Below are 1,137,253 nucleotides of genomic sequence, written 5' to 3' on the forward strand. Positions count from 1 at the left end.
CATTAAAGCTCCTTCATCTTTTAAAATATAATTACAAGGTCTAGTCAGAAAATATGGAATATAGACTTGATGGTAATCTTATCCATCACAGCTCAAATGTATTCTTAGCACACTTAATGCTTAGCACATTCTTTCCAGGCCTTATTTGGGTTGGGAAGGGTGCTGTGAAGTCAGCCAGAATGACTAAAGAGGAAAATAAACTTATTTGAATTCACCCTGTTAATTTTCCGTTGACACTAAAAATGCATCGTCTTCTTTTTTCGAAGTTCTTCCCTTAGAAAGAACTACTGGAACTAGCCCACTGGATTAGACCAAGAGTCCATCTGTTCTAGCATCTTGTTCTTAAATCTGTGAATGTTGAATGCTAGCATGTTGGTTAGTAAAACATGGATATTCCATGTATTTTAATAATAACTATACTAATACAGTCCAGAAAAAAATGTTACATACACTTCATGCCTCAATACATTGATAGGACTTTATGCAATGCTATTGTCCTTTTATGGCTGGAAGATGCTTCTCACAGATGGTATATGATAGGTACATTGTTCATTAAATGCAGACTGAGACTAGTTTTCAGACAGTCTTCATTGGTGTTGGCCAAAATCTAAGGGACAGAGCTGCATGGTTACTATCCAAAGGTCCTGAAAAATGTCACCTTGTGGCAAGTAATCCCTGCCAGATGTTTCACATTGGCCAGTTATCACCCTGTGAATTGCCACCCATCACATTATATGTCTCCACTCTGCTCCTTCGATTCATGTGGGCAATGGAGCAATGGCAGAAAGTGAAAAGTTATCAAGTCAGAATTGCTGTCCACTATTGTGGGTGGGTTGAGGGGAATGAGAATTCTAATCCTTGCCAATAAATCCCAGGAGACAGGCAATGCAGGCAGGAGTTGTGCCAGTTCATGAAAGCTGGTTGTCTCTGGGCTTCAGTGGCAAAATAGAAAACTGTGCGCATGTAATTTGACTGAAATGCCCCCTGCCTGCATTGCCACCTACAGGTGCTCACTGGTTTAAGCAGAAATTCTCCTTCCTTCTCAAACACTTTACAGCCACAATAAGAGGGGAGAGAATCATTTGCAAATGTTATGAACTGGGCAATATTGTTTACATGGGAAAGCCATTTTAGACAGCTTCTCTGTAGCAGCAGGCCATGGTCTGTTTCATCTTTTCTCTGTCTGCTGGTCTGACTAACCTAACAGTGGTTGCAGGTGAATGTACTGGTCTAAAGCAAAATCCAAAACCAGATGTTTTGCTTTTTATTGGATGGTCTTAACAGAAAGTATTATATGGCTTTTGATTTTGGATTTTAGCCGAACAGTGGCTGTGCTTCTTTCCTATCCTAACACACCCAGAACCCCTTTCTTATCTGAGTTGCTAACTCAGCCTTGGAATTAGACATCCACCTGGTTCTCTGTGACAAGTAAAAGCTGCCTCAAGCAACCAGGGAGAAGCCCCACTACCACTGAGGTGTGTGCACAAATGCTGCAACACAACATTCTTGTGTCTCCACAGCTGAAGACACATAGCAGCATGCTGAGACTGAACTATATTCGGCATCCCAAGTATATTTTGGAATTTTTTGGGATTCCAAAAAAATGGTCCTGAAAAATCCCAGAAATATCCTGGATTAACTGGGAAGATCGGGAGCCTGGGAAGATCTCCCCCCTTTTTTCCCATTGTTTCTGTGTCTCCTGGGATTTCTATTGTCTTGTCAGGCTGCTTCCATCTATTTCAAGTCTGTTGGTCAGTTTCAAGGGGTTTTTTTCCCCTTTGCCACAGTTGCTTTGTGCCGCCCCTCCCCCTTCCCCCCCCTCTTTGATTTATTCTGCTGTGTTTCTCCAGTTTGACATTACTTCTGCTTGGCTTGAACTGCCACAGTGACATGGGGTTCTGCTTGGAATCTGTACACTGTCATTGGTTCTGTTGGGCTTGCAAAGCGCCCCCCCCCCTCCACTTTCAGTTTCCACTGCAGAGAGTCTCTGGTTTGACTTTGGTCCTGTTGAGCTTGCACTGCCATAGTGGCACTGGGTTCTGCTGGGTTTCTGCACATTACAAGTGATTCTGCTGGCTTGTAAAAGTGCCCCCCTCACACACACACCCCTCTTCAGTTTCCACTGCAAATAATCTCTGGATTGACATCAGTCCTGTTAAGCTTGCACTGCTGCAGTAGCACTGGGTTCTGTTGGACGTCTGCATGTTGCCATTTGTTCTGTTGGGCTTGCAACACCCCCCCCCCCGGGGCTTGGATTTGTTCTACTGTGAGTCTACACTATGACATTAATCCTGTTGGGCTGGCACTGCCACAATGGTTCTGGATTCTGCTGGGCTTCTGTAAGTTGCCACTGGTTCTGTTGGGCTTGCAAAAATGCACATACACCGTGGAGTTTCCACTGCAGAGATTGTCTGGGTTGGTTTTGGTTCTGTCTTGGTTGGCCCATTGGCTTGTGGTTCTACTGGAATTACTGGGTTCTGAAATTATTATCTTGGGCCTATTGTGTTGGTTCTTCCATGGGAAGCATTTGACCAGTAATTGCTGCTTACGGGGATGGCTTTTGCCCTGGAAGCAGCTTGGGGTTTTTTTGTTTTCTCTCCTTCATAGGAAATAATGGATGATGGATGATGGCTGGGGGCACTCTGTTCAGGGGCCCAGAGAATTGGACCCCTTCATCCAATCTACTTGAAGTTTGACAGTTATTTAAAAGACAGACACCAGCAGCTTCCCTGTAATTTTGGTACCTGTACCATTAAAAACACCCCCCCAGCACCCAGAAAGTTTCCTCATAGGGAATAATGGACTAAAAAAAAATCCCCCCCCCAAAAAAAGAAAACTTGAATCCAAATACCATACCGGTATTTGGTATTTGGGAATATTGGGAACACTGATATCTTTCAGATCCAATATACCCAAATTTGAAAAGTACCAATTAAATTTTCCCATACCCCTAGTTGCCAAAGTATCGTGAAGAACATGCAAAAGTGCAGTTCCCACCCAAAACAGCATCAGTCCTTGGGTTCATATTGGTACTGGAGGAGCTGAAACGTGGGCTCTCCTGTATCGTCCAGAGTTGATTCTATAGATCTCCCTAATATCAACAGCTTCTTTTGTTAATACAGTCTCTGCCACTAGTGGTTTCACTTTTACAAGGCAGGCAGAATTTTCCTAATGAGGGAAATATGGGAGTGGCGGGGGGAGAGAAGACAGAGAGAGAGAGCACTGGGCTTTCTTGATGGACTGCTGCTAAGATTAAATACATGTGTGAGGTATTACAATATTGGAGCATATGGGGTGGGACTTTGCCTTCCTCTATCCTCCCAATGTCTGCCCCGCTGTGCCAAATTTTCCCTTTCCGTCTGCTGCTTTCCAAACCTTACACCTCTCTAAGCAAATCTACCTCAAGGTCCTCCTGGTGGTGCCTGCCTGCCCAGATGCCTAAATCCTTTTTGTGCCACCAAATGCCCTTGCTCTAGCAGTCTGCCTCTTCCTTGTGCTTCTGTTCTTCAAGCTAAGTGACTGCAGTGCTGTTTGTTCCTGCTTGGAATCTGTCCATTGACTTAATGTCAAACATGGGTGCCTTTCATTGCCTAAAGGGAGGGGCTGATATTTAGCACTGAGGTTGTCTGATATTTAGGACTGAGGTTGTCTTTGGGAGATGTTATAGTTGCTCTGAATTTTGTCCAATTTGGATGGGAAACTATGAAGGTACAGTTCTTAGAAAGGGGGGGAGTCTTTTGAAATTAATGGGAAATAAAAATAAAATAGAATTATGAAAACAAAACAATAGTAATGAAAGAACCAATAATGAATAGGGTTGCCAGGTCCCCCCTAGCCACCAGCGGGAGCTTTGTGGAGGCGGAGCTGGAGGTGGTGATCCCTATGTGAAGGGCGCAATGATGTCACTTCTGGGTTTACCCCAGAAGCGCTGGCATCACGTGGGATGCTCTAGCACTGGTCTCAAAAAACCCTATGGAAACCACAGAAGGGGGGAAGCGACCCCCGCATGTGACATGATGATGCCACTTCTGGGTTTACCCCAGAAGCGCTGGCATCTAGGGCTATTGAAAAAAAATTCGGTAAAATTCAGATTTGGCAAAATTTGGCCCTTTTTAATTCAGGAAATGCCGAAGTCCGAACTCCCCAGATTCGGATCCGTGGAATTCGGCACCAAGTTCCAAGTTCGGGGGAAAATTTGGCCGAATAAAGCCATTAAAAACACATTCGCAACTTTGGCATAAGGCTCTACCCTCCACCATCTTAACACCAACATAAGGACTATTTTAAGAAAAGAAACTCACCTCTCGATGCCTAAGTGAGTACAAAGAACCCTTCATCTTTTACTGGCATTTTCGAATAGCTGGGGGGTAGATGAAGATATTCCCAGTACCTCTGCTCCTCCCTTATTCTAATCGGGAAAGTCTGATTTGTAAATTCCATCAGGATTAGCAGCAGGAGCCTTATCAGATAGATCAGCTTAAACCAAACAAAGAGCTGGAAGGACGCTTAGATGACGGACTAAAATCTCTACCAATGAGAAGCAACTCCGAGGGAAGGGGAGGGCGAATTTCTTCCTGATTCTCTGGTGAAAAAGAATTTCCTGCCACGTTAGCAGCAAGGGATTCATCAGACCGGAAGCCCCTCTATACCACCCTCTTTATCATCTGACTCACAACAACAGGAAGCAAGCTGGAGGACCGGATACGCGCCGCACTTGAGTAACACAGAAACAACTCCTGAAGGAAACAACCATCGAGATGAGGCGGTAGAAGGTCCCTGGCAAATTCAACTTCCGGAATACTTCCTGGTAGATCCGACCTAGAGCGTCCATTAAAACTCGCTGGTATTTCAAAACTTTATTAAGCTATTTTAAAGCCAAATTTGGCTCTTTTCAACCCGAAAAAATTACTAAGCTGATCATTGAACTACCTTCTATTAATTACCATCTGGAGGGCCCTGTCTGAGGATATGACTTTTACCAGCCTTATTCCAATGTAAATGTCTGGAACCCGACCCCGTTCTGGCTCACTGCATAGCCCTGCCTATACTAAACTACAGGACTCAGCACAAATTATAGCTATGGATAAGAAATTGCAAGATATGTTAGCCAAACAAACAGAGGCAACAAACAAGCAGCTTGACCAGATGTCCACACAGATGTCTACACAGATGGCACAGTTAACTTCTATGATGACAAATCTAGGTCAAGCATCTCAAGCTATTAACCACAAATTGGATGGTGTAACTGGAGATCTTAAAGAAGTAAAAATTCAAATGAGTACCATGCAGTCAGATATGCAAGCAATGGATTCATCAATAAAGAAAGTGATGGAAGAGCATAAGGATACAAAGAAAAAATTAGCAAGCCAAGAAAAACATATTGAAACAATACAATTAAATCAGTCTGTTGTAAAAGATCAAATAGCCATGATGGAGATGAGAGTGAGAGAGACCAACCTTCGTCTGCGCAATCTTCCAGATATGATGGGAGATAACAAAGAAACTGTAGTCCCAAATCTGGCTTACCTGTTCCAGATGGACCAACAAGAATTGAACCAAGCTATTAACAGAGTATACAGAATACCATTACCTGCTAGAATGAAAAGATCTAAGACAAGAGACCTGATGATGGTGTTCTATGACACTAGGATTAAAGATAAGATCATGAAGATGCACTATGACAACCCGGTGTCAGCAGGAGACATTCCTCTAATTTTATTAAAGGACATACCAAGACATTTACTCTCACAGAGGAATAATTACAAAGAATTTGTGTCTGTTTTGAAAGCTAATGGTATCAAATATCGCTGGATTATGCCACAAGGCTTGGCTTTTACCTACAAAGAAATGAAAATGACAATTACATCTACAGCAGATTTGGGGAAATTTCTGAGAAAATATAAATCAGATCTTAAAGGATTAACTGGAGATCAAAAGGAAGAGGAAGAAGAACAAGAAGAAGAAGAACCACAGGGAGCAGCAGGAGGAACTAATTATAGACTGCATATTTTGCTTCAATAAGCATTGTACCATGGCAAAAGTAATTTCTTGGAATGTGAATGGTTTGAATGAAAAAACTAAAAGGGCTAGAATTTTTAAATATCTACAGAAGTATAAATACTCCCTAATTTGTTTACAAGAGACTCATATAGCAAAAAAACACAAAAAATATTTGGATAGGCAAATGCTTGGACAAGCATTTGTGGCATCGGCCAAAACAAAAACTAAGGGAGTAGTAATATATGCTCATTCTAGTCTTAGTCCTGAACTACTATATAAAGACAACGAAGGGAGAATTGTAATTATAAAAACCAAAATATTGGGGCAAAAGACGATTGTGGTAGGAATATATGCTCCCAATGAAGGAAAAACAAAATTTTATGGACAATTGCATGAACTGATCTCTCAGTATGCCAATGACCAGATTTTATTGATGGGTGACTTAAATGGCGTTATTCTCCCAATTTTGGATAAAAAATCAAAAGCAAAAGACGAAAATGAAGGATGTTTACCTAAAACTTTCTTCACCATGGCTACAGAATTGGAATTACAAGACATCTGGAGAACAATGAATACTACAGCCAAAGAATATACCTTTTATTCAGCGAGACATGACTCACACTCCAGAATAGACATGATTTGGTCTAGTAAATCAATTTTTACGCAACTACGTAAAATACATATTTTACCAAGAACTTTCTCTGATCACAATCCGGTTACATTTGAGTGGAACAATAAACAAGCATTTAGATGGCGATTGAATGATAAACTTTTAAAGGAAAATAAGATTCAAAAAGAATTATATGATCTGATTAAAGATTTCTTTGAAGTCAATCTTAATGGAGAAACTACGTTGAATATAGTGTGGGATGCATTTAAAGCAGTTCTAAGAGGATTTATGATACAGAAACATGTAGCGTGGAGGAAAACTCAACTACAATTCACCAATAATATACTTTGGGATTTACAAAATTTGGAACAAAAACTTGTTATGGCGCTACAAGAAGAAGAGAAAGATGAAATACAAATGAAGATTTCTGTATCTAAACATCAATTAAATTTGGTCATAATGGAGGAAATGAACAAAAACTTAAAACTTGCCAAACAAAAATATTTCGAACATGCTAATAAACCTGGGAAATTTTTAGCAACACAACTGAAAGACTCATTTCAGAAGAAGATTATAACAAAAATTCAAACTGCTAAAGGACCAGTTCATTCAACTACAGATATACAAAAAGAATTTGTTTCATTTTACACTAAGTTGTATCAGAAAGAAAATATTTCAAAACAGAAAATAGATAAGTTTTTAAGTTCAATACAGATGAATATTCTTTCAACAGACCAACGAGAATGGATAGATGCTCCAATCACAAGGGAAGAAATACAAGAAGCAATAATGAAACAAAAACCGGATAAGACACCTGGACCAGATGGAATTACTGCTCTATTTTATAGAACATTTAGTGACAACTTAGCAGACTTTTTTGTATCACTTTGTAATACAATTTTGGATAAGGGAGTAGCCCCAGAAACTTGGTCGCATGCATACATATCGTTGATACCCAAGGAAGGAAGAGACTCAGAAAAAACATCAAATTATAGACCTATTTCGCTGTTAAATGTGGACTATAAGATTTATGCCTCGGTCTTATCGCATAGGATAAGAAAATTTATTAAAGACCTTATACATGAAGATCAGGCAGGCTTTGTTCCAGGAAGGCAAATTAAAGACAATATAAGAATCTTATTGGACTCATTAGAATATTATGATCAGAATATACAACGATCAGCCGCCTTTGTATTTTTGGATGCGGAAAAAGCCTTTGATATGGTCTCATGGGGCTTTATGGAAAAAACATTGGTAAAATTAAATTTTGGAGACCGTTTTTTGAAAGGTATATCGGCTATTTACACATCCCAACATGCGAAAATTTTGGTGAATGAATCAATGTCGGAAAATTGTCAAATTAAGAAAGGAACTAGACAAGGCTGTCCTTTGTCTCCGTTATTATTTTTGTTGGTGTTGGAAACATTATGTTGTAAACTAAGGAGTATGGAGGACATTCGCGGTCTAAAAATTAAAAAACATGAATTTAAATTGAGAGCATTCGCGGATGACCTCCTGTTAATTTTGGAAAACCCAACACAATCAATGAAGTTACTACAAGAGACTCTGGACGACTTTGGGGAAGTATCGGGATTTAAAGTTAATCAAGAAAAAACAAAGACAATATTCAAGAATTTATCAGAAATAGAACAACAGGAATTCATCTCGTTTACAGGTTGGGAGAAGGCCAATAAAGTTAAATATCTGGGAATCTGGATCTCAGCGAAGAACAAAGAACTGTTAACTAACAACTACTTTAAATTATGGGGTAAAATAAAAACTGATATGATTATTTGGTCAAATAAAAAGTTGTCACTATTGGGATGTATTTCAACAATTCAAATGAACGTGTTACCAAGGATGCTCTTCTTATTCCAAAATTTGCCTATAATATCACATGTTAAATACTTTGATATTTGGAGGAAGGACATTTTAAACTTCATCTGGCAAGGGAAAAAACCAAGGATTGCTTATAAATATTTGGTGGACTTTAAAGTTAGAGGAGGTTTAGCACTACCAAACTTTCAACTTTACGCTGAAGCGGTAGCCTTAACATGGCTAAAAGACTGGATAACCTTATCAAATACACGTTTACTGGAGCTTGAAGGCTTTAATAATATTAGTGGATGGCATGGCTATTTATGGTATGACAAAATTAAGATACAAGCATCATTTAGGAATCATATAATCAGGTCCTCTCTACTGCGCATCTGGATGAAATATAAACATATTTTGGAACCAACAACTCCGATGTGGATTTCACCGCAAGAAATGCTAACACTACGTCCACTTAGACCGGACAAATTTATAATTTACCAGGAATTAATTAATTGGGAGGGGAAAAAATGTTCATTAAAGGAATTTCAATTTCTCAAAGAGGATTTACAATGGTTGCAATATTGTCAGATTAAATCAGTTTTTGTACAAGATATGAAAAATGGATTTTCTAAAGAAAAGTCCCCTTTGCACAAGATGTTACTAGAAAACAATTTGAAACTGATCTCTAAAATGTACAATCTACTTTTAACATTATATTGTGAGCAGGAGACAATTAAACCAACTATGATTGACTGGGCTCAAAATATCGGACATGATATTGCTTTAAATAAATGGGAAAGACTTTGGTCAAAAGATTTGAAAGGAATAAATGCGCAATCAATTCGAGAAAACATTTATAAAATGATGTATAGATGGCATTTAACACCTAAGAAGATGGCAAAGATATACAAAGTGACATCCCCTAAATGTTGGAAATGTAATAAGGAAATTGGTTCCTTTTACCATATGTGGTGGACTTGTGATAAAGCTAAAGATTTCTGGGATATGATATACAATGAACTGAGACTAATAGTACAAAAAAATATACCCAAAACACCAGAAATGATGCTATTAAGTATGATACCTGACGACTTGCTAATACAAAGAACTTTTTTGATCTATGCTACAACTGCAGCGAGACTGCTTTATGCAGCAAAATGGAAGGGGGCAGAAATTCCCGAGAAAAAAGACTGGATTGGGAAAATGTTTGAATTGGTGGAAATGGCAAAACTTACAGCCATTTTAAATGAAAAAGACAATGTTCGATTTTTAGGGGAATGGGAGGATTGGATGAAATATTGTGAATATGAATTAAAACTGGGGAAAATGGAAGAATACTTATTAATCTGATCTAGAGGACACAATTAATATTAAGAGTTATAATCATTTATATTAATAGAAGATGTTTTATGAAAGTTAAATGAATTTATGATAGTTAAGATCAGACCAATTACGATGGGATGAATATTTTATTAAGAAGCGGAGAAAGGTGATGGGGAAGTCATAAATTTTCCTCTAATTTGTTTTTTTTTGTTATGAATTCAAGAAACTATAACAACATAGAGTTAGAATTTTGAATTTCATATTGCTTTTATTGTTGTTTACTATCAGGGAAAATTTGTATTATAAAAACCAATAAAATTATTATAAAAAAAAACACATTCGCGCCTTTCCGCGGCTCCAGGGAGGCATTTTTGGAGGTAGAGGTCCCAAAATTTCAGCGTAGCTTGAGGGGACGCTTCTTGCAAGAACCCCCAAGTTTTGTAAAGATTGAATCAGCGGGTCCCGAGATATGGGGCCAGGAAGGGGTCCCCCCCAAAATCGCCCACAGGAATAAAGGCATTAAAAACACATTCGTGCCTTTTCGCGGCTCTGGGGCGGCATGTTTGGAGGTAGAGGTCCCAAAATCTCAGCGTACCTTCAGGGGACCCATCTTGCAAGAACCCCCAAGTTTTGTGAAGATTGGGTCAGGCTCCCCCGAGTTAGGGGCCCGGAAGGGGTCCCCCCATCTGCCCATTGGAATAAAGCCATTAAAAGGGATGTACTAAAACGAATGACAAGTCAGCTCATTGGAAGCAATGGGAGAGGCTGCCCAGCCCATTGAAGATAATGGGAGAGGGGAATGCCGGTTGACTTGCATTGACTCCACTGAAATACATTACTGGGGATGTACTTAAACGAATGACAGGCTAGCCCATTCGAAACAACAGGAGCGGCTGCACAGCCCAGAACCATCCAGAGAGATACTCACTGACCCACAGATAACTCCACATGAAGTTGGCAAGCGGTGAAAACAGTAGAAAGCACAGTCCCACACAGAGGCAATCAAGCCCACCCCCCAGCAGAACAGGTAAACCCACCCCTCTTTGGCTTCTCCCCTCACTCACTCACACACACAGAGAGAGAATCTCCCCCCCACATACACACACACAGGAAAAAAATTATAAAGAATTATAGAGAAAAGCCCCCAAATGGGTCTTACTGTGGATGTCTTCTTCTCTTCTATCAGGAGCGGGGACTGGGAGGACTCAGGAGTAATCCAATATGATTCTAGCAGACTCACACACACATACTCTCTGGCACGGGAGGTTTTGCCTTGGATTTGCCGCTTTCTAGATGCACATTAAGGATTGCCTGCTCCCATTCATTCCAATGGGTGGATGGGGGGGACCCCATAACTCGGGATTAATTGCCTTTTAGTCAGACCCCTAGGCCGGGGTAATGGTATGGCCCAACTGCCGAGGCAACCACCAGACCAGACCCCCGGGCAACTGGTGAAATTTTTTGGGGGACCCCTTCCAGGCAATTTGGGGGGGAACCCCTTCCGGGCCCCATATCTCGGGACCCCCTGACCCAATCGTTACAAAACTGGGGGGTTCTTGCAAGAAGGGTCCCCTCAAGCTACGCTGAAATTTTGGGACCTCTACCTCCAAACATGCCCCCCCCAGAGCCATGGAAAGGGCGAATGTGTTTTTAATGCCTTTATGGTTATGCTGCTTATTTGGAGCCCCCGAATTTGCTGAATTTATTCGGCGATCGCCCTGAACTCACTGAATTCGGCTTGTTGTTTTCCCACCTTTTTTAATTAGAAACCGCCGAATCGGGGAAAATCGGCTGTTTTTCGGTTCAGGACGAACCAAATCGACAGCCCTACTGGCATCTCAATGGGGATCCTTCATGTGTAGTTCCCACCACCAAAGTACAAGGCTTAGGATGGGCCTATTGATCACTGTCAATAGGACAATAAAAATCAAATATGCATTAACATTACTTTTAGCTTTCTTTTCTTTTTTTGCAAATAATATTCAGCCAAATAAACATATGTAGAAAGCAAGCAATTAATTTTACACAGTGTAAAGATCTACAAAAAAAGTCTGCATTTTAAAGGGCAGTTCCATTCCTTTTTCAGTGCAGTGCAATAATTATGTACAAATGAACAGTGAAGCAGATCTTCAATGTCTTTCATTAAGCAGGGCAAACAGGACAGTTATCTAGGCCTTCAAACCTACCAAGCTGGTAATTAAAGTGCATTAATTGCATTCATAATCTTGTGACTGCCACACTCAATAGATAAGAGAGGAATCAAGCTGCCCAAATAAACCTCTATGTAAAAGTCATTAAAACCACCATATATTTTAACAGGGAGAGTCGGACATGTTTTTAAAAGCTAGATCTCTTTTCTTAACAATACCTGATAATTCCATTTTCCCTGTGTGGGTCATATTCAGAGGGCAGAGGCTGTCTAGGAAAGGGGGGGATCCTCCCCATCCAGAAGCTTGGATTGGGTGCCTGGTTTTGGTCCTCATAAAGAAATCTGGAATAGTAACTAGAGGGTGTTTGTCCAACTGGAACTATTTCCCTCTGTTTAGGACAATTCGTTGTTGAGAACTGTTTCTCCTTTCCATCTGGTTTGTTCCCATAATCTGGTTGATGCTGTCTAAGCCTGTGCTATATGTTTTATTCAGCACACCCATTTCAAGCTTCCAACCCATGCTGTATCATTCATTTGACAGTAATCACTGTATGAATAATGACCATTACATTGTATTTATGCTTGTGAGCCATATTACATGGGTATGGGGAAATGCCAACATGACACACCTGATTCATGTGATAGATACTGCTAAATTATATAGCTTGGAAAATAGGATATTCAACATGGTGGATGCTGACTTCTTTGACAAACACGAAGTACAGCTTTACTATTAATGGTCAGACCTGGTGAAACAGAGATCACAGTTCTTTCGAGAACTGTAATGCATAAATTTCAGTTGGAACACACCCCTAATTTGGATCAAGTCCATGTTGATAATGTTTTAATTCTTTCCCATGTGATTTGGCCTACTCAAACCACCCACCACATGCTCCTATTAGACCTTAAAGGAGGAAGGATGGTGAGCACCTGTCCTTTTTTCTGTTATCTCTATACAGGGACAAACATTTTGCTTGCATGCCTTGATGCATAGGCAGCAGTACAGACTATAGGAAACAGAGACAGTTGCCCAAACAGATACTTGCCCATTCCCAGGTTACGGGCAATGCACCAGTAAGCAGACAATTACAAATGTTTTGCTTTCCCACATATTCCATACATTATGGCAGGTAAACAAAATTGTTTCAATAAAGTATGCAGAATCTGTAACACAAATATATATAAAAAGAGAGGTTTAGGGTCAAAAATTGTGTTGTATTTTATGGTTGTTAGCCTCTCTGAGCCCATCTTCGGCTGGGATAGAGAGTGTATAAATCTAAATACATAAATAAGGGGAAACATGAGACACTGATGATAGTCAGATGTTTCAATATGTTTCATTTTCCTTAAAAACAACAATTCTGAGAAAGGTCCATTTGGATCAGGGCAATACTATTAGAGCATGGCATGGGGGTAACCCTGTTCCTTCATGTAATTTCCTGATAAAAATTGTTCCACACCCTAAACTATTATTAGCTCCAGAAGCAAAAAAAAAAAAAAAAAAGGAAACCTTTTCTAGTTGTATAAACTAAGGGCAAAACTACACGTGACAGGCGGGATCCTTGCATATTTATAAATATGTCTACCCTAAAGCAGGGGTGTGGGGTCTATTTTTAAACAATAACAGAGCATATGGGTAAGGGTAGCTAAATCATGCTGTCTTCTATTGCTTTCAGTATTTATATCCCACCAAGCTCACTTCCAGCATTGGAGCTGGGCTACAAGAGAAATGTGGGGGGAAATTGAGTGCAGTGAGAGGGTAGCGGGTAGCTCTCTTCAACTTCATACCCTCTTATTTAAAACAAAATATATATCCCCCCTCCCAACTTTAGATGCAAACAAGTGGAGCCATGTAAAAATGCAAGGTTTTCCCCAGGAAAAAAATTGTACACTAATGTCACAGAATGGGCAGAAGCATCAGGCAGTGGCTTAGCAAGATTCAACCCATTTCTTCACCCAATCCTTGCAAGTCCAGTAAAGAGATAGCACCCCATTCTTACTAAATGTAGTACACAAAGGCATTTTATTTATCATATATCTATTATTTATGCCTACTGACTCCTTTCTTTGGCTGCTAAAGAGTCTCCCTGTATCTGATCTGTCAATGAGAAATTGTGGATGGATATGTCACAGAAAATGTGAATATTCTTTCTCCCAACTGTCTGAAATATTACAGGAATGATTCCCTGGGTGAGGGATAACCTACCAATAAGACATTTGTTCCAAATGGATGGAAACATGTTTCCCACTCAAACTAATGTAAACAAAAATTAAATGAATACTAAACAGGGAAATGAAATTGGCTGGGATAACAGCTGGAACAGAGGTAGAGAAAACTAGTGCTGAATTGGGTTGAACACAAGGATCTATCACCTAGACAACTCCATGGTTGATACCAACAAATCAATTATACTTTTTCACGACCATCATGTCTGCACAGTATCTTTCAACAATGCTGTTTGGGTAGCAAGAGGCCGATTACATGTTGGCCTGTGAGAGATTGAATGTCTGCACAGTGTTTTGTAGCCAATTTTCTAAACACTCAGCAGATCAAATCACTCACATCCTATCCAATTTGGACACTATATTAATGTGAGCTCTAGTCCCATGATAATCCCATAAACAGACATCCACAGACAAGCAGTCCAAAGAGAGTTGATTTATTGGAAAATCCACAGGTTAACAGAAGCTAAGAATCAAATGGACACTAATGGGAACTATGGGAACGGTGCAGGGCATATATGGATGAGCAAAGGGCAAATCGGGGTAGATCTGGATGCCATGGCAACCCCCCTCCCAGGAGCTGTCAGGGCGCTAGAAAACTTCCCACGAAGGGCAGTCTAAACTGTTCCCTGTTTACAGGATACGATGCTGGCCAAGTCCAGCACCTGGAAAAACCACAACATTCCTTTCTCAGACCAGGCCTGACAATTAATGACTGAGTCACTGAATGTTCCCAAGGCTCCTGTTAGGGTTCTATGGATGCCTTTCAGTTGGTACAGCCTGTGGTTGGAGTACTTGGAGGTTCAAGACTCACTACTTCTTTGCTGGACTCATGTTCATCCTGGCTAATAAAATCTTCCAAAAGTGGATGATAAATGTTATCAGTCTCTAACGAACCCTGTCGGTTGTTCTTAGCCTCTCAGCAACTTTTGAAACCATCAACTATGATAACCTTCTAGAAACAACTGCATGTCATGACTTAATGCTAAAAAGTTGCTGGGAAAGGAAAATGAATGTGATTGCAGCCACAGTGGTGGGAGGGGAGATAACCCTTCTTTAAACCATTTTCCTGATAGCGATCACCCCATCACCTATCCATCTGTCAAAGCTACTATTAGCCATACTGTGTGGAGGAGGGGAGAGATATAAGCAAACTTAGGCTGCAATCCTAAAAACGCTTTCCTGGGAGTAAGCCCCATTGAATAAAATAGGACTTTCTTGTGAGTAGACCTGCTTAAGAATGATCTCTTAATGTATTTGCCTCCCTCCCCCCCACCTTAGGTAACAATAGCTTGGGGTGAACTAGGACTGTCAATTCGGTTCGGTCCAAACTGAAAATCAACCGAATTTCCCCTGATTCGGTGATTTTCTGTTCGGACGGATCCGAACACAAAACTGGCGGGCAACCGGGGGGGCCCTTGAAGTGATTTGTGAGTCCAAGAGAATAATTCTGGAATACCATGAGGCTGCTTATTTGGTCTGTTTCACAGCGAGTGTGGGTCAGTTTCAGATCAAACAGTTGAGAGAACGCTGAAATAATCACAAACTACCTATGCGGTAGTGAGTGTGAGTCAGTTTCAGTTCTTGGTAGGATGGCACAGAGCTGGGCTGATTTTCCACCCTCCCCTTATACAAGTCCTCTTAAAGGCATGAAAGCCTTTTTTGTTTGTTTGTTTGAGAGTGCAAGACTACTGATGGAACGACTAAATGGTTACAAATGACCATGCAAGTGTTTTTATGTTCTTATGACACCTGCATTGAGATAGCCAGAAACAAATTGGTTGGGGCAGGGGGGTTGTCCAGACCTTTCTCTGCTTTGGCTGTAAAATGGCCACTTGGTTCAGATCAAATGAAAGAATTCTGCTGTGGGGCTGGTGGAGGCTGGTCACGTATTTCCAAAAAATAGCCAATTACAAAACAGCATTTGTAATAGTCAATTACAAAGCAGCATTTTCAGAGGGGAGGGACTAACACGCGGTTCAGAAGCTCAGCATTTTCGATGGGGATGCATAATTGATCACAAGGTAGTCCCGGAATTTCTTCGTGGGGTGGGGGAGCCCCTGTGCGTAGTGTTTTGAGAATTTGACTGCAAATACTGTGCAGTTAGAGAGCAGCAGTTCCAACGGAAACAGACCATGCATAAAAGGCTGATGTCTTCAAGAAAATGTTGATCTTGAGATGCTTAATTAATGCCCAGTTCTCTAGGCGTTCCCTTTTTGTTATTTGGAGGAAGAAGAAGAAGAAGAAGAAGAGTTGGTTTTTATATGCCGACTTTCTCTGCCACTTAAGGGAGAATCAATCCAGCTTACAAGTATATCTAGAGTATATCTAGCATTTAGAACTGTAACAGATTTTTGAAGGAGCTCAACTTTATAAGTACGGAACTCCCAGTTTATTGTCACAACAACCTTGAAGGTTATATTAGGGTGAGAGATTTTAGTAGGCCTAATGGCACTGAGTTAACCTAATTAACTTAAGGTGCAGTTCTATGCAGATTTACTTGAAATAAGGCTTCCTTCTAATATGATGTTGCTGCAATTAAATATCCGCTTCTTATTTACGATATGTTTGCCTGATTATGCTACAGTCTGCCACAAAGACATTTCAAAGGATTGTTATATACATTGTCTGCTAAATGCAATTCTCTAACTCCTCAAATTGTCGTGTTATCTATATTTATGCTGTCAATTTGCACAGTATTAACTATGTGCAACTTTTGATTCTTTGAAATGCAAAAAGTTGAAAACATGTTCATTGGCCATGAAGACACTGAGTGACAGAATTAAAGGGGCAATAAAATAATACCATCTTTATGACAGAACAGTAAGCATCCAATGATTGTGGGAGCTTTCACTATTTACAGGACAGTCCTTTAGAGATGCTGTACAAACCTGGATTTCTCCCATAATACATTGTTAACCAAGGTATTCTTTTAGTAGTCCTGTGAACTTTGTACAAACATAACTAACTCTTCCTAATCTGCAGGATAGGATCCACAAGTCAGTAGACAATGGCCTCAAGGCATGATACAGTTTTGTGGTTGAAGATGATAAATACTAAAACCTACCTATTTGGGAATCATACATGAACAGTTCTTTGAAAGAAAATGGTTGTTCTTTTTCTGGTGTAGATGTAAGCAACAGGGAGAGCTACTCAAAGTCAAAGCTGCAATTGCCAAAATCCAGACATTTTCACTTTCTTAAAACTGGGGGGGGGGGAATCTGAATTGAAAGCCTATTTATATTTGGCAACTGATGGCCTACATGGAGCGTGAATGGGAGAGTGAATTAGCAGATCCTCAGCCACTCATGACAGCTGCAGCTGTTCTGAAGGATGATGATGAATAAAGGACATTTTAAGAGAGGAAGGGAAAAGGCAGGATCCTTAATAGGCCTGTCATTCAGCTTAGCTTGTTTATTAGTTTCCCTGAACAATATGTCACCACTTGTGACTGTCAGTCACCACAGATTCTTGACCACACTCCAACTACATCCACAGTCAACTCTCCAAAAAACTTCAGAAGGTGTTTTCTAATTCATGTGGGCTGCAGGAATAAATCATTTTAAATTTCCTCTGCCTATTAGTTATTGTTATACAATTCCAGCTGGTGGGAAATTTACAGTGCATTCCTAAGAAGAGTTACTCCAGTCTAAGCCCATTCATTTCAATGGGCTTAGACTGGAGTAATTCTCCTTAGGAATGCACTGTTAATATCCAAAGCTGAAAAAAAAATATTTTTTTTGTTTTTACAGTCAGAAATTTTAACATATGCATACATCCAAAAACCCTGGAACCTGCTTTATTATACATATCTTATTCATATTCACCTGCTAGGTCAGAGACCATCTGATTGATTGCAAAACTGAAATCTGGAGTAAGGAAGAATCAGCCTAGCCTATTTCTGTAGATATATTTAGGTTAGTATTATTCATTAATGGAGCGTCAAGAATGTGAGTGACCAGCTGAGAACTGAAACCATATTCATCCTGACTCATGAGATCCAACAAGGGTAACATGAGGCTCTGAGGGCAGGATGCCAAGCAGAATTACAGAAGATGTTTAAGCATGTAGTTATTGATATTATATACCTAGCCAGAAACTGTTAGATGATTATGGAGGAGCACATAAAGTGATCAAGTGTCCATACAGGATCATGTTAGGGTTGCCAACCTCCAGGTACTAGCTGAAGATCTCCTGCTATTACAACTGAACTCCAGCCAATAGAGATCAGTTCACCTGGAGAAAAGGCTGCTTTGGCAATTGGACTCTGTGGCATTGAAGTCCCTCCCCTCCCCAAACCCTGCCCTCCTCAGGCTCCACCCCAAAAACCTCCCATCAGTGGTGGAGAGGGACCTGGCAATCCTAGATCATGTAGCTGTAACTACATGATCTAATCTGCATTTTTCTTAGCAAAGAAAATGGCTTACTTAAGCATAAGCCTTCCTGCAGAATCTCTGAATGTACAAAAATGATTCATACCTGCCATTCCTGTGCTTCTTGTCAGGTTCACTGAATGCAAGATCCAGCCAGGCTCTTGACATGAGTTCAGGCCAAGTTCTGGCCACAAGTCAAGTCCTTGGTTCTCAGGGTTTTGAAACTCTAGTGTATACTTTCGTTTGTGCTGACTCTCACCGCTGCGACATGTTTTGTCTTCACTCATGGGAACCACTTATCTCGCTGTTGCTTAGCAATGTTTATCTTATTCTCCTGTCCTAGTGTTTTTAAGCAAGTAACTTGTAAGGGGTCTCTGTTGCTAACCTTACCTGCCTGCGTGCAGTCAGTTCTTTTATTTGCCTTTTAGTTCCTAATAAAGTATTACTGCTTCAGATCTACCTATCTGGATGAGTTTGCTTAAGGGATACTAGGGGCAGATACCTGAGACTGACACTTCTCTTGTGTTTGAAAATTGGAGGCTTATCAGTACCATTGCTGAGGCAAGTTATCATATTCAAAGGTACAGCAATGAAAACACATAAAGAAAAAATTGATCTTTCTCTGCATAGTGTTGTTCGGATGATCTTTTTCATGTGTCCAGAAGGGAAGGTGTGTTTAAATGAAAGGAAACACCTCCTTATCCCCCTTCCTTTGCACTTTCACAATGAAAGTGTCGGCAAGAGATTTTTTTTATTATGGGTGGGGGGATCAGGTCAGTGTTATTGCAGGGCTTGTTACTACACTATGACAATAGAAGTGGCAGGTGTTCCTGAAGTGCTCTCTCCCCTTCTCCCAAGCAGTAGAAGATAATTAGTCTTTTCAATGCAGATGACCACAATGGGATACCCAGTACTTTCTAGCAATTACCATTACAAAGGATTCAAGTATTGCAGTGTTCTGGAGTATCACTATGCAAAGGTGCAGGGTTGTGGACTGCTTTTTAAAAAATGTAATATTGCACTATTCTTGAGCATGCATCATTTTTTGTAAAGGTGGATGGAGAATAACAATGGTGGCATGACAACAGTGGAAGTGGGAATGTGATCTGCATCTGGTGTGAAAGGGAAACCACAGCTAACAAGGGTGAAAAGCCAGACTACCCTATATGAAAAGACAGTCATGCTAGGAAAAGTTGAGGGCAGCAGGAAAAGAGGAAGACCCAACAAGAGATGGATTGACTCAATAAAGGAAGCCACAGCCTTCAATTTGCAGGATCTGAGCAAGGCTGTCGGAGATAGGACATTTTGGAGAACTTTCATTCATAGGGTCACCATGAGTCGGAACTTTAACACACACACACCCTATATGAAGACAGAGACCCTGCTTTCAAGCTAGTAATATAACGGAGTGGTGCTGGGTTAGGCCAGTAAACTCACAATAATAGCTTAAAAAGCTTTATTGATAGAAAGAGACATAAAACACAAGTTACATAGTCAGAGGAAATAGCAAGATAAAACAAAGACGTCCAGCTAACTACTTACTGATACGTTACATGATAAATGCTGGATGTTAAAGCTATAGGTCTTGTTCAACTAAGGTCTTGTTCAACTTGTTCAACTATTCAGAGCAACAAAGTGACATGCTGACAAGCAAGGATGGAGAAGGAATTGGCAGCATTTCAGCCTACTCAAATTTATGCAAAAGTGAACTAAGGACAGGCGACCCTAAGCTCCCAATCAGGACAACTTTTGGGGAGAGCTCTGTAGGTGCGTCAGGCCGGATTAAACCAGAATGAGGTTCTCGGGGGAAATGAGCAATCTCACCCCCCATCTCACACAGACGCTTTCACTGAGTTAATGAAGAGTGATGCGAGCAAGTGACCTTGATGACGGTACGAGCTGCACCTGGCGTTCTGAAAGACCGGATCCGCGTCTGAGTGAAAAATTCCTGAAGGCTGCATCTAAGGGAGTGGTAGCAGTGGTACCAAAGATTCAGTGGTAGCAAAGATTCAAAATGGTTCTTCTGTCTTGATACCCTGTTCATTCGGTTGCAAGGAAGGATTGAAAAATTATTGGACTGGCAAATGACTCCCATGGTAAAACACCCTTAGGGAATTCAGATATCTAGGCATTCTGTTTGCATCATTTTTGTCTCGGAGCATTCACCATAAATTTGCACTAAATAAAGCCAAACTGAGTGCAGGAACATTTTAAAGATATATACTGGGTGCTATTCTAGAATTTAATTTAAAAGTTATTTCCTTCCTTTTGTTTGGTGCCTCTGTTTGGATAAGCTCTGTACCTGAGAACTTGGACCACCTTCTTCTTCAGTTTCTTTGGAAACTTGTGAATGTCCCCCTATTATTATTTTGTTATTTTCACCATTTATAGTCTGCCTTTCTCACTTGGACTCAGGCGTATCAGGTATCATTTTTCATGAGGAATTTGGCCAAAAAAAAATCATTAGGAGTTAGGACTTGGCTTTCTATTTCTAATTGAAAGCTTAAGCTGGTCTTTAGTGAGAAGGTGTACCTGTGTGCTCTGGGACTGGACTTCTTTAGATCTTCTTTGATGAAACTCCTTGATGTAAAGCTGATGGCACTTGGTATAACATCAGGTTTGCCAGGGTAGATTTATGATTATAGCATATTCTGAATGACTCTATAAATGTCCACTTTATGAGGATCTCACAGCTCTTTTTATTATCTCTTTTTTAGCTTGTCATTCTGAATTTTCAATCTTGGCTGCTTTGAATTTTTTACTTTGTGAACCCCCAAAATTATTTTATCCGTAGCCATTTTTTTCCCATCCTTTAAGGTATAACTATTTCTGCAGTTCAAGAGTACTGTCTTGTTAAGCTTTGATGGGACAAAGGAAAGGAAGAACACCCTTGCATGGAATCAACTCCAAATAAGAGGTTACAAGAATAACTAAGTAACAACTACCGATACTTATAGCCAATAGTGCCAGGAACCTAATTGATTTAAATATTTCTTTCATTTCTAAATACAAACAGTGCAAACAGAACGACACCCTTGAAGTCAATGGGTTTAGGAGGGTGTAACTCTGCTTAGGATTGCATGGTAAAGATATAATCCATCTTGTTAGCACGAGTGCAGCTCAGATACATGGAAGAATTACCACAGGGCTCATTAGAGCCTATGTTTTTCTTCTCCTGTATGAGCCTAGGCATACACACAAGGCCATTACACAAACCGGAAAGTCTGAGTGTGACCATTACTCTATCATGTTCAGAGCTCAGGATACAGAAGATGTGGCCTTGTTCAGGTGGGTTGAAAGGGTGAGAAGGGGGACAGGATCCTAATGCTCCCTTTGGCAATTGTTCCCTGCATCCTGTCTGTGTTTGGGCCCTGTGCATCTTCAGCATCAGAAAGATTTATAACTTAAAAGAACATTCTAATTGAATCATATCTGATCATATAATCTACTGAAGTCTTTTTGACTAGCTTCTGGGCATGCTGAGACACTTAGGGCCTTTCAAGATACTTTAAAAAATAAATTCTTCTCAATACCACATTTATTGAGATCCAGTATGCAGCACAATATCTGGTCCCCTACCTTTTCTCCTTACTGCAGCAGTGGGGATAGGCTTGCTGCAAAACCTCAATGTGAGGAATGACCATCTCTTTTATTTCTGAGTAAATACCCTCTGTGGTGCTGAAGATAAAGAACACAAAGCATTCAAAGAACTACAACAAAAATGAAAGTCAGAAACATTTACAAAATGGCAGCACATGGTATTGGGTAGGCTCAGCGGGGGAAAAGGATTTTCTTGTGTTAGGAATTTCTCTTTTTCTTGTCTGGGGCAAAACCCACTGTAGTGATATTTTCATGTACTTCATTGTTATCAGACCTTAATCTGGCAAAATTATCACACCTTTTTCCTGTTAAAAAGTCATATGGACAGATAAAAAAATTCTAATAAAGCAAACACTTCAGTGTCCATGAACATAACCAAGATTATTATTATGGTGGTATAGTATACGATCTCCTCAGCTTTTCTGCAGGCAAAAAAGAGAGGAGGTGGTCCCTTTTGACCACAAAAAAGAGTAGGCAAGGGATGATGAGACAAAAGCCATATGGGATGGGGCTGCAGCAAAGAAGAGAATTCGGTGAGCTTGAGTGAAAAAGCTGGCTAGAGCCAACCCTCAGTTTAATTTTACACTCAAGGAATCAGGTACAATTTTATTTAACTTAAGCAGAATAATGGTATCTAATAATATACTGAAAGACTGAGGTGAGTCTGTGCTTAACGCTTAAGATATTAGCTTAATGCTTTGATTCAAATCTTTTCTTCAGGCAATCAGCAGTTAACAATATGAGCACTGCATTTTATTAATATTATTTTTGATTTTTTGTCAAGCAAAAGTAAATATATAAGAAATTGCAATCTGGGTTATTTAAGGTAGGATTTTTAAAAGTTGGCGTAATGCACATTCAAAAGGTATTGATATGATATATCATTATTGATTGCCATACAGTTAATAGTTGAATTCAAGAATTTCCATGAAGCCACTCAGATTTGAAACTGTAATTATGTCACTAATGGCAAATAAAGCCAATCGAGAATGAGGTAAATGCTTCACTCTGAAAGGGCGATGTAGAAAAGAGAGCCACAAGGCAATGCAGAAGCTTCTCATCTCTTGGTGCTATGGAGGCTGCTGCTTCTCTTGCACATCCTCCATCTATTGTATCCTCCACTTTCCTGTGTGCCACCCCCACAAACATTTCTGCCAGTTTTTGAGAGGAGGATGTTTTTTGCAGGAGGTGAAATATATTCACTTTCATTTTTGTTGACACTTGGTCGCAACTTTGGGGTTTTTTATATAATCAATCAATTAAAAACCTTTAATGGCATATAATATCAGGCCAGTACAAAATAGCAATCAAAATGTCAAACATCAGATATATACACAAATTAGGTACAACAATTTACTCCGTTCCCTTTTTTTTGATTGATTGATTGATTGATTGATTGATTGATTTAGAAGGGTGTAGCTCTGCTGTTGACTTATCTTTATTGTACCCTATCATTTCGCCTTACACTATCTAGTCGTGTTTTTGTCTTTGATCTTTCTTGCTTAAATAGGCTATGAACTCCTATAGTTGTAACATCACCCTGATTTTCATATCACCTGACAACTTGATTAAGTCGCAGCAAGGTGATCTTAGTAGGTCAGTTTCCCATGGTGAGTATTTCCTTAGAAATTGCCCTCATGTGGTGAGTACTGGTATTTACCAGGCCATTTTACCACACAAGATAAAACTTTTCAAAGCCAGGTTGCTTTTTGATTGTTTTTTGCTCTTCGCTAGATTAAAAATTCTTAAAGCCGTTAATGATTACTTAGATTTTTTTTTAATGCACTCATTGTCTAAAGAATTTTAGTGAGTGGACATAAACAGCGCAATCCTAAGCACGTTTATTCAGAAACATGTTGCACTAAGTTCAGGTTCTGTTTGTTTGCTGTTAAGTCACAGTTGACTTACAGTGACCCCGTAAGGTTTTCAAGGGAAGAGACGTTCAGAAGTGTTTTGCCATTGCCTGCCTCAGCGTCATGACCCTGGTATTCCTTGGAGGTCTCCCATCCAAATACCTGCCGGGGTAGACCCTGCTTAGCTTTTGAGCTCTGAGCAGATCAGGCTAGCCTTCATTTGTGTGTGTGTGTGTGTTAAGTGCCGTCAAGTGGCTTCCGACTCATGGCGACCCTATGAATGAAAGTCCTCCTAAATGTCCTATCATTGACAGCCTTGCTCAGATCTTGCAAGTTGAAGGCTGTGGCTTCCTTTATTGAGTCAATCCATCTCTTGTTGGGTCTTCCTCTTTTCCTGCTGCCCTCAACTTTTCCTAGCATGACTGTCTTCATTTACCTCCTAGTAATTGTGTAGGACTGTAGCAAAAATGCATAAATTGTCTGCTGCATATAGTGGTCAAATGATAATTCTACTAGTGTTATGTGACACTCATAATAAGGAGTACTCTCCCATATTTGTGGTGTAAGACAGAAGAGGGACTTCAAAAAGTAGAAAGGATAGCAAGCCTTTTCCCATGCTGTCAACAAAAGAAATTATCAAAAGGCCTTTTGGTCACCAGTGCTGCTACTTCTCATTCTTAGGGTATTGACACTGCAGTCCTAAGCATAGTTACACCCTTCTAAGCCCATTGTCTGCAAGGTACTTAGAAGGCTGTAACTTTGTTCAGGATTCTCTGAAAATGGCTTAAACTGAGTATGAAGAAAGATAATAGTTTAATTCTTCTAACGGAGTTGTAAGTGATATGATATGATATGATATGATATGATATTATATGATATGATATGATCGCAACATTGTTTATGGGGTCCACACTCATCCCACTATTGTTGCTGTTCATAGATGCACCATAGCTGTTTGAAAATTTTCCAGACCTCACTGCAAAGAAGTAATAGCAGAAAAAAAGAATGAGTTTATCAAGCCACTACCTTTAGCTTTCCAAAAATCTGTTATCTGCCTCTAGCTGGAAAGGTTAATTTTTTTATTCCAGCTCTGTATCCTTGGAAAGATGGGAGCTGATTCACACTTGTATGCAGCTCATTTAATGTCTCACTGCTTGTTCAATGTTTGACCAGCTTCCATTGAAACATACTGCATCAGAGATAATGGGCAGTCCCCCCTCCCATGGGATAAAGGAGAGACCCTGTTAAGGGACCCTCCAAATTCAGCTCTGTGCTTGTTTCCTATTTCAGGCTCATCTCGAGGTTCATTATATTGCATACAGTAAAATTAAGGTGGGGGTTACCCTTCGTGTTACCCTTCACTCTGAGTTTGGCCAAATGTCGCTCAAAGCTAAGGCATGGTTGGCAGCCTTTAAGCTACAACTTAAGCTGCGCTTTAGCACTGAGGGGCTCCTAGCTTCTCTGAAGCACGACCCTTTTAAATCCTCATGGCAAAAAATCTTAGATGAGAAATTGTCATTGTTGGGCTTCTCGCAGGATATGTTATTAGATTTTGGGAAAACTGAAGCTTTCACCAAAATTAAAAAGCACATTAAAGAGCTTGATTATAACAGCACTACTTTTCGTGCTCGCCGCGTTTGTTCATCCCAGTTCATCCCAGTTTTTTGGAATACCACCACCACCACGTGGTTTGCCTGCTTATACTTATTATTTGACAACTCCTCGTCTTTCTAGAGCCTTCAGTGTTAGCTACACGGAATGCTAACCCCTCTATGGTTATGCAGGGCAGAATTTTGAATATACCATACCCAGACAAGACCTGTCCTTGCTTTTCTGGCTCTATTGATTCATTAGCTCGTGCCCTCTTGGAATGCCGCTTTTATGAGGAACTTCGATCAGATTATATCTCTCCCCTTTTAACATATAAATTTAATGGCTCTGGGTCTGGCATAATGCCTTTTTTACTAAGTGACAGGGATCCCAAGGCTACATTGTCAGTGGCAAGATTTGTTTCAGTTCTTATATCCCTCAAACATTAGATATAGGCTTCTCAAGATCAATGGATCAAGGAGCTTCTAAGGGAGAAAGGAAAGGAAAGGAAAGGAAAGGAAAGGAAAGGAAAGAAAAGGAAAGGAAAGGAAAGGAAAGGAAAGAACTAGGTCACTGCAGTCACACACCCCTTTTTCCATTTGTCACTTTTCCTATTCTGATTTTCCCACCTTGTAGTTAGAATACAAATTGACCAATCAAATTCAGCCTTTTTGGCTCTAATACAATCCTGCTCTTTGGGCCCCTCCAATGTCTCACTTTTAGCCTTTTTCCTGTATAAATACAACCCCAACCCCCCTGATACTTTGCAGCAGAGATTTCAACCCAGTGGTAGTTTCTGTCCCACTTTCCTTTTATTTTAACCTCACTTGAGACCTCCTGGTACACAGTACTGCTGTATGTCTTTCTTATTACTCTCACTGGACACCCCAGGACTTCCACCCTCTTCAGGACAGGCTTGCATGTTTTTATTTGCTCCTTCTTTTGTTTCCTTTTGTAATTGTATGGTTTAGGAGTTAGGTTCATACTATTACCTGTGTGTGGGCATGAATGAGCATATAATTCTCCATGTGCCTCTTGCTAATTTTCCAAATAAAGATTTGACTATCTTCCACCTCTTATTTCTGGAAACTTCCCTATTCTTATATCGAAGCATTACCCAAAGTTGGGACTTCAGTATACACCAGGCAGTGGTTCAGGGAGGGCCGATCTACTATCGATCAATGCTTAGTACTTCAACATCTAATCGAGAAACACTCCTCGCAAGGCACAGTCTCCCTCTATGTGGCCTTCATCAACTTTAAATCAGCTTTTGACTCGATAGCCAGAGACAAACTATAGAGGAAACTGGAGGCCTTGACGATTGATAGGCAGCTGCTATATCTAATTCGCATGCTACAAGAAGGGACTTCGCTACGAGTGTGATGTAATCCTCAGGGCCATCTCTCTAATGCGATCACAGCTGAGAAAGGTGTCAAACAAGGGTGCATATTGGCCTCACTTTTATTTAATTTCTACATCAATGGCATGGTGGATCAGCTTTGTAACAAGAACTTCCATCCCCCAAGACTGGCAGGGAAGCATATCCCAGTGCTGCTGTATGCTGACGACGCAGCGATCCTATCAAGATCACCGATAGGGCTTAGAAGAGCCATGGAAGAAGTTGCAATATACTGCAAGGAGAACAAATTACAACTCAACTACCACAAAACTAAAATTATGGCATTTGCAAGGAGGCCCAAACTGTTATCATGGCACATTGAGGGACATAAGATAGAACAGGCCAACTGTTTTAAATACCTGGGAGTAATTTTTCATTCCTCTGGAAATAGAAAACCCCATGGTGAATATGCTGCTGGGAATGCACAGAGAAGTGCAGCCGCCATACTGATATTTTTTAGGACCAAAGGTGGCCATTGCATTCCAGCTGCCCTCAAATTGTTTGAAGCCAAGTCAATTGCGCAGCTTCTGTATGGCACTCAACTAGGGCCCTATGCCAATATACCATCATTAGAGCGTGTGCAATCTAAGTTTTTGAGATCAGCCCTGCAAGTTCCAAAATTTGTTTCTAACGCCACTTTACGCCTTGAAACAGGCTTCATACAAGTTGAAGCCAGAGTATGGATAGTAGTGATTAATAACTGGCTTAGGCTATCCTGTCTTCCACGAGGTCTTGCTCTCTTAACTATAAAGGATGACTTTCAATCGGCATGGAAACGAGCAGTGATGGATAAAATGACAACATTAGGCTTCACACCGCAGGCATTAACTGGCATGGGCTACGCTCAGGCCAAGGCAATGATTAAACAGCATGTAACTGATATAGAACGACAAATAGACCTAGCCAAAACACCAAACTTTATTATCAGTGAACCCAGCAGGTATCTTACTACTCCTATGGAGTATCTAACCAATCTGGAAATTCCAAAACACAGAAGAGCCTTTACCTTGGCCAGATGTCAAGCCCTCCCTTCAGCCATTCAAGAAGGCCACTTCAGGAAGACACCATATGAGGAGAGAAGATGTCCCTGTGGTTCTGGAGCCATAGAAACTTTTGAACACGTTCTCCTCGACTGTCAATATTATACAGCTATTCGAGAAAGGTTCATCTTGCCATTAATTTACAAATTCTCTGGCTACATGGGACATCTCTGTATTCCATCCCTGCTACAAGATGTGGACTCTGATACAACATACTCAGTGGCTAGATTCCGTGCTGCTGCATTTGACTTACGACGGAGGAGGGTTTGCGCTATTCAACAGCCCTGAAAATTGAGGGGCGACCGTTTTAATTATATGTTCCCCTCCTCTCGAAGTGATTTTATTTATGTCAACAAATGATCCAGCATGTTTTACTCTGATGTGTAGATATTGTAGTTTTGTGTACATTGGTGCTTTATATGTTTACCTGTGCTGGTCATTGACTGTAATAAAGATCAATCAACCAGGCAGTGGTCCCTTAACATAAATTTGCCTAGGAATACTTGTGTGTGTGCTTGACATGCAAAGGGATGCTCCAGGCATCCAGGGCTTGCATATATAAGCTATTTGGGTAACACCCCAGCTTGATTCACAATTGGCTCAGTATTTAGAAGTTCTTTGGGAAACTTGAAAAAAAAGTTTGCCTTTCTCTTGCTCATAATGTTGGCAAATGCATACCTATTCCACCTTTTAATCTATCCTCCATAATTTTCAATAGGCAAACAGGCAAGCAGGCAGGCAGACAGACAGACAGACAGACGATGAATATTCACATCCAGGGCGTTAATTGCATCCCAAACAGAGATATTTGATAGTTCTCAAAGACTGGACATGTGTAATCCCCAAGTTACTGGCTAACCCAGGGAGCTGCAGGTCCTCTGAGTTTGTGTGACCAAGGTCTGGGAAACTCTTGGGGCTTTTTCTGAGCTTTGATTAATTCCTTGAACTTGTACCCAATTTAGTATGTCACTTGCATAGAAGCACTTGGCCTAATTCTGATAAGGGAAGTGGAATAAATCACTGAATGGATAATATTAAGTAAATATTTAACTTTATTGTAAACATTTTATCCTAAATAGTGTTTCATGAACAGATGTATTGCTAAATGTTATCCTTTTTAATCATGTTAATTCTTTTGAATATTTGCTTTTCTGGTTAATGACCATAATAAATTAAATCGTATTGTATTAGTATGTCACTGAACTTCACACTTATGTGGCTCTGTTTACAAACTTTGCTAGCTGGCAGTGGGAGCTGAGTTTGTTACCCAAACCCTTCAACGTGATTTAAAGCGTGTCTGTTTTCTCCAACTGAAAATACTTTTGAACAAGCATCTACACAGCTGCCTGGTCAGCTTGAATACCGACCATATGCGTATGGAGTCTCACTGTGCATTCTAAGCTTGGGAAAAACCTCTCAGAGAAATATGTTTGATTTGTAATATATTCAAGGCTTATACTAGCGAAAAATTCTAATCTGAACCAGGTGAGAAAAAATGATTAGCTATAAATTTACAGTGCAATCCTAAACAGAGTTACACCCTTTTAAACCAATTGATTTCAATGGGCTTAGAAGGGTATAACTATCTTTGTGATTGCACTGTTAGTGGCAGTAAATCCCTCATGCGGATAGGGTCAGAAAATTTGATATCATGCACAATTGCCTGTTTTGGAGGGGAAATTGTATATATATGTAGCACAGTATCCATAGAAAGATGTATCACAAAGAAGTCATCTTAGTAACAGAGTTAGCCTCTTTCTGTAATGTTAATGTATACAATGTACACCAGAGTATTATTCCATAGGAATGGTACCATTGGACAAAGCAACCTTGTATAATACAGTGTTCTTGACAAAGGCAGAGGTTGCCATTTCCTATGGCCAACTTCACATGTGTATCAAGATCACCTTGTTGGATTACCTATACAACTACGTTGTTGTGCAATCATAACCAGCACCAATGAATCTTAATATCTGACAATCATCTATGTTATTGTAGAACATGAAAATGGAGCAGAACATCGAAAGGGCATGACAGCATATTTGATAAGGCATAAAGAAACTGGAAGTGTAGATTCTTTATTAATTGAGCAACATCGCTCAGAGCAGGAATATTGGCATAAAGTGTTGACACGTGTGGGTTCTGTTATTTGCTTTCTTGCCTCCAGAGGTTTGCCATTTCATGGAGAAAATCAGATTATTGGGTCAGCAAAAAATGGCAACTATTTAGGTATACTAGAGCTGCTGAGTGATTTTGACCCTTTCTTGGAAGAACATCTCAAAATGTATGGAAATCCTGGAAAAGGGAATCCGTCATATTTATCTGCAAATATTTGTGAGGAATTTATTGAATTAATGGGACAACCGGTTTTTTGCAGTATTCTTGAAGAAGTAAGAGTCAAAGTATTATTCAATAAGTGTAGATTCCACTCCAGACATCTCACACACAGATCAACTGACATTTACTGTTCGATAAATTAAAGGCTGTGAGCCTGTGGAACGTTTCTTGATGTTCATCCCCATCTTTGCTCATGGAGCAAAGGATCTAACAGACACTGTTGTGGATTTTCTTAATGAGAACAACATTCCACTATCAAATTGCCGTGGTCAGTCATACGATAATGCCTCAAATATGTCTGGACAATATATTGGATTGCAAACACGGATTCATCAACTCAATGAGTTTGCCATCTCTGTCCCCTGTGCTGGACACAGCCTGAACTTGGTGGAGTAAAAGCAGCAGAGTGTTGTCTACAGACTGTAAAATTGTTTGACTTTGTTCAGTATCTGTATTCATTTTTTTGCTGGTTCTACTCATCGCTGGAATGTATTGACATCATCTGTAGGAAAAGATTTTGTGGTCAAGGGTCTGTCTGACACATGATGGTCAGCACATTTTGATGCTGTTCATGCTCTGTATGGAGGTTTCGAGAAAATAAAACATGCACTGGATTCTCTATCAGCTGACAATGAACAGCAAGTGAATACAAGGTGAGAGGCAGAAGGATTGAGCAAAAAAATGGAAAACCTGGAAACAATTTTTCTCACAATTCTTTGGAATGACATGCTAGAAAGAATGAACAAAACAAGCAAGATCCTGCAATCAAAGGATGTGAACATCCTTGTTGCCATGAATCTTTTTGAGTCTATGAAAACCTATCTTCTGGAAACTAGAGACAAATTTAGTGAATATGAATTCAAAGCCAGGAGTATGTGTCCAGATACAGATTACAGTGATGGGAAAAAACGGGAACAAAAACAAAGTGTGCGTCTTAGTAGATATGATGGATCAGAAGAGGTACTTCTCAGTAAAACCGAAAAGTTCTGGGTGGAAACTTTCCTCCCTATTCTGGACACTCTAATCTTTGAACTGACAAAACATGCACAGGCTTATTCACAGATTGGAAATCTGTTTTCTTTCTTCAGTGAATTGAAAACTATTGCTTCTGATGCACTAAAGAAAAAGTGTGAACATCTGGCTAATATGTATCACAGAGACCTGAATTATGATGACCTTTTAAATGAATGTGAGCATCTCAAGCACTACATGGCTCTTGATGAAAATTGTGAGACTCTCTCTGCACTGTACAGAAAAATAATTTCGGACAATTTGAAATCTGTATTCCCAAATGTTGAAATTGCCCTCAGAGTGTTCATGTGCATGATGGTGACCAACTGTACAGGAGAACATTCTTTTTCAAGACTGAAATTTATAAAAAAATCTGCTTTGTAGCACAATGGGGCAGCATCGTTTGAACTGGCTTTCACTCATGTGCATGGAAAATGACATCCTGAAGACCATTGACTTCAAGCCAATAATACAGCAATTCTCTGAAAAGGAATGCCACAAATGCTTGTTATAATAAGTTCATAGTAATTTCATACTCTAATCTGCATGGCTTACTGAGTATTATTGTGTTTTCAATCCTTGTGTATTGTTCAAATGTTTATCATGTTGATTAGTTGCTGCTGTACAGCATGTTTTTAATGTTTTAACACCAGTTTTGTTGAAGTGCCAATAAAATAAATATATGTTTAATATTATCGACCATTTACCTTTTAATCCTGTGAGTGGTTGTCGTAGGGGCCCCAACACACTGGTTAGCCCAGGGGCCCATAATGCTGTTAAGACGGCCCTGATATGAAGGGAAGATCGACTATTCAGGGTGTACAACATCTGCCCAACATACATCTGCTGAATCATTCTCTCTCCTCACTGCTCTCCCCACTTCCTGCTGCCCAGAAAAATGAAATCAGACTGTCCTTGAATGACTGGTGCATCAGAATATTTCCAGCTCTTGAAAATGTTAGAAATCAATTTTTTTGGATTGAGAGCATTTACAAACAGCATGGCTTAGTTGGATCTCAATTAGTAAAATTTCTGACTGCACATTCCTAATACACAGTTTGATGAATTAATGCTTGGCAAATGTTCATCAGTATTCACCTCCTTTTGTAGAAGCAGTGGAACTGGGGAAGATCAAATGATCTTACCCAGTTTATCTGATTATGCATAGAAACACATATTAAAACCTTGGGTCTGAGATGAAAATGGGGATAAACAGAAAAAGATGGCAAAGTTTTGAGCAACAAATGGAACAAAATAATTTGATCGATAGTATCAGTTACAGTTTATGAAACCAACACATCCAGTAATACAGGTGGGTTGTGTGTATGCCCTAAACACTCATGTTTAGCTGGCAGGCTCTTTTTAGAAAATGCCATCTTGGTGGAAAGTATTAAGTCATAGTAAACTCATGGCGACTCTTTGGGGTTTTCAAGGAAAGAGACAAACAAAGGTAGGGCAAAAACGCATGGTCGCTTTATCCTCCTTTAATTCCTGTTTCAGCCTGGATTGAACGCATGCGTTTCGCCTAATGTGCGTTCGATCCTGGCTAAAACAGGGATTAAAGGAGGATAAAGCGACCATGCGTTTTCGCCCGTAGTTTACCATTCCCTGCCTCTGCATAGCAACCCTGGATTTTCTTGGTGCTTTCTCATCTAAGTACTAACCAGCAGCAAACCTTGTTAGCTTCTGAGAGCTGACAAAATTTATCTATCCTGGACTATCCAGGTCAGCCCTTTTAAAAGTAATAATAATTATCAAGATTATGAAGATAGGCTTCAACAAAAATATGTCTAGAAACCAGCTAAAGTATAAATAAATGATCTTTTCATTTACCATTTTATCTAAATTCATGTCATGATCATCGGTATCTATTTCAGGATTATTAAAACTAAGGATCAGCCTACCTGATTAGAATGACTTCTGGAGAAAGGTGATATACAGTGAAGCACTGTGCATGGTGTACCTCTGTCATTTGCATCATAACTTTATTATCTGTTCAATCTTAAGCAGAGGTACACCCTTCTAAGTCAATTGAAGGCAAGAGGCTCAGAAGGGTGTGAACTCTACTTAGAATTGCACTACTTATGATGCAAATTAAATGCAAGTCATATTTAGATTTTTTAAAAAAATTAAATGGTAAACAAAATGTATGTGTTTTCCAACTCATGACACATTTCTTAGGTTTCCTGGTGCTGATTTTTCTAATGTAGATTTGCAATATTCCTGATCTAGCCCAATTCTTTCATTTCATTCATCAGACTGCACTTTCTCCTTTGCAGTGTATGGAGTTTTTGCATACTAATTTGACTGCATCCCACCAGAGGGACCTATTAACCTACTCTAGTTCATCATTCAGCATTCTAAAAGTAAATTGCTTTTAAATTCCAATCCTTACTGCACTTGCTAATGATGGTAACTATGGAACTATGAAACCAAGCCTTTTATGTCCACAGAATTTTCTGCATTTCTTGCCTTTGTTGACAGATAGCTGTAGACAGTCTGCACCATGTCTCAGGATAGCTTTTCTGAACAACTACAATTCTGTGCAATATAATCTTTTTTCATAAAAATCCCCCCCCAAAAAAATCAGGTTGCAGATATTATACAAGAATGTATAGGCATTCTAATTCTGTGCAATGTCATTTCCACCCACAAAATCCCCACAAAACAGCTGAGTATTCCTTTGATCTGCCTCTTACCTCCAGCTATATTTATTATAATATTATTAAATTGTTGAATGTATTCAGCGATATTTATTATTTTATATTTTTTATTTATGTGTCATTATTTATCATTTATAACCCACTTTTCTCCACAATGAGGACCCAATGCATCTTTAACCATTTTCCTCTGGTCCATTTTATCCTTCCTTATATATATATATATATATAATTTTTTAATAATTACTTACATATCATTTGACAATACATCTTGTATACCAATAAAAAAAATTGTTTTAAAAACGTATTAGGTGTATGTCTTCAATTTTATATATAATTAATTATAATTGACTTCCCCACCGTCTTCCTCCCTCTCTAAAATATCTACAATCGCCTTTGCATTCTTACATTCTGTTTCATTATATGTCATTGCATATTATTCTTTCCCCTTATCTAACACCTTTCAGTAAGTAATAATCATGTAATATTAATAATAAGAAGGAAAGAAAAAAACAATTAAAAAATGAAGAGATAAAAATCATTTAGCATTTTCTCCAGTTACACATCTCTAATTAAGTGGTATATATCTTAAAAGAAAAAAAACCGTATATACCCCAAATAAAAAATCATGTTATATTGTTTTCCCCTGCCCCCCACCTTTCCCATATTAAAAGTCAGATTAATATTCTTCCAACTTTCTCAGCTTTTCTTCTTATACTTTTTCTTCTGTCAGAGATTTCTATCGCCATTCACTTGCTTTTTTGAAGGGACCTCCTGTCTGGAACGGGCTGTACCTATAGCTCCTTTAGTTGTTGAATCTTCTTCTCGTAATCCAGTAGTTTGGGCTGACAGCTCACTATTGTCAAAAAAATTTCAATATCTTCCAGTGAGTTGATAGCATGTTTAGTTTGTTTGTAGGTAAAGGTGAGACCTTGTGGTAACAACCAGCTATATTTTATTCCTTTGTTTCTTAGTATCTTGACAAAGTCTTTGTAGATGGCTCTCTTTTCAATCAGGTGACGAGGGATATCTTTGAGAATTATCAACGGTGTGTTGTCAACTCTTAGTTGATTCTCCAGTTAGAATTTCATAATGATGTTTTTCATCCTGAAATCAACAAAAGAGATCAAGATCTCCCTGGCTTTTGTTTTCTGTACTTGTGATGATAACGGAATTCTATATATCTTGTTTATTGAAGCATTCAATTCTTGTACATTTAAGTGAAATATTTCAGCCAGTGATCTTATGATGTCCTCTTTGGTACTCCCAAGTCTTTCCGGCAGGTTGCGTATATGTAGGTTAAATTCCCTTTGTTGTAAATCCAAGATGGCTAATTGATCTTTAATTCTTTGTCCCTGGAGTTATATTGCTTCAATTTGTTGTGCTTGAGATTTAATGTCTTTTTTAACTTCCTTCAAGTCATCCATATTGATTTTAATTGAAAGTTCCATTTTATTCATGCCATCTTTCATTACTAAAATTTGATCTTTTATTTCCTTGATCTCATTTATTATGCCATCAAATTTCTGGGCAATAATTGAAGTTATTTGTATAGCTGATTGTTCTTGTTGTTTGGAAATCTGTTCAAACTTCTTCTTTACTAGTTCATTTATTAATTCATTTTGCTTGGCCAGCATTTCCTGTATCTTTTGGTAATTAATTTCCATGATTCTCTGTGATTTTTTTCCTTCTTTTCCCAAATTTAAGTGGAGTTTGAGCAGGCAGGTCAGTACTCGAGAGCTTCTAGGTTTTTGGGAGAGTCTGTTGACTTTGGTACTTGTTGCAAGGCGTTACAGGAAGATATGAGGCTGTGAGCTTTCTGTCACTCTCACTCTTTTCAAAAAGGAGGTAGGATTTATTTTGCTGTTGAACTGAGTGAGGCACATCCAGCCCGACAGTCCTCTATGATTTCCAAATACTAGAGTGGTCACTTCCTGAATGAAGAACGTGCCTGGAGGACTCTCCCAAAATAACCAAACGGGGAATTGAAAGCAAAAATTTCTCCTCCTCCCCTTCATACCGCGGCCGCCAATTGGAAGCTATCGATGCCACTCAACTCTTTCAGGTTGTTTTTATTTGCCTGCTAATTCAGTTTTTTATAATTAAGCAGTCTTTCTAGTCGGAAGATCATTTAAAATCGTGGGTAATGGGGTGCAGAGTCTTTAACATAAATTTTAAAATTTCCAGGCATCCAAAATCAGATTTAGTGAGCAAAAGGAGTTCATGTAACTTACACGGAGATTGGAAGTCGGGGTCCTCTGTTATTTACTTGTTCAATATTCGGTATGGTGTAGAGGAGATCACAGCCTGTTTCCTTGAGGCGTTCACGGCAGTGAAAATCCTCCTCAGCCGGCGGGACTTCTACCAGCCCTCCTCCATGTCAAGAGCTTCTTACGGGAGGGGGTTGGGAGTCAAACCGTTCTTCCACGGCAGCAGGGGGTTGCCTGCATTCCGATCCACTGTTTAGGATTGGAGTCGGGACTTTTAGGCAAAGTCCCGATTCAAAACGCCTCTTGGTTCCTCTGAGCGATCTCGGGGGACATGGCGCTGGGATCAGCATCTCTACCGGAAGTCCTGGTCCATTTTATCCTTCCAACAATATTGTGAGGTAAGTTAGCATGAGAATGTGTGACTGGCCCATGATTACCCAGTTGCTGTCCAGAGCAGAGTAATGATTCAGTTGTGGGCCTCTCAGATCCTACTGTCAAACTATGCCATACTGATTTGTGTGGGGTGGCTGCTGTTGGACAGTAGCAAGCAGCCAGTCTTAGGTGAGTCATGCAATTCATGTGGTATCAAGTCAGCCAGTGCTTTCTTCCAGGTCTGGCCCCAATGAATCCTCCTTTAAAGACAGGTCTGGAAAGGGCCCTGCTCCCCACAACAGTCTCTTAATAGGCAATTGTTTCTTAAACCTATGAGGGCAGCTTCTATTTTTTGGTGTGTGTGTGAAGATTTCAGATTTTTCTGCAAGACCTGGGGGTCTTTTTCAGGTTTATAGAAAGATCCGAATTGTCTGTCCATGGCTCCAGGCTCTGAATTTCAGTATCCACAGATTTGGCCATTTCGGAAATACTGGTTGCTTACACCACATCCTGAGCACTAATTGCACATTTTCTAATCATTGCATAAAGTCTCCAAAGGGCAACACTCAACCTGATACAATTTTACCCACCTTTGCTGTAAGTCCAGAGAAACCTTTCCCCATTAGAGCTCAAATTGACATGGGATTCAAAATTCTCTACACTTAAGCAAGAGGCTGCACAGGAGCTTCAAGGAAAAATTGGTGAGATGGACCAGCTCCCATCATCCTTCTGTTAGTCCAGAGAAGTCCCTTCACTGAAGACCTAAAAGTCCAAGGATTTTTGCAACTCCTGTCAATTTCACCTCTGCAGTGAAGGTACAACTCTGGACCCCCCTAATGAAGGCTGAGAGGAGCTTTTAGAGTTTCAACACTGGTAGCTGTAGCCTTTGTGTAAACTTCTCTGAGTTTATGCAAGACCTTGCACATCCAATTTCATCTAATTGAGGTGTGGGGGAGTTTGAGCAGGCAATGATTTTGTTTTTCCTGCCAGTATGTGAAAGTTCATGTAATGCATTTTTTTCTTTTGATGGTCAAATCTGACAGAATTTGACATAAAGAAAATCCTGAGTATTTATCCACACCAGTGGAACTATAGTAATTGAACATAATAACTTAACTGTTTTAATAATACAGAACAACCAGTCAGCTGGTAGGAAGAAATTATCAGGTTTCATAGAAAAGTGAAGAGAAAACTATGACAAGCTTTCCTAGAAGGCATACTGATGCCTATTTTTATTTAAGGATGTTCGTTATATTTGTATTCACCCATGCAAAGCCCAATAACTCAATTTGTCTTTTACAATTAGTAAAGGAGTCGTATATGTTGCAGAGATTCAGAACTGAACCAAATGAGTCCTACTGAATTACAAGTTGTTAAAAATTAATTTTAATTGATTAATTAAAAATAGATTTCTGCCTTGCCTTTTGACACAGAATGATAAAATACAATTTACAGAATGATAAAATACATTTAATTCGAAGATTCTTTTGACATAACAATGTTCTGGAGAGGCATTTGATACAAACCCCAGTTCTCATTAAGTCCTTCTCCTTGTTCTCACTCCTTTTCAGCCAGTCACACTCCCTTGATGGCTGCTAACTAGAGGGTCGCTGCTCTGCTATGTGGCTGTTTTACTCCCCCCTTCCCCCCAGAACTGCTGGACATTTTAGGCATAGAGGAAGGAATCAGGAGATGCAGCTTTGGCTCCGCTGAGGCTGACGACTCTTGTTTTCTATTAGGGTTTTTGTGAGTGAACACGTATTTGGCAGATCCTCACTGGCACAATATCCAGGAATAATCCAAAGGCTTGTTTGATTTATATATGGTTAGAGGGATTTTCTAATATAAAGGGCATATTTGTATGACAAACTATATTTTGGTGAAAGTGCTGGGAATTCACAGATCTCCAGCCTTCCTCACAGATTTATAGTTCCCAGGATCCTGTGGGGAAAGGGAATGAGTGTTGTGCTTGTTTAACACTGCAATCCTAAACAACATTACATACAAGTAAACTCCTGATATATAGCTCATTCTTGAGGGGGAGGGAGCCAAGCCAGGGTCGAGAGTGGCAGAGCAACGGAGCAGCGGGGGTTGCCTCCTAAGTGTTTTGGTGCAGCACAGAATGGCAAGGAAAATAGCAAAAAAGCACAAAATAAAACAGGTGGTGCAGGATGGCGTGGGAGCACCAGGGCAATGAGGGTGGGGTCACGTGAGCGGCGTGAGGGCAGGGAGACAAACATGCGGGGAACGGGCCACTGGTGATGTGGGGAGGAGAGTAGGTGGAGGTTGTGGGCATAGACAGATGGCCATTTGCCCCACCCCCGCTCCAGAGTTTCAAGGGGTGGGCTGGTGGTGGCCAGCGGAGGATGTGGGCAGTGAGCTCCAGATGGGAGTTCTCCCAAGGCCAGCTGGGCAGTTGGATGGGGGTGATCTAAGCAGGTGGAGCAGCAACCTCTCTGGGCCACTCACTCCAAGCCACTATGTACCCCTGACACATCAGGCACCACCCCCAAAGCTTGCGGGTGACAGCGAGGTTGTGGAGCATGGGTGGGGATTAGCGTCGGGCTCATCACTGGGAGGGACAACCCCTGGCATGTCTGTGCATCCCCTGGGGGAGCCCCCATGAGGGGCATGGAGGGGGCTGGCAGGGGCCATGGGGCACTCCGAAGCTCTGCTGTGACCCCATGCAAACTGAGGGGTGGCTCCTATGTCTGGGAGTTCCATGAGAGGAGCAGGTCTCAGGAGAGGGCTTTGGTGAAGTTCCCCCTGTCACCCTCAGGCATGTGGTGGATTGGTGGGCTTGGTCATTTGTCAAACATGGCCCCTGATGCAGTTGACAGAGCCACTGCAGGTTTTTGATTGACGGACACAACCCACCCCAGTAGGTGCAGTGCCAGGCCCAAACACGATCAGCAGGGCCAATGCCTCACCTCTGCAGCCAGCACTAGGGCATCCAGCAGCCTATCCTGTCTTTTAACAAGTGGTGGGTTAGGCCCCCTAAAGAGGAGTCCAGGGTCAGCTGTCATCTGAGCTTGGATGTGCACCACTGTCATGAGTACAGGCTGGCTCGATGTGGGAGCAGCCAATGGTTCCTGCCAACAGCCCCATGGTGACTAGTGTGTGGCTAAAAGCATCCCACCACCAGAGCAGGACACAGGAACAACTCATCTGTTTAGATGGCTGTTCCTGTGCCCATGCAGACCTGGTGATCCCATCTGCAACAGTGTGGGATGTCGAAGCTCAGATGACAGCCAGACCCCCTGAGAGTCCTCAACATGGCACCGTGCCACCTTGGGTGGGCAGGATGGGCTGGCTGGTGATGGGTGGTGGTGGTCACCCCAAGGAGGTGGGCTCGCTGGTGATGGGGCGGCACTCAGCCCACCCCTCCTGACCGATTGAGTGGGCAACCAAGCGGCTGACCACCAGAGATGGCCGACATGCAAATTTCTGCAAAAGTCAATGGGTCTGGCCCAGGGCTGGTGGTGATGCTAGGGGCGGGGTTTCACAAGACTTCCACCTAACTCTGTGGGTTGCTGTGGAACACCGTCGGGCCACTATTAGGCAACATGACATCAAGGTGGCCAGAGGTGGCTCGATGGGCAGAACTTCATGGCCCCACACCGCCATTTCCATGAGCCTCCATGTAAGGTCCTATGTTTCAAGAGTGCACCTCTGTGCCTCCCTCACCTCCAACTTCTCAGCCCCCTCACCCACCCATCAAGCCAAGGAGCACAGCCGAGGAGCAAGTGAGCTTTATTAAGGGGTGGCAGCCATGGTGATAGACAGGGCTGCACGGTGGGACCACCAAGTGGCAGTTGAGGTAGAATCCATGGAGGGTGCATCTGTCTCAGGCTGGCCGACAGTGGTTGCTGTTAAGGCATTCTCTCACGTGGGTGGTTCTGGTGTAGGGTTGTTGGTCAGGGAGGCAATGTTGGGTTGATGATGGCCATGCCAGCAGGCTGCCTCTCCAGGAGTCATGAGATGGGCCAGGGCACAGGGCTGAATCAGTGGGTCCCCAGAGACTGTGGTCTTGCCATGTCAAGGATGCGATCATCTACAGTGTGGGGTGGTGGTGCACTGATGAACCCTTGGGACTGGTGCCTACACCAGTGATGGCATGGGCACCAGACCCTCAGGCCTATGGACCATTCCAGCTGCATCTGGAAATTAGAGTCAGTCCTGGCGCAACCAGCAGGGCAAGGGAGAAGCTGTGGCACAGAGTGCCCTCCAAGGTGAGACTGTTGACCTGCAACAAGAGCTGAAGCTCAGGTTGTGGACCCAGACTCATAATCTCTTGCAGGCTCACCACAGTCAGGGTGTGCTCAACCACCTCCATTGACCCCAGGGGCTGTCGTTGTCTCCCCAGCAAGCTCCATGGGCCGGCTCCAGGGATGCACAGGCCTGGGATTCATGGAAGGAATGAGCAGCTGACAGAGAGTGTGTCCATGTTTCGGGGGCGACCTCGGCTTCCGCAGGGTGCTGTTCTGGCTCAGGTGGGGAGGGCATGACAGTGGAGAGAGGGTCGGATGAGACCGTTGTCTTACCCTCAACATTGACCCCCAATTCCAGGAAGGCACCTGGCACCTCTTTCAGACCTGTAAGAAAATCTGGCCAGGAAAGCTCAACCACAAGCCGTGTGAACCTCACTCTCCCAGCTGTGCATCAGTTCAAAGTGAGAGGAGAGGTTGGGAGTGGGAACGGCCAAGTCTCTCGCCAGCAGCGTGAGCGGCCTTACCATGATGCTACATCCCACTGGTGGACTTGGGCATGAACCATGGAACCCATCCCCACAAGGGGTTGCCTTCTGTCTGAATGCCCCACTGGGGTCAGAGAGGCACAAAAGCTCTAAGTCTACACCTTGGGGAGCGGTCTGACAGCATCTCGAGCCGTGTGAGCGTTACCTGTCAGAGGTGAGGCTTGAGTGAAATGGTGCCTATGAGGGATTACCCGTCAAGCCAGTGTCCGCCTCCATGGGGGTGCGGCCATTTCTGTGGTGGCCCCATTGGCCAGTCACATGGTCAGATTCCAGAGACTCCAGGGAACAGTGGGAAGGACAACGCCAAGGCGAGCTTTCCCCTCGGGGAGCCGATTGCATGGGGCTCTATGGGCTGCGCCAGGTAAATACCTGGTGTAACTTTACAGTGCAAAAAGTGGGCATTCCTTGGCTGAAAGCCCTTAGGAACAGGACTACCTCTGGGAATGCCCCATGGCGATGCCCCTTTCGACGACAGCGAAGGTCCCAGTGCCGTTCTGGCATTGGCGCGGCAGTTGCACCAACGCTCCTATGACGGTGCTTGCCGCTGCCCCATTGCGCTGGCCTAACTCCTCTTTCGCTGGCACCAGTGTCAGTTTAGATGGCACAAGTGGCATTTGCCCCGGCACGAGCCCTTTCCCACCTCCTAAGCCCATTCGCCCCCCAACCTCAGGAATGAGCTGATAGTCCAGCTCCAAGTGAAATCTGCGTAGCCTCTTAAAAATAGGGTTTTCATCATGTGCAAAGCATGTGAACAGATTGCGGGGGGCAGATCTCTATTCCCCTATGAAGTTAATTTGAGTGGTCATGGGCAGGTCAGTATATCTCAACCCAACATACCTCACAAGTAGGCTATGTGTGAGAATAATTAAAATAAGCATTGTGTAAAACACTTTGTACCCGGGAAAGTGCTAGAAAAATATTATTAGTAATTTATGTCAATGGGTTTAAGTGAATACTCAAGTGTCTCCATTCAGTGCTAATGGTTATTATGAATGTGCTTCTCTCGAGTCCTGGTTAACCATTAAAATTATGTAGTTATTTATGAATCCTCAAGGGTTTAAGAAGTGGACACTTATGGGTTTAGAAGGAACACAAGAGTAAAGAATGGCAGAAATAACTATTTCAGTGTATCATTAATTACAAAATTGGCATTTTACTCTACAGGCATCGGGAAGGAAGGAAGCAAAAAAAAGTAATTACAAACATCAAGACAGTTGTTGCTAGAAATAACATTGCAGAGAGGTTAATGAAGAAAATTTCTTAAAGTGCAATACAGGCAGATTGTTGTGGAGAGTGTACTTCTGGAAAACAGTAGGCGGTATCAGTGGAAATGTGATAACAGGATAGTAATGGGAATTCAATTGGAAGGAGCTTGTGTATCCTCCATCTGCACTTCCATCAAAGAAAACCATTTAAAAATGGTTGTTGAAGAAGGAATGTATGCTTGTGGGATTATATATAGAGAGAGAATTTATTACACATGGCATGAGTATCCAGGTAGGATTGCATTGATGCTGAATCCATACTCATCATAAACTGGATGTAAAATTATATTCCGTACCCCCAAAGCATTTCAGCAATTCTCCCAGGCTTTTTTTCCAAGTTAAAGAAATATGTTTACAGTTTATACACTGAGATATTATAGTTGCATTTCCCTGTGATCACCAGATGTTCAGTTTCCAGAGCTAGAAGAAAGTGAAGTTGCATGAATGAGGAAGAAAGTCACAAACCTTTGCCTTTTGGTTTCCTGGCTTCCAATATTCCCTTAACATCAATTATTTATTCATCTTTTTTGTATGCTTTGAGATAGTAGATGAGGGTTTCGAGAATACAGAATATACTGTATAAGTGGGAACTCGCAAGGACTTAAGCATCTCATTCCCCCCCTTCCCTTCCCTGAAAGCTCCCAAATCCTTTTCCTGCTTCCTTCTCTCATTCCCACCACACAGCAATACTACCTTTATCTGCCCTTCAGTCTTTAGCTTTCCCTCCCCCTGCAGCAGCCTCTACCTAGGAAACCTATGGCACAGTTGTGTGGTGCCAGCCATTGGGCCAGGCCCACTTGCAGGGTAAGGATCCCTCAAGGACTTGGGGGGGGGAACACCTCACTTCCCCTCCTCACACTATTCCCCATCCTCTCCCCTTTCTATGCCTCATTCTCTCCTTCTCAGACATTCACCAACCTATCTTCCATCTTTCTCCCATCTTCAGCTATATTTATTTACTTACTTCATTTATACCCTATCTTTCTCAACAATGGGGAACAAAGCAGCTTACATTATTCTCCTCTCCTTCTTTCTATCCTCACAACAACCCTGTGAGGTTGGTTAGGTTGAAAGTATAAGATTGGTCCAAAATCACCTAGTGACCTTCACAGCACAATGGGGATTTGAACCTGGGTCTTCCCGACCCTACTCTGAAGCTCTGTTACACTGCTATATTACACTGGCTTTCATAACGTGGCTGCTGTTGAACAGTAGCAAGCAACCAGGCCTAGTTGAGTCATACAAGTCAGGTAGTATCAAGTCACCCAGACGTTGCTTCCTGTCCTAGGGTTGCCAACCTCCATGTGAACCTGGAGATCTCCTGGAATTACAACTGAACTTCAGATGAGGCCTGGAGAAAGTGGCTGCTTTAGAGGCTGGACTTTCTAGCATTATATCTAGCTAAGATTGCCAACCTCCAGGTAGTAGCTGGAGATCTCTCGCTATTACAACTGATCTCCAGCCAATAGAGATCAGTTCACCTTGATTAAATGGCCACTTTGGCAATTGGACTCTATGGCATTGAAGCCCCTCCCCTCCCCAAACCTCACCTTCCTCAGGTTCCGCCCCAGAAATCTCCAGGTATTCCCCATCCCAGAGATGGCAACCCTATATCCATCTGATGCCTCTCCCCTCCCCAAACCCTGCCCTTCTCAAGCTCCACCACAAAATGTCCAGGAATTTCCCAGCCTGGAGCTGGAAACTCTAGCCAGGCCTGGCTCCAATGAGTTCTTTTTCAAAGGCCAAAACAACCCTGGCAAAGGGTTCTGCCTCCTTACCCTGCCTTTTAATGTGGAAAACCACCCCTAGAATGCTACACTGTCTTTCATAGGGTGGCTGCTGTTGAAGAGTAGCAAGCTGCCAGGCTTGTTGAATCATGCAGGTTGGATGGTGTCAAGTCACCCAGAAGTTGCTTCCAGGCCTAGGATTGCCAATCTCTGGGTGGGACCTGGAGATCTCCCACAGTTACAACTGAACTCCAGATGACAGAGATCTGCTTCCCTGTAGAAAATGACTGCTTTAGAGGGTGAACTCTATGACGTTATATTTGGCTGAAACCTCCTCCTTCCCCAGATTCTGCCTTCTTCAGACTCTACCACAGAATCGATATTAAAGTTTCATACCTTAAAATGAAACAGTAAAAAGATTTCATTTAGAAAATAAAACAGTTACAGAAATCTGATTTAGTTAAAAGTATCTTGATTCAAAATATCTAGAATAGCATATAAATAAGTAGACATACGTTACCAAATCATGAGATCTGTGAACCCCAGTCTACACAAAGACTAGAGAGATCTGTGAGAACCTCCAGTCTACACAAAGACTGGAGAGATCTAACTTTCCTGTGTCTTTACTCCTATATTTATAGATCTTTTTATTAATTAAATAATAGGATAGCTGCTCTTTCAGCTGTTGTGTTCTACAGAGGCCTTAACTGGGTCCACTTTTAGTGCTACTCCATTCAAGTACTCCTTAGACCCTCTAGCTGAGTCTAATCTATTTAAGCGCTTCTTAGACCCTCTAGCTGAATCTCAATACCATCAAATACTAGCACTGACAATTGCTATTGTCTTTAACTTACATTGACAATTTAATATCATTACAGCTTAATATCAAAATCAAATAATTCCAATCTCAGGATCATTCACCCTTATACAGTACATAAAACATCTATAAGCATGCATTATAATATTTCTTCCCTTAGCATCTTACAAGCATTTACTTTTATTTAGCATTGGGACTAATGTGTTTCTAATGATCATTTGGAGATGAGAAATCACAATGACCTAACAATGTGGATTACAAAAATGCATGAATATGCATCCATGTCAAGACTCTCAACCTTACTCCAATACAAGATGATTGATGAACATAAACAAAGATGACAATCCTTTTACGACAGATTTTCGTGACTAATGTTTTTTTCCTAGCTATATGTAATAATACTAATTAGATAGTGAAAGATAATGAAAGAGCTATGATTACTCAAAAATTAAAAGTAATGTAACATGTATGATAAACTAAATGGTATAAAGTATGTTTTGAAGTAGTAGAAATAGAATCAGAAATTAAAAGGCTTAATTATGGTATCCACAATTTATAACAGTAGATAACGAGAAATAACTGAATATAAGTAGTAGTTTCAGTGGAATTAGTGAGTGTTTTACATAAAAAAATAAGGTTTTAATTAAAGAAGTGATGAGGGCTGGGGTTGCACTACAGGATGGCAAAAAATGATGTATTGTTTGTTTTCTTTTATATTATTTTTCTCCCCTTCCCATATTTTTTCTTCTATACCCTCAAAAATCTAATAAAATATTATATAAAAAAGAGAAATCACGATGACAAACACAAAACTATTTAAAACAAACCATGAAAAACTAAAAAAAGGACTAAGTTGCATATCTTGCTGTGAAGTTACTACGTTTGTTTATGTTTGCTTTGCTCTTCTTAATGATCTTGTTACAAAATCATCACAGTAGTTATTTCCATTAATAGGTCTGTTATATATATATATAACATTAATATATCTAAAACATTTAACTCTGCTAGTAGCTTAATATATAAAATATGATTACAGTAGTATAACTGTACTGAATACCTATGGATTATAAAGCTAATATCATATTTTCAGCTTTATATGTTTTCTTTATTTAAGTCTCTCCCAGTCTCTTTACTGGGCTGCAGAAAGAGTACTGTACTGAAGGACTGTTCAAACTCAGTGCATGTTGGTGTAACTTAGCACTGTTTTGTCAGTATTATCAAGGTCTTTTATAATGAATGTCACTGAAAAGCAGCTTTTACTGCTTTCACAAGGCTATAGAGAGAGACAGAGTCCTTAGTGATTCCAAGTGAAATGAAAGCAGTTCTTGCTTCTCCAACCAATATTAGGGAGAGACAAGCAATAAGTCCTACAAAGGATTTTAAATAGGAACTCAATGATTCCAAAATAGGAAAATTCTGCAGATATACCCAATTCTATATGTACACAATGATCTATATGTCAAATCCTGTGACAAGTGTTCTTAAAGAACTTACAGCGCATTCCTGAGCTCAAAGGGCAAAAGCCCTTAGGAGGCCAGGAAGGTGCTACGCAGGCGTTTGGGGCCCCAGTGCCAGCGTCTGGGCTACTTATGCCAGCATTAGTGGCCCCAATGCAGGCAGGAAGGCCCGGATGCGGGTCACTGGGTGCAGCCATGGCAACACCACCCCAGGGCGCCAACGGGCCTTCTGGCAGCGTCCCAATGCCATCAAAGGCCACGCCGGCATCCCGAGAAGTTAGGCGGCCTCCACAGCCCTTTCGGGCCGGGAACGCCCCTTTTTATTTTTGATACCCTACGAGGGTTGCACAGATTTTTCCCACCACAAAAAAGGAGGCCAAAACCTCCTTTGGAGGCAGAGCAGCCTGCGTTGCCACCAAAAACGGGTGCGGGCGTTCCTCTCTGGAATGCACTGTTAAACATAAAATTGTTGATCGACTGACAAGTATATGTAACTTGCCACTACAATTGGCTTCTGTGCCAGATGACTGGAAAATAGAAAATGTCACCCAATTTTTTAAAAAGGAGTCCAGAGGGGATCTAGGAAATTACAAGCCAGTTAGCCTAACATCTGTTGCTGGCAAATTGGTAGAAAAAGCTATTAAGAAGAAGAATGACTAAGCACACTAAATAACAAAGGTTCCTGAGGGGAAATCAACATGGCTTCTGCAAAGGGAAGTCCCGCCTCGCCAGTCTCTTGGAGGTCATTGAGCAGGTTAACAAGCATGTGGATAACGACAATGTGGTAGACATCATATACTTGGATTTTCAGAAGTCTTTTGACAAGGTACCTCACCAAAGACTCCTGAATAACCTTAGCCGACATGAAATAAGAGGATGTATCCTTTTATGGACAGTTCTTGCAATGGAAGCAATTGAACAGTGGGGTCCCACAAGGGACAGTATTGGGAGCGGTGCTATTTTATTTGTTCAAAAATGGTTTGGATCTGAGGCTGAACAATGCAGTAGCCAAATTGGAAGATATACCAGATTATTCAGGATGAACTACAAGAGACTCTCTCTAAATTGAGTGAGTGGGTAACCATGGGGCTAATGAAGCTCAACATGGGTAAAGTGTAATGTGATTCATACTGGAACAAAACATCCTAATTTTAAATATATGCTGATGGGATCTGAACTGGCTGAGACTGAGATTGAAAGAGATCTTGGGGTTGTTGTGGAAAGTTGAATTGAAATGTAGCTCCAATGTGCGGCAGTGGTGAAAAAGGCAAATTCCATGCTGGGAATTATTAGGAAGGGGGTTGAAAACAAAACAGCCAGTATTGAAATGCCCCTGTATAAAGCTATGGTGAGGCCTCATTTGGAATACTGTGTGCAGTTCTGGTCGCTGTATCTCAAAAAGGATGTTGCAGAATTGGAAGAAGTACGTATAAGGACAACCAAGCTGATTAGGAGGTTAGAGCATCTTTCCTATGAGGAATGGCTGGGAGTGTGGGACTTTCCAATCCAGAAAAAAATAGCTAAGGGTAGGCTGGCCATACGTACCATTTCAAATGGGAAACTCCCGTTTTTATCATTTTCCTGGCCATCCTGACTTTTTAATTAAAATGTCGATTTTGTCCTCTTTTGCAGCTCATTACACTTCCAACGTTTGTTTTCTTCTGTTCTGACATTTCTTATGCTGCATGTAGGCATGGCTGGGTAAATTCTCATAGAAAAAGTGCTCTGATCAGGTTACACTACATGGAGCTCAGCTCCACCTCCCCATGCCAAGAATGGGAAGGAAGGAGGAGGGGAGAAGGTGGTGACAGGGAGAGGTGCTGCTGGTGCTTAACAGCTAGCAATGATAGCAGGGCTATCAAAGTCCTTCCTGCGTGCAGCAACAGGGAGCAAGTCAGGAGAGCCAAAGAGGAGTGAAAACAGACCATCGCACTGGAATCAGCTGATACCAGCTGCTGAAAGAATAGCAGGTGAAAAGTTGTAAATAGGCTAATAGCGCCCAAAGGTAAGTTCAATATGTTTATGTAATAAAACTTTTTTATCATCTTGCTTTTTCATGAATACAGAATATTACATAACCCCTGTCCTGTTTTTGCCATCCCAATGTCCCGTTTTTGTCTCAAGGAAATATGGTCAGCCTAGCTAAGGGAGACATGATAGAGATTTCTTAATTATGCATGGGGAAGAGAAAGTGGATAGAGGGAGCTTTGTGATGAATGAGAGCTAACACGTTTGCAACTTTATCTTGACAATATAGAGTTTCTACCAGTGGGGGGAATATTTGACTAGAGAACTGGAATATCTAATGTTCTGGATGGCGTTGCATTCCTCCTAAAGGAGCAGGTTTCTAGCTTGGGCATGCTGCTGGACCTGGGCCTCCTGTTGAAGAAACAGGTGGCAGCCGTGTCCACAGGTGCCTTTCATCACCTTCCACTGGTGAGCCCCTGTAGCCCTTCCTGTCTTGCCACTGTGGTGCATGACCTTGTGCTGCATGCCCTGTGGTATATGCCCTACATTGGATTACTGCAATGTGCTCTGAATGGGGCTGCCCTTGAAAAGTATCCAGAAGCTACAATTGGTACTGAATACTGTTGCCAGAATGTTGACTAGAGTTGGGCACAGGGAGCATATCATGGCAGTCTTTTTCCATCTACACTGGCTCCCACTTCAATTTCAGACTCAATTAGAGGTGCTGGGCCTTTCAAGCCCTGCTTTGAGTGCCCCCATCATCTTAGGTTAGATGGGTGGCAACCAGAGAAAGGGCCTTCTTTGTTGTGGAGCAGGAACTTTGGAACTTCCTCCTCAGGGAAGTCCTCCTCTGACTTCCTTTATTGTTGTCTTTTGCTGGCTGGTGAAGGGTTTCAGTATATAGTCATAGTCACAGGGGCTTGCAGCAGAATGCTTGATGCCAGCTCCCCATGGGAATTCATTTGGAAGCACCACAGGGGCTCAATTCAGACTGAGACCATGACATGGCGGGTTCCTGCCTCTCCCCACTCCACTTCCCAACCTGAAATGGCCCTGGAAGAGTTGAAGGTTGCACATGCAAGCATTCAGTGCATCTACAGCCCCCCCCCCCCCAATGAGGCCAATAATACCTACCTGGGGCATTTTGGGTCAGAAAATGGTGCAGGAGGGAGGCAGGAACATTCTTGTTTTTGTAATCACTAAGATTGCCCCATGGCTGGACTAGGATCTGAGAGACCCAGGTTTGAATTGCTACTCTATTATGGACATTTGCTAGGTGACCTTGGGCCAGCTATGCACACTCACACAGTTGTCGTGAAGATAAAATGGAGGAGAGGAGAGTGATATATGTGGGTTTACATTTGAATCTCCATTGAGGAGAACAATGGAGTATAAATGGAAGTAAATAAATAAATATACCCTTTTGTATAAAAGCAGGTTTGATAATACATTATGGTGACAGTGACAATTTAATCTGCCCAAAAGAACTCTACTAGAACCATGGGATATATGCTTTTGCTTGACTAAAGCACGCCACTGCTATGCTAGTAATGCTTTTTCAGTGAATGAGGCTAGTGATGGTGACCCACTTTTTACTGCATCACATTCAAATCTATGTGTCATCCCAACTCATATATTATCATAACCATTAATTCATATAGCACAAGACAAAATATATGGATATCTGGCAAGTCCCCCCCACACAAGTTTTAACATTAAAAAAACATTAAAACATAAGCTTCAAAAGAAGCACCCTCAATTTAAATATCAGACGGGAGGAAAAAATAATTAAGCAATAAAATACCAGCAGGACTTGCTATTACGACATGATAATAATTCCCCTGGGCCTTTTCAGTGGTCTCTAATCCCAGCTATAAATAGCAGATAAAAACAAATACTGGTTCTTTCATTTCACATTCCTTTTCTGTCCTATAACTAGGATGCAAAACAGAGGATAACAGAGTGTGAGATCACTAAAAAAGCTAATGTGATCTTGGGGTGTGTCAACAGAGGCATAACATCCACATCGCAAGATCTCATAGTTCCACTGTACACAGCATTGGTCAGGCCACACCTGGAGTATTGTGTGCAGTTCTGGAGGCCTCACTTCAAAAAGGATGTGGACAGAATCGAGCAGGTACAGGGGAGAGCGACGAGGATGATCAGGGGCCTGGAGACCAAGCACTATGAGGAAAGGCTGAGCGGCTTGGGAATGTTCAGTCTGGAGAAGAGGAGCTTGAGGGGGGACATGATTGCTCCCTTTAAGTATTTGAAGGGCTGTCATTTATAGGAAGGCAGGGAGCTGTTCCTGTTGGCAGCAGAGGATCATAGGACTTGCAATAATGGGCTTAAATTGTGGGCGGAAAGGTACAGGCTGGATATTGGGGGGGATTACAGTAAGAGTTGTTCTGCAGTGGAATCAGCTTCCTAGGGAGGTGGTGAGCTCCCCCTCCTTGACAGTCTTTTAGCAGAGGCTGGACAAACACTTGTCAGGGATGCTCTAAGCTGATCCTGCATTAAGCAGGGGGTTGGACTAGATGGCCTGTATGGCACCTTCCAACTCTGATTCTATCATCTAATTAATAATGATCAGGACTGAAGGTACTACAAGGGCTTACAGGATACACTGAAGCCATCTCTTTAAAAAATCCCTTACCTTACATTGGCTAGAAGTACTGACAAGATTTTCACCCTAATCCTATATTTGCTTACTTGAAAGTAACTCACATTGAATTCAATGGGATTTTCTACAAAGAATGTTTAGAACAGCAGCTTTATGCTATTTCAGTTGGATATAATGTATTTTATAGGTCATTCTTCTAGCTTTACTATTACAACTGCAAATGAGAATCACGCTTTCATCCTTGAATGAAGATGATGTTGGTCAGAATGGCAGGTGCCATGGAAGAAACTTTATTTTCTGGTTTAACATGATGACTTCGGCACTAATAAGTTCAATTAAGAGCATGGGGTGCTTCTGGATCTGGCCTTCTGAATGGGTAAGCAAGTTGGTTCTTTTGCTAAGATAGACTTTTTTCAATTGCTTAAATTTTAAAAAAGACTTTTTTGCAATATTGTAAATTGAGTAAATAGCCACATTGGCTGGTTATAACTTTTAAAGCTCTCTACAGTTTAGGACCCAGATATTTGAGGATTCTTCCCACTATAGTCTGTTCTTCATAGTTCTTCTGAAAACGATTAGGACAACATCAGCCTAGAAGAAGGTGTTTGCTGTGGCAGCCCTGTAATTGGGGAAAGGGCAGCTTAATGGAGAGAGGACTACAGTTTTCTTTAGAGCATTTAGGAAATGCGCCAAGCAGAATTGTTTTGGATTAAATATTTTTCCATATGGTTTTATGATGGGCCACTGGTGTCTGAATGTGTGATTTTAATCTGTATATTTGGAAGTTGTTTTTAAATTAATTCATTAGAATTTTGTAAAGATAAAGTGTTACATAAATAAATTATACACAAATAAAGCCCACTATTTTGCCATTGATTAACTACCCCAAGAGTATGTATGTGGCACCTCCTAAGCCATTCCACGGCCGCCAAAAGCTCGAAAAAGGCCTTTTAAAGGCTTTTTTCTTTTAAAATGGGGCTTGTCACCCCATTGAGAATAGCAAGGTTGTGCCTGCTAAAAAGCAGAGGCATCCTCTTCTCCCCACCAGTGTATTCAGGGTAAAAGGGGACAGGAAGCTGCTTACAGGCAGCCCCGTCCCCCAGAATGTCCCCGGGAACTCCCCCCGGGACGCCGGGACACCCCCCAGAAGCTGCCACAGCCTGTTCCTGGCCTCCTGAGGACTTTGGTCCTCAGAAATCAGGAATGCGCTGTTAGTAACATAGAGTCAGAGGATCAAATTGCTTAAGGAATTGTCAAACTGAAAGGTTTATTCGTATCTATGCATAGGAAACCTAGAGGCAAAGATAACATGTAAGTCAGTTGCTACTTGCAAGTCTGTCTTAACAATGATCAGGAAATTGACACAAAGTTGATTTCTCTGCCTCAAACCCAGAAAGCAAGGACCTTTTAGATGTAGCAAGAGAAGTATCAAACAGCATACATTGCATCCCACACCACTTGCACTACAGAAATAAAGGGAGAGATCAAACATTTGTACCTATCATATTGGTCTCCAAGATCTAGATGCTAGATAAGTGATCTACCAAAATTTGTGGGCTGAAAACAAATACATGCCCCAATTTAGCAAGAAGAAGTTCACGATGTCCTTTTCCTTTTATCCCTTAGAAGCTCCTTGATCAATTGATCTTGAGCAGCATATATTTAGTGTTGGAGGGATATAAGGACTGAAACAAATCTTGCCACTGACAATGTAGCCTTGGGGTCCCTGTCGCTTAATAAAAAAGGCATTATGTCAGTCACAGAGGCATTGGATTTGTATATTAAAAGGGAGGAAATATAGTGCGATCGAAGTTCCTCGTAAAAGCGGCATTCCAAAAGGGCATGGGCTAATGAGTCAATAGAGCCAGAAGAGCAAGGGCAGATTCTGTCTGAGTAGGGTATATTCAGAATTCTGCCCTGCATTACCATAGAAGGGTTAGCATTCAATCTAGCCAAGCAAAAAGCTCTACAGAGACGAGGAGTTGTCAGATAATATGTATAGGCAGGCAGACCACATGGAGGGGGTATTCCGAAGAACTGGGATGAACAGACGCGACGAGCACGAAAAGTAGTGCTGTTATAATCGAGCTCTTTAATGCGCTTTTTAATTTTGGCAAAAGCTTCAGTTTTCCCAAGATCTGATAACATATCCTGCGAGAAGCCCAGCAACGCCAGTTTCTAATCTAAGATTTTTTGCCATGAGGATTTAAAAGGGTCATGCTTCAGAGAAGCTAGCAACCCCTCAGTGCTAAAGCACAGTTTAAGGTGTAGTTTAAAGGCGGCCAACCACGCCCTAGCTTCAAGTGACATTTGGCCAAACTCGGAACGAAGAGTAACGCCAGCAACACATCGAGGGGCATTTAGGAGTTTTCGTAAGAACTGAAGCAGTGGACGATCTATAGATTCATTGATGACTGTAATCCAGATGGCAACACCAAAGAGGATAATTGGGGTAATTTTCAGGTTAAAAACCTGAATAGCCCCTGGAATATATTTGCCACCTTTGGTGTGAAAAAAATTGACAATAGCACCAACCCCAGGTTTAATTTTGTTGGACACTGCTCTTTGATGGGCATTCCAATTTAGGTTATGGGGAAACAGAATGCCAAGGTAAACAAACACGATGTGTAAGATAAAGCAATGTTTTTCACTCTTTCTGAAGAGGGTCAATGCTTTTCAGTGCCTATGCTCTTAGAATGGACCCCTTCCTGAGAAGAAGTATCTTATTTTATTCAGTTAGACACCTATATACCTTCAAGATCAGTGTTTATCTGATCTTGAGGGTGTTCCAGTGCATCAGCACTTTTGGAACTGTATGTTACTTGGGGCAGCAGCGTCGCTCTCTTACCATATTAGGAGTTCCTTCCTACAGCAGGTCTTTTGCTGATCATGGCCTTTTGTATTAAACAGTCAGTTATGGCTTTGTTATATTCCTTAAAATATAACTATTCTCTTTGTGTTAAGAATACCGTTAGTTTGAATCTCTTCTTACCTCTGAAAGACCTTCTTAACTCTAAAAGGACTTAAAACTTCACATAAAATCACATTGTGACATTTCATTACATCATAGCTCTCAGTCAGCACACGTACAGAGCAAAAACCCCGTAGCTCCATGCAGTGACCTTCTTGATAGTAGCATCATTCCAGGACAGAGCTGCTAACCGGGCCCATCTCATAGGAACACAGGAAGACCTTGATAAGAAAACATTTAAGCTGAGTCATTTCCTTTTAGAGTCAGGCTTCTGAAAAAACTGTTTCTCCTTACATAAGACAGTGTTTATGGACTTAAAATAGGAAAATTCTATATATTTTTCTATATTTTTGCTCCGGCCCGCTATATTTTTGCTCCCATTAGTCTCCAACAGAGTTGAGGGTTTGCCCAGCCCCTCGTGGAACTGATCTGCAGTTTGAAATAGTGAATCAGACAGGGTATTACTGTCTTTTTCGCTTTTCTTTAAAAAGTGAATTAATTCTTTCCTCTGGTTTACAATGTATTAAGGAAAATCAGCACCACTGAGTATTAAGCTCACACACTCACATGCAAGAAAATGGGACACCTCCTACTTTATTCTTCATTCTTTTACTTTAGTCATTCATTCTTTTACACTTGCTATCCTTTCCTCCAAAATTAATTGGCTGAAACCCCACCAGGCATCCCTATTGCTGTTGAAATTGAGTGATTAACATAGCCATTATCTCATTAGTGTATGATTTGTCCAAGCTATGGCTTCCAGTGGTTTTGTTCAAAAACTGGAGCCATGTGGTTCCAACTGCGATAGCATTTTTAAAGCTTTCCCTCACCTTCAAGAATGCCAGTCTTTTAAACAGGCAAGTGGATAAATGGTTAAAGGCTGGGCAGTATGTTCTCTGTTGAGGAAGGGGAGAAGAGAACTAGAGAAACTCTTGAAATGGGTTTCTGCTGGTTTTACAAAAGATCTGAAAGAAAGTGGGGAACTGAACTCCAGTGGCACTACCCATCTACACATGACTTTCCAGTCCATCTACGGAAACATCCTTGTCCTGTAAAGTTGGTAGTATAGTCACTGTTAGGTCCAGTCATTCAATTTAAGCCATGTACAGTATAATCTGCCCTGACCTGGGTGGCCCAGGCTAGCCTGACCTTGTCAGTTTTCAGATATGATGCAGGGTCAGCCCTGATTAGTAGTTGGATGGGAGAACACCAAGGAAGTCCAGTGCTGTTACTCAGAGGCAGGCAATGTCAAACCACCTCAGTTAATATCTTGAGTTGAAAACCCTATGCCATCATAGGGTCATCATAACTCAGCTGTGATTTGATGGCATTGTCCACCACCATGGTACAAACAATTCTAAACAAAGTTATGCCTTTCTAAGCTCATTGACTGAGAAGGGTGTAACTATGCTTAGGATTGTACTGTACATGTCTCATCTTGGAGGATAACATGGTTATAGTCTCTGATGGGTGGAGTACACATAGCTGCCTGGAAATACAGATATTCTAAGATACTCAGAAGTCAGTTGCGACATCCCCTCCCTCAACTGAGGTGAGCGGGAGAAGGTGCAGTGTTTGCTGCTGCCAGAAGAAGGGAGAGGTGGGCCACCAGGCTAGGCTTGCATGCTGCATCAAGGGGCTGGGGGCAAGAGTGGCCATTTAAGTGACCAATGCCTCCCTCTGTACCCTCTTTGTTCTTGGATAACAAGGCATGAAGCATCTTTTCCCTGCAGTCAGCATCCCCTACAACCCTGGTGAGGTGACAAAGCCACTGCTCAAGGCACCCACTAAGTATCACTGGGGGAGAGAAGCAGCATCGCTTTGTGGCATGCATGGGGGGAACTCTGCCATATCTTTGTGGCTGAGCCCCCCCCCCCCAGGAGTTGTGCAGACAAAATACAAATTTTCCAAAGGCCTATTTGGAGAAAAGCTATGCTAAAATGGCAGGTTTTACTGCAGTTTAACAGATGGCTTGCAGAGAGCACAGTGAGTAGTCAGGGAACAGAGGAATAAGAGGTGAGCAGAGCAAGTCTGATGTGATGGTGGATAGGAGGTCATTTTATGGAGATAAAACATGGTCCAAGAGTTAAGGCATCAAAATACTGGTGAGGGTGGAAATCAGCTTTTTAAGACATTGCAAGTTATTTGTAGTGGGCTTGCAGTATAGGAAATCCATTTGCAATCATGGCATAGCTCAGTCTTGCAAATAAATCCACCAGTGTTACTATCCAACGGGTATTTTACTAGCCTGCCCATCCACATATAGCTATGAAAGTCATGTTAACACACTGACAATCTGAATAATGGTAATAGTACTACTACTACTAACAACAACAACAACAACAACAAACACCAGTCTTCCAGTTTACAAAAACTTTCCTGCCTGCTGATCCTGTATGACACTTTTGCCTCTCCCTGGTGTAGTGGCAATATGCGGAAGAATATTGTACGAGGAGTTTTAGGTTGACATGTCACATATCCCTCCATAGTCCCTATATGAAAGTATAGTTTTCTGTAATGAATGCTGGTTTCTGTAGTGATACTTTAAGGGGAGTGTTGTGTTGCCAGATGTACTCACTAGTTGATTAGGCAGTCTATGCTGACTAATGCAGCAGCTGGTGTGCATGATCAGGAAGGCAGGGCTGTGGGCCAGGTGCCCTGAATCAACCCAAAGTACCTGGCCTAAGTGAAAAAACCAAGAGAGGAGACGAACGATGGGCTTCTACACAGATCAGCCTGGATGTTGTGTGACCGGACTGTTGACCCTGGGATCTCTGGATGCTGCACACGGAGCCCCTGAAGCCAAGGAGGAGAGAGAGACTCATGTAAAGTGTTATTACTTTGTGTTACTTTGTATTGTGGATGATAAGCTGAATGTTGTGTTACTTTATAAGTAAAGCATTGCCTTTTCTCCACCTACTAGTATTTTCATTGCCTCCAAATCTTAAAGAACCCCTGCCTTGGCAGAACACCTGGTTGAGGAGTTTGAAGAAAAAATTAGGCTTCTATGGTCTTTCTCAAGAACTACTTTTATCGATGGAGTATTTGCAGGCCAGGGTCTTGATAAGGCAAAGAATACGAGACGTAGAAAGACAGCATGATTTGAATAGAATTAAAAATGTCTGTTACAATCGAAATACCCTTACTGTGACCCCGATGTCATATCTTGTTCATCTGGAAAATCCTGATTATAGGAGGGCCTTCACCTTGTTACGCTGCAATGCTCTCCCTTCAGCTATAATGGAAGGTAGATACAAGAAGATCCCCTATGGTAAACATGTATGCCCTTGTTCTGATGGGAGCATAGAGACCCTTGAACATGTCATTTATGACTGCAAAATTTATAATAAAATAAGAGAAGACATTTCCCTTGTAATAGCTGACCACTCAGGGAGCACTAGAGTGACTCGTCTTTCTAACTTGCTCTCAGTTAAAGACACCGAGCTAACTTTTAAAATGGCCACATTTGGATGGCGAATTATGAAGACTAGACGAGCATGGGTTGAACCCAACGAATGAGTTTTAACTGTGTTCTAGTTAAGCTTGTTTTTAATAGTTCCCCTACGAATGTTTGATTATATATTTATTGATGTATATAGCTACTATTTTTATTATGTAAAAGTTTTTTATTGTTGGTCTGGGACCGTATTGAACATTTTGTTCATTCCTGCCTGCTGGAGGAGATTCTTACCACACAAATGATCACTCCAATGACAACTTCCAAGCCTGTTCAAGCTCTTCTTGCTTTAGCACTGTATTGAAAGAGTTGTTTTAAAAGTTGTTTCAGAAATGGAAAAGAACAAGTGTGTACTATGACATAAATAATGGCACAAAAGAAACAGGAAGAGGCACTTTCAAAACAATTGCACTGCTACCTGTGTATTTGTTAACACAAAACCAAACCGGGCATTATATAAAAGGTTTCATCGGGAGATCTCAGTCTATCTTTGATTATCATTTCAAAACCTTAGGTTGAGACTGAAAGACACACTTCAACTGCAACTACACAGCAATTATCGTAAAATGAAATTTTAGCACTTTTTTTGCTAATCACCATGGAAACCAGTATTTGTTGGATTCAAATTGGAAGCACTCAAGATTCTCTGAAGCGTTTTTGGTTTAGTACTGAACAATTTCTCAGAGGCACGATAGCATTGCATGGTATCGTTGGCCAATCATCTTTACAAATATATTTCTCTGGTTCAACTAAAGACATCAATATTGTGAATGCTGCCAAATACTTCATATTTTATTCAGATTTCAGGTGAGTGGTTTATCCAGATCGGAATTTCAGATTCAGAACATTCATACAGCATGGCAAACCCCCTTCCCCCCTATTTGGAGGGAAAGTTGAATATTCTCGTTTCTCAGTGTTATGCTAAATTTGACTGTACATTTTCATTTTTAATAGAGAAGAAATGAACAGACTTTTATCTTAAATATTATTTTGAAAAAAGTACCGTGATCCTGAATATAGAAAAAAACAAATGTATATATGATTTGTATATTCAACATAATGTTACATATTATTATCTGTATCTACAGAGGCATCTTTTTGTGAGGTTATTTAAGTTACTATTTATGGGGTTTAGCATTTTCTTACCCAGCAGAAAAAATATGGTCAATGAAATCAAGCAGTCGCTGTTCTGTATTCTGAAATTAAGCAGAGGGTGATTGATGTAGAGAGACAACTGGACATCACGGCTGCTCCTGGATTTATCTCCCCTGAAAATGTTAGATATATAGCAGCCCCGGCTGCTTATTTATACTTTTTGGAATCTAATAAGCCCAGGAGGGCATTAACACTAGCCAGAAGTAATGGAGGGAAGATTCAAGAAAATCCATTATGAACAGAGACTATGCGTCTGCCCACAAAAAAAATAGAATCGATTGAGCACCTGTTATTTGAGTGTACCTTACACAATAAAATTCGTAGCAAAACTATTGGACCGTTGCTAGAAAGGTTTCTCAGAAGATCTAACAAAATTAGACTTGAATATCTTCTGTCAGATAATAACCACCAAACAATAGGATTGGTTGTCCAGTTTTGCACCCAGGTCTGTAATCACAGAAAAATTGAGAAGGGCCTTTAGTCCTGAAGAGTGTCAGAGATTTTAGTTCCTGAAATGTCCAAATATCTAGTATTTGCTCAGGGGAATGTCGAAGTGTTAAATTGCTGACAGATATGTATTGTTTTAGCTGGTATCTATTAGGACTATCCTGTGTTTATCAAGATCATCTGTATATAAATTTTATTCTTTCTGTAATTAATCTTTCTTTTATATACTAATTGGTCGTGGTCTGTAATAAAGAACTGAACTACATATATGTATATATAGAGCTGGATCCGGACTAGATTTTCCAACAGCCAAACAGGACTTTCCTCCCACTGCAGCCATTGATCACCACAAAACACTGCTCCTGGAGTACAGGGAACCCTGAGATGATGTGTCGGCGGGGTGGGGGAATCTGCAGTGGGAAGAGGGAATTGGTGGAAATTTCAGTTTTAATTCAGATTCTACCCTTAATCCTTTGAGTATATGTATATCCTGACATAAAGAAATATGTTTCAATAAATTTGTAGCCAGCAGTGAAGAGGCAGGATCAGATGATGGGATGGGGAAAACACCATAAAGTAGACTGGTGCTGTTTAACCAGCCAGATAGCAAGTTGAAACAGTCATAAAAGGTAACAAACAGCACAATCCTAAGGGAGGTGGTGGACGTACTTAGGGAGCCAACTAATCATAAGGAGGAGTTGCGTGGGCACAGTGTCCCAGTGATATTCCTCTGCTCCAGGCCACTGTCGCAGCCCCACAGTCGGTGGCAACTCATCAGATGGCCAGTGGCGTAGACCTCCCCACTAACAAAGGGCCAGGGGCATGGCGGGAGTTAGTAGGAGCCAGCATGCATCAAGGGGAGCCAGTGTGGTGTATTGGTTATGAGTGGTTGACTCAACTCTGGAGAACCAGGTTTGATTCCCCAGTGCTCCACATGATCAGCAGACTTTAGTCTGGTGAACAGGGTTGGTTTCCCAAGTCCTACGCATGAAGCCTGCTGGGTGACCTTGTGCTAGTCACAGTTCTCTCAGAACTCTCTCAGCCCCATCTACCTCATAAGATGTCTGTTGTGGGGAGGGAAAGTGAGTGTTAGCCGGTATGATTCTCCTTTTTTAAAAAAGGTAGAGAAAATCAGCATATAAAAACCAACTCTTCTCCTCCTCCTCTCCCTATCCTGATTCAGCCAGGGAATGCCCCTGTCTGTGTCAGCAAGTTATGCCAGAAAAAAACATGGCATAGCCCATAGGCACCCATGCAGACCAAAAACTTAAGTCCCCCCCCCACTGGTGCGGCCCCTCACAAAACACTTGGTGGCGCATAGGATGCGGAGTATGGATGCAACCAACTGCCTCCCTCCCCTGCGGTAGCCATACCCCCTACCAAGCAACCAAGAACTACCATCCCAGCCCTACAAAAACCCTGGCCAGGATTCTCCATAACTCATTAGGTAGGTCACACTAGGGCTGTTGAAAAAAAAATTCGGTATAGTTCGGATTCAGCTGAATTCAGCCCGTCTGGATTCGGGATATGCCAAAAGTCTGAACTCCCCTGCTTCGGGTCCGTGCAATTCAGCGTGAATTCAAAGTTCGGGGGAAAAATTCGGCCGAATAAAGCCATTAAAAACACAACCACTCCTTTCTGCAGCTCCAGGGGGGGCATTTTTGGGGGTAGAGGTCCCAAACTTTCAGCGGAGCTTCAAAGGACCCTTCTTGCAAGACCCCCCAAGTTTTGTAAAGATTGGGTCGGGGGGCCGAGATATGGGCCCCGAAAGGGGTCCCCCAGCTCTTAATGTGCATCTCTGAGCAGAGCTTGCAGCCCACGCACAAAGCTCCCAGCCCCGACAAACAGCTGATGAGAGCAAGGGCGGGGCAGGTGCTAAGACATTTGCAAAGCAACACTGCAAAGCAACACAACTGCAAAGCAACACCTTTGCAAACATGCAAAGCAACACCTGACACCTGAGAGTTTGCAAACCATGGAAAGGGACAGAAGCAGCTAGCTATGCATAATGAGCAGGAGGGGTGGAATTTCCCCTTTTGCATGGGACTCGGGACCAGGCAAATGCATTCTTTAAGTCACCATTTGAAAACCAGTTTTGAGCAAGCATCAAAATAGACCTAACTGTTGTATGAATGAGGGAAAACCTGAGGACACACAACTGAAGCCCCCCCCCCCTCAAACCAGGGAGAGAGAGACTTGAGGGGGCACACACAAAGCCCCCTTTGGCTTCCCCCCCACCCACAGAAACTGCTCCCTCCCCACACACACACACAGGAGAAAAATTATAGATTAAAGCCCCCAAAGGGGTCTTACTGTGGCTGTCTTCTGTTCCATCAGGAGGGGCTGGGAGGACTGGGTAATCCAATATGATTCTATTTAAGCACGGGAGTTTTGCCTTGGATTTGCAGCTCTGGAGATGCATACAAGATCGGGTGATCCATTCATCCCAATAGGGACCCCCTGACCCAATGTTTACAAAACTTGGAGGGTCTCTTAAAAAGGCTTGTCTGAAGCTATGCTGAAAGTTTGGGGGCTGCACCCCCAAAAAAGCGCCCCCTGCAGCCACGGAAATGGAAAAGGGGGGAGGGAAAAGGGGTGGAGCCCATATCTCGGGGGGCCCTGACCCAATGTTTACAAAACTTGGGGGGGTCTCTTAAGAAGGCTCGTCTGAAGCTCTGCTGAAAGTTTGGGGTCTCTACCCCCAAAAATGTGCCCCCTGCAGTCATGGAAAGGAGCGAATGTGCACAAGCACCCCCCCACGAGGATTTCTCTCACTCTCTCTCTCTCCCCGGCCGGGCTGCGCAACAGCTGATTCCTCCAATACTCAATCCTGACTGATTGGCCAGAAGACCACCCAGCTTGGCCACCGATTGGCCGGGGGAGGAGAATGGTGCTTACTGACAGTTATGCTGCTTACTGACGCCCTGAATTTGCCAAATTTATTCATGAACTCCCGGTTTCCCGCCATTTTTTAGTTCAGTTCATCCCGAACTAAAAACCGCCGAATCAGGGGAAATTCGGCTGTTTTTCAGTTCGGGCTGAACCGAATCGACAGCCCTAGGTCACACACCATGAGACTCTGTCCCAGAGCTCCCTGCTATGCAGACAGAATGAGAAGCATATGGCACTCTGATGGCAGGATAAGCAGAATAGGTATTTAGCTCTACTCAGTGAGCATTGAGTGCATACACCCAAGAGGGGTGGCTAACACAAAAAATCATATATATATATATATATATATATATATATATATATATATATATATATATATATATATATATATATATATATATATACACACACACACACACACACACACACACACACACACACACATATATATACATATATACATACACACACAAAATTCCTTCAGAGAGATAGCTTAGTTCAGATGTTTCTCAAGTTGTCTTTAGCTTAGATGTTGGGTTTCTTCAGTACTTAAGTTACAAGCTTAGTTCTGCTCCTCAGAACCCACGCAGATTCAGTTTCTCAGACTCAGTTCTGATCCCCAGAACTCCTTTAGGTGTTGTCACTCTGCCGCCTAGCTATCAGGGAAGGGAGAGACCACTCAGCCTCTATTCCCCAGAGAAATGCAGAAGTATGGTGATTCCCCCTTGAATCACTCTTCCCGTTCTCACTAAGATAAACCCCACCTCTGTGGCAGTTATATCTCAAACAACACCCTGTGTTTGGAATAGCTCCTTTCAAGCCTATTCCCTCCTAGTGACTTGAGAAAGGGCCCTCCCCCACCCCATATCCTCCTGTCACTACCCAGGATTTGTTCTCCACCAGCATAGGCCAACACAGAATCCTTAGGTTCTCAGAGTACAGACACGCTTCTTCTCAGTCTCGTTCCCCAGCTCAGAATCTTCCATCGCCTCCTCTCAGGCTGGTTACCAAGCTTAGAATGCTTTTCTCTCCCTCAGAGCCCAGAGTGTCTGCTTTTTGGCTTCACCCCGTCTTGGTTTCTGAGTTTTTGCTGTAGATTAACCCCTTGTTCGTCACAGGGGGATAGGCCAGTGGGTGATTCGGGTGAATGTGTGCCTGATCTAAGAAGGGGGGTATTTGATGAGGGAACGGGATTTCAGGGACCAACCAAGCCCTAAACCCCATATCCCCCAACTGCCTCAGTGGGCAGGGCAGCCTGGCACCATATCTGTTCCCATACTCTCGCTCATGCTCAGTAGTGCCTATCATGACACCTCGTGTGCGTGTTTGTTTGGAGTTTTTAATTTTTCTCCTCCTTAGTCCTTTTTACTTATTTTACCTCAGAGGAAATGAGACACCAGAGGCTTATTTCAAGTTAACAAACAAGAAAATGAGATTTATTAAACACTGTACAAGGGATGTTTTTTGGAGGGAAAACTGCAGTTAGGAAGAGCATAGAATCAGCACTATTTTATAAGTTTCACTTCAGAGAAGGCATAGATCTTAGATGGTACAGAATTACAGTTCTTAAATTCATTTCAGTTCCCAGAACTTCTTATAGTTGTTTCTGTTAGGGATTCAGTGCGAGTTCCATTTCTGTCTGGGCAGTTAAAGGGTTAGCTTGTTTACCTCAATAGTTTAGATTGTCTCAAGGTGATGATGCAAGAGACAGATGTAAGTATTCTCTTGGCTAGAGAATAGCCATTGCAAAGGTGCACCAAGTCGCAAAGTCAGAACTGTTTTTATTACCCTGTTCTTTGTTTAAGGGGTAAACTTTGGGGCAGGGTGAGCCAGTTACTTTTGAATCTCAAACAAACAAGATGCCTGCCCTTAGCTCTCTTGGGCTAAGAGACAGACAAAGGGATTTTAAGCCTTAGAAACCTGCTAATACTTTTAGCAAGACTTACAGGGAACTAGATAGAAAGATTGTTACTTGTTTTATCTCCCGTGTACCTTTTCCCAATATGAGCTAGTAAAATAGATTTTACTAAGAAAAACGACTCTGTTTTCATTGTGTGCTTGACTTGAATTCTTTCTAACTGCAATCACGATTCATTGGGCCTCTTAACAAGACCCCAATAGTTTCTATTCAGACTCTGCTGCCTAGCTAGCAAGAAAGGTGGAGATTATCCAACCTCTCCTCCCCAGAGAAACACAGAAGTAAGGAGGTTTTCTCCTCAAATCTCCCTTCCAGTTCTCACTACAGAACCACCCCACCTTTTTGTGGCAGTAACCCACTAACAAAACCTTGTGTCTGGAATATCTCTTTCCCAGAGCCTAGTCCCCTTAGTGACCTGAGAAAGGGCCCCTTTTCTCCCAGATATGCCCGTCACACCACAGGCTTTGTTTCATACCACTTTAGGCAAGACTGAACCCTCAGGTTCTTAGAGTCAAACACAGCTTCTGATCACGCAGGTTACCAAAACCAGAATCCTTTCCTCTCTTCAGAACTGAGAGAGTGAGCTCCTTAGTGCCACCCACTCCCTTTCTCTGAGCTTCTCTCAAAGATTAACTCTTTGTTTGTCACAGTGCCCCTGACATCCTGCCCTGCTACTACCTCCTCCAGCTGCTCATCACCCTGCTCCCCAGCCTAGGGTTCCTCTTGTGACAGCCTTTGATAGTTTTGCCATTGAAAATCTATAAAAACCCCTTAGAACCCTATAAGAAACCTTAAAAGAGTAAGTATGACATGTGTTGAGAAGAAACTTGCCTTAGGAGAATACAGAATTGTATTAGTGTTAACGTCTTCCTATCTTGATGGAAGAAAAGCTTCCTCAGTACTCTGGGAACATTGCCAGAGGAATAGATAAAAAAGTAAATAATGTAAATAGATACTTATACTCTTGTCCAGTATTATAAATTTATTGGCGTGTTCAAGAGATGTCCTAGGAACCGTAACAAGTTTCTAGGAACCGTTGATTCCGGTCTAGTGGTGTCCCACTGAATAAGATAACATATTCCTTCTCAGGAAGGGGTCCTTTCTAAGAGTATAGGCACTTAACGGCCCGAACCATGACACTCTGACACACCCACTATCAGGCTCGCTGGCAGCCATTGCCTTATGACCATGTTGTGGAGAGTGGCACAGATGGCAAAGAGTGTGGTGACTGCCAGGGGCTGCATGGCCCTGAGGCCTCCTGTGTGGTGGAGGCAATGGAACCACATCTTCAGCTGGCCAAATGCCTGCTCTGTGATCAAGAGTGTCTGGCTGGGTTGTACACAGCATGGTCCATACAACTTGATCCGCATATCTTATTTGTCTTGCATCAGGTACTGGGCACTGATCCGCAGTGAGCTCTTGAGTGGGTCATCCGCGAACTGTTTTTCCATGAAACCAGGTAGCAATGTCCAAAATTCTCATAACATTGTCCCTTTATGTAGTCTTTTTGTCTATGTACCGAATCAAATGGTAACCTAAAGTTCATATGGATGTCTTTAAGCATGCAAAGAAGCAATGTCCTGAATCCAAGCAATCCAAAGTCCATCAAGTAGGAATACTTGAGATATTTCAGGTAGCCTCTTCCTAGTCACGATTGAAAGAGGATAAGGTTCCCAATAGGAAAATACTGTCTCTGTACAATCTTTATATAACCTACATATGTTCCAGTATGTTCCAATATGTCAAAGCCTGTAACAGTGGCATAATGGAGGAAATGGTGGCTGTGGGGGAACAGGAATAGAGAATAGAGAAAATGCCGCCAAAGCAGGTGGAACCTTTTGAAGTGTAGCATGTCTTCCACATAGAAAGCAAATACACTTTGCAGTTTAACAACAGGTACCATCAAATCAAAACTGGTTTTAGAAAGCACAGGAAACCATGGAAAGAAAATGGATGGGCAATGAATCTTTGTGGGAACTCCAAAATAATCTGCTACAGTTGGAAGCCGAAACCAGAGCAAAGAGACTGTGTGGAAGTCCCCAAAGATTGTTTATGGGAAACAAACACAACTATATGGCAGCAAGTCACCCAGTGGCTGCTTGCCCTGATGAGGGTTACTTGCCCTCAAAAGACAAAAGGACCCTTCCCCATTTCCCCATTGTTCAAAGACCTGCTCCTTTTCTTAAGTCTATACCTTCATAATTTTTCATCCAAATTGGACAAAACTCAGTGGTATGGTAGTACTCCCATAGGACACCCACATCGTCCAATTTCAGAAGCAACAAAAGACACCCATGTTTAACATTAAACCAATGGGAGCAATGATAGGAAAGATTCTAAGTAGTAACACAGACAGTGCTGCAGCCTCGTAGCTTGAAGGAAAGAAGCATGAGAAAAAGGCACAAGGTTATTTGGTGGCACAAGGAGGGTAAGAAATGTGGCAGGCAGGCAAAAGCAGGAGGACCTTGAGGTAGATTTACTTGAATGGGGGATAAGGTTTGGAGACCAGTAGGCAAACAGGGGAGTACAGACTGCAAGGGGAAATTTGGCATAGCAGGGCAGGCATTTGAAAGAGAGAGGACCCCATAATCTTCAGGACTGGAATTACTCATAAATATATGTAATCCTAATGACTACAGCTTGCAGTCAATGAAAAAAGCAAAGAGCCTGTCTCTCCCTTTGCCCTAAGGAACATGGTGCCCTTATTAGGAAAATGTTTTCTGCCTTGTAAAAATGAAACCACTAGAAGCAGGGACTGAAATAACAAAAGAAACAAGAACAAAACAAAAGAGAATCATTTTTGTTATAGTCTGTTTAGATGGAGAATTTGTTTCATTTTTATATTAATTATGATAATTACAAAACACCCCATTGTAACAATTATTGTATTAATAAAAATAGAAATGTGCAAGTGTACAAATAAATGTCTTTATTATGAATACATTCATGTCTTAAAAAACAATGTAGATTGCCATACTGGTGCCTATTTTCAGAGATGTGGTGGTAATCTAAATAAATTTATGTTTGGTGATATCATCTTTTTTTTTGTGCCAATGGACACATCAAAGGAAACTGTACTTACAGGTTACATAATGTCAACTCTTTTCAACTTGAGACTGATGTGACTGTTTTATCATTAGTGAAGTAACAGCTAGCCAGTGAGAAAGTGTCAGTCAAAGACTGTAAGTCATTTCACAATGAGTCCTTATTGATATATAATGATATATGAATCAAAAGCAGGAGGAGAAGCAATTTGTCATTCTAACAGCCAGGTTTCCAATTAGCCTTTTAGCTATTATTTGCTGCATATGTCATGCATTTTTATTACCTAATACATTTTAATTGAATTTCACAAAAGCTCAAAGGATCTTATGTTAATCCCCACCAAAAGCTTTGTTTTTTAATTAAATCAAAGACTAACACTTCCTTTGTATATTAAGAAGAAAAATAAGAGTGTGGGGAAGATCCCCTTTCTGATTTTATTCTATGCCTCACCTCATATATGGCTTTGAGTTCTGAATTGCTGAGGCACTGGGGAGTAATAGCTACAAACTCAAGCCGTGGGGATCCAGCAACATTTCAAGAGGTCTTGAAATGGAACACACAATATCTGGGTTGTAGTTTAGGGATCAGAAAGCTAGGTCCTCAGAGGTGTCCATAGAAAATCTTTTTCTGGCCTAGGGAGAGCCAGGCTTGTATAGTGGTTAGTGTGGTTGATTAGGACTAGGAAAACCCATGTTCAAATCCACACTGACTTCTTCTCCTGTCTATTCCCTTTACATTAGCCCTTCTCTCATGAGCCCAGAACATTTTTAGCCTGCACTGTTACTGCAACAATGACAGTTGGTGCTGAAGAGCTAATGAGAGCTCTTTGCACATGTGTACTGTAATCTTGCACCCCAATTGTGTTTGTGTGTGTGTGTGTTATGTGCTGTCAAGTCACTTCCAATTTATGGCATCCTAATGAATTAACGACTTCCAAAATGTCCTATCATTAACAGCTTTGCTCAGATCTTGCAAATTGAAGGCTGTGGCTTCCTTGATTGAGTCAATCCAGCCCATGTTTCTTACTGCCTCCAAATTTTCTAGCGAGTCTTGTATTTACTCAGAATCAAATCTCGCTGTGTTTTTAAATATCACTCCAGTTTTTACACAGGTAAAGTGATTGACATAAAGCTGCATTATGCCAAAAACATCAAAAACTCAAAAAGTCACCTTGCCCTGCCCACTTTCTAAAAATACAAAGAAAGGTGCACCAGGAAAGGTGTTATTGGGTGCCATGGCACCCTATGGGTGCAAAGTTGAGACCCCTGGCTATATAAATAGTCTCATAGAAGAAAAAAATGTCTATTAAAAATTGCATGTAAGCATATTGGCTTAAATGCAACTAATATTAGATATGTCCATGTCCCATTGAAAGTAATGAGACTTGAATCAGTCATAACTAACTTAAAGTCCATTTCTTTCCGTGGAACTTATGAATAATTTTAACTGGATTGTGTAAAACAGTCTTGGTTTCTGTGGTACAGAGTGGACAATAGTTGAAGATGTCAGAATTCCACTAATGATAACGTTAGACAAAATTCAAAGATTTGAAAGACTTCCCTGGAGAAGTCCTAACCATGTCTTCTCAAAGGTGTTATATTGAATAGGTCTACTACATAGAATGTGTTCTTAGGACTGTAGCATAAAAAATGCTTGTGAGCTGACCACTGTCACAAAGATTGCCATTATCAAAGTTAAAGATTCCAAGAACCCTTGCTGTAGTAAATATTGTCTTAGAATGAAAGCTACACAACAATGGTCTTCCTGTAGGCTGTTATACAGGCTGATTGTGAAGATGGAGTTTTTCCTTTTGATCTTTATGTGATAAATGCTCATCCCTAAAGCAATAACCACATGAGGTCACTGTTGTTCATATGTGAGTTACAAGTTAAAACCTTGATATCAGTTGATTTCTGCTAGGATGTGATTAACACAAAGTCAAATCACCTACAACAATAAAGGATACCTCCACTGTTAAAAACTGGTATGCATCCAGATTAGTAATTAAACTCTAAAAATTCAAAAATGAAAAGGTGCATTTCTAGCCTAACTATCCCTAAATTATTGTGGGTATTTTTTTCAAGAAAAGATAATTTAATTATTATGCTGAGTTTGTGTTTTTTGGGGGGGTTGTTGTTCAATGTATACAAAGTGGATTGGTGCTTCCATTTCAGCTTTATTTGTGGTAGATCTGTGATTTGTATGGTTATAGCATCTCGACAAAATATCTTTAATGAGGTACTGAAACTGTGCACATTCAAGCCGTTGTGTGTACAGCTACCATGGGAAGGCTCTTATTCACAGAATTGTTCAGCCTTTTACAAAATTGTAGACACAAGTTTGGTATCGAGCTCTTATTGTCCTAGAGGCCATTATGTAGATGCAGCTGCATTTATGAGCTGGCCCATAGTGTCATAAGACTGAATGAGATCACAAGGTCAAAACAAGTTCCTTCAGATAGAGGAAGATTTTTCAGACATTAGGCCCCCAACAGATTAAAAAACAAACTATATGTAATGTTGGGTTATATATGTATTTTCCTTTTTTTTTTTTTAAATAAAATACAGTTGTGATGGATACAATTAAAAGCAAAAGACTGGAGCTGCATGGGTGGGCTTCTTATCTGTTTCCGTTTAAAATTATTTCTGCTCGCATAAGGGTAAAGAAACAACAGGATTTTCAACTGAGAAAAAAAACCCTAGAAAAGAATGGTTGAGAAGCTTTTCTCCCACACCTCTTTCATAATTGGCTTTTCAATAAACAAAAAAAACTTTTGGGGGGGAATTAACATACAAGTGTGTTATGCATAACTTGGATCTAATCTAGAGGAGGACAGGTAGCAAAGCATATGCTTTGTATGCAGAAGATCCCAAGGCCAATCCCTGGTATTGCCATTTAAAGGGTCTCAAGCAGCAGGTGTTAGGAAAGTTGTATCTCTGCCAGAAATCTTGGAAAACTGCTGAATTAATATAAAGTAATGTCGTCGAAGGCTTTCACGGTCAGAGTTCATCGGTTCTTGTAGGTTATCCGGGCTGTGTGACCGTCAGAGGAGTAACACTGAAGGACAGTGTCTCTCCTTCACTGTCCTTCAGTGTTACTCCTCTGAAGATGCCTGCCACAGCTGCTGGCGAAACGTCAGGAAAGAAAATACCAAGACCACGGTCACACAGCCCGGATAACCTACAAGAACTAATATAAAGTAACATGGTATGTTCACTTTTCACAATGCAGAACACTGTGTGTGCCATGAGCAGACCACCAAAAAACCAAACAAGGTGTGTTGCACCAGCTACAAAGCACAAAGCTTTCCATGACTTAAAGAAATGAGCCAAAGGTATACAGATACAGGAAATGTCCAACAAATACTCCAGGATAAGTAGCCATTGTGACCTGGTGTGTAATTGCTTCCTAAAATAAGCTCTGGTGACCAGTATTGCATGTGTGCAGCATAAGTAACTGTCCCTGAGGCTACTTCCTTAATTCAACCCAAGCTGAAAAATAGTTGTTCTACCTTCTGTTCTAAGACCAAATCCTGCCAAGTGATCTATTAATAGTATTCTGATCCTTTCATCTGTGAAAGCTTGTACAGGTGTTAATCAATTAAGCCCCGATCCAGAGAAGCACTTGAGGTCATTAGGATTACCCACATGCTTCCACTTCATTATGTTCTTAAGTACTTGTTGGATCAAGCACCCTTGTGAGCAAGTACTAATTTCCCCTAAATTTCAGGTGGAAAGATTACCACATGATAAGGTGGTGTTACATACATTGTCACACACCAGGTTTCTGATATAATGAAGAATACTAATCTACATTTGGTACCATCATTTGGTCACAAATATTTGTGGCATAGAAATACACATCAGCTGTTTAGAAATTATATATTGCACAATGAAGTATATAATTGAAATAAACCTTTTCTTGAACACATCTGCCACATATGTGACCTTCCTCGTACCTTAAGAGAGCCAGCGTGGTGTAGAGGTTAAGAACGGTGGTTTGGAGAGATGGAGTCTCTCAGTAAAGTAAACAATAACTCCTTTATATAACAAATCATGGAGGATCCCATTAATCATTTGCATGAAGACCCCCGGGGCCCCTTTTAATCCAAACGGCATTACAAGGTATTCAAACATCCCAAAGCAACTGGAGAAGGCAGTCAAAGGTTCGTCCCCTTCACGAATTCGTATGCGATAATACGCTTCAAGTCCAATTTGGTCCTGGGATATATGTACATGGAAGATGCTATCAAACAATATTACTTGTTTTCATTCTAAACAGAAATATTTGAAAAATAATCCAAAGTAATTAGAAAAACTATTCTTCTCTCCCCCAACCAAACAAAATTCCAAGCTTTTATAACTGATATTCATTATGAGTTGGGAATGTGGCATTTTGAGAACATATCAGTTGCCCTTCACTGCCTTTCACAACAGCTTAAAAAGTAAGTGCTAACCTGCTTGACATCTAATTAAGACATTGCTAATGAGGCTGTAAAAATTGGGGTCTCTAGAGAGCAGCTACTGACATCTACTGCCTTTCTTTATCTGAGAAATATATAGCTGTCCATCTTCAGTCACTTTACAGGACGAACATCCCATGATAGTAAGTTTTCAAGAATGCAACTGAGTGCTGTTAAAATGGAAGAACAAAAATAAGAAAATGGTGCAGACTTGTGCTGAATTGCAGCAATCTGTACTTTGTACTCAGGCAAAGAGACAATGCTTGTGATGGGGCATCTATAATTCCAGAACAGCTTAATAGGACCAAATCCATTCAAATAAGTAGCTATACACAAATGTATGTTGCTGTCATTCCAAGGCTTTCATATACTTGCAATTTTCTAATTAGTAAAATGAAAGTTATCTAAAAGGCAACATATTGCTCTATGCTAATGGACCATTATGGCATAACGTATTTACTTATGGAGTTATCTGCTCAAGCTTAAATTCAGTTTCAGTGCTTTTGGGCAAAAAACCCCATAGACGTTGGCAATTTCAATGCAGTAAAAACGCACCCTGACTTAAGAAATCATTATTGTTGGGTCCCTTCCCCCGAGCTTTGCTAGTAAAGCTCATACTACAGTGATTAGTAATATCTTTGGATAATATGATTTTAGCTCTCAAGGCATTAGTGCTGTGGTCATCAGCTCAGAAAACTCACAACATAAAGAGTCATGTGCCCAAGCATGTGAATCTCAGTGCAATAATGAAACAGGGATGATTTGAACATATTCAGAACTCACAACTTGCACTCTTCTTGAAGGAGTGGGTCCATAGACAGGGAGATGCTCTTAGACCCTGGCCTACCGCTGGATAAGCAGGTGGCAGCTGTAGTCAGGAGTGCCTTTTACTAGCTTTGACCAGTTAGCCAGCTGCAACCTTTCCTGGGCAGGAAATATCTGGCCACGATGGTGCATGCCCTGGTTACATCTAGATTACAATTTGTTCTGTGTGGGGCTGCCCTTGAAAAGTGTTTAGAAACTTCAGCTGGTGCAAAATGCTGCATCCAGGATGTTGACTCGAGTGGGTCGTAGGAACCATATCACTCGAGTCTTGGGCCATCTATACTGGTTCCCAGTCTATTTCTGGGAACAATTCAAGGTGCTGGTGTTGACCTTTAAAACCGTGTATGGTTTGGGGCCAACATACCTGAAGGAACACCTACTCCCTTATGAACCTACCCAACAACCATAGTAATCTTCCAAGACCCTGTTTTGGGTGCTCCCGCCTTCTGAGATTATCCAGGTGGCAACCCAGGAGACGGCCTTCTAGGTTGTGGTGCCAAAACTCTCAAACTCTCTCCCAAAAAAGACTCATTCTTTCCCCTTCTGTCACCATCTACAACCAGTGTATAATGTTCACTGATCCCTACTGCCCAATGTATTAATTGTTGTTTTTAATGTGTTTGTATGTGTATTTTACCTCTAGTTTTAAATATCTGTTTTTGTTGGTTTTAATGGGGTTTATTTTATTATAGTGGTTTTATTATGAAGTTAATGTGTTAGCTGCCTTGGTGGCCCTAATGAGGGTAGGAAGTTGGGGTATAAATTTTGTATGAATGAATGAATGAATGAATGAATGAATGAATGAATGAATGAATGAATGAATGGTGTTTGAAGAAGTAGGCTCCAGTCCACAGAAGCATATGCTGCTAGTCTTTAGGGCAAAGATGGGGAACCTTTTTTCTGCCAAGGGCCATTTGGATATATATGACATCATTCGCAGGCCATACAAAATTATCAACTTAAAAATTAGCCTGCTATATTTGGTCAAACATTTACCCAAGAGGGTTTTATTTAATTAACAGAAAAGAGATAAGTGTAAGAAATAAGAGGTTTGCAAGATAAAATGGGGATCTCCATAAAGGAAAAGGCATCAGAAAACAGTCAAGCCATTCCCTGTGTTCTTTGTTTGCATAGTGGAAGGGAGTTTTTCCCTTTTGCATTAAAAGTATCAGAAATGTGGGAAAAGGCAGGGAAGATGGCTGACAGGCAGTTTAGCTGAGACTATCTGCTGGCTACCCTCTCTCAGTTGGAGGATCTCTAGCCGGGCTAGAGGATCCAGAGACTCAGAATTTATTTTCTGAGTCTCCCCCCATAAGATTGGGGTCGATGTGTACTGGGTTCCTGCACTTCTAAATGCAGGATCCAGGCAAAGCTGACTGTGGGTCGGGTCATCCCGAGCCAGTGGGAAACCCGCCATAACCTTCCCCCCACCTTTCCTTTGGACTATCTCTGAATTTCTTCTGTCTCTCTGCTCAAGACCAGAGATTTTGAAGAAAAAAACACACACACCTCCAAATGGGTATATGCAAGATATTGTCAGGATCAGGCATCTGCCCCTAGCATCCCATAAGCAAACTCATCCAGGCAGGTAGTCCTGAAGCAGTAATACTTTATTAGGAGCAAAAGGTAGATAAAAGAACTGACTGTCATCAAACAGAAGAAGGCTGCTAATGGCGCTACATAGGCAGGATACATGTTTAAAAGCACTCTAGCCTGTGAAAGTAAAACAAAGCGAGGCAAACCCAATATAAGGGATTCCCAGGAAGCGTACACTAAATATTACACAGCTGTGAAAAACAGGATGGACGAAATTGTACACAGAGTTTACAGGCATGAGAACCAAGGTCTTGACACGGAGCCTACTCATGTCAAGCAACCAGCAAAGGCCTGACAAACCAGCAAAGGCCTGACATTCTGCTCCCCTTAAGGCCCCCCTCCCTTTCCGCATTTGAGCAAGGCTTTTGGGGATAGGCGACGTGGAAATGATGAACCAGTCGGGGGGCTGCTACATGATGCTCGGCCACCCATTTGTCATGACCGGGACCTAAGTGTTTCCAGCGAACCAGATAGTAGGGAACCCCATCGCGTATGGGTGAATCCAGGATCTTGGATACTTCGAAATGTTCTTCTCCCCCTACCAGCACTGGGATCTCAGGAGGAGACTCAGGGTGCCATTCTGGAGCGGGCACATATTTCTTTAGCAGGCTGATATGAAATACTGGATGGATTCCTCTCAACGACTTGGGAAGGTTGAGCTCTACTGTGACTTTGTTAATGAGTTGCGAGACTGGGAAAGGCCCCACATACTTTTCACTAAGTTTCTTACATGGGCGTAGGGAGCGCAGGTTTTTTGTGGACAGATATACCTGGTCTCTCACCTCAATGTTCCACCCCGGGGAACGGTGTTTATCTGCTTGTGCTTTGTACTTGCTCTTGGCCCACTCTTAGTTTTTTTGCAACCAGGGCCAGGTGACCGGGGATGGTGTGGCCGAGGTGCCACTGCAATGCCTCCAAACTCATTTTCCAATGGCCAAAAGGATTTTAAAAGCCTTTCACCAGCTTTTAAAATTTTAAATGTGGCATTTTGCCCCATCGAGAAGAGCAAGGCTGCTCCTGCAAAAAAGCAGGTGCAGGAACACCATTCTCCCCACCAACATGCCAGGCCCACATGCCTACTGGCAGCTCCGCCCCCTGGCATGCCCCTGGCACGCCCCTGGGACGCTGGCATGGGCCTTTGTACCGGTGGGATGCCGGCAGAAGGCCCAGATGGCATCCCTGGGTGGCGCTACCCAAGCCAGTCGAGTTCCTGACTAAGAAGCTCCTGATGGGTGAAACTCCACACTTCTCACTTCCAACTGTCAAATTTTGTGCTATTGCAATTAAAACACACAAAAATAGGATGGAAAAAACTGTTAAACCTTGTTATACTTTTAGAAATATTAAGTTGATAAGTTAATTTTTTCGATATGTATTATTTTACACTTTAATAATTTTAGACTTTTGTTAAACTTTGTAATTAGTATTAATTTTACAGTCCCATTGAGTTAGACAACTTGATGTACTAACTTTTGGCTGGTCAAACAGAGCGTATCAATAAAATTGTATTGCATTGTATTGGGTGGTGCTGCCACAGCAGCACCAAGAGGACTATGTCTTGGCTTCCCCGCCGGCATTGGGCCCATCCTAGACAGTGGAAGTAATGCTGACACCGACGCAGGGGGGTCTGAACGCTGGCGCAGCCCCTTCTTGGCCTCGAAAAGACTTTTGTCCTTGGAGGTCAGGAATGGGCTGTGAGATAAGTAAGTATCAATGGCTGAGTATTTGACATGTTTAAATGAGGGCAGAAACGTTCCTGTCCAGTCCTTAAGATAAAGAGGAACTAGCTGGAGTTGGGTTATTGCTTATCATTTTGGAGATCTGGATCATTAGTCGAGATCAAATTATATGGGAGGAGGTTCTGGGGTCCTTGGAGGAAATGGCTGTCCAGTTGACTCCCTCTTCGGATGGGCTTTGCATGACTGATGAAGGAGCTGCCCTACTTTCCTTACACTCTTAGCATGACTCATTGCCATTTAATATTAGTTTGATACAGATTCCAGCCATCATTTCTAGGCTGAGATGTAAGCATGTACAAGTGGGGATCAAACGGTACAAAAATAAGGGTCCCCTTGTGGTGAGGGATATTGGTATCACATATATAAATATAAATTCAGATAGTAGAAAAGGGCAAGAGTCCAGTAGCACCATAAAGACTAACAAAAATATTTTCTGGTAGGGTATGAGCTTTCAGATAATACACAGTTGCTTCAGAAATGGTAATTTCCCTAAGTATATTTGTGGTGGGATGGAGCAGATATTCTTGTGACCTTCTTACAACATGTATGGAAATTTCCTTTCTTTAATTATTCTTGTAGTAAAGGGAATGACCATGTCTGATGTAGCCCTCATTTTCCCTTGATTACTATGATAATTTATTTAGGATACTTTTAATCTCTCTTTCTCCAATAACAGACTAAAGGCTGCTTACCATGGTGTTTAAAATGGTAACATTACAGAAATGATTAAGATATAATACTGTCAAGATAATATTTAAACTTGCATTTTATATTATGATTAATTAAATGACATTTCTCTCTGACAAATACCAATTTTGCCAATATTCCACTTTTTTTGATGTTCACATATACATGCTAGTTATGTAGCCTTAATATAGCAAATGCTTTTCATTAGCATCCAATCTACTCCCACTTCCAAATCATTAAGGAAGATGTTAGAGAAGACTGACCTATCACTGACGCCAGTGCTACTTCCTCATTTCAATTTATCATTACCCTTTGTTTGCAGTAATTAAAGTGGATTTCGAGTCATGTGACATATTCATTATTCTTAGATCCATACCAATTTGAATTAACTTGGGACAGATTTTGTCAGACGTTGATTCCAATGCGTCATATAAATCAAAATATGAATCCATCACATATTTTCAGCCAACATCTTTTAATTATACAGTTGAGGGGGTGAAGGATACTGTTTCTTTTAATGTTGCCTAACAAACAATATATGTTATATCGGCTGTGGTAAAATTACAGACTGAAGAACATCAAATAGGATAAGCTCTGTATTTCTACTTCATGTTCATACGGCTTGGATGGAAAAGGAGAAAAAGGCCATCTTCCCACCAAATTGAGAGAATTCTTGAAAAATTATTGAGACTTTGTGTTGAGTGAAGAAGCAGAGATAAAATACAGAGATAAAATATAGTAAAGTCCTCACTGAATCTGAAGGGGGGGAAAACATTTGGGTTCAAGTCCCACACATTTCTTTATATTTCTCTGTCATACCCTAGGTCTCCATAACCCGGGAGGACTGGAGGTAACATGGGTGAAGCCTGAATGGAGGCAGCAACACAGCAGCAGAGCAGAAAGAAGGGCAAGGCAGAGCTGCAGGGGGCAACTAGGGAGTAGACAAGGGAAATGACAGCTAGCACTAACTCTGTATGGGGTAAAGGCCTCTGATGCAGAGGTAATCCTGGGAGATGGGGATGGAGGCAGATATCTGAAGAGGTGAGTTCAGTTGTGACTCACGAAAGCTCATATCCTGCCAGAAATGTTATTAGTCTTTGAGGTGCTACTGGACATTTCTACTGCTACAGACAGACTGACAGTGCATTCCTGACTTCTGAGGACCAGAGTCCTCAGGAGGCCAGGAAGCTGCGCTGGCATTGGGCCCCTGTGCTGGGCCGGCACTGGCGTCCGGACTACTTATGCCACCGTAAGTGGCCCCAACGCTGGCAGGGAGGTCTGGACACCGGTCTCCTGGTGCTGCCATGGCCTTCAGACGGCATCCCACCAATGAAAAGGCCCGCGCCGACATTCTGGGGGGAGTCGGAGTCCTAGGGGAATGCTATTGTCTTGTAGGCTTTTCTTCTTTTGTGAGGGATGATAGGCAGTGTCCTACCATCCAGGTATTGAAAGGACACAGAATTTCCCCATGTTTCCCTCCTTTTCTGCAGCTCTTTCTAATGCCTGAAATGATAATTCCTGGGATGTAGGATCTGCAGAGGAATAGCTGTGAAGGTTGGTGTGCTGGAGTGAGGAGAGTCAATGGTATGAAATCCACCCTCAGCAGAGCTGTGCTTGTGGAAGAGGAGTCCTAACTCAACACCGCACCCCAACCCACATGGCTTTTCCTTTGTGCAGTCCAGCAACCCTGAAAATGATCTTTCCAGTGGTCAGAAAAGATTGCAAAAACAGAGAACGTGGGGGAAATGAGTCATTGCATGCAGAGTTCTCAGATACTCCCTAATGATATTAAATTCTAGCTACATTTTGATAGCAGCCAAATTCATTTTTTGGATGTTGTAGTTCAAAAAGAAGTTGGGAAGCTGATTAATATATCTTGTCAGAAATATGAGGGTGATTTACATAAATGGTTGATGTTTTTAGGTGAACCTCTGATGAATTAAAAATAGTATTGCCTCACTACAGGTGCAGTTCTGATAAGGATGGAAAGATCTCCCCAGTACTTGTCAACTTTGAAGTTCTGCACAATTTATTTATGACTCATGTCCTTGATATGCCATCATAGACGATGCAAAAGTCATAGAGGGATTTTTCTGAATCAAGACTTTCAGTGCAGTCTTTTCGATATTTACTCTGAAATCCTATTTTAATGGGGCTTGCTATCAGGGAAGTATTCTTAGGAGTGCAGCCTTAGCTTAAACAGTTGTGCTGCATTAGTATAATACAATATATCTATATTGGTTGGCAAGCATGTTCTCCAGTGGAAAAAGACTGGTAGCAAAATGTATGGCTGGACTAGCAGAGATGCATGAGGCAACAGCTCTTCCGCTTGATCCACCTGATGCTTTGGCAGATATATATTATAATTTTGTAACTGTCAAGGTACTAAAAGGCTGTTTCCATCTTGGCCTGCAGATGGCCACCTCCCAATTCTACCTGCAGAACTCTTAGAAATTATAAAAAGACTTGCCGTCTGAGACTGGGAAGGCAGAGGCTGCTACCACCTTAGCCTTCAGACTGCCCGCTATTCTAATGTTTGTCTCAGCAGATTGTGTTATTGTGTGTGTGTGCAAGGTACAGTATTTTCTACCAAAATCAGTTGCTGCTGTAGCCTTTCTTTGCAATTATTGAAATAATAATTTGAAGTCTGAGTGATGTCAAGAAGGGACTGGGTGCTAATTTGAATTTTGTAGTGATATATGTAGTAGTAATGGATTCTTGATGTGTTTGGATTTTGAGTGATCATATTTTTGTTTTAGTTTTCCTATGACTTTAACATCTGTAAGCAGCTTGGAGTCCTGAAATCCAGGAGAAAAGCAGCATATAAATATTAAACATGTCGAGAGCACTTGGAAGAGGTAATATTTAGGATGTCTTTGAGTGAAACTTCCTGCCAGACCATTATGACAACAATGAGCCAGGTCCATCAAACACTGCAAAATAGGAGGAACAGACATCTCACCTGGAATGTAAGACAGTAGAATAGCAAATATATGTTCAAAGTCCATCTATAAGGGAAGGCAACAGTAGTTTTTTATATTATAGATAGACAGAGTTCAGGTACTTCTTAATAGAGAAAATTGGGGAGAAATTCTCTGATGATGCACCGCAGAGCAGAAATAATTACCTTCACATCATAATCTCTATCTATAAACTCCCATATCACTTCAGTACTTTAGAGATCTGTTTTAGCATCAGATATCACAACTGCAAGTTCCAGCTACTGAGGAACCACAGGTATCAATCACTTTCACAATCAGCTAATGTTAGTCAGCACATGCTGTAACAATTCTGATGAAAGTATTTCCAGTATAGTGAAGGGCAATACAACTGAATTATGAAACTCCTTACAAAAGTCAGCAGGAGAGCATTCAACTAAAACGTCTATGGAATACATAGGAATCAGACAGTCAGCCCATTCCTGAAGGAGGGGTGGATCCACAGCAACCAGGAGCAGCTCCGAGGCTTCCTGGCCACCGCAGAAGGGAAAAAAACTTTATAAAAGTATAAAATTTTAAAAAAGAGGGAACTGCCCCATAGCAAAAAGCGAGGATGTGCCACTGAAAAGTTGGCGCAACCTCACCACCACTCAAGGGGGCATTCCTGGGCTGAAAGGGCTGTGGAAGCTGCCTAAAGGCAGCTCCACCCCCAGGAATGCCCTGGGAACACCCCCCCATGTTGGCGTGGGATTTCCCAGTGTGGCTGAGCTGGCAGAAGGTGCCTGATCGCTGGCGTGTTTGTCCCTGCGCTGGTGTAGGTAAGGTAGCACCTATGCCAACATGGGGTCACACCAGCTCCTAAGGAGCTTCAGCCCCCCCTTCAGGAATGGGCTCATTCTCGGTGCTATAATGGCATTACAAATCAATGTACTCAAGGCCTTTATGTTCATAGTATAGGCTACACAGACAAGCTTGGTGTCAAGAGACGATTGTAAGCATGGGGGGAGGAAATGGTCATATTCAGCTTTATTTGATATTTTAAATACTGCTGTCGTGAGTCAGTCTGAGCTTTACTCTTCCGAGGACGAAGAAATAGCAGAGCAAGGCCCCACACCTTCTGAAGGAATAACAGAGCAAGGCACCACACCCTCTGATTGCTTACCGGAACAACAGGGCCGGGTCTCTGAGCCAGAAGACTGTCCTTCTGAGCCGAAACAGCAGGAACAGAGAAAGAAAAACCTGTCATCTCCAAAATCCCCTCAGCCATTGGAAAAAAGAAGGTGAAAAGCTAGGCTGGCATTGCAGGAAAAGAGACGGTCTGGTAGGCTGTTGGCTAAACGACATAAGTTGCTACAGGAGGAGTTACAGCTGGCTGGTGACATGAAACAGCTGGAGGAAGAAGAGGGCAATAAAAGTGAGGCTGGTCATTAGACTCCCCGTGGGAGCAACATTATTGCATTCCTGCTGGTTCTGATAACCTTGTCAGAGACTTCTAACCTCTGTGTTTTGAGAAGCTTTTCGCTTTAGGTTCCAGTTTCCTGTCCCATGCACCTGAATTTTGGAGAAGACCCGTGGCCCACAGCCAAGACCTTGAGGTCAAGGAACTCGTGTTGGTAAGTGACCTGGTCCCTTTATTGGGGAATGTTTGCTTCATGCTTATCTCTGTGTTGCCGGCCCCTCCCAGCAAGAGCAAACTCCACGTCAGGCTCAGCTCCATCCAGCACCTCTATATTGCTGTGATTGACAGCAGAGACTCAGTCCTGCCTATACGCAACAACTGCTTTTCCCAAAGATGCTCAAAGCTTCTGGAGACTCCTGAATTTCAAAATGTTGTGTTCCTAATATTGGCAGAAACCTACTTAGTTCCTTCAGCGATTCCAGTGTTTTCTTGATAAATTCTCAGCTGGGCTAAAGCTCCTTTAGCCATACAATGCAACATACAGTATCGCTTCATGATTTCATCTCCTGTCATTCCTGGTGCAAATATCCTTTGTTGGTTCCTGCATGATATACACTGCCTCATCGAATTCTCAGCTTCAAGCTATCAGTCGTTGGATAATGGTCCTTCTTTTTTTCTTAAGCTTCACTGAGTTTTCAGCTTTTAGCTGTCAGTCTTGGACCATAGCTCTTTGTCTGCTCCTACACTGGATAGAGTACAACCTCATATCCTGTCAGACCTTGGGCTCCAGCTCTTTCCATTGTTTCTCTCATTCTGCGTGGTTTTTTATTATTTTCTCCGGTCCCCAAGTCAAAGCACAGCTCCTTTGTCTCATTGTTATGAAATACATTCTCTACTTTTGATTTCAGTTCCTACTGATCCTGCCTTCTTCCCTTCTCTTTGATACTGTACTGGAAACCACTGTAAAAACAGAACACTGTCCTTATCCACCTTGTTTCAAAATACAGCTATAAAATGGCAGTAATATTGATGAAAAAAATGTATTTTTTTTCCTGCTGAAGAATTGTCTGACATGAACATACTGGGTTTTTCTTGAACGCTTAGGTGAAAAAATGGCATATTTTCAAGGATCTCATTAACTACTATGTGCTCAAAATTCTGCATTGTCAAGTGTTCTTGATTGTGGCTTGGGTTTACTTGCTTTGGTGATCTGTAGTCACATGTGCTATGTGCTGTATCACCTGCTTTTTTTTGTAGCATTCTTTTAGTCGAAATTGTAAATCATGTCCTCCTTAGGCTGCTTCAAGATGTCTTCTGTGTACTCATGGTATATTTCTCTTTGTCTGCCAAATGTTTCCGTTAAATTTTGTGTTTAATTTTGTTAAATTCCATTAAATTTTGTGCAGTATGTCCTTTAAACTTGCAAAATATTACACAGCAAATCACTACTCAAATACCAGATTAGTAACATACTTCAGAAAAAAACTGCAAATATTTGGAAAATGCAAGCTATAGCGCAGGCCTAAAAACAAACTTACTAAGGCAGTAGATTCTAATGGGTCTATGGTCTATGAATAATTTAAATTTGGTACGAATAGTTACTTTAATAGAAAACAGACCTAGACATCCTTGGGGATGGCAATGCAGATGGCAAAGGTATCTTGCTTAGTGGAGCAATATTACATAAAATTAATAAACTGTTACCAGCTGTAGTTCATGCATATTGGAAGAGTCCTCTGACACTAAGAGATAAAGTTTAAAATAAACTATATTACATGGAAAACAGTGAGAGTGGAAACCAAGGTAGAAGAACTGACCAAGTGGATCAATAGTTATTGGGAACAAGCAGGGCAAAGACCAGGAAAAATATGTTTGGGCCCAAAGAGAAATGAACAAAGCTACTTTCTTCCTCCTCCCATATTGTGCAGCCCACCACTTAAGATATGTCTCACAATCCCTTCTCTCCATGCCCCTACCTTCAGAGGTGAGTCAGGTGGCAACCCAAGACAGGGATTTTGGGTAGTGGCATCTTACCTATGGAATACCCTTCCCTTTGGGGATTGCTTGCTTTTGGCACCAGGTGAATATATTTCTGTTTACATAGGCTTTTAATTAAGGGTTTGATCTTTTAACACCATGTTTATAGTGTACTTTAAGACGAAACACATTCATTTTAAGTGTCTCTGGCAGGGTTTTTAATACTGGATTTTAATTACAGCTTTTAATATATATATTTTTAGTTTGCTTTATTTTGTAAGCTGTCTCTGGCAGGTTCTTTAGAGAGGTGGCATAAACATGTTCTAAATAAACAAGGTGTGAGGGCCATGTGTCTCTGACTCCCCTTCCCCTTTGTTGCTTCCTCTATCTCTGTTCCTTTGAACTCGTAAAAGCAGTTCACACCTCCCTTGCCTGGACCCCGGCGCCTCATCTGTCCTTCCCAGGTGCCGCTCTTGCCCTCCCCTGCTGCGCTTCCTGCATGCACTCCCTCGGGCCGAATATGGCCTTGGAGATCTGATAGTCCTAACAGTCTCTCTGGGACCTGTTTGATGTTTTGTATTGCACCAATCTATCTTGTAGCTTCCCACGACTAAAGAGCCTTGTAGTAGATATATACTGTAACCCCGATAAGCTAGCTCACTTGCAACTTCAAACCCGTGTAGGGCTGTCAAAAAAAAAAAAATTCAGTACAGTTCGGATTCGGCCGAATTTGGCCCTTGTGGGTTCGGTACGTGCCGAAGTCCGAACTCCCCCACTTCGGATCCGTTCAATTCGGCGGGAATTCAAAGTTCGGGGAAAAAATTCGGCCGAATAAAGCCATTAAAAACACAACCGCGCCTTTCCGCGGCTCTGGGGGGGGCATTTTTGGGCTTAGAGGTCCCAAACTTTCAGCAGAGCTTCAAAGGACATATATTGAAAGACTCCCCAAGTTTTGTAAAGATTGGGTCAGGGGGGGCTGAGATATGGGCCCTGAAAGGGGTCCCCCCACCCTTAATGTGGATCTCTCCGCAGAGCTTGCCGCCCACGCACAAAGCTCCCGGCCCGACAAACAGCTGATGAGAGCAAGGGCGGGGCAGGTGCTAAGAACTTTGCAAAGCAACACAACTGCAGAGCAACCCCTTTGCAAATATGCAAAAGGCGGGGCAGCTGTGAAGAATTTTGCAAAACAATACAACTGCAAAGCAACAGAAGCACGCAATGCAAAACCTTTGCAACAGTGCATAGCAACACCTGACACCTGGGAGTTTGCATACCATGGAAAGGGACAGAGGCAGCTAGCTATGCATAATAAGCAGGAGGGGGTGGAATGTCTCCTTTTGCATTGGACTTGGGACCAGGCAGATGCATTCTTTAAGTCACCATTTGAAAACCAGTTTTGAGCAAGCATCAATAACCTAACTGATCTTATGAATGAGGAAAAACCTGAAGAATAAAAATGAAGCCCCCCCTCAAACCAGGGAGAGAGAGACTGGAGGGGGAACACACACCCCAGGCAGAACCGGCAAAAGCCCCCTTTGGCTTCCCCCCCACCCACAGAAACTGCTCCCTCCCCACACACACACACAGACTCTGCTTTCCCCCCCACACACACACAGAAAAGAAAAAATATAGATTAAAGCCCCCAAAGGGGTCTTACTGTGGCTGTCTTCTGTTCCAGCAGGAGGGGCTGGGAGGCTGGGTAATCCAATATGATTCCATTTGTATCCAATATAAGATCCATATGTATGCATCTCTCGAGGGTGATCCATTCATCCCAATAGGGGAAAGGGGAAAGCCCATATCTCGGGGGGCCCTGACCCAATGTTTACAAAACTTGGGTGGTCTCTTAAAAAGCCTTGACTGAAGCTCCGCCGAAAGTCTGGGATCGGCACACCCAAAAATGCGCCCCCTGCAGCCATGGAAAGAGAAAAGGGGGGGAGCCAATATTTCAGCCCCCACTGAACCCATCTTTACAAAACTTGGGTGGTCTCTTAAGAGGGATTCTCTGAAGCTATGACAAAAGTTTGGGGGCTGAACCCCCCAAAAAGCGCCCCCTGCAGCCACGAAAATGGAAAAGGGGGAGAGGAAAAAGGGGTGGAGCCCATATCTCGGGGGCCCCTGACCCAATGTTTACAAAACTTGGGGGGTATCTTAAGAAGCCTAGTCTGATGCTCCGCTGAAAGTTTGGGGTCGGCACACCCAAAAATGCGCCCTCTGCAGCCATGGAAAGAAAAAAGGGGGGAGCCCATATCTCGGGACCCCCTGACCCAATGTTTACAAAACTTGGGTGGTCTCTTAAAAAAACCTGTCTGAATATCCCCTGAAAGTTTGGGGTCAGTACCCCAAAAAATGCGCCCCCTGCAGCCACGGAAAGGAGCGAATGTGCACAAGCACCCCCTCACACACACATGAGGATTTCCCTCTCTCTCTCTCTTTCCCCGGCCGGCCGCACATCAGCTGATTCCTCCAGCACTCAATCCTGACTGATTGGCCAGAAGAAGACCCAGCTTGGCCACCGATTGGCCGGGGGAGGAGAATGCTGCTTACTGACGGTTATGCTGCTTACTGACGGCCGAATTGGCCGAATTTATTCGCCGAACTCCCGAACTCGCTGAATTCGGCCCCCCCGGTTGCCCGCCAGTTTTGAGTTCGGATCCGTCCGAACTAAAAACCGCCGAATCAAGGGAAATTCGGCTGATTTTCAGTTCGGGCCGAACCGAATTGACAGCCCTAAACCCGTGTCTGTCTGGTACTATCTGAAGCCTTCAATAAATCCTTTGTTTCTGCATCCAAGTCTGAGCAAGTGATTTTGCGAAGTTAGCACAGCTAGGTTGAGACTCTCACACAAGGTAACATTTAAATTGACAGCTGCAAAATAAATTACTAGAAAGTTAGCAGGAACAGAACCATTTCCAATCCATGGTGCTTGTAGTGGATTGGGGCAAATTTATCTGGATGTCAGAACTTTCATACTGTAAATCAGCAGTTCCCAAATCTTTTGAGTCATGGAGCACTTTTCAGAAGAGAAATTCACCACGGAGCACTAATTTTTACCTAGCACCTATATACTAAACCAAATGACAGTAGTATTTTTCTTTCCAATCTCTTCAAGGAGCCCTAGGAGATGTTTCGTGGAGCACCAAGTGCTCCATAGAGCACAGTTTGGGAATTGCTGCTGTAAATATTTAATATACCTTCTCACAGGTACACATTTGCAGATATTACTATTCACTCTCTCATGCTCCTTGAGTTTACCAAAGGGCAGGTGTTGCATTTGATATAAATGATATCCTGGTTTGGGGAAATAACCAACATAACTGAAATAAGGCTGAGCTGGATATTTCTAAGAATAGTCACTTGTCTGAGAAAGATCAGCAGGTACAAACTAAGCACAACAGCCATTTTGTTCTAAGAGCTGCACAATGTAACATTTACTATTCCGCATCTCAGTCTCTTGAAAGATCACTTTACAGAGTCCACAGCAGTATATATTATATTGTCCCTAATGCCTAATCTTCTCTGTGGACACTTTTTTTAAAATAGAGAGAGAGAAGGATTCAATCATGTAAGTGTATTCTTGTTTAACCCCTTCTTGATGCACACCTTAACGTGGTGAGGGGGTTTGTGTGTGTCAGGGAAGCTGAGAGCAATACCGTACGGGGTCTAAACTCTATCAAGAGACTAAACTCCTAGCAGAGTTTCGTAGACAACAGCAGTGCCACTATGGCGAACCCTGGTTAGTACTGCGCAGAAGAAGGCACTGGTAAACCACTTCTGACCAACCTTTACCTTGAAAACCCTATGATGAGACAATCCAAAATGGAAAAAGATATAGTGCTGGAAGATGGGACCCCCAGGTGGGATGGCACTCAATCTGCTACAGGGGTAGAGCAGAGGACAAGTACGAGTAGCGCTGTTCTTAATGATGCGATTGGACCAAAGCCGAAAGGACATTCAGTGGTTGACATGAATAGATGCAAAAGGAAAGTCCGAAGCTGTTCGATGCATATAATACGAACATGGAATGTGAGAAGCATGAATCAGGGTAAGTTTGAAATTGTTAAACAAGAAATGGAATGTATGGACATTTCAATCCTGGAAGTAAGTGAATTAAAGTGGACTGGATTAGGACATTTTCAATCAGAAAATTACAAAGTGTTTTATTCAGGGAATGACAAACAGAGAAGAAACTGAATTGCTTCAATAGTGAGGCGAGATGTAGCAAAGGCAGTCAGGAGCTATAATGCAAAGTCTGACCGAATGATATCAATCAGACTTCAGGGAAAGCCTATCAACATAAGCATCATACAAGTTTATGCCCCAACTACAGATGCGGATGAGGAAGAAATTGAAAGTTTTTATGCCAGTGTTCAGGAAGAAATTGATCACACACCTAAACAAGATATGCTGATAATCATAGGTGATTGGAACGCAAAAGTAGGAAACAAAGCAAAATCAAATGTTGCTGGCAGATTTGGGCTAGGAGCACGGAATGAAGCAGGAGAACGCCTCGTAGAATTCTGTGAAGACAACAATCTGTTCTTTGCAAACACATGTTTCAGGCAACCAAATAGACGATTGTATACATGGACATCACCAGACAGCCAGTATAGAAATGAAATAGATTATATAATTGGAAGCAGAAGATGGAGAAGCTCTGTTCTCTCGGCCAAAACAAGACCAGGAGCTGATTGCAGTACAGATCATGAATTGTTAATATCGAAAATCAAGATAAAGCTTAAGAAAAACACCAAAACATTCAAAGCACCAAAATACAATCTAAGAAATATTCCAGAGGAGTTTAAAGGCTATGTAAGGAACAGATTTGCATTACTGAGTTCAAGTGAATGTAAACCTGAAGAACTATGGGTGGAAACTAGAGATAGTATCAAGGAAGAATGTGCAAAGACTATTCCTGTAGCCAAAAGACAAGAAAAACCTCGATGGATGTCTGAGGAAACTCTTAAAATTGCCAGAGATAGACGAGAAGCAAAAGTAGAAGGTGACAGAAATAGAATCAAAAGTCTAAGTGCAACATTCCAGCGACTCGCACGTAGAGACAAAGAGACCTATTATAATAACCAGTGTAAAGAAATAGAAGAGAACAACAAAAAAGGGAGAACAAGAGATCTGTTCCACAAGATCCAAGAAATCAAAGGGAAATTTAAAGCATGGTTAGGCATGCTGAAAGATCAGCATGGAAATACATTAACTGAACAGGACAAAATAAAATAAAGGTGGGAACAATACACTGAAGAACTATACAGAAGAGATGAAAGGATAAAAGATTCTTTCCAAGAAGAATCTTTTGAAGAAGAACCTACAGTTTTAGAAAGTGAAGTGAAAGCTGCATTGAGAGCAATCGGGAGAAACAAATCACCAGGAGCAGATGGGATATCAATAGAGCTATTCCAAGCCACAGAAACGGAGTCCATCAAAATCTTGACAAGAATATGCCAACAGATATGGAAAACAAAACAATGGTCCACAGACTGGAAACGATCCATTTACATTCCAATTCCCAAGAAAGGAGACATCAAAGATTGCAACAACTATCGGACCATTGCATTAATTTCTCATGCAAGTAAAGTGATGCTCAAAATCTTACAGCAAAGGCTGTTACCATATATGGAACGAAAAATGTCTGATGTTCAAGCTGGTTTCAGAAAAGGAAGAGGCACTAGAGATCATATTGCAAATATACGCTTGTTATTGGAGCATACGAGAGAATTTCAGAAGAAAATCAGTTTGTGTTTCATAGATTACAGCAAAGCTTTTGACTGTGTGGATCATGAAAAGCTATGGCTGGTTTTAAAGGAAATGGGTGTGCCACTACATCTGATTGTTTTGATGCGCAACCTGTACTCTGGACAAGAGGCCACAGTTAGAACAGAATATGGAGAAACGGAATGGTTTCCAATTGACAAAGGTGTCAGACAAGGATGTATTTTATCTCCCTGTCTCTTCAATCTGTATGCAGAACATATAATTAGGAAAGCTGGATTAGATTTAGATGAAGGTGGAGTGAAAATTGGAGGGAGGAACATTAATAATTTGAGATATGCCGATGACACTAATTATTGGCAGAAAATAGTGAAGATTTAAAATGACTACTGCTGAAAGTTAAAAGAGAAAGTGCCAAAGCAGGACTACAGCTGAATATCAAGAAAACAAAAGTAATGACTATAGGAGAATTACACAACTTTAAGGTTGACAATGAGGAAATTGAAATTGTTCAAGACTTTCTATTCCTTGGCTCCACCATCAACCAAAAGGGAGACTGCAGCCAAGAAATCAGAAGGAGATTGAGACTGGGAAGGGCAGCCATGAAGGAGCTAGAAAAGATTTTGAAGTGTAAGGATGTGTCACTGGCCACCAAGACTAGAATAATTCATGCCATCGTATTCCCTATTACTATGTATGGGTGTGAAAGCTGGACAGTGAAGAAAGCTGATAGGAAGAAAGGAAGATTCCTTTGAAATGTGGTGTTGGAGGAGAGTGTTACAGATTCCGTGGGCTGCCAAAAAAGCAAATCAGTGGGTTATAGATTTTGAAGTGTAAGGATGTGTCACTGGCCACCAAGACTAGAATAATTCATGCCATCGTATTCCCTATTACTATGTATGGGTGTGAAAGCTGGACAGTGAAGAAAGCTGATAGGAAGAAAGGAAGATTCCTTTGAAATGTGGTGTTGGAGGAGAGTGTTGCGGATTCCGTGGACGGCCAAAAAAACAAATCAGTGGGTTATAGATCAAATCAAGCCTGAACTGACCCTAGAAGCTAAAATGACTAAACTGAGGCTATCGTATTTTGGTCACGTCATGAGACGACAAGAGTCACTGGAAAAGACAGTCGTGCTAGGAAAAGTTGAGGGCAGCAGGAAAAGAGGAAGACCCAACAAGAGATGGATTGACTCAATAAAGGAAACCACAGCCTTCAATTTGCAAGATCTGAGCAAGGCTGTCAAAGATAGGACATTTTGGAGGACTTTCATTCTTAGGGTCGCCATGAGTCAGAAGCGACTTGACGGCACTTAAAACACACACACGTTCTTGGTTAAATTCAAGTATTTAGTCCAAATATTTATCACATCAGTGAACACTATACCTGAACACTAAGCTTTACCATTTCATCCAAAGCAGAATTACACCTTCTTAGTCTACTTTAGTCAGACCACTTGGGAGAGTGTAATTCTTACGTAGAATGGCACTGTAAATAGACCAGAAGAATTTGAAAGCTTGTTACTCAGCATGAACACATGAACACATGAAGATGCCTTATACTGAATCAGACCCCTGGTCCATCAAAGTCATTATTGTCTACTCCAGGGGTGGGGAAGCTTTTTTCCGCCAAGGGCCATTTGGATATTTATAACATCATTAGTGGGCCATACAAAATTATCAACTTAAAAATTAGCCGACCAAGCCCCAAGCAGGCAGCTGCCACAGATGACACCCTCCTGGTGTGGGCAAGCAGGCAGGCATCCAACTGGTGGTGCACTCGCCCACCTGGTGGCACACGATGGTCTGCACCAGCTAGGCGTAGCTGTCCAGCTGCACGCCGGAGTTGCTCCTGCTCCGCATGGTCGGGGCCGGATTCTACAGCTGGCTCCTGCTACCTCTGTCTGCAGGGATGAAATGAGGATACACTGGCTAAGAACTCCCCCCCCCCGCACATTCTGCCCCTGCCCCCTTTAACCCCTCCATTATCGCCACTTCTGCCCCCAGCCCTCTTGTAGTACAGAGGGAATACGTTTCTCCACGGCCTGGGTGGGAAAGGGTTAATACAGTTTCTTGGCGGTCCTATCAGCTGCATAGCTAACGACTCTTCTGCGGGGGGGGAGGTTCCTTTTCTCTGCAAAACAAACTCACATCCGCCTTGAATAGAGGCTGTTCCTGTCCGTGGGAGGGGGCGGATCACCAGTCTTAGATCCTTCTGAGCTAGAGATCTGCCAGGACCCATGAAAGGCCAGACCAAATTATTTTGCGGACCTTAAATGGCCCCCGGGCCTGACATTCCCCACCCCTGGTCTACTCAGTCCAGCAGCGGCTCTCCAGGTTCTCAGGTGGAGGTCTTTCACATCACCTACTTGTCTAGTCCCTTTAACTGGAGATGCTGAGGATTGAACCTGGGACCTTCTGCATGCCAACCATGGCCCCTTCCCAAATGAGGGCCAAATTAAATATGGTGGTGATCACATGAAAACATGAAGCTTCCTTATACTGAATTGAGATCATAATTGAGATCATACTCTTGGTCCATCAAAGTCAGTATTTTCTACACAGACCGGCAGCGGCTCACCAGGTTCTCAGGTAGAGGTCTTTCACATCACCTACTTGTCTTGTCCCTTTAACTGGAGTTGCCGGGTGTTGAACCTGGGACCTTCTGCATGCCAAGCAGATGCTCTACCACTGAGCCACAGCCCCTGCCATGGCAGATATATAATCTTTTCTGGAACTAATTTATTTTCCTGAGATGTTGTTGGTCTTTGTGTATGTAAAGCCTTATACGGTCTGCGACCTTCACATCTTTGGGACTGCCTTTCCTGGTATGTTCCCCAGAGAAACTTATGATCTCAAAATATCAACTTGCTGGTGATCCCAGCCCAAAGAGTGTCTGGCTAGCCTCAACCAGGTCCAGGGCATTACCTTCCCTGCCCCCTGCCTGGTGGAATAGCCTCCTGAGTGAGACCAGGGCCATGTGGGATCTTCCAGATTTCTGCAGGGCCTGTAAGACAGAGCTATTCCGCTGGGCTTATGGTTGAGGCCAGCGACGGCCTCCCTAGTCCTTCCCCCCCCCCCCGCTGCTGAGCCCTCTCTCTCCCATTGGGGGGAGGTCAGTTCCATCTATCGATCTGCAGATAATTATAATGTGATTTTAATGCCATTGGGAGGATTTTACTCCTCCTTTTATAAACTGATTGGGTGATTTTAAATGTAAATTATATCTTAAAGCTTTATTGATTTTATTATTATTCTTATTTTTCTGAATATTTTAAGCAGCCCTGAGCTCGGCCGTTGGACTGGGGAGGGTGGGGCAAAAATGTAATAAATAAATAAATAAATAAAGCACCATGAAGTCACAGTTGACTTACGGAGACCGCAGCAAGGGGCTTTCAAGACAAGTCAGAAGCAGAGGTGGTTTGCCATTGCCTTCCTCTGCAGAGTCTTCTTTATTGGTCTCCCTTCCAAGTACTGACCCTGCTTAGCTTCTGAGATCTGACAAGATCAGGCTGTACCATACTGCCATCCCTCCCTCTTGAGTCTTTATATTATATTGAAATGATACATGTGCTGTATGAAATTGGCTTGAAGACAGCTAATGACTGAAGACATTTTATATGGCAGCTGAAATGAAACAAATGTTCTGTTTTATTGAAAAATAATGATCACTTCTAACAACCAAATATTATACCACTGCATTATTTACAAAGCTCTGAGCAGACATATTAAAATGCTCATTACTTGGGAAGGTTTACCCTTTCATTTTGTCTCTTTTCAAATATTTTGCAAATTTAAACTTTCTGTGGGTTGAATACATGCATATACTAGTTGTCACATACAGCTACCAAGAGGTTCGTGAGCTGTGATATCTATTTTTTAGCCACTGTCTTTGTCATGATTTTCAGGATGTCTTATTTCTAATAATATCTGAGACTATTGTTGTTTTCTTTAGCTGACAGTAACAGTGAAAAGCCCCCCCAAAAACCCCAAACAAATGTATAGACTATCAATGTCCCAGCAAAAATTAACTATAAATCCAGCAGAAATTAAATATAAACCAAACACTTTTCTTTTTTCTTTTCTCTCAATATATAATTATTTGGTTTTCTTGACAGTTACAATGTGACAATTTACAGCTATTTTCACTCAGCTTCACTATTTTAAAAAACATTTTGCCATATACCTCCAGTAAGATTGCAGTCTAGCATTGAAAGCTGAGCTTTAGTTTTCTGATTTAATTATTTGATTTGACAACAAAAACTGAGACTGCTACAGTCACCAAAAATACCCTCAGGTTTTACTTCCTTTTTGAATAAGAAATGAAAGGCGTGATCTACTAGACAGCTATGTAAATATACACAGGCAGGGCTGGCTCTACAATGAAGTCAACTGTGGTGAGGCAACAACTTTTGGAGGATGGTAATCTACTTACTAATATCCTCTATGGTCATGATGCTGCCTTACCGCCTTGCTGCCTTATCCTCCGGTGCATCCATCGCTGCCTCCATCCCAACACCTGGTGTTAATCCTCCTTTCCTCCTTGCTCCACCAGAGTGTGGCAAACAGAATGTGTCAAGCCAAACATGTATTTCACAGTTTCCAAAACTTACAAGATTTCTTGCTGTTAAAAGATTTCAGTCACCATTTTTGTTTGCCGGTTGCCAGGACAACCAAAATAGTGGCTGGATGCTCATGAGAAAAGTATTGAAAGAGTTTGGGAAACCCTATAGGGCATGTGTGTGTTCAAAGTGGGCTAGGTATCTAAGGAAGGAATCATTGTTAACTGCTCTTGGTGATGACACAGGCGGTGGGGGCAGTGAAAGCCTCAGTTAGCAACTTTTGTTGAAATGATTTTTTCTTTCTTTATCTTGAAAGACTAATGGGGAAAATAACTTCTAGGAATTCCTCTAGGATGGTTCTGAGCCATTGTTTCTTAGGATTCTTTGTCCATCATGACCTCTTTAAACCAGCTTCATGCACAATTTATTATGATAAATTCCTTTTCCAGTTTTTGATGTAACTGTTGCACTCATTCTTCTTGTTTTCTAATGTTGTTCCCCCTAAAAACAACAAATTTGCAGAGAGGCTGTGATGTATTAAGCAACAATTATGGGTTCTTTTTGGTTTCCTCACATCTGATACATTTAAGTGTTAGCCGAATTGCTCCTTTATATGGGGAAATTAGCTGAGCAATCGGTAACTATGTATTTTTATAGCGGGTTCGCACTCAACTATACCAGAATCTGTTTTAATGAGATGTTGAATAAAGACAGAGACAAGGAATTCCAAATTAAATAGTGTTTATGTATTCAAGCATTCAAATGGTGCAACACAAACATACAGAGAGGCTAGGATATAAAAGAGAGGAGTACAGAGACGTTTGCCATGTGGCAGGCAGAGGAGGAAATATACTGCACCTCTCTTGCAGAGTAGTTGTCCGTCCTGAATTCCATGCAGCTTTGGGGGATAAAAAGGGGAGGGGGGCTATGTGTGCAAGCATGAACACCCACTCTGGCAGAGTGCCAGGCAGTATGGAGGGGAAGGCCCAAGGAAGAGGGGAGAGAGCGAATGGGCTGGGAGCACCCCAGTTATACTGTTTTTCTGGGGGCAGGGAGAAGGGTTTCACCCCTCCTAGGTTCCCAGGTGGCAAAAAGGTGACAACAGACTTAATCTGTGGCTACCAGGGTGGAGTAGTGAGAATTTGGAAATCTATTCTGATTCCGATGGCTTTTGCAACCCGTGATGAACTGGAACTTCTCTGCTGATGAGATTAGCATTCAGGAACAATGGGAGCGATCTGTGCAAACTTCCTGGGGTCGCTGCGGCTGGGTTGGAGGAATGACTCATCATGATATCTGGATTGCTGCTGATGGCCCATTAAGCGGTGGATGTTGCAAGAGGGGGGGTTGGCAATGACTACATGACAGCCTGCTTCTCATGACATGGCTGAGGTCTGGTCAGTAGTTGCACAGGAACATGGAGTCTCTCTGGCTCACTGGAGATGGCCCTTGCTTCTGTTTCCTAGCTGCTGGCTGCACGGAGCTCGCAAGAGCGGCCGTGTCAGTTTCAAACAGACCGCGCAGCAACCGCCCAGTGGCATTTGGAGCGGGCGTGTGGCTGGGAAGTAGTCATGTGCCTGCATAGCGGGTTGCCAGGTCCAGTCCAGGAGTTTGTAGGCAGGCCCGTATGCTATCATAAGCCTCACAGCTCATTTTCCTGCTAAGTAGCCTGTCCAGTCCCTTGCTGTGGCTTCAACTTCACTTTGCTGGTGGGATGATTAGTAATGTTGGCTATATATCACAGAAGGTTTGTGGTACATAAAAGACTAACAACATTCATTCTAGCATGAGCTTTCATGAGTCAGAACTTTTCAGATAAAATGAAAAATATACACATTTTGGCTCATATTTATCCAGCAAATTACAGAAAGGGAAGGAGTTGAGTAAAGGGAGGCCGGGTATCATAAATCAGGTGTGAGTCTTTATGTCAGGGCCTGGAACTGCTAGGTTGCTTGTTGTACATAATAAAATGATGCGTCATCAGAGGTTCTAGCCTCTTTCTCCTGCACTGAAGATAAACAAGAGTGTATACACACACACACGAAGCTGCCCTATACTGAATCAGACCCCTGCACTGTCTACCCAGACCAGCAGCGGCTCTCCAGGGTCCCAGGCAGAGGTCCTCCCCATCACCTACTTGCCCAGTTCCTCCAACTGGAGATGCCGGGGACCGAACCTGGGACCTTCTGAATGCCAAACAGATGCTCTACCACTGAGCCACAGCCCCTCCCCACTGTTGCCCAACAACCAGATCCCTCTTGAGGTCCCCACCAGATACCTTATCCTGCGGCCACTTCTTCCTAAGTATCTAGCACGTCTTTTACCTGATCTGATGATCTCAGAGCGACATGTCGAGTTACCCCATCCCTGTTTTTTAACCCACCTGGACAAATGGGTTATGCTGAGAGAACCTGATTGGCCCAAGGTCTCCTAGAAAGCTTCACGGTGGTGCGGTATTTTGAACCTCGGCCTCTGAGATCCAAGCCGGACACGCTATCCTGTCGCGGTTCGGGCCGTTAAGTGCCTACACTCTTAGAAAGGACCCCTTCCTGAGAAGGGATATGTTATCTTATTCAGCAAGACACCACTAGACCTGACTGTTTTAAGGTATGGTTCCTGGGTTTGTATCTCTGTTGGGTGGTCTCCTGTTGTTGGTAAGAAGCTGTTTTAAGCTGGAGGGCTATCTATAAAAAAGAAAAGGCCTGCCACCCGAAGCCCATGAAAGAAGAAGAGGACTTGGTTTTTATATGTCAGCTTTCTCTACGACTTAAGGAAGAATCAAACTGGCTTAAAATCACCTTCCCTTCCCCTCCCCACAACAGACACCCTGTGGGGTAGGTGGGGCTGAGAGAGCTCTAAGAGAACTGTGACCAGCCCAAGGTCACCCAGCTGGCTTCATGTGTAGGAGTGGGGAAATCAACCTTTGTGTCTGTCTTGTAGTAAACTAGCTCTGGGCAGCATTCTGGCATTGTTGGTTTGCTTTTTAACTATACTGGAACAGTGTAATGATCCAAAAGAAAAAAAAGGAACTCTTTGTAAATTGTTTGGTGAGAGTTCCTGTCTGAGGGATCAGAGCAAACACATTTGTAACATAGTGCTTGACTACAGATTGTGAATTTTAAATATGTTCTGCATGTGGAAAGCATGCAAATCCAGGATAAGGTGGTGCTTATGTGTCCACTACGGAGTTTCACAATGATGTCCAGGAAATATACCTGTTGTGTGGACTGGTCCATGCCAAGGTTGATGTTGGGGTGAAAATTGCTAGAGGTCAGGTGGAATCTCTCAAGAGCTTGTAAAGCTCACATGTAAAGTGTGAGAATAAGATTCAAGGCATAACCAAAGCCCCTCAAATAAATAATGAATCTTAACTAAGCCCAGTGGGGCAGAGTAGTAGGCTCCAGTACTGCAGTCCAAGTTCTGCTCACGACCTGAGTTCGATCCCGACAGAAGTTGGTTTCAGGTAGCCAGCTCAAGGTTGACTCAGCCTTCCATCCTTCTGAGGTCGGTAAAATGAGTACCCAGCTTGCTGGGGGTAAAGGGAAGATGACTGGGGAAGGCACTGGCAAACCACCCCGCAAACAAAAGTCTGCCGAGGAAATGTCGGGATGTGACGTCACCCCATGGGTCAGGAATGACCTGGTGTTTGCACAGGGGACATTTACCTTTACCTTTTTTACCTACCAAACATTCTAAATCAGATTCCTCCCATCTGCTTTTTTCAGCACTGAAACAAACTGATTTAAGCGCCACCTCTAATAAAGTGTGGTTCATCTTTTATGGTTGTTGCTAAGGATACCTCTAAAGTTTGAACTGTCTTGATGAAGTACAAGCTTTAGCAGCTCTTAATGATTACCATCAATGTACAGTAATGATTACAGGCTCCAAATTCTTCTCTGTCTACCTTGGCAGAGTGGGTGGAGGTGGGTGGGCAGTGGGCTAGAAGAGTTTCTTTGACTTTCTCCCACCCTTACTTCCCTCCCCATCCACAATGCAGGGCACTGCTGAGCACAGGTTCTGCTGTGCCTGGTAAATTCTTGCAAATATATTCCCACTCAAGATGTCTGACATCTTATGTGCTTGTCTTTCTGCCATTACCACTGCAATCTGCCAGTGCAGGAGATAGGATCTTTTCAGTGATTACATCTATTTTATAATCTACAAATTAAGCCTGCCAATCACTTTTATTGGCTGCTTTCCAATGATAGATTTTTATTTTTTTACCAAGCATTTTATAAAGAAGTGAATAAACTGTTAACTTTTGACATAATAAAAAAAATCTTTTTATTTCTTTTATAGTATGTGATTTGAGCAGGTTATTACTTTTCTAAATTGTGTTTGCCATTTTGGGCCTTTTATTGGAGGAGCAGCCTATATATGATATAAATACAACAAATGTGAACCAGCAAACAAAGATGGCAGATGAAGGTTGCCGGTAGCATTATCTCCTCAAAAGACAGCAGGTCTTAAGAGATTTTAAGAGTTTTTCTTTTCATCTGGGAGTAGGTCAGCTGCGCTTTTAATTCTACTCTTGATAAGGGCTGAAATGTTTTACAGTTCTTTGTTGGGGAAAAACCAATGAAATACGGGAAAGTTGCCAAGGAAGGCTGCACTGAAGAAATCAGGCAGTTGTTTTAGTCTGAGTGACTGATAAGACTATTTAGATATATTTTAGCTTTGTAGAATTCCCAGCAGCAGTAAATCTTTACAGAGGAAAGGAGGATATGAAACCTTTGAGGAAAAGACACAGGAGAAATAACAGCACAAATGTAAATTGGGACTCACCAGGGTTGCCTTCTCCTAAAGCTTTTAAACAGCTGAAGATTGATGAACTGTTTGTGAATGAGATAGTGGAGGAGCTTGTACCTTTAGCTACAAACAGGATTAGCTCATTAGAGAATCTGGAGGAATCAAATACCACTCCAACACTGCTGCCATGCCCCCAGCAGAAGCAGGGGAGTTTAGGACAGGAAAAGCAGGAGAAACCAGAGAAGACCTCGCTCGACCCTTGTCCAGTTTAAGTTCTGACATTGAATCTCCCATTCTTAGTGCAGAGCATCAAGAAATTCCAAGAGCTGAACTCTATTAAATCATTGGAGAACAATGTTTGCTTACTGCAGAAACAGTTGTGGAGATATTGTCGAAGGCTTTCACGGTCAGAGTTCATTGGTTCTTGTAGGTTATCCGGGCTGTGTAACCGTGGTCTTGGAATTTTCTTTCCTGACGTTTCGCCAGCAACTGTGGCAGGCATCTTCAGAGTAGTAACACTGAAGGACAGTGTCTCTCAGTGTCAAGGGTGTAGGAAGAGTATACACCCTACAATGAATGGCTGTCTGTCACCAAAAAAAGCACTGTTCCTCTATAAGATCAGTGTCCAAAGAAAATGCTTTGAGGGCTGGCAAGGGCAAGAGAAAGCTTGGTATTATCAACAATCAAGTGACTTTAGAGATTGCTAAAATACCGGTGAACTTTGGTAGATTGGCATCCAGAAGGGAAATTATCAGTTCCATGTGTCATCTTCTGAGCTTGGATGCCTGTGAAATTGACTTGGAGACAGTGGAGAGGCTCTCTGTGACCACAAGAGGCCTAAGGCTGGTTTTGGCTTTTAAACAGCCCATCATCCCTCTTATGCTTTTATGGATGAGGGATTTCCTGGCTACATTTAAGATTTGAGCCATTAGGACTTTTCATGAAGAATGCAGGAAACCCCTGTTATCAGATGGAAGGGAGACCCCCACTATTAGGGGAGGGAAGTTTAAACCCGAAGGTGCATGCCCCATAAACTGCTTAGTTAATCCTAAATTTTGTATGAAAAATTGCTCACTTGCATTTAGGGAAACTGGAAGAATGATGGAGGATCTGATTAGCTTTGCTGAGCTCCTTAATATCTACTCTCCTGTAGGGCTGTCGATTCGGTTCGGCCCGAACCAAAAAACAGCCGAATTTTCCCCCATTCGGCGGTTTTTTGGTTCGGATTGAACCGAACTAAAAAAGGGGGGGAACGGGGAGCTGAATTTGGTGAGTTCGGGGTGTTCCTGAATAAATTCAGCGAATTCGGGCCCTTTAAACAGATCTGCGCCTTCCAGCTGGAAGGCGCAGATCTGTTCCCCTGCGCGCCTTCAGGGAGCTTCTTCCTTTAGGGAGTGTTTTGAGGCAAAAAAGACCCTTAAACAAGCATATTGCAGGTATATCAACGCGCAGGATCAGATTAAAGAGGCCCAGCAATCCCTTCTTTTACATAAAAAGACCTATAAACATCTAATTATACAAAAGAAAAAGGAACACACTAGGTAATCTTGGCAGTTATTGATTAAAGCAGCCAAGGATAGAAATATATCTTTATTCTGGAGGATGGTTGAGGGATGTAATTTTAAGGAGAGTTCATCTAAAGACTCTTTTGTTGTCCCCAATAGGTGGGATGCCTTTATGGGGACATACAACCTCAGACACCACTCAGCCTAGATCTATCAAACATCCTACCTTGGCCACCAACCTCCTTAACTGAGGTCAAATCACTTTTTAACCAGTTTAAACGGGGCCTTGTTTACTTATATAGACACCACAGGGCGAATACTCAGAGATTGGGGGCTGTAAGCATACAGGTCGTCAATCTCCTGGACTGGCCATGACACCCGCAACAACCTACATGTGCGCACCGCTCCAGCCATGCGCCTTCCCTAAGCGTTACAGGGAAGGCAAACATGCACACCAGTGAAACTGACACGAACCGCTCTTAGGCTTCCCAAGCAGCCGGCAGCTGAGGAACAGAGGCCAGGTCATCTCATTGAGTAGCAGAGGCCAGGTCAACTTCCCCAGTGAACCAAAGCAATTCCATTTTGGCAGAATGGGTCCCGATTCAAGCCACAGCCATTTCGTGGAAGCGAGAGAGTCATGTATCCTGCTCCTACACTCCCCCCATTGCAACATCAGCAGATTAATGGGCCATCAACAGCGATCCTGTTATCATCGATGTGTCATCCTGCCAGCCCTGCCTAGAAGCAAGCCTCCGGACATTGCAAAGATGGACTATTGTGTAAAGTCATTAAGCCAATCAGACTGGAATTAGAATAAATTTCTAAATTCTCACTACCCCACCCCGGCAGCCGAAGATTAATCTGTTTGTCACCTTTTGTCACCTGGGAACCTGGAAGGGGTAATCCTATCACTCCGCCCCCAGAGAAACAGTATATCTGGGGTAGCCCACCGCCATTATGTTACCTTAGGTCTTTCCTGGCATCTTTGCCCTTACTCTGTTGGTCTGGTTTTGCGCAGCTTGACCACGCTCCCTCCCGCCTCGCTGGCCAAATCTACGGGAACCCCTTGCCCCCGCCTTTGCTCTTAGTTTCTTCTATCATAGTCTATGTGAACTTGGACAACTCCTCTTCAAGAATGGTAAATATTACCCCACCAACGATCCCTGCCAAATGGGCATCTGTCTGTATTCTACCACCTTTATTTCTTAGATTCTGTGTATGTTGTTGTGTTGCACCACTGAATGCTTGAAACAACATAAACTCTCTTAATTCGGATTCTTTGTCTCTGTCATCATTTTAAAGGTCACAGAAATACCAGCTCTGATATACAAAGGTTGCTCCCGTATAAATATTAAGGTTACCGATTGCTCGCTAATTTCCCCATTTAAAGAGCATTTCGGCTAACACAGAAATTCCCTGTAATTACAGGCCAATTAATCTCCTAAACATTATCAGTAAAATATACACAAGGCACCTGCTTGATAAATTTGCCCACTGGCTTGACCAAAACTATATTCTGGCAACAGAACAGGCAGGATTTAAGGAAGGGAGATCAACAATAGATCTGCTTAGGGTTGCATTGTTTATGTAACAGCTAACAAGAACCAAATAAAATACTGCTTTGTTAAAATCGAACCTTCACCACACTCACTGATCAATGGAAGTACTGTGCTGGACTCCCTTTCTTGGTAGCTGCCTTGGGTCAGTCAGATGTAGGCAGCATCTATAGACAGTGGGTGAAATTGCAGTGACTGAATAAGTTAATTGGAAAATGGGTTCTTAATGTTGTGGAGACTAGAAGTTGTTGCTAGAAACAGGTGTAGCATCCCCAGTGACCACAACAAATGTTGCATGGAGCCAGAAGCTAGCAAAGAGAAAGAATGACCATCTAGTACTTTTTGGCATATCACTTGATTCCATGAATTCAATTTACCCATATAAATTGCACTAGTTATATTTTTAAATAATAATTAAAAAAAACCTTTACACATAAAACCACTTAACCAAAGGACACTTCCCGAGTGTTGGCAATATCAAAACCAGCAGTGGCCCATGCTTCAATTCATGATGTACTTTCCTGTATCATACATTTTATTAGATAATTGGCAAGAATAATAGATAGCCAGCCTTTTATATCCAGAAGAGTGCTTATAATATATCCATTGGCATCCTTTTAAGACAGCAAACTTCCCCTAGAGGATCAAGATAGATCATCATTTTTGACAGCAAAATGGTAAAGCTTTTAAGCATTTTCTTTCACAAAGTGCTTAGATCAGGAAAACTGGGCAACATTTAGCCCTGAGGATGGAAAGGGAAAAAAGTCATATTTTCCTTCATTACAAAATGATAAGAAAAACAAACCCACCAATGATTATTTATGTGGCACTTTACATTATGACTGAAGTAAAAATGTGAATACCAAAATATGCACCAGGCATATATATATCATCATAAAGCTGTTTTTTTAAAGTGATTGGGGTCACTAGGGTAACTGAATTATGTGACATAATAACAGAACGTCCATGGGCACATGCAGAGTGTTTCCTTGCATCTAGCATACTACTGAGAATTACAGGATAGAATTAATAACTCCCAGGCAGGATTAAAACCTGTTATATTAGGGCTTTTCCAGACAATCATAATTTTTGTACAGTAAACCACAATTGTCATTTATTTACTGTGGAAGTATTCATATACCTTGGGCAGCAATTTACTCAGTGTTAAAACCATAAGAATTTGATGGTTGCAAAGAAGTTTTAGAATTTCTGGACTTAGCAATAGGTAACATTTTGTAAAGAAATTCCCCCTCCTCAATACCCTGTAAGAAGTAAATAAACAAGCAAGAGTATACTTCAGTGAGAGGGTCAGTCCCCCATAGTCTTATACTAGGCAAAATGTTTGGCAAATTCCCCTACCTCTCCTGGCTCAGTTCTGAGTCAGGCTTAGAAAAAATCAAGCCATTTGCCAATAAATTTCCATCAACTCGAGTTATCCTGGTTCAGATTCTGATTGAGCGGAGATGCTCAGAAGCCCATGGGGCTCCTAACTGCACTAACGGGAATGCCATCCCTCATCCATCCACCAGCCACTGCCTGCTTGCATGCTGGCCAAGAGGAGGAAGTCTTCTCCACCCCTCTTCTGCCTGTTGCACATAATTGCAGTATCTGAGACATCCAGTGCTTTCTGGGAAATGTAGTATACAGAATTCCTGATATCTTTTTCCCAGAGTCACTGCAAACTTGGTACAGACAGAGGAGAGAGACAAGCAGGGGGATTTTCATCATTAGCCCAATGCCTTTTTCAGCAACTTCCTGAGGTCAGATGCACCAACTCAGCCAGAAAATAATTGGAAAAGGCTTTGAAGGCAAAAAAAAACACCACTTAAGCTCTTGCTCTGAACTATAGGAATACAAACATTTGTTTTACTTCGCAAGTTATTATTCTTAGGAACACCATTATCTCTACCTTCTTCAATGGTTCCATACACTGAATGATTATTATAAATAATCACATGGAACTACATGGTATGTGCCAAGGACACAAATAACTTTGCATCCCAAAAGGGTAATTTTATTTTTTTTGTATTGGCAACTTTACTATATTTCTTGTGAGGCATAAAAATAGTCACAACAAATGTTCTTAAAGTTCATGGTACTTTTGTAATGTATCTTTGTGTCTTGGTGAATCTTCTTTCTAGTCCAGAATGTCTTTGTTCTCTTACTCCCATCCAAGATTGATATGCCTACAATAATCTATATTGTGGGATCCTGCATGGTGGGGGGAGGGTTGGGGTCAATGGGGATGTGGGGGGAGGTAGTTGTTAATATCCTGCATTGGGCAGGGGGTTGGACTAGATGAGCCTGGTGGTCCCTTCCAACTCTATGATTCTATGAATCTATGTGAAACTCTGCATACTGTCCAAATTATTATTCAGTTTGAATCAGAATCTTGGCTCCGAGAACCCAAAACCTCATAATAATTAGGCATAAAAAGGAGGGGATACGGTAACAATCATACTCAGATCTCAACCATGAGTCTAGTAGGTTTAAGCATGCCTAACTCTGCTCTGGACTGGACTTTCAGATACCAACTCCAAGCCAGGATTTACCTGCTACTGTGCTTTTTCACTGTGTGCAAAAGAAACATGAATTTTAGGTGTTTAAGCTTTTAAAGAAATCAGTGTTTTTAAAAAGTGGGTTATCATCACATAACTCACACTTTAACAATGGAAAGAAACCACCTTCAGTTGATGCCTGACCACATTGGGGAAACGATACAATTGCCAGATAGATCTGAGAGAGAATGAGGCAAGTAAAGTTTATATTTGCCCATATTTTACTGCTGTAAATGTCAGGTTATTATTTTCATGAATGTATTTATATGTTTGATGTTATATAATGTGAATATTAAGTAAACTCTTATTTCAAACTTCTAATTTACAGCTGGATTCCAATATACCTATTCAGATAAACTGTTAAACTGGGACAATAATACTCATCTGTAACAAATAAATAAATTCAGGGAATTCTTTTTTTAATAATTAATTTTCAAAACAACACAGAAAACAACAGACACAAAATACCGTATTTTTCGCTTCATAAGACGCACTTTTTTCCTCCTCAAAAGTGAGGGGAAATGTCGGTGCGACTTATGAAGCGAATGTGCGGACCCCCGCCCCTCCCCCCAGCCGGCTGGGCGCACCCGAACGTAAGCCGGCGTTCCGCCGGGACAGCCAGCTGGGAGGCGGGGTATTTAAACTGCTCTGCGCTGCTAGGCAGCGCAGAGTAGTTTAATCTCCCCCGCTTCCCGTTCCTGAGTAGACCGAGGGGGGGTCTAATTGAGCATAAGGCAGCTTAACAAGGAGGCTCAGTGGCAGAGCCTGTGCTTGGCATAGCAGGAGGCCCCCGGTTCAGTCCCCGTGGGGCGCCTCCGCTCCCACCCGCCCCTGGCCCCTGGCAAGCTCGGCGCTGCCCGGCCTCTGCCTCCCCCTCCCAGCCCCACTCACTGCACGGAGGCCGGGCGGAGAGCAAGGCCGGGTCCCGCCGCCGGGACGATCCGCTGGCCCTCCCTCCTTCCCTTCCGCTCGCCCGGCCTCCGTGCAGTGGGGATCGTCGAGGGGGAAGTGGGAGAGGGAAGAAAGGAAGGCCGGGGGGTCGGGGCGAGTGGAAAGGAAGGAGGGAGGGCCCGCGGATCGTCCCGGCTGCGGGACCCGGCCTCGCTCTTTGCCCGCCCCGCCTGGTCTCCATGCAGCGAGTGGGGGGGAGGCCCCCGGTTCAGTCCCCGCGGGGCGCCTCTGCTCCCTCCTGCCCCTGGCCCCGGCAAGCTCGGCGCTGCCCGGCCTCTGCCTTCCCCCACCCCACTCGCTGCATGGAGACCAGGCGGGGCGGGCAAAGAGCGAGGCCGGGTCCCGCGGCCGGGACGATCCGCGGGCCCTCCCTCCTTCCTTTCCGCTCGCCCCAACCCCCCGGCCTTCCTTTCTTCCCTCTCCCACTTCCCCCTCGGCGATCCCCACTGCACGGAGGCCGGGCGAGTGGAAGGGAAGGAGGGAGGGCCCGTGGATCGTCCCGGCGGCGGGACCCGGCCTCGCTCTCCGCCCGGCCTCCATGCAGTGAGTGGGGGTGGGGGGGAGGCAGAGGCCGGGCAGCGCCGAGCTCGCCGGGGGCCAGGGGCGGGTGGGGGCGGGTGGGAGCGGAGGCGCCCTGCGGGGACTGAACCGGGGGCCTCCTGCTATGCCAAGCACAGGCTCTGCCACTGAGCCACGGGCCCCTCCTTGTTAAGCTGCCTTATGCTCAATTAGACCCCCCCTCGGTCCATCTACTCAGACCGGCAGCGGCTCTCCAGGGTCTCAGGCAGGGGTCTTTCCCATCACCTACTTGCCTGTTCCCTTTAACTGGAGATGTCACTGGGGATTGAACCTGGGACCTCCTGCATGCCCAGCAGAGGCTCCACCACTGAGCTCACAGCCCCCTCCCCATGGCTCTCCAGGGTCTCAGGCAGGGGTCTTTCCCATCACCTACTTGCCCGTTCCCTTTAACTGGAGATGCCGCTGGGGATTGAACCTGGGACCTCCTGCATGCCCAGCAGAGGCTCCACCTCTGAGCTCACAGCCCCCTCCCCATGGCTCTCCAGGGGCTCAGGCAGAAAGGGTCTTTCCCATCACCTACCTGCCCGGTCCCTTTAACTGGAGATGCCGCTGGGGATTGAACTTGGGACCTACTGCATGCTGAGCAGAGGCTCCGCCACTAAGCTTACAGCCCCCTCCAAAATACACATGAACACATGAAGCTGCTTTCTAATGAATCAGACCCCCCCAATTCAGTATTGTCTACTCAAACTGGCAGCAGCTCTCCAGGGTCTCAGGCAGGGGCTCTTTCACATCACCTACCTGCCCGGGCTCTTTAACTGGAGATGCCGGAGATTGAACCTGGGGCCTTTCAAGACCCCCCCCCCCCCGCCCGGCTTCCAGGGAGTCCCTAGAAGCTGGGCGGGTCCTTGCCCAACAGCTGAGCCTCGGACCGGGAAGGGGGGGAGGTAAAACTGTTCTGCGCTGCCTAGGCAGGCAGCGCAGAGCAGTTTAAAGACCCCCGCCCGGCTTCTAGGGACTCCCTGGAAACCGGACGGGGGTCTTTATTCGGCAGAATATTTTTTCTTGTTTTCCTACTCTAAAAACTAGGTGCGTCTTATGGTCAGGTGCGTCTTATGAAGCGAAAAATACGGTACATAACAATCAGTACACAATACACACAACCATACATTGACTAAATTAAACAATAAACTCCTAATCTGCTATTCAACATACATTTCTCTGGGTAAATCTATATCATTTTGTACCTTTTATCTTACTCTAAATTGCAAATTATGGTAATGAAAAACTCCTTAAAAAAAGGAAAGAAACACCAATCCATACACACACACATCTCATACCCTACATAACTATTATTTCTATCACTATATGTGATTAAGAAATGTTGTCTAGTTTACTCAAGTAGAATAAGAAAAAAGGCTCTTCATGCTGTTACATAAATGCTAACTAATTTATATTATTCGTAACAGTCTTTAATCTACATAGCAACTGCAACTGATATATTTGAAACTCTTAATTTGTAATATATGATTTATAATATAAGATGCAAATATAATATACTTTAACATGTCTTTCACAATGTGAATTACATAATGTAAATAAAATATATCTTTTATTTAATGTTTCATTCAAGTAAATTAGGAAACAAGAAAAATTGCTTTTCATGCTATGACATTTATACCAGTTAAGTTATAATATTCAATAAAAGCATTTACTTGGCTACAGTAACTACTCAGTAGGGTTGTGCAAAAAAAAAAAATTGGTACATTTTGGGTTTGGGTTTATTGGGCCCAATTTTGGGGGGGGGCCCACAAAGGGGTCACCCCCATCCTCCAGGCATTTGCGAGCTGAGCTATCCATTGATTTTCAGGTTCAGAAGTTCAGCGTTGCAGAGGGCTGGCGGAAAAAGCTGATGGCAGGCTGGCGCCTCAAAGTCTGGGGTCTGTCTTTGTATCTGGGGCACACAGCATGATGTCCATGCAAATTAGCTTCCAAGCTGAGGAGAAAGGCTTAAATGCAAGAAAAATAAGGCATGGAAAACATTTCTTTTGGTGGCAAATGACATCCTATGAACAGTCCTTTATTATGGTCATCAAAAATCTGTTTTCAAGAGATGGTCACGGTGTGGGGAAACAAAGCCTCTACTCGTGGCAACCTTCTGTTTCAAAGCAGGTTTTTTGGGGGGTGATATCGGAGCCAGCCAAAGTTTCAACCACGGGGGCTGCCTGAAGGAGACTGCTCATCAGTGCAGGTGAGGGAGTCTCCTTCGGAAGCCTGGTGGTAGCAGTAGTCATAGCTGGCCCTTTTTAGTTGAAGGGTATATCCCTCCGGATGGGATTTGGTGAGCACCGTCTTTTTAAAAACCCTTATGCTTGATCCATATCAACCCACTGAATTTGGTCAGACCGATTACATGACCCCGTCTTCAAAAGGGTCCCAACTATGAGGCCCTAACAAAACCTGTCAAAAAAAGATAGAAAAGTGGGATAATTCATACATTCTATGCATCTATGAATTCTCCCATTTTTCTATCTGTTTCAGGAATCCCCTAGTCAGCTTCGGGCAGATCCCCAGGTTTTGGTGTTCGGTAAACTCAAAACCTGAAAATTACCAAAATTGATAATTTCAGGTTTATTTTCAGTTCGGGTTTATCGATATGCACAACCCTACAACTCAGTTTAAAACTGTTAAAGTATTGTACAACTCATGACACATAAGCAAATCTTTTGGAACTCTTCCATAGGTCTTTGGTTAACAAAATTTGTCAGCTTGGTCATCACTGCATATTCCACTAGCTTGTCTAACCAGCCTGAGAACCAGCGTGGTATAGTGGTTAAGAGCGATGGTTTGGAGTGGTGGACTCTAATCTGGGGAACTGGGTTTGATTCCCCACTCCTCCACGAGTGCAGAACGGGTTTGGTTTCCCCACTCCTACATATGAAGCCTGCTGGGTGACCTTGGGCTAGTCACAGCTCTCTTAGAGCTCTCTCATCCCCACCTATCTCACAAAGTGTCTGTTGAGGGGAGGAAAGGTGATTGTGAGCTGGTTTGATTCTTCCTTAAGTGGTAGAGAAAGTCAGCATATAAAAGCCAACTCTTCTTCTTTTTCTAAGCCCGGTGTTTCTTCCTGTTTCCATTTGATGGCAACCAAGATTCTAGCCTCAGCTATCGTATCTGAATAACTCTTCCCAAATTCAGGTAAATTTTAACAGTGAAACAATAATCTTTATCTGTATTTGTACCATGAACCCTTCACAACTTGGACTTGCACATTTAATAGCTTGCTTCTACCCAGGTGAACCCGCTCCTTGTTAAAGGCGAAAAACCATGACTCCACATCTGTGACCTACAAATAAGTCACACAAGCAACAAGAACAAAAGAAAAAACTAGCCCCACTAACTGGCCAGAGAATTGACAATCCTTTTTCTTTCCAACATAACCTCTGCCAGAAATACCAGTTGTTATTTGCATTGTTGTAAAAAGAATAAAGGTTTCTGTTTGGGGCTCTTAATGAAGTTATTAGTTTGAATCTCCTTTACTTAATCTTTTGATTAACTCCAAGCTTTGGGGGGGGGGGTGTAATATATATTTGTAAAAAAAATATGAACACCCACCAGCTTCAGCATTAATCAGTCAAATCCAAGCATTTGGATAATTATCCAATATATAGCAATCTATTGTGCTTACCATGGTAAAGAGCCAAAAATGTAATGAACAAATGAAGATGTACTTGAGAAGAAAAATGTGTGTTGTCTTTCCCACAGAACGTGGATGAACAAAGCAGTAGATCTGTTCTCTAGCAAGTTACTAAGTAGTTTGGATGATCACAGAAAACAGTAAATGGCTCCATAGAGTTGCAGTTGTTAGAACAATATAGGTGACATATTGATAAAAATAATGAAATATCTGTTAAGCTGGGCCAATAAACAAAATACAAGCATCCACTGTTTTTAGCAACTGTGAAGGAAGCACGCAGCACAGTTATTTTTTCATACGGTACAGGTGTTGATTTTTTTTTCAGTCTGTGGCTGATTTCATGGACAAGGAAAATTTGCTATTTCTTGCCACTTTGTTAAACAAACCCTTGCATAAAGACCTTCCATATTTATAAAGACATTTTAATGCACTGAATATCATTTTTTCCGTAGGAGCTGTTGCATAGTTAAATGGATTTGAGACATCAGAGTATAATATGACAGATTATTTTGTCACTATGCAAAATGTGAACCCTGTAATCAACTTGTTATGGCATCTCACAAAACTATGTGACAGTAAAATAAGTAAACTGTCATTTGGGCAATCAAGCCTTGAAATCCTTCAGGATGGGGGAAAAAGACATTGACACAGTTTTCATGGTAGCAATAAGGTTCAGAGGTAATGTAACATAACATGAATGCATAACCAAATACATTCATATAACAGAATATTTCTCAATAGATTTGCTAGTGACACAAATTTAAATTTGCAGTAAATTTGCATTATATTTTAATCACATTTTTCCCAACACTCATTTATATTTCTATGTAATATATATTGTCAGGTGAGTGATATTAACAGGTGTTTTAGTTAAAAGGAAATTATGTTATTTCCTTAGCTAAGTAGTAAAACTAATAGGCAGATAGCCATCTATATATCTATAGAGCTATGTTAGCTATCTAACCAGGTTCAAGATGTACAGATATGATACTGATGAAAAACAACAGCGAAATATACTTAGATTATTTAAGTTGCTATGCAATTTTGTTTCTGCTCTGTCTTCTGTGGGCAGAGTATTCTGCATTTAAAAAAAGAACACATATTCTTGTAGACAGTGATAACTAGTGCTTCCAAATACAATTCATTTAAGCTGTATGAATGGTGATCTGCTCGGGCTGTCGCTGACCCAAGATGATTTTTGTAAGCTTGCAAATTGGTCCCCATGTTTCCAATGAAAATACAGGAAAATCTTTCCTATTGTGATTTAGCAGTAGACCGATGCTATGTAGTGATGAATTCCTTTCATGCTTCTACAATACAGGGAAGGGATCAGAAAACTGTAAAAAGCAGAAAAGAGATAACAGAATTATCAAAGACAGCAGGCTAAAGCAGAGTAGCCTAAAATGGAAAGGCCAAGAGAACCTAAGTTTTTTTAAAAAAAGCATTGACAAGTGGAATAAAGGAGGAAGGAGAACAGACGGAATGGCAGTAGGGAGAAGTTCTGAAGGAAGGTCAGAAAGACCATGAAAGGAGAAAGTTAAGAAAAAGGAAGGCTAGCAGGATGCTCAAGAACAAACTGGAAAGGGTAAAAATGTTGTAAAAGTGATATAATATTGATATAGGTTAAAAGTTAACAAAGGCCATCTAGGTTCTGTGATTATCTCTTTTGCTTTCACTTTACAGCCATGCATTGGTACAACCTGCTTTGGAACATATCAGTGTAGCAGCCGTCAAGGACAGTATATACAGTAAATGTGTTGAAGATGTTGACAAATGAAAGGATGGTTCTGCCTCAGTAACCTTCTGATCACATGGGCATTCTTAAAATAGTTCCTTTTCCAGAGCACTCCTCAGCTGCTGAGGTAGGTCTTCCACCTGGAGCCGGTGTATTTGCTGTCAATGACTGAGCAGCAGACATCTGCTACCTTTGTCAATGCAGAGCCCTTTTAGAGTGTCCTCAAGAAACAGCAAATAAATATCTGCACTGCTCTGTTCATATACCTTCCATTCCCCTTATATAAATGTTGACCAAAGGATGTGCTTATGAATAATAAAACATTATCCTTTAGCAAACTGACACTAATATTGATTTGGAATTGAACTCTACCTCCCACTGGCAATGGATATATCTATTTTAAACTGCTGAAGCCTGTTTTGTTTCAATTTGCTTTTGTTGGCTTGGTGGAATTTGAACATAGTTATCTACAATGAGAGGTTGAAGAATTATTAGCATTAGTAATTACTACTACAAAACATTGTACAAATATTAGTGGATTTATTTTTTTACTCTACTTTTTCCCAACTGGAACTTAAAGTGACTTACATCGTTCTCTTCCATTTTATGGTCACAGCCATCCTGTGAGGTGGGTTAGGTTGAATGTATGTGTCTGGCCCCAGCAAGCTTTCATGGCAGAGTGGGGACTGGAACCTGGGTCTTCCAAGATATTAGACTGACACTCTAACCACTACACCACACTGGTTCTCTTGGTTAATGCTTGATGATCATATCATACAGAATGGTATTGTTCCTGGAACCAAGTATGCCTTCATGAAACTTACTGTCCAGTGTAGGGGCAGAGGGATCTCATTCCCACCCTCCTGGTTGTTTTGGCCCTGGACCTCCATCCATCTGAGCATAAGAGACGAACATTTGTTTGTGTCCTGGCCAGTCCCTGTCACCCACAATGGTTAATTTTACAGCATACATAATGATGCTCAGTAAAACCATGTTTCATGTTCAAAATTCCATGAAATTTGTGTTTGGGAAACGTTTGAATTTCAATATTGATTCATCTAGAACAAGTGCAATGTTACCCTTGGAAACTGAGATAATGGCTCTTCATTTTCAGGAGGTCATTGGTTTCCACACTTTGTACCTGTAAAGCAGAAGGCAGCATATAAATCTAAGAAATAATGTAAATTAATAAACCATTGATTCGGTCCCAGTTAGAGAAGTTGCTTAAAATGCTTGTATCACAAAATAATTTGAATGGCTATGCATGCATACTGTTGTTTGGTGATTAATATACGGAACATGCCTGGACATTTCATCCTTTCATTTATGTAGACTCTAAACCAGGGGTGTCAAAGATATGGCCTATGGGCTGGATTAGGCCCGCCGAGGGCTCAATCAATCAATCATTTATTTTACGGTCATTTGGCCAAAAAAAAGAACAGATCTAATCAGAAGTAACAGAAATTTACAATAAAAACAGTATCAATCAGTCAAAGAATGCACAAAGTAAAATATATCAATAAAATCCCATAACTAAAAAGAGAAACGCTAGTTTCTAATATCAATCAGATTTTATCTATTTATAAATTGCATCCTTTCCGGTCTTATATATTGCAACACAAAAATTGGCTGCACATCTCGAAGTTGGTAGGTTATCATCCTCAAGGCCTGCCGAGGCTTTTTATCCGGCCCGCAGAGCCAAGGCAGCCACCCCCGCTCCTCGCCCCCATTCCCACTGCATGCTCGTCAGCCAACAGTACCAGATCTTGGTGGGGGCTTAGATCACACAATCACAAGCCAGAAAATGAGCTCTTTTCAGCCAAGAACCTGCAGGTCGTCATCACCCTGCCCAGCCTCTGCCTTCCCCAGCCCCAGAGCAGACCGAACAGCTAAGTATGGAGCCCGGGAGAGGAGGAAAGAGGTGCTCTTCTTGAGCTGCAAGCAGGTGAGGATGCAAGGGGGCTTCAGAGAGGCAACAGGAAAAAGGGTCGCAGCCACGACTCAATACAAGATCCTGGTGGGGCCCGCCTTTTCTGTAGCTCACTTTTCTCTCAAAGCATCGCACTTGCTTTCCAGCTCTCCTTCTTGCCGCCCGTTTCCTCTCCCCACTCTTGCTGTAGCTCGCCTTTCCCTTGTCAAAACAGACTTTACATTTTCTTTCCAGCTCTCCTTCGTTGCCCCTTTCCCCTCCCTTGTTGTAGTCTGCCATTATCTTACTCTTGCTCTGAGGGGCTTCTCTCCCTTCCTCTTTCACACAGGAACACACTGAAACGAATAGGTTGTTTCTGGAAGAGAACCAAGGTCTGGAAAGGAGAAGTGGGTGAACTATAAGGAGAGATGCAGGATGGCCACTTGGGACTGACCTGGGATGGCCACCTGGGATGGCCACCTGGCAGACATGGCCACTTGGGACTGACCTGGGATGGCCACCTGGGATGGCCACCTGGCAGACATGGGTTTTGCTACTGGCCCTTGCTCCCCTAGCCACGGGGCAAGTGAGTTAGAAATGTCACCACGTCCTGCTGATTGTGCAGGTAGAAAGCTGCCAGTGCTGTTGTTCAGCCTACCTGCCCCTTACCTATTTTTTTAAAAAAAGAATTACCTACAAATCCCTCATAAGGAGATGTCTTTGTAAAGGAAGCTTTTGTTTGTGTGCTAAAAACTTTAATACAGGTATCCAGAAAGAGAGGTATGTGAAGACAACTCACTTGAGATAAATTGAAATTATTGCTTTTTGGAAGCAAAAATGACTGGAATGCTGTGTGTGTTACAGAGCTAAATACAAATGGGGTTTTCTAGAAGGCATGGTAAATAATACATTTACCAATGACCTTAATGGGATATGGTAGGTTAGAGCTAGCATGGATCTTTCAGAATAAAGCATGTTTGGGGAAGGAGTTTTCCAGCTTGGTTAACAAGCCTCCTGCAATAAAAGTGTTTCTTCAAGTAGCAACAGCATACCAGCCTACAGGAACAAGACTCTGATCCCAGCCTGGAGCTGGGAAAAGTGTAATTGTTCATTAACAATTCATGGAAGTCAGCACAATTTATTCTATCATTTAAAAGAGTTGGTGATTATATATGTATATATAAAGAAAAATATGTATATAATATACAGGGACATTATGTTGTACTTTTGCCCCACTTCAAAAAATATACAGATCCAGCTCTGCCAGCCAAGGCAGTCACCCTCCAATCCAGATCAAATTTAATGCCAAGGACCAGAAATACAAACTTTATAGAAAGACACAGGCAAAGCCAATCAATGATATTATTTTTTTACTTTATTTTTTACTTAAAATACAAATATGCTTAAAACAATAACAAAAATAATATAATTAACTGACTTTGCCTGTGTCTTTTATTAAGTTCATATCTCTGGTACCCGGCATTACATTTATGGTATTTGTTTGTTTGATTTGGCACACATGGCCCGTCCCGACCAAGTGGCATTTATGTCATATCCGGCCCTCATAACATGAGTTCGACACCCCTGCTCTAAACCCTCTGGAATAGGGAATGCCACTTTTTGTGTCTGTATACAACAACAGGCCCATAAGTGTTATTTATTGCCTCCCGTTGTAGCCATTCTTTATAAATGGAATTCTTTTTCTGCACAGGAAAGAGTAGTCATGTGCAGTTTTTAAAGTATCCAGGTACCTTTGCAAACAGGTTGTCTAGACTGTGGGGAGGAGCAGTGCCTCTTATGGAATCTTAGGGCGAAAACGCACGGTCGCTTTAGCCTCCTTTCTTCCCTGTTCCAGCCAGGATCGACAGCACGAACGTGCGTTCGATCCTGGCTGAATCCTGGCTGGAACAGGGAAGAAAGGGGGCTAAAGCGACCGTGCATTTTCGCCCTTACACTCCAAAACGATCTAGATCTCTTAGAAGTATATCACTTGTTTATACCAAGAAGAAGAAAAAGGATGAGACATGGACCATTCAAATTGCAATTGATCATATACTACAGTTGTCTTCCTTCTCCTTGCTATTTCCCCCTTCACCTTCCTTACCCTTTTCTCATAGCCATAGTCATTTTCCACTTCATCTCTGGGACGGCTTTTCCTTCCTTTTACCCCAATACCCCTCTTTTTCTTCTCCCATTCATTTCCTTGTTAAATCATTACCCATCTCCGCTTGTTTTGTTCTTGCTCTAATTGGGTTTTTTTTTTTGTGTGTGTGTGTGTGTGTGTGGCTATAAGTAACTACCCTGTTTGCAGAGCCTGGCTTGTCAGGTTGTCATCCGTTGTGTCTTCAGCAGCTGCAAGGCAGAGAGAAATTTCACAAGCGAATGCTGGGGAAAGGGTTTTTCCCCCCCTCTGGCTATGAAGGAAACAAAGGGCTGGGCAGAAAAGAAAAGAGGGCGACCTGAACTGAGAACGCCAGGCTTACTCCAATTATAAGCATTTCCCTCTAATAAGGGCGAAAATGCAAGGTCGCTTTATCCTCCTTTCATCCCTGTTTCAGCCAGGATTCAGCCTGGATTGAACGCATGCGTTTCGCCTACTGTGTGTTCGATCCTGGCTAAAACAGGGATGAAAGGAGGATAAAGCGACCATGCGTTTTCGCCCACAGGCGGGTACAGTCTAGAATGTAGTCGATGGCGCTAGCTTTTGAACCTGCCACAAATGTAAATTCACCTGGATGGCCACCTGGCCAGGAGCCATTGAGAACATGAAGACTAAATTTGAGGGCCAGTTTGGCCAAAGACCAGCTATATTAGATGTTTGATCTTTAAAGATTCTTAATTCAGGATAGTAACTTAATTCAGTCTCGGGATCTTGTATTTGATTTTAGAATTTCTTTTCTAAACTGGCATCACCTGGCCCCAACCGAGCATTAAAATCACCCATTAATAAGATTCTAGCCTCCGGATGTTAGGGGGTCTGGAGTTAGCCTCCTCCATCCTCCTCTATTCAAATGCATTGGCAAAGCGGCTGTGTTCAGACTCTTTAATGTGATGTTTGCAATGTAACTGAATGGAGAAGCTGGGCTTTAAATGGTGGGTAAGTTCACACCACCCTGACCTGGCTAGCCAGATCTCGTCAGATCTCAGAAGCTAAGCAGGGTCAGCCCTGGTTAGTATTTGGATGGGAGACCACCAAGGAAGACCAGGGATGCTGTGCAGAGGCAGGCACTGGGAAACCACCTCTGCTAGTCTCTTGCCTTGAAAACCCCATAAGGGGTCGCCATAAGTCGACTTGAAGGCACTTTACACACAGACACAAAGCGACCGTGCGTTTTCGCCCTTATTAGAGGGAAATGCGTCTAATTGGAGTAAGCAATTAGTTGCTGGATGGCACGTTTCGCATAAGCGCCGTCAGCAAAAGGAAGAAGTTAGAAACCTCTGGGGCTGATCCATCTCGCGGCTGACCCCCCCCCCCATTTTCCTCCCACTGAGGCCCAGCAGGCGGCAGCAGAGAGTCCTGAGTCTGTTCTCCGCGGTCTCCTCCAGAGGCGGCGGCCCAGCCCCAGCCCCCCCCCACCCCCCGTGGCATCCTCAGATGCACCAGGAGCCGAGGGGGGGGGCTACAGAGGCCTCCCGCCGTCGCCCCGCCCCGCGCGCCCTCCCCCCAGCCGCGCTAACGACAATAACGACAATAACGGTCGCCCACCTGTCCCCTTCCGCCCGCGTTCTAGGCGCAGCCGTGTCTCCCCCCCCCCTCTTTTAAAGGCCGGCCCGCCCGCGAGGTGTTCCCTGAGGCGCCGCGGCGCGCGCGCTGAGGGGAGTCGGGAGAAAGAGCGGCGCCGCTCGGGAGGGACGAGCGCCTGAGGGAAATAAGCCCCCGAGCCGAGAGCGGGGCTGAAGCCTGAGGGGGGCCGGGAGGCCCTCCTCCTCCTCCCGCTCTCCAAGCTGGGCTGGAGCGGGAAGCCAGAGCGGCGGCGGCCGCCGTTGCCTCGCTAACGTTGAGAGGCGGCGGCGGCGGCGCCTGGCGCGCTTTGGAGCAGCAGCAGCCCGCTTATTCCGTCCTTCCCTCCCTCCCTCTGTTGCTGTGCTGCGTTGGGAATCACCGCCCTGCCGCTGCGGGGAGAAACGGAAGCCCCTGCGAGGGAGAGAGCCGCCCCCGCCCCGAGAAGAGCCGTCGCCGCTACTGTGGCTGCTGTCTGAGCTCTGCTGAGGAGAAGGAACAAGGCTTGTGGTGGGGGGGGTGTGTGTTTTTTTTTGACGGGGACTCCAGGCTGCCCGGATGAGCTGAGCGCGCGGATCTCCCTGCGCGAGTGGCCGGATGGCTCCGGAGGCGGCGGGGGGGCAGGGCCGGATGCCCCTGGGGGCCGCGGCCGCCCTTGCTGGCTTCCGGCACGCCGTTCCCGCCCTTGCTGCTGCTGCTCTTGGCGGAGGCGTCTTCGCGCGAGGGGACTGGAGGCTGCGCCGGCAGCGGCCCGAGGCGGCGCTTCCCGCGCGGTCCTAATGCCCGTCGCTTCCCGGGGCGCGGCGGGGGCAGCAGGCAGGAGCCCCGCGAGCCCTTCTCCCGCCCTCTGATTGGATGCGGCCGGGCTCTGCGTGGGGACCCCGGGGCTGCGGCGAGGGGTCTCGGAAGCCATGGGTTATTGCAGCGGCAGGTGCACGCTGGTCTTGATCTGCGGCATGCAACTGGTAAGTGGCTCGCCGCTCTCCTCCTTTGGGGATGCTTTTTAATTCAAAAAAAAAAAACCCTGTGCAAATCGCGTCCCATTTTTTTTTTACAGTACAAAAATCCCCTATCCAAAACCGTCGGGCGTGAAATGTTTAGAAGGGGGGGTCTTTACGTGTTGAGAGGTGGACGTGTCAAAGATAGCCATCCCCGTGGTTATGTTTGCCTGAAACTGCAGCGCTGTGCTCATTTACTTGGGAGTAAGCCCCACTGATTTCTGCTTCGGGTGCACGAGCATAGATTGGGACTGCTAATGTGTTGAAAATGGATGTCCCCTTTCCCTTGAAGGCCCATCAAGTCTGGCTGCTTTGCGAAGTTTTTTTTCTTGGAGAAGAAATGGAATCGATAGGCAGTTGCCTTGGATGGGGTGGCTGATGAGAGGCATGGTTTTGCGGCAAGGGAGGAGAAATGAACTCTTCAGGAAGGCTTGAGAGGGGAGCTTGGAGTTGGGTTTCCTTAAAAAGTGTGGGTGACAATTTTGAACGTCTTCCCAGGCTGTTAGCGAAGAGGGGGTGGTTGAGTCTGAGTTTTGCTTTGCATTTTTGGTAGAAAGTATAAGGTGCCTTTTACTGCTTAGCGAAAGCATCCACACTGTAACTGACAAAGCACTCTGGAGTGGCCGTATATCGAAGAAGGAGCTGCTAAACTAGAAAATCTGTGTTTGCGTCATGTGTGGAGTTTTGCTGAATGATCTGACGGGAGAATGGAAAGTTCTTGGCATCACACAGTTCCAATTAATTGGGCAGTTATAGAACTGTTATAGAACAGTCACACTTCTGAACTTGTTTTAAATGAATGGATTTTGGTGGAACAGGTTGGGGAGTGGTTAACATTGAGAAGGAAGAAAAGTGCAGCCTCCCAAGTGGCAGAGGACCACCAATTTCCCATAAAGATGAAGACTCAGTAGTAACAACTGAAGCTTTCAGGAAGCTGGATAAGTACACAAGGAAGATTTATTGTCAGTTTGTGGGCAATACATGTCCGTGCTCTTCATATGTTGCAATAAAGCCATCAATTTTTGTAAAGGTGGAAGCAATCTATTTGTCATCTTTTGTGAGGAATAAGATTCAGTCCAATCTTTTCCATTTGGTTTCCTTTGTTCATGTGAAAAATCTTTTAAAAAGTAAATTCAGTTTTTTTGGGTGTATTTAAAATGAAGTTTTTTTTTAAAGCCTGTTTCGAACAGTTATAGAACAGTTTTTATATGCTATATGATAAAGGAAATGCCATGCTGGATAGGATCGAAGAACGATCTAATTCTGTATTATATGCCGGTGGGAAGATTGCAAACAGCATATGAGAACAACAGCATCTGATATTGTAAGGGTGTGTATCCCTTATTCTTTTGACCTAAAATAGCAGCAGCTGCCAACATGTTGAAGATTAACCAAAACACTTTCCAATGTTTTCCAGCAGTTGATGTCAACTTATTCTGTATGTAGATTATTTTTGGAGTGACATACAAAAATGACCAAGGATGTAAACATATATTTTCTTAGAGTCTGTGGAGGAATGTAGATTGTAAGACTGTGTGTGTCAAAAACCAATATTGGATCTTATAACACATGTCTTTCTTTTATTACTTTGTTGAGCCATAGAATAAGTTAGATGTAAATATTGTGTGGCACTGATCTGTGGTGAGAAGAAAAAGTTTTACTCAGTCTTATTTGAAATAAATTGCCAGACATGGTTACAGGTTCTATGGCTGTTTTATATATATGATACAAATATGTCCAGGTGTTTTCCACCCCAAATAAAACTCATTACTGCAATATTGGGCCCATTGGTGTTAACGTTGCAGTTTGCCCCAATGCAGACTGAATTTCACTTGTCAATTTTCCTCCTTATTCAAGTTTAGAAATATTTGTTCATGGTTAATCACAGAAATACGATGAATTCTAGCGTTTTATTTCAGTGTAATTATTTGGTGTAAGTTGCCATATGGGAATTCATGTTGGCATGGGGCAGTCATTAATGAAGAGCTGTTAATTAACTTGTGGAATTGAAACATGTTTAAGAAACAGAGTTGCTTCAGCCATTGTTTTCTAGATGTACAGCTAACATTGTAAAGTGTCAATGAGACAGCAGTGTGTATTGAATCACGTATCATACAGGTATGTTCATCAGATGCCTGGAGACTGTTGAATCTATACTTGGGGGCAAACCTGGGCTTGCTACCACGTAATTCATGGAATGAGGCTTTATTGGTTTGGGATTGGGAAAGTACAGTTTTTGCAAACCTGAAGTGGTGTGCCTCATTTCCATTTCTTTCTGGCAGATTTCATAAAAGGACATGGGACTCAATGAATGGTGTGTGTTCAGGATGTGTATGGAATATTATATTTTGAGGTAGAGGGAATGGACTAATTTGTCTTTATCACATTGGCTGAACATCGAGTGTGACATGAATCTTCTGCTATTAAGGTACCAATTATTATTATTATTTTGCAAAAAATACAGCCAAATTAAATATAAGCCACTTGTGAAAGAAAGTAACATATTCTCTAGAGGGTGAGAGGGAGGATCCTTGATTTCAGTGGCTGCAGTTATGTCAGTTTGCTCAGAAGGTATATCACACTGAAATCAACATGGTTTATTCTGGTGCAAGGTGGTATAGGATTGTAGTCAGTATTTTTTCTTAATTTGCACACTGAGTAAGCAAGAGTTTGGTCCTTAGATATTTTCAAAGTAATAAAGTACACAACGAGTAGGATGAAATGTGCTGGGGTCACTCTCCTTCTGACAGGTTATGATGGTCAAGTACTGTAAAGTATGTACTTTATGTAAAGTGTGTATAAAGTGCCATCAAGTTGCAGCTGATTCAGTGCAGATGATTTATGGCCACCCCAACAAGGGCCTTTCAAGGCAAGTGAGATGCAAGGTGGTTGCTACTGCCCTTCTCTGCAGAATCTTCCTTGGTGGTCTCTTTTCTAAGTACCAACCCTGCTTAGCTTCTGAGATCTGACCATGCAGCTTTCCCTCCTGGTCAAGTACTATAGAATACAAAAACAATTCAAGAATAATGCAGGTACCTGGCCTAGTTGTACACTGTCATTTGCACGTGTTTTATTTGTACCATGGAAAACAGCTTTTGACCATGCATGTTCTTCTCCTAAAACCTGTGTGAAAGGTGATAGGTAATAAAACTTAACTTGCTGTGTTACTGTTACTTAAATTAGTATATTAAAATGATTCTAAAATGACTCTTAGTTTCTCCAAGTTGCTAAGTGAGAGACTGGATGAAATATGAAATATTATTCTTTTACCTCTTCGCTCAAACTAGAGACACAGCTCCTCTTTCCCATTACTGCTAGATATCCTTCTTCCCAAGGTCGGATCCTCCAGGGAGTGGGGTACATGAGAATCAATCCATTGCTCACATATTTATTCCATGTTTGACAGGTTCCCAGATTTGGTTTCTACACATATGTTGGTCCTGTCAGATGACCTATTTCTGCACTGAGTGGTTAAAAATAATTACCATACTATACCGGAGAAAAAAGGGATCACAGCTTCCTCAGAGTCTATTCTTTGCTTTTGTTACTTGGAAGATTTTTGATCTTTTAAAAATAATACTTAACTGTCTTGGTTCTGCTGAGAACCATAGTTACTTTGCAATTTGCAAGACTTTTATAGATCTGTAAAAGCGTAAATATTAATAGATTTCCTCTCTGGGTCAAAATTTTTAAATTTCTTTAAACTGCATAGTTTACCTTTTGTTGATCCATGTATATGGGGACTTGTAAAGATTTTTTAATATTTCCATTTCCTAACTACTCTGTAAGAAAGCAACTAGACTGGCTAGAAACTTGTTTTAATTTTTAGTAGCATTAAAAGTTATTTTATTGTTTGTGGAAAGTTTTAAACTGCAGTAATAGTGTTACTGCTTCATATTCCTATTTTTGGTAAGTCACTTTTACAATTTATTCTCAAATGAAGTTCAGAAAGTGCTTTCAGAATGGTATAATAGTATTTATTTTAAAAAATAACTAGGATTACTATGGATCAGGCTTGTAAACAGCTGTTTATCCAACAGGAGGCTCTGGTACAGCAGCACCCCCAAGCTATCAACTTACTCCTTTAGGGGATGTGGAAGTCCGTCCCAATTCCTGGGTCAATCCTTCCTCACACCAGTAGGACCTCCATTTTGGGGGGATTAAGTTCCAGTTTTTGAGGTCTCATCCATCCCAAAACTGCCTCCCTGGGATCTGCTGGAAAGAAGAGATAGATCTGAAGTGTTATCTACATATTGGAGGCAACTCAACCTATATCTCCAGATGACCTCGTCTAACAGTTTTATGTAGATATTAAAAGAAGGGGAACAAGATGAAACCTTGCAGATCCTGTAGGCCATAGAACAAGAGTGGAGCAGCAGTCCCCCAGCACCACACTCTGTTACCTGCCTTCTAGGTAGGACGGCAGAAAACCACAATAGAACAGTGTCACTCAGTCATAACTTTGAAAAGTGGTCCAGAAGGATACTATGATTGATGGTACCAAGAGCTCCATAGAGCTCCAGGAGAAATAACAGGGTCACACTTCCCTGTCCATCGCCTAGTAGAGGTCATCCACCAGAGCGAGCAAGGCCATTTCAGTCCCATGACCAGGCCTGAAAACAGATTGGAATGGATGCAAACAATCCATTCCATTTAGGAATCCTAGAAGTTGTCCAGCCATCACTCGTTCAAGCACCTTGATCAACAATGGTACATTTGAGACTGGATGGAAGCTATTCAACTCTCCTGGATCTAGAGTAGGTTCCTTTAGGAATGGGTGTACCACTGTCTGCTTCAAGACAGGGAGGATAACTCGGTCTCTCAAAGAAGTGTTTACTGTCTTCCAGACCCAGTCCCTCATCACCCCCAGCCCTGGCAGATTTAAGCAGCCGGGGGGGCAAGGATCATACAAACATGTAGTAGGTCTTAAACTTACAAAAATCCCATCCACGTCCTCAGAATGGACAGGCTGAAAGTACTGGCGCAATAGGCACCCTGAGAACATCTGATCTTGTCAGTGCTAAAATAGACTCCAAGTCAGAACATATGTGAGATATTTTATCTGCAAAGTATTGAGTAAAATGATCACAGCAGGCTGCAGAGCAGTCCATTGCTTAACAATTTTTTTTACTGGTTTGTCAAAGAAATATTGCCAACAAGTTTTCCGAAGATCTTAGCACTTCCTGTCATCCCCAGGGTTCCATAGGGGAAGTCATGGCAACCGATTCAGTATAAATGTATAGCATGGCGTGCTCCAAACATTTTGAAAATCAATACTTAAAAGCCTTTGAGTTGAACAAAATAAAAGACATTTTGTCATTACTAGCAACTTGTACATATTTGTACCTAATTGCTTATTGGTAAAGGCATACCTTGTTTTATTGTGTTTCACTTTATTGCACTTTGCAGATACTGTGTTTTCGAACAAGTCTATTGGCGCCATTTTTCAAATAGCATGTACTCACTTCATGTCTCTGTCATATTTTGGTAATTTTAGCAGTGTTTATTAGTATTTTTAGTATTTATTACAGTATGTTTTTTTTACACATAATGCTATTGCATAATAGACTACAGTACAGTGTAAACATAACTTTGATATGCACTGGGAAACCAAAGAAATTCGCTTGACTCGCTGTACTGCAATATTCGCTTTATTGTAGTGGTCTGGAATCGAACCCACAATATCACTGAGGTTTGTTTGATTTCTGTTTTTGCAGTGCACAGTGTTATTTCACCTGGACTTTCAAACAACTCTGTACATTTATACACATGTCTAACTGCCTCCCTAGTGTGATTAGTTGGAATAATTCTACTTTTAACCTAATTAGCATATTGGGTTGGACCATCCTACTAACAGCCATGCTTTCTTCCGGCTCAACAGGCCTTATGGTGATGCATGAGGCTCTTCTGGCAGAAAAAAACCTTGCACTAGAGGAACCCAGTAGGTTTCCATTACATGCATGTGCATGCACATATTATCATTAATGTTGCTAAAGTGATAGCGTAAATTTCCCAGAATAGCCACTCAAAAATGATCTTGCAACCATTCCTAGTCTTGCTCTTCACAAGAAACCACCTTTGAACAACTGAATTACTGAATCACTCTTAGCCAAACATTCTTCAGAACAAGACAATGTTACATGCTTAGTAAAAAGATAATTGGAAGGGGGCAGTCCAGAATTCCTCCTGAAGGCTATCTTGGAGGTAGGTGCCATCACAGTAAAAGAGCATGCCCTAGAAGCCAGTCACACTTACAGCTCATTCCTGAGCCTTGAGGCAGCCAGGGACAGCATACCCGAGGAGCCACTGCGGTGCCTCCAAAGAGGTCCCCAGCCACTGCAAGGTTTAAAAGAGCCTTTCTTACGGGTGGGGGGGAAATGTGGCTTTGTTCCCCATGGAAAATAGTGATGCTGAACCAGGTAAAACCTGAAGCAGCAATGCTGCTGCTGAGGGGTCGTTCCCAGGCTGGAGGAGCTTTGGAAGCTGACTACTGTCAGCTTCACCCCTGGGAATGCCCCCCCCCCCATGCCGGTGCTGCATACCTCTTCCGGGATTTAGGTCCCAGAGAGACTGCTGCGTCGGAGGAACAGTGTGCAGCTCCGCAGCACCCAGGTGCTGATGGAACTGCCCCCTCTGCCAGCGTTAAGTGCTGAGGCAACTTACACTGGCAATGGGGTCATACCACCTCCAGAGAACTTTCACCACCCCACCTCAGGAATGCTCTGTTAGTAGATGGAATGGTCAGAAAGCATTTGTTAGCTGACCTAAGTTGCCAAACAGAAATATGTAGGAAGAAACTAAGCCTATTGTAGGTATGAGCACCTTACTTGCCTTAGATCTTTCTATTTACTCATCGTTGTTGAAGCTGTGGCTTTGTAAATTTTCCATAAAATGAAAGTCACGTGATGTGTTTGTAATTTAGAAGTATCATCAGAGGCAAGCAGCCCATGGAGGAAACAGTACCAGTATTCATATTTTACAATTTTTCATTGTCTTCATTGCATAAATTGTAAAACAATAACACATTTCATCACTGAGAACAGAACTTTATTCTTTATATAACAAGTGTGTCTTAAGATATTATTTGTACAAGAACTGTGACATGTCCTATTTTGCCTTGAGGACTATAGAATCTTTATGACCATTTTTTCTGTTCTGGACAGTTCTTTCTTTTTCTTTCTTTCTTTCCTTCTCCAACCTCACTTAAACCAGCTACAAAACAGTGGTCATTATTTCTAATTTTCAACAGTTCATGCTCTGCATTGCACCATTACACAACTTGCAGTGCCATCCTAGGCAGAGTAACACCCTTCTAAGCCCATTGACTTCAATGGGTTTAAAAGAATGTAACTCTGTTTAGGATGGCACTGATAAAGTAGCACAATTCAACATGGTGAGTTATCCAAGTGTAAGAAATAGGCTAAACTTCTCAGTCTGATATTTTTAGAGTGATGGAGCTATCTAGGTAAAGTCACAAGTGATGCAAAATCAGAAGACTTATCTGACTATGAATCTAGTCGTGTATTTCTCTATTCTAGAGATGCCTTGAACTTCTCTATAAATATCTTTGTAAGGCAAACTTACCGTATTCGATGGGGTGTGAATGTGGGGAGCCAATCCAGAGACTATTTCACTTGTGCAGCAAGCGTTACGAACTCCCTTGTAAACAGGATAGTAGCTGCTTTTGCTACTATTTAGTTGATTTCCATTTGTAAGTAAGAGATAGACCTGGCATCCTGGTCAGGGTGGATTTGATTTAAATCAAATTGATTTAAATCATTGATTTAAAAATTGATTTAAATCATTGATTTAAATCACTAGTCAGTAAGACTATCAGAAAGGTGGCAGGTTTTTTTCAAGCTACTATATTATGTATTTGGGCTGAATTGGAAAGTGACCTATATTACTCTGACAACAGTCTAATGTACATTTTTCCTTGGATGAAAAGATATCCAAAACCAATTATTGTGTAGCAAATACCTTTTGTTCTTGAAAGCTCCATGCATTTCTAGCAGTGGAGTTCTTTCTTGGGAGTGTTTTGTTCAGTTGTTGGTACATACTTTCCTCCATGTACTTGCAGTCTCTCTGCAGCACTATCTCTATTGTGGTCTCTCCATTATAAGAGTTGTGTGAACATATCTCCCCAAAGAGCTTCACACTTCAAAAACATGAGGTTTCATAAAAACAATACAGCTATTTTCTGTTATACCTTTGGGATATACAACTCCATTTTTTAAATTTTAAAACTCTAAATTCAGTAGTGGCCAGTTCTAAATTGGTTGTAGAGTCCATAGGCTATCTGTTATATATGTCTGTCCATATGTGATTGGTTGACTAACTGCAGTACAAGTGTCCAGGAGCTGCAGCCACCCCAGACGTCAAAGGCAGAGACGAGGCAGGCGAAGCCTCTTGGGAAACACTCACTCTGGGAGGAGGAGAAGGTGTGTGTGTGGGGGGGGGGCAGGGAACCGGATGGAGGGCAGAGACAGCCCTGGGACAGCTGGAGAGCCCCTGTGTGGCATCTGGCACCCTAAACCCACAGGGACCCCAGGGCCAACAAGGGAGAGCAGTGGAGAAGCTGGAGGAGCACAGGAGGGGCACATACCTGCAGGAAAGGGCAACAGGGGAGCAAACGTTGAGCACTTTGTTCTCTCCTTTCTCTGCTTGGCCACAGGGAGCACACACTGACCCCATCTCCTCCCAGCAGGCAGCCCTGCAAGGACAAGCTACCTGCCTAGCTGGGGAGGAAACCAGAGGAATGTCATCAATCTCCTGGGGCAAATGGTGGAGGGGGGAAAGGAGGAGAGACTATGCAGGCAAGCAACTCACAAGGAGCACCAGGGTGAGTGGCAGAGCCAGGCCCTGCCCCAGAGGTAGCTGGAAAGGAAAGGTAATGGGAAATGGGGAACACCTGGGAAAAAGGGTGGGGACATAAGAACATAAGAAAGGCCCTGCTGGATCAGACCAAGGCCCATCAAGTCCAGCAGTCTGTTCACACAGTGGCCAACCTGGTGCCTTTAGGAAGCCACAAACAAGACTACTGCAGCAGCACCATCGTTCCTGTGTTCCACCGCACCCAAAATAATAGGCATGCTCCTCTGATACTAGAGAGAATAGGTATGCAGCATGACCAGTATCCATTCTAACTAACAGCCATGAATACCCCTCTCCTCCATGAATATGTCCACTCCCCTCTTAAAGCCCTCCAAGCTGGCAGCCATCACCACATCCTGGGGCAGGGAGTTCCACAATTGAACTATGCGTTGTGTGAATTTTTTTCCCTTTTATCTGTTTTGAATCTCTCGCTCTCCAGCTTTAGCAGATGACCCCGTGTTCTAGTATTATGGGAGAGGGAGAAAAACCTCTCCCTGTCCACTCTCTCCAAACCATGCATAATTTTATAGACCTCTATCATGTCTCCCCTTAGCCGCCTTCTTTCCAAGCTAAACAGCCCTAAGCGTCCTAACCGCTCCCCATAGGACAGTTGCTCTAGTCCTTAATCATTTTGGTTGCTCTTTTCTGCACCTTCTCAAGCTCTGTAATCTTTTTTAGGTGTGGTGACCAGAACTGTACACAGAATTCCAAGTGTGGTCTCACCATAGATTTGTACAAGGGCAGTATGATATCAGCAGTTTTATTCTCTATTCCTCGTCTAATTATGGCCAGCATGGAATTTGCCTTTTTTACAGCAGCTGCAGACTGGGTTCACATCTTCATTGAGCTATCCACTGCCACCCCAAGATCCCTTTCTTGGTCTGTCGCTGCCAGCACAGATCCCATCAGTGTCTATGTGAAGTTGGGATTTTTTTGCCCCAATGTGCATCACTTTACACTTGCTCACTTTGAATCTCATTTGCCATTTTAATGCCCATTCTTCCAATACACAGAGATCCTTCTGGAGCTCTTCGCAGTCCGATTTTGTTTAAACCACCCTAAATAATTTGGTGTCATCTGCAAACTTGCTACTTCACTGTTTAACCCCAACTCCAGGTCATTGATGAACAGGTTGAAAAGCACCGGTCCCAACACAGATCCCTGAGGCACCCCACTGCTCACATCCCGCCATTGGGAGAACTGACCATTGATTCCTACTCTCTGCTTCCTATTTTTCAGCTAGCTCTCAATCCATAAGAGGACAGAAGAGGAATGAGGGGCAGAGATTAGGGAAATGGGATAAATAGAGCAGGGGAGGAGGAGGATGGACAAAAAGTTTGTAGCCCAGAGAGACTGCCAGGCAGATGTCCAGGGCAGAAGAGACACCAGGAGATGTATCCAGTGTCGTTGCCCAGTCTGAGGCTGACCCTGCAGGGAGAGGGGAAAGGTAACAGGACGGAGGCAACAGGGAAAATCCCTGGAGGTGGCGCTCAGACCATTTATGGAATAAAGCCATGGTCTGGGGTCGTAGTTCTGTTTGAGGAACATAATTTTTAATGATTTTCTTAATGATTTCTTTTACTGAATAGATTTGAGTCCAGTCACACCTTAGAGACCAACATGATTTGTGGGGTGTAAGCTGTTGAGAGTCAAAGCTCCCTTCATCAGATACCTTTGTCAGCTTTCACTCTCAAAAGCTCACACCCCGAAAATCTTTTTTATTTTTTTTATTTTATATAATGTTTCAACACAGTACAAAAGACAATACAGTGCACATAACGTAACATAGATACTTAAAGCTCCATTTTTAAGACAAGATATTGCTTTGTAAGTGAAGTGGGTCTACAATCCTTCTAACTTCAGTTCTTCTGAATCCATACAATAGTTTTACAAAATCAGATTATATGTACGGTAGTAACGTTACATAATTGCAGGTGGTGGGAACAAACATAGGACTTCTCAGAATATCTACTCCTATCTTACTGTTCTCTCATTATGTCCATGTTTTGTCCCTTGCATTTGAGGGGATATGTAAGTGAGTACCATCTTAGCTGAGAAACCACATGACAGACAGAACAGAGCTCATACACAAGCAGCCCCTATTTTGACAGGTTCTTACCATAACCTATTGGGCTTGGCTCTCTGTTAAAATTTGTGTAGAAAGTGTATTTGTCTCTGTGAGGGAGCCACAGGCGGGGTCTGTGAAGAGAGGTTTCTGAGGAGAAATGGAGCCAGAAGCCATCTGAAGCGGAGGGATGTCCCATGCAGAGAACAGCATACCTGGTGAGGAACCTGAGGAGATCTGCAGCATCTATCAATAGTAATGTACCATCTATCAATAGTAATGCCTGAATTTGAGGTTTCAGTATATGTTTGTGGTACTATAATTACCCATACTTCCTTGTTGAATAAACTGTATTTTGATTTATACTTGTGAATAGTGCTTATAGGATCTGGGGAGTTGCCCGGAATATTTTCCTTTATTTTGCAGTAGGCTAGAGGCAGGCTTTTTCTTTTCTTTTTTTCCCCCTCCCTCACTCCCTTTAACCAATTCAGGTCCCATACTTGCTTCTCTCAACTGGGGGCTAGTGGGAGAAATGGGGGCTACATTACATAAAATGGATGTCTGAAGAGCCAGGAATGGAGAAGATTTCAGGATTTTGGATAGCTCCAACAAATTACATTGTGTCATCAGTATATCTAATTCTCAATATGGCTGAATCTGTGGATGCTTAAATCTAGAGACTGGAGTCATGAACAGTCAAGACAAATTTTTCTGCAAACCTGAAAAAGCCCCAGGTTGGTAGAAAATCTGAAACCTTAAATAAATAAATAAATAAAGTAGATTGGGTTAAATGATAGAAGCAGTGCCTATAGCTTTAAGAAATGAATGCCTTCAGTGGCCATTGCTAGACAATCAAAAAGAACTACCAATCGTCCAGCCTTGGTTTCTGTCAATAAAAGGCAGAGGAAGGGGCAGGGCCTAGGCCCTTTCTATGGCTGTTTTGGCCTTCAAGGGTGGTCTCATCAGGGCCAGGTCTGCCAGCAACCACCATCCTACTCGCTATGATGTGACTTGCATGACTCACCCAGGTCTGGCTGCTTGCTACTGTTCAACAACAGTCACTCCATGAAAACCAGTATGGTGTAGTTTCAGACTAGGATCTGGGAGACTCAGCTTCAAATCCCCGTTCTGCCATGGAAGCTTACTGGGTCACTATGGGCTAGTCACAGACTCTCAGCTTAATCTACCTCCCAGGGTTATTGTGAGGATAAAATGGAGGAGAGGAGAATGGTATAAGCTGCTTTCTGTCCTCATTGTGGAGAAAGGTAGGATATAGATGAAATTAATAAATAATAAATACTAACCATACTCTTTACATTTATTGACAGAACAGGAAGATTACCTAAAGGTTGGGAGGTTGCTGTTATTGTCCCTATACATAAAAAGGTTCTATCAACGATCCTCAAAACTATAGGCTAGTTAGCCTCCTTAGTACCATAGGGAAACTTTATGCAAGACACTTATACTGGAAGCTTTGTCTCTGGGTGGAGGACGAGAACCTCATGATTGAAGAACAAGGTGGTTTTAGAGAAGGGTGGTCCACTATGGATCACTGTTTGCTCCTTGATCATTTGATAGCTAAATATGCATTCGGGAAAAAGTCTTCTTTTTATATTTCCTTTGTTGATTTTAAATCTGCCTTTGATTCCATCTCCAGAGGAATTCTTTGGGCTAAACTCAAAGGCACAACTTTAGACAAGCGGCTCCTTTTTCTGATAAAAGCTTTATACCAAAATACTGGTATTAGGGTTCGATGCAGTCCACAGGGTCATCTCACAAATTTGATTAAGACTGAGAAGGGAGAAAGCAGGGATTCATACTTGCTCCTCTATTATTTAATTATTTCATAAATGATATCGACAGGCATCTTAAAGATACGCAATTCCACCCCCCAAAAGTTGGTAATAGGCATACATCAGTTCTGCTTTATGCTGACGATCTAGCTATATTTTCAAGAACTCCAGTTGGCATGAGAAGAGCTTTGTATGCATTAAACTCGTATTGCCATGAAAATCAGCTAGTGATTAATGTGGATAAGACCAAAATTATGGTCTGTGCAAGGAACCCAAAGCAATATAGGTGGAGAATCAATCAAAGGGAGATTGAGTAGGTACAGCAGTATAAATATCTATGGGTGCTATTTCAAGCTACGCAAGCTAGGACTTCGCACATCAACTATGCTGCTTTAAATGCCCCAAAATCCTCTGGTTTAATCAAAATAATTTACTGGCACAAAGGAGGGCGGCATATTCCAGCCGCAATAAAGAGCTTTAAGGCTAAATCCTTCACCCAAATTACATATGGAGCACCATTGAGCATTACAGGCAACATAACCATCCTGGAAAGGGTACAGTCTAAGTTTCTCAGGAAAATCTTTCAGGTGCCGAATTCTATCTCAAATGCAGCTCTGAGAATTGAATTGGGGATGATCACAGTTCTGGCCAGGCTTTGGGTCATCACAATTATGCTTTGGCTAAAACTGCAACACTAAAAAAAGGTGCTGACAACCCTAATATTATCAGATTCATTTACAGCATCCTGGCAAACAGCACTGAATAAGAAGCTGGAGTATTACGGCCTGTCTCGTCAATTTCTCTTAACAATGACCTTTGAGAAGGCAAAGGAGCTACTTAAGAGCTGCTTGTTAGGAATATTTCTATGCCATATCTGTTTAATATTACTAACCCTGAATATCGCAGAGCTTTTATGCTTCTTCGGCATAATACCCTGCCTTCCACGTTTTTGGATGGGTTATATAATAAATGACCATTAGAAGCACGTAAATGCACTTGAAACCATCGAACACGTGTTATTTGAGTGTAATATTTATGATCACATTCGTTCAGGCTCATTGATCTCATTATTAGTGGACTGCCCTAGACCTTTAAGAGCGACATTTAGAGCTCCTCCTATCGGATACAATGGCTAACTTACCTGCCAGCATGGCCAGGTTTGCTTGGCTAGCAATTAAAATCAGGCAGAGTTTACTTAAGAACCTACAACACATAAGGAAATAGAGAATGAATACTGTTTGATCCTATTGATTGAATACATGTTTATTTATTTTTCCTTCTAGTTTTAGCCTTTGTAATTTTAGGCTATTATCAAGCATTCTAATTTTACCCACATTTAGTATTTGTTTGGATATTAATTAGTTATGCACCTTAATAATTTTGCCATTTTTAACCATTTTAACCATTTAACCATTTTAATAGCAAATCTATTTTGTATTTGTTTTTATTCTATACTATTTAACTATGCAAATTTGCTTTATTTGATAGTCTATGACTGCAAATAAATTATTGATTGACTGACTGATTGATTAAATGTAATCAAAGATGTAGGTCAGATAAAATGTAGGTTAGTTTGTGCTTGGGAAGGATAGAAGGGAGAAGAGGTTGCTAGAAGGGGAAAAGAGGAAAGGGCATGGTGTTGGTTATACAGAAGAAAAGTGAGATGTTCCCCACATTCCTTGCAGGTTCCTCTTGTGCAGTTGAGACTGACCTGGCCTGACTTCTAGGACCGTTTTCCCAATGAGAGGGTGCCAGGTCAGGGAAGGAGGGAAGGCTGAAGATGGGGGGGGGCAGTTAAGGTAGGCTGGCTGGTGAGTGGAAAGGAGAGAAGGAAGCAGGAAAAGGGGAGACATTATGGGGGCTTTCAAGAAAAGGAAAGAGGAAATGGGAAGGGGGAAATGAGATGTTCTCTGTAAATCCTTGGATTTTATGTACTGGAGCAGGCACAGAAACATCCAGCCAACCTTCACCCAACTGGTGCAAGAATTGCCTCTCAAAGGACGTACGCTGGTATTCAGAGTCTTCTTAAGAGTCCTCTGGTTATCAAGTGAGCAGTGATTTGTCGATTGCGACCTTTGAGGCAGTTCGGGGTGGGGCATTCAGGGCCTGCTGCTGAGCCCTAGAGGGGAGCTGGGCTTCTAGAACTGGGGTTCAGTATAAGGCAACTTCATGTGTTCATTTGTCAATTCTGACAAATTTACTTTTTAAACACTGAAGAACTGGATTGGAGTCCAGTAGCACCTTAGAGACCAACAAGATTTTCGAGGTATAAGATTTTGAGAGTCAAAGCTCTTTTCATCAGCTACAAGTAGGAATGGAGATCCCTGAACCCTTATATCCCAGTCATAAGAGCTGAAGGATCTCCACTCCTCCTTGTATCTGACAAAGGGAGCTTTGACTCTCAAAAGCTTGTACGCCAAAAATCTTGTTGGTCTTTAAGGTGCTGCTGGATTGGAATCTAGCTCTTCTACTGCAGATCAACATGGCTACCTTCCCAAATCTTTTTTGTAACATAAGTGCTGTAGAATATAGAAAATGTAGAATTAAGAGCAAATTTGTGTGTTGGCTTTCTAGTATCCACAACTGGGCCTGTATGATACCCACATACCCCCTCTCCCACCCCAAAGAAAGTATTTACAGCCCATTCCTGAGCCTTCAGCATTAGGGGACGGCGTGGCTGCGGCGCCTTCAAAGCCATTCCCCGGCTGCCGAAAGGCTTTAAAAAGCTTTTTGAAGGTTTTAGTTTTTTTTTAATTTGGCATTTTGCCCCATTGAAAACAGCGAGGCTGCTCCAGCAAAAAGCTGTTGCAGCAATGCTGTTCTTTCTGTCGGCGTACCCAGGGCAAAAGGGGTCAGAAAGTTGCCTACTGGCAGCTCAGTCTCCCCCCCCGGCATGCCCCAGGAACGCCCCCTGGGATGCCGGCATGGGTCTTTGCACTGGTGGGATGCCGGTGGAAGGCCCAGCCAGCGTCCCTGGGAGGTGCTGCTGTGGCAGCAACAGGAGGATGGCGTTCAGGTCTCCCCGCCGGCGTCCATGCCACCCTGGACAGCATAAGTAGCACGGGTGCTGGTGCAGGGGTACGAACGCCGGCGCAGCCCCATCCTGGCCTCCTAAGGATTTTCATCCTTTCAGGTCAGGAATGGGCTGTCAGTGTGAAAGATGACACGGTTTACTCATGTATTATAAACTACATATAACTGCATAGTCATGTTGAAACTTTACAGTCTAATCTTTAACATATTACTGGGAAGTATAGCACATTCATTATAGACAAATATGCTTTCAAGTCATTGGGCTTAGTACTGTTGTCTAAGGTAGGTCTAATGGAAAATAATAGGGATGAAAATTTTTGTTCTGTTTATCATGGAAATAGTATGAAAATGCTAGAAGAGATGAATTCAATATGTTAAGAATGCCTGTTGAGTTCCTGGAATGTTTTTGTTGATTAAGATGAAATATGGCCCATAATTCATCTTTTAAAAAGGGCAAGAAATAAAGATGATTTATTTTGTTCAATTGAAATTCAACAGATCTCAGGTGGAGGAATCAGGATATCTAAAATGTTGGTCATATTAATACTTTTCAGCTGTGTTAGAGGGTCTGTATTTGAAAAATTGTCCAGTGCTGCTTATAAATGAAATAGTGAATTTCTAGAGCTGCATAAACATTTCAGAATTTTATTTATTTTACTTAATTTATATGCTGCCTTTCTTCCCAGTAGGAATTGAAAGCGGTTTACATAATTTCTCTCCATTTTATCTGTCCAACAACTCTGTGAGGTAGGTTAGGCTGAGATTGTTGGTCATCCGGCAAACATGGCAGAGTAGGGATTTTAAACTTGGTCTCCCAGATCCTAACCCAAAACTCTTATCACTATACTATGCTAGCTCTCAGAATGGTTATATTTGGCTTTAATATAGCGCTTAGGTTCCTTTTAGCATCTTTTTGTCTTTGCCTTTGAAACAGTTACAGTCTTCAACCTTCCCCGCATTTCTGGGCCATTCAGAACACCAAATTTTTTGTTACGCACACTATGTATAATTATAATAATTCATTATAATTTGTGGACTTGCTTATTTTCTTATGCTAAATACATTTGTAGAAGTATTCACTTGTTTTTTTTTCTTTAAAAACTTTGATTCAGATATCCACAGATCTCTGCTTCAGGAGATCCTCTTTGAATGGGATGAACAGATTTAAAATGAAATATTCTTTACCAGTTTGGGTTTTTGTTGAACTCTTAGAGGATAGAAGTGTAAAGGTTTCTTTTTGTACTCTACCTTTTAAGGTGATATAGTCCTTCTTAAATTTGGGTAAGAAGAATGAAAAGTATGTGAATCATGGCGAGTATTGAAACTGGAGAGAAATATTGAAAGAGCAAAATGTCATTATTGACTGGAAAGGGGGGAGCAGAACAGGGCACCCATGATGCGGGGGGGGGGAGCACAAAATGCCTAAACTTTATTGAAACTGAAAAAGTAGGTGACTCTAGCAATGATGACAATCCCTAATTTAACTAGCCAGGACATAGAGATTTTATACTGTAATGTAATTTTGAACATCTTTTTGCTGTATATGTTACAGCTACTTTAAATTCCATCTAAGGATAATGATGGTAGGACAGTACTAGCCCTCAGTAGGTAGATCTAGTGTTCTTGGCCAGTGGATGGTTTGCTAGAGTGTATTCTGTGAAGCATTTTCTTGCCTGCAATGTATCATGAAATTCTGATTGTGTGATAAGTTTCCCAGTGCGTTTATTACTTGTTCGCGGCACGCAGAACTTGCCTCTTTTCTCAAGCTGGTGTTTAAGGTGTTTAAGGGCTGAGCTTTTCCGCCCTCTGAGTACCACCCCCTAGCTGCCTGCCTGTAAAAGAACGTGAAGGCTAGTACAGTTGTGTTAATTAATGGTTAATTATCAGATGTTTGTATTATAATAGGATGTTTTACTTTTTTAGCTGCCCTTGGTATTCTTTTGAACAGAAAAGCAGGATAGAAATAAACATATTATAGATAGTTATTTTGTCTAGTCCAAAGAGTTCAGTGTGACATACATTTACCCCAGTCTCATTTTTTCTCTCACAATAACCCTGTGATGTACATTAAACTGCCAGATAGTGACTGGCCCAAAGTCACTCTGTGAGCTTCCCATGGTAGAACAGGGATATGTTACAGGGAGATCACATTTTCTGAGTGAAATACAGTACTTTGTACGGAGACAATGTAAAGCTGTGTGGAGTGCAGTCACACATGTGTGCGCGCGTCTGTTATGTGCTGTCAAGCTGCTTCTGACTTATGACAACCCTATGAATTAATGACCTCCAAAACATTCTGTCGTTAACAGCCTTGCTCAGGTCTTGCAAACTGAAGGCTGTGGCTTCCTTTATTGAGTCAATCCATTTCATTTTGGATGTACCCTGTCATGTTTCTGATGCATGTTGACTTCCCTGCCCCAAGCACTTCAAATAATTATGTGAAATTTCTATTAATTATGATTTATTATTGTTAATAAATGTGTGCTCCAATGTTGTACAGTCAGTTAGTAAAGTTCCCATGCTGAACTGTATCCACACATCGCTAGATACTGCACAATCACTGCATTATAGCAACAATCCATTTGCAAATGGTAGCTATAGTGCAGATAGAATAATATCCAATGAGGTATGGATTCAGCTCAGAAATATTACAAGCAGTGAAGAACAGGAAGACCTGTCAGTCATTTGTTTGTGAATTTTGTTTTCACCATTGTTAGTGCTGATTATCTTTGTGGAAGGGTAGAAGGTGACTTGGCCATATTTACCATCTATTTGGTGCAAAGTGCACAGACCTTGATGTTGGATAATTCATATATTATGAATTATTTTCTGACATGTACAGGCTCCATAGAGAAAGGCAATCCATGCACAGAGGCTGTTTCCTTGCATGAACTGACATTGTTTGTTCAGGATAAATATGTAAAAACTATAAACAGCAAAATCGTGAATAAGATCAGCAGATCCGTAGTAGAAACATGCTTCATTGCTTTGTTCTTAATGTATCACTTGCTTTGAATTGTGTAGCATAGCCAACTTCCAAGTCAAAGGATGTGTATAAAAATAGGTGTGCTTCCATACAATAAACTGTCAGTAGTTAATGATAAGATATTAAAATTGCAGTGTGGCCCACTGGCCTAGTTGGATGTAAACAGATGACTTCCTAATATGATCATGAATTGTTATGACTGAAATATACAATAAAGGTAATAATTTCACAACAAAATCTTTAATTGATTTACAGCAGGTTGGTTTTACTCATGTGGATTTATCTGTAAGGTACAATAAAGTTTTATGGCCACTTTTATATTTAATTTGTAAATCAACAATACAAAAGCAACTCTTGATTGAATGCTGTACTCAGTTCCTACCTAGTCAAGAACGCTCAGCACTGGATAGAGACCAGAAAACAATAGGTGGGTAGATTACTGTGAAGGTACCGGTAATTATATAATTTTAGTGGCAGTTGATAGCATGAAAACATTGAAATAAAACCTTTAAACAATATGATGAGGATTAAAATTGAAAATATTATTTCCTGTTTGTTGTATAATGAAATTAGAAAATGGCGCAAGAAGTCAGCTAAAAATACTAATGACTGTACTAGTGTCAGGAGCAAGCCATGAGGATGGTATGCGGTAGTGCGATTGTGCTGCTCCCAGGTGCTGTTGTGCTGTTCTGTCCAAGGCCAATCTGTGCCCCGTGTTTAGTCTTCATAAATTCCCATACTGTGGGAATTGCCAAGTGCTCCTTCCTGCCTCTGGTTGCCTAGGTTACCAGTTATCTCCTGTTGCTTTTCTATATATACTCTGCACCTTGCCTTTGCCCCTTACTAGTGTCCTTTTGAATATGGCTTCTGAAACCTGTCGATTCTAACCAATAAAACTGCTTTCGTGGACTTGCTGTCTGTTGGAATCTGTTTATGGGTTTGCCGCAGGGCAAGAGCTTTCATAGAGGCACTTTAGGCAGGAATGCATTTGGGGAAAAGAAGTAGCGGTAAAGAGAGCATAGCCGGCTGAATTTTTTTTTTTTATCCAGCTGTTTGATATATCACAATATACAGTATATCACAAATAAAAATTGGATTACTGACGATTACTTGTTCTTGTCTATGTTTTATACATTGTGTGGTTATTGTGAAGATACGGTGGTGAGGAAAAAAACCTCTGTTTTAAGGAAAGACTTTTATCCCATGCTCCAGTGATCTTTAACCCATGCTTCGAGAACCTCAGGCAGGTTGTGGAGATCTACCTAATGAGTTGAGAGCTTCCTTGTGTTGCTCCAAAAGGATCTCTTCGAACTGGAGGAATGGGCATTAAAATGGCAAATGAGATTCAGTGTGAGCAAGTGTAAAGTGATGCATATTGGGGCAAAAAATCCCAGCTCCACATATACATTGATGGGATCTGTGCTGGCAGCGACAGACCAGGAAAGGGATCTTGGGGAGGTAGTGGATCACTCAATGAAGATGTCTACCCAGTGTGCAGCTGCTGTAAAAAAGGCATGCTGGCCATAATTAGACAAGGAAGAGAGAATAAAACCGATGCTATCATACTGCCCTTGTACAAATCTATGGTGAGACCACACCTAGACTACTGTGTAAAGTTAATTGCGAAAAACGTTGTAATTCCAGAAGACATTTTGCATCTCGTTATTCCTGTAGAATTAAGGGGCGTCCATCTCCCCTGCTTGCAACTTAAGGGTTACCACCATCTTGCATTCACGTGGACACTGGGGTTCCGACTTTCCTCCCCTTTCGCGTGCAACCCAGTGGAAGTCTTTTCAGACATCACTTAAAGTTCGTTGGAACTTTATTTCTTTGACCTCTTGTTATTTCTACTCATTGTCATTCTACTTTCTGTCTTATGTATTGTTATTACACTTGCTTGTTATTTTTCTCTCTCTTGTGTTATGTATTAATTAGACCATTTGTAAATTTACTTAATTGAGCTGTGTGCTAGTCTTTACTTTGTACCACCTGGAGGTTGGCAACTCTAGTTATAACCTTGGTTGTTTGTTTGAGCTGAGTTAACAAATTGTATGCAAATTTATTTGGAATTACTGAAAACCCATGCTTCTCCTTAAATATACTGCAGTTGCCTGTATAGGAAGGTAATCTGCCTAGCATCAGAATTTATTTACTGTAGAATCTTTAATTATACAGACATGTTGTGGCAAAAGATTCACAATGTCATAATTTCAGGCTGAAGCATTTTGGAATCTACCATTTTGGACTCCCTAGTGAGCTGACAGTTATTAAGTATATGCAGTGTTCTAACCAAGTCATATTTATTATTTTATTTTATTCAATTTATACCCTGCACTTTCCCATCCTGAGATGGGCTCAGGGCAGCTTCCAACAGTACGTACCATCCAATATACATTAAAACATAAATTAAAATACAGAATCTCCAACACATACAGTACAGATTAAAATGGCCGTCCAATCTATAGATTGCCACAGTAAATTTAAATCATAAAGATGAGGAAGCCCATCATAATTGTATGCATGATTGCTTTTGCTACTCTATAAGGGCTCAAATTGAGAAAATGCAGAAACATTATATCCACAAGGAATTTTCTTTGTAGACTAATTCTTCTCGGGACAACTCTTCATTTGGAAACCATGGGTCACTGGAAGAATTATGAATTTGAGCTGGTTAATTTGGAACTGAAATTTATGTTTACCTGAACTGCACAAAGAGTATCAGCTTCCTGATACTGCCAATGACAGTATATTCTGTTTAAGCACATCCTTACTTCTAAACTTGAGTGATGTCTTGGATGCTGCCATCCTTTGTCATTTTGTTGCACTTGTTGAGCTTTTGGGTGTTTTCCCTGAGCCAGCAGTACAAATTTATAACATGTTAATGACATCTTTTAAATTGGATGAAATAAACGTCAACCAAAATGGGGAAAAGGGTTAAGGATATTTGTATCAAAAACCAAATGGAAAATATTGTTAACCATTGAGCAATTTATCCTCCTTATTAGGTTAAGACTAATCAACATCAATTAATTTGGAGACTTTGTTCAGACTGCCTCAAAAGGACACACAGTTGTGCAAAAAAGTTGCTTGTGTACCTCTTAATTCTTATGGCCTAGTCCTACTGAATAGGTATTGGAAATATATAGATGTTTTAAAAGTAATGTTGGAAACTACTGTCCTCTTGAAATACTTATACATATTACTTGGATTTGTACCTGTCTTGTGAACTTTAATCTGAGAAAGATGTAAAACTTAGCTTCTGTGGTCACAGTTCACTCTTAAATTCAACTGTTGAACTGAAGTTTCTCATCAGACAGTTCATTTTCCTGTTCTGCACTTTCCCCATTTTATCTCTTTTCCCTAGTTATGATGATTATATTCAAGCTGTTTATTCATGCAAATGTATTTGCTAATTATCAAAGGCATAAAACATATACATTAAGATATTAATATAAAAAGTTTGAAACAACTATAGTATATTTATTTTAAATATTTATATCTCTTCTTTCCACCTGCAAGCCAGCCCAAAGCAGTTTACATAAATATGAAACAGCCTTAAAATAACATCAGACACTTAAGAGCAGCATCAAAGTACACAAAGAAATCAGCTGCATGCAAGAATCTGCAAAGTGAAATATGTTCATTCTTACTGTCTTTAATGATATTACCTGGTATCAAAGAATTAGCATTTGAGCCCTTCTAGCACAGTTGCAGTTTGAGCTCATTCTTTTTCCGGATAGTTTGAAAGAGGAATTGTTGCTTATGATGTATGCAGCCATCTAACCTGCTCCCTTGCTAAGAAAGTTTTGCTTGTAAAAACCTTCAAATGGTGGGGTGAAAGAAACATGTGACTACCGTGGCAAGCTTTGGGTCTCTCCAACCATATTGTCTCAAACAGTATTGTCTGCGGTTTGAGTAGAATCTGGGAAGCAAGCAAAGAAAAGGATAATTTCAAAGTTTCTCAGCAAGTAGATTAGTCTAAAATCTGAGATAATAAATATATAGTTTTGCAGTGGTTTTATCAAAGTTGATCTAGTGGATGGGGATAGGGTTGCCAGCTTTGAGTTGGGAAATACCTGGAGATTTTTTGGGGGGTGGAGCCTGAGGAGGGTGGGGTTTAAAGGGGGAGGGACTTCAGTTGGCTATAATGCCATAGAATTCACCTTCCAAAGCCACCATTTTCTTCAGTTGAACAAAACTCTATCACCTGGAGATCACTCATAATCCCAGGAGATCTCCAGCTACCACCTGGAGGTTGGCAATCCAAGATGGGGTGGGGCTTGGAGTTGCAAGGTTTGTAGGGATCACACTAAGGAGAAATATCTGGTCAGACAAGGAAAGAGCAGATAAGGTTTTGAGAGTTTTATCTTGCACCTTTAAGATTCTAGGGGGAAAAGTTAAGTATTTCAGAAGCAGCAGTTCTAGCTGGAACTTTTACACCAGTCCTACTAATGGCCCTCTGTTGGAGGGGGCTAAGGTTAAAGGAGATAAGGCATATAATTTTCAGACAAATGGGGGAGTAATGAAAACTCGTATTATCTGCTGTTGGAAGAAGTGAAGATACATGAGTTATATGTTATCATATATTTCCACTTGAAAGACAAGGGTGTACACAGCTGTGAAGAGTAGGGCTGTATTTAAGTGCACGGCTTTCATGCCAGAAGATCAAAGCTTACTTTAAATAATTGCATTTAATCTCTCTGAAGTGGTGTCATCTGCACCCATGTGTCACAGCAAATTTATGTGAAAAGCAAAAGTGACAAATTATGGGCCTGACAAAGCTAAGTATTTAAAAGCAGACATACCTGATGTCTTGGAGATATGATTCAATATTCTCAGAGCAGGTGTTCAGAAACGGAACTTATCTTGTTCACCATGCCTGTTCATTCTTGAGTCGATCACCCCATAAAATTACTTCAGTGATTTGTTCACAATTTAAAATGAATGGCTTCTCAAGTAGTTTTGCATCTGTGCACTGGTTACTTCCAGTGTGGTGGCTAGACATGTAGCTGCTGTTGATGCTCACTCATGGTTTAATTATATATTTCCCAGGTCCAAAGGGGGCAGGTCATGCATTATTTAAAATCAACTGCATTACAGTATCCGTTCTTTTGTGCCCTCACGGTTTGTGATTTTGATCATGATGGTGCAAGCTTGGAACTTTGTGGGACAAGCTACAGGCAGCAGGGCAAGAATGTGTAAATCCAGTTAATTCAAGAGGAATGAACATACACAGGTTTGGGGGCTAGGTTGGGAGGCAAAATGGATAAGGGTGGAATACTAGAGAAACCCACCATGTAGTCTTCTCAATCCAGATTGAGATAACCAAGGAAAATACATCTTTTGTAAATGGATGGCTTTTTTCTTTAAGTGTGTTGAGTGAGTGGATGGTGGATGGGGTCAACTCAATGAAGCAGGGCAAGAGTATAGTGGTGCAAAATGTTTGTAATCTCTGAACACTTAGTAGTCAGCAGACAAAATGGACAAGACTCTGACAAAGAGAAACTTCACCCCAAGCAAGATTGAAGCCTTAAACATTAATTGATTTTTAAATAAAAAATGGTAGATAATGGACAGGAAAGAAGCATGAGAGTACACATGCTAAAAGCATTTGCAGTCCAATTGCAAACATTTAAAAAATTGAGCATTTTTTCAGAGTTCAAGGGTACTACTTGCAATTTAGTATCACGCTAGAAATCACAGAGGGAGTATAGCCCCTGGCAAGTAATCTATTGTTAAGATCCAAAGCTGAGTCCATGAAATCTTGTTCAAACGTGGCATTCCTTTTCAATCTTAAAAGTTGACTGAAAGGTAGATTCCGCCATAAATGAAGCGGGTGATTTCTAACGCGCTCTCTTGAGTGGTTTCAAAGGCTCGAGAAACACTTCTCCGCCCCCATACAGATGCTTCGTGTAAACCTTCTAGGATCTTTGCCTCCTTTGAATATAATCATCTGACTCATGAGCTTCAGAAAATTGTGCACCGACATTGGCACGTATTGTACAATATACCAGGGTGCTCAGAGCCCCCGGTTTTTGGCCTTAGGAAAACCAAATCTTTACGTAACCATTTGGTAAAAACAGATAGAATATCGAGTCGGGAAGGGGTTAATATCTCTGGCCATTATAAATGTGACGCATGCGCATTCTGTTCTTTCAGTTTGCCCATTAAAGAAGTGAGCTCTTCTAGCTCCAATTTTAAATACACACTACAACAATTTACTAATTGTATGTCCAAAAACGTGATTTATGCAATTATTTGCCCCTGTTTTTTAATGTACATCGGTTCAACATGTCGCCAATTAAAATTACGTATCGGCAAACACCGCGCAAGAATGTGCTTGAGAACTTTTGAGGCACCACTTACGAGTCATTACGTACAGAAGAAACATTCAGACACGGATCTACTCTTTTTCACGCTTTGGCAGTATAAACCTCGCAGATCCCAACAGGAAGATGTAGCTAAGATTTTGCATAGACACGAGATGAAATTTGTATACTTATTCAAAATGTTAGCCCCCACTGGTCTTAATAGTGAGTTTGATCTCACAAGTTTTCTTTAAAAAATTGGTTGAGCTTTGTGAGTTTTGATGGAAGTCAACTGGGTCCAGCAGGATTTAATCATGAGCCTCTAGGTTTCTTTACCAGCTCTCAGAGACAGTTAGGAGCTTGATAGGTCGGCTGGTCAATTTTGGTGAGTATTGCTCAAGTCTGAGGCTGTATGTATATTATCACATTTTTCTGTTCCTATATTTGGTATTATTGGCATTTATTCTATTCTGCAGAGGTTTATGTACCCTTATGAATTGTGTATTCACACCAATTGAGCATCTAATAAAAATGTTAATCAACTGAAGAAGCTTTCACATTGCGAAACGCACACGAATCCGGAAGTGTCGTTTTGGATTTTGGATTTTCATTTAGTTTGGATGTTGAATGTGCATTGAAATTTGGACTTTGGACTTTGCGTTTTGGACTTTGGACCTTGGATTATGAACTTTGAACCTTCAATCATATTCTAATATACGGTGGAGCAACCGGGTTTAAGAATTTCCTTTGCTATAGTCACTTAGCTGTACATTTTTTGTTTTGTTTGAAATATTTTTGGAATTTGAAAGTTACTTTATGACTGTATACTTACCTTAGTCTGTTACTGTGGCAGTTACCTATTTTATTTTTGATAAAATATATTCTTGATTATATGCTGTGTACTTGAGCTTGGGTGCTGTATTTCCCTTTAACCTCCAGGTAGTGGCTGGAGATCTCCTGCTATTACAATTGATCTCCAAGTGATAGAAATCAGGTCCCCTAGAGAAAATGGCTGCCTTGGCAATTGGACTCTATGGCATTGAAGTCCCTCCCCTCTCCAAGCCCTTCCTCCTCTACTCTACCCCCAAAATCTCCATGTATTTCTGAACCCGGAGCTGGCAACCCTAAAATGCATGCTAACAAGATCAGAGTTCCTAGCATTATTTGTACATATTATAATTGATTATAATTGTTTAAAACAAATCAGGTTTTTAGCCTTTTGTCTCTGCTTTTAGGGATTATCAAAAAAAAGACCCAAAGTACCACTATCTCACCAAGAGATCTTAATCTCTCCCTTCTTAGACTCCAGCCAGGGAATTCTGATTTGCTTCTCACAGGAGTGCTTATTTATAGAGAAAATTATCATTCTTAACTTTCTCTAAGCGTGGTTCTCACAATCATGTGACTATTTCTAAATATCTGATTGGTTACCCTAAATAAGAGATAGCAACACAGATGGCAGTAGCCAGTCAGCAAGGGCTTATGAGATCATCTGAGATACAAAGATAAGAAGGCCAATCACAGCTCTTAAAAAGTAATTAATCAAGCCTTTTTCTGTAATTATTTCAACTATCTGTCTGAAACAAAGAATGGTCAAAACAACAGGTGTTCAACTTGCAAACTCAGCAAAAAAAAAAGGAATGATATCATTGTTACTGCAACAATATCTGGTAAAAGCGTGGAGGTGAAGAATATAGTGGAATTGGAAACAAATTTTGTACAAATCGGGCAGCTCATTCCTGAGCCTTTGGCGGCTGGGGACAGCATGGCTGAGGCACTGCTGCAGCACCTCCAAAGCTGCTTCCTGGCCACCAAAAAGCTTTAAAAAGTCTTTCGGAGGCTTTTAATTTTTTTAATGGGGCATTTTGCCCCATTGAGAACAGCGAACCTGCGCCAGCAAAAAGCTGGTGTAGCAACACTGTTCTTCCCATTGGCATACTGGGCCAAAAGGGGACAGGAAGCTGCCTACTGGCAGCTCCACCCCCTGGCATGCCCCGGGAATGCCCCTCGGGACGCCAGCACGGGGCTTTGCGCTGGTGGGATGTCGGCGGAAGGCCCAGCCAGCATCCCTTGGTGGCGCTGCCAGGCAGCACTAGGAAGCTGGCGTCCATGTCCATGTCAACCTGGACAGCGTAAGTGGTTACGCCGGCGCAGCACCTTTTTGGCTTCCAAAGGACTTTCGTCCTTTGAGGTCGGGAATGGACTATTAGGGTATAGATTTATTTGATACAAAATTGCGACCGCTCTTATATCTTTACAACATTTGTGGATTGTAAAACTATTTTAAGTGTATTTTCTCCTCTATTGTAAGTCTACGAAGAGAAAAGCCGCATGATATTCTGCTTACATTTGTACAAGTTTTACCAGTGTATGTCTGGACAATGCATGTCTAGAAGGGAATCAAGCTCTGAGGAATGCAATTCATTGTATTATTTTCTTTGTTGTATTTTTGTAAGGCACTTTGGGTCCCTGTTGGTGAGAAAAGCAGGGTAGAAGCGTCTAAATGCAGCTCAAGGGACAGTTTGAGGAGCAAAGGCTTGTTTCAACAGCTGGAGAGATTTGCTGTGTAGAGAGAAGCAGGGCAAACCTCTAGCCAAGCTACTAAGCAAGGACTTTTAGACCAGCTACCTGAGTAGAGCATGAAAGACTAGTGTGATGGGAATAGCTGTGCCTCCCTGCACAGGTATTATTGCTGATGAGGGAGATTGGCAAAGCAAGTACCCTCACGTCACCTTCCTTTACCTCCTGAGCTTTAGTCCACAGAAGGACCACAGTGGAAGCTCTGTCAACATGTATTCTAAAATCAAGCAGCGCAAATTGGGAATAACAATTCTGCATTTCATTGTGCATATATTCAGGTTTCCTTTTATGGTTATGCAGTATAAGTAATGCTCCAATAGCCAGCTAATTTGTTGATATGCTCCTTTATACAAAGGACTTATTAAAATCCACTGTATAAATTTTTTTTCTATCCATTTTATTCTTATTTACATGTAGCCGAGTGAAAGGTTTTGAGCCTCACTCCAGTGCCGGTGGAGAAATAACAATACAATTATAAGAAGCACCAAGCTTGGTAAAGAAATTATACAATTGCAGTTACCTGGATATTTTGGGGGTTGATCTGCCTTGCAAGAATTTTCTCTAGACATAGTGGCAAATCAGCGTGCATGTTTTTGCGGCATCCATAGTTTGCCGAATCTTTTGTATAGTTAGATTATTTGAGAACTTTACAATGTAGTCATAATTCTTGTGGTTCCTGTGCATAATTGCTTAGTATGGGGTTATACTGACAGTTATGCCACTACAATATCACATTATTATATTATGCTGGCATTGCAGCTGTACATGTTAGCATAGGATCTGAGGGGTTAGTGCTCTTAGTTCTTGGAAACAACTGCACGGAACTAATTTTCAGAATACATATTCTATAGAACATTACATAATGGAGCAGAAATTCGATTACCTGAATTCTGTTTAGGAAAAAAAAATATATATATATACATATGAATCCACAGCTTCTTTATCCATGTACACTGTTCTGTATGCATTGCACTGTGTAACCCTTTGTTCATAAAGGTGATAATATAAATGTTTTGAATGTTTCTCTATTCACAGTTGTGAAATAGTTAGATGATAATCAGATTGCCATTATTCTTCCTTGTAGTATAGATCCATAGATGAAGGAATAGTGAGATGATTTTTTTTTTGCCTTCTGTACCTAATGCTGTGTTTTTTTCCACAGGATTTGAAGTAATAATGGAATGCTCTCCTTTCCCAACATTTAATTATTGCAAAACATTTAAAATAATATTGATGTTTGGGCAAGATGTCCTATCTCATTTTAAAACAAACCCAATTTGAAAAGAATCTTTTCCCTTCCCCAGGATGTCTATAAAATACACAGCAGGAATACACAATATATTATATGCCATTCCATCATAATTGCTCTGGACGGCTTCACAAGTAGCATTTTGCATTACGTTATCATTGGTATTTGTACTGGATTTCAGCTGGTGCTTTGAGAAGCAGATACAGATAAATAAAATCTTTTTAGCATACACTGATATCTAATACCACAATTAGGGCATCATTTCTTGAAAATATATCCAGAGCAATGATACTCACTGAGTTGCTCAGGAGCCACATGTAGCTCTTTTGACACATTACTTGTGGCTCTCATGAGCACCATTCTCTAATATGGCACCTGCCCCCTCTTCTAGGAAAGAGGGCAAGGCCTGATGGGGCGTTGGGTTGGCAATTGGTTCCCTCCTTGGAGCAGACACCACTGGAAGGATGGGTGAGAATGGGTAAACTGTGAGATTGTGAGCTGCAGGCCTCATAACAGTGATGGGAGTAAAGGGCCTATCCTGTCCAACAGTCCCTCACTCTTCCCTGAAGCCTCTGAACTCTCATTCTAGCATCCCAGAAGCTTTCAGCATAGGGAAGCATTTATTTTTTAAAACCCAGACTAATAAAAGAGTTCTGTAGAACCTGGAAGATTGCACACTGTTTTGTGTCATAAGTCTGATTTGAAAGGCCTTTCCCTCACTCCCGACACACAATGTCGGGTTAAGGTACAGCTTTGGTGGGAAGTGAACCCTGTATGCTCAGAGATATTCTGGTAATTAAAAAGGTTATGGTTGCATATTTAATATTAATTATATTTTGTATTATTGTATGTGTGTGTTTGAGGTGGCTAAGAGCCATGTGGCTCTTTTGGTTGAGGGTAATTGCAAATGTGGCTCTCTGAGTGAGTACCACTGATTTAGAGTACTGATAGCAACAAAAACCGAGTGGTAACTTTCTAAACCAACTCAATGTAATCTTAGCCCTCATTATAAAAAGAGAGATTCCTTCCATAACAGTTCTTAATCACTTTTGTTTTGCTAACTAAAAAGGAAGAGTTCAGATTCACTGGCTCTTACCTTTCAGATGGTTATATTTGTAAACTTGCTGAAATGGCTGATGGTGACTCACTGTATGAAACAGAAGTGCCAATAAAGGTCCCCCAAGCAATGCTTAATTTTGAGATTGCTTTTTCTGTACTAGCATTGCTAAAAGCACTCATGCCTCTCTAGATAATATACCCTATGCCTTTTGGATTTTTTAAATTGTAAAATGTAATGTCATTTTTAAATGCTGTATTTTTAGCAAATTGGGAAAATATTCCTTTAGGCATTAAAATGTGCAGTCTCTTAAGCAGCACGCAGTGACAGGTAAGATGCTGTTCGATACCTGCATTGTATTTTGAAAAAACCCTGATGCAGTGGGAAAGTACAGAAAAAGCTAAGACAGCACTGTACTTTAAAATAAATTTTAATTAAACTAGAAGAGTTCTCCATAGTCAAGAGAGGTATTTCATTTGTGGCAAAATTAAAGTGAAAGAGCAGCAGTTAATGAGGAGATGAAAAAAGAGAATTGAAGCATGTGCATGTTCACTATACAGTTGGATAGTCTTGGGCTATTTTTACATGGTCTTTTTGATGCTTACTCATAGCTCTTTTTTAAAATGTGACTTTAAAAATGCCTATTCATGGTCCCAGCGCAAAAGGAGAAATTCCACCTCCCACTTGCCTGCTCCTTCGTTATGGATTGAGAGCTGGCTGAAAAATAGGAAGCAGAGAGTAGGAACCAATGGTCAGTTCTCCCAATGGCAGGATGTGAGCAGTGGGGTGCCTCAGGAATCTGTGTTGGGACTGGTGCTTTTCAACCTGTTCATCAGTGACCTGGAGTTGGGGTTAAACAGAGAAGTAGCCAAGTTTGCAGATGACACCAAATTATTTAGGGTGGTTTAAACAAAATCGGACTGTGAAGAGCTCCAGAAGGATCTCTGCGTACTGGAAGAATGGGCATTAAAATGGCAAATGAGATTCAATGTGAGCAAGTGTAAAGTGATGCACATTGGGGCAAAAAAATCCCAACTTCACATATACACTGATGGGATCTGTGCTGGCAGCGACAGACCAAGAAAGGGATCTTGGGATGGTAGTGGATAGCTCAATGAAGATGTCAACCCAGTGTGCGGCTGCTGTAAAAAAGGCAAATTCCATGCTGGCCATAATTAGATGAGGAATAGAGAATAAAACTGCTGATATCATACTGCCCTTGTACAAATCTATGGTGAGACCACACTTGGAATACTGTGTACAGTTCTGGTCACCACACCTCAAAAAAGATATTACAGAGCTTGAGAAGGGGCAGAAAAGAGCAACCAAAATGATTAGGGGACTAGATCAACTGGCCTATGGGGAGCGGTTAAGACGCTTAGGGCTGTTTAGCTTGGAAAGAAGGTGGCTAAGGGGAGACATGATAGAGGTCTATAAAATTATGCATGGTTTGGAGAGAGTGGACAGGGAGAAGTTTTTCTCCCTCTCCCATAATACTAGAACACGGGGTCATCTGCTAAAGCTGGAAGGTGAGAGATTCAAAACAGATAAAAGGAAGTATTTTTTCATACAACGCATAGTTCAATTGTGGAACTCCCTGCCCCAGGATGTGGTGATGGCTGCCAGCTTGGAAGGCTTTAAGAGGGGAGTGGACATATTCATGGAGGAGAGGGGTATTCATGGCTGTTAGTTAGAATGGATACTAGTCATGCTGCATACCTATTATCTCTAGTATCAGAAGAGCATGCCTATTATTTTGGGTGCGGTGGAACACAGGCAGGATGGTGCTGGTGCAGTTGTCTTGTTTGTGGCTTCCTGGGGGCACCTGGTTGGCCACTGTGTGAACAGACTGCTGGACTTGATCCAGCAGGACATTTCTTATGTTCTTATGTTCCTGTTTGCATAGCTATTAGCTATTGCCTTGCATGGTTCCTTGAGGGGGATTCTTTGCGGCAAACACCAAAGGTCGCGTTAAATGGGCTCTTTAGTAATGCGAAGCAGGTATGCACCGGCTTTGCAGTCACTTCTGGTATGACGGTTCATCGTGAAAAAATTTAAAAGATATGCGGGGCAATTCAGTCTGGAACGCTCTGCTAATTACCATGCAAAACTGGCTTTGAATTCATGTAAATGTGTCTGCATAAAGGTGTTGCTTTCCCTGCCTGATTCTGTATGGAGTAGGTCTCCAGGGTCTTTAACAAGAATGTTTATCTCCAGAGCAACAGGATCTCATTCTAGAACTTCAGATATATTCTGAATGCCCAGCAGTTTATCTCTTCTCCTTCAATTTTCCCTTGAAAAAATGGATTATGGTGGTTCTTTTATGGCTATTTTTACCGTGTTTTACTGCTGTATTTTATGTGTGGTATGTAGAGTACCAGTTCATATGGGAATCCTGCTATATAAATAAAATTCATGTCTGTTTGTTTTTTAAGGAAAATGTGACTCTGAGCTTCTGTTGTCTTTGTCCTCTGACAGCTTTTATTTGTCTGTGAACAATTGATAGAATCAATCTGAAATTTGAACATTCCTTCATTTATTTATTCATTTAAACCTCACCTTTCTTTCCTGTGGGGATCCAAAGCAGCTTACATCATTCTCCTCTCCTTAATTTTATTCTCACAACAACCCTGTGAAGTAGGTTGGACTGTGAGTGTATGACTAGCCCAAGGTCACCCAACTAGCTTTCATGGCACAGTGAGGGTTTGCAGCTGGGTCTCCCAGATAATAATTTAACCAGTATAAGAGCCCTGTGGCGCAGAGTGGTAAGCTGCAGTACTGCAGTCCAAGCTCTGCTCACGACCTGAGTTCGATCCTGATGGAAGTTGGTTTCAGGTAGCCGGTTCAAGGTTGACTCAGCCTTCCATCCTTCCTAGGTCGGTAAAATGAGTACCGAGCTTGCTGGGGGCCTTTACTTTGGTGTTTTTGTTACCATCTCAATAGAACCATCTCTGGAGCACAAGAATATGAGGTGAAGATTTCTGTCGCTGAAGGTTTTTTTTTTTATCATGTGGTTTTATCTGGGTACTGCTTCCCTATATGACTGATCTTCCTGGTGTGCAGAGAAAATATATAGGACAGCAGGAAATTGGGACATTGTCTTTATTAATGATTTAGAAATGGTAAACAGCCTATTAATTCCTTTTGTCAGATCATACAAGCCTGGGAGCATTGTGAACACCAGTGAGGAATACAAATACAGACATTAGCAGCATAAAAAAGTAATGAGATTCAACCCTGAAAAAGGTAAATTAATACATATTAAATAATAAGAAAGGGAGAAAATATGTAGCAGGAAGAAGTTGTATGGAAAGGAAAATACCTCAGAACTACTTACAGTGTGCTATATGAAGTTCTGGGATTAAAATTTGGTTTTTAGGGGAGAAATAAAAAACCCAGAAACATGAGACATTTTTAAAGTCATCTACATAAGATATGTTGTCGTATCCTAGCCCTGGGAGATGATAGTTCATCTTTATGCAGGGTGTTATTATCGAGCAGTAATTGGCATAGGCTGTTTATTTTAACAGTATATTTTGAGAATTTGCCCAAGGCATCCTAAGCTCAAGATATGCACTGTATTATTGTGGATTAGTAAAAAATAATTAAATATAATACTCTTATTCTGAATACTATTTGAATAGGGTAACCTTTCCTTTCCTTTTCCTTCCTTTTATCCCTTAGAAGCTCCTTGATCAATTGATCTTGAGCAGCATATATCTAGTGTTGGAGGGATATAAGGACTGAAACAAATCTTGCCACTGACAATGTAGCCTTGGGGTCCCTGTCGCTTAGTAAAAAAGGCATTATGTCAGTCACAGAGGCATTGGATTTGTATATTAAAAGGGGGAAAATATAGTACGATCGAAGTTCCTCGTAAAAGCGGCATTCCAAAAGGGCATATGCTAATGTGTCAATAGAGCCAGAAGAGCAAGGGCAGATCCTGTCTGAGTATGGTATATTCAGAATTCTGCCCTGCATTACCATAGAAGGGTTAGCATTCAATCTAGCCAAGCAAAAAGCTCTACAGAGACAAGGAGTTGTCAGATAATATGTATAGGCAGGCAGACCACGTGGAGGGGGTATTCCGAAGAACTGGGATGAACAGACACGACGAGCACGAAAAGTAGTGCTGTTATAATCGAGCTCTTTAATGCGCTTTTTAATTTTGGCAAAAGCTTCAGTTTTCCCAAGATCTGATAACATATCCTGCGAGAAGCCCAGCAACGCCAGTTTCTCATCTAAGATTTTTTGCCATGAGGATTTGAAAGGGTCATGCTTCAGAGAAGCTAGGAACCCCTCAGTGCTAAAGCACAGTTTAAGGTGTAGTTTAAAGGTGGCCAACCACGCCCTAGCTTCAAGTGACATTTGCCCAAACTCGGAACGAAGAGTAACGCCAGCAACACATCGAGGGGCATTTAGGAGTTTTCGTAAGAACTGAAGCAGTGGACGATCTATAGATTCATTGATGACTGTAATCCAGATGGCAACACCAAAGAGGATAATTGGGGTAATTTTCAGGTTAATAACCTGAATAGCCCCTGGAATATATTTGCCACCTTTGGTGTGAAAAAAATTGACAATAGCACCAACCCCAGGTTTGATTTTGTTGGACACTGCTTTTTGATGGGCATTCCAATTTAGGTTATGGGAAAACAGAATGCCAAGGTAAACAAACTCCTTGACTTGGTCAACCTCAAAGCCATCTAATACCCAGCAAAAAAGAGGCATTTTTCTCCTCTTAGTGAAGATCATGATCTTAGATTTATGATGGTTTATTTTAAGACCTTCCCTAGAGCAGTACTCGGAAAAAGTTTGCAAAGATCTTTTCAAACCAATTCTTGTTCGGGACAGGAGAACTGCATCGTCAGCATAGAGTAGAATCGGGGTGGAATGGCTTGCAAGCTTTGGGGGGTGGCAAAACTCTGAGAAATTGGTTGCCATATCATTCAGGTATATATTAAACAAGAGAGGAACAAGGAGGCAACCTTGTCTAACTCCCTTGACCAGTTCAAAAGGCTCGGTTAGTTCTCCTTGGTTGCCACAGCGAACCTGAGCTGTGAGGTCAGTATGAAATTGCTGAATAAGCCATAGTAACCTCCTATCCATAGTAGAATGTGATAGTTTCAACCATAGCCTCTCCCTCGGGATGGTATCAAAAGCTCCCTTAAGATCCATAAAACCCGCATAAAGGGTGCCATTTCGGGGGGAGGAATATTTCTCGGCTAGATGGGAGAGCACTAAACAGTGGTCCGTGACAGACCAACCCCTTCGAAAGCCAATCTGTTCCCAGCCAAGGATGTCATTACTCTCAACCCAGTCCAACAGCCTCTTTAATAAGTAGGAGGAATAATACAATTTGCCTAAGCAAGACAAAATGCTGATTGGACGATAACAGCTTGGGTCAGAGCGCTGACCTTTTTTAAAGATTGGGACGATAATAGTATGTCTCCAAGATTTTGGAATAGCTCCTGAGGCATTAATTTGTGTGAATACAGGAGCAAGAATGTTGGCCCACCATTCGCTGTTGACTTTAAAAAGTTCGTAGGGAATTAGATCAGGAGCTGGGGCTTTGCCTGAGCGTAGGCGATCAATGAGCGGTTTAATGTCCTTAGGAGACACATCTGGCCAGGAATTCAGCAAAATAGAAGGTGCTACAGGTATAAGACCCTGGTTTTCCACAGAGTAGGAGAAGAGGCTCTTGAAGTAAGCTACCCAGACCGAAGACGGGATGCGGGGACTCTGACATAGCCATTACTTAAAGAATTCATAGTCCGCCAGAAGGTTGAATTATCATTGTTGTTTATAGCTGTAATCAAGCTCCTCCAATTTTTATATAGGGCCTCTTTTTTCCTCCAGCTTACCAAGTCCTTGTAGTTCTTTTTAATAGTTAACAATTCCTTCAATACTGAAAGTGTTGTTCCTTCTGAATTCTCTATGTTTCCTGGTTATTGCTCGTTTGAGTAGTCTACACTCGCGGTTAAACCAAGAATTTCGTTTGTATAAAGCATGCAAGCTTGAGGTGATTTCTTTAGTAAATAAAGGTTTAAATAAATCAGTTAATCTGAAAAAAACATTTAAGACAGTAGCTGCAGACTCTTGCTCAAGGAGGGCAGCTTTCAACGAAGTCACCTCCAAAAGCTGCATTTTGCCACGCACCAAGGAATCAAGCTCAGGGCTCCAGTAAACACGAGCTAGGGCTTTTTGGGATTGGTGCAATATTTGATGGTAGGACGGTATTAATCAATTGGTTGATTGAAAAAGAGATAGGGAGATGGTCACTGCCCATGTAATCGCAGACTTCCATATTACTGATTAGAGGTAAGAGATCTAATGAAACCAGAAAATAATCGATAACACTGGCACCATTTTGGCTAAAAAAAAAAAAATGAAATCTCCATTAGGGTCGATCTGCGATCGCCCATTTACTATTATTAGGTTCCTCTGAATAGCGAATTGGGCCAGACTTAAGCCGGAAGAATTGATTACCGAGTCCCTGGAAGTTCTAGTATACCATAGGGAGCTCAGGAAAGATTCATCAAAATTCCCTATAAGATTTTGGAAGAGAGTATTATCATCCGGCCTGAATAGGGTAACCATTCAATTATTGCCACCAAAAGAGAGAGGGTATACATTACTATCTAGAGAGAAGCCAGAGTGGGCAGATAATAAAAAAAATAAAATTTTATTTAGAACACTTGTATCCCGCCTTTCTACTGAAATAGTGCTCAAGGCAGTTTACAAAGAATTAAAAAATCAAATAGTTAATGAAAGCAACCCAATTTAAAATGACAAAGACAGCTGCACCAAATATCAATTGTAGCAACTCCTAGAACAGATTATAGAACTAATATGATTGATTTATAGAAGCAACAAGATGTATATGTTTACTTACATGCATACAATTTTAAATCTAAGTTGTCTATAAATATTTTGAGGGGACCCCCAAATTCAAGAGCGAACCAGGTGTACTCACTTCTGTAGCAAGCTACCGTATATACTCGCGTATAAGCCGAGTTTTTCAGCCCAAAAAAAGGGCTGAAAAAGCCGAACTCGGCTTATACGCGGGTCAATACGGGAGGGGGTAGGAGGGAGGAGGGAGAGGAGGGAGGGGGGAACTTACCATTCTCACCGCTGCCCCCGCCGCCGGGCCCGCGAGGGTTCCCTCGGCCGGCAGGGGCCTCTGCAGGGCCGGCAAGGCCGCGCCGCCCCCGCCGCCGGGCCCGCGAGGGTTCCCTCGGCCGGCAGGGGCCTCTGCAGGGCCGGCAAGGCCGCGCCGCCCCCGTTGCTGGGCCCGCGAGGGTTCCTCCGGCCGGCAGGGGCCGGCAGGGGCCTCTGCAGGGCCGGCAAGGCCGCGCCGCCCCCGCCGCTGGGCCCGCGAGGGTTCCCTCGGCCGGCAGGGGCCTCTGCAGGGCCGGCAAGGCCGCGCCGCCCCCGCCGCCGGGCCCGCGAGGGTTCCCTCGGCCGGCAGGGGCCTCTGCAGGGCCAGCAAGGCCGCGCCGCCCCCGCCGCTGGGCCCGCGAGGGTTCCCTCGGCCGGCAGGGGCCTCTGCAGGGCCGGCAAGGCCGCGCCGCCCCAGCCGCCGGGCCCGCGAGGGTTCCCTCGGCCGGCAGGGGCCTCTGCAGGGCCGGCAAGGCCGCGCCGCCCCAGCCGCCTGGCCCGCGAAGGTTCCCTCGGCCGGCAGGGGCCTCTGCAGGGCCGGCAAGGCCGCGCCGCCCCAGCCGCCGGGCCCTCGAGGGTTCCCTCGGTTGGCAGGGGCTTCTGCAGGGCCGGCAAGGCCGCGCCGCCCCAGCCGCCAGGCCCGCGAGGGTTCCCTCGGCCGGCAGGGGCCTCTGCAGGGCCGGCAAGGCCGCGCCGCCCCAGCCGCCGGGCCCGCGAGGGTTCCCTCGGCCGGCAGGGACCGGCAGCGGCCTCCTGTAGGGCCGGGAAGGCTGCGCCGCTGCTGCCGCCGCCGACTCTCCTGGTGAGTAGGGGGTTCAGGGGCTCTTCCCCCTCCCCCCTTGAATGGCACTGGGGTCGGGGTGGGTTGGGGTGGGTTGGGAGGTCCCGGGAGGCCGGTGGGAGGGCGACCTGGGGCAGGGGCAAGATCTTCCCTGCGCTCTAAAATGGCAGCCGCCATTTTAGAGCGCAGCTTTACCAGAAAAGGGAATTTCTTATTGACCCTCGGCTTATACGCGGGTCAATAAGAAATTCCCTTTTCTGGCCTCAAGTTTGGGGGGGTCAGCTTATACTCGGGTCGGCTTATACCCGAGTATATATGGTAACGATCAAATTGTTTTATTGCTGGATATAACGCTCTGATATAGAAGCTTGAAAGGAACAAGAGATGTTCAAGCATGGAGTCTAGCTTAGAAAGAAGAATGGAGCTTTACTGCTTCTTTTCCTGCTACAGGCAGGGTTCAGGGGATCCCCAGGAACAGTACAGCAAACAATGTAAGGGGGGAATCAGTGAAAAATGCCATCCTTTCTCCACCAGTGGAAGTGCCGTGCGTTGGCAGAAAACAAAGGTCCAAGCCAATGATTGCTGGGCATTTCCTAGTTAAACCCGGAAGTGACGTAGGTGCGGCATGTGGGGTGCACACGTGCATCATGCCAGGTGTGCATGCATCATGCGCCCCAGCCACACCTTTGAAAAGTTCCCTCCGGTGGAGCTAAGGGACTTGGCAACCCTATATACAGGGTGTGATGGACAAGGGGTTAATCTGCAGTACGCTCACAGAAACCCAGAGTGGGCGGAGCCAGAAAGCTGACACTCTGAGCTCTGAGAAAGAGAAGGGGATTCTAAGCTTGGTCACCAGCCTGAGAGGAGGCTGTGAAAGGAGTCTAAGATTTGTAACCAGCCTGAGAGGAGTCTGAGATAGATTCTGAGCTGGGTGACAAGACTGAGAAGAAGCGTGTCTCTGTACTCTGTGAACCTAAGGGGTTCTGTATAGCCTAAGCTAGTAGAGCACACAACCTGTGGAGTGACAGGATTGAGAATTGGGTGAAAAGGGCCCTTTCTCAGGTCACAAAGGGGAATTAGTCTCTGGGGCAGAGCTATTTCAGTTGCAGGGTGGTGTGGAGGATTACTGCCACGGTGTGGGGTAGTCAGTGAGAACTGGAAGAAGGATTTTGGATATTTCCCCATACTTCTGGGAGTTCTCTGAGGAGTGAGAGAATTCAAAGTCCCTTCATTCCTGTTAGCCAGGCTGGGAACAGAGTCTGTGAAACTGAAGCTGAGTTCTGAGGAACAGAACTAAGTGTGTTAACTAGGAATTGAAGGAACTTAATTTTAAAAAAATCTAAGCTAAAGTCAACTTGAATAACATCTAAACTAAGCGCTCTCTGAAAGAATCTTTTGTATGTCATTTTACGTTTTCCCTCTAATTATGCCTTTTCCTTAAAAATCCATCTTGTGAGTTCTGTTCAATAAACTTCCCTGTTTTGTTTGTTAAAGTCAAGAATCCTCTTGTGTCAAATTTCTCTCTGAGATAATTACAGAGTGTGGGATTAGAGGAGAAGAAGAATAATCTCCTCACAATACACTCAGGCTAACGCTTTCCCTCAGCATACATAGTCAGGCTGAGAGTGTGGGTAATAAAGAGGATAAACAATTTGATCGCTTGAAATGAATTTATTGTACCCTGAGAAATCAATGCCACATCATCAGCATAGCTTCTAATCTTGTATTCTTGATCTTCAAATTTTACTCCTTTGATGGTAGAATCCATCCTTATTTTGTTCGCCAAAACTTCCATAGCTAGATCGAACAACAAGGGTGATAGAGGACATCCTTGTCTTGTCCCTTTTTCTATTTGAAATGAGTCTGAAAGAGTTCCATTTTGTAAGAGTCTAGCTGATTGAACCGAATATATAGTTTTGATTGCAGCTAAAAATGGTTGTCCAAGTCCCAAGTGTGATAGTACTTGTAATAAAAAGTTCCAAGAAACATTGTCAAAGGCCTTCTCTGCATCCAGAAAAAGAATTGCACGCTTTTGCTTTGTAAACCTTATATAATTAATAGCACCCCGTATCACTCTAACATTATCCTTCAGCTGCCTTTTGGGTATAAAACCAGTTTGATCTGGGTGGATTATTCTGGAGAATAATTAATCAACATTAAGGAGCAAAATTGGCCTGTATGCATGAGGATGGTGGATATCCTGGTTTTCTTTCGGTAGTAAAGTAATATGGGCCTCTTCCCAGGAGGCTGGCATTTTACGTTCTGTTAGAACTTCGTTAAAAACAACTTTTAGTTGAGGTATCAACAGTTGTTCGAAGGTTTTGTAGTAACTCGTCGTTAATCCATCCCCGGGCGATCCTTTGCAAACTGCAAGGTAAGCTTACGGTGCTCCACTTGCCCTGCCAGGCGGATCCAGCCCTCCACCGTTTCAGGGTCGCCCAGAGTCAGGCAGCCCTCCAACACTTCCCATAGCAGTCCCTCGCGAAAGTGTTGGACCTTGGTGGTCTTGCTCCACTCCCTTACTTTGTACGCCAGGGACTGGAAATCTTGGGCATATTCCAGTACTGTATGGGACCCTTGCCTCAATTTGCGCATGGCGATCTTGGCCCTCTCTGCCCAGTGCGGGTCCTCAAACCGGCGGTGCAGGGCTTCCAGGAAACTATTGAGGGAGCGCAAAAGTCCGGGATTAACTTCCGTTGCTGTTACTGCCCACTCCACCGCCTCCTTCTCCAGAAGTCGATGGCGTACCGAACTCGGGCTTCTTCGGAGGGGAAAGTCTCACCCTGGTCCTTCATGAAGCCAGAAAGTTGTAGTAAGAAGTGGGGTAACAGGGCGCAGGTTCCATCAAAGGAGATCCTCAGGTCCCGGGGGGCTGTGCGTGGAGGATGAACGGGGGGGGGGAGGTTGTAGCGACAATGGACGATCGGAGTCCTCGCACCGTTCCTGCTAGCGCCGTCATCTCCCTCCTTAGGATCCCCAGCTGGTCCTGAAGCTCCCGGTTCTGCCGAGTCAGGTCGTGGTTCTGCTCCTGCAGAAGACGGCATTCTTCTTCTCGGGGGTACGAAGTTGAGGTGACTGCAGCTCGGCCTCGGAGCGGTTCCTCGTCCCTGGAGTACAAGTCCTCCAGTGGGCCTCGATATAGGAAATCGAAGTTTGGCCCCATGGTTGATTGGTGGACGTACTGCCCGGCAATCCGCAGTGCCCCCTCTGCAAGTTCTGCGGGGCACCTTCCCGGGGTTACTTCCTCCCGGCTTGGATCTGCTCCTCTCGGGGCTGCTTCCTCCCGGGGCAGGACCGCTCCCTGCTGTTCCGACAGGCAGAGGCGTTCGTACCTCCGGATCAGTTCAGCGGATCGGGTCGAACTGGGGAACATCTTTCTCAAGAACTAACTAGTAGAAAATAAAAAAGATGGATTCCAACCTAATGTCAGGCTTCAGCAAATACAGAGCGTTTCAGGCAGTAGACCTTCAATCCAGGCAGAGCAGCGATTCAAAGATTTATTTCAGAAGTCAGTGATTTCAGAAAGAGACGCGCAAGGTTGGAATACATGAAAGGGGAGTGTGGATACATTTATAGGGCTGATACAATAGGGTTACAGGAACAAAGAGACAATGTAGTCGTTTCCTGCCGGTGACGACTTAAGTAAAACTGAAACAAACAATCAGTGGAGGAGATGGCCGAGCTCTCGGCTTTGAGCGCGGGACACGATATCAGATCGAAGATTTACACGGGCGGGTCCCAATACAAATGTAAATCTCTGGCCGGAGCTCGTGTGCAAAATGGGGGGGGGGAAGGAGTGTACGGGAACTCCATTTTGTTTGCGGGGGAACCATCTTGTTTGAGGACGGAGCTGTCAGAAGCCCTAACTAACATAAAGGTGTTGGGGCAGCAGTTAAAAAAATATCTCCATCATTTACTTTCTCCAGTAGACTGAGTGCATAGATATTACATTCCAAATCAAGTTTGGTTCAAAAATATCATCTTTAAGAAGTACCCTAGTATCCTAATTATAGGTATTAGAAATTCTGTTACGTTTTAAAATGACTAGTGGAATCTGTGCTGATTTATTTTGCCAAATTCAGCCGCCTTGGTAGTTATCGTAATTTATTTGCAGTGAAGAATATAATTTTTCTTTTGTGGCTAACATAGTTCAAATACTTGGATGTAGGTTTTAGGTTGTCCTTAATTATTGTAGGTGAGATTTTACATATTTAATTTTTTGGTTCCAGTTCTCACTTTGAGTACAATTTCTACTGCTCACTCCCTAATTACTATATTATTATTATCATCTTTTCTTAACATATTGCCATTATTCTCTCGAGTGTGTAACTTAAGCTTTTAAAAAGTATCCTAGCTACATTCTTACCTGGAGATGAAAAACCAGAATTATCTAAATGTAGACATTTATGTCTACATAAATAACACCAGATCTTATTTTCAGATCGTATTGTCCTAGATTACAAACAAATACCTCATTTGATGTTACCAGTTGGGTCTGGTTTTGTCTCAAAAGCAGTATGTTAGTGAAATATATGTTCATCTGCATGGTCTCTGTGCAGTCCCACATGGGAACTGTGCATGTGCAGGCCAGCTGTGGAGAACCAAACCTTCTAGAAGCTACGGGGACATGCCCCCTTCCCCTCTGTCAGCGGCTCTTCCTGCCGAAACTACAACATAACAAAGGGTGGGGGAGCTGCAATCCCTCAGTTCTCTTTTTGCCTCCATGGAGAGAGCGCGTGTGGAGAGCTTCTTTTCAGGTTTTGTTCGAAAACATTGAATTTGCGAGGAAGATGGCCTTATTCAAGACGTGTAAGTCCTGTGGGACTAAAATGGCTCAAGCAGACGAGCACGAGGACTGCTTGTACTGCCTAGGAGAGGGGCATGTTCTGTCTGCTTGCAGGGCATGCAATCTGTTTACCCCCAGGGCTAGACAGGAACAGGATTAGTTTCTAAAGGCCTGTCTCTATGAGCAGTCCCTTCACCCAATATTAGAGGGTGTTGGGGTGACAGGAGCACCTTCCTCCAAAAAGAAGAAATCCTCAACCAAGAAGAAGAGTTTGGGGGAATCTAAGAAAAAGGACAAACGTTCCGGGTCAAAGTTGGCGCTGAAGAACGGTTCCTATTTGACCACAGTCGGTTCTGTGAGCCGGACCCGATCCCCTCGGGATTCGACCCCTTCTATGTCCATGGAGGTTATTGCCAAAGAGTTGTCCACCCATAAGAGGTCTTGTTCGCCTTTGAGAGGATCTAAGGAATTGAAGGCTAAGTCTCCTCATACTTCCTCCCCTGCCACACCTTTGCAACAGGAGGAGTTGGCAGTGAAAAGACAAGATAGTTGATACACACCACTGACTAGGCAAGACACCTTGGAAGCTTCACCCCGATGATCTTTCACCCTTTTGGATCTGAGAGGGGAATGGAGCACTCGTCCAGGTAGGAGCCATGCCCTTCTAGGAAGCAGGAGTCCCCTCGGCGCCATAGATCAAGATCATTTGAACACCGACGACGTGTTCCTTCGTCGAGAGAGAAGATGTTTTCTCCTTCACTGGAACAGGATGTAATTGTGATTCCTGACTTTTGTTCCAGCATCGATTCCATTGACTCTGGGGAATCTCATCAGTACCATTGCCAACGTTCTAAGAGACACTGGGACTGATGTTCACATTGCTCTTGTGGTTGTTCACAGTTCCCTCGGGATCAAGAGGACTGGAGCCGAAAGGACCGGAACTGAGAGAATCGGAGCTGTAGGGTTGGTTCCAAAGCGAGAGATCGATCAAGGTCCCAGGAGAGTCTCGATTCTCAATGCTACCATTTGGAGTTGAGGAACGTTTCAGCACCTAAAGACAGGACTGCTGAGCTTAAGAGGCAGGTTTCTATCCTGGATGTTGGCTATGACTCTGAAGCTGAGTCCAGACAATCGGATAGGGAGTTGGAAACTATGATGCCCTCACCCGACGATGTTGTCAGGGACCCATCCTCGGTTTCACCAACGGAGGATGTGAGGGCATACAATGAACAGCTTGTGAGAATGGCCTTGGGTATGATAGTCCCCCCCCCGGAACCGTTGGAGGTGGATCCAATCATGGATGTGCTATATTCCGCTGATTCAGAACCAGTATACATCCCATGGTCAAGGGTATCAGGGCCATAGCACTCAATAACTGGGCGAAGCTCTCTTCTTATCCTCAGGTTTCTCACAAAGTAGAAAACCTTTACAGAGTGCAGGACCAGGTTACTCAATGTCATTTTCTGGTCAATGTATGTAAACAATGATGCCAAAAAAAAGGGCCCCTCTAATCTATATTTTGTTTCAAGAGCTCCGGGAGATACAATCCGATCCTGGTGCTTTCCCTTTTTTTAATTGACTTATGAGCTATTTTATTTCTATTAAACTGACTGGAGACCAATCTGGTAAGTTTTCAAGTTCCACTGGAGAAGAAAACTGGGTGGGGTCATCGTACATTTTCTGAAAAAAGAGATCCATTTATCGGGGGATATACATGACTCTAATGGTGATGAACTTTTTTGGCCCTGAGATGAAACAAGTCTCCAAAAAAGTTTTTTGCCCTTGAAACTTGAATAAGTGTTTTTTACCTGTTTTATCTGGCATACTAGCCACAAATAATATTTATTTGAATAAGTGTCTTCGGTGATTCTATAGTGTGGCTCTTTTTCTTCCAGCGAATTTAGATGTTTATACACTTTTCTCTGGTTTAACATGGAAAGTTGTATTATTGGACTCACATCTTTATCTGCATTTATAAATCAATGGTATAAAGAAATCAGGACCCTCTTGGCATCTAAACATTCTTTGTCGAACCAAGGTTAAATAGCTTGCCTGGCTTATATGTCCTCTTAATACCTGTACTATTCAGTATAGATCTTATTTTCTGATTAAAATCATCATATATAATCAAGGAATTCTGATTCAAATTGTGCTCTAAAAATGCTTGACAATACTTTTGAAGATCTTCTGATTTTAAAAATTCTTTTAATTTAAGATCCAGATGTCCTGTCCATCTAACCTGACCTTTAATTTGTTCAGGCTGAAATATGTAGCATGAGGTAAGATGGGACGGAGTTGATGGCAAGCAAACCTAAAGGAGCAAAGGAAGATGGTCACTCTCTAAATATGGCTGAATTTGAAAGTTCTTGACCATAGGAGGTAGGGAGTTGCATACCAGCATATTGTCAGACTCAGGCATCCATCCCTAGCATCCCATAAACAGACATGCTCAGGCAGGTGATCCTAAACAATGCTAATTTATTAGGAGCAAAAAGACAGATTAAAAGAAGCTGACTGCCTCTCATGCAGGAGAGGTTGCTAATGGGGTCTATGCCAGTAGGTTACAGTATAAAAGCATTCTAGGCACAAAGGTAAAACAAAGTGAAACCACAGTGCAGTAAGTACGGGATAGCGGTTCCCAGAGAAACGAAGACATAACACGGGCACATCTGTGATGAACAGGAAAATTGAAATAGTACACAGTATGAGAACAGATTTGCAGCATGAGAACAAAACCTTGACCAGCAGCCAGAACCTGGCCTTGACAGGAAGCCAGCCTCTGGCCTGCAATTGCCAAACCCCTACTCCAAAGGTAGCAAAGACCTGACATTCTGCCCCCCCCAAGGCCCCCCTCGCTTCTCTCAACCAGGTGAGGTTTGTCGGGGTAGGCTGCGTGGAACTGGCGAACCAATTGGACTGCCACGTGGTGCTTAGCCACCCACTCGTTATGACCCGGACCCAAATGTTTCCATCGAACCAGATAATAGAGCACCCCCCTTCAGATTCGGGAATTGAGGATCCTTGACACTTCGAAATGTTCTCCCCTCCCACCAGCACCGGGACTTCGGGAGGGGCTTTGGGATGCCACTCCGGAGAGGGTACATGTTTCTTTAAAAGACTGACATGGAAAACCAAATGAATTCCCCTCAGGGACTTAGGAAGACTGAGTTCCACTGTGACCTCGTTTATGAGCCGTGAGATTGGGAAGGGTCCCACGTACTTTTCATTCAGTTTTTTGCACGGGTGTAAGGAATGCAGGTTTCTGGTGGACAGATAGACTTGGTCCCCCACCTCAAAGTCCCAACCTGGGAAACGATGCTTATCTGCCTGTGCTTTGTACTTGTTTTTGGCACATTCGAGATTCTTTTGTAACCACTGCCAGGTGTCTCATACCGCTTTCGCCCAGTCTGCCACATCGGTGGACCCCTCCTCTCCCGAGAAATCCACATTACCAAAGGGCCCGAATTCTCTACCATATACCACTTGAAACGGGCTGAAACCTGTGGACTGGTGTGCGGCATTGTTGTAGACATACTCAGCAAAAGGCAGTAAATCCACCCAATCGTCCTGGTGGTAATTTACATAGCAACGTAAATAGCTTTCTAACACAGAATTGACACGTTCAGTTTGTCCATCGGTTTGGGGATGATATGCACTAGATAAACCCTGTTCCACCCCCACTAGCTTGAGAAAAGCCTTCCAAAACCTAGCCACAAATTGGACCCCGCGGTCGGAAATCACCTTTCGCGGAAACGAGTGATATTTGAAAACATGTGACACAAACAATCGGGCCAACTTTTGGGCTGTGCGCAGCCCCACGCAAAGAACCAAGTGCACCTGTTTGGAGAACAGATCTGTAACCACCCAAAGTACAGTTTTTCCCCGACTGGGGGGGGGGGAGATTGGTTATAAAGTCCATGGCAATAACTTCCCAAGGGCCCGAGGGCATTTCCAAAGGTTTCAATAGTCCGGGTGGTTTTCCCATCACCCTTTTGGCAGTGGCTCAAGTGGGACAGCTGCAAAGAAAAGAATCCAAGTCCATTCTCATTCCTGGCCAACAAAACTGCCTGCGGAGTAAATATAAAGTTTTTACAAAACAAAAATGACCCGCTACTTTAGAACCATGGGCCCGATCCATGACCTCCCTCCGCAGGGATGCAGGAATATACAGTTTAGTGTCCTTGAACCAGAAACCCTCCTTCAAAGACATTTTGTCTGGCAGAGCATTAGCGGTGCTTTCTGTTTAGTAGAGGGGTCCGGCAGCCCCTCTAAGGGAAGTGCCTCTTGAGCACTTTTGGGGGAAACCGGCAACTCCTCTCGGACGGCGTCTGGCAGTTGATCCCCAGGAGGAGGGTCTTTCGCTGAGTCTGGTCCATTTACGGCAGGGGACTGCCGAGCCCGAGAGCGAGTCCCTCAGGAGCAACTGTCGGAGGTCCTCCCAACGCACTTATTTTGCAGTAAGCTTATGTGTCCCCTTTAAAGCCTCCAAGTTTTTGTGATCTGTCCACATCTTGAAGGGAATCTCGGCCCCCTCTAGGAAATGTCTCTATACTGTCAAGGCATGTTGAACTGTGGCTGCCTCCTTTTCCCAAATGGGCCAGTTGAGCTCCATTTGGGAAAACTTATTAGAAAAATACGCACAAGGATGCAGCTGTCCTACTTCCCCCTTCTGTAGAAGCGCCCCTCCCATGGCTACATCGGAAGCATCTACTTAAACAACGAAAGGTTTTTACAATCAGAATGCTTGAGCACAGATTCAGAAGTGAACAACCTTTTCAAAGTCTCAAAGGCTCGTTGGCAGTCTGGCGTCCATGCCAACCGGGAAGACGGCAGAGTAGCTGAACTTCCCTTCCCTTTTGTCTTTAACAAGTCGGTTATGGGCAACGCAATCTGCGCAAAATTGTTGAGAAACCCCCGGTAGAAATTTGCGAAACTGAGAAATTGTTGAAGTTGTTTGCGAGTAGAGGGCGGCTCCCATTCTACCACAGCTCGCACCTTTTCAGGATCCATTGCCAGCCCCTTATGTGAAATCACATACCCCAAGAAGGTCAATTTGTCTTGGTGAAACTCACATTTGGACACCTTTGCAAACAGTTGGTTTTCTCGGAGGTGTCGCAAGACCTCCTTAACCAATTTTACATGTTCTTCATACGTCTTAGAGTAAATCAAAATGTCATCAAGATACACAATCACCCCTTTGAATAGCAGATCATGTAGCACTTCGTTAATCATCTGCATGAAGACACTAGGGGTGCCACTTAACCCGAAGGGCATCACCAGGTACTCAAACATCCCAAAACAGCTGGAAAAAGCTGTCAGCTTCTTGTCACCTTCCCGGATTCGAACCCGGTAACAAGCCTCGACCAAATCCATTGTAGTAAATATACAGCCCTCCTTCAATTGGCTAAGCAGATCTGGAATCAGTGGAATGGGGTAGGCATTAGTCTGGGTGACCACATTGAGTCTATGGAAGTCTATGCATAAGCGCAGGTCACCTGTCTTTTTCCGCACAAAAAAGGCTGGAGCGGAACAAGGAGCAGTGGAGGGCCAAATGAAACCACGGGCTAAATTCTTATCCAAAAAGTCCCGGAGCACCGACTTTTCGTTTGGACTCATGGGATAAATCTTTCCCTTCGGTAGTTTGCCTTCCCCCACCAGTTCAGTAGTACAGGCCGTCTTACTATGGGGAGGAAGAACATCACATTCCTTCTCATTGAACACGTCAGCTAAGGCTGCGTACTCTTTAGGTAACTGGGGGGTACCAGGACTCCTAACCCCCCCTGACAAAGCACTGGCTTTGACCACGACTTCCCTGCAATGGCGGTCGCATTGTGGATGATTGAAAGCAATGGTTCTGGCTGCCCAATCCATGGTAGGACTGTGTCCTTGTAACCAGTTTGCTCCCAGCACAACTGGATATCGAACGCCTGGAGCAATGGTAAAAAGAATTTGCTCCCAATGGGCCCCCACCCCCATGGCTACTCAGCCGGTGCGCTTGTCTACAGGACCCCCCCCCCCTGAAAGTCACTGCCATCCGAGCAAATTGTATGGGTTGGGGTAAGTGCATGGCTTTCACTTTTAAAGCCTTGAAAGTTTCTTTGTTGATTAAGGTTCGTGCACGTCCCGAGTCTATCAAAGCTTTCATTGTCATTTGGGCCCACCCTCTAAAATCCTGTAACACAACGTCTAGAAACAGTTTCCCCCTTGTCGCTCACCATCTGTGGAGCTCTTGGCTTCTTGACTGAAGCGGTCTGCTGTGGAGCTCCGACTACAGCAGACCTGGTCCGTTTTTTGCCTGGCCATTGCCTTCGGATGCTGATGAGTTGTTGGGGCTCGACCCGGTCCCATTTGTAATCCACGATCCCGTTGGATCGAGTGGTGCTGGGTCCTGGTCAGTCGGGACCAGGTTGAGTGCGGAGGGTCCCCAAGTCCCGTCCTACTCTGAAGTTGACGCACTGCCTAAGCTCGGCATGGTTGGATTTGTAATCCGTTATCCCGTTAGAGCGGGTGGTGGTGTGCCCTGGTCCTCTCTGCCGGGTAGGGCGAGGTTGAGTGCTGAGGGCCCTCGCCTTCCGAGCGTGGAACTCTTGCGGCGCTCTCTGCCTTCGGGTTGAGCTGCCTCCTCCTTGGTCGGGCACAGAGCGGTTGGAGGTCCCTCGGGGCGAGAAGAACAAGCAGCAGCAAAGTGTCCCATACCGCCACACACCAGATACGCTCCACTCCAGAGACGTTTCGCTCGCTTCGTTGTCGAGTTGACCACCCTCTTTGGCTGCCACGGCCCCGAACCTAGCGCCTTACGCTCCCTTGATAAGTTCAAGAACTGCTGGCGATTCTCCACTTCCATCGCCAGTAAAATCCACCCCTCCAGATCGGGAGAGTCGCCTTGCATAAAGGCCCAGCGAAGAATTTCCGAATTTAGACCTTCTCGGAAATACTGCACATGGGTGGCTTCGCTCCAGCCCACCACTTTACTAGCAAGCAATTGAAATTCACTCGCATACTGCATCACCATCTTGGTTCCGTGGCGAAGCTGAAGGAGAGCAGTCTTGGCCCTCTCACTCTGCAAAGGGTCCTCGAAGTGCCGTCTAAGCGCCAACATGAAACCAGGGAGCGCAGTGCGCGGGAACGAAGGTCGAACTGCTGGATCACCCAGCTTGCCACTTCTCCCTCCAGCAGCGAAGCCATGTAATGCACACGGCTCTCCTCCGAAACGAAGGTAGCCCCCTGCTCTTTCATGAAGCCATTTACTTGTAGCAAAAAGTAGGAAAGCCTTTTTCTGAAACATCAAACGAGACTCACAGCTCCCTCTGTGGAGCTGATAGTGGAGGGTAGGGGGCAGGTTGTCCCGGCGCGGCGGGTTGGCCGGGCGTGGCAGGTGCTTGTGGAGCGCTGGCCCCCTGCAGCACGGCAGGTGCAGGGGCAACGGTGGGAGCGGGTTGCCGGGGCTGCGGCGGTGCCAACTGCATCCAATGGAGCTCGGCCACCTCTTGGAAAAGTCCCTCTATCCGGCCCCGCCACCCCACTACTTGCCTCAAAACAGATACAAGGAAGTATTTTTTCACACAATGCATAGTTAAATTGTAGAACTCCCTGCCCCAGGATGTGGTGATGACTGCCAGCTTGGAGGGCTTTAAGAGGGGATTGTTCATGGAGGAAAGGGGTGTTCATGGCTATTAGTTGGAATGGATGTTGGTCATGCTGCATACCTGTTCTCTCTAGTATCAGAGGAGCAAGCCTATTATTTTGGGTGTGGTACAACACAGGCAGGATGGTGCTGCATCAGTCATCTTGTTTGTGGCTTCCTGGGGGCACCTGGTTGGCCACTGTGTGAACAGTCTGCTGGACTTGATGGGCCTTGGTCTGATCCAGCAAGGCCTTTCTTATGTTCTTATGTCCTTATCTCCTGGAATTACAGCTGCTCTCCAGACAACAGAGATCAGTTCCCCTGGAGAAAATGGCTGCTTTGGAAGGTGGACTATATGGCATTATACTCTGCTGAGGTCCCCCCCTCTCCAAACCCACCCACCCCAGGGTCCACCCCGCAAACCTCCAGGTATGTCCCAAACCAGAGCTGTTGACCCTTCCCCCCTGGTTGCCAAGGAGCTGGCATCCTATTAAAAGTTAAAAAGTGTTCCGCGCCTGGGCAAGCCCTGGAGGCGGGACTTCCTGGTGAGGCACTTACCGGGCGGGGATCCCGAGAGTCCCTGATCAAAGGGATGGAGCCGGCTGTTCCACCGCCCACGAACCCCCTGGAGGAACCACCATCCTGGCCGGGAAGGGGGGAGCCAGGCAAGGCGGCAACCCTGCCCATGGACGGTGGGGCCCAAAAGGCGCCGCCCCTGAGGACCGCACCACGGGCTCCTGCACAGCTACAGCCTCACCCGGCGGAGAAAGAGCCGGGCGAGGCAAAACCAGGCAGGCAAGCGGGGGCGAGCAAGGGAGGCATGGCAGGAGCCGATGAACAGCTGATACGCAGCTCAGCTGAGAGGGAGAGCGGAGCGCAGGCGTGGGAGGGGAAGATTGGTGGAGCCCCCGCAGGGCAGGTAGGGAGGCTCGGGAAGGGGCAGAGTCGGAGGGGACCTGGCCTATATGACCCGGGAGGGGCACGGAGGCCAAGGAGGAAGAGGCGGTCTGCTGTGGATCATTGACTCAGTGAAGCAGAGACCTGCCGTGGGTGGAGAGGATTGAGAAAAGGTCTTTCCTTGACCCCCATTCTGAGGCCAAGGAAGTGCCCATGGAGTCGAGCCGGCCAGGCCGTGGGGATATGAGGCGGGGCCCACGGGACGGCTCCTCACAAAAAGAATAATTTAATTTTCATTAAGCAAAAAATAAATTTGTAACTGAAAAGAAAACATGGCCCAGTTAAGTAGTGGCGACTGAATTTCTTTATCTGATGTTTTGCAGATGTAGAACAAGCTGAATTAGATTTATTTGCTAATTTCACCCTTGTAAAATAAGGAGTATTATAGCATGGAGTATTTCATAGTAGAGGGGATAGCCTGGCCGTTGTTTCAAGATTTCTGGGAGCAGCCCCATAACGTTTAGCACAGATTCAACATTCTGTCGGCAAATTATTATGAGGAAAGTAGGGCAGAGCTTGATTTGCTACACTGGAGATAAAACCAAATATGTGGTTGGACTGCGAAAAGGTGTATTTCTCTCATAAAGGTATCTGGGCTGCCAGAGACACATTTCCCTCATAACAGTGGCTAACAATAAGTTAACAGCAAATGTAGAATTAAACAATTTTTCACAGACCAATCAGAGTGAACTGAATCCTACAAATCATGAGCGGAAGCAGTTCACAGTAGTAGATCTTGGATTGCCTTTCTCTTCTCCAAGCCGTTCCCTAAACTCACCAAAAAGCTAATAAAAAATAACTCTTCATCATTGTGTTTTTCTTATATGTTGCAGAACCTGATACCTCTGGTAAAACTTTTAAATTAATGGTAGTTTCCAGGATTTCACTAGACACTTTCCTAGATTCTACTCTTCTCCATAGATACATACATCCAAATTCCGGTATTATTTTCCAGTACTCGTAATTACATTAGAATACATTCTCTAAGGTGTACTGATTCAAGACCATTAAGAGCTATTCTGTAATACATCTGTCTAGCTATCTATACTCCATATTAATGACTGGCTGCGTAGGTGGTGTCGTCAAGAAAGGTTTGGATTTTTGGACCATGGCTTACGTTTTCTAGAAGAAGCTCTTCTGTTGGGGGATCGTTTACACCTCACGAGGGTAGGAAAAATGTGTTTGGTGAGAACCTTGCAAACCTGATCAGGAGGGCTTTAAACTAAATCCTATGGGGGAGCGAGACAACAATTTAAAGCGTATGCTGACAATACCTGGAGACGAGAACAATAAAGATTTGCAGGGAGTGGCATGTATGCAAGGAAACATAAACTCACAGGTAAGTACAGAAACAAAAAAACCACGGAGCACATAAACCACGGATTCCGCTGTCTGTGTACTAATGCGCAGAGTATGGGAAACAAGCAGGAAGAACTCGAAGCCCTAATAAAGGAAGGGGATTTTGACCTAATAGACATTTCTGAAACTTGGTGGGATGTCGCTCGTGATTGGAATATTAAGATTGAGGTGTACAACTTGTTTAAAAGGGATAGATTGATAAGGAAGGGGGAGGAGTAGCACTGTATGTCAAAGATGTGTACACTTGTGAAGAGGTACATGAATGAGCATGGTAGTGCAGTCGAGACTCTGTGGGTAAACATAAAAGGAATAAGAAATAATCGTGATATTCTGGTGGGGGTCTGCTATCGACCACCAAACCAGGCAGAGGACTTGGATGGGACACTCCTAGACCAAATCACAAAGTTCTCAAAGAGACGGGACATGGTGGTCATGGGAGATTTTAATTTCCCGGATATCTGTTGAAAGTCCAACACTGCTAAAAATGCAAGATCCAATAAATTCCTGACTTGTCTTGCTGACAACTTCCTATTCCAGAAAGCGGACAGGGAAACAAGGGGGTCTGCTATCTTAGACTTGATTCTCACCAACAGGGAAGAACTGGTCGATGAGGTTAAAGTAGTAGGCACCCTGGGTAGTAGTGACCACGTACTCTTGCAATTTACAATCTTGGGGAGAGGAAAACCTGTACGTAGTCAGACATGTAGGTTGGACTTCAAAAGAGCAAATTTTAACAAACTTAAACTTATGCTAAGTAGAATCCCATGGTCAGAAATACTTAAGGAGAAGGGAGTTGAAGGGTGGACATTTCTTAAAAATAAAATACTGAAGGCACAATCCCAAACCATTCCTATGAAAAGGAAAAATGGGAGAAGCCTAAAGAGGCCAGGGTGGCTCCATAAGCAGCTTTGTAAACAGTTGAGAAATAAAAGACTCATTTAGGAAGTGGAAGGAGGGTCTTATAACCAAAGAGGAATATAAGCAAATAACTAGTGCTTGTAGAGAGAGTGTTAGGAAAGCTAAAGCTCAGTATGAACTTAGGCTAGCGAGAGATGCTAAATGCAACAAAAAAGGGTTCTTTTCCTATGTACAGAGTAAGAGTAAGAACAAGGACAAGATAAGCCCATTGCATGGACCGGAAAGTGAAATTGTAACAGGAGATGAAGAAAGGGTGGAACTCCTCAATTCCTATTTTTCCTCTGTTTTTTCTCGTGGGGGAAGTGGTGCTCAACATGGCATAAACAGAACATGTGATGAGGGAAGGGATTTGCAGCCTAGAATTGGCGTTGGGGTAGTGCACAAACACCTGGTTTCTTTAAATGAAACAAAATCCTCTGGGCCAGATGAATTGCACCCAAGGGTACTCAAAGAACTTGCAGATGTAATTTCTGAGCCTCTGTCCATTATTTTTGAAAAGTCTTGGCAAACAGGTGAGGTTCCAGAAGACTGGAGGCGGGCAAATGTTGTCCCCATCTTCAAGAAGGGGAAAAAGGAGGATCCAGGTAACTACCAACCCATCAGCTTGACTTCTATACCAGGAAAAGTGTTCGAACAAATCATCAAACCATCCTTGAGCATTTAGAAAGGATGGAGCTGATCACTAAGAGCCGGCATGGGTTTCTCAAGAATAGTCATGTCAGACTAATCTTATCTCCTTTTTTGAGAAAGTTACTACCTTGCTGGATCAGGGGAATGCTGTAGACATAGTTTATCTAGATTTCAGTAAGGCTTTGGATAAGGTTCCACATAGTATTCTAGTTGACAAATTGGGAAAATGTGGGTTAGATCCTGTTATTGTTAGATGGATCTGCAACTGTTTGACAGATCATACCCAAAGAGTGCTAGTTAATGGTTCCTCGTCCACTTGGAGAGAAGTGACTAGTGGAGTTCCTCAGGGATCTGTGCTGGGCCCTGTTCTGTTCAACATCTTTATAAATGATTTGGATGAAGGAATAGAGGGGATGCTTATTAAATTTGCAGATGATACTAAATTGGGAGGGGTAGCAAATAACAGTAGAAGACAGAGCCAAGATGCAGGATGATCTTGACAGGCTGGAGAAATGGGCTAGAACTAATAAAATGCACTTCAACAAAGACAAATGTAAAGTTCTGCATTTAGGTAGGAAAAACCAAATGCATAATTATAGGATGGGGGAGACTTGTTTGAGCAGTAGTGTGTGTGAAAAGGATCTTGGGGTCTTAGTAGACCAAACACTGAACATGAGTCAGCAGTGTGATGCTGTAACTAAAAAGGCAAATGCGGTCTTGGGCTGCGTCAACAGAAGTATAGTGTCCAGATCACGCGAAGTGATGGTATCACTTTACTCTGCTCTGGTTAGACCTCAACTAGAGTACTGTGTTCAGTTTTGGGCACCACAATTTAAGAAAGATGTAGACAAGCTGGAATTTGTCCAGAGAAGGGCAACAAAGATGGTGAGGGGTCTGGAGACCAAGTCCTATGAGGAAAGGTTGAAGGAGCTGGGTATGTTTAGCCTGAAGAGGAGAAGACTGAGAGGGGATGATATAACCATGTTCAAGTACTTGAAGGGCGGTCATATAGAGGAGGGTGCCGAGTTGTTTTCTGTTGCCCAAGAAGGTCGGACCAGAACAAACGGGTTGAAATTAAATCAAAAGAGTTTCCGTCTAGACATTAGGAAGAATTTTCTAACAGAGCGGTTCCTCAGTGGAACAGGCTTCCTCGGGAGGTGGTAAGCTCTCCTTCCCTGGAGGTTTTTAAGAAGAGGTTAGATGGCCAACTGTCAGCAATGCTGATTCTGTGACCTTAGGCAGATGATGAGAGGGAGGGCATCTTGGCCATCTTTTGGTCACTAGGGGTGTGGAGGTCACTAGAGTTGTGAGGTCACTAGAGTTGTGAATTTCCTGCATTGTGCAGGGGGTTAGACTTGATGGCCCTGGTGGTCCCTTCCAACTCTATGATTCTATGACTACAAACAAAATTAATCTGAGGAAATCAGATGTTGACAAAGGACTGGCTCAGATGGTTTGTGTGTGTGTGTGTGTGTGTGTGTGTTAAGTGCCGTCAAGTCGCTTCCGACTCATGGCGACCCTACGAATGATGTCCTCTAAAATGTCCTATCTTTGACAGCCTTGCTCAGATTTTTCAAATTGAAGGCTGTGGCTTCCTTTATTGAATCAATCCATCTTTTGTTGGGGTTTCCTCTTTTCCTGCTGCCCTCAACTTTTCCTAGCATGACTGTGTTTTCTGTGACTCTTCCTGTGACTCTTGTCATCTCATGACGTGACCAAAATACGATAGCCTCAGTTTAGTCATTGTAGCTTCTAGGGTCAATTCAGGCTTGATTTGATCTATAACCCACTGATTTGTTTTTTTGGCAGTCCACGGAATCCGTAACACTCTCCTCCAACAACACATTTCAAAGGAATATATTTTCTTCCTATCAGCTTTCTTCACTGTCCAGCTTTCACACCCATACATAGTAATAGGGAATACGATGGCATGAATTAATCTAGTCTTGGTGGCCAGTGACACATCCTTACACTTCAAAATCTTTTCTAGCTCCTTCAAGGCTGCCCTTCCCAGTCTCAATCTCCTTCTGATTTCTTGGCTGCAGTCTCCCTTTTGGTTGATGGTGGAGCCAAGGAATAGAAAGCCTTGAACAATTTCCATTTCCTCATTGTCAACCTTAAAGTTGTGTAATTCTCCTGTAGTCATTACTTTGACTTCTTGATGTTCAGCTGTAGTCCTGCTTTGGCACTTTCTCTTTTAACTTTCAGCAGTAGTCATTTCAAATCTTCACTATTTTCTGCCAATAATGTAGTGTCATCGGCATATCTCAAATTATTAATGTTCCTCCCTCCAATGTTCACTCCACCTTTATCTAAATCTAATCCAGCTTTCCTAATTATATGTTCTGCATATAGATTGAAGAGATAGGGAGATAAAATGCATCCTTGTCTGACACCTTTGCCAATTGGAAACCATTCCGTTTCTCCATATTCTATTCTGTTCTAACTGTGGCCTCTTGTCCAGAGTACAGGTTGCGCATCAAAATGGTCAGATGTAGTGGCACACCCATTTCCATTAAAACCAGCTATAGCTTTTCATGATCCACACAGTCAAAAGCTTTGCTTGCTAATCTATGAAACACAAGCTGATTTTCTTCTGAAATTCTCTCGTATGCTCCAGTAACCAGCGTATATTTGCAATATGATCTCTAGTGCCTCTTCCTTTTCTGAATCCAGCTTGAACATCAGGCATTTCTCGTTCCATATATGGTAACAGCCTTTGCTGTTAGATTTTGAGCATCATTTTACTTGCATGAGAAATTAATGCGATGGTCCGATAGTTGCTGCAATTTTTGATGTCTCCTTTCATGGGAATTGGAATGTAAATGGATCCTTTCCAGTCTGTGGGCCATTGTTTTGTTTTCCATATCTGTTGGCATATTCTTGTCAAGATTTTGATGGACTCCGTTTCTGTGGCTTGGAATAGCTCTATTGATACCCCATCTGCTCCTGGTGATTTGTTTCTCCCGATTGCTCTCAATGCAGCTTTCACTTCACTTTCTAAAACTGTAGGTTCTTCTTCAAAAGATTCTTCTTGGAAAGAATCTTTTATCCTTTCATCTCTTCTGTACAGTTCTTCAGTGTATTGTTCCCACCTTTTCTTTATTTTGTCTTGTTCAGTTAATGTATTTCCATGCTGATCTTTCAGCATGCCTAACAGTGCTTTAAATTTCCCTTTGATTTCTTGGATCTTGTGGAACAGATCTCTTGTTCTTCCTTTTTTATTGTTCTCTTCTATTTCTTTACACTGGTTATTATAATAGGTCTCTTTGTCTCTACTTGCGAGTCGCTGGAACGTTGCACTTAGACTTTTGATTCTATTTCTGTCACCTTCTACTTTTGCTTCTTGTCTATCTTTGGCAATTTTAAGAGTTTCCTCAGACATCCATTGAGGTTTTTCTTTTCTTTTGGCTACAGGAATAGTCGTTGCACATTCTTCCTTGATAATATCTCTAATTTCCACCCATAGTTCTTCAGGTTTACATTCACTTTAACTCAGTAATGCAAATCTGTTCCTTACATGGTCTTTAAACTCTTCCGGAATATTGCTTAGATTGTATTATCTTGATTTTCGATATTAACAATTCATGATCTGTACTGCAGTCAGCTCCCGGTCTTGTTTTGGCCGAGAGAACGGAGCTTCTCCATCTTCTGCTTCCAATTATATAATCTATTTGATTTCTATACTGGCCGTCTGGTGATATCCATGTATACAATCGTCTATTTGGTTGCCTGAAACATGTTTTTGCAATGAACAGATTGTTGTCTTCACAGAATTCTACGAGGCATTCTCCTGCTTCATTCCGTACTCCTAGCCCAAATCTGCCAACAACATTTGATTCTGCTTTGTTTCCTACTTTTGCGTTCCAATCACCTATGATTATCAGCATGTCTTGTTTAGGTGTGTGATCTATTTCTTCCTGAACACTGGCATAAAAACTTTCAATTTCTTCCTCATCCGCATCTGCAGTTGGGGCATAAACTTGAATGATGCTTATGTTGATAGGCTTTCCCTGAAGTCTGATTGATATTATTCGGTCAGACTTTGCATTATAGCTCCTGACTGCCTTTGCTACATCTCGCCTCACTATTAAAGCAACGCAGTTTCTTCTCTGTTTGTCATTCCCTGAATAAAACACTTTGTAATTTTCTGATTGAAATGTCCTAATCCAGTCCACTTTAATTCACTTACTTCCAGGACTGAAATGTCCATACGTTCCATTTCTTGTTTAACAATTTCAAGCTTACCCTGATTCATGCTTCTCACATTCCATGTTCGTATTATATGCATCGAACAGCTTCGGACTTTCCTTTTGCGTCTATTCATGTCAACCACTAAACGTCCTTTCGGCTTTAGTCCAATCGCATCATTAAGAACAGCGCTACTCATACTTGTCCTCTGCTCTATCCCTGTAGCAGATTGAGTGCCATCCGACCTGGGGTCCCATCTTCCAGCACTATATCTTTTTCCATTTTAGATTGTCTCATCATAGGGTTTTCAAGGTAAAGGTTGGTCAGAAGTGGTTTACCAGTGCCTTCTTCTGCGCAGTACTATCCAGGGTTAGCCGTAGTGGCACTGCTGTTGTCTACAAAAGATCCTCCGCCAGTGTCACCTTCCACTACTGCTGCTGCCCAGTAGCTAACCTTCAGGGATTCCTCTGCCCCCATCCCCATTGGAACTGCCTGTTCTCTTCTGCAGATGTGGCCATTGATCCCTTATGGGGGTGGATGCATCTTCGTCTGGTGTCTCAGCTGTGACCATTCAGTCTTGAGTGACTCTGCTAGGAGTTTAGTCTCTTGATAGAGTTCAGTCCCCTTACGGTATTGCTGTCAGCTTCCCTGACACTCCCTCACCACGTTAAGGTCCAGAAGGGGCAGATGGTTTGAACTTCCCTAATTCAGAATGACCGCACAAACTCAACTACATGGAGTGAAGTAACATGTAGCCTGTTTTGTCCATGAACATGTATGCTGCATCTTTTTAAAAAGCTTAATGGACCATTGTACTAGTTCTCTTGTGCTAAGGACCAATAAGAATTACTATCTACATTTGTGAGTACAATGGATCAAACATTACCTCTATTTGACTACGTTCATTGATCTGTCCCCATAGAGGAGTTTCAGTCACAAGCAGTACTTTGTTTGTGATAGTATGTAGTATTTGTTGGCTGCTTAAATAAGGTATTTTTGTACCCATGTGAGATGCTAATCTATAAGATGAATACCTAGTGTGTCGTGTTTGAACTGAGTTTGTGTTTATTTTTAGCTTTTTAAAATGAACATGATACATTCATACTCATGTATATAAATAAACAGCTAAAATATACATGTACAGTTTAAATTTGGCAAGCTTATTTTGTATTTGTCTCCGATAAAAGAAACTGTCATGTTAAAGAGGTTATTTTTGTCCAGTTGTAATAACCTTCTAGTCTGATTTTCCTAAGATCACCTATAAACGAATAACTATAAAGTTTTATATTATTCTGACAAGTTTGGAATTGGTGATTCACATACAGGGGCTAAAAATCTGACATTTACTTGTAAAGTTCATTGTGCTAGTTTGGGGGGGGGGGAAATATCCACTTCTGTTGAGCTCTGCATCAGTGACATATGTTTGGTAGGATAACTGGGAGTTAGAGAGGAGAGCAATGGATGAAGAAATGTTGTATTTATCCAAATCTGTCCAGGTTCAGATAAGACCTTGACGGAGATGATGTAGAAATTGCTTTCAATGTAGTTGCCATTGTTGGATAAGATTGAATGGCTCACTGTGTAGAGGAGCAGTTTCCTGTCTCAATTGGAAACTGCCTTTGCAAATCCCCGTTAACAATTTCTTAAAAACAAGATTTCTTAAACTTCATGGAGTTTGAAAAACTTCACCCTCTTTTAAATTTAATAAATCTTTCTCAAACTCTTCTTCCATCCCCAAATCCAGAAAATTCTTTGGATAAACTTACCTAACTCCTGTATTTAATCCTTAGCCCACATTACCTGCTTTTACCCCTAGTCCTACACATTCCTTTGCTGTTTGACTCCTTCTTGGGTAAGCAGGTCTATAGCATGGATCCACCTTCTGTCTGAGATCCCCTATGGAGTTTCAAGCCTGCCATATGGAACCTCTAGCCTTGACTGTTTATCTCTGGTACAAAAATAAACCATTCACCATTGTTTGTCTTCCTTAATGACAAATTCCAGGCAGCTAACCATGTCTGTCTACTGCAGCCAAAATAACAGTCTCGTGGTACTGTAAAACCTAATGAATTTTGGCATAAGCCTTCATGAACTCATGTTGTCAGATGCATGAAGTGTTACATTTAGTTGACAGTTATATAACATACACAAAGATTGTAAACAGCAGAGGAGAAGGGGTGCATTATTACAATGAGAATAGAAGGCCCAGTTTCCCAGGACAAAGTGTGTTATATTACATTGTAGAGCACAGACAAAAACAGGATTTGCTCAAAAAGTAAACAATTCATTCAGAATGGGTTTGGGTTGGGTATTACCAACTCTTGATGAATTAGGTAAGTAGAATGATCAGAACAGTGTACCTGTAATACAGTTACTTTTTGTATTGAGCTAATCATCCCAAGTCTGATCATATCAGATCTGCACATGAATTCCAACTCAGTAGTTTCACACTGGAGTCTTCCTTTGAATCCCTCCTGCTGAAGTGTTGTAGCCTTTATGACCATTATTCATAGTCCAGGGAGGTTGAAATCGTCCCTTACTGATTTATGTGTTTCCATTCTTAATGTCTAATTAAAATCAGCAGTCTGATTGTGTTAGGCTCTGGCCATTAGGAACACACCTTACCTATTTTAAAACAGCTTTATTGTCTATTTGTTTATTTCCAAGTTCAATTTAAAGGGCTGGTTATGATCTACATGACCTAAGACTCACATTTCTAAAGGACTGTCTCTCCCTGTATGTCTTCATGCACCATCTATGGATTTCAGCATGACACCTTCTGGGTATTCTCTTGCTAAAAATGGTCCACCTGGCATTCAGCAGAGGCTGTGCTTTCTCTGTGGGTGCTCCCACTTTATGGAATGGGCTCCCCAAGAAGGGGGAGGATGTGCTGCTTTTCATGAACACATGAAGCTGCCTTATACTGATCAGACCCTTGGTCCATCAAAGTCAGTATTGTCTACTCAGACTGGCAGTAGCTCTCCAGGGTCTCAGGCAGGGGTCATTCACATCACCTACCTGCCTAGTCCCTTTAACTGGAGGTGCTGGGGATTGAACCTGGGACCTTCTGCATGACAAGCATATGTTCTACCACTGAGCCACGGCTCCTCTCCCAGCCCAATATGCAAGCCCAACATGGAACTTGCAGGAGTCGCTATAAGGCTATTTTATTTGCCAAAGCTTTTAATGGAGTTTAAGTTGCAGACATTTTATTGTGTTGGGGATGAACTGGAGTTTTAATGTTACTTGAATGTTTTTGTTCTATATTTTACGCTATCTTGAGCCATGGGTTGTAAATGTTTAAATAAATAAATGTTTACATAGAACCCTTCACTGTGCTAGGTATCATTCAAAAGTTAATGCCCATGGTCCAGCCACTAGGCTTATAATCTTTTTATTGCCTTTCTTGCACCAAAATTACCTTTTCTGGCTCTTCTCTGGCCCTGGTTTCATAGAAGAGGCAGTGCTTGTTTAAAATGTGAAGCCAGTTAAAAAGTGGCAGAAAAAACGGCTGCTTTCTCTGGAAAAAAAATTACTGGCTCTGAAACAACATTTCAGTAGGGAAACAAACAAAAAATGCAGTAGGTGATCATTAAAAAGTATCCTGTCACTGTAGAGAAGAAACAGTGTATTGTAATGCAGATTATATTGATTTCCTGCAAAATCTTGTGTGAAACTGAAAGTTCTTCCAAGTGAGCACAAGTAGTAAATCTCTTGAGCTGTATATATGATGGGAAGGAGTAGGGATGGCTGATACATTGCTTCTTTTTTCCAAAAGCTGAGATCAGTAGGTTAATGATGGGAGGTTTCTGGACTTCTTTTTGCAGGCTTAATAAATTATTGCATTCACACTCAGTGGATTGCTAAAATGAAAAGATTTGGGCAGCAGTTTATTGAGCCTTTTGGCTAGAAGTACAGAATATCATTCTTCCAGTTCTTTTTGCAGATTAAAGGCCTTTATCAGGAAATGGGGGGGAAAGTTACCCTTCCCTAGATCTATATTCAAAGCTTGTTTGCCATGGTTCTTTGCAATTACCAAAGCCATGTGAAGTTTTCTTCTAGTTTCCTTTTTCTTCTCTTCCCCCCCAAAGTAGTTTATCAATTTTATCACTGAAAAAGCTCTATGTTCATCTTCATGGCCTCTTTGCAGTCCCACATGGGAACTGCGCGTGTGCAGGCCAGCCGCGGAACACCTAGAAAACTTCTTTTTAGCCCTAGATGATTTTATGGTTGCGCTCAGATGGCGTTTTGAGGACCCGTTTCAAAGTGAACGAGCTAAGACGGCTCTTCTTCAACTTCGCCAAGGGACCAGGTCAGTGATGCAGTATGCAGGAGAATTCCAACTACTCGCTGGCAAAGTTGTAGATTGGAGTGAAGCAACTCGGGTGCAGTATTTCCAAGAAGAACTAAACCCCGAGATTCTCTACTGGGCTTTCATGCAAGGCAACCCTCCAGATCTGGAGGGGTGGATTTTGTGAGCAGTAGAAGTGAAAAACCACCGACAACTGTTGAACTTATCTAAGCAACGGTGAGCGATGTGGCAGAGACTTCATTGTTAGATGTGGTTTTACAAAACTATAAGGGGGGGCCTCAGGTAATGGTAGAGGCCCTAGTTGATTCTGGATGCGCACATACTTTGATCAATGAAGAGACTTTTAAAGCCTTAAAAGTGAAAGCAGTGCGCTTGCCCGAGGCTGTCCAATTTGCCCAGATGGATGGCAGTAACTTTAAGGGGGCCCAGTGGATAAATGTACGAGTCCAGTAGCGATGGGAGTTGGGTCGCACTGGGAACAGTTACATTTTACCATTGCTCCTGGCATTCAGTACCTATTGGTACTAGGAGCAAATCAGCTGCAAGGGCACAGTCCCACGATTGACTGGGCAGCCAGGACTATTGCTCTCACTCAGCCCCAGTGCAACCGCCATCGTAAAGTAGTGGCTGTCAAGGCCTGTGCCATGTCGGCGGGGTCCAGTGCTCCTCAGTTGCCTAAAGAATATGCCTCGTTTGCTGATGTGTTTAATGAGAAGGAGTGTGATATTCTGCCACCTCACCGCAAGACGGACTGTGCTATCAAACTGGTGGGGGAGGGCAAGCTACCTAAGGGAAAAATGTATCCCATGAGTCCTAAAGAGAAAGCAGTTCTAAGAGAGTTCTTGGACAAGAATCTAGCCTGTGGTTTCATCCGACCTTCATCAGCCCCCTGTTCTTTGTGCGAAAAAAGACAGGGGTTCTATGTTTGTGTATTGACTTTCAGAGACTCAATGCGGTTACCCAGGCAAATGCCTATCCCCTTCCATTGATTCCTGACTTGCTCAGCCAACTGAAGGAGGGACACATTTTTACCAAATTGGACTTGGTCGAAGCTTATTACCGAATTCGAATTCGAAAAGGGGACGAATGGAAAACAGCATTTTCCAGCTTTTTTGGGTTGTTTGAGTATCTGGTTATACCCTTCGGGTTAAGTGGGGCTCCCAATGTCTTCGTGCAAATAATTTAAGAGGTACTGCATGACTTATTGTTCAAAGGGGTGATCGTCTACCTAGATGACATTTTGATTTACTCGAAAACCCGAGAGGAGCATGTAAAATTGGTCAAAGAAGTTCTGAGACATCTCAGAGACAATAATTTGTTTGCCAAGTTGTCCAAATGTGAGTTTCACCAGGATCAACTAACTTTCTTGGGATATGTGGTTGCGCCCAGAGGTCTGGCGATGGATCCCAAAAAGGTGCGAGTGGTGTTAGAATGGGAGCCCCCCCACAACTTGCAAACAGCTGCAGCAGTTTCTCAGGTTCGCAAATTTCTACAGGTGTTTCCTCAACAATTTTGCACAAGTGGCTCTACCCTTAACAGACCTGCTAAAAACTAAGGAGAAGGGGAGTTCGGCAATCCTGTCCTCCTCCCAACTAGCTTGGACGCCAGACTGTCAGCATGCATTTGACACCCTGAAAAGACTGTTCACTTCCGAGCCCATCCTCAAACACCCTGACTGTGATAAGTTGTTCAAGCAGATGCCTCCGATGTAGCCATGCAGGGGCTCTATTGCAACAGAAGGAAGCGGGGCAGCTCCAACCCTGTGCGTACTTTTCTAAAAAATTCACGGTGTCTGAAATGAATTGGCCCATTTTGGAGAAAGAGGCTGCCGCAGTCAAACATGCCCTCGCGGTATGGAGACATTTCTTAGAGGGGGCTGAGATCCCGTTTGAGGTATGGACAGATCACAAAAAATTAGAAGCATTGAAGGGAACGCGCAAACTCACTGCAAAACAGGTGCGCTGGGCCGAGTTCCAAGTTTTGATTTGTGTTAAAGCATGTCCCGGGGAAGCAAATCCACTTGGCAGACACGCTTTCTCTGCTTCCCCAGTATCAGAGCAAGGTGGAGCGCCCTATGGACTCACTCTTCACCCCCGAACAGTGAGGGGTGATGCCAAGTTTGGCAGTCCAGACTCGATCCCAGACACAGAAGTCTCCCGCCCCGGAGGAGCCGCCAGAGGTTCTTCCCCCAGTCCAGGAAGGTTCTACCGAAGGGTCTCCTCCCTTAGAGGGGGTACCAGACACTTTTTAAAAAGCCTTGACTGAAGCCTATCAAATGGAAAGAGCTGCCAATGAACTACCTGACAAACTGACTCCACGGGGGGAGCTTTGGTTTAAGGAAACCAAACTGTATGTTCCAACCGCCTTGCGGAGGGAGGTGATGGATCGGGGCCACAGGTCCAAAGTAGTTGGGCATTTCTGCTTTGTTAAAACCCTGCATTTGATACGCAGACAGTTCTGGTGGCCGGGGATGAGAACGGACTTGGACTCTTTCATTCGCAGCTGTCCCACATGCGCTACAGCGAAAAGGGTGGTGGGGAAGCTGCCTGGACTATTAAAGCCGTTAGAGACACCTTCTGCTCCCTGGGAAGTCATTGCCATGGATTTTATCACCGATCTCCCTCCTAGCTGGGGGAAGACGGTACTTTGGGTGGTTATGGATCTTTTCTCTAAACAAGTGCATTTAGTCCCCTGCGTTGGACTCCCTTCAGCCCAGAAGTTGGCTAAGATGTTTGTGTCACATGTTTTCAAATATCACTCGTTCCCGCGTAAGATAATTTCCGACCGCGGGGTTCAATTTGTGGCTAAGTTTTGGAAGGCCTTTTTGAGGTTGGTGGGGGTTGAACAGGGGTTGTCAAGTGCATACCACTCCCAAACCAACGGACAAACAGAACGTGTCAATTCCGTTTTAGAGTGTTATTTGCGTTGCTATGTCAATTACCATCAAGATGGTTGGGTAGATTTATTGCCTTTTGCTGAGTATGCCTACAACAATGCCTCACATCAGTCCACAGGTTTCAGCCTGTTCCAGGTGGTATATGGGAAAGAATTTGGGCCTTTTGGTAATGTGGATATGACAGGGGAGGCGGACGACACTGAAGTGGCTGATTAGGTTAGGGTCATGCAAAGTACCTGGCCCTGGCTACAAAAGAATTTAGAGCGGGCCAAAAAAAAAAATACAAAGCACAAGCAGACAAACACTGCACCCCAGGGTGGGACATGAAGGTGGGGGACCAGGTGTACCTATCCACAAAGAACCTGCGCTCCTTGCGCCCCTGTAAAAAACTCAGTGAAAAATACGTGGGACCTTTCCCAATTTCACGGCTCATCAATGACATCACGGTGGAACTCAGTCTCCCTAAGTCCCTCAGGGGGATCCATCCAGTATTCCATGTCAGTCTTTTGAAACAACATGTACCTGCTCCTGAGTGGCATCCGGAGTCCCCTTCCGAGGTCCCAGTGTTGGTGGGGGGGGGGGGAGAACATTTTGAAGTGTCAAAGATTATTGATTCTCATATTCAGAGCGGGGCGCTCTACTATCTAGTGCGTTGGAAACATTTAGGTCCAGGCCATGATGAATGGGCGGCCGAGCACAACATAGCGGCTCCCCGATTAGTTCGTCAGTTCCACGAAGCCTACCCCCACAAGCCTCAGCTGGCTGCGGATAGCGAGAGGGGGCCCTGGGGGAGGGCAGAATGTCAGGCCTTTGCTGGTTCAAGCCTGATCCCTTGACATGACTCTGTCAGACCATTACTGGTTCAGGCCTGGCTCTGGCTCCGTGTCAAGCGACCTTGGTTCACATGCCTGTAACTACTGAGTGTACTTCCCTTTCTACAGCTGCCTAGTTGTTTGGTCTACGCTTCATGAAAATTCTTATCTCGGGTTTACCTCATTGTGTTTTCCTCTAGTAGCTAAAGTGCTTTTAAGCTAGAGCTTTCCCTATTGTGGTTATTAGCAGCCTTCCTCTGTTTCTATACAGTCAGTTCTTATATTTACCTTTTTGCTCCTAATAAAGTATACTGCTTCAGGAACACCGGCCTGAGTGGGTTTGCTTATGGGATGCTACAGGTAAACGCCTGATTCTGACAGGGGCCTGGCAGGGGAAAGTGTTGCTGAGGCTTTAATGTCATTTCCAGGTTAAGATCCCAAAGGGGGTTGGGAAGCTCTAGGGATTACCACAAACTATATGGTAAATACCATAAAGATTCAGTTCCTAGAGTGTCACCACTAGTGTTGACAACTTCAGCTCCAGAAATACCTGGAGATTTGGAGGTGGTACTTAGGAAGGGCCAAGGGAGGGAGGGGGGAGCTCAGTGGGGATGTGATGCTGTACAGTCCATTCTCCAAAGCTGTAATTTCCTCCAGGTGAACTGATATTTGAAGTCTGGAGTTCAGTTGTAATTCTGGGAGAACTCCAGGCCCTACTTGGGGGAGGGGCATGATGACTTGGAAGTCAGAGAGAGAACTGCTTGCAGGAGCAAGGGTGGCCAAGAGAGGGTGGAGACCAGAGACACACCACCTTCATCAGGCACCTGGCAACCCTAGTCATGGGCCTATAGCAGTTTAAAAAACCTACAGCAAACAAGACAGTAGGAAGGCAAATACTTGTGGTTTTCTTACTTGTCTATACTGCCTCCCTCCCCCCAATAGATACTTTGATACACTTGGAATGTGACTTCTAGCTTAAACCAATTTGCGTCACTTTTTAATTTAGTACCAGACTTGTTTTAATGAGCTCAGTTGTGTCTTAGAATGGTAATGCAAATAGCAGACTGTGCAATTTCTGGGGATGTCTTGAGGCATGAAGGGGAGAGTTTAGCTGTCACTTTGAACTGCTTCACTTCTATGTAATGGGCCTGCTATAAAAGAGGTAACAAATACAACAATTTGATATATTCAGAGGGGATTATCTGCTTCATATGCACTCTTTGTGGAATTCAGAAAACAGCTGTCAGACAAAATAAAAATACATGATAAAATTTGACTCATCTTTTTAATTGATTTTAATCTATTTGCATCCAGCCATAAAAAGCTCCTTGATAATGATATAGCAAATAGCATGAATGCAATTAGTTAGCAATTCAGTGAGCCTTCCAGGAAAGATCTGTAAAATCTCCTTTGAAAAGCTGTTGTAGGTATAATCCAGAAATAGTGAAGCATTTTGAAAACTTATTGAAATCATTGATATTTCCTTGCACATTTAAGCACCTCCTCCTTTTTGTTCATGGGTTCATAATTTGATTCTCTGGATTATGGTACTGTGAGTTATCCTTTTCCATCACAGGGATGTGACGGAAAGTCTGGATAGACTTGTTAGACCCACAGATCATTATCCCTTCCTGCTTAGCCATGTGGGAACAAACGATACTGCCCAGCACAGCCTGGAAAGTATTAAAAGGGACTATACAGCTCTGGGTAAAAAGGTGAAGGAACTGGGAGCGCAGGTTGTGTTTTCGTCAGTATTTCCTTTAGTAGGCCGTGGCTTAGGAAGGGAAGGAAAAATTCTGGAAATAAATGAGTGGCTGTGTCAATGGTGTCACCAGGAAAGGTTTGGTTTTTTGGACCATGGCTTACGCTACCTAGATGATGATGCTCTTCTATCGGGAAGATAAAGGTGGGGAATAATGTGTTTGGCCAGAGCCTTGCAAGACTGATAAGGAGGGCTTTAAACTAAATCTTCCGGGGGAGCGAGACGTAAATTTAAAGCCACACATGAGGACAATAACTGCAGATATAGATATGAAGGATTTGCAGAGGATAGCACATACACAAGGAAAGACAATTCAAAAACTCATCAATGGGAGGGAAACAATTTTAAATAAGCTGCCAAGTAGAAGGACCCGTGATCTAAGATGTTTCTACACTAATGCACAGAGCATGGGAAATAAGCAAGATGAACTAGAACTCTTAACAGAACAAAGCAAATATGATATAATAGGCATTACAGAAACCTGGTGGTCTCATGATTGGAATGTAATACTTGAAGGGTATAACCTATTTCGGAGAAATAGACCAAATCGGAAGGGAAGAGGAGTAGCATGTTAGGGATGATTTCACCTGCGAGGAGGCCCAGGGCTTAAACACTGGAAGCCAGCTTGAAAGCATCTGGGTAAAAATTAAGGGGGAGAAAAACAGTGATGTCATTGTGGGGGTATATTATAGATCCCCAAGCCAGACTGAAGAGTTAGATTATGCCTTCCTAGAACAGATGTCCAAACATTCAAAAAAAAGAGATGTAGTAGTGATGGGAGATTTCAATTATCCTGACATCTTTTGGAAGACAAACTCTGCCAGGACAGTTCCCTTGCAGACAACATTGTCCAAAAGTGGAAGAAGCAACAAGGGGAACAGCTATTTTGGTCTCATCTTAACCAATAATGATGACTGTGGGGCGAATCTGTTGTGCCCCCCCCCCTTCTAGTTCGTTGTGCATGGCCCTCTCTGCCTGCTTCACTTACCAAAAAGCAACCCAGAGAGATTTGGCTGGAAAAGAACCTTGCATACAGAGAAGCATTCTTCCACAGTCATTCTCAAACAGCATTCAAGCGATATAAGTAGTAAACAGTTTATTGAACTTACAAGAAGAATATGAAGCAAAGGAGAAAGCAATATTTAACATATATGACAGTACTTAACAAACGTAAACATATTGACAGACAACAGAAACAGAGGCCCCTGGGTCACTTCCAGACAGAGAGACAGAGATGGCAACCATTCAAAGGGTCTGTGGTCTCTCAGTGGAAGGACAAAGGACTGGGGTTTTGGGTTGTTCCTTTATAGAGAGGAGAGGGGGTCCTATATGACCCCTCCCTGTCACATACTTAGGAAATGAGTTTTCTGCAAATCATGACTTAATTGTTTAGAAATATCATGTTCCATAATAATTCTTTCAATGTCAGTTTTGATATCTGATTGTCCATGAATGTTCCAAAACAATCTTTTCCCTTGATTTGTTGTCTGTTTGTATAACCTTGCATAAATTTTGGGGCATCTGATGTGCTTTGGGTGGTTAATTGCTGGCGATGCAATTACTTATGACCCTTTTAGGTCAGAGTCCTGCTTGGAGCTGATGTCAGCTAATAGCTGCTTTCTGAAAGTCAGGTCTATAGGTGATAATGTATGTGGTCAATTTCAACCCAAACTCTTTTAATATAGATTACTAATATTTTTAATATAAACTAATGATCAATACTGAAAATTCCCGCGACAATGACCTGTTTTCTGGGATTGAAGGAGTGGAATCCTTATGGGGGAGTGACCATATTCTCCTGGAGTTTGTTATACAGCAGAAAGGAGAAGCCAGGAGTAGTAAGACATGTATTCTAGACTTTAAGAAAGCTGATTTCAATAAATTTAGGGAATCACTGAGGGTTATCCCATGGGTAAGAATACTGAAAGAGAAGGGAGTGCATGAAGGATGGGAATTTCTTAAAAGTGAGATATTGAAGGTGCAATTTCAATCAGTTCCAATGAGGAGAAAAAATGGTAGAGGTTTTAAGAAACCAGGATGGATGTCTAAAGAACTTTTGGTTCAGATAGGATTTAAAAAGAGCATGTACAAGAAATGGAAAAAGGGGGAAATCAACAAAGAGGAATTCAAACAAGTAGCCAACATATGCAGGGAGAAAGTCAGGAAGGCTAAAGCGCAGAATGAGCTTCGGTTTGCCAGGGAAGTTAAAAACAACAAAAAAGGGTTTTTTGGTTATTTCCATAGCAAAAGGAAGATCAAGGAAGATCAAGGCTTGACAACAGTACATGTGAAAGAGATCTGGGAGTATTAGTGGACCATAAACTGAATTTGAATCAACAGTGTGATATGGCGGCTAAGAAGGCCAATGCAATTCTGGGCTGCATCAATAGGAGTATTGGGTCTAGATCAAGGGAAGTAATACTACCACTGTATTCTGCATTGGTCAGACCTCACTTGGAATACTGTGTCCAGTTTTGGGCTCCACAATTTAAGAAGGATGTTGACAAGTTGGAGCGTGTCCAGAGGAGGGTGACCAGAATGGTCAAAGGTCTGGAATCTGTGCACTATGAGGAGAGACTTAAGGAGCTGGGTTTGTTTAGTTTGGAGAAGAGAAGGTTAAGGGGTGACATGATAGCCATATTTAAATATTTGAAGGGATGCCATGTTAATGAGGGAACTAGCTTGTTCTCTGTTGCATCAGAGACTAGGACTTAAAGTAATGGATTTAAACTAAGAGAAAAACGATTCCACCTAAACATTAGGAAAAACTTTCTGACGGTGAGGGCGGTTAGAACATAAGAACATAAGAAAGGCCCTGCTGGATCAGACCAAGGCCCATCAAGTCCAGCAGTCTGTTCACACAGTGGCCAACCAGGTGCCTCTAGGAAGCCACTAACAAGACGAGTGCAGCAGCACCATCCTGCCTGTGTTCCACCACACCCAAAATAATAGGCATGCTCCTCTGATACTAGAGAGAATAGGTATGCAGCATGACTAATATCCATTCTAACTAACAGCCATGAATACCCTCTCCTCCATGAATATGTCTATTCCCCTCTTAAAGCCCTCCAAGCTGGCAGCCATCACCACATCCTGGGGCAGGGAGTTCCACAATTTAACTATGCGTTGTGTGAAAAAAAAACTTCCTTTTATCTGTTTTGAATCTCTCACCCTCCAGCGGTTCGACGGTGGAATGTGCTGCCTCGGGGGAGGGGGGAGTCCCTGTCTTTGGAGGTCTTTAAGCAAAGGTTGAATGGCCATCTGTCAGGAGTGCTTTGATTGTGGGATCCTGCATGGCAGGGGGTTGGACTGGATGGGCCTTGTGTTCTCTTCCAACCTTGTGTGTTTTTTGTGATTTTGAGTAGGATGATGTATAAAAATATTGGCGGATTCATCAAAAAGGAAGGAAAAATTATTTGTGTTAGAACTAGCATAACTCTGGGAGCCAATATTTGCTTATTGCTTGTGCAACGGGGGGGGGCAGTGGTAGGAAGATTATCACTGGTATAGCGTAACTTCTGTTCTACAATGTAACATAGGGAGCAGAGAAAGCTATCTTATAGCACCTCTGACTGTTGGACCATCTAGGTAATTTGATGTTTACTGTGACTGGCAGTAGCTCTCTAGTCTCTAGCCAGCGTTGTATAGTGGTTAAGGGTGGTGGTTTGGAGCAGTTGACTCTGATCTGGAGAACTGGGTTTGATTCCCCAGTCCTCCACATGAGCGACGGAGGCTAATCAGATGAACTGGATTTGTTTCCCCACTCCTACGCACGAAGCTTTGGGCTTCACATGGGTGTCTGAGCTAGTCACACTCTCTCAGCCCCACCTACCTCACAGGGGGAGGGGAAGGGAAGGTGACTGTAAGCCAGTTTGATTCTGCCTTAAGTGGTAGAGAAAGTAAGCGTATAAAAACCAACTATTCTTCTTAAGTGGTGAAGGGCCTTTCCCAACTGCTTTTACATGAGATCCTTCAACAGGATTTAAGCAGGATTCTTTTGTTTTGTGGTGTATCTGTTCTGCTCTTGAGCCACAGCCTCTTCTCTGTACCCTTTTCTATGGTTGTATCATATTTCTTGTCTCTTCTGCAATTGTTCTGGTTTCTGCATATGATGGTTCAAGCTGCAGAAAAACATTTGAATTTTGTTTGTAATATGTAATATGAAGGATGGGTTTAGATTTAATAGGTTAAATTAACATGCAATAAATTGGTTCCTAAGGTGCCATAGTTACTTTTTAGCTTTGTTTCTTTGATCATAGGATTTGAAACTGACTGAGCCAATCTTTCTGGCTGGAGTGATCTATTATTAGTATAGATTTTTGCTCTAGACTCATGATGCTTCTGCAGTCCCTTAGCCTTGAGCTCATTTAAGGACAGAAGGGAGAAGGATGGTATACTGCTTTATTCAGGAACTGAACCACTGAGGATTATGGACGTATGGATCATCAGTATGTGTCTTCTTTGGTTCACTGACTTGAGTGCTTGCAGGAGGAATTCATGTTTTGTTTCTACTCCAATTAAAGTGATGGATGTTTGAGACCATTGGCACAGGTTCTGCATCCTCTAATCTAATGAACAGTTGGTGTAGAGATGAATTTGTAGCAAAACACATCTACTGATCTGTGTGGTGTTAATTGAACTGAATTAACAGGCAGTTTTTGTTAGTATGGAGTATTCTAGCAACTATCCTTCAAATGTTCTTGGAAAAGAATAATAGTAACTATTTATTTACTTCATTTATACCTCACTTTTCTGATAGGCATGCAGTGCTTATCAGAAGCACAAAAATGCAGCTTCTAGTTTAAGAAAGTCCCGTCTCCTAAATCTAGGATGGAGAAGAATGCTTTCATTCTCCCCTTAGACTCTTTCTTCTATACAGGGAAGGGATGAACCCCTATCTTATTTGCTGCAGCTTTTAAAGGACCGTGAAACACAGAAAGTGTAGGTCTAGTAGACCATAGTTTAGCATGTGCCCTTGAAGTGAGTGAATTTGGAGCCCTCGGTTGCTGGGTTGCGAGAGAGCAATGGGGTGGATGAGGAATATTTTTTCCCTCTCTTTTCTTTTTTCTTTGCAGTGGTTATGCAGCCAGGCAAATTCCCTGAGCGTCACCACTAAATTAGTTTGCCAAAAACCTTGGTGCGTTATAGAGAAACTTTGAAATGAATGGGCTTAGACTGGAGTAACTCTCCTTAGGAATGGACTGTTAGAAGTAGCCGTGAAGCGCAAAGACTACACCTTTCCTCCCTTTCTAGAGTTCAAGCCTCACTTTTTCCTACTCCCCCCTCTCTCATTTCATGGCTGCTCTGTCTGTTAATAATGTTCAAAGATCAAGCAAATAATATGGCTGGTAACAAAACAAAACAAAAACCAACCATGCAGCCACTAACCATTCACAATGTTTGCTGGGCCAGGAAAGCAGTCCTGCGATCAGATCACCACAGTTGCTTTCCATATACTGAGGTGAATTTGCCTGACAAACTCATTCAGGGTGAAGATCGCAAGATCCCTAATTAAAATTGATGGGACGGAAGTGCACAGTTAAATGTCTAAGTGCCATTGATTTCAATTGAATTTAAGCACTCTTAATTTTCCATAGATTGTGCCCCTGGGTTTAAAATGTAAACAAATAAAACCCTCCATATCAAACCAGTTCACCAGAAGGAGTCAAAGCAGGAGACAATGAAATGGACAAGCTACTTTTTTATCTGTAAGTGCCTGACAGTGATTCTTCAAATGGTGCATCCATTCTCCCCATCTCTGGCATCAATGGACCTAGCAGTAAGGTGAAATAACAGATTAGCTGTTTCTTCAGGACTGGTTGTAATGGGAGCAATTCCATTATCTAAAAGTAAGTACAACACTTTTAGTGTTCAAACAGAATGTGTTAATGTCTGAAGTGAAAACAGAAGCACTTGTAAAAGCTCCCCATCACAGTAACCTCTTAACTAAAAAAATATGCAACAATAAGACACAGCTTTGAGAAACCTTGTGCTTGTATTTAGTTTATTTTAGAGCTAGTTCACACGATCATTGGTTTGGTCCCGTACTGTTGCTGCGTGTGGCCAACTCGTTGACTGCAGCTGGTTCTGCCCACAGTAGTGAGCTTTTTGCATTCCATCAAGAGTGACTGAAAACACTGAGTTTCGGTGGCATGAAACCAAGTGAGCTCCATGTATAGGAAGTGTTTAGTCAAACCCGCTGGCTGCAGGCATGCACTGAAGTGACTGTGATGACCTCAAGGGCCATATGAATCATCTTATAGATGTAATTTTCTCTTTAACCAATTACTTTAGTAAAAATCAAGTATCTCACCAGTTTTATACATTAGTGTTCCTGAAGGAAAGTATTCTTTTCATCACCTTGTAGTGGGCATCTTGCTGAACAGATGCCCTTGTGCTTGTCACAGATTTCCAAAAGAACAAACAAACAACAGCCATTCTAGCAAAACCAAGGCACCCAGCCAGATACTTTGGGCTAGCTTTCAGCTCAAGAATGCCACATCAAAATTTCAGGGCAGCCAAAACTGCTTTCTTAAGAGTTGTTTTAAAATGCAGACCCTTGTTCCAGGTGCATGTCACTGATGAAAAGCTTATTTCACTGGAGGGTCTGTATTTTATAATTCCAGAGCAGCACGACATCGAATTCCAGAAGATAAATTAATATGGAGTAAATTTGTACAGGCTCTGTCAATAACTAATCTGGCAATCGTTTTTATTACAACAGGAGTTTTGAGAAACAGAGAGAATGACAAACAGGCTTGTACTTCCAATAGTTTATTTAAAAGTTAGATCTCTATTCATAATAATTTTAAAGAAGTGCTGATGTTTGCTTCTTTCTAAGAACATACGTTCCTGATTGTTCCCTCCCCCAAGCATATTACAGCTGTTAATGATCAGACATACATTCCCAATACTTTTATCAGCTTCTTCTTCTGCAGGGAGTAAATAGCAGCTTAACATCATCCTGTTTCATGACATTTTCAAATATGAACATGTGAAAGGTTTAGTTTGACACCAGTAGTGTAGCTGGAAGTGAGGTTGATTGGTCCTGCATACAGTCTGGGAATGCAGTGTCACTGAGTGGTTTTCCCTCCTCCTTAAAAAAAAGTCCTAAGTCTGGCCTGCCTCTGTTTTAGCCTACATTTTTTTCTAGGCTACACACAGAAGATTGTATTTTTAATGTTCCTTAGAAAAGTAAGTAGTACCAAGATATAGGCTGGGGTTAGCAGCATTCTGTAGTTAAAGACTGGAAAGTCAGCTGTAAAAGTTAAGGCAAATTAAGATATTGGACTCGTGGGGTAAATCTTTCCCTTTGGTAACTTGCCCTCCCCCACCAGTTCAATAGCACAGTCTGTCTTACGGTGGGGCGGCAGCACGTCACACTCTTTCTTGCTGAACACATCGGCAAACGCAGCGTATACCTCAGGTAAGACGGGGGAAACAGATTTCTGAGACCCCGCAGCCATGGCTACACACTCTCGCACGGCCACTTCTCTTCAGTGGCAGTCGCACTGTGGTTGGGCGAAAGTAATAGTTCTGGCCTCCCAGTCAATGTTGGGGCCGTGGCCCTGCAACCAATTTGCTCCAAGTACCACTGGGTACCGAATGCCGGGAGCAATGGTAAAATGTATTTGTTCCCAGTGTGTCAACTCCCATTGCCACTCGGCCAGTGCGTTTATCCACCGCCCCCCCCCCCGAAAGTCACTGCCATCCATTTGAGTGAATTGGTTAGCCTGGGGCAAGCGCCCTGCCTTTACTTTTAGGGCCTTAAAAGTTTCTTCACTGATTAAAGTGCGTGCGCACCCAGAGTCTACTAGGGCTTCTACTGTCACCTGAGGGGCCCCCTTGCGATTCTGCAAAACAATGTCTAAAAATAGGGTCTCTCCCATGTCTCTCACCATCAGTGGAGCTCCTTGGTTCTCACCGGTCAGGGTCTGCTGTGGAGCTCCTGTTACAGCAGACCTGGGATTTTTTTGGCTGGCGATTCCAAGGCAACGAGTTGTCCGGGCTCGGTCCAGTTGCATTTATAATCCGCGATCCCGTTGGATCGAGTGGTGCCATAAGCCTGTACTCTGGGGAGGTCAGGGCGAGGTTGAGAGTGGTGGTTCCTCGCCTTCCAGGCGCTGTGCTTCTCCAACGATCCTTGCCACCAACCTGCGCCGTCTCCTCCTTAGGCATGCGAGAAGTGGCAGGAGGCCCTTCAGGCTGGGAAGGGCAAGTGGCTGCGAAATGTCCCATTCTGCTGCAAATTAGGCACGCCCCACTCTGAAACAGCCTCTTCCCGGGCATGTCGCTCGGTCTCCAGCCCGGTGAGCCGCTCGGCCTCCTCCCGGGCAAGGCACTCCTCCTCTTCCCGGGCGCGTTGTTCGGCTTCCAGCCCAGCAAGTCGCTCAGCCTCTTCCCGGGTGAGCTGTTCCTTGGCCTGCCGTAGAAGGAGCAGGCGGAGGGCCTCTGTATCCCCCTCTGTGGTGCAGAGCTGCCACCAGGTAGATGGTGTTAAAAGAAAGGAGGATTAACAGCCTAATGTCAGACTCAGGCATCTGTACCTAGCATCCCAAAAGCACACACGCTCAGGCATGTGATCCTAAGTAATGCTACTTTATTAGGCGCAAAAAGACAGATTTAAGAAGCTGACTGCCTTACATGCAGGTAAGGCTGTTAATGACTCTATGCATTCAGGTTACAGTATTAAAGCATTCTAGGCTGAGAAAGTAAAACAAAGTAAATCCATTACGAGATTAGCGATTCCCAGGAAGGGAAGTCGTAACATTGGCACATCTGTGGTAAACAGGATAAGTGGGACTGTACACAGGGATTGCAGGCATGGGAACCCAAAACCTTGTCATGTAGCCAGAACCAGGCCTACTCATGTCAAGAGACTTCACTCCGGTATCAGAGCAAAGGCCTGACAATTATGACAGTACAGAAAGAAAACAAAATGATTACATAACATAAAAGGAATGATGGATACACATCGAGAAATCAAAACATGACAGACAATTAAGGAAGAGAATAAAAACATACAATGGCTTACATACTGCCAATTGAAATTGAGTTTGAGAGGAGATTGTTTAGTAGCTGGCAGAGTTTGAAGCTTTGATTGTAAAGAGTAAAGATCACCTACTGGGAAAGATTTATAAGTTGTTACTTAAATATGAGAGTCTGAACAAGTTAAACCCTATATGGTGAAATGGATGCAGAACTTTGGAACAGTGGGAGTATTTGTGGTCTAAATCAGCCAAGTGTCAGCTCTGGGCTCACCATTAAAATCCCACAAACCAACGTCTAGGCAAGTCTTCCATAGAAAGTTGATTTATTAAGAAATACACAGCAAGTTACAGAAACCGACTTGGAAATTGGCAAGGATACTAATGGGGAAAATACTGAGGGTACAGGAGATAAAAAAGTGAACTTTCTGGATGACTACTGGTTGCTACGGCAACCCACAGATTGCCCTTGTTCCCAGGGAAAGTCAAGACAAAATAACACCAGAGTAGAACAACAGTTCGACCTTGAAACACCACCTGGCTCCGCCTCTGGATACCAGGCCGATGCCTGACATTCTGCCTCCTCTAAGGCCCCCCCATGTCTGCCAGGGAGGGATATTTCGGATATGATGCATGGAACTGGCGGACTAGCCGGGGGGCGGAAACATGGTGATGAGCAACCTATTCATCGTAGGCAGGGCCAAAATGTTTCCAACGAACCAAGTACTGAAGCACCCCCCTGTGGATGCGGGAATCGAGGATTTTGGAAGCCTCGAAGTGTTCCTCCCCCCCCCCATGCTAGGCACCTCCGGAGTGGCTTCTGAATGCCACTCGGGCGAGGGTACATGTTGTTTCAGGAGACTAATATGGAACACCGGATGAACCCTTCTCAGATTCTTGGGTAGGGAAAGCTCCATAGTTACGTTGTTAATGACTCTTGATATGGGAAAAGGTCCCACAAACGTTTTGCTGAGTTTCTTGCACGGGCGTAGAGATCACAGATTTTTGGTGGACAGGTACACTAGGTCCCTCACCTTGAATTCCCAACTGGGCGAACAATGTTTATCTGCCTGGGCCTTGTACTTTCGTTTAGCTCGCTCCAGATTCTTTTGTAACCAAGGCCAAGTGGTTTGAATTGTGTGGACCCAATCGGTTATTTCAGCACCTCCCTCCTCCCCCGAGACATCAACATTGCCTATGGGACCGAACTCTTTCCCATACACTGCGTAGAACGGGCTAAAACCTGTAGACTGATGCACAGCATTATTATACACATACTCCGCAAAGGGCAAGAGATCTACCCAGTCATCCTGATGGTAATTGACATAACACCCTAAATAACATTCCAATACAGCATTTACCCGTTCAGTTTGTCCATCGGTTTGAGGGTGAAATGCACTTGACAGCCCTTGCTCCACCCCCACCAATTTAAGAAAAGCCCTCCAAAACTTGGCGACATGTTGAACCCTGTGGTCGCTAATTATCTTGCGCGGGAACGAGTGATATTTGAAGACGTGACACAAATAAATGGGCCAATTTCGGGGCGGAGGGCAAACCTGCACAGGGAACCAAATGCACCTGCTTGGAAAAGAGATCAGTAACCACCCACAGTACCGTTTTCCCCCTGCTGAGAGGGAGATTAGTCATAAAATCCATGGCAATGACTTCCCACGGCCCAGAGGGCGTTTCCAATGGCTGCAACAACCCGGGCGGTTTCCCTGTGGAATGCTTGGTGGAGGCACAAGTGGACAACTGCGAGCAAAGGAGTCCAAGTCCGATCGCATTTTCGGCCACCAAAACTGCCGCCGAAGCAGGTGTAATGTTTTTACAAAGCCAAAATGTCCTGCCGTCTTTGCCCCATGAGCAGAACTCAATACCTCCCCCTGTAGCAGTTCCGGCACATACAACTTGGCATCTTTGAACCATAGCTTCCCCGCTCAACGAGGTCCTTGGGGAAGGTATTGGCTGACCGCTCCATCTGGTAGCCACGACCTAACGGGTCTCTGAAGGAACTGGGTAGCCCCTCCAGGAGAGAACTGTCAGGGGCTGTGCTAGGAAGTCCAGGTAGTTCCTCTGGAGTAGCACTTGCCGGGGGTTCTCCCGTCCCCTCAGTCCTTTCAATACAATCCTATAAAATGAAGAAACTATGCATATTAAATATGAAGGACTAATAGCAAAGGAACAGATTCTCTCTTGTTAGCAGCTAGTAACCCTGCAAACACAAATCTTTATTTTGCTTTGAACAGTCATGGCAGATAATTTCATGAATAGTTTTCAAATTGTCCTTAGTATTATTTATAGAATTCAATTTATGGAAAATTATCCTTGGTTCATTTGGAAATAACAGCTAGAGTCAAAAATAAAAATGTCAAATATCATCCCTTATGACTAAATATCATAATGAAACTATCCAGATCAGTTTTTATTGTGCTGTTTCTAAAAGTTGTAAAATGAACACAATTTGTATTTAGCTGCCTATATTAAGTTGTTTGGACAAAATGTTATTGCACGGGAGGGAGGGGACATGAAAAAGAATTATTCATGAAAATGTAGCACCTCTTTAAATTGGAGATAAGATTAAGTTTGCCATGTAAACTTAAGGCTTTGTTGCCCTGAATCCTGATCACAAGTGTTGGGCTGTGTGTATGTTAAAGCTTTTGCCTATATCTTTAATTTATGCAGAATAGCCATCTGCTTACCAGGTATAATGTGTAAATGTATGTGACTTGGCAGCAACTGCTAAATACTTGGGAGGAGATACAGAAGGACAGCGAGGAAGGCAAACACAAAAAAGGCCTGCTGCAAATCCCACTAGCTATGCTAAACTAGCTAGTGGTCCCGTTGCATGTCACTGGAAACTCCACCTCAGGTAGGGTTGCCAGGCAGTGCCTGGCAACCGGGGGAAGATTATTGGGTGGGGAGGCAGCCTCCCGGGAGAAAAATTAAAAAGAACAACAAGGCCTCATCTACTTACATGAAGTTCTTACCATAGAGTTCCAGAGCTGACCAAGGGTAGCTCTAGGAATCGCTGGAAACATTGATAAGCTGCAGCTTGGCAGCCCTAACCTCATTCATGAAGCAGTGGTAAACTTCCTAACAAACCTCGTGCACTCTGAAAAGTAGGGAAAGCTCTGCTGTTGAGCGGAGCATTATGTCATACACGAACTACATATGCTATTTATGTTTTGTTTTTCTCATTCTGACACAAAGCAAGCTTTTGCCCTGGAACAGCATCTGCTTTTCTGCTATGTGTTAATTTCTTACATGAATAATTTATTTACCTTTTTGAAGATAATTACAAGTTGACATACAGCAGCTCACATCTTCATTACTTCTGATCACAAAATATTAGACTCCTAGAGAAGAGCTTAAAATTAAAGACTGGTTTATGTATTATAAATTAAAGGATATATTTAATAAAGATAATGTGAGGGGATTTAATCAAAATAAATCTAAATTTGAAATTATATTAACTAAGGGAAATAAAGGATTGATAGGAAGAATCTATAAGCTATTAATTGACGTGAATTTGGAACAAGAAATAATAAAACCAGTTATGGTAAAATGGATGAAGGAGTTAGGCTATAATATAGATTTGGAAATATGGGAAAACTTGTGGAAGAGGGAATACAAATTCACAATCACCAATGAAATAAGAGAAAACTTATATAAGATGTTTTATAGATGGTACATAACTCCGATACTGTTAAGTAAAATGAAGAAGGATGGTATGGATTTATGCTGGAAGTGTGGAATCGAAAAGGGCACATTTATGCATGCATGGTGGTACTGTAAGAAAATTAGGAGATTTTGGAGATTAATAATAAAGGAAACTAATAATTTGATTAGTACAAAACTAAAAAAAGATCCTGCATTTTGTTTATTGGGAATACCTAAAAAGAATATGGATAAATATGATAGAGTTATATGCCAATATAGCTTTGCAGCAGCAAGAATTACAATAGCAAAAAATTGGAAACAAGTAAATAAACCTTCAATTAAGGACTGGAGAGAGAAACTGTGGATGTATATGCGGATGGCCAAACTTAGATTCTTTTCATGGTAAAGATATGGAAGAGTTCAAAAAAACTTTGCTAAAGGCCATCGCATTTTGGGATGAACTGGCAAAAATGAATTTTACAAGTATAGTTAATGAATGATAGATAAAGTGTAATGTTGTTTATATAATAACAGTATAAGGTAATTTTAAATACTGTCAGAATACTTCTCCGGAATTCCATTGGTGGTGGGATACACATTTAAGGGGGGTGGTGGGTATTTGGGCATTTATTCTATAATATTATAATAGACGATGTAAAACTGTAGTATAAGTGCTCCTTTTGTATTTTTTTTGTTTTCTTTTTATGTGACTTATAATTTGTTATGTTTTTCTTATAAAAACTAATAAAAATTTATAAAAAACAAAAACAAAATATTACAGACTCTTGCATAAGAGTATAAGAACCCTGCTGGGCCCATCTAGTTCAGCAACATGTTTCACACGGTGGCCAACTAGTTGCCCTGGAGGGTCAACAAAGAGAACATGGAGGCCAAGCCTTCCCCGGTGCCTCCTCCTAGCACTGGTATAGAAGAGGTTTGCTGCCTTTGAATATGGATGTTACCAGTAATCTTTCATGGGTCTAAGACAATGCTAACGATATATAATAATAATTTAGGTGTGAGCCATCACTAGGAAGACTGGTCTGTTAAATGTTGATGCTATGGATAATTAAACCCACAAATAAAATTCTTAGTGTTGCATAGCAAACCAACTACATTTCTTTTCCCAGTGCATAATCTAAATACCATTAACATCTTCTCTGTTTTTAAATTTGTATTTAATTATATGCTGAGCTCCATCTGGGATAGTTCTGGACCATTTTCTCCATAAAAGTAGAAAAGCAAATGATCCTTAGGCATCACTAGTATTAACAGTTGTATCACACCTCAACACACAATTGTATGCCTTGCCGTATTCTGTTCTTCACTACACTTCCTTCCCTAAATAAAGCTTGAAATTGCAGGTACTTGCCCGTTGTTGCCATTAGTTGCCTTATCTCTTCACAGTCATACTGTTTTCCTAGGGGCATCTGCATTGTCTTGGGGTATTTGTATACAAATGAAACAGATGTATTCTCAAAGCAGGTAGAAGAGAGATTGGGGTACACTGAAATGCTCATGCATGCATGGTTCGGGCCAGAGAAGGAGATTGTATTTTGCTCAGTAAGCCAATACAAAAGTATTGTGACTTTTAACAGAAAGGCAAAATACATTACTTGCCACACTCAGAAAACATGAGTTTAAAATAGATTTAATTCTTCAGATGTGATGCCACATAACAGTTTTTGTCTCTAGGCAGATGTTCCACTAGATGTAGCTGAACAAGTATGACCCCAAATGACTCAGACATTACTTTACCTGGTGTTGATAACCAATAAAATGTTGTGTATGATACACATCTTGCTCCAGTACTGTTACCCAAATTAGGCAGTCTCCACTTTAGCTGGGGGAATTAGCTATGGAGACATGAGAGCTAGTGAGATCTGTAATCTATGTATACCAGGATTATTCCTGGGGAAAACTCTCAAATGATCAGGCAGTTGTTCAATTAAATGGATTTTATTATAGAATAAAATAACAAAGAATAAAACTTTCAAGCAATGGGCAAACACACACCCAATTCATACAAGAGCTAAGGAAATGAGGGTGGAAAATTGGATAGGGTTTAGGGATGGGAGGTATTTACCAGTCTAGGAGAGAAGATGTCCAGAGAAGGCAGCACTGAGGAGAGAAATAGCCACTGTTTCCAGGAGCAAAAAAGGGAGCCCACACGCAAGTGGAGGTGCATGCACGGATCCAAAACACACACACACACACAAACAATGAATGGCCAAAGGAGCAATATTTATACCCAAAAATGGGTCCTGATGTGGCATAAGGCAAGCAGGCAGGAAAACCAGACAGACAAAGAATTGATTGCTTTTCTGGGGTCTGAACAAAAAGACAGGAAAGGCTTTTTCTGGGTCATCAGAATCCAAGAGAATGCCTGGGCTATCCTCTTTAATACTGATAGATTGCTAAGATGGGTGCAGATAGGGTACCGTATATACCCGCATATAAGCCAAGTTTTTCAGCCCAAAAAAAGGGCTGAAAAAGCCGGCCTTGGCTTATACACGGGTCAATACGGTAGGGGAGGGGAGGGGGGAGCAGGGAGCAGGGAGGAGGGAGGGGGCAACTTATCGCCGCTGCCATCGCCGCCGCCACCGCTGCCGGGCCCATGCGGCTTCCCCTGGCCAGGAGCGCCCTGGGAGGGCCTCCTGCGGCCGCTGCAAGGCTGCGTGGCCGCCGCCGCCAGGCACGCCTGGCTCCTCCCGCCCTGGAAGGGCTGGGGGAAGCCTGCTGCCGGGCGCGCCCGGCTCCCCCCGCCCTGGAAGGGCCGGGGGAAGCCTGCTGTGGCCTCTGCAAGGCCCTGCGGCCGCCGCCGGGCACGCCTGGCTCCTCCCGCCCTGGAGGGCCGGGGGAAGCCTGCTGCCGGGCGCGCCTGGCTCCCCCCGCCCTGGAAAGGCCGGGGGAAGCCTGCTGCGCCCTCTGCAAGGCCGCACAGCCGCCACCCCCGGGCGCGCCTGGCTCCTCCCGCCCTGGAAGGGCCGGGAGAAGCCTGCTGCCGGGTGCGCCTGGCTCCCCCCGCCCTGGAAGGGCCGGGGGAAGCCTGCTGCGGCCGCTGCAAGGCCGCGCGACCGGCTCCCCCCGCCCTGGAAGCCTCCTGCGGGGGGCCCACCGCCGCCACCACCGCCTTCGCCGGGAGCCCTGTCAGGTAAGCCTGCGGGGGGGGGGAGGGGTTATAGTAATAATTATACGTGGGTGCCTAATTTTTCCCCATTTTTGGGGAGAAATTAGGCACCTCGGCTTATACGCGGGTCGGCTTATACATGGGTATATACGGTAAGTAATGGTATGCTTGGAGCACTGAGTAAATCACCTTAGGGTGAGGTAATGGAGATTAGCTAGCCCTGTTGTCCAGTCAGGCACACCTTGGGCCATGGGAAAATGCACAGCTGCCAACTGCCATCCTGCCCAAGTCAGATACACAAGATGGGCCCCAAACGTCTCTGAGAGTCCTCTACTTTGTGTGGAGCAGTGTTTTGCTCTTTATTCCAGCCTCCTAGTCCCTGGGCCTTCATGGCACCCTTTAGTGGGAGGGTTCTAGCTACTTACAGTACAGTATTGCAAAAGGTAGTGTTGTGCTGGTATGCTAAACTGACTCAGAATCTCACACATGGTTTACTGTTCCTTTACTGAAATAATCATCGCAGACTGAAGATGTAGAGGAAACACTGTGCACACGTAATTAGATACAGAATGGCCATTATAAGGGTACGATAACTCATCTATGCACTATTCTAAAGACTTTCTTCTTGTATATCTGATATTTATATGGGAGTTGTGCTGTTACATCTGAACAGATCTTTGGATATGTTTTCCAGACAAGTTTGGAATCTATTTTGAATAAATCAATGATTGCTTGATTGTGCACCTACTCCATTTTATTGTAGTTCAACTGTATAAGGAGTAAAAAATGATACGCCATATGAGGTAGGTGCGGCAAATATAGAATAAATGATGCAAAACTTTAACATGTGGCATGAAATGATGGAATGCTTTTCCTTGTGTTGCAATGGCTATAAAACTCAATTCACTCCAAAGGCTACATCTGCGTTTTTCTTAATTAAGGTGTACCATGGGTTACATGGTAGAACAGCACTGATACTGCTTCAATCCACAATTTTAATTTAATCCATTCTCATAGATGTTTCTGCCTTCTTTCTATTCACCCCTTAGTGCACAGGGTTTTTTTTCTGTCTCTGTGCCCACACATCTTAGCTGCCCCCTCTTTTGTCTCTTTCCAGCACCACAAGTCTTTGTGTATTCTGTCTGAACCTAAGAAGAGCCTTGCTGGATCGAGTCAAAGGTTTATCTTGTTCATCATTCCGTTTCTAACAACAGCAAGACAGATGCCTCTGTGAATCTTACAAAAGGGCCCGGAAGGCAAGATGGTTCTCCTGTTATTTGTCTCCTGCACTTGAACTTGGAGATTTTGTTGACCATCTATTACAATAATTTACCTAGTGCTGCAACAGCACTCGTTACTACTTCTTATTGCAGTGCATTGTGTGACAACATGATTTTTATTGTTCTGAACCACTGTTAATCAATTTCACAAAGTGCTTCCAAGTTTTAGTACTATGATAGAATGTTATCTTTCCACACCTTTCATAATTTTATAAACATCCATCATTCTTTTTCTTAGTTGCTTTTCCTTTTAATGAAGAGGTCTGAAAATGCTTTAGCATTTCCTTGTATAGAAGGTACTCGAACTCTTTGATCATTTTAGATGTACTGTGTACCTTTCCTGTCACTATAATATCTGTTTCAAGAAAGAGCAAACAGAACTATACACAGTATTTTGCAAGTAGCTGTACCATAAAGACATTATAATACTGACAATTACATTTCTTTCCCCACTAATCGCTAGTATGGAGTTTGTATCTATCACTTCCTCACTAGTGATGGTGCCAGTTTGCAGAATGGACATGGGAAGGATGGGGTAGGAATGGTGGACTGAAGAGTTTCTTCCTCAAAAACCTCTGAATTGTGTCAAAACCACCCAAAGTTTGGGCTAAATTGTAATTGAATTGACTGAACACCATCAGCTCCCACCAGTCTTCCCTAACTTCTATTCCCCTTTTCTAAGCTTATTGGGCAGGATGGTGTTGGTGACAACAAGGAATGTCTCACAAACATCTTCCAGCCTTCAGGTCTATGAATAAGTAATGTAATAAGAAAACATATTGTGCAGTGGGTGGACAAAGCATGAACTTCAGACATAATTAAAAGACATTTTGTTTGTTTGCCAAGTTATTCTTTGTCATCTTGATCCACACTATGGTGATAAAAAAACACTTGGCAAGATGAATCAGAGAGCTGTGCAAATTAAATGCAAGAAAAGTAGATCAGAAGAATGGTTTTCTTCTTGAGAGTCTGTATTGTAAAGGAGGACTTACATTCAGGCTTGTTATTGAGGCACTCACTATCTATAACTGTTGAGATGCATACCTGCTTCCAGAGGAATATAGCATCAAGATCACTTAGAACTGAGTCATAAATAAAGACTCATATATCAAAATCATATGTGGGGTAGTCTATAGAGAACTATAACTTGGTGCAGGCATTTTTTCATAGATGTACACTTGTATTAATGACTTGGGAACTGATATCAGAAGACGTGTAAATCCTAGATATACTGAAATTTCTTTGCTCTTACCATTCTATAACCTAAGATTGCAGCTATCACTCTTGGTACTCAGAAATGCATGTCGGTAGTTGTAAATCTGAAAGTAACTTTTGAGTCAGACAGGGCAGTAAAAACATACAGCTATAATTATGATCAGTTCACTCCAGAGTCCCACTTTTGCTTCAGAGGACTATGGTTTAAAAGTACATGCCCCTTCTGCACACAGGTACAGCATAAGGAAAACTGACACTATCAGGTGGAATAATTAAAAGGCCAACTTTATTTGATTTTACATCAGTCAATGGTGAGCTCAGATGGGAAGGCAAAGCAACACTCAGCTCCCTTTCTTGAACATAATTTGTTCAGGCGCCAGGATAACAGATCTCTGGATCCAGGACTCCAGCCTAAGAAGCAAATGGGCAGCATGTAATTGGCCCCAAACTGAGTGGAGACTAACTGGATGATAATTTGCAGGGTCCTTTCTGTCCCTTTTCTTATAGATGGGTATTTAAACCCATGTTGATAATTACTCTGTAACCCTAGCCTTCTATTTCATATGAGAATAGCTTATAGTTTTAGCTTTGTTGTCAATCTGCTAGTTATTGTAGAGACTATAGGGATATTTGCCCTGACCTGGATGGCCCAGGCTAGCCTGATCTCGTCAGATCTCAGAAGCTAAGCAGGGTCGGCCCTGGTTAGTATTTGGATGGGAGACCACCAAGGAAGTCCAGGGTTGCTGTGCAGAGGAAGGCACTAGCAACCCACCTCTGTTAGTCTCTTGCCATGAAAACCCCCCAAAAAGGGGTCACCATAAGTCGGCTGCGACTTGAAGGCACATTATACGTTATAGGGATATTTAGTTTGGGGGTTTGATGTTGCATTTTAAATAACTTCAGATTGCCTAAAAACCTATAAGCTGTATAGTCTTAATAAATGGAAATAGCAGTCATTTACATAGATCAAAGTATCTGCAGCAGCCATAGGCCAACCCATTCCATACTTAGTTGCAGTGCAGGCCTTCAGTGAGATTCAGAAGAGTCAGGCCTCCTCTTTCTGTGCATCCATTGAGCTGCATGGCTCAAAATACTAACTTGAGCATTTGATTTATTTGCCAGTATGCTTTGTAGAATTCTTGTGTAGTGCTTGCAAAATCCATATTGTATGACAGCAAGGTAAAGTATACATTGGTTTAAAAGAAAGTGGTCAGTCAGTAAAACCCACACATAGATTACATTGTCAAATGTTCTTCTAAAACTTGAATGACCAGTATACCTCTTATGCCTATGTAACCTAGTTCTCTAGAAATGAGCAAAACTGTTCCAAAAATTCCCTATTTTACAAACCTAATTAGATTAAACAAAAAAACTGATACTAGATTCAAGTTGCCATAGAACAAGATATCAGAGCACTCCTCAATCTTTTCAAGTACAAAGCCCATTTGAAAGGGCAAAGTGGATTAAATGGGATTAATGGAATTATTTGCAGAGGTGACTGACATTTTTGGTAGAGCTTTAAACTACCTATATTGAACAAGTGTGAACAAAGAAATTATGCATCACAGACAGTGTGAATGCAGCAGTTTAGAGATAAGTATTCCTTAAGTAATCCTTACATAATTCATTATTTTCTGACCCTGTATTTTAGAAGCGAAAAGCAGCAGTAACAAGTACAAGAATCTGTCCTAAAAGAAGATTATTTTTCAGATCACATGCGGTGTGTTTTTGTGTTACATAGAGTAGATACTATTGTCAGTGGCTGACTATAGATTTCATAACCCAAGAAATTACCTTTTATGAGTGCCAACCAAAATGACACAGAACATTGTGCAGCTTTGTTTTTTTAAATTATTATAAAGGAAAAGGGTAGGGGAAATACAGAAAAAGGGAACATACATAAATGTTACATATCTGCATGGCCTGCAGCTTTGGAGCTCATCAGAATTCTTCATCGGGCTAGATGTTACAAAACAAGTTTTTAAAAAATGAGGGAGAAAAACAGATTTTCCAGGTAAAGGACTTTGGTTTTAGACACTGATAGGCTTGCAGTTTAATTATCATAGGTGTTAGATTACAGCACTTGTATAGTCAGGATGGTTGCGTGGTGTCTGTCTGTTACTATCATCATCATCCCTTTATTGGCATACAAACACACTACAAAAGGAATGGAAAGGTTAAAAAGTACCCTTTATAAAATGGTTAAAAGGCGGTTACATTGAGAAATAGTTTGTTGGTACTGCCACCTAATTAGCTGTTTGGCGGGCTTTTCAAACAAACTAAAAACTGAGCCACCGTCTCCAATATTTGGGGTGAACGATTGTTCAATAAATAGAGAACGTTAAAAGAATCTGAGACATTCAATCTATTTACCAACAGGGGGCTTAATAGTTCATTACAAGATTCTGTGTAGAAACTACAATAAAATAAAATGTGAGCAACTTTTTCTATACAATTACTGTCACACGGGCAGAGCCTGTCAGACAAAGGAATTTTCCGAAATCTGCCTTCGAGTACTGCAGATGGCAAAACATTAAATCTGGCCAGAGAGATAGCTCTACATTGGGATGGATCACACAAGAGAGATAAGTATGAAGAGGGTTGGTAAACATCAAAGGGTACCCCTAAATTTAATGGGGAGCATGATTTATTTGCAGCACTATTTAGAACTTGCAGTCCTATATCTAATAGTCTGCGTTTTATACTTTGGAAAGTTCTTCTTCAGTAAGCATAAGCAAGGAGTCAAATTAAGGCCAATATATTTAATTTTGCTCACAATGTATTGAAACCACTTAAAAGTATATGACTCCATAAGCATATAGTAAATAAGGGACTGTCTGTTACTAAATGAAATATATAAAAATGTGTTATTTTACCAGGCTAAACCAAATTGTTGTGAGGTTTATTTTTCAAAGCAAAGTTATTTTCTGGGAGCACAAAGTTTTCTCTAAAAGAGCACAAATGTTCAAGGAGAAACTGTCACCCTTTGCTGGAAAACAGGGGTCTCTTAAACTGCCTTGGCATCCACTCAGTGTCGTGCTTTGGATCAGGGGTCCCCAACCTTTTTGAGCCTGTGGGCACATTTGGAATTCTTACCTGGCATGGTGGGAGCAGCAACAAAATGGCTGCCACAAAATGGCTACCACAGGAGATGGAGCCAGCCATACAATGATTGCCACAGCTTACAGTAATATAGTGCAGATCCTTGGCTGTGGTGGCAGTTGCTGCCAAAGCAACATTTAAAAAAATCTGCAACTGCCAATCAAATCTCCAATAGTCCATCAGTGAGTACCATGGTGCCCACAGGTACCACATTGGGGACTCCCGCTTTGGATAATCTCCTTTTAAGTGGTTGCATTGGCAGTAGAATCTTTGCCAGGGTAGCAGCTGTACTCCTTAAGGAGAGAATTCTATCCGTGTTGTCCACACTAGGGAGGAAGGAATTAAAACTTGTGACTGTCTCTCCCCATGTAAGAGTGAATCAGTGGCAGAGCCAGTGCTGTTGGCCTTTAGCACTCATATAATTGGCTTATGGCGTCTGTTAAGAATTAGTTGTCTGCCTAGGCAGTGCTCTAAATTAACTTCCTTTAGAGTGATTTTCTTTAGCTCTCTTGCTTGTCACCTTATTTAGGAATTTTATGGAGATGACTGGGATGGTCAGGGTGGTGTGTTTTGGGAAACAGAGTTGCATATGAGACCTGAAAGAAAGCTAGAATGTTTCTTGTTTTAGCTGATGGTAGCTCCTTTTACCCTGTGTGTTTATGTAGCAATGTGACATAGATAAATCACATAGGTAAAACGGGAGAAAGACCTGGATGTTGCATTTGTCCAAACATAGGCTTTATTATCTCCTGGCAGTTGTGTTTTCAGCACCTTTTATGTATTAACAATGAGTAGAGTTAACTGTGAAGAAATGAAATGATAGCATCATATACTTGGGATATGATAACCAGAGTACCAACTGCTAATGAAATATTCTAACCAAAATAGTTTGTTTCTCTTCAGTATGCCGCAGCACCACTGCCCTGGCAATAATAATAACACAAACAAATTTTACTAAGTGCATTTTGGACCTGTTTCTCTTGGTTCTTGCCGGGAAAAATATTAGAGAACTCTGTAAAAAGATTGAGTTGTCTGATATTAATTTTCATAACAATATATTTAGCCAGTAAAAGTGATAGGAAAACATAAGAGACTTTATGTATTTCTATGGCTGTAGATTTTTACTGCATTAATGAAAGTAATTATATATTGCAAAGAGATGTATACACATCCAAAGATAGAGTCAAGCCCAGGCATGAAAACTTAACTACAACTATATTTTCTGTCTTTTGAGAACATAATCATACAATTTTATCTCGAGAGAGAGAGAGAGAGAGAGAGAGAGAGAGAGAGAGAGAGAGAGAGAGAGAGAGATTTTGTATTGCATGCTAAAAGTTATAGAGGAATATGAAAAATAAAACCATTCTCTAGCTGTTTATGCCATACCACATCACACTGAGCTCCCATCTCAAAACCTTGTTAATCCAAAGTGCTTAACTCTCTCTGCTCTCTGAAGCTTGGTAAGAGGTCAGCTCAGTTTACAGCTTCACGAACTGTGTGGGCTTGAATTGGCCCCTTGGGCAGTAGCTCTGCTGCCTCATGTGCTTTGCCACAGAGGCTAGGAAAATAATTCTTTATAGAGGCCTTGAAAAACTCCCATGCACGCAGACCATTACTTCCTGCTGTGGGAAGCACTATAAAAGCTGCAGAGAAGACTGCCTGGTCAACAGGTAGTCGTTCTGACACCAACCAGTAATTTGCTGAAGTCTTGGCACTGTAATGCAGGGCAGAATTCTGAATATACCATACTCAGACAGGATCTGCCCTTGCTCTTCTGGCTCTATTGACTCATTAGCCCATGCCCTTTTGGAATGCCGCTTTTACGAGGAACTTCGATCGCACTATATTTCCACCCTTTTAATATACAAATCCAATGCCTCTGTGACTGACATAATGCCTTTTTTACTAAGTGATAGGGACCCCAAGACTACATTGTCAGTGGCAAGATTTGTTTCAGTCCTTATATCCCTCCAACACTAGATATATGCTGCTCAAGATCAATTGATCAAGGAGCTTCTAAGGGATAAAAGGAAAGGAAAGGAAAGAAGTCTTGGCACTTGCTTCTGTGGTACTGAGCTCTGGCTTTCCCTGGGACTCTAGCTGCTGTTTTGTATTTTGGCATAGTCTTGGCTTCTGCTTATCCATTACTGAGCCCTGAATTTTCTTGTGACCCCAGCTTCTGCTTGACAATTCAGTTCTGTTTGTTTTTATGCTCTCATAGTATCAGTCCTTGCAGCTGTCCCTTAGATTTGTCTTTAGCTCTTGGTTCCCTGACCCTGGCTCAACCTGACTGCCATCCATTATTCTGGCTTTAGTATAGATTGGTCCATCATAAAATTGGTTTTTATTTATTTATTGAAAACATTATGCCACCTGTCCACCCAAATAAAGTCCCCAAGATGGCAAACATTAAAACATTTCAACATTTCAACGTTAAAGCAGCATTTAAAATAAAGTGTATATAAAATAAACCAGAGAGGAAGGCCAATAACTATTATTGTAGGTACGCCAAACAAAACAAAGAAGTCTTCACCTGCTGGTAGAAGACAATGATAGAGGGAGACAGATGAATTTCCCTGGGGAAGTTTTGGTGTCATGGCTGAGAAAGCCCTTTCTCAGATTGCCACCTTTCTGGCCTCCATCGGCAGGAGTACCTGAAGCAGGCCCTCCGAACATTACCAGAGTTGGTGGGCAGGTTCATATGGGAGAAGGTGGTCCTTAAAGTACGCTAATCCCAACCCATATAGGGCTTTTGTCCATTTCTGAAAGGTACTTTTGAAGCAATTATGAATTATAGATTAATTCTAAAGGGAAGGAAAGATTATGTAATATACTTAGATGATCCACTTTGATTTCAGATGTAAATCCTGAAAAAGGATCACTGGCAATTAGGATCTTAGAAGCGGGGACCTGTGAGAAACTCATAGAGAATTTCCCCCTCTTTCAAATCCCTATGCATCCTTCTCCTCATCCTTCTTTCCCCCTACACTCCTCCACCATACTACCTACTCTGCTGTCATTGCCTACAGGAGAGAAAGAAGAGTCCTTCTTGTAGGGGGTGGGAGGAGTAATAGGTACTGAGTGCCAGCAATGTTTGATCTGGGACAGAGCCCTCAGCCACCTGGCTGCCAGTGCAGCCCAAACACAGCTGGCACTCAGCACGCAATGTCTGCTTCCTTTCCTCCTGGAGGCTGTGGCTACTCCATATAATCACTGTCTGCCCCCACACTCCATATTCCTTTCCCACAGCCCAGTTCCAACAATTCTTCTCCATCAGTCCTGACTCAAGGTGGCTGATGAGGCACTGTGGATGGGGATGGAGGAGAAGGCAACACTCATTTCTTGCCCTGTTATTTGTTTGGGTTGAGGAAGAGAAACATCTGAGGTGGTGGCTGAAATGAATAGGTGTGAGCTCTGTATGCTCTTCCACTCTCACTTCTCCCTGCTGCTCTGTCACCTTGCCCACTACTGCCGCTGTGCCTGTCCACCTCAGTGGGAGCAGCAGCAACTCCCAAGCCTCTGGTTCTTACTCCCCTGCCTGCATTTCCTCAATTATGGGGTGGTGGTTTAGCATGACAATTATCCTCCATACCATTAGAGAGACTTGCACTGAACAATCTTTCAAAGCGTTGCTTGTGAAACACACAACAGCCACAAAGTTCCCTAATATTTATCATGCCAGAGAGAGGGACTCCTCTAACGCTTGATAATACAAAATTAATCCTTTGTCCCTGAGTCTGGTTTATTCTCTTTTGAGTAACTGGCAACCAAACAAGAAACCTGTATAATCTTTTATGTTTAATAAAACAAATAAAATATTATTTTTATTGAGCAAGACATAAGAATATACTTAAGAAAATTAACCCCACAAAAACTATGGAAATGCATGCTAACAATATCAGTGGTCCTAGCATTACTTATTCATATTATAACTGATGGTATTTTTTAAAAACAAATCAGGTTTTACCTTTTTGCCTCTGCTTTTAGGGATTATCAAAAAAGCCCAAAGTACCCAACATCTCACCAAGAGATCTTACTTCTTAAACCTCTACATTCTGAGACTTCAAGGCAGAGAAATCAGATTTGCTTCTGACAGCAGTGCTTTTCTATTGAGAAAAATTATGCATCTTATCTTTCTCTAAGTTTGGTTCTCACAATCGTGACTATTTCTAAATATCTGATTGGTTACTCTAAATAAGAGATAGCAACACAGGTGCAAATGGCCAATCAGACTATGAGATCTTCTGAGATACCAGGATAAGAAGGCCAGTCACAACTCTTCAAAAGCAATTAGTCAAGTCTTCTGAAATTGTTCTAACTAACTGTCCAAAACAACGGATGATCTAAACAACAGGTGTGTAATCTCTCATTCAACTTGCAAACTTGGCAAGAAAAAGAGGAATAATATAATTACTACTGCAACAGGGGCAGGGGTGGCAGTGCTCAAGCTTCCTATTCCTCCTAATCCACCTCCCCTTCTCGTACATGCAGTATCTCTGCCTTGGCAATGGGAGAATGGCAGTGGTTCCCACTCCTTCCCTGCCAGTGGGACACTGGCTGCTGCAGTGTCCATCTGTTGTCCAGTTTGTGTAATCCCCCAGTTGGTTGTAACTCCCCCCCCCCATTTTGAAAGATTTGGGATTTTTCTGCGAACTGGAAGGGTGCAGAGGTTCACAAAGCAGAATTTGAAATTACCCTCATATATAGTATTGACTGCATTGGCTGAAGCATGCAAATTGTCTTTTTGTGCTATGAGTATTTGTGATATTGACTTCAGACTTGCTGAAATCCCCTTTGTAAAGTTGTCAGAGAACAAAGATGGCAGATGAACTTTGGAAGGAATAATAATTCCATTTGTGTTTGAGACAAAAAAAAAACATGTTTTAAAACTTTCTTTTGCTCATTTCCTAAAATCTACAACCAATGCTGTTCTTTACCCACCGTATAATATAAAGTCAATATTCATTATTCAGTAGAAGTTAATTTCCTAGTCAATTATATTACATTGTATGTCATCCTGCAGCATTATTCCAGTTTTACAATAGTATTAGTTATTCAGCTGGTAAACATTTCCTTGTAAATCTTGGTGATAACTAATCTTTTGCATTTTTCTATGCAAGTCTAATTCCCCCCCCGGTATTACTATTTTATTTTTATAACATTTAAGTGTGGCTATTGATCCACTATTCAGCTCCAAGCAGATACTAATTCTTCAAATTATGTTTTAATTTTTGGTATGGTCATATTTGTTCCGGCATTAGAAAAGGAAAATTCCTTATTTTGTGCTTAGATTTGGCAGTGATCCAGCATTAGACTAGGAAATACAATAATTTAATTTTTGCTACTGTTTTATTCCTAAAAATAAAATAACCAGGAATAAAATTAAGTAAGCATTGTGCCATGGGTTCCCTCGGTTTTCTCATGCTTGTTAGAAACACAGTTACTAACACCGAAAAACAGGAGGTGGTTTTCCTGCTCCTTAGTTTTCTAATCCCCTCCCATGCTCAGTTTAGTCCTTCTGATCTGAACAGATTCCATAAATAAATGTCCTGAGGAAGACCAATGGATTCTTTACATGAAACATCTCCCCATGTTAGATGCTCTGTGAATTTTTATAAAACAAGATACCTCCGCATATAGCAGTTCATGGAGCTCCAAAATTAATGGAAAGGCCTTTGTAGGTGGAAAGTCTTCTACAATAACTTTCTGAACTGAACTGTATTTGGGAAAGGTCCTGTTTATTTTTAGAGTTTTAAGTGCTCCTACATAATGCATGATCTGAGTTTAAGCATAACAAGATAATAAAAGAGTAAGAGTAAGGTAAAGAAAATCAAGATATAGAAGAGCAGCGAAGTACAAGAAGTTTTGAAAAATATATGTTAACCAATGAAGTGAACAGGTAGGGAAAAGAGAAGAAGAGTTTTTTTTTTAATATGCTGACTTTATCTTTTAAGGAGAATCAAACTGGCTTACAATCACCTTCCCTTGTAACGCCTTTGATTGTCCCAATAAAGTAATACAGGAGAGGTTGTCAGGATAAACAGTTCTTTTATTGGCCCAATAAACAGAAGCGGGTGGGATGCCCTTAATGAGGCACGGGGCAATCCACACAGAGAACAAAGAAAGGCATCATCCTTTATAGACTTAGGATAGAGGGCAGGCATTTGGGTTATGTATAACAAAAGAACCATTACACATTAGAAAAGTACACAGGATGATTAGCGTACCCTATTAGCGTAGCCTTAAGGCGTTACATAGATGGCTACTTGATCTGCTAATGAAGAAACGAAACAGAACATTCCTAACTGACACCGCTGGTATCCTAAATAATTGCCTGGGCCTCATTAGGGCGGGTGGCTGTACCAGGCGAGCGAAGATCATTTCACTGGCACCTTATAGAAATGGCTGCCAGCTCATGCTACCTAAGTGATCACACACTAGTGGATCTGAGCCTAAGAGTAATGCTTTACCCCTTATACATGGGGGCATTGCCTTTACATATGTGTGCGTAAGAATATACTTGTGCCTGATGCTAGCCCTTATACCTGAGCATAGCACCTTATGATTGTGTGAGTGTGCGTATATATAAAAGAATATATATTTCCCTATAAATGAAGTTTATAGGCACTTCACCCTTCCCCTCCCCACAACAGACACCTTGTGAGGTAGGTGGGGCTGAGAGAGTTTGGAAAGAACTGTGACTAGCCCAAGGTCACCCAGCAGGCTCCATGTGGAGGAGTGGGGACCCAACCCGGTTCACCAGATTAGAGTCCACCACTCTTAACCACTACACCACGCTGGCTCTCAGCCAGAAGAAGAAAGTCCACTGGCTCTCACCATGGTAGCTCTCAGCCTGAGAAAGACAGTCATAATGTTGAGCAGTTTGGGTTGGGTGGAACAGAAAGAGGGTAAGAATAAAAGTACACAATGAAGAAAAAAAACTGCAAAAAATCACGACAAGAAATAATGGCAGTCTAACAGCCCATTCCTGAAAACTTTGGGCGAAAGTCTTCAGGAGACGGTGTGACCTCGCTGCCAGCGTAAGTGCGTGTAAGCGTGTGATTACACGCACTTACTCTGGCGGCGAGGCCAGTCCCGTTGGCGGCCGAGCGCTGCGGGACCATGCCCTCCCCCCTCCGCAGGCGCGGCCTCTCCGTGGCATCGGCCACGGCGTAGAGAAGGAAGGAAGGAATCATAACAAAAATATCGTGATATTGCAGAACAGAAAGGACACCAGAATTTCCAAGTAAAAAGCAAGGAGAAGTGAAGGAAGTAGAAAAACTAAGTGAAATTGAAGAGAAATAGGTTTGAAAATTGGAACATAAAAGTATCACTAAATATTATAAGAGCAAATGGTGGGATTGTGACAGACCTACCCTCCACAAATCTGTCTAATCTCCTTTTAAAGCTGTCTATGCTTGTGGCTATCACAACATCCTCTGGCAGAACCTCAAGATAGCCACATGGGTTGGAAAAGAGCTGTGATCCTTGCATCCATTAATTGCTGTATTTAACCCACAGAATCAGTTCTATAAAAGTAACAACTGCACCTTTTGAGAATGCCACCTAGTATGGTGCTCTAAGAGTGTTTGCGAAGGCGGAGGAAAAACATACACTGCCAGGCTAATGAGAATGAATCTGGATATTTCTTTGGATTTCTTACACTGAGCAGGTGTTGGATTAGATGGCCTGTAAGGCACTTTCTAACAAACAGTATCAATCATTCAGTGTATAAATCAGCCTCAGTCTGGATTTTGCCTACCTGATAATCTTTTTTGGGTCAGGACAACTTCTAAGCATCTTGCTTTCAAATATTTGGCGGTACAATAATATTTTCTTTATACAATGGCACATTTCCATTGACAGTATGTGCCGAAACATTCTATGAAGTAGTTTTATTTTCAGAAACACAAACAACAGTACATCACCAATTGTCTTTTCATAGCACAGCTGCATGTTTCTCCTAACAGATGTCAGCAATATCCTGGAAATTTACGATTTGAAGTTGTTCTTCCAGTCATGCCTCTTCATATAATCTCAGGGGGAACTGTGCTAAAATGGGAGTAACTAAATGGGTTACCGCACTTTGTATTCCCAGTGATGTATTAAGAGTTTGAAAATGTTATAAAAAACATCGCTTTAAAAGGGTTTTTGGATACCACGGCTTATAAATGTTTGGAAGATGTCTTCACAGCTAAAGGGGCCAAACAAAGTGCAAACAGTATTTTTATAACGTTTTCAAACTCTTAATACATCGCTGGGAATACATAGAAAGTGCGAACAGTATTTTTTCTAACATTTTCAAATTCTTAATACATCGCTGGGAATACAAGTGCGGTAACCCATCGTCTCTTGACTGCTCCTGTTTACTCATACTGTGCATTACAATCAGGATAGTGTCGTTTGCACTGTAGGTGGTTAATGGTGTGTCTGTTATTCCCTGATGCTCCACCCTTCCAGGCTGTGGAGCTGAACTTAATGGTAGTTAAGTTCCTTAAAATCCTATGATTCTCAGAACAAGCCTTCCGCTGGGTCTAGGCAAGTAGGTGGTGTGAAAGACCTCCGCCTGAGACCCTAGAGAGCCGCTGCCCATCTGAGTAGACAATACTGACTTTGATGGACCAAGGGTCTGATTCAGTATAAGGCAGCTTCATGTGTTCAACCCCCTAAGTAAACCCAGTGCCCAGATATTCATATGGTGTTTAAATTAGAATTAGAATGATAGGTGAAGTGCATATATAGCAAAATATTTGCCAGACAATAATATGCAATAATTACAAATGTTTTGGAAAAGAAATCATGTTTAATCATTTTATATTTGCATAATACAAAACTGCATTCTGGAAGGGCAGAACACCCAGTGTTTAATGATAATATATTTAAAACTTTGCACACAAGAGTAAAAAACTAAAAAACTAAATTGAAGACTAAAGGAGTCTTGAAAATCACTTTTTTCCCTTTTTTGCTGCTCTTCACTTTGAGAAGCTCCAAATTCGAAGTCTCAGAGATGCCCAGGAAAATGTGACATTTTGTATAGACATTTACTACACAACAGCAGCAGCCAGTGTATGTAGCAAACTTCCCCAAAAACAACATTAGGAGGGAGTCGATTTCAAATATAGAAAAAGCTGCAAGCCCTGACTGTGCCTGAAGATTCCATTTCTTTCCACCCGCACATATGTACTTGCGCATAACCTGAAACAAGTGATCAAAACAGTCAGCTCTGAATGTTCAGGGATGTTGCGAATAAAAGTGGGTTTCCTCTTGTCAAGTTAAAATCAGATATTTGCTGTTGCTTGTGATTGTTTTTAAAGCAGCAGAATTGCAAATATTGTAATAGTTTTGTCAAAAAAGAAGAATTAAAGTGATGATTTGGTACATGAAGAGGTGTATAATTAAGCCAGTTATGTGACAGATTCAGATTTGCACTGGGTCTGTAACTGTGAATGGGTATTGATGTTCAGTAAACCATTCTGTACTTTCAGTAAGGGCACCATGTGCCAATTCAGCAGTGTTGGAGCACCAAGTGTATTCCCCATGGTGCCCAACATTGGGTTCTCTCTTATGCTTGCGCCAGTCTTTTCCAATACCACAGAACTGCCTTGATTGCATCACAGTGTCCATTTTTACCAGTCCCCTGTTCTAATGTTATTTTGTTTTAAAAAACTTGGATAATCTATCAACAGCTGTACAGTTAAATATCACTCTTACTTTATCAAGATCAGAACTCCATAGTCATAAGAACATAAGAAAAGCTCTGCTGGATCAGACCAAGGTCCATCAAGTCCAGCGGTCTATTCACACTGTGGCCAACCAGGGGCCTCTAGGAAGCCCACAAACAAGACAACTGCAGCAGCATTGTCCTGCCTGTGTTCCACAGCACCTAATATAATAGGCATGCTCCTCTGATCCTGGAGAGCATAGGGATGCATCATGACTAGCATCCATTTTTACTAGTAGCCATGAATAGCCCTATCCTCCGTGAGCATGTCTACTCCCCTCTTAACGCCTTTCAAGTTGGCAGCCATCACCACATCCTGGGGCAGGGAGTTCCACAATCCTGAGTAATTAGAGCTGGCTCAAATGTGTTTTAACTTTGGAAATCAAAGAACAGAGTGCCATTTAGCCATTATGGCCATCTGCTTTACTGATGTTTACCATTTGTAATTGTGTGAGCACATAAAATACACAATTATAACCTTTTTAATTGTTGTTCCGTTAATGAATGCCCTTCCCATCTAACAGACTGCAGATAATAAGTTTTTAAAGATGTTGAAGCCCTCCCTTGTTTCATCTCAACTTTTATTCAGTCTGTCTTACATAAGATAGAGTTTTGCTAATTATGCTGTACAATATGGCCTTAGCCAATTCAGGCTTCCTGCTATGCCACAGTCTGATAATATTCTGGTATGCATTTTCCAGGTTCAGTCAATAGTGGCTATCCTGTTTCCTAATGATACAGAAGACATAGTGAAAATACGGAGAAACTAGGGTACTCTGGCACCAGTGACATTTTATACGGAATGTACAGTATGCCAAATGACTGCCTTAAGGGAAATATTCAGTCAGTTGCCAACTCCCCCCACCTCATCTTTTTCCCATTAAGATGCTGTTTCAAGTTTAAGGTCCAAGCTACACATTACTGTTTTTAAAATTGCCCATTGTGTTCATGTTCCCCACAGCCACACAGCAGCTGCAGGGAATGGCTTCTTTAAAAAAAAAAAAAAAGGAGAGCCCAGACAGCTCAGAGTGGCACTATGTGTGTATGGGCAGGGGGGAAGGGCTCCTGCTTCCTCTGAAGCCATTTCTCATGCAAGAGTTATGCTGGGGAGACATATTTCCCTGATTTTACTGCTCCATGCCATTCCAAGCCTGTTTGGTCTCTCCTGCTGTGTGACTGTGGAGAACACAAATTTTGTCCAGGGAATCCAGACCCAACTCTTTTAAAACAGTAACATATAGTTAGGTCCTAAGTCTCTGTAACTCCACATTGGAGCTAGCATCTTGATGCAAGAGCACAGAAGAGATTATGCTCCAATCATGCCCCTAGTTGGAAAATGAATTGCCACGGTGGCATGTACAAATCTCTTGATTCTCAGCCTCACTAGTTTGTCTTCTACATTTTGCAGGGGCGTGGATGGGTTCAAAGGAGTTGTTTAATGTTTAGGAATCAAAGCCCAAATTTGCATATTAGTTGGTTTGTGGGTTGGGCTAGTATTTTTTTGATTATTTTTGTGTTTTTCTAATAATACTTAGAAAATACTGAACCATTATTTAATTATACTTGACCAGTCAGTTGACCAAAGCTTCTTTTTAACTAGTAAAATGCCCTAACATAGTAAGTTTTAAGTTTAAAAATGACAGTAGGATTCTCAGCAAGAGACCCAACATGACAACATCATGTTGTACAAATTTCCAATCTGGGATTTATACAGCAGGGGTAAAGGTGCTTGCTTCTGTGAGAATGCAAGCCTAGGACGGAAGCATAAAGGTTGGAAAGTTTCATCAGCATGGTTCAGTGAAGGGTCTTCTGTGTTCTACACTGCCATTAATGATTTATAATATACCATTCCTATCATATTAAGTTGAAGAAAAAAGTAAAATGCTACCAGTCAAAAAGGAATAGAAATTGTATAGCATGGCATTTCAAAGAACGGCAAGTATGCCTAGCTGTTAATGAGACGTAATAGCAGCCTTTTGAAAGAGAGACAACTTGTTTTAACCAAAAAGGTCATGCATGTCAGATAACATTATTGTTTTCAATGTTAGCTTGACTTAACCTCAATCTGTGGGAATTAGTTTTAAGTGTACATTGCTAACACAAAAAAACATTTGTCTGGAGATTTTGACAGAAATGTCTTTGTTGAAACTGTGATGTCAATATTTTTTTCTAAAAATGTATTGGCATCACGGTTTAAATAATATAAGGTGCTGTAAATTGGCAAGTCCCGAGAGTTAAGCAAACATTCAGTGAATAATCTAGGAGGAGCTCAGAACATCAGTGGTGTATTGTTTAAAGCTCCCTATTTTGCATGACATTCCAGCATGAAATATGCATTCATGTGTAACTAGAATTGCACTAGAGGAGAGGAAAGGCGCACTGTGAAATTGTTCAACACCAGTGAAAAGATTTCCAGTTCTTTAATAAATGTTTCCTGGACATCATAAAAAGAAAAGTCATAAGAAGGTGATGCTTTTTATTGCCTTTGCACATGTGAAAAGGTGTTGTATGAACCAGGTAGTTAAGTACCGTATATACTCGGGTATAAGCCGACCCGAGTATAAGCCGAGGTGCCTAATTTCACCCCCAAATGGGGAAAAATTAGGCACCGCGTATAAGCTGAGGGGGAAATGCACCCCCTCCCCCCCGCAGGCTTACCTGACCGGGCTCCAGGCGCGCAGGCAGGCGGTGGCGGCGGCCCCCTCCCTGCGCACAGGAGGCCCCGCAGGGTCAGCTGGCAAGCGGAAGGACCGGGCCCAGGTGAGGTGGGGGGTGGGGGAGGTGGGGGGGAAGAAACCGCCGCCACCCTGCAGAAGGCGGGGTGGGGGTGAAGAAACCGCCGCCGCGCAGAAGGCGCGATTGCGCAAAAGGCGCGACAATCGCGCAAAAGGCACAATCAAGGGGGGGGAAGAAGCCGCCGCCGGGTGGCGCGATCGGGTGGTGTGGGGGGGAGAAGGCAGGACAGCTGGCCAGCGGGAGCGCGCTGGGAGAGAGCCCGGCAGGCGATTTACCATATTGACCCGAGTATAAGCTCAGTTTTTTAAGCCAAAAACTCGGCTTATACTCGAGTATATACGGTATGTCATTCTGATTTTATAAGGGTCTGTGATGGCATGCTTAACTTATATCTGTGGGAAACATTGTTAACATGACCAACAGTCACTACACATACAATATTCATCTAAAAGGTCATTAAAGTTGAAGTGACTTCTGATAAATTTAATAGTTGTGAAAACTGACCCTGCAGGCATGGAACTTAAGTTGAATTCAAGATGGATAACACTTTGGGGTACCATAGCAAACATAATATTTTATTCTCCCTGCTTCTTCAGATGGTAGGAAGATCAAGGGCAATTTTCTTATTTTAAAAAAATCTCATGGTGACTGGGTAATATTTATTTATTTACTTATATCAATTTTAGAAGGTGTGAATGGATAAGACAGTTCTAATTCAGGATGAGATGGTAGCAGCAAACACAAAATTGGCTTAGTATGGGCTAGTGTGACTGGGATTTGTTTTATTTGTGCCATGTGGCTGCTGGATGTGGTTCTGGTCTGCAGACAGGGAAGAGAAGTGGAAAAACAGATAAAATGTTAGGAAAATCCACTTCAGCTCATTATTACTATATGGACAGATTTGATGCATTAATTTCTCTTTTAATAAAAGACAAATATCAATTAATGTGAATAGCACCAAACATGTGTGGAAAAAAGGCATAAGGATGAGCAAATATTCACTATTCTTTTTCTTTTTAACTTGTCAGCCATTTCTTTTCTCATTTTGTTGTCACTTTGGTATATTCATTTGTATTGTGTATGGATGGTTTTTATTAAAAGGTTTACAGTATTTAAATACAACTTGCATGATTATAATGCTGATTTAGATTTATGATGTATTTTGCTGGAAAATGTGGTTTGAGGAAAACAGGAAATGATATAAAAATTATGAGTTCAGTTTGTAGAAGAGAGAAACAAAACTAGAGCTGTTCTTTACAGTCAAAACAGAAGGATGAAATTCTTCCTAGTTTGGGGTGATGATAAAACCCCATACTATAATTAGACAGAATAGGAAGATGTTTTCAGCTGTGCTTCTTTTTGCTATATTAGAGAGCCAGTGTAGTGGCTAAGGTGTCAGACTAGGACCTGGGAAACCCAGGTTCAAATCCCCACTCGCACCATGGAAGCTTGCTGGGTGACCTTGGGCCAGTTGCACACTCCCAGCCTTGACCCTGGCTAGTATTTGGATGGGAAATTTCCAAGGAATACCAAGGTTGTGACATGGAGGCAGGCAATGGCAAACCATCTCTGAACATTTCTTGCCTTGAAAACCCTATGGGGTCGCTATAAGTCTGCTGTGACTTGACAGCAAAAAAAACACACAACCCTTTTTCACAATGTAATTAATGTTGTACCTAAGGATTGATGCATATGAAAAGGTTGTGAATACTGCTGACCCATGCATGGGTAGCATGGTAAATGCTGATTGAATTGCAAGCTGGATCTCACAATTTCACCTTTTGCCAAATTTTGCACGACCCATGTTGCTCTTGCTTTCACTATAACACTTTAATTATTTAAAAGTATTCTGCATTAAACTGAAGAATTTCCACATGATCCAAATTAAACAGTGTGGATCATCACTTTCAGCCGATTCCTAAGGGGGGGTGGATACACAAAATTAAAAATTAAAAATACAGAAAAATGATATTACCTGAAAACCCCCCATAGAGTTTAGCAAGGCTACACCACCAAAAAAGGTGATGTAGCTGCGCCACAGCGCAAGAGGGCATTCCTGGGGTGAAAGGGGTTAGGAAGCTGCCTAAAGGCAGCTTCGCCCCCAGGAATGCGTGGGAGCACCCCTCCATGCTGGTGCGGGGTTTCCCTTCTGGGAATTCCCTGCTGGAATGGCTGTGCTGGCAGTGGGAGATGGTGCAGCTCCATGGCTCCTTGACACCAGCTTGTTTGCCCCTGGGACGGTGTAAGTGCCCCTTACCTTGATTTAAAGGGGTGCTTATGTCAGCACAGGGTCACGCTGGCTGCTAAGGAGCTTCACCCCCTCTTCAAGATTGCAGCCTAAATCCCACATTTCAAGATAATAAAGGTATTGATCATAGTTTTGTCTTCACTATAAATTGGGGTGGGTGCTATGTATTATTAACACTTTTCAAAATATCTTAATAGATGAGAAGTCCAGATTGCTACTGAAGTACAATCAGTGGGATTGGACATCTCAGCAATTGTTAATTAATTAGTCAATCCAACTGATTGCACAATTCCTTGTATAGATCAGGTACCCACACACCCATTCTGGGAGCTTCCTCACTCTGGCTGATCCATGGAAGCTATATAGTATGTGAAGCAGATTTACTTGAGGGTTAAATACAATAGGTATAGTGACTATTGAGGAATTACATGAGTTTACGATTGATGATGAAGGGAATGAAATTGTTAAAGATTTTCTATTCCTTAGCTCCATCATCATTGAAATGACTACTGATGAAGATTAAAGAGGGAAGTGCCAGAGCAGGATTACAGCAGAACATCAAGAAGACACAAGTAAGGACTACTGAAGAATTACAGAACTTTAAGGCTGACGATGAAAAATTTTTTATTGTTAAAGTTTTTCTATTCCTTGGCTCCATCATCAACCAAAAGAGAGAATGCAACTAAGAAATCAGAAGGAGATTGAGACTAGGAAGAGCAGTCATCAGGGAGCTAGAAAAGATCTGGCAACCAAGATAACTCATACCATAGTATTCCCCATTACTATGTATAGGTATGAAAGTTGGACAATGAAGAAAACTTATAGGAGGAAAGTTGATTCATTTGGAGTGTGGTGTTGGAGGAGAGTTTTTTTGGATACAGCAGACCACCAAAAAGACAAATAAGTGGGTTCTTGATCAAATCAAGCATGAAATTTCCTTAGAGGTTAAATGACCAAACTGAGGCTGTTGTTCCTTCCTTGGTTACATTACGAGAAGACAAGAGTCACTGGAAAAGACAATAATGCTAGGAAAAATTGAACATCAGGAAAAGAGGAAGACCCAACTAGGGGTGTGCATTCGGTTGATACTGAGCCAAAAATATACCTGAAAAAATACCTTATCGGTATTTCATAGGCATTTTTTGCTCTCCCAAATATTTCTGATATTTTTCAGAACCCCCCCCAAAAAATGCTCCCCAAAAATCCCAAAAATATTTGGCATTTTTGGGAAGATCAGGAGCCAGAGTTTGCAGACTCCCAAGGACTGTTTTTTCCTCTTTCTTTCTTGCCTTGCCTTTGTTTTTGTGTCTCAGGAGTTTACAGTAGGGTTGTGCATATTGATAAACCAGAACTGAAAATAAACCGAAAGTAGCCATTTTGGTAATTTTCGGGCTTTGAGTTTACCAAACGACAAAACCTGGGGGTCTGCCTGAAGCAGAATAGGCGATTTCTGAAAAAGCCGAATAATTATAATTATTCAGCTTTTTCGGGTTTGGCTATTCGCCTTTGCTCAGAGGCACAACTCTGTGCTTTCTCCCCTTTTTATTTCTTTTTTTTTACTGGCTTTGTTAGGGCCTCATAGTTGAGGCCCTTTGGAAGTAGGGGTCATGTAATTGGAGCAAACTTGGTCTGACCAACTTGCCAGGTATATCACCGAACAAAAGACTTGGTCTAACCAACATCCAACCACATAGCCATCCGTCCATCACTGTTTACTGGGTTAATCTGGATAAAGCATAAGGGTTTTTTGAAAGATGGGGCTCACCCAGTCCTGTCCAGAGGGATGTACCCTCTGTCAAGGAGGTCCGGCCTGCCCTCCAGCAAACCGGTTCCTCCTTGGGTCAAAAGTTGCCAAACTCCCCACTGGGCTTCAGGACTCTCCCTAAAGCACAATGCGGATAGACTCTGCTACCTTGTCAAGGAGACTCTGTCTGCTCTCCAGCAGGCCGATTCCTCTGTAGTTCAAAGTCACCAAATGTTTCCCTAAGGAAACCCAAATTCCTTACTGTGCCCCAGGATTCCCCCTTTGAGCGTAGTACAGGTATATCGCCACCAGCTCTCAATTCCAAAAGGCTGGCTTTCCCAGGGATGAGCTGAGAGCTACTCTTCCCCAGCCAGTTTCCCAAAAGTCAAAACAAGCAAAAACCGTCCCTGCAGAGTAGAGCTTCTGCCAGGGGAGGCTTATTGCCACAAAACCCTAGGGTAGGTGGTTTCTCACACACACACACACTCAGGCACTTGGATTTAGCCCTGAGACCCAAAAAAAGGTTTCTCAGACTTCAATATAAAGTCTATAAGTTTATTTAATAAAATGTGCTCGTTACAGAAAGGAAATTACTTGTGAGGCAGATAGCATAAAAACAAGAAATCTTAGCAATCTCTAACTTCACAGTAGTTCTTTAAGTTTCAGGCAAAATAGGCAAAGTTTCCAAGAGAGTAACAAATGCAAGGTTTTAGTTGATTTATAGTTACCAAGAACCAGGTTTTGGTCCTAACACGCAGAGCGTCAGTCCTTCCTGGTTGCCAAAAGATGATGATCGCTTGGAGACATGACCAGCATGTCCCCCTCCCAAGCTTCATGATTTTGATTAGAACAGAGTTCATATTTATCTCTCCCATCTCATTGGGTGATGGCCATTCCACCCAATGAGATGTTGGGGACGCAATAAACTTGTAAGATATTTGGCATGACACCTCTAGGCCTTTTGAAGTTACAGATGTATTTGCATCTCTGCAGCAATACAAAACATCTGGGCTCCTTCAAGCTTTTGAGATGTCAGGCTTCTAACAGGATTGTCACCAAGAGAACAGATAGCTGATTTACAATAGGAAGGCTTTGAAATGGAGGTGCTTTGAAGTGGAGGTGGCAATGCCTCCGGTCTCCACACCTTTCCCCCCAAAGTGAAGTGGCTTCCCATGGGAAATGGAAATGGTTTCCCACGGGAATGGTTTGTGAGAGAGAGCTGGTCATCAGCTCCTAGTCTGATATCAAGACATTGAAGACATAGAAGGCCGCAGCCTGAACCAAAGTTTGGTGATCAGAAGAAGAGCAAGGTTGCTTTTCTTTACATCTTCCCCTTTCGGGGAGATGAAACTACAGAAGTAAGCTGAGTTTCATCTTAAAGAAGGTCTAAACTACAACAGTCAAGCAAAATCACCTAACATCTAAATTGGAACATAAGCTATTATCAAAACACATATGAGGCATATAGGCCTTAGAGCAACACTTACACTCATGGCAACATACTGATACAGACAAATCACATACAGAAAGCAAAACAAGGTTAAACAGCAGAATCATGACTGTATACTCAAAATATCAGAACACAGTACAAAAGGGAAAACAAGATTAAAACCTCTTAGCTTACAAAATAACTCAGAACTCTCATAAAACACGACTTTAAGGTAACAGGACCAGGAAGAGTGTCAGAAACTTTATTAAAATACTGTTTTGGTCCTCCAGCTACTCCATCCGTCAGTTGAGCTAATCCATGGCACAGCACAGGCAAGTTGTCAGCAGCCATCAGCTTATCAGGTTGCCCAGAATCCATGCAGGGTTGAGTCAAACCCTCATCATTAGGAGTCAAAGCCACACAAGAATGCAAGGGGGAATTGGCAGGCTTATGGGGCCCCATGTCCCCCCTCCTTTCCCCTCCCTCAGTCTTCGTTGACCCCTGTTGGGTTGGCACTTCGCAGGGTTGTGTGTTTACAGGCAAGGCCTCCCCAGCAATAGTTACATGATTAATCCTTGCAGTTCTCCCAAACCGATCGGGATTTACTGCCCCAAATTGTTCCACCATCACATTCAGCCTAGCAGCTAATATGTCTCTCACCTCCGGATCTAGCCCCATCTCCTCTGACTCTCCAGGCGGTTGGCAAGCAGAGGATATTTCTAGCATCCTAGGGATTTGCCCACAGCATCGTTCCAGGGGATTTACAGGGGTTTTTAGCTGCAAAGAATTTTTTGGCCTTTCCTGCCCCTTAAGTGTATCATTTGCATCCGTAAGGGAAGAATGTACAGGGCCGTCTGGCCGCAAGGCCGGTTTCACAGTCAAGACTGGGATAGAAGGATCCCCCGCTCCTTTTCTTTCAACCACAACATCAGCATTTGCAAGGGAAGAATTCACACCAGTCTCTGCTGTAGGAGAAGAGCTGGCTGTCAGCACTGGAGAGGAATTTCTCCACCCCACCCCACCTCCGTTGTTTCTCCCTTTCCCACAGGGTTACATGCCCTCCCAACCGTAGTATCATTCCCCTTCAACTCACAACCAAAATCAATAAACGCCATCCGCACAGTCTCTAAGTCTCCAGATGTCCCAGCAGGCGCAGTTTCTGGCAGCAGTTTCCCGGCAGGCCGCTGTCTCGCTGGGTCGCTTGAAGCCGTCGCCCTGCTCTCTGCAGCGATCTCAGCTTCCCAATCCCCCACCGCAGGTTGTTGACTGGGTTCAATCAGACGCATCCTTGGGGCAGGAGTGGGGGGTGTAGATTTCCTCCCCTCCCGTTCCTGCATGACAGGGCAGTCAAGTTTCTTGTGCCCCCTCTGTTTACAAACGAAGCACAGGCCGGATTCCACAGAGATGCGAGGGTTAACTGCTCTTTGGGATCGGGCCCAGTAAGGAGAAAAATCCTCATCTTCATCCGAAGTGTAGTAGTCTCTCCTTCCCCTCCTCCATCGCTGTGGGTGCCTCAGGGCTCAGGGTCTTCCCTCCTGCCGTCAAGGTCGCCCCTCCTCCAGTCTCGGTGCCGCTCTGGGGAAGATGCTCTCCGGCTAGGTCCACAATCCCCTCCTCTGTAAGTCCACTCTCGGTCAGGGTAAGGTCGGGATTTCTTCCCCTCTTCCCTCCTGACAAAGTCTCTCTGCCTGGGCCGCCCTCGCTCTGGTGAATCCCTGGGTTGGGGTTTTGGGGAGTACTCTCGCACCACTTCCCCTCTCCCTTTCCCAATCTCACCAAATTCGCCTGCAGCACTATAGGTCGTCACGGTCGGTTCCTTTGGCACACAGCATCTCCGCTCCCGGCTGCCTTTCTCCAGCTCTTGGGGTCGGGGGAATCCGCTTGGAAAGTCCTTTCCTTCCCCCTCCCGTTCTCACCGGTATAGTCAGCTGGGTTGTAATGGGTCACCTTCTGTTTCTGAGGGTCTGCGCCGGGGTTCCTCCGTCTGCGTCTCTGGGTGCCGCTCGCGGGCCAGAGGGTTAGGGCTCCCGGCCTCCAAGGTATCAGGAAAGACCGCAAAGGTGCTGGGCAAAGTTTGCTCACCAATGTTGTTATCGGCATTCAAACGAAGTTGCCTCTCCTTCCACTCTTCCTTCGGGAAAGTCCAAATGGTGGGTTCGGCCACCGTTTCTTCCAAAAGGCCAGCCTGGTCAACCGTCTTGAGGTTGCTTTCCTCCTGGCTCTCAAACGACAGCCTGCCTATTGCCTTTGCTGTCCTAACTCAAACTTCCAAAAATAACAAAACTTGCTAGGTGCCTCACTCTGCAACCTCAGCACAAAATTGATTTAAGGAAACCTTTCAGGGTCCCAATTCAGATCACGCACGCTGCCACCATGTCAAGGAGGTCCGGCCTGCCCTCCAGCAAACCGGTTCCTCCTTGGGTCAAAAGTTGCCAAACTCCCCACTGGGCTTCAGGACTCTCCCTAAAGCACAATGCGGATAGACTCTGCTACCTTGTCAAGGAGACTCTGTCTGCTCTCCAGCAGGCCGATTCCTCTGTAGTTCAAAGTCACCAAATGTTTCCCTAAGGAAACCCAAATTCCTTACTGTGCCCCAGGATTCCCCCTTTGAGCGTAGTACAGGTATATCGCCACCAGCTCTCAATTCCAAAAGGCTGGCTTTCCCAGGGATGAGCTGAGAGCTACTCTTCCCCAGCCAGTTTCCCAAAAGTCAAAACAAGCAAAAACCGTCCCTGCAGAGTAGAGCTTCTGCCAGGGGAGGCTTATTGCCACAAAACCCTAGGGTAGGTGGTTTCTCACACACACACACACTCAGGCACTTGGATTTAGCCCTGAGACCCAAAAAAAGGTTTCTCAGACTTCAATATAAAGTCTATAAGTTTATTTAATAAAATGTGCTTGTTACAGAAAGGAAATTACTTGTGAGGCAGATAGCATAAAAACAAGAAATCTTAGCAATCTCTAACTTCACAGTAGTTCTTTAAGTTTCAGGCAAAATAGGCAAAGTTTCCAAGAGAGTAACAAATGCAAGGTTTTAGTTGATTTATAGTTACCAAGAACCAGGTTTTGGTCCTAACACGCAGAGCGTCAGTCCTTCCTGGTTGCCAAAAGATGATGATCGCTTGGAGACATGACCAGCATGTCCCCCTCCCAAGCTTCATGATTTTGATTAGAACAGAGTTCATATTTATCTCTCCCATCTCATTGGTGATGGCCATTCCACCCAATGAGATGTTGGGGACGCAATAAACTTGTAAGATATTTGGCATGACACCTCTAGGCCTTTTGAAGTTACAGATGTATTTGCATCTCTGCAGCAATACAAAACATCTGGGCTCCTTCAAGCTTTTGAGATGTCAGGCTTCTAACAGGATTGTCACCAAGAGAACAGATAGCTGATTTACAATAGGAAGGCTTTGAAATGGAGGTGCTTTGAAGTGGAGGTGGCAATGCCTCCGGTCTCCACACCTTTCCCCCCAAAGTGAAGTGGCTTCCCATGGGAAATGGAAATGGTTTCCCACGGGAATGGTTTGTGAGAGAGAGCTGGTCATCAGCTCCTAGTCTGATATCAAGACATTGAAGACAGAAGGCCGCAGCCTGAACCAAAGTTTGGTGATCAGAAGAAGAGCAAGGTTGCTTTTCTTTACACCCTCCAACTAAAAAGTGCCAACTTCAACTGCTGTTGCCACCAGGCTTCCAAAGGAGAATTCTCACCCTTGTGGATGAGCACTTTCTTCAGTCAGACCCCGTGGTCGAAACTTTGGCTGGCTCCGATATCACCCCCTCCCCGAAATCCTGCTCTGAAACTGAAGGTCGCCCCAAGTAGAGGCTTCAATTCCCTGCACCGTGACTATCTCGTGGAATCAGATTTTTGATTACCATAATATAGGACTGTACATGGGATGTCATTTGCCACCAAAGGAAATGTTTTCTGGTTCTTGTAGGTTATCCGGGCTGTGTAACCGTGGTCTTGGTATTTTCTTTCCTGACGTTTCGTCCTTCAGTGTTACTCCTCTGAAGATGCCTGCCACAGCTGCTGGCGAAACGTCAGGAAAGAAAATACCAAGACCACGCTTACACAGCCCGGATAACCTACAAGAACCAATGAACTCTGACCGTGAAAGCCTTTGACAATGAAATGTTTTCTGTGCCTTATTTTTCTTGCATTTAAGCTTTTTTCCACAGATTGGAAGCTAATTTGCATGGACATCATGCTATGTGCCCCAGATACGAAGGCAGCCCCCTGACTTTGAGATGCCAGCCTGGCAATCAGTTCTTTCTACTAGTCCTTGGCAATGCTGAACGTCTGAACCTGAAAACCGATGGACAGCTCAGCTCGCGAATGCCTAGAAGATGAAGGCGACCCTTTGCTGGCCCATAAAATTGGACCCCCTGTACCAAAGTTCATCAAACTTCGGTCTCAGTGTAAGGAGAGTCCCTTGCAGCCACACTACAAATTTGGTAACACTACCTCCAAAAATGCCCCCCACGGAAGCTTCGAAAAATCCCCATAGACTATAATGGGCCCAATTTTTCTGGGTAAACCCAGAAATAAGCCCAGTACCGATATTTACCGGTATGGGTATTCAGCTTATTCCAGGTTACCGAAAAAATCAGGCCCAATATACCCGAATCCAAAATTTACCGGAATTTTTTTTTTTTTTTTTTTGCACAAGCCTAGTTTACAGAGCTGCACCTGTCAGTTTCAGGTTTCTTTGTCAGTTTACTGAGGTTTTTCTTTTTCTTTGCAAGTGTTGCTTTGTGTTCCCTTTTCTGTATTTACATTGTTGCTCTCTCAGTGCTTGGATTTCTTCTCTGCATATTAGTCCTCCTGTTGAGCTTTCACTGACAGACTGATACCGGGTTCTCCTGGGCCTTCTGTGCATTGTCATTGGTTCTGCTGGGCTTGCAAACCCATCCCCTTCAGTTTCCACTCTGGAGATTCTCTGGTTTGACCTTACATTTGTTGAGCTAGCACTGACAGACTAGCACTGGGTTCTCCTGGGCATTCTGTACATTGCCATTTCTTCTGCTGGGCTTGCAAAAGTGCAACCCCCCTTCAGTTTCTATTCCTGAGATTCTCTGACTTGGCATTGGTTCTGTTGGGCTTACCTCACCACAGTGGCACTGGGGTTCTGCTGGTACACTGTCATTGGTTCTTCTGGGTTTGCAAAAGTGTCCCCCTAGCTTTAGTTTCCCCTGCAGAGATTCTCTGGTTAGATTTTGGTTCTGTTTGTCTTGGCACATTGGCTTGTGGTTCTGCTGGGATTACTGGATTCTGCAGTGGTTCTGTTGGGCTTGTTGTGTTGTTTCTTCCTTGGGAGGCATGGTTTGACCAGTGATGCTGTTTGCAGGCATGGTTTTTGCCTGGAAGCACCTTGGAGGCTCCCCCTTAGGAAAGTGACGGAGGATGGCTGGGGGCACCCTCTTCAGGGCCCATAGAATTGAACCCCTTGGTCCAATGTACTTGAAATTTTGGTTGTTATTTAAGGGGCAGGCACCAGCAGCTCTGCTCCAGTTTTGGTTCTTGTACCTTAAAAAACACCCCCAAGCCAACCAGAAAGTTTCCCCACAGAGAATAATGAACCCATAAAAAAATCATATTTCTGAAGAGAGAGAAAAACCTGAATCTGAATACCATACTGGTATTGGAATTCAGGAATGTTGGGAATACCAATATTTTTCGGGTCCAATATCCCCAAATCTTTAAAAAAAATCAATTTTATTATACACCCCTAGATTCAACATGAGATAGATTGACTGAATAAAGGAAGCTGCAGCCCTCAGTTCGCAAGTCTGCCAACAACAGGTTGTTTTGGAGATCATCAGTTCATAGGGTTGTCATAAGTCGACCCCACCAAGGAATACCAGGGTTGTTGTGTAGAGCAGTGGTTCCCAAGCTTTTTCGAGTCGTGACCCCCTTTTACAATTGCCAAGTAACCTTCAACCCCCACCACATTTGCATAATAAAGTCATAAATGACATTTTCAATAGGCTAAAGAAAACACAATACAAATAGATTTTTCAGAATATAATTCCAACATAATATTTAATTAACTAATTTCATTAAAGAATTAATTAATATTTAATGTGATGGTTGTGCTTGCATCTGGGTAACCAGCTTCAAAATTCGTGGCTGAGTGTTTGTTAAAGCCAACCTCATGTCATCCTCAACATTTAGTCTGTTTCTTGTCTTTGAGCAAATAAATATGTAGTATCGCTAACCTCCTGGTGGGGAGATCTTCCAGAATTACAACTGATTTCCAGATGCCATAGATCAGCTCCCCTGGAGAGTGTACTCTATGGTATTATACCCCACTGGGCTCCTTCCCCTCCCCAAACCCTGCCCTCCCTAGGCTACACCCCCCAAAATATGCAAGAATTCCTCAACCTGGAATTGACAACCCTAGGGATCAGGGTATGGAAAGAAAAAGGCAAGCTCAGAGCAGGAGAGAAGCAGGCAGGGATGGTGTAGAAGAGTGTTTTGATATGAAGAAGCGTTGAAAATCCACTCTCGCAGAGATATGTAGAGGCAAATGGAATTAAAACTCGAAAGGCGAGCATGGTGACATTTTTATGCTTTGGGCTGGTTATACCTGATTACATTAGGGCAGGGGTGGAGAACCTTTTTCCTGGAAGAGGCTAGGGTTGCCAGGTCTCCAGCCACCACCTGGAGGTTTGCAAACCCAGCAGAGGCTATGCAGGGGAGGGAAAGAAAGAAAGAAGGAAAGGAAGGAAGGAAAGAAGGGAAGGAAGGAAAGGAAGGAAAGAAAGAAAAGAAGGAAAGAAAGGAAGGAAAAAAGGAAAGAAAGAAAGGAAGGAAAGAAAGGAAAGAAGAAAAGGAAGGGAGGGATGGAGGAAGAAAGGAAAGGAAAAAAGGAAAGGAAAAAGAAAGGAAGAAAGAAGAAAGAAAGAAAAAGAAAGAAAGAAAGAAAGAAAGAAAGAAAGAAGGAAGGAAAGGAAGGAGAAAGGGAAAAAGGAGAAAGAAGAAAGGAAGGAAGGAAGAAGGGAAGGAAGGAAGGAAAAAAAGAAAGGAAGGAAGGAAAGAGAGGGAGGGAGGCTCCCCCCACACACACACTTGCCAGCGGCCCGGGGATCTCACACACACACGTACATGGGGAGGGCTGGGGGGGACCCTCTGGCTGCAGCACAACAAGCACGCGGCCGGGAAATGGAGCACGAGGAGGGCTGGGGGGGGGACCCTCGGGCGGCCTCAAGGGGGACCGCCCTCTTCTCCAAGACCTGAATGGGCCGAGCCAGGGGAGCTTCCTCGACCTCCCACACATCCCACTGCGTAATCCGACCGACAGAGAGGCGAGGCGAGGAACCGGAGAGAGAGCGGCGAGGAGAGAGGTGAGGAACTGGCCGACCAACAGCCGGAAGGAGCCTGGCTGCAGAGGCGGCCGGGCCCGCCCCCCTTGGGGGTTGCGACCCACAGTTTGAGAACCACTGGTGTAGAAGAACTATCTCTGTTAGTCTCTTGCCATGAAAACCCCATAAGGGGTCGCCATAAGTCGGCTGCGACTTGATGGCACTTTACACACACAAATACGAGTCATTCTATATTACAGCAACGTGTACAGCTTGGGAGACAGTATATCCTCCTAGCTGTCAAAGGTCAATTTGTAATTAGTTAAAAAATCCTGCTTTGAAACAAGGAAGTCGCATATGCTTCAGTTCCAGTAGGAAGAGCACATAAAGCCATAGGATTCATTAGCCTCTGAGGCATCATACATTAATTGGCCATCATACTACAGATGTGGGTTATCTCTTGCTTTAAAATAGCTGAAGCATTCTTTAAAGGGATCCAGTTACTCAACATATTGAGTTAAGTCCTATACATGAAACAGAGCATATGATCATCCCTGTGTGGGTTCTCTGTACCCCTTTGTATACAACCACATCATCTCTTCCAAGAAGATATATGCCAGTTAAGTGGGATGCCATCTGTAAGCTAGATGCTGAAGGAGCATAATTCTATACATTATATAGTTCTGCATTAATTATAGCAGAGGTGTAGTTCGTTAGTCATTTGGGGTGAGTACCATTTGTCCATGTGAACAGACAATTGTACCTCTTCCTGAATTTTTGTCACAGTAGCATACTTTCTGCTGGCTGGAGAAAGTGCAAGATTATTCTAGTTCCAGGCTCGGTATTCCAGTCAAGAAAGGGAAAGAGAGACTTGCTGCAGTACTGGAGCCACAATCATTATAGCTCCTGTAGGAGTAGCGCTTTCCTAGCTATCTATTCCAGCTTTAAAGAACCCAGACTGCCAGAATTTCTAATGCTTAAATCAGGACCTAACCTAAAATTTTACCCCATGTTGTATGTGCTCATAACAATATGTTCGTATTTACAGCACTGAGGGGGATAAGTTTATGTGATTAGCAGGTAGTTTAAGATCTCTGAACTGACCAGGTATAAAAACTTCACATGTGGGATTCTGTCCTTGCATAGTGATCAGAGTAGATACTTCTGCTTTACAGGGCAATGCAGGTTGTAGCTTCAGCCATGAGCTTAACGCCAATGTAAATATTCTGGATTGGAATACACATAGTCCAAGTTGGATTACCTATATGAATGTAATCCTGGTCTGGTACCAAACTAGCACTTTCTGTCAGAGCAGCAGCGGTGGCATCAAGACAAGGGAAATAAGAGAGGAAAAAGTATGGAGGACCTGTAGGGAAAGGAAGGTGTTTAGATCATTAGAAATGTGTTCTGCTATGTATTTGTTTGTTGTTGGATAAAGTCATATTGTAGCTTCAAGTTATTTAAAAACAACCTGATCATTTCAAATAATAACTTCCTAATTATAACAGGAATAATGAAATTAATTTCTGTTAGTCCATCATTGGTCGCAGTGGCTAGAATGAGCTTTACAGCTGTATGAAATTCTTCAAGAAAAGTCAGTGAATGGCACAAATGGCAAGAGTATTTTGCTGTAACCAAGCCATCAAGGTTGTGAGGAAAACCCACAAAAAAGCCTCGAATTGCCTAATGGAAATCTTTTCTTCCGTTCCATATAATACAGTTGCCAAAACAGCTAGCCACAACAACTGCTAATGGATTTAATAGGGGTACCCTACTGGGTTTGAATACTGGCACATGCAGTGTCTGCAAATGAAAACTGTGTTAGTACCTCAGGACAAACTCTGTACATTTGTTAGTGTTCCATTACAAGACTCTCCACAGCATGGATATAATCTCTAATTCCTTGAAGACTCCATGCTGTTTTAAAGAAATGTAGAATTCTGTTTTGGTGCAAAGAAAACTCAGGTGACCTTTTCATGCAAAAAGGAGGCTATTTAGATAAGCCCTTAAAACCTGAAAAGGTTGCAGAAACTAGGGGAAATAAAAATAATGAATTTTTCTTTGAGTAAACAGTTGAAGGTGGTTTTAATGAACCAACTAGTCTAAAGCTCTCATGGTGTGTTTTCATATACTATCCTCGTCACAGATCGAAGTTCTGAGCATAATTCATATCTTAACAATCAACTTGCTGTATTTTTTTAGCCCCGGGCATCAACAGTCATCATAGGATCATAGCTTTATTTTTTATTAACAGCCATTAACCAGTTCTAGAAAAGACTTACTGGAAAGCACCCTGAAGAAAAGGCTACAGCTAATAGCAACTATTACTTCTGTTGCACCAGCAAATAGAAGGGACATTTCTTCTCCACTGATACTGAAAAAAATGCTTAGGGAAAGGTACTGCTTAACAATAGGGATGGGGGAAAATTACCTGTTCACTTATTTGTCTCAAGCTTTGAAGGATCAGGAGAGTCCTTTTAATGTGATGAACAAAATGACAGCTGTGCTTATTGTGGGTGGGGGGGAAGACAGCTGTCAAACATGTCTGACTTACAGATGAACTATAGCAGGAAAAAAAGACATTCGTGTTGATGCATGCTGTTCAGAGTTCGGAATTAGTTTTTTTCACTAACCTGCAGTTGCTGGCAGATGTTTGTTAAGTTGATGACTTGAAACAATGAGCCAGTGTCTCTTCTCCAACTGAGGCTCCAGCGTCTTGATTCGTGGGTTATTTCCCTCCATCTTCAGGGTAGGCAGGACTAAATTTTTATTGGCTCCCTGTCTTCCCCTGGTGGGAAATAGCCTGCAAAACCCCAGTTCCGTCCTGCCTCGGAAGGGTCAGCAGGGTGTAAACATACCTCTATGCTTACCAGATAGAATTACTACCAATTTAAAATTCAGCTCCTTTGTGTTTTTTCGTCTGATCTGTTTGTCTTCATTGTACTGTCTTTCCCTTCCCCCCCTCCTTCATTATTTTGAGTGAGAGTCGGTGGGCAGGGAGTAAAAGTTTTATCCCAGAGTCGACGGACGCCTAAAATGGCGGGCGCCGCGACAGAAAGGGAAGACGACCTTCTGTCGGTTTCCGACTATCAAACGGGGCTGGTCCAGTCCGCCCTGAAGGATTCAGATCCTCCCAATGCCTGCAGTAGCGAGGCCTTAGGGAGCGAGGAGCAGGAAGGCTCCAGACAAAATGCGGAAGGCAAGCCCAGAGGGAAAAGGGCACGAATGTCCGCGCCTGTACTGAAGCGAACAGCCCCAGCCCAATCGGGCGGCAAACATAGAAAAAAGGGGCACAAGTTCGGTGCGACTTCGAGAGTCGGGAAAAAGACTCCCGCCGACTCGAGGCACACAACAAGCGCAGCGAGTACGACCCACCAGGCGTCCTCATTTGCAGCGGAGCCTGCAGAGTCCTTTGCAACCGGTAATGTCCCCGCTTTTACTCTTAATGCGGGCGGCCATTTTGGCACGCTTTCGGGCGGTTTTCTCCCCCCCTTCCTACTGGTGGCCATTTTATGCAATTTCTGGGCCCGCAATTACCTCCCTCCCTTGCAACGGCGGGGCCTCAGACTTCCAATGTGTCCTCTGTCGGGGGTTCTATTCCCCCCCCTTCGGTCAGCCTCTTCCTTAGTCGTGAGGAGGCGGATGACATGATAAATACCGCCCTGCAAAGGCAATGGCAGGCTTTTCAAGCCTATCAAACGAGAATACAATCTCTCCCTAGGCAGGGACATGTTGAATCCCCACTATCCACAAATAAATCAGATTATTCCAGGGAGGGAGACTCTACAGACCCTGGGTAGGGGCCGTCTAATTGTGCACAGTGGCCTACAAAAGCGGCACTGAAGGCACACACCTCCCAGGTTGCCGACAATGTTATTCTGGATACTAACTCTCAATACTCCTCCCCCGATTCAGATGAGGAGAAAGAAGAGGGCGAGTTTGAGTCCGACGAAGAGGCAATTCTGGGTGAGGAACCCCAGATGCGCCTTTTTAAAGCAGATGGCTACCAAGCTCTCCTGGCTAAGGCCCTTTTGGCACTTGACCTAAACGAAACATCCGCTGAAACAGCAGAGGACAAAAATAGCTTGAAACAGGGAGTAGCAGAATGCTTCCCACGTCAGAAATCCAAACATAATCTGGTTCCCTTCCCAGAATTTTTCATGAGAGCGGTTCAGGATGAATGGAGTAACCCTGCCGCTAGTAGACAAACGCCCCACTCGGTCAAGAAACTATACTCTCTTGCCCCCCATGCTATGGATCTTCTTAAGGTCCCTCTGGTGGATGCCCCAGTGGTAGACCTTCAAAACCCAGGCCTTGTGCCTGAGGACGGTAAGGGATCCATACGAGACCAATTGGACAAAAAAGCCGATGCTCTGACTAAAAAAGCCCATGAAAATGCAGCCCTAGCTATCCAGGCGAGCGCTGCAACTTCAATATTTGCCAGAGCTTCGTACCTATGGGTAAAGAAGCTTATTCAACTAATTCCCCCAAACAACCAGAGGATAGTTGCAGGTTTAGAAAGGGTCCAATCAGCTATCACATTCATGGCAGATGCGTCACTGGATACCATGTCATTTTCAGCCAGATCCATGGCTTCTGTTACATCTATCCGCAGGGCTCTTTGGCTCAGAACTTGGCCTGCGGACTTTAAGGCCAAGACTGCATTGATGGCATACCCCATACAACAGGGCAGACTTTTTGGGGACAAATTAGATAAGATATTAGTAGAGACGAAAGACAAAAAACAAGCCATGCCAAAACAGTTCAAGAGGGAGCATAGAACCCCATCTTACCAGTCCTTTCGTCAGCCCAGAACCCCTAACAGATATAGAAACGACTTCCGGAGGGGATCTTGGAACCCTTCAAGATCCTTTCGGAGGGGAGGAAAATTCTCCAGACCTCAAGGTCAGCAACCACGTACCGAAAGGGGAGACAAATTCCCCAAACCTAGTCCCCAGTGACGCAGACCAAATTCTGACCGGGGGGAGGCTCCAATTTTCCAGCCCCAGGTGGGCCAGATCAGCCCGGGACAAGTGGGTTTTTCAAATCATATCTCAGGGGTACTTACTGGAGTTTACTTCCCCCCCCAAGGATCGTTTCCTACGATCTCCGGTACCATCCAGAAAGCAGACAAGGGACAGATCCCTCAGGGCCATACAGCATCTTCTGTCTATCAAGGCCATCGAACAGGTCCCTCCTCTCGAGAAGGGCTTGGGAGTCTATTCAATTTTTTTCACGGTCCCCAAAAAGAATGGGGACTGGAGGGCCATCCTCAACCTAAAATACCTGAATCAAAGGATGACTCTGAGGCGTTTCCAGATGGAGGCAGTAAAATCAATTATAGACTCCCTGCTCCCAGGCACATTCATGACAGCAGTGGACCTGACAGAAGAGTACTTACATCTGGCCATACACCAACTTCACAGGCGTTTCCTCAGGTTCACCTTTGGACCCAACCACTTCCAATTCAGGGCCCTACCGTTTGGGTTGACCTCCGCTCCAAGGGTCTTCATGAAGACCCTTGTTACAGTCATAGCCACACTCAGACAGGAGGGAATCCAGGTACATCCGTACCTGGACGACATCCTGATCTGTGCACACTCTCAACATCAATCCAGAATTCACACAAACAGGGTGGTGCAATTCTTACAGAAACATGGTTACATCATCAATTACCAAAAAAGTTCTATGACACCGTCACAGTCCATGATCCACCTAGGAGTGAGGATAGACTCTTCCATCAATGCTATTTCTCTTCCTCAGCAACGAATCCAAAAACTAATCAATTCTGCTTCCTCGATAGCCAGGTCCAGAACGGCAAAAATCATGACACTAGCTCACTTACTGGGGCTCATGGTTTCCTGTATGTCGGTGGTACCATGGGCCCGTTTTCATTCCAGACCGCTCCAATGGCAACTTCGTCCTTTTCAACAAGACATTGCCCAGAAGAAGGACAGACTCATACCCTTGTCAGCAGAGACGCGAAAGGGTAACAATTCAACCCAATCATCCTGATGATAGTTAACATAACAGCGTAAGTAGCATTCCAATACAGCATTTACCCGTTCGGTTTGGCCATCGGTTTGGGGGTGGAAAGCACTTGAGAGTCCTTGTTCCACCCCCACTAATTTTAAGAAAGCTTTCCAGAACTTAGCCACATAGCTACTTCCGCGGTCGCTGATCACCTTGCTCAGAAAGGAATGTAGACGGAAGACATGTGACACAAAGAGGCGGGCAAGTTTTGGGGCGGATGAGATGCCTGTGCAAGGGACCAGATGCACCTGTTTAGAGAACAGGTCCATGATTACCCAAAGTACAGTTTTCCCCTCGCTGAGGGGAATAGCTTGGTGGCAATCGCCGTAGTGACAGTCGGGAGAGCTTCGTTCTCCAAAAGCAGAAGGAGTTCAGAGGAATCTGTTAGGTCCAATAACGATTGAACTCGAACTGCCAGAGCAGCAGCGTCTGCTCCAAACTCAGGGGTTAAAAGTTTCGTGAGGTCAGCCACCATGGCCGTAGTCGAGGTCAGCTCCAGGAACAGTAAGGCTGTTTGGGCCGCTACATCCCGTGCTTCTTTCAAGCACAAGTTGGGATCAGGAGCGGTTGGGGCCCGAGTCTCCTCCGCCCATGATCCCGCCATGGATCGAAGTGGTAGCGGATTGGGGCCGCTACCGGTTCTGGTTGTTCTTCACGTATAGTTAACCCCGCTAGCAAACGGGTCAAAGTTACTAAATCCTCTTGCGCCAGTCGAACTTCCTCCACCAAGCCGTCCAGTACGCGGAGTTCGTGGTGGGCACTTTGGTCTGCGTCGGGGTCCGTCCAGGGGGTCGTGTCAGCTAGATGACGCCACTGAGCTCGAAGGAGTACAATCAGGCGATTGACCTCAGCATCCGTTCGCAGCGCCTCAGCAAGGATGTCATCTAGCAAAGAAGGATCGTCGGGGTACTCATCCGACGGTTCCAACGGAGGATACCAAGGTCCAGGACTCTCCAGGGTTTTGGCCAGAAACCCTCTACCCGGGGAGCGTCGCTTCTGCTCCCACCCGGGGCCTGGGTGAACCCTCCGGGGCTCCAGCCACAGGCAATTCACTCGAAGAGCACGTCCCCTGCTCCAATCCGAGGCCCCGCGAACCCTCCAGGGCTCCAGCCAGGCAGGGAAAAATAGAGAAGGGATTCGTGCCAAAATGTAAGCACTTGTCCCGTGGTAATCCCACAAACAGCATCCAGAGACAAAGAGTCCAAAAGAGAGCTGATTTAATGGAAAACATATAGGTATGCAGAGCTTACAGGTACATTGGCACGAATGGCAATTGGGAGCATGGGGTAGGCCCATAAGGGAAAGCATTAGTCACAACAGGTCAAGGCGGCCCCCCTTCTACTGAGGAACCGTTCCGACGGGAGACAGCACTGGAATAGGAATTCAGCAGTTAGCAAGCTTGGCCTTGGGAGGCACCTGGTAGAACCGAAAGTAAACAGTAGGAGTCTGACAGGCTGCTTAGAGCTGTGGAAAGCAGGCCTGACACCAGTTTACAAAGAAAAATATCTGTCTCAATCAGCAACTGATAAATACTAAGTGAGATTCTTTGCTATTTGTCAAATAATCTGGTAAGATGTGAGATACCCTACCAGAAGAGAAAAATATATAGACAATGTATCTGAATTATATAATAAAGTAATATGTAGAACAGTTTTAATAATACTTTTATTGAGGAAGTTGATATAGCAACATGTCAAATTAAGCTGCAGTCCTGTGCATGTTTATTTGAGAATACACTTCCCTGAACAGGCGCACTAAAATTGGATGATTTTTTTTCAGTAAGAAAGAAAGATGTGTACTGAACTCTTAATCAGTTTTAACCTCTGTTCCCCAAGCATAAGAGATCATGAAAAGAGATCAGGAAAAGAGACCTTTGCTACTATTAAATAAATAATTAGTGCTAGCTGTGTTCTATTTGTTGTACAGATCATGATGGAAGTTACTGTGTGGACTGATTACATTCTAGTGTCCTCTAGATCTTCTTCCAGGGTGCCTCCAATGCAATGCAAGGCAGGAAGGTGGCATTTCAGCAGGTATGCGTTATATAACAATGGTGCAAAAAGCAACACATTCAAAAATCCCCATTCCAGCGTGACTGCCAAAGGTCACCCTCATAGCAGAGCAGAAATAGAACTTTGCAAAATGTTAAGAAGATTTCCCCCAGTGGGCCATGTACTGTTCAGCATGACAATGAGATTTAAAGCACTTCTTCCTAAGTAGCCACTATAAAAATATTCAGCTTCACTAACATTTAGGATTACAACTTGACAGATTTTGAAAATATGGAATGAGATAAACCACTGTTTTAAGTAGTGAGTAGGTTGCTGTAAATACTAGAATGGGTTACAACGTATTTATTTCCAGGCAGAAAGGGCATTGTCCCGGAAGTATATGAAAATTAATTTCTGCATATATGTGATCATTATGATGGCTACTGAAGTAGGCTAATTCTGGAAGCTTTGATAGTATTACAAAAATGTGGGGTTATGTTAATAGAACAGAATACAGTACATTGGAGAAAGGTTTTTGGAATAATAAACATGTCCATAATCATTTACTGTGAACTTTGAAAGACTTACCTATGCATTTATAAGCCCACTATGGGTGATAAATTGAGTATATGATGATAGCATACTGAGCTTTGAACTGATTGCATTCTCTTAGGTATAGCTTCCAATAAAATAAAAGTTGCCATTTAAAAATAGCCAGTAATTCAACACAACAATAATTACAGTAGCTGGAAGCCAATCAATATCCATAAGGGGGGAAGTCACACAAAATTTGGAAGAACACCAACAGTTGGATATTGCCATGTTCTTCTGTGGTGTAGTGGCTAAGAACGGTGGTTTGGAGCGGTGGAGTCTGATCTGGAGAACCGGATTTGATTCCCCACTCCTCCACATGAGCGGCGGAGGCTAATCTGGTGAACTGGATTTGTTTCCCCACTCCTACACACGAAGCCAGCTGGGTGACCTTGGGGAAGTCATTCTCTCTCAGCCTTGCCTAGCTCACAAGGTTTTGTTGTGGGGAGGGGAAGGTGATTGTAAGCCGGTTTGATTCTCCCTTAAGTGGCAGAGAAAGTCGGCATATAAAAACCAACTCTTCTCCTTCTTCTCCTTCTCCTTCATCTTCTTCTAGTGTCTTTCTCTGTGTATTGTATCACTGACAGTGCATTTCTGAAGGGGGTGTGCAGATGTTCTTAGGAGCTGGCGTGACCCCTATGCCAGCATCTGTGCCACTTGCGCCATGCAAACTGACATGGACACCGGCGTTGGGGCACTTATGCTGGCTCCCTTGGACTGCAGCAGCAGCACAGGGCTCAGACATGGTGGGGTCTCCTGCCGGCGTTCTCCCAGTGCAAGCTCCCACGCCAGCATCTCGGGAGGCATTTCCGGGGCAATCCGGGGGGGGGGCAGAGCTGCCATTAGGCAGCTTTCAACCCCCTTTCGCCCCAGGAACACCTCCCGGGATGGTGGCGGTCCCATGCCACCTTTTCAGGTGGCGCAGGCCGCTTTCCCCTTTGGGGAAAAAAGCCCTTTCCCCTGTTTTATTTTGGAAAAAAGGCTTTTTCCCCCTCCATGGCGGCTGGGAAACCTCTGAGGAGGCTTTTCAGCTGCACTGTCCCTGGCAGCCACGCCTCCCCCTTCAGGAATGCACTGTAAATTTGCAAAATTCCCAAGACAGAAGTGTTTCTTGCTGTGCCTTTTACTGAATGGTTGGTTGCCTACTAGTTAAGGAGCCTTTCTTTTGTCTCATCTTTTCTTGACCAATACCTGTACAACATTTGCATCCGTTTCTACAGCTTCCTTTTTATTTATGTCGCATAGTCAGATTGCTGGGGGCTGTGGCTCAGTGGTAGAGCATCTGCTTGGCATGCAGAAAGTCCCAGGTTCATTCCCCAGCATCTCCAGTTAAAGGGACCAGGCAAGTAGGTGATGTGAAAGACCTCTGCCTGAGACCCTGGAGAGAGCCGCTGCCCGTCTGAGTAGACAATACTGACTTTGATGGACCAAGGGTCTGATTCAGTATAAGGCAGCTTCATGTGTTCAATGCTGTGAATGATAAAATATGAATGATAAAATGTGACTGATGGGCTGCTTCTTTTCAGTGGCTTCCAAAGAGGCCACTTTCCTGTTTCCCCCCAGCAAAGTTGACAGATCAAAAGCATTTAAAAGATGTACAGTATAGTTTTTTTTTTTTAAGTACATGATGGTATAAAAATGTAATCAGAGGAGGGAGAAAAAAACTAGACTATTGTTTCAGTCTGTCCTCAATCATCCATACTGAATATTCTGCTGAATATACTACAAGGGATCTTTAGCTGTTGCTACAATTGGGACATTTTTCAATCAAACTAAACATTGGTGGGGGTGGAGGCTGAATGATGTCTGTGTAGACACAGCTTTCACAGTTCTGAAACAGAACTTTTATCCCTTAAGCATGTACAATTTCAATATATTCAAAGAAACCCTGTTGAAAATACAAAATATGTCAGTTTTATTCTAAAGAAATAATCAGAACCTTTCAAAAGTAATTTCAAACTTATGTTATGCTATTTTATGTGTTCTACACATGAAGGGTGTACTGGTTAGAGTGTAAGATTAGGATTGGGGGGATTTTGGTTTAAATCCATGTGTAGCACAGAGAGCTCACTGGGTTAATTTGGGCCAATCATGGACTACCAATCGAATCTACTTCACAGTGGTGTTGTGAGGATAAGAGATAAAACAGATAAAGGGGAAATAATTTTTGCTTCCATGAGGTTCTGGTAGAAAAGTGTGGAATTAAAAAATGTAATGGGTAGGCTCAGTTAATGCTAGAAAGAAGGTTGCAGATGACTTTTTCCTGTTTGTAAACAAAATAATTAAAATATATCTATGAATGGAAGTACCATTGAATGCAAATATTAAGAAACTGTACAGGTTTACTTCCAAAGTGCATGAACAGATCTCCTATGTGGTGGGCCACTGTGATAGGTATTAACTGATACAAAACTGATATTACCTTTTTCTGGACACCTAGTTCTTATCCAGACAGAAACCATACTCATATGAATCCCTGGACCACATTAAAAGTAAGGCAGGAAGGTCTTTGTGTATCAATTTCAGCACAGATTAGTGAAAAGAATACCTCTTGGATTAGCAGTAACAGTTTCACAGCCTACGGTGTGGCTTCCAAACAAGTTTCAGCCCCCATATCTTTCCTTGCCCTTCATGCTTCTAGATACCCCAGAGAATCTTGGCAAGCTTCTGGGGGGAGGGGGTGACAGTGCTGCAGCCATTTTCATTGTCCACTATTATGTTAATGTCTTATTAATTTAACCTGTAATGTATACAGTTTTTAGTTTCCCGTTTCAAAGAAGCACCCAGTGTGACAATTAAGTAAGAGCCCTAGAGAAACAGTAATTTTGTCACAGGTCTTGGAGGTCTTTTCTGCTAGAGAGGTCTCATAGAAATTGAAAAACTTGTCAACATCCATAAAAATAAATTCCAGAGCATATGAATATCAAAGTGTGTAGTTGCCTAGGTGGAAATAATTTTCATATATATGAAATAAAAAATAAATTACGCTTTAATGGAAGTGATTCTATATGGGCAATAAGCAGCTGGTGCTCTTTTGCCAGCAGGTACTTGGTGCTGATTATTCTCTGGCTACAGCACAATACTGTAGTAAGCTCAGTAATAAACAGTGAAGCAACAGAAGATTACTAATGCATCTATTCTAGTTTGCAGGACATCTTGAGCTATAATTCTAGGAAGAAATCTGGATATTCAAAATTTCAGCTGCTCTATTTTTTGGTTGTCTCTCCCCCTCCAGTACTTTCACCTCCTTAAAATGAGTAGTTCAGTGATAGTAGCGATATCATGGAAGCGTTCATAGATCATTCTTGGAGCTGCTGAGATTGTGGGAGACCCAGGGCCAAGTGCCAGGTTTTAGTAGCTATCCCTACCTTTGCACTCAAATACTCTTGTATCCTGCTTTGCATGATTTCAGCAGCACTCATGGAAGGTCAGTGTCTGATCTTTTGCCTCTTACTGCTGCCCACCATGAAATATTGTCCCTGGAGTAAGTTTGGGAGCTGAGAGAGTCTGCTGTGGGAGAGGGGAATGGGTGAAAACCACTCCATTCTGTCAGCAGAAAACATAGGTTCAAGCCATAGTTCACTATTAATCTTTTAAAATATCAAAATAATAACTGACACTTAACTATTAATATATTTTTTTGCCTTCTAAGCTTTGGTGGTAAAGCTGAAGTCACACTTTCTATATAAAGAGAGCTCACTGTGCTGTAAATGTGCTGTAAATCAGATGCATACTTAAACCATCAGTTCCAAATAACCCAAATCTTTAGTGGAGACAAGTGATCATTGAACACCTGCCAGCCAGTTGCAAACAGGGAGTCAGTGTTTTGTCATTTAGCCCAAGTGTTTGTGAACAGTTCAACCTTGTTTGTTGGGTTATGTTTCTTATTTTTAAATAGCACAGTGCAGTATAAACGGCTGCATTTCATGAGTGTCCAATAGGAGTTCTACTTTCCTCTTCCCCAGTCTGGTTATCACACCACATGGCTCAGCCAACCAATCAGTGAGTAATAAATCAGTGATCAAATCAATTAATCAATGTAAAAATGACTTGGACTAACTTTTAATTTTATTCGCCAAATACATAAGTATTTTTCTTGCTGCAGTGAACATATAAAAAGGTCTTGCATGGGTGGAAAACATCCCTGTTAATTAAAACAAACAAACAAACAAACAAATACCGTAACAAATATTCTTAAGTGTGATTGAAAAACTTCATTCAATTAGTTTATTACCACTTCCTTTAGCCCTAGTACAGGAGTGGCCAAAGCTTCATCTCTGCCCAACCATTTGGGCTCTCAATAATAGCTAGGATGAAATGGGGAGGGAGAAGCAAGCGGCATGCATTTCTTGGGTGACCAAGAAAGGTTCATAATATTGAGTAACACAAACATGCTTTACTGACTCCAAATACTGAATGGGGGCTCTGTAAAATAGCAGTAGCCATACCAGACAGGCCAGAATAATCATAAGAGTCCTTAGAGAATTTCCTAAGACTCTCATTAAGCTTTTTCAGGTAACTGGAACATAGTCTCCTTTAAATGCGTATAAATCCTGTGGGCTGTATTTTGTTTTCATGTGCCTTTTCCATGTAGCTAGTTGAGCCCCCTGACAGAATCCTGATGAAGTCTTTCATTGCTTTGACTTTCTAGCAATTGTCGGGATCACTCAACACTCTGCGTCCTGTAGGAAGTCAAATGTCACCAGCCGCAGCCTTGGGAAGGCTACTCAACAGCCATTTCAGCTGGAGTGTGAAACCAGCTCACCTTTTCTTGCTTCTCCCTACATGATGTTCTTTTGATATCATTAAGTGAGTTGTGGAGTACCTACAGTGTACTTATATCCGTGAGGTACTATTCTCAGAATAATAATAATAAAAAGAGACTGAAGACTTTTCTAGTGTTTTAAAAAGGATTCCAGCCTGAAACTGCCCTAGGATTCTTAAGCAGTTTACCTGATTATCTTAAGAATTTGCAAATCCAAGTAAATTTTGTAAACGGAGAGTTGGAAGATGTGTGGTATTAAGGAGAAAATAACTGACTGTTAAGGTTGAAAGCCCTTTAAGAACAGAAATATGTGTATCTGGAATTTTTTTTGCAAATTTTTCAAAGCACAAGAGACATAATGTGATCTAAATATAAAATAAATGAATATGAACATATGTAGCTTACTTATACTTTGTCAAACCAATGGTCCATCTAGCTAAATGTAGGCTTGGATCCAGACTAGGTATTTCCATGGGCATAACCCAGACTGCGATTTTTCTGCCTCTCACAGCAGCATCTTTCTTTTTCTGAGGGTGAGGGGTCTGTAGAAACGTCTCGTTTTCTTTATATATGAAGTATTCTTTATATTTTCAATATGTGCTCTGTCACCGAGTTATGGACCCTCCTTTGAATCATAGCATATATTTATTTATTTATACTTTATTTAAGGAACTCGCAGTGGAATATTGACCCTGTTACTTTACTTTCACAGTCCTGTAAAGTATGTTAAGCTAAGCAATGGTGGTGCATAAAAATTCATGACTGATTTGAACCCAGTTCTCTGCAGTCCAGGTGAAACATTATCCACTACTATATATAAGCTCTTATGTGTATTCCAAATAATATTTTTTTCTTATAAATTATTATTTCATGTGTGTAAAAGAGGTAATAATAAATGAATTTCAAGTCCTAATAATGTAGCATATTTGCTTTTGAAGATTTAACAATCTTAGTTCTTTCTGATCATTGGCTGAAGAAGGTATCTCTAGCATTCTTTCCATTCCAGAGAGACATGTTCTGCAGAAAAATCTCAATTACTTATCTTTGTCCTTTTGAGTCTAGTTCCTTCCAAGAACTGATCCTTCAGGTTGGTCAGGTCTGACTTGAAAGCTAGTTGAAGCTCAATAAAAGTTTTTATATGACCAGACTGTGCACCCATCGTATTTTATAAGAATGTTTCAGTGAAAGGGTGTTTAAAATCAGCATCAGAGACTATTAAACTCCCTCAGCCAATGATTGCTTCTGGGGCATCTTCTGCTTCCATGGCTTTTTTGCTAGCTGATGCTGACTTTGGCGTAAGGCTGGCTGTGGCAATGTTTTTGGCTGCAGTGGCTTCAATATGAGGGTGGAATTAGAAGGTGGCATTAGTGTGATTTATGTTTTCCAAGACCGTTAGGTCGTTGGACGGAAGGAAGGAAGGAAGGAAGGAAGGAAGGAAGAAAGAAAGAAAGAAAGAAAGAAAGAAAGAAAGAAAGAAAAAGAAAGAAAGAAAGAAAGAAAGAAAGAAAGAAAGAAAGAAAGAAAGAAAGAAGTTCATCGTAATGTTTCTCTCCCACCATTAGGTAAAAGTGGTGCTTTTCAGGCTAAATGGTTAAATAGTTTCTTGTCGATCCTCAGTTATTTCTGTTGTTGTTGATAGTATTGACACATGCTCCCTTCATGATTGGTGCTCAATTTTTGTACAGCATTTGCTTGTTTTTGTTGGGCTTTAAATTGGTATAACTTATTTTAATTGATTGTTATTAGCCACCTTGGGGATTTTATAACATTGAAAGGCAAGATTTAAATATTTCAGTAATAAACTACTGTAAGTAGGTGCTATTTTATGACATCTCAAACCTTAATTTATAGTAATGTAGCTGACAGCATAAGTCCCTGACATAAGGGCTAAATGTTTATGACAAAGGAGCACTTTGTTCACTCCATCCTAAGCACTTATTTGCTAGCATAACAAGTTTCAGAATTAGAACATGCATGATGGCGTAGGGTTAGTCAGCTAGTGGCCCATGCAATGCATCTGACCCTCCTTCCCAGTTGATTTCCCCATGTTTATGAAGATTGTGGAACAAGACCGGGAGGGGCTGTGGCTCAGTGGTAGGGGACCTGCTTGGCATGCAGAAGGTCCCAGGTTCATTTTTTGGCATCTCCAGTGAAAAGAGGTAGTAGGTGATGTGAAAGACCTTAGCCTAAGACTGGAGAGTGTTGCCTGTCTGAGTAGGCAATACTGAGCTTGATGGACGTACAAGGCAACTTCATGTGTGTTCAAGGCTGGGAAATGACGCAGCATATGTTCATTGCAGCTTGTATGGCAGTTATGTACAGCTTCTGACTTGGCTTGCCATGTCAGCCTCCCCAGCACCAAAGATAGTGAAGCTCAAAGGTGTCTACAATATCACATAGCCAAAGGTATTTTCAATTTTGAGTTCTGGAGGCTGGCTGAAAGGCAGCCAGCTCAAAAGCACCATGCAGTTCTTGAGCAACAATGCTTTGCCACCTGCCTGTTTGATTCCCAGCTTGCTTGTATAGTGTAATTACTGGAATCGAACATTCAATCACCTTTCTTCTACCTCTGAAGAGCTTGAGCATATTTGATCACAAATAAAATATGGCTTTTATGTGCAACTACATTCCACTTTGCTGCTGCCATCTCTCCCACACCAGCTATCTCATCTACTTCCTCCATGAATTAAGATCAAATTCTTAAAAGCCAACCCACCCCAAAATAAATAAATGATTGAATAACCTACTAGTTAAAAGATTTTAGAGGGGGTTGCTGTGTTGCAGCAAAAACGAACAGGCAGCTTATGTGAATAAAGTGCCATCAAGTCACAGCCAACTTATGGCAACCCCTTATGGGTTTTTCTAGGCAAGAGACTAACAGAGGTGGTATGCTATTGCCTTCCTCTGCATGGCAATCCTGGTGTTGCAGTAAAACGGGTTCGTGGGGGAGAGGGAGACCCAAGATCGTTATCAAGAAAACTATTTATTTATTTGCAGCTGGACCCAGATGCCCTAACGGTCCAAAATCTCTGAGTCCCGATTATACTGGGGAAGAGATATTTATCCAGATTCAAGTTATGACGATACATCAACAAGTTATGCATATCTGACTGTATTACAGACAGAAAGGCGACTCAGTACAGTTGCAGTTTCATCCAGTTTCTCCTATCATTGTTTATCATTCACTCTGACACTCCATGACTCTTAGCCCAGTTACCCAGTGCACAGAGCAGGCTTGTAGCTAGGCAGAAATTCCTTCCCTGGCAGTCTGGAAGCCAGTCATTACCGGGTGATCTCTGGGGTACTGTCACACTGGAATTCCTTGGTGGTCTCCCATCCAAATACTAATCAGGGCTGACCCTGCTTAGCTTCCAAGATATGGAATCTACCACCCTGACCTGGAGGCCCAGATCTGACTGATCTAGTATAGCTAAGTAGGGTCAGCCCTGGTTAGTACTTGGATGGGAGATCACCAAGGAAGTCCAAGGTAGCTGTGAAGAGGCAGTGAATGGCAAACCACCTCTCAACATCTCTGGTCTTGAAAACCCTACGGGGTTGCCATAAGCTGTCTGCAACTTGATGACACTTTTCACCACCACCATAAGTAACCCCTCAGTAGTTCCAATAAGCTTAAACTTGGTGCTCATACAGGGAAATCAACTAGCCTAGGATAAGTTATTTCACTGTGTGGTACTTTGACTTATGGAATCACCTTGCCAAATAGTAAGGGAGAATTTTACTACAGATTGGAAACAGCTGTGTATTAACAAGTGTCATTTATAACCATTCTCAGGTAAACAGTTGAGTAGGATTCTTCAAAAGCAAGACCCAAATGGTTTTTTTTAATTCTTCTGAGATAAATGATGATTTATTGGCATGAATTAACTGATTTAATTTGTACATCCTGTTGACTGAGTTTTTTAGTGTAGTGTGTCAGGTATGAATATATAGCTGGAGGCAGTAGTCTGCATAAAGCCATGGGAATTCTTAACTTGATTGTGCAGGTGTTCTTGCAAATAAATTGCATTGGTTTACATGGGCTATGCTTACCAATAAGGGAGGTTAGGATTACAGTATCAGTGTAACAACCTTCAGGGATGTAATCAAGCACGCTTCTGAAATTATCTAAAGGCATCAAAAGAGTTGAAGGAAATGGACAGTGTTTCAGACTTATCTGAATCCACTGGTTTGAAATGTAAAGCCCATTAGAAAGCTGCTAGACAGGAAGGAAATTATCAATAATTTATCACAATAATTTATCTATGTGTTAGTACTACATTTGCTATTGATATGCTACACAGCAGTTTCATCAGCAAGGTCAGAAAAAACACAATGGTATAACACTATGAAGTCAATGCTAAATAAAATGAAAAGATTTGACTTGAAATTGACAAAGATTGTCATTGCATTCAGCTGTAGTGTTTAAAGCCTATTCACAAATTACAGTGAACGCATGTACAAATTGTATACAGCATACACTTGATTTCTCTTTATATGTTTCTTGAATAATTCTTATGTTTCATTCTGTAACTGACTGAACAATGATTTGAAATAACCCACTACCTTCGAATCAGCCCTTATGTTTCATTTAATTCATGTCCAGCTGAATGTAGGATTTATCCACTTTGCCATGGAAGCTTGCTGGGTAACCTTACACCAGTCACAGCAGACACTTCGATCATTTTTCCACAGAGGTTTGGCATGGTTTCGCCTTTGTTTTGCCCCGCTGCAATTTTTTGATTTTTCATGAATGCTTCAGCCCACTTTTCACGGAAAATTTTGATGCTCTCTCGCTGCGGAGCAAAAAAAAAAAGCGATTAAATTTATTTTCAATGGGCGCGATTTAAATTCATGTTTTTATATCCCCGTCAATCCAGAAGTAGTTTTGGTTTTTCATGGGAACAAAGCAAGCAGTATTCTACAACGGTTTGGTCTGTCTCCTTCTGAAAAGCTCATGGTTTATGGCCGCCCCCAACTCCGCCCCAACTCCATCCAGCAGATTACCCAGTGCAGTTCACCTCTGTGGATGCAGCCCCAGCCAAAAAGTCATGGGTGGAGTTGGGGCAGAGTTGGGGGCGGGCATAAACCATGAGCTTTTCAGAAGGGGACAGATCAAACAGTTGTAGAATACTGCTTGCTTTGTTCCCAGGAAAAACTAAAACTACTTCTGGATTGACGGGGATATGAAAACATGAATTTAAATCGCGCCCATGAAAAATATATTTAAATTGCTTTTTTTTTTTTTTTTTGCTCCGCGGCAAGAGAGCATCAAAATCGTCCGTGAAAAGTGGGCCTTCCAGATGAGATGGGAGCAGCTGCAGCCACACCGCTCTGGGTGCTTAGTAAATACTTTGTTCTGCCCTGCTGTTTAAAATTCAAACTGGAAATTTGGAAGATAAAGGCATCAGCAGCTTCTAGCAGCAGTTAGCAACTAGACCTCTCCACAACCCCTTTTAGAGCTCAGGCGAGAGCAAGCAACGGCCTTAGGGAAGCAAAAGATATTTAACATTGAGAAACAAACAGATCTTAGGAGTTCCCCAGCTTCTCTAGCTCCTTCCAGTATATGCTACCCTCTGGTCCCTGCTATGTATTTATTCACGCTAGAATTAAATAAGCATAGGAGAGCTTTAACCCTCGCACAAGGATCTGCTCTACCCTCAGCTTTATTGGAGGGAAAATTCAGGAAGTTGCCAAGAGCACAGTGGGAGTGCCCGTGTGGTGCGGGAGAATTGGAAAACACAAACCATGTGCTCCTCAGATGTGGCTATTACGAGGGTATTCAGTGGAAGCTGATCCATCCACTTTTTAATTTAATGGAGTCAGAGGAAGAGGTAATGAAACTTCTTTGGGACGAGGACTCTTTTTGTCTCTCTCAAGTTGCCAAATTTTGGGCTGCTGCAATTAAGAGCCATATGGGAAAGGTAAACATTGGGACTGGCTAATTTTTATCTGGTAAATTATTGGTTTTAACTGTTTTAAAATTGTGATATTTTTAAACAAAAGAGACCCTAATCTCTCACAGGTTGTATCTGGTTGTTTTATTCTGGATTTTGCCATAAATAAATTCATTCATTCATTCACTGTCAGCAACTTACTCCACAGGATTGTTGTGAGGATAAAATGGAGGATAGGAGAACAATGTAAGCCTCTTTAAGGCCTCATTGGTGAGAACAGTGGGGTATAAATGAAGTAAATAACTAAAATAATTGTGCATTGGCTCTTCCTTACAAACATATATATAGATGTGCATGCACGATGTAAATGTTTTCACTGATTGAACCTGGTTTGTTGCCATGCTTGTGTGTGTACTTCATTTATCTTTGTTCCACACCCTCCCTTTTTGTGCACAGAATTGTACTTAAAATCTAACTCTGGTTGCCCATGACGTATTATTGAGAGTGTGTGTTGGCTAACTGGAAGTAGTTTCCCCCTTTCTAACCAGGATTCTCAACCACCATTTATCCTAGGTTTAGAATTTCAGTTAGAATTTAGTAGATTGATAGAAGGAGAAATAGAGCTATAGATGCCAGTTCTGGAATTCTAGAATTACTTTCTTGAATTTAAATTTTACCATAAGCCATCTGGATCTTTAAGGGAAGGGAGGCAAGAACAATTTCAAAATAAATTTGCTAGGTGTGTTTACAAAACTGATCCAGGAGTTCTGTTCCTGTCCTTATGCTTGAAAACCCAAGGCACTCTGTAGATTCTCAGAAGTACTTTTCTGCCCATTTCTTTCCTCAGATCTGCTACTGAAAAAAAGGACAGCTTGCATATAACAACAAGGAGGAATGACAAGGTTAGGGTGGCTAGGGTGTCTGAGGCATCCTTACTTGAGAGTTAATCTACATAGGGCATTTGTTATCATAGGTGAAAACTTAGCACATACTCCTGTACACACACCATCATGCATCTTCCCGCTTATAAGATCACTAAGTGTGCCATAGTGGTTAAGAGTGGCAGATCCTAATCTGGAGAACTGGGTTTGATTCCCCACTCCTCCACATGAAGCCTGCTGTGTGACCTTGAGCTAGTCACAGTTCTCTCAGCACTTTCTCAGCCCCACCTACCTCACAAGTTGACTGTTGTGGGAAGGGGAAGGGAAGGCAATTGTAAGCTGCTTTGAGATTCCTTAAAAGGTAGAGAAAAGCAGGGTATAAAAACCAGTCCTTTTTCTTCTTCTCATACAAGACTCTGTAGTCCTCTGTTAGGGCACTTTATCCTTCATCAGCCACAGACCGTAATTATTTCAGGCGCTCATGAGATTCCTTATGTGAAAATTGATCTGGCAGAAAGACTTGGGTAGAGGCACTGGAACTTCTTCATATCACACTGTTAAACTGGAAGGTCAATTCAACCCCTCCCCTCTTTGAATGAAGTGTCATGGTTAACACACTAACTCTGCTCCAGAGTTCTTACAGATGACAAATCTATCCCAGTGAAATCTGTCTTCTGCCAGGGTTTTTTTGGCCTTTATCATCCTTTCAAGTGCCAAGGGAAATCTGATTATACATCACCTGGACATGTGTGATAAAATAGTGTCTTGAATCCATCCTAAAATATGGGGGGGAAATGCCAATACAGCCTGAAGTGCTGGCCGAATGTGTCTTACAGGGATTGGTGAATTGCCTTTGAGAATAAATCTAAAATATAGGCTCATATGATCTAACATGACTAGGTCATCTGCTTCTAGAAGAAATGCTGATCTGCTTTCTAGGTGTGGATGGTAAAAAAAAACAGCGCTGGCAACAGCACTAACTTGCCTCTCCAAGAATTAGGTGAGTCCAAAAGAATATTTATTTGTCTATCTATTTATTTATTAGTCATTCTTATATTCCCAGCCTCCCCGGCAAAGCTCCTCACACAGTTGATCACATCCCAAAGGTAACAATGCAAACCCTTCCAACCAGCCTTACCTTTGTTTTATGTAGATTCAGTTTCAGTTTGTTCCCTCATAGCAAACTAACCACTAACCCAAAATAAAGATTGCTTCTTCCGGTGGCTTTGACAATATAGAATAAGGTATAATCCGCCTACTGACGATACCCAACTCCAAAGCTGAAATATTGAAATACAAGTATATAAACTACTGTTCCACTGAATGATGAGAACATCATCACCACCCCATCCCACCACAAATAACAAATACCGTGGTCCACAGTTAATGTGAGATTTCTGTGTAAAACAATTTTATTGTGCATTTAGCTGTTTAACCTTCCACTCTGCTGTGCTTATCATGTATTTCTAAAATTTCTTATTCTCATACATTTCCTTTTCTATCCCTAAAGAGGAATCCATTTGAACAGCAAATTATATTTCTTTAAGGGAACCGAGAATTTTTCTCTCTTATATAAAACTTGTACCAGAGATAACAGAATATCTAAAGATTTCATGAATGGAACTGTGCCCTATTTAACAAAATTACCGATCAAGAATAATACCTACAGACCACCATTTTATTCATTATAACACTACTGAAACTGAGGCTGCAATCCTGAAGGGGGGGCAAAGCTCCTTAGGAGCTGAAGTGACCCCATGTTAGTGTAAGTGCCCCTTTAACCCAGGATAAGGGGCACTTATGCTGTCCTGGGGGCTGGCGTCGGGGAGCTGTGGATCTGCGCTGGCCCCTGCCGCCAGTGCAGCCTCTCTGGCAGGGAATTCCCAGAAGGGAAAGCCCGCGCTGGCATGGGGGGGGGAGTTCTTAGGGGCAGAGCTGGCTTTAGGCAGCTTCCTAACCCCTTTAGCCCCAGGAACACCCCCTCACTCTGCAGTGTTGCTACACCACCTTTTTTAGTGGTGCAGCCTCGCTGCTATCAAGGGGGGCATTTTCTTTTTTTCTTCTTTAGTTTAAAAATGTTTTAAATGTCTTTTCGGTAGCCAGAAAGCCTCGGAGGAGGTGGCATGGCTGCGCCACTCCTGGCCGCTGCCTAATTGCCTTCCCCTTCAGGAATGGACTGTGAAACTATTAAAATATAATATATAATAACTAGAAGAAAATAAATGCAAACAAATGAGAACAGAAATCCCTGCATTGTGATTGCAAAGCGAGTGTTTATAGTCAATCAAAAGTATATTAGATTTATTTTCTTGCTATTAACTGAGCTTCTCCCACAGACAGTATTAACAATAAAAAAATGAAAGATAAAGCCATTTCATAATAAACCTAAGCAAGCAGTTGCATTATTTCTGTTTCCTTGACAACCTGCCAACATTCATGACCCAAGAAAATTCCCAACAGAGTTGCTGATCCAGATGTTTAATAATTCAGAGGTCTGTTTCCCACTTTGGGTGGAATGACATTTGTCACTAATGACTGAAACACCAGCAAACAGTTCTCTGTCCTCTGTCTTAATGTGCCAAGTGTGATGTGATGTCAGCTTTGTTAAATTAACTAAATCACCTCAGATGCCTTTCAATCAAATAGTGAGAACAAAAGGATAAAGTGTGCCAGTTACACAAAGAACTATTCCTTTCCCACAATATTATGGCTGTCAGTTAATGCAATTCTTTTTTTAAAAAACAGCTTTGAAAAACTGAGTTAAAATCAAAACATACCATACATTTTTAGTTAGTTATAGACTGAATGCCTTATTACAAGCAGTTAAGTTCTTTAGGTTATTTAAAATAGCACCATGTCATGGTTTTTTTTTTTTTTTTAATGGCTTAGCCAAGGCTCAGATACCTGGCTTATTCCATTAGCCTTCATACCATGCGATCCTAGAAATAGTTCTGCAGGCCATATACTATCCTGCTACTGCCCAGGAATTTTCTGCATACTAGGGTTCTGTTAATCTCTCATCTCCTTCCATGTCAGTCAGGTAGAACATAGGAAAATGGGCAGTGCTTATCTAAAACCACATAAATGCAAACAAACACATAGTTTGGCTAGTTTGCTATGAGGGAACAAACTGAAACTGAACTGGAGGGGTTTACATTGCTAGCCTTGGAATGTGATCAATTGCATGAGGAGCTTGGATGTTCTTTTTGGTCTTTTATGCATGGTTAGTATGTCCCTGGCTCATCCCTCTCTTGTCTTACACTTTCATATCCCGAGATCGGAAAACCTTATGCATGGTGTGGCTTCTTGTGAAGAAAGTCCAGGGCGTCTCAGGAGCAATGCATAATCACAAGCAGATATCAGGAAGCGTCTGAGTCCCTGCCCCTTGAACCGCTGCACTGTTATTGGCAGTAGTGCCTCCTCCCCTCTCCCCCCGGTGAGTGGCCATTTCACAACTCGTCTCACAAAATGGAGTACTGAATTGCATCCACAAAAGTAAAAATGTGTATTGATGTAATTTTATCCCTTTTTAAGCTTTTTGTATATATGTAAGGATATTTTGTAATGGCCTATGGCTAAGCAAATACATGAATTCTCTTCTCTTCTCTCACAAAAGTAAAAGGGGGGAGATTCTCTGTTGCACACACACACTTGCTGAAATTGACTAAAAAAAGACCGCTCCTTCTCTGGACACCCTCTGCGTTTTTTCTTCTTCTGCTCTGATGGAATATTGATACATCATCAAATCAACCAAAATACCGCCCACTCTGTTAGGAGTGCTGCCACTACCACTGCATATAACAACCAAACATCCATCGATGAGATCTGCAAAGCGGCCATCTGGTCCACCATTTCTAACTTCGTCCGGCATTATAAGATCAACACCCATGCCTCAGCAGATGCCACATTTGGCAGAAGTGTGCTCCAAAGCGTTATCGAAGTGGATGAGAGATTCCCACCTGGTATTTAGCTCTTGGACTGCAAGATGCCCTTCCTTTAGCTGCAAGATGCCCTTCCCTCAGAGCGGGAATGGAGCCTTGTTTACTCACCAAGAGGGTTCCTTCCACTCTGAGGAAGAAGGGCATCTTGCCCACTGGAACAGAACTCATACCAGGGTGGCAACTAAATAGCTGGGACACTAAAACGTCCGTTTCCTTGAGCCATTAATTCAGGGATACTCCTGCATTCTACATAAGGAGCACAGAAAATCTTACATCTGTCACTATTTCTCTCCCTACAACCAAGTTTACATGTTCCCTTGTTTATCCTTGGTTCAGTGTACATGCTATTATTGTTACCTACAGTTATATGTTTATGTTTCTCCTGTCTCTATTCCTGCCCAGGAGACAGGAAGTAGAAAAAGTTAGTCCTTCCTCCCCTAGCAATGGGCGTGAATAACCCAAGCTGCAAGATGCCCTTCTTCCTCAGAGGCTCCGTTGCTGGCTTTCCAGCCTCCAGCAGAATTTATTTCTAACAAAAGCCTCCTTGAGAAATATGTTTGTAAGTGCAGAATACACTTTTTAAACTACATAAATTGCCTTTCTAACTCTATATCATCTACAAACTTGCATTTGACCTCTTAATCCATATTCCCAAAAGCAATGAAACCTAAATCCATGCAAAAGTATTTGCTTATGTTCAACCCTGCCTTTAACTCCCCACACTGTTCTCTTCCTTTGGTTTATTCTAGATTTGGGTTGTAATTTCCTTGGGTCTGGAATGAGCCTTTTGCATGTTATTCTGTAATGTACTAAGTGGAGTGGTGACACTATATAAATAATAGGAAAGCTAAACAGGTTTAAAATCCAGGGCAAGTCAGATTTTTCAGTGTCACATTGTTGAAAATAGACAAGCTTCCCCATTTGTCTGTTTGCTTCTCAGGGTTCCAGTTAATCCAGTTAATTAATGTTAGGATTGCATTTTTTTGTATGTGAGGTTTATATGACAGTGAATTTTTCCTTAATCTGTGTTAGGAAGATATGTGTTACTTCAGTTAGTGCAGTTTTCATCTTCAAATGTATTTTCTTTACACACACTCATGCACACATATATCTCTACCAATCAATAGATATATGATTAATCTGCACCAATAATTATGAGGTCATCTTTTGGAACAAACACCTTTTTCTTCTGTCTGCATCTAAAAGATACTTATCCTTTTATTTGACAAGCTAAATGAACAATTCCCCTCATAATCTGTTCAACTGTACCATTTACAAGCAAACCTTTTTACAAATATAACAGCAATAAAACATTTTCTGTGTTTCCTGTTGGTAAAACCATGGATATAATCAGCACCCCATAGAAATCAGTATCATCAAACCAATTTCTTATCTGTTTTAGAGGAATCTTTTTATGGCTAATGAAAGCACTAGAAAGATTAGCTTTTGAAGAGGAGAGAAGCTTTCATATATTTTCCTTCTGGTATTCTATCCTGCCTTCAGCAAAAGCTTATAAACATTTATGTATGTATGTATGTACGGTATGTATGTATGTATGTATGTACTTCATTTGAAATTCAACTGATGCACTATCAAAGTGCATCTTGTGATCAAAGTTTCCTATCTGTTCTTATCAAATGGTGTTCTCAGGAGAAAAGTGATCAATGGGTAGCTAATTTCACTAGAGAGTTAAAAGCTATGGATGAAATACAACCAGTATTCGATTGGCAGGTGGCTGTGATGCCCTCAATAGCATTGCTTAACTGTGATATATTATTTGGAGAATCTTTCATATGCAGAGGGAATGAAGAATAGTTTTAATGTCACACATAATTGCAGAGAGCCAAAATAATCCACTAAATGGTGAGTAAAACATCTATACAAAAATGTTCACTAATACTGAATTTTCACATAAACAATCACAGTGAATAAAGCTTACATTAGAAGTAATCTTAATTATTCTCTTCACAGCATTGATGATATTTTATATGCAAAACATGGCAGGTTCAAAGGAGGTAAGCTGTATTTTCTAGCCACAGGGAAAGAACCATACTCACTGTCTGGTATGTGTCACCAGCAGGCACTTTTTTTGTATTTCTATAATAATAACAACAATAATAATAATAATTCTGGTGCATACCAGATGTAACACTGCTGCATCACTGGCAATGTCACTGCAACACTGGCCTAGGCCTCCCCTCGCTGCCGGTAAGTTCCCTTCACTCCCTGTTGGTTGCCAGGAGAGACCTGGCAACCCAACTATGGTGTTGCTTGTATCACTTAATTTTAAAAGTCTTACAATGTTTATTTTATGCATCCTCACAACAGCAATGTGAGGTAGGTTACTACTCTTTCTATCTTGTAGAGTACTGAGGCTGAGAATTTGTTACTTGCCCAAGATCAGACAATGATTCTGTAGGGATTGTGGTTTGCCTTCTGTGTTTCCTCCTCTCTTGGCTGTTCAAACACTTGGCTATAATGATCTGAGCCTTGGTTCATAGTGACAACATAGTCACATAGTGACAACTGCAGTCTGGCTGCATTTTTCTCAGTGTACAGTACACCAACCTTGTAGGGTTGTCATAACAGCGAAGCTTTGAGCAGTTAGTATTATATCTGTTTTTACAAACTATTGGCTTGAATCTGGCAGATTTCCACACAGGTGGTGGTGGCCTTTTTTTATTTTTCTTTTGCTAATTCCTCTCTCCCACAGCAGCTCAAAATACACCCTGAAATACACCTAAAAATACTTTTTATGGGACCCCCATAAAAAGCTTGGGGTCGGAATTGGAAGCCTGCCATGGTAGGGAAGAGCGGCAAAAATCACCCCTTCTTTGCACTGGCAGACATCTAGATGGGATCCATGCCTTTACTCCTATAAGTGACTGTTCCTTCCTTTGTTGTTTAGTCCTGAAACAAGATTTGTTGTTATGTTTCGGGGGGGGGGGGAGTTCTGGTCAAATATTGCTATTCCATCACTTCTGAGCCCTGCTTTGAAACTTCTAACATCAGTGATGAAATTTAGCATGGCTTCAGTGAATCTTCTTATTGTTTTCTATGTATTTTTATAATAGTTATTCTATTTACATTGTAAGTAGCCCTGAGTTCCACAAAGTAGAAAGGCAGCTAATTAATAAATAAAAATATGCTTCTAACAGTGCAATCCTAAGGGGGATGAATGGGCATAGGAACTGGCGTGACCCCTGAGCTAGCATTAGTGCCACTTGTGCCATGCAAAAGGGCACTAACGCCAGAGCTGGGCTGTTTACACTGGTGCTGGGGAGCAGCTTGGCAGCATCATACATAAAAAATGATGGCGTAGCACATTGTAACTGCATAGAGCAGTTCTATGGGGCTTAGGGGAATTTTCCGATGGGCCTGCTCACCGCGGCACAGCAAAGTGATCAGGAGGTGGCACGACTGTACCATGGCTGCACCGTTCCCAGCCACACCAGAACTATCCCCCCCTTTGGATTGCGCTGCCTGTCATGGATACATAGACAACAAGGATGTATTCTAGGGATATCTCCATCATCATGATATTGCAGTCTTGTTGCTCACAACTATATAAATGCCCCCTTATTTATGGCAACTGTCTTCTCACGTGAGAACAGCAAACATGCAGCCTGAAGATTACGAGCTAAACCATGTATTGAAGAAACAACAAACTGAGCTATGTGAAAGAAATAGCAGTCATAGGCAGGATTTGAATAGGTAGATTCTATTTTCTGTACACATTTGGTGCTCTGAGTCAGGAAAATGGAACTGAATTTTTTTACATTCTGCCTGTGAAGTTAATATTTGTTTTATTTTTATTCCATTTATACCATGCCTTTCCCCAGTCAGGCTGGGCTCGGAGCGGCTAGGTAATACATAAAAAGGTAAAGGTCCCCTGTGCAAGCACTGGGTCATTCCTGACCCATGGGGTGACATCACATCCCGACGTTTTCTAGGCAGACTTTGTTTACGGGGTGGTTTGCCAGTGCCTTCCCCAGTCATCTTCCCTTTACCCCCAGCAAACTGTGTACTCATTTTACCAACCTTGGAAGGATGGAAGGCTGAGTCAACATTGAGCCGGCTACCTGAAACCGACTTCCATTGGGATCGAACTCAGGTCGTGAGCAGAGCTTGGACTGCAGTACTGCAGCTTACCACTCTGCGCCATGGGGCTCTTAGGTAATACATAGTTACCTAAAATTAGTATGGTTATATTGTTTAGATATGCACTCATAATTGTACAAGCATAGAAAACAGCCAGAAGGGTCATAACAAAGAATGAGTTAATATAAGCATATTCTAAGAAAAATATTTTTGAACATTAGTACTACCAGAATAATAATACAGAATAATAAAATTTCATCTGTTTTATTCCTGTCTTTCCTTGTATGCATTATCATTGGTATATCATAATCACTTCATGCATGAGAACTTACCACTTGATCAGAAAAAACCCCAAAAAATCAGAGATGGTAACCTAGTAACATTTTGCAGTTAACGAGCTTAAAATGAGGTGAAGTGGTTCTTTCATAACAATAGTTATTATAGCATTTCAGCTTATTGCATAGAATTGCATGTTTCCATGTTGGTTTTACCACAAAATCAAGTAGATATATGATTTTCAGAACTAAATCTAATCCTCTGGGGTAAACATTACTGTATTAGTAAAAGTTCACTATTTAATGTTGTCTCTGTGTAATGCTGGCAGATTTGTGTATTTAAAGTTTGATCTTTCCCAATCGCATCAAAAGAAGAGATTATAAATCCAGTTTAAATAGAAATAGGGCATGTCAGTGTGGAGTGCAGAGACCTCCCACATCTGCTCCCTATATTATCCAGCCCATTCCTCCTCCAGAACTTTTCTCCCAACTAGCTTTTTTGCAGTATCTCAGTTTTTTCTTTACTTGATCTTTCTTCTTCAGCTCTTGCCACAGTTTTTGCTGTTTTGTCTTCTATCTTTCATTGGATGAATGCAAATTCACTCAAACATAACTTTGTGAGTATCTTTTACCTCCTTCTAACCCTTTTCAACAACCCTTTTTCTTGTTCTTGATAATATTGCTGCTTGTCTTTTTTGTTCTGTATGCAATCTTGCTTTCTGATTATTTCATCTTTTCTCTCTATTTCCAGTCTTTTTGTATATGTTTATTTTCAGGTGATTTCTAATTTCCTTGTGCAGATAATACCAACATTTTAAGTTTATGCTCCTACTATTTCCTGTATTGACTATTGTGACATTTCTTGTTCTTCCTGCCTCTACACACTGTTTTTAAATGTTGCCACCCATTTGATATTTGTCATTTGTTCAGGTGATATCAGTCTTTTGTAGTGCTGTTTTTTAAAAAATATTTCAATATAGGATGCAAAAATACAAACATAAAATATAATACAACACATACAACATTCCATACTTCTAGCTATTGAAAGAAACTTTCTCTTACCTTATTATTCCATAGCATTATAAACAAGCTCTGTAAATTTATCCGAACACGTGGTGAAACTGTTAAACCTTAGAGGGTGGTTCTTAGTTTTTTCCATTTTGCTACAATTGCCAATTTAGCAAAGATAAGTAGGCTCCAAACCAACATGTTCTTTTACATAACCCAGCAGAATAACTTTCGAGTCGGGGTGTATTACAACCCAACTGTACTTTTCTTTTCAGTACCTTTCTTTCCCTTCAAATATCTGTGATAAAAGTTTTGCACTTATTTTCATATGACTTCATGGTCTTGCCCTACACGTATCTTCCCTCTATATTCTCTTCCTTGGAATGCTCATTGTCCCTGCCTGTATCCATTTTCCCATGTAGCACCCTATTATTGGATTGCCCTTGCACCTCTCATCTAATTCTCTTCTCTTTTATTACATCCAAGCACCACTTTAAGAACATCCATTCTGTGTTGTTGTTTCTGTGTGTTTGACCATCCTTCCCTTTTCCTCTCTTTTCTTTTCCTCTCTAATGTGTCTTGCATTTAAAGTTAAATCATAAAACTGCAGGAAGTGCCTTTTTCATTTTTGTATTTCATCGTTATTTTACATGATTAAGACAATACTTTATTCTACCTAAAAACCAATATACTTTACGAACAGGGGACCTTGGAGGACATCTACTCCTCCCATTTGCCCCCTTTCACACTCGATCTCTGTTCCCCACCCTTTTTAGTTTCCCCTTTCCCCCACTTTCCCTCATTTGCTCCAGCTCCCACTTTTCTCCCTCTTTCTGGCTCCTGATTTTCTTCTCCAATCCTATGGGTTGCTACTTTCCCCCTCCATTCTATCCTAACTTTCCCCTACATGGCTAGACTGCCTTCCAAAAAAACAAAACACATAAGTGACAAGATCTTGTAAAATCTCAGCTGCCGTTTTAGATTCCCCAGAGCACTCTAAAAAGTGGCTAGGATCTCATGAGATCTTGGTACTTGATTATTTGTGTGTGTCAAACCTTTTTAAATTCAGGATTTTCCTGGAAACCTGGAAGTTCTGCCAGGTTTGCAGACACATCTACCCTAGCTCTGGGCGGGCCTAGGGGGATGTAGCTAACAGCACTTTTATTGATGGTTTGAATTTTCTCTGAGTAGACATCCAATGATGTTATTCAGTTTGGTGGGGCTCCAGCACACCAGGGAAGGAACTCTGTATGTTCTGTGACCTGTAATTTCTGCACATAATCCCAGATGTTGAGAACTGAATAAGCAAAAGAAACTCCTCTTCACTTCTTATGATGGTAGCTCTTAGCTCTACTAGTAGGTACCATGTGGTGGGAAATGCCGTCTAACCCAGCTCACAGTGATCATGTAGGGTTTTTGAGGAAAGAGTGAACAGAAGTGGTTTGCTTTTACCAGCCTCTGAGTAGCAACCCTATAATTCCTTGGTATTTCCCCATCCAAGTATTAATGAGGACTGACCCTGCTTAGTTTCCAAGATCTGATAATATCAAGCTAACCTGGGTCATCCAGGTCAGGGTGGTAGATTCCGGAGCTGTGCCCTGTTTTTCTGTGTGAAAGATAAGATGAAAATTTTTAATCTCCCAAATAATGAATAATGTGTTCTTCAGATGTCTTGCTGAGTAGCCTGAAAATGGCTTCAATGGAATGGCTTCAATGGATATAATACCAGACAAAAGATGAATTAAAGAGCATAAGTAATTAAATTAATGTGTTAAGGTACATTAGTGGTTTGTCTTTACTTAAGAGTTGTATTTATGAGGAAAGAACCATAAGTAAACCAAATAGGTCATTATATAGAATAATCACATCATAAATTGAATATTATCTGTTTTTTATTGGATAGATTTTCAGGCTCCTGAATGGAATCCATCTTATTTAGAAAAGTGTGTGGTTTTATTACTTTCTATGGTAAAAATGAATACATTTTTATTGTTAGAAAGACCCTGAGATGAATAGATTTTCATTAGAATATATTTCTGAGGGTGATTAGGGATCTCCAAGGAAATTTGCTCTTAAGCCCAGAACACTAACTCTTGATCACATGTACGCAAATAATCTTGAAGGAAAAAGTCTTTGTTCTCATCTAAGTAATTCACCTTCAGTTAGAAAGAATAATGGAAGCTGATAGGGAAGTGCATAAAATTAAACATAGATTTCACTGCCATATTTCAGCCACTGAGCTTGAACAATTCATCTACACCATATAGTGTAGCAAAGTAGTTGTAGAGAATGGTAGAAATGCTAGATTTCACTGGCAAGGAAACAAGTTTCTCACAAAACCTAACCAACCTGATGGATGGATGGTTGGTGGATGGATGGGTGGATGGATAGATATAAATTCAGAGAACCCAAGAAGCATTTATGAATACGTTGTTGGCTAATGCATGGTCAGTACAAATTCTTTACTGTTTTGCTCATGTAAGATCAGGATTGTGGACTGTAAATAACAGTCTTGCTGAAAACCATACTTGAGAATCTTCATAGGAAGGAAAGGATATCTTGCATTGATCCCTTGGAACAGTGTGGATTTCTTAATATATGTATGTCTCAACTTTACTTTGTTCTTGTTAAATAAAATTTATAGAAAGATATTTATATGAATAAAACGTATGTTTTATTAAGCAATTTTGATCAGTTCTTTAAAGAAAGTAGCAAAAATAATCACAACCCCTTAAAAAGTATTGCAAACCTTTTGAAAACATGAATTTGATAACAATCAAAATAAATTATAAGGAAAATACTTTCAATTTATTTAAGAAGGAACAAGAACAATGCTTAAAAAATTCTGGATAAGTTATTGATTGGAATATTTTTCATAATTATTTAGTGTAAAAGAATTGCCCCAATTACATATTTTTTCATTAAAACTGATTATTTGAATATGTTTAAAAGCTGTGCTTTAGATAATGATGTCTATAATGATTCAAAATTACCATTGTGACATCTTGCATTCCCTGACTCATTTTGCCAGCAAAGAAAACCTGGCATTTCTTTCAAGATTAAACTAAATCTCCTTTAGATAGTCTAGGAAAGCATATTCCATAGTTCCACTAGATAGTTTGCTTTTTTGGGGTAGCTATTTTTATGGTATGGAATAGTTTTCAAATCTGATAAATCAGAACTGTCTTGAAAATTGCTGTCATAACTTTGTTTTTGTTTCTGTGGGTAAACATGCATAGCCCTACTTCACTTGTCATCAGCTCAGAATATTTTATCGGGTTAGTTAATCTTTTATCTTTTCTTTTTTTCTTTTTTTTTCTGGCTCATAATATTTTATTTATTTCTTGCATTTGAAGTACTCCTTGATGACATCTTTGGCCTGAGATTCTTTGCCATAGTCTTTTACAACCACACAACTGCAGCCCACAACTTTGCGGGGTTTTCCTTCTCTGTCGATCTTGCGGGACTACCCACTCACCCAGGTTCTCTTTGCCATCAACCTTTACCAGATTGATTTGGTGTTCAGCACAAAGTGCTTCAACAAGCTTTACATACATGGGCTCATCCCAGTTGGATGCAAGAACACAAAGGTGGGCTTGGCGTTTGTCTAAGGCTTTGGCAGCTTCATGAATTCCACAGGCTAAACCATCATGGATAAGTGCGGTCTTAAGCACTTCTTGAAGGGCGGTGTTAACATCCATTACACCTCCAGCAGCAATGTCTTCCTCGGCCATGGTTGGTGGTGATGCTCCCGCCCGGGGTTGCTTACAGCCTCCACGAGTCGGCACTGGAAAGGGCTGGTTAATCTTTTTTCAACAATCTGCAATTTAAATGCACCTGCCTTTAAAAAACCAAGGGCAATCCACAGAAGCCCAGCACAACAATATTAATCATGGGTTCCACTTGTTTTCTCACAGAACCTACAAGACCTTTCTTAATGGGCTTTTTAACACCTATCTATCCAGGAGCCCAATTGTCCCCAAGTGGTCCTTGTCTCTGGTTCTGGTGAAAATTATGGGCGCCCCATATGAGCCTTTGGCTTCTTGCCCTGTGCACCTAGCCTCTATGAAGGCCTGTTTTCTAGTGGTGATTACTTCGGCCCACAGAGTTAGCAAGTTAGCTGCCCTTAGGATGGACTTACCTTTTATGAAAGTTTTCCCTGAAAGAGTGGTGCTCAGACTGTCGGCCCGGTTCCTGCCCAAGGATTCAGGAGGTCATCCTTCTAGTCATCCCCCCCCCCCAATCCAGTCTCTGAGGTGGAAAGAGCTCTGCACTTAGACGTGAGGAAAGCGTTACTGTTTAACTTACAAGGATCAAGGGATTTAGAAAGAATATGTTCCTATTTGTTTGTCACTCTGATCCCAATAAGGACAAAAGGTATTCACCACATATCCTATGAGAAAGCTGGTGTACCATGCCTGATAGAAATTTGTGCGCACTCCACAAGGGCCCAGGCTTCATCAGCTGCTTCCTTCCAGGGTGTTTCCATTAAGGAGATTTGCAGAGCGGCAACTTGGGCTTCAGCTGACACTTTAATACACCATTATGCCCTGGATCTGAGAAAAGAGGTGTGGTTGGGAAGGCAGTCCTCCAGTCACTTTTCCTGTGAGAGGAGAAGCTCCCACCCACCATCCTGGTAAAGCTTGGTACTGTCCCTATGTAGGACTGCACTAGAACACCAACGATAAAAATAGAGTTGCACTTACCTGTAACCGCTGTTCATCGAGGTCTTCAGTGCAGGCACATCCCTCCCTCCTGCCCTGCTGTGAGCTCTTTTTACTATCCTGACTCCGGCGGCTCAGGGGGAACTGAGGGAAGGTGGTGCAGCACGGTGGTAACATGTGTGACTGGGTTTTCACATAGATCTTTCTACAAACCTGAAAAATGCCCCAGGGTTGCAGAAAAATGTGCAGCCTTAAAAAAAAAAATACATTGTGGGTTTTAAAAATATTTAAATGATAAAAAGAATGCCTGTAGATTTAAGACACATAAGCCCTCAGTGGCTGTTGCTAGGCAACCACAGTGTTCAAAGTTCAGTAAAAGGTGGGGGGGGCAGAGCTTTTTCCAGGGTTGTTTTGGCCTTTGAAGAAGGACTCTTTGGGCCAGTCCTGGCAGCAACCACCAGGCTACCTGCTACCGCCTGACTTGTATGACTCACCCAGACGTGGCTGCTTGCTAATGTTCAACAGCAGCCACCCTATGAATGGCAGTGTAGTGCAGCAGTTAGAGTCTCAGAGCTGGGTCTGGGAGACCCAGGTTCAAATCACCAGTCTGCCATGGAAGCTCAGTAGCTGATATAGGGCCAGTCACATACTTTCAGCCTAACCTACCTCACAAAGTTGCAGTGAGGATAAAAAGGAGGAGCGGAGAATTATGTAAGCTGCTTAGGTCCCTACTGTGGAGAAAAAGGAGGTATAAATGAAGTACATAAATAATAACTATAGCTGAAAATGGCAGGGTGGTGAATGAATGGCTAAGAAGGAGAGAGTGAGACAGGGAAAGGGGAAAGGATATGGGGTTTACCAGGCGGAGGAAAGGGGAAATAATATGGGGAGAGGAATACAGAGGAAAGTGATATGGCCTCCTACACATCCTTGAGGGTTCCTTGCCATGCAAGTGGGCAAGAGGTTGCCAATGGGGGAGTTGAAGACAGAGGGGAAGATAAATGTAGTTTGGCTGTTTGGTGAGAAAAAGAGAAGGAAGCAGGAAAAGGGGAGAAGCTATGGGGGCTTTCAAGAAAGAGGAAAAGGAAATAGTGGGGAGAGGGAAATGAGATGTCCCCCACAAGTCCTTTTAAAATACATTCTTCTGGGTTTTTTTGATAAAGTTTATTCACATACACCAACAGATTTACCCAGAAGTTTTACCTTGTGACAAAGTTATTACAGTCCAGTCCTGTGCATGTTAACTTAAAACTAAATCCCACTGAATTCAATGGAACACATTTCTACATGTGCATAGGATTACAGCCCTAATTGTTACACCATTATATGTATAGTGGGTTTATGTACAAGGACAAAATATTTAAAATAAACTAAAAGTGTCTCTATTCCATCACTCTGCTCATTTGTTCTTAAAACTTCAACGCCAGCTGACTCTTTTTTGCTATACACATACAAGAATGCTGAAGATCACATCTTTTAAACATGCCGTTATAGTGTTTTTAAAGACAAGCTTATGAAGTGAAGGACATTGCTCTCTGCATCCTGTACTATCTGCTACCAATTTATGGATTATCCCTGTTTACTGATCAGTTCTATGATGTTTCTGAAGCTATTTACACCCCATGCAAATAAACATCACAGACTATAAAGGTCTGTCCTTGTACCGCTTAAATATGTTGAAGTTAGAGGGTGGTGGAAAGATGGTAATGCTTTTTTCCTCCATGTAGAACACACAGCATCTAAATATAGGCAAATAATAAATCTGTATCATTAATCATTAATGCATTAGTAACAAAATACAGGATCAGCATAATCCCCTTGGACATTGACAAGTGCATGCTGCCATCTTAAATAATGGCATAAAAGGCTACCCGGCTACCCAATATAGATTTACCATAGCAAATGAGCTTGCATTACTGTATATATTTTGTTGTACATCCCTCTATTATCAATAACAGTCTTTGTGCCTTACAAAGGGCAGCTCATGCAGGAAAAGAATAATTGCCATTCTGCATGGAGCCAGTTTATTGATGAGGTGGACATAAGTAATATTTTTAGCCTGCTGGCTGTCCATCTGTAAGCAGTTTCCTGGAGCTGCCACTTCTCCTTTCCCAGGAAACAGTTATGGCTTTGTCTACCCAAGGAAAATAATGAGATCCATCTATCAAATGGGAAGCAAACAATAAACTCTATACCTTCCAATTAATTTGTTTTTCACCTCTGTTTATCAATGTGCATGCAGTTAACTATCCATCATATTATAAGCACTTAAAGAAGTACATTTTTCATAGGCTGAATCCATTAACCCTTTTTGCTAGCAAATATATCTGAATGCCCTCCAGCTCAAGACTGGGTCTTTGACAAAATCCATCATTTTGGAGAGGCAGGAATCTAACCGTATAAAGTGCTTGGTAAAGCATGCTGAAATTATATAGTTAAACCAGTGGGGGAATTTGGCCTTTTTTTTTTTGAGTGAGCTTTATTTTTTAACACAGAGTAAAATACAAAATGTACAGTATGATAAAAAGAATATATGCTTAGTTCCTTTTCTTCTCCTATATACTTCACCTATGGACTGTGCTTATGCTGGCACCTTGGGACATCTTAGTTGCCACTCGCACATCAAAAGATCTCAATGGTGCAGGTCAATTTCCCGAGCTTAAAAAATGTCCTTTGATCAAAGTCAAAATATTTTTTCAGCTTATTTTTGCTGCTATCTCTTGAAAGCGCTTAGTGGAATTCCAGGGCCAGCAATGTTACTGCTTAGACTGTGGTTTCTAACCACTACAAACAGTGCAAAAGGAAACATCATGTTCCAGGCAGCCGGTGAAAATGTTTGACTGTGGCAGGCAAAGCATTTGATAGTCCCAAAACTTTCTGTGCCAGCAAATAAGAGCTTAGACTTGGTTCAAGCTGCTGCATTTCAATAAAGTCACAAAATGAATTACTTGCATCATGAAAAATGCAAATAAACAATTAAAAACTGTTCTGATTGAATTAAACAAATGTTGCCATGATTTTTTATAAACTTCTGGACTGTCTAAGATTTCTTCCAAAGGAAGAGAAAGGAGTCGAGCTGTTCAGAAAAATACGCAGGAACAGGACACTTGATTGACTTTTGATCGAATTTTAGCCATCTAAAATGATGAACTAGTTCAGTTAGGGGAAGGTGCCGTTTGGCACAAAAAAGAAGCCCGGAGTGAAATGACCCAATGAGGCAAGACTAGCTCCATAACTATTATTCTAAGCGTTTCAACTCAAGCAAGGCATTGTTGGACACAGCACTCTGTAATCTTGCTTTAATCTTGCTAAATGAAAGGAGACCTGATCACCTGAAAACGTCCTGGTCCCCTTATTTGGAAGACCTCCACTGTGAAAGCTGCTCCTTGCTCCAACCAGAAGACTTATTTCTGTCTTTACTTCGACTGACCATGTCCATGTCCAGGAATATCAAATGCTTGTTACCTTTACATCATGTCAGCAGCATTCCCAGTTTGAATCAGGACCACAGGGTGAATTAACCATTCTCCCATTCTCTTTTTTTCAGATAGAAGTCTCCCCGTGTGCTGCTGTTCCTATCTTTTTTTCTTTCTTTCTTACCAGGGCTAATAGCATCCTTAGTTGTTGATTTCTATCTGAAAGAAAGGGGGCAGAAGAAAAGGGTTAAACCATTGTTCCTTCAGCATGGTGACCCCAATGCTATTAATCAATGGATTTCCCACAAAAAAATCAAACAATACCAATATCAAAATCGTTTCTGTTATATGTGTGTGTGTGTATACAAATATACACACATACGCACACACACATATACAATATGTGTATATAAAACTTAATATATAAAATATATTAAGTTGCTGGTTTATGTTTGTAACAGTTTATAATGGTTTTGTAAGAAAATATTAGTTGTTGTTTTTCCATAGCAGCACATTTGCAAAAAAAAAAAAGTTATAGAAGTCAGCTCAAAGTGAGCTAGTTAATTAATAGGGCAGATGTAAAACCTGGGAAGACATCCAGATCCATCTTTTTAAAAAATGGATATGTCCAGTATTGGCTTCACTAAACACTTTCACCCTCTGTTCCTATGCAACTACAAGTGATACTAATTAAGGTATTCAAGCATAAACAAACGTAGACTACATAAATGTGTAGGCTGATTCAGTATTTACTACTGCAAGTGTTATAGCTGTATAAATACAATTCCTTTTTCACTGCCACCACCAGGCTGTGACTTAGAGGTGATTTGGCTTTTAACTTGTGTTATGCTGTGCTCACCTCTGCTGTGTAGGTCGCAGTAGCACAGGCTAAGGATTCTTGTGAGAGCAAGATTGGCCAGGCACACAACTCATTAAGTGTACAGATCAACCCAGTTTATTAAGCATATTTGCACACTATACTAACAACTGCAAATGACCAAGTAAAAGCATGCAAGACACACCATATTACTTCATTTATGGGAATTAAGGATACCAATTGAAGGTATGCTTCCTTGTCGCTGTCACTTCAGCGCTTAGGATTAGTGAGATGGCAGCAATTAGCATGGACCTCCTGTTCCTGAAAGTCTTCCCTGAAAGGGTGATCCTGAGGCCTAGCACCCAGTTTATGCCCAAGGTGGTCTCACAATTTCACTTATCACAGAAACTGATACTGCCAGCATTTTTCCGAAACCCACATCGGATAGTGAAAGGACACTACAAACATTGGATGTGAGGTGAGCTTTATTGTTTTACTTAGAGAGGTCTAAGGAATTTAGGAAAGACTTGGCATTAGTTGTTTGGCATTTTGGTACAAATAAGGGGAAGATGGCAGTGCTCATGTGAGTAAGAAGAGCCAGCAGTTCAGGAGGAACTGAGGGGAAGGAGCGCAACAGCGTCGGGACAAGTGACTGCCTTGGGTGGGAACAGATGTACAGAGCCGACGCACTGCACTCGCTAGTGGTAGAGCTATGAAAAAAACTCCTGTCAGCAGGCATGCATATGCACAGTGTCAATGTGTGCCTGCTCAGAAGACCTCAATGGACATCAGTTACAGGTAAGTGAAACCTGTTTGTCAGAAGTTAATCTTGACTACACAAATATGACCACTTTCAAGTGGCTGGGCCAAACAAACCTCCCTTATGACGGAGTTTCGTAATACTGGTCTCACCATGGGGAAAACATATTTATGGTAAGACACAATCTTAACAAAGATGGTAATGGCATCCTGGATAGCCCCAGGCTAGCCTGATCTTGTCAGATCTCGGAAGCTAAGCAGGCCTGAACCTGCTACTATTTGGATAGGAAATCTCCAAGGAATACCAGGGTCGTGACACGGAGGCAGGCAATGGCAAGCCACCTCTGAACTTCTCTTGCCTTGAAAAGCCTACAGGGTCACCATAAGTCAGCTATAACTTGACAGCAATTAAAAAAAAAAATCCAAAGTGAATTTATTCACTTTAATTTATTGGGGGTGGGAGAAGGTACTCAGCATGAATTTAGCATGGGGGAAAAACTGGGAGCTAACGTAAATCAGCAAGAATCAGTGTTATTATGATCTTTGTGATCAGCTTGCGCTAGCAGTCAAGCTTCCACATCATGAACTATTTGAAGAAATCCTATGATTTATCCTGAAATACTTTTTTTTTATTTTAAATGTCTGTAGCCTTGGATTAAACTCTTATAAACTATTGCTTATCTCAGGTTAGTTGTTATAGGTAAACAAGTCCTACTGTGACATCACTCCAATACCATTATAAAAGCTATTCAATCTATGTGAAGCCAAAAGGGGCTTCACATAGTTCATTCTCCAGTTCAAAATTTTTTGTTTGTTGTGATTTAAATGTTAGGTATAGCAGTTCCTGTAATCTAGGAAATCTGTTGCTTTAAGCATCATTATTCAAATTGAAGAAACTCTCTGTATGTATAAATGTGCATATAGGAAGCTACTTCATTCAAAATTACCTATAATGAAACAAGCCAATGTAACAAGTTTTACTGAAAGGACCTAACTATGTATTTTTTTACATATGCAAAAATGCTCCAGAGAAAGCATGAAGACATTTTTGTTACATAATATTTAGAATAATAAAAAACTATTGTGGCTATCTAGGAGGGAAAAGGTGATATGACACTTTGGTCATATGTAAACTGCCACTTGAATGGGGTTTGAACACTCACACTGAAAGCATCTAAAAGCAGCATGTGTAAAACCACTAGTTAGAAGTAAACACCCAAAGGTCCTGTTCTGATAAATGTGACAATAGGTGAATGTGAACCCCAAGGAAATTAAATACTCCTCTGTGCACTATTCCTTCACAATGTAGCCATTATATGATGCATTTTCTACCATCTAATGCATTGTCAAAATTCAGGAATTTTGTCAAAATACAGGTTTTTTTGCTTGTTTTTTACTAGACAGATATTTATGAGTTAGAAAAGGGAATAATCTGGCAATTAGAAGGACATTTTTTTCTCCTGCCAGCTGTTGACAGGAACATTTTGCTCTTGTAGTGCTGCCAGCTTTCCTGACATCTGTTTGGTTTTTAAGTCTACAACAGGACTGCAATAGTTTGGTGTCTACTCCCCCCCCCCAAAAAAAGTCAGCAAACCGAAGATAATCTGAACTTTACAAAATAATATGTCTGGGAGCAGAAAAAGAGAATACCACAGATAAGAATGCAAGAGGTAAGGTTTAGCAATCTGTTTTATGACAGAACGAAGCTTCTGAATCCCTATTCTAAGGACCTTATGTATGTGAATATGTACAGTAAATGTTCTGGGTACGGCAGTTCATAGGAGACTGTGTGTATGTATAGTGCCGTCAAGTCACAACTGATTTATGGTGACCCCATAGGGTTCTCAAGGCAAGAGACTATTAATGGTGGTTTGCCAGTGCTTTCTTCATAGCAACCCTGGAATTCCTTGGTGGTCTCCCATCCAAATATTAGCCAGGGCCACCCCTGCTTAGCTTCTGAGATCTGATGAAACCAGACTAGCCTGGGCCATCCAGAATAGGGCCCATAAAAGACTATACCATGTCAATAAAAGAGAAATCCAAATGTACTTTAAGCACTAAAAGAATGTATTCCAGCATAAGCTTTCGTGTGTATGGTAGATGATCTGGTGAAGGGAACTCTGGTTAACGAAAAATTGTACTGGAATAAATCCTGTTAGTGTTTAAAGTGCCATTGGATTCCAGTTTTATTTTGCTGCTGCACACTAATATGGCTATTCATCTGCAATTAGGCTATTTAAGGTTCTTAGTATACAGAGTACACATTTTTAAAAGCAGTACTCGCTGACATAAAATTATATTATGAAACCTTAACAAGGTAGGACTGAGTCACACAGTATTCTTCCTCCAGATCTTCCCCGGGATTACGTGTAACCTTTAGTATGTTTGTCCTTGACAGGAACTAATGGGCTTCAAAGAAAATAATGTGCAATCACAATAACATTTAGAAACATATAAACAGTAACTGTATTTATATATACATAAAATATGAGTAGGGTGTAATCTTGCAATACTTGATTCCCTCTTTTGTACAGTCCACAATCAGTGCTGTTGGATGATCAAACTTAATGACTCAGTGGTAGAGCATCTGCAGATGGTCCCAGATTAGAGGTTGTATTCTGGAATGCCTAAACCAAAAATATACATGACAATTGCTGTTTCAGGTTGTTGCTGTGATTTTCTGGAATGTTACACAAATCTTAGATTCTTAGGGATTACAAAACACATACCCCCCAAAAAACTGTAGTTTTTCATGTTCAGTTGTTTACATCAGCAACAGCAGGCATCTAGTTTTTCTTTGATTCTCTGAATTTCCCAGGCAGTTGTCTGGGGAAGGGGGATCCTGGCTGGCATAATCCAGGTGCAAGGCCTGGCAGAGCTGACGTTCTAGCTTGCTGCTTCTTCCTTCCCTCCTTCATGGGGGTGGAGTCATTTTTTTCTATGCAAGTAGAATGCCTGGGGGCCCTTTGTTCAGGGGGACCGTAGAATTGGACCCCTTGATCTAGTTTGATTGAAACCTGGGTAAAGACAACCAAGTTAGACAGGGCACTGGTTCCTCTGCAATTTTGTTGTCCTTTGGCTGAAAAAACAGCCACTCCAGCCCCCCTCCCCAAATTCCTCCATAGGGATAATGGCAGAGCTGCTTTGTGAAAGGAAAAACAACAACAACCGACCACAACAAGGAAGGATGGCAAACACAGAGTCTTTGGTAAAAAGGTGAAAAAAAACCTTATGGTCCGTCAGTCATTGTAAGAATAGGAATCAGTGGGGAGAAGTATGCCTGCTCCAAGAGGCACCTACTTCAGGGGTCTCTAAAATCGAACCCCATTCTTCAGTCAGCTTGAAACACAGGGAGCCTTTAGATTAGAGGGGGGGCTATGTTCTTTGCAAATTTGGTGCCAGTCTATTTTAAAACAGCTGCCCCAGACCCTCAAATTGGTTCCTTCTTGAAAATAATGGCCCTGAAACTCTGGAACCTGAAAAGCCTCATGGGTGGGAATCTCGAACCAGTAACACCCTACCCAAAAATCAGCACTCACAGTAGCCCCCCCCCCAATTCAAGGTCCAAAATTATAACATTTTCTTTTCTCCAAGCACACCCATATCCCTGGAATCTCCAGTTAAAAAAGATCAGTCATGGGTGATGTGAAAGACCTCTGCATGAGGCCCTGGAGAGTTACTACCAGTCATAGAAGTCAATTCTAACCTTGAGAGACCAGTGGTCTGACTCAGTATAAGGCCGCTTCATGTTTTCAACTGAGATGAAACTTTAACTTGAATGTTTCCTGCTTTGTTTCATAATAACTATGGAAATTCAGAGTCAAAGTAGAGAAGAAAAACAATGGTTCCCACAGTGGAAACATCCTGAGAAAAGGTTGTTTTACCGATCCTCTGACAAACCAATGTGTCAAATGCATAGGTATCTTTTTGAGGAATATAATAAAGAAGTTTTCCGCTGTACCATCGTTTTCCAGAATAAAACATATGACAAAGAATACAACCGCAATGCTACAAAAATTCTCCACACTGACCTGTATCAAGTTGAAGAGAGCTTATAAAATATTCTATGAGATCTCTTGTCAGCTGCCTTAAAAGCTTGAATCTCTGGAGTACATACAGCACTATTTCAATCTCCCCTTCCATTTTGACAGCGTAAAGGACAACACACATTGCTAGTTTCTGATATCAGGGTTACAGATAGTCCTGTGCTTATGATCTAAATGCATATACTGGTGACAGTTACGATTGGCAGCAATTCCCATTATTGCAGTGGAAAGTTCCTCAGCTGAAGATAAATCCTGGAAAAGAACTGCAGAAAAGAAAAATAATTGGAAAATTAAAGAACACAAAGTCAATATATATGTGATCCAGGCAGGGAGTATATGAACCTATTAGATTGAAATATTGATCAAATGTATAGGCTGTTCCTATGTACCATTATGCTACTAAATAGATATTCAGAGATTGCAGTGCCATTGCAATGTTGCTGCCTGTGGCACTCCTCTGGTTAGGGTTGGCATGCAGCTGACACCTATTGTTTAACTACAGTTAAATATTCCATGAAAGAAAAGATGTCCTTACAACCTGCTTGGCCCTTACATTTGCAGCAACATGATACATAAGGATGACTAAATACACACAGTTCCATTTATGTGTGTGTGCTGTCAAGTCGATTCTGACTTATGGTGACCCGATGAATTAATGACCCCCAAAACGTCCTATAATTAACAGCCTTTCACAGGCCTTGCATGGCTTCCTTGATTGAGTCAATCCATTCCATTTTGGGTCTTCCTCTTTTCATGCTGCTTTCAACTTTTCCTAGAATTATTTTCTTTTCCAGTGAGTTGTATTCTCATAATGTCACCAAAGCTTGATAGCCTCAGTTTGGTCATTATAGCTTCTAGGGAGAGTTCAAGCTTGATTTGATCTAGAGCCCCCTTTCTTTTTTTCAGTCCACAGTATCTGTAAATCTTCCCTTCAATACCACACTTCAAATTAATCATCTTCCTTCTGGTCAGCTTTCTGCACTGTCCAGCTTTCATACCCATACATAGTATTAATATTTCCCCCATTGTGTGCATAGACTACAGACACTGAGGAAAGGAATGCTGATTTTGCAACTTAGAGATAGTTGTGTAAGTGCCAGGATTGGTTTTTGGAGGTGAAAGTGGAAAAGTGACCCAGAGACTTATTTCTTTAAATAAATAAAATAAATAAATATAAATATTTTGTATCCACCCTTCCCACCCAATTAGGGCCATCAAGTTAAAAAATACATTAAAATAACCTCTCTCTATGCGTGTGTATCCACACACACACACACACACACACACACACACACACACACACAGAGGATGGATAATACAAAACAGGAAGGAACATAAGAAAGGGAATGCCAAACAGAACAAAACAAATTGGTTCTTGTAGTGAAAGCCTTCGACAATATTTAGAACAAAACAAAACTCTTCGCCCACTAGCAGAAGACAGTAATGGACTGTCCAAACAGTGGGTTTAATTTGTGTTAATCTCATGTTAACATCCACAACCACTGTCATCATGGTGTGAACCCGTGTCATATCACAACATTAGATAAAAGGTAGAAATGGTAACTAACACCCAGCTTAACAAATGAATTTAGGCCACAATTAGAGCCACGAATATTTTAACACTATTGCAGTGACTTGTTTTAAAAAACAAATATAGCTGAAAGGAAAGCTAACAATACTTGCCCAGTTGCCAAGTACATTTGGAGTGCACCAGCACAAGCCACTGTGTGCCACATCACGGCTACATATATCATAGAATCATAGAGTTGGAAGGGACCACCAGGGCCATCAAGTCCAACCCCCTGCACAATGCAGGAAATTCACAACTACCTCCCCCCTCCACACCACAGAAGATGACCAAGATGCCCTCCCTTTCATCATCTGCCTAAGGTCACAGAATTAGCATTGCTGACAGATGACCATCTAACCTCTTCTTAAAAACCTCCAAGGAAGGAGAGCTTACCACCTCCCGAGAAAGCCTGTTCCACTGAGGAACCACTCTAACTGTTAGAAAATTCTTCCTAATGTCTAGACGGACACTCTTTTGATTTAATTTCAACCCGTTGGTTCTGGTCCGACCTTGAGCAACAGAAAACAACTCGGCACCCTCCTCTATATGACAACCCTTCAAGTACTTGAACATGGTTATCATATCCCCTCTCAGTCTTCTCCTCTTCAGGCTAAACATACCCAGCTCCTTCAACCTTTCCTCATAGGACTTGGTCTCCAGACCCCTCACCATCTTTGTTGCCCTTCTCTGGACACATTCCAGCTTGTCTACATCTTTCTTAAATTGTGGTGCCCAAAACTGATCACAGTACTCTAGTTGAGGTCTAACCAGAGCAGAGTAAAGCGATACCATCACTTCGCGTGATCTGGACACTGTACTTCTGTTGATGCAGCCCAAGACTGCATTTGCCTTTTTCATTGCATTCAGATGTCATGACAAAGGCTTGTCACATTGGTCATGAATGCAGGTTGTTCATGTGCTTGTACACTCACCTCTCCCATCATACACAGAGTGCAACTAAAACCTTCCAAGTTTGAGGACCGTGGAAGCAGGCTCCAACTTTCTGTGATATCTAAATGTGTGTGCTCAGGTCAGCTGGACTATGTTTCCTCTCCATAAACAGGATTCTAAATTGAGACTAAGCTGAAGTTTAGAATCCCAGTTTCTGGGAAGGAAACAAACTCCAGTTTGTTCACACATCTGCATTTGGCTATCATGGTAAACTCGAGTCTGTCAGGGTTTCCCAGAGCTGAAAACCCATTGATCACATTCAGGAAAGGGGGGAGGCAAAAGGCAAGCACAGCAAAAAAAGCTGTGTTTGTGCCTGTCATGGGAAGGCCTCTGTTTGTTTGCCATGACATCTGAATGCAGCCTATGGGGCTGCAAAATTGGACCCAGGTGTATTCAGTGTTGAAAGTATGTGCCTTTAAAAGACAATCATTCTATACGCATATCTATAATGTAAATATATGCTCAACTGTGAAATAAAAAGTCACAGTTCTCTTTTCAACATCTCTGTTCATATCCTGTGGTGAAGCTCTGAGCACAGATTAAATGCATGCTGAAATGGGGATGCAAAAAACCCTAGTGTGTTAAATCTGTACTTCTCTAGGCTGTGGAACCATACTTGTCAGTCATTTATGTGCTTGCTGGGAAATGGTGAGAGACATGGGGATTCTTCAAAGGCTCAGCTTACCTACCTGAAAAAATACAGTCCATACCTTTCCCTCAAACTTTAGGGTGGTTTTGAGTCATCTTAGTATAATTATATGAGAATCACTATTATCTCATAATGAAAAATTGAAACTAATTAGAAAGCAGCCTGGAACTCATAAAGGAACTTGAAGAGTTCAGCCATATTGTTACTGTGGCCTTCTTGATTAGTCTTTTGAATGCAATAAATTTGCTAGACTAAAATGTTTTAGGAATTGCAGTCAATATAAAAAGAGGGGTGGTAGAGTATGGAAAGCACATACTATGAACACAAATGACATCGCCAGGACAGTTTCTCCTTGGAAATGCTGGAAGTGTCAACATGTACTTATTTATTTGTTTGTTTAGAAAAGTTCTGTGTGCCTTTCCATGGAGCCTGCCAAAGGGGACTTACAAAAGAAAATGTAATAAAAGCATAAAACATCCAGCCGTTAAAAATGCAAGATGGTGTTAAAAGACCAGCCCTTTAATTAAAAGCCTGGATAAACAGAAACATTTGGGCCAGGTGCCTAAAAGAGACTAGCATTGGCACCAGTTGAGTCTAAAGAGGAAAAGCATCGTAAAGGGGAGATGCCACCCCTGAAAAATAATGTCTTCGGTTCTGCCTCAACTCTGAAAGATGAAAGGACAATATTAGCTTGCAGGCTGAACAGTATGGGAAGATTCAGTTAGTACTAGTACCCTGGCCCCAAGCCATTCAGCTGGGTACCCAAGGTTGGGTGAAAAGAATATATATATAAGTCTATGCATAAATACTGAAAGTATAATTTATTAGTAGCGCTATGTAAAAGTTAAAATTATTTAAAAGCATTAAAATAGCACAATGGCATTTCCTGAGGTTGATAACTGTAACCACATACCAAATGCGTTTCGGCCTATGGGGCCTTCATCAGTGGTTAATTAAAACCCTTTGTTAAGCCTGCACACATTTACAGAAATACATTAATGAATACAAATACAAACAGTTCAAACCCAAACAGGCATGTGTATATGTTGTAAATTCTATTCCCAATTACTCAAACATCTGGTATAATAGGTTCTTGTTGTAATACTGGTTAGTATAAGTCTCTCATATACTATGTGTGCAGGTATTAACCTAGTAAAGCAGGCTTAACAAAGGGTTACATTAATTCATTAATGTATTTCTGTAAATGTGTGCAGGCTTAACAAAGGCCTGTAATAGTAAAAGATCCCTAGTCACTGGAATTCAGTATATTCATCCCCAAGTATTCACTTTAGTAAGACAAGATATATAGGGTTTTTCTTCCATAAATTACTTTAATGGAAAGGAAGACAACCCTAAATGTAAGATGACTTTCCTAAAAATGTTATATATACACACACAAATTTATTACCAGACATAACAGTAACTTGCACACAAATGTAAGATGACTCCATCTTTTTTGTTGGCACACTTGGAAAAAGAACTCTAGTTTTGCATTTGAGTATGTACAGCATTCAATGTTTTGAATGGCCCTGAGGGCCAAACTAAACATGACAGCAAACTTGTGGCTGCCATGAGGACTTGAAAAGGTGCGGGATGGGAAGAGCTCTACACTAAAGGCCCCCACAGTATTTTAAAATCTCCTTAAAATGGCAATGGTATCCTCATGGTGGCCACAAGTTTAGTTTAGTTTAGCCCTGAGTCATATATTTCAGGAGAATAAACAGCAATTGCAGATGCCAGTTTACATAAATGATTTCAGAAGTATTCTTCAAAGCCAAACACTACCAGCAAAATCTGAAAACCTTCTCAAATTATACCAATTGGCAAAAACACATAAATAAATTTCAGCCCTAATTTTCCACATTTGTATGCCAAAATTTGTCCCTTTGTATTCTATTTGATCATAAGCAACTTCTATGTCCCTTCCCCTGCGCTGAAAACCACAAAGAAGCTTTAAAAATTCTTTTCACCAACATACACTGAAACAGTAAAAACAAAAAAACAAAACTCTGCCTTTGAACGGCAGGTCAGTTTCCAAAGTCTTTTTTAAATAATTCATCCATACCTTTCCCCCCTAAAGATTGCTAGAGTTGACACTTCCTGCAAATCATAGTTTCATTCAGTGGAAGATTTCTTCTTTTGCTCACCCATTGATTCAGGTGGAGAAATTGTTAACTAGCTCCCACTCACCATATGCTCTGACAGAGAATTGGGGATAAACCTTCATAGGGTTCATCCTGAAGACATTATATATAGAAATGCTGTGTGCAAAAAACCTATGTACGTCACTAGTTGAGAAGCATGAAAGGTAATATAAATTATAGCACACTAAAGAGTTTAGAACCTTTAAATCTGAAGGCAACAAGTTAGAGAAAGATAAATATGACGGGAAAGGCATGCAGTTCAGAAATAATGGCTGCCTCTAAATTAAAAGTAAGGAAGTATACGGAACAGGTTTTGCATTCGTTATTTTTATATGTAAAGAATATGATCTTGGATGGATTGTGCAAAGCAGTTTAGGCATCATTGCATAGGGTCAAGAACTAATGCAGCCTCCAAGCTGTAACAGCAGAAATACTGGGCAGGGAATGAACAGACAATAAGGTGGGTAGGTGGGAACAAGGACTATCTCAGTGAAGTGATGCAACATTGTATTAATTGTGTTGCCTTGTGTTGAATGAGAGCAGGGATTTTTTAAAATAACATACTGCCTCTAAAGTTGCTTTATGTAAAGTCACTACAGATGTTTGTTTTTCTGAGCAGTAATGTTGTGAAATATAGTAGATTTACTAACAATAGAACTTCCTAGAAAAGATGGGTTGCTGGAGGGTGAGGGAACTTTTTCTGGAGTGAGAATTACTGTATTGGGGTAGATGACTGGTCTCCATAAGGAATCCATTGACGAATAAAGGGCCTCCTCATTTCTGAACCAATCTAATGTTACCCATTCATTTACAGCCCATTCCTGAAGGGGGGGTAGTTAGTTGACTGCCAGGAGCAGCACAGCTGTGCCACCTCATCAGAGGTTTCCCGGCCCTAAAATGTTTTCTAAGTTTTATTGTTATACCTTGTTTTTAATTGTTGTTATCCGCTCTGAGCCCAGCCTTGACTGGGGAGGGCAGATTAGAAATACAACAAATAAATAAATAAATAAATAAATTGCATGAATTAATGTATTTAAAAACAGAAACCTGTGGAACTCCTTCATGAAGTTACATGGGGCTAGTCAGCTATTTGGAGCAGTGGACTCTAATCTGGAGAACCGGGTTGGTTTCCCTACTCCTCCACATGAAGCCTGCTGGGTGACCTTGGGCTAGTCACAGCTCTCTTAGAGCTCTCTCAGTCCCACCTACCTCACAGGGTGTCTGTTGTGGAGAGGGTAAGGGAAGGTGATTGTAAGCCAGTTTGCTTCTTCCTGAAGTGGTAGAGAGAACTGGCATATAGAAACCAACTCCTCCTCCTCCTCCTCCTTTGTTGCTTGCGTGGCAATGCTGCACCATAGAGGGGTGTTCCTGGGCCAAAAGGGGGTTTGGAAGCTGAGAACACCCCAGGAACTCTCCTTGACTGCAGAGGTGGCTAACCTATATCAGGGATGGGAAACATCTGGCCTGGGGGCCGTATGCGGCCCCCGAGGACATTTTCAGTAGCCCTCAGGAGCTCCAGGTAATTTAACATTCAAATTACATACAATCAGATTAATTTTCTAGATGTTATGGTCTGCAGGGATGGAAACCAGATTTTCACAAAATTGTACAAAAACCAACTGATAAAAATTCCCTCCTTAGGTACGATAGCCACCATCCACCATATGTGAAAAACAATCTAGCTTAAAGTCAGTTTCTCAGAATAAGAACAAAATTGCTCAAAGCTACAAGATTTTCAAAGGGAGGCTTCAATACTACTGGAAAAAATTGGCAGAAAAAGTGGCCGAGAACTTACCTTGAGCCTCCCATTGCTGCCGGGGGGCTGTGGATCCTCCTGCTACCGGAGGGCGTGATCCCCATGGCCATTTGCTTGGTGGCTGCATGGCCGGGTGTTTCCTGCCTACCCCCGCTGTGAGGCAGCCTATTGCTGCTCTGGGCTGTTTTCTCTGGGGGAGGGAGGGGCAATGACTGAGGGTGACATAAGCGCGCCAGCATCACCCTGGTTCTGCAGGCTACTTAAGGTCCCCCTTGCCCAGCCATTCAGCCCTTGTTACTTTGCAGCAGACCCGCCCCCCCTCTCTTTAATTAATGTTTTTTAAATGACTTTTGTCACAGCTTGGCACGGGGATTTGCGCCAGGGGGATGCCAGCGGGAGGCTGCGCTGGCAGGGGAGGCCAGTGCAGCTCCACTGTGCCCAGGCTCCAGCGGAAATGCCTCCCATGCTGGCATAAGTGCCCATTATAACAGGATAAATGGGCACTTACACCGGTGTGGGGTTTCTGAGCTGATTTGCCCTCCCCCTTAGGATTGTGCTCAAACTGTGCCAATGCAAAGACACAACCTGGCCAACACTCTATAGCGAAAGCTGCTGTTCCTCAGGTAGAAAGCTGCTTGGCTTTTTGCTCAAAACAAATTTCCATTTAAAAATTCAAAATTATCTGATCAGGAGCTCACCTTGTGTGCAAGCAAAACAGTTTGATCAAGCTATTACTTGGTGATCGTGTTTGTGTTGATGTTTTCAGTATCCATAGTGCCAAGAATATCAAGGACATTCAGAGAGCCATTCCTGATGTCTGCCTCCCCCCCCCCCAGTTCTGGATCTCCATCCTCCCGTCCTAATCTTGAGCATCTTTCAGCTAGTGCAGTATAGTGGTTTGGAGTATCAGAATAGGATTTGGGAGATCCAGGTTTGAATCCCTACTCTACCATGGAAGCTTGCTGGGTGACCTTGGGCAAGTCACACACTTTCAGCCTAATCTACCTCACAGGGTTCTTGTTAAGATACCATGGAGGAGCAAAAGCTATGCTTTGAGTACTTATTGGGGAGAAATGAAGGGTATAAATAAAGTAAACAAATACGGGTTGTTAAACCTTTACAGCTTTTTGTCCATTTTCCAATGTTAGGGTTGTGAGATGGAGATTTTACATTATAGTGTGTTTGTGTGTGTATGGTGAAGTTTTGTTGCATGTAATGAAACCTTCATGTATTTAAATTGTTACCTTTCTGGGCCCTTCAAAAATAGGTGATATGTACATCTAAGTAACTAAGGGAAACTGCTTGACATGAGAAGTGCAAAATAAACGTATGTTGTCTTAAGGCAAGGATCTTGTTGTAGAACTTGAAAATAGTGGCTGCCTGTTAGAACAGCATTAAGCGAAGAGGGTCCATGATAAACATTTGTGAGGTCAGGCTCTCAATCTTCACAGCTTGCTTTAAGAAACCATTGTAATAGTTTTCTGACAGCCAATTAACCTAAGTTCAGGAAAAGTCCCCTTTTTTTGATCACCAAGTAATCTACCTTTAGAACTGCCTGCTGTTTGATATCTGTGCAAGGATTTTGAAAAACTCTCTCTAGCTTTAAAGGATTGGATTTTCTCTTGTTGTAGATAATACTTAACACATATAAGAAGATAATGTTTGTAAACATCAAGGCCTGTGCTGGCTGAGAAATCATTCTTCTGACATTGTAAAGGACCGTTCAAGGATTGCTGCAAATATCAGACTCTTTCCTCTCATGACTTTTGTTCTCTCTCTCTCTCTCTCTCTCTCTCTCTCTCTCTCTCTCTCTCTCTCTCTCTCTCTCTGTCTCTCTCTCTCTCTGTGTGTGTGTGTGTGTGTGTGTGTGTATATATATATATATATATGAAAAAGCCAGCCTCGGCTTATACGCGGGTCAATACGGTAGAGGAGGGAGGAGGGAGATGAGGGAGGGGGGAACTTACCACCGCTGCCATCGCTGCTGCCGCTGCCACCGCCGCCATCGCCGCCGGGCCCGCGTGGCTTCCCCCGGCCAGGAGCGCCTTGTGAGGGCCTCCTGTGGCCGCAGGAGGGCTGCGTCACCGCCACCGCCGGGCGTGCCCGGCTCCCTCCCCCCAGGATGGGCCTGGGGGAGCCTCCTGCGGCTGCTGGAAGGCCGCGCCACTGCTGCTGCCGGGTACGCCCGGCTCCCTCCGCCCAGGACCGGCCTGGGGGAGCCTCCTGCGGGGGGCCCGCCGCTGCCACCGCCTTCGCCAGGCCTGAAGTGAAGGTAAGCCTGCTGGGGGGGAGGGGTTATAAGCCGACCTTCGGCTTATACGCGGGTGCCTAATTTCCCCCCATTTTTGGGGAGAAATTAGGCACCTCGGCTTATACGCGGGTCGGCTTATACATGGGTATATATGGGGTGTGTGTGTGTGTGTGTGTGTGTGTGTGTGTATATATATATATATATATTATAATAGAATCATAGAGTTGGAAGGGACCACCAGGGTCATCTAGTCCAACCCCCTGCACAATGCAGGACATTCACATCTACCTCCCCCACCCACCCCCAGTGACCCCTACTCCATGCCCAGAAGATGGCCAAGATGCCCTCCCTCTCATGAACTGCCCGTCAAAGAATCAGCATTTCTGACAGATGGCCAGCCTCTGCTTAAAAACCTCCAGGAAAGGAGAGCTTACCACGTCCCGAGGAAGCCTGTTCCACTGAGGAACCACTCTGTTAGAAATTTCTTCCAAATGTCTAGCTGGAAACTCATTTGATTTAATTTCAACCGTTGGTTCTGGGGCAACAGAAAACAACTCAGCACCATCCTCTATATGACAGTCCTTCAAGTACTTGAAGATGGTTATATCACCTCTCAGTGTTCTCCTTTTCAGGCTAAACATATACGTCTGATTCAACCTTTCCTCATAGGAGTTGGTCTCCAAACCCCTCACCATCTTTGTTGCCCTCCTTTAAATATGTTCCAGCTTGTCTACATCCTTCTTAAATTGTGGTGCTCAAAACTGAACACAATACTCTAGGTGAGGTCTAACCAGAGCAGAGTAAAGCGATACCATCACTTTGCGTGATCTGGACACTATACTTCTGTTGATACAGCCCAAGATTACATTTGCCTTTTTAGCTACTGAATCACACTGCTGGCTCATGTTCAGTGTTTCATCTACTAAGACCCCAAGATCCTTTTTGCACACACTACTGCTAAGACAAGCCTCCCCCATCCTATAATTATGCATTTGATTTTTCCTACCTAAATGCAGAACTTTACATTTATCTCTGTTGAAATGCATTTTATTAGTTTTAGCCCAATTTTCCAGCCTGTCAAGATCATCCTGTACCCTGTCTCTGTCTTCAACCGAATTTGCAACCCCTCCCAATGTAGTATCATCTGCAAATGTTATTTAGTATTTAGTTATCATCTGCAAATTTAATAAGCATCCCCTCTATTCCTTCATCCAAATCATTTATTACCGTAAGATGTTGAACAACACAGGGTGCAGGACCGATCCCTGAGGCACTCCACTAGTCACTCCTCTCCAAGTGGATGAGGAACCATTAACAAGCACCCTGAGAGAGAGAGAGAGAGAGAGAGAGAGAGAGAGAGAGAGAGAGAGAGAGAGAGAGAGAGAGAGAGAGAGAGAGAGAGAGGTCAGCATGGTATAGCCCAATCTTGTCAGAACTCGGAAGCTAAGCAGGGTCAGTGCTTGGAAGGGAGACCACCAAGGAAAACTCTGCAGAGGAAGGCAATGGCAAACCATCTCTGCTTCTCACTTGCCTTGAAAGCCCCTTGGTGGGGTTGCAAGAACTCGGCTGCGACTTGACAGCACTATACACACAATTGGCTGTCAACATTTGGCCATATGGGATGCTTTAACGCTTGTTATGTGGGGTGATGTTTAAAAATTGATTCATGTTGTGTTTCTGTTTCAGTAAATATGAGCATTTCAAAAAGAATGGGCACCCTTTAGCACTTTGCAACATATGAAATAAGTAGGGTATTAGATATGAATTCTTAGCTCCTGTTTTCATCCAGTTGCAAGAATAACTTTCTGTAGTCATAGGTCTCACGAACTCTACTTTTTAAACGCAATGGATTTTTCTTGCACTGCTACTTGTGCTAAATATCATGTAAAGCTTAATTACTTTTGCTGTGGTCATGTTGAGCTCATTTCGGATCTGCTGACCAAAAAGTGTAGCTTTTACTATGGGCTCAAATGGTCATATGAATGAGCTTGTAGAAAGTAGTGTTTGTGTCATTTTTAACAGCATAAAATCTGCAGAAATCAATTCTTTCTAAATTTGAGGCTGACTAAGCCTATTGTTTAGAGGAAACATTCAAGATACATCATCAGACACCAGATGGTAGCATAACCTGCTGTCAGTTTCGAAATTCTTGCCAACTCTTGATGTGAAGTAATGTGGTGAGATCAGCATAGCTTGTTCATTGGTAGGAATGCCGGCAGCTTTCCAAAAGCAGTTTTAAATTTTTCTTTTAACTTAAAATGTGAGTACAGCTAAATACTTTTTCACCATGAAAAAACAAGATTTCCGTAACATCAGCACCTTAAAAATGTGCTGTTCCCTGCTAATATTTCAATACTGTAACTTACATTATAAGGACATGCAAAAGTTTTTCCAGCTTTTATTACACATCTCTGTCTTCCCACATGGTGGCTACTGATATCTGGGAGATCTGTAGGTGGACCTGAAAAATGACTGTGTTTATATGTTTTGGGCAAAAAGAAATAATGTCACAACGTATATGCAAGAATTCATGGGTTTCTTGGATGCACAAAACTAGCTTAAAACTGTTTTATTTTCTGTTTGAACAAGATTCATTTTTCTTGAATGTTTTCAAGCATAATTTAATGGATGAGTATTAAATGTTAGGAGCACCTGTTCGGTGGTGTTCCTCATTAATGCCCAAGAATGGTTCATCCAGTTATCACTTGTGGGGCACGGAGCCAAAAACACTGATAATGTTCCCGAAAGTTCTGCATATCCAGGATACTTTTCTGTTAAAACCGATGTGCATTGCTTTCTTTGGAAACTGAACATCATGGACATCTGCCACAGCACCCCAAGTATATTAATGTATCTATTCATTTATATACCACTACTACCGTTGCAAAGGCTATGTGTCCTATTTCAGGTATTCCCATGCTGCTGGTATCTCTACTGCACTCTATAAAATTTTAGGGTTAGAAAGTGGTGCCTTTAGTAAGGGCAAAGAGCCTGATTTAACATTGTTTGCCACCTCATTTTATTATATAACTGTAACTGTAACCCCATTCTCTCAATTAGCAACACAGTTGTCAAAGAATCTTGTGAATAAAGAATAGTGGAGTGTAATACATTGTGAAATTACACTTGTGATTATTCATTATCTGTGAGGCACAGAATTTGATTATTCAACCCCTTTGACATTGCAGGCTTATGTGTTTATCTTTACAATATTCCAATGAAGTGGGATACTGTTGCTCCTACTGGATAGTCCCAGTTTTTTAAAGTGCTTTGTGTATGTTACTGTCCTATAAACATCCTGCTCTGACCTGGATGGCCCAGGCTAGCCTGATCTCGTCAGATCCTGGAAGCTAAGCAGCATTGGCTCTGGTTAGTACTAAGATTGGAGATCTCAAAGGACTTCCAGGGTTGCTGCATTGAGAAAGGCAGTAACAAACGACCTATATCCCTTGCCTTGAAAACCATATGAGGTCACCCTAAGTTGGCTGCAACTTGATGGCACTTTCCACCACCACAAAAGCCCTGGATTCCACACATTTTTGATTATTCTTGTTTGTTTGTTGATGCAGAATTTCTACTTAAGGCTTTGGGGAAAGTGAGCTATTCAGTAAGCATGAATGTTAGGATCTCCTAACCTTTTAAAAATGTGTGCAGGAATGTGACTGCCTGATGTCACTTCCAGCAGTAGCACAAGCTGCGGGTGGGGGGGGGGGGATGGATGATTCCTCAAAGAGTTCCCAATTGGTGTGGAACAAGTGGTTGTTACCTCTTCAAGTGCTCTGGCAGCTTTCTCCCACCTAGGAACCAGATGAACTGACAAATTTGTTATGAGCAAAAGTGTTCTCCTTTTGCACACACAAGTAGGCACTGGCAGATTAAAGGGCCCCCTACCCAAAAAGAGAATAGAACCAAAACTAGTTGTATGAAACCATTATTAGAGAATTAAGACAGATCTAGCGTTAGCTAACTTCCCCGCTTCTTCTGTCTTAAGCCTTTTTCAAATGTTCTGAACTCAGTTGGGTTGAAATGCTGGATGGGGAGATTGGGGTGCTGTTTACTGCCTTGCCCATAACCCTCACACATTTGTTGACAGTGTATGCACAGAGTCTAGTACAGTGTGGTACCCTGCATTTTCAGTATAGGAGATTGCATAGAGAAAGCCCACACATGTACAAGTTGAACATGTATAGGCTATGTAAACACAGCATAAAGACCAGCAGAGGCAGGGTTCTGATACCATAGTCCCAATCCCCCAGCAAGTATTGTGAGTATGTGTACTGAAAGGAGTTTTATTGAATCAAATACCAAGCTAGAGTTATAATCAATTGAAAGAAAGAAATGAGCATTACAGAAAAATTGATAGATAAATACATGGACTTATGTGCTTCCTTAAAATTCTTAAGTGTTATTGCTATTAATCCTAAAGGACTTCCAAGTATACAAGAACATGCTATCAGAAGAGGAGGCTGGAGGATCCTTCCCTCTCTTTTATATATGGATATTCAATGGAAGTACAGGGAGCTCAGCAATAAGGTTGCCAGGTCTCCCCTGGCCACCAGTGGAAGGTGGGGGAGGTGGGTTGGATTGCCTGATACAGATTGGGAAATTCCTGGAGATTTGGGGGTGGGGCCTGGGGAGGACAGGGACCTCAGTGGGGTACAATGCCATACCGTCCACCCTCTAAAGCTTCCATTTTCTCCAGGGAACTGGTCTCTGCAGTCTGAAGATGAGCTGTAATTCCAGGGGATCCCCAAGCCCCACCCAGAGGCTGTTATTCCTATTCAGCAATCAAGAACAATTATGGATGGATGGATGGGTGGGTGGGTGAACTGGGAAGCTATCATTTCACATGAAGTTTGTATTTCAGCTATTAACACGTTTTTATTTATTACAACCCAGCCCTGGTCGGTCAATGAGATAGTAGCTGTCAGCTCTATCCTGAGCAGGTTTATTTGGTACTTCAAAGAGAGATGTGGGGATGTTTAGACTGATACAGATGAATGTATGGAGAGTGGTGGTTAGGGTCACATCTTGTGACCCTGCCTCCAGCCTTCACATTTTATCCTCACAGTAACCAGTAGTAATACTTTAGGTCAGACTGAGAGAATGACTGGCTCAAGGCTACCCAGTGAGCTTTGAATCCAGGACTCCCTTGTCCTATGCCAGGAAGATTAAATATTTATATGTGTTTAGAAGAAATGAAATCTTGTGAAATAAGAGTTTTTGTATGGCATTTATGTATTATACATTTCAATGATAAATTTTTTTCAAAAAAGCACCCTGGTTTTATATGAAATCTTAATCTTAATTTAATGAACATAGTAAAATCTGTAGTTCTATCTTTTAATAGAGAATCCATGGCCCACTGTCAACAAATATCATTCTAAGTAGGGACTCTTGAAGTCATTGGGTTTATAAGGGTGCACTGCTTAGGATGGCACTGAAATTCAGAAAGCGTTAAAATCTTCCATGTCAAGAAAGAATGGTGAGGAAAATTGGCATTCAAGCAGTGAAGTAGTAATAATAATTATAGTAATTAGCATTTTGTAGTGCATTTTAGTTTATTCAAAAACTTCATATCCATTATTCAATAGTCCTTACAATAACTATGATTATAGATTATTATCCTGATATCAAAAATACTTATTGATACTGAAATGCAGTCACTTTGCCAGAAGCAAAGTGAATTCATAACAGAAGTGATATTTAACTCTAAAGTTGTCGGTTTGTATATTACACTAGGTAATAACTGTAAATGTGGTATTTGCATTATGTACTTTGCATTGGATCCCACAGTAACTTTCTGCAAATGGAGGAGGAACTACTTTTTGCCAATTCCCTCTCCAAGTTTGGATTCTCAATCCAGCTCTCATGCTGTTTCTGAAGATCATTTGCACCTTGGGTGGCCAGCCTCCAAGTGGGGCCTGAAGATCTCTCAGAATTACAACTGATCTCCAGACTACAGAGATAGGTTCCCCTGGATAAAATGGCTGCTTTTGAGGGTGGACTTTATGGCATTATACCCCGCTGAGTTCCCTCCCATCCCAATCCTTGCCCTTGTCAGGCTCCACACACAACCTAGAGAAGGCAACCCTCCCTGTCACTCAGGATCAGCTTTTTGGGGAGCTCTTGGGTTACAATGGGAGAGGGAAGGTTCTGCTGGCAGTAAGTGCTCAGGGATTGGCGAACCATTATGTACAATAGGATCCAATCGTTGTCTCGAGGGTGTACTCTGGACACAACTGCTGTATGCCTGATAAATTGTCTGAGGGTTTAAACTACTTTAATCAATGTTCAAATTATTAATGGTTATCTTACCTAACACCCAAACAACATGTGCCTAGTCTAAGGCAAGTAGCCAAGGCAATCAGTGTATTATAGACTAGAGAAGGGAGGCTGGCTGTGTGGTCTCTCTCTAGTTTTTCTATGCAGCTGTCTGGCATGGATGAGTCCATGTGGCATGCATGTATGGTATGATTGGCGAAGGTAGTGGGGTTGTAGGTTTGTATATATACGCTTTATGAAATTCAAAGTTTTGGGGTTTGAAAGAAGGCAAGGTAATAGTGTCCTCACATGGTTCATTATCGTTGGGCCTCTGTGTTCCTCAGACAGAAAATAGCAAGGTAACTTCTAGATTGCTTTTTAAATGTTATAGATCTTCATAATGTAGTACATATATAGTTATGGCTCAATTTATCTGGTTTTGTGACCTAAAGTTATCTGCTCTGCATGTCCCTTTTATATTTCTGCTTGTGTTCAACTCACTATTTTCCACCAGGCTGGACTAGTGGTACGGTTGTGGTAGGAACAATCCTGGGAGAAAAATTAAAAAGAAAAGTAAGGCCTCCGCTACTTACAGGAAGTTCTGACCATAGAGTTCCTGGTGGTTCGTAGATAGGATAGGGGAGGGACTTCAGCAGTGTACAATGCTGTAGAGTCCACCCCCGAAAGCAGCCATTTTTTCTAGGGGAACTGAACTTTGTTGCCTAGAGATCAACTGTAATAGTGGGAGAATAGTGGGCCTTACCTAGAGGTTGACAAGCTAATCAATATAACAAAAGAAGTGCTGCAAATATATGATAGTAAGAAATAAAACAACAACACATAGGCTCTGTTATACTTCAGTATCAACAAAAACACTATACAACTTATATTCCTCTGTATTATTATACACTACAATATTCACATTCACAAAAAATTAACCATCATCAACGTTCTCACATGCCCATGAGTGTACATTCCATGTAGAGTCCGGGAAGAAAATGATATGAAACTCTATTGTAAGATTCTGGCAATTGCTAGAGCTACCATTATCACTTCCAAGTATCTCTAGAAATCATCAGGAACTCAATGGTCAGAATTTCCTGTAAGTAGATGAGGCCATATATTTTTTTAATATTTTTTCCCTCCTGGACAATCATGCTGCCCACAGGACAATCGTTTGGCCACTGGTTCCAACCACTGATCAGCTGAGGATTGGTGGGCTAAGGCTACAGTTGGCTGCGGGTCTCCCACTGCAAATAGGCACATTGGAACCCTAGCCTTAGCAGTCCTCATAAGGGCAGAAAGGTGGGGTATACATTTTGCAAATAAATAAATAATGGGTTATCAGTCCCTTCTCTTAGCTATGCTAGGTGTTCATCCTAGACTTATATGGCACTACTGTTGTTACTCTTGTGAGAAGCTTTTTGGTAAGATTCCCCCCCCCCATTTAATTCAATCATTCTAATTTATTGAAATGTGATTTTGCACTGCCTTACATTACTGTATTTCTGTTATAAAGCTGCTGCAGGGTTTAACATCTTCAGTTTTTATGGTGAAAAGGTATTTTGAAAAACATATTTTTGTTCTTTTAGGTTTTTCAAATATAATCTGTGTTGTGGTAAATGGAAATAAGCCTGGATGTGTCATTTCCAAAACATGCTGTAGGTCAAATTGTACAAATTCACACATCTGTTGATAACAGAGATCCAAATTGGTATGGGGTATTTCCTTTGTTTATCTTTACTGCTTGTTATATGCTTTCTTTTAATAAAAAAAAAAGCTTCTAGGGATAAATATATTAGAAATATTGAAGTATTTGTACAGGCAGGTTATATAGACTAATTGAGCTCAGTATAAAGATAAGTCTTCAGTACTGTATATACTCGCGTATAGGCCGCTCCTGGCCCGCAGGAAAGGGCCCACCTGCCCACCCGCCTTAAGGTAAGCCTGCGGGGGGGGAGGGGCTGCATTTCCCCCTTGGCCTATACGCAGGTGCCTAATTTTTCCCCATTTTTGGGGTGAAATTAGGCACCTCGGCTTATACTCGGGTCGGCTTATACCCAAGTATATACGGTATGTTGGTTTCAAATGGTATAGTTGGTTGGATGTCTAAGTTGGATGTTGAATGTCAAAAACACATTGAAATTTCCCAAAAAAAATTAATTGACTGCATAAAAGGGGAAACATCCATCTTTGTGATGGCATTGTGAACCACAATATATATGTGTGTGTTATGTCCCAGCACATAATTTGCTTTGAACTTGGGACTTTTTATTTGCTCTTAGCATGCCCTCACTCTCAGATGCACTTTGGGGGTACTTTTGATTACATATTTTTAAAAAAGGGCATTGCAGACCTGGAAAAAGTACAGAAGAGGGCAACCAAAATGATTAAGGGACTGTAGCATCATTCCTATTAAGAAAAGCAGAAGAGTCTGGGACTTTTCATTTTAGAAAAGAGACAAATAAGTGGGGATATGATAGAGATTTATAAAATTATGCACAGAGTAAAGAGAGTGGTCAGAGAGAACTTTTTCTCCCTCTCCCAAAATGCTAGAACTGAAGGGCATCCAATGAAATATTGTCGAAGGCTTTCACGGTCAGAGTTCATTGGTTCTTGTAGGTTATCTGGGCTGTGTAACCGTGGTCTTGGTATTTTCTTTCCTGACGTTTCGCCAGCAGCTGTGGCAGGCAGGAGTGTTACTCCTCTGAAGATGCCTGCCACAGCTGCTGGCGAAACGTCAGGAAAGAAAATACCAAGACCACGGTTACACAGCCCGGATAACCTACAAGAACCAATGAGCATCCAATGAAGTTAATAAACAGTAGATTCAAGATAAACAAAAAGAAATACTTCTTTACTCAATGAGTGATTAAAATGTGGAGTTCACTGCCAGAGGATGTAGTAATGGCTACAGGCACAGATAGCTTTAAAAGGGTATTAGACAGATTCATGGAGGACAGGTCTATCAGTATTTACTAGCCATGGCGACTAAAGAGAACCTCCACATTCAAAGACAGTAACTGTCTGAATACCACTGCCAGGAGGCAACATCGGGGAAGGCCTCAGCCTTGGCCTCTTTGCCCTATTGTTGGCCCTCCAGGGTAACTGGTTGGCCACTGACTGAGACAGGATGCTGGACCAGACGGACCACTGCTCTGATCCAGCAGGGCTCTTCTTGTGTTCTTATGTTTGTCTATGTGCAAACATCAAGGCATACATAGGACAAAAAATAGGGCACAACCTTGTGTTCAGGTGTAATGTTTTTTTTTTACATCTGGAGGCATATAGTAAATACACACGCACATAGGTCCACAGAGAGATAGCAGTGTGTAGACTGGCAGAGAAAGTTTATTCTAGTGGATCATTTTGATTCTCTACAAATCTATTGCTTTTTTGTAACATTGTGTCTTGTATCCCAGTCATAAGCTTACAGTACTTACTTGGAAATATGAGCTTTTCACACATTTTTCCTATGTGGAAATATTCTCAATATAAGGGGGAAAGCAAGCATTTTTGTGCAAATTCATAGGCAAGTAATTTACAGTCATTATGATTCCTCATCTGTGAAAACCAGAATTCCAATGCTCCAGTATTGGCCAACCATGAGATTCCTGTTCTACTTTATGCAGATGATACTGTCTTATTATCCACATCAAAAGAAGAAGAAGAAGAGTTGCTTTTTATATGCCAACTTTCTCTACCACTTAAGGAAGAACCAAACCGGCTTACAATCACGTTACCTTCCCCTCACCACAACAGACACCCTGTGAGGTTGGTGGGGCTGAGAGAGAATGACTTGCCCAAGGTCACCCAGCTGTCTTCATGTGTAGGAGTGGGGAAACCAACCTGGTTCACCAGCTTAGTGTCCTCTGCTCTTGTGTAGGAGTGGGGAATCAAACCTGATTCTTCAGATTAGAGTCCTAACCACTGCTATTAACCACTACATTGTATTTTTACATGAGTTTTTATAGAAGTGTTAAAGACTTGATAATCTGCATTTACACATATTTTACTAGAAGTATATCAATAAAAAGACTTGCTTTTTAAAAGTAAGTAAAGTTGTTGAGTCCTGCTTACTCAGTGATTGGCTGAATAAGATACCTTTACTTCTCAGTAAGTGGAACATTCTAAGAGCCTGTCATTCGAACAGCACGACCCGCTTCAGGACCTTCATGTAGCATTCGATTCAGTCCCAAGAGAATGCCTCTGGGTAAAATTAGCTAAAATATCAATAGACAAAATACTTCTTTGGTTAATTTATAAACTATTTGAGAATTCAACTGCACAGACCTGTTGTAGATCAGAAGGGCAGCTCTCTGGACGTATCTCTCTTTTGCAAGATGTCATTTAGCCCTTCTACTTTTCAATCTCTATGTGAACAATATGATTCCTCGTTTGTGAAAATCAGGATTCCATACTCCTATATTGGCTAACCATGAGATTACTGTTCTGCTTTATGCAGATGACCACTGCGTTATCCAAATCAGAAGTTGGATTACATAAATTACTGAACACATTTGCCAAATACTGTTCCAAAGAAAGACTACTGGTGAACTATAAAATATCCAAAATTATGATCTTTTAAAAAATTCTTAAATCAAACAGAGGCTATGGACAATCAATGGGAGAAAACTAGAACAAGTGGTCCATACTTGGGTGTAATGTTCAGCAACAAACTTAATGCTGGGGTAAATGCTCTCTTACAGTTCTTTTATTCCAGTGGGGGCAGTGTGTTCCTGCAGTTGGTCAAGGCTTTTAATGCTAGATTAGCCCATAGGTTTTATTATGTTGTCAAATACCTGTGATGGAAAAATTCCTTTAGAGTTTAGAAAGCGCTTCTGCTGGAGAAGTAGTGAGGGGATAGTTGAATTGAAGTTAGCAACTGTTTGCGTGACTGGTAGGAGATGTTAAGAGTCTCGGCTGATTTCAAGTCCAGGTGCCTAATACTGCTGCTAAGTAAAGTTCTCAAGTGCTGTACCACGTGGAGCTTTGTATTCCAAGGAGGAATGTGTCTGTTGTATCGGAGGATGTTCAGAGAGCTCTTATGAGGCTGTAAAACTAGCTGATAAGGGTCACCTGCTGTGCTAGGTTGAGGTTTGCTGGAGCTCCTATGACTCCATGGAGCATTTCTCTGAAATGACTCAGCACATCTTGGCTTTGGGAGACCCGGGTTGTTGAGCTTCATTATCAACTGAGTAAGGTGATCAAGTCTCGAAAGCACGGCATTTAGTTGGTCAAAGATGCTTTCCACTGTTTTGGCAGTCAATAAAGAGAGCTCTTTCAAGGTATTACTAGAGCTTTCAACGTTTTCCTCATCTTCCTGTGCCAGGGGGTTTGAGTCTCCAGTTTGAACCACACACGCAGCATTTAGCTGAAGAGCCTCACTGGAGTTAGATAAGATTGCAAAATGGTTTGAAGTAGGAACGTTAGATGTGATGTTATTAGCAGGAGCAAAGTAGTCTCCAATCCTGCTTTGTTTAGACACTGGAGGGGAGATTGGATCACCCGGCTCACGCAGACGTTTGGAGGCTCCCATCTTTTAGCACACCTATTTTACACACTTTTTTTTTTTTAATCTACACAGAGATTCCGGCTTCAGGGCTCTGTCTGACGCAGCCAAGCTCTTCTCAGTTGCTTTAGCCTTTACGAAGCCTAGTTTGAGGAATTTGAGGAATTCACTCCGGTAAATGCCTCCAATACAATAAAGGACTGAATCAAAACAGTTCAGAGGACAGCGGCAGATATAAATTTTGCTAGGCCCTGGCACTGACGACTGGATGCAGCTGGATGCAGATATCAACAAGTTTTCTTCCTCTAATTACAAGAGACCTTGACAAGAGGCTTACAGATAACACCAGCAGCTGTGGACCCCACACAGGCTGAGTTCATAAATCAGCAACTTACAATGAATTAGAGTGGCCTCTTTCTCCTTGTAGACAGAAGACTTCCCTCGGAGTCACAGCAGGGAGTGTTAGATGTTTTTCGGGATAGAGCTCCATGTATTAGCGTTTGCCTTCCTCATCACCATCTTGGATCTCCCACAGGTTTTATTTTGGGCAGGCATTTGGATTAATGGGGTCTCTGAGTCCATTGACTGTCCACTTTTTTATACTCCAGGTAGCAGATATACCAACCTGTGTGGCAGGGACTGTGTTCTGATTGGAGTTCTTGCAGCACTGATTGGAGTCAAGGACCTTCAATTTAAGGCCCTGTTTTCAATGCCCAATACAAGAGGGGGGCTTTTACATTTACTAAAGGAAGATTCCTTTAGAAGCGTATGGGGGAAATTTGTGGATAATCAGTTAGAGTTTCTTAAATTCTCTCCGGCTGTAGTTAGGGATATCAGCTCTTTGGAAGTTGTAAGGTTGGTTAGGGAAAGATTTATTGAGTTGGCTCTGCCAACACACAGGCCGATGCAAGGCACTTATGCTCTACTTTTGCAATGGGGATTTTTGACCCTCCCCCCTGTATCTAAGCCTCCTTACAACTCCTTGTCATAGGAACACTTTTATTGTAGGTAGACTGAATGTTGAACCCACTGCAGAGCTCAGGGGGGGGGGGGCTTCACTGCATTCTAATTGCTACTGCTGCTGTGCCACTAGAGTAGTAGACCACCTCATCTTATTCTGTGATTGATGGATGCTACTCAGAGACCTCTGGATTACACCTATCCTGAGTAAATATCAGCAGCCTGTCAAATCTCACATGGTCTCTTTTTGCTGGCAGTCACCAATCCAGAAATAATGCATTCTGTTGCCAAATTCTTAGCACTTATGGTTTCTTTATAGGTTGGGTTCACCATGCTGTATTTTAATGATGATTGCTTTATACTTTATCTTGTGTCTGTACTTCACTTTGCTTTGGACCTTTGGTCAGAGGAGTATAATAATCAAGGAAAGAAAGGAGATTTAGCCTTGTGAAGTTCTGTTCCTTACTACACCTCCAGTGACACATGGTTTTTGTGCATACAGATCCTATGACCTCCACTAGAACCTTTTTTTAGGACCCAGTGAGGGACCTTCGTTTTTTAGGACCTTCGTTTCTTTTCTACCAGCAAATAAAGTGGCTGGATCCAACCCAATGTCTGTCAGCTCTATGGATCTCTGTCATATAGTCTAATTACATGTAGCTTCTTTGTACAAGTTGCAGTGTAGTTAAAATAAGACCTTGAGGCTGTGTAAAGTTCTTCAGCATCATGTTTGAATCTTGGAAAGGGATGGGGAGATTGTCAGGTGAGTGAGCAAGCTGGCAACAGCAGAGGCTTGGTGTCTTAGCTCCATTCATTGAACCAGGATGCATTAGAACGTACTGTTTCAGTGCAGTCAAGCAGCAGTTGTACCTCCTAAGCATTCTTGTTGCCATCCTTTTCTACACCCTTACAAGCTATGCCTCTCTGTTATTCTCTGCCCTTCCACAAACATATTTGGAAAACTGAGCAAGTCGAGGGGAGGGCTGGCTGAATACATGTCCATTACAACCTGCATTTACACTTGCCATTATGCTCATCCTTGCAGATTTTCATGCACCACATATTCCCAAATTACCATATCCATAACTTAAGAACTGAGTTACAAATCAAGATGTTCACATGTTGCTGCATCCAGAGCATAAATCACTGCATTTTCTTATGTAATGCGACATAAAGTCATGTACTGTTATTTAGAAATTGGAGATTATTGTTTGTTACAATCATATCCTATTTTCATTTAAGTTCTTTGTCTCTTTCGGGGCGGGGGGGAATAATCACCAGTAATACTCTCAATCGCTATCAGAGGACAACAGTTCTATTTTCTTTTTTTGGAAGATAATAGGAAGTGATCATGCTTTCTAGCAGTAGAGTCCTGTTAAGTATCAAGTCCAGAAGTCCTCATGGGCATCATTTAATATACTGTCAGAATAATAATGGCCAGTTTTGTGGCAGAAAAATCAGCTTCCAAAATTAGCGTGGCTACATATTAGTGTGTGGGTACATGTAAGATTGGTAAATGCATTTTCATATGTCAGGAGTTCCTTGGATGTAATTAATTTCATGGGATAGTTTATGGACCTGGTGGCAAGGTCATTTAAAAAGAATCAGAGGTACTTAGTGTTGGGCGGCAAAATAAAACCCTGAAATACACCAAGCATTTATCTAATGAAGTAAATAAGCCTGTTTGCATGAATAACATTGCTTTAGAGTTGTTAATCTATTTGACAGCAGGAAACTGAGGTGATGTATTAGTGCTGTAGTTCTAGTTCTGCTTTCATGTCATGTACTAATCTTCTTGGTATCAGATCAGGAACATCTGACATAGTATTTTTTGATAACTTCCTTTCTCTTATAGCCTACAGTGAATTTATAAGAGGTGCTGGTATTACTTAATTGAACACATATGCTTGGCCAAATTCATATAATCTCAGGTGGTATGTTTAAGTTTCTTTTAAACAAAACGTTGTGATTAGGAAAATAGCTGTCAGACTTCAGTACCCCATTGCGTCTCAGCAATAAACTTTACTCCAGACGTTGCAGAGAGTTTAAGGATTTATTAAGAAAAGCTAACGGGTAAGTAGGTCTAACGAACTTAAGGTCAGAATGCAGGTATGGGGAATACAGGGCATCTTTATAGGGAACATACAATACATTTGGTTACATCATTGGTAGGACATGAAAGGGTAAGTTACATCAAAGGAAGAGTATTTGTCACCTTGAGAGCAGATAGCAGTTTTACCATTGGAAGGCTTACTTTGAAGTGGAGACCGCTGCCTCCGGTCTTCACACCGATTCCTCAACTTCCCACGAGAAAGGAAGTGGCTTTGATACTAAACATATGCTTATCCGGGGCCTGAATGGATGCCCTGGCTGACAATCCGCCTCCCCAGAGATCCCTCCCCGGGATATCTCTGTTTGGCGGGGTAGTGCCGATGGAATTCCACTACCAGGGTGGGGGCTTTTACGTGCATAGCGGACACCCATTCATCGTGACTAGAGTTCAGGTGTTTCCAATGCACGAGATACTCCAGCTGGCCCCTCCGCACCCGAGAATCTAATACCTTGGAAATCTCAAAGTGTTGTTCCCCCTGCACCATGATCGGGGTTGCAGCCGCGGGTTCAGGGTGCCATTCAGGCGCTGGTACAAAAGGTTTTAACAGACTTACGTGGAATACCGGGTGTACCCCCTGTAAAGTTTTTGGCAGTTCCAACTCCACTGTAACCTCATTGATAACTCGGGAGATTGTGAACAGCCCCACAAACTTCTGACTCAGTTTCTTGCACGGACGTGAAGATCTGAGATTCTTGGTGGAGAGGTACACCTTCCCTCCGACCTTTAATTCCCATTGGGGTGCCCTGTGTTTGTCTGCTTGCGCCTTGTACCTTTCCTTCGCCTGCTCCAAATTCTTTACCAGCCAGGGCGAAGTATTCTGCACTGTGTTGGCCCATGCTGATACTTCGGGGGGATCGCCGCCTGGCGGGAGGGGTACGGCCCCTAAGGGTCCGAAGTCCGTTCCGTAGATCGCTTTGAACGGAATTATACCGGTAGCAGAGTGTACCGAGTTATTATAGGCATATTCTGCCAACGGCAGCAGGTCGACCCAATTGTCCTGGTGGTAATTCACAAAACAACGCATGTAACATTCTACCACCGTGTTAACCTTTTCGGTTTGCCCATCCGTCTGCGGATGATAGGCTGAAGACAAACCCTGTTGCACACCCACAAGTCCTAAAAACGCTTTCCAAAATTTTGACACGAACACGGACCCACTGTCACTCACTACCTTTCACGAAAAGCCGTGCAATCTGAAAATCTGGTGCACAAATAAGCGAGCCAATTTGTGTGCAGAGGGCATCCCCTCGCAGGAGACGAGATAAACTTGCTTCGAGAAGAGATCCGTAACCACCCACAGAACCGTTTTGCCCTGGCTAGATGGGAGGTCAGTTACAAAATCCATCCCGATTACCCGCCAGGGAGCTTCCGGAGACTCTAGAGAGGCTTGAGTAATCCAGGGGTTTTCCCCATTAAGCGTTTGCTCGTTGCACACACGGGGCAAGGTTTTATGAACACATCGATGTCCTGGCGCATCCCCTGCCACCAGAACTGCCTTCTAACCTGTTGCAAGGTTTTCACAAACCCAAAATGTCCCCCCGTTTTGGAACTGTGGCTCCATCCCAACACCTCCCTACGCAACTCCGTGGGGACGTAGTGTTTATCCTCGTGGGTGCCTTCCCCTAATAGTACCTGGGATGGGAGTGACTTCTCCCTCCGCTCTCACTGAAGAGCCTCCCCCCACCTACGCTTGAACGCCTCTGGGAGCTCCTCCGGGATTGCTAAGGAGCAGGAGGTAGATGCAGGCAACCCCTGAGGGGGGACCAGGACCGACTCTACTGCCCTGTCTCCCCGCTCTTGTTGAGAGGACTCCCTCCCCCCCCCTGCGATCGTGCCTGGAGGATCCCCTGGGATCGCTGGGGATGGGGGAGCAGAGGCAGCCATCACCTGAGAGGAGTCAGGGACAGACCCTCTTGCCGCTGCGTGGGATTGGGCTCTGGTCAGGACTCCCGCTCTACTCCCCTCCGTAGCCAAGCCCAGGTGTTCCCGGGTAAAAAAGGAACTCACCGGCCGCTCGACTCGACATTCTTATTACGGCATCCGGGACAGCCCGTTGGCCAGGCAGTTGTCCTTTCCGGGCATGTGTTTAACGGTGAAGTGTAATTTGGAGAAAAAGTCTGCCTAGCGCAGCTGTTTGGCCGACAGCTTCCGCTGACCCAATATAGCCTCAAGATTTCGGTGGTCTGTCCAGACCTCAAAGGGTTCTGCCGCCCCCTCCAGGAACTGCCGCCAGACCGTGAGGGCATGCTTAATAGCCATGGCTTCCTTCTCCCCGATCGGCCAGTTTAGCTCCGGGCCGGAGAATTTTTTCGAAAAATAGGCACAGGGTTTAAGCACCCCTTGTTCATCCCTTTGAAGGAGAGCACCTCCCATTGCCTTTTCCGAGGCATCTACTTGAAGGGTAAATGGCTTAGAACAATCTGGGTGAGCCAGAACGGGCTCGGAGGTAAAGTGCTCCTTCAGAGTTTCGAATGCCGCCTGACACCAGTCGTTCCAAGGCACTTGGTAATGCGCCAAGGTGGCCTCCTGCCCCTTCCCCTTGGTTTTGAGTAGATCGGTGATCGGTAAGGCTATTTTGGCAAAGTCCTGAATAAAACCTCTATAAAAATTTGCAAACCCCAAGAACTGTTGTACTTGCTTGCGAGTCCTGGGGGGTTCCCACTCCCATACCGCCTGAACCTTTTCAGGATCAATAATCAAACCTTGGGGGGATATAACATATCCGAGAAAAGACAACTGGTTTTGGTTGAATGCACACTCTGACAGCTTAGCATATAAATGATTATCCCTTAAGCGACGCAAAACTTCCCGCACCAAACCCCGGTGTTCCTCGGGGCCCCTGGAGTAAATCAGAATATCGTCCAAATGAACGATTACCCCTTTAAACAGTAGATCATGGAGGATTTCATTAATTAATTGCATGAAGCATGACGGTGCCCCAGAAAGACCGAACGACATTACCATAAATTCAAACAATCCGTAACAATAAGAAAAGGCCGTCTTTGCTTCATCCCCCTCTTTGATTTGGACCCGGTAGTAGGCTTCTGCCAGGTCAAGCTTCGAGAACACACAGCCCTTCTGGAGAGCACTCAGGGGTCCGGAATTAAAGGAATGGGGTAGGCGTTAGTCTCTGTAATTGTGTTAAGCCCCCTATAGTCTACACACAGTCTGAGATCAGAGGTCCCCTTTTTCTTCACAAAGAAGCTGGGAGAAGAAAACGCAGCCTTGGACGGCCGTATGAAACCCCGCTCCAAGTTTTTGTCCAGGAATTCCCGCAGTACCGCCTTCTCTTGGGGGCTCATGGGATAAACTCGGGCTTTGGAAGGCTTAATGTCCTTAAGTAGTTCTATAGTACAGTCCATTGTGCGGTGAGGGGGTAACAGGTCACAGTCCGTCCCCTCAAACACATCTGCAAAGTCACTATACTCCGGGGGCAGCGAGTGGGTCTCAATTGCAGCGGCATCCCCCCCTTCGCCTCCGGGAATGTCGTCCCGGCCGTGTCTCTTGCACTGGGGAGCCCCAAACACAACCCGCCTCTGTTCCCAATTGACGCTCGGGTTGTGCCCCGCCAGCCAGTTGCTGCCAAGAACTACTGGGTAGGAGATCTTAGGTACTACCGTGAAGTGGATATGTTCCCAGTGGTTTCCCAACAACACCTTACGAGAGCGCAAATGGACTGGGCCCCCTGAAGATCACTCCCATCCATTTGATGGAAATGCAAGGGCTGGTCCAGTTCTCGAGTTCCAACTTTCAGGCACTCTACCACAGCCTGATCAATCAAGGTCTGGGAACACCCGGAGTCTAGGATAGCAACAACAGCCGCAGGTTCCCCTCCCCGGGGGTTTCGTAACACAACAGGTAGCAGCAGCGTTTCTCCCTGGTCACTCACCCTAATCGGAGCCGGTTTGGTTTCTCCCGAGGGTGCCCTCCGTGCCGGCTCACTCACAGAAGGCTGTCCTCGTTTTTTGCTGGCGAGGACTCACTGTAAAGATCCAGAAGATTGTGGTCGTCTGCCAGTTCCGCTTGCAGAGCCGCCATCCCGCGCCGGCCGGTAGTCCCCTCAGCGTCTTACGATCCTGGGCCCGAGGTGGTGTAAACTCTCGTTCTCGGGTCGCTCGATTGCCAGACCCTTCCGCCGATGTGCTGGGACACTTTGCCGCGAAATGACCCATCTTTCCGCACTGGAGACATGCTCCTTCCCTGAAGCGGTGCACCCTATCCAGGCTAAAAGTCCCTCGGTTTCTTCCATCTTGCTGCAGTTCTGCTGTGTTGCCCCCTTTGGTGGGATCCGCGGGAGTTACCTTTGACGGGTGGTCCTTAGAGAACTGGAGGGTAAGCTTGCGATTCTCCACCAAGGCCGCCAATTTAATCCAGTCCTCTACTGACTCCGGATCTCCCAGGGTCAAACAGCCGTCCAGCACTTCCCAACGCAGTCCTTCTCGGAAGTGTTGGACCTTAGTGGCCTCGCTCCATTCCCTTATCTTACAGGATAGGGATTAGAAGTCCTGAGCGTACTCACTTAAGGAGCAGGTTCCTTGCTTCAAATGACGCATGGCAATCTTAGCCTTTTCCCCACTGTGGGGATTCTCAAAATGACGGTGCAACGCAGACATAAATTCTGTCAGGGATTTCAAGGCCCTAGGCATAGTTTCAGCTGCCGTTACTGCCCATTCTACCGCTTCCCTCTCCAATAGGCTGATCATGTATCTGACCCGGGCCTCCTCTGAAGGAAAGGTTTCCCCTTGATCCTTCATGAACCCGGACACTTGGAGTAGAAAGTGGGGTAGCTGAGTGCTGGATCCATCAAAGGGCACCTTCAGATCTCTGGCGGTAGGTCGCCTGGGCAAGGGTGCCTCTCTACTGACGGGTGTTTCTGCGGCGGCCAGAGAGCCCGCTGGGGGTTGCTGTGGGGTCTGTCTGAGCTCTCTCACTTCCCCCAGAACAGTACCCAAGTCCCTCTGCAATGCGTCCATTCGTGTCTGTAGGTCCCGATTCTGTAGAACCAACATCTGGTTCTGGCCGCGAAGCAGGGCAACTTCCTCTGAGGCGACGACAACTGGGGTGACCGGGGAGTGGGTGAGCGAGGGCTCCTCCAACCATTCTGTAGGCACGGCTCCTCGGTTTCGTTCCCCCTCTTCACCGTACTGGGCGGTTAGTGACCCCTGGTAGAATCCGCCGCCAGGGTTTGACGCCGCCTGTTGGCCCCAACTCTCCATCACTGCTCTGCTTGCATGGGCAAGGAGGTCCACGTTGGCATTTTGGTAAGCCCGGACGGGCGCTGCTCGGGGGTCGCTGCCTCCTGACCAAAATCAATCAGGATTTCTTCCCCTGTGAGGAGCAAGTGCGTGGATCGCGTAGACATACTAATACTATTTCCTAAACACAAAAATAAAAAAAGAAGGCTTAGAGATTCTGACCTACTGTCAGACTTCAATACCCCATTGCGTCTCAGCAATAAACTTTACTCCAGCCGTTGCAGAGAGTTTAAAGATTTATTAAGAAAAGCTAACGGGTCAGTAGGTCTAACGAACTTAAGGTCAGAATGCAGGTATGGGGAATACAGGGCATCTTTATAGGGAACATACAATACATTTGGTTACATCATTGGTAGGACATGAAAGGGTAAGTTACATCAAAGGAAGAGTATTTGTCACCTCGAGAGCAGATAGCAGTTTTACCATTGGAAGGCTTACTTTGAAGTGGAGATCGCTGCCTCCGGTCTTCACACCGATTCCTCAACTTCCCACGGGAAAGGAAGTGGCTTTGATACTAAACATATGCTTATCCAGGGCCCAAATGGATGCCCTGGCTGACAATAGCATATGAAGTCTTAAATTGTGTCCAACCAGATGATCCCTGATATGTTTGGCATTCTTGTCTACAGTACTAGGTATTAGGGGTGTGTATTTGGTAAAGCTGAACTGGGGGGGGGGAGCTCAAAAATAACTTACTGATATTTTTTACCTTTTTTTTCCAGCCCAAAAAATGGCTTTTTAAACTGTAGCCAGTAATTCTGATCCTGAAAAAGCCGGGGGGAAAATACACTTTTTCCAGGATCATTTCGGGATCTCAGGTTACAGCAGTAGAAACTCCTTTTAAAAGAAAAAAAAGAAAAAAAGCTTTGGCACATTCGTGCAGAACTCCACATCACTTTAAAGTTTAAATCCCCCCATTGTGCTCCATTATAGTCTATGGGGACTCTTTCCAGGGCTAGGGGGAGGGGCGTGTTTTTTAAGGTAGAGGCACCAACCTTTCAGCACAGTTGCTGGTGACTCTCCTTACAAGAAGCCAGAGTTTGGTAAAGATTGGGTCATGAGGTGCAATTTCATGGGCCCCCAAATGGAGGGAAAATTGAGGCCCATAAATCTAGACCCCCTGACCTAATCTTTACCAAACTAGAGGGTTCCTATGAGGAGTCACCAGCAGCTGTGCTGAAAAGTTAGTGTTTCTACCTTAAAATAACAGCCCCCCTAGAGCCCTGGAAAGATTCCTTATAGATGGATGTCATGAGTCAGCCTGCTGAAACCTCCTCAGACAAAGAGGAAATAGAAGGAGGCAGTTCAAGAGCAGAAAGACAGCCACAGGCAGAAGTCAGAACAAAGAGAGCTGGCAGAGGTCAGAACAGATGAGCAGCCACAGCCACTATGTCCCCAGCCTTCCAGCTCAAGGACTCCAGCTGGGCCTGACACCTCGCAACAAGCAGCATCCTCAGAGGCCTCCCCAAAGCCACTGGATCAGAGGAGGAGCCGGATTTGACGGGAAATGCAACAGCAACACTGGAGTGTGAAATTGCAAGCCCAGCATAGAGCCCTTCCTGACAGTAATGAGACAGAACAGGGCTGAAGCATATCACCTGGCTGAGAATGTCAAAGCAGTCTAAATGGCTGCAGCTGGCTCTGCCACAGCAGCAGGAAAAGGGCCTATTTAAGCCATCAATTAGGTTTGGCTGTTGTGGAAGCAACTTGTTTTCACTCCCTCCTATATTGACCCTGGCTGCCGGTTATACTTTGGATTCTTGGCATCCTGACTTCTTGGTCTGACTCATGACCTTGGACTGCTCTCCAGATTGCTTTGTGCCTCAGTCCCTCACTATCTGCCTGCTTCAGGACAACTGTAATGGAGCAGAAGGGAGGGGGGAATTAAACCTTACAGTGCTGTGGAGTTTGGCACGAGGGTGCCAAGCTTTTTTTTCTTTTGAAAGGGGTTTCTACTTTCTTCTTCTAAAGGGGCTGGAGCAGTAGAAATGAAGAAGCCCATTTTAAAAGTGAAAAAATACCCGCTTTGGCACATTGGAAACAATGGAGGATGGATGGTGGCACCCCATCCTAGAGCCCTGGAATGATTCCCCAAAGGCTATAATGGAGCCAGTTTTTTTTCAGATCTCTCACCCAAAAAAACCTGGGGGGCGGGGACCCATACCAGTATGGGAATTCAGTATTCAGGAATCCCGGAAATATTTGGGTCCAATATACCCAAATCCAAATTTTCCTCAATTTTTGTTCACACCCCTACTAAGTATTCATCAAACATGATTTTTCAGACTGGGGGCGGGAGAGAGTCAGTATCAATCACCTTCACTGTATGTTGAACTCCTTCAGAATACCAGTTTTGTGTTGTTTTGTTTTTTGGAAATATTCACTGCTACTGAGTACCAGCACCTGTTTGGGGGCTCTCCCAAGTCCTGAGGTGGGGAATTGGTAGAAATCAGTGCAACCTTATGTATGAATACTGCCACCCTTTATTTTTTTAAAAGGATTGCAAAAGACCATATTCTAGTGAGATCTTACAATAGGTGGTTTAAAATAGGTTGTGACTGTCTCTGATGCAAAGAAGTAGGAATTATAGTAGCTTGTAAGTTTTCATTTGCAATAAAGATATAGAAAAATGGCCATTCTATTTTCTTGTAAGGGATCTGCACATTACAATCCCTACCCTGAAGATGTTTAGATTAAGTTAACCTCCATTCTCTCTGGCAGGGGAAATTACCAAAATTGTGACTAATGACTACACACATATGCTTATCACATATCTGATGTATATTACCAGTTTTCCCAGATACTTTTATTGAAGCAAATGCACATGACATGATATTTCAATTTTATTTATTTATTAGATTTTTATCCCACCTAGGAAATTAATATGTCCACAACTGAAGTTTCTTTTCCAACAATCCAATTAGATAATGCTATGAAGAAAAATAAACCAGTTTTAAATAAAACATCATTGCTATTTTCATGAAAAGACCTTTTAGAATTTCTCTCTAACTTATACACATAATCTTGTAAGAAATCAAATGAAAGGATTTGTTGGTTAAGATGCCACAACAATTTACACATGGTTGATAACCTTTTGATAGCCTGTTGAGCCTTTAAAAAAAGAAAGCTATCATATCACAATATTGATTTTGAAGTACCAATAATGATACACAATATATATTTTCCAGGGCCGGTCAAAGTGCATAAAGGAATATCATGAGATTAGAACTCTTTATACCAGCCCCGTGGTACAGAGTGGTACCGTATATACCCGTGTATAAGCTGACCCACGTATAAGCCTAGGTGCCTAATTTCTCCCCAAAAATGGGGAAAAATTAGGCACCTGCGTATAAGCCGAGGGTCGGCTTATAACCCCTCCCCCCCCCGCAGGCTTACCTGACAGGGCTCCCAGCAGCAAGCGGCGCGGGCCTGGCAGCGGCGGAGGTGCATCCCAGCGGGGGCCGGGGCAGCCTCCCTGCAGCTGCAGGAGGTTGCCCAGGCCGCTCTTGGCGGCAGGAAGCGGTGCAGGCCCGGCGGCGGCGGTAAGTTCCTCCCTCCCTCCTCCCTCCCTCCTCCCTCCCCCCTCTACCGTATTGACCCATGTATAAGCCGAGTTCGGCTAATTCAGCCCTTTTTTGGGGCTGAAAAACTCGGCTTATACGCGAGTATATACGGTAAGTTGCAGTACTGCAGTCAAAAGCTCTGCTCATGACCTGAGTTCGATCCCAATGGAAGTCGGTTTCAGGTAGCCGGCTCAAGGTTGACTCAGCCTCCCATTCTTCCGAGGTTGGTAAAATGAGTACCCAGCTTGCTGGGGGTAAAGGGAAGATGACTGGGGAAGGCACTGGCAAACCACCCCGTAAATAAAGTCTGCCCAGTAAACGTCGGGACGTGACGTCACCCCATGGGTCAGGAATGACCCGGTGCTTGCACAGGGGACTACCTTTACCTATACCAGGTTTTCTACTTGGTAGTGTCTGGATGTAAGCAGAGACTTCACAGAGGCATCAAGGAAAATCCTAAGTGTCCATAACAGTGTGAGTTAGGAATAGTATTAGCTTTGCTGTCCCAAAACTTTGTAGAAGCTTATTTTGTGCGCACCGAAAGACATCTCACCGGAGCTACCTTTAGACCGTAAGAATGATATGGTTAGGCTCAGCAGTGATGAAGCTGCCAGGCACAATAACCACTGTGGAACATGTGCCTCACAGTCTTCAGCTTGAGATATTGGTAATCTTTCGCTTGCCGTCTCCTTTTTGTTTGGCATCTGGGAAGTGGTTACATAGCACATTTATAATCTGCATGTGTTTTAAAGGTTACTGTTCACTGAATTATTGATTCTTTGAATTGAGAGGCAAAAAATTGGAAGAATTCTTAGTCAGTGAACCATTTTGACACATCAATTCTGAAACTTTTTTCACCTTTCCAATATTTTAAGGTGGTATCTACATTGTTTAGAATGTACCTTTAATATAAAATGGGTTCTGTTCTATTTTCTATCCTTTATTAACAACATTTATACATGAGCCCAATAGTATGAGAATGGCTCAGAGGACTCTTGGCAGCATGTATGAAAAGTCTCCTTAATGTATTACTGTTTAAAATACAAAGTGTTGTTTAATTTACACATTGCTTACATATTACTATCCATTCTTATAATATTCATGTACGGTAGGCTGTTTACATCTCTAACATATGAAAGGAAGGTTGAATAAATACAAATTTATTGCCGATGGCCATCTGTTGTGTTCACAGTGGAACAGGTATCTCTCAGCTTTAATTCCAAAGCTTGTGCATCACCTGCTGCTTTTAGAACATTCTAAACAAGCCTCAATAAGATAGGAGAAAAACTCTTCATAACAGAGAAAGATCTTCATAATCTGTCCTGCTTTTACTGCTTCCCTTTAGAAGTAATATGTAGATTTGCATGGTCTTTGTAACGTGACCTTTACAGACCCTGTCCGTAGTGGCTTTCAGCACTCTTCTATGCAGCAGCAATTGCTGGTGAGAAACCCTGGCCACCATTGTGGGTTGATTGAGAAGGGTAATATGCATCTTTCCCTTTAAGTACCAGGAAGGAAGAGGCAATGGGAAAAAATCAGCCTGCACTAGTCAAATGCTTCTGGCATGGGTCGCTGAGGTGTGAGGAAGTCTGTACTCTGCACTCCTCTCCGTCGCTGGTTTGTTTCTTTACGTTCTCTTGTCAGGTCTGGCCCGTACAAGCGGTCAGACCCAGGTTCAGGCTCTTGACATGTTTTAGGCCTGCGCTTGCCGTTCCGTTGCTCTGTGATTCCCACTCCCTATTCCTTCCCCCTCCCTTTGTCTCGACCTTGAGTAGTTATGAGCAGTGCCGTGTTTAGACTCCTGTTTCCCTCCTTCCCCTTGTTCTCCGCTATCTAGCCGGTTCCCAGGCCGTTTGATCTTGCACCTGTGATGTAATCATGAAACCCTGCTTTAAGTTATGCCTTGTAGTCCAGCTCGTTATTGGCAGCTTTGAAGCTGCAGGGTATCCATGCTTACTAGTTGCTCTCAAGAAACGTTTACCTGCTTCTGACGTGTCTGTCTGAGCGAGTGACTTTTTGAGACGGCCTAGGTTGGCTTGAGCAAAGCACCTCTGGTCCCCGTTGCCACCTCCTGGCATGACAGACAAGGATGGGAATTCCCCTTCTTGACTGACCCATAGTTCCCGTTGGCAAACCCCCTCACCAGGTGGTTGCCAGTGCTTTATAGCATTAGTACATTGGGGCTATTGTCCTTTGATAAAGTGCTTTTTTTCAATAACTCCAATTCTCAACATGGCCCTGCCTGTGTATCAAGGCCACATTGAGAGAAGAGATTCCCCCCCCCCCTTCAAACTTAGGGTTTAAAGAAACCTTCAGGTTTGCAGTAAGATCCTAAAATTTGACAAATTGAAGGGTGGTTAAATCCCCCCAAAACAGAGAAACAAACAATGCATATCTGACAACTCTGCAGAGAGAGAGAGAGAGAAAGGGGCAAGAGGAGCAAACCTGGGGACCTTCTGTTCTGCCTTCTTATGACAGCTGTTTCCGCTAGGGAAAACAATCCAGGAGGGAAGGCAGAAGCTCATCCTAGCTTAGAGCTGCATCAAGTGACCAAGCCGTTTTTAAGGTGAGTGCCTGAAAGAAAGGGAGAGAGAAATACTGTTAGGGAGAGAGAGTGCGGTCAGAGGGGGATAAGAGAGAGAAAAAACTACCTGGAAGAGAAAGCATGGGGGGAAGGGGAGGAAGCAAAATGGGAGAATGAAATGTCTCCTCCTCACAAGTTTCTTGCAAAACCCCACTTGTATTGCATATTCCTGTCTGTTTGGTTCCACTGAAAATATAGTTTTCTTTATACATTTTGAATGTATCACAAAGAGAGTTGTTTTGGTATATGAAGCTTGTCCTGTTGGAAAATCTGCCCTTCAAGGACGGTGTCACTTGCCTGCACATTGAGAGGGGGAACTGACCACAAAGTCAGATAGATAGACAGGACAGGGGGAGGTCATCTCTAGTTACACCTTGCCCTCATTTCCTGCCCCTTTGATGTTTAGAGGGTGTATTGTCAGGGAAAACTTCCCTTCTCTCTTTCTTCCCTTTCGCCCATCATCCAAGCAAGATCTAGGAGCCGGGCGCTCCGCGCGTCCAGGCCTTCCCACCCCAAAATGGGGTGGAAGGCAGATGCCCTTTTATACCTAGAGAATTAGCAAGGTAGATCAGGATAGAGAACCCTTGTTTGTCCTTTCCTATCCAATGTGTATTTCAACAATAAATGTACTTTAGTTTGATCAGAGCAAACGACTGATGCTCCTTTTATTTTCACACACGCACGTGTAGCTTCTGCTGCTGCTAAGATTAATGCACTCTGCTAGACACCGGAATATCTCCATGACAGATATTCCAACATGTCCAACAGGCAATGAATGCCTCCCTTGCTCATTTTCAGTTCTCAGAGCACAGGTTCCGCTCCTACCCTGTCATCTCCTCTGGAAGTGGAAGGTCTTGTGCTGACTGAAGTTCTTTTGTAGCAGGAATATGCTCTCACAATCTGTAAAACCAATTTGCTTAATTCTGGCACTTTTAATTCCTCAGAGAAAATCACAGCCTGCTTCCCCCCAGCTGCTTATATATTTTACCTTTTCAGGCCCTCATAATTGTTTGTCTTTTTAGATTAAGAAATACTTAAAATTGAAAAAAATCCTTACGCAGCTTGTGGCACCTAGTATTTCAATGTCTGCTAAGTAAACAGAGGATTTACTTGTAGTTAGTTATAGCAGAAATATATGCAGCAGTCATAATCCGATAGGGTTTGTCAGTATGGTAGAGGCATGTACAATCCAAGGGACTGGACAGCAAATGCCATCTTTTAGTTTCACCAAGTAAGACTGCTGCTGCAGGGAGACTACTCCCCAAACTGGGGAGATGCCAATTTGTAGGAGGCTGTTGACTGCTGGCATAGTTCAGTTTGAATACATTATTTGTTTATCTTGTCCTGGCCCACGTTTATGGCTGAAACAGGATTTAAACCTGGGCCACCCCATTCCTCTTTCATTCACAATCTGAAAGGATTCCATCTGCTTTAAAGGATCCAGTGCCATTAAAAGGGTAAAAGGCATATGTAATTGTGTGTTCCCCATGCTTCCAATTTGACACCTCAAAGGTTATCCTGAAATGTAAAGAAATTTCTACTTTAAAAAGTTGAAAAAGGAGGGTCCACACTTATGTTACACAGATGGTGGCTTGATTTATATGTAACGGGTTGGCAGTACCTCAACAAGTATCCTACAGGGGCTCATTTGAGTGAATTTGACTCTCCCTCTATCCTTCACTATAAGAGCCTGTGATGCAGTGGTAAGCTGCAGTACTGCAGTCCAAGCTCTGCTCACGACCTGAGTTCAATCCCAATGGAAGTCGGTTTCAGGTAGCCAGCTCCAGGTTGACTCAGCCTTCCATCCTTCCGAGGTCGGTAAAATGAGTACCCAGCTTGCTGGGGGTAAAGGGAAGATGACTGGGGAAGGCAACGGCAAACCACCCCATAAACAAAGTATGCCTAGTAAACATCGGGATGTGACGTCACCCCGTGGGTGAGGAATGACCTGGTGCTTGCACAGGGGACCTTTACCTCTACCTTAACTTACCTATCCTTCACTTGTACACTGGATAGCTATTTGCATGCTGTCAGCAAAGGATAGTTTGTTGTTGGTTTGCATTCCAACTATGGCTTGTTTGTGAAGTGCAAACCCAGGATTCCAAATTCTGCTTTCTCCCCAATTTGGAGTCCAGATTTTCAAGGCAAGCACCAACTACAGTTTGCCAGTTGAAATATAATGACTGACTTTTGTTACCCGAAATGCTGTTTAGGTGGGGAATTAGCTAAGCAGATCGGTAACTTTAATATTTTTATAGCAAGATCAACCAACTATACCAGAGCCCATTAACTGTGACCTTAAGAATCAAGACAGACAAGGGAATTCCGAATTAAGAGAGTTTATGTCATTTTCTTTCAAATCAGTGATGCATACAAACATACAAAGAAGCTAAGAAATAAAAAGAGTAGTACAAGCACAGATGCCAACGTGGCAGGGATCGTTGATGGGACAATATTTACCGTTCTTGAAGAGGAGTTGTCCAAGTTCACGTAGACTAAGATAGCAGAAATTAAGAGCAAAGGCGGGGGCAAGGGATTCCTGTAGACTTGATCAGCAAGGCGGGAGGGAACGTGGTTAGGCTGCGCAAAACCAAACCAACAGAGTAACGGCAAAGATGCCAGGAAAGACCTAAGGTAACATTATGGGCTGGAGGCACTCCAGATATACTGTTTTTCTGGGGGCGGGGAGAAGGGATTTACCCCTCCTAGGTTCCCAGGTGACAAAAGGATTAATCTTCGGCTGCTGGGGTGGGGTAATGAGAATTTTGAAATCTATTCTGATTCCAATGGCTTTTGCAACCCGGGAGGAACTGGGAGATCTCTGCTGAAGTGATTAACGTTCTGGAACAATAGGTGCGATCTCTGCAAACGTCTGGGGATCGCTGCTGCATAGCTGGAGGAACGACTCAGCGCTGGTATCAGGATCACTGATGATTGCCCATTAAGCTGCTGATGTTGCAATGGGAGAGGGGGGTGTTGGCACTGACTACGTGACTCTGTTTTCCACGACATGGCTGCGGCTGGAACAGAGCCTGCACAGGAACATGGAGTCTCTCAGGTTCACTGGAGGTTGCCCTTGCTTCTGTTTCCTAGCTGCCTGCTGCACGGCGCTCACAGGAGCGGCCGTGTCAGTTTCAACGGAGCGCGCAGCGGCCGTCCAGTAGCGTTTGGAGCGGGCGCGCAGCTGGAACAGTAGTCATGTGCCTGCATATCGGGTTGCCAGGTCCAGTCCAGGAATTTAGGCAGCCCGTTTACTTTCAATTTGGTTTGGCAAAAACCATGGTAATAACTCATTAACTTGCAATGGGAGGGTAGAGAGGGTAGAGGGATTGCACAAGCACATCCCAGGCTCCTTAAAGGCATTTTCATGAACTACCAAACTGTAGTTTGGCATTAGCCTGAAGAAGAACATGCTATCAAGTTGAAACTGACTCATGGTGCCTCATCCATGGGGTGTTCCAGGCAAGAGATGAACAGAGATGGTTTGCCATTGTCTTCCTCTGCATGGCAACTCCAATCTTGCTTGGTGGTCTCCCACCACCAATCCTGCTTAGCTCCCAAGATAGACTGGGCTATTCAGGCTGCTTCATTAGTCTGAATAATGCCATTATTTGAAACCATTCATGTCTACATGGCAGATACGTGGTGAACAGCTACAGGCTGAGTGCCAGTGTGCGCCATCAAGTCATAACTGACTTATGGCAACCCTGTAAGGTTTTCAAGGCAAGAGACATTCAGAGGTGGTTTGCCATTGCCTGCTGCTGTGTCGGCAGCATGTTGACAGAACTACGTTGTTGTGAGAGAACTGTGACTAGCCCAAGGTTGCCCAGCAGGCTTTATGTGGAGGAGTGGAGAATCGAACCTGGTTCTCTAGATTAGAGTCCTCGGTTCTTAACCACTACGCCACTCTGGCTCTAATTTAGGCCTAGCCAGCTGTATATGTATATGTAACATTTAAGCCAGATTGTGAAGTCAAATTCTCTGTCTGTTTTCCTTCTCAAATGAAAAATATACTTGCTTACTATATAGAGGCATGGTGAGGATATATTAGCAAAATGCCTGTGGACATTTTAAAAAACCACTATGTAAAGGTTTATTCTTATTCTTGCTCTTAAAAAAACACTAGATGGATAGTGTTAGCTAGTGGCTTGAAATATCAAAAGCTTTACTAATGCTTTCACTCGGGAAAAGCTGAAATTTATTTATAGTCTGTTTTGTTTTCTTCTAGTCTGCTGTGGCTATCTGGTGTGGAGTGTTCTCTAGTGCCGCTTCCCTTTATGTTCTCTCCATGCAGATATATTACTGGAACTCATAGCTAGAAATGCACAATGTGAATTAAATATTCATGGAATCAAAGACTAACTTGAGCCAGATATAGAAGAAGGATGGTGCTATTCAGTCTTCTTCAGCTGGGTCAGAAAGCACAATTCACTTTATTTCTGACCTGCAATAGCCCTGATATTCCAGCCACAGGCCTCACTTGAGCACAGTCTAGGAAATTATATTACAAGATAGGAGTACAGCCAGAAAAATTGCATATTAGCTCTCTGGCAAATGACATCAAAAACCTTGTTGACTCGGAGGGCAAAGTGAAACAATGGCCATGACCGCTAGATTTACCAGGTCCCTCCTCTGCTCTGGCAGGAGGCTATGGGGCTGTGGGCGTGATTGTGTGCGCACACGGCACTTCCAGTTTACAACTGGAAGTGCCGCCTCGCAAGGGGCCTTTTCCTTTTAGTTTGAGTGGTATAGCGGCCCTTTACCACTCAAACTAAGAGGAAAAGGCCCCTCGCGAGGCGGCACTTTGGCGCGCGCATGCACGTTTGCCCGCCAACCCTCAGGTGGTCGGCGGGCAGAGAGGCAAATTGCCAGGGGGTTGCCCGCCACCACCGGGCACCTGGCAACCCTAATGACCGCACTACTCATTTTCAATGTTTAATGAAATACCTTATGTTTGTTTGATTGCACCCAAATCCTTCCATTTGGTTTTGAAAATGATTTCAGAGCGCAGATTGTCCGTGCTTTTACCAAACGCTTATATGATGAAGTTTTTCTTGTCTCCGTTTTAAAGACGACTTCCCCCTTGGTGCAATCATTTAGAGACGTGTTATTCATTTATCTGCCCATCTCTCTCCCCTCCCCTCCCCACCATCCATTTCCGATCGCTGGCAAACAACTGCAGCTGAGAGCATGGAAAACACACAAGTGTGTGTGCACGGGCAGTAACACCCCCCTCCCACACACACACACACACACTACGCTTCCCCTGGAGATTTCCTGCTCACTTGTTTTTGTTTATTGAACATAATTCTCCTAAGCTTCATTAGACCCAATGCTCAAAGTAAAAAACACCAGTGACTTGGGCGCCCCAGATAAGCTCTCCCCGCCCCCCTCCAGGACAAAAGCAAGGAGCAGAATCCGAGCGGGGATTGTAATCCTTTAGCTGATCAGCTGAATTCCAAGAAACTTGTAGGGGAGAAGGCAGCGATGACTTGGGTGCCCCAGATGAGCTCACCCCCCCTCCTTCCAGGACATTTTCAAAAAGGACAAGGTCACCCAGTGAGCTTCCATGGCAGCATGAGGATTCAACCCTGGGTTTCCCAGATCCTAGTCCAACACTCTAATCAATGCACCATACTGTCTCATACTTTTAGAACGTATGTCAGCAAAATCTATCCCAGTGATCTCAGTACTTCTTCCAGCACCACTACATAACCCAGTTTGCCACTGCTTTTGGGCTAGGTAAACTTTTGTACAAGGGTAAACGTAAATTGATTTCCTACTTATTTACTTACTAAAGATTTACTGTGATATGAAGTTTTTTGTGAACTTCAGCCTACTTCATCAGACGTAAGAAGTGTATCTCATGTATGTAAGTGTATCCGATGTACACGTATGTATTACAAAATTAGGCACGTGGTTTGGATCAGGGTCATATGAGAGGGGGCAGGTGGAAACTGACCCGGGGCTCATGGTGGCTCTCAGCAGCCCTCTGGAGGATTGCAAACCTATAGGCTTGCCATTTATTATGATTATTATATTGTTGTTGCTGCCCTAATATTATTTGCAAAATGGAAATATTTTTTTCCTAAGACATATTAAAATCTAATGTGAGTACTTCTGATCCTGGTTGCATTACTCACTTCCAGCTGAGAGGCTTGCCAGACAAGACAATGAAATTATGTAGACAGGAGCAAAAAGAAAAGGGGTAGGTCTGCAAATTGTACCATGTAGCTTTGTAGTTTTGTTCATAAATAGAATTGTTAACTGCTCTCTCTTTCTCTCTCTCTCTCTCTGTGTGTGTGTGTGTATGCACACGTGCATGTGTGTTTTCCCCATAGAGAAGCATAGCTGATTATATATATCTTTATTTTAGGTCTGTACCTTTTTTTCCTTCTATGGCTTGTAAGCTTGCAAGACAGCTCTCTTTGCCTAGAGGCTTCTGTTATTAAATATAACACACTTAAATCAATCTGATAACTGGTCAGTGGCCCATGTTTTAAATCCTCATAATGGTTTGTTATCATTTTGTTTGCACAGTTTAAAAGTGATGATAGCTGCCATGGAGACATTGACACAGTTTTGATGAAACCCCGGCAAGCCTGTAGAAAATGTTAAGATGTTTAGACTGCATGTACACACTTCATCAGAGGTGCAGTTATAGTATTAGTTAGACTAATGATCTTATGTCCCAGCTTTTAGATGATAATGTACATTTCGAATGAAAAGCCACAGCCTGGGAGCTGGGACTTCCACCCCCAAGTCTGCCTCTGACAGCTGTACCTCATTTACTATCCTGTTAGACTCAATAGGTTTTACTTGCTAGTAAACATGCATATAATTTGGCTGTCAGGTTGTGAAAAGCATACATATGTACTGAAAAGAAAATAGTCCTTATTCAGCAAATACATCAATCCTAATTTTGAACAGTGAAAAAATAAGTGAACCAAAAGTACTTGCTTAGCTGAATTTCTTCATAAAAGCCATCATTTTTGGTGGAATAAATTCTACAGCAACCAAGGATTGGATCCAATGATCAATGGGTTCAAGGGCAGGCATAGTTGTATAGCTTTTCCTCAAGACTTACAATCTACAACTGGCTGTGGGGAAGATAACAGAAGATGGAAAAAGAGACACAAAGATTTCAAGGAATGAATGTGAGCAAATGCCCTTAGATGTACTTAACCTTGGTTACAGCTTTGTACATGTAGGGGTATACCTTGCCATGTCTATTACAATAACTATAATTATGTGTGTGTATAGTTAATTTATTGGCAAAGTGAGCATATTCTGGTTGGTTTAACTGTAAAATAACAATAACAATAATTTATTTCTATCCTGCCTTCCCCCGACCAAGTCAGGGGGGGGAATTAAAATCGGCAAACAACGCAAAATATACAGCAATAACAATAGTACATACAATAGTACATAATAACATGGATTTAAAACCATTACACTGGTTTAAAAATATGCTTAAAAAACCCAATAATTCTAGGTTATTTTGATGGTGCCATCATGTAGGGTTTCCAACCTCCAGGTACTAGCTGGAGATCTTCTGCTATTACAACTGATCTCCAGCCGATAGAGATCAGTTCACCTGGAGAAAATGGCTGCTTTGGCAATTGGACTCTATGGTATTGAAGTCCCTCCCCTTCCCAAACCCTGCCCTCCTTAGGCTCCACCCCAAAAACCTCCCGCCGGTGGTGAAGAGGGACCTGGCAACCCTACTGTCATGTCATGCAACCATCTTTACTTTCATGTATGTAGTTCAGGATCATGGTCTTCAAATCTATTTCATATATTAATAAAAAAAAGTCTGGATTGGGTTTTTGAAATAAATTCTCGGCCTATCCAATGTACTAACCCATGAAACTACTTTGCAGTGTCATCCTAAACAAAGCTATACCCTTCTAAGCCCATTGATTGCAATGGATTTAGAAGATTGTAATTCTGAGTAGGATGACACTGGTTAGTGTCACTCATTAGGACATAGATGGTTGCATAAACACAGCAATGGGAGATGGTTCTGTTGTGTCAGTAAGAACCACCATAAGGAGGTGTGGTATGCTGTTTTATGGAATGTGACGAAATGGGGTTAGTGGGAAGGCAATGGAATGGCTCATTTATATGCCATCTAAAAGTTATTCTGGTTACCACCAAGCTACCATCCTTGTTTTCAGAGCTGTACACTAATGGCATTTCGTTTGACAAGCATAGATATGATCTCCTGCCACTCAGGTTGTCGGTCTAGTCACATTGCTCTCAGCCATTCATTTTGCATTTGTAGCTATGTGGAGTATCAGAGTCAGGATGCCAGTCTGGCAGATAACATTCAACCAGTCCTTCCTTTTATTTTAAATGTCTGTATTGATTGAAGAACTTGTTTCTATTGATAGGAGGAATTGAGCTGCATTCACAGTGGCTTTGTGAGCCTCCTCTAACCTGATTTACGTTTTGTTCCGTTCTTTGTCACAAGTAAACACATCTGTGCATCAATTATTTTAATTATTATTATTGGTTGCAGAATGCTTGTTTCCTTCACTAATGAATTAAGTTCTGGAACATAAGGGCTTTTTAAAATTAAAGCCTGTTGTTTTCTCTGTGTGTTTTTTAAGGAGTCAGCACTGCCAGGAACCTAGTATCAGTAAAAACTATTTAATGATAGATTTAAATCTAAGCATTTTTTCCTTGAAACATTTTGAGATGTTTTTATTTATTTATTTTTAAAAACCCAGCATGTTTACATAGTGAGTTTCACTTGTATCCTTTTTTTATGTTTCTGTTGTTAATGTCAAATGGATTTGGGCTTTTGAATGCAGATTAAAGATACTATAGCCTCATGCCTTCGGGGGGGGGGGTCAGTTTGTTTCCACCCAATATCCTTGAGCTGGTATTTAAATGAAATTGCAGTTCTCATAGATTTTGATGTTGCCCTCTTCTTTCAGTGCATTAATTGCCACTGTACCCTCTTGACCTGAAAGGAACCAGAGTGTTTTGCCGCGGGCAGTCAAATTATGCTTTCTGGTTGAGCAGCAACATGGTGCTGATGAGCACCTCTTTCAGATAAGTCCGGTAGAAAGCCACTGAATTACAATATAATGAACTAATAAAGTCCACATTAGTGTAGTATTCATACACGCTAATTAATGCAGAGCTAATCTCATCATTAAACTCCTTGTAGTACAATATTCTCTCCTGTGTGCAAGATCAGGTCTAAACCTTTCAATATCACTTCTAAAAGTTGTAATTGGAGGAATTATTATTAATCTACTATTTTTATTAGCTGAACCTCAGGCTGTGTGGATCATCATTTGGCCCCCACAGCAACCTATAAGGTAGGTGCGGCTAAGAGATAATCTGGCCCAGTACATTTTATGAAAGTGTGGGTATTTGAATCCACCTCTTCCCAGTTGTATTCTAACCACAATCCCACTCTGGAAGATAAATCGTACTAGCCACAACAGTTTCAAAACAAAATATTAGCACTGAAGTCAGGTTCTATTATCAGAGCCAGCAAGGTGTAGGAGAGCCACCGTGGTGTAGTGGTTAAGAGCGGTGGGTTGGAGCAGTGTGTCATGGTTTCCCCCCACACACACACCAAACAGCGTCAGCACTCACAAGGGCAAGTCCAAAGATAAGCCAAAATCCAAGTGCAAGGGTTCAAGCCGAGGTCCAAACAGTCCACAGCAAGGTCAGGAGTAAAGAGACGCGTTGCTTCCACACATCTGCACTCTTCCCAGCTGCTTATCAGTAGCACGCCACGCAGGCATCCTGTAATGCTATGCACCTGCCAGCCACCTTAGACCTGCTCTTCAAACACTCACCTCCACTGTCCGTGCAGGGTCGGCATCTAGCTGCCAGTCGAGCACTTTGTCTCCGTTCCTGCACAATCCTCCATGTCTGCTTCCTGCGCCGTTCCTGGGGCTCTGGTGATGAGGGAGGGGAGCAGACGGGCAGCTGGCTTTCTGCAGCCAGCTCAGAGCCGGAGGGATGAGGAGTTGCTTCACTGGTTCCTGGCTGCGGGTTTGGGTCTGAGCCCACAGGGGCTGCTTCTTCCTGTGCCTCCCCCGGTGCTGGCTGTGTATAGAAGCCAGGGCTGCTGGCTGACTCTTCATCACAGGAGTCATCGGTGTCCCCTGGACCTGGCTAAGCCATGACACAGTGGACTCTGATCTGGAGAACCGGGTTTGATTCCCCACTCCGGCACAGGAGCGGCAGAGGCTAATCGGGTGAACTGGATTTGTTTCCCCACTCCTCCACATGAAGCCAGCTGGGTGACCTTGAGCTAGTCACATTCTCTCGGCCCCACCTACCTCACAGGGTGTCTGTTGAAGGAAGGTGATTGTAAGCCGGTTTGATTCTCCCTTAAGTGGTAGAGAAAGTCAGCATATAAAAACCAGCTCTTCTTCTTCTGAATTGTATTGTTTGAGGGTGGTGGTCAAAATTTCCCTTCTAAATTCCCTTTTAGGGCTTCTTTCTCCAACCTGAAGTGATCCCAGTCAATCACTTTTCATTTAAGTAAACATGATGGATTGACTCTATAAAGGAAGCCACGGCCCTCAATTTGCAAGATCTCAGCAAGGCTGTTAAGGATAGGACACTTTTGAGGACATTGATTCATAGGGTCGCCATGAGTCGGAAACGACTTGACGGCACTTAACACACACAAACATGAAGGCATTATGGTGCAATATTGTCACAGATGTTGCTAGATTGCCAACTCTGGTCTGGAAAATTCCTGGAGATTTGGGGGTGGTGCCTGTGGAGGGGGAATTCAGGGAGAGATTTTCCCTAGAATCCATAGAGTCTGCCCTCTGAAGCTGCCATTTTCTCCAGAGGTACTGGTCTTTGTAGTGTGGAGACTAGTTGTACTTCCCGGAGAACTCCATGCCTCACCTAGAGATTGGCAACCACAGAAATCACCAAAAACAAAAGAATTTGGTTGAGATCTAGCATAGTCCTCCTTGAACTAGAGATGTGAAGACCCAGGGGGGGAAACAGAAAAAATCAGATTAAAAAGTGTTCCTTTTTTCCTCAAGGCATTATTTTCCACTTTTCCATTGGAAAATTTGGAAGAGTGCTAAAAAGAAACTCCTATGGAATATTTTCTCTTTTAGAATGAGCAAACTGCTTCTTAAGGGAATATTTTTCATATTCAAAATGTGGAAAAACTGGGACATTTTGGGGGAGCACTGAAACAAAAACTAGTATGAAATATTTTTTCTCTTTGAGTGAGACAACTGAAGCAGGTCAGTTCCTTTAAGTGATTATGCTCTTAGAATTGACCCCTTCTTAAGAAGTGGTATGTTATCTTATTCAGATAATGACCTAATAAGCAGGACACAACTTTATTTAACTTAAATAAATAAGTTCTTTTTATTGTAAAGCTTCAAACAGAATATGTATGTAAAGGTATATATGCAAAGTCTTAAACCTGTTTCATGTTACAAGCAAATTCTATATATTAAAGTTTCAAACGTTAAAATAAAACAGTAAAAAGATTTGATTTAGAAAATAAAAAAGTTACAGGAATCTGATTTAGTTAAAAGTATCATGATTCAAATATCTAGAATAGCATGTAAGTAAGGAGACATACATTACTAAATCATGTCTTCTGAGACCCTCCAATCTATGCAAAGATTGGAGAAATCTGACTTTTCTGTGACTCTAAACCTATATTTATAGGTTTTTATTAATTAAATAATATGAGAACTGCACTTGCAGTTGAATGCTGTTGGGTCCGCTTTTAAGGTTGCTCCTAAGACTACCTTTAGCTCAGTCCACTTTTACTGCCTAAACACCATCAACTACTAGTATTGAGAGCTGCTATTGTCTTTAACAGTCTAATATCATTACAGCTTAATATTTATATCAAATAATTATGAATTGTAATATCAATATCAAATAATTTTAAAGGTTCCAATCTTGGGATCATTCACCTTTATAAAAAGGACATAAGACTTCTATGTATTATAATGTATTCTATGTATTATAATGCTATGTATTATAATGTTTCTTCCCTTAGCATCTCACAAGCATTTACTTCTGTTTTAAAAAGGTAAAGGTCCCCTGTGCAAGCACCGGGTCATTCCTGACCCATGGGGCGACGTCACATCCCGACGTTTTCTAGGCAGACTTTGTTTTGCGGGGTGGTTTGCCAGTGCCTTCCCCAGTCACCTTCCCTTTATCTCCAGCAAGCTGGGTACTCATTTTACCGACCTCGGAAGGATGGAAGGCTGAGTCAACCTTGAGCTGGCTACCTGAAACCAACTTCCGCTGGGATCGAACTCAGGTCGTGAGCAGAGCTTCGACTGCAGTACTGCAGCTTTACCACTCTGCGCCACGGGGCAATGTAAAACTTCTGTTTTACATTGGGACTAATGTGTCTCTAATGATCATTTGGAAATGAAAAATCACTATGACAAACACAGAGCTATTTAAAACAAACAATGAGAAGCTAGGAAAGGACCAGGTCACATATCTTGCTGCAACACTGTCCAGTTACTAAGTTTGTTTATATTATGCTTTTGTTATGCTTTGCTCTTCTTCATTATCTTGTTACAATATCATCACAGTAGCTAATTCTATTAATAGTGTTTTTATATATAAAATATTCAATACATATAAAACATTAACTTTGCTAGTAGCTTAGTACATCAAATATGACGGTTATAATGACTATAGTACAATGATTGTGTTGAATAACTATAGTTTTTAAAGCTAATATCATATTTTCAGCTTTACATATTTTCTTAGTTAAGCATCTCTCAGTCATTTTAACTGAGCAGCCAAAGGAGACATTTCTTACTAAGGCAGCTAGAGCAGACATTCTTTGATGTAAGACTTGGCACTCTTCCCGAGTTGCTAAGGTCTCTTACACTGTCCAACTGAAAAGGCAGCCCTGGCAGCCCAAACTAGTGTTGCAGAGAAAAAGCCCTCTGAGAATAGTTAAGACAGGTTTTTGCTACTCCCATGTTAGAGAGAAGTCTCCTAAGGGTTTTAAATGAGAACCCTCAATGATTCAAAAATGGGGAAATTCTGCAAATATACACAAATTTACATGTACACATTGATCCCATATGTCAAAGACTGCAACACAACCTTGTCTTTACTCCATTTATTCTCATGACAATCCTGCCATGTTGGCTAGATTGGGTTCCCAAATCTTTTTGAGCCTGCAGACACCTTTGGAATTCTGACGCAGGGTGGTGGGTGCAACCACAAAATGGCTGCTGCTGGAGGTGGAGCCAATCAAAAAAGGTCAGAATGTGAACTTATGTTTAACTCTAATAGTAATCTTCCGTGTATCATGCAGAAACTTTGTTCAACAGGATGCCTTTTAAAATGAACATATAGTTATAAATAATTTCTTGCTTATACACAGCTAACATTCAGCCATGCAGTAAAGATCTTTGTGTTGTGCTGGCAGCTGCAAAGCAATATTCACATAGCCAATCAGATTTCCAATGGCCAGTCAGAAGCCCTGCCAGGCAAAAGCCCTAACTGGCCCTACCCACATTCTAAAAAGACTTGGGGAGTGCCAGGAAAGGTGTCAGTGGGTTCCATGGCATCCACGGGCACCACATTGGAGATCCCTAGGCTAGATTAAGTGGCACAAGGTCTATGTGATGCATGTGAACAGTACATATTTACAAAAGGTTGAGTCTGTACAGCTTCTGTCAAGGTTATTGAAAGTCTTTCTAATTTATTTATTTATTTATTTATTTATTATTTCCATTTGTTACCCCGCTCTTCCCGGCCAAAGCCAGACTCAGAGCGGCTTACAGAATATAAAAGTCATATTAATCAATAAAAGCATTAAAACATTTTAAGATAGCCCTATAAAATCATAATCATTATACTAATTTACCTAGGCTCCTCTAACAAACGAGTCACAATACAACAACCACAATACAACAACTTGGAATCTTCAAGCCATATGACTGCTCATTTCTAGAGTCCACAGGTTTTTTGTTTTGTTTTTATATGACAGAAGTAACAGGAATGATGTGGGTAGAATTAGATCTGATGCTGCAAATGGACTTTGGAAAACAAAGGTCTACGCATACCCTTGAGCTTAATCAACTATGTACAGGTGATGATGAGGGGTTGAGTGCTCCCCCCACTCCGTATTTTCATCTACTGTCCTATCACAAAGTTTTGAAAAAAATATGTTGTTGCAATGGTATAGCAAGATGCCATGGTATACAATGGAATCTGGTGCAAAATGGATATCAGTTAGGGTTGCCAGGTCGCTTAGATTGGCAGGCAATTGCCCGCCAATCCAGTGCCCGACTTGGAAGTGGGGATCGTGTGCGTGCATGGCTGCACCGATGCAATCACATCACTTCTGGTTTACACCCGGAAGCACCGCATCGCAACAGGCCTTTTACCACTCAACCTCCCAGTTTGAGTGGTAAAAGGCCCGTTGCAATGCGGTGCTTCCGGGTGTAAACTGGAAGTGACGTGATCATGTCGGTGCAGTCGCATGCATGTGATCCCTGCCTCAGCTCCACCCCAAAAACCTCCAACTGGAGCCAAGGGGGGACCTGGCAGCACTAATGCCAGTCCATTATATTTTTATCCCATCCTTCTCCTAAGGAGCTTAGAATGTCAGACTTGGTTCTCCCACTCTTTTCACTGAGAAGAGAAAAGAAACACAATCCACTGTCTCTAAGTAGAAGTCTCCATAACTCTTGAGAGATATTCAAAGCCGCTTGACAGATGGACATATGGTAGAGAACATAATGGATCAGTTGCACATCTTAGTCAGAGCAGTTCTCAAAATTATGTATCAAAGAAAGTAGGTAGAAATAGGTTTTTGCCCTCATAGCCTATGATTTTTTCATTTCATTTCTGGTTGCTGAGGTGCAGTTCCTGAACATCTTTGACAAGGTAATACTTTTGTAAAACTTGATAGCATATTCATGATCCTTTTGTACTACTTTTCCTTTTCAGTGTAGCTTGATGCTATGTTGCTGTCTCCTGCTGATGCGGGATGGTGCCTGGCAGGATGAGTCTTCTGTGCAAGGGAGTTCAGGAGGGTGGATCCATCTGCAGGAGCTGAGTCTGTCAGCAATGCTGATTCTGTGATCTTAGGCAGATGATGAGAGGGAGGGCATCTTGGCCATCTTCTGGTCACTAGGGGTGTGGAGGGGGGAGGTAGTTGTGAATTTCCTGTATTGTGCAAAGGGTTGGACTTGATGGCCCTGGTGGTCCCTTCCAACTCTATGATTCTATGAGTAAGGAGGAAGAAATTTTGTAGGTTGAATCTCAAAACAAAATGAGTCTGTAGATTCTTAGTGAGGGGTTAAGGATTAAAGTGGGAAGATACATCTCAGAAAGCAAACAAATAAATGGAAAGGTGTATCCAATATTATTTTGGGTGCGGTGGAACACAGGCAGGATGGTGCTGCTGCAGTCGTCTTGTTTGTGGCTTCCTAGAGGCACCTGGTTGGCCACTGTGTGAGCAGACTGCTGGACTTGATGGGCCTTGGTCTGATCCAGCAGCTCTTTTCTTATGTTCTTATGTTCTTAATACATTTCCCCCTCCACTCAGGCAGGGTCAAGGTTGAGTTGTGACCGGGCATTGGCTCATGACATTTGGGAAGAATTGTCTATAAGCATAGGAATACATACAAACATTACAAAGTAATCCCATTTTGCTTGTCCTTTTGTCTGATATATCTCATGGATGATATTACACATGAAGATACAGTTTACAGCTGCTAGGCCTCCCACTGTAGTGGGAGGTCTCCTGCTGGCAGCCTTCTTTTCCTGCTGTTGCTCAGAGTGGAGGTGGGAGAAAACTGTTTTTAAAAACTAGTGACATCACTAACATTACTACGTTGCTTTTGGGGAAACCGCAACCCTCCCACCAGTTGCCAGGATGGGCCTGGCAATCCTAGGGTTCCAGATTCTAGCGTTCCAGATGGATAGTAGCAATGTTGTTGCACATTTCCAATGACATGCATCCAGTGTTCTGGCATGTACCAAAAAGTTTAGAGGAAATTCTTTAGGAAATAGGTGTTCTTTATCCTTTTGAGTTTGCAGGACTGATAGCAGTGATCAACTGGACCTGGAGAAATATCTTCTCCAAAAACACTGACATAAAAGGACACTCCCTCTATATCTGTAATACATCCTGTATATTTTGAAACTTCTCCAATTTTTATTTTATTTTATTTTTGCAATTTCAGAGGTACCCAATAACTGCCTGAAAGAATTCTACCCATGAGTGGGTATCCAGTGTGCCTTTTACTGAGTACCTTAAAACCTTGCCTCTCTCTTCCATCAAAGCAGAAGAGAGCCTGCTTTATGCTTATGTGTGCCTTCAAAACCTTTGTAAGCTTCAGTTGCTGAGCAGGATTTAGAAAAATCCACTAATACCACATCAGTGTAGTGGCTTTAAAATACTACATTCTGTACAGAAAGAGGATGTCTCTAACTCAGGAAGTCTGCCATGCTTAGTAGTATGCATCTCTGCAGCAAGGAATTTTGCAAAACTGGGGGAGTGGAGTAACATGATCCTAGTAATACTCACTTATGCAGCATGTTCGACATCTGCAAAATTGCCAGGTGCACAACTGCCTAAGGTGGTTTCATAACTCTGCAGCATTTTAAGCACTTCTTTGCTGCTTCACTCATATGACCTTACATTCCCTTTTGTTTATCTTTATTTAAATCCATACTAATAGAGTTTCTTTTGTTGATTTCCCAGTGATCTAAAAACCTGGTTCCTCATCCACTCATTTCTCTACTGTTTTAAAAAATGTAAGAAGAAATGCATTTTTAAGGGGGAGAGTTTTGAACATTTTTATACTTTCCAAAAATCAAATTACAAAAAAAAAAAAAAAAAAAAAAGGGCTCAGGAAAAAAAAGGCATACTGATAGAGGAAGGAACAGAATGGTTGCCTATGACAATGTTCCTTCTGCTCCTGATTCTAATTTTGACTGAAGGCAACATAGTGCCTTCATGCAATGAAGTGACATTGTGAGGTGCCCTTGGTGACATTGTGAGGTGCAAAACCTATTAGCTCTGGGGGCCCTTATGTTCCCTCCACAATCCAGAATTGGCTACGTTCCTTTTCTTTTCAAGCTGCCATGACCCAGAGGTCCTGAGCAGTTAATAGGAAGGGTTTTTTAAATTTATTTAAGGAAAATATGGTGGAGAGATACTTGGCCGCCGCCAGTGTTATATTTGGATCTCTATCCACCAGCAAAAAGGGGACTATTTTATCACTTGTTACGGTTGTAGTTAGTTCCAGTAAAATAGCAGTGATCCATTGATCACGTTGGAGTTTGAAATGGTGACACTCCAGCATCATATGAGATAGTGTATCAATTTTCTTTGTGTTACCCGAGCAAAGTCTTTCTGACTAGGGTAAATTGCTATATCTTCCATTTAGCACTGGTCGAGACTTTGGATGGCTCCAATATCACCACCACCCCTGAAAACTTGCTCTGAAACTGAAGATCTCCCCGACTAGAGGCTTTGTATCCCCACACTGTGACCATCTCTTGAAATCAGATTTTTGATTACCATAATAAAGGACTGTTCACAGGATATCATTTGCCACCAAAATAAATGTTTTCAGTGCCTGATTTTTCTTGCAAATAGGCCATTTTCCTTAGTTTGGAAGCTAATTTGCATGAACATCATACTGTGCATCCCTGATACGAAGGGAGCCCCCAGGCTTTGAGGCACCAGCCTGTCAATTGGCTTTCCCTCCCAGTCCTCAGCAACGCTGAACTTCTGAACCTGAAAACTGATGGCTTGCCTGGAGGATGGGGGTGGCCCCTTCGTTGGCCCATAAAATTCACCAAACATCTGTGACCATCCAAGGGAGGTCCCTTGCAGCCACGCTGCAAATTTGGTGACTCTATCTCAAAAAAAAACAACAACAACCCTCCCAGGAGCTTCGGAAAAATTTCCATAGACTATAATGGACCCAATTTTTTCAGTAAACCCGGAAATAAGTTGAACACTGAAATTTACCCATATGGGTATTCGGATTATTCCAAATTTACCAGAAAAAAATCAGGCCCAATAAACCCAAACCCAAAATTTACCCCCAATATATATTACACAATCCTAGTGGCAGAGCGAGAGAAGAAGTACTGCACAGAGCAGATACAAAAGGTATTAGGGGAGAGTCCCTTCCTTTGTCTCAAAATTTTGGTGAATCACTATTCAGAATACTAAAAAAGAGGTTGTAAAATAGTTATATGACTTTTTATAAATTAGTATTGTATTTATTTTATGACATAAATTTCTAATCTGTGGGCTAGTGGACTCTTCTGTACTTTGTAGTGGTCCCCAATAACACAGTTACTATAACCTTATTTCTGTAGAGGAATAATTTGAAGGCTTTTTCAAATGCAGATTGTAATAAATGGCATTACTAAGCAGTTTGTGCACAATGCTCTGGGAAGGAGGGAAGACAGAAAAATGGTTTCTGCTGGGAGATAATTCCCCAATTACCATTCAGGTTGCAAAATATTGTGCAGTTGCATTGAAGGTACATCACCTTAGAGTAGCCCCTCGATCTACTTGTGAAAATGTACAATTAGGTGATTCTTAATTTTGCTTACCTTGGTTTGTAAATCTATTCCTTGTAAGGTTACTTTCTTTTTTATCTGGCATAATAGGCACAAATAAATGTTATTATTATTAAAATAGATAAAACTGTCCTGTTTCTATGAACATTCTACCTGCATTTCTTTAACATAGAATCATAGAGTTGGAAGAGACCACCAGGGTCATCTAGTCCAACCCCCTACACAATGGAGGAAATTCCAAACTACCTCCCCCCCCCACACCCCCAGTGACCCATACTCCATGCCCAGGAGATGGCCAAGGTGCCCTCCCTCTCATGATCTGCCTAAGGTCATAGAATCAGCATTGCTGACAGATGGCTACCTAGCCTCTTCTTAAAAACCTCCAGGGAAGGTTTTTAACCCTAACCCTACCACCTCCCGAGGAAGCCTGTTCCACTGAGGAACCGCTCTAAACAGATAGTTTACAGGTAAGCATACAAGTATATGTTTGTGGTCTCAGAACACAATAAGAATCTATGCAGCAACAGTCCAGTTTCCTTTGTGGCCATTTCTGGTGGTTTAATGTGCAATAAAAATACATGTTGCTGGAACTAACAAAGACCAGAGTAGCCTGGAATCTGACTGATGTTCAAAAAAATAGTGTGCTTACTATATATACTCGTGTATAAGCCGACCCACGTATAAGCCGAGGTGCCTAATTTCACCCCAAAAATGGGGAAAAATTAGGCACCCGCTTATAAGCCGAGGGTTGGCTTATACAACACCCCTGCCCCAGGTCGCCCTCCCGCCCGGCCTCCAGGGCCCTCCAGATCCACCCCGACCCCAGCGCCACCCCCTCCCGGGCCCTCCAGACCCACCCTGACCCCAGCGCCACCCTAGGGGGGGAGGGGGAAGAGCCCCTGAACCCCCTACTCACCAGGAGAGGCGGTAGGATGAGACCCGCTGATCAGCTGGAGGCGGCGGCGGCGCCCTCCCTGAGCACGGGCCGGCGGCGGGCCCCTGCCTGCGCGCAGGAAGGCCCCGCTGGCCGCTCCCAGGCCGCAGGGAAGGCGTGCGGGCCGGTGGCAATGGCGGCGGCCGTGGTAAGTTCCCCCTCCCTCCCTCCACCTACCGTATTGACCCGCTTATAAGCCGAGTTGGGGTTTTTCAGCCCTTTTTTTGGGCTGAAAAACTCGGCTTATACTCGAGTATATACGGTATGTCTAAAGCTGCAAAAATACTCAGTACAATTACATATTCAAGAACTTATGATGCAAACCCTGTAAAAACTCTGGATGTCAAACCCTAACTTGCTGCCAAATAATTCAAAGTGATAAGTAGGCTTGACCTGTGTGTGGAAGCCTGTATGACCTGTGTGTGGACCTGTGTGTTAAAGGCATGTGATGGGTGGCCCAAACTGTGTTTTTTGCCAGTAGTTGTTGAGCAACCAACTAAAGCTTGGTGGGGTGGGGACATGGTGTCATGCACCATGACATCATGTTGCTCTAGGAATTGCTGGAAACTCCATAGAGTTTCTTGTGATTCCTAGAGCTATGTGACATTACTTCCAGGTGAAGGGTATTTAATAGTCTTAATGACTGCCTCTGTATTTTATGGGAGTGACTTTCTTAAATAACAGATTTAATCATTTAACAATTAAATTTTGTGACACTCAAGAATCTATCTTTTTTCTGTGATAAATGGGATGGAAGCCCATGTAAGAAGAATGTTGTAGTTGCCATCTTTGGAGTCCCTGATTTGTTTGGAAAAGGTATTATTAATATTTTTATAAAGGGTAAATCTCCTACTAATCCACCTATCTTCTCTACAAAAGGGATCAATCTTTTTTAATTCAGCCTTGTGTGATGTTGCAACTGGGCTGAGTGAAGGGTAAGAGCATACTCAAGTAACTAGCAGAGCCAGTCTATTTGTATTTGTTGAAGTCTTCATTTGCAGATTCATTTATTTGTTTTTTTAATGTAATTAGCAGAGCTGCAGTACTCATCCCACTGAACTATTGCAATGTAATGTTTATGGAAATGCATGTGACCTTGGAGACAGACATATAGCCATTGCCTTTCCTTGTCTTTTGAGAATACAAAACCCATATGGTGCTCTACAGAAAAGAAATTGTGCTGCCTTGATGCCAAATTAGTTGTCACTACATCTGAGGAAAAGGTGAACAGTTTGAGGCAAAAATCCAATTATCATCTAGTGCTGCTTATCTTCCTTGTCCAAACTGAACATTTATATTTTTAATAACAATGCAGGAGATCAAAGAATATCTTTGTCAGGCTGAGTTATTGCCATGTTGGTTGTCCACAAACACTTATTCAAATGGAATGACAAATGAATTAGGATGTTAATTGATCGAAATAGGTTTCAGGCCCGCTAACAAGTAAAAATGCTGCTTCATTGCTCAAATAGAATCATGAGAATCTTCTTGTATCCTTAGTTGCTGTTGTGTCTGCAATTCAGCATTCTTTTACATATCCTACTTTTAAATTGCCCTGGTAGCAGTACTGTACAGAACCATGTTTTTAAAATTCCCACTTGAATGTTGTATAGTTATAGTTGACAAACTATGCCTGTGCCTGATGGGGACAATTCAGAAATATACTTAAATGTAGAATTTTCTAGCCTCTGATCTATTTTCCGGTGGCAGTAAAGACGCTGCCGCTGGGAATGCCCTGACCCACTCAACAGCTGACGAACGGGTGGGCCAGGGCTGGGAGGAGACGCGTGGCATACCCCGTTCCACGTGGCTGGGAGACGTCCCCCGGGTAACCCTTTATGGACTTCCGGGGGGAGGGCTAGGGGCAGATCCTGGGAGGGGCTTCTCTGGCCTGGAGGATATAAAAGGCCAGAGAAGTCAAACTGCCAGGGAGGATAGTCTCCAGAGGCTGCCTGCAAGGTGTGTCCTGCTGCAACCTGGTGACATCAAAGGGAGAGTCGAGCTCTGACTCCCTGTCGGATTGGTCTGAGGCGGAAGAGATTGTCTCAGCCGTGAAGTCCTCCAGGGCAGAGACCCTTCGGGCGGCGGGGGTTACTACCCTGCCTGACATATTTTTTCCAACAACCCATATTTACTTCATATTTTGTGTTTCAAGAGGTACATTGTGTTTATGATATTCTCTGACCAATCTTCTTTTGCACAGTTTGCAGAATGGATTAATGTGAGCAATCCCTATATCACCTTTACAGGAAGGTTAGATGAACATCAGATACCTTTTTTGGAAACTTTGGTATATTTTACCAGTAAGACTTGGTTAGGAGTACGCCCTTATATAAAAGACATAAAAAGAGATGCTCTCTTGCAATATAAATCCTTCCATCCACAGCATCTGCGAAGGAACTTACCATATAGTCTGTTCTTGAGACTGCATAGGAATTCAACGGATCACAAGGATTTTGAGACAACAGCCTCCAAATTAAGTGGCAGTTTAGTGGTTAGGGGTTACCCAGAGTTAGTTATTAAGGAAGCTTACAGTAGAGCAGCGATGAAATCTAGAGCTGAATTATTAAAGCTACAAGCAGGTTCAGAATTCCAGGGTATCACCTCCTCACTGCAGCACACTGCCTTAACATCCAAGATAAAAAAGTATCATATATAAGCATTGACATGTAGTAAGCAGCTTACCAAATTGTGAAGCCTGTCCTAGATTTGGTTGAAAAGAACAACTTCACTAGGAGATAAATTTATACACACAGAGAGAACCTGTGCTGTCTAATTTGCCAGCTGGACACTATAGATGTGGGCATTGTGGAGTCTGCACTCTCCCTTCAAGTAAAAGAATTTACCTCTAGCTCAGGGTTTCATTTCTGGCTCAAAACCTTTACAAATTGTGAGTCTACCAAATTGATTTATGCTATCAAGTGCCCTTGTGGTCTTTTTTACATAGGCAAAACATCTGGGGCATTTAAATATAGAATTAGTGAGCCCAGGTCTAGAATTCGAAACAAGACCATGGAAGCTCCAATTGTGCAACATTTTGTCACCAAGGGCCACTCAGATAATAACCTTGTATTGTTTGCAATATGACAAGCCAGCACTAATATATATAATAAGATGGATGTGAATAGAATCTTGCTTAGGCAAGAAGCTAAATTTATTCACCTTTTTGACACAGTTCAGCCAAAGGGGCTGAATGTCTCATTAGATTTAGGTAGCCTGGCATAAGAGTACGTGTTCCCTTTAAATGACAAGATAGTAGAATAGATTTTAAAAGACAGGTGTTTGGCATCAGTAAGGATCCATATGCATCACAATTAGGAAGCGTGGTTTTCCATGGCAGTGCCATGAAGGAGCAGTGCTCAGTCAAACAAGTTCAGTTGTAAGTATGGTTTATTTTTAGTTATGATATTTGTATAATTATAACAGCCATGAATATGATGTTCACTGTATGCACGGTAAATGCTTTATTGTTAGTGGTACAACGTCCATGGGAATCTTCTGATGAAGACGAATTCTTGAAACAGGATAATTTCTACCGGAGACCTGTTAAGGAGCATGAAGAATATATTAGACACATATAATGTGTTAAATAACTGGATACTGGATACTTACTTTTACCACATGGAGCAGTTTCTTTTCTGTGTGAACATGCCCTAAGTGGTTGCATATAGAGATATTTGTATTTGAATGTCACATGTGACTTTTGTTGGTGTATTTATGTTTGTGGAAACATTGTAAGAACTTAATGAATTTCTCTTTATGAAAGTCTAGTTACTGTTGTAATTGTCTGAGTTGCTTTGTTTTTTGTTGATTTCATATACTAAGCAGCTGGAGTTCCACCCCTTTTAGGTTGTTACCACCTGGAGGTTGGCAACCCGAGTTTTCAGAAAAAAAAGATTGTTCCAACTGTATAAGGAGCTTTTTTTGCTGCCAATTACATGGCTGAAACCCAGGGCTAGGACTCCCCTGCTGCTAAGTCCTCACTCTGGCCAGCTGTTCGAAGGCATGGGGCATGGCCCAGGGGCAGGGGATCCTCTGCCCCTGGCAGGGGCCTTGCAATGCTACCTGAAGGCCTATCTTTTTCTCTCAGGTCTTTCCTGATCTTTTTCTCCTCCCTGTTTCTTAAGTCTCATCCTCCCCTTTTGTCTTGTGTCATCTCTCTTTGTCATTAGTAAACCTTTGGCCCTTAACATTGCATAGCACTTAGATGCTATGAGTAATTATGACAGATGATCATTATTGTTAGTAGTAGCTTTCTATACATTCTTGTATAAATTCAGTTCTGGTAAACCATAGAGAACATAAAGTAAAAACAGTGCAGACAAAACAGTATATGGGATGGGTTCTTTTAACCCTCTAAGGTTTCATTATTTTGTTTATTTATTTATAGTTAATTATTCATTGTGTTTTAAATATGTATATGTACCTCTGGCCATAACATGCAATTGCAAAATCTAATTTATTGCTGTCATTATTTATTGATAACATAAGCCACTTTTTGAGTGGCACATTTGGTATCTGTATTGCCTTTTCACATTAGGCTTCCACATCACATCAAAGCACTTGATGGATTAAATAAAAAAAAATTCTTAAAGGAATTTTAAATTGGATATGTTTTACATAGATTTTAAATATGTAACTGAAAAACAATGCTATTTTAACTGCTTGAATCACGTAAAACAGAAATAAGACTGTAATTCATAAGATAAAAGATTTGGTTTAGCATCAGAAGATAAAAAGACATCATCTTCTCACTGCCTTGAAAGCAAGGTGCTCCAGCCTAAAACCCCTTTTTCCCAAATTGGTTTGATTGGCTTGAATCATCTGATAATAGAACACAATCCTATGCAGTTACTCTGGTCTAAAACCATTGATTTCAATGGGCTTGGACTGGAATAGCTCTGAATAGGATTGCACTAAAAGTCTCTATATCTGTGAGTTTATATATAAATAAATTATAAACATCCCCAATGGAGGGAACTTTGCAATCTTTAGCTGAGCAATATCCCTGGATAAATTATTTTGTGTCAGAAGAATTGGAGACACTTCAGTTTGGTGCTTGCTGGAGTGTTCTAAATATGTATTGAAAGGTTTTACATATCCCTTCAATTCTTGCTCTAAAAAAAATGTATAATGATTTTGTTACTTCATATATTTTCAGTTACTTTGCTTCCTTGCCTTCACCTTTTTATGCCATCACTTCTTGCCTCTTTTGTTCAAGATAGTCATGTCTAAGAATCTCAGTTATTTGCACCAAGTTCTATGGTCCCGCAAATTCACTGATTGGTCTCCTTGCTTGACATTCATTATCAATTGTGTTCTCAAAATACAAACATTAACCCGCCACCTCTTTCAGGCCGCTGTTTCAAAACCTACATTTTCAGCTAAGTTTGATTCTTGTTTTGTATCACTAGGGAGGGGCTGTGGCTCAATGGTAGAGCATCTGCTTGGCATGCAGAAGGTCCCAGGTTCAATCCCCAGCATCTCCAGTTAAAGGGACTAGGCAAGTAGGTAATGTGAAATACCTCTGCCTGAAACTCTGGAGAGCCGTTGCCGGTCTGAGTAGACAATACTGACTTTGATGGACCAAGGGTCTGATTCAGTATAAGGCAGCTTCATGTGTTCATGTGTGCAAGTGTGTTCAACTTATTTCAGTACTGGGGTCAAGCGCTTTGTGTGCATTCTTTTCATGCACAAAACAGCCCCACCACTGGAACAAATAGGGACTGTCTCTTTAGGCCCATTAGTGCCAAGTAAGTGTGACAGTGTCTGTTCACACCTTCCATGTGACATGGACTGGGGTTGCCAGGTCCTTCTTCACTACCAGTGGGAGTTTTTTGGGGTGAAGCTTGAAGAGGATGGGGTTTGGGGAGGGGAGGGACTTCAATGCCATAGTGTCCAATTGCCAAAGTGGCCCTTTTCTCCAGATGGACTGATCTCTGTTGGCTGGAGATCAGTTGTAACAGCAGGAGAACTCCAGCTGGTATCTGGAGGTTGGCAACCCTACACGTGGACTGACAGAACACTGACAGTCTAACAAACAAAGGGATATATAATAGGGATAAGAACCAAAGACATAAATGGCATGGTTGTTTTTTTTCACAATAGTATTTTCTTCCAACTTTTTATATTTATCTCATCAACAGTGCCTTAGAAATGTGATCCCATTTACTGAAATCTTTTGCACTGTGGAAATTTCAAAGGCTGTTGATTTGCATAAACGTAGAAAAAGTATGGAATATCCTTAATACCAACTATGTGTTAAGATAGTACAAAAAACCCACTGAAAATAGACAGGTGGGCTATGCACCATCCAGCCTTAAGGATGTTAAAAGCCAAGGTTGTCCCTTGAAATTAGATTTGGACAGTATAATTGAAGTGCAGTGTGAATTGATTGGCATCATATACATGTTGAAACTTTTAATGGTATCATGGATGAGTTTCATTTCTCACGCAATCACTGTTTCTGCAACGTTAAATCTTTGTAGAGCTAGATTAGCTTTATTGGTAAATGATTATTGCCTTCCAAGATGGGAGCTTTCCTACCTCTAAACAAAACAATTCAGATCTCTCCTAACTATGCAAATGGACTTTCTGCCTGTGAATATGGTTTAAAGTTCCTTTTTTATCACTACAAAAATTTCAATAAAGTGTCCATTTTTTCCTGTGTTTTGGAATATCACATATTACATTCTCAAAATCATGAATTCTAATAGTACAATATCAGCTGTAAAAATAGTATTTGCTGAAGAAATATTGAAGGAGCAATCTTAATTCTGATTGAGAATGTCTCTGAAGAATTTGATTTTATATGAGCAAACTGTCAAATAAAATAAAGATTATGTTGTTACAGGCTTTGACATATGGGATCATATGTATTTTATGTTTGTGTTGTACATAGACAGAATTTCCCTATTTTTGAATCATTGAGCTTTCATTGAAATCTATTTAGAGGTTGGTCAGGCAAGAGTGTCTTTCCCTATAAACAAAGTGGGGAAGGCAAGGACTGCCTCTCTTCCATTCATTGTTAAAGCGTCTTTTGGCTGCCTTAATATTTAACATTGTGTCAGTGAAGAGACCTTGAGTACATTCCAAGTGTTATGTCCACATTCAGGAATGCCATCTCTAGCTAACATCCAGCTGTGATATTTTTCAACCTGAAAACCATGTCTTTTTCAACCTCAAAATCATGTCCCATTCACAGCCCAGTGAAAAGTGTCTAAGAGATGTTTTAGAGATGCTTCACTAAGGATATTGGAATGGTTTTGGTTTTATACATTATAGGGATTTAATAGAAATGCTATACTATGCTTAATTAAACTGCCACATTTAAAGTATTGAACTGCTAGTAGAATTAAATGTTTTAGATATATTGAATTAATAATATAACATTTAACTGACTATTCAGTATGTTGTCAAGACAACAATGCTAGTAGGAATATTGTAGCAAGGAACAGCAGTGACCCTAAAGCTACTTTGATTGCTTAATCTTGACTGCTTCAGGGGTTGGAATATAGCAAGATTTTGTGCTTTCCTATTATTTAATTAATATTGGAGACATAAATATGATTGCAGAAAGATAGGAAAGTTAGATCTCTCCAGTCTTTGCATAGGCTAAGGAGGATCTCAGAAGATACCTGATCTGATATGTATCCATTTACTTATATGCTATTCTAGATATTGGTCTTTTATGCATGGGTTGGATCTCCCTGCTTGGACCTGGGATCATCATACATTAAAGTAACCTGGGTTGGGGAAAACTGTATGCATTGGCTTGAATGATCAGGGACGAAACTGTGTACTAATCGAGCCATGAATACAAAAAAGCAGTCTCCCAAGTCCCACCCCTTTAAATGCTGCTCTGTAATTGGCTTACCTCGTGAGATAAGATTTCCTTCCCCTCAAACCCAACTGCCGCATAAAAAAGCATTTTAAGAACAAAAAACAAAAAACAAAGCAATCTGAAATGAAGGGGGCGGGAATCCAAGTCTTGTTTTTAAAAGGCCTTTCTTTTGCTCAGAAAGAGCTCCGAGGTAGCAAGAAGCACTTGAATCCCCACCTCTTTACGCACTGCTTTGTGATTGGCTGTGAGAGAAGCCAATCTTCTGTTTTCCCCTGCATGCTGCTTTGAGGAGGTGGTTGGAAAAGGGTGGGGCAGGGAAACTCAACCTGAGAACGGAGTATGCACTCTCTGTGACTCCGGAATGACCCAGGATGAACAGTTTAATTCGGGCCAGAAGAGGAATAGGAAACCTGGGTTCGTTTTGTGTTGAAACAGCTTTGAGCTTCCAAGGAATGAGGCATCGTGCATACTGAAAAATTTGATCCTGGCTGAAACGGGGAATAAAGTAGGTTAGAATCATAGAATCACAGAATCATAGAATTGGAAGGGACCACCAGGGTCATCTAGTCCAGCCCTTTGCCCAATGCAGGAAATTAACAACTACCTCCCCCCCCCCACATCCCCAGTGACCCCAACCCTCCCCCCACCATGCAGGATCCCACAATCAAAGCATTCCCAACAGATGGCCATCCAGCCTCTGCTTAAAGACCTCCAAAGACGGGGACTCCATCACTCTCCGAGGCAGTGCATTCCACCATTGAACAGCCCTCACTGTCAGGATGTTCTTCCTAATGTTTAGGTGGAATCACATTTCTCTTAGTTTAAATCCATTACTCCGTGTCCTAGTCTCTGAAGCAACAGAGAACAAGCTAGTTCCCTCATTAACATGACATCCCTTCAAATATTTAAACATGGCTATCATGTCTCCCCTCAACTTTTTCTTCTCCAAACTAAACAAACCCAACTCCCTAAGTCTCTCCTCATAGGGCATGGATTCCAGACCTTTGACCATTCTGGTCGCCCTCCTCTGGACACGCTCCAACTTGTCAACATCCTTCTTAAATTGTGGAGCCCAAAACTGGACACAGTATTCCAAGTGAGGTCTGACCAATGCAGAATACAGTGGTAGTATTACTTCCCTTGATCTAGACACAATACTCCTATTGATGCAGCCCAGAACTGCATTGGCCTTCTTAGCCGCCATATCACACTGTTGACTCATGTTCAGTTTGTGGTCCACTAAGACTCCCAGATCTCTTTCACATGTACTGTTGTCAAGCCAACTCTCTCCCATCCTGTACCTGTGCCTTATGTTGTTTCTGCCTGGGTGAAGAACCTTACACTTCTTCCTATTGAAATCCATTTTATTACTTATGGCCCAGCTCTCCAGTCTATCAAGGTCATTCTGAACTCTGACCCTATCCTCCGGGGTATTAACTACCCCTCCTAACCTGGTGTCATCTTCAGATTTGATTAGCATGCTCTCTATCCCATCATCCAAGTCATTTATAAAAATATTAAATAGTACCGGTCCCAGGACAGACCCCTGTGGCACCCCACTGGTCACTCCTCTCCAGGATGAAGTTGTGCCATTAATGAGCACCCTTTGGGTTTAGTTGGTCAACCAATTACCAATCCACCTGACAGTAGCCGTGTCCAGCCCACATTTTACTAGCTTTGTTTCAAGAAGATCATGGGGGACTTTATCAAAGGCTTTACTGAAATCAAGGTACACTACATCTACCATACTTGTCACTCTTTCAAAAAAAAAAGATATGAGATTAGTTTGGCATGACCTGTTTTTGAGAAACCCATGTTGACTGTCTGTGATCACGGCATTTCTTTTTAAGTGCTTACAGACCGTCTGTTTAATTATCTGCTCTAGTATTTTACCTGGTATTGATGTCAGGCTGACTGGGCGATAATTGTTTGGGATTTCTTTTTTTCCCTTTTTAAAGATGGGGACCACATTTGCCCTCCTTCAGTCTGCTGGAACTTCTCCTGTTCTCCATGAATTCTCAAAGATTATTGCCAGTGGTTCTGAAATCACTTCAGCCAGTTCTTTTAACACCCTTGGATGCAGTTCGTCCGGCTCCAGAGACTTGAATTCATTGAGAGTAGCCAGGTATTCCCGTACTATCTCAGTGTCTATACTATGCTGTAATTCCCCTGTTGCGTCCTCTGCTGCATTATTCCCTGGTTGAGCACTATTCCCCTTTTGGGAGAAGACTGATACAAAAAAGGAGTTAAGTAATTCTGCCTTTTCTGCCTCCCCTGTTAATAACTCACCGTCCTCTCCATGCAATGACCCGATCGTTACCTTGATCTTCCTTTTGTTATAGACATAACCAAAAAAACCTTTTTTGTTATTTTTAACTTCCCTGGCTAGCCAGAGCTCATTCTGCGCTTTAGCCTTCCTGACTTTCTCCCTACATGTGCCGGCTACTTGTTTGAATTCCTCTTTGTTGATTTCTCCCGTTTTCCACTTCTTGTACATGCCCTTCTTAAATCCTATCTCAACCAAAAGTTGTTTAGACATCCATCCTGGTTTCTTCAAACCTCTACCTTTTTTTCTCCTCATGGGAATTGATTGCAATTGCGCCTTCAATATCTCCCTTTTTAGAATTTCCCATCCTTCATGTACTCCCTTCTCATTCAATATTCTCACCCACAGGATCACACCCAATAGTTCCCTAAATTTATTGAAATCAGCTTTCTTAAAGTCTAGAATATATGTTTGACTAAAAGGTTAAAGCGACCATGCATAAATGACCATTGTGAATCAGATTCTTTTCACTAAATCAGACTTCTTTAACTGTTATATTTTAAGTTTTGGATTTTAAGATTGCTTAGTATTTAGAACTTGCTTGTATTCGTGTATACCTTTTTAAGACTTTTAAGACTTTACAATACATGCATATACACATATTATATTGAAGTTATACAATAAAAAGACTTACTTTTGTAAGTAAATTAAGTTGTGTCCTCCTGCTTATTAGGTGACTAAGTGTCAGGACCTGACTAAAGTCACCTGAGGAAGGGCTCTTGGCAGGACCAGCCCAGGCTCTGGCTTCAGGCCAAGTTCTTGGTTCACATGTCACAAACTCTGAGTATAGTTTCTCATCCTGTTATCCTGTTATTCACTCAGCCTGCAATCCACAGCTGTTGTGTTGTCTACCTTGCCCTGGGAACTATTATCTTTGAATTGTTTCACTTTGCTTTACTTTCTCTGGCTGGAGTGCTTTTAACCATGTCTTCTACCCATGTCATGCCATTAGCAGCCTTCTTCGTTTTGTAGAAAGTCAGTTCTTTTAATTTACCTTTTTTGCCTGCAATAAAGTATTATTGCTTCAGGACCACTTGCTTGGATGAATTTGCTTTTAAGGGATGCTAGGGGTAAACACCTGAGCCTGACAATAAGATAACATACTACTTCTCAGGTAGGGGTTGATTTTGAGAGCATAATCACTGAAAGGCACTGACCTGCTTCAATAAGAATTGCAAATATATACTTTCCTGGAGTACTGGTGTGGGGGGAGCATGATGGGAAAGTAAGAGGAGGAGAAGCATTAGGTACATATATAAGTCAATTATGTAGAACACCCCCATCTGAAGATATCACTTTAATTTATTTTATTTACATTTTTATGCCGCCTTTCCACCTGATCAGGGTCCCCAAGGCAGCACACATAAAAACATTTGAACAATTAAAAAAACAAATTTAAAATTATAAAATAATTCAGTAAAAACATAAACAATACCAGAACCAGGAAGGAAGACCAGTAACGGTTATTGTCTGTTGTCAAAAGATGTATATTCAAAGTACTTCTTCTTCCAAGTATACACTTTTAAAATAATGTGTTTGAGCTCACGTAGCTGGAGTCAATTCCATGTCAGAGTTTATTCCAATAACTAGGCCATCCTAGTATGGTAAAAAGGTAAAGGTCCCTTGTGCAAGCGCCCAGTCATTCCTGACCCATGGGGTGACATCACATCCCGACGTGTACTAGGCAGACTTTGTTTATGGGGTAGTTTGCCAGTGCCTTCCCCAGTCATCTTCCCTTTACCCCCAGCAAGCTGGGTACTCATTTTACTGACCTTGGAAGGATGGAAGGCTGAGTCAACCTTGAGCCAGCTACCTGAAACCAACTGCCGTTGGGATCAAACTCAGATTGTGAGCAGAGCTTGGACTGCAGTACTGCAGCTTACCACTTTGTGCCACAGGGCTCCTAGTATGGTACTGCTGCTTTATTTTTAGCACTTAGGTATTGAAGTGAAAATATGGGAAGTATCCTTTTTTTAAAAAAAAGAGTTAACTTTGAGAATAGGCAGACTTTACATTTACATCCTAAATTTTGCTTTGCAGACTTAAAAGCTGGAGCAGATTCTTCAACCCAGATGTCTGCTGTAGTACAGCAGTTGGATGTATACTCAACCTCTTTTGAGACCACAATGCCAGATGCGGTACCATTAAGGCTCAGAGTAGGAATCCTATCGTGTTCAGTTTCAGGTTTGTGCTCTTTGAAAGCTAGTACTTTAGAATGTCGGCAGTTTCCCCCTTTTAGCTTCTAGAAGTGAATCTGGATGTACTGACTTCTATGTGAGGTTACAGAAGTCAATAATGGAGCTTGCTTCTTTATTAGAAAAGACAGGGCTTTACGGACTAAATGACTTGGGAACTCAGAAACTGAGTTTAAAGGCTTTCTTCTCTAGGTGGCTGGTCCAAATACAATTCAAGACATCAGTGACAAGATCTTATCACCCTCTAATGGCTGATCTATGGCTTTAGTCCATTCCCAGTGACAGCCTATGAAAGCATGCTGGTTGGTAGCCAAGTAAAAAACTAGGGACAGTGTGAAGTACTGACTGAGATGCTGTCACCCAGTGGAACTATTTGCCCACTAATTTTAGATGTTTCCCATCGTTGGTGGAAAAGGGCGTTGTGGTTTATACTATACTGTTCCATAGATAGAACATACACACAGAAATAGTGTAGCGAGGGGTGTGTGAGTGCATCGCAACCTGTCAGCTTTTTTCTGCAGGTCGGAGTTCCGCACAAGCTGTCAGTTTAGGTGATGTTACATCCATGTATTTATTTGTTTGCAGTGGGTAGCCGTGTTAGTCTGTTTGCAGTAGTCAAAAAGGGCAAGAGTCCAGTAGCACCTTAAAGACTAACAAAAATATTTTCTGGTAGGGTATGAGCTTTCGTGAGCCACAGCTCACTTCTTCAGATACAGCTAGAATGTGAATCCATCGGTCTTGAAGTAAAGGAACAGTATGTAAATGTGAATAGCAGCCTTCTGCATATCACACCTAATCCCATCAAGCCTGCTGTTTGGATCATTTGCTGGACAGGTACCTGCTTGAACTTACAATAAAAGTTTGAAAACAATGTTAACAAGAAGAACATGGAGAAAGCAATCTCCAAGTATCAGTCCAATTTGCTGTTGTAACTAGGTTGATCTGCACATGTGTACATTGCATGAGGTCTCATCATTTAATTTACAGTTGAATAGAAATATGTATTGGAACATTTTCAGGTTACTTGTATCCCTGGATGGACCCAAAGCAGCATACAGAATGAAAGTTCCAAATCACACATATGCACACACATATATACTGAGAGAGCTCAAATTAACAAACAAAATTTAATTTGGCTGAGGTCCCAGACTGTAAGCCTCAGGCTCAAACTCAGCGTCTCGCACCTCTGCCCCCCACCAGGTTAAGTACCTGCTGAAAGAGCAGGGGGGAAGGGCCCCTGAGATGGACCTCAGCGGCTTGTGCTGCAGCACTCCAGCAGGATTGTCCTTTGTTCCCTCCTTATAAATATGAAAGATGCTTGTGATCTGAACTAGATAAACATCTACACATATTCAAATTATCACTTCGTGTTACTGTCACAGTCTGATAAAAATGCATATGTAGACTCACCCCTGCATAACTTTTATGGCATAATGAGAGAGAGAGAGAGAGAGAGAGAGAGAGAGAGAGAGAGAGAGAGAGAAATGAAGTGGATGTGGCTAAATTTTCTTTATCCACTTGGCATGTTCTAAAGCACTGGTTCCCAGCCAGGGGTCCGTGGATCCCTAGGGGTCCGCGAGAACTAAATTAAGGTCCTTAAAACAAAGTTATAAACCCATAATAAATTAATATTTTCAATTAAAAGTTCTCTATTATAAAAATATATATTCAAATATTATTCTAAGTTTAATGTTTAACTAACAGTTATGTTTAAAGTTTATTTTCAAATTCTCGGAATTTTTATTTTGAACCTTGGGGTCCCTGCACCGAACAAAAAAGTCCTAGTGGTCCCTGGTCAAAAAAAGGTTGGGAACCACTGTTCTAAAGAGACTAGGTTTTCTTTAGCATAAGCACAGATTTTGATTTTGAACCTCATGCAACTACATTTCAATGAATTTGGAGGAGTCGCATAGTTTGGAATGATTGGTCTCCTTTTAAAAGCTTTGTGGTAGCGTGGTAAGTCTCAGAATAAATCATAAATCCCCATATGTCACCATGTGCCCAGGAAAGAAAAATGCAAAACCTTTCCCAGTGAAAATATCTTGGCATGTGTCTGAGAGCCCACGATTGTTTTCTTGACCAGTATTCCCCTTTGACATTTTGTGCCCTTGTTAATTAATATTTCAGCACTGCTATGTGCAGTTAGTTTTATAGTAACAGTTCAGCCATCTATAAGTACCTTATAAATACCATCTCATTTTTTTTCTTGAATGCTGAGAGCACTTTAGGTGGATTACACCCCTTAAAAGACACTACAAAATATGTGTACTTTTATTCCCATATCACAAATAGATGGGTGAAAGAGAATGAGTTAATGGTGGAACTGAGATTTGAACTGGGAACTTATTACTTCAATTTGCACAAAAGCTAAACAAATGGAAACAAAATAAAGTGCGCTCCTGTCACCATATCCAGAGATATACAAATGCATTGTACCAGTCCTGTACTATATGAATGCGTATAGATGATTCTCTGCTGCTGTTTATGTAGCATTTTATACTCTTCTGAATTGAAGTTATCTGAAAGCCATACAAATAATATCTAATTATTATATATTAATTTTGCTCCACTTTCATTCAGAATTCATGATTAACTCACTGTAGGGGATTCACGATACTATAATTAAATGCAGCACAAGTGAAACTTTAAAAAATGGTATACGGTTTATTGCCCATTTCCTGGCCATTGATCTGTGATATATATTGGGGTTTTTTTTTAGGTCTGTTGTTGTTCCTACCTGAATTACTTTTTCATAACATGTTGCTTTTCTCAGCTTTCAGCTCCTCAAATCTATCTTATTACTTTCATGCCCTTTTCTCAGTAGAAACAATCGATGGAAAGTGTTTTTAGCAGTGACATGTGACACCAGTTTACTGTGGTTTAGATGCCAGATGGTATTAACCCTGTTGACCTCCTTTGCACTGTGTTTTGAGTTAAATAGTGGGTATCATTTGGCAATCTTTTAATATGTCCTCACAGTGCTTGGACATGCCTAGAATTAGGCTTGAGTAATATACATGCCTTCTTGAATTCTGAAGGGAGTCTTTTTTCCAGAGCACTTTGTCACTTCATTCATGTATCAGATTAACAGAGAATAGTACACTCATATCTACATCTCTCATGTGCTCTGCTATAAGACTGCTGAAAGTACTTAGGTAAAGGAATATTGCAATTCTGAAGCAACAGACCTCCACAAAATGTAATGGACTTCTCTAATTAACAATTTTTAAAACTCTTATCGGATAGGTGTAAGAGGCACAAAAAAGTTGTGAAATATGCATATTACAATTGCACGATTTTTAGAGGGCTGCAAGTGACTTTCCCATAAGGCTTTGACTTCAGCTTCTGTTTCACGGGGTACCTGAACCTTACAATTGCAGAACTCTGCAAATATCCAGTGGTGGTCCATGCTAACTTTAATGATTGCATAGTAATTGACAACAGTCATTTTAAAAGCTGGAGTGTCAAAGTGGAAGAGCTATAAAAGAGTCATCGGGCTTCCGTGTCACTGGAGGGGCATCACACTGGTTCATCCTCCCCAGACCCTTGAATGTCCTTTCTGCTTACAAGGCCCCATCTCCTAATGTACCTAAACCACAGAGCATGATCTTTGTATGAAGGTAAAAAAAAAAAAGCCAACAGCTGAACTAAAATCAGTTTGAGAGTTATCTTAACTTTTGCTGGTAATTACTAATATTAGCTACACTAATAGAAATAACACGAAGCTGCTAATGCATCCATAATCACAATGGTCTAATGAAATAAAATCATTTAGTTTAGATTAGTTTAAACTAGCATCTTTGAACTGGAAACAGGCTGTGGTTGAGTAAATTGATGAGTAAATTGAGATAGTATTTAATGGATTTCTTACATTCTGATTTCATTTAATGAAAATGATCTTACAAGTCATATCCATATCTAACATTAATATAAGAATGTGTTGATCTGTGCCTGCATTTTCATACCTCACCTTGAGATTGAAGGCCCAGAGCAACTTATTGGAGTGCTGCTGACTTGACAGTAACCGCAAATTCTCCCACTTTAATAATGCAGTTATTTTCATGTGCAACCATAGAACTTTTTTCCTAATGGCTGTTTCATTGGGTATAGCGTGAGTGTGCTTGATCTAATTTCCTTATGAGCAGTAGTTAATTATTCAAATATTAATATAGTAGGAGTAGAAAAGAGCAAGAGTCCAGTAGCACCTTAAAGACTAACAAAAATATTTTCTGGCAGGGTAGGAGCTTTCGTGAGCCACAGCTCACTTCTTCAGAAGCTCACGAAAGCTCATACCCTGCCAGAAAATATTTTTGTTAGTCTTTAAGGTGCTACTGGACTCTTGCTCTTTTCTACTACTGCAGACAGACTAACACGGCTACCCACTGTGAATTAATATAGTAGGAGTTAGCAAAGGAATTTCTGCATAAGAAAGATGCAAGGGATGTTAAAATTAGGGAATATCTCATTTTGTTTCAGTCCGCTTCTCTATAACAAACTTCACAGATGAAAAACGCTTTTGTTTTAAAGTGTTAACTGTGCTTGTACGTTGGAGACAGCCATGTATAAATAACAGGGAGAGAATGAGCACTGAAAGCACTCTTTTTAAAAATATGAACTTTACCTTCAAAATACTGCCTTATGCTATGAGTTTAGCAACTGTAGCACACATATTCTCTTAATTTTTCATAGTGTTCACATTTGTCCTTGTTGGGAGTCTCTTCTTTCCTTTTCTTCTCTTTTCACATGTTACATATGTCCTTTTTTATATGCTTTATTTATCTGATTTATATATCTTTAACAACACATTGATTGCATTGCCAGACTTCCAGGACATTCATCTCAAGCTCTATCAGTCCACACTATTTCCATGTTACTATTCAAGAAAATGAAATTGTTGTTTCCTCAGGAAGACTTTTACACCAAAAGACTTTATGAGGATTCATATGGGCGGCAAAGTATAAAATGGTAAAAATCAAAGCAATATGACAAAGCTTTACAAATCTAATAGCCCATTTGTTGACTCCTTACTCTTGCCTAAGCAAGTTTAGGATTCAAAGCTTCACATATAACTATGGTGAGCTCAAATATGTCCCAAGTAAATTGGAAGCACTACTTCTTCCATAGTGGCAACAAGCTGATTGGGAAGGTTGATGAACTGGAATTGTTCATTTTGATTTTTGCCTTTGGTGCCCCTTCCCCTTGAAATCATTGACAGAGAGCAACTGGAAGATATGAAAAGAAGTTTGGAGCCTAACACAAACAGGAACCAAGTGCAGGGTCAACATGATAAGGGTCCAGGATGGGTCAACCCAAGCTGCAAGCCCATTATCATTACATGATATAATTTGAGAAATAAAATAGAATTTTTTTCTTTCATATCTCATGAGACGTATTCATTTGATGGGATCTTGTTTATACAGTACAAGCTTGTACTGGAAATTATCTACATTCTGTACATAATTATAGAGAAAGATCTGAAAAACAAACAAATATTACTTAAGATGGGGGGGCAGATAAAAGTTATGTTGGTTGATGGGTGAGTTGAGAGGAAAAGGAAGCAGGGAAAGGTGAGGGTATGAGGTATTCCAGGAGAAGGGAAAGAGAAAATAGTATTGGGAGGGGGATGCAGGGGAAAGTGAGGTGCTCCCTACAAATCTTTACAGGTTTCCCACTGTGCAGCCAGGCCTGGCCGGGCAGCCAGCGTGGTGCAACTGGGTCAGCCGACAGCGTCCTCCCATGTCACCGTCTCCCCAGTCTCCTGCCATGTCTGGCAAATGGAATTAGTCATTCAAGCTGACACATGGTTGCCATCAAATACATAAAAATATCACCATGCAACAAGAATCACTACCTCAACTTCATCTGCTTCATTGGCTGATGCATATTGGAATGGGCAGACTTGCAAGGTTTCTATCAATTACTTTGTATTAGTGAGTATTATGGTGGAGGAGAGGATGCAGAACTGCTGCTTTTGGTGATATTACAATCTCTACTTCCTGCATGATGCTGTGTTTCTACCCACTGAGCATATCCACAATGATGTCATAGCCATGGAAATGCTGCTGCTGCAGCATCAGTGCCTCTGAGCTTACTAATCTGCAAGAACTACTGGAGTAAGCAGTTGCTGTAGGTCATTGTTGCCCAATATGGTAGGTTTAGTTCAGGGCACAATGCTAGTTCAGAAAAAATAATGCTGATAATAAGAGCAAGGGTATGCCAGTAGCAAAGCCCCTTGGGGTTAACCAGTGAATAAAATCAAGTGCTGAGTCATGGTTTTCCAGTTCACATGCTTAGAGAAAAGAACACTTATAGAATGAGTGATAAAATGTTTCCCCCCTTGCTTAATGCCTCTTGTTTACGCTGGCCGCACTAATTGCTGTTATAGCTGAACAATGGAGTGCAATCTCTATAATTATTCAAAGAAGTATATTTGCTTTTCTGAAATGGCTATTAAAAAGCAGAGAGGGAAATGAGCATGACATGTAGTTCAAAAATTCGCCCAAAAACATCATGCTATTTATGATACTGCCATCAGGTTGTAAGCTGTTCCATGTTATTTGTATTATTTTTAATTTGATTGCTAAAAGTCAAATTTACCTTTTATAAAAAGGATGGTGTAAAATGTGTTGCTTGGTATTGTGTCAGCCTTAACACTAACAGTACAATCCTTTGCAGAGTTTCTCTTGTCTAAACCCATTCATTTCAATAGATTTAGACTGAAGTAGCTCTGCAAGGGATTACATTGTAAAATTCCTAAACTGTAAATTCTCTAATCCAGCTATGGATTATGCATGCATGGAAACAAGCTTTTGTATGCATATAGCTAGTTAGACATACAATCATTAGCAAGTTATCTGAATATCTCAGTTTTCCAACAATCACCTCCCAATGTGGCTTACATCAAGAAAGAGCAACATCTGTGGTTCATGCAAATGTGTTCTAGCTATGCAGTTCCCTAGCTCAGTCCAACAGCTGTGGCTGTGCAGCCCTATCATAGTATAAGAAGCACAAATCCCTTCTGATTAGGATCAGTAGTAGTGGGTGCATACCAGAAAACAAATAAGAGAACAATTTTAATGAAGCATGCTGCCAAAAAGGGATTATAGAATCATAGAATCATAGAGTTGAATGGGACCACCAGGGTCATCTAGTCCAACACCCTGCACAATACAGGAAATTCACAACTTCCTCCCACCACACCCCCAGTGACCTGTACTCCATGTCTAGATCATTCTGCCATTTCATGTGAAGATTTCATCAGCCTTTTCTTGAAATAATGTTGCAGTAGCAGGGAGATGTGTATCTACAATCTTCCCAAAAGAAATCCCATAGGAAATGGTGGGCAACTTAGCAAAAGAGCCAGAACCGTTTGCTGCTGACGCCTCTCTGCAACAACCCTTTGGAATTCTGACTCTTGGACAGCCTGACGGACCTTGACCCCGCTTGACAACTCGGCTTCTGCTTTCATCTCCCGGCAGCCTCCCGGACAGCTCCTGTTCTGCTGTGGTGCCAGCCTAGCACAGAAGTGTTTTTGGCTAAACATTAGGAAGAACTTTTTGACAGAGCGGTTCGTCAGTGGAACAGGCTTCCTTGGGAGGTGTTGGGCTCTCCTTCTTTGGAGGTTTGCAAGCAGAGGCTAGATAGCCATCTGACAGCAATACTGAATCTGTGAACTTAGGGAGATCATAAGAGGGAGGGCAGGAAGGGTTGTATCAGGGTTTGATTCTTGTGGCCCTTTCTTACATGCCCAGTGTAATGCTGAACACCATGTTGGGGTCAGGAAGCAATTTTCCTACAGGCCAGATTGGCCCAGGATGCTGGAGAATTTCTTTTATGGCCATTTTCTGGGCATGAAATAGGAGTCACTGGAGGTATGTGGGGGGAGGTAGTGTTAAATTTCCTGCATTGTGCAGGGGGTTGGACTCGATGACCCTGGTCCCTTCCTACTCTATGTTTCTATGAATGTTCTATGATAATAGTTGTTAATGTTACATCTAGGAGACATCTGTAATGTTTAGTTCCAGCTTTAGATATTGATCACTTATAGATTCCTTTCCTTTTCAATCTCCCATGACCCAAAGGTCTTGAGCAGCAAATGGGGACCCTTTATTTCTTTAAGGAAAATATGGTGGAGAGATACTTGGCCACCGCCAATGTTGTTCTTGGATCCACCAGCAAAAATGGGACTATTTTATCTCTTGTTACAGTGTCAGATAATTTAATTAAAATAGGGGTAGTCTATTGATCACAATAAGAATTGTATTTGTGGCAACTTGTAGATTCTTCTATCTTATCTACAGTTAATTTAGTATCTGAAAATCCATGCCAAATTATTGTTGTAATCTCCAGCATCACACTGTCAGTAAAAGTAAAAATAATGATTTCAAAATGGGACCAAATTTGTCAGACTCAAACTGGCTTGTTTGTTTGTTTAACTGTCGTTTAAGAGGTAGGGAGTGCCATGTGTCATTATCTAACTGAAATTCTAGGATTTTGTGAAGTAAAAAATAATAATCCCACAGTTAATGACCAGATATATTTTATTTATATTTACTTATTTATACCCCACTGTTCTCCCAATCAGTCTTCTCTCCTTCATTTCCCCCCCACAGAAACACTATGCCGTAGGTTAGGTTGAGAGTGTGTGACTGGCCCAAGGTCACTCAGCAAGTTTTCGTGGCAGAGTGAGGATTTGAACCAGAGTCCCCCAGATCCTACTCTGAATTCTACACAAGATATGCCAGGGGGGCAGTTTCTTGGGGAAGAACATTGAGTTCTCCAGCTGCTTACAGGCTATGTTCCTTAGGGAGGCATTGGGTGGTATATATAGAGGAATTGACTGAAGTATCACCTTTATTGAGCTTTCAAATCATGTTAAGGACATCTTGGATCTTTGGATCAAAGACAGCAGGAGATTGATTTAGGTTTGTTTGGATTTTAACCATATGTACAAACATATGACAAGCATGTTCCATATCAAATAATTCATTTTGTAATCATGAAAACTATATGAATGTACATAAAGCTGTGAAATTTCTTTAATGACTAACACATCTTTAATACATGACTTAAAGAGATTAAGTATTGCCTGCCTAAACAAACACACGTTTCTCCATAGAGTTAGTGGAGGCCTTTTTTAAAAGTCTTAACATGCCTGTTCTATGTAAGCAATTTGGCACAGTAATGCAGTATTATTGAGCAGCATCACAAACTCAATAAGAACACACAGGCCAGACTTGTCAGAAACAATAATGATGTAGACTCACGCACAATCAATGATCCAGTAAGAGTTTTGATTTTCAGTTAAACGGTTTCCCTGAATTATCATAAATCTTTCAAGAATGGCGTTTTTCAGTAGGCTGCCAGAACTCACTATAAGTTTTACTCTAGTTGGCAAAGGTGCTTGAAGCGCACAAGCTCCATTGATTCCAGTAGGAGTATGAAATTTCAGGTCCTCCCAATCCTGAACAATGAAAAAGTTGTCTTTAAAAAATTGCATTGTAATTCTCTTAGCTGTTTGGAATGTAAAACTAAATTTCAACATCAGGCTGTGAGGAGGAGTTATACGTGAACACAGCTCAAAATACCAGCACTGACATGACGACATATTTTATGTATACTTTATGAGGGGCAAAAGCAGCAAACCTGTGGAGAAGGTTAAATTCTCTTTAAGAAAACCAACAGAATATTTAGTCTCACAATCACATATTTGCATGTTTGGGTTGACATTGCAGCCTGAATTGATGCTAGTAATATTGCAGGTTCCATGTTCTCATTTTGCTGTTCAAGAACATCATCAAGAAAACAATGGTTCAATGGCATTTATTCGTTTTAAGGATTGCTAAGAAAAAATGGGTAATTGTTGGTACTGTAATCAGTATTCCTCCTTTATACCCCTTCAGTGGGAATGCTCCAGGGACATCTGTACTGGGAGGTAATGGCTAAAAGATTTTCAGATAGTTGCAATATTGCATTGCCTTTGTACGTGGAGTTTTTCCTCTTAAATTATGCTGTTGAATTTCTGAAAAAGTTTTGACGTCGTAATTATTGATACTATTACAGCTGCTAGTTGAGTTTTTGGTGGATGTTGGATAGAAAACTTACAAACCCCAAATCAAAGAAATGGTTGAAAAGAAAACCACAAGATTTGTATGTTTTGATTAGATAGTGTATTACACAGAGCCTGTGATGTATCTCAGTTGGACCAACAGTAGAATACCGTATATACTCGCGTATAAGCCGAGTTTTTCAGCCCCAAAAAAGGGCTGAAAAAGCCGGCCTCGGCTTATACGTGGGTCAATATGGTAGGGGAGGGGGGAGGGAGGGAGAGAGGAGGGAGGGGGGAACTTACCGCCGCCGCCATCGCCGCCTCCGCCGCCATTGTTGCCGTGCCCGCGTGGCTTCCCCCGGCCAGGAGCGCCCTGGAAGGGCCTCCAGAGGCCTCTGGAGGCCCCGTTGCCGCCCCTGCCGGGCGCAGCGAGGCTGCTGCCGGCCGGCGCCGGCCTGGAAGGGCCTCCAGAGGCCTCTGGAGGCCCCGGTGCCGCCCCTGCCGGGCGGAGCGAGGCTGCTGCCGGCCGGCGCCGGCCTGGAAGGGCCTCCAGAGGCCTCTGGAGGCCCCGGCGCCGCCCCTGCCGGGTGCACCGAGGCTACTGCCGGCCGGCGCCAGCCTGGAAGGGCCTCCAGAGGCCTCTGGAGGCCCCGGCGCCGCCCCTGCCGGGCGCACCGAGGCTGCTGCCGGCCGGCGCCGGCCTGCGCACCTGGATTGAGGTAAGCCTGCGGGGGGGGGAGGGGTTATAAGCCGACCCTCGGCTTATACGCGGGTGCCTAATTTTTCCCCATTTGGGGTGAGAAATTAGGCACCTCGGCTTATACGCGGGTCGGCTTATACACGGGTATATACGGTATGATGTTTTGAATTTCAAGACTGAATAGCTGGTTCCTGGAAATGTCCAGAACCAGTTAGGATGTATAATTTGTTTTATGTATATTGGTATTTATGTTTTGTGTGTGTACACACACTGTAAATAAATTGAATTTTTTAAAAACAATGTTGAGTCAGTATTCCAACCTGATGCAGTTGCTGAAACTCAGATATAAGAATTCTGAAATGAGACTTGGACTAGTACTGATTAAAGAAATACCATAAGGAAGCCAGCCTGTCCAGCAACAGTGTGGTAGAGAATGTGAGATATTGTTTCCTGGCCCCCTTTAAGAGCTACTATGGATGTCTTGCTTACTGGTCTGAGCAACTGGAGATTGTGTTCCTACTGCTTCTTGTGCTGACAACAGATTTCCTGTAGCAATTGTGTTTCTGCTGCTTCTGCCTCATCTCCAATTTAATTTGAACTGGAAGTGGGGCTCAGCTATGGTTGCCAGGCATGGCCTGGCAACTGGTGGGAATCTGGGGGGAGAGAGACACATGGGAGGGGTTGTTTGACAGCATTATATCAATTCCACAGAATACCTGAAAGTGACATCCCACTTCTCTAGGAATTGCTGGATCCATTGCAGTGATCCATGCAATGGTAACCTCTAGGATGGACTTTTGTAATTTGCTCTATGCAGGTCTGCCCTTAAAATTGCTCCTGAAATTGCAACTGGTCCAGAATGTGGCAGTGCAGGTTTTTACAGAGACCCCATGGAGAGCATGGTCCTGTGGTTTGTCAGCTGCACTGGCTCCAGATTGAGTACTGGACCAAGTTCAAGGTTTTGGTACTTACCTTTAAAGCCCTAAATGGTGACTTCCGCTAGAGACGCTGATCTGAGCGCCACGTTCCTCGGGAGCTCCAAGAAACGTTCTAATTTGGGGTGCACCCTGCACACCTACCTGGCTCCTAAACAGTGGACCAGGAAACAGGAACTCTCCTGCAGCCTTGAAGAGCGGTCTGACCCCCATTTTTCGGAGAGAGAAAGACTCTCAGGGAATTGGGTGCGGTCCCGCCGGCATTGAGGGGAAATATAACACCACGAACATTTCTTTGGAATCAGGCTCAGATCTCCTCTACCTATTATCACCTAAGCAACTACATGGAAGCAAAAATACATACTCTTCTAAAATCTGAGTAAGTTACAAAAACTCTTTTGTTTTACCTGGATCTGGAGGTTCTGAAGGATTGCCAAATACACCTATTAAATCCGTGCCTCCCCACCTGATGTATAAATGACTCTTAGAAAACAAAAAAAATATATGATAAATCGGCAGGAACCCTATCAATTTGATCAGTGGGTAGACATAACAAACAGAATCTTTTGAAAGACGTTACAACTACCAATCAGATACTTCGACGCTGAAAGGGGAGGGAGGAAGAACCCCCCCTCCTTAGGTGTCGTCTTTCCATCTTCAGTGCCTAATGCCATCGCAAAGACTATCATAGATCGTGAGACCGGAAGTGTAGCTCCCTTGTGTAACTGGCAAATAATTCCCAAGTTCCTGGACAAGAGGAGGTAACGGAAGGTCCACGGTCCTGCAACCTTTTGGGTATATCCTGTTCTCTGCAGCAGCTCTATACTAGAGTGTTTTCAACTCGATGTTATTCTAACATTAAAGTACTACCCACAATACAAGAATCCTGTTGAATTACCTACAATTTTTTTGGGGTGTGTGTAATTGTCTGGACTTTACCAACTAAGTTTCAACAAAACCCCTAAAAGCAGCAAGCATGGAACGTGCGATTAAACAGATGGATCAACTACTTGCCGTGATAAACACCCAATATCAATCTATTAACCAAAATCTGGATATTATTCTGGATGTAATTAAAGACATAAAGGACCAAGCTACTACAACGAAGTCAGACGTGAAAGCAGTGGATTCTCCATTTGAGAAGACGGCTGAAGATCAGAAAATCCCCATACAGGAAGTGGAGAGCCAGGATTAACAATTAGACGCTGCATCCTCTCAACAAGAAACTGCAACAGACCAGCTGCTTACGATGGATATGAACATGAGAGACTTTGATTTCTGTCTTTACAATTTGCCTGAAGAATTCTTTGATACTAGCTTGGAGGACTTGAAGGGTGGAAAGGCTGGAGCTACTGGGATCTCTCTTTATGATTTTGGAATTGAAGAAATTACAATGCAGGTTTACTATGAGAACTCTATGCTTGTAGAGGGAACTTTACCAACAATATCCAAGGATGCTCTTCGGTGTTCGGTGTTAATGAGGAAAAGTGGAAGACGCTGGAAATTCCGAACAAAAGGACTGGCTAAAAGAGTCTAGATTTTTTGGAAATAGACAAGGAACTGGTTAAAAGTTCTAATTTGGTAATAATGGTATAATTTACTATATTAATACATTAGAAAGACAATTTATAATGAATAGGTGTTGGGAGACATGGAGGGTTTACAGAGAAACTGTTTTATAAAATAGTTGATAATTGTTACTTATTGATCTAATCCATTTACTATTAATGAGATTTATTAACTTTTTTCTGTTAGTATTAATTATTTTCTAATGATTATATTCAATGCTATATCTTTAAAACTGTATGAGATTTAGTTTAATGAATGTAATTAAAAATATTAGGATTAGAATTGTTTATACCAAAGAGTATACAGGTTTATCAATTGATGGAGGAAGATGTAGGGGAAGTCCTGTTTTATTTTTTGTTCTTTTTACCTTTATATTAGATATACTTTCAATAACAACATAATTTTTTTTGATGGTTTTTAGCAAATGTAAAAATGTATATGCTAACTTGTTTCAGAAAAATAATAAAAAATATTTTTTAAAAAAGCCCTAAATGGTCTTGGACCTTTGTGGGGCCACCTCTCCTAGTATACTCGCCCCAGAGAGCTTTATGTTCTTCAGGAAATAACTTGCTAGTGGTTCCTGGCCCCAGAACCATCCGGCTGTCCTCAACCAGGGCCAGGGCTTTTTCAGGTCTGCCCCCTGCCTGGTGGAACTGTCAAATGAGACATGTGCCCTGCAGGATTAGGTTCAGTTCTGCAGGGCCTGCAAGACAGAGATGTTCTGCCAGGCGTATGATTGAGGCAGCAATGGTTAAGTAGATCAGCTGGCCTCCCTTCCTTTTATTCCTTTTTTCTCCCCTTCCGCTTCCCCCCCTTTCTGTCTCCACTTCTTGGAGGGCCTTGAAGTTCTGGGTTATTGTTGATTATTCTTTACCATCTCTGTGAACCAACTCACCAATGAGATTATTTATTACATCACAAGTATGAAATTTGAATGCCATCTGTTAAGTGGAAATTAGGGATAATGGTTTTAAATTGTATATTTTAACCTATATATATTATATATATATTTTATACTGTTAACATGTTATTGTTGGAAGATGCCCTGAGCCCAGCGTGGCTGGGAAAGGGCAGGGTATACATTGAATAAAACAAATAAATAAAATATACCATTCCTAGAGTGGACTGCCCTCACGCAGTAGTCATGCCCTCATGCAGCTGCCCAACAACGATTTTGTTAGACTATTTCCCTCCCATCAGCCCCAGAAGTGGAGGCAGAAAATGAAAGCCAAGGGTGGGAGATGTCCCATCCCTGACAGGAAACTGGCAACTCTTTGTTCAACATAGCACAAGGAAACTTCCAGCAACCCACTGAACTATTCATATAATTAATGTTGCACCTTATTAACATTTAGGAGCTATTCCTGGTACAGTGGTCAGTCCAGTTCCCCATGTTTAAAGTCAGAAGCTCTTTCCAATGCAATATTGAGAACAACAGTTGGAGATGTAGTAATGGAGATACCCATACTCAAGTGTTGCACCCATTGTCACCTGTTACTTCCCCATGAAATGTATTGCTTCCATTTAGCATTTATAGAAAGATTTATTTTTAAGCCCAACTGCTTCATACTATGAACTTTTAGAGGATTGTTACTGTTAAAATTCACCATGGAAGGGAATATTGGAATCATTGGTTTGTAGCAGGCTTTCTGATACTTTTCTTTAATACTTATTTTGGGCGACCAGAATGAAGATATGCAGTACAGTAGGTGCCTCATTAGTTATTATTATTTTTTATTTTGATTTATAGCACATGAAAGAAGCTTCATGTAAGCTCTAGGCTGCTACACCATGAATGAAAAATACAACCATAGAAAAATCAAATCATTTTCTACTATTCATTTCTAAAATAGAAAATAGATTACTCAAATATGCAACTAAAACTTGATGACAAGCTTTATCATATTCCTTCAGCATATATCAACTAATAGTTCTTAAAATTTACTTACCAATAATTCAGTGTTACAGAGTGTAGCTTCCTCTTTTGTGTCATGTAGCTTGGTCAACTACTTTGAAGTGTAGGGGTTACAGTGTTGGATTAGGCCTGTAGAAACCCAGGTTCCGGTCCCTGCTTGTCACAAAAAACTCACTGAGTGACCTTCAGTTAGTCTTTCTCTCTCAGGCTAACCCACCTTCCAGAATTTGTGTGAGGATAAAATGGAGGAAAAATCCGTGCATTCGGATTTAAGCAGATTAAGAATGTAATGAAAACATTGCTGGGGATTCTTTCCACCACAGAGTTTGAAAAAGTACCAGAATATCATCTTGTAATTTTACTTAGTTGTTATTTGTACCCAAACTTTATCAGCAACTGGTTTTCCATGGGCCATGTAGATGAAGGGTCAGAAGGACCAACCCCACCATGGCCCCAAATATTGCTGCTGACAAATGACATGGCAACAGCCACCTTCCCCCAATCCCATATACCAAATTAAGGGCCAGCTCAGAGATCTAGATCTTTAAGTTGCCGATTCTTAAAATAATGTCTATGACTATTATTGGCTTTGTTTGTAACACAAGTTCTGTTAAAAAAAAAAAAAAGATCAAGGCATACTAATTAAATGAGGTGAAAAAACAACGGATGACCGGAGAGGATGATGGCTGGAAGGTTCTCCCTGATAAAAGAAACCATCAGCCTGGGGACACAGGAGTAACTATTGATGCTCCTGATCCCCATTCTGAGCACAGATAAAAAGGCTGTTCAGGCGGAAGGTGGGGAGAGCAGGCACTGGAACTGCCTCACACAGGGATCCCATTTAACCACAGATAGATGAGTCTTCCAAAAGTAATTTCTCATAGAACAAACAATGCAGATAGTTGCTCATAACTCCTTCCGTCCCTCATGAGCCCAGTCTTTTTTTTGGCGGGGGGGGGGGGGCTCAAGTCACATTTGACTTATGGTGACCCTGGTGAGGTTTTGAAAGCAAGAGACAGTCAGTGGTGGTTTGCCATTGCCTGTCTCCACATCACAACACTGGTATTCCTTGGAGGTCTCCCAATTAGCTTCTGATTTCTGATGAGAGTAGGCTAGCCTGGGGCTATCCAGGTCAGGACCAATGACAGTTACCTTTCATCATATTAGAATCAATCAGTACCCTGATATGTGTCCAGTGGGGTGCCACAAGGTTCAGTTCTGGGCCTGGTACTTTTCAATATTTTTATAAATGATCTGGATGAGGGTGTGGAGGGACTACTCATTAAATTGGCAGATGAAACCAAATTGGGAGGAGCAGCGAACACACCAGAAGATAGATAAAGTATTAAACGAGATCTGAACATACTGAAAAAGTGGGCAGATGCAAACAGGATGCAATTCAACAAGGATAAGTGCGAGTTCCACATCTGGGTAACAAAAATGAGGGACATGCATACTGGATGGGGGATACACTTCTGGGTAGCTGTGTGTGTGAACAAGATCTTGGAGTATGGGTGGACTGTAAGTTAAATATGAGCAGCCATATGATGCAGCGACAAAAAAAGCTAATGCAATATTGGGGTGCATCAACAGAGCATAACATCCAAATCACAAGATATCATAGTTGCACTGTACACTGCATTAGTCAGGCTACACCTGGAGTATTGTGTACAGTTCTGGAGGCCTTCTTCAAAAAGGATGTGGACAGAATTGAGAGGTGCAAATGAGAGCGATGAGGACAATCAGGGGCCTGGAGACCAAGTCCTATGAGGAAAAGCTGAGGGTGTTGTGAATGTTTACTCTAGAGAAGAGAAGGTTAAGGGGGGACATGATTGCTCTCTTTTAGTATTTGAAGGGCTATCACTTAGAGGAGGGCAGAGAGCTGTTCTATTGGCAGCAGAGGATAGGACTCGCAATAGTGGGTTTAAATTGCAGGCAGAAATTAGGAAATGGATATTAGGAAAAATGTTTTACAGTAAGAGTTGTTCAACAGTGGAATCAGCTACCTAGGGAGGTGGTGAGCTCCCCCTCACTGACAGTCTTTAAGCAGAGGCTGGACAAGCACTTGTCAGGGATGCTCTAGGCTGATCCTGCATTAAGCAGGGGGTTGAACTAGATGGCCTGTATGGCCGGCCCCTTCAAACTCTGATTCTATACAACATCTCAGCATATAATTTAAAACCAGTTCACAGTCAACAAATAAATGGCACACTGAAATCCCTTTGTTATCTCACTGTGCTCTAATAGGCCCACAAACCATCTGCTAAAAAATGTGGGGGGGAGACACAGAGTGGGGGCTCTGTCCATTTGCCTATGTACTTTGCTGAGCACCCACAAAGACCTCAACCATATGTCTGGTGGAACATCTCTGTCATGCAGGCCCTGTGGAACTGCAAAAGATCCCGCAGGGCCCTGGTCTCCCCAGACAATTAGTTCCACCAGGCTGCGGCCACGGCCAAAAAGGCCCTGGCCCTGGTCAAGGAGAAATGGATTGCTCTTGGGCCAGGGACCTTGGGGGAACATAGCAGAAGATGCAGTCCCAGACCATTTAGGGCTTTAAAGATCAGAACCAGCATCTTGAACCTAATCTGGAAGCCAGTTGTCAGGCACTACGAAAATGGTAAAATGCCTTCTTAGCTACCATTGAAACCTGCTTCTCCATAGTTGGCGAAGCATCTAAATTCTAAAATGACGCCCAGACTCCTGACAGAAGCAAAAGGTTAATTGCATCCAGTCAAAAGCTGTGAGTCATAGCCCCTGTCCTAGTTCAGTTGGATCAGCCACAGGACCTCCATCTTAGATGGGTTAAGTTTCCAGCTCAGTCTCAAGCATCTCACCACAGCCTCTAGACATCCAGCCAGGTCCATGGCCACTGATCTCAATTAGTTGTTCATCAACAGATACAGCTGGGTATCATCTGCCTATTGGTGACAACCCAGCCCCAAATTCCTGACTAACTGGGCAAGAGACGTATAAAGAAGTTGAAAAGCATAGGGGAGAGGATCAACCCCTGTGGCAGCCCACACACCAAGGGGTGCGAAGACGATACCTTGCTCCTAATCACCGCCATTTGTCCCCATCCCTGAAAAAGGAGGAAAGCCACTGTAAAGCAACCCCACGAATTCCCAGAGTGGTGAGGCGGTGGTCTAACAGATCAACAATATCAAACGCAACTGAAAGAAATCAGCAGCACCATCCACCTCAATCCAGTGACCATCTGTGAGGGCAACCAATGCGGTCTAGGTCCCATGACCAGGCCAGAAGCCCGATTGGTATTGGTTGAGTGCAGATGTATCATCCAGGAATTTCTGGAGCTGCTCAGCCACTGCTCTCTGCACTACCCAACCCAGAAACAAGATTTGAGATTGGACAGTAGTTGGCCACGTCAGATGTATCTGCTGATGTTTTTTTCAGGGGTCCACTCCCTCAAGTGACCGGAGGAAAGCCCCCTTTGTGAGAGAAAGATTGATAATATATCTGCACTGGCTTTCACCAGCCAGGTCAGACACAGATACAGAGAGCAAGTAGTAGGCTTCATTACACACAGAATCCTGTCAAAATCCGACTGTGTGAGCCAGCTGAATTGGTCCAAAATAGGGCAGAGGACAGCCACAGAATCTCCACTTCCTTTACTGTATCAACACTGGCTGGGAGGTCAAGGTGGGGAGATAAGACTTTGCACACACATACACACCCCTTGCAAAACCCTCACAGCTCAAGGATGAATATTTTGGGACTCCCCCTGGAAGGGAAGTCTGTGACCCTTAACAATTCTGCCAGGCAAGAGCTAGTAGGTGCAGCGAAAGCTGAAAAATATGTATTTTTCGTAGTCTTCGCTGCCATCTCATAGGTTCTCATAAACACTCTATAAGATTTTCTTAAGTCCTCATCGTGAGTAAGTCACCAAGCTCACTGTAGCCATCTAAGTTACACCCTTCTGAGCCTATTGAGTTCAATGGACTTAACAGCAACAGCACTGTACTCACACAGTGCTACTTTTGTGGCCTGGGGGCTTGAGAATGAGAGAGGGGAAGAGGGTCTTTCCCCAGCTCCCTGGCAGTGACTTGCAGACAGCGGTGATCGGGCCCTTGCTCAAACGGGGGCCAATCTGCGATGGGTCAGTTGGGAGGGGAGGGGCCTCTGAGCAAACCTGGAGGGCCAAGGCTTCGCTGGGGTCCACTCCCACAAGACAAGGGGCCACCACCAGAGAGCGGACCTCTCAGTCTGCCCTGGCTACATAGAACATGTCCTAATCCCTTAAAACAAGGAAATATTCATCTAGCTGTCTGTATATCTGTCTATTGTACTGGTTTCTCCAGTTTTAAAAGGCTTTTTAATGTTTTGCCTTGTGAACAGAAAAGTATGGAATTATAGAAAAATTATGGCCAAAGCAATAATTTATAAGAAATAAAAAATGCTTAAGAATCAATGAGAACTGTATCAGACTTGCTTGGCATTTCTATCACTCAAATGGCCCTTGAGAAAGTTATAAATGACCTATATCAATGAATGACGTTTTTCAATCAAAGGTATTGCTATAAAGATTAACCATCTGGGGAAGTTTCTTGAATTACATTTGGACAAAACTAAATGAAGTATGGATTTCTGAAGCAAGTAGAGAGAAATAACCAAAAGTGTGGTGGGTTTTTTTTTTTTTTTTGCCAAGGATTGTTTTTTTTTCAGAGCTTTCAGTTACAGAGAAATACCTCACAAGTTGCTCTTCGTATTACCTATTAATTTAACCATGGTTAGGACAATTATATGGAATATTTTTTACTAGTTTTTGTACAAGTTTACAAAGTTGTGAGGGTAAACTTATTATCTTTTTTATCACAAATGTTTGGGAGCAATACCTGTATTTTGAATGACCATTTTTGGAGTTTCAAGTGTTGCAGAATCTCTCCCTCTCCTGGCTCCCCAGCCTTCGGGATCCCAGCTCTGCATACTGAATGTGCAAGGAGCACAATCTACTTTTAAAACTTACTCCTTATTACTTTTTATTTAACCTCATGATAAAGTCAGTAGTCTGCCACTACCAGAAGCACTAATCTGGAGCTGGGTCAGTAGCCACATAATCTGCTTGGGCTGTTTTTGGTGTGCCCATATGGTCCCTAGTTGGAATGTCTGTCTACCTCCCCTTTCTCCGACTGAGCTGTCCATTCAGCTCTAGTTCCCCAGTAGAGTTGTGGCTAAGAATGTGTAGATAGGTTTATTTCAAGAGGTTTCTCCCCCAAAATCAGAGACGTTTTTACAACTCGGTCCACTATTCATATATTATAGAAAGCATAGATTTTTGGGAACCATCTATAGACAGTTGAAATAATGCAGAACACTAGTACAATAAATGAAAAATGCAGTCGTTAGCTACAGTTACTTACAGTGTCTTAACATCTCTTTCTCCCTGAGAGACTGGTAGAAAATCTGAGGCTTGTCCAAGAGAATGCTGAAAACCAAACAGACTAATTGTACTCCAGCCTGTCCCATTTATGGGCATTACTTTGAGAGTTCCCTACCTGGGACAATCTGAATTTGGAGTAAAAATTCCCTCCAGGAAGCCATTTGACCAATCACTTTGAAAATGTAGATTAAATGGGGTGTGCTCTTGTGATGAACAAAGCGTTAATCTTTGAGTGAAGCTCAGGGGGAAAAAACTGGCAGGGAGTGGGCAGAGCTAAGGAGCTCTCTCTTTTTGGGGAGAAAAAGGGAGGGAGTCTGGTTTTGGTAACCTGCATGTTCAGTAGCTGTTTTTGACTCTGGGAACCCGAGGATTCAGAGTTGCCTAAGCGGTTGTGAAACAACTCCTGTGGAGTGACAGGCAGAGACTGGGAGGAAAGGGACCCTTTCTCACATCACTGAAAGGGAATAGGCTCTGGGAAGGAGATATTCCAGATACCGGGTTTTGTTAAGGGATTACTGCCCCCAAAGTGGGGTAGATCTGTAGAGAGAACTGGAAGAGAGATTTGAGGAACGATCTCCATACTTCTTCGTTCTCTGGAGGAGAGAGATTGTATAATCTCCATACTTCCCTGTTAGCTAGGCAGCAGAGTCTGAATAGGAACATCTATAGGAAGTTCTGTGAACTGAATTTGGGAACTTAATTTAAGAATTGTGATTCTGTACTAACTAAGCCATCTAAGATCTATGCCTTCTTTTTAGTAAAACTTATAAACTAGCTCTAGTTCTATGTCTTCCTTACCTGCTGTTTTCCCTCCAAGTCCATCCCTTGTACAGTGTTTGATAAATCTCTGTTACTTGGTTGTTAACTTGAAAAATCCTCTGATGTCTCATTTTTACTGAGGTAAAATAAGTGGACCGTATGTTAAATATGAGCAGCCAGTGTGATGCAGTGACCCAAAAAATCTAATGCTATCTTGGGGTGCATCAACAGAGATATAACAACTAAATTGCAAGATGTCATAGTTCCACTGTACACTGTATTGGTCAAGCCACACCTGGAGTATGGTGTGCAATTCTGGAGGCCTCACTTCAAAAAGGATGTGGACAGAATTGAGCGGGTGCAGAACGATTGGGGCCTGGAGACTAAGCCCTATGAGGAAAGGCTGAGGGAGTTGGGAATGTTTAGTCTGGAGAAGAGGAGGTTGAGGGGGGACATGGTTGCTCTCTTTAGGTATTTGAAGGGCTGTCACTTAGAGGAGGGTAGGGAGCTGTTCCTGTTGGCAGCAGAGGATAGAACTTACAATAATGGGTTTAAATTGTGGGCAAAAACTTTTTACAGTAAGAGGAAAAAACTTTTTACAGTAAGAGTTGTTCAACAGTGGAATCAGCTACCTAGGGAGGTGGTGAGCTCCTCCTCACTGGCAGTCTTTAAGCAGAGGCTGGACAAGCACTTGTCAGGGATGCTCTAGGTTGATCCTGCATTAAGCAGGGGGTTGGACTAGATGGCCTGTATGGCCCCTTCCAACTCTATGTTTCTATGATTCTATGGTTGTAAGTAAAGGGACTAAGGAGAAAAATTAAAACTCCAATCAAACATTTTGGAAAGCAGTCCTCATTCAGTCTGCATGGATCGTGATAGCACCCCTCACTAAAATTAGTGTTGTTGTGGTCAAAACTGAAGAATGGGGTGAAGACCAGGAATACTTTGTGAGAGCAATGGCAGGGGATATTGAGCAGGGAAAGATGGTGTCCTGATATATAGTCACACTTTGAAGCTCTGTTTTTAGGGCTGTTTTATCTTAATAAACCTTTGTCATTTTAATAATTTCCTTTATGAAATGTGAATTAATATGGTCTAATACTCCTTCAAAATTTCATTGGACTGCTGAACCTTGTTTTTGCCTGGAAATGTGTTAAATCTGTGTTCATCGGCAAAGACTACTAAATGATTGAGAATTGATGATTTGATATTTTTGAAGGACACTGTAAGCGAAATATCTGCTTTCTCTGCTCTTTCTTCATTAAATAGATGTGAGAACTTAGAAATATAGCAAGATTTATCTCCGCAGTCACCCTGAGCTACTACTTCGAGGTTCATCCAGATTCTTTTAAATTACCAGAGGAAGGCAAGTCAACCCACCCGTGTGAGAGCAGAGAATACTGAACTGAACTCTCAAAAAGATTTTTTACTGAGATTTATAGGAGATCACTGTCTCCTTACTGGTGAGACAGTTGTGTTGATTTTTCCAGCAACTGAATCATATCTCCTATCAACTTATTCAGCTCAATCCCAATTTTAGCTCCTTTACTCAACAGGTTTTGAGTTCCTTGTCTTCTTTGAGAGGTTCATGGGGTGAGATAATAAACAACCCAAGGAATAACTTAAAGTTTTTTCATGCAGAAGTCACAGTTTGTACAACTATAGGAAGAAAGAGGAGGCAGAAAGAAATCTGATTATAGCAGAACACACAGATTACAAAGCAACCAGATAGCAATTTATTTGAGTTATCTGAATCATGGCCACTGGTGAAACTAAAGAAATGTTTATCTATTCTTTAAGTCCGCTTTTGAGAGATGAGGTTCATTGTATAGATCTTGTAAAAGCTGAAAGAATTTTCAACTCACCATCAGGGATAAGAATTCTTTTGACTTTTACTCATCCAACTATCCCACAGATATTGTTAAAAATCCTTTCATTATTATAAATTCCTTTCATTATTTGAAATAAAGTTTGCCAGAGTCTTTGTTGGTGAGTCTGTTCATCTATACCTACTATCCTGAACAACTGCTATTCAGGATCTTGAAGTACGGTAACTCCCCTTAACAAGGACCGCGTTAAATCTTCAAGAGCAATGAATGACAAGATGGCCCAATAAGTGGAATTGCCATGTTGACTTTACTTCTCCTTTCCCCCATCCATCAGAGTAAAAGTGTCGGCCTTCCTTCTGGGAATACAGCCTGGGATCTTATTGCCCACTTCAAACCAACAAGCAGCTTTTATACTGAAATCAAAGTAATCCATTCATAACACAAGTCGTTCTTTTTTTTAATATGGAATATAATTGCTTGTATTCTTTGATTCCCTCACTGTAATGGCTACAGGATGTCCAGTGTGGTGCTGTGGTTAAGAGTATCAGAATCTCATCTGGAGAACCAAGTGTGATTCCCTACTCCTCCACATGAAGCCTGCAGGGTGACCTTGGGCTGGTCACAGTTTTCTCAGAACTCTTAAGTCCCACCTACCTCACAAGCTGCCTGTGGTGAAGGGGGGGGGGGAAGGCAATTGTAAGTGGCTTTGAGACTCCTTACAGTAGAGAAAAGTGGGGTTTAAAAACCAACTCTTCTTCTTCTTCTTCCAATTAAGTGGCTGCTTAGGGACAACAAACTTGGAGACGTAAAGTTAGGCCATCTATGGATTTTTAAAAAAAAACTAATTCTACAAAAGCACTCAAAGCTATGTATAAAATATGTAAAGTAATAATTTAAATAGAATTAAACCATAAGGTAAGACTAAGAGACTGAAACTATAATAGCATAAAACAGTCTTGCCCTGGCCTACAAGACTATAAAGCATTGTAGCTGGAGAGTATCCCTGGAGAGAGAGATCCAGAGTTGCTTTTGCTGCCACAAAAAGCATATTCCATATCCTTGATGATCTAACCTTTTATGAGCTCTAGCTAAGCATTCACCTTAAAATGCTGGTTTCCTTTGTCCCTTAGAAGCTCCTTGATCCATTGTTCTTGAGCAGCTTAATTTTAAATCTAATGTTTGAGGGATATAAGGACTGAAATAAATCTTGTCACTGACAATGTAGCCTTGGGATCCCTGTCACTTAATAAAAAAGACATTATATCAGACACAGAGGCATTAGATTTATATATCAAAAGCAGAAAGATATAACGTGATCTAAATTCCTCATAAAAGCAGCATTCCGAAAGGGCATGAGCTAATGAATCAGAAGAGCAAGGACAGGTCCTTTCTGGGCATGGTATATTCAAATGTCTGCCTTGCATAACCATAGAGGGGTCAGCATTCAGTCTAGCTAAACAGAAGGCTCTAGAAAGAAAGGGAGTTGTCAAATAATAAGTATAAGCGGGCAAACCGCGTGGTGGTAGTATTCCGAAAAACTGGGATGAACAAACGCGGCGAGCACAAAAAGTAGTCCTGTTATAATCAAGCTCTTTATTGCGCTTTTTAATTTTGGCAAAAGCTTCAGTTTTCCCAAGATCTAATATCATATCCTGTGAGAAGCCCAACAGTGACATTTTCTCATTTAAGATTTTTTGCCATGAGGATTTAAAAGAGTCATGCTTCAAAGAGGCTAGGAACCCCTCAGTGCTAAAGCACAGCTTAAGTTGTAACTTAAAGGCAGCCAACCATGCCCTACCTTCGAGCGATATTTGGCCAAACTTAGAGCGAAGGGTAATGCCAGCAACACATCGAGGGGCATTTAAGAGTTTTCGTAAAAACTGAAGCAATGGATGATCTATAGATTCATTGACAGCAGTTATCCAAATGGCAAAATGCTGGTTTTCAGCACGCAAGGAGTTTTGTTGTTGTTGTTGCTATTGTGTGAAGCACCATTCCAATCATGTGAATCAGCACCTTTCCACTGAAATGGTACAAGCTGCATTCTAATTCAGTAAGGTAAACGGTAAAAGTCCCCTGTGCAAGCACCGGGTCGTTTCTGACCCATGGGGTGACGTCACATCCCGACGCTTTCTAGACTTTGTTTACGGTGTGGTTTGCCAGGGCCTTCCCCAGTCATCTTCCCTTTACCCCCAGCAAGCTGGGTACTCAGTAAGAGCAAGCCTTTAATTCATGGTTCAAACTATGGGCCCACATTAAAGAGCTAGTATATATTCAGACAGAATGGATTCAGACAGAATGGAGTAGTGGTTAAGAGCGGTGGTTTGGAGCAGTGGACTCTGATCTGGAGAACTAGGTTTGATTCCCCACGCCTTAACATTAGCAACAGATACTAATCTGGTAAACTGGATTTGTTTTCCCACTCCTACACATGAAGCCAGCTTGGCGACCTCGGGCTACTCACACTCTCTCAGCCCCAACTACCTCACAGAGTGTCTGTTGTGGGGAGGGGAAGGAAAAGGTGACTGTAAGCTAGTTTGATTCTTCCTTAAGTGGTAGAGAAAGTCGGCATATAAAAACTAACTCTTCTTCTTTTAACGAAGTGCAAATTACCTGTGCTTTTTGGGGACTTCTGATATTATGAGCCAAGTATTGGGTTTGGATGTCTGATTTTGGCTTTGATGTTCACTGAAGATCCTAGATATTGTAACATTATCCAATGGCAACTACTTTTATTTATATATTTATTTAGATTTTTATCCTGCCCTCAGTCCCCAGCCAAGGCCGGGCTCAGAGCGGCTAACAACATAATAATTAGTACATTATAACACATATGGCTGTGGTGATTAGAGTAAATAGAATTAATTTAGTATAGCATTTTATATGCTAGAAATAATTGAGTGTCACTGCAGTAGTGTTAAACTAGAGGCTTCCAACAAAAGACAATAAAATAGAAGCCATTGGAGGGGGGATGATATGGTTTTAAAAATGTTCACAGAAGAGTTTTTGGTATATATAAGAGTTTGCTACGCAGCTTCTAAAAGGCAGAAACAGTAACAATATTAACCTCTGATCATGGCATACTTTAACAAATGAACAGTGATAAAGAGCAAAAGAAGAAAAGAGCTTAAGCAAACAGTGCTGCCAAGCTCTACTAGTTTCATTACAAACAATCAATTTTCTGCTATCTTGCTAGCCTAACATCTTGTTTATTGCTTCCAACGCTTAAAAAAAAAAATGTTATGATGCTTCTGTGTGCATTCATTAAATCTGGGTGAGATCCATCACACAGAAGATTTCTGTGTAATTGGATCTACACAGCATTCATTCTTTGATTAACTGATTGGGGGGGTAAATACTAGGTAGTAGCTATCACTGTATAGCCCATTTTGTGATCCTCCCCTATGGCAACCCTCTGGCTCCTGCATGCCAACCAATGGTAATGTTTGGCCTGACATAGTATAACAATGTCACAGTGTCACATAGTATAACAATGTGTAAGCACTTGTCCCCATAGTACTCCCAAAAGCAACATCCGCAGACAGGTAGTCCAAAAGAGAGTTGACTTTATTGGAAAACATTCAGGTATTCAGAGCTTGCAGAAATAAAAAGGCAGGAATGGGGGGGGGGCAAGGACATACAGCAGAATATATGGAGGAATAGTGGTTATACAGGTCATATCAGATAGTACAGGTTGGCATGGCAACCCCCAGGGTAACGGTGCCAGGCTCCCACGGGCATCAAAGGCTGGAGAGGAATGCAACAGTTAGATAATCCTTGAGCAAAGCATCTGCAAGAAGACAAAACACTCCCAAATGCAGAGAGGAGAGAGCAGGCCTGACATGCTGCTCCCCTCAGGGCCCCCTCCCGCCTTGTAAGGGGGCTGGCTTGTGGGGGTAGGCGGTATGGAAGGCGCGCACCAGGCGAGGGGCGGAGACATCGCACGAGCGAACCCACTCGCCTTGGGCAGGGGTGAAGTGTCTCCAACGAACGAGATATTGGAGGGAGCCGTGCCGAATACGCGAGTCCAGGATCTTAGCAACCTCGAAATGCTCCTCCCCCCCACCACCATCACCGGTTGTTCAGGAAGAGGGTCGGGATGCCACTCTGGGGAGGGAACGTGAGGTTTCGGGAGGCTTACATGGAAAACGGGATGTATGCGTCTCAGTGTCTTTGGAAGGGAGAGTTCCACGGTTACAGGGTTAATGATCCGAGAAATGGGGTAGGGGCCCACGTATTTGGCACTGAGTTTTCCACATGGACAGGTGGACCGGAGATTTTTGGTGGACAGGTAGACCAAATCACCCACGTTAAAATTCTGGCTGGGAGACCGGTCATTGTCAGCTTAAGCTTTGTATTTACATTTAGCCCGCTCAAGGTTTTTCACCAGCCAGGGCCAGGTGGTTTGAATTGTATGCACCCAAGTCGCCGCGCTTTCGCCGCTCTCCTCCCTCGAAACATCAACATGGCCAATGGGACTGAAGTCCTGACCATATACAGCCTGAAACGGGCTAAAACCTGTGGATTGATGTACAGCATTGTTATAAGCATACTCAGCAAAAGGCAACAACTCAACCCAATCATCCTGGTGGGGTATGTTGTTTTTATAGCTATACCTTTTGTAGGGGTGTTTTTGCTCTTGTAGATAATACATTTTTGTGAGCTGGGCTTGTAAAAATACATATTAGATGCTTTTGTATTGTGCAAAACTGTAGTTCTAAGATAACTGATGTTGAAATGTACAGGCGTTAAATTTTAGGAAACCTAAACTTGCTTGTATAATAATAATAACTCATAATAAGGATCATTGCAGTGAAAAGCTGTTAAAGGAAATTAGCTATCTTTTGTTGGAGGTGGTAATTTAGGAAGTACATACACTTTACTTAACTCACAACTTGCGTATCTTCTGCTTCTATTCCTAGCAGCTGCTAATTTCTGAAATTATTGAGAGAGAGAGAAATGTAGCACATTCCTAGTGGTAGGGTTGCCAACCTCCAGGTACTAGCTGGAGATCTGCTTTTACAACTGATCTCCATCCGATAGAGATCAGTTCACCTGGAGAAAATGGCTGCTTTGGCAATTGGACTCTATGGCATTGAAGTCCCTCCCCTCCCCAAACCCCGCCCTCCTCAAACTCTGCCCCACAAACCTCCTACGGTGGTAAAGAGGGACCTGGCAACCCTACCTAGTGGGCACAGGGTAGTCCTGGAGGATATAAGGGCACAAATCAACTATGTTTGTCCTGTTTATCTTGTGCTGAGCCAGTGTTTGTGAAATGGTTTGCAGAATGGTTTGAAGAATGCTGCACTCTATAGATTTTAGAAAGGAAACAAAAGAATTTAACTGCTGCCCCTTCACTATGGTCAGTACACTGAACTGAATGAGAGAACATGAGGACCCATAACATAACATTAAAGGTACCATCCAGCAAGTGTTGGCGTGGGATTATTGAAGGTGACTGTATGGTAGAACTGACATATATTTACCACTAAAATACGCCCAGAATGCAATTCTAAGACTATTTTACTGGGAGTAAGCTCCACTGAGTAGACTTCAGTAGGATTATAAACAGATCAGCATAGGATTGCACTGTCAGTCTCCTTATGTTAAACCTAAACCATGACAAGCTTCAAACCAGAATATTCTCTCAGAAGCTGAAATAGGTTTGCAACTCTGCTTGAACACAAAACATAGCTGGCATTAATGTCAATTCACAAGTTAACACTGTACCGTGGTTAACTGAAAAAAGGTGGATAGCATTTTCATACAAACAAGATTGGGTGAGTGAGAGCACAAGAGGGAACTTGGTGCATCATAATTAGGAGATCAGGAATATTATCTTTGCAGTGTGCACCTAAGTGAATTAACTGGCAACAGGGAGTGTCTGGAGCAGATAAATTTGGGTTATGAGAAATTCACACATACAGGGTAAAAATCAATATGCCAAGTAGGGCTGAAACCAGCCATGTTGACCAATAGATTAGTCAGCTAACAGAGTCCTCCTAAACAGAGTTACACCCTTCTAGCCCATTAACATCAATGGATTTAGGAGAGTGTAACTTACCGGTAGTTTAGTGTGGTACTTTAAACAGTTAATCAATGAGTGACAATTTTAATCAGTACCGCAGAGAATTCAGGCCACACCCATTTACTTCTCAAGTATATTTTTATTTTGGTATGCTACTGTAATGGGGAGTGAAAAAGAAAATATTAAAGATGGTTGTTTTTTCATTCTAACCATAGTTTTTTAAATTACACTTTTAGTTCTTGCACACATTTTTTAATATATGAAAAAGCAGACATATTTCGGTTTTAAATAGTACACAGATTGATTTAAATTGAATCAAGTAATTGATTAATCATCTGCATTTTAACTGATTAATCAAGTAAAATGCTTAATTGGTTGTCAGCCTTCATTTCCTAATATTTATTTAGTGATTGCGTTTATAGGATGTGTGCTTATAAAAGTTTAATTGTACATTAATGAAGCAATGTGTGTTTTCAGCTTGATTAAAGAGGTGGGGATCCCCACCAGTGCGCTGTAAGAAGCAGAACTAAATGTTTAGTTCACCAGGTAATATTTGGGAATGTGACAGTATAAGAGAAACAGGTAACTCAGCAGTATATGAGAAACAGTATAAGAGAAACAGGTAAATCAGCGTAGATTACCTGATGACTATTTTATATATAATAATACAGATGTACAATAGTATGGCATATATTTAATGAAGTATTACATTTGGTTTGTTTATAGCTTGAAAACCTGAATGGTTTTAAAAGGATGTCAGATAGGTATTGTCCAGTGTAGAAATATACTGTGATTTTTTTAAAATTAAAAAAAAAATCAACAGGACATACTATATTTAGTGAAGATGGTCTTGTCTCCTCTGGCTTGGGAAATTCCTGAATTTTTAGAGGATGTGCCTGGGAATGGCAGAATCTCAAGAGGGGAACAAGCACAAAGGAGATGTGATATCATACCAGGATTCAAATCAGTTGCTCCAGTCAAAGGTTAACTGCTCTACTTCCTGTCATACCCACCCACCAAAATTAAAAAAATTAAATTTCCCAGTTCATATAATTTCCCCCACTATTTTCCTCTCTATAAATCACTTATAGGTGTTTGTATGCATCTGTTATATGTGTCACAGTAAGTCTCTGATCCTAAATATTTGAACTGGTATAACTGGCTAGTATCCAGTTATGTTCTACAGAAAGAAAGAAAGAAAGAAAGAAAGAAAGAAAGAAAGAAAGAAAGAAAGAAAGAAAGAAAGAAAGAAAGAAAGAAAGAAAGAGAAAGAAAGAGAAAGAAAGAAAGAAAGAAAGAAATCTTCAGGTTTTTCTCAGTGTTGAAGAGAAAAAATCCACTCTGAAAACCTATTGGAGGATGCCAACCAACAGCTGTCCCCTCCCTCTTTCAATTCCCAACTGGCCTATATTCTTTGGTCTCTTTACAGGTGACAATCAGTTGCTCCTAGTCCCTATAGTGTACAATAGAGTGCAGGGCCGGATTTAGGTTTGATGAGGCCCTAAGCTATTGAAGGGAATGGGGCCCTTTATATGTCCAGCTGTCCTTTGACAACAACAAATTGTCGCTGTTTTTTGTGTTGATTATATGCTATATGGTAATTTAGCTGGTGGGGCCTATTACATACAGGCTAACAGGCGGGGCTCATTACTTACATCATAGGAGCCTACACAACACAAAACACTGTTGCTGTATGTAGGTTTTATTTTATTTTTTTATCTTATATTTTGGAAACGTACATCCAGGGTTTTTTTTTCCTTTAAATTTTTTTTTGTGGGGGGGCAAGAAAGTGGGGCCCTAAGCTATAGCTTAGCTTATACGTAAATCCGGCACTGATAAGAGTGTCTATGATATACCATAGGAGAAGTAAGCCAGTGTGTTGTAGTAGATGGAGTACCAAACAAGGACCCTGGGTGTCCAGGATTCAAATTCCTATTTCTACCATGGAAGCTTCTGGGTGACCTTGGGCCCATCACAAACTCTCAGCCTGGCCTACCTCACAGGTTGTAGTTGTGAGATAATGTAGAAGGGGAGTACAATGTTCTAAGCTGATAAGCTCTCCAACTATGGGGAGAAAAGTGAGAAATAAATAAATAAATGCATGTAACTGCATGAGAAGTGGAAGCCCTAGAGCAGTGGTTCCCACCCTGTGGGTCGCGTCCCCCAAGGGGGTCGCGAAGTGTTTTCTGGGGGGTCGTCATGGTTAGACAAACGGCATGCCCGCGTATCTGAAAAAGGAACGCGAGAAGAACCAGCCTACGCTATAAGCAGTCTAGCGAGACAACGGGCCGACTCGCACGTGCGCACCCTGCTTTTTCCGCGGCGGTCTCGTCCTTTTGCGCGAGAACTAGAGGAGAAAGGTTCTCTCCCCCCCTCCCTGTTCCAGCTGACCTTCGGGCCAGCGGGGCCGCCTCACCCGGGTCACTGCGAGCTGCCAGTGCTGGAAAGCGGAAGGAAGGGAGGGAGTGGGCGCTGCCGAGAAAGGAGCCTTTTCTGGCTGGGGCTGGGACCCTTCCCGGAGGAAGGAAGGAAGGTGAGAGGGACTGGCGGGCGGGCAGCCTGAGGCCAGCCCTGGCCTCTTTGTACTTAGGCGGCCACCTGCACCAGCCATTGCTAATCATTGTCCTGTAAGTATCAGGATAATGTGCTAATGAGGGTGTGGTATGTTAATGGAACCATTGTATCCTGAAGTGATCTGTTAATGTGTGAAATCCAAAGCAAATCCGCATGGCTATTGTGGACTGTAGTCTTTGTTAGTCTGGAGGTTTTCAGGACAGGAAGCCAAGCCTTATTCATTCTTAAACTCTCTTCTTTTCTGTTAAAGTTGTTCTGATGTTTATGAATTTCATATATTTCATAAATTCATAAACATTATGAATGTTTATGAATCAGATTGCACAGAGAAGCCATTGAAATTCATTTCAATGATTAGCACATTACCTTTGATACTTTTTGCAGGACAATGATTCAGCTCAAACCCAACCCCTTTCTGACTATATATTACTCTTCCTACACACTTGACACTGAGAGACACTGTCCTTCAGTGTTACTCCACTGAAGATGCCTGCCACAGCAGCTGGCGAAATGTCAGGAAAGAAAATACCAAGACCACGGTTACACAGCCCGGATAACCTACAAGAACCAATGTTCCTTTCAACTTCCTCTTTACCAGTTTTCTCATTTTAGAGAAGTTCCATCTTTTAAAGTCAAAGGTAATTGTGTGAGATTTCCCAGTCACTTTCACACTTGCATACAAATTAAATTTGATGCCATTGTGATCACTATTGCCAACTGGCTCAACTACATCCACATCCCACAGTAAATCACTGGCAGCACCACAGAGTATTAAATCGAGGATCGTCTCCCCTCTGCTTGGGTCTATGACCAACTGTTCGAAGGCACAGTCATTTAGGATGTCTAAAAATTTTATATCTTTGGCTTGACTGGACCATACAATCAATATGAGGGAAGTTGAAGTCTCCCATTATTACTACTTCATTACCTTTACATGCTTCCCTAATTTCATTCTCCATCTCAAGATCACCCTGAGCCATTTGGTCAGGGGGCCGATAGAACGTCCCCAGTACTAAATCTCCTTTGGGGCCCGGAATCGTCACCCATAAGGATTATGTGGACGAGTCTGCCCTTTTTATGGTCTGTAGCTTATTAGACACTATGTCTTCCTTGATATACATAGCAACACCCCCTCCAATACGCCCTTCCCTGTCATTTCTATACAGTTTGTAACCAGGGATGACTGGTTCTCTCCCCTCCACCAGTTTTCTGTAATGCTCACTATATGTTTTCTCTTAAAACCATGCACTCTAATTCCCCCATTTTTGCTTGGAGGCTTCTAGCATTAGCATAGAAACATCTCCACACTGTTTCTCTCTTTTGACTTGCCTGGCATGTGCCTTTGGGCATCTTTAAGTGTCTATCCATCATTTCTTTCCATTCCCTTTCATGTCCAAGTAATTCCCATGTGGGCAATCCAAAGCAATTTTCCCTTTGTCCATGTGCACTGAGTTTGCCCGAACTGGATGCTTCTCAGCTCCTGTCAGCTTTCCCCACAGGTTCAGTTTAAAAGCTGCTCTGCCACCTTTTTTATATTACGCGCCAGCAGTCTGGTTCCATCCTGGTTCAAGTGGAGCCCATCCCTTTTGTATAGGCCTGGCTTGTCCCAAAATGTTGCCCAGTTCCTTACAAATCTAAAGCCCTCTTCCCTGCACCACCGTCTCATCCACGCATTGAGACTCACCAACTGTGCCTGCCTAGCTTGTCCTGCACGTGGAACAGGTAGCATTTCTGAGAAAGCTACCTTGGAGGTCCTGACTTTTAGTCTCCTGCCTAGCAACCTCAATTTGGATTCCAAGACCTCCGGACTACATTTCCCCACGTCGTTGGTGCCAACATGCACCACAACCACTGGCTCCTCCCCAGCACTACCTACCAGACTACCTATATGACGGGTAATGTCCGCAACCTTCGCACCAGGCAGGCAAGTCACCATGCGGTCCATGCACCCACCAGAAACCCAGCTATCTATATTCCTAAGGATTGAATCCCCCACTACAGATTGTGGCCTCATCTGGTTTAGGCTAGTTAACCCAGGGACTTTCCATGTCCTTGCATTATCTAGATCCGTGTTGTCGAACCTATGGCATGCGTGCCGCAACTGGCACGCCGAGCCCTCTCTGTGGGCACGCGCGGATCCATCGTGTCTGCCTAGGGCTGTGCCATGTTGCCATGGTGAGGGCGCTGAGGGCGGTGCTCCTTCTCCCCAAGCCCATGCTCCCCAAGCCTGTGCTGCCGCTGTCCCTCTCCTTGCACCCGGAGCAAGCCCCTCCCCCTCTCTCAGCTGAGCTGTGGCTGCAGCTCAGCTGTTTGTTGGGGCGCCCCGCCCGTCTTCAGTTTGGACCGGGAGGCTGTGGCTGAGCACCTTGCCACGCCCCCCCTCTCAGCTGAGCTGTGGGGCAACTCAGCTGTTTGTCGGGGTTCCCTCCCGTCTTCAGTTTGTCTGGGCCTCTGCCCGTCTAAAAAAGCATTTAGGAAATTCTACAACATTTGCAGACAATCCTACAAGCCATCAGGAAATCTACAAGGAATTTTCTAGCATTGTAGCAGCTGCAAAGGTGAATTTTAGTAACAGATTTTTACAGTTCCATAAGATGGAGACAACCCTGTGTTTTCTTACTTCTCCAGATAAAGCCAAATTTGAAGAACTTGATCTTTCCTGCCTACACTGGTTAGATTTAGAAAATCTGGAAATGGAGCTAATAGAATTTCAAAAAAGCTCTGTCTGGAAAAATAAATTCAATGAAAGCACTTGGGATTGCTTTCCTTACTTTGTTTGGATCATCTTATGCTTGTGAGCAGCTGTTATCAGCTTTGAATTATATCAAATCTGACACCAGAAACAGGCTAACAGATGACCTGAGTGCTGCATGTGTTGCTCTCAAACTTGCAAAGTATCAGCAAAGGGTAGACAAATTATCAGCATGCACACAACAGCAAAAATCATATTAATTGTTAAAAAAAATTGACGATGTCCTCAAAGATGTCACAAAAATGGTGAATTACATCATGGCTCGTGCTCTGAATTGTCGACAGTTTCAAGCACTTCTTGAGGAGGTTCAGGCACAGTATAATTGTTTACTTATGTACAATAATGTCCAGTGGCTGAGCAGAGGACGAGTGCTGGAGAGATGCATGTCAAATGCAAACTTTTACCTTTCAATAAAAAGTTGTTTGTATCATTGAAAGCTCTGTTATTGTGTGTGTTTTTTACGCAAAATATGTGAATGTATGAGTTGTTTTTCTAAACTAAAACGTCAGTATTCAGGTTAAATTGCCGTATGGCACTTGGCGAAAAATAAGTGGGTTTTGAGTTGCAGTTTGGGCACTCGGTCTCTAAAAGGTTTGCCATCACTGATCTAGATTATCCCAATCTTAGATGCTGTCAGTCAGATCACTAATATGACAGCATTGTTTACTTTGACAAGAAGTTCTCCAGATGAAAAATTAATACAATAGTTAGTCCCACTTCTTTAGACAGTAGTCCTGAGTGTCCAGGATAAGAACCATCCAATTTGGTGGAGGAAAGAAATGGAATTAAGCCAACTGTCTGCTGGTAGAGAGGAAATATGTGCCAGACTAATTAAGCTGGTGGTGAACTCTAAAGTCAAGTATCAGTCTTTCTGATCTGGGATATAATGAAGATCTGAAAAAGTAGCTAATTAGTTCAGCTAATAGTAGCTCTCCCATGAAACAGCTATCTTTATACTTCTTGTTTTCTTGACCTCAGAGACCTGCACAGCTTTCCTTCTGGAAGTGAGGAGGTTGTATCTTTCATGCCCAAAAAACACAAAGCACAGATATGGAAAAAAAATGCTTTGGAATGTAATAAATCTAAAAGAGCAGTAATTAAATACCATATTGGGGGGGAAAACAAATTCAACTCTTTCCTTTTATTTTTCTTTTATTATGTTTCTGTTTGGGATTATAATCTAGAAAGTACTGGTTTTGACAGATGTCTTGTTCTTCTGGATGCCTTTTTCACATCTATAGCTTTAATATACTTTATGATTTCTAAGCTACAGAGCAGCTGATTAAATTTTTCATCCCTGCAAGGAGTGGTGATTTGAAGCAGTGGAATCTGATTTGGAGAACTGGGTTTGATTCCCCACTCCTCCACATGAGCAGCAGAGGCTAATCTGGTTAACTGGATTTGTTTCCCCACTCCTACACATGAAGCCAGCTGGGTGACCTTGGGCTAGTCACACTCTCTCAGCCCCACCTACCTCACAGGGTGTCTGTTGTGGGGAGGAGAAGTTGATTGTAAGCCGGTTTGATTCTCCATTAAGTGGTAGAGAAAGTCAGCATATATAAACCAACTCTTCTTCTTCTTCTTCTTCTTCTTCTTCTTCCAGTTTAAAGTGTTCTTCCAATTGTAAGGTGCCTTTCTTACATGATAATTCTGCCTTTCAACAGGAATGGAAATATTTGTTTCTTTCCACTCTGAAAGATTTAAAGTGTGGTATTATGGTGTCTCTTGTGAACTGTTAGCCCTAAAAAAGAAATAATTGTGATCTGCCTAATATATCTGAAACTGTTTTTTAAATCATGTAGAATGTTCCATTTCAATTTGGTAGTTTGAAATGAAAAGACACTAACTACACATTCTGGATGTTTTAAGTTCTGGCTGTGTAGAAACTTTTTTTTAGACTATTGCCAAAATAGCCAGAGGTCTCTGTTGCACCAAGAAGTAGCTGTACTGAGCATCCTTGTGCATACCATTATGCAATCATACTCCAGAGTTTTGGTGGGATCAGATGGAATCATTGGATTGCTTCCAAACATCATCCAACAAGGATGTAGCAATTACATGACCCGAACTTGACAGCAGCTCCCTTTTTTTAAAGCAGCGATTGCCAAGCAAGCAAGTAATGGCCTTATTAGTTAATGAATTGTAGATATGGGCCAGCTGGAAGGGACCTTGGAAAAATGTTGAGAGCATCACTTAAAATCTGAACTTCTGATATGTAGCTGATAACTGCCAGCAGCTATGGATGCAGAGTTCTCTGTGCTGAAATCTTTTGCACTGGAAAATAGAGTTTAAAATTAGTTCAATTTTATACCAGAAGTAACTGCATTAGGGCTGTATTTCATGGGCACCACTCAACCAATTAGAGTTCCTAGCACTGAGTTATTAATTCCCAGAAGGCAAGCAGTGGGTTTTCTGACTAGTGCTCTGAGGTGATCTAGTAGTTAAGTGATTGTAGGCAGCAGCAGCTTCATAATTTTTGACCCTTTGAAGGAGGAGAAAGCTGATTCTATCTCCTTCCTCTGAAGTGAAGATAGTTTCAGAGGATAATCGTGTTGGTCTGCACTAGATAGGGTTGCCAGGTCCCTCTTCACCACTGGTGGGAGGTTTCTGGGGTGGAGCCTGAGGAGGGCAGGGTTTGGGCAGGAGAGGGACTTCAATGCCATGGAGTCCAATTGCCAAAGCGGCCATTTTCTCCAAGGGAACTGATCTCTATCAGCTGGAGATCAGTTGTAATAGCAGGAGTTCTCCAGCTAGTACCTGGAGGTTGGCAACCCTAGCACTAGAAGAGCTAGATTTGAGTCTAGTAGCACAGTAGACACCAACAACTGAGTTGAATAATCCCTGAGCACATTCCTAGAAAACGAAAAGGATTTCATGTTAATTTTACCCGGTTGTGTTAAAGAAGGGCTCCTCTGTTTTTACAAAGGAGTCTTACAGAGTCCTCAGAGGTCTCTCCTCCAGATTCCCTGAACTCTATTTTGAGAAATTCTGCACTTTTAAAAAACATTTTCTTTGTGTATATGAACTGATTTCCTCAATATCTTTTTCTCTTGTTTTAACCCTTCCTTAAGCATTTTCCCCCTTGGTTGTCTTGCAAACTGTGTTGTAGATTGATGAAGCTATCCCATTAAGCTCCCACTTCTTTTGCCGAAAACCATTGATAGTATTCTTGAACGGGGTTCACACGTAGGGTATGTATTTGTACAGTCCTCTTCAAATAACCAACATGTGCAGCATCCCTAATGTGAAACTGTATACAATGCAATGTATACACTGGATATTCTTTTTTTAAGGAATAGTAACAAATATATTAATGAGCCCCGTGGCGCAGAGTGGTAAGCTGCAGTAGTGCAGTCGAAGCTCTGCTCACAGCCTTCCATCCTTCCGAGGTCAGTAAAATGAGTACCCAGCTTGCTGGGGGTAAAGGCAAGATGACTGGGGAAGGCACTGGCAAACCACCCTAGAAACAAAGTCTGCCTAGTAAACGTCGGGATGTGATGTCACCTCATGGGTCAGGAATGACCTGGTGCTTGCACAGGAGACCTTTACCCTTTTTAAAAAAAACAAATATATTGCAATATTTTTATTCCCATCAGCAATTGCTAGATTGTTGCAAGTGATTCAGCACTAGGTGGGCCCTCCATTCATCCATTTTTATTTTCACTCTTCAGTGCTTTGCTCTCACTCACCATCCATTCCACATACCTCTGGACACTTATCCTGAACAACTAATAAGCAGTACTTTAAGCACTGACCTTATTCACTGCTATCTGTTCCTGTGGTTTTGTGATGGACAGGGTGCTGTGGCAGTCCTGAAACCCATACTCTGTTGGTGAGTTGTGACTTAGATTACTGTTCAGTGGAAGAAGCCAGTGCAGAAATTCAGAGTGGAGTTAATATAGGTAGGCTTGTACTACCTTTGCTTGAGCTGAAGTGAGGCATTACTAATGGTTTAAAAATAACGATAGTAAATACAATCCGATGAGAATAGTAAGTAGATTCTCAGGGCTGGATCCAGACAAAATTTTCCAACGGCAGAAGGAAACTCCCTCCCCACTGATCTTTGTGAAATGCTGCTCCTGGAAGACAGGCAACCCTGAGGAATGAAATGTGGAGGATCTGTAGTGGGAAGGGGGGGGATCCATGAAAATTGCCAATTTAGTGTGTATCCAGCCCTCCTGTTTGACAGAGAGCAAATGAAGTCTCACAGTGAATGCCAAGAAGTCATTGTATTCACTAAGGAGGCTTTATCCAAGAAGAGCCATTCAACTTGGCGGAAGGCACATCAGACTAACGAAGCCTTTAGACATTACTCAGCGGAATGGTAGGATAGGGCTACCCCTATCTTACCATTCCACTGAGTAATGTCTGAAAGCTTCATCCAGATTTATCCCACTGACTTTTTATTACTAGATCCAAAAAACACTTACACATTTTTAAAAAATAGCCCAACATTGCACCTCTCCCCAAAGTACTACAAATAAATCCATTCTGGACCATGATAAAAGTTACAAAAATACAAGCACTGTCTGTGGTCATGGACATTCTTTTCTTCTTCTTCTTCTTTGATTCTAATAAGAGTTAGCGTTATCTTGCTTCATGGTGAACTGAATTCTAGGTGTGTGTGTGTGCATAGCAGCTCCATCTGTCTGTGGTTTAGACAGAAATGAGATATAGAAATTACCAATAAATATGGTATATGCTGCCTCTGAATATAAGAAATAGAAATTTTCAGCCAGGTCAGGGGAGATTTTGATGGCAGATAAGAATATGTGCAGAGTTCATCATAATTCTTTACAGGGCATGCCACATATACCCTGGAAGAGATGGACTGTGTTCACCTCTATCAAATTGCTGGTGAATCCCATTTAGGTGTCAGGCTGTTATCTCGGTTTCTCTGTTGCCTCTGTTCCTTGGCTGAACCATTCAGACTTCAAGGACAACTTCACATACCAAAGCCTGGGAACGCTACGTCCTGGGAAAGTGTGCTCTGTTTATGCATTGTGTGTTCTGTAATCACCCGCCTTTTTCAAGCCTTATATTGCCAACTAACGAGCAAGACCCTCATAGCTGTCATTTTATTCTATATGCACTGTAATACCTTTTTGACCAGTAAAAGCCATCTGCTTGGACTCTGACTGTCTCTGTGGTGATTTCTGGTTCATTGGGTCAAGAGCTGACATTATGACAGCTATCTCTACAATTCTTCTTCAACGGTCCCCTAGTCAGGCTAGAGCCCTAAAGGGTTCGCCTGCCACTCGGATAGGAGCTAGGAGGTCGCTCTCCGAGTGAACCGGGACTACTACTTCCTGGAACCCTAGAGTCCTCATGTGGGGATCCTACCCTTCTACAGGACATAGTCGCTGAACTTTTTAGGACTACTCTAGAGGCTTGCCGCTTGGAGGGACTAGTACAGACACAGTGGCAATCTCTAGTGAAAGTTCTCTGGATGTTAACCTCGGATGATACTAATACTCGTTTAGATCTCCAGGATTTTGATCAGTTGCTGGATGATGCCCGGCTGGCAACTGAGGACTTACAGGTATTAACCGGATTATTGGACGAACTTATTGCCCGTGAGTCTCTCCCATTCACGGCCCCTACTACCCGGGGAAAAGGTACCATGGCAGGAGCCTCAGGTCTTTCCCTGATACCCGATGCAGCTAGTTGTCAAGCTGAAGCCAAGCGGGTCGCTGTCCAGACGGCCCTCCTCTTTGCGGATTGTACAAAGGATACTACGGTAGCCACCTTGGCCCAACGTTTGGCCTCGACATTTGGGGCCGACGCACCCGCTTTCGCGGTTCGGATACAACCATTGCTGGGCGGGGAACCCGAACCCATACTCTTGCTCCTGGAAACAGAACTTTTACCGAACGTTACCGCAACTGAAGCTCTGAAACTCGAAGCCCGAAAGGTTCTTGAGGATAAAGAAGCTGCTGAAGCGGCTAAGGCAGCGGCCGAAGCCCAAGCCGCAAGGGATAAGGAGTTACAGTTGGCTGCGGATCGTGCGCGAACCGGCGGTCGCCCTAAGGACACTGTAAAGAGCGGCCCTCCATTAGGTCTGTCTTTCTCCCCGGTATTTGCCCCGTCGCGCACGACCCAACGCGCACGCCGCCTTGCAGACCGACGCCAAGACTCCGAAGAGTCTGCAGACGAGGACCTATATGGGGACAGTTCTCAATGGGCCACGAGTTTCCGGACAAGTAAACCTCATCGTACCGGCGGCCCAGGAGAGGATGTTCACCTGTTACGAGCCCAGAATCGAGAGTTATCCGACCGTGTCGATCAACTCCAAGAGTTAATGGAACAAATGCTGCAGGACAACAGGCAGTTGCAGCAAGCCCTGATAGCCCAAGCACAGCCCGTCCCGGGTCAGGGGGGACCAGTCCAACCTCCTGCACCACCTCCACCTCCCGGAGCTCCCGTTCTACCTGCACCCGGAGCTCCTGTGCAACCAGGTCAGCCTGTGCCACCGGGTCAACCCATACCCGGTCCTTGGAAACAGCTCAAGTTGAAAACTACGTATGATGGATCTCTTGAAGCTCTCCCCTGTTTCTTGCACCAGGTGGACAGTTATATGCGAGAACAGGGACAATTATTCCCTACCGAGGACAGCCGGGTGCGCTACGTAGCTTCCCTTCTGACAGGCAAAGCGGCCGACTGGATGGTGCTCCAATTCGACACCCGATCCCGCTCTATCCGTTCCCTCAACAATTTCATGACTGCTCTACGTAGGAGGTTTGAGGACCCCTTTCTGGGGGAACGGGCCAAAACCGAACTGCTACAACTAAGACAGGGCTCTACTCCAGTCTGAGAGTTTGCCGATGAATTTCAAAGACTGGCGAGCAAAATTGTGGGCTGGCCCGAAGCCACCCTAATTCACCATTTCAGAGAAGCCCTACACCCCGACGTCCTGAACTGGTCGTACATGCGGGGCGATCCCGATACTCTCGAGGATTGGATTCTATTAGCCGAAGAAGTAGAAAGCTGCCGGCGCTTCGTTTGCCTTGTCCGCCAAAAACACAAGGAGAAAAGCGCCCCAAAGCCCCAGCCCAAGGCACCACCCCCCGCTATACGGAAGCCGACGCGTCCACTCCAGGATCGTGAAACCCGATTTCAAAGGGGTGCCTGCCTCATTTGTGGGGAACAGGGCCACTTTGCAGCGGTCTGCCCTTATTGCCCTGAACCTTTTCGTCCCAGCACAGCAACTCGAGCTAGGGGACGACCGCAACGCAGAGGCACCGTGGCCACCCGCAGCGCAGCGCCGGGAAGACCCACACCCTCTGCACTTCACGCTGGAGACTCATCCGTTCTGCCTGCATCAACTGACCCAGCCGGGTCTCGGATTACAAGTGCCCCATTGGGGGACAACTTTCCCTCTTCGGACGAAGAGAACCCATGGACCTCTCCGGCTTTAAACCTAGAATCTCCCCTTGACTTGTCAAAAAACGGCTCCGGTCTGTGGTGAGTGGAGCGTCTCCACAGACCTCTGCAGATTCTCCTGCTAAACCGACAGCTCCCACTAAAGTAAAGGAAGTGGAAACCACCGTTTATGTAGATGCCATTCTACAACATCACGAAGGTGGCCCCCAACTACCCGTTAAAGCACTTATTGACTCTGGTTGCAGTCGCACTCTCATAAGTGCAGCCACATTTGCAGCACTCAAAGTCGAGTCCGAGGCTTTACCAGCTCCCGTCCAATTTGCCCAAATGGATGGGAGCCATTTCAAAGGGGGTCCAGTTGACCATCGCACTATAGGGGTGGCAATGGGAATTGGCTCCCACTGGGAACAAATCGACTTTACCATAGCCCCTATTCGATTCGAGGTGGTCCTGGGAATTAACTGGATTAAAGGTCATTGTCCCAGTATCGATTGGGACACGAACACAATTTCCTTTAACAATCCCAAATGCGATCAACACCGACAGCAAGTTGCAACGCTGTCTCCACCCGCTCCGGCATTACTCTCCGAGATCCCATCAACACCTGCCCTCCCTGAAATATACCAAGACTTCGCGGATGTTTTTAACATTAAAGAATGTGATGCCTTACCCCCTCACCGGGCTACCGACTGTGCAATTGAAGTGGTGAAAGACTGCACATTAACCAAAAGTAAAATCTACCCAATGAGCACTTCCGAGCGCACTGTGCTTCGGGACTTTTTGGACAAAAACCTTGCCAGAGGGTTCATTCGCCCATCAAATGCTCCCAACTCAGCCCCCGCGTTTTTTGTCCGAAAAAAGGAGGGCGACCTACGCCTCTGCATTGACTTCCGAAAACTCAATGCAATTACTCAAACCAACGCCTATCCTATACCATTAATTTCAGATATCTTGGGTCAACTACAAGAAGGACGTATTTTTTCTAAATTAGACCTGGTAGAAGCCTACTACCGCATCCGCATCCGAGAGGGGGACGAACCCCTCACTGCCTTCTCTAGCTGCTTTGGAATGTTTGAATTCCTTGTGATGCCCTTCGGGTTAAAAGGGGCCCCGGGGGTCTTCATGCAACTCATCAACGAAATCCTTCATGATTTGCTGTACCGCGGAGTGGTGGTTTATCTAGACGACATTCTCATTTATTCGAAAACCATGGACGAGCATGTCGCATTGGTCCGAGAAGTTCTACGCCGCCTACGCACCCACCAACTCTTCGCCAAGCTGGCTAAATGCGAATTTCACCAAAGCAAAATAACTTTCTTGGGATACATAATCTCCCACCATGGCCTTAGCATGGACCCGGACAAAGTCCGTTCCGTCCTCGAATGGGCACCTCCCTCCAACCGCAAGCAAGTACAACAATTCCTGGGCTTTGCTAATTTCTACCGCGGATTTATTCCAAACTTCGCCCAAATAGCACTGCCCATCACCGACCTTCTAAAAACCAAAGGTAAAGAAAACTCTGCCACATTGCCCTCCGCTAAAATACTGTGGACTGATCACTGCCAAGCCGCTTTTATAGCTCTCAAACGGCTTTTCACATCAGAACCGGTGCTACGGCACCCAGACCCTAATCGAATGTTCATTGTGCAAGTTGATGCCTCCGACGTAGCTATGGGGGGGGGGGCCCTGCTGCAAAAAGGACCTAATGGTCTCCTTCATCCTTGCGCTTATTTCTCTAAGAAGTTTGCGCACACCCAATTGAACTGGCCTATTTGGGAGAAAGAAGCCTCAGCTGTTCATCATGCTCTTACCCTTTGGCGGCAGTTCCTGGAAGGGTCCAAGGTCCCCTTCGAAGTTTGGACCGATCACAAGAATCTGGCCGCTCTCACAGGAACCCATAAATTATCCGCAAAACAACAACGTTGGGCGGAATTCTTTGCTCAGTTTCGTTTTGTCCTGAGGCTTGTCCCAGGAAAGCAAAACGTTCTCGCGGATGCTCTCTCCCGATTGCCTCAATACCCAGCAAAACTCGATCGGCCAACTGACTCTCTATTTACGCCCGCACAAAGAGAAGCCCTGCCCGTATTGGCTGTACAAACCCGATCCCAAACGCTGCCCCAGCAACAACACACAGTCACCAGCGAGCAAACTCCTCCAACCCTACCGGCCGCTCCCCTTCCTCCGCGACGGGACGCCACGATGGCTCCGGCTCCGGCTCCGACTCCTTCAACTCAACCGGCCGCCCAGCCGCCTGAAGTCTACGCACCGCAACACGTAAGCATTTCCCCCTCGCCAACCCCCCTACTTGCTCCGACTACTATTTTGAACGAGGGGGGGGTTCCCGTCTCTGATTCTTTCATAAAGTCCCTGCGGGAACACTGCCTTATGGAACATTCTAATCAAACCCTGCCTCCTGGTGTTATTGAACAAGGGGGCTCTTGGTACAAAGACTCAAAATTGTATGTACCCAAAGCGCTCCGAAAAGACGTCTTACACTTGGCCCATGGAATGAAAACCGCAGGGCACTTTGGGTTTCTAAAAACCCTTCACTTGTTGCGCAGACAGTTTTGGTGGGGGGGAATGCGTTCTGATATTGACTCTTTTATTCGCAGCTGTCCTATTTGCGCCACAGTCAAGCGATCTCAAGACAAGCCCCCAGGACTGCTGCAACCGCTTGAAATTCCCTCCAAACCCTGGGAAGTGATTGCTATGGATTTTATGACGGATCTCCCTCTCAGCGGGGGGAAAACTGTACTATGGGTTATCACTGACTTATTTTCCAAGCAAATACATTTGGTTCCATGCGCAGGGATCCCCTCCACTCAGAAATTGGCCCGCCTCTTCGTGTCACATGTCTTTAGACTACATTCGTTTCCGCGCAAAATAATCTGCGACCGCGGCAGTAGCTTTGTTGCAAAGTTTTGGAAAGCTTTTCTCAAATTGGTGGGGGTGGAGCAGGGATTGTCTAGTGCATACCATCCCCAAACGGATGGCCAGACCGAACGTGTTAATGCTGTACTCGAATGTTATTTGCGCTGTTATGTCAATTACCACCAAGATAATTGGGTAGAACTGTTACCTTTTGCAGAATATGCTTATAATAATGCTATACATCAGTCCACTGGTTTCAGCCCGTTTTATGCGATCTATGGACAGGACTTCGGTCCTATCCCCCCTGTAGAGGATGTGGAAGGGGAGGGGGATGCCGACATTGCCTCTTGGGCACACACCCTCCGCACTACGTGGCCCTGGCTGATTAGCAATCTTGCCCGAGCCAAGCGCTTATACAAAGCACAGGCCGATAAGCATCGGTCCCCCGGTGGGGATCCACAAGTAGGTGACCTGGTCTACCTATCCACCAAGAATTTGCGTTCCACCCGTCCATGCCATAAGCTCAACGCTAAGTACATTGGCCCATTTCCTATCACTCGCATCTTAAATCCTGTCACAGTGGAACTATCTCTCCCCAAAACCTTAAGACGTGTGCACCCCATTTTCCACATCAGTCTCCTGAAACCCCATATTGCTTCTCCGCAGTGGCATCCAGAACTGCCTCCCGAGCAGCCCATAATGGTGGGGGGGGGAAGAACATTTTGAGGTATCCAAGGTCCTAGATTCCCGTATTCACCATGGAATTTTACAATACCTAGTTCGCTGGAAACACTTCCCCCCTGCCTATGATGAGTGGGTTCGTGCACGAGATGTCTCCGCCCCCAAGCTCGTCAACGCCTTTCACGTTGCCTACCCAGACAGACCAGCCCCCTTGCAGGATGGGAGGGGGCCTTAAGGGGAGCAGGATGTCAGGCTGTTATCTCGGTTTCTCTGTTGCCTCTGTTCCTTGGCTGAACCATTCAGACTTCAAGGACAACTTCACATACCAAAGCCTGGGAACGCTACGTCCTGGGAAAGTGTGCTCTGTTTATGCATTGTGTGTTCTGTAATCACCCGCCTTTTTCAAGCCTTATATTGCCAACTAACGAGCAAGACCCTCATAGCTGTCATTTTATTCTATATGCACTGTAATACCTTTTTGACCAGTAAAAGCCATCTGCTTGGACTCTGACTGTCTCTGTGGTGATTTCTGGTTCATTGGGTCAAGAGCTGACATTAGGTAACATTCAAATACAAAAGATACTTTTGAAAGCAGGAACTTTCTTGTCTCGTGTATACAGTAGTTCACAAAAATTAGGAGTTAGCGGTGGAATTCCCTGCATTTTATGTAGCCTTATTAATGGAGAAAGGAAATGTTAATGAAATAACAAACAAACAAACAAATAAATAAATAAATTGAGTTCGGGTTTATTGGTCCCAATTTCAGGAGTGGGGGGGAACCCGAAAAGCCAAATTTCCCATAATGGTAAATATGGAAATTTGGCTTTATTTTCAGGTTTCCCGAAAAAATCCAACCATTAAAGCCTTTGGGAAGTTTTCAAGGATTTTCACAGCTTCTGGGGGGGGGGTGTTTTTGCAGGTAGAGTCCCCATATTTGCAGCGTGGCTGCCATGGACTCTCCTTGCAAGAACCCTAAGTTTGGTGAAGATTGGGTAAGGGGGTCCGGAATTATGGGGTCTCGAAGGGGTCGCCCCATCCTCCTCCATTGAAAAGCACTGGCAAAGTGGCTGTAGTCAGATTCTTTAGTGCTATCTTCACTATGTATCTCAATGGAGGAGCCGAGCTTTAAATGGCGGGAAAGTTCGCCCCGCTCCTCCATAGAGATAAAATGTTTCCAGATACATTGTATCTCTTGGAGGATACAATGTATCCAGATACAATGTTTTTTAGGGAGTGAGTGGGACCAGCAGGGCTTTTGCCCAGCAAGGCTTCTGATTAGTCATTAGAGATTTGATTAGCTGTGCAGAGTTTTTAAATGTTGCTTTGGCAGCAGCTGCCACCACAGCACAAGGATCTCTGCTGTGTTACTGAAGTTAAGCTATGGCAATCATTTTGTGCCTGGCTCCACCTCCTGTGGCAGCCATTTTCTTGCTGTGCCCACCAGGCTGTCAGAATTGCAAATGTTCCCACAGGATCAACAGTTTGGGGGACCTCTGCATTACTGTAATTGACAGTATTTTAAAAATGTAATTTCATTTCAAGTATCTGTCTTTTCAACATAACAATCGATCCAGATTATATACAAGTGACAGTACAGTAATCAAATTTAAATAGGCTGATGCTAGATTTTACATTCTGGACCTCCAGTTATCTACCATAAATTTATATAATTTGAGCTATAGACATATTTTGCAGAGTGGAAACTACTATGGGTGATTTGTTTGTGGTTCTGTGAGAGATTACTTCTTGAATTTGGAAGGTTATTGGGAGCAAGGACCGGTGTATTTTTTGCTTCTGGAAAGAGTCATGTATACTGATGGTGGTGTTTATGTGACGGTCTATTCATCTGTTTATCTGTTGTGAAACTCTAGACATTTGGTGTGGAATAGTGTGGGTAATGTCTCCAAATATACTATGTGACTTCTGGAACAGAGTATGAAACTACCAGCTGCAAAGAAAGAAACCTCATCCAGTATTAATCAAATATGTGTAGCTTTTCTCAGCTGTACATGACAAGGTAGACATGCAAACATTCCTTTTTTTTTTTTTTACAAAGCTACTATAGCATACTCCAACATTTCACAGATTGAAGCAAACCACTGCTATGCATGAGTTATTATGCTGTGGCTGGAGTCTGGCAGTATAATTTGTTGGAAAATGGTAGAGCCAATACAATCCAGACTCTAATATGTCATAAGCAAAAAATAAGAACTAAGATTGCATGCAAGCAGATGCATCCAGATAGCAAATGGAGTGAGGTGTATATATATATATACACATATATACACACTGTATTTCAGCCAACCATTTCACAAACATACACACACACAAACACAGAGATGGCTGTTTCCCTCGTGGTCACCCCTCCGACTACTTCAGGTCTTTGTTTTGATTATGCATGGTGTTTCTGGCTGTCAGAGGTGGCCTCGCTCTCCCCTTGCATTTTCACGGACCTGTTTTATCTCAAATTTCAAAATGCGGACAAAATGCAGGGAAATGCAGGGGGAGAGCAAGGTCACCTCTGACAGTCGGAAACAGCATGCCTAACCAAAACAAAGCCCTGAAGCCATCGGAGGGGTGACCGCGAGAGAAACAGCCATCTGTGTGCATGTGTGTGTCTGTGAAATGGTTGGCTGGAAAAGGTGTGGCACATGGTATGGGCATATTGTGCCACCAAAAATCCAACCTTCCAAAGCAGCCATTTTCTCCATGTAAACTGGCCTGAAGATCAGTTGTAATAGCGGGAAATCTCCAGCCACCACCTGGAGGTTAGCAAACTAAAGTTAGCGTGCTGTACAGTAGTTTAGCAAGCATAAAACAGCATGTTGCTGTTTTTTTATGCTTGCTAAACCACCTGGAGGTTGGCAAACCTACCCTCACTGTTGAGATGGCAGCAGAAATGAGGAGCACCAGTGGCAGTGGGAGAGGTCAATGGCAGTGGGGAAGAATACAGTTGTTAAGACTTGCATAAAAGGCCAGAGAGATGTCTACTTGGTTTTCTTTTCAACCCTTAATTTCAGCATGATTTTTTTTAAAGAAAAGCTTGCCAACACAGTGGAAGGAGGAATTTAAAAAAATCCTAGTGGCTCTGGGTGGTTCTGTCTTTGACTGATGGGTTAAGCACATCCTGTTGTTCACGGGACAGGTCTTCCAGCAGTAACATTGCAAAGAGCTTCCCTCTTGATTCCCAGGCCCAACCTGCCTAGTTAGTGGTCAGCAGACTCCAGTCCTTGATTCTAGTGGATTATGGCAACACTTTCTTTAAGATTCCACACACCCCCGCTTGTCACTCCCTGTTTCCTTAAGTAAGGTCTTGTGTCACCTAAAGAATGCCCTGTCACATCTTTAAAGGCCAACAGCTGGGGAAAACTGGACTTCCTCCATACCCGTGTTTTCAGTGCTAGGATGGTATGGGCACATTGTGCTACCAAAGGCCTGTGGAGTCTATATAAGCTAGTAGTGTGGTGCCATCTCCTTTCCCATATAACCATGTTTCTCTCATTGTGAATATTTCAATGGGGAAATAGAAAACAAAGAAACTGGGGATAATATACATATACATATTGCTGTGATAATTAAAATCAGTGAGTTTTGTTTTGGCTTTGTTTTCGTCATATATTGAAATCTCTCTCTTGTGCATCCATGCCTTTGATTAGATATAATTTGTTTAGGGCTGTTGTTTTCCTTTCACTGTGCTTTGGCACAAACCAGACAGACATGAGATCATATTGAGCCAGAGGAAATGCTATTCTTGATTTCTATAGTTCAGATGCTTAGTGGGTAAATAGTGGCCAATATTGAAAGAAGAGCCAATCATTAACCAGTACAGTACTTGAACAAGCTAGAATAAAAGCACATAGTGGCATTATGAAAACAGTATAAAATACTTTGACCTCTGTGCCATATAAGGTTTTGATTCCATTTTGACCAAGAGGCAGAAAACAGTAAAAGCACACAAGAAGTTAAAGGGCATTAATTCTTCTTCAAACAGCATGATTACAGGGAACGTTCCACAAGAGGCTTTTGAGAAGCTTTTCAGTGCTTTATCTTTCCGCAGATTTTCCCCAAATATTTGTTTCCCATTGGCTGTCTAATAGTCTTTGATTGGATGGACCAATTTATTTTCTGAGAATTAAGCTTTCTGATGCTAATAATTATTTTTCACTTAAAAGAACCCTCTCCCACTTCAGACAGAGAACAGAGAAGCAAGCTTACTTTATCACTGTAAAGATTTCATTTTTAATTTTCTTTTTTTTTAAAGAAAACTACAAATCAAATGGAAGTTCATGTAAATGGTTGCTGCATGATCAGCAATGCTATTTGCTACACCATCAAGTATTAAAATTTAAACCTCATCTCTCACTTAGCAGCAACAATTGATGAACCTGTAAGTTTCTTCATGGGCAATTTATTTAGATTGCTCAATAACAAAATATATTCCAAATAGCAAACAAAGGGCAATTAAATATATTGTCTTGAACACATTTACTCTTCAAAGCCTGCTTACAAGCTTTTAGTGTCCAATAGAATTATTCTATTTGTTTCCATAACCGTTTGTGGCTTGTATTATGGCACTAATTTAGAACTGATGGACAAACTTCAGGTATCCCAGAAGTGAATTCAGAATGGATGTTATTTCAAAAGGAAAATGTATGTGTGGTGGTGTAAAATAGGAATTGAGCTCTGTTTTCTTCATGGAAATTCAGTTCCTTTCTATGAGATTTGCCCCATAGATCGGAGCACTGCGGCCATTTCAGTTGCTAGATTCAAATCCAGTAGCACGTTAGAGACCAACAAAATTTCCAGAGAATAAGCTCTCAAAAGCCCCTTTGTCAGACAGAAATCTGACTAGCGTCCCTGAGTCCTTATATCCCAGTCAGAAGATGGAAGGGGTGTTGCAAAGAAGGGACTCGGGATGCAAAGGTACATGCACACTGTAATTAACTTCATTAGAGCAGAGGAGAAATGCTTAAGGGCCGAAAATTAGCATCTGCAGTGAGATAACAATCCTATGTCCCTGTTCAGCGGGGTGGGGTGGGGGTCCATTGTTCTGAATCTGTGAATGAACTCAAATTTAGCAATCTCATGTTGTAATCTTTCCTTGAAAGTTCTCTGTTTGAGGACCCTCTGAAATTAAGCTATTTTAATGTGTACTATTACTCTTCTGGAGGTTTTACTCTTTTTTCTTATTATTTCTTATTTTCAATTAAGATCTTAGGCTGCAATGTAACTTGGGAATAAGGCTCACAGAACATAGTGGTATTTACTTCTAAGAGAGCCAGCAGCGTGTAATGGTTAAGGTGTTGGACTAGGACGTGGGAAACCCAGGTTTAAATCCCCACTCATGCCATCGAAGCTTGCTGGATGACCTTGGGCCAGTCACACACTCTAAGCCCTGGCCATGGTCCTGGCTAGTATTTGGATGGGAGTCCTCCAAGAAATACCAGGGGTGTGATGCAGACGCAGGCAATGGCAAACCACTTCCAAATGTCTCTTTCCTCGAAAACCTCCCTGGGTCTCCATAAGTCAGCTGTGACTTGACAACAAAATATATATGCATAGGATTTGGTTTAACAACTTCTAGCTGTATTTGATATTAGCTAAAGGAATACCTTGTTGTCCCTAGTTAGTACTTTGATGGGAGACCGCTAAGGAATACCAGGGTTGCTATGCAGAGGAAGGCAATGGCAAACCACCTCTATAAGTCTCTTGCTTTGAAAACCCTACTGCAATTTGACAGCACTTTTACACACACACACACACACACACACACACACACACACACACACACACACAGGAATACCTTGGGGCAGATATTCCAGACTAACCTCTTTCTGCAGCTTCTGAAAAAGGAGTGTATCATGGGAAGAACTTTTCCAAAACCTGGCCTCTACTTTTAAATCTGGGTTGGAGGTCAGACATAGTATAAAAGAAGAATACATAAAAATAAAGATTTACTCAAACTAGTTTATGTCTTTGTTTGGCGGACATATTTTTGTCAACCATAACTCAACAAACAACATATAGCTTCCAAATGTTTGTATTCATGATGTCATCAAGTACATGATTTTGACCCTCTCCATATCTGGGCACAACTGTATCAAACTTGGGTTGCTCCTAAGCAGGATTCAGTCCTGAGGAAAATGTCTAATGCTGGTCTTCCCTCTTGCTTTCTGAAAACCTAAAACCTCCCTCTTCAATAACTGGATCAGACATTCACATACCCAATGCCACAGGCTAATATAAATCATTTGTGCTCTCAGAAACTGTTATATCCCTTCCTTGAACAATAGTTATTAGCAAGTTAACTGCTCTTCTCTTGAAGAACATCCAGATACTCAAAGCACAGCAAGTCACTGGCAACCTAATTAGATAAGACAGGCATATCAATTACAAGAGTCTTTCTTGATAGGGCACACTGTCTCCGAACTGGAAGTTTATGCTTTTAAAAATGGTATAAATTTGGTCAGACACAGGGCCTTCACAGATACTGATACCATGCTTGGACATCCTGCTCAAGAACTCCCATGCATGTTCTCATACAAGCTGGTTTTTCCCTTGATATCAGAATGAGGGATGAAAGTTTTGTGATTAAATAGGGATGTAAACATACAACTTCCTTCAGATTAATATAGTAGGTGCTTCTTTTCCACAGTTTTCTAGGCAATCACAAATAAAACCTTTAAAATAGCTTTATATACGGGTCACATTTACAAATCAATACATGTACTCTTTTAAAGGATTCCTAGGGATTCACCTAAAAAAATCAATTACAAATTTAAAACTATTAACCTTGTATAATATTGTATAATAATGTACTGATGACATCCATGCATTGTTATTAATTTTATGAAATATGGGCAGCCCAATCCTGAAGGGGAGGTAGTTGTGGGGCGCCAGGGGATGGCACAGCTTCACCACCTCCTTAGTGGCTTGCAGAGGCACAACTGCATTAAAAACTCAGATTTGAGTTTTTAATGCAGGAAGCTGACTAAAGTCGGTCCTGTCCCTAGGAATACCCCTTTGGCAGCAGCACAAGCCCCTGCACCAGAATAACACTGCCACTGTATGCACCTACTGGGCTGCACATTCTTGAACTCTGTGTCAATAAGCCTCAATTCATCATGGTAAAATACCTTTTCATTGGCACTACTTTGGTTCCTTCCATGTGACAAAATGAAAGTGTTGCTGTTCATGGTAGTTCCTTATCAAACAATTTGTCTCAGTGATTAAATTATTCAATGCATTCCATTTCAATTTCAAGTTATTCATGCACAGTTTTCCTAGTATTTATGAATTTGTTAGCAATTCAATATTATTCAATAAATATGCAGGAAATAGATTTCAGCAAGTCAGCATGAAAACTCTCAAGCAGCTATGGTTTTAGGCATCTGTACTTTTTGCTAAGTAATTAGCAATTCATTGGTTGATCTAAGAAGAATTGAGTTAAGAGGTTCTTCAGAGAGGGCATTTCAGCTAAGTACGATTAAATAGTATGACACTGTAGAGCAGAGGTGTCAGACATGTGGCTCGTAGGATGGATGCAGTCCCTGGAGGGCTTTTCTCCAGCCCGTGAGCCGAGGCAGCCAGCCCCCACTCCCCCTCCCTTTCTGGGTTTCCTGGACCGCGGCGGCCTCGCTCGCCTACCCAGCAACCCCCCCCCATCCCGTTCTGGGCTGAGCAGGGCAACTCCAGCCTCGCTCACCCACCCAGCAACCCCTTTCCCCTTCTGGGCTGAGCGGAGCCGCAGCACCCTGTGAGCCCAGTCACCTACCCTCCTCATCCCTCTTTGTCTTTCTCTCCCCCTCTCTCCCTCTTTTTCATTCTCTTTCTCTTTATCCCTGTTTCTTTCTCTCTCCCTTTCTCCCTTATCCGTTTCCCTCTTTCTGTCTCTCTTACTCCCTCCCTCTTTCTCTCTGTCTCTGTCTCTCTCTCTCTTTCTCCCTGTCTTTCTGGACTGGGTGAAGCCTGCAGGCTCGCCAGCCAAGGCAGCACCTCTCCCGGTCCAGATCTGTGCTGGTGAGCCCGCTGCAAGCTCGCCAGCCAAGGCAGCCGCCCCCCATACAGATCTATGGTGGCGACTCAGCTGTGGGCTCACAGCCAAGGCAGCCACCCCCCCAGTTTAAAATGTAAAAAAAAAATTAATGCGAGAGTCTAGAGATACTAACTTTTTAGAAGACACATGCAAAGCCAATTATTAACAATATTATTAATGATATTATTTTAACTTTATTTTTACTTAAAATACAAACATACTTAAAACAATAACAATAAGACTGTTAAATGAAAGAAAATACTGTAAGAATGTTATTGTTGTAAACTTGTTTGTGTTTTTAATAAAAAACAAGATCATTAATTGACTTTGCCTGTATCTTCTATAAAGTTTGTATCTCCAGTACCTGGCATTACATTTAATGGTATTTATTTATTTATTTATTTATTTATTTATTTATTTATTTATTTGGTACACATAGTAGGCCCGACCAAGTGACATTTATGTTATATCCGGCCCTCCTAACAAATGAGTTCGACCAGTATTCCAGTATGTTGTTGCTCAAGTCCAAAGCATCTTGAAAGCACACACTGTCTATGAACATGGGAGGTTTTTTCTTCTGGCTGTTCACGGTCGGTAGCTGCAGTCAAAGCTATCCTCCTTATATTTTATCTAATGACTTTGAAAAGTTCATCATAACACTCCATGGCAATGAATATGGTTGTAGTTTTGTGTTGAATTGGCCTTCTGTGTAGATATAAACATAACTCGGAGATATTGTGGATTCAGTTCCAGATCACCGCAATAAAGCAAGTCATGTGGGTGGTGGTGGTTGTTCTTTTATTTCCCAGTGTATATAAAAGTTATGTTTACACTATACTTTAGTCTATTAAGTGTACAATAGCATTATGTCTAAAAATCATTGTACTGTAATAATGATGAAAAAGTTTAAAATATTGTAAGAATGTGACACAGAGACATGAAGTGAGCACATGCTCTGGGAAAAATGGCGCTGATAGACTTGCTTGAAAATGCAATATCTGTGAAGCGTGATAAAGCAAAATATGCCTGTATTGTTGCTTGGGGTAAGGGGAATTGTAAATGCTTTAGGTGAACTTAACATTTTTTCTTACCAGATTTATTCTGCCACCTGGTCCTTGAATGCCAGGACTTGTTGATAGGGTTGCCAACACTAGGCTAGGAAATTCATAGAGATTTGTGGGGTGGCGCCTGGAGAGGACATGGTTTGGAGAGGGGAGGGACCTCACCAGGGTATGGTGTCATACAGTCCACACTCCAAAGCAGCCATTGACTCCAAGGGAATTGATCTCTGTAGTCTGGAGATCAGTTTTAATTCCAGGGGATCTTCAGACCCCACCTAAAGGCTAGCAGCTCTGCTTGCTGACTTTCCAGTTTCTGCTGGTAGGAATAACTTAGGGTGGGTAAGCTTTTAAAATACCTGTGGTTTGTGTTTGTTTGTTTTTTGGAGACACCAGTTTGCCTCTGGTAGCAGAGGGACTGTCGAAGCTCTGCTCACGACCTGAGTTCGATCCCAGCGGAAATTGGTTTCAGGTAGCCGGCTCAAGGTTGACTCAGCCTTCCATCCTTCCGAGGTCGGTAAAATGAGTTATGCTGCTCAAGATCAATTGATCAAGGAGCTTCTAAGGGATAAAAGGAAAAAAGGTAAAATGAGTACCCAGCTTGCTGGGGGTAAAGGGAACATGACTGGGGAAGGCACTGGCAAACCACCCCGCAAAACAAAGTCTGCCTAGAAAACGTCGGGATGTGACGTCGCCCCATGGGTCAGGAATGACCCGGTGCTTGCACAGGGGACCTTTACCTTTAGCAGAGGGACTAAATATTGTGCTTCCTGTTATTTCAGAGAAGTGGTACATGGGGAGTAATGTGTATGTGTATGGGTGGTCCTAAAATGTCAAAGAGAAGGTGTTCTTAATCTAAATAGAGTAGCAGGTTTTGTTCATTGTCTTGTGTCTGCAGTTTCTTCAATGGTGTTGCTGATGTTTTTAATTTAGATAGATTAGGGAAGTAGCCGGAAAAAGCGTTCTGTTGCTGTTCTCACAGTTAAGTGATTTTCTAGTTCATTAAAAAAAAAAATTATAACATCCAGTGGTCCATAAATTACAAGTACCCTTGGATTGCTAAGGTTGGATTTAATTTTCTGGTTGAACATTTTGTTGAATATTCATTTTGTTTGAATATTTGACTCCAAGAAAATAACTAAACCTGGAAACTAATAGAAATGGCTTAAGATTTATGGTAGTAAATGAGCAGTGCTACAAAAATATGTTGTTAAAAGATAATGATCCAGTTATATGTAGAACTCCTTAGAGAACAGCGAGGCTGTGCCTGCTAAACAGCAGGCACAGCAACACAGTTCGTGGTGCCAGCATTACGGGGCGAAAGGGGACAGGAGAACATCCCCCCACCAGAACATCCCAGGAACACCCCGGGGATGCCGACCCCCCCCCCCGGATCACCGACGCAGGCCTTTATGCTGGTGGGATGCCGGCGGAAGGCCCCATCTATGTCCTGGGGCGGCGCTGCCATGGCAGCGCCCGGAGACTAGCATCCGGCCCTCCCCACCAGCGTTGGGGCCACTTACAGTGCCGTTAAGTAGCCCAGACGCCAGTGTGGAGGGCCCCAACACTGGCACAGCCCCTTCCTGGCCTCCTGAGGACTTTTGTCCTCAGATATCAGGATTGCGCTGTTAGTTCCCTAGAAGTCAACTGATACAAAAGCAGTTCATGCCATCCACATTGGAGGCCTGCTACATGGAGGCCTTTGAGCGTGCACAGTGCCTTCACACTCATGCTGTTTCATTGAAACTGTAGGCTCAGAGGGATTTCTGCAGTTATATGGGATTATTCGTCTGATGCCATCCAAGTAGCTAAGCTAATTTTAGGTAGCTTTATAGAAGATGGTGAGACCTGATTATCAGATGATTCCAGAGTGCTGACAATCAGCTCTTCAGTGGGTTAATCAATGCTCATTCATCTTCTGGCTTCTGTGTTACTTACCCTACTGGGTTGGCATCAGCCGCCTCTAACATTTGTGCAGCTTCCAGACATGACCCATTCATATCAAGAGCTTTATAAATAGTACTGTACAAATGGCAGCCACAAGAAACTTGTGGGAGGGGGCATTACCCTGTTTCCTCCCCTCTCCCCCTACTTCTCTGCCTCTTACTCTTTCTCCATCCTGCCCCCCTTTCTCTTACTCTTCTCCCTCTTTCTGCTCCCCTACCCAGTTCTCCCTTTCCCTCCCCCTACCCTAGCTCTCTCTTTCTTCCTCGCTACCCCAACTCTCTTTCTGTCCACTACTCCAGCTTTCTCTTTCTACCTCCTCACCCCAGCTCTCTCTTTCTCTTTCTGCCCCCTTACTTCAGCACTCTCTTTCTGTTTCTGCCCCCACCCAAGCACTCTGTTTCTGTCCTCCTATCCCAGTTCTCTTTCTCTCTCCCCCGTGTCCCTTAGCCCTGCTCTTGCTGGCTTGCCCAGAGCTACTCTGGGCAGGTGCAGTGAGGCCTCCCCTCAACCACTTATCATAGAACCCTGCTATAAGGGCAGTTGAGCACAGTTTGGGCCTGGAGCGGCTCCCAGCATCTGACACCTCCACCACCGGGCCTGCCATGGATCCCTGCAGTGGCCGCCGCCACTTCAACAGGTAAGAGAATTGTCCGCATGCACAGACACTGCTCTTTTTTAAATTGAGAGGGATTTAACCCCCGTGCATTTTTTAAAAACATTTCAGAATTTTCTGCAAACTTGGTGAGTACCCCAAGTTTGCAGAAAAATCTGTATAGAGTCCACATGGTCCCAGTCCTCGGATTTAGGTATCCACAGATGGGGGTCACATGTCGCTATTAGATATATAGATTCTACTATTGGTGTAAAGCAGTTTTTTAAACTGATAAAATTTATTGGTTCTTGTAGGTTATCCGGGCTGTGTGACCGTGGTCTTGGTATTTTCTTTCCTGACGTTTTGCCAGCAGCTTCAGAGGAGTAACACTGAAGGACAGTGTCTCTCAGTGTCAAGTGTGTAGGAAGAGTAATATACAGTCAAAAAGGGGTTCGGTTTGAGCTGAATCATTGTCCTGCAAAAAGTATCAAAGGTAATGTGCTAATCATTGTCCTGTAAGTATCAAGATAATATGCTAATGAGGGTGTGGTATGTTAATGGAACCACTGTATCCTGAAGTGATCTGTTAATGTGTGAAATCCAAGGCTAATCGGCATGGCTATTGTGGACTGTAGTCTTTGTTAGTCTGGAGGTTTTCAGGACAGGAAGCCAAGCCTTATTCATTCTTAAACTCTCTTCTTTTCTGTTAAACTTGTGCTGATATTTATGAATTTCAATGGCTTCTCTGTGTAATCTGACAAAATACTTGGTAGAATTGTCCAGTCTTTCAGTGTCTTGGAATAAGACCCTGTGTCCTGTTTGTGTCAGTCCATGTTCAGCCACTGCTGATTTCTCAGGTTGGCCAAGTCTGCAGTATCTTTCATGTTCTTTTATCCTTGTTTGTATGCTGCGTTGTATGCTACACACTTGAAACTGAGAGACACTGCCCTTCAGTGTTACTCCTCTGAAGATGCCTGCCACAGCTGCTGGCGAAACATCAGGAAAGACAATACCAAGACCACGGTCACACAGCCCGGATAACCTACAAAAACCAATGAACTCTGACCGTGAAAGCCTTCGACAATATTTTGATAAAATTAAAACTATGTACTTTTTCAATACATACTTATTTTTGGTTCTATATGTCAATAAATATAAGTATCTTCTGCATCATAACACTGTCTCTGGGTGAGGGCTCCATTACAAAGAGTAAAATCATTTTGCTATCAGCTGGTCTATAGGTTGGCTGAATAAAATATTGATTTGTCTGAAATGAATGCAGACATTTTCCCTTGATTATTCCCTGCCTTAAGTTTCACTTGGCTTTTTGATGTCTTTATGTGTTTCAACAGTGCAGTGGGCCAATTAATTTTGAGAATCATTACCATGATTAAGGTACAAAAGATGGTAACAATATGTTTTCTATCACGTGCTCCACAGATGTTTTTATGGTGACCAAAATACCTTTAGAATGTTAAATAGGTGAGTTGTCCAGACTTTCTGCACCTGTGGCTCAAACAGCTTTGTGTTATATCACTATACTGTCATGGCTGTTGACCAACACACTGGGTAACATTCTGAGATCCCTTACGGTGCCATAAAGTTGTCATGTTGGTAAATTACCAAAATTAGCATCAATTGTTATATTGATGTTTCATTGCTGGTGCTGTTATTCAGAGCTGACGCCTTCAGTCATAACTATGGATAGAAAACCTTACCAGTCTTTACTAATTTGTTTTTCAGTCTTGTTTTTTTTTAATCTTCTTGTCTTCTGCATAGAAAAGCACTCAATTCTTTGCTAAGCCATATTAATATAATCATTAGGAGATAATCTTTGTAGGTCAGAATTTTTATACAGCTATTTTAAACTCTAATTTTCTTTGTGAAATATGTATCTAATAAAATGATTTTCTTGTACTGTAAAATATAATTGATGCAATATTGATGCACTTACTGGGTGGCATATTCGTTAGTTTTCATTATTCTCTGATTGATGAATCGTGCTTGGTATCTTAGCTTGTACTGAATTAATGTTGACCTTCTTAGCATAGATATCAATAGCTAAAAAAACACAAAAAACAGAAACAGTTGGGCGATATTATTCATTTTGACCCTGTGCAATGTCATGCACTTCATCATTCCTATGAAGAACTATGAAGAAACATACTTGTAGGGCTGTGTTCCCAGGAACACCATTCCTTTCAAGAGTCCTTCCCTTAGCAATCCTGCATTTTCTTATGATTAATTTCCTCTAATACTGTTTTCTTCTATGTATTTATGAAAACTCATAGGAGTCAGTGTCAGAGATTATAAATGTAGCTATCACAATTAACCTTTTTAGTAAACTAACTTTGTTTTAAAGGGGTGGAAACTTTTTCACTAAAATAACAGCTTGATTGTAGTTGAGTCATATGTTTATAGTTTTAAAAAGTAAGGAAGTTTTAAAAAATGTAACTGGGGTTTCTCTGAGATCTTTAGATTTGTGCTGGTAATAGGTGGATTATCTTCTAAATTCTTGCAATTTCTCCCTAAAACTATTTTTAATATTTTCACTATTCAAAGCAAGAGTGTAAACTCAGGATCTCTTCTATCAGTCGTGTCCTTACTAATCTGTGTTTTACACACGTTCTCCTACTTAAGAACATTACACATACCTTGAGAGACAAGTCAGAGGTTGCATCAATAGTGCAAGGTGGGATTATTTTGATGCAGTAAAGAATGTCTTTGGCAGCCGGTAGTGACAGCATTTCAGTTTTAACTTGATATATTTTAATTCATTTGTTTAGCTGTATTATTAATGTTATATGTTTATATTTTGTAAGCAGCCTTGGACATTGTAGGATGGGATATAAATATTTTAAATAAATTAAATATATTTCTAGTCTCCATCAACTGCACTCTCATTCTCTCTCTCTCTCCCTCCCTCCCTCCCGTCTTTTCTTGGCAGCTCTTGTCGTTTGGTCCATACCAGAACCTAGCACACACTTCCGTTCTTTGGTTGGGTCCCCCAAAAAGTAATTAGAGAAGGGTGGCACATTACTTTAAAATGAGGGAATAATAACAATAGAGTTGAGACTGTCCTTATTGCATTTATGAACTGCCATTGATTAATTGATGCCTTTTCTTTCCTTCTTTGATCGATCCACTTATAATCTTATTAGAGGTGTCTTTTCCCCCAACTCCTTTAAGCACCCAAGCAAACCAGTGTGTACATAGGCCTTAATCCCTCAAAGTGTGAAATTTTATGGATTACCTCAGATTTAGGGTAACAATGATAGAGATCAATCCCTGGTTGGTGTTCATGGCTCACAGCAACTTTAATGGGAAAAATAGGTGATTTTACTTAATTCCTCATTGTGGCTGCAATCTCCTCCTACATCCTGTGCCACACTTTGCTTGCAAGACTCTCCCAATTCTCTGATAGGAGTTTTGGGGGGAAACATAGGCTGCTTGGGAAAAAGAAAGGCACAAAAAGAGCCACTCTGCCCACACCTTTTGTGAACATTTCCACTAAGTAAATCTGACATAAGATCAGTAGGATAAATAGACTTGAGTTGCAGCACAAAAGAGGGGAAATTTAAAGGGATGATTAGAGTTGCTGCCAAATCCCACAAATTCCCCTCCTCCTGTTCTGGGGTGGCTTTTGGTGTTCTTTATAAATTAGTAAGGATCCACCAAATACCCTGATGAGTTAATTCTGCATTCATAATCTGAGTTTGACAAAATATTATTAGGAAATGTAATGGCCACATGAAGATCAGTAGCAGAAAGTCAGACAGAAGTTCTACAGCCTTAGACACGTAGCTTCTAACCTTTTAAAAAATTATATATCCTGCTCAGTTTTTGAAACTGTGTAGACTCTAATGTGATTTGCTAATATAAGCCTCAGTCACTGTTATGCATTTCTATGCATGGAACAGTTTTACCCAGGATTTTACCCAGGAACCTCAGAACATTTTAGAATATTAAAAGTTGCCCTATGGTTATGTCAATAAAGGGTGAAAAGTGATCGATTTTCTTGAGAAGACATTTTAAGAAATAAATGTTTATCTATAACAGAACATCTTTTTTTAATCTTACCAGAACAAATGCACTATTAGTTATGGATTTGTTGGCCACTATAGATGTGAGAACATTTCAAGGTTTCCTTTGGTAGCTGATTTTATATTTTCTTTTTAAGTTTAAGAAGAAGAAAAAGCTACTGAGTGATACCACTAATAATATATCTTGAGTGCTGCATCACAGTAATCGCACTTGGCTTTTCTGATTGCAAATTGAAGGTTCTTCTATATTTACCTAGTATTCAAAAAGATTTTATTTCTTTTATTACTTAACACTCTTATCTGGAGCTTTAGGAAATAATGTTGCATCATGTTTTCAAATGTAGTATCCAAAAATGATTTTTTTAAAAAAATTGATCTTAAAAATCTGGATTAAAAAAACACACCACCAACCACCAATTAAATGTTACTAGTTTTTATTATCTAGCTGAAGCGGTGTTTATCAGATGCCCATAATGCATCTGAGAGGAAGGTTGAACTCTAACGCATTGTCCAGGAAATCCTTATCAAGACACAGCTTGGTTCTCTGGTGGCAAGGAGTGTGAGGCTTGATAAGTGAGTCCTATTTTGCTGCTTGCACACTCGTCCTTTGTAGCAGAGGGCATTTATTAAGGAAACAGATGGGGAGACAACAGTTATCTTTTGAGCCTTCTGTTTTCTACAAAGGCCAGAAAACTCAGTCAGAGTAATTGAAGGCGTCATAGAATAAGTCAGAAGAGAACAGCTTCGCTCAGCCTTCAACTCTTGGTGTGGGTCCTAACAAAGCTGAGCATTTCAATTATCTTTATGTTGTCTTCAAAGGTTGTTGGCAGTGGCTATGTAATTTAGAACAGCTAATTTATTTTTTTTAAGTGAATATACTTGGACAGATGGGTAACTACAGCCAGTAGCTGGGATCCAAAAAGCCCTGTGCACATGCCTAAGGAACTTTCTCACTTCCCTAGAGGTTTTGAAGACATCCGATTCCCACTGCTGTTTCTTGTTCTGCATGCAACCTGAGGGTCCCTAAAGGCGACTTTGGGGAGTGTGTTAAATACAGAGGAACCCAGGTTCAGTTCCTGCAATCTCTAGTGAAAGATGGTGGCTGATGTGAAAGATATCAACCTTGAGACCCTGGAGAGATGCTACCTATCAGAGTAGACAATATTTACTTTGAGAGGGACCAGGGGAAGTCACTCAGGTGGGAACAGAGGTGGCTGAAAAATCCTGTTGTGCTCATAACACTTTGGATCCCAGCTAGTAAGTTTATACTGTCTTCTTAAGGGTACTGTCCATAGGAAGAACCGTCATAACCTTTTAAGTTAATTAGTAACTTCTTTTAAGGAGGGGTTAGCCCTGCATCCTAATCCCAAAGAGGGGAAGGAAGAATACTGGCTGTGTTTCTTTCATATGAAGAAGATGGCACATCACAAATACCGAAAACAGTGGTTCTCAAACCTTTGTTTCTAAATTGGACATACTTTTAAACTTATTCTACCTTTGGAACTCACTTGCAAAGTACGTAACTCCATACTACTTTCTGCATTCCCCAGCATAACATTCAAGAATCTCACATCAGTTTATACTAAACCAGTTAATAATGCAGTATATTTATAAAGGTTAAACATTAAAAATAAAATATTTATTATAAACTGATGTGAGATTCCTGCACATTATGTTGGGGAATGGGGATTTTTCATATTATGCAGAAGCAAGTCCAGATTGGCTATCAAGTTCCCTGGACTGCCGTGTCCAGCTCAGCCTGTCCATCGTCTTCCCTCCTAGCCTCAGAACCCACTACTGCATCCTGACCAACAGCTTGGAGATGTTTTCTTCTTTATTACTACTTCACACATTTCGAAGTTGAATCTTGGTATTGACAAAGAATTCCAGAATGAACTGCAATATGCTTGCTCAGTATGTATCAGCTCAGATTATATTTATCTCTTGAAGTGAACAATGCAATTTGTCAGTTGTTGCAGGATGACATTTATAAATGCAGATGGCAGACTGCATGTTGAAATCATATTTTTACTGTAGTGAAGGAGTAAATGTTGATAATGTTGGCTGGCTACCTATTTAAAGCTTGTAAACAAGGGGGAAATGTGCTGAAGGGATAACAATGTATTTGTGATGCAGTAGCCATTCCTTTGACAATCTGCTCATGGGGAAGGGGGCCCTGTGGTGACGCCAGTGCTCTTTTTCTCACATCCACATTCTGAACTGTGCTGCCAAATCTACATTTCAAAACTGAAATTTACATGAACATAATCTTCTATTGCAGTAGGGTTGCCAGGTCCCTCTTCACCATCGGTGGGAGACTTTGGGGGCGGAGTCTGAGGAGGGTGGGGTTTGGGGGGGAGGAACTTCAATGCCATAGAGTCCAATTGCCAAAGTGGCCATTTTCTCCAGGCGAACTGATCTCTATTAGCTGGAGATCAGTTGTAGTAGCAGGAGATCTCCAGCTATTATCTGGAGGTTGGCAATCCTGTTGCAGTAAGGCAATTGTAGTGTTCCCTAGAATTAATGTAGGCTTTTTTTTACAACAGTGGATTTAATAATTTGTAAAACTAATTTATTTTGGAATTCAGAATGTCCCTTTAACCCTAGGGCACTTCAGAGCTAATGCTAGGTTGTGCTACATTTGGATTTCAATGTGTATGCCTTTTTTATACATCCTCAACCCCAACATGTGTTCTAAGTACAAAGCCTGTATTGAACAGTGATCATAGATTAGGGTTGCCAGGTCCCTCTTTGCCACCAGTGGGAGATTTTTGGGGCGGAGCCTGAGGAGGGCGGGACTTCAATGCCATAGAGTTCAATGGCCAAACGGCCATTTTTCTCCAGGTGGTCTGATCTCTATCGGCTGGAGATCAGTTGAATTAGCAGGAGATCTCCTGCTACTACCTGGCAGTTGGCAACCCTATCATAGATGAGTAAACAAACTGACAGTTACAGAGTTGGGAGTAATCATAGTCTGAGGCTGCCATCATTTCAGATGTCCTTGTTAATGGGAGCATGAACATAAGAAAGGCCCTGCTGGATCAGACCAAGGCCCATCAAGTCCAGCAGTCTGTTCATACAGTGGCCAACCAGGTGCCTTTAGGAAGCCACAAACAAGACGACTGCAGCAGCACCATCCTGCCTGTGTCCCACCGCACCCAAAATAATAGGCATGCTCCTCTGATACTAGAGAGAATAGGTATGCAGCATGACCAGTATCCATTCTAAATAATAGCCACGAATACCCCTCTCCTCCATGAATATGTCCACTCCCCTCTTAAAGCCCTCCAAGCTGGCAGCCATCACCACATCCTGGGGCAGAGAGTTCCACAATTTAACTATGCATTGTGTGAAAAAATATTTCCTTTTATCTGTTTAGAATCTTTCGCCCTCCAGCTTTAGCAGATGACCCCGTGTTCTAGTATTATGGGAGAGGGAGAAAAACCTCTCCCTGTCCACTCTCTCCAAACCATGCATAATTTTATACACCTCTATCATGTCTCCCCTTACCCTCCTTCTTTCCAAGCTAAACAGCCCTAAGCGTCCTAACCGCTTCCCATAGGACAGTTGCTCTAGTCCCTTAATCATTTTGGTTGCTCTTTTCTGCACCTTCTCAGGCTCTGTAATATCCTTTTTTAGGTGTGGTGGCCAGAACTGTACACAGTATTCCAAGTGTGGTCTCACCATAGATTTGTACAAGGGCAGTATGATATCAGCAGTTTTATTCTCTATTCCTCGTCTAATTATGGCCAGCATAGAATTTGCCTTTTTTACAGCAGCCGCACACTGGGTTGACATCTTCATTGAGCTATCCACTACCACCCCAAGATCCCTTTCTTGGTCTGTCGCTGCCAGCACAGATGCCATCAGTGTATATGTGAAGTTGGGATTTTTTGCCCCAATATGCATCACTTTACACTTGCTCACATTGAATCTCATTTGCCATTTTAATGCCCATTCTTCCAGTATGCAGAGATCCTTCTGGAGCTCTTCACAGTCCGATTTTGTTTTAACCACCCTAAATAATTTGGTGTCATCTGCAAACTTGGCTACTTCACTGTTTAACCCCAACTTCAGGACATTGATGAACAGGTTGAAAAGCACCTGTCCCAACACAGATCCCTGAGGCACCCCACTGCTCACATCCCGCCATTGGGAGAACTGACCATTGATTCCTACTCTCTGCTTCCTATTTTTCAGCCAGCTCTCAATCCATAAGAGGACTTGTCCTCTTATCCCGTGACTATGAAGTTTGCTTAGCAGTCTTTGGTGGGGGACTTTGTCAAAAGCTTTTTGGAAATCCAAATACACAATATCCACAGGCTCATTCCTGTCCACATGCTTATTGACGCTATCAAAAAACTCTAATACGTTAGTGAGACAGGACCTACCCTTACAGAAGCCATGTTGGGTTTTTCCCAGCAGACCTTGCCCTTCTGTATGCATAGACAGCATGGCTGTCCTCTTTCATGTAAAAAGGAACTGCAACCATTTGAAAACTTAGAAAGAGTCCAATATATAGATAAAGTAGGACTGATTGTCAGCTGAAGCCCTGCTTTGCAGAATACTTAACAGCTAAGTATTTAGCAGTTTGGAGCGGTGGACTCTAATCTGGAGAACTGGGTTTGATTCCCCACTCCTTCACATAAGCCTGATCAGGAATGGGCCATGGTGGCCTTTTTAAATCACCCTCATTACGCTCTAAAATGTCCTGACCTGCGTGGCCCAGGCTAGCCCAATCACATCAGATCTTGGAAGCTAAGCAAGGTTGCCCCAGGTTAGTATTTGGATGGAAGACTACCAAGGAATTCCACGGTCACTATGCAGAGGCAATGGCAAACCACCTCTGAATATCTGTTGTCTTGAAAACCCTATGGGGTCGCCATAAGTCAGCTGCAACTTAACATCACTCACGCAGGTGCACACTCACAGGCTTTAAAATGGTTGCAGTGTACCCAGGTTGGACCCTGGGATGCTGTCATGTCTAGCTGTGCCCTCAGTAAGTCAGCCAAGGCCCAGGCCAAATCACTTCCCTTCTACTTCCTGTGTCCTATCCTACTATACAACATCTCCAAGAATGCAGTGCTATCAATTCTGTTGTTTAGAGCCAGTGCTATTTCTAAGAACACTTCAAGATCCTTCCAAAAAGCAGCAAAACAAACAAAATTACCAAAAACAGACTTTAGGGGTTTGTGACCCAGGACGTGGGTCTCTGTAACATACGTTTGGGTCCCAACCAATGGGATGAAGACCACTGATCTAGAGTAAGCTGTATAAAACGTGGCCTTGATTTAGTATTGCCTTAAATATTAGCCATTTTCTTTAATTTCTTTCATTTCATTGAGAGCCAGTGTGGTGCAGTGGTTAAGAGTGGTGGTTTGCAGCTGTGGACTCTAATCTGGAGAACGGGTTTGTGTCCCCACTCTTCCACATGAGCGGCGTACACTAATCTGGTGAACTGGGTGGGTTTCTTCACTCCTCCACCTGAAGCCAGCTGGGTGACCTTGGGCTAGTCACAGATCTCTTAGAGCTCTCTCAGCCCCACCTACCTCACAGGGGTGTCTGTTGTGGGGAGGGAAGGTGATTGTAAGCCGGTTTGATTCGTCCTTAAGTGGTAGAGAAAGTCGGCATATAAAAACCAACTCTTCTTCTTCTTCTAGGATGAATAAGCTTAATTTCATTTATGAGTGTTGTTTGTTCCTTAGAAAGCTACACCATTGAAGCTTTTCATCTCAAAAGAGGTTTTGCTCCAGGCCTTACCACTGAATTACTTGTGCAACCTGACTCAATTAACTTAATTGATCCTTGGTTAGATTGTCAATGGCAAGCACTCAGTGCTTCAGTGCCTAAAACCTATTAAAAATCAATAGGGATAACTAGAATTGTTAGGAAGCTGAATGCTCTCAATTCTGGTCGCGTTTAATGGACAAACGGTATAAACTAAGGGACATCTCTGCCAAAGAACAAATCTAGGAATTTTCCATATGTGGGTATGCTAAGTGCCATAGTTGCTTCTGACTTATGGCAACCTTATGAATTAAGGACATCCAAAACATCCTATCATTAACAGCCTTGCTCAGGTCTTGCAAACTGAGTGCTGTGGCTTCCTTGATGGACTGAATCCATCTCATACTGGGTCTTCCTTTTTTCCTGCTGCCTTCAACTTTTCCTAGCATTATTGCCTTTTCTAGTGACTCTTGTCTTCTCACAATGTGACCAAAGTATGACAGCTTCAGTTTTGTCATTTTAGCTTCCAGGGAGAGTTCAGGCCTGATTTGATCTAGACTCCACATATTTGTCTTTTGTTGTAGATATGCAGTTTAACATCTGACCACTTAGTAATTATGGTATCAAATGTTGAGCACAGTGAGGCATCCTTAGAGGCCCATGGCTTGGCAGAGGGCACACCCCTGACTGCTGTTGCTGGGCTAGTCTCCCATTTCCTAAGGGCAAAAGTGCCAGGTGACATTGGAGAAGGAAAAGAGAATAATGCATTCTGCTCTTTCCTCGCAGTAGGAAAAGAAGTTTCCCCCCCCACAGGCATCTGTAAGATCATGAGGATTGCGTGACAATTCTATAATTCTCTTGTTTGTTTACTTACTCGGTTTATATCCCACCTTTCTCCGACCATGCCGGGCTCAGGGCAGCTCACAACATATTCCTTTCCTTTTATCCCTTAGAAGCTCCTTGATCAATTGATCTTGAGCAGCATAATCTCACAACATATTCGGACAGTTAGAATGTAACGATTCACAATTAAAATTCTCCGCCTCTATTAAAATTCTAATTCTAAAGATGCCCTTAATCATAAATAATGAGGGTTGACCAAAGGGGGAGAATTAAGGAAGGAGAACATTCTCAATAAAAAAGGGATAAGAGTTAAAATATGTACATCTAAACACAATGACCTAAAGAGGCGGGGGGGGGGAGGAAAGGGGGGGCTTAAACATTAGGATGGGCAGCGAGGGATACAGAGAGTTATAAGTCTGGAGCTTCAGAAGATCCTGCTGGAGCCATAATCAGGAATAGAATGTAGGAAGAGGCAAGGTCTCTGCTAATAGCAGGTGTATATGGAAGGTACTGATATTTGCAAGGCATGTAGATATTTAGGTAACACAACGTTGTTGTCCAGGTAGAAAACTTGGGTATTATCTGGAAACATTTAGAGACAGCCCAAGGGATCTAGGGTGCTGCCTGGGTAGTACAGTTTAACGTTTAACCTTTTTTTCTGATACCTTAAGTGACTTGTAACAAGCTCAAGTCACCTGGTTGTAGTCTGGTCTGTTTCTGTCCCTTAACATTTGGGCCTCTAAATTATTGCATCTTCTGGTTATTTACTCATGATCATATTCTCTAGGAAACAAGCAAAATCTGCCCCAAACTACTGAATTTTAAAAATTGCTAGTTTATTAAAGAAAACAATTTCTGTACTGAGGTAGTTTTGGAAGGCAGAAGGTGCTGTTTTCTGAATTGATAACACAGGGCAACACTAACATTTAAAGGAATGCAACAATGAGGATCATCAACTATTTTCATAGTAATGACTCAAATGAGTTTCCCCACGCATGTTTCAGGCCTTTGAATGTTGTAGTAGCAGATTTTTCCCCCCCACAGAAAACTCATCCATTAAAAATATCTAGGTTTACTTCCAGAGTTTTCTGAGGAGGGGGAGGCCCTCCAGAGTAATTTTTACTGTGTTTGCAACAGTTGTAAAAAATATTACTTTTTGACATTTCATTTTTATAATTAATTCTATTATTGATAGTATGTTTTAAATTAATCACCTGTTGCCAAAATTGATTGTATCTTTAAATTAATCACCTGTTGCAAAAATGTCCCTGTTGTGAAGAATGCACAACCTTCTTAGAGATGTGGTCAAAATTGTGAGAACACATAATTTGGTGTTCTCAGTGATGTGATAATTTAAGCCGAAAAGGGTGGGGAGGCTTCAGGGTATATTATATTGTTACCAAGTGCTGAGGACTTCTATTGCTTATGAACATAAATGGAACATTAGATTTCCCTCATAGCTTTCCTCTCCTAGACTAATCCATGTTAAATGGGTCAAAAACAATTGTAAACACCTAGCTTTTTGCAGGTCATGATTGCATAGATAATTGCTTTACTATTCAAAGCTAACAAGACAGAGTACTCAAAGTGGACACATTTAAGCAGCTAACCTGAAATTTTCAGCTCTCTTTTTCTGATAGGCACTGTGGAAGAATGAGACTCGAGCAATTTAATTTGCCTTACATAGCCTGTGACAAGGCTCATGATTATTATATATAACAAAATATTCAGTGCAACAAATTAGCAGATTCTGCTATTTTGGACAGGCAGCGTTTAAATTTCTGCCAGTGAACTGCTAGCCGCATCCCACTCTGCCGAGTTCTTGGACCTCTTCAAGTCAGAAAGGTGATCACCTACTTGGAAAAAAATGCTGGGTATGGCCAAAGAGAGAGCCGCATCCCATTATTGCCAAGTTCTTGGACCTCTTCAAGTCAGAAAGGTGATCACCTACTTGGAAAAAAATGCTGGGTATGGCCAAAGAGAGAGCGAGAGAGAAACAGCAACATCTCTGTGTTAGGACTCTGGCAAGTGCCACTTGAATTATGTCAGTTATTTGGCAGGGGCAGAACTCTGCTAGAGAATAGCAGCAGTTCTCCATTACAGAGTTTGCTGCTTCCAAGGGGAATTACTGTGAGCACTGAAGCAAAGAAACCAAATCGGAGGGTGGAGAGAATGAGGATTAGAAGGCAAATGCAGTATGGAAAACCTGTGACTTGTGACAGCATTGCTAACTTTTGTTTCACTGGACTTGCTTAGATGGTCTACAAAGCAACGAAGTGTTGATATAAGATAAGGTTATTCATTATAGTTTCTTCTGGTTTTCTGTTATAGCCCAACAGATATGGTTAATAAATTATGATTGACCGGAAATTTTCATAAGTTTTCCTAAACACACTGATCCAAGAAACATATTTGAGATTGGGCAACTTATATTATATCTGCTGAACTGATGATTTTGCATAGTCGGGTCTGATGTGAATGGTGACCTGTGCATGTCTGCGTGTGTGTGGAATTAGCACCTCCTCAACCAGTAATAATCAGGTATCAAAGCAGAATGTGCAAACCCCATTTAAGAAATGCCTTTGCGACCCTATCCAGTGCAAATTATCACATTTGAAGTTTCTAGGCTTCATGACCTCCCCATAGCATCCTTTCACAGATGCATACTTAAATTCAGCAAAGAGATAAATGCAAAGTTTGCCTTTCACTCACAAATCATCCTTCTGGAAGGATCTCTTGGAGAGAGGTATGCTGCTTGATACTTTTTCCTCAGTTGGCTTGGGGTGGAGGGGTGTTAGCTGAAAATGTGTTCCCAGCTGAACTTAATGCAACCAAAATAGAATGCAGAATGTAGTAAAGACAGCTCCCTCTTTGCTCACCAACTGAATGCCATAGTGTGGCTTTAATCTTGTTCCTTTCTGGCCATTTCCCCTAATTCACACATGCAGTGGCCATCCACTGGCTCCTATGTTAGAAAGAATGGGACACTTTTCTGTGAAGAATTAGAGCATCCCTGACCTTGGCACCTTTTGTCGGCTTGGCACATTTTGTCGGTACCAAGTCATCATCTCTTTATATAGTTAGGGATGCTCCAACAGTTCAGCTCCTGCCCTGTTTGCTGGTTGTGAACAGGAACTGGTTTTTCAGCAATCAGTTTGGCTGTTAGTCAGCCTGTTTCTAGCTGTTCAGCAGGTTGCTTCACTGTATTTCTTCCTAATCATGTAGTACAGTGCAAATGGCTTTTCATACTTGTGCATTCTTTCACAACCCAACTGAGTTCTGCTACACCTGCCCCATTCCTTGCTAATTACTCTGTGCAGCAGGCAATTGTTGAAATAGGCAAATCAGATATAAATCATATAAATCAGTCACAAATAGGGTTGCCAACCTCCAGGTACTAGGTGGAGATCTCCTGCTATTACAACTGATCTCCAGCTGATAGAGATCACTTCACCTGGAGAAAATGGCCACTTTGGCAATTGGACTCCATGGCACTGAAGTCCCTCTCCTCCCCAAATCCCACCCTCCTCAGGCTCTGCCCCAAAAACCTCCTGCCAGTGGCGAAGAGGGACCTAGCAACCCTAGTCACAAATAAATGCTGTTTTTAAATTAAAAAAAAAACTTTGGTGTTCATAGAAGTAGTTAGGATGCTAATGGTTGTTGATTGAGTGAATTGGCAGCATCTTTGTGCAACTTCAGTTTTGCGAAAACCCAAAGCAAACCTGTTTGGCATGGTTCCACAACTGTTTGCCATGAACTGAACAAGCTGGGTGATCATATCACATCTGCTCTGTAATTTTGAACATGGTAAGTTCAATTGTCAAACATGTTTGTGGTTCAATACATATACTCAGTCACAGCTCACAGAGTGAAATATCTCTGTTGAACCTATACTAATAACTGAGTGAATTCTTTAATTACATTGGAAACCACCTCTCTCTTCTTCTTTTTTTAAAAAATTTTATTCAGTTTTGAAAGAAATACATGCAATGCCACACATTAAATAACACCCACAAACCAGAAAAATAATTTGAAAGGGTCCAACCCATCATACAAATAGTCCTAGTATTTTTAACAGTACCCATTCAAAACATTCTACCTCTTACATGATATTCAGTTCTGCCCCTGATATTATACCCATTTATACATATAGTTAACTTATATTTCTTGTTAAATTCCTTCTCTAACTCAAACATTTGGATAACCTACCCAGATTCTGTGTAATTTCACCCATTTCTAGTTCGGATTTTGCCTTAATTTACGTTCTTTGTAAGTTACATGGTTTATCACCTGCCTTATATATTAACAGTCATTCACTCTTATTGTATAAAAGATTGTTACCCACTGAAGTACTCTCTTTATTTTTTGTCTTAAAAAGATGTTGCAATAAATTTATAAAAAGGCTTCCATTTTTCTTGGTGATGTTCTTGTGTCTTATCCTCCAGATAGTCTGACAATTTTGCCATTGTTATGTAGTCCAAAGATTTTTCCAGCCATGTTTGTCTATCTGGTATAATCTCTGTCTTCTAGTTGGATGCTATTATTGTCCTTGCAGCTGTTTCTAAGTATTTGATCATATCATGACACTCATTTTTTCTATCATCAGGAACTTTATTTAAAAGAAATAATTTCGTGTCGAAGTCTATATTTCTTTCCAATATTTTCTCGATGTTTTTGTGGACTTCTTTCCAAAATTTTTGAATCCTGTCACCAGTCCACCAACTATGGTAGAAAGTGCCCCTCGATTTGTGGCACTTCCAACATAATCCAGAGGCTGATTTATTCATGTTCTGAATGACCCTTGGGGTTATGTACCTTCTGTGAAACATTTTAAGCCAATTTTCTTGTACACTTTGACAGACGGTAAATTTTAGGCCTTTCTGGCAGAGGTACTCCCACAACAGTGAATGCTTGTGGACAAGCCGCTGTTGATCTTACCCAGTAGCAGAGCAGTACCTTCAGAAGGGTTTGCTCAGATACAGTTCACTACTGGCAATTGTACATTTTGCACTGAGATGTTTAGCAGATCTTGTAACCTAAATATCTTTAATTTCTGTCTACTATATTTCTCTCTGTTAGCCATTTTTATGTCAATATCCTGGTCTAAACACATAAAAAAATCACAAAGTGAAATGTTATTTTTCAGGAAAAAAATCCCTGATATGCTATATATGTGCACTACACATTTGCCAGTTTTAATGCATCCTTTCCTTTTTGGGTAGTTTTTAATTTTCTTTCCTTTAAGTTTTTTAATGAATAATAATATATCACAATTATGTATCTGGTGATATACGGTAAACATGATGTTTCAATTAATAAAAAAGTTCATGTATTGATATAATCTCTTTTTTTTTCATGTGCTACATGAAATATCTTTTGCTGATCCAATCTCTAGTTTGTAAGGTGTGTAGAATGCAACCATGTCTCATTAAATTTTAGCTTGGTTTATTATTGCCACTGTTAATGAATAGGAAATCAAATATGGTATAGAGACCCCTAGTTCCTTGCAGAACAGCATCTCAAAGATGATATTGTGTATAACAAGCCCTGTGGCATGAAAATTACAAATAAGCAATATTGAACATCAGAGAATAGTTTCCACATGACTGGTTTTTGCAGGATGCTGTTTTTATAATAGATTGATCTAAATCTTATTACTATGTGTCAGCAAGAGCAAGACAGACACAGCTCAAACTGGCTTCCAAAATTATAGACTACATTGATATAAAACTTGCTGCTGTTTATCAAGCTGTACCTATCTAACCTTGAGGTATATACTTGGGGGAGGAGAGGCAGCTGCTTTATAGTAGCAGTCAAGTTATAGGAACCCAGGGCCTTTGGATTTGTATTAATTTTCCGCTGAGGCACAAGCAGCTATCCTAAGAAGCAAAGAAGGTAACAAAATAACAATTCTATATTCATCTGCTGTTTAATTCCATTGTCGGTTGACTTGACCAAATCTGACAGATATACTGTGCCCCCCCAACATCATTTCCTATACAAACTTTTTAAGTAGTTGGGCTGTCTTCCTTTAATGATTCTGCCAGTGTTGCTAGATAATTCCTGTGATTAGCCTATGACAATAATTATTGATTCTACAGTGATCTTGTCATCTTTCCTCAGAATCTGATTAAGTACCAAAACTACTAGAGAACTTACTTTGTAGTTGCAGCCCTCAGCATCTACCTGGTGACACTGTCTCCCACTTCCTACTGACAAAAAAAGGAAGTTTCCTAGAAGTGTTCCAGCTTTTACTAGAGTATGCTTATGCCCTACATGTGCCTTATTTCTGCATTGTTCTGTATTTATGTCTGATCGTATATTCTGCCCATATTGAACTTGGCCTTCTGCTTTTGTCTCATCTACTTAATTCTGATTTAGCATGAACACCATGTTCCTGAAACAGGCATTTCTTTCCTTTCATTATGTTTCAGCTTCCTCAGTTTCTTGATAACAACTTCCTAAAAAAAGGTAGCTATATTGGTCTGTTGCAGCAAACCAATAAAAGAGTAGAGTGACACAGACTAACAGGCATAGATATTCCCAGTTTGAACAATGGTTTCCGCTCCTACTGAAGGCATTAAATTTACTTAGGTAAGAAAGGTTCTGTCATTATCACCAATTGTTGTTGTGAATGGCAAATGTGCTTATCTCATACGTACTGAAGATGGACACAGAAATGTCAGAAACAGTAATTCTTGCATTTAATGGCCATTTGGCCTCTCTATTTACAATGCTTTTTTTCTATACCTGTGTACACAACACTAACACTTTATGTATTTGAATGTGGCACCTCATATCCAAGAAAATTTAAACTGTACAACATCTATTGGAGGAATTGGAGGGAGGAACATTAATAATTTGAGATATGCTGATGACACTACATTATTGGCAGAAAATAGTGAAGATTTGAAACGACTCCTGCTGAAAGTTAAAAGAGAAAGTGCCAAAGCAGGACTACAGCTGAACATCAAGAAAACAAAAGTAATGACTTCAGAAGAATTACACAACATTAAGGTTGACAATGAGGAAACTGAAATTGTTCAAGACTTTCTATTCCTTGGCTCCACCATCAACCAAAAGGGAGACTGCAGCCAAGAAATTGGAAGGAGATTGAGACTGGGAAGGGCAGCCATGAAGGAGCTAGAAAATATTTTGAAGTGTAAGGATGTGTCACTGGCCACCAAGACTAGATTAATTCATGCCACCATTTTCCCTATTACTATGTATGGGTGTGAAAGCAGGACAGTGAAGAAAGCTGATAGGAAGAAAATAGATTCCTTTGAAATGTGGTGTTGGAGGAGAGTGTTACAGATACCGTGGACTGCCAAAAAAACAAATCAGTGGGTTATAGATCAAATCAGGCCTGAACTGACCCTAGAAGCTAAAATGACTAAACTGAGGCTATCGTATTTTAGTCACGTCATGAGATGACAAGAGTCACTGGAAAAGACAGTCATGCTAGGAAAAGTTGAGGGCAGCAGGAAAAGAGGAAAACCCAACAAGAGGTGGATTGACTCAATAAAGGAAACCACAGCCTTCAGTTTGCAAGATCTGAGCAAAGCTGTTAAAGACAGGACATTTTGGAGGACTTTCATTCATAGGGTCGCCATGAGTAGGAAGTGACTTGACGGCACTTAACACACACACACAGAGAGACAACATCTATTCATTTTAAAATGCCCTCAGCTGCTTTCTTGGATACTGAAAGTATAGGAGAGAAAAAGTAAAATAAACTGTTTATGTCTTATGAACTGTACAGTGGGTAGTGGAAACATAGGCTCTACAGTTAATATGTCTGAGAATCTGCACTATTCCCAAATCTCAACTGAACGTAGCTGCCATGTCAGGGATGGTTCTAATGAACCATGAATGCTAAACTACTGATTTAGAGCACAAGGATATTTGTGTGTGAGAGAGAGTGGTCTAGGGACAGATTTGTGGCTCCGAAACAGATTGGAGGATACACAGGGAGATGTAAATGGAGAGTTGCTGATGTTTTCGAGAGATGTGCCTGTGGAGGAAACAATAGTGGTAAATGTGTTTCCTTATTTTGTTTTAATGTATGCAAAACAGGTTAAAAAGTCTTGTGTAGTAACCTATAAATTCATAAAGTAGGAAGTCCAAATCTAGCCAAAGGGCTTTCCGAAATCTGTGCAGGGCCAGAATGTACAAGCAACCATAATGGTAGCAGAAGCTTAAGAGTCTACCAGTGAGACTGTGAGGTGTGTCTGTGCCCAAATATCTCTTTCAATAATGCAGAGCATCCTGGGGCTCAACAGTCTGGTCAATGCAGTCTTGTTCCAATCTTGATTTTCTGTGTCTTATTCTTTAATCTTCACTGTTTCAAGAGCCCACTCCTGCTGCTTTATAGCTGCTTTCCTACACATTTTAAGAATGGGTAGGGTGACTCAAGTGGCCCTGAAAATGACTCAATTTGCATGAATGTTTGTGAGGTATAAAACCATTCTCTCTCTTTATATTTTATTCCCCAGCAGCTCTGTTAAGACTTTACTACATACTAACTACCCTTGGTAACTTAGTGAGGGATGTGTCTGAAGTAGAGGATACCAGAAAGGAAGACTCTGGACAGTCAGGATATGTGAGGGACATAAGTGACTTCAGCTTAGCTTGGACTTCTAAACTAGCCACCCCTGATATAGAACCCCGAGAAGCAATTTATGAAAAAGTGATAAGTGCTCCCTCTACTTCACCTTGCATGGAGGATTCATAGCTAAGGAGAATTACCCACATGAACATTTTAGTTAATTGAGTGTAACTCAGTGGACTGTCATTAAAAATGCTCTTTTCAGGGAAGCAAGAATGAACTGTTGCAAAGCCATCCTGTTTTGAATTTAGCTTTTGCTTCCTGTGCTATTTTTATAGTGCAGACAAGTTTCTAGGCTTGTTGGGGAGGGGTGCCTTTCAAATTTCATTTTCAGCTTCCCCCCCTTGAGCTGTTCTAATCAAATCTCTGTTGCTGTTTAATTCTAGGTGTGTGTGCTGGAGAGACAGATATTTGATTTCCTTGGTTATCAGTGGGCACCAATCCTGGCAAATTTTGTACACATTATTATAGTCATACTTGGCTTATTTGGAACCATCCAGTATAGACCTCGCTACATAACAGGAGTAAGTACTATTAATTCATATCATTATCCTTCTAATTGCCGTGTTTTATTTTTATTTTTTTTAAAAAAAACAATGCAGAAGACTACAGATGTAATTGGAGAGGGGGGATATATATATATATTTAATACACCAAATAAATATAGCAAGCCCTGACCTGGATGTTCCAGGCTAGCTGTCCAGAGTCAGGCAGCTAGCTTTGGCAAACAACAGAAACCAAGGTCAAACAAGATAAGGCAGTGTCCAAGCAGTAGAGGGCAAACAGTAGAGGGCACATCCAAAGGGGGGGGGTCAGGTCAAATCCAGAAGAGTTAGGTTCACTGAGAGTCTGAAGTGCAGTACAGAAACAAAGGCAGACACAGCAATGGTTTTTTGCCATATTGTTCTCACACTCGCTTTGCTAATTTCTTAAATAGGAAACTGACTTACTGGGATGGATAAACCAGCTGCAGTTAATTAGGCTATTCCAGCATTCCAAGACAGGTGTCATTCATCAGCCCTGCACTGCCTCTGTGTTGCTGTCCGTAATTGATCTGTGCTGAAACAGCAGTCTGCCACTGCAATGCCTTTCCTGCAATTCTCTTCGTAAATTCCTTCATCCTCGTTGCTCTAAAGGTTCTGGCGCCCCTAAAGGTGAGGCAGCCGGTTGTTGGGTTTCAGACAGGGCTTGAGCTCCTGAGCTAGAAGGCTGAGGGCACAGTGTAGCAGCTTCTGGCTGTGACTCTTTCTCTGTTATCAGCCCGGGGCTGAGACTGACTCCCTCGACCTCTTCCTCGTTTGAAGAGGTGTCAGCAGACTGATGCATGACACTAGCCTGATCTCATATTTTGGAACCTGAGCAGGGTTGGCCCTGTTTAGTATTTGGATGGGAGACCTCTAAGGAAATCCAGAGTTGCTATGCAGAGGCAGGAAATGGCAACCCACCTCTGCTTGTCTCTTGCTTTGAAAACCCTAAGAGTCAACAAATGTTAGCTGCAACTTGAAGGCAGTTTCCACCACTAAATAGAGCAAAGTATTTAAAATGTGCTTGAAATTACATGTATAAGAGGGAGGAGTTATAAAGTTAAATGTCATGTAGTCATATATGAAATGTACTAGAGTGTGAATATTCTAATTGTTTGTATGGTTTTATATATAGAACTATACAGTAGTAGTAATAAGAGCTCCCTTGTCCCTGCTACCCAAAATCGTAATAATAACATAATCTTGATAGAACCTGACTTTAGTATATCTTGAAAGCTAGAGAGAGTATGATGTAAATTTGGGGCTTAGTCCTGTTGAGCCTGTGGGCACTCCTGGAATTTTTAAAACAGAGAATGGATGCTGCCACAGAAGCCAGGCCATTTTTATTTTTTTGGAGTATGGCCTCAGCTTCTGTGCCCTGTTGTTGGCCCTCCATAGGACGTGGTTGGCCACTATATGAGACAGGATGCTGGGCTAAGACCACTGGTCTGATCCAGCAGGCCTCTTCTTATGCTTTTAACAAATTTTGTGATCCTTTTTCCCTACTCCACAAGTCAAGCTAACCTTATGAAAGTTCTTTTACATTTTCGTTCTTCTTGTAGAACAAACTCTATGAAACAACAGCACAGGGACATAGAATCATAGAGTTGGAAGGGACCACCAGGGTCATCTAGTCCAATTCCCTGCACAATGCAGGAAACTCACAACTACCTCCCCACTCCCCACATCCCCAGTAATCAGAAGATGGCCAAGATGCCTTCCCTCTCATCATCTGCCTAAGGTCACAGAATCAGCATTGCTGACAGATGACCATCTAACCTCCTTTTAAAAACCTCCAGGGAAGGAGAGCTCACCACCTCCTGAGGAAGCCTGTTCCACTGAGGAACCGCTCTAACTGTTAGAAAATTCTTCCTAATGTCTAGATGGAAACTCTTTTGATTTAATTTCAACCCGTTGGTTCTGGTCCGACTCTCTGGGGCAACAGAAAACAACTCGGCACCCTCCTCTATATGACAGCCCTTCAAGTATTTGAAGATGGTTGTTGTATCCCCTCTCAGTCTTCTCCTCTTCAGGCTAAATATACCCAGTTCCTTCAACCTTTCCTCATAAGACTTGGTCTCTAGACCCCTCACCATCTTTGTTGCCCTCCTCTGGACACGTTCCGGCTTGTCTACATCTTTCTTAAATTGTGGTGCCCAAAACTGAACACAGTACTCTAGGTGAGGTCTAACCCGAACAGTGTAAAGCGAATACCATCAGTTCGTGTGATCTGGACACTATACTTCTGTTGATGCAGCTCAAGTCCGCATTTGCCTTTTTAGCTACCGCATCACACTGCTGACTCATGTTCAGTGTTTGATCTACTAAGACCCCAAGATCCTTTTCACACACACTACTGCTCAGACATGTTTCCCCCATCCTATAATTATGCATTTGATTTTTCCTACCTAAATGCAGAACTTTACAGTTGTCTTTGTTGAAGTGCATTTTATTAGTTTTAGCCCAATTCTCCAGCCTGTCAAGATCATCCTGTAACTTGGCTCTGTCTTCTCTTTGGGTACTATCTGTCAACCAGTTACAGATCCATCTAACAGTAAACAGTAAACAGTAAACTAAACCACATTTTCCCAATTTGTCAATTAGAATATTATGTGGAACCTTATCAAAAGCCTTACTGAAATCTAGATAAACTATGTCTACAGCATTCCCCTGATCCAGCAAAGTAGTAACTTTGTCAAAAACAGAGATAAGATTAGTCTGACATGACTTATTCTTGAGAAACTCGTGCTGGCTCTTAGTGACCAGATCCATCCTTTCTAAATGCTCAAGGACGGACTGTTTGATGATTTGTTCAAAAACTTTTCCTGGTATAGAAGTCAAGCTGATGGGTCGGTAGTTACCCAGATCTTCCTTTTTCCCCTTCTTGAAGATGGGGACAACATTTGCCCACCTACCTCACCTGTTTGCCAAGACTTTTCAAAAATAATGGACAGAGGCTCAGAAATTACATCTGCAAGTTCTTTGAGTATCCTTGGATGCAATTCATCTGGCCCAGAGGATTTTGTTTTATTGAAAGAAACTAGGTGTTTGTGCACTACCCCACTAAGGCCCTCCTAACACTTCCTAAATGATTTCTCAACTCTTTAAAAAGCTGTTTATGGAGCCACCCTGGCCTCTTTAGGCTCCTCACATTTTTCCTTCTCATAGGAATGGTTTGTGATTGCGCCTTCAGTATTTTATTTTTAAGAAATGCCCACCCTTCTTGAACTCCCTTCCTCTTAAGAATTTCGACCATGGGATTCTAACCATCATAAGTTTAAGTTTGTTAAAATTTGCTCTCCTAAAGTCCAACCTATATGTCTGACTACGTACAGTTTTTCCTTTCCCCAATATTGCAAATTCCAAGATTACATGGTGACTACTACCCAGAGTGCCTACTACTTTAACCTTATCAACCAATTCTTCCCTGTTGGTGAGAATCAAGTCTAAGATAGAAGATTCTCTTGTTCCCCTGTCCACTTTCTGGAATAGGAAGTTGTCAGCAAGACAAGTCAGGAATAATTGGATCTTGCATTTTTAGCAGAGTTGGACTTCCAACAGATATCTGGGTAATTAAAATCTCCCATGACCACCATGTCCCGTCTCTTTGAGAACTTTGTAATTTGGTCTAGGAGTGTCTCATCTAAGTCCTCTGCCTGGTTTGGTGGTCGATAGCAGACCCCCACCATAATATCATGATTATTTCTTACTCCTTTTATTTTTACCCATAGACTCTCGACTGAACTACCATGCTCAGATTCATGTTCTTCTTCACAAGTGTATGCAACTTTGACATACAATGCTACTCCCCCCTTCCTTATCTGTCTATCTCTTCTAAACAAGTTGTACCCCTCAATCTTAATATTCCAATCATGAGTGACATCCCACCAAGTTTCAGTAATACCAATTAGGTCAAAATCCCCTTCCTGTATTAGGGCTTCAACTTCTTCATGTTTCCCACACTCTGTGCATTAATGTACAAACATCGGGATCCACGGTTTATGTGCCCTGAGGTTTTTGTCTCTGAACTTACCCTCAAGTTTATGCTTCCTCGCATACATGACACTCTCCGCAAATCTTTATTGTCCTCATCTCCAGTTATTGCCATCATGCTAGGCTTTAAATTCTTGTCTCGCACCCCCATAGGATTTAGTTTAAAACCCTCCTTATCAGGTTGGCAAGGCTCTCACCAAAAACATTTTTTCCTATCCTCGTGAGGTGCAAACCATCTCCCGATAGAAGAGCTTCATCTCAAAAGCGTAAGCCATAGTCCAAAAATCCAAACCTTTCTTGACAACACCATCTACGCAGCCAGTCATTAATTTGTAGTATTCTTCTTTCCCATACTAAGCCATGACCTTCGACAGGAAGTACTGACGAAAAAAACAACCTGCGCCCCAAGGTCCTTCACCTTCTTACAGAGAGCCTCATAGTCTCTTATAATACGTTTAGGGCTGTTTCGGGCAATATCATTTGTTCCCACATGAATAAGCAAGAAGGGGTAATAATCTATGGGCTTGATGAGTCTTCTTACCCTTTCTGTCACATTCTGAATGCATTCATCTGGTAGACAGCAGACCTCTCGAGACAACAAGTCTGGTCGGCACACCTTAGTCTGTACCCCTCTCAGTAGGGAATCCCCAATCACCAGAACACGTCTCTTCCTAAATTGGGGAGCAGAAACTCGAGTCCGCTCATTCACAGGAGCCTGAGAAATTTCTTTCAAGCTTTGGGGAGGTAGCCCTTGTTCCAGTGATCCAGAATCTATGGGAAGAACCTGGAACTGATTGCTGAGCAACAGAGGATCAGAATGAGTCCTGATTTTCCTGCTCCTGTAGGTCACATTCTTCCATGGACCCCCCTGCTGGGTTGGTTGCGCATCCATTTGCGGAGATTCCTTACTCTCCTCCTCCTCTTGCCCCCTAAAGAGTGCTTCATGAGTTCTGTCCATTAATTCTTCACCTTCCTTTATAATATGGAGTGTGGACAAGCATGCCTCAAGTCCCTGTATCTTTTCCTCTAGTAGAGCTACCAACTTACACTTGCTGCAAGTGTAATTATTTTTACTCTCATGTAAGAATACAAACATGCCACAGACCTTGCAGGTTACTGCCTCACTAGCCACACTAGCTTCTTTCCAGCACTTCTCTGACAGTTCCCCTGACAACTCTCAAGGTTCCCCGCTTGAAGAAGCAAAAACACTCAACACATTAAAAATGGTGAAGCTTTTCAGAAGCTTACAGGGCCCTCAGGCTAAGAGCCCCAGGGCAAGAGCCCTTGTGCTCTCGCCCTTCAGCTCACGCCTCTGGTGAGCGCAGCCTTCTAAATTAACAACTTTCAGTCCCACCCCTCAACAGTCAACAGCAGAGGGCAGGACCAGCAATTAACCCCAGTGTTACCCAAAATGCTCTTTGAATGGGGAATTAGCTAAGCAGATCGGTAACTTTAATATTTTTATAGCGAGATCAACCAACTATACCAGAGCCCATTAACTGTGACCTTAAGAATAAAGACAGACAAGGGATTTCTGAATTAAGAGCGTTTATGTTGTTTCAAGCATTCAGTGGTGCAACACAAACATACACAGAGCTAAGAATTCAAAAGGTAGTAGAATACAGACAGGTGCCCATTTGGCAGGGATCGTTAATGGGGTAATATTTACCGTTCTTGAAGAGGAGATGTCCAAGTTCCAGTAGACTAAGGTAGCAGAAAATAAGAGCAAAGGTGGGGGCAAGGGGTTCCAGTAGACTCAGCCAGCGAGGCGGGAGGGAGCGTGGTCAAGCTGCGCAAAAACCAGATCAACAGAGTAACGGCAAGTATGCCAGGAAAGACCTAAGGTAACATTATGGGCTGTGGGCACCCAGATATACTGTTTTTCTGGGGGCAGGGTGATGGGATTACCCCTCCTAGGTTCCCAGGTGACAAAAGATGACAAAAAGGATTAATCTTCGGCTGCCGGGGTGGGGTAGTGAGAATTTGGAAATCTATTCTGATTCCAATGGCTTTTGCAATCCGGGAGGAACTGGGAGATCTTTGCTGAAGTGATTAACGTACTCAAACAAAAGGCGCAATCTCTGCTAACGTCTGGGGATCGCTGCTGCATAGCTGGAGGAACGACTCATCGCTGATATCAGGATCGCTGCTGATTGCTCATTAAGCTGCTGATGTTGCAATGGGAGAGGGGGGTGTTGGCACTGACTACGTGACTGTCTACTTTCCACAACATGGCTGCGGCTGGATCAGAGTCTGCACAGGAACATGGAGTCTCTCAGGTTCAATGGAGGTTGCCCTTGCCTCTGCTTCCTAGCTGCTGGCTGCACGGAGCGCACAGGAGTGGCCGTGTCAGTTTCAACGGAGTGCACAACGGCCGTCCCAGTAGCGTTTGGGGCAGGCGCGTGGCTGGAACAGTAGTCGTGTGCCTGCATATTGGGTTGCCATGTCCAGTCCAGGAGTTTTAGGTGGCCCGTATGCTTACACCAGTCACACCAACCTTCCTTACTCAGGAAACAGCAACTAAACAAAAGAACAAAGAGAACCACTTAGAACCCCCATCCAGTAGGCCCCAAGCACCCCATACCCACTTACTCTCACACACTACCCTCTCACACATACCAGCCTCAGCTGAAGCTCCCAAACAGCTGAGAACAAAAACAAAAACTTACACTTGCTTCCCTAAGATCACCAAGAATGACTTACAATAAAATATTTTAGGATAGTCTGTCAGCAGATAAATTTTCTTAGTAGCTCTTCATTATATTTGACTTCTTGCCTTTCAGACGGGAAATCAATTCAACTATTCGTTGAATAATATAAATTTTTGCTTTGCTTTATTCATACTGGTCAATTAAAGTTTAAAAATCCATTAATCTTTTAGTGAATACTTCCCACAAACCAGATATTTACATTGTGGTGTTTATTCATGTGGTTAATTTTGCATAATGAATTGACATCTGAGGGTGGGATACTACCAGGGAAACAAAGCATGAGCCTGGTTTTAACTGGGGAGGGTGGGCTAGAAATTCAATAAATAAATAAAAGAGGCCCAGCCCTACTAAAATTTAGCACTTTTAACAACCATTGATTTAAGTGAGAGTAAGATACATGTTTTGCTATCCCATGGAACTCTAAGGATTTATAAATGATTAACTTTGACTTCCCATTATTAATACTATTTAGATATGACCTTTGGATATGACCTTTCACATATAATGAAGGGTATGTAAATAAAAAGTGGAAGTTAGCACACACAAACCAGGGGCCCACTCCTATTTTGACTGTATTAATACAGCCGATTGACCAATCAGATTACAGTACATCAAATTATCCAAACTCAGTAGTGCTGTACAGTAGTATCACAAATTGGTTACATGAATAAAAACGCAAGATCAATTAAATCAATCCACAGTTTAAATTACCACCTTAAAATTCTAGAGTTGTGCAGTATTTTAACAGTCTTTCTCTGACAAGACTTTGCGTATTTTAATAGCAACAGCCCTGAACTTGGCAGTTTGAAATGAAAGCTGTGGAATTTCTCCCAACAGGAGCTTCTTTGTCATGAACTCAGCTGACTCTTCAGGGGATTGGCCAAGCCAGGGGGAAATAAGCTTAGAGTACATAGAAATATAAGGAGAGAAGAAAAATGTCCAAAACCCAAAGTGTGACAAATCCCTTATTTGAAGCAAACTCCTTCCTGCCATCCTGCTGATGGCAAAAGGAAGCTGAAAGAGGGGCTTCTCTTAGTTCATAATATCAGCATATTTAATTCTTAACATAGGCAAATCTGGTAGGGTTGCCAGGTTGGGGAGGGACTTCAATACCATAGAGTCCAATTGCCAAAGCGGCCATTTTCTCCAGGTGAACTTACTCTATCAGCTGGAGATAGTTGTAATAGCAGGAGATCGCCAGCTACTACCTGGAGTTTGGCAACTCTAAAATCTGGGGATAGTTAATCTGTACATTGGGGCCATCAGCAGACAAGACAGATCTTTCTACAAGCCCTGAGAAAATCCCCAATTATTAAGAAAGGTCTAAATTCTACCCCTCCCCAAGTAACTTGGGGGATTGAGGCCCCCAAAATGATAGAAGAAACACCTGTAGTTTTAAGAAATGAATGCCCTCAGTGGCTGTTTCTAGGCAACTACACAGTATTGCTAGTCTTCAAGCCTTGGTTTCTGGCAGTAAAAGGCAGAGGGAGGGGGCAGGACCCTTTCCAGGATTGTTTTGGCCTTTGAGAGAGGGGCAGACTGGGAGGGAAAACAGCCAGAAAAGGACCCACCCCAGGCCTGCCCCAGGCCCACCCCTAAAGGATGGAAGGAGAGAGGAAGAGGCGATCTGGTTGTCCATAATCACCAATCCATCTCTGGGAGGAGGAATTGTGGCCAGGCATAGCTGCAACCTCCGGGCAACTTGCTATCACATGACTTGCATGACTCACCCAGGCCCAGTTCCTTGCTCCTGTTCAACAGCAGCCAACCACACAAAAGCCAGGGTTGTATAGTGGTTAGAGTTTCAGACTAGGATCTGGGAGACCCAGGTTCAAATCACTACTCTGCCATGGAAGCTCACTGGGTGACCTTGGACCAGTCTCTCTGTTTTACCCTAATCTACCTCAAAGGGTTGTTGTGAGGGTAAAATGGAAGAAAAGAGAATGAAGTAATCTTCTTTGGGTCCCCACTGTGGAGCAAGGTAGGGTATAAGTGAAATAATATATATAGCAGAGGACTGGGGTGGAGAAGTAGATAAAAACTTGGTTGGTTGGTGGATGGGAAGGGGAGAAGGGAACAGGAAAGGTGAGGATATGGGTATAGCCAGAAGGAGGGGAAAAAGAAATATTTCTGGGAAGAGGATATATGGGGAAATGAGGTGCTCCCTGTAAGTCCTTGCTGGTTCTGCACTGTATAACTGGGCCCGACCCAGCAGTCCGCACTGCCCAACTAGTCTGTAATTTTGTGAGGCAGAGGCTGCAAGAGGAGGAGTTGGTAAACATAAGTTGGATGGGTAGGAAGAAGAGAAGGTAGTAGGAAAAGGAGAGCGGCTATGATGGCTTTCAGGAATGGGAAAGAGGAACTAGTGGGGGTAGTAGATGCCACCCCTTGCAGGTCCCACAATTGTCAATATCTCTAATTCTCACTGTGGCCCTGCCTGTGGATACTTAACTCCAAATACTAGAGCCATGAACAGACAAGATAGATCTTTCTAAAACATTTGTATGTTCTTTTCCACCCAACTTAAGGTCCTCAAGCCAGCAAACAAACAAAGCATTAAAACAGCATTTAAAATAAATACAAATTTATGTAAAACATAAAAACATTAATTTAAACAAACCATATAAGCACATAGACACATGTTCCTAATGTATGTCCTCCAACTCATAATTCCCTCCTATGTTTAATTTGTTAAGATGTGAGCGAAATTGGCCTCTAAAAGGCTGAAGGGGGAGTATTCTATTGACTAAAAACAAGTGAGCACAGCTGTGTTCCATCAGTCAATGCAGCACCATCCCTACTTTATAGAATCCCATCACAAAACAAGATGTTGGCAGCTTTATCCTGAGTTCCTGGGCATGGTTACTTCCTGAGTCCTCGTTGGACAGTTTCATAAGGCTTCTGTACAAGAAGAGAGATTTTAAAAGGGCACCAGTCTTGGAACAGGATGAGTGGAAAGGAGAGGGTTTTAGGGTCAGAAGAGAAGGAAGTGTGGAAAAGGTTGAGGGCAAGAGGAGGAAACTGAGGACTGGAGAAACAGGAGATAAGGAAGAGGGGTTTAAGCATATTTAGGGTAGTTATGAATAGCCCAGTATTTGGTTCTCAAGATTAGTAATAATTAATACAAATTAAAAATGAACACAAAATGGTCCTTGGGGGAGCATTCCCAGCTGTGCTGAAACTAGGCAAAATGAAGGGGTAGTTGCCTGTCTCCCCCCTCACACACACACACACACACACACACAGTTTAATAGATGGCAGTTGGAGGGAGGGGGCTTTCTAATGAGCTGGGTCTAGGCACCATGAAGGGGTGCCTATCAGCCCCCTGCTCTCTGTGGCTACTTTATCTGTCTCTCCAACACATACACTTAGAATTAGACTGGTATATTAAGAGATGGAGATTCAGGGGTGAGTAGAGCAAAGAATCTGACAGAGATTTGTGGGGCTTAAGTGAGAGATCTAGGAAGACGTGGCATAGCAAAAGTTTAGGGCATGGAGTGAGAGAGAGCTGGAGGTAAAGGGGAGTTGTGTGTTCATACCTTTGTTCCTTATCCCCCAAGCACAAATATGTATGAAGTATTCATGTTGCATTTATTGAAGGCCCAACTTATCCCACCAATTTATCCAGTGACTTTTCCTGCACAAGTCTCCACTGCCTGACTCAAGCAGTGAGGAAAGGGCCACCTCTGGAGCTGCCCTGGGTGACCTTCCTTAGCTCTTCTGATCCAGCCAGCTGCTTTCCAGGTAGAGAAGAAAGGGCTGAAGTTGCAGTGCTGATAAATTGTGGAAATAAGTGGGAAGGGTGAAGATTATTTGTTTTTTTTAAGAAAGATACGTTCCTCTTGGCCTGCTCCTCTACTCCATCATCCATATGTATGAGTTTTTGCATGCCTCGTGGGTCTCGGCACAAATGGTACCTTTTATTTTGCACTCCCAGCTTTTTGTGCAGAGAAATACTGTCTCTTTAAAACGTTGTTTGTAGTGGTTGTTTTGTGCTGCTTCCCACCCTGAGCTTAGGTACTGACTCCCCTGTAAATCTTGTTTTGTTTCAGTGTTTATTGTTTCACAATGCTGGTCACCTTCCCAATGGTCTTCAGGAAAACAGGGAATTACTTTCTTTTCAAACCATCTTTGTTGTCTTGAACGCTATTACCTTGAAAGAAACATTTTACAGCTGACACTGAAAAGCAAGATAAACAACATGCATGGTTATAAAATGCAGCAGTAAAGATATTCCAAAATTTCAATTTCTCACTGTTTCCATAGTTCACCTGTCAATTGAGCTATTTATTTGGAGATTGGTTTTATGGGTTATTATCTATGCACAGGCTGAAATGATAAGTGCGCACGAACTCTTGTCAGATAAGCTCAACTGTAGATAATAAATAAATCTTAAGCTCAAAGTAATAAGGACATCAGTGAAGTAGCAACCTGTGTTCTGTGAATTCAGCAGAAACTGCATGAATTATAAATTCCTGCAATGTGGCACTTTATACATCCCCTAAAGTATATTTTATATATCTTTGTTATTTACATGCTAAAAAAAGATAACTATTAGTCGTAGTAAACAAAAGACAGCTAGTAAGTTCTGAGGTTAGGTTCAGTGACAAGTTTGCCGATTGTGTACCTATAAACTCAGTATAGCAGATTGTCTTCAGCGTTCTCTGTGTTTGAGCAGAGTATAACAATTTCAACCTAGACCATGATGAACTAACAACCATCTTGGGCCAAACTGTCCAGAAAGATATGACAGTGAAATAGGATTGTTGGAAAAAAAATTCGGCAAAATTCGGATTCGGCAAAATTCAGCCAGTTTTGATTCGGGCCGTGCCGAAGTCCGAACTCCTGGGCGAGATCCGGGGTTCAGGGGAAAATTCGCCCCCGCGAGCCTTTAGGGTGCTCCCCTGAAGGCACGCGGGGGGGGGCTTTAAATAGGGACTCCCGGGAAGAGGGGCAGTGGGTTGTAAAGCCCCTCTGCGCTGTCTGCGCAGGCAGGGCAGAGGGGTTTAAAGATCCCCCCGGCCCTCTTCCCGGGACTCCCAGGAAGAGGGGGGATGGGTTGTCAAGCCCCTCTGCGCAGTCTGTGCAGGCAGAAAGAGGGGTTTAAAGACCCCCTGCCCCTCTTCCCGGGGGTCCCGGGAAGAGGAGCAGTGGGTTGTGAAGCCCCTCTGCACTGACTGCGCAGGCAGGGCAGAGGGGTTTAAAGACCCCCTGCCCCTCTGCCCGAGACTCCTGGGAAGAGGGGGGATGGGTTGTCAAGCCCCTGTGCACTGTCTGCGCAGGCAGGACAGAGGGGTTTAAAGACCCCCCGCCCCTCTTCCTTGGACTTCCCTGAAGGCGCGTGGGGGGCCCTTTAAATAGATCTTTGCCTTCCGGCCAGGAGGCACAGATCCCCCCCCGCACGCCTTCAGGGAGCTTCCCTGAAGGCGCGCGGGGGTGTGTGTGCAACAGATCCGGCCGGGAGGCACAGATCGGGGGGGAACAGATCTGCGCCTTCCAGCTGGAAGGCGCAGATCTGTTTAAAGGGCCCAAATTCACCGAATTTATTCAGGAACACCCCGAACTCACCAAATTCGGCTCCCTGTTCCCCCCTTTTTTGAGTTTGGTTCAATCCGAACCGAAAAACCGCCGAATCAGGGGAAATTCGGCTGTTTTTCGGTTTGGGCCGAACCGAATTGACAGCCCTACAGTGAAAGGTATTGAAAGGCACTGAGAGGTCCAGGAACATCAACAGGATCACACTATACTTTTTCCTCTCCTGAAAAAGATAATTGATTAGGGAAATCAAGGCAGTAGCAGTTGCAAAGCCAGCCAAAAGCTACATTGAAATGGGCATTTTCAGAATTTCACTGCAGGATGGAACTTTTTTGATTAGTTTCTGACTGTAAGCATCAGGCAGGTTAAACATTGAGTTGTATTCTAAGACTCCCTTTCGCTAAGTGGGTTTTTTTTCACATTCTGTGAACTGAAATTACCCTTTTGGAAATAAAAAGATTATTTAGTTAGTAAAAGGAAACTTTAGAATCTAAACGAGACTGTTTAACTTACCTTATGTCATTAGGCCTGCAGGCATGAACCACAAAAAGATGTTCCATTCTACAGAGCTATTCTGAAATAGATATGTGCATGAATATGCACTCCAATGATTTGCTAGTTCTAACACAGTAGACATTATAGACACTACAAATCTCATAGTGTAGTGAAACATCAGAGTCCAATAAAAATCTGTCCAGTGCTGTTGCTTTCTCTTAAACTCTTCTGGTCATTATTTTCTTATTAACACAATGAAATAACAGCTGAGTGAGAACCTTAAAGAGCTCTTTTAGGTGTAACTAAGAATTTACTATGCAGAGCATTCTGCAGTAGCCACCTGTATGCTATTGCACTTGATGGGATCCTGTTACTTGAATTAGATAATATTACGTAATATGTGTCCAAGCATAATGCTTTCCAAGAATTACATCAGTGATGCTATTGTATCACCCCCAGGTTTTATGCAGTAATCAATACAATGTACCAAGGGAAAAAGAGAGCACGACAGTAATTGTTGAAATGAATTGGGATTTTGTTCCAGAAATTGTACTATAGCTTCTCTGTCTTTTCAGGCAGTGAATATCCAGCCACTCAATACAACTAACCAACCAAGTAACCACAAACCAATACTTGCTTCATTTGCAATTTTATACTTGCGAGATAGAGAAAACAACTAGGGGATGAGACCCAATTTCAAAAGATGCCTGGTTGAATTTGAATATATTTAATTCCATTTTCTTTCTTTCTTTCTTGTGAGAATTGAATCTGAGAGTCTTTATTTTGCACCATTTTGTCTCTTTTTTAGGATGATCTTTTCCGCTTTTAAAATTCACACATTTTGATAGATTGTTTATTTGCGGCCCTTGGCCAGATAAAACAAGATACATGGACTAAAATGGTCTTACCGACAAAGGTTTACAGTCCAAGTCTTAAATCACTTTAAAAAAATAAAATAATAAAATAAATAACATCCAAGTTACATCTGCCATTTGGACTAAGAGACTACTCTGTGGCAATGAATTTTCATTGCAGCCGTACAAAATGTTGCTATCTGAGAGGTGATTGTGGGATTATCTCCTTGTAGGAGCTTTTCTATCTTTTCTCTTTCCCTGTCGGTTCCCATTCTTAGTATGAGGGGCTCAATAAACTTAGAACGGGGTATAGTGTAAGAGTTACAATTCAGGAGAACATGTTCAGTGGTTTCTAAATCCCCGGATTTACAGGGGCATAGTCTCTCTGCCCTGGGTATCTTCTTGAATTTCCCCTCTAACATAGCAGAGGGTAAGGTTGCGCACCTAGTCAAGGTAAAAACCCTCCTATATTTGTTTATCTCTAAATAACGGAGATAGGCTGCTGGTGCAAGGATAAATTTGGAGTGGGGGAGCCATAAATAGGGGCACTCTTGCTAGATCTACTTGTCGCTCGATATCTTTAACCCTTTGGTTTATAGTTGACTTAGCTTGATCCCACCCTAACTGAAGCAGTGCTAGGGGGGTAAAACCCAGGTTATTTAGTTTGTCTTCAATGGCTATTATCCACTTTGACCTAAAGGTATCACAAAGAATCAGTGGAAGAAGACCCTTGGGATTGAAATTAATTTTCAGCCAGAGATAAAGTGAAGACAAGACAACCCTTGCCTCCACCTTCATCATGCCGGTTTCATAATGGATCATAGCATTTGATACACATCTTGGCAATTGCAGAGCAGCTCTAAGAAACTTGGATTGCACTAGTTCCATGGGAATAAGACATGAGGGTGGAGAGTCAAGTTGTGTTCCATATAACATTTGTGCTAAAGTTTTCGCCTGAAAAAGTTTAAGGGTGGCTGGAATATAGTGTGCCCCTTTGGTCCGGAGAAAATTTATTATTGAACGGGCTGATCTTGCCCCTAAGTTGGCAACATAGGTATTAAGGGCCAGCTTGGAGCCAGATGCCTGGATTGTTGCTCTAAGATATTTGAATTGGGTTACCTGTTCCAACCTATGGCCATTTATGCTCCACCTCCTATAATTAGGGCGATTACCAAAAGCCATTACTTTTGTTTTGTCATAATTAATAGTCACATAGAATGTTCCCACTCTCACTAGCGCCCTCCTTAGGCCAACTGGGGTTCTTGAAAGAAGTACCGCGTCATCAGCATAGAGCAGACTATGAATATGCCTGTCCTCTAGTTTAGGTGGATGTAAATCCGGTGCATTCAAGGAACTATGTTATTTATATAATAGGCGAATAGCAGGGGGCCCTGCCTAACTACTCTATAGGTGTTTATGGGGATGGTAAGATGTCCTCTTCTATTGCACCTGACTCTCAGTGCTGTCCATTCATGTAAGGCTCGCAGCAGCATCAGGAGCCTTTTATCTACATTTGAGGCTTCAAGCTACACACATTTTGTGTAAGTTCACATGAATGGTACATAAATTATGTATGCTTAAATAATGTAAAAGAAAAAAAACAATGACAGAAATTACTGTGAGGTGAACTGAAACTAATGACAATGAGAATGACAACATACAAAATCACAAAGTATACTGTCCCAAGATAAAGTAATGTTGAGAAGTTAAAACTCTCTGAAACAGAAATGTTTTGCCGTAGTCTTTCATAGGGCGAAAACGCATGGTCGCTTTATCTTTCTTTAATCTCTGTTTCAGCCAGGATTCAGCCTGGATCGAACGCATGCGTTTCGCTTAATGTGCGTTCGATCCTGGCTAAAACAGGGATTAAAGGAGGATAAAGTGACCATGCGTTTTCGCCCTAAGATGTGATCACATATTTACCAATATGGTCTCTTAAGAATTTTGGTTAGCTTTGGTTACTATGAACTTTCTCTCCCCAATAGTATTACAAACTGTAATGAGGTGCCAGTACTAATTCTGGACTAGGGCCTTGCATATCAATAAACCAAAACCGAAAATAAACCTGAAACTAGCTGTTTCAGCAATATTCAGGTTTCATTTTGGCCAAATACCAAAACCTGGGCTGAATACCAAACCCCAAAGCCGAATAGACGATTCCTGAAAAGCCAATATTCAGCTTTTTTGGGTTTTGGCTATTCACCTTTGCTCAGATACATGGCTCTCTGCTTTCTCCCATTTTTCTGTCTTTGACTGGTTTTGTTAGGGCCCCATAGTTGGGGCCCTTTTGAGGTAGGGGTTGTGTAATTGGAGCCAACTTGGTCTGACCAAACTATCCATCACCATTCAGTGGAGTAATCTGGATAATCTGGAGGCAGAAGGGTCATTTAAAAGAGGGGGCTCACCCAGTCCCATCCGGAGGTATATACATTCCAACTAAAAAGCACCATCTTCAACAGCTGCTGAGCAGGCTTCGTTCTGAAGAAGACTCCTCACCCACGCGGATGAGCAACTCCTTCAGAAGAGCTGCCTTGGTCATGACTTCGGTTGGCTCCAATATCACCCCACATGAAAACCTTCTTTCAAACTGAAAGTTGCCCCGAATACTGCCTTTGTTTCCCTGCACCGTGACCATCTGTTGAAATTAGATTTTTGATGAATACAATAAAGGACTGTCCCCAGGATGTAATTTGCCACCAAAAGAAATGTTTTCCATGCCTTATTTTTCTTGCATTTAAGCTGTTTTCCTCAGTTTGGAAACTAATTTGCATGGACATCATGCTATGCACCCCAGATATGAACAGGGCCCCCAGGCTTTGAGGCGCCAGCCTACCAATCGGGTCTCTCTGCCAGTCTTCAGCAATGCTGAACTTCTGAACCTGAAAACTGATTGACAGCTCAGCTTGCTAATGCCTGGAGGATGGGGATGACCCCTTTGTGGGCCCATAAAATGGGACCCCCTGTCCAAAACTTCTCCAAACTTCGGTGTCTGTCTAGGGAGAGTCTCTTTCAGCTATGCTGCAAATTTGGTGACTCTACCTCCAAAAATGCCCCCACAGGAACTTCGGAGAAATATCCCCATAGACTATAATGGACCCAATTTTTTAAGGGGGGGGGGACCCAGAAATAAAGCCGAAATACCCATTTACCCATGAGTAACTGGCTTATTTGGGGTTTACTGAAAAAAATTAATGCCCAATATACCTGAACCTGGATTATTTATTTATTTATTTATTTATTGCACAACCATATTTTAGACTTCTTATGGATTTTAGGGAAGTAAAAAAGCTGAAAGGCTTAGCCATGAACGAAGCAAAGAAAATAATGACCAAGAAAGGTCCTCAACTGTTTTCTAAGGGCTGTCTCAGCATTGTGAGGATTGGCTTTTGTGGAAGTGGGGATTGGTGCTTCAGTTATGGTTGGAAGCAGCTTGGGGACCTTAATGAAATGTACCTGAGCTCCTTCAGTTTGTCTCCTTATTTTATTTTTTTTTAATGGTTAGCCAGCAGGGCTATCATAAAAAGTTAGCAGGGCCTGGCATGGGTGGCCACCAATAAGTTGAATAGGAGTGGAATGGCCAGAATTGGGGATATTGAGTTGAAAAAGGACTTCTATAGAGAGAGAAGACAGCTAGCATTCTAATGCTGGCAAAGAAGCTGACCACCAGGTAGAGGCCCATGGAAATGCTGCAATAAAAGGCTGACCAGTCCTTGCATCACAACCCAAGCAGTATATTTTAGGGCACTTCAATACATAAAGAAAGGACAATGCTAGTGTCAGGCCTGACTCTGCAGCTTGGCCTGACTTTACAGCAGGCCTGTTTGACAAGGCCCCAATCATGTGTCCTTTGGTTCTCAGCCTCGTGTACAGTTTATCTCTCTGCCTGCTGGCCATCCTGTTTACCACAGCTCACAGCTGCCCTCTTGTTATGCCTTGTTATACATTGTTATGACTCTACCCTGAGAACGCTTATCATAGTTTCTACTGGACTGTGTGACACCAGGCAATGTATTTTAACCTTGTATTGTAATCCTATTCTCCATTAGTCGCCTTCTTCTGCTAAGGTGGCAGTCAACTACTGACTTTGTCTTATCTTGAACCCTGAATAAAGCCTAACCTGTTTCAGAGCCTTGCCTGAGCGAGTTTTGCTTGAAGGGACCCTGTGGACAAAACTCTGAATCTGACAGCTAGACTATTGAAAAGACTACCCAGGACTGTACAAGTATCAGGGATTCCACATGCCCTCAAAGGATTGGGAATAATATATGAGAAGTCTCTTTCCTTTATCCCCTCTTGCGCATCATGCCCCAAATCCACAAACAGGAAGACAAACCACTAAAACTCTCAGGAAAATCTCTTTCAAATGGTTTGATCTTAGTAGCCAAGAGTCCCTGTCATCTCATGCCAGTTTGCATACCATATCACCACAGTAAATGGATTTAACCCATATCAGTTTCTTAAACTCCAGCCTAAAAATATTTCTTTTAATGTTAATTAGGGAAAATAAACGAGCTCTCCTGTGTTGTATTGGAAACTTGGAAAGGTCCTCATCAAACTTAGGCAGGAGGGGAAAGGAAGCCAGATGTGGCTTCTAGAGTAAGAGAAAGTAGCTATTATTAGAGTTGCAGTGATTCCCCCCCTCCGGCAGTAAATATGTAAACATTCTGTGAATATGTGTTGAGAAGCTCTCCAAGTGATTAGGAACATCTAACAGCCCATCACACTTTGAATTCATTATAATGCCATTGCAGCACATATTTGCCACTTACAGTGTGCCTGGTGGCTCTGCATACATACAAGCATGGTTTGGATGCTTGTTGGCCGCTTATGATTGTCCATAGTAGCACATAAGATTACTTCTGAGAAGGAAATATGAACCACTGCTTCACATGGGAAGTTGGGGGGTGGGACATATAGCCACCACAACAGTGATGGCGAACCTTTTAGAGACCGAGTGCCCAAACTGCAACCAAAAACCCACTTATTTATCGCCGAGTGCCAATGAGGCAATTTAACCTGAATACCACCCCCAGAGGGGGCCCTGAGGGAGAGGCTAGGGTTGCCAAGTTCCTCTTCACCATGAGTGGGAGGTTTTGGGGGTGGCGCCTGAGGAGGGCGGGGTTTGGGGCAGAGGGCGCCTCCTTTGCACCCACCGGCCAGCCATGCCCCTCCGCCCGCACAGGCCCAGAGGGCACCGGAGAAGCCGCCGGCCATGCCGAGTGTGGGCGCTCGGCTTCTGTTCCCCGCTCTCCCACCCGCCTGGCCAGCCACGCACACTCCAGCGGCGGCAATGGCGGCAGCTTCTGTGGGAGAATCTGGGGGCCACCGCCAATGATGTTGGAGGTTCCCCACCCCTGGGCTACAGCCTCCCCCATCCGGGGCGGGGCAGAGCCGGAAAGGCCAGTGGCTTGGAGGAACCGCGCGTGCCGGCAGAGAGGGCTACGCGTGCCGGAAGTGGCACGCGTGCCATAGGTTCGCCAACACGGCACCACAATTTATATCATCACAGCAACTCAAAAAAAGGCCTGTTGTGGTTATGCAAATCTAAGTCATGTGTTTACCCTACAGACTTACTGTCCATAACCCCACACACAAGATCTCAGCTGGGTTATGATTCTGTAGCAATTGGGCAGGTACGTAAGGGAGTAGGCGGTTCTTCAGGCATGCTGGTCCCAAACTGCATAAGGTTTTAAAGTTCAAAATCTGCACCTTCAATATCCCCCCCCCAAAAAACAACTTGGGAGCTAGTGTAGATGGGCAAGTCTGGACTGATGCGGTCTGTACTGCCCACTCCAGTCAACATCATGGCTGCAGCATTCTGCACTAATTGAAGTTTCCAAATACTTTTCAAGTGCACTTAGAGTAACCAGCTCATGGCTAGCCTTTCGAAGCTGGTAAAAGGCATTCCTGGCCACAGTTGCTATCTACTTATCCAGACGTAGGGCTGGGTTCAAGAGCACCCCCAAGACTATAAACCTTCTAGGGGAGTGCAACTATAAACCTTCAAGGGGAGTGCAACCCTATCCAGAATGGGGGACACCTGAGGTCCTGGTCAGACCTTCTGCTCCACCATCTTGTTAAGCTTTAGTTTATTAGTCTGTATCTGCTTCAAAACTGCCTCCAGGCACCAGTTCAGGGTTTCTGCAACTTCCCTGGGCCAAGGCCAGCACCTGGAGAAACCACAACATTCCTTTCTCAGACCATGTCTGACACAGGGATGCTCTTGACTGATCCTGCGCTGAGTAGGGGTTTGGACTAGATTGTGGAAGGTTTGGGGTTCCTCGCTGCCTCCCCCCGAGTCCTCCCCTCTAGCACCCCTCGCAGGAAAGGGGCTTCTTCGGCCTCAGACCACTCCGTCGGGGAATCTGAGCTGTCTTCCCCTCCGGAGTTCGCCAGCGTTCTGAGCTTCGCAGCCAGCCCAGCCTTGGCTTCCTCCTCGGCCTCCACCCGTCTCCCATTTAGGGGATTGCCTCCCGGCCAAACCCTGCCCCCGAGCCCATAAGGGTGGGTCTTCCCCGCCCGCTTCCGGGATGAGCGCCGCTCCCCGGCCCTCAGGCCGCCCCCGCCCTCTCCCGGCTCGCGCTCGGCCACCGCTCAGCTGGCCCTCGGGCGCGCCCCACCCCGGCAGTTCCCCGGCTCGCCCGCCGCGGTTCCTGCTGTTGCCCGGTTCCGCCCGAGGTCTCCGCCGTGTATCTCCGCCGGCCTCTCCTCCGAGCTGCCTTCCTGTGGGGGAGGGAGGGGAATCTGGTAAGCCTGCGCCGCTCCTCCCGGGACATTCCACAACCCCGGCGTTGGTGTCTCCCTTCCCGCCCCCCTGGTTTATCCGCGTCACCTGGGTCGGCAGCAGTACCTAAAAAGGGGGGAAGGGGATCCGTGTTACGGCCCGCGACTCCAACCCGAGGGCCCGTCGCGGGACATAGATAGCCTGTATGGCCCTTTCCAGCTCTATGAGTCTATGAGAGCCAGCTTGGTGTAGTGGTTAAAAGCGGTGGTTTGGAGTGGTGGACTCTGATCTGCAGAACCGGGTTTGATTCCCCTCTCCTCCACATGAGCGGCAGAGGCTAATCTGGTGAACTGGATTGGTTTCCCCACTCCTACACACAAAGCCAGCTGGGTGACCTTGGGCAAGTAGTTCTTCTTCTTCCTTCCTTCCTTCTTCTTCTTCTTTCTTCTTCTTCTTCTTCTTTTCCTTGAAATTCATTAAATGAATTTTTGAGACTGGATTGCTGGAAATCTTAGCCTGCTCTGGCCCATCAGGGTTCTAATTTAATGGCACACATTTCTGCTAATGTTATATCTAGTACTCTCCTTTTAAGCTTTTTTCTGGTTTTAATCTCTTCTATTCCTTTAATTTTGAATTAATTGAACATTATCTATATTCTAATTATGTACATGTGCCTCGTGGGCCTTTGGGTAGTGGACACACTTTTTATTGCTGTTAATAATTATATTGCTGCTGTTGCTATTACTACTATTATTCCTCCTTATAATAATACAAGAAATAACTTCATGGAGATTCAATCAATCTAAAGACAGAAGAAAGGGCTCAATGAGTCTCATGAGGTTACAATCACAGACATAACCTTTACAAGTGAATTCTTGTTTCATCAATACTTCAGTGCTTGGTATATTTAATCAAAAGCAAGTTTTGAGCTTCATTTTTCCTCCCTCACTAGACAGTAAGAAGATCAAATAATATACTGGTCAAATTAATAATCTTATTGCTATTCTGTTTTGATATATAGACCATAGTCTTTTCTAGTAGCTGCTTTAACTGGAGAACCATTCTTAGGATAATTTATATCTAAGTTAGGCAAACATTAGCCATTCTTCCAGCACGGAAGACCTGGAATTCATTAAATGCTTCACTAAAGCTCACCAGCCCTTCAGTTTCATCCCATCCTGAACACTGATGGCTACCACAAGACAACAGTGGCAAGCTACCTTAGAATATGCCAAGTCAATATTAGATTTTCAAGCAATCATCTTTGTGCAAGGGAGAATGTGCAAATAGCTTATCCCACCCACTTGCCTTTACAGGCATGAGAGAGAAAGAAACTTCTAGACAGCACAGGAGCTGGCTGATCAAACTCAGTCCTTTACCTCATTTCTTCCTTCAGTTCTCCTTAGTGTTAACTGTGACACTATTGAACAGCTCTGGGCAGATAACTTGAGCAGGATGTATAGTACTTTAGGCTGCTTTCTCTGTTTGCATTGGAGAATTTTGATCAGGAATATAAACGAGCCATGGGGTGGGGGAGCAAGAGGAGAAAAAAGTGTGTGATTTTATGCAATTATGTTATTGTTATTCTTTCTTTCCTTTTGGTATCCCATCATTGTTACATTATTGGTCGATTTTTCCATGTTCTGTTTGATCCCCCGGTCTTTGAGATACATCTATATTTTTAATTAATATTACAGAGAGAAATAAAAATGGTGCCATTATTAGATAAGTTTTTATGGTGTTAAAATGTGTATATATATTTATATAACTGGTATATTTATGGTATTCTATTTTGTTACATTGTGATATTATATGGTTTATATGTTGTGAGCTGCCCTGAGCCCTGTTTTGGCAGGGAAAGGGTGTGGTAAATATCTAATAAAATGAACTTGCTGTCTCTTTTTAATCATTAATTACATATGATGTTACATAAGCCATCTCTTTGCAGTATACATGCTTAAAGGAATATCCTTGCAATCTTGAAAGGGGGGCAAAGTGCCATAGGAGCTGGCGTAACCCCACGCTGGTGTCTGTGCCACTTTGCGCCATGATAAAGTGGCACGGACACCAGAGAGGTAGCACATACACCAACACCATGGAGCAATGCAGTCACACATTGGGCAGCAAAAACCCAGAAGCAGGTGCCAGCGTCGGGGGGCATTCTCAGGGGCAAAGCTGGCATAGTCAGCTTCCAAACATCTTTCAGCCTGGGAATGCCCCTCTATGCTGAAGAGCTGCTATACCAGCAAAATAGCTGGCGTAACTTTTGAGGAGTTTCACAGATTTGTTTTTTTTTTAATGCATTTTTAACCTTTATTTTTCAGTCAGGAAACCTCTGTGGAGGCGATGCAGCAGTGCCGCTCTCGGCCACTGCCTATCTACCCCCCCCCCCTCTTTAGGAATGGGCTGCCCGAGTCTCTCTGAGCTGCATAGAATACTTTTCACTAATGTTTGTTCCCATTGCCTTATTAACACTAGCCCTGTTCATATGTTGCAGTGAACACACATATATCTTGCATGCACATGCATACATCTCTTTGTAAGAGAGACAACACGTGTTCACTTTACAAGTGAAACTAGGGTCCAGTGTGTGGCTTCACTCCCACATTCAGCTGAACATGGGTTCAGTATAACATGACAATTACTCAATGCATATCTAAAGAAAAATCAAGCATACACCAGACACAGATTGTATGTGTGTTCACTGTAACTTGTGAACAGATCTATTCTGTACCAAGCTATACTGTCTCAGGCATTTCATGAGAGAATAATGTAAGGATATCAATTGGACAAAGGTTCATAATAGTTATTTCTTGATAGTTGCTAATATGGCATGTTACAGATAAATACATACACAGAGGATCATAATCTTCCTGGCAAGGTGAGACAGCCACATTTCCAGGCGGGGCTTCATACAGATTAATGGCAAATATGCAATTTCCTCAGAAAAATTTCTAGAACTTTCTCATCAAGCCCCAAAATCGATGGGCCCTCTAAGTATTACCATCAAAAGCAGAACCAGTTATTTTAGGGCTATACTTTTTTACTTATTTGTAATTTACACTGCATCCAGACATCTCTATTTGTCTGTGATAGGCAAGTTCACAACTAGTTATTTTTGTGCACTTCTTCCCTCTTCTCGCTTTCCCTGTGCAGCACCACTGAAGCTTTGGGAAGCCCTTCACTTAAATACCAGTTTGCCGTGACATCCAAATTCAGACAGTTGGGCAAATGAGAGCTGTTTCCTCCAAATAAACTACGATTAAACTGTGGTTTAGAATACACATCTGTGGAGAGAAAACAAACTCCAATTTGCCCAGGACAATGCATTCAGTAATTTTTTAAAACCTAGGCCCTGTGTATTTATAATTTGCATGTGATTTTTTTAAAAAGTCTATCACCTCTACAAGTAGGTGATAAATTACAGGTTCAGACACCATTTGGAGAATTGCAGGCTAATTTCACACCTTTTAACTGCAATTAAGTGCTTGCTTGCATATGCTGAACACTGAAATATCTCCTACATAGCAATATGCATTCTATAAGGTTGTTGGCTTATACTACTGTAATCTATTATGTAAAATATCTGAGAACTGGGAGGAATTAGAAGATTTATAAGATCAAACTAATGACCTGTGGTAAGATTCTTCCAACATTTACCTCCTGCAGGATCCCTTTATAAATTGCCTTAGAAGCAGTGCTAGTTCAAACTGCTCTTATATTTGGACTAACTCATAATTAGTTGGTCTGGATTTATTCTCAGAACAATTTTACCAAGCATATCTTTTGCTGGATCTAAATCTCATACTGAACTTGTTTCTTATGAAAGATAACTTTGTGAAGAAATGTGTAGGGCTGAGCCAAATGTTATTTGCATTTTTTGTTCTAAGATTTGCATGTCTGATGAGAAAGGACCTTTTATTAAACTATTAAGCAAATGACATAAAAATCATTTTTTCTCCGTTTCTATCCAAGTCCTGAGCACTCACTCAGAGAGAACTGTGCAGAAATCTGCAAAGGCTAGTTTTTCTGTCTCCAGATAACTGTTGTCCCTGAGCTAACCTCTACAGCATAGCTCTGGGAAGTCTCTGTATAGGCTTGAAAGCTGTGCCTTTCCTGAACTTGTGTGGCCAAGTGACTGGACTGAGATAAAGTTTAGGCAGAGTCCTTCTGTATATCCTGTGCAAACTGTCCTTCTCCCTCCCTTGTTAACACACTAATTCAGCTAAAAGTCCAGTTTTTATGGTTTCTATGTCCTCTAGATAAACACATATTTCACACATTACTACTCTTTGATAGAAAAGCTGTCATCAAAATGACACCTGTTGTTCAGAGTTTGGGCACAACTAGTGGGAGGGTTGTTTGTGGGCTTTTTTGTTGGTTTGTGTGTGTGTGACTCCAGGAGGGGTGTGAGAGTCCCAACCTAGCTGTGCTAACTTCGCAAAATCCCTTGCTCAGACTTGGATGCAGAAACAAAGGATTTATTGAAGACTTCAGATAGTACAAGACAGACACGGGTTTGAAGTTGCAAGTGAGCTAGCTTATCAGGGTTACAGAATATATTGACTACAGGGCACTGGGGTTCACACTTCAGTCGTGGGAAGCTACAAGATAGATTGGTGCAATACAAAACATCAAACGGGTCCCAGAGAGACTGTTAGGAGTATCAGACCCTCAAGGCCATATTCGGCCCGAGGGAGTGCACGCAGGAAGCGCCGCAGGGGAGGGCAGGAGCGGCACCTGAAAAAGGCAGAAGAGGCGCCGGGGCCCAGGAAGGCACGGGGAGGTGTGAACTGCTTTTACGAGTTCAAAGGACCAGAGATAGGGAATGCTAAGAAGGGGAAGGGGAGTCAGAGACACCTGGCTCTCACAAGGGGCTGGTTTACCCGTTCTTTGTCATGTTGATAACAATATTCAGCTAATGTTTTCTCAATGAGTTTCGGCATGACCTTCGTTGACAAGTTTAGTGAATCTGACTCAGAGTCCTCAGGGTAGGAGCCTGAGGAGCCAAGGTTGGTGACTGAGGAGAAACTGCGGGAGAAGAGAAGGACCAGCCCCGCAGAGGTGCTTGCCGAGGATGTACCAGTGGCACCAGAAGCAACACTGCCAGACCCTATAAGGGAAACCTCATCACCGGCCCCTGAGTTAGCCAACAGGCCTCCACTGGGCAGGACTTGAGCCCAGCCCTGTATCCCATCAGAACCCTCTCTCACTCCGCAAGAACAGAGGTGGTGGAAGGCCCTGGGCTGTGGTGGCACAAAGGAGGCAAAGTGCCAAACTGGCTCTGCGCGACCTCCCTGCAGGGCCACTGATCTTGATTACCTCCTAGCCTATTTAGGGCGAGGCTTGGGAAGACTGCCTTGCTGGATCAGCTGGCCTACTACTCCAGAGGAAATGTGGCTGGTTTTAATCGACTTTGTCGAATGCCCATGAAAACACAGAGAAGATCATCCTTCAGAAATGGGTGAGGGAAATATTCGTGTGTGCGAAGAAACAGCTAGCTTAGGTTGGAAGAGACAGAAAGATATAGAGACTACTGTGAGTTGTGGTCAACTTGTATACTTGTAAATAAACTGTGCCGAAATGAAACTGAACCTAGGTAGTGTTGCTTATTTTTTTTCCAAAGAAAGCAACATCCTTATGGCCTTGCACAAGCTTTTTTTTTTTAGTAAGAAGTCTCACTGGAACCAGGTAAGAGCTTAGATGTTTAAACAGCATGAACAAATGGATTATAACAGCAGCAGACCAAAGGGTAAATCATACATCACACATCATTTGTCATGAGAAGGGAATCAAATCTTACCGTTTGATGTGAAAAGCAGGTGACTTCTACCCCAATAAAAACAGTCATTACAGCAGATGCAAAACAGATGTCAAAATAGTGACAGGAAAAAATTAAAAATCGAATTTCTTGAACGTAAGAGAACCAACTGTTTGTAACTTTGTATGTCTCTAATAATGATTATTGGCTTCGTCTTTGTTTCCCTTATTATCTTGGTTATTTTTCTAAGTTTTCTTTGGGTAATCTAAATAGGATTTTACTACTGAGACTTCTCAGAGAAAGCTCAGAATACTGTTGGACTTGTGATATTTCCCTGCTGTTTATGGTGGATTACACTCTTTCTAAGTACACCATTTACGTATTTATTGAGGAGAGTTTCAATAGTGATTAGGAAGCTTCCTCTAGCTTGAAGCATGATCAATACAAGCTTTTGATAAATCAGAAATAGATTATACTGCTAATGAACATTCGGACTGCTTGAAACTTTTCTTCCCCTGCCTACTCCGGCATGATCCATGTGTACAAGTAAGTTCGCACTGGATTGCAATCTTACTTCCTGTCTCATTCTGTAGTTTTCTTACACTGGCTGGTTCCTTTTGCAAGACAAAGAAAAGGTAGATAGACATATTTCCTTCTGGAAAGTAAAGCCTTGACACCAATGCATACTGTGCACAAAATACACACACTAGGGGTTGCCAGCTCTGGATTGGGAGATTTGGGGGGTGGAGCCTGGGGAGGGCAGGGTTTGGGGAGGGGAGGGACCTCAGTGGGGTATAATGCCACAGAGTCCACCCTCCAAAGTCATCATTTTCTCCAGGGGAATTGATCTTGGTTGCTTGGAGATCAATTTTAATAGCGGAAGATCTCCCAGCCCTACCCACACACATATACAATGGGAACTGGTTGCTCTAAATTACCTACAAAAGAACCCTTGGGTAAAAGTCTACTCTCCTTCTAATTCTTTTGGAAATAACAAGTGTGGCATAGCTCGAATCTGAGTCTGAAAGTAGTGAAGTTTGGCAGCATCTGTAGTTTTTATGCTATTCTTCAGCTGTCAGGTTTGTGGGGAAGAAAGCATTAAATACAAAATCCAGTAGTAGAATACCATCAACCACCAGTAAAATTAACAATAAACATAATGAATTAAAAACATAACTATTTGTTAAAATAAACAATAAAACCACTAGAGTAGGGGAAACTAAAAACGTACACAGCAGTGAGAGGAAAAGGAAGAAAGCCAATTTCAAACAGAAAAAAGCAACGGCAATAACTTGCCCTTGTGAAATAAATGGGAGAGCTCACGGGCAGAGACAAAGGCCTTGTAGGATTCAGTCTTAGACCGCCCTGAACATTCCAGGGACGTCCATTGTTACTGGAAGACATGGAGACTATCGTTTCCATTGCCTCTTGTTGAGCACACTCCAGTGGAGCCAAGAAGTGAACCAGCAATGGTAGATAAGTAGGGTTGCCAACCACCAGGTACTAGGTGAAGATCTCCTGTTATTACAGCTGATCTCCAGCCAATAGAGATCAGTTCACGTGGAGAAAATGGCCTCTTTGGCCATTGGACTCTATGGCACTGAAGTCCCTCCCCAAACCCTGACCTCCTCAGTCTCCGCCCCCAAAACCTCCCACCAGTTACGAAGAGGGACCTGGCAACCCAAGAGGTAAGGAGTGACCTACCAGAGGGTTGAAGGCATCTTTCCCGCTCTGGAGCAGTAGCAGCTGTTGTCTTAAGGCTGTTGCCATCATGCTAAAAGAAAGAAGGAAAGAACAAGAATAGGCCAACCATCTCTGTGTATAGAGGGTTCAGAAATTCATGATGACTCCCCCTTTGCCAGCAGCTCTAATAACATACTTGATTTTCTTTCAGTCTTCTAACATCATCTGTATAAGATGTTAGCTGTAAGGTTTATTTAATGTAAACCATAAAATTCCACCTCTTATATTTCAATGGCATTAACTGCAAAATCTCTGCAAAGCCTAAATCTGCTTGCTAGTCTAGAAATATATACATTCATGAAGTGTCTAACACCAAAGTAATTCATGACCAGAAGACCCTTTAAAACCAAAGATGCAAATATTAATTGTAATGCTTAATTCAACTGTCTTTTCCTGTGACAACCAAGGAGACAGCACAGACTACTGTAGGATGTATGTAACCAAGTATAATCCACAGGCTACTGTTGATGGATGTAGCCAGTTTTAATACAGCTGTATTACATTTATCCTTTATCCTCGACTTCTAGTATTATTACACATAATAGGAAGAGTTATGTAAGGGATTTAATTGTTACATAGCAAAATTTCATCATGCTTGTAGGCCACAGTCCTTTGAGTTTGACATAGTATAAATAGTGTCTGCAGTACAGAAAATGTTTGTATCCTTCAAGTTAAATTGGTTTTCACAAAAGAAAACAGATTGGGGGGATTAAAATGTGAATTTATGGAATTTATTTATGGAAAATATGGATTTATCTCATGAACATTACCACAGTATATGCTCTATGTTCATAGTCTTCTGCTTGTGCATTGCAACCTTAGAAAGTGAAGAGGTTCACCAATTCAGTTTCCCTTTCCAGTGTTCATTTATGCAAATTTCCTATGACCAGATATTTCAATCTTTGGCCAATCTGCCACATCCTATGTAATCACAGTAGTTTCTGCTGCAGAACCTCATTATGCTGGTGTAAGTGCCTTACAGATTTCTAAGTCAGCAAAAGGTGAAAGCAATTTGGCTTTTAGCAATACAGTCTCTTTCTTTTTGCCACCACAATCCTTTTATTACCAATTATATTTGTTATATTTTAGATTCCATTTTCTCTGTTTCCTCTTTGTTGCCTTTTCCCATTAGAACTGCTTTTTTTCTTGGTCATCATTAAATGTGTCATGGATAAATTGTTGATTTATCAAACAGTATTAGCAATTACATTTCAATTTTAGTAGCATGTTAGTGATGTCAGTACTGTTTGCCATTCATCCAGGTAGTAATGAGTGCATGGAGGGAAAGCAGGATTTTGCCAGCTGGACTGTCCTCCAACCTGAACATATTTATCTGAACCTGTGAACAGATTAGGATCTGAGACTGTAAATATGGAGCCTCCATGTGTACATTCTGTCCATAGATTCAGATGAATGTTTAGGGACAGGGTGAACAGGCACAATCCATTTATGGCTTTATAGATCCTTCCCCCCCCCCTCAGGTTACAGCTGACTTATGAAGACCCTGTAGGCAAGAGACATTCAGAGTTGGTTTGCCATTGCCTGCTTCCATGTCATGCCTTTGGTATTCCTTGAAGGTCTCCAATACAAATACTTACCAGGATTGAGGCTGAGAATGCATGACTGGACCAAGGTCACCCAACAAGCTTCCATGGCAGAGTGGGGATTTGAACCTGGGTTTCTCATTTCTAGTCTGACACCTTAACCACTACATCAGGTTGGCTCTCTTTTATAAGTCAACATCCACATATTTAATTTAGCTCAGAAGCAAACTGGAAGCCAGTGTAAAGCTTTCAAAACAGGCAAAAAGTGTTCCTTACAAGTAACCCCTGCTAGTTGCCTAGCTCAGTGTTTCTCAACCTGGGGATCAGGACCCAAAAGTGGATAGCAAAGCATCTGAAAGTGGGTCGCAGTCCAGCCTTCCCTAATGGCTGACCCTGCCCTTTCCATTGTTCTCTTTTGTGTTTTGGAAACCAAGATTTGACCCCAGAAACAGAATCATCCATTTCATACTTAATTTGTATTTTTCTTTACATGTTGATTAAGTAAAACATTTCTTCATGGTTACTAAAATGAGTTTCTTAGAATCTTAACAGGGTTAGACGAAGTAATGGAGAAGGAGAATGTGGTAGGTCAAAGGCTGGTGTGAAGCCCTCCTTCCTGCTGGCCTGCTCAGGACCCTCCATGACCCCTACAAGTTCTTCTAAGGATGCTTCCTCGGCCTCAGACTAGGCTGGAGAGGTCAAAGCTGAACCTTCTCCTGCCCTGGCCCTTAGGTTCCTGTGCCTTGGGAACCTTTCAGCCCGTCTCCTCCTAGGCCTTGGCATCTGGTTCACTTTCCAAAGGATCAGCTCTGACCACTTCCCATCCCCGACACCCTGGTTCCTCCCCTGCTGCTGTCCTATTGGCTTCTTTTCCTCATGGAGCCTGCCTCCGGTTGGGTCAGGCTCGCCCAGCCATGTCCTCACTGGAGCTTGCTGCCAGCCCTTTTATAACTGGTTGCTGACAGGCTCCACTCCTTTCTTTGGCCCGGCTTCTTCCAGGTTTGTTGGGAGGCCTATGATGCCCTGTGGGGAGCACAGTTGGCATTGGGAAGAGGATTCTGGGCGAGCTGGCCTCTGCTGTTACCCTGCTTTTCAGGGAGCCTTGGGGCATTGGCTGCCGGCATGCTGGTCATGGAGGCTTCAGGGTTGCTGGGGCTGACACAGGAGGGTAGCAGTTGAGCCCCACCATCTTCTGGGGCTCTTTTTTAAAATATATTTTTATTATTTTTCAACAATTATAACATATTCAATTGACATTACCTTCCATATAATGTAAGAAAAAAAGGACTTTAACAAATTCTTAGGCATTTGTCTTCAACATTAAATCAAATATAATATAGTGAACTTCCCCACCGACCACCTCTCTCCCATCATTAAACTGGTATCTCCTTTGTACTAATATCTTCTAATCCTGATACTTTTTAAAAATTTTAATATTATAATTCCCCCTTATATTATTCCATTTCATAAATGATAATAACACAGTAATATTAATAAGCAGGGGGGAAGCTGAAAAAAACCATTAAATTTTTTTTCACATAGTATATTTAATACAGTATCTTCCAAGCCTTCATCTCTATCAGTTATAGTGGATTAGATCTTAAAAAAACATTATAATCTAAAAAAAAAACTAACTAATTTAATATTGTAATGGTTCTATTCCCCCCCTTCCCTTTATAAAAAGAACAAGTTAGTATTCTTCCGGCTTTCTAAGCCTTCTTTTTAAACTTTTTTTTTCTAACTGGAATTCTTGGTGTTGTTTGCAGATTTTCTCAAGTTAGTGTCTTGTCTTTGGCTATCTTCACCCCTTGGTCCTTGGGCTGTCTGTTCTTCTTTTTGTAATCTTGTAGTAAGTTCCATCAGTTCATTGTTTCTTGCCAAGAAATTTTTAGCATCTTCAATTGAGTTGATAGAGTGTTTAATCTGTTTATAGGTGAAGGTGAGTCCTTGTGGCAGCAACCAGGAGTATTTTATTCCTCTTTTCCTCAGAGTCTCAGTAAAATCTCTGTAGATACTTCTCTTTTCAATCAAATGGCGTGGAATGTCTTTAAGAATTATCAGCGGTATACCATCTACAGAGAACGGATTTTCCATATGGAGTTTCATGATGTTATTTTTCAACCTGATGTCATAAAAGGAGATGAAGATCTCTCTGGCTTTTGCATTCGGTACTTGAGTTGACAGGGGGATTCTGTATATTTTATTTATTGCATAGTCCAATTCTGATTCATTTAGTTGAAATATATTAGCAAGTGACTTGACGATAGTCTGTCTGGTACCCCCCAGTCTTTCAGGTAAATTTCGAATGCGTAGATTAGATTCTCTGTGTTGCAGGTCCAAACTGCCAATTGGTCCTTCAGTCGCTTTTCCTGGGATTGCAAATCTTCAGTTTGTTGAGCCTGAAGTCTCCTATCTGTTTTAACTTCTTTCAAATCTTCAGTGATATTTTTGACTGGTAATTCCATCTTATTCATGCCATTTTTTATTGCTGTGATTTGATCCTTTGTTTCCTTAATTTCATTTGTCAAGACACCTAGTTTTTGAGTAATAAGCAAGGTCATTTGTTTGGCTGATTGCTCCTGTTGCTTTAAAATCTTTTCAAAATGCTCCTTAATTAATTAAGTCTGCATAGCAAACATTTCTTGTGTCCCTTGGCAATTAGAATCCATAGTTGTCGTATTCAGGTATTTTCCAGACTAATAAGTCACATACAAGCAGGCACTACAGTGTAGAATAGCTACTGGGTAGTTGGAAGTCTCTGGTTTGGCTTTAAATCTTTTTTCAGGAAGCTTACAAGGAACTATAGTGCAGTGGACTTTCTATCGCTCCAACTCTGATCCAAGTATGTAGGATTTATTTTGAAGCTACACCAAGTAAGGTATTTCCGGTCCATCCACCCACTGCAATTTCCTGTATTCCTAGAGGGGTAATCTTCCTGGTTAAATACGCAACTGGAGGGCTATCTTAAGACAAAGGAACGGAGAAACGAAAGTGAAGGGCTCCTCCTCCCCTCAACGCCACAGCCTCCGGTTGGTAACTTTTCCTGTCAATCAATTCTTTAAGATTGTTTTGTTTGCCTGCTAATTCGCTTTAAAAGTTAATGAAGTAAGATCGGAAGATCAATTACAGTCCTGGGCGGAGGGGTATAGAATCCTCAGTCTTTCCAAATTGCAGTAGTTGAGAATAGATTTGTAAACAAAGAGAGTTCTTGTAACTTACACAGGTTTCGGAGGACGGGTTCTTTGTAGTTATCTTGTTCAATATTCGGCATTAGATAGAAGAGATCACAGCCTGGTTCCGCGAGGCATTCATGGTGATGGAGTCCTCCTCAGCCGGCGGGGCTGCGACCAGCCCTCCCCCGTGCAAGCAGCTCTTGTGGTGGGAGGAGTGGGAGTCAACCGCTCTTCTTCGGCAGCAGGGGGTTGCCTGCTTCCCGATCCACTGTTTAGGATCGGTATCGGGGCTACCTGATGGGCGCCCCAGGTCAAAACGCCTCTTGGTTCTCAGATCAGCTTCTAGCGGAAGTCTTCTGGGGCTCTTGAAGCCTTTGGCGTGAGCCGAAGGGCAAGAGCACAAGGGCTCTTGCCCTGGGGCTCTTAGCCTGGGGTCTGGCCTGGGGGCTCTGTAGTTTTTTTTAATGTGCTGAGTGTTTTACTTCTTTAAGGAGGGAGCCTTGAAAGAAGGTTTGTCAGGGGAACTATCAGAGTAGCCTAGGAAAGAAACTTCAGAAATGGATCACAGCACTGTGGCTAGTGAGGGAGCTGAGGCAGTAACATGCAAGGTCTGTGGCATGTTTGTCTTTTTACCTGAGAGTAACATTAATTACACTTGCAGCAAGTGTAAGTTGGTAGCCCTGCTGGAGAAGAAGATACAGGGTCTTGAGGCACACTTGTCCACACTCCATTTTTTAAAGCAAGGTGAAGAGTTCATGGACAGAACTCATGAAGCTCTCTTTAGTGAGCAACAGGAGCAGGAGAGTAAGGAGTCTGAACAAATGGAGGTACAAGCAACACAGGAGGAGGATGCATGGAAGAATGTGGCCCACAGGAGTAGGAAAATCAGGACACATCCTGATCCTCTCTTGCTCAGCAATCAGTTCCAGGATCTCCTGGTTCAGGATACAGATTCTGGACCACTGGAACAAGAGCTATCCCTCCATAGCGTGAAAGAAATTTCTCTGGCTCCTGCGCATGAGAGGACTCGATCTACCACCCCACAATTTAGGAAGAGGTGTGTTGTCATAATTGGGGATTCTTTCCTGAGAGGGGTAGAGTCTAAAGTATGCCGACCTGACTTGTTGTCCCGAGAGGTCTGCTGTTTACTGGGTGCACGCATCCAGGATGTGACGGAAAGGATAGGAAGACTCATCAAGCCCACAGATTATTACCCTTTCTTGCATGTTCATGTGGGAACAAATGATATTGTCCGGCACAGCCCAGAACATATTAAAAGAGACTACATGGCTCTGGGTGAGAAGATGAAGGACTTGGGGGTGCAGGTTGTGTTTTCATCAGTTCTGCCTGTTGAAGGTCGTGGCTTAGGAAGGGAAAGACGAATACTACAAATTAATGACTGGCTGTGTAGGTGGTGTCATCAAGAAAGGTTTGGATTTCTGGACCATGGCTTACACTTTTGAGAAGAAGCTCTTCTGTCGGGGGATGGTTTACACCTCACAAGGGTAGGAAAAAATGTGTTTGGTGAGAGCCTTGCAAACCTGATCAGGAGGGCTTTAAACTAAATCTTATGAGGGAGCGAGACAACAATTTAAAGCCTTGTATGCTGATAATACCTGGAGACGAGAACAATATAAAGATTTTCAGGGAGTGGCATGTATGCAAGGAAACATAAACTCACAGGTAAGTACAGAAACGAAAACCACAGATTCCGATGTCTGTACACTAATGCGCAGAGTATGGGAAACAAGCAGGAAGAACTCGAAGCCCTGATACAGGAAGGGGATTTTGACCTAATAGGCATTTCTGAAACTTGGTGGGATGTCACTCATGATTGGAATATTAAGATTGAGGGGTACAACTTGTTTAAAAGGGATAGACTGATAAGGAAGGGGGAGGAGTAGCACTGTATGTAAAAGATGTGTACACTTGTGAAGAAGTACATGAATCTGAGCATGGTAGTGCAGTCGAGACTCTATGGGTAAACATAAAAGGAATAAGAAATAATCGTGATATTCTGGTGGGGGTCTGCTATCTACCACCAAACCAGGCAGAGGACTTGGATGGTACGCTCCTAGACCAGATCACAAAGTTCTCAAAGAGAAGGGACATGGTGGTCATGGGAGATTTTAATTACCTGGATATCTGTTGGAAGTCCAACACTGCTAAAAATGCAAGATCCAATAAATTCCTGACTTGTCTTGCTGACAACTTCCTATTCCAGAAGGTGGACAGGGAAACAAGGGGATCTGCTATCTTAGACTTGATTCTCACCAACAGGGAAGAACTGGTCGATGAGGTTAAAGTAGTAGGCACCCTGGGTAGTAGTGACCACGTACTCTTGGAATTTTCAATCTTGGGGAAAGGAAAACCTGTACGTAGTCAGACATATAGGTTGGAGTTTAAAAGAGCAAATTTTAACAAACTTAAACTTATGCTAGGTAGAATCCCATGGTCAGAAATACTGAAGGAGAAGGGAGTTCAAGAAGGGTGGGCGTTTCTTAAAAATGTAATACTGAAGGCGCAATCCCAAACTATTCCTATGAGAAAGAAAAATGAGAGGCGCCTAAAGAGGCCAGGGTGGCTCCACAAACAACTTTTTAAAGAGTTGAGAAATAAAAAAGACTCATTTAGGAAGTGGAAGGAGGGCCTTATAACCAGAGGAATATAAACAAATAACTAGTGCTTGTAGGGAGAGTGTTAGGAAAGCTAAAGCTCAGTATGAACTTAAGCTAGCAAGTGATGCTAAACACAACAAAAAAGGGTTCTTTTCCTATGTACAGAGTAAGAGTAAGAACAAGGACAAGATAAGCCCATTTTGGGGACTGGAAACTGAAATTGTACCAGGAGATGAAGAGAGGGCAGAACTCCTCAATTCCTACTTTTCCTCAGTCTTTTCTTGTGAGGGAAGTGGTGCTCAACATGGCATAAACAGAACATGTGATGAGGGAAGGGATTTGCAGCCTAGAATTGGCATTGGGGTAGTTCACAAACACCTGGTTTCTTTAAATAAATGAAACAAAATCCTTTGGGCCAGATGAATTGCACCCAAGGGTACTCAAAGAACTTGCAGATGTAATTTCTGAGCCTCTGTCCATTATTTTTGAAAAGTCTTGGCAAACAGGTGAGGTAGGTGGGCAAATGTTGTCCCCATCTTCAAGAAGGGGAAAAAGGAAGATCCAGGTAATTACCAACCCATCAGCTTGACTTCTATACCAGGAAAAGTGTTCGAACAAATCATCAAACAGTCCATCCTTGAGCATTTAGAAAGGATGGATCTGATCACTAAGAGCCAGCACAGGTTTCTCAAGAATAAGTCATGTCAGACTAATCTCCTTTTTTGAGAAAGTTATTACCTTGCTGGATCAGGAGAATGCTGTAGACATAGTTTATCTAGATTTCAGTATGGCTTTTGATAAGGTTCCACATAGTATTCTAGTTGAAAAAAATTGGGAAAATGTGGTTTAGATCCTATTATTTTTAGGAGGATCTGCAACTGGTTGACAGATCGTACCCAAAGAGTGCTAGTTAATGGTTCCTCATCCACTTGGAGAGAAGTGACTAGTGGAGTTCCTCACTGCTGGGTCCTGTGTTGTTCAACATCTTTATAAATGATTTGGATGAAGGAATAGAGTGGATGCTTATTAAATTTGCAGATGATACTAAATTGGGAGGGGTAGCAAATACGGTAGAAGACAGAGCCAAGATGCAGGATGATCTTGACAGGCTGGAGAAGTGGGCTAGAACTAATAAAATGCACTTCAACAAAGACAAATGTAAAGTTCTGCATTTAGGTAGGAAAAATCAAATGCATAATTATAGGATGGGGGAGACTTGTCTGAGCAGTAGTGTGTGTGAAAAGGACCTTGGGGTCTTAGTAGACCAAACACCGAACATGAGTCAGCAGTGTGATGCGGTAGCTAAAAAGGCAAATGCTGTCTTGGGCTGCATCAACAGAAGTATAGTGTCCAGATCACGCAAAGTGATGGTATCGCTTTACTCCGCTCTGGTTAGACCTCAACTACAGTACTGTGTTCAGTTTTGGGCACCACAATTTAAGAAAGATGTAGACAAGCTGGAACGTGTCCAGAGGAGGGCAACAAAGATGGTGAGGGGTCTGGAGACCAAGTCCTTTGAGGAAAGGTTGAAGGAGCTGGGTATGTTTAGACTGCAGAGGAGAAGACTGAGAGGGGATATGATAACCATGTTCAAGTACTTGAAGGGCTGTCATATAGAGGAGGGTGCCGAGTTGTTTTCTGTTGCCCAAGAAGGTCGGACCAGAACCAACGGGTTGAAATTAAATCAAAAGAGTTTCCGTCTAGACATTAGGAAGAATTTTCTAACAGTTAGAGCGGTTCCTCAGTGGAACAGGCTTCCTTGGGAGGTGGTAAGCTCTCCTTCCCTGGAGGTTTTTAAGAAGAGGTTAGATGGCTATCTGTCAGCAATGCTGGTTCTGTGACCTTAGGCAGATGATGAGAGGGAGGGCATCTTGGCCATCTTCTGGTCACTGGGGGTGTGGAGGGGGGAGGTAGTTGTGAATTTCCTGCATTGTGCAGGGGGTTGGACTTGATGGCCCTGGTGGTCCCTTCCAACTCTATGATTCTATGATTCTATACTTTTCCCAGTTCTGCATTATCCTTTTTGATACACGGTGAACAGAACTGTATATAATATTCCCACAGAAGCCACAACATAGATCTACACAGAGGTATTACAATATTTGCCACTTGATTTTCAATTCTTTTCCTAATAATAATCAGTAAGGAATTTGCCTTTTTCACTGCTGCAACACAATGATTTGACATTTTCATCAAGCAGTCCTCTACAACCCTCCTCTCTTGGCCAGCTCAGACCCCGTCAACATATATTTAGGACTGCCTTACACTTAACCTACACTGAATTTCATCTTGTCATCAGTTCTACAGACTGGGCCTGTCATAGGTGCAAGTAACAAATTTTATAGAAGAAGCTGCTCAGTGATAGGTGCTTATCAATGTTTCTAACTTGAAGTCCAGCAGCAGCCTCAGTCCTGTGTGTGTGTGTTAAGTACCATCAAGTCGCTTCTGACTCATAGTGACCCTATGAATCAGTGTCCTCCAAAATGTCCTATTGTAAACAACCTTGCTCAGATCTTGCAAACTGAGGGCCGTGGCTTCCTTTATTAAGTCAATCCATCTTTTGTTGGGTCTTCCTCTTTTCCTGCTGCCCTCAACTTTTCCTAGCATGACTGTCTTTTCCAGTGATTCTTGTCTTCTCATAATGTGACCAAAATACGATAGCCTCAGTTTAGTCATTTTAGTTTCCAGGGTCAGTTCAGGCTTGATTTGATCTTTAACCCACTGATTTGGTTTTTTTTTGGCAGTCCACGGTATTTATAACACTCTCCTCCAACACCCCATTTCAAAGGAATCTACTTTCTTCCTATCAGCTTTCTTCAATGTCCAGATTTCACACCCATACATCGTAATAGGGAATACGATGTCATGAATTAACTTAATCTTGGTGGCCAGTGACACATCCTTACACTTCAGAATCTTTTCTAGCTCCTTCAAGGCTGCCCTTCCCAGTCTCAATCTCCTTCTGATTTCTTGGCTGCAGTCTCCCTTTTGGTTGATGGTGGATCCAAGGAATAGAAAGTCTTGAACAATTTCAATTTCCTCATTGTCAACCTTAAAGTTGTGTAATTCTCCTGTACATTACCTTTGTCTTCTTAATGTTCAACTGTAGTCCTGCTTTGGCACTTTCTTTTAACTTTCAGCAGTAGTCATTTCAAGTCTTCGCTATTTTCTGCCAGTAATGTAGTATCATCGGCATATCTCAAATTGTTAACATTCCTCCCTCCAATTTTCACTCCATCTTCATCTAAATCTAATCCAGCTATCCTAATTACATGTTCTGCATATAGATTGAAGAGATAGGGAGATAAATACATCCTTGTCTAACACCTTTGCCAATTGGAAACCATTCCATTTCTCCCTATTCTGTTCTAACAGTGGCCTCTTGTCCAGAGTACAGGTTGCAAATCAAAACAATCAGATGTAGTGGCACACCCATTTCCTTTAAAACTAGCCATAGCTTTTCGTGATCCACACAGTCAAAAGCTTTGCTGTAATCTATGAAACACAAGCTGATTTTCTTCTGAAATTCTCTCGTATGCTCCAGTAACCAACGTATATTTGCAATATGATCTCTAGTGCCTCTTCCTTTTATGAATCCAGCTTGAACATCAGGCATTTCTCATTCTGTATGTGGTAACAGCCTTTGCTGTAAGATTTTGAGCATCACTTTGCTTGTGTGAGAAATTAATGCGATGGTAGAATTGTCCAGTCCATGTTCAATCACGTAGGACTGACCCAAACAGGACACAGGGTCTTATTCCAAGACACTGAAATACTGGACAATTCTACCAACTATTTTGTCAGATTGCACAGAGAAGCCGTTGAAATTCATAAACATCAGCACAACTTTAACAGAAAAGAAGATAGTTTAAGAATGAATAAGGCTTGGCTTCCTGTCCTGAAAAACTCCAGACTAACAAAGACTACAGTCCCATGCCGATTAGCTTTGGATTCCACATGTTAACAGATCACTTCAGGATACAATGGTTCCACATTAACATACCACACCCTCATTAGCACATTACCTTGATACTTATAGGACAATGATTAGCACATTACCTTTGATACTTTTGCAGGACAATGACTCAGCTCAAACCCAACCCCCTTCCGACTATATATATATTACTCTTCCAACACACTTTGACACTGAGAGACACTGTCCTTCAGTGTTACTCCTCTGAAGATGCCTGCCACAGCTGCTGGTGAAATGTCAGGAAAGAAAATACCAAGACTACGGTCATACAGCCCGGCTAACCTACAAGAGCCGATGAACTCTGACCGTGAAAGCCTTTGACAATATTCTGTTTCTTCTGTTTTTGTCATTCCCTGAGTAAAACACTTTGTGATTTTCTGATTGAAAATGTCCTAATCCAGTCCTCTTCAGTTCACTTACTCCAAAGATTGAATTGTTTAAATGTTCCTTGTTTTACAAATTTCAGCCTTACCTTGATTCATGCTTCTCACATTCCATGTTCCTATTATGTACGTCAAACAGCTTTGGCCTTTCCTTTTGCATCCATTCACGTCAATCACTGAACATCCTTTCAGCTTTAGTCCAATCACATCATTAAGGACAGTGCTACTCATACTTGTCCTCTGCTCTTCCCCAGTAGCTGATTGAGTGCCATCCGACCTGGGGGTCCCATCTTCCAGCACTATATCTTTTTCTATTTTGGACTGTCTCATCATAGGGTTTTCAAGGTAAAGGTTGATCAGAAGTGGTTTACCAGTGCCTTCTTCTGTGCAGAACTAACCAGGGTTAGCTGTAGTGGCCCTGCCGTTGTCTATGAAAGATCCTCGGCCAGTGTCACTTTGCACTTCTGCTGCCCAGTAGCTAACCTTCAAGGATTCCTCTGCCCCCATCACCATTGGAACTGCCTGTTCTCTTCATCCATTTCTTTATCCATTCAGTCCTGTGAATGGATAAAAACTGGCTTTGGGTATTTAGGCACAGGAAGTGAAGCTGTAAAGTGCTGCAATTATCCCTTTTATAGTGATTTTATTGTTGTTTGTTGAATCTGTAAATTGCACTGGGTCTATGATAATAAATAATGCCGGTCATTTAAATGGCCTGCTGTTTGCCAATCATAGTCGCTGCTCCTGAAAGTATATTTATTCTCACAAATAGGTTGCAGGAAAATACTAAAACACATCTGGTAGGTTGTCATAAGAATGTACAAATGAAGATGTATGGCATAATAAAATTCAATAGACAAGGATATGGATAAAGTAGCACAAATATCCATAAAAAGAGTCAACCTACTGCTCTGTACAATGGTATTAATGTAACCCAACTTCTGTTATCAAACAAACTACAATGATAGCACTTATGTTCTTTGCAGTACTGGTTTTCTCCTGAAAGCATTTTACATATTATCTATGACTGACACAATAAGAGTTTTCACAGCAGCAACTGATTATACTGAAGGCAAGGGATTGTGTGAAGGAATCAGGCAAGTATTCTTTATTTTTTATTCTCTCTGTTGTGAACTTTTTTTTTACAAAGAGAATCTGCTTATTTTCTTCTTGAAATTTCCTTTTGAAAGAAATATCTATAGTCTTATCTCTAAATTCTTGTGTTGCAGCAGCACCCTCTGGTGTGTGGGGTGCCGCAAGGTGCGATCCTCTCCCCTATGTTGTTTAACATCTATATGCATCCTCTTGCTCAGACTGTCTGGAGTTTCGAGCTGGGGTGTCAACAGTATGTTGATGACACCCAGTTTTATCTGTTGATGGACGGCCATCAGGACTCTATAGGTTGCTCTATAGGTTGTCCTTCACCTTCAGTGCATTCCATCGGGTGCTGGTAGATATCCATGATCACTAACATTATATTATTCTTCCCTCTAATTTTTTTTTTTTTTTTTTTTTTTTACTGTGCTGAAATAAATTGGCACTTGTGTTTATTCTAGTAAGGGTACAGAAATGCAGAAAACTGTGGTGCACCAGTCTTTCAGGCTTGTTAGACAAAAGCAACTTTCTGCAAAAGAGCTGGCAAGGTTATGGAGGCTGCCTGTCAAAGACCATTACTTGGCACTAAAACCCAGTTGAATACTCCAACTGACTGATGAGTGGGCACTAGGCCATCAAAGCAGATGGACATGAGTGTGCTTAGCCAAAAGACAATGCATGTGCATCAAGTGTAAATGTTGATGGCAGGTTTCCCAGCCAGTATCTTAATAGCGGACTGTTCTAAGCGTATGCATCTGTAGTTACAGGAATGCCAGCTTGCTCTAGATTAAATTTTCAAACAATTAAATTTAAAAAGAATGGGGGTATATTTTAAGGTGGGTTTGGGGGATGAAGTAACAAAAGAAAGAGGAAAGCTGTAATATTGGGAATCTCATCTGCTAAATTCTCTGAGACACATCCACAGGTTGAACTGCAACCAAAATTACTGTTGACTGAATAGTATTGAATCAATGGTCAATTGACTGAATAATTGACTGAGCCTAGGCTTAAAATCTCTTTAAGCTTCCTGCTGAGCAGTATTGATACGCCAAATCCCTGGTATACAGAAGCTCATTGGGTCTGGCTGCCTCATCTTCATAGAACAATGGAGATTTTTCCAGCTGGCTTTACAGTCTGTCAGCTTTAAAGAATGTTTTAAGGCAGAACCCTTTTAATGACGGACCTTTGCATTTTGCAAAACCTCAGGTAGAGAGTTATCTATCATCACGGGATGGAATGCAGTTTTCAATTTTATCAGGGTTTTTTCTTCTTGTTCTTCTTCTAGCTGGCTGGCTCCCTCTAATATCAGCTCTGCCAGCCCAAAAGGTTTGAAAATGTTCATATTTTTTTCATTATTCAGCCCTAAAAAGAAAACTCTGAAAAACATAGTATATATGTTTAAAAAATCTGAATTTTCTAATGTCTTGGCTAGGGCTTTGAATTTTCCCCTTTCTTGTGGATGTCCTGATTCCATAGACCTGCTTAAAGTGCATTAGTGCAGTATGATTTCAGGGGAAAAGCTATGGCACACACTAAATACAGAAGGTCCCAGGTTCAGTCCCTGCCATCTCCATTGAAAGGACCTCAGGTAGCAAATGTTGTGAAAGACCTCCCTCTGGCTGAGGACCTGGAAATCTGCTGCCAGTCAGAGTAGACAGTACTCAGCTAAAAGGAACCAATGGTCTGACTTGCTCTAAAGCATTTTATGTTCACGTATATGATTTGAAATAATATTAACACAGTGTTGCACTGTGATTTTAGATAATGCAAGTTTACATTAGCCTCTGTGGTTTCTATGAAACAAAAAAGTTCCCAGAATTCTGCACAATGAGCCAAGAAGAGTCATTGCACCATCTCTATTGTGTGAGAATCTGGGTGAAGCATCCAATATATTACAAAAGTTCTAGTTGGAATAAAAGAGAACAGGTACTAAGCCTAAGTATTGGTGCTTGAGGTTAGATCCTGCCAATTCACTTTCAGTGCAGTGGCTCATGGAATCCTGCTATAAGAAATACTTGTGCACTTCTTTTGTCTAATCTTGAGAAAGTATACATATTCTCTGGTGACTAAGTTAGTGATAAGTCTGGTCAAACAGCAAAGAATAACTTTAGTGGTATCTTACCAGAGCAATAAGAACAACCTAGATGGTAAGAAAAGGATATGAATTGAAGCATGCAGATTTTATTGCATATTCTAGATGGTGTTCATTTGCCAAGTAAATATGCCAAACGATATTGTAGTAATCACCAATATAAAAGCAAGAAAAATAATTTATGTTCTCAACAAATTATATTTAACTTTGTGCCCTTTGTTTCTCAAAAAAGATACCCGAATAGCATAGCAATATTAGACTTGCCTTCCTGACTCATTCAGTCCTCCATTCTGTCTACATCTGCTAGCTGAGACCAACTGCTTCTTTTTCTTCTTGTTGTTATTCTTATTTTTCTTATTATTAAGGTTGATTTTGAGTATTTCAGATTTATTTTTGATGTCCTACGTGTGTGCTTTTTTTTACATTGGGACAAAGCTTATTATATAGGATCCTTGGCTCTGCTGTTTACTTCACCGTTATCCTTTTTGGCCTCATTCATATATTTTAAAATATCTGTGGCATGCATTTGATTTGAGACCAGAATATTGTTCCTAGCAAGTTTGTGGGAGCATGGCAGTGTGAATGAAATGCAAGATTATGAGTCCTGGTAGCTTGGAGGCAAGTGGAGTATTTAGCTGATGATTCAGAAGTTCTGTCTCCACACGAGTGATGGCTTTTCCAGGCCGAGGAGCTGACCAGTTTCTCTATAGGGCCACATACACCCTGTTGGCTCCTTGGGGTTTTCCACATGCTCGACTTACTCCTGATTTTCTCAGCAGTTGATCCACAAGCATTGGAATTGGCTTGGGCATGGTTTTCCGCAAGTCCGCCCTCCCTCTGCATTTTCACAGTTGTGGAGTCTTTATTTTCTTCTGTGTATGCCTTAAATAACCAGGATTTTGAAGGGAGGGTGCTATCATTATCGGTGGCATCATCAGTGGTATCATAGCACCCCCTTTAATTTTTGTGTGTATGCTTATATTGACAAAGGCACTAAAATATTGATATATTGATATACCATTGTAATGATAGGTCAAGGAGGTTCTCTGAATTCCCAGCTTTCATTAAAAAGCAAGTCTCTATCCCTTTTCCCCACAGAGAATATAAGGAAAAAGACATATCTCCACAAGAGAGGGGGATAGAGACTTTTTTTTAAAAAAAGTAAAGCTGGGTATTCAGAGAACCTGCTTGACCTATCATTACAATAGTACATTGATATGTGTGATATTTTAGTGCCTTTTAAAAAAAAATCAAAAACCAAAGGTTTGACAATGACAACAACCCAATCATCATAAAGTGGGTGGGACAAAAAAACAACCACGGAAAGATAATGCATGAAGAAAAAGGCAACTCAAAATTGCCTTCCAGAAAAAGACTGGGGTAAAAGTGGTCTCTAAAGAAACAGAAAAAACAAAAGTGAGGAAATAACAATATGAAATGAAAACTAAAGGCACAAAAAAACACATGTGGAAATCAGGGGATAGATAAATCAAAACAGTATGGGGCCAAAACTGGCAAAAAAAATCCCAGGTGGAAAAGTTGATTGTGTTACCGAATGTTCACTGGACAGAAAGTTACAGCCTCCTGCCACCTGCAGTAATGCCTCTGCTTTTGTTCTGGTATGGTGGTGTAGAGAAAAAGGCTCCTGGGCCCTGGTTCCAAAAGCTCTGGTTTGATGGAACATTTTAACTGGTGTGTATATACTCAATTTTTGTCAGATTCCCCCCCCCCCCCAGGTTCTGGATCCCCTGCAGTCTTGAATCCTGATTCTTCCAATGATCCTTTAAAAGCAACGCTGTTTTTTTTGAGAATTTTTTCTTCTTCTTTTAAAATTAAATATAATTGTGTTGCATTTCCCAAGCAAATGTTCACTCATATAAATGTTGAATTTGATAGTATTGTGGTCACTGCTTCCAACTGGCGCAACAGCTCTTAAATTTTTCCTTGCCCTTTGCTCCTGTTAGGTTGAGATGTTCAATTTGTAAGAGTCTCGACACAGAGTAAGCTGAACCATGGTGATAATTTTTTAAAAAAAGAAACAGGGAACAGAAAGACATATTGGATTCTGTCAATCAGATGACATGCAGCCATATCTCATTGCAACTCCCATTCTATGTTTTCTGTCCAGTTGAAGGATTTTGAAATTTTGCAAAGTATTGTTTATGGGAAAACAATATTTTGGGGAACCTGAGTCGCTGTCACGTAATCAAGCATAATGTCTGAACATTCGGGAAAAAAATATTGGCAGAATCTCTTGATAACTTGAATGTGTAAACAAGCTACTATCAGCTGTGACACAATCACTCACCAGGGATTGTTTCTTCCTATTAAATAATTTGCCCCACAATGAGAGTTATGCTGGATGGCCTTTTTAGAGATGGGCTACAGTTTACTGTATAAGTATCATATGCCAATAAAGGTCTGATTTGATTTGATTTGATATTTCTGTAGCAAATGTTATTTGTTGTGAACAGTCTGTATATTAAGACACCTGACCCTAATAAAACACTACCCTTATTTTGTTGTTATTTTTGCCCTTTGGGGAGATGCTGGAAATATTGTTTAAAATTTCCAGTGTAGTAGCTGTGAGTTAGTTGCAGTAGAAACAAAAAATAGGCACAGTAAACATCAGGTTGTAATGAATGTTTTGCATAGAAATGTCTAAAGCTGTAGTTCCTGCATTCCACAATTAGGCGTTCTTCACACTTCCCTCCCAGACTCTGTATATATTTCTGCTGAAAGCTGCACGAGTTATGTATCTGATGAAGTGTCCATGAAAGCTTTTGCTGCTCCAGGGCCCAGTGTGGAGAGGAAGACGGGGGCCAACAACCCATTAGTGTAACCATTGTTAAATAAGCAACCTGAACAACACAACATTAATCGGAACAATTTTATTTGGAGAAAACTTAATTGGCAACAGCTGAAATGCATTGGCACAGCATGTGGGCTGAATCAGTGACATCATTTGACCCCAATGCTCCTGATGTCATCCTACTACCAGCGAGCCCACTGGAGTATCATAGGGATGGCGGAACAGGGGGTTTCACCTCGATGTGAGCCACTTGGTGATTCCCCCGCCACTTGGGAGGAGGTTGTTTGGACAGCCCCTGAGCTGGGCATGTCCTACCCATGGGGAACACCATGCAGCCAAGCTGACCATCTTAGCTGAGGCACCAAAGACATCCATTGCATGCCCCTCACTCCAAACCAGGAGATGTGCAGCCATCCTTCCAGGCCCAAGTGCCTGCCCCAACCTGACGATGCTGCATACACTCCCATCGAGTGCACAATACTGTGCCCACAGATCCAAACCTGCTTAAGAGGCCCCACTGAAACTCAAGCAAAGAAATTAAACGTTGTCAAGATGAGGCCTAATGTAACTCTTGTATGCCGTGGACCTCCACTTCCCAATAGCTTGAATTCATTTGCCCGGCGTACCAAACCCGGCAGTCAACGTGGCTTCCCCAATCCTAAGCAAAATGGGCCCCAAATTCCTTGGAAGGAAGGCCAATCTTTTCCAACCCCATCCTAAAAACATGAATGAACTGGAGCCTGGTCAAGAAGGCACCGTTCTTGTGGACAATAAAAGGACCCAGAATGTTAAACTGAACTGCCAAAAATGCCTTGTATGCCCTAACTAGGCCAGGCTGCAGTCTGCTGGCAGCGTGGCATGCTCCTTTTTCTTCTGATCAGTTTTTTGAACACCTTATGACCAGCCGGAGCTTTCCCCTGGATAGGGCCAAATCACCATACTGCAAAGCCCTGCCAGGAATAATTCTAGAATATGTCAGTGAGAGACTTGCCATCCTATCTCTGATGATAGACAAGAAATTGAGTCCTAAGCAGAGATACACCCTTCTAAGTCGATGGTTTATTCTACCAGTATTCCAGGCATAGAAATATTCTCTTTAGGGTATGGGATGCCTCTTGAGGTCTAGGTTGGCAATAGCAATTCTCTAAGGTCATAAAGACTTCATTGATTTGTGGGTTCTGTAATTTATGTGGAGGTTGCTGTAGTTCTCTAGTATTGCCAGAAAAGTGAGGGGGGAGCAAACACTTTGAAGATCGCTCATAAAATGTAGCTTAATTAGAAGTAGGAAGTACTGCTGGGATTTGTTCATTGTCTTTTTAGAAACCTGCAGTGTTTGAGTTTCCATAATGATTTTAGTTCACTCTTGAAGCCAAAGCAAACATTTAAATAGCTATAATCTATAGATCACAGAAATGTTAGATGGTTCAAATTCAGTGTATCTGATTATTTAGAAGGCAATATCTTTGTTTTTTTAAGATGATTATATTCAGTAATTTAAGATTTACAGAAATAAATCAGAGCTGGTGTTGACATGTAGGCCAAAAAGCCTCTGGTTCAAATATTACCGTAGCTGTGAGTTCTAAGTCTTGAATCTGCACAATGGTGATAATAATTCTGGCCCAGCTTACAGGGAAATATTGAATGCAGGAGGAATAACCCTCCAATCCAAGAAACATTTTAAGCACCACTTTGTTTATAGCAAAATACCTTTGTGTACCCAAATCAGTCAAATAATCACACAGGGCATGCATTAATTAATTACTTGACTTAATTACTGCTCACATCCATCAACATTTCTTTACATATGGTTTATTTATATAGTGAAAACCTCATAAGAATGTGCAAGTTAAGAGGAGTTGTTCATTTGGGTTTTTGGTGTGAGTTCCATCCCTACCCACCTACCCCTCATAGCCCAATTTAGAAATTTGGAAATTTGGGAGAAGTGATATTTCATGTTGGAGAAACATTTCCACAGGTTGCAGAATAACAAACACCTTTGAGTGTAATTGCAAAACTGCAACACATGTGTCTTTAACTGTAACATGACAGTACATAGGGGAAAAGATGGAGCATTGAGGTACCCCAAAGGCCAAGAGGCTGAGCAGCAGTCTCTCACCTTCTGAAACCTACCCTCCAGGTAGGATCAGAACCACTGCAAAATGGTAGCTTCCAATCTCAGCCTGAAAAGGTGGTCCAGAAGGATACCATGATTGATGGTACTGAAAGCCCCTAAGAGGTCCAGGAGAATCAACAGAGTCATAGTTCCTCTGTTCATCTCCTGGTGCTGGTCATGCACCAGAACAACCAAGGCTGTTTCAGTCCCATAGCCAGGCCTAAAACTAGACTGGAAAGAATCCAATCCACTTAATCCAGGAAATCTTGCTGATGTCCAGCCACCACCTGTTCAATAACCTTGCTCAAGAATGGAACATTTGAAACTGGTTGATAGATACTGGTTGGGTCCAGGACAGGCTTCTTTAGAAGTGGATGCACCACAGCCTCTTTCAAGGCTGAAGCAATCACCCCTTATCTCCAGGAGCCATTATATACCTCTCTGACTCAGTCAGTCACACACACACACACACACCGGTAGATTTAAGTAGCCAGGAAGGGCAAGGGCCATACAAGCAGGTGGTAAGGATCCTGTCCACATCCTCAGACTGAGTAAACTGAAAAGTATCTCAAGCAGCTGTACAAGTTGACACCCTCGTACCATTTGACATCATCACTGCTAATGTAGAGTCCAAGTTGGAACAGATGTGAAAGATTTTCTGTGTAGCAAAATGGTCACAGTAGGCCATTGAGCAGTCTTCTCCTTCTCTTATAGGCCAGACACACAACTTCCCCTTCTCCTGTAGGCCAGACACACAACTAGTAAAGCTCTACAATTAGTAAAATGATAGATTCTGTATAATGTGCTTGGTGCATCCAAAATGACTGTTCTAGCCTCAGGCTTATTTGCCCAACAGTCTTCATGAAGGTCAGGACTTACCCTGCAAACTACCACTTGGCAAGGTCTGAAGCACAGGAGTAGGCATTGTCTAGAGCTGTGTCTGGCATTCAAGGGTTGTGGCCTTGAACCAACTGATCTGGCAGAGCTCCCTTCCTTGCCTTCAGCTTAACTAGACTGAGGGAAAGCAGCCCCATCTGTTCTGGAGGCCATTTCTGGAACTTTCCTGGTGAGGTGTTAATTGGATAAGGTAAAGAAAATGTGCAACAGCACAAAAGGGGGGGAAATGACAGACTAAATGAAAAATGTATGAAAATTCTATTTTGAAAAAACATTGTTGGGAGTGGGAAGCAGCCGACTCGACCAGCCCTGGGAGGAGCAAGCTGAGCGTGCCAGAGGTCCTCACTCACCCTGTCCCATTAGTCCTGAGGCAGGGCTGGGCAGGGTTGGGATGGTGGCAACACCAGCAGGCAAGACATAAAAGCAGATGGTAGCTAGGATGAGTCAAGATTGGCTTTTGTGACTTGGACAGAGCTGCTGCAATCTCCTATTATGTCATCTGCCAGCTCTGGTCACTGAGAGATCTTCCAAGATCTAGGCTGGCTGGCTGGGCCCTGGGCAGCACAGGGGCAGGTGAAAGGGGGTGGAGTGGACCCGAAGGACTGCAAGAGCCACCATGCAGCTTGGGAAGAGGTGAGGATCCTGATGGGGGGCAGAGCCTAGCAGCTGAGACAAGCATGGAGAGGGAGCAGGAATGTGTGGCAGCCTCTGGGGTTGACTAGGCAGAGGCAGACAGCTGACATGGAGGGGGAGGAAGGTAGCTGATCCTCCAGCTTGTATGATCTCAGAGAGGTAGATGGAGAAAACTGGTTGGGTCTGAACCAGGAAGGGGAACTCCCTACATGTCCTATAAAAAGATCTCTTCCATGTGTGGTTGGGGAGAATAAACGGGCTTAGGTCAAGACTTGTTTCCCCTGACACATATATTTTCAAATGCTGAAACAGGCTATCACAACATTTTTAAATGGCCCATTCAGCTGTAAAATGGCGACCACATCCATGGTCGGACCCATTGATGCCCTAATATCTAGTTTGACCCACAGTTAGTACACAGGCTTCTCTTAGCTACCTTAGCACAAACCCATTGCTTCCGTTTCTCCTATTGGGTGGATGCTGTTCATGGTGGGGTTGTGGTCCAGTTCCTGGGCTGTGGGGACAGATGGAGGTTCTGGTGGAGGATCCTCAACTGTAAGCTTCTTGAGGGCAGCCTCTGGAACAGATGGGTCAGAGTCTTCTACTTTCTGGAGTCTCCCTGAGTTCTCTGTTCTTCCCCAGGCTACTCCTGCGAGGCATCTCAGTCAGAGTTTAGAGCTAGCTCAGTGGTGGTGATAATAACTGGACTACTGTAACAGAAAGCATTAATAGGGAAGCAATAGTTTAAATAATCTCAAAATTAATATTATCTAGAACAATGAAGTCTACAGAGCAAGCCTAAACACTGGAGGAGGAAGAGGAAAAGAAAAAAGAAGAAGAGAAGACAAAATCCAACTCTAAAGCACAGAAAGCATAGTGTATTTTGATCTGGAGTGTATTTTGACCTGGCCTCAATCCACTGATCTTGGAGTATCATGCAGACAATGTCCAGTGACAGCCAGCGAGGTCCCTCCCATGTCAACCTGCCAGCACCCACATGCAGAACACAACAAGGGAAGGAACAAAGGAAATACATCACATACACACACACACAGCATGATGGACCATGGAATAAACAGTAGGAATCTTGGAACAAACAAACTCCAGGAACTGTACGGAAGGGGGATAAAGTTCACATTATGCATCCACATTTCCTTTTGCCAGACAGGTGTACAGGAACGAAGCATGAACAGCCAACTGCATCACTCATGTCTTCATAGCACGCCCAGCATAGGAAACTGATGAACTGGAGATGAGGGCTTGGGGGTTTGCCAAAGAATGTCAGTGTGATTGGGGGACCTTGGGTTACTATAGTTTGAGAACTGATGATCTAGAACATGGTCCCCAAGCTTTTTGAGCCCACTGCCACACCTTTGAAATTCTGACATGTAGTGATGGGCACAACCACAAAATGGCTGCCTCAGGAGATGGATCCAGCCACAAAATGGCTGCCACAGGAGGTGGAGCCAACCACAGAATGTCAGTGAGTAAAATTATGCCCAATGAACATATTATTTTACATGTCATTTTAATATTATTTTTAAATATTATCTGAAAATATTATCTTGCTCACACACAACTTTCCGTCACACAGTGAAGATCCTTTTGCTGTGTTGACAGCTGGCTTCCAAAGCAATGTTTTTTTAAAAATCTGCATGGAAGTTAAAAGCCCTGCTGGGCAAAAAAACCATCTGGCCCTGCCCTCTTTCTAAAAACACTTTGTGGGTGGCATGAGAACCCTGATCTAGAAGAATGCAGAAAGATATTGCCACAGTGAAATGCCACACAAATGGTGCTTTCATTCAATAAGCTGTTGAAAATAATGTATTCTACCCTCTTGATATGTCATCACTATGGATTGAATTAGGATTATAGCATGTGGCACAGACATGTAGTTTACTATTATAAAAATGATGTCAATCCACAGTGGAAGATGTCAAATATAAAGGAAAACAAAAAGTTTGTAATGGCCTTACATAAGGGAGCCACTAACAAACAGAGGTTTGTGGTGATTGTGTGAAAATTAACAAAATGGAATGTAACAGGACTGAATGACAGATACAGAGCCCGTGTTTAACTCTGTTACAATAAAGAAAATGTACAAAACAATAAAATGAGGAAACACAGTCTTATGGCTGGGTTCATACTAATCTGGAAAGCAATTTTCTACACATGTGATATAATGGGTCTATATAATCAATTTAATTATTATGAAAATGAGGTAAATTTGCATAAAGTTATTTTTTTCTTAATTTGTCCTTTTAGGAATAACAGAATGTATTGTTGATATGCTATTTTTGGTTATGGCTGGGGCAAAGAAATAGGAAGGGATAGAAAGAAACTGGTCCACTAATGTGGTTGTAGTAGAGGACGTACAGGGGGGAAGTACAGGAAAAGTACAGGGAGACACTGTGTCAAACGTAGAAGTCCTGTCCTCATTAATTCCAAAACCTAATTCCTTTCCTGTAAAACATAGAATCATAGAATCATAGAGTTGGAAGGGATCACCAGGATCATCTAGTCCAACCCCCTGCACAATGCAGGAAATTCACAACTACCTCCCCCACACACCCCAGTGACCCCTACTCCCAGAAGATGTCCAAGATGTCCTCCCTCTCATGATCATTTAGATTTCTAGTATTTATCTAGAATTATGATATGTAGAAATGTGCTCCTTTGACACAAAGGGTAAGGTTTTCAATATATTTATGACAATACATTATCTTACATGGTTGACTCTGAAATACAACAGGATTATAGAATGCAATACTTACTCAGCCCTAACTTAGATAGCACAGGCCAGCCCGATCTTGTCATATCTCAGAAGCTAAACAGGATTGCCCTGGTTAGAATTTGGATGGGAGACCACCATGGAAGTCTAGGGTCATGACTCAGAGCCAGACATTGACAAACCACCTCTGAATGTCTCTTGCCTTAAAATCCTACTGAGTTGCCATAAGTTGGCTGCAACCTGATGGCAAAAAAAAAAAAAACACTTCTTTGTTTCATCTGGCATACTCCCATGACGGTTATTGGCCCTCCTTCTAGCATTGCTTATGTATTTTTAATTGAATTTTATAATGATAACTGCATTTTAATTGTTTAAATGTTTAAATGTTTCTTATATTCGTTGCCTTGGTGACCCTGATTGAGTGGGAAGACAGCATAAAAATATTTTAAAGAAATAAATCCAGTAGTTATAACTAGTTTGTCCTAGAATGGACTGGAAGATCTTATTCTATAAGTAAAACTATTTCACACAGCCTCTGGGTATTGACAATGGTCTTTTTTGTGTTTCAGATTTGCAGTTCAAGTTTTATTTAAACACAACTGATGGCAGAGTTCATAATGTATTATTCCCTTTTCCTTCCTACAGTATGCTGTCTGGCTAATCCTATGGGTTACATGGAACGTATTTGTTATATGTTTCTACTTGGAGGCTGGGGACCTATCAAAGGTAATTTGGCATTTGATATATCTAAGCTAGTGTTAAAATACTTCCATACTGAGAATGTCTTCTTGTACCTACTTGAACTCCTGGCATCATTTAAAATGAAGAAAGCAGCAGGGGAATGATGATTACACTATTTTCCTTAGTTCTGTATTGCCTAAACAGTTAGGAAATACCATTATGTATGCATTAAATAAATGTTTAGTAGTAGGATATTTATGTATGGTGACTCTTTTATTGAAGAAAGGTATTTCAAAGGATTTTCTGGTTTCATATAATGTGAACTTCCAGGATAAAGTAATTATTATTATTGGGGAATTACTGCCCTGCTAGTTTCTTTCTTCAGATTTATACTCAGATAATTGAAATTATACAAAATAGTGTTGCTAGTTAAATAAGGGAGTAAAAGAAAGTAAGATAATGAACTAAGTCAGTGTGCCAAATATGTTGGTAATCCTACCTATTGTGACTGTATGAGAGAGTTTATGTCCAAATTATATAGTTTTCTTTGCTTACTGCATAATTTGATTTCTGCTTTCAACTTTTATTTTTTTCCTCCGTCTCAGATGGCAAAAAGTAGGCAATGTGCTATGGTAGCATAGGGTCTAGCAGTTAGCAACTCTTTCTCAAGTATTAAGCATATTTGCAATTTTTTCTTATAGAAAATGAAGACATTCATAATGTTTATTTTTTTATTGCCCTCCGCTCCCCCCCACCCCATTTTCTGTTTTTTTCTTTCTGGCATTTTGTTTTCTATGGCTTCAGTTTTTGGACATTTTACATCTCTATGTGCCCTGAGCCAATGGAATATGCCTTAGCTGTGTGGTGTGATAGGAATCCTATCCACAGCCACTGGTGAATTCTTTCTAACCAATGGGTTGTATCCTATCATAACACAGCAATTCCTGTATAATTGATTTGTTCTACAATATATCATCTCTGTTAGAAGAGCATTTTTGTTTGCTTATGATAGTTGAAGATAGAAGATGGACATGATACAGTTATCTGTTATTTTATTTGTTTAATATATGTTACCTTTCAACACAAGGTTCCCGAGGATTCATGCTTTACCTCTTATTACTATGACATCAGTCTTTTTATAAGGACAGCATATTATGGTTGTTGTGAGTGATATTTGTATTGTAGCGGTGTTTTCCAAAGGAAATCCTTGAGGTACATAAAACATCTAAATGCAGGTTTCTGGAAAACATGGATCACTCAGGGCCAAGCTATAAATGAGGGGTACAACCTGTGGCCATCAACACCACTTTTAGAGGAAAATATAGCCATTTAAAAATTGCCACAATAGCTGTCAGGAGCTGTGCTGTTCAGGCAGGCTCTCGACATGAGTTAGGCCCATTTCTGTTCCTCTAATGGTTTGGTTTGTTTCATTATGCTGTACCCGCTCCTTTCTTTAACTGACCGAGCAGATCTGGAATGAGAGGAAGGGGGTAGGCACTAGTCTGTGTGAGCGCATTGAGTCTGCGGAAATCTATACAAAGTCGCAAATCACCAGTCTTTTTCTTCACAAAGAAAGCGGGTGCCGTATGAACCCCCTTGCCAAATTAGTGTCCAAATAGTCTCTTAATACCGTCTTTTCCTTAGGACTCATGGGGTAGATTTTTCATTTTGAGAGTTCTTTGAACACCACCTCCCTCCTGTGTCTGTCACACTGTGCTTGCGAAAACGTTATAGTCCGTTCTTTCCAGTCTATGATAGGACTATGAGCCCGTAGCCAGTTCATTCCCAACACTATGGGGCACTGAATGGGGGCTATGGTAAAATGGAGCTGTTCCCAATGCTTCCCAACTCCCAAGGCGACCCGGGCTGTTCTATGTGTGATCGCCCCCCCCTTACAGTCACTGCCATCCAACTGAGCAAACTGAATGGGTTCGGGCAACTCAGCCCTCTTCACCCACAATTCCAGTGCAGTCTCTTCATTTATTAAAGTCCGAGCACAGCCCGAGTCCACCAGCGCCGAAACTCGTAACACGCCCCCCCTAGGTAACGCAAGGGCAACCTTAACGAACACATTGTCCTCATGATCGCAATGTGAGGTTCTTCAGCTGCCCTCAGCAATCCCAAAAAGTCACTTGCTCAGACAGGTAGATCTTAAGCAGGTAAACGTTTATTCAGGAGCATGAAAGTACAGCATGAGCAATCCATAAGTTCAAAGCTGCTAATGGCAAATCAAACTACAAAGCATAACTTTAAGCATTGAGGCAGCCCAGGTGCAAAACCCAGCGGCCTGGGAGTTTAGAGATAACAGTGTGCCTGGTAGAAGCAGGGAGTGAGCCAGCCATCATACAAGAGTGCCTGCAAGAGACTCAAGGTCAGGGCAGGGGAGGGGGGCGGAAAGGAGCGGGTACAGCATAATGAAACAAACCAAACCATTACAGGAACAGAGATGAGCCTAACTCATGTCGAGAGCCTGCCTGAACAGCACAGCTCCTGACATTCTGCCCCCCTTAAGACCCCCCTCCCGGGTCCGAAACTGGTCGGGGTTTCTGAGGATAGGTGTCATGAAACTGTCGCACCACATGGGGTGCGGCTACATGTGGGGCTGCCACCCATTCATCATGTGCAGGACCCAAATGTTTCCAACAAATCAAATAGAACAATTTCCCCTTCTTAACCTTGGAATCAAGGATCTTAGAGACCTCAAGATGCACCTCCCCTCCCACCACAGTAGGTACCTCAGGCTTGGGTTTCAGATGGAACTGGGGAGCCGTTACACAGGGTTTGAGAAGACTGATATGAAACACTGGGTGGATTCCCGTGAGGGCTTTAGGGAGCCCTAACTCCACAGTTACTTCGTTGATCACCCTGGTGATGGGATAGGGTCCCACGTACTAGTCACTGAGTTTCTTACATGGTCGTAGGGTCCGGAGGTTTTTGGTAGACAGGTAGACTTCCTCCCCCACCTTAAGGTCCCACCCCGGGGATCAGTGCTTGTCTGCCTGTTCCTTGTACTTGCGTTTGGCCCGTTCCAGGTTTTTCTGAAGCCAAGGCCATGTGTCCTGAACCACTTGGACCCAGTCCCCCACCTCACCCTCTACCCCCTCCTCTCGAAGCAGATTCACATTACCTAAGGGACCGAAATCCCTACCATACACCACCTGGAAGGGACTGTACCCTGTAGAGGAGTGAGGAGCATTGTTATAAGCATCTTCAGCAAAAGGCAGCAAATCCACCCAATCATCTTGGTGGTAGTTCACGTAACAACATAAATAGAACTCCAACACAGAATTCACTTGTTCAGTCTGTCCATCAGTTTGGGGATGGTGCGTAGAGGACAACCCTTGTTCTACTCCCATTAACTTTAAAAAGGCTTTCCAGAACTTAGCCACAAACTGCGGGCCCCTATCTGAGACCACCTTACGTGGGAACGAATGATGTTTCATCACATGGGAAACGAACATGCGTGCCAACTTCTGAGCCGTTGGTAACCCCTTACAAGGGACAAAATGTACTTGCTTAGAGAATAAGTCCGTTACCACCCACAACACTGTCTTTCCTCGACTGTGGGGGAGATCCATAATAAAGTCCATGGCAATGACCTCCCAGGGAACGGACGGGACTTCCAGAGGTTTGAGAAGTCCTGGGGTTTTTTCCCATGAGTCTCTTTGAAGTTGCGCAGATGGGGCAACTGCGCACATAGAGGCTCTCATACCTGGCCACCAAAATTGACGACGCAACAAAGGTTAATGTGAGGTTCTTCAGCTGCCCTCAGCTATCCCAAAAAGTCACTTGCTCAGACAGGTAGATCTTAAGCAGGTAAACGTTTATTCAGGAGCATGAAAGTACAGCATGAGCAATCCACAAGTTCAAAGCTGCTAACGGCAAACCAAACTACAAAGCATAACTTTAAGCATTGAGGCAGCCCAGGTGCAAAACCCAGCGGCCTGGGAGTTTAGAGATAACAGTGAGCCTGGTAGAAGCAGGGAGTGAGCCAGCCATCATACAAGAGTGCCTGCAAGAGACTCAGGGTCAGGGCAGGGGAGGGGGGCGGATAGGAGCGGGTACAGCATAATGAAACAAACCAAACCATTACAGGAACAGAGATGGGCCTAACTCATGTCGAGAGCCTGCCTGAACAGCACAGCTCCTGACAAGAAGGCGGTTAATGGCGATACTGAGGAAGGGTACATGGTTAAAAGCATTCTAGCCTGTACAGGCGAAACTAGGCAGAGCAATCCCGAGATAAGAGTTCCCAGGAAATGTAGGCTAAACAATACCACTTCTGCAGCAAACAGGACAAACGAAAACTGTACACAGATCTAACAGACATGAGAACCAAGGACTTGACCAAGGAATTGCCACAAGGACGAAGCCAGAGACTGGCCTACTCATAAGGGTCTTTCCCGGCAAAGGCCTGGAAGGCCTGACACTACACGACATTTTCATAGCAATGAACGTTAAAATGTGAATTTCATCTACTATAAGGTCTGTCATATTGTCTCAAAAATCTTGCATTCAACCCTTTGCATTCCTTAAATTTTCATCGGATAATAAATATGACATTAAAAAGTATAATGGTACTTCTAAGTGTCTTCTCCTGCTAGGGAAGGCATATTGCTTTAAAAAAAAAAAAAGATGTTACGCTGAATTAGCCCTAAATACCAAATAAAAAGTAACCTTTAGGGAAGCACAGTGCTTAGCTGTTATCTTACACTAGGGACATTTTGGGGTTGTAAACAGTGAGGGACAGTTGTGCATGGAATGGTTTTAGGAGTTGCTAAGTTAAAATTACAACTTAATAATTGCCCAAAAGGGTATACTTTGTTTTTGATATGTGCAATATATGGCTTTTTGTCCCATAAAATAGTTGGAGGGATAGGGGATGAAAATAAGTGTTGAGACCAACTTTTCTTTTTCGTACATATGCCTGGTTTTCTGTCCTTATTGAAGTACCAAGATGCCAACATATTTCAAGCTGTTGCCATATCTCCAGTGAGGGAAGTTTACTAATGGCTGTTCCCCCCACCCCAGCTCAGAGGTTGTGACATTTTAACAACTGCTTTTTATTGAAGTGAAAGAGCCCTGATAACGATAATGGGGCATTCCGAATGATGAGATTACCACCTCCTCATAAGATTGAAACAGCTAAAGAACTGCTAGTGAATAGCCACGCAGAGCTGTTCACATCACATTGCTGCCTGGAACAGATACATAGCTTGACGTTTGGCAGTGGACTCTGAGCACTTCATGTCAGTGTGTCACAGTTAATGCCTTTTCTGACAGTGTGACTTTCATAGTCTGTCAAAATTATTATGAGCATTTTGCCTGGTGATAAAAAGAAGGACAAAGGATAGGTTTTAGAAAGCTGCTGTGTGCCCAATCGTTTGCTGTCAGGAATGCATGTTGCAAGCCAATATCCTGCTACATAGACACTTTCTAATGATGTGGCAATGGTCACTATTATATGCATAGGTTATACACATGGCTGGAGACACAGTTCCAACGTCAACCGCTTTATTCAACTAACAGGAGAGAGGGAGAGGAGAAAAACTGGCTAACTGCACAACAATCCAACTTATATACAATTCCCAATCACCCGGGGCCACACCCCCAAGTCCGTGGTTGGATGACCCAAAGTCCACAGTCCAATAGGAAGAACAGATGCCAGACCCCGGAGCAGGGCCTCAAGCTCAACACAGTTCAGCCCAGCTGAGTTCAACAGTTCAATAGTTCAATAGTTCAGTAGTTCGCATTGACCTTGCACCACCTAAATATATTACAGTCACCATGTTCCCTTCTCAGTAGTATGTTTGCCCTAATCATAAAAGTCTTGGCTCGCTGATGTCCTTGCTCAGATCTGATGTCCTTGCTCAAAACATAGGAAAGCAGCACAACTGGTTTGCATGAAATTTTAATTTTTCAATTATCCCATTTAAACAAGGTGACTTGAAAGTTTTGCCTTGGAAAGAAGAGTTAGTAATCTTGCAATGGCTAAGTTAAATACAATATTATTTTTATCTTCAAAGGAAACCTTATATGGCCTTAAGGAATGATACCATGCAAAAATGCAATTAGACAAGACTCGGGCTCCAAAAGGCTACAACGCTGGAAACAGATTAAAGTATTTTCAGTGTTGATGGTATGGCAGATGCATCAGTGCCCAATAGTATGCACACATTGCACTGTTGCTGTGGGTAAAAAATGTTGTGCATTTTTGGTACGGTTTTGAAAGCCTGTTAGCTCAGAATGACAGCGGGACCAACGAGATAAACGCACACACTAAAGGCAGCAGTATTTGGAAACAATCATGTCCGGTTAGGGATATGCCAAAACATTGGTATTGTTTGGATTCAGGTATATTGGACCAAAAAAAATTGATATTCCCAATAGTCCTGAATTCTAATACCAATAAGGTATTAGGATTCGAGTTTTTTCAGGTTTCCGAATTTTTTTGGCCATTATTCCCTATGGGAAAACTTTCAAGGTGGATTGGGGTGTTGTTAAAGATACAGGCACCATAATTGCAGGGTTGCTGCTGGTGTCTGTCCTTTAAATAACCACCAAATTTCAAGTAGATTGGACAAAGGTGTCCAATTCTATGGGTCCCTAAACAGGATTCCCCCAGCCATCCTCCATTATTTCCTATGGAGGTGGTGGGAAACCCTCCAAGCTGCTTGTAGGACAAAAGCTATGCCTGCAAGGAGCAATCAAATGTCTCCCATGGAAAAAACCCCAACAACCCCAACAGAACCATTACAGAACCCAGTAATCCCACTAGAACCATAAACCAATGTGCCAGCTGGGGGCTCACAGCAGAACAATTACAACCAAGGGATGGGGGGGGGTGTATTGTGAGCCCAACAGAACCAATAACAATGCACACAATGCCCAGCAGAACCCAGTGCCATCGTGGCAGAACAAATCCAAGCACTGAGCAGTGAGCAGCACTGTAAAAACTGTGAGGGAAACACAAGCAGCCTGGCAAGCCCATAGAACACCCTTCCCCCAATTAACAAAAAAACAATGGAGGAAAAAAGGGGGGAAATCCTCATGAGCTTCTTCCCGGTAAATGCCAAATATTTCCAGGATCTTTCAGGACCTTTTTTTTTTTCAGTTTCCTAAAAAAATCCCAGATGTATTTAGGATGCCAAATATACCCCAAAATACTGATAAGATTTTTTTGGGGGGTATATTTTCAGCTCAGGTATATCCAAGTGCATACCCCTAGTCTGGTTGTTACGGAGGAACATGGCTGTCTGGCGTAGAGCTTGTGGTGTTCAGAGGCAGGGGCAGAGTGCAACTCAGCAGACAGCAGGTAACAGGGCTGCTGCCTGATCAGTAGTGTCACACACAGACCCTTCTGCTAAAGGAGATTCCACTGATAGGTCTATCTTTTCAAGTGCTTTTTATACCAGTCACCAACTTGGGGCAGGAATTTGACTGGATTCTGTATCAGAAGCAAACATTCTACTTACATGCTGACAAACTTGTAGACTTGGGAAATGAATTCCTGGCATGACTGCCTCCTTCCCCACCAGTTGTAGGTAGCAGCTGCCATTCTGACTCAATGTGTGTGCACTGCAATCAATAGCATAGGCAGACAGAGGCAGACAAGAGATAGACAAGGGACAACCAGATGAGACATACATGGGTGGTTCTGAGATATCTCGAACTTCCAGTTTGGATGGGGCAAAGTTAACCCTCCCCTCTGTTCCATTTTAAGTCAGTCAACCCCATAGCTCTTATTAACTATTATGGGGGGAGGCAACCTCTCATTCAAATGTAAAGAAAATATTGTTTCTTTCAGTATTTTTCTTCCAGCCTGGCTCACTTGTAGTATCAGAGCCTGGTTGGAGAAAAATGCATCGAACTGTATAATGCAGTACGGTAAGGTGCAAGAGGAGACAGGGTTTATTTCCTTTCACACATGTACTCTGTTTTTTATTTACAAATATGCCAACACCTCCCACTTGAGACTGCAATACTAGGATCCTCTCTCATATATTCTTTACACCATCTCTTCCCCCCTGTTATTTTGTTGAGTGCCTGAAGTCTGCTGCTACCCATTCTGCAAGTGAGAATTTTTATTGCCTGCAAATGGGGACATTTTGCCTGGAAATTGGCAGGAAAGATGCCTTGTGTTAGGGGTTTGGCTCATGAGAATTTCATTCTGTTTTGGTAGGGTGAAAAAAATTACATCCAGGAATGCTTTCCCACTGATACCAGTGGAAGCAAATATAACAATAACTAAAAAAATAAATTTTAACAATATAAGACTAAAAATGAGAATGAAACAAAATTGTGTACATCCCTTGTAGAGCCTGAAGTGTAGCCTTCACATGTTAAGTCCTGTTGCCATTTTTAAAATGTAAAAACAACGTTGCAAAGAAGCCTTAAGGAAGAGAAGAGGATCTTTCCTCGTTTCAATTTTCTCCTCGACATCTCTTCAGCTACTTCCCCCATACTCTTTGGAATTCTAGATCTGATTTAAATGTGGTGTTGGAAAGACAAAAGAGCTTGCCACTGTGACTCTGAACAGGCTCAGGATCTCATGTAAACTATGCTGTGAAGCAGTGTGTGTGTGTGTGTGTGTTAAAAGTGCCATCAAGTCGCTTCCGACTCATGGCAACCCTATGAATCAATGTCCTCCAAAATGTCCTATCTTTGACAGCCTTGCTCAGATCTTGCAAATTGAGGGCTGTGGCTTCCTTTATTGAGTCAGTCCATCTCTTGTTGGGTCCTCCTCTTTTCCTGCTGCCCTCAAATTTTCCTAGCATGACTGTGAAGCAGCTACCCATACTTATTTAGCATGTCAGCCCAGTATCCACAATGGCTGTGGATCTCTGTCATGCAAACGAAATGCATCTAACTGGTTTGCACAACTGCAGCATAGCTTAAATGAAACATTGAGTCCATACAGAGTCACCCAGGGAATCTCTTTGTATCATCTGCATCATGTTTAAATCAGCCTTTCCTAGAATAAATAGGTACCTAGATCTTCACTGGAAAAAAGAGCATTTTGTGGTGCAATGTTTAGAAAGAAAAAGAAAAGACAAGTAAGGAAAACAAACGCTGAGCATGTCTCTGATACCTTATAACTATTCTGTTTGTTTTTGAAAACCATGTATGCTTCTTTCACTCATTTGTTGTACTGTCACCAACCGTGGCAGTTTAAACTGACCTCAGCTTGGTGTCTATAATATGTAACTGGCCCTTTCTTCAAAATTTATTCCGCCAGCTTGGTATAGTGGTTAGAGTGTTGGACTAGGATCTGGGATATCCAGATTCAAATCCCCACCCTGCCATGGAAGCTTGCTGGTGACCTTGACCCAGTCACACACCTTCAGCCTAACCCACCTCACTGGGTTGTTGTGAGGCTAAAATGGAGGATAGGAGAACAAAGTTCTTCCTTTCAGTCCCTATTGGTGAGAAAGGTGGGGTATAAATAAAGTAAATAAACAAGGAAAGATGTTTCAGTTTTTATAATTTTGTTTCTTTAACCTCTCATTTATCAAACGGTATGGTTTGTAAGTTGCTGATATTTTACTTTCTTCGACAATTTATTTTAGAGTGTTTTCATTGTGTTATTCTTATATTGATCTCTGACTGTTTCTCTGTGTTAAAGTTACGCAGGTAAAACAATTATGTAATCAGATAATAGCAAAGCACTGACAGTAAACAGCACCACATTAAAAATAAACAATTGCTCTAAGGAGACAAATACTTCAAGACAGTAAATGTCAAGGCATCCAGAACAAAGGTTATGGCAGGATATTTTAAATGGGTTGAACAGGAAATGAGATAAAGGAATTTTCTTGTTATTTTAAATATGTATAGTGGATAGTATTTAAATCAGGGAGATATTTTGCCCTCTGAATAGCATGGAGCTTGAATTTGAGGATCTGGTTTCAAAATAGGGTAGCCAGCCTCCTGGAGGGACCTGGAGATCTGGCATTACAACTGATCACCAGATACAGAGATCAATTTCCCTGGAGAAAATCACTGCTTCAGAGGGTGGATTCAATGGCATTTTGCCCCACTGAGGATCCTGCCCTTTCCAGGTTCAACTCCAAATCTCCAGAAATGTCCCAACCTAAAGTTAGCAACCATATTTCAAAACCAGATCAGCTTTGAACAAATTAGCTGGTGGTGGGCAAACTATCAACCTTAGATCCCAGAGTTTAATTGAAGCTCATGATGGCTTGACCCAGGAAGTCCTGGAACATATGAAGGAGTAAATATGTATCTTTGAGCAAACTCAGAGTGTCTCCATCTTTTGGCATTTGCTAAGGCTGTGTTGGGAACCCTACAATTAGTTATCATCACACATTGGGATCAGGAGCTTTTCAGGATGAGAATTTTCCCTGCACAAATATATTTATTTATTTCCCACTTTTCTCCCTGTCACATCTAAGATTCAAAGGGGCTTACAAAAAGAAAAAAATATGATTTAGTAACAACAACAACAACAACAACAACAAAAAGAAATATACAGCCCGCTCCTGGGCTGGTCTGGCATCCACCAAGCTGGCTTACAAAGGGCCACATGCTGCAAGCTATAGGCTAAGAGCAAAGGACCAAGAACCCTTTGGCTGTTGCTCTTCGAATCATGTCAAAGGCTCATACCTCTGGTCATGCCAAGGTTAAATACCTGCAAGTGAGGAGGAACAGATGTTCAATCAAGATCTTGAGCAGAGGGAAGTGGTGTTGGAGAATATCTTACTAGGTAAGTAAGATAAAGCATTGGGTCGTTACTAGGACTGTGCAAAAAAAGAGAGTTAAATTTCAGGTTCAGGTTTATTGGGCCCAATATTTTTCAGGAAACCTGAAATAAGCCAAATACCCATACCGCTAAAAATGGGCATTTGGCTTATTTTCAGGTTTCCCGGGAAAAGAATTGGCCCTGGGGAGTCATTTTTGGAGGTAGAGCCCCCAAATTCACAGTGTAGCTTGGAGGGACTGTTCTTGCACAAACCCCAAAGTTTGGTGGAGATTGGGTCAGGGGGTCTGATTTAATGGGGTTCATAAAGGGTCACCCCATCCTCCATAGAGAATCATTGCGAAGTTTGTAATAATTGTCTATGAAGGAGGGGGACAACCCCTTCTGGACACCATAAAGGTAGACCCCCAACCCAATATTCACCAAACTTCAGGGGTCATGGAAGGAGAGTCCCTTCAAGCTACGCTGTAAATTTGGGGGCTCTACCTCAAAAAATGCCCCCCAAGAGAATGTTAAATGTACTTACCTTTTTAGACTTGTCAGTAATGGCCGCCGGTATGCTTCCTCCCTCATAGTTGATTGCAAGGTTGCTGTTAATTATGGGAAATTGAGTTTTCCCACACTTGTAATGGCCCCTTCCTTCCTTCCTTCCTTCCTTCCTTCCTTCCTTCCTTCCTTCCTTCCTTCCTTCCTTCCTTCCTTCCTTCCTTCCTTCCTTCCTTCCTTCAGAACCCAATTTCCCATGATTAACTGCAACCTTGCAGTCCACCATGAGGAAGGAAGTACGTAAATGAAAGGAAACTGACTGTGACTGGCCATATTTGAGACTGAGATGGCAGATACCAACTCCTCACCATTCCAAAGAACAACAGGGAGATATTTACCTTAGCCAACATTTATGCATCAAATGCCGCAAAGGAAATTTTCTTTGAACAATTTTTTCAAAGTATTGTTGGACTGTCATCAAGGTGACATCATGATTGCTGGAGACTTTAATGTGGTGGTTAACCCTATCATCAATAAATCCAACAACAATACCAGTGGGAAACTACATGAAAGAACTTCATTTGAATGATGCTTGGAGAACTAAGAATCCAACTACTAGAGATTATACATTTTATTCTGATCGGCATGATTCCTATTCCAGAATTGATATGTGTTGGATTTCCAAGACAATGCTGACAAATTTGGGTCCTGTGGAAATCTGAGCACTTTTTCTGACCTCAACCCCATCCAACTATTCTGGACTCCAGAAGATCACAGCTTAAGAAGATGGAAACTCAACGATCTAATTCTTAGGAGGAGGAAAATTGCCATTCAATGTGGAAAAGAACTAGAAGAATTTTTTAAGTTCAATAACACTCCCGACATTTCAAGTGCCACAATCTGGGAGGCAAGCAAAGATTTCATGAGAGGAAGATTCATTTTAATCAATGCCAAGCTTAAAAGAGACAAGGAAAAAACCAATAAAGAGCTCAAGGATGAACTTGGACTCTTAGAATTGAGACATCAGAGTCTTAAAGATAAAAATACTCTACAAAAAATTAAACTGGTGAAACACAGAATAGAAGAAAACAAACAGGAGGAAATGCAAAAGAAACTCAGGCATGCCAAGCAAAGATTTTTTGAGAAGGCTGATAAGCCCAGTAGATATTTGGCAAACCTTCTCCAACAGGAAACACTAAAAAGACCAATATTGGGAGTAAAAAGAGAAGGAAAGATATCGAACAAACAAGAAGATATAGAAAACTATTTTATCACCTTCTATAAAAATCTATAGGCAAAAGATAATCTACAAGAAGGTCTTCAACAATATACTTCAGATGCTCAAATCCCAAAACTTTCCTCAGAAGACCAAGAAAACCTAAATCAGAATATCTCCACACAAGAAATCATCAACGCTATCAGAGAGCTCAAAACAGATAAAGCTCCAGGAGCAGATGGTTTGACTCCAAAATTTTATAATCTGTTTGAACAACAACTCACTCCTAATCTCCTAAGAGTGTTTAATGAGATTGTTTACAAGAAGAAAATTCCAGATTCCTGGAAAGAAGCTCACATATCATGTCAGAATGCATATCTACCACAAGCATACAGGCCCATATCGTTATTAAATGTGGACTACAAGATTTTTGTCTCGATTTTGACAAAAAGGCTTCAAAGATGTATTACAAGACCGATTCATCCAGACCAGATGGGTTTCATACCAAAAAGACACATGAAAGACAATATTAGAGTGGTTTTAAGTGCCACAAAACATATTAAATCCAAATCTTTGAAAGTGGCTTTGATTTTCCTTGATGCTGACAAGGCATTTGACAATATCTCTTGGAATTTCATTTAGGCAATACTTGAACAGTTTGACTGTAGATCCAACTTTATGAACACCTATGAGGCGATATATGACAACCAACAAGCCAGACTTCTGATCAACGGTAAACTTTCCGAAAAATTTAACATTGCCAAGGGCACCAGACAAAGATGCCCACTTTCACCACTCTTATTCGACTTAGCAATGGAGGTTCTCACAAACTATATCAGAGCAGACCCTCAGATTAAAGGTCTGAAGTACAGGAATGAAGCACACAAGTTAAAAAGTTATGCGGACGATGTGGTATTGATCTGCCAGGAGCCACTTACGTCATCTATCGTCATCAAATCTCACACTGAGAAATTTCCCCAATATTCTGGATATAAGCTTAACAAAGCCAAAACTAAAATTGTAACTTTTAATCTCTCTGAAGAGGAACAGAAATAACCAACTGTCAAATCACCAAAGACCCAATCAAATATTAGGGTATATGTATTGCTTCTTCAAAAAATATACTTTTTTTCAAAATAACTACCTCAGAGATTGGAAAGAAATAGATACACATTTGAACAGATGGTCCAGACTCAACATTTCATGGCTCGGTAGAATATTGACCATCAAAATGAATGTACTTCCCAGACTGAACTTTTTGTTTCAATTTTTACCGATATTGCTTAAAGAGAACATTTTGAAAGATTGGCAACAAAAAATTAACAATTTTGTATGGAATGGGGAAAAACCCAGGGTGAGATTTAAAGTACTACAAGACAAAAAGAAAAGAGGAGGATTTGGATTGCCAAATTTGAAGCTGTATTATCACGCTTCATGTCTGTGTGAGGGTCTGGTATTCTGCAGTCTGGTATTCTGTATTCTTCCTTCCCCACTTTGTTCCTTGCCTATCTCTTTGAACTCGTAAAAGCAGTTCACACCTCCCCACAACCCGGCGCCTCTGCTATCCTTCCCAGGTGCCCTCCCCTAGCGCGCTTCCTGTAAGCACTCCCTCAGGCCGAGTCCGGCCTTGAAGATCTGATAGCCCTAGCAGCCTCGCTGGGACCCGTTTGATGTTTTGTATTGCACCAATCTATCTTGTAACTTCCCACAACACCAGTGTGAACCCCAGTGCCCTGGAGTAGATATAATTTGTGACCTGGCTATGCCAACTCACTTGCAACTTTGAATCCGTGTCTGTCTCATCTGTCTGAAGCCTTCAATAAATCTATTGTTTCTGCATTCAAGCCTGAGCAGTGATTTTGCGAAGTCAGCCCAGGGAGTTGGGAACTCTCACATTAAGTTGCAAGTCACTGCCTTTTCGCTCTGCATCTGTACCTTCAGGGACAGTAATGCAAGGCGACGGGGATCCTTCTTCTCCCCCGGGTTCACCGAAGAAACCCGAGGTTCCGGAGAAACCAGACCCAAAGGAGGAGGATGTCAGGCGGAAGGTACCCGGCGCCCCACACCCGGGACCGGGCTTGGGGACGAAGCCCAAGAACACCTTTAACTCCTGGCTGGACTCTCCGAAGGGCTGGTCACTTTCCCGGACCGAGGCGAAGCATCGCCATCTGGGATTGTCCGGTACGGGGCTCGTGGACGACCCCACGCGTAGAGAGGTCCTGATGGACGAGGAACGGAGGCTCTGGAAGGAGGAACGCCAAGCCATGCTGGAGCGGATGGATGCCATGCAAGCCGTGATGGGTGAGATGGCAGCCGCCATGGACGCGCTGAAGGTACAGCCTCCCCCCGGCAACCCTCCGGATGGAACGCCGGCGACTCCTCCCGCTCCTCCCAGCGCTCCGGCCCGCCGTGACCTGAAGATCACGTACGATGGGTCGGGGGATCAGTTAACCTTCTTTATGGTCCAAGTGGATATCTTTATGAGGGAACAGGCCCGGACCTTCACCTCGGAAGAGTCCCAGGTCCAGTATGTGGCCTCCCTTCTTCAAGGTGAAGCGGCCGTGTGGATGGTGTTACAGTACGAACTCCGCTCCCCTGTGCTGCGGAATCTGGATGAGTTTATGGTCGCTCTCCGCAACAGATTCGAGGACCCGAACCTGGGGGAGCGGGCTAAAGCCACCCTGATGCAACTGCGCCAGGGGACTAAGTCGGTGGCGCAGTATGCGAGTGAATTCCAGTCCCTGTCGAGCAGAATTCTCGACTGGAGCGAGGCTACCCGGGTGCAGTGCTTCAGAGAGGGGCTAAACCCGGACCTGCAACATTGGGCCTTCATGCAAGGCAACCCCCCGGACGTCGAGGGCTGGGTGCGCCACGCCGCCGACATCGAAAATCGGAAGCAGCTCCTGACCCTGTCCAGACAGCGCACCGGTCACGACTCTAAGCCAAAGGGGGACAAGCCAGGCGGTATCAAGGATTCCCGAACCCCGGGGGCCCCCTCAACGGCCGAACGCCGCAAGCGCTTTGAAACTGGAGTGTGTTTGGTGTGCGGTGGCAAGGACCATTTTGCCTCGCAGTGCCCGTCCCGTTCCGGACGCCCAGCTACCCCTCGCCCGACCCCGGCTGACCCGGAGAAAACCCCGGCGGAGGGCCAACCTCGACGCCGCAGCGGCGCTCCTGGACGCCGGAGCGCAACCACCGCATTGCACGCAAGCGCCCAAGAGGAAGCCTCTACCTCCACTGGTCCATCGGGACCCCGGATTACAAATGCAGCTTTTGACTCGGCCGAGTCACGGATTACAACTACCACGTCGCCTTCATCCAGTGAGGAGGAAGAGTGGGAGATGCCGGCAAAAAACGCCGTCGGTCTGCTGTAAGGGGGGCTCCTCAGCAGACCGCTCCCGTTGTTGTACAAGGAGCTCCACCGATGGTAAGCGCACAAGAAGACAATGTGTATATTCGGGCACACCTCTCGCTGCCCAAGGGGGGCCCAGTTTTAGAATTCCCCGCCTTGGTAGACTCTGGGTGCGCCCGCACCTTGATTAGCGAGGAAGCCGCCAAGAGGTTGGGCGTCCGACGCAAACCACTCCCAGGTCCCCTCCGCTTTTCCCAGATGGACGGTAGTGACTTTAAGAAAGGGCCTGTCACTCACCGTACTGCTACTGTGATTATGGCTATGGGGGAACATTGGGAACGCTTATATTTTACCATTGCCCCCATAGTTGCCCCCTTAGTCTTGGGGATGAATTGGTTACAGGGGCACAATCCCTCGATCAACTGGGTCAAGCGAACCCTCACTTTCCCTGAGGACCCTTGCGGGGCGCACGACAAGGACTGAGTGCTTTGCACCCCGGCCGCCGCATTGGTGGGGGCCCTTCCCCAAGTCACCTCTCCACCCTGCCTTCCCGCGGAATATTCCCAGTTCGCGGATGTATTCGACGTGAGGGAGTGTGACGAATTGCCCCCACACCGGGACACTGACTGTGCTATTGAGATTGTGGGGGAAGGCAAGTTGTCCAAGGGGAAGGTTTACCCCATGAGTCCCAACGAAAAGTCGGTGCTGCGGGACTATTTGGACACCAACCTGGCGAGAGGCTTCATTCGCCCCTCCAAAGCCCCGTACTCAGCCCCCGCCTTCTTCGTTAAGAAAAAAATGGGAGACTTAAGACTGTGCATTGACTTTCGTAGACTGAACGCAGTCACCCAGTCTAACGCTTACCCCCTCCCTCTCATTCCAGACCTTCTTGCGCAATTGAAAGAAGGCCGAATCTTCACTAAACTGGATTTGGTAGAAGCCTACCACCGCATCCGCATTAAGGAAGGGGACGAACCCAAGACGGCCTTTTCCAGCTGTTTTGGAATGTTTGAATATCTTGTTATGCCTTTTGGACTTTCAGGGGCTCCGAGTGTGTTTATGCAATTAATCAATGGGGTTTTGCATGATTTATTGTTTCGGGGGGTGGTGGTGTTTCTGGACGACATTCTCATTTATTCTGAAACCATGGAGGAACACGTTAGATTGGTTCGCGAGGTCCTCCAACGCTTGCAAGAACACAAGCTGTATGCCAAAGTGTCCAAGTGTGAGTTCCACCAACCCTCCATCACCTTCCTGGGTTATGTCATTTCCCACCAGGGCTTGGAAATGGACCCCGAAAAGGTTCAAGCCGTGCGGGATTGGGAACCCCCCACCACACGCCGCCACCTACAACAGTTTTTGGGGTTTGCCAATTTCTACCGCAACTTCATCCCCAATTTTGCGCAGGTGGCCCTCCCCCTCACCTCCCTCTTGCGCACCAAGGGGAAGGGAGCGAGCGCCGCTCTGCCCTCAGCCCGTTTGCAGTGGTCCCTTCCCTGTCAGCAGGCGTTTAACGAGCTTAAATTGCTCTTTTCATCTGAGCCGGTTTTGGCCCATCCGGACTGCACCAAGCCTTTTGTGGTGCAGGTAGACGCCTCAGACGTGGCCATGGGGGGGGCGCTACTGCAGAGGGACGGGGAAGGGAAGTTGCGTCCTTGCGCCTATTTCTCCAAAAAATTCTCCCAGTCGGAAATCAATTGGGCTATCTGGGAGAAGGAGGCGGCAGCGGTGAAGCATGCCCTCACCATCTGGAGGCATTTTCTGGAAGGGGCCGAGTTTCCGTTTGAGGTGTGTACCGACCACAAGAATTTGGAAGCCCTCAAAGGGGCTAGAAAACTCAACGCCAAACAAATTCGGTGGGCCCAGTTTTTTGCCAAATTCCGCTTCACCCTAAAGCATGTCCCCGGGAAGGAAAATGCCCTGGCGGATGCTTTATCCCGACTCCCCCAATACCGCAATGATTATGACCGCCCCGTGGATTCCCTTTTCACCCCCGAGCAGCGGGGAGAGGTCCCGGGACTCGCCGTCACAACCCGGTCTCAGGCCCGCCTTCCAGGGAGCCCCTTGCTCAAAGGTATCCCAGAAGCCTTCCAGCAAAGACTCCGGGACGCATCCCTGCGAGAGATGGAGCAGCAGACGCTCCCTGCGGGCATGCAGCAAAGGGACTCCTGGTGGGTGCAAGGGGGAAAACTCTATGTCCCAACTACTCTCCGCAAGGAGGTCCTGGGACTAGTCCACGGGGCCAAACTGGCAGGTCATTTTGGTTTTGTCAAAACGCTGCACCTCATGCGGAGGCAGTTTTGGTGGCCCGGTATGAGAGCCGATGTGGAATTGTACGTGCGCAGCTGCCCCACCTGCGCTACGGCCAAGAAACGTATGGGAAAGCCCCCTGGACTGTTAAAACCCCTGGAGAATCCCACCCGACCCTGGGAGGTGATTGCCATGGATTTTATCACCGACCTACCTCCTAGCCGGGGTAAAACGGTCCTATGGGTTATCACGGACCTTTTCTCCAAACAGGTCCACTTCGTTCCCTGCGCCGGACTCCCCTCGGTCCAGGGATTGGCTAAGTTGTTTGTCACTCATGTCCTCAGACTACATTCGGTCCCTAGGAAGGTCCTTTCCGACAGGGGAGTCCAGTTTGTCGCCAAGTTCTGGCGGGCCTTTCTGAAATTGATGGGGGTGGAAGAACAGGGCCTCTCCTCAGCTTACCACCCTCAGACCGATGGTCAAACAGAACGAGTAAATGCAGTGGTCGAATGTTATCTCCGTTGTTATGTCAATTACCACCAGGACGACTGGGTGGATTTACTGCCGTTTGCTGAATACGCCTATAACAATGCCCCCCACTCCTCCACAGGTTTCAGTCCTTTCCGGGTAGTATACGGAACGGAATTCGGTCCTTTTGGTTCCGTTCCCGTTACCCCCGCGCTCGAAACAGTCCCAGAGGTCCAAGAGTGGGTTCAGGTGGTCCAGTCTACCTGGCCCTGGTTGCTCAAGAATCTCGAACGTGCCAAGAGCAAATACAAAGAGCAAGCCGACAAACATCGGTCCCCGGGCTGGGAACTCAAGGTGGGGGGGCAGGTCTATCTCTCCACCAAGAACTTGCGCTCCCTCCGACCCTGCAAAAAGCTCAACGATCGTTACGTGGGACCCTTCCCCATTACCCGGGTGATCAATGAAGTCACTGTAGAACTCGAACTCCCAAAGACCCTCAGAGGCGTTCATCCCGTCTTTCATATAAGCCTCCTCAAACCATACGTAGCTGCCCCCCAGTTTCACCCCCCTCCGAAGCCCGAGGTTCCGACGGTAGTGGGAGGAGACACACATCTTGAAGTGTCCAAAGTGTTGGATTCCAAGTGGAAAAAGGGGAAACTGTTCTATTTTGTCCGATGGAAACATCTGGGACCTGCACACAATGAATGGGTGGCAGCCCCACACATGTCGGCCCCCCGCCTGATACAGGAATTCCACAGCGCCTATCCCGATAAACCCCGTCCTCCTGACCTTGCGGGAGGGGGGCCTTAAGGGGGGCAGAATGTGAGGGTCTGGTATTCTGCAGTCTGGTATTCTGTATTCTTCCTTCCCCACTTTGTTCCTTGCCTATCTCTTTGAACTCGTAAAAGCAGTTCACACCTCCCCACAACCCGGCGCCTCTGCTATCCTTCCCAGGTGCCCTCCCCTACCGCGCTTCCTATAAGCACTCCCTCAGGCCGAGTCCGGCCTTGAAGATCTGATAGCCCTAGCAGCCTCGCTGGGACCCGTTTGATGTTTTGTATTGCACCAATCTATCTTGTAACTTCCCACAACACCAGTGTGAACCCCAGTGCCCTGGAGTAGATATAATTTGTGACCTGGCTATGCCAACTTTGAATCCGTATCTGTCTCATCTGTCTGAAGCCTTCAATAAATCTATTGTTTCTGCATTCAAGCCTGAGCAGTGATTTTGCGAAGTCAGCCCAGGGAGTTGGGAACTCTCACAGTCTGGTTTGGATTGCTGAATGGATTAAAACTCCGATGGATAGGAAGCTGATACCAGAAAGAGCAGACTTACCCATTGGATTTCATCGTATCTTATGGATTAGTAAACAAGGCTCAGATGCAATCAAGATTAAACCAATTCAACAAGATTGTGACGTATCACCGGCCCTTTTAAAAGTATGGAATATTTACCCCCCAAAAAAGGATAAGTCCATCTCCACTGGTACTGATGTCTCCACCAGTACTGAGGCCTGTCATGAAGCAGCTTTAGCGAAAAGCAGTGGCTATATAACATACCAAGATATGATCAATGATGAGGGGGGAATTCACACAATTATCGGTCTTGAAAAAAGAAGGCAAAGATTTGAATTGGCTGACGTACCTTCAACTGAGATCAAGGTTTAAAGAAGATTGTCTAAAAAATGGCAGCTTGAGATTGCAGACAGAATTTGAGATTTTCATAACTAAACATCAAGACTATGTGCTTGGAAGAATCTACAGATGATTACGAAGATATGAAACCGAAATATAACAAGTAAAGACCAACATGATTAAGTGGATGTAGAATTTTGGGGTGATGTACAACAGAACTGAAATTTACAGCCAGCCAGGAAATCCGAGAAAACTGGTATAAAATGTTTTACAGATGGTATCTTGCCCCCAACATGATCAAAAAGATTAACAAGACCTGCCAAGCAACCTGCTGGAAATGTGACACATTTGAAGGCTCCTTTTATCACGTGTGGTGGACCTGTTCTACACTACAGATGTTGGAGACAAATTCATCATGAGCTCACGAAGATGTTCCAGCAAAAATTTCCATTAGATGCTAAAATATGTTATTGGGTATCATGCCAGCTGAACTTCCTGTGCAATTCAGAGAAGTATTCAAATATGCCACTACCACTGCGAGGGTGGTCTTAGTGAGGAAATGGAAACAGTCACCTACTCTGGATATAGAAGAATGGAGGGACAAACTGATGGAGTATGCCCTGATGGCTAGAATGACTCACGTGACAAACAGTAACAGTGACACCACCCTTGAGCAGCATAATGAGACATGGAAATCATTTTATACTTACATAGGAGATTGGTAAAGATAAGGTTTTAATCAGACGTATTACAGTGTAACTTCAATTTTATTTTTTAAAAATTATTAGGTTTGCTAACGTATTAATCAGCTTTTGAAAACACACATTTTTTAGTATGTATAATTCATATTATTGGCCCAAATGAGCACCCTTGTCCAATTTATGATGCAGTCCTGGTCTGCTTTCAAAATGCTTAGGTATAAAATTCTAACATGGAGGCAGGAGGATGTTGGGTTCAAGGATACGCATGTATCCTACTATTCCACTGAGCCAAGTTTGAAGCCTGTCTCCAGCCTAAGGAGCCTTCCTCCAACTAAAGCAGCTCTTCCTCTAATGGAAGAGCCACTTAAATTGGAAGATATTTCCTTAAGCTATGGTGGGATACATGCCAGTGCCACTGTTTTTTTTCAGGCCCATCTGGACTTAGATTTAGATGCAAGAAATGTTATTTATCTTTTGAAAGGGGTTGGAAAGGATTCAAGTTTTCCTTCTGTAGCATTGTGTGTCTACTGCTTGCTATATGCATTGATGCTGAAAAAGTTAATTGCAGCTGTTCAGATGGGATTTAGAGACGAAACAACATGCTACATTCACATGCATGTGACAAAGTCTCCGTTCTAAAAAATGACAAGCAGCCTTAGGGGGAACAGGAGAAGAGGCCAATGGTGACCTCTTTTCTCATGAAGAGTTGTCTCCTCCAGTTTCATTCTCTTCCTTAGTAGAAAAGGGCAAGAGTCCAGTAGCACCTTAAAGACTAACAAAAATATTTTCTGGTAGGGTATGAGCTTTCGTGAGCTCATACCCTACCAGAAAATATTTTTGTTAGTCTTTAAGGTGCTACTGGACTCTTGCCTTTTTCTACTACTGCAGACAGACTAACACGGCTACCCACTGTGAATTCTCTTCCTTGTAATTACAACTCTGGAACCTCTTTAGGAGAAAACTGCTGGGTGTCAGGCGGTCGCTGGTTCAGGCCTTTGCTCTTGACATGACTGGGTGGATCTTCTACCCTTTGCAGAGTATGCTTATAATAATGCCTCCCATCAATCCACAGGTTTCAGCCCATTCCACGTGGTGTATGGTAAAGAGTTCGGGCCGTTTGGTAATGTGGATTTGACAGGGGAGGGGGGTGATGCTGAAGTGGCTGACTGGGTAAACGGGATACGAAACACCTGGCCCTGGTTGAAAAGAATGTAGAACGGGCCAAAATCAAGTACAAAGCACAAGCAGACAAACATCGTTCTCTGGGATTGGACATTAAGGTGGGGGACCAGGTTTATCTGTCCACCAAAAACCTGCGCTCCCTACGCCCTTGCAAGAAGCTTAGTGAAAAATATGTGGGACTTTTCCCAGTCTCACAGCTCATTAATGAAGTCCCCAAGTCCCTGAGGGGAATCCATCCCGTGTTTCATGTCAGTCTTCTAAAGAAGTATGTGCCCGCTCCTGAGTGGCATCCTGAACCTTCGCCCGAGGTTCCGGTACTGGTGGGGCGGCGGGGAAGAACACTTCGAAGTGTCCAAGATTCTGGATTCCTGCTCTCCTATCTCGTCCACTGGAAGCACCTCGGTCCCGGTCATGATGAGTGGGTGGCCGAACACCATGTAGCAGCCCCCCGGCTGGTTCATCAATTCCATGATACTTACCCCCATAAGCCTTGTCCTATGGTGAAAAGGGAGAGGGGCCCTAGGGGGAGCAGAATGTCAGGCCTTCGCTGGTTCAGGCCTTTGCTCTTGACATGACTAGGCCTGATGGCCTTGGTTCACATGCTTCGTGTCAGACGGCCTTGGCTCTCATGCTGGTATAATCTGTGTACAGTTTCATCCGTCCTGTTTTCTGCAGCTGTGGGGATAATTGGTCTATGCTGCCTGAGAACCTCTTATCTCGGGTTTACCTCACCTTGTTTTGGTTTCCCTAGCTAGTGTGTTCTTAAGCATGTACTTTCTTCTGTATCGTTATTAACAGCCTTCTTCTGTTTGTAGACAGTCCGTTCTTTTATTTACCTTTTTGCTCCTAATAAAGTCTTATTACTTCAGGACCACTTGCCTGGATGAATTTGCTTTTAAGGGATGCTAGGGGTAAACACCTGAGCCTGACACTGGGGTGAGTTCTAAATGAAAAAGACTAAAGAGAAAAGGCTTAGGTACCTCTCCTGCTACTTCTCTGTTCAGAGTTCCAGCTTCCCATGGATGGTTTTCATTTTTTTAAAAAATGGAAATTTAATTATACACCATTGCATGTAACGAATAGTTTCCCTTTATGTTGCTCATTACTAATTTTTCTGTTCTACTTCTTAGGCATTGCATCAGTTGTTGTGGTGTTGGTTAGTACCGTATATACTCGCATATAAGCCGAGTTTTTCAGCCCAAAAAAAGGGCTGAAAAAAGCCAACTCGGCTTATACGAGGGTCAATACAGTAGGGGAGGGGAGGGGGGAGGGGGAGAGAAGGAGAACTTACCGCCGTCGCCGCCATCCCACGCGCCTTTTCTGCGGCCTGGGAGCAGCCAGCAGGGCCTTCCTGCGTGCAGGCAGGGCCCCGCAGCCACTGCCGCCGGCGGCCCGCGCGCCTTCCCTGCCGCCGCCTCCAGCTGATCAGCGGGCCTTGTCCTCCCAGTGAGTAAGGGGTTCAGGGGCTCTTCTCCCTCCCCCCTAGGGTGGTGCTGGGGTCAGGGTGGGTGTGGAGAGCCCGGGAAGGCGTGGCTCTGGGGTCGGGTGGGTCTGGAGGGCCCGGGAGGCCAGGCGGGAGGGCGACCTGGGGCAGGGGCATTGTGTAAGCAGACCCTCGGCTTATACACGGGTGCCTAATTTTTCCCCATTTTTGGGGTGAAATTAGGCACCTCATCTTATACGCGGGTCGGCTTATACATGAGTATATACGGTATCTGCAGAGCCACATCTAAAATTGAGACCCAATATAACCTTCTACACATTTGAGGGTTTATTTACCTCCATGGCACACACTTCCAAGTACTTATTCATAAGTATGTGGTGGTAGTTATCCAAATGAGAATTAGAATTCATGTTTGGTAGTTAGGGTTGCCAACCTCCAGGTGGTAGCTGAAGATCTCCCGCTATTACAACTGATCTCCAGGTGACAGAGATCCATTCACCTGGAGAAAATAGCCACTTTGGAAGGTGGCTTCTATGGCATTATATCCCATTGAAGTCCCTCCCCTCCCCAAACCCCACCCTCTTCATGCTCTACCCCCAAAATCTCCAGGTATTTCCCAACTCAGAGCTGGCAATGGTAGCATTTCAAATACCTAAGATATTGCTTCCGGTTCCTAAGTATTATATTTTAATTAATGAGTCATTTAAATGTGATACATCAAAAGGATGCTAACACAGCAGCTAAAATACCAAGTGTCTCATAAAATGTAAGGGAAAATAAATTCAGTTTTTAACACAACAATGGAGTGAGTCATTTATTGTACAAATCCTTCCATATTAGCTAAAAGAGTGATTTGGCACTACAGTTGAATTGGCCCCTTATTCCTTCATATTCATCAAAGGAATAATTAAGCTGTTGCGGGTTCACATTTATAATGGAGTGGTTAGCAGTTAAATTTCAGTGTTGCAGTTATTCTAATAAGGCTACCTGCAGGATATTTAATTTTGAACACATTACCTTCCTTGGATATTGGTTTAACAGATGTTCTATTAAGATAACAGGGAAATTAAATTAGTTTTCTTCTCAAAGCATCCAGTTAACTTTGTAGGTAAATGCCTTTAAGCACAAAATCTGACCAGGATTTTTGGACAAATAGCTATCAGAATGTTTTAAGTAAATGACTTCATTTTATTTTTTCCAACTTCTATTACTCAGGGCAGATTTGACACGGTTGATCATATATCTAACAAATGAAAATTGAAAATAGTGCTGGCATCCAACAGTGTGGGGTTATATTGAAGGTAGTTTCATGGGTAGATACTATTAAGCATGCTTGTGGTTCCAGATAAATTGGTTTGCAGCAATTTTTTTAACCTCAGCATCTCTACCAGCTAGAATAGAGCTGATTACAAAATTAAATTCCCTATTACTGTAGATACAGCATATTTGGGCAAGTTTTCTTGAACACTCATTTTTTTCTACTCTCGACTAATAATTCATATGGTAATGCAAAGTTAAAGGTGATAGAATAGAGGGAAAATTGTATTCATGGTCTGTTAGAAATGGTTTGGGTACACAGCAGTCTGCATCAGAGGATTTGGGTGACATTTTATTTTATTTAAACGTATATATGCCCAGTCTTAAAACCTTAGTTGACAACTAAAAAAAGGAGAAAATATCCCCCTGAATTGTCACATTTAAGTAAACACTACTAAAATAACCCAAAACATACCAGTGGTTTAAATATCCAACCTGGTTTAACTACACTGCCGCATGTCCGCATGAATGTCATGGTCCAGCCTGCGATCAACGATAGTGAGGACTCCTTGGAGGAGAAGGGACCCTGGGTGTCAGCAGAGGGCCAGCAGGAAGACCAGACCCAGGTACCCTCAGAGGTGCAGCCCAGAGGCACCTCCCCCACCAGAGGCAGCAGCCCCAGCCCCTAGCCCCAGCTCTCCAGTGTCACCAGTACACATGGAAGGGCGCTGCAGAAGACTGTGCTCTGAGATACAGGAAAGCTGTCACAGTGCAAGATTGGCTGCCAGATATAAGCTACGTGGGGGAAGCTCAGATGAAGAGTGTTGGCAGGATGGTTCCTAGAGGCAGGCTTCAGCAATAAAGCTCCTGGAAAGTAGCTTCAGGGCATGGTTGCAACTTGTTTACCAAACGCAGAACCTAGTGCCAGTGTTTTGATTTACTCCTGAACTTACCTGACTTTGGACTGATAACCAGCTCTTGCAACTCCTCTGGCTTCTAATTGACCTTGGACAGTTTTGACTTTGTTTGTGCTTCTTCCCAGCATGGTGACTGTGAGATGCTGTAACCTGACTCCCACCGCAGATAAGCCAGCCAGGACAATGAATACTCAAAATGTGTTCAGAATACTTAGAATCATAGAATTAAACGGACCACCAGTGTCATCTAATCCAACCCCCTACACAATGCAGGAAATTCACAACTACCTCACCCCACACCCCCAGTGACCCCAGAAGATGGCCAAGATGCCCTCCCTCTCATCATCTGCCTAAGGTCATAGAATCAGCATTGCTGACAGATGGCCATCTAGCCTCTGCTTAAAAACCTCAAGAGAAGGAGAGCTCACCACCTCCTGAAGAAGGATGTTCCACTGAGGAACCGCTCTAACAGTTAGAAAGTTCTTCTTAATGTTTAGACAGAAACTCTTTTGATTTAATTTCAACCCGTTGGTTCTGGTCTGACCTTTTGGGGCAAGAGAAAAAAACTTGGCACCATCCTCTATATGACAGCCCTTCAGGTACTTGAAGATGGTGATCATATCCCCTCTCAGTCTTCTCCTCTTCAGGCTAAACATAACCAGCTACTTCAACTTTTCCTCATAGGACTTGGTCTCCAGACCCCTCACCATCTTTGTTGCCCTCCTTTGTACAAATCCCAGCTTGTCTACATCCTTTTTAAATTGCGGTGCCCAAAACTGAACACAGTACTCTAGGTGAGGTCTAACCAGAGCAGAGTAAAGTGATAATTATCACTTCGCGTAATCTGGACACTATACTTCTGTTGATACAGCCCAAGATCACATTTGCCTTTTTAGCTACTGCAGCACACTGCTGACTCATGTTCAGTGTTTGGTCTACTAAGACCCCAAGATCATTTTCGCACACACTACTACTAAGACAAGTCTCCCCCATCCTATAATTATGCATTTGATTTTTCCTACCTAAATGCAGAACTACATTTATCTCTGTTGAAATGCATTTTATTAGTTTTAGCCCAATTCTCCAGCCTGTCAAGATCATCCTGTATCCTGGCTCTGTCTTCTACCCTCCCAATTTAGTATAATCTGCGAATTTAATAAGCATCTTCTTTATTCCTTCATCCAAATCGTTTATAAAGATGTTGAACAACACAGTTCCCAGGACTGATCCCTGAAACACTCCACTAGTCACTCCTCTCCAAGTGGATGAGGAACCATTAACAAGCACTCTTTGGGTGTGATCTGTCAACCAGTTACAGATCCACCTAACAATAACAGGATCTAAATCACATTTTCCAAATTTATCAACAAGAATATTATGTGGAACCTTATCAAAACCTTTTCTGAAATTAAGATAAACTATGTCTACAGCATTCCTCTGATCCAGCAAAGTAGTAAATTTCTCAAAAAAGGAGATAAGATTAGTCTGATATGACTTGTTCTTGAGAAACATGTGCTGGCTCTTAGTAATCAGATCCATCTTTTCTAAATGCTCAAAGACTGAGTGTTTGATGATTTGTTCGAAAACTCTTCCCAGTATAGCTGATGGGTCAGTAGTTACCCAGATCCTCCTTTTTCCCCTTCTTGAAGATGGAGACAACATTTACCTACCTCCAATCTTCTGGCACCTCAACTGTTCTCCAAGAATTCTGAAAAATAATGGACAGAAGCTCAGAAATTACATCTCCAAGTTTTTTTAAGGACCCTTGGATGGTGCGAGTGAAACATGGTGAGGAGCCGCACTGCTTTGTTTTGTGTTGTCAGGGGAAGCCTTCATGCATTTTTTTGTTGGTCGAGGTGACCTTTTTATGCTTTGAGGTGACAGATTCCCCCTCCTTGTTCTGCTCCTTGCTCTGCTCCGCAGAGCCACAGGCGTGGCTGCAGGAGGGCTCATTGTGGGGATGTGTGGTAGCCACAAGCAAGCCCAGGTCTAAATCCTCTGATTAGATATACTTGTCATTGAGGGCATCTACCATCTTGCTTAGGTGGGAAAACTGAGCCTTGGCATTGCCAGATGCTAGAAGGCAGTGAAAGAATATATTAAGGAGACAGAAAAAAAATGAAGGTACTCCACAATAAAAGGGGAGGAAAAAACAAAGTAGGAGGTAAAATAATAGAAGGTAAGTTTCCTATAAGTACACTAAAAGCAGCAGAGAGCTGTACCAAAGCTGCTCTCCCTATGCAAGGCAGGAAATTAACTGGATCTGATGAGGAAGGAGGGGCTGATTCCCTCAGGTGACAGCAAGTGTGAAATCTTGTTCCTGCCTCCCTGAGCAAGCGAAGGAAATATTCAATCTGAAGATGCCCTTTTCCTCAGATTGAGAATGTCATACCAGTTCGACCTGCATTTTTGCTTATATCTTTTTGGAATGGAGACAACAATTTGTTTTGAGGGATACGACCTGGTAACTCTATGGTCTCTAAAATTATGGATGGCATGGAGAAGGTTGACACAGAGAAATTTTCCTCCCATGCCAAAATACTAAAACTTGAGGGCATCCAATGAAGCTGATAGGCAGTAGATTCAGGACACACAAAAGGAAACGTGGACAAAATGGAGCTGCTACAGAGAAGAATGACAAGGATGATCAGGGGCCTGGAGACCAAGCCCTGTGAGGAAAGGCTGAGGGACTTGGGAATGTTCAGTCTGGAGAAGAGGAGGTTGAGGGAGGACATGACTGCTCTCTTTAAGTATTTGAAATGGTGTCACTTAGAGGGGGGCAGGGAGCTGTTCCTGTTGGCAACAAAGGATAGGACTCACAAGAATGGGTATAAATTATGGGCAGAAAGGTACCAGCTGGATATTAGGGGATTTTTTTAACAATAGGAGTAGTTCAGCAGTGGAATTGGTTGTTTAGGGAGATGGTGAGTTCCCCTTCATTGGCAGTCTTCAAGCAGAAGTTGGACAAACACTTATCAGGGATGCTTTAAGCTGATCCTGCATTAAGCAGGGGGTTTGACTAGAATGACTAGAATCTAGTCAAACCCCTTGCTTAATGCATCTAGGCGCTAGATGGCCTGAATGGCCCCTTCCAGCTCAGTGATTCTATGATTATGAATAGTTCTTTTCACAGCGAGTGGTTAAAATGTGGAATTCACTGCCAGAGGATGTAGTGATGGCCACAGGCATAGACAGCTTTAAAATAGGATTAGATAGATTCATGGAGGATAGGTCTATCAGTGTCAACCAGCCAGTGTCTACTAGCCATTGTAGACTTAAGGGAACCTCCATATTCAAAGACAGTAAATATCTGAATACCACTGCCAGGAGGCAATATTAGGGGAAGGCCTCGGCCTCTGTGCCCTGTTGTTGAACTTCCAGAAAAACTGGTTGGCCACTGTGTGAGACAGGATGCTGGATTAGATGGATCACTGGTCTGATCCAGCATGTTTGATGTTCTTATGTTCTCTTGGTAATTTTTAAGCATGTTGTGCTGCGTTATGGCTTTAACATCTCAGATCAGGTTACTCTAATAAAACTGCTACTTTTTCTTATATGGCTGCTTTTAAATTCTGTTATTCCTCAATAAATCTTATTTTGGTTTTAATCATGCTTTGTTTTACCCTGGTTATTCAGAGATTTTTGCATGAAGTTATAAAGACTTAGATTTACTATGGTGCTTTATGATTCAGTGCTGGAAGAACATTGTTAAAATTATCATTAAATAAAGCTAATCTATTGTTTTAAAAAGAGGTAATCTTAGAACCCTGGTAAAGTTCACATGAGAGTAGGACACCATTAGGGCAGTGGCATATTGCAAAGGAACTGACTTGAATCAATAGTTCTTACAATTCAGGGATCAAGAGTAGCATTGTTCCACTCAACTTGTGCATTGTTTCTCAGCCCTGTGTCCCAATTTTATTGTAATATGCTTTCTAATAGCAGTTTATGCTTCTCCAACTGCCCCCCCCCCAGGAGTGGGATTTGCTGGCAGCTTGGAGAGAGGAGTTGGTGAGTGCTTCAGTGCCAGTGTGTGCAGACACACAACATAAGGAGTGGCAGACTAAGGATTATTTTAAGCACCAGAATGTTGCCCTCCACTTCTTTGACACACACCTCCAATAAAGAACGTTTGTGAGTGAATTAATGTGTTTTGGATTTCTAGAATTATCAAGAATTTCAAAATATATTTGTTGTTCAATGTTGGTGAAAATAAATGAACAAATTCTACAAGATAGTTTCTCAATCATTCAAGGTAGGACTTGAATGATAACATAGCCTTATGAATTGTATTTGATTGTTAGTTTCAAGAGAGTCCTCTTCAACAAGCAATAGTATAACAGAGCACTTTTTTATTTTGTCGGAAAATAACTGACGAAGGGCCCATTCCTGAAAATTGGACCCAAAGCCCTTAGGAGGCGGACTACGGCCTCCGCTGGCTCAGGGGCCCACACTGCTGGCGCCCAGAAGGCACACGCCAGCATTAGTAGCCCCAGCGCCGGCGTGCAGGGCCGGGCGCCGCTCCCCGACCGCCAATGCTGACCTCCGGTGCAGTGCCGGCGGCGGTAGGGGGCGTTCCAGCCTGTGCCGGTGAGGTAGGAGGCATTCCAGCACCCTGGGAGGCGTTCCCAGGGCGTAACAGCGCTGGCTGCGGGGCAGGGCTGACGTTAGTCGGCTGCGGGGCTGGGCCGACATTAGTCGGCCTTCTGAGCACTTTTGGCTCGGGAACGCCCCTTTTTCTGCGTATCTCCGGTTGCACGGGTTTGTGGCACCGGGCAGAGGTTTTTGGCATGGGTTTTTGGCACAAGTTTTTGGCACGAGTTTTTGGCATGGGTTTTTGGCACCTCTTTAGGAGGCAACGGCGCAAGCTTGCTTCCAATGCCCGGCGCGGGCATTCCTTTCAGGAATGCGCTGTAATTCCGCCATACTAAGGTGATTAGTAAATTGACTTTTCTTAATGATAACTTTTTCTGATAGTAATGAGACCAGTCCTAATGAGAAAATTTATATTGCAAGGTGTTGGGGATGTATCCAAGCTAGGAACCAAAAAGGTTGAGCTAGCATAAATACACATAATAATAGTTTCTTTATTGTAGGCACAAATTCATAAAAAGATTAAAAACCAAAGCCTCATAGAAGTATTAAAACCACCATATATAAATGATACAATTTGGCAACACACATAAACCACTGTGACTAGATGTGTTTTGGCCAAAAGGGCTTCCTCAGTAGGTATGTACTGCAACAATAGATTGTTGGTCTATGTATGGACCCACGTCATAAATAGAACTACAGTCATGAGCAGTATGGTTGCAGCCCATACCTTACATATTTATAGGGACTCCTAAACAAGGTCAGGCCTTTTCTGTATGAATGCATGCAAGTAGGAAGTAAATTTGTAGGCACTCAAGGTTGGTGGGTCGTTGCTCAAAAACAGTATCTTGTTTTGAGCCTGTCACAAAATCATGCCAGATCATGTTCTCACAGTTGCAGGGGCAATTAATAAGAATCAGTGTTCTGGATTGTATGCAAAAACTGAAGCTTTTGGTTTTTTTAGCAGCTTCCTTGGTTATTATATTTTTCATTCTTAATAAAGGATAATTTTATATGCTCTGTTGTAATCAGATTTTCGAAAGGGAGATTTGGGGAAAGGCTTGCTAGGTAACTGATTATGATGCTATGTAATTAGTTTTGGGGTTTTTTCATTAGCACATATAACCTTACAGGAATAAGAACATAATGATAATTGCTTGACTCTTGGGTTTTGCACTCTGAAAATACCACAAGGTACAAAACCGAAGTAATTAGGGCCTGTTACAAGAAAGGTTTCCTTCTTACATATTTAAAGCAGGCTCTTTTCCCAGACTACTGAAATATCACTATAATTTTCTATAAAGAGCCTTTAAGAATCAAGAACACAGTCTATTAGGACGTTCTTTGGAGTAAAACCTCTTGAAATGGATGAGAGTTGCACAAGAACAGTACAACATGGATTCCAGCCAGGCTCACCAATCCCCTGGTGGGATAGGATGCTTGGAGCAGCAGTTGAGGGGATAAAAATACTCACCTGCATTGTGAACATGATGACGTCCAGGAAAAACATGGGAGCGATGGCAGTAGCTCTGGGAAGTGCGAGAAAGCCCATGATTCCAGCTCCCCCATGTCCCCTCCCAACTCTCCTGCCGATTGCCAGGCTCGGCCTGGTGACCCTAATTTCCAGCTTCTGTTCATTGTGTGGTGGTCCTTATGCAAGAGATATTTTGGCCACTTGTGCTTTAAGTGTTTTGACGGCCCCCAAATGAATATATTGATTTATTCTCGAATATGGAAGTTGTCTGAATGACTCAAAACTCACTTCATCAGACGTATCTGGTGATTGATGAAAAAAGCAAGAATATTTTTTTGTTAATCTTGAAGGTGCTACTGGAGCTGCTGCTGCAGACTAACAAGGCTACCCATCTGGAATTATCATTCTAGGCAACATCTTTCATTTGGTTACCTTACCATTAAAAGTGTGATGTATAGCTTTAGCTAACTGTTCTCAATAAAGAAAATCTTTCAAATAGCTTCTCTCCTGCTGAAACAAACATATGCCTCTAGGATGTGGCAATACTTGTTCTCCATCTTATTTGTGGCAATGTATGGGTGAAGTTTCACACCCGCAATCGTTCTACGAAATATATCTATTTTCACATTTCAGAAATATTCATTCAAGGCTGTCTAATGTCTCCAGAAGAGTTGACTGCTAATTTGAATGATAATAAATATAAGTTAAACTGTAGAAAACATATTGGAGTGGAAGGAGGGGGGAGAATCCAGCCCATTAAACATACAATTTGAAATGAACAGGGCTTAAAATTTCCCTTCTTAACCACGTCAGTTTAGGTCCAGTGGTGTTTATTTTATATATTTTCTTCTAATTTTTAATGCTGTGTACTGGCCCTTCAGGCTATCAAATCTCTTTGAATAAGTTCCATTAAAGGAGACCAGTTACGGTGTGTGTGTGTGTGTGGGGGGGGGATCAGCTGTTTGCTAGCCACTGAAAACTATTTTGTATACTCTTAGTCCATGTAGTCATATTTGTCTTTACTTGCAGTTGCTTGCCGTTCACATTTCAGGGTCTTGCTGCTTCCATCCTGTTTTAAATGCACAATGTCCTTGCACAATATTATACAAGTTTCAATAGATTTCAGCATGCTCAAACACTGTCTGTCTGTGCTAATAAAATAACCAAATTGCATAGGGTGTTTTATCAAATGAACATGGAAATATACATTCCAATTGTGCATGCAATGTTTTTAAAGTCAAAAACAAAGTATTTGAACAGCCATCCAAGTATCAAGTTTACTCCCTAGCAAAATCTGTAGGGGGAATTTCTACAACAGTTCACCTGATTCATTTCAGTAGCACATGACATTGGGGAGCTTTATCTATCAGAACACCTTTGAATTCTGTGTAAATGTACAAATTATCTTTGTCTCCCTGTACATACCTATTTTAATATTGATAAAGATATAGAAATGATGCTAGCTATGTGTTCTATTGGGGGGGGGAATGGAAAATATGGGGAGTACCACTTGAGCAAATGTATTTAAATTCTGTCAAAATAAAATTGTTTACTATATATTTTAAATCAGGTTTAACTAATGTTATAGTGTATTTGCTTGAAGTCATGCTGTAGTAGCATTCAGAATAACTCTGAATCTATACTGTATCCCCCTTCAGATCTTTGATTCCTCTAATACAGCTTCCCTGAAGTGCATAATCAGATTTTGCTACAACAGACTAACATGGCTATTCCTTTGCAATAAAATAAAATAAATGCATTTTTAGAAAAGTATTTCTGTTCTCAACCACTATAAAAAGTTTAGAAGGAGTATGCTGTGTAAAAATTGATAATTATGTTTTAATTGGCATATGAAATAAAATGTGGCTATTGTTGAGAAGCACTGCCTTCTGGACTGCATAGACATAAAGCATTGTGGTGCTAGCTTTAGAAGACCATTTAAGTCATTGTTAATTAGAGATTCAGAAGTGTTTACAAGCCAATTACATATTCATATGTCATTGACAAATAATTAGAACTGCAGCTAATAATTCACATTCTCATACAGTTTTTGCACCTGTCTTTGCATTTTCCTAAACTATTATTAAAAAGCCCAATTGTGAGATGGACTTTGTTCATATTTGGATGCTTAATCATAGCTGCCTTTTAAAAAAATATTTGAATATCAAATCAAATGCACCCCAGCACAGAAATAAGTCATAAGTACTGGATATCCAATATATCTTGAATTTCATCCATTTGGAAACTGTTTTCCGTTATTTTCCCCCAAGGAAAAGTTTGATGAGGGTTAAGTGGCTTACTGGCACAACAACCCCAAATTGCTCCTACAACATTTTTTAAACTGTAACACCAAGAGTAAATCTGGCACAGCACTGGCAATTAGTCAACTCTGTTTACTGATACTTGCACTCCCAAGTCAAACTATAAATCTCCTTAAAGTAAAATATTTTGGCTTAACTGGATTGTAGATTGAACTGGGTATTATTTCCAGTAGGTTGGATTTTAAGTTGTGCAACCATTACTCTACTCATGGGAAGATGTTTCCTTTTTCTTCATGACTGCTACAATTCCTTGTGCTAACTGAAAAGCTGCTCCTGAGGGCAAAGGGAAGTCTTGGGAACAGCTTGTGATTTGACGTAAAAGCTATTCTAATGTAGCATAGGTCAATGTTGGTATTTCTTGTTGAATTAACTTCTTTCAGTTATACAAGGGACATAACTTTATTTGATTGCAAAGGGTAGCTGAGTTAGTCTGTTGTAGTAAAATAAATCAGAAGTCCAGTGGCATCTTAAAGTCTAACAACATTTATTTCAATATAAACTTTTGAGAGTTACAGCTGATTCATCAGATAGAATAGAAAATTTTATTACAGTCAGTGACCAGCACAAGTAAAACAGGTAAGTTACCAATTTACAGTCGTCTAAAAAAAGCATCTGAATAAAACATGCTGGTTCATTAGTTAGTATAATGAATGAACCACTTGGTAAGAAAAGGAGAGCACATATAATATAACTGTTTGCCTTCATTTTCAAGACTGCTGGTTAACACAACCCCTCCTCCATCATATGTCAATTGCAACGGCACAGAATCTAGCAACTGAATACGTTATATCTGAGTTGACATCTTGTAGCAGGGATGACATATGGAACTGTCCATACTGGCTGGAAGATTTATGAATTAGTGGTGAGATGAACCTTTCTCTGATAGCTGTATAATATTGACAATGAAAAAGAACATGTTCAAGGGTTTCTATATATCCAGAACCACAGGGGCATTTTCTCTCCTCATATGGCATCTTCCTGTAGCAGCCTTCCTGGATGGCTGACAGGAGGGCTTGGCATCTGGCCAGGGTGAAAGCTCTTCAATGTTTTGGAATTTCAAGTCTGCTTAGATACTCCATGGGAGTAGTAAGGTATCTGCAAGGTTCACTAATAATGAAGTTTGGTGTTATGGCAAGATTTGTCAGATAGATATGTGATATAGATAGATATATTTCTGAATCAGTGGGCTGACTCATGGAAGCTTAAATTGAAATAAACGATGTTAGTCTTTAAGATGCCACTGTACTTTTGCTTTTACATGACTATGAATTAATTGTTACTGTAAATATGTGGTGTCCACATTCTCTCACCAAGACTATTTAAATGCCTTCTTATTGGATATTATTGTTTGAATCAGATCCACAACAATCAGCAAAGAATTGATTGTTTGGATGTTGCAGGAATAAGAAATTTACAGTTCAGTCCTAAACAGAGGTTGCTTATGCATGGGAGTTTTACCTGAGGTTTGTTGCTTGCTGGACCCACACTTTCTTCTTGCAAAGCTATGCATCAGTAGTCTCCAAGCTCAAAACAAGACATGGTTTATCTTGATTTCAGTAAGGTTCCACATAATAGTCTTGTTGACAAATTGAAAAAATGTGGTTTAGATCCTATTACTGTTAGGTGGATCTGAAACTGGTTGACAGATCACACCCAAAGAGTGCTTGTTAATGGTTCCTCATCCACTTGGGGAGGAGTGACTGGTGGAATGCCTCAGGGATCTGTCCTGGGCCCTGTGTTGTTCAACATCTTTATAAATGATTTGGATGAAGGAATAGAGGAGATGCTTATTAAATTTGCAGACGATACTAAATTGGGAGAGGTAGCAAATATGGTAGAAGACAGAGCCAAGATACAGGATGATCTTGGCATGCCGGAGAATTGGGCTAAAACCAATAAAATGCATTTCAACAGAGATAAATGTAAAGTTCTGCATTTAGTTAGGAAAAATCAAATGCATAATTATAGGATGGGGGAGACTTGTCTTAGCAGTAGTGTGTGTGAAAATGATCTTGGGTCTTAGTAGACTAAACACTGAACATGAGTCAGCAGTGTGATGCTGTAGCTAAAAAGACAAATGTGATCCTGGATAGTGTCCAGGTCATGCAAAGTGATGGTACCACTTTACTCTCCTCTGGTTAGACCTCACCTAGAGTACTGTGTTCAATTTTGGGCACCACAATTTAAGAAGGATGTAGACAAGCTGGATCGTGTCCAGAGGAGGGTAACAAAGATGCTGAGAAGTCTGTAGACCAAGTCCTACGAGGAAAGGTTGAAGGAGCTGGGTATGTTTAGCCTGAAGAGGAGAAGACTGAGAGGTGGCCATCTAGCCTCTGCTTAAAAACCTCCAGGGAAGGAGAGCTCACCACCTCCCGAGGAAGCCTGTTCCACTGAGGAACTGCTCTAACTGTTAGAAAGTTCTCAGAAAGTTCTGAGATGCACTTATTACATGAGGCTGCCACTAAGACTTGTTTACCTCTTTATCATGGAATTTTTCCTAAGTCTGGCGAAATTGCCCTGTATTTACATCAACTGTATACCCCAGCTTTATGTAGGGCTTTCTCCTCTGCCAGATTTAATGTACTACCATCAGGTTTATTAACTGGTCGTTATCTTGGTGTTCCCCTCTCTGATAGATTTTGCCCTTGTACAAACAAAGAGGTTGAAACTATCCAACACGTTTTCTTCTGGTGCCCCTTTGATCAAACGTTACATTTAAAATTCTTAATTTCTATCTTAACTCAGATGGAGGGATTTCCTAATTATCTAATGGTTCTCACTCTTCTTAACAATCAGGATCCTAATATTATAGAATCCATGGCTAACTTTCTTGTTGATATGATTGCAATCTATTCTGCCCTACAATAGCTTTCTATGTGTTTTATTGTATTATACCAAATGTTGTTATGCCAATAAAGATACCTGAACTGATAACCATCTTCAAGTACTTGAAGGGCTGTCATATAGAGCAAAGCTTCTTAAACTGTGGGTCGCAACCCCATATGGGGTAACTGAATGTGGGGGTCGTGAATTTTTTTAAATTTAAAAATACAATTCTTTATGATTTATTATCAGTAAATGTTTGATTTGTATACCTATTTTATATACCTATGTACCCGGTGTCGTGTAAAAATTTCCCAGGCGAAAAGGGGTCACGAGTGGAGAAAGTTTAAGAAGCCCTGATATAGGGGATGGTGCTGAGTTGTTTTTTATTGCCCCAGAAGGTTGGACCAGAACCAGTGGGTTGAACTAAATCAAAAGAGTTTCTGTCTAGACATTAGGAAGAACTTTCTAACAGTTAGAGCAGTTCCTCAGTGGAACAGGCTTCCTCGGGTGGTGGTGAGCTCTCCTTCCCTGGAGGTTTTTAAGCAGAGGCTAGATAGCCATCTGTCGGCAATGCTAATTCTATGACCTTAGGCAGATGATGAGAGGGAGGACATCTTGGCCATCTTCTGGGCATGGAGTACGAGTCACTGGGGGTGTGAGGGGGAGGTAGTTGTGAATTGCCTCCATTGTGCAGGGGGTTGGACTAGATGAACCTGGTGGTCCCTTCCAACTCTATGATTCTAGATGAACCTGGTGGTCCCTTCCAACTCTATGATGATAGGCTTGTGAGTACCTGCCCCTTGAAATGGCGCTTTGTAATTGGCTGTAGTGCTTATAAGTCCGTCGTCCCCCCGCCGAAACCCAAGTAACAGGTCAAAAAGCATTTTAAAAACCAAAAACAAAACAGAGCTCCCTAAAAGGAATTGGGGGGGGGGAGAGATACCCAAGTCCCATTTCTAAATCTGTTCTTCTGCTCAGAAAGAACTTCCAGGAAGCAGGAAGCATTTGAATCTCTGCCTCTTGACACGTTTTGTAATTGGCTATAGTTCTTTTTGTGAGAGAAGCGTCCCTCCCCCAAGCTTCCTTGTCCTGCGCTTTGCCTTATGCATGGGGATTTCACCCAGGCTGAGCCCAGGGGAGATCGAAGAATTGGGTTACTAGAGGGACAGGAAGTCTTGGGATTTCTGAGAGCTGGCAGCGAGGTCATCTCTAATGGATGGAAAACTCATGCATAACTCCAAGGAACAACCAAGACAGACTGGGGGCAAACATGAGTGAAAGTACCCATGCATAACCAACCAGAGTCACACCTTTCTAAGACAGCTGACTGCAGTGTAACTCTGCTTTGGATTATACTGTTGGATGCTTTATTGATGCCATATTTGTTAGCAGTGTTCTTTTAAAATAGCCATGTGAGGTTTTCTACTGTTCAATACCAGTTATCCCAAGAAAGCCAGTGTTGTGTAGTAGTGAGAACAGGCGTCCCCAACCTTTTTTGACTCTGGGCACATTTTGAATTTTAATTTACCTACTTTAATGTACATGTTTTGTTTGCATACCAAATCAGCAACATTTCTGTAGGTATGATTTGAAAATACTTGGGAGAATGAGACAGATTTAAAATGTGATGCATCTTTGTAATATTGCAAAAGGTCCATTGTAACAGTATGCCTTCTGAAGTGCCTGGAACTACCTCAAATGTTCATTTGTCTGAACCATGCATCAGGCCTTTCTCACAGGTTCTGAATGCTTCTGTTTAAGCCTCTGAATGGCTACAGTGAAAAGAAATAAAATGCTCATCATATAATGTTACGATTGTAAATCTGATTCACAATCAGTTTTTAAAAATATATGTCCTCTTACCTGTCACTGGGAACTCTTTAAATATTATTCATGCCCCTTTTAAAGGGCTTTGGTAAGCTATCTATCAGTGGTTTAAAACTATGTATAATAATTCTGGATTTCCAAAGACAAATGTTCTAGCATATATAACTGGAAGTGCCACTATAGTGAAATTAAATGCTTTCAGAATGGATAATGCTACGTGTGGCCTAATAAACATTTATTTTACTGAAGACTGCCTGGAAGTCATGCTGTATTTGAATTCGAAGAGGCTTTTGTTTTGGGGGGGGTTTCCTTTAAAAAATAAGTTTAGATAGTATGTGATATATTTAAGATTAGTATGGAGTTTTTCTTTAGTTCATACAAAATGTTCACATTTGTGAACCCATTAAGCAATTTTCTGGTTCAAATCTGGCCTATTTAAATACTTTCGCTTGATTCGTTATATAAAACCATAATTGATTTCCTGATTAAAACTACTTTGCTTTTCTGTGCTTTATTCCATTAGTAGCATCTACAAATCACAAATTCTGTTTTGGTGTAAGTTGTTGTGATGTTTGGTTTGAGTGCTGATCTTGTTCAGTGTTTTTGCACATAAGACCTAGAGGACACATATTTACAGGAAGTTTCTTCTCAGAGTTGTAGTTTGTTGTAGTTCTATAACTTAGCTCTTACTTAGTTATACTATTGATTTCAGTTAATTTGAGAGTATACTAAAAAGCTGAATGATAATAAAACATGAGCTGCATACTGTTTAGCGTTGCCAGACCCCCACTGGGGGTGGGGGCATTCCCCCACTCCGGGCCCCTCCCCCAGCACCGCCCAGCTGGCCGGCAGGAGTCTTATCAGGCTTAAAATGAGGTCTTGGCCTCATCGTCTCCTGCGTGATGATGTCACTTCTGGAAGCGACGTCATCACACAGGTGATGACAGGGGAGATGGTCTGCTATTTGGGCAAAACTGTATGGTAAAAACAGCTTTTACCATAAAGTTTTTGCCCAAATACCAGAGCGTCTCTCTCATTGTTGCCACCTATGTGATGATGTCACCTTAGGGTTGCCAGCTCTGGGTTGGGAAATACTTGGAGATTTTTGGAGCAGAGCCTGAGGAGGGTGGGGTTTGGGGAGGGGAGGGACTTCAATACCATAGAGTCCACTTGCCAAAGCGGCTATTTTCCTCAGCCGATTTCTATTGGCTGGAGATCAGTTGTAATTGCGGGAGATCTCCAGCTAGTACTTGGAGATTAGCAACCCTATGTCACCTCTGGAAGTGACATCATCATGCAGGAGACATCGATGGCCAGGGGGGACCTGGCAACCAAAATACTCTCTGGTATTCTTTGTAAAGCTGTAACTAGCCTGGTACACGCAGTGTGAGTGTGCTGACCCCGCCCCCTGCCTCTGTGTGATTGTTTGGTCATCTGTAGGGGTGACCTCACGGAGGAAGTGTCCACATGTACAACCCCTTCTAGTTCTTAGCAACAATCAGAAATCAGTGCCACCAATCATGGGGAAAGTGTGGGTGTGAGTGAGGCCATTTCCTCCCCACATGTTCTCTCTCTTCCCACCTGTTCAGTGAAGGTTAGGGACTATTGTCTATACCAGGCTTTTGTACTAAACGGTACACAAAAATGTCGATGAGGTAGATGGTTAAAATGCGTATCTTCCTCATCTGTTCTTCATTCTATATCAAACCCGGTGTCGTTCCCCCACCCCCCATCAATTATCAGAATGGCAACATGGAACCAAGGGAATATCTGTGCATTTTGTGCTGGAAATGGTAGCATCATTTTGAATCCTTAGACATTCTTCCTCTTTATTTACCTGACTCAACATAACGTGATTAAAATGGCACACTTGCAATTAGAAGCAATCATGGGTGATTGCAGGCTGCTTTAATTATTTATAAGTTTATGCTCTTTCTCCTTCCAACTTGCTAGTTTTATGATCTGTGTAATGTAGTTGCTGAGCTCTTTCCCAACCCACTTAGGAAAGGCAAATAGCTCGCTATACTTCTGTACCGAATCAATATATAATTTAGCAAATGCCGTGGAAAGACAAAAATGTATTTGATGTCTAGTTCCTTGATAGGAAGCACTTAAACAAATCAAAAAGCAAGTGGTGATATGCATTCATGGGCATTTTTAACAAACTTTTGTAATGCTCAGGCAGAGAGCCTAGTAGTGTTGGTGGTGGTGGTGTTGGTGTTGGTGGTGGAGTAACCCATCTGCTACTATGTAAGATAAAATAAATATTGTAAAATATCTGGAGCATAAAATATCTGTAACTTCAAAAATATTAATGTAATGACTTACATTTCAAGAACTCCATGAACTAACAGGAGGCGTTTTTGTTCCTGTTTAAGAGGCTGTAAATGTTCTTCAAGTTGTAATTCCCTGCAAAAGCTTCACCCAAGGAGCACACATCACAAGGAATTACAGGGGTATAGCAAGGAGTGTGGAATGTGTGTGTAGAAACTCTGACCTCCCCCCCCCCCAATAAGGACACAAGGTCCATTTATGCACAGGGATCATTAAATCCAAGTCAAATTATCATCCAAGAATCTCTCCTTCTGGTGTGGTAGGTAAAGGTGTGCTTACCTATCCTGCTTCAGATCACCCTTCAGTCCTGCTCTGTAGCTAGCACAAAGGAAATTATGGTAGCGTCAACAACAACAATTGCTTTCAACTAGCCTTATTTTCCTCCCCCCAACCCTCTGTCACCCACACTTGATCAATGGAGCAGTGGGAGAAAAACAGGTGGAATTACATTGTGGACACTGACTTTGCTTCTGGGTAATCAACTGCCCTTCCCCTCAACTGCCTGCACTCAATTGATAGATCAACTGAAGGTGGGGGAATGGGGGGAATTACATCTGTGACACTCTAGGAATTTCCCCTAATCTCAGTAGTCTCTACTTCCAACTGAGAGAGAACACTAATGCACACAATGGGGAGACTACAAACAGCACACAGAACAAGATCTATGTACCCTTAGGGGAAAACAAATACTCTCACATTTATACCTTATACCTTTTGCCTCTGTGTAAACAAAATATATGAAGTAAGCCTAAACTTTCTTTGTTTCTTATCATGTAAAATGTACACAAATTATGAACTGTTATTTACTTTTATCAGAATAAAAAACACGCAGATTGCTTATACATTTACCCTATGTCACTGGCTACTACACCCACACTGAGACTGGTGTAATATAGGTCATTTATACATCGGTACTTTCACGTTCACCCCCCAGTCTGTCTCGGTTGTTCCTTGGAGTTGATGAGTTTTCCCTCTATTAGAGATGACCTTGCTGCCAGCCTTCACAAATCCTGGACCTTCCCATTCCTCTGTTAACCTGATTCTTCCCTCTTCTCTAAGCTCAGCATGGATGAAATCTCCGTGCATAAGGCAAAATGCAGGACATGCAAGCTTAGTTTCACTCACAGACAATTACAAAGCAGCATGTCCAGAAGCAGGGATGGAAATACTTCCTGGTTCCTTGGAGCTCTTTCTGGGGATTTAGAAACCACTGAACATGTTCTCCTGAACTGTAACTTTTACACTATACCCCATTCTAAGTTTATTGAGCCCCTCATACTGAGAATGGGACCCGACAGCGAAAGAGAAAAGATAGAAAAGCTCCTACAAGGAGATAATCCCTCAATCACCTCTCAGGTAGCAACATTTTGTACGGTTGCAATGAAAATTCGTTGCCACGGAGTAGTCTCTTAGTCCAAATGGCAGATGTAACTTGGATGTTATTTATTTTATTATTTTAATTTTTTAAAGTGATTTAAGACTTGGACTGTAAACCTTTGTCGGTAAGACCATTTTAGTCCATGTATCTTGTTTTATCTGGCCAAGGGCCGCAAATAAACTATCTATCTATCTATCTATCTATCTATCTATCTATCTATCTATCTATCTATCTATCTATCTATCTATCTAATAGAGAAAAAATAATTAATAACAGTTATTTTATAGCAGGAAACTGTCACATTTATAATCAAAATACCATTTATAATCAAAATACTATGGTCTGAAATATGACCAATTAGCACTGAAACCTGTGGTGGGAACACTTAGATTTGGTTTATCTAGGCACTGTTTCTGACATTTGGCTTTGTTAAGGTATTCATTGTCTTTGTTTTGGATGGACAATACAAAAGACATTTATGAAGGCAGTCAGAGGCAAGTTGGCTGAAATGGGCTTTTCCCCTCAATCCACCCTGGAAATGGGATATGATCAGGCGAGGCAAGCTATAAAACAAAGGATACTGGATACGGAGCACCAAAAAGATCTCGAGAAGGCACTGACTTTCCTATCAGCAGAATAGTCCAGATATGTAGCCGCTCCTGCTGCCTACCTCTCCCAATTAGAGATCTTCAGATATAGGAGAGCATTCACCCTTGCCAGATGCCAAGCTCTTCCCTTGGCAGTTATGGATGGGAGATACAGAAAGGTTCCCCTGGAGGATAGGATATTGTCCCTGTGCTCTAAAGGAAATTGAAACAATGGAGCATGTTCTACTGTGCTGTCCACTATATCAAGAGGTTCGTTCTAAGTTTACCCCCCCCCCCCGGCTTAGTTGGCATTCCAGCCATACAGGTCAGGAGTAGGGCTGTTGAATTTTTAAAAATTCGGTATAATTCGGATTCGGGTTTAAATGGCCTCCCCCCCCCCCCAGGAAGTCCCGAATCCTGAAATCCCCTACTCCGGTATAGGTAGGAATTCAGGTTTAAATTAGAGATTCCCGAATAATTCTGCCATTTAAAGCCATTTAAACACATTCGTTGCTTTCTGTGACTCTGGGGGGGGCATTTTTTCAGGTAGAGGTCCCACATTTTCAGGGTAGCTTGAAGGGACCCTCCTTGCAAGAACCCTGATGTTTGGTGAAGATTGGGTCAGGGGGTCCGAAGTTATGGGGTCTGGAAGGGGTTGCCCCATCCTCCTCCATGGAAATGCATTGGCAAAGTGGCTGTGGGACTCTTTAATCTGATCTAATGTATCTCAATGGGGAAGCCAAGCTTTAAACGGTGGGTGGGAAAGTTCGCCGGGTGCCTCCGCAGAGATACTATTTGATACACTTTGTCTCTATGGAGGTGCAGGGTGGACTTCCCCACTGTTCAAAGCCCGGCTTCCCCATTGAGATATATTGCTAAAGTCACATTAAAGAGTCTGAACACAGCCACTTTTCCAATGCATTGCAATGGAGGAGGGTGGGGGTGACCCCTTCCAGACCCCATAACTCCAGACCCCCGACCCAATCTTTACTAAACTTGGGGGTTCTTGCAAGGAGAGTCCCTTCTAGATACCCTGAAAATTTGGTACCTCTACCTGCAAAAAATGTTCCCGCAGGAGCCGCAGACAGCTCGATATTCAGGAATGGCAAATTCGGCTTTGCCAACCTCCCAGATTTTGCTGGTTTGGTATACTCGAACCAGAAATTAACCAAATTGGCATTTATTCGATATTTTTTTGGTTCGGTTTTTACCAAATCAACAGCCCTAGTCAGGGGTGCACTAAAATGTTGCTTATAGACAAAAATCCACAGGTTACAGTAGGAACGACTAAGTTTTGTGCAGCAGCCTGTAGAATCCGTCAGACGCTGCTGAGAACATTGGTATGTCAATAATTTAAAGGGTAGTATATATAGTTTACAAAGAGTGCGAACAATTTTTTTACTATTTGTATAAACTTGTGGGTAGAGCTTAATACTCAGGGTTTTAGTGGTAATTTGTGAAGAGCTGTGCTGGTCTATGACTGATTTTTTATAAAGATTAAGAAGACATTTATGATGGCAGAAATAAATGGTACTTTCTCTACTGATTTACAGAATTTAAAAGCTGCTGTGTTGAGAAGAAATGCCAGCTTAACTATAATTGTTAGTAATTTGTTAGAAAGCTTGAAATCTGTTTGCCACATGCAAAAGAAGAATAAAGCATGTGCAGCGAATCTCTTTTTTAGTGGCATGGAAGTCCTTTTGTATAAGAAATAATGTGCATGGCACTAGAAAATGCATAGCAATACAAAAGTCCATTACTGCTCTGTTCCTGAATATATTTCCATGTAGATGAAAGGTTATGTGACTTTTCACTCATAGATTAGCACTTGGAAAAGTGCAGTGAAACTTTTGCTGGGGATAATAATATAGTTGAGCCTGTACTCTAATCAACAACTTTCAGATTCCTCCAGGGCCTCCAGAATAATTCAATTCAGTCATTTCATAGAGGGAATCTCTAATAGGGAAAGATTTTTAAAGGTTTTTGGCAGTCTTTTACTTCGTGGTAGTTAGAGACAGGTTTCTTAGCAGTTCACATAATATTTATTTAAAATTCCAAAATCCTTTGCAGAAAAAAAAGGGAGATTGCTGTAGCTGCTATATATTTTAGTAGACATTTAGAATGCCAGTTGAAATAATATGAAACACAGGAAGAACTGAGATTACAGTCTTCATTTCAATACCTCCTTATCACTTCCTAAATAAATTGTGTTTATATTATTTTTATAATAATATTTTAATTTTAATATCTTCCTTCCTGGTTAAAAAATGGCCCTTCAAATGGTCTTGTTTTCATCCTGAAATAGCAAATAACATACCAGCTCTTTCCACTTGGAGGTTTTCCTCCATGTTCCCCCCAAACTGCTGCAGTTTTTGGGGGGTGCTTCCACATGACATTGTATCATTATTCCCCTTCCAGGTTTTCTACATCTTCACTGCACTTTTCTCCAAATTTACTTTAGTTTCAGTTTTTCCTGAAAGCCATACCCAAAATGCATTAGGAGTAGATGTGGACAGGAATGTTTGTATAAATCTGCTCAAAGAAACTTACTATTTTCATCAACTAGTTAAACCCAAGAAAGAAAATGTTTTGAAAACATTCTGTTTTGTGGACTGACTTTTTTGAGTGATAAAAAGGTACAAGGGAAGTGTTTACCTGCATTGGCTCCCTTTAGAAGAGAGAACCCTGGAGACTTCTGGCATTTTTATAGTATTTGCTTCATGTACAAATAAACCAGTAGAGCAGAGGTGGAGGCAAGGAAGCACGAGAGAGAGACAGACAGACAGACAGACAGACAGACAGACAGACAGACAGAGATCCTACACCCTGCAAATTGTCGGTCTTCTTCTCTTTTCACACAAACACCTACCCACCTCCTCCTTTCACTTAGGAAGGAAGCTACCTCTTCCTGTTCCCCATGGGCACTTGACCATAGCCCATTGAGGAGATAACTACAATAATTATGACACATCACAATGTCCTTGTGTTATGTAAAATAGACTGATCCACAATAATCAGAACTATGTTTCCCATGTCTGCTCTCTAAATGCTAACATGTTTCTTCTATTATTTCATCTGTATAACCTTTGGCTGCTGTAATTATGAGCATTTGGACTATCCTTCTCCATCATAGTGGGGCATGGAGATTACGTCATTTCAATTAGTGATGTGCTGCATCATAGAGATTATATCATTCCATTAACACTATTTAGAGCTGTTCTGGATCATCAGTTAACACTGTTTTACCAGGCTGATACTTGCATACACATTCTGTATGGGAGACCAGTACAGCCCAGGTATGTAGACCATATATTTGTACATTTTTAAAAAAAATGTCTCAGATTTATCAATATTGCATTGGGTATGCCAACCTATTATTTGATTTTGGTTTACAGTGTAGAACAACTTGCAGGCACTCCAATTAGAGGGCTTTATATTTTGAAATTTATTTAGTAAGTAATCTTAAACATCTATTAATAATTATATAATTGGCTTACATTGGATTGAGACTAATTTTTTATCATCCTTTATTTTTATCAGACACCCTACACGCAAACCTGGGCTGCATATGTTGAGATATTTGTAAATACTTGTGTATGCATTATATGGGTTTTATTTGACCACTGATGAAGGCCTGCTGGCCGAAATGCATCTTGCGTGTGGTTTAGGTCTGTCAACCTTATAAGATGCCACTATGCCATGTTTTATCATTTTTAATGTTTTTAATCCTTATATAGTGCCTTAAAATAAAATATATTTCTCTATTATTATTTTATCTTTTCCACCCAGATTTGGGTACCAAGCTTTTGGTTTTTTAAGGTTGGGTTTCTTCCCCCCGCCTTTCCCCCCTGTTTTCCCATGTACCCAGCAGCTAGTGGGAGAGAGAGAAAAAAGCAATTACATTGTCATAGGCAATTGTATGATGTCACTTCCAGGAAAACCCAGAAGTGGAATGAATCCTCTCTAGGAATTGTCTACAACTCTATGATAAAACCTAGATTACTAGAGATGATTGCTAGAAAGGCGTTGCTGCCAGCCACCACCACCACATTTCCCCACCCCAGCTGATTGCCAGGCTGGGATTGACAATCATCAGAATTCAAGCTATGTTTGATAACAATAAAATGTTTGGTATGGTAAAAAACAACAACCATGTTATATACATGATGTATGTGACATGCAGCCATGTGCTTTTACTGTAACTATTTGCACACAGCTAGAGGCTCAAATTCAACAGTGATAATAACAATAAAAGAATCATAAAGTTAAACATAATTAACAGATAACTCTGAATTCTTAAAACACTGTTTATATTAGGCTGCAGCCCTCTTTAGTTAATACCAGTGCAAGATTGGTCATTGATTAGTAGGTGAAAATGTAATCCATATACTTTCCCAATCAATGGTTCTTGTGGGTTATCCGGGCTATGTAACCGTGGTCTTGGTATTTTCTTTCCTGACGTTTCGCCAGCAGCTGTGGCAGGCATCTTCAGAGGAGTAACACTGAAGGACAGTGTCTCCAATCAAGTTTTGGATTGCATTAGCCTGTTGAGTTGAATTAGTCATGATTTACACCATATGATACTGTGAATAGTTGTCACTATAATCATTCATGTATTCAAAATTTTAAATCAAAGCTCATAGAACTGGAAAAATTTGCTATTCCACGTCCAAAAATTTGTTATTCCACGTCCACACACATTTCACTTTAAGTCTTAGTTTTCAGTCTGTTATGTCTTTTCCCCCAAGGAAAAAAATGGCATGGTCATATAAGAGATAAGGGATTATCCAATTTAAAAGAAAATGGAAGGCATATTTCACACCATTTATTTTTAGGTGGAGATGGCAGCATGCAATTTGCACCTCCTTGCAGCTGGGGATTTTAGTATGTGCTTTTTCAATATAAATTCAGGCTATTATAAATCTTCCGCAAGAATTTTGCAGCCAAATTTTGAAATGCAAATTTGCTAGAAGTATATGCAATCACATTTCTCTCTCAAAATCTGTTTGTATTGTTGCTTGAAAAGTCCACCATGTGTATGCTGCTGAAATCAATAAAATAGAAATCATCCAGTCTTTCGGCAACAGATCTAATTCCTCCTCAAATTTAGATTTCCAAATTATTATTTTTAATCATAAGTAATTATAACACTTGAACTGATATTAAATTGTTAAGTATTTCCACAACAGAAAGATGGCTGAAATTTTGTATGGATGCAGTCTTAGACCTACTGACCATTGGAAAAATCTGTAAAGGGGACATTTATACTTTCCTACTTCAAACATAGAGCATAAGGTCTATCTGATAAGAGCATCTGGCTATCGCACAGCAAGTCCATGATGGAACACAATGTGGGAACTGTATGCTCTCCCTATTTTAAACACTTGAAGCAGATGTAAGAGGAGGATTTACAATGGCAACTAGGAACATGTTTACAAGTGAAACAAGCAATATATGATTTAACACTCACATTATCATTTTTCAGACTGGGAAGTGAGGGTTCCCAAGGCCATGCAGAAATCTATAGATATTTCACAATGCAAGCTGCAATTACCAACCTATCTTATGTACCTGTTTTATGTGCCTGTTTTAACACACACACACACACACACACACACACACACACAGGGGTGGGCTCTGCCTCCTCTATTTCCAGCAGCTGGAAGAACCACCAGCAGGGAAGATGCTGGCATGATAAGTCTCAGTCCCGTTCATAAAGTTCTCTTTTAAAATTTAAAGGGCTATGGGTGGAGGCCAGGTCTACCCAACCATCAGCTGTTAGTCCCTTTAAACTGGAAGAAATATGCCAACTAATAGCTGTTACCCAGCTTCTTCCTCCTTCCCACTCTTGCACCTCTGCAAAACCTGAAACACTATTGAAACCCCAGGACATAAATTTTTATTAGTCTGGAATTTCAGGAGTGTTTCAGGTATCCCTATACTGATCCAAAATAACTAATTTCAGGTAAACCTTTGGCTCAGGTATATCCCTCTTTATGAAATATCACTTGCAGACAGGCATAGAAACAGAGACTTCAGATATTATAACTACAGTTTAGTCAGTTTTATTTAAATGATTCCATCTGTAGAATAGCAAATGAAGTAAAAATCTGTCCGTTCTGACATGTATATCCTATGATATTACAGACCCACACCTAATTTTCAAAGTTACAAAATAGTTTCTTTCTGCCCATAAATTATATCACTCACAATTATCTTTTTATCTATCTACAGTCTTTCCAGTATGTGTAGACTAGTGACTCCAAATATAAATCCCTAAATTCAAATTCCTATCAAGCAACTTATTTTCACTTCCTCTACAGTCCTCTACAGAATATGTTATGTTGGTAACAGATCAACTTTATATTGTAATTTGAGAGGGTAATGTTAAAACGCAGACCCATATACCAATATTATTGATTTAATTAGCAGAATATCAACTATTCCCAATTAAAGATTACGTTAACATGACTAATTTTTTAATGTTACAGACAAAGCTATGGTAAATATATGGCATTACCCCAAATTTTTCTACTTTCTTAATATTTAGTGTATACTCTATTTGAAGAGCATTCAATTTACTTCAGATGAATGTATGAAGAGATGCCCTCTATAAACACAATGAGATGAAAATCAAGGAGAATTAACAGATTTAGAGATAATATTTTAATTTTTTAATGCTTGCTGTTGTCTCAGTGATAACTTTAGGATATACTTCTAGAGGTCAAAAACTTAGTAGTCTTTCATCTAATACCCAATACAGAGTTTAAAATGAGGACTCTTCAGCCTTTTTTTTTTCTGTGCCCTAGTTAGTACAAATCGGGAATATCTTAGTCATGGTTCCTTCTTGTAGAGAAGAAGTATCAATGATATTATATAGATGTAAACTGGTTGAATAGATAGAATGTTAATTGTTTGTGCTTTAAAGAGAGGAAGCACAATAATTACTTTGGTTCCACAAACTACAAGTCATACTTCAATTGATGATGATGATTTTGCAGCATGCTTAGTATAACAGATGTCCAGATTCTCAAACAGTCCATAAAGCAGGTCACATGTTAAGATAATTTAATTATACCTGCCCTCTGTTGCTCTACAACTGAACTCTCCCCATTTCACATTTGATTTTCCTGTAATGTATGACTCCATTTTTTACATGGAAATTATGATAGTGAGTTGGATCCAGCACAAAATTTCTGTTTGTGCTAGAGCTCTTCAGAAAGTGGAAATTTAAGAAAAAGTGTTAGCTGTTTGAGCTATGTCAAACTTATTGTATCTCCACTTGCTTTCCCACTTGCACAGCATCTTGTGCAACCAATTTCTGGGCACTATAGTACATAGGGAAGATATTGCTAGACATTGTACAAGATTTTGTGCAAGCTGAACTGCTCTGTTCATGTTTCCACTTGTGCATCGCTGGATCCAAGCTATTTTATACATCCCAATTTAAATCTTTCAAAGAGGGTTTATTTGTGTAATGAAATTCTCCCATTACTGACCTGGGTGGGAGGGGGCAGAGATCCCTGGGAATAGAGGAAAGTCAAGCTGTTAACAAGATTTATTTTATCCCATTTCTATCATTCTTTTCCCCCAAGGTATTCAAGTTGATATACATATTCAATCCAAAAAAATTTACTCTCACAAAAACTCCATAAGTTACGTTAGACGAGACACACACAGAGATTTGAACCCATTATCCTGACTCTGTATAAGGCCACATTCAGACATCATTTACCAGTGACAGGCATGAAGCCATGAACATAACTTTTTGCCATGCATGTGATATCTCTGATTTCTTCTGCCCCTTTTCTCCTCCCTCACACACAGAACATGATTGAAACTTCCTGGTTTGGGAAAGATTCAATCAAATATCAGTTCCCACAATGTCTGAATTAGGGTGCCTAGGCAAGTTAGAGTTTGTTTCTTCCTTCCAAACCAGGATTCTGAATTTGATTTAATCACAATTTAGAATCCAGGTTTGTTGGGTGGAACAAATTGTCCCAGACGCCTGCATTTCATGTCATAACAAACTGGAGTTTGAAAGATTCCTGTTTAAGAAATCTTCAGTCAGTCACACTCTATGTGAGGGAGGGAAGAGGAGCAAGGGGAGCAATAAGCATGACAACAGTGTGTGTCCATTATGGTCAAACCTCTGTTTGGCCTCCACCTACATCTGATTCTCAAACAGCAACCAGCAACAACCATAAGGTGGTATAAGGGGTCTCTACCAACCACCCTACAGCTGATTACTATCAGTTACCCTGAAGCCACCACTGCTGCCTTGCCATTGTCACCTCTGGAGGCATGTCAACATTTACATTCAGACAACCACTGGCAATCAGTTGTGGGGTAGTTGGAGGGCCCCAGACCACCCTACAGCTGATTGCTGACTGCTGTTTTGACTTCATAGGCAATAATGGCAATGGTCCACCCCTTGCCATTGTCACCTGTGTGGTCATAGTGATGGTTGTTTCAGGTGAATCAGCTACAGGACAGTGGGGGGGCTGACCTGATGGCCCCTCGCCCATTGCTCCACTGTGTCAAAGAGTGACACTGAGCCCCCAAAATTTCTAAGAACACCTTTAAGTAAAACACATATCTAGCAAAGCTTTGCTAAACAAATGATGGAATTTCACATTTTACCATTCTGGCAGTCCAAATGTTCATACCATTTTTTTAGATTATTTTTCCAACAAGCTTTTTAAAGGATGTGAATGGAAGAAAGAAACTTGAGAAACAGCCTGTCCAAGGTTTCTGTACAGATCAGTGAAATATTATTGTAGTAAAATTCTTCAGTTTAACCAAAGGTTCAAGAGTTAAGGCACTTACAAATTCAGTTATGCTCCAAAAACCATGGGAATTATAAATTAACTGCTTAATTTCCTTACCATATAAGCAGTACTCTAAACGCAACACTCCATCTTACATTAATTCAATAGCAATGAATATCCATGTCTGAATAGCTCTTAATAGTGGCCTAACATAACTACTGGCAAATTTCTAAAAATAAAAATCCTTTGTTTTGGGTGCTATTTAAAGCTGAGAAGATAAAATCAGCAGAGTGACAAAATTCCATTCAGATGTTCCTACCCAAAGTGCCTGTTCAGCTGCGGAGCTCAGATATGATTAAAAGATCCCTTTTTTTCCTAATAACAGAGTGTTGGAGAATACAAAGTATCAGCACCAGGACCTATTATAGCACTCAAAGCCTTGAAAACCTGCACTATACTATACATTGTACAAGCTTTCCTCTCAACAAGATTTGAAATGCCACAGGGGATGGTTTGGGTCAGGGAAAGAGTGAGTGAGAAAAAGGGTCAAGTGCTCCTACCCACCACATATCTCCAATTAAACCATATAGAAGCCTCGTTTTAAGAGGAATAGGGGACACCATTTTGTATTATGTTGATGTGTGTGAGAGACATGTGATTGGCTGGAATTTTGCTTTATTTAAATTCTGTTCCTTCCAAAATTTGAATGAAAATGTCCATACTCTGGGCAGTTTGTCACTCATTGTAGAGTGCTTTGCAGCACCAGTGTGATGTAGTGGTTCGAGTGTTGGACCAGGGCCAGATCTTGGGGGGGGGGGTCTGGCGGGGGCACTTGTCTGGGTGCAAGGAAAGGAAGGGTGCCAGCATGGGGAGCATGGTCATGGGGAGAAGGAGTACTGCCACGGCATGGACACAGCTGCCCGCCTGCACCCCAGATGGCCCTCACCTCGTACCAGCCACTGCTCTCCCTCTTATTTTCTGTGGGGGTGGCCACCACATGCTCCGGCCAGAGCGTTTTTCTCCATTCCTTCCTTCAGATCCGTGCCTGACCCCTGGGGCCATCAGCACCTGGCTCCAGTGCGCATGTGCATAGCACACTTCCTCCCTCCCACCCTGCCCTGGGTGCACCTTCCCCCAGCTCCTTGCCTGTGTTGGACTAGTACCTGGGAGAACAAGGTTGGACCAGAACCAACGGGTTGAAATTAAATCAAGAGTTTCCGTCCAGACATTAGGAAGAATTTCCTAACAGTTAGAGCAGTTCCTCAGTGGAACAGGCTTCCTCGGGAGGTGGTAAGCTCTCCTTCCCTGGAGGTTTTTAAGGAGAGGCTAGATGGCCATCTGTCAGCAATGCTGATTCTATAACCTTAGGCAGATGATGAGAGGGAGGGCATCTTGGCCATCTTCTGGGCATGGAGTATGGGTCACTGTGGGTGTGGGGGGGAGGTTGGACTAGATGACCCTGGTGGTCCCTTCCAACTCTATGACTTTATGTTTCTATGAACTATTCCGATTTTTAGAAAAGACACATTTCTGGAGTTGTACCTGCTTCAGGATGCAGAAGAAGAGCTGTGTGCTCCTATCCCCATGAGCACACACAGAAAAACACACAACAGGATCAGGAAGGAGATTCTATGTAGCCTTCTCTGTGATATGAGTGCTTCTTCCACATGTAGGGAATTTCATTGGTAAATGTATTCATTTGTATCCATCTGCGTCCTGATGTAGTACAGCAAATTTGGACCATGACACTTTTCTGACTGAAACAGCTCTTGACAGGTCAGAATATGAAGTTGATCATGCATTTCAGAAGAAAATGAACATCTCATTTTATCAATCAGCATGAGAAAAACCTAATAACACATTAATATTCATAAAATTCTAGTAGTGTAAGAACTGACAGCTGCTATATTTAGATTAAGGATGTGAATGTGGATTGTTCAAACAAAATACATACCAAATTAAGGAAGCTATATACAAACTATTGGTCAGCTCTAAATAAGCACTCTAGGTGGGCTTCCCTTTGAAGACTGAAAACTTTAGGTGGTACAAAATATGGTGGCCAACTGGCTGTTGGGTATGCCTGCCAACTAAGATAGCCATTACAATTTCTGCTCTCAATGACCTCACAAGCACAAGTGATACTAATGTTAACCAGGGACCAGGCTTTCTCAAGCTTCCCTCCTTAAGCTTGCCTGGAGCCTACTTCATTGACTTTTAGACATCAGGTGAAAACATTTCTCTTCACCCAGGCTTTGAACTAATTTTCTACCCTTAGGGTATTTCAACCACATAGGGTGTTGCAATCTCCTGGTGGGTTTTGGACATCTCTGGACTACAGAGATCAGTTCCCTTGAAGAAAATGGCTGCTTTGGAGAGTGGGTTCTATGACAGTATCCTTCCCTTAAGTCCCTCCCCCATCAACTTCGCTCTTCCTAGGCTCAACCTCAAGTCTCTGGGAATTTCCCTACCTGGAGATGGTATCTGCGGGACCATCTATCCCAGTATGTCCCCCAGAGAGCATTACGCTCAGTGAATACCAACTTACTGGTGGTCCCCGGCCCAAGAAGTATAACGCAATTCCGCAGGGCCTGCAAGACAGAGATGTTCCACCAGGCTTATTGTTGAGGACAACAATGGTTTTTCATCATAGCTGGCCTCCCTGCTCCTCCTTCCTTTCCCCCTGTATTCCAACTTAGTTCTAATAGGGGTCTCTGACTGCTTTCCCTGGGCTGACCCTAGGCCTGTGCACTGATAAATGAGTGCCTGTTCGATTTCAGCTTATAAACTATTGGTTTTAAACGGTATAACTTGCATTTTATATATTCTTCTGTATATTTATACTTTATTGTTGTTTTTATGTTTTTTATTGATGTTAGCCGCTCTGAGCCTGGCTTTGGCTGGGATAGAGAGCAGATTATAAGTCCAATAAAATAATAAATAATAACCCAAACCCCTAACCCCATAGCCTGCCCATTATACTGATTATACTGATTATTGTTTTTATTGCTGTTAATTTCATTGTCTGGTATTTTCTAAACTGATTTAAATTAGCTGTATTAGTTATTGTTATACTTGTCAGCTATCTCAGACAAGATTATGAGGAGGTGCGTTAGAAATACACTTTTTTGTCATCAGGTCACAACTGTCTTATGGCGACCCCATAGGGTTTTCAAGGCAAGTGATGTTTAGAAGTAGTTTGCCTGCCTGCTTCTGGGGTCTGCTGAGAGTGGGCTAGCCTGGGCTATCCAGGTCAGGGTAGAAATATGCTAAATAAATAAATTCTTAGCTGATTTCCATGCTCAACTGGAAAGCAACATTCCCAGATAGTTCACACAAAATATACCCTATTGCATAATGACACATTCAAGCCTTTGGTTTTCTGCTAAACTGGAGAACAGTTATCAGTGTTACACATGCAAAACTGACATACTTCATATTTCCTTTCCTGGCCGTATATCAGCTAACAATAATTTATGGTCAAACAAACAAATATTTGCAAATCAAATCAATTTCTACCAAGAAAGGAAATTTTAAATTGGTGTGAAATGGAAACCAGTCCAACTATATAAAGTTTTTTTGATAACTAAAATTAGTTTGTACCTGGCTTCCACAGAAAAGTGAATGGGTAATTCTGTAGAGAATGCTTCATGTTAAAATGAAAAATGTAGAGTTATGCACACTACCTCAATTGAGTCAAAATCAATTGAATACTAATGTAATTGTCTGCACTGCATGGGTAAGACAACACCATGAAAAAAAATACCATTTACTACCACTTATGAAAAGAAAATGCTTATTTAAAATTAACTCTCTAAAAGTAGCATTTTAAAGAACTAATTAGTTTCAAATGAAACACTAGGCTATGTTTATGAATGAAAATACATTTCTTACAGTGTATTCCTGAAGAGGGGGTGAATGCTCTTAGGAGCCAGCGTGACCTCTATGCCAGCATCCATGCCACTGACCCTGGGCAAACTGGCATGGATGCCAGCATCGGGGCACTTACACTGACCTACCTGGACCGTGGCAGCAGCACGGCCCTCAGATGCTGATGCAGCATCCCGCTGGTGTTCTCCCAGCGCAAGTCCCCGCACCAGTGTCCTGGGAGTTATTTCCGGGGCGTTCTGGGGGGGGGGGCGAATATGCCCTTAGGCAGCTTCCTCACCTCTTTCGCGCTCGGAATACCCTCTACTGAAATGGCATTGCTTCTCCACCTTTTATGGAGGCGCGGCATCGCTGTTTCCCCATTTCTGCTTTTTTTGTCCTTATAACCCCCCTTTCCCCCCCATGGTGGCCGCAAAACCTCTGTGGAGGTGCCGCAGCAGCACCATGGCCATGCCATCCCCAGCCGTTGTGGGTTTCAGGAATGGGCTGTGCGTAAGTTAGGAGCATAATCTGAGGGAAATACATTTTTTTCCTTCATAAACCATGCATACTGCTTGGCATTTTTGAAGAAAGAGAAAGTTTCATCTGTGAATGTGTCATTGGGAGTGTGTTATCCAGATTAATGACCACAGAAAGGATTTTCACATCCTATGAAACAAAATATTTTTCTGTAGACATTGCACAGAATTGAACTGAGATTCATCAGGTATTTTGTAGTCATGTAACTACCGAATAAATTATTGATGTGCCTCTGTTCGATTAATGAAGAAATCATGTTCCGATTGAACATGCAGGGGAATGGTGTGGCAGAAATCTGAGGTGGTTGAATAACGTGTACACTTCACATCGCTGGTAGAGGATCATTAGGGCCCTTTCCAGCTCCCTTCCAGCACAACAAGCATGGTGTGGGTGTGTGGGTGTATAAAAACATACTCCCTCTTCTCCAAATTTGGTTTTTACATTTCCAGTTTTTTTTTTTTTAAAGAAATATTCACATCTGGAATCCACTACCTATAGTCCAAAATGGTTCAGCATTCTGCCTCCTCAATCTATATATCTAATAGCCACACGGGGGCTCATCTACAGATACTTGTATCTGCTGATTGAGCCCACATGGGAAGAAGAGAGCTTTTTCTCCAAACTTGGGGGACTGCATCGGTGGCTGCATGAGAGCCCAGGAGCTGCGTGAGAGCCCAGCAGCAGCTGCAGAAGAGCCCGTGAGTTGTGGCGGGCCCAACGAGAAAGTGTGTGTGTGGGGGGGAGATGGTATTCCCCCCCCTGTGAGTCTCACAGGCCCACACTTGTAACTCTCTAAATCTCATATATGTGTGAATAAATCTCATATATGTATGAACCGAGCCTTAGAGATGGAGCTGTAATCTTGGAAGTTTCCAAGTCAAACTTACCTCAGATTTCAGAATTTGGTGACACTCCCTTGTTGTATTGTATAGTTATTTTAACATGATCCCTTAAGGCAGTGGTTCTCAACCTTTTTCGAGTCGCGACCCCCTTTTACAATTGCTAATTAACCTGCGACCCTCGTCACATTTGCATAAATTTGCATAAATGACATTTTCAATAGGATAAAGAAAACACATTTGTTTTTTTGGCAGTCCAGGGTATCCACTGCCTTAAGGGAAAAGCCTTCCTTTTAGTTTCACTTGTCTTGCTGTGGATGGATATGGCCCAGCAGGGCTCAGACTGGGCCTCACCTCTGTCTTATTGAAGGTCTGTTCTGTTTTGCTACCAGGTGCTGAGGAGCTATTACAAAATAAATGCATACATTTTGGGAGAGATACAACACCATCGTATTATTCCCATGTTTATTTTTGCGAACAACTCCTGCAACAATTTCCATTTCGACCCCAGATCTTCAAAATACTTCAGAAATATTCTTTTCCTTGAAATATGGTATTTTCCTCTTCACATACGTCAGTCTGTATTCCCCACCCCCTCATCAGGCTGCTTTCCACCTGCTTTCAGCTCTTTGGTACAGATGCTTTATATTCAACTTCATTGATCCCAATCTGTGATACTCACAAAGAACCACCAGTGCAAGCTACAAAAAACAACTGTGCCTTGATCCCATTATGCTGTCATCTTCTTTATGATAACTCTTTCGGCCTAAGGGTCTCCCTTTCACTAGCAGTGGAACAGCACTAACTGCACTCAGACGTCTATCAAAAAATACAGATAAAAGGAACAGCAGAAAAGCAGTTTGATTAAGTTACGACTAGAAGTATAATTCTGCTTGCCTTATTGTATGCACGTTGCAGGGTAACATTGTATAAGGGAGATGCAGAGAGAGGTGGAGAAATTGCTCCTCTCTTGGATATTGTGAATCCCACAAATACATTAAACTATTTCTTTATGTTCCCACCACACACAGCATCTTCTTAGGCACCGCTGTTAGTGCCCTATGCGTGACACAGCAGCTCAAGAAGGCATGTAAAACAGTTTTATTTCAAAGGACATTTGATAAAAGGTGAACTATTCTGGCAGATCTGGCTGTGTTTTTATCTTGTGCATTTTTATCCTGTGTGCTGATCTGATCTTGTTGGTAGACTATTATTCTGTTTTTACGTTGTTTGCAACTTCTTGTTACTCTGTAAGGCAATAAGGAGGAATATAAATATTATAAATAAATCTTCATTCATTCTTTAGATTTGTAACTTGGCCAATCCCTTTACTGTACTGTGATTCTCCATTGCTCCATCTTCCATACACTCTTATTGAGGTGCACTATACTATAATGTTGGGTGACAGCACAGGTGCTGCCAAAAATGGCATCCCTGTGAGATGAGTTTGCCACCTTCCAGCAATAACATTTTTTAGGAATACTCACCATGTGATGCCACGGCTTCACACAGCCTCTATCCTCACCCCTATCAACAGCCAGCATTGACCCAACATATCATCAGGGATTCTCACAAAACAATGCTGTTACATGCCATACTGGGAGTTGTAAATACTACATCTGTTGCCAAGTTTGCCAGGAAATGAGTTTTTACCTTTAAGTGTGCTGCTGATGCAAGAGGTGAAATAGCTGTAGCTATTTCTGCCCATTCTTCCCTCCTTTGCCAGTTTTAGCAGCAATTGTATGCCCTGGTGCTGACAGAACAGATAGAGGACACAAGCACCAGGGAAGGAACAAATAGAAGCAGCTAGTTTGATCAATACATTAAATGGTGAATGATCATTTTTTGGGGTTGAATCTTACACGACACCATATTTAGCAGCATCTCTGCAGGAGCCATAATACATAGACCCACTCTTAAATACAGCTGTCAATAAATTACTACAAAATGTGAAAGTGTGTGACCTGATTTGTGTACTTTATTCTGAGTGCAGAATTTACTTTACTTCACATAGGTTATTGGGTTGTTATTTTGGCTGTGAGTATGCCCTTCTCCATAAGACAGATGGTTTCTCTTCCAAGCCAAGTCAAAGCTATCAACTGATTCCCACTTCCATCACTGTTTCATTTTTCTTTACTGAACCACTGCAATTAGCCTCTCTAAATATGACCATTTGCAACTTGACATTTAGCTCTAATTTATTGCAATATTCATTTTTATAAAATTTAACTTTAATAATCCATGAAGGTCTGTGTACTAGTAAGATACAGTGGCTCCTACAAACCTGTCCTGAAGCACAGTGGAAAATTCATGACACTTAAGTAACTTGGCTGAGATATCTTTAAGCTTCAACAGGCTTTCAGAGTCTCCATATCAAAGCACCAATAAGCTCTTGAGTGTAAACTCCAGGACAGAATACCTTTGTGCCCACCAGCTCTCCAGAAAGTATTTTGTTCTTACGGAAGGTGCAATAGCAGCATGTCTGAAATAATATAAAAACCCAAGAGCTCTTGGGATATGTAATGATATTCTATCAGACTTTTTAAAGCAGGTAGATTATCTCTGGGCTTGTGTATAACATTTTCATAGGTTTTGCTTTTGATATTATGAACTTCTAAGAATTTGTGACATGTAAAAAAAGTCAATTTGAATTAGTATCCTTATTTGCATACCAGTTGTGTCCCACGTTCTTTTCCTTTTAAGGGTTTAGTATAACCTCTCTTCTGAAACTGTTTATTTTTCTTGCTGCTAGCTCAGCAGCTCATATCATTTCATCTGTCCTCCGGGTGTAATGCCTTACATTTCCTTGGTGATGATGTACATGCCCCCCTTCCCATTCATTTTTTATTAGCAAAGGACTGCCATCAGAGATTTTACTGAGTTCAAGATCAAAGGGGAACACACTATTATCTTCTTTTAATGTCTGCAATATTGCACCAATCTCAACCCCCAGTATAAAACTCTGAAACCCATAAATGGATTATGGAAATAGAATGTTTCACAATTATGTTATCAGCATTAAAATTAGATTGTGAACCCTCTGGGTACAGTCCTTCATCTCCCTTAATTTTTTTACATGTAAATATCATGCAATTTATTTTAGGGCAGTGAGTTCATAAATGGCAAAAAATTTAAAGCCATGGTGTCCAAAACATGCCTTTTTAAATACAAGCTAACCCTCCTCTACCAAAACCTTGCTATTCCAGTGTCAAACCTTACATTCACCCTTCACTTTTTTTTCTGTCTACGAGCCCTTTAGGCTAGAGGACCTGTGTCAACGTCTGTGCTTTGCACCAGACTCTAACACACTATGTGAAAGAGGCTGTCCCTTCACCCCATACTCTCTGGGATAATCACTCTACATTTGGGTCCTTCCTTGACAGTTAATTGCACTCTGAATGCATTATCAAGTGACATTCTGTTTGATACATTTTCAGAGGTTCAACAGGAAGATAGTCACACTGTCACTTTTTCATGTTAAACAGGAATGGCTCTTGTTTCTTTCAGTTCCCTCATATTGTTGTTTGAATATCATTTGATTGTGTCAGCAAGTTTTATCTTTACTGTGTGTGCATTAGAAGTACTTCAAAAAATTTCAGGGTCAATGTTTTCAAAGGAAACATTGCCTTCTGTTGTCATCTGTTTCAGAACTCTGGCTGTGTCAGGCATAGTCCTGAGATTGGTATGCTGTGGTTACACCAGGTGCCGACCAAGGCCGGCTTCCAGATTATTTTGACTTCCTCCAGTGGGAATCCCTCCAAAGCTCCTGACCACTCCAGGGAGGGGGGGGTTGCCATGGTACCCAGTCTTATCTTGCTTTTACCCATCTATTTATGCCATGTTTTGAACTTATGATCTTTACTAGTGTCCTTTGACTCCTGGCTTCTGCTACCTGTAGATTGTTCCTAATATCATCATCATGAGAGAGATTTGTGTGATTTGCTGCATGCTTCTTCTCCAATTTCTTGATAAAACTTCCCCCCCCCCACTTTATCATATGGCAGTCTGTATGTTTTGAAAACTGGAGAACATGAATACCGTATTATATGATACATTTCACAAAATAGTCAGAATAAAATCGCAAAGAGGGGATTCTTGGTTACAAATACCTAAAAGAACCCTGACCTAGATAGCCCAGGCTAGCCTGATTTCATCAGATCTCAGAAGCTAAGCAGGGTCGGCCCTGGTCAGTATTTGCATGAGAGACCACCAAGGAAGTCCAGGGTTGCTACAAAGAGGCAGCCAATGGCAAACCACCTCTGATTGTCTCTTGCCTTGGAAACCCTATGGGGTCACCAGAAGTCAGCTGTGACCTGATGGTAAAAAGAAAAGAAAAGAAAAACACTAAAAGAAGGTATTCTTTCTGAGGTGTTTCTTATGCAAGCATATACAAACACATGGCAAAGAGCAGTTTACGGTGATTACCAAAAAAATTTCAAGCCTGGGCAGAACTAGTGCAGTGCAGGATTTCATGTAAATCCCCTTTTCTGCCACCACACCCAATGACTTCATCTAAAATTCTAAAATTCTGATAAACTGTCAGAAAGAAAAATGATAAAGGGATTTATGCTCAGTTTTGCTGGAAGGGAGAAATGCAAGGTCTGTCAGTCTGGGTCTTTAGAACAAATGAGTCACAGTTCATAAGGCAGCTCAATAAGGCTATCATTTCCCATCAGTTCCCATCCCCTGACAGTCACAAATTTATTGTCTGGGGGAAACCGAAAAAAACGGCTGAGTTTTGTTGCCAGGTGAGTTGGACACTATTACTCTATCAAACCGAACTTGTATAGACAAGAGACTACCATGAATATTTGATGTAACATTCTTCCCAGAAAGAACACAGTAAAAGTGTTCTCTCATTTGCTGAGAAATGCTCACTTTGTGTCAGCTTGAATCCCTTTGAAAAAGGCCATTTGTAAACCACAAAGCTTTCTCTGGTGTTCTTACCTTTTTTGCTTGGTTTGCTTAGCAGTGCATTTGTGGTACACTTCTTATTTATAGCTGTGTAAAATGAAACAAAATAATCCTCAATCTGCTAGATTTCCCCCCGTTTTACCCAACACATTTGTCATCATGCTTCTCACATGGTAGCACTATGCTCATAGCAATGCAGCCACCTGTGCTCTCAAAGAAAATAGACTTTTTCATGCTTTGCACAAAACACTTGAAATGTATGTATTGTTTTCATTCAGGAAAAAAACTCGTTTAAATGCCATCATTCTGTATGAACAGAATGGTCCTCATATGAATGGAATGACTTGGGGGCAGATTGGTTGCATATTTATTTGAACCCTGCCTTCTAACGATAAAAATATTTTTTGTGTTATAGGTTATTTAAGGGATACTGTGCATGGTCATTTTATCTGGATTTGATTGAAATGGAATATTCTAAAAGGATGTGTTAAACCAGAGTAATACGTATGATACATGAAGAGCTCCTGCAAAGGATTTTTCAGACCACATTGCTCAACTTCCTGACAAAATAAAGGAAGTCTGGAGGGATTCTGAAACAGGCAATATTTTTGACTAATTGTGAAGAGTGCCACCAACTTCAAATCAGGAAGAGAATAATTAAATGATGGGTTTGCAGACCTGGTCATCGAGAGCCTGTAGTGGCCTTCTAGTTGGGTCTGAGATTGATGAAAGTAGAGATATTGGCTGCGTCCAGCTGTATTTTCATCAACGTGGACGGTGACCTCCACCGATTTCCCATCCCATTCCCACTATATGGAGATTTCCATTTTGTCCCCTATGCTGGGAAGTCTGCTGATACCCTCCCTATTCAGGAACAAAATTGTGGAAGGTTCAGAGGGCCCAGAAGGCAGAGTCACAGGGGGAAATGGGAGGGTAACAGTGGATGAAGTCTGTAGATTTGGGGTATGAGTTATGGGGGTATGCACTATTTGACATTTGCCTGTTGGGTCCAGAGTGTGAGCTAAGTGAATGCGGAGTGTCTTTCTAGTAGTACTCTTGATGTGACTCTGAGCGGATAGTATGAGAAGGTTGATCCATCTGGAGGATTTCATTCGACTGTCTCAGACTGGCAGCAGCTCTCCAGGGTCTCAGGCAGAGATCTTTCACATTACCTCCTACCTAGTCTTTTCAACTGGTGATGCCAGGGATTGAACCTGGGACCTTCTGCATTCCAAGCAGATGCTCTACCACTGACCCACAGGCCCTCCTCAATGTAAAAAAAAAAAACTAATATCCAGCCGGTACCCTTCCACCTGCAATTTAAACCCATTGTTGCTAGTCCTATCCTTTGCTGCCAACAGGAACAACTCCCTGCCCTCCTCTAACTGACAGCCCTTCAAATACTTAAAGAGAACAATTATGCCCCCCGTCAACCTCCTCTTATCCAGACTAAACATTCCCAACTCCCTCAGTCTTTCCTCATAGGGAAAGTCTCCAGGCCCCTGATCATCCTCATCGCTCTCCTCTGTACCCGCTCAATTCTGTCCACATCTTTTTTGAAGTGAGGCCTCCAGAATGGCACACAGTACTCCAGGTGCGGCCTGACCAATGCAGTGTACAGCGGAACTATAACATCTTGTGATTTGGGTGTTATGCCTCTGTTGATACACCCCAAAATCACATTAGCTTTTTTTGTCACTACATCACACATCATATTTAACTTATGGTCCACCCGTACCCCAAGATCTTGTTCACACACACTGCTGCCCAGCAGTGTATCCCCCGTCCAGTATGCATGTCCTTAATTTCTGTAACCCAGATGTAGAACTTGGCACTTATCCTTGTTGAACTGCATCCTGTTCACATCCGCCCACTTTTCCAGTGTGTTCAGATCTCGTTGAATTCTATCTCTATCTTCTGGTGTGTTTGCTGCTTCTCCCAATTTGGTGTCATCTGCAAATTTAATGAGCAGTCCCTCCAAACCCTGATCTGAATCATTTATTAAAAATATTGAAAAGTACCAGGCCCAGAACCGAACCCTGTGGCACTCCACTGGGCACCTCTCTCCATTGAAATGCCATTGAGAACTACTCTTTGAGTGCAGTTCTGCAACCAGTTCTCTACCCACTTAACTATCCTAGGGTTCAGTCCACAGTCTTCTAGTTTACCCATCAGAACATCATGGGGAACCCTGTCAAAAGCCTTACTGAAATCTAGGCAAACAACATCAACCGCATTCCCTCAATCCAGTAAACTCGTCACTCGATCAAAGAACGAAACAAAGTTGGTCTGGCAGGACCTGTTGGGGACAAATCCATGCTGACTCCCCCGGATCACCAAGTTGTCCTTCAGATGCTTGCAGATTGATCTCTTTAATATCTGCTCCAGTATCTTCCCTGGGATAGAGGTCAAACTGACTGGCCTGTCAAAGGTCGTGGCTTAGGAAGGGAAAGAAGAAAACTGGGATGTTTGCCCTACTCCAATCTTGTGGCACATCTCCGTCCTCCAGGAGGTCTGGAAGATGATGGACAAAGGCTCTGCAAGCTCTCTAGAAAGTTCTTTGAGCACTCTGGGGTGCATACCATGTGGTCCGGGGGATTTGTACTCATCCAGTGCAGCCAGGTGCTTCTCAACTACATCGCGGTTCATATCAACCAGCAGCCCAGATGCTGTGGCTTGCCTACTGTCATCTCTAGATGAGCCCGTTTCTCTTCTTCAGGGAAAAATTGAGGCATAATAGGCATTGAGCCTTTTTGCTTTCTCTCTGTCCTCTGTCAGAGTTGCTCCTCACAGTATCTAAAGAAACTTTTCTTGTTGTAGTAGTGGGGGGAAAGTCTCTGCCATTACCTCATGGAGATATGCCTTTTTCCTTGTATCTCTGCTAGGCAAGCACAGCATTCCAGGCTTCAGTTTCTATGAGTAAAAAAGAAGAGGGAAGGAAGTAGGGCCCTTTCCAGGCCTATTGTGGCCTTTGAGGGAGGATATAAAGGAGAGGAGAATAATGTAAGATGCTTTGTTCCCTACTCTTATGATGTATACATGAAGTAAATAAATAATAAATATAGCTGATGATGGAAGGCAGAAAAAGGGTAGGTTGGTGAATAGCTGAGAAGGAGAGAATGAGGCAGGGAATGGTGGCAAGATATAGGAGTTGCCAGGAGGGGCCACCATTTCCTAGGCAGAGGCTGCTGGAGGGGAAGGCGAGAGGGAAAGCTGAAGACAGAAGGACAGATGAAAGTAGATTGGCTGTTGGGTGGGAAGGAGATTGGGTTGCCTACTCCAGATTAGGAAATATCCAGAAATTTGGGGGGGGAGATAGAGCCTGGGGACAGAGGGGGTTGGGGAGGGGAGCAACCTCAGAGGGGTATAATGCCATAGACTCCACCCTCCAAAGTAGCCAACCTCCAGGTGTAAGTTAATGCAAAGAACAGCACCAAAGCTCAAAGAACAACAACTATTCTATATATGTTTACTAACAACCAATATGCAAAACAACAATATGCAAAACATCAAAAATCACTTTCACTACAGTAAAGCTAAACACAGCAATTCAATGTGTACATTCACAATAAATCATGTAATGCACAGCAACAATGTACACAATCTGTGTTCAAAAGTCCAACCAAAGGCATGGGGCAGTCGTGAACTACAAAGAGAGTTTAATACGGTCCAAGACCAGCACAGTCGTGAACTACAGCACGTAAGTGAAGAACAAGGCTCCGGAGTAGAATGGTGGTAACCTATAGTAACTGCATGGGCGGCAAACTCCAGGTGGGAGAGAGTGTCCTTCACTGTCCGATGTTGGACTGACCCACAGAACAAAAGCGACCAGTAGGAAAAAAGAAGCCAGCAAGAATGTGTAGGCTGGAGATCTTTGGGAATTACAACTGCTGTCCAGATGGCAGAGATCAATGTCCCTGGAGAAAACGGGGAAACTGATCTCTGTAGTTGGGAGATCTGTTGTGATTCAGGAAGCATTTGAGTCTCCGCCTCCAAATGCACTGCTTTGTAATTGGCTGTGAGAGAAACCAAGCTTGCGTGTCCCACGTTTTGCCTTATGCATGGGGATTTCACCCAGGGTGAGCTCAGGGGAGAGGGAAAAATCGGGTTAACAGAGGAATGGGAAGTCCCAGGATTTGTGAGGGCTGGCAGCGACATCATCTCTAATGGATGAAAAACTCATGCATAACTCCAAGGAACAGCTGAGACAGACCGGGGGGGACAAACGTGAGTGAAAGGACCCATGCATAAACGACCATAGAGTGCTCCACATCTGTTCCCTCTCCAAAGAGTCATAACTGAAACTCTAACACATCTGTTCCCTCCAAGAGTCAGACCACCAACCAATCACATCTAATCTTTCCAAGAGACAGACTTCCTCTGTCAGCTGCCTCCACTTTCACCAACATTCCATCAGCTCTTCCAAAGCTGATTGCATGTTGCTACAGCCTTCACATTGGCTCAGGCATTCATATAGGTTTGGTTGTTTAACAACCAGTGGCTGGGCAGCCTCCTGTCTGTCACATCCTTCCTTATTATTAAAACTGGAACTAAAATAAAGTGGTTGAAAGTGAATATTTTCACAAATATAGAAACCCTGAACTGGTGCCTGGAGGCAGTTTTGGAGGGGATGAGGGCTAATGAACTGAAGCTTAATCCCAACAAAATGGAAGTACTACTGGAGGGTGGAAGGTCTGACCTGGAATTTAAGGTGTCACCCATTGTGAATGGGGGTTGCACTCCCTTTGAAGGAACACGTCGGTATTCTGGGGTTGCTCTAGGACCCAGGCCTACTGCTGGATAAACGGGTGGCAGCTGTGGCCAGGAGTTCCTTTTACCGCTTCAGCTGGTTAGCCATTTGCAGCCTTTTCTGGACAGAAAAGATCTGGCCACTGTGGTAATGTCCTGGTTACATCCAGATTAGATTACTGCAATGCACTCTGTGTGGCTGTGCCCTTCAAAGTGTTTGGAAACTTCAGCTGGTACAGAATGCTGGAGCCAGAATGTTTACTGGAGTGGGTCAAAGGGACCATATCACTCCAATCTTGGCCCATCCACTTTGGTTCTCAATATGTTTCTGAGCACAATTCAAGGTATGGTGTTGACCTTCAAATCCCTATACAGTTTTGAACCAACATACCTGAAGGACCACCTACTCCCTTGTGAACCTGCTTAGCCACTATGGTCATCTTCAGAGGCTCAGCTTTGGGTGCCTCACCTTCTGAGTTTAGGTGGGTGGAAATTAAGGGAGAGCCTTCTCAGTCATGGCATCAAAGCTCTCCAACTCTCTCCCCAGGAAGATTTGTTTGTCCCCCTCTATTGCTGTCTTCTACCAGTGGGTCAAGACTTTTTTTGTTTTGTATGGCATTCCCTCAGTTATCCCTCCTTCCTAACCAATGCTGTTTGTATGTCTTATATTTATTTTTACTCTGTTTTTAATTGTTTTAATTATGTATTTTTTGGGGAGGGGTGATTGTGGCCCTTGTGAGTTAGTAAGGTAGAATATACATTTTGTAAATAAATAAATAAAATGAGGGAGGGGCACTGGTGGCCCTTGTGAGTTAGTAAGGTAGAATATACATTTTGTAAATAAATAAATAAATAAATAAATAAAATGACCAACCTGTGTAAGATTAATTTATTTGAGCAGGTCATAATGGTGGTGTTAAGTCCGTGTGGGAAGGATTCACGAGATCAGAGATGGAGTTCAGCAACACAGCTTTATTTGATTTCAGCATAGAACTGTTTAACACACTGAACTGGCCCTGCTTATATGCCCCCCTGGCCGCCTGCAGCCATTCCCCCCCGATCTGCGATAGGGGGGGAATGCCCTCTCGGTGACCAATGGAACATGCTGGCTTAGGCCCAATAGGGTCTGTTTGTTTAACCAATAGGGCTTAACCAATAGGATCCTTCGTGCAGAACTCAAGCTCCCAAGTCTCCCCTTTGCTTACTACCCCACTATATACATACACAACACCCCCCCCCAAGTCCGAGCGATCCTCGCTGCGCACTAGGAGCACACAAAGTCTTGGAGGTAGCTCGGCCGCGATCGGTTCCGCTGGGAACGGCGCAGTGCTGAGATGGGGGACATTGGACGGTCCGTCGGTGCCGGATTAATCTCACCTTCAGTGGCTGGGTAGTCAGCCGCCTGGCTGTCGGTGTTACCAATCGCTGGCAGCGGCAACAGTGACTCCGGGCACTCCGGCTGTTCCTGCTCTCTGGTGACAGGAATCGGCAGCGGCGCTGGGTGTGGTGTGCTGAGCTAAGAGGAAATCCACTAGCCCCCTGTCCCAGTCATGGCGGCCGATGCACCGTAACGCATCCTTTGTCGTCCGGACCATCCATTCCGCCTGTCCGTTGGTGGTGGGGTGGAACGGGGTCGAGGTTGCGTGGCAGATCAAGTTCTTGGCCAGGAATTCTTTGAATTCGGAGGATGCAAATTGGGGCCCGTTGTCAAAGACCATGGTGTCGAGCAAGCCATGGGTTGCGAAGACCTTGCGCAGCTCACGGATGACCACACTCGAGGTCATGGATCCGACTTCGACCACCTCCAGCCACTTGGAGTGGGAGTCCACGATAATCAAGAATGTCTTACCCTGGAACGGCCCCGCGAAGTCTATGTGGATGCGGGACCAGGGTGTGTGGGTAGACTCCCAGAGTTGGGTCGGGGCCTGTGGCATCTCCGGGCATGACTCCTGGCAGGGTTGGCAATGGCTCACCCACTCCTCAACAGCAGTGTCGATGCCCGGCCACCACACATAGCTTCTTGCCAGGGCCTTCATGCGCACAACCCCAGGGTGGCTGGCGTGTAGAGCCTCCAGTACTCCCGTGCATAGTTTGGCCGGAACCATGACACGGCTCCCCCAAAGCAGGCACCACTTGTGCAGGGATAGTTCGGTTTGGCGGGAGGCGAATGGTTTGAATTCCCCATCCGGCCGGGTTGCAGGCCAACCCTTCCCCACCCAGTTAAGGACATGGGCGAGAGTGCGATCCTTCGCAGTGTGCGTGGTGATGTCCGATGCATGGATGGGAGGCTCGGGCAGCGACTCCAGAAGCATCACATTGCAGGCGGGATTAGGGTCAGGATCGGAGGCCTCCAGTGGTAGGCAGCTGAGGGCGTCAGCGTTGCAGGTCAGCACCACCGGCAGTTTCTCGTCGAAGTGGATGAGCAGGCTGGACGAGGAGAGGAGGCCCTTAGCGGCCTCAAAGGCCCGCTGCTGCGGCTTGCCCCACACCCACTGGGTCGATTTGTCCAGGAGGCGGTGGAGGGCTTCGGCAACCGATGTCTTGTTGGGCAGGAAGGCGTGGTAGAAATTTAAAAGTCCCAAGAAAGCCTGAAGCTCCTGTTTGCACTTGGGCGGGGGAGCGCTGTGGGGAAAGCACCTTGACTTTCAATGGGGTCAGGTGGATGCCGATGAGGTAGCCCAGGAACTCCACTTGCGGTAAACCCAGCTGGCACTTGTCGCATTTGACTGTGAGCCCTGTGGTTCTGAAGCGGCAGAGCCCCAGGCAGATGCAATCCAGGAGTTCCCCCTCGGAGGCAGCGGCAATCAGGACATCATCGAAATACAGGACAACGCTGGGCAGGCCTTTCAGGAGGTCCTCCATGATGTTTTGGAAAATTCCCGGGGCAGTGCTGACTCCGAACTGCAGGCGGGTCACCCAGAAAGCACCCTGGTGTGTGACAATGGTTTGCGCCTCTGCCGAAGACTTGTCAACCGGCAGCTGCTGATATGCCTGGGCCAGGTCAGCGAGGGAGGCCAGAAGGTGGCTGATGACTGGCACGGGATAAGCGTGACTCTGAAGAGCCCGATTCAGGGTGCACTTGTAGTCCACGCAGATGTGGACGTCCCTGTTCGACTTCAACGGAGTTACAATCGGAGTCTCCCACTTCGCGTTGGGCACTGGAACCAGGACGCTCTGGGCTATGAGCCAATCGAGTTCCGCGTCAATCCGGTCCTTGAGCGCGAAAGGGACACGGCGGGGCTTAAGTTGGATGGGGCGGCAGCAGGGTCGATGAGGAGGTGGACAGGCGCCCCCTTGTAGCAACCCAGGAGGCTGCGCCAAACATCCTTGAACTCAGACCAGACAGATTCGAGTGACGCTTGACTGAGGTGGTGGAGGCCTATGATATTCAGTCCGAGGGCTTTGAACCACTCAAACCCCAGGAGGCTGGCACGGCACCCCTCGACCATGACGAGGCGCAGGCAGCTGGTGAGGGACCCGTATTGCACGGACACGTGAGTGACTCCCAGGACCCGAACACGGTGGTGTTGGAATTCTGTGATGATGAGACTGGAGGGCTCCAGCTCAGGCAGCGGGGCGCGCTTGGCAAGGTCCCAGAAAGTGTCCTCAGAAATGATGGAGAGGGCGGACCTAGAATCCACTTCCATCACACAGGGGGTCCCCTCGATGTAAACGGTGGTGGAGAGCTTGTCGACACCATGGACCTTGTGCAGGGCGAGGGTGTGGACACGGCGGTGGTCACGGCGGCCCTGGCGCGGGGACTTGGTGTCATCGTTGGTGTCGGGGAGAGAGTGGACCGGACGGGCGGCTCCATCTTTCCTCCCGTGGCGAGACAGCTTTCGAGACAAATGGCAGACCTTGGCGATGTGGCCTGAGCGGCCGCACGCCCTCAAGGGTCATCGTGGAACCGGCACGTGTAGGTCGTGGGGGTCGCCACAGCTGGCGCAGGCCCTTGCAGATGGGCCCTGAGGCTTGGGCGCCCTGGCGGACATCTTGTGGGCCTCGTCTGTGGAGTCGCCGTCGCTGGCAGCCCCATAATGGATGGGGGCTGCTTTGTGAGGCGGGGCCGTGGCGGCGCGGTCGCGGCGGCGGTTGCCCCTGGCTGCTGTTTTGGCTGCGGTGGCCTCGACGGCGGTGGCCAGAGACACTTCCTTCAAAGGATGAGGTGCTCATCTGCACCGGGGCCAGCAGGGTCTTGGCCACCTGGAACGTCCGGGGACCGCAAACGCTGAGGAGGGCGTCGCGCTTCTTCCCGGCATCCATCACGGAGTTGGCGGACAAGAAGAAAGTGATGCCGTCGGCATAACTCTCCCACTTGCAGAGGCGGGAGATGTCGAAGGCTTCTACGGATCCGATGGTGGCCATCGTGCAGCGTGTGTCGTCTCTCCCGAGAATCCCAGCGAATCAGCAATTGGGCCAGCCGCCTGGACACAGCAAGGTGGGAGCTGCCAGTCAGCCGGCATGTGATTCAACGTTGCGGACCAGGCTGCCTACTGGTCACTGTGAAACGGCGGAGCGAGAGTGATTCAGCAGGTCAGCCGGGCCGCTCTCCAGTCTTTGTTGCCACTGTTAAGTCCGCGTGGGAAGGATTCACGAGATCAGAGACAGAGTTCAGCAACACAGCTTTATTTGATTTCAGCACAGAACTGTTTAACACTGAACTGGCCCTGCTTATATGCCCCCCTGGCCGCCTGCGGCCACTCCCTCCCTGATCCTCGATAGGGGGGAATGCCCTCTCGGTGACCAATGGAACATGCTGGCTTAGGGCCAATAGGGTCCATTTGCTTAACCAATAGGGCTTAACCAATAGGATCCTTCGTGCAGAACTCAAGCTCCCAAGTCTCCCCTTTGCTTACTACCCCACTATATACATACACAACAGGTGGGACTAGATTTTATAGCTACTGTCAACAAATACAGCCCTGCATTACATTTTCCCCACTTTTCCTGTAACACTCAGTATGTAAAAGTGTGTCCAATGACACCATCAGATGTTAAGTTTTCCATTCCACTTTTATCTGCTTCTTAGGGGGGATGGAGAAACTCGGTAACTATACAGTTTTAGTGATTTAGTGTTAAGAGTTGCCAAAACTAGTCCTGTGTTGTTGTTATTCCTGTTTCTTATAATACCTAGTTATTCTGTGAACTGAATGGAACTGAAGTGTTTAGTGGTTTGCATCTAATGAAATCAAGACCTCCAAATTGTAAAGCATCTTCACAGGCATATAGATAGACTGTTCTGATACTGTCAGAGTATAATGCAATTCAAGATCATTAAAACCCTTTTAAATTATCATTCAGTGTGCCTTCAAGGGAAAGAAAATCACCAATATGAATCAGCCCTTTTATAGGTTTTTAATAACCCAAATATTTTGTAATCTAGGCTACCTAAATTCTAACTGTATAAATATCTCATTTTAGTCTTCAAATCACTTTGTTTCCTGAAAATGTAGGTTTATAAAACTCAGTATTAACATGTTGTGTTTTACCAGCAGTAGTGAATAACATCAAACACATTTTACCCACCAAGCTGGCTTAAGGCCTTTAGAAATAAAATAGAACATGAAATACATTTCAAGATTCTGCAGTTTGGAAACAGTGTGGGGCCCCCAGCCTTTACGGTAACCAACCTCAAGGCGGGGCCTGGAATTCTAGAATTACAACTGATTTCCAGACTGCAGAGATCAGTTCCCCTAGAAGATATAACATCCTCAAGGGGATGTAGTCTATGGTATCACATCTACCCTGAGCTCTTTCTCTAGACACCACCTCCAAATCTTCAGGGTTTCCCCAAGCAGTATGAGGGCGAGGGCTGGAAGGAGAGCGTCCGTGCCCTGGAGGCCAGCCTGCGTTTCCACCGCCTGCTGCGTGTCAGCAAGGCGCACTGCCACCAGGAGTGTGCCGGCAGCGGTGGTGAGGCGCCAGGGGAGCCCCGGGTCGGGGAGCCAGACTTTGGAGAGCCGGGTCACGGCACCGCGCCGGACAAGGGGCTGGCTGAGCTGGACCTCTTCAGAAGCGTCCTGCGGCGCGCCTTCTGCCTGCGGCGCTGCAAGTGTGATCTGCCCGTCTTCCAGCTCCACTACCTGCCAGCCGAGACCCTGCGTGACTTCCAGCAACGCACCCCTTACTTGTACCTGTACTACACGCTCTATAAGGTGAGGGGTGCGCCCCCTGGAGACGGTCCGGCCACGCGATACTGTGCAGAGCGACTCCGCTAGCATGGGATGAAGTGGGGATGTTATTGTATGAGGTTTTTTTCTAAACTAAAACCTCATTATTAAGGTTAAATTGCCGTGTTGGCACTTTGCGATAAATACAGGACTGACTAGCAAAGCACTGAACTCATCAAAGGCAGACACTTGGTCTCTAAAAGGTTTGCCATCACTGCTCTATGGCATTATACCCTGCTGAGGTCACCTCCTTACCCAAAGCTTACCCCCTCCCAAGGCTTCACCTCCAAATCTTCTGGAATTTCCCAACCTGGAGTTGGCAACTCTAAGGGTCTCTGTAGTTTGGAGATCCATTGTGATACCAAGTGATCTCCAGGTTGGCAACCCTAGAAAGAGAGAAGGAAGTAAAATAAGGGGAGAAGCTAAGGGGGCTTTCATGAAAGGGAAAGAGTGGAGGAGGGGGGAATTAGATGCCTCCTGCAAGTACTTGCGAGTTCCCACTTGCTCCATAAAATGCCAAGGTGAAAAGCTGATAAATGAGAGTTGTGAGAAGAAGAAAAAAAGCAGTTTCTTAGCAGCAATGCAATTGAATGTTATCTGTGTAGCTCAGGTACCATGTAAAACATCTCTGTGACTTGTGGCCTAAATGTGCCGCAGTGTCACACACACACCCCACACACACAAGTGGTTTCAGTAGTGTTATCTCACTTTATTAGCTTATTGGAAATAAAAAAAGCAGTCAAGTACCAAGATAGGACAAGAACTATGGTTGCACTAGGAGTTTTGCCATATTGCCAAAGATCCCCATATTTGTTTAATGTAAAAAGAACTTAATAGGCTTTTCTACCTATATCATTACATGCAGCTGGGCTGCTACATACCTTAGCAGAGTCCTTCCTTGAACATAGCGGTGAAATAGTCCTGCTAAGATGAACAGATATTGCAGTGAAAGGACATGCCTTGTTAGTCATATTAATATTAATACATTCATACACTGCCACAAAATTAATTGTGTATTTAAATTTGAATGCTATCATAAAACCACCATGGGAAGAAGCACCTGGCTGTCTTACCTAGGGTCACTTTAAATCTCACCTGAAGTTTAACCGCAATTAGCTCAGCACTTTGGGGTTATTACTTGATGGGCAGCAGGGGCCCATTAGAATTAACAAGCAGCTCATAATCTGTTACAATTAGGCTTAATTGGCCTTCTCAGTCTCTGTTCAGCAATGACAATCATCTCAAAATCCTAAAAGGTGATTTTCCCCTTTGGCCACTTGCAAGACTGTTGAAAGGTTTCATAAGAATTTAACTTTGAGGCCATTAAATGGAATCTTCTAGTGTAGAAATCAGAAGGTTTAATTTTTCTTTTTAACGCTTTTCAAAATTATGATGCATGCAATTTACAAAATAAATAAATATAGTTCAGCTAAAAATACTGGATTGATATTTTGATCTGGAATCATGCTCTTTAGCTATTCTTTTTTTCTTCAAACCTTTACACCTGAACATCAATTTGGAAGCTTGCTTCTCTTTGAGGTTCTTTTAAAACATTAATGGGAATAATAAGATATGTTGCCTCATGTGATATACTTTTATGCATTTGTAAATAATGCATCTACTGTCACCACTTGCATAGCTTCAAAGGGTAGCCATGTTGGTCTGCAATAGAAGAGCTAGATTTGAGTCCAGTAGCTCCTTAGAGACCAACAATATTTTCAGGGTATAAGCTTTCAAAAGTCAAAGCATCTGATGAAGGGATCTTTGATTCTTGAAAGCTTCTATGCTGAAAATCTTGTGGGTCTCTGAGGTGCTACTGGACTCAAATCTAGCAGTTGTACAGCTGCTGCATTAAGGTTCCTCATTTGTCAACCCAGAATCGTTGAATGGCAATAGCAGCATTCAGAGCTGTGTGCCATACTGTATTTTGTCAAGTGTTTGGTCACAATTTTTTGAGAGAATTTTCACCCTATGAGCCTTCTATCCTCTGTGGGGAAATTATACTCCTCATATCTGTATCTTAAATTGGACGATTGGATTGCCACTAATAATATCTTAGGATATGAGCAAATTGGTTTTAGGAAGGGTTTTGCCCCTCAGGATCACTGCCTAATCTTAGCTCATTTGGTGGAAAAATAATCTCCCCCCCCCCAAAAAAAATGGCAAACTATATGCCTCATTTATGGATTTGGAACGAGCATTTGATACCATACCCAGTAATAGGCTGTGGGAAAAACTCAAACTCACTTCTAATGATAGAAGTTTATTTTGGCTAATTAAAAAACGGTATACCTCTTGTGTGGCCCAAGTATGCTGTGGTGAAAAGGGAGAACTCTTTGAAAGTTTCTGTTTGAATAGGGGAGTGAAACAGGGCTGCCTTCTGGCCCCCTTACTTTTCAACTTATATTTAAATGACCTTTCTATCAACCTCTCCTCAGAAGATTACCACCCCCCTTATCTGTCTTCAAACGTTTTAAATCTACTCTTATACATAGATGATACGGTACTTTTGTCCCGCACCCAGGTGGGTTCGAAAAGATTATTATCCCAATTTTCAATCTATTGCAAAACTGAAGGACTTAAAATTAACTATTCAAAATCTAAAGTTCTGATATTTTCTAAAACCAAAAGACATATTCTTGTGATTTGGAAAATCAATAATATCAATTTAGAGCAAATATTTAGTTTTTCATACTTAGGTGTAACTTTTAGTTCTAACTTAATTTGGAAACCTCACATTAACTACATAACAAGTAAAATTAAACCTTCGGTGGCAGCAATTGAACACTTTCTGTTTTATAAAGGTGGGAAATATATACTTGGGGGGTTATATGCATTTAATACGAAAATCATCCCTCAATTATTATATGGAAGTTCAGTCTGGATTCTAGACATCAAGGAGAATATTGATCTCCTATTGTGTCAATTTCTGCAGTGTATTACAGGAGAGCCAAGATGTACAGCTGGAGTTAGTCTAAGATTAGAGTTAGGTCAAGTCTCTATTGAAGCCAAAGCATGGCTGCAAGCCTTTAAACATCGCCTAAAAATTATATTCGCAATAGTGAAGGACAGCCTTATCTATGAACTAAAACAAGATCACTTCAGCACCTGCTGGATACAAGAAATCGACAAAAAATTACATCTTTTTGGTTTGTCTAAGGATACGCTACAAAATATGGGGGAAAGGAAATCTATACTAACTATTAAGAGATGCATAAAAGAATTAGACCACTATAGCTCCACAATGCATGCCGGGAGAATATGTTAAATTCAATTCTTTGGCATTCCTCCCCCTTTGCTAACTCCACTATACTTTTACAACCTGACAGTCCCTTCCTTTCAAAGAACCTTTATGCTTGCCCGTTTAAATGCTGCACCCTAAGCAGTATTAAACAGAAGATACAGAAATCTACCATATTCTGACCTTGCCCATGCAATACAAAGAAAATTGACACATATGATAAGATGATGGAATACCCCCTCTTTAAACACCACTGAGACAAGTGGATTACCCCCATATTGGCAAGAATTCCTACCCCCATAACAAGAGACAAAATAGTCCCCTTTTTGAGATCCAAATGTAACACTGGCCAAGGCCAAATATCTCTCTGTCATATTTTCCTGTAAGAAATAACTGCTCAGGACTTCTGGGTCACAGAAGCAAAGAAGGTAAGAAAGAAAGAAAAAAGAAAAAGAAAAGATTACATTAGGAATGCATTAATTAGTCTATTACAAATTACTTTCGTGGTCTTCAAAATTGTGACTCATGTAGGTTTCCTTCACATTCATCTAACATCAAAAGTCTGGTTTTAAGATCAAGTCGTATTCATACAGAACTTGGATTTTTAAAAATTCATTTAGGTTTACTTGCTGTTTATTGAGATCCTGTTCTTACAGTGTGAGGAACAAATGAAAAATGTGTGGCTGCTGCAAATGATACATTTGGGTGTGGTTCCACTTCTCTAATGCCTAGTAGAACTTTATTTTTATATATTTATTTAAAAATATTTATGTTCAGCTTTTCATCTGGACTCAAAGCAGGTTACATCAAATGCAAACTCAAACCACAGAAATACATGTAAAAAGTAGCTTACCATAGTCTCCACTCACAAGCTGTCAAAAGCATGCCAGAAGAACTCTGCCTTAAAGAGCCTCCTAGATCTTTGCAAGGTTGGAACTATCCTCTGATCCTCAGGAAGCACGTTCCACAGTCAAGAAGCAGAGATTGAGAAAGCACAAGCCGAGGTCTTTCTCAATAACCTAAGAGGAACCACTAATAATGATCTACCTGGTGTAATGTTCAGAGCTGCTGTGTGGGCACATAAGGGTGTAGGTGGTTCCATAGATATGAGTGATCCAGGTTGTGAAGGTTAACACCAGTACCTCAAACTGAACATGGATGCAAATTGACAGTCAATATAATGATCTTAAACCTGGGGTGGTAAGGTCAGAATGCATAGCTACTGTCAACAATATGGCTACTATATTCTGCACCAGCTGTAGCTTCTATATTGTCTTCAAGGGCAAACCCACATACAGCATGTTGCAGTAGTACAGCCTTGTGTCATGATATCATGATGGGCTCTCTACCTTGCTTCTTCATTAACTTTTGATGGCCGGAGGTGATTTAAAAAATTTGAACATCTGGATGTCACAACATGAGCTACAAGACACGTTTGTTGTTTTTTGCTGTGGCCACATTTTACCATTGAATATAGTGTCATGACAATTTGTACTGGGTGAGGTCATAGGGAGCAGGAAATTTGTGTGCCATTACAATTGCTACAATTGTCCTCCTGTACCTGTTCATGCCTGAGTGTCTGGGGAAGGGAGGGGGAGTTCAACAAGAGCAACTCCTTGTATCTCTGCAAAACTGTGAAAAGAAACACCCTTTATTTATTGTAAATATTTAAATTCTACTCTCTGCCATTGTTCTCCCAATGCATCTTCTACCACAGATAAACAATAGAACAACAGTTGTATCTAAAACCAACATAAACAATACAAAAATTCAGAAATAACAACATGCCATTAGCTGCGGAGTAGAATAATGGTAAGAATCATGAAAAGTATAATTGTGAACCTTTATAAAATATCTTAGCAATAAAACGTTAAAAAATCAGACGAGAACAGCAAAAGATGACCAAAGTAAAAATGTGGTGATTGGCGAAGGGGAGAAACAAAATGTCAGAGTGAAAATAGAAGTTTTTAGCAGATATCAAAAATGCACCATGTTTGGCATTAGGCCTATGCCTAATAGAGGAACCTCAGAGAGGCGGTTCCAAAGCCACATGTGCAGAGCATGAATCTTTCTATAAAGCTGCTAAATAAAAGGGGTGTGGAAGTGCAATGTACCGGTATTTGGAACAGTTTAGGCTTCTACTGTCAGTTTATTCTTCAGATTAGGATGTAGTTGTCCAGGGCTATCCATGACATCATCTAGTTCCTTGTTTGTCAAATTCTACATTTTTAAGACATCCTTGATGACTAAAGTGACAAATGATGATATTCAACATAAGCATCACGAAACAACACCACAGAGAGTAATCTCAAATGGCAAGTTTTTCAGTGGAGAAAGCTCACCTATTTAACTACAAGTCACTAAATGCTGTAGAATGTTTTTCCGATCTATCAGTTTGTACTGTGAACTCTCGAGATGAAAGAATGACAACTTCATGCATGACTTCACCACACCTGCTTCAGATTTTACAGGAAGGTATGGAAACAGAAAACGCTATTTTTTCCTCAAATTTCTGTCACATCTAAAACTTCCCTGAGGTTGAAGAGATGCCATTCAAGTTTAAAATGATATTATTTGTGGGACCTTGGATATAGTATCAAGAATGTACTTGCACTGGTTAGGTTAATCCTGCTTTAATTACATATTGTAACCCTGGATCCGAAGACTTAGGCCATTTTAACGCATGACTGATTTGTCCAGGGAAACTCCCGGGCATGCAGCGAATTGTCCTTGTCAACACGCATGGCCGTCTCTGGCTTGCGCGTTCGATGCGGCCCATCCCAGACCTTCTCCGAGTTTTTAGGTTGCTGTGATATTGCGACTGAAAACTGAAGCCCCGCTACAAATCGGAGAGCTTGCTCAAGCGCACAGCTTCCGGGTCGTCTCCCCGCCGTGTCCGCGGTGAGGCAAAACGGAGGGCTGAGAGAACGGGCAGTGGCTGCTTCCCCAGTTCCTGCCACCTCCACCTGCCGCTGGCTTCTCCTTGCTCTGCCTGGGGGTGGCAGGGTGGCAGCTTAGGCAGGACAAAGGCTGCTGCTTTGCCAGTCCCCGGTAGCAGCAGCCTCGGCTCGCTGCCAGCCTCCCCTCTCCTCCACCCGGGGATGGCAAGGTGGAGGAGAGAAGAGCGACGGCGGCTCCCACTGAGCGCTCCTTTGTGCCGTGTGTTTGATTTCCCGTTTTAAAAAGGTTCCTGCTTTAAAAAAGCATGCACCTTTACCGGCACAAAGGAGCCATGCGTTAATGGCCTTACTTTGCATAGACACAAGGGTTTGTGTTACTTGTTTCTGTTTGAATAGCAGACGGCCATTTTATAGGAAGCGGAAGCAAGGCAGGTAAACACCATACCAGGCTATTGTCAGGGGCAGGATACAGGGATCGTATCATCCCAGTGCTGGAAGATCTGCACTGGTTGTCCAGTTGTTTCTGGACACAATTCAAAGTACTGGTTCTTACATTTTAAGCCCTAAAGGGCCAGTAGTCCTTTATCTTTAGGGTTGCCAGATCCCTCTTCACCACCGGTGGGAGGTTTTTGGGGTGGAGCCTGAGGAGGGTGGGGTTTGGGGAGGGGAGAGACATCAATGCCATAGAGTCCAATTGCCAAAGAGGCCATTTTCTCCAGCTGAACTGATCTCTATCGGCTGGAGATCAGTTGTAACAGCAGATCTCCAGCTAGTACCTGGAGGTTGACGACCCTATCCATTTTTCCTGCCCTGAAGTGAACAAACCCCTGATTATCCTGCTCCATTGAGTTTTATTTGCGCATAGTTTGTTCTAGTTGTGGATACTTGTGTACGTACTACCACGTCAAAGTTTTTAGTCAAGTTCTTATTCTGAAAACTTGAATTTGTTTCAGTTTGACTACCATGTATTTTTATTTAAGTTTGGCTTCTTTCCCCAAAGATTTATTCACAAGCCCTTCAAATATACTGTTTTCTTCCTTTGATGATTTGTTTTTGTCAAGTGTGGGGAAAAATATTCTCCCCTTACTGTAGCAGTTTCTTGTAAATATGAATAACTTGAATCGTCAACATTAAATGCTGTATATTCCTAGTCTATTTTTTTTGAAAGAAATAAAGAACTGTTGCGTCCAAGGATGCGATCAGCTCATAAAAGTTATTTATGAAGAATGTCTTGAATGGTTTCTTGAACACTGACATGCACAGCTTCTTCCTGAATCTTTGAGCTAAAAAAAATGAGGAAATGAAGATGACTGAGGATAGAAAGGCCAAAAGAATGATTAGGTTGATCCATAGAGAGCAAAATAGCATCTCCTGCTTTCACTATTTTTAGTATTCAACTAGATAAAAATGTTCAATGAAACTATGCTAGGGTGGAGATGCACATTTTTAAACTTCTGGATCCAGGAACAAGTGTGAAACTCTAAATCAAGCAGCTAATTTCACTTCCTGATGAAATTTCATCATTCATACGCCCTTTGCCTTTTGTTGGATTTTCTATGTGTGTTTGTAGAGTCTCTGTCCTGTGTAGTTTCATTCTGCATTTATTCTCACACAATTCTGCTGTTCAGTAGAAGGCACATATGGACATAACGTTCCTTGACTAAAGAGTTTATCCTGTGTTCACCCCTTGTGCACAGCTGAGCCACCATTTTATAGAATTAATCTAAACTGAAATCATTAATTCATTAATTCATTCATTAGTAGGGTTGCCAACTGCCAGGTAGTAGCAGGAGATCTCCTGCTAATTCAATTGACCTCCAGCCGATAGAGATCAGATCACCTGGAGAAAAATGGCCGCTTTGGCGATTGAACTCTATGGCACTGAAGTCCCTCCCCTCCCCAAACCCCACCCTCCTCTGGCTCCGCCCCCAAAATCTCCCGCCGGTGGCGAAGAGGGACCTGGCAACCCTATTCATTAGAACATTTATACCCTGCCTTTCCTCTTGTTTCAACCTGGCTGTAAACCTTTTCAAAGGATCATTTTTCAGCATTCTCTCTAGCACAGTAATTCTTTTAGCTCTTTATGTGGGAACTGCTTCATAGAAATAGTTCCCCATTTCCTAATGAGCGGGTAAATTGTCCACTTTAAGAATTTTCACTTTAATATACAGGTAAAAAGACCCTTCAAAATACACAGGTAAAATGACCCTAAGGAAAAAATATTTTCCAAATTGTTTAAATGCTAATTATTGGTTCTCGTAGGTTATCCGGGCTGTGTAACCATGGTCTTGGTATTTTCTTTCCTGACGTTTCGCCAGCAGCTGTGGCAGGCATCTTCAGAGGAGTAACACTGAAGGACAGTGTCTCTCAGTGTCAAGTGTGTAGGAAGAGTAATATATAGTCAGAAAGGGGTTGGGTTTGAGCTGAATCATTGTCCTGCAAAAAGTAACAAAGGTAATGTGCTAATCATTATCCTGTAAGTATCAAGATAATGTGCTAATGAGGGTGTGGTATGTTAATATGGAACCATTGTATCCTGAAGTGATCTGTTAATGTGTGAAATCCAAAGCTAATCTGCATGGCTATTGTGGACTGTAGTCTTTGTTAGTCTGGAGGTTTTCAAGACAGGAAGCCAAGCCTTATTCATTCTTAAACTCTGACTATATATTACTCTTCCTACACACTTGATACTGAGAGACGCTGTCCTTCAGTGTTACTCCTCGGAAGATGCCTGCCACAGCTGCTGGCGAAACGTCAGGAAAGAAAATACCAAGACCACGGTCACACAGCCCGGATAACCTACGAGAACCAATGAACTCTGACCGTGAAAGCCTTCGACAAATGCTAATTAATTTACAAGTTCCCATCACGTTCCTTCTTACTATTGTCTGGATGTAAATGTCTAGTAAAATATCTGACTTTTGTCCTTAAACCTTCATGCTATATCGCATTGCCAGGCATCTACCCTCAACTCCCAGGCAAATGTTGATTAACATGGCAGTGCTGTAAATGCTCTTTTGCAGGTGCCTCCACAGAGAGTGAGAGAGAAAAGCTGTCTGCTTTTTCCAGGTGAAAGCCAGAAGAGGTAGCCAGCTTGGTAGGGGGTGGATGAGGCAAAGCTAATTTATACTTGTTTTCCATATGTTCACTGGGCATAGTCTCATTATGATTTTTGTTTCTGTTATCCTATCAGCTGTGACATACTAAGAAGTAATTCTCTCACTCATCCTTTTCATATAAATGCTTTTGTATAACTTCCTACAAAGTGTAATTCTTGAATCCCTCTCAAGCATAACACTATTATGTGACAGAATGGTAAGTTTTTGCCGCTGTGCAGTTAGGCTGAAGATACTTCTCTCTCCTGATCCAGCATTAAGTGTGACAGCCAGGGTTACAGATAAATTTAAACAGCTTATGGGAAACTATTGTCAAATTGTAAGCTTTTGTTTAACCATTGCTCTCAAATAGTGTTGAACTGAACACAACTGTAATTATTAATAAGACATATGTTTGAAGATTAACATGCATTTGTAGATGGCGCTTGCTTTTAAAGCATTCTTTGGAAACTGATGACAATATTTTCCGGGGGGGGGGGCTTTTCCGGCTTTTGTTCATGTGAAGGTTTTCATATGAAGGTGCTTGCAAATGGCATTCCCAGTATTATTACAACCACCCTCCCCCTATCCAATTGGTATAGGTGGTGTTACAGGAAATAAAAAGGTTCTGTATTTCCTTTTGCCCTTACTAGCAATGGATTGGATTTAAAGGTGCTGTTCTGCTGGCATATAAACTAGCAGAACGGCACTTCTGTTGGGGGTGAAGAGACATCCATTTTTTCTAAGTCTTCTCTCCTGCTGCAGACACCTCTACCAGCCCATTCCTAAAAGGGGGGCAGGTAGGCAGCTGCCAGGAGTGGTGCAGCCACGCGGCCTCCACAGAGGCTTCCTGGCCACTGCAAGGAAAAGAAAAAGTACTTTTAAAATGAAAAATTGTAAGCTCTAGCCCTGCGCTCCATCCCTCAAACACAATTCAGCAGACGGCAAATCCACAAAAGCAGTTTTATTGGGTAGAATCGACAGGTTACAGAAACTATATTCAGAATGAAACTAGTAAGGGGCCGAGGTAAGGCATATATAGAAAAGCAAAAGGAGATAACCAGCAACCCGGGCAACCCCCCTCCCAGAGGCAGGAAGGAGTACTTGGCAATTCGCACACTAAAGGAATTCGAGAAGGACTCTAAGAAGTCTAAACACGGGGCACGGACTGGCCATGGAGAGAATTGCAAAACAACACCTGGGAGCACAACCACGCACTGGCTTCATGGCCTGCTCCTGACAAAAATGGGGAAATGCCCCCATAGAAAGCAACGAGGCTATGCCACCAAAAAAGGAGGCTTAGCAACATTGCTGCTCAAGGGTGCGTTTCTGGAGTAAAAGGGGTCAGGAAGCTGACTAACATCAGCTCTGCCCCTTGGAACACCCCAGGAATGCCCCGCCATGCTGGTGTGGGCTTTCCCTTCCAGGACTTCCCTGACAGTGTGGCTGCGCTGGCAGTGGGGGGCAGCGGGGCTCCGCAGCTCCTGGAAGTCAGTATGTTTGCCCCCTCGCCAGCATAGATGCCACCTTATTCCATGAGAAGGTGGCACCTACGCTGGCGCGAGGCTATGCCAGCTCCTAAGGAGTTTTGTCCCCCCCCCTTCAGAAATGGGCTCTACGTACTCTACTGTTTGTTTATGGGAGCAGAATTAGGGATGCCTCAGTGGCCTGAAGAGGGTGGGGGAGGTGAAAAATTACTGTTTCGTGAGCTTTGCGCCTCTCAAGGACTTTGGAGACAACCCAGTTTCTACTAATAAAAGGACATACCTGAAGTGTTCCTGAGGATGTTGTTAGATTTTATTTTTTTTAGAAAGATTTTTTTGTTAGAAAGATTTAAATTTGCAGAAAGGCTTAAAATCCCACATAAGCATGCAAAGACAGCATGAGAGAATGGTGGATCCATCCACACACGGCATGTCCCCAGCCAGCTAAGCATCTCTGTGGGCACAGTAGGAAGCAGGCTCTACTGAGCTTTGGGGAAATCCTCTGTGCCCAGTGTTGTATTTTTTTTAGTTGAAAATAACGTTCACTCGGAAAACTAAAAAAAAAAAAACTCACAGCAGCTAAGAGAGTAACAGAGCAATCCAAAGCAAAGTCACACCCTTCTAACCCATGGACTCAGAAGGTTTTATTCTGTTTAGGATTGCACTGCGAATATATTAAAATTAATTATATAAAATTGTATTTCAGGTTTTCCACATAAATATTTCATATTCTTAGTGGGTCCATGTAAACCTTCATCCTATTTTTCTTATGATTATGTTTTGAAGTAAGTCAACATCTATTATGGTTTCAGCCTCGTTTCTGGAAAAATAACAACAAATCCAAGGGATTGAGCAATACCAATCTATGACTGGCAGATGGAAAATGAATGTTGACACCACAATTTATCAGTCTAGGTGATGGCAAGGACATAAGTCACTAAAAGTGTGTGTCAAAAGGCAAGAAAATAGCCATAAGATTCATAAAAAAGAAAATGTTACTAGCAGTATTACAGATGCTCCATGACTTAAAATCGAAAGTCTATTAAACATATTTCACTGATCAAGGATGCTGCAGAATTCCACACACAGCAGCAGAATCAAGGTAGATAAGAAATCCAGACTTAATAGAAACAAAGCTGTTCCTCTGTTGGTTTGGAAGGTTCCTCTGATGTAGACTGTACAGTTTTCCATCACCACATTTTGGAACGTACTGGAAGTCTTCCATCAATTGGTGAAGACTTTTTGTTTTGTTTAATAATCCCTCACTAACTCTTATTAAGAGCCCCATGGTGCAGAGCAGTAAGCTGCAGTACTGCAGTCCAAGCTCTGCTCACGACCTGAGTTCGATCCCAACAGAAGTTGTTTTCAGGTATCCGGCTCAAGGTTGACTCAGCCTTCTATCCTTCCGAGGTCGGTCAAATGAGTACCCAGCTTGCTGGGGGTAAAGGGAAGATGACTGGGGAAGGCACTGGCAAACCACCCTGTAAACAAAGTTTGCCTAGGAAACGTTGGGATGTGACATCACCCCATGGGCCAAGAATGACCCGGTGCTTGCACAGGGGACCTTTACCTTTTTTTAAAACTCTTATTAGTCCTCTCCCTGTTTGTGTGTTTTTATATTTGTGAGTGTTGTGTGTGTTTATATTTTATATATTTACATTATGTTTTATTTGTTTAATAGTATGTGTGTGATGTGTATGTATTTTAAATGCTTTTTAACATTTGAAATGTTTTAATGTTTCCCATCCTGAAAACCCTGAAATGGATGGAAAAGCTACATAGAAATGTTTTAAATAACTATACTCTCTGAGAAGATCAGACAGTCAAGAGTAATCTTGTCTGTCATCATCATCATCATTACCTTTATTAGGCCTTTACATCAGTATACCATAAACAGAATTACAAAATCGGTTAAAACAGATTACATTAAAAGGACATTACTTAGAAGTACGTACAAACTGCTCGCGAATCCTTTGTGCAGACAGGAGAAAACTAGCTACTTGTTGGGTAATGGTAGGATTTCTATCAGATAAAAGGTACACATTATGTCTGTCCACATTATGTCTTTTTGGCTTGCCACTAATAATGTAATCATCCCTGTCAATGGTTCAATAGACATAATTTACCAAGGCTGCACATGAATTCTTGGTGCCATGCACAAGCCAAAAGTAGGTGTCTGGGGACATCTCAAAACACTTCACCAGTAACCTTCCTGTAAAAGGAACAGTTGCAAATATGGTATTAATTGGCAGTCTAGATTTTTTTCCCACAAAGGTTGCACAATCGTCACTTTGAGGTTATTTGTTCTAATTGTACAAAAGAGGGATATCTGGTAAAGGTTTATAAAATTATGCACTGTATAGAGAAAATGGTAGAGACTTTTTTTTCTTCATATCCCCAAATACTTGAACTTGGGCAAACCCAATTAAATTGATGGACAGAAGGCCAGGACAGAAAAAAAGAAAATAGTACTTTACATAATCCACGGATTATATAATTTGTAGAAATTGTTGCCATGGTACGTGGTGATAACTGATGGTTTAAATGGCTTTAAAAGAGGATTAGACAACTTCAAGAGGGATAGGTCCTTCAGTGTCTATTAGTCAGGATTGTGAATGGGACCTCCATTTTTGAATACTACCGAATACCAATTATTGGGAGGTAGCAGACCTGTGGACCACTGAAGGAAATAGGTTGGAAGGGATAGATAGGCTATTTGTCTGATCCACCAGGGCTCTTGTCCTCCCACCCACCCTGAAAGAAGTCCATTTATGGCACTGTTTTGATGCAGAGTAGTATAAATTATTTTTTAATGTTGATATTATGAACCTATTTCGAGCAGATGAAAACTGATCAATGAGGCCCATATCTATAGTTAGCTAAGGTATATTAATTAGATAATCTAATAATCTTGTGGACAAGCGAGCCACTAGCCCCGTTAACAAGTTATACTTAATGCGTGTATAATCCATGTAGTGTGCACTTCATTTTTTAAATTTGTACATGCAGTAATTTTCATGTTCCATTCAACACATGTGAAGCTGGATGTGTGATGTAAGCCCCACATGTATCCAGGTTCTGGTCCCCAGTTTCATTTGTAAAGTGAATGTGATTTGGTTCTTTGTTACCAACAGATGAATTCACATTCATGTTCTTAGGCATGTCCAGGGCTTCTGTGAATAGTGTACTCTTAATTTTTCTTTGTATGTATTATGAGTAGTCCCCATGTTACATGCAACGCATGTACAGCTGAATGTGTGATTTAAACCCCACATTTACCCTGGTTTTATTTGTAAAGTGAACTCATGTTGGCTCTTTCTTTCAGACGTATGAATGTACATGTGTGAGGTAGTGTGTTTGCTGTAACATGGGAACAGGATTAGAATGGTTAAAGTGTCAGACTAGGATCTGCAAGACCCAAGTTTGAATCCCCATTCTGCCATGGAAGCCGGGTGGGTGACCTTGGGTCAATCACACGCTCTCAGCCTAACCTATCTCTCAAATTGGTTGTAAGGATAAGGAGTAGGCCACTCACCACAGGGGAGAAAGGTTGGGAATAAATGAAGCAAATAGATTAAAAAACCCATACCTGTTGCCATATGAAATCCTTCCTGTTGCAGATATGGACTTGAGTGAGACATTAGTGGATCTCACTTGAGTGAAACTGGAAGCCATACCATGAAGACCATTGGAAGGGAAAGGTTAATCATCTAGAAAGTCCCTTATCTGAAGGCTTTGTACAGTGGGAGAGATTAGTTTTTTCCCCATTTAATTCTAGTTCTTCTTTTTTTAAGAGGACAACACTACAGCTGAAGCATGTGTGGAATTTGATCTTCTCCTGTATTAGTCATGCCATTGGGCACATATAAAATATTGCCAGAATTAAGTAATTTAAAAATAAATAAGTTGCAGATTGAATACAGATAAAGGGACCAAATCCAATTTGGAAATACATTTTTAAAATTGAAAGCCAGCTTTATCCTCCTCTGCTAGAGCAACACAGCTGTGTAGATCTGTGCTACTAATACATTCTGCATTAAGTAGATTGCAGAGGAAAACAGATATCCTTAGTTTGACCACAATTCAAATTTTGGCAGCTTCTCCTAAGGTCACTTGTTCTACTTCATTACAAGGCATAGATGTTGTTCATGCCTTGTTATTTGCCTATTGTGTCTAAGTGAGGTATTTTCATGCTTTTGTTGTACAGTAGATTGAGAGGCATTTACATTTCAGCATTTACAATATTTAGCGACTGAGTGGCTAATTGCCAACCACAATCCACCAAATATGCAATTTGCAGAGGGAAAAAAAATCAAACTGGTTCGATAATAGGTGCTCATTCTGTTGGTCAGTCAGTTGTGCAGAATCGAAACAGAATATAAGTTACTCAGTTATTTGACATAATCTGGACCAAATGTGATAGCAATTGGCTGAATTTGGTCGATCTCACCTGGAATGTTACCTAAAGTCAAGTGCATGGCAGCATTGTGCATACTTGGCTTAGCACTGTAACTGAATTTTTATTATTCAGGAAGTATTTTTAGAAATTTATAATAGTAATCACCATTGCAAGCTTTTTAAATCTATTATTATAAAGTATTGTATAGGTTATTTTATTATTTATGTTAAGATATATTATGATGATAATCATCATTTAATTTGAAGTAGTATGTCACTAGGAGCCCCGTGGCGCAGAGTGTTAAGCTGCAGTACTGCAGTCAAAAGCTCTGCTCACGACCTGAGTTCGATCCCAACGGAAGTTGGTTTCAGGTAGCCGGCTCAAGGTTGACTCAGCCTTCCATCCTTCCGAGGTCGGTGAAATGTGTACCCAGCTTGCTGGGGGTAAAGGGAAGATGACTGGGGAAGGCACTGGCAAACCACCCCGCAAACAAAGTCTGCCTTGGAAACGTCAGGATGTGACGTCACCCCATGGGTCAGGAATGACCTGGTGCTTGCACAGGGGACCTTTACCTTTACCTTTAGTATGTCACTATTTACTGCTCATAATTGTTGCTACCATCATGTATTGTTTATTATATCATATGTATATCTTTTATTTTGTCTTTGATGTAATTGTAATTGTTCTTTGTGATATAGCTTTTATGCCCCCCCCCCTTTTTTTTCTGTTCCGGTTATGTTTATAACAAATAAAATCTTTAAAAAAAAACTGTAGAATACCTAATGAAAAAAAATGCAAAATAGTTTCAGAAGTTCATTTCTCAGCATTAGAATAATGTGTATATATCACTTTCAGATAGGGCTTCCAACCCTCAGGTAGGGGCCTGGAGTTCTCCCAGAATTATGACTGATCTCCAGACCACAGAGATCAATTCCCCTGGAGAAAAATGGCAGCTTCAGAAGGTAGACTTTATGGCATCACATCCCTGCTGAACTCCCTGCCCTCCCTATGCTCTGTCCCCAAATCTTTAGGAATTTTCCTACCCAGACTTGGCAACCCTGTCTGATACTTAAAGTTTGGTCATCAGACCCAATATGTACCTTGTGACACATTGACACTTATATGACATTGACTACATCATATGTGAAGAAAGAAAATTGGTTATATGACTTACTATCCATGGGTATACAGTTTAAGGCCTGTGGGTTATATCTGGTCAACTAAAGGTTTCCTCAACTTCCCGTGGGTAAGTTGCCATAGTGGACAAGTGTGATTTTATGTAGAGCAAAAAGATACTGATAGGCTAGATATCTTCCATACTGTTTGCTTCTGTTTTAATGTATTGTAATAAATATTTCAGAATCTCAGTGAAAGTAGCTGAAAGCCCCTGATAACTAGCGCAAATAATACTTTAATAAAAGGGGTGGTTGAGATTAAGAAAATTATGTGGTGAGAAGGAGCTCAATATGCCTTTCTTCTGACTGCCTTTAAGGTATATATGCATTTCAGCATGGTAATAGTTTCAGAGGATAGCAGTGTTGGTCTGTAGTAGAATAGATAGATTTGACTCCAGTAGCACCTGTCACTCAGGGTTTTGTCCTCAGTGTCCTTCAAGCAAAACTCGCTCAGGCAAGACTCTGAAACAGGTTAGGCTTTATTTGGGGTTAAGATTGGACAAAGTCAGAAGTTGACTGCCACTCCAGCAGAAGAAGGCCACTAATGGAGGAATAGGGCAAGCATACAGAGTTAAAATACATTGCAGAGTGTTACACAGGCCAGTAGAATCTATGATATGTTTTCCCAGGGTAGGAAGTCATAACAAGGCATAACAAGGGTGTGCAGCTGTGGTAAACAGGATGGGCACACATACCACACCTCTAGGCAGAAAGGAATACTATACAGAGTATGAGAACCAGAGGCACGTGACGGGGTCCCTGTCACCAGGCAGGGCCTGGAGCAAAGTCAGGCCAAGATGAGGAGACTGGGCCTGACAGCACCTTAGAGACCAAAAAGATTTTCAGAGTATAAACTTTTGAGAGTCGAAGCTCCCTTCGTCAGAGACAAAGATATCGGACAAAGGGAGCTTTGACTCCTGAAAGCTTATACCCTGAAAATCTTGTTGGTTTCTAAGGTGTTTCGGCATGGCAGTAACCATCATTCATGATCTTTTGGTATGCTGTGTTTCCCTTGGTATAATTATCCAGAATTTTATACATAATTGATTAATCTCTGTGATTTTGAAGCCATATTTTAACTCTTTTGCACTTTGAATTGATCTAAAGGTGTTGCAATATTGATACCCGAGCATGTTCCTTTTCAGGTTCAGCAAGTGATTACAGATCCAAAGTGACTCTTTATTATTTTGGTAGTGAAAAGCTCTGATTCTGTTATTGCTATGATTAATGTTTATGGTCCAAATGTGGATTCTCAAGACACATTTCATCAATGTTTGAGCCACTCGGTAAATTTTACATATGACTATCTGCTGGTGGAGGAAGATTTTAATGGCATACTAGATACAGCTTTGGATTTAAGCACCCCCCCATGCAAAAATATTCTTTGGTGAGACTACACTTAAAGCCTGTATGGCTGAACTAGGTTTGATTGATCTCTGGTGTATAGTCTACACCCAGTGGACAGAGATTATTCTTTTATTTCTTCTATGCATTATAATTGTTTCTGGATAGACTACTTTCTTGTTTCAGCTTCTCTGATGCCCCAGATTATTGCTTGTAATATAGATGTTATTGTTATTTCTGATCATGCCCGCATATAATTAGTCCTTTGGTTTTCAGACTGGGTTAGACCACTTGGTTTATGGTGTTTTAACGTTTCTCTTCTTAATTATGAGACTTTAAAAATCAGATGACGGCTGAGTTAGCAGAATATTTTAATATGAATCAAAAAACAGCTATTACTTGTGCTATTGAATGAGATGCTTGTAAATCTTTTATTGGGGGAGAGATAATTGCATATGCTTCTCATAAGAAGAAGTTTAGAGAAATTAAAAAAGCAACTTTTAAAGAAAGTTTGAAATCTCTTTTAAGCCAGTTTGCTATATCTTGCACGCCAAATCTTTATCGGAAACTGCAAAAGGTTAAATATGAACTAAATAATTGTGAAGAATGCAAGAATCAGGGGAGTTGTTATGGTTTAGGAGCCAGTTGATTGACAATTAAGGAATTCTGGGAGTGGCCAAGGAAATGGTAACATTCAGAACTCAGGGAAAGAGTAAGTTCAGCACTGTTCGGTACAGACAGAGCCCTAAGCAGCTAGTTAGAGCTGTGGGCTGTCTGAGGAGGATTTGTCCTCAGGAGTTAAAATCAAAGGAACACTATTTAAGTTGTTTGACCAAGACAGGGTCAGCAACTGATTCATAAGGACGTTAACTCTGAGTGTATACAGTGTGTCTTGGTGTTGAAATTGGGAAATATCTCCCAAGAGAGTTCTCAAAACCAGTGAGAGGGAAGGAAAAAAAAGTATACATAAAGTAGAGCAAAAATATAATAACAGTGGTGGTAGTTTGACACACATGTTTCTATAAAAGGTTTCCAAATATCTAAAAATAAAGGAATTGCATGTAAAATATAAATAATCCTAAATATAATATTAATTTGGAGTGTATTTACTGTGCCCCATAAAGACAGGTTTAAAGTTGCCCATCTGCCCAAATCCAAAATTCACTGATTCCTCTCTCCCACTGCTGACCCCCGACTCCCCCGTCATGCTGTTCCTCCAGGCCCCAGTGTTTTCCAAGAGTGGCATTTGGGACTGCAGCAGGAGGCTAGAAAATAGTGCTTCACCACTTGGCAATCCCATCTACAAAAATCCTTTGTGGGATCCAACAGTTAATGAGAACCAGTACCTTACGTCTGGTTCTTATCGTTAATGATTTTAGTACAGAATTTTGAAACATTGTATGTAATTAATTCTCTGTAGTCAGAAGCGACTTGATGTCACTTAACACACATTTTTATTGCAAGAAGGTTTTGAAATGAAAATATTTTTTTTCTTTCCATCAAAATATTTGTAATTCATCTCCTAATCCTGTTGAATTGCACAAGTTTTTTTTTTATATAGTGGGTCCATATTTGTGTGCATGTGTTAATTAGAACAAGCTATAATATACTATTTTCTGAAAATAAAATTGCCACTGTAGAGCTTATGTTGTTTACTGCCTGTGTTTATAGAAAATTATGAGTAATGCACTGCACATCAAAATAAAATCTCTCCTGAGTTCCGAAACTAGAGGCAGAGAAGCTATAATGCAGTATTTGGAATAATAATATGACAAGCTATGATAAACTCCTAAAATTTAATGAGGTAGTTTGGTTAAAAAGTACATAGCTAGACTGTCAGCCAAAAGACTGCTAGAGTGTCTCCTTTTATCAACCCCTCCTCTTTCCTCCCTCTTGTTTTTTCTCCTTTTTAACAAGCATATGAAACGAGCCCATACATTACCACAGACTTTCCATAATCATGTTGCCTATTTTATACAGGAATGATAAGGTAGACAATGATAAGGTACCCCCATTAACGTATGACATTTGTCAATAAAAAAGATCCCAAGGGCTATAGACTTGAAAATACAATTTTAAAAATTCTAGTATGTAGGTAAAAAAAAGTGAAGGTTTTTGCAAAACAAGTGTCTCCTGTTCTGCTCTTAGGGGTGCTAATGAGTGATCTGTTGGTAATGTGGTGACCCGCAATCATCATACAGCTGATCTAATTAATCTAAATTTCATCCTAGAATTACTCTAAATTTTATCCTAGAATGAGGGAAGCCATGACACTTAAATTGGTATAAGCTCAATATATATTTTTATAGAGTGCTTAAGGCCTAACTCTAGTGTTTGCAGCACATAAACCCTATAAAATGAGAAGGAAGTGTGAGTTTGCAGATACTCAAGCATACGAGTAGGGTTGTGCAAAAAAAAAAAAACTTCAGTAAATTTTGGGTTCGGGTTTATTGGGCCCAATTTTTCGATAAACGTGAAATAAGCCGAATACCCATACCGGTAAATATGGGTATTCGGCTTATTTCCAGGTTTACCAAAAAAAATTCAGGCCCATTATAGTTTATGGAAAACAATTCAAAGCTCCTGTGAGGGCATTTTTGGAGGTGGAGTTCCCAAATTTTTAGGGTAGTTTGAAGGAACTCTCCTTGCATAAACCCTGGTTTGGTGAAGATTGGGTCAGGGGATCCAATTTTATGGGGTCTGAAAGGGGTTGCCCCCACTCATCATAGGAAAACATTGCAAAGTTCACACAAGAAGACACCAAACTACCAAGAAACCTCTCTCTAAATTCAACAATTAGAACAGTAATGATAACAACAAAGCAGTGCCCCTCCAAACAATCAAATCACCCACTCCTTTCAGGTGAAAGCCATCAAGATCTGAAGCAGAGAAGATCCCAAAATTCAAACAATGCAACTTTGAAACAGGAGGCAGTGGAGAAATGGAAGCAGGGTCTCCCACCCAAACTTTCAAATCACTCCCTCAAACTAGCAACCCCTCCCCCCCACCAAGTAAAGGCCTGCTGTAGCAAAATTTAGAAAATAAGCCCCAAATACTTGTTTAAAAGGAAAACAATGATATCTCAATCCCTTCAATGTATTCTCCTCCAGGCAGGAAGGAATCCAACCCAAGCAGGTTGTAATCCACCAGGTCAGGATGAGGCACCAGGATCTAGGATCTCAGAGGAAGAATCAGGCAGCAGGAGCTAAAGCCAAGCTATGCCACCAAATTCTCTCAAACGGCCTGGTTGGGGAACCAGACCTGCTTTTATAGTCTTTGGCCAAGCACAGAAAAGTTTGAAAATAATTCCAGCCCAAAAACTCCTTCGATGATTGGTGAAAGAACATTGTTCTTCCTTAGTTGGGTTCCTATTGGCCACTGAGAATTCTTGGCCCTCTTCCCTCCTCCTCTCTAGGTTGTCCTCTGTTGTAATCCAGGTAGATTGCACCAGTTGGCTTTGCAGCAATGCAAAATGCATTGCTGTCATTGGCCACATGGGATGCTCCAGTGAACCTTCCTATTGGCCACTCCAAGATGCCTGCTCCTTCCCTCCTGCTGCCCTGGAAACCAGCCAGGGGCCAGGTTTACGAAGAAAGGAGATGGCTCTCCTTTAAACACAACAAGGGCCACAAAATGGAGACTCCACAGAAGGTGAATAGCCAAAACCCGATAAGCCAAATATCTATTTGGCTTTTTCGGGAATCGCCTATTCGGCTTCAGGCAGATTCCATGTTTTAGTATTTGGTCGACCCAAAACCCGAATATTGCCAAAACGGCTAATTTCAGGTTTATTTTTGGTTCAGGTATATCGATATGCACAACCCTACTTGTGAGTTACGTTTCAGATGACCCAGAGTTTCCTAGTAAGGGTTCACCATGTCACCAGCAGTTTGGAGTGTGTTTCCTGTTCCGTCTTAATGTTGTTTGGCACTATAAACAACAACATAGAATCAGCAAGTTATTTAGCTGCATACATTTTAAACCTTCCATGGAGCTTTTGACTACTTGAGGCCGGATTATGAGAAATGCCATCATGAGCGAGGCATAGTAAATTTGGCTAACTGGGAGGTATACTGATACTAGGTTGGGAAATATCTGGAGATGTGGGTGGAGCCTGGAGAGGACAGGGTTTGGGGACAGTAGGGACCTCAGTGAGGTATAATGCCATAACCCTTCAAAACAGCCATTTTCTCCAGGTGAATTGATCTCTTTAATCTGGAGATCAGTTGTAATACCAGGAGATCTCCAAGCCCCATCTGGAGGTTGGCAACCTTAACTGATACCCACAAATGCCTGTTGACATACTGATTAGTGTAACAGCCTTAGAAGGATCCCGATATGGCTATGGCAGTTTCTGCTGCATGGTTCTCTCTTCCCTTTTAACTCATTTTCCTAGCTAGTGAGACAAATTGCTCCCACTTCTCTTCCCTTTGAGGGCCAACCAATGATCAAGCTGAGACAGCTGGTCACAGGCACATCTCACCTTCTTCCAACTAGGCTGACTAGACAGCATTATGTGGCTGGCAGTGGTGGTTCACACTCTGCACTAAACACCAATTGATAGTAGGAGGTCCTCTGTAAAGGAAGATAGAGACCAGTAACACTCAGCACTTCCTGATTCTGAGAAGGGTAAGGATAGAAGGGAAGGGGAAGCAGTTGCAGTAATTTATGGAGGAGAGAACAAGAAGTAGCAACAGCAGAATCTTCTCTGACCTCATGATGAATTTCAGAAACACTTGCATACAAATTTCAACAAGCTGTGAAAGCCAGGATTACTTTGAACAGAAAAACTGATAAGTACCAAGGCTAGCCATAACTTGTAGACTCAAAATACAAATCAATGAGAACAGATTAACAGAAGATCTTCTGCCTTTATGTGCATACACAGTCACCCATTTTTTAAAAAAGCATAAAGTTTAAAAGCATTAGAAACTTTTCTCATTCACTGTCAAGAAGGGAGCTGGTGTTTGGTCTAATGCTAGGGACATTGAAATTAGGATGCACAATGATGGCTCATGAGGTTTGACCATTAGTCATGAAAATGAACAAAGTTCTAGTTAGGGAAAATAACAGTAGAATAAAGTAAAGTACTTCCCTGTTGGGGTTTTCTCTCATATGGCACCCACTATATTACACTAATGTGAGTGTTCTTGATCAACAAACAAAAATGAATTTGCTACTATCTCCAACTTTTCCTCAATTTTTTTCTCTACTTGGAGCTATTGGTTTCAAACTGATGTGTTTAAATCTGTCTGCAGAGATATATATGTAGGGTGAAGGTTGAACTGCCAGCTTTCAAATAGTCTTTCCCTGCTGCATTAAGAACGTTGCTGTTGACATAAACGTTCCTAACAACCTCGAGGCTTTGCCTTTCGCTTGTTCTGTATGTCATCATCACAGATTGATATTGGCCATTTGGTGAGGCTGGAAACAGGAAAAAAAAGGACTGCTTTGCAGAGGAGCAGATGTAGACGAGCTTCTGCAAGGTCTTGAACAAGCATATAAGTTATGCATTGGCTATATTTGATGACACCAAAAATTCTAGTTTTCAGGAGCATCAAAGTCACTTTTCGTCTTCTATAATGAAGTTTCAGGGGCAATTCAGGTTTATTTAGGATATGATCTGTAAATATCTTATAAAAGCTTGGTTGTGTCAAGCTATGGCAGATAAGCTATTTTAGATAGAGCAAGTATATCCGCTGATGACTACTACATCATCTAGCAGCATAAGTGGACTCTGAATCAGTTGTTAATTGGATGCTAAGGATTCTGAAGCTGCACGTTTTGTAAAGTTTCTAAAGAAAACTCCAGCCTCCTGCTATGACAGTTGCTTGTTTTGATTAGTACTGGTGATAAAGACAGGTGGCTCTGGCTGACAAGGAATCACATTCTTCATAATGGGGACACTGACTGGTTGTTGTCAACAAACTGGTTACTTTTAGAATTCTTGTTCAATTCAAATAATGGTTCAGCCCAAGGCCTAGAAAAGATGGAAGTTTCTTTTTCTGAAAACTTAGGTCAAACTGCTTGTGGATTCAAAGCGAGATGGAAAGTAACCCTGGTGCCGGTCACACCATTAAGCCTAGCAGTTTCAAGGCCAGAAGAATATAGGAAGGTACATTCCATTTCATTAATGCCTGAGCTCATGCGTGGGAGAAGATGCTTGTTAACTGAACCCAATGGAGCTGCATGGCATTCGGACTAATTCAAAGCGAGATGGAAAGTAACCCTGGTGCCGGTCACACCATTAAGCCTAGCAGTTTCAAGGCCAGAAGAATATAGGAAGGTACATTCCATTTCATTAATGCCTGAGCTCATGCGTGGGAGAAGATGCTTGTTAACTGAACCCAATGGAGCTGCATGGCATTCGGACTAATTAGCAAACCCATCTGATTGGTTGGGTCACCTGTTAGCGACATGATTCATTAGTTAAGTTACATCATTTGCTAAACATTTGATTGGTTAACTAGAATCAGGCCAATGAGGGTCATTGACCAGATAAGGAAGATCTTTCATTCTAGTTTTGCCCTGTGCCTTCTGATTTTTGCCCTGTGCCACAATTGTGTGTGTGTTAAGTTCTGTCAAGTCGCTTCCAAGTCATGGCAACCCTATGAATCAATGTCCTCCAAAATGTCCTATCTTTGACAGCCTTGCTCAGATCTTGCAAATTGAGGGCTGTGGTTTCCTTTATTGAGTCTATCCATCTCTTGTTGGGTCTTCCTCTTTTCCTGCGGCCCTCAACTTTTCCTAGCATGACTGTCTTTTCCAGTGACTCTTGCCTTCTCATAATGTGAACAAAATACGATAGCCTCAGTTTAGTCATTTTAGCTTCTAGGGTCAGTTCAGGCTTGATTTGATCTATAACCCACTGATTTGTTTTTTTGATAGTCCACGGTATCCGTAACACTCTCCTCCAACACCACATTTCAAAGGAATCCTCCTTTCTTCCTATCAGCTTTCTTCAATGTCCAGCTTTCACACCCATACATAGTAATAGGAAATGTGATGGCATGAATTAACTTAATCTTGGTGGCCAGTGACACATCCTTATGCTTCAGAATCTTTTCTAGCTCCTTCATGGCTGCCCTTCCCAGTCTCAATCTCCTTCTGATTTCTTGGCTGCAGTCTCCCTTTTGGTTGACGATGGAGCCAAGGAATAGAAAGTCTTCAACAATTTCAATTTCCTCATTGTCAACCTTAAAGTTGTGTAATTCTCCTGTAGTCATTACTTTTGTCTTCTTGATGTTCAGCTCTAGTCCTGCTTTGGCTCTTTCTCTTTTAACTTTCAGCAGTAGTCATTTCAAGTCTTCATTATTTTCTGTCAGTAATGTAGTATCATCAGCATATCTCAAATTGTTAATGTTCCTCCCTCCAATTTTCACTCCACCTTTATCTAAATCTAATCCACCTTTCCTAATTATATGTTCTGCATACAGATTGAAGAAATAGGGAGATAAAATACATCTCCCTATGTATTTTATAACTTTGCCAATTGGAAACCATTCAGTTTCTCCCTATTCTGTTCTAACTGTGGCTTCTTGTCCAGAGTACAGGTTGTGAATCAAAACAATCATATGTAGTGGCATACCCATTTCCTTTAAAACCAGCCAAAGCTTTTCGTGATCCACATAGTCAAAAGCTTTACTGTAATCTATGAAACACAAGCTGATTTTCTTCTGATAGTCTCTAGTATGCTCTAGTAATTACATTTTACTTTTGGGACACTTCTTGATTTTGTGTGGGTCATACTGACCGAAAACCTGTACTATATAAATACACGTGTGTGTGTGTGTAAAGTGCCTTCAAGTCGCAGCCGACTTATGGCGACCCCTTTTGGGGTTTTCATGGCAAGAGACTACAGAGGTGGTTTGCCAGTGCCTTCCTCTGCACAGCAACCCTGGTAATCCTTGGTGGTCTCCCATCCAAATACTAACCAGGGCTGACCCTGCTTAGCTTCTGAGATCTGACAAGATCAGGCTAGCCTGGGCCATCCAGTTCAGGGCATATATAAATACACGTAGATGAATCTTTACTGCAGTTTACATATCACTTTTTATATGCTTCTGAATTCAAGTTATCTGAAAGCAATACTAATAGTCAGTCTTTATTACAGCCCACAAGCCATACAAATGATATAGAATTATTATCTAATAATTTTGTTTCACATTTATGCAGAATTCATGGTTAATTCTCCATATGGAATACATGATATATTTCTCTATAATTAAATGCAGCACAAATGAAACTTTAAAAATGCTATATGGCTAGGGCTGGCAGGCTCCTGCTATGGTGGGAGGCCTCCCACTGGCAGCTGCTGTTGTTTGCTGCTGCTCTGAGCAGCATTGGGAGGGGAAAAAACTCAGCTTCAGTGATACCAATACATCACTTCCAGGTTTTACACAGAAGTGACATAGGGTAGCTGAAGGAATCACTGGAAACTCTATGGTTTTACCTTAGCGTTTCTGGCAGTTCTTAGAGTTACCCTAAGTCACTTTTGGGTTTTACTAGGTAAAAACCAGAAATGACATAGCAGTGTTGTCAATGTTGCAGCCCCTCCCCCAGTTACTCACCCCCAGTCCTCCGGCTGGTTGCTAGGCTCAACCTGGCAACCCTATATATTTTTAATTGTCCATTGCCAGGCCAATACACTATAACATTTGACCTGCTCATAACTAAAGTTTGAGGACCGCCATAATTTCCCAGACCTTGCTCATCTGCTCCATATATGTAGGAAGGTTCCACCTACTTGCCTATGTAATTTTCAGTGTTATGTCCATAGAATCATAGAATCATAGAGTTGGAAGGGACCACCAGGGCCATCAAGTCCAACCCCCTGCACAATGAAGGAAATTCACAACTACCCCCCCTCCACACCCCTAGTGACCAGAAGATGGCCAAGATGCCCTCCCTCTCATCATCTGCCTAAGGTCACAGAATCAGCATTGCTGACAGATGGCCATCTAACCTTAAAAATCTCCAGGGAAGGAGAGCTTACCACCTCCCGAGGAAGCCTGTTCCACTGAGGAACCGCTCTGTTAGAAAATTCTTCCTAATGCCTAGACGGAAACTCTTTTGATTTAATTTCAACCTGTTGGTTCTGGTCCCACCCTCTGGGGCAACAGAAAACAACTCAGCACCCTCCTCTATTTGACAGCCCTTCAAGTACTTGAACATGGTTATCATATCCCCTCTCAGTCTTCTCCTCTTCAGGCTAAACATACCCAGCTCCTTCAACCTTTCCTCATAGGACTTGGTCTCCAGACCCCTCACCATCTTTGTTGCCCGTCTCTGGACACGTTACAGCTTGTCTACATCTTTCTTAAATTGTGGTGCCCAAAACTGAACACAGTACTCTAGTTGAGGTCTAACCAGAGCAGAGTAAAGTGATACCATCACTTTGCGTGATCTGGACACTATACTTCTGTTGATGCAGCCCAAGACTGTGTTTGCCTTTTTAGTTACCGCATCACACTGCTGACTCATGTTCAGTGTTTGGTCTACTAAGACCCCAAGATCCTTTTCACACACACTACAGCTCAAACAAGTCTCCCCCATCCTATAATTATGCATTTGGTTTTTCCTACCTAAATGCAGAACTTTACATTTGTCTTTGTTGAAGTGCATTTTATTAGTTCTAGCCCATTTCTCCAGCCTGTCAAGATCATCCTGCATCTTGGCTCTGTCTTCTACCATATTTGCTACCCCTCCCAATTTAGTATCATCTGCATATTCTTTAGTATCACCCATATTCTTTCTATCCTGGTGCTTTTGATTTTCTTATAAAAATTGCTCCTGATTGATCTGTATGAACTATGTTAGGTTTCATTCTGGCAACGTCTCAGTTCCCATAACATATCCTGCTCCAGTTTCAGTGTCTGTTGACCATTCTGATAAATTTTGGGTACCTTTTAACTTCTTGGGATTGTTCAATGCCAAGTGGCTGCTGACTCAGAGGAGCTCTGTGATAAACTCTCCCAATCTCTGTGCTCCCATTTTTCTACGTAGATCAGGGGTGTCAAACATAGGGCCCACAGGCTGGATCCTGACTCCTTGAAAGCTCTTATCCAGCCCATGAACTAGCCGAGGTAGCCACCCCCACCCCACTCCCAATCTGGGCTGGCAAGGCATGGCACAGCCCAACCAATGGGCATTTATGTTATATCCGGCCCTTGTAACTATTAAGTTTGACGACCCTGACATAGATATTACTTAGACACCTCTTTGTTTGATATGTATGAGTAAGAATCAGGGGGCCTTGTTGTCTCTGTTTTGTCTCTGCACCAGCACTGTCTGGCTGATTGTTTGGGGAACACTATTCCTGTTGCAGAATGCCATTTAATGGAATCCTGACAATTTTGTTGGATAGAACAGTGTGCATGACATTGCCCTTTTTTTTGTACAGGTGAAGTTGTGGCAATAGCATCAGAGGAAACTAGGTTATGCTAAACTGAGGAAGCCTTGGACAATGAGGACCCATATATTACCTGTGTCTGTTGGTTCCCCTTTTCATCAATTATTAGACACTTCAGAACAAATTCTATGTTTACATACCTCTGGCAAGCTTGTGACCTGGATCATAAAGACCAAAGATGTTGACATAATTCACGTATTACCACAAACAATGTTTTGCCATTACATGAATCAGCCTGGAGGATCTCTAGACTTCTTCCTATGCAAAGCAGGATTCCAAACAGTGGTGGCAAGTTTGGGTGGAACACATATTTTTTCAGTGAAAGCAGAAACAATTAATGAATTGGCTACACGAGAGAAGAGGAATACTCAATCCTGTGAGTTTAACTGCCTAATGCTGTGATCCTGTGTATGCTTATTTGGAAATAAAGGCCACTGAACTCAGTGGGACTTAATTCTGAATAAACTTGGATAGGATGCTAGTGTCAGGAATGGGGCAGCTCATTCTTCTCCTTAGAATCACTATATTTTCACACATAGAGGGAGTATATAACAGGAGGACCCACTGTATCAGATTATATAAAGTTGTCCTAACATCTTTACCCTGAAGTTTGTTAATATGTTTCTAGTAATAAGGCAGGAGCCCCATGGCGCAGAGTGTTAAGCTGCAGTACTGCAGTCAAAAAGCTCTGCTCACGACCTGAGTTCGATCCCAATGGAAGTTGGTTTCAGGTAGCCGGCTCAAGGTTGACTCAGCCTTCCATCCTTCCGTGGTTGGTCAAATGAGTACCCAGCTTGCTGGGGGTAAAGGGAAGATGACTGGGGAAGGCACTGGCAAACCACCCCGCAAACAAAGTCTGCCTTGGAAACGTCAGGATGTGACGTCACCCCATGGGTCAGGAATGACCCGTTGCTTGCACAGGGGACCTTTACCTTTTAGTAATAAGGCAATATTTCTCTTTATCATGTTTTATTGTTGTACATATAATAATATACTTAAGTGCAACCTTACAAAAAGCTTTTGGAAACCTGTAAATAACATCTTCACTACCATTTTTTTGCAATATTGTGAAAACACCACCTGTTTGATAATAAAGAGTTTGTTTGTGTTCCCTGCTTTGAATAAAGTATAGTATTGTTCATTGAAAGCAGGTTCCATAACAGATTCTAAGGCTTGCACAACCTCTCTCTAGTATAAATTGACATTGATTACCTAAGTGACTCTGGATAAGACTTGCTTGGCAGCAGAAATAACAAGAGGCTCTGCTAATGTTTCTTAAGACTGAATGCCAAAGCATGCCCTTGAGGGACTTAAACAAGAGAGCTCAACATTAGCCTGAGCACTGAGCTGGTCACTTGTTAAATAATTATCATTTACTTACCCTGCTGAATCTCCCCCATGCTCCATTCCTCAGTGGACACATAAATTCCTTCCCATAGATCAAATACAAAGTATACATATGTGCTTAGATGCTAAACCATCATGTGCAGAAACATTCTCGCAAAACATTTATGATGTTCTTAAAATATTTATGCAGCTGCATTGAGTGAGATGTTGCATTGTGCCCTTTTAAGATGGGATAACTGGCTTCTATCAGCTACCAGATCACATTAAAAATAGAAGGCATGTACCACTGGGCAAAGTGCTCCACATTTATGGTGCTCTAATTAAGCAAGAGTGTACAGTTCTCAGCCTCATTTAAAATGTAACATGTTTTCATGGTATTTTTAATCAGTAACTAAAATCAGATAGACACAGTTGCCCATAACCATACTGGTGATTTTCAAACTGTATTTCTAAAAACACTGAGGTAGGTATGATTTTCATATTTTCATCTTTGCTCCTTCGACCCCTAAATCTTTTTCTATTTTGTTTTTCCTTTACGTGAATCAAAACCAAGATCCTTTCTTTTTGTGCCATTTTCTGTTTCCTCACACCAAAGGTTACCTGTAAAAAGTGTGTATCTTTCAGTGTTACTTGTGCATCAGTAAATTAGCACGATGTGTATATTTTATACATAAACATTGTACAAATTACATATAAAATAAAAAGAATCTATACATGATACAAAATCAGTAAGGAAAAGGTGAACACCAAAGTCATTAATAAAAAATATTTTAAAATATGAAAGGAAATGGAACAGAGAACATTCACTCAACTCTACCTTGAATGAGATAATCAAAACTCACTGAAAGAAATTACACAGAAGGTCTCCCATCTCCACCCCCTTTACAGAAGATTGTCCCCATTTCCCTATCATCAATCCATTGAGCACCAGGGGGGATGGGGAGCACCAACAGGGGTTTCCCCTTTGGCATCAGGCATTTGACAACCCTATCATGTAGTGCATGGTTTGTGTAGTACATGCTTTGCATGTGAAGATCCAAAGTTCAAACCCTGGCTAACCTGAGTTAAATGATCTCAGGTAGCTGTTGTTAGGAAAGACCTTTCTGTGCCTGAGATCTACTTCCAGTGATGGACAATATTGAGCTAAATAGATCAATACTATTACTCAGTATAAGGCAGGTTTATGTTCATATGTAAGAAAATGGGGTTAATCTAGAGGAAAAGTAACTACAGAAGGATATGATGAGAATATTTAGATAACAAAAGAGATTTCAAATAGTATAGGAACAATATTTCCTATCTAGGGATTCTCCCCTATTTAGAGGGAGATCATTTCCCCCTATATCTACGGGCTACTTTACCCCTAGGGGACGCCCACCTTAGCGCCCCTTTCCCTACAGTTACATCATTTCCCTACAGTTACAACGTAATGGGCAAGCGTTTAAGATGGTCAAATGAGCTGCAATCTAAACTGAAGGAGCATCTGTCGACAGAAGAAGTTTGTACATATTGTACAGCTTTTCTAAACCCAACCCCAGACCAGAACCCTTTAACAATCTACAGGGAATTCATTCAGAGTCTAAGTCCCTTACTCTTTAGCCCATGCCAGCAACAGAAGAGGCCGGTTTTTAAATCTAAGCCTTGGTTCGATAAGGACTGTCTTGAAGCAAAAATAGCTCTTAAACAAGCCTATTGCAAGTTCATCAAAGCTCAGGGTTGCCATACTCCTGGCTAAAAAGACGTACAAACTTATAATCCACCAAAAGAAAATGGGGCATTGTAAGGAGTCATGGAGAATATTGATTAATGCGGCCAAGGCCAAAAATACATCCCTATTTTGGAGGTTAGTTACTGATAGTAACTTTAAAAAGAATTCACCTTTAGATTCACATGTGGCTGCGGATAGGTGGGTCATATTTTTTCAGAGCCTTTATGACGAAGTGCATCCTCTGGCCCCCTATAGCCCTGACCTCTCAAAGACTCCCTCCTGGCCGTCGGTCTCGGCAAATGAGGTTAAATCCCTTATTAACCAACTAAAACAGGGCAAAGCCCCTGGATATGATGGTATCCCCCCTGAGCTGCTTAAGGAGAATATAGATTGGTGGGCCCCCTTTCTAGCAGCATTGTTTACATTTATAGATGCTACTGGAAGAGTCCCTAAAGATTGGGGGCTGGCAATAGTTATCCCATTCTATAAAAAAGGTAGTAGGAAGGACCCGTCCAACTATAGGCCTATTAGTCTCCTAAGCATCGTTAGCAAATTATATTCAAGACACTTGCTGGACAAATTAATTCTCTGGCTCACCCAAGAGGATATTTTGGCAACAGAACAGGCAGGCTTTAGGGAAGGGAGAGCTACAGTAGAGCACTGCTTTGTCCTTCAACATCTTGCAGAGAAATACTCTAATAAGGGAAATTCCTCCTTATATGCGGCATTCATTAATTTCAGGGCAGCATTCGATTCGATCTCCAGACCTTTACTTTGGGACAAGCTTAAAGCCACAAACATAGACAAAAGGCTCCTGATGTTGCTGAGAGCTCTGCACGAACATACAGCACTGAGAGGTGTAATAGAGGAGGACATCTTATTGCCCCCATAATCACCTATAGAGGTGTTAGGCAGGGCTGTCTTCTCGCCCCCCAGCTTTTTGCCTACTATATAAATAATCTAGTTAACACATTGAAAGCACCAGATTTGCATCCTCCTAAACTGGCGGACAGGCATATTCATATACTGCTCTACGCCGATGATGCGGTAATTCTTTCAAAAACCCCAGTTGGTCTCAGGAGGGCGCTTATGAGAGTGGCAACGTTTTGCGAGAAAGAACACCTGATGATCAACTATGATAAATCAAAAGTCATGGCCTTTGATAGACATCCTAAATATAGGAGGTGGAGCATTAATGGCCACAGGCTTGAACAGGTCACCCAATATAAATATCTCGGAACGACAATCCAGGCATCTGGATCCAAGTTGGCCCATAATACTCATGTAGCCAATTTGGGGGAAAGGTCTGCCCGTTTGATAATCAATTTCCTCCGGACCAAAGGGGCACATTACATTCCAGCAGCACTCAAACTTTATCAGGCGAAAACCCTAGCACAAATGCTATATGGAACACAACTTGACTCTTCACCCTCTTGTCTTACTCCCATTGAAAGTGTGCCATCTAAGTTCCTTAGAGCTGCCCTGCAATTGCCAAGATGTGTTCCAAATGCTCCGATATGTTTAGAAACTGGCATGATGAAGGTGGAGGCAAGGATTGTCCTGTCCTCGATCTCTCTCTGGCTGAAAATTAACTTCAACCCTAATGGTCTTTTCCCACTGATCCTATGTGACTCCTTTAGATCCAGATGGGTGATAGCCATAGATGTCAAATTAAACAACTTGGGTTTTACACCCCCAGCTTTACTTCAGTTAGGGTGGGAACAAGCTAAGCTAATTATATCCCAAAGGATCAAAGACATCGAGAGACAAACAGATCTAGCAAGGGCACCTCTATTCACTGCACTCCTCCATACTAAATACATCCTAGCACCAGCAGCCTATCTCCACTATTTAGAGATAAATAATTATAGAAGGGCCTTTACCCTGGCCAGATGTGCAGCCTTACCATCTGCTTTGCTTGAGGGGAAATATAAGAAGACACCCTGGGAAGAGAGATTCTGCCCCTGCAAATCAGGGGACTTAGAAACTGTTGAGCATGCCCTCCTGAATTGCAATTTCTATACATTACCCCTTTCAAAGTTTATTGAGCCCCTCTTATCGAGATTGAGACCTGACAGGGCAGGTGAAAGGTTTGAGATGCTCCTACAAGGGGGTAATCCTTCAACCACTCTTCAGGTTGCGAAATTTTGTTTAGTAGCAATGAAAATCCATCGCCTTAGAACGGCGCAATTGACAGATGTGTCCCAGCTGTAATTCTTTTTTCAAATGTTTTTCAAATGTTTTAAGACTCGGACTGTAATTCTTTGATTGTAAGAATCTATTAGTCCATGCTTTCCGTTTTATCATGTTTTGACTGGCTAAGTGCCACAAATAAATTATCTATCTATCTATCTATCTATCTATCTATCTATCTATCTATCTATCTATCTATCTATCCATCCATCCATCCATCCATCCATCCATCCATCCATCCAATCTAGGGAGTATAAAACAAGAAGTAGTTGTTAAAGGACATGCAGTTTAGTTTATACATTAAGAGGAATTCTGTGCCCATAAGATAAATTGAGTAACTTGAACAAGATGCCCAGGAGGTTTTGAAAACTCTTGTGAGGTATGAAAAAATGTTTGAGGGAAAATGAAGTATAAAATGGATGGGAATCACTATCCAAAGATTGGTAATGTAATTCATGTCCTATGATTGTTCAACAGAGAAGAACTTATATAGTCATGAACCCACTCCAAGGTGTACAGAATATAGCAATTGCATTGGAGTCCATTGCAAGCCTACCACAAGCTCCACAGAGTTCTTAGCCTACACCCCCCCATGACAGGCAGATAGAAACAGCTGACCAGCATGGAAAACAGCTGGGGGAAGGGAAACCAGGAGACCTTCTTTTCTCTCCTGCATTGTTCCAAGGCCAAATGGGCTTTCCTTAATTTTTCCCCAGACATTATCCACAGCGGCTGTGTGGCTGTGGCGTTGGGATCCAGGTAACCTGGACCCAGCTCTATAAAAAAAGATAATGCCCTAGGATCTATGAAGGCCACTACTTGTACCCTGGATCCTTGCCCATCCTGGCTGCTAAAATCTTGTAAGGACCATTAAAAAAAAAAAAACCCTAGTATCTATTACCAATCAGTCACCAGCTCAGGGCATCTTTTCTTGGCCACTCAAAGAGGCAGTTATCTGTCTGCTACTTTAAAAAGATCCCTACAGGAAATGATGTGGCCAATTTTCGCCCAGTCTGTAATCCACCCTTTCTGGGCAAAGTGATTGAGAGAGCAGTAGTGGACCAAGTCCAGGTCTTCTTGGATAACTCATCTGCTCTAGACCCTTTTCAGTCTGCTTTCAGGACAGGCTAAGGGACAGAGAAAGCTCTACTAGCTTTAGTTGATGACCTTGCTTGGGTGTAGACAAAGACCATGCCTCTCTGTTGCTCTCATTGCATTTATCTGCAGCCTTTGATACAGTAGATTGTGTCATCTTGTTGAGGCACCTGGAGGCAGAATTAGGTATCCCGAGATGTGCATTGAATGGTTCAAATTATTTCTCATGGATCGGACTACACTGGAGGAGAGAAAATTTATCCCAATTTTCAAACAAGAGAGGAGGGATGACCCAGGAAACTACAGGCCAGTCAGTTTGACCTCTGTCCCGGGGAAGATACTGGAGCAAATATTGAAGAGATCAGTCTAAAAGCATCTGAAGGACAACTTGGTGACCTGGCGAAGTCTACACGGATGTGTCCCCAACAGGTCCTGCAAGACCAACCTCATTTCCTTCTTTGATAGAGTGAGAAGCTTACTGGATCGAGGGAATGCAGTCAATGTTGTTTACCTGGATTTCAGTAAAGCTTTTGACAAGGTTCCCTATGATGTTCTGATGGATAAACTAGAGGACTGTGGACTGGATTCTAGGATGGTTAGGTGGATAGGGAACTGGTTGGAGATAGGGAACTGGTCGGAAGGGTCTGTATGGACCCTTCCAAAGAGTAGTTGTCAATGGATTTTCATCTGAATAGAGAGAGGTGTCCAGTGGGTGCCATGGGGCTCAGTTCTGGGCCCGGTACTTTTCAATATTTTTATAAATGATCTGGATGAGGGGGTGGAGGGACTACACATTAAATTTTCAGATGATACCAAACTGGGAGGAGTAGTGAACACACCAGATGATAGAGATAGAATTCAATGAGATCTGAACACACTGGAAAAGTGGGCAGATGTGAACAAGATGCAATTCAACAAGGATAAGTGCTGAGTTCTACATCTGGGTAATAAAAATGAGGGACATGCATACTGGATGGGGGATACACTTCTGTCATGTCATAACCAGCCCTTGTAACAAATGAGTTCAACACCCCTAGTATAAAGGAAGCCACGGCCCTCAGGTTGCAAGACCTGAGCAAGGCTGATAGGACATTTTGAAGGACACTGATCCATAGGTTCACCATGAGTCGGAGGCGACTTGATGGCACTTAACACAAACACATCGATTCACTATGTATAATCTAGCTTGAGTGCCTGTGAGAAATACTAGAATTTATATACTGTTTAGGAGGGCTGTAACTGGCTGCAATCTGGCTGGCCCCTGGTGGGAAATGGGAGGTGGGGACAAGGGGATGTCATCATCAAGCCCAACATGACATGACTTCCAGGTTTCCTTAGAAGTGATATCATGTCATTCCGGTGGTTATTTTTTTCCTGTTTTTTTCTCTCTCTCTCTCTGCCCAAAGGAATGGTGGCAGGAAGTCTTCCACCATAGCGGTAGACTTGGCAACCCTAATCATAGGTGCGCCTGTGCTTGAGATGGGGGGTTGTCTTTTCATTCTCCATCTGTTCAGTTGAGAATTTTGAAGCTATGCCACAGATCTTGTTGGTACAATGTTACACCAGTGTTGCGGGAATCACTGGAGCTGCACGGTTTTCCTGGCATGCTTCTGAGATTACTCCATTCTAGGGTGGCACAGGATTTATGCCAGCCTAAAATCAATTTAGTGCTGGTATATCTTCTATATACACCTTACCAAATCTGTATGGATTGATTTCTCTTTCTTTGGCTATGATTTCAAACTGACGCCTCTTTGCAGCATCTCCCCATGCCCACACTCTGTTGCTTGGAGATAAATCACAATGGGTAACCATGTTAGTCTGTCTGTAGCAGTAGAAAAGAGCACGAGTCCAGTAGCACCTAAAAGAGCAAGAATCCAGTAGCACCTAAAAGACTAACAAAACTATTGCTTGTGACTCTGAGAATAAATAACTGCTATGGATGGCTACTTCATGCATCTGATGAAGTGAGCGCTGACTCTCAAAAGCTTATTCTGGAATAAATGTTGTTCATTGTTCTGCTACCCCTCTGGAATTAAAAGGTAGTCTTGTGGCTTCTTAAAATTGATATTCCTAAATAAGATCATGAGTAGTCCTATCGATGAGACACTTTGGTAACATTCTGTGACTGCAATGAACATTTTGTAAAAGAGAGACAATCCAAAAATTCTAAACTATAATTACCAAAGTTTGCTCTAACAGTATACATAATTTAAAGTCAATCTCTGATATAATAAGCATACATAATAATTCAATTGAAACCAACTTATCAATAGAAAAATTCCAAATATAACCAGCCTTTGAAAATAATAATTAAAAATCTAACAATCAAGTTCAGCCAATCTTAGAAGCTGACTTAATCCAATCAAAATGCCTTTCAACTTCTTTCTCCATCACTGGTTACTGTTCAGCATCCAGACTTCAATTTATCATCTTTAATGCATATTCATGGAGACTTATGCATATCTTCTTAACACAGAGAAAAAAAGCATTACCAGAACAAAATGGATCCCAATCTAATGTCCAACTTTAATGTCCAGTTTTGTAGGCTTTCTGTAAGTAGCCAGTAAATTAGAGAAATGCCTGGAGCTGCATGAAGGAGTGATGGAGAATGAAAAAGAAAGAAAGAATGAATGGAGAAAGAAAAAGAGGCTTCATGACAGGGACTAAAGGGCTAGGATAGCATTGAAGGGAAGGAGGAGGAGGAGGAGGATTGGTTTTTATACCCTGCTTTTTCTCTACTTTTAAGGAGTCTCTAAGAGGTTTACAATTGCCTTCCCTTTCCCTACCCACAACAGGCACCTTGTGAGGTAGGTGGAGCTGAGAGAGTTCAGAGAGAACTGTGACTAGCCCAGGGTCACCCAGCAGGTAGGGTTGTGCATATCAATATACTCAAACCAAAAATAAACCAGAAATTAGTTGTTTCAGTAATTTTTGGTAATAGTTTACCGAATGCCAAAACCTGGGGATCTCCCTGAAGCAGAATAGGTGATTCCTGAAAAAGCTGAATAAATAGTCAGCTTTTTCAGGTTCAGCTATTCACCTTTGCTCAGGTGAACAGCTCTGTGCTTTCTCCAATTTTTCTATCCTTTTTTATTGGTTTTGTTAGGGCCCCATAGTTGGGGCCCTTTTGAGGTAGGGGTCATGTAATCAGAGCCAACTTGGTCTGACCAACCATCCAACCATCCAATCATCCATCCATCACCTTTCAGTGGATTAAGTTGGATAAAGCATAAGGGTCATTTAAAAGACAGGCCTCGCCCATCTGGAGGGATGTACCCTCCAACTAAAAAGTGCCAGTTTCAACTGCTGCTATTACCATGCTTCCGAAGGACACTTATTCACCCGCGTGGATGAGCATCCTCCTTCAGACAGCCCCCATGGTCAAGACTTATTTTTCAGTAAACCTGGAAATAAAGCCAAAAGACTAATTTACCGGTATGGGTATTCGGCTTATTCTGGGTTTACTGAAAAAAATTGGGCCCAATAAACCTGAAATTTACCAATTTTTCCCCACAACCCTACCAGCAGGCTTAATGTGTAGAGAAACAAACCTGGTCCACCAGATAGAGTCCGACGCTCTTAACTACTATACCACGCTGGTTAGACAAATGTTCATGTTTTGTATGGCATTAAATGGAGTAGCTTTCTCTGTCTTTGTCATCAAAAAGATGAAGTATATAGGGTATCATGTCCCATGTCATTCTTTAGAAATCTAACTATGTGTAACACAACTTTCTAAGATATACTAAATATATAGGAACATGAAACATGAATTTTCTGTCCAGGCCAAGAGAAACACTGCTATGAGCTGTACTTGTCTAGTAACTAGAATTTTATGGCATAGATACCTCTGTACCATTAAACCCTTGAACTGCTATTACTACTTTGGACAGCCTTGATATTTTTAGAACCCTAAGCACCACAATGAAATAATAAATCAAAATCTCTGCATATATTCACCAAGTCCTGGTTTGTGGCTATCTTTATGCTCAAACAAGGAATAATTACATTTAAATATGCAAATCCAATCATTTCTAGTAACCTAGGACATTGGAAGCAAGGTTGTTTTATTGTAATGATTATGTTTGCAAAACTATTCTTAGCACAAATGAGAGGACAGACAACTGAAGGTGCCTTCATGGCAACTTTTAGTTTAAGTATAAGCAAGCTGGCTTCTGATTGATTCCGTTTATTTCTATGGGACAACTCATGGAATAAACACTCCAAAACAATAACGGTAGCAGATGTACCATTTAGTAGGCATTTAGAATTGATAAGAAAGGCATAGGAAATACCTATAATACCACAAGAACTTAAGATGGGGCCATATTGAATACCTAAATCAATAGCTATACCATCATAGCAACACAAAGCATGATGTTGCATTGAAATTTTTTTTAATATATATACCACCTTGTATCAAATAGTCCAGGGCAGCAAATGTAGTCTCTTCATCATGACACAACCCGTTAGGCAGATTGAATTGAGACTTGAAGAGAAGGCCGCACTAGTAAGTAGAACAAGAAATGGCTCATCATCATCAACATCATCACCACCACCACCTTTATTAGGCATTTATCACACCATATTTATAAAACAAGAGTACAAAAAAAAATATTCTATAGAAGCATTAAAATAACATTGTTAGTAAGATTATCTAGGAGTGCGTACAAGCAGTTCACGTATCCTTGATACAACTAGCAGGTATCTGGCTTCTTGTTGAGTAATAAAAGAATTTCTGTCTGATAAAAAATACACCACCAACTGCTGGTCTGAGAAACTCTGAGCATTCAACAACAAAGGTCTGATATAAACATTCCTTGGCCTCAAGTAAAACTTATAGTGCACATATGAATTAAGTGTTCAGGTACCCCAACTGTGCATGGACAACACCAGTCACTGAGAGGAATTCTCTTGTATCTACCATATAAAATGGTTGATGGAAGAATATTAAACTTGGCAAGCATAAATGCTCTGCAGACATCAGGTGATTCCAAATGAGAGAAGTAAGCAGCTACAGTTCCATAATCTGACCATGAAACATGGGAGAACAATGTCTGTTTGCTAAAGAAAATAAAGTTTGTATTACTATATCTAGCAAGTGCTGACCCAGCAATCTAAAGGCCTGCTCTTTTCCAAGCAACAAAAGAGAGTCAAAAGAAATACCAATAGACGTTATTTTCCTATTAATTAACTTCCACCATTTACTTATATAGGAGTCTGAGAGCAAGGCAGAGATATAACGGGTGTTCAGTTAGAAAGCTTTGAACACACGTAAGGCAGCAGGAACTATTTGACCAACGTGAACATAGAAGAAGCGAGTTACAGCCTCAATACTGCATTTGGCTAGGGACAATGTATAGTTTCTGTGGAACATCCAATTGTTATTGTATTGGAAATTCAGTTCCAGATATCTAAATTGTTTTACTTGTTCAATTTCATGTCCGTTAATTTTCCAACAGTAGCTCCTCCAAGTTTTGGAAAAAAATAGAATCTTAGATTTCCTAAAATTTATAGATAATAAATTAGAATTGCAGTAGCTCACAAACATAGATAGCAAATGTCCTAAGTAAGGTCAGGCAAAAAAAAAAATTAGGTAAATTTTGGGTTTGGGTTAATTGGGCCTGATTTTTTTCAGTAAACCTGGAATAAGCCATATACCCATACCAAATGGGTAATTTGGCTTTATTTCCGAGTTTACAAAAAAAAAATAGGGTCCATTATATTCTATGAGAATTTTTTTCAAAGCTCCTGTGGAGGCATTTTTGGACATAGAGTGCTATGAGCTGCTAGAGCCTCTCCTTAGACAGACAACAAATTTTGGTGAGTGTTGGGACAGGTCCAATTTTATGGGCCAGCAAAGGGGTCACCCCCATCCTCCAGGCATTTGCAAGCCGAGCTGTCCATCAGTTTTCAGGTTCAGAATTTCAGCATTGACATCCTGTGAACAGTCCTTTACTATAGTCATCAAAAATCTGATTTCAAGAGATGGTCACGGTACAGGGAAATGAAGCCTCTACTCAGGGCAGCCTTCAGTTTGAGAGCAGGTTTTTTGGGGTGTGATATCGGAGCCAGCCAAAGTCATGACCAAGGTAGCTGTCGTGAAGGAGATTGCTCATCTGCATGAGTAAACAGTTTTCTTCAAAAGGCCAATAAGTAGCTGTTGAAGCCAGTTCTTTTTAGTTGGAGGATATATCCCTCTGGACGGGACTGGGTGAGTCCCGTCTTTTAAAATGGCCCTTCCAGATTAGTTTGGTCTGACCAAGCTGGCTCCGATTACACAACCCCTACCTCAAAACAATTCAAAGATAGAAAATTGGGAGAAAGCACAGAGCTGTGCTTCTGAGCAAAGGCGAATACCCGAAACCTAAAAAAGCCTAATATCTATTCGGCTTTTTCAAAAATCGCCTATTCGGCTTCGGGCAGATTCCTAGGTTTTGGTATTTGGTCAACCCGAAACCCAAATATTTCCAAAACAGCTAATTTCAGGTGTATTTTCAGTTCAGGTATATTGATATGCACACCATAGTCTTAAGCCCTTCTAAGTTAGTGATAATACCACAGCATCATCAGCATAGAGTAATAAGGGGATGGAGGAAGGACCCAATCTGGGGAAATGGCCATCTACTGTTCTTAAATTTAGTGCAAGGTTATTTATGAAAAGGTTGAATGCACATCCATGTTTCACACCTCAATTTCTAGCAATCTCTCTAGTTAGTTCACCTTGAGGACCATTGGCAGCTGGTTGAGAAATGCAGTTTCTGGATAAGAAAGAGCAGTCTCTTATCTTTTTTTTTTTATATATAAATTTTATTGGGTTTTATGATAGAAATTTTCCATTGCATTAAACAACATCTATAACAATATCGAATTTCAATTCTAACCTAAAGTTGTTATAATTCCATATCATATAATAAAAAAGAGAAAAGAAAAAAGAAAAAAAGAAATGGAAAATTTTTTGACTTCCCCATCACCTCTATCTGCCTCTTAATAAAAAGTTCCTCCCGTCATAGGTAATCTAATCTTGATAAAATATCAATACCATATATAAAAAACCATAATCTGTTAGTAAATATAATTATGCTTATTCAATATAAAAAAAAATCAAAAATAATCCTCTGGATCAGATTAGAAAATATTCTTCCATTCTTCCCAATTTTAACTCATATTCACAATAATGCATCCACGCCCCCCATTCCCCCAAAAACCGAACGTCATTTTCTTCATTTAGAATAGCTGTGAGTTTTGCCATTTCTGCCACTTCAAACATTTTAACAATCCAGTCTTTTTTCTCTGGAGTTTCTAGCCCTTTCCATTTCGCTGCATAAAGCAGTCTCGCAGCTGTTGTGGCATATATCAAAAAGGTTCTTTGTGTTGCTAAGTCGTCTGGAATCATACTCAATAACATCATTTCTGGTGTTTTGGATACATTCTTTTGTAGTATTAATCTCAGTTCGTTATAAATCATGTCCCAGAAGTCTTTGGCTTTGTCACAGGTCCACCACATGTGATAAAAGGAACCAATTTCTTTGTTACATTTCCAACAAGTAGGGGACATCGTTTTATAAATCTTTGCAATTTTCTTAGGTGTTAGATACCATCTATACATCATTTTATAGATGTTTTCTCGCACTGACTGTGCTTTTATTCCTTTTAAATCTTTAGACCATAATCTTTCCCATTTATTTAAAACAATATCATGTCCCACATTTTGAGCCCAATCGATCATAGTTGGTTTAATCGTGTCCTGCTCACAGTATATTGTTAAAAGGAGATTATACATTTTAGAAATCAGCTTTGTATTATTGTCTAGTAGAATCCTTTGAAAAGGAGATTTTTCTTTAGAGAAACCTTTTTTTGCATCTTGTACAAAAACTGATTTGATTTGGTAATATTGAAGCCATTGTAAATCATCCTTAAGCAGTTGAAAGTCTTTTAGTGAGCATTTCTTTCCTTCCCAATTAATTAGATCTTGATAAGTAATAAATTTGTCTGGTCTAAGTGGGCGCAAAGTTAGCATTTCTTGGGGCGATATCCACATCGGTGTTTCTGGTTCCAAAATGTGTTTATATCTCATCCAAATACGAAGTAGAGAGGACCTGATTATATGATTACGGAATGTTGCTTGTAATTTAATTTTATCATACCACAAATAACCATGCCATCCACTTAAGTTATTATAACCTTCCAAGTCTAGCAAACGTACATTTAACAAATTCATCCAGTCTTTTAGCCATACTAAAGCTACCGCTTCAGCATAGAGTTGAAAGTTAGGCAGTGCTAAACCTCCTCTAGTTTTTAGATCCACCAAGTATTTATAAGCAGTCCTTGGTTTTTTTTCCTTGCCAGATGAAGTTTGAAATGTCTTTCCTCCAAGTTTCAAAATATTTTGTTTGTGATATTATTGGTAAATTTTGGAATAAGAAGAGCATCCTCGGTAAGACATTCATTTGGATCGTTGAGATACGTCCCATTAATGACAATTTTTTGTTTGACCATATAGTCATATCAGTTTTAATCTTACCCCATAACTTGAGGTAATTGTTGGTTAACAGATCTTTATTCTTTGCAGTGATCCAAATTCCCAGGTATTTAACTTTGTTAGCTTTCTCCCAGCCAGTATATGATATAAATTCCTGTTGTTGTATTTCCGATAAATTTTTAAATATTATCTTTGTTTTTTCTTGATTCACTTTAAAGCCTGATACTTTTCCAAAATCATCCAAAGTCTCCTGAAGTATATTCATTGACTGTGTTGGGTTTTCCAAAATTAGCAGTAGGTCATCCGCGAATGCTCTCAACTTAAATTCATGTTTTTTAATTCTTAGCCCGCGGATGTCCTCCATACTTCTTAGTTTCACACATAGCGGTTCCAACACCAACAAAAATAAAAGTGGAGACAAGGGACATCCCTGTCTAGTCCCTTTCGTGATTTGGCAGTTATCTGACATTGATTCATTAACCAAAATTTTAGCTTGTTGGGAGGTATAAATAGCCGATATACCTTTCTGAAAACGATCTCCAAAATTCAATTTATCCAAAATCCGTTTCAAAAAGTTCCAAGAGACCATATCAAAGGCTTTTTCTGCATCCAAAAATACAAAAGCCGCAGTTTGTTGAATATTATGGTCATAATATTCCAGTGAATCTAGTAAAATTCTTACATTGTCTTTTATTTGCCTTCCTGGTATAAAACCTGCTTGGTCCTCATGTATAAGATCCTTAATAAATTGCTTTATCCTACATGCCAAAACCGAAGCAAAAATTTTGTAATCCACATTTAAGAGCGATATAGGTCTGTAATTAGATGTTTTTTCTGGATCTCTTCCTTCTTTGGGTATCAGTGATATAAATGCGTGTGACCAAGTCTCTGGGGATGTTCCCTCGTCCAAAATTGCATTGTAAAGTGAACCAAAAAATCCAACTAAATTGTCACTAAATGTTCTATAAAATAGTGCAGTAATTCCATCTGGTCCAGGTGTTTTATCCGTTTTTTGTCTCAGTATTGCTTCTTGTATTTCTTCCCTTGTTACTGGAGCTTCAATACATTCTCTCTGGGTCATTGACAAAGCTTTCATCTGTATTGAGTTTAGAAATTTATCTATTTTCTGTTTTGGAGTATTTTCTTTCTGATATAACTTAGAGTAAAATGAAACAAATTCTTTCTGAATTTCTGAAGTTGAATAAACTGGTCCTTTAGCAGTTTGGATTTTTGTTATAATCTTCTTTTGAAATGAGTCCTTCAGTTGTGTTGCTAACAATTTTCCTGGTTTATTTGCATATTCAAAATACTTTTGTTTAGCAAGTTTCAGATTTTTATTCATTTCCTCCATTATTACCAAATTTAATTGGTGTTTAGATGCAGAAATCTGTATTTGAATTTCTCTTCTCTCCTCTTCCTGTGTTACCATTACCAATTTCTGCTCCAAATTTTGTAAATTCCAAAGTATGTTGTTTGTAAATTGCAATTGAGTCTTCTTCCAGGCCGAGTCTCTTATCAATGGAGTTCTTATTCAGTTTCTCCTACAGAAGTTTTCAAGGAATAGAATCAAAAGCACCCTGTAGGTCAAGGGAAGAGGTTTCTTCCCTCCGGAACTGTCATATTTCTCGGCCAAATGGGCTAGGGTAACACAGTGATCTAGAGTAGACCTGTCAGCACAAAACCCAATCTGTTCTCTTCCCAGAATTTTATTGTCATTCATCCATAGAGAGAGCTTATCTAGTAGATGTCTTGCATATAATTTGCCAATAATGGACAGAAGGCTAAGAGGATGGTAGTTATCTGTCGAGTGTGGATCACCTTTTTTATGAATGGGGTCTATTATAGCCCTAGTCCAAAACATAGGCATTCTCCCTGTGAAGTCAATACAAGAGAATAGCTAAGGGAGAAGCCCACCATATCAGGTTTTCTTTAAACAATTCAGGAGGAAGTCCACCAGGTCCTGGGGCCTTCTCTACCTTAAGCTGATTTCATTGCAACTCACAGGGGACCATTCAGGAAGGCCTGAAGTAATAGGGTCTGATAACACAGAACAGTGATCCGAGGAAGCAACAAATATATATATATTAGTAAAATGGTCCTCCCAAGCTTGAGCCTGGATTAAACAATCAAGGGGAAAAAACAAAAAAACAGATTGGTGCAGTGGGAAGAAAATATTTGTATTAGACTTGATGGCCCCTACATATTTTACTTATGGTTTGTCGGGGGATTTATATTGTAATGTTGAACTTTCTGGCAACATTACAATACAGATCCCACTGATGAAGCATAAGCACGGGGGTTATCAAATCTAATAAAATACACTTGAAGAACCCCTTCAACGGAGGGCATTTATGCTCGCCAGACTTAATGCCCTTAGTGCAAGCAAAATATTTGCCTCTCTCTCCCCCTGCAGAGCTGCCAGTCATTGGAGGGGAACAGGAAATCAGGACCTCTGATTCATCTGCCTCCATCACTGAAAATTTTTCTGCCTGCCAGTCTGTGAATGAAAGCAAAGCAAAGTTGTCCCCAGGTCTCTGCATAGCAGACAGTGCATAACCATGTAATATAATAACTCACACAACCAGAGTGAGAGAGGCTCAAAAAGGCCCTCCCAAATCTATGAGATTATGCAATGATGGTTGGTAACTGGAAATGCTTTGAACAGAAATGTCAATCAGGGTGATCCACATTAGTGAGAATCTTGGCATTCTCTTCTGGTTGTACAGCTTCTGTAGCAGGCAAACATCTACTGAGTAATTTTTTTCTCCCTCTCTTCTTTTCTTGTGTATTGTGAGATAGGTTGTCTTACATGGCATCTGCAGGTTGTCACAGAATACATATATTCCATTATAACAAGTATTTTTTTCATCTTTTACATTAATCTGTGGTAAGGTTGCCAATAGTCCATCATAAATATCATATCTGCATAAACTTCGGGATGTGCTTTCACAGGGGACTACCTTTACCTTTACCTCGACTTATGTTTGCACCGTAAGTCTGTTTACTTCAACTCTGCATAAGATGGCACTGAGGAACACGTCAACCCTCCATTCCTTTTAGCTCAGGCTACCCTTGAACGTTTGGTCTGCTACAGGAATTTCAGTAATATGTTCTGCCAATTTTTCAGAACTGATAAAAAAAATTGTAAGCATAACATTTCAAATACAATTCTACTTTGATGACAATTTGACAGAAGATAAATAAATATCTAGCTGGGACCTAAATGTGAAGTGGGGGGGGGGGGGAAATGCTTGTCTCCTGTTTAATTGAAAAAATACAAAATTTCTGGAATTAGGGAAGAGGAAAATAAGAAGAAAAAATGAGTGCCTAAATATATTAATATTCATGAAAATGTGTTTTGATCTCTTTGAATATAAGGAATCCTCGCTCTTAATCTTTGATCTGAAACCTTTAGCACAACAGTCATTTCTGCCTTGTGACATTTTCACTTGCATTCAATTGATAAAAGGGATGCTAGCATAAAATCTCAAAAATGCATTTCATCACAAATGTTAGGAGGTTGACATTAATAAGATCATACAGTTTGCAATTATGCCATCCTTTATGCATTAAGGGGGTTCCTTACCACTAAAAGGCCCAGTACATTAAGCAATTTAGTTCACAGCAAGGTGCTGAACTTGACATTTTAAATAACAATGGATATTTACGTCCCCTGTCTTTTCATTTCAAGCTTTAATAACTGTGCTTTTCCAGATGTCTGTTTATTTTCTAGCTCATAATTCCAATATTATTGTTCTTTCAGTATCATGAAGTCATAGAGAAGAGGATCACAACCATCATTCTAAACCTTAAATAATGAGTACAATCCAGAGAGTTGGAGTTTCCTATATATTTAACAATATGTAGTACATGCTACCTGAAACTTTGTCTCTTCAGAATGCTATGCTGGTAGGGAACTGCATGATGCTTGCTCACATCAAAATTCTGCCCATGAAAGCTGGAATGTAATTAGGGTTGCCAACTCTGGGCTGAGACGTTCCTGTAGATTTGGGGGCTCAGCCTGGAGAGGGCTTGGCTTGGCAAGGGAAGGGCCCGCAGTGGGGTATAATGCCATAGATTCCACTCTCCAAAGCCGCCATTTTCACAAGGGGACTGAGTTTTGCAGTCTGGAGATGAGTTGTAATTCTGGGAGATTTCCAGGCCCTACCATACATTCCCCAGAGATCATCATCTTCACGATGTTTCATCATAAACCACCAGATTAACAGATTGCTTATCTTAAAATAACAGCCCTGTATTTATCTGATAATCAGTGTATGTAGTGTCCAAAGGAATTAAAAAACATACTTTTAATCACAAGACTATAGGAAGAAAATCCCATGGAATATGTTTCAGGCATTCTGGGAGCCAGCCAGTATGGTCTGTAATAAGAATGCACAAAGGTTTTCTTTGTAATTTTTTAAAGCTTTGTTTTTTTTAATTATGTTTGTATTTATTTTCATTGGCTTTGTTGTTGTTGTTGTTCAGTTAGAGACAGAACAACCTTACACTTCTCTATCTGCCTCCCTCCCTGCAGCAATGCTTGCAGGGCTGGGCATAGAAGCTGCTACTGCTTCTGCTCCTGTGAGTTGCATCAAGTTGCAGTGGCCATCGCTGGCCAGGCAACCAGCAGTAATCAAAGGATCTGCGTGTTGGTTCTTGTAGGTTATCCGGGCTGTGTAACTGTGGTCTTGGAATTTTCTTTCCTGACGTTTCGCCAGCAACTGTGGCAGGCATCTTCAGAGGAGTAACACTGAAGGACAGTGTCTGTTTGTGTGTGTTTGTGTGTGTATGCATGGGTGTTCTACCCACCCACCTACACTCACACACTCATCAGGTCTTAGCTGTGTCCGAACAGCTACACTGTTGTCACACTTCACTGCATCCTGGGAAATATAGTTCCCAGGGTAAACCAAAGCACAACAGCTCAGAAACAAAAGGCAGGAGGAGAGAGATTAGCTTCTAATCTGCCAAAGCTGGCCTAAAACCTACCTTACCAGCCTCTATGAGCAGTATCCTGTCTGCAGCAGCACTCTAGGTTCAGGGGAAGGAGAAGGGAGAGAGGAGGCAGGAAATAACTGAAATGAGTGTGAATTCCTTCTTTCATGCAAATTCCTTCTTTTGCTTTTTCTTTTGTTGGAAAATGAACGCACATCAATAGTCTGCAATGCAGTGCAATCCTAAACAGAGTTATGCCATTCTTCACTCTTGATTCAATGGGCTTAAAAGGGTGTAACACTATTTAGGGTTGTACTATGAAACTGCCAGTCAGTCCTCACAGGTGTTTTATGCATGGTCGCTTTGTGTGTGTGTGTTTAGTGCCATCAAGTCGCTTCCGACTCATGGCGACCCTATGAATGAAAGTCCTCCAAAATGTCCTATCTTTGACAGCCTTGCTCAGATCTTGCAGATTGAAGGCTGTGGCTTCCTTTATTAAGTCAATCCATCTCCTGTTGGGTCTTCCTCTTTTCCTGCTGCCCTCTACTTTTTCTAGCATGACTGTCTTTTCCAGTGACTCTTGTCGTCTCATGACGTGACCAAAACACGATAGCCCCAGTTTAGTCATTTTAGCTTCTAGGGTCAGTTCAGGTTTGATTTGATCTATAACCCACTGATTTGGTTTTTTGGCAGTCCATGGAATTCTACGAGACGTTCTCCGGCTTCATTCCGTGCTCCTAGTCACTTTAACCTCCTTTATTCCCCGTTTCAGCCATGATCAAATTTTTCAGTATGCACGATATCTCATTCCTTGGAAGCTCAACACTGTTTCAACGCAAAACGAACCCGGCTTTTCCCATTCCTTTTCTGGCCCGAATTAAACCGTTCATCCTGGCTCATTCCAGAGTCACAGAGCATGTATATTCTGTTCTCGGGTTCAGCTTCCCTGCGCCATCATGCCCCACCCTTTTCCAACCCCCTCCTCAAAGCAGCATGCAGATAGTTAAACGGGAAAACAGAAGATTGGCTTCTCTCACAGCCAATCACATAGCAGTGTGTAAAGAGGTGGGGATTCAAGGGCTTCCTGCTACCTAGGATCTCTTTCTGAGCAAAAGAAAGGTTTTTTTAAAACGAGGCTTGGATTTCTCCCCCCCCCCCCTTTCTTTCAGATTGCTCCATTTTTTTGTTTTTTGTTCTTAAAATGCTTTTTTATGTGGCAGTTGGGTTTGGGGGGAAGGAAATCTTCTCTTACAGGGAGCACTGCGAAGTAAGCCAATTACAGAGCAGCATTTAAAGTGGTGGGACTTGATTTGAGTTTGGGAGACTGTTTTTCTGTATTCATGGTTCAATTAGCACACAGTTTCGTCCCTGATCCTTCAAGCCAATGCATACAGTTTTCCCCAACCCAGGTTACTTTAATGTGTGATGAACCCAGGTCCAAGCAGGGAGATCCAACCCATGCATAAAAAACCATAATCAGTCAGTAATATGGAAAACACAAGATGAGTCAAGGACACAAGAAGGTGTGTGTACAGCAGCCATGAATACAATTACTTTAAAGGAGGGTTAGATATTTTGGAATGAATAAACAAATTAAAGACATGTTCAAGCTGAACAACTTGTGTTTGTAACTTGGTGCCCATTTACCTATATTATATTAGCAGAAAAAGAAAAAAAATAATCTGTTGCAAGCATTATACATACAGAAACTTGCAGCCTATTTTTAATGCATTGCAGTGAGTGAAGGTTTTAACGGAAAGCACACAAAAAAGTCACAAAGTTTATGAGAATGATGGTTTTCCAGAACACTTGTAGTGGAAATATTCTTGTGACCATTCTGGAAATATTTCTTTATTAATTGCATAATAGAATAATCCAAACAACTGACTTTTCGTAGCTAAATAATGAAAAATATCAGTTTTCTGTTTATAAAGCCTATGTCACGCAATTGAAAGACAATAATAAAATAGAAAACTGTACATGTCATAGCAAATACTTTACTAACAGTCTCATATGAACCTAAATATAGTTATAAAATGTTTAATGGATATACCAATATAGCTTGTAAATCTGTTTCTTGTTAATAGCTACATAAGTTCTTCATGGTGTTCTATGTCCGTTAGTTTTCCTTGTTAGAAAATTAGTACCAAATATTAGGCCTTGTGTCCACACGAGTGACTCCATGATAGTCCCTAAAAGTGTCATGGTATATTTGGAGAGGATGTAGTACAGCAACCTTGTAGAAGCTAAGCAGGTCAATCCCTGGTTGGAAGATGTCTTCAGAAAATCTGTAAAGCATCTTGAGTTCAACAAATGCAAATATAATGGCTAAAAATTCTCTCAAGTTGATATATTAGGGTCACCATATACAGAGGTATTATAATATTGGCCCTTTTATGTTCAACCCCTTTCCTAATAATCCCCAGAATGGAGTTTACCTTTTTCACTGCTGCAGCACAGTGGGTTGACACTTTCACTGAACTATCCACTATGACCCCATGGTCTTTTCCCCACTCAATCTTAACAAGTTTGCAGGGGCTCCTCAGTATCCCCTGCCCCACTCTACTTCATCTTTCCCTCCTCCTGACAGCCCCCATATTTTAACATTTGCCTGCTCTCCTTCCCACTAACCAACCAACCTACCTACACTTTATCTGCCTCCCATCTTCAGCTATATTTATTTACTAAATTTATACCCCACCTTTCTCCACAAGGTGGATCCAAAGCAGCTTACATCATTCTATTCCATGTTATTTTCACAACAACCCTGAGTTACCGTATTTTTTGCTCCATAAGACGCACTTTTTTCCTCCTCAAAAGTGAGGGGAAATGTCCATGCGTCTTATGGAGCGAATGCCGGCTGGGCACGTGCGCGTTGGGATGGCGCGAGCCGGCGTTCCCCTCCCCGACGGCCAGCTGGGAGGTGGGCGGGGCTGCACTGAGCGAGCTGGCGCACACGCCCAGCCGGCTCTGTGCGGCCCTACCCACCTCCCAGCTGGCCGTCAGGGAGGGGAACGCCGGCTCGCGCCATCCCGACGTGCACGCGCCCAACCTGCTCTGTGCACCCCGCCCACCTCCCAGCTGGCCGTCGGGTTGGGGAATGCCGGCTCGCGCCGTCCGGACACGCATGGCTCTGTGCGCCCCACCGGCATTCGCGCCATAAGACAAGTTTTTAGAGGAGGAAAACAAGATTTTTTCTTGTTTTCCTCCTCTAAAAACTAGGTGCGTCTTATGGAAAGGTGCGCCCTATGGAGCGAAAAATACGGTAGTTTAAGCTGAGAATGTGTTGCCCAAGGTCTCCCAGCAAGATTCCAAGAGTGGGAATTAGAACCTGGCTGTTCCAGATCTTAGTCTGAAATGCTAACCACTAAAGCAGACTGGCTTTCATGGTGTGGCTGCTGTTGAACAGAAGCAAGCAGTTGGGCCCGGTTGAGTCAAGCAAATCACATTATAGCAAAATACCAGTGGTCGCTGCCTGTCCTGTCCCCAAAGAGTCCTCCTTCAAAGGCCAAAACAGCCCTGGAAAGAACCCTGCCCTCTCTCCCTGCCTTTTACTAACAAACACCAAGCCCTCAACTGGCAATACTCTTGTGATTACCTAGCAGTGGCCACAGAGAACATTAGTTTCTTTAAACTACAGGCTTCTATTATTTGGGGTTAATCCACCAGTTGGGTGGTGCTGGCCACTTGACCAGGCCCACTTGCATGGTAGGGAACCCTCAAATACTTGTATGGGGGGCATCTCACTTTCCCTTATATACCCCACCCTACACTATTTCCTCCTTCCATTCTCCTGGCAACCCCCATATCCTCTCTCCTTTCCCTGCCTCATTCTCACCTTCTTAGCCATTCACCAACCTACCTTTTACCTGCCCCCTTCTTTAGTTATATTTATTATTTATTTATATCATTTATTCCCCACCTTTCTCCACAGCGGGGACCAAAACAGCTTACATTATTCTCGTCGTCTCCTTTTTTCTCCTCACAACAGCCCTGTGAGATAGGTTAGGCTGAAAGTATGTGACTGGCCCCAAATCATCCAGTAAGCTTCCACAGGAAGATGGGGATTCAAGCCCGGGTCTCTCAGACCCCACTCTGAAGCTCTAACTGCTACACCACACTGACTTTCATAGGGTGGCTGCTGTGGAAGAGTAGCAGGGGTTGCTGCCAGGCCAGGCTCTGATGAGTTTTCCCTCAAAGGCCAAAACAGCCCTGGAAAGTACCCTGCCCCCCCCCCCCTGCCTTTTACTCACAGAAACCAAGACCTAGAATGCTGTGGTTGCCTAGCGATGGCCACTGAAGGCATCCGTTTGTTAAAGCTACAAGCACTCCTGTTATCATTTTTGGGTTTTTAAACCCACCTATGTTTGTTTTTTGTTTGTTTTTTTGTTTTTGTTTTTAATTCACATTTTTCAGCAAATCCGTAGCTCTTTTCAGGTTTGTAGAAACATTTGTCTTGTTCACAGATTCAGTCACTGGATTTAAGTATCCTCAGATTTGGCCATCTTCTCTGTTAGTATATAGATTGATAATATTTGAGTTATAGGCACAGATCTTTGATGTAGTGTGGAGTATCTTTCATCTGCTATGGTTTTCTTTGTGTGGTAAAATTTAGCCACAGTTATCCAAGACCACTCTGCATCCCAGCAGGATAATTGTAATGCACTTTACAGGGTGCTGCCTTTGAAGATGATGTGGAAACTGCCATTGGATCAGAATGAGCAGCCAGATTGCTGATGGTTGTTTCTTACAGAAAAAAAAGATGACACACGTCTTCATACATTGACTGCCAGTTTGTTTCTGGGCCCAATTCAAAGTGCTATGTTTGGCCTTTAAAGTCCTGAATAGCCTGAAACCATGAGATTTTCTCCCTCTCTCATAATACTGGAACATGGGGTCATCTGCTGAAGGTAGAGGGTGAGAGATTCAAAACAGATAAAAGGAAATATTTCTTCACAACGCATAGTTAAATTGTGGAACTCCCTGCCCCAGGATGTGGTGATGGCTGCCAACTTGGAAGGCTTTAAGAGGGGAGTGGACATGTTCATGGAGGAGAGGGCTATTCATGGCTACTAGTAAAAATGGCTAGTAGTCATGATGTTTAACTATTGTCTCCAGGATCAGATGAGCATGCCTATTTATATTAGGTGCTTTGGAACACAGGCAGGACAATGCTGCTGCAGTCATCTTGTTTGTGGGCTTGCTAGAGGCACCTGGTTGGCCACTGTGTGAACAGACTACTGGACTTGATGGACCTAGATCTGATCCAGCATGGCCTTTCTTATATTCTTGTGTTAGATTGAAGGATAACCTGATTCTTCTCTATCACCTAACATCTCTGTAGCAGTCCCTACTTCATCTACAGACTATAACAATAATGAGCCACGCTGTTAAATGAAACAGGATCTTTTCAGTTATGTTCACCACTATTCTGGAGCTGCTTACCTGGTAGCAGGTCTGATGAAATTTTTTGTTAAGTGGTTGTTTATTATGTTCATTATCTATTATTTTATTCTGTTGATTAGTTATCTAATTAATATTTTAGTTTTCATTAGTTATTTCTGCTCTGTTCCTCTGGCTCCTTTATTTTTATTTGCCTGCTGTCATATAACTTGATGTGTTTGTTTTAATTGCTTTTTGTTTGGTTTTTCCATACTGGTTTAAGATTGTTTCTGCTGTGCTCTGGGGGTGGCTCTTTGTTGTTGTTATTTTTTTTCTTATTTTGTATTCTTGTGAATTATCCCATGACCAGGATAAAATGTTCTTAAATAAATATACTGTAGTCCCAAATAGTTCACATTACCTTCAGCTCAGGCTTTGGCATACCTCCATGTAAAGAAAGGAATATGATATGGCGCTATTCATTGAGAAAGCAGAGATTATGTACGAGAGAGACAAGGAAAGGCTGTTACAGTAGAAAGCTGGTTTTTTAAATCCTAAAGCGAAGGGGGAGGCATAATTGATGAAATGTTTGGGTTTTAGATTTTTTTTAATCCATATGCAGCACAAAGAAACCCAAGATGGATTAGAGCAATCACAATGCTTAAAAGCAAATCGGATCTGAATGGCTCATTGTCAGTTTCTTCATTCCTTTTTCTGAATTGGTCATGGAATCAAAAGCCTCCTTGCCTCACCTTTGTAAATGGCTGCTTCTGACAAATGGAAATGTCTGCCAGCAGATACATAAAATACCCAGAGAGCAACTGGCAGGCATCCATCATTGCTGTTTTGTCTGCTAGGAGGGGGCGGACAGAGAATCACATTGTCATGATCCACATACCATCCCTTGAAAAAGGTTGTGTTAGTACATCCTTAAACCGTGTTAGTCCTTGAAGTTCTGGAATTACTGCAGGGAAAAAGCAAATGGATCTAAGGTTAATAATTACAATATACATGTGCTTCATAGTATATAAAGAAAGTATATAAAGAAAGTAAATGCTACATTTGTGTGGATTTGTTTAAATCTACAAGATTTGGGGAATTGTAGTAAGGTAAAAGACATTTCCATTTCTTGGGAATCACTTGTGTCTCCTTTGTTTTTTTGGACAATGTGTCAGTGCTTCCCTGAACTCTTGGTTTTGTCTGGTGTACTATATGTATAACATAATCCACACTTCTCCCCAAAGAAGCATGTAAAAGGTTCTCCTAACTTGCTTCTCATTATTACAAAAGCTCTCAAATGTCATTCTTAATATAAAACACAGAAAAACAGTGTCATGCTCCTGACAACCACATCTATATTGAAAAATGTTTATTTAATATTTTATTGCCATATATACTGCTTTGAGCTCCTTGGAATAAAGGCAGGGAAAAATTAATAATAAACATTTTTATAGAAAATTAACTGCCCAGGAAGCCTAAAAGTGGGATGGTAGATGAAGATAAACCCCCGTCCAGATTGCACTGACCTCCCCCCCTCCACACACACAATGATGAAACGCAAAAGACTGCTACCATACTCAAGGGTGATAGGGTTGCCAGGTGCATGCCTAGGGTTTCAGGTCCCCCCCCCCAGACACTTGCAGGGGATGGTGGGGGTAGGGTTGCCAGATCCAGGTTGGGGAACTCCTGGAGATTTGGGGGTGGAGCCTGAGGAGGGGAGGGACCTCAGTGAGAGTCCACCATCAAAAGCATCCATTTTCCCCAGGGGAACTGATCTCTGTAGTCTGAGATGAGCTGTAATTCTGGAGGATCCCCAGGTCCCACCTGGAATCTGGCATCCTTATGCATGCCTGAAACCTCCAGGAGACTTTTGGGTGGGAGATTTTAACTATCCTCATATTGACTGGATAAATGTATGCTCTAGTCAAGCTAAAGAAATACAATTTTTAGACATCCTAAATGACTGTGCCCTCAAACAGTTGGTCAGAGACCCAACCAGAGGGGAGGCGATCCTGGACTTAATGCTCTGTGGTACTGCCAGTGACTTAGTGCAGGATGGGGATGTAGTTGAGCCAGCTGGCAATAGTGACCACAATGGCATCAAATTTAATTTATATGTAAGTGGGAAAGTGACTGGGAAATCTCACACAATTACCTTTGACTTTAAAAGAGGGGACTTCTCTAAAATGAGAAACCTGGTGAAGAGGAAGTTGAAAAGAACAGTTAGGAAAGTTAAATCTCTGGAAAAGGCTTGGAAGTTACTCAAGTCCACATTACTAGAACCTCAGCTAGATTGTATGCCACAAGTCAGGAAAGGTGGTAGTAAGTCCAAGAGGTCACCACCATGGCTAATGGGTGAAGTAAAGGAAGCAATTAGAGAGAGAAAAGGCTTCCTTCAGAAACTGGAAGGATTGCCCAAACGAGGCAAACAAAAGCAAACACAAACTTGCTATTTTGTGGGACTCTGAGGCCAGTTTTTAAGAAGCAAACTCATTCATACAGGATGTTTGGCTAACTGACCCAATGTATAGAGCACACATGTTTGGTCTGTACATGGGTCAGTCTGGTGTGAATGAGCCCACTCTATATTAAGGATATTTTTGACAAAGTGACAGGACTCCAGTGCAACTCCATAAAGATGGAGACAGCAATTTACCAGAGAAACCAAGATACAAGTCAGAGTAATGTGCAAGTATCAGACAATATGCAGTAATACTGAAGACCCTCCCACAACACACGCATACACGCCAAGACTCATTCCAACACACACAGTATTTGCAGAGAAGAAAGGATTAAAGAGAGGAAGTTAACAGAAGGGATAGCTAAAAATTTGGAGGGAGATATTGTTTCTCTGTTTCTATGCCTGGATGTCATCAGGGTGATATATATCATTTCAGGGTCTGACAATCCAGACAGATCTCAGCCCTATACTAATACAAAAGGTGAGCATTCTCAGAGGAGTCACATGTTGATGGTGACAAGGGATGAATCTGGGCAGCATTTCAGGCAATAAATCCAAGAAAGGTCCATAGTAGGGTTGCCAACTCCAGGTAGTAGCTGGAGATCTCCTGCTATTACAACTGATCTCCAGCCAATAGAGATCAGTTCACCTGGAGAAAATGGCTGCTTTAGCAATTAAACTCCTTCCCCTCCTCAAACCCTGCCCTCCTCAGGCTCTGCCCCAAAAATCTCCAGGTATTTCCCAATCCGGATCTGGCAACCCTAGTCCAGAGGGTAGAGTGAGACTGGTACTAACAAGTAAGTTAAGAATCAGGGTACTCAGTCATGACTGAAAAGCTGAGCTGAGCACAAATTGAATTTTGTGCTCTTCTGGTAGGCATTGGAAATAGTAAAACCAAAAGTTGTTTTGTTTTTTGCAAAGTTGGAGACAGGCAGAGGTATCTGAAATAAGCCTCACAGTTGGCTGAATAAAAAGAAAAGAAGGATAGCTTGTGGCAGAGAGAAGGTTTGGTTCAGGAGGAGTTCTCAAAGAAGAAGACATTCCAAATAAGGAGAGATTGAACCAGACAGAGTCAGGGCAGCAACAGGGCAGTATCAGAATAGTCTCCTCCTGTTATGCTTTCTGGAGCTGCCTACTATTAGGTTATATCAGGGTTGGAGAATCAGAGCATGGTGCTTTGATTGAACCAAAATGTCCTAGAACAATACCTACCGAGCTGGTGGTGCTTGGTTGCTCTCTGGTGTCTTTCTCCTGGCCAATGTAGCCTTTTTCATCTTGCATGTATACGCCATCCAGCTGAAGCTCACCTAACTTTTATGGTAAGCAACATTTTGAACAAGGGTAGGAAAGATTTCGCCAAGATGGGTGGACAGGTGGGGTGGTCTTGGCCAAAAGGAACAGAGGTTGAAGCTACAGAAAGATATAGAATGAACATGACAACACCATCTTGTACCTCTATTAGAAAAATTAAATAAAAATAGGGTATTATTATTTAGGGTATTAGACTAGGACTAAGGAGTCCTGGGTTCAAAGATCTACTCAGTCCATGAAGCCAACTGGATGACCTTGGGCCAGTCACTTGTCAGATCTTAGAAGCTAAGCAGGGTCGGTACTTGGAAGGGAGGCCACCAAGGAAGACTCTGCAGAGGAAGGCAATGGCGAACCACCTATGCTTCTCACTTGCCTTGAAGGCCCCTTACTGGGGTTGCCATAGGACGGTTGTGACATTACAAACTTTACACACACAAAACCTACATTTCAGCATTGTTGTGAAGATAAAATGGAGGAGGAGAGAAACATGAGACTGCTTTGGATTAGTTTTGATAGCTATAGATACTATTGCAACCTAAAACCACATGGCCCTGGGTTCATTTCTATCCCACAGATCTTCAAGCCCCCCTCCCGTTTTAGTATTTGGAACAGGCTAGCATGTTTCATCCATTCAGTTATTTGTACTTTCCCATAATGTTTTCATTGCCTTTGTTCTCCTCTGCCTGTCTTTTCCCCACATTTTCATAGCAGTGTAAAACTAGTGGTGATAACAAAATGCGTTTATCTTCTATGGCATTTTAGATAGTTTCACAGCCTGCTGTGTATTCTAATGAAACCTGTATCACTAACAATTAGACACCTGCAGTAGAAGTGGGCTATGCAAATGCGATGTTCCAAATGCTATTTTCCATGTCACATTAAGGTTTCAAACTAAATTTCATTGCATGTAAAGGCTTCTCCCTCAAATTTGAGAGTATTGCATGGAATATAGCCAAACATCTCCCACTGATTTTAATGGAGGTTGTGTGTTGGCGGCATGTCTTTGAAAGTACATTTGTGTTGCCTCCTACATTAATAAAATTCCCCCTTAAAAAAAAAAGATGCTACACTTTGCAGGCTTGACGGATCTGTGGGTTATAGCTTCAAGCTTTTCATCTTCAGAAGCAAGGAGTTCAAATGCAACTTAATATAAGTCATATAGGACATGAATAAATGTTCCCTCGTAATATAAATATGATGTGGAATAAACTGCAGGTAACTGATTTATGGAACTGTATTTCTATTGAGGGCTTCAGGTGATAAAATAAACTATGTGAATGTGGCTCACTTGATTTATGCAGCATCTAGAATACTGAGATAAAATTATAGATTCATAATTCAAAGTTACTTGCTTTGTTCATGCAACACTGGGGTCCTAGTCCAAATCACAAGACACAACCCATTTTCACTCTTTCCCCCTGTCACTGCTGCTGGCTTTCTCCCAAGTCTCTTCCAATTGCTGTGTCTCAGTGGAGTTGCTGAAGAAGATTCCTTCCAGTGTAGACGACTGGGGAAGGAAATGGCAAACTAGTAAACATAATGATGTAACGTCACCCTATGGGTTAGTAATGACCCAGTGCTTGCACAGGGGACTATCTTTACCTTAAATGATTAAAAAGACTTCACAGAACAACAGGTGAATAAATTCTTTATGTAGCAAAGATTATTCAGTTTTGCACACTGTATGTTCCTTCATCATGGATGGTCGTTCTGCAGGACTAAAGGCTCTACACCTGGTGTTGCAGGAATTAGAAGGTGTTTGGAAAACATGTTCCTCCTCAACGGGGACAGCAGGTCTTTCTGAAGGTGGAGGAGGCGCCCCCCTGCTCGGAGACGCTACAGGCTGAAGAAGCCATTATTGGTGACAGTGTCTATTACCCAAAAGACGTTTCCGTTTGTTATTTAGTGCCAGCTTGGTCCCCATTGTATATTCCGCAGCACTTTTGGCCAGCGGCGTGCGACGTCCGTTCAATGATACGGACCTTCCAAAAGAAAGAGAAGGACTTGCTACTTCTATTATGAGGACCAGCTCTTACAAAGACTGTTACCATACATAGAAAGTCCTAAGGACTCATAGGGAAATTTTTAAGACATAGATTTTTTGTATATAGATTTGTTATTTGTTGGATCAATGTTTCCCCGTTTGATGATTGTTCACTTGTAGATATTGCTGCACAGTTTTCTGTATTGATTGTCTCTCTATAGAATATATGTTTAGAACAGAGCCGAGTGTTGTTTGTTTTTGCTTAGCCATTTGTATCGCACTGTGAACAGTTTTGGTATAGCCTCCAGGTGGTGGCTGGAGATCTCCCGCTATTACAACTGGTCTCAAGGCGATAGAGATCATTTCACCTGGATTAAATGACGGCTTTGGAAGGTGGACTCTATGGCATTATACCCTTACTGGTTTTGTTAGGGCCTCATAGTTGGGGCCCTTTTGAGGTCAGGGTCATGTAATTGGAGCAAACTTGGTCTGACCAACCAGGTGGTGGGCTGATCTGCACTTTAAAAGATGGGGCTCAACCAGTCCCATCTGGAGGGATATACCCTCCAACTAAAAAATGGGCTTTCTGAAGAAGACTTCTAACCCATGCAGATCAGCAATCTTCTTCACAAGAGCTGCCTTGGTCATGACTTCAGCTGGCTCTGATATCACACACACACACCCCAAAAACCTGCTCTGAAACTGAAGGTCACCTTGAGTAGAGGCTGTTTCCCTACACCAGGACCATCTTGTGAAATCAGATTTTTGATGACCATAATAAAGGACTGTTCACAGGATGTCATTTGCCACCAAAATAAACGTTTTCTGTTCTTATTTTTCTTGCATTTAAGTCTTTTCCATCAGTTTGGAAGCTAATTTCCATGGGCATTATGTGATGTGCCCCAGATACAAATAGAACTGCCAGACTTTGAGGTGCCAGCCTGTCAGTCGGATGTTTCCACCAGTCCTCAGAAACACTGAAGTTCTGAACCTAAAAACCGATGGACAACTCGGCTAGCAAATGCCTAGAGGATGAAGGTGCTGGCCCATAAAATTGCCTTTGCTGGCCCATAAAATTGGACCCCCTGTACCAAAGTTCATCAAACTTCGGTCACAGTCTAGGGAGAGTCCCTTGCAGCCATGCTGCAAATTTGGGGATTCTATACCTCCAAAAATGCCCCCACAGGAGCTTAAAAAAAATCCCCATAGTCTACAATGGACCTGAATTTTTCAGTAAACCCGGTAATAAACCGTATACCGATATTTACCGGTATGGGTATTCAGCTTATTCCTGGTTTACTGAAAAAAAAATTGGGCCCAATAAACCCAAACCCGAAATTTACCTTTTTTTGTTTGTTTGTTTGTTTTTTGCACAACCCTAGTCAGGACCTAACAGTGGGCCTATTTTCCTTTAATGATTTGGGCTGCAATCCATTTTTTTACTACAAATTGGACATTTTTGTGGGCAGGGGACAGGAAACCATGTCCCTCCCAAGGCTCCTCACAAATTGCCTTTGGCCATTTCCACATGGGTGATTTGCCCTGGTTAGGTAGTAGTGGGCAGTAGATTTTTTTCTCTGCTTGGGACCTCATGGAACTTCCATGTACCCATCTTTTCCACCACTTTTCAGTGATCTTTCTCCAACCTGCTTTGCTGCTATGTTTTGGGAACGATCACAGCAAAGCTGGGCTGGGTGTTGTGTGGGCAGGAAAGTCTAGGTTTTCCCAGTCCCACCCACACAGCCATTTTTCCCTGCCTCTGTTGCTAGAGGAGCCATTTCTGCTCCCATGCCAACAGAGGACTTTTTTGTGGTTTGTTTGTTTGTTTGCTTTTAAATAAGAAACTGATGTATTGATAAAATGGTATGTTGATATGTTCATTACTGTTTTTAAAAAATTGGAAAAGGCTTCCTCTCAAAGTGTGAGGGGAATTGGCCACTGTGGGGACAGGTCAGGGAAAATCCAAGGGAAGCTGCCATCTGGAAGTATCATTACTGCTGTGCTACACTGACAGCTGCAGTGACATTGGGGCATCCATAGGCAAATGTTGCTGTGTTGAAAAGGCCTTTGAAACTCCCTTAAGTTTTAGAAGTAGTTTACCAATATACACTGGGTACAAGATCTGCTCCTGTTCAAGAACTGTGTTCAAAATCCTGGTAGGTACAAAGAGCTGGTCATGAACTTCTGTGGATTGTGACCCAGAGCTAAAAGAAATGTAAAAGCTTTCCCACCAGGCCTACAATTGAGGACAGCTGCCTATATCAGCTTATATTACTTATACCGTCTTACTGGCCTTCCCCCCTTCTCCCCCTTGAGCGGGAACAACACAAGCGAAGGGTTGCCACCTGTACGGTTCTTATAGTTTTAAACCTGATGCGCCATCATGTTAGGTTTTAGAATTTTATTGTTGGTTTTATCATGGATATTTATATTGGTTGTTGAATTTTTAAATGATGTTACCCACCCTGAGCCAGCTTGCTGGGGAGGGCAGGTTATAAGTCTAAATAGTAGTAGTGGTAGTAGTAGTAGTAGTTAAAAAATAGGACCATTGCTAAAGAATAAAAGAAAAAGGCAATTTTTGGTGTGAGAAAATATACAGTGGGGAGACAGTTCTATACAATGAATACAGTATGTGTCTATTCAAACACTCTTAATATTCCCATTATGGGTGTTCACATCAGGCTAAAAGGTTACTTTTTCTAATTCCTCTCCAATATTTTTTATTGTTGCAAAGAACAGGCACAAAACAAATGGTAGAAAATGTAATAAAGAATGTATTTAATTTGAAGAAGTGGAAACATGTACAGCATACAGATTTGCTTGCCCCATCTTGGGGAACTGGAGTATAGAAGCACTGTTATGCAAGGCTTTGGAGGGCCTAGTATAGAGTTGGGACTGTCAATCTTTGTTTTGATGTATTCCTGCAGTCTGAAACCTATGATTATCACAGAAAAGAGTGGACATGTCCATTTTAAGTTAAATGATCATTTGTCAACTTCTTGAAAATCATTGTGGATCTGGAAGTTGTATAATACTAACTTGATCTCTCATTTCCCCAATTTGTTATAAATAAAACCAAATTCAGTTTTATTTGCACAAATGTCTTACTTTGTTCCTCTGTTAGGTGCTGAGGATATTGCCTACCTGGAATATGCTTTAGCCCCCTCCCCCAGGATGGCTGAGATAGGCCAGACGTGTCAAGCCTATGTGCGTAGGGCTTGCCCATTCATCCTGTGCAGACAGGATACTTGGCCAAGTAAATGTGTGAATCATCTCATTGTGTCAGCTGGTAAAACAATTTGATTGCAGAACCACTGGGCATGCCTTGAAGAAGTCAGTTTTTCCAAGAGAAAAAACAAATAAGGACTAAAATACGTAGCAGGATTATAACCATGTTTTGGTCCCGGTGCTAGTTTGACTGGAGAAGTAGTCATGCAGCCCTGATGCCACAGCCCTCACATCCAGTACCTAAGAATTGCTGCACCAAGATACAAATGCAGTTTGTCTTCAGGCTTGTGCTTATGTAGGGCCCATAAACAACCTGTCTTTTGTTTTGTGCTAATGACTCATTCAACTTGAAAATTTGGCAGACAAAAAATCCATTAATGTACCAGAAGACTCACTAGGTCCTTATAAGGCTACATCTCTATAAGGGGAGAATGTTATTTTCATGCCCTTGGCTTCCTATCTTTTTAAAAATACATGCCAAATATATGTAATGCTCTTGGGAAGAATATTCTTCCTGGAGAAGAAAATTATTTTGTGTGAAGAGTCATTATGGAACAACTATTGATCAGTCTTCTCTGACGTCTTTGTTCAACATTTGCTTCGTGTTGTCATACAAATTGTTTTGCTGACCCAAAAGCTGTTTTGCAGACCAGACATCTGGAGGCGGGCACCAGTCAGTCCTTCATTATCAGATGTCACACAGTGTTTTAAGCTTCATGTTGAAAATAGGAAAATGTCATGTATGTATGCGCAGTGCAGTTGGGAGCCTGAAATTCGTCCGATGAAACACGACATGAACATATTTAATTATTGTACCACTTCTAGAGGAGGAATCAAGCTGAACTGCCATGAAATGCATTTAAATGGCATTCTAATCAAACTTAAGGATGCTGTTTACAATGTGAGGTTGTTAATGTTGCCTCATTATGTATGCACAGCATTTTGTATTGCAGAAGGGATATGGACTGTAGCTTTTGATTTCTGAAGAAATACTTTGTAAAAAATGTTCTGACAGAGGCAACGGTTTCTGTGAAAACCCATTGAAACAATTTGTTCTGCTGCTGAACAGTTTTATTTGTTTGTTTATTTACTGACAAAATTTATACTCTGCTTTTCTGGCCTCATAAGGGCCACCAAGGTGGCTGACAAATTAAAACATACATAGTAAAATCACATCCTAACCAACAAAATCACATCAAAACCAACAAAAACATCATTAAAACAATTGAAACAAGAGATAAAATACACATACAAAAACATAAAAATAAACATAAAATGGGGCAGGAAGGAAGGATCATGAAGGTTGTCAGGTTCAGGCGTCTGTCCTTAGCATCCCATAAGCAAACTCATCCAGGCAGGTAGCTCTGAAGCAGTAATACTTTATTATGAGCAAAAAGACAGATTAAAGGGCTGACTGCCTACAGGCAGGTGAGGCCAGTAATGGGGAACACAGGCAGGTTACATGCTTAAAACACTACGGGCTGAAAAGGTAAACATTGCTAAGCGACCCTAGATAAGCGGTTCCCAGGAAGATAGCCAAAACATTACCATAGCTGCAGAAAACAGGATGAGCGAAACTGTACACAGACGTTCATAGGCATGAGAACCAAGGACTTGACGTGTGGCCAGAACCTGGCCTAACTCATGTCAAGAGCCTTTGCTTCAGCTAAAAGGCAAAGGCCTGATAAAGGAAATGCCAAATGAAACAGAAAGGTCTTTGTAACAAAAAAAGTTAAAATTTTGTCCCCCCTTTTTCTAACCTAAAATTGACCTCCCATGTTGGTTCCAGTTGACTGTGGGGTAGATGGTAACAGGATTGCATCGTGTAAAGAAAAGTGAAAAAGAGATCTTGGGGGGGGGGTCATGGCAGGGAAAAAGGCTGGAGAGTTCAGAAACCATGGGTCCCTCAGAGGGCAATGTGTGGACAGGTTTAGGGGTGTGCAAAAAAAATGGTAAAATTTGGATTTGGGTCTTATGGACCTGAAATTTTTTAGGAAACCTGAATATTCCTGAACTCCCATATCAAGAATATCTAGATTCCCAAAAAAATTAGGGTCCATTAGACCCAAATCTGAATTTTACCTCCCCATAATCCTATGCAGATTTTCTTGTTTCTAATAACTTTATTTATTTCAGTGGGCTTGGATTGCATTAAGTGCATAGGATTACACTGTTAAATATCATCAGGATGCTAGAAATGTTGGATTTAAAAAAATATATACCTGTGTAACTACAAAGCTACAATAGATTTGTTTGGCTTAAGGTGTTACAGGACTCTAACCAATACAGTAAACCAGTGTATGGACTGTACCACTTTCAGATTCAAAACAGAACAGTCTAATATTAAAAAATAATAAATAAAGTCAGGATAGTGTAGTGGTTAGAGTGGGACTAGGATATGGAAGATCCAGTTTCAAATCCCCATTTTGGATAAATGCCTGGATAAAAATAGGCCTAATAGGATCTTCTTTACTTCTATGCCATTAAAAGCTTCAAAATACTAATTTCCATACATAAGCTTCTATAAAAGGGACAGGGCATTTTTCTTTTTTATCATGTGTATGTATGTATGTGTCCTGACCTGAATGGCATAGGCTCGCCCAATCTTGTCCAATCTCAGAAGTTACATAGAATGGTTAGTATTTGGATGAGAGACCACCAAGGAAGCTCAGGGTTGGTATGCAGAGGCAGCCAGGGCAAACCACCTCTGAACATCTCTTGCCTTGAAAACTCTGTGAGGTTGCAACAAGTCAGCTACAACTTTTTTTTTTTATAATAATTTTATTGGTTTTTATAATACAAATTTTCCATGATAGTAAACAACAATAAAAGCAATATGAAATTCAAAATTCTAACTCTATGTTGTTATAGTTTCTTGAATTCATAACAAAAAAAACAAATTAGAGGAAAATTTATGACTTCCCCATCACCTCTCTCCGCCTCTTAATAAAATATTCATCCCATCGTAATTGGTCTGATCTTAACTATCATAAATTCATTTAACTTTCGTAAAACATCTTCTATTAATATAAATGATTATAACTCTTAATATTAATTGTGTCCTCTAGATCAGATTAATAAGTATTCTTCCATTTTCCCCAGTTTTAATTCATATTCACAATATTTCATCCAATCCTCCCATTCTCCTAAAAATCGAACATTGTCTTTTTCATTAAAAATGGCTGTAAGTTTTGCCATTTCCACCAATTCAAACATTTTCCCAATCCAGTCTTTTTTCTCGGGAATTTCTGCCCCCTTCCATTTTGCTGCATAAAGCAGTCTCGCAGCTGTTGTAGCATAGATCAAAAGAGTTCTTTGTATTAGCAAGTCGTCAGGTATCATACTTAATAGCATCATTTCTGGTGTTTTGGGTATATTTTTTTGTACTATTAGTCTCAGTTCATTGTATATCATATCCCAAAAATCTTTAGCTTTATCAGAAGTCCACCACATATGGTAAAAGGAACCAATTTCCTTATTACATTTCCAACATTTAGGGGATGTCACTTTATATATCTTTGCCATCTTCTTAGGTGTTAAATGCCATCTATACATCATTTTATAAATGTTTTCTCGAATTGATTGCGCATTTATTCCTTTCAAATCTTTTGACCAAAGTCTTTCCCATTTATTTAAAGCAATATCATGTCCGATATTTTGAGCCCAGTCAATCATAGTTGGTTTAATTGTCTCCTGCTCACAATATAATGTTAAAAGTAGATTGTACATTTTAGAAATCAGTTTCAAATTGTTCTCTAGTAACATCTTGTGGAAAGGGGACTTTTCTTTAGAAAATCCATTTTTCATATCTTGTACAAAAACTGATTTAATCTGACAATATTGCAACCATTGTAAATCCTCTTTGAGAAATTGAAATTCCTTTAATGAACATTTTTTCCCCTCCCAATTAATTAATTCCTGGTAAATTATAAATTTGTCCGGTCTAAGTGGACGTAGTGTTAGCATTTCTTGCGGTGAAATCCACATCGGAGTTGTTGGTTCCAAAATATGTTTATATTTCATCCAGATGCGCAGTAGAGAGGACCTGATTATATGATTCCTAAATGATGCTTGTATCTTAATTTTGTCATACCATAAATAGCCATGCCATCCACTAATATTATTAAAGCCTTCAAGCTCCAGTAAACGTGTATTTGATAAGGTTATCCAGTCTTTTAGCCATGTTAAGGCTACCGCTTCAGCGTAAAGTTGAAAGTTTGGTAGTGCTAAACCTCCTCTAACTTTAAGGTCCACCAAGTATTTATAAGCAATCCTCGGTTTTTTCCCTTGCCAGATGAAGTTTAAAATGTCCTTCCTCCAAGTATCAAAGTATTTAACATGTGATATTATAGGCAAATTTTGGAATAAGAAGAGCATCCTTGGTAACACATTCATTTGAATTGTTGAAATACGTCCCAATAGTGACAACTTTTTATTTGACCAAATAATCATATCAGTTTTTATTTTACCCCATAATTTAAAGTAGTTGTTAGTTAACAATTCTTTGTTCTTCGCTGAGATCCAGATTCCCAGATATTTAACTTTATTGGCCTTCTCCCATCCCGTAAACGAGATGAATTCCTGTTGTTCTATTTCTGATAAATTCTTGAATATTGTCTTTGTTTTTTCTTGATTAACTTTAAATCCCGATACTTCCCCAAAGTCGTCCAGAGTCTCTTGTAGTAACTTCATTGATTGTGTTGGGTTTTCCAGAATTAACAGGAGGTCATCCGCGAATGCTCTCAATTTAAATTCATGTTTTTTAATTTTTAGACCGCGAATGTCCTCCATACTCCTTAGTTTACAACATAATGTTTCCAACACCAACAAAAATAATAACGGAGACAAAGGACAGCCTTGTCTAGTTCCTTTCTTAATTTGACAATTTTCCGACATTGATTCATTCACCAAAATTTTCGCATGTTGGGATGTGTAAATAGCCGATATACCTTTCAAAAAACGGTCTCCAAAATTTAATTTTACCAATGTTTTTTCCATAAAGCCCCATGAGACCATATCAAAGGCTTTTTCCGCATCCAAAAATACAAAGGCGGCTGATCGTTGTATATTCTGATCATAATATTCTAATGAGTCCAATAAGATTCTTATATTGTCTTTAATTTGCCTTCCTGGAACAAAGCCCGCCTGATCTTCGTGTATAAGGTCTTTAATAAATTTTCTTATCCTATTCGATAAGACCGAGGCATAAATCTTATAGTCCACATTTAACAACGAAATAGGTCTATAGTTTGATGTTTTTTCTAGGTCTCTTCCTTCCTTGGGTATCAACGATATGTATGCATGCGACCAAGTTTCTGGGGCTACTCCCTTATCCAAAATTGTATTACAAAGTGATACAAAAAAGTCTGCTAAGTTGTCACTAAATGTTCTATAAAATAGAGCAGTAATTCCATCTGGTCCAGGTGTCTTATCCGGTTTTTGTTTCATTATTGCTTCTTGTATTTCTTCCCTTGTGATTGGAGCATCTATCCATTCTCGTTGGTCTATTGAAAGAATATTCATCTGTATTGAACTTAAAAACTTATCCATTTTCTGTTTTGAAATATTTTCTTTCTGATACAGCTTAGTGTAAAATGAAACAAATTCTTTTTGTATATCTGTAGTTGAATGAACTGGTCCTTTAGCAGTTTGAATTTTTGTTATAATCTTCTTCTGAAATGAGTCTTTCAGTTGTGTTGCTAAAAATTTCCCAGGTTTATTAGCATGTTCAAAATATTTTTGTTTGGCAAGTTTTAAGTTTTTGTTCATTTCCTCCATTATGACCAAATTTAATTGATGTTTAGATACAGAAATCTTCATTTGTATTTCATTTTTCTCTTCTTCTTGTAACGCCATAACAAGTTTTTGTTCCAAATTTTGTAAATCCCAAAGTATATTATTGGTAAATTGTAGTTGAGTTTTCCTCCACGCTACATGTTTCTGTATCATAAATCCTCTTAGAACTGCTTTAAATGCATCCCACACTATATTCAACGTAGTTTCTCCATTAAGATTGACTTCAAAAAAATCTTTAATCAGATCATATAATTCTTTTTGAATCTTATTTTCCTTTAAAAGTTTATCATTCAATCGCCATCTAAATGCTTGTTTATTGTTCCACTCAAATGTAACCGGATTGTGATCAGAAAAAGTTCTTGGTAAAATATGTATTTTACGTAGTTGCGTAAAAATTGATTTACTAGACCAAATCATGTCTATTCTGGAGTGTGAGTCATGTCTCGCTGAATAAAAGGTATATTCTTTGGCTGTAGTATTCATTGTTCTCCAGATGTCTTGTAATTCCAGTTCTGTAGCCATGGTGAAGAAAGTTTTAGGTAAACATCCTTCATTTTCGTCTTTTGCTTTTGATTTTTTATCCAAAATTGGGAGAATAACGCCATTTAAGTCACCCATCAATAAAATCTGGTCATTGGCATACTGAGAGATCAGTTCATGCAATTGTCCATAAAATTTTGTTTTTCCTTCATTGGGAGCATATATTCCTACCACAATCGTCTTTTGCCCCAATATTTTGGTTTTTATAATTACAATTCTCCCTTCGTTGTCTTTATATAGTAGTTCAGGACTAAGGCTAGAATGAGCATATATTACTACTCCCTTAGTTTTTGTTTTGGCCGATGCCACAAATGCTTGTCCAAGCATTTGCCTATCCAAATATTTTTTGTGTTTTTTTGCTATATGAGTCTCTTGTAAACAAATTAGGGAGTATTTATACTTCTGTAGATATTTAAAAATTCTAGCCCTTTTAATTTTTTCATTCAAACCATTCACATTCCAAGAAATTACTTTTGCCATGATACAATGATTATTGAAGCAAAATATGCAGTCTATAATTTAGTTCCTCCTGCTGCTCCCTGTGGTTCTTCTTCTTCTTGTTGTTCTTCTTCCTCTTCCTTTTGATCTCCAGTTAATCCTTTAAGATCTGATTTATATTTTCTCAGAAATTTTCCCACATCTGCTGTAGATGTAATTGTCATTTTCATTTCTTTGTAGGTAAAAGCCAAGCCTTGTGGCATAATCCAGCGATATTTGATACCATTAGCTTTCAAAACAGACACAAATTCTTTGTAATTATTCCTCTGTGAGAGTAAATGTCTTGGTATGTCCTTTAATAAAATTAGAGGAATGTCTCCTGCTGACACCGGGTTGTCATAATGCATCTTCATGATCTTATCCTTAATCCTAGTGTCATAGAACACTATCATCAGGTCTCTTGGCTTAGATCTTTTCATTCTAGCAGGTAATGGTATTCTGTATACTCTGTTAATGGCTTGGTTCAATTCTTGTTGGTCCATCTGAAACAGGTAAGCCAGATTTGGGACTACAGTTTCTTTGTTATCTCCCATCATATCTGGAAGATTGCGCAGACGAAGGTTGGTCTCTCTCACTCTCATCTCCATCATGGCTATTTGATTTTTTACAGCTGTCTGATTTAATTGTATTGTTTCAATCTGTTTTTCTTGGCTTGCTAGTTTTTTCTTTGTATCCTTATGCTCTTCCATCACTTTCTTTATTGATGAATCCATTGCTTGCATATCTGACTGCATAGTACTCATTTGAGTTTTTACTTCTTTAAGATCTCCTGTTACCACATCCAATTTGTGGTCAATAGCTTGAGATGCTTGGCCTAGATTTGTCATCATAGAAGTTAGCTGTGCCATCTGTGTAGACATCTGTGTAGACATCTGTTCAAGCTGCTTATTTGTTGCCTCTGTTTGTTTGGCTAACATATCCTGCAATTTCTTATCCATAGCTAAAACTTGTGCTGAGTCCTTCAGTTTAATATAGGCAGGGCTATGCAGTGAGCCAGAACGGGGTCGGGTTCCAGACATTTACATTGGAATAAAGCTGGTAAAAGTCATGTCCTCAGACAGGGCCCTCCTGGTGGTGGTTAATAGAGGGTAATTCAATGATCAGCTTAATAATTTTTTCGGGTTGAAAAGAGCCAAATTTGGCTTTAAAACAGCTTAATAAAGTTTTAAAATACCAACGAGTTTTACTGGACGCTCTAGGTCGGATCTACCAGGAAGTATTCCGGAAGTTGTATTTGCCGTGGACCTTCTACCGCCTCATCTCGATGGTTGTTTCCTTCAGGAATTATTTCTGTGTTACTCAAGTGCGACGCATATCCGGTCCTCCAGCTTGCTTCCTGTTGTTGTGACTCAGATGATAGAGAGGGTGGTATAGAGGGGCTTCCGGTCTGATGAATCCCTTGCTGCTAACGTGGCAGGAAATTCTTTTTCACCAGAGAATCAGGAAGAAATTCGCCCTCCCCTTCCCTCAGAGTTGCTTCTCATTGGTAGAGATTTTGGTCCGTCATCTAAGCGTCCTTCCAACTCTTTGTTTTGATTTAAGCTGATCTATTTGATAAGGCTCCTGCCGCTAATCCTGATGGAATTTACAAATCAAACTTTCCCGATTAAAATAAGGGAGGAGCAGAGGTACTGGGAATATCTTCATCTACCCCCCGGTTATTCGAAAATGCCAGTAAAAGACAAAGGGTTCTTTGTACTCACTTAGGCATCGAGAGGTGAGGTTCTTCTCTTAAAATAGTCCTTTATGTTGGTGTTAAGGTGGTGGAGGGTAGAGCCTTATGCCAAAGTTGCGTTTTGGCGATTCCTTTCCCTATTTGCCCTCGCAGGACCGGCGTCCAGAGCTCTGGGGGACTTATAAAGCTCCCTCAGAGTCTTTGGGAGGTCACACTGCGTTTGCGGGCTGCAGGGAGTTCCTGCTGTCCGACCCACTTGCAAGGGTCGGATTGGGGTGCATATATCACCCCTAAATTAGCGCAAACTTGGATTTCCCCCAGGACAGCCTGAGGGAACGTCTTACTCGTCCCAGCGCACCACCGGAAGCCCCAACAAGTCAGCTACAACTTGATGGCACTTTCCACCACCATGTGTGTGTATGTATATACATTTTGGTCGACACATTTTTATCAAGTGTGTCCAGTAATGCTGCTCCCGTTCCCAACCTCCCATTTATTTCTCAGATACCTAGCAAATGTGTTAGTATTAGTGCTGCAAGCCAAGTATATTCTGTATACCCCCATGCACTAAATCAGCTATTTTATATCAGTACACGTTAAACCATATCAATAATCCATTTTTTAAAAACTGAAGACTTCAGTGTAATTGTCAAGGGATATATACATCCATGCTGGGATGAAGAACCTAGAGCTGTGGGTCTCAGACTTTTTTTTTTTCACTTTCTAAATTTACTCCACTTTTTATGATCCAGATGATACACTGTATGTGAGCATGTGTAGAGTGGCTTTCATTCACCATTGAACAACTGCAACCTGTCCCCACATATCCAGTTGAAAGAGCAGGCGAGTACTAGATAAGATCATATGGCTCCCATGCCTGCCTTCCTTCCTTCCTTCCTGCTTCCTTCCTTCCTTCCTTCCTTCCTTCCTTCCTTCCTTTCTTTCTTTCTTTCTTTCTTTCTTTCTTTCTTTCTTTCTTTCTTTCTTTCTTTCCTTCTTTCTTTCTTTCTTTCTTTCTTTCTTTCCCAAACTGCAACCCAAAACCCACTTATTTATCGCCAAGTGCCAATACGACAATTTAACCTGAATACTGAGGTTTTAGTTTAGAAAAAACAACTCATACATTCACATATTTTGCTTTAAAAGAAAAACACAATAACAGAGCTTTCAATGATACAAACCTTTTTATTGAAAGGTAAAAGTTTGCATTTGGCATGCATCTCTCCAGGACTCATCCTCTGCTCAGCCACCGGACATTATTGTACATAAGTAAACAATTATACTGTGCCTGAACCTCCTCAAGAAGTGCTTGAAACTGTCAACAATTCAGAGCACAAGCCATGATGTAATTCACCATTTTTGTGACATCTTTGAGGACATCGTCAAATTTTTTAACGTGATTTTTGCTGTTGTGTGCATGCTGATAATTTGTCTACCCTTGGCTCATACTTTGTAATTTTGAGAGCAACACATGCAGCACTCAGGTCATCTGTTAGCCTGTTTCTGGTGTCAGATTTGATATAATTCAAAGCTGAAAACAGCTGCTCACAAGCATAAGATGATCCAAACAAAGTAAGGAAAGCAATCCCAAGAGCTTTCATTGACTTAAAATTATTTGGCAGAGAATTCCACAATTTAAGGATTTCATTTTCAGAACTAACTGTGCTGTCCTTTGGCATCCCTTCTATCTTCTCAAATGTTTCACTCAGGTCATAGAATTTATTTTTCCAGATAGAGCTTTCTTGAAATTCTATTAGCTCCATTTCCAGATTTTCTAAATCTAACCAGTGTAGGCAGGAAAGATCAAGTTCTTTGAATTTGGCTTTATCTGGAGAAGTAAGAAAACACAGGGTTGTCTCCATCTTACGGAACTGTAAAAAATTGTTACTAAAATTCACCTTTTCAGCTGCTACAATGCTAGAAAATTCCTTGTAGATTTCCTGATGGCTTGTAGGATTGTCTGCAAATGTTGTAGAATTTTCTAAATGTTTTTTTAGACGGGCGGGGCCCCAGACAAACTGAAGACGGGCAGGGCCCCCGACAGCTGAGCTGCGGCTCCAGCTCAGCTGAGAGAGAGGGAGGGGCTTGCCCCGGTGCAAGGAGAGGGAAGGCGCCAGCGGAGGCTTGGGGAGCATGGGCTTGGGAAGAAGGAGCACCGCCCTCAGCGCCCGCAACACGGCACAACCCTAGGCAGACGCGACGGGTCCGACAGTGCCCACAGAGAGGGCTCGGCGTGCCGCCTGCGACACGCGTGCCATAGGTTCACCAACACGGCAATAGAGGGTAAAGAAAGCTCCTGAACTCAAAGCTTGCTCCTCCTCCGATCAGTGGAGCCCATCAGTTTTGTGCCTATCCCTCTGGGCAGCCTGGGGACAGAGATGGGAGCCACACTGGTCAAGGTTTTTGCGAAGCCAGAGCTTTATAACTCCAAGCATGTGTTAGCCTCCTAGTTGGAGAACCTGGCAGTTGCTTCAGCCATCACAAATGATAAAACATTGCTGAAATCTTTGTATAATTTTTATTCATTCCTTGCATTTATGTCTTTTTCTCTGAGTGGTGAACATAGCTGGAATGATTCCATTTTTTTCCCCATGCAACAAACCTGTGGGATAAGCTACCTGAGAAAAGGGGACTAGTTGGAGGTAACTCAACAAGATCAATGGCCCATGAACCAGGAGTTCCCAATTCATAGGCAAAATTCTAATTACTACAGTATATTGGCTATTCACCTTCTTCCTCACTCTGCTGTCCAATTTGTGGCACAAAATAAAAGAAGAAGAAGAGTTGGTTTTTATATGCTGACTTTCTCTACCACTTAAGGAAGAATCAATCACCTTCCCTTCCCCACCCCACAACAGACACCCTGTGAGGTAGGTGGGGCTGAGAGAGCTCTAAGAAAGCTGTGACTAGCCCAAGGTCACCCAGCTGGCTTCATGTGGGGAAACCAACCCAGTTCATCAGATTAGTGTCTGCCGCTCATGTGGAGAAGTGGGAAATCAAACCCAGTTCTCCAGATTAGAGTCCACCACTCCAAACCATTGCTCTGAACCACTGCACCACACTGGCTCTCAGCCATTTGTGATCCAGATATGAGCCTAAACTTTGCTTTTAAGATCTGCATTCATATCTTGTGTTATAATCCTATGAATGCCTGTTAACACCCCTTGGATAATTATAATGCTTTTTGGATGAAGCTGAAGAATGTTTGCAGAGCCTTTCAGGTTTCTTTTCTAGTCTTTCCACTTAAGAACTCCAAATAAGAAGACTGCTGATAAGATGTGAATGGTTGCAAAAACAACAACAACAACAACACACACACACACTTCATATGGAGGTGCAAGAGGGAGATGTGAGAGGAAACAAGTACTGTTCCACTAACTGTGCTAAGAATTTACAGTGAAATTCACAGAGGAAAACACATTATAGCGCAAAAATGTTCCTTCACTATATATCACTTTATTCCCTGTCCTCAAATGTGAGAGATGAATTTCTTCTGTGAACAAGTGTCAAGACAAACAGAGAAGGATAAGTGATATATGGATCATAAAGCTAAGCAGGAGTCCAGTAGCACCTTAAAGACGAACACAATTTATTTGTTTAGCTTTTGTGCTGGAATAAATATTGATATCCAGGGTGCTTGTGTTTTATTAGTTGGACTTGTGTTTAATTTTGCTGTAACCAAATAACATGGCGACTGCTCTGGAATTATCATCAGGGATGACTCAGAAAGCTATGAAACCTCAAAACAGGGGTGGCCCTTTTGTTGGTTAATCTAGCCATTGTGGGAATTGATTGGTGGCACATTCTCATCCTTTCTTCTTGCTCTGTTTTGCTTTTTTTTTAAAAGCTTTACTTCCTCATATGTTCTAGTTTGTTCTACAAGAATCGTGATAGCATGTCATGCTGTATGTGTGCTATTCTATGACCATGTAAGAAGCTGTATTTGTAGTCTGCAGATTTACAGTTTAAATGAGGTAATGCTAGAACCACAACAATCAATTGGCGAGCTTATTAAGTGTTCCTGGCCTGCCAAGCCGTCTCCAAAAGAGCCAAAAGCAAAGCCACACTACATAATTAAAACATATGATTTGTGATTGCTGAAACATAGCTGTGACAGTTCATGGAGTGGTGTGCATCCTATGCTTGGCAAGTGTCTGTTTTCCTGCACTGTCTGCCAGTTGCTATTAGATATATTGGAGAATGAGTCAAATAGGAGATCTTAACCAAACTACAAGGTTTATTAGGAACTATTACAATGTGTTTCATTGTCCATCCAGTTTTCATTGTGTTACTATTCCTGACCAATCTCCTCAGCCTGATCTTTCCACTCAAATAAGAGAAGGATATTCATTCATTCATTTTAAATTAAAATACGTATAAGCCCACTTTTCTCCTCAGAACTCAAGTTCCAAGGCAGGTAACAATAATAAACATAAAACACATTAATGTACATTGAAATGTTGAAAGTACATAAAATATATTAAAATATAGAGGGAGAGGTTGGCTTTATAACTGGGACTCAGAAAATGAAGGGCTTTAGAGATAAGCACCTTCACTCTTGAACAGAACCGAACAGGATGCCAGTGAGGGATCTCAGAACAGAAGTAACAAGCAGGGGACCCATAAGGGGTTGTGGGGGACATCTCATTTTCTCTTCTTCCACAATTTCCTCTTTCCCTTTTCTGAAATTTCCCATAACCTCGCCCCTTTTCCTGCTTCATTCTTTCCTTCCCACCTACCAGCCAACCTACATTTATCTGCCTTCCTGCCTTCAGGTTCCTCATTCCCTCTCCTTAGCGGTCTCTCTGCAGGAAAACTCTGGCAAAGTTTTATAGTCCCAGTCACTGGGATGGTCCCAGTTGTGCGGTGCTGGCCTGGCCCTGTTGCCTGGTGGGGAACCTGGAAAGAGTTGAGGTGGGCACAACACTTCCCCTTGTATCCCCTCCTCATGAGAGATAATGTAGAACATTCTTGTATGCCCTATATCAGGTCCCAAGGGGTCTGATAAAAAGACCCCTGATTCAGTGAAGGGTCTGATAAAAAGAACCAAAACCATCTCAACACTGCTTCTCCCAGACCCACCTCACTTGAATAACAATGTAATGACCACCCCTTTCAAGGGCTTTGGAAAAAAAAACCTTCCATAAAAGAGGCATTAACAATTCTCTGAACTGAACCACTCAACACTTTGCTCTGGTTAGACCTCAACTAGAGTACTGTGTTCAGTTTTGGGCACCACAATTTAAGAAAGATGTAGACAAGCTGGAACGTGTCCAGAGAAGGGCAACAAAGTTGGTGAGGGGTCTGGAGACCAAGTCCTATGAGGAAAGGTTGAAGGAGCTGGGTAGGTTTAGCCTGAAGAGGAGAAGACTGAGAGGGGATATGATAACCATGTTCAAGTACTTGAAGGGCTGTCATATAGAGGAGGGTGCCGATTGTTTTCTGTTGCTCAAGAAGGTTGGACCAGAACCAACGGGTTGAAATTAAATCAAAAGAGTTTCTGTCTAGACATTAGGAAGAATTTTCTAACAGAGCGGTTCCTCAGTGGAACAGGCTTCCTCGGGAGGTGGTGAGCTCTCCTTCCCTGGAGGTTTTTAAGAAGAGGTTAGATGGCCATCTGTCAGCAATGCTGATTCTGTGACCTTAGGCAGATGATGAGAGGGAGGGCATCTGGTCACTAGGGGTGCGGAGGGGGGAGGTAATTGTGAATTTCCTGCATTATGCAAGGGGTTGGACTTGATGGCCCTGGTGGTCCCTTCCAACTCTATGATTCTATAATTCCAACACCCCCATAAGATTTTACAATCCAAGAAGGGCATGGATCTAAAGTACCAGTGGTGGCTTTAACATTCCCCATGACCTTGTTAACAAGCAACTGAACTAGATGGTACTATACATACCTATGCCACCTGTGTCATTATGAAGTTAACTTCTCATTAAGCAAGACATGCAGAAAATCTACTTTATTGCCATACTCTGTTTTGAGTGGTCATTTTATTATGGCCAGAGAACCGTGTCAACCCTTAACAACTCCTAAAGACTGAACAGCTCCTGGGTTCAGAATAACAACAGCCATGCAGCCCAGAAGGGCTAAGCTTAGGACTGTCTCCTTACTCAGCTAAGCCAAAGCTGATCTATCCTTCCTTTGCTATTCCTCTGTAAGACCTCACCAAGCATTTGCATGTGGTTGTCAGAAGCTTGGTGTCAGACTTCAGTACCTCGTTGCATCTCAGTAATAATAAACTTCGCTCCAGACATTGCAGAGAGTTTAAAAGTTTTATTAAGAAAGCAAACGGGTTCAGAATGTCTATACAACTTAAGGTCAGAATACAGGTTGGGGAAAGACTGGTCATCTTTATAGGGAACATACATTACAATTGATTACATCACAGGTAGGACATGAAAGGGCGAGGTGCAGCAGAGTTATTTTGAATGTGAAAGGATACAAGGTAACAACAAGGAAGTGATCACGGGCGATTGCCCACCAATAAACCTCCTGGTGAAATTGACAAGTAAACGACTGGGCAAACTCTTGGGCTCCCAGGCATTGTTCGGAGGCGCCAGAGATCTCACCGCGGATCTCTATTGAAACGCTAATGCCTAGCGAGCAAAGGAATCAGAACGGGGTAGGGGGTGGGGAGGAGATGGGGCTTGCTTAGCCGGGGCTCGACTGGACGCCCTCGCTGACACTTGGCTCCTGGGCTCTCTCACCTTTATTGTGGTGGGGAAATTTTTTTAGATGCTCTTACTTGCATTTTCCCAGCCATACCTTCTCCCCATCACTTTTCTGCACCTAGTTTTGCAGCGCCTTTGTACTGGGCATCTAAAAATTGTGGCTCTTCCTATTGTCAGTGCTAACCTCAAGTTTTTGTGATAGTGCCACATCCATGTGAAGCACTGACATTCTGCTGGTACATTGCAAGTTTGGGTCATCTGATCAAACCTTAAATCATATTGCCTCCTGGCTAGAAAATGGGTAAAAATTAAATACTGGCCCTTCTATACATACAGGCCAAAATTAAATGACTGTATCTTAAGTGAGGGTGATATCTTTTAGTTTTAATTGTTCAGAATATCAGAAACATGTATTTGTACGATATCAATAATTTAAACATCAAGAATTTTCTGCAACAATTTTTCTTCAAAATAAAAGGACAGGACTAGTCTCATTTATTTAAGTGTCTATATTTTCAACCATCTTTGCTTCAGACAGCAATCACGAGACATCAATTTCTAGCCATAAAAGCTATTTTTTCCCAATAGTATCATCTGTTTCCTAGGAGACCCCATCACACTTGGGTCAACCTCTTTCAAGTTCACTCTGGATGGATCTGTCATTCAGTTAGGCTACTGAACGGTTACCATGACAAACCAAATTCTGTTTGTTTTTGATGTACTTACGGTCTGGAGGCTTTATTTAAGCTTTTCCATTAGGAGATGATGTTTTAGGAGTTCCGCACACTGTTTTAATCAAAAACAGGCACCTTTCCTTCCAAACCCTCCAGCAACATATTTTCATTGTGAATAAGGAAGGACTGCTACAGCGTGTTTCGCTTGGTCACTGAAAACTTTCCCCTGGGCAGGCTATTGCTTAGGGATCCACCACCAGTCACCAGCAACCGGTTGTCTCAAATGAGTGGCAGCCTAGGGCATTCTCCTTTGGGCACAAGGGAAGAGCCGGACCTCTTTTCTGTTTTGAATATGGGGTTTGGTTAGTATTTTAATATCATGACTTTTAATTAATTGTTGTGATTAATAAATTTACAGAAATTTAATGCTGTGTTATACCTGGCCATTGGAGTTATGAGGTATGTGAGAAGGGTATTACATTTGGGGTTTGTGGTGGGCAGAAGGAGATATGGCAGTAGAGAAAGGACTGGCCAACTAAGGGAGGAAAGGAATTGACATACAAAGGCCATCCTTTCTTCTTCTCTCTTTCTCTCTCTCTCTCTCTACCCAAAGGACCTTAATAATCTTGTTAATTACTCATCAAATCTAAAAGCGCTGTTGCTTAATGACTGGTTGATTGGGGAGGTATTATGATCCAGGATTGAATCCTGAATGGAGGAGCTGAATCTGAAAAGATCTGGCTGGGCAAAGAGAATTTTGTCCCTCCCCTGAGAATTTTGGTGTAGCATCAGCCTAGGAATGATGGCCAGAGAAGGGGAGAGATTACTGTGTAATGAGACTCTGTGGCATTCACCAGGTGCTTTGTTAGAGTCCAAATTTTTATTATATGTACTTGCTGCTGGGCACTCAGAACAGAATATGGATTCTGTAATACCATCCACCCCTTCATTACCCGAGGTGGTGGGCAGTCTCAGACCTTGTCTTTAGGGGCCTCATTTCTTGTCTTTCATTTTTATGATGTGACTGCCTTGACAGGAGAGGCTCAGGACTTCATGACTACCATGACAATGAATGGAGGTTCATATGCATGTCATACATAAGTCTAGTTTTCTCTATGAATAATATGCATTGCCTGGTACTGAGGGAAAATTCTGTTCTGCTCTCGCTATGGACTGACCATGAGAGATGAGGTTTAGACTGGCAGGTACTTGGAATCTTTACAAAGGTAGAATGTGTCTCAAATGGCTAAAGGATCCAGATGGATCTCTTGGAGAATTTCTGTGTATCAAGGCTGATGCTCCTTTTAAAGCCCTGGTTGACCTGTTGAATGCAGGGTTACCCAGGCGGTAGATACAACCAGTCCTAAGTGTCCTCTTTCCTCTTATGGAGTCTAGAAGCCTCTGCTTAGGGTAATGAATTGGTTGGTTAGATGCTTAGAATGGAAGGATATGTCAGGTTAAGACATTTTTATTTGGCTGGGTTTCTATTTTTCTTTCTGCTTTTTAGACATTTATCTGGGCTCACCTATTTTATTGGTCAAGTACCATGTTATATCTTTTTTGTCTGGCTGGCCCCTGGGATGATTTCAATTATGTTCTGATTTTATGGGTGTTCTTTTCTTATGCTGTAATCTTGTGCTGGTTTTGATTATGGTAGTTATTGATTATTGATTATTCTGTTGCTGATGGGTCAGGTCATGTCTCTGCTGTTTGTGTTGATTTATTATTGGTTATCTGTTCTGATCCTTTCTTCATCATGTTTCATTATGTATCATTATGATTGTCTTTGTTTCTGGTATCATTGTGAACCACCTTGAACAGTTCCTTGTGGCATGGAAGCACACAAATAAATTGATACAAGCAGGAACTCACATGAAAGTGTGGCTGATTGTGTTGAGGTTTATTTTCTTCTTCTAAAGGATGGTATGCTCATGGGGGGAAGAAGCCTCCCACTTAGCTGCTCTGTTGATCCTCCCCCTCTCTCCCATCCGCTGTGGCCACCCAGCCACATACCCTCTTCCCTGGTTCAACCTCTCTGCCCTCTCCTCCTTGCCCAGCCACCAGCTTGCAGAGTCATCGCCTCTATCGCCACACTCAGCAGCCAAAGGGAAAATTGGGGAGGGCAGCTCAGGCAAAGTTGCTGCAGGCTGGTGACTGGGCACTCACCTGGACAGCTCCAGTGGCTTCACCTGAGGTGCCCTCCTGACTCTTCCCTCTCCTCAACAATGGCAGTGCCAGTGGCTTCCCCAAGCTTCCAGCCTCTTCGCCACCCCAGTGCCAGTGGAAGCTCTCCCAAGTGCCCAGCTGCTTCACTGCCTCAGCAGTGTCGCCGACAACCATGCACCACTCAGACAGCAGCCCTATGGCCAAGGTGGATAGTTGCTTGCTTACCTGCCTGCCCAGCCACCTGCTTCACCACCTCAACGGTGGCAGCTCCCGTGCCCACCTGGTGAGGAGGGTGGATGCTACCCAGCCAGCAGAGATGTATTGTGTGCGCAAGTGCAGACAACACTCCTCCTTTGGGAGGATTAAAACTCCTCCATCCATTTTTAAATGGTTTTAGGTTTTTCTGCAAATCTGGAGGCATCCCTCAAGTTTGTTAAAAAAAAAAATCTTACTACTGTGTAAAGGGCTCCAATCCATGGATTTAAGTATCTGCAGATTGGGGCATACTTCACTGTTAGATATACAATTGCCAGCCCCACGCACATAAGATGGTTTTGCATACTTCTGCCTGAGAACAACATAAATGAGGAAGCAATTGTTTCTACAGGAGCCCTGTATCTACATCAGAGCAGTCAATGAAAGGAACTGTTGTTTTGGGACTAATAGTTTTTATGCTATATGTAGCATCAGGATTTGTGGGAAAGAGGACACATGAATAGAGAAAACTGACTTAGATGGGGGGGATGACATTCGGCTAGTGTCTCCTTGGGGAAAACAATCACCCCCAAGCCAGTCGAGCCAGTCGCATTGCAGTCGTGCTAGGTCCCCACAGGGCATTCCTACTTGCACCACTGCCGCTGAGACCTGAGGGTGAAAGGGGGGCAGAACTGGGGGGCAGAACATTAATGCTTTTAATGTGTAAAATGTTTTAATGTTTTGTTTTAATGTTTGCCACCTTGAGAACTATGAATTGGGTGAAAAGGCAGCATAGAAATTGTTTAAATAAATAAAATAAAACTGTTGTACAGGATGTCATCCTTTTATTTGAAGCAAAATGAGAACCCTGGAGCAGAACTGTACAAAATAATTTTGAAATAATTGCATTCCTGAATGACCCATATGATCCATTTTGCACTGATATAGAAATAGGTTTACCAGCCAGAAACAGATTTCTGCTTCCATATTTCCTATGTGTGAGTGAAAGAAATATACTGTGGAGGAAAGCCCATGCATAGTATCATGGGTATGTTTGTTGTGTGTGTGAATATTTACTGCATCTGTAATGCATGCCTGTTGCCTAACTGATGATATCTGTGGCTAACTTCAACTCTATTAATTACTTATTGGTTGTGGGACCCTACTCCCTTCCAACTTGTCCAACAAGTTACCAACAGAGCTTACAAGAAATAGCTATGAGGAAACAGTATTGGTAATATTGTTATGGTTATTGTAAATTATAAAAAGTAAGCTCAACAAATACTTGTAAAATGTACTGCTTTTCGTCATATATTCTTGAATATATCCAAAAGTGTGTCTTGTTTCCTGGTACACTCTTATTTCCCTGTACACTCACTACTGAAATCTAAAATGGGACTCTTCAGTCTCCAGTGCCCACTGTGGATGGTAAGTATAAACTGTTCAGACATTAATACCTCTGTGTCCTAAGAGAGTTTCTTTGTTCTTGAACTTGCAAATTATTTTGCTTCATGTAACACCTACTGGTTTCAGACAGTGAAACTGAATCGACAAAATTGAGAGATGTGAACTTTTCAACTAGGCAATGGAATTTTTTTTTAAGCTCCAAGAATATATTTTATCTTTGACATTGTCATGTGGGCAGTATCCTTTCCCGTGTGAAAGCATCTCTATTCATCTCATAGAGGTCTAGTTTCTTCCTTCTTCTACCTTGTTGTTTGTTCATGGAAATGCATGGAAGCAGCATTCAAGATAAGGCAAGGAATGAGATATAGCTGTTTGGGGATGACTCAGGGACAAAAATGACAAAAAGCACCCCCAAAATTCCAGAAATAATGAAAAATGTTCTCCAGTAATTTGGGGAGGTGCAGGAGTGGGGAGAGAAAGAGAAGAAGCTAGCCATAGAAACAGCTCTTATTTGGCAAGAGAGGTGCCAACTAACGCTGATGGTCACATTGACCTGGCCTCCCCCTATGGCCTGCTAAATTTTAAAAAGGAAAGGACTGAACTGGCTCTGGACTATTCACGCTGGCATTATTTCTGCTAGAGGCTTCTCCCTGCTGCTCCCTCAGGCAGAAAATGGTGAGTGGGATGGAAGACTCCGGGATTTTCTCAAGATTGGGCTGTTGCAGCTGCTGCTCACTCCCTGCCATGGGGATTATTTTTTTAATCTGCACTTAAATGGCATAATGTCTATCTTACAGTATAGCAATACATGTACCAGGTTCTCTGAATTCTCAGCTTTCTTTTTTTTAAAGTAAGTCTCTAGCTCTTTCCGTTGTGGAGATATAAAAAAGGGTGCATCTCCACAACAGAAGGAGCTAGAGACTTGCTTCAAAAAAAGCAAGCAAGCTTGGAATTCAGAGAACCTAGTACACATATTGCTGTACTGCTATATCAATATAATGGTGATTTTTTAAAAAATAAAAGCCCCCAGTGTCAGGGGAGGAAATGGCTGCTGCAACAGCCAAGCCTCAAGTGAGTTCAGGAGCCCACTAGCCCGCCCACCATTTTTCAGCTTTAGGCCAGGCTCTGCTGCCACTGATGCCAGAAGTCTGCAGCAGAACAATGTTGGAAAGGTAAGTCTGGGGGTGGCTTCCTTTCTTTCAATTCCTCCCTCCCTGCTCCTGTTGTCAGGGTGAGAATGGCAGAAATAATAGTCCTGAATTTCCAGGACCCAGGGGAAAAAAATAACTGGGGAAAATTCTGAACCATTCACAATACCTCCAAAAATCAGGAAAAAAAATTACAGTGTCTACCCAAAATCTATATCTGAAAACCGTTATGAAATTTTTGGAAGTGCACATCCTTAACAAGAGATTCATGCCAGTCTTACATATACCCACAGAGCACTTCTTCTCTGTGCTGATCAAATGAAAGACATCTACATTCTGAACAGCTTGTAGAAGTAGGATGATAGGAGAAATATGGCCCTCTAGTGTCATGTAGGGATTCTCTATTTGTGGGATGCTGTGCCTAACACAGGAAAGGATTATATGCATGTATGTATCCTTAAGGACTACACTTTACAGTATTCTCACTGAAATCCCATCAAAGGCAACAGGGATATTGCAGAATTCTATTATAATATATAAGATAGGGATTGTAGTCTATAAATGGTAGGCAAGTTAGGACAGCACGCTATATTATGGTAAGCTAATATAAGGTTGCCAGGCAAAATTATATGATGTTGGTTATTATATTTGTGGGAGGAATTTCTTTTGAAAGGGCCCTTCCCCATGCACTCAGTTTGGTTCTTCAAAGCTCTTGCGAAAAGATCATAAAGACAGCTTTGACATGTGAATAGACTTCCATACAGTTAAAACCTGTTCCCCTTGGCCCTCAAATCTGTCTTGTTGTGTCTGCTGTTGCGTTTGTTTATCTACTGCTTTGCTGATGGGTAGGTAGTGAATTGGCAGTATTGTAGATGAAAGCCTGTTTCTGAAATTGGATTAATATTGGCTTCACTCCTCACTTTCAGGCAACCTTGCAATTTATAAAATTGAGTCCTTGATCATATTCTATAGAGCAGAGCCTAGAGATAGTGGATTTCAGGTACTCTCTCCCATGTAAGCCTTTCCGTCACCACAAAATCTTACTGGACATTTCCTTTTTGCAAAAAGAACACTTAAAAAAAGGTCATAGCCTTTGTTATACCAGGGGATTAAGATAAAAGCATAGTATTATTACATTCTTCAGACTGATCACAGACTTCAGAGAAGGTTATGGCTATTTCCACATTAGCAAGCAACGGAGAATCAATAGTTTTCCTGAAGGCCTCTCAGTGAGACTAGGGATATGGATCTGTGCCCATAAGATCACACTGTCGCCGTTTCACCATTTTCCACTTGTTCAAAGTGAACTCCTTTTCACCTTGGTACAGTTAATTTTTTGAGGGTAACAATGGCCATATGGGTTAACAACAGTAGGGTAAGGGCCCTGAATACTTTCCCAGACAAGGATGTTTGTGGTCTGATCCTTCCAGAATAAAACACAGGGGACTGGCCCTGCCTTTTTTTGTCATGATTAATGCCAATAAAGTCTGCACCATCTTTTTGTTGTCACAAAATGAGTACTATAGAAAAACAATATATTATAGATGTGACCATCTGTAGGCACAGAGGTCCCCAGGCTGGCACAACCAGCTGTTACTTTGCAAGCCATCAATCTGGATTCATTTCCCTACATTGTACGTTTCCATTCTTGTTATTTAGAATTATTGTTGGCATGACCACATACTCTCTTTCTACCAGATAATTGTTTTAGGTGTTGTCACAGGCTTCCTTGCGCATAATGTGTCCATTTCATGTTATCATGACACTCTCCCCCCCCCCGCCCCGGGTGTGTGCTGAGGGTAAGAGAGACTGCTTGTCAAAGTGTTTGTTTGCCAGAATGTGTATTTGGAGTTTTTAATTTTTCTCCTTCTTAGTCCCCTTTACTTTATTTTACCTCAGAAGAAATGAGACACCAGAGGCTTATTTCAAGTTAACAAACAAGAAACAGAGATTTATTAAACCCTGTACAACAGGTGTTTTTACAGGGAAAACTGTAGTTAGGAAGAGCATAGAATCAGCAGTATTTTATGTTTCACTTCAGAGAAGGCATAGATCTCAGATGGTACAGAATTACAGTTCACAAATTCAGCAGTTCCCAGAACTTCTTATAGATGTTTCTATTCAGACTCTGCTGCCTAGCTATCAGGGAAGGTAGAGACTATACAATCTCTCTTGCCTAGAGAAACACAGAAGTATGGAGATTTCTCCTCAAATCTCTCTTCCAGTTCTCACTAAGGATATACCCACCTCTGTGGCAATAATCCCTAAACAACACCCTTTGTTTGGAATATCTCCTTCCCAGAGCCTATTCTCTCCTAGTGACCTGTGAAAGGGCTATTTCCTCCCAATCTCTTCCTGTAACTCCAAAGGATTTGTTTTACACCAGCTTAGGCAAAACTGAGCTCTCAGGTTCTCAGAGTCATACACAGCTTCTGATCACACAGGTTACCGATCTCAGAATCCAATTCCTTTCCTCAGAACTGAAAGTGAGCCCCTTAACTCCCCCAACCCCTGTCTCTGAGCTTCTCTCAAGGATTAACTCTTTGTTTGTCGCACATTTCTTTGATCATTTGACATCAAGCATGAGTTTGATCATTTGACCCAAAACTTGTTTTGAATCTTCACTTATACAGGGTACAGTTTTCATACCCTACCACCACTGCCATGTGGACTAGAAATTATTTTTAACAGATTTAAGTTGTACACTGTAACATGTAAAACAGCCAGTAGCATAGATTCTCATAAACAGCTAAGGTAAGGAACACTACAGGTTCAGTTATATTTAGTTTTATGTATAGTGACTAATTGTGGGTGACAAGTTCTGACACGTTCCAACAAATAACAATGTTACTGTCTGTCTCTCACAAGCCATAGTCTTCATATCATGCACATGTGCAAACATCACTCTAGCTTTACCATAGCTTGGGTTGTCTGAATCCTGAGGTAGCCATAAAGATGTCTCCATTTTACCGTCTAACGCATGGGGAGTATTGACTATTTATAATCCCAACAGTTTTCTGTTGGCATGGCCGCCATTCCATAATCATACCCCATTGTCCTCTTCATCCTAATAAATCCTGTTGAGTTACTTTAATTATTGAGAAATTGTAGGAAATGAAATGCCACCATAAAATCTATGCAAAGCCATTCAGTGGATGTTTTACAAGTGATTTGGCATCTTCTGTGTTTAAATGACTAAGATGATAAAAGACTTGGCTGTGTACTGCATCTTGTTTGTAAGGCATTTTACCCATTCATTCCAACTTGGACTCCAATTCAGAAAGACAATTTCAGAATGCTTACATTAATTTCAGTTATTGGATCCTGATGATGTAGACACGGGTGCCCCCTTGGATGTGAGTAGCTCTTGAAAGGCAGCATTGCATAGTGGTTAGGGTGTCAGACTAGGATCTAGGTGACCTAGGTCTGAATCCCGACTCTGCCACGAAAGCTTATTGGGTGACCTTGTGCCAGTCACACAGTCAGCCTACCCTATCTCAGAGGGTTGTTGAGAGGATAAATGGAGAAGGGGAGAATGTTGCAAACTGCTTTGCGACTCCATTGGGGAGAAAAGTGGACTATAAAGAAAGGAAAAAATAAATACATTGAAAATTTGCACAAAGTCTACACTTTTCATGCCTGATCCCCTCTTTATCTGAAATAGTTAAAGCTTCACTGAATGAGGGGGCTGTTTTGATTGCCTGGAGGTAGGTGCTTGTGATGTCTCTTCTGAAGATAACTTGCCTAGACATAAAGGATACTGTTGATCTGTCACTGACATCCTGTTGAGATGGTGCTCAAGCAGATGGCGGATGAGTAATTCCAGAGTTTCTTGGAGAAAAGGGATTCTCTAGACCTACTGTGATCCTGTTTTCCAGTCTGCTTTTGGGACAGAAACTGGAACTGACACCTTCAGTGGGAAATAGAGTGAGAATGAGGTAGTGCAACCCTGTCGATTTTTCAAAGAATTCTGTTACCATTGACCATGGCAACCTTTTTTTTTTTTTAACAAGATGGCAGAAATAGACATTGGGGTACTATACTCTGGTCATTCCATTCCTATCCCTGATCAGATGGACTGGCATTTAGAGTTTTAGCATTTATTCAGTGGCATCTTGTGGGGTTCTCCAGTTCTATTTACCATCTGTATAAGCTGGAGTTTGAAGCTGGGAAAATAGCAAATGGGAAAATGGCAAATGGGGGGGGGGGAGGAAATGGTATTAAAAGGCACAAGTCAAAATTGATTTTATCTTTAGCATTCTTATATTTAATGTAATTCTTACTTTTCAAGTTTTAGAGACTAAAAGACTGCCAGGATTAGAGATTTACCAAAGAGATATTTCTCTTAGTATAGTCTCATACCAATGTGTCAGGTTTTAAAAGCTACTAAAGGTCTGGGCCTGGGCCTGCTGCTAGCGAAATTGAGTTCAGAGATAACAAAGATCATACCAATTTGAGGATATAATGGACCTCTTTGAATCTATTACATGCATGATAGACTTCCTGGTGTACCCCAGCAGAAAACATCTTTGAAATGAGCATTGAGGGCTATGGAAAGATTGATCATTGATATGAAATAATGCTATTTCTCTGGTTTATTCTGTTTGTGCAACCACTGGAAAAACATTCTTTTTTTCAACAGAAGCATATGACAGGGCTTATCAACCTCAGGGGAAAAAAATCTTCTGCTCCAATAACTAGGTTCCTTATTAAATATTTTACTGTTATATTAAACACTACTACTGCCTTTTAAAAGCTTCTTTGTTATAAACTTGTTTCTTCTGTCCTTCGGGGCTCAAGATGTCAACATTCAGGTTCATTTTTGAGCAGAAAATAGAGGGTGTGGTACAGAATACAGTGGGATATTAATCCTTATGAACTGTACCATAGAGTAATGGTTCTTATAGTGCTAGGCAGGCTTCCTGAGAAAGTGCAAAACTATTCCCGTGAGAGGAGTCAGCTCCCTCCAACTCTTCTAAATGGTTACCTAGATTGGTAAAAAAAAGCCTACTGTCAATCCCCTGCTGTGCAACTCCAATCAATGCTCATTCTGTGCTCATCTTGATGAGCTGCCAAGCTAATATGGCACATTGCATTGTGTCACATTAACAAGGCTGATTCCAGAAAGAGGGTTTTTTTTTTCACTTTTTCAGCAACACTAGTCATTCACCTTTTTATTGTTTCCACATGCCATTATCCTCTATTCTTGAACCAACAGTAAACAGCCTTTTTTTCAGCTAGAAACTCAGCTTTTTAAGAAAATGTGATCATGACATTGTTGGGACAATCTTTTTCATGTGTTCCGAAAGGATGGTATGCCTTGTGTTTGAATGAAAGAAAATGCTGCCTTCACCCCCTCCCTCTGCATTTTCCCAATGAATTGACTTGGTGTTGTTGTGGACACCAACAAAATTGAGATGGAAGGGGCAGGGCAATATCATAGTGCCATCAGTACACTGGCCAGTGTTTTTCTCTGCTCTCTGGATTAGCATTTTAAAAATTCCTGAAGTGCTCTCTCCCCTTCCCCTAAGCAGTAGGCAGCCAATTAGATTTTTCAATATAGATGACCACAATGAGACATCCAGTCCCTTCCAGCAATTAGCATTACCAAACAAGCTAACAGTTTGGTTTTTTTTATTCTTGAGCAGCATGACTCACACACCATTTTTTAAAAGACGAGTAGGGAATTATTATGGCAACATGACAACATGGGCCAGGATGCAGTCCGCATCTGGTGTGAAAGACAATGGTGGCTAACAAGGGTGAAAAACCAGATTACCTTGTGCTATGTGGAACAGTGCAAACTGAACAATCACAGCAGCAACATGACTGCCACCAAAAGAAGAGAAGAGAAAAATCAGCCCATTATCCTTTTGCTTCCCTGGAATCACATCCTCAATGATTTTTAAAAGTGTGGCATGAACTTCCATGACTCTGTAGCTCAGAATTTATTTTGGCCCCCAACCCAATTTGTCAGTTACCAATGTGACATGGGAGCTACTGCCATGTGGTCTCACCCTGCATGTATCTGAAAATGTCTGTAAATTAGGGTTGCCAGGTCCCTCTTCACCACCAGTGGGAGGTTTTTGGGGTGGAGCCTGAGGAGGGTGGGGTTTGGGGAGGGGAGGGACTTCAATGCCATAGAGTCCAATGGCCAAAGCGGCCATTTTCTCCAGGTGAACTGATCTCTATCGGCTGGAGATCAGTTGAAATAGCAGATCTCCTGCTACTACCTGGAGGTTAGGAAAACAGTACAGGATAATATATATACACAAAGTGCAAATTTTATGAGCTACTGAGATGAAACAAGGACCATATACATAACACATACAAAGCACAAATATATACAATATATACAATCCGCATAAAGCAGAAATGATTCCAAAGGTCTCAACAGAGTACCAGGTAAGTATGCACTATGTGATGTACTTTGCTGATGTCTGATTGAAACAAATTGTACTTACCCTGCATGGGAAGGAATTATGAATGTATAACAGCACTTTCTTGAAGGACTGAAGAAAGATTTCCACTGCTGTGGATCTGAAACGTCCATATCCATTGATGATTGTGGCTTTATATGGACTTTATACACAAAGATTACAATACTAATACTTACCTGGTACTCTGTTGAGACCTTTGGAATCATTTCTGCTTTATGCGGATTGTATATATTGTATATATTTGTGCTTTGTATGTGTTATGTATATGGTCCTTGTTTCATCTCAGTAGCTCATAAAATTTTCACTTTGTGTATATATATTATCCTGTACTGTTTTCCTAACCTCGTGGTATTAGTACAGAGGTGCCTTTTTTCTCCCCACTACCTGGAGGTTGGCAACCCTACTGTAAATGGGAGCCACTTCAAACAATTGTTGATGTGTCTTCTTTTCATTTCAAAACTGTGGGCCCTCTGGGAAGAGACAACAGTATCATATATCCTAACCGATATTTTCTTAGTTATTGCTACCATTTGCTCACCCATTTATTGTTGATACTCAAGAAAGTAGTCCTTTCAAGCCATTGGCCTCCTATGATTTTGCTGCTGTTCTCCCATTCCTTTCAAATGCCTTGGTATCAATATTTTTGTTCAGCTTCTAAGATCTGCCACCCACTTCCTGTGCCCCCTGCCTTCAGGCCCAAACAGTTTCTTTCACCCAGGCTTTTAACTTAGGTTTTTTATTTTCTTAGCTATTTTATGATGTACTTCTGGTCTGAGTCTATTTTAAGGCTATTTTTTCCAGGTGCTGAAGTGTTGTTTTATGCTGTCTTATGCCAAGGCTTACTTTTTGATGGCTTATTTTTGTATTAATTTTTAAAATGATTTTATTGTATTGCTTTTATCTGTAAGCCACCTCAAGCAGGGTTCAGAAGAGGTGGCATATAAATTCTCTAAATAAATCAATAAACAGCAACCCAATCCTTTCTGGGGTGAGTTCAGTAATACTGTTTCCTCACCTAGTACAGAGGAGTGGTTAGTGATATTGCTGATGGCAGTGCTCAACCCCAACGTTTGGTTTTACCAACCTTGGATCATCTTTGTTTTGTTGTACCTACCCTGGCTCTCAGTTTGCGTCTGGGCCCAATTTGTGGTGATGATAATGACCTTTAAAGCCCTGTATGGATTTGGAACAGCATACCAGAAGGACTGCCTACTCCCATATGAACTACTGCACCACTACAACCTCCGCGGGGGCTCTGCATCAGGTGCTCCATAATCTTAGGCAAAACAAGGTAAAAAGGTAAAAGGTAAAGGTCCCCTGTGCAAGCACCGGGTCATTCCTGACCCATGGGGTGACGTCACATCCCGACATTTACTAGGCAGACTTTGTTTAGGGGGTCGTTTGCCAGTGCCTTCCCCAGTCATCTTCCCTTTACCCCCAGCAAGCTGGGTACTCATTTGACCGACCTCGGAAGGATGGAAGGCTGAGTCAACCTTTAGCTGGCTACCTGAAACCAACTTCTGTTGGGATCGAACTCCGGTCTTGAGCAGAGCTTGGACTGCAGTACTGCAGCTTACCACTCTGCGCCACGGGGCTGCTAACAAGGTGGCAACCCATAAAGGGGCATTGTCAGTCATGGCATCAACAGTATGGAATTCCCTCCCCAGGAAGATTTGTCTGTCTTCCTCCTGTCATTGTCTTCTACCGTGTGGGAAGAGACCTTTCTGTTTTATTCAGCACTCCTTTACTGATCCTCCTTCCTGTTAAGTATTTTTTTTTTATTTTAGAAATGGAGGCTGAAGTTGGTTGGATCTGGGAACTAGGAACCAACTGGGAACCAGGAACCAACTTCAGCCTCCTAGAAATATCTGAAGTCAGACTGAAAAATATCTGAAGTACATGTTCTCAGCCTGTCAGGCAACCAAATAAAATAATTTAAAACATTTTCATTAGGGTTGTCATAGGCATAACATGACGCCAAGCCCTTACCTTAAAGATGTTGTTTTGTTTGCTTGTTGTGTTTTTTTGTTAACTTTTCAGACAAAAAAAGTTCCCCAAAGGTGTTGAAGGAGATTCTCAGCTGGGACAGGCTTCCAGACCTGGAGAGGGGTTTTGACCTCATCCTGCCTTTCCTCTATGGTTCTTGTCCTTGGCATCTTGAGGCTCCCAGCCACGAGGGTGGGCTGCACAGCTGCTTCATTTCCTCCCTCATTGGTTGTCCTCTGAAAGCCCCAATTCACGCAATCAGATTCTGCAGTACATTCTAAATAGCAATAAGAACACTAGTTGTACAGGAAAATCTCATGCAGAGTAGCAGAGCAGATACCTAGGGAGAGAAATATAATTATCTAGCAACAAATATATTAGCTGAGGGAAAAGACATTTAGATCCAACTCAGCTATTGAGTAACAGTTGCACCATAAAATGTTTATTTTTCCTCAGTCAGTTCTACGTGACCGAGATATTTTTTTAAGAAGAAGAATAGCAGGGATCCCTTATGTTTGGAGGGGCTCCTAGAATCTCCCAACTGGCTTTCAGAACATAAACTGCTTTTCTATAGCTTATGAAGGGTTGCTAGACCCTTCACAATGTCACATATAGTGGTAGGAAGGAATGTTGCTGGAATTTCTGATCCCCAGTTGACTTGCCCAGGAAATCTAGTAATTAGGTGCACCTTACTTCAGAAAGGCACATAAGCATTAAAGAAGATTTAAACACATGCCTAAAAGTTCAAGCATGCCCTCAAGTATGTTAATGATGAAGTTGCGCATGTGATTAACTCATTTCATGAGTTTGGATTGTGGTAAATTGAAATGCAGACTAGGTGGAGAGATTAGGGAAGAGGGCGAGAAAGAGAGAGAGAGAGAAGCTTAAGCAAGTCTGTAGAGAGTCATGAATATTAATAGCCTAGTTTCAGATCTTTCAGAGATCAGTGGTAATTTTATTTAGAAGTCAAAGCAACTTGGTTGTATGGTTTCCTTGCATTTAGCAGGGACAAGATACACGAAAGTATCACATAATTGATCAGTAGAGCCCCTAGGCAGTAGGGTATTTAGAAATCAAGAGAGTTTGCATTCTTTTTGCTATGTATTGTTAGGTATTTTGAGGATTCCACTGTCATGTTTTCAAATTCATTATCACAACTATAGAGGATGAAAAAGGGCATGTAAAAGGACCTCAGTTTATAAAAATGCCTATTTTTATCCAGTGCTATTTTATCCAGTACAAGTCAGAGGGAAAGGAAGAAAGACTTTTAGTTGTCAGAGAAAAATTATTATTAATGTGAAATCATTCTTTCAAACATTGAAAGATGATTTGAATTAAAGAATAACAAGGTGGAGGATTATGAGCAATCACTGGATAGGTGAACAATTTTAAACACTACCACCCTGCTCCAGAGTCCTATAATCTTGCAGCAGGCTGACCCCCCCACCCCAAGTCCTTTGACTTGTTTTTCTTCTCCCAATATTCTGTGCTCCAGCACACTTGGTGAATGTCCTTAATAGGTAGGTAGACAGTGCATCCTTGTATGTGGGTGGGTTGGTGTTACTTTCAAGACTGGCACTGGGAGTGGGGAAGAAAGTCACTTTAGAGCTCAGCGGAGATGTGATAACACAGAGTCCACTATCTGAAGCTGCCATTTTCTCCAGGGGAACTAATCTTTATAATCTGGAATTCTGTTGTAATTCTTGAAAAACTCTAGCCCCCTGGAGGTTGGCAACCCTAGGTACAGTGACACGCGGCTATGGGTATGTTAGGAATTTTAGAAGAGGGACAATTTAGAAATTGGACCTGACTCTCAACTATCCTTCAACATCATAATCCTCCAGAGCATATTCAGTGTTTATAGGGCCATATTTGAGGGACCTCCTTTCATTAAATTAATTTCAAAATCATAATTTTCTGCATATTTGGGCAATCTCGTGACCACTACCTTGTCTGTGGGTGTGTCTGAAATATTGATTTTGTGCCTGGCACGAAAGAAAGAAAGAAAGAAAGAAAGAAAGAAAGAAAGAAAGAAAGAAAGAAAGAAAGAAAGAAAGAAAGAAAGAAAGAAAGAAAGAAAGAAAGAAACCCCAACAATGGGGAGTTTTCCCATTTTCTTCTATAAAAAAGGAATAATAATGGCCTACCTCACAGGATTGTAAAGGAAGCAAGCAGAATACTTTAGAAATGCATTTGAATACATATCAGTGTTATAAGTAATACGTAATAATAATTAATTTTAAAATTCCCACACATATTTTTGGTTTTTCAGTTTTTGCTATTTTTCAAGCAAGTTATACACACCATTGATGCTCTTATGACAGAAACTGAAGCCAGCAATTACCTTCTATCAGCTGACAAGAAGAAAGAGCTTAATGCATAAAGAGATGGAAGCTCAGTCCATGTCCAGTTAGCTGTGGAAAATTCTTCAACAGAATATGGATTTTTATGAAGTAGAGAGACCAAATGTATTTCTCAGTTTTGAATGAATACATTCTAGTCTTAAGAATATTGACTCTGCATTTGCTGAAGTACTGGGGCATCATCATTAGCTGCTCAGTTAGTGCGCAATGGTACCAATAGTGTGCAATTGTACCAATGTCATTATATATATATAAAACAGGTGATCTAAATGACACCATGACAAACAATAAAACAAGTAGCCCTCAGCCAATTTGACCTGGAGAGAATTCCTTCCCCAATCTGAAGTTAAAAGCTTCCAGGCTTCAGTTCCCGAGGCATCACCAGTAGAAAAGAACGAGTCCAGTAGCACCTTAAAGACTAACAAATTTTCAGGCTCACAGCTCACTTCTTCAGATACCAGTTAGGTACCAGTGACATCACCAGTTGGAGGATCTTAAGTAGAAGGACTTTTCTTTGGAAACAATGTGATTATGGAGTTTCAGATTAAAATGTTATTATATATTTCTTAAATATATATTATATTTCATTCCTTCTCGTTTAATCATGGGGAGCTGACAAATCATCTTGGCATGCTTTATTGTGGAATTTCACTCTTCTTCTGATTGAGAAATAAGCTTTTTTCTGGCCTCAGTGTATTGATGGGCATATTTATATGTGTTTTTTTGCTTGTAAAACACATTCTCATTTTGCTTGATATACTTTTGGAGATTGTGCCCTAAGTGGAAATGAGTGCATCACAACCAGTAGTCACAAGGCAAAAATTAGACAGGTACAGGAATGAATTTAAGCAATTCTGATAATAAAACGTGCAATCTTCTTCTTTCATGTGCCAAGCATCTTTTCTTTTTGAAGCGTAAATTTGTTGTATTCACTGATTGCCTTAGGAGGACTAGCAATATAAACTCCAGGAACCTGCTTTGGAATAAGAATTCATCTGTCAATGAATTAATTTGATATCCAGGCTTCCTCGAGAACAAAGCCCTGCCTTTGAGTACAGTATCATGAAATTTAATATAATTGTCAGTCTGATCCAGGAAGACAGGAAGAGCAGTTTATTAACATACTGTACGAACTAGAGTCTTTTGTCAGTCTACAAAGAGAAGGGCGTGTTGAGAGCAGTGTGGTGTGTAGTTTAGTATGAAATCACTGAGCACGTGTAGATAGCCAATCAGAATTTTTTAAAAAACTATTGTCTTAGTCAAGCTAAGGGGCCCCTTTGTATCCTTAAATAAAAGTCATATTTTAGTGTGGATAACTTGTTTACCTCCTTATTTCTATCTTATATTCTAATAGCGAAGTTGGCAAATCTTTGGATACTTAAATCCGATGACTGGAACTATTAATGGGCAAGACATACCATTCTACAAACCTGAAAAGGGCCCCAGAAAAACCTGAAATCTACAAAAAATACATTGAGGAGTTTAAAATGATAAAAATAGTGCCAGTAGTTTTAAGCAATGGGTTTTCCTCAGGCTTCAGTTTCTGTCCGTAAAAGGCAGGGAGAGGTGGCAGGGCCCTTTCCAGGTCTATTTTGGCCATTGAGGGGAGGACTCGATGGGGCCAGGCCTGGCTCGCATTGCCAGCTTCAGGTTGGGAGATTTCTGGAGATTCTGGGATGAAGTCCGAGGTGAGCCGGGTTTGGGAAGGGAAGAGGCCTAAGCAGGGGATGATGCCATAGAGTCCAACCTAGGGTTGCCAGGTCCCTCTTTGCCACTGGTGGGAGGTTTCTGGGGCAGATCCTGAGGTGAGCAGGGTTTGGGAGAAAGGCACTTCTGTGCCATAGAGTCCAAATGCCAAAGTGGCCCTTTTCTCCAGGTGAACTGATCTCTATTGGCTGGAGATCAGTTGTAATAACAGGAGATCTCCAGCTAGTTCCTGGGGATCTCAAGGTCCCACCTGGAGGTTGACAACCCTAGGCCTGGCAAGAACGTCTGGATGACTTGATACAACCTGACTTGCATGGCTCAGTTAGGCCTGGCTGCTTGCTACTGTTCAGTAGCAACTCCCCTATGAAAGATAGTGTGATGAAGTGGTTAAAGCTCCACAGCAGGGTCTGGGAGACTCAGGTTCAAATCTCCATTTTGCTGTAGAAGCCCAATGGGTGATTATGGACCAGTCATATACGTTTAGCCTAACCTACCTCACAGGGTTGTTGTATGGATAAAAAGGAGGAGGGGTGACTAATGTAAGCTTCTTTGGTCCCCATTGTGGAGAAAGACGGCAATTTTCCAAGGTAGCGGCTGCAGGGGGGAGGAGACAGAAAGTTTAAGACAGAGAGGCAGGTAAAGGTAGCTTGATTGTTGGATGGGAAGGAGATAGGGTTGCCAACTCCAGATTGAGAAATTCCTGGAGATTTGAGGGGTAGAGCCTCAAGAGGCTGGGGTTTGAAAAGGAGAGGGACCTCAGAAGGGTATAATGACATAGACTCCACCCTCCAAAGCAGTCATTTCCCAACCTGAGCTGTCAACCCTAAGGGGAACTGATCTCTGTAACTGGGAGATCTGGTGTGACTGCAGAAGTCACTGCTGCCACTACTGATGTGGGAGGGGGAAGGGAAGCATGGGAGGCCGGGAGGGTGATAGAGGGAGTGATGGGGTGGGAAAAGAGACGGTGACAGGTGTGGAGGAGAGAGAGAATAAGAAAAGGGGTGGCAAGAGGGAGAAAGAGGGAGAGATTGAGAGAAGTAGGGGGAAAGAGGAGAAAGCAAAGGTAGGGGGATGGGATAGCTGCTCCTGCAAGTTTCTTGTGGGTCCCCACTTGATAACTATAATTGAAAACAATTAGAAATGGTTTGTTAAAATTATGTTTCATATCTACAGCCACTTAAAAATACATTTGTATTGCTGAAATTCCTCTTACGCACATTATTTTATGATATGTCTACTCTGCACAGGGCCACTCCATTTTAGTGGAGAAAGTAGATCTACAAACCGTTGACTGTGAACATCTGCTAACTCATTTTAGTTAAGTGGAGAAAGCAAGTAGAATAAAGACAGTAGGCTGAAACTCTGGAAAGCGTGTGCGTGCTTTGTCTCATTGATTTCAGATGGAATATAGCATAGCATAGAACTGACAGCTCCAGGTTGGGAAATTCCTGGAGATTTGGGGGTGGAGCCTGAGGAGTACAGATTTGGAGGAGGGGAGGGAGCTTAGTGTGGATGCTATTCCATAATGACTGCCCTCCAAAGCTGCCATTTTCTTTTTTTTCTAAATAATTTTTTAATTATTTTTCATGATTAAAAGGGTACAGAAAAAAAAAAGAAAATAGAGGGAGACAGGTAAGGGAATTTAACATATCATTATATCATTTTGTATCTCCAAGCACAGAGATAGTCATAGCCTAACTCTTGCCCCATGTTTAATCTTGATTTAAAATTCTATTGTATAATTCTATACTTAACTTTATATTACAAATTATTAATCGTTAACAGACATATACTCTCTTTACATATCTATGTTATTCATTCGTCTCTTTTCATCTTCTAATAAAAAAACCAAGTACTTTTACATATACATATTTTTTGTTACTAATATATCTTCTACCCCTATTTACTGCTCCATTGTACACCAGCTGCCATTTTCTTTAGGAGCAGTCTGCAGATCAGTTGTAATTCCCAGCGATCACTAGGCCCCACCTGGAGGATGGCAACCCTCACTAATAACCATGCATATAGTTTTGAGCCAATACTGACTTGAATATTCATAAAAACCTCAGTGTAACGACACTGTTTCCTAAAACACGTGTTGTACTTCAGTAATAAATGAAAATCCTTTAGTATTACAAAAACACATTTTGCTTTGATAAACTTTCAGTTTTTCAGTCTGTCATCTAAGCAGAATATTTCAATCATACTAAGAAACAAGAGTAACTACTCTGTCAATCATGACTTTTTAGAACTGTCAAGTATTAATTCCTTTTCCCGACTCAATATGGCTGGCATATAACTTGGAAAGCCTATTCCAAGCTGCCTCCTTGATTAATGTTTCAGAGCAATGGAAGGTGACATTCCCATAATGTCCTACTTTAAAGGGTCTTTGTCGGATTATAAATCCTCAGATGGTACACATATGAAACAGAAAAGACCAGACTTTCAGTTAATGTCAATTCCAATAGCTTTATTTATTATTTATGCTTTAATCTAAGGCTTAATTAATGGTTTCGGAGGACACTGAAGTCGCTAACTAGAACAAACTTTTCAGGGAATCTACAGAAAACACCTGCTAGGGGTCAGTGCCTTACAAAGGTAATGATGCCATCAAGGCTAACTCTGCCTTGGTGCAGTAATGTAACTAGGTTTACTTGGGTTTGGATCCAGTAACTCCCTGAGCAAAATAAGGTATCACTACAAGCTATACAGCTTAGTGGCGGTGAAATGCATAAAAAATAACAAAGCTGACTAGCTGTCATACTTACTGGAGTCCTAACACAGCCCAGTTGGTCCTTAAGGCAAAGAAATTCCAGACCATAATACAAATATCTTCATGGCAACAAGAAGGGATGGGGGCTAGAGATAAAGGGATAAATGTTTCTTCTTTTTAGCTACACTTATAGAAAATTGCTGACCATAACCCCCTGACCTCCTCAACCGATCACGGGGCAGTATCCATGGGACTCTCCAGGGAGATAGTGAGTTCCCCAACCCATACCAGATTCACAGCTGAATTGTTTGAGTTAAATTAACAGGCCTGAGAAGCTGTCGCAGCTAAGGTGTGAGGGTGGTTAATACCTGTGGAGAGTCAGGGAACAATGAACTAAGCTGGAAAATTCCTTTAAGATGGATTCTCTCTTGACAGATGCCCCACTGTGGAGTGAGGCCCCGCTTGAAATTTCAGCCCACTGTATTATGGCCTTGTAAAGTCCTTTGTTGTGAAACTCAACCTCCCTTACAAGACATGGCTGTTACGGCAGTTATTGGGGTCATAGCAACTCTATGTGCAGGGTAGGGAGAGCTCACGCATGCCGTCACATTGTTCCCTCACTTACTGTTTGTAAACTGAACATTTCCAACTGCTGGTATTAGTATCTCACAATTACAGTTTCAGAGCAATGGAAGGAGACAATTCCTACCTCTGTTGTAGAAACACTTTTGGGTATTATTATGATCACTGTGCAAATGCAAAGATTCCAGCACCATTAAACGTTTTCTGCAAACTGAATTTTGGGTATCTTGCACAACTTCTTTGTGAGCACCCTGGATTGGTGTAGAATGTGGCCTAAATGGTAAAGTAATGACCAGTTTATTGCATTTGCATAAATGCATTCAACTAAAATTCTTATCATGCAAAGTGAATGGGTGCTTCTGATAAAAAAGATTTGCAGTATCTGTGGCAAAAGATTGTAATTTTTGTCTGGCATAAAGCCAAATATTCAATTGCCAGCAAGCATGTACAGGTGTCAGTGGGGTGCACAGTTTGCTCCTATGCCAGACAATATTGAATGACCTCAGCAGAAAATGTTGAAGGGGCCAAGTTGTCATTCTGTTACTGATATATAGTGATAGATATCAAGAGTCTCATCAGCTTCTTTGATTTTTCCATCTGTAAAAACTGGGTTTGTAATGCTTACTAATAGCACTTCCTACCTCTAGGCACCAATTAATTAAAAAATCAAAGTGCTGTTGTTATTAAATCACTAAGCAAAATAATTAATATGTCTAAATAAATTTTAAAAGAATAATTAGCTATTAAACAGGATGCTATCTTTGCCAAAGTGACAAGATTAAAAACCAAATAATTATATACGAATACGGCTGTAAGCAGGAACAGTGGATTGATTTCCACAAGATTTGGAACATATTTCCATCTCAGTTTTTCAAAGCAAGCTGCCAGTTTATTTTTTAATGAACTTTTTTTCTTGTTTTTAATAATGGAACCAGTATTTACCGTGGCTCTTGTTTGAAGGACTTAGTCTGAACCAGATTACTTGGAACATGAGAAGTAGCAATGAAAAGGAGAGGCCATATGAGTATATGAGTTCACTTCCGGGTCGGAGGGGACCGCGGTGGAACGCACGGATTTCCATGAAGACTTGAGCCACAACTTTCTCTCTCCCTTCCCGATTAAAACCAACACTCCTCCCATGTGGCTTCAACTTGCTTCTATGTACCATGCTATCAGACCCTGACATGAGGCTGGATACTATTCCCCAAGTAAGTGGGAAGGAACTCAGAAATAGGAGGAAAGGGCAAACAGGGCGAGGAGGGCCTCCTGTTCCACCCGGACACCAAAGGGTGTTATTTACCCCATCAGAGGGGCTCTACATGAACTGAATGTTTTCACTGACTGGGTGCCCTCCTGGGACCATTTCAGTTCAGGAAAAGGGTAGAGCGGGAGGCAGGAGCCTAATGCCATCCAGGTTCACAATCCGAATCAGGCTGCTGTGATGCTTTTAAAGGAGTTCCCACTGGGAACTCACAGCTGCAATATGGCTGCACATCATCATGGCATACATTGTGACACATTATTTAGCCCTAACTTGCTTGGTCAGAGAAATGGCCTTGTGCGATGCCCCTTCTACACTCACACAGATTGCCTACCACCCTCTACACCTCTCTCTCTCTTAGGTTCAGGGTACATGTAGGTTGGGAGTCACATTCACCACCCTTCTTGCATATTTTAAAATAGAGAGAGAGCCTTGACCATTTTCCCTCTCAGATCCTCTCTCTTATTCACAGAGACATCCCCAGAGAGAGTAGCCCAGCCTCCTTTAACAACAGGCCCTCAGAGTTATTGGGCTTGGGGCTCAAACACTATTCCAGTCACAATGCTGCCACCATTTATTCATATCCCAAGATACCTATATAGATGGAGATATTAACTTTTGTGTGTGTGTTCCTTTTCCTAAGACACAACAAGAAGCAAACTTTTATTTATGGTATAAACATAACACTGAAGAAAAGCAAGGTAGTGTTTACAATGTTTCGCTTCCATTGAACTTTTGAGCTGTAGTCCTATGCCCACAGTTGGGATTCTTTGGTAACAAATTGACTGTTTTCAGCCTACTTTAAGCAGCTCTTCACAGTTTCGCTCAGTCAGACATTGTCCTTTTCTCTCTCAACTCCCCAGCTGCCAACTCCACAATGGGTGACACCCTAAATCCTGAGTCATACCTTTCACTCATCAGTAGCCCTTCTATCATGTTCAGATTAAGCTTCAGTTTATTAGCCCACACCCACTCCAAAACTTATCAGCCAATGAAATTAGTAAAAAATATCTTAAGACAAAGTATTACAAGATTCAGAATATGGATGCAACTTTAAAAGTGAGAGCATGGGCTACCAAATTCCTTGAAATTCATCAACTGTATAGACTACATCAAATTTATCTTACAGTACTGGAGCAGATGCAACTCCAAAGAAAGCAATGTAGATTAATAATGGATATTTTTGCAGATTTGTCTTCCACTTTTAGGCATACTAGATCTGAAATATTCAGGCTTTTGTAAGAGCTTAATGGTCAAATATAATTTAATACTATTTTGTTACAGCATAATTCTGCAAGTATAGAACAAGATACTGGGAATATTTAGTGATAAAATTATATTTCATTCTTGTTTTGTTGAAGGCAGTCTCCTAAAACCATTAAAATAAAGTGCACTAGAAATGAAATCAGCATGGAGACATCAGACGTGAAAATGCTATATGGATGAATCTCTAATAGTAGTGATTAATGGCATAAAGTAGTCACTGTGGCTCATCCACCCTTTGAACTGAATTATTATGCCTAAGAACAAGCACAAGAAACATTAGAGGGTGAATACAGGGAGAACCCATTTTGAATCATGTTTGGCCACCTCCTATTTTCTGAATAATATTCAATAAGCTCCATTCTCCATAAGTTCCATTATCTCATTAATTTCATGTGTTTTAGAGAACCAAGCTTAAAAAAAAAATTCAATTTAATTTTGTGATGAATATTGATGGGACATCAACAGACTTTCAAATAAATGCTTAATGGTTTAGATGACAGGATTAGCTAGTCCAGGTAATATCATGCTAAGCCTTTTAGCATTGTGTATGGTCCAATTCAAATGTATTCATATGTAATGAACTAACTGGTTCCAAAACCTGGATTATTTTATGTACAATATAATAGTGTAACCTCTCACAGCTGGAGAGATTTAATTAAAAAATACAACAGAGAAAGCCCTCTAGATGCAGCATGGTCATGACATTAAAGGAGTTGGCAACCCTAACCTGAAGTTGGCAACCCTATTTCCTTCCCATCCAACAGGCAACCTACATTTTTATGCTCCTCTGTCTTCAACTTCCCCCCTCCCAGCCTCTACTAGGAAGACTGTGGCCTAGTTGAGTGGCAGTAACCTCTGCGCAAGGCTCATTTGCATGGTAGGGAACCCCCAAGTACTTGTATGGGGGGCACCTCACTTCCCCTAATATACTCCTCCCTGCACTATTTTCTCTCCTCCTCCTCCTCCTCCTCCTCCTCCTGGCAACCCGCATAACCTCTCCCCTTTCCCTGCTTCATTCTGTCCTTCTTAGCCCTTCACCAGCCTACCTTTTATCTGCTTCCCATCTTCAGCTATATTTATTATTTAAGTACTTCATTTATACCCCACCTTTTTCCACAGAGGGGACCAAAGCAGCTTACACTATTTTCCTCTCTTCCTTTTTATCCACGCAACAACCCTGTGAGGTAGTTTATGCCAAAATTATGTGACTGGTCCAAAATCATCCAGTGAGCTTTCCACCGCTAGATGTCCTGAAACAGGCAAATAATGAGGACTAGAGGCATGAAACATAATCCAAAAGGCAGTCCAAGGTCAAACAAAGTTCAGCCAGATCCAAGATATCAACACAGGAGAGGGCAGTCCAAGTTATGAGTCAAGGTCGGTCCAAGAAGTCAGGATACCAGGAATCCAAAAAATAACAGCGATACAAGGCTGATACACTGGGGGTGGGGGGGATTGGTAACGAGTTACTTCCACATCAGCCAAGCTTGATTTATGGCTTAAACAGGCCCTTATCTCACTAGTGTAACACAGTTAGCTGTTGCTAATTAGGTTAATCTGACATTCCAAGCCAGGAGGCATGCTTCAGCCCTGCTCTGCCTCATCACTACTGTCAGGAAGGGCTCTGTGCTGGCCTTGCAAGCTGGCATCTCTATTGTAATTCATGTAAAACCTGTCTCCTTCTCTGTTCCAGTAGCTATGGTAAGCCCTCTGGGGACACTGTTTGTTGCGAGGTGTCGGGCCTAGCTGGAGCCCTTGAGCTGAAAGGCTGCAGACATGGTGAACCATCTTCTGGCTGTGGCTGTTCCTCTGTTTTGACTTCTGCCTGTGGCTGTGGTGTAGTGGTTAAGAGCGGCAGGCTCTGATCTGGAGGACTGGGTTTGATTTTCCACTCCTCAACATGAAACCTACTGGGTGACCTTAGCCTAGTCACAGTTCTCTCAGAACTCTCTCAGCCCAAGCTACCTCACGAGGTGCTTGTTATGGGGTGATTGTAAGCCACTTTGAGACTCCTTAAAGGTTGAGAAAAGCAGGGTATAAAAAAACCAACTCTTAGTTCTGCCTGCAACTGTTCCTCTGTTCTCCAATGGACTCCTTCTATTTCTTCTTCTTCTGGGGAGGTCTCAGCAGGCTGACTCATGACACTAAATGGGGAGTCGAACCTGAGTCTCCCAGCCTGTACTCTGAAGCTCTAACCGCCACACAACACTGGCTTTCATAGGGTGGCCGCTTTTCATAAGGTAGCAAGCAGCCAGACCTAGTTGAGTAATACAAGTTGGGTGGTATCAAGTCACTGAGAGGTTGCTTCCAGGCCTAGGCTTGCCAATCGCCAGGTGGGACCTGGAGATCTTTCAGAATTACAACTGAACTCCAGATGTCTGTCCCCCCTGGATAAAATAACTGCTTTTGAGGGTGGGCTGTATGGCATTATAGTCAGCTGAGGCCTTTACCCTCCCTAAATGATGCCTTCCTCAGATTCCACCACAAAATCTCCTTGTATCATTTTGGGTTTATTAATACACCCCCCAAGTATTTTTATTTTGTTTTGTTTTTTTATATTTCACATTTTTCTGCAACCCTGGGGCCCTTTTTAGGTTTGTAGGAGGATCTGTCTCACAGCTTAGGGTTGCCAGATCCCTCTTCACTACTGGCAGGAGGTTTTTGGGGTGGAGCCTGAGGAGGGCGGGGTTTGGGGAAGGGAATCCAATTGCCAAATCAGCCATATTCTCCAAGTTAACTGATCTATATCGGCTGGAGATCAGTTATAATAGCAGATCTCCTGCTAGTACCTGGGGGTTGGCAACCCTGTCACAGCTCCAGTTACCGTATTTAAGTATCCAAAGATTTGTCCAACTTGGCTATTAGAATATAGGATAATATGGTGATGATGATGTATAGATTTCCTAACAGATAGGAGAGAGATCTCCTAGAGCCACTTCAAATGGTATAACATTCCTGTACATAAAGTACTTTAACACAGAAATTGGGATGCAACTTTTGCACCCTGAGTGTATGTTTTAGGCAGTATTTCCTGCCTAGAGAAAAATGATCCTCTTCCACATCTGCCACAATGGTTGCTTCTTTTCCATTCCGAGCCTCTTCTTCCAAGAGGGATACAAACTGAGTTATGTTGCTGGTCAGACACATTTATATCACCGAAAGGAGTACACTTTAGAAGGGAAGCTACCATTGATGCCTGTCTTTGAGGCCCACTGTCTTAGCCCACGTTGCTCACTATGCTGACCCCCCTTTTTCTGTCTTCCCGAGGGCATTACAACTTGATCCAGGAAAAGTTACCAAGAGATATTCTGTGTGTGACAGCCATGAATAATTAAGCATCTTCTCTGGAATCATAACAGTATGTTACTGTCTTCATATCTTACATAAAAGGAGAGATATGTTCTACCTGTTCTGAGTTATATGTATAGATTAGCCAGATATTTATAGAAATGCTTGTATTGTTAATCACAGCAAGAGGCATAATGGGCTTTCTTGCTCTGATCCAGTGATTTTTTTTTTTTTTTTTTTGCGGTATGGGCCCCCCAGTGAAGCCGGCCAACATGAAACCGTTCATGCACCAGTGATGTGAATGGAGTAGCATCACATAGAGGAGCTCCATGTGCACAGAGCAACTCAGTACTGAGATGTCCAGCTTGTTTTAATTTTTTAAATGATGGTCATGTAAAGAGTTCCAAGAAAGCAGGAGCTAATCTACTGGTAATACTACATACCATTCAGTGTCAAAATACGACAATTTCATAATTTATCCTCAGTAGTGTCATAAATGTCTATAAAATGCCTTACTCGTTGGAGTAATATATTTCCTTTCTTGGAAAAATATATATCCATTTCATGAAATCTATAGTTTGCTAGATTTTACTGAATTGCCAGAAACATTAACTCTGCTACTTTGAGTTCACGTTTCCTAACGTTTAACAATTTTCTGAATACCATGTGGCAGGGGAGAAAGGAAGCTCTTCATAACATTTTCCCCAGCTAGAGTCCTATTGAGTATACCAGCTTTCCAATTTAAAGTAATAAAAGCATTGATCTTCCAGCTCTCTGACACAGTAGTCCCTCTAATTCTACATTAGCACTAAACACAAACAAAAAAATTTAGTATAAGAAACCCCAGGAGACAGTTCAACCACATTTCTGCATTTCCCAAAGCCAAATCAGCTCTTGAAAACTTAATTTAAGAAACTGACACAGACACTGCAGATAGAATGGTAAATCTACTGTTCGGCTGGATTCTTAAATAAAGTTTTCCATCACTGAATCAGCCTTCAGAAATAGAGAGTTCTGTTTGTAGCTGTCTCTCTAGCAATTCATTAACGTCCATTGCTTTTAGTGTTGAAATGCATCTGGCAGGATTTTGGGGAGTCAGAGCTGATGGCTGAATAGGTTGTTCTTTTATGGAATAAGTTTAACAGATGGCATGTAGAAAATGCTTACTGTGAAACTTCAGATCTTTCTACATACCTGAAAACACCCCAGGTTTGCAGGAAAATGTATAATCTAAACAAATACATTAGGGGGTTGGGAAAAAAACCCAAAATGATAAGAGGAACATCTGTGGCTTTAAGAAACAGAAGCCCTCAGTGGCTGTTGCTAGACAACCAAGGCATTGCAGCCTCGGTTTTTGTCAGTGAAAGGCAGAGCATGGGGCAGCGCACTTTCCCGGGCTGTTTTCGCCTTTGAGGGAGCAGTCATAGGAGCCAGGCCTGACAGCAAGCACCAGGTTACCTGCTAGTACCTGACTTACATGACTCATCTAGGTCTGGCTGCTTGCTTCTGTTCAACAGCAGCCACCCTATGAAAGCCAGTGTGGTGTAGTGGTTAGACCTTCATCCTGGGGTCTGGGAGACCCAGATTCAAATCACCAGTCTGCCATAGAGGCTCACTAGGGGGAGGGAGGTAGAGAGAGAGAGATGAAGAAGGCTAAGGAGGCTAAGTTGGCGTTGTGGAAGGAGCCGCTAGGGTAGAGCTCCTCCTCAGTTAGTTTTAGTTAGTTTACTCAGTTTGAATTTTAGTGGTCAGTAGAAGAAGAAGAGTTGGTTTTTGTATGCCGACTTTCTCTGCCACTTAAGGGAGACTCAAACTGGCTTACAATCACCTTCCCTTCCCCACAACAGACACCCTGTGAGGTGGGTGAGGCTGCCCAAGGTCACCCGGCTGGCTTCATGTGCAGGAGTGGGGAATCAAACCCAGTTCTCCAGTTCTCCACCACTCCAGTGCTAGTACTAGTTTGTTTTACTTTTGTTCCAACCGACTTTGGGCTCTATTTGGGTTTTCCTTAACATCAAATACCCACTAAGAATGGAGAACTTACTGGTGGTGGAAGATAAACCCGGTGTTTATCATCTTCCCTGTGGCATTTTGGTGTCTGCAGCCTCTCTGCCGTGGCTTGCCTTTCCAGCTGGAGTGCAATATTCCGTTCCAGTGCATGTTTTGGAGCTGGGCTAGTGGTTGCTGGTTGTCAGCTTGAGATTATGCTGGCTGAGCAGGTTATTGTTCACGGGGTGAGAGAATCAGGGCTGAGCTTCCAAGGGATCATCTTACGCCCTTGAAGATAGCCTGGAAATTTCAAGGTGTACAAAATGCAACGATCTGTTTGTTATAAGGGGCTAACCGATACGATCACCTCATACCTGTTTTAAAACTCTTGCATTGGCTCCTGTTTCTAGGCTTACTCTAAGGTGCTTGTTCTTATATTTGAAGCCCTTCAGGACCCTGGAGCAACATATGTGAGGACTCATCTCTCCATATATAAACCCCTGTGCCAACTGTGTCCCTTAAATCTGCTGCTCACCACCTGGTCACTCAGGGCTGGAGGTTCATCCCCTCCCAGAACCTTCCCTATTACTGCTCTCACCGGCTGCCAGAGACGACTTCTCTGAAGGCTTTAGGGGGGAAATGCTGTGGGGTTTTTTAGGGTGTTTAGTGGAATTTGAGTTCTGATTGTTGTAACTATGTGTGGTTTTGTTTGTTTTAATAAATGGGATTTTCATTATGGTTTGCCATCATTTTAATGGTATGAATAGTTAGTCTCCATGAACCCAAACTTGGGGAAAGGCAAGATAAAAATATAAATTAATAATTCAGCTTTACTGCTGGCACAAGAGCGGCCGGTCCTTTTGCTCTCTCTCCCTCCTTCCGATGATTCCCATTGTCAAAACTGACACCACCAATTATGCACACATGAGGATCTGTGGATCAGAACTAGTTATCTGAATTTAGTACTGTAACACTTGTGTTTATACAAATCTCTGATTATCCAGGTGTTTAAGGTGCTTATTTTGTCCATTTCTAAATATGAAAATATACAGCATCCAGAATTTGGCTAGTAAATGTGACACATTTGAATATGTCCTTTTAAATTTAATGACACCTTTAACTTTTAAATTATTATTTTATTTGTCCTTGCCCTTGAATTGATTATATGCAGTAGAACCTCAAGAGTATTATTTTTTCTTAAATGGCTATAAATATTTAGATGGTTCATATCATTCCTCATTCGCAACACAGAAGATGATTCGGCAACACTCACAGTGTTAGCTTTTTGGTGCTGCATTTTTAAGCCTCCAGTGACCTTTCATTTTGCACAGTAATTGCAATATTTCCCACTCTTTTTGGACAGTGCCTGTAGGATAGGAAGAACCACAGGTCCTATTTTCTATGAACTTTCTATTTTTAACTAGTAAATGATGGATTCAAAAAGATCTCTGCTGTAAAAAATATAGTAAATCAGTAGCAACTTTATATAATATGCAGCTCAGTTTCAACAGAGATTGATTCCTCTTCTGTATGGCAATAGATTCTGTGCCAGTTGTGGTGCTATACCAGTTAGCCCTCTCTTAAATCCCCTCAATAAGATGGAACAGTTGGTACAGTCAAAAATACAGGATGTCCTGCTAGCTCAAAGGGGAAGGGGGAACAGGTCTCACATCTCGAAAAGATTGACACAAACACTGACAGTTCTTAAATGGGCCATCTAGCAAAACAACCCATGAATTGATCCTTAGATGCTTCAGGATTGGTCTTGGTTACAAATGGGTACCTGTAGGTGGGACCTAGGTGAGAGGATGAATCCCTGATTTCCTGCTAGAACCAAACCAATGTGACAACTAAGCACTAACATTCAAAACTCTTTAAAAAAAGGAGAAACCAATAGTTCGCCTTTGTTCCTGACGATTGCTGGCAAGTGATGAGAAGTGAATCACAGTTCTTGTCACCTGGCCAATAAGAAAAGCTTGCAATGATTAAAAGCAATGTCCTGGCAGTGGCACTTTTCCCTCCTTGGATTTTGTGGGTCCCTAGCTCTCTTTTATCTCTTCACTTCAGCTTGAGGGCAAAACTCTTCCAGGTCATCACATCAGTGTGTCTTGGCATAAAGAACCTTGGTGTTTATAAATGCTTTGGAGGCAGAGGTTCATTTGAGCGAGGATTCACGAAGTTCTAGCTCAGTGGCTCTTAACCTTTACTCCACTATCGCCCTCCCTCAAAGTATACAACATTATCTGGTCCCTATTTATTTATTAAAATATTTATATGCTACATTTCCTAGCAACCATAGCAATTTAAGGTGGCTTACTAGACCCTCGGATAACAGACAACATTTTTAAGGCAATAGAAATACAGCTTTAAAACCTTCCCTCAAAGCAATACCCTCCTTATGAAATTAACTGTAAAATGACAACTTAAATAGAACAGAATTTTATTTCTTAAATAAGGTGGACAGTTTTGGAGCCTTCCACACATCTTTGGGGAGGGTAATCCAAAACACAGGAGCTGCCATTGAAAAAAAGGTGGGCCTCAGATAACACACAACATTTTTTTAAGGCAATAGAAATACAGCTTTAAAACTTTCCCTCAAAGCAATACCCTCCTTATGAAATTAACTGTAAAATGACAGCTTAAATAGAACAGAATTTATTTCTAAAATAAGGTGGACAGTTTTGGAGCCTTCCACACATCTTTGGGGAGGATAATCCAAAACACAGGAGCTGCCACTGAAAAAGAGGTGTGCTGTACAGGCAGTTTAAATGAGTGGTTCTAATAGTACTGGGAACATCTGTGGTTGTCAAAAAGCTCATCACAAGTAAAAACTAGGACATAAAAGCACTTTATATAGGTATTTAGACGCACAGATCACATGTATATATTCCATGAGAACCTTGTACCTGATGGTCGTTAGCCACCTCCTTAATGTTAGGCTTGATTCCTATCTGTTATATGCCATTTTTTCCCAAGACCTGATGGAAGAAATGTAGAATGTGAGATTTCATCCTCAAAGCCGGAGTGAGCATCATAGAACAACTCTCCTTTCCTTGCTGTCAGAAGCCTTTGCAAGTGGAGATAAGCGGCTGCCTAAAATCTTAAATGTCCGATTTCCTCATCTTAGTCTGAATGCCCCCCAAATCTGTCCAATCCCTGCTATGAATCATAGGTCTACCTGTTTTCAGGGCCAAAGTTCAGCTCTATCTATAGTAACCATGTGTACTAATAATTGAAATGAGTGTCATGAGTGTGTAGATGCATATCATATTCACCACATCACTGAAAAGAAATGTCTTCAAAGCATTTCTAGGCAAGTTTGAGACCTAGAATCTCCCAGTTTAGACATTAAAAAACACAGCACTTTGTCATCTCTTTGCTCTCAGCCATTGACATATAGTAACTCTGATACGCCTGCCATTCTCATACTGGGAAGTTGTTAGCAGAACTTGCTATGGGAACTACAAAATGTCTTCTTCCATGTTCTCAGAACTGCCGAGAGCCGCCATGGGCCCCTGACAAATATTCCATGCACCCCCCCATTCCATATGACCCTGATCCAAACCATGGGCCTAATTTTGTATTTTTATATTTGCACATACATTCATACATGTACCTTCAGAGAAGGCCGCTCCACGGTAGATCATTGCATGTTGTTAGACTATCTTATTGCTAAGTATGCGGCCAAATCTGCTGTTTCACTGTATGCAGCCTTCATTGATTTAAAATCGGCATTTGACTCAATCCCCAGATCCATTCTCTGGGGATTGACACTTCTACGATAGATAGACGTCTTCTGTTCCTGATTCGAGTCTTATATGAAAAGACCACAGTACAAGTAAGATGTAACCCTCAAGGGCAACTTACCGACCCCATTGTTACACAGAGGGGCTGTATATTAGGGCTGTATATTAGCGCCACTCTTGTTCAATTTTTACATCAACGATTTGGTATCATGTTTAAACAAGCAGGAGCTGCATCCCCCAAAACTGGTGGATAGACACATACCACTGTTATTATATGCGGATGATGCTGTTCTTCTTTCTAGAACACCTATTGGAATCAGGAGGGCCTTGTGCTTGCTTGCGACCTATTGTGCTGATAATCAACTCGAGGTTAACTACTCAAAAAGTAATGGTTTTTGCTAATAAGCCAAAACTTTATTCTTGGTGTCTGAATGGGAGTAAGATAGAACAAGTACAGTGCTATAAATACCTGGGTGTGGTCTTTCAGGCAATAGGTTCAAGAAATTCTCACATAGCCCATGCCTCCGCGAATGCCCCAAAAAGTGCCACAGCTATACAAATGATTTTCTGGACTAAGGGAGGACGTTCAGTCACAGCTGCTGTCAAATTATTTAAAGCTAAAACTCTTTCCCAACTGTTATAGGGGGCGCCGCTCATTACTACAACAAACAACTCCATGATGAAGAAAATCCAATCAAAATTCCTGAGAGCTGTTTTACAAGTCCCTCCCAGTGTCTCCAACGCTGCAGTTCGAATGGAGACAGGGGAGGTCACAGTTGAAGCAAGGATATGGATTGCTTCGATCTCCTATTGGCTTAAAATAGCTTTACGTCCTAAAGGACTTGTTAATTTAATTTTGCATGATACTTTTGTTTCCCCCTGGTTGAGAAACCTGAAGAACAAACTAGGCTTCTATGGTCTCTCACAACATCTGCTCCTATCAATGGACTATTTACAGGCCAGGGCCTTGATAAGGCAAAGAGTTCTGGATGTAGAAAGACAGCATGACCTAAATAGAGTTAAAAATGTGTGTTACAACTGCAGCACTCTCACCAACGTGGTCCCGATGTCTTCTCTTAACCACTTGGATAATCCAGACTACAGGAGGGCCTTCACCTTGATGCGATGTAACACTCTCCCTTCAGCTATTTTGGAAGGGAGATACAAAAAGTTACCTTATGGTGAACGTTTATGCCCCTGTTCTGATGGGAGTATAGAGACTCTCAAACGTGTCAGGTTTGACTGTAAAATTTATAGTCCTTTCCTTTCCTTTTATCCCTTAGAAGCTCCTTGATCAATTGATCTTGAGCAGCATATATCTAGTGTTGGAGGGATATAAGGACTGAAACAAATCTTTCCACTGACAATGTAGCCTTGGGGTCCCTATCACTTAGTAAAAAAGGCATTATGTCAGTCACAGAGGCATTGAATTTGTATATTAAAAGGGGGGAAATATAGTACGATCGAAGTTCCTCGTAAAAGCGGCATTCCAAAAGGGCATGGGCTAATGAGTCAATAGAGCCAGAACAGCAAGGACAGATCCTGTCTGAGTATGGTATATTCAGAATTCTGACCTGCATTACCATAGAAGGGTTAGCATTCAATCTAGCCAAGCAAAAAGCTCTACAGAGACGAGGAGTTGTTGGATAATATGTATAGGCAGGCAGACCACGTGGAGGGGGTATTCCGAAGAACTGGGATGAACAGACACGACGAGCACGAAAAGTAGTGCTGTTATAATCGAGCTCTTTAATGCGCCTTTTAATTTTGGCAAAAGCTTCAGTTTTCCCAAGATCTGATAACATATCCTGCGAGAAGCCCAACAACGCCAGTTTCTAATCTAAGATTTTTTGCCATGAGGATTTAAAAGGGTCATGCTTCAGAGAAGCTAGGAACCCCTCAGTGCTAAAGCTCAGTTTAAGGTGTAGTTTAAAGGCGGCCAACCACGCCTTAGCTTCAAGTGACATTTGGCCAAACTCGGAACGAAGAGTAACGCCAGCAACACATCGAGGGGCATTTAGGAGTTTTCGTAAGAACTGAAGCAGTGGACGATCTATAGATTCATTGATGACTGTAATCCAAATGGCAACACCAAAGAGGATAATTGGGGTAATTTTCAGGTTAAAAACCTGAATAGCCCCTGGAATATATTTGCCACCTTTGGTGTGAAAAAAATTGACAATAGCACCAACCCCAGGTTTAATTTTGTTGGACACTGCTTTTTGATGGGCATTCCAATTTAGGTTATGGGAAAACAGAATGCCAAGGTAAACAAACTCCTTGACTTGGTCAACCTCAAAGCCATCTAATACCCAGCGAAAAAGAGGCATTTTTCTCCTCTTAGTGTAAAATTTATAGTAAGATATGAGAAGCCATTTCCTCTGTAATAGCTGGTTTCCCAGGGAGATCCAGAGCAATCCGTCTCTCTAACATGCTCTCAGATAAGGACATGGAGCTAACTTTTAAAGTGGCCAAATTTGGATGGCAAGCTATGAGGACTAGGCGTGCATGGATTGAACTCAATGGTTGAGCGATTTTAGACTTATATTTATGTTGATTCCAATTATGTATTATATTTTAAAATCATTCTCTCAACGGCTTTTTATGAATGAGTGATTACAAGTATTTATTGGGGTATATACTTGCTATCCTTTTTATGTATGTATATGTATATTTATGTATATCTTTTATTTGCTGGTCTTGGACCATATTAAACTTTTATATACATACATGTACCAATATAGGACACACTTCTTAAATCTCATGAAGTGGGCTATAATTCATGAAAATTTCATATAATAAAATTTTAGCAATTCAGTAAGAAATCTGTTTAAGTTTACCCTTGTACCTTTAGCTAGCACAAAAGCAGGGCAAATTTATTATGTAGTGGCACTGGATGAGAAGTACTGCAATAGTTGGGATTGATTTTGTTATGTTGGGATTGATGTTATGTCACATAACATGAAGCGTAATATCTACAGTAGCAAAGTGCATTTACAGAGGGATATTAGATGTCCCACAACATCTAATACAACAACAACCACAACCCACTGCCACAGTGTTTAAAATATAACTAAATCTAATTGGGAAGGGGGAGAAAAAGTTCTAACTTCTGTTTCACATGTGTAACTTCTGATCAGATAAACATTCCATTATCATGCTTGTGAAGGGCAGAGGGAAGCATCCTTTTACTAGTTTTGTAGATCATGGGGAAATATTAACTACCCCACTCCTGCTTCTGTTCATAATATTAACAAGGGTTTGCTGCTATACTTCTATTAAGTATGTTCTAAGTTGCCAACCAGGGATGAGAAGACAGGGTTGCAACCAGGGTTGAGACCAAGACAGACAAATAAAGGGGAGGGAGAGAGAAATTAAGGCATATCATGAAAGAGAGACAGCAAAATGAAGGAGGAGAAAAGTGTAGAAAAGAGGAAGAGAAATTAAGAAAAGAGGGAAAGTTGTTTTATTTTCTACAACACACTAACAAGGAAGCAGACAAAACTATGGAACTGGGTGGAAGGAAAGGAAGAAGGAAACAGACTGCTGGAAGCAACAATCTTGTTAAGAGTCTGGAGCCTGGCAATAACCATTGCAGCCATGAGCTATGCTAGCTGTTCTTGCCTTGCTCCAGTGCTAGCTTGGTTAATTAATTTAGAAGGATATGCAAGCATTTACCTCCTTGTAGTAACCCTTGCAGAAAGGCACGCTAAACAGAAAGCAGAGCGGCTCCTATTTAATGTGCTCTGCCTTCCATGTCCCCTTAGTAGCTGCAGCGCAGAACTGCATTACAAGTTTAATTTTTTAAAGTAAATGCATTCCATGACTGCAGCATAATGCTGGCTTCAGGGGCCCTCCAGCTGACTTGCCCCCACCCCTGGATTTTGTCCCCTCAGTCTCCCCCTCTCAGCAGCCCTGCATCTACTGACCAAGATTAAGAGAAAGTGCTAAATTTTCAGTGTGCCCACAATCAGTAATTTTTCCATTGGCTACCTCGCTAGCCTATTGTCATAGTGAAACTTTTGGTGCCCAATGAAACTACCCCTTATTTTTATTGGAGGGGGGAGGTTTCTAGGATCTCTCCTTTGGACACCTATTTCTCTCCCCATATAGGCAGAAAGCAGTTTAAAAGCTTGAGAATTCCTGCATTGTATAGTTCAAATTTTTATCTTTAATACAATTGTAACCTCAATCAATTATTTATTAACTCTTTATAAAATATTTATAAAAGGGAACCTTGCCACCAAGCAATTTGCCATCTTGGCTGTTGTTAAAACATTTCACATATTAACTTAAGCAAATGTCAAGTGCAGGGAGCCAGGCAACCAACATATGCATCCTCCCCTTTCACAGTTATGTATTCAGTTATATCTTATTTTCTGTATTCAGTTATTCATTAACCACATTGCTTATAAGACAATAGTTTTTCTATTCTGTTTTTACTTTTATTGCCTCAATTTCTTTGTCATGACATTATGGTCGTTTATGCTTGGGAGTTTTACCTGGGGTTCGATGCTCACTCGACCCACACTTTTCTGTTGCGAATCCAAAAATTGCTATGCACCAGCAAAGTTACCAGGCTCAAATCAGGAAGCATTTGAGTCCACACTCCTTGAAATGCCACTTTGTAATTGGCTGTAATGCTTACTCCAAGAAAAACATCCAGTTTCTCTCTCCCCCCGGCAGAAACCCAAGTGCTGTTTTAAAAACCAACAGAGCTCTTTAAATGGAATGGGGGGGGGGACCCAAGTGTTGTTTTAAAACAATTTTTATGTGACAGTGTCCGCTCACAAAATAGAACTCCACGTGAGAGACAAAAATTGGCTGTAAGTGCTTACTGAGTGCTTACTGTAATTGGCTGTAGTGCTTACTGAGAGAAAACGTCACATACACCCCAGCTCCCCTGTCCCGCACTTTGGCTTATGCATGAAGATGAGGATTATTTGACTGGGGCTGATCTCAGGGGAGATTGAAGAATCGGGTTATAACCGGACCGGGAAGACCCAGGATTTGTGGGGCCTGGGCGTGAGGTCATCTCTAATGGATGGAAAACTCATGCAGAACTCCAAGGAACAACCAAGTCAGTCCAGGAGTGAATGTGAGCAAAAGTACCCATGCATAAAGGACCTTACTTTCTTTACCTCCATTTTTCAAGTCCTTTTTAACTGCCCCATCAGCATTCAATCTGTGCTTTGCAGACCCTATAATTTACTAGATAAATGCCCTGAAAGCTGGTTGTATTAGTCTAGAGAATGTTGCAATCCATGAGCTACCTCTCAGAAAACAGCCACTGAAGAAAACTCAGGAGGCAATGTGTTCTTGAAGCGCACCTGATGAAGCTTGAGGATGTCCTTGATTTGCAGAGCTCAAGCAAAGTCCTTTTAAACATTTAATCTAAACCTGCCTGACGTCTGTACCGGAGGCCCTGCCCCAGCTGTACCTACAGTCACATGGGCTAGGGAACATGTTTATTCTGAATATATAAAGGGGCTGTTGCCTAAGTTTTAGATTAGGTTGTGATTACTCAAGCTCAGGAATCACACATTGCCCTTGCTCCAAAGGTTTTCTGAACTGTGCTTGTAGGCTAAATTAGGAACCGCTCACTCAGTCCCCCAAAGCCATAAAAACCAGCTTTTGGGAGGCCTTGCCCAACTTTGGGCTGCGGTGAATGTTGTGGACTAGAATAAAAGTAGAAGGATACTTCGCTTTTTCTTATGATTTGACCTGCCATTTGCCTCAGCTTTCCATCATCAGGCATGCTAATTTCAATTCAAAAACTAAAATCTGGCTTGGCTGTTCTGGAAATAGCTTCACTTATGGTAGTCACAGTTAAAAACCACTAAGGATATGAGCCATTTATAATATTAATATACCATTTGGAGCCTTGTGTATGCAAAGGAAGACTTTTTTACATGATAATATTCTATATACGCAAGAGTCCTTTTTCTTGTGCACACTGAGTGTTTCTATCTCAGTGGTTCCCAACCTTTTTTTGACCAGGGACCACTAGGACTTTTTAGTTCGGTGCAGGGACCCAAAGGTTCAAAATAAAAATTCCGAGAATTTTAAAATAAACTTTAATCATAACTGTTAGTTAAACATTAAACTTAGAATAATATTTGATTATATATATTTTTATAATAGAGAACTTTTAATTGAAAATATTAATTTATTATGGGTTTATAACTTTCTTTCGCGGACCTTAATTTAGTTCTCGCGGACCCCTGGGGGTCCACGGACCCCTGGTTGGAAACCAGTGTTCTATCTCAAAGAAATGAATGCTAGTCAAGCCTTTCCTGTGAAATAAACATTGTAGCCACTGACGTAGGAAAAAATGTCAACTATATACTCTCTGTTAAATCATTGCTTTGTTTGTTGACCTCCCTTGAGTTGACACACAGAGGGAACAAAAAGTTGCTATACCTGCTACTCCAAATCTGCATAGTATCATCCAGACAGAGTTCACTTGCCTCTGAAAGATATCTCGGAACAGGCTCAGAACACGCGCACACACACACACACACACTTTAAAAATCTCTCTTGGCAAACTGTGCATCAAAGTGATCTCCTCCTTCCTATGGAATAAACTAATACCTAACTTGTCCAGAGTAATCAGTTTTTTAGCACATTTTCCAACTCTCCTGTCCAATTTCTAATTGCCGATCCAGGGTCAAATGTGGAGAGGAAGACGGGGGCCAACAACCCATTAGTGTAACCATTGTTAAATAAGCAACCTGAACAACACAACATTAATCGGAACAGTTTTATTTGGAGAAAATTGGCCACAACTTAATTGGCAACAGTTGAAATGCATTGGCGCAGCATGTGGGCTGAATCAGGGACATCATTCGACCCCAATGCTACTGATGTCAACCTACTACCAGCGAGCCCACTGGAGTAGCATAGGGATGGCGGAACAAGGGTTTCACCTGGATGTGAGTCACTTGGTGATTTCCCCGCCACTTGGGAGGAGGTTGTTTGGGCAGCCCCCAAGCTGGGCATGGCTTAACCTAAGTCTCCCCCCAAATCCCTTAATGGGATCCCCCAATGGACGAAAAGGGGCTCTCAGGCTCTTTCCCAGAAAACTGATTCCAGCCCCATGCTAAACACCGCCCAAGTTGTGACGATTAACAGTACTGTTAAAACCTTAAACAGGGTGAAGGATGGGTAAAAACAGAGGCAAACTGAGAAGGAGGCAGCAGCATGCCTCCTTATAACCTTTCCGGTGGATCAGAGGGAAAACCTTTCCTCCATTGTCCGCCTGATCAGCCCAGCCCACCCCTGCCTCCTCTGGATAGGCTCAATTTGAGCCTCTGGGGACTGATTGGCTGGCTGTGTCAGCCAGGCTTAGCCCGAAGAGCCAGGGAGGCTGGGGGGCGAGCTGCTGCTCTTCCCCCTGTTGCTGCATGGGAGCCAGCTGGCTCTGCGGCTTCCCCATGGCTTCCCGCGCCCTCCTCCTCCCGCCTGGTGTGGCAAACGGGGCTCCAGGCAAGCACCCTGAACCCGTACTTGTTACAAGGGCTTTCAAATATCACAAGGATTTACAAAAAAAATCAGTGTGCTCACAGGAAAGAAAACTTGCGTAGATGTAGCTCTGGGTCTCAAAGAAGAAGCAACTATTTGTTGAACTGGGATTATAAATTCATCCTCAACATGGACACTGTGAAGAATAAAATATTGATATGCCTAATGCCTAATAAAGGGAATGAATGAATGAATGACATACCCAAAATGTATCAACAATTCCTCTTCAGTTCTATGGCTTCAAGACAGCTGTTTCTCAGAACAGCATTTGAAACACAGATGTTGAACAGAAAACATACGGCAGCCACTCGAGGGAAAGTCCTTTATTATCACTGTAGACATAATCAGAGTCCACTAAAAATGCATTCAGTGAGTGGTATGCACAGGAGGGGTGTGTAAGCGCTAGCAGTGTTTTGGCTGAAAAAAATTCTTGATGCTCAAAAGTAATGGATGCAAAGAATAAGAAATGAATCCACTAGTTTAGTACCACGTTTTTGGGGAGTTTTTTTTTGTCACTAATAAGCAGAGCATAGGCTGTGTCTGCACTATACATGTATTGCCTACCAGGTGATCAGCACTGTCAGGTTTGGCAGCATCAGTTGCTTGTTAGATGTTGTTAGGAAGCAAGAACTGGCTTCAGGCAGTTCTTTGGCCCCTGTCTCTCTCACATAATATTTATTTCATATTTTACCCTGATTTCAGCTAACCACCCTTCTCCTGCCACCCAGCTTCAAAGTGGCTTATAGCAATTTTAAAACGAATGCAGTAGCTAGTCGCCAGAGATGACAGTGCTGATCAGATCGAGGGTGGGTGGGAATGGTGCCTCAGGGGCAACTGCAGGGGATACTCTGCCTTCTGCTTGTGCTTAAGTTCCCCTTCATAAGGGTCTTCAGAATCTTCATGATTTTTCTGAATATTCATAATAAAAACAGCGGGGGGGTATCAATGACATTTGGGATTTATTAGTTTTGGAGAAGCCATTTCTGACAAGAGATTCTTTCTGTTTGCATGACTGAGCCCACGTGCAGCTTTTCTTTCTCTAGATATTCCTTTGTACTGTATGTGCCATCTGTTGGCGTACACTGTTGTCAATGAAAATACATGAGACAGCCACAGCGCCTTGGGAAATAGCTTTCGGCAATAAGTGTTATCTTACAAAATGTTCAGAAAATCATAGAAGATGGTTGCATAGAAACAATTTTTGGAAGCAAAGTGACAAGGGCTGGGAGTGACTTCTGTGACATCTTGCACTGTGCCCCACACTGCCGCCTGCATTATATATTTATTTGTTCCTGCTTAACACTAAATGGGGTAAAGACAATAAACACTTAGAAACCTGAATGAGGAATTCAGATTAAAATTTAAATGTCCATGTTCAGATTTGCAATGAGAAACTAAAATGTTATATCCATCCTTGCTTCACTTTTCATACAGTATGGATCCAGATATCTGCCTTGTCTAATTATATCAGCAAATTGAAATGTGTTACATGATTTTTTCTTCTTCTTCCTTTTCACAGGAATCAGATCTTATTCTGACTTTCAATATCTCAATGCACCGTTCTTGGTGGATGGAGAATGGGCCTGGTTGCACAGTGACATCCGTAACCCCAGCCCCAGATTGGGCCCCGGAAGACCATCGTTACATCACTGTCTCAGGGTGTGTTCTTGAATACCAATATATAGAAGTTGCTCACAGTTCCCTACAGATCTTTCTTGCAGTAAGTATGCTGTTACCTACTCCTCTGCCATTCTTTTGATGCAGAATAATCCAAGGCTGTGCAATGTAATGATTTTGTAAAAATCGTTGTCAATATAGGATCATTACACATGGTTTTGTTTCCCCTAACTGTGCTTTTGTAGATTGATCATTCCCTAGTAATACTGATCTCTCAGATGATGACTCCCAATAATGGCTCTTGGGCTATATATTAGGAAGTAAGAGGAGTTCAGGGATGCCCTCAACAAGTTGCAATGTTGGGTTTAACGGGGCGGGGGGAATTAAGCAAGAAAGGATTTGGTATCATTACAGATTAAATTACTGAAAATTTACAGGTTCATGCATGCTCATTTGTCTCTCTCATTGAACGCAATGGAACAAGAAGGGGGGATCATTAGAAGCAATTCATTTATTTCCGTGGGACAGGCGCCCCCTTCATACACCCTCATCCACACATGTTTGGGTAATATTACTCAAGCCATGAAAAAGCTACTGATATCCAATTATATCTTGAAAATCTATCATCAATTATATTTTTAATCATTATTATAGCCAGGCTGTAACTATTTTGCACATTGGCCTGCCTTTGTACAGACCAAAGCATGTAGGTCAGTTTTCCAAAGCACTAAATTATACTATAAAATTGTTTATATTTTTATTATGAATTACTTTCAAGAAAGTTTGATTATTAATGTGATTTAAGTAGCAGAAACTACAGACCAACCAGTGATTCACTTGTGCAAGGATTGCAGATCTTCTCCCACTTTTCCTTCCCCACCCCAGAAATCCTTTCTGTCATTGGGCAGGTTGATTGCCAGTGTCATGGGTTGCAGTGAGGAGGCGGAAGGAAGCAACATCACTCCTTTCTTCCTCTTCTGCTGCACAGTTCCACTGATGGGAAATGAAGGCAGGATGATTTAGCCCCCTCATTATACCAGCTGAACAACCCGTGTGACTATTACTTCATACTAACCCCACAGCCTAGGAATTGACTTTCCCAGGGTTAGAAGGTACTACCAGGGGTTAGGGGAAGCAGGGAAAATCCATGACCCTCAGTGCCTTCTGCTGAAAAAAATACAGGATCTAAGCTCAGCCCTTAGGATAAATATGATGTAATGAAGAGTTTTCTAATACCATTAGATGGCCATGGAGAAAATGTAGTTAAAATATTAACTACAAATGCTTTTTAAAAATTTTCAAGTTTTGTGGAGTAATAGGGGATATTAATTAATCTCTTCATATCAGAGTTTATTCTTTATTAGCAGCACTTGTTACATCAGGCTACACACTGTATCTCCCAACAGCCATTGCCAAGCAGAAACCAATGGAAGCAGATGTTCACATGGGACAGACATGGAAATATTCTCTTTTCATAAATCAATAACAGTAGGGTAGATTAAGCCATCGGGTCTTCGGCAGCTGTGAGGATTTGTGTAGTTACAGCTCTTTGCTTAAAGCAGCTTCCCATCCTCTTTGTCCACCCTTCAGTGTGCAGGGCAAAATGTATTGTGGGTCCCTCCAGACCGATCAGTAGGAATGATGATTCCTTAGATAAGATAAAATCGGGTAGAGCAAATACCCCTAATTATCTGAATGCTCTTTTTCTCAGTCAGGGGTCGAAGCAAGTAAAAAGTCTTGTTATTTAAGGTTTACCACTTATGTAAACAAGTTTAATTTAAATTACATCTGTCCTACATTTTCTGTGCAGGTTCTTAATGTATTGGAGTTTTTTTAAGTGCTCTTTCATTTTTAGGTGCAACTTTGCAGTGTTGCAAAACAAATATATATTTTATATAGTGTACCACCTGCAGTATGCAGCTGCACTAAGCAGAGCAGAACTGCTAAGATGTTATTTGCTTGTTTAGTGTGAAGTCTGAGGCAAAATGAGATGAATGTAATGTTCCCTTTTGCTTGCAGATCAGAAATAGGACACACAATCAGGTTCCTGCTCTTAGGTTCACACAGCTGAGATGGGTGTGTTCAAATCAACATCCTTTTATTAGCAAGATACAGGGATGGGAGCAACTGGTTTCAGGACAAGTTTATGTAGGCTACAGTTCTAACTAATTAGTGGAAATAAGGAGCAGGGATTTCACCCCATGAGACTAAACCAACACACATATAGCAGAGGGGGGAACCAACTGTTCCATTGTAATGTATACAAAAAATACACCACAGTGATGGGGTGGGGGTGGGGAGGAATTTAATCAAGCAAATCCCACACATCAAGAAGTAACAGGTGCCTTAAATGACTTGGAATCGAAATCTCAACATTATTCATAGATTAAACAATTGAGTTCTTTTGTTGTGAAGATGGAAGTTAGGATAAACTCTTCACCCAGAAGTGCAGTTTTAATTAAATTACTGTATTGTACAGTATCTCCCAATGTCCCAAAAAACGATTTCCCTTTACATTTACTGCCACTTTATTCTGAGCTCTTGCCGAGCAAAATGTTTTGCCTAGGCCATGGAGTTTAATTTGAATAAAGTGAAGATCCACCAAATATTCACCAAATGGAATACTATGTACAGCATGCGCACAAATGGGCAGTGATTCTGATCTGTCTGTGCACAGAAGACAAGGTACACAGTATATGATTATACTGTAAACGTATGAGTCCCCAAACTTTTTGAACCCTTGGGATTCTGACACAGGATGGCGGAGCTCAGCCACAGACTGGATCCCAAAGGAGCTGGAGCAACACATAAAACGGCTCCTGCAGGAGGCAGAGCCAATTACAAAACATCAGGGAATGAGGTTATTCATAACTCTAACAGTAAATCTCCAGCATTTTAGGAAGAACCTCTGCTTAATAGGATGCTTTTAAAAATAAACATGCTGTTTAAAAATATTTTCTTGCTTACCCACAACTTACCTTCAGTTACTTAGTGAAGATCCTTTTGCTGTGGTGGCAGTTACTGCCAAAGCAATATATATTTTTTTTATTTTTTGCAGCCAATCATATCTCCTGTGACCAATCAGAAGCCCTGATGAGCAAAAACTCCACCTGGTTCTGCCCACTTTCTAAAAACTCTTGGTGGGTTCCAGCAAAGATGTTAGCGGGTACCATGGCACCCACTGGCACATGTTGGGGACCCCTGGTTTCCAGTATAATTGTCCTGACACAAACTGCAATAGGCTGGGTCATTCCCAGACATATGAACTTATCCCAACCATCATCTGGAGGCATCTAGCAAACTTCTCCTCCTCAGGCTTCCACACACAACCCCATTCCTGGTCTGAATAACCTGTTTAGCAGGGTCCTGCTGATTTTTTCCTGAGCAGGTATAGCAATTCCTTGTAAATGTCCTGCCCTATTGCAGCATGCATGGCACAGCAGTAGTGTGCCCAAAAGGGCTAACATGGTAAGGAATAGGAGGGTTATGCTGGAATTCTGTGAGGAAGGAGTAAGGTCTTTGATTCTACATAGTTTGTTGGAAAATTTTCCTGCTTTCTTTCATTTCCAGCTGGTATTTCTATCATCTTTGCTTCAATAGATAGGAGATATTTAAATGGCAGAATTTGCACATTTGCCTTTCAGTCTAATATACCAAGTTCTTCCTAGGAAATTTTGTTTGATTTAACTCTTTTTGATCATAAATCACTCTCAGTTTTGTGGTCGCTTAACATGGCACAAAATGATGGACGTTTCAGTCTTACTTTGGCTCCTGCATTTAACCGAAATATACATATGAGCTATTCGTTGGTTTGGTGATAAAAGTATCTTAACTTATGTGGCTCCATACATTAAAATGTCTTCATTTACTTAATGGCTATTGATTTTGGCCCTGTGCTTCAAAGTCACCATTTCATTTTCAAATCCTCTATGGTTAACAGGCATAAATATCATTACAACAAAATAAAATCTCTGTTGCATTATTCCAGCTATGCAAGTCTTCAGCATTATTCTTGCTCAATATAGGCAACCTGAAAATGAAATGTAACAAAAATCACAGTACTGTGTATATTTCAGAATAAGTTTGTAACTGAAATCAATGGTACTAAAGTCTACAGGTAAATGCTTAAATCATCTCAGTTTTCAGCGGGTCATATAGTATAGTTTTAAGTATTATCTTCAGAAGGTAGTGAATTCAGTGGAATTTACACTCTGCAAAATGAGTTTAAGGGCTTTCCCACATTCTCAGTTTTCTCACATCTAAATTCCTGTTTCTTCGGGGGGGTAGGGGTGAGTTCCACACATGTTTTGCTCCCTCTAGTGGTAGATTTGACATCAAACAACTTTATATCTAGCGTTAAAAGCTGCTGTTTAAATCTGCAGGGGAATAGGCTGGATTTAATCTTCAGTTATATTGAATCTATCACTAAAGGGAGCAAAACACATGCAGAACTGAATACCACCACTCCTGAAGAAACAGGAACTATGATGCAAGGAAATTGAGAATGCAGAAAAGCCCTAGGATTGGAGCCCAAGTCAAAGCTAATTTCCTTTTCATTGTGTCATTAGCATTTTTTAATCTATTTGTTCTAGATGACTCTGGTCAGGCCTGATTCAGATATAGGCATGCACTTAAGGAACCCTAGGCATCTAGCTAGCTTTCCTATACCAGATTTATAGGATTTTAAAATCATCTCGTATCAATAGCTAAGTATTCCACTTGATAGGGGCACATTATTGGCTAACTCATTATCTTATAACTTCAAACAACATGCAGGGTTTCTATATATAAAATACCTTCTTAGAATATATAAAAAGTGTTAGATAATTCTAGCTACTTTTTATCTTAACAAAGTCTATTTAAAAATAATGATTACAAGTATCTTATGCATATGAATATCGTCTCACCTTCAACCAATAATCCCATCCTTAAACTTCTGTGAAGCTGGATGTTCTTGTGATTCTGAGATGCTTCTGCACCTGGGTCTCAACTACTTGTATCTATAGATAATGGGTTAAACTGCTTCTAATGTACACAAGACTATTTAATTATCTTACCACTTTGTATTGTTCTTAATGATCTTCAAAGGTATTATATTCTGGGTCTCTAGACTCCCATCTTGGCCCTGCTTCCCTGTGAGGCCGGCATTGCTCTGTTTATGGGCATCACAAAATCCTCTGTGATCTTTTGGTCATGTCCAGCAAATGTTCTCCTATAGTTCTGGTCATATCCATGACATATTGTTTATTTATAATAAAGGTTTAAACCCTGATTCTCAGTATTATTAGGGGATCACTGATCAGGTACAAGCTACATTTCATGTGCCATTATTTGACAAGTGATTACCATTAACTTTGAAGGACTGTAATTCAAGGATAATGGTAATCCTTCATCTAATATGTCGTGGCCCCTCTTCCCATTGCCTCATCCTCCCAATCTGCATATATAAGCAATAGCACCTGGGAAGGCACCAATAATAAGGTAGATGTATAACTAAAGGCCTTGAAGGGGAAATAATTGCTACAAAAATTGTTCCATTTATTATTTTAGATAGGATAATTAACTGTGTATTATATCCAAAATATGAGTTAATATTAGCGTGCAAAAAATCCAAAAGGTGTGTGTGTTTTTATAACTTTATTAACAAACCTTAGTAGTTCTATAAATTAGTAGTAAGGCATATTTTGCATGTACACAAGGTGTAATTGTTCGTTTTGTTTTTTTAACAAAAATACACTACAGTATTTGATGGGAAATTCCTAATGTCCAGAAATAGCCCTAATAAACACTACTGTTCTTTCTTTTTATATATAAGATTTTATTTTTGTTAATTAAAAGAAATGAAAAACAAAAAAATAGAAACACTACTGTTATTTTTTATTCATTTTAAAAATCACATTTAGTCTCATAAGTTTCTGAAAACAGATTTAACAATAAAAAAGCATATACAAACCAGCAGAAAACTAACACTCCAGAATCTAATAAAGGCAGGCATCCCACTGGTGGCGCACTCACCCAGATGGTGGCACAAGGTGATCTGTTGCACCAGCCGGGCGTAGCCGTCCAGCCGCATGACGGAGTTGTTCCTGCTCCACATGGTCGGGGCTGGATTCTACAGCTGGCTCCTGCTACCTCCGCCTGCAGGGGTGAAATGAGGACACACTGTCTAAGAATGCGCCCCCCCCATGCATTCTGGCCCTACCCCCTTTAACCCCTCCATTGTCGCCACTTCCACCTCCAGCCCTCTTGTAGTACAGAGGAAATACTTTTCTCCAAGGCCTGGGTGGGAAAGGGTTAACACAGTTTCTTGGGCAGTCCAAGCAGCTCCATAGCTAATGACTCTTCTGCAAGGGGGGGAAAAGGTCCCTTTTCTCAGAAAAAAAACTCACATCGGCCTTGAATATTCCTGTCTGAGGGAAGGGGCGGATCGCCAGTCTTAGATCCTTCTGAGCTAGAGATCTGCCAGGACCCACGAAGGACCTGACCAGATGATTTCGTGAACCTTAAACGGCTCCCGGGACTGACGTTCCCCACCGCTGAGGTAGAGAATTAAGAAGATTCCTTTGTGTTTTCTACCTTGTCTCGTTTTGGCTTACTTGTTTCATAATGTATGTTCTTTATGCCATGGTTCACATCTTAATCAAGAATTTCTGAACACAGCAGGAGTACCCTTCACCTACTGTTGGATAAGCAAATATACGGTGTCAGTACAATACATTGTTACAGCTTCTAAAATTGGTGCTTAGCTAGTTCTATGGAGAATGAACATAGTTAACAAAAAAAACAGCAGTTTTGTATCTTGACTGTCAAATGAGTTATCTTTTCTTTTAAAAAAAACCCACAAACGAGGTAATAGTCACAAAATGAATGGTATCTGAATTGTAGTGGGATTTTACTAAACAGGTTGCATAGCACTCTTCAGCTAGTTTTCATATAGATATATTTCTTTCTTTTAGTACGCCAGTGGGGCAGCTGGTGTTTCTCTACAGCAGCAAAAGAAAAGAAGAGAGAGTCCTGTGGTACTTCAAAGATAAACAAAGTTATTGTAGCATAAGCTTTTGTAGCCTTGAGCTGAAAGCCACAAAAGCTTATGCTGCAATAAATTTCTCTGTCTTTAAAGTTCCTCAGGACTCATATATATGTTTTATTTTATTTTTGCGGGAATTACTTCTGGATTTATTTGTATTTAACTAAACTAAAGGGATGAAGATGGTTTGAGAAGTGTGAGGAGTCTCTGCAAGGAGAGGCTGTGGGGCTGTCGGATTTGTGCACCGAAAGCCATTGCCTCCCCTTCATGGCTACCAGAGGTTCCTGTCATGTTACTTGCCCGGTGTGCCCCCATGCCTTCTAGAGGAGGTGAAAGATATTGCACAGAACCAAGTGAGGTGAAATTATGCTAGGCCTTCACCGTGCATTCCTGAGGTTTGGAGCCGAAAGTACTTAGGAGGCCTGCAGGGCCTTCCGCTGGTGCAAAAGGCACTTACGCCAGCGCAAGAGGCCTGGACACCAGCTTAAGTGGAGTTAGGCCGGCAGTGGCTGGCCGCGGAGGGGGAAGGCTGTCACAAGGGCTGCGCCAGCGCCCAAGAGGTGCAGAAGTGGGCGGCGGCGGTCACGGGGGCACTCCTGGGGGTGTTCCAGCAGCTAGGAGGCCTCCTTTCAGGCCAGGAGCACCCACTTTTGTTGCCAAAAAGTTACTCCAGGTATTTACCTTGCGTAGCCCATTGACCTCCATGCAACCGTTCCAGATCCTTGTCTGTGCGCCGCCCGAAAGCGCTTCTGCTAAGGGGTGCTTCTGCTGCCGTCTCCCCAGCGGACAGCGCTTGGTGGCTGTATTCTTGGGAGGCTGAGGTTCAGTGCCGGGCCAGCTCCCACAGTGGCCACAGAGCAAGAAGGGAGGTCAAGAAGGCATGGCTCGGCATCGCAGTGCTGGCAGCTCCCAGCCACCCTCACGGATATTTGCATGGAGGCGGTGCCGTCCTTTGCTGCCCACTGGCCATGCCCTCCTGGTGCCACCCCCGCCACCCCCGCCAGTGGGGAGGGCCACCCTCATTGCCCCCCTGTGCGGACGACCCCTACTTCCCCCAGGACTCAGGCCACCATGACATGTTGGCCTGCCATGGCCACACAGGTGGCTCCACTGCCTCTCATCCCAGCCTCATAGCGTCTGTCCATCTTCTGAGTTTGGACGTCCCACGCCAACGAAGCTGGGATGCCCGGGGCCTGCACAGATGCATTCTTCCAGTGTCTCACCCCTTTGGTGGCGTACTTTTAGCCAGACCCGTTGATAAAGGGGCTGATGAAACTATCTGTCAGCCCCTACCCTACCCACCAGAGGTGTGCTAGCTCCTGCCTGGTACCTCCGAGCTCAGATGCCAGCAGCCCCAACCCCCTCTTCAGGGGGTCCATCTTTCCCTTGTTTGAAAGACAGAGCAAGCAGTGACCCTCTCTCTGTGGCCCACCCTGTCCCTGCAAGGCAGTCTGTGGCCCCCACCGCTATGAGCACCCAATGCGCGAGGTGGCTGGGAGGTGGTGAGTGATGGATGCATCCACGGCTGCCAGGTATAGAGGCACTGGCGGCTCCAGTAGAGGTGTGGGTCCCGGTGGGGGCCCAGGAGGGCAACATCGGAGCAGTTAAGGGCACATATGACGCTGGGGAAGGCGAAGAGGGTTTGGAAGGTCAGCCGAATGGGGAGCGGTTGTGCCTCCACAGTGGGGAAATGGGCATTGCTGTCACGGTTGGTGACCATGGCGTCCAGGAAGGCACGGGAAGCGTGTCATGTCGAGGAGGTGGAATCCTCCAGGACATCCGCCAGCATTCTGTGGATACTGCCGGTGGCCATAAATCGCTCAGACAACAGCACTTCGTGCTGGACAGGGATGGCCCTAGAACCAGGGATGGGTAAGCGGTGGCCACCTCATTGCGGTCCTTCTGGAGTACTGGCCGGTGCAGATGGAGGCAGTCCCAGCCCTTGGTGTGCAGGAGCCACAGGGTGATGACTCACACCCTGTACCTGCGGCCCTGACGTCAGTGCCATCTCCCGCGAGCCACCCACCAGTCCAGAGCCGCCAGCAGGTGGACCACTTGCGGACAAGACAGGGTCGCCCCAGAGAAGAGGAGACACAGGCAGGACTGAAAGATCGCTGTGGTGCTTGGGTGCGACTGGAGTTCGGGCCTGTGACCGGGGGGGGGGGGCTTCTGGCAATGCAGTGCCCTCTATGTCTGCTGCAGTTGTCCTTCTTGCCGCTACTACTCTTGATTGCACCCCACGCTTCTCCTGGCCTTCCTATCCCGCCCTCGCCCCACCCCCGCCCTCCCAGCCCCCACCCCCAACCTTCTGACAGCCCTGTCTGGCATCAGGCTGCATGGGGGTGGCCCTGCTCCGCCACCCCACACCTTGCCCTCTCCCTTCTCTTTTTGCTTTTATTTTCCTTAGCCGTGCAAGCTGCCATGAAGCTTCTTAGGAGCCTTCTCGGCTGCACCATTGCTGCACCTCTCCCTGCCGCGGGGCAGCACCTGCAGCCTCAGGAATGCGCTGTCAGTCCCACAGAGGTAACAGAGAAAAATAAAATCGTTGTACTAAGTGCACCAAGGAAATATGTATTTTAATGTAAACTATTTATATCTCAGACTCTCCAGAATCTGCCTGAGTCACTTCAGAACATATAGCAACAAAAATACAATCTAAAATAAATAAATCTTTAATTTTAAAAATACAGTAATTCAATTAAAGGGCAGGATTGCATCCCAGGGCACCTAGTCTTGAGGGAGAAGGGGAAGAATATGGGCACTGCCCTAAGCATGCTAGCAGCCAAGTCATGGGGCAGAAGGAGGTACCTTGGGAAGTTGGTAAGGGCATGGCAGGAGTAACTAGGAAGAAGGACAACCAAGGCCAGTTCCTGAGGGTGAAAAGGCCTACTTAACGGCAAAGTTCTCCTGGGGAGAAACCTTCTATACAGGAGTTAGGCACAGGGCAGCAGGAGCTGGGCAGGTCCAGGCAAAGACGGATTAAAAGGGGCCAGCTGGAGGTAAGAGTGAAGTAGCTGGCTGGAATGACTAGGAACATGGAAGAAGAGTAGCTAGCTTGGTCAGGGACTAGTTGGTAGGGACACAGGACTCCCCTGGCATTCCTGGCCAAGGGGCCACAACTACCACTGGCCTAGACCTTCATGGTGTAGCTACTGCAGATGTTAACCCTGCTAGAAGACAAGGTGGCTAGAGCTAGGAGTTACTAAGACTGGATGAAGGACATCAGCAAAGCAGGCTAAGAAACTGGGTGAAAACACATACAGGTAATAATGGATAAACTAGCCAGGCTGTGTGGTGACTGTTAACCTTGGGAACTGGTGATTGGAACTGAGCTACGCATTAAAAAGGACAGCCTTGGCATCTCTTCAGTGTTGACTCGTCTTTGACAAGGTGGATATATGGTACATCACTGGGGGAGTTGTCCCTAGCTAGGGTTGCCAACCTCCAGGTACTAGCTGGAGATTTCCTGCTTTTGCAACTGATCTCCAGCTGATAAAGATCAGTTCACCTGGAGAAAATGGCCACTTTAGCAATTGGGCTCTCTGGCATTGAAGTCCCTCCCCTTCCCAAACCCCTCTCCTCAGGCTCCGCCCCAAAATCTCCAGGTATTTCCCAACCTGGAGCTGGCAATTCTACCCCTCGCCCTGAGGGCTTCACAGGCAGCAATAAAGCCAATCCTCAGTATTTTTTTAAAAAGCAACCAGTAAAGCCTACTGAGAAATGAGCAAGGTGAAAAAGACCAGTTGAAATCCCGCGAGAACAAAATATTTTGACCCACCCACCTGGTGCCTGAAAGGTATTAGTTGAGCTTGAAGGAGAAGTTCATTCCACCGCTAGGACACAGTCATTGAAAAGGCCCCATCTCTAGCCACCACCTGCCTTACTTCCAAGGGTAGGGATTCCTGAAGTAGTGCTTTCAAAAGACCTTAACTGATCAGCTGGACAGTATGACAGGAAGACTCTGGTCTTAAACTATTTAGAGCTTTAAAGGGGAGAACTAGCACTTTGAGTTGTGTCCAGTAATACCCAGGCAGCAGGTGCAGATCTTTCAACATAGGGGTTACACGATCTGTATCCAGCCCCTGAGCATAACATGGCCACTGTACTGTGGACCAACTGATGTTTCTGGACAGTTTTCAAAGGCTGTAAACTGCATTGCATTAGTCTAACCTGGATATGATTTGTGTACAAATCACCATGCCCAGATTATAAATTCTGTAATCCTAGTCCTAGTATTGTTTACTGGATGTCTCATGGTATTTGATTACATTGTATTACACTATATAATCTGCTTTGAGTATCAGCAAGAAAGGTGGGATATAAATAAAGTAAATAAATAATGCATGCCTTTCAAGGAGTATCTGTAGCTGGCATATTAGCCAGAATCCAGCAGCACCTCCTAGCTATGTATCTGCTCTTCCAGGGGCAGCACAACCTCCTTCCAGCACAGTCTGGCTTCTAAGGATATTTGTCATTGACTAACAGTACCTCAGTCATGTCTAGATTAAGCTTCAGTTTATTGGTCTTCATCCATCCCTTCTCCAGTTACTTATTCATGGACATTTCAAACTTGACTCTCAGTGGAAAACTGAGCTGAGTGTCTGCCTCATATTAGTGACACCTCATTGCAAAGCCCCTAATGATCTCTTCCAGTGGTTTGATGTCAAATATGATGAACCATAAATGCCATGGGATCATGCAGTAGTCCCCAGTGACACCTTCTAAAAGCAACCGGACAGGTAAGAACTGAAGGACAGTGCCTGCAACTCCTAATTCAGCCAGTTGCTCTATAAGGATACCATAAATACCATTGTTTTTCTTGTTTAATTGCTCCATTAGCCGTTTCCTCTGCTTGTGTAAATACTCTGTCGAGCATAGTATTAAGAACAATGCAACAATACTAGTTTAGAAGAATAAGTTAGCATAAGACCTTCCTATATATACTATAATTACATCATCACTAACAGCTTAAATACAACCAACAAAAATAATTTATATAAAGATTAGCTATTTCCCTATTGATCCTGCTGAGTGCTTTCCTATATTATATACCATGCATTGACTGCAATTCTTCTTCTGTTGTAATGATACTAAAGTGATATATTGCAAGAATGATCATGATACCATTACCAAACTTCCTTTGTGTTTAAAAAGCAAAATCCGGTAATCGAGTTAGCAGTTCTAGATTGTTGTTTTTTACAGTAAATGCCTCCTATTCAGAACAGAATAATGGGGGGGGGGGGTTTCAATAGCTAATATTCTTTATTAATTTATTTACATCATAAACAGGTTGCAAACCTTGCCGAGAGATCATCACATAACATTTTTTTAAAAAAATTCACACAAGGGGAGCCTATTTTGTCCCAGCCGCCTTAAAATTGTTTCAGGCCATATTGTCAGGTCCTGACTAAAGCCACCTGAAGAAGGGCTCTTGGCAGGACCAGGTCAAGTTCTTGGTTCACATGTCACAAACTTTGTGTATAGTTTCTCATCCTGTTATCCTGTTATACAGTCCACAGCTGTTGTGTTGTCTACCTTGCCCTGGGAACTGTTATCTCGGAATTGTTTCGCTTTGTTTTACTTTCTCTGGCTGGAGTGCTTTTAACCATGTCTTCTACCCATGTCATGCCATTAGCAGCCTTCTTCATTCTGTAGACAGTCAGTTCTTTTAATTTACCTTTTTGCTCCTAATAAAGTCTTATTACTTCAGGACCACCTGCCTGGATGACTTTGCTTTTAAGGGATGCTAGGGGTAAACTCCTGATCCTGACACATATGAATCAGATGTTGTACGGGACTTTGCTGGGGTCACCTTTATCTAGCTATCTTCTGTTGGAGCGTGTTCAATCTCAGTTCCTCAGGGCAGTACTCCAAGTTCCCTCTTGTATATCGAATTTGTGGGTGCGCCTAGTGACAGGCATGTTAAAGATGAAGCCTAGGACTGGCCTGTCTTCTATTTTTCTCTGGTTGAAGATGCAAGGGGTGACAGAGGGGCTCCTGCTGTTACTTCTCCATGATAATTTTAAATCCAGGTGGTGGAAGCAGACCGAACAGAGGCCTTGGCTTCTCTCCCCACCCCCCTTGGAACTAAATAGAGATCAAGCAAGGTACACAATTAGACAAAGGCTTTTTGATATGGAATGTCAGAAGGAGCTTATGGATTCTCCAGAAATAGATATATTCAAGCGCCAGCAGAATATCTATCATTCATAGTGCTGAACAAGCAAAGGAGAGCTTTTATACTAGCGAGATGCTCCGTCTTACCTTCAGCAATTTTACAAGGCAGATTTAAGAAGCTTCCAGTAACAGAATGGATGTGCCCTTGTAAGTCGGGAGAATTGGAGACTATAGAGCATGTTTTGCTCAGGTGCTCCTTTTACGAGGAAGCTTGTTGTAAGCTAATCATTCCCCTGCTCAGCCAAATCACAGTCAGCTCAGATGAAGGGGGAATTAAGAGTCTCTGGGAAGGAAATGCCCAGATGGCAAAACAGGTAGCCAAATTTAGTGCAATAGCATATAAAGTTCAACCCCTAATGTTGGGCAACTGCAATTATATTAAATCATAATTTTAGTCTATTATAAATTATTTGGAAATTTTAATTAGGAATGTTTTTGGTTGAACTGCTATAATTTTTTTACCTTTTGTATAAATGAAACATGTTTTACTGGCTTATGCTGTATTAATAATAAATCTGAAATCTGTTAATTTGTTTTAGGGCTTAAGCAATGTTCAGCAGCAAATATATGCAGCATTGAAAACAGTTTTTTAGGGCTCCAAAATGTTTCCCAGAAACCCTTGCCCAAAGCCTGCTTTTTTCACAGTGGTTTGTTACTGTTGATGGGCAGAACTGTTTGCAGCTTCAGTCTCTGTCTCTGTCTGACTTCCCTCAGTGATGCCATCATGTAGCCATATCCAACTGGTTATGTGATAACAGTAGTGCTAGAGGGGGGGGGGAAGGCCACTTTCAAACAAAAAACATGGCTTTTATACAACTTGCGATTGAAGCTGCGAAGAGCGTGTTTCTTCTTTCCTAGAGTGAATGAGGTATGGGAGATGGCCGCAGAAGCACCTGAATATATGTTGGGGCCACAATTGTTCTGTACAAATGCTTTTACCCCCTTTTGTACTTCCCTTCTCAACAATTACAGAATGGGGTATACACATTTTACAAGGGAATAAAATGTTTGATAAATGTACCCTCCCCCTATGGTCATGGGAACATTTTTATTTTTAAAGAAGTGGTCATGCAGGGAAAATGTCAACCCGGTTTATAAGCTGGTTTTCTAGCTCATGAATAAAAAGTATAGTTTGCATAAATATTAGAAGTGGTATTGTACCCATTGGCTTGGATCTTATACTGTCTTTCCACTTGCCCCCTCCTCCGTAGAGAAGTGTTGTAAAATTTACCATACTTCTCTATGGAGGAGGGGGTGACCCCTTCCAGACCTCATAAAATCAGACCCTCTGTCCCAAACTTTACCAAACGTTGGGGTTCATGCAAGGAGAGTCCCTTGAAGCTATGCTGTGAATTTGGTGTCTCTACCTCGAAAAATGCCCCCCAGGAGAATTTTAAAAAGACTTACTTTTCACATTCTGTAATGACCACATCCGTACCCAAGAGTCGTGGGGAAACGGAAGTTGAAATCCCATAAAATAGGACCCCCAGACCCAATCCACACCAAACTTTGGGGTTCATGCAAGGAGAGTCCCTTGAAACTACCCTGAAAATTTGGGAATTCTACTTCCAAAAATGCCCCCCACTAGAGCTTCGGCGGAAAAATCCCCATAGACTTTAATGGACCCAGTTTTTTTCGGTAAACCCGGAAATAAAGCTGAAATACCCCTTTACTGGTATGGGTATTTGGCTTATTCTGGGTTTAATTAAAAAAAAACCTGGCCCAATAAACCCAAACCTAACATTTACCGGTGTGTTGTGTTTTTTTGCAGAACCCTAGAGGAGACTGTGACTTGCCCTGTAAACTATGCTTTGTTTACTTGCTTAGATCATTTGGAGCAGTTAACCATTTTACTATGGTCTAAGGCTGGATCCTTATGTTACTGGATATTGCACTATTATAACCCTTCACTTTGATATCCAATGATGTGTGGATCCTTTCTAAATAGTAAAACTTTATTCTGCAGAACTAGGGCTCAGCATCTCTATCTTTCAGCCTCTCAGGGTTTATTTACATATCTATATTCCAGTTGTCTCCTCAATGGGGACCCGAAGCAGCTGACGACAGCATTCTCCCATCCTTGTGGTCTGTTGCAATGTTCATTGTATGTATCATCTTGCTTTTACTGCACTGTCTTCAACTTTTGTAATTCACTTTCTGCATTGTTTATGATATGCCTCAGGCAATTTTCTCTTTGCATTGTTATCTATTTCTGTAATCCTAGTCCTATGGCATTGTTTATTGGATGTCTTAACCCATCTGTCTGAATTGTTTTTAGATTTTATGATGTGCTTTAAGTCTCTGTAAGAAAGGATGGCTAAAAAGAAAGAGTTGGTTTTTATATGCAGACTTTCTCTACCACTTAAGGAAGAATCAAACCGGCTTATAATCACCTTCTCTTCCCCTCCCCACAACAGACACCCTGTGAGATAGGTGGGGCTGAGAGAGCTCTAAGAGCTGTAACTTTCCCAAGGTCACCCAGCTGGCTTCTTGTGTAGGAGTGGGGAAACAAATCCAGTTCACCAGATTAGCGTCTGCCGCTCATGTGGAAGAGTGGGGAATCAAACCTGGTTCTCCAGGTCAGAGTCGACCACTCCAAAACACCGCTCTTAACCACTACACCACGCTGGCAAATGCAAATAAATAAATCCTCTATTTTATCCTGACAACAACAACCCTGTGCAGTAGGTTAGTCTGAAAGAAAGAGACTGGCTCAAAGTCACCCAGTGAGCTTCCATGGCAAAGTGGGGATTCAAACGCTGAGTCTCTTATATTCTAATCTCACTCTCTAACCTATACACCACCCTGGCTCTCTTCTTTGTGAACAATATTTAAACACAGAGATTTCAGGCAACAAGACAAAGCTCAGTTAATTGAACTGAGCCTTCTCCAGGAATGAAGCACAAACTTTCCTAAGAATTTTACACATGCTCAATAATTTAAAATTATGGTTTGCATGCAAACTATAGTTTGTATAGATAGACCATAGTTCAGCCAGTTTCAAGGAGCTGAAAAATTATGGCTTGCCAGCAACTAGGAAGTGTGAAAGGGAGCATATGAGACAGCACATTATGGTGTAATGTTTGAACCCAGTCTTCATATTTTTAGAACCACAAAGTCCCTTTTACTCCTAGGCTCAGAATCAAAAGCATCATTTCATCTGAGTTAAGCCAGCAACGATTCCTTCACGATGGTGAGATTCTTTCTATTTAGACCGAGATCCCCTCCACCTTTCTGATTCTGTGGCTTTTAATGTACCGTTGAGTATTTTTATAAGAATAAAAAGCTATGGCCACATTTTAAGCAAAAATCTTTGCAAAGCTGAGAAGATAGGTTTTGTAGAGCCGGTTTTGAAGTAGTGAGAGATAAAAAACCCCGATTGTGCCGATGAAAGGGGAGAGCCTGTTCTTGTTGGTGCATTTTATTCTATTCTCTTTCTCCTTTTTCTTAGGCAGTTCTTAAATCAGAAATGTCAGGACTCAAGTGTGCTTGTAAATCATAGCTTCGTATTTGGCAAGCCCTTCTTCCAGTTTCTTGCTGTGGCCAGTGACTCAGGAAACAGATGAATAGGGTTGCCAGCTCTGGGTTGGGAAACACCTGGAGATTTTTGGGGCGGGGATTGGGGAAGGGCCAATTTTCTCCAGGTGAACTGATCTCTATCAGCTGGAGATCAGTAGTAATAGTAGGAGATCTCCAGCTAGTATCTGGAGGCTGGCAACCCTACAGATGAAGGTGGCGAGAAGAAGAGCTTTTACCTATCTTTTTTTTAGCAATGAAGGATCCAATTACTATTACCATTGACTGGGCATTCTGGGGGTTTGCATTAATGGTTTAAAATATATATATTTCTCCCATTTCACTATCCTGCATTGTGCATTTTGCTTTTGTGCCATTCTTGACTTCTGCTGTATGCAGATGAACATAAAGTTAAATGTCAGAATTTTATCTTCTGTGCCTGAAACACTTAAAACCGAGTTTCGATTGAATGTCATTATTCTGCCACTTTCTGTTAGTCTGGCTCTGAACAGGATTACAGCAGCCAGAATCTGATGGTGGGAGCAGAGAATGTGATTTTAGAATTCTCTTTTGCTGGAAGTGATTTTCATTATGCTTCCTGTCACTCAAATACTGCTAGAGGTTTTAAAACAAGTGCTATCTATTTATTCCTGGGCAAACCCAGCTATCAAGCTGGCTTTTAGAAGAGAGATGTACATATTACAGATTCGCAGGTTTTGAGTGAAAGTTCATCTGGAGAGTTTTCTCACAAGGTATTGAAGAGAAGCCAGTAAGACTTTCTGTGAATCTACTGCCTGCCTGGTAATAATTTATTGGGGTTAAATGAGCAAGATCTATTGTAATCATATTTGGGCATATTACGGGGGAAATAATCTTATTTGATTATTTGCTAGGTCAATACAATTCTTTTCTTTAAAAAAAAGCTGGATGACTGATTCTAACTGATATAGATAGGTGTTACAGAAAAACTAGTTCTTCAGCCAACACCAAGAGAAATCAGTAGATTGGGAGAAGGCTGTGAGCCACAACAGACTGATAATGTAATAATGCTGTCATGTCTTATTACTATAGAAGGGACTCCAGCTTTAGGCTGCTATGATATTGCCTCAGAGCACAGTATATTGCTGAGACTCTGCTTGACAGTAATATTAAGGAACATATCATTAGTGGTGAGAACTGGGAAGAAGCTGCTTCTTTCCCCACCCCTTGCCATGATAAGGAATTATTTATCAGGTCTGGTTTACTTGGTCACCAGAAACCCACTGCTTTTTAAAGGAATTTCTTATATAAAACCTGTCTTTGATCTTTTACAAACTAGGCTTTATTTAATACTATATTTGGTGGGAAATGTAAGGAATAACTCAACCGTTTTGTCAGCTTTGTAGTGAATTCCATACAGAGGACTCAGGAAGACCAATCTTAAACTGCTCTTGTGTTACCTTTTGGCTAAAGGTTATCGTAATGCACTTGCAAAATACCTTTCATATACTGAATGGTGTGTATACTACAGGATTAGTGTTTTTGTATCTGTGTCTAAAAGTGGTGAAGCAACTGTGGGCTTTAAGGAGAACTCAGCAAGGTGGGCAGTTTCAAAGACATAAGACAAAGCTTTATTGTGTTTTTGTTACTTTCCCTCACCCCAAAAAAACCAACCAACCAACCAACTCTGGGACATGTAATCTGGAGACAGAACTGAGAATGGTTTGCAAGAAATCCTTAGTGCTTTCTGAGTACTGTTGTTACCAGGGTTTCCTGGGAGAGAGCCACGGCTTTTATACTGGTTTATGTCTTCCTGTAAGTGTAGATGTACGTTAGTTTGTTTGATAGTTTTTAAGACTAGCCTACTATTTCCTTGAAGCGACTGTTTTCCGTGGCTGCATAGGATTGCACTGTTAGTCCTCTTGCTTTCAATAGGAAAGGGGAGGGGAAGCTCCTTAGGAGCCAGCGTTACCCTGTGCCGGTGTAGGTGCCATCTTATCATGGAATAAGGTGGCATCTATGCTGGCCTGGGGGCAAACATGGTGGTGTTCGGGACCTGCTTCCCCCCTCCACCAGCACAGCCATGCAGGCAGGGCTTTTCCAGAAGGGAAAGGTGTGGGGGATTCCTGGGGCATTCCCGGGGACAGAGCTGCCTTTGGGCGGCTTCCTAACCCTTTTAGCCCTGGGAATGCCCCCTTGAGCTGTGGTGGGGCTGCACTTCCTTTTTTGGTGGTGCAGCCTCAGTTTATTCGATGGGGCATTTCCCTCTTTTTAATTATTTTTATTTTTTACATCTCTATTGTCTTTGCGGCAGCCGGGAAGCCTCTGAGGTTGTGGCACAGCTCCACTGCTCCCGGCCATTGTGGATCTATCCCCCCGCCCCCGCCAGAATTGCACTCAAAATGTGTTTAACTCTCCCACTAACAGGACATTCAATTTCTTAATGGTTGCTTGGGGTATATGCTTTCTCACGGCAACTCCTTTCCCTGCATTAATCCAGACAGAAAGCTTGTTTTCCCTGGGAATCTTTACATATTACAGGAAGTTCCAAAAAGCAGATGTGTAAGTGACACCTGCATCCACTGTTTTCATTTCTTGGATAATGTGTGAATAGCAAAACCATACATAGAGATGCACTAGCTCCCCATTTCACCATTATTCCCAAAGTCCCTGAAATTGGATGCACAGATCACTAGGTCATCAATTTTGGGCATTTTCTTCACTGTGTAAAGTTGCCTTGTGTCATACTTCCTAATAGAAACACTGCATGTATAGCTGGAGTCAAGTCCAGTAGCACCTTAGAGACCAACAAGATTTTGGGGATATAGATTTTTGAGAGCCAAAGCTCCTTTCGTCAGAGCTTATACCTTGAAAATCTGATGGTACTTATGGCAACCTTATGAATCAATGTCCTCCAAAATGTCCTACCATTAACAGCCTTACTCGGGTCTTGCAACTGAAGACCATGGCTTCCTTGATTAAGTCAAACCATCTCATGCTGGGTCTCCCTCTTCTCCTGCTGCCTTCACCTTTTCCTAGCATTACTGCCTTTGGGGAGAAAATTTGGGTATAAATGAATTAAATAAATAAATATCTAGGATATCTTCAAACCTAGCCCCCATGCAAATTAAAAAAAAAGCCAAATGGGATCAGCTTTTCACAGAAGACATTTTCCTGCAAACCCAGAGGCACTGCCAGATCTGCAGAAAAATCACAAACATTTAAAAAAGTTGTGGAGATTAACAAGAACCCCTAAACTAAAGAAGTAATGTCTGCACAAGCACATCCAATGGCCAGTGAGAATGGCCAGAAGGAGGAAGGAGAAAGTGGCAGCACAGCTCTTTCTTCTCTAAGGGGTATTCTTCACGGAGATTTGCTGCTGTTTCGAAGCTGATTTGCTTCGGAGTCAAATTTTGGTTATTCACTGGAGATCCGTATTTTCCCCCACTGAGCAAAATAAGCCACATTAAAAGAGAGGCAATCCAAACCACTTTTGAGACGATCTTTCCTGTGGACGCGTGTTTTGTTGCGCGGATGCCCATGAAAAAATGTTTGCTTCGCTCCCTGGGATGTCTCCTTTCTCCTCCCCCAAGAACGGTGATTGGCTGGGGGAGTTTCACGCTCAGACAAGAATACCGCCCCTTTTGCTGCCTGCCTGCCTGCCTAGAATCCTGGCACTTCTCTCCCTCTGTCCCCGCACGCCTTCCCCGCCCCTCGCCCGGGATGGGCCTTGGAGCTGGGCCCAAACCTCCAAGCCCAGGGGGACGTCAGACAGACGGCTCCAGGGGGAGACCAGCAGGGCCACGCCATGTGCTCCTCACGCGCTGGGGGTGGTGGTGGTGGCAGCTCAGTCTAGGGCAACTGGACCCGTGGGGGGGATGTTCAAGGGAAGGGGCTGTTGGCCCCTCTACCCCAGCGGGGAGGGGGGATTTTTGAGAATTCGGATGGGAAAAATGTGCATCCTGAGAGCGGAAAACCCAAGGCAAAACTCCCTCCCATCACTCTTCTGAAGACTGGCGGCCAGCCTGCTCTTATTTCCCTCCTCTCTCTCGATGCACTGTGGCCGGATCATGGCCAGCACGCAATCCAGGGTCCTTCTTTCCTTCCCCCACCCCCCGCGATGCACACTGGCTGGATTGGGGCTGGCGCGCAAGCTAGGAGCCCTCCTGTCTCTCACGATGCAATGTGGCCAGATCATGGCCAGCGCGCAATCCAGGGGCCTTCTTTCCTCTCCCTCCCCCCGCCATGCACACTGGCTGGATCGGGGCTGGCGCGCAAGCTAGGAGCCTTGCTGTCTCTCACGATGCAATGTGGCCGGATCATGGCCGGCGCGCAATCCAGGGGCCTTCTTTCCTCTCCCCCCACCCCGCCATTCCCACTTTCAGCTAAACACTTCTCTGGGCACATGGATTCCCTGTCCCCCCATCCTGTCTATCATTAAAGGGCAATGGGTTCCACACTTATAGAAAATAGAGGGAAGCTTTGAGGAAAGCGCTGCATTGATCACCCCCCCCCACAATTTGGAATCTGACTGTTCCAAAAGCAGAACAGAGCGAGGGTGGAAGAAAAATGGAGGAGACCAGAGGGACTGGTGCTTGTTTTTTGCGCTGGGGCTGGTGAACCGCATGAGATAATCTGCTGTGCGGAGTTGGGGCGGAGCTGGGGGCAGGCATAAACAATGAGCCCGTTGGAAGGGGAGGCCTCCTGCAAAAGGGGCAGACCAAACCATTGTCAAATACAGCGTACTTTGTTCCCATGAAAAACCAAAACTACAGATAATTGACGGGGATAAATCGTGGCCATGAAAAAAACATTTAAATTGTGTTGTTGTTTTTAGTCCGTGGAAAAACAGAAGCAAAATCTACTGTGAAAAATGCCCCTAAGTGCTACTCCTGCCAAGGAGCAAAAGCAGACAAGCAGCAACAGCTGGCAAGAGGTGGAGACGCTGCTGCCTCTTTATCCTTTTCCAGACTCCCAACCTTGTGCTGGAGAGAAGGCCGGCAAGCAGCACCGGTGGAAATTGGGAAAATGAGGAGCTACGGCTGCTGCTTTCTCATTTCTTTCTCCAACACCTGCTGCCCCAGTTCCCCCCCCCACCAAAGAAAAGGTGGGCAAGCAGCAGGAAGAAGAGGCTTCACACCACCAAAGTACAAGGTACAAAGTATGTGGCTGTAGGGCACAAGCAATTTATATCATCTGAATAATTTATTGGAACACATTAACACTTGCCTTACAGCCATGTACTTTGTACCTTGTACTTTGTCTGGACCTTGGTGTGGCTGAGCATGTCTGTTAAGTACCACCAGTTCCCCAGGGCCTGCAAGATGGAGATGTGTCGCTAGGCACATGATTGAGGACTTTCAGCTGCTTTATTACATCCACCGGTCACTGGGCAAAACCTTCCCCTCCTATATGTTCCCCTTGGTCCCCCTCCCCACTCACTTTGCAGAGGGTCTGTTATTCTCAGGAGTCTGCTCTGCTGTGAACTTAAGGTGCCATATTTACTATTTGTATTATTTTATGGATTTTAATCTATTTTAATTGTTTCCATTTCAAAATGTATATTTGACTTGTTGTTACCTGTCCCAAGCCCCGCAGTAGTAGGGGGTGGGGTTTAAATCTAAAGTGTAAATAAATGAAGTGGTTCACATCATTCTCCTCTCCTCCATTTTAGCCTCACAATATGCCTGTGAGGTCGGGAGTGGCCTATTTTGCATCATTGACTGTTTTGCATTATTCTGAAAAACTTATAATGTGATGATGCTATATGATACTGTAAAAAAAGACTCGTGGGGATGGTATTCTTCTGCAGTTTTCCCATAATGAATGCAATGTATAACCCAACTCGTAGCCATTTCCACAAAAATAGAAATCAGATTTAAAGATCCTCTGAAGATCAATTCATGCATTTGAGAAAATTCCATTCTTTTATCAGTTTAAGGCCCTCACGCCTCATCTCATTTTTCAGCTAAGCACAGCTTACATTGGTAAATTATCGTCAACTAGTTACTAGATTTTTTTTATTACATATTTGGAGTGTAGCGTTTTTGCTTTTATTTTTACTGTGTCTTTCCTCACATTCATTCAGCTTCTGCTGTAGAAACAGACAGAGGCAGCTTGAAGTGAGCAGCTGCTCTCAAACAAAGTAGGTAAAAGTGGAAGAAAGACGGTCGAATCCATAACAATAAGCACATCATGACATAATTACTGTAAACTCCAGAGTGGCTTTTATGCACAGAATGCCATACGTTTTCAGAAGGGGAAGTGTGCCACAGCATGCTAAAGTGGAATGTAAGCATCTTCTAACAATATTCCTGGTAGCATAGAATTGATTCTTTTAATCTGGGAAATTAGCATATATGTATCTATTGACAGAAAAGAGAACACCTCAGTTGAGAAAGCTGGCAGATAAAAATTTAATAATATTTTTTCAAGTTAAAAAGTGTAAACTGACAAAAGGAAATCACTGACAGATATATAAATATTCTACAATGCAGCAGCTATTCATCCATTAACTCTTCTGTGATGTTCATTCCCCCCCCCCTTTGGTAATCTTTTTTTTCCCACTCGTCCTTGCAACAGCCCTATGATGGTAACAATTCTGAATGACTAATATTAGCATTCTATGGCTGGAGAGCTTATAGTAACTGTTCCATATGTTCTTATAATCAGTATTATATTTATTATATCTCTGTCCTGTCCTTCTTCCAAAAAACCCAAGGCCACAAAGATATGGTTATACAGTTTATCCTTCCCTAACTCTTTGAGCTTGAGAGAAAAAGAGTGCGCTACAACTGAGTAGGGTTTTGGAAGCGAGCCTCTTCAGTCCAGGATTCTATCCAGTATCCCACAGTGTTTCATGTTTGTTTCATGAAAAAAAATCTCTGACTTAAACAGTGTTTAAGCTTCCTACAAAGTCATGAAGGGAAAGCAAAACAAAAAAAAAGGGCTTGGCTGGTATGCTTATCCAAGGCCTAAAAGTATGCCCTAGTCGGGCGCATTTCAAATAATGAGTTATAAATGATAGGGAAACATAAATGGAAAAGACACGGTTGGCCCTTTGAAGCCATTTGCTCTCCCCAAGCTCCATCAATCAAAATGTAGCCCACAGAGCAAATCACCACGTTGCTCCCTCCACAGAAGACGCACCTCTGTTTCACCTTGCAAATATGCAATGAAATCCTATTGTAAAATTTCAGCTTTCCACCACATTACACTCAGTCGGGTAGCTGTATGTGTATTTGTAGATGTTTTGTATGTCTTTCAAAGATTAATAAACTGTACTCCCTATGCCCACTTCAGGACATAGTTAGTCTCCTAAAGAGTTAAATACAAACAGATTGAATTGTTCGTTTGTTGTCCCCCCCTCTGGGTATACATTCTCAGGTAAAACTATTTAAAGGGCACTTGGTATTTTCAGTATTAGCTGGTGACGCTTGCCTAATTTTCAGATGATTAAAGTTCTCACTAGAAAGAATTTGGCTATAGAGCCTGTTGTGACGAAGAGATGCAGGATGTCCTGATTAACACCCAAGAGACCCCCAGATGAATCACCCTCTAGCCTTGGAACCAAGCAATAAAACCCTGGGGTTTCAGGCTGAGAGGAAATGGCCTCCTATTAGGGAGACAAATAGGCAAGACAGTAACGATCATTTGCCCACCTGCCAAGAAGAGGCGTGTCAGACAGCTTTTTTGATATCCTGAGTTAGAGCCGTAAAAATCAAATAAGTGCTCCAGTTACTATTAGCAGGAATAGCGGGAAGCGTGGGGACTCAACTTCCAGCGCAGAATAGACCAAAGAGAAACCCTCCCAGCTGGGAGAGAAGAATGACAAGGTTCAGCACAATCTGGGGAGTGAGGAGAAACTGAATGAAGTCTGCATCAGCCAGGCTCTTTCAAACCAGTGACTTGGACAACCTAGTTAGCTTCATGGCTTTGTTTTCTTTTTATTAGTCTCTGTAATACTGCTGCTAATGTTTTTATACTAGTTTCCTCTTAATCTGTGCTCCTAGAAATTAGAGATGTATGCTAATGAATAAAGGTGCCCCCCTTTAAAGATCTCAAACTGTGAGGAAAAGGTTCTTACTCAATTTACCCACACATAGACCAAACCACCTGACCAGGCTAGAGAGCAGGCAGGGGAGAGGGGAGTACCGTATTTTTCGCTCCATAAGACGCACTGCTCCAAAAGACGCACCTAGTTTTTAGAGGAGGAAAACAAGAAAAAATCTTGTTTTCCTCCTCTAAAAACTTGTCTTATGGAGCGACTGCCGGCTGGGCGCGTGCGCATCGGGACGGCACGAGCCGGCGTTCCCCACCCCAGCGGCCAGCTGGGAGGTGGGCAGGGCCGCACAGAGCCAGCTGGGCGCGTGCGCGTCGGGACCATAAGACGCCCCCCCAGCTGGCCATCGGGGCGGGGAAAGCCGGCTCGCGCTGGAACGACGCGAGCCAGCTCTGTGCGCCCCACCCACCTCCCAGCTGGGAGGTGGGCAGGGCGCACAGAGCCGGCTCGCGTCGTTCCAGCACGCCCAGCCGGCTCTGTGCGCCCCACCCGCCTGCCAGCTGGCCGTCGGGGCGGGGAAAGCTGGCTCGCACTGGAACGACATGAGCCAGCTCTGTGCGCCCAGAGCCGGCTGGGCGTGCTGGAACGATGCGAGCCGGCTTTCCCCGCCCTGACGGCCAGCTGGCAGGCAGGCGGGGCGCACAGAGCCGGGTGGGCACGCTGGAACGGGGCGCACAGAGCCGGCTCGCGTCGTTCCAGCGAGCCCAGCCGGCTCTGTGCGCACATTTGCTCCATAAGACATACAGACATTTCCCCTCACTTTTGAGGAGGAAAAAAGTGCGTCTTATGGAGCGAAAAATACGGTATGTTGTAGCTAAAGCAAATACATAGGTTGCTTCTGTCAGTACCTCAAACCGCTAATAGCAAGAGAAGGGCACATATGTCTGAGCGGTGGCATGTATCTACCCTGGACAACAGGAGGGAAGGGACATAGGTGAAAGTCCCCTCAAGTACATGCAGATCCCCTCAGCCTCTTGGATACTTACAGGCAAGGAAAGCAGGGAGGGAGGTGGATCATTATAGAGCCAAGTTCTGACAATAACATAGATTAACCAGGTTAAGGTCAGCAACTACAGATAGTTTCAAGCTTCAGTACAAAGGAACCAGTCTGAGCTTTGGACTCATGGCAGAGGCAATATCTGTGAGTCACTCCTGTGTGTACAAAACCACAAAAAAAAAATCAGATGTGTGAAGAAGTTACCTCTGTTGGTAAATGTCCTTTTAGCCTGTTCAATTCAGACACTAGAGTTCTTGAAGGAAAAAAATCACAAAATCACACAAGGTTGGAAGAGACCACAAGGGCCATCAAGTCCAACCCCCTGCCATGCAGGATCCCACAATCAAAGCTCTCCCGACGGATGGCCATCCAACCTCTGCTTAAAGACCTCCAAAGACAGGGACTCCACCCCCCACCCCCCGAGGCAGGGCATTCCACCGTCGGATCACCCTCACCATCAGAAAGTTCTTCCTAATGTTTAGGTGGAATCTCTTTTCTCTTAGTTTAAATCCATTACTCCATGCCCTAGCCTCTGAAACAACCGAGAACCATCTAGTTCCCTCATTAACATGGCATCCCTTCAAATATTTAAACATGGCTATCATGTCACCCCTTAACCTTCTCTTCTCCAGACTAAACAAGCCCAGCTCCTTAACTCTCCTAATAGGGCATAGATTCCAGACCTTTCACCATTCTGGTCGTCCTCCTCTGGACACGCTCCAACTTGTCAACATCCTTCTTAAATTGTGGAGCCCAAAACTGGACACAGTATTCCAAGTGAGGTCTGACCATTGCATAATACAGTGGTAGTATTACTTCCCTTGATCTAGACACAGTACTCGTATTGGTGCAGCCCAGAACTGCATTGGCCTTCTTAGCCGCCATATCACACTGTTGACTCATATTCAGTTTGTGGTCCACTAAGACTCCCAGATCTCTTTCACATGTACTGTTGCCAAGCCAACTATCTCCCATCTTGTACCTGTGCCTTATGTTGTTCCTGCCTAGGTGAAGTACCTTACACTTCTCCCTATTGAAATCCATTTTATTGTTTATGGCCCAGCTCTCCAGTCTATCAAGGTCATTCTGAACTCTGACCCTGTCCTCTGGGGTATTAACTACCCCTCCCAACTTGGTATCATCTGCAAAAAAAATTTTTTTATATATAGATTTTATTGGATTTTATACTAAAAATTTTCCATTGCATTAAACAACATCTATGACAATATAAAATTTCAATTCTAACCTAAAGTTGTTATAGTTCCATAACATATAATAAAGAAAAAAAAGAGGAAAAAAAAGAGAAATAAAAATTTTTGACTTCCCCTTCACCTCTATCTTCCTCTTAATAAAAAGTTCATCTCGTCGTAGTTAATCTAATCTTAATAAACTATCAATATCCTGTATAAAAAAAAACCATAATCTGTTAGTAAATATAATTATGCTTATTCATTATAAAAAAACCCAAAAATAATCCTCTGGATCAGATTAGAAAATATTCTTCCATTCTTCCCTATTTTAACTCATATTCACAATAATGCATCCACGCCTCCCATTCCCCCAGAAACCGAACGTCATTTTCTTCATTTAGAATAGCTATGAGTTTTGCCATTTCTGCCACTTCAAACATTTTAACAATCCAGTCTTTTTTCTCAAGAATTTCTAGCCCTTTATTCCCAAAATGATGTCTTAATCTTAATTCCACTACATCATTAATAGCCATGCCACCCGTCCACACTATCAAAGCCTTTGGATCCAGCAATCATGTTTAAATCAATCCTTTAACCATGGTCTAATACTTCCTTCTGTAACTGAAATAGACCAGTCAGGTATGGGAACAGGATTTCTTTGTTCTCTCTCATTTCCTCAGACAGGATACGTATCCAAAAATAACTCTTTCTGGGCTTCATCTCCATCGTGGCTTCAATCTGTATTCCTTGACCTGCTCTCTTCTTCCTTATATCCACACGTCGTTCCATGACTTTTTTAAATGAAAAGTCTATTTCTTGTATGTCTGATCTCTTTATCGCCGGCTGGTTGCTTTCTTGAACATCTGTCTTCTTCTTTGTATCCTTGTATTCTTCCATGACTTTTTGGGCAGAAGAGTCCATTGCTTGTATGTCTGTATTTGTGGTCATCGTTTGAATTTTCAAGACTTTTATGTCTTCTATAACCAGATCCAACTTCTGATTGCCTACCTGTGATGATTGGTCAAGAGCCGTCATCATTGAAATCAGTTGAGCCATCTGTGTTGAAATCTGTTTTAATTGTTTAATTGTCGCCTCAGAATGTTTAGCAAGCATGTCCTGTATTTTTTTTTCCATGTTTGAATTCTGTAAAATTCCCTTTAATTTCATAGGAGCAGGGCTATGTATTAAGCCAAAAGAAGCTGGTAAAATACATGTCCACAGACAGGGCCTTTAAAGTTCTAATTAAAAGATAATAATTCAAACATCAGCCTTATAATTTTTTCGGGTTGAAAAGAGTCGAAATTGGCTCTAGAATTGCGTTTTAAAGTTTTGAAATACCAGTGAGTTTTTTCGGTCGCTCTAGGTCAGGCTGATCAGGAAGTATACAGGAAGTTGCTAGTGCTGTGGACCTTCTACCGCCTCTTCTCGATGGTCGTTCCTTCAGGAATGATTTCCAAGTAACTCGAGTGCGACGCGTAATCGGTCCTACAACTACTTCCTGTTATTTTAGTTCCGATGATAGATAGGTTGTTATAGAGGGTCTTCCGTTCCAGGCGCTCCCTTACTGCAAACGTGGCAGGATATTCTTCGCCGGAAAATCAGGAAGAAAAATCACCCTCCCCTTCCCTTGGACCCATTGGTGATAGTTCTTGTCAATCAAAAGGTATCCTTCCGACTCTTTATTATGGTTTAGGCTGATCGGATTGATAAGGCTCCTGTCGCTAATCCCGATGGCTAACTCAGATCAAACTTTTTCAGTTCAGATTAAGGAGGAATGGGGGTCCCAGAAATATTCTTATCAGCCCCCCGTCTGTTCAAGTTTCCAGTAAGTAGACGAAGAGTTCTTTTGTACTCACTTGGGTGTCAAGAGGTGAGGTTCTTTTCTTTATGTAGTCCTTATGTTGGTATTAAGGTGGTGGAGGGTAGAGCTTGATGCCTAAGTTGCGTTTTGGCGATGTCCTTCCCTAGTGCCCTCACAGGACCGGCGTCCAGGACTCCGAGGGGCTTAAAAAGCCCCCTCAGAGTACCTAGGAGGTCAAACCGCGTTTGCGGGCTGCAGGGAATTCCTGCTTTCCAACCCACTTGCAAGGGTCGGATTGGGGTATCTATGTACCCCAGAAATAACGCAAACTTGGATTTCTCCCAGGACAGCCTGGGGAAATGGAGTGCTCTCCCCAGCAGCAGCACCGGAACGGTATCATCTGCAAATTTAATTATCATGTCCTCTATTCCATCATCCAAGTCATTTATAAAAATATTAAATAGTACCGGTCCCAGGACAGACCCCTGTGGCACCCCACTGGTCACTCCTCTCCAGGATGAAGTTGTGCCGTTAATGAGCCCCCTTTGGGTTCGGTTGGTCAACCAATTACCAATCCACCTGATAGTAGCAGTGTCCAGCCCACATTTTACTAGCTTTGCTTCAAGAAGATCATGGGAGACTTTATCAAAGGCTTTACTGAAATCAAGGTACACTACATCTACAGCATTCCCTTCATCTACCATACTAGTCACTCTATCAAAAAAAGATGTGAGATTAGTTTGGCATGACCTGTTTAATCTGGAAGTAATCCAGATTAGTAAAGCTATGGCCACCAGTGTTGTTGAAGTGGACAGTCACACCTGCAACTCTGTTTGAACCTTATTTTCAGTCACCTTTCTAATCAAAAGCTAAACCATCAGGTTCAGAATTCTTGGGAACAAAAGCTTTAATTTGATCTGTGACCTTTGTAGTCATATATTAAAAACATGTGTTGAACTGGACAGAGATGTGTCTTTTGTGGAGGGGGGATTTGGAAGCCGCTTCAGCTATTATCCGGTTCTTATAATTCAGCATCATCTTTTGAAGTCTGGTTATGTAGTTGGAAAAAATCACCCTTACGGAAGTTCCTTAATTCTTATTCCAGCTCTGAAGTTACTTCTTTAGATCTCTGATTTAGTTTATTCAGGCTACAGAGTCAGTTATTATTAGTATTAATTGAACCACTATAGAGTGCCAAGCAGCATTTAACCAAAAGGCTGTTCTATGGAGCATCTTGCTCACCTTAATGAGGAGGCTAGAATCCCAAAGGACACACAGTAGAAGGTGGCAAAGAAAAATCAGTCTTGTAGAGTGAGTGAAAATAGAGAGAATGGTAGGAAAGGGAAAACAAGGATTAATGATGTTTCACTGAGTAAATGCAGTATTACACACAATGCAGTATTACACACATTATGTTTCTGCAAACATAACCAGGAGAGGGGTAGCATTCACGAAAGAATGTGGGGGAATGAAGGATAAGGGGTGGCATATCACTCAAAACCCACATTCTGCAATCATGAGAAGCTAAAGCTGCAAGTTCATCATAAGTAAAATAGGTTTATGCAAATTACACTAATTAAGCAAACAGTGTCATCTAATAGAGATTGCTTGATCTAATAAATCAGATTTTGTATGTTAGACACCAGGAAGTGTAGTAGTAACTTATTTTGAGACATTATGCTGTGTTCCTGATTTTAATTGTAAAATGCTACACTAGAACAGAAGGGGAATTGTGGGGGTTGGGGGGGGCTAGCTCAGGGAACTGAAATCTACAAGTTGAAAGCTAAGAATAAATCGTAGGGGATAATAAAGGCTGCAGAACCATCTTCTTGGCTCATTAGTGCACTAACACTACAGCAGTCATGATGGCCAGGACAGCCGTTTTTGCATCCCCGATGGCACATGGAAACTGCATTTTTCTCAATGGTGTTTCACCATTCCTTTAAATGGTCAGGGGATGTAGCCTCATAACAAAGGTCCCTTTAAGGTACAAGAGTGTTACAGTTCGTAAACAGTTTAACTCAGAGAGGAAGATTGGCTGGAGATGAGTGCTCTGAAGCAAATATTTCTTGATCTCAGTTTCCTCTGCCCCATCCCCATTAGGCTTAAAATCTTTTAGTCACTAAGCTCTTGTACCCACACTCCATGCTGTTAGGTTTCCATGGCAGCATCAGGGCAACATGCACGCATAGGACTTGGTCTTCCTATTTTGAGTTTGTTTCCCCTGAATTTTTCTGCATACTTCAGTTTCCTCTGGGTGCACACTCTCTTCTCACTGTTTGCAGCCATATTGTTCAGCATAAAGCCACCCATTTTGCTGTCTTAGGGAATGATGGGAAAGCACCCAATGATTTTAAAGATCAGTGCTACATCCGTTTGTTTGTTTGTTTGTTTGTTTGCAATGAGGCACACTGTGATGAATGATCTGTTGTTTGACACTCAATTCACTCATTTTTGCTTGCCCCTATTATTGGCTCACTGCCTGAGCTTGCTTGTTTGCTTGCTTTCTTTCTTACATACTTTATTTGTTTATTGTCTGCCTTTCTCAAGGCAGATTCATAATGTTAGCTAGTACAATCATTAGGAAAAGTGCACATCTAACAAGCAATGTAATAGGACTAGGATAGCAGATATCTGAAACAATGCATAAGTATTAAACATAACAATGCTGAACAATGCAGAAGTGGTGTTACATAAGTAGAAATATAATGCAATAACAGCAAGATAAAAACATACAGCAACAGATCACACACGTGGTCCACACTCCCATGACACAAAATCACTGAGTAGATGTGATTTGTGTGGGGATTTATCGAACTTGGGCTTCTTCTGTCCAAACTGGATCAGAACCAGGGTAGCAGCCACCACCACCAGGGAAGTTCCAACTGATGGAGTTTTCCCAGTATAATACCAGAACAGGGAGGGAAGGCATCAAGGTTTAACCCGATCTCGGAAGCTAAGCAGGGTCAGTACTTGGAAGGGAGAACACCAAGGAAAGCTCTGTAGAGGAAGGCACTGGCAAACCACCTCTGCTTCTCACTTGCCTTGGCAGCCCCTTGCTGGGGTCTCCATAGTTGGCTGCAACTTGACAGCACTTTACATTCACATACAATAGTAGAATAGATGGACTCTGGTTCACCTCAACAAAGTGTGTGCAAGAGAGCAAGGATGTCGAGTTCACCCTTCCTGACTCCCTTGCTGAACCTTCCTGTCCTCCTGGGATTCACTTTCAGCTACAATCAGAGCTGTCTGCCAGGACTTGTGTCCTTACATAGTCCTACTGATCTATGTATGCAATTGGGCTGGCGTTGTTTATCTTAAGGGGTCCCTGTTCCCCCCGAATCAAGCACTTTGGTTTCTAAAAGAGCTTTATTCCACTAAACATCAAATTAAGCAGGAAGCACAGAAAAGTTAGGAAGCAGCTTACAGAAAAGGGAAATACAGCAGGGTTGGCTAGAGAAAACAAACAAAACAATGCTAGCTAGAGTTAACTTCCACTCTGTTGAATATCCCCTCTTCCTTCTTGCTTGAGAGTTAGGTCAGTCTTCACCCACCTCTGAGGCTTATCCCCCTAAAGTTCCAGGACTCAGCTAGACCAAACAGACTAGATCAAGCCTGGCTTGACAACGTCTAGAGTGGGGAGTATCCCCTTGTTGTGATCAAAGAGCACTGGAGTGGGGGTTTACTCTCCAGGTCCTACCAGAAATCAGTTCACCAATATTTCTAGTTATTGATCAAAGATTTTCTGCCCCTATATCCCCATTTTGGTGTTAGGGTAAATTTGCTTTTGGCACTTTAGAGGCAGAAACAGATTCTTCTATTAGAGGAAAGGTGAGTATTGTCCAGTTCCTGCTTAGGTTTTTCCAAGGCATGAATCACAGTTTTAAAAAGGCCATCTTTCCCTGTAGTGCAACTGGGGAACTGATTACTTATTCCAGCAAATAACTTTATTATTTTAACATCAGGGTGACTCCCATTCATAACAACTCTTAAGTAAATATATACAGAATGCATCAGTTTAAAAAATTCCTTTTTTTGGCTACTGCCAAATCTCAGCTGTCAGATTTTCAGTAGTTTTTGATGCTTCAGTAGACGTTGAGCCTTCAGCAAATATTGATGCTGCCAAGTCATATTTAGCATCAAAGAAGACTCTGCAGAGAAAGGCAATGGCAAACCACCTCTGCTTCTCACTTGCCTTGAAAGCCCCTTGCTGGAGTTCTGACTCGACATCATATCATCATCATTGTCATCTATATACTAATAGCAAAGTCAGCTAAATTTTCGGATACTTAAATCTGGTGACTGGAGCTGTGAAGGGGCAGGACAGATCTTTCCACAATCCTGAAAAGGATGCCTGTAGCTTTAACAAATGGATTTCCTCAGTGGGTGTTGCTAGGCAACCACAGCTTTCCTGGCTTGGCGTTTTTTGAGTAAAAGGCAGGGGGAGGGGGCAGGCTCCTTTCCAGGGAAGCCTCACCAGTTCTAGGCCTGGGGCAAGGGTTGCCAGCTCCAGGTTGGGAAATTCCTGGAGATTCTGGGGTGGAGTCTAGGGAGGGAAGGGTTAGGGGAGGGAAGGGACCTCAGTCAGATAGAATACCATAGTCTACCCTCCAAAGCAGTCTTTTTCTCCAGGGGGACAGATCAGTTGTAATTCCAGGAGATCTCCAAGTCTCACCTGGAGGCTGGCAACCGTAGGCCTGGCAGCAACCACTGGGTGACTTGATACCACCTGATTTGCATGACTCGGCTACAGTTTTCCTAGGTAGAGGCTGCTTGGGGGGGAGAGGAAAAGCTGAAGACAGAGGGGCATATAAAGGTAGGTTGGCTGTTGGGTGGGAAGGAGAGAAGAAGCAGGAAGAAGGGAGAGGTTATGGGTGCTTTTGGGAAAGGGAAAGAGGAAATAGTGTGGGAGTGAGCAATGAGATCCCACCTGTAAGTCCTTGCTGGTTCCCGCTTGTCCATACATAATTCACATCTGCTTAACAATGAAGGGATGAAAGGTGCTAAATATGGTGGCTAGGAAATGACAATATTTTATTCTTGACCACAGATGCTGAATTGTAAACATGAGAAGCAGTATGAAAAAAATACATGGTTTGGGGGGGGGGAATGAAAACTAGTAGACATTGCCAGGGAAAAATGGGGATGCAACTGTATTCATAGAGGAAATTTATGATATCTCAGCCCATTAGGAGCATACATAGCTCAAGACCCATGTGAAGTAACTGAGAACTGAGGGAGAGTTGTGCAGTTCTACACCTTCTAATGCTGCAATTAATTTTGCTTTGTGTTGTTTTCGGAGGATCATAAAATATTTTCCTACAACAATATCTTTATTTGCTGCTATTTTCTGTGTTTTCACTCCTGTTCCACCCTCTGTTGCTGCTTAGGTGACTTCCCCCACCCCAGTGGCTTTCTTCTTTCATATGTGATTCCAATATGTCAGGTGTTATATTGTGAATGCAATGTCATTATCATATCTCAGAGCCAATTAGATTTAGCTATGTGGTGACAATTTTATCTGGCATACTAGCTGCAAATAAAAATTTTTATTATTATTTATGTGATGACAACACTGGAAACACTGGAACACCTTAATAATGACACTGGAAGCAAATGAAGCCAATGCTTGGTTTACAATCCAAATTGGTGTAGGGAAGGAAGGGGACACCCCCAGTTCTCTGAATCAGCAGGACTGTACTGCTTTCCTTTCACTATGCATTGTGAGGAGAAAACAACCCTACTGCTCAGGCAAAGAACTGTTCTCCCAAGACAGAGCATTGACCTAGTTGCTTCAGCAACAAAGATATGTGTCATGAACATTTCCAGCCACTTTCAAGCCCTCTGTTTCATATAACATTTTTTTGACCTCCAGAAGAATCCCAAGTTCTTCTGGGGACCAATTAGATATTATCCGTATCTTCATGTAACTTTGTTCTGAATGAAAAATAACTTTGGGCCATCTCATATTTGATTGGAAGAGTTGCTGGGTGGGGTTGCACTGCTTAAATGTTTATCTGTCAGCCATTCTTTGGATCAAAATCTCCTCCCTCACAGCTTCCTCACAGCTGTGCATTTCTTGGTTGGTCGTGAGGTCTAATTACAATGAATCATTTTAGAGACTTCAGAATTTATTTTTCATATTTTGTGAATGAAGAATATATTATATGTAGGGTTGTGCATATTGATATACCCAAACTGAAAATAAACCCCAAATTAGCAGTTTCGGTAATTTTCAGGTTTGGGGTTTACTGAACACCAAAACCTGGGGATCTGCCCAAAGCCAAATAGGTGATTCCCCAAAATACTGAATAATTGTTCAGCTTCTCCGGGTTCAGCTATTTGCCATTGCTCAGATGCACAGCTCTGTGCTTTCTCCCATTTTTCTATCTTTTTTTTACTGGTTTTGTTAGGGCCCCATAGTTGGGGCCCTTTTGAGGTTGGGGTCATGTAATCAGAGACAACTTGGTCTGACCAACCATCCAACCACACAACCATCTGCCCATCACCATTGAGTGGGTTAATTTGGATAAAGCATAAGGGTTGTTGAAAAGACGGGGCTCACCAGTCCCGTCTAAAGGGATATACCCTCCAACTAGAAAGAGCCGGCTTCAACAGCTGCTCACACCACCAGGCTTCCAAAGGAGACTTCCTCAACTGCGTGGATGAGCAATCTCCTTCAAACAGCCCCCATGGTTGAGACTTCGGCTGGCTCCGATATCACCCTGCCTCGAAAACCTGCTCTCAAACTGAAGGTCATCCTGAGTAGAGGCTTCATTTCCCCACACTGTGACCATCTCTTGAAATTAGATTTTTGATTACCATAATAAAGGACTGTTCACAGGATGTCATTTGCCACCAAAGAAATATTTACCGTGCCTTATTTTTTTTGCATTTAAGCATTTTCCCTCTGTTTGGAAGCTAATTTGCATGGACATCATGCTATGTGCCCCAGATACAAAGGCAGCCCCCAGACTTTGAGGCACCAGCCTGTCAATCAGCTCTTTCTGCCAGTCCTCAGCAATGCTGAACTTCAAAACCTGAAAACTGATGGAAAGCTCGGCTCACAAATGCCTGGAGGATGGGGGTGAACCCTTTGCAGGCCCATAAAATTGGACCCCCTGTCCCAAAGTTCACCAAACTTGGGTGACTGTCTAAGGAGAGTCCCTTGTAGCCACACTGCAAATTTGGGGACTCTACCTCCAAAAATGCCCCCCAGGAGCTTCAAAACAAATCCCTATAGACTACAATGGATCCGAATGTTTAGGTAAACCCGGAAATATGCCAAATACCAATATTTACCAGTATGGGTATTCGGCTTATTCCAGGTTTACCAAAAAATCAGGCCCAATAAACCCGAACCTGAAAGTTACCCAAAAATCTTTTTGCACAACCCTAACTATGTGCCTTTTATTACTAAGCCTATTTTCATCAGTTAATATTCAATATGCCAGGCACAGGTAGGCAACATTTAAGAGATCATTTCTTTTACTTATTTGTGTAATTGCATCATGTCACATCAAATGGCATAATCCAATCTGACAAATCAAAACTTGAAATACAAACCAAGGTGAAACTAAAGAATTTCCTTAAAGTTGCAAATAGCTTGATTTGCAATGCTAAAATTACCTTTTCAGACAAGGGAATGTATTGTTTGTATACAGATGCATTGTGCTACTTATTATGTACTAACAATCTCCCCAGAAGCTAATTAAGAAACTGCAGGGTTTGCATTGTTGCATTGCCTTTATTTAAAATGTGATGGATATTGTAAAAGTCGATCCTGGAACCAAACCTGGATATTGTTCAGCAGCTTCCTCACACAATACAGAGGCTAGAGATATGTTACGTTGCAATATATGGCCTTAATTTAATTGCTTTACTGATAAATAAATGCCTATAAAGCTGTAGAGATAAGCAAGCTGAGACATATTGGTATCTTGCTATTTGGAATGTTAGTTCAGTAAGGAGTTTTTCCATCTTCTGCCCCACAATAATACACCTGTGACCATGGCAGCTGATTGGAATTGAAAGGGATATACAGACAGAGATGGATTAAGACTGTCGTAGTTGTGAGCTTTCCTCCTTTTCCTTGATTATAATTTTAATGGGCTCCAGGTGATTTCTGTGTCTTTACTGCGTCACTCATCTCAAATAAGTCCCAGTGGGCTTGTGTCAGGCCTGTGTCTCAGTTTCGCTTTGTCACCGACTTGCTCCCAAGGATTGTTTTGCATTCTTGGACTCCTTGAAGTAGACAGTACTCCGTGGGAACGGAGGCATCTCTAGACTGTTTTGAAATAGTAATCTCTTGAGCCTGTTCTGGGCTGCTGAATGCTGAATACTTTTTTCTATGCTTTTATATAGTCAAGTGTATCCCAGTGCCCTCCATTGCTGTCTTAGTTCCTGTATGCTCTGTTTACCTATGCTACCAGTAAACCATCTTCCTTGGACCAGTGTGTCTCTTGCCGTGGTTATTGGTTCGGGCTTGGGCAAGGGCTGACAGCTTGGAAGGAGAAAATAGATGCATTCAGATTCTTTTTTTCCATATGAGCCCATTTGTACTGTGAGCACTTAAGAGAGTTGTACTGCAAAATAATCAATTAGCTCCTTTAGTCTAGGGTGCCATTTAAAATATCCAGGCCTATGTGCTTCATCATAAAATTGAGCTTTTAAAACATTTTTCATGTCTGAGATTCCCTAATAAAATAGTTAACATTAAAAAAGAAAAGAACATACCACCCTAGAGAGGGAGAGGAGGAAGTCAGATAGAATATGTCTAATTTATTAAAAGAAGTCTGGCCCTGGGATACTGCTGATAGCTTACCCCACTCAGTATGAATATCAAGCACGTAACGTTGCATGCCTAATGTTTAAATAACGGATGTAATTAAGTAACATAATGACACACATTATAATATCATATGTAGTCAAGCAGTGCACAAGGAATTTACAGCCACATTTTTATGTGACTTGGAAACTTTGAGTTCTCTGTTTGAGCAGCCATGAGGCAGGGGCTCCACGTGGCTGGCTGTATTGTATGTCAGTGCCATGCAACACAAGTAGGTAGTTTTGCATGGATAACCTCCAAAGCAGTTCCATACATTTCCAGCAGACACTGGTCTGGAAAGTCTGTGCTACAGTGCCAAACTTATGTAACAAGCTTCTTATATGTATTATAATCACACATTGGACATTTGCTATATATGACAAACTCAGATTAATGTTGTCAGTGCCCCAAAAAATCTGAGCATAACCCTGTTTCTGTTCCTACAGACTGCTGTGCAATTATCTATGCAGAATACATTTCATTATGGGAAAATGTCAGCATACACAACACCAACTTTGATAGACAAATGGTCTGACAGAATAAGGCAGATGCATGTGTTCAACTAGTGACAATTTTGTGAAAGTCTTAAAGTTGAGTATGTCCAAAAACTGGAGAAATGCTCATATATTTTTGGACACTGACAAAATTGTCAGCCTGATATAAATGTGATGGTGGTGAGGTAAAGAGCTAACAGTGTGACGAAGAAGAAGAAGAAGAAGAAGAAGAAGAAGAAGAAGAAGAAGAAGAAGAAGAAGAAGAAGAAGAGGAAGACTTTTATACCCCAATTTTCTCTACCTTTGAGGAGTCTCAGACCAGTTTACAATTCCCTTCCTCTCCTCACAACAGACGTTTTGTGAAGTAGGTGGGGCTGAGAGAGTTTGGAGAGAACTGTGACTAGCCAAAGGTCACCCAGCAGGCTTCATGTGTAGGAGTAGGAAAACCCATCCGGTTCACCAGATTAGAGTCCACTGCTCATGTGGAGGAGTGGGGAATCGAACCCAGTTCCCCAGATTAGAGTCTACCACTCTTAACAACTACACCATGCTGACTCTCTGCATCTCATTTGAACTGTGTTGACAGGGAATCTCCCCTTCAATTGTTTTTTTTTTTCCTTCCAAATTTCCTGGGCAAAACTTAGAAAGACCAAATTCTACCCAAAGCAAACCAAGGTTGGGGAAAGAATTGGGAGAGTTTACTGTATGGGAGAGGGCCTTGCCAGCAATGTCGTGATGCAGGGGTGTGACCCAGAAGTGATGTCATTGTGTTGCTGGCATTTGCCCAAACTGTATGGTTTAAATATAGAGTTTTGGATTAATGTAATGGTGTTGGGACAACAATGACTGCCCCCCTGGCAAGCATACAAAGGACAGGAAGGCGCATACATTACTAATTAAGCATGTTTTATATTTGTCCTTTCTTAAATCAGTTTATATAGTACAATTGTGCAGTTAAAATCCTAAAACATCTTAATTCCAAAACATCTTAATTCCATCTTTCAGTCTTTTGGAACAGGAAGAATCTTGTAGTCCTCATGGTAAGGAGAAGCCACTGAAGTATTGGGAGCTGGTTGGTAGAGTCCTTGAGGGATATTGATGCATAAAGCTTTCTCCCTATCTTTTTGGCTGCTGTTTCTCCCTTGCCAGAACCACAGTGTTAGCTGTAATCAGGGTGGTTAAGATTAAATGTGATCACTGGCAGTGCCTCCAGTTGTGTAGAAGAGCAAATTTGAAAAGGTGAAGTTGTTCTCTTTTGTTCAGGACAGGCTGGTTGCATCTGCCTAAGAGCTCTCTTCTATATGGGAAGTATGGGAGAGGATTTAGGCTTTTGTGATGCTATCTGGCAGGAATAATCTTTGACATCCCATCCCTCTCCCAAATTTCCCTGGGCCAGTGGTGAACAGATGGGAAGGCAGGAACCCATAGTTACAAACAGTTAAGATATACTCTGTTGTTGTGGTTTTTTGGTTTCAAAATTCTTAATGCAGTTGAAAACAAACAAGTGTCTAGCAGAGGTTATTAAGAGAGGATAAATGATAGCATAAATATCTCCATGACAGAGAAAAAAGCACATGGAATATTTTGAATCTAGGCCACCAGTTCAAATGTAACATGCGTAAAATCAATGAAACTGTGCAATCACGTTATCCTTATGTCTGGTGATTAATTGCTGAAAATCCAAACAGTTCATGCAGCAACATTAACAGTAAAAGAAGGGTCACAAGTAAGCCAGATGTCAACAAATGTGAATAATATGAAAGGCTTGTTCTTGCTTGCTGTATTCCAGGCAAAGAGCAAAGCAAGAAGGAAGGTGAGAACTCCTCATCCTCTTTTCCCCCTCGGTTGTTGTCGCTTGGAGGTGAATTGGAAGTGTGAATATCATTCTGCCTAGAAGTGATGAGGAAGAAGACATGAAGCAGGATTTTCATATTAAAAAGCAGAAGCAGTTCAGATCAGTAGCCAAAGTACTTGTAAAAACCCATGGACATTGCAGGTGTTTCTAGTGACCAGAAACTCAGGCATTGCCAGCAAATATCAAACAGAGGCATGAAAGATGCTCACAAAACTCACCCCATAACAGAGAAAGCTCAGAAGAAGAGAACCGGAGGTCTGTACCCAGTTAAAAGAAGGACAAAACATTTGACACCAAACCAGACCTCTTCAGGAATACAAGCAACCAGGAAGTCCAGAGGGGAGCTGAGGACATGACTACAGCTTTGGAAGTCTGTGTGGTTGGCAAACCTGGATGTACAAGGGTTACCTAAAGGTGTCAAGAAAGCCTGTGTGATCAACAAGCATTACTGGGGGTAGATATAGGGTTGCCAGGTCCCTCTTCGCCTGAGGAGGGTGGGGTTATGGGAGGGATGGGACTTCAATGCCATAGAGTCCAATTGCCAAAGTGGCCATTTTTTCCAGGTGAACTGATCTCTATCGGCTGGAGATTAGTTGTAATGGTGGAAGATCTCCAGCCATTACCTGGAGGTTGGCAACCCTAGGTAGATGAGATGGACCAAGAGATTACAGAACAGCCTCAGTTGCAAGCTATTAGCCATGCTATGCCCCTGCTCATCTAGCAGAAGTCAGAAACGCTGCTCCCTCATATTCTTTCATTTTATTCCCTGTTTGGATCTGGAGTCATTTTTTGGAACTGACCCTGTATGATAGGGAAGAAAAGGGAGATTTCCTAGCACTGCCCTACTTCATTCTTTATTCCTTAGCTTTAAAAAATTCTTTGACTTTAGTTTTGTTTGAAAAATAAATCTCACTATCTAATACCAAACTATAACCAAATATTCTAAGGGCTGCAACAGATTAAACTAAGGAACTATTCCCCAGGTTCTGTACAGACCCAAGCCAGCCAGTCTGTTGATTGTATCTTTGAGGTTAAAACAATTGCTTTTAGGAAGGTGTGAATGATTAGCTGCAAATAATGATAAAAACTGTGAGTTAATGTTTATAGGCCAAGGAAAACACTGTGCTTCTTGAAAAATGACAAATGAGCTATCAGACGTGCAAAACCTGGGATGCACCAAGCAGGACCCAGCCCCCTCCCCCCCTAGTCATTTATACTCCACTACCTCATTCTACGTAGACAGTAACAGGATGTGGTCATTGATCTCCAGGTGAGTCAAAGATTGTAAAGGTCCTTTCTAGATTTCAGCTCTAATCACAAATTTCAGGTAGAACTAAAAAAATCAGAAGACTTCTTGCAGCAAAACTGACAGACAAACATGAAGAATAATGGAGTCCAATATTACGCCTGAAGAAGTCAAGTAGATAATTACAGATTTCAAAAATGCCAGATCTTCCAGTACAGATGAGTACCCAGCTGAATTGAATAAGAAATTCATGAAGGTGCTATTAATTTCTCTGTCCAGTGCCTGTAGTGAAGTATTCACCTTAGGCATTCTTCCGCCCTTCTGGAAAAATGTCTAAAAGTGTGATACCTAAACCAGACAGAGACCATATACGTGGAGAATTCTATATGTCTGTTTAATTAATCAAGATGCCAAAATGTTCACAGCTCCTTTAAATGCATCCATTAATCATGCATCCATTAATGATGACACACCTAAAGATCAACGTAGTTTTGACCCTTGAAGACAATTAATAAACATTACATGAGACAAAGAAAAAATCTGACCCATTTGTAGATGTCTCAAATGGCAAGCAAGATATAGAACTTGTAAGGAACCTGTGCAAAATCAACAGGATCTACATATTTAGAAGGCTTTAATATGTGTATAATACATTTTCATATTATGAAAGACATTTCATGAGGCAAGAAAACATCCCATGAATACATGTGCACATCAGAACTCTGCAGAGCTCTGGATTATGTTCCTCACTGTTATATCTTTTTGTCTTTCCCATGTTTCCATCACCTGATCATTTTATTACCCTTTTTCTGTAGTTCTCCTTCATCCATTTTGAGGTGAGGTGACTGGAATTAATTCATCCAATGGCACAAGCAGTCCAGACATCATGATGTGCTCTGAAGAATGCCCAAGCCCTGGGCTTTAAATGAAGCTGCACAGTGCTGTAGATAAAATGGAATTATACTTAGGGCTGTCTTAGCAATTTTCAAAATGGATCTTTGTACTTTTAAAATATAAATGAATGTACCAGGTTTAATCTGTCTCAGTGCTTCGTATACGTACCAGTTGGCTTTAACAAAGAAAAACACCATTCTCCGCAGTGGGGTGATCTGCAGCGGATTGCAACCATAAAAGAAACTAATATGGTTGTGTCATTTTAATGGGTTCTATGGATATTCACCATGTACGTTATGCATTGTTGCTGACAGCTCATAAATTCAGTCCTCTTGGGAATTTACCTGAAGAGGTAAGTTCAGAGGTATTTCTTTTCCTAATACCTTATCTCTGGCTCTTTCCAGATTACCATTCTAAACCGGATGTCATCCATTGTTGGCCCGTTTTGGAATAAAGTCATACAAAGATGGGTGTTCATACAGCTCATTTCAATCCATCTATGAGCAATCTCTAAAGCGCTCTGGCTAGTTCAAACAGTGCTGCGATTGTTTCCCCCCCCCTTTTTTGCTGGTGTGTTCTTTTCCATTTTTTTAACTTTCTGAGATTTGTGTTCTAGCGCTAAAGCGCTATATCAGTACCATTGGCATGCCTGCAACTGTTTCCAGGAGAAACAGGAGAAGAAAAGCAACTCATTGGGTGGTGGTGGTGGATCAGCACAACCGTTTTTTTTTAAAGCCGGAAAAGAATGCACTGGCAAAAAAGGTGGGAAAACAATTGTGGTCCTTCCCAAAGCTCTCCAGGATGTTCAAACAACACACTGGAGTGATTCAGAGGTGCAAGTAACAAGTATAAATGGTTGAAAGCAGTTTCCATAAAAACCGGCTTAGCCTCGCTTTGCAAATGGGACACAAGCGGCTTTGTCTGAACAGGTTAAAAAAAATCGTTATCAGCCAGGAGCCAAACCGATTGTGTCTAAACTGACACAAAAATCCATTAGCAACCTGCTGCTCAAACGGATTATAAAGGCAGTTTGAACAGGCCCTCCGAAAGCATGCAGTGCATAATATTTTGTAACTTCTCACTCTGTCTTCCCAACATTAGCCAAAGTAATGGGCCTTGGTGATCACTGATTCTTTCTAACTGCTGCTTTCTTCTGGATATCTAGTGAGATTATTGTAATAACAACAGACTGTTTCACCGGATAATGACCCAGCAGTCCATTTCACAGAGAGTTTGTTTAATTCCTGTTGGCTGCAACATGATTTAAGCAACTTGGCTGTGTGGAAGATTTCAGGCTTATTCAGTCAGTCACCTGAACATTTTAGGTTGTAGCTTTTATGGTCATGATTACCGTATATACTCGAGTATAAGCCGACCCGAGTATAAGCCGAGGCACCAAATTTGAGGCCACAAAAGGGAATTTTTAATTGACCTGAGTATAAGCCGAGGGTCGGAAATGCTGCGCTCTAAAATGGCGGCCGACATTTTAGAGCGCCAGGACGATCTCGCCCCTGCCCCAGGTCGCCCTCCCACCTGGCCTCCCGGGCCCTCCAGACCCACCCCGACCCCAGCGCCATCCAAGGGGGGAGGGGGGAGAGCGCCTGATCCCCCTACTCACCGGGAGAGGCAACGATGCTGCGCTCTAAAATGGCGGCCGCCATTTTAGAGCGGGAGGACAAGGCCTGCAGATCAGCTGGCAAGCAGGAGGACCGGTCCGGGTGAGGTGGGGGGGAAGAAGCCGCCGCCGCGCAGAAGGCGCGATCGGGTGGGGTGGGGTGGGGTGGCGGCTAGCGCAGAGGAGGAGGCCGAAGGAGCCGCGGCCTGAAAAGAGAGGGGGTTCACTCCTGGGGAGCAGGGCTGGGGAGAGGCTGCTGCAGATGGAGGGATCCCTCATCCAGGAAGGGATGAGTGAGCCTGAGGCCTAGTGCCAGGAGACAGCTAGGGACAGTAAAGATAGACGTGTTAGGGTTTTTATTTGTTTGATTGTTTGCCTTTACTGGTTTTGTCATCCTATTGTGGCTTGAGTTATCATTATTATTAGACCTCTTTAATAGTTTGTTACTCTGCCTGAGTCCTCACGCCTCATTTGGTCACCTAGAAAGTATACCCTGTTGGGAGAAGAAGCAGCCAGGGGCAGGGAGGGTGCTCTGGGCCCTCCTGAGTTAGGCCCACCAGAGTGGTGGCAGCTACTGAAGATTCCATATAAAATTCATAAGTAATCCATAAAATTCATAAAACCATTCAACGCAATTAATACAGTTAACAAGATGGTACTCATATAATTACAGGGCTGTTGGAGGCCCTGCCAAGCAGCCAAATCCTCATATCAGAAGCCCTGTGGGGGAGGAGAGGGGAGGGAGGCCAGTAACAATGACAACCTGTGATTGCCCTCAATTGTAGGCCTGGTGGAATAGCTCTGTTTTACAGGCCCTGCGGAACTTCTGAAGGTCTCACAGGGGCCTGATGTTACTCGGAAGAGTATTCCATCAGGCTGGAGCCAGGGCTGAAAAAGACCTGGTCCTTGCTGAGGAAAGCACACACTTTTAGAGAATGAACCAATACTTTTCTCTGTGCATTGATGTTGGGTGGTGTGAATTTCGTTGGTCCAAATTTTATTTTTGTTTGTTTTTGATAAGTTTTTGATTACATATTTGCTGATGTTTAGTGTTAAAGATGTAGTCGTTAATTATTTTTAAAGAATTATGATGATCTGCCATAGAACAACCCCATTGAGGAAGACCTCGTTGCTGGTGGGAAGGGACTCACTGTATGGCTAGGGTTGCCAGGTCTCTCTTCACCAATGGTGGGAGGTTTTTGGGGCGGAGCCTGAGGAGAGTGGGATTTGGGGAGGGGAGGGACTTCAATGCTATAGAGTCCAATTGCCAAAGTGGCCCTTTTCTCCAGGGGAACTGATCTCTATCAGCTGGAGATAAGCTGTAATAGCAGGAGATCTCCAACTAGTACCTAGAGGTTGGCAACCATATGTATGTCCCATTTTCAAGGACTCCATCCCACCACCCTGTTCTCCACCATATGGGCCTCAAGGTCCTTGCAAGGGCAGCAAGGCCCTTTGGACATTGTTGGATGTTGCCCTATTGTTGCTGGTTACGAAAGGGCCCCCAAAACAGTTGAAGCTTCAGGGCCCAAAAAATGAAGGTCCACCACTGCGCCATCCTGGAAGGTCTTTATTATTTCCCTGAAATAAGGAAGTTTCAGAGGGTAGCCATATTGGTCTGCAGTAGAAGAGCTACATTTTACAGTAGATCCTTAGAAACGAACAAAAGTTTTGGGGTATAAGCTTTTGAGAGTCAAAGCTCCTCTCATTGTCAGAAGTAAGCTGGCCAGCCAGATGTCTCTGTTGTAGCTTTACTACTATCTCTAGAATATGACTTTTTCATATCCCTTTTTATCTGGTGCTAAATAATGCTAACTCCTTTTGGTCTAAACATCCAGGGTGTCTGAGTGCGCTGCCCAAGAATGGTTTTAAGACCGAATGCAGAGCTCATTGGGAAGCAGTGGGTGACAGAACAGTCATCACAGCAGGCCAAGTCATGACCAGGACTGGCACTACCTTGCAGGTGGTGGTGGTCCTGGGTCCAAAGAAATTGGTTAGATACAAAGCCAAGTCAACCAATTAAGGCTCTCCATCTCTTTCTGTAAATCACAATGTAAATTTATAACGTAAATATACAACATTAGATAAATAAGATATATGTATATTGGTGACTGGCTAATTTTACTGAAATGTGTCATTTTAATTGTTTCTGAAGCTCTGACCATTAGAGCAGCAACTCGTTAGAGGGTCCAGATTTTGCCCTGTCCTTGAAGCAGAAACAAAAGTTTCCATTTCAGTTGGAGAAGGGAGGGTACAAATTGAGGAAACCTTGTTCACTTCCTGTCACACTATCTCTCATAATACTACATGTTTATGATAAAATATTACTCATTAATGGTTTAGTTCTTATTAAGTCATTTCATCCCACATAGCAAATAACAGGCAAACATGGAGTTTTTTGCAAGCAGACAACAAAAGAAAGCACAAATCTAATTTTCATCTAAGTACTGTAGATTGCAGTTCCCTGAGGCAAAGCCCTTGATATCAGAAAACCAATTTCTGGCAGATTGGAGGGGTTATTCCCCTTTGGTTTTCAAGCATCAGCAAGGAGATAGGAATGGAGGACCCATTCTCTGGAGGTTGGCAACTTCACAACAGAAAAAACAGATGGGACCTGACAGGCTATTTCCAGGAGATGGAGTCTCTGAAGCAAGAAGCGGGGGATGCCTGACTGACTACTGGGAGGCCCTTGTTTTTAAACTGGGAGAGTCAAGGACTCTGATGAAATGACAGCAGGCAGCATTCATTGTCAAGCTTCCACCTGTATCGTCTTTCACAAGTTTTCCCCTAATATGTAATTTGCAGGTTGTCTTGTGAGCGCTATATTGTTTAACCCTGTGCAACATCCTCAGCTATAGTCTGAGAATGGTTTGTGTTTATTTGTCTTTGCAGTTTTGTAGCATAAGACACTGGACTGTGTAGGCGTATACCCCTTAGCCATTTATTTGTTATGTTATATTATATTTACCCATCCCAAAGCAAACATACATCTATAGGTTCAAGAACTAACATTGTGATGAATTCTTTAATTAGTATATCTAGAAGCCAATATTATAATATTTCCTGGTGGATTGCAAATGCTCTCACTTCTAGCACCCCATTATATATCCCCCTCCTCAATTGTTGAGGTTTAATGAAAAAAGAAATTAGTCAGATTTCACCATGGTCCAGATAGGAGGCTCATATTTTGTCAAGAGGTTGCAAAATTGTAATTAAGTTATCTCATGTCAAATTTTGCAGTTTCCACAGGCACCACGTTGGGGATCCCTGCACTACTTCATCTCTATCAAATTGGTTTAGCTTTGCCATCCTAGAGTTTACAACATTCAGAACATGATGTATTTTTAGTAGGTCCTTCAACAGATATTGGTCCTTCTCAGTCAGCCATAGGTTAAAAGTACACTCTTTTATCTCACATGTTGCTTTCCCTTTGGTGACTTTGCCAGCACTTTCAGTGACTCAAGAGGTGTATTCATAACACTGGTCCTCAAAAACTAGGTTCTCTGTCAAAGAAAAGCAGTAAAAAAATGGCATGTATCATATATTGTACTATGAGGGACAGATGTTCAGATTTCTAACTGCCTTCTACCACCAAGACCATGGTGGTTTAAATTAGCTTTAAATAATGCTGTCTCTCTGCTACTGACAGCTGGGCAATGTGCCATTTTACTGTGTTAACACATCCTATGAAAATTGTGCACCAGGTTCTAATGAACATCCCCTTTACTGATCACTCTTTGGTATCAAGTTCTTTGGGGTTTCTTTCTTGATGTGCTTCATTTATCACTTTTAAAAAATAATACCAATTTAATGTCATAATTTGAATGCATAACTTAATTTGCCAGCCTGACAAATGTATCAAACTGCTGTAATTTTGAGTAACTTCTAGGGACTCAGTAGACTTATGAAGGAATCCGATGTTAAAAATAATCCACAGCTCTATCCTGGATTTGTATTGTTTAAATATTATTGCCTTACAAATAATAGAATAAATGCTATTCTCCCCCCAATCCCAGCACTCAGTATCAAGAGCCTGTGGAAAGATGAATAAAGCATAATTTGAGCTAAAAGCACGCAGATGGTAAATAAATGAAAAAAGCTAAGTGAGGTGGAAGAGAAATGTGTAATTGAGCAACACCAGAACCATATGTTAGATTCTGCCATAAAACAAGATAGAAGAAGGAAACCTTTGCTCTGTGGAAAACACTGAAAACGAGTGCTTTTGAGTGAGTCTCTCTCCAGCTCTGATACAGTAAGCTCATCAGGGAGATCTTACCTGATCTAGCATTTGACAAGTTAGCATCTCTCTTTGTATAGAGAGTGACAGTCGGCTGGTCTGCCTTTCCTTGATAAGGCCTAGAGAGCCATTCAAATTTAGCTACAGCCAAAATGATGAAAGTGAATTAGCCTGAAAGCACACACACTTCCTTTGTTAGATATCCTGGAGCGCTGACTTGTTCACAGCTCCCTCAAAATGTTTGAATTGTTTCCTCTTACATATTTCTAAGCTGCGTGTCAAGAGATGATTTCACAAGCTTCCAAATGATCTGCCAGTCTGTCTGTCTACTGTGGCATGGTGTGTGTTATGTCCTAAGTGAGATCAAAGTCAATGTTAGCTTTTCCTGAAAATAGAAGGGAAAGAATGTTGTGATATTAATGCCTTGACACTACGTGTGTAAATGTGGATCTAGATAGGGTTGCCAGCTCCAGGTTGGGAAATACCTGGAGATTTTGGGGCCAGAGCCTGAAGAGGGCGGGGTTTGGAGAGGGGAGGGACTTCAGTGCCATAGAGACCACCTTCCAACACGCCATTTTCTCCAGGTGAACTGATCTCTATCGGCTGGTGATCTGTTGTAATAGCAGGAGATCCCCAGCCCCCACCTGGAGGATGACAACCCTATTTCTGGAGCAACCTCAGGGTAGAGGTTCCAGTCTGAAGCTCAAAGGCTGAAATTCCAGACATATATCTATTTTCAAATTGATTAATCATTAGTTTTGCTGAGTTTGACAATTAATAGGTGGAATCATTTCCCTTGACATGGAAATAGTAACAGGAAACACGTTTCAAGTACATGTAGTGATAACTGCTGATGAACACTTCATGGCATGAATGTTGACCTGGCCTACAGTTTTTCAGTCTATATTGTTTTCTCAAATAAAAAAACCTACTTTATTTATTTATTAGATTTTTATCCCTCCTTTCCTGACAGAAGTCAGACTCAGGGCGGTTCACAACTAGGATAACAATATCAACAATATAACACTAAGATTACCATCATAATAATACAATAAAATAATACAATAAAACCTATTGCTTACAATCCTAAAAATTTAACAGTCTAAAAACCAAAAAAGGTCAGCTGGTGCTTTTATGCTAATACTGGATACACAGCATTCAGTTGAGGAGGCAGAATAAGGCAGGAGTAGAATTTGGATAGGGAGGTCAGCTAAGATAGAAACATCACTGTCCTCAACCATATGCCTGGCAGAACATCTCATTCTTGCAGGCCCTGCAAAATTGAGCCAAGCCCCGCAGGGCCCAGGTCTCATTTGAAAGAGAGTTCCACCAGGTCAGAGCCAGAGCTGAGAAAGCTCTGGCCGAAGACAACTGGATTTGTCTTGGGCAAGGGACCACTTGTAGGTTGTCACTAGATGAGTGTAATGCTCTTTGAGGGATGTATTGGGAGAGGCAGTCCTGTGCCTACAATGGTCCTAGATCATTTAGGGCTTTCAAGGTCAATATCAAAACTGGAGTCAGTGCAGCTGGCGGAGCACCGGTTGGATGTGCGTTTTCCATGGCGTCCCTGTAAGGACCCTTGCCGTCACAATCTGGACCAGTTGAAGTTTCCAGAGCAGCCTCAAGGGTAGCCCTGTGGGCTGCCCCCAGGCCAGGGTTGCCAACCTCCAGGTACTAGCAAGAGATCTCCTGCTATTGCAACTGATCTCCAGCCGATAGAACTGATCTCAGTTCACCTTGAGAAAATAGCCGCTTTGGCAATTGGACTCTATGGCATTGAAGTCCCTCTCCTCCCCAAACTCCACTCTCCTCAGGCTCCCCCCCCCAAAAAAAAAATCCACCGGTGGTGAAGAGGGAACTGGCAACCCTACCCCAGGCAGAATTAGTAGCTTTCTAATATGTGTAGGTTTGCAGTTCATGTTTTGTCTTGGTAATGTGCAAGGAAAATAGTATTTTCCCTTTAAGAAGAGTGCATGCTAGCTACTGTAGTTTAGGAAACCCTGTAGTCACATGTCTCTGTAGTAGTATACTGATTGGGCAGATGTCATTTCTTCTTCTGGTCAGGCCACCTTTCCCGGGAAAAGTGTGGGCCTTTATATTTCATTGTTAATGAGATCTGAGGAATAGAAAGGTGTGTGAATCCATTATGTTTTCACAGTCAGCTACAAATGGAATTTCAACAACAAAATTAATGCAGATATCTTCTCCTCCGGACTAGCTTGGCAAGGGGTGCATGTAGATGTTAAATAACATTGGGGAGAGAATTGCCCCTTGAGGGACTCCACACACTGGAGGTTGTCATGGTTGTCCCCTAATGCCCCTCTGTCCCCAATATCGGCGGGGCAGTGGGTCAATAGGTCATAGTTGACCATGTCAAACACTACTGTAAGGTCTAATAATAACAACATTGCTGACCCGCCTCGATCCAGCTGCCTGCAGAGATAATCTGTGAGGGTGACTGGCGCCACCTCTGTCCCATGGCCAGGCTGGAAGCTGGACTGAAGTTGGTCCAGAGCCGATGTGTTCTCCAGGAAAGCCTGGAGCTGATCTGCTATTGCTCTCTCAACTACCTTGCCCAGGAATGATAAATGAGATGCCGGGCGGTAGTTGGCTGGATTATTAGGATCCAACTGTGGTCTTTTAAAGAGTCATCTCACCACTGCCTCCTTCAGTTTCCCTGGAAAGATCTGTGTACTTAGGGACAGATTAATAATATTCGTCAGAGAAGCCTGTATCGCATCACCACCAGCTTTAACCAGCCATGAAGGGCATGGGTCTAAGAGGCATGTGATGGGCTTCACAGCACCCAGGATCCTGTCAACATTGGTATGAGAAAGTTGGGTGAACTGGTCCAGCACTGGACCAGAAAATGGCCAAGGGGAGTCAGGTGTTTCCGGGCTACCACCTCACCTTCCCTTGTCCAGGTCTCAGTCATGCATACCAGGTCCATTACATGCTCTGCAAAATAGCTCTGCAGCATCATGGTCTTATTATTGATGGACCTGGCATTACACAATGTCACTGTTGGAGGTGGGCTTAAAGTCCTGCTCCCACCACCATTGTATCTTGGGATGGGATGAAGGTTGGAAGGAGACCTAGCATGACCGTATCTCCGCCTCCTTCCACTATAACACCTGCTCCCACCACCATACCTCCCACATCCCTCAATCACTGGGATCCTCGACCTAGTGCTGATCTCCCACATACGGATAATGTCTATCTCCATCCCTTTTCACACTGGCTGCCCACATCAACACAGTATACCAGATGTTAACACACCTTAACACAGCTTCCACCAATAAACCCCTTCCCCATTCCATAAACCTACAATCTGTTAAACAAACAATACAATAAACTTGGTAGAAAATTAGGAGGTTTAAGAACTTAACAAATATCCTGAGAAGAGTCTGACCAGGATTAAAATAATAACAACATCAAAACAGGTGATACAGCCAACACAAATCCCATCCTTGCAGAGCCAGATCCCAGCCTCGTTGACCCTTGTGACATTCTACAAAAAGCAACCCTGGATTTCAGATACTGTAAGGTCCGAGTTCACCCGTTAAATCCCAATCACCAAACGTCCAAACAGAGTAGTCTAAGAAGCTGGTTTATTCAGGAAGCAGGAGGTGAGTAGCAGAAACTTACAGGGAAAGGTACGAGGACTCTAACGGGTGGGGGGGGGGAGAGCAGGTTGGAACATATACAGAAAACCCAAAGGCACAGTTGAATCCCAGGTCAAGCCTGGTTCTCATGGTAGATTACAGTTATCACGCAAACAGAGAACGAGCAGACATAACAACCTTCTGAGCTACACAACCTTGGAGGCCAGCTGCACTCCCAGGCCTGGAGCTCACAGATACACCATTTCGTTTGGCTTAGATCTTCCTTGGCCCTTAAGCTAGCTCTTATTAACAGAACCAGCAAGGCCCTTGCAGTCCTCCACAAGAGCCCTCTTCAGGTCCTCTGAACTTCCTCCAGGTGGCTGTTCTCACAGACCGGTTGTTAAACTGCCACCAGGCCCCACCAGACTCAGGAAGAAACTTCCGGACTCTAGGGATGACCAAGAACTCCCAAGGATGATGGGGAGCTAAAAATAGGGTAGAGCAAGCTCATCAGGAAGAATTTACCTGAGCTAGTGTTTGACAAGCTGGCATCTCTCTTTATATAGAGAGTAACAGTTGGTTCTGAACTCATATACATCCTTTAGGTCCAGGTGTCTGTTTTTTTTTGTGTGTGTGTGTGTTATGCATATGTCTCTGCCTACAGGTTTGTCCCTTGAAAGTTTCTGTAGACTGACTCTGGAGGCTGAACTTCTTAGGATACTCAGTAGGAGAGCAAGGGAGGTAGAAAGAGGGGAAGAGAAGAAGGGAAAGAAAGCAATGAGCAATAGTGCAGAAAATGGGCCCAATTGTTCTTGTCACCCAGCATGATCTGCCTCCCTTGTCAAAAATCCTATACAAACATGACCCACTCTCTTAGTGTATCATGCTACTCCAATATTTCTTTTATGGAACCAAAGCTGAGAAGGGAAGATGGGACATTACAATGCAGGGAGAATTAAGAACATAGTAAGAACTAGACCTGCGGTTTCAGCCAGAACGTTTTCCAGTGTTGGAAGAAAAAGGCCACTTTTTACACTGAACACCTCTTCAGCAGGGAAAGATGAAACAAAAACAGACAATGCTCTAGCTGTATGTATGGTTTTCTCCTGCTCTCCTTCTTTTGTTTGACTTTCATTCAAAATCCTTTTCTCTGTGCAAAATATCATGCCAGTTCACACATCCACAATGGAAACTATTTTTAGAAGCAGCTCTTCAATGAATAAATCATCTAGGTAAATGGTGGAATCTCCTTTTTTGGAGATTAATGAAAGTATAGCTGGAGAAATGTAGGTGCAGAAGCTTTTTATTCCCCTGCTTTGACCTTGGTATTCAAGCTGTAGATACAGCTTGCTTGATCAAAACCTGAGTGGATGAACTGACTAATGTTATTTTGTTCTTAATTGACAACAGCTGGATATAAGGTCCTTTGCTTATCATGAACCAAAAGGCAGGGCAGTTGCGGAGGAGGAATCTGTGGGCGAAAACGCATGGTCGCTTTATCCTTCTTTAATCCCCATTTTAGCCAGGATCGAACGCACATTAGGCGAAACGCACACGTTCGATCCTGGCTGAATCCTGGCTGAAACAGGGATTAAAGGAGGATAAAGTGACCATGCGTTTTCGCCCTGTGAGTCTTTCTTTGTCATCAAATTCCAAGTACAGATGGAGACTAGTTTTAAATGAATGTACTCTGCCTTGGCTGCCTGGGACAGGCTAGTCCTCCAGTTGGTTTATCCTCTGCCAAGTTTACTAGTAGCTACCCTGACTGAGCGGACAACAGTGATCTTGGAGCTGAGCAACTAGCATTCATACTGAGGACATCTTTATTAGGTCAAGCTCTGTAGCCACCATGGAAACTATGAGACTGTTGCAGGTTGTTTTGGGTCCAATACATGAAAAGTATGTGTATGATACCAAGCAGGTAACTAGGGATCTTATAAGGGGACTGGAGATCAGCCCTTGTTACAGTCCAATCATTATTCACTGAAAGCACAGTTAAGCGTGATGTCTCCTCCTTGCAGGGGCGGCAGACAGATTTGCTTGGTCCATCCTCAGGTAATGATGATATCCTTTCCCACCATCAAACAGGTTCTCAGGCCCATGGGAGTTAGGAGAATGAAGAGGGTTGGGAAGTGTCTTGGGGAAAGGCTGAATTGAACAGAGGACACCACAGAGCCCATTTGTAATTTATGAGGTGGCCGTAGTAGCAGTAAAGAAGGCTTTATTTCTCTGCCATCACTACATCAGATGAATCTCACCCAATTCAGTTATTTTTTTATTTTTTTATTTATTATACTTATAACCTGCCCTCCCCAGCAAGCCGGCTCAGGGTGGGTAACATCATTATAACACAACAAAACACAATCCTCAACAAAATCAACAATGAAACTCTAAAATCCCAAAATCCTAAACACAATGGCGCACAAATTCTGAACAATCTGTAGGCACCATACATATTTAAGGTGATTTGTAATCTAATAACATTTTGGTGCAACCATTCTACAGATATTCTTTTAATACTTAGAGGTGATGTTTTGTGAGATGTTTTTCTGATAAAATGCCTCTCTTCCAATCAGATTCAGAAGCAAAGCTGAAGGTGAATCCGGTATTGACCATTTGCTTGCTAATGTCTTAGGGATTGATTGTTTGTTTAACTGTATTTTTATCCTGCCTTTTGTCCAGTGAGGACCCTTAATGGCTTACAAAAAGTACAATACAAAGTTTAAATAAAACACAGTATAAAAACAAACAAAAAGAACACAACACATCCTGGTCTGGAGTCCACCATGCTAGGAAATTAAGCCACAGCCTGTGAGCCATGGGCTAAGAGCCAAGGGCCAAGAGTCCTCGGACTCTCACCTTTTGGCTTTTGACCCTGGCCACACAAAGACTTACCGTAAATACCCACAGCAGAACAGAGAAAAACACACAGCCTGGTTATTACAAGTTACAGCGATGTTTGCACAATTGCTCCTTCTCCTGCTGAAATGTCCAGGCTTTCACTATTTGTGGCAACAGAAGGAAACACTTGGCTTGGATGATACAAACTGACAGCCATTATATCAGGTTCCCTAGAATGGTGCCCATGGGTGGCATGGCACCTGCCAACAGTTTTCCTGGTACCTGCCAAGTGCTTTTGGAAAGTGGGTGGGTTAGATGGGGCTTTTGCCCTGCAGGGCATCTGATTGGCTGTGCAGATTAAAAGGCATCCTGTTAAACAGAGTTGTTGAAGAGTTACTATTGGAGTGATATATAACCTCAATCCCCGACATTTTGTGATTAGCTCTGCCTCTTGTAGTAGCTATTTTGTGATTGACTCCACCTACTACAGCAGTTTGTGATTGTGCCCACTTAGGGTTCCCAACTGCCCGGTGGTAGTGGGCAATTGCCCGTCAACTCACTCGGCTGGCCGTCACCCCTCAGCTGGCTAGCCTTGTTTGCATTTGTGAATGATCTCCATATACAGCATGATAAAGGTCATCCAACTTTGTTGATCCTATTCAGTCTGTTGATGTTATTTGATATAATTGACTAGTCAGTTTTATTACATTGTTTAGAATATGGTGCAGGTATTAAGAAGATGACCCCTTGATGGTTTTAGGATTTTTTTGACCAGATACAAGAACTTTCCATCAGACAAGCCCAGTCATTGCTTTGGGACTTGCCCTGTGGAGTTTTGCAGGGATGCTGATGACATCTAGCTTTATATTTCTTTATCTAGGTCCCTACATGTTGCTATCTTAGATTTTAGTCTTGAAGCTGTATTCAAGTAGCTAAAATGAACAAAGTTTAATCCAGTCAGTAAGGATGACTGAATTAAGGGAAATGGCCTGGCTATCTTGGATGTAGTTGAACTATTGTTTGCAGATCAGATGGAGAGCTTGGGGGGGTATTTTTGGATCTGGCTGTATTTTAGAAACCTGTTGACATTGTTGATACGAGCACTTTCTACCAATTACATCTGGTTCATCAACTCTCCACTCTGCTGATCTGGTTATGTACACCCAAACTTTCATAATGTCATAGCTGGACTTTCATAATACGCCTTACAGGCAGCTGCCCTTAAAGACAGCTTCAAAACTAAAATGCATCAGCCTATCTGTCAGGGGCTAGTTAGCAAGAACAAGTTACATCTGTACTAAATCAATTGTATTAGCTTCCTACTTGTTTTGCCGCTCAGTTTAAAGTGCTGATTTCATGATTGGAACCCCCATATCTGAAAGACCATTTATCCCCATATGAATCCATGCACCACTTAGCTCCTCAGATTATCATTCTTCTACCAAAGATTGTATTGCTCCACCAGAGCCCATCCTTTTTTCTATAGAACAGGCTACTGGAGAAGGTGAAGAGGGTGTACTCTTTACGGATGCTTGGAAAACGATCGGCTGTTTTATTTTTAAAGGCTTTCAATACTATTTGAGCTCTGGTTATAGTGTTTTTGTGTGGGTTTTTTATGGATGTCATGTTTGAAAGCTGGCTTGAGACAATTTGGAGTCAAAGACAAGGTATAAATATTTCAGATAAAGACATAAGGCTGGGTGGGGTGCTTCAGGCTTAGAGTACTCTCTTCAAGTGAGAGGTATGTGTGGGAGACAGTGGTTTGGTTCAGACATCATGTGAAACTGTAGCTTGATCCAATGGAGCATTTATACAGATGGAAGGATTTCTGTCCTCAATTTTCATTATAATGTTTACATGTTGTGATGCCATCATTCCAGAAATGATGTGCCTGAGGCATCTCTTATGTTCATACTGGTTTATCGTGGCAATATGTTCATACCCTATGTTCATACTGGTTTATCGTGGCAATTTGTTAAAGTTCAATCACAGCACTAAGGAATATACTATGTGACATGGAAATATATTTCAGTCAACTAAATATGATATGGAATAGCCACAGACCATTGTTTTTGTGTATATGTTCATAATCTGAATGTGCTACAAATAATGAAGATAGTGTGCTTTACAAATGCAATTAAATGCTTCAGCGCTGTAATGTTTTAGCAATGAAAAAGATAAATTGCACTTTAATTCCTTTATGTTTATTTAATGGTTCTTTCAGAGATTTCTGAATAATGAGTGCTTTTGGTACTGCTGGTTTATGGTGGAGCATGAAATAAAAGGTCATATTTTTAAGTTTATTCTTAATTTTTTAAGTCTAGAAAGAAATACTGATAGCTGTGAACTAGCAGTACAATCTTATAGTCCTACTGTTGCAGGTGTAACAGCAGCACAGTATAGTTCAGATCCTAATAAGCACTGAAGAAGAAAGGAAAAACCACAGCACTGGAAGCAAAACTGCAGCATCCATGGCAACAGTGCCAAAAGCCATTAATCCTGGTACAGCATGGAGACAATATCTACACATCAGCCTTCCACAGAAAGAACCAATTTGCACTTGGTAATGCCATTACTCCCCCATGATGTCTCATTCCCTCATCACATACATTACTCATAACATAGCAGACATGGATACAATGTAGTACCCTCAAGGATGTGATCCATACATGAGGAGCACTGCAGTTGACACACTTTGAGCAGCCTTGCAGTTATGGGTTCAGGTGAGAGAGAGAGAGAGAGAGAGAGAGAGAGAGAGAGAGAGAGAGAGAGAGAGAGAGAGAGAGAGAGAGAGAGAGAGAGAGAGAGAGAATTTATTTGCGGTACTTAGCCAGTCAAAACATGATAAAACGGAAAGCATGGACTAATAGATTCTTACAATCAAAGAATTATAGTCCGAGTGGGTTCAGGTGTCTTTACCTGCACACAGGCACAGATAAATCAAAGAGCACACAAGGTTTTGATAGGAAAGTACACAAAAAATGAATAAATGGGCATTCTTACCACATCGTATGGTCACCCCCCAGAACTCTCCTAGGAGTAAACACAAGTATAAACAAACAAACAAATAAATAAATGCAACTGTGACTGACCAGTCCCAGACTGGAGGAGTAGGAGAAGAAACAATTTGTAGGAGGGAGAAAACCAACACTAGGACAAGCCACATTTAAAGAGAGCCCTCCACGTGATCTCTATAGTACAGGGATGGGGAACCTCATGCCCAGGGGCCGTATGCTGCTGCTGAGGACATTTTTTGTGGCCCTCAGGAGCTCCAGGGCCCTGCTGTGGAGGCGCGGTGCAGGGTGGCCCTCCCCGAGGGTGTTCCTAGGGTCGCGGCTTGCAGGGGCACTGCGGCGCCCTTTGGACCTCCTCTCGTCGACAGACGGCTGTTGGTCGGTGGGAGGGACGCTTCCCCAAAGGCTGCCCCTATAGCCGCAGCATGCAGGAACGCCGGGGCACACAGTAAGCCCCTCTCGCTGCCTGTTGGCTGTTGAGCAGCGAGGGGGGGAAGAGGCCCATGGCTCCTGGCGGCAGAGCATGCACGCAGGAGCCAACCGGGCTTCGGGGGGCCTTTCGTGGACTCGGGGTGGGGGGGAGGACATGGAGCTTGGGGCCCAGCTGCGCAGGGCCGGCGGGTGTGTGTATGGGGGAAGGCTTTTCTCTCTCCCTCTCTTTCTTTGTCTGTCTCCCTCCATCATTTTCTTTCTCTCTCTCTTTCCATTTCTTTCTCCCTCTCTCCCTTTTCCTCTTTCTCTGTTTTCCTTCCTTCCTCCATTTCCTCCCTTCCTCCCTTGCTGATCGACTGCGGGCTGCGCCCCCCTGGTGCCTCGTTTGCTCGGGCCCACCGCTGGCTGCCCTCCCGCCTGGCAACCAGTTACAGATCCACCTAACAGTAGCAGGATCTAAACCACAGTTTCCCAGTTTGTCAACAAGAATATTATGTAGAACCTTATCAAAAGCATTACTGAAATCAAGATCAACTATGTCTACAGCATTCCCCTGATCCAGCAAGGGCAGCAAGCTCCGTGCCAGTGCCACAGAGGCGCAGAGGCAGTCACCGTTCCCTGAAGGGATGTTCCCGGGGGAGTTCCAAGCACTAGGAGCATTCCAAAGCGCTTTTGGCTGAGGAACGCCCAGGTATTGTAAGCCACATGCAGTCTGGCCTAGCCAGGTCCAGGGAACACTAATGACTCCTTCTTCTCTGATTATGATGATGGTCTGGTGGTATGCCAACCACCCCTTGCGTCCAAGACTACTGCAGGCTCTGAAAGGCTGGCGGAGGCAATGGAGGAACCCAGACAGTTGCTACCCAGAGAAAAAGGACGGTGACAGATGCTAAACACCCAGCCCTAAGTCAACGCATGTCAGATGGCTTGGGGCATGCCAAAGGACAAGAGGAGCCCCCCAGCACCGGTCCTGGACCTTTTCTAGTCCCTGTGAGGTTGCAGTTGTCAGATGGGTGTTGGTTGTTGGCCTATGCTATGATAGATTTGGGGCCTCCTGGTATTTCATGGGTGCCCAGTTCGCCACCTAGCATTGGGTCCTACTACAGCCCAAGACTACCCCTGCCCTAGAGGAGGCCCTTGATGATAGGCTACTGTGGTCTGAACCTGTCACTCACGAGACTGCACTGCTGATCCTGGACAGAATGCATGAAGCACTTTTTAGGGGGCAACAGGAGGAGGAGAGAAAGGTATCTCAACAAATGGAGGAGCAACCAACGCAGGAGGAGGGTGCATGGAAGAATATGACCCACAGGAGCAGGAAAATCAGGACTCATTCTGATCCTCTGTTGCTCAGCAATCAGTTCCAGGATCTCCCCATTGATATTAATTCTGGACCACTAGAACAAGGGCTATCCCCCTAGAGCTTGAAAGAAATTTCTCAGTCTCCTGTGAATGAGAGGACTCAAGCTTCCGCTCCCCAGTTTAGGAAGAGGCATGTTCTGGTAATTGGGGATTCCTACTGAGAGGGGTAGAGTTTAAAGTGTGCTGACCAGACTTCTTGTCTCGAGAGGTATGCTGTCTTCCAGGTGCATGCATCCAGGATGTGACAGAAAGGGTAGGAAGACTCATAAAGCCCACAGATTATTACCCTTTCTTGCTCATTCATGTGGGAACAAATGATATTGCCCGACACAGCCCAAAACGTATTAAAAGAAACTCTGGGTAAGAAGGTGAAGGACCTGGGGGCGCAGGTTGTGTTTTTGTCAGTTCTTCCTGTCAAAGGTTGTGGCTTAGGAAGAGAAAGAAGAATACTACTAATTAATGACTGGATGCGTAGATGGTGTTGTAATGAAGAAGTTATGGAGCAATCCGGCCTTGAGAGTTTCACACGCTAGGGAACCACAGCAGGGATAGTTTGGGGAGCAGGTGAAACCAATGAGGAGGCAGGAAGCCAAGGTCAGTGGTTAAGTGAAAAAGGGAGGCTGCTCTGGGGGAGGGTGGCTTGGTTCGGGTTTTTTGGCTTTTGCTACAGATACTAAGAAGGAATAGGACCAGCTCTGCTTTGTAAGTAGTGTAGCTCTTTAGACGTTTTGAGTTTATTTTCCTTTTTTAATTGCCTGTGATGGTGTAAGAGTTTACTTTTTTCTGCTCTCTCTGAAACCAATAAACTTTGTTGTATCATCTAAGCAAAGGTGTGAGGCTAGTCTGTATGTGGTTCTTCCCTGCCCAGAAATGAACCTGCAGGCTGGAGGAGTAAAGCCTGAGCATTGGGTAATTACAGGCCCAAAATAAAAGAGGATTAGGTCTTTCTTGCTTGCTTGCCGCATTGAAAGGAGACTAGAACCATACAGGTGTTATCAAGAAAGGTTTGGATTTTTGGACCATGGCTTACGTTTTCGAGATGAAGCTCTTCTCTCGAGAGATGGTTTGGACCTTACGAGAGCAGGAAAAAATGTTTGGTGAGAGCCTTGCAAACTTGATAAGGAGGGCTTTAAACTAAATCCTGTGGGGGAGTGAAACAAAAACTTAAAGCCTAGTATGATGACAATAACTGGAGATGAGAACAATAAAGATTTGCGGGGAGTGGCATGTATGCAGGGAAACATAAACTTGCGGATAAGTACAGAAACGAAAACTTTGGGGCACATAAACCATGGATTCCAATGTCTCTGCACTAATGCGCAGAGTATGTGAAACAAGCAGGAAGATCTTGAAACCCTAATACAGGAAGGGGATTTTGACCTAGTAGGCATTACTGAAACTTGGTGGGATATCACTCATGATTGGATTATTAAGATTGCAGGGTACAACTTGTTTAAAAGGGATAGACAGATAAGGAAGGGGGGAGTAGCAGCGTTATATGTCAAAGATGTGTATACTTTTGACCTGACTGTTCTCTTGTGGTTGACCTTTTAACCTGTTCCTGAAACCACTGTGACACTGAGACTGGGTAACAGGTATCTTATTGCCTACCTTGCTGAACTGGGGGGGGGGAAGACCTGGAGGTGGGGCAGAAACTGCACCAAAGTCTCAGAAAAACTGAAAGTTTAATTGAGAACTAAGCTCTCTCTAACCATTAGGCACAGAAGGAAGAAGACAGCATCAAGCTGCAACAACATCTATATTATTATTGAAAGCTAAGAGTTTCAATTCATTTTGAATTTTATATAAAGCTGTACTAATAATTTAATCATTGTGTATTTTATATTATTTACCACAAAGCAGACAGTATTTCAAACACCTCTACTGCATGATTAATCAAACTGGAATCCAAGCAGCACTGGATTTAAGACTTTTTTTTTTCACCAGAGAACCAGTAATAGCCAAATTACTATCATTCTGGCACCCACACCTTGGAATCAATAGTTGTTGAATTACTTGGAATAATTGTCCTGGATCCAGTTCAGCTGATGCAGTCACTTCAGTCTTTGCTGCTGTCACCATCGTCTTATAAGCCCTCCAGTATTCTGCTCTGTTAGTTTCAGCATGTGTACAGAATCCAAGATGGTCTGTCACAGAATACTAGAAAATAATCTCCATTGTGTAAACAAGTCACAAGACAACAGGGAAAGCAGGGGGTCTACACGTAGACTGAACTACCATTTCTGAAATAAAAGTGTCATATAAACACAATCATACTTATAAGGTAAAGGTAAAGGTCCCCTGTGCAAGCACCGGGTCATTCCTGACCCATGGGGTGATGTCACATCCCGACGTTTACTAGGCAGACTTTGTTTACGGGGAGGTTTGCCAGTGCCTTCCCCAGTCATCTTCCCTTTACCCCCAGCGAGCTGGGTGCTCATTTTACCGACCTCAGAAGGCTGAGTCAACCTTGAGCCAGCTACCTGCAACTGACTTCAGATGGGATCGAACTCAGGTCGTGAGCAGAGCTTGGACTGCAGTATTGCAGTTTACCACTCTGCGCCACGGGGCTCTTATCATACTTATATTCTTATCTTATCATACTTATATTCAATCATAAATTCCCAGTACTGCTGTTAGTTGAAACAACCCATTTTATATGAATTCAAAGCACTCTTAAGAGACACATGATGTTTTATCGATATAAATCTCCATTGCTTTCTGTTTAATCAGTTTCCTCTTTGCCTTCAGAATAACAGGCCTAAATTGGATTACTTCAGTATTCTGGTTTGTAACTTTCTCTAAATCCTTGTTTTTGTCACTATTTCATTATCTCATGTATCAAATGTATCTATTACTAAAACCTGAACTGTACTGTTCTCCATAACAAGAGGTTAGTACCTCTCTTTTCTTTTTGTTAAAAAAGAGATCAGTTATTACTTTGCATAATTATGAATGCATTTTTGTATTTATCTCATAGAGGAAAACGTTGCCAGCAAGAACGTTTACCTCAGTTCAAGATGAAGTTCTGATCATGACCTACTGCAAGCTTATATTTTTACTACCTAACTACAACTTCTCCTGTCATTCAGTTGGCTAGAACTACAAAACACATGAATGATGGGGACTTAAGTCAAATAATAACGTTACTGTTACATTTATCTAATGATAGTGTTGTTCCTGTTGCTACAAAAACAGTTTAGGAAGAAATAAAGCTGGACAATTGCCTGTGAACGCAGCTGCCAAGCAAGGAAGCAAATCAACTAATCACATCAACACTTAAACCAATGATAGCCATTTTACAATGGAGAGAAATTGGATCAGACACATCAAACACCTGGCACGAAAGAGCACATGCTGGCCCCACAGAGATTTGTACTCAGGGTGGAATAAATTTCACTATTATTACTAGCAGGGATTTATAATCATAGGATTAATTTTTCCTATGCTGGGTTGATCATTCATAGTAGTATTAACATAGCCAATGTTGATAGTCAATATATTAGTGATCCTCCAGTGGTAAATGACCAGATCCAATGGATTATGTCAGTAATATATTAGATTGTTCAGAGTATTTTATATACATTACTTTAGTAATTCTTGCAGGCCAGGACAACTTTTGACCCACCAAGCTGAATGCAGTTTATTACCATGTCTGGTAACTCAGCAGCTTCAGAAAACTCCTGTTTTTACTGCCTGTCTGGGATTTTAAAAAATGAGGCTAACAAGCACATAGCAGGCTACAACACAGGGTTGGTAAGTTATGTGTGTGTGTGTAGGGGGGAGGAAAGAACAGGCATTACAACCTTCCTTACACCAATCCTGTAAGATAGGTCAATACTATTCTCATATTGAAGGTAGTGAAGGTTGAGGCTGAGGGCCAAATTGTATGTTAACATGGGAGTTTCAGGAAAGGAATTCCCTGTTTTTTAATTTAAAAGGCATTGTAGGAACCTCCGAATGTAACAGCTAAGAAATAATACCAAGTAAATCCACTCAACATGTTGCTTATGCTCAGAAATCTTTGTGTGGAACACAGCACAGACAAGCACGCAAGTAGGTTAATTTTATTTAAAGTTAATTCAATTTAGTCACATTAACCAAAGTGGAATTAATACTGTGAGAGTTCCCCCCTCTCTGAGTCTATTTCTCCAAATCAATTGCTCAGGCGTTGATACGGAAACAACAGATTTATTGAAGACATCAGGAGATGAGACAGGCACAGGTAGAAAGTTGCAAGTGAGGGGCTTATCGGGTTTACAGAATATATTGACTCCAGGGCACAGGGGCACTGGGGTTCACACTTAGTGTTATGGGAAGTTACAAGCTTGGCATAATACAAAACATCAAACGAGTCCCAGGAAGTCTGCTGAAGCTATCACACTTCCAAGGCCGCATCGGCCTGAGGGAGTACTGGCAGGAAGAACAGCGGGGGGGAGATACTTGGGGCAATCAGGCCAGGCGCCTGGGACCAGAAGGTGTGAACTGCTTTTACGAGTTCACTGATAACAAAGCAGGTGATGGAAAGCAGAGACACAGAGACCCTCACATTCTGCCCCCCTTAAGGCCCCCCTCCGGGGTCCTCGAGAGGGCGAGGCTTATCGGGATAAGCGAGGTGGAATTCTCGGATCAAGCGAGGGGCCGCCATGTGGGGTGCGGCCACCCACTCGTCGTGCGCGGACCCAAGGTGTTTCCAACGAACAAAGTAAAACAGTTTCCCCTTCTTCCATTTGGAATCTAAAACCTTGGACACTTCCAAATGGGTATCCCCTCCCACCACGGTAGGAATCTCGTGTTCGGGAGGGGGGTGGAACTGGGGAGCTGCCACATAAGGTTTGAGGAGGCTTATATGAAAGACCGGATGGACTCCCTTGAGGGTTTTTGGGAGTTCAAGTTCCACGGTAACTTCGTTGATCACTCTGGTAATGGGGAAAGGTCCCACATAACGGTCGCTCAGTTTTTTGCAGGGACGAAGAGAGCGGAGGTTTTTGGTGGACAGATAAACTTGCTCCCCCACCTTAAGTTCCCATCCCGGAGACCGGTGTTTGTCTGCCTGTTCCTTGTACTTGCTTTTAGCCATCTCAAGGTTTTTGAGCAGCCACGGCCAGGTAGATTTAACTACCTGAATCCACTCCTGAAGATCAGGGGTGGACTGGAGATCCGGCGTGACGGGGGCGGAACCGAAGGGACCGAATTCCGTCCCGTAGATCACTTGGAAGGGACTAAAGCCGGTAGAGGAATGGGGCGCGTTGTTGTACGCATATTCGGCAAATGGCAGCAGGTCCACCCAGTCGTCCTGGTGAAAATTTACATAGCAACGCAAATAACATTCTACCACCGCGTTTACACGTTCAGTTTGACCATCAGTTTGGGGGTGGTAGGCGGAAGAGAGGCCCTGTTCCTCCACCCCCATCAATTTTAGGAAGGCTCGCCAGAATTTGGCTACAAACTGGACCCCCCGGTCGGAGAGGACCTTCCTCGGGATCGAGTGTAGTCTAAGGACGTGCGTGACAAATAGTTTGGCCAAGCCCTGGGCCGAAGGAAGACCCGCACATGGAACGAAATGGACCTGTTTGGAGAAAAGGTCCGTGATTACCCAAAGAACCGTCTTTCCCCGACTGGGAGGTAGGTCGGTGATAAAATCCATGGCTATGACTTCCCAGGGACGGGAGGGGTTCTTAAGCGGTTTGAGAAGCCCGGGGGGTTTTCCCATCCGTTTCTTAGCTGTGGCGCAAGTGGGGCAGCTGCGCACATACAATTCCACATCGGATCTCATACCGGGCCACCAGAATTGCCTCCTTATTAGGTGAAGAGTCTTTATGAATCCAAAATGACCCGCCAACCTGGCACCATGTACGAGTCCCAACACCTCTTTGCGAAGGGAAGATGGGACATATAGCTTTCCCCCTTGTACCCACCAGGTGTTCGTTCGTTCCATGCCAGTGGGGAGGAGATGGTGCTCCTCCTCCTGTAAGGAGGCGTTCCGGAGCCGCTGTTGGAAAGCTTCCGGGATACCCTTGAGCGTAGGGGGGGTCCCTGGTTGACGGGCTTGGGACCGGGTAGTGACGGCTAAGCTTGGGACCTCCCCTCGCTGCTCGGGAGTGAACAGGGAGTCGACCGGGCGATCGAAATCGTTGCGATACTGGGGAAGTCGTGACAGAGCATCGGCTAGGGCATTTTCTTTGCCAGGGACATGTTTGAGGGTGAACCGGAATTTGGCGAAAAATTGAGCCCACCGAATTTGTTTGGCGTTGAGCTTTCTAGCTCCCTTGAGAGCCTCAAGATTCTTGTGATCGGTACACACTTCGAAGGGCAGTTCGGCTCCTTCTAAGAAGTGCCTCCATATGGTGAGGGCATGTTTGACCGCTGCCGCCTCCTTCTCCCAAATAGCCCAGTTGATTTCGGACTGGGAAAACTTTTTGGAGAAGTAGGCGCATGGCCGCAACCGCCCCCCTTCATCCCTTTGCAATAGGGCCCCGCCCATGGCCACATCCGAGGCATCCACTTGCACCACAAAAGGCTTGGTGCAATCCGGGTGTGCTAAAACGGGCTCGGATGAAAAAAGCAGCTTTAAACGTTCAAAAGCCTGCTGGCACTGGGGGGACCATTGCAAACGGGCCGAGGGAAGCGCGGCGCTAGCCCCCTTGTCTTTGGTACGCAACAGGGCAGTGAGGGGAAGCGCAACTTGGGCAAAGTTAGGAATGAAGTTGCGGTAAAAGTTGGCGAACCCCAAAAACTGCTGAAGTTGGCGACGGGTAGTGGGGGTTTCCCATTCCCGCACCGCTTGGACCTTGGCGGGGTCCATTTCCAAACCCTGGTGGGAGATCACGTACCCAAGAAAAGTAATGGAAGGTCGGTGGAATTCACATTTGGACACTTTAGCATACAGTTTGTGCTCCCGCAGCCGCTGGAGCACGTCTCGCACCAGACGCACATGTTCTTCCATGGTTTCAGAGTAAATAAGGATGTCATCGAGAAATACCACCACCCCCCGAAACAGCAAATCATGTAAAACCTCATTAATTAATTGCATAAAAACACTGGGAGCCCCCGAAAGTCCGAACGGCATGACTAGGTATTCAAACATTCCAAAACAACTGGAAAAGGCCGTTTTGGGCTCGTCTCCTTCTTTAATGCGAATGCGGTGGTATGCTTCCACTAAGTCCAGTTTGGTGAAGATTCGGCCCTCCTTTAATTGTGCTAGAAGGTCGGGAATAAGAGGGAGAGGGTAAGCGTTAGACTGGGTGACTGCGTTTAGCCTACGAAAGTCGATACACAGTCTTAAATCTCCCGTCTTTTTCTTTACAAAGAAGGCTGGGGCCGAATAAGGAGCCTTGGAAGGGCGTATGAAACCCCTTGCTAAGTTGGCATCCAGATAGTCCCGTAACACCGCCTTCTCACTAGGGCTCATGGGGTAGACCTTCCCTTTAGACAGCTTGCCTTCCCCCACAATTTCGATGGCACAGTCCGTCTCTCTGTGGGGGGGTAGTTCGTCACATTCCCTAACATCAAAAACATCCGCAAACTGCGAGTATTCGGTGGGCAGTTGAGGAGGAACGGAGGCTGGGGTGGGGGACCCTACCAATGCGGCGGCCGGAGTCCTGAGTACCCGTTCCTTGTCATGTAACCCACAGGGGCTTTCGGGAAACGAGAGCACCCGTTTCACCCAGTCGATGGAGGGGTTGTGTCCCCGTAGCCAGTTCATCCCCAACACCACAGGGGTTACAATAGGGGCGATGGTAAAATACAGGCGTTCCCAATGTTCCCCCACAGACATAATCACTGCTGCGGTTCTGTGGGTCACCGGGCCCCGTTTAAAATCACTCCCGTCCATTTGGGAAAAACGGAGGGGTCCCGGAAGCCGCTTGCGCCGGACACCCAGTTTCTTGGCAGCTTTCTCACTAATCATGGTGCGGGCACACCCCGAGTCAACCAAAGCGGGGAATTCTAAACTGGGACCCCCTTTAGGTAGGGATAGGTGAACACGCACATACACATTGTCCTCTTGGGCGCTTACCATCGGTGGAGCTCCTTGCACAACGACAGGGGCGGTCTGCTGCGGAGCCCCCTCTACAGCAGACCGACGGCGTTTTTTGCCGGCTGTTCCCACTCTTCCTCCTCGCTGGAAGAGGGGGATGGAGTGGTGGCGGTCGGGGACCCGTCCGAATCAAAGGTAGTACTTGTAATCCGGGACCCCGTTGGGCCTGTAGAGGTGGAAACCCCGTCCTGTGGGCGCGCATGGAGAGCGGAGGGTGCGCCTGAACGTCGGCCCGGTGGTCCGCTCCTGCGGCGGGGCTGGTCCTCGGCAGCTGCCTTCTGCGGTTCGGTCGGGGCTTGGCGTGGGGGGTTGGGACGGCCCGAACGAGAGGGGCATTGCGACGCAAAGTGTCCCTTTCCTCCGCAGGTCAGGCAGACACCGGTTTCAAAACGTTTGCGGCGTTCAGCGGCCGAGGGACCCCCGCTTCCTCCCGGTCGGAAGTCCCGGCCCCGGTCACTCCGGGGTCTCGGGTCTCGTCCGATGCGCTGCTTAGACAAATTCAGGAGCTGTTTACGATTCTCAATGTCCGCAGCGTGGCGAACCCAACCTTCCACATCCGGGGGGTTCCCTTGCATGAAGGCCCAATGTTGGAGGTCTGGGTTGAGACCCTCCCTGAAACACTGTACCAGAGTGGCCTCACTCCAGTCCAGGATTCGGCTAGCCAGTGACTGGAACTCACTTGCATACTGCGCCACCGACTTGGTCCCTTGGCGCAGCTGCATCAGGGAGGCTTTAGCCCGCTCACCCAGAGTCGGGTCCTCGAAGCGGTTTCGGAGTGCTATCATAAACTCGTCCAGGGTCCGCAGTACCGGCGAACGGAGTTCATACTGCAACACCATCCAGGCGGCCGCCTCCCCTTGCAGTAAGGAAGCCACGTACTGCACCCGGGACTCCTCGGAAGTGAAGGTCCGACCTTGTTCTCACATAAAAATGTCCACTTGGACCATAAAAAAGGTCAACTGGTCCCCTGAACCGTCATACGTGACTTTCAGGTCCCGACGGGACGGGAGGCTAGGAGGTGCGGGAGGAGCTGCCGGCGCCCCGTCCGGGGGGTTGCCGGCGGGCGGTTGCACTTTCAGTGCGTCGAGGGCCGCTGCCATCTCACCCATCACGCGCTGCATGGTCTCCATCTGTTCCTGCATAGCTTGGCGGTCCTCCTGCCACTGCCGTCGTTCTTCCTCCATGACGGCCTCCTTGCGTGCCGGATCTCCCTCGAGTCCCGTACTGGGGAAGGCCAACCGGCGCTCCTTCGCCGCAGTCCGCGAAAGAGACCAACCTTTGGGGGAGTCCAGCCAGTTGTTGAAGAGTCCCCGGGGGCGCCCTTCCCGGCCCTGGTCGGGGATGGGACCCCTAGGAATCTTTGGCTTGGCGCCTTCCTCCTTGGGGTCCGGTTTCTCCGGCACCTCCGGTTCCTCTGGGGTAGGGGTGGTTTCCTCGTCGGCTGACATTCTGTCCCAACAGGTACAGCTGCAGTCCGAGAGGCAAGGACTTGCAACTTAATGTGAGAGTTCCCCCCTCTCTGAGTCTATTTCTCCAAATCAATTGCTCAGGCGTTGATACGGAAACAACAGATTTATTGAAGACATCAGGAGATGAGACAGGCACAGGTAGAAAGTTGCAAGTGAGGGGCTTATCGGGTTTACAGAATATATTGACTCCAGGGCACAGGGGCACTGGGGTTCACACTTAGTGTTATGGGAAGTTACAAGCTTGGCATAATACAAAACATCAAACGAGTCCCAGGAAGTCTGCTGAAGCTATCACACTTCCAAGGCCGCATCGGCCTGAGGGAGTACTGGCAGGAAGAACAGCGGGGGGGAGATACTTGGGGCAATCAGGCCAGGCGCCTGGGACCAGAAGGTGTGAACTGCTTTTACGAGTTCACTGATAACAAAGCAGGTGATGGAAAGCAGAGACACAGAGACCCTCACAAATACACGGTACTTAATTTCTGAAAGAAAGAACAGCTGGACTCAAGTCTGCTTGGAAACATTATCCTCTGATGTAGATGCCTCCCACCTAATCCCTAATGTGTCAGGACACCAGTTACTCAACAATGAGGGAAACACACTATGAAATCTGGGGTACTTTCACTTCTTACTGACACTGCAAATAGGAGTTTCAGGTCCCACTTATATGGGCTGTTTAAACCTGCATTGCTTCTGAAGGCAAACTGAGTTGTTTTTTTTAATACAGATAGAAACAGGTTTTGGGAATCCCTGATTAAAGCTTCACTTACTGCAGGAGACAGTTTTTTATTCTTAAGGTGTGTGAAACACTTTAAAAATCCATTTGCTAATATAAGGTAAAGTGGGTTAAACAGCCCATATGAAAAGGCATAGGACAAGTTATGGTTTGATCATACCCCAGTCTAATAATTGCCTGCAGTTTCAAAGAACCATGTGCTCATCATGCTGACATAAACTATGTTTTGTTTCACTGCAATGCTGCAATAATTTCCAAACTCATATTAGCAGGTGTTAAGGTTAGGCTACAAATCTATTCTGATACTATCTAGTTTAACTGTGTTGTAAATATTCTGATGGACTCAGTTATGGATGTTTTGAAATCATTACATGAGCGTATGTGTCCATGATATGACATGAATCAGTGCAGTGCCATGGTTAGAATGTCAGAGTAAGACTGCAGATAACAGGGTAAAATCTCCACTTCCATGGAACCTATTGGGTAACTTTAGGCCAGTCACTCTGTCATGTATCCTACCACTCAGCAAGTTTGAGGTCTTCCTCCAGCCTAAAGAGACTTTCTTCAACAGAAGACCCACTTAAATTGGAGGACAGCTTGTTAGGCTTGAGAAAAATCCTTCAGCCTAAGGCAGCATATAAGCCTCTTTTTCAGACTAACCTATCTCATAGGGTTATTGTAAAGGGGCTGCCCTTAAAAATTGTACAGAAGCTACAATTGGTATAGAATGCTATAGGTAGAATGTTGACTGTAGTTGGTCATAGGGATCATATCACTCCAGTCCTGTTCCATCTACACTGGCTCCCCGCTTGCCTCCAAGTCCAATTAAAGGTGCTGGTATTGACCTTTAAAGCCCCATACTGCTTGGGACCAACATACCTTAAGGATCAGCTATTCCCATATGAACCTGCCTCACCACTCTGATCAACTTTGGGTGCTCTCACCATCTGAGGCTAGATGAGGTGGCAACCTGAGAAAGGGTCTTCTTGGTCATGGCACCAAAACTTTGGAACGCTTGAAGCGGGTCAGTGCCTTTCAGTGCCTATGCTCTTAGAATGGACCCCTTCCTGAGAAGAAGTATGTTATCTTATTCAGTTAGACACCTAATAAGCAGGACTCAACTAATTTCTTACAAGAGTAAGCTTTTTATTGAATAACTTCAAAAATATGTAAAATATGTATATGTATGTACAGTCTTAACATACTGTAGTATGTATGCATGTAGATGGTTACAAAGTCTTTAAATGTTACAAAAGTCTTAAACATGTTTCATGTTACAAGCAATCTTTAAAGCAATCTCTATTTTATATCTCTATATGAGAGTTTTGAACCTTAAAACAATAATATTTCATTCAGAAAATACAACAGTTACAGAAAATAGTTAGTTCAGTAAATAAGATCTGATTTAGTTAAAAGTATCTTAATTCAAAGTATCTAGAATATCATAAGAATAAGTAGGCATACTTTACCCAATCATGTCATCCGTGAAACTCTACAGTCCATAAGAACTAGAGAGATCTGAGAGTCCCCAGTCCATGCTAAGACTGGGTAGACCTCTAAGACCCTTCATTTGTTGTTGGAGTCTCTGAGAATCTCTAGTATATGCAAAGTCTAGAGAAATCTCTGAGTATTCTCAGTCCATGCAAGGACTGAGTCTATGAGCCTCTCCATTTGTTGAGAGACCTCTGATTTATGCAAAGATCAGAGAGATCTGTGTGTGAACCCCTAGTTCACGCAAGAACTAGAAAGCTCCATGAACCTTTAATCCATGCAAAGATTAAAGAGTTCTGTGTAGGACCTCCTAGCTCGGAGGCTAGGGAAGTCTAAGAACTTCCAGTCCATAAGAACTGGAGCGCCCATGCAAGGGCTAGATAGATCTTAATGAAAACTTCTTAATCCACACAAGCATTAAGGCGATCTCAGTGCCTCTAGCCCACACAAGGGATGGAGAGATCTGCAAGAAGGGAGCTAGGGAGCTCTCAGAATTTCCATGTCTGCGCAAAGACTTGGAAGGATCTAAGCTCCTCCAGTCTGTGAGGACTGGAAAACTCTAAGAACCCTCAAGCAAGGATCAAGGAGCTCTAAGAGCCTCCAGCCCATGCAAGGGTTGGAGATCTGGAGAGAATCCTCAGGCTAGGAAGTTCTAACCTGTTAGGAAGCTCTAACTTTACTGCCTATCTTGTCCTGCTTTTATATGTTTTCAAGATCAGTTTTATCTGTTCTGTTCTGTGAGATGCACTCTGGGATGCACGCAACTGCATGTTCCTTCGGCCACGCACTCCCTGGATATTACCATATAAGGAGTTCCTCTTCCAGCAGGTCACCTGCTGGTCATAGCCACATATACTAAACGGTCAGTTTATAGCTTTGTTATACATTTATAATGGTTAGTTTTACCCACATCTTCATCTCCTAAAGAATACGGTAAAAATGAATATATTTTCAACATTCTACTAAAACTCCTTCATATTTAAATCTTGAACCCAGTACAATATTTATACAACACCATTAGGTAATGTCATTTGCAATGTCTCACCATGAAGATCTCTTGTAGCTGACTTGGTCTCTCACAGCCCATCAAGGTTAATACTCTAAGGTTACTAAACTTCAAGGCATGCTTTGAAATCACTATAGGCCACAAACTACAAGCCACAGAGCACTTTCTTTAACAACCACTTTGTTTACATTCCATTTTCAGGGACTTTTCCAGTGTTTCGTCACAAAGACAGTGATAACAGTTTTTCTGTAAGCTAGAACAACTGGCCTATTTCTTGTATAGGAAAATGAGTCTCTTGCCCAGGCATGTCCAGGCTTGTCCAGTTTAAAGGAAATCAAGCCTCTAAATGGCTTTATAAAGAATTCTAAATAGGAAAATTCTACAAATTCATCTGTTCCATATGTTCTTATAGGCTTCTATATGGCCTATAAGTAAAGGGCTGTGACACTCTCTCCCCTGGGAAATTTGTCTGTCTCTGTCTATCATTGTCTTCTGCCAGTGTGTGATGACTTTTTGTTTTGTTGGCCATCACTAACTTTTATTAGCTCTCTTCCCTGTTCATGTGTTTATATGTTTAATTGTTTTAAATATATTTGTATGTTAAATGCTGCTTTAATGTTTGAAATGTTTTAATGTTCACTGCCTTAGGGATCCTGAGTTAAGTGGGAAGCAGCATAGAAATATTTTCAATAGATAAATATAAATAAAATGGAGGGAGAGAATCAAGTATGCTACCATGAGATCCTTGGAGAAACAGTGGGATAAAATTTGAAATCTAGAAAGATATATATTGTATTATCAATAATGGTGCTCCTGTGGGATCATTTAGTGAAAGAGCCCTTCTAGCATAAATACTGTATAAGTCAAAATTCTATTGATTTCTCTATTATATATCTATCCTCAAAATAGTCCAGATAGCAGTCTAACACTGCAATCTTAAAACCTGCTTTAGCTGCAAATAAATGTTGGAGATTTATTGAGGATGATGGGATCATTTTAGTATTGCAATATCTGAAATGTGTTTAGAACCATAATAGAGCTGATGTAAAGTTGGAGCACCACAGATCTTTCTCCTGGGTATACAAAAATGCATAAAGCTATAGCTGTAAATACAGGGGAATTTTCACTGAGGTAGATTGATGTTGTACCTTAAATTTCTAAACTGCCTATGTCTACTTAAAACTTTAAAGTTGAGTTGGCATATCAAACTCAAGTGTAAAGTAATGCACGTTGGGACAAACAATCCCTGATTCACATTTTCACTGATGCGATCAAACTGGCAGTGACTCTCCGAGAAGGAGATTTGGGATTGTGGTAAAGAGCTCAATGGCAGGGGAGATCTATATTAGGGATTACTAGAAAAGAGAATTAAAATAAAATCGCTGGTACCATAGAAGTCTGTAGGGCACTCACATTTCAAATTCTCTGAACAGTTCTGGTGGCCCAAACTCGTAAAGGGTAGCATAGAGCTGGAAAAAGTGAAGAAAGGGTAGGCAAAATGATTATGGAAAAAGCGAAAGAGTTTGGGGCTTTTAAGTTTAGAAAAAAATGACTTACAGATATAAGGTTGCCACATCTCCCACTATAACAGGAGGCATCTCGACAGCAACCTGCACTTCTAGCCACTATCCCTTTGGTCAAGGGGAGATTTTTTTTCTTTAAAAAGTCTGTCATTGCCATGATGTGACATTATTTCCAGGGAAAACTGTAAGTGACTTCAAGTTGCTCTAGGAAAAGCAATTCCTGGAGTGACATGACATCACTTCTGGTTTTCCCTGGAAGTGATGTCACATTACACATGACAACAGTGGCCCCATGTTCCTGTCCCCCATCTCCCACTGGGTGCCTTACTAAGAGAGCAATCCTAAGCATGTCTGCTCAGAATCCTTCTTAGCTCTGTTCAATGGGGCTTACTGGCAGAGAGTGAACACCCCCATGGGTGCAGCACGGGATGAATTCCAGTACACGATCACTAGAACTATGTTCAGAATATAAGTTGGTGGGACTGTTCTCATGAAATCTTTGTATAGTAAAATATGGCTGATGGTCCATTTTGCCTTTTATAATATCTTTATATCTAATAGCTATGAATATCTTCTGTGTGAATCAAAAAATATGCAGAATTTGACCGAGCTGGCTGCAAAAGGGAACTTCTAGTTTTGCAACAACAACAAAACAGGGGGACCTCAAAATGGTACCAGTGGCATTGGCAAACATTGTCAAAAAACAAAACAAAAATCATCAAAATGCTGCATGATAACATGTTGGCGAAAACTATCACGAGCAGGAGAGAATGGTAAGATAGATCTAGCAGTGGCTTACTTCCCTCACACTCCTGCTACTCCCCTCACTGTTGCCATGCTGGTGGGAGCAGAGAGGTGAGTGGGTAGTTAGGAAGGAGAGGGAAGACCAGGTGGAAGGATGGAGTAACTAGTGGAATAAGTGGGGGTGGAAGAGGAGGAAAGAACAAGCTGGTGAGTGGGAAGTGCAGCCATGGGGAAGTAGGGAGGGAAAGTAGAGCTGGAGCTTGGAGGGAGGCAGCATCATTGAGGGGTTGGAATTTCCCTTCCTCTGTAAGTCCTTGTGGGTCCTCATCTTATAGATGGTACTGGTATTAAGAACATTATGTAGTACAAAGCTGTACTCTTATGACACCACAAAGTTGTTGTTGTTTTTAATTCCCATGTAACCACAATGGTATATGGTTGGGTTTGATATCTCAGGCTTAGAATCTAAGCTACATCAGATACTATCTGGAGAACTGGGGCAAAAATTTGTTTAATTGTTCCTTAACTGATTAACAGTGCAATCCTAAAGAGAGTTACTCCAGTCTAAGCCCATTCATTTCAGTGGGCTTAGACTGAAGTAAATTAGACTGAAGTAACCCACAGGTCCTCCTTTAAGTTTCTAAGGTTACAGCCTGTTTTAACATCCATCCCTTGTGTAATTGTCTTCCTTTGGCCTGGTCCAGCCAAAAAAGTACTTCTTTATACTTATGGAATTTACTGCCACAAGATGTCGTGATTACTTAGATGTCTTTAAAAGGAGATTGCACAAATTAATGTAGAATGGGTCTTCATGTACAAAAACAGTGCCTTCTATGTACAAGTTGTGACGTTCATTGCTAGTGGCTGGAGGAGAAACAATGGTGGGAAACTTCCCAAAGGGCTTTGGCTGACCACTGTTAGAAGCAGATGCTAGAGAAGATGGATCCGTGGCCTCATCCGATGGGACTTTTTTGTTTAAAGTTCTTGTGAGATCATTCCAGTGGGGTAGCCATGTTAGTCTATTGTAGCAAAACAGAAGTCCAGTGGAACCTTAAAGACAATCATGAGATGATACCAGAGAAGGATTGATATGATGGACTAATAATGCTGTAGCATAAAGATGTCAGGAACATAACCTTCAGAATGTTTCTTCACAAACAAATATAGCAGTTATTCAAATCTAAATTGCACATAAGGACTACGTTGTTATGGCCAATTCACACAGCCTGTTCTGTGCACAGCTGGATGCTTTTGGTTTCATCCTAGACTCCAGCATGCATAGAGGTGAGGAAATTGTCCAAATTGTTTGTTGAAAGTGTAATTTGTTGTTTGGCATGCAAAATGTGTGGGTGTGGTTTGAGATACAGCACACCAAATAGTGATTTGTGCCTATGGTAAGTGTTTCAGATGAACTATTGGCACAGAGCACGGTATTCTTCCAAGTATTTGCAATGTGCTCATTCAGAGCTCAAACTGGGCTAGAAAAGAATGCATAGAGTGTATGTCAGTTGTTTAGGAAAAGCACACATTACAATCCTCCTGGACAGCTGTATCTCAAAACACAACTGAAGGATATGAAAAATACTTTTTCTCAATAAAAGCAAGAATCTCTCTCAATCAACTTTTCACTGCCCACCAAGAGCTAGAGCTGTGGCCATTTCACAATCAGCAATGGTTTTTGTGTCTCTGAGTTGAATAAGATACTAGGTGCTGTGTATTTCAAGCAGTGTTCACCTTCAGTGACCAGTTACCTACCTTTGGTAGTGTTCATCCTAACCAAAGGTTGCTGTAGAGCTCAACAAAACCAAATCTGCCGGTATATAGAAAGTTAGTATGTCTAGGAGAAAACTAGTCTTGTACCTACACACACACACACACACACACACACACACACACACACACACACACACACACACAAATTACAGGCCACTTGTTCAGCTACTTTTTCCAGTTTCACTTCAACTGAGAGATACACCACATGACTGCATAGGTTTATTTTCTGTATAAGACCCTATTGGGGCAGATTGAGATGTTACAGTAGCCCAGGAGTAACCTGAGTCAAGCAGCTTCTGCAGCACAGGCAGCCTATAAGGGCTGCTCACTGCCTCCCCAGCCACTGATGGTGCAATAAGAGGTGTATGATTGCTGTGTGTATTATCGCTGACGCTTACCAACTCCAGGCTGAATACCACTGTAATACTGCCAGTGCTGAAGTGCCTATAAACTTCATTTATAGGGAAATATATAGTCTTTTATAGTCTGAAGAAAATGGATGCTTTGGTGGATGGACTCTATGGCACTGTACCTAAGTAAGGTCCCTGTGACAAACAAAGAGTTACCGTGCATTCCTGAGGGGGGGGCGAATCCTCTCAGGAGGCGGCGTGACCTCGCCGCCACTGCAAGTGCATCTTATCACGGGACAAGATGCACTTACGCTGGTGGCAAGGGCAGTTCCGTCAGCGACCAAGCACCGCGGAGCTGTGCCTTGCCCCTCCGCCGGTGAAGTCTCCCCGTAGCCCAAGGCCATAGCAGAGACTTGTGTTGCTGGGGTGGGGTGCATTCCCAGGGCAGGGCGGAGGTGGAGCTGCCGTAAGGCAGCTCCCTATGCCCTTTTGGCCCTGGCCACCGGTGGCCAGAACGGTGTTGCTACGCCTGCTTTTTATCAGGCACAGCCTCGCTGTTTTCAATGGGGCTTTTAGCCCCTTTGAAAACGAAAAAAGCCCTTTAAAGGCTTTTTTTGTCCTGGTGGTGTGCCGGTGAGGAAACAGCTTAGGAGGAGGCGTGGCTGCACCTCTTCCCCGCCATCCCCACACACTGGCATCTCAGGAATGCACGGTTAATCTTTGAGAGAAGCTCAGAAAAAAAAACTGGCAGGGAGTGGGCAGAGCTAAGGAGCTCACTCTCTCTTTTCTGAAAAAAGGGAGGGAGTCTGTTTTGGGTAACCTGAGTGTTCAGTAGCTGTTTTTGACTCGGGACCTGAGGGTTCAGATGCCTAAGCAGTTGGGAAACAACTCCTGTGGAGTGACAGGCAGAGATTGGGAGGAAAGGGACCCTTTCTCAGGTCACTGAAAGGGAATAGGCTCTGGGAAGGAGATATTCCAGATACGGGGTTTTGTTAAGGGATTACTGCCACAAAATGGGGTAGATCTATAGAGAGAACTGGAAGAGAGATGTGAAGAACAATCTCCATACTTCTTTGGTCTCTGGAGGAAAGAGATTGTATAATCTCCATGCTTCCCTGTTAGCTAAGCAGCAGAGTCTGAATAGGAACATTTATAGGAAGTTCTGTGAACGGAATTTGGGAACTTAATTTAAGAATTGTAATTCTGTACTAACTAAGCCTCTGTATTAAAACTTTTAAACTAGCTCTGGCTCTATGACTTCCCCACCTATCCCTTGTACAATGTTTAATAAATCTTTGTTACTTGGTTGTTAACTTGAAAAAGTCTATGGTGTCTCCTTTCTACTGAGGTAAAATAATTAAAGGGACGAAGAAGAAAAATTAAAACTAGTTGAACATTTTGGAAAGCAGTCTCTCTCTCTCTCAGTACACACGGATCGTACATCCCTGTCCTCCCCAGGCTCCACCCCAAATCTCCAAGTTTCTCAGCCTCCAACTGGAAACCCTACCCCCATCCCCCCCCCCAGTGGCCAGGGAGGATCTGGCAACCTTAAGAGTATTGCAGGCTAGGGAGGGAAGGTGGGATGGTATGGCCTGATTTCATCAGATCTCAGAAGGTAAGCTAGGTCAATATTTGGATGGGAGACCACCAAGGAAGACACTGCAGAGGAAGGGAATGACAAACTACCTTTGCTTCTCACTTGTCTTGAAAGCCGCTTGCTGGGATTGCCATAAATCAGCTGCAACTTGACTGTACATACATATGCATTGCAGATGATCTTCTAAGCTTTTTAGTTTGTACAGCTGCATAAATCTGTGAATAGATAGTTTAAGATTTGTGGATGTAGTTTTTACTCCAGCGAAATCCATAATGTTCCCAAGTTTGTAAATGAATGTATAGCTGACCTGTAATCAAGGTCGCTCCCCCCTTTGCAAAATAATTAATTCAATAGTTGTGTTAAACTGTCTTCATTCTGTCTTTTGGAAATTGATTCACAGATCTTTCCCCCACTGTCTGTGTCAAAATAAGTTAAGAGCCAAGAATTGTGAATAGCTTGGTGGGTTGGCTTTGTCCAGCATTTAGTGTTATCATGCAGCTGCACAGATTATGTGTCTGCAAAGATGGCTACATGACTTGGACCCTACTGCACAGTGTCATATTGCAGCCTCTTATGTCCTGCCAATTAAATTATCCTGTTTTCCCCTTGATTCAGCCAAGGCAATGAATTCAGCTGTAATAAGGTCACACTTTTCAGTTTAGCTTGGACATTTCCATGTAAAAGCCCCAAAAACAGTGGACACTAGAGCTGTCCTCCATTCATTGAATGCTAGAATATTCGTGCAGCACACCTGCTCTCCCCTTCACTGTTTTCTTTCCACTGTGTGACATGGTGTAGTGGTTAGGAGCGGCAGATGCTAATCTGGAGAGCTGGGTTCGATTCCCCACTCCTCCACATGAAGCCTGCTGAGTGACCTTGGGCTAGTCACAATTATCTCAGAACTCTCAGCCCAGCCTACCTCACAAGGTGCCTGTTGTGGGGAGGGGAAGGAAAGGCAATTGTAAGCCAGTTTGATTCTCCTTAAAAGGTAGATAAAAAGCAGGGTATAGAAACCAATTCTTCTTCTTCTTCTTCCTGAACTGCCCTGTGAAATCAGGATTCATATGTGCATCCTGCTCATGATTTATAGGCCTTTTATCAGCTCTAGTCCCATGATAATCCCATAAACAGACATCCGTAGACAAGTAGTCCAAAAGAGAGTTGATTTATTGGAAGATCCACAGGTTAACAGAAGCTAAGAGTCAAATGGACACTAATGAAAACTATAAGCACTGTACAGGGCATATATGAAAGAGCATAGGGCAAATCAGGGTAGATCTGGATGCCATGGCAACCCCCCTCCCAGGAGCTGTCAGGGAGGTAGGATTCTACCGGCGTTCCCACAGAGTTCAGTCTAAACACGTTGTTTGCCGGGCTAGAGCTGGCCTTGGCCAGCATCTGGAGAAACCACAACATTCTTTCCTCAGGCCATGCCTGACACCTTTAGGGAATGTACAAAAACTTACATTTTCAGCTGCTTGTGATACAATACATGCATGCACACAAACAGCTATTAAGATTGTGTGTTAAGTGCCGTCAAGTCACTTCTTACTCATGGTGACCCTATGAATCAAAGTCCTCCAAATTGTCCCATCTTTGACAGCCTAGCTCAGATCTTGCAAACTGAGGACTGTGTCTTCCTTTATTGAGTCAATCCATCTCTTGTCGGGTCTTCCTCTCTTCCTGCTGCCCTCAACTTTTCCTAGCATGATGGTCTTTTCCAGTGACTCTTGTCTTCTCATAATGTGACCAAAATACGATAGCCTCAGTTTAGTCATTTTAGCTTCTAGGGTCAGTTCAGACTTGATTTGATCTATAACCCACTGATTTGTTTTTTTGGCAGTCCACGGTATCTGTAACACTCTCCTCCAACACCACATTTCAAAGGAATCTACTTTCTTCCTATCAGCTTTCTTCAATGTCCAGTTTTCACACCCATATATAGTAACAGGGAATACAATGGCATGAATTAACTTAAACTTGGTGGCCAGTGACACATCCTTACATTTAAGATTTTTTTTTCTAGCTCCTTCATGGCTGCCCTTCCCAGTCTCAATCTCCTTCTGATTTCTTGGCTGCAGTCTCCCTTTTGGTTGATGATGGTACCAAGGAATAGAAAGTCTTCAACAATTTCAGTTTCCTCACTGTCAACCTTAAAGTTATGTAATTCCCCAGTAGTCATTACTTTTGTCTTCTTGATGTTCAGCTGTAGTCCTGCTTTGTGTAAGCTCTAGTCCTGCTGCAAACCCATAAACAGACTTCAGCAGACAGCAAATCCACAAAAGCAGTTTTATTGGGAAGAATCGACAGGTTTCAGAAGCCATATTCAAAAGGATACTGGTAAGGGTCAAAGGCAAGGCAAGGCACATATATGGGAGAGCAAAAGGAGATAACCGGTTACCCAGGCAACCCCCCCTCTCCAACAGGCAGGAAGGAGCACTTGGTGATTCCCACACTATGGGAATCTATGAAGACTAAACACGGGGCATAGACTGGCCTTGGACAGAATAGCACAACAGCACCTGGAAGCAGCACACCAGCACCACCGCATACCATCCTCATGGCCTGCTCCTGACACTTTGACACTTTCTCTTTTAACTTTCAGCAGTAGTCGTTTCAAGTCTTCGCTGTTTTCTGCCAGTAATGTAGTATCATCGGCATATCTCAAATTATTAATGTTCCTCCCTCCAATTTTCACTCCACCTTCATCTAAATAAAACCCAGCTTTCCTAATGATATGTTCTGCATATTAAGATTAGCAGTGCACTAACTAATTTCCCATTCCTTCCCCTCCCCCCCTTTTTGTTTAGTTTTGTAAATGAACAGTTTCAGGGTGGTCAAAATTTTGTTGAAAATCCCTAGTGTGACTTTTTTTTTAAGCTGTGTTTGGTGCCAGGTTTTAGGTAAGTGTTTTACCTGCTGCTGTTTCAGCACCTCCTCCCACCCACCCCTCCGCCCCCGAGCAGCCACTACTTTTTCCTTCCTGGGTTAGTCACATAGGTGATTCCTCCCAAACAGAGATTGCACCATGAACAGTGATATCATAGAATGCCATATAATTTTTATGTATCTACTAATTGACATCATTTATAGTCTGCCTTTCTCAGTGTGACTCAAGGTGGATTACAACAAAAACAATGCTGTAAGAACAGTGTAATACACACAACCAACAAAATCAAAGCACTACAAACTAAGGTTGCTATCTCTGGGTTTGGAAATTTCTGGAGATTTAGGTGAAGAGCCCTGGGGTAGGGCAGAGTTTTGGGACAGGACAGACCTCAGCAGGGTATGAGCCATACAGTCAACCCTCCAAACCAGACATTTTCTCCAGGGGAATTGATCTCTGTCATCTGGCGATCAGCTGCAATTCTGGGAGAAATCCAGGCCCCAGCTGAAGGTTGGCAATTGGCAACCCTACTGCAAAGAGAGTATAATACATATCTAAAAAGCAGAATTACAAGATAGCAAGACAATGCAGCAAGAACAATGCTACAAAAGAATATGCTGTATATAATGAAGTCTGCCTTAAATTCCTAACCAAATAAATTTGTCCATATGATAACATCACTGAGATTAATGAGAGTGAAGGCAATGTAATTTAATAGCATTTCCCCAAAGACTGCTGAAGAGGGGAAGCAGGAATGGAATGGTTAAGGAAACTACACACTGAAGAAGGAAGGAGCATGTGCACCAATTAATTATCTGTTTAGGATGAGGGGAAGCACCTAAAAATGTTGGAGGGAAAGAGTTAAGAAAAATGGCTTTATAAAGGGCATTGTAGAATATTAGTACAAATGGTCATGCAGTTATTAAGGGCATTGCATTAAAGGGAAGACCTTTTTATAATAGAAAACTAACTTTGTTGCATATAACAAATAAACCAAAACCAGAAATGGTTCAATTTTAAGGCAGGAAATAGGATTGCATTTGCTCTGGAAAAAATTCTCCTTTACAAAAATTGGATCGGGCAGATGTACTCTGAGCCTGCATCCAGAGGGTTTATTTAGTGGAATGAAAACAAGCCTTCCAAATACAAAGTCTGTCTTCCAGAAATATAACTGTAATTTCGGCAACAGTCCTGAAACCACTTACTTGGAACTGATATATTTAGGAACTGCAGCCTTACAGCCCAAGCATATGGACTGGCAACTAAACTCTAATCTTATGCTAGAGAAGGGAGGCTGAGCCAGATGCCTACATTTGGCCAGTGCACTTTGGCATAGACTTTCGCCATACTTATGAGCCAGACAATTAAACAGAATGCCATGCATGAAGACTGGAGAGGTGCTGTCCCAGCCCAAATGGGGCAATGGCCCACACACAGCACCACCCTGACATGCCAGGGTGTCAGGCCTGCTCGCTGTGTCTGAGATAGTTTCGTTTTCTCACAGACTCCCGTTCAAGGACTGTTTCCCTAACGCTCACATTCCTGTTCCCTTTGAAGCTAGCGGGTGCCCGTGGGAGCCTTGGTGTTTCTAGACTGGGATTATCTCATGAGACTGTACTGCTGCTGCTTTTCTGGTGTTCTCATATAATCAAGTGCTTGCCATTTCCCCCCCATTCCTGCCTTTCGATTTCTAAGCTCTGCTTGCCTATGTTACCAATAAACCTACTCTTTTGGACTACTAAGTCTCCTGGTGTGGCTTTTGGATTCCTATGGAACAAGTGCTTACACAGGGGCAGCACTAGCAACTGGTGTAACAATGTCTATTGTAGTGTGTTGCCAGCACAACATTTCACTAGCTTTCTGTGCACAGGGAGTACTAGGAATGGTACTCACTGTGCGATAGTTTCCACCAGAAATGCTTTATAGGTGCTGAATATGAGGAACTATTTCAGCTGCCATCATGACTTCCTGTTCAGAGTCAATCTGCATATGTTTCAGACTTCATGCTTCTCAGGTGCATTCTTCAGCAAGCTAGCTCTTCGGACACCTTTAGAGCCATTTTCAGATTTGCTTTTCTTTTACTTTTACTTTTTGAACACAATTCTTAGCAATTACTGAAAGAATAATTACAGACTAATTAATATATAAAGGTATTTGAGTTTTGTCGAAGGCTTTCACGGTCAGAGTTCATTGGTTCTTGTAGGTTATCCGGGCTGTGTAACCGTGGTCTTGGAATTTTCTTTCCTGACGTTTCGCCAGCAACTGTGGCAGGCATCTTCAGAGTAGTAACACTGAAGGACAGTGTCTCTCAGTGTCAAGGGTGTAGAAAGAGTAATATATAGTCAGAAAGGGGTTGGGTTTGAGCTGAGTATTGTCCTGCAAAAGTATTGTCCTGTAAGTATCAAGATAATGTGCTAATGAGGGTATGGTATGTTAATATGGAACCATTGTATCCTGAAGTGATCTGTTAATGTGTGTAATCCAAACCTAATCTGTATGGCTATTGTTGAATGTTGTCTTTGTCTGGAGGTTTTTCAGGGCAGGAAGCCAAGCCTTATTCATTCTTAAACTCTCCTCTTTTCTGTTAAAGTTGTGCTGATGTTTGTGAATTTCAATGGCTTCTCTGTGCAATCTGACAAAATAGTTGGTAGAATTGTCCAGTCTTTCAGTGTCTTGGAATAAGACCCTGTGTCCTGTTTGTGTCAGTCCATGTTCAGCCACTGCTGATTTCTCAGGTTGGCCAAGTCTGCAGTATCTTTCATGTTCTTTTATCCTTGTTTGTATGCTGCGTTTTGTGGTCCCGATGTAAACTTCTCCACAGCTGCAAGGTATACGATATACTCCTGCAGAGGTGAGGGGGTCTCTTTTGTCTTTTGCTGATCGTAGCATTTGTTGTATTTTCTTGGTGGGTTTAAACACTGTTTGTAGGTTATGTTTTTTCAAAAGTTTCTCCATCCTATCAGTGACTCCTTTAATAAATGGCAAGAATACCTTTCCTATGGGAGACTGTTTTTCTTGAGTTTTCTGATTTTTGTTTGGTTCAATGGCCCTTCTGATTTCATTCTTGGAGTAGCCGTTTGCTAGCAGTGCGTGATTTAGATGGTTAGTTTCTTCCTTGAGAAACTGTGGTTCACAGATCCGTCTTGCACGGTCCATTAATGTTTTGATTAATCAAAACATTAATGGACCGTGCAAGACGGATCTGTGAACCACAGTTTCTCAAGGAAGAAACTAACCATCTAAATCACGCACTGCTAGCAAACGGCTACTCCAAGAATGAAATCAGAAGGGCCATTGAACCAAACAAAAATCAGAAAACTCAAGAAAAACAGTCTCCCATAGGAAAGGTATTCTTGCCATTTATTAAAGGAGTCACTGATAGGATGGAGAAACTTTTGAAAAAACATAACCTACAAACAGTGTTTAAACCCACCAAGAAAATACAACAAATGCTACGATCAGCAAAAGACAAAAGAGACCCCCTCACCTCTGCAGGAGTATATCGTATACCTTGCAGCTGTGGAGAAGTTTACATCGGGACCACAAAACGCAGCATACAAACAAGGATAAAAGAACATGAAAGATACTGCAGACTTGGCCAACCTGAGAAATCAGCAGTGGCTGAACATGGACTGACACAAACAGGACACAGGGTCTTATTCCAAGACACTGAAAGACTGGACAATTCTACCAACTATTTTGTCAGATTGCACAGAGAAGCCATTGAAATTCACAAACATCAGCACAACTTTAACAGAAAAGAGGAGAGTTTAAGAATGAATAAGGCTTGGCTTCCTGCCCTGAAAAACCTCCAGACAAAGACAACATTCAACAATAGCCATACAGATTAGGTTTGGATTACACACATTAACAGATCACTTCAGGATACAATGGTTCCATATTAACATACCATACCCTCATTAGCACATTATCTTGATACTTACAGGACAATACTTTTGCAGGACAATACTCAGCTCAAACCCAACCCCTTTCTGACTATATATTACTCTTTCTACACCCTTGACACTGAGAGACACTGTCCTTCAGTGTTACTACTCTGAAGATGCCTGCCACAGTTGCTGGCGAAACGTCAGGAAAGAAAATTCCAAGACCACGGTTACACAGCCCGGATAACCTACAAGAACGTATTTGAGTTTGTTAGAACTTATTTTAGGTTGCTTTAATCTGAATTCCATTAGTGGAAACTATTTCCATTGTAAGAGAACATTTGGGATAAGAGAACATTAACTCCTCTATCTTAAGGATGCTCACTTATGGTTCATTTGCCATATTGTATTTGAAACGAATGTTCATATGTGGATGAAATAATTATCTGAATAACCTACAGTTATCCATATGTCATCACTGCAATATAAGTATTGGAGAAAATGCTTAGATAAGTTGAGTAATACTTTTTAGTGGATTCAACTCTAGCTGGTTTCTATTTTAATTATGTTTATTGGTTTTGTTATTTCTTAGTTAAGCTCATAGTTTTCAACAGCTGCATGTGCCTCCAGATATGAAAAAATCACAGCTGAAAATGCTATATATATATATATATATATGGATTACAACACAAGCAACAATAAGCATAAAATTATCTGTAAACATCTGAAATAAAGAATCAATAAACCCAAATTGAAAACTAATGTGTCTATGAAAGTCTGCTTGAGCAAAAAGTGTGAATTGTATTTGTACAAATTGATATTAACCTTAGTGAAACAACCTTAGGCTATGTCTACCCCACAAATTTATGTGATCTTTATAGCAGTTTAACTTCCTTCCTTTTTATATGCCAATAAAGGCTTGTGTTGTGTTGATATTAACCAATCAAGAACTATGCTGTGAAGAATTGTTCTGGACAGGAGGAATGTGATCTGAGGGTGGAGGAACTAACAACAGTTCCTTGATTATAAACAGATCATTACCTGCTTGGGTTTCGACTTACAGGGATACCAAGACTCTGCAGGGGTAGGGGATCTGTTAAGATGAATCCCAATGGCTTTCTGATGGCTCTAGGGGATTTTCCTGTTTATATGGCTGGTGCTCCTGTTGATGTCCTGGTTGACCTCTGGAATGAGGAAATGACCTGGGCAATAGACATGATAGTTCTCTAGCAACCCCTCTTAGGTGTCAGAGCCCAGGTAACCCCTTGGTTTACTCAGGAGCTTCGGGCAATGAAAAGACAAGGGAGATGGCTAAAGTGACAATGGAGGAAGACTCGGGCCAAATCTAATAGGACATGGGCAAAAGCTTGTTTTAAAGCATACTCCATGGAATTGATGGCAGCAAAGAAACAACACTTTCCTGTCAGCATTGCATCTGCACAGTGTAGGCCGGTAGAGCTGTTCTGGGTGGTCTATTGGGGTCTGGCCCGCAGGAGGAGGTGGACTCCTTGGTGGCCCACTGTGGCCATTTTGCTCAGCACTTTGCAGATAAATTCTCTCGCATCCATTCCAACTTGGACTCTACATTAGCAATGACAGGGTCAGATATTGCCAGGGTGCCGACTTGTTCAGCTGTTTGGGATACTTTTCAGTTTATTCAGTCTGAGCATGTGGACAGGATCCTTGGAAGTTTGAGGCCTACCGCCTACTTGAATGACCCTTGCCCTTCCTGGTTACTTAAATCTTATGGGGGTGCTGGCTGACTGGGTTAGAGAGGAAGTTAATGCTTTCTTAAGAAAGGGGGTAGTTGTCCCTGCCTTGAAGCAGGCTGTAGTGCATCCATTTCTAAAGAAGCCTACTCCTGACTCAGGAAATCTCAGTGATTATTGACCAGTCTCAGACGTTCCATTTTTGAGCCAAGTGATAGAATGGGTGGCAGCTGGACAACTGCAAGCTTTCCTGAATGAGGCAAACTGTTTAGATCCATTTCAGTCTGGGTGTAGGCCTAGCTATTGGACTTAAACAGTCTTGGTTGCCCTGGTGGATGACATGCACTGAGAGATGAACAGAAGGAGTGCAACTCTGTTGATTCTCCTGGACCTCTCAGCACCTTTCAATACCATCGATCATGGTACCCTTTTGGACCGTCTATCTGGACTGGGATTGGGAGACACCATTCTGTGGTGGTTCTTGTCCTACCTGGAGGGTGTTTCAGAAGATAGTGCTGGGGGACTGCTGTTCAGCCCCTATGATGTCCTACAAGGTTCCATCTTCTTCCCTATGCTCTTTAACATCTACATGAAACTGCTGGCGATTTGAGCTGGGTTGTCACCAATATGCAGATGACACTCAGCTCTAACTTGCACTTCTCAGCTGTATATTGCACTTCCCAGGGAGGCTGTAGATACCCTGAACCAGTGACTGGGGCAGTTTTGTAGTGGATATGAACTAATAAACTGAAGCTTAATCCTGACAAGGTGGAAGTGTGATTGGTGGGCAGAAGGACTGACCCAGATTATAAGGTGTCACCCATTCTGAGAGTTGTTGCAATCCCCTTGAAGGAACAGGTCCATAGTGTGGGAGTGCTCTTGGAACCAGGGCTGCTGCTGGATAAGCTTTGACTGGATAAGCTTTCACCAGCTTTGACTGGTTAGCCAGTTGCAGCCTTTCCTGGGCAGAAAGGTTCTGACCACTGTGGTGCATGCTCTGGTTGCATCTAAATTAGATTACTGCAATGCACTCTACATGGGGCTGCCCTTGAAAACTTTTTAGAAACTTCAGTTGGTAAAGAACACTGCAGCCAAGATGTTGACTCGAGTGGGTTGGAGGGACCAAATCACTCCAGTCCTGGCCTATCTAATCTTTCTTCCGGTTTGTTTCCAGCACAATTCAAGGTGCTGGTCTTGGCCTTCAAAGCCTTGTATGGTTTGGGTCCAACATACCCACAGGACTGCCTAGTCTCTTAACAACCCACCCAGCCATCACAGTCATTTTTGGAGGCCCTGCTTCAGGTGCCTCCACCTTTTGAAATCAGGCGGGTGGCATCCCGGGAGCAGGCTTCTCAGTCATGGCACCAAAGCTTTGAAACTCTCTCCTCTGGAGATTTTCTGTCCCCTTCTGTTGCCTTCTTCCACCAGTGGCTGAATACTTTTTTGTTTCTTTTGACATTCCCTCAATGATCCCTTTTTCCTAATCAATATTTTAATATTTTATATGGATTCTAACTGTTTTGTATGTATTTTAACTCTGTTTTTAACTCTCTTTATAATTGTTTTAATTATGTATGTTTGGGAGGGTTGTTGATGTTAATGGTTTTATAATGTAACTTTATTTTGTATCTTTTAAATTGTTAGCTGCCTTGGCAGACCTTATAAGGGCAAAAAGATGGGATATAATTTTTGTAAATAAATAAATAAACTTTCAGAATATCAATAAAGTGGGAAGCTTCCCAACAACAAAGGCTATTTGATAAAATAGGAGTAACCATTGAGAAAGCTCTATATCCAGCGGTGACTGTCCTAACTAACCTACAGGAGGAAGTAACTAATACATGTTGGTCTGAGGAGCAGAGCTGGAACACGGGTTGGTATACTGAGAGAAGCTTTCCTGTATGCTTGTGACTCCCCAGGCCATTAAGGAGTTTAGAGGTAAGCTGAGCTTGGGAACAAACAGCGACCAGTGCAGAGATCGCAAAATACTTTTAACATGTGCCAAGCAATTGGTCACAGCTACTCAGTGGGCTGCTGCATTTTGCATTACTTGAAGTTTCTGAATTGCCTTCAAGTATAGCTCCATATTGCACATATAACAGTAGTCTAGCCTTGAGGTTCCTGTTGCAATCGCTGGGTCCAAGAAGGCCAGCCTCTAAACACATTGTGGAATTCCATTTCCGTCATTGTGGAATTCCACTTCTGTCATTGTTCGGAAGGGCATTTTTATAAAGGGCTTAGTAGAATGTGGTACAGTAGATGAACTCAGGAGGTCACTTTTATAATTGCAGTATTTGGATTGCAGTATTTATTGTATGCATCACTTTTTATTGCATTGCCTTCTATCTCTGTAACCTACTTTCTGCATTATGGTATGTCATGCCTTTGACTGTTTGTTTGTACTGGTTTCCAGTTCTGTAATCCTAGTCTTTCTAAATTGTTTACTGGAGGACTTTGCTGTTTTTCTGAATTGATTTTTATATTTTGTACCCCACTCCTATGGGGTCGCCATAAGTCAGCTGTGACTTGATGGCACTTTCCTCCACCACCAATCCATGTTGGGCCTCAGCCAGGGCTATACATTAAGTAAATAAATAAACAAGATATCATTTATGGAAGGCACTTCTTGCTGCCACCTCAACATGTTTCTCCTGTAAAAGAGCAGGGTGTGAAATTGAGTCCATCTGAGACAAAGTTACCCATCAAAGGTGAGCAGCACCACCCCTCCAAGCCTCCAGCTTTTCCAGCCAGCATCGCCTCTGTCTTGTCTGCTTGGTTTCCCCCTCATCTCCTTCTGAACAGCCCTCCATGCCTCCTAGAGCAGGCTCCATGCTTTTGGGAGTGCTTTCCCACTTTTGGTTAATTTACAAAGGCATATTTTTCTATACATGATGAGTCTACCAAATATGTAGAAATACCTACACTTTTGGGGACAGTCTGATTTTGCTGCTTTCATGATTGGCATGAGGCATCCACTTTATTACTCAATAAAATTATTAAATGATGAATGCACACATGAACACACAGTAAACTGCAGTATACTGAATCAGACCTTTGGTCCATCAAGGTCAGTATGGTGGCAGCGACTCAGGTAGAGTCCAGGGTCTTAGGTAGAGGTCTTTCACATTGCCTACTGCCTGGTCCTTTTCAAATGGAGGTGCTGGGGATTGAACCTGGAACCGTCTGTATGCAAAGTGGAGGCTCTTCCACTGAGCCACAGTCCCTCTCCTTATAATCATGAGCTGACACTGTGCAGAGTTCCATAAGCAAATTGACTTGCAGCACCTTAAAAATAGTAGGTTGAAGTCTACGTCATTAGATCTATTCAGCGACATTGGCAGCTCACTTAATGTAACTAAGAAAGCAGGTTCTAAGCCTACAAAAAGCTTATGACACAATATATTTGGTAGCTTTTAAGATTCTAAAAATGCTTGATTTTGCTGCAGCAGAATAGCATGGCTACTGTAATGGAAGTTTTCCCCTCTCTGGTCTCAGACACACACACACAGAAAATCTGTTCCAGTATTTATTTTGAAAATGTCTGTGCTGCCTCTCCATGGAACCTGCTTTGGGAAGAGCCATTAACGCTTCAGCTTTCTTCCACCCCTAAATGCAAAAATATCTGCTCATATCTTTGCAACCTGTGAAAAATTCATACACATAGCACCATTTCTCCCAGGGTGATAGCATCATTGGTCCACTGTTATCTATAATCAAAACCACTGGACCGCATTATGGAATGTCAACTATATGTTGCCGATAATTGTGGATATGTGATCAGTAAGGCATCCTGGCTCCCCTCCCTCATTTCCATTTAGTCCCACAAAAAATAGTGCATACAGGACTTTTGAGAGAGATATGAATCCTAAGAGCTTCAGGTAGAATATTGCTGATTTAGTCAGCAGCAGAAGGAACTGTCTCAGCTGAAGCACTTGGTGTTGAATGGGTCTCTGGTGTCTGACAGGCCGGGATCTAATTTTGACTTCCTTGGATCTTCCTTGCTGGCTCTTTCCCAGATATCACATTATATTAACAAGGCTCATAAACTGTCAGAAATAACTCGCTCACTTGGAATGATGCAGATTTTAAGGACATGGCCTTTCCGAGAATTTTCTGTCTTCATAATTTGTCATCCCTACAGCCAGTAATATAATGTTGCTAGATTCCTGAGCTAAAAGTCTTTGCCACATTAATTTCTCAGGAGACTATAGCCTCTTTTGACCATTTACCCTTAGGGTGTCCTCTCCCACAAGACTGTGAGGATGATAACCCCCCCAACAGAAAGAATCTAAATTATATTTCCTGACAAATTACTGCCTTGTCACATATAGTAAGTACCAATGTGATTCTCCGTTACGTCTTCATAAGTGTCAGAAGCTGTGGATTTCTAAAGCTGTCCTGTTCTTAAGGGGATAACTACACATTAGACACATATAGCAGAATTCTAATGTTTTGCTTTTTGAAATAAAAACAGGTCAATGGGGGAGTATTGTGAGCAGAGAAGGGAAGCGTTGTCATAAAATTCAATGGCTGATCTTGGGCCAGTCACTCTTCATCAGCTTAAGCTGCCTCTCAGGTTTATTGTATCGATAAAATGGGGATAGGAGATCATGTGTGCTGCCCTGCAGTTCTTGGAGCAGTTTCTTGTAGAATTTTTAAGAGTGTCACTGAATTTTTTTTCTCCCCCCACCTTTTTGTTCATTTTCAAAACTGGGAAAAAACATTTTGGAAAGAGTTGGAAATTAGTCAATCCTTTTCTCAGAACAAGAATATTGGGTAGAACTCTACTGAAATTACAGTCAAAATTGCAATTGTCCATTAAAGAAAATAAACTCATTTTTATATCTTTTTTAATAAATATTTTTATTGATTTTTAATAATAAATGGGATACAGAAGGAAAGAAGAGCAAGGGAATAAAAAAAGAAGATAGATAGATAGATAGATAGATAGATAGATAGATAGATAGATAGACAGACAGACAGATAAGTATATAGATATTATACAGCATTAATATATCTAGTACCGCCCCCTTATAGGGTATCATAATACATTAACTTATTATTGAGTTGTGTTCAATCCCAAATGTGAATCTGCTGAGTATTATAAAGTTTTGTTGTCATTTTTTGGTTTTAATATATTCATAGAATGATTTCCATTTATCTCTATTTTTAAATAATTTTTTTATTATTTTCAAAAAAAGTAAATTTAACATCCATTTAACAACTGTTATAATAATAATCATAAAAGAATATCTCTGTAATGTTGTTAAAAATACATAGTAATGAATTAAGCAATGACTTCCCCGTCACCTCCCTCTGCTTCAAAATAGATTAATGTATTTCTTACGTTTATAGTATTGACCCTAATATTAAACAAAAATCTAATAGCTAGTCATCAGAGAATACCTAACGGGTCAATTCAATGTGTAACCTTCTAATTTCCCTAAATGTAATTCATGTTCACAATAAATTCTCCATACCTCCCATTCTCCCATAAACTGTTCATTGTCTCTTTGGTTTATCAATGCAGTTAATTTTGCCATTTCCACTAATTCTAGCATTTTCAGTATCCAGTCTCTTTTTTTTCTGGAATGTCCGTCGTTTTCCATTTAGCTGCGTACAGCAATCTTGCAGCTGTGGTTGCATAAATCAAAAAAGTTCTTTGAGTTAAAATAGTATCTGGTATTATACTAAGTAGCATCAACTCTGGTGATTTTGGTATATTCTTCTGTAATATCAATCTGATTTCATAGTATATCATGTCCCAAAATTCTTTAGCTTTATCACAAGTCCACCACATATGATAAAATGAGCCAATCCCTGTATTACATTTCCAACACTTAGGAGACATCGTATTGTAGATCCTCGCCATCTTTTTAGGTGTTAAATACCACCTATACATCATTTTATAGATATTTTCCCTCAACGATTGGGCATAAATACCTTTTAGATCTCGAGTCCATAATCTTTCCCACTTATTCAATGGGATATCATGACCTAGCGGTTGTGCCCAGTTGATCATAGTTGGTTTAATTCGTTCTTGCTCACAGTAAATTTCTAGTAAGAGTTTATACATCTTAGAGTTCATTATTATCCAGCAAGAGTTTATGAAAGAGTTATTTATCTTTAGAAAAACCTGTTTTCAAATCTTGTAAAAATACTGATGTAACTTGTTGGAATTGAAACCAGTTCAAAGTCTCTTGCAACTCCTGATACTCCTTTAAAGTACATTTCTTACCATCCCATTTCAATATATCTTGATAGGTGACAAATCGGTCTGGTCTAAGCGTACGTAATGTTAACATTTCCTGTGATGATATCCACATTGGAGTTTTGGTCTCCAAAATATGTTTATATTTGGACCATATTCTGAATAAAGAGGATCTCACTATATGGTTCCGGAATGATGCTTGTATCTTTATTTTGTCATACCATAAATAACCGTGCCATCCACTTATATTATTGAAACCTTCTAAATCCAGTAACCGTGTATTTGATAGAGTAATCCAGTCTTTAAGCCATACCAAAGCAGCCGCTTCAGCATATATTTGAAAATTAGGGAGTGCAAATCCTCCTCTGTCTTTAGAGTCTACAAGATATTTATAAGCAATTCTCGATTTTTTCCCTTGCCAGATGAAATTCAATAGATCTCTTCTCCATCTTTCAAAGTACTTAGCATGGGAAATTATTGGTAGATTCTGAAACAAAAAGAGCATCCTCGGCAAAATATTCATTTGAATTGTTGATATACGTCCCAGCATTGAGAGCTTCTTATTTGACCAGATTATCATATCATTCTTGATTGACTCCCACAGCTTTAAATAATTATTTGTAATCAAGTCTTTATTCTTTGTAGAAATCCAGATTCCCAAATATTTAACTTTATTAGTCTTTTCCCAACCTGTAAATGATACAAAGTCTTTCTGTTCAATTTCTGACATATTCTTGAAAATTGTCTGTGTTTTTTCTTGATTGATTTTAAAACCTGAAACAGAAATGAATTCATTCAAGGTTCCCACCAATTTGTCCATTGATTGTGTTGGGTCTTCCAAAATTAACAAAATGTCATCCGCAAAAGCCTTTAGTTTAAATTCATGTTTTTTTATTTTCAATCCACGGATGTCTCCCATTGCTCTAATTTTACAACACAAGGATTCCAGGACCAAAATAAATAATAGTGGAGATAGCGGGCAACTTTGTCTAGTGCCTTTCTGTATGACGCAATTATCTGACATTGATTCATTTACTAAAATTTTAGCTTGTTGTGATGTATATATAGCAGTTAGGCCTCTCAGAAAACGTTCACCAAAGTTCATTTTTTCCATGACTTTTTGCATAAAATCCCAAGAGACCCTATCAAACGCTTTTTCTGTGTCCAGGAAGACAAAAGCTGCTTTTTGTTGATTATTATGTTCATAGTATTCCAATGAATCTAAAAGTATTCTAATATTGCTTTAATTTGCCTTCCTGGTACAAAGCCCGCTTGGTCTTCATGGATTAAATCTTTAATAAATTGTTTAAGTCTATTTGATAAAATCGAGGCGTATATTTTGTAATCCACATTCAACAAAGAGATAGGCCTATAGTTGGAAACTTTTTCTGGGTCTGTCTCTTCCCGATTTATGAATCAAAGACATAAAGGCATATGACCATGTCTCAGGCGACTTCCCTGTATCCAAAATGTTATTGCAAAGTGCCAGAAAGTAATTAATAAAATTTTGATTAAAAAGTCGATAAAATAGGGCAGTGATTCTATCTGGATCGGGGGTTTTGTCTGTCTTTTGTTTGTCAATTGCTTTTTGGAGTTCTTCTTTAGTAATAGGAGCATCTAGTATTTTCTGTTGGGCTGTTGTTAAAGCTTTCATTTGTATCGAATTCAAAAACATTTCCATTTTCTTAACTGGTATATCATCCTTTTGATACAGTTTAGTATAAAAAAATCACAAATTCCTTTTGTATTTCTGTAGAGGTATATAATGGACCTCTTGGTGACTGCAGTTTTGCTATTATCCTTTTCTGAAAGGAGTCTTTCAGTTGTAAAGCCAAAAATCTCCCTGGTTTATTTGCTTGTTCAAAATATTTTTGTTTGGCAAATTTCAAATTCTTATTCATCTCTTCTGTCATCACTAAATTTAGTTGGTGTTTACAAATGGAGATCTTCATTTGGATATCTTTCTTCAAATCCTCTTGTATTTCCGCAATAAATTGCTGTTCCAATTTTTGTAAATTCCAAAGAATATTGTTACTCAATTGTAATTGTGTTTTCTTCCATGCAGAATGTTTCTGAATCATAAATCCTCTCACCACTGATTTGAAGGCATCCCAAACTATATCCAGCGTAGTTTCTCCATTCATATTAATTTCAAAATAGTCTTTAATAAGAATGGTTAACTCTTGTTGGAGTTTCTCCTCTCTTAAAAGTTTATCATTTAATCTCCATCTAAATGCTTGTCTATATTTCCATTCAAACAAGACTGGATTGTGATCAGAAAAAGTTTTTGGAATAATATGTATCTTATGCAGTTGAGTAAAAATTGATTTACTTGCCCAAATCATATCAATTCTGGAGTGTGAATTGTGTCTTGCCGAATAAAATGTGTATTCTTTGGCTGTTGTATTCATTGTTCTCCAGATACCTTGTAATTCCAGTTCTTCCATCATGTGAAAAATTTTTTTGGTAAACGTCCTTCTTTATCGTCCTTAGCTTTTGATTTCTTGTCCAGATGAGGCATTATAACTCCATTAAAATCACCCATCATCAAAATTTGATCAGCCGCATACTGTGAAGTTACTTCATGGAGTTGTGAATAAAAACTGGCCTTACCTTGATTGGGTGCATATATTCCTACAACAATTGTTTTTTGTCCCATAATATTAATTTTAATAATCACAATTCTGCCTTCTTCATCCTTGTAAACCAGTTCCGGACTCAAATTTGAATGTGCATAAATGACTATGCCTTTAGTTTTTGTTTTAGCTGATGAAATAAAAGCCTGGCCCAATCCTTGTCTTTCCAAGTATTTCCTGTGTTTTGACATAATATGTATTTCTTGTAGACAAATCAAAGAAAATTTTTGTTTCTGAAGATATTTGAAGATTCTTGCTCTTTTAATTTTTTCATTCAGTCCATTCACATTCCATGAAATTGCTTTAGCCATAATAACAGAAGGTTAAAGATTAAAGTTATAAATCAGAGCCACCTTCTGCGCCTTTCAGTTCTTCCTCTTCTTGCTCTTCTTGTTGTCGTTCCAGTGCTGGAGTAAAGCCGACTAGGTCTTTCTTGTACCTCCTCATAAACTTGCCGGCATCCGCTAGCGAAGTAACAGTAATTCTGACCTCTTTGTAGGTAAAGGCTAGACCTTGTGGTATAATCCAACGATACCTTATACCATTTTTCCTCAGCAACTGTACAAATTCCTTGTAGTTATTTCTTTGAAAAAGGATATGGCGAGGAATGTCTTTTAAAATCACCAAAGGTGTCTCTCCAAGTGAAATAGGATTGTCATAGTGAATTTGCATCATCATATCCTTAATTCTAATGTCATAAAAGAATATCATAACGTCTCTTGGTTTGGACTTCTTAAGTCTCACAGGTAAAGGTATCCTATAAATTCTGTTTATGGCCTGGTCCAGTATTTGTTCTTGAATTTGAAATAGGTCAGCTAGCACTGGAATCAAAGATTGTTTATCTCCACCAGAATCTTCAGAAAGATTGCGCAGACGAAGGTTGGATTCTCTAGCCTTCATTTCCAAAACTGCCAGTTGATCTTTGGTCATATCCTGTTGTGTATGTATCATGGCAATCTGTTTGTCTTGTCCTTCTATTTTCTTTTTAACTTCTTTATGCTCTTCCATCACCTTTTTGACTGATGATTCCATTGCTTGCATATCTGCTTTCATTGTTGTCATTTGTGTCTTCATATCTTTTATATCTTCAGTAACAGTGTCCATCTTTTGATTTATGACTTGGGTTGTTTGCCCAAGAGAGGTTACTAAAGAGGTCAGCTGTGTCATCTGGTTAGACATCTGTTCTAGTTGCTTTGCAGTAGCCTCAGATTGCTTGGCTAGCAGGTCTTGCACTTTTTTCTCCATTGCTAAATCTTGTAAGGTTTCTTTCGACTTTAAGTAAGCAGGACTATGTAACGATCCTGAGCGGGGGCGGGATCCAGACATTTATATAACTTGGAAAATCTGAGAAGAAATTGGCAGGATTCTACAATATGAATTGAATAGAGAAAGTTTAGCTGATCAGCCAAATAATTTTTTCGCCGCCGGAGGAGGTATTTTTATCTTTAAAAAGCCACTTATAAAATTCACAGTACCAACGAGTTCTTAGGGACTCTCTAGGTCGGCAAAAGGAGGAAGTGTACAGGAAGTTCTAGTGACATGGACCTTCTATCACCTCATCTCGATGGTTAAGGGTAGGAAGGATTTCAATGTAGCACAAGTAAGACGTAGTTCCGGTCCTGCGTCGTTCTTCCTCTGTTGTTACAGCTCGCATTTGACCATAGAGGATGCAAGTAGCAGTCGTCCGGTTAGATTTTCTAATGCGTAGCTGGAGGACTGATTCCAACCAGAAAGACGTCTCAGTTGCTAAGGAGAGTTTCCAGTTTCGCCCTCCCCTTGCAAAAAGGCCGCGTCTGATTGGTGAGTCCCATGCCGATCATTTAAGCCTCCTTTGTTTAGTCTTTTTGGCTGATCAGAATGATAAGGTTCCTGCCGCGATATTGGGTGGATCTTGCAAGCCAAACTTATCCAGTTATATGAAAGGAGGTGCAGGGAATTCAAAATGTTATTCAGCTAGTTCCCGGTATTTATTTTCTCAAAGGAAATATGGAAGAATATTGGTAACTCACATGAGCGTCCGGAGGTGAGATTTTGGTATTGATGATTTTTCTTAGATGGTGATTGAAGGGGGAGGACTGAGCCTAATTACCTAAAGAAATGTTCTGGTGATGATTCTTCCCTTCTTGCCCACGGGACCGGCATCTAAATCTCTGGGGGACTTAAGAAAGCTCCCTCGGAGAATTCAGGAGGTCAAACCACACAGATGGCAGCAGGGAATTTCCTGCTTCCCTAGTCCACTATTTAGCACCCCAATTTGAACATTTCTTGGATTTTCCCTGGAGGGTCCAGGAAACATGGTGCTCAGTCCAGCTGCCCCGGCCGGAAGACTATCTCTATTTTGTTTTTGAGTCTCTTTCTGTAGTGTGTCAGTTAGTTGTGCCATTGTTATATATTCGTATGCTTTATCAATCCAGGTCTCGATTTGTGGTATTCTATTTGTTTTCCATATCGATGCTAAAACTTTCCTTACAGCTGTAACTAGATATTTTAACATATCTTGTTGGTCCTTGTCGATACTATCTGGGGTTTTATTCAGTAGATATAGTTTGGGATCGTATATTATCTTATGGTTGAGAATGCCTTCTACGTTCTGATGTATTTTCTTCCAAAATTTCTGGACTGATTTACATGTCCACCAGCAATGATAAAAAGTGCCCCTGGCTTTACGACATTTCCAACATAAGCCAGATGTCAAACTGTTCATATTCTGAATATCACTCGGCGTCAGGTACCATCTATGTAACATTTTCAACCAATTTTCATGAATCCCTTGGCATAAAGTGAATTTGAGGTTCCTACGAAATAGCTGTTCCCACTCATCGATTGTTATAATTTCATTCAGGTTTTCCATCCATTTAATTTGGCATGACTTCACTTGTTCGTCTTCCGTGTCATATGTCACCAAAAGCTTATAGATTTTACCTAATAGGTGTTGAGGTGTTTTACTTATCATCTGCTCAAATTCTGTTTTTGGCTTCAATCCTCCCCTGGTTATGCAGTCTTCCTTAAATCTTGAAATTAGTTGGTGATAGGTTAACCATGACATCTGCTTATAGTCATCTTGTATCTCCAACAATGTTTTAATTGTGCCATCTGTTTTCACCAGGTTTTGATATTGTATTGTCCCATACTTTTTTCTGTCTATTATCGTACCGAAAGCGTTAAAGGGTGCTATCAACAATGATCCATTAGAACTTAATCTTGGTTTAAGTTTCTGCCAAGTAGTCACCATGTTTTCTACAGTTGGATGGCCTTTAATTTTTTCTAGGTTTTTCTTCCAGTTTTTCCCCCATAGTAAATAGTGTACTCCACATTGCAGTCCTGCAAGTTCCAATTTGATACTTCTTACATTAGTCTGCATGATCCAATCTTTGATCCATACCAAGGTTGCCGCTCGGTGATATATAACTCATTTTTATATCTTAACCAGCGTGGTGTAGCGGTTAAGAGCAGTGGTTTGGAGCGATGGACTGTAATCTAGAGAACCAGGTTTGATTCCCCACTCCTCCACATGAGCGGTGGAGGCTAATCTGGGGAACTGGATTTGTTTCGCCACTCCTACACACAAAGCCTGCTGGGTGACCTTGGGAAAGTTACAGCTCTGTTTGAGCTCTCTCAGCCCCACCTCACAGGGTATCTGCTGTGGGGAAGGGAAGGTGATTGTAAGCCAGTTTGAGTCTCCCTTAAGTGGTAGAGAAAGTCGGCATATAAAAACCAACTCTTCTTCTTCTAAAAATATCAAAACCAATTCACTTTGGTGTCTATCACTCCCCATCCTGTGCACGTTCCATCGTTTATCAAATGGTGCCCAGGACTGATGTCTATTTAATGGCACATGGTAGCAACAGATAAGTGTAATGTGCATGACTACTGGGAATTGCTATCACTGTGTAAGCACTTGTCCCCGTAGTAATCCCACAAACAACAGCCACAGACGAGTAGTCCAAAAGAGAGTTGATTTATTAGAAAACCTACAGGTATATAGAGCTAACAGGTAAGTTGGCATGAATGAGAACTAAAGGCATTGCCTAAGGCCTATATGGAGGAGCATTGGTCATATCAGATAGTGGTGGCAGCCATGGCAACCTCCCTCCCTACGAGGGCAGTTCCCACAGAGTTAGCGAAAGGAATTTGACAGTTAACAGGCCCGGCCTTGGGACGCACCTGGTGAAACCAAAACACACACAGTCTGGCTGTCTCGGCAGAGAGCAGGCCTGACATCCTGTTTAAGCTGTAATAGTTATTAAAAGGTAAAAGTCCCCTGTGCAAGCACCGGGTCATTCCTGACCCATGGGGTGACGTCACATCCCGACGTTTCCTAGGCAGACTTTGTTTGCGGGGTGGTTTGCCAGTGCCTTCCCCAGTCATCTTCCCTTTACCCCCAGCAAGCTGGGTACTCATTTGACCGACCTCGAAAGGATGGAAGCCTGAGTCAACCTTGAGCCGGCTACCTGAAACCGTCTTCCGTCGGGATCGAACTCAGGTCATGGGCAGAGCTTGGACTGCAGTACTGCAGCTTACCACTCTGCACCATGGGGCTCTTTTGTAATAGTTATTACAGAATACTTATTACAGATCTACACCTTATCATATATGTTCAGTGTGTGTCAATGAAGCTTATTATGATATATGATGACCCTTTCCTTTGTTTTTGTATACAGCACCATCATTTCCCCTGGCACCTTGCAGAGTTTCATGGACAAAAAGTAGACTGTCCCTGGGAAACTTAGTCTATGAAGAAAACAATCTAGCAAGGAGTTGTCGTAATATTACTCCTTTACTTGATAGCAGATAACTGGCATTTTACTGATCAATCAGTGTCGAAATTCAACCTTCTTTTAATGCATTAATGTAAGCTCAGTATTGTTTAATCTGAATTGAAGTTTTGTTGTGATGAGGGGATTTTTTTCATTCATGTGTGAACGAAAGAGAATATAATGAATGTGCTGAAGAGTAGCTTGAGCTCAGCTGAGCCCTTCATATACTGTATATCAATTGGCCTTGTCATAACAGCCAATCGCAGCATCAGTCTTATTAGAATCATATTAGATTCGCATACCATGCCCACCCACCATGAAGCTAGTATAATGCTTATGCTGTCATGCACCTTCAACTTTCTGAATGTCATTTACTGTCATCAGAGCCTTGAAGCATATTGCTATTCATCAAAGGCAACAGTAAAGGAATCCCATTGCTAAAAGAAAATCATTCTCACCTCATCTTATACCATTAGGATTCATAGGACTTGTTTCATCACATTTAGTTGACAGTGATCAAGCGTGGTCAACTGTGTGACTGGAGAAGTCAGCACGGATTTGTTCCCAACAAGTCCTGCCAGTCCACTCTCCTTTCCTTCTTTGATTGTGGGATGAGCTTACAGGATTGAGGGAATGCTGTCCATGTTGTTTACCTTGATTTCAGTAAAGCTTTTGACAGAGTTCCCCATGATGTTCTGATGGGAAAATTAGAGGACTGTGGACTGGACTCTAGGATAGTTAGGTAGATGGGGAACTGGTTGGAGAACCGCACTCAAAGAGTAGTTGTCAATGGCATTTCATCTGAATGGAGAGAGGTATCCAGTGGGGTGCCACAGGGTTTGGTTCTGGGCCCAGTACTTTTCAATATTTTTTATAAATGATCTGGATGAGGGTGTGGAGGGACTACTCATTAAATTTGCAAGTGACACCAAGTTGGGAGAAGCAGTGAACATACCAAGATAGGATTCAACAAGATCTGAACACACTGGAAAAGGCCAAACATCTCTATGATAAATTCTCAAGTTGGCTGGACCAAGAGGCCATAATTGCAGAAGAGCAAGCTGGCTTTAGAGAAGGTAGGTCCACTATAGATCACTGTCTGATCCTCTAGCACTTAATTGAAAATTTTTCCTCTAGGGGTCCAGTTTCCTTGTAGCTGCCTTCATAGACCTAAAGGCAGCATTTGACTCCATTTCAAGAACTAAACTTTGGGAGAAACTAGAATACACATCTATAGATTGCAGGCTTTTGTATATAATTCGTGTTCTATATGATAATACTTTCTAAGGGTTAGATGAAGCACGCTAGGGCATCCCTTAAGTGTAATTAACACCTTTAAAGGAGTTAAGCAAGGCTGTATTCTGGTGCCTAAGCTGTTCATCTTTTCTATCAATAACATGGTCAGCAGTTTAAAAGATCATGACTTTCATGCTCCAAAACTTGCTTATAGTAACATTTCTGTCCCGCTTTATGCTGACAACGTGGTTTTGTTATCTAGAACCTCAGTTGGTCTTAAAAGAGCCTTGAGGAGGTTATCACAATATTGCTCTGATGAACATCTAGAGATAAATTATTCAAATGCTAAAATTATGGCCTTTGGTGGGCATCCTAAAGTGCATGCATGGAGCATAAATGGCCACAAAATAGAACAAGTGACCAAATTTAAGTATCTCGGAGTAGTCCTGCACGCTTCTGGTTTAAGGAGAGCCCACAGCAATTATGCAGCAGAACTAGGGCACAAATCTACCTTTAATATAATTAAATTTCTAAGAACCAAGGGAGGACATTTTTTCCCTGTTGCTCTCAAATTATATCAAGCAAAAACACTGGCCCAACTGTTGTATGGGACCATGCTTGTACCACCATCCTCTTGTTTTGCCCTACTTGAGCAATCAAAATTTTTAAGAGCAGTCCACCACTTAGCCCGCAGTGTGTCCAATGCAACCATATGACTGTAGACAGGAACAGAGAAGGTATGTCTTGCTTCCATTACCCTGTGGCTCAAACTAAATCTTAACCCTCAAGGCCTGTTGCCTCTGATCTTGCAGGTAATTTCCAGTTCTTAAAGCTTAAGGTGGTTTACAACAAAATGGAATGGCTGAGATTCTCTCCACTCTCCCTGTTGGCTCAGGGCAAAGATCACATGATGAGGGAAGCGAGTTGCAGCCTAGGATTGGCATTGGGGTAGTGCACAAACACCTAGTTTCTTTAAATGAAACAAAGTCCTCATGACCAGATGAACTGCATCCAACGGTACTAAAAGAATTTGCAGATGTAATTTCCTAGCCTCTGACCATTATTTTTGAGAATTCTTAGAGAACAGGTGAGATGCCAGAAGATTGGAGGTGAGCAAATGTTGTCCCCATCTTCAAGAAGGGGGAAAAGGAGGATCTGGGTAACTACCGACCCATCAGCTTGACGTCTATACCGGGAAAACATTTTGAACAAATAATCAAATATTCAGTCCTTGACCATGTAGAAAGGATGGCTGTGATTACTAAGAGCCAGCATGGGTTTCTCAAGAAAAAGTCTTGTCAGACTAATCTTATCTTCTTTTTTGAGAAACTACCTTTCTGGATCAGGGGAATGCTGTAGACATAGTTTATCTTGATTTCAGTAAGCCTTTTGATAAGGTTCTACGTAATATTCTTGTTGACAAATTGGGAAACTGTGGTTTAGATCCTGTTTCTGTTAGGTGGATCTGTAACTGGTTGACAGATCGCACCTAAAGAGTGCTTGTTAATGGTTCCTCATCTACTTGGAGAGGAGTGACTAGTGGAGTGCCTCAGGGATCTGTCCTAGGCCCTGTGTTGTTCAATATCTTTATAAATGATTTGGATGAAGGAATAGGGAGAATGCTTAGTAAATTTGCAGACGATATTAAATTGGGAAGGGAGCAAATACAGAAGACGACAGAGCCAAATTGCAGGATGATCTTGACAGGCTGGAGAATTGGTCTAAAACTAACAAAATGCACTTCAACAGAGATAAATGTAAAGTTCTGCATTTAGTTAGGAAAAATCAAATGCATAATTATAGGATGGGGGAGACTTGTCTTAGCAGTGGTGTGTGTGAAAAAGATCTTGGGGTCTTAGTAGACCAAACACTGAACATGAGTCAGCAGTGTGATGCGGTAGCTAAAAAAAGGGGAAACCTGAATAAACAGGTGGACTTACCCTTGTGGACTTACCGGGCAGGATACAAGGGAAGGGGAGTTGGTTCCTCTGGTTGGGCTGCCGCCGTCTCGCGAGGCCATGCTTGCCTCACGGTTTCTCCCCCTCCCTTCCCAAGGCGGCTGGGGTGTCCTGATGTCACCCCTCCCTGCGCCTACTTAAGCCGGCGCAGCCCAGCTGCTGTCCTCTTTGCGACAAGACAGCGAGGTTACCCGCCCACCCTCCCTGTGTCTGATTATGTTGTTCGCTTTCTTTGTCACAGTTTGTTCGGGCGGTTTTTTTCATGGGGTCTTCGAAGAAGGGAAGATGTTCTTTTCCTTCCCGTTTATGGGGACCCCCATAAGGGGTCTTGGGATGGAGTACAGCAACGATGCCCAACTAGGGGGCCTGCAGTGGGTGCTCCAATCCCAGGTGGCACTGGCTCCACAAAGAGATGCCCTTCCTGGTGGGGCCTCATGAGTGCTACTCCGGTGCTGTGCCCACTGGTGGTTGGGCTGTTTATCGATGCTTTCGATACATGTATCAAGTTACAGGGTGGTGACTTGATATCTTGGATCCGCCCCCATGTTTTTCCGCCAATGCTCCATTCTGTTGTGATCAATAAAAAACTGTGGCCATTTACACCCAATGAGCATGTGTATGTGTGTTTACTTAACGTAATTTCTCCTTCCCTTGGAGCCGCTTGCCCGTGGGTCCACAAAGGCAAATGCAATCTTGGGCTGTATCAACAGTAGTGTCCAGATCACGTGAAGTGATGTTGTCGCTTTACTCTGCTTCGGTTAGACCTCACCTAGAGTATCGTGTTTAGTTTTGGGCACCACAAATTAAGAAGGATATAGACAAGCTGGAACGTGTCCAGAGGAGGGCAACAAAAATGGTGAGGGGTCTGGAGACCAAGTCCTATGAGGAAAAGCTGAAGGAGCTGGGTATGTTTAGCCTGGATAGGAGAAGACTGAGAGGTGATATGATAACCATCTTCAAGTACTTGAAGGGCCATCATACAGAGGATGGTGCTGAGGTGTTTTCTATTGCCTCAGAAGGTCAGACCAGAACCAGTGGGTTAAAGTTAAATCAAAAGTTGGTTCTTGTAGGTTATCTGGGCTGTGTAACCGTGGTCTTGGAATTTTCTTTCCTGACGTTTTGCCAGCAGCTGTGGCAGGCATCTTCAGAGTAGTAACACTGAAGGACAGTGTCTCTCAGTGTCAAGTGTGTAGGAAGAGTCAGAGAGAGGTTGGGTTTGAGCTGAGGACTGTCCTGCAGAAGTAATGTGCTAATCATTGTCCTGTAAGTATCAAGATAATGTACTAATGAGGGTGTGGTATGTTAACATGGAACCATTGTATCCTGAAGTGATCTGTTAATGTGTGAAATCCAAAGCTAATCTGCATGGCTATTGTTGACTGTAGCCTTTGTTAGTCTGGAGGTTTTTCAGGGCAGGAAGCCAAGCCTTATTCATTCTTAAACTCTCTTCTTTTCTGTTAAAGTTGTGCTGATGTTTATGAATTTCAATGGCTTCTCTGTGCAATCTGACAAAATAGTTGGTAGAATTGTCCAGTCTTTTCAGTGTCTTGGAATAAGACCTTGTGACCTGTTTGTGTCAGTCCATGTTCAGCCACTGCTGATTTCTCAGGTTAGCCAAGTCTGCAGTATCTTTCATGTTCTTTTATCCTTGTTTGTATGCTGCGTTTTGTGGTCCCGATGTAAACTTCTCCACAGCTGCAAGGTATACGATATACTCCTGCAGAGGTGAGGGGTCTCTTTTGTCTTTTGCTGATCGTAGCATTTGTTGTATTTTCTTGGTGGGTTTAAACACTGTTTGTAGGTTATGTTTTTTCAAAAGTTTCTCCATCCTATCAGTGACTCCTTTAATAAATGGCAAGAATACCTTTCCTGTGGGAGACTGTTTTTCCTGAGTTTTCTGATTTTTGTTTGGTTTAATGGCCCTTCTGATTTCATTCTTGGAATAGCCGTTTGCTAGCAGTGCGTGATTTAAATGATTAGTTTCTTCCTTGAGAAACTGTGGTTCACAGATCCGTCTTGCATGGTCCATTAATGTTTTGATTATTCCTCTTTTCTGTCGGGGGTGGTGGTTGGAGTTTTTGTGTAAGTAGCGATCTGTGTGAGTTGGTTTCCGGTAGACCTTGTGACCTAACTGAAAGTTTGTTTTACGGATGACAAGGGTATCAAGAAATGGGAGTTTACCCTCAATTTCCTTTTCCATGGTAAACTGAATGTTTGGATGGATATTATTAAGATGGTTTAGAAAGTCCATTAATTTTTCTTCACCATGGCTCCAAATGGTAAATGTATCATCTACGAACCTGAACCAGACTGTAGGTTTGTAAGGTGCCGATTCTAATGCTGTCTTTTCAAAATATTCCATGTAAAAGTTTGCTATTACTGGACTGAGTGGACTTCCCATAGCTACTCCATCAATCTGTTCATAAAATTCTTGATCCCATAGGAAATAACTTGTGGTCAAGCAATGGTGAAATAAGGCTGATATATCTTCTGGGAAAATCTGGTTAATCAATGAGATTGTGTCTTTTACTGGAACCTTGGTAAAGAGGGATACAACATCAAAACTGACTAATATCAGATAAAAGGTACATCACCGACTGCTGATCTGAAAGACTCTGTTCACTAGGCAGTAGGGGTTTAATATAAGTATTCCTCGGCCTCATGTAAAGCTGGCAGTACAACAGCACGTGAGTTAAGTGTTCAGGATCCCCAGTCTTACATGGACAACACCTATCAATAAACGGGATTCCTTTGTACCTTCCTTGTAGGATAGCTGAGGGAAGAATGTTAAGTCTAGCGAGCATGAAAGCTCTGCGAATGTCCGGTGACTCCAAATAAGACAAGTAGGAAGCTGCAGCTCCATAAGCCGGAGTAATACCATGAAACATGGGGGAACAGTGTCTATTAGCTAGGGAGGTTAGGGTCTGCATTTCTATATCTAGTAGGCACTGACGTATCAATCTAAATGCTTACTCTTTCCCAAGCATCAAAAGAGAATCAACTGGGATACTGACAGACTTGATTTTCCTGATAATTAATTTCGACCACTGACTTATGTAAAAATCTCCCAGCAATGCAGGAATATAGCCAGGATATTCAGTTAGAAAGTGCAGACGTAACCAGAACTTAATGGTCTGGATCCAAGTTCTGGTCTCCAAAAAACCCTTTCCCGTCTCAAGGCACAGAGCTGCATACCCTACGCAATTGGGGACACCAAGAATGCGGCGTAAGAAGGTGGACTGAATCCTCTCAATGTCCTGATTAAAGGCACTTACCCAAATAGGAACTCCATATAGGAGTTGGGAGATGGATTTAGCCTTAAACACTCGTAGGGCAGCAGGAACTAATTGGCCACCATAAACATAAAAGAAACGAATTGTGGCCTCATTATTACGTTTAGCTGAGGACACAGCATAGTTCCTGTGAGTTGTCCAATTGCTGTTGTATTGGAAATTCAGGCCCAAGTATCTAAATTGTTTCACTTGTTCAATTCCATGCCCTTTAATTGTCCAACTGTGACGTCTCCAAGATTTAAAGAAGACTAGGATCTTATATTTCTTGTAATTGATAGATAATAAGTTGGCATTGCAATAGCTTACAAACATGAACAGCAGCCGCCTTAGCCCCTTCTGTGTTAGTGATAATACCACAGCATCATCGGCATACAATAGTAGAGGGATGGAGGAAGGGCCCGGCTTGGGGAAATGGCCATCTACTGTTCTTAACATTGGGTCAAGGTCATTTATAAAGAGGTTAAAGTGATAGGGCGCCAACACACACCCCTGTTTAGAAACCAAGTAAGTGTGTATATACTAGCTGATGGTGTAGAAAGTGCCGAACTGCCAATGGCCAAAGAAAAAGTGGCTTTATGTGAGGCTGCACCTGTAATTCCCTCATTGCCCAACCAAAGCCTAAATGACTGTGAGTACATGTCTCACACTCATGTCATAGGCTGAAAGGGAGGGAGGCTATCCCCTGCCCTCTCTCCATCCCAAGTAGGGCTGTTGAATTAAAAAAAATTCAGTATAGTTCGGATTTGGCTGAATTCAGCCCGTTTAGATTCAGGATATGCCGAAGTTTGAACTCCCCTACTTCGGGTCTGTGCAATTCGTCGGGAATTCAAAGTTTGGGGGAAAAATTTGGCCGAATAAAGCCATTAAAAACACAACCGCGCCTTTCCGCGGCTCTGGGGGGCATTTTTGGGGGTAGAGGTTCCAAACTTTCAGCGGAGCTTCAAAGGACCCTTCTTGCCAGACCCCCCAAGTTTTGTAAAGATTGGGTCAGGGGGGGCTGAGATATGGGCCCCGAAAGGGGTCCCCCCACCCTTAATGTGCATCTCTGAGCAGAGCTTGCCGCCCACGCACAAAGCTCCCAGCCCCGACAAACAGCTGAGAAGTTTGCAAAGCAACACAACTGCAAAGCAACACAACTGCAAAGCAACACAACCCTGCAAAGCAACACCTTTGCAACCATGCAAACCATGGAAAGGGACAGAGGCAGCTAGCTATGCATAAGGAGCAGGAGGGGTGGAATTTCCCCTTTTGCATCGGACTCGGGACCAGGCAAATGCATTCTTTAAAACCAGTTTTGAGCAAGCATCAAAATAGGCCTAACCGCTCTTATGAATGAGGGAAAACCTGAGGACACACTGAAGCCCCCCCTCAAACCAGGGAGAGAGAGATTCGAGGGGGCACACACACCCCAGGCAGAACGGGCGAAAGCCCCCTTTGGCTTCCCCCACCCACCCACAGAAACTGCTCCCTCCCCACACACACACAGACTCTGCTTTCCCCCCACACACAAACACACAGGAGAAAAAGTATAGACTAAAGCCCCCAAAGGGGTCTTACTGTGGCTGTCTTCTGTTCCATCAGGAGGGGCTGGGAGGAGGAATGGGTAATCCAAGACGATTCCATTTAAGCACGGGATGTTTTGCTCTGGAGATGCATACAGGATCGGGTGATCCATTCATCCCAATAGGGAAAAGGGGAAAGCCCATATCTCGGGGGGCCCTGACCCAATGTTTACAAAACTTGGGGGGGTCTCTTAAGAAGGCTTGTTTGAGACTCTGCTGAAAGTTTGGGGTCTGTACCCCCCAAAATGCGCCCCCTGCAGCCATGGAAAGAGAAAAGGGGGGAGCCGACATTTCTGCCCCCACTGAACCCATCTTTACAAAACTTGGGGGGTCTCTTAAGAAGGCTCGTCTGAAGATATCCTGAAGGTTTGGGGGCTGCACCCCCAAAAAAGCGCCCCCTGCAGCCACGGAAATGGAAAGGGGGGAGGGAAAAGGGGTGGAGCCCATATCTCAGGACCCCCTGACCCAAAGTCTACAAAACTTGGGGGGTCTCTTAATAAGGCTCGTCTAAAGCTCCGCTGAAAGTTTGGGGTCTGTACCCCCAAAAATGCGCCCCCTGCAGCCACGGAAAGAGAAAGGGGGGAGCCCATATCTCGGGACCCCCTGACCCAATGTTTACAAAACTTGGGGGGTCTCTTAAGAAGGCTTGTCTGAAGCTCCACTGAAAGTTTGGGGTCTGTACCCCCAAAAATGCGCCCCCTGCAGCCACGGAAAGGAGCGAATGTGCACAAGCACCCCCCTCACACACACGAGGATTTCTCTCTCTCTCTTTCTCTCCCCGGCCCGGCCGCGCATCAGCTGATTCCTCCAGTACTCAATCCTGACTGATTGGCCAGAAGAAGACCCAGCTTGGCCACCGATTGGCCGGGGGAGGAGAATGCTGCTTACTGACGGCCCCGAATTTGCCGGATTTATTCGTGAACTCCCGAACTCGCTGAATTCGGCTCCCCCGGTTTCCTGCCATTTTTTAGTTCGGTTCGTCCCGAACTAAAAACCGCCGAATCAGGGGAAATTCGGCTGTTTTTCAGTTTGGGCCGAACCGAATCGACAGCCCTAATCCCAAGAACAAACAAGCAACCCTTCTAGTATGTTCCAGCTGGGCAGAAGTGGTCAGTTATGTCAGCTGAGATGACAGGTGACAGGTAGGGTGCTGACTGGGATTAGTGAGGAGGAGATAGATAGTAAGGTAATATGCATGTAAAGTTGCAGGTAGCATAATTAATGGCAAGGCTGCAGCACCTAAATAGTAATATTGTTTCAACAAAGCCTAGATCTCAGATAGTCCCTTCAATGCCAAGAGGAAGCCTGATTACTGCCAGAGCCCCCCCCCCCACACACACACACACCCCAAACTAAAAGTGTGAGGAATTTAGAGATTCTTTGGTTCATACTGTAGAACCACTGGATGATTCCTCTTTGTACCATTGCTTGCTCAAAACTATTTTTAGGTGATTGGTGAGTAGAACTAAACCATAAAAGGGAGAGTCCCCCCCAAAAAAAACTTTTGAGGGGCCTTGTAAAAAGCAATAAAACTGTCAGTCAGTGTGTATATGGGGTGGGGGAGACTCAGCTAGGGAATACATCCTGTTCTGGGGTAACTGGTTAGACAAACCCCAGTATTCTGTGCTGTGACAATTCGTATATGTATGGAAACTAACATGAGTTGTCTTCTGGATGGATTTTTCTTTGTTTAACTGGTCTTTTGAATTGCCCAATACAGAACAACTTGCTAATGTATCATTCAAACACTTCCCTGAAAATGGTTCAGGATACAATCTGAATACTGCTGAACCATTCACAAGACCATGTCAGCAGATGCAAATCCTTAAAAAAAAAAATCAACATGTGGAAAAAAAAGAATAGAATGGATAAAGTTTTTTTTAACATTACAGTTCTGCTGTTTTAAGTAATGATCTCTCTGAATGATTTCAAGTATTGTTCTTAGGTAATGGTCTCTCCCTTCTTTTTTGTACTTTCCTTGGATTTCCCACTAATTAAGAAGTTTTGCTCATTATAGTTTAGTGTTTGTATACATGTATTTAAACATCAATTTAAACATCAAAAATACCATTGAAGGTTGGATCAGAACAGGTAACAATGTGTGCAAACAGCCCACATCCACTTCCCCTGTGGTCACAATGTCATACTGTTGTGGCGGTTTTAAGGTATTTAGGAAAAAATACTCTGATCTAAGTGCCCATCATTGATATGCTAATCTTTCACCATATGGGCTTCCCATATGTGAAGGAGCTCTCCTTCAGCAAAGAGGAGCTTGTCAAACCTCGTCTTTGTTTACAAGAAAGCTTTGGCTTTTCTTTGCCACTATCAAAAATATATCCCTGCAAACAATCTACCCTGTCCTCAGAATATGCAGATATTTCATATCCACAGGACCTCAAATAAGTGCCTGGCATTTATAATCATTGGTTTCATCTAATCCAGGTGATTTTTTATTTTACTTTTTTTTTTAATGCAAGGCATTTATTTGGAGGGCTGTGAGCAGTAGGTGGTTTTGTCAGATCTGCAGCAGCATAAAGAACCAATTTTTCTTATCCTAATCCTATAGCTGTCTGGAAAAGGTGACACACAGTGAGACATAACGATAAGAAAAGCTCAGGCTGCCCAAGGCAGTCAGATACCAAAGCTGGATGATTAAACCATTCTGTAACATTCCCAGGGAGGGGGGACTGTTACTTTTATAAAACCAACAGAGAAGAACTGACAAAGACCGAGACTGCCCTCCTTGCCTTATATTCTTCCCTGTGTAAAAAAGAAAAGGCAAGGCATAAACTGTATATTAAAGCTCTCTTTCGCAGGGGTTTTATGTTCAGCACAGTGTGGCATGCCATCGGGCTGCACAGCACTTCCCACTGTGATTGGCCTGACTGAAAGTAAACATGGCCAGGCTGTGGTTGTACCAGAAACCGGCACCAATGGCTCCCGTGCTCAGACCAGGTCCTATTGGGGGCAGGGGGGGGGGACACAAGAAGCAAATGTTTGATGGAGAGGAGGGAAGGAATGGCGGTGACAACAAATTTCCTCCGAGTCCCATTCTCACTTACCTTGGCAAGAGAGACAGGAACAGCGAGAGAGAATGTGGTGGAGGCGACAGTACTGACTTCAGTTTTGCCAGAGCTGTCAGAGTACGCAGGAGCCTCCGTTTCCTCCATTACCTTTACTTCACACTCAGTGACCTCAATGGACACAGCTGGGACTCAAGGTACTTCTGTTCTCCATGGCCATAATGAAGCACGGTATGATACAAGTTTGAATAGGGAAGAAAACAGATTCCAGTCTTTCTTACACAGAAAATGCTTTTCAGCTAGGTGAGTATTGCAGCAGAAGAATAGGAGTTGGTTTTTATACCCCGCTTTTTCTCTACCATAAGGAGTCTCAGAGAAAGCCAGCATGGTGTAGTGGTTAAGAGGGGTGGACTCTAATCTGGAGAACCGGGTTCAATTCCCCCCTCCATAAGTCACCATAAGTCAGCTGTGATTTGATGGCACTTTCCACCACAAAGAAGTCTCAAAGCAGCTTACAATCGCTTTCCCTTCACCACCACCCCACACACAACAGGCATTTTGTGAGGTAGGTGGGGGCTGAGAGAGTTCTGAGAGAACTGTGACTAGCCCAAGTTCCTCCACCAGGCTTCATGCGGAGGAGTGGGGGAATCAAGCCTGGATCTCCAGATTAGCATCTGCCGCTCTTAACCATTACACCACGCAATGCCTGGAGTTAAGTGCTAGACTAGAGCTGTACGCTGTGAAGCTGAACAGTGAGACCTGACAAGGAACAGAAATAGAACCAGTGTTGTAACCATTCTTGCTGTACATTTCAGGACAAAAACATTGACTAGCTACGGAGGAGTTCATTTAGCCTTTTTGTTCTGAAAAAAAGACATAAAAGAATAGTTATGAAAGAAGATAAACATTCATCTTCACAGAAAGCAAGGCTTGCTTCTGTTTCCATGTCCTCTAAGTCATTCATCTTCATTTTCACAGCTTCCTCTTCCTCGCCTCCTTCATCTAACCTCCTCACTCTGTTCTGCTTTGTTTTTCTTCTTTGTCTCAATACCTTAGTTTGACTGTCTAGCTTAATAAAGTTACTTCCTTGGGATGATCAATCTACTGTTTGACTATTAAAAGGAAATAAAATATAAAAGAATTATGGGCTTTCATATAGAGCCTCTCCCTACATCTGATGTGTTTTCAGTGTATGAAAACAATTTGTCTCCATAAAGAGGGTCAAGGGAAGTGGCTCGACAGTATTTTGATAAATATTGATTTTGTTTTAGTGTGATCATAGCACTTGATGACCTTGGTAACTCCAAAAGTGAACTCAGACCAGACTCAAGAAAACTTGTAACTTTCCAAACATTGTAAGATTCTATCAATAATAGTGGCTGCTCCAGAAAGTAGGAAATTATCATTTTATATTTTCATAATGCTACTTTTTTGTGTGAGCAGTATTTCCTGTAAAGTTTATATGGATCAGACCCGTTCAAAGCAGAATCTCAATTTCTAGTTGCTGCATCAGAGAGTCTACTTTTTGCTACTTTCTCTGTGATCTAAAAAGCTAATAAGCCTATCTGTAATTATGTTCCCTACCAGATGACTGCCACCTTCAAGGAAAGAGGAAAAGGCTTTGTTTGTATTCTCTTTAAGTAGAAAGTGCTACTAGAGGTCCGTCTTTCTATGCTCCATTTTTTCCCTGCCCATCCTAGGCTTAGCAACTCCAGGTTGGGAAATTCTTGGAGATTTTGGGAGAGGATCTGGGGAGGACAGGGTTTGGGGAGGGGAGGGACATCAGCAGGCTATAATGCCATAAAGTCCACCCTCCAAAGTAGCCTTTTGCTCCAAGAAAATTGACTTCTGTAGTCTGGAGAACAGTTGTAATTCCAGGAGATTTCCAGGCAACCCTAGCCCACCCCTAGCTTGTCGCTCACTCTGTCTTGTGTTTGCTGCCCTGCCTGCATCTCTTGGGATGACTCGGAGCCATCTCCAGTCATGCCTCTTGGCTAAATGTTTGACCAAATATAGCAGGCTAATTTTTAAGTTGATAATTTTGTATGGCTGGTGAATAATGTTATAAATATCCAAATGGCCCTTGGCAGAAAAAAGGTTCCCCACCCCTGCTCTATATGACAGCCCTTCAAATACTTGAAGATGGTTATCATATCACCTCTCAGTCTTCTCCTCTCCAGGCTAAACATACCCAGCTCCTTCAACCTTTCCTCATAGGACTTGGCCTCCTGACCACTCACCATCTTTGTTGCCCTCCTCTGGACACGTTCCAGCTTGTCTATATCCTTCTTAAATTGTGGTGCCCACAACTGAACACAGTACTCTAGGTGAGGTGTAACCAGAGCAGAGTAAAGCAATACCATCATTTCACGTGATCTGGACCCATACTTCTATTGATACAGCCCAAGATCGCATTTGCCTTTTTAACTATTGCATCACACTGCTGACTCATGTTCAGTGTTTGGTCTACTAAGACACCAAGATCATTTTCGTACACACTACTGCTAAGGCAAGTCTCCCCCATCCTATAATTATGCATTAGATTTTTCCTACCTAAATGCAGAACTTTACATTTATCTCTGTGTGAGCACTTGTCCCCGTGGTAATCCCATAAACAACATCCACAGACGAGTAGTCCAAAAGAGAGTTGATTTATTAGCAAACCTAGAAAAAAATTAGAAAATTAGAAATACAGAGCTAACAGGTAAGTTGGCACGAATGAGAACTACAGGCACGGCCTAAGGCCTATATGGAAGAGCACTGGTCATATCAGATAGTGGTGGCAGCCATGGCAACCACCCTCCCTATGAGGGCAGTTCCCACAGAGTTAGCAAAAGGAATTTGACAGTTAACAGGCCTGGCCTTGGGACACACCTGGTGGAATCAAAACACACACAGTCTGGCTGTCTCAGCAGAGAGCAGGCCTGACATCCTGCTCCCCTTAAGGCCCCCCTCCCACAGTCCTGTGCATGGGCGCTGGTTTGTGAGGGTAAGCAGAATGGAATTGAAGGACTAAACGGGGTGCAGAAACATCACGTGCGCGCACCCATTCATCTTGCGCAGAACTGAAGTGTTTCCAACGAACCAAATACTGGAGGGAACCATGATGGAGACGTGAGTCCAGGAGTTTTACAATTTCAAAATGTTCTCCCCCCACCACCATCACCGGTGGTTCTGGGAGAGGTTCAGGATGCCACTCCGGGGAGGGAATATGCAGTTTCAGCAAACTGATATGGAACACTGGATGGATCCATCTTAAAGACTTTGGGAGCAAGACTCCACAGTTACTGGGTTGATGACTCGAGAAATGGGAAAGGGTCCTAAGTACTTGGCACTGAGTTTGTTACATGGGCGGTTAGAACGCAGATTTTTGGTGGACCATATCCCCCCCTTTATAATCCTTCCCTGGTGAGCGATGTTTGTCAGCTTGAGCCTTGTATTTACATTTGGCCCGTTCCAGGTTTTTAATCAGCCAGGGCCAGTTTGTTTGAATAATGTGTACCCAGTCGGCTACACCTTCACCCCCCTCCTCCCCTGAGACATCGTTGTGGCCAATGGGGCCGAAGTCCTGACCCGGAAGGGGCTATACCCAGTGGATTGATGGACAGCATTATTGTAAGCATATTCAGCAAAGGGTAACAATTCAACCCAATCATCTTGATGGTAGTTAACATAACAACACAAGTAGCATTCTAACAGCATTTACCCGTTCCATCTGGCCGTCGGTTTGGGGATGGAAAGCACTAGAGAGACCTTGTTCCACCCCCACCAATTTTAGGAAAGCTTTCCAGAATTTAGCTACATAGCTACTTTCGCGGTCGCTGACCACCTTGCATGGAAAACTATGGAGATGGAAGACATGTGACACAAAGAGGCGGGCCAGTTTTGGGGCGGACGGGATACCTGCGCAAGGGACAAGATGCACCTGTTTAGAGAACAGGTCCGTGATTACCCAAAGTACAGTTTTTCCTTCACTGAGGGGGAGATCGGTCATAAAATCCATTGCAATTACTTCCCAAGGTCTAGTGGGGGTCTCTAATGGTTGCAATAACCCGGGGGGGTTACCTTGGGACCTTTTGACAGTAGCACATACTGGGCAACTGCAGATGAACGAGTCCACATCAGTTCGCGTGCCCACCCACCAAAACTGTCTCCATAACAAATGTAACGTTTTTAGAAATCCAAAGTGTCCTGCGGTCTTGGCTGCATGGACTAGCTGTAGTACTTCCTTCCGTAGTCCTTTAGGCACATACAGCTTAGAGTCTTTGTACCAAAAACCCCCACGTTCAGTCAGAGCAGTGGGGAGGGTTTGCGCAGAGAGTTTGGCTTGGCAACTGGAATGAAGTGAGTTCAAAAAAGAGTCTGTTAGACCCACCCTATCCGGTATTGTGGGCACCGTGCTGGCGGGAGGGGAAGCTGATGTCCCCGAGGGGGGTCGGATGGCTGGATTGTCAGGGCGACCGGGAGCAAACGGAGCTGGTGAAGGAGGCGAGGGGGTGGCGTGGTCGGGCCGACCGGCATGGTTGGGCTTGGAGTCCCCCCCCATGCGAAGGCTGTGGCGGGAGCCGGGCTTGCGATCGAGTTTGGACTGCTAGAGTGGGCAGCAAACCTCTTTGAGCAGGAGTGAACAGGGACTCTGTGGGGCGTTCAGCCTTGGTTGGGTATTGGGGAAGTCGGGATAGAGCATCAGCCAGGACATTCTGCTTCCCTGTGAGCACTTGTCCTGTGGTAATCCCACAAACAGCATCCAGAAACAAAGAGTCCAAAAGAGAGCTGATTTAATGGAAAACATACAGGTATGCAGAGCTTACAGGTACATTGGCACGAATGGCAATTGGGAGCACGGGGTAGGCCTATAAGGGAAAGTATTAGTCACAACAGGTCAAGGCGGCCCCCCTTCTACTGAGGAGTCGTTCCCACGGGAGATAGCACTGGAACAGGAATTCAGCAGTTAGCAGTTTGGCCTTGAGAGGCACCTGGTAGAATCGAAACTAAAACAGTCAGAGTCTGACAGGCTGCTTAGAGCTGTGGAACTGAGCAAAGAAGTCCACCCAGCGTACCTGTTTCGCGGACAGTTTACGGGCCCCGTGAGCGTGTGCTGGCCCACTAGGATGGGGTGCTCCTGTAGCAGCACGGTGCTCTGAAGAGGCCTGCAGCAGGCGGGGCAACAGGCTGGGGTTTCTGAAGCCGAGGCTTCTACAGCTGGCAGCTGTATTAATTGGGAATGGGAGTAATCACGCAGTCCAGTAACAGTCCAAGGTCAGTCAGGGTGAAGGCAATCCGTCAGAACGAAAGGCAGAGTCAAGGTTGGGCCGGTCCAAGGTCAGGCAGGGAGTCCAGAAGAATTCAGGGTCAAGAAAGCAGTCCGAGTTGATACAGCGTCAGCCAGAGTGGATTGCCGCAGGTTCGCCATACGTTGCTTCCACAGATTCTGCTGGCTCAGCCTTCCTAAATACTTGCAGCTGTCTGGGGGAGGCAGCTTCTGTAAAGACTCACTCACTATCTTCATGGCTGTCTCGGTTCCTTCTTTGTTGTTCCAACCTGGCTGAACGCCGGCGTTGTTCTGCCAGGACCCGGCCCATTTTCCGTCGACGAGTCCCAGGAGACATCTGTTCCTCATGGTCTCCCGACTCCCTGGGCAGCTTCCTTGATGTTCCTGGGTCGGCTGGCGTCTGGTCTTCTTTAGGCTGCTCTGTAGCTGGTGACTTTAAGGTATGTCTTGGCAATACATCGTCATCAGCTGTTTTCTCTGTCAGCGTGGGTGGGGAAGGAGGACTCTGTCCCTGGATCTGGTCTCCGTCAGAGTCTGAATCTGTTGTCAGGCAGCCTCTGACACTATCCCCCCCCTCAAAGGCCTCCCCCCTCCCAGGGCCTGTGGGCCTGGCTTCTGGGGATACTGGTGATGGAACTGCCGTAGAAGCTCAGGGGCGTGGATCTGATCGGCCGGTTCCCAGGAACGGTCGTCGGCTCCATACCCTTTCCAGTCCACCAGGTACTGTAAGACTCCCCGTCTGCAGCGGGAATCCAGAATTTGTGCCACCTCAAACTCTTCTTGCCCATCTACGAGTATGGGCGGAGGAGGCGGAGGTCGGGGCATTCGATGTGAGTCTTGAGCGGGCACCAATAGTGATCTATGGAATACGGGATGCACTCGGAGCCCCCGGGGCAGGTCCAATTGATAGGCCACAGGGTTAATCTGACGGACGACATGATACGGCCCCGCATACCGATCATCCAGCTTGCGAGATGGCCGTAGACTGGGGAGATGCTTGGTCGAGAGCCAGACTCGGTCTCCTGGGGATAAAGGAGTTGTCGGTGGAGATCGGCATGGGCTTTATAGGCGGCCTTGGCACGGTCAAGATGCTCCTGCAAGAGAGTATGCTGGGCCTGGAGTTCTTGAACAAACTCATTTGCCGCAGGTACGGTCTCGGTCATGGGTGCTGCCTGCCAGAATCGGGGATGGTATCCATAGTTTGCGAAGAATGGGGATTGTCCTGTGGATGAATGATCGGCGTTGTTATATGCAAACTCTGCAAGCGGAAGTAACTTCACCCAGTTGTCCTGCTGGTAGCTGATGAAGCACCGGAGATACTGCTCCAGGATGGCATTAACTCTCTCCGTTTGCCCATCAGACTGCGGATGGTGGGCCGATGAGAAGTGTAGCTGGGTTCCCAGGGTTTTGTGCAGGGCTTTCCAGAAGTGGGAGGTGAACTGCACCCCCCTATCCGAAATCAGGTGCTCGGGAACTCCATGCAAGCGGAAGATGTTTTGGATGTACAGGGTAGCCGTCTCCCGAGCTGTGGGCAGGCCGATGCATGGAATGAAATGTCCCATCTTGGTGAAGGAGTCCACCACCACCAGGATGGTGGTGTAGGTCTGGTCTTCCGGGAGATCTGTAATAAAGTCCAGGGTGACGGTGTGCCATGGCCGGGGTGGTGTCGGAAGGGGTAGCAGCAACCCTGCCGGCTTTCCTGGCACGTACTTGGCTCGGCGGCACGTGGAACACTGCTGGATGTACCGGAACACCTCATCCCGCAGCAGGGGCCAATTGAACACTCGTGTAATCAGCTGGGTGGTCTTGAACCGACTGAAGTGTCCTGCCGGTGGGTATCGTGGTGCAACTGAATGATTTCAGCCCGTAATGGGCCAGGAGGCACGTACAACTGTCCCCGGAACCACAATTCCTCATCTTGGATGGAGTAGTTCGTTGTTCCACGGACCCTCCCTGTGCTGATCTCCTGGATCTTGGCTTGTGTATCTGGATCCGTCCGTTGCTGTTCTCGGACCCGGGTGACCAATGTGTATGCCTCAATAGCTGCAGTAAAGACCTCGGGGTTGAGGACGGGTGGAGCTGGAGGTTCCTGGGCTGTTAGGCAGTTGGTCTCGGAAATCCGGGAGAGGGCATCTGCCCGTTTGTTCTGGGACTTTGGGATGTATTGGATTTTGAAGTCAAAGCGAGAAAAGAACAAAGACCAACGAATCAGCCGCTGACTCAAGCAGCGGGCGGTTTGCAGGTGCTCCAAGTTCTTGTGGTCCGTCCGTACCACCACTGGGTGTCGAGCCCCCTCCAAGTGGTGGCGCCAGACTTCGAATGCCACTTTAATTGCCAATAACTCTTTTTCCCAGATAGTATAGTTCTTTTCAGCGACCGAGAGTTGCCTGGAATAGAAGGCACATGGTCTCAGGACCTCGGTACCTGCTGTAGCCTGCAATAAGATGGCACCTAGCGCTAGGTTAGAGGCATCCGTCTCTACCACAAAGGGGATCGAGGGGTCAGGATGAGCCAGGACAGGTTCCTGCGCAAAGACATGTTTCAGGGACTGGAAGGCTTCGTCTGTGGCAGGAGTCCACCGGTAGGGAGTCCTGGGTCGAAGCAACTGGGTGAGGGGTTGAGCCCGGTCGGCGAAGCGATGGATAAAGGTTCTGTAGTAGTTCATGAATCCCAGGAATCGCTGCAGCTCTTTCCGATTCTTGGGGGCTGGCCATTCTGGAATGGATCGGACTTTGTCAGGGTCCATCTGGACGCCCGCTGGCGAGATCCGATGACCCAGAAAATCTATAGTAGAGACATGGAACTCGCACTTCTCCAGTTTTGCGTACAATTGGTGCTCCCGCAGCCGACGGATCACCTCCTGAACGTGTTGCCGATGTTGTTGTGGGTCCCGGGAATAGATTAAGAAGTCATCAAGGTAGATGATCAGATACTGGTCAAGCAAGTCCCTGAAAATTGAATGCATGAAGCGCTGGAACACGGCAGGGGCGTTACACAGGCCGAACGGCATGACCAGATATTCGTATTGGCCATACCGCGTTCCAAACGCAGTCTTCCATTCGTCTCCCTCTCTGATTCGGACCAGATTGTAAGCCCCACGTAAATCCAGTTTGGTGAAGATGGTAGCTCCCTTAATCCGTTCCAATAAGTCGGAGATCAGGGGAAGTGGGTACTGATCCCGAATGGTGATCTTATTCAAGGCCCGGTAATCATTGCAGAGCCAGAGTTCTCCACACTTCTTCTTGACGAAGAGGACCGGTGCGGATGTAGGCGAGGTGGACGGTCGGACAAACCCCCGTTGCAGGTTCTTTTCCAGAAAGTCTTGGAGTGGCCGTCGTTCGGGTTCAGAGAGGGAATACAACCGGCTGACGGGAAGTGGTGCCCCTGGCTGCAAAGTGATCCCACAATCAAAAGGTCGATGGGGGGGTAGCTGGTCTGCTCCAGTCTCCTCAAAGACATCTTGGAATGTCTGGTATTCTGGAGGCAGAGCCTTCCCTGAGGTTGGAGCACAGGAGCTCAACATGGTAGGAAAGGAGATCTGCTGGGTACGCCAATCGATGGTGGGGTTATGCCGCAGTAGCCAGTCCATGCCCAGGATCAGTGGAAAGCGGGGCATATGAGTGACGTCCAGGGAGGTCCTCTCAGAATGTTGCTGCACATATAACCAGAGAGGCACAGTCTCCTGATCCACTGAACCTGACTGGAGCAGTCGGCCATCGATGGCTTCCACCTTCATGGCATTCTTCTTGGCTCGTAGGGGCACCTGGTGTTGCTGGGCGAAAGCACTGTCCATGTAGGATCGGGAAGCTCCCGAGTCGATCATGGCATGGGTCAGGAGCCATCGGTTGTCAGGCAGCAAAAGACGAACTGAAACTAGGAGGTGCTGGATTCCGCAGGGGCTGGAGCCTCGGGGCCCAATCCTCCCCAGGCGAAGAGGCTCGCATTCACCTGGGGCCGGGAGTTTAACGGGCAGCGTCGCTTCTCTGGGCAGCTGCGGGCGAAGTGCCCTGCCCCACCACAGTACAGACACAAGTTGGCAGTGCGACGCTGCTCCTTTTCTTCAGGGGTCAGCCGGCTCCGGACAGCCCCCAATTGCATGGGCTCTCCCGGATCTCTGGGTGGGATTTGGGCGGGCTGAGGTAGCGCAGTAGCTGAAAGGTCCCATCCTCTGGGCTTTGCCCCACTGCGCACTCGCCGGCGGTCTTCCAGGCGACCATCAATGCGAAGGCAGAGGCTAATCAGGTCTGCGAGGGTTGCAGGTCGGTCTACCCGAGCTACTTCATCCAAGACCTCATCATTCAGCCCTTCTAAATACTGGTCTCTGAGAGCGGCATCATTCCATTGCAGGTCCTGGGCAAGCAGCTGGAACTCAGTGGTATAGTCTGCCACGGGGCGTTTCCCTTGTTGCAGCCTGCGAATCAGCCTGTTAGCATGCCCCTCCTTGTGAGCCTATGTGAAGGCAGTCTTCAAGTTTTCCTCAAATTGCCTGTAATTCCGGAGCAATGGAGAGTCCTGGAGCAATAGGGGAGTAGCCCACCGGGCAGCTCGGTCCTTTAACAGGCTGATGACAAAGCTCACCTTCAGCTGGTCAGTTGGGAAGTCCTGGGCCCGGGCACTCATGTACAGGTGACACTGAGCCAAGAATGTGGTAAAATCCGCCTGTCGCCCATCAAACTTGTCTGGCACACTGAGCGGGCACTTGGTGGGTCGTGGGGCTGGGGCAGATGCAGCTGCTACCTGGTTCTGGAGCTGGCTCACCACTCCAGTGACCTGCTGCAGTTGGTTTTGCAGGGCCTGGTTCTGGGCAACCAGGTCTGCCAGGATTTGCTCCATGCTTAGGTTCTCTGCAGCGCCCTCCTCTGATGTAGCACCGCGATGGTGGAAGCAATCTGTGCTGGCCCACTAGGGCGGGGTGCTCCTGTAGCAGCACGGTGCTCTGAAGAGGCCTGCAGCAGGCGGGGCAACAGGCTGGGGTTTCTGAAGCCGAGGCTTCTACAGCTGGCAGCTGTATTAATTGGGAATGGGAGTAATCACGCAGTCCAGTAACAGTCCAAGGTCAGTCAGGGTGAAGGCAATCCGTCAGAACGAAAGGCAGAGTCAAGGTCGGGCCGGTCCAAGGTCAGGCAGGGAGTCCAGAAGAATTCAGGGTCAAGAAAGCAGTCCGAGTCGATACAGCGTCAGCCAGAGTGGATTGCCGCAGGTTCGCCATGCGTTGCTTCCACAGATTCTGCTGGCTCAGCCTTCCTAAATACTTGCAGCTGTCTGGGGGAGGCAGCTTCTGTAAAGACTCACTCACTATCTTCATGGCTGTCTCGGTTCCTTCTTTGTTGTTCCAACCTGGCTGAACGCCGGCGTTGTTCTGCCAGGACTCGGCCCATTTTCCGTCGACGAGTCCCAGGAGACATCTGTTCCTCATGGTCTCCCGACTCCCTGGGCAGCTTCCTTGATGTTCCTGGGTCGGCCGGCGTCTGGTCTTCTTTAGGCTGCTCTGTAGCTGGTGACTTTAAGGTATGTCTTGGCAATACATCGTCATCAGCTGTTTTCTCTGTCAGCGTGGGTGGGGAAGGAGGACTCTGTCCCTGGATCTGGTCTCCGTCAGAGTCTGAATCTGTTGTCAGGCAGCCTCTGACAGAGCGCCTCCAGGTTCTTGTGATCACTCCATACCTCAAAAGGGACTTTAGAACCTTCCAAAACTGTCTCCACACCGTGAGGGCATGGTGGACGGCGGCCGCTTCTTTTTCCTTTTGTTCAGGATCAGGGTGTTTTAACACCGGTTCGGAGGTAAACAGTCTCTTGAGAGTATCAAAAGCGGTTTGGCACTGGATGGTCCAATTGATTTTTGCCGAAGGCAATGTGGCTGCATTTCCCTTTCCCTTAGTTTTAAGGAGATCAGTGATGGGGAGTGCGACTTGAGCGAAGTTGGGGATGAACCCTCTGTAGAAGTTAGCGAACCCAAGAAATTGTTGAACCTGTTTACGGGTTGAGGGTGGTTCCCAATTGGTTGCAGACGGCACCTTCTCAGGGTCCATAGTGAGACCGTGGTGTGAAATTATATAGCCCAAGAAAGTCAACTGTTTTTGATGAAATTCGCACTTGGACACCTTAGCATAGAGCTGATTGTCTCTGAGGCGTTGCAATACTTCCCTCACCAGGGCAAAGTGTTCGTCCATAGTTTTAGAGTAACTGAGAATATCAGCCAAATAAACCACCACTCCTTTATATAACAAGTCATGTAGGATCTCATTAATGAATTGCATGAAGACCCCTGGGGCCCCTTTTAATCCAAACGGCATCACTAAGAATTCATACATGCCAAAGCAACTGGAACAGGCTGTTGGGGCACATCCCCATCCCGGATCCTGATTCTGTAATAAGCTTCCACCAAGTCTAACTTAGTGAAGATACGGCCCTCCTTTAGTTGCCCCAAAAGATCTGAGATCAGAGGAATGGGGTAGGCATTGGACTGGGTGACTGCATTGAGCTTCTGAAAGTCAATGCATAATCGCAAGTCACCAGTCTTCTTGTGTACAAAGAAAGCAGGGGCCGAAGAAGGGGCGGTAGACGGTTGGATAAAACCTCGAGCCAAGTTCTTGTCCAAGAATTCACGTAGCACTGTGCGTACAGAAGCGCTCATGGGGTAAATTTTAATCTTAGGCAGTTTCCCATCCCCCACCACCTCAATAGCATAGTCGGTTTTGCGGTGGGGGGGTACTACATCACACTCCTGTACATCAAAAAAGTCCTGATATTCAGCAGTCAGTGGAGAGGGAGAGGGGATGTCTGAGACTAAAGCCGAGGTTGATGGAGGTACAACAGCTACTTCGCTACGTTGTCGGTTGCAGTTAGGACCAGAGAACTGTATGGTCCCAGCCCCCCAGTCAATATACGGGCTGTGTCTCTTGAGCCAGTTTATTCCCAACACCACTTCATATTTAATAGGGGCTATGGTGAAGGTTATTTGCTCCCAATGGTAGCCAATGCCCATCGCTACCCCGCGAGTATGACGATTTACTGGCCCACCCTTAAAGTCACTGCCATCCATTTGGGCAAATTGAATGGGAGCTGCCAGAGTCTCTGAATTGACTTTGAGCGGTTTGAAAGTGGCATCATTGATTAGGGAGCGAGCACACCCAGAATCTATTAGTGCTTTGACTTGTAATTGGGGGCCCTTTTTGTAGTGTTGTAACACTACGTCCACATACATGGTATCTTTGACAGAGGCTCAGAAATTATATCTGCAAGTTCTTTTAGTACTCTTGGATGCAGTTCATCTGGCCCTGAGGACTTTGTTTCATTTAAAAAACTAGGTGTTTTTGTACTACCCTAATTCCAATCCTAAGCTGAAACTCCCTTCCCTCATCATGTGTTCTGTTTTTGCCACGTTGAGCACTGTTTCTCTTGTAAGCGAAGACTGAGGAAAAGTAGGAATTGAGCAGTTCCGCCCTCTCTTCGTCTCCTGTTACAATTTCACTTTCCAGTCCCAGCAATGGACTTATCATCCTTGGTTATAAGGCCCTCCCTCCACTTCCTAAATGAGTCTTTTTTTATTTCTCATATCTTTTAAAAGCTGTTTATAGAGCCACCCTGGCCTCTTTAAGCTCCTCCCATTTTCCCTTCCACAAGTATCTTTACCACTGCATCTCCCTCTTTAGTGTGCACATACTAAAAAAATCAGGTTTCTCCTGCAACGTATGTGAAATCACCCTGAAGCTGCATATGAAAGAGGTGGGAGTGGGGCAGCAAAACAGACTGTTCTGGGTATTTGATTGGAATTACCAGTTCCTTCTCCTCTGGGCCAAATATAACCAACCAAGCCTTTCTTTTACTTGGTTGCGATAAAGTCTGGATAGCCTCAAACCTGTGGAGATGTGGAATGAATCTAAGCAGTATTCTTTTCTCCAACTCTTCTAATCATTACATTCTCTACAAGAGGAGCAGAGGTTTCAGGAAAGCTCTCAAAGTAAGAAGTGTTTCCATGGCAGCATTTCTACCTTTAGGGTAATTCTCTAAGGCAGAGAAGTAGGGTCCTTTTCTGTACCATCCTCCAAAGATTCATTATCTTCTTTATAATAGTGCCATTTTTTCATCAAACTTAGAATCTGAGAGGTAGCTCAAGACTTATGACAGAACACACATGTGTGCACACACACAATTGGAGGCTGAAATGCATTTTCTCTGTGGAAACATAGCAGACATTTCAGATATATAAGCTGTTCTGCCCCCTCACAGCCTGTGCTTTTCATGCATAAACTTGCTTGGGAAGGAGTACCCATCAATGTATCTGTGAACAAATAGCAAATGATTAAAGAAAAGTTGTAAAGCTTGACCCAAAATTGAAAAGAAATGAATGCTGGCGTTGGGGACTACTCACTATCCATGGGGAAATCACATTCCATGCTCTTACCTGTAGAAGTGGCGGCAGCCGCCGCAGGGATCCAGACCTGGGCCGGCTGCAGCGGCAGCAGATGCCAGGAGCTGCTCTGGGCCCAGCCACGGAGGCAATGGATGCTGGGAGCCATTCCCGGCCAGTGGTGGATGCCAGGAGCTTGTTCCGGTACCAGTGGCAGCAGACGCCAGGAGCAGCTCCAGGCTCCCAGACATTGCTGCCCCTGTGGTGGAGCTCTACAATAAGTGGTTGGGGAGGGTGAGATTTCCTGCAAGTTTCGCGCCCCCCCATATATTATCATACAGCCAATCTGATTTGACTGCATTCGTGTTATGAAGTTCAATCTAAGAACAAGAACAAAATTCTAAAACTCAAAGGCATCCAATGAAGCTGATGGGCAGGATTCAGGATAGACAAAAGAAAATATTTCTTTACAAAATGAATGATAAAAATGTGGAATTCACTGCCAGAAGATGTAGTGATGGCTGTAGGCACAGATTGCTTTAAAAAGGGATTACCATATATACCCGTGTATAAGCCGACCCGCGTATAAGCCGAGGTGCCTAATTTCTCCCCAAAAATGGGGAAAAATTAGGCACCCGCATATACGCCGAGGGTCGGCTTATAACCCCTCCCTTCCCCCGCAGGCTTACCTTTTCCAGGTGCGCAGGCAGGCGGCAGCGGCGGCGGGGGGGGGGGGCTGCGACCCAGGAGGCCCCACAGGCCGCTCCTAGGCAGCTCCAGGCTTGGTGAAGGCGGCGGCGGATGCTCCTGGCCAAGGGGAGCCGGGTGCGCCTGGCGGCGGCAGAGGCAGAGCCTTCCCGCAGCCACAGGAGGCCCCTCCAGGGCGCTCCTGGCCGGGGGGAGCCGGGTGCGCCTGGCGGCGGCGGAGGCGCAGCCTTCCCGCGGCCACAGGAGGCCCCTCCAGGGCGCTCCTGGCCGGGGGGAGCCGGGTGCACCCGGCGGTGGCGGAGGCGCGGCCTTCCCGCGGCCACAGGAGGCTGCTCCAGGGCGCTCCTGGCCGGGGGGAGCCGGGCGCGCCTGGCGGCGATGGTGGCGGCGGTGGTAAGTTCCCCCCTCCCTCCTCCCTCCCTCCTCTACCGTATTGACCCGTGTATAAGCTGAGGCCAGCTTTTTCAGCCCTTTTTTTGGGCTGAAAAACTCGGCTTATACGCGAGTATATACGGTAGACAGATTCGTGAAGGACAGGTCTATCAGTGGCTGCTAGCCATGGGGACTGAAGGAAACCTCCACATTCAGAGGCAGTAAACCTCTGAATACCACTTCCAGGAGGCAACATCAGGGGAAGGCCTCAGTGTCTATGCCCTGTTGCTGGACCACCAGAGGAACTGGCTTGCCATTGTGTGAGACAGGATGCTGGACTAAATGGACCCTCACTGGTCTGATCCAGCAGGGCTCTTCTTGTGTTCTCATATACCCCCCCAAAAAAAAGCTGCAATCAGACAAAGTGTCTAATCCTGCCTGATCCGTGCTCCAGAAATGTTTTCTGTACATCATGTAATTTTTATACTAAATATTTTATAGTAAAGATTGCATGTAAATAGCTTTCAACATGATTAGTTTTAAACAAATCAGTCTGCTACAGACAACTGTCTCTACTCATTCTTTGGGACCCTTGCCTATGTCTTCTGCCTTCTAATCTCAGATGCCTCCTAATAGGAGCGTTCATAAATGTAATTCCCCACCCACCGTTTAAAGCGGCACAGTCAATTCTACCATGTCAATGCTGCATCACCCCATTCTGATGTTCACGTAAAGCAGGTCTGGATGGCATTCTGAACTTGGTGAAGTAGAAACACATTTTTGAAGGTGATTCTCTGTGAGAATCTCACCAATATCATCTTAGAGATGGATTACAGCTTAATATGATGTATGAGGCAATGAAGGGGAATTGTGGCACTGAGGCCTAGCTTACCCAGAATGCTATGCATGAACCAAAGTAAGTTTGCTCCTGAACCTTATAATACATGTTAGTTCTATTATAAAAACATCCTTGCATGAATAAACAACAGATGATACAGTTGGGAGGAAGTGAACTTTTTCTCTTAACAGTAATGGGTCCTGCCAAGAGGTCAGCTTGACATTTTTGCCTTTGGTCAACAGGAATTGTTTTACTGGGAAATATTAATGTTTCTGGTTCAGCTTTGAGACTTTGTAACAATATTGTAACAATTTCTGGGAATTAGGAATGTTGTTTACATATGCCGATATAATTGTTAGGTTGCCTACTGGCAAGCTGAGGGAGGCTTCAGTGGTGACACTCAGGTCGGCACCACCTCTCTCCTATCTGCGCAGATGCTGTTGTTTGTTTATATTCAAAATTTCTTTGAGTCCATTCATAAATCCAGCTCAGTTAAACCTGGAGATCCCCCCCAGCAGTTGATCTAAGAATGCAGCTGAGGCAGAAGACATAGGCCAGGGTCCCATTTGTCCCATTTGTTTAAAATCAATCATATTTAGATCTGCTGACTTGCAGTATTTTGTAGGGATGCACAAACCTTTACATTTTCAGGTATTTTGGGGTTCTTTAATGTCTGAGGAACCTTGTGTCATCCTGTACTAAATTATTTTTCCAGAAATGGGAGGGGCTTTAGCTAAGTGGTAGATCATCTGCTTGGCATGCAGAAGGTTCCAAGTTCAATCCCTGGCATCTCTAGTTAACAGGAACAAGTAGTAAGTGACACAAAAGACCTTTCCTGAGACCCTGAAGATCTGATGCCAGTCTGAGCAGATAACACTGATGAGCCAATGGTCTGATTCAGTATAAGGCAGCTTCATGTGTTCAAATCCTAATTAATATGATTAGTCTATGCAAGTATAATTTGGGTTCCCCCCTTGTTTTATAATGACTTCATTTTAACCATCTGATTAAAAAAGACGGAGATCTTAAAGCAGATGGCTAAAAGCAGAGGCGTTAAAAATAGATTAAAATGTGTTTCTTTATGTGAAGTGTTTTTAATGTCCTTTCTGCTTACCAGACATGTAAATGGCTTGATATTATTCTCTATTGTTTTTGCTTCCGTTTCAAACCAGAAGGAATCTCTCTCCCTGGTAAATCACCAGGGTTTAAAAAAACAAAACCTGTCATCTCCTCTTCTCTTGGTACCACGGATATTACATCATATAGCCTGAGTTCCCTCGCCCCACCTGGAATGAATGTTTCCATGCCAATCTTCTGTGTTGTTGTTTTTAATTTCCTTCTATTTATTTGTATCTGCTTTTGGTATTGGCTTTGCTTTATTTCTAAAATAGGCATCAAAGGCTTTTAATGACTTCATTAACTTTGTTTAAATCAGAATTTACACCCTATGGGTGGTTAGCATCCTGGAATAATTTCATGTTCACCAATGTGTTTGTATTGTAGAATGACAGCTCAACAAAGTAGAACACTATGTTTCAAAAGAGCGGAACTACACAGTTGAGGTTATATAAAAAAGTATTATTGATCATTGCCTCTAAAGTATCATAAGGAAGAGAGATTTCATAGTATCATTTCTGATTATATACTTATGCATCTGTCACTGTAAACTTTCATAGAATCATAGAGTTGGAAGGGACCACCAGGGCCATCAAGTCCAACCCCCTGCACAATGCAGGAAATTCACAACTACCTCCCCCCTCCACACCCCCAGTGACCAGAAGATGGCCAAGATGCCCTCCCTCTTATCATCTGCCTAAGGTCACAGAATCAGCATTGCTGACAGATGGCCATCCAACCTCTTCTTAAAAACCTCCAGGGAAGGAGAACTTACCACCTCCCGAGGAAGCCTGTTCCACTGAGGAACCGCTCTAACTGTTAGAAAATTCTTCCTAATGTCTAGACGGAAACTCTTTTGATTTAATTTCAACCCGTTGGTTCTGGTCCAACCTTCTCGAGCAACAGAAAACAACTCAGCACCCTCCTCTATATGACAGCCCTTCAAGTACTTGAACATGGTTATCATATCCCCTCTCAGTCTTCTCCTCTTCAGGCTAAACATACCCAGCTCCTTCAACCTTTCCTCATAGGACTTGGTCTCCAAACCCCTCACCATCTTTGTTGCCCTCCTCTGGACATGTTCCAGCTTGTCTACATCTTTCTTAAATTGTGGTGCCCAGAACTGAACACAGTACTCTAGTTGAGGTCTAACCAGAGCAGAGTAAAGCGATACCAAATAGTAACTTTGTTACTATTAAAAATAAAATCATTTGTTTGTGAAACCATTGTGCACATTAGAAAACAGTATATCATAGAATAAGTCATGTCTAGTTTGAATCTTATTCAATGCCCAACTTTAAGACCACATTTTCATATATATTACCATCATTTGGTGGGCATCTTGGTAATAATGATAATTGCATAATGGCAATGTTATCCGGTTGACCCCAAAAGATCTCTGACTAGAGGTTATATCTCACCAAGAGGGACTACTGTAACACAAATGTCATTGCATTTCATGCCTCAATAGTGATTGAATTAACAATTATATCATTCAAGAGCTGGAATAAATTATTCATACAAGCATTTTGGATATCAACGTATGAGGCACCTTGTGTATTCCCTGTCCATATTTACATTGACATTACATTAACATGGTAGGTTCCCTGCATATTAATAAACTAAGACTATACAGCATTGATGACAGACACAACATTCAGTAAAAATTATTTGTCTAACCAGACAATTTGGTCACGATGACACAGTATTTCACTTCTGTCCTTCCTAATAGGGCTGTTGAAAAAAAATTCAGTAAAATTCGGATATGGCAAAATTTGGCCCGTTTTTATTTGGGAAATGCCAAAGTCTGAACTCCCCCGATTCGGATCCGTGGCATTCGGCATGAAATTCTGAGTTCGCGAATAAATTCGGCCATTTAAAGCCATTAAAAACACATTCATGCATTTCCGCTGTTCCGGGGGGGGCATGTTTGGAGGTAGAGGTCCCAAACTTTTAGTGTAGCTTGGAGGGACCCTTCTTGCAAGAACCTCCAAGTTTTGTGAAGATTGGGTCAGGGGGTCCCGAGTTATGGGGCCAGGAAGGGGGCCCCCCATCTGCCCATTGGAATAAAGCCATTAAAAACACATTCGCGCCTTTCTGTGGCTCTGGGGAGGCATGTTTGAAGGTAGAGTTCCCAAACTTTCAGTGTAGCTTGGAGGGACCCTTCTTGCAAGAACCCCCAAGTTTTGTTAAGATTGGCTAAAGGGGTCCCAAGTTATGGGGCCCGGAAGGGGTTCCCCATCTGCCCATTGGAATAAAGCCATTAAAAACACATTTGCGGCTTTCCGCGGCTCCGGGGGGAGCATTTTTGGAGGTAGAGGTCCCAAACCCTCAGTGTAGCTTGGAGGGACCCTACTTGCAAGAACCCCCAAGTTTTGTGAAGATTGGATCGGGGTCCAGAGTTATGGGGTTCCCCCATCCAATGTAACTACGCTGAAAGTGCATCCAACAGTGCTCAAAGCATAAGTAAACAGCTTAACTAGCATGGGTAACGTATCTTTTCATTTCAACACAGCCAAATGCATCTCATAAGGGTGTAAATGTGACCTGCGCAAATTCCATATCTTCAGGATTGATACTCATGCTGCTGGATTCAAATCTTCCACAGCAACAATCCCACTCACAAAGAGGCCATCACCCCCAGGACAGGTAAACCCCCCCCAATCACACTCCACAGAGGCAATCAAGCCCCCCCAGCAGAACAGCCCCTCCAACCAGAAGACGCAAATTCCAAACGAAGGAGAAGAACAGGCCAGACAGAGACTCACTGACATGGGATGTACTAAAACGAATGACAGGCTAGCCCATCAGAAACAACAGGAGCAGCTGCACAGCCCATTGGAAACAATAGGAGCCAGCCAGAGAGAGACTCACTGACCCACAGTTAACTTCAGACGAAGTTGGCAACCGGTAAAAACAGCAGAAAGCACAGTCCCACACAGAGGCAATCAAGTCCACCCCCCAGCAGAACAGGTAAACCCACCCCCTTTTGCTTCCCCCTCACACACACACACACACACACACACACACACACACACACACAGAATCTCCCCCCCCCCAGATACACACACAGGAAAAAGTTATAGACAAAAACCCCAAAATGGGTCAAACTGTGGATGTCTTCTCTTCCATCAGGGGCAGGGACTGGGAGTCAGGACTCAGGAGTAATCCAATACGATTCTAGCAGACTCACACACACAGACGCTGTGTTTTTGCCTTGGATTTGCACATTAAGGACTGCCTGCTCCCATTCATTCCAATTGGTGGATGGAGGGGGACCCCATAACTCGGGACCCCCTGACCAAATCTTCACAAAACTTGAGGGTTCTTGCAAGTAGGGTCCCTCCAAGCTACACTGAAGGTTTGGGACCTCTACCTCCAAAAATGCTCCCCCTGGAGCCGCGGAAAGCCGCAAATGTGTTTTTAATGGCTTTATTCCAATGGGCAGATGGGGGACCCCTTCCGGGCCCCATAACTCGAGACCCCCTGACCCAATCTTAACAAAACTTGGGGGTTCTTACAAGAAGGGTCTCCTCAAGCTACACTGAAAGTTTGGGAACTCTACCTCCAAACATGCCCCCCGAGAGCCACGGAAAGACGCGAATGTGCACATGCACCCCCCACGGGGATCTCTCTCACACACAAACAGACACTTTCTCTTTCTCTCCCCAGGCCGCACAGCGGCCGGGCTCATGCACTCAACCGTGACTGATTGGCCAGAAGAAGACCCAGCTTGGCCACCGATTGGCCGTGGGAGAATGCTGCTTCGGGGGCACCGAACTTGTACGAATTTATTCAGCGTCCGCCCGAACTCACCGAGTTCGGCTCATGATTTTCCCACCTTTTTTGACTTCGATTCTATCTGAAGTAGAAACCGCCGAATCGGGGAAAATTCAGCTGTTTTTCATGTTGGATGGAACCGAATTGACAGCCCTACTTCCTAATCTTCCTTTCTGCTGGTGTTTGATTTCAGCTCTCAGATGTCATACTACACTTCTGATACTCCTTTATTTATAGGTTTAGCTAACGATGTAGAAAATTTCATGTCTACTAAGTTAGCATAAAGTTTTGCCTGGACTGTAGCTAGGTCATTTCTAGTACCTTATAATGGACTTTTTCAAGTTTCTCAATCTAGTTACCATCCACATTTTGCCACATGTTAATCTGTTTCTCTTGCCAGTGGCTGTATTAGGATAGAAAGATGTGAATATTGTCTCCACAATGGCCATAAGGTCAGAGAGCGCCATTGCTCAGCCAACCAGCCTCCATAAACCCATCTAGGACTGATCTCCAGCTGAGAAAGAGCAATGAAGTGGATGCTTCAGTGAGCAATTATAATTGGCTCCATTTTGAGCCATGCTTGACAAGCTGTGCTCAGGCACAGCAGTGAGTTTCTGTATTCTGGGCAGGAACTAGTGTTCTACAGAATTCAGCCAGTAACCTATGTAGAAAATAGAATGGTTATATTATACCCCATTAACATTTTTAGCCAGATTCCAAAAATGTTACACACATGGAGCTCATGGTCCATTCTGGTATGTGTACACATCTTCCCCATTATCTAACATTAAAAAAACAAAGTCAGATCCCATTTGTATGGAGTGCCATTTGCTCATTAAAGATGTGCAAGTGGACAACCCGCAAGGACTTGCAGGGAACATCTCATTTTCCCCTCCCCCACTATTTCCTCCTTTTCTTCCCTGGCAGCGCCCATAACCTCTCCCTTTTTCTTACTTCCTTCTCTCCTTCTCATCCATCAGCCAGCTTACCTTTATCTGCCCTCCTGTCTTCAGCTTTCCCTCCTCTTGCAGCCTCTCCCCAGAAATACTCAGGCGCAGCTGTGTGGTTCTGAACCTGTAAGGACTTGCAGGGGGCACTTCATTTTCCCTGTGTCCCTTACCCACACTAGTCCCTGTTTCTATCCTCCTGACAGCCCCCATATTGTCACCTTTCCCTACTTCCTTCTCTCCTTCACACCCACCATCAAACCTACCTTTTCTTTTTCCTCCATCTTCAGCTATATTTATTATTCATTTACTTCATCTATATCCCACTTTTCTCCACCATGAGGACCCAAAGCATCTTACATATTTTCTCCTCCATTTTATCCTCACAACAACCCTGTGAGGTAGGTGAGGCTGCAAGTGCATGACTGGCCCAAAGTCACCCAGTGAGCTTCCACAGCAGAGTATGGATTCAAACAAGGATCTCTCAGATCCTAGTCTGAAACTCTAACCACTACACTACACTGGCTTTCACAGAGAGGTTGCTGTTGAACAGTAGGAAGCAGCTGGGTCTTCGTGAGTTATACAAGTTGTCTGGTATGAAGTCTCCCACTGGTTGCTGCTGCCAAAGCCCTGGAAAGAGCCCTAGTCACTCCCCCTGCCTTTTACTGACAGAAACTAAGTCTTGAAGGCTGGCAGTACTGTTCTGGTTGCCTAGCAATGGTCACTGACAGCATCAGTTTCTTAAAGGTACAGGTACTCTGTTTATCATTTTGAGGGATTTTAACCCCACAAATGAGGTTTTATTTCAGATTTTTCTGAAAACCTGAGGCTGTTCTCAGATATGCAGAAAGATGTCTTGTCTGTCCATGGCCCCAGTCTCTTAATTTAAGTATCCACAGATGGGGCCATGTTGAGAACTACATATATTGCCGCAACTTTGTAGCTTGTCAATATATACATGCTGTGAAGTGTTGTTGAAATAATTCATAGTATTCTTCTTCTTAGTACCAAGAAATTTAAGGCCTACCATATTTATTCTGAAGTCAGAGAATGAGAGCCAGCATGACATAGAAGATAGAGTGGCAATGTAGGAGTTTGGGAGACCTAGGTTCAAATCTCCACTTCTACCATGGAAGCTTGCTGGGTGACCTTGGGACCATCACAAAATCTCAGCCTGACATACCTCACATGGCTGTTGTTGTGAGAAAATTGGAGGTGGGGAAAACAATCTTCTAAGCTGCTTTGAATTCTAGCTAGGGAGAAAAGCAGAATATAAATAAATAAATACAAATACGTACAAAGTTCAACAAGACATTTTTTCACCTATATAAGAAGCAAGATTTGAGAATCCATGTAACAATTTCCCAAGTTTTGCTGACCATTTTTCTTTTTATTTATGCTAATTTTGCGACCACAAATAATATCTGGAATATTTTTCTAAGAAAGAACCTTCTAATATCCTTCTGATCTATTTATCAACAGTATTTTCTGGGTGTCCAGATCGAAAATTCTCCATGTTAGATTAAAATCCAGTTTAAGCACAGAACTGCTCCAAATTGTGTTTTAATTTCAGGTGAAACCTTTCTTTCGGGCTCCATTTCTGTTATAGAAATGCAGCATTTCCCTAGAACTTGAGGCTGATTCACACACAGCCTTGGCATGTAAGGAGCTGAAGCGGGTCAGTGCCTTTCGAGTGACTATGCTCTTAGAATCGACCCCTTCCTGAGAAGTGGTATGTTATCTTATTCAGTTAGTCACCTACTAAGCAGGACTCAACTACTTTACTCACTTAAAAAGTAAGTCTTTTTATTGATGTGCTCCAATGTAATTTAATGTATATATGTGTATATGCAAGTATTACAAAGTCTTAAAATTCAGTAACAATGTATACAGTAAAGCAAGCAAGTTCTACATACTATTCAGTTACAAAATCCAACACTTAAAATATAACAGTCTGATTTAGTTCAAAGTATCTAATTCACATTCTAGAATAATATATTTGAAAAGCCATACATACCAATACCATCTTCTGAGCCTCCCTTAGAGGTATGAAGTTCTAGCCCTCTCCCTGCCTATATTTATACTGTTTCAGTCACCTTCAATGAGCTTGAAACTTGAGCTCAAGCAGGAGACCGTTGTACTGCACATGCTCAGTGGCGTCCCTTTAGACTACCAAATAAGGACTTCCTCTTCCACCAGGCTATTTTGCTAAACCTTAAACAGTCAGTTTTGAGTTTTGCTATACTTTATATAATCAATTTTACCATCATTCTCATCTCCAGAAAAATATGTTGAGATTGAACCTATTCATTAATTTCTAGCATCATGTCTTCATCTTTAAATCTTAAAATACAATATATTGTTTACACTACATCATTACATCTTAGTCAGCATAGAATACCCTTGGAATGGAGAGCATTTCAGCACGTGAAGTCATTGGAAAGGCAGGAAGTTAGCACTCTGCTCTGTAGCCTAAAAAATGTGGGAGGTGCTGCAAAGGCTTTGCTGTCTAGCCATTGAAAAGGCTGAGAAAGGTAATAGAAAAAAGGGGGAAAGTGCAGCTAGCAAATCTGCACTGACACTGAAATCTTTGACAGGGTGATTAAGAAGCATAAGCCTCTGGCAAAGAATAGCTAGGCTTTCTTTCCTTTTAAAAGGAAATTAAAGCCTCTGCTGTATAGTTTGTAGTTCATATGTGTAGCTTGGTTTTACATTGAATATTTCTGCATATGTACAACACTAATTCCACAGTTCATATGTTCTAATATGTCAAAGCCTGTAACAGTACCCACAAAGAGAGCACAGGAATAAACTTGGGCTGTGTCATTCTCCCCATTATTTATATAATCTGTAATGAGAACTTGCATTAATATGAAAAGATATATGTCAGAATTGTTTTTATTATAAGTTATATGTATGGCAGTATAAAATGTAGCATCCTGAAGACTCTTCCTGAATTCCAGTGTAGGAATGTCCCTTCATGTGTGTGCCATATGAGCATTGGCTTCGGTATTTTGTACCTTGAAAAATACAGTTCTTCCCACACGAGTGTATCCATATTCTGATCATGATTTGCCATGGAGAGGTTTCATGGACTGCTATCAGAAATCCTCTGTAATACAATCAAGAATGGTAAAGCGTAAATCCATGCCCTCGCCATACTGTTTTTTTTAGTTCTTCAGGATCTACTATAGAAATCCAGTGCTGTGCTATTACTACTACTACTCTGTAGAATTTAAATGTACCTTTAAAGTGATCAAAGCACCCCACATATATGATCTCAGCAATCTTTACAACAACTCTGTAAGGTAGATCAGCATTATTATCTCCCAGTCAAGGAGTGCTGAAGCGGAGAGATAGTGGTTTGTCTCTTCTACAAATGCCTTCCCTACTAGCTTGCCATTGTTTAACCCTTCATTTTATATAAGATGTTTTGGAAGCTGGTTTCTCTTCCTCTCTCCTTTGCTGGAAAGTACATCCAGACTGCCTTTATAAAGTGTTCACAGCTGTTTCACTAAGGCTATAATGTTTGCCCATCCATTACATGCAACTGAACCTTATGCTATTGTCTTTGGAGTGGAATATAAGGAGTATTGTGCAATGGATAACATTTGGTTGAGTTGCACTGTCCTTGCACAGAAAGGCCCTTGCTGAAATTATTTATATACTAATTTTATTCCTGGTTCTCATTTTTGAGTGTCAAGCAGAAACAGATGAAATTTCGAAAGAGTATCTTGAGCATTACAATAGACCCAATATCATTATGGGCATTCATCATACTGCAAGTATAGAACTATGTTAAGGATTTACAATTATCACAGAAAACAAAATACAGGAAAGATGATTAGTTCTTATAAACATGCACCACTTTTCCTCTATATCTAATACTTGTCCATTTTGTTTAAGCTGGCAGGATTCATCTACGCCTGTTATGTTGTGAAATGTATCACCGAAGAAGAGGACAGCTGTAAGTAGTAAAGGTTTATTACATGACAATTGAAGCCCATTTCTGACATCCTGCATCTCGCTCATCCATCCCACTCCAATATCATTCTGAATAATTTGTCATACTGTAAAACAAAGACTGGGGTTTTATGTCCAGCATCTTGGATCTAAAACAATCTGCAACTGCTTGAAGCAAATGTGGAGAGTGGGAAAATGCAGTGTTAGAAGACAATTACTTTTTCTGAAATGAAACACTACAAAACAACCCCTTCACCTTCAAAAAATTATTCACAAGTGCTATGTATTATTATACCTTATTTTTTGCTCCATAACACGCACTTTTTTCCTCCTCAAAAGTGAGGGGAAATGTCTGTGCGTGTTATGGAGCGAATGTGCGCACAGAGCCGGCTGGGCACGCTGGAATGACGCGAGCCGGCTCTTTGCGTCCCGTTCCAATGCGCCCAGCCGGCTCTGTGCGCCCGCCCGCCTCCCAGATGGGAGGCAGGTGGGGCGCACAGAGCCGGCTGGGCGCGCTGGAACAGCGAGCCGGCTTTCCCCACCCGCCTCCCAGCTGGGAGGTGGGCGGGATGCACAGAGCCGGCTGGGTGCACTGGAACAACAAGCCGGCTTTCCCCGCCCGCCTCCCAGCTGGGAGGCAGGCGGGGCGCACAGAGCCGGCTCGCGTCGTTCCAGCGCGAGCCGGCTTTCCCCGCCCCGATGGCCAGCTGGGGGAGGGCGTGTTATGGTCAGGTGCATGCTATGGAGCGAAAAATACGGTACTTTTGATTTACACTGAATGTTCAGCTCCTGTAAGCTGACTGTTGGCATGAACTGGCACATCAGTTCATTGTAAGACATTTACGCTATAATGGTGAAGTCAGGGAGACCTCTTAGTTCATGCTGCTTCCAGTATACAATTCAGAATTGCCAAGAACGGGGATTAATACATTTGGGTTTCTCCCGGGTTAGTAAAGTTAATAAATTCTATTGAGCGGATACAATTCAATTACATTAATTTTGATATTTTTGTTTCAATAGCAACTTATATTATTCAGTTTGTCATTAATACCAGTCAAGCAGTCAATTTATATTTACCAGCCTCCCATATTGTAAAAAGACCATTGCAATCCTATACAAATTTTGGATTGGATCCAGTGGCTCCCTTTTACTAAGTGAGCAATCTTCCTTCAAAGTAATGATTCCTCACTTAGCAGAAAGGAACCATTGGATCAAACCTGTTATAAATAATGGGAATAGTTAATCATCTCAAGACTTAAGCACTATAAAATCAAGATTATGTTTCTCTTAATAACAAGAACTTCTATTCACCTGTAGTGTGAAGGCTGGCCACATGTAAGAGAGTGCCATGCTGGCAAAATCTCAAAGAGAAATGCTGTAGAGCTATAATAGAATATCAGTTAGGGAAGAGACCTACAAAGAGAAAGGAAACACAAGTGGTATCACATCCCCTCCTTCTTTGCATTGCTTTCCTTGAGTTTGATATCATAAAGCTGTTGTCATTCTAGTGTTGTTGGTATTATTAGCTATAACAATTTAAAACCACCAAAATATCAACACCTGTCTTTTCTTGGTGGGATATAATCTTACCCGAGCATCTTGTTTTTCAGAAATCTTATGACAACTACATTTTCTTAAAATTGCACAGTAACAGCCCATTCCTGAGCTCTTGGAGGGAAAGAGCTCAGGAGGCGCGCAAGTGCCCGCACCAGCATCTGGGCTTCTTGCGCCGGCACCCGGGCCATTTGCGCCGCCGCAAGAAGCAGGGACTCCGGTATTGGGCTGCTCACACCAGTCTCCCTGTGCTGCCGTGGCAGCGCAGCCCAGGGACACCAACTCGGCCTCCGCCAGCATACTAGGGGGCGTTCCCAGGGCATGCTGGGGGGCAGAGCTGCCAGTAGGCAGCTTCCTGACCCCTTTTACCTCAGGTTCGCTGTCAACAACAACAGCGTTGCTGTGCCAGCTTTTTGCTGGTGCAGCCTCGCTGTTTTCAATGGGGCAAAATGCCCGATTTTCAAGCCAAAAAATATTTGAAAGGCTTTTTAAAGCCTTTTGGCGGCTGGGGAATGGTTTTGGAGGCACCGCAGCAGTGCCTCGGCCATGCCTTCCTCGGCCCCCAAAGGCTCAGGAATGGGCTGTCATTCTATTACTTTGAAATATTCATTTAATCAGTAAACTCTTGCACTTTGACTCTTCTCGTACAAGCTTTGTGTCAGGAAAATTCAACAATTAAATGTGGTGTTTTTTAAAAGCTTATTAAATATTTAGTTGTTTAGTGAAAAGCTCTGGAGGATCATCAATAAAACAACAGACTTGTGGAATTTGTAGGCTACATGAAATTAAAAGACAAGCCTAGCTACTTCACTTAATTCTGCCTCACCAGGCTCTTCTCTGCTCAGGGAAGCAAGGTCTGTAGGAAACTGGCACGCTCTAAAAATCACAACCACGGCGCAGTGCAATAGGCCAAGGAGACTCCATATTGGTTCACACAGCCATAGTCTGTTTCTGTCTTCTTGATTCAATCTTTGGGTGAATATAGTCATTTCCCCAAAGCAGTGTTAGTCAGGTAGAAGTTTTTTTTGTTTTTTAACAAACATATGTTTTTTATTGTATTTCAGTGTATTGTTTAATTTCTTAATTCTCCATCATCCACATTGAATCATAGAATTAAAAGTTGGAAGGGGCCTAAAGGACATCCAGTTCAACTCTTTGCACCATGCAGGATGGAGGATTCCACTTCGTCCTCCCTTTTGTCTTGCTTGAAGAAGTAGCAGCTAATCAGCGTCGCAATGCTACCAGTCATTATCTGTGCTCAGTATAGCCTCTTGACTCTTTCCCTAACCCAAAAGCAGATAGGGAGGAATACTTCACTAATAATGCAGTCCTATGCAGAGTTGCACCCTTCTAAGCCCATTGACATAAATGGATTTAGAAGACTGCTGCAAACAATTTTTTCATCTTCTTGGGAATAAATTCCTTTGAATTATTTCTGAGTAAATGACCCTGAGTAGATGTCCCTGGTGGTCCCTTCCAACTCTATGATTCTATTATTCTATGAAAGATACAGAAATTCAGGCAGAGAGCAATACAATTTTTAAAAGTGCTATAAGTTACTGCAAGATTTTCTTATTTGTTTCTTGCTTGCTGAAGATATTTCAGTGGCCCAAATATTAATATCTCATAATGCAAATAATCACAGTTCCTTACATGTCTGCTTAATTTACTTTATATAGTTCCACATTTTTCTCATTCACTCTATTGAACTCACAATCAGGCCTGATTAAACATGTTACAGGTGGGTAAGCAGATCTTAACACAATCTTTCATGCATCCAGCATTTTATTTACCTGGCTCTCTGCTGTTTCGTGTGTAACTTTAGCAGGCCAGAGATTCATAATAGGGGTGGGCCTCCTTTGGTGTGCTAATTTGGTATGTGTAGCATCATTGTACACATACCAGCACAGTTTAAATAAGATGCTGGACATGTGTAAGATCACACAGTTAAGTTCCTCTTGCCTGCTAGCATTCTATTTAAATTAGGCCTCAGAATGATGTGGCTTGATTCTGGATTTCTTCCACCTTTCAATCCATCTTTTTGAAATGTGCATTTTAATTTGCATTAGTGATTGTAACAGCAGATGCAGTCATTGCAGTTTTTTCAGATTAATTAGTTAATAAGCAGTTGTGATTTTATGCATGAGACCCCAGAATATTAGTTAATCTGTTTCAAACCTAGTTGGTTTAGGCCTGCCAACCTCCAGGTGGGGCCTGGGGTTCTTCTGGATCTCCAGACTGCATAGATCAGTTCTCCTGGAGGAAATGGCAGCTTTGGAGGGTGGAACTTATAGCATAATGTTCCCACTGAGCTCCTTCTCCTCCAGTAGGGTTGCCAGACCTTCGCCAGGGGCCAAGGATCCTTCAGTTTGGGCCCCCTCCCCCCAGTGCCATCCAGCTGGCCAGCAGAGGTCTTAACTGGGCTTAAAATGAGGCCCCAGCCCCATTGGCATGATGGCATCATTCTGGAAGTGACATTATCACATCAGCACAGTCGAGGAAGATGCTCTGGTATTTGGGCAAAACTCTATGGTAAAAACACCCTCTGCCATAGAGTTTTTTGCCCAAATACCAGAGTGTCTCCCTCAACATAACTGATGTGATGACATTACTTCCAGAAGTGATGTCATCGTGTCGGCCTCCCTCTGCAGCTGGTAAGTCCACCCCCATCCCCTGCCAATTGCCAGGGAGGACCTCGCAGCCCACCTTCCTCAAACTCTAACTTCCCCAGGCACTGGCCCCAAATCTCCAGGGATTATCCAAGCAGGAGTTGGCAGCCATAAACTGATGGTAGTTATGCAGTCAGAAATGATGCCAATATGTTTTCAGAGAATGAAGAAATTTCATTTCTCTAGACTTAAATTCCAAAAATTGATCTCTGAAAACCATACAGCATTTATGTTAATGTGTGTATGTGTTGCCAGGTTTTCACCACCTATTTCATACAGCCAGCATGTTGTAGTGGTTAAGGTGTCAGACTAGGACCTGGGAAACCCAGATTCGAATCCCCACTCGGCCAAGGGAATAGGCCAGTCACACACTCACAGGTAGTATTTGGATGGGAGACCTCCAAGGAATATCAGGGCCATGATGTGAAGGCAGACCATAGAAAACCACCTCTGAAGTCTCTTGCCTTGAAAACCCTATGGGGTTGCCGTAATTCTGCTATGATGGCCAAAAAAAAAAAAAAAGACTTAAATTCCAAAAACTGATCTCTGAATACCATACAGCATTCATGTGAAAGTGTGTATGTGCAGCCAGGTGTTCACCACCTATTTCATACAATACTCTCTTTGAAGCTCTGATCTACTTCTTATAGGGTCTTGCAGAATTTTGAACAGTTGCAATATTATGTGGCCTATCTAATCACTTACAATGAAATGATTGAAAATAAATACATGGAAACAAAATATTTTATTTTTAAAAAAGCTTTAAGGATACAGAAATAGAGTGCAAACATTACATTGTCAGAGAGCAGTTTGCTATTTGGATCTGTGTTTCTGTTTTGAACGCAGTTTTCCCCTCAGGGATCCTTTCTATGTGGCTAGAATAATTCAAGATCATGCAAAATTTGCAACCTAACAACTGGAATGCCATGAGATGATTATTGCTTACATTATTTTGGTCCTCAGTGGTTTCTGGGGGCAGTAAAAAAGCACAGAAAAACCAAACATATGCATGTATTCCTTTAATACAAATACAAAACACCTCACATATGATAATATTTTCCTAGCAGTTCAGCAAGCCTTTGATAAGAAGCTGATATAGGTAAACTAAGGTTAAGTAGTTGAAACGTGGATTATAATTTTCCATGTTGCCTCAATGCAGTGACATTCCCAGTGTATATTGCTGTGTGCTGGAGAGCTTGCCTCTATTATGAGGGTCTCAGCTTTTGAATGGGAGAGGTAAAATTATCCAGACCCCCCCCCCCCAAATAATCTAGGTTTCTTGGATTATATGCATACAAATCTCAGCTTTCTATCTGTTGCGTAAGTATCATGGAGATCAAGCATAAGCCCTGCCACACAAGTGTAGAGCAATGCCAGTATAGCTGACACTAGGGTTGTCAGGCAGTGCCTGAAACCAATGAGAGGGTTGTGGGGGGGGGGGGGAGGCAGCATCCTGGGAGAAAAATTAAAAAGAAAAATTAAGCCTTGGCCCAGCACACAACAATATACACTGGGAGTGTCACTGCGTTGAGGCAACATGGAAAATTATAATCATTGTTTCAACTACTTCACCTTCGTTTACCTATATCAGCTTCTTATCAAAGGCTTGCTTTTGGGGCCAGTGCAATATACCCAGCAATATAGGCCACATAATATTGCAACTGTTCAAAATTCTGCAAGACCCTATAAGAAATAGATCCACGCAAACTCCCAGTTTCAGTGGAGAAGTGTAGCCCCATTCTACACACCCTATCCTTTGACATATGGGTGTCCTGGCTGAAGCTTATAAAGTGATTAGGAAAACTGTGGTTGCCTGCAGAGTTAGACAATATGCAAAGCTGCATCTTAGCTGTATAAGAATGGTGGGAGTCAGCAGTGTGATGCAATAGTTAAAAAGGCAAATGTGATCTTGGGCTGTATCAATAGAAGTATAGTGTCTAGATGACATGAAATGATGGTATTGCTTTACTCTGCTCTGGTTAGACCTCACCTAGAGTACTGTGTTCAGTTTTGGGCACTGCAATTTAAGAAGGATATAGACAAGTTGGAACGTGTCCAGAGGAGGGCAACAAAGATGGTAAGGGGTCTGGAGACGAAGTCCTATGAGGTAAGGATGAAGGAGCTGTGTATGTTTAGCCTGAAGAGGAGAAGACTGAGAGGGGATATGATAACCATCTTCAAGTACTTGAGGGGCTGTCATATAGAGGAGGGTGCTGAGTTGTTTTCTGTTGCCCCAGAGGGTTGGACCAGAACCAATGGGTTGAAATTAAGTCAAAAGAGTTTCCATCTAGACATTAGGAAGAATTTTCTAACCGTTAGAGCAGTTCCTCAGTGGAACAGATTTCCTCGGGAGGTGGTAAGCTCTCCTTCCCTGGAGGTTTTTAAGGAGAGGCTAGATTGCCATCTGTCAGCAATCTGATTCTATGACCTTAGGCAGATCATGAGAGGGAGGGCATCTTGGCCATCTTCTGGGCACGGTGTAGGGGTCACTGGGTGTGTGTGGGGGAGGTAGTTGTGAATTTCCTGCATTGTGCAAGGGATTGGACTAGATTACCTTGGTGGTCCCTTCCAACTCTATGATTCTATGAGTCAAGGTTTGTGGAGTGTTTCTATATTGCCATCTCTTTCACCAGTGAAATGTTATGATGGTGCCAAAGGCAGAACCTGGGATGACGGAGCTTAGGAAAAGGGGTCCAGCTCCATGCTAGGTACGACCTATTGTTTCCCATTCTTGCCTCTATGTCAGCACAGCTGCATCCACCCCATGTTTACAGTGGTGCACCATTGGTGCAGCATTACATTAGCATCTCCAGTTATGTTGGTGTAGCACTTAATTGCATCCTAAGCAGCTTCCAGAGTGGCCTTAGGATAGTGTCATAGTATGTGGGATGTTCCTTATTTTGAGTGAGATGCATGCAATATATTTTGAGTCTTTCCCAATTATTGAGCAATGTTCAACTGCACTTGTATTTTTTCCTCTAATCTATCCCTTTTCATCTTCTTAATTTTTAAGGTCAGAAATTAGTTCTATACATTGTATAACCCTGATATATAATGAAAAGCCACCCATTATATAGTAGCTATGACTCAAAGAACAGCAAATCACGTTATATATACCCCAAGGGACTTTGAACTAGTATTTCTCAAAGCAGAAGCTAAGCATATAACAACACTGTAAGAAGTCTGGAATATGGTGGGTGGGGAGCATAGCCAAGACTTTGGATGTATCAAACTAGTTTTCTAGATCCTGCTCATGATATGCACAAAGGGGTTGGATCCTATGTTTTCCCACTGTGAGGAATTACAGGAATATTTCCTTCGATGGAAAAAGTCTTCCTCATATGAAGATTCCATGTTTAGCAACAAGACCACTGAGAGACATTACAGGTTCCCACACAGAGATTTCCTCTGTGCCCCAATCTAAACCCAGCCCAAACATCATTTCAAAGCAAATCACATGATTTCTGCTTGGCTTCATAGGCCCCAGTGTAAACAGGTGTTTAACAAAGAGGGCCAGTGGATCTATTCCCCACTGCTTATTTAGAAACCTTTGTTCTGTCTTGTCTTCTACTGCTATATAATTTAAGAGCAACCCCTGACCTGGATTGCCCAGGCTAGCTTGATCTCATGAGATCTCGAAAGCTCAGCAGGGTCAATCTGGGTTAGTGTTTGGATGGGGGACCACCAAGGAAGTCAGGGCCATGTCGCAGCGGCAGGCAATGGCAAACCACCTCTGAATGTCTCTTGCCTTGAAAACCGTAGGTGGTTGCCATAAGTTGGCTGCAACTTGACAGCACTTTACACACACAGTTTAAGACCCAAACTGAACATTATGTAATAGATATGGTGTAGCAATCCTAAATGGTATGTTTTAATGAAAAACTGTTACAGAATGGCCTTTTTATGCGAGGCTGTTCCCCTCATGGTCACCCCTCTGACTGCTGCGGGGCTTTGCTGTTGGGGAATACCTGGAGATCTTTGGGGTGGAGCCTGAGGGTGGGGTTTGGGGGGGGAGGGACTTTAATGCCATAGAGTCCAATTGCCAAAGCGGCCATTTTCTCCAGGAGAACTGATCTCTATTGGTTGTAGATCAGTTGTAATAGCAGGAGATCTCCAGCTAGTACCTGGAGATTGGCAACCCTAGACATGTACATTTCACAATATTGTCCTGATCTTTACAGCACTTCAAACAAACAAACCTGCATACAGACAGAAACATACACCTTGATCAACTGGTACTATGTAACTTAAAGCTCAGCTGAGGTGCAGCTGGTTTAAATAATAGCGAGCAATTAGTCTGAGGACAAAATCAGCAGTGGCATTTTATAATTACAATTAATTTAAAGGTTAATTTCCTTTGGTGCTAAAATCTTATTTAAAACATTTACCAGGAAAGGAAATTAGGATGTTACTATCAAGATGCATGGAGTGCTTCTGGGAATCCATGCCTATTATCAGTAGAAAATTACGTTAGGCTCAAAGTGGGAATTTCAATTCATTTTAGTGTATAATAGATGGTGATCAGAGCCCTGAGTTGGAGGATTTTGGTTAGGGGAGACTATAAGATTTGCATTTCCTTTTGTTTGAGGGATTAATTGGAAATGTTTTTAACAAAAAGGCTGGGTTTCTATGCAAACAAGTGCAACATGAAAGGAAAATTGGTTATGGATTGCTGCCTTCCTCACTAATGAAGTTTATGTTAAGGAAATCCCTAAGAGACACAGTTGTGCTATGAAAAATATTAATACATAGAGTCATACACTGAAAATGATGCTGTCACTAGTGTCCTATATGTCAATTTACCGTTTCCCACTCTATCTGGCCCAGTTGTCCCCAAACATCCATCACTGTCTCTTTAGGGAACAGTCGAGCTTGAGTTTCAAATACATCTAAATAATAGTGGTGTTTTTTATGTTACTGTTTGGGTGGCTCATCATCATGATGGCATACAATTTAATAAAACCAGTGCTTCATCTTGGTAAGGGGATAGTTCCACAATGAATGTTTTTTTTATATATTTTTCTTTATCATATTACTTGAACATATTTTTAATGAAATTTTGTTTTAAAGCGCACTGCTTCTGGTTGTAGTAGAACCTGCAGTAGAAATTAACTGATTCATTAAATAACTACAGGTCTCACAAAATGCTATAATTCCCCTTTAAGAAGAAAATAATTGCCACATCCAAACTCTTTTCCCCCCCAGTCACTCAAATACTGGCATTAGAAAAGTTATTAGCTTAAATGGGAGACTAGCCCATCAAGCAAATTTGTCTCGTTCATTTCTGACATTGTTGTGGTTGGGTGGGATTGGAGAAGCAGTTAACACCAATAAGGTGTTATCCATGCTTTAATGATATAGAGTTATGTTTTCTGAACTGGGGTTTAAGAACCCCCTTAGCTACGGTTAGCAAAAGTTGGATGAACTGGGGGTTGAGGGAGGGAGGGAGAATTTGGGTTCAAGAGGAGGAGAGCGGAGTAAACTGAACATGTAACCAATGGCCCACTTCTTGTTGCTAGTGTTTAGTTGGTGATACATCTACACCATGCCTAAGTGGCATAACAAGAGTCCAAGTCCAGTGTGGGACATAAGCCCACATCCCATTTGGCCACTGTTATGCATCTTCCCACTGCATGCTGCCTTATTTCACATTCTCTTCATCCACCCCACCCCACCTCCCAAAAATAGCGTTTACAGTTTAGCAGGATTATACTGTTTTGTAATAGTTAAAGCAGCAGCCCTTTGTTTATTAATTATTTCTTTAAAAAGCACTACCTATCACAGAAAAATCACATCTATATTTTCTCAAACTCTTATCTGAGTTTTGGCCTGCTAAAATTTACAGCTGAATACCCGATGATGGGAGGAAGATTGGTCTACTGGCTCCCTGGAGCAAACCAAAGTATGTATTCCTTTAAAAATTTGAATATCTTGCTTAGAGTCCCCTTTGTTAAGAAGGTTATGATGACAGGAATGCCTTGCAGGGCCTTTTGCATAATGACCTACAGCTGGGGTCCCTAACCTATTTGAGCCTGCGGGCACCTTTGGAATTCTGACTCTGGGTGGTGGGCTCAACTGCAAAATGGTTGCCGCAGAAGACTGAGCAAGGCGCAAAACGACTGCCATAGGATGCAGAACCAAACACAACATTACCGCCACAGGAAATGGAGCCAAGCATAAAATGTCAGGAAGTGAGTTCATGCATAATCCCAATAGTAACACTTCAGCACATCAGGCAGAAGCTCTGCTTAACGAGATGCCTTTTAAAATGAACATATTGTTGAAAAAATATTTTCTTTCATGCACGCAGTTTACCTTGAGTCGCACAGTCCTTGTGCTATGTTAGCAGTTGCTGCCAAAAGCAATTAAAAAAAAATCTGCTCAGCCAATTAGATTTCCCATAGCCAATCAGAAACCCTGCCGAACAAAAGCCCCACCAGGCCCTGCCCACTTTCTAAAAACACTTGGTGGACACCAGGAAAGATGTCAGTGGGTGATCTGGCACCCATAGGCACCACTTTTGGGGACTCCTAACAAATCGAATCTTTGAGATTCACTTTTCGAATCTGGCTAATACCTTAGAAGGCTGTATGACTTTCTCATCCAGATTTGTTTTTGAAATGATTTTATGTTTGATGTTTTAGATGATTTTCTGATTCTTAATGTTTGATTTGTGGTTATGTTCTAAGTTGTTTTCTGAAGCTGCTCAGAACCTTAGTAGACAGAGAAAAATAAAAATTGTGTATAAATAAAAGCAATTATCTGTCTTCTAGTGGTTACTTTACAGTTTTTTTACACAGAAGTATTGGGAACTAACCTACCCCAACCTGAAATCTTTCATTCCATACTATGTAATAAAACAGTTTTACGCACAAATACCTATATTATTAGACAATACATTGCCTAAAGCTCAATTCATAGTCTATTGTATAGGTTTCGGAGGTGCTTCTACAGGGCTCTGTGATCAGGAGTCAGACTAATTATTTGGTTCCTCTATACAAATATTACCAGCACAGTGTCAATTTAGCCATGAGCAGAGTTGACAGGTTGGCAACCAGTGTGATATCATGGGAGGGGGGGTTCATGGGAGAGTAGCTGTCAGTGATGGCTGATGTCACTTTCAGGATAAACCCGAAAGGTAAAAACGTAGAGTTTTCAGCAATATCTAGAGAGGACTGATGTCACTTCCATGTTTTTTTTCCAGAAATGACATCAGTCCTCTTGACGAATTGCCAAAAACTGTATGCTTTTATCATAGAGCTTCCAGTGATTCCTAGAGGTGTGACATCACTTTCAGGTTTTCCCCAAACTTCTTTGGTAATTTGAAATAGCTGGGGACTGTTTGGTGAATTCATTTGGTATGTGGCAATGGAGATGTCTAGCAAGCTTGTCCCTCTTACAAGTTCTGCAGAACGCTGGATTTGCATGCTGGATGCTCAGGAGCTTCTTAACAGACAGCAATAGAGAAAGTGTCCTGAAATGCTGCAAGTATTTGCTGTGGACTCTTTTTCATTCTTTAGGTCTTCAGAATTCTCTTAGTCGTGGTGGAGTTTTCTTTCTTTTGTACGAGTTTTTATCTTCCCCCCCCCCTTTCCTTATCCCCATACTGCCCTGGTAATAAGCTGCCTACAGCAATCTCTTGCTAACAGCTTTTTTCATTAGAGACACAATGATCCAACATTGCTTGCATTTTCTCTAGATGGTGATGATTGGGTACAACCTGCAGAATTTTCCAGTCTATTTGAAGCATTTGGTCAATTTGAAAATACTTTAGGGACCATTATAGAATGTCCTCATGTGCAAATGGCACATGATGATGGAAATGATCCTAGCAATATCCTGACCCAACTGAAATATAATTTAGAAAGTGAGAAGAAATTATATTTTAAGCATTTCTTGTGTCATCTGTAAGGTCTTTGCATATACATTATAAGCTGTCAGTAGTACTTTGTACTTCTAGAATGTTCCATGTTCCCAGTCTAGTACATTCTGCATTCTTGTCACGGGAAAGATTACTGAAGAACTGGGCAACACTGGAATACCTGCGGTACTAAAATACTAAAGACCAAACAGACAATGCTTGTAGGTGGATGAGAACCAGGACAATCTAAAGCCCTGCATGAATTAACTACAGTTACCAGATATATAAATCTGGCCACCCAAAATAAGTGTTATGCGGATGTGCTCTAAAACAAAAGGCAGTTAATGGTCTTTCTACAATATTGATGTAAGGGTGTAGTAAATATGCAGTTGCTTATTAGTTATTACAGACATGTTACTCTAAGAAGCATTTCTCCAGTTAGGAAATTGCCAAGGACATCCCAAGCAGTTACACTCTTCTAAGCCTTTGATCGATTTAGAAGGGTTTAACTAGGCTGATCTCGTCAGATCTCAGAAGCTAAGCAGGGTCAGCCCTGGTTAGTATATGGATGGGAGACCACCAAGGAATACAAGGGTTGCTATACAGAGGAAGGCACTGGCAAACCACCTCTGTTAGTCTCTTGCCTTGAAAACCCCATAAAGGGTCGCCATAAGTCGGCTGCGACTTGACGGCACTTTACACACACACAACTCTGCTTAAGATGGCACAGTGCATTCCCCAGCATACCAGTCATAGTATTGATAGGGAAATGAGATTTCCTTTCCTCCCTTGCAGTTAGATCACCTGTGGGTATTGAGAATTGTTGCATGGTATATGGTTGCACAAGAGCTATGACTACATGACATCGCTGGTATTGAGCAATACAGATTCCCTTTACTGAAGCACATGCTATTTTGGAACTCTTTTTTAAAAAAGAGGCTGACTACCCTCCTCCTGTAGAAATCCAGCGGAGAAGTGCTCAAGTAGCAGTTTAGGATAATAACAATGATTTTAAAAGCATGTTAAACATGGACAACTTCTTGCAACTTTATTCCACTATTGTTGAACCCCTTCCTCCCCCCCAAAAAAACCTTTTTTTTACTGTGCTCAAGTGTTCACTGCTGTTCATATTCATTTCTTCTCTCAGCATGGCTCTCTGTTTGCAGCAGAACTCTTCACTGTGAAAGGCTAACATATTGCACTACTAACACTGAATAGGACCTTAATACAGTCATAGTGCATTCCTGAGATCTAAGGGCAAAAGCCCTTAGGAGGCCAGGAAGGCACCACAACAGCGTCCGGGCCCCCTGTGCCAGCGTCTGAGCAACTAACTCCGGCTTAGTGGCCTGAACACCGGCGGGAAGGCCCGGACACCCATTGCAAGGCACAGCGCCGTCCCGGGATGCCAACGGGGGCTTCCGGCTGTGTCCAAACATTGTCAAAGGCCGCGCCAGCATTCCAGGAGGCGTTCCCGGGGCATTCCGGCGCTGGGCTGGGAATGCCCCTTTTAATTTTGGGCGAGGTCCGCCACCTGGTGGCGTATCTCCCATGCAACCCTATGAGGGTTGCATGGCTTTTTAACACTGGGAGGAGGTTTCGACAGGGCCGAAACCTCCTTTGGAGGCAGCGCAGCCGCATTGCAGGTCGAAACCTCCTTTCGAGGCAGCGCAGCCATGTTGCCTCCAAAGACCAGTGCACTGTAGACCTTTTTAACAAATGACAAAACCGGCTCTTTCTGATTTGGTTGGTTTGGTCATCTGGAAAGGCCTTCAAAGGAACCACCATATTTTAGATGTTTTTAAAGCTCATGAATTTGGTCCTAGCTGTTGGCTGGAAGGCTGAAGAAAGGATTTGTCACTCTTTATTTGATTTGATTTTGCTGTGACTTAATCTGGATTACAGAATTAGAAAATAATTTGAACAACAAACTATCTAAGGCAACGTATGCTATTAACAATGCAGTGGGTGGATTACAAGGTATAAGACATCATAAACCAAGTCATACCTACAATAATCACTGCAGTGGATTACAATCCTATTCCATTGTACAGGTGGCTTCTTAAGGAAATGGAGTTTTTCTTAAGAATGATCCTGAGTCTGATTAAGGACTCAACAAAGTGAGTTTATTCAGACGTCACAAACTTGGTAAACGACTGAGAGACAGGCTTATTTCTCACTAGGGTCCATAACTAACAGCGCAAGGGTGAAGGGTCACAACCTTTCTATCTATCCAACTCTCACACTTGCTGCCCCCTTCTGATCTTCCTTTCTTTAATCAATCTTTGTGCACTAGACACTGTATTTCCAACAGCTTCCTGGGCTGTTCCATTCTATTGCAATTCTCATAATCTCAGCTATTTAAAAAATATGAAATGTCCACAGAAGGCATTGTATCAATATATCCATACTTGATATGGTAAAACTCCAGCTGGAGCATGAAGAAAATTTCTCTCAGTTTACAAGAATCTCATAAGATCTGCTATGTGCAGTCCTTTTTGTTTAACAGCAGTCTCAAAATGACTGTTTCTTTACATTTGAGTTTTGTGTTCGAGTGATATTTCATGTATTTTAATTCTGGACAGATGGATGAGAAGAGTATAGGAGGGAGGGCACATTGCATCCTTCCCTGTTTTCCATTTTGTGAATCTCATGACTATGCACAGCTTACAGCTAAGCATTGTATTTTACACCCAGCAGCTCAGCCGCCTTTGGATGCCTTGCTTCCTTGCATGTTCATGCTCTGTGCCATGCTAATTCCTGTGCCTCTTCCCTATATTCTTCAGATAAGCTTCTCTCTCCCTCTTCATATTTCCCTTCAAAATTCAGATCTGATGTGTGTGTGTGTGTAAGCAAACATCTGCATGTGAAGATAAGGAGTGGTATTTGTGTGTGGTTAGTGTGTGTGTGTGTGTGTGTGGTATATAAGAAGTCTTTTGTGGATTTCTGTTTCCATGATCACAATGCCATGTTTCGCGAGAGAATGAGATGGGAGTACCAATTAAATTTTACAAATGGATTGTCAAAAGGACACGTGCTTCTATGTGGCTATGTGAACACATGCATGTTGTCCACTTAAAACCAAATTTTCTTGAGAAAAAAAGGTACAGTTAATAACAGTAATGATACTAATAAAGGTGAACATTATATTTCTGGCTCATATCGCATATCTTTCCTTCCCTCCCCAATTCTTTTCTTTGTTCTTCTCCTTTCATCCCCACTTGCTTTCATAGAATCAAAGAGTTGGAAGGGACCATCGGGGCCATCAACTCCAACCTTCTGCACAATGCAGGAAATTCACAACTACCTCCCCCCTCCGCACCCCTAGTGACCAGAAGATGGCCAAGATGCCCTCCTCTCATCATCTGCCTAAGGTCACAGAATCAGCATTGCTGACAGATGGCCATCTAACCTCTTCTTAAAAACCTCCAGGGAAGGAGAGCTTACCACCTCCCAAGGAAGCCTGTTCCACTGGGAAACTGCTCTAACTCCTAGAAAATTCTTCCTAATGTCTACACGGAAACTCTTTTGATTTAATTTCAACCCGTTGGTTCTGGTCCGACCTTCTTGGGCAATAGAAAACAACTCGGCACTCTCCTCTATATGACAGCCCTTCAAGTACTTGAACATGGTTATCATATCCCCTCTCAGTCGTCTCCTCTTCAGGCTAAACATACCCAGCTCCTTCAACCTTTCCTCATAGTACTTGGTCTCCAGACCCCTCACCATCTTAGTTGCCCTCCTCTGGACACGTTCCAGCTTGTCTACATCTTTCTTAAATTGTGGTGCCCAAAACTGAACACAGTACTCTAGCTGAGGTCTAACCAGAGCGGAGTAAAGAGATACCATCACTTTGCGTGATCTGGACACTATACTTCTGTTGATGCAGCCCAAGACTGCATTTGCCTTTTTAGTTACCGCATCACACTGCTGACTCATGTTCAGTGTTTGGTCTACTAAGACCCCAAGATCCTTTTCACACACACTACTGCTCAGACAAGTCTCCCCCATCCTATAATTATGCATTTGATTTTTCCTACCTAAATGCAGAACTTTACATTTGTCTTTGTTGAAGTGCATTTTATTAGTTCTAGCCCACTTCTCCAGCCTGTCAAGATCATCCTGCATCTTGGCTCTGTCTTCTGTCTCTGTATTTGCTACCCCTCCCAATTTAGTATCATCTGCAAATGTAATAAGCATCCCCTCTATTCCTTCATCCAAATCATTTATAAAGATGTTGAACAACACAGGGCCCAGCACAGATCCCTGAGGAACTCCACTAGTCGCTTCTCTCCAAGTGGATGAGGAACCATTAACTAGCACTCTTTGGGTACGATCTGTCAACCAGTTGCAGATCCACCTAACAATAATAGGATCTAAACCACATTTTCCCAATTTGTCAGCTAGAATACTATGTGGAACCTTATCCAAAGCCTTACTGAAATCTAGATAAACTATGTCTACAGCAATCCCCTGATCCAGCAAGGTAGTAACTTTCTCAAAAAAGGAGATAAGATTAGTCTGACATGACTTATTCTTGAGAAACCCGTGCTGGCTCTTAGTGATCAGATCCATCCTTTCTAAATGCTCAAGGACTGACTGTTTGATGATTTCTTCCCAGCCTGGTTGACAGGAGATGAAAGAGACTGTAGCTCACTTTGCTTTCTGCCTCTCTTCTCTCCTTCTTTCTCACCATAGTGCATTAGACACCAGTTTAGCACCTGAAGTACTAGGGGTGTCCTGGAAAATTTAGCCTCTGAGGAGTGAGAACATTAATGTCAGGCATTCAGGAGGCTACATGGATACACTTCATGTCAAATCTGCCCAAACATTATTCAAGATACTGGGCGGGGGGGGAGATAATCTTTCCTTCTCCTGCCAAGGGGGGGGGGTTAGAGTGCACACCAGGATTGATTGGTTTGTTGCTGTGGCTATGGAAAAGCCCATGGCTCCTTCTAGTGACATCATAATGAGTCAAGATCGGACTATGAAAAAATGATGAGGACCACCAATGTATTCAATAGTCACATAGTGCAGCATAGAAAAGAGATCTACATTTTGGGTCACAATAAATAGGGAATTGAATGCCCAAAAATGACCTGACCTTGGTTGCCTGCTGTTTCTGACCCTCTGTAAACTCTTCATAAGCTCTTTGTGTGTGTGTGTGTGTGTGTGTGTGTGTGTGTGTGCATACACATGCTAGCATATGCTTACTTTCAATATTTGGAAGTATAAATGAGTACGGCAAATCTTAGACAGTGTTCTGTTGGACTTTAATGATCACTGATGTGGCAGGTAGTACTAAATATGCCATCAGCTTAAGAGAAGACCAAAGCTGAGGGGGATTTGTTGTTTGTTTGTTTGTTTTAAAAGGCTTTCTCTGTTTGGTAGGAATGTTATTTATTTACATTTTATTGATTAAGACTTCCTGGAGGCAAATTAAATGAAATTGCCCTCCGTCAGAGTCATTTTAACATATCCAGGGTTTACTGGAAAATTGTTGTGTGAATATTTCTGTAATAGTATTTGTGGACCCAGGTGCAAGAGCCATTACCCCCCCCCCAAAAAAAATTGATTAACAAATACAACATACACAGATAGTCGGGTATAAAAAGGCCACAGCTTTATTGGTTACAACAGACAAGGATCATATTGGTGACGCATAAGGGGCAGATCTGAGCATCGAGTGACCACCCTGTCACTCGATGTAACCATCCACAACCCGATTGTTGGGGCAGCAACTGGAGTGGTGTAACAGTGGTACCACTAGGACAAAAATCTCTGAGTGATTCCTATGCCACCTGGGAATGGAGCCACACATCACCCCCCAAGCTGGCCATTCCTGGTCAGCTCCACCCCAAGACCCCTAATGGGGGGTCCCCATCAAAGGGGGAAGACACATACACAGACACATCTTCCCTGGATTGGATCCAACCCAATACCAAAAACCACCAAGCTGTGACAAACTAACAGAAAAGCCTCAACATAGGGAGGGTCCGCTGCTCCAGGAATGTCAAGGCCAGGCTGCTGTGCAGCTCAACCTTAAATAGGCCCAAAGGGGGCATGGGCAAGCAGGCATGTCCACGTCATCAAAAATTGCCACCGACGTGGCGACTGACCCACCCCAAACCAGCTATAGGCTCTTAAGAAGGGAAGGGCAGGGAAGGGTGAAACACAGCAGCCCAGCCATGCAGCCGGCAAGGCAGGGTTGTCCTGGAGGACGAGGATCGTGAAGCTCCAATTTGGAAGAAAATAGCCACACCGGGACACAAGAGCAGCACCGGGTGAGTACTTCTACCACTTCTTTGCGGACCCAGGTGCAAGAGCCGTTTTCCCTTCAAATTGATTAACAAATACAACATACACAGATAGTTGGGTATAAAAAGGCCACAGTTTTATTGGTTACAACAGACAAGGAGCATTTGGGTGATGCATAAAGAGCAGATCCGAGCATCAAGTGACCACCCTTTCACCTGATGTAGATATCCCTAACCCGATTGTTGGGGCAGAACAGCACAACAGCACCGGGGAGCAGCACAATCGCACTACCGCATACCATCCTCATGGCTTGCTCTTGACACCAATGCACTATGCTACGATCCACACCATCTTTAATACACCTGTCAAATAAAACAACAAGAAAATGGTAATAATATGAATCTTGTGTTTGATCATTTATGGATATACGTCTGGTAGGCGTCTGACCTCCAGTGACCAATTGATCTGATGTCTCCCTCAGATAATCCCAAAGCATTGGCAGTGGTGGCCGCCCCAATACAAAATGAATGAGTTCCAAATTCCTTGGATGGAAGGACCGCAGCATCCAGGCAGAACCTTAACACTGCCAATAACTGGTACCTAGTGAGCAGTGACATGTCCTTGTGTATGAAAAAGGGGCCCGAAGCTCGGGATTGTATCCATAAGTAGGCCTTTAAAGTGGATAAAGGGCAGCAGGGGTCAGAGTGCCCATGTGCTTTGCTGTAAAACACTGGTTCCCAACCAGGGGTCCGCGAGAACTAAATTAAGGTCCGCGAAACAAAGTTATAAACCCATAATAAATTAATATTTTCAATTAAAAGTTCTCTATTATAAAAATATATATTCAAATATTATTCTAAGTTTACTGTTTAACTAACAGTTATGATTAAAGTTTATTTTCAAATTCTCTGCATTTTTATTTTGAACCTTGGGGTCCCTGCACCCAACAAAAAAGTCCTAGTGGTCCCTGGTCAAAAAAAGGTTGGGAACCACTGCTGTAAAAGGATAAAGCAACGATGTGAAGTGCCAATGTCCAACAGGTTCTGCTCTTTCATAAAAACAAGGTACCTTATAACGGTGTCCTGGGAAACAGGAGGGGATCCAGGCTCCCCTATACACACTGCAAATGTCATGGCCAACTGAAAAGCCCATGCATAAGAATGCAGCGCGGAGGGGGTGATTGAGCTGAATGCTCCCTTCCAGATTAGCTGACACCAAGGGACTACAGGTCTGGGTGTCAGTTTGCGCCTGGTGCCAATGTCCTGAACCTTGCTTCCTGAAATTGAGATAATGCATCTGCAATTTTGTTATCAAGCCCTGAAACATACTTAGCAGGAAAAGAGATGTTATTGTTTAAACAAATCAACACAAATTTGCTCACCAGGAATATGACCCACTCAGAGTGCGAGGACTGCCTGTTGATAATCCAGACAATGGTTATCACACCAAAAGAGAACCTATGAGTTCGCCAGAGCGTCCCCCCAAATGTAATCTGCAACCAGAATCGGGAATTGCTCTAAAAAAGTTAGGTCCCTCAATATCCCTGCCTGGGTACAAGCTGCCGACCACTTTTGCACACACCACTGCCCCATGAAATACACCCCAAACCCAGTACTGCCCACTGTATCAGAATGCACTTGTAATGAAGATTTCATATCCTGCTGTGATTGCCATAGTGAGACCCCATTATAATCCCTCAAAAAGGCCTGCCATACTTGGAGGTCAGCCTTTATGCCCTTTGTGACCCATATACAGTGGTACAGAGCTTTGGCCCCAGATGTGGATCTGGCTAAATGAGCACCGAAGGCCTGAACCTTTGCATTCACTATTTTGGGCAGCTCACGAGGAGATTTCAAATTGGCACTCAAAGGGAAGGTGCGGGCCAACAAAAGGGATCCTAAAACCTGATGAAAACCCATTCCAAAGGAATTTTGCAGTCTCACAGTGGGGTATCTTTCCAGCCAGCAAGCTAACTGGTCAAGCTGAATTGGGGTTGGGCACCATGTGAAGTACAGAGCTTTGGCCCCAGATGTGGATCTGGCTAAATGGGCACCGAAGGCCTTACCCAGCCATACTGTCAGGCCTGTTCTCTGCTGAAGCGGCCTGACTGAGATTGTTTTGGTTTCACCAGGTGCTGTTTAAGGACAGCTCTGCCAACCGCCGAATTCTAGTCTGCTTCTGAGTCCCATGGGAATCCACCCTCGTTGGGAGGGGGGTTGCCATGACTTCCATTGCTATCTTGATAGGTTCGGTTCGTGTCCTCGCTTTTAGTGGGAAAAGCAGCAGATTGGATGGTCCTCCAGTTTGACACCCGGGCCCAATCCATCCGCTCGCTCAATGAATTTATGCGAGCGTTAAGACAACAGTTTGAGGACCCGTTTCAAGGGGGAAAGGCCAAAGCTGCCCTTCTACAACTCCGGCAAGGATCCTCATCGGTCAGGGACTTTGCCGATGAGTTCCAAAGACTCGCTAGTAAAATCATGGATTGGACTGAGGCTACTCGAGTACATTACTTCCGAGAAGCCCTGCACCCAGAGATATTGAACTGGGCTTATGTGCACCGAGATCCCGCCACCCTGGAGGAGTGGATCCTACTAGCTGAAGAAGTAGAAAGCCGCCGCCAGTTCATTTCTCTTGCCTGACGAGGGGCCAAAGAGGGGGGAAGCTAGAAACCTCCCCACAGAGCCGCAGCGCCTATCCTGCGGAGGCCGGCTCAACCTGCACAAGACTGAGTGTCCCGTTTCCAAAGGGGAGCCTGCCTCGTTTGCGGTGCCATGGGTCACTTTGCTGCAACTTGCCTGTCACGTCCAGAGCAGCCAACTCCTGCTCCTCGCCCAGAGGGGATGCCTCGCGGTAGAGGACACGCCGGAGGAGATGCGCCGCGTCTGACCGCAGCATTACGCAGGGGTCGGAGGGCGCCCCCGGCATTTCACATCGAGGAACCGCAGAGGATGGCTCTGGATTGTTGGACTAAGACTGCCACTGGGATCCCCCTGACTTGAATCTGGAGTCTCCCCTGGATCTATCAAAAAATGGACTGGGTCTGTGGTGAGTGGAGTGACACCGCAGACCTCCACAGATGTTACCGCAAAACCCAAGGCTCCCCTAATGGTGAGTGAAGTGGCAAAAACAGTGTATGTGGATGTAATGTTACAACACTACAGGAAGGGTCCCCCGTTACAAGTTAAAGCCCTTATAGACTTGGGGTGTGCCCGCTCTTTGATTAATGAAGCCACCTTTAAGGCACTTAAAGTGAAGTCAGTAGCTGTACCGGCCCCTGTTCACTTCGCCCAGATGGATGGCAGTGACTTTAAAGGTGGGCCTGTCGATCGTCGCACCTGGGGAGTAGCGATGGGAATAAGCCACCATTGGGAACAAATCAACTTCACCATAGCCCCCAATATCAGATACGCTGTAGTTTTGGGTATAAACTGGCTGAGGGGACCCAGCCCCTCCATCGACTGGGGAGCCGAGACTTTGTCATTTTCCAGCCCAGGCTGTGAACGGCACCGATACGAAGTCACTGTCAAAACCATGCTCCTGTCAACCCCTGCCTTGGCTTCAGACACTAATGAGTCTCCCCAAATACCTGCTGAATACTGGGACTTTGCAGATGCTTTTAATGTGCAGGAATGTGATATACTACCCCCTCACCGCAGAACAGACTGTGCTATTGAGGTGGTGGGAGATGGGAAACTTACTAAAAGTAAAATTTACCCCATGAGCGCATCGGAACGAACTGTGCTACGTGAATTCTTGGACAAAAACCTAGCTCGAGGTTTTATCCAACCCTCTACCGCTCCTTCTTCAGCCCCTGCTTTCTTCGTGCGCAAGAAGACAGGTGATTTGCGGTTATGCATCGACTTCCGAAAGCTCAATGCAGTCACCCAATCTAATGCCTACCCCATTCCTCTAATCTCAGACCTTTTGGGACAACTGAAAGAGGGACGTATTTTCACCAAGTTAGACTTGGTTGAAGCCTATTATAGAATCCGAATTAGGGACGGGGATGAGTCCCTCACAGCCTTCTCCAGTTGCTTTGGCATGTTCGAATTCTTAGTGATGCCTTTTGGATTAAAAGGGGCCCCAGGGTTCTTCATGCAATTCATTAACTAAATCTTATATGTCTTACTATATAAAGGAGTGCTGGTTTACTTAGATGACATTCTAATTTACTCTAAAACTATGGATGAACACGTTGCCCAGGTAAGGGAAGTGTTACAACGTCTCAAAGATAATCAATTCTATGTTAAGTTGTCCAAATGCGAATTCCACCAACGACAGTTGACTTTTCTGGGCTATATAATTTCACACCAAGGTCTCACCATGGACCCTGAAAAGGTGCAGGCTGTAACAGATTGTGAACACCCTCAACACGCAAACAGGTTCAGCAATTTCTTCGGTTCACTAACTTCTACAGGGGATTCATTCCCAACTTCGCGCAAGTTGCACTCCCCATCACTGATTTCCTTAAGACTAAGGGAAAGGGAAGTGCAGCCACATTGCCTGCGGCTAAAGTAAATTGGACCCCCCCCCAGTGCCAAACTGCATTTGAGACCCTCAAGGAACTATTTACCTCTGAACCGGTATTAAATCACCCTGATCCTGAGCAAATGTTTGTAGTCCAGGTTGACGCCTCAGACGTGGCAATGGGGGGTACGCTGCTTCAGCAGGGGAAGGACTGTCAAATGCATCCGTGCGCTTACTTCTCTAAGAAGTTCACGCAGCATCAACTAGCCAATCTGGGAAAAAGAAGCGGCCGCCGTGCACCATGCCCTCACGGTATGGAGACAATTTTTAGAAGGTTCTAAGGTCCCTTTTGAGGTGTGGAGCGATCACAAGAACCTGGAAGCGCTAACGGGGGCCCGTAAACTGTCCGCGAAACAGGTTCACTGGGCGGTAGGGCTGTTGATTCGGCTCGGCCCGAACCGAAAAACAGCTGAATTTCCCCCAATTCGGTGGTTTTTCAGTTTGGATTGAACCGAACTCAAAAAAGGGGAGAAATGGAGAGCCGAATTCGGCGAGTTCGGGGTGTTCCTAAATAAATTTGGCAAATTCAGGCCCTTTAAACAGATCTGCGCCTTCCAGCTGGAAGGAGCAAATCTGTTTCCCCCCCCCCCCGTGCGCCTTCAGGGAGCTTCCCTGAAGGAGCGCGGGGGGCCCTTTAAATAGATCTGTGCCTCCCGGCCGGCTCAGATCTTCCCCCCCTGCCCGCCTTCAGGGAGCTTCCCTGAAGGCGCGCGGGGGGTCTTTAAATAGATCTGTGCCTCCCGGCCGGGAGACACAAATCTGTTTAAAGACCCCCCGCGTGCCTTCAGGGGGCTTCCCTGAAGTCCCGGGAAGAGGGGCGGGGGAGTCTTTAAAACCCTCTGCGCTGCCTGCACAGACAGCGCAGAGGGGCTTGATAACCCACCGCCCCTCTTCCCGGGAGTCCCGGGAAGAGGGGCGGGGGGTCTTTAAAACCCTCTGCCCTGCCTGCGCAGACAGCGCAGAGGGGCTTGACAACCCACCGCCCCTCTTTCCGGGAGTCCCGGGAAGAGGGGCGGGGGGTCTTTAAACCCCTCTGCCGCTCCGCGCCTTCACGGACTCCCCTGAAGGCGTGCGTGGAGCCCTTTAAATAGATCTGTGCCTCCCGGCTGGGAGGCACAGATCTATTCCACGCCCCCCCCCCACGCGCGCCTTCAGGGGACTCCATCGGCATGGCCCTATCCACATACCAAAACCCATCAAGCTTAAAACCCAACAGACAATGGTCCCTTGGGTTCACTGGCAGTAACTGGAAGGCTGACTTGATGTCACATTTTGCCATAACAGCACCCACCCCACATGCCCACACTATGCGTACAGCCTGATCAAAGGATGCATAGCGCACTGTATAATATTTTGCTGGAATGGTGTCATTAACAGAGGCCCCTTTTGGATAAGGCAGATGATGTATCAATCTGTATTCACCTGGGGTCTTTTTTGGAACAATGCCTATGGGGACACTCTGAGGTTAGGAAGCTGGGGAGAAAGGAGTGGCTTGGCAACCCTCCCAGCTATACACTCCTTCTGAACCTTTGCATTCACTACTTCGGGCAGCTCACGAGAAGATTTCAAATTGGCACTCAAAGGGAAGGTGCAGGCCAACAAAAGGGATCCTAAAACCTGATGAAAACCCATTCCAAAGGAATTTTGCAGTCTCACAGTGGGGTATCTTTCCAGCCAGCAAGCTAACTGGTCAAGCTGAATTGGGGTTGGGCACCATGTGAGGCAACCAGAGACAGGAAGACTGTTACTTTCCTCCCCCTGTGGAAGCACCTGAGGCAGCACTTGGTCCACCCTCCTTCCTGCTACCATTGGGAAGAGGGCGGCTGCCTTGAAAGGGCTGTTGGCCACCCCTATTACGAGGGCAGAATGGCCTGGGATGAGGACCAAAACAATTATTGCAATTGTGCTTGTATTTGCAACAAGCACGCTGGCATTTCCCTTGGTTGTATTTCCAGCAAACTCTGTGGGCAGGCTCACTTCTAAAGGCACCCTTGCCAGATCTATTAGCCTCAAACTTGTTCCTTACTTGTGTGCCCATGTATAAAAGCCAGAGATTGTCATTGAGTAAGTCCCAATGTGTGTGTTCACTATGAGAGGCGTGCTCAAAGTACCCATCTAAAATGTGCTCCTGCACTTTTCTGGCCAAATGTATACCTGGAGTCCTCAGCGTCAGTGTAAGCCAGAGATTTCACCCCAGTGTTCGCAGCCTGCCCAGTGACCCAAACAGCCTCGGAGCTTTTAATCGCACTTTCCATCATCCTGGATGCCCACACTGGAAGTCCCAGGAACTCGAGCCATCGCCACCCAATAACACTGAGAAATATGAGTAGATTCCTCATCAGAAGAAGACTCACCCATTGACTACTCACTGCTAGAATGGTACCATCTACGATGAGAGCTCTTCCATAAGAACATAAGAAAGGCCCTGCTGGATCAGACCAAGGCCCATCAAGTCCAGCAGTCTGTTCACACAGTGGCCAACCAGGTGCCTCTAGGAAGCCACTAACAAGGATGAGTGCAGCAGCACCATCCTGCCTGTGTTCCACAGCACCCAAAATAATAGGCATGCTCCTCTGATACTAGAAAGAATACGTAAGCAGCATGACTAGTATCCATTCTAACTAACAGCCATGAATACCCCTCTCCTCCATGAATATGTCCACTCCCCTCTTAAAGCCCTCCAAGCTGGCAGCCATCACCACATCCTGGGGCAGGGAGTTCCACAATTTAACTATGCGTTGTGTGAAAAAATACTTCCTTTTATCTGTTTTGAATCTCTCACCCTCCAGCTTTAGCAGATGACCACGTGTTCTAGTATTATGGGAGAGGGAGAAAAACTTATCCCTGTCCACTCTCTCCAAACCATGCATAATTTTATAGACCTCTATCATGTCTCCCCTCATCTGCCTTCTTTCCAAGCTAAACAGCCCTAAGTGTCTTAACCGCTCCCCATAGGACAGTTGCTCTAGTCCCCTAATCATTTTGGTTGCTCTTTTTTGCCCCTTCTCAAGCTCTGTAATATCCTTTTTTAGGTGTGGTGACCAGAACTGTACACAGTATTCCAAGTGTGGTCTCACCATAGATTTGTACAAGGGCAGTATGATATCAGCAGTTTTATTTTCTATTCCTCGTCTAATTATGGCCAGCATGGAATTCGCCTTTTTTACAGCAGCCACACACTGGGTTGACATCTTCATTGAGCTATCCACTAACACCCCAAGATCCCTTTCTTGGTCTGTTGCTGCCAGCACAGATCCCATCAGTGTATATGTGAAGTTAGGATTTTTTTTGTCCCAATATGCATCACTTTTCACTTTCCTTTTCTTGGGGACCTCCAGTCTCATGCTCACCTTATCCACAAGGATAACTGAGTTCCTAGACAGGCGAGGCGAGGCCTGGTGGCAGATTGGCAGCCCTGGATCTGCTACCCCTGCCCCTCGGGAGAGATGCAGCAGCAGGAGTGGTGATGGGCCGTGGCTCAGCATCAAGATTTTCAATCCTCATCGTGAGGTGCTCCAAGACCTTTGATAAGCCTCCAACAGCATCATCTGTGTGAAACCTGCTCCTGGGAACCTGTAAGAGGCCAGGGCATTCCGAGGTAAAGGGAACAGCATGCTGCCTCTGAGCAGTCGCAGCCTTAGGGGAATGAGTTGGCCTGCTGCCCCCATCAGACCTGACCCTTTTAGCTGGTCTTCCCCCTTCTCCCAGCTGTAGCAGGTTGTGCACCCCCTTTGTAAGCAACAATAACCTTCTTAGGAGGCATTGTCCCAGCAATAATTAACTTTCCCAATTAATCCACACAGACTACATGTCCCAATTCAACTCAGAAAATGCCTTTGCCTCATAAATAACACCTGCTAGAGTGGAAAAGATTATAAAGTCAGTTCACAGCACCAACACAACCACAAGGGCCCCAAATGAATATTTAAGGGAAAGGGAGAGGCAAACAGGGACTCAGGTCCTCCCGCTATGCCAAGCAGACAGCCAGTATCTGCTAGCCCAACACACTCCCAACACCCAAGCAGGCCCAAGGAGACTCACCCACCTTGACACATGCAAGCCGGAAAAAGGGGAGGAAAGTTGTGACCGAGATTAGCGAGCCGTGGGTCTTGCGGGCACAGGGCCAATCTGTGGGTCCACTGCCTGACACCTACCACCTTCTGAGGATGCTGACCCACCCCCACCCAATACCATTCACCCATAGATCCCCCCATAGTTCAAATGATGCACAAAGTCTTTGTTGGATGGAAACTGGCCACAGTTTATTGGTTTATTGGTTACAGCTCTAGGCACTGGTGTAGCATAGGGGTGGGATGCAGGCTTCAGCTGACCCATCTGTCAAACTGAAGTGCTCCTGCACCCAGCCCACCTGCTGGGAGCAGCCTGAAATGGTAGTATGTGGGACCCACATGGACAGAAGCCAGCTGTGTGGGTCCCCTGCCACTTGGAAGGAAGCCATCCCCGCAGCCCCCAAGCTGGGCATGTACCAACCAGGCCTCCCCCAAAACCCCTTATTGGGGTCCCCAGAGCAGGGGAAAGGGGGCATGCAGGCCAGCATTCCCTCCAAACTGGATCTAGCCCCATGCCCAAACCACCTACCTCTGAAGTTGTGACAAGAAAACATTTAAAAACAAAACAGCATAGGGAGGGTGGGCAGGACAAATGCAAGAGAAGAACTGAGAGCAGGATCGAGCAGGCAGCTCCTTAAATACCCGCCCGGTGGACTTGAGTGAAAACCTCAGGTCTGACTGCACTGGCTGGGAAGCATCAGCCTGCTGATGGGGCCTGATTAGGCCATTCAAATCTTGGCCAGCCAGGAAGCTCCTCCCCTGCAGGGCCCTGATTGGCCCCCTTGGCCTGCAGGGGAAAGGAGGTGAGGATGCAGCATGGCCACCATTTGCTGGAGGGCTCACCAACACGTGGGAGCCAGGGAGTTACAACAGGTATTTGGTAATGGCAGAAAAGTCTGTGATAACTAGGAACCAATAATGTGTCTTTCTGGAGCTGCATAAAGCATTACCCAGAAAGATTAGTAGAGGGAGAATTCTTCAAATTTCCCCAGGAATTAATTAAGGCAACGTCGATACTGGGGCCCTAATGGAAGGTACGCCAGTTTCAGCTCGCAGCAGGGCAGCTGGAGGCCCCTGAGGCAAGATTGAAATTCTCCTTAAAAAGGAATTTTGTATTATCTCTGGGCTTCATACTGTGTTGTCATCCCAACTCCAGATCTCGGCCCATACAAGAATTGGGCAATGACTTTACTCTGGAGCTGCTTCAAGTGGGGAACAATCAAGAAGCCACCTTTTGAATGGTAGAACTTAAGGATAGCCCCAGTTGATCTCACTCCATATGAGCCTTCCAAGAAAGGTTTTCAGAGAATGTAACCCTGATATATTTAAAACTGTGGCACTGATCTATTGGAGTATTGTCTATATGCCACTGAAATTTTCTGGACTTCTTTCTGAAAACCATCACTTTAGTCTTAGTATGGTTGATACATAAAGACTCTTCTTTATAAAAGTTACTAAGCCTGTGCAGCATCCTCATAAGGCCAACTCTTCAACCTTTATAGGATATTTTAATCATTCTATAGAGGCAGATGCCTAAGGCTGACTCAGGTCTTACTCACCGCCACACTTTCATATGCTGACACGCCACACTACTGGACGTAATACTGGTTTTGGTCATACTGATGACAAGAATGCCATTGGTAGTGGTTGGTGCTGGGAGGAAGCCATTCCACACAAATGAGGAGAGAAACACATCCATCCCAATAAAATACTGTAAAATGCAGCTGCCAAGTGGAAGCACACAGTCTCCACACTGGTTGGGTAAGGTATGTATTTAGTTTGGTAGTCTTCAGTCTTTCAGACAACCCATTTTAACCACCTTTAACCCTGGGCAGTGATAACGGGCCCACTAAGTGGCAAGCATATGACATCACAATCATGTGACATGAAGAGTGGGAACCAGATTTATGACCTCAAGGCCAGTTCAAGGGCAGCAGACCAAAAGAGCAAGGGACAGGAAACACAAGCTGAGCACAAGGAGATGTACTATAGTGAGGAACAAATCAAGTTTTAGAGCCATGGAGGACCTCACCTCATCATGTTGCTTGCAAAGCGAGGCAAGAGGTATGGCCCCACACAAGTAGCAAGTCCTTCCAAAAAGAAGCAAAAAAGTCAGTTCTTTAGGATGTGCCACCCCACAGGCGGGGTTCCACAGGGTCCCTACCTGCCACAGGGTCCCAATCCATAGGTTGAAGACCACTGGTCTAGTTCACTACTTATTTCATTTCTGTTATTTGCTACCCTTTGTTGCCTGGATGGTGATGAGATGGATGATTTTGCTATTTTGTGCCATGTTCTTTCTTTCCTATTTATCCATCTGCTTTTTCAGCTGATTCTTTCTCTGCGGCCCTTTGTGAAAGCTCCCAAGCCGCAGAGCTATGTTTGTGCCAGCAGAGCCCCTTGTGTTCAGTGCAGTTGCCATTTCTTGTGGAGAAAAACATCTGTGCAAATATTTCTAGAAACCAAATTGAATAGCAATTTCCAACTTACAGGGCATTTGTGCAAACCAGATGAACCTGCTCTTAACTGGTATGTGTTTCCGCAGCTACTGTTAAACCTTACTTTTTATACACTTCTAAGTTTTAGGGGCAGCGTACTGGTCTCAGGAGGGACCCCACAGCAAGGAGAAATATGCTGTCAATCCATGATGTGTGTTATTTCAGGAATATAAAACCCTTTGGTGCATTGGGAGCATGGGCTGCTCCTTCTACATGGGGGCACTGAAAATGGACATTGGCAGCTGCATTGGGTGACTTGATAATAATTGCTGCTGTGTGAATCCATAGGACACTGTCAAAGCTTCTGTTACAGGATTCTGATCTACAGATGTGTTATTAGCTTTATGCTTTTGGGGAGGGCCCAATGGTATTTGGTGTTTTACACATTGTTCTTTGCACTTCTGAAAATAACTTAAAAGTGTTGCAAGTACATAAAGGGATATATTTATTAGCACAAATAGATGTCACTAAACAATCTTTGCAACCACATAACATTCTTATTCCCCTCTACAATCTCCAGATGGAAGAAATGGATCAGATATTTCATCTTCTGTCAGAAGGCTAGAAAGACCCCTTCTTGTTTGTTGTGTTTGAGAAAGACACAGCAGTAGAGGAGCAAGGGCCAGACTATGCACAGGGGAATAAGTCTTACTGACACTAGTGGCACTTATATCTGGGTAATCACGCACAAGATCAGGCTGTGTGAGATTTAACATTATACATCCTTGAATGAAATGCATCAAACTTTTATGTATCCCATCAGTGGGATTATGGCTCTGTACTTTTAGATTTGTTTGCGAAGGGGAAACATTATTAAGGGAACTACAGCAGTGATGAGGATGGTGTAGAAGACAGAAAATGTACTAAAGTGCATTTGATAAATCACTTTAGGATTTAGAGTTTCTGTGGTCATCCAGTCAATAAACTTTATTTATTCATTCCATGCTAACACTTAGGACTTAGTCAGGACTTAGAAACAGTGTGACACTTTTACTGACCTTTTAGGAACGGCCAGGATAAAAAGGGCAGCTGAAAGGGCAGCAATTGGCATTGGGGGGGGGGGTTTAAGGGGGGGAGGGGAATTTATTACTTTCAGCTCAATCTGGACACCACAGATTCCAAAAAGCTAGTTAGGGTTCTGAAATGCTAGTGAGGAAGAAAAAATGCATTATTGTTTACAGACATTGGGTGCCATTATACTGCAATCGCTATATACAGTGTCTATTCAGGCTCGAAAAATCTGAAGAAATTGACTGAAAGCTAGTTTGGGAAAAACATATAGAACAGAAGAGCAGCAGAGGACATGCAAGACGATGAAGGAGTTGGAGCTCCATGCGTTATAAGGAAAGGCTAAAGTCTCTGGGATTTTTCAGTTTACAAAAAACAACTGAGGGACATGATAAAAGTCTATAAAATTAGGCATTGTGTGGAGGAAGTGGATAGAGAGGCTTTTTCTCCCTCTCTCAAATTACTAAAAGTTTGGTGCGCCCAGTGAAGTTCATGGGGAAAAGTTCAGCACAGATTAAATATTTCTTCAGTCAATAAGTATTTAAGCCATGGAATTCACTGACTATAGTCATGACAAGTGGGGGGCTGCGAAACATGCAGGGGGTGGAGGGGTGGGAATTTCACCTGCCCCTCCACCCGCTCACTTTCCAGCCTGGCTTCAGCCAGACAGCAGCTACTGGCTACTGCTGCAGCAGAACCGTCTTTCCCTCCCTCTCTCCCTTTCTCCTTCTCTCCCTCTTGGCAGGTAGGCATGCTGAGGCCTCTGCCGGGAGCCACCTCTCTCTCTCTCTCTTTCTTTCTCTCTTTTCCTCTCTCTCAGTGGGAGCCGCTGCCAGGCCCAGCATGGCTCTTGGGCTGTGCCACTACCGCCGGCACAAGCCTGAGGTGGTAAGTGCATTCTCTGCGGTTGTGCAGAGAACACTATTTTATTTGGGGGAAATTCAAACCCTCCATATATATTTTTTTAAAAAAAATCTTTTTGGGTTTTTCTGCAGACCCAGGGGGTCCCCTGAGACTGCAGAAAAACCTGTTGCAGGGGAGTGTGTCCCCTAGCTGCAGATTTAGCAATCTGCAGGCAGGGGGCACATATGAGAATTAGATATATAGAGGATGCAGTCCTCTGATGAATGCAGGAGATTGTTCACCTCTGCCTGTCATTTCCTGTCACTGCTCTGAGTGGTGATGAAAGTTCTTTTTTTTAATGGCTGTTGGGCCAATGGTGCAATGTCACTTCTGGGGGAAACTTGGAAGCGACATTGTGCCTCTCTAGGAATCATCAGAAAATCTATGATAAAACCATAGAGTTTTTTTGTGTGTGTGTGTGGTTCTTAGAGAAGTCTGATATCACTTTTGGGAGCCCCCTAGAGGTGACATCAGCCCACTCTAGGAATTGTTAACAAATCTATCGTTTTATAATAGAGTTTCTGGTGAATCCTGGAAAGGCACAATGTCATTTCCTTGTTTTTCCTGGAACTGATATCATGCTGTTGCAACAGCCACATGCACCATTTCCCCATCCCTCCAGTCTCCTGCAGGTTACCAAGCTGGGCTGGGCTTGGCAACCCAAAATGATAGCCATGAGCATAGATGGCTTTAAGAGGGAAATGAATTCATGGAGGACAGGTCCATCAAAGGCTACTAGCCATAGTAACTAAAGGGTACCTCAATATGCAGAAGTAGGAAACTTCCAAATACCAATGATAGGAGGCAGCATCATGGGTAGGCATTTGCCTATGTGCCCATTTTGTTGGCCCTCCAGGAGAACTGGTTTGCCACTGTGTGAAACAGAATGCTGGATTAGATGGAACATCAGAAAGCTCTTCCTACGTTATGGAATTCATTGCCACAGAATATTAAAATGGTCACTAATATAAGTGGCTTTGAAAGGGGCTTATAGCACTCATTCCTCATACCGGTAGGTATGCTAGACCAAGAAACAATGCATTCTTTAAAAAATACAACAATAAGCCATGTCTGCTCTAGTACTGGTCAGAACTTACAGGTTCCTCCTTATAATGCTTGACTCAGCCTTTCAGATGTCTTTTGGCCTTTTGTTCACAGAACCACAATTTGGCTGCAAACATGGCACAATAATGTGTAACCAGTTATAACATGCAGGCTGCAAAGGAATAGCTTTGCAGTATAGAAAGCCTGTGTTGTTTATACCCATTAACTACAAGAGCAGTGTGTAATTCTCCTTTCTGGTTGTAGAGTAAATGCATATCAGTTTGTGAAGGCAAAACGCAGTCTCTGTCTTGGAAATGCTGTACTTGGTTTACATTCCTACATGTAATCCTAAACAGAGTTTCACTCTTCTAAACTCATTTACTTCAATGGATTTAGAAAGGTATAATTCTGTTTAGGATTACACTATAACCATGTTCAACGTGTTACAGTTAATGCATATACATTCTGCATGTACATCTGTTTGTAAGAAAGAGTCAACATGTGTTCACTTTACAAATGGAATTGGGGACCAGTGCCAGAATAAATATGAGGTTTAAATTTCACACTGATCTGTACCTGCATTTAAGGTAACTTGAGAATTACCCAATGCATGTATAAAGAAAAATCAAATGTACACTAGAAAAGAGCAAGAGTCCAGCAGCACCTTAAAGACTAACAAAATTGAACTTTCATGACTCATGAACACTCATACCCTGCCAAAAATTTTGTTTGTCTTTAAGGTGCTATTGGATTCTTGCGCTTTTCTACTGCTACGGACAGACTAACACGGCTACCCATCGTGATCTATCTCCAAGTGTACACTGTACATAGATGGCTTATGGCAGTATGGAATGCAAACCAAGTGCAGCATCTACAAGATAAAGACTACACTGATTTTAAATTTTGGCTTCATTGGACTTAGGTGTAACTCTGCATAGGATTGCACTGTCAGTCACTTGCATTTTTAATACACTATTCAACATGCCTGCCCAATGCAGTCTCTGTAGAAGCTTTCAGTTTTGTTTTGTTTTGTTTTGTTTTGTTTTGTTTTGTTTTAATGGTAAAGCCTATCTTTTCTGGGAATGATTTCAGCAATGAAAGCAATTTCCTCCTCTTTCAGTTGATTTCATAGGAGGATTTGACTCTTACGGCTATCAAGGCCCTCAGAAGACATCTCATTTACAACTACAGCCAATGTACATGTAAGTACTTAATTTCCAAGATAATTTGTGCTATGCCACTTTTTAAGAGGAAATATGGTATGACGAATTAGCCAGAGTTCATGGATATTTTGAATTCAAGGCATATTAAGCTGCTAATTTTTCTGTTCCACAAAATGCTGCTGTCGTCTATGACATTTGAATTAATGGCACTGATATGTAGATTGTGATATCACAGAGTTATTGTACCAGACAGCTTTAACTGATGATAAAAAACGGCTTCTGTTGTGACCCAAGGTAAAAACAACAACAACTATGTAACAGTTGTGATCTTAGTTTCACTAATGTGGAAAGAAGTTCTATAAACTTGACTTAATTTGGAGACTTTTGGATCTCTGGTTGTGCAGGTTCTGATGCCTGTATGGTGCAGCCTCCCTGCCCGCCACAGCTCTGCATTTCTCTTCGGTGGTTGTAGAAGATCAGTACACTTTCACTGCTGCTTCCACTGAAGTGCATATTGAGGCTTCAGCATACAGCAGTACCTGCTGAGGTCTAGAATTTAGGATGTAGGGGAATAACCTGAAAGTGAGAGCTCATTCATGTTAAAGTCCTGAAAGAAAAATTGGTCAGAAATGGCTAGACAAATTGCTTTTACCATGTAGTCTTTTTGTTTCTTGGGATTCACAATTTATTTATAGGCTATAAGCAAACCATGTGAGCTTTGACAGGCTCAGAGCAATCATGGTTGCTGCAAATTGTAAGACATCTAGCAGTACTAGCTTGGACCCATAAAATCTGTACATGGTTGACAGAAGTGCTCAATTTGGCTTCTAATGAGTGGATTGTATATAAAAGAAGACAATACTTGCATTAAACACAATGATGTGAAGACTCATCTGTTTAGATGCCAAGACTCTGTCCTTTCTTTTTCTCTTCTTTTAAAATAAGCCTCAAAGATGCCAATTAAGCTATTACAACTTGAACAAAAGATAGGTGAAGATGAATAACCTGGAGATACAGACATTGTAAATTGATTTTATATTTGATGGAAATGGCGTAGTTACTTGTCTTAATGGGGTTGTCATGGAAAGAAAATTATTATTTAACTTAACATTATCATTTTCTACAAACACTAAAAAATAGAAAAATGTAACATGAAAACTTTATCAGTGATGCCTATACAGCACCAATCAAAAGGTAACCTTTATTAAAGACAATAGGAATCTGAACTTAGCTGTCTATTTTTTAAAATCTATTTAAATATATACTGTCTCAACGCAAAATGTACCTGAGACAGTTTACAACACATTGAAAGAGATTTTAATACACTATTTTAATAAACTATTTGAACAAAATAAAACTAATCATAAACATACCTAAAATTTATAATGATCATAAAAACACTTCAATCTAAAACAGCATTAACTATAACAACACAAAAACACTAACAAAAGGGGGCAATCAATCATCTAAAAGCTTACTTGGATATTTTTAAAGTTTTTGCCTGTCACTATAAAATCTTCAGCAACAGTACCAGAGGAGACAAAAAAAGGACATTCTATAACTGGGGAGCCACCAGTGAAAAGCTGTATCCTCAGTGGGCACTGGCCATTCCTCCGAAGGTCAGGGAACCTGATGTAAGGCCTGAGATGAGTCTGACATTCTGGCAGGAATGTGTGGAAGCTTTCTTTATCATGGCAGCCTTTTTAGTGAAGGAAAGATTGGAAAAAAATAATGCTTTTAAAAAGTTATTTAATAAGAGAAGATGACTAAAAGTTGATATTTTATTCAGAACATCCGACAAAATGATTTAAATGTATTATGTTATTTACATAATAAAGGTCATGTCAGGTGTTTTACCAGGCAACTGGCTCAAATGTATGCTGTGTCCAGTGACTGTCAGAAATATGTACTGTTATCTGTGTAGCTCTTACATTTTCACCCTGACCTGAATAGCCCTAGGCTAGCCTGATCTCATCAGATCTCAGAAGCTAAATAGGGTCGGCTCTGGCTAGTATTTGGATGGGAGCTCTCTAAGGAAAACCAGGGTTATGATGAGGCGGCAGGCAAAGGCAAACCACCTCTGAACGTCTCTTGCCTTGAAAACTCTATGAGGTCACCATAAGTCAGATGTGACTTGATGGCAAAAAAAAGAGCACATTTCCATCCCACTTTTCCTCCAAGGAACACGTTGGGCGAAAACGCATGGTCACTTTATCCTCCTTTAATCCCTGTTTCAGCCAAGATTCAGCCAGGATCGAACGCATGCGTTTCACTTAATGTGGGTTCAATCCTGGCTAAAACAGGGATTAAAGGAGGATAAAGCGACCATGTGTTTTCGCCCAGAGTGGCATGCACTGATCTCCCTTCCCTGTTTTATCCTCACAGGGAGGGAGGGAGGTTAAAGATGTCGACTAGCCCAAGATTGTCCATTACGTTTTATTCTAGAGTGGGGATCTGGAGCTCCCAGATTCTGTTTTGACGCTCTAACCAGTGTATCTCACTGGCATTCTTTTTAGCATGAAATTCCACAAGACCAGCCATCCAAACAGACATGGGAAGCTGCCTTCTACTAAGTCAGCCCATTGTTCAGTATTGCCTACGCTGGCTAGCAACAGCTCTAAAGGGTTTCAGGATGAGAAACATCATTCTTAATATCTGAGATCTCCTGACTGGAGATAAACATGAGACCTTTTGACATGCAACCAAGTGATCTACCACAGAGCAACAGCGGCTCTAAAAGACGTTGTATGCAAGATCCTTTTTTTTCAGGAGCTTCGATGCTGAAGGCCATATCATTTGAATTGCCCCTAATGTACCTCTACAAATCAGAAAATACAGATCTTTTCATGATGCCCAGGTACCAGACTTGTGAAACATGATCCAAAACAGTTTCTCGCCTGTATTTGCCCAAAGAAATCTTTCTTTTCACTTTGGCAAATTGTTGTCCACGTACAAAATGTTATTTCTTCCAGTCACTGTTTATAGCTCCTAGGTACTTAGAGCAATTCTAATCCCATTTCTTCCTTCATAAACTATACCTTGCCATCAACATATGGCGCCTTCCAGCTGAGATATTATCCAATTCTCTTTATGTCCTCTGCTTCAAGAGTGGCTGATTGCGTTTACGGAGCTTACTAAAGCTGGATGGGAAGAAAGTTGAAGCTGTAGGGCAAAAGAAGTCAATATAAATTTTGAAGATTGCAGCTGAACACAAGCAAGCACAGGATGAACATTAACAATTCTGGGTTGCTTTTCTTCTTATTGGTTCCCAGTCTGTTTCTTACCAACAGGTAGAAGAGTTTAGCATATTCAAAGAAGTGAAACTAATATGTGGTTTGATGCTTCTAGTAAAGCATCAAAAGAGGCATTGCTATATCAAAACTCTTTAGCACTTGAAGTGGGAAGAAGCACATGACATCTTTGTCCTTGGACTTTGCCACTGCAGCATATTAGGAATTTTGGGGGGAGGGGAAAGAGAAAGAGGATGATTGTATGTTTTTGATTTTTTTTTTAATTTAGAAAATCCTCCCTCCTGTTATCTGAAGTAGTACAGTTAAAGGAAGGCTCTGCCTAGTCTTTTTTCTTGCATTTATTTATTATTTTTAGCCTAATTTTCACCCATAATTGTCCTCCGAAGTTATTTAGAAAAGAGAAAAAAATTAATACAGAAACATTAAATTATTTTAAAATGTTACATGGGGTGTGTGTGTGTGTTTTAACATGACACTTTTTAATGTGTCTTAATCCCACACAGTAATAGCATGGGGGGGATGGTTACAGAGGAAATTAGCATTTTAGTGCAAAACTGGAAATGCCAGGAAATGAGAAAAGGTGCCATGTTACACAAGGTATTGTGCTTCCTTTTTTGAGAACAAGGAACCTTGTGCTGACCATGCAAATTCTTCTAATCTGCTGGGAGAACTGCTGAGGTTCAGCACATGTGGCACCAATCGGTTGTTCTTTTTTTTGGTACCACTACTTCTCACCTTGTGGGAAGCACTCAGCACAGCTAGCCATGGACAAACAAACCCCAAGCTTGATTAAGAAAAGGCCTGGCAAATTTACATTACAAAAGAGATCACCAATATCACCTGTAAAATGCCAGTCTCTATCATAAGCCCCTCCTCAGCCACTTCTCTATCACCCTTCAAGCTAGGGTTGCCAACCTCCCAGTGGTGGCTGGACATCTCCCGCTGTTACAACTTATCTCCAGGTGATATAAATCAGTTCCCCTGGTGAAAATGGCCGCTTTGGCAATTGGACTCTATAGCATTGAAGTCCCTCCCCTCTCCAAAGCCCACCCTCCTCAGATTCACCCCCGAAATCTCCAGGTATTTCCCAACTTGGAGCTGGCAACCCTACTCCAAGCCCTTCTGTTGGAGGCGGCAGTTGCCATGGGCTACCACTGATGGTGGTCAGGCAGACATAATGACAAGAGAAAGAAATCTGCCTCTCAGTCTTCCTCTCCCAATCTATTTCCCTCCACTCCTCTAGAGTCTGACATTTACATATGGAGGAAGAGTAAGAAAGAGGTCTCAATCGCCCCCCACTCCAGCCCCCATGCCAAACTGTAAAAGTTGTGATTGATAACAAAATATTAACAATTTCTTAATTAGAACGAAGGTGGGTGGGACAGAGCAAAGTCGAATGCGATCGAAGCCAGGGGAGGCCCTCCTTTTATGCTAGGGAGTCGGACCTGAGTGAAAAAACTCAGGTCCAAAGTCCCTGTAGGGCATGCCCCTTTGCAAGAAAGGGTCTGGTTGGCCCATTTGAACTGAAGGGTGGGGCAGTGAGGCTCTCCCCGCCTCCCTAATGGCTGCCATTCTCCGCAGCAAATCGACCAGCCCAGGAGGGCCCTCCAAGCCGGCAAACAACCTCCCCTTGGCCCCGAAAGCTCCCCCGAAGCCTCCAGCACTGGCTCCCCAGCTCTTCTGTGCAGCCCACAAACGGGGACCAGGAGGTGAGTTGGGGCCCGTGCTTTCTTCCTTTCCTTCCCATGTATCAAATACTGTATGGTCAGTCCCTGACAGTGTAAATGATCTGTTAGGCAGAAGTATAGATGGCACAAGGAGGGATCCAGATCAGAACAGGCACCCTCTCTTCCTCTCCTCGTGCTCATCCCAACCTGTCATTGCCAAGATTGGTGTCATTTCAGGAGCAGTTGAAGGACTGCACTCTGATGAACATGCACAAAAATTCATCTAAACACCATGCCCACTTGAACATGTGGGAGAAATTGTAAGTGTGCAGTTCTACTTTTTCCTGACAAAGAATCATTGTCTTTTTAACTTCTCTCTTTTAGGTCAAAGTGACCCGAGTAAAGTGTGTGGTTGAGCTGAAAGACCTGTCCGAGAACTTATTCCAGCATGGCCTCCAATGGGTTGCAAAGAATGAAAAAAGCCCCAACTGTTTCTGTTTCAGTATATACAAGACCAGGAGTGCTTGGGAACTAAGGCACCTCTTTCTAACCCAGAGAAGAGAGCACAAGATTCCTTCTCTCCTGTCTTGGAATCTCCAAATTCACATACAGAAGGTTTGAACAGAGAAGCAGTGGTGCCATCTTCTGGCTGATATCTACTTTCTTCCCCTTTTCTCCTGTCTACTGTCTCTCCATTTGGCTCTTTCGGAGATTCTTTTGTGCTCTGTCTGGAGCCGCATCTTCTTAAAAAACACTAAAGATACTGTGATAACCTTGACAAAGAAGTCAATAGACAGCAAGTTGTTTGACCTAAAGGCTGGATAGTGCATACTTGCCTTAACCCATTCTAAGTTGCACATCAGAGAATTTCAGTATGGGCTTTCTGAAGCAACTTCCTTTAGGCTCAACATGCTGTTCATTAATTCTAAAAGATTTCTAAGGCTGTGTCAGGTAATAGACTCTGCTTCTGCTAACGTCAGCTGTGTAAGAAAACCATCAGAGAGTAAGTGCTTTACTGTGAAGCCGCCAGAGTGGCCAGGATGCCAACACTTTAAAATACACAGAGAAGGATTGGGCTTTTGGGGGAGTTGGAAGATGCAACAAAATGAACTTTTACCAATCGCTGGAAAGAAGCAACAAAACCCCCACTGTTTTTGTTTACTGCACTCTAGGTGCTTTTATAAGTGACTCTATGTCTTTTACCAATGACAGAGATATCTGCATATTTCTATCAACAGAGGCCAACTAAATATGTATTAACTATGTTTACTCTTTTATAACTAATTCCAGTTGAAGATCCTACATAAGTGAGCTTTTTTAAAGAAAAAAACCTCTGTATAATAGAAGACCTTTCTTGTTTTTGTTTTAAGTTGGGGTGGGAGTAGTTGCATTGGTGATATTTTTGAAGACTTTTTGTGGTATTTGGGGGATCTGTTGTGTGTTAGAATGTATATCTCAACTTCCTGTATTATTGTGACTAAAAACCCCCCAACCTGTGCTGTTATGTAGTTGGCAACAGGATGCCTTTGGGAACTTTACTAGTAGATCAATGTGTTTATGAAATAATCTCTATGCCGAGGAACATCCATTTTGTTCTGAATTTAAGCTGTAAATTCAACCACTACAATGACTTTTCATTGAGTGGGGGGATTATTTTGCTCATGCTTTTTAAAAACATAAATAACCCTCATTTCTTTATTCAAAACCAACACAGATACATGAGCCAAAAACAGTTGATGGGCATAAGTTCTTCTTGGCATGGACAAATTGCCCACCAAATCATTGTCAAGCAATTCTTTCCTGTGCTTGCCAAATGTGTGCCTACTGTGTGGCCTATATAACACATCATGATAACTCTCTATGTCCATTCAGTTGGTCCTCCTCTCCCCATCCCCAATTTTGGTGTCTCTGCATGGCTATAATATATCACAGAAATAAATCTTGATGACAATAGGACAGTCATTATAGAAATAAACACGTTTGTGAGGTTCCAGCAACAAAAGTAACATTGATACAATATGAGTGGAAGTGAGTTTAATTAACTATAAAATACAGTAACATAGGCATAATGGCATAATATGACGGTTTGCAGACAGCACATGTGAAATAAAAAATGGTCAAGCCTGTAAAATCCACTGTTCTGATGTTCAGCATTTGCATCATTGTATCTGTTGCAGTACTAGAATTACATAATAATTAATGATGGCACACTGGTATAACCCCTGCAGATGCTCCACCTTGCCTATTTTGTGGTCCAACATTTTATGTCTGAGGTAACTTATAAGCTTAAAATAAGCTTGAAAGGTAATTTATAAGCTTGAAATGCACCTACTGTTAGTGAAGTTAGCCTGGATTATGATGCATGAAAATTGGATCCTTAACCCTGTTTTCACTTCCCCAGTACTTAACATCATTTCTTTGGGGCTTTTATCTATCATTATTTAAGTGGGAAAACTCTTAAGTAGGAGTAACTCTTCAGTATGTAGGTTTTGAGATGTGGCCCTCATATTTTGGTCTGTATTTTAACTGTGAAGCTCCTGGATTTGCTCCTTGGTCCCTCACTGACATTTCATCCCCATTTAGGGGAAGAGGCAAAGCATGTTAGAAAAGTCAGTAAATACGTGCAGAGTGTAGGGTTTTGATGCCTTGAAATGTGAGCCTTTACATATCTCAGACTCCTCTAATTATCAAGGAGGAGGAGGATGCTTAACTATACAGTTTTGTGGAGGATCCATTACTCTGACCTGTATAGTGTTTCAATCTTATCAAACAATAAGCCTAATTATTTTAAATAACAAATTGTGTGCTTATTTCTGTTGTTCATATAATCCTTTATGCAGGGGAGTTTCAGCATCTGGCTTCACTCATTACATATCTCCAAATGTTTGTGAGGCTTATGATTCAATGCAGAATGAATTAATATGGCTAACCAGCAACATGTCATCAATTCACATCATGCTCCATACCCTGAGACATACCCAGGGTATGGAGCATGCATATATATTGGGCCTTTCTTGAAAACTGTCTGCCCACTGGTATGTGTTAGAAAAAAACCGTTCCGTGCAGTATGTGATAGAGAAGTATGCTTCAGTATTTCCCATGGTTTTTAATCCCATACATTCAAGAATCAAGGACCCCCATAAGAGGTATGATAACTTTTGTATGGTCATATGCAACTACATAAGAATCCAAGCTTGCTCATAGCTATATTACCTTGGTGCCAACTTGTTAAAGGGATTGAGTACAATAGTAGTTCTTAGCAGGACTATAGCTAGGGAGAGGTGAGGAGGGCAGCCACCACCCTGGCACGCAGAGAGGGTGGCAGAACTGCCTTTCCTACAGGAGGAGCGGGCCAGGTAAGAAAGGCAGTTCTGCCACCTGCTCTGCATGCCACATGGGCGGCAGCTACAGCCCTGGTTCTTTGTGTGGACAGTGAGTCTCAAGCAAAATCATGGCTTGAAGAGTAGCTGGTAAAAATGGGGGATAGTGATGTCTGCTGTGCAAAAGAGAGTTATTTTTGATTGAGCAGCTTTCTCTATCACCACCTGAACTAGCAGAATATGGGGAAAGGGCTCCCCTCTCTTGAAGGCAGATTTCCACAAGCAGCACTGGTTTTACCTTAGAGATTTCATCATGACATCACTTTCTGTTCTGAAACAGCGAGATGTTTCCAGGTGCTATTTTCCTCCCCCATTTTCCCACCACCACCACCACCACCACTCCACTGAGTGAGAGTGGGGGACAGATAGCATCACTGGGAGGTCCCCCACCACTATGGGGTAAGTGGCAATGCTAGATAGCAGATATGTCTGGGGGCAGTGCTGCCTGAGTTAAGAAGATTACTGAAAGTTGTGGCAAACATCTTTGGGCACATTCATGAATTTATGGTTCTGTTGTGAGAGAAAAACGATGGCACAAAGGAGGAGGAGGAGAAGGCTGCAATCCACAGTGATCACCCTGAGATTTCTGAGCAAACTTTAAGAATGCTGGTATTATGAGTATTCCAAACAGATGATCTGGTAACATTTCAACATGTACACAACAATGTCAGTATTAGGTCTTCATACTTGATTACATTGAAGTTAAAATCACAACCACTAAAAGAAATTCAGGACTGTTGCCTATTATAGTATATAAAATAGTGGACACATCTGCTATGGAAAAAGTTTAGAGCACAGAAGTGTGAAAATATCTGAAATGCTGTTGAATTGTACAGCTGTATCCGCCTCAAATCTAGTGAAGAATGTTATTTTTCTAGACTGGTTTTTGCTGTTGTTATAAATCCAAGTATTCAGAAATCAAGTGTTAACAATCCAAATGTATTTTCTTTTCTTATAGCCATTTGTTTATTCTGAATGTATTTTTAACGAAAGTGATTTTTTTGGACTAACTAGTGTAATTTGCATTAAAAAATAAATTTTAAAAATATAGCTTTCCAAGCTATTCATGGATCTCCCCCACCACCCTGGTTCTCACAAGTGTTTCTGAATGGCAGTTCTCAGAAGATTAAATAAACACAAGAAAGAATCCTATTACATTTACATGCAGGCAATTCTGAGCTGTGCTCCATATGGATATATCAACACTTAATAGAAATTGCAGGTCATAACATCATTTTAACTCAGTCATAGGTAACTTGTATTTTCATTATCTACTGTGACACTAAAAGGCTTATTTTACAAGGCTGACTGTAATAGAGTCTCCACCATTTAGGATATGTCGTATTTTCTCTTCCCATCAGTTTTTTATAGGTCTACAATAATCAACAATGCAGCAACTAATTCCTGTTAAGAAATAATATTGCATATATTCTACACTGTAATTCAGATGTTTTAAGAAAACTATCTTTGGTCATAGTCCAAGGGCTTTTCAAATATAGGATCCATTTTTGAACTTATGTTGCTGTGAGTAGTGAATTGAGCCAGACTGAAAACTACTGTGCTAAGATATGTGCTCTTTAAATGATCCCAAGTTCTGTAGGAAGGTCTGGGTTCCAGAAGGAAATGTTGTCACGTGACATCCTGGATTTCATAACAAGCTAGCAGTCAGTCCTGAGAAATTGATTAGTTTTCACACACCCATACTACAGACATAACAATAATGTAACTACATAAAAGTATAGTTCATGATATACAGTGCAATCCTAAGCAGAATTCCACACTTCTAAGCCCACGGTTAATCACTTAAAGCACCACGTGAGCAGGCAGTAATAACAGCTGACTGTAATGCAGCAGATATAATTTAAATGTATTTGATCACGTTTGAACAGCTGATGAAAGCAGAAATAAACAGATGTGTTGTGGCATCTTAAAGACTAACAAAATTTTATTCCAGCATAAGCTCTCATGGGCTCATGTCTTCAGATGCACTGAGTGGGGGATGAAAAAGGGGATGAAAAAGTGAGTCATGTGATGCACACAGAACATGTCAACAAGATCAGTCCCCCCCCCCCCATGTCTTAGTACTGTCGCGGGTCAGTGCGTTTCAGTGCCTATGCTCTTAGAATGGACCCCTTCCTGAGAAGAAGTATGTTATCTTATTCAGGTAGACACCTAATTAGCAGGACTCAACTGCTTCTTACCGGAGTAAGCTTTCTCTTAAAGTGCGCCAATAAATTATGAAAAGGGACATAAATGTATGTACAATTTATTTTACACAATGTAATATATGCATGTAGATGATTACAAAGTCCTAAAATGTTACCCAAGTTCAGACATGTTATGTTGCAAGCAATCTTTAACAATCTCTATGCCTCTATATGAGAGTATCAAACTTTAAAACAATAATATTTCATTCAGGAAATAATAATGCAGTTACAGAAATCCTGTAAAATATGGTTAGTGCAATGAATTAGATCTGAAATAGTTAAAAGCATCTTAATTCAAAATACCCAGGACATCATAAAACATAAGACATACTTTACCTAGTCATGTCATTTGTGAACCTCCCTAGCACAGCAGGGCTTAGAGAGATCTGAGAAGTTCCTAATTCATGTTAAGGATAATAGACCTTTTGGGGTACTTTATATGTTATTTAAATATGCAAATGCCTTTGGTGTATGCAAAGATTAGAGAAATCTCTGATTCCATGAGTTCATGTCAGAGCTGAAGTCATGAGCCCTTAAATCATATTTTCAGTCCATGCCAGGACTAAGTTCATGAAACCCTAGAGAAATCTCTAAGTGTTTTTAGCCTATAGCTGTGTCAGACCTAGAAAACAATGCAAAGTTTTAAGTAGGGCTGTCGATTCGGTTTGGCCTGAACCGAAAAACAGCCGAATTTCCCCTGATTCGGCGGTTTTTAGTTCAGGACGAACCGAACTCAAAAATGGCGGGAAAACGGGGGTGCCGAATTCAGCAAGTTCGGGAGTTCATGAATAAATTCGGCGAATTCGGGGCGCAGCAGCATAACCGTCAGTAAGCAGCATGCTCCCCCGGCCAATTGGTGGCCAAGCTGGGTCTTCTTCTGGCCAATCAGTCAGGATTGAATACTGGAGGAATCAGCTGCTGTGCGGCCCGGCCGGGGAGAAAAAGGAAGAGAAATCCTCGTGGGGGTGGGGGTGCACATTCGCTCCTTTCCATGGCTGCAGGGGGCACATTTTGGGGGGTAGAGACCCAAAAATTTCAGCAGAGCTTCAGACAAGCCTTCTTAAGAGACCCCCCAAATTTTGTAAAGATGGGTTCAGTGGGGGCAGAAATATGGGCTCCCCCTTTTCTCTTTCCGTGGCTTCAGGGGGTGCGTTTTTAGGGGTGCAGCCCCCAAACATTCAGAATAGCTTCAGACAAGCCTTCTTAAGAGACCCCTCAAGTTTTGTAAACATTGGGTCAGGGGGTCCCGAGATATGGGCTCCACCACTTTTCCTTCCCCCTTTTCCATTTCTGTGCCTGCAGGGGGCGCTTTTTTGGGGGTGCAGCCCCCAAACTTTCAGCATAGCTTCAGACAAGCCTTCTTAAGAGACCCCCCCAAGTTTTGTAAAGATGGGTTCAGTGGGGGCAGAAATATGGGCTCCCCCTTTTCTCTTTCCGTGGCTGCAGGGTGCGCATTTGTGGGGGTGCAACCCCCAAACATTCAGCATAGCTTCAGACAAGCCTTCTTAAGAGACCCCCCAAGTTTTGTAAATATTGGGTCAGGGGGTCCTGAGATATGGGCTTTCCCCTTTTCCCTATTGGGATGAATGGATCACCCGATCTTGTATACATCTCCAGAGTGGCAAAACCTCCCGTGTTTAAATAGAATCGTATTGGATTACCCATTCCTCCCAGCCCCTCGTGATGGAACAGAAGACAGCCACAGTAAGACCCCTTTGGGCGCTTTAATCTATAATTTTTCTCCTGTGTGTGTGGGGGGGGGAAGCAGAGTCTGTGTGTGTGTGGGGAGGGAGCAGTTTCTGTGGGTGGGAGGGAGCCAAAGGGGGCTTTCGCCCGTTCTCCCTGGGGTGTGTGTGCCCCCTTGAGTCTCTATTTTGATGCTTGCTCAAAACTGGTTTTCAAATGGTGACTTAAAGAATGCATTTGCCTGGTCCCGACTCGAGTCCGATGCAAAAGGGGAAATTCCACCCCCTCCTGCTCATTATACATAGCTAGCTGCCTCTGTCCCTTTCCATGGTTTGCAAACTCCCAGTGTCAGGTGTTGCTTTGCATGGTTGCAAACGGGTTGCTTTGCATGGTTGTGTTGCTTTGCAGTTGTGTTGCTTTGCAGTTGTGTTGCTTTGCAAACTTCTTCGCACCTGCCCCGCCCTTGCTCCCTGCAGCTCAGCTGTTTGTCGGGGCTGGGAGCTTTGTGCGTGGGCGGCAAGCTCTGCTCAGAGATGCACATTAAGGGTGGGGGGACCCCTTTCGGGACCCATATCTCAGCCCCCCCGACCCAATCTTTACAAAACTTGGGGAGTCTGGCAAGAAGGGTCCTTTGAAGCTCCGCTGAAAGTTTGGGACCTCTACCCCCAAAAATGCCCCCCAGAGCCATGGAAAGGCGCGGTTGTGTTTTTAATGGCTTTATTCGGCCGAATTTTTTTCCCAAACTTTGAATTCGTGCCGAATTGCATGGACCCGAAGCGGGGGAGTTCGGACTTCAGCATATCCCGAATCCAGATGGGCCAAATTCGGCCGAATCCGAACTATACCGAATTTTTTTTCCCAACAGCCCGAGTTTTAAGACATTTAAATGTTAGAGTTCTGTGTAAGAACTGAGTGCAGAGGCTTCCCTGTCAGCTAGGAAAACCTCTGACTAATGCTCCAGAGGATGCTCAGAATTATCTCTGTTAGCTAGAGAAACGTCTGACACATGCTCAGAGGATAAGCTCCTGGTCTCTTCAACTCTTTGAAGGGTCGCAGAAACCTGTGTAAAGGGAGCTATAGGTTTTACAATCTCCATGTCTGTCAGGACTGGGAGGCCTATACAAGGCTAGATAGATCTTAGTGAGAACTCATTAATCCCTGCCAGAATCAATGAGTTCTCAGTGTTTCCATTTCAAATATGGAAAGATCTAAACCCCTAAACTCCATCCATACTAAGGTTAATGGATTCTAAGAGTCTCCATCTTATTCATAAGATGGAGAAGTCTGCAGGTATTCAGTTCAGACATCCAGTCCTAGCAAGGGCTGGCTATCTTGAAAAGAATCCCCCCTTAAGGGAGTTCTCCAATCTCACAGGAAGACCTGTAAATGTTGGAGAAATCTGTAAGAACCCAGCTCACACAAGGACTGAATACTTAAAGAAACCTCTTTAGGCCTGAGAGCCTCAGTCCAAGCAAGAATCAAGGCTCAAAGTCTTTACATCCCAGGTAAGGGATGGAGAGATCTATTCAAGTCAATGGCTATCAACCTGTTGTGAACTCTAACTCCTGGCTAGGAAGCTCCTCCTTATATAATTTCCGAGATCAGTATCCTTCCCTGCCCTTGATGCTGCTTGGCAGGATCTGATCTTGAGATTGTCCCTTTTTGAACTTCTAGCAGCAGCTTTTTCTGCTGCTTTTACCTTACAAGGATATCCTTCCTTCAGAAGGTCTTTTGCTGACCTAGCCATATACTAAAGTCAGTTTATGTCTTTTTAATATTTTTTAAAATATAAATTTTTCCAGCATTCTCCTTGTGTTAAGAATATGGTTAATTTGATACCTGTCTTACCTTTAAAAGACTTTCTTAACTTTAGAATGACATAAAAACTTCACATAATATTACATGAGATATTTCATTACATCATTGCTCACGGTCAGCAAATGTTATCAGAGTACAGAGGGAAAGTTCATTTAGAATACAGAGGGAAAGTCAGAAACACCCCGTTGCTCTCTTTATGGAGGACATCCTGTTAGCCACCTTCGCTGGCTACAAGGTTACTCTGCATCTCCTCAGCGTCTTTCTAAGAGGACTGCAGCTCCTTGACTAAAAATGGTTAAGCTGAGTTATTTTTTCTGATAATCAGGCTTCTGAAAACCCTGTCAGCTCCTTACACATGCAGTTTATATGGATTTCAAAATGGGAAAATTCTATGTTTTTCCTCCTTTGGTGCAGGAGCCCATAACAGTACATGTTCCACACAACACAGTCAGAGCCTATGTTGAGCCTCTGCTAATCTACCTGGTAAAAGGTAAAGGTCCGCTGTGCAAGCACCAGGTCATTCCTGGCCCATGGGGTGATGTCACATCCCGATGTTTTCTAGGCAGACTGTTTTATGGGGTGGTTTGCCAGTGCCTTCCCCAGTCATCTTCCCTTTACCCCCAGCAAGCTGGGTATTTATTTTGCCAACCTCGGGAGGATGGAAGGCTGAGTCAACCTTGAGCCGGCTACCTGAAACCAACTTCCGTCGGGATTGAACTCAGGTCGTGAGCAGAGCTTGGACTGCAGTACTGCAGCTTACCACTCTGCACCACAGGGCTCCTAATCTACCTGGAGCCAAATAATAATTTCCACTGGTGTTACCTTTGAAGAAGCAGTCCATTTCAATCTTGCTGCTGCACTGTGGACTAATGGAAGTTTCTGATCTACCTTCAAGGGCAGCCCCACATATAACTATTACAGTAATCTAACCTGAATGTGATCAGAATGTAGTTGACCCTGGCCAGATCATACTACCCAAGGAAAGGTCACAACTGACATCCATCTGTCCATTTAGATCTTACAGTACTCCAATCTGCAAGCCTGTTCCTTCATGGGGAGTACAACCCAGTTCACAGTAGGCTATCCTCCAATTCCAATGTCAACATTAGCCCCAACCAAGACTATCCCAGTCTCATCTTTAGACTGCAGATGGTATCTCACATGATTGCACACTCCTCCATATAAAACATCTCCACACTGAAGCAGAAATGCCAGGAAGAATGATTCCAGAGTTGTTATTTCCCTGATAATCTAGTTTTCTAGGTACAGGGAATTCTTTGTTGGCGGGATAGGGCTGCCAACCTCCAAGTGGTAGCTGAAGATCTCTTGCTATTACACTGATCTCGGGGCAACAGAGATCAGTTCACCTGGAGAAAATGGTCACTTTGGAGGGTAGACTCTTATGGTATTATACCCCACTGAAGTCCCTCCCCTATCCAAACCCCACCCTCCTTAGGCTCCACCCCCAAAATCTCCAGGTATTTCCCAACCTGGAGCTGGGGAGCATTCAATAATGTGAGCCACAGATACAGACAAACCAGGTTGTTCAGTACTTGGGCTTAAGGGTCTCAATTTGGAAACAACAAGCCCTGAATGGTATTAAAGAAGAATCGAAAAGGGGAGGTGACTATTCATAAACTAATTTGAAATATGAAACCAAATCTACTACTGAAAGAAGCAAAATAAATTCTAAGCCAGCCATGGTTGCCAGCCAACCTTTGGGGCAGAAATTTAATAAATCAAGATTTTCATATGACCTCATCACCAAGAAATGGATCCCTAGCATTGCTGTATGAACTAGGAAAAGCGTTGCCTACTGAATAAAAGGTGCGGGGTGGGGTGGGTGGGAGATGTCAGCTCTATTTCACTCCATTACTCAGGGGCGCATTTCCTTCTGTCAGTTTACAGCAGACTGCTAGACAATAAGTATGGGGCTAGGGGAGGAGTTAGAGTCAAGAGTGCCATATCAGTAAAATAATTGAATCTCATACTAGTCATTGTAAAAAAAAAATTGTACACATGTGTGTTCTTAGATAAATATACTCATACTTCATTTTACATTGATGTGCTTTTATAGCTGCAACTCTGAAAGAGACCATAGACCAAAAAGTCTGCAAATTGATGTGTCACCAAAAGATGATGGACTGATTCAATTAACCAATAAGTCATTTTAAGAGTGCTGCTGGCAGTTACTTACCAAAGCCATATACTGCTTTCTCTCTCTTCAGAGGTTTGTCTTCTGTCATTTTTCTTCATTATTCTTATTGTTTCTTTCATAAACATTTGGCAAACATTCTCCGCCCAGTAGATAGGAGTTACATATGCAAATCAGATCACATTGATTAATTTAGATTTTTTTTTCAAAGAAGGCAAAGCTGTTTCTCTTTCTGTTTTACATTTGCTTCTGAGACACCAATAGCATTTGTAACCGAAGTGTTACGTGAGAGGCAATCAGGTTCTCCAATGATCTTGCTGGTCATTTCCATGTGCAAGGGAGAGTAATTTTTGCTGACCCCCCCCCCCAACAGACCTATGATTCCTACCTCATCCTGTTACTGGGGGTCCCTCATTCCCCAATAGGACCATTTGGGGGTGGTATTTTGGACTGCAACACAAGAGGGAAGGTAGCAAAAGCCAATGAAATTTTTCGACAGGATCCAAGCCATAGAACTCAGGTTCATCTTAAAGGTTATAGAAAATTCTTGGCCTTATTAAACAGACATATGTTTACTTCTCCCAAAATTCCTCAAGTATTTTGCTCAACCAGGACTTTCCAAAATTTTGCCTTGAAAGTTTCACTTTAAGAAAAACCTGACACAATACATATACACCCATTTAAGATGTTTTTGCTAGCCTTATCAAACCTCCATTGACTTCCTGCCAAACATTGTATTCCAATATTGCACCTGAAAACTAATCTCCAGAGAACCACAACATTTTCCTTTTGGTTAAATTGGTGGAAATTCTAGTCTAGTCTACTTACTAAATTTTGTAACTGACCCTTAGTTCCAGAAAAAAAGAGAACACCACTGATGAATGTAATCCTGTCTAGGTTGCCACACACATACAGTTTGTAAGAAAAAACATTGTTTATAACCCACACACACATGTACACACCATTCATAAATCAATTCAATTTCTTACATTACTTTTGGGCTTATCTGTTGCAATAAAGGAAACATATACATTGTGAAATGAAACAACATATGACACCATTAATTAATATCCTGCCAGTTTAAGTTTTCCTGAGCTGTGAGCCCATTCTTGAAGGGGGAGGTGAAGCTCCTTTAGAGCCGGTGTGACCCCACACTGGCATAGGTGCCACCTTATTACAGAATAAGGTGGCACCTATGCTAGCGCAGGGGCAAACACACCGGTGTCCAGGCGCCGCTGGCCACCACCACCAGCTTAGCCACACTTGCAGGGTTTTCCCGGATGGTAAAGCCTGCACCAGCATGGGGGGGGGGCAGTCCCCCGGGGTGGAGCTACCTTTAAGCAGCTTCCCAAGCCCTTTTGCCCTGGGAATGCCCCCTTGAGCAGTGGAGAAGCTGCGCCACTTTTTTCGGTGGCACAGCCCCATTGTAGGCAATGGGGGATTTCCCCCCTTTTAATGTTTTTTAAATTTTTGATCGTGTTTTTTAGCCTCCATGGCAGCCAGGAAGACTTTGAGGAGGTGGCATATGGCTGTGCTGCTTCCAGCTGCCATGGTTCTGCCCCCCTCTTCAGGACTGGAGTGCCCATCTGTACTCACTCTCCTCCTCACCCAATACTTAGTTTAAACATAGAAAACCCCAGTAGTTGTCTATACATGTATCTGCTTTAAAATATTCACATTACTGTGTTGTTACTGTGAGGATAAAATGGGGAGAATAGTGTAAGTTGCTTTGGTTCCCCATTGTGGAGAAAAGTGGAGTGCAAATATATAAATAAATAACATTTGCTCCCTGCACATTTACTGCTGTTAACCTTGGAATCTAAAATGTTCCTGCATTTTAAAATCACTTTTTCATCCATCACCTTGTAAGTACTTATCTCAAAAGTCCTAGTTAAGTTGCCCCCAAGAATTTCATCTGATGAGAATTTTGAGATTTGAATTATGCTTCAGCTCAACTAAGGTCTAATCAGCCTAGCTAGGGGGAATTATATCAAGGGTGAATTATATCATGTTCAAAACCAAACCCCTGCCTATGAGAGGCATTTAAAAAGCCCAGTGATTAGATACTAGCCTAGCAGAAGGATAGCTGGCAGTGGATTTAATATATGTTTGCAGAATACTCATTTTACAATCCCACATGGGTTCTACCCTGCAGTTACTGACTGTTATTAGTGCCCAGATTTTTGTCACTTCTCTATGGTCACCCATCTCTGGCTCTCTAGCCATCTCTGAATGTTCTCACCTCAGTTGTCAAAAAGTCAGGATATTTCATCAGGACAAACAAAACTAGCTATAGTGCAATTAAACAAGTTTTCATAAGTTGTGATAAATATCTGCATGTCCTGATTTCGTACCTGGAACACTGACTGTCCTGCTAGTCCCATTGTAGCAAAATATAATTTTTTATCAATTTAAGTCCAGCCTTATTGAGGATATATCTTACTAAACCCAGGAAGTTACAAATAGTAGACATCAAGCTGTTAGATTAATGATCCATCTTTGAAAACATTTTATATGTAGGTGTAAAAATAATGGCTACCAGCATTCATGAATATAGTTAAACCTCCCCTATATTTATTTATTTCATTTATTGTATACTATGATGGAATTGCCCTTTTTACTTTATATAAAGGTCAGAAATATTTGGCACATGAGAGGCTTTTTGAGATAAAATTTAAAAAAGCTTTTATTTGTCTCCTTTGAGGGGAATGTAAGGGTCAGGTTAATAAACTATCATAACATGAATGTGGCTTATAACAGAACAAGAATGAGGAATACAAGAGGTATTGTAATTCAAGATGTATCTAAGATGGTTTGCTGACAAGTGTTGATACTTTTATTAAGTACTGAGATTGATTTCTCTTGGCAGTCACAACTTTGTTTCATAAACATAAGCTTCTTCAAACAGTAATTCTTTCGTTGGAGGAGTTACGAACATATACACAATTGGCCTTGGATCACTCTTTTCACTAGACTATTTCTCATTAAACACTTAGGGATCACCCTCTCAACACTAGAGCTATTTCCCTTTGTAACTGGTTATAGATCCTTTCTGATCCTAAACCAAAGTGTGTTCCTTTCACTCCAGAGGAGAATTTTCTACAGACAGCTTGCAGCTCACTCTGCTGTCTCCAACACTGTCTGATAACAGATTTGTTTCAGCTGTCCGTTTCAAACTGTCCATTTTCTAACTGCCATCTTTAGAATTCCCTGTCAATCAAGGGGTTCTATTACTGGGACATTTCCTCAGAATATAGCTGACCTTAACATACACCTTAACATATTTCAGTCAGGGGGTTCAATTTTATGGGCCACCAAAGAGGGTGCCCCATCCATCCTCCATTAATTCCAATGGGGGGAAAAGGGGGGCTTATAAAATTGGACCCCCTGACCCAATCTTTACCAAACCCAGGGGTTCTAGTAAAGAGAGTCACCAGCAGCTATGCTGCAAATTTTGTGCCTCTACCTTAAAGATACAGCCCCACAAAGATAGAGTCCCACAAAGGTTCCCCATAGGCTTCAATGAATCTATGTCAGACTGGAGAATCTCATAAGAAAAGATTTCCCACCATAGCTGATAATGGAAAGGGTGTGGGAAATTTTTTGGCTCCATTATAATGTATGGGAATTTTTTGTGGGGCTCTGGGGGCGGTTTCCAACATGAGATAGAAAGGAAGCCACGGCCTTCCGTTTGCAAGACCTGGACAAGGCTGTCAATGATAAGACATTTTGGAGGTTATTAATCCATAGAGTTGCCATAACTTGGATGCAACTTGACAGCACAAAATACTCACAACACTGAGGTTTTTAATTCATCCATTGTATAAAACTTTTTTTAAAATAAAATCCTATCACCCAGAACCATTTTCACTGTTTCTTCCTATGTTAGTAAATGGGGTTTTTGCAAGGTTAAAAGGGTGAAAGAGACATGGAAACAACTTCCTTCCTTCTGCACCTTAACAAGTATAAGCACAATTAATTGAACAAGCTGCAAAATGTTAATCAGTGTCAGCTAAAATTCTGCCTTCGCAGACATTCATGGTGCCCTAACTGTGACAGCTGTATATCAGAAGAACTTCAACCTGCCCTGGTTGGCAGGTTCTTCCATTTAACCTGTAAATTGATGCATAAACAACTTTATGGGAAAGCACAAGAGTCCTATTTTTGTCTCACAAAAGAGAACTGAGACCTCTGAAGGCTCCTAAATCTTCCAACATTTGGGAAAGAAGCAACCTTAAAGCAGAAGCAAGGATAACTAAGATTAATGGAAAGAAAAGTCAAAGAAGCAAGTATGAGCTACAGATGATAGGTTGAATGAGATGAAGCTAACTACTTATCCTAGCTTTGGGTCAGTGCACTTGAGGCATCCCAAGTCAAGGTCCCAATGCTATGTCACCAGCAATCCCAGAAAACTAGCACCAGGGAAAGTGAAGAATGTCTGTGAACCTTTATTGTACCACTGCTAAAGCCCCATGTTCCTCACTGCTCAAACTGCTCCTGCTCCATGATGATGATGATGATGATGATGTGTACGGAAGGGACACCTGCAGATTGCCACTGTCCAGTGTCATACTGTGTTAAGCTTGCAGGAATGAGCAACTGCAGATTTGACACCCTACTTGTCCTCCTTAAACCTCTGAACAAGTTGGCATCCATCTGCCATCTTGAAAGATGCTCACTATTTCATACTGGAAAGGTTACATCACAGACTCTGGCATTATTGTAAATAATGATCAGTATAGCCCACAATCTTTAGCCAGTTTGTATCCCTGACTATACTGTGCTCGTGGGCAAGTACGTCCGATAGTTCTTGTTATGCTACTGTTTGAGGGATAGTGCTGTATACATGCACAGAGGTTTATAAAATTATGCCTGTGAACCATGGTGATGTACAAAAAGTACCAGCATGCTAGACCTGTTTGTAATCCAAATGCTGCCATTACATTTAAGTTTTATTATCCTCCATTAGGACTATATTTCTATCAAATCTTCTTGACTACCTACACTCAACCACTTTGACCATAGATACATTGAAGGAAATGCTGCTAACATACCATGCTAATAAAAGTACACTAAAGCAGAGACAATTATCATTTTTAATTACTATTTCTGGATTGCTTCCAACCTAACGATCATCTGTGGACAGCAAGTACTGGTATCATTTACTAGCACAGAGAGAATCATCAGATACTGATCAAAGAACTCAGATTGCTTATAAAACACATATATGGGTTGCTGTTAGAAAGACTGAATGGCAAAGAACTAATAATGATCCCTCTTCCCTTCTTGCAACCGTACCATGTATGGCTGATTACCATATTGTCATTTTAAATGAAGTTGAAAACGGGCTGACAACTCAGCAATGTTTTCCTTTCAGCTCTACAAATGCTGCAGCAACTGATTACAACTGGATTCTAAGTACTTAACAAGAGCATTACAAAATGCAGAAGACTAATGAGGATAGAGGAAGTGGGGAAAGAGTGGAGGGGGAGACACACACAAAAATAAATTAAATTAATGAAAAGGAAGGAGGAAAAAGAAGCCATTTAAGCAATGTTCATTATACCATAATTTAGAACTACAATGACAGAAAAAGCAATTCCATAATGTATTCTCTTTATGGTTTCATGGCCCAATTTGTAAATTGTCACCTCGCTTCTCTTATTCTCTCTCTCTCTTTCTTTCTCTCTTGGGGGGGAAAAATGGATGCACTAACTACTCCAAACCATGATTACAATGTTAAATAGAGCAACGTGTCACCCATTTTCAGGATGTATGTGTTTTCTCTTCTTCTGCATTTGGAGACAATATAATATTTTTCCAACATTACAAAAGAGAAGAAATGGTGAAAAGAAGATTCACATGTGATCTGGGCTTCGTTTGTGTTCTCCCTTTCCCCATAAACATAAACATTCCAAATTAATTCCCATTGCAGACTATATGCACAAATGAATTTATTCTTTCACTTAATGGAATTTTTGCTTTTGCAATATGTAAAACAGGTTTCAAATGTATATATTAGATGAAAAATATATTCATATACTGAGAAATAAAGCTAGGAAATAAAATGGTGTGTCCATGAAAAAATTAAAAACAAAATCAAAATTCAACCTGTCTGTGATATCATGAAGGCTTTTCCAGCACAAATGGCTGATTAGAGAAGTTAAGTGCAGGAATGCCAATTAACGGGGGTAATTACATCTCTTGTTTTTAAAAGGGAAACCACAGAGATTTTGTATGAACAACTTGCGCTTGAATTGTTGTAGAACCCTGCTTATGAAAGGAGAAAGTTATACACTGTACCCCAAAGGTTATCAGAACATACCTCAGTCAACATACGACGCTCACTTTTTTAAAAAAAATTGCCTTGTTTGGACCTCCTTAATTATAATTAATTATTGTTCAGCTGTAATTTTGGCTCTTAGATGAAAGTTCAGTGTCTCAGCCTCCAGCAGTGTAGGTATGTAGCTTGCAGTAATGATGGTCTTCTGCTTCTCTGCTGATAAGAATGGTTTATTAAATTTTCATTCTCCCCCCCCCCATGGTGCTAAGGGCATGATACCCTTATTTTATCCTATGACAGCCTTGTGATGTAAGTTAAAAGGTGACCCCCTGAACTTCATGGCAGAATGTGATTTTGAACCCCAGTTTCCATAACCATGGTCAGACACTCCAGTGTGGTGGAGTGTCAGACTAGAATCTGGGAGATCCAGGTTCAAATCCACACTCTGCCATGGAAGCTTGCTGGGTGTCCTGTGAGCCAGTCATGTACCCTCAACCTAACCTACCTCACAGGGTTGTTGTGAGGATAAAATGGAGGTGGGGAAAATGTTATAAGTCACTTTGGGCCTCCATTAAGGAGGAAAGTGGGTATAAATGAAATAAATAATAAGTAAATAATCTCTATACCACACCAGCTTTCTCCATAGGTATGCTGCTTCCTGAGACCTGCCTTTCACTAGAACATTTTCCATATGCTCAATTCATCCTCCAGCTGTATTGTACCTGTACTAGGAAAAAGCTGGCCATCCTTTTATGTGATATTGTTATAACTTAAAGCAAGTTTGAATCAGATGATAGATGACAGACAGACAGATCGGTTTTTTTTATTGAGTATTGCAGTATTTTCTTTTTTTTTCCAGGTTAGTTGGTCCAAAAGCAAGACATTTGAAAACAGTGCAGAATGAAGATAAGAGACATTGGAGATACAGAGCAGAGAATCGAATCTAAAATTTCATGGTCTTATGGAGGATTTTGGAAAAGAGAATTTGGAGGGGAGTTTTAGAGAGTTGTAGTGACTTTAACCCCAAGAGGATTAATTATTGCTAGACTTAGTCTATAGTGCTTTGTTGTCCCAGTTCCTTTAGTTAGTGTTGTATTGTTGTAGTGGGTCTGTAGGAAAGTGGAGTTGGTTTTTCTATTGTAACTTGTTATTTATTAGTTTTGTGCATATTTTGCTGCAGTACAGGCTTGAGCTGAATGCAGGGGAGTGGGTTAAATGGGAGGCCAGGGGAGGGTCGGGAATCCCGGTCCTCTGGGGATGTAGGAGGTATGGCGGTGGGAGCAGATGGTTTAAAGAAAGGAGTCAGAGATGTGGACAAGCTTGGACCCCTTCCAATCTGCACCTCATCCCAAGAAATGTCCCATCCCGAGAAGCAAGTTTGGTGGTGTGCTCATGATGAGGCCGCAAGAACACCTTATAGGATGCTTATGAAAGCCTATGAAGTGGCAGTGAAAGCTGTTAAAAAGGAATACTATGCAGCTCTCACCCAGCATAATTATTTAGAGTTATTAGTTCATTAACAGTCCTAACAGAGAGACAACCAAATTTAAATTTAAATTCGACACATAGCTGTGAGGCTTTTTTGAGCTTTTTTGTGGATAAAATCCCATCCTCTGGTCCAATATTGGACCATTTCTGCCAGCTTTCTCTGGACAATGTCAACAGAGTCTTGACAGCTGTAAGGCCCACCACTTGCCCCTTGGACCCATGCCCCTCCTGGTTGGTCAAGGCCTCCTGGGAGGTGATGCGAGCCCCCCGGGAGAGATTATCAATACGTCCTTTGACACCAGGACCTTCCCAGGGGGTTTAAAGGAGGAAGTGGTGCATCGGCTCTTAAAGAAGCCCTCATTACACCCTAGGGATCTTGCCAACTACTACCCAGTCTCCAAACTTTGGCTCCTGGGAAAGGTAGTTGAGAGAGCAGCAGCCGAGCAGCTTGAGGCTTTTCTGGATGAACCATCAGTCCTGGAACCATTCCAGTTTGGCTTCCACTCTGACCCTGAGACGGAGACAACTCTGGTCACCCTCACATATGAACTCCTTCAACAGCTACACCAAAGTAGGTTGGGGCTGCTGATATTATTGTACCTGTCAGCAGCCTTTGACATGGTTGATCATGACCTTCTAGAACTGCCTCTCCGACATCAGGATTTGGGGCTCAGACCTTCAACAGCTGGGTTCTTTTCTCTGTGGTTGGGGACAGAGAGTGACACTTGGGGAAGAGGTGTCACAGCAGCTCTCTTTGGTGTGTGGGGTGCTGCAAGGGGCGATCCTCTCCCCTATGTTGTTTAACATCTATATGCATCCTCTTGTCCAGCTTGTCCAGAGTTTCAGGCTGGGATGTCATCAGTATGTTTTATCTTTTGAGGGACGGTCATCTCGACTGTATCCCAGACACAGTGGCCAGGTGCTTGGATGCTGTGACTGGGTGGTTGACGCAAAGCTGAAGTTTAATCCAACAAAGACAGAGGTCCTGTGGCTTAGTGGGGGGTGGCCTTGGGGTGGGTTGCTGACTCTTGGCTGTTGACAGCATGCAGTTGACACCTACACCCATCATCAGGAGCCTGGGTGTGATCTTGGATGCCTTCTTATCAATGAAGGCCCAGGTTGCAGCTGTGGCCCAGATGGCTTTTTTCCATTCCTGTCGGGCCCGGCAGTTGGTGTCTTACCTCTCCTGCCCCGACTTAGCTACTATGATTCATGTGATGGTCACCTCCAGGCTAGACTACTGTAACTCACTCTACATAGGGCTGCCCTTGAGGCTGATGCGGAGGCTCCAGCTGATACAAAATGCCATGGTGAGACTTCTTACGGGGACCTCGCCGTGGGCTCATATTACACCAGTGCTTCACCAGCTGCACTGGCTCCAGCTGGAGTACCAGATCAGATTCAAGCTGCTGGTTTTGACCTTTAAAGCCTTACATGGTCTGGGACCTTCATATCTGCGGGACCACCTCTCCTAGTATGTTCCCCAAAGGACTCTTCGTTCATCTAATACCATCCTTTTGGTGGTCCCCAGCCCGAGGAGTGTCCATCTGGCCTTCATCAGGGCCAGGGCTTTTTCAGCCCTCGTCACTGCCTGGTGGAATTGCCTCTCTAGTGAGACCAGGGGCCTGCGGGGCCTTGGAGAATTCTGCAGGGCCTGTAAAACAGAGCTATTCCACCAGGCCTATGGTTGAGGCCAGCTACGGTTCCCTTATTTATAAATTCTGGCCTCCCCTAACCTCCACTGCTATTACTTTTTCCCTATATCGAACTTGGGATCTTATCCATCAGCTAGCCTGGATGTAGCTTTATGTTATACCTCACAGGCGCCTTAGGTAATTTAGGACATTTCTGTTTTGTGTGATGGTTTTATAAGGCTGTTTTAAATATTGTTTTAAGGTTTTAAAGGTTTTGATTTATTTAATTGGTATGTAAGCTGCTCTGAGCCCGGCCTTGGTCAAGGAGAGTGGGGTAGAAAGTTGAAATAAATAAATAAATAAATAATCCAAGACTTCATGCATGTGCAAGAAGATTTTCCTGATATAAATAATATTTACAGAATAAATTCATTTTTTTGTGAAAAGGAACAATCTCCTGAGGGATATCTTGGTTAAATTCTCCCAGAAAAAGACAAGAGATGTGATTCTTCAACATCAAAGGGAAAACTTACTGACATACAAAGGCTAACAAATACAAATCTTTCAAGACATACCATCAAGTGTTGTTAAGAAAATAAAATAACTCTCTAAGGCAGATCCTTTTAAGGAGAGAAAATTAGATACCACTGGTTGATCCCTTCTGCATCAGAAGTATATCTCCCCATGGGGAAGAGACCAATTGCAAACACTGACCAAGCAGACTTACTAGCAAAAGAGCTGACTGCACAAGTAAGGGCTGAAAAGAAGAGAAGGGACACTAAAGAAAAAGACACAAAGTCCAAGGACAAGGAAGACAAAGATAACAGAAGAACACACCAAAGGAATCATCATCAGAAGAAGAAGGGACGCCTTCTGAACAAGAAAATGATTAACACCTGGATAAAGAACACAATAAACTTGGAGAAGCACTGCATATAAGTAATTGAAGGCAAGATGGAGAAATTAAAGATCATATTGTTAAATATTAATGGCCTAAATTCACCCTCTAAAAGAAATAATACATTTCATGCCTTGAATAAATGTAGGGTGGATATAATCTGCCTCCAAGAAACACACTTCAAGAATTCTCATGAACACTTGTTACAAAATAACCTTGGCAATAGTTAAAAAAAAGAGTAGTGACAATATATTTAAGTAATCCACAAATCAAAATTTTGAGTTAAACAAAAGTCACACATGGAAGATACCTATTGTTAAAAATACAAGGAACATAAGGTAGGATTTATACATTTGTTGTAACATATGCCCCCAGTATCACCAGTGATCAATTTTTTAAAGTCTTTCAAGAAGGGAAATTATTATTATTATTATTATTATTATTATTATTATTATTATTATTATTATTATTATGGACATGAATGGAGTACTAGAGCCAAGGTTGTTCAGATCCAAGAATCATAAAGGAGGTAAACTTCCCAAAAATGTCTACAATTATATGGAACTGATGCAATTAAAAGATGCTTGGAGATGCAAGAGTCTAAAAAAGAAGGACTTTACTTTTTCCTCAGACAGACATAATTCTTATTCAAGAATATATATGCGCTGGATTTCAAAGACATTACAAAACCTGGAGAGTGTGGAAATACTCCCCAGGACTTTGGTGGACCATAACCCTTTAGAGTGATCTGGGCATTTAGTAACTTGGGCCAAGAAGATGGAGATTACATAACAATGTGTTGCTGCAGGAGAAAGCAATAAGGCAATGCCGTAAAGACCTAAAATAATTTTTCAACTTAAATAACACACGAGATGTTCTGAGTGCAATGATCTGGGACACCAGCAAAGTGTATATGAGGGGGAAATTGACTGCAAGATGAAAAAACAAAGATTAGAGCAGAGAAAGAAACTGACAGAAGATTTAAAGACACTGGAGCTACAACATGCCAAAACTTATAAGAAGAATATTGCAAAGGAAATCAAAGAGGTGAGAAACAAACTAGACACAGAAGAGCTGCAAAATAAGATTAATTTTCAAAACAAAGATATTTTGAACACGCTAACAAACCTGGTAAATATCTTCCACACTGTTTGAGAAAAGAAGCAGAAAAAGGACAATAATAGGAGTTAAGTGTGATATAGGGACAAGCTGTTTAGAAAAGGATATTCAAGAACACTTTCATATTTTTTATAAATTTTTATTGTTTTTATAATAAAAACAAAAACATACAAATACAAAGAAAAAGAAAATACAAAAGAGCACTTACACATCAGTTAAAATTGCTTGATATAGTAAAAAAGTTACAAAGTTCACAGTGCCCTAAAAAACCACCACCCACCTAAATACAGTGTCCCATCACCACGATGAACTTCCGGAGAAGTGTTATAACAGTTTTAAAAATAAGTATAATAATAACATTATAAAAATTATTAACCAATTATCTATAACTCATTAACTAAATTAGTAAAATTCATTTTCACTAGTTTGTCCCAAAATGCGGCGGCCTTTGACCATGTTTTCTTAAATTCTTCCATATCCTTTCCATGTAAAGAATCTGTTAATTTGGCCATCCGCATATACATCCATAGTTTCTCTCTCCAGTCAATAATTGAAGGTTTATTTACTTGCTTCCAGGTTTTAGCTATTATAATTCTTGCTGCTGCAAAACTATATTGACATATGACTCTATCACTTCTATCTATTTTATCTTTAGGTATTCCCAGTAAACAAAAGGAAGGATCCTTTTTTACTTTGGAGTTAAGTTGTTAGTTTTGTTTAATACTTTTCTCCAAAATCTTTTAATTTTTTTACCCATCCACCATGCATGCATAAATGTTCCTTTTTCATTTCCACATTTCCAACATAGGTCCGAATCGCCTTTTTTAATTTTACTTATCATAACAGGGGTAATATATCATCTATAAAACATTTTATATAGATTATCTCTTATTTCATTAGTAATTGTAAATTTATATTCCTTTTTCCACAAATTTTCCCATATTTCCAAATCAATATTATGTCCTAACTCCTTCATCCATTTCACCATCACTGGTTTAATCCTTTCTTCTTCTAGATTCACTTCAATTAATAGTTTATAAATCTGTCCTATCATTCCTTTATTTCCCTTATTTAATATAATTTCTAATTTGGACTTATTTTCATTAAATCCCTTCAGCTTATCTTTATTAAATATATCTTTTAATTTATAATACATAAACCAATCTTTTATTTTAAGCTCTTCTCACCTCTTTAACAACCAAATCCCTTCCCTACACTCTGTGATCTCTCTATAAATATCCATATCTAAATTTAATTGTATACCTCTCTTCATAAAAGCTTCTACTAGATTAATCCAACCTGGGGTTTCATTTTCCAAAAATCCTTTATATTTTTCCCAAATTCTAAATAAACCAAATCTAATGATATAAGAATTAAATTCTTTATTTACTTTATCCTTCTCATACCATAAATATGCATGCCATCCAAAACATAAATTAAATCCTTCAATTTCTAAAAGTTGATATTCTCTAATAAAACCCAATTCTTTAACCAAATGAAACAAGCTGCTTCATAATACATTCTTAAATCAGGTAAACCCAAACCTCCTGTCTCCTATAGTTCAATTAAATAATTATAAGCTATTCTATGTCTTTTCCCCATAAAAAATTAAAATATATTTCTTCCAACTTTTAAATATTTGTAGTTTTTTTAAGATTGGTAAGTTTTGAAACAAAAAAAGCATCTTGGGTAATATCATCATTTTAATCACCGAGATTCTACCCCATAGCGATAACAGTATTTTTTCCCAATTTTTAAGATCTATTACAATTTGTTGCCATTGTTTAATATAATTATTTTGAAATAAATTAAGGTTGTTTGAGGAAAACCATACGCCCAAATATTTTATTTTGTGTTTGATAGTGAAGCCCGACTTTTTTATTAATTCTTGTTGCTGTGAGAGAGTCATATTTTTAACCAATATTTTAGTTTTAGTTTTATTTATTTTAAAACCTGCAAGTTTTCCATAAACCTCCATTGTTTTATTCCAATTTTCAACTTGATCATTAGGATTAGTTAAAAAACATACAAGATCATCTGCATATGCTTTAATCTTATAATGGTTTCTTCCAATTTGAAATCCATTTAAATCTTCCATTTGTCTAATCTTTTTAAATAAAACTTCCAACACTTATATAAACAATAAAGGAGAAAAAGGACAGCCTTGTCTAGTACCTTTTTGAATTTCAAATTGTGGTAATATACCATTTATCAACAGCCTGGCTGTTTGATAACTATATATATTTTCAATAGCTGTCTTAAAATTTGTTCCCGCATCCATAAACTCTAATATTTTCTTCATAAATTTCCAATTCACATTGTCAAATGCTTTTTCCGCATCCAAGAATATCATAGCTACTGGAGTTGGAACATGTTCTGCATATTCTAAAAGATCTATTACCACTCTGACATTTTGGCTGATCAATCTACCTGGTAAAAACCCAGCTTGATCTTCGTGTATAGTCTGGTTTAAAACTCTTTTTAATCTGGATGCTAAAATCTCAGCAAAAAGTTTGTAATCATTATTCAATAGTGAAATAGGTCTATAATTTTTACATCTAGTAAATCCGAATTTGGTTTTGGTATTAATACTATATTTGCTTGTTTCCAGGTTTGAGGAATAGATCCACTCTGCAAGCAAGATAAATGTGGAGATAATTGCTCTTGGAAAGTTTTATAATAAAGTGCTGTGAATCCATCCGCCCCTGGAGACTTATTTAATTTACTCTTACCTATAGCATCTTTTAATTTTTCCATAGTTATTTTAGATTCTAATAATTCCCTATTTTCTTGTGATATTTTTTCCCTGTCAAATTGATTAAGATAAACATCCATTTCCTTTTCTGATGCTAAATTTTTCCTATATACATTTGTATAATACTCTACAAATGTTCCCATAATTTCTTGTTTATGTAATGTTACTTTACCATCTTTCTTAATTTTCAAAATTGGTAATTTTTTCTCTTTTCATTTGAGCTGCCATGCTAACAATTTACCCGGTTTATTCGCATGCTCAAAAAATCTTTGTCTGTTAAATATTATTTTCCTTTCAATTTCTGTGGTTAATAAAAATTCATATTGATGTTGTAGTTTTTTCGTTATTTATCTGTTCCTGCTTTGCTGATTTATCATATAATTTCCTAAGCTGTCTTTCTCCTTGTCTAATGTTTTCTAATATATTTTTCTTTTGTGCTTCCTTCTCTTTAAACCATCTTGTATTTTGTTGTATTAAAAGTCATCTAATTACTGCTTTACCAGCATCCCATATTACCTCTTGTTTTAGACCCTTATCTACATTGTCAATAAAATAATTTGGTATATCTATCTTTAATTTATCTACTATCTTTTAATTTCTTTAATAAAAATTCATTTATTACCCAGGGCTTGTTTCTTCTATCACCTATCCTTACCCTTACTGAAACAGCATTGTGATCTGACAACACCCTTGGTAGAATCTCCACATCCTCTGAAATATTTATCAAACCTTTAGAGAGCCATAACATAACTATCCTTGAATAGGTAAGATGTCTAGATGAAAAAAAATTGTATCCTTTTTATTACCATGTAACAATCTCCAAACATCAAACATTTCCCATTGATCTACAAGGTTATTGAAAATACCAGGTAACTTACCCTCACAATTTCCCTTTTTTTTCTTTGCAGATCTGACCATCTTAGGCTCTATTACCCCATTAAAATCTCCCATCCAAATCATTTTTTCTGTTGCATATTCAGCTAAAATTGTTGTCAAATTATTATAAAATGTTTTTTGGTTTATATTAGGGGCACAAATTGCTACCAACAATACCTTTTGTAAGCCACAGGTAATTTCTATCAACAAAATTCTTCCCTCTTTATCCTTAAATATAATTTTAGGTTCCACTACCAAAGGGACATACATGGCTATTCCATTAATTTTTTTTGTTTCATTACAAGACATGAAAAGTTTGCCTAATTTTGGTTGTTCCAACCTGAATATATCCTTTGATGAAATGTGAGTTTCCTGTAAACAGACAATATTGGCTTTAGTTTTTTTGTAAATGAAAAAATACCTTCCTCCTCTTGTTGGGAGAGTTCAAACCATTAATATTCCATGACAATACCTGTAACATATTAAAGTTCAGTTAATCCCATTTTTAAATTTTTCACCAAAATTTTCCATTAAGTTCCTTTTATATCCATTCAGCCAGCGTCTTCTGACAGGGAGTCCTCCTCTGTTATGCCTGTTGGATTGCCCCCCCCCCCCGTTGCTTCTGACGCCTTGTCTTCTTCAGGAAGATCTTTTGGAGACAGTTGTTTTGGTGGTTTAGGAAGGTCCTTCTCATATCTTCTCAAGAATTGATCAGCCTTAGTCGTGTCTGTAATCTTGAATCTTTTGGCTTTGAATAGGAAAGAGATGCCTTGTGGGTATTCCCATCTAAATTGGATCCCGTTGAACTTCAATCTTTCTACAATCTCTGAAAAATCTTTCCTTTTTCTGAGTAATCTTCCAGGAATCTCTTTCATCATTCTCATAGGAGTGCCCTCTATTGTGAGAGGAGTTTGTAGTGCTTGTTCAGAATAAGATCATGGTGACTTCTAGAAAACAGCTGAACCAAACAATCTCTTGGCACATTGTTTTTGGCTGCAAAAGCAGTTAATCCTGTAGGCTGTTATGACCATTCCTTCAACAACATCTTCTCCTTCTTGTAGAAATTCTGCCAAAAGTTCCTTTAGAAAGTTCTTTAAGTCTTTTCCTTCAAATTTTTCTTTCAAACCACGTATGCGGATAGTTTTCTTTTATTTTAAGTCAAGCATTGCTATATGGTCTTCCCTTTCCTCTTCCCTTTCTTGGGCTGCTTCCGTCGACATTTCCAGGTTGTCAATCCACTTTTTAGTATCTTTATTTTCCTGTGCACACTTTTGAAGTTTGGTCTCCATCTTATCCAAGAATTTTCAAGAACACTTTCATTTTTTAAAAAAACTATACCAATCTAAATTAATAATCGAGCTGGGATGGAAGACTATATAAAAGGAGTCTCAATAACCCTCCTTTCGGATGATGATAAGGAGATCTTGAACCAAAATATATCTATGCAGGAAATAACACAGGCTATCGGGAGACTGAAGCTGGATAATGCACTAAGACCAGATGGCCTAACAGCCAAATATTATAAATGCTTCAAAGAAGAGATTGCATTGAACCTCCAGAAGGTCATGAATGAGATAGCAGGACAAAATAGCATTCCCCAATCATGGCAAGAAGCTTACATCTCATTGATATATAAAGAAGGGAATGATCCTTTATTGCCAGTCATACAGACTGATTTCACTCTTAAATGTGGATTACAAATTGTTTGCATCAATAATCACAGAAAGACTTAAGAAAAAGATTACAAAAGTGATGCATCATGACCAAATGGGATTCATACCAAAGAGACAAATGAGAAACAATGTGCGATTTGTTGTAAGCTCTAGCCCTGCGGCAAACCATAAACAGATTCCAGCAGACGGCAAATCCACAAAAGCAGTTTTATTGGTTATCATCGACAGGTTTCAGAAGCCATATTCAGAAGAACACTAGTAAGGGGCAAAAGGCAAGGGGCATAGCATATATGGAGAAGCAAAAGGAGATAACTGGTATCCTAGGCAACCCCCCTCCCAGAGGCACTTGGCAGGAAGGAGCACTTGGCAGGAAGGGGCACTTGGCGATTCCCACACTATGGGAATCTATGAAGACTAAATACTGGGCACAGACTGGCCTTGGACAGAACAACACAACAGCACCTGGAGGCAGCTCAATCGCACTACCGCATATCACCCGCGCTTCTGTATGTGTGTGTGTGCGCGAGATCCCAGGGCAGCTGGTGAGTGCATGTGTGTGTGGGGGGGGCAAGCCTCCCACCCTCTCTTTCCTTCCTTCCTTCCTTCCTTCCTTTCCCTTCCCTTCCCTTCCCGCCGAAGGGCGGGAGGCCGCGGGAGGGTCCCCCCCCAGCCCTCCCGTGGTTCCAGTTACCGCCAGAGGGTCCCCCCCAGCCCTCCCCGTGTTCCATTCCCTCGGCCTGCACGCTTCTGTATGTGTGTGTGTGCGTGAGATCCCAGGGCAGCTGGTGAGTGCATGTGTGTGGGGGGGGCAAGCCTCCCACCCTCTCTTTCCTTCCTTCCTTCCTTCCTTCCTTCCTTCCTTCCTTCCTTCCTTCCTTCCTTCCTTTCCCTTCCCTTCCCTTCCCTTCCCTTCCCTTCCCGCCGAAGGGCGGGAGGCCGCGGGAGGGTTCCCCTCCAGCCCTCCCCGTGCTCTTATTTCCCCGCCTGTGAGCTTGCCGCTCTGCCGTGGCAGGGTCCCCCCCAGCCCTCCCCGTGTTCCATTCCCTCAGCCTGTGCGCTTGTGTATGTGTGTGTGAGCGCAAGATCCCCGGGCCGCTGGTGAGTGCGTGTGTGTGTGGGGGAAGCCTTCCACCCTCTCTTTCCTTCCTTCCTTCCTTCTTTCCTTCCTTCCTTCCTTCCTTCCTTCCTTCCTTCCTTCCTTCCTTCCTTTCCCTTCCCTTCCCTTCCCTTGCCTTCCCGCCGCTGCCGCCGAAGGGCGGGAGGCTGCGGGAGGGTCCCCCTCCAGCCCTCCCCGAGCTCTATTTCCTGGCCCATGTGCTTGCCGCGCTGCCACGGGAGGGTCCCCCCCAGCCCTCCCTGTGTTTCAATTGCCGCCAGAGGGTCCCCCCAGCCCTCCCCGTGCTCCATTCCCTCGGCCTGCACGCTTGTGTATGTGCGTGTGTGCACGAGATCCCCGGGCCGCTGGTGAGTGCATGTGTGTGTGTGGGGGGGAAGCCTCCCACCCTCTCTTTCCTTCCTTCCTTTTTTCTTTCTTTCCTTCCTTTCTTACTTTCCTTTCTCCCCTTCCTTCCTTCTTTCTTTCTTGCTTTCTTGCTTTCTTGCTTTCTGCCCTGCCCTGCCCTGCCCTTCATAGCCTCTCCTAGGTTTGCAAACCTCCAGGTGGTGGCTGGAGATCTTGCAACCCTAGCCTCTTTCCCCCCCTCCCCCACGCCGGGAGATCTGTGGCTGGTATGCCCCCCCCCCCTGAACGATGTTATAAATGTGCAAATGGCCCTTGGCAGGAAAAAGGTTCCCCACCCCTGAAGTAGAGGAAGAAGAAATCAATATGAAATACTATGTGAATGATGTAGTTCTTACCATTACGAATCCTCAAAATCCAATAGGATACTTGATGGATACTTGATGGAACAAATAGAAGAGTATGGGAAATACTTCCCTGTCAAAGCCCTGAGGTTCAGTTAAAGTTCCCAGCACAGAGGTATTCTGCTCTTATACTGCTGGTAAGAAGCATGGTTAAAACCCTTTCCAATTGGGTCCTTTCTGGCATCCCAATCAGAAACTAGCCATTCACCCACCTCAGTGGCCATTAACCAATTTCTCTGCCATCCCCTCCAAGATGACAATGCGGTGTAGTGCTTAAAAGTGTTGGACTAGAAACAGGGAGATCCAGGACCAAATGTTCTCTCTGCAATGAGCCTCCCTGGGTGACCTTGTCCTGTCATTGTCTGTCAGCTTAACCTTCCTCACAGGATTGTTGTGAGGATAAAATGAAGGAGGGAGGACTATACTACTGAGGGAAACAAAGGGATAAAAATACAATAAATAAATAGCCACATAGCCACGAATTGCACTGGATGCCCTTGAGCCAATCATTCTCACTTTCATCCTACCCTACTTCACAGGGTTCTTGTGAGGAAAAAAATTAAGGAGGGGAGAACTATGTTTGCTGGAAGAACAGAGGTGTAAAAATGTAATAATAAACAAATAAATATCAGCAATTAGAGTGGAAGACAAGGAAGACCTGGGCTGAATTTTCTACTCACCCATGAAAAGTCACTGATTCACCCGGGGAAGGTCACTTCTCATAACCTGCCTCACAATATTACTTACAGTGGAATTCTAAGTGAAGTTACACTGTTCTAAGTCTATTAAAGTTAATGGGCTCAGAAGGGTGTAACTCTGCATTGAATTGTGGTGTTAGTAAGTTAAAAAACAAAAACACTTCAGAACATGGCCTGATGAGATCTGAGTATGCTCATTCCCTTCCAAGAGGTTCAGTTAAAAGAGCACAAAGGATCTAGTTCAGTGGTATTCTGTCTGGGGCTCGCAGAGAGCTGCATTCACAGTTGCCATCAACCAAAAGAGCCACTTCCATCCCTGGAATGAGGGTTGTGCCTCAAGGCTTGCAGCTTACTAATTCCTCCACTGTAATACTGTCAGAGTGTTATTATTTTAAGCATGTTTGTATTTTAAGTAACAAATGATATCATTAATTGGCTTTGCCTGTGTCTTCCATGAAGTTTGTATCTCTGGTACCTGGCATTAAACTTTATGGTACACATGGCCCGGCCCGACCAAGTGACATTTATGTCATATCCGGCCCTCATAACAAATGACTTTGACAAAGGGTCAGTATAAACCAAATTTTGTAGTCTTACCTAGTGCCACTTCCCAGTCTTCGAGCTGAAGTGTCTCCTTTCTTCACTGGCTAAATTCAGGTATTGATTTGATCCATAGCAAAATCCCAAAAAGAAGCCATTGAAGACCTTGTATTATCACCAAATCAAACAATTCAACATGTACATTTTTTAGTTTTCCAGAGAAGCCTCACAACCATGGCCTAAACAGTCCCACCTCCCCTCTTGCTTTTCCAGTTCTGGGGAACTGAAAAGATTTTACAGTGTGTTGTACTATTTTGGGTTAGTCTTAATAAAAGATATTAGATAGCTTTTGTTTCTCAATTCTGCATTATACAGTTCTCTAAAAATTACAGGGGGGTGCCTTCCTTACAACTTCAGAAATGCCATTCTCTATTGTGGGAATCACTACCGGAAAAGCTTGAGACCTAGCAATGGAGGTTTTTACCTAGGCTTGCCAGGCCCCGTAGCTCCACTAGCGGGAGCTTTCTGGGGCCATGGCTGTAGTGTGCAGTGCGCACGCATGCCTGGCGTGACGTGTGCACCCCGCGCAATGCACCCACATCACTTCTGGGTTTACCAGGAAGCGACGTGGACGCTCTAGCAATCTTGGGCAAAACTGTATGGTTTCCATAGAGTTTTCTCCGAGATTCCCAGAGCATCTGCGGCACTTTCGGGTTTACCCCAAAGTGACACGTGCGCACGTGTGCGCGCGTGTGCCCGCAGTGCCTGCTGGCCATCAGCTGGCCGGCAGGCAGCCCGGTGGATTGGCGGGATTTTACCCGCCGCCACCGGGCACTTGGCAACCCTATTTTTACCCAACCGCCAGAAAAAACAAAACAAAAGGACTGATCTGAAGATTGGAGTTACTGAACAGGTTAATATTGGGAGGGAAAGTCGTTCAGATATGTAGATACCATTTCCAAAAGGGCTGTAAGGATAAGACCCAGAACTTTGAATTGAACTTGGAAATTAATAAGCAGCCAACATAACATTCTTAAGCCAGAAGCCTTGAAAAAACCCACAACAGGAATGGCCAACTGGCTCCCTATTAGTGGCATCCAGCCCTCAAGATAAGGTGTTTGCACAAGGTAACACTTCCAGCTATGGTAAGAAAGCCATATCAAACAACAGTGGTGTCTGAAGACAAGAAGTGGTGACAAGAAGAAACCCATTATCTTTCTATCTAAATGCAGTAAAGGATCCAAAGTATGCACTGCATACAAACTGTGGAAATGTCCTGTCCCTTTAACAGAGACTCAATGGGATATTGTTTACTAGGTGATGCTATTTAGCTCCATATCATGGAAAGCTTCAACTGCTCATTTCCACACATTAAGCCTCTATTAAAGGAACACGGCATTTTTCTCCAGGCCAGATGGTAACCCTACAGCAGACAAGACTTTCTCACTGTGGTCTAATTGCATATCTACAGATCTTTCCCTTTCATAACTGACAAGTTCAAGTTCTATACTAAAATTTCTATACAAGGTCAGTGGTTAAATTCCTGGATAACTACAACCTGGATGAAAATACAGGAATTATCCGATTAATGACACATTTTTTCAGAACACAAGGAAAATCACTTTGCTGTATTTTAAATATTCAGTTTTCAAACTGATCATTGGGAAATGTTTTTACATCATAAAGTTAAATGTTTTCCCTCAGCTGATACAATCTAATGGAGAAATTAGAATTCAGAGAATGTGCAAAGATGTGCTATTTACAATATAAATCTTAACACAGTTTTTACTATCCTACCCAAAGCCCTGTAAATAACCACTTTAAATCCTGCATCACAGGTAAACGCTGTTAATTCCTCGGAGACACAATACAGTCACATTATTTCCGTTTTTATTGTGCCTTTATTATTCAGCTGCATGCAACTTGCTTCTCAAGCAAACTTTTTCTCTCTCTGAAACTGTCCTCAGTCGAAGCAAAATCAGCGTTATGTGCAATTAATTCAAATTTTTCCCTTCACCCAAACCGCTTTATTATTTATCAGCATATTTTATTTACACACACATATATATTATGGTATGATTTTTCCCTGTGTGGGAACAGCATCTGCACATCAAGATACCTGTTTCCCCCTTGTCTTTTGGCCAATGCAATCAGGTACTATGCCAGACTGATTTGGACATGGGAGGTCTATGCTTCCTTCATATAGCCATTCACCACATCACTTGGTCAAAGAATGGGAGATTCAGAGCTCACATGTGACACGAGTTGGGGTGGGGTGAGGTCCCCTGACCCAACCTGTGTCATACATAACATCAGGAAACTAATGTTCCTAAGCACTAAGGGGCTGGATTCAACTTGCGAGAATGTGGTGTGGGGAGGAGGGGCTTTTGGCTTCCCCTGTGTCGTTTTCCTGAGCTATGATGGCTGCAGGGGCCAATTTGCCCCATTGTGGGCTGAAGGATTTCAGTATCTTCCCCACCCTCTCCTCCCCCCACAGTTACTTCCAATACCAGGAAAGTTTATTCCAGTGGTTGAGGAACTTGTGTGATTAATAGATGCACCAACCATACCAGTCGTGGCTGCAATGTGGAGAGGGAAAATGGCAAAATTGGTTCTTTCTTGCACTTCCATGATCTGCTCACACAAGAGGCAAAAGGGTGATCTCATTCCCTTCCCCCTCCCTACTACAGCCACTCCAAGAATAATCTTTACTGGAATCAGAAATGGCGGGGGGGGGGGGAGGAGCAGAAATAGGGTTGCCAACCTCCAGGTAGTAGCTGGATATCGCCTGCTATTACAACTGATCTCCAGCTGATAGAGTTCAGTTCACCTGGAGAAAATGGCCGCTTTGGCAACTGGACTCTATGGCATTGAAGTCCCTCCCTCCACAAACCCCGCCCTCCTCAGGCTCCACCCCAAAAACATCATGCAAAGAGGGACCTGGCAACCCTAAGCAGGAAAGATCCTGGGCTGTCATTGCTTCCTGATGGCGGTTTGCAGGATCGAAGCCAATGTGTTTGCAAGGAGAGGCAGGAAGTGTAGTGCCCTACCCCCTAAGTATGCACAGTAGCAAAATGCAGGCAAAAATGCAGCTCTGTAAGGGCTCATGACACAGCAGGTGAGGTGTACTTTACTAAACGTTTACCCTTCAAAAACTTTACTTAAAAATGCAAGTAGGATTTAAGTAACAAAGTGGACTAGAAAATCAAGGTAGCAAAATATGTGGGAAAGCTCATTCAATTACCACTAAAACTGCAGAGCCAATAGAATATTTTTTTTCTCTCTCTTAGGCCTTGCACAAGTTTCTTAGAGTCTCTGCCACAGGTTGATTGGATTTCTTTGGTGATGCTGCTGTAGACAATTTCCAGCTGTTACACTATAGGACCAACTCTGCCATTTGGAAAAGGCAGCTTTACTTCAGATGGGAGTGTCTGAGGTACAGCAAACTGCCAATTATGTAATTTCATTATATTTTCTCCCCCATCAAAATGCCACTTTGGTAGTGTCAGGTGATAAAACGTCTTGGACCGCTTCTTCTTTGCCCCAAGGTTTAACATTTATTTATTTATTTATTTATTTATTTATTTATTTATTTATTTATTTATTTAGTTTCTGATAGCTGGATACGACTATTTTCATTAGTAAATGAAATGGTAGTGCACAAACACCTGGTTTCTTTAAATAAAACAAAATCCTCTGGGCCAGATGAATTGCACCCAAGGGTACTCAAAGAACTTGCAGATGTAATTTCGGAACCTCTGTCCATTATTTTTGAAAAGTCTTGCCAAACAGGTGAGGTGCCAGAAGATTGGAGACAGGCAAATGTTGTCCCCATCTTCAAGAAGGGGAAAAAGGAGGATCCAGGTAACTACCGACCCATCAGCTTGACGTCTATACCAGGAAAAGTGTTTGAACAAATCATCAGTCAGTCCTTGAGCACTTAGAAAGGATGGATCTGATCACTAAGAGCCAGAGCGGGTTAATGGTTCCTCATCCACTTGGAGAGAAGTGACTAGTGGAGTTCCTCAGGGATCTGTGCTGGGCCCTGTGTTGTTCAACATCTTTATAAATGATTTGGATGAAGGAATAAGGGGATGCTTATTAAATTTGCAGATGATACTATATTGGGAGGGGTAGCAAATACGGTAGAAAACAGAGCCAAGATGCAGGATGATCTTGACAGGCTGGAGAAGTGGGCTAGAACTAATAAAATGCACTTCAACAAAGACAAATGTAAAGTTCTGCATTTAGGTAGGAAAAATCAAATGCATAATTATAGGATGGGGGAGACTTGTTTGAGCAGTAGTGTGTGTGAAAAGGATCTTGGGGGCTTAGTAGACCAAACACTGAACATGAGTCAGCAGTGTGATGCGGTTGTCAGACTCAGGGGTTAGCATCCCTCAAGCAAAACTCATTCAGGCAAAGGCTCTGAAGCAGTTTAGACTTTATTAGGAGCAAAATTAGACAAAGTAAGAAGCTGGAATCAAGAAGCTGGAATCAAGGCAAGGATACATGGTTAAAATGCATAGCAGACTTCAAAGATGGACAGGCAAAAGGCAAACAGGCAAATACAATCCATGATAAGCTTTCTCAGGATAGGAAGACACAACATGGCTTATGCAGCTGTGGTAGATGTGGTAAACAGGATACCATATGGGGCATAGTACACAAGATGCAGTTACTGTACAAAGGCATGAGAACCAGGAGCATGTGACTAGGGCCGTGACACTGAGCCAAACTCTGGCCTGCTCAGATCAAGAGCCTGCGAGGAGCAAAGTCAGGCTAAGGCCGAGAGGCCGGGCCTGACATTGGTAGCTAAAAAGGCAAATGCAGTCTTGGGCTGCATCAACAGAAGTATAGTGTCCAGATCACACAAAGTGATGGTATTAGGGCTGTCAATTCGTTGTCCCGAACCGAAAAACAGACGAATTTTCCCCGATTCGGCAATTTCTAGTTCGGATGGAACCGAATTTTTAAAAGGCAGGAAAACAACGAGCCGAATTTAGCGAGTTCAGGGTGATCGCCGGACAAATTCAGCAAATTCAGGGGCTCCGAATCAGCAGCATAACCATAAAGGCATTAAAAACACATTTGAGCCTTTCCATGGCTCTGGGGGGGGGGGCATGTTTGGAGGTAGAAGTCCTAAACTTTCAAATTAGCTTGAGGTGACCCTTCTTGCAAGAACCCCCAAGTTTGGTGATGATTGGGGCAGGAGGTCCCAAGTTATGGGGCCTGGTCTGCTGGTTGCCTCGGCAGTTGGGCCGTACCATTACCCAGGCCTGGGGGTCTGTTTGCCTCGGCAGTTGGGGCGTACCATTACCCCGGCCTGAGGGTCTGACTAAAAGGCAATTAATCCCGAGTTATGGGGTCCCCCCCAATCCACCCATTGGAATGAATGGGAGAAGGCAATCCTTAATGTGCATCTAGAGAACGGCAAATCCAAGGCAAAACCTCCCATGCCAGAGAGTATGTGTGTGTGAGTCGGCTAGAATCGTATTGGATAGGATTACTCCTGAGTCCTCCCAGTCCCTGCTCCTGATAGAAGAGAAGACATCCACAGTAAGACCTATTTGGGGGCTTTTCTCTATAATTCTCTATAATTTTTTCCCTGTGTGTGTGTATGTGGGGGGGATTCTGTGTTTGTGTGTGTGTGTGTGAGGGAGGAAGCCAAAGGGGGGTGGGTTTACCTGTTCTGCTGGGGGGTGGGCTTGACTGCCTCTGTGTGGGACTGTGCTTTCTACTGTTTTCACCAGTTGCCAACTTCATGTGGAGTTAACTGTGGGTCAGTGAGTCTCTCTCTGGCTGGTTCCTATTGTTTCCAATGGGCTCTGCAGCCGCTCCTGTTGTTTCAAATGAGCTAGCCTGTCATTCATTTTAGTACATCCCCTGTAATGTATTTCAGTGGAGTCAATGCAAGTCAACCAACATTCCCCTCTCCCATTATCTTCAATGGGCTGGGCAGCCTCTCCCATTGCTTCCAATGGGCTGACCTGTACATCCCTTTTAATGGCTTTATTCCAATGGGCAGATGGGGGGACCCTTTCCTGGCCCCATAACACGGGGGGCCCTGACCCAATCTTCACAAAACTTGGGGGTTCTTGCAAGAAGGTTCTCCTCAAGATACGCTGAGATTTCGGGACCTCTACCTCCAAACATGCTCCCCCAGTGCTGCAGAAAGGCACGAATGTGGTTTTAATGCCTTTATTCCTGTGGGTGATTTTGGGGGGACCCCTTCCGGGCCCCATATCTCGGGACCCCCTGACCCAATCTTTACAAAACTTGGAGGTTCTTGCAAGAAGGGTCTCCTCAAGGTACGCTGAGATTTTGGGACCTCTACCTCCAAACATGCCCCCCCAGAGCCGCAGAAAGGTGCGAATGTGTTTTTAATGCCTTTATTCCTGTGGGTGATTTTTGGGGGGGGACCCATTCCGGGCCCCATATCTCGGGACCCCCTGACCCAATCTTTACAAAACTTGGGAGTTCTTGCAAGAAGGGCTCCCTCAAGCTACGCTAAAAATTTGGGACCTCTACCTCCAAAAATGCCCCCCCAGAGCCGCGGAAAGGCGCAAATGTGTTTTTATTTTAAATTACTTTTTATTGCTTTTTCCATAATAACACAATCCATCTTATTCGGTATTTCATAAAGCTTATCTTTCCATATGTTAGTAGATAGCAATATATAGCTTAATGTATACCTTCATTGTTAAATATATCTAATAGTTTGGACTTCCCCCCCCCCCGCGCTTCCTCTTACCTATTCATAATCTAGTCACTCCTTTATATTAAAAATTATCTATTCTTACTAGACTAGTATATAATTATTTATAATTTTCTATTTATTCCAAATATCCATTATATACCCACTGTCATATATAACCTAATCACTAATATTGTCAATTGAAATTAAAGAAAAAATAAAAATGCTAGTAGGTTACATAATAACTCTCGAGAAAAGGCTAGATCTATAAATTCTTTACATTGATAAGTAAATTAAAAAACTCATTGTTATTCCCCCACACCTCCCCTTTCTCCCATCATTTCAGTACCCTCCAACCCTTTAACCCTTCTTCTTGAACGACTTTTTCTGTCTAGGATTTCTGTTGGTTTTTTCTTGCTTTCTTGGTATAGTCTCTTGGTGACCATGCTTTCCAGTTACTGCTTCTTGCAAACTTGGGTTTTCATCTTGTCGTGCTTCCTCTTGTTCTCTTCCTTGGATAGGATCTGCCAGTTCTTTGTTTCTTAATAGAAATCTCTCAACCTCTGCCAATGAATTGACAGCACATCTGTTCTGTTTATAGGTGAAGGTAAGACCTTGTGGTTAGCCAAGCCTATTTTATTCCATTTTTTCTTAATATCATAGTGAAATCTTTGTAAGCATTCCTCTTTGCAACCAAGTGACGAGGTATATCTTTTAGCAGTGTTAATGGTACTCCATCTACTGACAAAGAACTAACAAATTGGATTTGCATGATAGTATTCTTCATTCTGAGATAAAAAAACCAATCACAATCTCTCTAGGCTTTGATTTCTGCATTTTGGAGACAAGGGGACCCTGTAGATCTAATCTTTTGCATAATTTAATTTTTGTTCATTTATATGAACTCTCTCTGGTAACTCCATACTGTTCCGGGAGATTGTGTATGCATAGATTGGCCTCTCTCAATTTCATATCCAAAAGTGCAATCTGGTCCTTCAAGCCCTCTTCTTGTGATTGTATTTCTCCAATTTGTTTCTTATAATCCTTAATTTCCATTTGAATTTGTTTTTGCTCATTCTCCACTTTTTTTACAGTGATTTCCATCTCATTCATGTCTGTTTTCAGTTCCTTCACTTGGTCTTTAATTGTCATAATCTCATTTAAAACATTGTCAAATTTCTGGTCTATAAGTTGAGTCATTTGCTTTGTTTGTTGTTGAATTTGATTATTGATTGATTCAGTGTGCTTTGTCAGCATTTCCTCCAGTTCTTTGTAATCCATGGCTCCCTGCCGAGCTGATTGTTGTAGAGTCGGGTAGTTTTAATGTAACACAGACCATAAAGTTCCTAGGATATTCTAGTTAGGCTTAGAGACACATCCGGTTCTTCCAGCAAAATTCTTTCTCAAAGTGAAACGTGGCTGGAGGACTTCTAAAAGTGAAAGAACTTCAGATCGGAAGTAAAAACTTCATCCCTCCCCCTTCCAATTCACAGTCTCCAGTTGCTGCCTGCAGTGTCACTCAAAATGTCTATTGTTGTGTCTACCCGTGAATGAAGTTTATAATTCCTCAATCAGGTTAGCAAAAATTCCTTTTTTTCCAGGTTCTCTCATGATCTTGGGTGGGGGGGTGCAGGTTCTGTAGCTGGTTTAAAAAGCTCCTCAGTCTTTCATAATTGAAAAGTAAACAAAAGGAGTTCTTGGCACTTACTCAGGTGTCAGATGCCGGGGTTTCTGTTATTAAAATAGTTCAATATTTGGTGATTGGTAGAGGAGATCTGAGCCTGTATCCATAGAGGCGCTCATGGCGATTGTTCCTTCCTTAGCCAGGCGGGACAAGCATCCAGACCCCCCACCCCGGGCTTCATTCCCGGGGTAAGTTCGGGAGTCAGACCACACTTCTTGGCTGCAGGAATTTCCTGCTCCACATTCCTTCCTTTCCTTTTATCCCTTAGAAGCTCCTTGATCAATTGATCTTGAGCAGCATATATCTAGTGTTGGAGGGATATAAGGACTGAAACAAATCTTGCCACTGACAATGTAGCCTTGGGGTCCCTATCACTTAGTAAAAAAGGCATTATGTCAGTCACAGAGGCATTGGATTTGTATATTAAAAAGGGGGAAATATAGTGCGATCGAAGTTCCTCGTAAAAGCTGCATTCCAAAAGGGCATGGGCTAATGAGTCAATAGAGCCAGAAGAGCAAGGGCAGATCCTGTCAGAGTATGGGATATTCAGAATTCTGCCCTGCATTACCATAGAAGGGTTAGCATTCAATCTAGCCAAGCAAAAGGCTCTACAGAGACGAGGAGTTGTTAGATAATATGTATAGGCAGGCACACCACGTGGAGGGGGTACTCCGAAGAACTGAGATGAACAGGCACGACGAGCACAAAAAGTAGTGCTGTTATAATCAAGCTCTTTAATGCGCTTTTTAATTTTGGCAAAAGCTTCAGTTTTCCCAAGATCTGATAACATATCCTGCGAGAGGCCCAACAACGCCAGTTTCTCATCTAAGATTTTTTGCCATGAGGATTTAAAAGGGTCATGCTTCAGAGAAGCTAGGAACCCCTCAGTGCTAAAGCACAGTTTAAGGTGGAGTTTAAAGGCGGCCAACCACGCCCTAGCTTCAAGTGACATTTGGCCAAACTCGGAACGAAGAGTAACGCCAGCAACACATCGAGGGGCATTTAGGAGTTTTCGTAAGAACTGAAGCAGTGGACGATCTATAGATTCATTGATGACTGTAATCCAGATGGCAACACCAAAGAGGATAATTGGGGTAATTTTCAGGTTAAAAACCTGTATAGCCCCTGGAATATATTTGCCACCTTTGGTGTGAAAAAAATTGACAATAGCACCAACCCAAGGTTTAATTTTGTTGGACACTGCTTTTTGATGGGCATTCCAATTTAGGTTATGGGAAAACAGAATGCCAAGGTAAACAAACTCCTTGACTTGGTCAACCTCAAAGCCATCTAATACCCAGCGAAAAAGAGGCAATTTTCTCCTCTTAGTGAAGATCATAATCTTAGATTTATGATGGTTTATTTTAAGACCTTCCCTAGAGCAGTACTCAGAAAAAGTTTGCAAAGATCTTTTCAAACCAATTCTTGTGCGGGACAGGAGAACTGCACTGTCAGCATAGAGTAGAATTGGGGTGGGATGACTTGCAAGCTTTGGGGGGTGGCAAAACTCTGAGAAATTGGTTGCCATATCATTCAGGTATAGGTTAAACAAGAGAGGAGCAAGGAGGCAACCTTGTCTAACTCCCTTGACCAGTTCAAAGGGCTCGGTTAGTTCTCCTTGGTTGCCACAGCGAACCTGAGCTGTGAGGTCAGTATGAAATTGCTGAATAAGCCATAGTAACCTCCTATCCATAGTAGAATGTGATGGTTTCAACCATAGCCTCTCCCTCGGGATGGTATCAAAAGCTCCCTTAAGATCCATAAAACCTGCATAAAGGGTGCCATTTCTGGGGGAGGAATATTTCTCTGCTAGATGGGAGAGCACTAAACAGTGGTCCGTGACAGACCAACCCCTTCTAAAGCCAATCTGTTCCCAGCCAAGGATGTCATTACTCTCAACCCAGTCCAACAGCCTCTTTAATAAGTAGGAGGAATACAATTTGCCTAAGCAAGACAAAAGGCTGCTTGGACGATAACAGCTTGGGTCAGAGCGCTGACCCTTTTTAAAGATTGGGACGATAATAGTATGTCTCCAAGATTTTGGAATAGCTCCTGAGGCATTAATTTGTGTGAATACAGGAGCAAGAATGTTGGCCCACCAATTGCTGTTGACTTTAAAAAGTTCGTAGGGAATTAGATCGGGACCTGGGGCTTTACCTGAGTGTAGGCGATCAATGAGTGGTTTAATTTCCTTAGGAGACACATCTGGCCAGGAATTCAACAAAATAGAAGGTGCTACAGGTATAAGACCCTGGTTTTCCACAGAGTAGGAGAAGAGGCTCTTGAAGTAAGCTACCCAGACCGAAGACGGGATACATGCGGGGACTCTGGCATAGCCATTGCTTAAAGAATTCACAGTCCACCAGAAAGTTGAATTATCATTGTTGTTTATAGCTGTAATCAAGCTCCTCCAATTTTTATATAGGGCCTCCACGTTCCACCATGTTTTTAATGTGTTTTTAATGGCTTGTATTCGGCCGAATTTTTTCCCAAACTCGGAACTTGCCGCCGAATTCCACGGATCCAAATTGAGGGAGTTTGGACTTCAGCATTTCCCAAATCAAAACGGGCCAAATTTTGCCGAATCCGAATTTTACTGATTTTTTTCTTTTTAAAAAATAATTTTTATTATTTTTCTGAAACAAGTTAGCATATACATTTCTACATTTGTTAAAAACCATCAAAATTATGTTGTTATTGAAAATATATATAATACAAAGGTAAAAAGAAAAAGAACAAAAAATAAAACAGGACTTCCCCTACATCTTCCTCCATCCATTGATAAACCTGTATACTCTTTGGTATCAACAATTCTAATCCTAATATTTTAATTACTTTCATACAGGTTAATTACATTCATACAGTTTTAAAGATATAGTGTTGAATATAATCATTAGAAAATAATTAATACTAACACAGAAAAAAAGTTAATAAATCTCATTAATAGTAAATGGATTAGATCAATAAGTAACAATTATCAACTATTTTATAAAACAGTTTCTCCGTAAACCCTCCATGTCTCCCAACACCTATTCATTATAAATTGTCTTTCTAATGTATTAATATAGTAAATTATACCATTATTACCAAAATCAGACCTTTTAACCAGTTCCTTGTCTATTTCCAAAAAATCTAGACTCTTTCAGCCAGTCCTTTTGTCCGGAATTTCCAACGTCTTCCACTTTTCCTCATTAACATCAAACACTGAAGAGCATCCTTGGATATTGTTGGTAAAGTTCCTTCTGCAAGCATAGAGTTCTCATAGTAAACCTGCATTGTAATTTCTTCAATTCCAAAGTCATAAAGAAAGATCCCAGTAGCTCCAGCTTTTCCACCCTTCAAGTCCTCCAAGCTAGTATCAAAGAATTCTTCAGGCAAATTGTAAAGACAGAAATCAAAGTCTCTCACATTCATATCCATCGTAAGCAGCTGGTCTGTTGCAGTTTCTTGTTGAGAGGATGCAGTGTCTAATTGTTTATCTTGGCTCTCCACTTCCTTTATGGGGATTTTCTGATCTTCAGCCGTCTTCTCAATTGGAGAATCCACTGCTTTCACGTCTGACATCGTTGTAGTAGCTTGGTCCTTTATGTCTTTAATTACATCCAGAATAGTATCCAGTTTTTGGTTAATAGATTGATATTGGGTGTTTATCATGGCAAGTAGTTGATCCATCTGTTTAATCGCACCTTCCATGCTTGCTGCTTTTAAGGGTTTTGTTGAAACTTAGTTGGTAAAAGTCCAGACAATTACACCAAAAAATAAAAAAAATTGTAGGTAATTCAACAGGATTCTTGTATTGTGGGTAGTACTTTAACGTTAAAATACCATCAAGTTGAAAACTCTAGCATAGAACTGCTGCTGAGAACAGGATATACCCAAAAGGTTGCAGGACCGTGGACCTTCCATTACCTCCTCTTGTCCAGGAACTTGGGAATTATTTGCCAGTTACACAAGGGAGCCACACTTCCAGTCTCACAATCTATGGTAGTCTCGCGATGGCATTATGCATTGAAGACGGAAAGACGACACCTAAGGAGGGGGGTTTCTTCCTCCCTCCCTTTTCAGCGTCGAAGTATCTGATTGGTAGTTGTAACGTCTTTCAAAAGATCCTGTTTGTTATGTCTACCCATTGATCAAATTGATAGGGTTCCTGCCGATTTAGCTGATGTTTTTTTGTTTTCTGAGAGTCATTTATTCATCAGGTGGGAAGGCGCGGGTTTAATAGGTGTATTTGGCAATCCTTCAGAACCTCCAGATCCAGGTAAAACAAAAGAGTTTTTGTAACTTACTCAAATTTTAGAAGAGTAGGTATTTTTGCTTCCATGTAGTTGCTTAGGTGGTAATAGGTAGAGGAGATCTGAGCCTGATTCCAAAAAAACGTTCGCGGCGTTGTATTGCCCCTCAATGCCGGCGGGACCATGCCCAATTCCCTGAGAGTCTTCCTCTCTCAGAAAAATAGGGGTCAGACCGCTCTTCAAGGCTGCAGGAGAGTTCCTGTTTCCTGGTCCACTGTTTAGGAGCCAGGTAGGGGTGTAGGGTGCACCCCAAATTAGAACGTTTCTTGGGTCCCTCGGGAGCTCCCGAGGAACGTGGCGCTCAGATCAGCGTCTCTAGCAGAAGTCCCGAATTTTTTTTTCAACAGCCCTAGATGATATCACTTTACTCTGCTCTGGTTAGACCTCTAGAGTACTGTGTTCAGTTTTGGGCACCACAATTTTAAAAGGATGTAGACAAGCTGGAACGTGTCCAGAGGAGGGCAACAAAGATGGTGAGGGGTCTGGAGACCAAGTCCTATGAGGAAAGGTTGAAAGAGCTGGGTATGTTTAGCCTGAAGAGGAGAAGACTGAGAGGGGATATGATAACCATGTTCAAGTACTTGAGGAGCTGTCATATTGAGGATGGTGCTTTCTGTTGTTTTCTGTTGCCCAAGAAGGTCGTACCAGAACCAACGGGTTGAAATTAAATCAAAAGAGTTTCCGTCTAGACATTAGGAAGAATTTTCTAACAGTTAGAGCGGTTCCTCAGTGGAACAGGCTTCCTCGGGAGGTGGTAAGCTGTCCTTCCCTGGAGGTTTTTAAGAGGTTAGATGGCCATCTGTCAGCAATGCTGATTCTGTGACCTTAGGCAGATGATGAGAGGGAGAGCATCTTGGCCATCTTCTGGTAACTAGTGGTGTGTGTGTGGGGGGGAGGTAGTTGTGAATTTCCTGCATTGTGCAGGGGGTTGGACTTGATGACCCTGGTGGTCCCTTCCAACTCTATGATTCTATGATTCTATAAATTAGGATGGTTTTCCAAAGTTTGTTTCATCTGCAGAAATAACAAAACCTTCTCTTTGTCCAAAAATAACTACAAATTTACCTCATTCCCATCTAAAAATGGGAGTAGTTCAAACAACATATGAGGTAGGCAATGAGGAAGTTCAGCATTGTTCTCACTAGGAGACTTTATTCCTATATTTTGGAAGGCTTGTCTTGATAAAGTTTTACAATGCCAGAATATGAGCAATATAATAGTTTCCTTGCCCTCAACTAATGATAAGCTTCCTAGTTCCTACTGGGCCATTTCAGTTGCTGAAAAACTATCACATTGTCATTTATTGTGCCAACATCAACAATTCTGTCTACATTTGGAGATATACTTCACTTTGTCACAGAAGGCTAAGAATGTTTTCTTTCAGAACTGGAGTATGCTGCCTAGATCTTTTGAAAAATTCTAATCTTGAACCCATCAAAAAAAAAAAAAACCTTAATCCTAATCTGTAGCAGGTTTGTGTAAAGTGTTAGAAGTACCTTATCAGTTCTGTTTCTTCAATGCACATAGGCAGTTAAAAAGGAAAAAAAAACATGCCAAGAGAAGGAGTGACGGCCTTGACACAGCACAAAAGCCTGTGTCGTAGAGGTTGAACAATTTAAAGAATTTAGCAACCCACAGCTAAAGAATCTCCAGATTCTTCTGAACATGGGACACAGACTCAAGCAATTCGGTGTATGTGTAAAATGCTTTCACTGGTTGAGCAGGAAGCTTCCTACTTCTGCATATTTATTTTGTGTGTGCTTTTGAATTTTGCATAGAAATCACAGTGTTTTTGTTGTGGTTAGAGTGTCAGACGACGATCTGGGAGATTTAGGTTTGAATCCCCACTCTGCCATGGAAGCTCGCTGGGTGTCTGCACCCTTCCTCACAGGGTTCTTGTCATGAGGATAAAATGGAGGCAGGGAAAATACTGTTGTTAGTCACTTTGGGTCCATATTGGAGAAAAAAAGCAGAGTATAAATAAACAAACGAATAAATGTCAAGTAATAAAAACAGACAGTACCTCCTATATTCCAGGTCTTTTAATCCTACTATTCAGAATTTGATTTGTCCTCCTTCAACATACCTGCTGAAATTTCACTTCATTAATCTGATTAAGTAGGCTGTAGCCCATGCAGAGAAGAAGAGCTGTTTTTTATATGCCAACTTTCTTTACTACTTAAGGGAGAATCAAACCGGCTTACAATCACCTTCCCTTCCCCTCCCCACAACAGACACCCTGTGAGGTAGGTGGGGCTGAGAGAGTAAGAGAGCTGTGACTAATGCCCAAGGTCACCCAGCTGGATTCATACGTAGGAGTGGGGAAACCAACCCAGTTCACCAGATTAGCATCCACCGCTCATGTGGAGGAGTGGGGAATGAAGCCTGGTTCTCCAGATTAGAGACCGCCGCTCTTAACCACTACACCACACTGGCTACAATAAATCTGTACTAAAATAAATCTAACTTTTAAGCCATTGCAACAATTGTTAATTGTTAATTAATTGTTGCTGCAACAGACTAACATGGCAACCAGCACATGTAACTCAAGTGAGAGCATCTAAACTAAGGGTTAGCAGCGGGATGCTCCCAAAATCAGATCAGAAATGCCACGGCTCCCCAGTTGCCACAAGAAGTGAGGGGGGGGAGAGTAAGAAAAACAGCATTCAGGGACGGGCCATTTTAGGAGAAAGTGCTTGGGACACTTTTTCTCTTACAAACAACAAACACTGCTTTCAGAAAAACAATTGCTGGCCAAGATTCTTGATACATGTTGAAAAATAAACTTTTGTCAGAAGATTTGTGTCTGAGCAAAAGTTAGTCAGCCTCAACCGAGTAAAAGAGTCTGAGTATTAATAGCACCAGGTGTTTTATCCATCATCAACTCTGAACATTTATACCAACAATTATGCCATTACTCCCAGGAAGAACCTTTATTAGCCAGCAGGCATTCTGCTGCTGCCCAGTAGCTAGCCTTCAAGGATTCCTCTGCCCTCATCACCTTTGGAACTGTCTGTTCTCTTTTGCTGTTGTGGCCATTGATCCCTGAGAGGGGCGGAGGCATCTTAGTCTGGTGTCTCATCTGTGACCATTGTGCCTTGAGTGACTCTGCTAGGAGTTTAGCCTCTTGACAGAGTCTAAACTCCTTACAGTATAGTTTTCAGCTTTGCTGACACCCCCTCAGCATGTTAAGGTGTGCATCCAAGAGAGGGTTATATTTTGTAATCCACCTTAAATCTCAGTGAGAAAGGCAGATAATAATTGAAGTAAATATTTTTTAAAAAAATTAAGGAACAAGCTCAGCAGAATTACGATTAATTTGCTTATTATCCACCATGAACAGACAATTTATTCATAACGTTTGACTATAATCGCTGTATGCTACCCTTGAGTTCCTTGGAGAAAAGGTAGGATCAAAATATAATCATAAACTGAGCAATCCAGGCCATGCTTAAACTTAGAGTATTGCTCTTTTAGTTTAATATGTTGAGCTGGAGGAATCCGAGGGACAAAATAGGATTATTTTGAAGTGCAGACAGTGTATTTCTCATATTAAACACATGAAATAATCTAGTTAGGAGGAAATAAACCATAAAACCAGAACTCTAGTACATGGTTGCAGCTAAGTCATTAGAGACTTCTACTTTTTTCACTATTATCTCATTCTAACTATAACAGTGTGTGTCATAGCAGGCAGGAGGGCCTACATGAGTATGGGAAGGCCTGCCACAGGCCTGCCACAGGACGTTACAAGGAGGCCAAAGAAAAATATACCAATAACTGAAGTCTCTGGCATTAATAAGACAGCCACCACCCAAACTGACCCTCCCCTCTCTTATTTACTAGTGGTTTGGGACACTGTGTGTGTGACATGTGGAGTGTGGATGCTCCTAGCTCACCACCACCACCCTTTCTCCTGTTTGCTATCCAACCCAGCCTAGCCAGCAGGTCACAGTGTATGTGTGGAAGAAATGGCCAGATGTGCAGGTGAGGTTCTTTCAACAAAATCTGACTTGTAAAAAGAGAAAGAACTTAATTCACTACAGCACAGCTTTATAGTCTAGGGCATACGGACACAGTGAAAAATTATATCACAGCACTAATGGACTGTTGCAGAACTATGGAAGAAAATAAAACACTTGAGGCTAGTCTAAACTTTAGAGACATGGGTATCACCTTGGCATCCCTTCCTTGGGATGGATACAAGCCTGCTGGAATTTAGGAAGTAGAGACAGACACCCATCTATTCCCTCTCTGGTTCTTGGTCCAGCTTGAGGAACGTCAACAGGGCTTCCAGATCTTTTAACGCTTCCTACCCCAACAGGGTGGGTTTCTCTTCACCCAATCCTGAGTTTGGGAAATGATGTCTCCCTTGGGACGCTCAGCACTCCTTACTCCAATCATTTTGGAGCACACGTGTCCCTCTTTTATTGGCCCACTCAAGTAATCCAAATAGCCATCCATATTGCCCCTTCCTTGTAGTTGGGCAAATGAGATCCCACTTGCTGGAAACTCATCTCTGTTCAGGCTAGCAATTTAAGCAGTTTATTACTCCAGAGATTTGGGACCCCTGGGTGTAATTCAAAGCATCTTACACTTTTTTATCACAAGAGCATGCAGTTCAGTCAACAATAGTTACTGATCATCAATGAAGCTCATGTTGTATTGATTCAGATATCCATGAGACCCATCATGTTAGTCCTATATCTAATCTTATCTGAACAATTTAACATCTACTGGCACAGGGTCTCATCTCAGACACAATTCTGCCTACTTAACAGAGGACTAGTATAAGAAACCCTGTGTCTGAGGATTTTGATGGGCTTAATATACTGCATGTAGGAGCCCCAGGGCTCAGAGTGGTAAGCTGCAGTACTGCAGTCCAAGCTCTGCTCATGACCTGAGTTCGATACTGACGGAAGTCAGTTTCAGGTAGCCGGCTCAAGGTTGACTCAGCCTTCCATCCTTCCGAGGTTGGTAAAATGAGTACCCAGCTGAGTGGGGGTAAAGGGAAGATGACTGGGGAAGGCACTGGCAAACAAAGTCTGCCTTGCAAACGTCGAGATGTGACGTCACCTCATGGGTCAGGAATGACCCGGTGCTTACACAGGGGACCTTTACCTTTAATATACTGCATGGAATATATTAATGGCATCAACCTTTCTCCAGCTGATTCAGTAGCTGGAGAGATACTTGATTCACTGCTGAGTGAAATGGATATTGCCGTTTTTGCCTTCTTTGCCCCAACAATCTTTGGTACAACCTGTTTTATGCCCAGCACCACTTAATTCAATTAAATATGCAACACATTCTGTATTCTGTTCTAACTGCAGCCTTAAAGTCCTCTCTATCATGGTCTGAAACATCTTTTTATACCCTTCTCTTTGCCCCATTTTTTATTTTGTGCAATAAACATCCAATCTGAGGAAGAATTCTAGGGAACTTGAAAACTTTGACACTGTTTTGTGATATTTTAGCCTGTCCTAATAAAAACATGTAACTTTCATTTTTGGAATTTTTCTGTGGATCCTTCCACAAAGATATCTACCTACAATCTTTTACAGCTGTGTTTAGAAAGTGAACTGCGTGAACACTCTGCATTAACTTTCCCACGAATCAAACAGTTTTTCTTCATTAAAAAAATTAGGATTGCCAATCTCTTGGCAAGTCCTGGAGTCCTCCCTGCATTACAATTGCTCTCCAGATGACATAAAACTGCAGCTTCGGAGGGTGGACTTCATGGCACCTCTGCAGAGCTCCCTCCCCAAACTCCATCCTCCACCCACAAATCGCCAGGAATTTCTCAACCCAGAGCTGACAACCCTGTTAAAAATAGAATGTTTTGAACAAACCTCTGGTAATCTAAGTATATGCTTTCATCCCTGGTAAATATTATGGGTGTAAATGAATAGCTATAATTTATCTACAAATGTGCATTTTTATCCTGCTCCCCCTCCATGGACCTCAGGGTACTGTACATAGTTCTCCCTGTGTCCATATTTACAATTATTTCAAGTACCAAACAATGGTATCTATTAAATGAGCTAACAATAAGGCAGTGTGGCTTGCTTAATGTCAGCTTTCTCAGACTCACAATATCTACACTAGAGGGAGCTCTAGGATCAGCCTGATTCTCTTGCCATTGAATTGGGTTGTAGAGTCAGAACAAAGTATCGAAGTTTGTTCCACTTGTGAGGTCAACCAATCAGTGGGACTGCAGGCAAGAATATTCTGACATGACAGCCTCCAGGTTTGCACTGTTCCAAAACATTGCTAGATGCCCTGGTAGGTACTGCAATTAGGATATTAACACATATTGAATATTATTTGCATATCTTTCCATCTCAGATTGATACATGTCCAAAATGCCTATAGTACTATATTGATAGTAAGCTATTGATTCTGGCAAAATTTCATTCATAATCAATAGTACTTAATTACCTGCAGGATTCTTTTTCTACCATATCATAGAATCATAGAGTTGGAAGGGGCCATACAGGCTATTTAGTCTAAAAGGTAAAGGTAAAGGTCCCCTGTGCAAGTACCGGGTCATTCTTGACCCATGGGGTGATGTCAAATCCCAACATTTTCTAGGCAGACTTTGTTTATGGGGTGCTTTGCATTTAATCTAATCCCCTGCTTAATGCAGGATCAGCCTAGAGCATCCCTGACAAGTGCTTGTCCAGCCTCTGCTTAAAGACTGCCAGTGAGGGGGAGCTCACCACCTCCCTAGGTAGCTGATTCCACTGTCGAACAACTCTTACTATAAAAAATGTTTTCCTAATATCCAGCCAGCATCTCTGCGCCTGCAATTTAAAACCATTGTTGCAAGTCTTATCTTCTGCTGCCAACAGGAACAGCTCCCTGCCCTCTTAGTGACAGCACTTAAAATACTTAAAGAGAGCAACCATGTCTCTACCCCTCAACTTCTTCTCCAAACTAAACATTCTGAACTCCCTCAGCCTTTCCTCGCAGGGTTTGGTCTCCAGGCCCCTGATCATCCTCATCGCCATCCTCTGCACCCGCTCCATTCTGCCCACATCCTTTTTGAAGTGAAGCCTCCAGAACTGCGCACAATACTCAAGGTGTGGCCTGACCAATGCTGTGTACAGTGGTGTTGGAATATCTGTCATGGAGATATGGAGAATATCTGTCATGGAGTGACAGAAGCTACACGTGCGTGCGTGTGTGAAAATAAAAGGAGCATCAGTCGTTTGCTCTAATCAAACTAAAGTACATTTATTGTTAAAACACACATTGGATAGGAAAGGACAAACAAGGGTTCTCTATCCTGATCTACCTTGCTAATTCTCTATGTATAAAAGGGTATCTGCCATTCCATCTTGGGGTGGGAAGGCCTGGACACGCGGCACGCCCGGCTCCTAGGTCTTGCTTGGGTGATGGGCAAAAGCAAGAGAGAGAGGGGGGGAAGTTTTCCCTGACAATACATCCTCTAAACATCAAAGGGGCAGGAAATGAGTGCGAGGTGTAACTACAGATACCTCCCGAGTCCTGTCTATCTATCTGACTCTCTGTGGTCGGTCCCCCCTCTTAATGTGTAGGCAAGTGACACCGTTAGGAAGGGCAGATTTCCCAACAAGTGGAACTATGACATCTTGCAATTTGGATGTTATGCCTCTGTTGATGCACCCCAAGATCTCATTAGCTTTTTTTGTTGCTGCATAACACTGGCTGCTCATATTTAACTTAAGGTCCACTCGTACCCCAAGATCTTGTGCACATACACTGCTACCCAGAAGTGTATCCCCCATCCAGTATGCATGCCCCTCATTTTTGTTACCCAGATGTAGAACTTGGCACTTATCCATGTTGAATTGCATTTTTTTCACATCCACCCACCTTTCCAGTGAATAGAATAGAATATTTTATTGATACAGCACAAGCCAAACAACAATATATATAAACTCTCATTAAATACAAAATTACAAAATTGTAAGATGTCTGGAATACAACACCTTTCCAGTGTGTTCAGATCTTGTTGAATTCTATCTCTATCTTCTGGTGTGTTTGCTGCTTCTCCCAATGTGGTGCCATCTGCAAATTTAATGAGTAGTCCCTCCACACCCTGATCTGAATCATTTATAAAAAATATTGAAAAGTACCGGGCCCAGAACCGAACCCTGTGGCACTCCACTGGGCACCTCTCTCCATTCAGATGAAATGCCATTGACAACTACTCTTTGAGTGTGGTTCTCCAACCAGTTCCCTATCCACCCAACTATCCTAGGGTCCAGTCCACAGTCCTCTAGTTTACCCATTAGAACATTGTGGTGAAGCCTGTCAAAAGCCATACTGAAATCTAGGTAAATTACATCAATTGCATTCCCTCGATCCAGTAAGCTCATCACGCATGGCTGATTTCACTTTTGCTTGTCCCTGTCCTATCTCACTCCTTCAAATCCTGCATTCAAAAAATTGAATGCATGGGGAGAGGGGACAGGGACAAACAAAAGAAGGGGCAGTAGCAGCCCTCCGGGACCCCCTGTGCCTCTCTCTCCCCCTTCCCCCCTCCTCCTTGGCTTCCCTCCAGCAGCAACAGTGGCACTTTCCCCCCAACCCTTCTCTCTCCCACCCCTGCACCCTCCTCCTCCGCTTCCCTCCAGCATTAGCCTTTAGAGAAGGGAGGTTTTCGACCAGGAGGCCAGCGGGCAAACCCTTCAATGCCACACCTACGTGCTCAGGCCCCTGGGCGACAGCGACCGGCTCAGAGCAGGCTTGCCTGTTTGCTGGGCACCTGGCCTGCAGTGGGGCCAGGAGGTGGTTTTTGCTGCTGGGGTTCCCACCTTTCTACCAGCCTGCAGGCCGGAGCCCCAGCCTCAGAGAGATGGAGCGGACACATGCTTCCAGCTGCTGCCGCCTCTCGCCCCGCGCACAAGGAGCGGAGGCGTGGCATCGGAGGGTTTGCCCGCCAGCCTCCTGGTCAAAAGCCTCCCTTCTCTAATGGCTGGTGCTGGAGTGGAAGCGGAGGAGGAGGGCGGGGGGAGAGAGGGGTCTGGGGTGGAAAGGTGATGATGCTGCCGCCGCCGCCGGGCTATAAGATTGACCCGGGTGCTGTAACACACCAGTCTAAACCAGTGGCTGCAGCGCTCCCAAAAATAAAGTCGGGATAACTCAACACCAACTTAATCAGAGGAAGGGCTGGAAGTGGGCGGGTTGATCTCCTGGACAGTCCATGGCCATGCGTGTGGCCCTGAGGAATTTGCTCCATTCTCGGAAGGTACCAGGAACAAAATGGTACCTATCAAAAATGACCTATCAAAGAAGGAAGCAAAGTTGGTCTGACAGGACCTGTTGGGGACAAATCCATGCTGACTTCCCTGGATCACCGAGTTGTTTTTCAGATGCTCACACATTGATCTCTTTAATATCTGCTCCAACATCTTCCTTGGGACAAAGGTCAAACTGACTGGCCTGTAATTTCCTGGGTCATCCCTCCTCCCTTTTTTTGAAAATTGGGATAATGTTCGCTGTTATGTATGTGTTAGAAGGTAAGCAGGGGGAAATCCTAGGAGCTTGAGTCCTGGGCAAAGGCTCCTAGCCCTGCTCGCCCCATTGGCCAAAACCAGGCCGCGCTATTGGCCCTAAGCCAGCACGCGCCATTGGGCATGGGGAGGTTGTTCCCCCCATCACGGATCAGGGGGGAGCGGCCACAGGCGGCCAGGGGGGCATGTAAGCAGGACCATTCCCAGTGTATCCCCAGTTCTGTTCTACCCTACAATAAACGTTGGTTGCATTGAACTCCGTCTCTGACCTCTTGAATCCTGCCCACGCAGACTTAACATTCACCCTCCTCCAGTCTTGTGGCACATTTTCCGTCCTCCAAGAGGTCTGGAAGATGATGGACAAAGGCTATGCAAGCTCTCTAGAAAGTTCTAGAGAGCCAGCATGGTGTAGTGGTTAAGAGCGGTGGTTTGGAGCAATGGACTCTAATCTTGAGAATCTGGTTTGATTCCCCACTCCTCCACATGAGTGGCAGACGCTAATCTGGTGAACCAGGTTGGTTTCCTCACTCCTCCACATGAAGCCTGCTGGGTGACCTTGGGCTAGTCACAGTTCGCTTAGAGCTCTCTCAGCCTCACCTACCTCACAGGGTGTCTATTGTGGAGAGGGGAAGGTGGTTTGATTCTTCCTTAAATGGTAGAGAAAGTTGGCATATAAAAACCAACTCTTCTTCTTCTTCTAGCACTCTCGGGTGCATACTGTCTGATTTGTACTCATCCAATGCAGACACACCCTTCTCAACTACCCCTCTGCTCATGTCAACAGATGCCGTGCCTTGCCTACTATCATTTCAAGATGAGCCCATTGTCTTTTTCAGGGGGGAAACTGAGGCAAGACAGGCATTGAGCCTTTCTGCTTTCTCTCTGTCCTCTGTCAGAGTTTCTCCATTTTCACCCAACGCCTTTGGGCCTCTTTTCCTTTGTGTTTGCTCCTCACATATCTGAAAAAAGCTTTTCTTGTTGTAGTGAGCTTCTCCTTTCTTAAAAGACTTAATCTCAGATTATATCTGACACATACACTGCTACTATAAAACTGGATGCTCTGAATTTCTTGGAGCAAACATTGAAAAATATGAGGAAAAGATCTTTTGGTGATCATTTGAAGCTTCATCTCTTTTGTTGCCCCTCCCAGCTGCTTATATGTTGCAATGTCTTTTTTAAAAAATTCTTCCGTTACATGATCCCACTTAACTAAAGAGCTGAAACAGGGTACTTTGTAGACTTGAGTACCTGTGAAAAGGCCCTAAGCTGAATGGCCCAGGCTTAACCAGTCTCACCAGAAACTAAGCAGGGTTGGCCCTGGTTAGTATTTGGATGGGAGACCACCAAGGAATACCAGGGTTGCTGTGCAGAGGAAGGCACTGGCAAACCACCTCTGAGCTTCTCTTGCCTTGAAAACCTTACAGGGTCGACATATGTCGGCTGTGACTTGATCGCAAAAAAAAATTAATTGAAAGGAGCTGCTGTGCAGTTATCACTGAATTAGGAACGGTAGCATAGATCAAATATGTTGTTCCTGATGCTGTTCGTCCACCCTGCAACGTTTTCACTGAGATGTGTATCTCCATCTTGATCAGATTCTGGGGCAAATATAAGAATTTGCACTAGTTGACAGACAACTTGCACATTTACGATGCTAAAAAAATCCTCATTTTAATGCCACTTAAGCCATGGTTCCTGATGCGGTTATCAATAGGAATAGGATGCCTACTTCTGCATACTTATCCCCATAGTTGGATTGGGGTACCTGACGCTATGCTATAGCCAAGTTTTACTGACTATATCTGCATTGCAGTACAACAGGAATGGAACCTAGTTGTAATTGCACTATGGGACACTGCATCTTCTTATTCTCCTCAGAAATTCATTTGCATATGAAAATTGCCAAAATTGGGTACTTCAAGATGTACAAAAATGTTCTTCAACTACAGTTTCTCATTATGGATATTCGTCTCCTGTTACATTTATTTATTTGTATAATTTTGACTTCACCTTTTCAATGTCTAAATAGCATTCAGGATAAATTACTGCAAGGACATCAGGATATCCAGTGTATTTTGGTAGTTTTAAAAGATACAGAAGGAACAGTAAAATCTGCATGGACACATGCAAACCCTTTTACTTACATAATGAAAGAACTGAGCATTTACCCTTATGACCTCTTGCAAACCCGGCAGAGTAGGGCAATTATTAAAGGCTTTTAGGTTGAGATCACATTGGCACTGGTGATGAGGAAAAGAAGAATTACATAAGGATGGACTGGTGAAAAGTCAAATGTCCACTACATATCACTGGTTTTAAAATATAGTTGTAAAGCTGGTTCACCACCCAAGCAACTATTCGGGGCACCGAGTGGTGACTCACTATTGGAACTTCTCTTGCTCGCATCCTGCAGTGGCATGGAAGAAGACAATCATGGCTTTCACTTGCGGCTGCCTTCCAGAGGCATGGTGCCACCCAGGTCCAAAGGTAAGTTCCAGAGGTGCTAGGAGCACATCTGGGGCTTATTTTACTCCCAGCTGGCAATGCAGGGCCTGGGTGGAGGCAATGAGCATAGGTTGTACATACTATAACCTCTAGAGTTGCCAACCTCAATGTGAAACCTGGAGAGCTCCCAGAATTACAACTGATTTCCAGACTACAGAGATCAGTTCCCCTGGAGAAAATGGCTCCTTTGTAGGGAGGATTCTATACCCCGCTGATGACTCTCACCTCCCCAAATCCCGCCATCCCCAGGCTCCACCCTCAAAATCTTCAGGAATTTCTGAACTTGGAGTTGGCAACCCTACCCTAGAAATTCCTAGAGCATGGGTTCTCAAAAAGGGGAGAATCCCCCCCAGGGGGGGATTTTAGGGTTCCAGGGGGGAATTGGGACCACTATTCAGCAAAGTGTGATGTCCTGTAGATGACGTACAATCTGTAAAATTGTAGTTTGTTTTTTTGAGTTAGACTATCTTGGGAAGGGGGGAATTATATTCTGAACAATGGTGAAAGGAGGGAATGGAGCAAAAAAGGTTGAGAACCACTGTTAGAGCCACCATCACTTCCAAGTTATCCTTGGAGGTGATGTAGCAATGTCAGTGATGTTGCTGCTTCTTCTTTTTTAATCCCACTGCTGCTCTGAGTGGCAGCGGGGAAAGTAGGAATCATCCCACTAGCAGCCCTAATTTATGAGTAGGAGATTAATTTCAGTTAGAAAGTAAAAGCAAACACACATTTGAGATGCTTATCTTAGCTGAACAGTGAGAGCACTATTTTAACCCTAGTATTACAATGTTGTGTAAAGAAATACTTAAACTCTTGCTCAGATTTACACACAAAGTATACATGACAAACGTTTTGGACAAACTCTACAATATACTGTCCAAGCTTTTGAATCACGTAAGGCTCTTCATAAAATTTTACTCACATGCCTTAAACGCAAACTTCTTTACATAATTTTTTTGCAAACTTTTTATCCAATAAGAAAATTCAGAAATCTAGAAAATGTTATGGATAGAATGTGAAGTCTTTATATAGCTATAAAATTCCTTGTAAGCTTTTGAACCACACAATGTTCTTTATCTGGCACATGTAAACAAAGAAAAACAAACTAAAGGTATTTTTGTTTTATATATTCAGATTTCCTGTCTGGCCACCTGGTTGGTCTCAGAATAAAGGAGGTTTGTGGACATATTATGTCAACTGGATTAGAGTTCATTTTGGCTAGTTTAGCAATGAAATGATTTTGGGTTCAGGTTACAAATTTTCTAGGAATAATGGTGCAAAGAAACTATAACAGCTTTTCAAGTTTTCTTATAGCCAGTTAATTTTAGGATTAGAATTGTCCACACTTTGCAGTGTTCCTTGGGAATAATACAGATTCTGAGCATGTTTTAATCAATAATCCAGTTTGAGCCTAACTTTTAGGTGCCAATTCAATACACTGTTTTGGATGCCCTGCAGAAATAGGGAATGCTGCTTAAGAAAGAGCAGCTTTGCTTTCACTAGCCCAGGCAACAAAGGAAAAGGTTAATCCTAGACTGCTAAAACTTTAAAAGAGCATAGGCTAAAAGAATTCTATAAAATCCTAATAGACTTATTTAAAGGCAGCCAGGCATGTTTACCATATATTATGTAGTGTTTTCTCCCTCATACATGAGCACTTGTTTGGTGGGATGTCTCTTTAACAAATATATGTTCTGGCAAGGATTGGTTGGGAAGTAACTGTGAATGTAGTCGGTACCAAATCCAAAATGAAATCAGTTTGAACGCCAGAGTCAAACTGGCGCCAAATAAATTATAATTGCTATGTCAGTGCCCCAAAATGTTTATCTTATATTTGTGATGGTTAGTTTGTGGTTATTTTATCCCTTCATAAGCAATTTTTAGAGTTTTTTTCAGTAGAAAGAGGTGGTAGGAAACATATAAATGAATGGATGGATGGATGGATGGATGGATGGATGAATGGATGAATGAATGAAATCAAAGAAGTTGGGTCAAAGTCAGAAAATTTCCCCCCTGACCTGTGAATGCAGTGTCTGTAATTGGATCCAGAAAACCAGATATAACCCAATACAGCCAGCCGGCCAGAACATGTTTAATGATTCCTCAATCTCAGAGGATAAAGTAATTAATTTAAATTGCTTCCGTTAATCATTGGGAGAGTCTGAACAGCCTGGAGCACCCTGAATGACACAGCATTTCCCCATATTATTCACAATAGATCTAGTTTGGTTCTAGCAATATGTACTGCAATTTCCCACATTATCTGAATAGTTCACAATTCATGTGATTTCATTTTAAACAGGTGACATTTACCAGCTTCAAAAGGTTAGGTCATGTAACTTCTTAGTGGATAGAAACTTTAGATTTGGAGGGGGGGTTAGAAATATTTTTATCAGATAATGTGAAGAGCCACATGCTAAATCTAGTAATTTGACAACTCTTTTGGTACACAGTCGGACAGTAGATTCACGAAACCACACAGCTTTCCTGGGCTGGATGGACACATTTCTATATAAACAGCCTGACATCAGCTTGTGAGCATTTGGGTGGGCAAAAGGAGCAGAGTTGTGAAAAGGACTGAAAAGTGCCAATCAAATTTCAGTTTTACAACAGCAGGTTTAAGCACATGGGTTTAGCTGAAATGAAATTTCCCCCCACTTCTTCACATGAGCGGCAGACTCTGATCAGGAGAACCAGGTTTGATACCCCTCTCCTCCACATGAAGCCTGCTGGATGACCTTGGGCTAGTCACAGTTCTCTTAGAGCTCTCTCAGCCCCACCTACCTCACAAGGCGCCTGTGGTGGGGGGGAAGGGAAGGCAATTATAAGCCGCTTTGAGACTCTTTGCAGTAGAGAAAAGTGGGGTATAAAAACCAACTCTTCTTACTCTTCTTCATCTCTGCTTTAATACATACAAATATTCCTTTTTTAAACACAATTTTATTTTAGCAAACACAAACAAGCAACCATAAAAACATTAAAACATAGACTCAATGTAACAATATATATGAAGCTTGCCATTCAAATTACAATTCTATTGTCAGCCTCATTGAATTACATTGCTCTTTGTTTATCATATATTCTTTTATATCTGTTAGCATATTTATTACTTACTTATAACCTAAGGCTCTCTTATTTTATCTAAGTTTGATTCAGTTATGTTCCAAATTTCTAGCTATATAATTGGAAAAAAATTCCATGTGGATTGTCCAAGGCAAATTTCTATACTCTGTTCTCATGGAATCTGAAAGGGTCAGAGTTGGCGTTTTCTCATTCTACCCAGCAGCTGCTGTATATGCAAAAAGCCACATGGTTGGCTCTCAGAAGCAGCTGACATTTTGATGAGGTCTCTTTTTGCTCATAACTTAACTTTTAAAAATCTGCAAGACTATTTCATAGCTCTAAAGGTTATTGCTGTTTCTCCCAGGGACACAGAAAAAAGGTTGCTTGCATGTGTAAGTTCATAAGCACGGTTCAAATGTTTAAAAGTTATTGTCTTTTACATACACTGGCCAAACGAGTCAGAGAACTCCCTCCACTTGACCAGGGCCGGGTTTAGGTTTGATGAGGCCCTAAGCTATTGAAGGTAATGGGGCCCCTTATATGTCCAGCTCTCCTTTGTCAACAACAAATTGTCGCTGTTTTTTGTGTTGAATATATGCTATATGGTAATTTATGGACCTACCGGTAATAGGTATCTAAAGCCATTTGCACATAACAAAATATGTATTTTATCAAAGTAATTGTTGAACTGAAATACAATTAAGAAGAAGTATATTAATAGTGAAATAATTATTATTTCCTTTAATTTGGGGGGGGGCAAGAGAGTGGGGCCCTAAGCTATAGCTTGTTTAGCTTATACGTAAATCCGGCACTGCACTTGACAAAAGAGAAGAGATTAAGCTGGTGTTCTTGCCTGCTACCATCCTCTTGGGGGCATGGTCAACATACCAGCAGTGTAGGTACTTGTTGCTAAATTTGCCAACTCCAAGTTAGAAAATTCCTAGAAATATGGAGATGGAGCCTGAAGGACAGGGTTTGGGGAGGGGAAGGACCTGAGTGGGATGTTATTCCATACAGTTCACCCTTCAAAGCAGCCATTTCCTCCAGGGGGGATAGATCAGGGCTTCTTAAACTTTTTCCACTCGCCACCCCTTTTCGCCCAAAAAATCTTTATGCAGCCCCGGGTATATAGGTATATAAAACAGGTATACTAATCAAATACTTACTGATATTAAATCATAAAGAAATTTATTTAATTTTTTTTTAAAGGGCAACCCCCACATTCAGTTATGCAACTTCATATAGTCTATAAATAAATTGTAATTCTGGCAGATCTCTAGGCCCCACCTGGAGTTTGGCGACCCTACTTGCCCTGGGACCCCCCTCCCTTTCTAGGGTCATTTGGGGGGTCCAACTTTGCATATCCCCAAGTTTCCAGTTCAATCCAAGTGCCACAGAATCCAGGCACACCCAACTTGCCTGGCACCAGCAAACCAAAACTGACAGTAGAGGCTATCAGAGGCAGCACAGGGACTTGTGGGCACACAACTTGCCCATCAACCTTTCAACCCCATGTCCTCCCATCCAGGGCACAACAGGCACCACCACTTATGACAGGGCCTGCATTTCTAAGGTCTCTCCTAAATACACACAGTGCAACAAAAGGTTTGTCCATCTCAGCTTTGCAACAACAGATATTGCAAATAGCTGCTGCAGTTTATACCTAATGCCATGACATGCCTGTTTGTGCTCTAAGAACTTCAGTACTAAAGTAAGTATCTCTTAAAATAAGTATTAATGTTACTGCAGACCATTTAATATTAGCCATAGTACAAACCATATCTAATTTGACTATTTATTTATTGTGTGGCAGGTGTCTTCACCAAGTGTCTTCACCAAGGAATACCAGTCTTCACCAAGGGATCCCGTTTCAAATTTTCATACACTTGTTTCACAGTCCTACAAAGATCTGCGAAGATTTCTTCTTTCTTATTTATTTATTCGTTCATTTTAAACAAAAAATATACTGTATTTTCAAAGAATTAAAGTAGCTGAAGTTTGTCAACTTTTAAAAAATGAAAGGTCAAGAAAGTTAGCAGTGTCTAAGACAGAAAAGCTACCCTTGGTTGTGTGCAGATTTGGTGGGATTTTTAATAAGTTCATCCTAGAACAGACTGGTAATTGTGAGAGGAGGAATATTATATATACAGTCAGTGAGTTCTAAGTGCACACTGTTTGTATGAGGACAAGAAATTTTTGTGGACCAAGAAAAAAAGGCTCAGATTTGCAGTGGAGGAACTGCTGGTATGGACATAGTCTGAATGTATAACTAAATTTGCCTTTTACTTGATGATGTAGTCATGACCCAACCATAGAACCACATACTTGGTTGGCACCTGGTTAACCACAGTGTGAACAGACTGCTGGAGCTGATCGGCCTTGGTCCAATCCAGCACGGCTTTTCTTATATTCTTACTTCCTTAAATTATTCCGTGCCTTCAAGTATACATAGCCCAGTGTCTTCTAAAAACACTCTCACTGCCCAACTCGTTGCAATGAGACTGCCAACTTCCTCCCACATTTCTCAGATTCAGAACTTTATAATGTGAGCTTGGGTTAACATTGGAATCATACTACAACTTCTGCCTATGAGCGTTCACTGGTGCCATGGCTCTCAGATATTCTTTCCCTTATGACAGAGTCCTTCAATCTGACTGTGTGTATTGTGTGCTGGCCAGGCCTAGAGCTTCTGGGTCACGGGGTATAACCTACCAATAACTAAGGATGCACAATTTTTCAGTTTTGGTTTATATTTCAAAAACATAATGTTTGAAAAATTATGTTTATTGTTTGTTTCTAATGGTGTCAGTGAGAAATATATTTTCAGCTATAATTTCTTAGTTTATCATCCAAATTGTACAGAACCCCTCACCTAGGGAGTTTTCTGTTTCAGATTTCAAACTGATTAAAGAATGCTCCAGTTTTACAATAGGTTGTGAAATAAAGAATTGGTTGTGAATCTTAAAGATTAAGTTTTGAATAGTTTAAAAAGTGGATGATCTAGCATCTAGAATTCTATTGCCATGAAATATAGGGGCACATTTCCATTCTAAGGAATTCTCATCTGGCAAAATGGAGAGAGGCAGATGTTTGGTACCCTCAGAAGGCAGGCAGAGTTAAAAAGCAGACAAGGATTGCATTTGTCAGTCCAAGGGAGGCAAGGGAGGCAGTAGCACAATAGAATACAGGGACTGGCAGTTGGCACCCCCCCCCCCCGAAAGATAGGCAGTGATTAGGGTTGCCAGTCTCCAGGTACTAGCTGGAGGTCTCCTGCTATTACAACTGATCTCCAGCCAATAGAGATCAGTTCACCTGGAGAAAATGGCTGCTTTGACAATTGGACTCTATAGCATTGAAGTCCCTCCCTTCCCCAAACCCCACCCTCCTCAGGCTCCGCCCCAAAAATCTCCAGGTATTTCCCAACCTGGAGCTGGCAACCCTGGCAGTGATAGAGCTGTATGTTTGCATATACCTCCAGGAAGCCTGGCAGGGTATAATATTGAGAACTCCAGTTCTTGTTTTAACTATAGTTCCAGTGTACCAGAATTGGGAGTAATTGCAGACCATATTTTATTTGGGGCACAGGGTGAGCTAGCTAAGAAAACTGCTAACTCTGTTTTCCTTTATTGTTTACTAAAGAAGACTTTCTGCATCTTCCTGAGCAATTGCAACATTTTATGCAGGGTAATACAAAGAACACAGAAGCAGATACTACAGTACACTACACTACACTAGAAATGAAATTGATAAAGCCTTCCCCAAGCCAGCTATAATTACTGGAAACACAGTGGAAGTACCTTTCAGCACAATTCTATTACAAGATGTTCTAGATTTCGGAAACAGTTGGTGAATTCTCTAAATCAGACTGCCACGAGCAGGGAAAAGAATGAAATAGATGGCATTTATTCAGTTGTTGATGTTCTCATTTGTTTTATTTTAACAAACTTTTAAAAAATGGATATTTTTCAGTTAGTTTTTTCATTCCATTTGAAATAGGGTTGCCAGCTCCCTCTTCACCACCAGCGCGAGGTTTTTGAGGCAGAGCCTGAGTAGGGCTGGGTTTGGGGAAGCGAGGGATTTCAACACCATAGAGTCCAATTGTCAAAGCAGCCATTTTCTCCAGGTGAACTGATCTCGATCGGCTGGAGATCAGTTGTAACAGCAAGAGATCTCCAGCTAGTACCTGGCAGTTGGCAACCTTAATTTGAAACAATCATACATTCCTTCCCATTGCTGAACCTCTCACTGATAGTCTTCTGTGGAACTCTTGGTTCTCCAGAATACTGTTTGAAAACCACTGGTTTAAGGCTATGGAAACTAAAATAGACCTAAATCACAAGTATGAACCCAAACTTGTTTAAACTGAAGAAACTGTGTGGCCTTAGGGCTGCTAACTTACTTTTCCTATCTGAATAGGACCCTGTTTCCTTCCAAACTGACTCTTTGGATAATGTAACAACAAAATCCAAGTCCTATCAACAGTGCTGTGCATTCCAAGCAAATAAGCCCTAAATGATCATAGATTTGGTTTCCCTAAGGCCGCAGCTGAAACTGCTCAGATTTCTCTAGGCTCCAAAACAACAATGTCCTCCTGTCTCCAGTAAAGCCTTCTTTTCTGAATAGGGATCAAAGAGTATATGTCAATTCTTTATGTTAATGTGGAGATTAAATAAGATCAGCAGCAGGGTAGCTGAACATATCGGCCACCACAAATAAAGTCAGCATAGGAGGAATGTGTGGCAGACCACAGCTTAGTGTGCGAACAAGATCTACATGAATTCAGGAATGAGAATAATATTGACACATACCTCAACAGAAACAGTGGCTTAGGAAATGGGGCTTTGAAGGGTGAGGGGTGGGCAATGAGGGAAATCAGTAAATAGATGTATTCTTGTTTTCCTTCTGCATGCTGCTCAACAGGGTTTCCTTGTCCCATCACACCAAATTCTGTAAATATGCCCTCTTTTGCTCAGTGATAGGAATAATTTCCTCCTTCATTCTTACAGGAAAGCAAAGCCAAAACAGAGAGGAGGCTCTTAGCCATCATTAAACAGCAGGAGGAAGAGGAAGACTAATAAATATTGCTGCTTCTGCTCTGTACCCCTCTTTGCTCTTCATTTTCAGTACAGAGAACCACCACCCAACCCTGCCACCCTCTCATAATTCACACATATTTAATTTAGATCTAACCTATCTGGATTATTCTAGGTATTTACTAGTGCATTGTGTTGACTCTATCTACCCACCTGTTCATTGAGAATGAATCACCTATTAGTAGGATTATATGTACAAAGTACATGAAGAAGAGGGGGTTGTTATCCATAATAGATATTCCTTGAAAGCAACATGAGGTAGCCATTTTTTTTACTGGCTAAACAGAGGCCCAATGTGAAGATATTAAGGTGGTAAAGCTTTTACCCACATTTCATCTCAGTGCCATGAAGTACTACACTTGTTTAATCGTTCCACATCAGATGCACAGAAATGAAGCCAATAAAATAAGCTGATAGTCCTCTGTTTGCCTACAGTCACATTCACACACTCCTTTTCCCTTCACAGACTATGCCATTGATGTCATACAGGGCTGTTCTGAGACCCCTGGAGAAAGGACAAGATAAAAAGATAACATATGGACACAAGATGCATGGTCATGCACAGAGACCAAAGGAGACATTGCTAAAAGGTTGTTCAAATTACTGTTAAATATCATAAGCGCAAGTTACAAGCTTGAGGAATGGAGTGAGCAAACACACCTCTAAAAATAAATATACATGCATGCATGGTGCAATGACCAAAGTGTCACTTACTGATATTTATTTAATAAATATGTGAATTAATACTTTTATTACTTAGCCTTGACAGGGGCTGGGAGACACAGGGATTGTCATCCTTAAGAATTTAAGAAGAGCTATTATCTATCAGATTAAATATCCAACTAGGCCATGTTCCTATCCACCACCACCACCCCAGAATTCAACCAGATACTTCCAGGAAGTTCTGGAGCAGCCCCTGGAAGCAATAGTCATCTCCATGAAGCTATTAACAAGGTTGCCCCTCATCGGCCTCTCTTGCCTTTGGGATGAAACCCAGCCCCTGGTTTACCACAGAGCTGGGTGATCTGAAAAAGGTTGAGAGACATCTAGAATGGCACTGGTGGAGAAATTGTACTGAATCTGACAGATCATGCTATAGAGCTCACTGTAAGACTATGGTGGTGACAACAGCAAAGAAAGGTTACTTCTCTACTGTTATAGCATCAGCTACTTCACATCCATACCATTTGTTCAATATTGCTCAGCACCCCCTGATTCCTAAATCTTAGTCTAACTCATATGTTCTAGACCATTTTCAGTCTGGCTTGAGGCCAGGCTATGGGACAGACACAACTCTGCTAGATTTAGTTGATGACCCCCATCTGAATGTAGATAAAGGCCAAACCTCTCAGTTGTTTATTATATTTCTCTGCAGCCTTCGATACAGTAGATCATACCATCCTCTTGAGACACCTGGAGGCAGAAGTAGGTATTAGGGGATGTGCATTGAATTGGTTCAAATAATTCCTCACCAATCAGACTCTAAGGGTTGCTATTGGAAAAATGGAGATCAGTTGCAATAGCAGGAGATCTCCAGCTAATACCTGGAGGTTCAAGCAAATATAGACACTTCTGTGTACAATGAAGTTACAATAAAAAAACCACACAGAGTCTGGTTTAAGTATAAACCCCAATATACAAGGTAACAACTATATTGCTACAATCTCCACACATGTAAAAAACATGTAGAAAAAACACCAACAATAGTGAAAGACTACTATTTCCTATAACTGGTAAGTATTGTGTAACATACAATATTTCAACAAAGTAATGATCTTATATATGTCTTAAATATGTCTTTTGTTTTCTTTCAGATGTCAGGCAGAGGAGGAAGACGATCGTTTCAGTTCTTCTTCAGTTCCTCCTCTGACACCTATCATAAACAATAACACCATCACCCATCTGCCCATTAATCTAAAGTTCAAATATATATTTTTGGCTTTTTTTTCAAAATTGCTTTTGTATTTATTAAGTCTTTTAATAAAAGTCAATTAATAAAAGTACCTTCAAAATTCCGTTGGTATTATTTCTTAATAGTCTAATTTTCATGAACTCCCTATGGGTAGTAACAGTTACCTATAATATAAAAAATCACAACTATTCATTAATCCATTTCTATTGCCTATTCATATTAACTAATTTATATTTTAGTAATTGGGAATAACACATCTTATCTGCCTTCTACCGGCTAGTCAGATTTCATTGGGATTTAGGGTTCCCCTTTGGGATACCTGCCTATCCTAATCCACCAGTTAGGTATATAGAGCTGCTCCTAATTATCCTCAGGTGTATAACATTACCTCTATCCCCTCAGGTCCTACCAGCGTTCAGTATTAACAAATCTAAATCGTTACCTAGTCACCTATGAAGCAAGAAAGATCATTTCCCATATTCAAACCATGAGGTGTAATTGTCTGGAATAGAAGGATAAAAAAAGTTTCCTTCTGCTTTAAAATTCTTTCAACATTAACCCTATCAAATACCCTGGAACGTAGATGCCAAATAACGAAATATCGGAGATCGTTTTCAGAGTGCATGTAATTGCAAAAATGTTCCACTAGGGGGGCTTCTAATATTTTTGCCCTAATCATTGATCTATGTTCTAAAATACGGCTTTTAACTGCACATATACTAGTCCAAATATAAATTTTATAGCAAGGACACAAGATACAATAAACAATTCTTCGTGTATCAATTTGTAAAATTCTTCAATGTAAATGTGAAACTCGAATCAGCCTTCTTGAATTCCCTGACTTCTAGATATAGGGAGAAAGCAGCACAGTTGTTGCACCGGAAGTGTCCTACTGGTTTATTGTCTGGTTCTCTCATTCCATAATTGGCTTGTACCCATTTGTCCCTAAGGGAACGGGTCTTTCTAAGACCTATTCGCGGTGGTATATGGCATTCCGGGATATTTTCCACCACATGCCAATGCTTTTTAATAATTTGAATGATATGATTAGAAAAATGTGTATAATGGAGAGCAAAATTTAAACCTCCCCATGGTTCCCCTCTCCATTTTTTTCGGAGTGTAGCTCTCTCTACTCCTTCTGCCCTGGCTAGCGCATGCGTAATTGTATCACTTGGAAACCTCTGTATTTCAAGGATTTACTTAACCCATTGGCTGCCTGTTTGTAATGTGCATCCTCAGTAGAATTATGTTTGAGGCGCAAAAATTGTCCAAAGGAGAGATTCTGTCTCATATGAACAGGGTGAAAAGATCCAAAATGTAATAACGAATTACGATCTGTTGGTTTTTTATAGGTTCTAACAGCTAGGCGTTCATTATGTTTATACATCAAGGTATCGAGGTAAGTTATTTCCCGGGTGTTCTCTGTGCCAGTAAATTTAATTTCAGCACAGGTATTTAACCATGCTAAGAAAGCCTTAAAATCAATATCCTTAGAAAAAATGAAAAAAAGATCATCTAAGCAACGCTTGTATCCCAGTATGAATTTGCCAGATGGGTTATTATGATAAATAAATTCATTTTCAAAGTAAATCATAAAGATATTGACGATAGCAGGAGCACAAGCCAAGCCCATTGCAATCCCCTTCCACTGAATATAGATCTCATCTAAATACCTAAATATGTTATGTTCAAAGACCAAATCTACTAAGTCTAGCAGGAAATGTGTTGGAGGTGAATTATCCTCCCTATTTGATAGAATATTTTGTATGATATGCCTTGCTGTATCAAGTGGGGCATTCGTATATAAGGCTGTCACATCAACAGTGGCTAAGATGCAATCACTAGGCACTTGGATGTTTTCTACAAAATCAATGAATGCTCTAGTCTCCTCAATAAATGAGTCAGTATTACATGAAAACGGTCTTAAATAAAAATCCAAATATTTTGAAATTGGTTCCAGGACTGAGTTAATTGCGGCTACAATAGGTCTACCAGGAGGAATATCCCCAGGAGTAGCTATTTTGTGTATCTTAGTGAGCATGTAAAACACTGGTATTTTCGGATATTTATTAATCAGGAAGTCGGCTGGGTAATAGAGCCCATAGTCAAGCCTTCATGTACTACAGTTCTTATTATAAGCATAATAGAATCCGTAGGATCCCCCTTCAGTTTTTCATAATATTCACTCTGTTCAAGCTGCCTCATAATTTCAGTGTCATATTGTTCTACATCTTGCAGCACCACAGCTCCTCCCTTATCTGCCTGCCTAATGATCAAATTAGCATCCCTGGAAAGATTATGAATAGCCGTGATTTCCTCCTGAGTAAGGTTATTAAATTTTGGTATTTTACTTCTTTCCAATTTCTCAATACCCCTAAGGACTAAATCATGGAATGTAATGATGTGTGGATTGGTATTAGCAGGTATGAAATTAGAAGCCGGTTTGAAATTATTTTCACTACACCGAGGCGCATCTGCTCCAAAAAAATCTTTTAATTTCAGAAGTCGAATTAATTTGTAGATATCCACCCTGGTCTGGAAGCTTGAGTAAGTAGGGGAGGGGACAAAACCCAACCCCACATTTAACACTTTAAGTTCCGTTGGAATAAGGACATGAGAAGAGAGAATTACGACGATACTTTCCTTCGTTTGTTGTAAGGGCGTGGTTGAAAATAACGCTGACCCTGCTGTCTAGGGCGTAAAGTATAGTCCCTCCGCGAGTTAGAACTATGGCTGGATTCTCTGTTAGAGTCCATCTCAGCACAATAATCCTCAGATCTACCATAAAATCTAGTATTCCTGGGACGCCTATGTCTCTCATTACTATTAGCCAATGGAATGATACCAACCATATACATTTTTTTGGGCATAGTCTTCCTTATCCCTTTTAAACTTGCGAGATTTAAAGTCCTTTAAATCATCACTGAAATTTTTAATATATTTTTCCAGTTTTTCCATTTGTTCTTTAAAAACATCAGCATCAAGATTGGTCTCTACTGTTCTTTTAACCTGTTCAACTTCTTTTTTAATTTTTACAATTTCCTTATTGGCTTGATCAACAATTAATAACATAAGGTCAAATGAGCATCTGTTCAGGATAGCAATCCACTTATCTCTGAATTCAGGTGTTTCCCTAAACAGTGTAGGTACTTTATGCAATCTCAATCCCCGAGGTATGATTTTAGCTTTGAGGTAATCTGTTACTACCCATAGGGAGTTCATGAAAATTAGACTATTAAGAAATAATACCAACGGAATTTTGAAGGTACTTTTATTAAAAGACTTTTATTAAAAGAATAAATATAAAAGTAATTTTGAAAAAAAGCCAAAAATATATATTTGAACTTTAAATTAATGGGCAGATGGGTGATGGTGTTATTGTTTATGATACGTGTCAGAGGAGGAACTGAAGAAGAACTGAAACGATCGTCTTCCTCCTCTGCCTGACATCTGAAAGAAAACAAAAGACATATATAAGATCATTACTTTGTTGAAATATTGTATGTTACACAATACTTACCAGTTATAGGAAATAGTAGTCTTTCACTATTGTTGGTGTTTTTTCTACATGTTTTTTACATGTGTGGAGATTGCAGCAATATCCGGAGGTTGGCAACCCTATCTATCTTGCTGTGTATAGCTTACTGTAAGTAGGATCCTATTATGTAATTTTTATACTGACTAATGTCATGTTGATACTTAGGCTGTGCTTCAGTTCTTTCTGGCCGTTTTCAGACTTCTAAAAGACCCACAATGGGACCTAGACAACTATGGATAAAACAAGGACATAGTAATGTTAATAAGTTATAAACAAGTTTCTTTGTTGTATCCGGAATATACAGCCCATACATTTCATTGTATGACTCCTAGTTCTAAAGAGAAGGGGGGAAAGGTCTCTATGTGCTTTCTCCAAACCATGCATAAGTTTATAAATCTCTGCTAAGTCCTTGCTCATTTTACTTGGACTAAAAAAGCCCAAATGCTTCAGCCTTTCCTTGCACAGAAGTTACTCCAACCAGGAAGGCCATCATGTTACAGAAAAGACAAAACTTAAATCACAATTTTTGAAGATATTGTTTTCCTGCATAAAAACAGTATGTAAATATGAACATAATATCTTAAACTGGTGTGACTCAGCCATTTTACAATGGATCTTTCTGCTAATTGGCCACATGAGGTAGATTTTCTGTACCAAATTTCAGGATGATAGAATAAATGGTCTAGTAACATCAGCCATTTCACCAAACAGTCTGCTGACTATGGGTGCAATCCCAAGCAGGTAGAAGTAAGTCCTGTTTTATTTAATGGAAGCTTACTTCCAGGAAAGCGTTTTTAGGATCTTAGTCTCCTTTGGTTTCTACTATCTTTCTTCATGGTCATGGCACCTCAGACTTTTAAGAATACTATGCTAGTCAATATTAATACTTTCAGTTTTGTTGTTAGCAGATGTTAGACATTTGGGAATGGTGGACTGAAGGCAGGCAGTGGGTGAAGCCACTTTTACCAGGGCAGAATTTTCATATTTTAGGATTCTAGAATTTTAAGAGCTTATCAAACTCAATTGCAGTCCCTAAAAGGTCTGTCAGTCCCAAGGAGACAAAATTTACCAGTTTTTAATGTCATAAAACTCTGGAATATTTTTCAGTACATTTGATGAATCTTTAACCTGAAAACAACTAAATCAACTTTGTTCAGTTGACAAGGTGTAACTATCAGCAAAATATGTGTTTGTCTGTATGTACATAACAAGCACGTTAAATGATGAGCAATTGGAAAAAAGATTTAAAGTAAAAACTGCAAGCGTCACACCTATTTTGAAAGGCCATTATAAATGTCATGGATGCACCTGTTGTTCACAGGCTATTCAGACCCAAACTTTCATTCATCCTTTTACTAAAAGGGCCTTTACTTTAAATCATTTTTCCAATTGCTCTTCATTTAATGTGGTTTACATTCTTATTTGCCCCTGTTATCTTTTATAGGTGGGTGCTACCACATATCCCTTGAGATACAGACACTCTGAACATTGCAGCAAAATAACAAATTGCAATCTACAAGCTCCTTTGGTAGCTCATTTCATGGAAAAAAACCATTCACCATCTGATTTCAAATTTTTAATTACTGACAGGATATTACCCACACACTACCAATCTTACTGGAAAAATTACTGTTGCAAAGGGAGGCCCACAGGATTTTCACTTTAAACACATTATCTCCACATGGTCTTAATGATTGCTTGGACCTATCTCCTTTCTTATAAACTTGGCTCATGCTTGAGGTTTATTTTACAATTATTTATGTGAATGGGATATCTCTCTGTGTTTGCTCTCTGCCCCTTTAAGGATTTATTTCCCTACATGCATATAGGCTTGGCTGATGCAATATGCTCCACTTCAGCCTATATCCTTCTACACTGTACATGATTATTGAATTTAAGGCTTCATTGTCTTATGAGAGCCAGTGTGGTATAGTGGTTAAGAGCAGTGGTCTGGAGCGGTGGACTCTAATCTGGAGAAATGGGTTTGATTCCCCACTCCTCCACATGAGCGGAGGACACTAATCTGGTGAACCGGGTTGGTTTTCCCACTCCTACACGTGAAGCCAGCTGGGTGACCTTGGGCTAGTCACAGCTCTCTTAGAGCTCTCTCAGCCCCACCTACCTCACAGGGTGTCTGTTGTGGGGAGGGGAAGGGAAGGTGATTGAAAACCGGTTTGATTCTTCCTTAAGTGGTAGAGAAAGTCGACATCTAAAAACCAAACCTTCTTCTTATACTGTAAGTTTTTTAATTGGGTTTGAGAGATTTTCCATTTTGTTTTCATGTGTCTTTGCTTACTAATTGTTGTATACTTTATTTCATTCATTACAGACCTGTATTTCATAAAGGAGAATTGCTTCATTTCTGATGATAACTACAGTAAGTCCCATGTAACCCGGCTGTAAATATTTGTAATAATTCTGTGATATTTATATTAGTTAAACTTTTGTTTGTTGTTGAATTCCAAGGCTACAGTCTGAAGAAGAGATTTGAAAATGGGATACTAGCTGGCAGACCTGTTGTGGTTTTGTGTTATAGTATCTACTCTTTTGTTTTTGCTCATTATATGAAGACTGCAGTATGTGTTTGACAATTTCTTTGTACTTTTGTTACTACTATTTTGTATAATTTTGTAGTAGCTACATGTTGTTAAACACCTTTCAACCTCTGTTGCTCTGCATTTTTTCCTTGTCTTTTACCAGAGATTTCTCCTCTCTTTTTTTTTTCATTTACAGAACAATGCATTTGAGGAATCTACTGAACTTGGATCATATAAACTCTTACAGCTTGTTTCCTTTTTCTGTTAAGAACAATGAAGAGGTTCATTAATCTCAACTGAACTCAAAAGGTGAATAAAGATAGAGGACTGTACTTGGTCATTATAATAATGTTCACCTTGAATTGTTTCATGTTAGCAATAAAGGACAAAATTTTATTTACTTTCTTTTTTTATATAATAAATTTTTATTGATTTTTAAAACTATAAATTCTCCATAATTTTGACAACAATGTAAAAATAGTATCACAATCACAATTATATTAATTGTTGTCTTAATTACCATTAAACATAAAAATAAAACGACTTCCCCATCACCTCCATCTACCTCTTAATAAAGTATTATTATCCTTCGTTAACATATACTGATCCTAGCATTAATTTCATTCTAAAGTTTCATGTTTTATAAAGTTTTACATTCTGGATCAGAATAAAAAGTAACCTTCCATTATTCCCAGATCTTGTACATTATCACAATGATTCCTTCAATTCTCCCCTTTTCCCTAGTTTCTCCAACTCCACCAGTTCTAACATTAAAATGATTTAATCCCTTTATTCTGAAACCTTTGTCCCTTTCCATTTGGCTGCATCAAATTGCAGCCATTATAACATAAATTTAATCATACTAAACAACATTCTCTCCAGTAATTTAGGGATATTTCCTGTTTAATCAATCTTATTTCAGCGTAAATCATATCCCAGATCCATATCAAAAGTCCACCCATTCCAGTATACCTTTATATCAATTGATAATCTATATAAGGAGGACTTATTTATATAATCCCAAAATGATGTCTTAATCTTAATTCCACTACTTCATTAATAGCCATGCCACCCGTCCACACTGTCAAAGCCTTCCAATCCAGCAATCATATTTAAGTCAATCCTTTAACCATGGTCTAATACTTCCTTCTGTAACTGAAATAAGCCAGTCAGGTATGGGAACAGGATTTCTTTGTTCTCTCTCATTTCCTCAGGCAAGGTGCATATCCAAAAATAATTCTTTCTGGGCTTCATCTCCATCGTGGCTTCAATCTGTGTTGCTTGACCTGCTCTCTTCTTCCTTATATCCACACGTCCTTCCATGACTTTTTTAGATGAAAGGTCCATTTCTTGTATGTCTGATCTCTTTGTCGCCGGCTGGTTACTTTCTTGAACTTCTGTCTTCTTCTTTATATCCTTGTGTTCTTCCGTGACTTTTTGGGCAGAAGAGTCCATTGCTTGTATGTCTGTGTTTGTAGTCATCGTTTGAATTTTCAAGACTTTTATGTCTTCTGTAACCAGATTCAACTTCTGATTACATACCTGTGATGATTGGTCAAGAGTCATCATCATTGAAATCAATTGAGCCATCTGTGTTGAAATCTGTTTTAATTGTTTAATTGTCGCCTCAGAATGTTTAGCAAGCATGTCCTGTACTTTTTTTTCCATGGTTGAATTCTGTAAAATTCCCTTTGATTTCATAAGAGCAGGGCTATGTATTTAGCCAGATCAGGGAGAGGTTCCAGAGTATATAACTTAATTAAATTTGATGGTCATCTAGCAGGAGTCCATTGCATGTAGTTGATAGAGAATACTTCATTGACCAACTTAATATCTTTTTCGGGTTGAAAAAATAAGTATTTAAACTTAAAAAACTTTTTTTTTAAATTGAAAATACCAACGAGTTTTACCAGACGCTCTAGATCGGCTGAGCCAGGAAGTATTCCAGGGGTTGCCTCATCGTGGACCTTCTATCGTCTCTTCTCTATGGTTATTACCTTCAGGAATGGTTTTGGTGTAACACGAGTAAGACGAATTTCCGGTCCTACGACCTTCTTCCTGTTGATTTTGTAGAGCAGTGGAGAGGTAAAGCACAGAGTCTTCCGGTCAAAGAGTCCTCTTTGTTACAAAACGTGACTGGAGGATCTTTTTTACCCCATGCAAATTCTCAAAGATTTCTCCCTCCCCTTCCTTTAAGAACGCGTCGGATTGGCAGATCTTACGTCAATCATTCAAGTTCATTGTTTTAGTTTAAGTTGATCAATTTGATAAGGCTCCTGCTGCTTTGTCTGATGGATCTCATGCAGCAAAATCATCCAGTTCAATTAAGGGAGAAAGACGGTTACCAGGAATGTTTTCTTCAACCCCCTGTTATTCGATAACGCCAGTGAAAGACGAAGGTTTCTTATCTACTCACTTGGGCGCCCGGAGGTGAGGTTTTAATCTTAATGTAGTCCTTATGATGTTTATAAGGTGCTGGAGGGTAGAGTCTAAAGCCGAAGTTGCGCGCTGGCGATTTCAATCCCTTCGTGCCCACGGGACCAAACGTCTGAAACTCCAGGGGACTTAATAAAGCTCCCTCGGAGTATTCAGGAGGTCAAACCGCATTTATGGCTGAAGGAATTCCTGCCTCTCAGCCCACTTGCAAGGGCTGGGTTGGGGTGCGATAAAACACCCCAAATTACACGCAAACTTGGATACTCCCCAGGAGCCCCTGGGAAGACGCAGCACTCAGCCCAGCTCAGCACCGGAAGTTCCAAAATTTTATTTACTTTCAAATGAAAACTTTACATATGGACTAAAGGAAATTAGTGGATGCCTAATAAGAGTGTTAAGCTGCAGTACTGCAGTCAAAAGCTCTGCTCACGACCTGAGTTCGATCCCGACGGAAGTCGGTTTCAGGTAGCCGGCTCAAGGTTGACTCAGCCTTCCATCCTTCCGAGGTCGGTAAAATGAGTACCCAGCTTGCTGGGGGTAAAGGGAAGATGACTGGGGAAGGCACTGGCAAACCACCCCACAAACAGTCTGCCTAGAAAACGTCGGGATGTGACGTCTCCCCATGGGTCAGGAATGACCTGGTGCTTGCACAGGGAACCTTTACCTTTAATAAACTGCAAGTTAATGCATCTGCAAAAATGATTTATGATTTAGTTTAGCCCAATAGATGGGCACCCTACCTTGATTTGGCTGATCTGATCTGGATCCATGCCATGGTAACATTGAGACTAGACTACTCTAATGCTCTTTTTATAGATATCCCCTCAAGTGTCAATTCAGAGGCTCCAGTTGGTGCAGAATGCTACAGCTCAGTTATTATCAGGAGCTAGGCAGAGCATACATATTACTCCCGTTCTTCAGTCACTCCTAGGGGCTGTCCATCAGTTACTAGGCTCAATTGAAGGTGTTGGCTGTCACATACAAAGCCTTCATAGCCTTGGACCTTCATATCTGCAGGACTATCTCCCATCCTATATGCTCCACCACAACAGCCTTGTCATCTGAACAGGGCCTTCTGCAGCTGCTACCCCATGAATGAGCATGATCAACAGCTGCCCGTACATGTGCATTCTCTGTTTAAGCCCCCACCATATGAAATGGCCTGTCTGATGAGGTCAGGAAGGCTCCCACTCTCCTGGAATTCTGCAAACTATGTAAAACTAAATTGTTCAGGAAGACATTTTTACAAAGGAAATAGGGCTACATTATAAATGAATGGTTCAGGAAGATGCTTTAATGTACTGTGGACTACAGTTTTAATAAATACTAACAGTTGGTGTACGTATTATCATACTATGTAATTTATGAATTGTTTAACATGTTGTGAAAATACGTTTGCTTGGTTCAGCTTTTAGGTTTCTGCAATCCTAATTCTTTTACATTGCTTATTGGATTTCCCATCCTATTGATTGCATTGACGTGCATTGTCTAATCCACCTCAAGTCTCAGTGAGAATGGCAGACTATAAATAACATTAAAATGATAAAATAAAAACAAATTAAGACAGAATACTGCCAGTCTAAGTACCCAAAGTGGATCTTTCACAAAGAAAAATATTTATTACACAACAGTTCTTAAAATAACTGTCTGCTCTTCTTGTGGCTCTTCCTGTTGCACCATGATGACACTGGATAAATAAATCCTGCAATGTAATCAAGACAGGTATATGATTATTTTCTCCAGCAGATCTGTGGCCTTCCCTGACTCCTGTTCAGAGGCTGTCCTGTGCCTCTCCTTGTGAATTCAGTTAACACAGTCCTGTGTGCATAAAGTAATCTTCCTTTTACTTTAATTACATAAACACAACTACTTTAATATTAGTTTTTTTTTAAAAAAACCCTTTATTTATATCTAACTACATCAAAAGAATTGAATCTCCCCCACTGGTGACTTTAACAGCGCAATCCTGAAAGGGGGCTGAATTGGCATGGGAGCCGATGTGACCCTGCGCCAGCGTTAAGTGCCCCCTTATCTTGGGATAAGGGCCACTTACACTGGCATGGGAGGCATTCATGCTGGCCCTGGGATGCTGTACAGCTGTGTGGAGCTCCTCTGCCAGTGCTGCTACCCTGGCAGCAAAATCTCAGAAGTGGGAGCCCACGCCGTCATGGGGGTGTTCCTGGAGCATTTCAAGGGGCAGAGCTAACGCTAGTCAGCTTAATATCCATTTGTCCCAGGAACGCCACCTTGAGCAGCAGTGTTGCTACACCACCTTTTTTGGTGGCATAGCCCCATTGCTTTCTATGGGGACATTTTCTTTATGGCACATTTTACATTGTTTTATTTTCCTTGTGGCGGCTGAGAAGCCTCTGAGGAGGCAATGCGGCTGCTATCTGTGGACTATCTGCGGCTGCTATCTGTGGACTAAAAAGCTATGCCAGAGGAAAAACTTGAAAAAAATGACCAAAACCATTGTTAATTGGTAGTGGGGGACATTTGGACACCTTTTTGCCACTGATGTCACTTGCAACAATTATTAGTACCCAAAAGCAGGTGCTTTTTGATAGAAAGCAATATGGATTACTTTACTTTCCCATCAATATCAAATACTCTTTTTTTGCTGTCACATACTTCATTAGTCTCTGTGTTTGAACTGCTTACTGTCTTCAGGATGACCTTTAAAAAAAAAAAAGCTTGTTACACCAAACACAATTTACCTGAGCACAGATACTGCCATGAGAATTCTGATTAATAAAACTCTGGGTTTAAGAGCCAGGTATAAAAATGTATATAAGTTACCAGTTATTTCCTATCCGTGCATAAATCTAAATGGGCACTTGAGAAGGAAAGATGAGAAAAAGAGGAATATAAGAAAGGCCATGCTGGATCAGACCAAGGTCCATTAAGTCCAGCAGTCTGTTCGCACAGTGGCCAACCAGGTGCCTCCAGAAATCCCACAAACAAGACGACTGCAGCAGCATTATCCTGCCTGTGTGCCACAGCACCTAATATAAATAGGCATGCTCCTCTGATACTGCAGAAAATAGGTATGCATCATGACTTGTATTCATTTTGACTAGTAGCCATGGATAGCCCTCTCCTCCATGAACATGACCACTCCCCTCTTAAAGCCTTCCAAGTTTGCAGCCATCACCACATCCTGGGGCAGGGAGTTCCACAATTTAACTATACGTTGTGCGAAGAAATACTTCCTTTTATCTTTTGAATCTGTCACCCTCCAGCTTCAGCAGATGACCCCGCGTTCTATTATTATGAGAGAGGGAGAAAAGTTTCCTTGCCCACTCTCTCCATACCATGCATAATTTTATAGACCTCTATCATGTCTCCCCTTAACCGCCTTCTTTCCAAACTAAACAACCCTAAGCGTTTTAACCGCTCCTCATAGGGCAGTTGCTCTACTCCCCTGATCATTTTGGTTGCTCTCTTCTTTACCTTCTCAATCTCTGCAATATCCTTTTTTAGGTGTGGCCACCAGAACTGTACACAGTATTCCAAGTGTGATCTCACCATAAATTTGTACAAGGCCAGTATGATATCAGCAGTTTTATTCTCTATTCCTCGTTTAATTAAGGCCAGCATGGAATTTGCCTTTTTCACAGCAGCCGCACACTGGGTTGACGTGTTCATTGAGCTATCCACTACCACCCCAAGGTCCCTTTCTTGGTCTGTCGCTGCCAGCACAGATCCCATCAGTGTATATGTGAAGTTGGGTTTTTTTTGCCCCAATATGCATCACTTTACACTTGCTCATTTGCCTGGTATTGTCAGGCCTTTGCCTTTTTTGCTGGAGCAAAGGCTCTTGACATGAGTCAGGCCAGGTTCTGGCCAAACGTCAAGTCCTTAGTTCTCATTCCTATGAACGTCTGTGTACAGTTTCGCTCGTCCTGTTTTCTGCAGCTGTGCTAATGTTTAGTCTGTCTTCCTGGGAACCGCTTATCTCGAGGTTGCCTAGCAATGTTTACCTTTTCAGTCCATAGTGTCTTTAACATGTAACCTGCCTGTGTTCCCCATTACTAGCCTCACCTGCCTATAGGCAGTCAGTCCTTTAATCTGTCTTTTTGCTCCTAATAAAGTATTACTGCTTCAGAGCTACCTGCTTGGATGAGTTTGCTTATGGGATGCTAGGGACAGAAGCCTGAAACTGACAGGTATTTTAAGGGGGAAGAAATAGAGCAGGTAAAATATTTTAAATATTTGGGAGTATATTTTCATTCTAACAGTAGTTGGGTTCCTTACATCAGGAAAGCATTAAAAATGACAAATAGTAATGTTCTTGTGATTATACGGTTCTTTTATTCTAAAGGAAATCAATTTATTCCGGCAGCCATTAGGGTGTTCAATTACAAAACAAGGGCTAAATTGCTGTATGGAAGCCCAATTTGGATCTCAGCTTTTGATAAATCTGTAGAGAGGGTACAATCTAATGTTTTAAGGAAAATATTAGGGCTTCCAGCATGCGTGTCTTATGCGGCTATTTGTTTGGAGACAAACCAAAGACGATTGGAGACAAAAACATGGATTACAACAATTAAATTCTGGCTGCGATTACATTTTAGAAGTAGCAGTAATATCTTTATTGCTAATATGCTCTCTGAATCAGAAACATCTGTATGGTTTTCTTATATTGAGAAAAAAATTACAGCATTGGGGCTTAGTGTTGAGGATATGTTGCTTCTCTCTGAGAGCTGCATATGCCTTGATTAAGCAAAGAATCATTGATGTTTTTTATATGTTTTTTAATTTTTATAACATAAACACATAAAACAAAACAAATACAATAATAAAAAGAAAATACAAAAGAATATCAATTATATAATCTTCTTAATATAATCAAAATTACAAAATTCATAATATCCTTTTGACCCACCACCCACCAAAAAAGTGACCCCTCACCAGGCTTCCGGAGAAGTGTCTAAACAGTTTGAAAATTACATTATTAACAGTAAAATAAAAAAAAAGTTAAACTTATTTCTATAACTCATTAACTAATATAGTAAAATCCATTTTTGCCAGTTTATCCCAATATGTGATGGCCTTCATCCATGTTTTTTTAAATTCTTCCATAACTTTTCCATGTAGGAATTCTGTTAATTTGGCCATCCTCATATAAATCCATAATTTATCTCTCCAGTCACTGATTGAAGGTTTATTTACTTGCTTCCAAACTTGGCTATTGTAATTCTTGCAGCAGCAAAACTATATTGGCAAATGACCCTATCCTTTTTATCCATTTTTTCTTGAGGAATCCCCAATAAACAAAACGCAGGATTTCTTTTTTACTTTCATATTAATCAAATTATGTTTCTTTTATTACTTTTTTCCAAAAAAATTTTTAATCTTTTTGCACATCCACCATGCATGCATAAAAGTTCTTCTTTCCCTTCCACATTTCCAACATAAATCTATTTCTCCTTTTTTCATTTTACTTATCATCACGGGAGTTATATACCATCTATAAAACATTTTATATAGGTTCTCTCTAATTTCATTGGTTACTGTAAATTTAAATTCTTTCTTCCATAAGTTTTCCCATATTTCCAAATCGATGTTATATCCTAACTCCTTCATCCATTTCACCATTACTGGCTTAATTCTTTCTTGTTCTAGATTTACTTCAATTAATAGCCTATATATCCTTCCTACCAATCCTTTATTTCCCTTTATTAATATATTTTCTAATTTAGATTTGTTTTTATTAAATCCAACTTGCTTATCTTTGTTAAATATATCTTTTAATTTAGAATACATAAACCAATCTTTAATATTAAGTTCTTCTCTACTTCTTAAAACCCTTAAAATCCTTCCTTATAGTCTATAATTTCTCCATGTACATCCATATCTAAATTTAATTGTATCCCGCTCTTCATAAATGCTTCTACTGGATTAATCCATCCCGGAGCTTTATTTTCCAAAAACCTTTTATATTTTTTCCAAGTTTGAAGTAAACCAAATCTAATAATATGTATATTAAAATCTTTGTTTACCTTTTCCTTATCATACCATCATTGATGTTGAGATGCAAGAACTTAGAAGTTTAGCCTCTGGTAGATGTTCACCATTGCAATGGGGGATATTAAATTCTCTGCCAGAGTACTTTTCCTGTCTTACTGTTCCTCATCTTCAGAGAGTTTATATGCTAGCCTGTTTTAATGTTCTCCCTTCTGCTATTTTGTATGGGAGATATAAGAAAATTCCATACTCCGCTAGGGTGTGTAACGGTGTTATGGGGGAGATAGAAACTATTGACCATATTCTTTTGTACTGTCCATTTTATTGCGAAATCCGTGCTGCCCTTTTAGATCCCTTTCTCTCAAATTATGCTGATCAAGCCGACGATAGTAAGATTAACCTGTTGTTATCCTCCCGAAGTTCTGAGATTATTGAATCTGTGGCTATATTTCTTGGTGATGTAATTAAGAGGCGAGGTGAAATGATGTATAGTGGCTAGGTTATACTCTGTTTGATTGCTCGATGGTATGTCAGTAAAGGTATTGTTCACCATTGCAATGGGGGATATTAAATTCTCTGCCAGAGTACTTTTCCTGTCTTACTGTTCATCTTCAGAGAGTTTATATGCTAGCCCGTTTTAATGTTCTCCCTTCTGCTATTTTGTATGGGAAATATAAGAAAATTCCATACTCCGCTAGGGTGTGTAACGGTATTATGGGGGAGATAGAAAGTATTGACCATATTCTTTTGTACTGTCCATTTTATTGCGAAATCCGTGCTGCCCTTTTAGATCCCTTTCTCTCAAATTATGCTGATCAAGCCGACGATAGTAAGATCAACCTGTTGTTATCCTCCCAAAGTTCTGAGATTATTGAATCTGTGGCTAAATTTCTTGGCGGCGTAATTAAGAGGCGAGGTGAAATGATGTCTAGCGGCTAGGCTATACTCAGTTTGATTGCTCGATGGTATGTCAATAAAGGTATTGAAACTGAATCTCATTTGCCATTTTAACGCCCATCCCTCCAGTTTGAAGAGGTCCTTCTGGAGCTCTTCACAGTCTGATTTTGTTTCCACCACCCTAAATAATTTGGTGTCCTCTGCAAACTTGGCCACCTCGCTGTTCACCCCCAACTCCAGGAGTGCGTGTGTGTGTATGTGTATTGCCTTCAAGTCACAGCAAACTTATGGCGACCCCTTTTGGGGGTTTTCATGGCAAGAGACTAACAGAGGTGGTTTGCCAGCGCCTTCCTCTGCACAGCAACCCTGGACTTCCTTGGTGGTCTCCCATCCAAATACTAACCAGGGCTGACCCTGCTTAGCTTCTGAGATCTGACGAGATCAGGCTAGCCTGGGCCAATGGGCGAGAATGCGCAGCCGCTGGAGCCTCTTTTCTTCCCTGTTCCAGCCAGGATCCAGCCAGGATCGAACCTTCGTGCGTTCGATCCTGGCTGGAACAGGGAAGAAAAGAGGCTCCAGCGGCCGCGCGTTTCCGCCCAATGAGACAATCTTATACAAACCCAGCTGCAAGTAATCACTAACCGAAGCTCGTAAAAACGCCCAGAACAGTGTGCGTGCGTGGAGGTAAAACGTGACATTAGGGTGCTTTTTCTTTAAATGTAACCTATTGTATGGAACTTGCATAAAGTTTAATTTAAAAAAAACAAAACATTCTAAGTCAAAATAAGCAAAAAAGGACCAGGCACGGAAAGGAGGGGGAGGGTCGCCTGTGCACCGCGGGCAGACCGCTGGAGGAAGGCGGCCGCCAGCAGGAGCGCGCGCGTGCGCGTTGGGGTGTGTGTGTGTGTGTGGGGGGGAGGCAGGTAGCGCCGCGCGGCGTGGGGGGCGGGGGCGGGGCCGCAGCCCTCTTCGCTCTCGGGGGGCGGGGCCCTGGGAAGGGCGAGCGGGCCCGCCACCGGGGAGGCCACGCGGTGGTGGCCGAGGCGGCGGGCATGGGGGAGCGGCTCAGCACGCCGCCGCAGCCAGCCGCCGCCGCCGAGGCGCCGCCGCCGGGCCAGAGCAGAAGGGCGTCGAGGCCCCAGGCGGCGGAGGAGGAGGAGGCCGCCGGGGCGCCTCCGCCGGTGGGTCCCCCAGAGGACGGCCCTGCCTCGGGAGGCGAGAGCGGCCCCAGCCGCCGGCTTCCCTTGAGGCCCGTCTGCTGCACCGTCTACTGCGTGGAGAGCGACCGGAGGCCCGGCCCGCCGCCGCCGCCTCAGCCTCCCCCCGGCGGGCCCCTCCGCTCCACAGCCGCCCCGCGGCCCTCTTTACGGGGCGGCGGCGGCGGCGGCGGCATCGAGCTGGACCTGTCCCTCCTGCCCGAGCCGTTCTGCGGGCTGGTCTCCGGGGGGGACGCGGGGGCCTTGCTGGTGCTGCCCTGCCGCGTGTGTCTCGAGGAGAAGCCGCTCAAGGCCCGGCCCTGCTGCAGGAAGCCCGTCTGCGAGGACTGCCTCAAGCGCTACCTCAGCGCCCAGGTGAGCGCCGCCCGCCCGCCGACGCCGCTGAGGGGGTCAACGGGCGTTCGCGGGGGGAGGGGCGAGACTCGAATCGTCCTGTCAAGAAAACCGTTTATTCCGGCAGTTGCTGACCCCGAGGCCCTAACGGGCAGAAACCTCCCCGCGGGTACTGAGGCAGAGGCCATTTATTCATGGAAGGTTTCGCCTTGGATTTGCCACTCTTTAGACCAGTGGTTCCCAACCTTTTTTTGACCAGGGACCACTAGGACTTTTTTGTTCGGTGCAGGGACCCCAAGGTTCAAAATAAATTTGAAAATAAACTTTAATCATAACGGTTAGTTAAACATTAAACTTAGAATAATATTTGAATATATATATTTTATAATAGAGCACTTTTAATTGAAAATATTAATTGAAAATGGGTTTGTAACTTTGTTTCGCGGACCTTAATTTAGTTCTCGCGGACCCCTGGGGGTCCACGGACCCCCGGTTGGGAACCAGTGCTTTAGATGCACTTCCCCCCCCCCCCCATCCCTATTCTCAAAACTCAACAATAAGCCGCCATGCAGAGTTTTGAGAAATCAGATGTGGGAAACGTGCCTCTGCAGAGTGACAAATCCGATGCAAAACCTTGCATGAATAAATGGCCACTCGTGCGGGCTTTAAGTAAGTGGGTTAAGCGTCGTGGAGTGGCAGAGTGAATGATCAACAAGGACAGGAGAAACTGGATGCAACTGCAACTGTACTGCGCCGCCTTTTTGTCTGTAATGCAATCACATCTGTACAGAATGTTGATCTGCCGTCATAACTTGAATTTGGATAAATGTCTCTGGCCGTTTATTCATGGAAGGTTTTGCATTGGATTTGTCACTCTGTAGATGCACATTTCCCACATCTGAATTCTCAAAACTCTGCATGGTGGCTTATTATTGAGTTTTGAGAATATGGATGGGGGGGGAAGTGCATCTAAAGAGTGGCAAATCCAAGGCAAAACCTTCCATGAATAAATGGCCTGTACTGAGAGCAAGCCTGTAGGTAGACATTCCTTCCCCCAGCTTCCCTGGCAGTCTGGATGCCAATTATTACCAAGAGATCTTTTGGGCCACTGTTACACCGCCCTGGGCTTGCTGCGGCCTCCCCAAGCTGGGCGAGGAACACGCCCCGTCGCCTTTATAGCGCCGAGACACGCCCTCTTCCTCAAGCTCTGCGCGCCCCCGGGCAGTGGCCGGGAGGGTTATGGCTTTCTAGCCCTTCTCCCGTGATTCTGGGGCAAAATGTGGGGTGTGTTGTAAAATCTCTCTTTCCCAGTTCTCTGCTTGGCTGAGGAGCAGTGAGCTTAGCTCTGGAAACCTGCTTGCAGTGTTAGGATTCTTGAACATGTGCACAGTGCCCTTCTCTTGAGTTCTTCATACCTGTACCCAAGATTAAGAAGTAGAAAAGGGCAAGAGTCCAGCAGCACCTTAAAGACTAACAAAAATATTTTCTGGTAGGGTATGAGTTTTCGTGAGTGAGCTGTGGCTCACGAAAGCTCATACCCTACCAGAAAATATTTTTGTTAGTCTTTAAGGTGCTGCTGGACTCTTGCCCTTTTCTACTACTGCAGACAGACTAACACGGCTACCCACTAAGATTAAGAGACAGGGTGGAGGACGTGGCTTCTAGGTCTGAGCTCTAGTATCTCACTAAGAGACCAGCGTTCCCAGTTTTTATTGTTGCAGGGAACTTTCCTACTCCCCATCCCTCCCTTTTCCGTCTTCTAAATAGATGTTGAGCCTGTTTAAATGTTAAATGAACATTATTATTTTCTCCTTAAATAAGATCCCTTCTCTTCCTACACTTTCTCCCAAGGTGAAATGTCCCCCACCCCACCAAAATGCACCAACCTTGTTACTCCTTTTTTTGCTGTTTTCTGTCTCAATCTTTTTCCTTTTTTCTGTTCCCCAGTCCCCACTAGAAGCTTGCTTGAAGGTAGGTGTTTAATTAATGTTCCCCAAGGCTTCTGGAAAAGCTATCCATTGTTTATCTCCCTGCCCCCAAGATAAAAACACAGTTCCTATCTCCAATCCAAATGTCTGTTTAGTGAGGGGAGTATCAAATTTTCAGCATGGCCCATGTGTTGATGCTTAAATCCAAAGACTGAAATCATGAACAGAGAAGGCAGAACTTTCTACAAATCTGAGCAAAGCCCCAGGTGTGCAGAAAAATCTGAAATGGAGGGGGACTGGGGGTTATCCCCTCAGAATAATAGTAGTGGCTCTATCTTTAAGAATCTCAGTGGCATTGTGGGGGTTGCTTTGTAATCTCAACAGTATTTCTAGCCTTTGAACCTTGTTTGTTGTCAGTAAAGGGCACAGGGCCTTTTTCAGGGCTGCTTTGGCTTTTGCAGGAGGACTCATTGGGGCCAGGTGAGGCAGCACCCACTGGGCAGCTCACTACCATCTGACTTGCATGGTTCATGGGTCGCTACTATTCTGCAGCAAGCACTTCATGAAAGCCAGTGTTGTGTAGTCATTAGAGTTTCAGACTAGGCTATGGGAGACTCAGGTTTAATCCCCAGTCTGTAATAGAAGCTTACTGGATGACCCACTAGGCTAGTCTCATCCCTAACCTACCTCACAGGGGTATTCTGAGGATACAGAGGAGAAGGGGAGAATGTTGTAAGCCACTTTGGATCCATGTTGGGAAGAAAAGTAAGGTATAAATGAAGTAAATAATGAGTATAACTGAAGATTGTGGGGGGAGATAAAAGGTGAGTGGATGGGAGAGAAAGAAACATGGAAAGGAGAGAGGATGTGAGGGCTCCCAAGAGGAGGGAAAAAATAAATAATGTGGGGAGGGAAATGCCTTGCAATTTTCCCACATGTGTTGATGTAATATAAGGTGATACCTCTGAGTTGACACTTATGGATTACTAAAGGTACTACAGTGAACTGATGACACATCTGCTGTTTAGAAGGAGAAAATTGCCGTCTATCTACTCTATTGATGGAAGAAATAGCAAATAGTAATTAATTGTGTGTGTGTGGGCAAACTCTTCATTTTTTTAATATCAAAATATCAATGCCATTGCTAAACCAACATGCGCATTCTGGTGTACATCATATGGCTTGCTGTGGTTCTTCACTTAAAAAGCATTTCTTAATGTATGTCGGCATTAAGAGTTTGCCTGTTGTTTGTTGTTGGTTTGGCACTAGGTTCTCACAGTACATTGTATGTCCACATCAGAGCTCCTTATACCATTGGGGAGGGCAGACATCAGTACCAGGTTACTGTATTTGATTTCTTGTTTGCAGATGGTCCCACATACAGTTTCAAAAGGCAAGCTGGGCACCTACTCACAAGTAGGCTGAATCACTAGGCAGATGCTTTAGCTTTCTGTTTATTCAACAAACTTGAAAGGGGGCATTATTCTCTGAAATAACTATCAGATCGCTTGAGGATCATAGTAGGAAGGTTAATATACCTTGTATAAGGTATTCATTTTCCCAGCACAAATAGGGTTGTCAACCCCCAGGTACTAGCTGGAGATCTCCTGATATTACAACTGATCTCCAGCCGATAGAGATCAGTTCACCTGGAGAAAATGGCTGTTTTGCCAATTGGACTCTATGGCATTGAAGTCCCTCCCCTCCCTCACCTCCACCCTCCTCAGGCCCTACCCCAAAAGCCTCCCCCCGGTGGTGAAGAGGGACCTGGCAACCCTAAGTACAGACATAAAAACCGAGCCCTAATTAGGAACACAACCTAATATAAATATCTGTTTCTAGTAACCCTGTGAGGTAGTTGACTGTTTACAGTTTTAGTGGAAAAGCCAGAAAAAGAGTATCCTGCCCAAGTACAGATGGGAAGCCTTTGATAAGGGCTCAAGTGGACATGACACCATCCCTGCCCATCACCTCTGGAACTACCAAGGCTCCCTTCTCCCTCCCCCTACGTTGTTTCCAAGTCTCCTCAGCTGGTGGAAGAGCATTTGGGTCATCGCCAGTCAGGGCCCTGTCAAGTAAACTTGCAAGATCAGGCCCTGCAGTTTTTTTTAAATCCCAGGCATAAAATGGTGCTGTTGTCCCCATATCCACCACAGGGACAGCGTCACATCTACTTGAATCCTAAGGTGGATCTTGATCCAGACCTCAATGTTAAAGTCAGGTATTCTGTTCAAAGGAGCAGACTGGTACTCATTTTCACAATTTCAGAGTTAAGTCAAGTATCTTATTGTTCTCTGTGAATACTTGTGGACCGTGTTGTACTTAGAGGATCCGTGGCTTGTAGGGCTGCTTGAATGTCTTGTTTTGTGGCCAAGGAGCAGGATTAGATAACTTTAAGTACCTTTGGTTTTACATATTTGTGCGTGCACTTGTTTTTTGTAGATATTTATACCTTCTTATCTCTCCAGTGGGGACCCAAAGTGGATTACAACATGGTTCTGCTCACTTGTTTTTTGTAGATATTTATACCTTCTTATCTCTCCAGTGGGGACCCAAAGTGGATTACAACATGGTTCTGCTCTCCATTTTACCATCACAACAACAAACCTGTGAGGGAGGTAGACTACGTGTGAGGCTGGCCCAAGGTCACCCAGTAAGCTTCCATGGTAGAAGGGGGATTCAAACTTGTTTCTCCCAGCTCTTTTCATCTGGCACTATGTTCTGTAATTAGTTCTCAGGCTAAATATTTCTGTTTCAAATGTAGATGCTTTTTTTTCTCCTTGAGTTTTGAATTTTGCAGTTTTGAGAGCTAATTCAGGTCTTTCAAGTCTGCTGGAATGTGAACTGATAGTATCTAGTCATAATACACTTCCTTCTTTTCTTGAATAAAATTTCCCAGGTCTGTCTATCCAAATGCTACAGAGGTCAAGGTAACTGCAAAAAGTTAAGTTGCATAATAGCTTTATTTAATTCATGTTCATTCTGTTGTTTAGCATAAACAGTGTTGAGCATTTGTATAGCATGCTATGGTATTCATAGTGTTTCACATGCATTGTCTTACATCTTAGCCCTGAAATAAATTAGTAGTATAAACTATTGAGAATTATACTGAGAGCCAGTCTGGTTGGAGTACCGGACTAGGGAGACCCTGTTTTGAATCCCCACTCTGCCAGGAAAGCTCACTGGGTGACCTTGAGCCAGATACACATTTTCAGCCTAACATACCTCACAGGGTTGTTGTGAGAATAAAATGGAGGAGAGGAGAACAACATAAATTGCTTTGTATTGACGTTGTGGATTAAGGCAGGGTGTAAATTAAGTACGTAGACCCGTGTGAGTTTACTTGCCAGAAATTTGGTTAGTCTTTAAGGTGCTACTGGACTTCTACTCTTTTCTACTGCTAGTGACAGACTAACATGGCTACCCATCGTGATCTTGCAGGGCATAGGTAATAATATTTCTGTTGGCTACTGTTCTGAGGCATGGGCAGTGGTTTCCTGAGGGAAGAACCAAGTGGTGATGGGAGAGGTTTGACTATACGGCTAGGAAGTGGCTTATCTCCCATCAAAGGCTAGGCCTGGTTTCATGAGCTAAGAGCTTTCCCAAACAACCAATTTTAAGGAAGTAATGGGAAATGGAATAAAAATATTCTGTTTGCAAGTTGATTCTGTGTGTATGTGGAGGGAAGAGCAGGAACTGTTGCTTTCCGTAGTTGAAGGTGATTTGTAATGTCTTTGGATGCAAGGATGAGAGTAGAGGTGTACCTGGTGCTGTTTGTGTGTGAGAGAAGAAGAGAAAGTGAATAAAAACCTTTGCATGATGTAGAAGACCATAGATGGTCGTGTTTTCAGCAGCTTAAGTTGGGAATCTCTTTTAGATTTCTGATTGCTACTTTGGAAGCTTTTTAATGCGAAATGCCATAGCAAGATTCTGCACAGAGTGGGCAAATATATTGATTATAGCTAAGTACCCCTCTCCTCCATGTAAAGGTTCAACGTGTCCTCTTTAAACCACAGAGCGTTCAATAGTTCTCTTGAAGTAGGATCAATGTGGTAGCTAATGATTGAAGTCATCTTGAAAATTAGCTTGGATTAAATGGAGGTACTAGACACTCTTGTGCAGGTTCGGCTACCGGAGGATTTATATGCTAAAGCATTGTGTTTTGTCAGCAGTTCTATAATATGATGTTTACAGGGCAAAGTGACCCACATACCGGTAATCTTTTGCATAGTTGAGTTCATGGATCCCAGTCATGCGAAGAAGGGAGCAAATATTTATCTTTCTGGGTGTGAACAAGTATAGGGAGATATTTGTAGGAAAGGCTGGCTGTATGTATAAGCATTTGATAGTTGATTCCTTAACTTTTCATAATCAGTGTTTTCTTAGTGATGTTCCATAGAATGTAATGCATAATTATTTTAGGTGAAAGTATTGTGCCAGATGAGACTAATGGGTAGGAAGGAAACAGCTGACTCTTTGATTTATATTGACACACAGAGTTGTAGAAGTCCCTTCACACTTCAGCCATGTGCTCAGCAAAGAGAAGCACTTGGCCAGGAAGAAGGGAAAATGTTTTGCATGACATCACCCTGCAAACATCATACTTGAAAGTATGTGTGGGTCATGTGCTGCTGGATTGAAGCAGGTGGTAGTAAATGAGTGTGCCTTACATGCTGGCAGTGGAGGAAACACAGCTTTTTATCCTGTCTGAAAAGAACTGACAGATTTCTGGGGCATAAAACTTAAAAACCACACTCTCGTTTCTGATGCTCGTCTCTTCCCCATCAGAATATGAAGTGATTATTGTTTGAGCTAGAATAAGTATCCCATGACTGTCTGGAAGAAGAATCTCTCCTTTAGTGCCTCTTTCTTCACATGTTCTGTAAGGCTTCTTTTCTACCAGAGTTTGCATAAAGTTAACTTATGAATTTAAATTGCAAATATTTTACTCTGGAGTAATTCTACAGTAACTTGAAAGTGTAGGAATGATGCTTAAGTGAGAGGGGGGTTGAGGGAAATGTTTTCTCTTAAAAAATTAAAATGTAAAACAATTAAAATAGGTTCTATATTTTCATCTGTTACTGCAAATTTTAAAAATTATAATCAGAAAACATTATTTTGGCTCAGTGCTTTATTTTATATACATAACTTTAATTGTACTTTATGGGATGGTCAGTAGCTCAGTGACAGAAAATGCTTTGCATGAAGAAGATTCCAGGTGTTAATTTAGGTGTTAAGTGGGATTGCTTTGTTTGAGGATTAGTAATTCCAAGTAAATGAAGCTGCACTTGATGGTCTGACTAACAGTTCATTCCTGAGGGGGAAGGGAGCTTCACTGGGGCCGAGAGTGGTGCCTCCGTGCCAGACAGCATGTTCAGGAGAGGCTGAAGCTGGAGATGTGGGGGGGGGGGTCAGGTGGCCACCCTGCAGGCACAGCAGTGGTCACCCCCTAAAGGGACGGCATGGGACCTTGTCCGCTGCTGAGAGAGGGTGAACAAGACCCTGGTGACAGCAGCCTCCCGTTAATCCACTAAGTGCTCGCATGAACAGTGGCCAGGACACAATGTGGACACGTGAGGCTGATGTTGCCCTCGGGTTTAAAGGCCTGGAGTTGACGGCTGGACATCTGGTTAATGGCTAGGCAGAATATTGGGGTTATGGGCAGGCAGCTGTTTTGCCACTTGTCAGAAGGTCAGAGGGGTACACAGGGGTCTGAGAAATCACATTTCAGGTCACCAAGGCAGGGGTGCTTCTCGCGCTGCAGTAACCCGAAGGTCGGCCCCGACAATAGGGACTCCCCTTTGATGGACACAAAAGTTTGGAGAGTGTTGAGGCAGGGGGTCTACCTTGATACCTCACCAAGGAGTGTTGAGGCAGGGGGTCTACCTTGAGTCCTCCATTGCCCAGTCAGTAGAGACAGCCAGCAGGTGGGCTGTCAGTTGGTTCTTGGATTGAGAAGGTCAGTGCTGCCAAAGGCTGGCGGAAAGAGCTGATTGGCAGCCTGGCACCTTGAAATCTTGGGTGGCTGCTCGTCTCAGCCTCGCATGGCATGAGTTCCATGCAAATGTGTGCCCCAATCGAGAAAACCATCTTAATTACCAGGGATTCAGGGCAGTGATGACACTTCTCATGGTGGCAGATGGCAACCCACGAACAGACCTTCACAAGATGCCATCCATCCAGAATTGCAACGAGTGGTCATAGTGCGGTGAAAGAAGGCCTCAAATCAGGGCATCTTTCATTTTGTGAGCCGATCAACATTGTGGGGGGGGGGGTGATATCAGAGCCAGATAAAGTCATGACCAAGGAGTCTCTTTTGTGAGAAGTCCATGTCAGAAGGCGTCACAGCGGCGGTAAAAGCCTCTGGTTTTAGTTAGAGGGTTTACCCCTCTGGATGGCACTTGGTTAGCCCCATCTTTTAAATGGTCAGCCGCCCATCCAGATCAATCCACTGAATGGAGATGGATAGTTTGGTCTGACCAAGTTGGCTATGATAGCACGATCCCAATCTCACCAAGGCCCCAATTATGGGGCCTGATCCAAACCTGTCAAAGATAGAAGGGGAGCTGTGGCCTCCAAGCTGACGAGGTGGCGCGAGGCGGCAAGGCAGGTTTGGCTGTGCAATCTCGCAACTCATTGGGAATCCCCAATGTGCAGTCAGTCAGATTCCCAGATACTAGCACAGGGCCTTCAGTGGGTCCGGATTCTTTGGTGACCACCAAATGCAGGGGTTAATGTGGCTTGCTGACAATGGCCTGCCCAGGCCATGTCCAGTGGGTGTTGAGCATGGACCATGGGGCTACCCGGCCCACATGGCCCACCACCCACTGAGGAGCAAAACTCTCTCAGGACATGCATGGCCCCCTCACCACTGCATGGCACTGTCCTCACAGCATCTGTGAGGCCATGCTGGGGCTCAGCACCCTTGTCTCCCTCGCAGGGGCTGCCCAAAGGTGGGCGCCTAGGGGGCTTCATGTCGAGAGGGGGGGACTGGGAGGGGTGGGGACTGAGACAGCATGTCACAGGAATCGGGGTTGGATGGTGTTCTCAGAGTGGTGGTGTGGTGCTCGGCGGCCTTGACCAGGGAACAAGTGGTGGGGGCACCTTGCCATCCCACCAATGCTCTCTGCTCATGCTATCCTGGCATCCCCCTCATGACAAGCCTAACCTTCCCCGACCCCCACCTTTTCATTTTGGAATACATGGACTTGAGACCTTGAGGCAGAAGGGGTTATTGGGGGGGGGGGAGAGCTGCCGACTCCAGGCCAATGGAGCCGAGCACGGGGCCAGCTTAATGGTTAGGATGGAGCTCCAGAGGTGGGTGTGCTGTCGTTGCCTTGTTGCCGGAGTCCAACACCACATCCTCCAGTACACTGATGGCACGTCCTCAGGGCTGCCACAATGGCTGGTTATGTGGGACCAGAAGGTCCCAAGTTCAATCCCCGGCATCTCCAGTTAAAGGGACTAGGCAAGTGAAAGACCTCTGCCTGAGACCCTGGAGAGCCGCTGCTGGTCTGAGTAGACAGTACTGACTTTGATGGGCCAAGGATCTGATTCAGTATAAGGCAGCTTCCTGTGTTCCTGTGTCCGGCTGTCAGCCTTGACCGAGGTCTCTCTGGGGAGGTGGTCAGTGGTGGTGGGATGGTGTATGGATTGGTCAGCTCTCGGTAAGGGCGGTCCAACCCCTTGCGTTCCTGGTCATGGCCTCCGCGTGGAGTGGTGGCGCTTCTGCGACTCCTCAGGACTGGTCCCACAGCCATAGGCCGCCTCGAAGCTAGTCTCTTGAGGCCCAGCACTGCTCCTCTAGAGGCCAGGATGCTCCCGCCTTGTCTGCATCCCTGATGGCGTGAATGTTGAGACCTAGCCAGCTGTCCCCTCCAAGGCGGGAGCGGCAACCTGAAAACAGAGCAGAGGGTCGGTTTGTGGGGGCAGAGAGGAGTGGCTCCTATTGGTGATGGGTGGGGCCCCAGGACCCCCCCCACCAACCCTTGGGAGATCGTTGCCTCCCCGCCACCCTCCACAATTCTGCATTAGGGATTGACCAGTCTGGGAAGTGTTTCGAGGAGGAGCGGTTAACGAGGAGTGATCCCGCTGCTTGGGGAGGCCCTGGCCTCCTGTGGTGCTTATAGCTGGCCAAGTTTTGGAAGGCATGACTGGGTGACAGAGGGCCGAGGCTGGCTTCTTACCTGCAATAGGGAGCCCGGGGTTCTAGAGAGGCAACTCAGTATAACCTGCAAGAGAATCTGCCCGGGAGAGCTAATCCACATGTCGTGTGGACATGAGCCTCTTGGCTGGGTGTTAGTTCAAAGTGCACAAGTCAGGAGGGGGACAGCCCTGGTCTCTCACCCTTGATGTCAGAGCGGCCAGCCTTATGCCAAGTCCCATGGGCAGACTTGGGTGTGGGGCGTGGAACCCCTCCCTGCAAGGGGTGCCTTCTATCAGTAAGCACAGCCCTGGGCGAAGGGGCACGAAAACTCTAAGTCCGCACCTCGGGGAGCTTTCCGACAGCATCCCAAGCCGTGCAAGCCTTACCTGTCAGGAGTGGTGCTTGAGTGAAGTGGTGCTTATGAGGGATTACCCGTCAAGCCAGGGGCCGCCTCTGTGAGGGCGTGGCCACTTCCATCCCTGGCCCATTGGCCAGGCACTTGTCAGATTCCACAGCTGCCAGGGAGCCGTGGGCGGGCCCACGGCGAGGCGAGCGGTCCATGGGGCTCCATGGGCTGCGTCAGGTTGTGAACCAAGACACGGCCCTGTATTCTGTTGTTTCTTCTCTCCGGCTACTTCCTTGGAAAAGTTTGATGTGTCATCTCAAAAGTGATGTAGAAGATTTCTTCTGTACTATTGGCTCTTGTAGGTTATCCAGGCTGTGTGACCGTGGTCTTGGTATTTTCTTTCCTGACGTTTGGCAGCAGCTGTGGCAGGCATCTTCAGAGGAGTAACACTGAAGGACAGTGTCTCTCACTGAAGGACAGTAACACTGAAGGACAGTGAGACATTGTCCTTCAGTGTTACTCCTCTGAAGATGCCTGCCACAGCTGCTGGCGAAACGTCAGGAAAGAAAATACCAAGACCACGGTCACACAGCCCGGATAACCTACAAGAACCAATGAACTCTGACCGTGAAAGCCTTCGACAATATCTTCTGTACTGCTTGGGCATTTTTAAACTTGGAAAGCAGCATAAACCTCCTTGCTGTCCATGGGAAAGTTTAAGCAGCTTCTGGGTCTAATTTTGGTTTTAGACAAACCAAGATGGAGGCATAAGATATAGGTCTAGATATGTGTTCAGTAATCTAGTTCATAGGATCAATTTGTAAGCACTGTTTTGAAGGATATATTTGGGAGAAATTAAATGTACTGTCACCATTTGGCAAGATTAAAGTGTGTGTGTTGGGTGGGGGGAGGACCATGGCAAAGGAAATAAAAATACCAACCGGAGAGATGGATGTGTTTACATGCCATCATACATCCAGCAGATCCTGTTGGGGATTTGAATTATGCAGAAATCAAATAACAGATCCTGCTGTCGTTTTGGAAGGATGGGGGTGGGGGGTAGATAGATGTGTCCATTTTCAGGCAAACTGTCAGTTGCTTTCCTTTGACGCATTGGGCTTTGGAGCACTGAGATTCCCTTTTACTTCCCAGCTTAAGTTACTGCATGCCTTTTTATGTTCCAAAGCATGAACAAGGCTGAATTAGGAAATAATTTAAAAAATGCATTCTGGGGGAATTTATAGGGGTCCTTGCTGTTTCATGGGGTCTAATCCGAACTCTGATTTATTTGTTACACTGACCAAGGATTTCAAGGTCAGATGCCCCCAAGAATCACCTAGGGTACCATGGGTGAAATGTACTGAACAAGTAACTGGTCCAGCTGCATTTCTTTGGTGTCCCCAAGACTGAATTATATGCCCTTCGAGTTCTGCAAATTGTGGCCTCTGCCCTGGTCCAACTCCTGAGCTAGTGGCTTCAAAGATTCTTGGGGGGCACCCAGCTTATTCAGTAGATTTTTGCACTGAAAAAGGAATACATTTGCTTGAAGCACCTAACTTTGCGTACTTCAGCCAAGAAACCAGTCTTTGGACTGGGGTATGTTCTGGGTCCCTTGCTGTTGTGCTACTCAGAAAGCTACTTATTCGGCTGCATCAAATAGCAAACTTAACTGCAGTTAAGTTAAAATTTACATCAACTTGGCCTTGTTACTGAGCTAGCAGCTGCTCAGTGTTCTTTCCACCTTATGAGGAATGCTATGATGTAATCTTGTCTGGAAATGAACTCTAGCTACCTGTAGCATATGAACAGAGACAAGTGGGTTGCACAGAGTTTGTCTTCTCCCCAACTAACCAGATTCTACCCTAGAGCCCAGTCACTGCTTGTAATGCCTGCTGTCCAATTTAACTATTATAAAATTAATTCTATTTTGTGCTTGTGACAGTACTATTTGCAGGTAGTTCATAGCCATTCTTGCAACCCCCTGTCTTTCTCTCAGTACTCATTCTTCCCCCCATGATCTATCATATTATTACATTTCCTCAAAATTAGGAATTGATATGTGCAGCTATTTCTTCTTTCTCAATGCTAGACTATTGTCGTATGTAGGCTTGTTTATTACTAAATTAGACATCTGTCCATGTATGATGACATTCTAGCTCAGGGGTAGGGAACCACAGGCCCGGGGGCCATATGCGGCCCCCGGGGACATTTTTTGTGGCCCTTGGGAGCTCTGGGGCCCTGCTGCAGAGGCGGGGCGCAGGCCTGCCCTCCCAGAGGGTGTTCCTGGCACCACGTCTTACAGCAGCGCTGCGGCGCCCTTTGGACCTCCTCTCGCCGACTGTCGGCTGTTGAGCAGCGAGAGGGAGGGGGAAAGAGGCTGGCGGCTGCCGGCGGCAGAGCATGCATGCAGGAGCCGATTGGGCTTCGGGGGGGGGGCTTTTGTGGACTCTGGGGAGGAGAGGGCATGGAGACTGGGGCCCGGTCGCACGGGGCTCTGTGCGCCGCCAGGTGTGTGTGTGGGCAGGGGAGGCTAGGGCCCGGTCGCGTGGGGCCAGTGTGCGCGGGTGTGTGTGTGTGTGTGTGTGTGGGGGAAGGCTTTTCTCTCTTTTCTTCCTCTTTTTCTGTCACTCTTTCTCCTTTTTCTCCCTCTTTTTCTGCCTATGCTATAGATACCCCATCGTATATTTTGGACACTGGGGATTTTATAAGGAAGATTGAAGGTGCTACGGTACCTGGAGATACTATTTTAGCCACTTTTGATGTGGTCTCCTTATATACAAACATCCCTCTCCCTGAGGTTAGAGCAATTATTGAAGCCAAGTTGGAATCTCGAGAAGATAAACATCCACCTACCCATTTCTTAATGAATTTAATAGATTTATTATTTGAGAATAATTACTTCAGGTTCAAGGAACAAATTTACAAACAGGTCAAGGGGGTGGCTATGGGCTCGGCTGTAGCCCCCTCTGTGGCAAATATTTATATGGTAGCATTCGAACAGAAGTATTTACTTTCAGATGCTTTTTTTTTAAACAACATGTTTTTTTCTACTCAAGATTTGTGGATGATCTGGTGATGTGTATAGACAGTAAGGATAATTATAATATCATGGTTGACAAACTTAATCAGACTGATTCCAATATCAAATTTGAATGTAAATATCATTATAATTGTATTAATTTCTTGGATGTCAATATACACAAGAATGTTGATGGTAAAATTTGGCTGTCCCCATATAAAAAACCAATGGATCGAATGGCCCTTTTACATTTTAACTCCAATCATCCAGGCCATCTGAAACATAATTTGCCATACAGTCAAATGTTGAGATTAAAAAGAAACTCAACTAATAACAGAGATTTTGATATGGCTGCCTCCTCGCTAAAACGTGCTCTTATGAGAAGGGGGTATCCTATGGCTTTAATTGACTCAGCTAAAAAAAGAGCAGATGCACAGCCACGGGAACAGATGTTCATTCATTCCAAGAAAGCTGTTCCCAAATTGACTTCATCTTTTCAGTACACTCCCTTGGTGAGTGGTATTCGGAAAATTATCCATAAACATTGGCATATTATTGCCTCCTTGCCTGACTGCTCTGAACCACCCCTATTAGGGTATAGAAGAACCATGTCCCTCAAGGACCAACTTGTGCACACCGATAGAATTGATCGGCCTATTGTAATTAATAGGACAGGCCACTATCGATGTGGATCTTGCACTATGTGTCCATATGCGCTTCCTGTTAAGAGCTTTACTTATGTGAAAACGGGTTTTACATTTGAAATTAAGTCATATACGAATTGCACTTCAGAAAATGTTATCTATGCCGTTCTATGTTCTTGCGAATTTATGTACATAGGCAAGACGAGTCGATCCTTGAAAATACGGATCGGAGAGCACCGATCGAGGATACGCAATTCCGTGTTAGAAGCTCCGATCGTGGCGCACTTTAAACAGGCAAAACATAATGACACTGACCTTAGGTTTTTTGCCTTATGGCAATATCGGAAAAAACGGTTTCATAAGGAAAATATAGACAGGATTCTCCACCAAAGAGAGGCTCACTTTATTACAATGTTTAATACAATGGCCCCCAATGGATTGAACTCGGCGTGCGATTATTCTGCCTTTCTGTGATCTCTCATTGTAAAACGCTGCACAGGAGCGTCTTGTATAAATATCGCACCCTCTCCCTCTACTATATCCCAACATGATATAAGAATACTCACCACATGATTGGTATATAAGGATGTAAGATGTGGAAAAAGTTGTCTGTAAGTATAATTTGTAATTAATTTTGTTTTGTGGCATGTTTTGATGTATAATGAATTCCAATGATAGCCTTTTGGAAAATATTTTATTTAGAATTAAGAGATACAACGTGGGATCGCCATTGTGCAATAATAATCCTCAGCAACTCTTCAGTAAAGAATCTGAAAAAAAGAAGAAACAGAGGATTAATGAACTATAATTTTTTCAAAACTATACTTACCAACTGATGAAAGATTATATGAAACAGGAAAATTACCGGAAGCCTGTTTTGTTTGTTATATTGTTTGTTATATGATATTTTGTATAATTTCTATCTTTGTGAAGAAACAACAAGATAAATCAGACATTGAATTTATAAGCTAATGTTATCATTGGTTTGTTATAAATAGCCATAGTGATTGCTTTCTTATTGACTAAGTATTATTGCAATCCAAGTTTCACTTGTAAATTGTAACCTCCAGGTGGTGGCTGGAGACCTGGCAACCCTCGCCTCTTCCCCCCCCCCCCGGGAGATCTACACCTGGTATGGCCCCTGAATGATGTCATAAATGTGCAAATGGCCCTTGGCAGGAAAAAGGTTCCCCACCCCTGTTGTAGCTGGAAAAGGATGACTAGCTCAGAGTGCAGGCAATGATGTCACAGAAAATTGACTGTGCAGTTTGGTCATTTTGTGGTAGTAAGTGTTGACAGAATATTTGTGTGCAGAGGTTCAGTGAATGGGTCAGCTGCTAAATTTAGAAAGCACTTCTGAAGCATGAAATTACTGCTGCTTACAATGGAAGGTATTTTGTGCTTTTCATGGGGGTCTTGTTTCTCTGTGGGATAAATGATGTGGTGAGTACCATTTTCAAGCGGTCCATGTTATAAATTGCTGGCTTTGGATGTACGAGAATAATGGAAGCGGGCTGTTTCAAGCTTGGACTTAGTACTTTTCTTCGACAGAGTAACAGTTCAGTCCAATTAGATTATCAAATCCATGACAGTATAAGTCAAGGTATACTATGACATACAGATAAATATTTAGTGAGTTAGCAAAATGTTTGATGAGTTAGCAGTTTGTGCCTCTGTGAGTGTGTGTTTGTTTGTTTGTAATTGCAGGGTGGAAGGATGTAAATCTAAGGTTGTACAAAAATCAGCCATCATTTATAGACAGGTAATTTGTTCAAAATATTTCTACCTATGCTCTAAATCACTATATCCCAGGGAGCTTATATTGTGGAAAATAAAACCGCAATATGCTAAAATCGAATGGAAACAGCTATGGCTACCTATGAGCCATGGCTCAGTGGTAGAGCATCTGCTTGGCATGCAGAAGGTCCCAGGTTCAATCCCCCGCATCTCCAGTTAAAGCGACTAGGCAAGTAGGTGATGTGAAAGACCTCAGCCTGAGACCCTGGAGAGCCGCTGCTGGTCTGAGTAGAAAATACTGACTTTGATGGACCAAGAGTCTGATTCAGTATCATGCAGCTTCGTGTGTTCATGTAACAAAGCCTCTAGGGCCAGGGTCTCCAACCTTTTTGAGCCTGCGGGCACCTTTGGAATGCTGACACAGCATAGTGGATGCAGCCACAAAATGGCTGCTGCAGGTGGTGGAGCCCGCCACAAAATGGATGCTGCTGCTTATTTTCAGTCACACAGTGAAGATCCTTGTGCTGTGGTGGTGGCTACTGCCAAAGCAACTTTTAAAAAATCTTCACAGCCAATCAGAAGCCTTGCTGGGGAAAAGCCCCACCCACTTTTTAAAGTCCCTAGGTGGGCACCAGGAAAGATGTTGGCGGGTGCCGTGGCACCCACAGGCACCACATTGGGGACCCCTGCTCTAGAACATAGGTTTGTTCTAGAGGTGGGGCATAGGACTATTTTCCTTTCCTTGGACGTGTATGGTAGAGAGACCTGGCATTCAGGTTCTTATAGAGCTAATACTGTAGTTCTTTAAGGCCAAAAGGGAAACCTGTTTGTCATTGCTCAATTCTCGTTTATCAGAGATGGTCAGAAGAATGGTTGTTTTACAAGCCAGCATTATCCAATTTGATATTTTAAAATGAAAAACAGCATATTTTGTTGTGATAACTTGAAAAATCAAGTTGAATTCATTCAGTTTCGAGGGTAGCGGTTTAGCTTTCCCTCAACTTATTTTTTGTATGCCTTTTGAGGCTTGATTTGTGTACTATATATGGCTTGTATTGAATAATAGTAAATTGTAGGGGGGCTGTGACAAGACAACCCTTTTTACTCTTCCAGCTATTCAGCAAAAATGTTGGAGCATTGAATATATGACATGGTCCATTCTTGTCAAATTGCATCAGTTTGTTCAATTATACGCTAAGGCAGTTCTTCTCCAGAACTGCTGATTGTACCGTTGGTTTAGCTATAGGGAAACAATTTGAAGTGAGTGCCAAGGAGATTTTTAAAAAAACAGTTGTGTTCTCCAAATGTTACGGCAGATTAAAGGAAACCGAGGCACTAGCAAGAGGGGAAAATGCCTGCATAAGCTGTACTGGAGAGCATTTAAAGCTATGTAAGAGTTTGATTTTATATATGTATTTTGAATAGCGCTGACTAGCTTGTTCTTGTCAGAGTTTGGAAACTAAGCAAGGTTGACCATGGTTAGTACTTTGATGGGAGACCACCAAGAAACTCTGGGGTTGCTATGCAGGCAATAGAAACCACCTCTGCTTATCCCTTGTCTTGAAAACCTCATAGTCCTGGGGTTGCCGTGAGCCAGTTTTGAATTGATAGCATGCAATTATTATTGTATTATTTCATTTCTAAACATTTTTATATGAACAGCTCTAGCACAAGATCCTTGCATCTTTATTCTCAGTCTGCTGTGATTAGCGGGAAGGTTTGCATGTGAAGGCAGTGAGGAAAGTAGTCTTAGTTCACAGTCTTTGAAATTTCCCATCTTCCTTTTTGTGCAGGTTAAGGAAGTCAGTGTGAGCAATATCAGGGGATCATGTCTGATGTTTTTATGCTGTACTGCATCTTAAATGCACTAGGAAGTACTATAGATATTTTATTTTCCAGTTACAAAAATGATTTTTGATTCCCCCTCTGAGGGAAGAGCATCTTGCAAGCTTGGATTATTCCCGTCCATTGCTAGGGGAGGCAGGACTAGAATTCTACTTCCCGTCTCCGTGCAGGAATAACACACCGCTTCCAGTTTCCCTCCTGCCTTGCTGGGGAGTGCACGTCCATAGCAGAGCTCTGCTGTTAATTTCTGCATTAGCTTAGGGGAAATATTCTTCTCTACTCCTATCCTTTCTATATTCATTTCTCTATTCTTTTCTACTTAAAACAACAGCAACAACACACACACACCCTCTTTCTTCATCTTTCTTCTCTTCTGTGAGAAAGTCTTTCCCCGGCCAAGATGGCATCAGGGGCTTTTGCCAAACAAGAAGAGGACATTTTTTTGTTGCAGGGGGATCAAGATCCCACCCTGCGCCCCCAAAGAGCCCTACAAAGCGAAGGTCTCTCTGTCAGCCCGCTCAGGCGGTCTCACAGAGTGGAGGGAGCCGGGTGTCGTCGGAGCCAAAAAGCCGGCCACGGCAAAAAAGACGGGGGCCATGAAAAGGCACGGCCCCAACGTGCCTAACAAAAAAGGTGTGAAAAGGCTGCAGGGCCTAAAGAAGAGCTCTGCTGCAGCACTGCATGGCCTTCCCTCACCTCAACAGCCAGAGGAAGAGCCTGTGCCTGGCACATCTCGCTGCAATGAGAAGACGTCTGAGGGTAATGTACCCCTCTCCCGATTGGTGGAGGCATGGGAGGGAGAGTGATCACTTACGAATAGGTGGCAGTCATGATAGAAAGAGCTCTGGCCATGCGTGTGCAGCCTCTCTTGGTTCCTCCAATCTTGCTCGGGGCCCGCTTCCTCCCAGGGCAGCTCTCCTACTTATTCTCATTACAAAGGGGAGCCTGTTGCAGTCATGCAGATACAGGCAAGTCCTGGCCCACCAAAGCTGCCATGAAGTCTGTGTACACTCAGCCTGAGCATATTCAAATGGATGATTTTGCCATCCTCTATCCTGATTTGGATGAAGGTGATAGAGAGGAAGGAGAATGCATCTCCGAAGCTGATGAGTCTCCTCTAGAGGGCGAAAATCAGATCAGATTATTTTCACCAATCCCTCCTTTCTAAGGCCCTAATTGCCCTTGCACTAACGGAGGAGCCTGATCCCCTGGAAGAGTCCAAACCCAAGGTCTGGCCCAAGGGGACCAAAGCTTATTTCCCTAGGGTCAACCCACAAAATGAAAAGGTCCCTTTACCTGAATATTTTGAGAGGCTTATTAGAACAGAATGGGACAGACCCCTTTCCAACAGGCAGTTTTCTGCAGCCACTAGGAATCTGTATGATATGACCTCTTTTGCCAAAGAGCTCCTAAAGCTCCCTGTGGTGAACGCTCCGATGGCAGCTCTCCAATCCTCTGATCTTTTAGCAGAAAACAGGGTGGGATCCATCAGGGATCAGCTGGACCGCAAGTCAGAATTCCTTTCCAGGAAGGTACATGAGGTGTTCACTCTGGCCATTCAGGCTACCGCCACTGTGGCCATCATCGCCAGAGCCTCCCTGGCCTGGACCAAACTCTCCCAGTTGCTTTCTGGGGCAGATAGGAGGGTTACAGAGGGTTTAGGAAGGGTGATTAAGGCCTCCTCCTTCTTAGCTGACACATCTCTTGATGTCCTCTCTTTTTCAGCCTGGTCAGTAGTGGCTAATGCTGCCATCCACAGGGCACTGGGGCTAAGGGCATGCCAAGCCGACTTTAAATCTAAATCTATCCTCTTAGCATATCTCTGACACAGGAAGGTAAGCTATTCGGAGATAGCCTGGACAAAATATTGGCCAAGACGAAGGACAAGAAGCATACGATGCCAAGGCACAACAGAAAGGAAGGCAAGAGCACTCCGAACACCTTCAGTTCTGCCCATAATGCTTTCACGCTTCAGACAGAATTTCAGACATCCCTCTTGGACCGGCAACCTTTCACTACCCATGTCGCTTCAACCACCCTCCACAACACCAGCAGTTCCAAGGTGACAAAGGAGACAAGTTCTCCAGGCCCAGGAAGCAGTGACGCCAGACATGCACCTGTGGGAGGGAGGCTGCAGCACTTCCTTCCTCAGTGGTCACTATCCCAGCTCATAGAGCATGGCTACCTCATCAAACTAAAGGCTACTCCTCAAGACTGGTTTGTTCCATCCCCAAGGTCTCACTCGCACTCAAAGCACACAAGAACTCTGGAAGCCATCAACCATCTGACACAGATTGGGGCCATAGAAGCTGTACCCCCTGCGTAATGCTTCTCCGGGGTGTACTCAAACTTTTTCACTGTCCCGAAAAAGAACGGGGAATGGAGGTCTATCCTACACTTAAAGGACATCAACCAGTACGGGCAGGCAAAACATTTCAGAATGGAGACCCTCCATTCCATAGTGGAGGCCCTGTGCCACGGGTTGTTCATTACTTCCATAGATCTAAAGGAGGCCTATCTACATATTTGATACACAAGGCACATCAAATGTTTCTGAGAGTCGCATACGTGGACCACCACCTATAGTTCAGGGTCCTCCCCTTTGGCCTGGGTTCAGTGCCGAGAGTCTTCTCAAAGGTCCTGGGCACCCTGGTGGTGTCTCTAAGAAGGGAAGGGATCCAGATCAACCCCTACCCGGAGGACCTTCTTATTTGTGCACTGTCCAGCCAATTGTCATCCATTCACATCTCCAGGGCAATCTTCATTCTAGAGGACTATGGCTATCTCGTCAATTGAGACAAGAGCCAGGTAGTCCCTCTTCAGCTAATCCAGCACCTAGCCACCACAGACACACTATTCATCTCAGAGGACAAAGCAAAAAAGAGCTCCTCACTGGCAAATTCCATCATCAAGGCCTGTCAGGCCCACCTCATGTCCCTGGCTCGCCTGCAGGGTCTTATGATATATTACATACCATCTATTATGTGGCCTCGCCTCCAGGCTTCAATGGCTCCTGCAGCCCCATCAGCTGCACATTATCCTCAAAGATGACAAGACCATCACCATACCTCCTCAAGTGCGGAAGAGCCTCCTCTGGTGGATCAACACAGACAATCTTTCAAGAGGCCTGGTCTTCATCAAGGTCCCATTTAGGTCTTCACAGATGCCTCGCTGGAGGGATGGGGGCCCCACTGCGGGCCCCAACTTTAGTAAAGGCTCGTGGACCATAGCAGAAAGAACACTACATGTCAACCTGCTAGAATTGAGGGCAGTACACATAGCCCGTCTAAGATTCAAGCCTTTCTTGTGGAACCAACATGTCCTGGGCTGAATGGACAAGGTTGTGACCAAGGCCTATTTCAACAAACAGGGTGGGTCCAAGTTGTCAACACTTCATCGTCAAGCTAAGAGGATCCTTTACAGGGTGGAGAAAAATCTGAAGTTTCTCTGCGCCAAGCATATCCAGGGTTCTCTATAAACGGCCAGGCTGACAGGCTGAACAGACGCTCAATCGATGAGGAGAAATGGGCGCTATGCCCACTAGCCTTCCAGATGATATTATATTTTGGCCCTTTAGAGGTGGGTCTCTTTGCATCAGCTCAGAACTATCAGCTCAGCGAATTTCTCTCTTGCTTCCATCATCCTCAAGCAGAACAGATTGATGCTCTCCTGTTCCCTTGGCCGCCGGGCACACTGTACGTGTTTCCATCTCTTCCTATCTTACCAAGAGTCTTCAGGAAGATTCGAGATGAGAGGGCCAAAGTAGTGCTAATAGCCCTGAACTGGCCATGCAGCCCCTGGTATTCCGCTCTGATGGAGATGTCCCTTCGGAGACTTTGGTAGCTTCCGGTACTCCACGACTTTCTTCACCAGGGGCCCATTATCCACCCCGACTCGGGATGGTTCAAACTAATCACCTGGACATGGAGCAGCTCAGGTTAGTTCAACTTGGTCTGAGAGATGACGCCATCTCCACAATTCTAGCAGCAAGACGCCCCTCCACTAGGAGAATCTATGATTATACTTGGAAGCCCTTTCTCTGGTGGTGGAAAGCCATTAATCCCACCTCCATTGACTTCCCTAGGATGCTCACCTTCCTGTTCAGGCAGCTACATTACACAAGCAGGTTGAGGCTATATTATTGTCATCCCAATTCTGGATAGTTTTCCCCTGTCCAGCCATCCACAAGTCAAGGCTTTCCTGATTGGGGTCTCTCAATCCAACCCTCCGGTCATCCACAGATTTCCAACCTGGCGTCTCAACGTGGTCCTTTCAGCCCTCACAAAAAACATCCTCTTCCTGACATTGTGTATTTGGATTTCCAAAAGGCTTTTGACAAAGTCCCCCGCCAAAGACTGCTAAGCAAACTTCATAGTCCTGGGATAAGAGGACAAGTCCTGTTATGGATTGAGAGATGGCTGAAAAATAGGAAGTAGAGTAGGAATCAATGGTCAGTTCTCACAATGGAGGGATGTGAGCAGTGGGGTTCCTCATGGTTCTATGTTGGGACTGGTGCTTTTCAACCTGTTCATCAGTGACCTGGAGTTGGGGGTGAACAGCGAGGTGGCCAAGTTTGCAGATGACACAAAATTATTTAGGGTGGTTAAAAAAAAATCGGATTGTGAAGAGCTCCAAAGAATCTCTTCAAACTGGAGGAATGGGCATTAAAATGGCAAATGAGATTCAATGTGAGCAAGTGTAAAGTGATGCATGTTGGGGCAAAAAATCCCACATATACACTGTTGGGATCTTGTGAGCAAATGTAAAGTGATTCATGTTGGGGCAAAAAATCCCACATATACACTGTTGGGATCTGTGCTAGCAGCGACAGACCAAGAAAGGGATCTTGGGGTGGTAGTGGATAGCTCGATGAAGATGTCCACCAAGTGTGCGGCTGCTGTGAAAAAGGCAAATGCCATGCTGGCCATAAGTAGACAAGGAATAGAGAATAAAACTGCTGCTCTCATACTGGCCTTGTACAATCTATGGTGAGACCGCACTTGGAATACTGCGTACAGTTCTGGTCACCCCATCTCAAAAAGGATATTTAAGAGCTTGAGAAGGTGCAGAAAAGAGCAACCAAAATGATCAGGGGAGTAGAGCAACTGCCCTATGAGGAGTGGTTAAATCGCTTAGGGTTGTTTAGCTTGGAAAGAAGGCGGTTAAGGGAAGATGATAGAGGTCTATAAAATTATGCATGATAAGGAGAGAGTGGACAGGGAGAAGCTTTTCTCCCTCTCTCAGAATAGTAGAATGCGGGGTCATCTGCTGAAGCTGGAGGGTGAGAGATTCAAAACAGATAAAAGGAAGTGTTTCTTCACACAACACATAAGCACAGTTAAATGGTGGAACTCCCTGCCCCAGGATGTGGGGATGGCTTCCAACTTGGAAGGCTTTAAGAGAGGAGTGGACATGGAGTTTTTGATGGTGTTTATGACTGACCTTTCTCCGTTCCAGAAGGACTGATCACCTTAGTGTATCTACATATAATTCCTGGGATCGTTTTACATATATCACTGAACTACTGATACCGAATTTAACATAGTAAAATTTAATTGCCATAAATAGTTTATGTAAAGCAGGGTGAAATAAAAATTTTAAAAGCTGCAGAGTTGTTTTCAAGGCATCTTGCTGTTTTGGCATGGAACAATGTATTGCTTTCTAAATTAATGTGATATGAAGTGTGCACTAAAAGAACACTATTGACCTCTGGCACATTGCTGTCTGCTGGCATTGTATGCTGCTGCTAAAGATACTGCAGAACAAGTGTAAATGTTTAATGCTGAGATGCTCCAACAATCAAGTCCAAGGCTACACTAACTTGGCTATAAATGGCATGAGATCCACAAATTGAGCCTCCACAATGACCAGACCCAACTATGTGTATAATCTCCTCCTTTTGCAATGTTGTTCATTGTAGGCCTGTGTTAGGGTTGCCAACAGGCCTGGAGAAAAAATTCCCTGCCCTAGAGGCTTAATTTGTACAGATGAATGACTGAAGCTTTTAATGGCATGCAGGTAAATAATGTCAGTTGGTAAGTAACATCCAATTAAAGCTTCTGTTAAAGGGGCAGTGGATTTTTTTCTCCAGGCAATTGGTAACTTATCTCCTGACTAGAGATGTGAGGGTTTGGAAAAATTGGGGGTAACATGTTTCCTGTTTTTTTTTTGTCCACAGTATTTCCATTTTTCCAATGGAAAAATCAGAATATTTGGGGGAGCACTGAAAAAAAAGCCTTTGAGATATTTATCTTATATAATGAGTAAAATACTTCTTAAGGAAAGTTTTTTCTCACTCAGAAGGTATAGAACAGGGGTGTCGAACTCATTTGTTATGAGGGCCGGATATGACATAAATGTCAATAGGTTGGGCTGGGCCATGTGTACCAAATAAATAAATAAATAAATACCATAAAATGTAGTGCCAGGTACCAGAGATACGAACTTCATGGAAGACACAGGCAAAGTCAATTAATGATATTATTTTTGTTATTGTTTTAAGCATGTTTGTATTTTAAGTAAAAAATAATATCATTAATTGGCTTTGCCTGTGTCTTCTGTACAGTTTATATCTCTGGTCCCTGGCATTAAATTTGATCTGGATTGGGGGGTGGCTGCCTGGGAACAGAATTTGTGCTCTGGGACTGGAATGACATGTCACAGAGTGGAATGACAGCCCCTGGGAGTAGCAGACGCATTCTGGGACTGTCATTCTAGTCCCAGAACACTTCTGCTACTCTGAGGGGCTGTCATTCCAAATTGGAGCTGTCATTTCATTCCTGAACACTTCTGCTACTCCCAGGGGCTGTCATTTCACTCTGCAACCTGTCATTCCAGTCCCAGAACACTTCTGCTGCTCCGAGGGGCTGTCATTCCATTCCCGAACACTTCTGCTACTCCCAGTGGCTGTCATTCCACTCCTGACCTGTCATTCTAGTCCCAGATCACTTCTGCTACTCCTAGGTGCTGCTACTCTTAGGTGCTGTCCCAGAACGCTTCTGCTACCCAGAGGTTGTCATTCCACTCTGCGACCTGTCATTCCAGTTCCAGAGTAGTCTGTTTGGGCCCTGAGACTTTAATGGAAAATCCATTCTACATTTCTTTGCAACATTTTTGGGCTGTAATGTATTTCAATGGAGCCCATGCAAGTCAACTGGCATTCCTGGATCCCATTATCTCCAATGGGCCTGCAAGCCTCTCCCATTGTTTCCAGTGGGCAATCCTGTCATTCCTTTTAGTACATCCCCTTGTTTGTTTTAGGAATTGCATGGAGAATTAACGTTTGGGAAGCTCTTTCTGCCTGTAGAGCAGCAGTGCAAGATTGGCTGAGGCTTGAGGTTAGGAGATCAGCATCTTGCTCACTTAGTCCTGACCCTCACAAGTTGCTCTAGAGCTGCAGCTGCTGAGGTTTACACTTGGTGAGCAGGAAGCTGCTCATCTTGCTGCATAATTTGAGCAGTTCAATGTAGGGAGGGGAATGCATATTTAGGAAATACACATTTAGGGTGTTGGAGGAGAGTGTTACGGATACAGTGGACTATCAAAAAAACAAATCAGTGGGTTATAGATCAAATCAAGTCGGAACTAACCTTAGAAGCTAAAATTACTAAACTGAAGCTGTCCTACTTTGAACACATTATGAGAAGACAAGAGTCACTGGAAAAGGCAATCATGCTAGGAAATGTTGAAGGCAGCAGGAAAAGAGGAAGACCCAACAAGAGATGGATTGATTCTACAAAGCAAGCCACAGCCCTCAGTTTGCAACGCCTGAGCAAGGCTGTTAAGGATAGGACATTTTGGGGGACATTGATTCATAGGGTCACCATGAGTTGGAAGCGACTTCACGGCACTTCACACACTCACTCACTCATACGCACAGGTCCCTCTGGGCTGGAGAGGGGAAGGAGTGAACAACTTCAGCCCCCCCCCCCAGTCAAGCTCCACGTGGGAGGGAATGAAGATTGCTCTACCTCCTGGCCAGGAGACAGTATGATCTTCAGTTTCCCCACCTCCACCCCAGGCAAGCTCCACGTGGGAGCTTGGTTGGGGCAGGGAGGGACTAAAGATTGTGCTGCCTCCCAGTGGGGAGACAGCACGATCTTCAGTTTCTGGGAAGCTCAGAAATGATGGCGGAAGGCGGCTGGCTGTGCTCGTGGGCCGGAGCAGCCCCAGGAAGCCTAAAAAGGGGAGGGGGGCTGGCTGCCTTGTGGACCAGATGGAAGCCCATGGGGCTGCTTTTGGCCCGCGGGCCGCGTGTTTTACACCCCTGGTATAGAATGAAACAGTTTGAGGGCTTTTTCAGTTTTTTCCTATGGGGAACATGGGTGGGGGGAACCCTCATATACTATAGATGTATTTTCAGGTTTTTTTGTTTAAATGTAATAATTATGGTAACAATATGCAATAATATGTTTGATAACACATTATTAAATTCAGTGTGATAGAGGTAATATCAAAACATGGTGGCAGTCCTACCGATTGTGACACTCTGAGAGAGTTTCTGTCCAAATAGTACTTGCTTTTGTCGAAGGCTTTCACGGTCAGAGTTCATTGGTTCTTGTAGGTTATCCGGGCTGTGTAACCGTGGTCTTGGAATTTTCTTTCCTGACGTTTCGCCAGCAACTGTGGCAGGATGCCTGCCACAGTTGCTGGCGAAACGTCAGGAAAGAAAATTCCAAGACCACGGTTACACAGCCCGGATAACCTACAAGAACCAAAGTACTTGCTTTTGTTTTTTGTACAGAATTCATTTTCTGTTTTCTCCTGCCTCCCAGATGGCAGAATTAAAAAATATGTGTACTACAGTAACATAGGGTACAGCAACTCTTTCTTAAGTATTGGGTATACTTGCAGTTTTTCTTACAGAAAATAAAGCTTTAATACTTTTGAATTCCATAAATATGCCAAATAATACTATTTTATATGCTGACTAAGCTATAAAGAATGCAGTTTATGATCAATGAGTAACAGTTTAGATTTGATAGGAAGTAAGTATTACATATGTTGGAGTTCTTCCCAAAATTTCTGTTTGTTTAATTTTACATCTCTACTTCTGTCTATTTTTGTCTGTGCATGGCACAAAATAATTATGGTTGTTCTGTTTGAGAGATTCGTGTCTTCTGTCTCAGAAAAGTTTTCTCCTCAGCATTTGATTTCTGTTTTGCCAGTATGGCTTAATTTAACAATTCTGCCAAATGCAGAATGAGTAGGGCACAAATTAATGGTTTGTTCTGTTTCAGATATGTATTTCATCTTGTCACCCTCTCATTTTTAACAAGTCGTTCAGGCTGTGTTGTGAGAGAAATCACTAAAAGTGGTCAGTGTTTCTTCATAAGAAGTTGGTGTTCACTTCAAAGACCCCTGTCAAAAAGACGAACAGACTTGTAACCTACTCTGATATCACCATGGCGCCATGGCTCCCAGTCTCCAGTTCGAATGTCTGTGAGGAAATCCGGCTTTACTAATGCACTAGGGGCTCAGTTTCCCCCATGACGTGCATGGAAGAGATTGCAAAGCCGAAAGGCTTCGATAAAGACTGGATATGCTGCAGCACTACGGGCTCCGTCCCCCATGACGTGCATTGATGAGACCTTGAAGTTGACAGGCTGCAAGAAAGCCGTTTTACTGTTGCACTAGGGGCTCTGTCTCCCATGATGTGCATGGATGTGTAAGCTCTAGTCCTGCAGCCCCATTAAACACTTCAGCAGACAACCAATCCACAAAAGCAGTTTTATTGGGTAGAATCGACAAGTTTCAGAAGCCATATTCAAAAGGACACTAGTAAGGGTCAAAGGCAAGGCACACAGCATATATGGAAGAGCAAAAGGAGATAACCGGTTACCCAGGCAACCCCCCCCTCCAGGAGGCAGGAAGGAGTACTTGGCGATTCCCACAGTATGGGAATCTATGAAGACTAAACACGGGGCATAGACTGGCCTTGGACAGAATAGCACAACAGCACCTGGAAGCAGTACAATCACACTACCGCATACCATCCTCATGGCCTGCTCCTGACATTATGAGACCTCTAAGTCGGCAGGCTCCAAGAAAGCCATTTTATGGTTGCACTAGGGATTCCGTCCCCCATGATGTGACTGGATGAGACCTCGAAGTCGAAAGGCTGCGCAGTAAGTTGTTTTACTGTTGCACTAGGGGCTCTGTCCCCTGTGACATGCATGGATGAGACCTTGAAGTCAACAGGTTCCGAGGAAAGCCTGCTAGTCTACAGCACTAGGGGATCAGTCCCCCATGATGTGCAGGGAGAAGGTCTCAAGGTCGAGCAATGCCAAAGAGATGGGAATGTCTATTACTCCTTTGGGTGAAAAATCCCTCCATGCTGGTTTGCCTCTGGCACACCAACACGACTGCCGCTTGGTTCTCATCGATGTCATACACTGATTCCTCCTTGGTACTGAGACGAGTGGGGTTGAGTTTGCCTCCAATCGACCATGGGTATTGCTGTCGAGGCGGCATCCATTTGGACTTGGGGAAGAGGCTTGGTGTAGCAGCCCTCCCCCCCTTCCCTTAATGTCAGGCATCACCGTCGCTGGTGGGGTAAGCAGGTGTCAGGCTTGGGCTAAAACATTGTCCAGCATGTGGGGAAGACTTCTCAGCCATGTTCCGTCCCCCCCTTATGTCCCCAGAGCCATCTTTGCTCCTCCTCTTGGGTTGCTTGCTGTGGAATGCAGACACCTCCATGGGTACGTGGACACTCATCCCCTCTTTGACAAACATCTTCCCACCAATCCCGAAGTTGACTGACACATCCCCATTGACGTCAAGGAGGGAGGGCTCATGGGCCACTTCATCTTATGTGCAGCCCGATTTGATGGAACCCATCAGAGATCCTGCTGGTCTCACCCACGGGGTCCTTCAGCTCTATTCAGAGCAGTAAATCTGGATGGCATAGGCTTGGAAGATTTGATACTCTCCCTTAGATCCGAAGTCGGATCTGTGGAGGGGTGTGTTATGCAATACCGATATGGTATACATTTGGCTTACTTCTTTTTATAGCCAAGGTTTCAGTTAGAAGGTGGAAAATCAATATAAAGTTAAAGGGAGGATACTGGATTCCTCTTACAGTATCCGTCACCTAGTCGATGGTTACTGGAAACTTCTATCTCAATATGGGTCAGGGTCCTATTTTTTTCTGGGGTTGCTGGGGCTGCCCCTTTGACACTGGGCAGGAGCACTGAATCTTCCCTTTAAGGGCAGAACACTTTTCAGTGATAGTACTGTAATTATTCTAAGAAAATTATGTACATTTTCTTGTAAGTTTTTGTATACGTTGCATTTACCCAGCATCAGGGGAGACTTCCTCAACTCACAGGATGTTTGACCTCCCACGAACCTTTCATACGGGGACAAACTGGTGGCATGACTACAGGGTACTAAATGCCTACTCCTGGGTATGTTAGTTCTATGTGCTGAATCGTGCTCTTAACCATCCAAGGCACCTGGTTCCTTCCGTACTGAGTTCATTGCAGCTGAGGTTCCTGTGCTGCGATGCAACTGAACCCCTTCTTATCCTAGCCTCCCTTTATTTGGGGACATACAATTTGTGCTCTATGTACTTTTATCTTGGATATGGAAAATGCTGATGAGGGACCCTGAGCGGACCTCAGACTCCTTAACATGGATCCACAGGTGCCCAAATTTCAGGATACTTCCCTTTTCAGACGTCCTTCCTCTATTGCCTGGGGGCCTTTGTGGTTGTAGTCCTGAATCTAAGGACAATTATGTTAATTGGCCCTAGTATGTTTACAGGTACAGGCCTGTTGCACTTGCTTCCTGCCATCAGCAGGTGGTGCTTTAGATCTGTAACTGGATTATTGGCTATTGGACAATTCATTTTACCAATCCTGCAGGTTTGCCTGTCTGTAGCCTCCTGATCCCTGTGCATCTTCAGGTTTGCTAGTTGATCTTGTGTAATTGCTACCTGCTCAAAGGATGGCATTCTTGGCAGCTACTTCTACTGCTTTTTTGTTCACGCCCTTAGTGGCTCAATGGTCCATGGCCTTTTGGTCTCTACATGATTTATCTGCAAGCGTAGATCAGTTCTTAAAAGGAATCTTTTGGGTCACCATTGCTACTGGACTGGATCCTAGGGGATTTATCTAATGGATTCAAAAAACAAAAACCTAATGGTTTTCATCTTGGTTCTGAGAGTGGGGAATATACCCCTCTGTGTGTATTGTGGATCATCGGTCTAAGGCTGATAGACATCCAGTAGCCGAATTTACAAAACAGGGTTTTGAAAAGGACACTAAAAACCATAAAACAAAATATTGTTTGAAGTCTGCATCCCCTAGTAGGGTTGGGATTATTGCATATCCCTTTGGTTTCCATTCCTTCCCAGACTAGTGGAACAGGTCCTGTCTGACAGGGTGAGTGTTATGCTGATACCACTTCAAGGCCACAGTCTTCCTATATCCAGAGCTGTGCTGTGATCTCTCTGGGTACTGAGGGTCTCACAGCACTTGTTTAAAGGCACCTAAATACTTCCCCTCATGAGATCACATTACTCTATTGGAAGTCAGAACGATCAAGTACCATTTCATAACGTTTTCAGCCACTTCCATGAGTGCACACAGTATGGCAGTGTAAATGTCCATAGCATGTAAGGGGAGGTCCCTGTCCTGCTGTGCCAGGTTCTTCCGGCTGTGGCAAAGGACCACACAACGCAACATTTCCTTTCCGGCCGTCCAGGTGGTGGGAGAAGTCTACTCTGTTATGGATTTCCTGGGCAGACAGGTTTCGTCAACCCACAAGTAGTTCCTCACTCTATGTGCCCTGCTTTCCCTCTTTAGGGAATAATGTTTTCCCTCATAGACTCCTATTGTCACAAGTGCTGATGCAAAACGTCTCTGTTTTGCTCTGGGACACTGGCTGCCATGGGCCCTTGGGGATAATTTCCAGTTTCACTGGTCACGTTTCTACTGATGTTGCCTTTTTTGTTTCCCTGGCTCCACAGAAGCAGGACAGCAGTGTTGCTCATAGCTCCCTAGTGGCCACAATGTTTTTTGTTCCCACTCTGGATTACTTCTGATGGGGATTTGAGGTACTTCCTCAAGAAGAGGATCTGATCATAGTAGGGCCCCTATTCTGCCATGATGTCCCTTCATTACATCGGGCGGCGTGGTTATCCTAACCATCGGATGGGACCCAGCTAGAGTTGCAAAAGTTGTTTATGGTGTTATGCATACCGCCCGCATAACCGTCTTATGCTGCCAAGTGGGCTTGGTTTTTGAATGATCAGGGTAAGATGGCTTGCAATCTCATATTTCACTGTTATGTGAGGTGTGTCATAACTCATACTCATTAAATAATACTGGCCTGGCTATTACTTCTGTCAAGCACATCAGGCTGTCATCTCAGTCCCCCATTTCCTGATTATCTCTTACTCCATATTTGCAGCACTGGTTTGCTAAATGGCCTATTTTCCTATGCTAATGCTGTATTCTTTTTTTGGGGGGTTATATAGTACTGTTGTCAATTATGCATAAAACCTTCGGTCCAATGGCAATGTCTAACCTGATTTTCTTTTCTCCTGTAAGGTGGAGTTTCTGGTTGCTATCATTTCAACCAAAATGATGGGTGACTGTTATCACTTTCCATATGGTTAAGGTAGTATTACCTAGCTTGGAATTCGGCATAAGGTAGTGTTCCATTTCCATGTTTCAGGTCATTGCCTAATATGTTTTTTCTTCAAATCCTCAGTCGCTAACTGAGCAATCTCTTCATGCACTCAGTGCCGGAAGACCATTTCATTCAGTTTTCAGTATAGCAGAAAAACAACCTATTGGTCTGGTTTAGGATGCATAGAAGACTGAAGCAGTAGCTTCCTCATAAACTGTTTCCGGGTGGGTGGATGCTGCAAAATGATGTGCTTATAGCAATGCTGTACTAAACTGTCCACTCCATGTAGAGCAGGGATGGGGAACCTCAGGCCCGGGGGCCGTATGCGGCCCCCAAGGACATTTTTGTGGCCCTCGGGAGCTCCGGGGCCCTGCCGCGGAGGCGGGGTGCAGGGCGGCCCTCCCCGAGGGTGTTCCTGGGGCCGCGGTTTGCAGGGGCGCTGCGGCACCCTTTGGACCTCCTCTCGCCGACTGTCGGCTGTTGGTCAGCGAGAGGGGAAGGGAGGGGAGGGATGCTTCCCCCAAGGCTGCCCCATACAGCCACGGCGTGCAGGAACGCCGCGGCACATTGTAAGCCCCTCTCGCTGCCTGTTGGCTGTTGAGCAGCGAGGGGGGGGAAAGACGCCAGCGGCTCCCGGCTGCAGAGCATGCATGCAGGAGCCGATCGGGCTTCGGGGGGTGGGGCTTTTGTGGACTCTGTGGGGAGAGGGTATGGAGACTGGGGCCCGGTCGCGTTGGGCTTCGTGCGCTGCTGTGTGTGTGTGGGGGGGGGGGCAGGGAGGCTGGGGCCTGGTCGTGCGGGGCCGGCGGGTGTGTGTGTATGTGTGGAGGAAGGCTTTTCTCTCTTTTCTTTCTCTTTTTCTGTCACTCTTTCTCCTTTCTCTCCCTCTTTTTCTGTCTCTTTCTTTGTTTCCCTCTGTCCTTTTCTTTCTTTCCCTCCGTCATTTTCTTTCTCCCCCCCTCTCCATTTCTTTCTCCCATTCTCTCTCTTTCTCCCTCCCTCCCTTTTTCTCTTTCGCTGTTTTCCTTCCTCCCTTGCCGATCGACTGTGGGCTGTGCCCCCCTGGTGCCTAGTTTGCTCGGGCCCACCGCTGGCTGCCCTCCCGCCTGGGAGGGGGGGGAGCAGGGGTGCCCTGCAGGCCTTCTCTGTGTGGCCTCCCCTGGGGTTGCCAACCTCCAAGTGGTGGCTGGAGACCTGGTAACCCTAGCCTCTCCCCCCCCCACCGGGAGTTCTACACCTGGTATGGCCCCTGAATGATGTCATAAATGTGCAAATGGCCCTTGGCAGGAAAAGGTTCCCCACCCCTGATGTAGAGCCTCCTTGCACCAGGGCTCATGTCCCTTTTCGCTGCTTTCCTTGCTATGACAGATCTCCAAGACTTCTATAAAGGGGCAATCTGGTCCTTCATCCACATTCGTCTGGAATTGCCCTGTAGATATGGATACCAGGGGGGAAGCAGCTGTTTGGGAGAGTTGTTTTTTAATTTGGTGACAAGCCCACATCTGCCTCCATGGTAGGTGAGCTTGCTATTCTCCCATGCGGGACTGCACAGAAGCCTTGAAGATGAAAACAGAGTTGCACTTACCTGTAACTATTGTTCATTGAGTGGTCTTTTGTGCTGGCCTGCAACCCTCCCTCCTTTCCCCGCTGTGGGCTGTTGTTTAGAGGCTGTTGTGTTCTTCCACTGCGGTGAAGGGAGAACTGAGGGAGGAACGCTCCTCCCCTCTCCGTCACGTGACCATTGGGTGGGAAGCCAGCTTGCTGTCATTCTGGGACGGAGGGGAGGGGGAGCACTCCATGCGCTCTGAAGCTTCTCAAAGCTCTCTAGTCAGTTCTCCGTGGTTGGCCTGAACAAGCATAATGCATGCCTGCACAGAAGACCACTTGATGAACAACCGTTACAGGTAAGTGCAACTCGTTGTTGTTTTTGCACTCTTGACAAGTTTTACATACCAGGTTCCCTGCAAAATGTGTAATGTGTATTTCAGAAGATTACGCAATATGACACATTTCCTTCTTGTTCTAAAGGGATGCTGAACTAGGACATATTTTTATCATTAACATTTCCATGTTCAGTTTTCAAATTTGGCTCTCCCTTTTTTTAGTTCACTATCTAGAAAATTAGTAACTTCAGAAAGGAAAGTATAGATTTTTGCATTTCTTCACTTTTTCAATAGAATGATACAGGAACACTTGCTGCTTTATTATAATGAAGTTAAGAAGATGTGGGTCTGCATGGGAAAACATTGCATCCCCCATATATACTCTTTGCCTTTTCTTTGTTTTGAGTGCACAATAAAAATAATAGTGACAACCTTAGTTAATAGCTGATTTTTTTTTGCCATAGAAAATTTCTCTCTCTCTCTCTCTCTGATGTCAAATACTAATGAATACCTTCCTACAGGATTTTCAGAGTGAGAATTTTCTACTAAACAAGAAATATGCTGTCAGTCATTTCATACTTTTCTCTTTTTTGCCAGTTGTGTGGTGCCTCCTCCCATTCACCATTTCTGAGTGTAGGAGACTGCTTCAAGCTGTCCGCCTGAACTGTTCATGACTTGCCATTCTAGTTAGATCAGTAGGATGCATGGTAACTCCTTAAGAGTATACTGTCTTAATTTCATTGTATTTTTATATTAAAAACTCAGTTCCTTTCTGTCTTGCACAATTTAAAGTTAATAGTTACATGACTTTCCTTAAAGCTGTAGATGTCTTGGAATTTTTAGAACTTAGTCTGACTGCCTGTTGTTCAAGGGGTAAAATATAATTCAAGGGCACAAGTCTGTGCAGAGTTAACACTGTCAAAGCATGTGATTTTCTTGATGTATGAAAATAGCAAAATAGCGAATAATTGTCTTTCCTTTCTCTTCTTTAGAGTGGGTTTAGATGAGAATGTGTTCTGTAAGTTCATGCATTCTAATGTTGAAAGAGTTTTCCTTTCAGTGATACATTTTGTGTTCTGTGCCACGTAAATATTCAGTGAACTTTTAATGAAATCAAACTTCATAATGGTAACAGTTTATGCTATTACAAAGGGAAGTAATATGAATTTGGTTGTGTGCACTCACAAGGTAAATATTGAATCTTTTATACAGAGACAGTATGCGGTGTTCTTGGCAACACACTTTTAATCATCACTTCTGTGTTTCTGTGCAGGTGCAGGTGGGACAAGCAGACATCCAGTGTCCAATAACAGAATGCAGTGAACATCTGGATGAAACAACTGTACTGTACCACTTGCCACATGATGACATCATCAAGTATAAGTACTTCCTAGAACTTGGCCGTATCGGCTCAAGCACCAAGCCATGCCCTCAATGCAAGCACTTTACAACCTTCAGGAAGAGAGGCCACATTCCCACCCCTACCAAAATGGAGAACAAGTACAAAGTGAGCATGCTCACCAGAGCTATGGATTAGATGACACAGCTGTGAGCAGCAAAAGTAGGCCAGGATATGGTGGGCATTAAATGGGCTTTCTTCTCTTACGGGAATTTAATGTAAGCTGTGCTTTTAGAATACAAATCTATAGTGCCATGCTACTTTTTAGTCAAGTAATAATTTTTAAAAATCATAATAACTAGCCAGTTGAATTATTAGTTTCTTGGTTTGTTGTATCTCCTTGCTGTTTGTGTTGAGCCAACCATGCAGTCTGAAATGTACCCCCAAATCTTGCAGTTTATACTTTCCAGTTGGAGAACATTGTCATATTTTCATTTGAGGGTTATGTTGAATGTATTTGTAACTGAGCTTTTCAGAGTTCTCAAAGGTTTTTGCTAACAGGCTTTTCTCAGTTCATTCATAGATTATGGGCTTCCCTTTACATTCTTACCACATGCTGTTAGTCCTTTAGTAAATTGAGACAGTAGCTTTGTGTGTGTAATGTTCTTGTCTGTTATCCAGTCAGACCTGGATAACTATTGATTTTAGAATTTGCTGTAGTAAGTGCCTGGTTGCTTACAGAATGCAGTAACCTCTAATAGGCTTTTAAAAGTATATGAAACTGATGAATGTTGTGTGGGGTTTGGATTGGACTTTTTTATTTTTTTTTGCTAGCATTGTTCCTGATTTATGGCTTCACAGAAGAGAGGTCTGCATGAGAAAATATAAAGATCAAGATTTATACTGTTCTGTTAAAACAATACTTTTTTGACCCAAAATTCCAGGGGTTTTTGTTTGTTTTGAAGTAGACATTCGTCTTACTGCAATCCTGTTTCCAGATAGGGGTTTGCTGTTGAAATAACGTAGTGGGTGAATTGTGCATGTTCATTGTGACTAAATGTTGCAGAAGTTGTGTGAAAATCAAAGCTGGGTTTTGAATGTTGGTGAGAAAAGGTGTTTGTGCCTTTTGTGCCATCAAGTTAAGAGAAAAATGGCCAACATCCAAGATTTGTCAGTGATATGGAATTGTTGATTTTCATGTAACCTCAGAAAATGCTGCTCATTGTTTGTATACACTGCCACTTTACATTTTTTTCAATTAAGTTTTGAAAATGTTTGCTTTATGAGTTTTTGTTCAGCCCTGGAGGTAAATATAGAACTTCGCATTTTACCGATGGGGGAATTGAGGCTGAAAGAATGAGTGACCTGCCATGGGACATTCAACAAATTTGAGGTGAAATAAAGATTTGAATGCAGGTGTTCCTAGATCAAAGTTTGCTGGATGATAGTGGCTTTATTCAAACTGTTTTGAACATTCATCCCAGGTCCCATTTCCATATCCTGATAATTTTCACCCTTTCTGAACTTAGATTTGTGCCAGAGAGCTGTGTAGTAAAATGACATTTCAGGTATTCACTCCTAGGTATTGGTGTATAATATTACAAATTGCAGGGTAAATCTTGAATTTGCAGTCTGTGTATCCCTGTATATAATTAATCTCTGATAATCTCCTAGAATGGAAGTGCACAACTCAGTCAGTTATATGGGCCATAATAGACCTTGACAAAGAGCTGAGTAAGCTGTCCTCTGACAGCACTTGGCTTCACTCCCATGATGGCACCTGGCTTGTTATGGCCCACAGTAAGGATCTGATGTGAGAAGCTTAGGGGGAGTCCCACCCATCAGCTGTTCTCTGGGCATGATAGGCATATTTGATTTCTCCCTCCCCAAGGGATATTTCCCTATTGCACACTAGGTACTTGAAAATGAAATGTGAGTCCTTGAGATGCAGTAGAGAAATATGGAGGGGTGGGGGTGGGGATAGTGTATTGACTGTGTTCTGAAAATGCCCAGGAAAGTTCTACTACCGTCATCCCCAATATGGGTTCCATGGTTACCACTAATGTATTTTCTGACACCTACTTACTACCTCCCCAAAGCTAAGAGCTAGTCCTGGCTTTCCTCCATTTCACTAGAATAGGAGGTACTTCAGAAGGGCCCAGGAGGCATCACCTTTGTGTCTGCAGGGAGCACCCATTTGGAAATAGCTGTCTCAATCATACAAGGATACTTTTCTTGGAACTCCCTAATCTTTTGTGCAACCTTTTAATATTTGGAAATGGCAACCATTTTATTGTGACACCCACCACCTGTTCTCAACATTCCAAAAGTTCCTGTAGGATCAAGAAGGTTGGAGACCCCTGTTCTACTGCATCAGCCAGTTGTTTTGGGGAAGGGGGAGAGATCAAAACATTGAATCCCAGCTGTGATTTTTTGTTTTTGTCCTTCCCCATCACATCTGGGAAGTCTCTTACTGTATGTCTGCTGGGAACAGGCAAGAGTTTTCTGGGTGGGTGCATTGGTTAGAATACCCTGATCCCTCCCTGCCTGGGAAATCTCTTGCTGGGTCTCTGCTGGTACTAAGCAAGAAGCTTCCCAGGTGTGTGTCTGTGAGAGGAATAAACTGTGTTTGGCATTCTGATCTCTACCCTCCCACTTGGGAAGGCTTTTTCTGCATCTCTGATGTGACTGGGTGAGAGGATCTTAGACTGGGAGGAAGAATTAAAATGCCAGATTCCGGCTATGAGCCACTGTTCTGATCATATTCAACCCTATTGGTCTAACTCAGGGGTGTCGAACTCATTTATTACGAGGGCTGGATATGACGTAAATGTCACTTGGTCAGGCTGTGCCGTGCCTCACCAGCCAAGATCAAGAGTGGGGGGGGGGGTCAGGGCAAAAGGGGGACAAAAGTACCAAATAGTGCCCCCATATGTTATACACATATTTTTCTTTATATATACATATATAATCAACAACTCTCTTAAACAGAATAAATTATGTTGACTTATTTGAATTGTTAAAGAATAATTACACTTTTTCCTTATCTTACCTATCTATTATCTATGAATAATTACACTAAGAAGTAACACCTGTCCAAGTTCTGCAAGGCTCACTCCCCAGCAAAATTATGCCTTCAAGGGATCACAGCTTTATTACAATGTCCTGTAGTAAAGAGTGTCAGGCTAGGATCTGGAAGACCCAGGTTCGAATACCCACTCTGCCATGGAAACTCACTGGGTGAGCTTGAGTCATCCTAACCTACCTCACAGGGTTGTTGTGAGGATAAAATGGAGAAGAGAAGAACAATGTCAGCTGCTTTGGGTCCAAACTGGGGAGAAAGGCAGGATATAAAGGAAGTACAGGAGTCTCAGGAGAAATATTTGCAAAACTATTAAGTGTGCACACTTCAGACTACCGCTAAGATACATCTTCATTTGTCTCTTAGTACAATCAGGCCAGCCACCAACTCGGGCTCCGCTTTCTGGTGGCCCTTTGGAAATGGAATCAGAACTAAGGAGAGAATGAAATGCCAGTTAAAATGCTATTAAAAACAGCAGAAGGTGCAAGGCTCGCACCTCATTTCACCTTGATATGCAATAAATTACACAGATTCCTCTTTAAATAATATCGTTTGGAATCCTTCATTAAGATTCAAGGATGTCTGAGGTTAAGTAGTTTTTAAAACAGCAGTTCTAAATGGCCCCCCACAACACTTCTGTTAGTCCCATGGGCCGTCATTCCACCCCTGAGGCTGTCAATCCAGTCCCAGAACACTTCTGCTCATCCCAGGGGCCATCATTCCACTCTGGGGGTCTCATTCCAGTCCCAGAACACTTCTGCTAATCCCAGGGTCTGTCATTCCAGTCTGGGGGCTGTCAATTCAGTCCCAGAACATTTCTGCTCATCCCAGGGGCCATCATTCCATTCTGGGGTGGCTCTCACTCCAGTCGCAGAACACTTCAGCTAGTCCCAGGGGCTGTCAATCCAGTCCCAGATCACTTGTGCTTGTCCCAGGGGCCTTCATTCCAGTCTGGGCACTTTCATTCTAGTCCCAGGGGATGTCATTCCACTCTGGGGGCTGTCAAGGTTAAGATTCAAGGATGTCTGAGGTTAAGTAGTTTTTAAAACAGCAGTTCTAAATGGCCCCCCACAACACTTCTGTTAGTCCCAAGGGCCGTCATTCCACCCCTGAGGCTGTCAATCCAGTCCCAGAACACTTCTACTCATCCCAGGGGCTATCAATCCACTATGGGGGCCTCATTCCAGTCCCAGAACACTTCTGCTAATCCCAGGGTCTGTCATTCCAGTCTGGGGGCTGTCAATTCAGTCCCAGAACATTTCTGCTCATCCCAGGGGCCATCATTCCATTCTGGGGGGGCTCTCACTCCAGTCGCAGAACACTTCAGCTAGTCCCAGGGGCTGTCAATCCAGTCCCAGATCACTTGTGCTAGTCCCAGGGGCCTTCATTCCAGTCTGGGCACTTTCATTCCAGTCCCAGGGGATGTCATTCCACTCTGGGGGCGGTCAATCCAGTCTCCGAGTAGTGTATCTGGTTTTAGAGACCTTACTGAAAAATCCATTCCACATTTTCTTTACAACTCTTTTTGTGCTGTAATGTATTTCACTGGAGTCCATGCAAGTCGATGGGCAATCCAGGCTCTCATTATCTTCAATGGGCTGGGCTGCCTCTCCCATTGTTTCTAATGGGCTAGCCTGCCATTCGTTTTACATCCAGGTTGTTACACAAAGAATCATGGCAGATCTGATGGCCCTGGTAGCCCTCCCCGCAAAGATCACTTGAATGAGGCACCTTTTTTCTTTTTTAATCCTTGGGAAGTTTTACTGCATACCAGCCTCTTGCCTTTGGAGCAGCCCTCTTTAGTTCCTGGGGGTGGATGTTTTCAGCAGCGCTCTCCCCAGCCAGCCTCCCTTTCCTCCAATGTGATCAAGCATAAGAATTTGCAGGGTTTTTTCTCTCTCCCCCCCCCCACATTCTCTTTTCGCCCCATTAACAAATATTGTTGAGAAAGGTTCTTGTCTGCACTGACTTAGGGACCAGAATACATGGGAGGGCAGGGGGGAAAAAGAGAAGAGAAGATCAAATAGAATGAATAAACATGCCTGGACTATGCAGACGCCCACGTAAATGGCCCTGGAATCGAGGTGGGTAGGTGACATGGCGCTCCTTACCCAGCATGAGGGGGGCCTTCCTGGATGGGCTCGAGCGAGATGGGACCAAGTTCAGGAGCCTCGCTGACAGCGCAACTCCCTGCCATGCTGAGGAGAGGAGAGAGTGAGCCATGTACAGCTTGCTACCTTGCCCTACGCTCGCTCAACGCTGCCACGTGCCTGTGCTCGAGCAGGTGCTCGCTGGAGAATGCTGGGAGTGCCTATAGAGGTCTCTCTCTGGCAGCACTTAGGATGAGCTGTAGCTCATCCCTTCTCCCCCTAGCCTTCAGAGGGGTGGGAGGGGGGATCCAAGGACTTGGGTGCAGGCTACTCCACCCCTTCCCCGCTCCACGCTCCCTCAGCACAGCCAATTTAGAGAGTCTTCGGGTGGCGCTGGCTGGGTCTGGGAGCTGAGTAGTAGCAGTTGCAGGCAGAGGGGCTGGAGCACTCGCCCCGCGCCTCTATGCCGACCTTGGGAGCTTGGAGGCAGAGAGTTGCCCTGCAGCCAGCCTCTCTTTGGCACTCCTCCTCTCCCTGCGCCCAGGGCAAGTGCTTTGGCCAGCCCCCCCCCCATCTGGCGGGGGGTGGCTGCCTTGCCTAGCTCGCAGGCCGGATAAGGGGTCTCAAGGGGCCGGATCCGGCCCGCAGGCTGCCAGTTTGATACCCCTGGTCTAACCTGTCTGATTCTAGCTGATAATCATCTCAACTTGGCAAAGTGTAATAGAGAAGATGCTCCAGAAACATGGCCTCTCTTCTTAAGCCATATTGAAAAGCCAAGGAAACAATCAAACAGAGGCTCTTGGACCATGCCCTTCAATCAGATAGGGCTCAGATTCATAAATATTCAACCATCTTGCAATACAAATCAAAAGAAAAAATCAAAATTCAAAACTTTTAATGGAATATAATATCGACACAGTATAGCAATTAAAATATTGAACAACATCTTGCAATACATCAAACCTTTCCACACTGCAGACTACCTCGGATTCCTGGAAGTATCCAAATATCGAAGGGCCTTTACTCTTGCGCGTTTCAACGCCTTACCTTCAGCTCTCCTGAAAGGGAGGTATCTCCATACTCCCTTTCATCAACAACTCTACCCATGCAAAACAGAGAAAGTGGAAACAATAGAACATGTTCTGCTGCAATGTCCCTTCTACAACGACATAAGATCGCAGTACATTCTCCCCATATTGTCATCCTTTCCTGGGAGACTGGAAGAAGCTAAAGTTTCCCTTCTCTTAGTAGACTCCTCTCGGGAGACAACCATTCAAGTAGCCAAATTTTGCCTCCTGCCTAGTGGGATTCATAAACGGCTAATTGAAAACCCTTCCCCATAGAAGATCTTTCCTCCTCCTCTTCAAATCATCCTTCCTAGAATCATCAACTTTTATTATTTTATTTTATTATTTTAAACCTAACTTTGATTTTTATTCAGAGCTGATATTGTGTCGAAATAAAACTTGATTGATTGGTGCCAAGTCTGAGAAGGCCCCTCCCCAGGATTGCCACCCTCCCCAGGATTGCCACCCACCTAATCTCAGAAGGTGGGGGGCACTTGAAGCAGGGTTTCAGAAGAAGATGACCACAGTGGCTGGTTAGGTATATAAGGGAGAGAGCAGACTTTCAGGTTTGATGGACTCAAACCATATATAGGGCTTTATAGGCCAATACCAGCACCTTGAATTGTGCTGGAACCAGTGTAGATGGGCCTAGACCTTGAGTGCGGCTCTTTCCATGTGCGGGCCCGGCTGAGTAGCGAAAGGGGGGGGGGCGGGAGAGAGTCTGCGCAGGAGGTGCTTGGGTTACGTCGGAGCGACCATGTGCCGCTGCTGCTGGCGGGCCTGCTGTGGGGATTGGGGGTTTCTTAAGCAGCGGAGGGAGCGGCTGCCATTTAGATATTTGCACGGTAAGCCCGCTCGCTGCCTCCTGGCTTCTGCTGTCAGCTCCTCGAGTCCCTCTTCAGAAAGGCTCGAGAGAAATTCTCATTGCTTTGGACGCGCTTCGCCCGGACGAGGAAGCCCCGCGCGGTGCCTTTCTCGCTTGAGGCCGCCCGCAGCCCGGAGGGGAGGGGGAGGCAGAGAGCGAGCTGCCCGGCGGCTGCCACCTCTTCCCTCCCTGCCGCGCAGGCCTCTCTTTCGGTACGGCTGCTCTCGCCCCCTCGCCCCCAGGGCTGCAGAGCGAGCCCAAGGCTGTGCTCAGGCCGCCCTGGGAGGGGGTAGGGGGCTGGCGCCATGGCCTCGAGGGAGGGAGGGAGGGAGGAAGGGGCAGTTGGGGGACTCTCCTTTCTTCCCCCCCCCCCGTGGAAGCTGCCTGGGTGCGCGGCCCTGCCTGCCTGCCCCCCCAGCCAAGGGGGGGGGGCTCCTCTAGCCAAGCTACTTTGCTCAGGCGTCTGCCTGCCCTGAATCTGGAGCCCGTCGGTCCCAGTATGGTAGGGGGGGGGTGAGCACCTGCCCCTCCCTCTGGCCAGGAGGGAACTGGCATGTCCGTGGGGGGGGGGGAGGATGGATGGACTGTGCATCTCCCTCTCTCCAGGGAGGGAGAAGGGGCCGTTGGGGGACTCTCCTTTCTCCCCCCCCCCCGTGGAAGCCGCCTGGGCACGCGGGCCTGCCTGCCTGCCCCTCCAGCCGAGGGAGGGGGGGCTCCTCCAGCCAAGCCACCTTGCTCTGGATCTGCCTGCCCTGAATCTGGAGCCCGTCAGTCCCAGTATGGTAGGGGGGGTGAGCACCTGCCCCTCCCTCTGGCCAGGAGGGAACTGGCATGTCCTTGGGCAGGGGGGGGGGAAGGATGGATGGACTGTGCATCTCCACCTTGTTTGTTTGCATGGAACACACACAGACCGGGGACCTGCTGGCCTCTTCCTCTGTGCCTGGGATCCCTGGACGTCTGGACCCTCGCTGGGTGATGGGGGGGGGAGAAAACAGTGGGCCTTTTTGTCTGGCAATTGTTAGCCCTCCCCTGGCCTATTACTACAGGTTTCCCCTCTTCCTGCTACTTTGTGCCTCTTTCAAAAGGAACGGGGGGGGGTTACACTCTCCCCACAGCCATTCAGCACCCCACTGTGCAGTAGGTGCTCTACTGGTTTCTACTCCTGCTTCTTTTCTTTTCTGTTACCCAGATGGAAAACTCGGCACTTATCCTTGTTGAATTGCATCCTGTTCACATCTGCCCACTTTTCCAGTGTGTTCAGATCTCATTGAATGCTTTCTCTATCTTGTGGTTACCTGGTGTGTTCGCTGCTCCTCCCAATTTGGTGTCATCTGGAGTAGTACCTCTCTTGCCCTCTTCCAGATCATTAATAAAAAATAAAAGTACCAGGCCCAGAACTGATCCCTGTGCCCCCCCATTGGACACCTCTCTCCATTCAGATGAAATGCCTGCTCCTGCTGCTTTCTTCTCCCCCCCCCCCGGGGGGGGGATTTAATATATTTATGTTGCTTCCCCCTCTAAGCCACCTTTACTCTGATCTGAGAAGCGCCAAATGTGTTTGTTTTTTCTCTCACGTGGGAGCTGCTATGAATCATGTCCCTTGCAAACTATGCCTTCCCACCCAGCCCTGGAGAGCCCGCTCTCTTTTCTAGGTCGGCTGCCCTCAATAGTCATTTGGGGTCATTTAGTCCAGAATCAGAGGAGCAGGCCTGTTAGGTTCTTTGGGGCACAGGCAGGACAGTACTGCTGCTGCAGTCATTGTCATGATTTAATGTTATGGATACCTTACTTACAAGTTAATTTTTATCAATAAATAAGATCATTATTAAGTTTGATGTCAAGTTTTATTCAGTGTACCTATAGTTTAATTAAGACTTAAAACTTTAATTAAAGTTTATTAAGTCAATAAACAGTGTACCTACCTATATAGTTTGAGTTTAAAAAATTTGGCTCTCAAAAGAAATCTCAATCGTTGTACTGTTGATATTTGGCTCTCTTGACTAATGAGTTTGGCGACCCCTGGCCTAGACAGGAGTGATACGGTCCCTATCCCCCACTGCAGTCAATCTGGCTGCAGCATTCTGCACCAGTCGAAGTTTCAGAACACTTTTAAGGGCAGTCCCACAGAGAGTGCATTGCAGTAGTCTAATCTAGATGTAACCAGGGCATGTACCACAGATCTTCCTAGATCTTTTCTGCCCAGGAAAGGTTGTAACTGGTAACCAGTCGAAGCTGGTAAAAGGCACTCCTGGCCCCAGCTGCCACCAGCTTATCCAGCAGGGTCCAATGTAGCTACTTTAACATAAGCAAGATATATACCTGTCAGCTATCTCCTGACTATAATCGAGCTGCCCATTCTGAACCATTTCCAGGTTCTCTTTAAGAGCAGTCTTATATTGCATTAGTCTGACTGTGAGACTACACAAGTGCAGATCAGCATGGCTGGATAGACTGAGTCTAAGAAAGAGAGCTTGAGAACCAGACATTGCTGATAGAAGGCATTCTTGGCTACTGTATCAACCTGTTTTTGAAAGAGCAAGCTGGGTCCATGGGCACCCTAAAGCTCTTAACCTGCTCTGAAAATGCCAACTCCATCTGCTACAAATGTATTTACTCTCCGTAAAACATCAGGCTTCCTGCTGAATCTTTATACTTAGTTTAAAAAGGCAATTAATGCTCAAAAATTATCTAGCATCCTTTACAGCAGTTGCGGCATGGTGCAAATCTCAAGTTGCTCTCAACAGTTGAGCCTCTGTTCTTTTCATATGGGCAGAAATGCAGTTATGTAAATAAAATTCAGTTCTCTTGCCTGCTATCTATGAAAGGCATGCTGCATGCAAATCCACTCTTTGGCCATTTATGCATGGCTGTTTCCTCTCGATCACCCCTCCAACTACTTCAGGGATTGCTTTGATTATGCTTGCTTTCCCAACCATTAGAGGTCGCCTCACTCTCCCTGTGTGTTTCCGCATGTTTGTCTGTGTTTTCTGGATTCATGTTTAGCCAGCATCCTGGAAATGAGGGGGAAACACATGGAAATGTGCAGGGAGAGCAAGGTGACCTCTGACGCTTGGAAAATAAATGCATAATCAAAGCAAAGTCCTGAAGTAGTTGGCGGGGTGACAACAAAGAAAGCTTCTTCAGCTTCTCACTGCAGTCCTGTCTCACATGACTTTTCCCCCCACAATCCCAGCACAATCTTTTCAACTGTGAAAAGTGGCTCCTCCTTCCACTTGTGTGAGTAGACGAGCTGGTTATTTTCAAGCCTTTGCACGGTGAGTGTCGAGGCCAGTTTGTTTTATATCTACAACTGTAACAAGTCTTTTGGCAACATGTACTCATTCCTGTATTTTTCCAATGGTGGGACATCTTGATTGTGAAACTACGCAATCTTACACAGTGCGCATTGCCCAACTGAGGGCTTATCTACAGAGACACAGATACTTCAAAGGTCAGCTTGTTTTCAAGCCATTTCTTCATGACTGGAAGAAGCAGTGGCTTAATAGAAAGTTCAGCCTTGTAAACGTAATGATTAGAAAAGCAGCATCTTAATAGGTTACCAGAAAATTATTTAGTAATCTTTATCATTGCAAAACAAAATAATTTCATTGTTTTTGTGTGGTGTATGGTAAGGGTAAATCCCTGTTCTGATTGAAGATGAAGGAGAATGTCTTTAGGACAACACATATGTACAAGAAAGAAACTTTTAGTTATCTGAAAGGATAACCTTCTGACTACATATTTAGACAGTACTTATTTTGGTGAAATGTTTCCAGAAACTCTAAAAAATTTCTGTTTTCTTTTGTGAGCATGCAGTTCTTCTGAATTGTGTGTGTGTGTGTTTTAGTTTATTAATCTTCTGAAGTGTTTCACTGAATGCCTCTCCCCCATTCCCAAATGGGCAGCAACGTGAGATATGGGAGAGGTTGCAATGTGTTCCTGTGTACTGGGGGTGGTGGTGGTGAGGATCCATGGTGTGAGTCTGTAGGTGTAAAAACACACCAAAGCAGCTGTAGAGATACTTGCGTACTACCTTCAGCCCTTTAGCTGTCAGAATTTGGAGTTGGGCTGAATGAAAACAAGCAGAACCCCAAAAAGGAAACTGGATCAGATGGTTTTCTACATAAAGACTTGTGGCATATTCTGCTCAAAAGGTTTCACTTTCATTTTTACTGCTTGCCCCTCCCTCCTCACACTTAGCTACTTGTACAGATCTATCCCACTACAATCAATCTTCTATTAATTGAACTTCTTGAAACTTGGCACTTAAGAGGTAAGGGACTGATTCTGTGTACATAGATTTGCAAAGGAACAATGGGATTAAGGTCTTTTTCTCAACTCTGTATGTTTATTTTTTAACATTTTTGCTGTGAAGAAGAGGCATGTTATCTCTGCAGACACAAATTCACAGTTTTGAGAACTGCAAAACCAAGCATTGATTTTTATCCACCCGGAAATATGTTGATGTCACCATTTCCTCCTGAATCAGTGCCTTGAGGCAGTGCTGTGTGACTAAAACAGAACAAGTTGAATCTTAATTCAAATAAGATAGGCATGATGCTAATAAGGAGGGCTCCATTGCTGTTCATTTATAGGAAGAGGTACTGTTGAAATACTGTTGTATTTTCCAGGGCCTTCCAGTGATATGTTGAAGTTTTTCTTCTGTATCTTGTGTCCTGGGACCTGTGGCTTATATCCAACTACACTGTTCAGAAAATATATGTACCTTTAAATTTCCTAAGAGGGGACAGCGATTTTTGCTGATTTCCTTCTCTCACTAAGCCCCACCCTTGCTGAAATTTTGTTCCTGGGAATGTCTGCATGGGGTGGCAATGGAAGCAGAGGAAATTAATGCTTCATTTTAAGAAAACACAAGTACTGTCAGTTTTCTTATTGTGGTTGGACACCATTCACATATCCTAACCCTCACACCCTGTCCAGGTCAATAATCCAAAGAAAACATTCAGTATCTATGCTTCCTTGGTTCATGCATTCAAAAATCGCTAATTTTTTGTAGTCTCTACTCATTTACTTTATCAAGAGTTATTGAAAAACAATGTGGGTAGGGAAGTCATTTTATTGTTGGACACTTTAGTCTTAATGGTAAGCTCATTTTGTAATTAGACAACTTCAGCTGATCTTCATGTTCTTGCCATGGTTTGTATTGTTTGTATATTACTTACTGTTAGAACAGGCACCAAAGTACAATGGTTAGGTGTTCCACAGTTTTTCATATTTTAACATTTGTTCTCAGAACTGAATGATGTGGGTCAGCCATTAGAACCTTGCTGTCTGGAGCCAGAAAACGTCATAGCTTTTGTATTACTCACTTGTTTCTTACCCTAGTTATTTTGATCCTAAGATTATTAGGAGTTCTCAGGCTAGAGGAAGGGTCCACTGTTGTGTGGATTGGTCAAGGCTCATTGTAATAGTGAGGTATTATTGATGCAATTTCACAAAGACCGTCTTTCTCTGAGGTACAAAATGCACAACATTTATTTGATCCAGAAGACTAGAAAGAAATTGTTGGATTTTTGTGGCAGTACTCACAGGTACTGAGTACTAGCACCCTTTTGTGGGGGCTCTCCCAAGTCCTGAGGTGGGAATTGGTGGAAATCAGTGCAGCCTTGTATGTGAGTACGAGCACTTTTTTTTAAAGAACGAAAAAAATAGGTTAGATCCTATATCAAAATACCATACAACATATTAGTATCTACATATAGGTTAGGCAAGACTGACGTCCCATCTCATGTTGCATAAACTGAAACGATACCGTTATATCAGAATATATTAATATATTTAGGACTAGTCATCTTATGAAAGTTGAAGCTGAGAAATTGTCAAAACAGTTACTGTGGTTTCCTTCATCAGAGCACACAGTGCTCTGAAACAGTTCGTCTGGTCTACAAAATGTCACTTTCCTTCATTGGCTAATTTAACTTTGAATTATTTAGAAAGCTTAAACAAAGCTTGAGGGGAAATTAATTTTGATGTGAAAAGGTGTTAAAAATAATGTCTCCCTTCACTTGTGGTTTCCTAAACACACTAAGTGGTCAGTTATTCAGATGTTTATTTTGTGCTTTCATTTATACAGATTCAGTGCCCAACTTGCCAATTTGTGTGGTGTTTTAAGTGCCACTCTCCCTGGCACGAAGGTGTCAACTGCAAAGAGTACAAAAAGGGGGACAAGCTGTTGCGTCACTGGGCCAATGAAATTGAACATGGGCAGAGAAATGCTCAGAAGTGCCCAAAGTGCAAGGTAAGCACTTAGCACATGCTAAAACATGTTTCTGTTCTTTGTTTGAACAGTCTGTGTTCTCCCAACACAGGGTCCTGTGCACTGTTGTTAAATGGAATTCATGCTTACTAAGAAAGTGATACTGCTCCAGTTGAATTCAGAAGAATTTAATCCCGGTCATCCACTGACACTGCTGCTCTTTCATAAAGTGCTTAACCGCTGCCGGGCTTCTGGTTGAGGGAGCTGAACTGTTGGATTTTGAACCTGTTAATGTCACTGCTTTCCAGCATAAACGTAGTTGCAAATCAGAACGCCCACCATTCTCTCAGGACAGGTGTGGTGTTAGTGGAATGTCAGTGTCAAGGAATCAAAATTCCAGGAAATATTGGGACATTCAGTGTGTATTACACTGATTCAAATAATTAACATTCGATGCAAGGGAACAAGAGAGATTCACTTGGCAAACAATAAAAGTATGAAGAAGTGTTTTATATTTGAAAAACAGAAATAATGCTAATTTGTTACGGCTTTAAAAGGTTAATTTATTATCGGTATCTTCTTGGTATACCATCTTTGCAGACAGTGAATATTAGATCTGAAGATTAATTTTCAAAAGGCTCAGCCCGGTTTTCAAACACATGGCTGCATATCCAACACAGTTTAGGACACCCAGTATACGATGCAGGAAGGTAGCTTGGACCTTCTCTACAGGCTGGTTAAATGCATTGACTCAAATGGAACACCATACAATAGCTGGGTTACAGATTTAGCTTTAAATACATGAATGGCTGCAGGGCCATGTTGACCACCATAAACGTAAAAGAAACATATCACAGCAGACATACAGCAGTTAGCCAAGTTAAGTGCATATTTCCGTTGAGTCAACCAGCAATTACTACCGTATTGTCCGGCGTATAAGACGACTGGACATGTAAGACGACCCCCAACTTTTCCAGTTAAAATATAGAGTTTGGGATATACTCCTCCGCAGCTGAGGCCCGCCCCTCGTGAGCTCCCCTGCCGCCCCCCTTCGCTCGCCTTTTGCACAAGGGCCGGGAGCCGAGCCGGGCCGGGGGGAGGCGGCGCCTGTTCCTGGAAGAGCCCCGCCTGGGGAGTTGGTCACATTCTTGGCTGCGCTGCAAGAGCGGAGCCAGACGCACCAACGCGCAGGCAGGGAGGGAGGGAGGGAGACGGGGGGGGCGAGGAGGAGGAGGAGGAGCGCGCAGCCCGCCCGCATTAGCTCAGCCCCGAACCACCCTCAGTCTGGGCTGGAGCGCGGTGCGGCTGCAGTCGCGACGCCGGAGCGGGTGGGCAGGAGGCGGAGAAGGACGCGGGGAGAGTGGCCGCCCCAGCCCTGGCCAGCCAGCCGCCTGCCTGCCTGCCTTGAGCCGCCGCCGGAGCGCGGCTGAGCGCTTCCCTCCGTGCGCCCCGGCGCGCCTGGCTCTGACTCCCAGCCGGGCAGCGAGCGCCCTCGCCGGGCTTGCCTCCCCTCCCTCCTCCGGTGGACATGGACAGAGCGGAGGCGGCTCCCCAGGCAGATTCTCCAGTCCGGCTCGGAAGTTTCAGCACTCGCCCTATACGACGACACCCGGCGTATAAGACGACCCCCGACTTTTGAGAAGATTTTCCTGGGTTAAAAAGTTGTCTTATACGCCGGACAATACGGTATATCAAAAAATTTCTCCCTGATATCTGAACTGCTTTACTTGTTCTATGGTGTTACCCTTGACTCTCCATATGTATAATTTGATCTTTATTTTATTTAAGTTTATGCTCATGTGCTTTCTGATGTGTACATTTGTGCTAACTGGCTAGGTAGTATTTTAGATTGTGTCGTGGCCGTAACAAATGCCTAATCTTGGTTCCATGATGATGTGATCTGAAGATTAGCATGCCTCTAGCTCAAGATGAGATTTGAACTGGGGACTTCTAGGTTCACAGCTCATGTATCTTGACTGTAAAACATATATATTTCAAAAGCCTACTTGACTACTTCTTTTTTTCTTCAAAAATGATTAACCAGGTATATATGTGTTCTTAAGAAACTTAATTTGTATTCTTCTTCGGTTTGTGTGTATGTGTGTGTGTGTGTAGAAAGGAGAAAATGCACTGTGGCTGGCAGGGCAGTCCTGCAAGCTGTACAAGTGGTCATTTGAGGGCTGTGCTTATAGCAAAAAGATATGCATTTTTCTCATTCCAGTTCTGATTTTTATGTAGTTGAAGTTGTATGAACAACGTAGATCAGGCATAGGAAAACACTGTAGTTGAAATGACTCATGTGGACAAATGCCAGGTTTTAGCTGCTTGTTAATATCACAGTATTAACTGTTCCTTTGTCCTGTGGAATTCCTACTAGAGAGGTGCATAGCTCAGCAGTGGTACCAATGCCTGTGACATATCATGACAGCTGAAAAAGGCATACTGTATTTTTTGAAGATAGCCATAAGTGAGGAAGCCGCATCTACTTTAGTTAACAGCTTCTGAATTTTTTCCCCTCGGGCATCCACCTGTTACTTTGCCAGCTTTAGCATTTCTGTCATTTAATAAATTTGTACTGCAGGGGGAGAATAACAGTAAGAACATTATTGGTTTGATGTGTTTTGCATGTTTGAAACTCCAAGGTCAGACTCCATTTAATTGATCTCTGTGGCTAAGAAATCTGTATCTGAGAAACCTTTCATTGCCAGATAGGGCTGTGCAAAAAAAAAAAAAAAACCAACAACAACGATAAAATTCAGGTTCGGGTTCATTGGGCCCGTTTTTTTTTCAGGAAACCTGAAATAAGCTGAATACCCATACCAGTAAATATGGGCATTCAGCATATTTTCCGGTTTCCTGAAAATTTGGCACTGAGGAGACATTTTTTGAGGTAGAGCCCCCAAATTCACAGTGTAGTTTGCAGCGTAGCATTGTGAAGTTTGCAATGGTTGTCTATGGAGGAGGGGGGAAGCCCCTTCTGGACCCCATAAAATCGGACCCCCAGACCCAATCTTCACCAAACCTCGGGGGTCGTGCAAGGAGAGTCCCTTCAAGCTACGCTTTGAATTTGGGGGCTCTACCTCCAAAAATACCCCCCAGGAGAATTTTAAATGTACTGACCTTTTTAGACTTGTTGTCAGTAATGGCCGCTGGTCTGCTTCCTCCCTCCCTCATGGTTGATTGCAAGGTTGCTGTTAATTATGGGAAATTGAGTTTTCTCACATTTGTATTGGCTGCTTCCTTCCTTCCTTAAGAACTCAATTTCTCATAATTAACAGCAACCTTGCAATCGACCATCAGGAAGGAAGCAGACCAGCGGCCTTAACTGGCAACAAGTCTAAAAAGGTCAGTACATTCAAAATGCTTTTGACACTTTCTTTTGATATGAAAGTGACATTTTAGAATGGCAGCACTGCATGTAACTCCTTGTGTTTATTGTAAGTGTGCCAATCTGAAAAACTACTACAATTCACGGAAGAGGTTAACCTCTCTTTGGATATTGCCATCCTGATGTCCACAGGATGTCACCAACTATCTAGTTGGATGTCACCAACTATCTAGTTGGTGAATGCTGTGTATCCATTTTTTGCCAGCTGTTAAATACTAAAATAATATATTCTTTGCAAGCAGCATAGTTTGTCAGGACACAGACAACATTGTACATGTGTGCTCTAAAAGAGTGTTGAAGTTTGGATGCAAAGGTAGGGAAAAACATCCATCTGGATGCAGCCTTAGAATCATAAGTCCTGTTAAGCAGTAAGTTCTATTTAAGTATCCCCTCTCCCCAATTTTCAGATTGCCCATGTCCACAGAAACTGTTCATGGTACTCAACTCTCTGAATTTGTAGTTGGAATGGGAGAAACAAACAGATACTTTTAAGGGCTTAGGCTTGGCCTGGGGACTTGCAGTTGCTGATGTGATAATATATTCTGCCTTTCTTCCTGACCTTGGGGGTTCATTTCTGAAAGATAATGACTGATTTGTAACTTTGGTCATATATCTCACTTGTGGGCCATGCCCAGCTCCTCTATAGTAAGGAAATGGTTATCATTTGGGAAACAGGCAGCCCATTCCTGAGGGAGAGGGCTGCGCTGGTGACTGGAGGCAGCACTGCTGCTCTGCCTCCAAAGGAGGTGCCCCACCCCGAGGCCAAAACCTTGCCCTTACCTGGAAAACCCATACAACTGCTCCATTGAGTTGCACGGGATATGCCACCTAAAAAGGTACCGTATCTCCAGGTAAGGGAAAGGGGGTGTCCCTGGGCTGAAAGGGCTTTGGAGGCCACCTAAATGTGGCTCCTTCCCTGCCCTGGCGCGGGAACGCTCCAGACACCAGCATAAGTCTATGCTAGTGTCCCTGGGTGGTGATGCTGCGGCAGCACCAGGAGCATGGCGTCTGAGCCCCTCCCCATCGGCGTCCGTGCCACCTTGGGCAGTGTAAGTGGCACGGGCACTGGCGCAGGGGGCCTGAACACTGATGCAGCCCTTTCCTGGCCTCCTAAGGACTTTCATCCTTTAGGTTCAGGAATGGGCTGTTAATAGGGCAACTATAATTGTATATAAATATTTAAAAGCTGCTGTGCTGTCTCAGACTTCAGTCATTATGTTATATTTGGGCAAAGCCCAAAGAGATTTCTGAAACAGACTTAAATTAACAAAATAAGAAAGGTGATGTTGTATATTCTTTCCCTGCAGGCTTTTGTTGGTCAGGATTACAAAGTACAAATTGTGCTGTATTAATTATTGTTTTCCCTGGGTTTTTTGCATCTGTAATGAGTTTCTAAAGAGGTTACAGAGAAAATGACAAAGAAACTTTCATATGTTTCTTTGAAGCCTAGGTGGTAGTATGTCATTTGTAAATTTCCAGTCATCCTGGTGTGTCACAAGTGATCAGAGAAGAAATATTTGGGGAACTGTGATATTTTTAAAAATGTTCAGTATTCTGAAACATAATACATTGGAAGAGCAGAATGCTACTGTTAATAGTCAAATGAAAATAGGAAGATGATTTAGCAAAAATTTAATGGACTTCTGTTATTGCTAATGAGGACTGCAGTACAGCTTCAAAAGAAATGAGTATTGCGATACAGCAGAATTATTTTGAAGGATGCAGGTATCTGCACCAATCTTCTTATACCTATACAATGTTCTTTGTAAAATTCTCACTTTTGTCTTTTCTGTGTGATTGCAAACATCAAATTTTCAAAAATATATTCTGGATTCCAGAAAGCTTCCATACAAGTAGAAGTTCCCTTATTTCCTACAGAAACTAAGCTTGTGTGTGTATATATATATATATATATTTTCCATGTTATTTTTGCTGTTGTCTGTGCCCTCTGTTAAAACTTGACTCCTCAAGTAGAAATGAATTTTTTTCTGAAAATTTTAAAACCATGAGGAACAGAATCTGCCTGGTTTTTTTTCTGCAGTCAGCAATGTGTGTGTGTAAAGTGCCTTCAAGTCGCAGCTGACTTATGGCAACCCCTTTTGGGGTTTTCATGGCAAGAGACTAACAGAGGTGGTTAGAAGTCAGCAATAGAAGGGAACAACTAAAAAACCCCATAATTATAACATTCTATAAAATGTACTGTTTTATACATCAGTGGAATTTAGGAAAGAATGCCTTACATTTTATTTAAGCAATTGCAAATACATGTAGTTGGTGATGATACAGCTGGCTACACCAAACAATATCTACTAAGCAAATTTTCATTTCTGTCCGATGGGGAAGCAGTGGTGGTTAAATTATAATATAAACCATCAATATTATGGTGAAGTATGGATTTTTTTCTTATATGATCTTAAAAAGACAAAACCAGTTTCCTCTGTAGTAGTAGAACAGAAATTGAGTCCAGTAGCACATCAAAGACCAACAAAGTTTTCCAGATCTGACAAAGTGAACTTTGACTCTTGAAAGCTTATGCCCTGGAAAAGTTTGTTAGTCTTTTAAATGCTGCTGGACTCAAATGTTTTTTTCTAAAAGATCAGAAGCTTCCAGTTCTAAACTTTCATTATAATTTCCATAGACTTCAGTGAACTGATGAAACAAGATTGTGTCTTTTGGACTGTAAGTCTATAGGCAAGAACCTGTTCAATCTTGTTCTTGTACAGTGCTGAGAATTTAATAGGCCACTCCTATAAAGATGAAGCATAATGATAAAACAAGTATATCTACTTTTTAACATATCAGCTTGTTTATTGATATGTTTATTTCAGAACATAGGCCAGTTTCTTTCATGTACTGCAAAAGATGGGGGAATTTGAAGCAAGCAAGGAGATTTGGCTGTTGAACCTGTCTGTAATACCTAGGAATTGTAATTGCCAGTAGGGCTGTCAAAAAAAAAAAAAATTCGGTACAGTTCAAATTCGGCCGAATTTGACCCTTGTGGGGTCGGTACGTGCCGAAGTCCGAACTCCCCCGCTTCGGATCCCCGGTAATTCGGGGGGATCCGGAGTTCGGGGGAAAATTCGGCCAAAGCGCGCCTTCAGGGATTCCCTGAAGGCGCGCGGGGGCCCTTTAAACTGATCTGAGCCTCCCAGCTGGGAGATGAGTTTAAATGACAGCCCGCCTCCCTTCAGCGGGCTACCTTGAAGGGGGGCGGGCTGTCATTTAAACTGATATGTGCCTCCCGGCCGGGAGGCACAGATGAGTTTAAATGACAGCCCGCCCCCCTTCAGCGGGCTACCCTGAAGGGGGGCGGGCTGTCATTTAAACTCATCTGCGCCTCCCGGCCGGGAGGCACAGATGTGTTTAAATGACAGCCCGCCTCCCTTCAGCGGGCTACCCTGAAGGGGGGCGGGCTGTCATTTAAACTCATCTGCGCCTCCCAGCCGGGAGGCACAGATGAGGTTAAATGACAGCCCGCCTCCCTTCAGCGGGCTCCCCTGAAGGGGGGCGGGCTGTCATTTAAACTCATTTGCGCCTCCCGGCCGGGAGGCACAGATGAGGTTAAATGACAGCCCGCCTCCCTTCAGCGGGCTACCCTGAAGGGGGGCGGGCTGTCATTTAAACTCATCTGCGCCTCCCGGCCGGGAGGCACATATGAGTTTAAATGACAGCCCGCCTCCCTTCAGGGGAGCCTGCTGAAGGGAGGCGGGCTGCCCTTTAAACTGATCTGAGCCTCCCAGCTGGGAGGCGCAGATCAGTTTAAAGGGCAGCCCGCGCCTTTCAGCGGGCTCCCCTGAAGGGGGGGCTGAATTGGCCAAATTTATTCGCGAACTCCCGAACTTGCTGAATTCGGCCCCCCCGGTTGCCCGCCAGATTTGAGTTCGGATCCGTCCGAACTGAAAATCACCGAATCAGGGGAAATTCGGTTGATTTTCAGTTCGGACCGAACCGAATTGACAGCCCTAATTGCCAGATACTGTTGATTGTCTTGGATGGCTACTAAATTAGTTAAAATCATTTTGAGGGTCTAAATAGTAGTTAGATGCTTTTAAATATTTTTAAATATTTTTAAAAGCATCTAAAAAATAATATGGGGAAAACAACTGTTTGTGAATCTCTTCCTTTCCTAAATTTCCAACTTTTTCATTGGGAAAGCATCATCAGGAGGGGAGCCCCCCCCCATCAGTTTTTCCCTTTTGCCTCTTCATATCTCTTTTCTTCTGTTGCTATGTAAACTGCCAAGTACCTCTGTTGTGCTATATAATTATTAAAGTTCTGAAAATGGTGTTTGGCCTAATTCTAAGTATAAATATATTATAAAATTGTTGTATTTCTTGAGTGGCCAGTGCTTTAGAAACGCATGACATCATTGGTCATGGACTTGGATCCTGTGAACTGCAAGTTCTCAGGGAAATGGTTCTTTCATTCCTCCCCATCTTCCACTTGATGCTAGGGCTTGAAGGAGCCAGCAGGGCAAAGCAGGGGCTGCAGTGGGAAGACAAATTAGGTAAATTGCCCCCATTCCCCCTCATATGGCAGAACAGTTTGTTGTGCCAAACTTCCTCTGCCAGTGGAAGAGGAAAGTGGGGCAGTCTTTCCCAATTCCTCCTCTCTGAAGGTAGAAGAAAAGAGACATAAGCATTTTCTACTTACAGCATGTAGGATTCAAGCCATTAATAGTAACTTTTTTTGGAACCATATTAGATACTTCTTTATAAGACAATTGAATTAACTAAATGTACCGAGAACAAACTTAAGAACTAATCTTTTCTCGTTTTCTCCCTTTAATTTTTCTTGTAAAGATCCACATCCAGAGAACAGAAGGATGTGACCACATGACTTGTTCACAGTGTAACACTAATTTCTGTTACCGCTGCGGAGAGAGATATCGCCAGCTCCGTTTCTTTGGAGATCACACATCAAACCTCAGTATATTTGGATGCAAATATCGCTACCTCCCTGAGAGACCACATTTAAGGAGATTCGTACGAGGCTCAGTCTGTGGTGAGTGGATGACAATACATTACTGAGAAACGTTTTTATGAAGTGATCACTAGGTGATCAATGCACTATCCATCCATTATTATTTGAACACATTATACATTGCAAATTGTAAACAGCCTGGAAAATCTGGAATGTTGCATGATTTTGTGGACTGGAATGTAGGTGCTGAAGGTTTTTCATCAAAATAGAAATTAGAAAGTATTGTATGGGAATTGTGGCTGGCAGTAGATAAACTTCATAACAGTACAAATGTATTTATTCCTATTGCATAGGAACACGTTTGGCACTGGGAAACAATGCTGGTCAATTTTGGGGAGGTGTAGCACCAAGGAGGCTTGGAAGGGCTGAGTGGATCCCAGCACCTTTGGCCTTATTTGGCTATGCAAATGAAGGGACAGAGCAAGAGAAGGCCACAGAGTTTGGGGTTCGTAGGGGCTGTTTGCAAAAAAGGATCAGTGCCGTGGCCATTGCATGCATCAGACTTCCGGCTGGCCATGTTAAGGAAAATGCCAACCATAACGACAAATGCCATTGCTGTGGGTGGTGTGCCAGGATCCAGCCACCTGTATTTCATCCTGGTGCCCAGTGACCTCAGAGCTAGGAGCACCCACCCTTTTTGAGATGGATGCACAGGAGTACACTATAGAGGATTCAGCCATCCATACGAATGTGTGGTTCCTTCCACATCCTGAATTGGCTGGATGCTGAGAAAAAAATTCTGGTTTTGCAGATGTTCTTAGCCAGCAGAAACAAATCCACGTGCTCATGAAGCAGAATACTTGCTGCTCGCAGGATGTGGGAATTCCTAGCTCTGAAATCACTGTCACCCCTTCCCCTTTTCAGGGGATCCAAAACATTACAGATTACAAAACCCCAGAGGGGGCTTTGGAAAGCTCTTCTCTCTTCCCGCAGGGGTTCTAGTGGCCAACTCCTGCATTCCTCTGTGTCAGCTGGCTCATGGTGACCTATGCCTATGCAGGGGATTGCGGCTGCAGTGGACAGTGCAGCAGCTTGCAGGTCCTTTTAACCCAACCCCTTGCCCACATGCCTGCAGCCAGCCTGTGCAGGTGGTAAGCCGAGGGGACATTGACGGGGATGACTCCCTGTTATCTGGTTTAGGGCTATTGAAAAAAAATTTCGGTAAAATTCGGATTTGGCAAAATTCGGCCCGTTTTTATTCGGGAAATGCCGTAGTTTGAACTCCCTCACTTCGGGTCCATGCAATTCGGCATGAGATCCGGAGTTTGGGGGGAAATGCAGCCGAATAAAGCCATTAAAAACACAATCGTGCCTTGTCGCGGCTCTGGGGAGGGGCATTTTTGGGGGTAGAGGTCCCAAACTTTCAGCGTAGCTTGAGGGGACCCTTCTTGCAAGAACCCCCAAGTTTTGTGAAGATTGGGTCAGGGCGGGCTGAGATATGGGCCCCGAAAGGGGTCCCCCCTCCTTAATGTGCATCTCTGACAATGGGGGTTTGCAATTAGCAGAGTTTGCTGCCCACTCCGGAAGCTCCCAGCCCCAACAAACAGCTGAGCTGGGGGGAGCAAGGGCGGGGCAGGTGCGAAGAAGTTTGCAAACTATGCAAAGCAACACGTTTGCAACCATTCAAACCACGCAAAGCAACACGCTTGCAACCATGCAAAGCAACACGTGACTCCTAGGAGTTTGCAAACCATGGAAAGGGACAGAGGCAGGCTAGCTATGCATAAGGAGCAGGAGGGGGTGGAATTTCCCCTTTTGCATCGGACTTGGGACCAGGCAAATGCATTCTTTAAGTCACAATTTGAAAACCAGTTTTGAGCAAGCATCAAAATAGACCTAACTGATCTTATGAATGAGGGAAAACCTGAGGACACACAACTGAAGCCCTCCCCCCTCAAACCAGGGAGAGAGAGACTCGAGGGGACACACACACCCCAGGCAGAATGGGCGAAAGCCCCCTTTGGCTTCACCCCCACCCACAAAAACTGCTCCCTCCCCACACACACACAGACTCTACTTTCCCCCCCCCCACACACACACACACAGGAGAAAATTATAGAGAAAAGCCCCAAAATGGGTCTTACTGTGGATGTCTTCTGTTCCATCTTCTTCGCACCTGCCTGGCGCTTGCTCCCTGCAGCTCAGCTGTTTGTCGGGGTTGGGAGCTTTGGGCGTGGGAGGCAAGCTCTGCTAATTGCAAACCCCCATTGTCAGAGATGCACATTAAGGGTGGGGGGGACCTCTTGCCGGCCCCATATTTCGGACCCCCCTGATCCAAACTTTACAAAACTTGGGGGTTCTTGCAAGAAGGGTCCTCTGAAGCTATGCTGAAAGTTTGGGGGCTCTACCCCCAAAAATGCGCACCCTGCAGCCATGGAATGGCTCGAATGTGCACACGCACCCCCCCCCAAGGGGGATCTCTCTCACACACAAACAGATACTGTCTTTTTCTCTCCCCGAGCCGCGCAGCAGCTGGGCTCATGCACTCAATCGCGACTGATTGGCCAGAAGAAGACCCGATTGGCCGCGGGAGAATGCTCCTTACTAACTGACGGTTATGCTGCTGCGCCAAACCCCAAATTTGCCGAATTTATTCGCCGAACACCCCGAACTCGCTGAATTCGGCTCCCCGTTTTCCCGCCTTTTTTGAGTTCTGTTCCATCCAAACTAAAAACCGCCGAATCAGGGGAAATTCGGCTGTTTTTCGGTTCGGGACGAACCGAATCGACAACCCTAATCTGGTTGCCTTGTTGATGGTGGCTTTTCCTGAACATTGTTGAGGCGTGCTACTTGGGTTGGGTGGGAGGGCAGCGGTGTGTCAGGATGGTGAAGAACCCCAACAAACAGCAGTGCGCTAATGGGACCTCGATCACTCTGTGTCTGACAGGCCATCCCTCCCCAAGGGTGCCAGAGGGTGCAGTACCCCAAAATGTCAGGCCCTGACCTGGAACAGAGCGGCTTGGTAAGCCAAATGGTATCTCAAGGTCGAACTGTCTAAGGTTGTTGTGTCTGCCCTCCCCTGGGAAAGGGCAAGTCCTATGCATCTCACTGTATATTTCTCAATAAATCATCTTTCTATGGAAGACCTGCCTAGAGGGTGATTTGTGGGTTTTGTCAAGCGGGCCTCAGAGCTGACATTAGGACACTAATAGATTTCCTACTTTTCACCTTCCTCTCGTGGTCGCCCGCGTCCTGGAGGGGGGTGCGGGAAAGAATCCGGCGGTCGCTCCTGGAGGAAGCATGCCGCGCTCATCAAGAATCTCACCGGCTGGCAGGACTAGTTGCCTCGCAGTGGGTCCGCCTCGAAAGAGCGGCGGCCATGGAGTCGCAGGAGGAAACGCTCCGAGCCAGGGAGGAAACCCGGTGGCTTGCTGCCCTTCTCGAGGAAGTGCGCCTGGCCCAGCAGGACTCTACTTTGCTTACCCGACTGGTGGCCAGACACTGCGTACTGGACGGGAGCGAGATCCTACTGGAGGGAACTGTACCGCTCGTCCGAGACCCCATGGCAGAGCCAGCGGAGGAGCCGTCTCCTGACCGACCCCGTTTTTGCCTGGAGGCGGAAAACGCCGCCGCCAAAGCGGTCTTGCAGCTAATCGATATACCTGCGTCTACAGCCACCGATACCATGGTCCTGCAAATTCTGAAATCTTGTTTTGGTTGCCCTGAACCCGTGGAGCTCACGCAACACCTTTACTCCCTAATCGCGGAGAACTTTTACTGTTGCTGCAACAGGAGGCGGAACAACTTTTAGCTGCAGTAGCCAACGCTCGGGCCGCCGAGCTGGCGGTGGCGCAAGCGGAGGCGCTTGCGGCCGAGGACTCATGTGCGGCCGAGAAGGCGGCGGCCGCATCTGGAGTGTGTCCCAAGGGTTCCACAATTCTGGACATGGGGGGAGGGGGAGGATTGGACATCACCCTCGTTCTCCCCCAATCTCCCATTTTACGATCTTCCTAGCAGAAGAACAGCTCGTTTTCAAAGACCGATGGGACTCGACCGCCGCAGCAGTTTTTCACAAGATGTTGGGGAGTGCCTGGACGAAGAAGGCCTCGGTGACTGGAATACAAATCTCCAAGTAGGCCAGACCGGGCGCACCACGGATGAGATTCAACATCTGGGTACCGAAACCAGGACCTAGAGTAGCAAGTAGCTCAGATGTCAGATCAAATGGATGTTATGTGGCAGGAGTTTGGCAAGCTGCAACAGGCACAACAGCAGCCTGCACCGGCCCCGCTGCCTCCAGGGCAACCGGGCCAGCCGGGAGCACCGGTGCCTGGACTGCCCAGTGCGCCCGCTCCGGGACAACCTGCCCCGGGACTACCCGGTGCCCCCGCACCTGCGCCGCCGGGTTTACCGCAACCACAACCGGTATGGCCCGCTCCACACCCACGCCCATACGCCCCGCAAAGAGACTTGCGAGCGACGTTTGACGGATCCACGGAACAACTACCTTACTTTTTGCATCATGAGGACAGTTTTATGAGAGAGCAGGGACCCACGTTTCCCACGGAAGACAGGTCAGGTACGTGTCGTCCTTGCTGGAAGGAGAGAAGTCAGAGTGGATGATTCAACAATTTGACACTCGAGCCTGATCCGTACAAACTTTGAATGGCTTTATGCGGGCGTTGCGGAGACGCTTCAACGATCCTTTTCGGAGTGAAAAGGGTAAGACTGCCATCCTACAACTACGCCAGGGCACCAAGTCAGTCAGGGAGTACGCAAGTGAGTTTCAACGGATTGCCAGTAAGATTGTGGACTGGAGCAAGGCCACACAAGTACAGTATTTCCGGGGGGGCTGAATCCTGAAATTCTGTATTGGGGCTTTATGCAAAGAGACCCGCCTAATCTTGAGGAATAGATTCTGCTGGCAGAAGAAGTGGAAAGTCGTAGACAACTCCTCTCCCTGTCCAGGCGCAGGGCCAGGGAGATGCGGCCGCAACAATCCAGAGCCGCCCCAAAAGCATCCCAAAAGGTACCTGCTCCACCACCACGGAAACTGGCTCCTGAAACAGACTGAGCTAAACAGTTCCAGAGCAGAGCCTGTCTCATTTGTGGGACGGTTTGCCGCGGCTTGCCCGTTGCTCCCGGAGAGGCCAGTTCCTACCCCCCACCCTGGGAGTGCAACTCAAGCGGGCGGAGACAACCGTCGGAGAAGCGTGGTTACTGGACGCACCGCAGGGCGGAAATGTCCCCCCGCTTTTAACCTCGACGCAGAAGTTTCTCCAACAACTTTCACCGCCTCACTACCCAACCCCTCAGGGTCTCGGATTACAAATACCACCGCCCGGAGTGAGGACAGCACCGGCTCATCAGAGGAGGAAGAGAATTGGGAAGCCTCAGCGCTGAATTTGACATCCCCTAACCTGGCAAAAAACAGACCGGGTCTGCGGTAAATGGAGCGCCACTGCAGACCCTTGCTCCTGTTCAACCTAAAGCTCCACTAATGGTTAGCGAAGTGGGGGACATGGTTTTCTTAGACGTTATTTTGCAACATCACAAGGGGGGTCCCCAGATATGTGTTAAGGCCTTAGTAAATGTGCGACCATCATCGCAGAGAGCTAGCCGTTAAGACACCTGCCATAGCGGCGCTACCCAACGGTGCCTCCAACCCCCCCCCAACTTCCTCGTGAATACATTGACTTTGCTGATATTTTTGATGTGAAAGAGTGTGATGTATTACCCCCCCCCCCCACCGCCGGACAGACTGTGCTATTGAGGTAGTGGGGGAAGGCAAATTACCCAAGAGTAAGATTTATCCAATGAGCCCCAAGGATACGTCTGTGCTCAGAGACTTTTTAGACACAAATTTGGCTCGCGGATTCATTCGACCCTCCACTGCACCTAATTGCGCCCCAGCCTTTTTTGTACGAAAGAAGACGGGTGATTTATGCTTGTGCATCTGACGCCTACGTTAGCCGTACAGACCCGTGCCCAAGCACAACGGTCCATCGAGGTTGTGGACTTGCAACGCCCCAGTGAAACGCTCGCCCCCTCCCTCCGTCACAGCAAGTACTGAAGTGTTGAGGGAACCCGCAAGTCCTACTCCCGAGGAGCCTCTGGATTCCCCACTTCCTCTCCCAGAGGGTCTACCTGATTCCTTCAGAAATGCGTTGAACCAGGGTTGCCAAACGGAACAGTTATCCAATGCCTTTCCTGCAAATCTTGTTAAGGGGGGGGGCTGTGGTTTAAAGACACCAAGTTATATGTGCCTGAAACGCTTCGGGGGGAGGTGTTGGGGCTTGCTCATGGGGCGAAATCTGCAGGACATTTTGGTTTTGTGAAGTCGCTACACCTGCTCCATAGACAGTTTTGGTGGCCTAAAATGCTATCGGACTTAGACACCTTCATACACGGTTGTCCCACCTGTGCCATTGCCAAATGGTCCCCGGGAAAGCCCCCCGGGTTGTTGCAGCCCTTAGAAACACCTTCAAGACCGTGGGAAGTTATTGCCATGGATTTTATGATGGATCTCCCTCTCAGCAGGGGAAAGACAGTACTCTGGGTGGTTACTGATTTGTTTTCCAAACAAGAACATTTGATTCCTTGTGCAGGCTTGCCTTCTGCCCCAAAATTGGCCCGTTTGTTTGTGTCACATGTTTTCAAACATCACGGATTTCCACGCAAGGTGGTCTCAGACCGTGGGGTTCAATATGTTGCCAAGTTTTGGAGGGCTTTTCTCAAATTGGTGGGGGTGGAGCAGGGGCTGTCAAGTACTTTCCACCCTCAGATCGATGGGCAGACTGAACGAGTAAATGCTGTTTCGGAGTGTTATTTACGATGTTATGTTAATTACCATCAAGATGACTGGTATATGCTTGCCGAATATGCTTATAATAATGCTGTGCGTCAGTCCACAGGTTTTAGCCCATTCTACACAGTGTATGGGAGAGAGTTCAGTCCCCTGGGCAGTGTTGACATCTCGGGGGAGGAGGGAGGTGCCAATATAACAGAGTGGGTCCAGGTCATTCAAACCACTTGGCCCTGATTACAAAAGAATCTAGAATGGGCTAAACGGAAATACAAAATCCAGGCAGATAAGCATCGTTTGCCTGGTTGGGATTTAAGGTGGGGGATCTAGTGTACCTGTCCACAGAAAAACCTCCGATCCCTTCACCCGTGCAGGAAACTTAGTGAGAAGTTCGTGGGACCTTTTCCCATATCCAGAATAATCAACAAAGTGACTGTAGAACTCTCCCCAAAGCTCTGAGAAAAATCCATCCGGTGTTTCATATCAGCCTCCTGAAATTACATATGCCCTCGCCCGAATGGCGAATGTTCATTCTCCAGAATGTTCACTCTTACTATATATCCTCTGTACTCTTAGAGTTTCCTCCCATTAGAGTCCTTGCTTATTTACATGTCAATTTCTGCATCTCGCTGTATATTTCTCAATAAATCACCTTTCTATGGAAGACCTGCCTAGAGGGTGATTTGTGGGTTTTGTCAAGCGGGCCTCAGAGCTGACACAAAAGGTGACCTGGGTGGCAGAGCGCCATCTGTGCTAGATGTGTTCCTGTCCCCACTAACATTCAATATGCCCCTTGAAATCCTGCCTCATTCCTGCCTCCTCTGACTGTGCATCATCCTGCACCCTAACCCAGGGAACCTCCAACATGCCCCCTACGAGGGGTGGAGGCAGCCATTGGCAGATGGCCATGTTTTGGAGCATAGCACAGACATCAAAGAGCTTGGTGACTGACAGTAGCTGCATTGACCAGCTACCTCAACATTGTGGAGGCAACGGAACTGCACCTTCAGCTGACCTTCAGCCCACCTGATGATCATGCGTGTCTGGTGGTGGGCCCATCCCCCCCTCATCCATGTGGATGGTGATTGAATGGGAGCTGCTGGAGAGCCATTGAGAGTGGTGAGAAGCAGAGCCCCAACTCAACTGCACCACAGGTACGCCAGTAAGCAAAAGCGGCACAGTTGTGCCAGAGCAACTGAACTAGGGCCAGATACTCTGGTCATTCTGCCCCCTTCACTTCCCCTTAGGATTGCGCTGTAAATCTATTAATTTATTTAAAGCATTTCTATGCCACCTTTCCACCCAATTCAAGGTTTCCAAGGTGGCAAACATGAAAACATTTCAAACACTAACGAGCATTTAAAATACAAATATATGTATATAAAATATTTAAAACAATTAATTAAAACGTATAAACACATGAACTCATAAACATATACGAGCAGGGAACTAATAAGAGTTTAGTGAGGTGTGCAATTATGGCAAAACTGACATCTTTTATACATACATACATCTTTCACATCACCTACTTCTTGGTCCTTTTAACTGGAGATACCAGGGATTGAACCTGAGACCTTCTGCTTTTAAAGCAAAGGCTCCTCCTCTGAGCCACAGCCCCTCCGCTCCTCATTGTAACTTTCCTTAGAAATCCACTGATAGTGTCCTCTTGGGAAAGGGACTTACTACTTGGACTCCGAAAGAGCGCATGGGTACATACCAGTCACGCTGGCCACACTGATTTCCAGTAAAAGGTAACTTTGGAAGTGTGGCCCCCCGCTCCAGCGCGCCCTGTTAGGCCTCAGAATTGGGCACAGGGAGCGCCGTGGCATTGGCTCCTGCTTCCTCCTTCGCCCTCTCCGGCCCCCTGCGCTCTCGGGGCAGCTGCTGGCTGTGCTGCCCAACGGCCCCGGGCTCACCCCTGTCCGGCTTCCCCCAGTTGTTCGGCGGGTTGCCTGGCTGCGGGTGTCCCACCTCGGGGCAAAGTCCTGAGATGCCCATGGGCGTCTCAGGAAGCATTAATAAACACGGTCCTGATTGAAAACGTTAGAATAGTTGCCAGGCAGCAGCGGAGTGACAATTACACATTTCTTTGTCTAGAACTGTAGATTTAATTTTGGGTTACCTGTAGGTTGAGGTTTCATTGTGCTGTAGAGGCCTTAGAAGGCTGATTTCTCCTCCTCCTGTAGTTGGGAGGCTCACAATGGTATCTTCGGCAGAGTTGCACATAAAAGGGTATAACTCTGCTTATGATGGCCCTGTCAGTGTCCTCTACCTTTTTGAACTTGTCTTGTGTATTTTTCACAGGTGACGATTCTAAAAGTGCTTTCTGGATGACCTACCTGAAACACTAAACAAAGTAGTGTTGATAAATAAAATAAGTTCAGCGGAACTTCAGTATTTTGTGGTAGATAGTATTTGTGGTTCTAGAAAGAAATCATTGCCAGAAGGAGAGCAAGTCTGTTTGTAGTATCCCGTAACAGTGAAAAGTGTTGACAAAGAACCTGGGAGGAAATATTAGCTTTTGTTTAAAAGAAGAAACCTAGTGAGTTTATATTATCAATGGAAGTCTTAGACATTTGACATTCAGGATCAAAGTTCTTGGATTACTGCATTTTAATTTTTGATCTAAAGTTCTTATTCAGAAGAATCAAAAGTGTGCTTCGGAATTGTTTTTCTGCCTTTTTCACAAAGGATGGGGATGAAGGGCCATGTTAATGAAGTTATTGGATCTGCTTCTTTGCTGTGGTGTAAATTTGGGAATTGGTATCCTGGAATAGCTGTAATCAGCTCTCTCAAGGTCAGACCTTGGGTGTAACCGGAAAATACTTTCTCTAATCTACTGCTCATGTATTACCTAAGCCCCACCGTCCTCACTGAAGGCATAGACAAATGCCTGAAGTGGGAGATCCCACATCCACACTTTTTCTAGATTAGTCATTTACTGCTCCCCTTACTACTGTAAAAAGAACAGAGAAGTGGAAAATTAGTGCATAAAGTTGTAAACATCTGCAATCTAGTATTCTTGTTGGTCTCTCTCCCTGAAGAGAACCATGGGGTTGGGGGAAACAATGTTTGAACCAGCGCCACGTCCTTCACTTTTGGATCGGAAAAAAGAACAGTTCAATAAATATTTGGGCGCATCAGACTAGGCTTGGTGAGCAGGAAAGAGGAGTGGTTGTGATCTGTTGGGCCTCTGTGGCACTGGGTGTTTTGTTACCCATAGTCCTACTGTTGAGTGTTGCTACCTGGTGCTTGGGATTTGGGATAGCATAGGGATTCTGTTGATAACACTGCTCACCCTGCCACCCAACTGCCTCCTTGCCTGAGTTGTTTGAAGCAATTTTGGATTTGGCACTGAGGACAACATAGTTTGTCATCCTTGGGGACTTCAATGTTGGAGTGCAAATAGAGGAAAGTTCAACATGAATGCACCTGAACACAGGTGAAAGCTCATTATCTTGCTTTCTGCGTGGTGATATCACTGCTCCACAAACATTGCGTCTATGCAGTGGTGTCTAACTGAGCATTTCTGGGTTGTGAGGGGGCTGTTATCCTAGGTTCCTGAGAATGTAGACCCGGAAAATATTCAGGCCTGCGGTAATGCTTTTGTGATGCATTTTGTGGATAAAATTCCTTGTATCTGCTGTAACTTAGGTTCATTTTCAGTCTTCAGTGTATCCCCACATGGAACTGTGCCAATGTGCAGGCCTGCCACCAGCTTGATTTTTTTCTATTTAGCTAAAAATTCCACAAGGGGGAGCGCTCCCCCCCAGCGTGATGCTTTCCCGCTCAAGCGTCACATGTCTAGGGGAGGAGCGTCCCCTCTCCCTCAGTTCCTTTTTTGCCACCGCTGCATCTGGTTTGTTTTCTAGCACGTGTTAAGCAGATTGGAAAGCATTTGGACTGACTGAGCCAAGTCATTTGGCCTAATCTGTCAAATCTCTTGGACTGGGAGAACTCGTTTGTTCCTCGCACAGGGAAAACACCTGGTCTTTTTCCTTATTATTTGGCCCTGGTCGAGGAGATGGCATCCAAGGCACTTTTTTAAAAGTGCGAAAAATGCTCAACCAAGATGACTCCCACTGATGAGCATAAACTTTGCCTCATATGTTTGGGAAAGGCCCATAATGTACAAGCCTGCAAGGTATGTTTAAAATTTACCCCAAAGGCTGAAAGCAGCATTATGGCAATCTGCTCTGAATGACCCTGCCCCAACAGAGCTCTTGTGAACCCCGGCAAGACCATCTCCAGCACAGTTGGTCCTGACGGTTCCGTTAGATATACCGAGTAGTGAAACGACATCAATCCAATCATTGGCCTCTCTCGACGTCCCAAGCGATGCAGCTGCCAAGATCAGCCCCCAAACAGAAGGAGAAAAGTGGGGAGGACTGGAACCGGTGTCCAAGAAAAACTGGGATAAGAGCAAGCACAGAGAGAAAAAGTGGATCAGAAAAAGACCACCAATGCTAAGGTGACCCTGGTTCTCCCAAGGACACTGTCTTTACACTCCAACTCCCCATCCCATTCCTTCTCTGGAGTGGTTCTGGACATTTTCTTTAGTGACAAAGCAGAACCAACACTGGGTAACTTGGAACCAAGCATAGAACCGGTGATTCAGCTGCAATCCCTTGACCCGATGCAGATTCAAGATTGGATCAAATTTTGTCAGTTTCAACAGTAAAAGAGGTCATCGGTGTCAGTCTCAGGCGTTTGCCTCTAGCACCCCTCAAGCATACTCATCCAGACAGGTAGATCGGAAGCAGTAAAACTTTATTAGGAACTAAAAAGCAAATTAAAAGAACTAACTGCATACAGGCAGGCAAAGTTAGCAATGGAGAGCCAGTACAGGCTACCTGCTTAAAAACATTAGGACAAGAGAATAAGATAAACATTGCTAGGCAACAGCGAGATAGGCATTTCCCATGAATGAAGACACAACACGTCACAGCTGTGATAACAGGCACTAACGAAGTATACACAGGAGCTTCCAAGCCCTGGGAACCAAGGACTTGACTTGTGGCCAGAACTTGGCCTGAACTCATGTCAAGAGCCCGTCTGGATCTTGCATTCAGTGAAGAACCTGACAATCGGGATAGCTCCAGTCCACATCTGGACTGCAACCTCCGTTCATACAACTACCAGACTATGAGGAGTCGGAACCACATATTGATAGGGCACTTTCTACCTATGGTTCTGAGAGTACTGAAACCTTGCCGGATGAATGGGTTGGGGACCCGAGCCCCATGTCCCTGAGTGAGGATAGTAGACTACTATGACACACTCCCTTTACACTTTTAGTACCTACTCTCAGCCTGACTGTATGCTGAGGGAAAGCGTTAGGCTGAGTGTATTTGTGAGATTATTTTTCTCCTCCTCCAGTCCCACACCTTGTTTTACCTCAGTGAGAAATTTGACACAAGAGGCTTCTTACAGTTAACAAACAAAACAGGGAAATTTATTAAACAGTATTCACAAGATGGATTTTTGAGGAAAAGGCAGAATTGGAGGTAAAACACAAAATCACATATATGTACACAAGATTCTTTCAGAGAGATAGCTTAGTTTAGGTGTTACTCAAGTTGTCTTTAGCTTAGATGTTTTCTCAAATTAGATTTCTTCAGTACTTAGGTTACAAACTTAGTTCTGTTCCTCAGAACTCTCACAGACTCAGTTTCACAGACTGTGTTCCCAGCCTGGCTCACAGGAATGAAGAGACTTTGAATCTCTTTTTCCCAGAGAACTTCCAGAAGTATGGGGAAATATCCCAAAATCCCTCTTCCAGTTCCCTCTGACTACCCCACCACCAGTGGCAGTAATCCTCCACACCTCCCTGCAACCGAAATAGGTCTGCCCCGGAGACTGATTCCCCTTTGTGACCTGAGAAAGGGCCCCTTTTCACCCAATTCTCAATCCTGTCACTCCACAGGTTGTGTGCTCCACTAGCTTTGGCTATACAGAACCCCTTAGATTCCACAGAATTGTTCACTGCTGCCTGTCACACAGGTTCACCAGCTTAGAACCTCTCCCAGCTTCTCAGTCTTGCTACCAAGCTCAGAATCTTTCACAGCCTCCTCTCAGGCTGGTTACCAAGCTTTGAATGCTTTTCTCTCCCTCCCAGCTCAGTGTCAGCTTTTTTGGCTCCGCCCACTCTTGGTTTCTCAGCTTTTGCTGCAGATTAACCCTTTGTCCATCACAACTACACACAGAACAAATGCCCTGTATGTCGGAAGCGCTGGAGATTGATATCTATACCATAAAAAACCAAGGGATAAAATATTAAGTAGACTTCATTCTGAGCCGCCATCAGTAGCTGCCTTCCCTGTACTGGAGAGCCTCACCAAGCTGAAAGAGATGATTTGCAAAAAGCCAGCATCTGCATCGCCATCTACCAAAAAGCTGGAAAACCTTTATAGAATTAAACCAGGAACATCGGAGTTCCTGTCATTCCACTCTGTCCCGTCATCCATCATTACCATGGAGATGCATCCTAAACAGAGGGTAGGACAACACTAATCTCCAGTGGACAAGGAGAGCAGAAGGCTGGGCTCTTTGGGTCGACATTACTATATTGCAGCAGCTCTCAATTTTAAGGTAGCGAACTACCAAACAATCATGGCAGGATGCCAATTGTTTTTATGGGAGAAATTAGCAGCCCATTTTCAGAATGTACCTGCGGAGACTAGAACATTCACTCCAACCATCCAGTTGGTTGGCCACAATGCTATCAAAGCAGGAGATTTCCGCTGGATGACATGCAGCTGAGGTCGCTGTCAAGGCTCTGACAGTTGTGGTCACTCTCAGACAACATACCTGGTTATGTACCATGGCTCTTCCGGTCCACATGAGAACCCAGGTAGAGGACTTACCCTTTGAAGGGGATACTCTCTTTGCCACCTCTACTATTGAATTCCTCAAAAACATGACTTAGGAAAGGAAGATGGCAAAGTCATACGGTGTGATCCCTTTTGGACAAGGGAGGCACAAGCCACCCTTTCGGCAACAGGGCTAATAATCCCCTTTTTACAATGCTCTCAAGCACAATACCAGCAGCAACAATGCCATCCTCCCTACCAGTTTCAACAGACCAGTATATGTGGGGGGTGGGGACCTAGGCCCAAATCTGCCCCCCAACAGGCTCAGAAGGAGTAACAGCCACGATCAGAGATTCTGACTAAGTCTTAGGGGACCATTGGAAGGTATATCCCTTGTAGAATTTTTAGCTAAATAGAAAAAAAATCAAGCCAGTGGCAAGCCTGCACACAGGCACAGTCCCATGTATGTCTGCCCAGAAGATCTCAATGAACAGCAGTTACAGGTAAGTGCAACTCTGTTTTCCACAGTTGATGCAGTTCAATCTCAGGATGCTCGTGAAGTGCAGTCTTGTACCAGTTGTATGGATGACTTTCGGTTGGTGAGTCCTGATGAAGTAGACAATCTGCTTAGAAATGTAGGGCCCACCATATCTAGGCTTAACCCTTGCCCTTTATGGCTGTTGGTATCAAGCCAAGGCTGGGAGATTGAGTGGGTCTGGGAGGTAATAAATGGCTTCTGGGTCCTATTGTTGTAGGTCACTTAAGGGTAGAGACATCTGAGCTCATGCTGAAACCAAAATTTAGTGAATCTCCACGGAAGTGAGTAGTGTTTAACATAATTTAGAACTCTACATGCAAAGAATAAAATAACTTTCTTTGAAACCTGTTGCTTTTTTTCTTTCTTTCTTAGGTGGAAAGTTACTTATTGCACCACTGATACTGGTTTTGGGGCTGGTAATAGGAGCCATAGCTGTTATAATAGGTAAGACCACAATGTGTGCTCAAGTGTATACTGCAGCATTTTGAAGTATGTAGTAGTTCTAATTCAAAGAAAACTATTATTGGGGAGAGTTTCCTTGAAATCTATTTCAAATATTGCAGAAATATTGGCAGCATTATGGGCGGACACACCATTTACAAAATTTCACACAGACAAAGTAATACTGTGCCCCAGTTTAGAATTTAGACCTAAAATATTATCACAGTTCCACATGTCACAAGTCATAGTTTTGCCAGCCTTTTTTCCAAACCCAGTCGCAAGCTGATCAGTCTCTACACGCACTAGATGTGAGGAGGACATTATTATTGTATTTAGACAGAACGAAGACATTTTGAATGGACATGAACCTCTTCATATGTTTCAAAGGACAGAAGGAGGGAAAGGCTGCTTCAGCACAGTCAAACCTTTGGTGGGTGACAGCAGCGGTCAGATGGGCATACAAGTCAGCTCAACAGGACTGCCTATTAACTGTTCATACTCATTCTACAAGAGCACGGTTTTTCAGCTGTGTTCCTGGCCAGGGTTGACTTAACGGACATTTGCAGAGCCACAATGTGGTTGACACTGTCAACATTTGTGCGACACTGTTCCATGGATGTTGACTCTAGATGGGAAACAGCTGTTGGGAGAGCAGCATTGCGGTCAATTTTCAGATGAGTGGCCCACATGGTTAGTGAACTTGCTATTCTCCCATGTGGGGCTGCACCGAAGACACAAAGATGAAAACAGTGTGGCACTTACCTATAACTGTTGTTCATTGAGTGTCTTCTGTGCAGGCATGCATCCCTCCCTCCATCCCCGCTGTGGGCTATGATTTGAAAGAGTAATGTAGATTCTTCCCATGGCGGGGGTAGGAGAACTGAGGGAGAAATGCTGGCCCTGCCCCATCGCATGACCACTTGGGCAGGAAAGGAGAGCCTAGCCTAGGCAAAGCGTCGGGGAGCGCTCCAATAGCTCTGATACGTCAAGAAAAGCTTGTAAAAAGTTCCCGCAGCTGGCCTGCATAGTCCCCATGCGTGCCTGCACAGAAGACACTCAAATCAACAACAGTTACAGATAAGTGCAATAGTGTTTTCTTTGTTGTATATGTACTAATCGTGCCTTATTGAACTCCGTATTTTACTTGCGCACTACAGAACTTACTGTACCTCATAGCAGTGATCCCATTCCTGTACATTTGCTACCTTAAGATCCCCTGGTAACTGAAGGGAACTTTTATAGTTTAAAACAAACCTGGTTCCCCAAAATCATAGGAGGCGGTGTGGATTTCTTAAGTAGGGGAAAAGGCCTGTCACACCCTCCCACCCTCAGCGACTATTAACCCTCATAGGGAAAGTAGATAATATTTTTATCTGAGATGGTGCCAGAAAAGGAGGAGAGAGAATTAACCCACCCTGCTCCAGATTTTCATCATGAGGCTGGTGCCAGTCTGTAAGAAACCAGAAGTAGGTGCCATTGTTTATGACTTCCTTTTATAGTGAGTCTTGGAATGCACTAAGAGCAAGATTAACAGCACACAACTTGAAGTTCGCTTTGAATCCTTGTATTCTGCTGTCCCCCTAAGGAGCATACATCATATCGGAAGGGATGTATACATGAGTGTAATATGCTGGGCACAGTTACAAATAGCATTCTGTTTTGCTTCATTAAGTGCCTTGACTGTCTTAGGGCAAGTAGCATGGCCTTAATTGTCTTTTTCATACTGTCATACTCATTATAAAAGGAAGCAACATTCATTTGATGCCCATTTATATCTCCTTGGAGATCTTTAAAAAAAACTATTTTAGAATCTCAGTGTTTAACATATTTTTCCGAATGTCACATTTTCTTGAAGGTTTTTTAAAATGTAAAATTTGTAAGTAACTTACAGAATAAACTGAAAATTACCTCAAAATGTGAGTCTTCTTTTAATAAAAGGTTTGATGTCTAATGTCTAATTATGGTGGGCTTTTTTCACCTAACTCTTAGCATTGATTTTTTCTCATGGAAGTTAACAGGCATGTTCACAGCAGTTGCATTCTCTGGTTGATCTGACTCATAGTAGCCTCAGGAGAAGCATAGGATTGCACATGTATGTATTTACTGAAGAACTTTGTACAGTATCTGTAATTTAGTATGCTATATTTTCTGTTTTTGGCAGGTTTATTTGTGTTTCCTATCTATTGCCTTTGTAAAAAGAAGAGGAAAAGGCCTCGAACAGAAATGCCCTGGTACGAGTGAGCATAAATTGAATGGAGCTGGTCCTACACAGCTTATGCAAAATGTTTGCAACGCAGCAATATTCTGCTGGGTAACTGTCTGGAAGCTCTAGCCCTGGCAGAACCTTAAGGGACACCTACTGTATTCTCTGTATACAATACACTACTGAAAACAGGTCAGAATGCTTCCCTGCTCTGGTGCCTCAGAAGAAATAGAGGCTCCTCAACTTTTTGAAATGTTTGTTTTTAAATAATAATATTTAGAATTTATATTGCACTTTCAATGTTTAAAGTGCTTTACACACACAATCTTGTAATCCTTACAACAGCCCTGTGATGTAGGCCAGTATTCTTTTCCTGTTGCAGACAGGCAACTGAGGCTAAGAAAGAGTGGTTTGCCTAAAGCCAGTTGTGAGTTCATGGTAGAGGCAAGATTTGAAACAGGGACCTTCTAGATTACAGCTCATTCTCTTAGTCACTGCACCATACCAGTTCCCGTTTTATTTTTTAAGTGTTCAGAACAACTTCACTTTCTTGGCCAGCTTGTGTCTGCGTTGTAGCTGCACATCTGGTGATGGGTCCATGAAAGAAGCATTTATGTTGACCCCGCATAAATTATTGGTGTATTTCTCAGCCTTCTAAGGGAAACACTTAAATGTACTTTGTGCAAAGGTACCTTGTTTTGTTTCAGATATGATCTCTCCACTTATAGTAGGTTCAATAGTAGTCTGTGTAATATGGTTTGCATACTGCCAGGTACTGAACTTGGAATTCAGTGGGCAAGACCATTGCCCTGTAGGGCTTGTATTTAGCAGGTGGTTACCACCAGGAAACAGCTAGTGCTGGAGGGACTGGAGGATGGGTAAGCTGTGACCAACCCTGAGCTGTGGGTCTTGCACTAGGGATGAAAGTAAGGGGCTCATCTACTCCAAAAACCACCCATCCTTCTCTGCAGTGTCTGCATTCCCATCTCAGCACACCTGCTCAGCTCCCAGGAGGGAAGCAAGTTGGGTTGTGGTGGCTTTATTCTTCGCACGAAACACAGCAGGTCAGACGAGCAAGCGAGATTGTTACCAGAGAGCCCAGAGGAGAGCAAGCTGGCCATGAGGAGAGCACGAGAAAGCCAAGAGGGAAGTAAAGGGTACACTTGCTGCTTGCAAGGAGAGGCTTTACAATGCTGCTGTCTGGCTCAGAGTAGGGTTCTGCAGTGGGAAGCCTGCATGCTCTTTACTTCCCTCACTGTCTCCTTTCTATTTCCCTGGCATGAAGCAGAATAGCCTTGGCCATCTCTCTCTCACTTAAGCTGTGAGCCTCAGACTATGGAAAGAGCAAGAAGACGGAGAGGTAAATAAAGGGCACTCAGGCTTTTCATTACAGAAACTTGCTCTGACCTAGCCAGTAGTGCTGCCTTGGTACCTTCCATCAGAGTGCTCCTGGCCTGACCCAGAAGGTTCCTGTAATAGGATGCCTGAATGCCTTTTGTCTCCCCAGCACAAAACAGAGCAGGCTGCCGCAGTTGCTAGCTTGATCAAAGCAAGCAAGCTCTGGAGAGAAAAGACAGGCATGTTTCCTATCCTTCCCCTGCAGAGCCCACATACAAGAGTACTTTGGCTGTGTTGTTTGATGGTAACTGTGAATGTGGCTCCCCGTGAGCTATGAAGTGAGTACCACTGGTTTAGAGACCAACAATGTTCAGACTATTTAACCCTCAAATACATTGAAATGAGTTAGGCAAAGAGGTAAAACCTGGCCTTTTATGGTCTTACATACAAACATTGTTATATTGTGGCATATGTCTGCATACTGCATTCCCCTAGCATCATATGCCTAGCAAACAAGAATGTGGCCAAAATAAGGGCAAATGCACAACATTCAGTATAGCTTGGAATATATTCCAAACTGTTCAGTTATGTGCAGGTGGGGAAAATAGCAATTTGCCCTGAGAGGATTCAGAAATTCACTGTAACAATATCAATATACGCCAAGTAGGCTTTTGTGCGTTTTTGCTAGGAAAATTCAGTTGTATCTGTATTTCATTATTGACTGCAATACAGTGTAATTTGAAACACTAGGCCAATTGGTAATGTCTTTCACAGGATTTCATAGCCGTCCTTGAGAATGGCATACTTGCCATCATGGAATCAACTCTTGATATTCATGATCATTTGGCATGAAAGTTTTTCAGGTATTTATTGAGTTGTCCAGCTCAAGCATAATATAATTCATGTGCTGCTGAATATGTACAGTTCCTGAGCCAGGTAGCCTGGTGCAGACTACCCCATCCCTACCCCTTTATGTTGACCCACTGTGCTGGTAGGTAGAGCGAGCACAAGCATGCTGGTCCCACCCTCGTATGATTGCCTGGTCATCTACCGAATATGACTGAGCAGAGGAAGTGGCCATGCGCACACACACCCTCTCCATGATCAACAGCATTCTGAAAGCAACATTGCTGATCACAAAGAAGGGGGTCTGTGTGCGGGCACTTCCTCTGTGCAGTCACATGAAGGTAAAAGGTGGGCCAGCACGCTTGTGTTTGCTCTCCCTCCCTGCTCAGGGAGTCAACTGTACCAGGCTGCTCTCTGTGTCACAGATAATACTGCTTGACTGAGTAATTTACCATTATTTCATCTAGTAAAATTAAATTGTTCTCAGTGAATTCAAAAAATCTAGCAGCTAGGTAGAACTAAAAAAAATTTCAGAGTTGTTGTTGCTGTTACAATTCCTACCCACTATGCTGTTACACATGTTTTAGTTTACATTTAATACATTTCTCTGTCGTTGTGTTATCTCTCCAAGTTGACTACTGCCTTAAATCTTTTAAAAGATTGTATACTTTTGCCTAGACCTAGATAATTGTGTGTTTCTCAGGCCAAACTTGTGTGTTGTCTTTGGTTTACTCAGGGATTTTAGTCCTTCATTAAAGTGTCATATACTTTTGTGAGGAAGAATTTCTAATATTTAAGACATTCAAGCATCATATATGTCATGAAATCTGGTGTTTGGTGTGCAGATTGTATTAAAAGCAGCATCAGGGCATCTGTTTGAATTGGAATAACTGATGTACTACTTGTAGCTTTCCCACAATTTTTCCCTTTTTTTTTGGTCATTCTCTCTGTACACATCTGCAATGACTCCTGCAGTATGTAATCCTTGGAACTGGTCCAGAAATATTCATCTGCAGCAGCAGGTTGCACGCAGTGATATTTCTGTGTTCTAACAGATGGCCAGAGCATGAGAAATGGCTTGACTATCACAGCCTCAGCCACGTGTGGATTTTTTAAAAATTCATAGACACCCCTTTCTTCCAAAAGGAGATATGCACATATTGCTGACAGAGTATTTTTGCTGATATGTATCTGCAGGGTTAAGTGACTTGACATGATGTGGGTGGTAGGTAGAGGGTTGTTCTCCATGCAGTGCTTGTTTCTGTGCATGGGAACCACATCCAGAGGGGCAGCCTGCACATGGAAGCCTGTTTCTCCAAATAGATCATTCTTGCCAGATAAACATGTTCTGCTTTTAAAACGTATGGACATTTGCAATAACTGGGCTGTTATCTCAGATATGAAAAGCTTTGTATTGGGGTGTGTGAAAGGCATGACCAGATAAAACAAACAGGTGTACCTATACATAAGGAGAATGCAGAGTTATAGATGAAACTGTTTCACACTAAACTATGGATGTGTCTTATTAACACAAAATGTGCCATTTTAAGACTCTTATGAAATACATATCAGTCAAATCTTGTTGCTATCTGCTTCAGTTAATTTACTGTGCAATCCAGAGCGCCGGGGGGGGGGGCAGTCGCGCCATGGCTGGGGACACCACAGCTGAGCCGCCTCCTAAGCGACTTGCTGTATTGCAGCCAGCAACCCGACAAGGGACCTCCCCCAGCCCCTGTGGAACCCCTGTATTCAGCTCCTAAGCGACTTGCTGCATTGCAGCCAGCAACCCAACAAGGGACCTCCCCCAACCCCTGTGGAACCCCTGTATTCAGCTCAGTGGGCTGCACCTATGTTTTCGCCAGTGTAAGTTCACGCTGGCAAATGTGGGTGTTCCTGTGCTGAAAGGAGCTTAGGGAGATGACTAACACCAGCCCCGCCCTTGGGCATATGCCCCCTATGGTGCTGGTGGAGGTACATCGGTGTGCACAGCCGTGCTAGTGCCTATGCGTGGTGCTGCTCCCTGGCACCAGCATAAGTGCCCCGGCACAATTGTGAATGCCCCTTATACCAGCGCAAGTGGCCTTTGCACAGGCACTGAGGTCACACCTCCTCAGCGCTTTCGACACCCTTCCTTGTGGATTGCGCTGTTAAGCATGCTTGATTTTATTAATTTTAAAAGTATATTTTATATTAGTTTTTAGATTAACTGGTCTTTTCTAAAAATGGAGTATTAGTGGATATTATTGTAAAAAACCTAATAGATTAATTTGAATCCTTTCATAGGCCCCTTTTAAATAACTCTTCTAAAATATTCTAAAATTAGCTTTAACAATACATACAAAATTTGTTTAAAATTGTATTGTTATCTAATTGGCCTTATATAACTTTATCATATTCTGTATTGTTTATGTATTATTTTAAACAGTTAATTTAGTCTCAGTTGCAATGCAAAATGTGTTTCTGCCCTCTGATGTTACCCCCACACCCACTATGGTATTTGTTTTATTTATGTAATGTACCTTTCTCATACTAAAACAGAATTAAAATAAAACAATTTCAGCATCTCCATTCAGGACATCTCCTGTCAACAGTGCTAAATAGAGAAGGCTGAACAATTTAGTCACAAGTGAGCATTTATGTGGTACATTAATTGCTATCTATCTGTATGTGTCAGCTCTAGCACTGTTGGATAGCACATTAATATTTTTTCAAGGTATTAAAATAATGCCAAGTAAAGCTAACAGTATTTCAAGTATATATTCGATTTCAATACTTAAGTTACTGTGTTGGTGTTGATCTACAGTAAGAAAGTATTCACATTCGGCGAGGATTTGACTTCATTAATTAGCATATACTTAGCTAATTATACTGATTAGCATATACTGATGCTAAGCATATATCTACCATATAGATATAGATAAGTCTACCAAGACTTAGCATATACTGATGCTAAGAAACTACTATAGTACTTTTGAAAACCCTGATTAATTTGAAGGAGCTTTAAAAAAAACTCAAGATTTCCCAGTGCAATTTCTCAACTATACTATTCAGAGTATAATAAAAAATAAAACAAAAATTTGGCAGCTGTAAACATTGTAATCACTGTAACAATCCTGTTTCACAATGTGTTTCAGTACTTGCCAAATTATGCTGTGAATTATAAATAATATACATTAAATTTATATCTCCTGGGGCAAAAGAAAAATAAATTATTTCTGAATAATTTCTATCCCTTTTTTTCTAAACGTGTATTGTTACAAATCATACTGTAAAAATAAGGGAAGTTGCTCAAAAGCTCTTTAGATTTGTGCCATAGGTGAAAGGTTGATGGATTACTGAGCAAACTTTTATTGGTCTTATTAGAAATACACTGGTATGCCAAAAAAAAACCCTTCCTTACAGCCAGTCACCCTGTTCTAGCAAGGGCAATTCATGCCTGAAAGCAGGCTTCCAAGTATGAAATGCCTTCTGGATGTGGTCCAATATGGTCAAAAGTGTGCTAAGGGAAGGAACCCCTATATCTATTAACACATTGGCACAGCCTTGTAGGTTACCATTCAGAGCTACCTGGACAGCTGTTGTGGAAGAGGCCATTTAATTGTAAACACTCCTTTACAAGGACAGGTGATCATCTCTACCAAGTATTTATGTTGAAGTAATATACTGAATGTTCAAAGGCAAAAGAAGGCGAACTTGTGTTTTGCTCTGTGTGCCATCCTTAATAAAATGATTTAATATATTGCCATTTTTATGTGGTGTCCTTGTAAATTCAACTTTCAATTCTATGAAGTGTCTAAACTAATTGTACTTGAAGCCCTTGCTTGTAAAAAGAAGGCAAGCTTCTGCTGTTCTAGTTTTTGTTTTAAATTTAAAACACATTTGGGCATATTAAAACTGAATTTGGAGCTGTTGTACTTTAAAGCTGTATGCAGGATGTATCTGATTACAAAACTTACTGAAGACAGTGGAAATGGTTTTTGATCTATGGTAATATATATGAAATGAAGAGCAAAATAGTACACTTCCCTGTGGTAAAAGTCAAAATAAAAATATTCCCGTTCCTTGTGCTTGTTTCAGAACTGTCTTTTATGTATCTTATGCTGAAATCTCTGGTAACTTGCATTACACATTTAGTTCAGGTGGCTTGGATCCAAAGAGCTCCATGCTTTGGAGAGGAGGGGGTTGCCAGTTTCCACTTACTTGTGTAAACTCACTCTACTGCATCCCTGTGCCGCATTGAAGGGTTTTCTAATCCTCAGGAGTGACTTTATGGAATGATGAAGGATTGTAGTGGGACAGTAGATACGAAAGTCTTGGGAGCACACTGGGTTCTTTGGATACAAGACATTATCTTCCTACATAGGGTGTGAAGATACACTGTTAGAATAATTTAGATTTGGATAAATTCCAGCCACGTATTCTGAGCTTTGCTGGAGTATGAACAGAAAGTAATTTAGATAAATTCCAGCCGTATATTCTGAGCTCTGCTGGAGTATGAACAGAAGATTAATCATGCTAGTCAGGTTGTTCACCTGAAGTTTCTCTTGTGTATATGACCACTTCTGACTTTCCTTGAACATTTGAAAACCCATGCTTGCATAGCAAAATGTAATGGCTGATCATCTTTTATTATTGCAGTTGTTGACCAAACAAGTAGTTTTAAAAATTACATTTACGTACCTATTTCAATAGTATAACTGATACATTTTAGTTAAATACTAAACAAAGTATTAATATCTTTAAAATGAATATAACTGCTGAGGAAAGTAATTTCAGACACACAGTAGCAATGAACACTATTCATTTCTGCTTTGATTTCCAGAAATTATATACTATTTTACAGAACTTGGCCACTTTGTTACCTGTGAAAATTCATCCTTGAGGATATTGACTCTATAGGGTTCAGAAAAACCAGTACTCTTTCTCTAAATAGGGCCTAAGATCGCCACCCGGTTCTCATAATAACTACACCTAAGAAGAACATGTCCCAGTGTTTCCGGTTCTCCACTACTACGGGGATAGAGCCTTTGTGCATGCAGAATCTTTTAAAATTTTCCTTCCAGTACTGCAGAGGGCAAGGCCGCACAGCGAGCTAAAGTAAATGCTCTCCTAATAGTATTTACTTATAACGTCGTAAGATATGCCGATGGACAAGAGATGTACTTGGTATTGGCAGGCGCCCTGAAAAAGGGCGCTCTGGCTAGATCGAATTGCCTTTAAGTGTCTTTTATTCTTTGTTTTAAAACGTGTCTCACTGTGTCATAACCTAAAGTCCTCAAATATTCTGGGGAAAATCCAAGTTCTAATTTGTTTCTAGCAGCTTTAAGCCAGCTTGATGAATAATTATCCTCTAAGATCAATGGAGAAAGTCCACAGGGTCTGAGGTTCAATTTAAGCCATGTATAGATTGATAATAAAGCAATCCTGGCCTTGACTCTAATTTGGCCAGTCTCTAACCTCACCATAGAGTTTGATACACAGGTAGGCACATGAAGCAATGCTCTTAAAATTTTTGTTTGGGTTCGCTCTAAAGGAACAAAGCAAGAGGAAGCTGGACCTAAAAAGGAACTATATAAGAACTGTGCCAACGTTTTTGCATGGAATAGTTTAAGAGCTGCAGGAACAATAAATCCGCCTTTAGTACGAAAGAACTTTAAAATAACCATTCATAAAGAACTGCCTTTCTGGATTAAGCTGTCGAAATTAGCATTGTCCCAGCGATGTTCCCAGATCCCTTGGGGAAACTAACATGAACATGATGACTGTTGTCTGTTACTGTCATAACAGTTGTTCAACCTTGGCAATGCACCTGTAGCGTTTTAGACCGGGGGGGGGGGGAGAACCCTAGCAATTTGTTTTCTATATTTGTTTTTATCTATGTAGGGGCTTGGCTATTTTCCTGGTAGCATACTTGAAGCAGTATTTTTCCAATATCTTTCTAAAAATCTAGATGGCTCAACAACTATTAATCTTGTTCTCTCCTTAATGAGGGCTTTAAAGTGCATCAAATTGTTTTGTAATGTTTGTCCATTTTTATGAGTGCCTTTTGTTTGAAAATGGCCTACACGCTTACTATAAAGGAGCATAATGGAGTAGCATTGGATTAAACTTGTCCCATTGAATGTAAAATTAAAATTAACATAATCCTTGGATAGATAATATGCGGGTTATGTACATATTAAGAACACAAGGAAATGCCATTTCCTGCCAACATATATCCTGCTGGACAGGATCTTTTTGGGATTAAGTGAATTTTTAACTGTTTATTTTTCAATGTTGTTACCTTGCTACTGTTCTGTCATAATTGTATATTGTGTATACCACCTCTACACTAAACCTAAAGGCATTTATGGTAAGCTAATAACCAAGTGTCATGTGAATATGGTAAAGCTGGTAGTAAAATTAATAATCCAGGAACATGTGATCTTTTGGTTCTGTAGATTACATTTGTTTTGCCATTTATCCTAATGAGAAAGAGTTCATTTATCCTAATGTGTTTTAAGATGAATGAAAACTTGATCACAGTGACCACTAAAGGAAATGTAAAATTTAAAATACCAATTTGATCCAAGAATTGTGTATTTGAGAGTATTCCGTGAATGGATTGCGTGAAGGAATTCACAGTAGATTTGTTTTCTTTGCACATAATTGATTATACTGTCATCTATAAATATCTGCCTAATAAACTTTTGAAGGAAAAACAGTTAGTCTTGAAATTATTTTTAATTCCAAGTTAAGTGACAAGAGAAGCTATTCAAATTAATTGGAGTATACTTGAGTACAATATTCACTTAGGCATAATTTAAACATGGCTAAGCATTTTGTCTGAATTCTGTAGTTTGGTTTGTATTGGTCGCTATCCAAGATTAGAAACCAAGGTTAAAGGTGGATTCAGCGTGTAATATTTTTAAAATGGATTTAAAAACTATGATTTTGACACACAAAAAATACCCAAATGGGAGTTCAATTTCTTATGTTTTGTTACTATATTGCTTGCAGATGATGAATATAGTCATTTTAGATTAGAATCTATGTTTGATACTTGGGGAAAATGAAAGTATGAGAATGTTCAGCTAGCCATCTGTAAGCTCTCATACAATGTTCTTCAAACTTCGAATGATAAAGACAGATGACAGGAACTATTTTTTTTGTGTGTGTGGATCTTTGCCGGTAGGGGTTTTTCTTCTCAGCTCAATAACAGAGGAGTGCAGTGGTGGGTGAGTGTAAGGGAGATTTACTGTCACCCATGTGCCTCATGTTAATGCCAGATCATCACCTCTTTTTACCTGCTCCTGGCAAAGTATGCAGTCTTAAAAGTCTTCTGCATAGATGTCAGGTGACCAACAGACTACTTTTAGCATTTTGGTGTTTTCACATTAATGTTTTCATCCTGTTTTTCAGCCACACTGACTCCCAACATGGCTCATGGTTAAGGTCTATCACAAGTTTAAATTACAGCCAGGAACTGAGATGCACAATTTGATTTCTTCTAATCAATGCCAACATATATCCTGCTGGATAGCTTTGTCAAATGAAGCAATGTTTGGGCCTGGGTGAACATGGAGAAACTGAGAAAGTGTGGTGGTAGAGATGATAGTAGGGTAAGCATCCCAGGTATTAGTCCTCCACTTTCACACCCAACTTTTCCATCCGTTGGTAGCTTCATATTGGTGATGTTGCCATGGTAGGGACTTCCCTCTTGTAAATGCCTCAAAAGAGATGTCAGCATTAAGGTTGTAACCAAATAGAAAAAAAGTACCACTGTGCAAGCATGCAAGTGTTTTATATGTATTCATTTTATATGCATCCATTAATAGTGTACTGTTTCTTTTATAGACTTTAATACATAAATTGTAACATGAATCAAACCTTTTCCTTGTTTCACTATAGCTTCTTCAGAAGTCTGTTGCTTTAAATTTCACAAGTGAATCTTAGCTGCTTCCCTATAAGTCTTACTGATTCTTATCCCTGTTCTCTATATAAAGCAAAGTTTATATAATAAGTTTACTCTTCCTATATTAGTTTTATAATGTATTCAAGTAAAATAATATTACTATAAATTTACCCAAGCAATTATTCAGTTAAACCTGACAGATCGTGCTGCTCTGGGCTCCACACCTCTCTCTCTGGCAAAGATCTGTGTTAATCGTTACTATACCAATAAATCTCTCATGCTAATTGCTCACTGAAGAAGCTACCGGGAAACAAGGAAAAATCATGAAACCTTGTCATTAATGTTATCTGATTAATGTTTGTATATAAGTTTATGATTCATGTTACAATTTCTGTATTAAAGTCCATAAAAGGAATGGTACACTATTAATGAATACATATAAAAAACACTTGCATGTTTGCATAATGGTACTTTTTTTCTATTTGGTTATTCCTAGGTACCACTCCCCTCCATATATTGAGAATTAAGGTTGTGGCATACAACGAATGAATACATTTGATGAAGTGACTGTCTTATGAAAGCTTATACTATAATCCAAAACCAAAAGCCATACTTTAAGACCAACTAAAATAACCAAAACGAGTGCACAGCTTTCTGGTTCATCTTTGTGGCTTCTGTGCATTTAGAAAAGGCCATAATCAGTTTGTTTGTTTCGGGGGTGTAAAAAAAGGGAAAGCAGTATCTATGCATTCCCTGGGTATATGGTTGGGGAATGCTAAATGGATGGCTTACATGGCATCTGGGTTGGACTGCCCCTTTCCAGTCAGGGCACATTCCACAAGGGCCCAGGCATCGTTGACTGCATTCAGTGCCAGTGTGGACATCAGGGAGATCCGCAGAGCTACGACCTGGTGATCCGCATCTATGTTCATCAAACACTATTCGATGGATGTGGAGGCAGCAACAGAGTCCACTGTGGGAAGAGCAGTGTTACAGTTAGCATTGCCTCAAGCAGCCTTGCACCCACCTCCATGGTAGGTGAGCTTGCTAATCTTCCCATGTGGGGTTGCACAGAAAGCCACCAAGATGAAAACAGAGTTGCACTTACCTGTAAATGATGTTGAGTGGTCTTCTGTGCAGGCACAAATCCCTCCCTTCTTCCCGGCTGTGGGCTGCTTGGATCCTCATATTTCAGGCTTCTCCAAGGCGGCAAGAGGAGAACTGAGGGAAGAGCCCTCCCCCTTGTCACTAGCAGGCCGAGCCTAAGGGCTCAGAGCAAGTGGGGGGGGGGGAAGCACTCTTAAAGCAACATACCTCGCTAGAAGCTTCCTAGAAATTTCTCTGTCGCTGGCCTGGGCAAGCGCAGTGCCCATGTGTGCCTGCACAGAAGACCACTCAATGAACAGCAGTCACAGGTAAGTGCAACTCTGTTTTCTCCAGAACCCTTTAATCAGAATTCTGGGGTGGGGGGTATACTTTGGACCATGATCTTAGCCTGTTATCTGACATTCTGCACAGATCTGAGACAGGGTTGAATCAATAACATGGTGCAGTGTAGAGCTGGCAGCAGGGTTTATCTTTGATCTTCTGAGAAGAAGAAAAATGGTAGCATCCAATTAAAAATATAAGCACCAGTAGTTGCTCAAATATCTAACACCCAGACAGAAATCTTTCTGATCTTTTAAGTGATTGAAAGTAGAGGGAAAGCATTGTACTTTTAAAATGAAGTGTACTAGAGACTACTTTTAGAAAATGTGCTAGTTAAGAAGAGTTGGTTTTTATATGCCAACTTTGTCTACCACTTAAGGGGGACTCAAACCGGCTTACAGACACCTTCCCTTCCCCACAACAGACACCCTGTGAGGTAGGTGAGGCTGAGAGAGTTCTAAGAGAGCTGTGACTAGCCCAAGGTCACCCAGCTGGCTTCATGTGTAGGAGTGGGGAAACAAATCCAGTTCACTAGATTAATCACCGCCGCTCATGTGGAGGAGTGGGGAATCGAACCTGGTTCAGAGTCCACTGCTCTTAACCACTACACCACGCTGGACTCAATGGATACCAGATTGGATAGTGATAGGTAGTGACGGGTAAAACTTCCTAAGCATAATTCCTTCCTTCTGTAATTTTGCCCCAGTTGACTTGGAATTTTGTTTTAGACCAGCCCAACAACTTTATACAATAAATCTATTAGTCTAAGGGCGAAAATGCACGGTCACTTTAGCCTCCTTTCTTCCCTGTTCCAGCCAGGATTCAGCCAGGATCGAACGCACGAACGTGCGTTCGATCCTGGCTGAATCCTGGCTGGAACAGGGAAGAAAGGAGGCTAAAGCAACCGTGCGTTTTCGCCCAAAGTGCCACAAGACTTTTTTTAAAATTCTTAGTAAGACGATAAAGATAAGAGCCCCGTGGCGCAGAGTGGTAAGCTGCAGTGCTGCAGTCCAAGCTCTGCTCACGACCTGAGTTCGATCCCAACGGAAGTCGATTTCAGGTAGCCAGCTCAAGGTCGACTCAGCCTTCCATCCTTCTGAGGTCGGTCAAATGAGTACCCAGCTTGCTGGGGGTAAAGGGAAGATGACTGGGGAAGGCACTGGCAAACCACCCCGTAAACCAAGTCTGCCTAGGAAACGTCGGGATGTGACGTCTCCCCATGGGTCAGGAATGACCCGGAGCTCGCACAGGGGACCTTTGCCTTTTTAAGACGATAAAGTAAGCAACAATTTAATGTAGCTTTACTCCTAGCCTGGAACCAGTCTTTAGAAAGATTTGTTTCTAGTATAGCAATATTATTTGACTTTTTAGTATTATTAGCATTTTTTAACATTGGATAAGTGTATTATATGTTGACATTTTAAATCAATATATATATATATATATATATATATATATATATATATATATATATATATATATATATATATATATATATATATATTCTTGATTTAAAATGTCAACATATAATGCATGTATAATAATATAATAATATATGTTGACATTTTAAATCAAGAAAATTATATAATTTTCTTGATTTAAAATGTCAACATATATTATTATATTATATATTATATTATTATATTATATTATATATATAATACACTTATCCAACGTTAAAAAATGCTAATAATACAAATATATTATTTATATTTATTATATATTTTAATAAAAATATTAAATATTTATATATTTATATATATATATAAATAAAAAGATTTGTTTCTACTGTATACTGAGCTAAGGGAATTGAGCACCTGGGCAACCTAAAACCCCGCCACCCCTCCGGCGTGCTGAGAAGACGACTGTTGCCAAGCGGGCCGGTCACGTGCACCCCTCTCCCAGCGGCACGCCGGCTGGGGGCTGAGCTCGCCGCGCTTCGCCCAATCGCAAGCCCTGCTCCTCTCAACCCGGCCCGCCCGTGGCAGCAACCAGCCAATCCGGTTTCTTCGACGCGTTACGCCTGTGGTTCGGGCTTTCTCCCGACCGGGAGGGCCGTCGGATCCGTTGCGGAACCCTGGTTACCATGGGAACGAGGGCGGCCGGGAAGGTCTCGGCCTCTCACGGAAGCGCTCGGCCGGGCCCAGGTAGGTGAGGCCGCTGGAGTGCGTTCGATCCTGGCTGGAACAGGGAAGAAAGGAGGCTCCAGCGGCCGCGCGCTTTCGTGCCGTTTCTATGGTTTGACTTCAAAGAGCCGATATTCCTTTCCAGTTAAAGAAACGTGTTTGGTTTTGGATATTTGGATTGGTTTTTTAAAAAAAAAATAATTTTTATTATTTTTCCAATTGTAGCATCTTATATGACATTATCCAATACTATAAATTAATAGCAATAGTAATTAAAAAAAATATATACTGATACAATTCAACAATTATATGACTTCCCCCTCACCCTCTTCAAATAAATTGTGTAATCTTTTGCTAACGGAACTAATCCCACTATTGTTAAACGTACATTTATCTTACTTTAAGCAAACTGTCAGTATGGGATTAGGTCAACGAGTATCCTTTAATTGATCCCATTCAAAATTGACTTTCGCAGTGAGTTCTCCACGCCTCCCATCCCCCCCAAAATTGTACATTATCATTGTGATTTATCAAAGCTGTAAGTTTTGCCATCTCAATCAATCCAAGCGTTTTATATATCCAATCTTTCTTGTCCGGTTGGATATTTGGGTTGTTGAAGGGCCGCATTAAATGTTAAGAGAGGATGTCAGTATAGTAGGTAGATTGTTGAAACTGGATCAGAAATTAAAATCCCTGCTCAGCATTGAAGTTTATTGGGGGGGGGGGAGTCATTTTTAGTGAAATCCTAAACAGAGTTACAGCCTTCTAAGCCCATTGACTTTAATGGATTTAGGAGGTTGTAACTCTGGCTGTTACCGCACTTGTCTTCCCAGCTATGTATTAAGAGTTTGAAAATGTTATAAAAAATATACTGTTTGCACTTTGGTTCTTGTAGGTTATCCGGGCTGTGTAATGAACTCTGACCGTGAAAGCCTTCGACAATATGTTTGCACTTTGTTTGGCCCCTATAGCTGTGAAGACGTCTTCCAACCGTTTATAAGCTGTGGTGTCCAAAAAACGTTATAAAACGATGTTTTTTATAACATTTTCAAACTCTTAATACATTGCTGGGAATACAAAGTGCGGTAACCCCCTCTGTTTACAATTTTATATCTTCATCTGCCCTGCCTTCCTAGGGTGGTTGCGAGGGTAAATAGCATTGCCCCATCTTCCAGGAAAGGCATGGCAGGAACTATGCTTTAACAAATTTGTATAAATTGAGTTTGTATTAAATATGTGGGTCTTAAAAGAGCTTCTTACTATAGTTAAATTTTTAGAAGTAAATATCCATTTTTCACTTTAAAATGCTGTTTTTCAATCTTCCTGAACGTTGTAAATAAAACTCTAGTCAATCTCTTCTGTGTGTGCTGCCAAGCAGTATTAATGCATTTCACTCAGCTTGTGTGTGTTTGGGGGGGGGGGTTCTACCACCCTCTCCCTAAGAGGGGAAAATGTTTTACATGGTAAGGTATAGCATTAGGAGTAGTAACTTATTCTGTTTTATAATTTAAAATAATATGGATTGCACGGCATTCTTACTTCTGTTTTAGTGTTTATTAAAATTATTTTGAGTAGTTGGTGTCACGGTAATTTCAGTTGGCTTTTATGAGATGAGCAAATTCATAGTAATAAAGAGGCCAGGGGGTGCTGGAAACTGCTTGCATAAACAACCACTAATTCAGTGCAGCTTTTCAGTAAGGTATTCAACTGAGTAATGTGTTAAAGTAAATCTCCTGCTGCCTGCCTTTCAAATATCTTAATGATCCAAACAAAGAACATCTTATATATAACTCAACTCTGCTTGTAAAGAAGTTAGATTACTCAGTTTGTTTAGTCTCTTCGTTGACTTCAATCTGATTTTAACGCCTGCTTCTTTGTCCTGCTTCATTGCCAGCTTTGAAATCATTAAAAAATTAAGAAGGTTGGTTTGCGTCAACGTTTTACAAGACCCTTTAGGTATGATGAGTGCCATCATTTCAACAGAAATTAAAATCAGCAGTTTGGATATGTGGTAATTGCATGTGCAGCAATTACCTGGCAGTAAGGTTCATTGATTTCAATAGAACTTAACTTCAAGGTAAATAAGTTTGGAGAGCAGCACAAATCATCTACAAATTGAACCTAAGGCTGCAATCCTGTGCATATTCATAGCAGTAATAACAACAACACAGCAGTGTAAGGGGATTTTGTTTTGTTTCAGTCATGGAGAATAAATCTTCAAGAGCAGAATCTGAGTACATCAAGAACCTCCAACAGCAAGTTTACTTTCTTGAACTGGAAGCCAATTTTCTATATCCTGTTACCACTCCTTTTTTTTCTTGTGAAAAAATTCATTAGATTTTTAGGATACAAAATAAAACGGGGACAGGAAGGGAAGGGGAAAATAAGATAGAATAGACACAAATCCCTGTGACAAACCACCACATCTGATACTTGACACATTAACACATTACATTTCTAATCTAAAATTAAAAGGTTCATTACATTTCTTATCTAAAATCATTATTCATAATAACCTCAACAGTTTCTATTTGTCTCTACTATTAATCTCTATATTCTTCGTTATCTTCAGTTACAAAATTTTATGATACTATATTCTGTACTATAATCAAACTACATTGAATTTCATTGTCAACCATCATATCTAGCTCTTTTGGTTCTTTTAATTAGCCCCTTTAATAAAATCTCTACATTATATCATAAATTACAATATTACATTGACTACAAATTGTCTCTCTATGCAAGTTTGTCATAGAAAGGTTGCCACTTGTTCCAGAAATCTTCCAAGGGTCATTCCTTAATTAAACAAGTTAGTTTAGACATTGTAGCAAAATCCATAAGTTTCTGGATCCATTCTCTTTTTGTTGGTACTCTTGGGTTTTTCCAATATGAAGCATATAAAAGTCTCGCTGCTGTTGAGGCATACTGGAAAAATTCCCTATGTATCGAGTTCACCTGTTGATGAATAATCCCTAATAACATATATTTGGGATTTAAATCAAAGTTAATTTTTAAAATATCTTCAATGGCTTTATGTATAGTCTTCCAAAATTGCTGACTTTCTGTTACCACTCCTTGACTCACAGAGAGCCACATTCACAATTATCATCAACCAAAAGAGCCAGTCCTTGTGCATCTGGAGTGAGGGGAAATGCTTGCAAGTCAGACTTATGTCACAAAACAGTATGCAAGCTTTCAGGTTCTCCAGAATTCTTTTAGACTAAATCATAAAAGATAAATGCTTCCCTATACTAACAGCACCCTTGAACTCTAGTGTTACAAGAGAGAGGGTGGTTAGAACCTCTCTCTGTGCTGTGGGAACTCCCTGCCAACCGCATTCCCTTCCAGCCAATAGCCTCTTCTATTTTCCTGGAACACGAGGCATGAACCATATTGGGGAATGGTGCTCAGAAGAGCCACAAGCCTTTCCCAAGCCACTTAGTAAGTATCACTGTCCTATATGAAGATATCTATTACAAGTTTAAAGTCTATCAACTAAAAATAATAGGAATGAAAACTATAATTGAAAAAAATACTGGAATCAAATATTATAGAAGCTAAGTAAAACACTATTGGCTGCTTATTAAGTTTAAATTAGAAGAAACTACTGATATGATGAATGTTACCATTATTTTCTGACCATCTATTTTTCCTTAACTTGCTATTCACTCGTGAACAAGCTAAAAAGGCCACTAGTCTTCAGCCCCGGGTTGCATCTGAAATGGAGCATATGCTGCAAAAGCTACAGGTAAATATGTGTGTGTATAAACATGTATATATATTTATGCTTGTCCTTTGTTGCATTTTTTGCCATCAAGGCGCAGCCAACCTTTGGTGACCTCATAGGGCAGGGGTGGGGAACATCAGGCCCGGGGGCCTTTTAAGGCACTTGGGTCCTGGCAGATCTCTAAGACTGGCGATCCACCCCTCCCGTGGACAGGAATAGCCTCTATTCAAGGCAGATGTGAGTTTGTTTTGCCAAGAAAAGGAACTTTTTTTCCCCCTTGCAGAAGAGTCATTAGCTTTGGAGCTGCTAGGACCGCCCAAGAAACTGGATTAACCCTTTCCCACCCAGGCCATGGAGAAACGTATTCCCTCTGTACTACAAGGTTGGGGGCAGAAGTGACAACAATAGAGGGGTTAAAGGGGGCAGGGCCAGAATGCACGTGGTGGGAGGGTGGGGATTCTTAGCCAGTGTGTCCTCATTTCATCCCTGCAGGCAGAGGTAGCAGGAGCCGGCTATAGAATCCAGCCCCAACCATGTGGAGCAGGAGCAACTCCAGTGTGTGGCTGGACAGCTACACCCAGCTGGTGCAACAGACCATCCTGTGCCACCAGGTGGGCGAGTGCGCCACCAGTTGGATGCCTTCCTGCTTGCTTGTGCTGAGGGGGGGGAATATCATCTGGGGCAGCTGCCTGTTTGGGTCTTGGTTAGCTAATTTTTAAGTTGATAATTTTGTATGGCCTGTGAATGATGTTATAAATATCCAAATGGCCCTTGATGGAAAAAATGTTCCCCACCCCTGCCATAAGGTTTTCAAGGCAAAGACGTTCAGAGGTAGTTTACCATTGCCTGCTTCTGTGTAGCAACCTTGGTATTCCTTGATGGTCTCCCATCCAAGTACTGAGAAGGGCCAACCCTGCTTAGCTTCTGAGAGCTGATGAGATTGGACCAGCCTGGGCTGTCAAGTTCAGAGCCATGTATGTCTTAAAAATAATGGCATAACAAATACTTAACAGTCTAATAATCCATCTTTTCTATAGTCATTCTGATTTAAATGAAATCAAAGAATCTTTTGCAGGAAACTTGTTACTTTTATTTAAAATGTACAATTGAGGAGGTTATCAGAAGCAAGGATTCAAAATACATTAATAGATTCACAGCAACTCAGGGCCCAAAGCAACAGCTGCCCTGGTCAGCCAGCTCCAAATTTAGGACTGCCTCTCTCATCTAGCCACTTCCCCCATTCCACTTCACCCCATCCCATTGCAATCAATGGGCTTAAAGTTAAAAGGAGTAATTCTGCATCAGATTGCACTTCCACATGAGGAGAAAACAAGATTCAGTAGTCAAGAAGTGCCCAAGATAGAGAACGGGACTTATTCAGTTTAAGTCCAAATCTGATTTGTTGTCAATCATATTAAAAATAGGTTCCTTAAAATACATTTGTAGCTCCAGTTTCTCCCACCAACCCCAGTTGAAGGAGGGAAGTATAGAACCTGGGTTAGTTAATGGAAGGGAGGGGTGGAAAAAAGTAGAAAGTAGCAGTGTCTCCAGTCCAGTGACTTCCACTGCTCCAAATTTGTGGGGGAAGGGAATTATCAGTAGGCAAAATAAAGGAAAATACAATTTCAAAGCAACTCCCCAGGCCCTATAATTGCCTTTCCTCCTTCACAAATAGAACTCATAGGGTTTATTTAACAGTGAGGGATAGGTAATTAAAGTAGTGCACATATATATAAAAACTCAAATTTAGGAAACAGCAGAAAGTTTGGACAGCACAGGTCTTTACTCTCTGAGACCTTCTGCAGGCCTCTTGCACTCAAGTTTTCCTGCAGCTTGGCTGTCTGCCGGTGGTGGTGGTGGTGGTGCTCCTGGAGCTCTGTGCTCCTGCAGAGGCTGCAGGTATACTTTAGGTTCCTTACCGGGCTGTTCTGCCCTCTGCCCAAGATGTTCCTTCTCCTCAGATGGCTTTCATCTCACTTTCTCCTCATACATTCCTCCTTTCACCTCAAACACCTCCTACGGCTACCCCTCAGGATTTAAAAAACAACCTTTTTTCTCACAGATTTAATCAGGGACCATAGTGCTACCCATTCAGTGCCCAAATCATTTTGAAGGACAACCATAATATGGAACTGAAAAATTCATTATGGTGAAGCAATCTCTAGAAATGCTGTTTAGCGTTGGCAGCGTTCTAAGGAACATGTTTGGAACATTCCAAATTCAAGCATGCGTCCTTTCCATGGTTCTTGATTCACATTTCACACACTCTGATTAGATATCAATTTCACACTCTCCTTTCACTTTGCAAGTAGGTTTGAGTCAGCTGTTCATCCAAATGGCTGAGTTGATCTGCTATCTTGGTTACTCATTAATCAATATTCAGATCATGCCAGTACTAAGGGAGGCTTTGCATAATGACAGCATGACCCATCTCAATAAATTAGCCTAAACTGTCTTTTCAAAATATATTGATATCACTAATTGAAACGATTCAGTCTTTCATCATACAGGCATGCTGAAAATCGAGTAAAGAATTACTTTAGCCTCTATTTTACTATGGTTGAGGGCACATGAGACCTCAGAGGATTTTTTTACCCCTACTTGGGCTGGATCAGTTTAAATCTAATTGGTGGAAGCATTCCATTGAAAAAATATAAAGACTACGCTTCTCTCCACAATCCCTTTTAGAGCTCAGGCCAGAGCAAGCAAAGGCCTTAGTGAAGCAAAGGATATTTGACATTGAGAGACAAACAGATCTTAGGAGCTCCCCGGATTATCTAGCACCTTCCAGTATACGCTACCCTCTGGTCCCTGCTATGTATTTATTTACATTGGAATTAAATAAGCATAGGAAAGCTTTAACCCTCGCACGAGGATCTGCTCTACCCTCAGCTTTATTGGAGGGAAAATTCAGGAAGTTGCCAAGAGCATAGTGGGAGTGCTCATGTGGTGCGGGAGAATTGAAAAACACAAACCATGTGCTCCTCAGATGTGGCTATTACGAGGGTATTCAGTGGAAGCTGATCCATCCACTTTTTAATTTAATGGAGTCAGAGGAAGAGGTAATGAAACTTCTTTGGGACGAGGACTCTTTTTGTCTCTCTCAAGTTGCCAAATTTTGGGCTGCTGCAATTAAGAGCCATACGGGAAAGGTAAACATTGGGACTGGCTAATTTTTATTTGGTAAATTATTGGTTTTAACTGTTTTTAAATTGTGATATTTTTAAACAAGAGAGACCCTAATTTCACACAGGTTGTATCTGGTCATTTTATTTTGGCCTTTGCCGTAAATAAATTTATTCATTCATTCATTCACCATACAATGTGTTTTATCCTCTCGTAGGAACTGCAGTCTCAGTCTGATGGCCTCCAACTGGAATTAAAGAGAAAGGAAAGTCATCTGAACATGCAGCATATAGAAAGAGAACGGCTCAGTAGGCAGATCCATGTGGCAGATGGTAATATTTCAGTAATTGAATGTTTGCATATGACTGGCATGGAGAAATAAGTCTTATTTCAAGGGTTCTGCACAAACCCCACAGTTGGTTTTAAAAGGTTTTCTTCTGTGGGCAAAAACTAGTTGTAAAAATAAGACCAGGGTGTTTATGCCATGACCTCAGCAATCCAAAACACTACCATTTTCCTTAAAACAGGGATTACAGATAGCCAAACCACATTTTATGTTGGGATCTGAGACAGGAACTTCAGTATCTGCTTAGAAAGTACCACAAGAGCCCAATCTGAATTTGGATCCATGGCATAGAGGAGGGAGTTTCCTCACACTCCATAGACTGCTGTTAACCCAGGCAGACACTCATTTTGTAGTTGTCCTTTTTTCCATAATAACAGATGGGGTGGGGGTGGAGACAGGAGGATTATTCTAGAGCATGTTGGGAAAGGGTTAATATCCCCCCCCCCCCAATGGCATAGCTGTGTTCCAGATGCTCCCACTCATAGTGGCTTTTTAAACTTAAACTGTACATCAGGAAATCCAGTCACAGTGGCTCAGAAATCATGTGCTTTGAATTGCACAGCTAGACTCTCAAACCAGAAGGAGGCCAAGCTTCATGGTCTCACTTTAATCTCATATCATCTCATATCATCTTTGCCTCTTCCATTTCCTTCTCCAATCTCTGTCTGTATAGCAGAAGAGCTATTTTTTAAAAAGCTGCAACAGCAAATATTTGTTGGGGTCAGGACCACCATTACAAACCAGTCCTTTTTACTGAAAAGTAAATTAACTGATTTCAGTTGATTCATTTGTAAGATTGAAGCTTTATGGGGCAGTTTATACTACAATTTCTTCCATATGATTGTAGGTAACTTCTGTTATCAGAAGTAATTCATCGCACCCATGTTACTCCAATTTTAAGTTCTTTACATTGGCTGCCAATATGTGTCCACCTTCATTTCAGAGTGCTGGTGCTGACTTTTAAGGCACTTTATGATCTACAGTCCACATACCTGAGGGATCACCTCTCCCTTTGAGAACCTATGCAGTGGCTGTTCTTCTATGTGCCCTCCTGTGCAAAAATTCATTCTGCTGGTGTTCTTATACAAACTTTTTCTGTAGCCGTCCCAATGCTTTGAGTATAAGGAAAGCGCCCCCTTCCGCCCCCCCCCACAGTTTTTAGGAGAGGCTGTAAGACTAAATTATTTAAGCAAGCTGTTTATAAGTCTTTAAGGGTAATCCATTCTTGATTCTGAAGGTTGATGAATGTTTTAATGGTGCTGACTTGTTTGTTCTGGGGTTTCAGATGTTTTAGATTTCATTGTTACTTGAGGTGACCCAGAAGCCATTTCTCTGAATGCAGCCACTTTTCTTTCTTTCTTTTTTTTAGCAAACACGATCTGAGAGATGGTTGTGAGTTCTCTAAGTGTACAGCCCAGGTCATAGTAACCTTATGTAACTGATTGTGTACAGAAATCTTGCCACATGAGACCAGGCCCTTAGACTCACTGTGATGGTTACCTGTTGACCTCCTAGTGAGGAGGAAGCCGGGCGCGGGGGGGGGGAACAGATCTGCGCCTCCCACCTGCAGAGAAGGCGTGCGGGCAGGCGGCGGCGGCCCCCTCCCAGCGCCCAGGAGGCCCCGCGGGCCGCTCCTGGTTTGCAGAGAAGGCGCGCGGGCAGGCGTATAAGCCAAGTTGGGTTTTCTCAGCCCTTTTTTTGGGCTGAAAAACTCGACTTATACGCGAGTATATGCGGTAATTTGAAGCAATCATAAACATTTATAAAAAATAAGAATGGGATCCATAAGGTTAGGAAATCACCTTTCCTCCACTTTGCTGGTTTTTGCTTCCCCTGCCCTGCTTCTGCTTTCCTTTCTCCCAACCTGATGGACTCAACTCCATTTTGTTCCATTCCATCAATTTCCTATCCCTGACTGTTGCTTCTTCACCCACCTCCACCTCCTGGTGGTGACAATGGTGCTGTCTTCTTGCCTCTTTTTTGGGGAGGGGGCAGAGTCAGTGCATGTGCAGATACTGCTCTTTATTGGTGGGAAGGGTTAGTTTGCTCTTTTTAACCCTTTACTTTTTTCCTGCTACATTTGGGTCTCCTTCCCCTCCCTCCCCCCCAGTTTGCAGAAATCTTAGGTGGTCCTATAATGTGGCTTTTTAATATGTGGGGAAGGGCTTGTATGGCTAAGATACATAGATGCTGCAGTGTATGTATATTTTCTCAAACGTTGAACTTCAGATTTCAGATTATAGCTTTAGGTTTCCACTTGAGTCTAAAACATGACTCCATCATGTGGCAAAATTGTGTATTACTGCTTCAAATTATTTCACAGTTTTCCAGTAGTTAAGAGCAAGAGGCACCTTGTCCCTTCCATAATAGTGATGTCTTTTTTGCTTTGTTCCTTTCAATTCCTTAATTTTTTTTTTTTTGTAATTACACAGGAAATATAGTTCTGATGCCATTGCGTGATTTGAAGTTTGGGGGTGTGTTTTTTTTTTTTACTTTTAAACATGCACCTCAAAAATATAGGCAAAATAAATGCATATGAATAAAAATTAATTTTACTCATCAGGACCAAACTCTAGTTTGAAAGTTTTGTGTCTCAGCTTATGATCTTAACAGGGGAATCTCAAAAGCAGACTGTAGCAAGTATACATTACGATGTAATCCTTCGCCAAAAGACTATTAAGTCTAGAATCTAAAATTATTTAACTGCTTCACTACCCATACCACCACATGTATGGGTGACTGGCCAGGCTGAACACTTGTCAGGAAGCAGTTCAGAGTAGTCAACAGCTTCCTCCTCCTACAACTGGGCTCCATCATTGTCAAATTTGGGGCAGCAGATCAAGACCTTCCCCCGTCCCCAAAGCGGGCTATGTAAGATTGATAATGTTGTAACATTTGATTGATTGTACTGTTGTTTCACTGTTTTTGTACACTTTTATCCTGTTTATTTTTGTAGTTTATTGGAGATGGATTTTAGCTGAGAGTTTTATGCTTGGATTACATGAGAATTTTAAGCATTTGTCAGCCTTGATCATTTGATGGTGCACAGAAGGTCTATAAAGTCCAAAAATGGAAAATTAACAAGAAGTCTTTAGTAAACAAATCTGTATAGGTGATAAGGAAGCCTGGTTCCAAAATCTTTAGTTGATAATTCAGCTTCTAGAACAGTTTGCACCATTCTCTGAATGGGGAGGTGGGTGAGAAATGTGACTATATGTGGATTGCTGTCAACAAACAAGCATTGTTGGTTGTGTTCTTTTTTGAGTGATACTATGCACAGACTACTGAACTTTCCTGAGGTGGGTGTTGGAAAGCACTTACAGAGCATTCCTCAGCAGAGTTACACCCTTCTGTGTCCATTGAACTCTGTTTAGGGTGGCACTGTCCTTAACTGGTTTCGTAGAACTTTAAACCAGTCACGGTGGCCACTAACTAAAGATCCCAGGTATTATCCAGTTTGGAATTACCAGATAAATGCCTTACTATGGTGAAATGATCTTTCACCCCTGGTATCTACGTAAAATTTAACAACACTGAAAGCTGTGTTTAATTAGTAATACATGAACGCTAGGTTAACCAGAACCACCTTTACAGATAAGCAAAAGGTTGCAAAACAGGTTTTTAGATCGATCGTTTAGTCTGCCATTCTGGCAAGATGTCAGTCCATATGTTAATAGATGTAGCTCATCTTTTCCTGAAATACCCAAGATGCACGTAATCAATGAAGTCTGCAGAGAACTTACCTGGAGGTGGCTGGTACTTTTCCATTATATAGAATGGGAGGGATCTAGTAGTTATATAGGACCCTGTCCTTTATGTAAGGGGTGAAGAAAGAAGGCAAGAGAAAAAATATATCACTTTACCTGAATTTGATTACTGAGGAATAAAAAAAAGTCATACAGACTGAAGCCATGAAATAATCTAAACAATAAAATAACATCACAAAACAAGTAGCTGATTGTACTGTTTGGAACCTAATCTCTGTCATCTCTTTGAAATGACATGCTTGTTTTAAGTCTGGTGCGCTGTCTAATCAAACTGTACCCAGAATAGGAGACTCTGTCTTTGAAGGTTTTGACTTTATCAAGCTATTGATATACAGAGCAGGCACTTAGAATCCAAATTTAGGTTGCTAGGCAGGAGACTAAAAGCCAGGACCTCCAAGGTAGCTTTTTCTGAAATGCTATCTATTCCACGCGCAGGACCAACTCGGCAGGCACAGTTGGGGAGTCTCAATGGGTGGATGAGTTGGTGGTGTAGGGAGGAGGGCTTTAGATTTGTTAGGAACTGAGCAACATTTTTGGACAAGCTGTGCATACAAAAGAGATGGGCTCCACTTGAACCAGGATGGAACCAGACTGCTGGCGCGTAACATTAAAAAGGTGGCAGAGCAGCTTTTAAACAGAACCAGGGGGGAAAGCCAACAAGAGCTGAGAAGCTTCTGGGTCAGGCAAACTCAATGCAAATGGACAAAGGGAAAAATATTTCTGATTGCCCACACGTAGAAGGGGTAGACATGAAAGGGGATGGTAAAGTAAAGTGGGCTATCCACTTAAGGATGGCCAATGGCACCTGCCAGGCAAGTCGAAAGACAAAGACTGTCATGGTGCAGGCGAGGAGCGAGGGCTGTAAGTTGTAAGCGTAGTCTGGGGAACAGTCCAAGGTCATTCACAGTGAAGGCAGAGTCCGAGATATCAATACAGGCAAGGGAAGTCCAAGGTGTTAGTCAGAGCCAGTCCAAGAAGTCAGGATACCAGGAATCCAAAGGATAGCAGGGAAACAAGGCCGGTACACCAGGAGGTTGGTGACAAGTTGCTTGCACAACAGCCAAGCCTAACTGATGGCTTAAATCCCTTCCCCTGCTGCTGTAGCAGAGCCAGCTGATGCTGATGAGGCTGAGTTCACAGGTGGTGCTTCAGCCCTGCTCTTCATCACTGCTACTGGGGAGGTTCCTGTGTAAAGCCTTCAGCCTAGCACTCTGCCTTCTCTGCTGCATTGCCAGACGAACCTGTTTTCTTTTCTGCTCCAGTGGCCTTGGCGAGGTCTCTGGAGACACTGCATGTTGCAAGGTGTCAGGTCCAACTGGAATCCTTGAGCTGGCAGGCTGCAGGCATGGCGAGTCATCTCCTGACTTTGGCTGATCCTCTATTCTGGCCTCTACTTCCTCTTCGTCAGAGGAGGTCTCTGCAGGCTGACTCTCTGCAGGCTGACTCATGACAAAGACAGTAGGGAGGCGTTGCTATGCTAATGCTAGAAGCCTCCGAACAAAAATGGAGTTAGAGTGCATGGAGAGCCTGCATGGTGTAGTGGTTAAGAGTGGTGATTTGGAGTGGTGGAGTCTAATCTGGAGAACCAGGTTTGATTCCCCACTCCTCCACATGAGCGGTGGAGGCTAATCTGGTGAACTGGATTTGTTTCTCCACTCCTACAAGTGAAGCCAGCTGGGTGACCTTGGGCTAGTCACACACTCTCAGCCCCACCTACCTCACAGGGTGTCTGTTGTGGGGAGGGGAAGGGAAAGTTTGGTTCTTCCTCAAGTGGTAGAGAAAGTCGGCATATAAAAACCAACTCTCCTCCTTCTTCCTCCTTTCTCCTCCTTTTTGCTTCTTTCCTCCTCCTCCTTCCTTCTATTTTCTTCTCTCTTTTTTTAAAGGAAAACATAGATATAGTGAGCATTACAGAAACCTGGTGGAGGGGAGAGAACCTGTGGGATACAGTCATCCCTGGTTACAAACTCTATAGAAATGACAGGGAAGAGCATATCGGAGGGGGTATTGCTGTGTATATCAAGGAAGGCATAGTATCTAATAAACTAGAAACAATAAAAAGGGCAGACTTATCAACAGAATCCTTGTGGGTAACAATTCCAGGCCTCAAAGATAATTTAGTACTGGGGATGTTCTGTCAGCCCCCTGACCAAAAGGCTCAGGGTGATCTAGAGATGGAGAATGAAATCGGAGAAACATGCAAAGGTAGTGAAGTAGTAATAATGGGAGACTTTAACTACCCTCATATTGACTGGATAAATACATGCTTCAGTCAAGCCAAAGAGATAAAATGCTTAGACATCCTCAGTGACTGTGCCCTCAAACAGTTGGTCACAGACCCAACCAGAGGGGAGGTGATCCTGGCCTTAATATTCTGTGGTGCTGCCAGCGACTTAGTGTGGGATGTGGACGTAGTTGAGCCAATTGGCAATAGTGACCACAATGGCATAAAATTTAATTTATATGTATGGGGGAAAGTGGCTGGGAAATCTCACACAATTACCTTTGACTTTAAAAGAGGGAACTTCTCTATATGAGAAACCTGGTAAAGAGGATGTTGAAAAGAACAGTTAGGAGGGTTAAATCTCTGGAAAAGACTTGTAGGTTACTCAAGTCCACATTACTAGAGGCTCAGCTAGATTGTATACCGCAGGTTAGGAAGGGTGGTAGTAAGTCCAAGAGGTCACCACCATGGCTAACTGGTAAGGTGAAGGAAGCTATTAGAGAGAAAAAGGGCTTCCTTCAGAAACTGGAAGGATTGCCCAAATGAGGCAAAAGCAAACACAAACTTGCACAAAGGAAAAGCAAGCAATTTGTCAGGCTCCAGCAAATTCACAGTGTTTCAGCAATAGACCTTCAATCCAGGCAGAGCAGCAATTCAAAGATTGATTTCAGAAATCAGTGATTTCAGTAAGAGACATGCAAGGTTGGAATACATGACAGGGGGAGTGGGGATACGTTTATAGGGCTCATACAGTAGGGTTACAGAAACAAAGAGACAATGTAGTCGTTTCCTGTCGGTAACGACTTAAGTAAAACTGAAACAGAAACAATCAAGAGCAATCAGTGAAGGAGATGGCCGAGCTCTTGGCTTTGTGCGCGGGACCCGATATCAGATCGAAGATTTACACGGGCGGGTCCCAATACAATTGTAAATCTCTGGCCAGAGCTCGTGTGCAAAACCGGGGGGGGGGGGAAGGAGTGCACGGAGAACTCCATTTTGTTTGCGGGGAAACCATCTTGTTTGAGGACGGAGCTGTCAGAAGCCCTATCTGACACAATTAGAGATGCAAAAAAAAAAAAAAGATTTTGAGGGACATATCTCTAAACACATCGAGACCAACAATAGGAAATTCTTTGGGTACATTAGGAGTAGGAAACCAGCTAGGGAAGCTGTTGGACCATTGGATGACAATGGGAGGATAAAGTGATTACTGAAAAACTAAATGAATTCTTCTCATCTGTCTTCACTGTTGAACACATAGGGCAGATACCTTCTCCTGAGCAGAGGTTTTGGGGATGGGAGAATGAGGGACTGGGGCAAATAGTGGTAACAAGGCAGGAAGTCCTAGAATGTCTTGGCAAACTGCAAACTAACAAGTCACAGGGACCAGATGGTATTCATCCTAGAGTTCTTCAGGAACTCAAATGGGAATTTGCTGGACTCCTAACAATGATATATAACATGTCCTGTCGCGGTTCAGTGCGTTTCAGTGCCTACGCTCTTAGAATGGACCCCTTCATCAGAAGAGATATGTTTTCTTATTCAGCAAGGCACGTACTAGGCAGGAATCACTACTTCTTACTGGAGTAAGCTTTCTTGTGAGATGCGTCAATAAATTTATAAGATGAAGCATAAAAGTATATGTTTATTGTATATAATGTATATATGCATGTAAATGGTTTAAATGTTACATTAGTTCAGACATTAAAAGTCTTGAACTCATTCATGTTTGCAAGCAGTCATTTAACAATCTCTATGCCTCTATATGAGAGTAATATTTCATTTAAGAATGTATACAGTTACAGAAATCATGTAAAAGGTGGTTAGTGTATTGGATCATATATATAATACTCTAAGCATCTCATTGCAGAATACTTATAATCTTGGACATACATTACCCAGTCATTGTCAATTCAAACCTCCCCTTCACGGATTGGTATGGTCTGTCAAGTTCCCAATGCCTGTTGAACCATCCATGTTGATATTCCCACCTTTGCATCAATGTTGCAATCATTGATTGGTATTGTTATTATGTTGTATACAAAGGTCTCTCTGGTTTCATGTATTCATGTAAGAGCTAGAGTCTGAAGCTCTTAATGCAGTCCATATCAGGACTGAAGTCATGAAACCATAGAATCATGAAGCTATATGTTATCATGTTAGCCTATGTGAAGGCTTCTGATCTATGTTAGGATCAGGAAAGTCTATGTGTAAGCATAATGTGATGCTATGCATTACTATAGTCAGTCATTTGTAAGCTATGTGTAAGCTTAGAGCTGTATGTGTTATAGCTATGGGTAAGCTTAGAGCTGTATATGTTCTCTCTGTGTGCCAATCTCAGAGAGTTCTGTGTGTGAATCTATAGTCCACTGTAGGAGCTTAAACCTCCATGGATCTGAATCCATGTATTATATGTATCCATGAAACATATGTAAAGGTCTTCAGAGTCTCAACTATAGAGAGAGTCTCTGATGCATGCTCTGAGAGTGAGCTCCTAGCTTCTTTAAAGAAGACCTGTAAAGGGAGCTATTAGGTTTTACAATCTCCATGTCTGTCAGGACTGGGATAAGGCTAGTTAGATCTGGTGAGAACCCATATATAGCTAATAGCATCAATGAGATCTCAGTGTTACCATATTCAAATATGGTCAGATCTATACTCTTAGAACCCATGCTAAGATGGATGGCTTCTAAGAGTCTCCATCCCTTAAGATGGAGTAGCATTCAGACATTCATTCCACACACCAAGTCCTTGCTAGGGCTGTCTGTCTGGTAATGAATCCCCTTAGGGGAATTCTCCAGTCATAGGTAGAATTGCAAAAGCAATATGTTTGTCATCATGAGAATATCAATCCATGCAAGGATTGCCTTTTGCATCCCGGGGAAGGGATGGAGAGATACCTGTGTAGGCCAATATGCAGTGACCTGTCAGGTTCTCTGCCTGCTGGTTGGGTTACTCCTTATATACTGTTCAAGGACCTCTGTCCTTGTCCTCTGGAAGGATCTGTTACTTAAGGATATACCTTTACCCTTGAGCTGCCAGCAGTCATCACCTCATGAGGTACTTGCCTTCAATAGGTATGAAGAACTCATGAAGGACCTATGAAGGTCTCCAACTTAATAGTCTATTTTATGACAGTATGATGAGTCTTATAATATAACTTTAAACAGTATTAACATTGTGCTAAGAATACTGGTAATGCAACTTATTTCATGCCATTATAAGACTTTCTTAACTATACAAATATACATATTCATGTATCAAGTATTACTTTACTTCAATGTCATTAGATCATTGCTATCCAAGTACAAGCTAAAAGTCAAAGCAATATGATCTGAAAGTCAGTTACATCTCCCTTCTTCCAGCTGAAAGTCATTCAATTGCCTGTCCTTTCTCCCAGCTGGAACCCTATCAGATATCTGTAGATATCTTATCTCTTTGAAGTTGCACTCTGTCAGTGTGACATCCTTCTAAGTGCCAGGCAGTAACTTTGAAGCACAGGCTATGTCTTTAAGGGACAGATTGTATTAAACCTTGTAGAATCCTTGGATTCTCCTTGTGAACTGTTGCTGCTGCTATGGGTTTCATAGAGGCAAAGATCTAACTTTATATGCCATTGCCGGCGACAGTCCCTTAGATCATCCTCTGTACCAAAGGTCTGGAGAATGGCCAATGTAACACCCATTTATAAAAAGTTCCGGGGGACCCAGGAAATTACAGGCCAGTTAGCTTAACATTTGTTCCAGGAAAATTAATGGAAAGCATTATTAAAGATAGAATTGTCAAGCATATAGAAGGGCAAGCCGTGCTGAGCAAAACCCAACATGGCTTCTGTAAAGGTAGGTCCTGTTTCACTAACCTTTTAGAAAATAGCATTAAAAAAAGAATTGGATGAGCTAGACCAGGGGTGGGGAACGTCAGGCCCGGGGGCTGTTTAAGGCCCGCGAAATCATTTAGTCTGGCCCTTCATGGGTCCTGGCAGATCTCTAGCTCAAAAGCACCTAAGACTGGCGATCCGCCCCCTTCCTGCGGACAGGAATAGCCTCTGTTCAAGGTGGATGTGAGTTTGTTTTGGGGAGAAAAGGAACCTTTCCCCCCCGCTTGTAGAAGAGTCGTGAGCTATGGAGCTGCTAGGACCGCCCAAGAAACTGTGTTGACCCTTTCCCACCCGGGCCGTGGAGAAACGTATTCCCTCTGTACTACAAGAGGACTGAGGGTGGAAGTGGCGACAATGGAGGGGTTAAAGGGGGCAGGACCAGAATGCGTGGGGGGTTCGAGTTCTTAGCCAGTGTGTCCTCATTTAACCCCCGCAGGCAGAGGTAGCAGGAGCCGGCTGTAGAATCCAGCCCCGACCATGCGGAGCAGGAGCAACTCCAGCGTGCGGATGGACGGCTACGCCCGGCTGGTGCAACAGACCATCCTGTGCCACCAGGTGGGCGAGTGCGCCACCAGTTGGATGCCTGCCTGCTTGCTTGGGGCTTGGTCGGCTAATTTTTAAGTTGATAATTTTGTATGGCCCGCGAATGATGTTATAAATATCCAAATGGCCCTTGGCGGAAAAAAGTTTCCCCACCCCTGAGCTAGACCTTTTCTTGTTGTGGAAGAAAGAAACACTTGTAAAAAATGATTTTCAGAGATCAACCATTAAGTCTTCTAAAAGATTGGCTAACTATCTGAAAAAGAGAAGGGAGAAACAGAAAGTAGTAGCTATAAAAGATAAAAATAATAGGGTAGTGCATAAATCACCTCAAATTAGAAAGGCCTTTGCCACATATTATCAAAAGTTATATGATGAGGGAATTTGATGAAAATGTGATTGAAAATCTTGATGGGGAAGACAGGAAATTATTAAATAGGGAAATAACCCTACATGAAATTACGCAGGTGGTGAAAAACTTAAAAACGGCAAAAGCACCAGGAATCGATGGGTTCACAGCCGAATTCTATAAAGAAATGATTGATGTTGTAGGTCCAAAAATGCAAACTCTATTTAACAGTATTCTGTCGGGTGAGAAGACCCCTGATTCATGGAGGAAAACCAAAATAACAGTAATTCTAAAACCATAAAAAGATCAACTGGAGGTGGGATCCTATAGGCCTATTAGTCTATTAAATCAAGTCTATAAGATATTTACTAAAGTCCTAGCAAATAGATTGGAACAATTCTTACCCAAAATGATATGCGAAGACCAATATGGCTTTGTAAAAGGGAGAAATATAAAAGATCCCATTAGGAATATAATAAATGTGTTAGAACACAGAAAGAAGAAAAGCTTAGTACTTATTAAACTGGATGTATTTAAAGCTTTTGACATGATTAAAAATGATTTCCTATGGAATATAATGTATAGGAGGGGACTTTATGGCCCATTCCTATCTGTAATTAAGGAAATCTATAAAGACAATTCTGCCACTGTAAGGTTAAATGATGGACTATCCACTGAATTCCCTATAAGGAGAGGAGTGAAGCAAGGATGCCCCTTGGCACCCCTATTGTTTATTTTGGGAATCGAGATCTTAGCAGACAGAATTAGAAATGCTGCTAGAATACATGGTTATAAGATAGGGAAACAAGAATTGAAACTGAATCTTTATGCAGATGATATTCTTATGGTAATCTCCAACCCAACAGATGGAATAAGGGAATTAATAACTATTTTAAAAGACTTCGAAATATACTCAGGCCTGGGAATCAACATGAATAAGTCTGAAATAATGTATTTCGATGTGTCTAAAAAAGAACAAATGGCAATAAATGGGATGACAGGAACTAAATCAGGGTTAAAGAGAATAAAATATTTAGGAGTGACAATCCCCAAAAATATGAATAAAATATATGAGAGGAATTATAAGCAGGTTTGGAAAAAAATTCAAAAAACATTACAGGAATGGAGAAACAAGAATTTAGGAATATCAGACAAAATAAAAGCGGTAAAGATATTTATTATACCAAAATTAATGTACTTATTTCAGGTATTACCAATTGAAATCAGAAATATTTTAAATTATGGAATACAAAGATAAAAAATTGGGTATTCAGAGAAAAAAAGTCTAGCATTCAGAATAAAATATTATATGCCCCACAAGGGGAATTAGGATGGGGATTGCCTAATCTGGAATCTTATTTTGAAGCTTTTCAGTTGAAATCACTAGTTGAACTTGGAGGGGATATAAGAGAGAAATGGATGTTAATCAAAGACGAAATTAATAAGGGATGGGATAAAAATGGTATTTTTTCAGGCAACATTTTTGAAGCTTGGAAATTTAGTAGTGGCCCTAGGAAATTGGCTCTGAAGGTTTGGAAGAAATGGCACAACAACATGATGCTAGAGTTCTCAACATGGGCACCTGTGGAATCTTTATCAGAGGGGGAATCGGATCAGAATTGGTGGAATATGTTAAAGCGAAAGGGTTTTTATAGGATTAAAGATATGTATGACTGAAACTCACAGTTGTGGTCAATACAGGAGATCCTTGGAAAAGTTGGGAACAAACATTGGCTAAAGATACAAGGTTTATATAATAAATTGAAACAAGGGAAGTATGGAGAACGATTAAAAAATAGGGGAAATATTTGTTAAAGCCCAAAAGTCAAAGAAAGGATTGGCGGGACTGATTTATAAAGTGTTGGTGTCATAAAGATTTTATGATAAAAATAATACATGATAAATGGCAAAAGGAGAAGGATTTTACACAATATGAGATTGAGAGGTTAATGAAGAGGGTTAAGAATATCAAAATGGGGAAACTTAAGGACTTATATAGAAAGTTTATTTTAAAATGGTATAGGACACCAGCGCAGTTGGCCTATATAATATGGGGAAGGAGCCCAGTGTTCTGGCACTGTGGAGTAAATAAAGGTTGGTACTCTCATATGTGGTTTGAATGTTTGAAAGTTAATTCATTTTGGGATTTGATATTGAGGAAGATAGAAAAGCTTTTTAAAATGAAATTTAAACTGGATATAGATGTGTTGTTTATGGGAGCAGTTGGAAATCAGAAGATTATTGGAAAACATCAGGACCTCCTCAAAGCTACGTTTTTGGCAACACAAGCAACAATAGCAAAAGGATGGAAAGATGGAAATAAATGGACTTTGGAATGTTGGAACAATTACTTATATGAATACATACAATCAGACATAGTCGCATACCTTACTCAGGACTTACCGTGGGATAGTAAAATAACGGGAATAAAGGACAAGTGGTCTCTATATATGGACTGGGTAAAAAGCGGGAAAGCCAACCCTAATATAATTCAGAAACTGGAAAATCTGTGCTCCTGGTTAAAGATTTTATTAATGAAATTGTTTTTGGGGTGGGGTGGGGGGAAGGGGAAGGGGGGAGATAAGAAAAAAAGGAAAATATGATAGATTAAATTGTAAAGGATTGAAACGTTGAATAAATATATATTTAGAGTTTTTGAAAGTGTCAGTAAGCATGTGGATGAGAATGAGCGTGTGGACATTGTTTATTTGGATTTCCAAAAGGCTTTTGACAAAGTCCCCCACCAAAGTTTACTAAGCAATCTTCATAGTCATGGGATAAGAGGACAAGTCCTCTTATGGATTGAGAGCTGGCTGAAAAATAAGAAGCAGAGAGTCGGAATCAATGGTCAGTTCTCACAGTGGAGGGATGTGAGCAGTGGGGTCCCTCAGGGACCAGTGCTTTTCAACCTGTTCATCCATTACCTGTAGTTGGGGGTGAACGGCGAGGTGGCCAAGTTTGCAGATGACACCAAATTATTTAGGGTGGTTAAAACAAAAACAGACTGTGAAGAGCTTCAAAAGGGTCTCTACTATTTGGAAGAATGGGCATTAAAGTGGCAAATGAGATTCAACATGAGCAAGTGTCAAGTGATGCATATTGGGGCAAAAAATCAGCTTCATATGTACATTGATGGGATCTGTGCTGGCAGCGACAGACTGAGAAAGGGATATTGGGGTGATAGAGGATAGCTCGATGGAGATGTCAACCCCGTGTGTGGCTGCTGTGAAAAAGGCAAATTCCATGTTGGCCATACGTAGACAAGGAATAGAGAATAAAACTGCTGCTCTCATACTGGCCTTGTACAAATCTATGGTGAGACCACACTTGGAATACTGTGTACGGTTCTGGTCACCACACCTCAAAAAGAATATTGCAGAGCTTGAGAAGGTAAAGAAGAGAGCAACCAAAATGTTCAGGGGACTAGAGCAACTGCCCTATGAGGAGCGGTTAAAACGCTTAGGGTTGTTTAGCTTGGAAAGTAGGTGGTTAAGGGGAGACATGATAGAGATCTATAAAATTATGCATGGTATGGAGAGAGTGGACAGGGAGAAGCTTTTCTCCCTCTCTCAGAATACTAGAGTGCGGGGTCATCTGCTGAAGCTGGAAGGTGAAAGATTCGAAATAGATAAAAGGAATTATTTCTTCACACAACGCATAGTTAAATGCTGGAACTCCCTGCCCCAGGATGTGGTGATGGCTGCCAACCTGGAAGGTTTTAAGAGGGGAGTGGACATGTTCATGGAGGAGAGGGGTATTCATGGCTACTAATAAAAATGATGCATAGCTATTCTCTGCAGTATCAGAGGAGCATGCCTATTACATTAGGTGTTTTAGAACACAGGCAGGACAATGCTGCTGCAGTTGTCTTGTTTGTGGGCCTCCTAGAGGTACCTGGTTGGCCACTGTGTGAACAGTCTGCTGGACTTGAAACTTGGTCTGATCCAGCACGGCAGTTTTTCTGTTCTTATGTTCTTAAGGTCGTCCAGAGTTGTGGCTTCATTTCATTTCACCGTGACCATCTCTTGAAGTTAGATTTTTGATGACTATAATAAAGGACTATAATAAAGGACAGGATGTCATTTGCCACCAAAATAAATATTTCCATGCCTTATTTCTCTTGCATTTAAGACTTTTTCTTCAGTTTGGAAGCTAATCTGCATGGAGATCATGATATGTGCCCCAGATATGAAGGGAGCCCCAGACTTTGAGGCGCCAGCCTGCCAATCGGCTCTTTCCGCCAGTCCTCGGCAACACTGAACTTCTGAACATGAAAAGCGATGGAAAGCTCAACTCGCAAATGCCTGGAGGATAGGGGTGACCTCTTTGCTGGCCCATTAAATTTGACCCCCTGTCCCAAAGTTCTCCAAACTTTGGTGACACTCTAAGAGTTCTAGAGACACCTGGTTGGCCACTGTGTGAACAGACTGCTGGATTTGATGAACCTTGGTCTGATCCAGCATGGTCTTTCTTAAGTTCTTATGTTTTGTTTCCCATATGTGTTGGCATATTTTTGTCAAGATTTTGATGGAACTCCATTTCTGTGGCTTGGAATAATAACGGTAACAATTTGGACTTAAAAAGAAATTTATTTAAAATATTTTTATTCTACCCCACTCTTGCTCGCAAGAATTTTGAAATACAAACTTCTAAATGTTACTTCCTTTAGAGCATCATTCAAGAGAGAAGCAGGCTTTGGTAGAAGAAATTATACAACTGAAGAGACAGAAGGTACAAAAAGAAAGCCACATCTCTGCAAAGAAAATGGAGATACTGCATGCTAAGCAAGAATTGGAACAGCAAAAAATGAACCTGAATAACAATGAACAGGCTATTGTTGTATTACTGGCAAAGGTATATTGATTTTTCTCTGTTGTAATTTATTATGAATTCTTTATTTCTACTGGATTTCTTGTGATTTATTAGTGAATATATGGAATCATGCCCTGATCTGGATGGCCCAGGTTAGCCTGATCTTGCCAGATCTCAGAAGCAGGGTCAGCCCTGGTTAATACTTGGATGGGAGACCACCAAGAAATACCAGGGCTGCTATGCAGAGGAAGGCAAACCACCTCTGTTAGTCTCTTGCTGTGAAAACCCTACGGGGTCACCATAAGTCTGCTGCAACTTAACAACACTTTACACACGGACACACACAAAAGAAGAAGAAGAGTTGGTTTTTATATGCTGACTTTCTCTACCACTTAAGGCAGAATCAAACCGGCTTACAATCACCTTCCCTTCCCCTCCCCACAACAGACACCCTGTGAGGTAGGCGGGGCTGAGAGAGTGTGACTGGCCTAGATCACCCAGCTGGCATCATGTGTAGGAGTGGGGAAACAAATCCACTTCACCAAATTAGCCTCCGCCGCTCATGTGAAGGAGTGGAGAATCAAACCCGGTTCTCCAGATTAGAGTCCACCGTTCCAAGCCACCAGTCTTAACCACTACACCACTCTGGCTTCCATACATTCCATACATATATGGCATCGTAAGGTAGAATCATCCTGCTATAGTCCATATAAAAATGTGCAAGTTCAAAGTCATCGAGTCCAAACCAGTGCAAAGACACAACCTCCATTATAACAACCCCAGGTTATTTAGACTATATGTAGATATGTGCATGTGTGTTTGTCTGTATGTGTTAACGGTGTCACGTTGCTGCCGACTTAATGGTGACTATGAATTAAAGTCTTCCAAAACATGCTATTGTTAACAGCCTTGCTCAGGTCCTGCAAACTGAGGGCCATGGCTTCCTTGGTTGAGTCAATCTATCCCATGTTGGGTCTTCTTCTTTTCCTACTGCCTTCAACTTTGTCTAGCATTATTGACTTTTCCAGGGAGTCTTCTCATAATGTGACCAAAAGTACAATAGCCTCAGTTTAGTCATTTTAGCTTCAAGGGAGAGTTCAGGTTTGATTTGATCTAGAACCCACTGATTTGTCTTTTTGGCAGTCCACTGTATCTGTAAAACTCTCCTCCAACACCTCATTTCAAGTAAAATTTCTTCCTGTCAGCTTTCTTTATTGTCCAACTTTCACAACCATGTATTGTAATGAGGAATATTATGGCATGAATTAGCTTGATCTTGGTTGCCAGCAACTAGGGTCATGCAAAAAAAAAAAAAAAACAACAACGGTAAATTTCGGGTTTATTGGGTCCGATTTTATTCGGTAAACCTGGAATAAGCCAAATACCCATACCGGCTTTATTGCTGGGTTTACCAAAAAAAATGGGTCCATATAGTCTATTGGGATTTTTTTCCGAAGCTCCTGTGGGGACATTTTTGGAGGTAGAGCTACCAAATTTGCAGTGTGGCTGCAAGGGACTCTCCTTAGATGGACACCAATGTTTGGTAACATTGGGACAGGGGGTCCAATTTTATGGGCCCGCAAAGGGTCACCCCCATTTTCCAGGCATTTGCAAGCTGAGCTGTCCATCGGTTTTCAGGTTCAGAAGTTCAGCATTGCCAAGGACTGGTGGAAAGAACCAATTGGCAGGCTGGCGCCTCAAAGTCTGAGGGCTCCCTTCATATCTGGGGTGCATAACATAATATCCATGCAAATTAGCTTCCAAACTGGGGGAAAAGGCTTCAAGAGAAATATGGTACAGAAAGCATTTGTTTTGGTGACAAGTGACAGCCTGTGAATTGTCCTTTATTATGGTCATCAAAAATCTGATTTCAAGATGTGGTCACAGGGTGGGGAAACGAAGCCACTACTCGGGGTGACCTTCTCTTTGAAAGTAGGTTTTCGGGGGAGGGGTGATATCTGTGTTTGTCTGTATGTGTTAACTTTGCCAAGTTGCTGCCGACTTATGGTGACTATAAATTAAAGTCCTCCAAAACATGCTATCATTAACAGCCTTGCTCAGGTCTTGCAAACTGAGGGCCATGGCTTCCTTGGTTGAGTCAATCTGTCCCATGTTGGGTCTTCTTCTTTTCCTATTGCCTTCAACTTTGGTGACAAGTGACAGCCTGTGAATTGTCCTTTATTATGGTCATCAAAAATCTGATTTCAGGATGTGGTCACGGGGTGGGGAAATGAAGCCACTACTTGGGTGACCTTCTTTTTGTAAGTAGGTTTTCGGGTGGGGGGAGTGATATCACAGCTAGCCGAAGTCATGTCCAAGGCAGCTCTTGAGAAGGAGATTGCTCATCTGCACGGGTGAAGAATTTTCTTCAGAAGCCCAATAAGTAGTTGTCAGCTGTTTTTAGATGGAGGGACTGGGTGGTCCCCATCTTTTAAGTGCAGATCAGCCCACCACCTGGTTGGTCAGACCGAGTTGGCTCCGATTACACAACCGCTCCTGAGAAGGCCCCCAACTATGGCGCCCTAACAAAACCAGTTTTTTAAAAAATAATAGAAAAATGGGAGAAAGTACAGAGGAAAGGCAAAAAACCAAATAATTAGTCAGCTTTTTCGGGAATTGCCTATTTGGCTTTGGATAGATTCCCAGGTTTTGGTATTTGGTCAACCCAAAATCCGAATATTGCCAAAACGGCCAATTTCGGGTTGATTCTTGGTTCAGGTATATCAGTATACACAACTCTACCCGCAACACATCCTTACACTTACAGATCTTTTCTAGCTCCTTCATGGCTGCCCTTCCCTGTTTCAAACTCCTTCTGATTTCTTGATTGCACTCTCCCTTTCTTGATTGCACTCTCCCTTTTGGTTGATGATGGAGCCAAAGAATAGAAATTCTTGAATAATTTCAATTTCTTCATTGTCAACCTTACAGTTGTGTAATTCTTCAGTAGTCGTTACTTTTGTCTTCTTGATGTTCAGCTGTAATTCTGCTTTGGCACTTTCTGCTTTAACATCAGGAGTAATTTCAAATCTTCGCTATTTTCTGCCAGTAATGTGGTGTCATCTGAATATCTCAAATTGTTAATGTTCCTTCTACCAATTTTCACTCCACCTTCATCTAAATCTAATCTGGCTTTCCTTATTATATGTTCTGCATATAGATTGAAGAGATAGGGAGATAAAAGACATCTTTGTCTGACCCCTTTGCCAATTGGAAACCATTCTGTTTCTCCATATTGTGTCCTAACTGTGGCCTCTTCTCCAGAGAACAGGTTGCACATCAAAACAATCAGATGCTGTTGCACACCCATTTCTTTTAAAAGCAACCATAGCTTTTCATGATCCACACAGTCAAAGGTTTTGCTGTAATTTATGAAACATGAGATGATTTTCTTCTGAAATTCATAGGCTCCAGTGACCAATGTAAATTTGGAAAATGATCTCTAGTGCCTCTTCCTTTTCTGAATCCATCTTCAACATCTGGCATTTTTCATTCCATTTATGGTAACAACCTTTGCTTGTAAGATTTTGAGCATCACTTTATTCACATGATAAATTAATGTGATGGTCCAATAGCTGCTGCAGTCTTTGAGGTCTCCTTTTTTCAGAATTGGAATGTAAATTGAGTGTTTCCAGTCTCTGGATCATTGTTTTGTTTACCATACTAGTTGGCATATTCTTGTTAAGGTTTTGATGGACTCCATTTCTGTGGCTTGAAATAGATCTATTGATATTCCATCTACTCCTGCCAATTTGTTTCTCCAAATCGCTCTCAGTGTAGCTTTCACTTCACTTTCTAAAACTGTAGGTTCTTCTTTCAAACAATTCTTGAAAGGAATCTACCATCCTTTCATCTCTTTTGTGTAGTTCTTCAGAGTATTGTTTCCCCCTTTTCTTCATGTTCTCCTGTTCAGTTAATGTATTTTCATGTTGATCTTTCAGCATGCCTAAAAATGCTTTAAATTTCCCATTGATTTCTTAAATCTTGTGGAAATTATCTCTTGTTTTTCCTTTTTTTTTTTTTGTTCTATTTCTTTACACTGGTTATTATAATAGTTCTCTTTGGCTCTACATTCCAGTCACTGAAATACTGAGTTTAGACTATTGATTCTGCTTCTGTCATTTTTTACATTTGCTTCTCTTCTATCTTTAGCAATTCTAACGGTTTCATCAGTGATGCCTCGAGGCTTTTCATTTCTTGTAGCTACAGGAAAAGTCTTTGTGCATATTTAGATATTTTTTTAAACTTATAACTGTGTTTAATGTTTATGTATGTTTAAATAGTATTTTGGAATTAATGGTTAAAAAGGCTCTGTTGATGCATAGAATAATGTATTTCTTTCCATGTATTGGAAGGTGAAGCAATGGTCAGAACAGGAGAAGGTGATGGAAATGCAGGTTTCTGAAAAGAGAGAAGAGATTTTGAAACTCCAGTCTACTTTTCATGCAATGGAAGATAAAATCTTCAAGAAGACAGCAGCAATACAAGAACACATCACTCACAAACTACGGTATTGAGCAGTGAATCTGCAAGATGTTCAAAATGTAACTGTGTGTATGCTAGATATGTGTTCTGTGTGAATGAGCTCAACTTCCCAAACTGGGCCCAGAGTCACAGAAAAAGAGCCAAGTGTAGAAAAGTAACCTTGACTCCACTGTCCCTGACTTTTGTTGTAGCTAGTGACTTAATTTTAGCACCCAATCAGAAAGAAAATATGCCCCAAACCTGGACTTGGACCACTAAATTTAACTTTTAGGAGATAGTGCCAAAGGGGCTCCACAGCAAGTGTGGACAAGTAAGAACAAGGCAAAAATATGGTAAGAAAATCAAGGATTTTTTATTTGAGGGGTAAGTAGTGCTTAAGAGTGGTGGACTCTAATCTGAAGATCAGGGTTTGATTCCCCACTCCTCCACATGAGCGGCAGACTCTAATCTGATGAACCGGGTTTCCCCACTCCTACACATGAAGCCTGTTGGGTGATCTTGGGCTTGTCAGAGTTCTCCCAGAATTCTCTCAGCCCCAACTACCTCACAAGGTGTCTGATGAACAACAAAGGTTCATTGTTGTGTCTTCTAGTGCGAATCAAAAGAGCACTCCCCTCCCCCCGCACGACCATCTCCTAGGTGGCTCCCACCTGAACAGTCACGTGCTAGGGAGCGGGGACAGTGCTCCTCCCTCAGTTCTTCTTTTTCCGCCGTGGAGGTTGAGCTTTTTTCTCTTCAGCGTTTACTGTTATTTTCTGAGGTAAAGCGGCTCAGCTGAAAGCTTCCCTTTGGGAGAAGTCCCTTGCCAACATGGATAAGACCAAAGAAGGCCTCCCAAAATGAGTCTGCACACCATTGGTAGCTTCTGTGCCCACTGCTGCGTTGGCACCCCCAGCTTCGCCTGAACTAAATACCAAATGGGCTGCTTCGGAGCTTCCGGTTAAGAAAGCAAAGGAAAAAAACTAAGCATATTGAAAAGTTGGCATCACGATCACTGTGGTTTTCGGAGACTTCCCCACCTCAACTGTCCACCTCGGTGGACTCTTAACAAGCCAGAGGAAGCCCCTTGACCCCGAACGACACCTCGGCATCAGAGCCCGTCGTGTAGTCGAAGCTCACCTCGGCGCTGAGTCTCTCCTTTGCCTCCGAGGCGGAGCCCACTGCAGGCTAGAGATCAGAGCCTGGATCGCGTCATTCACCTTGATGCCAACTATTGCTGTCAGAGCTCAACCGTCCCAGGACACCTTCTCCAACTGGGATGAAATTCCTCTCCAGGCTCTGAGGCTGATGTTTATGAGGTTCCTTCTCATTACCTGTGTGGAAGGGAGAATATCATCAACTCTCCTCGTCACATGACTTCCATGGGCATGCACCAGGACCATTCTCCTTGCTGCCAAGCCACTTGCCCTCCCCCTTGGTCTCATTGGGGGATGCCGCCTCCTTGGTGGATTGCCCCTCAGCCACCACATCTCCCCAGTCGCCATTGACCACTTTCCTTGATGCAGGAGGTCTGCAGCAGCCTGAAGCCAGCATCCATTCAGAATCTGAGGAGTCTGAGCATTCTAAAATGCTTTCACCTGAAGACAGCGCTGGAGATCCTTCACCTGTCTCCAACAGAGGGTATCAGATTTTATTCCAATCAGCTGGTCAGAATGGCCACTGCACTTAACATTATCTGTGTGCAGTCAGATCCAAGGTCTTCTGATCCCATCATGGGAGTACTCTATGGTTAAAACATAGGCCCTTTGGTCAAGGGCATTCAGGAAACTGCAGAAAACATATGGAAGAAACCTGCTTCCGGGCAGGCATTGTCAGGCATGGCCTGAGAAAGGAATGTTGTGGTTTCTCCAGATGCTGGCCAAGGCCAGCTCTAGCCCTGCCAACAACGTGTTTAGACTGAACTCTGAGGGAATGCCGGTAGAATCCTACCTCCCTGACAGCTCCTGGGAGGGGGGTTGCCATGGCATCCAGATCTACCCCGATTTGCCCTATGCTCTTCCATATATGCCCTGTACTGTGCTTGTAGTTTTCATTAGTGTCCATTTGATTCTTAGCTTCTGTTAACCTGTGGATTTTCCAATAAATCAACTCTCTTTGGACTGCTTGTCTGTGGATGTCTGTTTATGGGATTATCATGGGACTAGAGCTGACATTTGGACACTAATACTAACTATATTTTTATCCCTGGCTGGAGCCCTGGAGGGATCGCCGGGATCTCGGGTTGGAGCTAAGGACGTGCTCCCCGAGGGTGTTTTCCCTGGCTGGAGCCCTGGAGGGTTCGCCGGGAGGTCGGGTTAGAGCTTTGGGTCAGCTCCCCGAGGATTCTGATTTACTGCGTGCTATCCTTAAGGAGGCGCAGCAGACTCAAGCTGAGTCCAACCGACTGACTGGGTTGGTCGTGGAGCAGTGGTATTGACTGGCGGCAGCGACCCCTTGGGAAACACGGGACGCTGATCTCCGTGCCCAAAACGAACTTTGGTGGCTGGAGACTTTGCTGGAGGAGACGCGACAGGCACAAGAAGATTCTGCCCTCCTGCAGCGACTGGGAACTGACTTCGGAGCGTTCCCGCTTCCTGCTTCCTGTCCCCTCATGGCGGCCGGAGGAGGCCCCTCGGATCGGGACCAATTCACCTCGGAGGCTCAGGATGCAGCCGCTCGGACACTCCTGTGCCTCGTGGATCTACCTCCAGTAACTGCAACCGAGGAAGAAGTCCGCAAGTTACTCGAGCTGGAGTACGGCCCTTCCTCCATGGAACTCGCCCAGCGGGTTAGACCGATGCTCGCCAACTACCCGGAACTGAAATTGCTGCTGCAACAAGCGACCGAACCGATTGTAGTGGCCGCTGTGGCGGCTTGGGCCGTCAAACTGGAGGCAGCTCAAGCGCAGGCCGCCCAGCAACGGGCGATGGAGCAACTTTTGGCGGAGACGGCGGCCAGAGTGCAAGCCGCCCAGCAACAGGCAGCGGAGCAACTGCTGGCGGAGGCAGCAGCCAAGACTCGGGCCAAGGAACAGGTGGCCGGAGCACAACCGAAGGGCAGCGGGGCGGACTGAACCTCACTCCCATCGTTTCCTTCATTCTCTCCGGACACCTACCCGTCACGGATGGTGGCCCGTCAGCAACCGCTCACCGGAGCGACCTCCCACTACACCTTTGTACCCGAGGGGCGAGGGTACATGGAGGAGGATTATACGGAGGAGGAGGAGGACGACTGGAATACAAATCTCCGGGAACTGTTGGAGCGTATGGCCCAAATGCAAGACCAGATGGACGTGCTAGTGCGCGAGTATAGACATTTGCATCAGGCCCAAACCGTACCTCCGCCCGCGCCTGCTCCGGTACCGCCACCACCTCCAGGGCAACAGCCAGTTCCAGGACAACAACCGGTACCCGGACAACCGATACCCAGGCAGCAGCCGGTTCCTGGACAGCTGCCACCAGCACTGCCCCCAGGACCGCCTGCCCAGCCAGCGGCTCCACTCCAACCGGTGGTACCGGTTGTACCTTGGCAGCAGCCCCGACTTCATGTAACTTTTGACGGCTCAGCGGAGGCGCTGCCCTGCTTTCTACACCAGGTGGACAGTTACATGAGAGAACAGGGGCATGCTCTCCCTACGGAAGATAGCCGGGTAAGGTTCGTCTCTTCTCTTCTGACCGGGAGGGCTGCTGAGTGGATAATCCTACAGTTTTATACCCGGGCCCGATCCGTCCTCTCGCTCAACGAATTTATGCGAGCGTTAAGACGGCGTTTTGAGGACCCATTCCAGGGGGAGAAAGCCAAGGCTGCCCTTCTGCGACTCCATCAAGGATCTTCTTCGGTCAGGGAGTTTGCTGATGAGTTTCAAAGACTCGCTAGTAAAATCGTCGATTGGACGGAGGCTACCCGGGTGCATTACTTCAGAGAAGCCTTACACCCCAAGATTTTGAACTGGGCTTATATGCAACGAGATCCAGCCACCCTGGAGGAGTGGATCCTACTGGCGGAGGAAGTGGAAAGCCGCTGCCAGTTCATTTCTCTTGCCCAATGTTAGGCCAAGGAGGGGGGAGGCCAGAAAAACCCTCCCAAGGCCACAGCTTCTGCCCCGCGGAGACCGGCTCAACCCTCGCAAGACTGAGTGTCGCGGTTTCAAAGGGGAGCCTGCCTCGTTTGCGGTGCCATGGGTCACTTTGCTGCAGCCTGCCCATTGTGTCCGGAGCAACCGGCTCCCACTCCCTGGCCGGAGGGGACGCCTCGTGGGAGCGGACGCGCTCGGAGAAGAGGCGCCGCGACTGATCGTAGCGTTGCACCAGGATGGAAAGCATCCACATCGAGGAGTCTGCAAACGAGCCTTCGCCAGCGGACCCGTCGGAGTACCAGATTACAATTACCCTGGGAGGGGACAGCTCTGCTTCGTCGAAGGAAGGCAGCCACTGGGACCCCCCTGCTCTGAACTTGGAGCAGATGAACTTGCAGCCTGGAGAACCATCCCCAGGTACTTAAATCTGGTCACCTGCTCAATCTTGTGGCCATTTAGTTTCCATGCCAGAGTCTTTGTCTGCCTACCAAATGCCATTACCTTTGTCTTTTGGTAGTTAATTTGAAGATGTTCCCTAGAGCAATATTTGGCAACCCTATTTGTGTTCTGGACAACATAACCGCATTTTCGGCATATATCAGAACAGTTATCTTACAATGTGCTAATTTAGGGGGATGTAGATCTGGATCTTGGCGGCAACTCCCCAAGTTGTTCATATAAAAAATAAATAACAAAGGGGTGAGAAGGCATCCCTATTTAACTCCTTTATAGGTATTTGTTAGTCTGGAAAGATACCCTGCATCTAATTCTAAGAGCCGTTCCCTCATGAAGGGCATGGATGAGATATAAGCGCCTATGATCTATATTAGTGGATTCCAGCTTTTTCCAAAGGTGCAATCTTGAAATAGAATTGAAAGAAGCCTTCAAATTCACAAAAGCGGCAAATAAAGAGGGAGGGCTAGTGGAAGAGTATTTTTAAATAAGATGTTATAAGACCAAACAGTGATCTACAGTAGATCTACCTTCCCTGAATCCTGCTTGCACCTCTGCTGTAAAACACTCCTGGTCAAGCTAGCTGGTAAATTTATCAAGCAGATATCTGGCATACAGTTTGCTAGGGATGTTCAGCAAGCTAATTAGTCTGTAGCTTGATGGGTAATCTTTCCTACCCTTTTAATAGATTGGGACCATGATAGCCGTGCCCCAATCCTTAGGAGTACACCCTGTGGAATCAATTAAAGTGAGGCAAGGGAATCTACCATTCTATATTATTTTTCAAAAATTCTGGGGGAATGCCATCAATTCCAGGGGCCTTGTGATTTTTAATTTGGCCCGATTAGTGACTTTACCTCCCCTAAGGCAATTTAGGATATGCCATTCTGGCTAGACAAGATCCCGCAAAATTCAGACCCTGATCCTTAAAAAAATAAGGGGGGTGGGGAGGGCACTCCACTCAGCTCCTTCTAATTCGCCAGCCACAAGGTTATACTTGGTACAAGTTGAGGTGTCATCTGAACCTAGGCGGGCATTTAGGTCTCCCATAAATAGAACCATTGCCTCAGAGTATTCAGTGAGGAGCGACTCAACATAATGTTCTAAAGCACACCAATTAGCTAATGTGTCTTTGTTTCTCTACTGGAGGGGGGAATACAAGTTTATGATTTACAATTTTTTCACTTCCCAACTTAATAACACAGCCATGGCCAATTGCTTTAGAGGTGGTAATTTCAAGCATCTAGCTCTGAGTTTGGTTGAATGCCCAATCCTCGTTTAATCTCCCTAGTCCCCGCCCTGGGGTTGCTTCCTCCTTATATGAAGAGTAGCCACCCACCTCTAAATCCGCAGCAGTCAAAGTTCCTTGAAGCACAATTATATCAAATGTCTTGCTTAAAAAGGGGATATCAGTATTGCCATGTAGACATCGAAACATCCCGCCAGGTTCCACGATAAAATTTCAAGTGAATCCACAGAGTGCTGTTCACACTGCTCCCTACACCATCAGGCTGCTACTTTCCTCATGCCTCTTTGGGTAGTATCTCCCATTTCCCACACTGTTGGTCTGTCCTCAGCAAAGACGTTGCTATTCCATCCTTCATCATTATCATCATTATCAGTTGTAACTGTTCCATTTTTGCTTTGCTGTGTGTCAGGGACTGCCCTGTGACAGACTCAGAGACTGACGAAGACCAGAGCCAGTGTCAGATTCCTCCTCCCCCACCCGCAGATACAGAGGAAACAGCGGGTGGCGATTCATTGCCAAGCCAGACCTTAAAGTCACCGGCTGAAGGGCAGCCTGGGGAAGACCAGACGCTGCCCGACCCTGGAACGTCCAGAGAGGTGCCAATGGAGCTGGAAGACAGTGTGGAACAGACGTCTCCTGGGACTTGTCAGAGGAGAATGGGCCGGGTTCTGTTAGAACAACGCCGGCGTTCGGCAAGGCTGGAACAACAAAGAAGGAACCAGGCCGGCATTGAAGACAGCGACTGAGTGTTTACAGGAGCGGTCTCCCCATGACAGCTGCTAGTATTTAAGGAGTGCTGAGTCAGTAGGAAGCCGTGGAAGTAACACATTGCAAACCTGTTAAGCTCCACTCCGGCCTGTTGTGTACCGACCCGGACTGTTCCTCAACCTTGAAATCTTCTGAACTCCTTGCCTGACCCTGGACCGGCTTGACCTTGCACTTGCCTCTTGCCTTGACTGACTACCTTTCCCTGACTGACCTTTGGACTGTTTACTGGACTGCGCTGATCACACCCGACCCAAGTTAGTACAGCTGGCAGCTGTAGAAGCCTCGAATTCAGAGACCCTGGCCTGCTGCCATGCCCGCTGCAGGCCTCTTCCTAGCACCACGCTGCAGCAGCAGCACCCCACCCTGGTTGGCTAGCACACTATGTGTGTGTTAAGTGCCGTCAAGTCGCTTCCGACTCATGGCGACCCTATGAATTAATGTCCTCCAAAACGTCCTATCCTTAACTCAGATCTTGCAAATTAACTCAGATCTGCTCAGATCTTGCAAATTGAGGGCCGTGGCTTCCTTTATAGAGTCAATCCATCTTTATATGCCATTAAAGGTTTATGAATGAATGAGTCAATCCATCTCTTGTTGGGTCTTCCTCTTTTCCTGCTGCCTTCAACTTTTCCAAGCATTATTGTCTTTCCCAATGACTCTTGTCTTCTCATAATGTGTCCAAAGTATGACAGCCTCAGTTTAGTCATTTTAGCTTCTAGGGACAGTTCAGGCTTGATTTGATCTATAACCCACTGATTTGTCTTTTTTGGTGGTCCAGGGTATCCGTAACACCCTCCTCCAACACTACATTTCAAAGGAATCTACTTTCTTCCTATCAGCTTTCTTCATTGTCCAGCTTTCACACCCATACATAGTAATAGGGAATACGATGGCATTAATTAACTTAATCTTGGTGGCCAGTGACACATCCTTACACTTCAGAATCTCTTCTAGCTCTTTCATGGCTGCCCTTCCCAGTCTCAATCTCCTTCTAATTTCTTGGCTGCAGTCTCCCTTTTGGTTGATGATGGAACCAAGGAATAGAAAATCTTCAACAATTTCAATTTCCTCACTGTCAGCCTTAAAGTTGTGTAATTCCCCAGTAGTCATTACTTTTGTCTTCTTGGTGTTCAGCTGCAGTCCTGCTTTGGCACTTTCTGTTTTAACTTTCAGCAGTAGTCGTTTCAAGTCATCGCTATTTTCTGCTAGTAATGTGGTATCATCGGCATATCTCAAATTGTTAATGTTCCTCCTCCCAATTTTCACTCCACCTTCATCTAAATCTAGATTGCTTTGCTAGATTGGGTCTAATTATCAACTTTGAAAAATCACATTTGGTCCCTACCAAAAGGATTTATTTCATTGGTGCTACCCTGGATTCTACTAAGGGTCATACATACTTACCATTTTTAAGGATCCAGGCAGTTGGGAAATGTACCCAGTTTTTTCTCTCATGCCATTTTCAGAGGGCCATACTGATTCAAAAATTGTTGGGCCTCATGGTTTCCTTGACAGCTGTGATGCTCCATGCAAGACTGCACATGAGGCAGTTGCAAAATTGGTTTTTAAGAGCCAATCCTCAATCTTGTAAGCTGTCCATCCCTTGCAGCGCGTTCCATTCCCTGCAATGGTGGGATTCAGACCCCAACCTTTGTGAGGGTGTGGCTCTAGGTTACTTCCCCATTTATGTTCTGATTTACACTGATGCCTCTCTTTTGTGATGGGGCGCCACATGTCAAGGTTTAGAGGCTTGGGGACACTGGTCTCTTCCAGAGTCCCATTTACATATTAACCTGTTGGAAATTAGGGCTGTCCAACACGCTCTGGTTTCTTTTGCAGTTGTGATGTCAGGAAAAATGTCCTGAATGCCACAGACAACACTTGCCAAATTTACACCAACAAACAGGGTGGCACAGGTTCTCTGACTTTATGTCCGGAAGTCACCCATCTATGGCAGTGGGCCATTTAACATCACGTTGGTCTGGTTATTAATTACAAAAATCCAAGCTAGTCCCCTCCAAGCTTATTGAGTTTGTTGGGGCCGTGTTAGACACCTATAGGGCTGCCACCTGTCTGCCCTTAACTAGGGTGAGGGCCATCTAGAAGGTGGTACGTGCTTTTTCCTCCAATTGCTACCAAAGGGCAGTTACCATCCAAACATTGCTGCTCCATCTAGACAGAACCAAGGAATTTAGATTGGATATGCCTTTTTATTTTCGAGGTCCCAACAAGGGGGAAATGGTGTCCACTCAAATCTTATCCTGGTGGTTCTTGTAGTTTATCCGGGCTGTGTGGCCGTGGTCTTGGTATTTTCTTTCCTGACGTTTCGGCAGCAGCTGTGGCAGGCATCTTCAGAGGAGTAACACTGTCCTTCAGTGTTACTCCTCTGAAGATGCCTGCCACAGCTGCTGGCGAAACGTCAGGAAAGAAAATACCAAGACCACCGTCACACAGCCCGGATAACCTACAAGAACCGATGAAGTCTGACCATGAAAGCCTTCGACAATACTTATCCTGGTGGGTTTCTGCATCAATACTTTAGACTCTGCAGGGGTGGAGTGTCCAGCTCCAATACATTCGCACTCCACCAGGACTCAAGCATCAGCAGCAGCTTTCTCCTCCAATCTTAATGTCCAAGAGATCTGCAAGGCTACCCTGGGCAACCCTGGTTACCTTCATCCAGCATTACACCATTGATGTGGACTCAAGGGCTGAAGCCTCTGTGGGGAGAGCAGTATTGATTTGTTATCCCAGTGAACAGCACACACCCTCCTCTACAGTAAGTGATCTTGCCATTATCCCATGTGTAACTGCACAGAAACCATGAAGACGAAAAACAGTGTTGCACTTACCTGTAACTGTTGTTTGTTGAGTGGTCTTCTCTGCAGGCACACATCCCTCCCTCCTTCCCCACTGTGGGCTGTCACCACAAACGTGTGGACTCACTGTGGTGGCGATTGGGGAACTAAGGGAAGAGTGCTTCCCACTCCTCTGTCACGTGATCCTTGGATGGGAAAAGCCATTAGGGCTAGGTCACATACAGAGGGAAGGAGAGTGCTCCATAGGAGCTGGCTCTTCTGGGAGCTTTTGAATCTTCTCTGTGGCTGGCTCAGCGCATGCGCAGTCCAATGTGTGCCTGCACAGAAGACCACTCGAAGAACAACAGTTACAGAACAACAGTTACAGGCAAGTGGCCAATGTACCATATGGAGAGGAGGGAAGATGGCGTCAGACATACAGATCAGCGATTAGCTCCACAGCAAATCCACTGGATTTTATTATTTTCAGCTTGCCTGTTCGATAAAATGGCATTGATTTGTGCTGGGAGAGAATCAAGAAGGCACTTTCTGAAAGGACCGTGTTTTCGGGAGGGTTAGTTTACTTTGCTCTACTAGACATTTAAAAACCTCCTGAAGGTCGATTGAAGTGAGCAAATTATGAAGGAAACCAAGTCTAGCAGAAGGAAAAGAAGCAGGATCGACTCTAATCATGATTCCTTCCCTCCCTCCGGCCTTAAAGCTACAAAGCAGCTCCGTTTGGATGAATTCCTGGAATCAGAACCGATACCGGTGTTATCTAACAACAGGTCTGCTGCTCTAGTACAATTGGAACAAAGCAGCAAAGTGAAGAAGGTAATAGCTCATTCTTGGCGCAAATGCAGCTATTGTCAGGAGAAAATAGGAAGGAGGTGCGCTCCTCCTCATTTCATATAACATCTCCCCTGCAAAAATCCCATTGTGAGGGTGTTTCAGATAGTGGTCTCAAAGGAGAGATTTTTAAGATAGTGGGAGATCAAACTTGCTAATGGTCAAAACTGTTGTTGAGATATTTAATCAAATAAATAAGTTAAACAACAAATTAAATAAAATTTACAAGCTGATGGGGGAGATTTCAGTGAAGATGCAATTTAAATCCCCGGAACCTGCAATTATGAATGACATACTGGTTTCTAATTTAGGATTACCTTCTACTCCTTTTGTGCAAAGGCACCATACTCTAGACAACTAAGAAGGAGAAATGGAAAATGGAAGGCAGGAGATTACAGACGACAATGACAAGGCTAATCTAATGTGGGAGAAAAATAAAATAGCCTTGGAGATTGCACGTTCTCATTTAAATCAAGGTCACTGGGCAAGTAAAGGAAAGGCCAACTATGCCCAAGCCAACTATTGCGTATTGAGCCCGCCTACATCAATTTGGAGGAATTGGAGAGACTACCAAACTCCAATGGTAATTGGAGAGTGGTTTTATCCTTCAATCAAAATATTGTAATTTTGTAATCGCCTAAGGATGAGGAAACACTTGGTATCTTTTCAAATTTGGCCCAATAGGGTGTTTAAAGAGGAAAGTAGGGAAGCTCTCATGCTAAACATCACCTCAGCATGTCTTTCAAGAAAGGCAAGAGGAGGGAATGAAGAAAAGCCAAATACTCCCTTGCATGAGAAAAGTTAACTCCTACGTCAACAAACTAAGTCACAGATACACTCCAATATGATGCAAGAGATGAAGGAAAAGATGGCACAAGTTTTTAAGCCGTTGAATATTTTGAAAGTCTATGAAAAATCACTGGAAAAGGAAAATCTTGCGTTTATAACAGATATTGACTTGTCTCAAGAGGGTACTGCTCCACAAGAAAACAAGACTGCATCAGGGGCCGCTATAAATTATAAGCTCATGGAGGTGGGTGGTTCATTGAGAAGCTCACCACCACTTCAAACTACTTCTGAAACACAGAACCAACTGTGCGAAAGTCTCAATAGCCAACTCAAGACTTCGTATGAGGAAGAGATTGATGAGGAGGAGATGAAGATGATCTCTAAGCAGTTGCAGGAGTTGTCAAATTGTTTGGCTATTTACAATATACCAGAAGCAAGCAGTGTTCCAGAAACTGAGATTTAACCCTTCACCTGCATTGGACGCCTAGAAGGGGTGTCCAAGTAAGGGACAATCCAACCACCATTGCTCACAAGATCAACTTGACTGCCTGCCGTCTCCGTTCCTATTAAGATGGAATCCCTTCCCATCTATCCTCAAGAGGCATCCATCCCCAAACCTCCCAGCTGGAGAGACCTTGCAGCAGCAGCACCAAAGAGTCAAGCCGCTTTTGCTGCTGCCCTAGTTTGCCTGATGCCAACCATGCTTGCAATTCCTGGGTGTGGGCGCCTTGCCATTGCAATGCAACTGGGATTGAAAAGGATTATTCGGTTGATCCAGCCACTGCCATCTGCCCCTATGAATTTTTCCAACCAAGGCCTGAAGACTTGCTCTCTTCCACTATTGCACACACCCCTCCAACTCGGATATCTGGGGGGGGGGGTCACAGTTTTTCCCAAGGGCTGACCTCTTGTATACAAGGGGGGGAGGCATTTATCCACCTGGCTCACATGGACTCATGGGGGTGATTTCAAAACCATCTGTTCCACTAGAGACCCTCAATTGTTGAGATTCTCCCACCTTCTACATTTTGTATATATGTTGAAATCATTGAATTCCCCCTTGTTATTTTAGCTGTTGATTTTCGCATTTTGTACTCACTTACTTTAATTTGTGTACCATCATTTATTTCTTAGGTTGTTGTGATTAGATTTTGTAACTTCTTGTTGTATTAGTTACTGCTTTGCTTTGTAGTTAAATATTGCCATTAGAAATATTGCCATTAGACATTTAGACAATTGGGTGTAATCAGGTAGCTCATTTCTTGCTGTATATATTAGCATATAGTCCCCTATATTTAGATTACACATTTATTTACATTTAGTTTCCCAGTTTACTTGTATTCCTTTTTTTGGTTTAATAAATAATATTTTTAAAAAGTTACAGGTAAGTGCAACACTGTTTTTTCATCTGCGACCATATACTGATGTCTGAGCACTGAAAAATGCAATGCTATGAAACAGAAATGCTTATCAAAGGGAGGTCAATAGGATTTAGCTCAGCTACTCAGCAACAGCTGCCCATGTGGTTTTCTAGGAATTAGCAATTATCACTTCTATTAAACCACAAGCATATCTCCCTTTTTTAAAAAGCAAATTCAGATGTAGTCCAATGACAGAGTGCAGTGAATTCTTTAAAAATCATAAAGGACAGGCCCTGGAAATAAAAAAGGCATAATGATTCCTTTATAAGCAGAGAAATTTGGCTTCTAAAATATTTTCAAAAGTTGGGAAAATACATTGTTTTACTATCACTTGGGCTCAATATCTAGCAAACCTAGCCCATGATATCTAAAACTTGGTACTTTATTAGGAAACATTACCATATTCTAACTATGAATGATGATATTGTGGAACAACATAGCACAAGTATGACAACAGGCCTGGGTAACAGCCCAAAGGGAAGATCGGCTTTACATTTTAAGAATAGTGCTATGATTCAGTAGTACAACCTCTGAACAACTATAGTAACAGAAGGAGCCTTCGCCTGGGTGGAATCCAGAGCCCCTCATACACTTGATCCTTCTGTGTGTTTGCAAAGTGTGTTCATTAATGTTTGCTGCCATTTACATGTGTTTTCTGATCAGAAATGAGATATCTTTCCTTCACCAACAAATACGACAGAGAGAGCTACAGGCAGAACAGAAGCGTCTCTTAAGAAGTAAAATGATGGATGATTATGCAACCATGACCAAAGAGAATGCTACACTTCAAGTACAGCTACTGGAACTTAGCAAGCAAATGGACATTGTAAGGAAAGGAATGGTTTGGTGAACAGATACAAAATTTTGCCACAGATTATAGATGGAAAAAGTGATATAGTTACATTTTTACAAGTCATTTTTCATAGCCTTGTAAAAACAGTTAGACAAATACGGCATCAGAAAATCCCTGAAGGCCATTGATAAAAGTAGGCAAATTAAATATTCATTTTTCCTCTTTCTCTCCAGGAGTTACATGTTACTATTTTTAAATTGTAGGATCCAAGAATAAATTTTATTCTGTGTTTAAATGATATTCAGTGGCAAAAATTATTTATAGCTAGGGCCATGCATTCCCACTCCCAGTAAATTTCAGGTTCAGGTTAAATGGACCTGATTTTTTTGTGTGTGGGGGGGGACCCAATATAAGCCAAATACCCATACTGGTAAATGGGTATTTCGGGGGTTTTCAGGTTTCCGGAAAAATTTGGGTCCATTATAATCCATGGGAATTTTTCCGAAACTCCTGTGGGGGCATTTTTTGAGGTAGAAAATTTTTCAGGGTTGCTCCAAGGGGCTCCCCTTGCATGAACCCTGAAGTTTGGTAAAGTTTGGGACAGGAGGTCCAATTTTATGGGGCTCTGAAGGGGTCACCCCTCCATAGGAAAGCATTGCAAAGTTTACAATTCTTTCCTGTGGAGGAGCAGGGGTGACCCCTTCAGAGCCCCATAAAATCAGACCCCCTGTCCCAAACATTACAAAACTTTGGAATTCATGCAAGAAGATTACCTTGCAGCAACCCTGAAAATTTGGTAACTCTACCTCAAAAAATGACCTCAGAGCTCCTCAATAAAAAAAATTCCCAAAAAAAATCCTTGGGAAAGCCAAAGCCGAAAATTTTCGGCAATCAATTATCTGGTTTAGGCTTGATTCTCTGTTTCAATATTCGGCCGAAAATAAACCCGAATTAAGCCAATTTTACTTCTTTAGATGTGCTTCTGTCTCATTAGTTGCTTCCTGAACATTTGCAGCACTTGCAACATTTCTAAATCAATTCTTAATTATAAGTTCTTGTTTCCTGAGGGGAAGGGTTACTTTATATTATTGTATTTTTATTATTGTGGTGTACTGGTTACGAGGGGCAGATGTGAATCTAGAGAGCCGGGTTTGATTTCCCACTCCTCCACATGAAGCCTGCTGGGTGACCTTGAGATAGTCACAGAACTCTCTCAGCCCCACCTACCTCACAAGGTGTCGGGGCGGGGGAGAAGGCGATTGTAAGCCACTTTGAGACTCCTTAAGGTAGAGGAAAGCGGGATATAAAAACCAACTCTTCTTTGTGAATTGTGTAGCCATAATTATGAAAAATAAAATTTAAGAAATGAGCTAACAATTTGGTTAGTTAGAGAAAAGCAGTAATTAGTCTTCTTCATCCTCATCACCCCCATCCCAGCAGAACATGAAGCAACAATTATGTATTAATTGATTCAGGATTTATCATGAGTGAACAAGGGAGTAACTAACTAAACAGAAACAGCAATAAAAGAACACTATGTGGCTGAAAAGACAAAAGCAAAATAAGAACTGATACTCAGTGATTAATTCAGGAGTGATGGCCTCTGCTGGGGCGGGAGGTTTCAACAGGAAGTAAAAAGGAAGTTACTAATTTAACAGAAATTTCTGTAAAAGCAACAATTTGAAGTATCCTTGAGAAACCTCATTAGTACTTTCATAGCCAATAGTGGATAAGCTGGCATTGCTATTTTGTGTTAATTTAGAAAAATTGGTAGAAATTAGGTCTGATAAAAGGCACAAGGATAACTAGGAGCATTTTAGAGTGCAATTAGTTGGCAAATACGTTCTCTGGATTATCAGTTAAAAAGGAATGGATGAAAAATGTCCACCTCATACTAAGTGGTTAGTCTGGAAGCAAACTCAAAAAGTGAAAATGTCCTACAAACCTCAAGTTTAGAAGAATGCCAGTTACACAGCTAAAACTCTTGAATGCTGCACGTTAAATTCCCATGGATTGACTGCTGTGCTTTCAAGAATTATATAAAAAATGTAATTTTATACTGGTTTGTGTAATTTATTACAGGAGAGAGCGCTCAAGGAGGAAAGTTATACATCCCACATAGCTAGCATTGCTCAGTTTTTGACAATGAAAGACCACCAGGAGCATCTGCAACGAGAGATCAAAAGGCACCAAGAACTTCTGGAGCAGGAAAGGAACACCTTCCAGGAACTTAAGGAACAGGTTGTGTGACTGCACTGACTAATGTTTTCTTAAAATTCTTCTGAAAATGTACACCAGAAGTCCATATACCTTTCATAGGTTAGGAAATTGATGTCAAATTAAGAGGGAAATTGGAATATTTCTTTTGATTTCTGTAGAGTTTGAGTCAAGATTTTATGCTTTTGCTCATGGAGAATTTATATATGTTTGCAGGATCAGCCTTACAACCCGCTTCTATAGTTTAATTCTTGGTAGTAGCCATAGGGCAGAAGCAGAGTACATGTTTTAGTCTCAAACACAACCTTTGGCATCTTTAGCAAGGGATCTCAAGGGGCATTGCTAAGAAAGCTGCAGAGCAAGGGGTGCTTCTGCTAGTCAGACCTGACAGGAGAGCAACAGATGGCTCAGTGCTCTGACTCAGAAAAATGCAGGCATACAGATTCAGCATAAGATAAAAAGTTATGGTCGTGGCTTTGTACTTGATGAGATAATTTGGAATGTAGCAGCACTTACAGGGGAGGGTTGATGGGCTGGCAGGATGGATGCACAACTCTGCTATGTCTGCTGATTCTTCCCTGTTAAATATCCCCCCCCCCCCCGCAGTTTTTTGCCTATCCTTGAGAATGAGAAAATGGGGGGGGATATCTTTCATAAAACAGCCTGCAGGGGAGAATAGACCAGTACAGAAAGAGCTGAGCACACCACTCTGCCTACTGATTCTCTCCAGAAAATACCCTCCCCCCCCCAAAAAAAAACATATATCAAGGGACTGAAAATTTCTAGTTCTGCCCTGAGGATCCTAACTCATATGCAACACCATAGAAGATTCCTTGAGGATCTTTTGTCCTTGTCTATCTATAGACTTGTAGCTCTGTAAAGGTAGTTGTTCCCAGTAGCCAGGAAGTAGGGCCTTGTATGAAATTAGTGGGCAGGAGGGATCACCAATTGCATCAGAGAAGTAGGAATCTTGGCATATCCAGTGCTCACAAAAGTGTCTGGGAATACCTTACTTTCTCTGGAGTTTCATCTTAGCCCATTGTTTTATCTCCCAACTGCCCAGTTATCAGCTGCAGTGAAAGTGCATAAAAGTCCATGGACTAATGGGCCGAATCCAACATTGCTTACATATACCCTTTTGTTTCTTCTCATGGTTGCAAGTATTTTGGGCATGTATGGACTTTGATTTATTTGTTCTTTGTATTTTTGTCACAGATCAGCATTTTGGAAAACAAAAGTACATCTCTTGATTTAAGTGTTGCAACAATGAACAGCCGAACAGCTGAAATGAGAGCTATGCTGAACAATGAGGAGCAGAATAATCTTGAGCTAAAAAAAGATAAAGCTTTGCTGGTTGATCTTATATCTACCCTAGAAAACAAGGTACTCTTTTGTCCCATGTCTGTGGGCTTTTCCAGATTCTCATTTTCCTCACTTGTAAGTTCCTGTTCCCTGCAGATTTAAAAGGCAGGTTTTTATGCTGGACATAAACCAGTGTAATATTTAATCAACCATTAGAGGGAGCACAACACATGCAGAACAGGAACTTACAAGCAAGGAAAATGAGAATGCGGAAAAGCCCTATGTTAGGTTTAGGGGATTGCAAATAAGGTATATTAGGCCTGAACTTAAAGAATGCTCTTAAGAAGTCACTACCATGTAGACATATTATTTACTAATAATGTGGGTTGTTCTGTGGCATGAGCTTTCCTAAACAGTAGTCTGTCTCATCAAAAGATACAGAAAGCATATGTGTATGTAATGATTAAGTATCTTCCCAACCAATATTATGTGTGTTCCTTTTGAAGTCAGTTCCGTGAATTCAGTAGATATACACCCATGCAAGAATGTATAGGATTTCAGCCTTGATTTTAAAAATCAAACCAATTTGCATTTGGTTGTGTACTTAGGAAAGAATTCTACTTAACTTCATCATTTTTGTCCTTTAGCTTGCAGGGCAAGAAGCCAGTTTCCTGAAGGCCTCCACAAAGATGCTGCAGCTGGATGAAGCAATTTCATTATTAAAAAGAAAGTATGTGCTGCATCAGTCTCTAGAACCAAAAAATGGGAAATCTCCAAAATGGCAAATTCCATAAAGAAACTCAACAAGTCAATGACAGATACTGTAGCTGATACCTGAGAATATTAATCTGCAAGTCTAGACTGGCATTACTTCCAGGTGAACAGAGTTATTCGGACACTGAGTAAAATTCATTTGATATAATGGAACTTGAAGAATTACAGCCTATTCCTGAGGGGAAGGGCTGAGCTGGTGGCTGGAGGCGGCGCCACCATGCCACTTCCAAAGGAAGATTCACCCCCACACACACCGAAACCAAAATGCTGACCTCACCCTCGAGCCTCGTGGAACCGCTCCATAGGGTTCCATGGTGATATGCCACCTAAAAAGGTGGCGTACATTGGGCTGAGGGCAAAGGGGGCGTTCCCGGCCTGAACGGGCTTTGGGAGGCCACCTAAAGGCGGCTCCTCCCCTGGACTGCCCCTGGAACCCCCTTCCCTGGGAAAATGGCACATAGAAGTGCGCCATCTCGATGCCTGTGGAAGGCTGAGCCGGTGTCCCAGCGATTTTGCTTAATTTGTATAAATTCAGATCCCACTTATAAGAACATGTTTAATTCAGACTTGGACAAGGGCTGGAAAGGTGATTATAACTGAGGACGTTTTATCCTTTTCATGTATTTTACTTTTTAAAATGTAAGCTACCTTGAGAGCTTCTTAGCCAAATGGCAGGCTATAAATGAAGTAAGAGCATTATTGTGCAATTCTACCTTGTCACATCTCAGAAGCTAAGCAGGGTTGGCCCTCATCAGTATTTGGATGGGAGACCATCAAGGAATACCAAGGTCATTACGCTGAGGCAGGCAATGGCAAACTACCTCTGTTTGTCTCTTGCCTTGAGAACCCCATGGGGTCACTATAAGTTGTCACGGTCTCTGACATAATTATGGTATTTTGTGTACATGTGCAGAATTAATTCCATGTAGAGCTTGAACACAACATACAAACTGAACCACAAACTGCAGAGATTTGTGTAATGAAAAGCCTGGCAACAGCTTGCAAAATGCAAAGGGAAGGCGCGCGGGCTGGCTGTGGCAGCGGCCGCGGGGCCCTGCCTGCGCGCAGGAAGGCCCCGCTGGCTGCTCCCAGGCCGCAGAAAAGGCGGGGGGGTGGCCGCGGGGCCTGCCTGCACGCAGGAAGGCCCCGCTGGCCGCTCCCAGGCCACAGAAAAGGCACGGGGGGGACGGCGGGGGCGCCCGTTGGGCCTGCCTGCGCGCAGGAAAGCCCCGCTGGCCACTCCCAGGCCGCAGAAAAGGTGCGCGGGATGGCGGCGGCGGCGGTAAGTCCCCCCTCTCTCCCCCCTCCCCTCCCCTCCCGTATTGACCCGCGTATAAGCCGAGTTGGCTTTTTTCAGCTCTTTTTTTTGGCTGAAAAACTCGGCTTATACGCGAGTATATACGGTAAATATATTACTCTAGACTTTATGAACTAGATACTTTGAACTGTATCAGAATAATTTGTTATATTTTAGAAGTTGGATTTTGAAACTGAATAGTATGTAAGATTTGCTTGCTTTTACTTCATACATTGTAAATACATACATTGTACTTTGACAAGAGTTTTTATAGAAGTGTTAAAGACTTGATAATCTGCATTTACACATATTTTACTAGAAGTATATCAATAAAAAGACTTGCTTTTTAAAAGTAGGTAAAGTTGTTGAGTCCTGCTTACTCGACGACTGGCTGAATAAGATAGCTTCACTTCTCAGTAAGTGATACATTCTAAGAGCCTGTCATCTGAACAGCACAACCCGCTTCAAAGTTGGCTGCGATTTGACAGCTAAATAAATAAATAAAAATGAAGACTTACCTTTTTTTTTATTAGTTTTGTTAGGGCCCCATAGTTGGGGCCATTTTGAGATGGGGATTGTGTAATCGGAGCCAACTTGGTGTGACCAACTTTCCAGGTATATCACCCAACAGAAGACTAGTCTGCAAGCAGAAGAGTCATTAAAAGATGGGGCTTACCCAGTCCCATCCAGAGGAATATACCCTTCAAATAAAAACAGCCAGCTTCAACAGCTGCTGACACATCTTCTGAAGGAGATTTCTTCATCCACGTGGATGAGCAATCTCCTTCAGTCAGCCCCCATGGTCGAGACTTTGGCTGGCTCCAGTCTCACACACACCCCCCTGAAAACCTGCTGTCAAACTGAAGGTTGCCACGAGTAGAGGCTTCGTTTCCCCACACCGTGACCATCTCTTGGAATCAGATTTTTCATGACAACAATAAAGGACTGCTCACAGGATGTCATTTGCCACCAAACGGAATGTTTTCCATGCTTTATTTCTCTTGCATTTAAGCCTTTTCCCTCCATTTGGCAGCTCATTTGCATGGACATCATGCAAAGTGACCCAGAAACAAAGGCAGACCCTAGACTTTGAGGCACCAGCCTAGAATCAGCTCTTTCTGCCAGTCCTTGCTGAAAAAAATCAGGCCGAGAAAACCCGAACCCAAAATTTGCCAAAAATATTTTTTGCACAACCCTACTTGTAACCAATGAGATCCCATTATAGAGTGGGACTTCTCCACTTCCCAACTTCCACTGAGCTCCCTGAAGCTTTGTTCCTGGGGATCAGCAGATGCTTGGAAACAAAATAGAGGGCAAAGTGGGAATCAGCAGTGTTAGTGGGAAAATCAGTAATCCAGAGACAGAGGTGCCCTTAGGTTTTGAAATTGTATGGTTGAATAAAAGACAATGATTTACATACTGGATTAGGACATACAAGCAAATGATGGTTTTGAATGAAATGATTACACAGGGATCTGCATTTGAGTTTAAACTCAGTTATATGTTTTTGTGTTTCATTTCCATGTCAAGTTTTAATTATATCTATTTTAGGCAGTATTATCAAAACATATTTCAAAAAATTAAAAGTACAGAATATCTTAATCCAATCCTTTGCATTTGCAGCACTAATGCTTAGCACAGCAGTTGCCTGTTCAATCTTATGCACGTTTTAGTTGGCACAGCAAATCTTAGGCCATGCCATTATTGTAGTCATGTTGCTCCTTTCAGATCCCCAGAACGTTGCCTTTGTGGGAATAATGAGGTTACCAAAGCCACTGGGAGAAGGAGAGAAGCAGAGGAGGTTTGGCTGTGTTCAAAAAAGGGCCATGATCTTGTAAGCGCCACCAAATATTATCTCTCAGTCCTGAAATTTGAGTGGTGGGATCAATTTGGCTAAAATATGGTGGGTGTGTTTTTAGCCAGAATATAAATTAATTGTTTGTCAGTTGTCCTGGAATTTCTTATTAGGCACACTGGGTCACCGTAAAGGTTGAACCTGGAAACAACCACCCCCAAACCAGAGACTCCTTAAACGTTCATGCGTTCGATCCTGGCTGAATCCTGGCTGGAACAGGAAAGAAAGGAGGCTAAAGCGACCGTGCGTTTTCGCCCAAAGAGACCACCACAATCTTGCTTTCTCAGAAGCAGTATATCATCACATAATTTGTGAGGCGCCTTGCCCGGGGACAGGCTGGCCCCTCTTCCCGCCGCGACACGCGCCTCCCACACCTCCGATTCTGAGTCGGACGAAGGAGGGAAGCACCGGGTAACCGCTATCGCCTTCTAGGGACGGCCTCCTTTCCTGCCCCTGCCCCTCCTGCCCTTCCCCCAGCATCTATAAAGGGGTGGAGCCTTCCCTCAGTCCCCCCGGCTTTTCCCCGCCTCCCCAACACTCAGCTGTTGGGCGGGGAGACAGCGCAGGCGCCGCAACCGGCGTTCTTGTGGCTGCTGCCCCCACTCTCCAGGCATGGCCTGTTTACGGGTGCCTCGTGGCCCCGCCAACCTTCTCCCCAGCCCGCCTGCCAGCTGGGAGGCAGCTGCAAACCTGGGGCCGCATCGGCGCTTCCCAGCCGCTCCTCTGTGTCCCGCCCCGGCTGAAGCCTCGGCGCTGCTTCTGTGCCACCCTCCTTCTCCTCTCCAGACAGCCTCGTTCCCCTCCCCCGGTAAGTGGGGCTGGGGACGAGGGGGGTGGTCGGAGTCTCGGAGGCATGGCTAACAGCCGTGTCTCAGGACAAATTGCACAACTAGCAAACCCTTTTCCGTCGCCCAAGCAGAAGTGCAAACTGCAAAAGGGCCAGCTTGCCCAAGAGAGCAATTAATAATGTACACTCTGCAATAATTCAGAGTCAGTTCAGAGGAAGATTTCAGGAAAATAATTTTAAATGCCTTGGGCAGCAATGATTTTTTAAAATTTTATTGGTAGGAAAAAATGCAATCCAAAGTTTGTAATTTGCAGAGTTTCGGAACACTTTACAGCAGGGGTTGCCAACCTTTAATGAGAGCTACATCTGGGCAATGAAAAATACCCCAAGCCGCCCCCCTCCGACACGTTATTAAATTTTCCTCTGTCCTAAAAACAGAACATGTACTAGGAAGTGCATCAGAAATTAAGCTATCAGCTAAGTAGCACAGAGAAAAATCCTATGAAATAAAAGCATTTTTTAAATGAAGACTAAAGCAAATCTTTGTGATATTTTTCTGTATCTTGTAGGGGATGTACAAGCTGCTCAGCAGCAGCTCACAAGCTACCGGTTGGACACCCCTGCTTTATAGGCAACTGCTATTTTTTAAACCAATCTATCCTCTGTTAATTAATTTTCACTGTCCTGAGGAAAGGGTAATAAATTTATGCTCCCAGATGTTATGCTATCACTACTTATACTCTGAGTCTACATTACAGCCTAATCCCAGAGAGTTATTTTATCAAAGGAATTCGGAGCATATTGTGGGGGTTTCTCTCCCCTCACCTCCAAGCTGCTGGCAAAGAGAATACCGACTGCCTTGGCACAGCTCCTTTGTCATCCTTATGGCAATCATTTGACAATATCTGAGAGAAATGCCAACCCTTGGTATTTTTTTTTTTGTACTGATGTAACTTTTGTCCATTTTCTGGGCAGTTTTCCAATTCAAATTTCCCAGAAAACCCACATTACTGATCACTGCTCAGCTGTTTTGTCCATGCTCTTCAGTAAGATAACATTTGAGTCACACATTTGACTCTCAATGTTGCCAAACATCTGTCTGTGTATATTTCTAACCTGTTCTTCTTCCAAGGAGCTGGGGCAATGCGCACATTTCTTCTGTCTCACATTTTATCCTGTGAGGTAGATTAGACTGAGACACACGAACCAGCCCAATGTATTCCAGTGAGCTTTATGGCTAAGCAGGAATTTGAAGCCAGGTCTCCCCAGTGCAAGCCACCGGGCCACACGTTCTCTCAACCAAACATGGCTCCATAAGAGATTGCAAGGCAGCTAAATCAGGTAAAGTGCTAGGCAGGTAAATAAGAGCCATATAAAACCGATGACCCTTACATTATGCATTTAAATAACAACATTGTAAAAACACTGTATCACAAGGCTTTATTCCTAAAAAATATCTGCTGGAATGAAATGAGCACTAATTTGTAATAGTTTTTTTTTTTTTTTTAAAGCTGGCTTGTCTGGCCTCTGCAGAGTGGGTTCCACAGTGACAGGGCCACTATAGACAAAGCCCTGGTCCTTGTTGCTGACCTGACAAAGATGGAACCCATGACCTTTTGTGAACTATGCTTGGAAACCAACTGAGAGCCAGTGCAGATCTCTTAGCACAAGTATTACCTATTTTTACAACCCTCTCACACTAAGAAACGGGCTTTTGAACCAAGTGAAGTTTCCAAACACACAGCAGAATTTGAATTCTTTCACCCTACAATGAGATTATATCAGAGCTGGTGCTGATGCTCTGGAAGATTTTCTGATTATTTTTTCATGTATAAATCAGACGAGATGACAGCGACGACTACTTGTGTGTGTAGGGACAAAACCACCCCACATGTAATGATGGGGGTAAGCACTGCAATCTTCCATTTTGGGTGTAGTGCTATTCACGCAAATAATTCTCGGGCTCTGCTAATGTATGCAGCAGCTCTAAGTGCAGGAAAAGCCCACCCTTCTGAAGATTGTTTGATATGTTTAAAACAGGTACAAAACATTTGGCAAGCACCAGCAAAAAGAAGAAAATAGATTCCTTTGAAATGTGGTGTTGGAGGAGAGGGTTACGGATTCCGTGGACGGCCAAAAAAACAAATAAGTGGGTTATAGATCAAATCAAGCCTGAACTGACCCTAGAAGCTAAAATGACTAAACTGAGGCTGTCGTATTTTGGTCACGTCATGAGACGACAAGAGTCACTGGAAAAGACCGTCATGATAGGAAAAGTTGAGGGCAGCAGGAAAAGAGGAAGACCCAACAAGAGGTGGATGGACTCAATAAAGGAAGCCACAGCCTTCAATTTGCAAGGTCTGAGCAAGGCGGTCAAAGATAGGACATTTTGGAGGACTTTCATTCATAGGGTCGCCATGAGTCGGAAGCGACTTGACGGCACTTAACACACACACACACACACAGCAAAACTAACCTAAATATGACACGTAGCATCCCCATGTGCATTTCTGTCATACCAAAAACAGGTGGGTATAACTCTCTCCTCCCTGGGAGAAACATTTATTTTGTTACACTTTATCTTAGAGAGGTCTCAGCGAGTCTCCCATGCGGGCACAGACCTTGCCTACACCTTGTGTTCCTCCTCTGAAGATGCCTGCCACAGCTGCTGGCGAAACGTCAGGAAAGAAAATTCCAAGACCACGGTCACACAGCCCGGATAAAGTACGAGAACCAACTTGCCTACACCTGTTGAGCTGCACGAAACGCTGCCGCAGCCAGAACTACTAAAATACACCATGGGCTCCATATTACACACACACACACACTCCCACCGGGCCGCCCCAAGCACGCACACACGCTGGGCTGGGGAGCTGTCCCCCAGGGGTACCTCGCCTGGATTGCTCGGGCGACCCAGAAACGTTGCCCGCCGCCACGCGCCCCGCAGCCAGGGAAGGGGCTGCAGAAGGTGCTGAGCGGGGGAGCGGCCCGGCAGGTGGCGCTGTTTTGCAGCGGCCGTACAAGCGCGAGGAAGGAGGAGGCGGGAGGGAGCCAGCTGGCCGTCCAGCCGGCCGGGGAAGCCCGTGCAACAGCTGATGATCGGCAGGGTTCGGCAGGGTTCGGCAGGGCAGGGCTGGGCGAGCCTTTTTCGGGCGCGCGGGCTGAGCGGGGGCCGGAGGGGCCATGGAAGCGCCGGCGCAAGGTGAGTCCTGGCCGGGAGGCCCCCCCCCCCGCTCTTGTTCCTCGGGAAACTTCCCCTGCGCGCCGAGGACGGGGGCGGCTCGCCTTTCTCTCCCGGCCGTCCGTGCCGGAGGGGGGAGAGGAGGGAGAGGGCCTTTGGCACGCCCGTGCCTCGCCTTCTCCTTGGGTTACGGCGAGCAGAGGGGCTCTTGGGCCAGACCCCTCTCTTCTCCCCCCCCCCCAAGTGGGAAAGGCAAAGCCAGAGGCTTCCTCGGGGTCTTCTGCGCGCGCGCTGGGCAGTTTGGGCAGGCTTGGTTTTGCATTGGATTTGTCACTCTCTAGATGCGCATTTTCCCCATCTGAAGTCTCAAAACTCTGCGTGGCGGCTTATTGTTGAGTTTTGAGAATATGGATGGGGCGGGGGGGAAAGTGCATCTAAAGAGTGGCAAATCCAAGGCAAAACCTTCCATGAATAAATCGGAACAGCGTGTTTCTGCGTACGTATGGGGCGAAAGGGCACGGCCGCTGGAGCCTCCTTTCTTCCCTGTTCCAGCCAGGATCGAACGCACGGCCGTGCGTTCGATCCTGGCTGGATCCTGGCTGGAACAGGGAAGAAAGGAGGCTCCAGCGGCCGTGCGCTTTCGCCCTACAATGTTCCATCTCTGGATGGCCCAGGCTAGCCTGATCCCGTCAGATCTGGGAAGCTAAGCAGGGTCAGCCCTGGTTGGAATTTGGTTGGGGGACCACCAAGGAAGTCCAGGGTTGCTGCTCTCTGCTAGTCTCTGGCCATGAAAACCCCAAAGGGGGTCGGCTGCGACTTGACGGCGCTTTACACACCTACGCATAATGTTCCATCTTTGGCAAACTGCTCAGCTGTGATCTGAAACCGCAAGACGCAACCACCCCACCCATGGATGTTCCTTAGCAAACTTCGTGTTCAATATTATTAAACATAGTTTCATAGGGGAGTCGTCTTTTCTGAAATTGCTATACAAGTTCCTGTTAAGATTCAACTCTCTTCAGCCAGTAATGGCTCTCTGTAATAATGTCTTCCCCTGCTTTCTTTGCTTCTTGTATAGATTTGGTCAAATACTCATAATATGCCATAAAAATATTTCATCGTTCCCCAAACTTAAAGCTTTCCCCGAAGAACCAGTTGGATTTTTTTTCGAGCGTTGTGTTTATTCTTTTTTTTTGGGGATGAGAGCAATGGAAATATTTACCTGCCTCTTGTGGGACAGAAGTTCATGTGTTGATTTTATTTGTGGAATATAAGGAAAGCAATAAATAGGTTGTTAAAGGCTGTTGGGAATTGTTGGGGATATACAGCTGTCAGAATACCTTGTGAGGTTTCATTCCATTAATGATACGCTCATCTGCTTGGTCTAAAAACCATCGTTGCGCGAGGGTTATTGCAGTATTATCTTTGTAGAGTTTTGCCCTGGTTGCCATGTAAAAGGCTTGTCCAATGTAGAGCAAGGTGCTGTAATAGAGCCTAAAAATCAAAACCTTGTTCCTGATAGTAGATTTTGCTTTATTAATTGATAGCTTTTTCCCTTTACTGTTTCTGTGTATGCATCAGATTTATTACAGATTTCATGTTTTTAGCAGGCTCAGCTGGAGTTGGGTAAGCATTAAAATGTTTTTTGTAATTAACGGAAGAATATCTAGTTAAGCTAGAGCTTTTCTATGCAGCGTTTGCTTTTTAATGACCCCTGTCCTCACAGTGGAAGCGATAATCCTCCCCTTGTGACTCTGTCATTCGCATGCCTAGCACTCAGTTTCTAGGCCCAGCTAGTCACTGAGGGATGCTTACTGCCTTCCATTTTTAAACAAAAAGAGGTGTTCTTACATGCCACTGCTGTATCTAAAAACATACGGTGGAAGAGGTTTATTTATATGTTAACTTCAGACAGCAGAGTAGAAAGACCCATCCTGTTTTGTATTCTAGATGTATTGGCATTTTTTTAAAACACAGGACTGTGCATAAAATTCCTACCAATGCATAATGATAGAAATATGTACCTTGATGTTTCCAGTTACCTAAAAATATAAGCTGCTAACTTGTCCTCAAGAACACTAACGTCCTCAAGAACAAAGGAAGATATGTTTTAAAAACTGCTGTATTTGTTAATTATGGGTCTTGGTTTAGAAATACATTTGGATATAAATTAAGCACTGTTTCATGTGCTTCAGATTAAGGCTGCATTCCTAGGTATTGCTTACACATGACACCGCCTTATACTGAATCAGACTATTGGTCCATCAAGGTCAGTAATGTGTAGCTCTCCAGGATCTTTGGCAGAAGTCTTTCGCCTGGCAGCAGCTCTCCAAGAACTTTGGCAGAAGTCTTTCGCCTGGTTGTTTTAAATGGGGATGTTGGGGATTGCATCAAGGACCCCCTGCATGCCAAGCTAATGTTATACCACTGAACCACAGCCCCTCCCCTTACCTGGGAGTAAGTCCCAGTGCACTGTGTGGGATTTTGACACATGGAACATCTGTGATTGGGGACACATCATAGTGCCTATATGAGGCAGAGGAAGTAGCCGAGACTTGTGAAAATACCATGGAGAAAAGGATTAAAAACCCAGTTGTGTTGCAGTGTGGCCCAGATCTAGTTCAAATGCATATTTATACTTTCCATGACTGTTTAAATAGATTTTTCACTTTGTGCCTGCTTGTACCCTTGCTTCCCGGTAATGCATATAGCAATTGACTACAAGAATGTGCACATTCATAAAGAAAGTGTTTGGATAGAGATGGTCACCATCATGACTGAATCAACTGCAAGTCTATTTCATTATCATTTTACACACACTCAGTTGCAAGTCTCAGTTGCATGTGTACACACTGGAACAGATATGGCATATATTCAGTGCCTACTCGTAAAGTATAAAGTGACATTAAGCTCAGGGGACAAGCAAAGCAGGCTGCAAATACCACAAATGGGGGAATTGTGACTTTACATGATATGGAAAAAATATCTACTTCATTTATCAACAATTACTATAGTCATATTTAGGAAAGCTCGGGCAAAATTATCATGCTTAAATCTACTGTAGTTGCTTGACAGTAAGGTACAATACTTGAATGTACTCACCCAGAGGTTCAGAAAGCATGTTAGTGTTAAGAAGTCACCTGTTTATCCAGGTTGAGCTGCAGTTTATATGGCCCTGTTCTATAATCCTGATGAAACATTTCAGAAGGTTAGTTGTAAATCGGTGGGATTTTGGTGTTTTTAAAATAGCTGTAAATAAGCCTTCTTGTAATCAGTGGATAGATGTAAGCAATATTCTACAAGGCCAAGTTGCTACTATTAGCAGATACCTTTATGGGTCTTTGATGGTTTACAAGCTGTGATACAAAATTAATGCCTTCCATGTCAGCTGGCAATGGCCATAAAAACATAATCATGTGCACCATTCACAGTGCAATCCTGTACAGATTTGCTCCCGTCTGTAGTCATTGTACTTAAACTGGTGGAACTCTGCATAAGGTTGCACTGTTAACCTCCTTAGCAACCATTCTTTTTCAGTTCAGCAGACCCACCGGCTCAAAAAGCCGTTTTCTTTGTTCTCACCCATATTGATGGTTTTATGCTAAACCATTCTTGCCCAGATATACTGCCAGATTAATGTATAAATGCTCGGTCATAATGTCCTCTTTGCACACAGGAAGACTGGTGTGAAACTGAGCAGTGTTTGATTAGATTTACACGTAAACTCTGTCATGACACTTCATGTAGCATGTAATTATTAATTGTGGGTCCAAAAGACCGTTAAAGGGTTGAGGTCTCAGTTCACTTCTCTGTATAGAGTTAGCAAAACTACTTAACAGTTAACCTTATTTGAGAGATTACCCCAGATGTAGTGCTATTGTGCTATATGTAGCACTAATACATGTAGTGCTATTGTGGCTACAATGCATTCTACTTAGGGGTAATATTATGTAGAGGCTGTAATAGGTCATTTAATTGTTATTGTGGTGTGAAAAGATTGGAGGTGAGGAAAATTGTTAATACTGTTTGGCACTCACAGAGGAAGCAGGGCACTTCAACAGGCTACCCTTTTGTATAATATTTTAGGAAAGCTGATTAACAAATGAATACAATTCTTAGTTTACTTTAGTAATTATAAAGATTGCCCACGTAAAAGAATTTATTCATATTGGTCTCCTTCTCCCTTCTAGCAAATGATTTTTATCTATAAAATTGTAGGAAACTGATTTCTTCCCATTCAGAAATGGACAATCTTTGAAGGAGGCTGTTGAAGGCAGGTGTTCCTATCAAGAGAGGATGTGACTGTAGACCTGTAACAAACCTTCCTTTTTGAGCTAGGTCATTGAGTGGTGGCAGAAAAATTACAGGTTTATCTAGAGGATACATTTGTCCTTGACCCATTTCTATTGAACTTCATATGTGGTTTTGAACTGACACAGCATGGGTTGCTCTGGAGGATGATCTTCATGTACAAATGAGTATGGGCAACGCCTCACTATTGCTTTTCCTTGATTTGTCTGTGGTTTTTGACAGTGGATCATTCAGTCCAATAAAGGTGTTTGGGAAAGGGTCTAGGCCAGTAGTTCCCAAAGTGGGCAGTACCACCCCGTGGTCCTGAACTACTGCTTTTCAGTTTATTCTCCTTCATCCACTTGGCTGAAGTTTCAACTGAATTGAGATTGGCTGGAGGTGATGTTGATAAGAAAAATGGAGGGGATGAACTATCAACTCATGGTGGAGTAAAATTGTTAGTGAATAATCTGAAACGTTTGGAAGGGGGCTCTTGAACTTGAAAGCGTTTAGCCAAATTCTGCATGAGTTAAAACTTCTGAAATGTCTTCAAGAAAAGTCTGTGTTGGGCACTTTGAGCAATTCAATCTAGAGGTGACAGGAACTTGGACCAGCACAGCTAAGTCACCAGTCTAGATAGACAGTTTGCAAAGAAAGTTGGATTATTGACCTTATTGTTGCTGTCACCTCTAGGTTGGATGACTTCAAAGTGCTCAACACGGAGCTGCACTTGAAGACATTTCAAGAAGCTTCAACTAGTGTAGAATTTGGCTGCACACCTTCTTACAAGACTTAGCCACTAGACATTTATTATGTCAATTCCAAAGCCGCTACATTGGTTACCTGTTTGCTTATGGGTTCAATTTAAGGTGCTGGTTTTGACCTTTTAAATGGGTTTTTGAACAGGCAGAGAATTCTGCCCTCCCCTGACCACTTAACCTGGGAATCTAGTATTCTGTTTCTCTTGTTTCTTCAAGCTGTGTTTTGAATTTGAGCCTGAACTAACAGAGATACCAGTATGATCATTAAAGTTGTGTTGTCTCAGAAGTCAAAGTAGGAGCAATCTGTTGTAGACTGCCTTCTTCTCTCTGAAAAATATGGATTTTGTCAGCAAGTCCAGTATTCCTTTGTAAATTTACTCCTTTGAACCCATATATGCAGCATGTTCCTCTGTGTTGCATTTTGTAACATGCTCATTTTCTTTGAGCATTAGGCCATTGTTATGCTTGTGGTTTGCAAAGCTACATCTCTTATAAGTTCCTTAAATGAAAGAATGGGAGGAAAATATATTTTCTTCCTGTGTTGTCTTGGTGTTCAATTTTTTGTTTTATGTTAGGGCCTAAAAATCTAACCAAATAAAAATCCATTGAAATTGGGCATAGGATGTGAAGGAGAAGTGATTAAATTGGGACTATCTATACTGCGGCATGGATGCCGGGAATGCGCTGCACACATTTTATATTCATTTTGCCTGAACCTTTTAAAAGACAAACAGGGTATAACTTATATATTATCAGGCCTACAAAACTGAATTATTTATATATATTGAGGCTAAATCCACCACCAGCAACCGCATGTATGGTATGCATACATACATGTGTATGGTATGGAATGTATAAATACATGTGTAGGGTTGCCAGGTCCCTCTTCGCCACCGCCGGGAGATTTTTGGGGTGGAGCCTGAGGAGGGCGGGGTTTGGGGAGAGGAGGGACTTCAATGCCAAAGAGTTCAATTTCCAAAGCGGCCGTTTTTCTCCAGGTGATCTGATCTCTATCGGCTGGAGATCAGTTGAATCGGCAGGAGATCTGCTACTACCTGGCGGTTGGCAACCCTATACATGTGGTTCCGATTTTTACCCTCGGTTTGCTTTAATAAAGATAAAATAGCTACACTTGTTGATTCATGTTTGAGAAAACCTCTGTGTCCTTTAATACCTTTGATTTCAGTGAAATATAATGCTATATTTCCAATATAAATATAATAAATACATATCCTGCTTTTCTACAATAAGAGCTTTAAAGTGCTTTACAACATTATACAAAATACCATTTTAATTTCTTGCATGCATGCATTATCATTGTGCTTCTCTTCACTATGGGGTGTGGTTCTGCTGTAGCACATCAGTCCCAATATTTTATAACCTTTTCCTTTTCCACCATTTTGTACATATTTAAAGAAAACTCCGACTGTTATCTCTGAGCCCTAGATGATTATTACCCAACAGTCTCCCTAAAGACATGTCAAAAATGCAGAGGGAGAAAATGTTGTTCTGCCCCAGGTGCAATGCTATTGATTGGTTTAAAATGGTAGTTGCTTGTATGGTTTGCTTTCTAGTACCACTAGTTTTAGGTTGCCATAGTTGCACAATATAACTCTGAACAGGTAACTAGAAAAGCGATGGCAATTTGCTTTAAAATGTTATTGACTTCAAATATTAGTTCCAGCTGCTGGAAATAAGTATAACACACCTATGCATTGCCTGTAAAAGAAATGAAATTGTGCATTTGCCTTCAGTACACATTGCTGGGGGGGTGCATTTCAGATGAAATGCTTAAAGGAATGTGAAAGCATTCAGCAACTCCCCGTGATTGAGCTGCACTTCAGAAATTACGGGAGCACTCTGCTTTTTCCCAAAGTATCTTTCTGTGCTCATCCTTTCTCATATGTACTTTGTGCCATTTAAACTGTCATAAGATCAGAACGAATTAGATGGATACTTTGATAATCGACAGACGGTTGTATATGTTATGGAGAAAAATAGGAATGTGGATCTGTTGGCAAGAGAAGAACATACGCTAGCTGGGTCAGCACACACTGTTCTAAGAAAATTAGAACTTGATATTTTGAAGTATGCTTTACAATATTCAACCTCCATGAATCTTTCACATGTAACCAGAACGTCTCGAGCATTTTTGAAAAATATGTAACGTGCATATTACAAAACATCCTTTATGTTTGTGATTTGCACTTTGATACTGGGGTGGATAGAATATCTGTGGGATACAATTCCCTTCTTCTAAGTAGAGGGAGAGAGAAAGATTCAGTTAAATGTGTGTAAAAGCTTAATTAAGATCACTTATTTTAAAGTACATACTAAAGTGTAGGGATGTTCTGCCACACCTGTTTAACCAAATAAGTTGCAGTCCTACACAACTTTGGTAATGGACTAATTAGTAAAGTGACTTGAAAAGAATTGTAGTGTAGTGGAAAGAGAATGCAGAATTTGGATGTTGGAAATCGAGGTTCAAATCCATACTCAGTTATTGGGAGGCCTTGAACAAGTTGCTTTCTCTCATCCTGTCCTACCTCACAACGTTTTTTTTTGGGGGGGGGGGATAAAAATGAGATAAGAGTTGGTTTTTATACCCCATTTTTCTCTACCATAAGGAGTCTCAAAGTGACTTACAGTTGCCTTCTTCCCCCCTACCACAACAGGCACCTTGTGAAGTAGGTGAAGCTGAGAGAGTGCTGAGAGAACTGTGACTGGCCCAAGGTTACCCAGCAGGCTTCATGTGGAGGAGTGGGGAATCAAACCTGGTTCTCCAGATTTGAGTCTGCCACTCTTAACCACTATACCATGCTGGCTCTCAGCCTGATCTATGCAACTTCCTCCTTGGAGAAAGGTCAGGATACAAATATGATAATATTGCAATAGACTAGACTTTTTTCTATATTGTAACCTGTATAGCTAAGCAACTAATGTGTGGAAAGATAACGAAGGCTCTAGAGAGAAAAGGAATTGTCAAAAAATAGGTATAGGCAGGCAAGCCATGTGGAGGTGGTATTCCGAAAAACGGAGATGAGCAAATGCAACAAAGAATGGAGCTTCAATCCTTTAAGGTCCATGAAGCCCCAGTCCTAGCTATCCAGGCAAATGCCACAGCAGCCATTATGGCCAGAGTTTCAATTGTCTGGGTCAGGAAGCTAGCCCAGTTGTTGCCTAATACAGATAGAAAGAACTCAGGGGGCTTATCCAGAGTTCTCAAAGCTTCTTCTTTTCTATCCAGTCAGAACCTCAAAGCATCTGCTCTGCGTAAACAAGTTTCTGCCATCTCAACAGTCTTTCCAGTGCTAGATGGGATTCTACTGACAAATCACCCTCAGGTCTGGGCCTTCCTTAAAGGGGTGGATCAATCGAATCCACCTCTGATTCACTGGTTCCCCACGTGGCGTCTTAATGTAGTGCTCTCGGCTCTCACAAAACCTCCGAGCTATTACGAGAAGTTCTAGTACACTTCCTCAAATGAAAACTTTTCCTAACAACCATCACATCACTCAGAAGAGTCTCAAAATTGGGGGCCCTCTCAATTGGCAAAGGGCTATGCAACTTCTGTAAGGACAAGACCTGACCCTACCTTTGTTCCCAAAGTTAGTTCTTCCTTCCATAGGATTCAAGAGCTGCACCTTCCCTTCTTCTGCCCAAGACCATCTAATCAAACAGAAAAAGAATGGCATACACTGGACTTGCATAGAGCTTTCTGTATATGTGTGTGTGTGTGTGTGTATACACATACACGCACACACGAAGAACAACCCTCATCAGGCGTTCAGATTCCTTATTCATAACAATCATGGCCCCTAACAAGGGGCACAAGATGTCTAGAGCAGCTCTTAGTTCAGCCATTCAACAATGCATTACGGAAGCCTACCATTCCAGCAGGATTCCAGTGCCACAAGGAGTGCAGCAACCACAGTTACCTTTATCAAACAGGCCTCAGTAGAGGAGATTTGTAAAGTGGCTACTTGGGCCTCTGTTATCTACATTTATCAGACACCATTGCATCAATGCTTACTCATCTGCTGATGCGGCCTTCAGCAGAAAGGTTATTTAACAAGTGGTGGAGGATGAGGATAAATAACTCCCACCCTATCTAACAGCTCTTGGACATCCCAAACTTTCAAGATGCCCTCTCCTCTGAGCAGGAACAGAACCTTGAACACTTACCGAGAAGGTTCCTTCTGCTCTGAGGTAGATGGGCATCTTGCCTGCCCAAAGGGATAAGATCTCATCCTCAATGTCAACAACCTCTATACTTGACAAGGTGCATGAGATCATTGTCAGATAGGCTCTCTGCCGGCCCCGGATAAGAAACAAGATGGTTCCTCCCACGGACAAAATGGAGGTTTTTTTGCACTCCGTCCCTCCCCGTTTGCACCCGGTCTCCTGCCCAAGATCTGCACCTCAATGGAGACCCGCCCGAGTAATCGCTGATCTGATACCGGGTCCCGCAAGCCCAGGAAGATCAGCTAGTTAATGCACGTTTTATTTCCTGTATGCGTTGTCTTAAGTCTTTATCAGTAGTTAACTTCTGTATTGTCTTTGTTTCTAAAACCTAATCAACCCCATTGTATTTACCCTATATATGTACCGATATTTCCCCATGCCTGTATTCTAGCCTTAAGTTTCTATGATCTGCTGAACTCGCTGACTTTCTGAAATAAAACTTTTAACTCACTGCACCGTCTGGAGAGAAGTCTTTATTACCAGGAACGCAACATGTTGCTGAGACCTGACAGTAGGCTAGAATCACTTTTTTTATTTTTGTAATAATCAGCATTAGGATAAGATGTCCTTTCGCTCCAACAACCCATTCCGAGCGGAGGAGGAACCTTGCCAGGGGGAGAGCGGCCCCTCTTGATGGGGGGAACCGGGAAGAAGCAACCCCGGGACGGTGCCCGTCGAAGTTCGCCGGGGAGCTGACGTGGACCTCTCTACCAACTCATGCCGAGCTACAGGGTATGGCCGGGACCGAAGGCGCCTTCAGGAGGGTCGTCCGACGGCCAGCGACGGACCCTGACCTCGACTGCTTTTACTGGGGACCGTTAACCGACTTCTATGGGGAGGAAAGAGAATGGATTCGAGAATGGATGACGATCGACCGATGGGATTGCCCCTCGACCCTCCACGCTCCGGTCACCTCACTCCTCTGTTCCAGAGAAGAGGAAGCCCTGCTGTGGGAGCAGAACCGCGCACTGACCCTCCAGAACCAGGATCTCCAGGCACAGCTGCGAGCCCTGCAGAGGGATATGACGGTGGTACTAGGAGCGGTGAGAGGGCTCAAATCACCCACCGGCGCAGAGACACCACCCCCCGTTCCGCCCAGACGAGCTGCAGCCCGGGACCTGAAAGTGTCTTTTGACGGGTCCTGTGCCCAGCTGCCCCACTTCTTGCTCCAGCTGTCCGGGTTCATGAAGGACCAGGGAGAGACTTTTCCTTCGGAAGAAGCCCGGGTCCGGTACACAATCAGCTTGCTGGAGAAGGAGGCGGTACATGACAATCATGCTGGTAGTTAGCATACAGAAGATTTTGAATTGGACTAACACTATTTGCTGCCTTTGTCGATTTCAAAGCGGCCTTTGATACCATATCCAGGGGCCATCTATGGACTAAACTTGCTGGTACTGTAATTGACAGACGCTTGTCGTTTTTATCAAACTTCATGAGAATACCAGCCTTCGAGTTAGGTTTAGTTGTGAGGGACACTTATCTGACCCAATCCCCACTCAGAAAGGAGTGAGACAAAGCTGTATACTGCCCCCTTTTTATTCAATATATACATTGACTTGCTCATAAAACGTTTACAAAATATACACATCCATGCTCCAAAACTAGCATGGAAAAAGTTACCAATCCTTATGTATGCTGATGATGCGGTAATTTCCTCACAGACTAAAATAGGACTGAAGCGAGCTCTGGGAGCCACGGCCCTACATTGTCAGGAGGATCATCTGATTATTACTTATTCCTAAACAAAAGTAATGTGTTTTAATAGCAGATTTAAAAATTCCTTGTGACACATTGGTGAACATAAAATTGACCAGGTGAAATGTTTTAAATATCTGGGTGTTGTCTTCCAATATAATTGAAGGAAGACTGCTCATGGCCCATCAGTAGCTGAGTCTGCCCAAAGGAGTACTGCAGCCATACTTAGATTCTGTTGAACTAAAGGGGGAGGGTTTATTCCTGCAGCGATCAAATTATATTCGGCCACAATCCTAACACAGTTTACTTAAGGTGCCCAATTGGGCCCCTATATCAATTTTGTTACACTAGAAAGAATTCAGTCAGGCTTCCTTAGAGCCCTGTTTAATGTGCCCAGATTGCACCACCAATGTAATACTCAGGAGGCAGGATTACTAAAAGTGGAAACTAGGTCCTGGATGACCATTATTAATTACTGGCTGAAAGTACATCTTCAACCAGTAGGCCTAATACCTCTTCTTCTCTCACGTAACCCCCAGTTCTCCTGGAGTGAGGGGATAATTAAAAAAAACTGTTTATGATCGGCTTAGACTTTGAACCACTACTGGAGCTAGGATTTGGGAAGGCAGAAATCCTAGTTTATCAAAGCCTTACTGACATTGAGTTGCAGAACGAGACAGCTCTCCTTCCAAACTTTTACAGGCCTCTAAAGTCATGGATGGGAATCTCTGCTGCACCATATTTAACAGCTATCACCTTTTCTAAATACTTATGGGCTTTCTCTAGAGCACTGGTTCCCAACCAGGGGTCCATGGACCCCCAGGGGTCCGTGAGAACTAAATTAAGGTCCGCGAAACAAAGTTATAAACCCATAATAAATTAATATTTTCAATTAAAAGTTCTCTATTATAAAAATATATATTCAAATATTATTCTAAGTTTAATGTTTAACTAACAGTTATGATTAAAGTTTATTTTCAAATTCTCAGAATTTTTATTTTGAACCTTGGGGTCCCTGCACCGAACAAAAAAGTCCTAGTGGTCCCTGGTCAAAAAAAGGTTGGGAACCACTGCTCTAGAGCTTGGTTTAATGCTGATGAAGGGAGCATGTATGTACTACTGTATTGAAGCTTGGACACAGACATATTTCTTCTTTCGATTTCCCCCCTTTTTTCTAAATAAATTATCAATTATTTTTTTAAAAAGACTCACATGGGAGCCACCCAGGCTTTGTTGTGATCTTTCCCAAATGTTTGGAGCAAAGCGGGTTTGAGAAAGATCAGAGAAAATCCAGGAGCCCTGGGAGGTGCATGAATGCTCCACGAGACTGTGGGGAAACAGGGAACAGACCGACTTCTCAACAGCATTGAACTCGGGGCAAATCACCAGTGTGGAAACACTCAAGAAAAGCATGGCAAAATACATCCCAAGATTTTATACAGAGGTGGTATGTGCAATTGTCATTTTATTTATTTGCTTATTTATATATGGCTTAAAGTTGTTGTTTCAAATAGAGAAGCCAAAATAAAGTCTTAAGATCAATTCTGGGGCCCAACAAAGGTGTCTGAAACTGGCATGTTGCTAGAAGGTGAGTGCCCATGAATACAGATTTAACTGTTTAAATTAGTATGACTAGATGAGGAATGCTACCAACAAAACACTTTCAAATATATATATATTTTCTGGATAGCCAGAACAATGTGATCAGAGAAAACAGTCCCTTCAGACATCTAGGTGTTCTTAAACCTGTTTGTCCAGTTCAAGTGTTAAAGTTACTGAACTGAAAATCAAGAATAAAGTGTATATTCACTGTGGTCTGACTCTGTAGGGCTAACTTAAGGTCAGTTCACTTAGTTCCAGATGATAAAATTTAATCACGGTTACCTACTTACCAAATGTACTTAAATATCTGATAAGAAGAGTGTTTACATAGGTTTGAACAACTGGTTTGTTTTGAACAAATGCCTTATGTACTTTCAGAGGATGAATAATAGGAACATTCCCTGTGTTTAGAAATAAAGTATTTGTGGGGCTGTAGTAGCTGATGGTATTCCTCATTCTCTGTTTTACTGCTGAATTTATAGGGATCCAAGCCTGAGGCTGTTTTTAGTTTGCCCAATTTGTGGAGTCATTTGAGGTTTCATCTTATAATGATAGTGATCATTTACCTTTTAATATGATTTTTGATATTCCAACTTTTAATCCATGCATTGAAACTCGTTATAGAGAGGTATTGGAAACAGAGGCAAAAACAACTTGGGTTAGGTGGAGCCCACAATTAGATAAGACCATGTCTGAATTCTTTGATTCTGGTGCCTTAGATGAAATTCTACAGAGTTTTTTAGCAGCAGAAAACATAGATAGTTGCTTGGGGCAATGTGAACAAATGTTTAGGGCCATACAATCAGTCATGAGTGGCACTAACACTAATCCTAAGAGAGCTCCAACTGACCACTCCAAACGTTGGTTTGACAAGGAGTGCCGGAGTCTTAAAAGAGCCTTCAGTGAGACTTATGCTAGATATAGATGCAACTCTGAGGCAGTCTCGCTGGCAGACTTGAAAAACTTAAAATCACAATACAAGCTGCTCATTAAAACACAAAAAGAAAGCAGCTACAATGTTAGCGTGGGAGCAGATTAGGCAGGCGGCTAAACTCAAAAATTCCACCTTATTTTGGCGCCTGATCTCAGAAGGCCCAAGGTCCACTTCGCCACCTGATTGCACTATCTTACCAGACACGTGGGGAAATTATTTTAAGGCCCTATACAAAAATAATGACCAGAATGACTATCATACTGAGAGTATTCGAAATCTACCAGAGTGGCCAGTGGTGGAGACCTCAGAGGTGAGGAAGCTCATTGAATCCCTGAAACTGGGGAAAGCACCAGGCATTGATCAGATCCCTACAGATTTACTGAAAAGGAACCTGGAATGGTGGGTCCCGGTACTGACATCCCTATTTACTGCAATTGACAAATCTGGCAAAATTCCAAATGACTGGGGGGTTCCAATTATCGTTCCTATTTATAAAAAGGGTAACGGGGACGACCCTTCTAACTACAGACCAATCAACTTACTCAGTACTATAAGTAAGCTTTATGCCAAACATCTTCAGTGGAAACTCAAGAGATTGGCTGGAACAAGAGAATTACTTAGCACAAGAGCAGGCGGGTTTCAGAGAAGGCCGCTCCACGGTAGATCATGGCATGTTGTTAGACCATCTTATTGCTAAGTATGCGGCCAAATTCGCTGTTTCACTGTATGCAGCCTTCATTGATTTAAAATCGGCATTTGACTCAATCCCCAGATCCATTCTCTGGGAAAAGCTAGACGCTTCTACGATAGATAGATGTCTTCTGTTCCTGATTCGAGTCTTATATGAAAAGACCACAATACTGGTAAGATGTAACCCTCAAGGGCAATTTACCAATCCCATTGTTACATGGAAAGGGGTCAAACGGCTGTATATTAGCACCACTCTTGTTCAAGTTTTACATCAATGATTTGGTATCATGTTTAAACAAGCAAGAGCTGCACCTCCCAAAACTGGTGGATAGACACATCCCACTGTTATTATATGCGGATGATGCCGTTCTTCTTTCTAGAACACCTATTGGAATCAGGAGGGCCTTGCGCTTGCTTGCGACCTATTGTGCTGATAATCAACTTAAGGTTAACTATTCAAAAACTAAAGTAATGGTTTTTGCTAATAAGCCAAAACTTTATTCTTGGTGTCTGAATGGGATTAAGGTAGAGCAAGTACACTGCTATAAATACCTGGGTGTGGTCTTTCAGGCAACAGGTTCAAGAAATTCTCACATAGCCCATGCCTCCGCGAATGCCCAAAAAAGTGCCACAGCTATACAAAAAATTTTCTGGACTAAGGGAAGACGTTCAGTCACAGCTGCTGTCAAGTTATTTAAAGTTAAAACCCTTTCCCAAATGTTATATGGGGTGCTGCTCATTACTACAGCAAACAACTCCATGATGGAGAAAATCCAATCCAAATTCCTGAGAGCTGTTTTACAAGTCCCTCCCAGCGTCTCCAACGCTGCAGTTCGAATGGAGACAAGAGGTCACAATTGAAGCAAGGATATGGATTGCTTTGATCTTCTATTGGCTTAAAATAGCTTTACGTCCTAAATAACTTGTTAATTTAATTTTGCATGATACTTTTGTTTCCCCCTGGTTGAGAAACCTGAAGAACAAACTAGGCTACTATGGTCTCTCACAACATCTGCTTCTATCAATGGACTATTTACAGGCCAGGGCCTTGATAAGGCAAAGAGTTTTGGATGTAGAAAGACAGCACGACCTAAATAGAGTTAAAAATGTGTTTTACAACTGCAGCACTCTTACTAACGTGGTCCCGATGTCTTATGTTAACCACTTGGATAATCCAGACTACAGGAGGGCCTTCACCTTGATGCGATGTAACATTCTCCCTTCAGCTATTTTGGAAGGGAGATACAAAAAGTTACCTTATGGTGAATGTTTATGCCCCTGTTCTGATGGGAGTATAGAGACCCTCGAACATGTAATGTTTGACTGTAAAATTTATAGTAAGATACGAGAAGCCATTTCCTCTGTAATAGCTGGTTTCCCAAGGAGATCCAGAGCAATCCGTCTCTCTAACATGCTCTCAGATAAGGACATGGAGCTAACTTTTAAAGTGGCCAAATTTGGATGGCAAGCTATGAGGACTAGGCGTGCATGGATTGAACTCAATGGTTGAGCGATTTTACACGTATATTTATGTTGATTCCAATTATGTATTATATTTTAAAATCATGCTCTCAACGTCTTTTTATGAGTGAGTGATTACAAGTATTTATTGGGGTATATACTTGGTAGCCTTTTTATGTATGTATATGTATATTTATGTATACCTTTTATTTGCTGGTCTTGGACCGTATTAAACTTATTATTATTACAGGTCTTGACCATTGGGCCAGTCAGCAGGAAATTTGAGTTTCTGCTTGTTTGTGTTTCAGCAAAATTATTTCACTCTTATATGGAAATCCATATGTCATATTAAAGGTATAGCTTTATACTTTTCTTTATTGATGCAGATTTATTAACACTTTAATGATGGGTAAATTGATGATATGCTATATTTGTCTTTGGTGATTTAATTTTATTAAGACTTGTGGTCAAGGCAGTAAATATATACACAGATGGCAGGATTTGGGATCAGGGCTGCTTGTTGCTTAGCAGCATATTTGGAAGCTAGATTATTCAAAGAATCTGGGTATAGAACAAATTCAGTTCTATTTTCAGATAATATTCTCTTTATTTCTTGGCATGTTTTAAATAGAAACACACAATACCGTAACAAAGCTAAGAGGTTAGGTATAGCGTGAAAGGAAACAAAATATGCATGCAATCTAGGACAGTTGCAGAGGCTTGGTGAATATGAAAGGATTGTAGGTCGTAATATGTAGCATTAGACAAATTCTTACACAAGCTATGTTGTAGCTCTGGCCAGCCCTGGTGCACAGGTTACTTCTACTTAGATGGTACAGTCAATCTAGCCAGCTACCAGCACAAGTCAGTCATATTAAATGGGGGGTGGTGGTACAGCTTACATTTTATTTTCATACACTTTATTTTCATAGCTCTCCTCTAGAGATGTAAAATTTCCAGAAATTTTGAAGCCATGGGATGGGGGGAGAATGATTTTTCCTGTTTCCCACCCAGAAAAAATGTTAATTTGGGGGTGGGGGTGGAATTGAAATATATGCAATACTTACTGCCCTATCAAACCGAAACTCATTTTACTGCTTTACACATAAAATGCATAATTTATAACTTACCATATAAAATTGCAATATTCGACATATTTATTAAATTTAAATGTTATATGTTAAATGTGGCACCTACAGTGCAATATGGGGAGTTAGTTGCCCCAGAGATGGCACTGCCACAGCACAGCTGAGTCGCCTCCTAAGAGGCTTGCTGCGCCAGGGCCAGAAACCTGACAGGGACACTCCCCTGATCCCCGTTGAACTGCTGTGGCTGTGCCTACATTTTCCCTGGTGTAAGTTGGTGTTGGCAAATGTGGCAGTTCCTGTGCTGAAAGGGCTCAGGGAGCTGCCAGCCCTACCCCCAGGCACACCTCCTTTGGCGTCAGTGCAAACCCCTGCACTGGAGGTGCACCAGTGTGTGTGGCCGCCATGGCTGTGCTGGCACCCATGCATGGCACTGCTGTGCTGCTCCCCTGACACCGTTGTAAATGCCCTTTACTCTGGTGCAAGTGGCATTTACGAAGGCGCCAGGGTCATATCACCTCCTTCGGCACTTTTATCCCTGCTTGTGGATTGTGCTGTTAGTTTTCTACAAGCAACATTGCAAATATACCCAATACTTGAGAGAAAATTCAAGCTGATGCACCCTGTGCTACCTTAAGGCAATAACCTGCTTGTTACCCAATCCGTGTGTATGTGTCACAGTGGCTTGAAGGAGAAGTGAAAAGGTCAACCGCAAGGGAAGAATAGGTCAAAATGACAACAGAAGGCATGTAACAATTGAGAAGCAATGAAAGCCCTGCATGTTGGCTTAGGTATCCTTGGTGCTTAGGTAAGATTAGGTATCCTTGGTGCAGAAATGGATCTTGGATTTAAGAGCTGTATTTGTCTACAGCATGCCTATATTGTCTTTAAAATCATTTCACTCATTCTGAAAGTGAAAAAGGAGGTTTTTCAGTACACCCACAAATTTCTAATTTTTTCCTGTCAGAAAAACAGGAAAAAAGGATTCTGAAAAAAATGGGGAAACAAGTTTTTTAATATAAATTTTATTTCAATTCAAAAAAGTAAACAAAGATGAAAAATACACATCTATAGGCTCATCTCTAACATATATGACCTCCCTTAAAAATAAATGCACCGCCATATTTTCACATATTCTAAAAACACCAAAACACCCTTTCGTCAAATAAATTCCAATATCTGCTGCTGCATATCTTGTTAACCTTTACAGTTATTCCAGTACGATGCAAACAGTTTTCCAGTGACAGAAAATTTTGCAGTGGACGACTTCTGGTAGTGTGCTCGTCCATAGCACTAGCTCCCTGGGAGAGTCTCCCAGGGAAATCCAAGAAACGCTATATTTTGGAGTGTTTTAACGCTCTAACCCGATTCTAATTAGTGAATCGGGAAGCAGGAATACCCCTGCAACCCGAAGAAAGCGGTGTGACTCCCACATTCTCCGAGGGAGCTTAAAGAAGTCCCCCCGAGGTCTGGATGCTGTCCCGCTGGGAAAAGGGGAAAATCATCGCCGGCATCCGGCTTGGACTTCCTCTACCTATTACCGGCCAATTAACCATCTTAAAGAAAAGAATACCTCACCTCCTGAAACCTGAGTGAGTGACAACTCTTTTGATTTTACCTTCATAAAGACTTGCTAACCGATTGATAAAATCACCACCGAAAACCGCGCCTTCTTACCTTCCGAATAAGAATTTTCTTTGGTAACTAACTTATTGGATAAAGAGATCTTATCAATTCCATCTGTGGGTAGACTAAATAATTGGACTCTTGAAAGACGTGGCAAACCACCAATTGGATTCAGCATTGCTGGTGGAGGAAGAGAGCTAAATCCCTCCTATTCAATGGCCGCGGCTTGTTTTGGCTTGTGAGAGTCCGCCTGTCACGTTTTTTTTAAGACGAGGTACCGGAAAAACCTCTAGAGAATTTACTTTCGGCATACTCCAATCAGAAAGCCTTGGAGGAGGAATGGGAAGAAATGGACACCTCTTAGGACCGGAAGTGCGTCATCTCCATGCAACACTTAAATAGCTCCTATGCTATAAAATCATAGAGAGGTGACGACGGAAGGTCTGCGACTTCAAGATACCGGCGAACTTCCTGTTTCCTGATTAAAAGCTTACCTAGAGAGTCCAGAAAACTTTATGGTACCTTGGATCTTTTAAAACTCAATTATTCTTTGAAATAAGCAATTTTAACCAGCGATTTTCATTGTGCCACACTTGTTAAAAGGCATTATGCTACCCACAGTTTAGAGACTCACTTTACTGAACCTGCCAAAATCATATAAAAATAAACATCTAATGTCAAATGTCGGCACCTCGCCAAAGGTCAGGATCCCTTCATACTGTTTCACCTGCACTGCCTAAAAGTAAAGAACCCACTCAAGACGTCGTCATGGACAAGAAAATCACAGAGATGTTTGCTAAACAAAATGAATCAAATACCAAACAGTATGATCAGCTGTCCAAACAACAAGAGCAGCTATCAAAACAGATGGACCAACTGACTACAATGCTGAATACTTTTACTCAATTCATCACTCAAAAACTGGATACAATGGCAGGAGAAATTAAAGATATGAAGACCCAGGTCACTACAATCAAAACGGAAAACATTGGATACATCAGTTAAAAAGGTTACAGAAGAACAGAAGGAAATAAAGAAAAAAATAGAAAGCCATGAAAAACAGATTGATGCAATACATTCTCAGGATGAATCCACTAAAGACCAGCTGGCGATGATGGATATGAGAGTCAGAGAGACTAATCTTCACATACGCAATCTGCCTGAAGAATATGGAGCTGATAGAGAAATTTTAATAAAGACACTAGCTGGCTTAACCCAAATGGAAGAACAGGCCTTGGACCATGCAATAAATAGGATTTACAGGATTCCTTTACCAGCAAGACTAAAGAAATCTAAGAGATGTTATGATCACCTTCTATGACATCAGAATGAAGGATGCTATTATGCAGTTACATTATGATTCTCCAATGTCTATAGGTGGTGTCCATCTTATAATTTTAAAAGACATTCCTTGACATCTGATGTCAAAGAGAAATAGCTACAAAGATTTCACGGCAACGTTAAGAAAAAATGGAATAAAATACCGCTGGATATTACCACAAGGCCTAACCTTTTTGTACAAAGGAGTTAGAATCACTATCAACTCATTAGCTGATGTTGGAAAATTTATGAGAAAGTACAGAAAAGACTTAGGGAATTCCTCTCCTGGAGAGAAGAAGAACAAAAAGAAGAAGAACTCTCCTTACAGGGAGCAGTTGGAGAACATACATCATAAGATTGCTTTAGCCATGATGTTTATTTTTTACATTAGTAATTTCATGGAATGTGAATGGACTGAATGAAAAAATTAAAAGGGAAAGGATTTTTAAACTTCTGCATAAACAAAAATACACGTTAATATGCCTACAAGAAACTCATATAGCCAAAAAAGATAAAAAATACTTAGAAAGGAAGATGTTGGGTCAAGTGTTTATATCATCATCTAAAACAAAAACCAGAGGAGTGGCTTTATATGCACAACCTAACTTGGCTCCAGAACTTGTATATAAAGATGAAGGCAGAATTGTGATAATCAGAATAAAAATAATGAGACAAAAAACATTGATTGCTGGGATTTATGCACCGAATGAAGGAAAGGCAACATTTTATAAACAATTACACGAAATTTTGCTCCAATACGCTGAAGCACAGGTCTTATTGATGGGAGATTTTAATGGAGTCGTTTCACCTATGTTGGACAAGAAACCTAAAGCTAAAGGTGATAAAGAGGGATGTCTCCCAAAAACTTTTTTCAAATGATGAGTGATTTTGAACTTCAGGACATCTGGAGAACAATGAAAACCACTGCTAAAGAATTTACCTTCTATTCAGCAAGACATGACTCACACTCAAGAATAGATATGATTTGGGCAAGCAAATCTATTTTCACACAATTATGTAAAGTACACATTATACCAAGAACTTTTTCTGATCACAACCCAATTTCTTTTGAGTGGAACAATAGACAAGCATTTAGATGGAGACTAAATGACAAACTTTTGAAAGATGAGAAAATTCAAACAGAATTGCATGCTCTTATTAAAGACTTCTTTGAAATAAATATGAATGGAGAAACTACCTTAAATACAGTTTGGGATGCTTTTAAAGCAGTGATTAGAGTCTTTATGATTCAAAAACACACGGCATGGAAAAAACAACAGCTACAATTAACCAACAATATACTTTGGGATTTACAAAAATTAGAACAAGACCTTCTTATTGAATCTCAAGAAATCCAAAGAAATACTATTTTACAGAAAATAAATGTCCTCAAACATCAGCTAAATATGGTAGTTTCAGAGGATATGAATAAGTCATTGAAATGTGTAAAACAAAAATATTTTGGGCATGCAAATCGTCCAGGTAAATTTTTGGCGACCCAGTTGAGAGACTCGTTTTAAAAAAAGATCATAGCCAAAATACAAACACAAAAAGGACCGATTTATACTACGACAGATATTCAAAAAGAATTTGTATCTTTCTATTCTAAACTATATCACAAGGATGATATCTCGAATAAGAAGATGGAAAACTTCCTTCAATCTATTAATCTTAAGAAGTTATCATCAGCTCAAAAGGACTCTTTGGATGCACCAATCTCTTTAGAAGAGTTAGAAGAAGCTCTGGTTAAGCAAAAAACAGACAAACCCCCTGGTCCAGATGGAATAACAGCCTTGTTTTATCGAACATTTAAATTACATCTGCTGAATCCATTGCTGATGGTTTGCAATACAATATTGGATACCGGTTTGATTCCTGAAACATGGACACATGCCTTTATCTCATTGATTCATAAAGTTGGACGAGACCCTGATAAGGTTACAAACTACAGACCCATTTCTCTTTTAAATGTGGATTACAAGATATATACCTCTGTTTTATCAACTAGAATTAAACAATTGATTAAAGATTTGATTCATGAAGACCAAGCAGGCTTTGTTCCGGGAAGACAAATCAAAGATAACCTTAGAGTACTTTTAGACGATTTAGAGTACTACAAACATAATATTCAGCACAAAGCTGCTTTTATCTTTTTGGATGCGGAAAAGGCATTTGATATGGTCTCTTGGGACTTTATGAAAAAACTTTGGATAATATGAATTTTGGTGAAAAATTTAAAAGAGGTATAAATGCAATATATACAAAACAACAAGCGAAAATGAATCAATGAATCAATGTCTGAAAATTGTAATATACAAAAAGGGACAGGACAAGGATGCCCGCTTTCTCCTTTGCTTTTTATATTGGTCCTGGAAACGTTATGCTGTAAAATACGAGAATCAGGAGACATCCATTGTTTAAAGATAAAGAAACATGAGTTTAAACTGAGAGCTTTTGCGGATGATCTTCTATTGATTTTGGATGACCCCACCCACTCTGTTAATACCTTGAAAGGTATATTGGATTCTTACAGTGAGGTTTCAGGATTTAAAATTAATCAAGAGAAAATGCAAACAATCTTCAAAAATCTTTCTGTAGCAGAACAACATGATTTTACTGACAAGACAGGATGGGAAAATGCAAATAAAATAAAATATTTGGGAATTTGGATTTCTATCAAAAATAAGGATTTGTTTACAAATAATTATGTTAAGCTATGAGAAACAATAAAGAAGGATATGTCAATATGGTCAAATAAAAAACTTTCTTTGCTTGGACATATTTTGACCATACAAATGAATATTTTACCGAGATTATTGTTTCTGTTTCAAAATCTACCTATAATATCCCAAGTAAAACACTTCGATGCTTGGAAAAAAGATCTAATAAATTTCATCTGGCAAGGGAAAAAACCAAGAATTGCCTATAAGTACTTGGTAAACTCTAAAGATAGGGGTGGTTTTGCACTTTCTAATTTTAAACTATATGCTGAAGCAACTGCTTTGGCATGGCTTAAAGATTGGATGGAATTGTCCAATATACATTTATTAGACTTAGAGGGTTTTGACAATAGAAGTGGTTGGCACGGATATTTATGGTATGGTAAAATTAAGACTCATGCATTATTTCAGCAACACATGGTTAAATAATCTTTATTTCAAAATGGTCCAGATACAAACACCTGCTGGAAACAAAAACCCCATTATGGATTTCATCACAAGAAATGCTGACGTTGAAACCATTAAGACCAGCCCAATTTATTACCTATCAAGATCTTTTAAAGTGGGAAGGAGCACAATGCTCACTTAAAGAACATGAAGAAGTTAAAGATAGTCTAACCTGGTTCCAATATTATCAAATAAAATTGGTTTTTCTTCAAGATCAAAAAGTGGGATTTTCAGAAAATAAATTGACCTTTCAAAAACTTATATTGGATACAAATGAACATTTAGTATCGAAAATCTACAAGCTATTGCTGGAACTTTACTGGGAGCAAGAAAGAATGAAACCCACCATGATTAATTGGGCACAGATGTTGGGTCACGATATACAACTTCATAAATGGGAAAGACTTTGGTCTCGAGATATGAAATCCATACTCTCTCAATCATTAAGAGAAAATATTTACAAAATGATGTACTGTTGGCATCTGACACCTAAAAAACTGGCAAAGACTTACAAAACAATGTCCCCACAATGTTGGAAGAGCAAAAACGAAATAGGTTCATTTCATCACATGTGGTGGACTTGTGAAAAGGCTAAAAAAATTTGGGATATGATATATAATGAAATTAAGTTGATTCTACAGAATAATATTCCAAAGACACCTGAAATGATGCTACTAAGTATGATACTGGACACTATAATTACCCAAAGATCTTTTTTTTATATATATAATTTTATTTATATAATTGAAGGGGTACAGGGGGGAAAAAAGGAAGGGATTGAATATTATAAGTATAAAAACAATACAATAATAAAAAAGATCATTTTTGATGTATGCCACTACTGCAGCAAGACTGACATATACAGCTAAATGGAAACTGACTGAAATACCAGATAAAAAAGACTGGATACAAAAAATGATGGACCTGATGGAAATGGCGAAACTTACAGCTTTAATAAATCAAAAAGACAATATGCAATTTTCAGAGGAATGGGGGGCATGGAAAACTTACTGTGAAACTGAATTTCAAATGGGGTCGTTTAGAGGGTATTCATTAAACTAAACTTTTTATACATATAAGTAAAAATAGCTTTTTATATGTTAAATTTATAATAATGGCAAAATGTTATGTTATAATTAGCTTACGAAGTAATTAAATATTAGTGAATGTAATGAAATGTAAGATTAGTAACCATTTGCAAAAGAGAAATAATTTTATTTCTAGATGGAAGGAGGTGGAAGAAGATCAAACGCAACTTAAATTTAATGTTATAATATATCAACAAAGTTTTGTTTTTCTGTTATTGTAATTTAGATGACAATGGACTTTTAAACTTGTTGAAAACTTGGAGAAAATAATAAAAAAAATCTTTTTTTTTTTAAAGAAAATTTTGTAGTGAACCATCCTTTCTGGGTCCACACATATATATGAAGATCATATTGATCATCAGTATGTACCATACTTTGTTCAACCATAATCCTTTGTCTTTCCATTTCTGTGCAATTGTCAATGTTGCAGCTATAACCAACTGATATAAAAGGCTCTTCTGAGACAAGCTCATACTCATAGGGCAGTCATTTGGTAGATATATTTTCATGGAGCATTAAATGAATACTGCAATATAACTTCAGTTTCTTTATGTATACTTTTCCAACAGTTTGCAGCCACAGGGCAAGTCCACCATAAATGAAAAAGAAGCCCTTCTCCACATTTCCAGCATACGTTGGATCCTCCTGAAATAGATCATTTTCAAGCAATTTTCTGTGATCCCCACATTTAGTGATACTTTTGAAATCCTATAGAATGCTTTCTCTCATTTCTTCAGTGAGACAGATAAATCTAAACCCTTTCCTGAAACAGATCATTTTCAAGCAATTTTCTGTGATCCCCACATTTAGTGATACTTTTGAAATCCTATAGAATGCTGTCTCTCATTTCTTCAGTGAGACAAATAAACCTAAACCCTTTCCAACCTAGTTTTGCAGTTCCACTGTATCTTCCACCTCTCCTAAAAACCTGTGCATATTTTTGCTACAAGCCCTGCCCATCCAAAATCTTCTCTAATCCAGTCAAAGGCCTAAACATATTCCTAGTCCTCAATACTGATAATATATCATGTCTCAATTGAAGATATTGACAAATAGGGATTTTTCCTGGCACGCTATTCCCCAACTCCTCCAAGGACAAAAAACTTATTTTTCCTTTCAAGTCAATAAATTTTACCAACCCTGCTTGCATCTGCCAGTTAAAATTTTCCATTTTTGCAATTCTTTGGCATCTATCCATGGTTTTAAAAGAGAGTTCTTAAATCTTAATGTGTTCGGTTTGCTGACCTCCAGGTGGTGCCTAGAGATCTCCTGGGATTACAGCTGATCTCCAGGCAACAGAGATCAGTTCACATGGAGAAAATGGCTGCTTTGGAAGGTGGACTCCATGGCATTATACCCCATGGAAATTCCCTTCCCTCCCCAAGCTCTTCCCTGCTCAAGCTCCACCCCCAAAATCTCCACATATTTCCCATCCTGGAGCTTGCAATCCTATAATCTATTAATACAACTGTTCCAGTTTTTAACCAATGCCTCCCTAGTTGGATTAAAACCACAATACTTTGTCTCCTATCCTGCCATATCCATCTTCTCAATGGTGTTGGTACATCTTCTCATTCTGTTTCCCAGATTGCTGTCTTCAAACCAGCTAGCCACTGCTGCTAATAAAGCAGCTTGATAATACCTTGTTATATTATCAACGGTCCACCCTTATTAATTGGCCCAAACATAATATCTTTTGGAACCCTTGCTTTTGTATCATACCACATAGATTTATCCATTGCTAACTGAACTCTCCTCAACAATTCTCTTAGTACCTGCGGGGAAGAGTCATAAATAGAACCATCGAATCATAGAGTTGAAAGGGACCATCAGGGTCATCTAGTCCAACCCCCTGCACAATGCAGGAAATTCACTCCCCACCCTCCACTGACCTATATATCTTGGTAAAATTTTCATCTTAATGGTAGCAGTCCTGCCTAGGAAAAATAAAAGGGCCACACCAGTCATAGGAGGTAAAAAATAAGGCCAAGACTGATGGTACAAAATAAGTAAAAACATTTTTTATTACTCAGAAAAATTCACCTACGTGTTTTGCTCAAGAAGCTTCTTCAGGGGAATCTGTAACATATTATGTAATTACATTACTGAGTTTATAAAAATAGTTATTTAGTTAAAATTATACAGGCAAATAAAACGTTATATTAAAAGTCTGAATACAGGTTGTATTATATGTAAAACTGCTAGAGCTTATTTGTCCTTGAGATTGAAAAGAGGAGAAAGAAAGAAAAAAACTCGTAAGTGAGAGAGATACAATAAAACTGGCATCTGACAGGTTGTGGCTCAAATTTAAAGAATCTTATTTGTGCCTAAATGAATGTTACCAACCTGTTAGTCTTGCAGTGGTTTTTCAAGAAAAGTATAAGTTCAGTAGCAAGTTGCCAATGAGAAAGGACCCTTCTATATATCAGTATGTAGTTGATGCAATATCTCTCTATTTTACAGAAGCTGATGCAATTCCAGAGATAAATTTAACCCTTTAGGTGTCATTGTCTGGAGTCTAACAATCCAATCTGCTTCTTTTTTCAATAGCAGCCTTTATTTTTACAAGTTATTTTATGCACAGCCCAAAATACAAAATCGGAGGGATCATGATTGTTTTCCATAAAATGTTTAGCTAATGAGGCAGTTGTTCACTTCAATTTAATATTGCTTTTGTGTTTTGCTTGTTTTTCCAACATAAAGTTTATTGGAGGGGCACTGGATGATGTATATAACCTATGTAGAGTTGCATGTTGTAAAATCCTTTAATATATAGTTTTTCGTATCTAAAGGGTTGATAAAATATTTCATATTATGTGTTAGTTTACAATTACAATTTCCATAATTTCCTTCAGAATGAACATAACGTAAGCATCTGACAATGATTTCCTAACTCTTTCTTCTATGAAAATATTTTGGTGCAGTTTTAATAAGCATAGAGCCAATTCCTCCATAAAAAGTTTATAAAACTCATTTACTAATCCATCCAATCCTGGAGACTTTCCAACCTTTACATTCTTTATTGTGGATTTAATTTCCTCCAATTCAATCTGTTTCTCTAACCAATTACTGTGCTCTTTAGATATCTGAGGTATATGCATTGCCTAACAAAATCATACATTTTCTGTTTCTCCACTGCTTCTATTGTATACAGATCTTTAAAGAATCTCCCAAACTCTTGAGATACTGGCCCAGGTGTAACTAACTTTTATCCTGAACTCGTGATAATCTGTGGGCATTCATAACTCCGAGATTTCTCTTCCAAGAGTTTGGATAATTGCCTCCCTGGTTTATTTGCAAACTCCAATAATGATTGCCTATGTCTTAGTGCCCACTCACCCACCCCGCCCTGTCTTTCCCATGTGCAACAAGGCCTGAGCTGGCTTGCACACCCACTCACCCACCCCATCCCGTCTTTCCCAGGCACAGCATGCCCCGAGCAGGCCCTGCACACCCGCGCCACCCAAGTGGGCCCTGCATGCCCACCCATACCTCGCCCTGTCTTTTCCGGGTGCAGCACAGCCGAGTGGGCTCGTGTGCCCACCCACCCCTCCCCACCTTTCCTGGGTGCAGCGAGGCCCAAGTGGGCCCTGCACACCCACACCCACCCCGCCCCTTCTTTCCTGGGCGCAGCATGGCCTGAGCAGCCCTATGTATCAAATGCTGCAGCCAGAATGTTGACTGCAGTGGGTTGACTCCAATCTTGTTCCATTTGCATTGGCTCCCAATTTGTTTCTGGCCCCATTCAAGGTGCTGGTATTGACATTAAAAGCCCTCTATGGCTTAGGATCAGCATATTGTAAGGACTGCCTACTCCCATATAAACAAATCCAATCACTTTGGAAATCTTTGGAGTCCCTGCAAGTGCTCCCACCATCTGAGGCCAGATGGGTGACAACCTGAGAAAGGGTCTACTCAGTTGTGGTGCCAAAACTTTGGAACTCCCTTCCCAGAGAGATTGATCTGTCTTGTTCTATCATTGTCTTTCACCTGCAAGTGAAGACTTTTTGTTTTGTTGGTGTTCCCTCATTAACTCTCATTAGCCAGCATGGTGTAGGGTTTAAGAGTGGTTAAGAGCGGCGGACTCTAATCTGGAGAACCGAGTTGGTTTCCCTACTCCTGCATATGAAGCCTGCTGTGTGACCTTGGGCTAGTCACAGTTCTCTCCAAACTCTCTCAGCCCCACCTACCTCACAAGCTGACTTGTGGGGAGAGGAATGGAAGGCAGTTGTAAGCTGGTTTGAGTCTCCCTAAAAAGGTAGAGAAAATCAGGGTATAAAAACCAACCCTTCTCCTTCACCTCCTCCTTTTCCTCTTCCTTGTCCTCCTCCTCCCTGTGTGTGTTTATGTGTTTATACGTTTTATTTAATTGCTTTCAAAATTATATGTATATATGTATTTTAAACAGTATTTTTAATGTTGAAATGTTTTTAATGTTCTGATGTTCACTGCTTTGGGGACTCGGTCTCATAGAAAGGTTTTAAATAAATAGAAAATAAACAAATAGTTAAGGTGAATGTATAAACTAATCTAGACCATGATCCCTCGGGCTTCCTCTAGAGGTCGTAAGCTCTCCTTCCCTGGAGGTTTTTAAGAAGAGGTTAGATGGCCATCTGTCAGCAATGCTGATTCTGTGACCTTAGGCGGATGATGAGAGGGTGGGCATCTTGGCCATCTTCTGGTGACTAGGGGTGTGGAGGGGGAAGGTAGTTGTGAATTTCCTGCATTGTGCAGGGGGTTGGACTTGATGGCCCTGGTGGTCCCTTCCAACTCTATGATTCTATGATCCCAAGTGTGCAATAAGCCTGTTTTGGATTGTGGCTGAGAACAAGATTCCCTAACATGGTGTCCATAGGTGGCAAGGCGGTCGCCAACACATTTCCAGCTGCTTGCCACGTGTTTTTAGAAAGTGGGCAGGGTCAGATGGGGCTGTTTCCCAGCAGGGCTCCTGATTGGCCATTGGAGAACTGATTGGCTGTGCAGATCTTTAAAAATGTTGCTTGGGGAACAGCTGCCACCCCAGCACAAGGATCTTCACTGTGTGACTAAAGGTAAGCTGTGTGTGTGAAAGAAAATATTTTAAAACAATATGTTAGTTTTAAAAAGTATTCTGTTAAACAAAGCTTCTGTCTGAAATGCTGAAAAGTTACTTATTAGAGTTATGCATACCTTCACAACCTTGGCCTTAGTGCTGTGTTTTGGATTCCAGATTCTATGCTTTTACAGCATAGGTTGCATTTCTTTTTTGTGTTCCTTCACAATTTTGTGGTTAGTGCTGCCTCTTGTGGCATCCATTGTGTGGCTACACCCACCACCATGCATCAGGATTCCAAAGGTGCCCACAGGCTCAAAAAGGTTGGGGACTCCTGTTCTATAGTTTAAAAGTAACTTCCTAAAGTATAGGAAGCACTTTATATCCATTTTTTCTCCCCAGCTGTTTTAATAGTGCTAGCTGGGAAGTAGTGGCTCATCTAATGATGACTTCCCCCCACCCTCAGTATAAGATGTGGGGGAAAGAAACACTTCATAACTGTAGGACATTTTGTTTTATACCTTCAATTTTACATTCAGGCAAGTAGAATTAGCTTAACTTCTATACACATAAAAGCCACAAGTAATAGAGAGATAATGCGTCTGGATTTATATTTATTTATCCATACTGAAAACTAATTTAGAAATTGTGAAATGCCACATTTCACAATTTTATCCTTGAAATTATATCACCAAAAGAGTGCTAGAATATTTTTATTAAATAATAAATATTATCACTAAATCTATTATTTAACAGATGAAATAGTTTTATGTCAAATTTATGGCTATCATTTTATTTAAGGTCTAAGCAGAAAGCTGCTTGACTCATGTTAAGGTTTTATTTGAAATGTTCATTCTTACTTATTTATAATCTGCCATAGCCTAAGAACTTACTAGAAGCCTTTTACATCTATAAAAAAGCCAATTTCCTATCTCGCTGGCTCACAGTCTGAAACAGACCAAAACTGCATACAATCCAACATTTTACAGATGAAAACAGGGACATACCAGTAACCTCTTTCTATTTATCCCTGTTGGAAGCTCACCCTCACTCTACCATCATGACATTTGCTGAAGTTTTTTGGTATGAGTCTTATTAGACAAGTCGTTAAATGCAAGTTGGATTGAGGGAAACCCCAACTCAGCTTGCCTTTAATGTGTGACCTGGGGCTCATCTTAGAATAGTTGGGGGGGGGGGATCGGCTCCCGAGTGTCTTCATTCTCCCTCTGAGGAACAAGGCATCTTGATTGATGGGTGATTCCTACCAGTTGCTTGGGGAGGCAGGAACTAAACTTACTTCCTGTCTACTGGGTAGGAATCATTCCTCCCTCAGTTTCCTTCCTGCCTCCCTGGGGAATGCAAGCTTTAGAGCAAGCTCTGTTGCTAGCTGGGTTTTTAAGGCAAAGGATAGCTTCTGTCACACTTTGTTAACTATTTTTCTTTACTTCAGACTTTATCTCAGTATCTTTGAACCTTCCTCCTTTGACTTTTTCCCCTCAGATCTTATTAATCTTGCTTTCCTTTCTGTTCTGACCTGAGGAGAATTAAAATGGCAGCCCAAGAGATTACTGTGGCCTATACCTTTATTGAGAAAGGAGGATTTTGTCTCTGGGCTCCTTGTTGGCACGCAGCGGAAGCCAGCGAGGGGGAGCAGATAGAAGCCAAAAAGAAAAAAGCTCCCCCCCCCCAGCAAAAAAGGCGCAAAGAAGGCTGCATGAGAAACAGCAACTCCTGCCGCCTCTGCTGGGAATTCTAATGGCGCTTCACAAATTAAAGCTGCAGCCTTCGCCGCTGAGGCCTGTGACAACACGCAGCAAGCTGGCAGTAACATACCTCTCCCTCCTGTCCCAGTTGTTGCCGCCATGGTGCAGCTAGCCACTCCTGCTGCTCTGGTACAGTTTATGCAGCAGGCACGTAGAGAGGAGCTCCAGAGTCTCCATTGCCCATCTGCCCTTCCATCTACAAGGGGATCTGTGGGTTCTCCTCCTTCCTCCCCCCCATCCGGTCTAGCCCGGATAGGAGACATGGAGCACATGGCCAACTAGGGCTGCCAGAAAGGCTCTTCCATCGGAGCCAGGCCCCAGCTACCATGTGCCAGGCTGTCCCCATGTGTCATGGGATAAGGATAAAGAGGAGGGGGAGTTTTCTTGTGATGGGGAGGAGCAAGTATTGGATGATCAACAGAAGAGGCTTTTTGCAGGTGACGATTACCAGTCCCTGTTGCCAAAGGCTATTTTTGCCCTAGCTCTGGATGAACATACAGATCAGTATGGATGAACATACAGATGTATGTTCATATGTATGGATGAACATACAGATCAGGAAGAGGACTCTAAGTTAAAGAGCAGGCCCAAAGGAATTATTTCCAAGGGTTCAATCTTCAGCTAAAACTGTCCCCTTCCCTGAATACTTTGAAAGCCTGATACAGGCTGAGTGGGAAAAGCCATTAGCTAACAGGCAGCTCCCTGCCTCCACGAAGAGGCTGTATACACTGGCGCCTCACACCATGATTTTTTTTTTTTGCAAATGCCATTAGTAGATGCACCTGTCTCCACCCTGCAATAATCAGATCTCCTGTCTTAGGATGGCATGGGGTCCATACGGGACCCATTAGACAGGAGAGTGGAGTTTGCACTAAAGAAGATGCATGAGGCTTCTGCCACAGCAGCCCTCAGCCACAGCAGCCCTCATGTCTGTCACAGTAACTTCGGCCACAGCAGCCCTCATGTCTAAAGCCTCCATCATGTGGCTTTGAAAGTTGCTGCAACTTATCCCTAAGGAAAACAGACGTGCCATGGAGGGAGCAAACCTTGTGCTTAAGGCAGTAACATTCTTAGCCAATGCCACAGTGGATTCGATTACTTTTGCTGCTAGATCTATATCAGTTGCCTCAGCGGCCAGAAGGGTACTGTGGTTAAGACCATGGCAGGTGGATTACCACTCAAAGGCCCTTCTCATGGCCTACCCTTACCAGGGTGGTAGGTTATTTGGGGACAAATTAGACGACATTTTGATTGAGACAAAGGTCAAGAAAAAGGCCTCACCTAAACATGTAAGGAAGGATTCTAGAGGTTTTTCATCATATCCTTCCTTTCATACCTTCCACACACTACCAAGGCCTAGACAGGACTTGGCTCCAGGGACTTGGCTTCCGCAGGTTCAATACATTCAATCAATCAGGTTAATCTCAACTATTCTGACAGGACAAACCTGATAGGTCAGGCAAACAATCCAAGAAGTGATGCCAGCACAGTTATGGTAAGGGGCAGGCTACAGCAGTTTCAACATCAATGGCTACAATCTCAACTGGACTTGTGGGTACAGGAAATCATACTATCCAGGTACCACATAGAATTTCTTTGCCTGCCTGCAGACCAGTTTCTTCTCTCACCCACGTCCCATAGAGTGGAGAAGCACAACAGAACTTTGAATACAATACAGCATTGTGGGGTCTACTCCGTATTCTTCATGGTACCAAAAAGGAATTGAGAATGGCGAGCAATCTAAGATTTAAAGTTTGTCAACAAATTTGTGAAACAACACTTTCAGATAGAGACCTTACAATCCATTCTCAAGGCACTGTGACCAGATGCATTAATGATATCAATAGGCCTCACAGAGGTGTACATGCACATACCCATTTTCACAGGTCTTTGCAAATTTCTACTGTTTCCATGCCATCGTCATCATTATCAATTCAAGGCACTTCCTTTTGGACTGGCATTGGCACCCTAAGTTTTTACAAAGGTGCTCATCACTTTGGTGGCTCTGGCAAAGAAACAGGGTATCCAAATGTTTCCTTATTTAGAAAATATTCTGATCAGTGAGCCACCTCTGCAAAAGGTCAAAGAACACACAAGGAAGGTCATCGAGATTCTTCAATCACATGGATACATCATCATACACAACAACAAGAGTCATATTCTCCTGGTCCAGAGATTACAGCATCTGGGCATGATCATAGAATCCAGAATAAATTCAGTTTTTCTTCTGGATGACAACATTCAAAAGTTTGCCAAGCTGACAAGACAGGTCATCAAGACCAGAGCCATGCCACTTACAATGCTCTCCAGACTTCAAGGGTCTTGGAATCATGCGTTGGGCTCGTTTTCACTCTTGCCCATTGCAATGGGAATTGAGACCCAGCAATGGGAATTGAGAGCCAGCATGGTGTAGTGGTTAAGAGCAGTGGTTTGGAGCAGTGGCCTCTCTGATCTGGAGAACCGGGTTTGATTCCCCACTCTTCCACAGGAGCGGCAGAGGCTAATTTGGTGAACTGGATTTGTTTCCCCACTCCTACACATGAAGCCAGCTGGGTGACCTTGGGCAAGTCACTCTCTATCAGCCCCACCTACCTCACAGGGTGTCTGTTGTGGGGAGGTGATTGTAAGCTGGTTTGAGTCTCCCTTAAGTGGTAGAGAAAGTTGTCATATAAAAACCAACTCTTCATCATCATCAACAGGACATTCTGCAGAGAGAAAATGTCACATTTTCCCTGACTCTGAAGACCAAAGAGGGTCTGTGGTGGTGGACAAATTCATCCAACCTAACCAAGGGCCACCCTTACATCCAGGAGGACCTGTTGCAATTGCTCACCGACACAAGTCTTGCAGGGTGGGGTGCAATGCTAAACGATGTCCCAGCACAAGGAACTCCTCAGAAAGTACCTTAAGCATCAACATTCTAGAACTAAGGGCAGTGGGACTAGTGCTGCTGAACTTCCTGTCAATAGTCTTGCACCACAACGTTCTTGTACAGTCAGACAACATAGCAATGAAGGCCCACCTAAGCAAACAGGGTGGGTCCAGGTCATCTCAGTTAAACAGGGAAACCAGCAGAATCCTGTCGTGGGCAGAAATTCACCCATTATCCATCTGGGCGGAGTACTTACAAGACCTACTGAATGTACAAGCAGACTGGTTGAATCAGCAGACTCTAGACAAAGGGAAATGGTCTCTCAACCTGGAGGTCTTCCAAATGGTGATGCAGATATTCGGCTCCCCATCCGTGGACTTGTTTGCATCTGACAAGAACCATCTTCTTCTGATGTTTTATTCAAGGTTCCAACATCCAGGAGCGGAGAGTGTAGATGCCCTGCTCTCTCCTTGGCCTCAAGAGCTCCTGTTTGCCTTTCCTCTGCTTCCCATTATTCCAAAGGCCCTGAGGAAAATCCGTTGGGAGAGGGCCACAGTAATTTTCATAGCACCAGACGTCCATGGTATGCAACTCTTCAGGAGCTATCCATCGAGACACTATGGTGTTTCCTGGTTTCTCTGAACCTACTATAACAGGGTCCCCTGTGGCATCCAGACCCAGACTGGCTGCATTTGACCGCTTGGAAGTTGAGAGGCGGCGGTTCATAACCCTGGGATATAGTGACAAGGTGGTATCTACCAGGAGTCCTTCCGCTAAAGTCAGGAGTCCTTCCGCTAAAAGAATTTATGACATGTCCTGGAAGGCCTTCGTAAGGTGGGGTTGCCGTAAGATTAGTCCCATGGGATTCTCTGTTGGTCAGTTTTTAGCCTTCCTATAGGAGGTAGTAGATCAATCTCTCAAGGTGTCTACCCTTAGAAGACAGGTCGCAGTGATTTCAGCGGTAATTCCGAAGGTTGATGGTCTTCATATCTTGATACATCCTCATGTTAAAGCCTTTTAAAGGGAGGGGTCTCGCAAACCACTCCACTGGGTTTTCATCGATCTTCCTGCTAGAGGCTCCATGTGAACTAAGGGTCCTTTTGAGCCTTTGAGAGAGGTTGCAGTAAAGTTTTAAAGAATGGAGATGGTTTTTCTTACGTGGTTACATCAGCATGTAGGGTGTCTGAGCTGGGAGCTTTGTCTGTCAGACAAGGATTTATGAGTTCCATAAGGACAAGGTGGTCCTGAGAACTGATCCCAACTGATGCTAAAGTAAATTCCAGACTCCATAGGCAGCAGGAAATAAACTTACCATCCTTTTGCTCCTCTCCTAGGCACCTGAGGGAAAAAGAGTGGCACACTCTCGATCTGCTCAGGACTCTGTGAATCTATATTAGACGTACCAAGGACATTAGAAAGACAGACTCCATGTTTATTTTTGTATCAGCCCCCAACAAAGGGGAAAGGATGTCTAAAGTGGCCATTAGCCAAACCATCAAACAATACATTCTTCTAGTGTACCTCAAGAGTAACTTACCTGTTCCTGGAAGGATCACAGCCCAACCGGTGAGAAGTGCTGCCACCAATGCTGCATTTGATTGCCAAAGAGAAGGAACCTTCCCAGTATGTAATCAAGGTTCCCTTCCACCTTTAGCTAGAAGAAAATGGCCACGAGGGCAGGCTGTTTATCTCACTGCCGGCTCCACGTGTATTGTCTAATCAGACCCTTTTTCTGCTGCGTGCAGTATTCAGTTACGCTTCAATAACCTGTTCTGTTGCTTTGAAAGTCAGGATGGTTGCTGGGGGGTTTTGGATATAAATATACTAGAAGAACATAAATAACCTACAACAGTTCAAAGTATTTACACTCTTTAGTGAACCCGATGGGAGGGATACAAATGTCTGTAAGCTAAATAGATACAGACTTGCTAGCTACAGCAAGGTGGTTGCCTCATGTGCTCTTATACCATGCACCTATGTCCCACAGAAGGTGCAGTGTATATTAATAGCAGACTGTGCATTTCATGGTGCTTAAGTGTGTGTGTGTGTGTACACACATATACATGGGGGGCTGGGAAGGGAGATGTACTGTGAAGAATCCCTAATATCTCATGCTAATTTTTGATAACACCCCCAAATATCAAAAATAGGGACGGTGATTTACCAGGGATAGATTCCAGACGAGAGGAACTGGTAGAGGAACAGTTGGAACATAGTGCAGAACATTTGTAAGTGCTTCTAAGTACATTTGGTGCTTTTGTAGTGAATGAAATCAACTTCTGGAGTGGAGAAACAATGGTGGGAAGAGGCTGCTTAAATTGTATTTGAATCCAAGTGGGGAAAGCCACTTGAGCTGTTTGGAGCAGGGAAATGGCCTGCAGAAAAAGGATTGGGCACATACTTGCACTGGTTCTCTGCTCCAAATTCCTTTCTGCTCCATGCCAACTGCTTTCTGAAGGGGAAAAAATGTTGAGACTGTAATAAGCCTGTTTGGTAATGTATGGTTTATGCTTTGCTTACAAATGTACATTAATTTTATATTACAAGTGGTAAATACTGCACAGGAAGTGAGGTACTTGCTATCTTGGAAAACCTGGGAATAATTTTAATTGGTTTATTTAATTAAAATATTTATACCTTGTATTTCCATTGTGACTCATGGTGGCTTACGATTCCAAACTAAAACCATACCTAATACAATAAAACCTGTTTACTCTGCAACACATGAGCAGCTGAAGCCCCATTAAAAGCCCTAGCAAATAAAATGGTCTTATAACACCTTATAGGAATGGCACCCCTTCTCAGCTCCTAAGGGAGCCTCTTCCACAAGGTGGGAGATGCTATGGAGAAGGAACAGGCACAAGTGTGTGCCAAGTGGGACACTTTAAACTGGAGAGCAAACACAAGGGGTGCAGCTACAAGACCATAATTGGCATACAAGGATCTTATGGGGAGAGAGACATGTTAAAACTTATAACCAGCACCTTGAATTGAAAGAAACAAACTGGCAGCCAGTGTAGTTGTTCTAATACAAGCAAGATGCATAACCAGCTTGCCTGAAGGAGAGAGTTGGTAGACCAGGTGAAGTTTTTAGAACTATTGGCTACTGCACCAATTTGCTTCTTAGAATGCAAGTCTGGGCCCATGAGCATTCGTCAAACTCTTAGCTTGATCTGCAAATGCAAACTCACCTAAAGCTACTGGATCCTGGTCCTCCAAAGCAGAAACCTTGACAACCAACATTACCTCCATCTTGTCTGGATTCAACTTCAGGTTATTCTGCTTTAGCCACAACATCATGACCTCAGAGCCCTGTTTCAGAGGTAAAGTAAACCCTAAATTCGGGACAGTCCTGGGATGAGATCAAGACTGACCATATATTCTTTGCTACATCCTAAGAAAACACAATTATTGGTTATTGTGGGTTATCCGGGCTGTGTAACTGTGGTCTTGGTATTTTCTTTCCTGACGTTTCGCCAGCAGCTGTGGCAGGCATCTTCAGAGTAACACTGAAGGACAGTGTCTCTCAGTGTCAAGTGTGTAGGAAGAGTAATATATAGTCAGAAAGGGGTTGGGTTGAGCTGAATCATTGTCCTGCAAAAAGTATCAAAGGTAATGTGCTAATCATTGTCCTGTAAGTATCAAGATAATGTGCTAATGAGGGTGTGGTATGTTACTATAGAACCATTGTATCCTGAAGTGATCTGTTAATGTGTGCAATCCAAAGCTAATCTGCATGGCTATTGTTGACTGTAGTCTTTGTTAGTCTGGAGGTTTTCAGGACAGGAAGCCAAGCCTTATTCATTCTTAAACACTCTTCTTTTCTGTTAAAGTTGTGCTGATGTTTATGAATTTCAGTGGCTTCTCTGTGCAATCTGACAAAATAGTTGGTAGAATTGTCCAGTCTTTCAGGGTCTTGGAATAAGACCCTGTGTCCTGTTTGTGTCAGTCCATGTTCAGCCACTGCTGATTTCTCAGGTTGGCCAAGTCTGCAGTATCTTTCATGTTCTTTTATCCTTGTTTGTATGCTGCGTAGGGACAACAAAATATCTGGATATCTCCAATTTTTTTCATCTCCATGTTGGCATTACATAATCTGGAGAAACTCCTTGAATTATTGCTCATGGCTTCTTGTTTCCAAAGGTCTGTTGGAAAGACAAGCATTGCAAGAGGCAGATGAAGATACGGTCACTGATGTTGATATTGCCAACACTCTGTCTGAAGAAGAAAGAGAAGAGTTAAAAGCTGAACTTGCTAAGGTAATGTGTTTTGGTTTCTTGAATTTTTAAAACTAAATCTGATTCCATATATCTTCCATATATATTTGAATGCAAATGCTGGAAAAAGTTACCGTATTTTTCGCTCCCTAAGACGCACTTTTTTCCTCCTCAAAAGTGAGGGGAAATGTGGGTGCGTCTTATGGAGTGAATGTGCGTCTTATGGACCCTAGCCCAGTCCATAAAACGCACATTCTAGCTTGGAAGGAAGGCGGGCGGGGCGCACAGAGCCGGCTGGGCACACCAGAACGATGCGAGCCGGCGTTTCCCACCCCGACAGCCAGCTGGGAGGTGGGAAGGCGCACAGAGCGGGCCCGCCCGCCTCCTAGCTGGCCTTTGGGGCAGGGAACGCCGGCTCGCGTCGTTCTGGCGCGCCCAGCTCTGTGCGCCCCGCCCGCCAGAACGACTCGAGCCGGCGTTCCCCGCCCCAACGGCCAGCTGGGAGGCGGGGGGTGCACAGAGCGGCTGGGCGTGCCAGAACGACGTGAGCCGGCATTCCCCGCCCCGACGGCCAGCTGTGAGGCGGGGGGGCACCCAGAGTGGCTGGGCGTGCCAGAACGACGCGAGCCGGCGTTCCCCGCCCCACGGCCAGCTGGGAGGCGGGGGGCGCACAGAGCGGCTGGGTGTGCCAGAACGACACTAGCCAGCGTCCCCCGCCCCAACGGCCAGCTGGGGGGGAGCGTCTTATGGTCCGGTGCGTCTAATGGAACGAAAAATACGGTAATTGAGGAAATTCCGTGCTTATTAATATACTAGTGTGACATAACATTTTGATACTACCATGATTGCAGAATCTGCCATTGCTTGTGTAAAATGTTTTCTATGAGTTTGGCAAACATTAATATTTTGAAAGAAACCTCTAATTTTGAGCATCATTTTTCTTGTGGTAGTACTTTGATCAGAAACCTTGCCAGCCATAGTGTGGCAAATTCCACACTTTCTCTCAAAGGTCGTTACATACATACATACATACATACATACAGATGCTTTGCCATAAGTACTATTAAGTCGCAACCAATTTACGGTGACAGCAGCACGGTATGTGAGAATCAGAGATGCTTTGCCATTGTCTTCCTCTACAGAGCCTTCCTTAGTGGTCTCCCATCTAAGTACCACCCCCGCTTAGCTGTCAAGATCTCACAAGATTGATCTATACCATTGTTGGCAGGATAAAATAAGGGAGACCTATGTTTGCCATTGTGTTTCTTGGAGGAAGAGTAGAATGCAAATGTGATCAATAAAATATTAAGTATATTCACTTCAAGCTATATGAATAAAGTAGAGTCTGTTTTGATTAATACAATGGAACACCTTGAAAATAATAATCTTGCTGTTTTCTTTCTCTCTCTCTCTCTCTCTCTCTCTCTCTCTCCCTCCCTCCCTCCCTCCCTCCCTCCTTCCTTCCTTCTTTCTTTCTTTCTTTCTTTCTTTCTTTCTTTCTTTCTTTCTTTCTTTCTTTCTTTCTTTCCTTCCTTCCTTCCTTCCTTCCTTCCTTCCTTCCTTCCTTCCTTCCTTCCTTCCTTCCTTCCTTCCTTCCTTCCTTCCTTCCTTCCTTCCTTCCTTCTCCTTCCTTTCTTTCTTTCTTTCTTTCTTTCTTTCTTTCTTTCTTTCTTTCTTTCTTTCTTTCTTTCTTTCTTCTTCTTTCTTGTAATGGAAATCAGGCACAACGAATTTTACATTTTAATTGTGCATGCCCTCATCCTAGAGTTGATTTTCCTCTCATCTTGTAAATAGACATTAGGAGCTTCATCGTCAAGAGATATATATCAGATTGTAACCTCAGCAGTTACAGAATCTAGGTCAGTTGAGATCAAATGATCTAAATTGTTCATAGCATTCACATGCTTTATAATTACATTGTTCAAAGCAAATAATTAGGAATTTGTATTTAGAAAGGCTTAAATTTTTTTAGAATTTAGAGAGTTTCTGGGACTCTGGTGAATCCGTGTTCTCTTTGCCCGAAAGAGCTCAGGAGGCAAAAAAGGGGCTGCGCTAGCGTAAGTGGGATGGCTGCCTGCGGCCATCCCACTTATGCCGCACAGAGTGGCTTGGATGCTGGCTGGGAGACCCAGACACTGTTCTTCCCACGCTGCTCTGGTAGCACAGCTCAGGGACGCCAGCACAGCCTCACACCGGCATCCGGATGGCGCACTTCTGTACGCCGTCTCCGTGAGGGCAGTCCTAGGGCATTCCCATGCCGGGCTGGGGGAAGAGCCGCCTTTAGGTGGGCTCCAAAGCCTTGGGACCCTTTTTTATTTTGGCGAGATATGCCACCTTTTAGGTGACGTGTCTCCCGTGCAACCCTATGAAGGGTTGCACGAATTTTTCATGGCAAAAATTAGTCAATGATAGATTGCAGACTGAGACTAAATTGCAGAGATTGAGCTTGTCTTTTGAGGTTTTAAAACAAATGGAATATCCCTCTGCATGTAAATTGGTTAAATCTAGAGTGTTGCACCTTGACAAATGGAGCACTGGCTGTAGAGATCGTAGGGTATTCTCCTTGTACTATCTGGCCCTTCTTATTCCAAAGATCTTACCTGCTTATTGTAAATTTTTAACTTTCCCCAGATATAGCATACTTTCCCTCAAGGCTAGATTAAAGGCATTACCATTGGGGGAGTTAGCAGTCAGGTTTCCAGGGATCTCTTTTTCTGAATGATTTTGCGATTGTAAATCAGGTAATTTGGATACTGTTTGGCATTTTTTTTTATTGATTGTAAAAAAGATCGCCAGATATAAATAGATTACAGTATACATTCAGAAGTGGGGACCTGCTCCAAAGCAAGAGATAGTAGCAAAGTCATTGGCTGATACTGATCCAAATGTAACCCTTTGCTGTGGCAAAAATTTTATCTATGGCTTTTAATTATACTTTCCTCTAACTGTACAATCTGAATTTTGTATTTCTGTATGTTTGATTATCTCTCTATTACCGGGCTTATTAAATTTCTTTTTCTCATGACCTGTTGGTTTGTGAACATAAAGAACAGAAATAAAGGGAAATGATGTTGTGGCACACCCATTTCTTTTAAAACCAAACATAACTTTTCAGGATCCTCAAACTCAAAAGTTTTGCTGTAATCTATGGAACACAAACTGATTTACTTCTGAAATTCTCTCATATTTGCCAGTAACCAATGTTAATTTGCAATAGCGAATGGTTTTGTTTGCATTTAGCCATAGGCCATTACAAACATGTCAAGGATACCACAGATACACAATAAAAGGAAATACTAGGTTAATAAAATTCTGGATTAATAATAAATATACACAATCAAGCTATGCTAAATTGATGCATACAACAACAACAACAAAAATAATAACTAAAAATTGTGGTGGTGTCCCAATCGGCCAATGGGACCTAGAGACCATTAAAATCAACTTGAAGAATCAGCTCCCTTAGCAACCATATTGGCCCTTATTTTCTTTGCTGCCAGAGCATACAGGGCAGTCCTATGAGAAACAAACCCATCGGTATCTTTTAACAAAAATACTAGTTTCTCAGCACTAGGTCAAACGTAAATTTGCAGTATGATCTCTAGTGCCCATTACTTTTCTAAATCCAACTTGAACATCTGGCATTTATTATTCCATATATGGTAACAGTCTTTCTTGTAAGATTTTTGAGCATCACTTTACTCACGTGAGAAATTAATGTGATGGTCCAATAGTTGCAGCAGTCTTTGACATCTCCTTTTTTGGGTATTGGAATGTAAATTGAGCATTTCCAGTCTGTGGGCCATTGTTTTGTTTTCCATATTTGTTGGCATATTCATGTTAAGATTTTGATGGACCCCATTTCTGGGGCTTGGAAGAGCTCTTTTTATAACCCGTCTATTCCTGTTGACTTGTTTCTCCCAATTTCTCTCAGTGCAGCTTTCATTTCACTTTATAAAACTGCAGGTTTTACTTCAAAAGTCTCCAGACCCCTCACCATCTTTGTTGCCCTCCTCTGGACACGTTCCAGCTTGCCTACATCTTTCTTAAATTGTGGTGCCCAAAACTGAACACAGTACTCTAGGTGAGGTCTAACCAGAGTAGAGTAAAGCAATACCATCACTTTGCGTGATCTAAACGCTATACATCTGTTGATGCAGCCCAAGACCGCATTTGCCTTTTTAGCTACTGCATCTTCCCTCCTTCTGTCCTCATCCCAGCCATCCAAAAGAGAAGGAGTGGCACTCCTTAGACCTGCGAAGTGCTCTTCGGATCTACCTCAAAAGAATGGTGCCCATCAGATCTTCTGATGCTCTGTTCATCACCTTAAAGGTGCCCAACAGAGGCAAGGCCATATTTAGGGCATCTATCAGCTACAACATCCGTTGATGTATCCAGCAGGCCTACAAATCAGTGGTCTAGTGGTTGCCAAGGCCATCACAGCCTACCCCACCAGAAACATGGCATCTTCGACTGCCTTCGACCAGGCTTATGTGGAGGAAATTTGTAAGGTGGCTACCTGGATCTCCCTGACCTCCTTCATCTGCCATTGTAGGTTAAATGTTTACACCTCAACAGATCCCACCTTTGGCAGGCGGGTCCTTCAAAGTGTGGTGGAAGGCTCCTAAATCTTATAGGTCCCACTCTGAAGATGCCCTCGCCCTCAGAGCGAGAATGAGCCTTGGACTACTCACCATGAAGGCTCCTTCTGCTCTGAGGTCTGGGGGGCATCTTGCCCACCCGGAGCCAGTCTTCTACTGTTTTCTCTAACCTGGTTGACGTTTCCTTTTTAAAAGGGGGGGAGAGAGGCATTTTCAGATCTGTTTTTCCCTGTTAACGTTACTTCATTACTTCATGTGTTCTGTCAGTTGACATTGGAGTTCTGTCTGTTACATTTATGCTACAGTTCTATTACCTTCCCTACCTGTAGCTCTGTTGTTCTGGTCTATGTATGGTTCCTTCCCGTCTATTCCTAGATTGGGAAGTGTCGAACTGAGGAGGAGGAGAGGCTGTTCCCTCAAGAGGAGACAGGAAGTCGAAGGTTTTTGTTCCTGCCACCCAAGCAAGCGATGGGAATAACCCATTCTGAAGATGCCTAAGAGGCTAACAACTTTATATTTGTTTAAAAATAATAAGAAAAAAATATTTCACTCCAGTATCAATATATGGAATTACTGCTAATATACTTCTGAATCTTCTGAATAGTGGATTCTGAAACTAAAAATTAACTCTGTGTAATCTAGTCGCTGTTTCAAGTAAGATAGTTGCAATAATAGAAGATAACCGAAGATAATAACAACAACAACAATAATAATTTTTATTTGTGGAATTAAGCCAGATAAAACAGAAATAGTAATACAAACATTAAATTTACATTCCTAATCTTAAACAGCCACTTTACACATTCCAGTTAATTCATGGAAGTTACTCTAAGACGTCATATCTTCACTGCAGCCGCGCAGTATTTTGCCACCTGAGATGTAATCAGAGGATTATCTCCTATCAGACACGTATTAGTCCATTCCCCCTCTCTACCAACACTCATTTTATCAGTGGTACAATGATCTTGGTCCAAACTGTCATATAGAAGTTACAACTGAAAAGGACATGTTCGGTAGTTTCCAGATCCCCAGACTTAGATCAATGTAGAACTGTGATAGGCTCTAGCAACTGCACAAAATCTTGCCACTTTCCTGTTTTATGAGATTGATTGAGATTAATTGTTGGAATTGTCAAGAAACTGTGAACCCCACAACTCCTTGTATTGCGAGAATTCTTTGGTTCAGGCCTTTGGCCTGACAGGTGAAATCAAACCGCAGGCATTCCAGGATGCAGGCTTAATTTACATCTGTAAGAACTGCGGAGATAGCCCACAACTGCTGTCCCCATCCGCTCTGACCTGAAGACCATTAAAAGCCATTTGTTGTCACAGTAGCAAATGGCCCTGCAATTAATTCTTATCCTGTCTCAGAGAATACGTTCTGCAGGCATTTTTTCTCACCTTGGTGTTTTTCTGATGCAAGTCGGATTGCATCAGAACCCCTTCTGATCAATCTTCGGTCACTTGGCATCCGCAGAACCTCATTGGATCTTGAGCTCCCACACTGAGATTCTGGGAAATAAAAGATGACCACACACAATTGGGATCGTGGTTGTCCTTCCATGCGGACAGTATGGAGTCTCCATCACCCAACCCGTTTGAATGCCTATTGTGAGACAAAGCATTATGCTGAAACCCATTTGGAATCTGGTAACTTTGTTTAGATATTAAGTTTCTTGCCAGACTTTTGTACCTAAGAACCTCTACTGTGTAGTTAGTGCTTAAATAAGTTTTGTTGTTTTGTTTGCTCTTGCTTCTCGAAAAAACTTTTTGTTTCTGTAACTAGCACAAGCTTTCTTGAATAAATCCTTTTAAAATATAACTTGGTTTGGTGACTGACTCTATTGGCTTCAAGCTCTAAATCCAATTGCCTTGTTAAGCTGTGGTCCGCTTACCAACCCCTTACCCTTTTTTCCTAGCTTCTCCTTGCGAGGGCCTACCCTGCAAGGGGAATGCTATTTGTTAATTTGATACCAGCAGGCAGAAGTTGCTCTTATCTCCTGCCTGGCCTTGGACTGGTTAATAAGAGCTCGTGATAGCCTACTGCATGAGGTCAGGGAGTTTCCCTGCGCTCTGAATTTGTTAAGTGTCTTTTGCATTTGCCCAAAACGAGGAACCAGGAGCCGAGGCGACTGGCCCTTTCCTCTACAGGAATGTCCCATCCTATCACTGTCATTATGTGCTAGCACAGGACGTCTTTGGTATTAAAAAGAGAGACATCAAAGCAGAGTTTCAAGGTTAACAAACTATGTGTACATATAACTGTTTAAATCAGTGAGTCTGTGACCCTTTTGCAGTAAAGTGATGTTAGGAGCGATAAGGACAACATGTAGGCATCTAAGAATTTTGTAGCCAAGTCCCTTATTCAATGATAAATAGTTTCATAACCACAATAAAAATAAAATTTTCTATCTATACCATAAATGTTCATAATTCATAGATTTATATTCTTAAATCTAGGCTCTCCACAAATAAATAGCAATGAAATATATGCTGTAGTATTTTGCAGTATTGTGACTCAACTTTCTAAATAGTGTTTTTTGTTGCTGTGGCAATTTGTGCTTGAAAATGATTGCTGTAGCAATATGGCAAAACACCAGGGATGATGATGTGGAGAAGGGAAATGGAAGAGGAAGAAAGGAGGATGCAAGGATGAGATCAAGATGAAAGTAAGAAGGGGTGGTGGTCTTTTCTGCAAACGAGGATACCAAGTCACAATTTAATCTTGGTTTTGACGTACGAGAACAAGCCACAGTGTGTGTTTCAGATAGAACCACAAAATTATGGTTTGCCAAGGAAGCAGTCTGGAGAGCCGGTGTGGTGGTTAAGGTGTTAGACTAGGATCTGGGAAACCCAGGTTCCAATTCCCGTTCGCACCATGGAAGCTTGCTGGGTGACCTTGAGTCAGACACACACACTCAGCCCTGAACCTGGCTAGTATTTGGATGGGAGACCTCCAAGGAATAGCAGCATTGCGGAGGCAGTCAGTGGCAAACCGTCTCCTAATGTCTCTTGCCTTGAAAACCCCACCAGGGGTTGCTATAAGTCAGCTGTGACTTGACGGCAAAAAAAAGAAGAAGGAAGTAGTCAGTGTTCAAATTAGGAATAAGGGGAACAGGGAGGAAGCCCAATGATGCAGCATGAAACCTAGGATACCCCAAACTAACTTGTTATTACATCTGATACGAAATTGTTGTAATGCATGAAAACAATGCTGTTGTTGTTTAATTCTTTTCAGCTAGAGGACGAAATTGCAACATTACGACAAGTGTTAGTAGTCAAAGAGAAGCATCTTGTGGAAATAAAAGAAAAGCTTGGTATCAACCTGATGAATGAACTGAAACAGAACTTTAGCAAAAGCTGGCATGATGTGCAAACCACTGCTGCGTGAGTACAGACTACTTACTTCGGTGTAGCACCGAGTGCTTCTTTCATGGATCTTTAGAAAATCAGTGGTTTCACTACTAACCGCACCATACTAGTAGTCAGTGGTAATGGGAGAATTGGTTCCAACAGCCATTGAATGATGAAGCTCACTGGTGGCCATTGGTAATTCCTTATCTTTTGATTTTAGTATAACTCTCTCATTCTGAGATTTTCCACATGTAGAAATTAAATAAACATGGTAGATTCAGTGAAACACCATTTTTGTTGTTACTGGTTTTAGTCTAACTATGCAATTATAACCCAGCGAAATTAATTCATTTTTAAAATACCCGGCGGGTGATACACCCTACAGATAATCACTAATTCTGAAATGGCAAAATCTATCCAGCAAACCCCCAGCTGTACAGGAAAATATGATTTCCTCCCTTAACCCCCAAACTGGAGCAACCTTCCCCGGCCCCAAATGTTCCTACAGCGTGCAAATATGTCTGAGATGCATCACTGACCGATAAGGCTGCATTACAACTTCAATAGCACCCAAAACCTTGTGAGACTTTGGGTGCCATTTTAGATTGCCTTAGTAACTGACAGATGCTGAAGTATGTGGCTACCATTGTGCCATGGGACCATCCTGCAGACTGTGGTGCCCTGGGCTAAGTATCAGTGTCGCACCCAACATTCTGGGGACAAATCCCCTTGGCACAACACTAGCACACCTTGGCATTTGTTGTACAAGGCACCATTGTGATTTGCCTTATCAGCATGGGCTAACACTGAGGCTACACAACAAGTAAAAAGATGGCAGTTGGAGAAAGTCGGGTAGAAGGAAGAAATAAAGGTGGGTGAGAGGAGGACGAAGACTCCCCCCCACACACACACACACACTTTCTGGTACTCAATATTAAATATATAATGTTTTACTTAGGGGGTTGTTGATTGTACATAATGTGATTGGATTGTTTCCTAAGATTTTTGTGGCTTCATCACCAAAATCCTTAAGGTTTAAAACTGTGCCAGATGCTTTCTACTCAGTCAAATCCATCTATTTGCTCACCCAGAAATACAGTTCTGCTTTTTATTTTCCTGTTGCTTGCCTTTTCCTGCTGTTCTGTGAATGGATAGAGTGGTAAATGGCAAGTTTTGCTATTCAAATGTAATGGTATTCACATAGCATTGTGTTTGTTGGAAGAATTGTTCTGTTGGAAAAATGTGAAGTGGGCTCTGCTGCCACCTTGCTTTGCATATTATAATTGTATCCACAAGGGACACTAGTTTATTGGTGTGGCATGTGAATGCTGTTAATGTGGGATTGTACTTGTTATAGATTTTATATTTGCAGGTGAAAGCTATTTGATACAGTCAGTAGACAATACAGCTATTGTAAAAAGACAAAGCTTTTAGGATCAAATTATGAGTTAGTTGATTGTCTTCTATGTCAGCTCCTCCCCCCGACAGTAACTCTTTTCTACTATAGATATTGTAGCAGATACAAACAGGGTGAAGCCACCAGGTTATGTTATGCATGGTGTTCATTACTGTAACTTACTGCACATAGAAATGTGGTGGCATTTCCTAAAGAAGTTTTGATAGAGCTGGCAGCCATGGTGGTACATAACGTAAAGGAGATAACTGGAAAGGCTACAGTATGCTGTCTGCCTTTATGGGACCATTACGTATATGTGCACTGGAATCCTTGTAGTCCTTTGGACAACGTGCAAAATCTAGATTTCCAAAACATGGCAAGTTCATCAATGCTAGATTTCTTTAGTTAAAGTAAGTCCTCAGGAAACCCTCCCTTCATACAGTGATCCGAGATAATGTTTCAAGATAGTGATAGAGTATTGCAACAAGTTGCCTAGAGGTGTGGCGAAGAGGCAGGTTTTTTTTTTTGCAGTGGTACGTACTGGTACTGAGTAATGGCATCTATTTTTCCAGGCTCCCCAAATCCTGATCCTTGTGTGTCAGCCTCCCCTACTCAGCCAGAGAAAATGGACCCTCAGGAACAGCCTAGTGGAGATCGGCAGGGGGTGGGGGAGTTGGTGGAAATTGCCCGAACCTTATATATGAGGACTGGCACCTCTTTTTAAAAAAAGAAAAGAAAAAAAGCACTGGAAAGTAACAGGAGCTTTTGGCTGGGTTAATTTAGGATGGATTCAACCCTGTGGCGTAGTGTTAAGCTGCAGTACTGCAGTCAAAAGCTCTGCTCACGACCTGAGTTCGATCCCGACGGAAGTCAGTTTCAGGTAGCCGGCTCAAGGTTGACTCAGCCTTCCATCCTTCCGTGGTTGGTCAAATGAGTACCCAGCTTGCTGGGGGTAAAGGGAAGATGACTGGGGAAGGCACTGGCAAACCACCCCGTAAACAAAGTCTGCCTTGGAAACGTCGGGATGTGATGTCACCCCATGGGTCAGGAATGACCCAGTGCTTGCACAGGGGACCTTTACCTTTTACAACCCCTGAGAAAGCAGCTTATGTTTACTTCCAGTTGGATTCAAGAATTCCTGTCAGTTGAAGCGAAAGCACAGAGTACCTTTGACAAAGATAGCTTAGGCTAGGATTCCTTATAAAGGGGTTGGATTTGGTGACCCAGCATTCCCAGATGTATGGTTGTATAAAAGCCCTTAATAACATAGCACTAAATGTATTCTAGCCCTGACCTGGATGGCCCAGGCTAGCCTGATCTCGTCAGATCTCAGAAGCTAAGCAGGGTCAGCCCTGGTTAGTATTTGGATGGGAGACCACCAAGGAATACCAGGGTTGCTGTGCAGAGGAAGGCGATGGCAAACCACCTCTGCTAGTCTCTTGCCATGAAAACCCCAAAAGGGGTCGCCATAAGTCGGCTGCAACTTGACGGCACTTTACACACACACAAATGTATTCTGGTTTTTTCCAGTTCAGAAGCTTTTTCTTATGAAGTCCGTTGTAATTGTGGCCATTTTAGTCTCCCTGTTGAGTTTGTGAATCGGATAATTTGACACTCCTACACATGATTTATTAACAGGCTGTGCTCCTATAAATATACATTTGAATGTAATGGTCTTAAAAGCAAGGTAATAGCATCATGGAAGGTTTGATAGGGTTACCCTTTATTTCTGTGGGTTTTGCATATTGAAACTGCTTCTGCTTTCCTTTAGGGTACACTTCTGTTGTGCTATTCTTCCTTCCATTGTGTAGATTGTTCCTTATAACAAATAATTCATGAAGTAAAATAGCAGTAATGAAAGCAGCATGTTCTTACCTATCCTGGGTCACTTGCAAAAAGTAATCAAGCATCTGGCTTGATGGTGGGATAAAGTTCAAATATAAACAGCTGTGAGCAAACATACCTCATAGTATCAAAAGCCAAATTGTACTTATCTCATGGGGATCCTCAGAGTCCCTGTGGATCTCTGCATGTTATTGCAGAAGCAAATTCACCATATCCCCAGTCCAGAAGTATGTATTTTCTCTGATCAATACATGCAGGAAAGTATAATGAGGTAATGAATGTGTGACATGAAAGCACTATGTAAAAGCAAATTATTAATATTAGTATTGATGAATTTTTAAACCAATGGCTTCCCCATTCACTTCAGCAGAAGAGACAGCATTGTAAATTTATTTCTTGACTTATTCTGCACGGAGGCCGGGCAAGCAGGAGGGAGGGCCTGGCGGATCGTCCCAGCGGTGGGATCCAGCCTCGCTCTCCGCCTGCCCCACCCGGCCTCCGTGCAGCGAGTGGGGGGGGGAGGCGGAGGCCGGGCAGCGCCAGGCTCACCTGGGCCAGGGGCGGGTGGGAGCGGAGGTGCCCCGCGGGGACTGAACCGGGAGCCTCCTGCTATGCCCAAGCAGAGGCTCTGCCACTGAGCCACGGGCCCCTCCTCGTGAAGCTGCCTTATGGTGAACCAGACCCCCCCCCCCTCGGTCCATCAAAGTCAGTGCTGTCTACTCAGTACTGTTGTCCCGAGGCTCAGGAACGGGAAGCACGCCGGGGGGGGGAAGGTTAAACTGCTCTGCGCTGCCTAGGCAGGCAGCGCAGAGCAGTTTAAATACCCCGCCTCCCAGCTGGCCGTCGGGGCGGGGAACGCCGGCTTGCGTTCCGGCGCACCCATAAGACGCACCGACATTTCCCCTCACTTTTGAGGAGGAAAAAAGTGCGTCTTATGGAGCGAAAAATATGGTATACCAGTATTCTATGCATTTGCTCAGTCCATATTACCAGAGTTTTAGCCAGTGAATGCAATCGCACTGACAGGCACTTACAGTGCAATCCTAAACAGAATTACTCTTCAAAGTCCATTGGATGCTTAGAGTGGAGTAACTTTGTTTAGGATTGTGCTGTTAGCTAACATTTATATTGTGTTTGTGTTGTATGTTACTTTAGTAAAGTATTTAATAAATTCTAAACCATAGACTTATTTGGTTCCCTGTAGTTTTTACTTCGATTGCCTTGTGGTTTTCTCTTTCCCGTTGTCTGAGGCCCATGTGGCCCATGTTAAATTGCAGTCCCTATCCCAAAGAAGTGACCATGCAATAAAAGTCCGCGCAGCAGCAAGAAATGGTGCTATCTTCTTACACAGTTTGCAGAGTGTGCCAAGCCCACCATTCTGAAAAAAAGGCAGCAAAAAGAAATTGTTGTCAGTAGGCATACGGGTAGCCTAAATAAATAAAATTATTTGACATTTCATTATTGAACATGTTTTGGGGAAAAAAACTTTAAAATATTTTGTATGGCTCCCAGCTAGAGTAATTCACCAGCACCTGCTGGTAATAGGGGCTTCTCTGCTGCCTGCTACTATAGACAATTGTGTACTGCTGTGCTGCACTGGGTGAGCGGTGGAGTCTGGCCGATATATCATGGCACTGGTTGTGGAAAGCTGCTCATTATGGCTGCCCATCTTTAAAACATTGCACCTTTGTCCTTCCACCTATATAAGCTGGATGTAGAGCTGGCGGGGGGGAGAAGCCTTGGGATTGGGCGGCAACTGTTAGTGAGGAAGGAGAACAGAGCTGGCAGCCTGGCAACTGAATGAGAACAATGAGGATTGAGCTGCGTGGGCTCAAGAACACTGAAGCAGACCCAGCTAGCCAACTAAGGGAGAAATGGGGATTTCTTTTTCCTTTGTGAGGGATGCAGAGAGTACAATTAAGTGGGGCTCCCGATTTGGGGGGGGGGGGAAACATATTTCAAATTGGGAAAGTCTGCAAGGAGAAATAAGTTCTGGGAGGAGAAATGAATTTGTGAGAGAAAATAATCTGTAAGGAGGAAATGTTTTCCAGTGCAAGTGGGGCAGATGAATGGCAATTAAGCATTGGATAAGAAAGTAGAATTCTGTTGGATCAGACCCGAAGTCTTTCTAGACCTGCTTTCTGTTTCCCCCTCCCCACCCAATGGCCAGTCATGTGCCGCTGGAAGTCCACTGGCAGGACGTAAATGTTGGCTCCTTGCTCATTCTTTGTCCCAAGCCCCTGTTAGTCAGTGTGCCTACACTGCCTCTGAACACGAAGACATGTTTCTGTGAGATTTCATCAAGTAAGGGCTCATGCTTACTCGGGAGCCCCAGTTTTCTGGCCAGTGCTGGGGAGGACAGGACTGGAGTGGGCACTGGGCAAGGCAAGGTTTGTCCAGCTGGCCCTGGACCTTGCGGAGGCAGTAGGGGCCTGGCTGGGCTGGTTGAAGGCTGCCACTTAATGGTGGCTGGCTGGGGATTCACGGCGTGGCCATGGCATCTTCCTCAATGGGAATTTTCTCGCCCGGACACTCGCCCTCCCAGCCCACCCCCGGATTCAAACGGGCCAGTCAGGCCCGTGCTCTTTGCGGGGGGGGGGGGTACCCAATGGTCCAGGCCGGAGTTTCATCTGGGCCATCTGCTGGGTAATTAATGAGCCCTCACCTGAGCTCTTCCCTGTTACCTACAGATTAGTGGAAAGCTTAGTGAAAATACATAATATCTAATTTAGCACCTCTCTCCATGCTCAGTGACATTCTTAAAGAACTGAACATTGATGAGGCAGGATTTGCCTTTGCAGAATCCATGCTGATTCTTCCTCAGAAGACTTGTTCTTTTATATGCTTCATATCACTTTCTATAAAATTGTTCCCAACAATTTACCAGAACAGATGTTAGGCTAATTCAGTGGTTCTCAACCTTCCTAATGCCACGACCCTTTAATACAGTTCCTCATGTTGTGGTGACCCGCAACCATAAAATTATTTTCGTTGCTACTTCATACCTGTAATTTTACAGGTACACTGTTTATTAACTTAATAAACTTAATAAAACACGCTGACTTGGATCATTCATCCCCCCCCCTTTCCTCAATGCCTTTTAACAACCATTCATTCACGGGAGGTTTTGCCTTGGATTTGCCGCTCTCTAGAGGCACATTTTCCCCATCTGCATTCTCAAAACTCTGCAGGGGGGCTTATTGTTGAGTTTTGAGAATCTGGATGGGGAAAATGTGCATCTGAGTGGCAAATCCAAGGCAAAACCTCCCATTCATAAATGGCCAATAACCATCCCCATGCAGGATGGGGAAAATGTGCATCTGAGTGGCAAATCCTAGGCAAAACCTCCCATTCATAAATGGCCAATAATCATCCCCATGCAGGATGGGGAAAATGTGCATCTGAGTGGCAAATCCAAGGCAAAACCTCCCATTCATAAATGGCCAATAACCATCCCCATGCAGGATGGGGAAAATGTGCATCTGAGTGGCAAATCCTAGGCAAAACCTCCCATTCATAAATGGCCAATAACCATCCCCATGCAGCATGGGGAAAATGTGCATCTGAGTGGCAAATCCAAGGCAAAACCTCCCATTCGTAAATGGCCAATAACCCCCTGTCCCGGGTCGCCCTCCCACCTGGGCTCCCGGGCCCAGGACCAACCCCGACCCCAGCGCCCCAGGCAGGGGAAGAGGGAAGAGCCTTCAAGCCTCCACTCACTGGGAGAGCAGTCGGGAGAGGTGGTGAACGGCAGCCGGCTAGAGCCTCCTCCCAGCATCCGGGGGGCAGGCCAGAAGCCCCCACAACCGCTGACAGGCCCGCTTGTCAGCTGGCGAGTGGGAGAACTGGCCCGGGTGGACCACGCCTGGCCGACAGGGCGCCGCAGCGGCCGCGACATTCCCCGGCCCCCAGGCTGGCCAGCCAGCTGGGTCCCCGGGGAGAGGCCAAACAGCCCGCCCATCAGCTGGCCGGTGGAGGGGGGAGCGCGCTGGGAGAGGGAGGAGCCAGAGCGGCAGGCGGTTCAGCGCGGCTCCAGCTCTGGCACTCCCCAAAGCAGGCCCGCCAGCATCAGCAGCACGCGGTTGCTCCTTTGACACGCTAGCGCCTCCTGCGCAGACTCTCTCCCGCCCTCCTGTGCAGACTCTCTCCCGCCCCCTTTCGGAAACCTTTCGGTACTGCCGTGCTGGTATTCCGTCTCGTCCCCCCGTCTCAACCGGCATTCGTCTCAAGTGGACCGACACCCCCGCGCGTGCCTACACTCGAGGGGCCAAAGAGCGGTTTGCTGACCCCTGGTCTTAGGCGACCCCTGTGAAACTCGTTCGACCCCCAAAGGGGTCGCGACCCACAGGTTGAGAACTGCTGCAGTAAGGAAACCAATTACAATGACAAGTTGTATATTTTCATTAAGGGGTCGATAATTTCACATTTGTGGATGTAATCTTGAACATGTGACATGTTAATTGTAATTTGGCCATTACCTTAGAAGTTTTCAGAGATCTCCTGGCCCTAAATGAAACTCTCTACAAAAGTTATCCTCACTCTTTTGAACCAATAATTGGCTTAATTTTAATCCTCTAATCTGGGGAACCAGGTTGGTTTCCCCACTCCTCTACATAAAGCCAACTGGGTGACCTTGGGCTAGTCACTGTTCTCTCAGAACTATCTCAGCCTCACCTCACAAGGTGTCTGTTGTGGGGAGAGGAAGGGAAGGAGATTGTAAGACAGTTTGATTTTCCTTAAAAGGTAGAGAAAGTTGGCATATAAAAACCAACTCTTCTTCTCTTCTAGTATACTGCTTGTCCTACTGATAACATTATATTTTTCTCTGGTTCTAGTTTCTTTCTCAGTCCTCTTGACCTTTTTAAAAATGCCTGGAGCAGATAGAAAATGTCTTGCCTAAGCATGATGAAAGCAACTAAATGTTGTTTCCCATAGTGTGGCATATGTTAAAGAAAAATGCAGGTAATGTTTAGAATGCCACTGTGCTTACTTTTAATATTTCCTCACAGTAGAAATGATGTGTAAATAAAGAATGAGTTATATTTTTTGTAGGTCAGTAACATTAATTTTTACCTCCAGAGAGTAAAGACAGGAAGTGAATAGTGAGATGAGAATTTGCTTACTCTGCTAATAGGTTTGTAGCTGAATACTTAGTCTCTAGATTTTAAAACAGCTTAGCAACCCTGATGAATGCAAGTAAGTTAAAACACATCAGTCATGTGCAGATTTAAGAGGATTGGGTCTGAACAAACATGGCATGCGTTATGTGGCTGCTTTAAGAAAAGAAACAGGAGTGCTTTCAATATGAACCTGTTATCTAGATTTCCCTAAGAAACCTTACAAATAAAATTATATGGAGTAATATATTATTTTTTACATGTGGAAAACATTCAAAATCCTCCTTAAGTGATATAGTCAAAAACTCTGCTTGGGAATAGGACCAGCTATGCTGACCCTTGCCCTAAATGTATACAACAGGTCTGACCCTAAGAATGGGAATGTTTGAAATGCAGTATTCCCAATTATGGGGACAAAGCCTACACATGTAGAATTTGTATGGTGCTTTGTCCCTGTAGAGTGGAGGTAGAGGATAGCACCATTTATTTATTGAGAAAATCTGTATGTTTTAAAGCAATAAAACAAAGCTATTAAAATATAGCTATTAAGAGAAAATTTGAGAAAATCTGTATGTTTTAAAGCAATAAAACAAAGCTATTAAAAGCAAAACAAAGCCATTAAGCAAGCCACCAAAAAACAAGCTAACAATTAAAGGAGGCCAGGACATAGCAGCATAAAATACTCATCAAGCAGCCTAAAATGATGTAACTAAAATAATCTTTGAGCCATTCATCATAGGCATGGCATGTTGACATACATGTTGTCCATACAGAGCTGTTGTGTGAGAGAGTGGCAGAGTGAAGAAAAGTAAATAGGGATCCATAGCTTAGTAGCAGTATCCACATTGAACGCAGAAGGTCTTAGATTCAATCCCCAGCATCTCCAGTTTTAAAAGGAATCGGGTCACAGGTAATGTGGAAGGCCTCGATTTGACACCCTGAAGAGATGCTGCCTCTCAGGACAGATGATACCCACCTTGTTAGACCAAGGGTCTGGCTCATTATAAGGCAACGTCATGTGTTCATGTATGTGAACAGGTCAGAGTTACTGGCATCCTTCCCTGGAAATTCTTCTTTAGTTCCCACTTGCAAAGTTACTATTGTCATATTTTATTGCTTTGTTTTGTCTTTCAGCGTTAATGTTTTTAAGTGCTGGGTATGTTGGTTTACCATTGGGGCATATCTTTTAATCTCTGTACAGTAAACCACGCAGTTCTCAACCTCAACCAAATGCAGAATAATAATACTGACTGACTTTACAGGGGCATTGTAAGCATTTTTTAAAAGATAATGTACACAAGAGTGTTTTGAGCACTGAAGTCATGTAAGGGCTGAGGGTGAAGCAAATGGCCTGAGGCCTAAAGAGCTTCACACTGTTGTCTTCTAGGACTGTTGCTTATGTTGTGATGTCTTTATTGCCAGTTATAAGAAGACTCAAGAGACTCTGAGCCAAGCAGGACAAAAGGCCACAGCTGCTTTCAGCAATGTTGGGACAGTCATCAGCAAGAAGTTTGGAGATATGAGGTACAGAAAGCTGGATTTCATTTCCAGCAGGAAATCTGGTTTCCTCTCTCTCTCTCTCTGCCACGATTCATCTTTACTTGTTATCCTGTTTACCATACATGATAGCTTCTTTATTATTAAACTTATTAAAAAGACCTTGTGCCTGGAAAATGGGGTGTAAATTTAATAAAAATATACTTTTCTTTTACAATCTAGCATGTTCCAAGTGACTAAAGGTATTACTTGCAGACATTCTTTACTAAAGACCACTGGAAAATTTATAATCCAAGTCAAATAAAGCTTCATAATTCATGCCATGAATGAACATTTACAGATAAATATCTTTTGAGGAAGAAACACTTGACTCCAAGTTATACTTGGAAAAATGATTTTTAGCAAACTAGTGCTTTTTAATGTATTTTTAGTAATCTCCTGAAGACTTTTAAATTGTAATAAAGGCATTTGTAAAATGATCACAATTTAATTTGACTTGGCAAATTCTGAATGATTTCTTCTTTCTTTTTCCTTATCTCTCTTTGCTGTCTTCAGTGGAGCACTCTAAGCAAAGAATGGGGGTTCTGATCAGAGCCTTCCCCCCTTTTTGGCCTTGGGATCAATGTTCTTCCAATATGACATCTGGTGGGGGGGAATGCTGTGATTATCCCTGTAGAGTAGCAAGGATCTCCTGTTATCCTTCGATCTTAAATTGTAGATATTTGCAATTCTCCTTCCCCTGGCTTTAGTGGAAAGCCTCCTAATTACTTTGACAGAGTAGGATTGTGCCCTGGGACTATTACTTCTGCCAGCTCTCAGGCTTGTGTAATTAAGTATTAGTGCCAGCATTTCCAATTTCCTCATCCATGAATGAAAGAAAACCCTTTGTAGGCATCTTAACTTGTATTTTCTTGTATTATTTTTTGATTTACATAATCCTCTCATCTCTGGCCCTTTCACATAACATTGTACTACATGTACAGGAGAACATGCTACATACAATCCTCCTAATATGCACAATCATTATTTTGTCTGAAAGAGGCAATTCACGTATTCCCAGCCTTGGTACATGTGCACCTGAGCCCTGGTTTTTCCAGGTTTTAGTTTGTGTGCAGTGAAACTGAAAATATGAATGTTATCTCTTTCAGATAAAAAGGCAATCGTGCATATCAGGAGGACTGCATATCACACATTATTCCCATATGTGTGGTAAAACATAACTACTGGAACGGGTTTCTGTTACCGTTTCCTGTCCCTTCTCAAACTTGTATTTTCTCTGCTGTTGAAAGGTAGATTGCAAACTGTTTGGGTACAGGTACATGGCTGTTTTTTGGGGTGAAGGTTGCTTATGTTACTCTGTCAATCGTTGTATAAATGGATGGTGCTAGTTAAAACTAAGTGAATATATTGTTGAAAAGCTACTTTCATTTCACTGGATGTATGGAAAAATATCCTTTGTTTCCAGATCATTTATGCTTCTCATTGGCTAACATTGACAGCACAAGTCTGAGGAACTTTGCAGACACTACTCAAAATGTTTCGCACAAGAGTCCTACTATGAAAATGCTAAGATTTTTATCTTTTCCTACAAACTACATGCTGGATTTTAACTTACTGGAGAAAGTATCATTCTCACTTTGAGGAGGAGGGCATCCTCAAAATGGGTAATTCCCATCGCTTGCTTGGGGAGGCAGGAACAAAAGTCTTCACTCCTGTCTCCTTTTGAGGGCATAGCCCCCCCTCCTTCTCAGTTTGTTTCCTGCCTTGAAAGGGGAGAGCAGCATTTTTGCGGTGCTCTAGTACTTTAGGATTTTTTCTTTAGGAAAACTACTACTTCTCAGTCTATTTTATCTTTTTCTGTTTACTAGGACTGTCTCTTCTTGTTTCCTCTTTTTCCTTGTTCCTACTGTTAGCTTTCACGTCTCTGAGACTGGTTAATCCCGCACAAGTTCTTTTCCCCAGCTGACCTAGTCCCTGGGCTATTATCGGTGCTTCAGAACACCGAGGAACAGCCCTCCTGCAGCCACTCCCATCCCCAGATGGAGCTGAGCTCAGAAGAGGAGCCAGCCATGCCAAAGAAGAAGAAGAAAGATGTGGCAAGTAAAAAGGGCACGAAATGAGCCCTGCAGTCGGCCCCCTCTCGCAAGAGATCCTTACCAGCTGCCTCGGGTCAGATTTTGCCCCCAAGACTTGAGACTAGCTCTCCGCTGGCAGCGGAGGGCGCAGACACTACGGGTCAGATTTCTCCCCCAAGGCCTGGAACCAGCTCATTACCAGCGGCAGGTAATGTACCTCTTTTCTTCCCTGCAACCCATCCGGTGGAGGTTTTACAGTACCTTAAATCGGAACTGGCTAGTCTTGTTAGAGGGGCCTTTTTGGAGGGATTGCAGTCCCTTCAGCTACCTTTGCCCAGTCCTTTAGTGGGAGACTTCCAGGGGTTTGAATCATCCTCTCCACCACCCACCCCATGAGCCAGAGATGCCCCTGGTATTTGGGCCCCCAGGAGTGCTGAGCCTTTGCGTAGCTGGCCCACCAAGGCTGCCATGAAGGCCTCTTGTTCAAGGGCCAAGGAATCAGAGCCTCAATGCCCATCTTCTCAATCATTGGATGAGGAAGAGAGGGGGGAAAGGGGAATTTTCCTCAGATGAGGAAGTACCTGTAGCGAATGAGAAACAAACCAGGTTATATAGCAGTGAGGATGATCATTCCCTGCTCTCTAAAACCATTACAGCCCTTGACCTTCATCATGATCCAAAATTTGAGGAGTCTGAAGCAAAAAAGCTGAAGGGTGCTAAGGAGTTTTTCCATAAGCACTCGACTCCTTCACTTTCTGTTCCTTTCCTGGATTATTTTGATACCCTGGTCAAAGCTGAATGGGATAATCACATGGCTAATCAGCTGTTTCCTGCAGCCTCTAGGAGGTTTTATAATCTTAGCCCAAAAGCTGCCAAGATGCTACAGCTCCCCCTGGTGGACGCTCCGGTGGCAGCTCTGCAGTCTTCAGATATGATTGCAAAGGATGGCCTAGGTTCCATCAGACACACCTTATAAAGAAAGGCTGCAGCTTAAAAAGTATATGAGTCTGCTGCCTTGGCCATTAGTTGCTCGGCCACCTCCACCTTGGTGTCTAGGGCAGCCATTGTGTGGGATTGTAAACTCTCTCAGCTAATCTCCCTGGAAAATAGAAAAGCCTTGGAAGGAGTAAACAGGATTCTCAAGGCTGTTACCTTTTTTGCTGATTCTTCCCTGGATGCTTTGTCCTTTGCCTCTAGAGCCATGTCAGCCAGCTCTGCCATAAGGCGGTCTCTCTGGCTGAGACCCCTGCTCGAAGACTGTGCTCATGAGTTTTCATCCCCTCCCCTGACCGCTTCATTAAGTCACCTTCAACAAGGACCATCAGCTGAGAACCCTGGGAGACATCCATCAGCTACTGGAAATCAGCACTATCAAGGCAGTTCCTCCTTTAGAATGTTGCTCAGGCGTACATTTCATCTTTTTCACTGTGCCCAAAAGGAATGGGGACTGGTGCGCCATTTTGGATCTGAAATGAATGAATCAACATATCCTTCAAAAGAAGTTTTGCATGGAAACTTTGCACTCCCATAAGTATGCCCCGGGGCCTTTCTCACTGCAATAGACTTCACAGAGGCCTATCTGCACATTCCCATCTATCGGGACCACCAAAGATATCTGCGTTTTGCTTACCAGAACCAACATTTCCAGTTTCGGGCCCTTCCCTTCGGTCTGGCATCCGCGCCCAGAGTTTTCAAAAACGTCCTTGTCAAGGTGATATCCACATGTCGTCAGGATGGCGTCCAGGTATATCTGTGCTCCCTCCAGGGATCAGAGTATTGCCCACACCAACAGAATGCTCCAACTTCTCAAGACTCACAGCTTCCTAGTAAACTGGGACAAGAGTCATCTAGTCCCATCTCAGGTACTCCAGCATCTAGCAGTCCTCATAGACACTGCCACCAATTCCCTCTCCCTCCCTCCAGAGAAGGTACTCAGGTTAAAGACCCTAGCAAAACTCATCAGACATCAAGTGGTATATCATCAGCTTAGCATGCATAGGGCCCTTGACTCATGTCCTTCATGAGCCTCCAGGCATGATGATCTCATGCATCCTGGCCATTCCATGGGCGAGGCTCCATGCAAGGCCTCTCCAGTGGCTTCTGCACCCTCAACAGCTGAACATTCTGCTAAAGAAAAACAAGAGTGTCATTATCCCATCTTCGGTCAAGGTCAGCCAGCGATGGTAGTCGTCAATGAAGAATCTCTCCAAAGGTCTCCAGTATCTCCACAACCCTCCAGTTCAACTATTCACCAATGCGAGTCTCTCCAGATGGGGAGCAATCTTCTCAGATCAACCTGGCCAGGGGATCGGCCCCCTCCAATTCTTCAACATCAACGCCTTGGAGATCAGAGCATTTTTTCAAACTCTTCAGGCCTTTCATCCACTACTACAAGAGAAGCATGTCCTGGTTAGAATGGACAATGTGTCTGCAAAGGCTCATAGAAACAGAGTGGATCTTGATTCTCACTTCTTCACAGCCAGGCCCTTCTGGTCCTCACTTGGGCGGAGAAGAATCTCCTGTCCATTTCAGCCGAACATATCCAGGGAACCCAGAACGTTCAGGCCAACTGGCTCATCCAGAAGTCCCTGGACAAAGCTGATTGGTCTTTGAATCAGGGGGTCTTTCAGGAGTTGACATCAAGGCTGGGTACTCTGGTCCTGGACTTGTTTGCCTCTGCAAAGAACCACCACCTAGTTTTATTAGTTCTGAGTTCATATATCATGGCATACTCTCTAATGTGTTTATGTTGGGAATTACTGACAAATAAGTAATTGCTTATCATTTGGTGATTCATAGCTGTTTGAGAGGTGATACCGGAAATCTGTATTTAACCTTTGATGGCAGCTTCACACATGTAGGCATTACTTGCTGTTACAGTCCATGTTATACATGAATTATCTTTGAGAACCAATTTAAATTGTTATTTAGATATTGTCAGCAGTTTCTCTTATCATGGGAAAATGCTTCATATCTCCTTACATGCTAAAGATGTAAATCAGTGTTGCATAGGAAAAACAAGGGGATGTTCTGTAGGGATCTTTAAACAGAGGGATGAAGCTCTGTGGCAGGACTGGAAAAAATGGAGCTTGGAGTATGTTAATATAAATAGAGATGATTTATTGGGCAAGAGCAAGATGCATATATGCTGTCAAAATAATATTTACATATGTTACAGCACCAAACAAAATGCATACAATATATGTAAATAATGCCAATGCCCATGTGAAATCCTTGTGCAAAGGGTGAGAAAGAAAAGCAGAGCAGAAAAAATATTACTTGTCCTATTCTTCATGGATTTGTTATCTGGGGATAGCAGGTATCCAAAAGGCTGACAGAGATCTTGAGCCTGCATGAACCAAGAGATTTGGGGTTTCTAAAGGGGAAAGTTGGGAGGAATGCTAATCAAGATTTCGGGCAGAGGTTCTTGACAGTAGTCCAAAGAATGATCCTTAGAGGAAGGAATGTGGAGCAAGACTAGATGCAGTATGTCAGCTAGACCCTAGTAGGATGCAAAGCTGAGTATAAGGAATGATGACAGATCTTGATGTAGGAGTGAGGAAATAATAGGAACAAAATATATGGATTTCCTGGGCTTGAAGTGAAGGGAGGGAATTCATGCAAAGTCAGAGGCAAACCTCTTGACTGAGGGGGCTGAGGTGTTCTTGGACCCTGGGAACATCTGCACACCAAGGAAGGTCTGATTCTATATAAAGAAGGGATAAGTCTTTGGGATAGGAGGAAGTGAGACCATTGGAGGTTCCTCATTGTAACAGTTTCCAAATAAGGAGAGAAGAAAGAAGGTATGACAGAGGTAGAGTTCAGTGCTATCCTAAGCGGAGATAAGAAGTAAATATGAGGCAGGCAGTAGCTGATGTGAAAGACCTCTGCCTGAGACCCTGGAGAGCTGCTGTAAGTCTGAGTAGACAATACTGATCTTGATGGACCTATGGTTTGATTCACTATAAGCATACATAGGAATACAGCCTTAATCTGAAGCATGTGAAACAGCGCTAATTCAAATTTATTTTTAAACCGAGGCCAATTATTAACAAATATGGCAGTTTTTAAAATATATCTTCTATTGTATCTTTCATTGTCTGAGTAGGCAGTGACCTTGATGGATCACTGGTCTGATTCAGTATAAGGTAGCTTCATTTTTTTAGATTGAATGGTTTTATTTGCATTTAGCCATAGGCCATTACAAACATAGCTTCATTTGTTCATGGTCTAACTCAATATAAGGCAGCTCTTGTTATTCAATCCAGCTGGAGATATGAGTGCAGAATTCATTGATATATACTTTTGTACTATCAAGTCACAGCTGACTTATGGCGACCATATAGGGCTGTCAAGACAAGAGACGTTCAGAGGTGGTTTGCCATTGCCAGGTTCCACGTCACATCATGACCCTGCTATTCCTTGGAGGCCGCCCATCCAAATACTAACCAGAGCCGACCCTGCTTAGCTTTTGAGATCTGACGAGATCAGGCTAGCTTGGGGCTAGGCAAGTCAGGGTTCATTGATGTAGTTTATTATTTTGTCCCACATCTATACTTGAGGTATGGTTAAAATTCTCCTTAACATATGGTAGGATGGTATAGAAAACTGGCTGTCTAAATGGTTTTGTGCTTACCCATGGCAAGTTATCCCTTGCTAAATGGTCATTTATATACATCTAATGCCTTAGTTAGATTAGGGCAAAAAATAACTACACAAAAATTAGGCTTGTATTAGATAAAAGTTAAGGAAGGATTCTTTTCTGTCAAATTTTATAAATAAAGGCTTGAATCCTATGAACAAGTTCTGGACATGCTAGATAGTCTCTGCAGTGGAGCATGCTTCCTCTACTGTTGGAGATTCCATTTGTGCAGGGGCCCATTGAAAACCATTGCTCTTGCACAAATGGAGGTTTTATTGGAAGAGGAAGTAAACTTCATGGCACAGATTATCTAGTGGTCATGGAACTTGTTCATAGGATTCAAGCCACTATGTTTGCATTATATTTAACAGTAAAACTAGAAAGTTGCAGTTGACCAGGTTCTATGATACTGCTTATATAAAAGCAAAGGTCAAGACTGAACTTTACATAGAGTTTGCATCACCAAGGAACTTGGTTCATACAACTGTCGTATAGCAGGGCTTTGCCTTTGGTTTGCATCTTTGAAAAAAATTATCAGATTGTATTTGTTTAATCTACCAAGCACTGCCATTACATAAACTCTATTCATTTCTAGGGTTATGCAAAAAAAAAAAAAAAAAAAAAAGGTAAATTTCAGGTTTATTGTGCCTGATTTTTTTGGTAAACCCGAAATAAGCCAAATACCCATACTGGCAAAGGGTTATTCAAATTTATTTCCAGGTTTACCGAAAAAAATTTTAGGCCCATTTTAGTCTATGGGGATTTTTTTCGAAGCTCCTGTGGGAGTATTTTTGGAGGTAGAGTTCCTAAATTTTCAGGGTAGCTTCAAGGGACTCTCCTTGCATGAACCCCAAAGTTTGTTGAAGATTAGGTCAGGGGTCCAATTTTATCAGGTCCCAAAGATGTTGTCCCCCCGGAGGAGGGCGTTAGCTCCTTTTCTCGCCTCCTTTCCACCAAGAGGGGTGTGTGGCTTCACCTGCTTGCTGTCCCCTCCCTGCCCGCTCACGCTCTCTCTCTTTTCCTGGTGTGCCCTGCACCTGCACTGACTGTCTGGCTACGTCCCTGGGCCATGTCACTCAGTGCCCAGTGAGCTCTTGCTCAGTTGGTTCCCTGATGCTGCCTTCCCCCCATCCTCCTTCTGCCATGAACATCTTCTGCCTCACCGGGAGCCTGTCCCATTTGGCGGCTATCATCATTCTGCTCCTCAAGATCTGGAAGACCTGCTTGTGTGCTGGTATATCTGGGAAAAACCAGCTTCATCGGCGTGGCTTCTGTGCAGTCCCACATGGGTACTGCGCATGCGCAGGCCAGCCGTGGAGAACTTATGCTGGAAAGCTCTAGAATCTTCAGGCCGCTCTTGCCCCTCCCCCATCCTTGGCTCTTCCCGCCTAAGTGGTCATGTGACAGGGGGGGCGAGCGGCCGTCCCTACAGTTCTTTCTTCGCCACCGCGTGAGATAGAACGTTTTCTGGTGAGCTCCTATTATTAAGTTGTCATATGGAAAATATGATGGCCCTTTTCAAAAAATGTTCCTCGTGCAGCTATAAAATGTCGCAATTAGACGAGCACGACGAGTGCATCTATTGCCTGGGGGGGGTCATATCACTGCGTCCTGCAGACATTGCAGCTCGCTTACCCACTGCACCCGCCAGGACAGGGCCCTGAAACTTAAAGCTTATCTCTATGAGCAATCCCTTGCTCCCGTCCTTAAGGCCTCCGCCAAAAAATCCCCTTCTTCATCCTCTAAGAAAAAGAAAAAGCCGGATGCCTCTACTAGCTCCAAAAAGACAACATCGTCTACTACAGGGGCCCCTGAGAAATCTCCCCGTCGCAACAAAGAACCGAGCAGCCAGCGTCGGTCGACGTCGAGGAGGGGCTCGACACCACCAAAGAGCTCGACGTCGAAGAAGGGATCGGTGCCGGGACATCCCTTGACTCCTAAGGAGGACTCGGCACTAAGGACCATTACGACTCCTAGAGAGGGTTTGGAGATCGGCACCGAAGTCTTCCCCGTCAACCTCTCTTAAGAATATACGGCGATCCCCTTCCTTGACCCAGCAGCACGGTTCTAACGAGCGTCATCGCCGCTCCATCAGGTCTGGTGAGTCTCTCCTTCATTCGCCAGCTTCCTCTCAGGGATGCCACAGCCGTGCTCCATCACGAGGGAAAGACTCCAGGGAACGGAGACATTCCAGCTCCCCCAAGCGGAAGAGGTCCCCCCGTGAGGGACCTCCCCGTCGGATCATGATGTGATAGTGATCCCGGATTTCCATTCTGACTCCAACCTGCGCTCACGCCGTTTTGCCAAGTCGCACCGCAGCAAGTGTTACTGATCCCGTCGGTATTGGGATCAAAGGGGCAGCTGCTCTTGCTGCCACTCTCCACCTCCTCGTCAAAGAGAGAGCAGACGACGGGATTCACCTCCCGGTCGTGACACACCTAGAGATTCCGAACGACGCCAGGACCCTTCGCCACGAAGGAGCCCAGATCGGCACCGATCTCATTCATCTGGTGGGCGTCGAGAGGACCGTCGGCACAGAGGAACTCCACCTGATTCACGACGGCGGGCCTCGACATCGAGGGGCCGTACCAGATCGCCGAGAGACCGCAAAGTGAGGGCATCGACGCTGCAGGCTTCGACGTCGAGAGATGCTGCCTGCACGACAAGGCAGGTCTTCCAGTCAGACCCCTCAGACTCTGACAAGGACACTAGATTATCCCATAGGGGTTCTGAAACTTCATCTTGGCCTTCGCCTGACGACGTGGTGGGTGATCCATTCCCTGTCTCCCCTTCGGAGGATATTAGGGGCTATAATGACCAGTTGGCTAGAATGGCCAAAACCCTTGGGCTTAAGGTTGATCCCGCACAATCCCGGGAGGAGGATCCCATAATGGACGTCCTGTACTCCCCTGAGTCCGAACCAGTTGCTATCCCCATGGTGAAGGGTGTCAGAGGAATTGCCCTTACTAACTGGGCTAAGCCAGCTTCTTATCCGTTAATCCCCAGGAAGGTGGATAATCTTTATAGGGTACAGGAAGGTGAATTCCCATGCCTATACCAGCACCCTCAAAGTAGTTCTCTGGTGGCGGATACTCTCCCAGCCAGGGGGAAAGCTGGCTCTCATTCTTCCCCTTCCGACAAGGAAGGTAGGAAGCTCGATCTCCTGGGTCGCAGGCTTTACTCTGCAGTTTCCCTAGGTTTAAGGGTGGCCAACCACAGTGCGTTGATGGGACATTACCAAATGTTACTTTGGGAACATGTCACTGACTTATTCCCTGACATAGCGGAGGAAAAGATAAAGGTAGCCAAAGCCATGCAATCGGAGGGCTATCGCTTAGGCTGTCATCAACTTTATGCGGCCAGGCACGCTGCCGATGTTGCCAGTAAGACCTTGGCGTCCAGCGTGGCATTAAGGCGCTTTTCTTGGCTCCGTTCTTCTAATTTGCCGCAGGAAGCCAAAAATAGATTGGAGGACATGCTGTTCGATGAACGAGCCCTCTTTAATCAAGCCTCTGATGAATACCTTCACAAGTACAAAAAGGATCGGGCTGTCACCAAATCATTAGGCATTACAGCACCTGGGCCTTCAACCTCATCCTTCCACTCCAAGTATAGACCCAGACAGAATCCCCCCTTCTATAATAGAGGGTATCGTTTCAATCCTTACCAATATTCGGGGCAAACCCGACAGCCCTTCAATCCACCTGACCAGAGGAGGTTTCCCCCCAAGAATAGGGGAAAGAGGGGTGATAGGTCTCCACAAGGCAGACCGAACCCAAAGAAGGGCTCACAATGACTAACTGTTCCTGTTTCTGGTTTACCTGCCCTACGTTTCCTGGACAGGTTGTCTGCATTCCATTCCGAATGGACCCTCATTTCAGTAGACCAATGGGTGTTATCCATAATAAAACATGGCTATTTTTTGGAATTGCTGGATTGTCCTTTCTTGAGTCCTCCCTTAAGAGATACTCAGGTTCTCCCCATGTTATGGGATGAGATCGCAGAACTGCTTCAGAAGGGTGCGATCAGCCAGGTTCCTAAGGATCAGATCGGTGGGCAAGATAGCTGCAGAGGAGGCCCAGGTGATCTTGGTAGCCCTTTTTTGGCCGAAGAGGCCGTGCTTCCCCCTGTTCTGGAAACAGGCACAGGGGCGGTTCTGGGAACTCCCGATAACCCCGGACATGATTTCAATAGGGAGGTGTGGCATCCTGCTATGCTCCATCTTACAGCATGGCTGATCCAATGATGGGGGACATCCCCAGGGAGGTGGCAGAGGTAATCATGGCAACTAGAAAGCCTTCTACCAGGCGTTCTTATAGTAGTAAGTAGAGGGAGTTCGAAATCTGGGCAACAGAAGGGCTTAAGTCCAAACTCGTGTCACCTGGCCAGGGTACTAGAGTATCTTTTATCCCTAAAAGGAAGGGGACAGGCGAATTCGTCCGTGAAGGTACACTTGGCGGCCATTTCGTCTTTGCATGATGGAGTGAGAGGTCGGTCCCTCTTCTCGCAGCCGTTATGTAAACGGTTTTTAAAAGGTCTCAATAATACTTTTCCCCCTGTGAGGGCACCCTTGCCACAATGGAACCTTACCAGGGTGTTGGCCCAACTGATGACCAAACCGTTCGAGCCGTTATCATCATGCCCGCTGTATTATCTTAGCTATAAAGTGGCATTTCTGGCAGCCATTACTTCCACCAGGAGGGTCAGCGACTTGTCTGCTCTACGTCATGACCCCCCATTCCTTAAGGTGCATAGTGACAGGGTGGTCCTTCGCACCAGTATTGATTTCCTCCCTAAGGTGGTTTCCACGTTCCACATGTCTCAGGAGATAGTTTTACCCACGTTCTTCCCAGATCCACAGATGGATGAAGAATGACGCCTGCACACATTAGATGTCCGACGGGCTCTTTTATTTTACTTACACAGATCAAAACAATATCGTAAGGAGAATAATTTGTTTGTGTGTTTCTTTGGCCCCAAAAAGGGGACGTAGGGCCTCACCTCAGACCATCTCACGATGGGTGACCAAGGCCATCTCTATCGCCTACCAGTCGGCAGGCAAGGAGTGTCCCCTCAATCTTCGAGCACACTCAACCAGAGCAGTGGCCTCCTCAGCCGCTTTCCTGGGATCCACTAGTCTGTTGGATATTTGCCGGGCTGCGACCTGGTGCAGCCCAGCCACCTTTGTTCGCCACTATTCCATGGACGTTGGCACCCGCAGTGACTCCGTGGTGGGGGTGGCAGTTTTGAACACAGTTCTGTAAGGGAAATAAAAAGTTATTAGTTGCAACCTTACTCCCGCCTCCTGTGTTTCATTAGCGTGCTATTCTCCCATGTGGGACTGCACAGAAGCCATGCCGATGAAAAACAGTGTTGCTTACCTATAGCTGTTGTTCATCTAGTGGTCTTCTGTGCAGGCACACATCCCTCCCTCCATCCCCGCTGTGGTTGCTCTCTTGCAGGTCAATTCCGCGGCGGCGAAGTGGAAAACTGGAGGGATGGCCGCTCACCCCTTCCCATCACATGACCACTTAGGCGGGAAGAGCCGAGGATGGGGGAGGGGCAAGAGCAGCCCGAAGATTCTAGAGCTTTCCAGCATAAGTTCTCCGCGGCTGGCCTGCACGTGCGCAGTACCCATGTGTGCCTGCACAGAAGACCACCAGATGAACAACAGTTACAGGTAAGCAACACTGTTTTTCTCTTTGCATTGGTCTTCAGTCCTTTTTTTGCCTCCTTTCCACCGAGAGGGGGGCGTGGCTTCACCTGCTTGCTGTCCCCTCCCTGCCCGCTCGCACACGCTCTCTTTTCCCGGTGTGCCCTAAGCCTGCACTGGCTGTCTCTGGCTACATCCCTGGGCCACGTCGCTCAATGCCCAGTGAGCTCTTGCTCAGTTGGTTCCCTGATGCTGCCTTCCCCCCATCCTCCTCTGCTGCCATGAACATCTTCTGCCTCACCGGGAACCTGTCCCACTTGGCGGCTATCATCATTCTGCTCCTCAAGATCTGGAAGACCTGCTTGTGTGCTGGTATATCTGGGAAAAACCAGCTTCTCTTTGCATTGGTCTTCACTACTCATTACCTGGATCTCTTCACTGCATTCATTTCATTTTATAACACTTCTATGAAGCTTATCTACATTGCTTGTTCGTATGCCACATTCTACCTGATCTACATGAAATTTAAGGCTACCTATGATGGGAATCATGAAACATTCAGAGTGGAGCATCTCTTGGTTTCAGTTGGCAGGTTGTCATTCCTCGTCAATCATGACTTCACCCCTCTAGAGATCTTGTGGACCTTCTCCATTTACCTGGAGTCAGTTGCTATCCTCCCTCAACTTTTCATGATCAGCAAAACTGGGGAAGTGGAGACCATCACCACCCACTACCTTTTCTTCCTGGGCCTGTACTGTGCCTTGTACCTTATCAACTGGATTTGGCGCTACTACTTTGAGGGGTTCTTCAACCTCATAGCTGTTGTGGCTGGCGAGGTCCAGACTATTCTGTACGGTGTCTTCTTCTATTTGTATGTTACAAAAGTACTCAAAGGAAAGAAGCTCCGTTTGCCAGTGTAAGTGCTTAGAACAATCCTGACCCCAAGCAAAAGCTGAAGTTGCTTGAGACAGAAAGTCCCCATACCTCTGCTTGCGGAGGGTCATCAGCAGGCTCTGTAGGACCAGAGAACAACCAGCTGACGTCTGTTTCTTTGCCCTCTATCTTTTTTATTACTATGCATAAAGATTTTTTACATAAAGAAACGTAATACTGTGTGAATTATTTCAGGGTGTAGGTTCAATTGGAATTGTTCCAAAAGTGAGATTTTTTGGTGAGGTTGTTTATGACCAGGAATTAAGTGAAAATGTTTTTGTTCCCACCCACCCCCCATGGATTCTTTTGAAATTACTGACTTTGCTTTGATGCACACAGACGTGTGCTGATTGATGGATGGTAACAATTTTGATATCAGATTCCATTCCACTGTATTTATTCCCCCCCACACGTACAAGTTGAATGTTTTGGGTTGTCAACAGAAGGGAAGACCAGAAATTCTCGTGGTTAGGATGCTGCCATTTCATAAATTTTCTTAAATCAGCTAGGATTCCCTCCCCTATTTTTTCCAATAGGGAACCCCTCCTATAGTATCTGCTAGTACATACCACCTTCTACCTCTGATACCTTTTGAAGATATTAGCTTGAGAGTATTTGGTGCCAATGCAGGGGTTTTGAATATGGGGTTTTTGCATTTGTAAAATTAGCAGCAGGCCCTTCCATTGTGTTATTTTGTTCAAGATGAAACTCTTCCACATTTTGTGGGTGCTCGAAGCCTCTACTTTTTCTTAATGGCTTCATTGTTAACAGCTGTTAAGGACAACCCTTGTGATAGTTGTCCAACTTGAAGTACTCTGTAGATGGCAGTTTTTAAAAAAACCATATCTGCAACTTCTTAAAAAACCAATAACTTTACGAGCAATGTCCGTGTTTAGCTGCAAACAACTTTTAGAATGTGCCAGTTTTGAGCAATTTAGTGTAATTTTTATAAGCCTTATTCCTCCATCAGCAGCACCAAGTACTATTCTGTCTCACCTTTGAATGCATTGATTCCCTTTTTTTACTGAGCTGATGCATGACAACTTCTCATGTGTTCCCATCCTAAATAAACATTTTATGAAGTGGTAAAAAAGGAAAATAAGAAAATCAGCCCCTTGTTTATAAACAGCAAACTGAATGTGAACCAAATTGGCAGGTGTTCAAACATCTTCATGCAAAACTGGCTAATGTATGTAAGTGTTGCTAGTGGAATTTATTTTTACCTCTCTTTGCATTTAATTTTGACACAGCATGTGAACACTTTTGATGTTGATTATTCTATGTCCAGCTATTTTCATTACCTGTATGCCAACTCTTAATCCTTTTTAATTTTTCCTTGTGCTGCTGTTCCAGGTCACAATCACTTGGGTAAGATTAATCCATTGTTTGTTTTGTGGAGGAGGACATGACATGGTCCTTGAGAACTGTAGCTTGAAGCCTAGAAAGTTACATAATTTCAACAAGAACATCTTGATTGTACAGCTTGTTTTAGCCAGTGTATTAAAGAAAACCTGGGGCAAGCTTACTGCTTTCTTGGCAGGATCAGACAACATTCAATTTCCCATAATGAAGGTCATTCAAAATGTGTCCCTCTCAGGAAAAATTAATTAAACTTATATTTCTTTCAACAATTCTGATTTTTCCAGAGATTGAAATATAAAGCACCAAACACTACTGGACTGTGTGGTTGCTTTTATACAGACTAGGGGCATTATTGTAGCCGCAACACTATATGCAATCCATCCATTAATTTTTTTGTTTTAAGGTTGTTGTTGTTGTTTTAATTTAAGTATGTGAAAAGATAGGTGAATATCTGGATGGCCTGTTCAAGAACGGTTTGGGTTCCAGAATTTAGTGCAGCTGTGGATATTTAGTCCTGGGCATATCACTCATAGTCCCATAAGTAAGATGGGAGGAACGTGAAGGTTGTATGAGCTTTCATTCCTGATTGAGCAATAGCAGTTGAAATTACCAAAAATAATAATGGAAGAAAAATGCCTCTCTGCGGGACAGAGATTAAGGAAGAGGATGCCTGCTTTCCCCATTTTCTTAATTCAGCCTTTCTCTCTATACGCTTACAAGTGAAGGTTACTGTGAAATTTAGGTCGTATCACACCAAGCTTCTGGATTAGTTAATTTCACTCTGACTTTAAATGTTGTTGAAGAGCAAAATATTTTTCAGTGGCTGACAACTGCAGTACCCATATGGTATCTGACGAAAGGAGCTTTGACTCTCCAAAGCTTATACCCGAAAAATATTGTTGGTCTCTAAGGTGCAACTGGACTTGAATCTGACACCCCTATAATATACAAAGTGGAGTTTCACTGGGACGTATTCTATGACAGTCTTCCATAGTTTCATGGAACTCTTGGGTTCTGCAGATATCTCTTAGGGGTTCCATGAAATTTTATAATCTGCCGCCTCAGGCACATCACTTCTATTTTTGCCTGTGAACTATGTTTAATACTTTTTACTAGTTTTTATCAGTGAGAAGGACTTGAAGTTTCATTAGAAATCACATTACAGAATTTCCTCAACCAAAGAAGTGTTAGAAGCCTGTATTCTGCACTGTTCTTTTGGGCTCTTTCATCTTTTGTGACACTTGCTACTGGAATTCACTTATATAAGATAATGCAAGTTCCACCATGTCATGAGTACCAGATTTTGACTTGAAATTCTAAGCTTTGAAAACTGATCATAATGCAAACCTGTATTAATATTGTTGTATTTTCTCTTTTCTCTCCCATGCTCTTTTGACAGCTATTCTATCCGTCATTCCATAAGTATGCCTGCTATGAGGTAAAAGTTATACATTCTTGTTATAGTGGTGTAATGGAAATTTTATATTAATGTAGACATTAGGAAGAATTTCCTAACAGAGTGGTTCCTTAGTGGAACAGACTTCCTCGAGAGGTGGTAAGTGCTCCTTCCCTGGAGGTTTTTAAGCAGAGGCTAGATGGCCATCTGTCCGCAATGCTGATTCTGTGGGCAGTTCAGGGGAGGGAGGGCATCTTGGCCATCTTCTGGGCATGGAGTAGGGGTCACTGGGTGTGTGTGGGGGAGGTAGTTGTGAATTTCTTGCATTGTGCAGGGGGTTGGACTAGATGACCCTGGTGGTCCCTTCCAACTCTATGATTCTATGGTAGAAAATGATGTGTAATCCTCAGCCTCTAGCTGTTATGAAATACACATGTTAATATGAGGGGGGGGAGTTCTCTCCCTTTTAACTTATACTGCTACTTTATTTTAAACACACACCCAGAAAATATCTTGTACGCCTTAGCAGAAATTAGAGAAAACCAAGAAGTCTATCTAGATGGTCGCAGTTCTGTGATGCAGGTAAATATTCGTACTGCGCTCAGAATGGACCTAGAAATACAGAGGAAACACAACATATTAATAATGAAAAATTGACTGGTGCTTTAAAAGGGTGCAGTCTGTGTGCTTTTGCCGTATTGCTAGGAAATTAATTGGCTTCTCCCAGAAAAGGAGAAAGATCCAACTCACATTTCACATTATGCTGACTGTCCTCTTTACAATTTATATGCCTGCTTCAGAGGCACGTACACTAACATAGAGCCAGTTAAAAGTTTCCAAATGGAAACCTGTCTTGAGTTGACCGTAGTTCGGGCAGGGCTGCCTAAGCTATGGGAAGCAGCTGTGGCCATTGCTTAGAGTAATTTTGTAACAACCAACACTGAACTTGTGCAGTAAAGTATATGGAAGTGATAAAGGGTTTTGTGCTTAATGGTCTGTGCTGCTTCCTTCCATGGAACTGAAGAGCTTCTGCTGTCTTCTTTGGGATCAACCTAGATCATTGTTCCCGTTTGCAGCATGGAATTAACATGCAATTTAATTTGATCACCATCCATTCTTCAACCTTAGCTGGATCCTAAGTATATTGAGGTAATTCTAGTAGATGTCATGGACCATACTCCTAAATAAGTATTCTGTCTAAATTGAAGAAGAAGAGTTGGTTTTTATATGCCGACTTTCTCTGCCTTTTAAGGAGAATCAAACCAGGTTACAATCTCCTTCCCTTCCTCTCCCCACAACAGACACCTTGTGAGGTAGGTGAGGCTGAGAGAGTTCAGAGAGAACGGTGACTAGCCCAAGGTAACCAAGCTGGCTTCATGTGGAGGAGTGGGGAATCAAACCCAGTTCTCCAGATTAGAGTCCACCGCTCTTAACCACTGCACCACGCTGGCTCAGAACCTATGAGACCCTTGGAAATCTGTGATTGCATCATTGCAGTGTTTTTTAAAGATTAACTACAGCTGTGTGTGGTCATTGCATGGATGGGACAGGGGATTTAATCCTGTGACAGCCCTCTAAAAACAAAAAGACACAAAACACATACTGGTCTTTTTATTTTCCTTTTAAAAGTCTAATAACATTGAAAGGGGGGTTGGTTTTGGTTGCAAAACCATGCAGGGATAAAAAAGTGAAATGCCCTCTTGGTGCAGCTTTGATATGGATTGGGGCCTTCTGTGACTATGACTTGTCTTTAGGACTTTTTACTCTGACTCTTTGTCACCAAGGGAGATGGTATGAATGCATTTTCATTTGTGTAGTACCCTGAATATTGAGCAATTTTTCATTGGCAGTAAAAAGGTCTTTCTTTCCTCCCCAGTGTCTCACTCTACCACTTAACACTGGGCAGAAAAAGGCAGTTGGAAAGTTGTGGAACATGCACGTTTTGTGTGTGCAGTCACATAGGGCTCTAGTGTGCATTTATTTTGCATAGAACATCTAGTAGTACACTGTTCTCATATGTGCTGCTTTTGATGGGTGGTGCCCTGTGTTACCTTGTGTTTGCATTCCAGCCTCACTCAGGGCAGCAGCACAGCTGGCCAAAAGCTGCATGCGAGACGGTTTTAGCACTTTAGACCCAACTGTTTGGTAAAGAAAGGATGCTCCACAAGTTATCTCTGGTGGTGTAGCGGGTCCTGAGGATTTTCCCCAGCTGGCACACCCCACTCAGGTTCCTCTTCAGTGGTGGCATCAGTACTACGTCCCCTTGATGAGAAAAGTAGTGATTTCTGAAGCCAGCAGACCTCAGGGGATCAAATTCATCTTCTGGTTGACAGTTGTTTGAAATTGAGTGCATATTGTTACTATTACAGTAGCCAATATGGCAACACAATATATATGCAGTTACTTAAGTGGGTCTTACTTCTGTGTTGTCATGGCTCTCAAGATCATCATAACTGAAATTTAGAGGTAATGACAAGTGTATAGTTGCTGAACTACAGAAGTATATTCTGACAGAGTAATTTTGTTATTGTGGCATTATCTAATGGAAACTGAGGACATAAATCTATTAAAGGGCTGACAGTTTTGTGGTTTACTTTTCCAGGAATTCTCCTACGTTCAAATCCTTTGAAGAAAAGGTTGAGACCACCGTCACAAGCCTTAAGGTATGCAGCAGAAGTGGCGTGGCTGGCTAGGTCTGCACCTGCTTGGTTTTGCATGAATCTGCCACTGAAAATAATACAAGTAATTGGGACAATCAACACCTTATACTGTGATCAGCCACTGATTGTTACTTCACGCTGGGAAAGGAGAGGGGTAGTTACCTGCAAGTTATATGTCATTAGAGAAATATAAATCTTCCCACTATTACTGTTGTTCAGGTTGTGTATACTCAAGAAATGATCACTTCTTCATGTCCTGCCCATGCCCTGTAAGATCAGCCTAGAGCAGTGGGTTTCATCTTTTCTAGAACCAGGGCCCACCTTTGACATCCAAGGTGGCTGCATTTGGACCACCAAGCTGCAAGCATGTAACATATGGAAGAGGAAGAGCTGGAGTTATGTCACTGGTGTCAAGGCCAGGACTATGGGGAGCAGACCAACAGAACTGGAGATAGAAAGCCAAAAGGTGTACCATAAAGGAACAAGCTAACAGCAAGAGAAATGGATGAATCTTTGTTGCTGAGTGGGCTTGCCATCCTGTTGCTCTTAAAGAGAGCGTGCAAGGGGAAGAAGGCAGAACAGTGCCTTTGTTCACCAAAAGCAACTGCTCCCCAAGAAGGTGCAAAACAAAAAGGTGGCTGTATAGCAGCCCACAACCCAGCATTTGGGACTCTGTGTCTCACCTAATGGTCACAGTCCATTTGTGGAAGACCCCTGATCTAGAACATCTTCTCCGCAGTTAGAGGACGTCTGTTGGATTGCTTCGCTATTCTTTGGATTGTTCTTCATCGCTTTTTTCTTCAAGTTGTCTCTTGGTTCCGTTATGGCACTTTTCAAAAATGCAAGTCCTGCAGGACCAAGATGGTGAAATCAGACAAGCACAAGGACTGCCTTCTCTGCCTGGGTGAGGGACACATTCTATCCTCCTGTGCCCTCTTCACCCCTAATGCCCGCAAAGACCGGAATCTGAGGCTCAAGGCTGCCCTTTGGGAGAAGGCCATGAACTTTCCCGGAGTTCAGGACTCGGGGGGGAAAGAGATCCAAAGCATCTAAGAAAGAACTAGTTTCTTTAAGGAGGCAGGTGAGGGATATTCAGATGGGATATTGATGCCGTGTCTTTTAAAACTCAGGATCCAGTACAAAAATTTAATCAAACAAAAGAAAATGGAACACACTTTTATTTTATTAGAATCTGAATATTACATTTTTAAATTAAAGTTGCATTGGTGGTGGAAAGTGCCGCCAAGTCGCAGCCAATTTATGAAGACCCCTTATGGGGTTTTCAAGGCAAGAGACTTTCAGAGAAGGTTTGCTACTGCCTGCCTCTGTGTAGTGACCCTGGACTTCCTTGGTGGTCTCCCATCCAAATACTTACCAGGGCTGACCTTGCTTAACTTCCAAGATCTGACAAGATCAGGATAGCTTGGGCCATCCAGGTCAGGGCAAAAGCTATATTAGACAGCAATTTTCATGCTTCTGCTGCATGATTGCACTTTTATAAATTTTAACATTAGAAAACTTATATGATGGCCAACAGATTCAGAAGTGACATCGCATCTAGTTTTAGAGTTATCCTGAATCAAGTAGCGATGTAGGTTTGAAAAGAATTTGACTTGGACCCTAAGCCTAGCTACAGTTTGTAACCTATTAGTCCCTTGCAAAAGCAGTTCTCCACTGTGTGTTTTCCTCTGGTTTCAAGTGCTCATTAGCTCACTGAAAGATGCTGATTTTGCATAAGCAGGGGCTCCTAGTAGCAGAGGATTGCCCCTGCAGCCAAAAAAGGGATAGCACAAATAGAAGGGAGGCTTAGGATCGAAGTCTATTATGGATTTTGAATAATCTTACCCAAAACTGATTGGTTCTCGTAGGTTATCCGGGCTGTGTAACCGTGGTCTTGGTATTTTCTTTCCTGACGTTCCTTACCCAAAACTGAATTTGTAACAAAAACGTAACTTGGGGCAAAGTGCTATTATTTCATACACACACTTTGCCTCTTGCAGAAGTCAATACTACTCTAGAATTGTCAATTTTGCAAGTTAGCTCGAGCAGCTTTCTACAAAGGAACTGTTTTAAATAGCAATTATTTCTGTGCCTCCTTTTCTTACCCTCACCTGGATAGCCCTAGGCTCGCCTGATCTCATCAGATCTCTGAAGCTAAGCAGAGTCGACCCTGCCTAGTATTTGGCTGGATGCCCTTCAATACCAGGGTCGTTACCCGGAAGCAGGTAATGGCAAACCACCTCTGAAGTCTCTTGCCTTGAAAACCCCACCGGGGTCGCCATAAGTCTGCTGTGACGTGACAGCCAAAACAAAAGTTGCTATTACACTTATAACCCCTTTTGTTTTGAGTTAAAGAAACAAAAAAATACCTACTTTTTACAGTTACAGATCGTATTTAATTACAGTGGTCCTAAGCATTTATTTTGCCAATAACAGCAGAAAAATTAGCCTTCTTGTTTAACCAAATGTATCAGTCATTGGCTTGCTTGTTCCTTTCAGACAAAAGTCGGAGGTGCAAGCCAGAGTGGAGGAAGTTTTGAAGAAGTTCTCAGTTCTGCTGCCCATGCCAGTGCCCAGAGTTCCAGCGTGGGCGCTCGTCTTCCAGAAACAGAAGAGGCGCTTCAGTGCTAGATAGAAGAGATGGTATTGGTTTTCTCCACACCTCTGCTTAAGACCAATTCAGCTATGTAAGCACTGTATATATTCTCCATGTGATTTGGTTGACCGAGTGGAAGTTTGAATCAAGTACTACCAGAGGCAACAACCATGATTCTCTGGCTAGGACTTACTGGCAGATTGAAGGTACCTGTTTAGAAATGGTTCCTGGTTGTTTCTATGTTTGTTTTTGTATGTGGCTGTAGAACGTGGTAACTTGGAAAAAAATAAGTGGGTCCTATGCGTGCCAACAGACTCAGAGTGTTACTTTATAAATGCTTCTTTTCCACATCCAGCTTCTACAAGAAATGGTTGTTCCACTTTTGAAACTGACCTCTACAGATGTTG

At 42.8% G+C, this 1,137,253-nt stretch overlaps 3 protein-coding genes and 1 pseudogene across 4 annotated transcripts; 3 read left to right on the top strand and 1 right to left on the bottom strand.

Moving 5' to 3' along the window:
* Positions 1–116,774: 116,774 nt before the first annotated feature.
* On the top strand, positions 116,775–839,144 carry NKAIN2 (sodium/potassium transporting ATPase interacting 2). Of its 2 annotated transcripts, XM_056856242.1 has the most exons (8): positions 116,775–116,837; positions 418,862–418,999; positions 471,525–471,605; positions 663,715–663,915; positions 800,159–800,219; positions 810,284–810,340; positions 833,728–833,809; positions 839,073–839,144. In XM_056856242.1, the coding sequence occupies exons 1-8, from the start codon at positions 116,784–116,786 to the stop codon at positions 839,080–839,082; spliced, it is 684 nt and encodes a 227-aa protein (XP_056712220.1). In that variant the 5' UTR covers positions 116,775–116,783; the 3' UTR covers positions 839,083–839,144. The 2 variants fall into 2 exon arrangements, with proteins under 2 accessions (XP_056712220.1, XP_056712221.1); XM_056856243.1 differs by lacking the exon at positions 810,284–810,340.
* LOC130483790 (40S ribosomal protein S12-like) lies at positions 264,385–264,832 on the bottom strand (annotated as a pseudogene).
* Positions 839,145–920,943: 81,799 nt separating the features above from the next.
* On the top strand, positions 920,944–994,514 carry RNF217 (ring finger protein 217). The gene is made up of 6 exons (XM_056856222.1): positions 920,944–921,462; positions 955,901–956,134; positions 969,165–969,329; positions 977,478–977,679; positions 992,126–992,197; positions 994,356–994,514. The coding sequence occupies exons 1-6, from the start codon at positions 920,944–920,946 to the stop codon at positions 994,433–994,435; spliced, it is 1,272 nt and encodes a 423-aa protein (XP_056712200.1). The 3' UTR covers positions 994,436–994,514.
* A 133,666-nt stretch (positions 994,515–1,128,180) lies between these two features.
* On the top strand, positions 1,128,181–1,128,819 carry LOC130483675 (ER lumen protein-retaining receptor 2-like). The gene has a single exon (XM_056856505.1). It carries the CDS (start codon positions 1,128,181–1,128,183, stop codon positions 1,128,817–1,128,819), a length of 639 nt encoding a protein of 212 aa, XP_056712483.1.
* Positions 1,128,820–1,137,253: the final 8,434 nt, after the last annotated feature.

Source organism: Euleptes europaea, chromosome 10, assembly GCF_029931775.1.
Source record: "Euleptes europaea isolate rEulEur1 chromosome 10, rEulEur1.hap1, whole genome shotgun sequence".
Lineage (NCBI taxonomy): Eukaryota > Metazoa > Chordata > Lepidosauria > Squamata > Sphaerodactylidae > Euleptes > Euleptes europaea.

What these genes read in the sequence shown, in the direction of transcription:
- NKAIN2 (XM_056856242.1), top strand. Translation starts at nt 116,784, where the DNA reads ATGGGTTATTGCAGCGGCAGGTGCACGCTGGTCTTGATCTGCGGCATG. An exon ending in AGGCTGGGGACCTATCAAAG is followed by an intron (nt 471,606 to 663,714) that starts GTAATTTGGCAT and finishes TCCTTTTCACAG; the next exon opens with GAATCAGATCTTATTCTGAC. An exon ending in CCCTACAGATCTTTCTTGCA is followed by an intron (nt 663,916 to 800,158) that starts GTAAGTATGCTG and finishes ATTTTGTTTAAG; the next exon opens with CTGGCAGGATTCATCTACGC.
- RNF217 (XM_056856222.1), top strand. Translation starts at nt 920,944, where the DNA reads ATGGGGGAGCGGCTCAGCACGCCGCCGCAGCCAGCCGCCGCCGCCGAG. An exon ending in AGAAGTGCCCAAAGTGCAAG is followed by an intron (nt 969,330 to 977,477) that starts GTAAGCACTTAG and finishes TTTCTTGTAAAG; the next exon opens with ATCCACATCCAGAGAACAGA. An exon ending in AGCCATAGCTGTTATAATAG is followed by an intron (nt 992,198 to 994,355) that starts GTAAGACCACAA and finishes TGTTTTTGGCAG; the next exon opens with GTTTATTTGTGTTTCCTATC.
- LOC130483675 (XM_056856505.1), top strand. Translation starts at nt 1,128,181, where the DNA reads ATGAACATCTTCTGCCTCACCGGGAACCTGTCCCACTTGGCGGCTATC.